This window comes from Eublepharis macularius, chromosome 2, assembly GCF_028583425.1.
Source record: "Eublepharis macularius isolate TG4126 chromosome 2, MPM_Emac_v1.0, whole genome shotgun sequence".
In the NCBI taxonomy this organism is placed as follows: Eukaryota; Metazoa; Chordata; class Lepidosauria; order Squamata; family Eublepharidae; genus Eublepharis; species Eublepharis macularius.
In genome coordinates this window covers 107,153,894-108,307,326 of record NC_072791.1, presented here as the reverse complement: position 1 = coordinate 108,307,326, position 1,153,433 = coordinate 107,153,894, and the positions used below count along the sequence as shown (strand labels likewise).

At 43.7% G+C, this 1,153,433-nt stretch overlaps 2 protein-coding genes across 3 annotated transcripts; one reads left to right on the top strand and one right to left on the bottom strand.

The window, feature by feature from the left end:
- Positions 1 to 631,646: 631,646 nt before the first annotated feature.
- METTL15 (methyltransferase like 15) lies at positions 631,647 to 978,675 on the bottom strand. Of its 2 annotated transcripts, none has more exons than XM_054972078.1 (6): positions 978,604 to 978,675; positions 972,603 to 972,884; positions 790,552 to 790,688; positions 669,892 to 670,083; positions 667,705 to 667,883; positions 631,647 to 632,631 (listed from the first exon to the last, which is right to left on the bottom strand). In XM_054972078.1, the coding sequence occupies exons 2-6, from the start codon at positions 972,867 to 972,869 to the stop codon at positions 632,201 to 632,203; spliced, it is 1,206 nt and encodes a 401-aa protein (XP_054828053.1). In that variant the 5' UTR covers positions 972,870 to 972,884; positions 978,604 to 978,675; the 3' UTR covers positions 631,647 to 632,200. The 2 variants fall into 2 exon arrangements, with proteins under 2 accessions (XP_054828053.1, XP_054828052.1); XM_054972077.1 differs by lacking the exon at positions 978,604 to 978,675 and adding an exon at positions 976,788 to 976,936.
- Positions 978,676 to 979,256: 581 nt separating this feature from the next.
- On the top strand, positions 979,257 to 1,120,716 carry KIF18A (kinesin family member 18A). The gene is made up of 17 exons (XM_054972147.1): positions 979,257 to 979,328; positions 982,064 to 982,412; positions 983,053 to 983,210; positions 984,786 to 984,890; positions 993,668 to 993,778; positions 994,628 to 994,825; positions 997,269 to 997,445; positions 999,311 to 999,385; positions 999,616 to 999,713; positions 1,015,316 to 1,015,478; positions 1,021,461 to 1,021,625; positions 1,058,568 to 1,058,689; positions 1,076,398 to 1,076,636; positions 1,089,308 to 1,089,797; positions 1,092,285 to 1,092,389; positions 1,108,399 to 1,108,505; positions 1,119,591 to 1,120,716. Exons 2-17 carry the CDS (start codon positions 982,085 to 982,087, stop codon positions 1,119,725 to 1,119,727), a joined length of 2,778 nt encoding a protein of 925 aa, XP_054828122.1. The 5' UTR covers positions 979,257 to 979,328; positions 982,064 to 982,084; the 3' UTR covers positions 1,119,728 to 1,120,716.
- Positions 1,120,717 to 1,153,433: the final 32,717 nt, after the last annotated feature.

Below are 1,153,433 nucleotides of genomic sequence, written 5' to 3'. Positions count from 1 at the left end.
GCACTTTTCCCCTTCCCACCAACAGAGTTAAGAGCTCTCTCACCTTCAGTTCTGATCAATGAACTCAGTTAAGGAAAACAAGAAAACAAGTGCCTACCTGCATCCGCCACTGCAAGATCAGAACCCTAAACGAAACAAAGTGCACATACTTTTTGGTGCAAGGATGATGTTACGATTTGGTTTCCTGGATTTGGTTCACCATTCCAGAAGCTGCTTTAATGTAACAATACAACAATTTTCTAGGTGTATTTCTGGCTCATTTGTTTCATTTTGCACACTAGTGATCACATCTTGGGTCTGCATCCCTATGTCAGTCTAAAGTTAAACTTAGGTAGAAAACTAGCAGGAGAGACACATGATTCAGTTGGCACACTATCAAATGTACACTCCAACTTGAAATCTCACCACCACCACCAAAAAAAAAATCAACCCAGCCAGCACACTTCTTTGACCTTGGCACAAGTCTGTACAGAAAATGAAGAAAAGTAGCACCAAAAATGGTTGTTGTGGGTTTTCCGGGCTGTATTGCTGTGGTCTTGGCATTGTAGTTCCTGACGTTTCGCCAGCAGCTGTGACTGGCATCTTCAGTGGTGTAGCACCAAAAGACAGAGATCACAGTGACACTGAGAGATCTCTGTCTTTTGGTGCCACACCTCTGAAGATGCCAGCCACAGCTGCTGGCGAAACGTCAGGAACTACAATGCCAAGACCACGGCAATACAGCCCGGAAAACCCATAACAACCATCGTTCTCCGGCCGTGAAAGCCTTTGACAATACATAGCACCAAAAATGTTTCTTAGCCCTGGAAAGCCCTGAAATGTTCCCCCTCCATTGGAAACAATGGAGAGTGGCTGAGGGCACCTTGTTCAGGAGCCCTAGAATTGGATCCCTTCTTCCTGCCCCTTGCCTTTGATCTCACATTGGTGAACTAGTTAAGAGCAGCAGGACTCTAATTGATTCCCCACTCCTCCGCTTGAAGCCATCTGGGTGACCTTGGGTCAATCACAGCTTCTTGGAGCTCTCTCAGCCTTGCCCACCTCACAGGGTGATTGTCATGAGGATAATAATAACACACTTTGTAAACAGCTCTGTGTTAAGTTGTCCTGAAGGACAGTATATAAATAGATGTTATGGCTGTTGTTGCTGCTGCTGCTGTTGTTAATTACCCACTTGCACTGAAGTCCTCTCAGCTGATTTCATCTTTGCTCAAGATACATTTAGGTGCTTTAGCAGCATTTCATATGCTGATAGAGGGTAAAATAGTTTTCTCACATCACGCTTCTAAACCTTTTAAGAAGGGATATATAACATTTCTCAACCTATGTTCCCTACTTAGTTCCACAAAGGAGTCTCTCTGGCATCGTCTCAGTTGATGCATAGCCCCTGCACCTCTGGCTACTTGTTCTCTGTTATTTCTGTCCCAATAAAGGCAAACTTGCTTCTTCTCAAACATTATCCAGATGCATTGCTACCACCATTAAACTGTGTTACCAACAAGGTGGGGTGTATTGTCTCTTCCACATATGGGCACATTCCACTAGACCTCAAGGTTTTCCTCCAGCTTTTCTCCATGGGGTAACTCTTATGAACATCTGCAGAGTAGCCACATGGTCTTTAGCTGACACTTTCATATGCCTTTACTCTGTTGACATTAATTCAAGAAAAGAGTCAACAGTGGGAAAGATTGTATTACATGATTTGTTTCATTGAGAACCTCATTCACATTTCCTTGGTGAATAGATTGTTAGACCCCCAATGTGGGACTATGCTGAAGATTAGGGGTGTGCAAGGAAAAAACTTTCGGCTTTCTTGTTTCGGGATTACCCGAAACAAGATTCTCTACCGGCATTAGCCGAAAGCCGAAACAAGAATCTCTTTCGGGATTCGGGATTCGGCATTATTTCGGCATTCTTTCGGGATTCTTTCGGGTTTTTTTGCTGGGAAAATGCCTCCGTCTTTCAGGACGCCTGGAGGAGGCATTTTCCCACCAAATAAGCCCAAAATTGGTGGGGACCTTCCTCTAACCCTTCTCTAACAACCACCCAAGTTTCAGACAGATTGGACTTTGGGGGGCCATGTTATGGCCCCCCAAAGCAGGTCCCCCCATCCTCCCATAAAGGAGCATCTTCTTCATTATTTCCTATGGGGAAAAAATGAAGAAGCAGGCTTCCTTTGCCAGGGGTGGCATTTTGCATGCAAAATGCCCCCCAGCCCTCAGGGGCCCTTCTCCCACCCCTCCTCCCACCCCCCACCAAGGCTCAGCCTGCTCCCACTTGGGGGGGCCATTTCATGGCCTCCCCAAGTAGGTGCTCTCATCTCTACCACTGACAGCTGGGGGAGGCTTGTCTTGCCAGGGGTGGCATTTTGCATGCAAAATGCCCCCCAACCCTCTGGGGCCCTTCTCCCACCCCTCCTCCCACCCCCCACCAAGGCTCAGCCTGCTCCCACTTGGGGGGGCCATTTCATGGCCTCCCCAAGTAGGTGCTCTCAGCCCCTAAAGTCCACCCTTCACAGCCCCACACAAACCCAATTCCCCCCCAGCTGCCACACACAGACCCAAATCCCCCCAGTAGCCCCTCACAGACCCAAATCAACCCCCACCTGCCCCACACCCACCATAACCCCAGGAACAGGCTTGCCTGCCCTCCCCTTTTGGAAACCCCTAAACTCTCTTTCCCAGGGCAGTTCTGCACAGACAAGGGGTGCCACAATGGTGGCAGTGCCAAATCGTCCCTGGGAAAGAGCACCTGCCCTGGCACACAGACAACCACCCCCCTGACCCCCCCACCACCCGCAGAGAAGGCTGGCCAGCCTGCCCCATTGTTCCCCATGCTGGGAACCAACCTCCCATCAAAGAAGGGAACACAGACACACAATCATTAAGTTTAAAAAACCTTTATTTTCTCATTTTCAAATTACAAGTGGTCAACAAATCACAACATATTACACTTATTGTCCCTCATAGCACAACACAACACAATTAACTACACATCAGAGAATCTTAAACACAATTTTTTTTTTGAAATGGACAAACAGTAAAGTTTTGAACATTACAACAGGTCACATAGTGAGCGGGCACAACAGGGCATGGAAACAGAAGATGATCATAATAACTACCAGCCTAATACAACTCTCCCTCCATAACATGACTTAATGGGGGGGAACCACTGCAACAAAATCCCCCCCCCAACCCTCTGGGGCCCTTCTCCCACCCTTCCTCCCATCCCCCCACCAAGGCTCAGCCTGCTCCCACTTGGGGGGGCCATTTCATGGCCTCCCCAAGTGGGTGCTCTGCTCTCATCTCTACCACTGACAGCTGGGAGAGGCTTGTCTTGCCAGGGGTGGCATTTTGCATGCCAAATGCCACCCTCACCCTCAGGGGCCCTTCTCCCACCCTTCCCCCCACCCCCCACCACATGCATTCCTTGACAATCAAGAAATCTGGAGTTAAATATAATGTGCATGTAAGTCCCTCAAAGACAGAAGCAATATGACCCATTTGATTTCCACAACCTCAGACACAATTAGGGATCCGTTTCCCCTTGGTGGGGGATCCCCCACTCTCACCTATCACCCCGAAGGGGGAAAGTCAGTGAATGAGCCTTCAAGGTACGCTCCAGGGGCTGCTGCCGTGATGTCACTGATGTCATCTGGCTGCCCTGAGAGTATGCCTGTGCTTTGCAGTGGGCTGATTTGGGCCCTGCAGGCCAAAGCAGGATCCCTTGTGGCCCAAATCTGCCTGCTGTGAATTGTGCGTGCTCCCCAGCCTTGTGTGATGATCACATCACTTCCTAGAACAGACATCATCATGCCAGAGCATTGCCATTAAATGATCATGCGTGTGTGAACAGACCCTAAGTATCCTGTAGGCTTCAGTGATGGTATAGTAATGTTTTCACTCACATTATAGAGAGAGAGAGAGAGAGAGAGAAGGGGGGGAGGCACTGAAACTAGATTATTTCTTCTATTTTACTGTCCCCTTCCAAAGCCAGGGTGGCATTGGCACAATGCCCCCCTCCCCCCGGCCAGAGCCTTAGTACCAGTATGCATTGACAGGCCCATGCATCATAGTCCTTTTTGAGACCCAGCCAAGTTGTGTGCCTTTTGGAGAAAAATGTTCAAGTTGCTGGTGGGGGTATGAACAATTTTTAGATATCCACTGTAGTGCAATGGCTAGAGAGTTGGTCTAGAATCTGGCAGACTCTGATTCTGTGCCTTGTAGGCTTGATGGATGTTCTTGGCTCAGCCTAAGTAAACAATTGTGTTGTGTTTTCCAGAGGCAGTCTAGGTGATTTTGGGGCCCTAGACAAATGTTCTGGATGGGGCCCCAGAACCAGTGCCACCCCACCACTGGCTCCTTGCCAAGGCCAAGCAATTTGGTCACCTAGGCCCCAGATAGAGTGGGCAGGAGTGCGTTGTTTCCTTCCTCCCCCCCCTCCACCCCCTCCAACAACTAAGAAGGCCATCGGTGGAGTCACTCCAATGTGAGGCATGGAGCAGCTGTCTATTGTTAGCCTGGTTGTGATGAGGGTGAAACAAATCAAGGGAGAACAGCAATGTGTAAACCACTCTAGGTTCCCATGGGGGAGAAAACCGGGGCATAAGATAAACCTTTAATTTGGTGGGGAGGGGGTATATACATTTTATGTGTATGTGTCTGTATGTTTTATGCATTCAAATCACTTGTGGTGTACTTTAGAATTATATTGAGCTCCACAGTATCCCAAAAACCTTGTCCATGTATTGCAAACCGAAGTCAATCTACCACATCTAGGGTATTCTTCTTTTCCCTACTGCCTTCAATTTTTCTTAGCATTATTGTCTTTTCTAGTGAACCTTGTCTTCTCATGATGTGACATAAGCACTATCATCAATTGATATCTTCAAGGGAGAAAGCAGGCCTGATTTGGTCTGGACATGTCTTTTTCGGAGTCCATGGTACATGTAAATTGAAACTTTCTTCCCACTTCACAGTGTGAATGCTTTTTCCTCCTATGAGCTTTGTCTAAATTTTACTGTACTGATACTGCTCATTTGGCCAAAAGGCCTGCCCTTGATCAATGCCACATTAAATACTTCATAATAAAAATATGTTTTTAGAACCATTTAAAAGTGTCCTTAAGTGCCATACGCCGATTTAAAAAACCATAAGCTAAATGTTTGGGAACACAACCAGATATGTGAATGACTGAAATGCAGCCCAATCCCACTGCTACTTAAAATCCATTTTTGATGGAGGTCTGGATTGTCTTACATTGGTGTCATTGGGCTTGGAATCAGGAACCTGGAAGCGTTCCATGGGGGCTACAACTTTCATGCCAAGGCTAAGAGGGTGGGAACGGGATCTCTCTGGGGTGGCAAACTCTGGCCTTGGAAGTTACTGGCAATTTGGGGGTGGGACTTGTGGAAAGGAAAATCTGAGTAGGGATCTCCCCCAGAATCCATGGTCCGCATTTGCCCTCTAAAGAGATTGCCCTTGGAAGCAGCCAGTTTCTCTGTAGGGAACTACTCTCTCTAACCTGAACTCAAGCCCAACCAGGAGTTTGGCAGCCCTAGGAAAATTTCTGAAAAAGATGGCAAAGGAGGGCCAGCAACTGATAGAGGCATGGAAGCCCACACCAGGACAGTAGCAGGGGCCTACTTGGGCAAAAGGGACGACCAGTGCTCTCATCCCCCATAGTCCACTCCTTACAGCCCCACACAAACCCAGTTCCCCCACCCCAGCTGCCACACACAGACCCAAATCCTCCACTCAGCCCCTCTCAGAACCAAAACCACCCTCAGCTGCCCCACACCGAGTACCCCAGGAACAGGCTGGCCAGCCTGCCCCATTGTTCCCTATGCTGGGAACCAACCTCCCATCAAAGAAGGGAACACAGACACACAATCATTAAGTTTAAAAAACCTTTATTTTCTCATTTTCAAATTACAAGTGGTCAACAAATCACAACATATTACACTTATTGTCCCTCATAGCACAACACAACACAATTAACTACACATCAGAGAATCTTAAACACAATTTTTTTTTTGAAATGGACAAACAGTAAAGTTTTGAACATTACAACAGGTCACATAGTGAGCGGGCACAACAGGGCATGGAAACAGAAGATGATCATAATAACTACCAGCCTAATACAACTCTCCCTCCATAAAACGACTTAATGGGGGGGAACCACTGCAACAGGGTCCAGCAGAACCTATGTCATTTCCTGTGGCTGTGCTTTCAGTTCAGACACACAAAGCTGAACTGGGCACTTCCAAGGCACTGGACAATGGTATTTCTGGAGCAGTTCTGCAGAGGTCTCCCCCCACCCCCACACCAGCCTCAGAATTTACCTGGGAACATCTGTGAGAGATCATCATTGGCCGGTGCCCATCCACCACTCTTCCCGCATCCCCCAACCATGCAAACCCAACATTAACATCAAATTTTTTTTTTTAAACATGAACATTCAATCAACTTTTAAAAAACATAATCACAACATTTTTTTTTGGGTTTTTTTCCTTTTTTTTACATGAACAGAACATCAACTTTTAAAAAACATAATCACAACATTTTTTTGGGTTTTTTTTTTTTTTACATGAACATTCAATCAACTTTTAAAAAACATAATCACAACATTTTTTTTTGGTTTTTTTTTCCTTTTTTTTACATGAACAGAACATCAACTTTCAAAAAACAGTACAACAATTCTTCTACAATTTTTTTTACAATGATTTCATCTGATAAAAACACCTAAGCAATCCCTATCTAACCTGTTTCTCCCTCCAGTAGCAATCCATGTTTCTGGGGCATTATTTTTCATAATAAATTTGGTCCCACAGGGTATGTCTCAGTGATGGGAGATGTTTTGAATACCCTGGGGGGGGGGCTTTCAAATTGCTGGGTGTTTTCCCTTTGCCACTGGTTCCTAACCACCCTCCCTCTACTGGCCGGTTTTAACTGTATATACAGGGTTTTATACAGGGGAGAGCGCGATTCCAAAGGATTGGACTCATAGAGGATGCAGGCCACAAGTTGGGCTCACCTCAGTCACTCTGGAAGTCCAGTCCTGAGAAATCGAAGAGGCGAGAGTTGACCTTCAGGAAGGTCAACTGCTCGACTCTCCATGGGAGAAGGCGAGTGCGATGTGGGCCGACAATGTCGCCCGCATGTGAAAAGACGCGCTCGCTCTCCACGCTCGTCGGAGGACATGAGAGCAGCCGCTGCGCCTCGAGGGAGAGGTCCGGCCAGACCGACTCCTTCCTGGCCCAGTAGCTGAGCGGATCGGTGGAGAGCGACTCGCAGGGCTCCGCGAGGTAGTCCCTGACCATCGCCTCCGCCGGATCCTCTCTCACGGTCCTCACGACCCCAGAGGGGACGAGGGCCCACCGGAGCATCTCCATCTCCATCGGCACTCCGGTGGTGGCCTCGGGGGGGGGCCTGCGCAGAGGGGGCGTCAGAGGGACCCGCACGGCAGGGCCCCTCTTGCGTCCCCCCTGTCGACAGGCGTCCCCTCTTGGCCTGCCTGCGCCTCACCCAAGAGCAGAGCCCGTCTCTGGCTTGGGTGAGGTTCCCGTCCCGCTCGGCGAAAGTGCCCTTTATGCGCGGGTCACACATGGTCGCCAACATGTATGACTCTTCCTTAGTGAGAGGAGTTAGCCTGGCAGCTATGCCCTGCTGCAGCCTTCTCACTAATGCGCGCACCGCTGGAACAAGGTCAGCACGGGGCGCGACCCCGGTCTGCAAGGGTGGCCAGATTCCTCTGGAGCGTGTGCACCAGGGGAATGACCAAACCGAGGGTCGCCGTGTCTGACGAGACCGCCACAGTGAAGTCCTTGAAGGGCTTCAGGACCTCCACTGTCTGGGTGATGGTGAGCCAATCCTCCCGGTTGAACTCACCCACCTGACTCGCACCGCGGTGCTCGGAGAGCCACGCGTGGAGTGCGGCCTGCTGCTCCACCAAGCGCTCAAGCATGGCGCAGGTGGAGTTCCAGCGAGTGCTGACGTCAGTGATCAGAGCGTGCTCTGGCACACCTGTCCTGACCTGTGTCTGGCGCAGTTCGTGCGTGGCCTTCACGCTGCGCGAGAAGTGACCCGTGAGCCTCCGACATTTCTGGACAAGTAACTGGAGTTCACGGGTCCGGGTATCCACGGGTTCCTTCGAGGAGCCCAACCCCAGCGCATCTCTCACCACTAGGTGAAGCTTGTGAGCGGCACAGTAGACGCTCTCTCGGCTCACTAGATGCGCCGCTGCCCTCATGTTCTTGCCACCGTCCGTCACCATGCATCCCACGGTGGCGGGTCCCTGGCCTATCCACTCGTCCAACTGTCTCCTTAAGGTGGCAGCGATGTTCTCCGCCGTGTGGGACACGTCGAGCACCTCGGCGTGAAGCAAGGCCTTGCAGTAGCCGGCCTGGCGGTCTCGCATCCTTCCCTGTCTAGCTGTGCTAGGAACCTCCCCCCGGCCCCCACCCAGAACCGACTCGGGTTCCCACCAGTGAGCAGTAAGCGAGAGGTACGCTTGCTGCACACTTGGGCAGGTCCAGATGTCCGATGTGAAGTGCACAGTTCTCCCGGCAACCCGGGACAGCTGTGCCTTCACATGATCCCTGGCAGCCCTGTAAAACGAGGGCACCACCGATCTGCTCAACGACGTGCGAGCAGGGACGGCGTACCAGGGAAAGCAATCTTGGAGCAGCCCTGAGAAGCCGAAGTCTTCAACTACGGAATACGGTTGCCCATCCACTGCTATCATGTTGACGATGTGGCGCGTGATGCGCCTGCTCGCCCTCCGGATCCCCTCTCTGGGCACACTAGCGCCCTGCATACCAAGCATCTCCGGGAGAGAGGCTTGGCGTCCCTTTCCTGCAGGTACCCTTGGGGGGAGAGCACCAGAGGAGCCTGCCTCCTTCTGGCTAGCTGGCGGCCGTGCGGCGCCACTCGAACCCTCCTCCCGAAGAAGCACCGCCTGGTGGTGCCTCTTCATATGGTACCTCATCCCAGACGTGGAGAGATGCCACACATCTTTGCCACGGCTGACGCGCTGCCTACAATGCAGGCACAGGGCTGCTCGGGGATCCTCCGTTGTCTGGAAGTGCTTCCAGATTTCGGAGGAAAAGGGCATCCCACGCTTCCCAGGAGAAGCGCGTTCGGGACCACCCTGCGGCACCTCCTGTGAGGTGCTCTGGCCGGACACACCGTGTCCCACTCTCGGCTGGGCAGGTGGGGATGGACGAGGCTGAAGGGGCAGAGATGTGGGCTCTTCCACCACAGTCTCTGCCTCTTCCTCCCGCGTCCTCTCCTCCTGCACAGCCGCGAGAGGCCTGCTGCTGGCCTCAGAGGAAACTGGGGTGGACCGCCCCAGGGGGGGTCTCACGGGCAGTTCCTCCAACATCCTCCGGGTTCCTGGGGTGAGCGGGAGCGCAGGGAAAGTCATGTGCTCCGCGCCCATCCCAGGAGACACCACATGCTGCCCCTCCTCCAGCAGCTGGCTCGCAACCACTGGAGGAGGAGGAGCCTCAGCAGCAGGCCCCTGCCCAGTGCCAGCCCCTGCCTCACGCACCCGGGTTGGGGGTGGCCCTCCAGCAGCTGCCTCAGGAAAGAGAGTCTTGCGAACCCTCTTCCTGTCACCAGAAGCCAGGCTGGTGAACGGCAGCAGCGCAGGGGAGGGCCTCCTCCGCTCAGATGGAGGGGCTGCCGCAGCAGTCCCCCTCCCCCTCCCCTCCTCCCCTCTAGATTTCTCCCTAGCCTTTCCCCCGGGGCCCCTCTCTGCTTTCCTCTCCGACATACTTTCCCCTCCCAAATTCAACCCTAACTAATCAGAAAAGATTTAGAAAACAAAGGTCAACTTTGTTTTCAAGACCTAACTAACCTGCTCTAAATCTGTGCTTCTAGTGGCTCTGTGACTTGGAGATGAACAATCAAGTGCCTTTTTAAGCAACCCTATTTATGTCAGGGAACCTGAGCCTGCCAATCAGCTGAATTCCTCTGGAATTGAGCTGGCCCTAAACCCCAATAACAGGTGACAAAGCCTTAAACACTCACACACTAGTATGCCCGGGCCGGCCTGGCACCACCACGGGTGCCAGAGATGGGCAGTGGAACCCTAGTTATGGGGGCACTAATGGGAAGCCTATTGACAGCTATTACAAATTTTTATATATATATATATATATATATATAGAATTCAAACCTAACACTCACTCACTAATGCTTTCCCTGCTGAGTCCCTATTTAGTTTTTTAAAAAAAACTAGGCTCGGTTTCCCTAATAATTATGTTGAGGGCAATTATCCACTGATCACCTACCAACTGGCCTACCTACCTAAGAGACACTATTTAGCGGGACCGATGTATCTGTGGTATGTCGGTGTGGGGTGTGGATGTGGTGTTTTGAAGATGAGCCTCCCCCCTCCCAAGCTAGCAAGAACCCACCCCCAAGGCCACCCAAATATGAACCCGGACTCGCTCACACTAACACCAGTCCTGCAGTCCAGCGATGTTCAGGCGGTCTTGCAGCTGGTCCTCCTCTCCTCCACGATGCTGTCAAGAAAATTGGAAATGTTAGCAGAGTCAACACCACACGCCGCACACGCAACCCCAAAATTCAAGGCCCCGTTGCACAAGCCAAGTCAGCCCCCCCCCCCTTAAAGGCTAGGGCCAACCAGCAGCAAAACAAAACACATCCACCCAGCAGAGCTTCTGGCCTGTGCAGGCCAGAAGCTGGCACACTCATTTTTTAGTCCTGTGAAACAGCAGTTCATGCCCACCCCACACTCAAACTTGAAAAATGAAACATGAAAGAAAGCAGGCACTGCGATCAATGCTGGCCCCCCTAACCCCCAAACAATATCCTCTTGCCCAACCAGAAAATGCCCCCCCCCGGCCCAAGCCATAAAGACAGAGCCAAAGCATATGCTCGCAGGTAGGCACAGCAGCAGACATAAGCTCAAAAACCAAATTTAACAACAACCCTACCAGTCCACCAGTGCAGATGTCCAGCAATGTTGATCCTCCACGCAGAGATCTGCAGGCCGATGTCCACCAAGTGCAGTCCAGTCCAGAAGAGGTCCACCAACGATAAACAACCTGAATGTGAAGCAAAACAGTGAGTGCCAGGCCAGCAAACGGGAAGGGTTACCAAAGCCGGAGCAGCAGGCCTGTGTGTGGGCCGAAGGCTGGCACAGTTGATCAGGAAGGAGCCTGTTGGGAATCCTTGCAAGCAGGGGACCAGACACAGAAACGCAAGCCACACCATTCCAGATTGTGGAGCACAACTGTGAGTGCCAGGCCAGCAACCAAAAAGGGTTACCTTGGCCAAAGCAGCATACCTGTGTGTGGCCCACAGGCTGGCACAGTTGATCAGGACGGAGCCTGTTGGGAATCCTTGCTAGCAGGGGACCAGACACAGAAAGGCAAGCCACACCATTCCAGATTGTGAAGCACAACTGTGAGAGCCAGCCAGAAGAAAGGCTTCTGGCCTGTGTAGGCCCGAAGCTGGCACACTCTGGTTTTAATCTTCAAACAGTGGATCAAGCTTAAAGAAGGCAAGCACAACAACCAATGCTGAACCCCCCCCCCCCACCATCAAAGATTGTCTGCCCAACCTGTCCCCCAGGCCATACCTGTGTGTGGCCCACAGGCTGGCACAGTTGATCAGGACGGAGCCTGTTGGGAATCCTTGCTAGCAGGGGACCAGACACAGAAAGGCAAGCCACACCATTCCAGATTGTGAAGCACAACTGTGAGAGCCAGCCAGAAGAAAGGCTTCTGGCCTGTGTAGGCCCGAAGCTGGCACACTCTGGTTTTAATCTTCAAACAGTGGATCAAGCTTAAAGAAGGCAAGCACAACAACCAATGCTGAACCCCCCCCCCCACCATCAAAGATTGTCTGCCCAACCTGTCCCCCAGGCCATACCTGTGTGTGGCCCACAGGCTGGCACAGTTGATCAGGACGGAGCCTGTTGGGAATCCTTGCTAGCAGGGGACCAGACACAGAAAGGCAAGCCACACCATTCCAGATTGTGAAGCACAACTGTGAGAGCCAGCCAGAAGAAAGGCTTCTGGCCTGTGTAGGCCCGAAGCTGGCACACTCTGGTTTTAATCTTCAAACAGTGGATCAAGCTTAAAGAAGGCAAGCACAACAACCAATGCTGAAACCCCCCCCCCCATCAAACATTGTCTGCCCAACCTGTCCCCCAGGCCATACCTGTGTGTGGCCCACAGGCTGGCACAGTTGATCAGGACGGAGCCTGTTGGGAATCCTTGCTAGCAGGGGACCAGACACAGAAAGGCAAGCCACACCATTCCAGATTGTGAAGCACAACTGTGAGAGCCAGCCAGAAGAAAGGCTTCTGGCCTGTGTAGGCCCGAAGCTGGCACACTCTGGTTTTAATCTTCAAACAGTGGATCAAGCTTAAAGAAGGCAAGCACAACAACCAATGCTGAACCCCCCCCCCCCACCATCAAAGATTGTCTGCCCAACCTGTCCCCCAGGCCATACCTGTGTGTGGCCCACAGGCTGGCACAGTTGATCAGGACGGAGCCTGTTGGGAATCCTTGCTAGCAGGGGACCAGACACAGAAAGGCAAGCCACACCATTCCAGATTGTGAAGCACAACTGTGAGAGCCAGCCAGAAGAAAGGCTTCTGGCCTGTGTTGGCCCGAAGCTGGCACACTCTGGTTTTAATCTTCAAACAGTGGATCAAGCTTAAAGAAGGCAAGCACAACAACCAATGCTGAAACCCCCCCCCCCCCACCATCAAACATTGTCTGCCCAACCTGTCCCCCAGGCCATACCTGTGTGTGGCCCACAGGCTGGCACAGTTGATCAGGACGGAGCCTGTTGGGATTGGAATCCTTGCTAGCAGGGGACCAGACACAGAAAGGCAAGCCACACCATTCCAGATTGTGAAGCACAACTGTGAGAGCCAGCCAGAAGAAAGGCTTCTGGCCTGTGTAGGCCCGAAGCTGGCACACTCTGGTTTTAATCTTCAAACAGTGGATCAAGCTTAAAGAAGGCAAGCACAACAACCAATGCTGAAACCCCCCCCCCCACCATCAAAGATTGTCTGCCCAACCTGTCCCCCAGGCCATACCTGTGTGTGGCCCACAGGCTGGCACAGTTGATCAGGACGGAGCCTGTTGGGAATCCTTGCTAGCAGGGGACCAGACACAGAAAGGCAAGCCACACCATTCCAGATTGTGAAGCACAACTGTGAGAGCCAGCCAGAAGAAAGGCTTCTGGCCTGTGTAGGCCCGAAGCTGGCACACTCTGGTTTTAATCTTCAAACAGTGGATCAAGCTTAAAGAAGGCAAGCACAACAACCAATGCTGAACCCCCCCCCCCACCATCAAACATTGTCTGCCCAACCTGTCCCCCAGGCCATACCTGTGTGTGGCCCACAGGCTGGCACAGTTGATCAGGACGGAGCCTGTTGGGAATCCTTGCTAGCAGGGGACCAGACACAGAAAGGCAAGCCACACCATTCCAGATTGTGAAGCACAACTGTGAGAGCCAGCCAGAAGAAAGGCTTCTGGCCTGTGTAGGCCCGAAGCTGGCACACTCTGGTTTTAATCTTCAAACAGTGGATCAAGCTTAAAGAAGGCAAGCACAACAACCAATGCTGAACCCCCCCCCCCACCATCAAACATTGTCTGCCCAACCTGTCCCCCAGGCCATACCTGTGTGTGGCCCACAGGCTGGCACAGTTGATCAGGACGGAGCCTGTTGGGAATCCTTGCTAGCAGGGGACCAGACACAGAAAGGCAAGCCACACCATTCCAGATTGTGAAGCACAACTGTGAGAGCCAGCCAGAAGAAAGGCTTCTGGCCTGTGTAGGCCCGAAGCTGGCACACTCTGGTTTTAATCTTCAAACAGTGGATCAAGCTTAAAGAAGGCAAGCACAACAACCAATGCTGAACCCCCCCCCCACCATCAAACATTGTCTGCCCAACCTGTCCCCCAGGCCATACCTGTGTGTGGCCCACAGGCTGGCACAGTTGATCAGGACGGAGCCTGTTGGGAATCCTTGCTAGCAGGGGACCAGACACAGAAAGGCAAGCCACACCATTCCAGATTGTGAAGCACAACTGTGAGAGCCAGCCAGAAGAAAGGCTTCTGGCCTGTGTAGGCCCGAAGCTGGCACACTCTGGTTTTAATCTTCAAACAGTGGATCAAGCTTAAAGAAGGCAAGCACAACAACCAATGCTGAAACCCCCCCCCCCACCATCAAACATTGTCTGCCCAACCTGTCCCCCAGGCCATACCTGTGTGTGGCCCACAGGCTGGCACAGTTGATCAGGACGGAGCCTGTTGGGATTGGAATCCTTGCTAGCAGGGGACCAGACACAGAAAGGCAAGCCACACCATTCCAGATTGTGAAGCACAACTGTGAGAGCCAGCCAGAAGAAAGGCTTCTGGCCTGTGTAGGCCCGAAGCTGGCACACTCTGGTTTTAATCTTCAAACAGTGGATCAAGCTTAAAGAAGGCAAGCACAACAACCAATGCTGAAACCCCCCCCCCCCCACCATCAAACATTGTCTGCCCAACCTGTCCCCCAGGCCATACCTGTGTGTGGCCCACAGGCTGGCACAGTTGATCAGGACGGAGCCTGTTGGGATTGGAATCCTTGCTAGCAGGGGACCAGACACAGAAAGGCAAGCCACACCATTCCAGATTGTGAAGCACAACTGTGAGAGCCAGCCAGAAGAAAGGCTTCTGGCCTGTGTAGGCCCGAAGCTGGCACACTCTGGTTTTAATCTTAAAACAGTGGATCAAGCTTAAAGAAGGCAAGCACAACAACCAATGCTGAACCAACGATAAACAACCTGATAAAACAGATAAAACAACCCGATAAACAGGCTGGCACAGTTGATCAGGACGGAGCCTGTTGGGAATCCTTGCAAGCAGGGGACCAGACACAGAAAAGCAAGCCACACCATTCCAGATTGTGGAGCACAACTGTGAGAGCCAGCCAGAAGAAAGGCTTCTGGCCTGTGTAGGCCCAAAGCTGGCACACTCTTGTTTTAATCTTAAAACAGTGGATCAAGCTTTAAGAAGGCAAGCACAACAACCAATGCTGAAACCCCCACCCCACCATCAAACATTGTCTGCCCAACCTGTCCCCCAGGCCATGCCAAGAATAAACTGCAACACCTTTTTGCAGAGGCAGGCCACAGCAGCACATTGCCCAGCATCAAAAAAATTTACAAAAATTTTAAAAAGGCCTACCAGGTGTCCTCTCAGGATGTCCAGCACAGTTGATCCTCCAGGCAGATGTCCTCCAGGCTCCAGGTGCAGTCTCTCTTCTTCTCCTCTCTCGGTCACAGCTCAGCAGCAGCAGCAACAGAAGTGTTCCAGACAGTCTTGCTCCAAATTTAAATCCCCTGCTGCAGCCTCAGCCAAAGATTTAAATCTATTGGCTGGCATGAGAATGCAGCAGTGGGATTGGTGACTCCTAAAGTCCCCAGTCCCCTGCCTTTCCCCACCCACACTCCAAGAGCCACCCTCCTCCTGCTCCCCCTCCCCTACCTGTTAGTTTTGGCGGGAATCTCTGCTGCTTTGCAAATGCAAAGTGCAATGCAATGCTTGCACCTTGCATTTGCAAGGCAAAGCAGGATTCCCTATCCTCCTTTGCAAGAGGGGTGGGGGGTGACAGAAGGAGTGAGTGATTCACTCCTTCTCCCCCCCTCCCCTCTTCTAAGAGCCTGCAGGAAGCCTTTGCTTCCAGCAGGATTTTGCTAGCCGCTTGCTAAGGCAAACGGCTAGCAAAATCAAAATGGCGATTCTCGAATGCCGAAAGAATGCCGAAAGAATCCCGAAACGTTTCGGGTTTTTCTTTCGGCAATCCCGAAACGTTTCGGCATTCCCCGAAACGTTTCGGGATTCTTGAAGAATGCCGAAACACTTTTGTTTCGGCATTCTTTCGGCATTCAGAATGCCGAAACGCACATCCCTACTGAAGATGAAAACAGGGCTGCTCTTTCCATAACTGTTTTTCATCAAATGTCTTCTGGTTCAGGAACACATTCCCTCCTTCCTCCCCTGCTGTGAGCTCCCTTTGAGTTCACAATACCTTCTTCCAGACACAAGCCCGCTGGACACGAGGGCCCCCAAAGACCGTTTGGGGGCAGGCTGCTGCTGCTCTCTTCCAGGGCACCCTCACATCCAGCAGACTTATACATTAAAGACGGATTTGCATCTTCAGCATCTCATTCAAAACACACACCCTGAAGCACAGCTGTTTCTCCAGGTCCTTCCTGCTTTCTCCTTTTCCTTTCCCTTTGCTTTCTTCTGTCATTCTCCCATCCCACCCCCACCCCAGTCCCCAAAAAGAAACTTATCACTTTTCCTCAGCTCTGTTCCAGTTTTTTAGGCAACTGGCAGGAGAAAGGTGGGGAAATGCCTTGGGACTCCACCCCCACACACAAACACACATGTTCAGAGAGGACAGTAGGTGAAGAGCAGCAGTGGAGAGGGAAAGGAGTCTCCTACACTTCCCAGGTAAACTTATGCTGATTCACCTCGTGAAATACGTCTCTTGTGGTTCAGCTCTTTGTTCATTCATTTTTGTGGTACTTTCGGCATCTCAGGAGAACTGAGAGGAGGTGCTATTCCCTCACAGCATTTGACAGTTCTGGTGGGGAAATGATGCCACATGCATCATGGGGTAGGAAAACCCTTCTAGTTTTCTTTAGCTATAAAATTCTTCTCCATGACTGGCCTGCACATGCACAATTGCAGTGTGTACCTGCACAGAAGACATTTGATGAATAACAGTTACATGTGAGTGCAGCCCTGTTTTGTCTGAATGGCACACTGAGAGACAGATGAAGCTGTGTAACTCTTGGAACAGTTGATGACGATAAATAGAGCTGGCAAATAAAATGCTAACTATGTTTGTAGCTATGGTGGTGCCAAAATGGAGGTAGCCATGAACTCCTGACGATTGCAGCTAGCCCTTGAATAAGTAATAATTTATAACATGGGCCATTTAAATAAACTAGTTAAACCCAAGCTTCAATTGTCTTGTGTCATATTTTTCCAAGTATTTTTCCCTGCACATTAATATCAAAACCTCCTAATCTTTGATTTCCATGGAAATAAAATACAATGGTGTGCCTGCAGGATTTTAACCTGAGATCAGAAGAGGTCATGCCCAGTGTCTAGCATGATCCACCTTGACAGCCAAAGCTTCCTAACAATCCTCAATAGAGCATGTTGGCAATAACTCGTTTCACATGGTTCATTTCTGTTCTTTACAGTTCTTAATTCCTAAGTTAAGTGCTTCTTCCACTTTGCTCCTCAGTGAAGCATGAATGAGCACTATTACAGTCTGTGGTAATTTTTTTTAACAAAGCTAATTTAAATAGGCACCTTCAGACCAGAGCTCCGGAAAAGTGATTTCATACTGTTAAATAAAGGCAAAATTAGCACAGTCATGTTTTGTTGCTTGCAAATGGGTAATTTTATGCTATCTAACTCGGTAATAAAACTATTACCTAATTAACATTAAAAATGTAATTATTAACTTTTTATGCATGCTAGAACTAACATATAAACTGCTATTCATGAACCATTTACACCCCCAAAGAAACCTCCTGAGTGCTATTCATTGTATTGTATCTTTAAGTGTTCCTACAAATTTACCTGTTAAAGATGATAGTTCCGTGCAGAAGGAGAGAGTTTGCATTGCTAAATCAACCTGCTGTAATCTAGCCAGGGCTTTATTTTTCAGTGGAGAATATTAATATCAAAACAGAATTTATTTTAGAGAGCAATCTAAGCAGATCTATTCAAGATCTACTCATGTCTATTTATAGAATAATAGAATTATAGAGTTGGAAGGGCCCTTGCAGACCATCTAGTCCAATCCCCTACCCAATGCAGGAACAGTCTAAAGCATCCCTGACAAGTATTTCTCTAGCTGCTCCTTGAAGACTGCCAATGAGAGGGAACTCACCATATCCCTAGCAGTCAATTCCACTGCTGAATTACTCGTAACATGAAGAAGTTTTTACTAACATCCAGCAGGTACCTTTCCTCCTGAATTTTAAATCCATTGTTATGAGTCCTCTCCTCTGTTGTCAACAGGAACAGCTCCCTTCCCTCCCCTAAATGACAACTTTTTAAATACTTAAAGAGAGCAATCATGTCTCCCATCAACCTCCTCTTCATAAAACTGAGCATTCTGAGGTCCCTCAGTCTTTCCTTGTAGGACTTGGGCTCTAGGACCCTAATCATCTTGGTTGCGCTCCTCTGCACCCATTCCAATTTGTCCACATCCTTTTTTGAAGTGATTCCTCCAGAATGGCACACAGTACTCCATGTGGGGCCTGACCAATGCGGTATATAGTGGGACAATGACATTCTATGATTTGGATGTTATGTCTTTGTTGATATACCCCAAGATTGTGTTCGCATTTTTGCTGCCACGTCATCCTGATTGCTCATATTCAGCTTCCCATCCACTCATATGCCACGATCTTGTTCACACTGACTACTCCCCAAACGTGTATCTCTCATCCAGCATGAATGTTTTGAATTTTTGTTACCCAGGTGAAGAACCAGGCACATCCATGTTAAATCAGCTTATTCAACTCTGCCCACTTTTCCAGTGTGTTCAGATCTTGTTGAATTCTATCTCTGTCTTCAAGGATGTTTGCTACTCCTCCAGTTTGTTGTCATCTAAAAATTGAATAAATAATCCCTTCACACACGTTTATAAAAATAATGAAAAGCACGTGGCCTGGGATCGAGCCATGTGGCACTGGACTGGGCACCCCCCTCTAATCAGATGTGATTCCATCAAAAAGTACTCTTTGGGTGCACTTATCCAGCCAGTTCCCTATCCATCTAACCATTCTAGAGTCCAGTCCACAGTCTTCCAGTTTACCCATCAGAACATCATGATGAGCCTTGTCAAAAGCCTTACTGAAATCCAGTTTTACTGGATTCCCGTGATCCAGTAAGCCTGTCACTCAGTCATCGAAGGAGATGAGGTGTGTCTGACAGGACCTGTTGGGGACAAATCCATGCTGACTTCCCCGTATCACCATATTGTCCATCAAACACTTACAGATTGATACCTTTCATAATCTGTTCCAGTATCTTCCCTGGGACAGAGGTCAGGCTGACTAACCTGTAGTTCCCAGGGTCACCCTAGTCAATTGGTCATACTCCCAGGGAAGTGTTCTTAGGATTGTCTTGCCAGTTTAGGGAATGCAGATATTAATTATTCTCCTCTGCTTTATTTATCTGTGTACGCATGTTTGTTTGTTTGTTTGTTTGTTTGTTTGTTTGTTTGTTTGTTTGTTTGTTTGGTTGGTTGGTTGGTTGGTTGGTTGGTTGGTTGGTTGGTTGGTTGGTTGGTTGGTCACATTTCTAGACCACCCTCCCCGTCAGATGGGCTCAGGGCGGTTTAACAACAGTTTAAAACAGTAAAAACATTATAAAAACATTAAAACATTATATCAAAACAATTAAAATTGGCAGGTATAAAATATTAAAATACAGCATTTTCCTGCATGGGTGGTGGAAGGTCTTCAGGCCCCCACCAAATGCCTGGTGGAACATCTCCATCTTGCAGGCCCAGCGGAAAGATAACAAATCCTGCCGGGCCCTAGTTTCCTCAGACAGAGAGTTCCACCAGGTCGGAGCCAGAACTGAAAAGGCCCTGGCTCTGGTAGAGGCCAGGTGGACCTCCCTGGGGCCAGGGACCATCAGCAAGTTCTTAGTGGCTGATCGAAGCGACATCCAGGGAACAAATGGGGAGAGGCGGTCTCGAAGGTATGCTGGGCCCAGTCCGCATAGGGCTTTATAGGTCAACACCAAAACCTTGAACTGGACCCGGTACTCAACCGGTAACCAGCGCAGCTGATGGAGGATAGGTGTTATATGAGCCATGATTGGTGCTCTGGCAACCACCTGCGCAGCTGCATTCTGAACCAGCTGCAGTTTCCGGATCAAGCCCAAGGGAGGCCCTGCATAGACCGAGTTGCAGTAGTCTAATCTGGAGGTGACCGTTGCCTGGATCACTGTCATAAGGTCATGGGTCGATAGATAGGGGACAAGTTGTTGATCCTGTCTTAGATAGAAGAAAGAGGATCTAACAACCACTGCGACCTGTGCCTCCATAGACAAGGAAGCATCCAGGACCAACCCCAGGCTCCTCACTCTCTCTCTCTCTCTCTCTCTCTCTCTCTCTCTCTCTCTCTCTCTCTCTTTTATAAAATTTTTATTGGATTAGAATATATAATCATTCAATTCAAACATTCCCCTTTATAAATATCTGCTTCTAACCCCTCCCTTTCCTCCCCCCTTTTGTTTGACTTCCAACAGTTTTCCAACCCTTTGTCTATCTTATTACTTACTTACTTAGTACCTCATATAATCTATTAAACATACATTTAAACTCTCTTCTAAGCTTGTTATTTTTTTATAACACAGTTACCTTTAACCCCTCCTTTACTAAATCCTATATTCTAAATAACACATTGCTAGCATGTATTACTAATCTTTATATTATCAGTATAACATTTTATCCATTTTCTATTCCCTTACTTAATCTCTTTATTCTCCCCCATATAAGTTAATCAATTTAACTTATATTCTGTATATTTCTTTAAACATTTCTTATTCTCAATCAGTTTTAATTATATGAAATATCTGTTATACTAAAAACTTAACTACCTTAAAAATACCTGGCTAGCATGCTCATATATATTCATAATATATATTCATAATAATACATCTATTATTTAATACTGTGAATAATAAAACAAAATTTTCATCCTAACCCTAATAATAGCTTAGAATTTAATAATTAAATCCCCCTTTCCCGGTAAAGCCGCTTCTCTCTTCTTTTATAGAGTCTCAGTAATTCTCGAACTGCCACAGTTTCCCTTCCACATCCCATTTTTTCTCCAAGTATTGCTTCAGTTTCAGTTTCAGTTTCCCCCAATCCATATTAAACTGTCCTGGATCAAGGTCTCTCAGCTTGCTTGTCATTTTGGCCATCTCAGCCATGTACAGCATTTTGTAAATCCAATCTTCAATAGTTGGTACTTCTTGCAATTTCCACTTCTGTCTGGCCGCTGTTGTCATATAGAATAACAATGTTCTGTGTTGTGCTGGAATATCTTCCATTCCCAAGTTCAGTAGCAGCAACTCTGGGTTTCTATTAACTTGAAACTGTAAAATTTCATTAATCACTTCTATTATTCCTCCCCAGTATTGCTTAGCTACCTCGCAAGTCCACAACATATGATACAAAGATCCTTCATGCTTTTTATATTTCCAGCATTTATTTGACATATTAATATTTCCTAGCGCAATTTTCTTTGGTGTCAGGTACCAACGATATATCATTTTATAAACGTTCTCTTTAATATTTGTACATGTCATGATCTTCAAAGTCGTTTTCCACAGGTATTCCCACGCCTCCATTGTTATTTCTTTATGAAAATGTATCGCCCACTTCACCATTTGAACTTTGACTGTCTCATCTTCTGTGTACCATTTTAAAAGTACTTTATAGATCTTTGAAATTTCTTTTTTACCCTCTTGAAAGATTACCTCTTCTAATTCTGAATTCTCCATTCTTAGTCCTCCTTTCATACAGTCCGAATTATAGAGATCTCTTATCTGTCTATATTGAAACCATCCATAACTTGAGGACAGCTCCTCTTCCGTCTTTATTCTCAATTTAGAGGATTCCAATAACGTTATCTCCTTGTATGTTAAACACTGTTGTTCATTTTCGACAGTTCTTGGATCTATTACCTCAAACGGAACCACCCACAAGGGAATTCCGTCCTTCAGGTAATTTTTATACTTCTTCCAGACAGTAAAAAGGCTTCTCCGAATATAATGGTGTAAGAACATAGAGTCAGCTTTTACTTTATCATACCACAGGTATGCATGCCATCCGAATATTTTTTTGTATCCCTCCAGAGCCAATAGCTTGCAATCCTTCAGCGTCATCCACTCTTTTATCCAAGTCAGACAGATTGCTTCATAATATAGTCTTAAATTGGGCAGCTGCATTCCACCTCTCTCTTTAGCATCCTATAATACTTTCATTTTCACTCGAGGCTTCTTGCCTGCCCACACAAAGTCCGATATTTTCCTTTGCCATTTTTCAAATTGTTTAGAGTCACGAATAATTGGAATTGTTTGTAGCAGGAACATAACTCTCGGCAAAACATTCATCTTTACTGCTGCAATTCTTCCCAACCACGACAAATTCAGCCTATTCCATTTGATCAAATCTTGCTCTATTTGAGTCCACAGTTTCTCATAATTATTCTTGAATAGGTCTATATTCTTCGCGGTCAGTTCGACTCCCAAATATTTTACCTTATTCGTTACTTCACAATCTGTTATTTCCTCTAGTTCCTGCTGTTTCTGTTTAGTCATGTTCTTACATAATATCTTTGACTTCTTTTTATTTACATAAAATCCAGCCAAATCTCCAAATTCCCTAATTTTCTCCATTACTTTTGGCATATTCTCAATAGGATCATCCACAATTAACATTATATCGTCCGCAAATGCTCTGATCTTGTAAGAAAACTCTCTTAATTTTATTCCTCGGATTGCATCATCCTCTCGAATTTGAATCATCAATATTTCCAAAACTAAAATAAACAACAATGGAGAGAGCGGGCAACCCTGTCTAGTACCTTTACCTATTGTCAATTTCTTAGTCACATCTTCATTCACCACAATTGCTGCACTCTGGTCCCTATAGATTTCTTTCACTGCACGAATGAACTTTTCTCCCATTTGCAGCTTCTCCATTGTGGCAAACATAAAGTCCCAGTTCAAATTGTCAAATGCTTTCTCAGCTTCCACGAAGAAGAAACCAACTTCTCTATCACAACGTCTGTCATAATACTCAATAGCATTTATAACTGTCCTTAAGTTGTCCTTAATTTGTCTGTTTGGCAGAAATCCAGCTTGCTCCTCTGCAGTAAATTCAGACATCCATCCCTTTATTCTCTCAGCCAAAATCTTCGCAAAGATTTTGTAGTCATTATTCAGCAACGAAATTGGTCTGTAGTTTTTGACACTAGTCAAGTCTTGTCCCTCTTTAGGAATCAGTGATATATTAGCTTCGCTCCAAGTAGCTGGAGTTTTTTGATCTCGCATGGCTCCATTGATCACCTCTTTCAGAAAGGGTGCCAGCTCGTTTGCCAGTACTTTATAAAATTTAGCTGTAAGTCCATCCGGACCTGGCGCCTTTCCTAATTTTGTCAACCGTATAGCCTCTTTTATTTCTTCTTCCGTCACTTCTCTATTCAATTTATCTCTCCATCCTTCAGAGATTGCAGGGAGCTTGATCTTTCCCAAATAGCTCATTATTAAATCTTTATTAACTTCTTTTTTTTGGTACAACTTTGCGTAAAATTTTAAAAAGGCTCTACTAATGGCTGTCTGTTCCAAATGTATTTTGTTCTCCTCGCAAATTTTATTTATGGTTCTTTTCTCCTTTCTTTTTTTTAATTGCCATGCCAGATATTTCCCAGGTTTATTTGCACCCTCAAACGACTTTTGGTTCATTCTCTTAAGATTCCATTCCATTTCTTTATTATTCATTGCCGTCAACTGTTCTTGAAGGATTTTAATATCCTGGTATAACTTATTTTTCCCTAGTCTCTTCTTTAATTGAGTCTCTTTGGCTTTTATTTTCTCCATAATCTCTAACCTCTTCTCCTCTTTTTTCTTTCTAGCTCTTGCATTTAAATCCATTAGTATGCCTCTGGTCACTGCTTTATAAGTGTCCCATACCTTATTAGTCGAAACTTCCCTGTTCATATTATGTTGTATAAAGAATCTGGTCTCTCTTCGCAACAATTCAATGTTTTCTTCTTCTTGCAAAAGATCTTCATTTATTCTCCATCCTTTTCTTTTATTTCTTTTCCCAAATCTCCACATAATTGGATTGTGATCTGAGCCTACCATAGGCATTATTTCCACCTCTTTAGTCCATAACGCTAAATCTTTGGAGGCCCAGATCATGTCAATTCGTGATAAAGTGAAATGTCTTGCAGAATAAAATGTAAATTGTCTACTTTTAGGATTCTGTCTCCTCCATACATCTTCTAGAGTTTCTTGTTCTTTTATTGCAAAAAAAGACTTTGGTAATAGTCCTCTTTTCTTTTGTGCAGTAGCAGATTTCTTGTCTTCATCCAAGTTAGTAACGCCATTGAAGTCTCCAGCTAAGATCATCTGGTCATAAGATAATCCATCTAGTTGTTTACTCAAGTCATCAAAAAAACTTTCTTTTGCTCCATTAGGTGCGTATATTCCAATCACCAACAGTTTCTTTAAATTCCATATAATTTCCACTGCTAGATATCTAGCTTCGACATCACACATCACTAATTTTGGCTGCAATTCCTCTTTTATATACAAGACCACCCCTTTTTTCTTCTTTTTTGAAGCAGCCACGAATTCACTTCCCAATTTTGCAAATTTTAAATATTTTACGTCCTGCTTTTTAATATGAGTTTCTTGCAAACAAACAATGTCACATTTTTGTTTTAATAGCCAATGGAAAATATTTTTTCTCTTACTAGGCGAATTAAGTCCATTTACATTCCACGATAAAATTTTACACTCCATATTCATGATCTTGCTGTTGGTAAGTCCTTTTCATTGTCCCTAATAAATGTTTCCATCTCCAGTTCAGATCTGATGCGCTTTTTGACACCACCAAATTCAAAGGACACTCCCTCAGGCATTTCCCATCTGTATCTTATTTTCATATCCTTCAGAATCTGGACTAGATTTTTATATTTTTTCCGGTCTAGCAGCACCGATCTGGGCAATTCCTTCATAATGATAACAGTCTTGCCGTCGACTTCTAATGGATCCTGAAACTGTTTACTCACAATCAATTCTCTTGTGTTTCTGGTCGTAAACTGCACAATTACATCTCTTGGCAATTTCCTCTGGGTAGCAAATCTTGAGTTTATTCTATAGACCACATCTAGGATAGCCGCAACGTCCCCCTCCTCTTTCCCCAGGTATTCAGCCAGCACTTCTATAATCTGTTCTTGGGCAGTCTTTCCTTCAGTTTCCGGCAAGCCACGAAACCTTAACTGCTTCTCCATGTGTTTACTTTCCGCAACTGCCATTCTACCTCTCATCGCCCTCATCTCAGTTCATTGCGTGTCTGCTAGAGTATCCACCGTGTTTTCTACTACATTAACTCTTTGCTGCGTGGCTTGCAAGTCATTTTGTATCTTTTCCATACCTTTCGTCACTTCCGCCAATTCTTTTCTAAGTGTCTCTTTAAACTCTTTCGCCATCTCTGGTATCATGTCTTTAAGCTCCTTAATTCCTTCTGAAACTTTTTTATCTAAACTTTCAATTGCCGCCTGCCACTCCTTTTTCGACATCGTGGGGCTAGCTTTGCCTCGCTCCCACGTGTCCACCCTTTTCCTCAACTCCGTGGCATTTTACTTTCTATACTTTTGCTTTTAAAAGTCCCCAAATCACTTTGTTCCTTGAAAAAGACCGATTACAGAGTCCAAAATGTCGGGCGTCTTTTCTCTATGGTTCCTCTATGATTATTCCCCCTTTATTTGTAATCCAAGATGGCCTACTTCCTGTTCCGCTGAAGCCGCGACCCTTCCCCTTTCCAAAATGGCGTTCTTCTACTTCCTGTAACGTGGAGACGGCCGCTTCTCTCCAGCTTCTCTATCGTTGTGACGTACTTCCTGTTCCTCAGCCACACACAGCAGTTCTTGCGGTGTTAAAACTTTCTCACAGTCCACTATCTCTTTGTCACCGCAGGTATGTAAAACAATAATCAAATTTCTTTAATAACTTCGTTATGCTTAGTCCTTCTTTAAAAAATTTTCTTGCCGGGATTTCCCCTCCTTATACTCAGTCTGTCGCAGTTTTAAAATTAACTTTAATACTTCGTTTGTTAAGTTAATCTGTCCCGTTTCAAGAGATAGTGATCTTTACCTACTTAGTCAATTTCTCGGGTTGTAATCACTGTTCCAATCTTCCATTCACATCAGTTCCCTTTGCCCCTGTTTGAAGCTTGGGCATGTAGGTCTTATGCCAACCAAATTGGCTCCAGAGCTACTGCAGAGATCTTGGCAAAACCTGTCTTCGGGTGGGACCTCAAGGGACAGGAGAAAGTCCGTTGCACAGGACCCCCCTCGCCCGAGATCAACACGCCCTGAGGTTCTTGAGCATACTAAGCCTGCTCTCCGCCTGAGAGCAGTTGGCTGCGGGTGATTTTGGCCCCTCCAGCCCTCAAAACAGCAGTCCGGACAGCTCAGCTTTAAGAGCTGCGTTAGACCTCCATGAATCCCAAACCGGAAGTCCCCAGGCTCCTCAATCTCGACACCAGCATAAGTGGCGCTCCATCGAGAGCAGGAAGCCAGAGTCCTGCACCCATGGACCCTAGACCCACATGCAGGACCTCCGTCTTCAAGGGATTCAGTCTCAGCTGACTCTGCTTCAACCATCCAGTCACAGCTCCAAAGGCATGTTCCAGGACACCTGGGGCAGAGCTATGCCAGTTGTCCATCATCAGATACAATTGGGTGTCATCTGCATATTGATGGCACCCAAGTCCAAAACTCCGTACCAGCTGGGTGAGGGGGCGCATATATACATTAAATAGCGGGGGGAGAGTATTGCCCCTTGAGGGACACCGCACACCAATGGGTGGCGGTATGACAACTTCTCCCCTAGTGCCACCCTCTGTCCCTGACCGTGGAGAAAAGAGACAAACCACTGCAGAGCTGTCCCTTGAATCCCCACATCGGCAAGGCGGTGGACCAACAGGTCATGATCAACCATGTCGAATGCTGCTGATAGATCTAACAATATCAGCAGCACCGACCCACCTTGATCCAGCTGTCTACGGAGATCATCCATCAGGGTGACCAGCAATGTCTCCATCCCATGTCCCGTACGGAAGTCCGACTGGAAAGAATCTAGGGATGAGGAATCATTCAGGAAGACCTGCAGCTGCTCTACCACCACCTGCTCAATCACCTTACCCAGGAACGGGAGGTTCGAAACTGGGTGGTAACTGACCGGGTCGGTAGGGTCCAAAGATGTTTTTTTCAGGAGAGGCCTAACCACAGCTTCCTTCAACACTTCCGGAAAGATCCCGGAGCTCAGAGACATGTTGACAATGGCCTCCAGGGCATCCCGTAGCCCATCTACACTGGCCTTCACCAGCCACGAAGGGCACAGGTCCAAGGAGCATGTGGTAGGCCTAACTGCTCGCAGGATCCTGTCAATCTCATCCCCACAGAGTGGACTGAAATGGTCTAATATTATTCCAGAAGACAGCCAAGGGGCCTCTAGTTCGCACACTGTATCAACTGTGGCTGAGAGATCACAGTGGGGAGACAAGATTTTATCAGCAAAAAAGCTCCCAAAAGCCTCACAGCTAATATCCAAATTTGAATTTTGATGGTCCCCTCCTGATAAGGAGACCAAAGACCGAACCACATTGAACAGTTTTGCGGGGCATGAGCTAGCTGATGCAACTGAGGCTGCATAAAACTCTTTCTTTGTAGCCTTCGCTGCCATCTCATAGGCCTTCATAAACGTCCTATAAGATGCTCTTGCCTCTTCATCACGAGTTCACCGCCACACTCGCTCTAGCCGTCTCAGCTCCCGCTTCTTCCGACATAGCTCCTCTGTATACCAGGGAGCTAGTTTGGTACGGGGGCGGAGAGGGTGACGGGGGGGGGCGATTTCATCGATGGCTTCAGAAAGACGGACTTGCCAATCTTCCACAGGCTCATCCAATGAACCGCCAGGGAGCATCAGATCCCGCAGAGCATTCTGGAAACCAATTGGATCCATAAGTCTCCACAGGCGAGCATAAATAAGCTCACCGCCCTTGCAGGGGGGAGGGGGGATATCCAGCTGAGCCTTCAGGACCACATGGTCTGACCATGGCACCAACTCAGTTGTTTCTAGCACCACATCCATCCCCATCCCAAAGATCAAATCCAGCGTGTGGCCTGCTTGATGTGTAGGGGCCGAAACAGTCTGGGAATGTCCAAGTGCAGCCATGGAGGACACCAAGCCCACAGCCCGACTAGAGGCGTCATCATCAGCATGGACGTTGAAGTCACCCAATACCAATAGTTTTGAGTGCTCCAAGGCCCATCCAGCCGCCATCTCTAGCAGATGTGGCAGGGCATCTGCTGGTGCGCTGGGCGGCCGGTACACCACACAGATGGCCAAACTTTCCTCAGCACCACACACTAGACCTACACTGTCAATGCCAGAGATCTCCGGGATGGGGAGTGGCCTGAAGGAGAAAGACTCTCAGACAAGAATTGCCACCCCTCCCCCCTGGCCTCCCGTTCAGGACTGATGAAGGACCGAGAACCCAGGCATATAGTATATGTCTACACACAGTTGAATGACAGTTCATTGGAACTCAGATTCCTACTGAGGGGGCTGCCCCTTCTTCAAGCATGTCAGGGCTGTTGCAGCAGAAGTATGAAGTTTGGGCAAGGGGACATAGAACAACAAAATAATGTTCTTTCTTCACTGGCATCGCTACTTCCCACCTGGTGCTGCTGGTGCTGGATGAGAGAGATAAGGGGTGTCTCTTCAGTTTTCCTTTATTTATTTCTACCTTTAGAGCACTGTAGGTGGGAGAATGTGATGATCAACACCTCTTCCCTTAAACTAAGTAATTAACCAAGAATGAAAGTTGGAGATGCAGCTTTGCTTATGTCAAGTACATCACAGGTGATGTGAATGAACCCCACCCATTGAGACACCTGTCTGAAGCTCTCAATCAAAATCCAATTCCTTATGGGTGGATTGAAATTGTCATGAGTGACTGTTCTCTGTGCACCAACCCCTTGAGAGAACACTCATTGTGTGGTTATGGTTGCCAGGTGGCTGCTTGCCTGCCTGTTGTTTGGCATAGACAGGAGAGATGGAATTTCCCCATGAGATTATTTTCTTTGCATTCCATTGAGACAGATTCATAACAATTTTTGCCAGGTTTTCCTCCCCACAATGCAAAGCAGCAGAGAAACAGCAATCCCTCCCCAGTATGTTAATCAATCATGCTGCAACATGCAGCCTGAAGGAACTGTCCTATGATATAGTTTAGGGAATAATCATCATGTTGTCCAGTAATGTGCCCACTGTCCCCCTCTTCTACTCTGCAGTGTTTCTCTGACACCTGGATAATGGACTGACAGAATGCTCAAAGATTTGGGGATAGGGTTCTGAACTCTGCTTAAACTTATTTTCCTCATACAATCAGTGCAGTCAGACAGTTTGCACCTAAAGTTCGGGGAAATAATTGACTGATCAACCCATAAAATGATGTGTTCTTTTTGGGAAAGTTGTAGTGTTATGTGTGTTAGATTAAGAAATGGAGAGAGGCAGTGAGAACTGGACGAGGAGAAAGAGGTCATATTTTGCTCTTTTAGACAGATCAGTATCCCACTCAGAGCAGTGAACAAAATCAGTGTCGTTATTATCCCCACAATACAGCTGGAGAGCTAGGGCTGAGAGGAGCAGTTTACCCAAGGCCACCTGCTGAACTCATTGCAGTAGTAGGATTCAAACCAACAGAGTGCTGACTTGCTACAACAGGAAGACAAAAAATGGAAGCTGTTGGTTCAGAAGATATTTGGAATTCACTCACTTGAAGCAACAACACAAATGCAACGTGAATTGAAGTGAAACATCTCTCTAGCATGACTGCTGGCTTAGGCAGGAGTGGGGAGTGTGGGCATTGCCTGCTGGGGCGTCAGGGCCAGATGGTGGTGCTGTTGCCAGGTTTGCCCCTACTTCTGGCCAGCTTGTTGTGGGGGTTCAGAAGTGGGTGTGGGGGAAGTGGCAGGAGGGGTTTTTACAACATCCTGCTCCCTTCTAGGCCTTCCTCGTCAAAAGGAGAGGGGGATTTACAACACCCTGTCCCTCTCTCTCCTTGCTCAGCCAATGTCTTCTGAACCTTTCTCTCACCCTGCTGCTCTCACTTTCTCTCTCTCTCTCTCTCTCTCTCCCTCTCGCCACCTCAACTACACCACCCCGCCACCTCGTCTTGCCCGCTTTTATGAAGCAGCCCTCCTGCTTCTCCCCAACTTCTCCCTTGCTTCCCCCTATACCTGTCTTCCCTACCCACCTCCCTCCATGATGAGTGGCCCTCCCAGCCTGTCCAAGGGCCGCCCATCCCATATTGGCATTCAGGGCTCCTAACTGGCCCTGCAGTTCCCTGATGCAGTGCGGGGCTGCATGGCCCAGCCTAATGTGAGCGTTCCCATTGCTGGGCCCGAGTCTTGTTGCTCAGCCTGGGCAGGGTGCCGTCCCATGGCCCACTGGTGTGCGTCGGATCTTCCCATTGTTGTGGCCCAGCCCCAGCACCCTGCGTCGGCCTAGTCCAGCTGGTGGTGGAGGCGGCTGCAGTCAGAGGGTCGTGTGCTGCTGCCACGCCTCATTCCACCGCCTCCATTGCTCTGTGGCCTCCTTCGTCCTGGGCCCTGCTGTTGCTCGTCATCATGAAGCTGGCCAGGGTCTTTCCCAGCCCGGTGCCGCTCGCCTCCTCTGGCTTGGTCCTTGGTGTGGCTCCCTCGCCAGGTTGTCCAGGTAGGTCAGGGTGGGGGGAGGCCTCCATGCCCTAACAGGGAGGCCACCACACTACCTCCCACATGTTTACAGCACAGTGATGCATGGTCTCATCCTACCTGTCAGCAGCCTAAGAGGGCACCAGATAGGTGCTCTGAATCCCCCCTCCCATACCCACACCACCACTGGGGGGGCACCCCTTACCCTCCATCAAATACTCAGAAAATTTATACACTGACTGAAAACTTTTCACTTAACTCATTCAACCACACTCCCTATGTTCTGTAATATTCCCACAGGAACTTGGGGGAAAGGGTAAAAAATTACCCAATCCTCATTGCTCTGCCAACACCCAACTCGTGCTGCTACTCCCCATCCACAGAGCTCTGCCCTCAGACCACTCCAATGTCCAGCTTCAGATCTCTGCTCCTCATGCTTACCTATACTTATTCCTCCCAACCTGTTCCTGTGAACAATTGAACACCAGTAGATTCAAGTTCTACCTGAACAAAAAGTGGCTTGGTTGTCTCTGCGCATGCAACCAGAAGCTTCAGACAAGGCAGCAAAGGAAAATGTGAGGCCATCTGTAAAAGATCCTTCTTGGAGGCTTGGATCTGTATGATTGGCTCATTGTGTCTGCTCTTCTCCATGCAAGGATCCAGTTAGAAGGCAGAAATGAGGCTGCTTGCTCAGGACAGAAAAACAAGGTGCCTGCCTGCCCTCCATGTTAACACCTTACAGCTGTGGTGATTGGCTGGCACTGCTCTGTGCTTATTTCTCTGTTTGGAAGGTAGAAATGTGGCTGGTAGCCCAGGAAATCAGAACAGAAGAAGAAGGTGTGCCTTACCTTCCATTCTCATCTAAGGCTGTGGTAATTGGCAGGGATAGCTCTGGGCTGTTTTCTCTGATTGGATGTGACCAGTTGCCTGTAAAATAATCATGGGGAAAAAAGTTGTCTTCCATATGTCCTGCCTGGGATTTGGTGATTGGCTGGAACAGCTCTGTGCTTTATTATCAATTGGGAAGGAATAAGTAATTGGTTACCTGCGGGTAAGGAGAACCGCAATAACTAATAAGCACCTGCTTATTAGTGATGACCAGTCAAAAGTACTCAAAATAGAAAAATATCATGGAATATTGAGAAGTTTCTGTGATCACCAAGCAGCCTAGGCCAGCATCTTTGTTCTGGAGAATCACATATAAAACTTGAAAACAATTCTTTCTTTCTGTGATTTTTACTGCTTGGGGGTGTATATGTTGAAACTGCCCTCTACCTTCCTCTCCTAATTCCCAAAAGTAGTGTGGGCCAGGATTCACTTCAGCAGAAAGCAGGGTTCAGGTATGAGCTCGTGGAGTATTATGAATTGAAAGATCTAAGGTGCAAGGGAAGATCATCTATGCAATTATTTCATGCTTGTATATTTTTGCATAATGTTATGGTAGGTGTAATTAGTAAATCCTCATCTTATTATACTCTCTAAAATCCAGATTGATTTTTGGACAGTAAATGTCTGTGGAAGCAAAGCATTCAGTTATCAGGCCACAGCTATGAAAACTATAAACTTTGTAGACTTTCTAGACAATTTTCAAAACTAGCTTCTGTCTCAGGGCCAAGCTACAAGTGACAAATGACACAGGTTGGACGCTTGTCAGCTTCCCTCAAGTTTTGATGGGAAATGTAGGCAGCTTGGCGGAATGTTGGACAAGTGACAGTTGAAAAGTCCATTGGTCAGCAGTTGGAGAGCAAAGCTGCAAGACCAGGATGCCTACATTTCCCATCAAAACTTGAGGGAAGCTGACAAGTGTCCAACCTGTGTCATTTGTCACTTGGAGTTTTGCCCTCAGTCATCACATGAATATTATTTTCAAGTTGAAATCAGTCATTAAGCTCTTTGGTTCTGTCAGCAATGATTTTTAAATATTCTTCAAATCAAGGGAAACAGGGAGCATGTAATTAATTACATAATGAGCAAACTTGAAGTAATTACTCACCAACAGTAACTGAAATACAAACCTAGGAAGTAGCCCTTGCAGATCTGGCACAACACTTGTGCCAGATCCATCCTCATATTAACTCATGTGACACTCTCACAGGACACAATAACATTAGCCATACCATCAGTGGCTCATTCCTCCACACATCCTTTAATGTAATATATGCCATCCTGTGCCAGCAGCCCCTTCTACCACTTAAATTGGTTGAACTGGCAATAATAATAGCCCTAATGCACAGAGGAATATACAAAGCATACACCCAGGACTAAATAGGCTACCCCACTAATTAATCCTAAAGAAGAATTTTGTGTATTGCCCCCTCAGTCGGAATGAAAGGCAGACACAGTATTTGGGTTCTAAAATGGGCCGCTTTATTAAAATTACAACAATTAAATATAAACTATGGCAAGGGCCTAACTAGCGGTACAGGTCAGGCCCTGGGGTCACTCCTGGACCCCGCCCTGACCTGTCTGGGCAAGCACCCGCTGCCCCGGGTGCGAGCCATCCACCAAATGGCTGGGACCCGGCCTGGCCAGGTGGAGGCGGAGTGGTTCACCCCTGTAAAGCTCCCCCACCAGGCCGTACGGCAGCGGGGGGAGACTGGCTTGTCCAGGGGTTCCCCACCCAGGATGTCTGACCTTGCAGCTGGGCCGTACGGCAGCCAGCTGCTCCTGAAAGACCCCAATTCCCCACCAATGGGGAGGTGCCAAGGGTGCTCACTGGCCCGCTACAGATTTTCCCTAACTAAAATCCTGCCACCGCAGAGGCCAAGCCTCTGCTTAGGCCTCAGCGCCCCACAAATGGCTTAAAGCCAGCCTAAGCCCCTGCCGCAGATCGTTCAGAAAAATGCTGTTACCTCTGGAAGAGAGGTGCACACCATCCGCTCGGTAGAGGTCTGCAAACTTGGCCCGAATTTGCGGATGGAGCAAATAAAACCCCAACCCCTCTGTCCTAGCCTTGAATAGGGCTCTGTTGGCCATTCACCTAGCCCATTCTAAAGTGTTCTGGTCCAATGCATCCTGCCACACCCGGCACAGAAGCATTGCAGACCAACAAATCAGGATGCCGGGTCAACGCTTGCTATTTTCCAGCAAGTCATCCCGCACCTGCCAAGACAGGGCCATGCCCTTCATCAAACCCAGGTCATCATCTCCCAAATGAACAACCAGGATGTGTGAGCCAAGGTCATTAGCACACGATAAATGACCAACGTGAGGCGGAGGTCCGCAGCTCCCATCAAACCACCAGGCCACTACTTGCCTGGGCGGTGCAAGCCTGCGTGTGACAGTAAGGAAGCGGCCATGCCCTGTGAGCCAAGGTCATTACCACGCGGTGAATGACCAACTTGAAGTGGAGGTCTGCACCTCCCATCAAACAGTAGGTCAGTACTTGCCTGGGCGGTGCAAGCCTGTGTGAGCCTGTAAGGAAAGGGCCATGCCCTGTAAGCCAAGGTCATTACCACGCGGTGAATGACCAATGTGAGGTGGAGGTCCGCACCTCCTATCAAACCATCAGGTCACTACTTGCCTGGGTGCTGCAAGCCTGTGTGAGCCTGTAAGGAAAGAGCATGCCCTGTGAGACAAGGTCAACACCATGCGGTGAATGACCAGCATGTGAGGTGGAGGCACGCACCTCCCCTCTACCATCAGGCCACTACTTGCCTGGATGCTGCAAGCCTGTGTGAGCCTGTAAGGAAAGCGCCATGCCCTGTGAGACAAGGTCAACACCACGCGGTGAATGACCAGCATGTGAGGTGGAGGCACGCACCTCCCCTCTACCATCAGGCCACTACTTGCCTGGGCGCTGCTAGCCTGTGTGAGCCTGTAAGGAAAGGTCCCTGCCCTGTGAACCCGGTCAACACCACACAGTGAATGACCAGGACATGAGGTGGAGGATGGAACCTCCCCTCAAATCCTCAGGCTACTACTCGCCTGGGTGCTGCAAGCCTGTGTGAGCCTGTAAGGAAAGAGCCATGCCCTGTGAGACAAGATCATTACCACAAAGTGAATGACCAACATGAGGTGGAGGACCACACCTATATGACCAGGAGGTGAGGCAGAGAACTACATCTCCCTTCCAGCCACCAGGCCGCTCGGGCTCTGAGATGGGGGTGTGCCATGCATGTCAGAACAGTCACATCATCGCTGGACCTCCATGTACAGGCCAAGGGGACCCCTGGGCATAGCTCCCAACCACCCTGGGGCCCAATAGCCTCCTAAGCCCCATTGCCGTTGGCTTGTTTGCAAACTTGACACCTGTAAGATTTGTGTCATGAGCCATAAAGGCTCCTCATGACCCATCCTTAAGGGATTAGGCCACAACAAGGCAGAACAGCTGAAAGAAGTGTCACATCAAAGCTGGGGGGCACGCTAAACCAAAGTTGCCATGCCTCCCCTCGACCTAAACAGGTGTTCAGCAGTATTGAAAGCCCATTGAGTGCTGAGTAAAATGGCAAACTAGATTGCCCTGTACACCTCTGCTTTCCAAGCTGGGGAAGGGGGAAATCCTGAGGAATCCAGGCTAGGGATCCATCGGCCTCAAGGGCAAACTAACTAGGGCCGCCATCAAAGACCTTCAAGCAGACATCGGAGAAGGCCTAAAGCACACCAACTAACAACAGGCCTCCCTCTATAAAGTGACTCAGTTAAAGGAGTTGAGAACCCCCCATACTTAGAGGTCCTCCCACATGCCTGCTGTAATCCTAAAACTGAGATATGGAAACCGCGGGATAATCATGGCTGTGTTAAAGCTGCGGGTAAGCGTTACATGCCCCCTCAAGAAAAGAGCTGAAGCAGCCAAAAGCCACACCTGAGACAGAGCTCCCGGTTGGCAGAGCCTTGCCCGTGTAGGGATGGTCCTTGAATGACAACCCAAAAGCAAAGAGTCCGCAGGCAGGCCCCGGAGGTGGCAAAATGCCAACTCAGTTTCACCTTTCTGTGCAACTGTGCACCGCTGATAACCTGATGGCCAGTTGAAGCATGTGTCCGCACAGGCATCATTTACTGGGCTTCTTTGGGTGGGAAGGGTGATGAATGGAATGAACTACAGCAGGCTGTCTGGTACCTGACCAAAAAGTGGGGGAGACCAGCCAGAAAGGAGGGAGTTTCCCGTCCCTAGGAACATTCTTCCCCAAAACAAGGCATTGGCACGTTTGGGAGATGCTCCATGCTGCCAAGGTACCTTCAGTTGTATAGGGCTGGGTCCTCATACCAGACTACTGCTGGGCTTCCCACAGACCCACCAGCACCTGGCACCCACACTTAGCCACCTAGGGCAGGATATGGTGGATTGAAGCCATCCCTGAGGGACCTGGATAGGCATGACATAGCCAGTCCGTGCTTCAATGAAGGGTGTGTGTGTGTGTGTGTGTGTGTGTGTGCGTGCGTGCGTGCGTGCGTGCGTGCGTGCGTGCGTGCATGTGTGTGTGCACGCGCGTGCGCTGATAGGAACTTGAGTGGACAGCACCTAAGCTACCCTATCATATAAGCCCATTCACATAACCAGTCGGGACTAACCCTGGAATGTGCTAGCCAGGCCAAGTTGGGTGGAAAGAGCCATGAGGTAAGGAGGCAGGGACTGACCCACAAGGTCCCCAATGGCCAAGCATACCCCAGCCAGGGCCAAATGGACCTACCATCACTGACCACTGGATACCTGCCAAGATACCACCTCACAGCCATGCACTCTACAGTCTGGAATCAGCTTCCCTCACTGCCAGTATGGCAGATGCTCCCATTACCTCCTTATTAGGTGGCTGCACTGCCACTGCTACCAGCCTCCTTCAGCCATATCCATGTTGTTTTTCACATTTCGCTAGATTCATCGCTGCCGGGGGTGCTGAACGATCCTCCTAGGCCATATGGACCCAGCTTTGTCACTGCCAGTTCACTGCCATGCAACCGGATTGGGTTAAGGCAGGCTAGCCCAGATCAGCTACCGTCCATCAGTTGCACTAAACTGTCAGAAAGGACAGATAACATCTTAGACTTCTGTGCCCCACATGACAACCTCGCAGTTTTCTGCCTTCCCCCCTCCCCAGAAGATTCCCCACCTAGCTTCCTCTTCTGGGCCCGGGCCTTTCCTGGCATCTAGATGTGCCACTAGGTCCCTGATGCCACTAGTACTCAGCAGAGGAAGAAACTTGCCTCAGGGGTCTCCTGGTTGTGGGGCACATACATGCTTCCCCTTTCTTTGGAGAAGCTTTGGATAGCGTTCTTTGGTGGCAGTCCACCATGCTCTTACAGCAACCTGCAAAGCCTGACAACCATGATTATTGTTCTCCAACATCAATTTGTTCTGTTTCTTATAAATGAAATGTTATTCATCAAATCCCACACACTGCCAATCAAATGGTTAACCTCCTCTCACCCTTCAGTGCCTCTTTCTTTGCACGAAAACCCAGTACTCACTAAAACAGATGCGATAACACAATATGCCATTGGTGGCATGAGTGAGAAAGTAATAATGTGTGCCAGCAGCCCAGGTGTGAAGCAATATGCCCATCAGATGGCTGCAATCCACCTTTGTTGCTGTAAGTACTCTCACCATTATAGTAAAACAATTGAGTGGAGGAGGCCTAGATAGGCTGGAGGCCTGAGGGGGGGCTGGGCCTAACCCTTCCTCAGCCCTCCTGACTGATGGACACTGATAGCCCAGTATTTCCTTCATTCCTTTGGTCTCTTAATCATTCTCAAAGGATGAGTCTGCAGGAAGCTGCACAAGCCCCACCAAAATGATTGCAACTGCTAGTAAGCAGGAGGCAAATCAGGCCACACAAATGCCACACTCAAAATGGCCACTCTTGGAGCTGTGCATATTGTAGATGCCTTCATAACATGGCTGCACTGCCAGGCTAAGAAGGTCACTGGGTGCCCCTCTCAAAATGGCTGCACCCACTGAATAAACTACAAAATGGCTCCTGCTGCCTGCAGGCCAAGGCTGAGCTATTGCTGCTAGAAATACTCCCTCCCAAGTACGTGTAAATGGTGAGGGGGGATAAAGCCTAGTTGGAAGGAAGGCGGGGGACTACTAGAATCCACCCTGCTAGGCCAGCAGCAATAAAGTATGAACTAATTCACCCCTTAAATGGCTGCAACTCACCCCTGTGGCCTACAGCAAAGCCTATTGCTGCTGCTGCAAGTATTCTCTCTCAACAAAGTAAAACAGTGTTGGGGGGAGGGGGGACCAACAAAACCAAGAAAGGGGGGGGTTCACTTCCACTAGAGTAAAACACCAAGGGAAAGAAGTGAAGAGGCACAATTATGCAAAAATTCGTAATTTACATATATACACTGACTACAATTACAAAATCTACAGTCACTACAATATAATTGCTCAAAGTCCCAGTAGCCGTCAATCTCTCATCACAATGTATAGGTATACAGTTCATGTAAATACAAGCTGTGACGTGACGCGTTGTCCGAAGACAACGCTCCGGATAAGTAGGTAGCCAAGTAGATGGATGGCAACGAGTACGAGCCGGCAATTTCTTCGCTCGTTTCAGACCAAAAATGTCTTTCTTCAGGCCACAATGTCTGAAATTGACAATACACAGTAATACTACAACTGTCACGCCAAAAGTACAATAATATTATATAACCACACACCGTTCATTTACTTACAACAGCAGGAAAATTAATTCAGTTCAATCATCATTCTTCATCAATTGCTCCATGGATAATCAGGTAGATAATGAATAGGTTCCCAAACCCCTTCCCTCCATTTAACAAGTTAGATGGAACACGCCCAAATCAATTTAAAGTCCCATTGCACTTATTCCCAATTAGTACATACATTAAGTTTTAAATTTTCTTTTCTGGGAAAAGCAACAAGGGAAACACAACGAAGAGAAACCGGGGGGGAGAAGGGAGGGGGAAGGGGGAGGAGGAGGGGAAACAAGGGGCCACAAGACACAACGAGAGGAACCACTGGCCATTTACATTGACCGCCTATTACAACCTGCTGTTAAAGGTGTACAATCTTATATTCAAGATACTACGGACTTTATTCAACTAATAGAAAATATGGACGTCCCTGAGGGGGTTCAGTTACTTACCATGGACGTTCAGTCATTATCTACCTGATTATCCATGGAGCAATTGATGAAGAATGATGATTGAACTGAATTAATTTTCCTGCTGTTGTAAGTAAATGAACGGTGTGTGGTTATATAATATTATTGTACTTTTGGCGTGACAGTTGTAGTATTACTGTGTATTGTCAATTTCAGACATTGTGGCCTGAAGAAAGACATTTTTGGTCTGAAACGAGCGAAGAAATTGCCGGCTCGTACTCGTTGCCACCCATCTACTTGGCTACCTACTTATCCGGAGCGTTGTCTTCGGACAACACGTCACGTCACAGCTTGTATTTACATGAACTGTATACCTATACATTGTGATGAGAGATTGACGGCTACTGGGACTTTGAGCAATTATATTGTAGTGACTGTAGATTTTGTAATTGCAGTCAGTGTATATATGTAAATTGCGAATTTTTGCATAATTGGGAGGGGGAAGGAGCCTAGGTAGGCCAGAGGCCTCAAGGGCTGGGCATAATCCTGCTATATCCATCCTGACTGATAGACAACAGGCCCCAAATGTAAATAAGGAGAAAAAAGTCTCTGCCAAACCAGTGAGCCTGGCGCTGGGCCCTGGCTCTCCTCATGAAGTCTGATGGTAGCAAGCAGGGGAATAGCACAGCTTTTCTAAGGCAGCTGCTGCCGCCAAGCCCTGAGACCCCTCAGTAAAACCAGCCTCAGAGGAGCTCGGCTGAGAGAGCTTGAAATGAGCTCTGCTCAGGATTCGGTTTCATTTTCACGGCCATGTCGGACGCTCCTCTCCGCAGGTCCGAGAGGAAGCGCCCGAGCAGCCTGATCGGGCAGCTGATCTGCAAAGATTAGCCCCCAGGACTCCCAGGGAGGGAGTCAGGGTCCGGGACGCAGCGGGAAGAGCCCCCTGGAAATTGATGCAGGGGGTAAATTGCCCGTTTGTCCCCATGGAGGCCGGCAGACATGCGCGGCACCTTGCGTGCTGCCGGGCCACGGAAAACAGCAAAGAACAGGACTAGGCGGAAGCCTGTAAGTAAGCGAATCCCTTCTGTTATTACAAGCGCATGTGAAGGAGTGGTGGGATCTGAAGTTAAGAAGACTCGGATTTCTTCCCCCTCGCTGAGTTTCGGAAGGTTGGTGGTCACCCCCCCCCCTAAAATGGCAGCGAAAAAACAGAGTCCTGCTTTGGGCAAGTCAATTTCGGCTGCCCTGCAGGGAAGAGGGGAGTCGCTCGAGGAGTTGGTGAAAAGGTCGGTTATCGAAGCCATAAAACCCTTTGTTGACAAGCTGAATGAAACAGATCAAAGGGTGGGCTAATTGAGAGCGATGTGAAAGCCATCAAGGAAGTAGCAGGGGGGCAGAGAAGTCTGCTCGGGAAAATGCGTCACACATGAGAGCAATGAACAAGGAGCTAAAGTTGGTGGAAAACCAGCTGATTGGGCTGCAAGTGGAACGAACACAGACTATTTTGCGCCTCCAGAATGTTAAAGAGGAGGAAAACGAGGATTTAAGGGATCTTGCCTCGGAATTATTGGCGACACCCGCGAGGGCAACTAAAGAAGAAGTAAAAAGCGCCATTTTGGAAGTCCGTCGGGCTTCTTCAAAATATGCAATGAAGCGGCAGCTGCCTCGCGAGATCTTTATTGAGTTTTCATCTAGGAGGGTCCGGGACACTATCCTATACAACTCATATAATGCGGACTTGGACTTTCTGGGAAATAAAGTCAAGATACTGAAGGACGTTCCATTTCTAGTTCGGAAAAGAAGATTTAAGTATAAAAGGCTGGCAGCTCTCCTGAGGGAACGTGGGATAAAGTATAAATGGCTATTTCCGGAAGGAATTTGGTTCAGTTACAAAGATCAAGCTTACAAGATAAATTCGGAAGATCAGCTAAGGGATTTTGTGGACAAAAATCAAGAATTTGGGCAAGACACCAAGCAAAAAGAAGAAGATCCAAAGCCCGAAGGGAGGGGGGAGGCAACGAGCGTTGTGGCTGTAGCTGCTCAGAGAGAACTGCGTCCGAGGCCTGGGGGGGGGGGAAAGAAGATTTAATTTGAATTGTAATTTGTATTTTGTAAGGTCAACCATTCCATCATTACTTTATTAAGGTTTAATCTTTAATTATGGCAGTATGAAGGGAAAGCATTGTAGTGTAGTGTTTATTGTTTGTATGTTGCCTTCCCCCCTTTTTCCACCCCCTTCCCTTTTTCTTTTCTCTCCCTTTTTTCCCTCCCTTGTACTTCGTAGTTCTTTGTAGTTTTCTGTTTTAGATATTAAATTTTTTTAAAAAATAATTAAAAAAAAGAAATGAGCTCTGCTCAGGCCGAGCATGAGGCACAACTGAATGCAATGGGGCGGAGAAGCCAGCTAAGGCTACAGGCTCCGCCCCCAATGCTAAGCCCTGGATGCCAGGGTGTGCCTTCTGTCAAACTGTGGCTAGACAATGTCCTTCCTACAGGTTCTCCTCTACAAGCAAACAAGAGTCCATTGTTTGAATAAGGAAACTTTACTGCAGAAATGGTTCATTATAGTCCACTGTCCTGAATAGGAGATTCAGGATGGTACAAGAGCATTGTTACCAATGAAGGGCAAAGCATGAGGTACAAAGTAACAGTTCCCAGCTGAACCAGCCTCCCCTCACAGTTCTCAAAACAACATCTTTCAGTCTTGGGAAGCTGGACTCTCCCAAGGCCAATCCTGGGTGGAACGGTGTTAGACAAAACAATCTCGTCCGGTGAGAAGTCTGCTTGGGAACGGGTGCACCTGTGGGGAAAGCACTTAAACACTAGAAGCATTAGAAAATGGAGTCAGTACAGTTCATATACACACTGAACCTGACATTCTGCCCCCCTTAAAATAAATCCCCCCAGGTTTAGATGGGTAGCGAGTATGAAAAGCTTTGGTTAATCTAGGAGCATGAACATGTACAGAGTTCACCCACTCATCGAACCCAGAGTCAAAGTCCTTCCATCTGATGAGGTAAAACAGCTGATTGTGTTTGATTTTAGAGTCCAGAATTTGCTGTACCTCATAGTGTATTTGGTCATCTATCAATGTTGGAATGGGTGGAGCTTTGACGTGCCATTTATCGTCTGATGGAGCCTTCTTCAACAGACTGACGTGGAATGTATCATGAACATGGCGCAGATTTTTGGGCAAATTTACAGCAACGGTCACTTTGTTGATCACTTTGCGCACTGGAAAAGGTCCAAGGAACTTTAATGCCAGTTTGCGGCTGATTTGTGCTAGTTTTAAATTCTTGGTGGAAATATAAACATGATCCCCAGGTTGTAAATCCCATTCGGCCGCACGGTGGCGATCGGCATACTTTTTGTAATCCTGTTTGGCTTTCTCGAGGTGTTTTTTGATGAGAGTCCATTGTTGGGCAGCCTCCCCCCACCATGAAGAGACATCTGGCGACGTTGAGGAGAAGGAAGGGGGAGCGTCCAACGGAAAAGGGTTAAAGTGGGCCCCATACACAATTTTGAAAGGGGCCTCTCCTGTAGAAGCATGTACACTGTTGTTGTACGAAAACTCTGCTAGAGGGAGGAGATCCACCCAGTTATCTTGTTGGAAGTTGATGTAGCAACGAAGGAATTGTTCTAAGATTTGATTAGTTTTTTCCGACTGCCCGTCGGTTTGCGGATGGTGGCTTGACTGATTCCTTGTTCAATATTTAACATTTGCAAAAGCTCCCGCCAGAAGTTGGCAACGAATTGTCCGCCGCGATCCGAAATTACCTTGGATGGAAAAGAATGTAATTTTACAATGTGTTTTAAGAATAGATCTGCCAGTTTTTGAGCAGTGGGGATAGTGGTACATGGAATGAAATGGGCTTGTTTGGAAAACAGATCTACGACTACTAAAATGCAGTTATGTCCTTTGGAAACTGGTAAATCGGTGATAAAGTCCATGGAGATCGTTTCCCAAGGTCTGCTGGGCGTTTCCAATGGTTGTAGTAGACCCGGAGGTTTCCCCTTGCGGGTTTTGGCGCTGAGGCAAATGGGGCAGGAGGCTACGTATTGGGAAATGTCTTTGCGCATGCCCGGCCACCAGAACTGCCGTTGTATTAAGTGTAACGTTTTCAAGTACCCATAGTGTCCGGCGGTGGGGGCATCATGACATCGCTGTAAGACCTCTTTTCGCAGACTGTCGGGTACATAAAATCTGTTTCCTGATAACCAATCCCCCTGTGGGGATTGTTTCAGTTTGGATTTGGGCGCCTTATCCCCCTCCTTCTCCACCTCGGCCTTAAGTTTCGATTTCCATTCCTGGCTGGCCGGAAGGGGTTGGCTTGCGCGGCTGCGTGTAGTTACCACGCCTCCCAATTGCATAGGTGAGAAGACTGTATCTATAGTCTCCTCCCGCTTGCTCTTATGTTGGGGCATGCGCGATAGGGCGTCCGCTAGAAAGTTAGTTTTGCCCGGGAGGTAATTCAAAGTGAAATTGAATTTGGAGAAAAATTCCGCCCACCGCAATTGCTTGGCATTCAATCGGCGAGGGCTTCGGAGGGCCTCTAGATTTTTATGATCTGTCCAAACCTCAAATGGGTGGCGTGCCCCTTCCAACCAATGCCGCCAGTTCGTAAGGGCGGCTTTTACTGCAAAGGCTTCCTTCTCCCACACATTCCAATTTCTTTCCGCATCAGAAAACTTTCTCGATAGGAATGCACAAGGCCGAAGTTTCCCGTCCTCCCCCTTCTGCAATAAGACTCCTCCAATTGCAGTATCGCTGGCGTCGACCTGCACTATGAAGGGGTAGTTTTCATCGGGGTGGCAGAGAATGGGTTGTGTTATGAATTGCTGTTTTAAGCCTTCAAAGGCTGTTTGGCACTCGGGTGTCCATAGCAATTTGGAGGAGGGTTTTTTCGCTTGGTCCCCTTTATCCTTGGTTTTTAACAATTCCGTTAGGGGAAGCGTGATCTGTGCGAAATTTGCAATAAATTCCCTATAGAAGTTGGCAAATCCCAAGAAAGATTGCAATTCTTTACGGGTAGTGGGAGTTTGCCATTCTTGGATCGCCCGTATTTTGGCTGGATCCATTTTTAAGCCTTCTTGGGATATACAATAACCAAGGTAAGTGAGTTCAGTCTTATGGAATTCGCATTTAGACAGTTTGATGGGCAGTTTGTTATTCATTAAGGTTGCCAGGACTTTTTGAACCAATTGTACATGATCCTCCTCTGATTCTGAATAAATTAACACATCATCAAGATACACCACCACTCCTTTATACAGGAATTCATGCAGTACTTCATTTATCATGGACATGAATACAGATGGGGCTCCAGTTAATCCAAAAGGCATAACTAAGTATTCATATTGTCCGAGGGGTGTATTAAACGCGGTTTTCCACTCATCCCCAGCTTTGATACGAACATGGAAGTAAGCATCTTTCAAATCTAATTTTGTAAAGATCTTACCTTGGGCCACGACGTTGAGAAGATCTCGGACGAGTGGGATGGGGTAGGCGTTGTTGGTCGACACAGCATTAAGTCCTCTAAAGTCCGTGCATAGCCGAAGTCCTCCGTCTTTCTTCTTTACGAAAAGTACTGGTGCTGCGTGGGGACTATTGGCTGGACGGATGAACCCCCTCTGGAGATTGGTGTCGATGAATTTTCTAAGTTCTTCCCGTTCATAAAGACTCATAGGGTAGAGACGGCCTTTCGGTAGTGAGGCTCCCGGTAAAATTTCCACTGCACAATCGGTCCGTCTGTGCGGGGGCAGGGTATCGGCTTCTTCTTCAGAGAAAGCCGGTAAGTAGGACCAATAATATTCGGGTATTTGGTTTATTTCTTCCTGTGTAAGGAGAGCTTTCTCGGTGTGGATTGGATTGGTACCCCAGTTTTGATTCCATTGATGGTTTTCGCAGTTGGCGTGGCTGAAGGTGATGCTTCCTTCTGCCCAATTTATATAGGGGTTATGATCGCATAGCCACTTACTGCCCAGAATTAACGGGTATTTGGCCGTGGTGCTAATAACGAAAGATCTTTTTTCCCAGTGTTGGCCCATGCCCGTCACCACCGGGATTGTTTCCGTGGTGACGGGGTTCATATTGGTGCCATCCATTTGTTCGAAAATGACTGGGTTTTGTAATTCCCGCACTGGTAATACTAGTCCATTGACCAGGGCTGGGGCAATGATGTCTCTAGAGCAGCCTGAGTCAATTAAGGCTTGTACGCGGATGTGCATCTTCCTTTCCGGGTTTAACAAAATCACTGGTATGAATAATATGGACCCGTGCGGCCGGTCCCTAGTTGGGACGGGTCGAGAGTGGATCTGCCGTTTGGGCCCTTTCACGACAGATCCATTTCGTTTCTCAACTGGGGGCTTTCCGGACTCTCTTCTACATTTAAGGTAGTGGGGTCGTATTCCATGAGTTCTTCCGCTTCTAACCCTCTGTCTGGGGCATTTCGTTGCGAAGTGCCGCGACCCCTACCCGATCTGGGAGCTGGTGTTGGGCGTTGCGATGTGGGAAACGGAGCAGGGGTTGGACGCCGTAATTGGAGCGGAGGTCTTTGCACAGGCCTGTAAGGGCATTGTGCTGCAAAGTGGCCAGCTTGCCCGCATTGCAAGCACAAGCCTTGTTGCCATCTAGCATCTCTCGCTCCTCGGGTAGCATATCCAGCGCCTCGTCCTCCCTTCTGCAAAGTCAAGGGCCGTCTTTGTCCTGATTGTTGTTGTTGCTCAACTAATCGGACTTCTAATATACGATTCTCAACTTCGCAGGTTAGTTGAATCCATCCTAACAGCGTAAGAGGATTGTCTTGCATGAGAGCCCTGTCCAGAAGCCTCGGGTTTAGCCCTTGTTTAAACAGTATTATTTTGGTGGATTCCTCACACCTAGGGCATTTGGCGGCCAGCTGTCGGAATTTTGTAACATAGTCTCTTGCCAACATGCTGCCTTGCTTAAGAGCTTGCACTTCTGTTCTGGCTCTGGTCTCTTCTAAGGGGTCTTCATATTGCGCCCTTATAGCATCCACCAACCCTTGTAAGGTATTGAGTTCTGGGGCCCCAACATTGTATAGTCCTACGTACCAGTCTGCCGCTTTGCCCTGAAGCCGTGAACCGAGATGTTCGATCTGGCTGGCCTCATTTCCGAATAGATGTCCCCATCGATTGAAGAACTGTACCACTTGTACTAGGAAAAATCCCAACTTGGAGGGATCTCCGTCAAAAGTGGCTTCCAGTTTCACCCAGCCCATCGGAAGATCTTGCCTTGGGGCCGGTGTAGGGTAATAGTCCAGCGGAGCATTTAATTGGGGTTGCGGCGTGATAAGAGGTTGCTGGGGTGGTGGGGGTAGTTGGGGCCAGGGTTGCGGCGGCAGTAATGGCTGCCCGGGACCCCCCGGCTGCGGCGTCAGATGCGGGGCCGGTTGTATTGGAGGGGGCCTCACTGGTTGGGTTGGCGGAGGTATTACCGGTTGAGCTGGCGGCGGCCGTACCGGTTGGGTTGGGGGTGGCCGAACAGGTTGGGCCAGAGTTGGCCGTTGGGGCGCGGGTCGGTGCGATCGAAGAGGGGGAGGCCTTACCGGTTGATCGGGAGGTGGTAACACCGGCTGTTGTGGTGGTATTTGTTGAGGTCGGAGCGGGAGGGGCTGCTGCGGCGACTGCCTGATCGGTGCTGGGCCGCGTGGGCTTGCCCCTCCCGGCGTCGGTAATCTCGGACCCGGGAGTTGTCCTCGGGGTACGATCTGCAGTGGTTGATCCCCCCCTAGGGGTTGTTGTACAGGAGTCGTTGTCGGCGGTTGGAGTGGTGTCTCCCCCCTTGGATGAGCTGGAGGTTCTTCTAGCTGATCCAGTGGGACGACTATCGGAGAAGTTGGAGGGGGTATTACCGGAGCTTCTGTCGGGCGGGTTGGCTCTTCTCCGTTCCCTCTTGGGACATCGGTTGGAGTGTCCCCGGGATCCGGGTCTTCGTCCGTCTTAGGGATCTCCTTTGGAGTCTCTCCAGGGCAGGGCTCCCCCTCTTCCTCCGATTCTGAGGCATCGTCAGGGCACTGGCTATCGGAGCAGGAATCCCCTTCACCTCCCGTCCCTGGGTTGTCCAAGGGCTGCGGCTGCAACGGGGCGGGCTCCCTCGGGTTAGAAATAACGCTTTGTAAGGTAGCTATTTGTATAGCCATCTCTTCGGGTGATGGTCTCTCTCCCGCCACCATTAATGAGAGTAGATGTATAGCATGAGCTAGGCTTTCTTCCATATCGACTAACCTAGCTTCTAGCAATTGCATTCTGCTTGGACCCGGTTGGTCCGTCGTGGAATCCCCGGCAGCAGCAGCCAACGGGGTATTCGGCCTCCAAGGTGGAGGGTCTCCTTGATCGTCTTGCGATCTCGCCGCTAGAATTCCTTTGGCCAGTCCAGTAACTGCCGTAATGCCGGAATCCACAGCCAGGGTACGGGTTTGCATCTGTACCCAACATTGCTCGGAAATCTCTGGTTGCTCCGTCCACGGAGTGAGTTCCGAATAATCCCAACTTAGGACGCCGCGACGGGACGTTTCCCATTCTATCTGTTCGGTCGTCCTATTCCAAAACAGCCAGGGTTGGCTACTGTCCAGTTCAGGGACTGTTTCTAGGCTTCGGCGCCCATCCATGGGTAACGGATGGAGCACCCCACTGGCCCTGCGCTCTCTCGTTTCTCGGGGTCTGGGTCCCCACTCCGAGGGTGTGGGTACCGAGAACAAAGGTAGGGTGGTGGCCGTCGGCTTTTCACCTACACTGTCGAGATCGATGAGAGGAGGGGTGGTAGTTGAAGCTCCGTTCCCTGCTGGTGCAGGGTCTTGAGGTTGCAACTGTTGATCGCCGGGAGAAGCATACGGATCAAACAAAGGATCCCTGTTCGGGACTGCTTTGGATTCCGATGAGCCCGGCTTAGACATGATTGGTAACAAAATGTCAGACTGTGGCTAGACATTGTCCTTCCTACAGGTTCTCCTCTACAAGCAAACAAGAGTCCATTGTTTGAATAAGGAAACTTTACTGCAGAAATGGTTCATTATAGTCCACTGTCCTGAATAGGAGATTCAGGATGGTACAAGAGCATTGTTACCAATGAAGGGCAAAGCATGAGGTACAAAGTAACAGTTCCCAGCTGAACCAGCCTCCCCTCACAGTTCTCAAAACAACATCTTTCAGTCTTGGGAAGCTGGACTCTCCCAAGGCCAATCCTGGGTGGAACGGTGTTAGACAAAACAATCTCGTCCGGTGAGAAGTCTGCTTGGGAACGGGTGCACCTGTGGGGAAAGCACTTAAACACTAGAAGCATTAGAAAATGGAGTCAGTACAGTTCATATACACACTGAACCTGACACCTTCTGCTTTCCTCCTTCTGAGGAGGCAAAAGCAGCCACCGGCCTGAGTGGCTGTTGCCACTGGCCGGGATGGCTGAATTGTAGTGGTTACATTGTCAAACTAGGATCTGGGAGGCACAAGTTTGAATCTCTGCTCTGCCATGGAAGCTTGCAGAGTGATCCTGGGCCAGTCATACACTCTCAACCTACCCTACTTCACAGAGTTGTTGTGAGGATAAAACAGATGAGAATAGAATTATGTAAACTGTGTTTGGTTCCCAAATGAAGGCAGGGTATATAAAGAAAAGAAATGAATAGATAAATAAATAAGTCATCTCAGATTGAGTCATTAACTCCCTCCAGTCTTTTGTTCCCCAAATTTAACATGTGAAACTTCTTCTGATGGTGCAAGACCACCTAAATCCCTGTAATATTCCTCCAATCTTCTTGCCTGAATTTGGCAGCAGTTAACTTTAAACTGTGCAGTAAGATTCAAACTTTTCCTACTATCTGATTAGACATGGGCACAAATGGGGAAAAAAAACCCCAAACACCCTGTTCGTCGTTTGGTGCCATCCACGAACAACAAACGTGGACGAACATGAACTGTTCCCGGACATGTTCATTGTTCGTGGGGGCCAGAACCCCCCCCCCACTAAGCCCCCTCCCCACAAATCCACTTACCTGGCCCTTTAAAGATCCCTTTAAACTATCAGCCAGCAGGCGGCGGGGGGGGGATTCCCCCCTGCTGCCTGCCAGCTGATTGTTTAAAGGGCCCTTTCCTGCCATGTGCAAGGATCAGGGCCCTTTAAACACCCCACAAACTGACTTTCCCAATGTCCAATACCCACCAAATCTGCAGGGGACGTAGTCCTCACTGTCTTCTGAAGACCCCCCCCCCCAAGTTTCAGAGAGATTGCACCCCGAGAAAGGCATGATCCACAGGTCTCCCCATTGACTGTCATTTTCTCTTCACAGTGGCAAAAATGGGACTCTCTGCTGGAGAAAAGCACCCATATTATTGTTTTTTTAGAAAGTTTTGTAAAGCTATTCTACAGAGTGTCCACAATAAACCTGTACAACTATGTATCATGAGATCTTTACAGCACTGAATCACAATAAATATTGAATGAAAACACAGAGTAATTTAAGTTTGCTTTATTGAATAGAATGTATCCAAAAGTCATTTAAGAGTTTATTTTTACATACACTTTCAGGTAGGTAGCCCTGTTGGTTTGTAGTAGAAGAACAAGATTCCGGTTCAGTAGTACCTTAAAGACCAACTAGATTTCCAAGGTATGAGCTTTCAAGAGTTAAAGCTCTGACAAACAGATTTTTACATACAGTTATTCAAATTCCACTTTAGTATGAGTCCCTTTTGTTGCCAGGAGGTTATCCAGTCCATATTATAACTCCAAGTTCACTGAATGTCACATTCCATCTCTTGCACAATATGAGGCTTTTCAGATCCCCCAAACAAAAAAATATTTTACTGTAATAAACTTACTGAGTTTCTTTACCATATGCAAAATAAGAAGTACAATGAGATCAATGGGCTTAGATTGAAGTAACTCTGTTTAGGATTGCATTGCTTCTATTAAGGTATGTGACCCCATTTGGAAGTTGTACTTACTTAAAGTTGTAATAGTTTCATGTAGATACCCTTTATTTTAGCAGAGCCTAGGAGAGAAGAAGTTAAGATATTTTAGATCTAGTAGGTTATTGTGTATGTCATGCCTTATTTTAAATATTTGCTTTTATTCTATCTTATGGTTTTAATTTCTCTTGTTTGGGAATATCTGTTTGCAACCCCAACCGGAATGAAGAGGCAGACACAGGCTTGGATTAAAGGGCCGTTTATTAACAAGACCATAACTTAACAAGGCAAGGGCCAACTAAGCGGTACAGGTCAAGCCCTGGGGCCAACACCTGGACCTCCGCCTTGACCTGCCTGGGCGAGCCCCATCGCCCCGGGTATAGGCCATTCCCTGAATGGCTGCAACCCGGCCAGCCAGGCAATGGATCCCCCCAGCAAGCACCTAATGCCGCAGCAGTCCAGCATGAGGGGAGGCCTTGTATTTGGGGATCCCCGCAGGATTCTGCCAGTGGTACGGTAGCCGTCAACAAGCATACCGCAATAAATGGCAGACCCTGTTCCCCACGCTTGGGGAAACGCCACTGGGAGCTCACCATCCCGCACCCTATTCCCAAAATCTCCTGCCAACGCCAGGGCCAAGCCTCGGCTTAGACCTTCGCACCCCACAGGTGGCCTAAAGCCAACCAGAGCCCTTGCCGTAGGTCGTCTAGGAATAAATCATTGCCCTCCGGCGACATATGTACGCCATCTCCTCTGTAGAGGTGGGCAAATTCAGCCCTAATCTTGGGGTGTGGCAGGTAAATGTCCAAGCCTTGCCCCAAAGACCTCTTAATGGCATGGTTAGCCTTACGTCTGGCCCTCTCTATCGCCCTGGGATCTAAGGCTTCCCGCCAAACCCGTCTCTGTAGTGTCTCTGACCACATTATAAGCACGCCCGGCCATCGGCTGCTTATAAAGCTCAGGTCCGCAGCTACCTGCAATGACAGGGCTTTGCCCTGCATCAAACCAAGGTCATTCCCACCCAGGTGAATGACCACAATGTGCGGTGGAGGACCCTTTCGGTCCTGGAACAAGAGGGGCAGCAGGCCGGGCCATCTGAGGCCCCGTCGGCCCTGCCACTCCACAGTGGCCACAGCGCTCAAACCAAGCTGGGATCCATGCGGCGTTCTCCTGGCCTGGTAAGCTGCCCAGAACACCATGCTGTGGCCACAAATCAATATCCTCTTCCTCGCATGGCCCGACACGGCACCTGAGGAAAGAGCAATTAGTTCGCCATTTAAAACGGTTGCAGGGGCCGGATATAGGACCGAAACGCCCTTGACCGCCACCTGCCCACTCTCTGGATCACCTGCTGAGGGTATCCCATAGCAGCTGCTGTGGAGGCCACCCCAATCCGGAAGGAGTGGGTTCCGAATTTGACCCCCGACAAGCCCATCTTTTTAAGAGCCTTCTCAGTCACAGCCCAAAATTGAAATTTAGTCAAAGGGGCTTGATCTTCGTGGCGGAATAAGACCCCTTGGGTGTCCCCACGAAGCTTGACATATTCCCTGAGGGCCTTAACAGGGCATAGCTCCTTCTCAGCGCAGGGGCCCAAGAGCAAGGTGGCCCTCCGCTGCCGCTGATCTGTTTTGGACCTCCTAATTCCAATGCTAACTTTGGCCCCGACAATTTTAATGTCCTGGGCGCTCAAGGCCCGGCCAGATGCATCAGCTCGTGATGACACCACCAGTTCACTGACCCGCAGGGCCCCCCAAAATGCCATCAATGCAGCAGCATGAAAAAGCTTCTGCTCAAAAACGGATGTACAGATTGCCGCCCATGCGGTTCCCAGCCCCTTCAGCATTGATGGGGAGATGGGCTGCCTCGGGTCACTTGGTGTTTTTGATTCTCTGGCCCATCCTTCCAGCATCTTCTAAATCCTGAAGTCACCCGTGAATTCAGGAAAGCCATGTGCTTTGCTGGCAAAGGCTAAAGCTGCCAGCTGTCCTCTGATGGACTTCACGGCAAGGCCCCGGCCCCGCTGCACAACGCAAAAGTGCAGCAGGTGCCCAGGTGGGATGGGCCACGACTGCTGAAGGCCCGCTGATGCCCTGAACTGGAAAAGCTGCCCTACCGCACGGTCGTAGGCCCGGCACGTACTGGGGGCAATGGACAGCTGGATTGCTCTATTTACTTCCGCCATCCAAGCTCCCACAGCTCCTGGGGCATTCTCGCCGGCTGCCTGTCGGCCCAGGGGGCAAGCTGCCAGAATCGTTCCATCTGTTGGCGAGACAAAGCGTCTGCCACCCCGTTGTCAACCCCAGGAACGTGTCTGGCCCTGAACAAAATGTTCATCTGCAAACATTTCAATGTAAAGGCTCTAACCAGCCTCATCACCCTGGGGGACCTAGATGCCATGGTGTTGACCACGTGCACTACAGCCAAATTGTCACACCAAAAGTGGACAGCTTGGTTAGCCAATTGGGATCCCCACAGCCACACGGCCACTAACAAGGGAAAGAACTCCAAAAACGTAAGGTCTTTGGACAATCCCTGGGCTACCCAATCTACGGTCCATTGGTCAGCACACTAATGCCCCCTAAAAAAGACTCCAAAGCCTGTGGACCCGGAGGCATCAGAGGTGACTTGGAGTTCAGCTTCTAACAGCAGATCCTCCCTCCAGAAGGTCACCCCATTAAAGGTGGCAAGGAATTCCTTCCACACTAATAAATCTTCCCGCATCCCCTTGTTGATTCGCAAGCGATGATGGGGCAACCACAAGTTCCCCATAGCATCGCACAGCCGCCTGAGGAACACCCTCCCAGGCACCACTGCCTTACAGGCAAAGTTTAAATGGCCAACCAGTTGCTGCAACTCAAGTAGAGATACCTTGTCTCTGCTCAAGCAGTCTTCCAACCTAGCTCTAAGGTCTACCACTTTCTCCACTGGCAACCTCAAGGTCTGTTGAACTGTGTCCAGTTCGATGCCCAAAAACGTCAGGACAACAGCTGGTCCCTCCATTTTCTCATGAGCTAAGGGAACCCCTAGTTCCTCCGCGAGCTCCATGAACTGCGCCAGTAGCCTGGCACACTGCCCAGTGCCGGCAGGCCCAGATACCATAAAGTCATCTAAATAATGAATGGTATCTGGGCAGGCACAGCGACGACGCAACTCCCATTCCAGAAAGGAACTGAAGCGTTCAAAAGCAGAACAAGAAATGGAACACCCCATTGGCAGGGCCCTGTCCATATAAAACTTGCCCTCAAATGCAAAACCCAGAAGATCAAAGTCTTCCGGGTGAACAGGGAGCAGGCGAAAGGCAGACTTGATATTGCATTTCGCCATCTCAGCTCCCACCCCACACCGGCGCACAACCTTGACTGCTTGGGCAAAGGAAGTGTAGTGCACCGAGCAGAGTTCATCGGGGATGCCATCATTCACCGATCTCCCTTTGGGGAAAGACAAGTGGTGAATGAGTTGAAACTCCCCCGGCGCCTTCTTTGGCACCACCCCCAAAGGAGAGACCCTCAGGGACGGGACAGGTGGGGCATCAAAAGGCCCTAATACCCTGCCCTCAGCACACTCCTTCAAAATTTTATGTCGGACTACATCTTCCATGCCAGCCACTGACCTAAGGTTGGCTGCCATGAAAGGTGTCCTGGGGCCCTGAAAAGGGATGCAAAATCCAAGCTTAAAACCTAAAAGTAAATAGTCAGCGTCCCTGCGCCTTGGATATACTTGCAGCAACCTCTCGAGTACCCTCAGCCTTACTGGACTGGGCCTCTTTTCCAGGCCCTTGCTGACCGCCGCCACCCCCAAAGCGTTTTCCACATTGTCTTCCCCTGGGGCAAGCTGTATGTGCGTGGGATCCAGCGCACACTGAGCATTCGTGCCTAAACTTACAAAACTTCCTGTTGCACACCCCTTTGGATGCAAAGTCCCAGCAGAGCAGCCGTGATTGCACCTGCTGCCCCGCAGAGGTGCAGGAACCAAAACCTGGGGCGGGCCGAATAATCATGTGACCGCTGTTGGTCCTATCCCTGCCAGAGGACTTGGCGGGACCCATGACCTGCACCCAAAGCTGAATTAAGATCTGGTCCCAGGGAAGACTCAAGGTCAAGGCCGCACGCATGTGGAAATCCTCATCATAGCGCAGCCAGGCGACCCCCTCAAAATCTGTATACCCCCTGTATATGATATTCATATACTGGAATAGGGGGAGAGCCCTATGTGGCTGCGCCCTAGCCAAAACCCCAGCGTAGACCAGGAAACCGGGCAGCCAGTGAGCCCAGGACCTGTCAATCCGCCGCCTATGGATTTTTTCCTTATCCCTGTCGTCCAGATCATCCTTATCCTTCTTCTCCAGTTCCCTGAAGAGAAGGGTAAAGACGTCCACATATTCGCCATGGATAATTTTCTCTCGGGTAGCTTGCGTCAAATGATCCCCCAAGGGCAATGCCGTATCCCCCGGGGGCAAGGCACTATATGGAACAGTGCCATACGCTGGACCAGTGCCATAGGCCAGTGGAAAAGGCCCCAACTGGGAGCCATACCCATATGGCCAGCCCGCAGCTGCAGGCGGCAATCCACCCCCAAACGCGGGGGGGGGGGCTGCTGGTGCGCGCAGGCCGGCAATACCGAAGGGCCTGATACAGGCCAACCCGCTGAGGTGGAAGGATAGGAAGGCCAGCCCTGCCCCACAGAGGGATAAACTGGCGGTTGGACAGCAACACCTGAGGCTTCCTGGTGGCCAATCGGCCCCACAGCCAAGAACCTTCCTGCTGGTGCGTGGGGGACTTACCGTCATCAAAAGGTGGCTCCACCGCTATGGCCACCTGAGCATCCTCCGCTGTGCTCTCCGGCTCGCCTCCCACGTCAGTCATAGACGTAACAGGTTGCCCACCGCCACCAACAAGACCTGGCACATCCCGAGATGATCCCTCGAGGGCAGACAAACGGGACAAGAACTCGTTATAAAAGACCTCCCTAGGCACCTTCTTGGCCACCCAGCCCGGGCGTGCCTGGGCTGCTACTGAACTGGCCCCCGTTCCCTCTCTAACACTGCTATGCACTCTATGAGCTCCCTTCTAGTAGGACCGCTGCCCTCATCATCTGAGGACGAAATCACTGGGGTTGGCCTCTTAGGTGCACGCCGTTTAGCCGGCTGCTTCCCTTTAGATGGGCCTCTACCCTTCATATTGGGCATCCTAACCCCACTATGCTATAAACACCAAAGGCTGCGTACAAAGCTCAGCCTGCAGTACTGCAGCTTACCACTCCGCACCGCAGGGCACTGCTGTAGCAGCCCCGGCTAGTCCCCAGGGGGCGCTCACCTCAAGCAGCAAGGCTAGAGGTCCTGAAACAACCCAAGCCAGTCACCAGATGGCGCTTATAACCCAAGAACCCCTGCAATGCCACAGAGCCGCCACTAGATGGCGCCAATACAGATATCCAAAGTAATTTAAACTGGCCACCCAGCCTCCAAAACAAATCTAAAATGGCCACCCAGCCTGTCCCTCTCCGCACAAAATTGCCCCCCCTGCCTAAAGGAAGAGAGAAATGGCTGCTGCCAACTGCCCAAGGGCTACCTGGGAGAGGAGGGGGGAGCCCAAGGGCTACCCAGGGGGTGTAAAAAGGGGGGGACAACCACAGCCCGCAAACCCTCTAACCACCACTGCCCCTCTCCTCCTCAATATAGTGTGTGTGTGTGTGTATGCTTGCTTAACAACTGCGCCTCTACCACAGGCGCAGTAGGGACGGCCGGAAAAAAGGCGGCCCTCCGAAATGGCCGGTGCCCGTCGCACACGGCCGCGTGACCGCTCAGCCGGTGAAGTTGAAGCGGCGAAAAGACGGCGAGCAGCCAAAAGACGGCACTCAGAGCAACCGCTGCTCAAAGCAGCCCTCTGATGCCTGGCCCCGCTGCACCAAGCAGCTCGCTACAGTCGGGCAAGCTGCCCAGGCCCGACCCCAAAGACGCGCTGGAGGAGCAGAGCAGTAAAAACGCTGCTGCTGCCTCCACAGAACGTGTCCAACTGCGGCCGGGGGAAAGCGGAGCAGCCAGAAAACGGCTCCTGGCTCCACCCCCCCCCCCCCGGCCAAAGCCCCATATGCCCGGGAGGAGGGGAGCCTGCCTCCTTCCTCTGGCAGGGCTGCAAAACTGACACCCTGCTCAAGCTGCAAGCAGCCGCAGGGTGAGTCACATTTCCTTGGGCTTTCTTATTTCCTAAGCCCTATTTTTTTCTCAGCCCTGAAAATGAATGTGATGAGACTATAAATGAATACCAGCTTTTCTTGTAGAGCTAAGGGATACTCTCAGTCACTTTTTCAGTGTTAGGTCAACCCCCGCACCTTCTACATTCTGTACAGCAGTATCTTATTGTGATTACTCCTGTTGTGTTCTTGGTGCTCTGTGCCTCAGCACATTAACAGGCATTGTCAGATGCTGGTCCTCTGCTATTGAAAGGATTGCCAGAGGTAGGGAGTAACCACCAATATTTCTGACCTTTAGTAACGCCTGTAGTACTGTGCCTTTCCAGTGAGCTTACTCTTAGAGGTAGCCTTTAATTCCATATATACTATTTTTGCTGGTAGGTGGTAAATGTGATGTGGTGTTCTTTTGGAGACCATTGTGCTTAAATTTATGCTGTGTTGCTTTTAACTATGTTATGTGACCTATGGACCTTTTGTAAGACAGTTTTGATGATATTAGGAAGATGGAATATAAATATTTTAAATAAATAGATTACCATGCCTTGGTGTTTCCCAAAGGGGTGATGAGGTAACTAAATCACAGTCTGTTTTACACCAATGTAGCCATTCATCTGCCAGCAGCCAGTTGAGAAATCTTAGCACAAGAGCTACTGCTGAATATTACTTATTACTAGTTTTACTCCTTTCTAAACACGCCCCCCAGCCCACATTCTATAAAATCTATCATAGGGAAACTTTGTGAGAAATGTCATAAATTATAGGCAACACCCTCTATGTTTCTTTTTTCTGCTTATACTGCTAAAGGAACTGCTGGGGGTGGGGGGAAATGAATATCTTGTAAATCCACTTTTTAATTGAGGAACTTCTAATTGACTCAAATATTATACATATGCAGTTTTCAGTAAAGCCCAGGAAAATCTATTCATTAGAATTATGGGAGATAGTTTCTGGTTTTGTTTTAAAACATTATTGTAATATTAATAAGAAAAAATCAGTATCATATGGGCTTAAATCACCTCTATTAATTATTAAATGTTTTGCCACGGCTCTCAAGAAGTTTTTAATGGAATGAAATCTCTGTTGTAGTGATGTCATTGTTGCTCTATTTATAGCTATGTTTTCTTTCAGCATAGAAATGCCAGTTCATGTTGGCATCTGAGTGACTTTTTTTTTGTAGATGAGAAAACAAACAATAATCCACCATTTGGTAAACTGAAAAACTATAGAATTTGAGAAAATTGTAGGTATGTAATAAGCATATTAAAACTAAATCAAAGTTTTTGGAAGGGAGATTATTACAGTAAAGGCATGGCAGATTTTTTAAATTAGAGTTGATGTTGAGTATCAAGGAAAGAATGCAAACATTTGATAAGAAAAATGGATTTTTCTGTACAACTCAGAGACCACAGAATATATTTATTTATTTAGTGTTTATTTAAGAAATTTCTATGCCACTTCCTGCTCAAAGAGGCATACAATTAAAACATAAAACAAATAAAAACACAGAAAACATCAGCGCAGGTTGTTATTCAAGAAGCAGAAGGGGAAGTATTTTCGCCACATTTTCCCTCTCACTGTTGACTTTTGACTCTATCTTCCTGCTGTGCTGGGAACTGGGGTCCCCATCTTCTTCAGAAGCAGTATTTCAGGGGGCATGTTGGCATACAACCAGAGGGGAGAGGCATGGGAGTTCAACTCCACTAATGGAAATTCTTTGTCACTGGAAATTTTCCAGTTCAATGGGTTCTAACCCAATATAACCTGACATATACCCCTCACCAGCACTGGATGCCTGTGGGAATCACATGCTGGTGAGGAAATTCTCCAAGTAGAAGTAGATGTTAATAAAATAAGAAACATGAGTTGCCATTAACTTTTGATAGGTTAGTATATCACATTAGCCAACTACTATTGATTTTGCAGCTGTGCAGGTGGTGGAGTTTTGTTTCCTTGTGGTTGTGTTCATTTCCTTTTCAGAGGATTTTGCAGCTGTGCAGTAGGGTCTACACAGGGTCAAGGATGGCTGGGTCAGGTAAGTAAATGATATGGGGGAAAATTACACCTACTATAACACTATGCAAAAATATACAAGCGTGAAATAATGTTGCTAACAGGAACCTGAACATTAAAATAGATCTTTTCTTAAAAAGGCCCCTTTCACCTTTATGAGTTAAAATGCCATTTCTGAGCAGTCGCCACAATCGCAATGGCTTCAGCTTTGCACCCAGGCATTTTACACTGTCCACAGCAGTTTTGATTTTGCGTCCTGTCTTTTGTTTCATACCCAAATTGGTTGTGGTTCAGTTGTGGGCCTTATGGGCTTCAGAATTTGTCACCTTTTTTTTTTAAGTTTGTGCATGCATTGTAAGTTGTAACGTTGTAATGTTATCACTTTGTCTGACCAAGAAAACCCATCCCTTCCTCTGCAAAAAGGGTGTGGTGAGAAAGAAACTCTGCCATGGTTCTTTCCACTCAGCTCCCTCTCACTGTCGCCAGCTCCCTTTGCTCCTCTAAGTGCACTCGGCAGCCAGAGGTAGCTGAGCACTCTGGCAGTGGCTGGAGTGTGACCTCATGCTGAGGGGCTGGGAGCCGAGTAGGGAAGAGCTGAATGCACCTGCCCCATCCTCACTCTTCTGGGGCTGCTGGTGGTGGGAGGATGGATGGCATGAGTGCAGGGAACCAGTGTGGGGCTTGTGTCACATGCACATGACTGAGGTGCTCCTGCTGCTGAGGTGCAATTGGAAGCAGCATGCACTACCTCCTAGCCCAGTTGAGCTGCTGCTGCTGCTGCTGCTTCCTTTTCTCCACCTCAAGCAGCTGGCAGCACCAGAGGGGCTGGGCTTCTCCTTGCAGGCAAGGAGGCTGCAGAGTAGAGATGGGCACGGACTGGCATTTGCCTATGGACCACCGGTTCAGGGTTCGTGGGCTTCCATGGACCACGGACCACGAACTTTTAACAGACCAGGCCCAGTTCAAGAACCGGTTCAAGAACCGGTTTGAGTCAGAAAAGGCCTTGGTTTTCCCACAGATTTTCACTTGAATCGACTTTCCCCATCAAAGGTTCTCATGTAACCCTCCTTGATTATCACTTTTCCAAAGAGACAAACAACAACTTCCCCTCCCCTATTCTGACTGACCCTTACCCACCCTTGGGGGAAGGAGAGAAACTTGTGCTCCTGTCCAGGAGAGGTGGCTGCCCACAAAACCTACCTACATGGGGCTGCATCAACAAGAGATGCCCTCCCTGGGAGTGGAGAGACCAACTCTCCATGATGGGAAACGAATGGATGTACTTGAGTGAAAGCCAACTCCACAACAGGATCATGTAGCAATTCAAAGGCCCCTTGCTGGAATGGAAGGCACGGGAGGGATGGAAAGGATGTCTTCTACACCTTGAGGGAAGGAAACTTATGCTACCCTGTTCAGAGGGAGCCTCTTTGGGCAGTGGACAACGAGTCCCACCTTAGTGATGTGGTGTATCAGCTTGCTTGCTATCAAGCAAGCTGACCTGGGCCACTGTCTTACTTCTCACTGGACTTTGGGGATTGACCCTCAGAGGGGCCCTTGCGCTCGCAAGAGCAGGACAGTCGCCAACGAAACCCACTTCACTGAACGTGATGCAGTCCATCAAGGAAGCTCATCATGTGCCTTAGACTGTTTTGTCAGCATACAAATCATATCAAGAAAAAGAGGAGGTACTTAGAAGGTGCCAGGGACAGGGCTTGTCATCGGGAGGAGGATAATATATGTTTGTAAAGCTCAGTCATCATGTGCCTTACACTGTTTTGTCAATATACAAATAGAAATCCACTATTCAGGGAGTGAAAAAGGCTTAGAAAGAAGTGAAGCCGACAGAGCTCCCCAAAACCTGCTGCCAGTGGTTCTAGGGTGGGTGTTTCACAGAGGCCAGTAGCAGTCTTGCACCTCAAAAGCCAGGCTGGAAATATCCCCCCAAGTCACCCACTATTTAGGGAGTGAAAAAGGCTTAGAAAGAAGTGAAGCAGACAGAGCCCCCCAAAACCTGCTGCCGGTCATCAGAGAGTGGGTGTTTCACAGAGTCTAATAACACTCTCCCTCCGCTTGCATCTCATCAGAAGCCAAGAAAGAACGTGGGGGAAAGAAGGCAAGAACTCAGGCAGACAACGCCCAAAGCTGCCTTGCACCCACTGTGGGTCTGTGAGTGGGTGGCGTCAGAGCACAATAGAACCCACCGGCAACCCAGAAAAAAGGAAGAGATTTGGGGGGGAGGGAGGATTAAGCCCGAGAAGAACCCAAGGACTCAAAAAACACAGAAAGAAAACAGAGTAACCCGATAGTGCGGTAAAAGGATTTTTTTTAAAGTGCTCTCAAGAAAACTAGAATAGAAAGGAGGAGAAAAAAATTAAACAGGAATGGAGAAAAGAGTAAGCTCTCTTGCAACTGAAGCCCCAAAGCCCCAAGGCACAAGCCGCGCTCTCACAAAAAAAACAAACCCTTCCCCACAGCAAGCAGTTGCTAAACTAACTCGCGTCCCCGCACCAGCAAAATGGAGCAGAGCTTTGCGCGCTTTGTCTTTTATGCAGAAAGGCTGATGATCTCTGTTTGGCTGACAGAGCTGCCAATCAAGGTTTCCTGGGCTAAGATTGGTGTGTTCCAAACGGGGAAGGTGGCTCCACACCGCTGCCGAGGAAATTGTTTGAGCGGGAATCCTGGCATGACGGGCCAACAGACACACAGACAGAAAGCCCCAATGTTCAGTGGTTTCGTGAGAAAAACACGCGCCCACGGCCCGCGTGTTCGCGAAGGACGAACTGGGTAAGTTCGTGACGAAATTAGGTCCGTTATGCGGACCGTGCCCATCTCTACTGCTGGGTGCTTTTAGGGGAGCAAAGGGAGTTGGCGACGGCAAGAGGGAACCAGGTGGACTAGATGAGATGTCTAGAGAAAGAACCTCTGCCAGGAAGAAGAGGGATTTCCCTGGCAGAAGTTCTTTCTCACTATACTTCTTATGGACCCTTGTGGAAAACTGATGACTGTCCTCCACTCATCAGGCATCCCATCTGTTTTGGCTCACAGACAAATCAGTGCAAGGGGGAAAATGAGAGGGGGGGTGAATATAAGCAAAATGCTTACTATTAACAAATCTTCATGAAATTAAGCGCTGCTACACAATGCTGAAACATTACTGTCCTTTATAAATACAAAAAAGAATGCTGAAAAAGCAGTCAGGATGCAGAGGAGGGTGAGTATTGTTAGATCCACACAGACAAAGCACAAGGGGGGAAAGGGAGGGTGAGAAGAGGCAAACAGCTTACTATTAACAAATCTTTATGAAATTAAGCACTGTAACACAAGGCTGAAATGTTACTGTCCTTTGGAAATACAAAAAAATCTGAAAAAGTGGCTGGGATGCTGTGGAGAGTGGGTGTGGTTAGATCCGCACCAACAAATCAACTAATGAGGAAAAGGAGAGGGGAGAGAAGAGAAGCAAAAGCGTTCACACTGACATTAATCAGGGCATCCGCGACTCAACAGCTGATTCAAAATAAAAATTGGGGTATGTCCACAGGGAGATGCCTCAGACAAAGTCCAGTACTGTGTCGCATGACTGCTTTGCAAATGTGAACCCCCTGAAAACATAGGAAGCGAAACAGATATTGAACATACTTTAAAGACCCAGTGTGAAAGGGGCCAATGTTTATAATAATTTAATGAGTGCTTGATGTACAGTTTATTTATACAATTGGCTGTCAAATATTGTGTAGTGTGGGGGAGGGAAGGAAGTAGGACTCCCATCACGCTGAGAATGCATGAGCATTGAATATTGCTGATTGCACTGTATGGTTGAATACGTGAAAATCAACCTGCCAAACAGATTGAAATTGTTTGTGAAGAACTGTTTCATGAAAAATCAGTTCCCTGTTCATGACTGGAGAACAAATTGAAATCCAAGAGTGTCCAAGCATTCCTAGGTGCAGTATGTATAAAAGAACCACCAAATATGCTATTTTATGGTCCTTGGAGGAAGGGACTGAAAATAAAAACAGGCAATATTATAAGCCCCTGCATAGAGCTATTGTGTGGCCTCATTTGGAATACTGTGTACAAGAAATTGTAACACTGAAAAAAGTACAGAATAGGGCAACCAAGATGATTAAGGAATTGGTACTCCTTTCTTATGAGGAAAGGCTGAAGAGCCTGGCACTTTAGATAAGACAACTTAATGGGGACATGATAGAGGTTTTAAAAATTGCATGGGGTAGAGAGAGTGGACAGAGAGAGGTTTTCTCCCTCTCCTAAGTATTAGTAGGGTACACCCAATGTAATTGATTGGCAATAGATTCAGGGTGGACAAAAGGAAATACTTTAAAAAGTAGAATTCACTGCCGGAAGATGGCTACAGGTATAGATGGTTTTAAAAAGAGATGGCCAGTTTGCGGTCAGGAAGGAGTTCCTTCAGGCTAGATTGGCCTGGGATCCTGGAGATTTTTGGCCATCTGCTGGACATAGAGCAGTGGTAGCTGGGGGGAAAGGAGGGGGAAGTAGCTGTGAATTTCCTGCATTGTGCAGGCAGTTAGACAAAATGATCATTGCGGTACCTTCCAGCTCTATATTTCTATGTTTCTAGACTATGGTTGCCCACCTGAGCCTAGCAACAGTTGCAAGAGTCATGGGAGTGAGGACCTACTATCTGGTGTCTCTATGTCTGCAACATCATTTCCAACATGAACAAGCAATGACATCAATGCATCTGGGCAACACTCTAGCATGCACCAGAAATTCTATAGTGTGACATCACATCATCAGGGGGATGCTGTTCCCTTCATTCTTCCCCCGCCCCACTGCTAAATAGCAAGCAGCAGCAAGGGTACTGGGCTGCTAGCAAGAGGCTAAAGCAGGAGAGTCCCCTTCCATACATTTACCTGCTATAGAGGAAGCCCCATCCAAGACAAGAAAGGTTGGCTATGGAAAGTTTTTTTCTAGCATCTGCAATTTTTAAGACTCTGCATTATCTGCAGAAAACAGAACTCTTTTGCCTTATGAATGTTGCCTTTGTACACTTTCCCCCTTCCTTTTTCTGCTTATGATAAAAATGAAACAGAGAAGTCTAGCAAAGTTTCTCTTAACTGAAATGTCAAAAAAACTGTAGAAACTCAAGGAGAAAAACTTTATACATATAATTCAAATAAGAATTCTTAGGGTGTTTGCATGACTCATAAATCTTACAAGTGAAGGCTAGAGGGTTGCGCGAACATTTCTTTAGGAGTGGCTCCATTGACTTTCATAAGACTACTCCAGAATATGTGGCTTGCAAACTAAAGCCTGAAACACTTGATTTCAGTCTTTCAAAGGAGCTCAAACAGCAACCACAAAAATACTTCCCATTATTTTGGGTAGAGGTGTCCTGAAATTTTGTCCTTGGACATTTTCAAGATGAAGAATATTCTTCTAAGGAGTGCAAAAAAACACCACAAAAAAGTCCTTTCTGTTCTTTTCAAACAGTTCTGTGACTTAATATATTCTTCCCCTCCCACTGATCTGCACATAATTTAGTATCATTTAAAGAAAAATATAACAGAGTTTCTTCTTTATCTCCCATTACAAGATCACGGCCAACTGGCATCTTGTAGTGAATGTGATAGTACACAGAGTCAATCAGATGTTATGATGTTAATGAGGACAAATGAGGCCACATTGTAAATTATGTCATATTACCCACACACTAAGTGCCCAAACCAGTTGCAGATATATTTGCATTAGAATGTATATTGGAATCAGTAAGCTATCTAAAGCAACAAAGTGTGGATAACATTAACAACAACATTCAGATATATATTTTGATTCACACCAGAATAGCGCCTAGAATGCATGCCTTTTCTGTGGCAGAGCAGAACCACTTCCCAACAGCATTAAACCTTCAACTGCCACTAGGGATGCTGATTTAGTCTGTTTGGGGCCCAAATTGGCCTTATGCAAAGAGCAGGAACTCTCCGAGGGCCTGAGAAATGACATCACTTCCACCAGCCAAGTGAGTGGTGGTGGCGGGGGGGGGGAGGGAAAAGAGTTGGAGGCCTAGTGACAGATAAGGGTTTAGTGCTGTTGGGAAGTGGTTTTTTTCCCACTTCCCCACAGCATTGTGATGCATTCATGCACCTACCAGGGTTTCCCTGTTTTTTTATCATCTAGCAAACCTGCTTTGCTACAATATTTTGAGAAAGATCTCAGTAAACTGAGGCTCAAAAAATTTGGATCTTTCCATCCACATGACTGCCATTTCCCCTGACCATTGGCAGCCATTTCCTCCCCCCCCCCCCGGCCACACCACTCAGGGGACTTAAGTAAATCATAAATTTCATATTGTTATATTGACATACAATTATAACAATAATTGTAACATGTTATGTGAATCCTCAGCTTTCTTTTTTTTAAAAAATAGTAAGTCTATAGCCCCTTCTGTTGACAAGATATAAGGGGAAAGGCATCTCTCTGCAACTGAAGTGGTCGGAGACTTAGTTTTTTAAAAGCTGGGAATTCACAAAAGCTGTTACATTTAATGCTACAGTGGTATATACATATAACAGTATAAAAGACTATTAAAAACATGAATAAGTCTAAGTGGCTCAGGGGACGGAGGATGGTTGCTGCTTTGGGGCTGGGACAGGAAAACTTCAGGGAAGTTTCCCTGTCCCAGCCATGTCAAAGTCTCATTGTTGCTGTGCTGTATTGGCAGCCATACCAGCAAGAGGGACATGACAAAAGCCTGTTCCTGTGTAGAAACTACAGAGAATGAACTTGGCCATAAAATTAGTTATATAGGGTTTGTAGGTACCTCCTTAGACAAGAGAGTCTGCTGCCATCCATTATCTCATGTCTGCTGCAAAATAGAATTGAAAGGAGTGGTAACAAGAGATAACAAGCACTTGTCTTGTGGAAGAGGGGATAGCAAACTATCCTGTGTTCGATTTGGAATTGTACTTAGTAAACCAACCAAGCTCTTTTGTCAAAAAAATCAGCTAATGATTTGATTTTTTTTTCTGAGCCTGGTTCCAAGCTTTTAAAAACCTTGTTTTATTTGCAGTGGCGTCATCAAAAATGTAACCATTTCTGAAAACCCTAATCCAACTCTATTGTGTGTCTCTCTAGTTGGCTGTGGCAACTCTGGTCATTGCAGCAAGCCCAGGGATGGCAGGAGGGAGGGAAGAGAAGCAGTCTCTCTCTCTCTCTCTCTCTCTCTTTTCCCTCTTGCCTTCTTCAACATATACACCGTGTTCCTTGTGCCTTGCAAGCTGTTTGAACAGGAGACATGAACCTCGGGAAATGTAGTCCCCAGGATACAAGGTATTAGAATAAAGAGACAACTATTATAAAAACTGTTTGCATCACAAGGCTTATGTTAATCCTACTAACAAATTCTATCATGTTATGGCCTTTCAATGGAATCTATTGTGGCATTTAGAATACATAATGAGATTTTAAGAACAGGAAATATAGCATAACCCTCATATAGATTCTCTTTTATCTTCAAGGCCAAAAGAAGCCCATCAAAACGAATATGCAACATGAGGTGAAATTCTACATTTTCTGTACAAATACCTGTTATTTGGGCTGTTCAGCTCCTCTGGATTATGTATGTATGGGGAAGATTTTAGTGAAACAACACTAAACATACGTTGAAAATGAAAATAAAATGAAGCCACTGCAGCATAACAAGTTTTCACAAGTTGAAGTACTACAGTTAAATATCCCATTACTTCAGCTGGTGTTTTCTTCAAGAACTCTAGGTTTTGGCCTGATCTTACCATTTGTATGTTTCAACTCATTCAGTCATTTTTGTCCTTCCTCTGTTTTTGTGTATTGGAATTGTGGAGAATTCTGGAACTCTATTGGATAACTTGATTTTTTTTCATGTTCCAGACAAACTTCTCTTTTGCATGAACGAAATGCTTAGAGCCAAAACAGACGTGACGAGTTACCTCAATTCAACCTGGGTTTCCTTGCCTCAAGGTTTGACGGGAAGTGTAGGCGTCCTTGCAGGTGCATCGCTGCATTTCTCCTTCCCCTGCTTGCGTGGCCCGGAGCTACATAGCCGCATGTGCTCTGCCTTCCCCCCCCCCCGTCGCACTGAGCATCACTTCATCTCCCCCCCTCCCTCATCTGGCCCAGTCCCCGCAGTTCAGGGCTCTGTGGCTTCTGGTGGGGGCCGGGCGAGTGAGGGGGAGATGCAGCATGCTCCAGGAGCTAATCCTCCCGCTCTCCCGGTGCAGCCCAGTGTTGCTCTGTGGGGGCTGCGCCAGGCGAGGGGGGTGGAGTTGCCTCCCCCCATCGCACTGAGCGTCACTTCATCTCCCCCCTCACCTGGCCCAGCCCCCACAGAGCGACACTGGGCTGCACTGGGAGAGTGGGAGGAAAGGCTCCCGGAGCATGCTGCATCTCCCCCTCACTCGCCCAGCCCCCACCAGAAGCCGCACAGCCCTGAACTGCGGGGACTGGGCCAGACAAGGGGGGGAGATGAAGTGATGTTCAGTGCGATGGGGGGGGGAGGCAGAGCACGTGCGGCTATGTAGCTCTGGGCCACGCAAGCAGGGGAAGGAGAAATGCAGCGATGCACCTGCAAGGATGCCTACACTTCCCGTCAAACTTTGAGGCAAGTAAACCCAGGTTGAATTGAGGTAACTCGTCACGTCTGTTTTGGGTCTTAGATAGTTTGGTGTAGTTGTTAAAAGTGGCAGGACTCTAATCTGGAAAACTGGGTTTGATTCCCCACTCCTCCGCTTGAAACCAGCTGCATGCCCTTGGGTCTCTCACAGCTTCTTGGACCTCTCTCAGCTCCAACCATCTCACAGGGTGCTTGTTGTGAGGATAATAATAGCACACTTTGTAAACCACTCTGAGTGGGGGTTAAGTTGTCCTGAAGGGCAGTATATAAATCAAATGTTATTATTATTACTATTACAGCTAAGCTTCACTAATATGAAAGAGCCAAGGAAAAAATATGCCTGATAGAAAAAGTTTCCAACATGTATACATTACAATATATTGGTTGTGTTGCTCTTATTGTAATAAGAAATGTGAGCCAAAATAAGTAAACTGACATCCTGACAGCATCCCCTCTTGCCTTGCCTCATACACTGTAAGCCCAAGTATAAGTGAAAATCCATCTTTAAAACGTTACTAATTTGTACTTCTGTCTGGTATGAGACACGAGGAAGCAGATGACATTGAATGGTTATAAGCAACACTGTAATTAATATTATCACCCGCTCCAATACAAATACAATACATTAGAACTTCAAAGTTAATGAAAATTTCTAAAATACAGTAATATCATGTTCATCACTTGGCTGTTGGGCCTGATTCCCACTGATCTTCAAATTCAATTAATTTTCTCCTCATCATCCAGATTACTCCATCAATTCCCAAAAGTTAATTTCCGTCTTCCTCTTTTTCTTTGAACTGTCCACCATCCAAACATCCTAACTATATGAAGATTTTTTTTCAACTCATCAAAGAGCTGATCTACTAGCAGCATAGTAGAAACATAGTTAATCTGATAAGGAACAGTTCTAAGAGTGCCTATAGTTGAGAGGGATATGGGAGCCAAAACATAGAGCTAGGTAGATAAATGAGCTACAACTTGACTAAATATACTTCAAGATTTGGATACAAGGACAAGGACTTAAGCTTATTGAGCCCAACTATTGAATAAATCTGGGTGGCAGAGTGACATTTTTGTTTTTTTCTCTGAGTTCACCAATTGAATTATGGAGCTTTTTGTAATTGAACAATTTAATGCTATTTATATTATCCAGAGTGGTTCTGTCTGGCATGCATGATGGTAGAAGTTGCAGGTGTGTCCAGTATACATTTTATTCCTTTTAAAGAAAAGGATATTGATGGCTCTGATTCTTGTGCTGCTTCATTGTATTTTTATGTGACAGTTATGTGACTATCTTCCTCCCATTCCTCCCATTATTCCTTTCCAAATCATTTTAGTACAGCTAGTTTCACAGTAACTTGGACAGAAGCAGTATACTATAGTGGATTGTGTTTTAAAATTAGAGCAACAAACTTAGACAACAAATTAAAACCAGAAAGTGAGACAGAGAGCGTATCTTATCTCAAAGTACCTGATAGCAGGTCCAAGCAAAAGTAATAGAAGCGCTGGATAACAACGTTCCAAGAATATATTGAAATAAAGCTAGGTAGATGGTTCGGCTCCTTCTTCAGCCAGGTTGGTGTAGTGGTTAAGAGCAGCAGGAGAACCAGGTTTGATTCCCCTCTTCTCCACTTAAAGCCATTTGGGTGACCTTGGATCAGTCACAGCTCCAGAGCTCTCTCAGCCCCACCCACGTCACAGGGTGATTGTTGTGGGGATAATAATAACATTAATAATAACATACTCTGTAAACAGTTTTAAGTGGGCATTAAGTTGTCCTGAATGGTGGTATATAAATCAAATGTTGTTGTTGTTGTTACAGTTACAATAGAGATCTTTCATACAGGCTGCTAACCTGCTGGAATGGCATCAAGAAGAAATGTAAAGAGTAGACATGAACACGAACCGCATTTCAAACACAAAAAAACCACAAACTGCCTGATCGTCTGTTCACAATCCGGCAGTTTGTGAGGGTCCATGTCCAACAAGCAAGCGTTTGTAGCAAGTCCAGTTTGTTGCGTTCATCTGCGGTTTGTGAAGCCAGACAGTCAGGCACCATCAATCAATTCCCTTGGAAATGGAGCTGGGGGGATGCCTGAACTCTGTCTGCTGCACTCCTTCTGTTGCCCTGGAAACCCGAATTGAAGCCCAGCTTACCTTGATGGGCAGGTCTTCCTTCCAACCATGGAGCTGCAAATTGGTTAAAATTGGTTACATGGGTGAAGACACCCAGGGAGAGGGAGGGTGAGGGTGGTGTTCTGTTGCCATGGGCACTCCAATCTCATCCCTGCAAACCCTGATAGGCAGCTCTGACAGCCAACCACATACCTCCTGTGTTGCTCTATGGGACCTCAGCTTATAAAAAGCACTGGGCTCCCAGGCTGGGTTTCACTTTCAGCAAGCAGTGGAGTGTGACAGAGCTGTTGCTTGCTACTTGCTAGTCTTTGGGGAGAGAGACAGAGAGAGTATAACTGAGCTTGGATTTTTGGGATAGGCATCTATCTCCTCTGGTTCCAGGGCCAAGTTCAGTGGGCACCTCAGCTGAGGGCTCATAGTATTAATAGTGCCTGATGGTGTTAGGGTGGCACCACACAGTAAACCACCTTCCATGGCACCTGCTGCCCCCTCTGAGCAGGGGGGAATGGGTCCCTACCACCCTTTCCATGAGGGCAGGAAGGAGGGTGCTGTCTGCTGCCACTTTGGACTACGAGGGGCAGCTCAGACACATTTGCTGAGCTGACAGGTTTGAGCTGCATGGTGCACCCCTATCCATGTGCACCTGCTGTCCTCTCTGTGCATGGGGGGAATGAGTCCCATGACTCACATCCTTTCCATGAAGACAAGAAGGTGGGTGATGCCAGCTGCCGCCGCTCTCAACCACAGGGGACTACCGCACCACGACCACTGTCTTTGGGCCTACCTGGTCCCACTCTGCCATGCCGCTGTGACAAACAATAGTTTTTGCTCCTCTCCCCATCAAGGTCATGGACATTCCTTCTTTTGACCTTGCCCTCCTCTCCAGGCCACCCCATCCTTTCCGCAAAGGCAGGAAGGTGGTTGATGTCTGCTTGTGGTGGTTTTGGCCACAACGGGCAGCTCAGGCACTGTTGCTATATGGTTGTACAACACAGAACCCCCCTTTCCATGGGCACCTGCTGTCCCCTCTGTGCAGGGAGGAATGGGTCCCTCACACCCTTTGCATGAAGGCCAGAAGGAGGGTGGTGTCTGATGCTTCAGCTTTTGGCCATGAGGGACAGCTCTGCTGCAATTGCACATAAAATTGTACATTGCGGCAGCCCCTGTCAACAGCAGCAGCTGTCCCCTCTGGGCAGGGGTGAATGGGTAATGCCACGGCCAGTCACGTCCTTTCCACGAAGGCAGGAAGGTGGGTGATGTTTGCTGCCACCAGAGAATTCCTCAATGGGACCCTTGGGTGAGGCCCTGCTATTGCGGGGGGATCTTCCCACTTCCCCTCCAAATGACATGCGAAAGCTACAAATAGATACAGGGTCGGTCAGAACAAGATAGACAGATAGATAGAAAGATGGACTGAAAAACAAAAACATTAGAAAAAGATCGATACACAAACATACATATAGATGAAGATAGAGAAAGGTATGTAGAAAATGATATAGTTATAGAAAGAGAGAAAAAGACAGCTAGAGATAGAAAGAAATAGGAAAGGGCAGATATATATAGAAAGATATAGATTCAGATAGATAGTGGTAGAAACACAGAAAGAAAGAGATAGAAAGTTACGAACAGACAGTGAGAGAGAGAGATACAGAGAAAGATAGAAAAGGTACACAGGTATCAACTGTTCTAGATCTAGAAACAGAATGTGAATGCAACAAATAGATATAGAATCGAACAGAACACGATACATACATAGATAAACGGATTGAAAATCAAAAACAGAGAAAGATACAAACATTAGAGAATGTATAAGTATAATGAACATACACTAGAATGTATGTTAATAGTTAAGAGAATGGTATATAGTTAGAGAATTGTATGTAGAAAACAATAGAGATATAAGTAGAAAGAGAGGGGATATCACCCGCCTTCCGTCCCTCACCAGGAATAAATGCATGCTCCTGTGAGGCCTGGCGGGCAGGCACATGGGGGGGGGTGCCACCGGTGAGTGGCCAGACCCCCTGCCGCTTGAGGGGAGGCAATACTAGTAAGGAGAAAACTCACAGGAGAATTGAAACAAACCTTATAACATATCGAAATTATATCAAAGTTAATTCAAAGGTGCAAAATGCTACAGTATATCCCAAATAAGTATACAATATTTCATATACAAGTATATACACAGAATGACCCAAGCAATAAAGCAATAAAGTCCAGAGAAAAAGTGTTTTCCGATGTGTGTCTTCTTTTCTGTTGACTTAATGTGCGGTAGAAAACGGAACCGAGTGAGTACAGTTCCACACCCTATCTGGGGCCAGCTCAAAAGCTCAGATTTCATCCCTCCACTTCCTCAGGGGCGTGTTTCTCCACTGTAATAAAAAGCCATATCGTACAAATATAACATTCATTCTTTCACAACTGCATGCTGTAATACAAGCCAAATGTTTAGTCTCCGTTACTGACCTGCACCTTCTATGAAAGTGTGCATAATCTCCAGTACCTGGACCGCGGCGGCTGTGCATTCTTTTGCGCGCCACACTCACCACTTTGTAAACTGCTTTTAACTACCTTCTTGTTACATACTATGATGATCTTAAAGGGAACGAGCTCACTTAAAGAAAACAATTTAAAGACAATTCACTATTCAGACCGCCAGGTCTCATTGTCTGTAGTGAATGAATCCAATGTGCCTCCCTGTGTAACAGAGCAGTTTGATTCTGGTTGTCTCTATGCATGACACTGAGGATCGCTACTCTGAACGCATTTTCACAATGCTGTTTATCCAGAAAATGCTGAGTGAGAGGAGCCTCCATGACTCGGTTTTTGATTCGGGATATGTGCTCAAGAATGTGGACTCTAAGCGGTTTGCTCGTGCAGCTCACATATAATAGGGCACACGGACATTCAATCAAATATATTAAGCCTGATGTCTGGCAAGTGGCAAAATGCTGGAAGGTTAACCTCCTGTTCTTAACCTGAATTTCCTTACCTTACCAAATCAACTTACAGACATTACAGTGACCACATTTAAAGTTCCCCTATGGCAACATCTGTCTCATCTTGGGGGTTAGCATGTTGGTATGAACTAAGTGGTCCCGGAGGCTCCTAGTTCTGCGGAACCCACGAAGGGGTCGTTGCTCACATCCCTCTATGTCCTCAACTAGTTGCCAGTGATGATCTATTATTCTCCTGATCTGATTGGCTAAGGGAGTGTATTCCATGGCCCATCTGATCCTATGATCTCATTGCCGTCTCCTTCCCTCAAATAACGAAGCCCTGTCAGTGGCTCTAGCTTTTGACAGGGCAGATAGAATAACTCGTTGGGGATAGCACCTACTTGAAAATTCGTTGCACATAGTCATACTATCCCTCTCGAAATCCTGTGCTGAGGTAGAGTTACGCTTAACAAGCAGTAACTGGCCATATGGGATATTTTCTTTCAGATGGCGAGGGTGAAATGACCTGTACTCTAAGTACGAATTGCAGTCTGTTTCCTTAGTATATGTTCTCACTTTCACTGTATTGCAACTATCCCTGTAGGTAATCACATCCAGAAAATTAGTTTGCTGTCTGTCGTGGCACCACGTATATTGTACATTTGGATCTCTGCTGTTGAGCCAGTCGCAAAATGGTTTAACCTGATTGGCTCCTTTAAACAAAAAATAAAGATCATCAATGTATCGTTTGAAAAAACAGACCTGTGCCCTGAAGGGATTAGATGGATTCATAATATATTGCTTCTCCCATCGGGCCATGAATAAATTGACGATACTAGGGGCCGTTGCGCACCCCATCGCTACGCCCTTTGTCTGTAGAAAGAAAGAGTCTTCAAAACGAAAATAATTTTTCTCAAGGACCAAATCAAGCAATTGTAATAGAAAAGCAGAGGAAAGTGAGATATCTGGGCGGTTCCTAAGGGCCTCCTCCACTACTTCCCTTGCTGCATCATGGGGGATAATGGTATATAAGGAGTTTACATTCATGGTCAAAAAAACTGTGTCTTCCTCTATCTGCAGCCCTTCCACTTGTTTGATGAAATCTCTAGTGTCACTTATTAAAGTATATCCGCCACTGCTGGTTGTAATATTGAATCCAATAAGATCACCAGGGGTTCTAAAATCGACACGCAGCCAGACACAATAGGTCTACTGGGTGGGGGAAAGGTCTTTTTATGGATTTTGGGGAGTACATAGAACAGGGGAATTCTGGGGGAGGCAGCACGCCACCGCCTCCCCGTGTCCGCCAGGCCCGGTGGCCACCAACATCACCCACCTTCCAGTCCTCACCAGGAATGAATGCACAATCCTCTGAGGCCTGGCAGGCAGGCACATGGGGGTACTGCCGGTGAGCAGCCAGACCCCCCCGCCCCCTGAGGGGAGGCAGCACGACACCGCCTCCCCAGGCCTGCCAGGCCCGGCAGCCATCGACATCACCCACCTTCTTGCCTGCACCAGGAATAAATGCGTGCTCCTCTGAGGCCTGGCAGGCGGGCACATGGGGGGTGCCACCAGCAAGTGGCCAGACTGCCAGCCCCCTGAGGGGAGGCAGTATGCCACCACCTCCCCGTGCCCACCAGGCCGAGCAGCCACTAACATCACCCACCTTCTGGCCCTCACCGTAAAGAGATGTGCACTCCTCTGAGGACTGGCGGGTGGGCACATGGGAGGTGTCGCTGGTGAGCGGCCAGACCCCCCACCCCCTGAGGAGATGCGGCATGCCACCACCAGGTGGCCGCCACTGATGGCAAGTGTCCATACCCCTCTGCCCCCTAGAGGGGAGGTGGCCCGCCTTCCAGTACACCCCTTGTACACTGGGCCAATGTCAACGGGTGGCTCTAACTGTATCGAGTGAGAGTTTCCTGGGGGCCTCAGATTGGAGAGGGTATAACTCCAAGAACCCTATTGCAATCTTGACTAAACTTGGATGCTGGCTGGAGGAGAGCCTGCTAAACACTCCCTGTGAATATGGGCTCTCTAAGTCCAACGGAGGCCATTCTGACCCCCACAAACCACGAACAGCGGGAAATGTTTGTCATGTTTTGCGAGTTCAGGTTCGTCAGTGGCAATGAACCATGAACTGCGGGTTCGTTATTTTTTTGGGGTTTATGCCCATGTCTAGTCAAGAGCTCCCAGACTCTTAACTCCAAATCAGGGCCTTCTCCACACTTTCAGACTTCCAGTGTCTGCTCCAGCAAACATCCAGCAAGTTTAATCAGTCAACAAAGGGAATTTACTAAATCAAAAGGGAACAAGGAATCTGGAAAAGGGCCAGACTTCCCTGGATGTTTGACGTTTAAAAAGAGCTCCAACCTCACCTCCTATAAAGAAAGTTTTCAGAATCACTTGAGCACCAGAGAAGTGAATTTGAAACTTTCTTCTTCTTCTTCTTCTTCTTCGGATTTGAGTCCTGATAGCCCCCCCCCCTTGTAACAACCCACCCACCTTTTGGTTGGGATATGAAGTCTCAGGGATCTCCATTCCTACTTTTGTCTGATGAAGGGAGCTCTGAGTCTCGAAAGTTAATGAAAATCTTGTTGGTCTCTAAGGTGCTACTGGATTCAAATCCTGCTGTTCTACTGCAGACCAACATGACTACCCACCTATAAAAATTCTTCCTGTCCAAATCACGTTTCATTACATGTTTTTAATGTCCCGATAAGATAGCTAGGGAGAGTATCAGCTATCTAGGTTGCCTGTTGTGGAGTCAGAACCTCTCTTATCTCTGTCTCACCTGCTCTACCAACTCGCTGGCTCTTGCAGATGTTAATTCAAGAGTAGGGATGTGCGTTTCGGCATTCTGAATGCCGAAAGAATGCCGAAACAAAAGTGTTTCGGCATTCTTCAAGAATCCCGAAACGTTTCGGGGAATGCCGAAACGTTTCGGGATTGCCGAAAGAAAAACCCGAAACGTTTCGGGATTCTTTCGGCATTCTTTCGGCATTCGAGAATCGCCATTTTGATTTTGCTAGCCGTTTGCCTTAGCAAGCGGCTAGCAAAATCCTGCTGGAAGCAAAGGCTTCCTGCAGGCTCTTAGAAGAGGGGAGGGGGGGAGAAGGAGTGAATCACTCACTCCTTCTGTCACCCCCCACCCCTCTTGCAAAGGAGGATAGGGAATCCTGCTTTGCCTTGCAAATGCAAGGTGCAAGCATTGCATTGCACTTTGCATTTGCAAAGCAGCAGAGATTCCCGCCAAAACTAACAGGTAGGGGAGGGGGAGCAGGAGGAGGGTGGCTCTTGGAGTGTGGGTGGGGAAAGGCAGGGGACTGGGGACTTTAGGAGTCACCAATCCCACTGCTGCATTCTCATGCCAGCCAATAGATTTAAATCTTTGGCTGAGGCTGCAGCAGGGGATTTAAATTTGGAGCAAGACTGTCTGGAACACTTCTGTTGCTGCTGCTGCTGAGCTGTGACCGAGAGAGGAGAAGAAGAGAGACTGCACCTGGAGCCTGGAGGACATCTGCCTGGAGGATCAACTGTGCTGGACATCCTGAGAGGACACCTGGTAGGCCTTTTTAAAATTTTTGTAAATTTTTTTGATGCTGGGCAATGTGCTGCTGTGGCCTGCCTCTGCAAAAAGGTGTTGCAGTTTATTCTTGGCATGGCCTGGGGGACAGGTTGGGCAGACAATGTTTGATGGTGGGGTGGGGGTTTCAGCATTGGTTGTTGTGCTTGCCTTCTTAAAGCTTGATCCACTGTTTTAAGATTAAAACAAGAGTGTGCCAGCTTTGGGCCTACACAGGCCAGAAGCCTTTCTTCTGGCTGGCTCTCACAGTTGTGCTCCACAATCTGGAATGGTGTGGCTTGCTTTTCTGTGTCTGGTCCCCTGCTTGCAAGGATTCCCAACAGGCTCCGTCCTGATCAACTGTGCCAGCCTGTTTATCGGGTTGTTTTATCTGTTTTATCAGGTTGTTTATCGTTGGTTCAGCATTGGTTGTTGTGCTTGCCTTCTTTAAGCTTGATCCACTGTTTGAAGATTAAAACCAGAGTGTGCCAGCTTCGGGCCTACACAGGCCAGAAGCCTTTCTTCTGGCTGGCTCTCACAGTTGTGCTTCACAATCTGGAATGGTGTGGCTTGCCTTTCTGTGTCTGGTCCCCTGCTAGCAAGGATTCCCAACAGGCTCCGTCCTGATCAACTGTGCCAGCCTGTGGGCCACACACAGGTATGGCCTGGGGGACAGGTTGGGCAGACAATGTTTGATGGTGGGGGGGGGGGGGGTTTCAGCATTGGTTGTTGTGCTTGCCTTCTTTAAGCTTGATCCACTGTTTGAAGATTAAAACCAGAGTGTGCCAGCTTCGGGCCTACACAGGCCAGAAGCCTTTCTTCTGGCTGGCTCTCACAGTTGTGCTTCACAATCTGGAATGGTGTGGCTTGCCTTTCTGTGTCTGGTCCCCTGCTAGCAAGGATTCCCAACAGGCTCCGTCCTGATCAACTGTGCCAGCCTGTGGGCCACACACAGGTATGGCCTGGGGGACAGGTTGGGCAGACAATGTTTGATGGTGGGGGGGGGGGTTCAGCATTGGTTGTTGTGCTTGCCTTCTTTAAGCTTGATCCACTGTTTGAAGATTAAAACCAGAGTGTGCCAGCTTCGGGCCTACACAGGCCAGAAGCCTTTCTTCTGGCTGGCTCTCACAGTTGTGCTTCACAATCTGGAATGGTGTGGCTTGCCTTTCTGTGTCTGGTCCCCTGCTAGCAAGGATTCCCAACAGGCTCCGTCCTGATCAACTGTGCCAGCCTGTGGGCCACACACAGGTATGGCCTGGGGGACAGGTTGGGCAGACAATGTTTGATGGTGGGGGGGGGGGGTTCAGCATTGGTTGTTGTGCTTGCCTTCTTTAAGCTTGATCCACTGTTTGAAGATTAAAACCAGAGTGTGCCAGCTTCGGGCCTACACAGGCCAGAAGCCTTTCTTCTGGCTGGCTCTCACAGTTGTGCTTCACAATCTGGAATGGTGTGGCTTGCCTTTCTGTGTCTGGTCCCCTGCTAGCAAGGATTCCCAACAGGCTCCGTCCTGATCAACTGTGCCAGCCTGTGGGCCACACACAGGTATGGCCTGGGGGACAGGTTGGGCAGACAATGTTTGATGGTGGGGGGGGGGGGGTTCAGCATTGGTTGTTGTGCTTGCCTTCTTTAAGCTTGATCCACTGTTTGAAGATTAAAACCAGAGTGTGCCAGCTTCGGGCCTACACAGGCCAGAAGCCTTTCTTCTGGCTGGCTCTCACAGTTGTGCTTCACAATCTGGAATGGTGTGGCTTGCCTTTCTGTGTCTGGTCCCCTGCTAGCAAGGATTCCCAACAGGCTCCGTCCTGATCAACTGTGCCAGCCTGTGGGCCACACACAGGTATGGCCTGGGGGACAGGTTGGGCAGACAATGTTTGATGGTGGGGGGGGGGGGGTTCAGCATTGGTTGTTGTGCTTGCCTTCTTTAAGCTTGATCCACTGTTTGAAGATTAAAACCAGAGTGTGCCAGCTTCGGGCCTACACAGGCCAGAAGCCTTTCTTCTGGCTGGCTCTCACAGTTGTGCTTCACAATCTGGAATGGTGTGGCTTGCCTTTCTGTGTCTGGTCCCCTGCTAGCAAGGATTCCCAACAGGCTCCGTCCTGATCAACTGTGCCAGCCTGTGGGCCACACACAGGTATGGCCTGGGGGACAGGTTGGGCAGACAATCTTTGATGGTGGGGGGGGGGGGTTTCAGCATTGGTTGTTGTGCTTGCCTTCTTTAAGCTTGATCCACTGTTTGAAGATTAAAACCAGAGTGTGCCAGCTTCGGGCCTACACAGGCCAGAAGCCTTTCTTCTGGCTGGCTCTCACAGTTGTGCTTCACAATCTGGAATGGTGTGGCTTGCCTTTCTGTGTCTGGTCCCCTGCTAGCAAGGATTCCCAACAGGCTCCGTCCTGATCAACTGTGCCAGCCTGTGGGCCACACACAGGTATGGCCTGGGGGACAGGTTGGGCAGACAATGTTTGATGGTGGGGGGGGGGGTTCAGCATTGGTTGTTGTGCTTGCCTTCTTTAAGCTTGATCCACTGTTTGAAGATTAAAACCAGAGTGTGCCAGCTTCGGGCCTACACAGGCCAGAAGCCTTTCTTCTGGCTGGCTCTCACAGTTGTGCTTCACAATCTGGAATGGTGTGGCTTGCCTTTCTGTGTCTGGTCCCCTGCTAGCAAGGATTCCCAACAGGCTCCGTCCTGATCAACTGTGCCAGCCTGTGGGCCACACACAGGTATGGCCTGGGGGACAGGTTGGGCAGACAATGTTTGATGGTGGGGGGGGGGGGTTCAGCATTGGTTGTTGTGCTTGCCTTCTTTAAGCTTGATCCACTGTTTGAAGATTAAAACCAGAGTGTGCCAGCTTCGGGCCTACACAGGCCAGAAGCCTTTCTTCTGGCTGGCTCTCACAGTTGTGCTTCACAATCTGGAATGGTGTGGCTTGCCTTTCTGTGTCTGGTCCCCTGCTAGCAAGGATTCCCAACAGGCTCCGTCCTGATCAACTGTGCCAGCCTGTGGGCCACACACAGGTATGGCCTGGGGGACAGGTTGGGCAGACAATGTTTGATGGTGGGGGGGGGGGGGGTTCAGCATTGGTTGTTGTGCTTGCCTTCTTTAAGCTTGATCCACTGTTTGAAGATTAAAACCAGAGTGTGCCAGCTTCGGGCCTACACAGGCCAGAAGCCTTTCTTCTGGCTGGCTCTCACAGTTGTGCTTCACAATCTGGAATGGTGTGGCTTGCCTTTCTGTGTCTGGTCCCCTGCTAGCAAGGATTCCCAACAGGCTCCGTCCTGATCAACTGTGCCAGCCTGTGGGCCACACACAGGTATGGCCTGGGGGACAGGTTGGGCAGACAATGTTTGATGGTGGGGGGGGGGGTTCAGCATTGGTTGTTGTGCTTGCCTTCTTTAAGCTTGATCCACTGTTTGAAGATTAAAACCAGAGTGTGCCAGCTTCGGGCCTACACAGGCCAGAAGCCTTTCTTCTGGCTGGCTCTCACAGTTGTGCTTCACAATCTGGAATGGTGTGGCTTGCCTTTCTGTGTCTGGTCCCCTGCTAGCAAGGATTCCCAACAGGCTCCGTCCTGATCAACTGTGCCAGCCTGTGGGCCACACACAGGTATGGCCTGGGGGACAGGTTGGGCAGACAATGTTTGATGGTGGGGGGGGGGGGGTTCAGCATTGGTTGTTGTGCTTGCCTTCTTTAAGCTTGATCCACTGTTTGAAGATTAAAACCAGAGTGTGCCAGCTTCGGGCCTACACAGGCCAGAAGCCTTTCTTCTGGCTGGCTCTCACAGTTGTGCTTCACAATCTGGAATGGTGTGGCTTGCCTTTCTGTGTCTGGTCCCCTGCTAGCAAGGATTCCCAACAGGCTCCGTCCTGATCAACTGTGCCAGCCTGTGGGCCACACACAGGTATGGCCTGGGGGACAGGTTGGGCAGACAATGTTTGATGGTGGGGGGGGGGGGGGTTCAGCATTGGTTGTTGTGCTTGCCTTCTTTAAGCTTGATCCACTGTTTGAAGATTAAAACCAGAGTGTGCCAGCTTCGGGCCTACACAGGCCAGAAGCCTTTCTTCTGGCTGGCTCTCACAGTTGTGCTTCACAATCTGGAATGGTGTGGCTTGCCTTTCTGTGTCTGGTCCCCTGCTAGCAAGGATTCCCAACAGGCTCCGTCCTGATCAACTGTGCCAGCCTGTGGGCCACACACAGGTATGGCCTGGGGGACAGGTTGGGCAGACAATCTTTGATGGTGGGGGGGGGGGGTTCAGCATTGGTTGTTGTGCTTGCCTTCTTTAAGCTTGATCCACTGTTTGAAGATTAAAACCAGAGTGTGCCAGCTTCGGGCCTACACAGGCCAGAAGCCTTTCTTCTGGCTGGCTCTCACAGTTGTGCTTCACAATCTGGAATGGTGTGGCTTGCCTTTCTGTGTCTGGTCCCCTGCTAGCAAGGATTCCCAACAGGCTCCGTCCTGATCAACTGTGCCAGCCTGTGGGCCACACACAGGTATGGCCTGGGGGACAGGTTGGGCAGACAATGTTTGATGGTGGGGGGGGGGGGTTCAGCATTGGTTGTTGTGCTTGCCTTCTTTAAGCTTGATCCACTGTTTGAAGATTAAAACCAGAGTGTGCCAGCTTCGGGCCTACACAGGCCAGAAGCCTTTCTTCTGGCTGGCTCTCACAGTTGTGCTTCACAATCTGGAATGGTGTGGCTTGCTGTTCTGTGTCTGGTCCCCTGCTAGCAAGGATTCCCAACAGGCTCCGTCCTGATCAACTGTGCCAGCCTGTGGGCCACACACAGGTATGGCCTGGGGGACAGGTTGGGCAGACAATGTTTGATGGTGGGGGGGGGGGTTCAGCATTGGTTGTTGTGCTTGCCTTCTTTAAGCTTGATCCACTGTTTGAAGATTAAAACCAGAGTGTGCCAGCTTCGGGCCTACACAGGCCAGAAGCCTTTCTTCTGGCTGGCTCTCACAGTTGTGCTTCACAATCTGGAATGGTGTGGCTTGCTGTTCTGTGTCTGGTCCCCTGCTAGCAAGGATTCCCAACAGGCTCCGTCCTGATCAACTGTGCCAGCCTGTGGGCCACACACAGGTATGCTGCTTTGGCCAAGGTAACCCTTTTTGGTTGCTGGCCTGGCACTCACAGTTGTGCTCCACAATCTGGAATGGTGTGGCTTGCGTTTCTGTGTCTGGTCCCCTGCTTGCAAGGATTCCCAACAGGCTCCTTCCTGATCAACTGTGCCAGCCTTCGGCCCACACACAGGCCTGCTGCTCCGGCTTTGGTAACCCTTCCCGTTTGCTGGCCTGGCACTCACTGTTTTGCTTCACATTCAGGTTGTTTATCGTTGGTGGACCTCTTCTGGACTGGACTGCACTTGGTGGACATCGGCCTGCAGATCTCTGCGTGGAGGATCAACATTGCTGGACATCTGCACTGGTGGACTGGTAGGGTTGTTGTTAAATTTGGTTTTTGAGCTTATGTCTGCTGCTGTGCCTACCTGCGAGCATATGCTTTGGCTCTGTCTTTATGGCTTGGGCCGGGGGGGGGGGCATTTTCTGGTTGGGCAAGAGGATATTGTTTGGGGGTTAGGGGGGCCAGCATTGATCGCAGTGCCTGCTTTCTTTCATGTTTCATTTTTCAAGTTTGAGTGTGGGGTGGGCATGAACTGCTGTTTCACAGGACTAAAAAATGAGTGTGCCAGCTTCTGGCCTGCACAGGCCAGAAGCTCTGCTGGGTGGATGTGTTTTGTTTTGCTGCTGGTTGGCCCTAGCCTTTAAGGGGGGGGGGGGCTGACTTGGCTTGTGCAACGGGGCCTTGAATTTTGGGGTTGCGTGTGCGGCGTGTGGTGTTGACTCTGCTAACATTTCCAATTTTCTTGACAGCATCGTGGAGGAGAGGAGGACCAGCTGCAAGACCGCCTGAACATCGCTGGACTGCAGGACTGGTGTTAGTGTGAGCGAGTCCGGGTTCATATTTGGGTGGCCTTGGGGGTGGGTTCTTGCTAGCTTGGGAGGGGGGAGGCTCATCTTCAAAACACCACATCCACACCCCACACCGACATACCACAGATACATCGGTCCCGCTAAATAGTGTCTCTTAGGTAGGTAGGCCAGTTGGTAGGTGATCAGTGGATAATTGCCCTCAACATAATTATTAGGGAAACCGAGCCTAGTTTTTTTTAAAAAACTAAATAGGGACTCAGCAGGGAAAGCATTAGTGAGTGAGTGTTAGGTTTGAATTCTATATATATATATATATATATATAAAAATTTGTAATAGCTGTCAATAGGCTTCCCATTAGTGCCCCCATAACTAGGGTTCCACTGCCCATCTCTGGCACCCGTGGTGGTGCCAGGCCGGCCCGGGCATACTAGTGTGTGAGTGTTTAAGGCTTTGTCACCTGTTATTGGGGTTTAGGGCCAGCTCAATTCCAGAGGAATTCAGCTGATTGGCAGGCTCAGGTTCCCTGACATAAATAGGGTTGCTTAAAAAGGCACTTGATTGTTCATCTCCAAGTCACAGAGCCACTAGAAACACAGATTTATAGCAGGTTAGTTAGGTCTTGAAAACAAAGTTGACCTTTGTTTTCTAAATCTTTTCTGATTAGTTAGGGTTGAATTTGGGAGGGGAAAGTATGTCGGAGAGGAAAGCAGAGAGGGGACCCGGGGGAAAGGCTAGGGAGAAATCTAGAGGGGAGGAGGGGAGGGGGAGGGGGACTGCTGCGGCAGCCCCTCCATCTGAGCGGAGGAGGCCCTCCCCTGCGCTGCTGCCGTTCACCAGCCTGGCTTCTGGTGACAGGAAGAGGGTTCGCAAGACTCTCTTTCCTGAGGCAGCTGCTGGAGGGCCACCCCCAACCCGGGTGCGTGAGGCAGGGGCTGGCACTGGGCAGGGGCCTGCTGCTGAGGCTCCTCCTCCTCCAGTGGTTGCGAGCCAGCTGCTGGAGGAGGGGCAGCATGTGGTGTCTCCTGGGATGGGCGCGGAGCACATGACTTTCCCTGCGCTCCCGCTCACCCCAGGAACCCGGAGGATGTTGGAGGAACTGCCCGTGAGACCCCCCCTGGGGCGGTCCACCCCAGTTTCCTCTGAGGCCAGCAGCAGGCCTCTCGCGGCTGTGCAGGAGGAGAGGACGCGGGAGGAAGAGGCAGAGACTGTGGTGGAAGAGCCCACATCTCTGCCCCTTCAGCCTCGTCCATCCCCACCTGCCCGGCCGAGAGTGGGACACGGTGTGTCCGGCCAGAGCACCTCACAGGAGGTGCCGCAGGGTGGTCCCGAACGCGCTTCTCCTGGGAAGCGTGGGATGCCCTTTTCCTCCGAAATCTGGAAGCACTTCCAGACAACGGAGGATCCCCGAGCAGCCCTGTGCCTGCATTGTAGGCAGCGCGTCAGCCGTGGCAAAGATGTGTGGCATCTCTCCACGTCTGGGATGAGGTACCATATGAAGAGGCACCACCAGGCGGTGCTTCTTCGGGAGGAGGGTTCGAGTGGCGCCGCACGGCCGCCAGCTAGCCAGAAGGAGGCAGGCTCCTCTGGTGCTCTCCCCCCAAGGGTACCTGCAGGAAAGGGACGCCAAGCCTCTCTCCCGGAGATGCTTGGTATGCAGGGCGCTAGTGTGCCCAGAGAGGGGATCCGGAGGGCGAGCAGGCGCATCACGCGCCACATCGTCAACATGATAGCAGTGGATGGGCAACCGTATTCCGTAGTTGAAGACTTCGGCTTCTCAGGGCTGCTCCAAGATTGCTTTCCCTGGTACGCCGTCCCTGCTCGCACGTCGTTGAGCAGATCGGTGGTGCCCTCGTTTTACAGGGCTGCCAGGGATCATGTGAAGGCACAGCTGTCCCGGGTTGCCGGGAGAACTGTGCACTTCACATCGGACATCTGGACCTGCCCAAGTGTGCAGCAAGCGTACCTCTCGCTTACTGCTCACTGGTGGGAACCCGAGTCGGTTCTGGGTGGGGGCCGGGGGGAGGTGCCTAGCACAGCTAGACAGGGAAGGATGCGAGACCGCCAGGCCGGCTACTGCAAGGCCTTGCTTCACGCCGAGGTGCTCGACGTGTCCCACACGGCGGAGAACATCGCTGCCACCTTAAGGAGACAGTTGGACGAGTGGATAGGCCAGGGACCCGCCACCGTGGGATGCATGGTGACGGACGGTGGCAAGAACATGAGGGCAGCGGCGCATCTAGTGAGCCGAGAGAGCGTCTACTGTGCCGCTCACAAGCTTCACCTAGTGGTGAGAGATGCGCTGGGGTTGGGCTCCTCGAAGGAACCCGTGGATACCCGGACCCGTGAACTCCAGTTACTTGTCCAGAAATGTCGGAGGCTCACGGGTCACTTCTCGCGCAGCGTGAAGGCCACGCACGAACTGCGCCAGACACAGGTCAGGACAGGTGTGCCAGAGCACGCTCTGATCACTGACGTCAGCACTCGCTGGAACTCCACCTGCGCCATGCTTGAGCGCTTGGTGGAGCAGCAGGCCGCACTCCACGCGTGGCTCTCCGAGCACCGCGGTGCGAGTCAGGTGGGTGAGTTCAACCGGGAGGATTGGCTCACCATCACCCAGACAGTGGAGGTCCTGAAGCCCTTCAAGGACTTCACTGTGGCGGTCTCGTCAGACACGGCGACCCTCGGTCTGGTCATTCCCCTGGTGCACACGCTCCAGAGGAATCTGGCCACCCTTGCAGACCGGGTCGCGCCCCGTGCTGACCTTGTTCCAGCGGTGCGCGCATTAGTGAGAAGGCTGCAGCAGGGCATAGCTGCCAGGCTAACTCCTCTCACTAAGGAAGAGTCATACATGTTGGCGACCATGTGTGACCCGCGCATAAAGGGCACTTTCGCCGAGCGGGACGGGAACCTCACCCAAGCCAGAGACGGGCTCTGCTCTTGGGTGAGGCGCAGGCAGGCCAAGAGGGGACGCCTGTCGACAGGGGGGACGCAAGAGGGGCCCTGCCGTGCGGGTCCCTCTGACGCCCCCTCTGCGCAGGCCCCCCCCGAGGCCACCACCGGAGTGCCGATGGAGATGGAGATGCTCCGGTGGGCCCTCGTCCCCTCTGGGGTCGTGAGGACCGTGAGAGAGGATCCGGCGGAGGCGATGGTCAGGGACTACCTCGCGGAGCCCTGCGAGTCGCTCTCCACCGATCCGCTCAGCTACTGGGCCAGGAAGGAGTCGGTCTGGCCGGACCTCTCCCTCGAGGCGCAGCGGCTGCTCTCATGCCCTCCGACGAGCGTGGAGAGCGAGCGCGTCTTTTCACATGCGGGCGACATTGTCGGCCCACATCGCACTCGCCTTCTCCCATGGAGAGTCGAGCAGTTGACCTTCCTGAAGGTCAACTCTCGCCTCTTCGATTTCTCAGGACTGGACTTCCAGAGTGACTGAGGTGAGCCCAACTTGTGGCCTGCATCCTCTATGAGTCCAATCCTTTGGAATCGCGCTCTCCCCTGTATAAAACCCTGTATATACAGTTAAAACCGGCCAGTAGAGGGAGGGTGGTTAGGAACCAATGGCAAAGGGAAAACACCCAGCAATTTGAAAGCCCCCCCCCAGGGTATTCAAAACATCTCCCATCACTGAGACATACCCTGTGGGACCAAATTTATTATGAAAAATAATGCCCCAGAAACATGGATTGCTACTGGAGGGAGAAACAGGTTAGATAGGGATTGCTTAGGTGTTTTTATCAGATGAAATCATTGTAAAAAAAATTGTAGAAGAATTGTTGTACTGTTTTTTGAAAGTTGATGTTCTGTTCATGTAAAAAAAAGGAAAAAAAACCAAAAAAAAATGTTGTGATTATGTTTTTTAAAAGTTGATTGAATGTTCATGTAAAAAAAAAAAAAACCCAAAAAAATGTTGTGATTATGTTTTTTAAAAGTTGATGTTCTGTTCATGTAAAAAAAAGGAAAAAAACCCAAAAAAAAATGTTGTGATTATGTTTTTTAAAAGTTGATTGAATGTTCATGTTTAAAAAAAAAAATTTGATGTTAATGTTGGGTTTGCATGGTTGGGGGATGCGGGAAGAGTGGTGGATGGGCACCGGCCAATGATGATCTCTCACAGATGTTCCCAGGTAAATTCTGAGGCTGGTGTGGGGGTGGGGGGAGACCTCTGCAGAACTGCTCCAGAAATACCATTGTCCAGTGCCTTGGAAGTGCCCAGTTCAGCTTTGTGTGTCTGAACTGAAAGCACAGCCACAGGAAATGACATAGGTTCTGCTGGACCCTGTTGCAGTGGTTCCCCCCCATTAAGTCGTTTTATGGAGGGAGAGTTGTATTAGGCTGGTAGTTATTATGATCATCTTCTGTTTCCATGCCCTGTTGTGCCCGCTCACTATGTAACCTGTTGTAATGTTCAAAACTTTACTGTTTGTCCATTTCAAAAAAAAAATTGTGTTTAAGATTCTCTGATGTGTAGTTAATTGTGTTGTGTTGTGCTATGAGGGACAATAAGTGTAATATGTTGTGATTTGTTGACCACTTGTAATTTGAAAATGAGAAAATAAAGGTTTTTTAAACTTAATGATTGTGTGTCTGTGTTCCCTTCTTTGATGGGAGGTCGGTTCCCAGCATAGGGAACAATGGGGCAGGCTGGCCAGCCTGTTCCTGGGGTACTCGGTGTGGGGCAGCTGAGGGTGGTTTTGGTTCTGAGAGGGGCTGAGTGGAGGATTTGGGTCTGTGTGTGGCAGCTGGGGTGGGGGAACTGGGTTTGTGTGGGGCTGTAAGGAGTGGACTATGGGGGATGAGAGCACTGGTTGTCCCTTGTGCCCAAGTAGGCCCCTGCTACTGTCCTGGTGTGGGCTTCCATGCCTCTATCAGTTGCTGGCCCTCCTTTGCCATCTTTTTCTGAAATTTTCCTAGGGCTGCCAAACTCCTGGTTGGGCTTGAGTTCAGGTTAGAGAGAGTAGTTCCCTACAGAGAAACTGGCTGCTTCCAAGGGCAATCTCTTTAGAGGGCAAATGCGGACCATGGATTCTGGGGGAGATCCCTACTCAGATTTTCCTTTCCACAAGTCCCACCCCCAAATTGCCAGTAACTTCCAAGGCCAGAGTTTGCCACCCCAGAGAGATCCCGTTCCCACCCTCTTAGCCTTGGCATGAAAGTTGCAGCCCCCATGGAACGCTTCCAGGTTCCTGATTCCAAGCCCAATGACACCAATGTAAGACAATCCAGACCTCCATCAAAAATGGATTTTAAGTAGCAGTGGGATTGGGCTGCATTTCAGTCATTCACATATCTGGTTGTGTTCCCAAACATTTAGCTTATGGTTTTTTAAATCGGCGTATGGCACTTAAGGACACTTTTAAATGGTTCTAAAAACATATTTTTATTATGAAGTATTTAATGTGGCATTGATCAAGGGCAGGCCTTTTGGCCAAATGAGCAGTATCAGTACAGTAAAATTTAGACAAAGCTCATAGGAGGAAAAAGCATTCACACTGTGAAGTGGGAAGAAAGTTTCAATTTACATGTACCATGGACTCCGAAAAAGACATGTCCAGACCAAATCAGGCCTGCTTTCTCCCTTGAAGATATCAATTGATGATAGTGCTTATGTCACATCATGAGAAGACAAGGTTCACTAGAAAAGACAATAATGCTAAGAAAAATTGAAGGCAGTAGGGAAAAGAAGAATACCCTAGATGTGGTAGATTGACTTCGGTTTGCAATACATGGACAAGGTTTTTGGGATACTGTGGAGCTCAATATAATTCTAAAGTACACCACAAGTGATTTGAATGCATAAAACATACAGACACATACACATAAAATGTATATACCCCCTCCCCACCAAATTAAAGGTTTATCTTATGCCCCGGTTTTCTCCCCCATGGGAACCTAGAGTGGTTTACACATTGCTGTTCTCCCTTGATTTGTTTCACCCTCATCACAACCAGGCTAACAATAGACAGCTGCTCCATGCCTCACATTGGAGTGACTCCACCGATGGCCTTCTTAGTTGTTGGAGGGGGTGGAGGGGGGGGGAGGAAGGAAACAACGCACTCCTGCCCACTCTATCTGGGGCCTAGGTTACCAAATTGCTTGGCCTTGGCAAGGAGCCAGTGGTGGGGCGGCACTGGTTCTGGGGCCCCGTCAAGAACATTTGTCCAGGGCCCCAAAATCACCTAGACTGCCTCTGGAAAACACAACACAATTGTTTACTTAGGCTGAGCCAAGAACATCCATCAAGCCTACAAGGCACAGAATCAGAGTCTGCCAGATTCTAGACCAACTCTCTAGCCATTGCACTACAGTGGATATCTAAAAATTGTTCATACCCCCACCAGCAACTTGAACATTTTTCTCCAAAAGGCACACAACTTGGCTGGGTCTCAAAAAGGACTATGATGCATGGGCCTGTCAATGCATACTGGTACTAAGGCTCTGGCCGGGGGGAGGGGGGCATTGTGCCAATGCCACCCTGGCTTTGGAAGGGGACAGTAAAATAGAAGAAATAATCTAGTTTCAGTGCCTCCCCCCCTTCTCTCTCTCTCTCTCTCTCTCTATAATGTGAGTGAAAACATTACTATACCATCACTGAAGCCTACAGGATACTTAGGGTCTGTTCACACACGCATGATCATTTAATGGCAATGCTCTGGCATGATGATGTCTGTTCTAGGAAGTGATGTGATCATCACACAAGGCTGGGGAGCACGCACAATTCACAGCAGGCAGATTTGGGCCACAAGGGATCCTGCTTTGGCCTGCAGGGCCCAAATCAGCCCACTGCAAAGCACAGGCATACTCTCAGGGCAGCCAGATGACATCAGTGACATCACGGCAGCAGCCCCTGGAGCGTACCTTGAAGGCTCATTCACTGACTTTCCCCCTTCGGGGTGATAGGTGAGAGTGGGGGATCCCCCACCAAGGGGAAACGGATCCCTAATTGTGTCTGAGGTTGTGGAAATCAAATGGGTCATATTGCTTCTGTCTTTGAGGGACTTACATGCACATTATATTTAACTCCAGATTTCTTGATTGTCAAGGAATGCATGTGGTGGGGGGTGGGGGGAAGGGTGGGAGAAGGGCCCCTGAGGGTGAGGGTGGCATTTGGCATGCAAAATGCCACCCCTGGCAAGACAAGCCTCTCCCAGCTGTCAGTGGTAGAGATGAGAGCAGAGCACCCACTTGGGGAGGCCATGAAATGGCCCCCCCAAGTGGGAGCAGGCTGAGCCTTGGTGGGGGGATGGGAGGAAGGGTGGGAGAAGGGCCCCAGAGGGTTGGGGGGGGGATTTTGTTGCAGTGGTTCCCCCCCATTAAGTCATGTTATGGAGGGAGAGTTGTATTAGGCTGGTAGTTATTATGATCATCTTCTGTTTCCATGCCCTGTTGTGCCCGCTCACTATGTGACCTGTTGTAATGTTCAAAACTTTACTGTTTGTCCATTTCAAAAAAAAAATTGTGTTTAAGATTCTCTGATGTGTAGTTAATTGTGTTGTGTTGTGCTATGAGGGACAATAAGTGTAATATGTTGTGATTTGTTGACCACTTGTAATTTGAAAATGAGAAAATAAAGGTTTTTTAAACTTAATGATTGTGTGTCTGTGTTCCCTTCTTTGATGGGAGGTTGGTTCCCAGCATAGGGAACAATGGGGCAGGCTGGCCAGCCTTCTCTGCGGGTGGTGGGGGGGTCAGGGGGGTGGTTGTCTGTGTGCCAGGGCAGGTGCTCTTTCCCAGGGACGATTTGGCACTGCCACCATTGTGGCACCCCTTGTCTGTGCAGAACTGCCCTGGGAAAGAGAGTTTAGGGGTTCCCAAAAGGGGAGGGCAGGCCAGCCTGTTCCTGGGGTTATGGTGGGTGTGGGGCAGGTGGGGGTTGATTTGGGTCTGTGAGGGGCTACTGGGGGGATTTGGGTCTGTGTGTGGCAGCTGGGGGGGAATTGGGTTTGTGTGGGGCTGTGAAGGGTGGACTTTAGGGGCTGAGAGCACCTACTTGGGGAGGCCATGAAATGGCCCCCCCAAGTGGGAGCAGGCTGAGCCTTGGTGGGGGGTGGGAGGAGGGGTGGGAGAAGGGCCCCAGAGGGTTGGGGGGCATTTTGCATGCAAAATGCCACCCCTGGCAACACAAGCCTCCCCCAGCTGTCAGTGGTAGAGATTAGAGCACCTACTTGGGGAGGCCATGAAATGGCCCCCCCAAGTGGGAGCAGGCTGAGCCTTGGTGGGGGGTGGGAGGAGGGGTGGGAGAAGGGCCCCTGAGGGCTGGGGGGCATTTTGCATGCAAAATGCCACCCCTGGCAAAGGAAGCCTGCTTCTTCATTTTTTCCCCATAGGAAATAATGAAGAAGATGCTCCTTTATGGGAGGATGGGGGGACCTGCTTTGGGGGGCCATAACATGGCCCCCCAAAGTCCAATCTGTCTGAAACTTGGGTGGTTGTTAGAGAAGGGTTAGAGGAAGGTCCCCACCAATTTTGGGCTTATTTGGTGGGAAAATGCCTCCTCCAGGCGTCCTGAAAGACGGAGGCATTTTCCCAGCAAAAAAACCCGAAAGAATCCCGAAAGAATGCCGAAATAATGCCGAATCCCGAATCCCGAAAGAGATTCTTGTTTCGGCTTTCGGCTAATGCCGGTAGAGAATCTTGTTTCGGGTAATCCCGAAACAAGAAAGCCGAAAGTTTTTTCCTTGCACACCCCTATTCAAGAGTCCAGGAATTCTGAGCAGTTCACAAAGTATTAAGAGAGAAAAAATTCTTCTAGTCACTTCTATCCACTTTCAGCAGCTATGCTAAACAAAAATTTTGCCTGTAGTGGAGAGAGAAATATCTTTTAAGAGTGAGAAGGGAGGGAGTGTTAGTTCACATCTCCATCTTCACTAGCTTCAATCTAATTCCTACTCCAGGTGAGGGAGCCAAAAGATATACAAGAAAATTGCCAAGCTGGGTCTTTCTACGGCTTATTTATGTTGTGGTTAAACAAAGCTTGTATAGTTGTAACAGAAAGGCTTGAAGACCTAGTCTGGGAAAAATTAGTAGCCAATACTAGGCAAGTTTGTTCACCTATTTAGCTAGGCTCTGTGCCTTAATTTCCTTTTGGTTATAATGAATCTTTTACCTGTTTTACAGTTCCTGCTTATCATAGGCTATTCTCCTTAGTCTGTTTTAATGTGCTTCCCTTAGCAGAGTTAACGGGAAGATTTAGGGGAGCATGAACAGAGGTTGTTTCCAAGTGGTGCTCAGGTTCTGGAATCTATTACATACTTTGTTTTCCTATAAGTTGTACGCTGAACAAAGAATGCATATGTTACTTCCACATATGGCTACTAGTTTTCGATTACCATCTGCTAAATCTTCTTTCAGAGTCTGATAACAGGACAACAGAAACTGTGGCTCATGGGCCCTAAAACATTGTGATCAAGTCCAGAATCCTCCTTTGACCAGATTCTGTGGACTTCAAACTCTTATAGTAGGCACAATTAAAATACCATAAGTAATCACTGTTTTAAATTAAATTTGACAAATTTTTTCTTCATTATTCTAAGCTTATGGAAGGCCAGAATTCAGTTTAAAATAACTCGGAATTAACTAATTGTAGATAAAAATTCCTTAAAAGTTTGACAGAACGACTGTGCTTAGATTCACAATAGTTTTATAAAACTATTAAAGTTGGAAATATCTGATTTAATTTGATTTATTTGTAGTTACTAGTTTGTTGGTTTATTAATATTACATTACTCCTTATTGTTCATAAGTCATTAATACTATATCAGTTCTTCATAACTGTAGATATATACAACTTTAGTGCATATCTAACACTGGAAATCTCCAGAATATGTTATCAATGACCCAAGCATAAGTCTTCATATAGAACTGAATTTCACCAGTAGGGGGAGGAAACACTTCACCAAATCGCCATGGTTTAGCTCAGTGTTTCCTAATGTGGAAATTGTCTCTGTTTCAAAATGACTTGCTCAAGTCTTTGACTGGAACATCATGACTGCATGATCTGACCAACAGAAAGTTGGTAGAATGCCATCAGCAGAGTCTTAAAGGACACATGAAGCTGTATTGTTACCAAACCACCGTGATTAACCACTTGAAAGACAAACCAAAAACAAAATCTAAACTGTCACAAACATGTCATAATAAAAAGGCCCTTTCAACCCCATTTACAAAAGGAATTAAGCATGATGTTTATACAAGATGCAAAGTAATAAGAAAACGGTGGCTATTGAAAAAGGATGAAAGGTTCAGGACCTGAAACATTTCTAGGAATAAAAAAATATATTATTATACAAATTTGGATTTGATTCTCTGGGGGAGGGGGAGAACAAAATCAAAGAACATGAGAGGATACTTTAATGTTTTTGTTTGAAAAAATGTATTTGCATTTCTAGGATAATATTCTTTCCTATATATTGTTGATATTTTTCGTATTTTGTTCCTGGCAGTTTGGGTACAAGAAGGCCAGGATGTTTGCAATACAAGCTCAAAACATTGTATTATTTTGTTTTAAAGAAGTTTACCAGGTGAAAATTGCCCTAGCTATTTAACATCATATTAGATAGTTTTTTACTTCATTTTTTTGCCATCTAAGCCTATATTATTCAAAGCAAAATTCTAAAGTCTTGAACATTTAGTTCAAAAATATTACCATAACTTATCAAAATAAATTACTTTTTTAAAAAATAGAAACTAGTGAGAGAGCTGCACCCCCCTCAATTCCCCTTAATACATTTATTACAACTAGGAACCTGTAAGGAACTGTGATGATAAGGAGATGTATCAGTGAGACAGAAGGAATCAAAGATTCTCCATTGGTTCCCTTTCTTTTATTGCAGTTATCTCCTCCCACTAACTATGGAAGGAATGGAGCACCGGGGAAGAAATCTCACTAAGGATATGCAACCAGATCTTCCTGACCCAATAAAATGCCCAACATTTCCAGTATCCAAAGGGTAATATGTATTTATTAATTAATTAATTTAAAGCATTTATTAGCCCTTTGTCTATCTTGCGTCATACAAGTTAGCTTAAAACAGACTTAAAATACATTAAAAGACCTCAATTTAAAATCAGTATCTAAAACTATCAATAAGTAGCAAACTAATTTAATGTAATTTTAAATAAAACTGTTTGCCTCCTAAAGATTAAAAGTGAGTGGCCCAGGAGTACCTCCCTGAGGAGGTCATTCAGTAATCATGGGGCTGCCACCAAGAAGGCCCTTGTTCGTATACCCACCAGACAAGCATAAGAGGACCTCTTCCTGTGATTTTAATTCCTGACCAGGAATGCATGGGAGATGACAGTCCTTCAGATACCCCAGTCCCAAACCATGAAGGGCTTTAAAGGACAAGACCAACATCTTGAACTGAACTCAGGAGTGAATAAGTTGCCAGTGTAATTTCTGTAATATTGAATAGAGATGGGCACGATCCCAAAAAAATTAACGATCCAGCTGATCGTGGATCGGCGCCAGCGACGATCCCGAATTAATGATCCACATCGATCATCTCCCGTTCCCAAACTGTGGGTCGTGGATCGTGGAGGCCAAAGCGGGACGCGCTGCTATTCCCAGCTATGTAGGAAGGTGGGTGGCGGTGGCGGCCGCTGGGCCTGGCGGGCACGGGGAGGCGGCGATAAGCTGCCTCCCCTCAGGTCCCATTCAGCAACACAGGAGGTCTGTGTCTGGCCATCAGAGCTGCCTATCAGGGTTTGCAGGGATGAGATTGGAGTGCCCATGGCTACAGAACACCCCCTTCCCCCTCCCTCCCCTGGGTGTCTTCTCCCAACTTGTGACTGCTTTGCTGCTCCGTGGTTGGAAGGAAGCCCTGCTGATCAAGGAAAGCTGGGCTTCCATTCAGGTTTCCAGGGCGACAGAAGGAGGGCAAACAGAGCTCAGGCTTTCCCCTGGCTCTGTTGCCAGGGGAATAGATTGCTGGCACCTGAGTGTCTGGATCCCCGATCCGAGCCCGAACGCAATGATCCAGGCCTCTCCCGATCGCTGGATCATTGGCCGTGGATGATCACGATCTGCCGGGTCATGATCACGCGATCGCCATTATCGTGGTTTTTTTTCGATTGTAATGCGGATTGTGCCCATCTCTAATATTGAGGTGACATGTTCCCAGTAGCTGGCAGCAAACAACAGTCTAGCCTCAGCATTCCACACTAGCTGCAGCTCTGAACACAATTCAATGGTAGCACCAATAGACTGCTTTGCAATAGTCCAGTCATACATTATAGATCACTGTGGGCAGAACGGATTGAACCAGGAACAGGTTCAGCTGATGCACCAGCCAAGGATGGGCAAAAGTACTCCAAACCAATAGCATAAAAGGCTTTCCCAATATTTCCCAATATCCTATATTTCCCGCTCAATAAATATTAGGAATATTTGGAAACATATTGTGACAGACTTAATGTTTTAAAAAGCCTGGAAGTGCTGTACTTACAACTGCAGGACTGTTAAGGGTTAATCCTTCAAAGAAACAGGGAGTGACAACACAGAAACAGAGAGCTTTGAGTGATAGGCGACTCCAAGGCATCTGATTGGGTAGCATGAGCTGGAAAGAGAAGGGCCTGTTTTCAATTCTAGCTGAGAGGAATGGAATGTAAAGAGCTGGGGATGACAGAGTACTAATGGAGAGCAGTTTTAACACCAGCAGGAAAACTGGGGGGGAAATTGGCAAGGAAGTTTGGGGAGTAGGTGCAGACTCCCAAACTGGCCAGAGAAAGGGGATAGATCTTGGAGAAAAGATTTATCTACCCAGTCAAACTGGGAGGTAGCTCTGGAGAGTGAAGAGATCCCTAGTCAGATGTGGTTGGAAACTGCCTGTGGAGACCTTCAGATTCAGTTAACAACTGAAGGAAAGCACTGGGGTTTGGAGAGAAGGGAATTGGGGTACTAGAAAGTGAGTACAAGCATTTTTAACTCCAGAAGAGAAAAAGAATACTAACAGAAATTATACTAAAGTGTTTGGAAATAACCAAGGGAACAAAAGCCTCAAAACATAAGCTTTTAAGTATCTGTGAAGAGCATAAGAACTACAGCCTGTGCATCTACTGATTTTACCTCAGATGTGTGTGTATACAGTTAGTTATTTTCAAATTTTAAAAATGCCTCTGGTGACATTTCTGCTGTTTAAGGATGAAGTAATGTCATACATGTCTAGAGGCCTTTCTGCTGTTCTGCATCCTGCCTGTTATAGTTTGTTTTTGAGAGGCAGCAGGAGTAGTGAGCCTGCTAGGCTGCAGAACACTGGCCATTTAAACTTTAAAGGCCATTATTTTCAGTGAGCTATAAACCTAGCCTTCAAATTTCTCTGTAAACTTTAAAGGGTGTTTAAACAGTCAGTCTCATCACAGGGAAATTGAAATTGTTCAAGATTTTCTATTCCTTGGCTCAATCATCAACCAAAGGGGAGACTGTAATGAAGAAATCAGAAGATTTCATCTTTGGTGGACTTGTCTTAAAGCAAAAAAATTTGGTCACACATTCCTATGATAATTACAAAAATTTGAAGATCTGTTTACAATTTAAACCAGAAGCTTTTTTGTTGGAACTAATGGACAAACAGTTGGAAAACAAACATGAGATTCTATTTCTATATATGACAACGGCGGCTAGACTTTTATATGCACAAAAATGGAAAAGTACAGTATTGCCTTCAATGGATGACCAGAGTATGAAAATGATGGAGTTAGCAAACATAGCTAAACTTACAGCTCTGATTAGAGATAAAACACTATCTACTTTCATGGTTAATTGGAAACCCCTTATTGACTTTCTGCGTGAGATGAGAAAAAATGAATTGGTGATTTGTGGATTTTATTTCTAAGAAGATAAACCTGAGAAAAATAATTAGAAGGGGGAAGTATTGAAAAGGTAAATTTTAGAGGTATTAAGACTACAAGTACAATGTGTGTAAAGATATAATAGGTGTTGTAGAGGAAAATGGAAAGTGAAATATGTATCATTTTTCTTTGTTTTTTCTTTAATTTTCATTTTTTTCTCTTTTTTGCTCTCTTTCTATTCCTTTTTATTTAATTTTTCCTTTCTCTGTCCCTTTATTGGGCTTTAAATCTTATTAATAAAATAAAAATTATTTTCAAAAAAGAAATCAGAAGAATATTGAGACTTGGAAGAGTGGCTGTGAGGGAGATAAATAAGATCTTTAAAAATAAAGATACCTCTCTGGGAACCAAGATCAAGATAATCCAGACTATGGCATTCCCCATTGCCATATATGGATGTGAAAGTTGGACAGTGAAGAAAGCTGACAGGAAGAAAATTGATTCATTTGAAATGTGGTGCTGGAGGAGAGTTTTGTGGATACCATGGACAGCCAAAAAAGACAAATAAGTGGTTACTAGATCAAATCAAGCCTGAATTCTCTGGAAAAGTCAATAATGCTAGGAAAAGTGGAAGGGAGTAGGAAAAGGGGAAGACCTAAAACAAGATTGCTTGACTCAATAAATTGTTGTTCTGTTTGTTTAGTCAGATAGCTAGTTAGCATAGGACCACTTAGGCTTCAAGAGAAGTTCCTGCCTGGGACTTCCGGTTTGGGATCATGGTGGTCTGATGCAGCTCTAAGAGTAGAGCTGTCCGAGCCGCTGTTTGTGAGGGCCAGCGGGGTGCTAGATCACCCGGGGCCCCCTGTTCTCAGGCAGAGAACAGGCGTGAACGCTCAGGATCCAGAGGGTGCGTTGATCTCGGCTGAGGGGGGAGATCTGCGCAACGGTCCCCCACCCAGCCTTGAAGTCCCGCCCGAAGAAGGACGGCAAAGATCTCTGCAGCGGCTTTGGAGTCATTGAATTGGCATAGGATCACTGTACCCAAGCTTCAGTAATTAATTTGGACTAATCTGGAATAATTTGAGTATGGAAACAGCGATTACAACCCGCGAATAGGACTATTAAGGTAAAGATTGCTATCTCTCTTTCTGAGAAGAAATTTGGCAAGAAGAATTGAATTAATTTGGAAGATAAAGATTGCTAAGTGTCAAGGACATATTGGTTAAGCTCCGGTAAAGTGACTGAGTTAAAAAAGAATTTATTTAGAAGAATTAGAGCGAAGAAAGTAATTATTGTTTACATACCTGCGGTCTAAGAGAGATAGTGAGCTGTGGGAAACCTGAAAAAACGCGAGAACCGCTGTGTGGTCATGACGGAGCAGGAAGTGCATCAAAGCAATAGAGTAACAGGCTGGAAACGGCGGTCTACGGAAACCCAGAAAAGGAAGAGCGCCATTTTGAAAAAGGGAAAGGGCAAGACCTCAACTCAAGCGGAAGTAGGACATCTTGGAGAAGGTTAAGGGCAGAAGCCTCGAGTTAAAATCATAGAGAAAAGACACCCACCATTTTGGATACCGGAATTGTTCAATTGGAGAAGAATTTGTTTTAAATAAAGGACTCAACTTTAAAAATAATAAATTACATTCGCCACAGAGTTGCGGAAGAGAGTGGACTCGTGGGAGCGAGGTAAAGCCAGCCCCACGATGTCGAAGAAGGAGTGGCAGTCGGCGTTGGAGAGTTTGGACAAGAAAGTGGCGGATGGAAATAAGGAGATTAAAGATATGATAAGAGACATGGTGAAAGACTTTAAAGAGACACTTAAATCAGAGGTGGCAGAAGTAACCAAGAGTATTGATGAGGTCAAGAAGGAGTTACAAACGACACAGTCGAAAGTGAAGGTAATGGAGGATGAAGTGGACAAATTGTCTGTTTCTTTCAAGACAGAAACTAAGGGTTTGCAAGGAAGAATGGCCGTGATGGAATGTAAATACAAACAACAAGACAACTTAGATTTCATGGGGTCCCAGAAGCAGAGGGAAAGTCAGCCCAAAAGCAGATATCAGAAATACTTGCAGAATTTTTGGATAAAGAAATGGAAGAAATTGTGGTTTTACTGGATGTGGTGTACAGAATCAACTCAAAATATGCAGCTCAAAAAAATCTACCAAGAGATATGATAGTGCAATTCACAACGAAAAGAACAAGAGAAGATATTGTGAGTAAACAGTTTCAAAACCCTCTGGAAATTGCTGGAAAAAGAGTACGAATAATGAAAGAGTTACCTAGAGTTTTGTTGGAGAGGAAGAAATACAGAGAACTGGTTCAAATGTTGAAAGATTTGAATATCAGATACAGATGGGAAATACCAGAGGGTTTGAGCTTTGAATTTCAAACAGTCAAAAAAACAATCAGGTCTAGTCATGGGATGGAGAGGTTTTTTATGGACAATGAAAAAGACTTACCTAAAAGATCCAGAATATGACCATGGAGTGCAAAATTATATCTTGGAATGTAAATGGACTTAATTCACCTTTCAAACGTAAAACTATTTTCCATTGGCTATCTAAACAGCATTGTAATATAATTTGTCTACAAGAGACTCATATTAAGAAACAAGATGTAAAATATTTGAAAAATGCCAAATTGGGAAGGGAATTCACAGCTTCGTCGAAGCAAAAAAAGAGTAGTCTTGTACATTAAAGATGAGCTGCAACCTAAAATGATATTTAACAATGTGGAAGGAAGATACATAGCTGTGGAAATTATTTGGAACATGGAAAAGATTTTGCTGATTGGAATTTATGCACCAAATGGAGCTAAGGACAATTTTTTTAAGGACTTACAGAAACAACTGGATGGGCTAACTTACTCACAAATAATTTTGGCAGGTGATTTTAATGGAGTTACGGCTTTAGATGTGGACAAGAAAACAAAGGGTGCACAAAAGAAAAGAGGATTATTGCCAAAATCCTTCTTTGAAATGAAGGATCAGGAGAATTTGGAAGATACTTGGAGAAGAAATAATCCTAAAGTAAAGCAATACACGTACTTTTCGCCGAGACATTCGACATTATCAAGAATTGATATGATCTGGGCCTCTAAGGACTTGGTTGTATGGACAAAAGATGTGAAGATAATGCCAAAAGTAGGCTCCGATCATAATCCAATCATGTGGAAGTTTAGAAAAGGCACCAAAAGACAAAGATGGAGAATAAATGAGGATTTGCTGCAACAAAAGGACAATTTAGAATTGCTACAGAGGGAGACCAAATTCTTTACAAAGTATAATCTGAATAATACCGTTCCAACTCACAAAGTTTGGGACACTTATAAGGAAGTTATATACAAAAAAGGGGGGATGTATAAGACAGTGTAAAGGCGTGTCAGTTTCACCTTTGAGATTGCTACAATACATAACGCTGGAGAATGAATGCTTTGCGTCCCTTGCTATTTGTGGAAATTATAATAGTGAGTATCTCTGCCAAAATTGTTGGTATGGGTGTTTACTAGCTTGTTTATTACTTCAATAGCAATATTGTATAATTGTAGAATTGGTGGCCTGATGAAGGAACTTTTTGAAACGAGCGAAGTGTGAGAAGGCCGGCATTGCTCGTTGCCACTCTGCTTATCCATTGCCTCGTGTCAATTTCATTTTCGGCTTCGCCCTTCGTAATCGCACAGCTTTGGGGTCAAGAAGTGACGGCTCCCTAGCTGACTTACCAGCAGCTTGAAACAATACTATTGACATATTGTGGGACATTATATCTCTCTTTGTATATAGACCTTGAGTCATTGTACTACTATTGCTTTAAATATTGTGAATGGTCGTCCAAATTTAAATTATTGTTGTAAACAGTTTTCCCTGTATGATATGTATGATTATTGAATCTTCACAATACAATCGTATATTGTGGTTGGTTATAGCATACTTCCTTTTCTCTCTGTTTAGTGATAATCCTTGAGGAAGTTCTCTCCTCTCCCCCCCCCCTCTTGCTTCAATGGGAAACTCCAGCAACCGTAGGTTTTCAATAGCTGACCAATTCGAAGTAGTACCTGTGTATAAATTACAGATTTCCTCATATATCCTTTTGACAGATTTATGTATTATTTGTTGTGTTTGTTCTACTGAATACCAGTGATGGATTCTGCTGCCAGACAGGGGCAGGAAACTCTAGACTTCCTTTCTCTTTGAGGGGACGACAGAATCCAACAAGCATTGTGAGCCTCACACTGCAATTTTGACCACTTTGTTAGAATTTCTGATGAGATGAATCAACATGGCCAAAGGAGGACACCACTGGAGTGATGCAAAAAATAAAATCCTTCTGGAATACAAATGTGTGGTATCTCATAATGCAAAGTATGAGAATGGCCATGCTACATGCTTTTTCTACAGGGAGTTGCACAGTATATTGAAGGGAGATGTGAGTGTGAAGCCAAAGAGGCTGTCTCACACCATCTCCTTTGAAGAAGAGCAGCCTACATGTTCTGTGCGGCGAGGCAATTTTTCATCAATGGAGGCTTCCCAGGACCCATACTATAACAAATGCACCACTATGGATAGGAATACCATCCATTGCACAGATGAATCTAGTAAGTAGTTCTGAAAATGTACGTATTGATTTAGGTAACTGCTAAAGGAATTAGTTAAAAAAAAAATTCTCAAGCAACATGCAGAATTCATACAAAAGAATCCACCCTCACAGTATTAAACTCTGTGTTGTCAGGTTCTGCTCTATGAGGCATTCAAGCCAATCTTCAGCAAATCTAGTTCCACAAGAGCATAGCCTTTGAGAATTGCAGGGGTGGGGGTTTGGTGAGTTCTATTTTACTTCTTTCCTTCTCCTCCTTGGGTCTCCCAGCTTGTTATAACTTGCTGCAATCTCTGTGGCTTTGCTCTATCTGCTTCCCTGTCACCTTTGTCTCCCAGCCTCTCCTAGGTTGTTTTTACTCCTGTGGTGGCTTCCTTTCCCCCAGCTCAAGCTCCACCTTGATTCACATCATAGAATCATGCTGAGTTTTGTCTTCAGCAAGTGTTCATGGCAATAATTAGTTTTCAAAGTAATTTGAAAATCAGCATTGCTACCAGGAGTTACAACAACAAGCAGAGGAATTATTGCTTTTTAGTCTTTGTGAAAAGTACACTTCTCTTATTTTCACAATACATGTGGTTCACAGATGCTTAATTGAACTCCAATTATTAACCTATTCTTCCCCACAACAACCAGGAAAACTCGGAGGGCACCAGTGTTGATAATGCCACACTGGTGGAGGAAGATGCACATGAGTGTAAATAATTAATGTTTCTGGGTGCCTGTTAAGAATTTTTTTCCATCCTCTATATATACATCTGAGACATGGGGTTATGTTGCATTATCCTCCAGTACTACACCACACATTGACAAGCCTGCAAATACATGGTACATATGTATATGTCCCCCTAACTGTTGTGTACCAGTAACTTGTGTGGCTTGATTACAATACAGGCTTGGTAGAATAATCCACTAAAAATGTTTGGTTTTGGAGGTGGGCACATATGTTTTACTTTCAGTTGAAGATCTGCCACCATTTTAGAAAGCATTCCTAGCAGGACTACTCAGAAGTAAATCCATTTCTGTTGACAGAGAAGGCATTTCTGCTTCTTATCCTACTATATAAAAGGCTAACCATGTTCCAGACAACTCAATTCCTACTCTAGTGCACCTCTAGAAGGCTTGATTGAAGAAGAGGGCTTGATTGTCAAGAAGTTATGGAGGGCTTGATTGTCAAGAAGTTATGGAGAATGGGGCGGACAGCCCAGTGGAAAGCATATGGATAGAAATAAGGGGAGGATGGACAAAGGGTATTATTGTTGGAGTCTGCTACAGACCACCTGACCAGCGAAAAGAAACGGATGCTGCCCTCTTTGAACAGATTGGTAGAGTATCCAGACATCAGAACCTTGTAATTATGTGTGACTTCAACTTCCCCAATGTGTGCTGGGAGCAAAGCATCATGAATCATGCAATTTCCTGACCTGCCTGGCTGATAACTTCCTTTTTCAAAAGGTGGAGGAAGCTACAAGGGGATCGGCCATACTAGACTTGATATTAACCAACAGGGAAGAATTGGTAGATGAGATGAAGGTGGTGGGGACCTTAGGGGGAAGTGATCATGTTCTCCTTGAATTCCAGTTGCTGTAGGGGGCCAAGGAAGTTCATAGCCAGACTCGTAGGTTAGATTTTCGTAGGGCCAACTTCAATGAACTCAGAGGCTTGATGAGAGTCATTCCGTGGGGGAGTGTGCTGGAAGGGAAAGGAGCGAGTGAAGGGTGGGCCCTTCTCGAACACGAGCTTTGTAAGCTCAAGCCCTCACTATCCCAGCAAGACAGAAACATGGTAAGGGCTCCCAGAAACTGATGTGGATATACAGAGAGCTCCAGAATAAGCTAAGGGAGAAAAAGGAAATGTTCAGGAAATGGAGAGAAGGACAGACCTCTAAAGAAGAGTATATGAGGGTTACTAGGTACTGCAGATAAGCCATCAGAGAGGCCAAAGCTCAGTACGAGCTGGATCTGGCCAGGAGGGCTTGCTACAATAAGAAAAAACTTCTACGGATATGTGAGAAGCAAATGCAAGGTAAAAGAGGGAATTGGACTGCTGTTGGGTATGCAAGGCCAGAGAGATTCGGTATTCCTGTTTCGGTCCTCCCCCCCTCCCCCCAAGTAGATGCACTTTAACCCCCCTTTCTCCAATATTTCCTAAGGGGGAAATAACAGAGGCTTGTCATGCTAGGGGTGGTATTTTGCATGCAAAATGCCCCCAACCCTCAGGGGCCCTTCTGCCACCTGTCCTCCCACCCTCCAACAAGGCTCAGCCTGCTCCCACTTTGGGGGGCCATTTTATGGCCTCCCCAAGTAGGTGCTCTCAGCCCCCAAAATCCACCCCCTACAGCCCCACACAGACCCAAATCCCCCCCCAGCAGCCCCACACCCACCAGAACCCCAGGAGCAGGCTGGCCAGCCATCCCCCATTGTTCCCTATGCTGGGAACTTTTAAACTCTCTTTCCCAGGGCAATTCTGCACAGCCCAGGGGTGCCACAATGGTGGGCACACTCCTGAGTGCCAGCTTGTCCCTGTGAAAGAGCACCTGATACACAGACACCCTCCCCCTGATACCCCCACCACCTACAGAGATGGCTGGCCAGCCTGCCCCATTGTTCTCTATGATGGGAACCAACCTCACAACAAAGAATGAACCACGAACACACACTGAGTACAATTGGGCAAAGCATCATGGCACATCATGCTAGCAGTCCCCCACACAAAGAATAACACAATTCACTTCACATCAAAGAATCTCCAAAAAAAACCCCAACTTTTGTAAACACTTAATTTTTTGAACAGCTTTAGGTTACACAGTAGGAAGGCACAACAGGGCATGAAAAAAGCAGTCCACTAGACAAAATTAACACAACTAACTTCAAATCAGAGAATCACCAAAAACACAAGACCTTTAAAAAACACTTTATTTCTTGAAAAGCTTTAATTTACACAGCAATAGGCACAATAGGGCATGATAGCAGCTCATTACACAGAAATAACACAACTCAATTCATATCAGAGAATCACCAAAAACACAATAACCATTGTAAAAACTTTATTTCTGGAAAAGATGTGGGTTACACAGCAGGAGGGCACAATAGGGCACGAAAGCAGTTCACCACACAAAAGTAACACAACTCACTTCAGATCAGAGAATCACCAAAAACACAATTCCTGTCAAAAAACTTTATTTTTTGAACAGATTTAGGTTACACAGTAGTAGGGCACACCAAAGGGCATGCCAGCATTATCCTAGCCAAAAAATAACACAACTCACTTCACATCAAGTAAGCACAACACAATTCCTCAAAAAACAACTTATTTGCTTAACCCCTCTAACTAACACATCATCCATTTCAGAAAACAAGGACAGAATAACAAAAACCACACACACACATTTTTTTTTCAAAATCTCTTTATTTCTTGGCACGTGAGGCCATCTCCCATCCCTCCCAAACCAAACTCAATAGGGGGAAACCATTGCAACAAGGTCCAGCAGAACCATTGTCATTTCCTGCAACTATGCTTTCAGTTCAGCCACACAAAGCTGGACCGGGCACTGCCATGGGCACTACACAGTGGCATTTCTGGAGCACTGTTGCAGAGGTTTCCCCCCCCCCCCTCCACCAGCCTCAGCATCTACCTGGAAACATCTGTGAGACATCATCATCAGCTGGTGCCCATCCCCAACTCTCCCCCAACTGTCCCCCAACCCCACCAAGCACACCCAACATTAACATTTCAACTTTTTTTGTTTTTTTTAACATTTCAACATTGAAAAAACAGTTAAAACATTCAAAAACCATTTAACATTTTAACACTGCACATCAGCATCCCTACCTAAGCAGTCCCTATCTAACCTATTTCTCCCTCCAGTGGCAATCAACATTTCTGGGGCATGTCATTATATTTCAGAATAAATTTGGTCCCATAGGGTCTGTCACAGTATTGGGAGATGTTTTAAATTCCCTTGGGGGCGGGGTTCAAATTGCAGGGTGGATTCCCTTTGCCACTGGTTCCTAACCACCCTCCTTCTTTTGGGCAGTTTTAACTTCCTCTAAGAGTTTTATGCAGGGGAGAGCGCGATTCCAAAGGACTGGACTTGCAGAGGATGCAGGCCACAAGGTGGGCTCACCTCAGTCACTCTGGAAGTCCAGTCCTGAGAAATCAAAGAGGCGAGAGTTGACCTTCAGGAAGGTCAACTGCTCGACTCTCCATGGGAGAAGGTGAGAGCAATGTGGTCTGACAATGTCGCCCGCTTGAGAAAAGACGTGCTCGTGATTCGGTTTTGTTTTCTCGGCCATGTCAGACGCTCCTCTCCGCAGGTCCAGGAGGAAGCGCCTGAGCAGCCTGACTGGGTGGCTGATCTGCGAAGATTAGCCTCCAGGGCTCCCAGTGAGGGAGGCAGGGTCCGGGACGCAGCGGGAACAGCCCCCTGAAATCGATGCAGGGGGTAAATTGCCCGTTTGTCCCTATGGAGGCCAGCAGACATGCACGGCACCTTGAGTGCTGCCGGGCCATGGAAAACGGCAAAGAGCAGAACTAGGTGGAAGCCTGTAAGTAAGCGAATCCCTTCTGTTATTTCAAGCGCACGTGAAGGAGTGGTGGGATCTGAAGCTAAGAAGGCTCACTCTTCCCCCTCTCTGAGTTTCAGAATTTGGTTGGCAGTCCCCCCCCCCTAAAATGGCAGCGAAAAAGCAGAGTCCCGCTTTGGGCAAGTCAATTTCAGCTGCCCTGCAGGCGAAAGGAGAGTCGCTCGAAGACTTGGTGAAAAGGTCGGTTATCGAAGCCATAAAACCCTTTGTTGATAAGCTGAACGAAACAGATCAAAGGGTGGGCTTAATTGAGAGTGAAGTGAAAACCATCAAGGAAGCAGCGGGAGGGGGCAGAGAAGTCTGCCCGGGAAAATGCGTCACTCGTGAGGGCAACGAATAAAGAGTTAAAGCTGGTGGAGAACCAGCTCATCGGGCTACAAGTGGAACGAACACAGACAATTTTGCGCCTCCAGAATGTGAAAGAGGAGGAAAATGAGGATTTATGGGGTCTGGCCTCGGAACTATTGGCGACATCCGCGAGGGCAACTAAAGAAGAGGTAAAAAGCGCCATTTTGGAAGTCCGTCGGGCTTCTTCAAAATATGCAACGAAGCGTCAGCTGCCTCACGAGATCATCATCGAGTTTTCATCTAAAAGGATCCGAGACACTATCCTATACAACTCATATAATGCGGATCTGGATTTTCTGGGTAATAAAGTCAAGATACTGAAGGACGTTCCATTTTTAGTTCGGAAAAGAAGATTTAAGTATAAAAAGCTCGCAGCTCTTCTGAGGGAACGTGGAATAAAGTACAAATGACTATTTCCGGAAGGTATTTGGTTCAGTTTCAAAGATCAAGCTTACAAGATAACATCAGAAGATCAATTAAGGGATTTTGAGGACAAAAATCAAGAATTTCAGCAAGACACCAAGCAAGAAGAAAAGGCGAAGTCTGAAGGGGGAGGGAAGGGAACGAGCACTGCGGCTGCAGTTGCTCAGAGAGAATTGCGTCTGAGGCCCAGGGGGCGGGAGGAAGACTTAATTTGAATTGTAATTTGTATTTTGCAAGGTCAGCCACTCCATCAATATTATACAAAGTTTTAATTTTTTAATAATGGCAGTATGAAGGGAAAGCATTATGTGTAGTGTAGTGTTGTTATATGTTGCTGTTTTTTTTCTTTCCTTCCCCTGCCCCCCTTCTCTCCCTTTGTATTGTTAGTCAATGTAGTTAATAAAAAAATAAAATAAAAAAATGTTTTTAAAAAGAGAAAAGACGTGCTCGCTCTCCACGCTCGTCGGAGGGCATGAGAGCAGCTGGTGTGCCTCGAAGGAGAGGTCCGGCCAGACCGACTCCTTCTGGGCCCAGTAGCTGAGCAGATCGGTGGAGAGCAACTCGCAGGGCACTGCAAGGTAGTCCCTGACCTCTGCCTCCGCCGAATCCTCTCTCACATGCCTCACGATCCCAGAGGGGCCGAGGGCCCACTGGAGCATCTCCATCTCCATCGGTACTCCAGTGGGGGATGCAGGGGGAGCCCGCTCAGAGGTGCGTGAGAGGGACCCGCATGGCAGGGTCTGTCGACAGGTGTCCCCTCTGTCGACAGGTGTCCCCTCGTGGCCTGCCTGCATCTCACCCAAGTGCAGAGGCCGTCTCTGGCATGGGTGAGGTTCCCGTCCCGCTCGGTGAAACTGCCCTTAATGCGTGGGTCACACATGGTCGCCAACATGTACGACATGTTCTATGTGAGAGGCATTAGTCTGGCAGCTATGCCATGCTGCAGCCTTTTCACCAGCACGCGCACTGCTGGAACGATGTCAGCACGAGGTGCGTTTGGGTCTGAAAAGGTGGCCAGATTCCTCTGGAGCGTGTGCACCAGGGGAATGACCAGACCCAGGGTCACCATGTCTGAAGAGACCGCCACAATGAAGTCCTTGAAGGGCTTCAGGACCTCGACGGTCTGGGTGATGGTGAGCCAATCCTCACGGCTGAACTCACCCACCTGACTCGCACCACCGCTCTCGGAGAGCCACACGTGGAGTGCGGCCTGCTGCTCCATCAAGTGCTCAAGCATGGCACAGGTGGAGTTCCAGTGAGTGCTGATGTCAGTGAACAATACGTGCTCCAGCAGGCCTGTCCTGACCTGCTTCCGGCGCAGTTCATGAGTGGCTGTCACGCTGCACGAGAAGTGACTCATGAGCCTCCGACATTTCTGGAGCAGTAACTGGAAGTCATGAGTCCGGGGATCACGGGGTTCCTTCGAGGAGCCCACCCCAAGCGCATCTCTCACCACTAGGTGTAGCATGTGAGCCACACAGTAAATGCGTTCTTGGCTCACTAGTTGTGCTGCTGCCCTCATGTTGCTGCCAACATCCGTCACCATGCAATCTACGGTGGCGGGTCCCTGGCCTATCCACTCATATAACTGTCTCCTTAGGGTGGCAGCGATGTTCTCCGCCGTGTGCGACATGTCGAGAACCTCGGCGTGGAGCAATGCCTTGCAGTAGCTGGCCTGGCAGTCTCCCATCCGTCCCTGGCTAGTTGCAGACACCCCACCACCACCCAGAACCTCCTCAGTTTCCCACCAGTGAGCAGTAAGCGACAGGTACACTTGCTGCACACTTGGGCAGGTCCAGATGTCATATGTGAAGTGCACAGTTCTCCCAGCAACCTGGGACAGCTGTGCCTTCACATGGTCCCTGGCAGCCCTGTAAAACGAGGGCACCACCGATCTGCTCAACGTCGTGCAAGCAGGGACGGCGTACCAGGGAAAGAAATCACGGAGCAGCCCTGAGAAACCGAAGTCTTCAAATATGGAGAACGGTCTTCCATCCACAGCTACCATATTGACGATGTGGCACATGAGGTGGCGGCTCGCCCTCTGGATCCCCTCTCTGGGCACACTAGGGCCCTGCTTACTAAGCATCTCTGGCAGAGAGGCTTGGCATCCTGCCTCCTTCTGGCTAGCTGGCAGCCATGTGCTGCCACTCGAAATCTCCACCCGAAGAAGCACCACCTGGTGGTGCCGCTTCATGTGGGTCCTCATCCCAGACGTGGAGAGATGGTTCACGACTCTGCCACGGCTGACGCGCTGCCTACAATGCAGGCACTGGGCAACTCGGGGGTCCTGCGTTCTCTGGAAGTGATTCCAGAGTTCAGAGCTGAAGGGTTGCCCACGCTTCACAGGAGAAGCACTCACAGGCCCACCCTGAGACACCTCCTGTGAGGTGCTCTGGCTCTGGGCTCTTCCACCACAGTCTCTTACTCTTCCTCCTGCACCCTCTCCTCCTGCACAGCCATAAGAGGCCTGCTGCTGGCCTCAGAGGAAACTGGGGTAGACCGCCCCACAGGGGGTCTCACGGGCAGTTCCTCCAACATCCTCCAGTTTCCTGGGGTGATCGTGAGGGATGGAAAAGTCACATGCCCCACGTCCATCCCAGGAGACACCACATGCTGCCCCTCCTCCAGCAGCTGGCTCGCAACCACTGGAGGAGGAGGAGCCTCAGCAGCAGGCCCATGCCCAGTGCCAGCCCCTGCCTGAGACACCTGGGTTGGGGGTGGCCCTCCAGCAGCTGCCTCAGGAAACAGAGTCTTGCGAGCCCTCTTCCTGTCACCAGAAGCCAGGCTGGTGAATGGCAGCAGTGCAGGGGAGGGCCTCCTCCGCTCAGATGGGGGGGCTGCCACAGCAGTCCCCCTCCCCTCCCCTCCTCCCTTCTAGATTTATCTCTGGCCTTTCCCCCGGGGCCCCTCTCTGCTTTCCTTTCTGCCAAGCTTTCCCCTCACGGAAGCTACTCTGACTATTCCGTAATCAAGGGAAAACAAAGGTGAACTTTGTTTTCAAGACCTATCTACCTACTTCTAAATCTGTTCTTCTTGTGGATCTGTAACTTGTCTTGGAGATGGTCAACGTAATGTCTTTTTTCAAAACCCTATTTATGTTGGGGGACCTGAGCCTGCCAAACAGCTGAATTCCTCTGGAATTGAGCTGGCCCTAAACCCCAATAACAAGTGAAAGCCTTAGACACTAACAAGACTAGTATGCCTGGGCCGGCCTGGCTCCACCACGGGTGCCAGAGATGGGCAGTGGAACCCTAGTTATGGGGGCACTAACAGGAAGCCTATTAATAGCTATACCAATATGTATATATATATGAATAGAAATCAAATATAACCTAACTCTAACTACTGCTTGTCCTGCTGATCCCTATTTACTGTTTTAAACAAGCTACGCTTGGTTCCATATCAATTAAGTTGAGGGCAATTAGCCACTGAACGCCTACAAACTGGCCTACATTCACATGACAGTATTTAACAGGGAAAACTTTTCTGTGGTGTGTCTGTGTGGGGAGTGGATGCGGTGTTCTGAAAATGTACCTCTCCCCTCCCAGGCAAGCAAAAACCCACCCCTATGCCCACCCAAATGTAAACCCACAGACTCACTTACCAGTCCTGCAGTCCAGCAATGTTCAGGCAGACAGGCGAGCAGCATGTCCTCTCCTCCTCGAGGCTGGGAACAGAAGGTGGGATGTTAACAGAAATTCATAAACTGCACAACCCCCAAAAGTGAAGGCCCAGGTCTATTTTGGTCCTGGCCAGGCCCACATCCACAGTGGAGAGCAAGGCCAGAGAGTTAAAAGGCAGGAGACATGCAAGCAGAGGTGCCACCCCCCCACCCCCCAGTAAACATGCTCCCAGCCTGGTTCCATGGCTGGCCCTAAAAGATAAAACAGGGAACAATGATCCAAGCCATGAGAAAGGCAATGCCTACCCCACAGTGCAGAGCCAGGCCTGGTTCTGGCTTAGCCATGCCCACAGACCACAGCCATGGTGCAGAGCCAGGCCAGAGAGTTAAAAGGCAGGAAACATGCAAGCAAGCAGTGGTGCCACACACACATACACACAGTAAACATGCTCCCAGCTTGGTTCCATGGCTGGCCCTAATAGATGACCCAGGGAACAATGATCCAAGCCAAGAGAAAACCAAGGCCCACCCTGCAGTGCAGGCCCACAGGCCACAGCCACAGTGCAGAGCCAGGCCAGAGAGTTAAAAGGCAGGAAACATGCAAGCAAGCAGTGGTGAACCCCTCCCCCAGTAAAAATAATCCTCTGTCTCAACCTAAAACAATAATCCAAGCCATAAGAAAATCAAGGCCCACCCTGCAATGCAAAGCCAATGTCATAATGAAACATTTTTTAGCAGAGGCCAGCAAATTGGCCCAGCATCAATTTAAACAAACTCTGTGTCTTCCATTCCTCCCTTCTCTCCCCTAAAAAAAAAGAATATATCCTACCAGTTGTCTCCTGATGAATGTCCAGCCCTGAGGTGATCCTCCACAGGCAGAAGTCCACTCCACAGGCAGAAGTCCACCCGGTGCAGTCCAGAAGTCCAAGGCAGCAAAGAAGCAGTCTCTCTCACTCTCTCCTCAGCAGCAACAGAGGCTGTCCCAGACAGTCCAGCCTCTAATTTAAATCCCCTGCTGCAGCTTCTGCCAAAGATTTGAATCTATTGGCTGGAAGAAGGATGCAGCAGTTGGATTGGACACTCCTAAGTCCACCCTCCCTTGCCTTACCCCCCCACATCCCCCCTTGGAGTCCTACTCTATCACTCCTTCCTGCTCCCCCCTCCCCTGCCTGGGAATTTTGGCTGGAATCTTCTGCTGCTTGCTTTGCATTGCATTGCAAATGCAAAGTGCAATGCTAGAAAGCAAGCGCCTTGCAAAGCAAGGATTCCCTCCTTTCCTAGCAAGAGGGGTGAGGGGTGAAGAGGAGGTAGTGAGTCACTCACTCCTTCTCCCCCCTCCCCTCTTCAAAGAGGGGAGGGGGGGAGCTGTAGCTTCCTGCAGGATTTTGCTAGCCGCTTGCAAATGCAAACGGCTAGCAAAATGGCGATTCTCGGTTTACTGAAACGATTACCGAAACATATCAAAACGTTTCAGTAATCGCTGTTTCGGTGTTACTGAAACAAACCGAAACAGGTTTGTTTCGGTATTCTTTTGGTTATCTGATAACCAAATTGCACACCCCTAGTTGGGAGTAGATGGAGAAATTCTGATGCAAGACAGAGAAAAAGCAGACAGGCTTAATGACTATTTTGCCTCTGTTTTCTCCCTGAAGAACTCAGGCACATCTAGAGATAGTAGAAAATGTGGCAGGACACCTAAGCGGCTAATTAACATTGACAGAGAGGTTGTGGAGAGGCATCTGGCTGCACTGGATCAACACAAATCCTCTGGGCCGGATGGGGTGCACCCAAGAGTGCTGAAAGAACTTTCTAAAGAACTTGCAGAACCCCAGTCCATCATCTTCAAGGCCACCTAGAGGACTGGGGATGTGCCACAAGATGGGAGAAGAGTGAATGTTATCCCAATCATTAAGAAACGGAAGAAAGATGACCTGGGAAACTACAGGCCGGTCAGTCTGACTTCTGTTGCTGGGAAGATATTAAAATAGATTTTAAAGGGATCAATCTGTAAGCATCTGAAGGACCGCTCAGTGATCCAGGGAAGTCAGCATGGTTTTGTTCTTAACAGATCTTGCCAGACCAACCTGGTTTCCTTCTTTGATCAAGTGACCAGCTTACTGGATCAGGGGAAATCTGTTGATGTGATTTATCTGGATTTCAGTAAAGCTTTTGATAAGGTCCCCCATGACAATCTGATGGGCAAACTGGAAGACTGTGGACTGGACTATAGGACAGTTTGGTGGATAGGGAACTGGTTACAGGACTGCACCCAAAGAGTGGTGGTCAACGCCATTTCATCAGATTGGAGGGAGGTGTTCAGTGGGGTGCCATAGGGCTCGGTTTTGGGCCCGGTACTTTTCAATATTTTTATCAATGATCTGGATGAAGGAGTGGAAGGGCTGCTCATTAAATTTGCTGATGATACCAAATTGGGAGGAGTAGCAAACACTCAAGAAGATAGAATTAAAATTCGACAAGACCTGAATACTCTGGAGAAGTGGGCAGCTGTGAATAGGATGTAATTCAACAAAGACAAGTGCACAGTATTACATCTGGGCCACAAAAATGGGAAGTACAAATACTGGATGGGAGATACACTTCTGGGCAGTAGTATATGTGAAAGGGATCTTGGGGTAAGAGTGGACTGTAATCTAGATTTGCGCAGTCAGTGTGATGCAGTGGCAAAAAAGGCTAATCCAATCTTGGGTTGTATCAAAGGGGCCATAGCATTGAAATTGCAGGAGGTCATAGCCCCTCTCTGTACTGCCTTGGTCAGGCCGCACCTGGAGTATTGTGTGCAGTTCTGGAGGCCTCACTTCAAAAAGGATGTGGCCAAAATTGAGAGGGTGCAGAGGAGAGTGACGAGGATGATGAGGGGTCTGGAGACTGAGCCCTACGAGGAAAGGCTGAGGGCCTTGGGAATGTTTAGTTTGGAGGAGAGGAGGTTGAGGGGGGACATGATTGCTCTCTTTAAATATTTGAAAGGCTGTCATTTGGAAAAGGGCATGAAGCTGTTCCAGTTGGCAGCAGAGGGTAGGACTCGAAGCAATGGGCTTAAATTACATGCACAAAGGTACCGGCTGGATATTAGGAAAAACTTTTTCACGGTCAGAGTACTTCAAAAGTAGAATCAGCTGCCTAGGGAGGTGGTGAGCTCCCCCTCACTGGCAGTTTTCAAGAAGAGGCTAGATGAATACTTGTCAGAGATGCTTTAGGCTGATCCTGCACTGGGCAGGGGGTTGGACTAGATGGTCTGTACGGCCCCTTCCAACTTTATGATTCTATGATTCTATGAAGGTGCTGACATGCAGGGAAGCCCAGAAGAGGCAGCCCATCCCATTCAAAGTGGGCTGTGGTGGGAAGCCCAGGCCGGGATCTGGCATGGAACATGCGGCAATGCCCGCTCCCACCTTCTCCCAGCTGGGATCAGTAGCAGAGCAGGTGGCAATGCCCACCTTGTGCTTTCACCTAGTTTGGATCAGCAGCAGAGCAGGTCGCAATGCCCCTCCTTCACTCAGCTGTAATCAGGAGAGGGGCAGGTGGCAATGCCTTCCCCCGCCTTCACCCAGCCTGGATCAGGAGCGGAGTAGGTGGCAATGCCCACTCCCCCTTCAACTTACTGGAATCAAGTGCAGAGCAGGCGCCAATGCCTGCCCCTCCTTTACCCCTCAGGATCAGACATGAAGCAGGCAGCAATGCCCACCCCCTTCACATGGATGGAATCAAGCACAGAGCAGGAGACAATGCCCACACCCTTCATCCAGCCAGGAGCAGGCATGGAGCAGGAGGTAATGCTTGGCCCCCACCTTCCCCCAGCCAGTATCAGGAGTGGGAACAGGCAGCAATGCCCACCCCCTGCCTTCACCTGGCTGGGATGAGGCATGGGGCAGGAGGCAATGCCTGTCCCCCTTCACTCAGCTAGGATCAGTCACAGACCAGGTGGCTATGCCTGCCTTCCCTTCACCCACCCAGGATCAGGAGCAGAGCAGGTGGCAATGCCCACTCCCTTCAACCTGCTGGAATCAGGCATGGAGTAGGTTCCAATGCCTGCCCCCCTTCACCCAGCCAGGATCAGGCGTGAAGCAGGTAGCAATGCCCACCCCCCCTTCACCCGGCCAGAATCAGGCATGGAGCACATGGCAATGTCTGCCCCGCCTTCACTAGGCTGGGATCAGTCACAGAGGAGGAGGCAATGCCTGCCTACCCACCCTTCCCTTTCTAGAGCCTGATTTATTTTTTCCTACAATGGGCTTTGTTTCTAGTGTACCATAAGATATATTTACCACATCTCACCTGTAGGGAAACAACTTCCCTGTGAAAATGCCTCTTCTAGGATTTTTGTTAATACTTTTTATTTATTAGTGCAAAAACATAAAAAAATTAAAAAGCAAACAAGGTAGAAAAAGAAAAAGTGCCAGCTATAAAAATGCTATTGGCAAATCTATACATAGGTAGTAAAGAGCAAGATTCCAATAGCTCCTATAAGACTAATAAAAATTGTGGTAGGGTAGGAACTTTTGTGAGCTACAGCTCACTTCTTCAGATACTGATTCACAAAAGCTCACTTCTTCAGATACTGAACCTCTGCCCCCTTCTTCATATACTAGCTCACAAAACCTCATACCCTACCACTAATTCTGCTAGCCTTATAGGTGCTACTGGTCTCTTGCTCTTTTCTATTGCTACAGACAAACTAACCCATCTTGATCTATACATAGGTATCTCAATGTGCAGTTGCCTTCTATATGCAATATGTTCAAATGCTGATACGTTTATAAGGTCTTCAAGCCAATGATTTACAGGAGCTGGGCTTTTGTCTTTCCAATATTGAAGTATAAGTCTTTTAGAAACTAAGGGCATGGAGGGTCCATTTCTGTTGACCGTTGGTTAGATTCCAAGAGACAGGCAAGTCGTTTGACAGTGCATTAATATCCTCAAAAATAAATGAGTTTTCTAACATAAAATTAATATGACTAATAACTTCCTTCCCAATGGGCCGAATGACTAAACATGACCAAAGCATATGTTTAAGAGATGCATTTTGTGAATTAAACTGCCGAAAGTTAGATACAGTACTTAAACCTTTAGTAAAAAGATGCTGTGGTGTCCAATGTACCCTAGACGTAATTTTTTTGCTGAATAAGTGGCAACTTAAGATCTATAGTAGCAACAGGTCTTAGGCCTTATCCCATTGCTTTAGCAAAATTGGATGTTCCAGATCATGATTCCATTTGTCTCTAAGGTTTTGTGTATCATATTTATGAATCATCCTCAGTTATATACAAATATTGTAGATTTCACTTTCCATATTGATTCAATAAGGATCTCCAGAAGTGGGGGAGATTCTGAAGCACTCAAAGCTGCCAATCCATATATGTACACCAATAAATGTTGCAATTGTAAATACTGCCATTCAGCAGAAGTTGCCAAATCATATTTAAACCTCAGGTGGAAAAACGATCAAATTTATCATAATTACCTATCAATTGATCTAAAGTAAATATTCCCTTATATGTTCAAGCCTTCCATAAGAAAGCTTTCTGGGGTTCCCCTGGTGGATTCCGGAAGGAATGGACGTGTTCTGAGGGAGCTCTGACCTCCTGAACCCTATACCCCTATAAAATCGCTACAATGGACCTTTAAAAAGTATTGATATGCAAAATCAAATCGCAAAGAAAAAGAAATCGCATTCGAAAGTTGTAAAAAACTTACAGCAGTATTTTGAAGAGGCGAAAGACGCAGGCCGGGGGCCAAGAAAAGCTGGTGAACAACTTAAAATGGCTGATGAAAGAGAGGCAGTTACTGAGGGGCAAGTAAATACCTCAAATTTTACTCTTGATCCCCAACTACAGTTCTTAGAACAGAGGCTCTCTAATCATATGGCCAAATTGCTAGAACCTCTGGCGAACCAGCAATATGAAATAAAGCTTGAACTAAATAAAACAGATGTGAAGTCTGAAATGGCTTTAACATTGAGTCAGGAATCACAGAGAGATATACATGACTTGCAGAGGCTGACAGAATCTCACCAAGAGAGGCTGCTGGGTCTCGAGATTAGAGCCCAGCAGGGAAACTTGAAGATAAGGGGGGTAGAGGAATCGTTTGCCACAAATGAAAATATGAAGGAAAAATTGACAGCTTGGCTTACAGAATACTTCAAGTTGGGAGAGGTCGCCACCCCACCCCAGTAAAGCTTACAGGATCGGCACAGAAAGATTTTACAGGAATAAGCCAAGCCCAAGAGACATCATCATCGAATTCTCAGGGGACTATATGAGGATGAAAGTGCTCTATGAAGCAAGACGTAGGGGATCTATTCCCCTGCAAGGTATCCCAGTCTACATATATGAAGATCTGCCCAAAGAGGCTCTGATGAAACGCAAAGAAATTAAGCCCATCACTGAAGCCCTTCGAAAATCAAATATAAGATATAAATGGCTGAACTGCAGCAGGGTGTTGGTAATCATCCAAGGCAAACACTACACGGTCTCAGACATTGGCACGGGAGTGGAACTTCTCTCAGCCCTGGGAATTGAGTCTCCTATGGAAGTTGGTAAAGTCAGAAATAAGAGAAAGTCACCGTCAACGCCATCACCAGACAAAGGGAGCAAGATACCAATAAGAGAGACCTGAAGACGGCTTACACGTGCTGCTATGCAATGAATTAATAATAACACTTTGTGATTTGTTTATGGTTCGGGGTAGCTAATTAACTATTAAACCGGGTGTGATTACAGGGGTGGGGGGGAGATAGAGTTCTATTAAGGTAGCTCCGTTTTTGTTTTTTTAGAAGCTCAACAACTTTGGGAGTATTTACATCTTTCCCAAAACTAGAGTGACACTCTAGGTAAAAGAGCTACTGTTGGGGGAATTAGGTGGTAACTTGTATATACAGTCGTTCAGGGGTATTTTTATTTGGGCAGCTTTATTTTTGGTTTGTTCAATCAAAGGAAAGATTTCTTTACTTAAAGAGTTTGAACTGACTTGAGGGGGGGTGAGGGGGAATTGAAATCTACTGCATAAGAGACACTGAATTAATTAGCCTGTTCATATTAGGTTGTACTTGATTCATATTAATAATAACTATCAAAGAGAGATTATTATAAGATAAATCTCAGTGTTTAATATATTGATTTTTACTTGAGGGTATAAAAGTGATTTTAGGGCAGTAGGGAGTGGGGGAGTTGGAGTAGACGTACAATAAGGCTTTGTAAATAATTATTGGATTTTAAAAGTTTCTGCTTGATTTATTCTGAACTTGATTATTTGCTAGTACTTGTAACTTGATTATCAGACGTGTTTAATAAATTAATTCATTTTTTGAAAGAAAAAAAAGAAAGCTTTCTTACCAATTTTTAAAACAGGACTTGACTATAATGTTAGTTTATCATGTGAGAATGAGTCAAATTGATATTGTCATGATATTATGTGCCATACTTCTCTAGCTGTAAAAATTCTTGGAACAAAACTCATTTTGATATTGGTAGACCCTAATGCATTCCACTTAAAAAATGCTTCCAAAAAAGAGGCTTCCAAAAGCGCCCAAAATGAATACTTCAAGTGAGGGAAAAGATCCCAATAATTTGTACATGCTAACAAATATGATTGATGAAAAGTACTAAGGTCTGGAAGACCAAATCCTCCTTCATTATTTGAAAGTCACATCCTCTTTAAAGAAATTTTGAGCGGTGTTTCCTAAACAAAGTATTCATTTTATGAATATATCTATAAGGTATATAAAAAGGTATTACATGTGTAACATATATAATTTGAGGTATAATATTAATTTTTAGTGTATTTACTTTACTTTACTTTACCCCATAGTGACAGGTTTAGGGTTATCCATTTATCCAAATCCAAGGATATATCTGAGATCAAATTATTATGGTATCAATGGTTATTGGTGAGGAGACTGGCATGGAGTCGGGGATATAGGAGGTATGATGGTAATCCAGGGATTTGGGAGGTATGATGGCGGGACAAGGTCTTGGAAGGGCCTGGAGATATGGTACTGCTTGGTGTCCCTCCAACCTGTGCCCCATCCAAGCTTCTGGTTTTGGGGGACTTCAATGTCCATGCCAATGATGCTACCTCTTCAGAGGCTAAGACATGGTGTCTTCCAGGGCACCACTGGGACTCTCTCAGTTTGTATCAGCCTCCACACATTAAATGGGCCACACGCTGGACTTCATCATTGGGATGAGGATACAGAGTGGTTAAAGCTTGGATGCTTTTCATGACAAATTGGATTGGTTCCAGTGCAAAATATTTGCTTGAGCTAGAGCTTTTGCACAGGTGGAAAAAGATCTTGGCAGCCACTTATGCTTATTGTATCCCTACCTGCATTTCTGCTTGGACAAGTTTTAGTTCAATTAATTTGTGAGCACTGAAATATATAGGGAGGAAAGCACTGAATGTTGAACAAGATCTTGTACAAGTGGAACTGCTCTGTCCATTAATGTTTCTGATTATGCATCACTGATATGAGCCGTAAAGTAACCTGTAGCCACTTTTGCAACTTCTTGCTATTTTGAAACAGCAATGCTAAAAAGTGTAAGCAAGTGGTTTCCCAAATATCATGCAAAGTGTTTGCACATATGACTAATGGATTCAGAATTCTTAAATCTAGTGAACACATGGATACAAACCTTGGTCTAATTTATTTCAGCTCAAATGTCTCTCACAAATATGCATTAATTAGTTGAAAACAAACCTCAAATAATGCTGGGTTTGCTTACTATTGTGCATCACTTTAAATCTGCACGCCTAGCCTACTTAAATCCAATTATTACTTAAATCCAATTATTACTATTTATGCCAATCCTTCCAAGATGTTCAGTTGTGCAATTGCCTCTACTGAAGGCTTCCTAATATTGGTTGCAAATAGAATATGCTGTATTAAATGCTTTATTAAACGTTGATATGTCTGCAGGACTAACAGATATTCTAATTTTGCAAACTAACTGTCCCTGACTACATAGTCAGCAAATTTAGCCTTGAATTTTCTTAGCCATGCTTAAGAACAGCGAGTGCTTGCAAGTGTATGTGTGGAATGTTTGTGTGTAAAACAGGCCAAAACCCAAGTCCCTACTCCCCGCCACTAAAACAGACTGTTCTGTGCCAAACTGGCACACATGATAGCCTCTTCCTTCACCCTTCCGTAACTAGCGTTGCAAGATCAGGAATAGAGACCCTGAGACTGTTGAAATAATGAAGCTCTCTGTCAGATCTGTGGCTAAATAATAGTTGTATCCAGACTACCTTCTGCAATCAGACAAGAGTCCGTTGTTTTCAAAAGATTTACTGAAAAAAGCAAACATTATAGTCCACTGGCCCAGATGCAATATCTGGGCTGGTACACGTGTATTGTTACGAATGAGAGGCAAAGAATATAGTACAAAGTATCAAGACTCAGTAGGCCCATCCTCCCCCCATAGTTCTCAAAACAATCCCTTTGAAGCTGAGAAAGTGAAAGTTTCCCAGGACTGGAAAAGCTGTAGCCAAAACATTCTTCTTCTGAGAGATAGCTGCTAGGGAACATCTTGGCACCTGGGAAGAAAGCATTCAGAACACTAAAAGAATTAAAATGGAGTCTCTTTGGTTACAACATGTAGGGAAGCATTCTGAACCTGACATTTCTGCCCTCCCTAAAATGCCCCTCCCCCTGGTTTATGCAGATAGCGAGTATGGAATGCTTTTATTAGTATAGGAGCATGAACATGTATAGAGTTCACCCATTCATCAAACCCAGAGTCAAAGTCTTTCCATCTGATAAGATAAAACAGCTGATTTCTTTTAAGTTTAGAGTCCAGAATCTGCTGCACTTCATAATGGGTTTGATCATCAATCAAAGTAGGGATAGGAGGGGCACGGGTGTGCCATTGATTTGCTGGGGGAACCTTTTTTAAGAGGCTGACATGGAATGTATCATGTACATGGCGTAGGTTCTTTGGTAAATCCAGGGCTACAGTCACTTTATTGATTACTCTACGGATCGGAAAAGGTCCCAGAAATTTCAATGCTAGTTTTCGGCTGGTTTGAGTAACTTTCAAGTTTTTTGTAGATAAATAAACAAGGTCTCCAGGTTGTAAGTCCCATTCGGCCACACGATGGCGATCAGCATACTTTTTGTAATCCTGTTTGGCTTTGTCGAGATGCTTTTTAATTAGAGTCCATTGCTGAGTTGCTTCCCCCCACCATTCGGAAACATCTCGGGACGCTGAAGTAGGAGGGGGGAGCGCTTCAAACGGGAAGGGTTTGAAGTGGAAGCCATATACTACTTTGAAGGGAGTTTCTCCAGTAGAGGCGTGTATGCTGTTATTGTATGAGAATTCCGCTAAGGGAAGCAAATCGATCCAGTTGTCTTGTTGAAAATTGATATAACAGCGGAGGAACTGTTCTAATATTTGATTAGTTTTTTCGGACTGTCCGTCGGTTTGAGGATGATGGCTGGAACTTAAACCTTGCTCAATTCCCATAATTTGTAGAAGCTCCCACCAGAAGTTGGCAACAAACTGTCCGCCGCAGTCCGAAATCACCTTTGACGGAAAAGAATGCAGTTTAACAATGTATTTTAGGAAGATATCTGCTAGTTTTCAGGCCGAAGGTATAGTGGTGCAAGGTATGAAATGAGCTTGCTTGGAGAACAAATCCACTACAACCAAAATGCAAGTGTGGCCCTTGGAGGGGGGGAGGTCTGTAATAAAATCCATGGATATGGTTTCCCATGGTCTGTTTGGCGTTTCTAAAGGTTGCAAAAGTCCGGGTGGTTTGCCTTTGAGGGACTTGGCACTGAGACAGATGGGGCATGATGCTATATATTGGGAAACGTCTTTGCGCATGCCTGGCCACCAAAATTGCCGTTGCACTAGATGAAGTGTTTTTAAGTACCCGTAGTGGCCAGCCGTAGGGGCATCGTGACAGCGTTGTAACACTTCTTTTCTTAAACTGCTGGGTACATAAAAGCGGTCCCCCCAAAGCCACTCACCTTGCTCGGATTGTTGTAACTTTTCCTTGGGTACATTCCCCCCCTCCTTTTCCACTTCAGTTTTCAGTTTTTGTCTCCACCCTTGGTCTGGTTGAGAAGGTTGGGTGGCGCGACTGCGCATTGTAACCACTCCCCCTAATTGCGTAGGTGAAAAGACAGTGTCTATTGTCTCCTCCAGCTTGCTTTTATGTTGAGGCATGCGCGATTGGGCGTCGGCAAGGAAGTTAGTTTTGCCGGGTAAAAAGTTCAAAGTGAAGTTGAATTTAGAAAAGTATTCTGCCCATCGCAATTGTTTGGCATTCAGCCTTCGCGGACTGCGTAGGGCTTCTAAATTCTTGTGATCCGTCCATACCTCAAACGGATGGCGGGCTCCTTCTAACCAATGTCTCCAGATAGAGCTTGCACTTTGCTCGGGTCCATTTTTAAACCATCTTTGGAGATGCAATATCCCAGATAGGTGAGTTCCATTTTATGAAACTCACAGCCAAATTCCGTCGGCCTTCCATCGGGGGCACCATAAGGCAGTTGCGACTTAATAGCATGTAAATACAAATAGATGGTTCACAAATACCTGTGCTTTACAGAATTAGTCAATAATACTTTCAAAACCTGATCTCTAGTTTGGGGCATGAGTATTCTTGGGATAAATCTAGGGGACCACATGCTCATTTGTCCTGACTGTACCAGGCAAAAGTGTTAGACAGCACAGGAAAAGAGAGAATGGGGAAGAATGTTAAACCCTCTTTCTCTTTCTTGGAAGAGATGATATTAAAAAAATTGGATGACTCAAGTAGCTTGCACATAAAGGGACTCTCCCTGAGAGGGAGGAGAGGTAAATATAGGATCAGAAAGAGAGCATGCAGTGCGCAAGAGAAAGAATCTAGGCAGCTCATGTGGGTTCAGTGAAGCCAAAGAAACACCAGAAATATCCCACCAATTATTTTAGGAGGCAGCAAGGCCTCCACCACAAAGTACCACAGTTCTAAGCAAGGAGAACCTTAATATGGTTATTAAATACAAGGCACATTATTCACTTTAAATGTCGTGTAACAAAACATTTATTTCTTACTTATGGTCTTTTTCAGTTCCAGCCTGTGATCCCATTATGAGAACAAATGCTGCTGTTGCTGTTGTTTTATTAACAAAGACAGACTAAGTATGCATTCAGCTATTTCAAACCTCATTTCTGCTAAATGTTCAGCATGTACCACAATTCATATTTTCTGTGGTTTAACATAAAAGCTCTTCTATCCCCCTTACTAAGGATGAGTCTGTAATGATCTTTCTTCTCAATGTTAATCAAAAACACATAAATATCATGTGGCAACTGTTTACACAGATGTTTCTGTACTACTTTTGCCCCCTCCTGGATCTTTGTAAATTATACAATTTCTCAGTCAACCTTCAATACAATGTTACATCTGGGAATGTTTATCGGGCTTCAAAAAGTTAATATCACTGTGGTGTGATAAAGGTATATTTCATTCAGTACATATTAGCCCTCCTACACTTGAAAAAAGTACACTACTAATCTTTTATGGGGGGTTTCTAATTCTAGTTGAGAGTGTAGCACTCTGTAGGCAGTGCTCTGTTTAGATGCTGCTAATTTTAGCTTATTTTAACTTATTTTAAATTTTTAAATTTATCTCTTTTTTACAGTTTTTATTTAGTTTCATCTCTTTCATGAAGTTTTATCTCTTTCATGCATTGGGGGGCTGGGGGGCTAGGGCTGGGGGTTGTGAGGTTTGGGGTGTTTAAAGGGTATCCTGAATCTTTACAAATAGGGTCCAGTTCAGATATTTTATCTGAATTGGAAACCTGAAGTGCACGCCCCTAGTGGGGACTAAGAGAAAGGCAAGCCTGATCTTTTTATTATTATTATTTTTTTATATTTTTTTTATTTTTGATGTATTGTCGAAGGCTTTCACGGCCGGAGAACGATGGTTGTTGTGGGTTTTCCGGGCTGTATTGCCGTGGTCTTGGCATTGTAGTTCCTGACGTTTCGCCAGCAGCTGTGGCTGGCATCTTCAGAGGTGTAGCACCAAAAGACAGAGATCTCTCAGTGTCACAGTGTGACACCTGCCAACATCTTTTCCACACTGTGACACTGAGAGATCTCTGTCTTTTGGTGCTACACCTCTGAAGATGCCAGCCACAGCTGCTGGCGAAACGTCAGGAACTACAATGCCAAGACCACGGCAATACAGCCCAGAAAACCCACAACAACCATTTTTTATTTTTTATTTCTAACATAGAAAACTACAAAAAACTACAGAAATATAAAGGAAAAAAGGGGAATGGGGAAAAGGGAAGAGCAACATATAAACAGAAAATACCCACTACATCTACGTGTCTTGTCTTCCCTTCATGCTGCAATTTTTCTTTAAAGTTAACTTTCTAATATGCTATCAGATTGGTAGATCTTATAAAATACAGACTACATTCAGGATCAGGTCTTCTTCCCCCTCCCCTGCATCTCGGTCTCAGTTCTCTCTGCGCAGCTACAATAGCTGCGCTCGTTCCCTCCCCCCCCCCACTCTCCCCTTCAGACTTTGGACTTTCTTCTTGCTGAAACTCCTGATGGTTAAACAAAAAGTCCCTCAGCTGTACTTCCGATGTTATCTTGTAGGTTTGATCCTTGTATCTGAACCAGATGCCTTCCGGAAACAACCATTTGTATTTTACTTCACATTTCCTCAGGAAAGCCGCAAGTCTTTTATATTTAAATTTTCTTTTACGAGCCAAAAATGGAACATCCTTCAATATCTTAACCTTATTGCCCAGATAGTCCAAGTCCACATTATACGAATTATATAAGATGGTGTCCCAAGTCTTCTTAGATGAAAAGTCAATAATAATCTCGCGAGGCAGCTGACGCTTCATTGCATATTTTGAAGATGTCCGACGGACTTCCAGAATATCGCTTTTTAACTCTTCTTTAGTTGCCTTAGCGAATGACGCCAAAAGTTCCGACACCAAATCTTTTAAATTTTCACTTTGCTCCTCTTTTACATTCTGAAGACGCAGTACCGTTTGGGCACGGTCCACTTGTAATCCTATTATTTGGTTCTCCAAGAGCTTCACTTCTTTACTTGTTGCTTTCATGAGTACTACGTTTTCGCATGCAGACTGCTCTGCTCCAGATGCTGTTTCTTTAATGGTTTTCACTTCGCTTTCCACTGAATCAACCTTTTGCCCCATTTCATTTAACTTTGCTACAAAGGGCTGCATAGCTTCAAAGACCGCTCGTCTGACCATCTCTTCCAGGGTTTCCCCCTTCCCCTGTAACATCGCCATCACCGATTTACTCATCGCAGGGCTCTGCAGGGCTCATCGCCATCTTAGGGGGGGGGGTCCCAGCTAAGTTCCAAAACTCCGTGGAGGGGAAGAAACCCGCGCCTTCTTAGCTTCAACTCCCACCAATCCTTCGCATACGCTTAGAAATCAGAAGGGATTTGCTTACTTACAGGTTTTCACCTTAAATCTGCTTATTGCCGTTCTCCATGGCCCGGCGGCACGCGATGTGCTGCGCAAGTCTGCCGGCCTCCGTTGGAGCAAACGGGCAATTTACCCCCTGCATTGCTTTCAGGGGGTTCTTCCCGCCATGCTCCGGACCCTGACCCCCTCACTGGGAGTCCTGGGGGTTAACCCTCGCAGGTCAACCGCCCGGTCAGGCTGCTCAGACATTTCCTCCTGGACCTGCGGAGAGGAGCGTCCGACATGGCCAGGAAAACGAAACCGAATCCAAAGGCAAGCCTGATCTTGTCAGATCTCAGAAGCTAAACAGGGTCAGCCCTGGTTAGTAATTGAATGCGAGACCTCCAATAAAGACCAGGGTTGCAGAGGCAGGCAATGGCAAACCACTTCTGTTAGTCTCTTGCCATGAAAACTCCACCAGGGGTTGCTATAAGTCAGCTATGACTTGATGGCACTCTCCACCACTACCTGTTAATGACTTAACACCACCCTTTCTTAAATAAAGTAAAAGAGATTATTATTTCTGTGCAGCAGCTTCTTTTATACCTGTGACAAATACATATAGTTGTCTTGATAATAGTGTGCAAGCTCCTTCTGGGGATACTATCGTGGAAGAACTAGCTTCTTCCCCTCAGAAATTAGGGAGGAAAGGGGCTTTTAATTCATTCAATGATTGCCTTCCTTGTGAGGAACAGGGAGCTTTTGATTATAATATGCTTGCCACTCAAATTCTTTTAATAGCAGAGACACTTGAAAGAATATGTGATAAACTTAATGACCTGACAGATCAGCTTAAGTTTTTACTCTAAGCTCTTATGAGTGTGATGCTCAGAAACAAGATGGTACATTTTTAGGTGTCATTAATAAGTCAAATGAGAAATCAAAAAGTTCAACTACAACACATCACGTTAGGCAAGAATCAACTTCCACTGCCACAAAGTTTAAATCAATAAAACATTTCTCTTCTAATTCTGTAAACGTTGGGCCTCTCCGTTTGGATAAAAACAAAATAGTTTTAAATATATTTCCTTATCGTGGTACACTTATCTCTTGGAATAACGAATGGGAAGCAAAGCAGCATTTAGCTTTCCTTTTGAACCAGTATTTAAGTTTGATTGATTTGAGACATGTGGAACAGGTTCCAGGTTTGTTTCATGGAGACTGTATAACCCTTTATTTCTGTTCTTCAAGGTTGCCATCTTTAATATACTCTAAAGCATTACATCTTAAATTATACAATATTGATCCCGTCAGAGCTTCTGATTCACAGAGGCTAGTTCCTTTGTTTCCTAGAAAGTCTCTTAAACTAGGGCAAAGACTGGAAAGAAAAAAGTCTTGCGAAGAGCCTATACTCATTGATCTTATCTCACCTTTCCAGCAAGTGCCTGTACCCACTGCACTCTCTACTAATCATCAGGCAAAGGCTTCAGAGGATGAGGCTGTTAAGGCAGTTACAAGATCTCATTTTGAACCAATCAGGACAATTTTGAATGGATCATTTGGGGCTTTATCATTTGGCAAGCAAACTCACTTAATCAACAGATTGAAAACCAAAATTTCTAATTCCTCTGAGCTTGCCCAATATCCTATTAGTCAGTCACTTCTAATGTTGGAGTGTCCTACATCACCACACTGCCCTGAGCTTGTTTCCTCCATTGATATACCCAGAGATACAAATTGGAAGACTTCTAGGGCAGTGCCAGTGCATGCATTAAAATCACCAGCAAAGATAAAAGGTGCCCTGGGACATCTACAAGCTTTTATAATCATCCTTACAAATAATCTAAGAATAATAAGATCAACCTATGTGGCAAATTAATGGCCACATTGTAGGTAGTAGAATACTAATTATTTTAAATGGCTTTAAGAAGAAAATTGATTATGGGGAGTTAACTTGTTTGAACAATTTTGGGACAAGTGTTATAGACTATTTTTTTATTCCTGCTGCTTTGATTGATTTGGTAAACTATCTTAAAGTGGGGGAAACTATTGCCAGTGAACATATACCCTTATTTTGATTAATGTATTTGCCTAATAATCTCTACATCCAAAACAGACATTCGATACCCACTTGTCACGATCAAAACACATTGCAACCAGCAAAATGGAGATCTGGAAACTACACTTTGTGTACAACTCTGATATTCTCAGATAATGCGGTACTCCCGGCCAGTGGCAACAGCCACCTTGTCCAGGGGCTGTGCTTTGCCTCTGTGGAGGAAGGAGGCAGATAGCACTATCCCAGGCATTAGAGTACATGCCAGAGAGTGGAGCCAGAGACCTTATAAGACTGCTCTACCCCTCAGCGTCTTAGTTGCACCTCACGCTCGGGTATAGCTGAGCATTTAGTGCAGCCTACCTGACACAAGGAGTGGAGACATGGGCAGTGAACTGCCTGGGTCTGTGCAGCACCTGTGGTGGCTTATCAAAGAGCATGACAGCAGCTAGTCAGAGACTGTGGTACTGCCTGTGGGCAGAGTGTGAGGCAGTACCTTCGCTCAGTGGTAAGTTTGCACCTGAGCATCAGCTGTGATTGGCGGACCCCCTTCAAGGTCTCCTATTTGCAGCAGAAGAGCTCTATCACCGCTCCGGCTGCAGCATAGCAGGAGTGGGGGTTACTGGGTGCTGAGAAGAATTTTCCCCTGGTGTGTGTGGGGGGGCTCAGTAGCAGCAGTGGATGCCTCAGTGTTCCACACCTGTCTTCTTCATGAGGTGTGTGTGTGTGTCCTGTGTAGGGTATAATATATCTTAAAAATGATCTTGAGTCTGATTAAGAAGTAAATGAAGAGAGTTTATTCAGGAACTACAACTTTGACAGAAAGCAGAGAAATAGAATAGATGCTAACTAACTTACTAAATTGGGAGAGAGGGACTTTTGGGAAGAAGCGGGAAGTAGCCTAAGAATACCAATCTGGAGACACGCAAGAAGGACAAAGGAGAGGAAGAAAGAAGGATCTCATCCTGCTATCTATATAACTGTCAAACCTGCTGCCATCTGCAGATATTCTGTGTCTTCTGCCTTCTCTGTACACAAGACATTGTATTTCCAATACCCCTTCTCAAGGTCTAGCGTACAGAGTCCACAAGGTTTAACTTCTTGTGGAGACTTTCAAACTTGTCTTTAGGGAGTGGCTTAGTGAGTATATCAGTAATCTTCTCATCTGTGTGGCAATACTCCAATTTAACAAGCCCATCCTGTTGTATATTTCTCACTAGATATTGTTTCACATCAATATGTTTGGTTCTAGAGTTCATCTTTTCTGTTTGAGCAAGTTTTATGCACCCTTGATTGTCCTTGAAAAGTTTTATCAGTTTGGGTTCTTCTGTCCCACGGTCATTCATTAGTTGCAGCATCCACTTCAGTTGTCTGCATGCCTCTGCTGTGGATACTTATTCAGCTTCAGTCAAGGACAGAGCCAGAGTTTCTTGTTTTCTGCTGCTGCAGCTCACTGCTCTGTTGCCATAAAAGAACAAATGTCCACTGGTAGACTTTCTGTCCTTGGTATCTCCTGCCCAATCTGCATACATATATCCCACCAATCTGGGATTATCACTTGTTGGCAACTTCAGTTTCAGATGCAAAGTCCCATTCAGGTATTTAGCCAGTCTCTTGACTGCATTCCAATCTTTTTTGCTTGGTGACTTAACCTTCCTACACAACATGCCAACTGCTGCTGCTATATCTGGATGTGTTAGGGTTGCTTCCCTGTACTCTTTATTGTTGAGCAGGAGTTCCTTGTTGCTTCAGGTAATTCACTTCCATAGTAGTATCTGCTGGCTTACATTCTTTTATTTGCATATATTCCAGATTCTCTAGGACTTTCTGTTTTGGGCTGAAAAGATAACTCCCATCTTCTTCTCTTTCTACTTGGATCCCAGTTGGTACGTGATAACTCCTAACTTTCACTTCAACCTATTGACTCAGATGTTGGACTTTTTCATTGTAGTCCTTCTCCTCTTCATAATACAAAATCAGATCATCAACATAAACCAGAACGTAAGTCCATCTATTGTCGTGGTACCTTGAGTAAAGGCATTGTTCAGCTTTGCCTTGCTTAAAACTTTCTTTGGTCAACGTTTTGGTGAAGTTTTTCTTTCCAACACCTTGCAGCTTGTTTGAGCCAATATAAGCTCTTTTGAAGTTTACACATGAGATAAATGTTCTGGAAATTGTTCGAATCCTGGTGGCTCTTCCGTGTAAACTTCCTCTTTTATTTCACTATGCAGAAAAGCTCTTTTTATGTCTAGGTGCTTCACATGCATCTTTTGCACTGCAGCTATACTCTGGAACATGCTTATTGAAGTGTGCCTCACCAGTGGTGCGAAAGTTTCATTGTAGTCTTCACCATATTTCTGAGTGTAGCCTTGGCAACTGATCTCACCTTGTATCTTTGCACTTGGCCTTCTGCATCATGTTTGGCCTTGAAAAGCCACTTGCTCATCCTCTTCCCTGGAGGGAGTTCTTCAAGGGCTCATGTCTGATTTTTGATGACAGATTCAATCTCTTCCTCTGCACCCCTTCTCCAATTCTCTGCTTCTCTGGCAGGCGTTTTTGTTATGTCTTCCCATGTGGAGGGTTCAGGCATAATTTCTGTCCTTGGCAGATAGGCAAGGTGGTATGTTCTTGTTTACTCTCTCTGACCTCCTGATTCTTGGATCTTCAGCCTCTCCTGGCTCTGTGGTCCCCCATGGTTCTGTGGGCTCTGAAGTTGTGTCATGTGTGTAGTCCATGATGGGTAGTTGTACTGCTCTTTCTCACTGTTCTTCATTTTATCCTGTTGATGCACTTTCACCAATGTCGGCTATCTCCCTTTCATTAACATGTTGCTGATTTTTATTGTTTCAGTTTTTGTGTTAAGGATTTGGTATCCTCTACATCCTTGTGCATATCCTATGATAATTCCTTCTGCTCATAGATCCATCTTAGACCTTTTTCCTTTGGGAACATAACTGTCAGCTTTTCATCCAAAAACATTCAGGTGATTCACACAGGGTTTGTGCCCATACCATAGTTCAAATGTGGTACTGCTTGCACTTTTGGTGGGCAGTTTATTTAGCAGGTAGGTAGCAGTGTTCATTGCTTCTCCCCAGAATTTCTCAGGTAGCCCTGCTTCAAGGAGCATGTACTTACTCATTTCAGTGAGAGAGTGATTATTTCTCTCTGCGACTCCATTCTGCTCTGGCATGTATGACACTGTGAGTTGATTCTGAATCCCCTACTCTATCATGTAATTTTTCATTTCATGTCCTACATATTCACCTCCATTGTCAGTGCAGAGTACCAATGGCCCTCTCTGGAATCTGTTACTGACCATCGTTACATAAACTTTAAATTTTTCCAGCACTTAATTTTTCTCCCTGATCATGCATGTTATAGTATACTTGGAGAATTCATCAATGAAAGTGAGAATATATTTGTTGCCACTAGGTGTTGCTATTCTCATTGGACCACATAGGTCACTGTGTATTAAATATAATGGCTGCCTTGCCTCATTTTCCTCAGCTCCTTTCCCTTTAAACTGAGTCTGACTGCCAGCAGGAATCCCATCCTATTATCTGTTGGAAATACAATTTCTTGTGTACAGAGAAGGCAGAATACCTGCAGGAGATAGCAGATCTGACAGTTAGATAAATAGCAGGATGGGATCCTTCTTTCTTCCTCTCTTCTGTCTTTCTTGCATGTCTCCACATTGGTATTCTTAGAATACTTCCTGCTTCTTCTCAGAAATCCCTCTCTTCCACTTCAGTAAGGTAGTTAGTATCTATTCTGTTTCTCTGCTTTCTATCAAAGTTGTAGTTCCTGAATAAACTCTCTTCATTCACTCCTTAATCAGACTCAGGATCATTCCTAAGATATACCATACTGTACACTATCTAAATGTCAAATCTGCTAACCCCCTGCAGGAATTCTGTGTCTTCTGCATTCTCTGTACAAAAACGTTGTATTTCCAACATCCCAGGCCTTGCTGTGGGTAGGGGCGATGCCCATCCCTCCCCTTCCCTTTGTTTCAGGGTGCGATTTCTTGCATTAGGACCCATTACAGTAGTAGTGGGGCCCTGTTGTCCAGCCTTTGCCTCCATTTTGGATAGTGGGGCCTTAGGACCCACTTATTTGAGTATTACTTGGCCAGGGCCTTAGTTGGACCACTTCAGGCTCAGCAGCCATTTTCCTCAGGCCCAATAGCCATCTGGTTGATGCCTCTGGCAGCCATTTTGGTACAGGATGCACATCTAGGCCTTAATACCAATTCCACATCCGGTGGCCATTTTGCTAGCCTCCCCAATGACCATTTTGTGGTAGGCTCACCTGCTAGTGGGTTCATCTCACAGGGGTGGGGTGTGCCTTGTCTGTGGTGATCACTAGGATCTTAGCAATGTCTTTAGGGAGTGGAATGCCTCCTAACAAGGGAGTGTGGAATGCAAAGGGCAAGCAGCCCACAGAATGTCCTCCTTCTAAAAGGCCCACCATGGCCTTCTTTTCCTCAGACAAGGATGACAATGTCCCTACCAGGCAGCAAATTTTGGAGCAGCTTACTGCTCTAGAACAGTTTTGGGGCCTTTTAGTGCCCAGTACAGAGGCAAAAAGGATGAGGCTACTGATTCCAAGATGGCATCTCTTAACAATATACTGTCTTGTTTGTCTGCCCTTGAGGGTTCTTCTGGCCTTGGAGGCCCAACCAGTGCACCGGAGGGTGAAGGAGCATGCAGTCTGATGCCAGAGGGAATAGTGGATGAAGCCAGCCTGGCATCAGATGAGGGAGAATGGACACCAGAGTCTGGCTAGGTGGCAGTGGCTGTGCAGCCACTGAAGATAGAAAATAAGTCCACATGGGCCTGGGCTCTGGCTGCTAAATCCACACCTCTAGGCTCACCTCATTCTGCTTACACTCAGGCGGACACATCTCAGTTGTGAAATGTATCTGGTGGGTGCCACAATGGGGTCAACCATCCTTTACAAGTCAGCTGACAGGGGCAGCTGCTTGGCCACATCACCTGTGCAAGCTGGGATGGGATTTGTGGCTCTATGGGGTTCCTTTTATGGAGCACTTTGGGACAATTATGGAGTGGTGCCTTTTAGAGCCCTGTCATTTGGTGATACAGCTATGCCTCTGGGTGACCACCTCACACCAGTTACAAGGGGAAAAGTTCTTAAAAGAGAATATGTGGATGTCATTACCCTTCTTTTCAGGAACTAGAGAAGAAAGATAAAGATGATCTGGACAGACAGAATAAAGAGAGCCTTAAGCACTGCAAGGTAGACAGGATCTGGGCAAACTGGCTTCCAGGGTTCCTGATTTATGTGGGCGTCATTGCCCATGCCCAGCCTTGGAGGGTGACACTCTTGTTCCAGTATGTGGATAGTATATACAGGGGGGACTTCCTGTTTGGGATCCATGGAGGTCTAACGCAGCTCCACTTGCGGAGCTGACCGGACTGCCGTTTTAACCGGCCGGCGGGGTGAAAATAGCCCGCGGCCGACTGCTCTCAGGCGGGGAGCAGGCAAAGAACGCTCAAGACCCTAGGGTGAGCTAGATCTCGGACGAGGGGGGGCTCTACACAACGAGTCTCCCCCCGATCCTTGAGGTCCCACCTTGCGACAGGTCGGCTATAATCACTGCGGCAGTTTTGGGGCCAATTCGGCTGGCATAAGACCTACATACCCAAGCATCGATTGGGGGAAGAAGCTGAGAGGAGAACTTAAAATCGAAACAGCGATTATAACCCGAGAAAAGTGAAGAGAAGGTAAAGATCATTATCTTCTGAGACGGGACAGATTGATAAAAACAGAGAGGAAAAAAAGTAGATTTTTAAACTGCAACAGACTAGTGAAAAGGAGGGGAAGACTCGGCAGGAATTGAATTTAAAAAGAGACTAAGTTTAAAGAAGTTATTAAAGAAATGGGACTATTGTTTTGAATACCTGTGGCTTTGGAGCTGTGAGAAAAAGACACCATCGCGAGATCTGCTGTGGGAAGACGGGAGACAGGAAGTGCGTAATAACAATAGAGTGGCTGGAGAGAAGCGGCCCTTGCTGGAGGGCAGGAAGTAGGGAATCGCCATTTTTGAAAGGGGAAGGGTCGCGGCTTCAGCGGAAGAGGAAGTAGGCCATCTTGGATTACAAAATCATAGAGAAACCATAGAGAAAAGACGCCCGACATTTTGGACTCTTTAAAATTTAATTTCTATAAGAAGACCGGGACATTTAAAATAGAAAAACGTTAAATTTTACGCCACGGAGTTAAGGAAGAGAGCGGATTCGTGGGAGCGAGCTAAAGCAAGCCCCACGATGTCAAAAAAAGAGTGGCAATCGGCAATAGAAAACCTGGATAAAAACCTGGACAAAAAACTTTTAGATATGATTAAAAAACTTAAGGACACGAAATTGGAGCTGATAAAAGAGGTTAAAGAGGTTACACAGACAGTAAAATCGGAGCTGTCAGAAGTGAAAAAAGGTATGGAAACAATACGAAGTGAATTACAAGGAACGCAGCAGAGAGTTAAAACAGTAGAAGACACGATGGAGAATTTAGCAGACACGCAACAAACAGAGATGAGATTGGTGAAGGGGAGAATGTCAGTTGCAGAAACTAAACATATGGAGAAGCAGCTACGTTTTCGTGGCTTGCCAGAAGTGGAAGGAAAGTCAGCGCAAGAACAGATGACTGAGGTGTTGGCTGAGTACCTGGGGAAGGAGGAGGAGGAAGTTGTGGCTATCCTAGATGTGGCATACCGTGTGAATTCGAGAATAGCAACCCAGAGGAAACTACCAAGAGATGTGATTGTGCAGTTTACAACACGAAATATGAAAGAGAGGATTGTGACAAAACAGTTTCAAGATCCATTGGAGATTGATGGCAAGACGATTATTATAATGAAGGAACTGCCCAGATCAGTGTTACTGGACCGGAAAAAATATAAAGTGCTAATTCAGATTTTGAAGGACATGAAAATCAGGTACAGATGGGAGTTACCGGAAGGAGTGTCCTTTGAGTTTGGAGGGGCCAAAAAACGCATCAGATCTGAGCGAGAGATGGAGCGATTTATTAAGGACAATGAAAAAGACTTACCAACAAGATCATGAGTATGGAGTGTAAAGTATTATCTTGGAATGTAAATGGACTAAACTCACCGAATAAGAGGAAAAATACTTTTCACTGGCTACTAAAACAAAAATGTGACATTGTTTGTTTGCAAGAGACCCATATCAGAAAGCAGGATGTAAAATATTTAAAATCTGGAAAATTGGGCAAAGAATATGTAGCGGCCTCCAACAAGAAAAAAAGAGGAGTGGTGTTGTACATAAAAGAGGAGCTACAGCCAAAATTTGTTATGAGAGATGTGGAAGCTAGATTTGTAGCAGTGGAATGTATTTGGAATTTAAAGAGAGTGTTGGTAGTCGGACTTTATGCACCTAACGGTGCAAAAGAAAGCTTCTTTGAGGATTTAAGGAAGCATTTAGACGATCTTGCATACGACCAGATAATTCTTGCTGGAGACTTCAATGGACTGACAGACTTGGAACTAGACAAAAAGACTACAACGGCACAAAAGAAAAGAGGACTATTACCAAAGCTTTTTTTTGAGTTGATTCAACAAGAGACTCTTGAAGATGTATGGAGGAGAGAATATCCTAAAAGCAGACAGTTTACTTTTTATTCTGCAAGGCATTCTACATTATCAAGAATTGATATGATCTGGGCCTCAAAAGACTTAGCATTATGGACTAAGGAGGTAGAAATAATGCCTATGGTAGGCTCAGATCACAACCCAATTATGTGGAAATTTGGAAAAAAGAGAAAAAGGAAAGCATGGAGAATAAATGAGGACTTGTTACAGGAAAGAGAGAATATGGAAATACTGAGAAGAGAGAGAAAGTTTTTTATACAATACAACGTGAATAAAGAAGTACCAACCAATAAAGTTTGGGATGCTTACAAGGCGGTTGTAAGGGGCATACTAATGGACTTAAATGGTAGAGCGAGAAAGAAGAAAGAGGAGAAAAGACAAGAGATTGAGGAGAAAATAAAAGCCAAAGAAATACAGCTAAAAAAGAGACCAGGGAAAAAGAAGGTATACCAGGAAATTAAAATACTTCAAGAACAGCTAACAGCAATGAGCAATAAAGAATTGGAGTGGAATCTCAAAAGACTGAATCAAAAAGCGTTTCAGGGTGCTAATAAACCTGGGAAGTACCTGGCATGGCAATTGAAGAAGAAAAGGGAAAAGAAGATAATAAATAAAATTTGCGAAGATAACAAAACGTATTTGGAGCAGGCTACCATTAGTAGAGCCTTTTATAAATTTTACGCTAAGCTGTATAATAAAAAAGAAGTAAACAAAGAATCAATAGCGTCATATTTGGAGAAAACCAAACTTCCAGAAATCTCGGAAGCTTGGAGAAATAAGTTGAATAGTGAAGTAACTGACGAGGAAATAAGTAAGGCAATACAATCTGCAAATCTAGGAAAGGCGCCAGGGCCAGATGGACTTACGGCTAAATTCTATAAGACAATGGCTAATGAACTGGCACCATTCCTAAAAGAGGTGATGAATGGGGTTTTAAGGGATCAAAGGATTCCAGAAACTTGGAGTGAAGCGAATATATCATTGATCCCAAAAGAGGGCCAAGACCTGACTAATGTGAAAAATTATAGACCTATATCGCTACTCAACAATGACTATAAAATTTTTGCGAAGATATTGGCGGAGAGATTGAAGGGGTGGCTCTCGGAAGTCATAGAGGAGGAACAAGCAGGCTTTTTGCCAGACAGACAAATAAGAGACAACTTAAGGACAGTGATCAATGCTATTGAATATTATGACAAGCGTTGTGACAAAGAGGTTGGTTTCTTCTTTGTTGACGCTGAAAAAGCGTTTGACAATTTAAACTGGGACTTTATGTTTGCCACTATGGAAAAGCTACAATTGGGAGAAAGATTCATCAGAGCAATTAAGGAAATTTATAGAGACCAGACTGCAGCAATTGTGGTGAATGATGAATTGACCAAGAAATTGACGATAAGTAAAGGAACAAGACAAGGTTGCCCGTTATCTCCATTGTTGTTCATTTTAGTATTGGAGATTCTGATGATACAAATACGTCAAGATGATGAAATTCATGGAATAAAAATAAAGGACTATTCATATAAGGTCAGAGCATTTGCGGATGACATAATGTTAATTGTAGAGGACCCATTGGAGAACATGCCAAGAGTGATAGATAAGATCAAGGAGTTTGGAGACTTGGCAGGTTTCTTCATTAACAAAAAGAAGTCAAAGATATTATGCAAAAATATGACTAAGCAGAAACAACAATTGTTAATGGAAACAACGGATTGTGAAGTAACAAGTAAAGTGAAATATTTGGGAGTCGAATTAACTGCAAAGAACATAGATCTATTCAAAAACAATTATGAAAAACTATGGACTCAGATAGAGAGAGACTTGATTAAATGGAATAGATTGAATTTGTCATGGTTGGGCAGGATTGCAGCAGTTAAGATGAATGTGTTACCAAGAGTAATGTTTTTGCTACAGACAATACCAATCATCAGAGACTCCAAACAATTTGAAAAATGGCAGAGGAAAATATCAGATTTTGTTTGGGCAGGCAACAAGCCTCGAGTGAAAGTGAAAGTTTTACAAGATGCAAAGGAAAGAGGCGGAATGCAACTGCCCAATCTGAGACTTTATCATGATGCAATCTGCCTAGTTTGGTTGAAAGAATGGATGACATTAAAGAACAAGAAACTATTAGCCCTAGAGGGATATAAAAAAATATTTGGATGGCATGCATATTTATGGCATGACAAAGTAAAGGTCAACTCGATGTTCCTGCATCACTTTGTTCGGAGAAGTCTATACATAATCTGGAAGAAGTACAGAATTTATCTACAAGAAGGAACCCCTTTGTGGGTGGTTCCATATGAGGTGATAGACCCGAGAGCTGTTGATAATGAACAACAATGTTTAACGTATAAAGAAATAACTAAAACTGAAGCATCCAAACTTAGAATAAAGACACAAGAGGAACTATCACCTAACTACGATTGGTTCCAGTATAGACAGATCAGAGACTTATATAATTCGGACTCTGTAAAGGGAGGTATACGAATAGAGAATTCGGAACTAGAGCAGACCCTTCTTAAAGAAGATAAGAAAAGAATATCCAAGGTATACCAAGTACTGTTGAAGTGGTATACCGAGGATGAGATAGTTAAAACACAAATGGTGAAATGGGCTATAAACTTTAATAAAGAAATAACAATGGAGGCATGGGAATACTTGTGGAAAACTACAATGAAGACAACGACATGTATTAATATCAAAGAGAACATTTATAAAATGATCTATCGTTGGTACATGACACCAAAGAAGATTGCGCTAGGGAATTTGAATACTTCTAATAAATGCTGGAAATGTAAGAAGCATGAGGGCTCCCTCTATCATATGTGGTGGTCGTGTGAGGTAGCCAGGCAGTACTGGGGGGAAATAATAAGAGAAATGAGTGAAATTTTACAATTTCAAATTAATAAGAACCCAGAACTCCTGCTACTGAACTTGGGAATGGAGGGAATTCCAGCCCAACACAGGACGTTGATATTTTATATGACAGCAGCAGCTAGACTTTTGTATGCGCAAAAATGGAAAGTACAAGAAGTGCCAACTATTGAAGATTGGACTTACAAATTGCTGTATATGGCTGAAATGGACAAGATGACAAGAAAATTGAGAGATCTGGACTCAGGGCAGTTCAACACAGACTGGGAGAAGCTGAAACAATACCTGGAGAAGAAATGGGAGGTGGGAGGAAAACTGTGGCAGTTTGAGAACTACTGAAGTATTGAAGTAGAGGGGGGAGACTTTACCGGGGGGAGAAGAGATAAATGTGAATTAATAAGCAGTCAGATTAATAGATTGACATATATATAGATATATATAGGTTAACAAACAGAACATAGAGAAAATAATTAATTATAAGGACTAAATATAAGGAGCGATTAACTAACAATATTTTCTTTTTTTTCTGACAAGTTTTGTACCAAACTGAATGTCTGAAGATATAGATGGGTCAAATTGATTGACTACGTGAGGAGAGATATATAGAACTATTATAAAAAGATAGAATGAGTAATATATATAGAGAATAAGTCAAATTGTTTGATATAAACGAACGTATGATCTATATGGTTTATGATATATAGAAATACCTGAAATTGAAAAATTGGGATAAATTGTTTATCTAAGATGGAAACAAAGGCTTACAGTTTGGGCATATAATGTTAAAAATAGTTAAGGATGTACTGCTTAGAATAATGGAGAATATATATTTGTTTTAGATAGAGGAAGCTAATAAAAGTAAGGGAAAGGGGACAAAGGGTTGGAAAGCTGTTGGAGGTCAACAAAAAGGGGGGGAAAGGGAGGGGGTTAGAGATGAAAAAATTGGGGAAAATTGAATGTAAATGTGGAAATAATGGATTCTAACCCAATAAAAATTTTTCAAAAAAAAAAAGATAGTATATACAGGGGGTATTTGGACTGCACCAGTGCAGTTTAGCTGCAACATGACAAGGTATTCTGAATGCATGCCATCCTTAAGGAGTAGAGAAAAGAGCACCTAATTGGGGAGGCCATGAAATGCCCTCCCCCAAGTGGGAGCAGGCTGAGCCTTGGTGGGGGGTGGGAGGAAGGGTGGGAGAAGGGCCCCAGAGTGTTGGGGGGCATTTTGCGTGCAAAATGCCACCCCTGGCAAGACAAGCCTCCCCCAGCTGTAAGTAGTAGAGAAAAGAGCACCTACTTGGGGAGGCCATGAAATGCCCCCCCAGTGGGAGCAGGCTGTGCCTTGGTGGGGGTGGGAGGAAAGGTGGGAGAAGGGCCCCTGAGGTCTGGGGGGGCATTTTGCATGCAAAATGCCACCCCTGGCAAGACAAGCCTCCCGCTGCTGTAAGTAGTAGAGAAAAGAGCACCTACTTGTGGAGGCCATGAAATGCCCTCCCCCAAGTGGGAGCAGGCTGAGCCTTGGTGGGGGTGGGAGGAAGGGTGGGAGAAGGGCCCAGGGGGTTGGGGGGCATTTTGCATGCAAAATGCCACCCCTGGCAAAGGAAGCCTGCCTCTTCATTTTTTCCCCATAGGAAATAATGAAGAAGAAGATGAGCAGCAGCAAGCTAACAATATGCTCACTCTTCCCTTTCTTATGCGAAGATAGGGGGACCTGGTTTGGGGGGCCATAACATGGCCCCCCAAAGTCCAATCGGTCTGAACCTTGGGGGGTTGCTAGAGAGGAGTTAGAGGAAGGTCCCCACCCATTTTGGCTTGATTCGGTGGGAAAATGCCTCCCCCAGGCGTCTGGGAAGACGGAGGCATTTTCCCATTGAAAAACCCGAAACAACCCGAAACGTTTCGGGTTATTTTGTTTCGGATAACCCAAAACGTTTCGGATAACCCGAAAGAACCCGAAACAACTTTGTTTTGGGTTTATTTCGGGTTTCAGAAACCCGAATTGCACACCCCTACTTGTAAGTTTGGGCATGACTGCCCAATCTGTAGAGGGGTGCATCCGTTTATGGCTTGTAAGTGACAGAAGTCATTTATCAAGTGTGGGTGTGGTCGTGCAGGTCAACAAGCCTCTGGAAAAGGGCCCCAGCCCAATAAATCTGAGGGTACTTGTGGTCATGTTGGCTGATTACCCCAGATGGGCTGCCACCCAATTCTTGTTAAAAGGTTTTACTGTTGGTTTGTGGATTCCATTTCAGGGTCCCAGATCCCCGTTCATGACATACAACTTACGTTCTGTGGTTGGCATGGAAGGGATAGTGTGAGCTAAAAAAAAAAAGCAATGTGCCAAGGGCAGGGTGCTGGGGCCCTTCCCTTCCCCACAGGTCCCGTGTTTGAGGGTCTCTCTCTTGGGTGTGGTTCCCAAGAAAGCAACCAGCAAGTTCTGGTTTATCCATCATCTTTCATACTGTGGCATATTAATATGCCACAAACCCACATCAATCTCAGGCATGGACTGAGCTTCCCCTACCCTGAGGTAAAACCTCCTCCTCTGTAAGCTTAAGGAGCTGTATACTGGGCTGGGCAGCCTTTGGTAACATGGTTGATATTGAGCTTCAACGTTCTTCTTTGTCCCACCCTTATGAATATTACAATTTGGTTACCCAGCCGAGTCTTTATAGGGGACAGATCAGGGGTATGTGCCTCCCTTTATCAGAAACTGGCACACAAGGCTTGGGAAGGCTCAAAAATGTAATTGAAGGTTTATTAACAGAAGTTGAACTTAAAAGGCAGGTAGGCAGGTGTTTGAACGGAAAGACAGAAATGTTTTGGTATAACAAGTTCACTGGTGTGAGGCACAACACATTCAGTTACTGGTTGCTTTTAGAGGCACACACTGCTCCACGGATGTTTCACTTTATATCCTCCAATGCAAACACAGTACGCTTTTCCTTCCTCTCCAGACTTAGGGTCACTCCACAGAGACAGACCCTTCCCATATCCTGGGCAGGTGTTATAGCTGTGAACTATAATCCTGGTCCTGGCACTGAAGGGGAGACTCCTTGCTACCTCCTTTCTTGGCCCTTTATACTTCCCAGATCTATTTAGTCTCGGTAGGGATTAGTACTGGTTTTCCCCACTTTAGTCCTAGGACTGTAAGTGCTTCACAAAACACAGAGGACTTTCTGGCTGACCCTCACTGGTCAAAAGCCAGGCTCCAACTCTCCTCACTCAGCTGTTTTTTCTCCAACCCCCAACTGACAGCTTCCCCAACATTCCATCCCCAAGTGCCATTCCAGGCCAGCCACAAGGGGGGAGGAAACCTGTCAAGCATAACCCTCTGACTAGGAATCTCAGCGTGTAAAGCTGAGTTCGTCACAGATACCTAGGGGGGAGTCCATAAATGACGCTATTCCTTAGTATTTGTGCTCAGTTCGGTACACCTCCTTTGACCCAGCAGTCAAGATAGTCAGGAAATGTGGGCCAGGAGCAGAGATGGCAAAATGTGACATTTTGCCTTCTTCTGGTCCAGAAGATTTCCTGCTATTGTGATTTTCCTTTGAGGGCCAATTTTACATGGATAGGGTGCTCCCTATGGGGTGCTCCCTATGGGATGCTCCATTTCATGTGAAGCCTTTGAATGCTTTAGCATGCTCCTTGAGTGGGCCTTACACTGGCAGCAGCACTACCATGACACAGCCCACTATCTGGATGATTTTCTTTTTGTGGGCCTGGTTGGTTCTGGACAGTGTGCCCAGCTCCTGGAGAACTTTGGCAATCTTACTCAGGAACTGGGAGTTCCCTTAGCCCATGAAAAGACGGTGGGCCCTTACATTCTTGAGGGTTGAGATAGACATGGTTTGGCAGACCTCACAGTTACCAGCCAATAAGCTTAGGGATGTCAAGTACTGACTGGATAGCCTGAAGGGGAACCAAAAAGTTTCCTTACTGGAGTTATAACAGATAGTGGGCCACCTCAATTTTGCATACGGGGTGGTGGCCTTCAGGAGGGCATTTCTCAGCACCTTTGTGATGCAATGGGTGCCCTCAGGCTTCTGCAGCATCGGATGCAGATTACTGCAGGCATGAGGGAGGACCTAGACAACTGGGAAGAGGTTTTGGAGGCCTTTAACACTGTCTCCTTTTGGAGGCAGGATCTTTTACTGAAGGACGAGCTGCAGATTTCCTCCGATGACTCAGGTTTGACTGGTTTGGGGGTTTATTTCTGGGAGCATTGGTGAGCAGCCCAATGGCCAGCTGATTGGGTGGAAGAGGGTCTTGGCAGAGCCCTAACATTCTTTGAATGTTTCCCAGTCTTGTTGGCAGTTTATTTGTGCAAAGCCCACAGCCTGGCCAACACCACAGGGGACTTCCACTTTCAGAAGATGTTGAAGGGCTAGTCTTGGGACTCTGTGGCATCCAGGGATCAGAGGCAGCCCATTTCATCAGACATTCTTATGGGATTGAAGCAGGCTATGGTCTGTCATTCTAAATTTGAGGAGGTGATTTTCCATGCTGCTTCCCTGATTGCCTTCTTTGGAGCACTTAGTGAGCTCATTCCTCAGTCCCTTAAGGACAAGTCTGGCCAGCCCTTAATGGTGAGGGATATTAAATTCAAAGGGAGGGCAAGTAGTAATAACTATATGGCTGTCCAAGACTGATTAAAGGCAGAAGGAAGTGGATGCCATTTTTGGCTCATGTGCCGAGAAAGACTTGTGCCCAGTCTGCCCTTTCAAATTACATCAGAGCCTGGGGAGATGAGCAGGGAATTTTGTTCTGCCATTTCAATGGGTCCCCACTGACCAAGTACCGGTTTTGGATTGTCACTGAGCAAGTGCTTAATAAACTGGGCCTGGCAAGTGTCAAATTCAGCACCCACTCTTTCTGGATTGGGGCAGCATCCATGGCAGCATCCATAGGCTTTAGGGGGCCAGACATTCAAAAGGCAGGTTGATGGCATTCCACCACCTATCAATCTTATGTTTGCCCCTTTAAAATGTGGTAAACTCTTCTGATGCTGTTTTTTCTTCTAGGTGCCATTGGTCGATAGGAGAGGCTATGGATCCTCATCTATGGCCACAGCATGATATTCTGGGTAGCACACCAGGCCAAGAGGATGCTGATTAGGTCCCGGCTTGGTCTGAGCCAATGGGCCACTGTTGAGTGGCAGGGCAGAAGAGGCCTGTGATGGCCAGAGATGCTGCCTCTTTTGTTCAAGGGGAGGAGGGGCCCTCCACCTCACATCTTGGTTGTTCATTTGGGTGGGAACAACATTGGATTGTCAATAGTTCTAATTTTTCAAATGAAGAATGGGAAGACTCTATAGCAGGGAGTGTGTCAGTCATGTATGTTGGCTCCTTTATTGTTTAATCAGTATATTAATGATATTAGTTCTGCTGTTTCCACTCAGGATTGCTATTCTCCATTGATTGTTAATGTGAAAGTTCTTATTTTACTCTTTGCTGATGATGTAGTTCTCCTATCAAGAACTTCAGGACTGTTGTCTCTGATAAAGACTTCTGTCTTTTATTGTTTCAAACAAAGCTTGATAGTTGATTATCAAAAATCCCAGGTTGTTGTCTTCAATAAAAAAAATCTCATGCACACTGTAAGTGGTAAATTAATGGTAAAAACGTCAAGTTCACCAATTTTAAATATCTAGGGATCTGGTTAGATCAAATACTAACTTTGTACAAGCTGCACATTTTAAAAGATTGGCTACAGCAGCAACAAATATCTTCTGTTGCTTCTTTTATTCATCTGAGGTCAATATATTCTAGCTGCAATTAAACTCTTCAGCACCAAGCTGACTGTGAAAAGTTTATACGGAGCAGGTATTTGGATCAATAGAATAGGTGAGTCGTTTGATCAAATTCTTAAATCCCTACAATCCAGCTCTGAAATTCTGAATTGTTTATTGGAGATTGTCCTCCAAGCCAAATTGGGATGATCATCTCTTGAAGCTTGGGCTTGGATGAAGGCTTTCCCCCATGAACTTAAAATCATACACTCTGATGTGGAAAAGGACTACCATGGCTTGATTAGAGAGAACTCTTTTGTTTCCCATTGGAATAAACTTGTAGAGCAACAACTTCAGCTCCTTAATCTTTCCTGGAACTCCCTCCATCCAGTCACCAGACAGTAAGCTGTGAACATGATTAAGAACTGTTTATTTAGTTTACCAAATAGACAAATCAGAGACAATTTGAGAGTGGTGTTAGATGCCATGAAATATAATGACAAGCACCCCGACAAGGAGATAGGCCTTTTCTTTGCAGATGCAGAAAAAGCCTTTGACAACTTAAATTGGGACTTTATGTTTGTAACAATGGAAAAGATGGACTTGGGGAAAGACTTCATAGAGGCAGTGAAGGCTATTTACAAGAACCAAAGAGCGACACTATGTTTAAATAATGATGTAACAGCAAGATTCGAGGTAAGAAAAGGTACGAGACAAGGATGCCCACTTTTGCCCTTATTATTTGTGATGGTGTTGGAAGTCCTATTGAGGCAAATAAGAGAGGATTAAGGCATTAAAGGAATAAAGATCAAAGGATTCTCATATAAGTTTAGAGCTTTTGCAGACGATGTGATGTTTTTAGTAGAAGAACCAACTCAGAGATTACCAATATTATTGGACAAAATTAAGGAGTTTGGAGATCTGGCAGAATTTTTTATAAATAAAGCTAAATCCAAATTGCTTTGTAAAAATATGAGAAAGGAGAAACTACAGGACTTGATGAGAATAACAAATTGCGAAGTGGTTCAGAAAACAAAATACTTAGGAATTGAGTTAACAGTTAAGAACATAGATTTGTTTAAGAACAACTATGAAAAACTATGGGCTCAGATAGAAAAAGATATGATTAAATGGAATAAGCTAAATCTGTCTCTGTTAGGTCGTAATTCAGTAGTTAAAATCAATGTATTACCTAGAGTGATGTTTTTATTACAAATTATTCCAATCGTAAAAGATAAAAAGCAGTTTGATAAATGGCAGAGAAAAATTGCAGAATTTGTGTGGGCAGGGAAGAAACCAAGAATAAAAATGAAGGTGTTATGTGATGCCAAAGAAAGGGGGGGCTTGCAATTACTAAATTTGAGAATATATCATGAGGCAATATGCCTAACTTGGCTGAGAGAATGGGTAAAATTGTCTAACCATAAATTATTGGCTCTAGAGGGACATAATAAGTTGTTTGGATGGCATGCATACTTGTGGTATGATAAATACAAAATGGACTCTATGTTTCTTCATCACTATGTTAGAAAGAATCTCTTTGTGGTATGGCAAAAATATAATATGTTTTTAGGTGAAGAAAGACCATTGTGGATAGTACCAGCTGAATTTGTGAACCCAAGTCTGGAATATAAAGGAGAAGAATGGATTACCTACAAAGAACTGTTGAAGTGGGATAAAAACGAACCTAGGATTAAAGACAATATAGAGTTACCATTTCAATACAGATGGCTACAATTTAGGTAAATTAAAGATCTATTTGAAACTGATAAAAGAAAGAAAGGTTTTAGACAGGAGCATGGGGACCTAGAAGAACTTTTGTTAGGTGATGGCCTAAAAATTATCTCTAAGACATATAAACTTTTGTTGAAATGGTACACGGAGGATGAAACAGTTAAAGTTCAAATGGCAAAACGGGCAATGCATTTTAATAGAGAAATTACAATGGACTCTTGGGAATATCTTTGGAGAAACACAATGAAAATATCGACAGCTACTAGTCTAAAAGAGAACAGCTATAAGATGATGTACAGATGGTATTTAACACCAAAAAGATTAGCAAACGCCAACAATCAAATGTCAAACAAATGCTGGAAATGTGGTGGACTTGTGAAAAAGCTAAGCTATTTTGGTCTAAGATTTTTGCTGAAATGTCATCAATTTTGAAAAGTAATATAGCAAAAAGCCCAGAACTGTTATTATTGGGGTTAAATATGGAAAATGTTAATGTTAAGGATAGAGTCCTGGTTTATTACATGACGGTGGCTGCAAGACTACTGTATGCTCAACATTGGAGACAGAAGGAGCTACCAGAAATTCAAGATTGATTCAGAAATGGTTGCACATGGCGGAAATGGACAAATTAACAGGGAAATTGAAGGAACAAAATCCAAGGGAATTTGTGGAAGATTGGGGTAAATTTAAAAAATATTTAGAAAAGAAATAGGACGTGAAAGATCAGTTGTGGTCTCTTGATAACTATTGAGAGATTTAGAAATATAAGATAAAACTTTGCCTTAAACAATAGGGGAAAAGCAACTTAGACTAGAGTTAGTTATTAGGGGGAAAGGGGTCAGAGTGCTGTTGGGAGTCAACAAGGGAAAGGGGGAGGGGGTGGGATAACATATATTAAGAAAAGGGGTATATTTGTTGTAAAATGTTTTTGAAATGTATGTGAACTCATCCAATAAAATTTTTTCTAAAAAAAAGAACTGTTTATTTAGGTATGATTATAACACCATGATTTGTAGAGCATGATGTGTTTGCTCTACTCAGTTTGTTGGTATTCTTTCATCTGGTCAGTTTCCTGACTATCATTCATATTTGACTGTTCCTCAGTATAGGCATGCTTGTATGCTGTCAGACCTTAGCAGCTAGAGTTTTGTAAGGGAAGTGTCATAGGGTACCATACTCTGACAGACTGTGTGACTGTGATGTAGGTAGTGTGGGCATTCTATAGCACCTGAGTTTTGAATGCAGCTATTTTTCAGATTCTAGGAATCTTTTAATTTTCCTTTGCTCCAAAACATAGACCACATGGAGACATTACTTCTTTTATTAGAAGATAATAGCAGACTTATCACTCTTTCAGTTGCAAAATTTTATGCCCTTATGATTGATTTTTGCAACTGTTTAAATGTGGTCTAGTTTTTGTATTTTAGTAGTCTGCTTAAAACTAGTACATTAAGAAGGATTATGAGGTAGAGAGACTAATCTTTATTGGAGTTAGATAAGCCTCTTTAAACATGCAAATCTAAGCAGTTATACCCTTCTAAACTCTTTGACTTCAGTGGATTTAGAAGAGTGTGACTCTGTTTTGGATTGCACTGTTTTTTTAAAAAAGTGAGATAGCATAATGTTTTTAAAAAAGTATTTAAAAGCATTGTTTACACCATGAGACCAGCTAGACAGGAATGTTAGCTATGGGCTAAAATTATCTCCAGTGTAAAATTTCAGGAAGCCTTGCAGACTCCTGATAACTTACTAATGCATTTTCCTTTCATCTTAAAATATTTTGGAGATGAATCATTGAAGTGAATCCTATCCCTATTCTTCCATTCCATTGAGCGAGGTTAGGAGCCTTCCTCCAACTGAAGACAGTCTAAGAAGCCTTCCTTTAGCTTAAGTGGCTCTTCTTCCAATGGAAGAGTTACACAAGTAGGAATAAGGCTTCTTGAAGGATAGCTGGATCCACCCCACTCAATCAATATTTGTGTTTTATTTAAAATACCTAATTAGAGATTGAGTGATGTTTGAAAAGATCATCTTTGTGCACAGAAATTTTTATGCTGTTCATTATTAAAATGGAGATCTATTATCAATATCATTTTTTGATGTTTAAACTTTTTATTTTATTGTAGAAAAATTAAACAGGAGAACAGAAAGGAAAAGAAAAATACATATAACTAATAAAGGCATAGAGTGGCCTACACAAAGAGACCTAAAAAAGAAAACTAACTCATATTGTTAGTCATTACAATTTTTCCCCTACGACACTTCACTTTTCACATCAATCAGCTTGTGGTCTACTTTCCTTTTTTCTTTTATATATATATCTTTATATATATATATATATATATATATATATATATATATATCTTTATATATATATATATATATTTCTTTTATATATATATCTTTATATATATATCTTTATATATATATCTCATCTCTTTAACATCCCAACTCCATATTTTAACATAACCTGATCAATGTCAGTCCTAAGGTGTCAGTCCCTGGCAGTAAGATCCCCAAGTCCCTCACAGCAAGCAAACAGGAGCATTGGTTGAAGAAACTTTATTTAGAGATCTATTCAGTTCAGGTACGCACTCATAGGTAAAAGTTGGCAGAAGTAATTAGTCAAACAATAGGACTACTGATATAGGGGGACGTTCTCTCACCCCTTTGCATTCAGGCACGAAACCAAAAAAGTTACATGGGAATTAAGCAGTTTAGTTTAGACAGAGTACAGAGTGGAATCATTCCCTCCTGTGAAAAGATACATTTCAGTACACAGCTGCAGCTTCAGCCCAAGGCCACTCAGAAATGAAAGCACATATTTCTTAGAGATAACGAAGAGGCCACTTGCTCCTCTAGAAATTAGTATTAGCAATCTAGACACTTTCAGATGAATTATATAAAATGGTATAAAAATTGGTATTTTTGTACTGAAGAGCTTATATTGATGTGAATTTATAGTGCTTAAGAAGATGTTCTGATATTGTCTATTGACTACCCGAGTGTAGTTTAGTTTTAGGTTGTTCAGGATCCTTGGGAACGCCTCTCTGTTGTTTTTTGCTCATTACATTCCAGCTTCCCAGGCCAAACTGTTAAGACTTGCCAAGACATAAAAAAAAAAATCATAGGCTTCCACAAACATAGCAAATGTCTGTTAGAAACTTTCTTTTTCCAACATAAATAAACCAAGCTTCTGCATGTATATTCATTTCCTTTAATTCTTATTTTTCAACATAAAAAGCACTTCCAATTTAGATGATAGTTAAGCAAGAGAGATTTTCTCACCCAAGCTGAATAAGCTTCATTCTGTATCACAGGTTGCAAACTGTAATTAGAAGATCAAAGAAAGAGATTAATTAAAATCACTAATTTTAACATAGCTATTGAGTTGTTAAATAAGAGTTTAATTTTTTTCATGCTTAGGTAATTTAGACCCCCTCATACCTCAGGCATACTGTGTTTCTTTCAAAAAGCTCAAAAGAAGAAAAGGGAGAGGTCAGCTGACCACCATAGTATAGGAGAAAACATAAACTATGATGTTACCTATGAATTTAACAGGAGGGTTTTTTTTTAATGGTGTCTTTGGGGGATGAATTATAACTCCCAATGTGTAGAAAGGGATGACACTGACCACAGTGGGTTTGGCTGAACACAGTTAGCCTAATTTTTTTTATATAGATTTTCTATGAGATATGGTGTAATGACAAGCATTCAAAAGTTTGAGCAGGCAATCCTGACAAAAATTGGAAAAAATGGTAAAAACATCGAATTCACCTATTTTAAATACCTAGGGATCTGGTTTGATCAAAGATCTAGTGATATGAAAGCAAAACATGAATGTATTGTCGAAGGCTTTCACGGCCGGAGAACGATGGTTGTCGTGGGTTTTCCGGGCTGTATTGCCGTGGTCTTGGCATTGTAGTTCCTGACGTTTCGCCAGCAGCTGTGGCTGGCATCTTCAGAGGTGTAGCACCAAAAAGAGATCTCTGTCTTTTGGTGCTACACCTCTGAAGATGCCAGCCACAGCTGCTGGCGAAACGTCAGGAACTACAATGCCAAGACCACGGCAATACAGCCCGGAAAACCCACAACAACCAAAACATGAATCTTGACATTTACAATTCATTATCCCATGTATATCACAGAGTCAGAATTTGTTACTCTGAACATTGCTGATACCTCTAATAAGAATAGCTTCCTTCTCCCTTGTGATTTATTAGAAAGTTGTAGATAGCATTGTCTATGTGACTTCAGATCCTAGCAGAAAGAAGGCACCATTCACTAAAGTGCAGCAAAGAATCCTTTGATTAATAAAGAAGTCCTGGGATGTTTCAGCCAAGAAAGAAATTCCAAACTAGACTTTAAATTTTGCCTTAGGAAAAAAGTGGTTGCAAACTTAGATGTACAGAACATACACACACATTGAGAAAGTTAATGAGTCCTACCTAAATTATTTGTGGTTGTCTCAGATTTGTGGGGAGGGGGTGGCTGATGCATTTAAGCTAAAGCAAACTTGTGAGGTGAATTTGGAAGCTTCCACTCAAGTGAAACATCTAAGTCTGACTTCTTTGGCTGTCCAAACGTTAGCACTCCATGTCACAGCTGGAGTCCATAAATAAACACGAAATTTGAAGATACCAGTTGAGGTCAGGTTAACTTTTGAATAAAGAACTGCCATGGTGGCAGTGAAATCCAGTGGAGAGTTACATTGCAATCAATGGGCTTCGAAGGGTGTAGCTTTGCATAGGGTTCCACAATTAGGATCTCATCAATATGAGTTGCAACATTACTTTTGGGGAGGCTACCTTTTCATCCAAAACTCAGAACTGCCCTCACTCTGGACTAAACCCTTTATTCTTTGGCCTGCCACCACTCTGCCTCAGTCCTGAAAAGCCAAGGACATAATTGTAGTCTGGATACTTTGAACAACATTTGTGCTCTTAACCACTAAATGCTGTGTGCCAGAATGTCTTTGTGTTCCAGTCATAATAGGATTCATATTTCTATGAAATCACAAAAAAGTGCCTTTAGCTAATTTTTAAGGAAGATTATTAAGCATCATTATAATGAAGGCATGCCAAGTTTTCCAGCCTTTTAAAGAACCCTGTTAAATTATGTTCATTTTCTGTATCCTCTTTCTCATTTACAAATGTTGCAATATTTTTTGTTAAAATCTTTAACTATTTTGATCTGCCTGTCATTAGCAGTGCATCTCTGCCTCCCCCCTTCTGCCTCCATCACAAGTAATGGCCATTGCCTTCACTCCTTGCTTGTTCTTACCTCAGAGAGAGGGCGGTATTTGGGGTTTTATTGTATTCCATGAATTTTTAAAGTTGGAATTCTAAGCTGCCTCTATCTTCAAATGCTGGCACTGGACTTGAACTGGTCTGACAGATGCTGGTGTGTCTTTAGATATTCCAGCATACTTTATGTCAGCATAGGTTAGGTTGCTGTCTTAAGGATTGCACTTTAGTAACCTTTACCACATCAAATTTACTCAGGATTTTGCTGTTTCAAATTGACAATATCCTCCCTCCCCATACACATCCAGTATGGGGTTTGAAGACTAATTTTATGGCTCTCAAAGCAGCAGGCTGACATTTCAAGCAGTCAACTAGGAGGACTTACTTCAGTATATTTCTGCTTGTGGTAATTACTAGGGGTGTGCGTTTCGGTAATCTAATTACCAAAAAATTACAGAAACATACCTGTTTTGGCTTGTTTAGGCATTACCAAAACTTTTTCTGATTACCGAAATGTTTTGGTAATGCCGAAACAATGATTACCGAAACGTTTTGGTATGTTTCGGTAATCATTTCGGCGATCAGAGAATCGCCATTTTGCTAGCCGTTTGCATTTGCAAGCGGCTAGCAAAATCCTGCAGGAAGCTACAGCTTCCTGCAGGCTCTTTGAAGAGGGGAGGGGGGAGAAGGAGTGAGTGACTCACTACCTCCTCTTCACCTCTCATCCCTCTTGCTAGGAAAGGAGGGAATCCTTGCTTTGCAAGGTGCTTGCTTGCTACTAGCATTGCACTTTGCAATGCAATGCCAAGCAAGCAGCAAAAGATTCCCTCCAAAATTCCCAGGTAGGGGAGGGGAGAGCAGGAAGGAGTGATAGAGTAGGACTCCAATGGGGGATGTGGGGGGGGGGTAAAGCAAGGGAGGGGGCACTTAGGAGTGTCCAATCCCATTGCTGCATCCTTCTTCCAGCCAATAGATTCAAATTTTTGGCAGAAGCTGCAGCAGGGGATTTAAATTAGAGGCTGGACTGTCTGGGACAGCCTCTGTTGCTGCTGCTGAGGAGAGTGAGAAAGACTGCTTCTTTGCTGCCTTGGACTTCTGGACTGCACCGGGTGGACTTCTGCCTGTGGAGTGGACTTCTGCCTGTGGAGGATCACCTCAGGGCTGGACATTCATCAGGAGACAACTGGTAGGATATATTCTTTTTTTTTTAGGGGAGAGATGGGAGGAAGGGAAGACACAGAGTTTGTTTAAATTGATGCTGGGCCAATTTGCTGGCCTCTGCTAAAAATGTTTCACTGTGACACTGGCTTTGCATTGCAGGGTGGGCCTTGGTTTTCTTATGGCTTGGATTACTGTTTCAGGTTGAGACAGAGGATTATTTTTACTGGTGTGTGTGGGGGTTCACCACTGCCTGCTTGCATGTTTCCTGCCTTTTAACTCTCTGGCCTGGCTCTGCACTGTGGCTCTGGCCTGTGGGCCTGCACTGCAGGGTGGGCTTTGCTTTTCTTATGGCTTGGATTAATGTTTCAGGTTGAGAAAGAGGATTATTTTTACTGGGGGGGGGTGGGCTTTACCACTGCTTGCTTGCATGTTTCCTGCTTTTTAATTCTCTGGCCTGGCTCTGCACCGTAGCTGTGGCCTGTGGGCCTGGCTAGGATGGAACCAGGCCTGGCTCTGCACTGCAGGGTAGGCCTTGCCTTTCTCATGGCTTGGATCACTGTTCCCTGTTTCATCTTTCTGGGCCAGCACAGTGGAACCAAACTGGGAGCATGTTTACTGGGGGGGTGGTGGTTCACCACTGCTTGCTTGCATGTTTCCTGCCTTTTAACTCTCTGGCCTGGCTCTGCACCATGGCTGTGGCCTGTGGGCATGGCTAGGCCAGAACCAGGCCTGGCTCTGCACTGCAGAGTAGGCCTTGCCTTTCTCATGGCTTGGATCATTGTTCCCTGTTTTATCTTTTAGGGCCAGCCATGGAACCAAGCTGGGAGCATGTTTACTGGGGGGTGGGGGGGTGGCACCACTGCTTGCATGTCTCCTGCCTTTTAACTCTCTGGCCTGGCTCTCCACTGTGGATGTGGGCCTGGCCAGGCCGAAACCAGACCTGGGCCTTGACTTTTGGGGGTTGAGCAGTTTATAAATCTCTGTTAACATCCCACCTTCTGTTCCCAGCCTCGAGGAGGAGAGGACTTGCTGCACGCCTGACTGCCTGAACATCGCTGGACTGCAGGACTGGTAAGTGAGTCTGTGGGTTTACATTTGGGTGGGCATAGGGGTGGGTTTTTGCTTGCCTGGGAGGGGGGAGGTACATTTTCAGAACACCGCATCCACTCCCCACACAGACACACCACAGAAAAGTTTTCCCTGTTAAATACTGTCATGTGAATGTAGGCCAGTTTGTAGGCGTTCAGTGGCTAATTGCCCTCAACTTAATTGATATGGAACCAAGCGTAGCTTGTTTAAAACAGTAAATAGGGATCAGCAGGACAAGCAGTAGTTAGAGTTAGGTTATATTTGATTTCTATTCATATATATATACATATTGGTATAGCTATTAATAGGCTTCCTGTTAGTGCCCCCATAACTATGGTTCGACTGCCCATCTCTGGCACCCGTGGTGGAGCCAGGCCGGCCCAGGCATACTAGTCTTGTTAGTGTCTAAGGCTTTCACTTGTTATTGGGGTTTAGGGCCAGCTCAATTCCAGAGGAATTCAGCTGTTTGGCAGGCTCAGGTCCCCCAACATAAATAGGGTTTTGAAAAAAGACATTACGTTGACCATCTCCAAGACAAGTTACAGAGCCACAAGAAGAACAGATTTAGAAGTAGGTAGATAGGTCTTGAAAACAAAGTTCACCTTTGTTTTCCCTTGATTACGGAATAGTCAGAGTAGCTTCCATGAGGGGAAAGCATGGCAGAAAGGAAAGCAGAGAGGGGCCCCGGGGGAAAGGCCAGAGATAAATCTAGATGGGAGAAGGGGAGGGGAAGGGGGACTGCTGCGGCAGCCCCCCATCTGAGCGGAGGAGGCCCTCCCCTGCACTGCTGCCGTTCACCAGCCTGGCTTCTGGTGACAGGAAGATGGTTCGCAAAGCTGTCTTTCCTGAGGCAGCTGCTGGAGGGCCACCCCCAACCCAGGTGTCTCAGGCAGGGGCTGGCACTGGGCAGGGGCCTGCTGCTGAGGCTCCTCCTCCTCCAGTGGTTGCGAGCCAGCTGCTGGAGGAGGGGCAGCATGTGGTGTCTCCTGGGATGGACGTGGGGCATGTGACTTTTCCATCCCTCATGATCACCCCCGGGAACACGGAGGATGTTGGAGGAACTGTCCATGAGACCCCCTGTGGGGCAGTCCACCCCAGTTTACTCTGAGGCCATCAGCAGCTCTCTCACAGCTGTGTAGGAGGAGAGAGTGCAGGAGGAAGAGGAAGAGACTGTGGTGGAAGAGCCCACATCTCTGCCCCTTCAGCCTCGTCCATCCCCAACTGCCCAGCCGAGAGTGGGACATGGTGTGTCCAGCCAGAGCACCTCACAGGAGGTGTCTCAGGGTGGGCCCGTGAGCACTTCTCCTGTGAAGCATGGGCAACCCTTCAGCTCTGAACTCTGGAATCACTTCCAGAGAACAGAGGACCCCCGAGTTGTCCAGTGCCTGCATTGTAGGCAGCGCGTCAGCCATGGCAGAGATGTGAACCATCTCTCCACGTCTGGGATGAGGACCCACATGAAGAGGCACCACCAGGCGGTGCTTCTTGGGGGGAGAGTTCAAGCGGCACCACACGGCTGCCAGCTAGCCAGAAGGAGGCAGGCTCCTCTGGTGCTCTCCCCCCAAGGGTTCCTGTAGGGCAGGGATGCCAAGCCTCTCTGCCGGAGATGCTTGGTAAGCAGGGCCCTAGTGTGCCCAGAGAGGGGATCCAGAGGGCGAGCTGGTGCCTCACGTGCCACATCGTCAATATGGTAGCTGTGGATGGAAAACCGTTCTCCATAGTTCAAGACTTCGGCTTCTCAGGGCTGCTCCACGATTTCTTTCCCTGGTACGTCGTCCCTGCTCGCACGACATTGAGCAGATCGGTGGTGCACTTCACATCTGACTTCTGGACCTGCCCAAGTGTGCAGCAAGCATACCTGTTGCTTACTGCTCACTGGTGGGAACCCAAGGCGGTTCTGGATGGGGCGGAGGTGCCTACAGCTAGCCAGGGAAGGATGGGAGACCGCCGGGCCAGCTACTGCAAGGCGTTGCTTCATGCCGAGGTTCTTGACGTGTCGCACATGGCGGAGAACATCGCTGCCACACTGAGGAGACATTTAGAGGAGTGGATAGGCCAGGGACCCACCACCGTGGGATGCATGGTGACTGACGGTGGCAGCAACATGAGGGCAGCAGCAGATCTAGTGAGCCAAGAGCGCATTTACTGTGCGGTCCACAAGCTTCTCCTACTGGTGAGAGATGCACTTGGGGCAGGCTCCTTGAAGGAACCCCATGATCCCCAGACTCGTGACTTCCAGTTACTGCTCCAGAAATGTCAGAGGCTCACGAGTCATTTCTCGTGCAGTGTGACAGACACTCACAAACTGCGCCAGAAGCAGGTCAGGACAGGTGTGCCGGAGCACGTACTGTTTGCTGACATCAGCACTCGCTGGAACTCCACCTGTGCCATGCTTGAGCGCTTGGTGGAGCAGCAGGCCGCACTCCACGCGTGGCTCTCCGAGAGCCACGGTGCAAGTCAGGTGGGTGAGTTCAGCCGGGAGGATTGGCTCACCATCACCCAGACAGTGGAGGTCCTGAAGCCCTTCAAGGACTTCTCTGTGGTGGTCTCATCAGACATGGCGACCCTGGGTCTGGTCATTCCCCTGGTGCACATGCTCCAGAGGAATCTGGCCATCCTTGTAGACCCAGACGCACCTCGTGCTGACCTCATTCCAGCAGTGCATGCACTGGTGAGAAGGCTGCAGTGTGGCATAGTTGCCAGGCTAACTCCTCTCACTCAGAACGAGTCATACATGTTGATGACCATGTTTGACCCGCACATTAAGGGCACTTTCGCCGAGCGGGACAGGAACCTCACCCAAGCCAGATACGCCCTCTGTACTTGGGTGAGGTGCAGGCAGGCCAAGAGGGGATGCCTGTCAACAGAGGGGATGGGAGAGGGGCCCTGCCGTGCCCTCTCTGAGCGGGCTCCCCCTGCGGCCACCACCGGAGTGCCGATGGAGATGGAGATGGAGATGCTCCAGTGGGCCCTTGGCCCCTCTGGGATCATGAGGAAAGTGAGAGAGGATTCGGCGGCGGCAGTGGTCAGGGACTACCTTGTGGAGCCCAGCGAGTTGCTCTCCACCGATCCACTCAGCTACTGGGCCAAGAAGGAGTTGGTCTGGCCGGACCTCTCCCTCGAGGCGCAGCAGCTGCTCTCATGCCCTCCGACGAGCGTGGAGAGCGAGCGCCTATTTTCTCATGCGAGCATCATTGTCAGCCCACATCGCTCTCGCCTTCTCCCATGGAGAGTCGAGCAGTTGACCTTCCTGAAGGTCAACTCTCTCCTCTTTGATATCTCAGGACTGGACTACCAGAGTGACTGAGGTGAGCCCGACTTGTGGCCTGCATCCTCTGCGAGTCCAGTCCTTTCGAATCGCGCTCTCCCCTGCATAAAACTCTGTAGACGTAGTTATAACCAGCCAGCAGAAGGAGGGTGATTAGGTACCAGTGGCAAAGGGAATCCACCCTGCAATTTGAACACCCCCTCCCCAAAGGGAATTTAAAACATCTCCCAGTACTGTGACAGACCCTGTGGGACCAAATTTATTCTGAAAAATAATGACATGCCCCAGAAATGTTGATTGCCAGAGGAGGGAGAAATAGTTTAAGATGGGGACTGCTTAGGTAGGGATGCTGATGTGCAGTGTTAAAATGTTAAATGTTTTTTGAATGTTTTAAATGTTTTTTCAAAGTTGAAATGTTAAAAAAACAAAAAACAAAAAAAAGTTGAAATGTTAATGTTGGGTATGCTTGGTGGGGTTGGGGGACAGTTGGGGGAGAGTTGGGGATGGGCACCAGCTGATGATGATGTCTCACAGATGTTTCCAAGTAGATGCTGAGGCTGGTGGAGGCGGGGGGGGGAACCTCTGCAACACAGCTCCAGAAATGCCACTGTGTAGTGCCCGTGGCAGTGCCCGGTCCAGCTTTGTGTGGCTGAACTGAAAGCATAGTTGCAGGAAATGACAATGGTTCTGCTGGACCTTCATTTATATTTATTTATATTTCAATTTATATACCGCCCATCCCCAGGTGCTCTGGGCGGTAATCAGTTTAAAATTGATAAAAACAAGAAAACAACAAAACTAAAATCAATATACAAACAATGAAACAAATTAACAAAGTGCAGTGGTGAGGAGAAACCTCCCCCACCCCAAAGGTGGGAGGCCAACATGGCACCGCCCCCTTCAACCACCGAACGCCTGGCAGACCCTGGGGATGTTGCGATAGTTGCATTGGTTGTTGCAATGGTTTTCCCCTATTGAGTTTGGTTTCGGAGATATGGGAGATGGCCTCATGCGCCAAGAAATAAAGAGATTTTGAAAAAAAATGTGTGTGTGAGGTTTTTGTTATTCTGTCCTTGTTTTCTGAAAAGGAGGATGTGTTATCTAGAGCGGTTAAGCTAATAAGTTGTATTTTTCAGGAATTGTGTTGTGCTTACTTGATATGAAGTGAGTTGTGTTATTTTTTGGCTAGGATAATGCTGACATGCCCTTTGGTGTGCCCTACTACTGTGCAACCTAAATCTGTTCAAGAAATAAAGTGTTTTTGACAGGAATTGTGTTTTTGGTGATTCTCTGCTCTGAAGTGAGTTGTGTTACTTTTGTGTGGTGAACTGCTTTCATGCCCTATTGTGCCCTCCCACTGTGTAACCCACATCTTTTCCAGAAATAAAGTTTTTATAACGGTTATTGTGTTTTTGGTGATTCTCTGATATGAATTGAGTTGTGTTATTTCTGTGTAATGAGCTGCTATCATGCCCTAATGTGCCCTACTGCTGTGTAAATTAAAGCTGTTCAAGAAAAAAGTGTTTTTTAAAGGTTTTGTGTTTTTGGTTATTCTCTGATTTGAGGTTAGTTGTGTTAATTTTGTCTAGTAGACTGCTTTTTTCACGCCCTGTTGTTCCCTCCCACTGTGTAACCTAAAGGTGTTCAAAAAATTAAGTGTTTACAAAAGTTGGGGTTTTTTTAAGATTCTTTGATATGAAGTGAATTGTGTTATTCTTTTGTCTGGGGGACTGCTAGCGTGATGTGCCATGATGCTTTGCCCAATTGTACTTTGAAAGTGAGAAAATATTTTTTTAAAAAACTTGATTCGGTGTGTGTTCATGGTTCATTCTTTGTTGTGAGGTTGGTTCCCATCTTAGGGAACAATGGGGCTGGGTAGCCAGCCATCTCTGTAGGTGGTGGGGGAATTTGGAGGAGGGTGTCTGTGGTTCAGGTGCTCTTTCACAGGGACAAACTGGCACTCAGGAGTGTGCCCACAATAGTGGCACCCCTGGGCTGTGCAGAATTGCCCTGGGAAAGAGAGTTTAAAAGTTCCCAGCATAGGGAACAATGGGGGATGGCTGGCCAGCCTGCCCCTGGGGTTCTGGGGTGTGGGGGGCTGCTGGGGGTGGATTTGGGTCTGTGAGGGGCTGCTGGGGGGATTTGGGTCTGTGTGGGTCTGTGTGGGGTGGATTTTGGGGGCTGAGAGCACCTACTTGGGGAGGCCATAAAATGGCCCCCCAAAGTGGGAGCTGGTTGAGCCTTGGTGGAGGGTGGGAGGACAGGTGGGAGCAGGTCCCCTGAGGGTTGGGGGCATTTTGCATGCCAAATGCCACCTCTAGCAAGACAAGCCTCTGTTATGTCCCCCTTAGGAAATATTGGAGAAAGGGGGGTTAAAGTGCACCTACTTGGGGAGGCCATAAAATGGCCCCCCAAAGTAGGAGCAGGCTGAGCCTTGGTGGAGGGTGGGAGGACAGGTGGGAGAAGGGCCCCTGAGTGTTGGGGGCATTTTGCATGCAAAATGCCAACCCTAGCAAGACAAACTTCTCCTTTCTTTCCCCATAGGAAAAAAGGAAGAAAAGGAGGGGTGTTGAAGGGCAACTACTTGGGGAGGCCATAAAATGGCCCCCAAAGTGGGAGCAGATTGGGCCTTGGTGGGGGTGGGAGGACAGGTAGGAGGAGGTCCCCTCAGGGTTGGGGGCATTTTGCATGCAAAATGCCACCCCTACCAAGAAAAGCCTCTTCTTTTTTTTCCCCTCATAGGATATAATGGAGAAAAGGAGGGGGGCTAAGGGCAGCTTCTTTGGGAGGCCATAAAATGCCCCCCCCAAAGTGGGAGCAGGCTGAGCCTTGGTAGAGGGTGGGAGGACAGGTGGGAGCAGGTCCCCTGAGGGTTAGGTGCATTTTGCATGCAAAATGCCACCCCTAGCAAGACAAGCCTCTCCTTTCTTTCCCCATACGAAAAAGGAAGAAAAGGAGGGGTGTTGAAGGGCAACTACTTGGGGAGGCCATAAAATGGCCCCCCAAAGTGGAAGCAGGTTGAGCCTTGGTGGAGGGTGGGAGGACAGGTGGGAGAAGGGCCCCTGAGGGTTGGGGGCATTTTGCATGCAAAATGCCACCCCAGGTCACCTAGCAAGATGAGGACTTGTTTTTCCCCATAGAGAACAATGGGAAGTGTAGGAGGATGGGGGAACCTTGTTTGGGGGGGGGCATAACATGGCCCCCAAAGTCCAATCATTCTGAAACTTGTGGTATATCCATGTATAAATAATTTCTCTCTTTTCTCTCTTTAATGTTTTAATTGAAATATTTGAATATTTGCATCTCAACTGTGAGAATAGTTTAGCAAGGCATTCCAAATTGGGATAGCAGGTTCCCTGGATGGAAACTTGAGCCAGAACAGGATTAAGTCAAAGAAAGCAAACATTGGAATTTGAACTCAGCTCTTGGTTCTGGCATAAGAGGTGCACATAATCAGGTAGAATTCATTGAACAACCAATGCAAGTTGGTTGCATCTTTTCATGGGTCATGTCTCATGCATCTTTTCATGGGTCATGTCTCATGCTTCTGGTTTTGTATAGAATGCTAAACTGAGAGAATAGGAAGTTGCTGTGAAGAAGCACCTTAAGCATTGTGATGTTTATGACTAATGTTCTTTTCGCACACAAGGTGTGTCTGTGCTTAACAAAAATGATGAGTGTTGCACAAATACTGTCAGATAATAGCACTTTAAATAATGCTGCTATGTTTTGCACAATGCTGAGAAAAAGGTTAGAAACGTTGATAAGCTCATTCCTGTCAAACATCTCTGTGGAGCACATACCCAATATTGACACTAATTTCTCAGAGAGAAGACCCACCCTGGATGCTTTGAAATGACTTTGTGTGACTTTATAGCCCAGCAGATTTGACAAAACCATCTTGAAAAGGTGACAAACGCCAAGTCTGTCACCATGCAAACTCTGTGACATATGGCCAATAGGTTGTCAGTAAATATTTTATAACCTGAAACATTACTCTCTGACGCAAAACCTCTTATATTACACACAAGTAAAGGTATTGCAACAAAGTATGTGCTTCTTTCAGACAATGGTGTTGTGTTACAGACTGACATCACTCTGGACTACAATTAAAACTCAGTCAGTTAACATACTAGAATACAACTGAGCCAAAAAGATCCTCCATATATTTTTTTTAGTTAAATCTGTCTTCTATAGATCAAGTGTTTCTGAAACAGGCTGTTAAAGAAAAATCTCTATTTGATGTTCAAAGAACAGGTTTTGTTTGATGATTTCCAAACAAGTCTGTTGGCTTTTACTGTTTTAAAAAAGGAACAATAGTACACATTCTGTGGGCGACAGATGTTCTATTAAAGAATAATCTTTCTCCATAGAATGTGTACTATTGTTCCTTTCTTTTGAAAAAAGGAAAAGGCAATTGATTTGTTTGCAAATAATGAAATAAATTCTGTTCTTTGAGCACTAGAAAGTATGCAAAACATTTACTACTAATTTCAAGCCACTATTTGAATCATATTCAGGAATGCCTAGCCCCCAGTAAGACAAGATGGATCTTCCAACAAACGTGGAAAATACCCTAGGTTTGCAGAAAAATCTGGAATCTTAAAAAAAATACGTTTTTTTTAAAAGAAAGAAAATGATAAAAGGGGTGTCTGTAGCTTTAAATACTAGATTCCCTCAGCAACTGTTGCTAAGCAAACTTAACAATATAGCCAGTATTCTAGGCTTGGTTTCTGTCAGTAAAGGGCAGGAGGAGGGATCAGGGGCCTTTCTAGGGCTGTTTTGGCCTTTGAGAGAGGACTCATTGGGGCCAAGTTTAGAAGCATCCACTGGGTGACTTGATACCACAAGAGTTGCATGATTCACCCAGGCTTGGCTGCCTGCTACTATTCAGAGCAGCTCCATTCAACAAAAACAGTGTAGTGCAGTGGTTAGAGCTTCAGACTAAGATCCAGGAGACCCAGGTTTGAAGCAGCACAAAGAGTTGCCCATTTCAATTTCCCAGATCTCTGATATATTTTGTCTTCTTTCTCTTAGCTTACTCAATGACAAAAAAAGTAGTAAGGTAATATAAATGATTCTATTGCTCCTGTACCTGTTCTGTCATTTACTATTACATATGAAATGGCACAATACAAAAGAATTAGATAAATTAATGGAAGACAGGCTTAGCAGTAAATGCAAATCTATCCATAAATTTATCAAATTCCTTTCAGTTAGCCAAACTATGAGGACAGAGCCAAGTGGAGCCTCAATAATGCAATTGTCTCTAATGACTAGGTACTGAAGCAAGCATCAGGGTACAACTATTATATCATGCCCTGCTTGTCTACAGAGCTTCCATAATTATTTGGCTAGCCAGCATTGGGCAACTGAGCTGATGATTCAATACAATTCTTGCTTCATTACATTTTGGCAGATACAGAGAGTCCAACCAGAAATAGTAATGGTAATACAATGAAGTTATTTTACAATTGTAATTCTGGCATTTTCAACATTTACTTGATGGGAGAAGAAATTGGGTCTCTTCCATTTTAAACCAGAACTTCCACATTGTTTGAAAAAGATATCACCCATTAGATTCAAAAATATTCTCCAAGACAGATGGGGCTGTTAAACTCCCAATACTGTAAATATAGCCACGTACACAATATTAGCATAACTCTAAAAGATTTCTTATTATAATCTTGAAGGGAGTTTGCACCAACTGTCTTTTCAGGTCATCTGACTGTTTCAGTGCCTCATTACTCATAGTCAAAATTCAAGCCAAGTGATGAATGAAAACATATGCAACATGCAGAAGAATTTGGATTTTAGTCTCAATTAGTAATAATGGCATTAAACATGTGCTATTTAAGTTTGTTTAATCTATTCCAGCGTTCAGTGTGTAGCAACGCAACTCGTCTTAGGCATCATCAGGAAATCTTGTCATTAACAGCATCAAGAAAGCATGAAAAAACACATTGCAGCATCTGTCAAAGCATAGAATTGTGGGCAAAAATAATTTAAGCTGTTGTTGAAATTACAGACACACTCCACAGGGTGGCACAACACTATAAATCGTGCACAAATATCACAGTCCTAAATATATTTATGTGGAATCAAGTGTATTTGGTTTCTGTGGGAGTTACTTCAAATCAAGCATGCTCAGGGCTGCATCTTAGAAGTGCAAAGGTGAATGGAAAATCTGAGGTCATATGGTCAACCTTAATTCTGCTCTTTTAGCCCATTATGATGAATGGTGATCATAACAATGATCCTGTCCTTTTAAAAAAGCATAGTACTTTTTTTCCTATCCATTTTTCAGTTTTGCTATTTTTAAAAAGTATGTGTCATTTCCTGTTCAGAAAAAAAAATAGCCAAATCCTGTATGGGTACTTACTCCCAGGAAAATTTTCTTAGGATTGTGGCCTTAGTCTGCAACTTCTCCTGAAGAATCATAAACAGACATGGCATGAATAGCTATGACTAGTTTTCAGCCTAGGCTGGGTCATCTGGATTCCAGGAATGTGCATCTATCTTTCCATGATGTTTGTACCCTGGCTGGTGGTGTATTTCAGCCATTCTCAGTATCCTCATATAGTGACCACAAAAAAACACACATCTTATGAGGTGCTGAAAAGCCTGCATGTGTTATTGCCACCCCATTCAGAAAAGAGACGGACACCAAGTTGGATCTAAGGGCCACTTTATTAACTTAATACAGACAGAACAAGCCAAACAGCGGCAAGGACCTAAAGCGGTACAGGTCAAGCCACGGTGTCCCACCTGGACCACCGCCTTGACCTGTCTGGGCGAGCCCCGAAGCCCCAGGTGGGACCCATCCGGTGGATGGGGCGGACCCAGCCGGCCAGGCAAATTTGGTCACCCCCCCTTTAAGCTCCTGACACCTCAGCCGTATAGCAGTGAGGGAAAGGACTCGCAGGCAGGGGTTCCCGAAGGCAGCCTGCCTGTGGGCCTGGCAGCCGTCACAGCAGTACCAGCCCTTTAGGCAGGCCCCTCTTCCCACACAGGGAAGCGCCAAGGGTGCTCACCGTCCCGCACCCTACTCCTACAAACCAGCCAACGCCCGGGCCAAGCCTCTGCTTAGGCCCAGGCGCCCCACTGATGGCCTAAGGCCAACTGAAGTCCTTGCCGCAGATCATCAAGAAAGATCTGGTTGCCTGTCTGAGACAAGTGCACCCCATCACCCCTGTAGAGGTCGGGGAATTCGGCCCTGATCCTGGGGTGAGGCAAATAAACGCCTAACCCCCTCCCCAAACCCCTTTGGATAGCCCGATTGGCTTTCATCCTGGCCCGCTCGATGGCCTGGCGATTTTCAGCCTCCCTCCAGACTCGCCGGGGGACCATAGCTGACCACATGATCAGCACCCCTGGCCAACGCGCCGCAATAAGGCGCATATCAGATAGCGCCTGGGAAGATAATGCCTTACCCTGCAGTAATCCCAAATCGTTTCCCCCTAAATGTATCACAAGGATGTGGGGTGGCGTGTCACACCCAACTCCAAACAACAAAGGCAACAGGCCCGGCCACCGAAGGCCCCGCCAGCCCCGCCATTCAACCGTAGCCCGGTGGCTAAGCCCCAGCTGGGACCCAACCGGCGTCCTGTGTGCTTGATGGGCAGCCCAGAATACAAAACTGTGCCCACATATCAAGATGCGCTGACGTCCAACCCGTGACGCAGGACCTAAGAAAAACAACAATTAGTAACGTTTAAACATGCTTTAAAGGACGCACATAAGAGCGGTAAGCCGCAGACCGCCACCTACCAACCTTCTGGATAACCTGACCAGAATACCCCATAGCAGCAGCTGTCGAAGCCGCTCCAATTCTAAAGGAATGAGTTCCAAAACTCACCCCCTGCAGTCCAAGCGCCGCCAGAGCTCGCTTAGTCACTGCCCAGAACTGGTAGCGAGTTAAGGGGAAGCCATCTAGGTGCCGAAAAAGGCATCCCTGCCCACTGCCCCTCACTTGCCAATACCTCTTCAATGCACGGACTGGGCACAGCTCCGCGTCGGAGCAAGAGCCCAACCGAATGCAAGCCCCCTTACGCATCTGGTCTGTTTTAGACCAACGTATTGTCAGAGAAACCGAATCCCCCTTAAAAGTTAGGTCGCTAGCCATAAGAGCGCGGCCAGAGGTATCCTTACAGGATGAAACCACCAGCTCCCCAACCCGGAGAGCCCCAAAAAAGGCAGTCAACGCAGCCGCGTGAAAGAGCCTCGCCTCATAGCCAGAGGTACAAACTGTTTTCCAAACCGCACTAAGGCCCCTAAGCACAGACAGAGAAATGGGTTGACGCGGATCCTTATGGACCGCGCCCTCCCTGGCCCAACCCTCGAGCATCTTCCGTACCCGGAAATCGCCCGTGGCCTCAGGCAATCCCCGAGCCTTGCTAACAAAGGCCAGGGCGGCCAGTTGCCCTTTAATGGACTTCACCGCCAGCCCCCGAGCCTTCTGCTGTACACAGAACTGAAGAATGTGCTCCACCGGAATGGGCCAAGTGTCCTCAATCCCAGCTTCCCGTCTGAACCCCTCCAACTGGCCTACCGCTCTCCAATACGCCCTCCGAGTACTGGGCGCGATGGCTAGCTGGATGGCGCGGCACGCCTCGACCTCCCAAGCAGCCAAAGCTCTGGAGGCATCACTGCTGGACGAGAATCCGCCTCTGGGGCAAGCTGCCAGAAACGCTCCATCTGTTGGCGAGACAAAGCGTCCGCCACGCCGTTGCACACGCCAGGAACGTGCCTAGCCTTAAACAATATATTGCGCCGAAGGCACAATAACGTAAATGCCCTCACCAAACACATAACCCTGGGGGACTTTGAGGACAAGGAATTGACGACGTGAACCACAGCCAAATTGTCACACCAAAAGTGGACAGTGTGGTTCGCCAGCTCATCACCCCATAGATGGACTGCTACCAGAATGGGAAAAAACTCTAAAAAGGTCAAGTCTTTAACCACATCTGATGCCAGCCAATCTGCAGGCCACTGCTCAGCGCACCAGTGCCTTCGGAAATAAACTCCGAAGCCCGTGGAACCCGAGGCGTCAGACGTGACTTGCAACTCAGCCTCGAGCAACAAATCATCCCGCCAAAAGGTAATACCATTAAAGTCGCTCAAAAATTCCGACCACACCTCTAAGTCAGCATGCATGCCACCCGTCACTCGCAACCTGTGATGGGGTGCATGCAGACGAGCCATGGCGTCACAAAAGCGACGCAAAAACGGCCTACCAGGCGCAACAGCTTTGCACGCAAAATTAAGGTGCCCAACGAGCTGCTGCAACTCAACCAAGGAAGCCTTGTGCTTATCCTTGAAGTCCCTCAGGCGGGCCCTAAGGTCCTCAACTTTATCCAAAGGCAATTGTAACGATTGCTGAACAGTGTCCAACTCAATACCCAAGAAGGTGAGAACCGTAGAGGGGCCCTCCGTCTTCTCGTGAGCCAATGGAACCCCCAGCTCATCTGCCAGCTCAATAAAGGTGGCCAAAAGCCTGGCACATTGAGACGACTGTGCCCGCCCAACGAATAAAAAATCATCTAAATAGTGGGCGGAGTCACTGCTAAGAGCGCGCCACCTCAGTTCCCACTCCAGGAATGAGCTGAATCGTTCAAAGGCTGCACAAGACACGGAGCAACCCATCGGTAGGGCACGGTCCATGTAATAACCGCCTTCAAAGGCAAACCCCAAAAGCTCAAAGTCCAGCGGGTGGACCGGGAGAAGACAAAATGCAGATTTAATATCGCATTTCGCCAGCTCCGCGCCCACCCCACACCTGCGCACTACCTGCACAGCCTGATCAAAAGAGGTGTACCGGACAGAGCATAAATGCTCAGGAATGGCATCATTAACTGAAGCCCCTTTAGGATAAGAAAGGTGATGGATGAGGCGGTACTCACCCGCCACCTTCTTGGGGACCACCCCCAAAGGAGACACCCTAAAATTGGGGGTTGGAGGGGTCGCAAACGGCCCCAAAACTCTGCCCTCCGCACATTCCTTTTGAATTTTATGCCTGACAATATCCTCCATGCCGCAAACTGAACGTAAATTCTCGGCCATAAATGGGGCCCTAGAACCCTGAACGGGGATTCTGAAACCATCCCTAAAACCTTCCAACAAATAAACTGCATCATCCCTAAGAGGATAATCACGTAACAGGCGTTCAAGGACCCTCAGCTTTACCGGGCTGGGGCCCTTTTCCAGGAGGCTGCTGGCCGCCTGAACCGCCAGCACCTTGCTTTTTGCCTCCCCACCCTTGCCGGGCTTTACCGCACGCATTGTAAGGGTGCTGGCCCCCACAAGATGGGCATTCATGCCGGAATCGGCAAGGTTTTCTAGGGCAGGTTCCCTTATAAGCATACTCCCAGCAGAGCAGCCGGGGTTGAACCTGCTGCCCCGCTCCGCCGCGGGTATTGGACGATTGGGTGTTGCGAGAAACTACATGGCCGCTGTCTGAACGATCCCCTAGGTTAGGCTTAGCAGGGGACATCACCGACAACCACAGCTGTTGGTGAATACGGTCCCACGGTAGGCTGAGGTTCATAGCCGCCCGCATACGGAACTCCTCATCGTACTGCATCCATGCAGCACCTGAGAAGCCCGTATAACCTTTCAAAATGATGTCGAGGTACTGAAACAGAGACGCAGCCCGACTGGGCTGCGCCCTGGCGATTACCCCAGCATAAATCAAGAAGCCAGGCAGCCAATTGTTCCAAGTCCTGTCAACCCGCCTCCTTTTCAAACGTTCCTTGTCTCTATCATCCATCTCGTCCTTGTCCTTCTTCTCTAACTCACGATAGAGAAGGGAAAAGACGTCCACATACTCCCCACGAAGAATTTTCTCCCTCGTGGCCTGCGCCAGATGGTCGCCTAATGGAAGGGCCGTATCACCAAAAGGCAGAGCATGAAAAGGAACCTGGCCATAGTCCAGTGCTGGGTAAGGATAATAGCCCCAAGGGCCGGCCGAAAAGCCAGGCCAACCAAAAGGAGGACCCCCCCAAACCTGAAGGGGAACCGCCTGTTGTTGCTGCGTACCTGGAGGAACGCTCTGATTGAAAGCAGGCTGCCCCCCACCCGCAAGAGCGGCTGCAGCATTGGATGGGGCATCCTGTACTCTGCTAATTGACCCGCTGGCAGTTCCCTGCGCCCACGGGCCCCAAGGCCACGGGTAAGTGTAGTGTGGTGCATGGTCCTTACCAGTCGCCTCTACTGGGTCCACTGCCACTGCCACAGGCGGCAACTCATCAGGCGCATCCACAACTTCTGCCACCGGTTCCTGGACATCAGACACCATCGCTGCGTGGCCACTGCTGGCTCCAGCCACCGGGGATCCAGTAGCGCCCTCCAAAGCGGATAAACGACGCAAAATATCACGATTAGTTGCGTCCCTAGCTGCACGCCGCACAGGCCGTACTGCACGCCCCCCTTGCGGCGCAGAGCCCTTATCCCCTTTTGACTGCTCAAGAGCCTCCAGGCGCCTCAAAATATCCTGCCGATCCCCCAAAGAATCATCCTCATCCGAAGATGAAATAGCTGGGGGAGGGGGCCGCTTAGACGGTGCCCTCCTAGCAGGCTGCTTCCCCTTGGAAGTTCCCTTGCCTTTCTTGGGAGCCATACTCCAGGCACACCCACTCATATAATACCAAGCACCCAAAACAACTTCCCCCAGGCCAAAGGCCGGGTCCAGCCCCCAACCCACCAAGCAAGGCTAACCCTGCTTAGGTTCCAAGATCTGATGGGGCAGATAAGTCGCCTGTGAGGCAACAAGGAACCAAGATGTCCTAGCTCCGGTTCCGCTAACCACTAGGCAATGCTCCCCAGCCGCGTGCTAAACCAAAAGAAGGTACAGCCAAAGAGGGCAAGCAGTCAGATTCCAACCATGTAAGGTAGCCCAATGCCCCTTAAGTAAGCCGCCCTTCTCACTAGGCCACACTGCCTTGCTGCGCAGTAGCAGTCTAAATGGCCCTCCAAACAGGGCCGCACACAAAATGGCCGCCGGCCTCTAACAACGCCAAAATGGCGGCCGGCAACAGAGGGCTATCCAATGGGTTCGCCCTCCAACGGACCCTAAGGACCCCAATTAATGGCGTTCTCTCAAGGCCTGGCTATGCGGCCGCGTTAAGGGGGACCCCAGGGGCACACTGGACGGTAGCCGCCCCAGCCGCGCCGCGCCTCCAACGGCCAGCAAACTTCCGTGCCACGGAACAGCCCGCCCAAGCTCCCAAGCCGTCCCGAGGCCCTTGTAGCCTAAACGCTTCGGCTAGGGTGCACTCTCACGCGTGGACCCAGCCAACCAATGAAGAGGCCGCACGGCCGTGCCGCGCCTCCGCCGGCCGGCGGACTTCCGAGCTCCGGAGCGACCCTCGCACCTCCCAAGCCACTCCGGTGACGATCGGCCTCGCTTCCGCCGCTCTCCCCGCGCGTAGGCTAGCCCACAGGCCCAGGCCTAAGCACAGGGCCCTCAGTCGTTCGCAGGAGACGTCCTCCTGTACCGAGCGACTGAGCTGCAATGAGCTGGGAAGGGCAGAGCTGCGTCACAAAGCTCGCTCTGCCCTCCCAGCCACTCCTTATAAGGAATGGAGGGGGTGGTGCCGTCCATCCCTCAGGAGTGGCAATAAACGGCCCCTGGCTGAGCAGCGTAGCTGCTTGCCAGGAAGGGGCCGAATTATCTCATATAAACCCCTTGTGGAAGTCAATGCATACATTTGTGCACTGTTCATGTACATGTTTATCATTTTCTGCCTTTTCTGCTATTTCTACAAGGATATATACCTATTAAAAACTAAACATTTTTGAAGTGTACAATTAGTAATCCTTCTTGACCAAAATCTAATTTATCATATAAAAAGAGTCTAAAATATCTATAATAATAAAAATAACATCCAATTTATATACTGCCCTTCAGGACAACTTAATGCCCACTCAGAGCAGTTTACAAAGTATGCTATTATTATCCCCACAACAAAACACCCTGTGTAGGCCGGAGTCGGCATGCCACACAGCCTCCATTAATTGCTCTTTACATTTCTACATTCCTGATCTCCTGGTCAGTTGGCATGCCACACGGGAAGACTCAGGGAGTAGTTTAAATGTGTAACAATAAATCTCTCATCATTCACAGAGCACAACATTCCCATACACTCTAAGTAATATTCTTCTATGCTCAGAAGCTCATGATGTACCTTTCTTTCCGTTATGCTTCCTAGATAAGACAAAAGTCTGATCACAGCATATTTTGCTTAGTTGGCTGAGAATGGAATGTGTAACTTGTAACTATTGCTATAACCATATTTGGGCATCCGGGACTTCTTGAATACAAGCTAATAAAACTCTCACCTCCATCTTGGAGGGACAGACTTTGCATCCAGATCTTGTCTCGTGTCGTTACTACAACCCTGTGAGGTGGTTGGGGTGGAGAGAGCTCCTAAAAGCTGTGAGTGACCCAAGGTCACCGAGTTGGCTTCAAGTGGAGAAGTGGGGAATCAAACCAGGTTCTCCAGATTAGAGTCCCACGGTCTTAACCACTACACCAAACTGGCTCTAGTGAATCTAGTGAATCTAATGAAACAGAATCAGAAATCTGAATAGTGACATTTTCATGCTACTGTCTGGGCACACTACATTGGAGATGCACACTGTATGATCAAAAGATCATACAATGGATTACATACATGATATGTAATATGAAATGGACTATAGACAGGAAATGTAACCAACAAATTCTGTCAACAAAAAAAGGAAACTTACACATTTCAACTGCACAAAATGAAGACAGATGTTTTCCATGTACAGTGGAAAGAAAATGAAAAATCTATTCAGAAAAACTATTATTGAGTTGGTTGTTGTGGGTTTTCCGGGCTGTATTGCCGTGGTCTTGGCACTGTAGTTTCTGACGTTTCGCCAGCAGCTGTGGCTGGCATCTTCAGAGGTGTAGCACTAAAAGACAGAGATCTCTCGGTGTCACAGTGACACTGAGAGATCTCCGTCTTTTAGTGCTACACCTCTGAAGATGCCAGCCACAGCTGCTGGCGAAACGTCAGGAATTACAATGCCAAGACCATGGCAATACAGCCCGGAAAACCCACAAAACCCATCGTTCTCCGGCCGTGAAAGCCTTCGACAATACATATTATTGAGTTGTTTCTTAGTGAGTAAAAGCATTTATTGATAGCTTCAAATACTGTAATCAGTCTTACTGTCACATCTAAAGAACTGAGAACTATTATTTCAGTTTATTTTTTACAATCATACAGCTTTGCAAAATAAATCAAGATGTTTTAAATACTGCAATAGATATGTGAGCAGGCAGGAAACAATTATCTACATCTTTTTTTACAAGGCTAGGTAGACTTACAGGTTAGCTTTTGTTTGGTGGTGCAAATACTGGCTGGGGCTTCTATTAAAGCTCATCATGCAATTCAAAAATTATCATATGGCATATATACAACTGTGTGGGAGAGTTGTACACAGTGCTGAGGAACTGTAACCACCATGTATGTTGAAAAGCTGTGCTATATGAGCAGTAGGGGAAGTCATAAATAATGTGGAAGTTCCATGTTTTGCTATATGTAGAACAGGTTACTAGACATGGGCATGAACCAAAAAAACCTGAACCACCTGATTCGTGGTTCATTGCTATTCCACGAACCAGGAATCATGAACTTCCATGAACTTTTACCAGTTCACGGATCGGTTCGTGGTTCATAATTTGTGGAATTCAAACACCCAGCGCCGGCTTCTGAAGCCAGTGTGGGGTGTTTGAAACTGACGCCCCCCATTCTCCTGTTGCCACAAAGCAGCAAGAGAAGTCTATCAGTTTCAAAACACCTGGTGCAGGTTTCATTTGATCAGGTGAAGCTTGTAAGGGGTATGTGAAATTGACAGCCCTATTCTCTTGTCCCCTGATTGGCAGGAGAACGGGAGCTATAAGACAAAGCAAAAATACCAAATCTAGGGGATGTGCAGTCGGCTGAGAAAAATAGAGTCCCCTCTGCAACATTAACATGGCTGTATGAATATTGTACATTGTATACTTATTTATGAATTATATATTTATGAATTTATACTACCAGATGTGATTTATGAATTGCATGCACTTTGAAATTGAATAATTTTTGGTTGATTGGTTAATGTTGCAGAGGGGACTCTTATTTTTCTCAGGAGAATGGGAGCTTTCAGTTTGACAGACCCCATGCCGGCCTCAGCCCATGGGCTGAACCCGACGTAGAGTCTGTCAAACTGACAGCTGTCGTTCTCCTCCCACTCGGGCAGCAGAACAGGGCTGTCAGTTTCACTCACTCTACACCAGCTGAACCCAGCATGGTGTGAGTGAAACTGACAGCCTGGTTCTGCCACCCAAGTGGGAGGAGAATGACAGCTGTTAGTGTGAGGTGAGTGAAACTGACAGCCCTGTTCTGCCGCCCAAGCAGGAGAACGACAGCTGTCAGTTTGACAGATCCTGCGCCGGGTTCAGCCCATGGGCTGAGCTGGCATGGGGTCTGTCAAACTGACAGCTCCTATTCTCTTGCCAATCGGGGGACAGGAGAATAGAGTTGTCAGCTTCACTTACCCCGTGCCAGGTTCAGCCCATGGGCTGAACCCAGAGAAGGGTGAGTAAAACTGACAGCCTGTTCTGTCCCCTGAGTGGCAGGAGAACGGGGGAAGGTGTCAGCTTAACTCACCCTGTGCCAGCCTCAGCCCATGGGCTGAACCTGGTGTGGGGTCTGTCAAACTGACAGCTGTTGTTCTCCTCCCACTTGGGTGGCAGAACAGGGCTGTCAGTTTCACTCACCCGCGCTGAGTTCAGCCGATGGGCTGAAGTCAGCATGGGGTGTTTGGAACTGACAGCCCCGTTCTCCTGCCACTCACTGGCAGCAGGAGAATGGGGCTGTCAACTTCTCACACCCTGCACCAGCTTCAGCCATCAGCCGAAGCTGGTGTGGGATTTGTGAAACTGACAGCCCCCTTCTCCTGCTGCTCGCTGGCAGCAGGGGAAAGGGGCTGTCAGTTTCACACACACCACTCAGTGGCACCAGTCTGTCTGGGTCATGAACTGCTCATGAATCGCACAAACCTGGCCAAAAAAGTCATGGGGGTTCGTTAACACGCAATCACACAAACCATGTGTTAACAAACCATGAATTGGCCAGGTTTGTGTTTTCTTGGTTCGTATTGCAGTTCATGCCCACCTCTACAGGTTAGCCAACCTTTTTGAGCCAGTGGGAAACTTTCAAATTCTGACAGAGGTGAAGAGTGTAACCACAAAACAGCTGCCAGAGGGGGCAGAGCCAACCACATAATGGCTGCCACAGGAAACAGAGCCAACCCCATAGAGGAGGCCTAACACCAGGAGAGAAGACAGGCAATTTTTAAAAGTACCCTGGGAAAGAGGAGTGAGGGAGAATAAAACCAACACTGTAGTGGCAGCTGCCATTGAAACAATGTTATTTTAATCTGGATCTCCAGTGGCCAGTAAGAAGCCCTGCTGAGCAAGGTTCCCACCTTGCTCTATGCACTTTCTAAAAACATTTGGTGGCTACCAGGAAAGGTATAAGTGAGTGCCATGACATCCACAAGTGCCTCATAGGAACTTACTCTATGTCACCATTTTCACATCTCTGTTTTACTTCTACAGTTGTATAGGTGTATGTTGCTGAGCAAATACAAATTAACAGACAAGTATCTGTGATTCACACCAAAGAAGATTAGAATACACTCCACCAAGCTCATTTGCAATTAACTTGTACTCTCTGTGGTGCTGATTACAATACAGTTCACTGTGTGGAAATACTTGCCCTGAAATACAGTTAGTTTGGAGTTGTTCTGATTCCAAAATATATGAGTACGTAAATGAGACATTCTTGAAAATAAAAATTGACATTTGCGGGAAAAGATGAGAATAAATACTCTGTGTAAGTATTCCAATCTAAAGCACAGAAAAGGTTATCATGGGTATACTAACAACTTGAAATAATTCCATGTTAAGATTTATATCTGAAAGGCATATGAGACAATCTGTACTCATACTTCTTTCCCCACCAGTTCCAAATAGGGAGGGTGTGTACATTGCTGGCACAAGAAGATGTATGTTCTGTCCCTACAATAGAAACTGTACATCTCTACACAGTTAAGTATGTGTATTCTCAGCTTTCAATTGAGTTCCAGAAGCATAGACAAAGTGGAAATGAGTTCATTTTCTGTCACAACTTCCTTTTAATGTCCAAAGGAAATCTGCAATTGATATACTAAATATATCCTAGGACTCATACAAATGAAGGGAGAAAGAGTTGTTCCAGTATCCTGAAACTTTTAATTATTATTTCATTAATATTGAATATATTAATGTGGATGATTAAATATTTAGTTCATTTGCTTTGTTGATCTTAGTGGCCTCATATTTTATTTCAAATATTTCTGTATCTGTCTGAAAAAAATTATGGAAAACTATAACTTAATTGTTAAAAAAATCACATAAATGAGATAAAAATTAAAGCAACAAAAATAACAAGAAGCCGTAACAATTATAATTCACAACATGGAAGTGATAAAATAATAAGGGTGCCAAATTATAAAACCAAACAAAATCATAAAGAGCCATAAAACCATCCAACCAAGCTGCAACACTTTATCAAAGCTAAAACCACTAACAACATAATCAAATCCATGTCTCTGAGCGAGTTAAAAAGGTCTGACCTGGTGCTGACAAGAGTCATTCACAGTATTATGGCCATCTATCTGTTTGCCCTGGCAACTTCTTTTAAATTAAGACATGAGGCAGCATGGGAGGGAGGGCTAATGGTTATAGCCAAAGGAGAGGCACAGTGAGGAGCTTTAGTGACCTGCTACTGAGGAGAGGCAGAACATCATGTTCTGTTTTAGCTTGTTTTTGGCTATGTTTTGTGGATATTCTAAGTTGAGTAGTGATTGGGTTGCAGTGACTTTTTTGGATGTGTGCTTCTAAGTGTATGTGGCTAATTGTCTGGGTTCATCTGTGCATTTGTTTTGAGTGTTTATGGTATAGGCTGGGGGAGAAGGGCTGGTTTCAAGAATCAAAGCTAACCATTTCACTGAGCTATTATTAGCCTTGGAAATAAAAACACAGGTAACTTTTCTTTGACTGTCATTTTCTGCTATCCAAGATTAGTAATAGCCAAAGGTGGTTTAAGCACAAAGGAGGTAACTACCAACTGAGGGATGAGATACAATAAAGTGCAGTAATGTGAATTCCTATAAAAATATATTTTATATTTTATATCAAAAAGTGCAATAGTGCAAGTGCTACTAATAAATATACAATAAATAGATTCACATATAATAAATACAATATCAAAAATGTATAGGAATACTGTCCAAACAGTCTCGAGTAGAGATGGGCAGAACAGCAATATGAACAAAAAAAAGCCACAAAAAGCCCAATCTGCTGTTCCCAAACAAGCTGTTCATGAGGCCCCATTCTAAATGAACAGGTGGTCATTGCAAGCCTTGTTCATTGCTGTTCATCAAGCCAGACAGTCTGGCACCTGCAATCAATTCCCTTGGCAACTTAGGCAGGGATTGTCTGAACTGTGTCTGAACTCCTGCTGTTGCCCAATTTAGCTTGATAGGCAGGTCTTCCTTTCAAATGTGGAGCTCCAAATTTGTTACAAGGGAGCAAAGAGCAGAGGGGAGGGGGTCTCCCAGCTCTGGCTTTGCAGACTGTGGAGAGACAGATGCTGTTGGCATTTTGATAAAGAGAGTGCATTAGAGCTTGAATTTTCTTTGTGTGTGGTGGGATAGGGATCTACCCCTTCAAGTTTCAGGGCTGCTGCCAGGCTCTGGGCCAGGCTATTATTTATTATTGGTACCTTTTCTGCTGCCTGCTCAGGTAAGGTTTCTGGGAGTGGTGTGGTAGGGATCTTGACTCGGATGATGGCTGGAGGAGATCCTACTGGCCCCCATGAAAAACCAAACACGTACATGTTTGTGAACAGAGCCATGTTTGTGGTTGTTCGTGAGTCCCTGTTCATGGATGGCAATGAACAACGAACATCATGTTCGGGTTTTTTTTTTCTGTTTGTGCCCATCTGTAGTCTTGAGTAAGGAGAAATGTTGTAATCCGGCCACAAAGGTCCGCTCTTAGTCATTCAGTCAATACTTACCTGATATTCTTGACATCTTCTTTCTTCACGTTGATGTCCTAAGTTCACCAGCAAAAAGGAAAGTGGAATCGTTTATGTATTATTATGTATTATTATTATTATATATATTGACTGAATCTATTTATTGTATATTTATTAGCAGCACTTGCACTATTGCACTTTTTGACGAGAAACAAAGCCCGTTGTGGGGGGGGGGGGAATGGTAAATCCAAAAAGGAAAACAATAGAGAGGCTCATGCACATCAGGACAACTACTATACTAACAGAGAATCCACCTCGACTACCCTATTTGGGGTAAAATTAATAGATGGATTTGGAGCCAAGTAGAATATGTTAGCACTAGAAACAAAGCCCATTGTGGGAAAAAATACTACAGGCTCTAGAAAGGGGAGAGCAGGCAGGCAGGCATTCCCTCCTCCTTGGTCACTGATCCAGGCCAGTGAAGGAGTGGGGTGGGCATTGCCACCTGCTCCACACCTGATCTCAGCAACATGAAGGGGTGGCAGGCTTTGCTACCTGCTGCATGTCTGATGCAGGCCGGGTAAAGGGGGAAGGCATTGCCACTTGCTCCATTCCTGATTCCAGCCAGGTGAAGGGGAAATGGGCATTGCCTTCTGCTCTGTGCCTGATTATGGCTAGGTGTAGGGGGGCAGGCGTTGCTGCTTGCACCAAGCCTGATCCTAGCTGGGTGAAGGGGGGTGGGCATTGCCACCTGTTCCTTGCCGGGTGAAGGGAGGAGTGAGCACTACCTTCTGCTCCTTGCCTGATCCCGACAGGTGGGCATTTTCACCTGCTCCACTTCTTGTGGAGCACTACCTAACTGGAGAGCCAGTTTGGTGTAGTGGTTAAGAGTGCAAGACTCTAATCTGAAGAACCGGGTTTGATTCCTCACTCCTCCACTTGAAGCCAGCGGGGTGACCTTGGGCTAGTCATGGCACTCTGGAGCTCTCTCAGCCCCACCCACCTCACAGGGTGTTTTGTTGTGGGGATAATAGTAACATACTTTGTAAACTGCTCTGAGTGGGTGTGAAGTCATCCTGAAGGGTGGTATATAAATCAAATGTTGTTGTTGTTGTTATTGTCCAGGCTGGGTGAATGAAAGAAGGGAATTGCCTCCTACTCTGTGCCTGAACCCACCCAGGTGAAGGCACTGGGCAGGCATTGGCACCTGCTCCACTCCTGATCCCATAGTGTACGAGACAGAAGGGCAAACCCCGTCAAAACTTGGTGGAGGAGAAAGGACAAGCCCACCGGGAATACAATAAAACAATACTTTACAACATGTTAAATTTTTAAAGTGCCAGTGCTCTATAATTCATACATTCATGTATATCTATGTAGCTCTCTTAGGAACAAGAATAAATATATCATACAAAAAGTGCTTTCATGAGTATTGCAACATATCCGGGTGTAATAAAGTCAGTAGGAATTCAAATCCTTGTGTTGGTCTCTTTCTTTCTTTCTTAAAGCTTTTCCATGCGTAGAGTGAACACAGAGGTGGGATGGATGTAGGAATCCTCCTCAGGCTTGATCTGGGGCCGGCTAAAAGGATTTCGTGTCCTCTTCGCATTGGAATAGACAGCCGCCCAATCCGGTTGAGATAATGTGAAAGTCTTCAAGTACATGCAACCAGAGGCAGAGCTCCCGTAGAAGAGGTCACGAAATCTGCGGTGTTTGCTCCACTCCTAATAACACCTGCTCCACTCCTAATAACAGCTGGGTTAAGGCAGAGAGTGGGCATTGCCACCTGCTCTGCTCCTGATCCCTGCTGTCTGAAGGGAGGTGGGTATTTCCACCTGCTCTGCTCCTAATACCAGCTGGTTTAAGGCAGGGGGTGGGCATTGTCACCTGCTCCACTCCTAATACCAGCTGCCTGAAGGGAGCGGGCATTGCCACCTGCTATAGTACTAATACCAGCTGGGTTAAGGTGGTGGTGGATATTACCACCTGTTCCACTCCTAATACAAGCTGGCTGAAGGGGGGGCAGGCATTGCCCCCTTCTCTGCTCCTAATATTATCTGGATTAAGGTGGGGGTGGGCATTGCCACCTGCTCCACACCTAACGCCAGCTGGGTTAAGGCACGGGGAGGGCATTGCCACCTGCTCCACTCCTGTTCCCTGCCTGGGCTTTCTACCACGGCTTATTTTCTGGAGTGATATGGTAAGTTACCCAGGCTTTCCACTGCAGCAGCGCCTTCTGGTGGTGCACCAGGGTATAAAATGAGTTGTCTGAAACATGCTTACTCAGTTATATAGTAAGATAGGAATTCACATTACTGCACTTTATTGTATCTCATCACTCGGTTGGTGGTTATCTCCTTTGTTTTCAACTTTACCCGAGGATAGCTTCTTTTTGTGTACTGTAAGATGGTTTAAGCAGCAAAGCTATATGGAATTGTTATATCAATTTTCTGCCTAGTCTCAGCGAAAGTTTGACTAGGGGGGTCTTCCCCCATGGATACAGACTACCCATAAACATGTTCATGGACTCCTCAGCATCTTCTTTAATTTGGTCCCTAGTCTAATTTTCTGTGTAACTGGTACAACTAGCACAACTGATTTAAATTCTCTTCCTTCTATAAGATTTAATTAGCAAGCAACATCTGGAATTCTGGGCAAAAGGAAATCCTGGGAGTGGGAAATGAATAGAGATGTCTTTCTCAGTTCTATTTTTCATATGGAATTTAAGAACAAAAAGGTCTTTCTGTTGTGGAAGATGTATTTTGAAGACATGAGTAAGCAGGTAACAAAGGTACTTTAAAACTCCCTAAAGATATTGTAACTATCTCTGTTTTTTTAAGTGGAAGGATTCCTTTATGTTTTTCCTTCCTTGCTTGAATATTGGCAAAGTTGTATTATTATCCTATGAGTCATACTTCCTACAAAATGTTTTTCTGGGAAGTACTTGCTAATTAAACTCTCTCAAACACAATTGTTGGCATCAGGCTTGCATCTCCTTCTTTGAAGAAACATCTATATGTAAGCACTCTTTATTAGCATGGTGAGAAGGGAAGGAACTTTGTATGCTTGACTATGTGTGCCTGTTGAGCATACAATTGCTAATTATTTCAAGTTAGTGAGTACTACTGATGTTTTCAAATAGTATGCTTTCATATATGAGGACACTATCTTCCATTGTAGGGAGCTTTAAACTGATTTTTCAGTGGTATTTTGACCAGTAAACTTTAAAATGTCTTGAACTTCAGGGGAGGAAAATACAACCTTCTGTATGTCTCCATTCAACTAGAGATTAAAATGACCAACATTTAAAAAATTAAAATGGGAAGCAGTATGGATTCAGCTGGACGTGGAGTGGAGAAGGTGCTCAGAGATACAAGAAATCTTACCAGAGGGAAGTGAAAGTCTCAGGAGCTTCTCATCTGTTGCATGAGATTCTTTCCCTTATACAGAGATCTAACATATCATTGGCCCAATCGTCCACAAAGGGAGGAAAACAAGATCTCCAGTGCTGTAAGATAATTTACTTGGCAACCAAGGCTGCCCTTTGAATCCATAGCACATTTGGGAAGTGCCCATATAGATAATATGTAGCCAAAGATTAGATCATTCACTCTGAAGCATAATTGGGTAGACTTCCACTCCATTCTCACTCCCCCTGCTTCCCCTCCACACACACCCTTAATCTTTACTCATAGCTGCCTGAGAGTCTCTCTACACAAGATGAATTACTCAAGGATGCTTAAGTGAAGGAGACACAATGTTAGCTAGGAAGGGTAGTTAAAAAGACAACGCTGAAGGCCCTGTCAGTTTCACCTCTCTAGAGCCCATAAAGATCACTCCTCAGAGGATTTGTTAATTTCCTCTTCACCTCCCTAAAGGCTCTATCAATTTCACCTCCCCTTTGGGGAGGTGTAGAGGAAATAAACAAACCCTCTGAAGAGAGATCTTTGCCAGCTCTAGAGAGGTGAAACTGACTGAGCCTTTGGCTCTGTCTTTTTAACTACCTTCCCGGCTAACATTGTGTCTCCGTTCACTTGTGCATCTTCATGTAATTCGTATCATGTAGAGAGACTCTATTTTGTATTGTCGAAGGCTTTCACGGCCGGAGAACGATGGTTGTTGGGGGTTTTCCGGGCTGTCTTGCCGTGGTCTTGGCATTGTAGTTCCTGACGTTTCGCCAGCAGCTGTGGCTGGCATCTTCAGAGGTGTAGCAACAAAACACTCCACACCCGACAATAGCCCTGCAGAGAAGATTAGCACATCAAGCACCAATCCATATGCAAAAGAACCGCCTCAGGATACAGTGAAGCCTCCCGCCATTAGCATTCCACACCCTGGGAAACTCTTACAGAATGACTCAGCTCAACCCCACCCCTCCTGAGTAGATACAAATGACCTACATCTTTTCCACACTGTGACACTGAGAGATCTCTGTCTTTTGGTGCTACACCTCTGAAGATGCCAGCCACAGCTGCTGGCGAAACGTCAGGAACTACAATGCCAAGACCACGGCAAGACAGCCCGGAAAACCCCCAACAACCATAGACTCTATTTTGTTCTCTTATTGATGGGCTATGTTGGGGAAGAGGGGGAGGGAGGAGACACATTATATGATTAACAATATTTAGCATGGCAGTTCAGTTAGTGATCCAGAGCTGAGAACCATTCCATCTGGTTTTGAAAAGAGACTTACGCAGGTACATGGTAGCATAATCTATGACCTTTCATAAATAGTGGCATGAAAATGTTATTTACATCTGCAAATGTAATTAATTAGCTTACAAACATGAAGCTGGGAGGTATGGAGAAAAATAAGCATCTCATGAGTTAGCCACAATGTAGCTGCTAGAAAGAAAAAACAAAGAACAAGCATTTTCTTTCCATTCATTCCAAATTTTAAAATATCTCTTCAGTGAAAAGAGTAATAGAATATGATGAGTTCACTTAATTAGACAGGAAGATCTGAAATGAGACCATGTATGAGGTATCGAGAGCTTTAGATTTACTGGATTTTATGCTTTGAGCTGCTACTTGTTTTTGATATACTGTGTGAGCACAAAGGATGGGAAAGTGGGGTACAAGTACAATTTCAAAAACATTTGTGTAAATTAAAATATTCCAGAGGTGGGAAAAAGTTCTGTATTCTTCACCTAGTCATCCATTTATTCCTTAAATTGGACTTCCTCCTTTCATTATGGTTGTGGACTATGAAATCGCTGCACTCATTCTAAAGTATTTGGTACTAAAAACAAGGAAATGTTTATCCAATCTGCATCATGAAGCCCTGGATGGTCTAGCGGCAAGGAATTCTCAAAGGGAGGTTCAGATCCTCCTGGAACTAACCCAACTATGGACAACCGAGTCCCTCTGCTGGGATGCAGCCAGAGGGTGGCAGGCACTGGTGGACTAGGGGATGGGAGGACCCATGGGGAAGGAGGTTAAAATTCCCCTTGTGGGGGGCACATTCACATCTGGCAAGGATAGGGGTGGTCCAGAGCCCTGACCCACCCAGACACCTTCCCATCTGGGACAGGCGCTCTAAATAATAAGGATACTGACAATAAATATAATCTGTTAAAGTATTCTGTGGACTGGTGGACTAGGGGATGAGAGGACCCATGGAGAAGGAGGTTAAAATTCCCCTTGTGGGGGAATGCATTTGCACCTGGCAAGGACAGGGGGTAGTCCAGAGCATTGACCCACAAAAACAGCCACACAGATGGCTTGCCCCAGGCTGACTGTGTAAGAGCAGATGTAGTTGGTAGTGTCCTGAAACAGCTTCAGGACATGGACCATTTGGGAGAGGGCTAGCCAGTCCATAGAGCTAATGCTGAGCTCCTTTCCCTTCTGCAAAATGGGCACAGAGGATGTGATATCCTGCACCACTGTTTTTTGCTCCACCAGATGAGCTATCATCACATAGGTGGAGTTCCAACGGGTGGGCATGTCCTGGAGGTACTTGTGCTTGGGCTCCCCCCCTTGTGCAGCTGGTAGGCAGACTTAATGCTGTGGGGAAAGTGGGCAGCCAGATGCCAACAGCTGTCCAATAAGGCACACATCTTCATCATTCTCTGTCCCAGGTGGGCTTGAGGGTGATACTCAGCCCAAGAGCATCCCGCATGACCAGGTGCATCTTGTGTGCTAGGCAGACAATGCCCTTAAGGGATGTGGCATTCAGGGCTGCCATCATGTTTCTACCCACATCCATGATCATGTAGCCATGGACAATGTCACCCTTGGGCACCCACTCCTTCAGTCCAGCCTTGATCATAGTGGCAATGTTTCTCCCCATGTTGTCTGCATCCATCCCTTGTTCCTGGAGAAGAACCACTCTGTAGCCTGACGGCAGGACTGTCCCCTCCTCCCAGGGCCCTGATTTTCCCCTGGTGGTCCAGAGGTCCTCCAGTTACCAACAGTGGGCAGTGAGGATGAGGCATCCATGATGATGGCTGCTCCACAGGTCCTCTGTGAAGGGCATGGTCTGCCCTTGTACTCTGGACAACTGGTTCCTGACCAGCTCTGCAACAGAGTGGTAGGTGGAGGGCAAGACTTACCAGCCAACAGTTCACCATGAGGGGATGGTATACCAGGGGCAAAATGACATCGCAGCTGGCGAAAGCCCACACCCTCCACAATGGGCAAAGTTAGTCCATCCAGGGCAATTAGCCAGTACAAGAATGCCCACCTCCTGAGCCCTACTCCTATTCCTTTTGTTTGGCAGTGCCACCAGCCCCAAGGGAACAACCTCCTGAAGGGTAGCCTGTCTGGAAGTTCCACTCCCACCCACAGCACCCTTGGTGCAAGTCTTCTTCCATGGGGTGGACTGCCATTCCCCTCCCTATTCTTCCTGCTAAGAAGCCCTCTTTGTCCCCCCGCTAGATGGTTCTCATTGTTCCAATGTCAACATACTCAGGTGGTGCCTCTGCAGATGCCTGAGGAGGGCTGCAGATGACAGGTGCTTGGGGTCCAAGCCCCTGTGCACCCCAGCGACATCCCACACAGGGTTTATTGGGGATGGTTAGGAAGTGCTGCCACAGTGTGGGCCTGAAACAGGGACTGGGAGTTGGTGGGTCAGGCTGGAGGCTTAACTGCTGTTGTGCGTGACTGGGCCTGGAGGACTGAGAGAAGGATGGACTGCAGGCAGGGGCAGCCCCAAGTGGTTGGGCTGTGAAGGAGCTGGATGTTTCTCCACAACTCCCCAATTCATCAGAACCCTGAGATCCTTTCTTTTCAAAAAGATTTAGCAGCCACTCTTCCTCTGTCAATGCCAATATCTCTTCCACCTCCTCCTTGATCCCCACAAGCAGATCTGGAAAAAGAGGCTCTGCCTCTGAGACCTCCCCACTAGTGCTGGTCACTGGTGGGCCAGCAGGATAGGCTTGGGACTTCTTCCCCTCATGACCACCCTTGCCCACGCATTCTAACCTCCATGGTGCTAATGGGCTTTGTGGTTGGTAAAGCAGCATTGTGTTGGCCCTCAGGCAAGAACCCACTAGGCTTGGCCCCTGAAGCTGGCAGTGACACAGAGACTGGGGTAGAGTTAGAGCCCTGACTCACTACTCAGGCAACTTTCCAGATGTGACAGATGCTCTAAATAAGAGTCTCTGTGGTTGCAGCCAGAGTCAACTCCCAGAGTTGACTCTGGGAGGTCTCTGATTGGCAGACAGAGATGCCTATCAAGCTTTGGAGGGCTGACATTAGTGTTCCCAGGTCTGCAGAAGTCCATCCCCCATGTTGCCAAGGGACTAGATTGATTGGAGCTGAAAAATGAACCAAATGAGCTGCCCTAAAATTCATAGCCATTTGTCGCAGTTTATCAGAAATGCACACGAGTGAACCACTGGTTCATGAACCATGAACTGGCCCAGTTCATGATGGAGTTTGGTTCATATTTTGGTTCATGCCCATCCCTATCTCTCCTGCTGAACTAGGAAGACAGTTTGGTAATTAAGGGTTCAATAATTTGAACACAGTGATTTCCCAGTTTTCACCAAAAATGTTTGAAAATAAGCTTACTTTGACCACAATAGCTATTATTTCTTGAGTGAAACATAAAATGGATGATTTGGTTGTAATCTGAGATACACAAATATGTCAATTTTCAGTTCTGGTTGGGTTATTAAAATTTGTGGGACCCTCCTTCATCCCTCTCATAACTCTTTCCTTGAAAATAAATTGTTCTACATTGTATAACATGCCTTAACTTTTCACCTTTGAAAATGAAAGTTGGGTGGGAACCATCACTCAAGCTCTCACATTGTAATGGCTGCTACAAATGATATATCCCTATGTTTAACTTCTCAGGACCTGCAACTGAAGGAACAAACTGTGGCCTAATTACATTTTTTATGGGATTTGACTTTGATACTACTTCCTTCACATATTCATGGACATGAAGGACTTCTGGTCTGGAATAATGGTGACCTGATGTCATTCAGGGAGCTGAGCAATCAAGAGCTTCTGTTTGGGCAGGTCAGGTACACTGGATACCTGCTGCCACTTCTCTTCAGGCAGAAGAGGAGCTGGGGTGCTACAAGACCCCGAGAGTGTGTGATCTTGGTGCTGGGGGGAGTCCTGAATAAAGGATTTCTCCCAACACCTTGAGATCCCCCTGAGACGGGCGAGCTATGATCTCTGCAGAGCTCTTTTTGAGCCGAAATTTGGCATAAGGCCACCAGAATCCAGGCTTCAGTATCTGATTTTGATCAACTCTGAATGCAAGAAGCAGCACAAAGAACCCAAAAGGAACAAAAAAAGGTAAAGATGGCTATTTCCGGGACTAAAAATAGAAGGAAAAAGACATAAAAAACTGAAATTAATTTACCAAGCTGGTTGCAGAAAAGCAGAAGAAGGAAACTAAGAGAAATTTAAGAGAAATTGGCGAAAAATTGAGGCATTAAAGGAGGAAAAACAAGATTGTTTACGCATACCTGCGGTTTCTGTGTTGATAAAGACGGCGAGGAAGGGGAGTGTGGAAGGAAAAGCGGAGCAAACATCGTGGTATTGAGAAAGATATAGAGGACTGTGAACATCGGCCTAGAGAGGAGTCAGCACCGGATGTTGTTAAGGAAGTTGGAATACCCCAGAACAGGAAGTGGAGAAACATTGTGAGACTATGGAGGTGAGAGGAGAACAGGAAGCGATTGGCCACCACATTGTGAAGGGAAGTAGAGAAGAAGGAAGTTTACCATAGAGAAATTGCGCCCGACATCTTGGTAAGGTCAAATTTTAAAAATCTAAAAATAAGAAATAATAAAAAGAAAATAAGAAGGCTAGACAAATGATTGAGCTGAGGAGATATAGATTGGCTGAATAAAGGAAGATATCACGACCAATTTTAAACATGGAGCTTAGGAATAGAGCCGTGACTTGGAGTGGTGCCAAAGTCAGTCCAAGGATGACAATAAAAAAAGCAGAGAAGGAGAAACAAGAGTGGCAGAACGTGATGGATGCAGTAGAGAAGAAAATGCTGGAAGGGAATAAAGAAATATGCCAAAAGATGGAAGAAAGCTTTGAAAAGTCGACTGAAAAACTGACTAAAAATATGAAGGAGCTAATAAAGGAAGAGGTGCAAGAGTTATCTAAGAATATAGAGGAAATTAAAAAGGAACTGCAATCAACAACACAAACAGTACAAGAGGTGGAGCAAAAGACCAGTAATTTAAAGGAAGAAAATCAAAAACTACAAGAACGTGTGGCAGTGATGGAGTGCAAAGCGACGGAAAACCAGCTGAGATTTAGGGGAGTGCCTGAGAGTTCAACGCAGAACGTACAGGAGCAAATAGTGGGCATACTGGTAGAGTTCCTAGAAAAGCAGCGAGAGGAAATAGAGGTAAATGTGGATCTAGTATACAGAGTAAACTCCACATATGCACAACAGAAGAACTTACCGAGGGATGTAATTGTACAACTGACAACCAAAAGAATGAGGGAAGAAATTTTGAGACAGCATTATGCAAATCCTCTGGAAATGGAAGGAAACAGGATTAGAATCATGAAAGAACTACCCAGAAAGATACTCCAAGAGCAAAAGAAATATAGAGAGTTGACAGAAAAGTTGAGAGAGAAGAACATCAGGTATAGGTGGGAAATACCAGAAGGCCTGAGCTTCTATTTCCAATCTACAAGAGTCAGCATCAAGACAAGATATGAAATGACAGTGTTCCTGATTGATAACCAAAAAGACTTTGCTGGAGCTTTTAAAAAGTAATACCATGGAGTACAAATTGATTTCTTAGAATGTTAATGGATTAAATTCACCTCAGAAGCACAAAGTAGTTTTTCATTGGTTAAAGAAACAAAATTGTAATATAGTATGTTTACAAGAAACACATATTAAAGAACAGGACAGTAAATATTTTAAAAATGGATTATTGGGAAGAGAGTTTTTGGCACCTGCAAAACAAAAGAAAAGAGGCATTGTGATATATGTAAAGCAAGAATTGGACCCTAAAAGAGTTTTTAGAGACAAGGAAGGGAGATATTTGGCGGTGGAAATAATGACGAACTTCAAGAAAACCTTGGTTCTAGGAATATATGCACCTAATGGTGCTAAAGATGATTTCTATAAAGAGGTAACCCAGAACCTAGACCAATATTCGTATGACCAGATAATAATGATGGGGGACTTGAATGGAGTTGTCAATTTGCAATTAGATAAAGAGTTAAAGAAGATACAAAGAAAAACAGGGAAATTACCTAAATCTTTTTTTGAATTAGTAAAGCAGGAAAACTTGGAAGATATTTGGAGAAAATGTAATCCAAAGGTAAAAGACTTTACTTACTATTAGGCAAGACACCAGTCCTTTTCAAGAACAGACATGATTTGGGCAACCAAGGACATAAGTTTGTTGACCAAAAGAATAGAAGTGATGCCAAAGGTGAGTTCTGATCATAATCCAATGATGTGGAAAGCTGCATCAGGGTATAAGAAATTTAAATGGAGATTGAACAAAGATTTATTTCAGAGACAAGAAAATGTGGACTATATTCAAAGGGAAACATTTTTTTCCCAATATAACATTGGGAAAGAAGTGCCAATACATATGGTGTGGGATGCGTATAAAGCAGTGATCAGGGGAAACCTGATCACTTTAATAGTAAAGAAAGAAAAAACAGAGAGAAGAAATTCCAGGAGATTCAGGAGAAAATAAATAAAAAAGAACAAGAGTTAAAGAAAAGACCAGGGAAGAAGAAAATAATTCAAGAAATAAGGATATTACAGGAGCAGCTGAGGTCTTTTGTGAACAAAGAACTAGAATGGAAACTAAAAAGTTTACAGCAAAAAACTTTTGAAGGAGCAAATAAACCAGGGAAGTACTTAGCCTGGCAACTGAACAAAAAGCCAGAGAGAAAAATAATTGGCAAAATAGTTGAGGAAGGAAAAGAAGTTGTGGAACACCAAGGTATAAAGAGAGTATTTTACAAATATTATGCCAAATTATTCCAGAAAAAAACTATTAATGTAAAAGAAATAGAACATTATTTGGATAATGCGAAGATACCCAGGATTTTGGATACTATGAAGAAAAATTTAAATGCCCCAATTACAGAAGAGGAAATTTCAAAAACTATAGACTCAACAAAACTAGGAAAAGCACCGAGTCCAGATGGAATTTCAGCCAAATTTTATAAAATACTGAAAGAAGACCTGGTGCCAACTATGCAAGAGTTGATGAATGAAATAATGAAGAAAAAAGGATTACCAAAAACTTGGAACGAGGCAAGTATTTCATTGATCCCAAAGGAGGCACAAGATTTGACAGATGTTAAAAAATTATAGGCCTATATTGTTGTTAAATAACGATTATAAGATTTTTGCAAGAGTCTTAGCAGAGAGATTGAAAATATTTTAACGGACTTTGTTGCGGAAGAACAAGCTGGATTTTTACCGAACAGACAAATAAGGGATAACTTGAGAGTTGTTATGGATGCCATAGAGTACTATGATAAACACCCTGAGAAGGAGGTGGGCTTTCTGTTTGCGGATGCGGAGAAGAACTTTGACAATTTAAATTGGGATTTTATGTTTTTATTAATGGATAAGATGGGACTGGGGCAAGAATTTACAGAAGCTATAAAAGCTATCTATAAGGACCAACAAGCGACTATATGTATAAATAATGATACAACAGAAAAAATTGAAGTTAGGAAAGGAACGAGACAAGGATGTCCACTTTCACCTTTGTTGTTTGTTATGGTTTTGGAAATATTGTTAAGACAGATAAAGGATGACCACAGTATTAAAGGTATAAGGCTCAAAGGTTTTTCTTACAAATTCAGAGCTTTTGCAGATGATGTGATGTTTATTACTGAAGACCCGGTCCAGACATTACCATTATTATTAAACAAGATTAAAGAATTTGGAGAGCTGGCCGTTTTTTATGTTAACAAAGCTCAATCTAAATTGTTCTGTAAAAATATGACGAAAAAGAAACAGGCCAAGCTAATGAGTACTGTGAAGTGTGAAGTGGTCCAAAAAACAAAATATTTGGGAACAGAATTAACAATGAAAAATATAGACCTATTCAAGAATAATTATGAAAAACTATAGTCGCAATTAGAAAGGATTTGATAAAGTGGAATAAATTTAATTTGTCATTGTTGGGACGTATATCAGTTGTGAAAATGAATGTGTTACCAAAAGTGATGTTTTTGCTTCAAACTGTCCCAATTGTGAGAGAAAACAAGCAATTCGATAAATGGCAAAGGGAAATATCAGACTTTGTGTGGGCTGGGAAGAAGCCAAGAGTTAAGATGAAAGTGTTATGTGATGCAAAAGAAAGAGGTGGATTACAGTTACCAAATCTGAGATTATATCATGAAGATGTTTAACATGGTTAAGAGACTGGGTAAAATTATCTAATTTAAAGTTACTAACCTTGAAGGGTCACAACAATTTGTTTGGTTGGTATGCATATCTATGTTATGATAAATGTAAAGCGGATAATATGTTTCTACATCATTATGTAAGGAGAAATGTTTTTTCGGTTTGGCAAAAATATAAAAAATACCTAGAAGAGAAAAGGCCCTTGTGGATCGTTCCAGCAGAGGTGATAAAACCACATACAGAGTACCAAGACAAAGACTGGACAACTTATAAGGAACTATTGTTGATAGAAAGAGAGACAGTTAAAATGAAGAAAGAAGAAGACTTATCTTTTAAATATGGATGGTTACAACATCGACAAATTAAAGACTTATTTGAAGTAGACAGATGAAAAGTAGGTTTCAGAAGTAGAAACTCAGAGTTAGAAGAACTTTTGCTTGGAGAAGGAATAAAGATAATTTCTAAGTTTTATAAGTTGTTATTGAAATAGTATACAGAAGATGAAGTGGTAAAGACACAAACAGTGAAATGGGCATTAAATTTTAATAAAGAGATTACAATGGAGGTATGGGAGCACTAGTGGAAAAATACTATGAAAATAGGGAGGGAGGGTGGGGAATATATGTTTTAATTAATTAATATACGGTATAAAAGTTGTAGAGTGTTATAGGGATCTGATGTATGTATTAGATAAATGTGTGTATTAACCTACCCAATAAAAATTATTATTATTTTTTTAAAGGACTGCATAGCCAAACAGAGTTAGTTGGGACAGAAATACCATATCATTTTCCTCCAACCATGTCTCTGTTATGCAAGCTGTGTCTGTTTTCTCTTCCTGCAACATCCCAGTAAGGCATGCAGCTTTGCTCCGTATGGCTTTGGTATTGCATAAGATCAGTGTTGTAGTGGGGGAGGTAGTGGCCCTTTCATTGTCGACTGTTAGGATGCTAGAAAGGTTAGATAAGCAGTGAGCTTCTTTGCTTGGCCACCTTTGATAAATTCCACCCCCGTATCTTCCAGCTCGCATCTGCACTGGAGTATTACATTCACCATACATCTGAAGTGGGTAGAGAAAGCTCAAAAATGCACCCCCAAAACCCACATATTCACATATTCAACATGCTAGTGGCCACAAAGAACTCAAATAACAACCCAAGGCTACAGTCATGGTATATTGATTTAAGTATTATCCAATGGGTGATGTTTCCATTCCAGCTGCTCCTGGTAACTAGTACATAATTGGTGGAGCTCTTCCTCTCCTCTAGCATCCTCCACTTGGTACAGGCACCTCCTGTGTAAGGTCTGTGTTAAATACCCATACCCAAGCAAGTACTTGTGAATGATAAAAGGAAGCGATCTCTCTGTGGTGTAGGTGGAGAGATCATACCCAGATGATCACTAGACCCAGATCAAACACAAATTATCTATGCAGCAATCCCTCAACAAGTTCTTCTTGTGTGCAAGGCCTCTGTTAAATGCCCATCCCCAAGAATGTACCTACAAATGACAAAGGGAAACAATCTCTCTGTGAGTGAGGAATGAAGATTGCACCCAGGTGACCACTACGGCCCGGTCAAAAGCAAATGTTCGTAGTACTGAAGCCCTTTTTAAAATCCTGCAAAACTTCTTTATTTTGAAAAATTTTGTGCCACCTCTCCAGACCTCCTTGAGGAGAGGCACAACTAAAGCAATAATATAAAACCAACCAAGGCAATAAAAAGTCAACAAAGCATCACATCAATATAAATAAAACAATAAAATGAGCCAAGTCAATAAAATAAAATAAAAACAAGTCACTAAAAATGTGCTAGGATATAAAAGCACATAAAATTAACAGAGTAATCTAAAATGGTACTGATACAACAGTCCGGAGGCTAAGAGCAGTTCACGAAGTGACTACAAAAGATGCTTTAGTCAAGCAGCTTAGGTAAAAAAAGGAATATTTTAGCCTGGTGCTTAAGGGAATGTAAGTTAAGTACCAGGTGAGCTTCAAGGGGGACAGCATTCCAAAGACAAGGCATCACTAAAGAAAATCCCTTTCTGTGGTTGCTACCTGCCTTATCTCTGCAAGCTGGGACTAGTGATGGGCATGAACAGAAAAAAAACGAACATGGTGTTTCTTGCCATCCACGAACAGGGACTCACGAACACTTACAAGCATGACCTGTTCATGAACATGTTTGTGGTTGGATGTTTGTGGGGGCCAGCAGGCTCTCCTCCAGCCATCATCTAAATTTGGTCAAGATCCCACTGCACCACTCCCAAAAACCTGATCTGAGCAGGCACCAGGAAAGGTACCAATAATAAATAATAGCTTAGCCCCAGAGCCTGGCAGCAGCCTTGGAACTTGAACGGGTAGATCCCTACTGCACCACTCCGAGAAACCTTACCTGAGCAGGCAGCAGGAAAGGTACCAATAATAAATAATAAGCTTGGCCAAGAGCCTGGCAGCAGCCCTAGAACCTGAAGGGGTAGATCCCTATCCCACCACACACAAAGAAAATTCAAGTTCTAATGCACTCTCTCTATCAAAATGCCAACAGCAGCTGTCTCTCTCCCTCTCCACTGTCTGCAAAGCTAGAGCTGGGAGACCCCCTCCCCTCTGCTCTTTGCTCCCTTGTAACAAATTTGGAGCTCCACACTTGAAAGAAAGACCTGCCTATCAAGCTAAATTGGGCTTAGATTGGGGTTTCCAGGCCAACAGCAGTAGTTCAGACAGAGTTCAGACAATCCCTACCTAAGTTGCCAAGGGAAGTGATTACAGGTGGCAGACTGCATCACTTGATGAACAGCAATGAACGAGGCTTGCAACGACCACCTCTTCGTTTAGACTGGGGCCTCATGAACAGCTTGTTTGCGAACAGCAGATTGGGCTGTTCATTGCTTTTTTTTTGTTCTTATTGCTGTTTGTGCCCATCTCTAGCTGGGACACAGAGAGAAGAAAGCGTCTTAACTTGACATGGGCACAAAGAGCTTTACGAACGTAAAAAAACAACGAACAGGCCGCTTGGCTGCTCGCAAACAGGCTGTTCATGAGGCACCATTCCCCCAAACAGGTGGTCGTCACAAGCCTCATTCATTGCGCTCGGCTGCTGTTTGGGAAGCCAGACACTCAGGCACCTTCAATCAATTGCCTTGGCAATGGAAGGAGGGACTGCCTGAACTCTGCTTGCATTCCCTCTGTCACCCCAGACACCCCGATCAAAGCCCAACTTAGCTTGATGGGCAGGTCTTCCTTCCAAGCGTGGAGCTGCAAATTGGTTACAATCGGTAACGTGGGAGCAGACAGCAGGGGGAGGGAGGGGGGGTGTTCTGTGGCCATGGGAACTCCAACCTCATCCCTGCAAACCCTGTTAGGCAGTGCTGACTGCCAACCACAGAACTCCTGCGTTTCTCAATGAGACCTCTGCTTATAAAAGGGCACTGAGATCCCAATTCTGGCTTTCACTTTCAGCAAGCACTGGAGTGGGACAGAGCTGTTGATAGCCTTTGGGGAGAGAGAGAGAGGGAGCGTGCATTGGACCTGGGATTTTTTCTGTGTGTGGTGGGTGGGATAGGAAGCTATCCCCTCTGGTTCCAGGGCTGCTGCCAGGCCCTGGAGCCAAGCTCAGTGGGCACCTCGGCTGAGGGCTCACCCTGACAATTATTATTATCAATATCAGTGCCTGATCTGGTGGTCAGACTTCTGGGTGTGCTGGGCTAGGGCTCTAGCCCCAGCCTCTGGTTCCAGGGCTACTGCCAGGCTCTGAGGCCAAGCTTTGTGGGCACCTTGGCTGAAGGTTCACACTGATTATTATTAGTATCAATATCAGTACCTGATCTCGTGGTCAGGCTTGTGGGTTTGCTGGGCTAGGGCTCTAGCCTCAGCCTCTGGTTCCAGGGCTGCTGCCAGGCTCTGGGGCCAAGCTCTGTGGGCACCATGGCTGAGGGCTCACACTGACTATTATTATTATTATTATCAGTGCTTGATCTGGTGGTCAGGCTTCTGGGTGTGCTGGGCTAGAGCTCTAGCCTCAGCTTCCAGTTCCGGGGCTGCTGCCAGTTCCTGTGGCCAAGCTCAGTGGGCACTTCGGCTGAGGGCTCACCCTGATTATAACTGCCTGATCTGATCAGGTAACTGGAAGTGCTGGGCCAAAGCTCTAGCCCCAGCCTCTGGTTCCAGGGCTGCTGCCAGGCTCTGAGGCCAAGCTCTGTGGGCACCTCAGCTGAGGGCTCACAGTGTTCTCTCCTTTTCTGTCCTCCTTAATTCTAGTTTGGTGGCACAATGAGACTTCATGTTGTGGTGGCCGCCATGGGTAGTCGTGGGGTGAAGTGCAAAGGCAGTCCTCCTGGTTTACTTGTGGAAAGCAATACTGGATGTGGCTCAGGGGCAGCAGAGTATACTCCCGCTCCCCCAGATTCACCTGTGGGTGCTGTGGAGGAGGCCAAAGAGGTCTTTCCACTGGTGGGAGAGGATCACTCTCAACATTTTGAGTAGGAGGTGGGTGAGGGATCCCTGGAGGAATGGTTTGTGTTTTATGAAACATCCCTCCCATGCCCATCCCAAACTCTTGGTGGTGTCCCTGCCTGCAGTCCACCCCTCACTCCGTTGTCTGTAGCCAGCTCTGCAGCACAGCCTGTAACCGTTCATCCTCCTTCCCCTGGGACAGTTGGTGATCCACGTTTCAACGCCTCTGAATGGAGGCACTTTTGGGCCCTTCCTAATGACCCCTGTGTGGTGCGGTGCCGTGCCTGTGATGCACCTGTCATTGACGGCCCTAATGAGGCACCTGAAGACCCTTCATGCAGCAAGGTGGGTGATGCTTGTGGCCGCTGGGCCTAGCGGGCTTGGGGAGGCAGTGGCAGCCTGTCTCCCCTCTCGGGGGTGGGGGATCTGGCTGCTTGCCAGCAGCACACCCAATGTGTCCGCCCACCAGGCCTCTGGGTGGGTAGACACATATCCATTCATGCAGAAATCTGGGAGAGACCTGCAGCCACCAGGCCTGGTGAGCTCAGGGAGGTGGTGGCGGGCCCCCTCCCCTCTTGGAGGTGGGGGGTCTAGCTGCTGGCTGGCAGCTCCCCCCATGTGCCCGCCCACCAGGCCTCCAGGTGGGTGGACAATTATCCGCTCATGCAGCAAGGTGGGTGAAGCCTGTGGCCGCCGGGCCTGGCGGACTCCAGGAGGTGGTGGCAGTTTTCACAAACATTATTTCCTCTCACAGAGGATTCTCTGGCTGATCCTCTCTGGTCTAAAGCCAGGCTCCAACTCACTCTCTTGTTTTCTCTCCAACTCCAACTGACAGCTTCCAGAACATTCCATCCCCAACTGCCATTTCAGGCTAGCCATGTGGGGTGGGGAAAGAAACATGCCAATCATAGCGCACTGACTGGAAATCTCAGCATCTGAAGCTGAGTCCGTCACAGGCTCATTGCCGTGGCTGGATCCCCTTCTTTCCCCTTTCCCTGACCACTTCATGTTCCCTCCTCCTCTTCTCCTCTCAGGTACTGCCAAGAGTCCCTTCCCAACCTCTTGCACCACCCCGTCCCCTCCTTTCTGTGACGGCTGGGAGGTAGTTGATGCCAGCAGCTGCTGATTCAGGGTCCTCCAGGCCCTGTCGCAGGATCTTCCAGGTACGGCTCATTGCCATAGCTGGTTCCCCTTGTGCCCCCTCTCCCTGACCACTTTGTGTTCCCTCTTTCCTCCTCTCCCTCTCAGGTACTGCCACGAGTCCCTTCCAAACCACTTGCACTGCCCCGTCCCCTCCTTTCCATGACGGCAGGGAGGTGGGTGATGCCAGCAGCCGCTGATTTGGGGTCGTCTTAATCCTGTCCTCCTTTCCCCCTTGACAATTTCATGGTCCCTGTTTCTCCCTCTCCCTCCGTGGAACCACACCGACCCTTAGGGGACTTCTCTTATCTGTCCCATCCATCCCGTTCTTTCTGCGAATGCAGGAATGTGGTTGGTTTCTCCTGGTTCTGCCTGAGCAACAGGGCCAGCTCAGCTGCTGTTGTGCATGTGGTTGTGCAACACAGTGCCCCCTGCCCATTGCACCAGCTCTCCCATCTGACCAGGGGGAATCGGCCCCGCTACGACTCACATCCTTTCTGTGAAGGCAGGATGGTGGGTCATCTCGGATCCAGCCTCTGCTTCAACACTGCAGGGGCATCCAATGTTCCATGCATGTCCAGCTGGTGTGTTTTGTCCGGACTCTACACCACACAAGGAGCAGACAACATTATTGGCCCCAATACCATGAAGTACCCCATCTGGTGAACGTACATCGATATCTGACCCTCCGTGTTGTGTGTTTGTGTCCATGAGGCCTCCACATATGCCAACTTGTCTTGCTGGAGGATTTTCTTAGCAGATTGTGGCTGGTTCATTTTGGTCTGCAGTGGCCAATGACATTAACCAACTTTTATACCTTCTGGAAGGCAACCTCTGGGAGGCCTTGTGGGCAGGCACATGGGGGGGTGCTGCTTGCCACAAGAGGGGAGGTGGCCTGCCACCACCTCCTGGAGTCCGCCAGGCCCGGTGGCCACAGGCTTCACCCACCTTGCTGCATGAGCGGATAATTGTCCACCCACCTGGAGGCCTGGTGGGCGGGCACATGGGGGGAGCTGCCAGCCAGCAGCTAGACCCCCCACCTCCAAGAGGGGAGGGGGCCTGCCACCACCTCCCTGAGCTCACCAGGCCTGGTGGCTGCAGGTCTCACCCAGATTTCTGCATGAATGGATAAGTGTCTAGCCACCCGGAGGCCTGGTGGGCGGACACATTGGGTGTGCTGCTGGCAAGCTGCCAGATCCCCCACCCCCGAGAGGGGAGACAGGCTGCCACTGCCTCCCCAAGCCCGCTAGGCCCAGCAGCCACAAGTGTCACCCACCTTGCTGCATGAATGGATACGTTTCTGCTCACCCAGAGGCCTGGTGGGTGGGCACATGGGGGGTGCCACAAGCCAGTGGCCAGACTCCTGCCCCCGAGAGGGGAGGTAGCCTGCCAGTGCCTCCCCGAGTCCACCAGGCCCGGCAGCCGCAGGCCTCACACACCTTGCTGCATGAGCGGATAAGTGTCCGCCTACCCAGAGGCCTGGTGGGCAGGGACATTGGGGGTGCTGCTTGTGAGTGGCCAGGCCCCCTGCCCCCAAGAGGTCAGGCAGCCCACCACCACCTCCCTGAACCCACCAGGCTCGGCAACCACAGGCCTCATCCACCTTGCTGCATGAGTGGATGTGTCTGCCCACCCAGAGGCCTGGCAGGCAGGCACATGGTGGATGCCGCCAGCCAGTGGCCAGATCCCCACCCCCAAGAGGCAGGGTGGCCCGCCACTACCTCCCCGAGCCCACCAGGCCCGGCAGCTGCAGTTATCAACCACCTTGCTGTGTTAGCTGATAAGTGTCCGCCCACCCAGAGGCCTGGCAGGCAGGCACATGGGGGGTGCCGCTTCTGAGTGGCCAGACCCCCTGCCCCCAAGAGGTCAGGCAGCCCACCACCACCTCCCTGAACCCACCAGGCTCGGCAACCACTGGCCTCATCCACCTTGCTGCATGAGCGGATAAGTGTCCACCCACCCACAGGCCTGGTGGGCAGGCACATGGTGGGTGCTGCCAGCCCATGGACAGATCTCCCCCACCCCTGAGAGGGGAGACAGCCTGCCACTGCCTCCCCAAGCCCGCTAGGCCCAGCGGCCACAAGCATCACCCAGTGGCCAGACCCCTTGCCCCCAATATGGGAGGTGGCCCACCACCATTTCCCTGAGCCCACCAGGCCCAGCAGCTGCAGGCATCAACCACGTTGCTGCATGAGCGGATAAGTTTGTGCTCACCCAGAGGCCTGGTGGGTGGGCACATGGGGGTGCCACCAGCCAGTGGCCAGACCCGTGCCCCCGAGAGGGGAGGCAGCCTGCCACCACCTCCCTGAGCCCATGAGGCCCGGTGACCGCAGGCCACACCCATCTTGCTGCATGAGCGGATAAGTGTCCGCCCACCCAGAGGCCTGGCAGGCAGGCACATGGTGGGTGCCACCAGCCAGTGGCCAGACCCCTGCCCCCAAGAGGGGAGACAGCCTGCCACTGCCTCCCCAAGCCCGTTAGGCCCAGAGGCCACAAGCATCACCCACCTTGCTGCATGAATGGATAAGTGTCCTCCCACCTGGAGGCCTGGTGGGCGGGTACATGGGGGGTGCCACCGGCCAGTGGCCAGACCCCTTGCCCCCAATATGGGAGGTGGCCCACCACCACTTCCCTGAGCCCACCAGGCCCAGCAGCTGCAGGCATCAACCACGTTGCTGCATGAGCGGATAAGTTTCTGCTCACCCAGAGGCCTGGTGGGTGAGCACATGGGGGGTGCCACCAGCCAGTGGCCAGACCCCTGCCCCCAAGAGGGGAGGCAGCCTGCCACCACCTCCCTGAGCCCATGAGGCCCGGTGGCCGCAGGCCTCACCCACCTTGCTGCATGAGCGGATAAGTGTCCACCCACCCAGAGGCCTGGCAGGCAGGCACATGGCGGGTGCCACCAGCCAGTGGCCAGACCCCTGCCCCCGAGAGGGGAGACAGCCTGCCATTGCCTCCCCAAGCCCGCTAGGCCCAGCGGCCACAAGCATCACCCACCTTGCTGCATGAATGGATAAGTGTCCTCCCACCTGGAGGCCTGGTGGGCGGGTACATGGGAGGTGCCGCTTGTGACTGGCCAGACCCCCTGCCCCCAAGAGGTCAGGCAGCCCACCACCACCTCCCTGAACCCACCAGGCTCGGCAACCACAGGCCTCACCGACCTTGCTGCATGAGCGGATAAGTGTCCGCCCACCCAGAGGCCTGGTGGGCAGGCACATGGTGGGTGCTGCCAGCCCATGGACAGATCCCCCCCACCCCAGAGAGGGGAGACAGCCTGCCACTGCCTCCCCAAGCCCGCTAGGCCCAGCGGACACAAGCATCACCCACCTTGCTGCATGAATGGATAAGTGTCCTCCCACCTGGAGGCCTGGTGGGTGGGTACATGGGGGGTGCCGCCGGCCAGTGGCCAGACCCCTTGCCCCCAATATGGGAGGTGGCCCACCACCACTTCCCTGAGCCCACCAGGCCCAGCAGCTGCAGGCATCAACCACGTTGCTGCATGAGCGGATAAGTTTGTGCTCACCCAGAGGCCTGGTGGGTGGGCACATGGGGGGTGCCACCAGCCAGTGGCCAGACCCCTGCCCCCGAGAGGGGAGGCAGCCTGCCACCACCTCCCTGAGCCCATGAGGCCCGGCGGCCGCAGGCCTCACCCTCCTTGCTGCATGAGTGGATAAGTGTCCACTCACCCAGAGGCCTGGCGGGCAGGCACATGGTGGGTGCCGCCAGCCAATGGCCAGATCCCCCCCACCCCTGAGAGGGGAGGTGGCCCACCACTGCCTCCCCGAGCCCTCCAGGCTCGGCGGCTGCAGTCATCAACCACCTTGCTATGTTAGCGAATAAGTGTCCGCCCACCCAGAGGCCTGGAACACAGGCACATGGGGGGTGCCACTGGTGAGTGGCCAGACCCCCTGCCCCCAAGGCAGCCCGCCACCACCTCCCTGAGCCCACCAAGCCCAACGACTGCAGGCCTCACCCACCTTGCTGCATGAGCAGATAAGTGTCCGCCCACCCAGAGGCCTGGTGGGCAGGCACATGGGGGGTGCCACCAGCCAATGTCCAGATCTCCCCCACCTCCAAGAGGGAAGGTGGCCCACCACTGCCTCCCTGAGACCGCCAGGCCCGGCAGCCGCAGTCATCAACCACCTTGTTGTGTGAGCGAATAAGTGTCCTCCAGCCCATAGGCCTGGCGGGAGGGCACATGAGGGGTGCCGCCAGCCAGTGGCCAGACCCCCTGCCCATGAGAGGGGAGGCAGCCCACCTTCAGGTCCACAGCATGGAGCCAAAGTGAACTGGAGAGGGTGGCTCTGTTTGTATTGAATGGGAATTTCCTGGGGGTGTCGAATTTGGGAATGTATAACTCTGAGATCTATATTGCAATCTTGATCAAACTTGGAAGATGCTGGAGAAGAGCCTGCTGCACATTCCCTGTGAATATGGGCTCTCTAAGTGCTAAAAGGGCTGCTCTGGCGCTGATGAACCCCAGACACCGAACACGTTCGTTAACGGGACGTTAGGTTCCGTTCGTCTGTTCATGTTCATCATTGGGAACGAACACTGAACAGCCTGTTTGGGTTTTTTTCCCCATTCATGCCCATGTCTAGTCTTAATTGGTAGGCTGGACAGTAAGGGGGAGGCAGTCCTGAAGACTGGGAGGAGGAGGGAAGAACCATGAGATACCTTTTATTAGAACCAACCACACTGACATTGTACAAGCTTATAAGCTCACCAGAACTTTTCATCAGGCTCAATGTTACAAAATTTTAAAAGATAGAAGGTTGGAGGGCAGATTTTTCAAGACATGATGTTAAGGTGTGATCCCTCGCACATCCACTGTGAGATACCAGCAGGCAATTAGTTTATTGTTAGTGTTTTGATTAACAGCACATTGTCTGGGAAGCTGTATGCAATCAATTTCCTTGATTCTTTGTTCTTTTACTGAAATACAGAAACCATCCAAATTCATCAAAAATTGTTTCAAATGCCAAATAAGAAATTGCACTTCCCTTGCAAGCTGAAAGCAATAGGGAGCACCATATAAGTCTCCATATTAACAATGTTTGAAATAAATGTAAGAGTGTTACACAAGGTAACAGAGTCAATTAAAGTCAGATTAGTTAGTGTTAATTTTTCTGAAGAAAAAAAATTGAGAAAAATTAGTTAAGCTAATTGCCTACTTGCAGTTCACAGAAAACATGTGCAAGACCAGACTTAATGTGGTCTGAAAAATCTGCTTCCCAACCTTCTACTTTTAGGTGGGTAGCCATGTTGGTCTGTAGTAGATGAGTAGTATTTGAACCCAGTGGCAGCTTAGAAATCAACAAGATTTTCAAGGTGTACATTTTTGAGAGTCAGAGAATCCTTCTTCAGTTATGAATAGGAATGGAGTCAGTCAAGTCAGTATATGCACAAAGTCCTGAGGAATCACAAATTCCCTGTGCTGTTGTTTTTGAACCACAATGAAGCAAAGGTTTTCTGGTGCACTTCCAACTTCAAAAGTCACTCTGCACCCATGATCTGCCTGGCTATTATTAAAACCAGAATGCTAGACTAGGTGGGTCTTTTGGTCCAGTCAATCATGGCTCTTACAGCTCAAGTTGCTCTTTTGTATTCCAGTCATTAATATCACAGCTTGTTAAACAAGACAACATTCTGATTTGTTGCTCTCAGGTTGTCTTTGGCATTTAAGGTTGCTCTGTTTAATGATGATAGAAACAGTCTGTAAGCTAACGAAAAAGAAATAATAATAGAATAACAACAAAATGTCCACGGCTTACCCTGCCAACTAAATGAACCCATGACTGTGTGCTATTTGCTTTTTTCCTGAAGCTTGTCTTTTCAGATGTCTTTCATGGATGGTCAGATAAGCCCTGTAAACTGCTTGGGAAACCTTCATGATCCAGGGGATTCCCTCTATATTATAATTAAGTGTGCTAGGCTTTCCTGGTATAATTCATTTATCTTTGCTTTCCCATAAAAACAGTCTTTTTTGAAAAAGTAAGAGTCCAGTAGCACCTTTAAGACTAACCAACTTTGCTGTAGCTTAAGGTTTTGAGAACCACAGTTCCCTTCGTCAGAAAGCTTATGCTACAGTAAAGTTGGTTAGTCTTAAAGGTGCTACTGGACTTTTTACTATTTTGCTACTACAGAATATCATGGCTAGCTCCTCTGAGTCTTTTTTGATTTAGCATTGAAATAACAGGAGGGGTAAATGATAGCAGATGCTTATATATTACCAGCAGTGCAGTTGCGATGATCCAGCCCACAATTTTGGAGAAAAAAAGAAGCCAGTATCTTTAAACAAAAGCATCTGTCTTATGAGACATGCCAATAAATATTATAACATGAGTGCTGTTAACATTTGTGACTGTGACATCGATAAAAGAATTCTCCAATTTTCATAGGCTGGTTGTGTTGTTGCTGATAATTTTCTCCAGGTATCAATATAAGTTTAGAGTTCAGCTGTCATTTTTATTAAATACTCACCCAGTTATGTTTATAGATTTATTTATTGTTACACTCAGCATTTTCCCTTCCTTAACAATGTTGCTGTAATGACTGCTTCCCCCCACCCCCATGTATTGGGTTTTGGGTTAATTAGTGCTGTCAGGCACACTTAATGATCTCAGACAGGGCCGGGGCACCCATAGAGGCTAGGTAGGTGGTGGCCTCAGGGCGCGGGGTGGTGGAGGGGGCGCCGGAGGAGGCACGGGGGCGGGAGCGCGCACCATGGAGCTGCAGCCTCCCAGCCCTCCTGCCCCGTGTTGCCGCCGCCGCCAGCACACGCCCCTGGCCGGGCTCAACAGCTGCGGGCAGGCGTCTGCGGCGATGCAGGGCAACCGAGCGGGAGAGCTCGGAGGCCACCTGCGCGCCATCCCAGCCACCCGCTGCAGTGATCGGGCCGGCGTGCGTGTGCACTCGTGATGACGTCACACGCGACGTCATCACACAGGCCGGTGCGAGTGTGTGCGCGCGCAAGCAGGGGCGCCCGGCTCGCTGGCGCCGCCGCTGATCTCAGATGCACACTTTTGTACTTCCTTGTTGTCCAGTCAGCATTATCATAGACTAGTCGCTCTCCAGCCAACAGTGAATCAGTAATTTTACATTGTGCAACTGTTATACCAACTGTGCAAGCTCATTTATTATCTTTCCTCTTCTGTCAAAACCAGTCCTTATTTCAATTTTTGAGCAATTCTAAAAAATTAATTATAAATAACATGGTTCCCATGTAACTCTGAGTCACCCAAGTGTCTGTGGTCTTCAGTGCACATTTTGGATCATTGAAGGTCACTGAAGAATAATTAATTTCCATTCCAATTAGAGTTAATTAGCAATAAAATGCAAATAAGTATAGTGTGTATTGTCGAAGGCTTTCACGGCTGGAGAAAGATGGTTGTTGTGGGTTTTCCGGGCTGTATTGCCGTGGTCTTGGCATTGTAGTTCCTGATGTTTCGCCAGCAGCTGTGGCTGGCATCTTCAGAGGTGTAGCACCAAAAGACAGAGATCTCAGTGTCACAGGGTAACACTGTGACACTGAGAGATCTCTGTCTTTTGGTGCCATACCTCTGAAGATGCCAGCCACAGCTACTGGCGAAACATCAGGAACTACAATGCCAAGACCACGGCAATACAGCCCGGAAAACCCACAACAACCATAAGTATAGTGTCTTTTCTTCTACTCAGGTGTGATGAAATAATTCAGAGACGAATCTGAAGCTTGCCACAGCCGAGGTGGCCAGCTGCTTGTCTAACTTTGGTGCCATCCATTCTCTCTCAAAGGACTTTTGGAAGGGAGATACACTGGCAGGGGAGCCTGGCCAGCCACGGTCAGCAGAGTACACTCCCTGGTTTCTCTGGAAACTCTGACATCGTCCACCAATTGCTGGAGAGCTGCTGTTGATAGCTCTGTGAGTGGCAGGCAAAGGTGGAGCCAATCTGTGGCTGTAATCATTGCCACTTGCCAATGCCATTCTTTTTCCCAACAAATACTGAGCTTTAGAAGTGAGGCACAGGACACTAAAGACACAAGCCATGTAGCTTTCTCCAGCAGGATCATGAAGGAAACAGACCGTTAAATCTTTTTTGCTGTCCAGAAAATGGGAAAGAAGAAGGGCAATGGCCATCGTCAATATGTTTGCAAACCAAATATGATAAATAGTTACCTAGAGATGCAAAGTGGGCAAGGTTATATTAGAGAGAGCATCTATGTAGCTTCCCCTGCCCAAGGAGTATTGAAACACTTTAAAAAAAAACATATTAAAAATTGTAATAAACATAGTGGATGGAGAGTGGATAGACAGAGGTACTTTGAGAATGCACATGCAATTTTGAATGTTCAAAAAGGTAATCAAACTTTGTTCTGAAGATCAGTGGTCCAGCTTCTATTAGAAAAGTTGGAGATGCTACATAGTGGGCTCTGAGAAAGAGGGACTGTACCTCTAGAATGAAACAAGAAGAAACATCATGGTGATTATTAAGGAGTGAATAGGGGTAGTTAGCATGAAATCAGCCCAAGCAGATTTCTTGTTAGTAATGGGGGACATCCAATTTGCATTAGGTTTTTTTTTTGTGCTGTCAAGTATGGATGTGCGTAATGGAAAGAACAAGCTGAAATTACACACAGAACTTTAAAGCAGCTTCCAGAACTCTGAACCAAATCCAGAAAACAAGGCTGTAACAACTCCTCCCTAGCAAAAAGTGTGTGTTTCGTTTCAGTACTTACCGCGCAGAGGCTGCACAGGCCCGGCAGGCAGTTAGGGACTGTCTGGCAGCATCTTGTTTTCCTTAAAGGCAAATCTGTCTGTGCTCATCATGCAACTGACTGGCTCCACAAGGGGGGAGACTGAGCCCTTAGTGTTAACTCTGTTGGTGGAAAGGGGATGTGTGTGGTGTGCATGAGTGCATTTTTTTCCAGCGCTTCCTGGGCAATGGGGTTCAGGCATTGGCACTGAGTGGTTTGTAGGGATCAAAGGTGTGTGGTTCATGTCCACCCAGCGGCCTTTTGCTGCTGCTGTTCTTTGCTTAGGTGCTATGGTGCTCCAACTCCACTCATTATGCCTTAAGAAATCCTTCAAAGAGAGCAGGTTGAGGAGCACCAGGAAGAATTTCATCTTACCCAGAAAGCCTTCAGGCTTTTGGGGCTTCTCTAATTAAAACTGTTAACCCAGCGATGGTTGTTGTGGGTTTTCCGGGCTGTACTGCTGTGGTCTTGGCATTGTAGTTCCTGAGTCATCAGCTCAACCCCACCCCTCCTGAGTAGATACAAATGACCTGCCAACATCTTTTCTACACTGTGACACTGAGAGATCTCTGTCTTTTGGTGCTACACCTTTGAAGATGCCAGCCACAGCTGCTGGCGAAACGTCAGAAACTACAATGCCAAGACCACGGCAATACAGCCCGGAAAACCCACAACAACCATCGTTCTCCGGCCGTGAAAGCCTTCGACAATACATGTTAACCCAGCATTTACTGACGGTGAGATAGTAGCACAAGGAAGTGGTAGAATACATGCATGCTCCCCCAAGTCTTTCCAGACCAGTATTCCATGTGGAAAAACCATTGTGGAGGACTTGTTCAGCTTTGCCTGCCACTTTTCCTTCTTCTTCAATTAACGCTGGGTTAACAGTTTTAATCAGAAATGGAGACTGGCAGCCAGCAACCTGTTCAGTCTCCCATTTTTTCTAATAAAAAATAAGGGGGAAAAGAGGATTATCCTCCCTCTACTTCCTTTCCTGTGAAGGAAAAACCTTAGCCCTCCCTTTTTGTGCATTTTTACTCACAGTGCAAGGACTGGTCAGTGGCCAGTGGGTTTAAACAGGGAATTCTGTCCCAGCATGGGCTCCTGTAGCAGATTAGGGAGGAGGATTCAGCTGAATAGCCCCTCATCATGGAAATGAAACTACAAGGCACAGAGAAATGGCATTACAGCAAGACTCAAAGATAAAATTTATTGGCTTTGTCAATAACCTAAATGGATCAGTTCTGAGCTCACACTGCCCCAGCCCAAACAGGCTGGTAATGAGACACAATTGTTGCATAACTCTCAGAACTGACATCAACACTCAAACTTTCTAGATGCAACACCCCTACTGTCAAGTTGGAGCTGACTAATGGCAACCCAGTAGGATTTTCAAGAAAAAAGACATTCAAAGGTGGTTTGCCATTGCCTGCTTCTGCTTAGCAAGCCTGACCTTCTTTGAAGGTCTCCCATCCAAATGCTGACCAGGGCCAGCCCCGCTTAACTTCTGAGACCTGATGAGATCAGCTACCTGGACAATCCAGGTCAGGTATTGGCTTTACCATTTCTGAAAGCATACCAAATGGAATTTAGGATTTTGGCACATGCTAAAGCTGCAATCTGAACCAACAAACTAACTTGGAAGTGCATTCCCTTAAGGACCATGTGATTTACTCGCAAGTATCTATATTTTCTGTAGTGGAACAGCATTATATAGCTTGATCTCATCAGATCTCAGAAGCTAAGCAAGGTCAGTATTTGGATGGGAGACCACCAAGGAAAACTGGAGTTGTTCTGCAAAAGACAGCAATGACAATCCACCTCTGCTCCTCACTTGCTTGAAAACCCCATATGTTGGTTGCGACTTGATGGCACATGTGTACTCATCTATGTTTGTGATCTGTGAGAAAAGACTAGTTAAATTACATTTTTCAATAATGAAAAAAATGTTCCTGAATGAGTTTCAGTAAGAATTACTTAATAAACGACACTAGCTTCTATACAGAGAGAATCTCTTTGAAGGAGGAAATTGTGAACTATCACTGCTGAAGTACAGCAGAAGTTTTTATTTTGTCATGAATATAGAGGTCAGGTGGCTGTGACATGTAGTTTCCTTGTCAAAATTATCTGAGTGCAGGGAAAAACATGATGTGTGAAGCAGTCCTCAGACATTGGTGTCAGATATCTGATTAACACAGAAAACTAGAGGCTTGGTGAATCATAAGACTGTTATATGAAAAAAAGGAAAGAGAATGTGAAGCACACTACAAATATTTTAGGTGTGGGACTATCTCAAATCCATTTTTAGATGTGTTTTCCCCCCTAAAGAATTGCACATCTCTTGAAACCTGTGATAAAAATATACTTGTATAGTTTCTCCTTTAACGTTGATTTTATAAAGCAGAAGTGTCACAAATGTTGAAAATGGGAAAAAGGACAAAAATACATCAGAGAGAGTTTTTTTTAAAAAAAGCATGGGAAAAATAGAGTGTGAAAACATATCAAGTTGCCATTCCAAAGGTTTAGTCATGACACTCAAAATCTTGCATTTTCTGTAAAATGCACACTATTTTTAGATGTATTACTCTCAAAAAGTGTAAACTGAGCATTAAGGTCAGGATTCAAAGAACTGATATGCATATACAGAGAAGAACTGTGAACCAGGTCTTTGTTTCTTATTTTCACTGCAACAGATCCCAGTTGTCACTTTCACAGTGGGAACTACTGCAGGAATTACGAAATATATATCTTTCCATATTTCCTCATCTTGTTTATGTAAAAATACTATTTATGTAGAATATTGCAATATTCATATTTGTTTCAAGAGTCATTTACAAACTCAGTTGACCAAAAATCTACTGTGCGTAGTGGGTCAGTCTGCTCCCTCTCAGTGCATATGAGACAAATGCAAGATGTAGATAGCATGTATGTAAATGCATGCACACCCATGCCAATTTACATCATATAATTTGAGAACTCAATAGGAAGAATTATGCCTATAGAGTGGCATACCTTTATTTATAATTAATCATTTAAAAACCTGCTCTTCTTTTAATTCACACTAGCTTGCAATCAACAGCTGCACAAAATACAGTGACACAAATTATTAAATTATCAATGCCCAGCACACAAAATTATATAAAAAGCAATATCCAAAAGCCCTACGAAAAGTATCTTACATGAAAGGCTAGTAAAAAGAATGCCTTCCAGACTTACCATACAACAGGTACCATAACTGAAAATGCACAGTATTTTGTCATGATATACAAACTAGTTAAAGGGACATCTTTACTTATAGACCTACTGGGTTCATATCAGGGTGCTTGGGTTCATACCAGCAGATGCAGCCCCTCAAGCATTTACTGTAACTCTGGTTTCTCAACTTCATTTTGGTACGACCTTCCTATAGTTTAGCAGTATAAGTAATGCTTTTAAATCACTTAAATTTTAAACCCAGAGCAAATGAACAAAACTAGGCTTCGTTCATGAGAAGCACTGAAACTCAAAGATCCAGAGGAGTTAGCCGTGTTAGTCTGTAGTAGCAAAATCAAAAAGAGTCCAGTAGCACCTTTAAGACTAACCAATTTTATTGTAGCATAAGCTTTCGAGAATCAAGTTCAATGTGTAGAGTGGTCCAGGCTTAGGTTGATAGTAGGGTGAAAGTTATTGAAGTCCTGATGAAATCTCTCAAGGGCTTCCTTCCCATGGGTCCAAATGATGAAGATGTCATCCAGGAATCTTAAGTATAGTAGTGGTTCCAGTGGATGGGAGCTGAGGAAGCGTTGCTCTAAGTCCGCCATGAATATGTTAGCATATTGTGGTGCCATGCATGTGCCCATGGCTGTGCCATTCACCTGTAGATATAAGTTGTCACCAAATTCGAAGTAATTGTGAGTGAGTACGAAGTGACAAAGTTCAGTGGCGAGGTTTGCTGTGGTTTTGTCTGGGATAATATTCCGTATGGCTTGCAGTCCATCTGCATGTGGGATATTGGTGTACAAGGCCTCCACATCCATGGTTGCTAGGATGGTGTCATCTGGTAGGTTGTCAATGGACTGTATTTTCCTGAGGAAGTCAGTGGTGTCCCGTAAGTAGCTGCATGTTCTGGTGGCATAGGGCCTGAGGATAGAGTCCATATATCCCGAGACTCCTGCTGTGATGGTGCATTTTCCTGAAACAATTGGGCGTCCTGGGTTACCTGTTTTGTGGATTTGGGGTAGTAGGTAGAATCTTCCTGGTCGTGGTTCCTGGAGTCTGTCCGTATGGATGCATTCTTGTATGTCCATGGGGAGTGTTTTTAATATTTTATTGAGTTCCCTTTTGTATTGCTCCGTGGGGTCAGAAGGTAGTATTTTATAGAATGTTGTGTTGGAGAGTTGTCTTTCTGCTTCTTGTATATAATTTTGTTTGTCCATGATGACAACTGCTCTGCCTTTGTCAGCTTCCTTGGGTAGAATGTAGAATGTCCAGTCTTTTGCATTTAGAAAGAAAGATGATGTCTGTTTGTATTTGTGCCAGTTTCTTCATGAGGATGATGGATTTCCTCTCCATTCGGCTGAATGTGGTGCTTTCCATGGTCATAGATCTAGAGGAGTTAGCCGTGTTAGTCTGTAGTAGCAAAATCAAAAAGAGTCCAGTAGCACCTTTAAGACTAACCAATTTTATTGTAGCATAAGCTTTCGAGAATCAAGTTCTCTTCGTCAGATGCATGATCTGAACTGGTCAAATACAGAAGAGGAGGGGAGAGAGGGGAGAAAGAAGGCAACATATATCACAAGGAGACAGAATGCAATTAGCGTGGAGGCAGTCAAAACATTCCTTTGCTTGGAAATGTAAACATCTCCTTTTGGTGTGCAGTCAGTTTGCCGTATTCGTTTGTAGCAGTGAAAGTATCCAATTCCTATGTAGTATAAGCCTTCGATGACCACAGCTCTCCCTGCCAGCTGCATCTGACAAAGAGAACTGTGGTCCCCGAAAGCCCACACCAGGCATCACTGGGCTCCCTAATTACAATTAGGCCTATTTTAGATGCCTAAGACTGAAAGAATTCTTCAACTACTCTGCTGAACAAAATGATGAACAAAGCACTGAACAGACACCATCACAGCAGCCCTCACCCCCCCAACCCAGCAATACACAACCTTCATTACAAAACTCCAGGAAAAAGAATTCCACATGGACACCCCCTGAGGGCCGTAACTCCTCACTGGACTTTTACATTGAACTTCCTGGACACCACTGTACAACTACATAATGGACGAATAAATACCACCTTATACCGGAAACCAACAGACCGATACTCATATCTACATGCCTCCAGCTTCCACCCTAAACATACCACTCGGTCTATTGTCTACAGCCAAGCCTTACGTTACAACCGTATCTGCTCCAATGCTCTCGACCGAGACTCACACTTAAGAGATTTACAACAAGCATTTTTGAGACTACAGTACCCACCAAATGAAGTGAAGAAACAAATCAACAGGGCCAGACTAGTACCCAGAAACAGTCTGCTCCAGGACAAACCTAAAGGAACTAACAACAGAACACCACTGGTTGTCACCTATAGCTCCCAGCTCAAACCCATCCAACGTATCATCAGTGAGCTACAACCCATCCTGGAAAATGATACCTCTCTCTCAGAAGTCCTGGGTGGAAGACCTTTCCTTGCCTACAGACAGCCCCCCAATCTTAAACGACTTCTCACTTACAATCATGAATCGGCCAGCAGAGACACCAGCACAGGTACCAGGCCCTGCAACAGACCCAGATGCCAGCTCTGCCCCTATATCTACCCAGGGAATACAATTACAGGACCCAATGGCATCAACTACACTGTCTCTGGCTCTTACAGCTGCTCATCCTCCAATCTGATATATGCCCTCATGTGCCAACAATGTCCTCCTGCTCTGTACATTGGACAAACCAGCCAACCTCTACGCAAAAGAATAAATGGACACAAATCTGACATTAGAAATGGAAACGTCCAAAAACCAGTGGGAGAACACTTCAATCTACCAGGACATTCCACCAAAGACTTAAAGGTCGCTGTGGTTCAACAGAAACCTTTCAAAAACAAAATCCAACGGGAGGCTGCTGAATTGGAATTCATATGCAAATTTGACTCTGTCAAGCTGGGACTGAATAGAGACTATGAATGGTTATCACATTATCACAGGTAACAGATTCCCTTTACAGAGGCGTGGTCTGGGGGAGCCCAGTGACGCCTGGTGTGGGCTTTCGGGGACCACAGTTCTCTTTGTCAGATGCAGCTGGCAGGGAGAGCTGTGGTCATCGAAGGCTTATACTACATAGGAATTGGATACTTTCACTGCTACAAACTAATATGGCAAACTGACTGCACACCAAAAGGAGATGTTTACATTTCCAAGCAAAGGAATGTTTTGACTGCCTCCACGCTAATTGCATTCTGTCTCCTTGTGATATATGTCCCCTTCTTTCTCCCCTCTCTCCCCTCCTCTTCTGTATTTGACCAGTTCGGATCATGCATCTGACGAAGAGAACTTGATTCTCGAAAGCTTATGCTACAATAAAATTGGTTAGTCTTAAAGGTGCTACTGGACTCTTTTTGATTTTACTGAAACTCAAAGTATCCAAGAAAAATATCCTAATTTTCCATTGCTGAGTTAGTCTTATCAGGATGTTTTCCCTTTATTTATTGGTTTTGTTCTAATTTAAAATGAAGAAATTATTTTATCTAATTATTTTATCTAATTATTTTTATCTAATTTATCTAATTTTATCTAATTTAAAATGATGAAATTATTATTATTATTATTATTATTTATTTTCAAAAACTTCCAATATATTGGCACGTACCTACATGTAACCTTCCAATGACAAAGCTAAAAGTAGGAAGGCGTCTCCTTAAGCTGAAAAACAGCTTTAAAATTTGCTCAGTTGAATGCTAGGAAACATGCTGCTATCTTTCAATAATCTTATCTCTTGGTTTCATAGTTGATTCAGCCTTCAGAACAATGTCTTTAATCTATAACTGTTCTGAATAGTAACTACCAGAGAAGAACTCCATATTCCATATGATTTGCCCCCACAGTCGGAAGAATGAGACAGACACAAGTCTTTGGAATTAAGGGCCGCTTTATTGAATATAACATAAACTCTAAACTGCAGCAAGGCAAACTGGTGGTACACGTCAAGCCATGGGGTCACTACAGGACCTCTGCCTTGACCTGTCTGGGCGAGCCCCACTGCCCCGGGCATGAGCCATTCTTGAAATGGCATCAGCCTGGCCGGCCAGGCAAAGGGTTCCCCACCTCAAACTCCTAAAACCTCAGCCATACAGCATGAGGGAAGGACTTGCACCTGGGGTTCCCTGAAGGCGGTCTGACAGGTGGTGGTAGCCGTGAAGCATACCATCCCTCCTGACAGACCCCATTTCCCCCTGATGGGGAATTGCCATGAGGGTGCTCACCGGCCTGCTCCCTATTCCCCAACTTTCTCCTGCCAACGTGAAGGGCCAAGCCTCTGCTTAGGCCCTCGCACCCCACAGGTGGCCTAGTGCCACCCCAAGCCTTGCCACAGGTTCTGGAAAAAGGCGACATCACCAGTTGCCAGCAAAAGCGGTCCTGGTAGGAGGAGTATTAAGTCTCTATCCAACCCCCACTGTAGGTGAATCAGGTGCAAGCACCTTGAAAACTGGGCCTACCATGTACCCCCAACAGGTGGGACAGAACCCCTCATCCCGTCCTACCCTCCCCCCTTTGGGGAAAAATATTCCCTCAAAACAAATGCAGGGGAGGATTCTACTTCACACAAAATGAATGCAGGGGAGGACCCTTCCTTCCCCCCATAGAAACAGAGGGAGGACCCTTCCTCCCCCTAAATAAGGAACGCGAGGAAGGACCATTCCTTCCCCCAAACACCAGGGAGGGCCATTCCACCCCCAAAACAGTTGCCATAGGGAGGACCATTCCTGCCCCCAAACCAAAGTGCAGGGGAGGACCATTCCATCCCCAAAACCAACGGCTCGAACACAGTCTCCTTGACCAGCCATCATCTGGCTCCATCCTGCTGGCATCAGTCATACCTAGGAAAACTCCATTAGTATTAGGCATTATCAGTGCACCATGGCCAATGCAGAAGGGGCCCTCCCACAGAAAAGCATCACCTCCCAAGGGAAACTCCTATGCCTGGGTATCTCTGCCCAAACAAAACAGCTTCTTGAACAATAGTACCAACCAACTAATAAAACCTTTCCAACCTTTCACATGGGCACAGCGTCCAGCCCTTACTAGGAACTTAAAACCGGCCACCAATCAGATGCAGCCTTGCTGGGCTGGATCCCCATGGTGCCCCAAACTAACCAGAACTTACAACTGTAAATCAATTGCCCTCAGCCTCGCTGGGCTGGTTCCCCTTTCCAGTTCCCTGCTGGCCTCCTCCCCCACGAGTTCGCCTACCATCCCCTCCCTGCTTGGATCCAGGGCAAGCAGCATAGGGGTGGTTGCCTGCACAAGAGGGACATTCATGCCTGTATTTACAGGCTTTCCTATTACAGGCCCCTTCTGCTGTGAAATCCAAGCAAAGCAACTGGAGTTGTGATGGCTGACCCTCAGGGGCATGAGCCCTTGCTGACACTGAGGGGTAGTGAATTATGTGACCACTGCCTGCTCAATCACCTGAATTCGGCTTTGTGGGGGACATCACCTGCAGCCACAGCTGCTGATGAATCTGATCCCAGGGTAGCTGCAGGTTAAAAGCGGCCCTCATCCTGAATTCTTCGTCGTACTGTAACCATGCAGCACCAACAAAGTCAGTGTACCCCCTATAGATGATATTAAGATATTGGAATAGAGACACCGCCCTTAAAGGCTGAGCCCTACCCAAAACTCCGGCATATATCAAAAACCCCGGGAGCCAATTATGCCAGTTGCGCTCAACTTTTCTTCGTTTAATTTTTTCTTTGTCCATCTCATCTAGGTCATCCTTATCCTTCTTTTCCAATTCACGGAATAGAAGGGTGAAAACATCCACGTATTCTCCTTTGACTATCTTATCCCTGGTGGCCTGGGTAAGATGATCCCCGCGGGGCAGGGCTGTATCCCCAAAGGGGAGTGCCCTGTATGGCACCTGGCCATAAGTACTGTAAGGCATGAAGCTCCATGGAGGGTATGTTCCATATTGCCAGTTCACAGGCAGCATACCAAAGGCATGAGGATAAGCAACCCCCCAAGGTTGTTGAGGGGTCCCTGCTGCAGGCCGGTTGCTAGTTGAACCAGATACCGAACTTGGCCACCCTATTTGCCCCAGCAGAAGTGTAAGAAGAAGAAGGTGGTGTTGAGGGACCAAGAGACCCAGAGGCAGCAGCCTGGCCCCAGGGTCCCCATGGCCAAGTGCACACCCGCTGAGGCAGGGCCGACTTACCCTCTGGCACACTAGGTTCGACAGCCACTGCCACTTGCTTGCCTTCTGCTTGTCCCTCCGGTTCGACCTCACAAACCACCTCTTCTTCTGCCTCACGCGTCTCAGGACCAGTGCTAGCTCCAGCATCCGAGGAACCTGCAGCAGACTCAAAGGCAGACAAGTGATTCAATATCTCCCTGCGGAAAGCTGACTTGGATGCTGCCCTCACCGTTCTATTATGCTTGCTCATGTCCTCAGGTGGAGCCATGGCACCTTTCTTCCTTTCCAAGGCCTCCAAATGCTTCAATATTTCCAAATTGAAGCTACTGTCCCCCCCCCCCATCTTCAGAGGAGGAGAGTGTCAGAACTGTGGCTAGATAATGTCCTTACTCCAGACTACCTTCTGCAATTAGACAACAGTCCATTGTTTCCAAAAGGCTTTTACTGAAGAATTAGTTCATTATAGTCCACTAGCCTGAATACAATATTCAGGATGGTACATATGCATTGTTACCAATGACAGGCAAAGCATGAGGTACAAAGTAACAGATCACAGCAGGCCCATCCTCCCCCCACAGTTCTCAAAACAACCCCTTTGAAGTTAGGAGAGCGAGAGTTTCCCAAGGCCGGTTCTTGGTGGAACATCGGTAGCCAAAACAATCCTTTTCTGTGAGATAGCTGCCTGGGAACCTTGGCACCTGTGGAGAGAGCACTTAAACACTGAAAGGATTAAACATGGAGTCGGTTAAGCAAAGGCATACAAGAAAGCATTCTGGACCTGACATTCTGCCCCCCCTAAGATGCTCCCCCCCCAGGTTTATGTGGGTAGCGAGAGTGGAAGGCTTTAACTAATCTAGGAGCATGAACATGTACAGAATTCACCCATTCATCAAACCCAGAATCAAAGTCCTTCCATCTAATGAGGTAAAACAACTGATTTCTTTTTATTTTAGAGTCCAATATTTGTTGAACTTCATAGTGGGTTTGATCATCTATTAAGGTTGGGATTGGAGGGGCACGGGTGTGCCACTGGTCTGCAGAGGGAGCTTTTTTCAGCAAGCTGACATGGAAGGTATCATGCACGTGGCGTAAGTTCTTTGGTAAATCTAAGGCAACAGTCACTTTGTTGATTACTTTGCGAACAGGAAAAGGTCCTAGGAACTTTAATGCTAGCTTGCGGCTGGTTTGGGTTACTTTCAGATTCTTTGTAGAAAGATAGACAAGATCACCCGGTTGTAAATCCCATTCCGCCGCACGGTGGCGGTCGGCGTACTTTTTGTAATCCTGCTTGGCTTTGACAAGGTGTTTTCTTATTTGAGTCCATTGTTGAGCTGCTTCCCCCCACCATTCGGAAACGTCCTTGGAAACGGCAGTAGGAGGGGGAAGCGCTTCAAACGGGAATGGTTTGAAGTGGAAGCCATAGACGACTTTAAAGGGAGTTTCTCCTGTGGAAGCGTGTACACTGTTGTTGTATGAGAACTCTGCCAAGGGGAGTAAATCAAACCAATTATCCTGCTGGAAATTAATATAACAACGTAGAAATTGTTCCAATATCTGATTAGTCTTTTCTGACTGTCCGTCGGTTTCTGGATGATGACTTGAACTTAACCCTTGTTCAATGCCCAGTAGTTGCAAAAGCTCCTGCCACAAGTTGGCAACAAATTGTCCGCCGCGATCCGAAATCACCTTTGATGGAAAAGAATGTATTTTTACAATGTTTTTTATAAAGATGTCGGCTAGTTTTTTAGCAGAAGGAATAGTGGTGCAAGGTATAAAATGAGTTTGCTTGGAGAACAAATCAACTACGACTAAAATGCAAGTGTGCCCCTTTGAGGGGGGTAAGTCAGTGATAAAGTCCATAGAAATTATTTCCCATGGTCGATTTGGCGTTTCTAAAGGCTGTAAGAGTCCTGGAGGTTTGCCCTTTCGGGATTTGGCGCTGAGACAAATAGGGCAAGATGCTACATATTGGGAAATGTCTTTGCGCATGCCTGGCCACCAAAATTGTCGTTGCACTAAGTGAAGCGTTTTTAAGTATCCGTAGTGCCCTGCTGTGGGAGCATCGTGACAGCGTTGCAAAACTTCTTTTCTTAAACTTTTGGGTACATAGAAGCGATCTCCCCAAAGCCATTCCCCTTGATCGGATTGTTGCAGTTTGTCTTTGGGCACGTCCCCCCCCCTCCTTTTCCACTTTAGCTTTCAGTTTTTGTCTCCATCCCTGATCGGGTTGAAGGGGTTGGGTTGTGCGGCTGCGTGTAGTCACCACGCCTCCTAATTGCGTGGGCGAAAAGACTGTGTCAATTGTCTCCTCCCTTTTGCTTTTGTGCTGGGGCATGCGTGATAGAGCATCGGCCAAAAAGTTAGTTTTGCCCGGCAGAAAGTTTAATGTGAAATTGAACTTGGAGAAGTATTCCGCCCACCGTAGTTGCTTGGCGTTTAGTCTACGGGGGCTGCGTAGGGCCTCTAAATTTTTATGGTCCGTCCACACCTCGAATGGGTGACGGGCTCCTTCTAACCAATGTCTCCATGTGGTGAGAGCAGCTTTTACGGCAAAGGCCTCCTTTTCCCAAACATTCCAATTCCTTTCAGCTTCTGAAAACTTTCTGGAAAGGAAGGCACAGGGTTTGAGCTTCCCGTCCTCCCCCCGCTGCAGCAGTACGCCCCCAATTGCAGTATCGCTGGCGTCGACTTGCACTATGAAGGGGCGGTTTTCATCGGGGTGTTGTAGAACGAGTTCTGAAATAAACTGCGTTTTGAGGTGATTGAATGCCATTTGGCATTCAGGTGTCCAAGACAACCTTGCCCTTGGTTTTTTGGCTTGCTCCCCCTTGTCTTTGGTTTTTAACAGTTCGGTTAGGGGGAGTGTAATTTGAGCAAAATTTGCAATAAATTCTCTATAAAAGTTGGCAAAGCCCAAAAAGGATTGCAGTTCTTTGCGGGTCGCCGGGGTTTGCCAATTCAGGACTGCTTGAATTTTGCCGGGATCCATTTTCAAGCCCTCTTGGGAAATGCAGTAGCCTAAGTAAGTGAGTTCTGTTTTGTGGAACTCGCATTTGGAGAGCTTAATGGGCAGTTTGTTATTCATGAGAGTGGTTAAGACCCTTTTTACAAGGTCCACGTGTTCCTCTTCAGTCTCCGAATAGATTAAAACATCATCTAGGTACACCACAACACCTTTATATAAGAATTCATGCAGTACTTCATTGATCATGGACATGAACACCGAGGGGGCCCCAGCCAGGCCAAATGGCATAACCAGATATTCATACTGGCCGAGGGGCGTATTAAAAGCGGTTTTCCATTCATCCCCCTCTCTGATACGAACATGGAAGTAAGCGTCTTTTAAATCTAATTTCGTAAAGACCTTACCTTGAGCCACGACGTTGAGTAGATCTCTGATGAGTGGGATGGGGTAGGCGTTGCTGGAAGAGACAGCGTTAAGTCCCCGAAAATCTGTGCACAGTCTTAAGCCCCCGTCCTTCTTTTTGACGAAAAGAACTGGCGTGGCAGGGGGGCTGTTAGCAGGACGAATGAATCCTCTTTGAAGATTGAGGTCAATGAACTTGCGGAGCTCTTCCCTTTCGTTAGGACTCATAGGATATAGACGGCCTTTGGGCAGTGCGGCGCCCGGTAGAATTTCCACAGCACAGTCCGTCCTCCTGTGAGGAGGTAAAGTATTAGCTTCTTCTTCTGTAAAGGCTTGGGTGTACGCTCTGTATTGCTTGGGTATTTGGTTGATTTCTTCCTGGGAGAGGAGAGCAGGCTCAGTGATAGTAGGGTTTTTACCCCAGTTTTGGTTCCAACGATGATTTTTGCAAGACTCTTGGGTGAACGTGATGCTTCCCTCCGCCCAGTTGATGTAGGGGTTGTGATTGCACAACCATCGGCTCCCCAGGATCAAGGGTTATTTGGCAGTGGCACTTATAACGAATGATCTTACTTCCCAATGCTGTCCCATGCCTGTTATGAGCGGAGTGGTCTCAGTGGTGACTGGATTCATATTAGTGCCATCCATTTGCTCAAAAATGACAGGTATTTCTAATTCTTTCACCGGAAGTACTAGCCCATTTACTAGGGCTGGCGCAATAATATCTCTGGAGCAGCCCGAGTCTATTAGGGCTTGAACGCGGATGTGCATTTTCTTGTCAGGGTTCACCAAAGTTACTGGTATGAAAAGTATGGACCCGTGGGGAGACTGGACCTGACTGAGGTTTGATCTACTGTTTGGGTCCTTTTACGACAGATCCATTTCGTTTCCTGAGGAGGGACTCTCTGGATTCTCCCCCCCCCCCCGTTAGGGCTGTTGGATCATATTCCATAACTTCTTCCAGTTCTAATCCTCTTTCGGGAGGGTTTTTTCGAGAAGCTCCTCTACCTCTCCCTGTTCTGGGAGCTGGCGTAGGGCGCGGTAGCGCCGGGTAGGCTGCGGGGGCTGGGCGTCTTAGTTGGAGCAGAGGTCTTTGCGCAGGCCGGTATGGGCATTGCGCCACAAAATGACCACTTTGGCCACACTGCAGACACAGCCCTTGTTGCCATCTAGCGTCTCTTGCTCCACGAGTAGCATATCCAGACCCCCGGCTTCCTCGAGCGGGAGTGGAGGAGCGTCTTAGGCCCGTGGGTTGTTGGTGTTGTTCCACCAACCGAACTTCCAGCAGGCGATTTTCTACTTCGCAGGTTAATTGGATCCACCCTAACAGCGTAGGAGGGTTATCTTGCATGAGAGCTCTGTCCAACAATTTGGGGTTTAAGCCCTGTTTGAATAAAATGATTTTGGTGGATTCTTCGCACCTTGGGCATTTGGCAGCGAATTGTCAGAATTTTGTGGCATAGTCTCTAGCCGACATGCTGCCTTGCCTAATAGCCTGCAACTCAGTTCGGGCTCTGGTTACTTCTAGGGGGTCCTCATATTGGGCTCGAATTTCATCCACTAGCCCTTGGAGTGTATCCAACTCAGGGGCCCCAATATCATAAAGTCCTACATACCAGTCAGCTGCCTTGCCTTGGAGACGTGATCCCAGGTGCTCGATTTGACTGGCTTCACTCCCGAATAGATGCCCCCATCGATTGAAAAATTGTACTACTTGAACAAGGAAGAATCCCAATTTGGAAGGGTCTCCATCAAACGTAGCGTCCAGCTTGACCCAACCCATGGGAAGATCTTGCCTGGGGGCTGGTGCTGGCATTGGGTAGACATCGAGCGGGGCGAGTTGTAAAGGAGGCTGTCGCGGTGTTGGCGGTTGCTGCGGCAGAGGTTGCTGAGGGTAAGGTTGAGGTTGGTGCGGTGGGGGCGCTCCCGGAATCGGCTGGGGAGGTCCTCTAGGTGCAGGCTGTAACGGCGCTGGCCGTAAAGGTGCCGGCCGCCCCTGCGGTGGGCCTCGAGGCGCTGGTAAGAGAGGAGTGGGAGCCGGCCGCAACGGAGATGGATGAGGAGAGATGGGTTGGAGAGGAGCTGTACCCCCTCGCGGCCCCGGCGTGCCCGTCCCGGGGATGACTCGTGGTGTAGTTCCTCTCGGGAGGCTTGGGGGCTGGTTTGCTTGGGTCATGGGTGGAGGCACTACAGGGGAAGCGGGCTCCAGCGGTTGTCCTGGTTCCCCTCCTCCTCCTCCGGTCCCACTGCCAGCGGGAGTGATTGGGCGATCGGGACGGGGGTCTTCTGGACTCGTTTCTCCAGCTCCCCCGCCGGCTCCGGCGTCATCTGGTATGACCGGTTGTTCGGGACGGGGTTCTCCTGGACACGGGTCTTCTGGGCAGGGTCCTTCCCCGGGGACAGAATCCTCGTCTCCCGTTTATGGTGGCTGTTGTGGCCACGGTTGGATAGGGCCCTCCGGACGAGGCAGAAGACTTTGCAGGTTAGACAAACTTTGGCTGATGTCTGGTAGACCAGCTGGCGGTTCACGACCTCCGTCCCCCGCCACGAGCACTGAAAGCAGGTGAACGGCGTTTGCTAAACTTTCTTCCATGCTTGCTAGTCTGTCCTCCAACACTTGCACTCTATCCGTGGTTTCCTCCTCTTGTTCTGTATACCCCATAGCTCCGGTAGTCTGCGAGGTCTGCATAGTTTCGGCCTGCGGTCTCGTGGTTTGCGTCTGTCGCCACGGCAAGGGTATCTCCACTCCTTGTTCCTCTTGAGATCTCGCGGCTAAAACTCTTTTTGTCAGACCGGTGATTGCTGATATGCCTGAGTCAATTGCAATCGTTCGGCTTTGAAGCTGCACCCATTAGTGCTCACTTACATCTTGTTGCCCCGACCATGGGGTGACTTCCGCATAATCCCAACTCAGGGCGCCACGGCGGGACGTCTCCCATTCCATTTGTTCGGTCGTCCTGTTCCAGAACAGCCACGGTCGGCCACTGGCATGCTCGGGTATAGATTCCAAACTGCGCCGGCTATCCAGCTGCGTTTGCGTGAACATCGTGCTGGCCCTCCGTTCCCTCGTCTCCCTTGGTCTTGCACCCCACTGCGTCGGAGTGGGCAAGGAGAACAGTGGTTCGGCTGTAGCCCTAGGCCGAGTATCAGCACTGCTGGGAGCGAGGGTATAAATCATTGTAACCGAGGAGCTGTTTCCTCGTGGCACAGGATCCTGAGGTTCCAAACCTTGAGAGCCGGGAGAGGCATACGGGTCAAACAAAGGATCCCTGACTGGGACAGCTTTGGAGTCCGTCTGATCCGGCTTAGGCATTGGAAAAGTTGATTGGTAACAAAATGTCAGAACTGTGGCTAGATAATGTCCTTACTCCAGACTACCTTCTGCAATTAGACAACAGTCCATTGTTTCCAAAAGGCTTTTACTGAAGAATTAGTTCATTATAGTCCACTAGCCTGAATACAATATTCAGGATGGTACATATGCATTGTTACCAATGACAGGCAAAGCATGAGGTACAAAGTAACAGATCACAGCAGGCCCATCCTCCCCCCACAGTTCTCAAAACAACCCCTTTGAAGTTAGGAGAGCGAGAGTTTCCCAAGGCCGGTTCTTGGTGGAACATCGGTAGCCAAAACAATCCTTTTCTGTGAGATAGCTGCCTGGGAACCTTGGCACCTGTGGAGAGAGCACTTAAACACTAAAAGGATTAAACATGGAGTCAGTTAAGCAAAGGCATACAAGAAAGCATTCTGGACCTGACAGCGAGTGCTGGTGGGGCTCTCTTGGGAGGCTGCTTCTTAGCAAGCTGCTTCCCCATGGACTGACCTTTTCCCTTCCTAGATGCCATCCCAATCCTTCTTTTACTTATATATTTACTACTCAACTTACCAGGTATTTATCAGCCTATAAAGAGAGTATTAAACAGTCTCCCCGGTTATCAGGGCTAATGCCACCAAAGCACTGCAAGGCAAGCAAAGATTTTGCAATAGCTTACCACTATTGTTAAGAGAAACCACCTATAGGGCCCCTGCTGTACCGGCCAGTGCCAGGAACCAACTGCCCCTTAAAATGGCTGCCCCTCTCAAAATGGCAGCCACAAGTCAAAGTGCGCACCTAAAATTGCTGCCTGTAAAATGCCGTCCACGGTCTGAAAACGAGCCCCAATAGTACGAAAGTCTAGCCACTGAACAGCTGGTGTGCGTGCCAAAATGCCCTCTGAACTGACCAACAACCCTGACAGGAGCCTAGTGAGAAGAGGTGGAGGGAAGGATCAGTAATTCCCCCCCTCATCCGGCAGAAAAACTCCCCAAAGGGACAAGTTGGCGCTAAAGTGCCAGCCGAACTGTTCCCCTCTAGGGGATAGCTGCCAGGACGCCTCCACGCCTCCGAAGCAGATGAGGCCGCTCATGACACACTGCTGCCGCTGCGATAAAGTCAGGTAAGGAGGCACAAGACGCCGCTCGCCTCTGCTGTTGCTGCCAATGCCTCGCTTGCCCTGGGGGTCCTCCATGTGAGGGACAGAGCAGGAGCTCCAAAACGTGCCTCCTACTCCATCCAATTGCATGGAGCAACTGAAACCAGTGGGGGCAGAGATGCCTTCTACAGCGCCTGTCTCCACCCACCGGCAGATCCTGGATGCCTGGGAAGGAGGGAGGTCTGTCTTTTCCTCCTTCCGTGGGGGCAAACTTCAGCCCCCAGCTAAGCCTCTATGAGGCAGCTAGGAAGGGGCCGCATTCTTGTTGGTAATGAGTTAAGTGATGTTTTCATTTCAGTCCTGAATATTTTTTTTATGTGAATACAGTCTACAATTGAAATAGCATGTTGTTCTTCACTATCACATTGCTGAGTGGTGGCTCGTTTATTTTCAGTATCAATTCGAATTCCTTCTTAGGGATAATATCAATTTGTGGTTGAATAATAATATTTAAGTAAAGGAATTTTTGCTGACTCCTCACTGTCCTGTCAGATATTGATACAGTTTATTGTAGTTGTACACAAAAATGTGAACATTAAGGCAAAAAGGTAAAAACCAACAGTCTGAGATAAGGCCACTGCTTGTTTAGCAATGGAAATTTGCTAGTTGTATCATAAGGAAAAGACAACACTCATTGATCATTATTACAAATTATACTGGCATTGTTTTTGCAGTTCCTACACATTTGAAGTGCATTTGATTTCAAAATGGCATCCTTCTACTTAACATTTAGGGAGATTTGGTTCTGTTGTTGGATTGAAGTTCCATAAATGGAGTGATGTAATTGATGAGATCATTGTTTAATTTTTTTATACTGAAACTAGAAATGTCCTAAAGGCTGAATTAGAAATTATTGAATACTATTATCAACATTTATTATTTATATAGTGCTTTACTGTATTAGCTTTTCATATTCACTATCATAGTAATGCTTATAACAAGATCATAGTTACTATGGGAGAGACAGTGGCTTGTCTAAGGCCATAGCATTGTTGTGTTATGAATTGCATAGTTCTTTGCTTCTTAGTAAGAAGTTGGCCTTTATTCTAGGTTGCCTCATTCACAATTCTTTTTTTTTTTTTTTTTTTTTTTTTTTCATAACTACAAAACACTACACAAAACTATCACAAGGAAAGGGGAGAGGGAAGGGACAAAGGGGGGGGGTGGAAAAAGAAAAGGAGGGGAATGAACTACAAACACTAAACACTACACTTCAATGTTTCCCTTCATACTGTCAGTACAAAAATAGCTCCATAAAATAATGATGGAGTGGTTAATCATACAGAGAATAAACATTTCAAATTCTGGTTAAACTTTCCTCCCCCTTCTAGGTCCCGGACGCAATTCTCTCTGTGCAACTGCTGTTGCGATGCTCTCCTCCTCCCCCCCCCCTCCGGCTCCTCCTTTTCTTCGTTCTTGGTGCAGCAGAGTTCTGGGTTTTTATTCTCAAAATCCTTTAGTTGATCTTCTGATAATATCTTATAGGCCTGATCTTTATATCTGAACCATATTCCTTCCGGGAATAACCATTTGTACTTTATTCCATGGTCCCTCAGAAGTGCTACAAACTTTTTATATTTAAAACGCCGTTTCCGGACTAGAAATGGAACGTCCTTCAAAATCTTGACTTTCAAACCCATAAAGTCCAAATCCGCATTGTATGAGTTATATAGGATGGTGTCCCGAATCTTTTTAGATGAAAAGTCAATAATGATCTCACGAGGCAACTGTCGCTTTGTTGCATATTTTGAAGAAGCCCGACGGACCTCCAAAATGGCGCTTTTAACCTCTTCTTTAGTCGTCCTCGCGGGTGTCGCCAGTAATTCCGAGACCAAATCCCACAGATCCTCATTTTCCTCCTCTTTCACGTTTTGGAGACGCAAAATTGTCTGCGTTCGTTCCACCTGTAGCCCGATCAGCTGGTTCTCCACCAACTTCAGGTCCTTTTTTGTAGCCTTCACAAGTGACGCACTTTCCAGAGCAGACTTTTCTGCCCCCCCCGCTGCTGCCTTAATGGTTTTCACCTCGCTTTCAATTAAGCCCACCCTTTGATCATTCACAATTCTTTTAGCTAGGGATGGCAGGTCTCCTGCTACAGTGAGAGATGTCCTGGCACCTCAAAGTCTTAGGAAAAATTAGGAGAAATAGTTTAAACATAGATTTTTGGTCAATCCTAGAGTGTGAGGCCCAATGTCATGATGTTATCTCTGGTTTTCACCAGTGTGATGCCAGTGTCCCTGTTCTCACCCTCCAAATCCTCTTACAGGCCACCAGCCATGGCCTGGCATCCCCACTTTGAGCTGCAGTATCCTTATTGATTCCCCACTCCTCTGCTCGTATCCAACTGGGTGACCTTGAGTCAGTCACAGCTTCTTGAAGCTCTCTCAGCCCCACCCACTTCACAGGGTGATTGTTGTGGGAATAATAATAGCATACTTTGTAAATTGCTCTGAGTGGGTGTTAAGTTGTCCTGTTATTATTATATTCCTCTTTCTGCTGATTAGTACTATCTGGAAGTTTGAGGATAAGTTCATCTGCTGTTCACCTTGAAATCTCCAGATGGTCTTGAGTAAATAATATACTTCTATATTCAAAATACCATTTTGAGAAAGCATTTGGTGATGTACTAAACCCCAAGAGTTACATGCATATATCTTATATTTTGACAGCAGTAATAAATACTTTTGTTTCCCTTTTCCTATTGGAATTTTGTGGATTTCAGTTCTGTATATAAGTGGAAATTCATTGAGGATTGGCTTAGCTACCCTCATTTACCTGCAATATTCTAGAATATCCTGATTAATTGCCACTGGTTAGAATTTACAAAATCACCATGGGCAGCAGATTAAAATTAAATTTCATCTGATCTGTTACTTTTCCTCCCTGGTATAAAAGTTTACATTTTTAAATAGCCAAAGTCTCATGAAAATGTTCATCACTTTAAGCACAGATTAATATCTTGGTGGGATTTTCAAACAATTGCCCCAAGAGGATACATCTAATTTGTAAAAATAACTGGGCAGAATACAGCCCAAAACACAACAGGGTTAAGGGAAGATGACAGTTCAATTTCTTGTTTTCTTCCTTTTCCCCATTGGCTTGATTGATAAACAGCTCAAAGGCTTCTTGTGAGTGACCTCAGTCCTTTTTCATATGGCCAGGGAGATGCAGGCAGGAAGCCAAAGCTTGTCTTTAGTCAGTGATCTGTGAATAACCCTCAGTCCCTCAATGACGTGAGAGAAGACTCCAAAGGGAGGCTGTGAGTCAGACCTAAGGAGGCACAGAGATTGCTTGAACAGCCATTAGTACGTCATTGGTAATCCCAGTGACACCTTTCACATCCATGGCATTTGTCTCAATACATTCTTTTAAAGATTGATACTATGCTCTATTGAAGCCTTTTCACTGTCTGGATATGTGGCTGTAGGGTTTATGTGCTGGGTTCTATCGAAGTCTGAATGCTTGCTTGTTTGTTGTGGTGATAATTCAACATTGAGTGTGGTAGGAGGGCAGGGATTCCTGCAATTGTTGAATATTAATGCATGAAAAAAATATATTACTTAGAAGAATTTAACTGAAAACAAAATTTAATTTCTGTCAGCATGTGCATCTGAAGCTACCACCCTACTCATGGATGAAATTGACAGCTGTCCATACATGCACATTGTCTGTGGTGGCTCCCACCTTATGGAATGGGCTGTCTGAGGAGGCCAGGAAACTTCCCATCCTCCTGGCTTTCTTCAAACTAAACAAAACTGAATTATTCAAAAGGGCTTTTTTACACAGCTAGCGGAGGTGTGCTATGAGGTAATGGCTCAGAGACACACACTGAAATATGGGAATGTAGACTATACTAACTGGGTATGCTTGTTGAGATAGATATGTTCCAGCTGGGTAGCCTCTATGTTGATAATATGTTTGGTAAAATTGCCTATTTATTATTATTATTTTTATTATTATTTAATTTTTTATTATTTTATTATTTTGCCTCAGCGTTGTTTCAGCTCTGTACCAGATTTATGCTTGTTTTCAAAATTTATGCAGTTCCATACTCTGTTGTCCTGCATTATGGAATTCCACAACTATTGATCATATTGTCTCATACTGTATACTCTGATTTGAGTCTCACTGAGAACGATGAAATAAATAAATAAAATGATGGCTTGCTATATTTCATCTAGTACAGTATTTATGTGAACATATAATTCTGGATGGGTAGCCATGTTTGTCTGTAGCAGTGGAAAAGAGCAAGAGTTCAGTAGCATCTATAAGTCTAACAAAATTAGTGGTAGGGTATGAGTTTTTTGTTAGTCACAGCTCACTTCTTCAGATACCTAGTATCTGAAGAAGAGAACTCTGGTATCTGAAGAAGTGAGCCATGGCTCACGAAAGCTCAGCCCCTACCACTAATTTTTTTAGTCTTACCCTACCACTAATTTTGTTAGTTTTATAGGTGCTACTGGACTCTTGCTCTTTTCCACCTATAATTCTGATTCAGTACATTTTCCAGTCTCTGAATGCTGAAAATATACTTAAAATTGCTTGCCTGAAAGCAACTGGGCCTTTGGGAAGTTCATGGTAAAAGTCTAAAATGCTACAGTAAGATGGTGCCCAAGATGAATTATCATATTAGGTTCTCTCTTTAATACAGCATGGGAAAAAGAAACACAATGTGGCAACCCCAGCCACAGCCATCGGCTGGTATGGCTGGGTGCGGTCCTTTGCCTGCCTGGAAGGAGAAGAGGCAGGCTCTCCTTTCTGGGCATCCAGGCATTGTGAGAGGGGGCAGAGCCCAATACCTTATTAGGTGGCTCCGCCCCCCTCAGTACTCTCAGGGCCAAGCTACACATGACGAATGACACTTGAACGGCAAGTGTATTTCTCCCTGTTCACTTGCCCTCCACTCAATCCACTTGCCGTTCAAGTGTCATTCATCATGTGTAGCTTGGCCCTCAGTCTGTGCCTCGTGCTTGGCCCACCCACCACACCCTGTAGCAGGGCAGGTTTAGCCGGTCACCATGTATGGGGCCAGGTAGGGATTTTTTCCACCTTTCACCAAATTGGCTTATGGTGAGGGGCGCTTTTTTGCCTACCTTGCACTGCAGACAGAGGTTGTGGTAATTGGACTTGGTGGAGCTGTAAATAATTTGGCCACTGGCAGGTTAGAGTTGCGGGCTGGTGAGAGCGGGCTGGTGAGCACCCTTGGCATCTTCCCATTGGTGAGGAATTGGGGTCTGTCAGGAGCGGCTGTGGCTTCATGGCCCAGCTGCGAGGGCAGACTGCCGGATGAGACCTCCTGGACAAGTCCTTCCCTCAGGCTCCATGGCTTAGGGTGTTTGGAGCTTTAAGGGGGGAATCATTTTGCCTGGCCTGCCGGGCCCAAACCATGCCTCATGGATCGCTTGCACTCAGGGCAGTGGGTCTCGCCCAGACAGGTTCAAGGAGGAGGTCCCAGTGCAACCACTGGCTTGACCTGTACTTCTAGTTAGGCCCCCTTTGCTGCATTCACTGTTTATGTTGTTGCTTTAATAAAGTGGCCCTTTAGTACCCAATCCTTGTGTCTGCCTCTTCATTCCAATTAGGGTGGCAAAAGGTCTGTGGTGTTATTGCTGCTAGCCTTTGAGATTAAGTGGGACAATCTTCTTCTGAATGTTAAATTAGCTTAAAAATAATCTAAAGACGAAGAGCCCTTCATTTCAATTAGGCTAAATGAGGAAATCAATAAAAGCCCATTTGCAAAGTGTGTGTTTGTGATCCTTAACAAGAGATCCTTATTGCAAAGATTCCTGTAATGGGATTCCTGTGCAAGCATGTCAGAAATGATATTCTAATGGCCATGCTATAGCACTGCCGGTTTAAGAAAACAATTCTGAACAGGTCTATTCAGACTACTACTCGGGTCTATTCCTCATTCCCAGGAAACTGTTGTTAAGATTGTGGAGGCAGTAAGTTCTCCATTGACTAGTGAGGAACCTGATAGTTGACCTCATCATTGGTACAAACTTGGGAATAAACATTTCTCAAACTGTTGTCAAATGCAGAAATAAGCATGTGCAAATTCCCCTACTGTGGATTCAATCCAGCATTCTTAACTGAATTTTGAGGAACTTTGTGGAACAGAAACCATGAATAAAGAGAGAATAACCCCCCATTCCACCTCCACAACAAAGACCCCCCCTTGTCTCTCTAACACTGTCCCCATACTAAAGAATTTTTTTGAAGTGCAATAAGAGAGCCAGAATCTTGTGATTCAGGGGGTCTTTGGGAAAGCACACCCATGTCTTTATTAAGGTTTCCATGTGTTATAGCACATCGGAAAAATCTCTTGATATCACATTACAGTGCATATACAATGGACAAATATGATATTAAATTATATATCATATTAGAGAATCGCCTTAATGTGATCTACTCGAGATATATCACTAATATGATTATGTTAACTATTTGTTAACATTTCAGTGGGATTTCTGAATAGGTGTGGGAACTGGGAAAACCATGGTTATTTAGACTGTACTCTCATAAGCAGAGGCAGCTGCTGGGCAATAAAAACGTAACAGGATCTGAATCAATCAGAAGCATTTAATGCCAGAGACAATTGTAGAATGATATCTCAGAGCCTTAGCCTGGCCACTTGTCTCTGCAGAGCACAGGCAGAGATGAGAAGGAGGGAGAACAAAATACTATTTTTGTTGCTAAGATGTGGGAGCCATTCCTAACATGGGATCTAATTGGTAATGTAACTATTGTGGGCCATCACTTACCTATGGAACTACCTTAGAAGTAAAAGAATCTGAAAATTCAAAACATTCAAAACATATTACTGTTTGTCAATTTGATTTTGTCCCTGTTCTGCATGGCATTGCTTTTGTGGTGTGCTGAGAAACTACAATTAGTGCCATTGCAAGTGCCAGAATTTTAACTGAAACAAGTTATACAGAACATAGTACTGTTCAAAATTCATTGGCTGTCAGTATGTGTCAGTGCACTGTTCAAGGTGATGGTTTTAACCTAAATGGTTTGGGCCCACGGTATCTTGGGTGCTGAGTTCTGCTTGCCAGTTGTACCTTGCTGCTTAGGTGGTTTCTTCATTTTTCTGTACTGTTGAATGTCTTTTGGAAATTTGTAATTAACATTTCTTAAATAAAATAAATGAATATTGATGTGGCCCCCTCAGTTTATGACATCTGGGTGACTACCCTTATCGCTTCTCCCTACAAAGATATCAACCAATCGTTTATTATGGTTAAAGACCAGCAACTTTAAACATACATTAACAGACCAATCCAAGGAGTATATATTGTAAAAAGTACAATAAAAGCAAAATTAGAAATATAATTAATTGAATCAGCACTGTCGCTAAGAAAGGATTGTAGCTGTGTTTTGAACAAAGCATTATCACAAAGACCAACAAGACAAGCGGGCAGAACCAACACATTTGAGCACCATAAACAGTCATAAAGTTAAGCTAATTAATTAAGTGCAATTGATATTATCAGGAAAATCTTACATTTCGTTTACAGGATAATTTAAAATAAGCATATCTCTATTCAGATGGGATACCTTTTCATCAGTGCTGCTTGTATCTGCTATGAGGAAAAATGTAATTATTAAGCATATCATTACTTGGATTTGAAAAAGTCTTTCATTATTAATAAAGTTTCAGTCATGTTTTGTATATATTGTGGACAATCAATAAGTTTGCTTTGGCCTTTAATAATTTTTATTTTTTTACTTCATTTATAGTTCAACTTTCTTAATCAGACTCAAGGTGGATTATAACTAGAAAAATGCAACATGAACAGTATAATAAATACAACAGGTTATACAACAGTATAATAAATACAATAGGTCAAGTGCACTGAAGATCATACTGACAAAGCAGCATAACAAGGTTGGTAAACAATGCAGTGAAATATGTCACATACAATGAAAAACGTACCAAATACAAGAACAATGCAATAAGACAGTATAAAATATACAATGACTAGCTCGATACTCGTGCTTGGCTATGGTATTTAACTACTTTAAATCCAGTTATAATACTTATGGATATGTAAGATCTTTTAGTTTGTGGATTTTTTTTAGATGGTTTTGTAGTATAATAGCATAGTCCCTGAGCTTCACAAAGGTGTTTGAATAAAGCAAAGCGTGTTGATGCTGAAAACTAATAAAGTGAATTTCGAAATGTAACGTTTATTGAAGAGATTTTAAAAGGAAAAGATTGTAGTGCAATATATAAAGTGAAAAATATGTACAACTGGGGTTTTTTTCCTACTGAAGGACCTCTTTGTAGACCACATTGTTGGTTTTCCCCTCAGGTGCTAGAATCACTAGGCTGCTGGGTAAGCTCACTCTGTATTAGACCACATAGAACTGCCCATGTGAGAAGCAATCAATTCTTGGCACCTTCATGGAGAATATGGAAACACTGAGAAGAGAGACTAAGTTTTTTATACAATACAACGTGAATAAAGAAGTACCAACCAGTAAAGTTTGGGACGCGTACAAGGCGGTTGTAAGGGGCATACTAATGGACTTAAATGGTAGAGCAAGGAAAAAGAAAGAGGAGAAAAGACAAGAGATTGAGGAGAAAATAAAGGCCAAAGAAGTACAGTTAAAAAAGAGACCAGGGAAAAAGAAAATACATCAGGAAATCAAAATTCTTCAAGAACAGTTAACAGCAATGAGTAACAAAGAATTGGAGTGGAACCTTAAAAGACTGAATCAAAAAGCTTTTGAGGGTGCTAATAAACCTGGGAAATATTTGGCATGGCAATTAAAGAAGAAAAGGGAAAAGAAAATAATAAATAAAATTTGTGAAGAAAACAAAACGTATTTGGAGCAGACTACCATTAGCAGAGCCTTTTATAAATTTTACGCTAAGCTGTATAATAAAAAAGAAGTAAACAAAGAATCAATAGCATCATATTTGGAGAAAACCAAACTTCCAGAGATCTCGGAAGCTTGGAGAAATAAGCTGAACAGTGAAGTAACTGATGAGGAAATAAATATGGCAATACAATCCGCAAATCTAGGAAAGGCGCCAGGGCCAGATGGACTTACGGCTAAATTTTATAAGACAATGGCCAATGAACTGGCACCATTCCTAAAAGAGGTGATGAACGGAGTTTTTAGGGATCAAAGAATTCCAGACACTTGGAGCGAAGCGAATATATCATTGATCCCAAAAGAGGGCCAAGATCTGACTAGCGTGAAAAATTATAGGCCTATATCACTACTCAATAATGACTATAAAATTTTTGCGAAGATATTGGCGGAGAGATTGAAGGGGTGGCTCTCGGAAGTCATAGAGGAGGAACAAGCAGGCTTTTTGCCAGACAGACAAATAAGAGACAACTTAAGGACAGTGATCAATGCTATTGAATACTACGACAAGCGTTGTGACAAAGAGGTTGGTTTCTTCTTTGTAGACGCTGAAAAAGCGTTTGACAATTTAAACTGGGACTTTATGTTTGCCACTATGGAAAAGCTACAATTGGGAGAAAGATTCGTCAGAGCAATCAAGGAAATCTATAGAGACCAGACTGCAGCAATTGTAGTGAATGATGAATTGACCAAAAAATTGACGATTAGTAAAGGAACAAGACAAGGTTGCCCGTTATCTCCATTGTTGTTCATTTTAGTATCGGAGATTCTGATGATACAAATTCGACAAGATGAGGAAATACGAGGAATAAAAATAAAGGACTATTCATATAAGGTCAGAGCATTTGCAGACGACATAATGTTAATTGTAGAAGACCCACTGGAGAACATGCCAAAAGTGATAGACAAGATCAAGGAGTTTGGAGATTTGGCAGGTTTCTTCATTAACAAAAAGAAGTCAAAGATATTATGCAAAAACATGACTAAGCAGAAACAACAATTGTTAATGGAAACAACGGATTGTGAAGTAACTAGTAAGGTGAAATACTTGGGAGTTGAGCTGACTGCAAAAAATATAGATTTGTTCAAGAATAATTATGAAAAATTATGGACTCAGATAGAGAGAGACTTGATCAAATGGAATAGATTGAACCTGTCATGGTTGGGCAGGATTGCAGCAGTTAAGATGAATGTGTTACCAAGAGTAATGTTTTTGTTACAGACAATACCAATCATCAGAGACTCTAAACAATTTGAAAAATGGCAGAGGAAAATATCAGATTTTGTTTGGGCAGGCAAGAAGCCTCGAGTGAAAGTAAAAGTTTTACAAGATGCAAAGGAGAGAGGCGGAATGCAACTGCCCAATCTGAGACTTTACCATGATGCAATCTGCCTAGTTTGGCTAAAAGAGTGGATGACATTAAAGAATAAGAAACTATTAGCCCTAGAGGGATATAAAAAATTTTTTGGATGGCACGCATACCTATGGCATGACAAAGTAAAGGTCAACTCGATGTTCCTGCATCATTTTGTAAGGAGAAGTCTATTTACAATCTGGAAGAAGTATAGAACTTACCTACAAGAAGGAACCCCCTTGTGGGTGGTTCCATATGAGGTGATAGATCCGAGAGCTGTGGATAATGAACAACAATGTTTAACGTACAAAGAAATAACTAAGATTGAAGTATCTAAACTTAGAATAAAGACGCAAGAGGAACTATCACCTAACTATGATTGGTTTCAGTATAGACAGATTAGAGACTTATACAACTCAGACTTTGCAAAAGGGGGCATACGAACAGAGAACTCGGAACTAGAGCAGACCCTTCTTAAAGAAGACAAGAAAAGAATATCCAAGGTATACCAAGTATTGCTGAAATGGTATACTGAGGATGAGATAGTTAAAACACAGATGGTGAAATGGGCTATAAATTTCAATAAAGAAATAACAATGGAGGCATGGGAATACTTGTGGAAAACTACAATGAAGACAACGACGTGTATCAATATTAAAGAGAACATTTTCAAAATGATCTATCGTTGGTACATGACACCAAAGAAGATTGCGCTAGGGAATTTGAATACTTCTAATAAATGCTGGAAATGTAAGAAATATGAGGGCTCCCTCTATCATATGTGGTGGTCGTGTGAGGTAGCTAGGCAGTTCTGGGGGGAAATAATAAGAGAAATGAGTGAAATTTTACAGTTTCAAATAAATAAGAACCCAGAACTCCTGCTGCTAAACTTGGGAATGGAGGGAATTCCAGCCCATCATAGGACGTTGATTTTTTATATGACCGCAGCAGCTAGACTTTTGTATGCGCAGAAATGGAAAGTACAAGAAGTACCAACTATTGAAGATTGGATCTACAAATTGCTGTATATGGCTGAAATGGACAAGATGACAAGAAAACTGAGAGATCTGGACTCAGGGCAGTTCAACACAGACTGGGAGAAGCTGAAACAATACCTGGAGAAGAAATGGGAGGTGGGAGGAAAACTGTGGCAGTTTGAGAACTACTGAAATATAATAAAAGTATAAAAGAGAGGGGTGACTTTACCGGGGGAGGAAGAGAAATGTGAATTTATAAGCAGTTAGATTAATTGATTGAGATATATATAGATATGTATAGGTCAACTGATAGAGAATAATTAATGATAAGGTTTAAACATGAGGATTGACTAACTAATAATATTTTCTTTCTTTGACAAGATTTATATGCACCAAACTGAATGTATAGAAGAGTTAAATTGGTTGAGTATCTGAGGAGTTATATAGAATTACCATAAAAAGTTGAAATGAGTAATATATAGAGAATAAATCAAATTGTTTGATTTAAATGTGGGAAATTTTTATGGTTTATATATTTTTATAGGTTTATATAGAATTATTCAAAACTGGAAAATGGGATAAATTGTTTATCTAAAGACGTATAGTTTGGGTGTATAATAATTAAAGGAGTTAATGATGCACTGCTTAATATAATGGAAAATGTATATCTGTTTTAGACAGAGGAATTTAATAGAAGTAAGGGAAAAGGGACAGAGGGTGGGAAAGCTGTTGGAAGTCAACAAAAGGGGGGGAAAGGGAGGGGGTTAGAAACGAAAAATTAGGGGAAAATTGATTGTAATGTAAAAATAAAAATGTTCTAACCCAATAAAAAATTTTTCAAAAAAAAAAAAAAAAATTCTTGGCACCTTCAGTGTTTCCCCTGGGACTTGCTGATCGTCATAGCAAAGCAGACCTTGAGGGGGAATTGCAGTCATTACCATAATGACTTTTATATAAAATCCCTATTCAGGAGTCTTGTTCCATCTTTCTTTAACTGTCTGCAGTTTACTTTACCTGATTTTTACTTCAGAACACAGAGTTCCACAGCTGACCAATCAGAGAGACGGGGGTGCAAGCAGGCAGGAGCCTGTCAACCACACAGGGAGATTGCTAACCCTAGTGATTTTTTAGGGGAAGACTGGGAGGTACATTTTATCTCAGGACACATTCAATGACTTCGAACAGCAACTGCATACTGTTTAGAATATGGGGGTGGGGTGGGGTGAGGATCAGTCAGGCCACATAGGCAAATGACTTTGAATGGCTGGCCCAATCAGAGAAGAGCGACTGAGCTTGCAGTGAGCAGGTGGGGGGGCGGGCAAGCAGGCAGCAGCCTGCCAGCCACACAGGGAAGCTGTATTCTTTTGGGAAAACACATTTTACCCCTTTTTACCCCCTTAGGGGGCGAATTTCTTAAAATTCCTTCTTAGTAAGTGTTTACATTCTGAAAGGAATAATCTCCCCAAATTTCATGTTTCTAGGTCCGGCGGCTTGGACTGGGCATTGATGAGTCAGTCAGGATACTTGTCTTTATATATATGGAAGACTGCCTTAAACCCCACAGACACTAACTAAAACCCTATTCACTTTATAAAAACGTCTCCCAGAACAATGTCATTTTACATATTCTGCCAAATGATAGTAGTGGGGGAGTTTTCCAGAACAACAACATAACTGTGCTTATATACTGCTCTTCCAGACAAATTAGTATCCCGCTCAGAGTAGTGAACAAAATCAATGTATTATTATTCCCACAATACTGCGGGGGAGCTGGGGCTGAGAAGAGTGGCTTACTCAAGGCCATCTACTGAGCTCATGACAGTAGTAGGATCTGAACCAGCAGAGTGCTGATTTGCAGCCCAACCACTTAACCACTATGGCTGTTCCACCTAGTAGGAACCAAAACAGAAGATACTGAGGTATGTTCTTAACCACTTTCAGGGTCAAACTTTTAGAAAGCTTTGCTCAAATGACTGAAACTACCAGACTGGAACATATTAGCAGTTGTGCTGACATGTGAGTTGTAGACCATGAAGAGCTTTGTTAATTGATGATAACCAATGGAGTGACTGCAGAAAAGGAACAAGATACATACTCCATCTAATTCCCAACAGTAATTAAGCGACAGTGTTCTGTACTATCTGAAATAGTGTTTTTCGCTGATGAATTAATTTATTTCCCCAGAAATGATCTTGGAGCCAGTATGACTCCTTAGACTAGAGATGGGCTTGAAATGGGGAAAAAAACGAACTGTGAGAGTTCTATCTTATGGCTCTTGGATGGGGGTGGCTGCAGCAGCGGTGAAGCTCATCAGGACTACTCTGCTAGATCAGATCAATGGTCCTGTTTCACACAGAGACCAACTAGTTGCCCTGGAAGATCGACAAACAGGGCATGGGGGGAGAGGGTATTAGGCGCCAAGGACACCTAAGGGGTGAGTTCCAACCCACCCTGAACCTAAAACCTCACAAATCATCACTACAACAAATTATAAATTGGCTGGATTATGAGCAAACAAGAAAAAAGAAACAAGAAAAAAGAAAACTTGAAAACAACAAGAAGTCCGCAGGACCTTTTTTCAACAATAAACATACTGGTCACTTGGACTGTGAGGGAAAACAACACAGCTAAAATCGTGGCTGAGGGAAACCCAGTAAGTTTACTGCACTGACACCCCCCCTCCCTGATCCCATGTTAGCAGACTAACATGTTAGCAGCTCTATAGAGCAAAATATTCTAGGAAAAATGTCCCTCCTGATTAAACCTTTGGCAGATCAAGTAACAGAACTCAAACTAGCCATAAATAATGCTACTCAAAAAGCAGATTGCTCCTTAGATCTTGGTGTAACACTTCAAGAAGAGATATGTGATCTTCAAAAAAGAAAATAATCTCATGTAAGAGAGAGTACTACATTGTAGTATATGCAAGAGAATTTGCTGCAGGGTCTGGTACCTAGATCCTTGAAAACCATGCCTCTCTCTCACAAGCCCTAGGTGGAAAGCTCTCTTTGCCTACAGACAGCCCCCCAACCTTAAACGACTTCTCACTATCAACCATGAATTGGCTAGCAGTGTCACCAACACAGGTACCAGACCCTGCAACAGACTCAGATGCCAACTCTGCCCTCATATCTACCCAGGAAATACGATTACAGGACCCAATGGCGTCAACTACACTATCTCTGGCTCTTACAGCTGCTCATCTTCCAATGTGACATATGCCCTCATATGCCAACAATGTCCATCTACTCTGTACATTGGACAAACCAGCCAACCTTGTGCAAAAAAATTAATGGACATAAATCTGACATAAAAAATAGCAACATCCAGAAAACGGTGGGAGAACACTTCAATCTACCAGGACATTCCATCAAGGACTTAAAGGTCACCATAGTTCAACAGAAACCTTTCAAAAACAAAATCCAATGGGAAGCTGCTGAATTGGAATTCACATGTAAATTTGACTCAGTCTGACTTGTATTGAATAGAGACTACTGTGGTTCTCAAAAGCTTATGCTACTGTAAAGTTGGTTAGTCTTAAAGGTGTTACTGGACTCTTTACTATTTTGCTCTTAATCTTATAACTCAAGATGCCTGAATTCATTCTACTCATATTCCTGAAACACTACAAATCAATTAAAACCATCAATCCACAAGGCTTATCTGAAAACAGAGAGAACATTATAATACAATGGACATCTAAAGAGATCTGTAACAAAACTAACAATATCATTATAAAAAAAACAATATCATTATGCTTCAATATTATTAATTTTATTGTTGTATCTGTTATTGTAAAATTGATAGAATATTTAAAAAAACAGCACAAAGGCCAAAGGCTTGCCTGATGTTGCCTCACTACACAATGAAAAATCACCTGGGTATTTGGAAAAATATTCAGTTGTTATTATTTAACAAAAGGACAATCACTATACCCAATATGTGTGAAAAATTCATACAATGTGCAAACAGTGCATTCCTATACTCTAATTATCTCAAAGAATGTCCTTTTCTCACAGTCCAAACCATGCAGGGAACTCCATGCCGCGCTCCGATCCTCTTAGGAACAAGGCAAGTACTCCGTGGGTAGAAGAGATGGTAAGTATGAATCACTTATGATCCTTAATGTATTTGATGTCTTTTCTTCTCTTTTCTTTCCATACAGGTGTCTTCCCAGATGTTATCTGTAGTGTCCAACCTGCTTTTTGGTTGGACACAGGTGTCTTCCCAGATGTTATTTGTAGTGTCCAACCTGCTTTTTGGTTGGACACTACAAATAACATCTGGGAAGACACCTGTATGGAAAGAAAAGAGAAGAAAAGACATCAAACACATTAAGGATCATAAGTGATTCATACTTACCATCTCTTCTACCCACGGAGTACTTGCCTTGTTCCTAAGAGGATCGGAGCGGGGCATGGAGTTCCCTGCATGGCTTGGACTGTGAGAAAAGGACATTCTTTGAGATAATTAGAGTATAGGAATGCACTGTTTGCTCATTGTATGGATTTTTCACATGTATTGGGTATAGTGATTGTCCTTTTGTTAAATAATAACAACTGAATATTTTTCTAAATACCCGGGTGATTTTTCATTGTGTAGTCTTTCTGCTGTACCGGGTATTGCCTTGCTATATTGTATGATGTTGCCTCATAGCAATGGCATTCAGAGGCTTGTCTGTGTGTTATGTGCCATCGCCTCCCACCTATGGCAACCCTATGAAGGAAAGACTTCCAAAACATCACGTGGAGATTCTCTTTGGTCACAATGGCTAGTAGTCATTGACAGACCTATTCTTCAAGAATCTGTCTAATCTCTTTTTAAAAGCCATCTGTACTCATGGTCATGACTACAGCTATAAAAAACATCTTAACCCACTGCTAGTTAGTCAGCCCAAACCGTAGTTACAAATCTTCTTGTAACTATAGGTAAGCATGGTTTGATTTTAAGTATGAATTGGGTTTTTTAATAGAATTTTTTTATATAGAAATTTTATTTAAAAAGAAAAGATATAACAGTAGAAGGTGCATACAAACTTATTCAAGCACTACATTTGAAATTAAATTAAACTAATAAAAAGATACAATCAGAATATATAACACAACTTAATTGTGTAATAGCTTTCCTTCCCTCTTCTTGGTTACTTATATCCAAACTTTAATATCATATCAACTATTATAGTTAATAATTTCCCTGTGTTTTATTTCCTTATCTTGTATCGAGTTACCTTAATTAATCTTAATTTTAGCCTGAATAGTCAAAGAAATCCTTCCATTTCCCCCCAAATTCATCTGTTGGTCTATTATGTACATAAGTAGTTAATTTGGCCATTGATGCATATTCATAGATCTTATCTATCCACTCTGACACATCAGGGCACATATCTATTTTCCATTCTGCTGCATATAGCACCCATGCTGCTGTCACCATGTAACAAAAGAGGTCTTCCTGTTCTTTTGTAACATTATTTGGTAGAATGTTTAATAGCATGTTTTTTTTTATTTAGCTCAATCCTGCGCTTGAAAATCTTCTGCATTTCTTAATGTATCTTTATCCAATATTTTCATGCTTTCTTACATGTCCACCACATATGATAAAATGTTGTAACTGTGCATTGATATTTCCAACACTATCCACTATAGTCCTTACTGATTCTTGCAATGTCTTTGGGAGTAGTATACCATCTAAAAACATTTTGTACCAATTCTCTCTTAATAACTGTCAGTTTGTAAATTTAATATCCTTAGTCCACAGATCTTCCCATAAATTCATCGGAATAGTTTCCTGGAAGTTTTTCATCTGCTTTATCATATAGGTTTTAACTTGTTCCGTTTCTGTGTGGTGTTGCAATGCGGTACTCCTGGCTGCCACACAGTGGCTTGAGCTGGGGACCGTACTTTGCCACTTTGGAAGGAGAAGCAGGCAGAAGCATCTCCCAGGCATATGGGGAAATGGCTGGGGGGGGGGGCGGAGACAAAGCCTTCAGAAGACGGCTCCGCCCTCCCTGCTGGCAGTTGCTCTGTATGCTCGACCTGAGCAGAGCACATCTCAAGCTCTCTCAGCCAAGCTCCTCTGAGGCTGGTTTTACTAAAGGCCCTCAGGGCTAGGCAGCAGTAGCTGCCTTGGAGAGCTGTGAATTTCTCCTGCTTGCTACCTTCAGACTTCAAGAGGAGAGCCAGGGCCCAGCGCCAGGCTCACTGGTTTGGTAGAGTATTTTTTCTTATTTACATTTGGGGCCTGTTGTCTATCAGTCAGGAGGGCTAAAGCCGGGTTATACCAGCCCTTGCAGGCCTCTGGCCTAGCTAGGCTCCTCTCCCTCCAACAGTTTTACTTTGTTGGGAGATAATACTTCAGCAGCAGCAGCAATAGATAGGCTTTGCTGTAGGCCAGAAGGGTGAGTTGCAGCCCTCTGAGGGATAGATTAATTAATACTTTATTACTACTGGCCTAGCAGGGTGGATGCTGGTAGCCCCCCTTCCTCCCATCTAGGCTTTTCTCTCCCTTGCCATTTACACTTACTTGGGAGGGAGTAATTCTAGCAGCAATAGCTTGGCCTAAGGCCTTCAGGCAGCAGTGGCCATTTTGCAGTTTATTCAGTTGGGTTCAGCCATTTTGAGAGTGGCACCCAGTGACCTTAGTTTCCTGGCAGTGCAGCCATGTTGTGAAGGCATCTAAAACATGCACAGCTCCAAGAGCGGCCATTTTGAGTGTGGCATTGGTGTGGCCTGATTTGCCTCCTACTTACTGGCATTCGCAGTCATTTTGGTGGGGCTTGTGCAGCTACCTGCAGACTCATCCTTTGAGGATGATGATGAGGCCTAAGGGATGAAGGAAATATTGGGTTATCACTGTCTATCAGTCAGGAGGGCTGAAGCAGGGTTAGGCCCAGCTCCCGCAGGCCTCCAGCCTGTCTAGACCTCCCCCACCCCATTGTTCTACTTTGTCTGGAGAGAGTACTTACAGCAACAGCAGAGAAGGCTAGTCTGAGGCCGGTGGGGGCAGGGGAGGAGGATGCAGTCATCTGAATGGTGAATTGCCTCACATATTATTGCTGATGGCTTAGCAAGGATCTATAGTCCCAGGGTCGTGGCTAGTTAAACCATCTGCTGCCCCCCCTCCCCTGCTCAATTTTGCAGCCTTTGTAGGCCTAAAGGGTTGTTTTTAGGTTTTGTCATTCACATCACTCATGCCACCTAAAGGCATGCTGTGTTGTTGCATCTGCTGAAACCTGCAAAGCTGTCACGCAGAGCACAGAAGTCTAAGATGTGATCTGATCTTTCTACCAGATTCGCACAATTGACAGCCAGTAGTGGATCTGGCCTAGGCTGCTGTAATCCAGTCATGCAGAGGTGACAGTGGAGCTGATTAACAAGATTACCATAAGTGATGGGCAGCAACTGAGATGCGCTAGTCTGCCATAAGCCGGTCCTGGGACGTTTGCATGTCCATCTGGCAGAGGGGGATTGTCCAGCGCCCTTGGCGGCAACTAGTCTGGCACACAGCCTCTTGTGAGGTGATGGAGGAAGATGACATTGATATGGCCAAAGGAGATTTATAGTTGGAGCTTGTGCTGGTAACAGTAGAGTGCAACCACCAGTTAAGGAGATTTGCTATGTTTTGCATGGGAAATGTATCCCAGACCATAGTGTGTGGGACTGCCGTGCGAATGTGCTGTCAGGTACCGAGTCTGTGGAGTAAACGGGGCTCATATCTGTAGCAGGGAGCCTGTGGGCAATGAGGGTGGGCCCATGGGCCCTGGCTGGGGTATGTCTTGCCATGCAGCCTTGCTGATCAGACCTGGTCCCCTCACCCCTGGCCCAGTTACACTTTTTAAACTCTCTCAGTGGGCAGTGAGTGTCCTGGAGGGCAATATATGAATCAACTGTTAATTTTGTGACATTATTAACATGTTTAGGCTATACATGCCAGGGCTTTACATGCCAGGGCTTCCTACCCATTGGTGAGGCATCTGAGCCTATATGGTCAGAAGCTCAAGTGCTGTCCTCTCATGAGACAGGAGCATGATCCCCAACAGGCCTGTTTGGCATAGGAACCTCCCAGGGCAGTCTTGCCCTACACGCACACACTCTTGACTGGCCATGAGGTCTGGGTGGGTACAGCAGTTGGTAAGGCCTACGGCAACTCTGGGTTGGCATTTTGCCTCCTCCTAGCCCCGCCCGGGGCTCTTTGCTGTGGGGTTTTCATTCGGGGCCAATCCAATACAGGCTGGGCTCTTCCAAGTGGGCACCCTGCCTCTGGTTTTACCTTGATCTGAATCAGATCTTTTCCTCAGTGAGCAAGTAACGCCTGGCTTTCATACATCTCTGTTTCCATTGTCTGCTCAGTTTTCCTATGGCTAATTCCTTATGGAGTGGTCAGGGGTAGCCTTTTCGGTGCATGGCATGAAGTTGGCAGGTCTCAGTGGCAACTGGGTCAAACCCAAAGGGTGGTCATGAGGGCCATGGGGCCCAGGGGGGCTGGGGCCATGTCCCCCTTGGGAAGCAAAGGGAGACCCTGCAACAGGGTGTGGCCACTTCCCTGACATGTAGGACACTCCCTCACCACCCCTGCCTGGTGTTTCAGAGATAGTGAAACTCCACATGGCCTGGCAGCTCTCTCTCAGTACCCGGTTTGTATAGGGCAGCCTCAAGGGCCACAGCCATGGACCTCAGGCTGTTATTCAGCAGGTTGTCTGGTGCCAGCCAACAGTGATTCTTCAGAGTTAGGCTGAGGCTGGTGTTGTAGAATGTCTTACTCATCATGTCTCTTTTGGTGGGTGCGGTGTATTGCCACAGGAGGGTGAAGTCCCTCATCTGCTGGCCCAGCATGGGGTTGTTCGGGCAGTCATTCGAGCCTAGAGGATGCCAGTTGGGAATTAGCTTGGTTTTGTTATGGCAGTTATCAAGTCACGGGGCCAACTAGAACTGTGTTGGCCAGGCTGCTGCCACTGTGGTGAAATAACTGCTCCCCTCTGCATATCTAGTCATGCACCTGAGGTGGTGTTGGCTATGGCAGATCATGGCCTGGCCCCTCTTTCTTTACTGGATCCCACAGACTTGCAGTGCCCGGACAAGTAGTGGTCTGTTGGCTTGAGGGGAGGTGTGGTCCTCCACCTTACTCCTGGTCATTCACCTGCAGGGTAATGACCTCGTCTCACTGGGCCTGCTGTTTTCCTTACAGGCTTACATACTTCTAGCACACAGGCAGGGTGATGGCTCAAAGGGAGGTGCGGTCCTCCACCTCACGTCTGGGTCATTCACCTGGTAGATGATAACTTACACTCACAGGGTGTGCTGTTTTCCTTTCAGGTATACAGATTTGCAGCGCCCAGACAAGGAGTGGCCTGATGGCTCGAGGGGAGGTATGGTCCTCCACCTCACATCAATGTCAGTCACTTGGTGAGTGATGACCGTGTCTCACAGGGCTTACCATTTTCCTTACAGGCTCACAGGGTAGCAGCACCCAGGCAAGGAGTGGCGCGAGGGGAGGTGCGGTCCTCCGCCCCATGTCCTGATCATTCACTGGGTGATGGCCTTGGCTCACAGGGCGTGCCGTTTTCCTTACAGGCTCACAGACTTGCAGCACCCAGGAAGGAGTGGCCTGATGGCTTGAGGGGAGGTGCGGTCCTCCGCCCCATGTCCTGATCATTCACCTGGTGGGTGATGATCTTGGCTCACATGGCATACCATTTTCCTTACAGGCTCACAGACTTGCAGCACCCAAGAAGGAGTGGCTTCATGGCTCGAGGGGAGGTGCAGTCCTCCGCCTCACATCCTGGTCATTCACCTGGAGAGTGTTGACCTTCGCTCACAGGGCACAGCCCTTTCTGTACAGGCACACACAGGCTTGCATCGCACAGGCAAGTAGTGGCCTGATGGTTCGAGGGGAGGTTGGCCTCCGCCTCACGTACTGGTCATTCACCCTGGGTAATGACCTTGGGTCACAGGGCATGGCTCTTTCCTTTCAGGCTCACACGGACTTGCAACGCACAGGCAAGTAGTGGTCTGATGGTTCGAGGGGAGGTCGGCTGCCTCATTTTAGTCATTTACCGCATGGTAGTGATCTGACTGGGCAGGGTATGCTCCCCTTTTGTTACAGGCTGCTTGCGGGGAGGGCGGAATATAAATACAATAAAATAAAATAAAATAAATAAATAAGGCTTGTGTGGGCAAGAGGGGGCCTGGTGGGTTGATGCTTGGTCTGCAATGCTCCCGCAGTGGGGAAGGGTCTGTGCATTTATTTGCCATGCCTCCACATAAGGCTGAATTTGCCAACCTCTACAGAGGTGTGGGGGTTCACTAGTCCAATTACTTCATCTTAGGATAAGGGCTGGATTTCCCAACCTCTACAGAGGTGACAGGGTTCACTGGCAATGACATCATCATAAACCAGCGGCAAGGGCTCCGGTGGGCACTAGGCCACCTGTGGGGCACTAGGCTACCTGAGGGGCTTGGCCCCAGCAGTGTCAGGAGAGAGTTTGGGGATAGGGAGCGGGCCAGTGAGCACCCCTTGGCAATTCCCCATTGGTGGGGAAATGGGGTCTACCAGGAGCGGATGGTATGCTTGTGACGGCTACCACCACCTGGAGACTGCCTGCAGTGAACCCCATGTGTAAGTCCTTCCCTCATTCTGTACAGCTGAGGCTTTAGGAGCTTGAAGGGGAGAACCATTTTGCCTGGGTGGCTGGGGAAAAGCCATTACATGGATGGCTCCTACCTGGGGCTGTGGGGATCACCCAGACAGGTCAAGGCGGTGGTCCAGGGGTGACCCCGTGGCTTGACCTGTACCACTAGTTTGCCCTTGCCGTATTTAATGGTTGTTATATTAATAAAGTGGCCCTTTAGTTCCAACTCCTGTGTCTGCCTCTTCATTCCGACTGGGGTGGCAATAAAATTTTGTAAATTTTCCCTAATAGATGCTTCAAATCTCCAGATATTAATAATTCTGTTTTTTCTCTTAGCTTACAGCCTTCTTTAAGAGCTTGTTCTTTGAACCTTGATACTATTTGGTGATGCATCAGCCATGGAATATTTTTGCCTTGAGTTTGAACTTCTTGCTAAGTTTTTATATTTCCTTTCTTATCAGTCATTGATTCATAGCTGAGCTGATCAATTGTACTTCTAGTGGCAGCATCATAATGGACATTTTTTGGAAACATCAATGGGAAGATCAGTGGGCTCAGATTTTTTCTACATCAAAACCATGTTTTAAGTAGTCTATCTCTTAGTATATGGGTCTCATCATGTTTTTGAATAGATTTCAATGATTTCTTAAGCCACAAATAATTGAGGATGCCTTCTTTAGCATCCACTATCTCCCATTTAATGTGTCTTCTATTCAGATTTATAACCCAATCTGTTATCCAAAGTAGTGCTGCTGCTTGGTGATACAATTTGATGTTTGGTACTGCCAGTCCTCCTAGTTTTTTATCATCCTGTAATACTTTGAGTCTTATCCTTGGTTTCTTCCCTTTCCATATGAAATCATGTATTGCTTTCTGCAACTTATTTAATGTCTTTTGGTCTATATTAATTGGGATCATTTGAAATAGAAAATTCAAATTTGGTAGTATGTTCATTTTAACAGCAAAGAGTCCTCCTAACCATGTAATATTCAATTTTCCCCATCTTTGCAAATCTTCCATAATTCTTGCCCAGATTTTTTAATAATTGTCATTTTAAAGATTCTCATTTTGTGCTGATATATTTATCCCTAAGTATTTTACTGGCTTTGTAGTAATGGCACAGTGCGTTATTTTTTCAATCTCTTCTCGGTCCTCTGTCATTGTCAAAAGTAGTCATTGTTTTCTTTTTATTCAACTTATATCTGGAATACTGTCCGAATCTTGATATTTGTTCCATTACATAAGTCAGGGAATTGTTTGGGTTCGTCACTGATAGGACCACATCATCTACATAGTTTTTCCTTTTATATATCTCTTTCCCCTCTTTTATTCCACCAATCCTTCTATCTTGCCTGATTCTCACTGCCAAGATTTCCAAAGCAACAATAAATACTAATGGTGATATTGGACATCCCTGTCGTGTTCCTTTTGTTATTTCAATTTTCTTCGTAAATAAACCATTTACTAGAATTGCAGCTTGCTGACTGGTGTAAATACTTCGGATCCAGTTCAAGATCTCAGTCCCACAATTCATTTTTTGCAATGCTTTCATAAGAAATTTCGAAGACACATTATCAAATGCTTTTTCAGCATCTAGAAACAAAAATGCAGTTTTTTCGCCTTTTCTTCTTGAGTATTCAATTGTATTGAGGAGATATCTGATGTTATCTTTCATATACCTCTTCGGGACAAAGCCTGTTTGATCTTCATGAATTACTTCTGAGATGGAACCTCAATCTTTCAGCCATTGTTGTTGTAAATATCTTGTAGTTCACATTCAGTAAGGAGATGGGTCTATATGGCTGTGGTATTAATGGGTCATATCCCTCTTTATGTATTAATGTTATGTTTGTTTCTTGCTGTGTCCGTGGTAAAATCTTCCTGTCTTGTATCTCCTTCATCACTTTTTGCAAAGATATAGCTAATACATCCTCAAAACATTTGTAATAAGTGGTGGTGAATCCATCCGGACCTGGAGCCTTCGCAGCCTTCAGTTTTTTTATTGTAAAATTTATCTCCTGTATTGTTATTGCTTGATTTAGGATGTTTCTGTGCTCGGTTGTGAACTCTAATTGGTGTCTTTTGCAGATATTTCTCCATCTCTTCTTCTTTTGTGGCTTCTTCTTTGTAAACGTTGGAAAAGAAAGTTCTGATTTGATCTTTCATTTCTTGCTCTTTATAGGGCCATTTTCACATGCCTGTAAACACCTCCAGAACATTGCACAAAATTTGGGGCATGATGGCGTCTTCATAGCGCGATCTCCCGTTTAATGGCACGATGACATAAAAAATCAGGCCATTAAATGGGAAATGGCACTATGAAGATGACATCATGCCATGAGTTTTGCATGATTTTCCGGAGGTTTTAGGTGTGTGAAAATGGCCTAGATTGATCACGGTTCCTTTTTTTAAAAATTTTTATTGGATTAGAAATCAAATTATTATTCATTACAATCAATTCCCTTTGAATATTCCAGTTCTAACCCCCTCCCTTTCCCCCCCTTTTGTTGACTTCCAACAGTTTTCCAGCCCCTTATCTATTTTTCCCCTTACTCATTTCAAACTTACTTTATTCTATTAAACATACACTTTCATTCTCTTCTAAGCTTATCTATTATAACACAGTGTGCTATCTCTATTCCCTTCCCCACTTAACTTATCAAACTATTACATTTCTAACGTATATTCTTTAATAATGTAACATTTTATCTGATTTTCATTCTCTATTCTCTAACTTATTCATTCTAGTCTCGTCAATATGGGACAATCAATTTGTCCCCTATTATGCATAACTCTAAGTACTTCTATAAACATTGTATACCTTCAATATAAGTCAATCAATTTAACTTATACTCTATATGTTACTATTTACTTCCTTCCACCTTTCTTAGATTGATCACCATCCCTGATTCCCAGTATCCTTCTTTTTTCTCTCTCTTTTCTCAGACAGTATGCCAAATATCTTCCAGGTTTATTTGCAGCTTCAAAAAGTCTTTGTTTTAGATATTTCAAAATTTTTGGAGTTTCTTCTGCCTTAAATAAATCTAATTGGTTGTTTAGCAGCTTGATTTATTTTCATTTTTCTTTATCCCTTGTTTTGTGTTCTTGTTCCAATTTCTTCAATTTTTGAGTTAGCTTTCCATTATTTTCGGCTTAGCTTTTTTCTTTTTGGATGCTACTGCTAACAATGTTCCTTTTACATAGGCTTTTCTGGTTACCCAAATTATTATTGGATTGACATCCTTTGTGGTATTTCTCCTGAAATAGTCAGGTCTTTCCTACACTTTTGTAATGAATCCTCTTGCAGCAATAGATTATCATTCAATCTCCATCTTCTTTCTTGTCTCCACTTTTACAGATTACCTCTATCAGGTTATGATCTGCTAAAGTCCTTGGCTGAATTTCAGCTTTGTCTACCTTTGTCAGAAGACTTTTGGATATCCAACACCTATTTGTTCTGGAGTATGCTTGATGCCTATCCAAGAAAAATGTATAATCTCTTTCTTTTTTGTGAAACCATCTCCAAACATCCTCAAATTCCAGAGTTGATGACATATAGTTGAATACACACTCTGGAAGGTTCCCTCCCAACCTTGTAGATTTGTCTATTTTTGGATCCAGGACAGCATTTATATCTCCAAATATTAGGGTCTCTCCTTGAAAATCTAATAACTCCAAGAAATATCTCTCATAAAACTTCTTTTGGATGTTGTTTGGTGCATATAATGAAGCTAACGTCCATACTTGTCCATCAGAAAGTCTTATTTTTAATATCAAATGTCTTCCCTCCTGATCTTTTAGTTCTTGGAGGATTTCCAGGCTTTGATTGTTGACATATATTGTGACTCCTTTTTTCTTGAATTGTGATGACAATGTATAAACCTTGCTGTTTTTTATAGTTTAGTAAATGTTCTTGGTCTTTTTAAATATGCGTTTCTTGAATATATATAATGTCTACTTATAGTTTCCTCAATTGATTAAAGCTTCTTGATCTTTTAGAGGGGTAATTTAGTCCATTCACATTTACTGGGATTATCCTAAATCTGTTCATCTTTCTTCATTTTTCTTCTTTTTCTGGTTTCATTTACTTATCGCTCCTTTCTCTCTTGTTGGAGGATTGATGTCTTTTGAACTTGATGTTTGGTCACTGCTGTCCAATTCTAAATCTCGTAGAAAAGCCTTTGCTTCTTAGCTGATGTCACTGTTTTCTTACCTTGACTCAAGAATATTTCTAATCCACGTGGGACTTTCCAGAGATATTTTATTTCTTTCTGTTGCAAAACGCTTGTCAGGCTCCCAAATTCTTTTTGCTTTCTTATTGTGTTTGGTGGTATGTCTTGGAATATTTGGATTTCTTTTCCTTCTATTTTCAGCAGTTCTTTCCTGTCTTGTTGGAAAATAATGTCCTTTGTTTTCTCATGTGAAAAGGTGACCAATATATCTCTTGAGACCTTATTCCGAGTTGTGTATTTGGAATTAATCCTGAAGATTTGTTCAATTTCTTGAAAGTCACCTTGAACTTTCAAATAGTTCTGGATCCGCTTTTGGAATTCATTCTTTATCTCCTAGTCCCCAATTGTTTCTGAAATTCCATGAAATCTCAAAATTTTGCTCCTATGTTTGATTTCTAAGGCCTCTCATCTTTGATCAGCATCTGTCAGGGAAGTAGACAGCTGCATTTGTGATGCTTCGATTTGCTCTTGTGTCTCCTTCAGTTCTTTCTGTTGTTTTTTAATTTCTTGAATACTTTGCTTGTTTTCTTCAATTTTTTTAGTTATTTCTTGCTATCCAGTTGAGACTTCAGTTCTTAGATTTTGTATGTCTTTCCTGACTTCTGAAAATGTTTCTCATGTTTTCTCATCTATTTTCTGTAGCTGTGTTGACATACACCAGATCTCTTCCATTGTGTCTTTGGTCTTCTGTACCAGCTCCATTATTAGGGTCTGAAGTTGCTATGAAACAGAGGATAAAACCTTTTCCACTATTAGTTAGATGGCAGTGGAAGTTTTCTTTCTGGAAGCAAAAGGGTTAATCCAGAAATCCACTTAAGAGTTCTTGATATAACCAGCAGATGGCAGCACGTAACCAGCAAAAGCAATAAGAAATTGTTTACTAAAATGTCTCATTGTTTAATGCGGAGGTCAGCCATGTTCTCTCCTTCACTTCTATGCCTCACGGAAATGTATATTTAAAATTTGGGGAAAAGCAGCTGTAGATTGGCAGGGAGGGAGCTGCTACAGTAGAAGTTAGAGTCCCTTCTGGTAGAACAGCATGTCTTTATTAGAACTGGAGGTTGCTTAATTGGCTACTTTTATCTGCCTCCTAAAAAGAAGGCGAAGAAGAGGAAAAGCAGCTTTATTCCTTCATTGTCCATCAGGATTAAGTACTTTGCCCCATAGTGCCACAGGAACAGAACTTGTCATTTCCACTGCAACTTAGTAATGCATACATGGAAATAAATTTTACATGTGGATCACTTTTTTGGATTTACATAATTTGAAGGGGAGGGGATATTTTATACCCTCCATAGACAATCAGCAACAGAGTCCATCACCTTGTTTCCCCCCCACTTTTCTTCCGGTTTGGGATCCATGGAGGTCTAACGCAGCTCTAATCGTGGAGCTGACCGAGCTGCCGTTTAAGCGGCCGGCGGGGCAAAATCAAGCCCGCGGCCAACTGTTCTCAGGCGGAGAACAGGCATAGAATGCTCAAGCACCTCAGGGCACGTTGATCTCAGGCGAGGGGGGTCCTACGCAACGGATCCTCTCCCGACCCTTGAGGTCCCACCCTAAGACAGGTCGGCTATAATCTCTGCGGCAGTCCTGGTGCCAATGCGGTTGGCATAAGACCTACATGCCCAGGCTTCAACAGGGGAAAGAAGAGTGGATGGGAATCTAAGATTGAAACAGCGATTACAACCCAAGGAAAGTGAATGAGAAGGTAAAGATCACTATCTCTTGAAACGGGACAGATTACTTAAAGTAAAGAAAAATTAAAGTAGACTTTTAAACTGCAACAGACTAAGTATAAGGAGGGGAGGACCCGGCAAGAATTATATTAGAAAAAGGACTAAGTTAAACGAAGTTATTAAAGAAATTGGACTATTGTTTTGAATACCTGTGGCTATAAGGAGATATCAGGCTGTGAGAAAGTTTCACCATCGTGAGAACTGCTGTGGGAAGTCGGGAAACAGGAAGTACGTAACAACAATAGAGTTGCTGGAGAGAGGCGGCCCTTGCCAGAGGGCAGGAAGTAGGGAATCGCCATTTTTGAAAGGGGAAGAGCCGCGGCTTCAGCGAAAGAGGAAGTAAGCCATATTGGATTACAAAAATCATAGAGGAACCATAGAGAAAAGACGCCCGACATTTTGGACTCTTTAAAAGTTTTTTTTGGAAAGATCGGGACATTGAAACTAAAAGGACATTAAATTAAACGCCACGGAGCTAAGGAAGAGAGCGGACTCGTGGGAGCGAGCCAAAGCAAGCCCCACGATGTCGAAAAAAGAGTGGCAATCGGCGATAGAGAATTTGGATAAAAAACTTTTAGAAGTGATTAAAGAGCTCAAGGACATGAAACCGGAGTTGGTGAAAGAGGTTAAAGAGGTTAAAGAGACAGTGAAAAATGAGCTGGCAGAAGTGAAGAAAGGTATGGAAACAATGCAAAATGACCTGCAGGGAACACAGCAAAGAGTCAAGGTAGTGGAAAGTGCGGTGGAGAACTTAGCAGATACGCAACGAACAGAGATGTGGGTGATGAGGGGGAGAATGGCGGTTGTGGAAAGTAAACATATGGAGAAGCAGCTGAGGTTTCGCAGCTTGCCGGAAGTGGAAGGAAAGACAGCTCAAGAACAGATCGCTGAGGTGTTAGCGGAATACCTGGGGAAGGAGGAGGAGGAAGTTGTGGCTATCCTAGATGTGGTATATCGTGTAAATTCAAGAATCGCGACCCAGAGGAAACTACCAAGAGATGTGATTGTGCAATTCACGACCAGAAATATAAAAGAGAAGATTGTGACTAAACAGTTTCAAGATCCATTGGAGATTGATGGCAAGACGATTATCATCATGAAGGAATTACCCAGATCAGTGTTGTTAGATCGAAAAAAATATAAAGCGCTAATTCAGATTCTGAAGGACATGAAAATAAGGTACAGATGGGAACTACCAGAAGGAGTGTCCTTTGAATTTGGAGGAGCGAAAAAGCGCATTAGATCTGAATCAGAGATGGAGCAGTTTATAAGGGATAATGAAAAGGACTTACCAGCAACAAGATTATGAATATGGAGTGCAAAGTTTTATCTTGGAATGTAAATGGACTTAATTCACCGAATAAGAGAAAAAGTATTTTCCACTGGCTATTAAAACAAAAATGTGATATTGTATGTCTGCAAGAGACTCATATTAGAAAGCAGGATGCAAAGTATCTAAAATTGAATGAATTGGGCAGTGATTTTGTAGCGGCCTCTAATAAGAAAAAAAGGGGAGTGGTATTGTATATAAAAGAGGAGCTACAGCTAAAGTTAGTGATGAGAGATGCGGAAGCCAGATTTTTAGCAGTGGAATGTATATGGAATTTAAAGAGAGTATTGGTGATTGGAATTTATGCACCTAATGGAGCAAAAGAAAGCTTCTTTGAGGACTTGAGGAAGCAATTAGATGAACTTTCTTATGACCAGATAATTCTTGCAGGAGACTTCAATGGAGTGACAAACTTGGAACTAGATAAAAAGTCAGCAACTGCACAAAAGAAAAGAGGACTATTACCAAAGACGTTTTTCGTATTGACGCAACAGGAAACTTTAGAAGATGTATGGAGAAGACAAAATCCCAAAGGCAGACAATATACGTTTTTCTCCGCGAGACACTCTACGCTATCAAGAATTGATATGATCTGGGTCTCAAAAGACTTAGCGCTTTGGACTAAGGACGTGGAAATAATGCCTATGGTAAGCTCAGATCATAATCCAATTATGTGGAAGTTGGGGAAAAGGAGTAAAAGGAGAGGATGGAGAATAAATGAGGATTTGCTGCAAGAGGGAGAAAATATGGAGATGTTGAGAAGAGAAACAAAGTTTTTCATACAATATAACATGAATAGAGAAGTACCAACCAACAAGGTATGGGACACCTACAAGGCAGTAATCAGGGGCATATTAATGGACTTAAAAGGAAGAGCCAGGGGAAAAAAAGAGGAGAAGAGACAGGAGATCACGGAGAAAATAAAAGCCAAAGAAATACAGTTAAAGAAAAGACCAGGGAAAAAGAAAATCTACCAGGATATTAAAATTCTTCAAGAACAGCTGACAGCAATGAATAATAAAGAATTGGAATGGAATCTTAAGAGAATGAATCAAAAGGCGTTTGAAGGCGCGAATAAACCTGGGAAATATTTGGCATGGCAATTGAAGAAGAGAAAGGAGAAGAAAATAATAAATAAAATCTGTGAGGACAATAAAGTGTACCTGGAACAGACAGCTATTAGCAGAGCCTTTTATAAATTTTATGCCAAATTGTATAATAAAAAAGAGGTGAATAAAGACTCAATAGCGACATATTTGGAGAAAATGAAGCTCCCAGTAATTTTGGAAGCTTGGAGAGACAAATTGAACAATGAAGTAACGGAGGAAGAAATAAGAAAGGCAATACAGTCAACAAACTTGGGAAAGGCGCCAGGACCGGATGGACTTACAGCCAAATTTTATAAGGTAATGGCTAATGAACTGGCACCATTCCTAAAAGATGTGATTAATGGTGTTTTAAAGGATCAACGGATCCCAGACACTTGGAGTGAAGCCAATATATCACTGATCCCCAAAGAGGGGCAAGATCTGACTAACGTGAAAAATTATAGACCTATATCATTACTTAATAATGATTACAAAATTTTTGTAATTATTAAATTGACAGTTTTGTAATGTATTAAATTGACTTAGTTTGGAGGTATATATGGGTCAAATTGGTTGACTATTTTTGGCGGATAGTTGCATAATGGAAGAATTATATAATTACACAATTAAAACAGTACGAAGATAAGATATGTAGAAAAAGTAATATATAGAGTATAAGTTAAATTGGTTGACTTATATTGAATGTACTGTTTATAGAAGTATCTAAAATTATGCTAAATGAGGGATAAATTGTTTGTCCCATATTGAAGATGAGATTATAAGATAGAGTATAGAGTACCAAAATTAGATAAATGATTATTATTAAAAGAAAATATGCCAAGAATGTATTATTTAGTTATGCATTATTTAGTTGTTAAAGTAAATAGGAAGACAGAAGGAGCACTGTGTTATATAGATAAGCTTAGAAGAAAGTGAAAGTTTATGTTTGATAGATAGAATAAATTTGAAATGAGTAAGGGAAAAGGGACAAGGGGTTGGAAAACTGTTGGAAGTCAACAAAGGGGGGAAAGGGAGGGGATTAGAATTGGAAAAATTAAAGGAAACTGATTGTAATGTACAATTTAATGACATCTAATCCAATAAAAAAATTTTTTAAAAAAAACCTTGTTTTCCCTTCCACTCAAAAGAAAATTAGTACTGTCAGAGACATCACACAAACTCCTGAGCTCTAGATCTATAGTGGTTTGGGTATTTTACCTGCCTCAATTTTCCGACAATGGCTTTGGGCCAAGATCTATGGAAAGCCTTTAAAGAGAAAATGGTTAATTATTTAGAAGTGAGTTTAAATTTGGATTTTCCATTTCACAAAGAAGAGCACAGAATATTAGATGACCTTTCTTCTCTCAAGTAAAGGCCAGCAATACTGTTCACAAGGTCTGCAATTCAATGGCAAACATAACAAAGAAGATGGTTGTATGTTATGTAGAAAACTAACAACATGATACAATTTGGCCAATACATACCTTATGAGAAACATGCATTTTCCTCCAGTTCTTTATTTCTATTTTTATTTCTTCTAGATTTGCTCTCCAGAATAATTTAACTAACACTGCTCATTTGTAATCTTAAAACATAACCTATAACAAAGGGAAATCTTTTTAAAGTTGAGTTTGAATGATAGAGGAACTTCCTGCTTTAAAAATTAGTCTTCTCTATTCACCGATCCCTGAAAATGTCTTTGTTTTTGATCCTGTGTGAACTATTTTATGAACCATTGTAGCCCAGTGCTTGTATATGAGCTATGAAAAAGAAAGTCTCCAGCTAAAATCACACATTCCCAAGAACCATTGTGGGTTGCCTTTGCTTTCATCTTCAGTCCCCTATCTGTGCTATGAGGAAAACAGTGCTAGCCTGTCTTACAGGGATCACTGAAATGATATATGTGAAGGTAATACATGTGCACACTTAAGAAAAACGTGATATATGCAATAAATGTTCTTAACTTCAGAGCACAGAAAGTTTTGTCCACACAAATGCATTGAAGTGGTTCTTTTTTTGATGTCCCCTAACAGACGGAATCTTTAAAATTCTTGATTAAGCACCTGTTCTTTGATGAATTGCATTTTGGGCTTTCTGTAAACAATGCATTATACTTTGGTCTACTTACTCAGCAATTATTATTGATTTGAGCATTTGCACTAGAAGCTTGAAACTACTGGCACAGTCTAGCTTTAGGCCCTGATCCAGGCCTGCTCCTAAACAGAAACAAACACGCAGTTAAAATCCTGAGGGGGAGGTTCAATTAAAGTCAAATCTGAAATACTTTCAGAGTCAGTTCTCCCTCAGGGCTTTTAAGTTTCTTCTCTCCCCTGTATGCAATTGTGACTCATAGAACCTATTGGGTTCTTCTGCTTCAAGAAAAAATTAAGCTAGTTCCATTAATACTACTCCATAGGCTTTCTGCACCCATCGTATGAGTTGACATACTCAACAGGAGAGTACTTTGTCCTTTTATTCTATTTTTAACTTCATTTCTCTCATACTATCTTTCTTTCTCTGGGTTGCTGGAAATTCTCTCATAAATACTTCATGCTCATCCTTGTTAGAGTCATGATCTAATGTGAGTCGAACTACATCGTTTATTGATCAAAATGTATTTCACCCATAGCTATAAGACAGCATCCAAGTTTGTTAAGAGCTTGCTACTTACCCTCTCATCTTGAAGCAACCCTCTAGTTCCTTTTTCTAAAAAAAGGCATGTGGTAGTTTCCTTCTTGTGTCCTTGTTGTTGCAGTTGTCAGAAGCTGGGGCGGTTGGGATGGACCCCTGGACTAGGACACCCTCCACTGTCCTTTGCAAAGAATCTTTATGACCTTACTACTGGGAGAGATGGGAGTTAAACTTACCCTGTATCCTATCTCTCCCACACTGGGCATCTCCAAATTTTATCAGGGGCAGCTCAGGCACATCTTCCTTGGCTTTTTGCTAATTCTCATTTTAAAAGGGTAACTGGAGCCCCATCCATCCAGAAAGTCCCAGGGAAATCCCACTAGAGTGAGTATTCCTACAAGATGTGAGATAGAGGTCTAGCTTTCTCCCTATCTGGGGACTTCCCCTGGTCATTTTCTGGGCCTGTTGGCCAGTAAGCAACAGACCCAGCTATTGGGAGCCATGTGGCTTCACTGGCACTGCTGACCTTTTGAACCCTGCTGCTGTTCCAGGGCAGACCACTTGAACATTCTTAGAAGTTTGAGCCAGTTTGGTGTAGTGGTTAAGAGCGCGGGATTCTAATCTGGAGAGCCGGGTTTGATTCCCCACTCCTCCACTTGAAGCCAACTGGGTGACCTTGGGTCACTAACAGCTTCTAGGAGCTCTTTCAGCCCCACCTACCTCACAGGGTGATTGTTGTGGGGATAATAATAACATACTTTGTAAACTGCTCTGAGTGGGCATTAAGTTGCCCTGAAGGGTGGTATATAAATCAACTGTTGTTGTTGTTATAAGTCTCTTTAAAAATAAATCAATATCGTATTGTTATCATTTTAAAAAGATGAATTCCAGTTGCCACCTCTTGTGGCCTTTGCCACCTCCTTTTCCAAAAAAGGAAGATGCACTTTTCTAAAATTCCAAGATTCTGTTGGGCATGCTAGGAGTCTGGGCTCCTAAGCTGACCAGGGTAGAGGAGCACATAGGCTATAAGGGTTTGTTCACCCCCTGGAATGGCATTTGCAGTTCAGAGCCCCTGGTGTACACAAGCTGAGCTTGCATTCAATTTATCCATATGGTCAGTGATTAATCAGCATTTGTCTCTTCCACAACTTAGACTGAGGCAACTGAGTGATGGATTAGGTGTTGGAAGGCTTAGGCTGTGAGAAGTGGCCCTGGTTGGGTTGCTACCTCTCACAATGGATTTTGAGCCAGCTGCTTTCCCTTCTTGTGGAAGCAAGGCAGAGAGGTCTCCTGCTTTTCCAATCCAAGTGAGCTCTGACTCACTAAAGTGTGTGCTGAAATAGATGTTGTTGATCACTGAAGCACCTCTGGAATTCCATTCCATCTTGTATTCATTGGTGCTCTTAAGCTAGTTATTCAGTAAGTGAGGGAGGCTATGGGGGTATGAGATATACAACTGAGTAATTATGTTAGATTAGTAGTAAAGCCTGTTGTGGGGAAAAATATACAATGGGCTCTAGAAAGGGGGTGGTTGGCAGACAGGCATTGCCTTCTCCTTCATGACTGATTCTGGCCAGGTGAAGATGGGGGCAGACATTGCCACCTGCTCCGCTTCTAATCTTGGCCAAGTGAGAGGGGGCAGGCATTGCCACCTGCTCTGCAACTGATCCCAGTCAGGTTAAAGGGGGTGGGCATTGCCTCCTGTTCCGTGCCTTATTCTTGCCAGGTGAAGGGAGGGCAGGCATTGCTGCCTGCTCTGCATCCGATCCTGGCTGAGTGAGGGGGGGAGGGCATTGCAACCTGCTATACGCCTGATTCCAGCAGGTTGAAGGGGGGCGGATATTGCCTCCTTCTCCATGCCTCATCCTAGCCGGGCAAAGGTGAGGGGTGGACATTGCCACCTGCTCTATGCCTGACCCTGGCTGGGTAAAGGGGGTGGGCATTGCTGCCTGCTCCATGTCTGATCCCAAGGGGTGAAGGAGGGACGGGCATTGCAACCTGCTCTGCGCCTGATTCCAGAAAGTTGAAGGGAGAGCAGGCATTGCCACCTGCTCCGCTAGTGATCCCAGCTGGGTGATGGCAGGGGTGGATATTGCCATCTGCTCCACTTCTGATCCCAGCTGGGTGAAGGCAGGGGTGGGCATCACCAACTGCTCCGTGCCTGATCCCAGCTGGGTGAAGGGGGGGCAGGCATTGCCACCTGCTCCACTGCTGATCCCAGCTGGGTAAATATGCAGGGAGGGCGTTGCTACCTGCTCCACTCTTGATCCCAGCTGGGTGAAGATGGAGGGCAGGCATTGCCACCTGCTCTGCACCTGATCCCAGCTGGGTGAAGGCGGGGGGCAGGCATTGCTGCATGCTCCGTGCCTGATCCCAGCCTGGGCTTCCCAATGCAGCCCACTCTGGGAGGGATGGGCTGCCTGTTCTGGGCTTCCTGCATGACAGCGCCCTCTGGAGGCACACCAGGGTAGGAAGTGAATTGTCTGGAACATGGTTAGCCTTTTATATAGTAGGATGGAGTTGGGTTTGTGTCATGGGATAGTAGTGGGGGAATTAGCCCCTCTCACCCAATTTCTTTTAATTAATGTGTGGCATAGCAATAAGACACTCCTTGCTTCCAGGAGGTTCCAGACATATTTCCTGGCATCTCCAGGCTAGAGATGACCATTCTTGGTCTGAATCCCTGCTACCAGATTGTGTGGCCAGATTTCACTTAGAGGGGCCAGCTGTCTGGCTTGGTCTAAAACAGCTTCATGTGTCCTGGAATAGTGTTATTGTTTTAAGAGGCCATTTACAAAAGAATCATACAAGTTAGCACTGTATGGGATGTGTGGGCCAGGGGCCATGAGGCAGGTTGCTGGTGGTTAATGTTTCTGTAACAATGCTTGTGCAATGTGGTGATTTGAAGACTCAGTAAAGTATCTGGTCCTGTTTTATCTTCTTCTCTTCATGTGAATCTGATGAGTTCACTGTGGCAGCAGACATTAGTAAAGCTGGTTTACTGTACAGTTGTCACATTCAATTGAATATATTTAAAGCCAAGTCACCTGATCTCTAGGATGGTACTACTGAAGCACAGCAGCTCAGTTGAATCATGCAGTTTGGTGTGGCTTGAATATAATACAGGTGATTTAAGGCAGCCTCCCCTCTTTGTTTTCAGCTAGCCAGCTGTACGTTAAGTAAGCATAACTGAGTTCAAGCTCACCAGAGAGGGTAGGCCTGTTGGTTTGTTCTGGCACATCCCTGCACCAGTATATCATGATTTGGTATATAATCAAGTTAAGATGTTTTTGTAGCTCCGTCTATTAATCCAAAATCTTGTTATTGAGGAAGATGGGCTAAAAGGGTAGACAGTATTCATAAGATTCTTGAGCATCATGCTTTGTTAGGGGGGTCAGTGGGGAACAATTCGAGAAGGTCACCTAAGGTGGAGTTTTGTTTCATTGCTGAGTATTGCCACCCTAAGTGTATTGACTTAGTGAGTGACTACAAGATTCAAAACATGAGAATGAGTTTCTATGCACTCTACTGGAGATACAGGGACTGTTCAGATGCTCATCTGGAACTGGAAATGATAATTGAATCTTAGAAGGTTGCTTAGGGCTTTATGAGGGGTATCCAGTTAATAGACCCAATATCACTGGTAGTGGGAGAAGGACTCAGTCCAGGGTAAGTATTGGCTCATTGCTGTGTGTTCAAGCTTCTGGTGAGGCATTGTTCTATATCTGACACTGATGTGAATTTGATAAAGTGAAGGAATATTGCAAGCTCAATCCTGCATTATGAGGGTGTGGCCATAGCCCAGCATCAGCTGTAATTGGACCGGAGCAGTTCATTGGCTGCTATTGCACACACAACCCCATAACTTAGGAGTCTGTGTATTGACATCATCTGTAATTTAACAACATAATTGATAGATTGGGTAATTGGCTGCAAAAGGGATCTTTTTTGCCTGGTTTATTTGACCACTTGTCAGAGTAGGATTATTTTCTTTTAATGAGACCTGATTTCAGACTGGCTAGGCCCAGACTAGGATTGGCTGGAAAAGTGTGGGCTTTTGCATAAGTTAGGACTGTTCGGGCAAGAATTCTGAGGCATTTCTTGATGGAGGGAAATTCCCTAAACTGGCCTCTCATGGCTTACTAGTCAGGGGGATTGAAGAGGGGGCCCCATCAGTACTGTGGTCTCACCCATTTGATTCCTAATATTTGTCAGCATGGGGAGGGGATGGTCGAATTACAGCATCCGTCAGCATACTAGTATTCTATGCTTGTTAGATTAAGCTAAGAGTGGTTTTATGATGCCTTGTGCTTGGAGTTGTCCTTAACCTTAACATGGATATGCACCTGGCAGCCCATTAGTTTGGGTGCCTACACTGAGGAGTGGGTTTAATAAGGCTCAAATTAGTTGTTAAAAGAACAAAATCCCAGTTGAACCCATTAAACTTGTGTAATGTCTTAATTGTGAGGATGGGGGGGCAATTGTGTTTCATTTAGCCAAAATATGAAGAGATAGTCAAAGGAGGAAAACATTCTTTAGAGTTGCAATACACATTTCTTAGAAAGATGAGAAAAATTGCCCTTCCTTGTAAGTTTTCCTTTTTTACCTTTGCTTTTCTTAGTTTACTTGATAAATGGAGCAAATCTAGTAATTTAAGAGTGGTTCGCTCTAACTCGAAAGGTCATTTTATGCTGCAGTATTTCTGAACAAATATATTTGTTGTTAGTTCCAGGAATTGTGGCTCAGAAACTAAAACTGTGTAATCCTGCTTGTGACTTCTCTTGGGAGCAAGGCACTTTGCTATGACTGACATTAAGCATTTCATTTATCCCTACTGAGAATCCATGATGCTTTAAACAAATACACATTCAGAGACACGTGGATAGTTCTTGTCTGAATTATTACTCTGACAGTTTTTCCAGTCTTGACAATGCATTTGTCTTTACCTTTCTATAGTTATTAATTTAGAGTAAATATATGAGGATTCTTAAAGTGAGCAGAAATTATAATTACATTAAGTGGGGGCTTAGTTCAGTTCTGCACTGCATATTGACAGCTCTACATATCCAGATGTGGGGCATGTGCAGGCTGATATCTACAGAGAGGAACTTGATTGCCCCTTTACTTAATTAGTGATGAAGACTGATTGAACCATGACTGAATGAGTCATGTATTGTAAGCAGGGGTCATTTTGTAGAAAGAGAGCTGGAGGGACTCATTAGCACAACCCATTAGCATATGCCACGCCCCTTGACAGCACCAGAAGTGTGTCATTAGCATAAGTGATTTGCATACACCACACCCCCTGACATCGCCTATCCTGGCTATTTTGGACTCAATTCTGGCCATTCAGGGCCAAAATTAGGCCCAAAATGGCCAAAAAGGGCTGAAAATGGCCAAAAAGGGGCCCAAAATGGTCAGGATCAGGCTGCTGCTGAGTGGGAGAGTGATCTACCACCCGTTAGAGGCCCGATCCGGGCTGTTTCGGTTCCAATCCAGGCTGAAGCAGGCCCAAAATGGCCAAGAGTCAGGCGGGCAGGGCCACCTAACATGTGACCTCTTTGGGGAACTGCCGGAACTGTGTTCCTGCGCTTTCCCCCTCGAAATGAGCCCTGAGTGTAAGCCTTTTTGATGCTTAATGCCTTTCTGTTTTTGCATGATTGACCTGGATTTCAGCAAAGCTTTTGATAAGGTTCCCAGTGACATTATAATGGGTAAACTGCAAGACTGCGGACTGGACTATAGGACAGTTCGGTGGATAGGGAATTGGTTAGAGCAGACTGCACCCAAAGACTGGTGGTCAATGGTGTTTCATTAGATTGGAAGGAGGTGTCCAGTGGGGTGCCACAGGGCTCAGTTTTGGCCTCGGTATTTTCAATATTTTTATTAATGATCTGGATGAAGGGGTAAATGGGCCACTCATTAAATTTGCTGATGATACCAAATTGGGAAGAGTGGCAAACACACAAGAAGATAGAGTTAAATTTCAACAAGATCTGAATACTCTGGAGAAGTGGGCAGTTATGAACAGGATACAATTCAACATAGATAAGTGCACAGTATTACATCTGGGCTACAAAAATGTGAAGCACAAATACTGGATGTGGGATACACTTCTGGGTAGTACTGTATGCAAAAGAGATCTTGGGGTAGAGTGGACTGTAAACTAAATATGAGCAGTCAGTGTGATGCGGTGGCAAAAAAGGTAAACTCAGTCTTGTGTTGTATCAAAAAGGCCACTGCATCGAAATCACAGGAGGTCATAGCCCCTCTCTATACTGCCTTGGGCAGGCCATACCTGGAGTACTTTGTGCAGTTCTGGAGGCCCCACTTCAAATAGCATGTGGATAAAATTGGGAGGGTGCAGAAGAGAGCGATGAGGATGATCAGGGGTCTGGAGTAGACATGGGCACGAACAGCATTACAAACAGAAAAAAACAACGAACAGGCCGCTCGGCTGCTCACAAATGGGCTGTTCGTGATGCTCCATTCCAGCCAAACAGGTGGTCAGCGCAAGCCTCATTTGTTGCTCTTGGCTGCCATTTGGGAAGCCAGACACTCAGGCGCCTTCAATCAATTGCCTCAGCAACAGAGGGGTGGGGGGAGTGCCTGAACTCTGTCTGCACTCCCTCTGTCTCCCCGGGCACCCCAATCAAAGCCCAACTTATCTTGATGGGCAGGTCTTCCTTCCAAGCATGGAGCTGCAAATTGGTAACAATTGGTAATGTGGAAGCAGACAAGGGGGTGGGGAGGGAGGGAGGAGGAGGTGTTCTGTGGCCATGGGAACTCCAATCTCATCTCTGCAAACCCTGTTAGGCTGTTCTGACTGCCAACCAGAGACCTCCTATGTTTCTCAATCAGACCTCTGCTTATAAAAGGGCATTGTGCTCCCAGTTGTGGTTTCCCTTTCAGCAAGCAGTGGGGTGGGAGAGAGCTGTTAATAGCCTTTTGAGAAAGAGACAAGGAGAGTGCATTTGAGCTGGGCTTTTTTTCTGTATGTGGTGGGTGGGATAGGGAGCTGTCTCCTCTTGTTCCAGGGCTGCTGTCAGGCCCTGGGACCAAGCTCAGTGGGCCCCGCTGAGGGCTCACCCTGACTATTATTATTATTATCAGTATCAGTGCCTGATCTGGTCAAGCTTGTGGGTGTGCTGGGCTAGGGCTCTAGCCCCAGCCCTTTGGTTACAGGGCTGCTGCCAGGCTCTGAGGGCAAGCTCTGTGGGCATCTCTGTTGAGGGTTTTCCAATAAAAAAAATCAGTCTTCGTTGTCTATTATTCCGTAAAGGCTGTGCAAAATAGAGTCCAATGGAAAATGGTATGGTCCTCCGATGGGTTATCTAGATCCTTATGTGACCCGTTTCATAAAATCTTTGTCAAAGAGTACACAGTCACTAGAATTAAAATGTAGCAGTTAAAAATACCTATTAAAATACATGTATAAAATTATTACAAAATGCAAATATCATATACTACTCACGTAAATCCTTCATTTTTTATTGGAAAATTCTCACCCATTACTTGGACCTTTGCTATTCAGGACCTGTGAAATAGAAATTAAGCTGGGTTGTTACTATGCATTTGCACTTTATTGAATGTATGTTCAATGAATATATGTAACATTTTGTAGCAGCAGCACTTTATTATCTCAAGGTACCTTCATTTTAGCAATTGCATTAATGGTTTTCCATGTGTGAGGTGTAGAACTATGTGTATAAGTTGTTGTTTTACTGTGTGATTTGGCTTATATAAATGTGTAAATAAATGTATTATTGAGATTGTTAGTCAGGCATTTATGTGGTTTTTGTTGTTATATTGATCTGGTGGTCAGGCCTGTGGGCGTGCTGGGCTAGGGCTCTAGCCCCAGCCCTCTGGTTCCAGGGCTGCTGCCAATCTCTGAGGCCAAGCTCTGTGGGCACCTCAGCTGACACTGATTATTATTCCTATCAATATCAGTGCCTGATCTGGTGGTCAGGCTTGTGGGTGTGCTGGGCTAGGGCTGTAACCTCAGCCTCTGGTTCCAGGGCTGCTGCCAGGCCCTGGGGCCAAGCTCAGTGGGCACCTTGGCTGAGGGCTCACCCTGACTATTTTTATTATTATCAATATCAGTGCCTGATCCGGTGGTCAGGCTTGTGGGTGTGCTGGGCTAGGGCTCTAGCCCCAGCCCTCTGGTTCCAGGGCTGCTGCCAGGCTCTGGTGCCAAGCTCTGTGGGCACCTTGGCAGAGGGCTCATATTGACTACCATCATCATCATCATCATCATCATCATCAGTGCCTGATCTGGTGGTCAGGTTTGTGGGTGTGCAGGGCTAGGGCTCTAGCCTCAGCCTCCGGTCCCAGGGCTGCTGGCAGGCCCTGGGGCCAAGCTCAGTGGGCACCTCGGCTGAGGGCTCACACTGTTCTCTCCTTTTCTGTCCTCCTTAATTTTAGTTTGGTGGCACAATGAGTCTTCATGTTGTGGTCGCCACCACGGGTGGTCATGGGGTGAAGTGCAAATGTAGTCTTCCTGGTTTACTTGTGGAAAGCAGTACTTGGTGTGGCTCAGGGGCAACAGAGAGTACTCCCGCTCCCTCAGATTCACCTGTGGGGGCTGTGGAGGAGACCAAAGAGGTCTTTCTGCTGGTGGGAGAGGATCTCTCTAAACATTTTGAGGAGAGGGCGGGTGACGGATCCCTGGAGAAATGGTTTGTGTTTTATTAAACATTCCTCCTGTCCCCATCTCAAGCTCTCGGTGGTGTCCCCGCCTGCAATCCACCTTTCATTCTGTCATCCGTGGCCAGCTCCGCAGCGCAGCCTGTAACTGTTCATCCTCTTTCCCCTGGGACAGTAAGTGGTCCACATTTCAACGCCTCTGTATGGAGGCACATTCGGGCCCCTCCTAATGACCCCCATGTGGTGCAGTGCCATGCCTGTGATGTCCTGGTGCGCAGGGGCAAAAACCCGAAGCACCTGTTGTCGATGGCCCTGACTCGGCACCTGAAAACGCACCACCCGAGCCTGTGATATCCGTCCTCGTCCAGCAAAACATCTGTTGCAGGGAGAAAGGGGGCAACCAGCTCTTCTGAGCGGGGATCAGTGGGAGGGTCACCGGAATCCACCCCAAGCAAAAATCCTTGCCTTGAGGGTGACACTGGTGGGAGTGGAGCGCTCAGGCAGGCCGCGCTTGTGGAGGTTGTCCCCTCAGGGTCTGGTACAGTGCCACTTAGAACGGTGAGTTTGAGGGCTCAGGAGGCAGGTCTTCACATCTTAGCAGAGATGATTGCCTTACATAGCTTGCCCATATCCATTGTAGAGTGTGTTGGGTTTCGCAGGCTACTAAAGCAACTTGCATCTTGGTTCTCCCTGCCGTCGCCACGCACCCTTGCCCGTCAAGTCCAGCGGGTATCTCGAATGAGGTCTGGCATGTTTGGGTCAGGTTTAGCCAGGCCCACTCCCACTGCTAACAGGCTTCTGAGGCCTTGATAGGCCTTCCTGGCAGAGCCAGATAATCATGACACCTCCTTTCTGCAAAGGCAGGAAAGTGGGTGATGCTGGTGGCAGCCTCCTTTGGGCACTTGCACAACAGCTCAGGAGCTGTTGCACATGTAGTTGAGCCACACGGTGCCCCTATCCATTGCAAACGCTGTGCCGTCTGAGTAGGGGGGGAATGGGTTCCTTGACTCCTGTCCTTCCCGCAAAGGCAGGAAGGTGGCCGATGTCAGCTACTGCTGATGCCCTGTTTCTTTCTCTCCCTCTCTGGAACCACTCTGACCCGTCCAAGCAATGTCTGCTGTCCCATCCATCCCCTCCTTTCCACGAAGGCAGGAAGGTGGTTGGTGTCTGGTGGTGCTGCCCAAACTGTTATGAATAGTGCCCGTAGTGCCTGCACAGGTGAGGTGTCTCAGAGCGGTGTGGAACTGCTCTGCCCCCCCTCATTTCTCGGGGCTGCTGGTCCCTCTTTCTACCTCTCCCTCTGTGGAACCACTCCGACCCTTACGAACAACCTCTCCTGTCCTGCCCATCCGCTTCTTTCCATGAAGGCAGGACAGCGGGTCATGTCAGCCACCACTTCATGAGGGACTATCCTGTTACTTCTCCCTCCTTGGTCACGAGGGACAGCTTGGCTGCAATTGCACAGCCGATTGTACCATATAGGGATACAGCATGGTTGCACTGCGTGGTGGCTCCCCTGTCAATGGGACTGACTGGACCCCTTTGAGCCAGGTGGGAATGTGTCCCATGACTCCCGTTCTTTCTGCAAAGTCAGCAGCAGCAACCTTTATTGGCATTACATTCTGCAAAGGCAGGAAGGTGGGTGATGGCAGCTTCTGCCACTGCCTTATTTCTTCCTCTCCCTCTCTGGGACCCCTCCGACCCCTCCCAACTACCTCTTGCTTGGCAGCTTTCCAGTTCCCAGTCCATACATCTCCATCTCAGGTACTGCCACGAGTCCCTTCCCCACCACTTGCACTGCCCTATCCCCTCCTTTCTATGATGGCAGGGAGGTGATTGATGCCAGCAGCCGCTGATTTAGGGTCAAAGTGAACTGGACTGGAAAGGGTGGCTCCATTTGTATTGAATGGGAGTTCCCTGGGGTCGTAGAATTTGGGAATGTATAACTCCGAGATCCATACTGCAATCTTGACCAAACTTGGGTGATGGCTGGAGAAGAGCCTGCTGCACATTCCCTGTGAATATGGGCTGTCTAAGTACTAAGGGAGCCACTCTGGCACCAACAAACACCAAAGACATTCGTTAACTGGACATGTTTGGTTCCGGTCGGCTGTTCGTATTTGTTGTCAGGAACGAACACCGAACAGCCTGTTCAGGTTTTTTTCCTGATTCGTGCCCATCTCTAGTCTGGAGACTGAGCCCTATGAGGAAAGGCTGAGGGCCTTGGGAATATTTAGTTTAGAGAAGAGGAGATTGAGAGGGTACATGATTGCTCTCTTTAAATATTTGAAAGGCTGTCATTTGGAGAAGGGCAAGGAGCTATTCCAGTTGGCATCAGAGGATAGTACCCGAAGCAATGGGCTTAATTTATATGCAGAAAGGTACTGGCTGGATATTAGGAAAAACTTTTTCTCAGTCACAGTAGTTCAAAGGTGGAATCAGCTGCCTAGAGAGGTGGTGAGCTCCCTTTCACGGGTAATTTTCAAGAAGAGGCTGGATGAATATTTGTATGAGTTGTGTTAGGCTCATCCTGCATTGGGCAGGGGGTTAGACTAGAAGGTCTGTATGGCTCCTTCCAACTCTGTGATTCTGTACTTAGCAGAGACATGCCTCAATCCTGATGGACACCCATACATGGGTGGTGTGTTTAGTTTTGTGAGTCATAATTTGGCCAGGAGCATTATAGATGTAACTTCTAGGGTTAGCTTGAAAGGAGGCATAGCAGTAAGACACTCCTTGCTTCCAGGTCCAAGAGAGTGCTTTTCTATGCACATACTGTAGATACAAGAAGTAAAATTATTCAAATACAAGAAAGAGATAACATCAAAAACTGCCACCTTTGCCTGAGTAAAGTGTTCTTTAAGTTCAAAGAAGCTTTATCACAACTTGTGATCATAACTTGTGTCTCTGAGTGCTGTTCGATATTCTCCTGAGTACAATTTCTGCCAACTGTCCTATTCACCTTGCATCTTGAATGACTTCCAAGTTAAAAGCTTTTTTTTTATTTACAAAATTCAGTTGGTCTACCACATATTGCTACCATAAAGCCTTTATTTTTATGTCTTTATTTCAGCTCTCCATCTTGAGAAAGGACTGTGGCTCAGTGGTACAGCATCTGCTTCAGATGCATAAGGTATCTGGTTCAGTCTCCAGTTAAAAGGATCAGGTAGCAGATGATGTGAAAGATCTCTCCCTAAGTTTCTGGAGATCTTTTAGAGTACTGCCTCTGATAGGCCAAGTCACTATAAGACAGCTGCATGTGTTTACAACCTCTACTGTGCTAGACATATGGAGCCAAGAAAATGAATTTCTGGACATTTTCAAAGAAAAACTAAAGATGCATTGGAGAGAGGGGAGAATAATGTGCCATCTTGCATAATATCATTACATTAGTGAAGACAATAACAGCTCCAGAAAGAAACCACACTTTGCCCCCACCTAGTCCTGAGATTATTAACCAAGGGATTTCTGCAATTAATCAGAATCTGTTGAGAACAAAGGATCAGGTCACCCTAGCACTCAAGCCATAGGAAACAATAAACCCACTTTACTAACTTACTAATGGTTGTCAGTACAGAGTAATCTAATTTTATTTTAAAAAATTATTTTTAAAAAGTTAGTCTGTTGGAATGTCCCACCTACACTTATGCCCAATGAGATAATTCAGACTTCTTCACTTAGAGACATCCCCTTCTTTTCCTCATTTGGAAAGTTTCACCTCCTTACCTTCTGCCGATACCATGGCATAATTGAAAACTCACCTTGCCCTTTTTCATATTTCAAGCTGGAAGAGAAAATAATACTTTGTTCTCAACTCCATCCTCTAGCCCTATCATTAGGGTCCGAAATTTCTTCAAAATGTGCTCTTCTTTCCTGTGCTCATGTCCTTCTTGCTGTGCACCCTAAGGTAAAGTGCCCAACCATGCCATTCCTGCCTTTGCTGTACTTAAGTGTACTTGCAGGAGACTATCTTACTATATAATTGAGTAAGCGTGTTTCAGATGACTCACTTTATACCCCGGTGCACCACCAGAAGGTGCTGCTGCAGTGGAAAGCCCGGGCAACTTACCATATCACTCCAGAAAACATGCCGTGGTGGAAAGCCCAGGCAGGGAACAGGAGCAGAGCAGGTGTCAATGCCCACCCCCACCTTAACCCAGATAATAATAGGAGCGGAGAAGGGGGCAATGCCTGCCCCCCCTTCAGCCAGCTTGTATTAGGAGTGGAACAGGTGGTAATATCCACCACCACCTTAACCCAGCTGGTATTAGTACTATAGCAGGTAGCAATGCCCACTCCCTTCAGGCAGCTGGTATTAGGAGTGGAGCAGGTGACAATGCCCACCCCCCCCACCTTAAGCCAGCTGGTATTAGGAGCTGAGCAGGTGGCAATGTCCACCCCCTGCCTTAAACCAGCTGGTGTTAAGAGTGAAGCAGGTAGCAATGCCCATCCCATACATTAACCCAGCTGGTATTAGGAACAGAGCAGGTGGAAATACCCCCCCCCCTTCAGCCAGCAGGGATCAGGAGCAGAGCAGGTGGCAATGCCCACTCTCTGCCTTAACCCAGCTGTTATTAGGAGTGGATCAGGTGTCAGTGCTGGCCCCCCACCTTAACCCAGCTGATATTAGGAGCAGAGAAGGTGGCAATACCCCCCCTTCACACAGCTGGGATCAGGACCAGAGCAGGTAAATATGCCTACTCTCCACCTTAACCCAGCTGGTATTAGGAGCGGAGCAGGTGACAATGCCAACCCTTTCACCCAGCTGGGATCAGGATTGGAGTAGATGCCAATGCCTGCCCAGTGCCTTCACCTGGGTGGGTTCAGGCACAGAGTAGGAGGCAATTCCCTTCTTTCATTCACCCAGCCTGGACAATAACAACAACAACAACAACATTTGATTTATATACCACCCTTCAGGATGACTTCACACCCACTCAGAGTAGTTTACAAAGTATGTTACTATTATCCCCACAACAAAACACCCTGTGAGGTGGGTGGGGCTGAGAGAGCTCCAGAGTGCCATGACTAGCCCAAGGTCACCCCGCTGGCTTCAAGTGGAGGAGTGAGGAATCAAACTCGGTTCTCCAGATTAGAGTCTTGCACTCTTAACCACTACACCAAACTGGCTCTCCAGTTAGGTAGTGCTCCACAAGAAGTGGAGCAGGTGAAAATGCCCACCTGTCGGGATCAGGCAAGGAGCAGAAGGTAGTGCTCGCTCCTCCCTTCACCCGGCAAGGAACAGGTAGCAATGCCCACCCCCCTTCACCCAGCTAGGATCAGGCTTGGTGCAAGCAGCAACGCCTGCCCCCCTACACCTAGCCATAATCAGGCACAGAGCAGAAGGCAATGCCCATTTCCCCTTCACCTGGCTGGAATCAGGAATGGAGCAAGTGGCAATGCCTTCCCCCTTTACCCGGCCTGCATCAGACATGCAGCAGGTAGCAAAGCCTGCCACCCCTTCATGTTGCTGAGATCAGGTGTGGAGCAGGTGGCAATGCCCACCCCACTCCTTCACTGGCCTGGATCAGTGACCAAGGAGGAGGGAATGCCTGCCTGCCTGCTCTCCCCTTTCTAGAGCCTGTAGTATTTTTTCCCACAACGGGCTTTGTTTCTAGTGCTAACATATTCTACTTGGCTCCAAATCCATCTATTAATTTTACCCCAAATAGGGTAGTCGAGGTGGATTCTCTGTTAGTATAGTAGTTGCCCTGATGTGCATGAGCCTCTCTACTGTTTTCCTTTTTGGATTTACCATTTTTCATTACTTGCTGCCCAAATCCTAGACCCTTGCTTTGGAATTTAACCCTTGTCTGGAACTTGTATGAGTGAAGAATAGACGCAGGCATGAACTGAAATACAAACCAAAGTTCATCACAAACTGGGCTGGTTTGTGGTTCGTGAACCAGAGGTTCGTGGGAGCTCATTTATCATGAACTGTGATGAATTTTAACCGGGTTCATTTGGTTCATATTTTGTTTCATCACTACAGACAGCCTGGCACCGATCAATCAGTTTCCTAGGCAACAGGGGGGGATGGGCTGTCTGCAGACCGTCTACTGACCCAAAAGTGACGTTTTCAGGAACCAAATGAACTGGTTCGTGAACTGGGGCAAGTTCGTGAAAGTTCATGATTTGTGGTTCGTGAAACATGATGAACCATGAACCACATGGTTTGGAATTTTCCTGGTTCATGCCCATGTCTAGTAAGGCGTTATAAGCTCCTACTTTATCCTCTTGCTATGCGGTTTTGCTTCTTATATTAAAAGCTGGAGGCCTGCATGTAATCATTAGAGAGAGGGCATAATTTGGAACTCCTACCCCCAACCCCCATAACCTCTTCCTCCAATGTTCTTAAAGGCTTCAGCAGGCAAATATCTTCTTCCTTTTTCTCTGTAACTGATACTGCTCTTAACATTTAAAATTCTCTCATCTTCAATTATCTTTTCATAATTAAGTAACCCTGGTAAGACTCTCCTTACTACCCTAGTTTTGACAGTTCCTGAAGCCTGAAAGTAAGATGAAAAATACCCCTAAGATTAAAGCAACATAACCATCACATGCCTAATAACACATGCATGTTCTTAGAATTCCTTGTGCTTATAGCAACTTAAAGGCCACCTTTTATCACCTTTTTAAAAGGTTTGGACCCAAATCTCAAATGGCAAAGTAGTTTAAGGAAGCAATATTTAAAGGTCTAATTGACCTGATTCAAATTGAACATCAATATTCTCTTGTAGTGCTACATCTGTGCAGGGCTTCAAAACTGCTTCCATGTTAGCATAATATTTAAAATTTTAATATTTTTCAACATTATAACAATTGCTCCTAGCTAAAATCTATAGTACATTGAGCTCTCCATGACTCAGACTGAAAACTGCTTCAACATATTCAATACTTTGTGAATCATCACTATTTCACATCAACTTCTAATTTTTTTTCCATTTCTAATTATACTGTTGAGTATATGATTACTATAAACATCTAAGAAATTCATATATTCTCTGACTATTATAGACAGTTTATGTGACCAATAAGTGAAAAAATGACAGGAAGAAACCATCTATTTTACTTCTTTTCAAGGGACAATTAAGATAGAATTTGTTGAAGTTCTATGATTCTTTTCCCTTGTGATTTTTTTTAAACAAAGCAGCTTCTGTGACTATGGCTTAACGGGGAAGACTAGTACATGGAAGTGGGAGCATTTAACTCTTTCTGTTCATACCATTTTCATGAGAAAATCACTACCTCCAAGCTGCTTTTACTTGCAGTAGAGGAAAGAAAATAAGCACCCGCCAATTTTCCCCAGCAGGAGTAAAGCAGTTCAGGTGTATCCGTTTTCAGAGAGAAAACTGTGTTCAGGTTAAAAGTTAAATAACCCTTTCCAATTGCACTGCTTTCACGTTTTCAATCATGTTATTCTTCTCTTATTTGGTTCTCCAACTACTTTAAGGATTTTTGTTTTAATAATAAGCTAAGAATACATTACCAATCCAGCCTGGGAACCAGGATGGGACTGCTCATACTGTTATGTTTGACTGTACCCATTCATCCATGCCAATATTGATTCTGATGCTGACATGCTTAGGTGTCAGTTAATGCCAGCTGTAACTCAGTTATGTTCTACTGCCAGTTATTGTAATCATAAGCCTAGTGTAACTCAATTCCTTGTTGCTAATATTATAGTGGATTCTCAAACGTTCACAGGTGGCTGTCTGTTTACAACTTAGAACTTTTCCTCTGGACTATGATATGTCTTCCGTCTTCGTGGCGTGATAGCACAAATATGCAAAATGTTCTCACACAGAAAAGAACAACAATGAATTGTTTGGGCATTGGGAGGGGAAAGGAATGTTGGGTAGAAAAGAGATGTATTTTTCCCATGTTGCCATTCTTGTCAAACTTCTACTAGAACTTAGTTGCTTACCTTACTTCTAAGTGGACCTTTGGACCTGAATATGGGAAAGATCTGATTTCTGAATAAAAGTCATTTAACCAAGGACCTGTGTCTTGCTATAATGAACCAGGGATCTGTCTGCTGTATTCTGTCATCCAGAGCCTGACACATACACTGGTGAACACAATGGGTATTCTTTTTGAGGATACTAATTGAGGATAAAGTTACTAGTTGCAGTTCAGTTTTTAAAAATAAATTTAACCCTTTCTGGGGTGAGAGACCAATACGTAGCCACTATACAACTGTATCAAAGTTGCTGTGTGTAATTAAGATGAACATCAGATGCCATAACAATTGTTCTGAGTAAATGTACAACAGGGCTGTTAGAAAACATATGTTTATAAGAAGAAGCTTTATTGGAATATGCTGTTAAGATAGAAGCTTTAAATCTATACCATTGGAGCCAATGATAGACAAATGTAATAAATAAAGTTCTGCTTGTGGAAGGTGTAGTGGAAGCTTCCTGGCTATCACCACTTATTATAAATGTTGTGATTGCATGGCTTGGGCAGTCACTGATTTTATTTGTGGCACAGCCCTGAAGTGAGAAGGGGGGAGAGGTGAGAGGAGACAGACCTCTGTGGTACAAGTCTCTCTGGACTGAATACTGCCCAGTTACCCCTACTCTTGGGCCTCTCTTTTCCTTCTGTTTAAACACCAGCCTCCACAATATCAATAAAAAGAGGAGCACAAGCTTTTATTAACTGGCTGGTGGTGTGTAAACTTTGTGTTCCCTAAAGTGCTCTTCTTTGTGACGCCAATAATGTGGTTATTGATAGAGAGATCATTGGAAACATGTTTCCCATAACTATTTTGACTTGACAGAAAGGACAGTGGTGGAACCAAACAACAATCAAAGATTTATACAGAAAATAAGGCGTATAAACAAATTAAAGATTTAATGTGGAATAAATAGTAGGAAATGTACAATTGGCTTGCAACATCACTTCCCCAGAGGTTGTACATTTCTCCCAGTAGGAATTAACTCAATGAACTTGTGGCTAAGTTCACAACACAGGATGAAGGGAGAAATTAATGCTTTTCCTCCAGACAGGGTTCCTCAGCATTTAAGGTTCATTTGTAACCTCTTTACCAGAGCTGACAGGCTGACAGACTTCTACCCAGGTTCTAGGCTGCTATTTTAACACACACAGAGATCCTGGCCTCAGAATCAGTACAAGTAAGATTAGATTTTAACAGGCTCTTCACTAGGTACTTTATTTCTTTAAAACAAGTTTCCTACCCTATTCTGACCCTGAAGACCTAACTAAAAACCTAAAATAAAAAGTATGACTACAACTTATGCTCTTACCCAGAGCTGCAATCTCTCCATTCAAGGGAAAGTATATCAACTCTCCCTTTATACGCTGAGGTGGCTCACCCCTCCCAATGAAGTTCCAGGGACTCTAATTGGCTGGCCAGTCTTGGGGTCTTACTTAAGGTTAGAATCCACAGGACTGGTTCTAGGATAGGTGGAACTTGGGGGTTAATTGCCACAAAAGGATTACACAAGATTTTGTGTAAGAGCTCCTCCTTCCATTCTGTTTTGCTAATGTACACATCACACTCACACACAATTGCCCCCCCCCAGTTGAAATAAAGAGGCAGACACAAGGCTTGGGTAAAAGGGCCACTTTTATTAATGGCAACAACATGAACTTCAACCCATGAAACCAGGCAAGGGTCCTAAAGCAGTACAGGTCAAGCCCTGGGGCCACTGCCCTGGACCCCGCCTTGACCTTTCTGGGCGAGACCTGCTGCCCCGGGTGCGAGCCATCCAACTGCATGGCTTGGATCTGGCCGGCCTGGCGGATGGTTTCCCCCTTAAAGCTCCATGCACCCCCGCCGCAGAGCATGAAGGCAGGACTTTTCCAGGAGCTCCCACCAGGCAGCCTGCCCTCTCAACTGGCCGCCGCAAAGCATGCCAGCCGATCCTGACAGGCCCCCAATATCCCCACCAATGGGGATATGCCAAGGGTGCTCACCATCCCGCTAGCATCCCCCCGGCTAAATCCTGCCAGTGAAACCTATACAGCACCACCGTAGCTAATAACCACAGCACCAGCAAGCAGTGCAAGGTAGGCGAAAAACTAAGCTCCCAAAGCCAATCAGGGAACAAAGAAAAAATTCCTACCTGGTCCCCAGGAGGCGACCGATTAGCAACCTGCACTAATACTGGGCGGGCGGGTGGGCCAAGCACGAGGAGGCTTGCGCCAAGCCCCGCCCCCTCCCAAGAGGCCCTACAAGGCCGGGGAAGCTGCCGCTTATTCTGCCGCCGCAGCAAATGCGGCCCCCGGCCTCAAGCCATTGGCTGCCGGCCGGGAGGGGCCGAATTGTGCAACAGTTGTCTCCATCTCCCATATTGTATCTGATGAAGCCGTTTGAGAATGAAGAAACTTCTAGGTTCGTTTTCTGAAACCCAGGTGGAAATGTGGGGTTCATTAAGTCTGCCTTACCACAAATGGCTACTGTGTTCTTTTTCTCCTGTTTCTGCTCGTGGAAGCCTTTTTGCACAAATGTGAATTTTGCACTGGATCTAACCCACAGAGATTTATGGAACATTTACCAGCCCACATACTCCTTCATATTTAAGTTCATGTCCGTGAATATGTTTTTTTTTAAAGAAGAATTTTTATTGGGTAGGTTAATACACACATACATCAGTTCCCTATAACACTCTACAACTTTTATACCGTATATTAATTAATTAAAACATATATTCCCCACCCTCCCTCCCCCTTTCTCTCTTGACCTCCAACAGCACTAAAACCTTTTCAGTTCTCTTCATATTTTATCTATTCTAATATTTCTAATATTCCCGTTTCTTAAAGGTAAAGTTCCTACCTAAACTTTAATTCCACTATCATATAGATATCAGTAATTATTCATAGACCATAACTGTCCCTTCACATCCCACTTATTTTCCAGATATTCTTTAAATTTCTCCCAGTCTTTTAAAAATTCATTTAAATTTTGGTCTTTCAATTTTCTAGTCAACTTGTCCATCTCCACCATGTACAACCGTTTTTGTATCCAGTCTTTGATCTCTGGAGTCTCCGCTTGCTTCCAATACTGCGCATATCATAGTCTTGCTGCCACCATCATATAATATAATAATGTCCTGTCCATTACATTAATTTTTTCCATGCTAAGTCCTAACAAAAACAGCTCAGGGTTTTTCGGCAAATTACCTTTTATAATTATCAACATTTCTGCATGTATCTTAGACCAGAATTGTTTAGCCTTGTCACAAGTCCACCACATATGATAAAAAGAGCCTTCGTGTTGTTTACATTTCCAACACTTGTTTGACATTGCATTACTCATATTTGCTTATTTTTTCGGTGTTAAATACCATCTATACATCATCTTATATCCATTCTGTTTTAAATTTACACATGTAGATATTTTCATAGTATTTTTCCACAAGTGCTCCCATACCTCCATTGTAATCTCTTTATTAAAATTTAATGCCCATTTCACTGTTTGTATCTTTACCACTTCATCTTCTGTATACTATTTCAATAACAACTTATAAAACTTAGAAATTATCTTTATTCCTTCTCCAAGCAAAAGTTCTTCTAACTCTGAGTTTCTACTTCTGAAACCTACTTTTCTTCTGTCTACTTCAAATAAGTCTTTAATTTCTCCTTACATAATGATGTAGAAACATATTATCCGCTTTACATTTATCATAACATAGATATGCATGCCAACCAAACAAATTGTTGTGACCCTCCAAGGTTAGTAACTTTAAATTAGATAATTTTACCCAGTTTCTTAACCATGTTAAACATCTTCATGATATAATCTCAAATTTGGTAACTGTAATCCACCTCTTTCTTTTGCATCTCATAACACTTTCATCTTAACTCTTGGCTTCTTCCCAGCCCACACAAAGTCTGATATTTCCCTTTGCCATTTATCGAATTGCTTGTTTTCTCTCACAATTGGGACAGTTTGAAGCAAAAACATCACTTTTGGTAACACATTCATTTTCACAACTGATATACGTCCCAACAATGACAAATTAAATTTATTCCACTTTATCAAATCCTTTTCTAATTGCGACTATAGTTTTTCATAATTATTCTTGAATAGGTCTATATTTTTCATTGTTAATTCTGTTCCCAAATATTTTGTTTTTTGGACCACTTCACACTTCACAGTACTCATTAGCTTGGCCTGTTTCTTTTTCGTCATATTTTTACAGAACAATTTAGATTGAGCTTTGTTAACATAAAAAACGGCCAGCTCTCCAAATTCTTTAATCTTGTTTAATAATAACGGTAATGTCTGGACTGGGTCTTCAGTAATAAACATCACATCATCTGCAAAAGCTCTGAATTTGTAAGAAAAACCTTTGAGCCTTATACCTTTAATACTGTGGTCATCCTTTATCTGTCTTAACAATATTTCCAAAACCATAACAAACAACAAAGGTGAAAGTGGACATCCTTGTCTCGTTCCTTTCCTAACTTCAATTTTTTCTGTTGTATCATTATTTATACATATAGTCGCTTGTTGGTCCTTATAGATAGCTTTTATAGCTTCTGTAAATTCTTGCCCCAGTCCCATCTTATCCATTAATAAAAACATAAAATCCCAATTTAAATTGTCAAAGGTCTTCTCCGCATCCGCAAACAGAAAGCCCACCTCCTTCTCAGGGTGTTTATCATAGTACTCTATGGCATCCATAACAACTCTCAAGTTATCCCTTATTTGTCTGTTCGGTAAAAATCCAGCTTGTTCTTCCGCAACAAAGTCCGTTAAAATATTTTCAATCTCTCTGCTAAGACTCTTGCAAAAATCTTATAATCGTTATTTAACAACGATATAGGCCTATAATTTTTAACATCTGTCAAATCTTGTGCCTCCTTTGGGATCAATGAAATACTTGCCTCGTTCCAAGTTTTTGGTAATCCTTTTTTCTTCATTATTTCATTCATCAACTCTTGCATAGTTGGCACCAGGTCTTCTTTCAGTATTTTATAAAATTTGGCTGAAATTCCATCTGGACTCGGTGCTTTTCCTAGTTTTGTTGAGTCTATAGTTTTTGAAATTTCCTCTTCTGTAATTGGGGCATTTAAATTTTTCTTCATAGTATCCAAAATCCTGGGTATCTTCGCATTATCCAAATAATGTTCTATTTCTTTTACATTAATAGTTTTTTTCTGGAATAATTTGGCATAATATTTGTAAAATACTCTCTTTATACCTTGGTGTTCCACAACTTCTTTTCCTTCCTCAACTATTTTGCCAATTATTTTTCTCTCTGGCTTTTTGTTCAGTTGCCAGGCTAAGTACTTCCCTGGTTTATTTGCTCCTTCAAAAGTTTTTTGCTGTAAACTTTTTAGTTTCCATTCTAGTTCTTTGTTCACAAAAGACCTCAGCTGCTCCTGTAATATCCTTATTTCTTGAATTATTTTCTTCTTCCCTGGTCTTTTCTTTAACTCTTGTTCTTTTTTATTTATTTTCTCCTGAATCTCCTGGAATTTCTTCTCTCTGTTTTTTCTTTCTTTACTATTAAAGTGATCAGGTTTCCCCTGATCACTGCTTTATACGCATCCCACACCATATGTATTGGCACTTCTTTCCCAATGTTATATTGGGAAAAAAATGTTTCCCTTTGAATATAGTCCACATTTTCTTGTCTCTGAAATAAATCTTTGTTCAATCTCCATTTAAATTTCTTATACCCTGATGCAGCTTTCCACATCATTGGATTATGATCAGAACTCACCTTTGGCATCACTTCTATTCTTTTGGTCAACAAACTTATGTCCTTGGTTGCCCAAATCATGTCTGTTCTTGAAAAGGACTGGTGTCTTGCCTAATAGTAAGTAAAGTCTTTTACCTTTGGATTACATTTTCTCCAAATATCTTCCAAGTTTTCCTGCTGTACTAATTCAAAAAAAGATTTAGGTAATTTCTCTGTTTTTCTTTGTATCTTCTTTAACTCTTTATCTAATTGCAAATTGACAACTCCATTCAAGTCCCCCATCATTATTATCTGGTCATACGAATATTGGTCTAGGTTCTGGGTTACCTCTTTATAGAAATCATCTTTAGCACCATTAGGTGCATATATTCCTAGAACCAAGGTTTTCTTGAAGTTCGTCATTATTTCCACCGCCAAATATCTCCCTTCCTTGTCTCTAAAAACTCTTTTAGGGTCCAATTCTTGCTTTACATATATCACAACGCCTCTTTTCTTTTGTTTTGCAGGTGCCAAAAACTCTCTTCCCAATAATCCATTTTTAAAATATTTACTGTCCTGTTCTTTAATATGTGTTTCTTGTAAACATACTATATTACAATTTTGTTTCTTTAGCCAATGAAAAACTACTTTGCGCTTCTGAGGTGAATTTAATCCATTAACATTCTAAGAAATCAATTTGTACTCCATGGTATTACTTTTTAAAAGCTCCAGCAAAGTCTTTTTGGTTATCAATCAGGAACACTGTCATTTCATATCTTGTCTTGATGCTGACTCTTGTAGATTGGAAATAGAAGCTCAGGCCTTCTGGTATTTCCCACCTATACCTGATGTTCTTCTCTCTCAACTTTTCTGTCAACTCTCTATATTTCTTTTGCTCTTGGAGTATCTTTCTGGGTAGTTCTTTCATGATTCTAATCCTGTTTCCTTCCATTTCCAGAGGATTTGCATAATGCTGTCTCAAAATTTCTTCCCTCATTCTTTTGGTTGTCAGTTGTACAATTACATCCCTCGGTAAGTTCTTCTGTTGTGCATATGTGGAGTTTACTCTGCATACTAGATCCAGATTTACCTCTATTTCCTCTGGCTGCTTTTCTAGGAACTCTGCCAGTATGCCCACTATTTGCTCCTGTACGTTCTGCGTTGAACTCTCAGGCACTCCCCTAAATCTCAGCTGGTTTTCCGTCGCTTTGCACTCCATCACTGCCACACATTCTTGTAGTTTTTGATTTTCTTCTTTTAAATTACTGGTCTTTTGCTCCACCTCTTGTACTGTTTGTGTTGTTGATTGCAGTTCCTTTTTAATTTCCTCTATATTCTTAGATAACTCTTGCACCTCTTCCTTTATTAGCTCCTTCATATTTTTAGTCAGTTTTTCAGTCGACTGTTCAAAGCTTTCTTCCATCTTTTGGCATATTTCTTTATTCCCTTCCAGCATTTTCTTCTCTACTGCATCCATCACGTTCTGCCACTCTTGTTTCTCCTTCTCTGCTTTTTTTATTGTCATCCTTGGACTGACTTTGGCACCACTCCAAGTCACGGCTCTATTCCTAAGCTCTGTGTTTAAAATTGGTTGTGATATCTTCCTTTATTCAGCCAATCTATATCTCCTCAGCTCAATCATTTGTCTAGCCTTCTTATTTTCTTTTTATTATTTCTTATTTTTAGATTTTTAAAATTTGACCTTACCAAGATGTCGGGCGCAATTTCTCTATGGTAAACTTCCTTCTTCTCTACTTCCCTTCACAATGTGGTGGCCAATCGCTTCCTGTTCTCCTCTCACCTCCACAGTCTCGCAAAGATTCTCCACTTCCTGTTCCGGGGTATTCCCACTTCCTTAACAACATCCGGTGCTGACTCCTCTCTAGGCCGATGTTCACAGTCCTCTATATCTTTCTCAATATCGTGATGCTTGCTCCGCTTTTCCTTCTACACTCTGTCCCCTTCCTCGCCGTCTTCATCAACACAGAAACCACAGGTATGTGTAAACAATCTTGTTTTTCCTCCTTTAATGCCTCAAATTTTCACCAATTTCTCTTAAATTTCTCTTAGTTTCCTTCTTCTGCTTTTCTGCAACAAGCTTAGTAAATTAATTTCACTTTTGAATGTCTTTTTCCTTCTGTTTTTAGTCCCAAAAGAAGATAGCCATCTTTACCATTTTTGTTCCTTTTGGGTTCTTCGTGCTGCTTCTTGTGTTCAGAGTTGATCAAAGTCAGATACTGAAGCCTGGATTCTGGTGGCCTTATGCCAAATTTCGGCTCAAAAAGAGCTCTGCAGAGATCGTAGCTCGCCCGTCTCAGAGGGGACCTCAAGGTGTTGGGAGAAATCCTTTATTCAGGACTCCCCCCAGCACCAAGATCACACACTCTCGGGGTCTTGTAGCGTCCCAGCTCCTCTTCTGCCTGAAGAGAAGTGGCAGCAGGTATCCAGTGTACCTGACCTGCCCAAACAGAAGCTCTTGATTGCTCAGCTCCCTGAATGACATCAGGTCACCATTATTCCAGACCGGAAGTCCTAAACCAACTTCACAATGGTGGCTGGGGAAGAGGAGTTGCTATTTTCCTTCATGAGTCCTTCAACTTCTGTAAAATCAAAAAGAGTCCAGTAGCACCTTTATTGTAGCATAAGCTTTTGAGAATCACAGTTCTCTTCATCAGATGCAGATGAACTGTGATTCACAGTTGAACTGTGATTCTCAGATGAACTGTGATTCTCGAAAGCTTATGCTACAATAAAGTTGGTTGGTCTTAAAGGTGCTACTGGACTCTTTTTGATTTTGTTACTACAGACTAACATGGCTAACTCCTCTGCTTCAACTTCTGTAGTCTCCAAGTCCAAACTATAGCTGGCATTGACTGTATACTCCTTTCATTGGGAACTAAAGATAAATTAGATATTCCACTTGTTTACCGACTACCCATTTCCCCATTATGCACCCTTTCTGAGTTGGCAGAGGTGCTCTCAGATGTGGTGTTGGAGACAGTAGATTGATTGTTCTTGAGGACATCAACATCTATGTTGAATGTTCCACTTCAGGGCCAGCCCAGGAATTTATAGCTTTCCCAGAAACCCTGGACCTCTCAAATAGTGACAGGCCCCACATGAAAGAGGCCACATCTTGGATTTAATATTTTGCACTAAGAATTTGAAGCAAGGTATTCTTTCATGTTTGGAGATTTGGCCTGAACCATGGTCTGACCATTATTTATTGAAGGCAAAAGTGAATATGGCCCTGACACCCCATAAAAGGGTGGGAGCTTATTAAAATGGTTCATTTACAAAGGTGCATGGATCCTTCTAGATACCAAAATGCTCTGGGGGATATTAGGATTCCAAACACCTGCTCTATTGAGGCTGTAGTAAGAGCTTGGAATGTGAAGCTCCTTGAAGCTATTGGCAAGTGTGCTCCTCACTTGCCTCTCCACCCCTTGGGACAGAAGCCAGTTTCATTATTTACCAAGGAGCTAGGTGGCCTACAGAGGCCTGGAAGACATCTATAAACTCACACTGAAACTAATGGAGCATGATACAGTGCCCATTGGAAAACCATGCCATCTTGCTGAAGTGTTTGGAGGCAGAAATGTGCCTTGGACTGGTTTAAATAATTTTTCATGGAACAGACTCAAAGGGTAGCTGTGGGAGACCAACTATCTCTAGAGTGAGAATTATCCTGTGGGGTTTTTATCTCTATTATTCAACCTTTAGGAGAATTCATTTGTAGCTATGGAATTGGATGCCATCAATATGAAGATGACACCTAGCTCTGTCTCACTGTCCTAATCACTATGGGATGCAGTAGAGATTTTGGACCACTGCCTGACAGCTGTGGTCAAATGGCTGAAAGCAGACTAATTGAAACTGAACCCAAAGAAGATGAAGGTGATGCTGGTTGAGAAGGCAGAGATCTTGAAGGACATTGTACTCCCTATTTTTGATGGAATTTGTCTGACCCTTGTAGTTTCAATTAAGAGCCTAGGGATTATGCTAGACCAAGCACTATTGTTAGAAAAGCAAGTTAAAATAGGTGCAAAAAACACTTTCTTCAGTCTCAATGTAGTCTCAAAGATGGCCCCCTACCTCAACATGGCCAATCTGACCATGTCATGGTAACACTGAGACTTGATTACTGTAAAAGGTCTCCCCTCTAAGTTAACTTGGGGACTTCAGTTGGTGCAGAATGATGCAGCTCAGTTATTATCAGGAGCTAGGAGAAACATGAATATTACTCCCATTCTGCAATTACTCCATTAATTACCTAGCAGTTACCAGGCTCAATTCAAAGTATTAGAAACAAAGCAAGGGGTTCCTCGAAAATTACACTAGATCAGGAAAAAGGGGGGCACCCTATCAGAGGAAACAACTCTAATTGTATAGCAATTGTACAGAAAATTTTTTATCAATATTATAATCTTATAAAGAAAGTGCAAAAGTGCTTAAAGTGCAATAAATATACAATATTGAACAGTAAATACGATTAAGTCCTATCAAAAATCTTTACAAACACCACCAGATGTATTAAATTGCTGTAGAGTCCTGACTCGGTTTGAAAATGTTCTTAAAGTGCAAAGTTGCAATCCCTGCTGGTAAAGCAAAATGCCAGCAAAAACTTTCACAAGTAAGTAACTTATCAGAGGTTTTTCACAGGAAATTTTTCTTTGTAGGTACAGACAATGCATTGGATGGGGATTAATCTGTGCTCTTTTCCCATTGTTAGCTAAAGCCACATCTACTACCGCTTTAATGATATTCCGAATATGTTCTATGGGATCATATCCTATAGGTTGGCAATTACTTGTAATTCTCAATGAGTGCATGTTTTCTTTCGCATAGTCTCTAGTATTCAGAATAACAATACCACCCCCTTTATCCGCTGGTTTAATTATAATTTCTCTGTTTTTAACTGTTCTAATGCTTTAGATTCTAGTTAAGAAGGCTCTGTCTCTTTAATCTTGTGATGAGTTAATGATTCATGCATTTATATTCAAAGGTGTTGTCAGGCTATAGGTGACAGGATATGGTAGACAGATCCCTGTACCATTGCAACAAGAAGTCCAAGCTCTTGGTTAAATGGTTTTATTCAGAATTCAAATAATTTCCATATATATGTCCATAGGATTACTCAGAAGCAAGAAAGCATCTAAGCAGTACACATTCCTTGACAGGAGTAGGAACTTGAGGAAAGTACATCTCTAAATACCCAATCACTCTCCCCGTCCCAACAAAACCACAGGTTTATGTGAGAAACATTCTGGGAACTTCTTCCAGGGTTTATACATCAGCCTAGACAGGACAAAAACCACGTATATGCCTAACTAACAACTTCAGTAATTCATTTATTTATACATTCATTCATGCACAATACACATAATAAAAGCTATTTATACATACAAATCTTTACTTCCCACATGGAAAATCCTTTGCACAATTGCTAAAAACAGGTTACCTAAAAATATTAAAGTGCTGGTGCTACAAAATGCTATACAATTTTATTGCACATATAGTCCATAAAGTGCAAATGCATAGTAACAACCCAGCATAATCCCTAATTACAGGTCCCAGTTAGCAAAAGTTCAGCTGATATGTGAAGACTACAATCAAAGTAGGGAAAAACCTTCTTGTATGTCAATTCCAAATGGCTGTGTAAAGTAGAGTCCAATAAAATTGGTATGGTCCTCCGACGGGTTATCTAGATCCTTTTGTGGCCCGTTTCATACAATCTTTATCAAAGAGTACACAGTCACTATAATAAAATTATAATAATTAAAATACATACACAATAGATTAAAATACATTGCACAATACAAAAAGCAATAATTATATATTACTCACATGAATCCCTCATAAATCTTTTTCATACATTCTCATTCCTGAATTCATTCAATAATCACCATGTAATATTGTATACTAGCAAGCTTGATATAGCTAACCCTTCCACGTCCTAGTTTGCTAACTGTCAGTTCTTAAAGGGAAATTTGCTAACAGTCCGTTCTTAAAGGGAAATGTATTCAGAAAAAAAGCATTGAGCAGAAAGCAGAATCAAACCATTTAACCCAGAAAACATGAGTAGTCATTGGTGATATTCAAACCCCTAGGAATTAAACTACTAAGTTTAAATATCCAATATGTTTCTTTCCTTCTTAGTTCCCTTGTAGCAGTCTCTGATGCTCTCTGTTCCATTTTATATAAGATTGTAACTTTCATAACCATTTCATTATGAGCCTTCTCTAAATAGTGTTGCACCAAAAGTGCCTCCAGGACTTTATTCTTTATTCATGACTGATGCTCATACAGACGAACCTTTAAGGAGCAAGTAGTGCTTCCCACATATAATAAACCACATGGGCACTTTAAGAGGTACACTACATACTCCGTATTGCAATTCATAAATGTTTGTGGTGTCCTAACATTTAATTCCTGTAAATCACTTTCTTTTTTTAATAATTTTTTATTGGTGAGTGGAAAAACAAAAGAAAATATTCCAATTTTAACAAAAATAATCCCATTTTTTCCCCTTACTCTGTCCTCCACCCTTTTCCTCCCCCCTCCCTATTGACTTCCAACAGCTTTCCAACCCTTAACACTTCTTATTACTTAAATCTATTTCGTTTATATTTTCCTACTAACTTTGAATCATAATATCTCTTACTCTAAGCACATTCTTATTCTTTTACATAAACTCTATCAAACATACTATCAATATGAGGCTGTCCTCTCGCTGGCCATACCATCGAAGACCTTCCACCACCCATGCAGGACAATGCTGCATTTTAATATTTAATATTCTACACCTGCCAATTTTAATGGTTTTTTATACGATGTTTTAATGTTTTTATAATGTTTTTACTGTTTTTAATTTGTTGTCAAACCGCCCAGAGCCCGTCTGATGGGGAAGGCGGTCTAAAAATGTAATAAAATAAAATAAAATAAAATAAAATAAAATAAATATATCTCATATCAATATAACATAACAATATAGTATAATATATAGCAGGGATCTCTTACTTTAAACTTATTCTATTTCTTTTCTTTTAGGCATATACTCCATCAAATACACTATCAATATAGTATATATTATAGTAATATATTATATATATATTGTATGCTATGCCACCAATGTAGCACAGCACACAACACCATACAGCACAACCACATAATATGTTATAATGTAAAGTCTGATCCACTAACTCATTATTTTATGTTATATATCATATATAGTATACCTCATTGAGATATCTATTTACCCCTTCTCATTATCTCATATATTCAATGTAAAATTCCCTTAAATATTATATTAGCTTAGATTATAGTTACATTCCCCCTAAATGGTAAGATCCCTTCTCTCTTCTCATTGCAACATTGTTTTTTTAAAAAAATTTCAAACTGCCACAGTTCTCCTTTTACATCCCACTTTTTTCCAAAAATTGTTTCAATTTCCCCCAATCAACAATATATTGTCCTAGGTCAAGATCTTTAAGTTTCCTTGTCATTTTGTCCATTTCTGCCATGTACAGCAATTTGTAAATCCAGTCTTCTACAGTTGGTATTTCTTGCGTCTTCCATTTCTGCACATACAAAAGTATTGCCGCTGCAGTCATGTAAAATAACAATCTTCTATACTGCATTGGAACTGCCTCCATTCCCAAGTTCAGTAGCAACAGTTCTGGGTTCTTATTTATTTGTATTTGTAAAATCTCATTAATTGCTTCTGTTATTTCACCCCAGTACTGTTTGGCTACTTCACATGTCCACCACATATGATATAATGATCCTTCATGCTTTTTGTCAGGTCCAGTATATATCTTAACTATACTGACTCCATTTTCTAATGCTTTTAGTCTCTAAGTGTTTTCTCCTCAGGTGCACCAGTTCCCAGGCAGCATTCCCACCAGAGGAGACTGTTTTGTCTAACACCGTTCCACCAGGCATTGGCCTTGAAGGAGAGCAGCTTCCCAGGACTGAAAGATGTTGTTTTGAGAACTGTGGGGGGAGGCTGTTCCAGATGGGTATTGTTACTCTGTATCCTATGCTTGCTCTTCATTGGTAACAATGATCATGTACCATCCTGAGTCTCCTATTCAGGACAGTGGACTATAATGGACCTTTTCTGCAATAAAGCTTCCTTTGCTAGACATTGGACTTGTTCTTGCTTCTAAAGGGAATCTTGCAGAGAGTACCTTATCTAGCCACAGTCTGACATTTTGTTACCAATCATGTCTGCGTCGGGCCCAGCGGAATCCAAGGTTGTCCCGGACAGGGATCCTTTGTTTGATCCGTATGCGTCTCCCGACAATCAACCGGTGCAAACTCAAGACTCCCAGGAGCTGGGAGCAACCGGGAACGGAACCGGAGCCTCCACTTCTACCCTGCCTCTCATCGACTTCAGTACTCGAAACGAGACCGAAAGCAATCTCGGGGCAAGGCCGAAAGCAACCGCTCTCCCCTTGATCTCGGTGCCCACCCCGTCGGAGTGGGGAGCCAGACCCCGAGAAACCAGAGAGCGCCGGGCAGGTGGACTCCATCCACGAGTCTCGATGGACGGGCGCCGAAGCCTAGAAACCGTCCCGGAACTAGATAGCAGCCAACCATGGCGATATTGGAACAGGACGTTTGAGCAGATGGAGGGGGACACGTCTCGCCGAGGCGCCCTGAGTTGGGATTATTCCGAACTTGCCCCGTGGAAGGAGCCAACGGAAGTCCCTGAACCAAGTTGGGAGCAGATACGAGGTCGCACCTATGCGGTAGATACCAGCATCTCGGCCGTGACGGGTATGGCCAAGGGAATTCTAGCCGCGAGGTCGCGAATAGTTCAAGGGGACCCTCCTCCGTGGGGCCCTTTCTCCCCGGTGAGTACAGCGAATGAAGGTTCCCTGAGCGAACAACCAGGGCCAAGTCGTATACAACAATTAGAAGCTAAGCTGATGGATATGGAAGAAAGCTTGGCTCACGCCATTCATTTAATTTCCTCAATGGGGGCAGGGGAAAGACTGTCTCCTGAAGAGATGGCGATACAGATAGCTACCCTTCAAAGTGTCATCTCCTATCCGATGGAGGAAGTTCAGCAGCGGTCGTCGCCTACCGGCGGGGGGGGCACCTATCCTGGCGAATCGGGAGAACAACCCAAGGAACTTCCCCCTCAGCGGGAAACTCCACCGAGAAGGGACCACCCGGTTGTGCCATCCGGTGAGACTCCCATCGAACCTCCTATCACGGGAGGGGATGTGCCGCCAGACGAGACCCCCGTTGAGAGGCCTACGGAAGGGGAGGAAAAGCCAAGTGATACACCGGTGATACCCCCCCATACTTCCCCGAAAACGGTCCGGCCGGACCAAGCGGGAGCACCCGTGGCTCCGTCAGGGGAGGGAGCCCCTGGTCAACCGCGCGAAACTGTTCCCGTCGGGCAACCTCCGGGAGATGGTCTACCAGCGCCAAAAGGCCAGCCGACGCTTCCCAGAACAACAACGCCCGGAGGGGCAAGCCCGCGCGGCCTTCCACCCATTCGGCCTTCGCCGCTGCGGCCCCTTCCGCTTCGACCACAACTAACCCCGCCGCTGCAGCCGATACGTTTGCCACTGGAACAACCCGTAAGACCGCCTCCGACCCAACCGATGGGACCTACACCACTGCGACCCCACCAACCCACCCCTCAGCGGCCGATTATTACTCCGCCACACCAACCTCAACCGCCAGCACCTCAACCGCTACGGCCAGCACCTCCGGCATTGCCACCAGCCCTGCCGAGAGCACCGCCACCAGCCCTGCCGAGAGCACCACCGCCAGCCCAGCCGAGGCCGGCACCCCCGGCTCAACCGGTGAGGCCACCGCCAGCACAACCGGGTCCCCTCATACCTCAAGTGCCATTGAGGCTTCCGGCGGACTTCTACCCAGCCCCGGCTCCGAGGCAAGACCTCCCAATGGGTTGGGTGAAACTGGACGCCACTTTTGACGGGGATCCCTCCAAACTGGGCTTTTTCCTAGTGCAAGTCTTACAATTCTTCAACCGGTGGGGACACCTCTTCGGCAGCGAGGCCAGCCAAATTGAACATCTCGGCTCCCGCTTACAAGGGAAAGCAGCAGACTGGTACGTAGGACTATATAATATTGGGGCCCCAGAACTTGATACTCTCCAGGGGTTGGTAGATGCTATTAGAGCACAATATGAAGACCCCTTAGAGGAAACCAGGGCCCGAACAGAATTGCAGGCCATTAAGCAGGGCAGCATGTCAGCGAGAGACTATATCACGAAATTCCGACAATTGGCTGCCAAGTGCCCCAGGTGTGAGGAGTCCACAAAAATCATTCTGTTCAAACAAGGACTTAATCCGAGACTTTTGGACAGAGCCCTCATGCAAGACAATCCCCCTACGCTGTTAGGTTGGGTTCAACTTGTTTGCGAAGTGGAGAATCGCATTTTAGAAGTCCGTTTGGTTGAGCAACAACAACAAACGGGACAAAGGAGACCATTGACCCTACAGAAGGGAGCTCGGGGAGCGGGCTACGCCACTCGTGGAGCGAGAGATGCTAGATGGCAACAAGGGCTGTGTTTGCAATGTGGACAGGCTGGTCACTTTGCAGCACAATGCCCCTACCGACCTGTGCAAAGACCTCCGCTTCAATTACGGCGTCCAACCCTTGCTCCGTTCCCTACGCTCCAACGCCCGACTCCAGCTCCACGAGCAAACAGAGGCCGCGGCGCTTCCCAAAGGCCAGCCTCAGAAAGAGGGCTGGAAGCGGAAGAAGTTATGGAATACGATCCCGCTTCCCCATCTACAGAAGTCAACCCAGAAAGTCCCCAGTCGGGAAACGAGATGGATCTGTCGTAAAAGGGCCCAAACGACAGATCCGCCCCAAGCCCGTCCCTGCACGGAACCGGCCACCTGGGTCCATTTTATTCATGCCAGTGACTCTAATCAACCCAGAGAGAAAAATGCACATTCGGGTGCAAGCTCTTATTGACTCGGGTTGCTCAAGAGACATCATAGCCCCAGCTCTAGTCAATGGACTGGTCTTACCAACTCGGGATTTACAGAATCCAGTAATTTTTGAACAAATGGATGGTACCAACATGAATCCGGTCACAACTGAAACCATCCCGGTGATCACAGGCATGGGACAACATTGGGAGAAGAGGTCCTTTGTCATCAGCTCTACTGCCAAGTACCCGTTAATTCTGGGCAGCAAATGGCTATGTGATCACAATCCCTACATAGACTGGGCTCAAGGATGTATTACCTTCAACCATGCCAACTGTAAAAGTCACCGTTGGAATCAAAACTGGGGCGAAGACCCAACTTACAAAGAAAAGGCCCTCCTCACCCAAGAAGAAGTCAACCAAATACCCGAACCGTACTGGCCTTTTCTAAATGCTTTCTCGGAGGAGGAAGCTGACACTCTACCCCCGCACCGACGAACGGACTGTGCGGTGGAAATTCTACCCGGCGCCTCATTGCCTAAAGGACGACTCTATCCCATGAGTCTCCATGAACGTGACGAGCTCCGGAAATTCATCGACACCAACCTCCAAAGAGGGTTCATCCGCCCAGCCTCTAGCTCCCACGCCGCTCCAGTTCTCTTCGTGAAAAAGAAGGATGGGGGACTCAGGCTGTGCACGGATTTCCGAGGACTAAATGCAGTGTCCACCAACAACGCCTATCCTATACCGCTCATCCGAGACCTTCTCAACGTCGTGGCCCAAGGTAAGATCTTTACAAAATTAGATCTAAAAGATGCTTACTTCCACGTTCGTATCAAGGCAGGGGATGAGTGGAAAACCGCATTTAATACGCCCCTCGGACAATATGAATACCTAGTTATGCCTTTTGGATTGACGGGAGCCCCGTCTGTATTCATGTCCATGATAAACGAAGTTTTACACGAATTTCTATACAAAGGGGTGGTGGTGTACCTTGATGATGTTTTAATTTATTCTGACACAGAGGAAGAACATGTTCAAATGGTACAAAAGGTCTTGGCCACCTTAATGAAGAATAAACTGCCCATTAAATTGTCCAAATGTGAATTCCACAAAACCGAACTCACTTACCTTGGGTACTGTATCTCACAAGAGGGGTTGAAAATGGATCCAGCCAAAGTACAGGCGATCCAGGATTGGCAAACACCCACCACCCGTAAAGAACTGCAATCTTTCCTGGGGTTTGCCAACTTCTATAGAGACTTCATAGCGAACTTTGCCCAAATCACACTCCCCTTAACAGAATTGCTGAAAACCAAAGAGAAAGGGGACCAAGCCAAAAAACCCTCGGCTAAACTACAATGGACCCCCGATTGCCAAATGGCCTTCGAATGTCTAAAACAGCAATTTGTAACGGAACCCATCCTCTCCCACCCTAACGAACAGTCCCCCTTCATAGTACAGGTCGACGCCAGCGATACGGCGATAGGGGGGGTTTTGCTGCAGAAGGGGGAGGATGGGAAATTACGGCCTTGTGCATTCTTGTCCAGAAAGTTCTCAGAGGCAGAAAGGAATTGGAATGTGTGGGAGAAGGAGGCCTTTGCAGTGAAAGCAGCTCTCACAAACTGGAGGCATTGGCTGGAGGGGGCGAGATACCCTTTTGAGGTCTGGACAGATCATAAAAATTTGGAGGCCCTCCGAAGCCCACGCAGACTGAATGCCAAGCAATTGCGGTGGGCGGAATTCTTTTCCAAGTTCAACTTCACCCTCAATTATCTCCCGGGCAAAACTAACTTTTTGGCGGACGCCCTGTCGCGCATGCCCCAACATAAGAGCAAACGGGCGGAGACTGTCGACACGGTCTTCTCGCCTAAGCAACTTGGGGCGTGGTGACTACTCGCAGCCGCGCTAAGCAGCCCCTCCCGGCCGACCAAGAATGGAAATCGAAACTTAAAGCTGAAGTGGAGAAGGAGGGGGATAAGGCGCCACGAAACAAACTAACCCAATCCCCACAGGGGGATTGGCTAGCTGGGAGCAAGTTGTATGTCCCAGACAGCTTTAAGCTGGAAGTCTTGCAGCGCTGTCATGATGCTCCCACTGCTGGACATTATGGGTACCTGAAAACTTTACACCTAGTTCAAAGACAATTCTGGTGGCCGGGCATGCGCAAAGACATTTCCCAATACGTTGGTTCCTGCCCTGTTTGCCTCAGCGCAAAGACCAGGAAGGGGAAACCTCCGGGTCTCCTGCAACCATTAGAAACACCGAACAGGCCCTGGGAAATAATCTCCATGGACTTTATCACTGATCTACCTCCCTCGAAAGGACATAATTGTATTTTAGTTGTGGTAGATCTGTTCTCCAAACAAGCCCATTTTATACCCTGTACCGCTATACCCTCCGCTCGGAAACTAGCGGACCTGTTTCTAAAGCACATCGTAAAATTACATTCTTTTCCGTCCAAGGTGATTTCGGATCGCGGCGGACAGTTCGTTGCCAACTTCTGGCGGGAGCTTATGAAAATGTTGAATATTGAACAAGGTATCAGTTCAAGCCACCACCCACAAACCGACGGGCAATCCGAAAAAACAAACCAAATATTAGAACAGTTCCTTCGTTGCTACATCAATTTCCAACAAGATAATTGGGTGGACCTTCTCCCTCTAGCAGAATTCTCCTATAACAACAGTGTACACGCTTCAACGGGAGAAGCCCCCTTCAAGATTGTATATGGAACTCACTTCAATCCCTTCCCGTTGGACGCACCCCCTCTCCATTCCTCTAAATTGCCAGATGTGTCCTCATGGTGGGGGGAGGCAGTGCAGCAATGGACTATCATTAAAAGACACCTTGAAAAAGCCAAACTGGATTACAAAAAGTACGCAGACCGCCATCGTGTGGCCGAATGGGAATTACAACCAGGGGACCATGTGTACATTTCCACAAAGAACCTAAAGCTAGCTCAGACAAGCCGCAAACTCGCTCTGAAATTTTTAGGACCTTTTCCTGTGCGCAAGGTAATAAATAAAGTGACTGTTGCTGTAACATTGCCCAAGAACCTTCGCCATGTGCATGATACGTTCCATGTCAGCCTTTTGAAGAAAGCTCCCACCGACAACAAATGGCATATCAAAGCTCCACCCATTCCAACTTTAATAGACGACCAAATACACTATGAGGTGCAACAAATCTTAGACTCTAAAATCAAGAGACATCAGCTTTTTTACCTCATTAGGTGGAAGGACTTTGATTCTGGTTACGATGAATGGGTGAACTCTGCACATGTTCATGCTCCTAGATTAACCAAAGCTTTTCATACTCGCTACCCATATAAACCAGGGGGGGATTTGTTTTAAGGGGGGCAGAAATGTCAGGTCCAGTATATATCTTAACTATACTGACTCCATTTTCTAATGCTTTTAGTCTCTAAGTGTTTTCTCCTCAGGTGCACCAGTTCCCAGGCAGCATTCCCACCAGAGGAGACTGTTTTGTCTAACACCGTTCCACCAGGCATTGGCCTTGAAGGAGAGCAGCTTCCCAGGACTGAAAGATGTTGTTTTGAGAACTGTGGGGGGAGGCTGTTCCAGATGGGTATTGTTACTCTGTATCCTATGCTTGCTCTTCATTGGTAACAATGATCATGTACCATCCTGAGTCTCCTATTCAGGACAGTGGACTATAATGGACCTTTTCTGCAATAAAGCTTCCTTTGCTAGACATTGGACTTGTTCTTGCTTCTAAAGGGAATCTTGCAGAGAGTACCTTATCTAGCCACAGTCTGACACTTTTTACATTTCCAGCATTTGTCTGACATATTAGTATTTCCTAGCACAATTTTCTTTGGTGTTAAATACCATCTGTAAATCATTTTGTACACATTCTCTTTAATGTTCGTACAAGTTGAAATCTTCACTGTATTTTTCCATAGGTACTCCCATGCCTCCATTGTTATTTCTTTATGAAAGTTTATTGCCCACTTCACCATCTGGACTTTTACTGTTTCGTCCACCGTAAACCATTTTAAAAGTAATTTATAAAACTTGGATATTTCTTTCTTGCCTTCTTGTAGTATCACTTCCTCTAACTCCGAATTTTCCAATCTTATTCTTCCTCTCTGGCAGTCCGCAATATAAAGGTCTCTGATCTGTCTATACTGGAACCATCCATAACAAGGAGACAATTCTTCTTCTGTCTTTATTCTCAGCTTTGAATGTTGTATTTGTGTAATCTCCTTGTAAGTTAGACATTGCTGTTCGTTATCGACAGTTCTTGGATCTATTACTTCATACGGAACCACCCATGAAGGAATTCCATCTTCCATATACAACTTGTATTTCTTCCAGACCGTGAAGAGGCTTCTCCGAATATAGTGATGCAAAAACATAGAGTCTGCTTTTACTTTGTCATACCACATGTACGCATGCCATCCAAATATTTTTTTATGTCCCTCCAGGGCCAGCAACTTACGTTTTTTTAACGCTATCCAGTCTTTCAACCATACAAGACATACTGCCTCATGATACAGTCTTATGTTGGGCAGTTGCAAGCCACCTCTTTCCTTCGCATCTTGTAAAACCTTCATTTTCACTCATGGTTTCTTGCCTGCCCACACAAAATCTGAGATTTTCCTTTGCCATTTATCAAATTGTTTGGAGTCTCGGATAATTGGTATAGTTTGCAACAAGAACATCACACGTGGTAAGACGTTCGTTTTTACTGCTGCCATTCTTCCCAGCCATGATAAATTCAGTTTGTTCCATTTTACTAAGTCTCTCTCTATTTGTATCCACAGTTTCTCATAATTGTTTTTGAACAAATCTATATTTTTCACAGTCAGTTCAATGCCAAGATATTTTACTTTATTAGTCACCTCACAGTCTGTTATCTCCGTTAGCTCTTGCTGCTTCTGTTTAGTCATATTCTTACATAAAATCTTTGACTTCTTTTTGTTCACGTAAAATCCAGCCAAATCTCCAAACTCTTTTATTTTCTCTATTACCTTTGGCATATTTTCAATTGGATCCTCTACTATTAACATTATGTCATCCGCAAAAGCTCTGACCTTGTAAGAAAACTCTTTTATTTTCATACCTCGGATTGTGTCATCTTCACGTATTTGAATCATCAATATTTCCAAAATCAAAATAAACAACAATGGAGACAGCGGGCATCCCTGTCTAGTTCCTTTGCTGATTTTCAATTTTTTTGTCAAATCCTCATTCACTATGATTGCTGCACTCTGGTCTCTATAAATTTCCTTGACCGCTTGTATGAACTTTTCTCCCATTTGCAGCTTTTCCATGGTGGCAAACATAAAATCCCAGTTCAGATTGTCAAATGCTTTTTCCGCGTCTACGAAGAAAAAACCAACCTCTCTGTCACAGTGCTTGTCATAGTATTCAATAGCGTTTATTACTGTCCTCAAATTGTCTTTAATTTGTTTGTTGGGTAAAAATCCCACCTGTTCTTCAGCAATGAATTCCGACATCCATCCTTTCAACCTCTCTGCCAACACCTTTGCAAATATTTTATAGTCATTATTCAACAACGAAATTGGTCTGTAATTTTTAACATTGGTCAAGTCCTGGCCCTCCTTCGGTATCAGCGATATATTGGCTTCGTTCCATGAGTCAGGAATCCTTTGATTTTGCATCGCTCCATTCATTGCCTCTTTCAGGAATGGCGCCAGTTCATTAGCCATCACTTTATAAAACTTTGCCGTTAGTCCATCTGGTCCTGGCGCCTTTCCTATCTTCGTTGATTGTATAGCTTCTTTTATTTCTTCTTCTGTCACTTCCTTATTTAATTTCTGTTTTTCAGGAATTTTTCAGGAATTGTCGGAATTTTCATCTTCTCTAGGTATTCCGCTATTAAATCTTTACTCACTTCTTTTTTTTGGTACAATTTTGCATAAAACTTAAAAAAGGCTCTACTAATAGTCGCTTGGTCCATAAGCACCTTATCGTCTTCTAGAATTTTACTTATGGTTTTCTTCTCCTTCCTTTTTTTTAGTTGCCATGACAAGTATTTCCCAGGTTTATTTGCACCTTCAAACGACCTCTGATTCATCCTCTTTAAATTCCACTCTAATTCTTTATTGTCCATTGCTGTCAATTGTTCCTGCAGAATTTTAATATCCTGATATATCTTTTTTTCCCCGGTCTTTTCTTAAGTTGTATCTCTTTGGCTTTTATTTTATCCAAAATTTCAGATCTCTTTTCCTCCTTTTTTCTCCTAGTTCTTGCATTCAGGTCTATTAGTATGCCTCTTATCACCACTTTATATGTGTCCCATACTTTATTGGTCGGCACTTCTTTGTTCAAGTTATATTGTGTGAAAAATTTGGTCTCCCTTCGCAGCAACGCAATATTTTCTTCTATTTGTAACAAGTCCTCATTTATTCTCCATCCTTTTCTTTTATTATTTTTCCCAAATCTCTACATAATTGGGTTATGATCTGAGCCTACCTTTGGCATTATCTCCACCTCTCTAGTCCATAATGTCAGTTCTTTAGAGGCCCAGATCATATCTATTCTTCAAAATGTGAAATGTCTTGCAGAGTAAAATGTATATTGTCTATTCTTAGGGTATTGTCTCCTCCACACATCTTCTAAACTTTCTTGTTCCTTAAGCATAAAAAACGCCTTTGGTAATAGTCCTCTTTTTTTGTGAGCAGCTTTAGACTGCTTGTCCTCATCCAGATTTGTAACTCCATTGAAGTCACCCGCCAAGATTATGTGATCATAGGTCAATTCATCTAATTGTTTCTCTAAGTTCTTTAAAAAAATTTCTTTTGCACCGTTAGGTGCATAGATCCCAATCATCAATATTTTCTTAGAATTCCAAATAATTTCCACTGCTAAATATCTGGCTTCTGCATCTTTTAAAACTAGTCTGGGCTGCAATTCTTCTTTTATGTACAATACAACTCCCCTCTTTTTCTTTTTAGAGGCGGCAACAAATTCTTTTCCCAATTTAACAAATTTCAAATATTTTTTGTCCTGCTTTCTAATATGTGTCTCTTGCAGAAAAACTATATTGCATTTTTGTTTTGCTAGCCAGTGGAAAGTAGCTTTACGTTTACAAGGTGAATTTAGTCCATTAACATTCCAAGATATAACTTTACATTCCATGATCACTTTCTTATAGTTTTTGGTAAGTCCTTTTCATTTTCCCTAATAAAAGTCTCCATCTCATGGCCAGATCTGATGCTCTTTCTAACTCCACCAAACTCAAATGTCAGACCTTCTGGTATTCCCCATCTATATCTGATTTTCAGCTCCTTTAACATCTAAACCAGTTCTCTATACTTCTTCCACTTGAACAGCACAGATCTGGGCAATTCTTTCATGATTCTCACCACTTTTCCATCGACTTCTAATGGATCTTGAAATCGTTTGCTCACAATTAATTCTCTTGTGCTTCTAGTCGTAAATTGGACAATCATATCCCTTGGTAACTTCCTCTGAGCTGCAAATCTGGAATTGATTCTATACACCACGTCCAAGAAAGCTGCAATTTCTTCCTCTTCTTTCCCCAGGTATTCTGCCAAAATTTCTGTAATCTGTTCTTGGGCTGATTTTCCCTCTACTTCTGGTACCGAACGAAATCTGAATTGTTTTTCCATCTGTTTACTTTCTGCAACAGCCATTCTGTCTCTCATCCCTCTCATTTCAGTCTTTTGCACGTCTGTTAAAGTTTCCACCGTTTCCTCTACTGCATTGACTCTCTGCTGTGTAGCTTATAGGTCATTTTATATTTTATCCATACCTTTTGTCAGTTCTGCCATCTCCAATTTAAGCGTCTCTTTAAAGTCTTTTAATTCTTTCGCCATCTCTAGCATCATATCCTTAAGCTCTTTATTTCCCTCTGAAACTTTTTTGTCCAAATTTTCCATTGTAGTTTGCCACTCTTTCTTCGACATCGTGGGGCTAGCTCTGCTTCGCTCCCACGAGTCTGCCCTTTTCCTTAAATCCGTGACGCTATTTTTTTACTTTCTTTTATTTTTAAAAGTCCGATTGCAGTTTATTTTTCTCAAATGCTGTTTTAAACTGTCCAAAATGTCGGGCATTTTTTCTCTATGGTTTTGTACTGAAGTGCTCGCCCTTACCTTCTTTAAAGATGGCCTACTTCCTTTTTCATTGAAGTCGCCAGTTGCCCTCTTTCAAAATGGTGTCGCCCTACTTCTGGCGTTTAAGAAAAGGGCCCTTCTCTTCTGTCTCTTTATGGTTCTGACGCACTTCCTGTTCCTCTCCGTTACACAGAAGTTCTCGTGATTTTTAAGCTTTCTCACAGTCTGCTATCTCTTCCCCGCCACAGGTATGTAAACAATAATCCAATTTCCGCGCTAGCTTCTCCTTACAAATTTACTTTTTCAAATTTTTTCTTGCCGGAATCTTCCCCCTTATATAACTAGTCTGTTGCAGTTCTTAAATCCACTTTTGCCTCTTATTTCTTTTTTAAAATCTGTCCCGTACTGAGAGATAGCGATCTTCATCTCCTTTAGCATTTTTCTTGGGTTGTAGTCGCTGCTTCTGTTATCTGATCGAATCCAGCCCCTTTGCTGTTTTGCTGAAGCTTGGGCATGTAGGTCTTATGCCAAAATTTGACTCCAGAGCCACTGCAGAGATCTTGGCAACCTTTCTTCGGGTGGGACCTCAAGGGTGGGTGGGAGTTCGTTGTGTAGAACCCCCCCTCACCCAAGATCAATGTGCCATCAGGTTCTCGAGCGTTCTCACCTGTTCTCCACCTGAGAACAGGTTGCTGTGGGCAATTTGCGCCCCTCCAGCCTTCAAAACAGCGGCACGGACAGCTCAGCACTTAGAGCTGCGTTAGACCTTCATGGATCCCAAACTGGAAGTCTCTAATTCCTGTAAATCACTTTCATTCATAAGTAATTGACATTGCCTACACCTACCACACTTATGTAAACCCTTAGGGAGTCGTGGATATAGGCTGTCCCTCTTAGGTCGCATGTCTGAGTGTATAATCATGTCCCTGACATTTCACGTTCTTCTATAAGCTATTAAGGGAGGTTCTTGGCATCCCAGAATCTCACTAATTAATGGCCAATATTTTAAAATTACATGCCGGATCTGGTTTGCTTTAATGCTATAATCCAAAACACATACAGTACATTTTGTTTTATTGCGTGTCTTGGCCTGCAGTAGCTCCTCTCTGTTGGTATTATTTACTCATCGTCTGGCACTCTCTAGGACCCTATTAGGATATCCTCACTGTCTGAAGCCAATCATCATACGTCTACTCTCAGTTTCAAAGTCAATCTGATTGGTGGAATTCCTTTTAGCCCTAAGTAGTTGTCCAAATGGCAGATTAGTCCTTAAATGACCTGGGTGAAATGATCCAAAAGGCAGTAAAGAATTCTTATCAGTATCCTTTTTATATGGGCTAGTATGTTATCTGAAAATTGATATACAGTAACGTCCAGATAATTAATAGAAGTGGTACTAGACTGTCAAATAAATTTTATATTTTGATGATGCTGTTCATCCATTTTCCCATGTCCTCAATGTTCACAGTCTTATCTACCACCAAAACCAAATTGTCAATGAAACAAACGAAAATTAGGACCCCCTTCCAATATGGGTTTTGGTTAACATTGCAATAAAAATTGCGTTCTAATTTGCCCATAAATAAGTTGGCAATGCTTGGTGCCACAGCGCAGCCCATAGAGATGCCACGTGTTTGCAAAAAATACCTATCTTCTATCCTAAAATAATTATTTTCCAGAACCAGTTCCATTAAGGAGACCAGAAAAAAAGTGCGTGGATTCAATTGTTCCCTCTGATCCAACGTTTCAAAGACCACTTTCCAAGCCTCCTCGTGAGGAATATTAGTGTATAACGAGGAGACATCAAGAGTAACAAATGAGGAATCTGGCAACAGAACAAAGCCTTCAAATCTCCTAATGAAATCTCTGGTATCAAGCAAAAAGGTTGGCAGTTTTTTAACAAATGCTTGAAGATGGTAATCAACGTATCTAGATATAGGCTTCAATATGGAGTTACTGCCAGACACCATCGGACATCCTGGGGGTGGGAAAACCCCTTTGTGGATCTTGGGAAATAAGTACAGGACTGGGGTTCTTGGTGAGGGGTTAATTAATCCCTTATAAATGGAATCATTAATATAACCCAGAGCTAAGCTCTCATCCAAGGTCACTTTTATCAACAGTCTGATTTTATTGACTGGGTCAGTGTAAATTTCCTCATAGCTATCCGTATCTGCAAGTTGCCTATTAACTTGTAGCATATAGTTGGCTCGATTCATAACTACAATTGCTCCACCCTTATCTGCCTCTTAAATGGTGATAGTCTCATCATCAGCCAAATTCTGTAGGGCTTTTCTTTCTATTAAATTATTAAATTTATATCCTTCCTTATTCTCAATTTCTATAAGTTCCTTCATAATCATCTTCTCAAAGGTCTGAATGCCAGCATTAGTAATGTTGGGGACAAAATTCGATCTAGTACATAAATCAAAATAATTACATTCAGTCATAGTACTATCCCCAAAGAAATATCTAAGTTTTATTTGATGAATTAATTTGAACAGGTCCACGCATGTCTGAAAATCATTATAATTTGGAGTTGGCACAAAGCCAAGCCCTCTACTCAATGCTTTAATTTCAATATCAGTTAGTTCTCTTGATGAGAGATTGACCACCAGATCTGCATCCCCTGGGATGGGGTTATCAACTGCTAGGTCCGTCGTCTCTTGTTGGAGTGGCGTCCCCGTAAAAAACGTCCCTTGTTTTTATAAGTAGAGGCATTATCCATGAAAGACTTGTTAGTTCTAGATCTTGTAGACGCTCCCTCCTCCACTGATGTATCTGTGTCACCCCCATCAGTTGTATCTAGCTCTGAGGATATTGTAAGGGTTAGACCATGAAACCCTTTTCTTTTTGTCCTCATTTCACCAATTATAAACACAACCAGTTTCATAATCCTTATTATATCTATGATACTTTTAAAGTTTAATCTCCTTCAATTTAGATTCAAATTCCTTAAATTGCTTATCAGTTTCATTTATCTTGGTTATATAACTGTCCTGAGTAGAACTATCTTTCAGCTTGGTCTCCAATGCCTCTATATCCTTATCCACATTTTTTACCTCAGTATGAGCTGTCTCTACTAGAAGTAACATTAAGTCCGTGGAGCATTTATTTAATACTGCTCCCCATTGGTTCTTGAATTCCTCTTAGTCTCTAAATAATCCTGGAGGTTTGTTTATTCTAAGTCCTCTCAGAATTCGATTAATTTTACAATATTCAATAAGTGATCCTGCATGTAATAAGTATCTTTTGCATTTTTTTCTTTAAAAACTGTTATTCCAATCATTATCTATGTTTACAGGATATTCCCCAAACATAGTGGATGTGGAAGACAAGGAAATCATTTCAGAAATTATACGTGTCTTATCCTCCTCAGTATACATAAACAATCCCTCATAGTTAGTCATGGCTCTCTCTATATAAAGTTAGCAGCAAAGGAGAGTAACACAATGGTAATAAAATCTGTATAACAACAACAACCACGTATGTATTTTAATTATTATAATTTTATTATACTGACTGTGTACTCTTTGATAAACATTGTATGAAATGGGCCACATCTGTTGTTGTTATACAGATTTTATTACCATTGTGTTACTCTCCTTTGCTGCTAGACAGGACAAAAGGCATAAGATTAAACTGCAGCATTTCAGACAGTGCAAGGTCACTCCTGGGAGCTTCAAAGGGGAAGGCAGGAGGAAGGAGATAAGCCAGCTGCATTCTCAGGATGCCTGTGAAATGAAAGCGATAGGTATGGCATTTGCAAAATAACATTAAGATACAGCATTACCTTACAGCAGCATACAGAATAAAACAATGGCATTGGTGTGTGGGACACAGACATGACAGGTGTAAGGTATGCCCCTTTGTGGGAAATAGTCCTTCATTATCGCACCAACTGGGTGCTATGAGAATGTTACCTGAAACGGTGTATGTGAGCATGAGAAATGGGATTCTTTTACATTTGTAATAAGAGACATGAAATGCAATTTTAACATATTTATTATGATGTTTTACAGTGGTTGATCTGTTAGTTTTGTGAGCCATTGAGAAAGTGGTGTTATGAAATGGGATAGAAATAAATGCTGGCAAAGCCCGTTAGGCTTTGCCTCCCAGCAGCCACGAAGCAGTTATATAATCTTGAAGAATCCTCATATGCATTGTCTAGGAGCTCTCTTAGCCCCATCCACCTCACAGGGTGTTTGTTGTTGTGGGGATGATAATGACATACTTTGTAAACCACTCTGAGTGGGTGTTAAGTCATCCTGGAGGACAGTATATAAATCAAATGTTGTTATTATTGTTGTTGTTGATGATGATGTTATTCAAATTACACTCAACACAATAATAAATAAAGATCGCATGTTATCATTGATTGGCCTTGCTGAGCTGATACAAGTTTCCAACAGAGACCTAAGTGTTGTGGGGATGATAATGTATTGGTGCAATATGTATGCTGTTCCAAGTATCCAGGTATCGGTGCAATATGTACGCTGTTCCAAGTAATGCCGTCTTTTGCAGTTCTGTAGGTGTTATGTCAGAAAGCTGCAGTTTTTTCATATAAGTTGCAAAATTTTTCAAAATAGTTCCCAGTGCTCTGATGACAATGGTGACTACTGTGGTATTCTTCATCCATAGTCGGGTGGTTTTTATTGCCAGATCTCTGTATTTAATAATTTTTTCTTGTTCTTTTTCTTCAACTCTGGCATCCACCAGAACTGCAATGTTGTATTATCCAAACTTTTCGATTTTCCACAACTGTTATGTCTGGTGTATTGTATTTAATGTGTTGATCAGTTTGTATTCTAAAATCCCACAAGATCTTGACTTGATCATTTTCCAGCACCTTTTCCACCTGATTTTCCCATGAATTCTTTAATACTGGCAGATTATACTTTTTACTCAATGATCAATGAATCAGCTTTGTGACCCTGTCACATATAGCTTTGTAACCCATCTGTATAGTTTTGCTGCATTCACAGTTTAATCTTTTTTCTGGCAAAGTCGACATTTTGGATTTTCACTGATTTTCTGAATTTTGGCTTTCATGACATTTGTTTGCAATGCTTGTTCTTGTGCTGCGAAGATAAGACCTCGGTTTTTTTCTTGATTGTACCAATCTTCAACTATGCCCACTTTTTCCTTCAATATTTTTTAGATTTTGCCCATGTAAGGGTTTGTTCTTCCAGCCATTTAATCTATTCTCAAACTGTTTCTTCTTGTATTCTGCCTTTGTTTCAGTTGTTTTTAATATGTTCTCTCTGCTTTCAGAGCCTGAAGTAATTTTTCTGTACTTCTACTGATGTAATCATTCAAGTCCTTCTTTTCTTCTTCCACTATGTGATGTACTTGTAACAGTCCTCTTCCACCAATTTTTCATGGTAAATATAATCTGTCAACATCACTATTCAGGTGTAAAGAGTAATGCATGTTCATTATTTTTTACGTTTTTGATCCAATTTTTCTAAATCACTTTGAATCCAATCTATTATTGCAGCTGGATGTCTGATCACAGGACTCACCCATGTGTTTATGGCCTCAATTGTATTTCCACCATTTAATTTAGACTTCAGAATTTTCTGTACTCTCTTGATATATTCTTTCTGAGTCAGTTCTTTTACTTTCACATGCAGGATGTTATCTAATTCTAACATTCCAAGATATTTATAATTTTCATCATTTGATAATGATTTTATAATGTCTCCATTTTCAAGTTCTATTCTGTCTTTTTTTACTTTGCCATGTTGCATGGAGAGTACTGCATATTTGTTGGTGTAGTTGCTGTTGTTGTTGTTGTTGTTGGTATAATTCTAGGAAGATAGAAACAACCACAGTATTTTCAGATATCAGCTTCAGATCCTGCTAAACCAGGAATTCTAGTTAACTGTAATGACTATTATAATCATTGTGATTAACTATTTGACTACAGTTTTGGGGAAAGGGGGACCTGCTGTAAATACAGAGGACTCATGTTTGAGGATGGATCCCAGTTTACCTGCTACCAAGGGCAAGCATTACCTTTAAATTGGCCCCACTGATAATTGATGAGGATAAGTTCAATTGCCCATCTAGGAAGTCATCTTGTATTCAAACACTCTAAAATCTCATTAAATTAATTGTTGTTATTGTAAGGGACAAAGACAAAGGAATGATTCATGGAATTAAAATATCTCACTGTCAAAAGTTGAATGAGATAACAGGAGAGGTATTCTTTCCAAACTCCTATCAGCAGCTGTCACCATTCTGTATTTTAAGCCCAAAGTAAAGTGCTTATCTTTGAAAATGAGAGATAAAAAGCTGTTGAGCTTTCAGACACAAAGTCTTGGTGGTCTTTAGTACAGAGATAAAGATTTAATCAAAATGCATCACACAATAATATTGTAAGAATGTTCCCTGGTCTTATTGTTTCTTATCATGAATGTTAGGGAAAGGTTGAACGTACAGCAAAAGAGTGTTGCAGCACTCTCAGCAATGCAAACAAGGTTACCATAGCTCTGATAGCAATACTAAGAGATGCATGACATTGCTAAGCAACGCTGCACCTTTAAAGAGGTTTGCGCGGCTTCTGCAGGGCATGAAGGAGCAATGGTAAGAAGGGCAAAAAGAACTAGAGGACAGAGGAAATGATAACAAATGAAGGAAATTGAACAAAATAGCTCCATAAAAAATTGGATAAATTTAGATAAAATCTAAATTCCTTTCTACATAAAATAGCTATAATATAAAAACTCTCATACGATTGACATGACAAATATTTAAAGGACAGGACAAAGACTAAGGTATACAATTATATTTTCAGAAGACTTTAAATACATTTCAAATGAGTTCACAAGCTCAGCACTTGTCCATCTCAGCTTCTGTCTGATGTCACAATGAGAATACCTTAACCGCAGTTCAGAAATTAGTCAAATCAGTGGCAGAGGCTGCCATCCTAAGAACATTTTCCTGAGAGTAAGCCCTATTGAATAAAATTAGACTTATGTCTGAGTAGATATGCTTAGGTTGACTTTAAAAGTCTTCTCAGTTTCTCAATCTACAGCAAGTTTATTTGGAAAATCAATACAGCTAAGCTTTCTTATGGTAAATCCATCAAAGACTGAAACTACAGATTCTCTTGTCTTCCTTAATTCTGAAGTTCAGCCCATTACAGAATTCCAGTCCTTAATATTTACTGCCAAAACCACCCTGGATATAAAAATTCCTCTTATAAATACAGATGAAAATGATTAGAATTATTGTAAACAGTTCTCAAAGATTCTCACCACCAAAAAAAGAGGAAATAATACCATCCTCTTAGAGATCTCTTGTTGTCAATATGCAATAAGTTATTCATTTCTAATAACTATTTCACAATTAATTTTCATACTAGCTCCATTAAACTTGGTGGGATTGTAGCAAACCAAACAGATTGCAGACTATGCCCATTATTTTATTTGGTTCCTAACTAACTGTTCTTATTTACTAGAGCAAGGAATGGTATTACAAAACTCACTTTGAACTATGTGGAAAGGCAGGGAATAAATTATTACATACATTAAATAAATAATAAATGTGTCATTTTGTGTGGTGGGGTAGAGCATTTATACCCTCACCTTTCTGCTATATAGTACACAAGAAAGCATAAATGTTTAAAAAGAGCATTCCCGCTATGATTATAATTGTTGTGAAACTTTTTAAAACTGCTATAAAAATTAGTAGCATATATTTTTCCATGGATGGTCTCTTTTTAAAATGAAAAGCAGTAAAATGAAAAGTAGATGATTCAAATTAGGGTGGAGCGATGACTTAGCAGTGGGGAAGGGTTAAATCCCACCAGCAGTGCTGCTCCCATACTTTTCCTGCTTTTAACTTTTAACTGACCCATCTGAGATCCAATCACAAATCTCCCATATAGTAAAGAGTCTAGTAGCACCTTTAAGACTAACCAACTTATTTGTAGCAAAAGATGAAGAGAGCTGTGGTTCTCGAAAACTTGTGCTATGAATAAGTTGGTTAGTCTTAAAGGTGCTACTGGACTCTTTACTGTTTTGCAGCTATTGGATTCTTTACTATTTTGCAACTACAGACTAACATGGCTAACTCCTCTGGATCTACTCCCATATAGTTTGTCTGTAAAGGTTATTTCCTACTGGATATTTGTAGCCCTGTTTGGGCAACGCAAGGGGTTGGATTGTTGGTTTGGAGCAGCTAAACACAGACTGAATTGATGTTAATGTGTACCTGGTAACAGCAGCCTGAAGGGGCAGTAGTCCCATCAACACTTATGTATAGGAGTCATGACCAGGTACAATTGTAAAACTGCTCATAATTTCGATATTGTACAGTAACAGTTTTTTTGGTGATTTTACTTTTACACTTGTTTTAGTCACTGTCCCCAAATGTTAATTCAAAGTATGCTAACATTGCTACCTAATGTGCCAGGAATCTTTGGGCAATTAATTAGGTTGAAGTGAACAGTTCTACCAGTAGAGAGAAGTAAGATGACTTTAGCAAATTAATCCTTATCTATAATTCAAAGTGTTGGAATATATTTGCCCTTTTTCCTATGAATAATAACTCCATGTATGAAATGTGCTGATTTAATTGAAGTAAGCACAAGTACCATAAAAATGTTGAGACATATGGTCCAGTATATATAGCCATATGGCTGTTTAGCAGTTATTTTATGTTAGCATGTGTCATATGATGCTAAATCAAGGAATATCATTCGGTTAGCTGCCAAGTTGTGATGGCTTGCCATTTCATTGATTCCAAAAATCAATAGAAGACACTGGTATTTTGCAGGGTTTTAAAGAGAGAGAAGAAAGAGCAACAGCTTTACTGTTGCTGAGATACTTGCATAAGTAGAAGGTATACTGTACGGAATAAGTATTTGGCTTTTATAAGATAGAACACAACAAATTTCACACTGTGTTTTACAGTCAGACTTACTGAGTTCAACTGTGTTGACCAGATATGAGCCAATAATCAGGATCTGTATTGCAACCAGTGCTATTTTTTTATTCATAAATTATTTAGGTGAGCAGTGGAGTAGCCAAATTTGCAAATGATTCCAATTATTCAAGATTAGTAATTGAGCCCGTTGTGGAAAAAAATACAACGGGTTCTAGAAAGGGGATGGTGGGGAGACAGGCATTGCCTTCTCCTCCTGATTCTGGCCAGATGAAGATGGGGGCATACATTGCCACCTGCTCCACTTCTGATCCTGGCCAAGTGAGGGGGGGTGGGCATTGCCACTTGCTCTGCTACTGATCCCTATCAACAAAATGTAACAAGCAAAGGCAATCCCCGGTAAAGACTGAAAACAGAATGGAAGAACCACCCGGGGATAACGGAACAATATGAAAGTGTATTCACTAAAGTTATACCAAATTGTGTTTAAAGTGACAGTGCTCTATGTAAACATATACAATAATGCTTACGCTAAACACAATAAATACAATTTACAGAGATGTAGTTCATACAACAATGTCTCTCTCTTTTTTTTTTTTTGAAAAATTTTTATTGGGTTAGAATCCATTATTTCCACATTTACATTCAATTTTCCCCAATTTTTTCATCTCTAACCCCCTCCCTTTCCCCCCCCCTTTTTGTTGACTTCCAACAGCTTTCCAACCCTTTGTCCCCTTTCCCTTACTTTTATTAGCTTCCTCTATCTAAAACAAATATATATTCTCCATTATTCTAAGCAGTACATCCTTAACTATTTTTAACATTATATGCCCAAACTGTAAGCCTTTGTTTCCATCTTAGATAAACAATTTATCCCAATTTTTCAATTTCAGGTATTTCTATATATCATAAACCATATAGATCATACGTTCGTTTATATCAAACAATTTGACTTATTCTCTATATATATTACTCATTCTATCTTTTTATAATAGTTCTATATATCTCTCCTCACGTAGTCAATCAATTTGACCCATCTATATCTTCAGACATTCAGTTTGGTACAAAACTTGTCAGAAAAAAAAAGAAAATATTGTTAGTTAATCGCTCCTTATATTTAGTCCTTATAATTAATTATTTTCTCTATGTTCTGTTTGTTAACCTATATATATCTATATATATGTCAATCTATTAATCTGACTGCTTATTAATTCACATTTATCTCTTCTCCCCCCGGTAAAGTCTCCCCCCTCTACTTCAATACTTCAGTAGTTCTCAAACTGCCACAGTTTTCCTCCCACCTCCCATTTCTTCTCCAGGTATTGTTTCAGCTTCTCCCAGTCTGTGTTGAACTGCCCTGAGTCCAGATCTCTCAATTTTCTTGTCATCTTGTCCATTTCAGCCATATACAGCAATTTGTAAGTCCAATCTTCAATAGTTGGCACTTCTTGTACTTTCCATTTTTGCGCATACAAAAGTCTAGCTGCTGCTGTCATATAAAATATCAACGTCCTGTGTTGGGCTGGAATTCCCTCCATTCCCAAGTTCAGTAGCAGGAGTTCTGGGTTCTTATTAATTTGAAATTGTAAAATTTCACTCATTTCTCTTATTATTTCCCCCCAGTACTGCCTGGCTACCTCACACGACCACCACATATGATAGAGGGAGCCCTCATGCTTCTTACATTTCCAGCATTTATTAGAAGTATTCGAATTCCCTAGCGCAATCTTCTTTGGTGTCATGTACCAACGATAGATCATTTTATAAATGTTCTCTTTGATATTAATACATGTCGTTGTCTTCATTGTAGTTTTCCACAAGTATTCCCATGCCTCCATTGTTATTTCTTTATTAAAGTTTATAGCCCATTTCACCATTTGTGTTTTAACTATCTCATCCTCGGTATACCACTTCAACAGTACTTGGTATACCTTGGATATTCTTTTCTTATCTTCTTTAAGAAGGGTCTGCTCTAGTTCCGAATTCTCTATTCGTATACCTCCCTTTACAGAGTCCGAATTATATAAGTCTCTGATCTGTCTATACTGGAACCAATCGTAGTTAGGTGATAGTTCCTCTTGTGTCTTTATTCTAAGTTTGGATGCTTCAGTTTTAGTTATTTCTTTATACGTTAAACATTGTTGTTCATTATCAACAGCTCTCGGGTCTATCACCTCATATGGAACCACCCACAAAGGGGTTCCTTCTTGTAGATAAATTCTGTACTTCTTCCAGATTATGTATAGACTTCTCCGAACAAAGTGATGCAGGAACATCGAGTTGACCTTTACTTTGTCATGCCATAAATATGCGTGCCATCCAAATATTTTTTTATATCCCTCTAGGGCTAATAGTTTCTTGTTCTTTAATGTCATCCATTCTTTCAACCAAACTAGGCAGATTGCATCATGATAAAGTCTCAGATTGGGCAGTTGCATTCCGCCTCTTTCCTTTGCATCTTGTAAAACTTTCACTTTCACTCGAGGCTTCTTGCCTGCCGAAACAAAATCTGATATTTTCCTCTGCCATTTTTCAAATTGTTTGGAGTCTCTGATGATTGGTATTGTCTGTAGCAAAAACATTACTCTTGGTAACACATTCATCTTAACTGCTGCAATCCTGCCCAACCATGACAAATTCAATCTATTCCATTTAATCAAGTCTCTCTCTATCTGAGTCCATAGTTTTTCATAATTGTTTTTGAATAGATCTATGTTCTTTGCAGTTAATTCGACTCCCAAATATTTCACTTTACTTGTTACTTCACAATCCGTTGTTTCCATTAACAATTGTTGTTTCTGCTTAGTCATATTTTTGCATAATATCTTTGACTTCTTTTTGTTAATGAAGAAACCTGCCAAGTCTCCAAACTCCTTGATCTTATCTATCACTCTTGGCATGTTCTCCAATGGGTCCTCTACAATTAACATTATGTCATCCGCAAATGCTCTGACCTTGTATGAATAGTCCTTTATTTTTATTCCACGAATTTCATCATCTTGACGTATTTGTATCATCAGAATCTCCAATACTAAAATGAACAACAATGGAGATAACGGGCAACCTTGTCTTGTTCCTTTACTTATCGTCAATTTCTTGGTCAATTCATCATTCACCACAATTGCTGCAGTCTGGTCTCTATAAATTTCCTTAATTGCTCTGATGAATCTTTCTCCCAATTGTAGCTTTTCCATAGTGGCAAACATAAAGTCCCAGTTTAAATTGTCAAACGCTTTTTCAGCGTCAACAAAGAAGAAACCAACCTCTTTGTCACAACGCTTGTCATAATATTCAATAGCATTGATCACTGTCCTTAAGTTGTCTCTTATTTGTCTGTCTGGCAAAAAGCCTGCTTGTTCCTCCTCTATGACTTCCGAGAGCCACCCCTTCAATCTCTCCGCCAATATCTTCGCAAAAATTTTGTAGTCATTGTTGAGTAGCGATATAGGTCTATAATTTTTCACATTAGTCAGGTCTTGGCCCTCTTTTGGGATCAATGATATATTCGCTTCACTCCAAGTTTCTGGAATCCTTTGATCCCTTAAAACCCCATTCATCACCTCTTTTAGGAATGGTGCCAGTTCATTAGCCATTGTCTTATAGAATTTAGCCGTAAGTCCATCTGGCCCTGGCGCCTTTCCTAGATTTGCAGATTGTATTGCCTTACTTATTTCCTCGTCAGTTACTTCACTATTCAACTTATTTCTCCAAGCTTCCGAGATTTCTGGAAGTTTGGTTTTCTCCAAATATGACGCTATTGATTCTTTGTTTACTTCTTTTTTATTATACAGCTTAGCGTAAAATTTATAAAAGGCTCTACTAATGGTAGCCTGCTCCAAATACGTTTTGTTATCTTCGCAAATTTTATTTATTATCTTCTTTTCCCTTTTCTTCTTCAATTGCCATGCCAGGTACTTCCCAGGTTTATTAGCACCCTCAAACGCTTTTTGATTCAGTCTTTTGAGATTCCACTCCAATTCTTTATTGCTCATTGCTGTTAGCTGTTCTTGAAGTATTTTAATTTCCTGGTATACCTTCTTTTTCCCTGGTCTCTTTTTTAGCTGTATTTCTTTGGCTTTTATTTTCTCCTCAATCTCTTGTCTTTTCTCCTCTTTCTTCTTTCTTGCTCTACCATTTAAGTCCATTAGTATGCCCCTTACAACCGCCTTGTAAGCATCCCAAACTTTATTGGTTGGTACTTCTTTATTCACGTTGTATTGTATAAAAAACTTTGTCTCTCTTCTCAGTATTTCCATATTCTCTCTTTCCTGTAACAAGTCCTCATTTATTCTCCATGCTTTCCTTTTTCTCTTTTTTCCAAATTTCCACATAATTGGGTTGTGATCTGAGCCTACCATAGGCATTATTTCTACCTCCTTAGTCCATAATGCTAAGTCTTTTGAGGCCCAGATCATATCAATTCTTGATAATGTAGAATGCCTTGCAGAATAAAAGGTAAACTGTCTGCTTTTAGGATATTCTCTCCTCCATACATCTTCAAGAGTCTCTTGTTGAATCAACTCAAAAAAAAGCTTTGGTAATAGTCCTCTTTTCTTTTGTGCCGTTGTAGTCTTTTTGTCTAGTTCCAAGTCTGTCACTCCATTGAAGTCTCCAGCAAGAATTATCTGGTCGTATGCAAGATCGTCTAAATGCTTCCTTAAATCCTCAAAGAAGCTTTCTTTTGCACCGTTAGGTGCATAAAGTCCGACTACCAACACTCTCTTTAAATTCCAAATACATTCCACTGCTACAAATCTAGCTTCCACATCTCTCATAACAAATTTTGGCTGTAGCTCCTCTTTTATGTACAACACCACTCCTCTTTTTTTCTTGTTGGAGGCCGCTACATATTCTTTGCCCAATTTTCCAGATTTTAAATATTTTACATCCTGCTTTCTGATATGGGTCTCTTGCAAACAAACAATGTCACATTTTTGTTTTAGTAGCCAGTGAAAAGTATTTTTCCTCTTATTCGGTGAGTTTAGTCCATTTACATTCCAAGATAATACTTTACACTCCATACTCATGATCTTGTTGGTAAGTCTTTTTCATTGTCCTTAATAAATCGCTCCATCTCTCGCTCAGATCTGATGCGTTTTTTGGCCCCTCCAAACTCAAAGGACACTCCTTCCGGTAACTCCCATCTGTACCTGATTTTCATGTCCTTCAAAATCTGAATTAGCACTTTATATTTTTTCCGGTCCAGTAACACTGATCTGGGCAGTTCCTTCATTATAATAATCGTCTTGCCATCAATCTCCAATGGATCTTGAAACTGTTTTGTCACAATCCTCTCTTTCATATTTCGTGTTGTAAACTGCACAATCACATCTCTTGGTAGTTTCCTCTGGGTTGCTATTCTCGAATTCACACGGTATGCCACATCTAGGATAGCCACAACTTCCTCCTCCTCCTTCCCCAGGTACTCAGCCAACACCTCAGTCATCTGTTCTTGCGCTGACTTTCCTTCCACTTCTGGCAAGCCACGAAAACGTAGCTGCTTCTCCATATGTTTAGTTTCTGCAACTGACATTCTCCCCTTCACCAATCTCATCTCTGTTTGTTGCGTGTCTGCTAAATTCTCCATCGCGTCTTCTACTGTTTTAACTCTCTGCTGCGTTCCTTGTAATTCATTTCGTATTGTTTCCATACCTTTTTTCACTTCTGACAGCTCCGATTTTACTGTCTGTGTAACCTCTTTAACCTCTTTTATCAGCTCCAATTTCGTGTCCTTAAGTTCTTTAATCATATCTAAAAGTTTTTTGTCCAGGTTTTTATCCAGGTTTTCTATTGCCGATTGCCACTCTTTTTTTGACATCGTGGGGCTTGCTTTAGCTCGCTCCCACGAATCCGCTCTCTTCCTTAACTCCGTGGCGTAAAATTTAACGTTTTTCTATTTTAAATGTCCCGGTCTTCTTATAGAAATTAAGTTTTAAAGAGTCCAAAATGTCGGGCGTCTTTTCTCTATGGTTTCTCTATGATTTTGTAATCCAAGATGGCCTACTTCCTCTTCCGCTGAAGCCGCGACCCTTCCCCTTTCAAAAATGGCGATTCCCTACTTCCTGCCCTCCAGCAAGGGCCGCTTCTCTCCAGCCACTCTATTGTTATTACGCACTTCCTGTCTCCCGTCTTCCCACAGCAGATCTCGCGATGGTGTCTTTTTCTCACAGCTCCAAAGCCACAGGTATTCAAAACAATAGTCCCATTTCTTTAATAACTTCTTTAAACTTAGTCTCTTTTTAAATTCGATTCCTGCCGAGTCTTCCCCTCCTTTTCACTAGTCTGTTGCAGTTTAAAAATCTACTTTTTTTCCTCTCTGTTTTTATCAATCTGTCCCGTCTCAGAAGATAATGATCTTTACCTTCTCTTCACTTTTCTCGGGTTGTAATCGCTGTTTCGATTTTAAGTTCTCCTCTCAGCTTCTTCCCCCAATCGATGCTTGGGTATGTAGGTCTTATGCCAGCCGAATTGGCCCCAAAACTGCCGCAGAGATTATAGCCGACCCGTCGCAAGGTGGGACCTCAAGGATCGGGGGGAGACTCGTTGTGTAAAGCCCCCCCTCGTCCGAGATCTAGCTCACCCTAGGGTCTTGAGCGTTCTTTGCCTGCTCCCCGCCTGAGAGCAGTCGGCCGCGGGCTATTTTCACCCCGCCGGCCGGTTAAAACGGCAGTCCGGTCAGCTCCGCAAGTGGAGCTGCGTTAGACCTCCATGGATCCCAAACAGGAAGTCCCCATACAACAATGTCTCTCAAAGCTGTGCCAGAGGACTAACAGCCCCGTTCCGTCAACTGTAGGAACAGGTGAAAGAGCACCAAGTTCAAAATGTGGTAAGTCTATAATGTAAATGTTCCAAATATGTTTCTTTCCTTTGTTGTTGTAGGTATCTTCCTATTTTTCAAATTGGAGATCCTTCAAGGTGGTGGCCCTAGCTGAGGCCGGCTGAACGGCAGATTTCATCACTTGGACTTCATCAGGGGCTGTAAAGGACCTCTACATAACATATACAATGAAGATTAAATGTTGCAAGGCATACAATAATGTTAAGCTGCATGAATAAAGAAGTCATTTTTTCAAAAAGCTTACCCATGTTCAGTCTCATTATTTCACTGAACCTGGAGGATGACACAGATCAAATAAACCTCATGTACCTACTCCAACTTCCTCAAGCTTATATACTAAAGCTCATCCTGTTCCAATTAAAGGTGCAATAACCCCCAAGACAATGTATGTGAAGCTTGTAATACAAACCCTAGGGATATGGGTCATGAGATGTAGGGCTTCCCCCCCCCAAAGATTCTTTAGTTGTTCATTGGGTAAAATCTAAACATATTGCAACACATCATAACCACAGAAATGACTATGATACACAACATAATCTTACTTTAACCCCAAAAGCACTGTAATGCAAGCTCGTTGTTCAGTCAATGAGGTTGCATTCAATGTATAAATCCATTTTGCTTCCCTTCTCAACAGTTCTCTAGTAATATGTTGAGAAGAGCCCTTCTGTGCTACAAACAAGGTTGTAACCTTAAGTGCTGAGGCATCATGTTTTAATTCAGAAAAATGCTGAGTCAAGGGAGCGTCTCCCACGTTGTTTCTGATTCTTGATATATGCTCCAGGACTCTAACCCGCACTGGACTTATAGTGCTGCCCACATATATTTTTGGACACAGACAGATGAGAAGGTATACTACCCCACTTGTCTGACATGTTGAGAAGTGTTTCAGGTAAATTTTTCGTCTCTGTGGAGGTATATATCCCCTCTGGATCCAGGGCTACAGCCAGGCAGCCTGCTCATCCCCTACTTTCCACAAAGGCAGGATGGCGGGTCATGTCAGCCCCCACTTCACGAGGGACTATCCTGCTGCTGCTCCCTTCTTGGTCACAAGGGACAGCTCAGCTGCGATCGCGCAGCCTATTGTATCATATACGGATACAGTTGGTTGCACAGCATGATGGCTCCCCTGTCAATGGGACTGATGGGACCCTTTTCAGCTGGGTGGGAATGTGTCTCGCAACACCCGTCCTTTCCGTCAAGGCAGGAAGGTGGGTGGTGCTGGCTGCCGCCAGAGAAATCCTCAGGGGGACCCTCGGGTGAGGCCCTGCTGTTTCTTGGGGATCTAGCCACTTCCCCTCCAAATGACATGCGAACACGACCCATCCATGAATAAAAGGATTGAAAATCAAAAACAGAGAAAGATACAAACGTTACAGAATGTATAAGTAGAATGAACAATACCCTCGAATGTATGTACACACCTTAGAGAATGTCTGTTAAAATGTCTGAGAGAATGGTATATATTGGGAGAATTGTATGTAGAAAATGTTAAACAAAGAAATAGAAAGAGAGGGGACATCACCTGCCCTCTGGCCCTTGCCAGGAATAAACGTGCGCTCCTGTCAGGCCACGCAGTTGCAGGGGGATCTTCCCACTTACCCCCCACATGACATGTTCTCTCCCTCCCATCCTTTCTGGCAAGGCAGGAAGGTGGGTACTGTCGGCTGCTGCCGCACTGTTTCTCAGTTGGACCCTCGGGTGAGGACCCACGGTTGCTGGGGGATCAGGCCCCTGTCAGAATGACGTGTCCTCTCCCTCCCATACCGGGAATACCAGCACGTTCCTCTTTGGCCTGGTGGGTGGGCACATGGGGTGTGCCGCCGGTGAGTGGCCAGACCCCCTGCCCCCTAAAGGGGAGGTGGCTCATTGCCTCCTCCCTGTGCCCACCAGGCCCAGCAGCCACTGTCATCACCTGTACCAGGAATACCAGCATGCTCCTCTTTGGCCTGGCGGGGTTCCACCAGTGAACGGGGCACATGGGGGGTTCCACCAGCGAGTGGCCAGACCCCCTGTCCCCTAAAGGGGAGGTGGCTCATTGCCGCCTCCCCGTGCCCGCCAGGCCTAGCGGCCACCGTCATCACCCACCTTCCAGCCTGGGCCTGGAATACCAGCATGCTCCTCTTTGGCCTGGTGGGTGGGCACATGGGGTGTGCCACCAGTGAGTGGCCAGAACCCCTGCCCCCTAAAGGGGAGGTGGCTCATTGCCACCTCCCTGTGCCCACCAGGCCCAGCAGCCACTGTCATCACCTGCGCCAGGAATACCAGCATGCTCCTCTTTGGCCTGGCGGTATTCTGCCAGTGAGTGGGGCACATGGGGGGTTCCACCAGCAAGCGGCCAGACTCCCTGCCCCCTAGAGGGGAGGTGGCTCATTGCTGCCTCCCCATGCCCACCAGGCCCAGCAGCCACTGTCATCACCCACCTTCCGGCCTGCACCTGGAATACCAGCATGTTCCTCTTTGGCGTGGCGGGTGGGCACATGGGGGGTGCCCCATGTCCTCTCCCATCCTTTCCCGCAAGGCAGGAAGGTGAGTACTGTCGGCTGCCACCGCACTGTTCCTCAGTGGGACCCTTGGGTGAGGACCTGCGGTTGCTGGGGGATCAGGCCCCTGTCTGAATGACATGTCCTCTCCATCCCACACTGGGAACACCAGCACACTCCTCTTTGGCCTGGCAGGCGGGCACATAGGGGGTGCCACCGGTGAGTGGCCAGACCCCCCGCCCCCTAAAGGGGAGGTGGCTCATCTCCACCTCCCCGTGCCCACCAGGCTCAGCAGCCGCCAGCAGTACCCACCGTCTGGCCTGCGCTGGGAATACCAGCGCGCTCCTCTTTGGCCTGGCAGGTGGGCACATGGGGGGTGTCTCCGACGAGCAGCCAGACCCCCCACCCCTAAAGGGAAGGTGGTTCATTGCCACCTCCCTGTGCCCACCAGACCCAGAAGCCACCGTCAGCACCCACCTTCTGTACACTGGGCCAACGTTAACCAGTGGCTCTAATTGTATCAATTGGGTGTTTCCTGGGGGCCTTGGATTGGAGAGGGTATAACTCCAAGATCCCTTTTGCAATCTTGACCAAACTTGAGTGATGGCTGTAGGAAAGCGTGCAAAACACTCCCCGGGAATATGGGCTCTCTAAGTGCAATGGGGAACATTCTGAGCCCCACGAACCGCAAACCGCAAACCGGTTCGGCAACGGAAAATGTTTATTGCGGTTTGCGACCTCGGGATCGTCGGCAGCACTGAACCATGAACTGCAGATTCATTAAATTTTTTTGGTTTATGCCCATGTCTAGTCCCCACCCTCCCTTGCAGACTGAGGGCTCTTTGTTTGGCAGACAGAACTGCCCATCAAATTTCGAGGGCTAAGATTGGCTGCAGAACATTCTCACCCTCCCTTGCAGACTGGGAGCTCTTTGCCTGACAGGCAGAGCTGCCCATCAAAGTTTCAAGGGCTAAGGTTGGCTGCAGAACAACCCCAGCCTCCCTTACTGACTGAGGGCTCTTTGCTTGGAAGGCAGAGCTGCCCATCAAATTTTTGAGGGCTAAGATTGGCTACAGAACATTCCCATCCTCCCTTGCAGCCTGGGGGCTCTTTGCTGGGCAGGCAGAGCTGACTATCAAAGTTTTGAGGGCTAAGATTGGTTGCAGAATGCCCCCACCCTCCCTTGCAGAATGGAAGCTCTTTGCTCCACAGGCAGAGCTGCCTATTAAGTTTTTAAGGACTGCAAAAAGTCTGCGGATGTGGCCTCTATTGCCCAGGGAATTGGTAGATCGATACCAGGATGTCTTGACTCATGGACAATGGCCCAACTCGCCGAGATGGAGCAAAATTCATGAAAAAGGTGAGTCCACGACCTGTGTGTTCGTGAACTATGAGCTGGGCTAGACCGTGCAGAATTTTGGTCCATTTTCTGGACCGTGCCCATCTCTAGTCACCAATGATGAAATTAATAGCCAAGAGTTACTTTTATAAACTTAAAAGTATTGTACCTGTGTATTTATTCCAGATCTTAATTATGAAGTGTTTAGTGTTTCCATCATTTGCGGGGGGGGGGGTCTTCCTGTTTTCCCTCTAGCAAAAAGATGGCTGACTAATTAAATATTCCTCTGATCATAGTTGCACAATAGATATAAGTTAATATTACAAATTTAACAGGAAGCTTTAGCCACAAGAGGGAGCTCATATTATTTCCTGAAATATGACAAATATGGAGAGATTTACAAAGGAACACTACTTGTTACAATGGAAGTATCTTTTCTGCTTTGTTAAAACCATATTTAATATGCAAGTAACATGAAATTAAAGCTCATATTTAACATTTATGGTGCACAATCTATCAAGAGTAAAGCACTTTTAAGTCATATTTTCTTTTTTAAATTGTTGTTGTTGTTGTTGTTATTATTATTTTATTACAAGAGATAAGCAAAGATTCACATGAAGGAACAAGAACATAAACACACACAAAAAGAAACATTCATTTGTTTTTTTTCTTAAGTTATATTTTCTTTGAGAGATTCGTGTGCTTAAATCTCTCTCACTGAAGTCTATAGGACTTAAAAGTGCTTCTCATTGGTCACATCATGCCCTTTCCCCCCGAATTAAAACATAATATATTTATTTTGCTTTTATCCAATAGTATGGATGCTCTGACCTGGATAGCCCAGGCAAGCTGGATCTCAGAAGTAGGGTCAGCCTTGGTTAGGAATTGGATGGAACATCTCCAAAGAAGTCTAGGGTTGCTATACAGAGGCAGGCAATGGCAAAATACTCAAAGCAGTGGGGGGAGGTGAGTTTCTGTGCCCTCCCGCCCAAAGTCATCTCACATCTTTATATGATCGTCTATAGATGGTGATAGGTGAATATATAACATGCTGCTATGTTTGTAATTTTGATAGTTGCATTTATATGGTGCCAATGTTTTAAATGAATAATATGTATTATTTATATTTTAATGGCTATTGCTGGTGTATTGTGTAGTGTGTTTTAAATTGTTGTAATCCGCCCCGAGCCCACTTGGTTGGGGAGGGCAGACTATAAATTTAAGTAAATAAATAAATAAATAAAAAGCAACATACAAAGAAATCTTCTGTTGTGAAATTTGGAGATACTCATATTCTGTATCAGATTTCAGATGTTGACCTGCATACCATGCATTTTTATAAAGTAAATAGGCAAAGCCATACTTTTTTTTTTTAAGATTTTTATTATTATTATTAACAACAAGTCATAACAATATCAACTGCAGGAGAACATACCAGATAACAATACACAAAACAATTTCCATAGTACAACTGGGACATAAGAAACCTTTTCTGGTATATATATTCTATCTAACATACATTACACAGTCTGTGAAAGTACAGGAAAGGATATTAGTTGAACTACATCTCATGAGCAAGCTAACGTGACTACTCTAGTATCACAATGGCCCCCTGACCCCTCAGACTTCTGGTTGTATGATTTCCTGAAAGGGCAGCTGCGATGCTAACAACTCATTTTTGGCTAGATGATCTAAGAAAGGGAACCACTTGGCGGCAAAGTCAGAAGATTTCATTGGGTTTGTAATAAGTTGCACTCTGTCAGTTATTTTTTCCATTATAAGATGGTCCCACACCATCCTGTACCACATGTGTAGGCCCGGGGGGACAGGTGACTTCCATTTGATTGCGATCGCATTCTTGGCAGCGTTCAGGAGTGTGCGTATTAAGTCCCTCCGTTGGCGTGGTACAGTGGAATCAGTCCAGATATCCAGAAAGACTAGTTCAGGGCTAGGTGGGATAACGTGGGAGGTGATAATTGTGATTTCATTGAGAACCGTGCGCCAAAATCCTTGAATGGATTGGCATCCCAACCATACGTGTATAAAGGTCCCCTGTTCACCGCAAACTTTCCAGCAAAGAGGGGACCGTCTGGGATATATTTTTGCCAACTGATGAGGGGTAAGATACCACCTGTGGAGAATTTTGTAATTTTGCAGTTTGCTATTGATGACCGGGGTGCTTAATAATTTGGAGGACCAGACCCGCTCCCAGTCAGATTGTGAGATGTCAACCCCACAATCTAGTTGCCATTTATCTTTCAATGTCACATTCTGTTTAGTATGGGAGTTTATCAGCAAGTTGTAGATTATAGACAGAAGTCCTTTGCGGGTGAGTGAGTTGGGTTCAAGAATCATCTCAAACTCCGTCCTAGACTTGGAAAAGACTTGCCTTATCTCCAGGCTTCGCACAAAGTAGGTTAACTGAAAATAGAGGTACCACGGCACTTCCCTACCTAATTTGCAGGCTAGCTCTGCCCTGTCTAAGATGCCAGATTTAGATACTATATCTATCAACCTTTTGTTCCTAAGGCTCTCCCAGGATGCTGAGACTGTGCTATTATCTCGAGGCGGTATCCCATCATGCGAGGTCACTAGCGAGAATCTAGAGATTTTTAGGGATCAGTTTAGACTTATGCTTGTCCCATAGCTTCAAAAGTGCCTTGAGGAAGATGCCCCCGCTCGATGAGGCAGGATGGTGGGTGGTATTGGTCCAGAACAGCTCGCCAATCGTGTGGGTTTGATGTTGCGGATGCATCACATCCATCCAGTCAAAGTGTGTGTTGTGATGCAGGATTTGAGCTATATCCGTCAGCCTAGCTGCCATGTAGTACATACCAATGTCAGGGAAGTTGAATCCCCCAATACAGTGTTTGGTCCTCAAGATCTTGAAAGCTATTCTGGGATGCTTATGATCCCAAAGAAACCTATTAAGAGATGCTTGCCATTGTCCCAGTACGTGATGGGGGATATCTATTGGGATCATTCGGAAAAGGAATATTAGTTTTGGAAGGATGAAGGATTTAATCAAATTGTTCCTCTCAAACCAAGATAACATTTGTTTGTTCCATTTGAATATTGCGCTCTTAATGTCTCTCATTATCTGCTGGTGATTCAGTCGGAGCAGGTGATCTGGGTTCTGGGGGATATTTATGCCTAAGTAATGTAGGTGAGATTGAGCCCAATGATACGGGAAGAGCCATCTGACCTTGCTACTCAACAGATCAGGCAGATTTATGGGGAGTAGGCTCGACTTGTTCTTGTTAACCTTTAGCCCTGAGATTAGCTCAAATTGATCTAGTTCTTCATGGAGGTGCTTTAGAGAGTTCAAAGGATGCGAGAGAAACAGCAAGATGTCATCCGCGAAGAGACAATTTAAAAGTGTTGTTATTGATTTTTATACCGTGGATGTGCTCATTGGATCGTATAGCTTCAGCTAGGGGCTCGACCGCTAGAGCAAAGAGGATGGGGGATAGAGGACAGCCTTGGCGAGTGCCCCTGTAAAGGGTGAGCGAATGTGAGGAGACACCATTGGTTTTAATTTTTGCCCGAGGACAGTCATAAATGGCTTGAATTACCTGTTGAAAGTCAGAAGCAAAATTCATGAGGGACAGAAGCTCTTGTAGGTAGGTGATCTCAAGAGAGTCAAATGCCTTTTCTACATCTAGGGATAGGAACAGTAGTTGATTGTAATGCTTACTATAAGTTAAGATATTTAAGGCTTTATAAATGTTTTCTGAAATATCTCTGTTGGGGATGAAGCCAATTTGATCTCTACCAATATATTGCCCTATAAAGGAATTCAGCCTTTTTGCCAGAATCGAAGTAAAGATTTTGTAGTCCATGTTTAGAAGTGATATCGGCCGATATGAGCCAGGGTTTGAAAGATCCTTGCCCTCCTTGGGGATTAAGGTGATGTTTGCTTCTGACCACGTCCCGGGTAAGGTGCCTAACATAAAGATGTCATTACAAGCTAAAAGCAAGGGCTGATGCAATGTAGCCGCGAATTTCTGATAGAATTCTACTGGGAAGCCATCAGGCCCCTAGGCCTTATTACGTTTCAAGCCTTTGATGGCTTCGAGGAGCTCAATGTTGGAGACAGGACTGTCCATTATCACTTTGTGAGCTTCCGCTAATTTTTTAATGTTCTCGTGTTTGGAGAGATAAAGTTTAATTTTCTCTTTGTCTGGCTTGGTTGAGGAGTACAATTTGGCGTAAAAATCTCTAAACAGTTTTACAATTTCAGTAGGACTAGTGAGTACCCGACTACTAGAGTCCTTGATAAGCCTGATATGTCTGTTAATCTTTTTGTCTTTTACTTTCCATGATAGGTATCTTAAAGATTTAGGAGAGTGGTACCAGTATTTTTGCTTTAAGTATAAAAGATTTTTCTGGATTTGCTGTGTTTCTAGTGCCTCTAGTGTTTTGCGCTCGTGTAGTAGCTGTTTATAAATTCGTTTACTACCATTCCTTTTGTGTAGACATTCTAGATTGCTAATTTTGTCCATCAAGGTTTGTTTCTGCTGTGTTTTAACCTTATATAGAGATGCTGAAAGCGCTATCAATCTCCCTCGCAGCACAGCTTTGAATGCATCCCACACGGTTTGGGCTGAAGTTTGTCCTGTTTGGTTTTCCTCTAGGTATTGTTTAATATACTGTTCTATTGTTTTAGTGGTTTTATCGCTAAGTAAGAGGTTTTTATTAAAGGTCCAGTACTTTTCCTTAGGATACTCAGAAGCTAGGTATACCCTACAGTCCACCCAGGCATGATCTGAGTATTCTATGCTACCTATCTCTGAGTGGCTCACCTTATCAGTAAGGTCTGTTGACATAGGAATGTAATCAATTCTCGTGTATACATCGTGTCGGGAGGAGTAATAGGTGTAATCCCTAAGCAATCTATTTTTCTCCCGCCAGACGTCAGTTAGGTGGAAGTGATTGAAGAGTGATAATAGCTTCGAGTCAGAAGACTCAGAGTTAAGTTTCTTTTTGGTCTTAGTGGTAGTGCGGTTAAATGATGATTTATCCAGTTTATAGTTCACTATATAGTTTAGGTCCCCACCTATTATCACTGGTCCCTCCTGAAAGTCTTGTAATTTCTGTAATGTTTCCGTTAAGAAATCTATCTGGCTTGCATTAGGCGCGTAAAGTGAGGCCAAGGTAACCATCTGATCATTCAGCAAGCCTTTGATGAATAGGTATCTTCCCCTTGGATCTTTTAGACTAGCCCTGTGCACAAACTGATTCTGTTTAGATAACAGTATCGCCACCCCTCGGGCCTTCGAGGAACCCTTCACATGAAACTGCATTTTAATCCAGGGGGCTTTGAGTTCGTCCTCGTACAATGCATGCAGATGAGTTTCTTGAATCATAACAACATCAGCATTGAGTTTTGCTAATTTTGATAGCATCCTTTTCCTTTTTACAAGATTGTTGAGCCCTCTTAAATTTTGGGTGACAATATGTAGTCCGGTTAGGCAAAGTCATACTTAAATTTTTTTGCTTGTGGAGATAGAGGCATAGCTCTCAGATAACATCAGAGTTTTCCCCAATCATTCTGTGCTCTTAATTTCATTTTATAATTCCCATATATAGCCTCAAATACACTAATAAACAATTCCTCCCCTTTCATAGTTTGTACTGCTGAAATATTAATGTTATTACCCTGCCTTGTGCATCCCCCCTCTGCAAAACCCTTGAAAAGCTAAGGACCCTGGGGCAACAGAAAATAAATCTTTGAAGATACTATTCAACTACTAGTTTAGTATGAGGAATAGAAAGAAAGAAATATAATTAGAGGGTGAAGGATTGATGAATGAGTGGCTAATAATTTATTTTTCCAATATAATTTAAAACTATCCAAAATATCCAAGCATAGATACATATTTTCTAAAATCTCCTCTCTACTCTTGGACCTTTCTCAGTTTGGGTTTCAGTCATTATGTTCTACTGATATAACTGTGTAATGTTGTTTCTATTAACAGAGTGGTAAAAACTTGAGTTAGTAAAGCAAGTAGTAGTATATCTCCAAGTTAAGCATCACTTTTAATTGGACTGCTAGGATTTGACATAAATGGTCACATTTCTTGACTCAGATTTACATTTATTTGTATACTAGCTTGATAACCATGTTTCGCTACGGTATTTAACTACTTTAAATCTAGTTATAATATTTATGGGTATGTAACATTTTTTTGATTTGGGGTGTTGGTGTTGGTTTTGTAGTATAATGGCATAGTACCTGAGCTTCACAAAGGTGTTTGAATAAAGCGAAGTGTGTTGATGTCAAAAACTGATGAAGTGAATTTTGAAATGTAACATTTATTGAAGAGATTTTAAAAGAAAAAGATTGTAGTGCAATAAATAAAGTGAAAAATACGTACAACCATTTTTTTCCTACTGAAGGACTTCTTTGTAGACCACATTGTTTGTTTTCCCCTCAGGTGCTATAATCACCAGGCTGCTGGGTGAGCTCACTCTGAAGCAGTCCACATACTACTGCCCATGTGAGAAGCAGTCCTCCCTCGAGTCAATTCCTGCCACCTTCAGGGTCTGACCCTGGGATGTGTTGATTGTCATAGCAAAGCAGACCTTGAGGGGGAACTGCAGTCTCTTGAACTTGAAGAGGTTATCTGATAGTATGAGTGGTATGCATAGTATGAACACCGACTCCCCCCGAGCATTGCCAGTGAACAGTGTGGCCTCAATGACATTCCTGTGGAGGGCTTTCACTCTCAGTCTGGTGCCATTGCAGAATTTGGGTGTGTTGAGGTTCCAAAGCAGCATCACTGGAGCCCCCACTTTGAGGAGAAGCTTGTGAGCTGGGAAGCCAGGAGGGTTGAGTATGTTGAGGAACGCCACAAGACAGTGGATCACATCATCCATTTGCACCACTGAGTCCACAGATCTGTACTCCATTTCTGCCCCTTCAAGGGAGTTAAGTTGTGTTTCATTAATGATGACAGCCCTGTTGTTCTTGGGGGTCAGAATGGCATACTTGCACATCCAGTCCATGGACTTCTCCATGAGAGTGGCGATATCAGGATATATCGTGGCTGTTAGGTCTGCTTGGGTCTTCACTACTGTGCCCATGCCTGCAGGGATGGTCACCTTTCCCTTGGACTCTAGATACTGTCTGTCCACAATTTTTAGTAGTTCAGATTACTCCCCAGTGGACACCTTGCCTCTCAAGTGGACCCTCATGTTTTTTCTTAGTGAGAGTTTCCTGATGAGGAGCCACAGATATGACGCCTTGACACACACAGTAACCTCGTCAGCTCCCCTTGGGACTACTGGTAAAGTCTGTCAGAAGTCTCCAGCCAACAGCACGGTGACTCCTCCCATCACTCTCTCATTGCTTCTGACATGAGGGTTATGCTCAGTGCATCAAAACAGCCCTTGTGCACCATCCCAAACAATGAGCTTACAGTTCCGCAACACTTGGGCCATGTTGCTTTGTTTTGGGATGCTGAACAGGGGTGTTTCTGCATGGATGAGGTTAAGAGGCAGCTTGAAGGTAGCAAAGGATCATATCTCATGCCTGAGTGAGCTTTGACCTTCCATGGAAGTGAGCGCCTCTCTACTCGTCTTTCAGGATTGCTTTGCTCATAGAGCACCTTGGGGTGATCTTGCTGGTACTTGGCCACTGCTGCTTGGTGCACCACAGGAGTAGGATGTGAATATTTCGTTGCTGTATCTCTAAGTTGCTTCTTCCTTTTAGTGTCAGTGTATCTTGCACAATGTCTGCCAGGAGGTTTCTTGGGGGCAGTAAGAGGTGACAGCTGAGGGAGCTGTGAGGTAGAGTTGGACTGAGGGAGTGGTGGTGTGGTGGGCACTTCAGCAGATTCATGTGAGAGGTTCACATTGAAATGGCCCCTAGAAAGGTCATGCACCATCTCCCCATGAACATTTAAAACTCAGTTGCCATATTGACTTTTATATAAAATCCCTATTCAGGAGTCTTGTACTGTTTTTCTTTAACTGTCTGCAGTTTCTTTTTACCTGATTTTTACCTCAGAACACAGAGTTCCACAGTTAACCAATTAGGGAGATGGGAGTGCAAGCAGGCAGGAGCCTGCCAGCCACACAAGAAAGCCAGGCCCCACAGGGAGATTGGCAACCCTAGTAGAGGAAGACTGGAAGGTGCATTTTACCTCAGGACACATTCAATGACTCCCAATAGCAACTACATACTGTTTAGAATGCTGGAGTAAGGACCAATCAGGCCACATATGCTAATGACCTTGAAAGGCTGACCCAATCAGGGAAGAGTGGTGAAGCTGGCAGTTGGCGAGGAAGGGGGGGCAAGCAGGCAACAGCCTGCCAGCCTCACAAGGAAACTGAATCCCTATGGGAAAACACATTTTACCCATTTTTACCCCCTTAGGGGGTGAATTTCTTAAAATCTCTTCTTAGTTGTTGTTTACATTATAAAAGGAATGTTCTCCCCAAATGTCATGTTTTTAGGTCCAGGGTTTGGGCTGGGTGATGATGAGTCAGTCAGGACACTTGTCTTTATATATATAGATAATTTTTAAAAAAAATTTTTTTTATTGGATTAGATTATAATATCATTCATCACATACATTACCCCTTTGTAAGTCTATTTCTAACCCCCTTCCTTTCCTCCCCCCTTTTTAATTGACTTCCAACAGTTTTCCAACCCTTAGTCTATCTTATTACTTAATTACTTAATATCTCATATATTCTATTAAACACACACTTAATACTCTTTTCTCTAAGCTTGTTAAATCTCTACTAAAAATATCTCTGTAATACAAGTTTCCCTTTAAATACCTCAGTTGATCCATATATTCTATATAAGATAATGCTAGCATAATAATACATATTAGCAATCAAGATATTAAAAATATAACATTATATCCATTTTACTTTCCATTTACTTAAATTCTTTACTTTCCACAATCATCCTGATTCTAATATTAGCTTAGACTCTAATATTCTATTACACACCCATCTTTTACTATTTCTTATTCTAAGCTTATTTTAAGTCTATAAGGTAACTGTTATACTCAAATATCCATTATATACTCTTTACTTAAGCTATATATTGTAAATGATATCTAACTAGCTTAATCTTATATATCCATAGTAAAACATCTATTATTTAATACTCTATAATTTTTAATTTTATCATAGCCCCAATGGTAGCTTAGATTTTGATAATTAAATTCCCCCTTTCCCGGTAAAGTCACTTCTCTCTTCTTCTGTTACATTTCAGTAATTCTCGAACTGCCACAGTTCCCCTTTCATGTCCCATTTTTTTTCTAGATATTGTTTCAATTTCTCCCAATCTGCATTAAATTGTCCTGGATCAAGATCTTTAAGTTTTCTTGTCATTTTGTCCATCTCAGCCATGTACAGCAATTTGTAAATCCAATCCTCTGTAGTTGGTATTTCTTGTACTTTTCATTTCTGCGCATATAGAAGTCTTGCTGCTGTAATCATGTAAAATAACAATGTTCTATACTGCATTGGAACATCTTCCATTCCCAAGTTCAGTAGCAGCAATTCTGGGTTCTTATTTATTTGGGTTTGCAACACCTCATTAATTACTTCAATTATATCTCCCCAGTATTGCTTTGCTACCTCACAAGTCCACCACATATGGTATAATGATCCTTCATGTTTTTTACATTTCCAGCATTTATTCGACATATTAATATTTCCTAGCGCAATTTTCTTTGGTGTCAGGTACCAACGATAAATCATTTTGTAGACATTCTCTTTAATACTTGTACATGTCATGATCTTCAAAGTCGTTTTCCACAGGTATTCCCACGCCTCCATTGTTATTTCTTTGTGAAAATTTATAGCCCACTTCACCATCTGGACTTTTACTGTCTCATCCTCTGTAAACCATTTTAAAAGTACTTTATAAATCCTTGAGATTTCCTTTTTACCTTCTTGAAAAATTACATCTTCTAATTCTGAGTTCTCCAGTCTTATTCCTCCTTTCAAGCAGTCCGAATTGTAAAGATCTCTGATCTGTCTTTATTGAAACCATCCATAGCATGGAGACAACTCCTCCTCTGTTTTTATTCTCAATTTTGAAAATTCTACTCGTGTTATCTCCTTGTAAGTTAAACACTGCTGCTCGTTATCGACAGTTCTTGGATCTATTACTTCATACGGAACCACCCAGGAAGGAATTCCGTCTTTTAGGTAATTTTTATACTTCTTCCAAATTGTGAAGAGGCTTCTCCGAATATAGTGGTGTAAAAACATAGAGTCTGCTTTTACTTTATCATACCACAAATATGCATGCCATCCAAATATTTTTTTATATCCCTCCAAAGCCAGTAATTTGCGATTCTTCAGCGTCATCCATTCTTTTATCCATGCCAAACATATTGCTTCATGATATAGTCTTAAATTGGGCAGCTGCATTCCACCTCTCTCTTTGGCATCCTGTGATACTTTCATTTTCACGCGGGGTTTCTTGCCTGCCCACACAAAGTCCGATATTTTCCTTTGCCATTTTTCAAATTGTTTGGAGTCTCGGATAATTGGAATTGTTTGTAACAAGAGCATCACTCTTGGCAATACATTCATCTTTACTGCTGCAATTCTTCCCAACCATGACAAATTTAACCTATTCCATTTTATCAAGTCTCGCTGTATTTGTATCCACAATTTCTCATAATTATTCTTGAATAGATCTATATTTTTCACAGTCAGTTCAATACCCAAATATTTTACCTTATTTGTTACTTCGCAGTCTGCTATTTCCATTAGTTCTTGTTGTTTCTGTTTGGACATATTCTTACATAGTATCTTTGACTTCCTCTTATTTACAAAAAATCCAGCCAAGTCTCCAAATTCCTTTATTTTCTCCATTACCTTCGGCATATTCTCAATTGGATCATCCACAATTAACATTATATCATCCGCAAATGCTCTGACCTTGTAGGAAAACTCTTTTATTTTTATTCCTCGGATTGCATCGTCTTTCCGTATTTGAATCATCAGTATTTCCAAAACCAAAATGAACAACAATGGTGACAAAGGGCAACCCTGTCTTGTACCTTTACCTATTGTTAATTTTTTAGTCACATCATCATTCACCACAATTGCTGCACTCTGGTCCCTATAAATTTCTTTCACTGCTCGTATGAACTTTTCTCCCATTTGCAGCTTTTCCATAGTGGCAAACATAAAGTCCCAGTTCAAATTGTCAAATGCTTTTTCAGCGTCCACGAAGAAGAAACCAACTTCTCTATCACAACGCTTGTCATAGTATTCAATAGCGTTTATAACTGTCCTTAGGTTATCTTTGATTTGTCTATTTGGCAAAAATCCAGCTTGCTCCTCCGCAATAAATTCAGACATCCATCCTTTTATTCTCTCAGCCAAAATCTTCGCAAAGATTTTGTAGTCATTGTTCAGCAACGAAATTGGTCTATAATTTTTAACATTAGTTAAATCCTGTCCCTCCTTAGGAATCAATGATATATTAGTTTCTCTCCAAGTATCGGGGAACCTCTGATCTCGCATAGCTCCATTAATCACTTCTTTCAGGAAAGGCACGAGTTCATTTACCATTACTTTCCATTGCTTTATAAAATTTAGCTGTTAGTCCATCCGGGCCTGGTGCCTTTCCTAATTTTGTTGACTGGATTGCCTCTTTTATTTCCTCTTCCGTCACTTCCCTATTCAATTTTTCTCTCCAACCTTCAGAAATTGCAGGGAGCTTCATCTTTTCCAAATACCTCGTTATAGAGTCTTTACTCACTTCCTTTTTTTGGTACAGCTTTGCGTAAAATTTTTAAAAAGCTCTACTAATGGCTGCCTGCTCCAAATATGCCTTATTCTCCTCACAAATTTTATTTATGATTCTCTTCTCTTTTCTTTTCTTCGGTTGCCACGCCAAATATTTCCCAGGCTTGTTTGCACCCTCAAACGATTTCTGATTCATTCTCTTAAGATTCCATTCCAATTCTTTGTTATTCATTGCCGTCAATTGTTCTTGTAGGATTTTAATATCCTGATATATCTTCTTTTTTCCTGGTCTCTTGTTAAGTTGTGTCTCTTTGGCTTTTATTTTCTCCATAATCTCTAACCTCTTCTCCTCTTTTTTCTTTCTAGCTCTTGCATTTAAATCCATTAGTATGCCTCTGGTCACTGCTTTATAAGTGTCCCATACCTTATTAGTCGAAACTTCCCTGTTCATATTATGTTGTATAAAGAATCTGGTCTCTCTTCGCAACAATTCAATGTTTTCTTCTTCTTGCAAAAGATCTTCATTTATTCTCCATCCTTTTCTTTTATTTCTTTTCCCAAATCTCCACATAATTGGATTGTGATCTGAGCCTACCATAGGCATTATTTCCACCTCTTTAGTCCATAACGCTAAATCTTTGGAGGCCCAGATCATGTCAATTCGTGATAAAGTGAAATGTCTTGCAGAATAAAATGTATATTGTCTAGTTTTGGGATTCTGTCTCCTCCACACGTCTTCTAGAGTCTCTTGTTCCTTTATTGCAAAAAAAGACTTTGGTAGTAATCCTCTTTTCTTTTGTGCAGTTCCAGATTTCTTATCTTCATCCAAGTTAGTAACTCCATTGAAGTCTCCAGCTAAAATTATCTGATCATAAGATAGATCATCCAGTTGTTTTCCCAAGTCCTCAAAAAAAATTTCTTTTGCTCCATTAGGTGCATATATTCCAATCACCAACAGCTTTTTTAAATTCCACATAATTTCCACTGCTAAATATCTAGCTTCCACATCACTCACTACTAATTTTAGCTGTAATTCTTCTTTTATATTCAACACCACACCTTTTTTCTTTCTTTTTTTGAAGCAGCCACAAATTCACTTCCCAATTTTGCAACCTTTAAGTATTTTATGTCTTGCTTTTTAATATGAGTTTCTTGCAAACATACTATGTCACATTTTTGTTTTAATAGCCAGTGGAAGATATTTTTTCTCTTATTAGGCGAGTTAAGTCCATTTACATTCCAAGATATTATTTTACACTCCATAATCATAATCTTGTTGTTGGTAAGTCCTTTTCATTGTCCCTAATGAACTTTTCCCTCTCCAATTCAGATCTGATGCGCTTTTTAGCTCCTTCAAATTCGAAGGACAGTCCTTCTGGTATTTCCCATCTATATCTTATCTTCATGTTCTTCAAAATCTGGACTAAGTCTTTATATTTTTTCCGATCCAACAGCACCGATCTGGGCAATTCCTTCATAATAATCACCGCCTTGCCGTCGACCTTTAATGGATCCTGAAATTGTTTACTCACAATCATTTCTCTTGTGTTTCTAGTCGTGAATTGCACAATCACGTCTCTTGGTAATTTCCTCTGGGTCGCAAATCTTGAATTTATTCTGTATACCACATCTAGGAAAGCCGCAATTTCATCTTCCTCTTTCCCCAGGTATCCAGCCAATACTTCTGTAATCTGTTCTTGGGCAGATTTTCCCTCAATTTCCGGCAAACCACAAAATCTCAGTTGTTTCTCCATATGTTTACTTTCTGCTACAGCCATTCTGCCTCTCATCGCCCTCATCTCAGTTAGTTGCGTGTCTGCTAAGGTATCCATTGCATTTTCTACTACATTAACCCTTTGCTGTGTGGCTTGCAAGTCGTTTTATATTTTTTCCATACCTTTCATCAGTTCCGCCAGTTCCTTCTTAAGTGTCTCTTTAAACTCTTTCGCCGGCTCTTGTATCATATTTGTATCATATAAATAAAAACACATGCAAACACACAGCACAAAAAAAGGGAGGACGATTAATATGCCTGTCAAAGCAAAGAAGTCTTTACCCATTGATGGAAGACAGCAATTGAGAGGGAGAGATGATTCTCACTGAGGAGGGAGTTCTAAAGTTTTGGTGCCATGACTGAGACAAGGTCAACAAAAAAATCCTACATCATCTCAATGGTTCTGTTCTGCTTCATAATAAATTTTTCAGTGGAGAAAGGAGCATTTCTCCAAAAGAAGATTCTGGAGAAAGAAAAGAAACCATTTGACTCAACTCACTATATTAGAGGTAATGTGGAATAAATTTATTTATTTATTTATTTATTTATTTATTTATTTATTTATAGCCCACCTTTCTCTCTGAGACTCAAGGCAGATTACATACTGTGAGATTAGTAGAATCAGTAGCAAGGACATGATGGCACACCCAGCTGCATGTGAAACATGCTTAGGCTGGGTGCCACTTTTGCCTTACTGCACGGATGGAGAGACAGCCTTACATTCCTGGGCATCCAGGCTTTGGGAGGTGGGGCCTGGCCCTGTAAAGGGCGGCTCCGCCTCTGTAGGGCTCAGTCAGCTTTGAAAGCTCTGCCTGAGCACAGCATATATCAAGCTCTCTCAGCCGAGCTCCTCTGAGGCCAGTTTTACTGCAGGCCCTCAGGGCTAGGTGTCTATAGCTACCTTCTTGGGGAAAGCTGTGATAGTCCCCTGCTTGATATCTTCAAACAACAGGAGGAGAGCCAGGGCCCAGCACCAGGCTCAGTGGTTTGGCAGAGTTTATTATTATTATTATTATTATTATTATTATTATTATTATTATTATTATTATTATTATTATTATTATCCTCTTCTTATTTACACTTGGGGACTGTTGGTTATCAGTCAGGAGGGCTAAAGCAGGGTTATATCCAGTCCTTCTAGGCCTCTAGCCTAATTAGGCTCTGCTTCCCCTTATTTTGTTGGGAGGGTGTACTTTCAGCAGAAACAGCAATAGGCTTTTCTGTAGGCCGCAGGAGTGAATTGCAGCCATCTGAGGGGTGGATTACATTACTGCTCCTGGCTTAGCAGGGTGGATGCTGGTAGGCCTCCTCTCTGTCTAGGCTTTTTTCCTCCCCCCCCCCCATTTATACTTACTTGGGAGGGAGTATTTCTAGCAGCAATAGCTCGGCTTAAGGCCTTCAGGCAGCAGGGGGTGCATTTTGTGAAAAGGCTTGGCAGTTTATTCAGTTGGATGCAGCCATTTTGAGTGTGGCATCAGTGGCCTTCTTGGCCTCCTGGCAGTACAGTCTTATTCTGAAGGCATCTACAATATGCACAGCTCCAGCAGTGGCCATTTTGAGTGTGGGTTTTATATGGTCTGATTTGCCTCCTGCTTACTGGCAGTGGAGGCCATTTTGGTGAGGCTTTTACAACTTCTGCTGTGCTGGGGTGGCCATTTTGAGTGTGTCATCCTGTGGCCTGCTTAGCCTAGCGCTGGCAGCCATTTTATAGAGGCCTCTGCAGTTTACACAGTGTTTGGGCTTCCATTTTGGGGGTATGTGTTACTGCAGTACATTGCGTTACTGTACATTTCCATCATGCCACTATAAATTTTAAAAATAAAAAGGCTAGCAGCCCTGCTAAGGGCAAACAGCCACTGAATATGTATCCTGCAAAGCAGCCCTACCTGCACAGTTAACCTTTGAGGATGATGAAGTGGCCACAAGGAGTAAGGAAATACTGGGCTATCAGTGTCCATCAGTCAGGAGGGCTGCAACATGGTTAGGCTCAGTCCCTGCAGGCCTCTAGTTTATCTCGCCCCCCTCCTCCCCAACGTTTTCACTCTATCGGAGAAAGTACTTACAGCTTCAGCTGTGAAGGCCTGGCTGAGACTGGGGTAGGGGGTGGCTTGCAGTCATCTGAAAGGCAGATTGCTTCACATATTATTGCTATTGGCTTAGCAAGGGTTTATATGCTCAGGGTGGTAGCTTGTAAACCCCTAACCCTGCTCAATTTTGCAGCCTTAGCACAATTGACATTGGTAGCAGAACTGGCCTAGGCTGCTGTAACCTAGTCATGTGAGGGTGACAGTGAACCTGACTGGCAGATAGGTAAGTCCACTGGCTCCTAGTGCATGACTGTGGGGGCTCCTGGGGTCAGGCAACAGTCTCCAGGCACCCATGTTTAGACTCCTGGGTTGTATCCTCTTGGGTATTGCCTTTGAGTTTTATAGTCTGGCGTCTTGAGTTATTTCTTTATTCAGTTCTAAAGGGACAGTCATAAAGGGAGCAGCAGTTTGGGGGTTAACCCTCCTCTTCAGAAAGTGGAGGAGAAGGATGAGGTAGACCTGAGGAGGGAGACAGTGAATTAGATTTAAGGTGGTTTACTGTACATGGACCAGGCAGCTGCCAGCCAGCTTCCTTTATGGGAGCTTCAGCAGCTGGCTGGGCTTTGAGCCTTGTCTCCAGGGTGTTGATACCTAGAGGTGGAGTTTCCTTGGAGTTTCTGCTGCCTTGGGGCTTAACAGCTCTGAGTTTAGTTCAGGGGTACTGGTGGGCTGAGCAGTGGCCCATTAACCAGTCAGAATGGGGGTCTTACTATACACCGTATATGCTTGGAATTTTCCAATCCTCCTGGCAGTTGGTGTGGGGGAGGGAACTAGATAACCCCTCAGCACACTTCATGTGGACAATTAGGCAGTGATGCCCATACCTAACTCTTTCATCCAAATCATATAGGATTTTGAGATGGGTTCCGGAGACTGGTCCTGGCATTTATGTTTCAAAGCAACATCCAGTCTCAACTGCAGATGCAACAGGGCAGCTTGCCCTCAGATTTCCTCTGAGCTAGGCCTTCAGGGATGGCTGTGGTTGTTGGGCAACCAGATATTATAGCCCCCAGCACACGGTGCACCTATGTCTAAGTAGATGGAGGTCTCTAGACTGGGGCATAGGTTGGTCTGTAGGAGTTATGGCTAGTGGATATATCCCACAGTTATGGGGGTGGGGTAAAATTAAGGGGCTCGCCTTGTATCCAGTAGCAGCCATCAGGCAGCTTATGCGCCTTTAGGTTCACCAGTAAACCTCCCTGTTTGATGTTGGCCTGGGCATTTTCTGGGGCTACATGATGTTAATTGTTGGTGTGAAAGTTAGATTCTTGAGAATTTGCACAGTGATGACCCAAGCCCTTAAGGAAGGGTCTGGTTGACACTGCACTTAGCCACAAGGAACATGATGGCCAGCTGTTATTTCTGTTTGATGGGACATGAGGATCTTTCCCTCACTCCTGGTCATTCACCAGGGGGTAATGAGTTGAAATTTCCAAGGGCACAGCCCTTCTATTACAGGCCCCACAGACATGCATATATAGGCTGAGTGGCCCAGTGTGCTTGAGGGGAGGAGCTGTCCTCTGCCTCAAATATTGTTATTCACATGTGCAGTAATAACCTGGGCTGTGGGGCATGACCCTTGCATGCATAGGCTGGGTGGCCTTGTGAGCTGGAGGGTGGAGCGGCCTCCATTTCACATTCAGTTTGTTCACCTGGGTGGTATGACCTTGGTTCATAGGGTCTGGACCTTTCCTTACATGCTCACACAGACTTGCAGCCTGGGTTTAGGCTCTGTTTGGAAAAAGGTGTGCCTATCAGGATTTGAGTCTGCACTATTTCATGTAACGTCACTGATGGCCTTCTGCGGAACTCTGAGAGGAGTGAGCTGGTGGCCCAATCCCTCACAGATCTGTCTGGGTGTGCACTGAGGGCACAGGACCTGAAGTTTGAGACTGATTCAGTGACCCTTCATATTAGGTGGTCCAAGATGGATCAGTGACAGCGGGGGGACAATTGTTCAGGTGGGCCCTTGTGATGAGTCCGAGCAGTGCAACTGCACTGGGCTAGCTGGGACCAAAGAGTAGGTCGGTGATAGTAGGCAGTGTATTGGGCATACGTGCACCCCTGCTGACGCTTTAAAGAGTTGTGTCTAATTGTTTCTTTTTCTTTTTAGATGCCGTGATTCACTGCAGGAGGTGTTGAAGCCTCATATGTGGACACAGCATGATTTTCTGGGTCGCTCATCAGGCCAAGAGGATGCTAATCGGGTAGTGACAGGGCCTCTGTGTGCAATCCTCTGCCTCACATGTTGGTCATTCGCCGCGTGGTGTTGACCTTATCTCGCAGGGCATGGCCCTTTCCTTACAGGCTCACACAGGCTTGCAGTGCCCAGGCAAGTAGTGGCCTGATGACTGGAGGGGAGGTGCGGACCTCCACCTCACATGTTGGTCATTCGCCGCGTGGTGTTGACCTTGTCTCGCAGGGCATGGCCCTTTCCTTACAGGCTCACACAGCGCCCAGTCAAGTAGTGGCCTGATGGCTGGCGGGGAGGTGCGGACCTCCACCTCACATGTTGGTCATTCGCCGCGTGGTGTTGACCTTATCTCGCAGGGCATGGCCCTTTCCTTACAGGCTCACACAGGCTTGCAGTGCCCAGGCAAGTAGTGGCCTGATGACTGGAGGGGAGGTGCGGACCTCCACCTCACATGTTGGTCATTCGCCGCGTGGTGTTGACCTTGTCTCGCAGGGCATGGCCCTTTCCTTACAGGCTCACACAGCGCCCAGTCAAGTAGTGGCCTGATGGCTGGCGGGGAGGTGCGGACCTCCACCTCACATGTTGGTCATTCGCCGCGTGGTGTTGACCTTGTCTCGCAGGGCATGGCCCTTTCCTTACAGGCTCACACAGGCTTGCAGCACCCAGGCAAGTAGTGGCCTGATGGCTGGAGGGGAGGTGCGGACCTCCGCCTCACATGTTGGTCATTCGCCGCGTGGTGTTGACCTTGTCTCGCAGGGCATGGCCCTTTCCTTACAGGCTCACACAGGCTTGCAGCGCCTAGGCAAGTAGTGGCCTGATGGCTTGAGGGGAGGTGCGCCTCCGCCTTATGTTCTGGTTATTACCTAGATGGTAGTGACCTTGGTCTACTGTGCTTCCCCGTCATGGTGGCGGGAAGGGTCATTCACCTGGGTGGTGATGACCTTGGTCTGCAATACTTCCGCGTCAGTGTGGCAAGAAGATTGAGACCCACTAGGTTGGGGCTAGGCATATGGTCAACAGAGCCCAAGAGAAAGCTGTCGGGAGGGACTGAGCATCTATTTGACATGCCCCTGCATAAAGGCTGAATTTGCTGGCCTCTACAGAGGTTATCAGGGGTCATGGTATAAGGCCAAAATGGCCCTTTAAAAGGCTTTGGGAGCAGGAGGGGTATTTATTTGCCCTTTCCTGGCATTAGGGCCGAAGTTGCCAACCTCTACAGAGGTGTCGGTGTTCGCCTATTGGTGAAGGGCAACACAATATTCTGGGGTAACTAACGGCAAGGGTGATGGTTGGCACTAGGCTAACTGTGGGGTGCAAGGGCCTAAGCAGAGGCTTGGCCCTAGCTGTGGCAGGTTAGATTTGGGTAGACAGAGCGGGCCGGTGAGCACCCAGTGGCACCTCCCCATTGGTGGGGAATAGGGGTCTGTCAGGGATTGGCTGGTGGGCTGTATGGCTGCCAGCTGAGAGGGCAGACTGCCTGTGGGACCCCCTGTACAAGTCCTTCCGGGTTACAGCCATTCACATGGATGGCTCGCACCTGGGGCAGGGGGTGCTCGCCCAAGCAGGTCGAGGAGTTGGTCCAATTGACCCCTTGTCTTGACCTGTAGTACCGCTAGTTATACCCTTGCCATTATTAAGTTTAATGTTGGTCAATAAATGGCCCAAATTTATACCCAAGCCTTGTGTCTGTCTCTTCATTCCGAATGGGGGGGCAATTCCATACAGTATCAAGGACATTTCCATACAGTGTCAAGGACATTTCCATAAACAATTTCTTAAGATAAATAAAAACAAGTTTACAAAGACATAGCATTAGCAAGGATCCAGTATGGAGTTCAAGAATTGCTGAAACAGAACATAATCAATTCTAGATTAGACAACATGAAGCACAGGTAGTATATAGGGGTACATATTTAAAGCAACAGATAATATGTAAGGCAACATAGTGGTGAAGTCTATGGTCCCTAACTCATTAGCGAAGCATCTGAGAGCCTTGCTACAAGTGACATTTTACACGTGAAGGATAAAGGATCATTTTCGCAAGTCTTTCTGGGAACTGAAGTTCCTCTCCCCCACCGCTTTTCCTTCTGTTCCTTCCCCTCGCTGCCTGAAGAGATAGAGAGAGCCTAGGGCAACATCAGCTTTTGCAAATCGTCTTCCTTGGGGGGGGGGGATGCTCCGGAGAAAGCTGGGAAAGTTGCAGCTGCCTGCCCCAAAGATCATTGAGAGCAGGCTTGTGACTGGAGAAACAATTTGCAAAAGTTGCTGTTGCTGCAGGCTTTCTCTGTCTCTTCAGGCAGCGAGGGGAAGGAACAGAAGGGAAAGCGGTGGGGGAGAGGAACTTCAGTTCCCAGAAAGACTTGCGAAAATGATCCTTTATCCTTCACGTGTAAAATGTCACTTGTAGCAAGGCTCTGAGACCACCTCTTACAATACCACCCTCCTATCTGAATAAAAGGCCTTTTTGAATAATTTGGTTTTGCATTGTTTGTAGAAAGCCAGGAGAGTGGGGGCTTTCCTGACTTCCTCAGACAGGCTGTTCCACAGGGTAGGGGCCACCACAAAGAAAGCCTGTGTATGGACTGCTGTTGATTTTGCCCATGTGCAGGCTGACACCTGCAAGAGACCCTGTTCAGATGAACGAAGCTGCCATGAAGGGACATAGGGAGGGAGGTGGTCCTGTAGGTATGCCAGGCCAAGGCCATGAAGAGCTTTGTATGTAATAACCAATCCCTTGAATTCACCATGGTAACTGATAGGTAGCCAATGAAGTGACTGTAGGATGGGAGTGATGTTCATGCTCCTGCTTGCTCCTGCTAACAGTCGAGCTGCAGCATTTTGCACCAATTGGAGCCTACTAGATAATATAGATCGGAGACCAATGCATAATGCATTACAATAGTCAAGTTTTGATTTTACCATAGCATGAATCCAGGTGGCCAGGTCAGACATGTCAAGGTAAGAAGCCATCTTCCAGTCTACAGTGAGGTTGTAGAAAGCATTTTTTGTGGCTGCTTTAACGTGTTTTTCTAGTAGTAGAGCTAGATCCAGTATAATCCCTAGTCTCTTAACTGAGTCTGCAAGGGTCAAATGAACTCCATCAAAAGTGAGTACAATGTCTTTCAAGAGCTCTGCCTTCCCAACAAGAATCACTTCAGTCCTGTCAGGGCTCAATTTCAATTTGTTATTTTTCAGCCATTTCACCATGGCTGTCAGGTAGTGATCTAAGATTTCTACTGTATCCTGCGGGGACCTGGATAGTGAGATGTAGATTTGGGTGTCATCAGCATATTGATGACATTCCACTCCATAGCTGCATATGAGTTTTCCTAAAGGTTTTACATAAAGGTTGAATAACGTGGGAGATAAGATTGCATCTTGCTGAACCCCACAAGATAGTTCCCATTCTGGAGATAGCTGATCTCCAATGACAACTCTTTGAGTCCATTCCATGAGAAACTATTTAAACCAGTCCATGGCACATCCTTTGATGCCCACTTCTGTTTCTAAACACCTTAACAGGATGGCATGGTCTACTGTGTCAAAGGCTACAGGTAGATCCAGGAGGAGCAATAAGAAGGCATGGCTTTTGTCTATGTTCAGATGGTGATCATCTACTAACACTACTAGTGTTGTCTCTGTCCCATGCCCTGGTCTGAATCCAGACTGGAAAGAGACTAGAGCATAAAGTAGGCATTCTGTCTGTAATGCATGTTCTGAATTACATGAACAAATGAGCACATGATATGTAATTATTTATTTATTTAGGAGATTTATGAGACATCTCATCAGAGTCCTGCTTAAGGTAGCTTACAATTAAGATTTTTTTTAAAAAACGTTATCACTGAAGAACATGTATATATGAATTTACCCTAACCATCACAAAAGCCATTTCCTACACAAAAAACCAGATTTTTTTTCACAAGCAAGTCAGTTTAAATCTGCAACTGCTATATAAAGATTCTGAAAATTAACAACAGTAAAAAAGCTGAGGTTACTGTGCTGACAAATTCAGTCATAAATTATTCCAGCATTTTACTAAACCACAGCCAATTTGTAATCCCTGAAACATGTATGTAAATCATTAGTGATTTATACTGAAGTGCTTTTTATTGATTTCTCTTTCAGTGTATAGCATTGCTCACAGTCAACCCACCATCTACCCTTTTCCTTAAAAAATCTGCTAAAGAAAACAAATGCCACCTCCAAGCACACATTGCTGCCCTTTCTAAATGCAAGGAATTATTTTTAAAAAGATTCTGACATATTTTAGTAAGCAGTCACGACTGTACACATCTCATTTCTATGGAACATTTTGCAGTTTTTGAAAATCTGCGTTTGCCAGCTGATTTTATTGTGATTCAAATTTTCCATCCTTTTGTATATTACTTTCTACTTCATAACAATGTTTATTTTTGTCTCACCAGATTTACTTCTTTCATTTACTATGGAAAGAACCATTTGACCTGCTTAACTATCACGGTACATGCGACTGCTATAGGTAGAATATTTCCCTATTTTAATTTCACAAGTAATTTTTTTAACTTAATTAAACATTTTTATGGAAAGCAAAAGGAAAGAACAAAAACAGTGTGTTTTTCTTGTTAAAAATAAACCTTGGAAAATGGGTCATATAACCCTATGAAGGGTATCATTATACAAGTTTCTACAGTAAAAGTAAAATTGACCTTTGAAGCACTTCTCAAATTTGCCAGCTACTGTAAGGCTTTCCACAAATGGCCTGCCAAGACTGCGTGAAAAGCTGGCTGGTTTCCTACAATTCACATCTGTGTCCAGTTTGTGTGTAGTAAGGAGAAGTCAGTCCATGGATAATACTGATTGCTCCAATCTGTTGCATTCACTTCAGATGGGAGCATGACCTTTGCACTACAACTGGGTGGAAACAGGTGGACATTATTCTTGGCTGGTGACTCTACTTTGTTCAGTTTGGAGAGAAAACTGCTGCATATTATGAGACTGGATTGTCCTTTTCTTACTCAGTTTGATACAACCAACCTGCGGTCTTAACATTTTCCGTAGCTCAGGGAGGAGGAAGAACTAGAGGCAGATGTGTAATAAAGATATATTTTTATAAAACAACAGGGTAGCATAAAAATGGTAAACCTTTCTGTGTCTTAAAAAATAATTAAAAAGAAATATGATAGTTTTATTTTTTATTTTGCTTTTCATCTAAAGGGGGAACATCAAAGCAGCTTACCATTTATTTATGGTAAAGTATCAGGAAACACTAATTTTTAAAGCAAAATACACAAACATGAGCAGCAGTTTATATATTCTGTTGCTGGGAAGATATTAGAACAGATTTTAAAGGGATCAATCTGTAAGCATCTGAAGGACCACTCAGTGATCCGGGGAAGTCAGCATGGTTTTGTTCCTAACAGAACTTGCCAGACCAACCTGGTTTCCTTCTTTGATTGAGTGACCAGCTTACTGGATCGGGGGAACTCTTTTGAGGTGATTTATCTGGATTTCAGTAAAGCTTTTGATAAGGTCCCCCATGACAATCTGATGGGCAAACTGGAAGACTATGGAATAGACTATAGGACAGTTCGGTGGATAGGGAACAAGTTGGAGGACCGCACTCAAAGAGTGGTGGTCAACGATGTTTCATCAGATTGGAGGGAGGTGTCCAGTAGGGTGCCGCAGGGCTCGGTTTTGGGCCCGGTACTTTTCAATATTTTTATCAATGATCTGGATGAAGGAGTGGAAGGGCTGCTCATTAAATTTGCTGATGATACCAAATTGGGAGCGGTAGCAAACACCCAAGAAGATAGAATTAAAATTCAACAAGACCTGAATACTCTGGAGAAGTGGGCAGCTGTGAATAGGATGCAATTCAACAAAGACAAGTGCACAGTATTACATCTGGGTCACAAAAATGGGAAGCACAAATACTGGATGGGGGATACACTTCTGGGCAGTAGTATATGTGAAAGGGATCTTGGGGTAAGAGTGGACTGTAAACTGAATATGAGCAGTAAGTGTGATGCGGTGGCAAAAAAGGCTAATTCAATCCTGGGTTGTATCAAAGGGGCCATAGCATCAAAATCGCAGGAGATCATAGCCCCTCTCTATACTGCCTTGGTCAGGCCACACCTGGAGTATTGTGTGCAGTTCTATAGGCCTCACTTGAAAAAGGATGTGGACAAAATTGAGAGGGTGCAGAGGAGAGCGACAAGAATGATCAGGGGTCTGGAGACTGAGCCCTACGAGGAAAGGCTGAGGGCCATGGGAATGTTTAGTTTGGAAAAGAGGAGGTTGAGGGGGGGACATGATTGCTGTCTTTAAATATTTGAAAGGCTGTCATTTGGAAGAGGGCAAAGAGCTGTTCCAGTTGGCAGCAGAGGGTAGGACGCGAAGCAATGGGCTAAAACTACATGCACAAAGGTACCAGCTGGATATTAGGAAAAACTTTTTCACGGTCAGAGTAGTTCAAAAGTGGAATCAGCTGCCTAGGGAGGTGGTGAGCTCCCCTTCACTGGCAGTTTTCAAGAAGAGGCTAGATGAATACTTGTCAGAGATGCTTTAGGCTGATCCTGCTCTGGGCAGGGGGTTGGACTAGATGGTCTGTATGGCCCCTTCCAACTCTATGATTCTATGATTCTATGATATTGGTGCTAACCCTCTTTCACTCAATGTTGCAGAGGAGGGTCAACACCAATATATGAACTGCTGCTAGTGTTTGTGTATTTTGCTTTAAAAATGAGTGTTTCCTGATACTTTACCATAAATACATTGTAAAATGCTTTAAGGTCCCTCTTTGCCTCTTTCAGTCACCAGTGCAGAAAAGATAATAGTTGCACTCCAAACATTCTGCACTAATCAATGCTGGCAATGGTGCTCAGTCCAAACTGGATTCCAGTGCTTGGAGCTGTTTATTTATTTTTATTTTATTTATTTATGTCTTTTATAGTCCATCTTTCTCATTGAGACTCAAGGTGGATTATACAGTGCGAGATTAGTGCAATCAATATTAAGGACATTTCAATAAACAATGTCATAGGGTAAACAAATGCAAGTTTACAAAGACATAAGATTAGCAAAAATCCGATACAGAGTTGAACAAATGCTGAAACAGAGCATAAGCAATTCTAGGATGGATATTAGACAACAGAGATGGGCATGAACCGGAAAAAAAATGAACCATGCAGTTCGTGGTTCATCATATTTCATAAACCACGAACCATGAACTTTCACAAACCTGGCCCAGTTTGTGAACCTGTTTGTTTGGTTCGTGAAAACATCAAATCCAGGTCAGCAAATTGTCACTTCCAGGCCAGCAGAAGGCCACTTCCAGGTTAGTAGAAGGTCTGCAGGAATTCCATCCCCTGTTGCCTAGGAAACTGATTGACTGGCGCCAGGCTGTCTGCAGTGACAAATCAAAAAATGAACCAAACAAACCAGCCTAAAATTCGTGGCGGTTCATCAGAAATGGGCTCTGACGAACTGCCAGTTTGCAAACCATGAACCTGCCTGGTTCATCACAAACTTTGGTTCGTATTTCGGTTCGTGCCCATCTCTATTAGCCAACATGCTTAAAGCAACAGATAATATGTAGGTGCACATACTTAAAGCAACAGATAGTACATAAAGCAACATAGTGGTGAAGTCTATGATCCCTAACTCATTAGTGAAGCATCTCTTTGAGACTACCTCCCTATTCCTATCTGAGTAAAAAATTCCTTTGAATAATTCAGTTTTGCATCATTTGCAGAGAGCCAGGAGAGTGGGGACTCTCCACTATAGAGTAACCCAAAATACGCCTCCTAATGAGATTCCCTTTTATGCAGACCTCAGCAAAAGGAACTATTACTAGGGTTGTTGTGGTAGACAAGACAGGTTCCAGCTCAGCCTCTCCTGGGAAACAACCAATGAGACCTGTGACAGCTGAACGTCTGTTGGAAGACAGTTAGAGAGGGATAAGGTTTTGGGAAGCAGCTGAGTGGAGCAGCAGATATAACAACAACAACAACAACAACAACAGCAACAGCAACAGCAACATTCAATTTATATACCACCCTTCTGGACAACTTAATGCCCACTCAAAGAGGTTTACAATATATGTTATTATCCTCATGCTAATCACCCTGTGAGGTGGATGGAGCTGAGAGACCTTCGAGAAGCTGTGACTGATTCAAGGTCACCCAGCTGGCTTCAAGTAGAGTAGTGGGGAATCAAACCCGGTTCTCCAGATTAGAGTTCTGCCACTCTTAACCAAAACTCCAAACTGGCCAGATATAGCTAGCTGTTAAGACCTGTTCTTACATAGTAATCTTCCCAATTTAACCACAATATATCTATGAGTTTTGAAATTGTTATGCGCAAAACTTTGCGCCTCTGTTGTTCGTTCTCCCTTTTCTGACCAACCACAATAAAAATTTAAATAAGATCCTGGAGTCCTTCTTGAATTGAAGCAAAACAGATGGTTTAATTAAACCGCTGGATGAGCCCTTTTTCTTACACAGAAGTAGACTGTCTCCTTGTGTGCAAAAGCTCATCAAAATTACAATAGAAGCGCAGAGCAATTAATACTTTCAGATAATCATAACAATATTACAATATTCTAATATTTGTTATCTTATTGGCTCGTAAGGTATCTAGGGTCAGTTCTGATTTGAAGATGCAATTCTGGGTTGGCCCCTCTACTTGGGGGAATTCCAAATCTTGCAACCCCCTTATCTTGCCCTCAATTTGGAAGGACACCTTCTAACCTCTCACCTACTTTCTTCTGGGCATAATACTTTCAATGGCGCCAATGAGTCTCAGTCTGGCAGCCTTTGTACCCTCTGATAACTGAAGTCTGTGGGTAGGAAGGGATGTTTTTTTCCCATCTGTGCCCTTTCCCCCAGTTTCTTCTCAGCCTTAAGGAAGATAAGGCCACAGGTGGCCAAAACCAGCTTGCTGCATCAAATCAGTTTTCTACAAAAGGCTCTCTGGTACTGAGAATATTGGAATCCTGTAGAATAATATAACATATGTGTAATATTCTTATAAGTGCAGCTCTACAAGCAATATATTTAGTCCTCAGTTCTTACAGAGGTTTTGCATACATTCTTCCTTTGGTCTTTTTGTTTCAAGTGTCATATTCTTACAGGTTGCATTACAAATACTACATTGGCTCTTGAGCATAGAAAGACTGCAAATCATGTAATACTGAAAAGGCACAAAAGTAGTATATAAAAAGTATATAAAATCCCTTTTCTTCAAATCTATATCCATCAAAATCATTCTCTCCTATGTTCTATGTCGTAAATAAAATTTATTCTTGATTCTGTTTTAACCCCGGCTGGCTTGAAGTTGTTGGATGAGAGGAAATAAAAAACACACACACATACACACACATAAACCCCCAAATACTCTGGTCATGGTCCTAGTTTAAATAAATGATGGCAGCATATTAGGGAAAGTTAACTTTGAGTGCCCTGTTCCCAATAGCCCTGGGTAATAGCTGGGTAAGGGGAAGTAAATATAGGGACTTGGCTGCCTGTCTGGTCTTGCTTCTGGAAGAGGAGAGAGGCTCTCTTGGTCAGGGGTCTCCACTTGGTAAATAGAGATTTAGACAGGTGGCATTGTGATGGCCCTTAATTGTCTGTGATGCCCCCAAACCTAGAAAGAGAGGTTTATGGTGGATGGCAGTGTAAGGCAGTCACAGTTAACAAAAATTCTTCTTTATCCAGTTTCTCCTCGAAATCCAACAACGCCCCCCCCCCACACACACACACTTTTTAAGGAATTTTGATACAGTTTCTAAACTATTCCTTTTTGATCAAACAGAAATTTGAAGAGAGAAGGGGCAGGTAGGGACTCGGTTCTGCAAAATTTCAGCACTGTAGATGCTCAGAAGTGGGCAATGTCTATCCTCCTGATCTAGCACCAATCCACCTCCCTGGATTGTATAACATAAAAAAGCCGCAAGTTACAAAATGATGCCTTGATTTCTCTTCAAAGAAAATCAATGAAAAAGGAATGAAAAAGAAATCCTGCTCTTAAAAGAGAAAAAAGAGAGTAAGAGGAATCAATGGCTATCTCTAAAAACGAATTTTGGAAGAGAAGTTCCCTAGCCCGTAACAACCCTCCTATTTACAAATATTCTATTATGGAATAATGTCATATTTATTATGAGCAGCCAACCAGTTGCTCAATTTCTATTAACTGTTTCCTTTTAAATTTCTCCCATTCTTTGGACTCCTAGACTTCAGATGCCTGAATGGCAATGGAAGTATCTCCACACGTACACCCTTCCATATGTTTAATTTAGTGGGGGGAAATAACTGGTCATCTAACCCCAGGTATCTCTCCCTATGAGGATAATGTTTCAATGGGACTGAGGGAGTGGGAAAGCCCACCAGGAGCAGGTCAGACAACTTTCTCTCTTTTTAAAAAAAATTTTTTTTATTGGATTAGATTATAATATCATTCAGTACATTCATTACCCCCTTGTAAGTCTATTTCTAACCACCTCCCTTTCCTCCCCCCTTTTTAGTTGACTTCCAACAGTTTTCCAACCCTTAGTCTATTTTATTACTTAATTACTTAATATCTCATATACCCTATAAAACACACACTTAATACTCTTTTCTCTAAGCTTATTAAATCTCTACTAAAAATATCTCTATATCTCTATGGTACAAGTTTCCCTTTAAATACCTCAGGTAAACCATATATTCTACCTAAAATAATGGTAGCATAATCATATATATTAGCAATCAAGATATTAAAAATATAACATTACATCCATTTTACTTTCCAATTATCTAAACTCTTTACTTTCCTCTTTACTTACAATCCTCCTGATTCTAATATTAACTTACACTCTAATATTCTATTACACACCCATCTTTTACTTTTTCTTGTTCTGAGCTTATTTTAAGTCTATAAGGTAACTGTTATACTCAAATATCTATTATATACTCTTTACTTAAACTATATATTGTACATAATATCTAGCTAGCTTAATCTTATATATTTTATGTATCCATAGTAAAACATCTATTATTTAATACTCTATAATTTTTACTTTTATCATAACCCCAATAGTAGCTTAGATTTCTATAATTATATTCCCCCTTTCCCGGTAAAGTCACTTCTCTCTTCTTCTTCTATTACATTTCAATAATTCTCGAACTGCCACAGTTCCCCTTTCACGTCCCATTTTTTTTCTAGATATTGTTTCAATTTCTCCCAATCTGCATTAAATTGTCCTGGATCAAGATCTTTTAAGTTTTCTTGTCATTTTGTCCATCTCAGCCATGTACAGCAATTTATAAATCCAATCTTCTGTAGTTGGTATTTCTTGTACTTTCCATTTCTGCGCATATAGAAGTCTTGCTGCTGTAATCATGTAAAATAACAATGTTCTATACTGCATTGAAACATCTTCCATTCCCAAGTTCAGTAGCAGCAATTCTGGGTTCTGATTTATTTGGGTTTGCAAAACCTCATTAATTACTTCAATTATATCTCCCCAGTATTGCTTCGCTACCTCACAAGTCCACCACATGTGGTATAATGATCCTTCATGTTTTTTACATTTCCAGCATTTATTCGACATATTAATATTTCCTAGCGCAATTTTCTTTGGTGTCAAGTACCAACGATAAATCATTTTGTAGACATTCTCTTTAATACTTGTACATGTTGTAATCTTCAAAGTTGTTTTCCACAGGTATTCCCACGCCTCCATTGTTATTTCTTTGTGAAAATTTATAGCCCACTTCACCATCTGGACTTTTACTGTTTCATCCTCTGTAAACCATTTTAAAAGTACTTTATAAATCCTTGAAATTTCCTTTTTACCTTCTTGAAAAATTACATCTTCTAATTCTGAATTCTCCATTCTTATTCCTCCTTTCAAACAGTCCGAATTGTAAAGATCTCTGATCTGTCTTTATTGAAACCATCCATAACATGGAGACAGCTCTTCTTCTGTTTTTATTCTCAATTTTGAAAATTCTACTCGAGTTATCTCCTTGTAGGTTAAACATTGCTGCTCATTATCAACAGCTCTCGGATCTATTACTTCATACGGAACCACCCAAGAAGGAATTCCATCTTGTAGGTAATTTTTATACTTCTTCCAAATTGTGAAGAGGCTTCTCTGGATATAGTGGTGTATAAACATAGAGTCTGCTTTTACTTTATCGTACCACAAATATGCATGCCATCCAAATGTTTTTTTGTATCCCTCCAAAGCCAATAAAACAGGGTTAACATACCTGTAACTTATGTTCATCGAGTTCTTCTGTGCTGACACACATGGGGACTGCGCAGGCGCAGGCCAGCCGCCGGAGAATTTTCTAGAGCTTCCATGGCTCCGAAGGGGCCGTTTGTCGCGCGCCTCAGCGACCGTTTTCCCGCCCAAACGGTCACGTGATCCTCCAGCGACCAACGGCCCCTTCCCTCAGTTCTCCCTTGCCGCCGCTTGACCAACACACTTCAGCCATAACACCTTAAAAACACCAATTTCCGTTACAGCCATCACAGTATCGTGCATTGGAGTTCACAGCGGGGTAGGAGGGAGGGTTGTGTGTCAGCACAGAAGAACTCGATGAACATAAGTTACAGGTATGTTAACCCTGTTTTCATCTTCGTTCTTCTGTGCCTCCACACATGGGAGTGTACCAAGCTTCACACAATAAGGAAGGCGGGGGTGAAGTCCAACACAATTTTATTGAACAAACAAGAACAACAACAAATAGATATGCATATATACATCTATGTAAAAAACTGTGTAAGGACACATAAATACTCAATATTTACATATATATACACCCCAAGGTACATATATACACTCTTTCACTCAAGGGTACCCAGCAGGTACACCAAGAAAGTCATCCCAAAACTCCGTCAGGAAAAAGGGGAGTGTAAGACAGCCTTGGCCACAGATACATCCTGCTCCGCATTGACATCAACGGCATAATGCCTGACAAAGGTGTCTGCAGAGGACCATGTGGCTGCTTTACAAATGTTAACCAGGGGCACCCCCCTGAGGAGTGCCGAAGAGGATGCTTGGGACCACGTGGAGTGGGCTCTGACATGAAGCGGGCAAGCCACCCCTGCCAGGGAATAGGCCTTGCTAATGGCCGTCACAATCCACCTAGACAGGGTCTGTGAGGAAGCCCTGTTACCCTTGTCCTTGGCCCCAAAACATACAAACAGGTGAGGACAGGAGCGGAATTCCTTCGTCCTATCCAGGTAATAGGCTAGGGCCCTCTTCAAGTCTAGGGAATGAAGGGCCTTTTCCCCCTTAGAGGAAGGTTGAGGAAAGAATGCAGGCAGTGAGATATCCTGCGAGAGGTGGAAGGCGGACACCACCTTGGGCAGGAACCCGAGGCAGGGACGCAGGACCACCTTGTTGGGATGAAACACAAGAAAGGGAGGGTCAGACCGCAGTGCAGACAGCTCACTGACCCTTCTGGCCGACGTCACGGCCACCAAGAATGCTACCTTGTAGGATAGCATATCCAAGGGGCAGGTAGCCATAGGTTCAAATGGAGGCAACATGAGACGTGAGAGTACCAAGGACAGCGACCACTGAGGCACTGGTGCCGACACAGGTGGGTAAAGATTGTACATGCCCTTAAGGAACTGGCGGGATTGTGGGTGAGAAAACACTGTAGCACCCTCAATTCGGGTGTGAGCAGCTGATATCGCTGCCAGGTGGACCTTGAGGGAGGAAACCTTCAAGCCTAGGCCACGCAAGTGGCACAAATACTCGAACACAACCCCCAAGGGACTGCTTTTGGGCACCACTCCTTTGGCAAGTGCCCAAAGCTCAAACCTGCGCCACTTGGCCGCATAAGCGCGCCTAGTGGATGGCCGACGAGCGTTCAGGAGGACCCTTTGCACCTCGTCAGTAAAGCCTACAGGGGAGGAACGATCCGCCAAGCCGTCAGGTGCAGCTTCCCGGGATCGTGGTGGACTAGGCTCCCGTTCAGGAGAAGGTCTTGCCGAGGGGGCAGACTCACATATGTCTGTTGGGACATCTGTAGGAGCTTTGGGAACCAAACCTGCCGTGGCCAAAAGGGGGCCACCAGGATGCAGTCCGTCCTGTCTTCCTCTATCTTGCACAGGACCCTGGGGATCAAGGGGAACGGAGGAAACATGTAGTGCAAGCCCTGCGTCCACGTAAACTGGAAGGCATCCCCAATAGAGAGGGGGTCGCTCCCTGCCCTGGAACAGAACGTGTGGGCCTTGGTGGTCGCCGCAGTGGCGAACACGTCTATCACTGGATGACCCCACATCTGAAAGATTGGCCCAATGCACTCTACGTTCAGTTCCCACTCGTGGTCCAGCAAAGGGACCCTGCTGAGGGCATCTGCCCGGGCATTGTCTGACCCAGCCACGTGTATAGCACGGAGCGACACGCCGTTCCTGATAGCCCACTGCCAAGTGAGCGTGGCTTCTCGGCACAGGGACATGGACACTGTGCCCCCCTGCTGATTCACGTAGTACATAGCAGTCGTGTTGTCCGTCTGCACCAACACCTGACGATTCCTCAGCAGTGCTGTAAGAGACACAAGTGCGAAAGAATGGCCCTTAGTTCCAGCACATTGATATGGAGGGTCTTTTCCCTCTCAGACCAGATATCCTGCACAGACACATCACCACAGTAAGCCCCCCATCCCAACAGAGAGGCATCAGTGGTAACCGTGACGTCATGGTGCTGATACCCAAAGGGGGTCCCTCTAAACAAGTTGTCATCAGACAGCCACCAGTCCAAGGAGGAGAGGATGACCCTTGGGACAGAGAATTTGAGGGACGGAGGGTGCAGCAGAGCATCGTACCTCCGCACAAACCAGTTCTGGAGCGGGCGCATACGCAGCCTAGCAAAAGGCACCACAGAGGTGGCCGCTGCCATATGCCCTAGTAAGCACTGGATAGTGCGCACAGACTGGAAACGGTTCCTTTTAAACATGGACACCAGACCCCTTAGGGACCGAGCCCTCTCCAAGGGGAGCAGAGCCTTACCCTCCACAGAGTCCAATAGTGCCCCAATGTAGGACACCTTGCAGTTGGGCACCAGTTTGGATTTCTCAAAGTTCACCAGGAGCCCCAGGCGTTGGCAAGTGCTAAGTACCAAGCCAATGTCCTGCACCAGCCTAGACTCCGATCCAGCCACGATGAGCCAGTCATCGAGGTACGGAAAGATGGTACAGCCTTCTTCCCGCAGGAAGGAAACCACAGGGGCCACACATTTCGTGAACACTCGTGGGGCAGTGGACAGGCCAAAGGGGAGCACCTTATACCGGAAAACCCTTTGCCGGTAAATGAAGCTCAGGTATTTCCTGTGCTCCTCCCGTATCCCCACATGAAAGTATGCATCCTTTAAGTCAAGAACCGCAAACCAATCCCCCTGTTTCAGCAAGGCGATCACAGCCGCCAATGTAACCATTTTGAATTTGGTCACCTTGAGGAAGGCATTAAGGCCCCTCAGATCTAAAATGGGACGTAAGCCCCCATCCTTCTTAGGGACCAGGAAGAACCTAGAGAAGAAACCCTTTACAGAGTTCTCATAGGGCAATTCTTCCACAGCACCCTTGGCCAAGAGCGACACGATCTCCGCATCCAGCTCGGCCATAGTGTTATTGACAGCTGTCAGGGGTGAACTGCATCTAGGCAGCTCAACGAACTCCAGCCCGTATCCCATTTCAACAATAGTTAAGACCCATGAGTCAGATGTTATTGACTCCCACTCAGAGAGGAGTGGACTCAGTCTGTCCGAGAAGTTCGGGGATACGGCTGGCGTGACCCGTCAGTACTGCCTCCCGGCGCCCTGCTGATCCCTCTGCTGGGTCGGTTGTTGTGCCGGACGAGGCTTGAAGGGCCGACGCCTCCTTTGCTGTTGCGTGGGAGGGTAAGGCCGCTGCTGGTAGGCAGGATACTGCTGGTAACCCGGCCGCTGCTGTTGGTACCTGCCCTGGTAGTGGTAAGGGCCGGACCGGGGAGCGTACCGTGGCCTGGAGGCGGGTTTGTCCGCAGGAGCCAGACCCAAGGACCGCGCCGTCTGCCGGTCCTCCTTCTTTTTCTTCAGGGTCTCGTCGGTCGATTTGGAGAACAGCGAGTCCCCTTCAAAGGGCATGCTCTCCACCCTGGAACGCACCTCTTGGGACAGGGCCGTCGACCGCAACCAGGAGTGGCGCCTGAGGACCACCGCCGAAGCCATTCCCCGAGCAGCAGTGTCAGCAGCGTGGCTCCCAGCATTCAACTGCTGCTTAGACAGCCTGACAGCCTCTGTCTGCAACAGGGAGACGACAGCCTTCTGCTCAGGTGGGAGGTCTCGAGTGTAGGATGCCAACTTCTCCCAGAGGTACAGCTGGTACCCAGCCATGATGGTCTGGTAGTTGGCGATCCTCAGACCCAGCGAAGCGACAATGTACTGGCGCCTGCCCATGGCATCAAGCTTCTTGCCCTCTTTATCGGCAGGCACCGAGGAGTGACCCGATCGTCGGGGGTTGAATTCCTCCGTGACCAAGGAGGAAGGTGGAGGGTGCTTCACCAACGCCGGCCAGGTGCCCTGCTTGATTTTATAAAGCTGCTCAATCCTCTTAGATGTTGGAGGCTGGTCACAGGGCACCTTCCACACCTTCTCCACGATCTCCTCAATACCCTCGAGCATGGGGAAGCCAATAGACGCCGGATTATCCCCGTAGATCCGCTTGAGGAGCTTGTCCTTGGTCTGGGGGACTGCCGAAGAGATGTCCATCTCGAGGGCCTGAGCCATCCTTGCCATCTGGTCGGAGTAGATGCGGAGGTCCTCGAATGGGGAGCCTGTAGATGGCACCAGATCGTCAGCCGGCGATGGCTCGGACCAGGACTCCGATTGGTAGTCGCTGAGGCTCTCCACATCGCCCTCCTCGGAACCGAGCTGGGATTCCTCACCCTGGGTCGGAGGGGGAAACCACGCTTGCTTCGACGTCGAAGGCCTCGGTTCCGACACGGAGAAACCGGCAGGTGCCCCTTCCCACCGGCAATGGTATGGCGAGGGAAGGAAGGAGGCTTGACGATGTCGGGACGCAGCGGACCGGACAGACCGGACACTGTCCCCGGACCGACGTCGCTCACGACCGGCAGAAGGTGGAGATGGACGGGCAGGAGATGGACGGCCCTGATGAGGAGACGGGCTTGGTTCCAATCTCGGCGACCGAAGGGCAGGAGATGGTCGGTTCCGATGGCGCGGGCTCGGCTCCGGCCCCGACGAGAACTCTGCGGGCACCGTCTCGAAGGCCATCGGATCCGGCACCGGCACGGAGAGTTCCTCTGGTTCGGGGGAACCCAGATGAGGGGAAGGCGTGTGAGGAAGCACGATGACCTCCTCCTGGGGAGCGGGATGCGGCGACCGATGATGTTTGGTCTTCTTCTTCTTCTTTGCCGGTTCCGAAGAAGACCTCGGAACCGACGCGCTCCTCGCCTTCGAAGGGGACCTCGGTTTCGATCTCTTAGATTTAACAGGGATCCATCCGGTCGTCGGTTCCGACCGAGGACTCGGTACCAGGATCCTCGGTTCCGATGTCGGTCTCGGATCCGACCTGGTGGAAGATGCGCTACGGGGTGGCCGCACCGGTCCCTGCGCTGGGGAGGCCGCTCTCGACACCGAGGTACTCGGGGGACGCGATTTCGACCCCGACCTCGCGGAGGCCACAGAGCCAGCTCTTGAGCACCTTTCGGCAGAGGGGCTAGGGCCGGCCTTAGGTAACGGGGTCCCCTCAGACATGACCGACTGCCACAGAGATGAATTCAGTCGGGCCCTCCGATCCTGCCGGGCCTTGTTGGTGAAGCCCTGGCAGATCTTGCAGGCCGACACGTTATGGGTCTCCCCCAAACAAAACAGGCACAGTTCATGGCCATCGGTTTTGGCCATCTTGGTGTGGCATTGGAGGCAATGCTTGAAGAGAGCTGTTGAGGCCATCTTCAGGGGCACGCGAAAGAAGGGTCAAAATACAGTCCGAGTCAAATTACCGAGTATTTCGTCAAAGTCAGAGGGAGATCCGATAGAATAGTCGAGATCCGTAGTCCGAAGTCCAAAAGCCAAGATTAACCAGTCAGAAAAGCACGAAGCACAAGCACAGAGCGAAGCTCACACGTTCTCTCCAAGCGGCGGCAAGAAGAGAACTGAGGGAAGGGGCCGTTGGTCGCTGGAGGATCACGTGACCGTTTGGGCGGGAAAACGTTCGCTGAGGCGCGCGACAAACGGCCCCTTCGGAGCCATGGAAGCTCTAGAAAATTTTCCGGCGGCTGGCCTGCGCCTGCGCAGTCCCCATGTGTGGAGGCACAGAAGAACGAAGATGAACTTGCGGTTTTTCAACGTCATCCATTCTTTTATCCATGCCAAACATATTGCTTCATGATAAAGTCTTAGATTGGGCAGCTGCATTCCACCTCTCTCTTTAGCATCCTGCAATACTTTCATTTTCACACGAGGTTTCTTGCCTGCCCACACAAAGTCCGATATTTTCCAGGCAACTTTCTCTCTTGTTACTGATCTCAGAACAGCCTTGTCCCCTTGATGCCTCTTGTCCTCATTCCTTAAGAAAGGAGAGAGCCAGTGTTGTGTAGTGATTAGAGTGTTGAACTAGCATCTAGGAGACTTGGTGTTAAATCCCCACCCTGGCTGGGTGACCTTGAGCCAAATATACACACTCAGCCTAACCTATCTCACAGCATTGTTGTGAGAACAAAATGGGGAAGGGGAGAATGACATAAGCTGCTTTGGGTCCCATTGGGGAGAAAAGTGGGGTATAAATGTAGTAAATAAATAAATGTATCTAATGCCCTGCAGCAGGCACCAAGTTACCTTGTTTTTGTTTACTTTCTTAAACAAAAGGGTTTTTTTTGGTTCTGTGTTGGTTCATGTTGGTTCTGTGGCCCAGCATCATTTGCTAAATGTTCTAAACAGGGGAGGAAGGAATCTCTGGAAATATACATCTGTAAAGAGCTAAGACTTTGAAGGCATTTCTGTTTTTAAAAAAACAATTGAGCCATTGTCAGCTATAAGAAATATTTAGTGCTTTATTTTAAAAACCGCTCCCAGGACTATGGAATTTTACTGTATTACAAGAACCTGTTTCTATGAATGGAAAGTGATGAGCTAATAGAAAGGACACTAATAACTTCTGGAAGTATGAAGACTATCAACTAGGCAGTATTTGAGAACTCACCAGTGGGCTAAAGGAATGATAGAAACTGAACATGTTTTAAGTGATGGTTTTTACAGGTTCCACTTCAGCTCAGATGGGACTTTTTGATAATCAAGAAGAATGTTTTGTAATACTGTTATTCAAGAATGGGTGTCAAGAAAGGCTGAAGAATTACAAAACATTTGGACTAGCATCAGTTGTATGTAATATATTAGAACCTATTTTAAGCAAAAAAATTGGAGTACATCTGGAACATACTTTATGGGTAAAGTGAGTTTATATAACTTGAAGAAATAAAAATAAAAACACATCAAAATGTACAGGAACTTATTCAGTTTTTATTAAAAAAGAAAAAAATATATGTACCTGGCTTTTCAGTGAATTAGAAACAATTCTAAGCTAGTGGTATTTGAATCAGAAACTTTGAATTTATGTTAAGGAATTTATGTTAAGAAATCACTAAGGTTGTGTTTACTATTAAGAGGATTCTTTTAACAACATAAAACCTAGTCTGAACCCTGGTATCTTTGTTGGTTATCTTTGTTAGGAATAATCTTTTATGGTCCTTGAGTGATTTGCACAATTGCTAATACATATGTCAAAAATCACTACTGAATACATGTTTGAAATTACATTTTTGGTTGACATTTGTCAGTACATTTTTTCAAAAAAACAAACTCCCCTCCCACTCACCAATATATAGCAAGAGAGAGAGAATCCGTATTATATAAATACTCTTTGTAGTTTTATTATTAATGTCAACTTCTTACAGAATATTCTCCATACATTCTTCTTACATGTCCAAAAAACTGTGGCTGCAGGAAACATTACAATGCCAACCAGTAATTAATACCATTTTTAATCTTATAAAAAATTATACACGATCTCAAACACACACAAACAAATGAGGAAAAAGTAAACTACATCACAGTCAATAAACCTGGCTATTTTAATTTCTGTAACAAACATACAGTGCCAGGAGTTGAAGTGTACAACTAAGATAGTATCAAATTTGGATACGCCTCCAAAACGTTGTCAAACACATAGTGATAAATAACCAGGCATTGGGTATTCCCATTCTGTTGCTATTGGCCCTTTTTTGACTTGGAAAACTTTTTGAACAACACTGATTATTGCAAACAGTGGTCTGTCCAAAACAGTCTCAAGGGTGTATTCATCTCTGCAATGCTAGTGCTTGTGAGGAATTAGAGTTGCCTGAGGATAAGACATGATGTTTGTCCTGTTTATCTTGATGTTTCAGTTGACCAGACAATGACCTTTCATAATTAGTTGCTCAAAAGAGCAGCAATGGTAAAGAAGTTACTAGACAAATTAGCTTCCTCTTGGGGGAGGGGGAGCAAGCATGTAAACATTGCAGATAGCCATCAAATTTAGTTGCTTTAGGGTATCTATAAATTGTCTTCCTGTCTGCACCTATTCTACCCACATTAGAGATATTGCACAAATTGTAAGTTGTAACTAACTCACAAACAGAGATGTTCCACCTGGTGTATGGTTGAGGCCAAGCCTGGCCTCCGTGAGCAACGTCAGGGGGAGGGAGTTGAGGCATGAATGCTTAACTCCCCCTACTAGATATTTTTACCACCACTCCATTTTAGAACTCTGTTGTAATTGAGTGAGGATAAGTTAAGTCTTACTATGGTGGCTGCTCTCTTGATAACTTTTTAAATTATTTATATGTGAACTGTAATTTTAATGTTTTTATGAATTGTAAATCCTTGTCATATTGCTGATTATGTTTCTAACTGATGTAATCCTCCCTGAGTCCATATATATATATATATATATATATATATATATATATATATATATATATATATATATATATATATATATATATATATATGGCTATAGGAAAAACTATGTAGAAAACATGCACATTAAGCATATACTTGCTACAAGTATTTTGCAGCTCTCTAGAATAAAGAACATGAGGTATTTTGTATATTCATGTTGTTATTTCCATGCTTTCTGCTCAGAAGTTACATGGACAGATTCCACATACACTCTTCTTTGTTGCTAGAATATCCAGTCCCATAACCTCTTCATAACAAGCATGTATTAACCCTTCCTAGGTTCCTGTCTCCTTTCTTCCTGATCTAATCATAACTTGGGGGTGCTACTGGATCCTGGATTATTAATGGAGGCTCATATATCCTCTATAGCATGTAGTGCCTTTTATCAACTTCAGCTGATTTGACAGCTACAACTATTTCTCAAAAAGTAGAAAAGAGGCATTGAAAAATTTTAAGCAAGTAAGCAAACAACCAAGTAATTAACTAATTTACAAACAGCTTTCACTACCAGTGGAAGTCTTCCAGTTTGTCTCTCTTTTGAAGAAAAAGATCAAGCTGAAGTTTGGCCTAGACTGTGTTAACAGAAATTTTAAAATTGAAATGAAAACATTTTAGCTCATTGATTAAAAGAAACATACATTTCTGGTCACAGTCATCCATGCTTAGATTATCACATCCAAGTTAGATTATTGTAATGAGTTTTATGAGGAACTGCCTTTGAAAATGATCTGAAGACTTCAGCTGGTCCAAAATGCAGTGGCAAGGGATCATATCTCCCGTGTACTAAAAGATCTGCACTGGTAACTCATCTGTTTCCAGGCACAATTCAAAGAGCTGTTATTTACCTTTAAGGCCCTAAATGGCTTGGGGCCAGGGTAGCTCCTATACTGTTCAAACTGCCAGTTAAGATCGGCCTCTCAAGTTCTCCTCTCTGCACCCCTGCCTTCAGAGGTGAGGTGGGTGGCTACTAATGACCGAGCATTTTCTGTGGTGGCACCTAATCTCTGAAATGCTTTCCCCTTTGAGGCTCACCTAGCACCCACTTTACTTCCTTTTAAGTGCTAGACCACCCCTTAGGTGTGATGAACAGCTGCAGTTCAGCCTCTCCTTAAGAACGCTCCTGGAAGCTCTCAGAATGTTGAATGCAATGACAATTAGAAAAGGCAGTTAAGCGAGAATCAGCTGAGGGAAAGCTGTGTAGAGCATTAAAAGATTTCTAAGCCAGAGAGACAGCAGCTGAGCCTGTCTGTGGGAGAACATTTTACTTATTAACAAAAAATACCTTAGAAGTGTAAATAAACTATAAAGTCAAACTTTCAGGTGTGAAGAAACAATGTGCATGTGTATACATAAATACACATATATGAAACATTGTATATGTGGGTATGTATTATGTGTGTGTATACGACCAGTGCAACGTGTGTTAATGAACCCCCATAACTTTTTAGGCCCGATTCATGCGTTCTGTGAGCAGTTCGTGAGCCCAGACAGGCTGGTGCCATTCCATTGATTTCCTAGGCAACAGAGGCCTGGAATGCCTGCAGACATTTAGTTGCTGTGGAAACCCCAATCTTAGCTCACCTAACCTTGATAGGCAGGTCTCCCTTTCAACTGTGGAATTCTCAGTCTGTTACATGGGAGCCAAGAGCAGGGGGGGAGACAGGCCTTCTGTAGCCATGGAAACTCCAATCTCATCCCGTTAGGCAGCTCTGACTGCCAACCAGAGAGCTCCTGTCCTGCTCTATGGGACCTTTTTGCTATATAAGGCACAGCTTTTTGCCTCCTGCTTTTAGTGTCAGCAGACAGTGGGGGAGAGAGAAGTGAACTGTTGCTGGCATTGGCGGGAGAGGGAGGGAGGGAGAGAGAGGGGGAGGGAGAGGGAGAGGGAGAGTGGATTAGTGAGCTTGGCTGCTACTGGCTGGAGATACTGAAAAGCCTCTTCTGCCTCAGTCTTGGCTTTGCTAGGAAGGGTGCCTTCTTTCCTCCACCCCACCCCAGTCCCACCCAGGGCCTGGGCCACTTGGCTCTGGCCTGGGGCCTAGCTTGACTGAGGCCTACCCTTTTTTGCTGGGATTTTCTTTCTTTCTCTTTATTCCTGCTGGGTTTTAGATTTTGTGCACCAGTCCTGCCTGCTCAGGTCAGATGTTTGTGTGGGGTCTGGTGGTAGGGCTCTACCCCCCTTGGGCTCAGGGCCACTGCCAGGCTCTGGGGCCAAGCTAAGTGGACACCTCGGCTGAGGGGCCACCTTCTTCTTTCTTTTTGAGTTTGTTATCCTGCTCCTGTTTATTTTGTGTACCTGACCTGCTTGCTCAGGTCAGGTCTCTCTTTGCGTGGGAAGATAGGGCTCTACCCCCCTGGTCTCAGGGCGACTGCCAGGCAGGCCACCCTTGTGGAGGTTGTTCCCTGGGGTTTGGGGACAGCACCTTTGAAAAAGGTGAGGTCGAAGGCTCAGGAGGTGGGCATTCGCATAGTGGTGGAGACGATTGCCCTGGAAGGACTCCCTTTGTCCATCGTGGAGGGAGTGGGCTTTTGCAGGCTGCTCCGTCATTTCACCATGTGGTTCCAGATGCCTTCATGGTGCACCATTGGCCAGCAAGCATGCCCACTCTCTACCAGTGTGTGCGGGACATGGTCTATAGGGAGCTGTCAGGTGCCAAAGGCTGGATTGTGCACTTCACGGCAGATATGTGGAGCGGCTGCCATCACTGGTACCTTGGCCTCACAGCACACTGGTGGCAATTGGAGGACCTCCACTGCCCTGGGCAAAGACCAGGGCCCCCGAACAAGGTGCCACCCTTGGGGCTGGGCTACAAGGTGGTTCTGTTCCAGGCACTGGGGATGGATGATGTTCCATGGGAAAAAACCTCACCTCCTCAATCAGGGCGCGTCTGAGGGAGTGGGTGCCTGTGGGGGGGATTATGTGGCTTCATGGTCACCGATGCAGGAAGCAACATGCTGATGGCCCTGAAAGGGGCCTCCCTTCCGGGCCTCGTTTGCTTGGTGCTTAAGCTGCATCTGGTCATGAGGGACGCTCTCAGACTAGGTAGCAAGCCCAGGGATGCCTGGGATGAGGGAATGTTGGCCATGCGCCAATTGTTGGACAGCACCCTGACCGGGCGGCTGATCTGCGAAGATTAGCCCCCAAGACTCCCAGTGAGGGAGGCAGGGTCCGGAAAGCTGCGGGAAGAACCCCCCGAAAATCAATGCGGGGGGTAAATTGCCCGTTTGTCCCTATGGAGGCCGGCAGACGTGCGCGGCGCCTCGAGTGCTGCCGGGCTATGGAAAACGGCAAAGAACAGAACTAGGCAGAAGCCTGCAAGTAAGCGAATCCCTTCTGTTACTACAAGCGTACGCGAAGGAGTGGTGGGATCTGAAGCTAAGAAGGCTCGTTCTTCCCCTTCGCTGAGTTTCAGAATTTGGGCTGGCGGTCCCCCCCCCTAAAATGGCAGCGAAAAAACAAAGTCCCGCTCTGGGTAAGTCAATCTCGGCTACCCTGCAGAAGGGAGAGTCGCTTGAGGAACTGGTGCGCAGGGCGGTTGTTGAAGCCATAAAACCCTTTGTTGACAAGCTGAACGAAACCGATCAAAGGGTGGGCTTAATTGAAAGCGAAGTGAAAACCATTAAGGAAGCAGCGGGGGGGGGGCAGAGAAGGCTGCCCGGGAAAGTGCGTCACTTGTGAAGGCTACGAAAAAAGAGTTAAAGCTGGTGGAGAACTAGCTGATCGGGCTACAAGTGGAACAAACGCAGACAATTTTGCGCCTCCAGAACGTGAAAGAGGAGGAAAATGAGGATTTATGGGGTCTGGTCTCGGAACTACTGGTGACACCCGCGAGGACAACTAAAGAAGAGGTTAAAAGCGCCATTTTGGAAGTCCGCTGGGCTTCTTCAAAATATGCAACGAAGCGTCAGCTGCCTCGCGAGATCACCATCAATTTTTCATCTAAAAGGATCCGAGACACTATCCTATACAATTCATACAATGCGGATTTGGACTTTTTGGGTAACAAAGTTAAGATATTGAAGGACGTCCCATTTTTAGTTCGGAAAAGACGTTTTAAGTATAAAAAATCCGCAGCTCTTCTGAGGGAACGTGGAATAAAGTACAAATGATTATTTCCGGAAGGAATCTGGTTTAGTTACAAAGATCAAACCTATAAGATATTATCAGAAGATCAACTAAGGGATTTTGAGGATAAAAATCCGGAATTTCAGTGCACCAAGCAAGAAGAAAGGGAGAAGTCTGAGGAGGGGGGGGGGGAGGAAACGAGCACTGCGGCTGCAGTTGCTCAGAGAGAATTGCGTCCGGGACCCAGGAGGGGGAGGAAAATTTAATTTGAATTCAATTGTAATTTGTATTCTGTATGATCAACCACTCCATCATTACTTTATTAAGCTATTTCTTTATTATGGCAGTATGAAGGGAAAGCATTGAAGTGTAGTGTTTAGTGTTTGTAGGTTACCTTCCCTTTTTTTTCCCACCCCCCCTTCCCCTTTTCTTTTTTCTCCCTTCTTTTCCTTCCCTCGTGTTATTGTAATCTTTTGTAGTTACTGTTATTGTAGTTTGTATGTTAGGTATTGAAAAATAAAAAAACTTTCAAAAAAAAAAGAGAGACTGGATTACTTGATGGATTCCAATATAGCGGAGATGAGGGGGCTTGGAGCCACAGGACCTCTCCCAATATATCGAGAATTGTGAGCCATCGCTGAAAAGGGGGTTACTCATTTTACCTGGACCAACCTCCCAACCCCTAGTCAATGGGTACCCAGACCCCGGGAGGAGAAAGCAAAGTGGAGAGGAGCACTGTTCGGACACTGCCCGGAATCAACAGGGCTGTTGAACGCCTCACTGGAGTCTCAGCTGCCCTCAATCATCGAGAACGAGTTGGGGATAGAGCCCAAGGGGGACTTCTCATTTGGAACGTCCCAAAACACCTTGGGACCAAGAAACTGTTGGGACGCAAGTGAAACAGACTTTTTAAATATATATATATATATATATATATATATATATATATATATATAGTTACATGTTATACACCATGCACTTCATTCCATCTCTACAATACCATCATAGTTATATTACTTTTCACTAAGCTTTTGTCACTGTAAGTCTACCTTCTTTTCGTTCTAATACTTCTTTTCTTTTTCCATTCATTTAATTGTGTTTTGCTAACGTGCAGCTAAGTCCCTACTTTATATTTTCGTTCAATCCATCTATAGAGCGGGGCCCATTTTTTGTTTCCTATTATGTCTATTTTTTTCTTTTATTAATTCTGACAGTGTGTCCAGTTCTGCCATCTCTAAAATTTTCTCTATCAATTCTTTTTTTGTCAGTATATCTGTATTTTTCCAGTATCTGGAATATACTATTCTTGCTGCTGTTATTATGTGAATTATCAAATATCTACTTTCCCTGTTCATCTCATCTGGCATTATATTTAGTAGGAGCATTTCTGGTTTGAAAGGTATATTCATTTCTAGTGCCTCTTGCAAAAATTTTTGTATCCCTTTCCAATATTTCTTCGCTTTTTGCATAGCCACCGTATATGGAAAAAGGTGCCTGTTTTCTCTTTACACTTACATTTATTGGGTACTTCGGGATACATCTTTGCTATTTTTCTGGTGTCGCATACCACCTATAAAACATTTTATATAGGTTTTCTTTGAAGATGGCTGATTTTGTTGTTTTGATATTTATTCTCCATATCTGTATCCATTGCTCCAAATCTATTTCATACCCCAGGTTTTGTTCCCACTTTGCCATATAATCTTTTAGTGCCTCCTCTTCTATCTTCAATTGTTTTATGAAGACATATAGTTTTCTAATTAGTTTTTCATTTTTTTCTAGCAGCAGCTTATCGAAAGGTCATCGTTCCATGTAGAATCCTTGAGTTTTATCTTTGGTAAATCTGGATTCTATTTGCACTCTTAGCCGCCATCCTGTCTCTATGTTCTGCTCTTTTAGCTCTTCTGTTGACTTTAGCTTTCCATCCTCTCTTAGTAGCTGTTCATAAGTGTGCACATTCTCCCATTTTAGTAAGTTTGGTTGGGTAAATGCTTCCACTGGTGATATCCATCTTGGCGTTTTTGTGTATATTTGGGATTTTATTTTCTCCCAAACATTCATCTGGGATTTTCTTATATGATACTTAAAATATTTACGTGTATCTGTTTTTTTGGTACCAGAGAAAGTCATGCCATCCCAGCTTAAGATCATGCCCTTCTAATTTTAGGAGCCTTGAGTTGCACAGTGGGATCCTGTCAGGTCTGTTGCCCACAGTCCCTCCATCTTCCCTTGATTTGCAGTCATCCTCTGTATGTATGTGGGTGTGGGTGTAGTTTTTCACACAGGTCATCCAGCTCCTGGGAAGACAGCACGCTTATCTCGGATGGCTCGCCACAGAGGCCTTGAGATGGTTCCATCCTATTCTCCCACTGACAATGCCCAGCTGGTTGGGCACTGAGGGTGGGGGGCTCACAGGGATGAACTGGAACTTTGTAGCAAGCATTCCATATGTCATTCTCAACAAGAGTTCTGTGTACAGCTGGACGCTTTATTTGCTTCTGTGTAATCTATGGACATACATACACTTTAGTTATGGTTTCTCAATAAAAAACCTTGATTCAAGAGAGCTTGGATTTCTTGCTGCAGGGCAGGGGGATCAGCTTCAACGTACCCTGTTTTCCATAGACCTGACAGATCCATTCCTTTATCCATACCAATTTACAGGCCTTATAGTATAGCTCCCAATCAGGTAAATCACAGCCTGCTTTCTCTTTAGAGTTCTGTAAGTCTTTGAATCTTATTCTTGGTCTTTTACTTTGCCATATGAATTTTGAAATTATTTTATTTAATTCTTGAAAATATAATTGGTTTCTTATAATTGGAATGATCTGAAATAGAAACACATATTTTGGTAATATGTTCATTTCAATTGTAGCTATTCGGCCCAAGAGAGATAAATGCATGTCTTTCCATTTATCCTGGTCTTCCTTAACTTCTTTTAGTAGTTTCTGATAATTGTCTTCCATTAAGGATGTAATTCTGTTGGTTATGTGGATTCCTAAGTACTTCACTTTTTTCTTCCATTGAAAGCCAGATTTCTCCATTGACTTCTTGATTTGTATTTTTGTCATATTCTTGGTGATTATCTTTGCTTTTTGGTAATTAACTTGATTCCTGCCATTTTACCAAATCCTCTTATTTTCTCCATCAAAGGATCAATTGCTTCTATAGGTTCTTCCAGAATACATATCAAGTCGTCTGCAAACGCTTGTAGCTTGTATTCTTCTCCTTCTATTTTTGTTCCTTTTATTGCTTCCGTCTTTCCAATTTCATTATTTAGCACTTCCAGTGTCAAGATGAATAGGAGTGGCAATAGAGGGCATCCCTGTCTTGTTCCTTTTCCTATTTTTATGCTTTCTATTAAGTCCCCATTCACACTTATTTTTGCCTTTTGTTCCGTATATATCATTTGAATCATGTTTATAAATTTGACTCCACATTTCTTCTCCTTTAGTTGTTCTACCATAAACCTCCAATTGACATCGAAGGCTATCTCCGCATCTAGAAATATTAAGGCCATTTGTTTTTCTGGATGTGCCTCATACTATTCTAAAATATTTAATACTATTCTAACGTTATTTCTTAACTGTCTTCTTGGTAGGAAACCCATTTGGTCTTGGTGGATTATTTGATTCAATATTTTTTTCAGCCTAGCTGCTATTACTGTGGCAAATATTTTATAATCCACATTTAGCAATGAAATAGATCTATAGTTCTTGATTTCTTTGGGGTCTGTATTTTCTTTGTGGATTAGAGATATGATTGCTTCATGCCATGACTCCAGGATCTTCTCTCCTTCATGAATCTTTTCCAATAACTGTTTAAAGGTATTGACAAACATTCTTCAAATGTTTTATAGTATTCCGATAGGAGTCCATCTGGTCCTTGTGTTTTACCTCTGTTTGGATATGCTATTGCTTCAGTTATCTCCCATATAGTGAATGAATTGTTTAATATTCTACTTTGTTCTTCCATTAACTTTGTGTTTATAGTTAATTTCAAGTAGTTCTGTTTTTCTGGGCAGATTTCTACTTTCTGGTATAATTTTTTATAGAAATTTTCTATGATCTTTTTAAAATCTTCTTTTCCATATTTTTCTGTTCCTTCATCATCTTTTAATGTATTTATTATTCTTTTTGTGGATTCTTTCTTAATTTTATATGCTAACCATCTCCCTGGTTTAATTGCATTTTTGAAATAGTTTTATTCTGCAAATTTAATCTTTTTTGTGATTTCTTCCATCAAGCATTCATTAATTTAATGCTGCAATATTTTTATTTTTGTTTTCAAATCTTTTATTGTAGGGCTTCTCTTTAATTCTTCTTCATTTTTCTTTATGGTCTTTGTCAATACTTGGAATCTCCGTGTTTTCTCTTTCCTTTGCTGGCCAGTAAACCTAATAGCTAGTCCTCTAAAGAAGGCTTTGGTTGTATCCCACACTGTTGCTATGGGGATTTCTGGTTGTATATTCTGCTTAAAAAATACTTCCATTTCTTTTTTTGTTTCCTCCACAAGATTTTTATTTTTCAGCTGAAGTACGTTCAGTCTCCAGTTATACTCTTTTGTAAATCCTGTCATTGTCACCATTAGTGTGTTGTGATCCGCAAAAGTTCTTGGTAATATATCTACCCCCATTACATCCTTCATCAGGGTTGCAGAAGCCCAGCACATATTTATTCTTGACCACAATTTATATCTCTGTAAATAGAAAGTATAATCTTTTGTTATTAGATTTTTTGTTCTCCAAACATCCACCAAGTTATATTCTTCTGCCATTTGTAGAAAATTTGGGGGCAATTGTGTTGACATTCTTTTTGTTGGTTTTGAAACCTTTTTGTCTATTTTTCTGTCGAATACTGCATTATAATCCCCCATCCAGCAGTATTTGGGGTAGTCATAGTTTCTTATTATTTGCTGTGTTGTTCTGAAGAAGCCTTCTTGATGGTCATTTGGTGCATACAGATTTATTAATAATATTTTCTTTCCCTTTTTTGGAACTCTGTTAACAGTAGTTTTCCATCTTCTGATGCATATACTAATTTTGGATCATATTCTTCCTTAATATGTTACAAGACCTCTCTTTTTCTTACTTTGGTCTGAAGCTACAAAACTTTTCCCCAGTCTTTTACATTCCAACCATCTCTGGTCACTCTTTCTAATATGTGTCTCTTGCAAACAAATTATGTCTACTTTTAACATCTTAAGTTGTGCATATGTTCTCTTCCTTTTTCGCAATGAATTTAGTCCATTAATATTTATAGAGAGGATCTTCATTTGCTTCTTATCCATCTACCAATTCTGATTTATTACCATTTTTTTCTTCTGTCCCCTTGTTTTCAGTGGAGATGATTTAGTTCCTCCCTCTGATTATGGTTCTGATTTTCTTGAAGTTTCTAGTGAGGTCCTTTCCTCTCCTAAATTCTTTGTTTTTTCTTCTTTCACCCCTTCTTAAGACTTCTCCCTTCTCTGTCTAAGAAGTCTCTTGCTTTGTGTATGGAATCAATCTTAAATCTCTAGCTATTGTATGTAAAAAGGAGACCCTCTGGAATAAGCCATCTGTAGTTGATTTCATTTTGACTCACTGCTGAGGAGAGAAAGTAGAATTCTCTTCTTTTTTGCCTAATAATCCATGGTACCTCCTTAAGTATCTTTACTTCATTACCTTTAATATTTAAAGTTTTATCTCTCATTTCCTTCAATATTATTTCTCTCATCCTTCTCTTTGTAAATTTCATATGTACCTCTCTTGGTAGCTTGTTTTCCCTTATAAAGCTTGAGTTCACTCTAAAGGCCATGTCCAGTTCTTTTTGAAATTCTTCATTTTCAGTAGAGGACCAATCACCTCACTCAATATGTCATTCAGTATTTCCTCCTTATTCTCTGGTATATTCTGGAACCTCAATATGCAAGCGGCTCTTTCCATTTCCATTTTCCTTATAGCTTCTTCTGAAGCTCTCTGTCTATTTTCAACCTCTTCCACTTTTTGATTTACTATATCCATTTTTTCATCTACTTTAGCAATTGATCGTGTCAGGTTGGTTATTTCCTGCTTATATTCTTTCAGTTGTTCCTGAAATACATCAATTTTTCCCTTTAATTTATTAATTTGTTCTGATAACTGCATAATGCTGTTTTGCACCTGCGCTATACTTGATGTAAACATCTGTTGTAAACTTTGCTGAAGTTTCCAGTTATGTCGCAGCAAAATTGACTGCTCCGAGGGACTCATCTCTGACAGGAGAGTCGAACCCTGTGGTCTGGGTGCTTGGGAACTCCTGAGTTTGAGGGAGGCCCCACGGAGAGGGGTCTCTGAAGCAAGGGGCTTAACCAGGGACTCACTCCAGGTGTTGGAGTTGAAACCTGGGTGTTTTGCCTCATAGCACAGATCACAGAGGATGCCATTTTCAGGCAACAAGCTGCAAACACCGGGACAGGCAGAATACAAAGAGAAATACCTCTACAAACAAGAGAGGATGATGTGAATAAACTGTAAGTCTGACAAAATTAGGAGAATACTGCCTGACAGGAGAAAGGAGATAAAGTCCCAGTCTTTCAGAAAGGAGTAGGAGTAGGGAGAGGGACAGTGTGGCTGGATTCCTCCCCCCTCTCCTGAAAAAACAACTTTCTCCAGGAGCTTTCAAGTCTAAGAGAGGCTTGCAAAGGCAACAACTGGTTTGGAATTATAAAACTACAAAGATGGAAAAATATTTGCTGAGTGAGTAAATAAAATAAAGTTCATAAAGTTAGAAAATACATTGAGGACATAAGTAAAGAAGGGGAGCAAAAGGAAATACAGTGCAAAAGACACAGGGACGAATTGGCTGAAAGCTGAAAGCAAAAGAAGCTGTGGAGAGGCTGAGCACACGAAGCAGACTGGAGAGAGGGCTTGGGGAAAATCTCTCCCCTCCTTGGAGTGATTACCTAAAGACAAACAGCTAACTGGACTAAAGAGGGAAGAACGGGCTGGATGTTCCTCAGCCTTTGGAGGGAGGGGGAACGGGTGGGAAGAAAGGGGAGGAAGAAGATTGGGTAATTAATCCAGTCTATTTATGTTAAATTGTGTTAAACAAGAAGAAAGTTGATCCTATGAACTCCATATAGTGTAAGAGTTTGGCCAAACTTGTTCTTAGAAACCTCTCCTAATGTGTGTGATAATGTGAGGTCAGTACTGTTCAGTGTGATCAATTATGGTTTAAGTGTGATAGGAGGTTTTGATAAGATAATTTAATAAGACAAAATAAGAAGGAGGGTATAATAGTGTAGTGCAAACCTAAAGGATCAAAAGCAATAACATATATGGGTAGGAGATTTTTTAAAAATGAGTAAAACCACAAAGCCAAATCCTTCTCCAGGGCAAATCCAAATCTATAGGCAGGATGTTCACACAGGAAGCAAGTGAAACAGACTTGTGGAGGGATTATGATCTTGGTTACCATGCAAGCTCCCCACTACAGAGGGACAGTTATTTACCATGGGGACTTGAACCCCCTCTGGACTTTCCTTAAAAGATAGGGGCGCAAAGGATACCCCCGACTACACAGTTTCCAAGAATGACTGAAGTGGGGAGATGGAGACTAGCTCAACCTCCCGTACTTGAGACTGTCTCTAATGTACCACCCCAAGGGGCTGGGGCCAGTCAAGCTGAGAGAGCTCAGTCGTTAATCATCCCAACAGCAGCGACTAATGCAGGGGTACCAGTCACCACTAGGGGTGTGCAGGGAGAGCCTGATTCGGTATTCCTGATTCGGATTTATCCGAATCAGGAAACTGATTTGGAGTAAAGGGAAACCCAAAACAGGAAACCGATTCTGGATACTCGAATCTGAACGATTCGGGTTTGATTCGGAAAGATTTGGCCGTTATTTTCAATGGTTATTTTCAAACTTCAAATAACAAATGGTTGAAATAACTTTCAAACTTTCAAATAACAAATGGTTATTTTCAATGGTTCAATGGTTATTTTCAAACTTGCTCCTGGTTTCCGGGAGCCGGGGGGGCCATTTTCTTTCTGAATCAAACCAAACTTGGTGGGGACCTTCTCCTAACTCTCTTCTAACTACCTCCTAAGTTTTGGAAAGATTGGACTTTGGGGGGCCATGTTATGCCCCCCCAAAGAAGGTGCCCCCTTCTCCTACACTCTCTATTATTCTATATGGGGAAAAACAAGTCATCTTTCTAGGTGGCTTGGGGTGGCATTTTGCAAGCAAAATGCACCAAACTTTCAGAGGACCTGCTCCCACCCTCCCCCAAGTTTCAGAGAGAGAGCACTTGGGGGGGCATTTTATGGCCTCCCAAAGAAGGTGCCCCTATCCTCCTACACTCCACTATTCCCTAAGGGGCGGGAGAAGAGGCTTGTCTGGCTAGGGGTGGCATTTTGCAAGCAAAATGACCCCAACCTTCAGGGGACCTGCTCCCACCTGTCCTCCCACCCTCCACCAAGGCTCAAGCAGTTCCCACTTCGGGGGGCCATTTTATGGCCTCCCAAAGATGCTGCTCTTACCCCCTCTACTCCACTATATCCTATGGGGGGGAAGAGGCTTGTCTGGCCTGCATGCAAAATGCCCCCAACCTTCAGGGAACCTGCTCCCACTTGTCCTCCCACCCTCCACCAAGGCTCAAGCAGATCCCACTTTGGGGGGCCATTTTATGCCTCCCCAAAGGTGGTTCTCCTGCCACACCACTTTGTCTTTCTACTGTGAGGAAGACCTCCACACAGCAGAAACACATGGGATTGGGGCTGCCAATGGCTACAGCCACAGCCACAGTCCACCTGCACCCAAATTGCCAAAGACTGCACATCCCCTCCCCAAAACCTAACCTCCCCTGTGGCCAGCCATTCTCTCTCTATTGATTCCTGTTTTGGGAAAATCCAGACTCCCACAGCAGGAACCCACAGAATGTGGCATCTATGGTCACAGGCACAGTCCCCCTTTTAAATCCACCCCCACACAGCCCCACACAGCCCCAAAGACACCCTCCCCAACATTCCCACACTGGCCACTACCCCAAAAGCAGGCTGGCCAGCCGTCCCCCATTGTTCCCTATGTTGGGAACTTTTGAACTCTCTTTCCCAGGGCAATTATGCACAGCCCAGGGGTGCCATAATGGAGGGCACACTCCTGAGTGCGAGCTCGTCCCTGTGAAAGCACACCTGAACCACAGACACCCTCCCCAAAATCCCACCACCACCTACAGAGATGGCTGGCAAGCCAGCCCCATTGTTCTATATGATGGGAACTTACTTCACACCAAAGAAGAAAACACAAACACACACTGAATAAAGTTTTTAAAAAATTATTTTCTAACTTTCAAATTACAACTAGGCAAAGTATTGTAACACATTACACCAGCAACTAAGGATTGGGGCCTGGCTATAATTGTTCCTATATTTAAAAAGGGTAATCCTTCAGATCCATCAAACTATAGGCCAATCAGTCTCTTGAATGTGATCTGTAAGTTATACACGAAACATCTCTGTCTAAAACTGTGTGAATGGTTAGATCAAAATAACCTACTTGAGATTGAACAGGCCGGTTTTACATCTGGTCACTCCACTATTGATCATTGCCTGGTGTTAGATTATTTTATTTATAAATATGTGAAACACTGGAAGAAGACTCTGTATGGGGCCTTTGTGGACCTCACGGCAGCCTTTGATTCTGTGTCTAGGGGAAGGCTTTGGGCTAAACTGGCTGACATGGGTATTAATAAAAGGCTATTACTTCTGTTAATTAAACTACATGAAAATAATAGCCTTCAGATAAGACTCACACAGGATGGTAGACTTTCAAAAAGAATTCCAGTCCAAAAAGGGGTCAGACAAGGTTGTTTACTGGCTCCATTCTTATTTAACATCTACATCAATTCCCTGATCACGTTTTCATACAACTGACACTCATGCTCCTGTGTTCTCTAATGGCAGAAAAGTTCCAATTTTAATGTACGCTGATGATGCCGTACTTTTATCACAGACCAAAGTTGGCTTGAAGCAAGCTTTAGAAAAATTTAATGACCAATGTAACATTGAATTGTAAACAATTAATTTCCATAAGATGAAAATTGTGCGCTTCTGCAGCTCTTTTAGGAAATATAGCTGGAATATGAAAGGAAATGTCATAGATCAAGTTAAGAACTTTCAATATTTAAGCATAACTTTCTCCTATAATGCCAAATTTTCAGCACATTTATCCTCATCAGCTACCTCGGCTGAGAGAAGTGCAAATGCCATTCTCAAATTATTTAGAAGGAAAAGTGCTGGCTTTCTCCATATGGCCTTAAAAACTTATCAGGCAAAATCTTTGGCCCAACTTTTGTATGGCTCACAAATTGGACTCTCTGCCAACTTTAAGATCCTTGAAATAGTCCAATCAAAATTTCTTAGATATTTATTTGGCGCTCCCAAGAGTACATCTAATGTAATACTTAGACAAGAGGCGGGATTACCCAGAGTTGAATTAAAAGCCTGGGAACAGGCAATATTCCTCTGGCTGAAAATTCATTATAATCCAAAGGGAATGATAACTCATCTCCTAGCCGCAGACCCCTACCCACCTTGGTTCACACAAATTTTTAACAAGATCAAGCAAATTGGCCTAAACCCCAAAGATCTCTTTAATGGAACCTTGAACATGGCAAAAACAGCTATCACTCAGAGGCTTCTTGACATTGAATTACAAAATGAAGAAGCTCTGCTTCCCAAGAACTTCAGGTGTTTAAAATCTTGGTCCAATTTTTCAGCTGCCCCATACCTATCCAGTATTACCCATGAGTCCTACAGACGGGCATTTTCTAGAGCCCGGTTTGAGGCAATGCCCTCAGCTGTATTGCACAGTAAATTCTTGCGGATACCAATGCATGAGCGCTTATGCCCATGCATGTCCAACATGGTGGAATCTGTTACTCACATACTCTTATTCTGTGAATTCTATTGTGAAGAACGGTCTCGCCTCATATTACCTCTCTTGTCTAAATTTAACCCTTTGCAATCCTATTTCGAATTTAGACCAGAAATCTTGTGCAAATTTCTTCTAGAAGATTCTCAGAGCTCAGTAACCTATGCTGTGGCCAAATTCTGCTCTTTAGCTATTAGAAAATGTAAACTTCTTTTAGCGGAAAACACAATATAACTTTTTATTCCCGTTACTGTTATTCTATTTTAACTTTTATCCCTTTTATATCCTTGATCTATTTGTAATGATAGTATTCATTTATTATTTGGAACTGTATTGCTTTACACTGCTGGCTTTTGCTGTAATAAATAGAATTGTGACTGTGATTACACCAGCAGTCTCCCACACAAAAAAATTACAAAACTCACTTAACATCAGAGAATCACAAAAACACAATTGCTGTCAAATACACTTTATTTCTTTAACTGCTTTAGGTTACACAGTAGGAGGGCACAATGGCATGAAAGCAGTCTACTTCACAAAAATAACACATAACTCACTTTACATCAGAGAATCACCAAAAACACAATTGCTGTCAAAAACACTTTATTTCTTTAATTGCTTTAGGTTACACAGCAGGAGGGCACAAGAGGGCATGAAAGCAGTCTACTACACAAAAATAACACAACTCAATTCACATAAGAGAATATGGAACTTCATGCAATCATACCATGGGGGGCAAACCCCCCATGTGACCTGCTGCTCCACCAAGCGCTCAAGCATGGCACAGGTGGAGTTCCAGTGAATGGGAACATCCGAGAACAGTACGTACTCTGGCACGCCTGTTCTGGCCTGCTTCTGGTTCAGTTCATCAGAGGCTGTCATGCTGTGCAAGAAGTGACTCATGAGCCTCCGATATTTCTGGAGCAGCAACTGGAATTCATGAGTCATGGGATCACGGGGTTCCACACTGGAGCCCGCCCCAAGCGCATCTCTCACCACTAGGTGAAGCTTGTGGGCAACACAGCAAATGTGCTCTTGGCTCACTAGTTGCGCTGCTGCCCTCATGTTGCTGCCACCATCCATCACCATGCATCCCATGGTGGCGGGGCCCTGGCCTACCCACTCATCCAACTGTCTCCTCAGGGTGGCAGCGATGTTATCCGCTGTGTGCACCATGTCGAGAACCTCGGCAAGGAGCAAGGCCTTGTGGTATCTGGCCTGGCAGTCTCTCATCCTTCCCTGCCTAACTGCATAGGAAATAGTGGAGTAGGAGGGGGGGTAAGAGCAGCTGCTTTGGGAGGCCATAAAATGGCCCCCCAAAGTGGGATCTGCTTGAGCCTTGGTGGAGGGTGGGAGGACAGGTGGGAGCAGGTCCCCTGAAGGTTGGGGTCATTTTGCATGCAAAATACCACCCCTAGCCAGACAAGCCTCTTTTTCCCCCCATAGGAAATAATGGAGTAGGAGGGGGGTAAGAGCAGCATCTTTGGGAGGCCATAAAATGACCCCCCCAAAGTGGGATCTGCTTGAGCCTTGGTGGTGGGAGGACAGGTAGGAGCAGGTCCCCTGAAGTTTGGGGACATTTTGCATGCAAAATGCAACCCCTAGCCAGACAAGCCTCTTTTTTTCCCCTTAGGGAATAGTGGAGTATAGGAGGATGGGGCATCTTCTTTGGGGGTGGCATAACATGGCCCCCCAAAGTCCAATCTTTCTGAATCTTGGGGGGTAGTTAGAGGAGAGTTAGGGGAAGGTCCCCACCAGGTTTGGTTTGTTTTGGAAAGAAAATGCTGCCCCCCAGGCTCCCAGAATGCCAGGAGCAAATGCAAACGGCTAGCAAAATGGTGATTCTCTTATTTCCGAATCGACCCGAATCAACCCAAATCGATTCGGAAATGCCTGATTCAGTATTTCTGAATCAGGGCCAGTATGGTGGAGATGCCGAGGAACCCACACCAAGAGAGGCAGAGGAGAGCCTTACCCTGCCTTCAGGAAATGAGAGAGACCTGCTGTAAAAAGGGTCTGGTGGCAGGTCCCAGGAGAGTTGGAACCACAAGAGGTGAGAGAAAAAGGGGCCCTCCTGTTTATGCCAGTGACTTTACTCAACCCAGAAAAGGGGACACGTGTAGTTCAAGCTTTAATAGACTCAGGATGCACTTGGGACTTAATCTCACCAGCCCTAGTCACTGGGTTAGGGTTGGAGGTGGTAGAACTCAAAGACCTCATAGTGTTTGAGCAAATGGATGGATCCAGTATGAATCTGGCTGGTTATAGAACTGAACCCACCCCAACAGGCATGGGAAACCATTGGGAAAATCGAACATATGTAGTCAGTGATGTAGCCAAATACCCTCTAGTGCTGGGAAGCCATTGGCTTTGGGACTATGACCCATTTATCAAATGGTCTACTGGAGAAGTGTATTTCAGAGGAGAACAGTGTGCGAGACATGTGTGGACTCAGAGATGGGGCCAGGAAGCACCCTCCCCTTTAGAGACTGTGTTGCTAACCACTGAGGAGGAAGAAACCATGCCCCTCAAATACTGGGATTTTTAAAAAGTGGTTTATGAAAAAGAAGTTGATGAACATCCCCCTCATAGAGCTATGGACTGTGCTATTGAGTTACTTCCTGGGGAGAAATTGCCTAAGGGAAAATTATACTCTATGAGCCAGGCAGAAAGAAAGGAACTACGAGAGTTCATTGACAAAAACTTGGCCCGAGGATTCATCTGCTCTGCCAGCTCCCCCCATGTCGTACCTGCGTTATTCCACCAAAAAAAAGGATGGGGGGATAAGGCTGTGTACTGATTATCGTGGAATAAATGCTGTTTCTATGTCCAATGCATACCCTCTCCCTTTGATTAGAGACTTGCTCAGTATAGTGGCGCAAGGAAATTTTTTCTCGAAGCTGGACTTAAAAGATGCTTACTTCCGAGTGAGGATAAGGGAGGGGGATGAATGAAAAACTGCATTCAACACCCCCCTGGGGCAATTCAAATATCTAGTCATGCTGTTTGGGTTGCAGGGGGCTCCAGGGGTCTTTATGAACTTGATCAATGAAGTATTGCATGAATACCTGTACCAAGGTGTGGTTGTTTACCTAGATGATGTGCTGATTTATTCTCCGGATAAGGAATCTCATGTTGAATTGATCAGGAAGGTACTGACCACTTTAAGGAACCACAAACTGCCAGTGAAATTGTCTAAATGTGAGTTACACGAAGAGGAACTAGATTTTTTGGGGTACTGAGTCTCATACCAAGGACTAAAAATGGACCCCGTTAAAGTTCAAGCTGTAGTGTGGTGGGAACCCCCCACAACCAGAAGGCAGTTGCAATCGTTTCTAGGTTTTGCTAACTTTTATTGACCCTTCATAAAGAACTTTGCTCCACTCTCCCCTTAACAGACTTGCTAAAAACAAAGGGGAGGGGTCTGCAAGGCAAAACCCCTAGTGCTAAATTGAATTGGACTGTAGAGTGCCAAGAGGCTTTTGAGAAATTAAAGGAACTGTTTATTTTGGAACTGGTTCTGCAGCACCCAAAAGAGAACTGGAAATTTGTGGTCCAAGTGGATGCTAGTGACGTTGCCATAGGGAGGGTCCTCCTGCAACTGAATGAGGAGGGAAAGTTATATCCCTGTGCATATATTTCCAAAAAGTTCTCCGAAACTGAATGCAATTGGAGTGTATGGGAGAAGGAAGCTTTTGCTCTAAAATTTGTGCTTACCACCTGGTGACAATGGTTGGAGGGGGCTAAATTTCCTTTTGAAGTGTGAACTGATCACAAAAATTTAGAAGTGTTACACACACCCCATAGATTAAGCGCCAAACAGTTAAGGTGGGCGGAATTTGTTTCCAAATCCAACTTTACATTGAAGTACCTCCCTGGCTGATCACATTTCTTAGCGGATGCACTCTTGTGCATGTCCCAACATGACAACCAGAGGGAGGAGATAATTGATACAGTCTTTTCACCAGCTCAACTGGGAGGAGCGGTGACGACACGCAGCCAAGCTGTGAAAATGCAAACCAGCCCGAAACTTGATCTCTCCAAATGGGGAGAGAGAGTTAAAGCTGAAACAGAAAAAGGGGGGTGGTATTGCCCAAAGCTGATCTGACACAAGGAGAAGATGGGAATTGGTACCGAATGGACAAGTTATACATTCCAGCTAGCCTGAGAAAAGAAATATTACAACAATGCCATGATGTTAAGCTTGCTGGACATTTCGGGTGCCTCAAGACCCTACACTTAGTACAAAGACAATTCTGGTGGCCAGCTATGAGAAAAGATGTGGCTTAATATGTGTCTTCATGCCAAGTGTGTATAATGGGAAAATCTAGGAGGGGAAAATCCCCTGGACTGTTGCAACCCTTAGATTCTCCTCCTAGACCATGGGCTGTGATTTCAATGGACTTTATCACAAATCTTCCCCCCTTAAAAGGATATACAGTAATTTTAGTAGTGGTGGATTTGTTTTCAAAACAAGCTCATTTTGTTCCATATACTATGATCCCTACAGCTAAGAAGCTGGCCAGCCTTTTCATGAAACATGTGGTCAGACTACACTCCTTCCCTAATAAGGTAATATCCGACAGGGGCCCACAGTTCATTGCCAACTTCTGGCGGGAGCATCTCAAACTTGCTGGAATTGAACAAGAACTTAGCTCTGTCTATCATCCCAAGAGCAACGGGCAATCAGAACGAACAAATCAAGTGTTGGAACAGTTTTTAAGAGGTTACATTAACTATCAACAGGATGATTGGATTGATTTTCTTGATTTTGCCAAATATGCATATAACAATTCAGTACACAGCTCTACAGGAGCTTCTCCTTTCAAAATAGTACAAGGCAATGAAGGAACAGCCTTACTTTTTGCAAAAACCCCAAACTCCCAACAATCAGGAGATTTGGGAGAATGGTGGGCTCAATTAATTTCCCAATGGGAAATTATACAAAAGACTCTGAGCAAAGCAAAAGAGGACTATACAAAGTTTGCTGAAAATGTTCTGAACAATGGACACTACAACCAGGAGACTTTGTGTACATCTCCACAAAAAAGATGAAAGGGGAGCAACCAAGCAAAAATTTAGGATGGAGATATTTAGGACCATTTCCTATTAAATATTGATCAATGAAGTAACTTTTGAAATAGAACTCCTCAAGAACTTAAGACAAATCCATCCTGTCTTCCACTTCAGCCTTCTGAAAAAGGCTCCCCCACCTGACCAATGGCATCCAGAATGGGGAGCCCCTCATCCAATGCTAGTGGATGGACAAGTTCATTATGAAGTAAAAGAAATCCTAGGTTCTAAAATAAAGCACAGCAAGCTTTATTATATAGTAAGATGGAAGGACTTTGATTAATCCTTTAGAGAATGGGTGGAACACTCACACATGAATGCCCCCAGACTCATCTCAAACTTTCATAAACACTATCCTGATAAACCTGGACTTGAGTAAAAGGGAGAGGTCTGATTTTTGGGGAGGCAGAAAGTCATGTCTGTCATCCAGCATAACAAGGAGAGACGATCGCGGTGAGAACTGGCAGAAACAAAAAAGGTTGCTGACCTTGCAAACCTGCTAGTTCTCAGGGGAAAGAAGAATACTTTGTTTCATTCTTAATCTGTTGCTTCTCTCCTTTGTCTAGACGAAGCATGTAACTATTTAGGGAGTTCTCAGAACTTTGCGCCAAAAGTTATGTTTTCCTGTTGGGAGGGGGGATGTGAACTCGGAACCTACAAGAACTATAACTTGTTATTCCTGTCAACCTTCTGATCAACCTGTGGACATATCTGTCAAAATGAAAACTCAAAGTAACCGGAAACTCACTGGCGGGCTGCTGTGTACGGGCTGCTGTGCCCTTTAACAGGAGGTGAGTCAGCAGTTTTTTGACAGGTTTACACCTGATCAGTTAGCTGGGTTGCAGCTAGATTGCATCAGCCTTGTGCTGATTGGCTGACTCTACCTCCCCCTATAGGCTGGTAGATAGTTAAAGGTCCAGCCACAGGTCTGCATTTGGCTGATCTGCTCAGCTTGGTGCCTGGTGCAAACCTTTGTCACTCTACACGAGAAAACTTGGATACTTGTGGACTTGACCTAAGGACTGGACTCTGGATTCGCTCTCTCATTCTGTCAGGCTGTGACTCTGCTAGTTGTTGCAGTCTGCTGTTTGTATGCTGAGCACATTTTTGCACTTGTAAATATGGACTTGTAAATACACCATCTGCACTACTTCTCACAACGTCTTGGCTCCAGTGTTTTTTGTTGTTGGGCTAAGCGGGGCGCTTGGAAGCACTAATTACAGACGACTTTCCGTCAATATCTATGAATATGATTTGATTCCTTGAATAAAGCCTTTTCACCCAAGACCACTAAGTGCTTCCTGTGAGGGTACAGGGATCTATCTGCCATAGCCTGTCATCCATAGACCTGACAGTATCAAGGGAAGCATTGCCATGTGGGAAGGCGAGCTGCATCAGTGGAAGAAGGATCTCCGCAGACAGGTGCGCAGGTTCTAGGCCGAAAAGGCAGGATGGAGGGAACAGGGCAAGGGCGAGGGTGAGGAGGAGGAGGGGGAGGTAAACGAGCCAAGCCATGGAAGCGCACCCCAAATGGGCCCACTTGAAATCTGGTCCTTGTTGGTCAGCTGGGTGGTTGCAGCTTCCGAGCTGGTGCATCTGTCATGGTGGAGGACTCTGAGTGGGCCATGGTGCATGAGTACCCTGCCAAGCCCACCAAGCCCCCCCCCACTCGAACCCCCTGGATTATTGGGCCCAAAAATCTGCCGTCTGGCCAGACCTCTCCACAGTGGCCACTAACATCCTCTCCTGCCCTCCCACCAGTATCCAGAGCGAGTGGGTGTTCTCCCACCTGGGAGACCTCCTCTGCCCCCACCGCGCACACCTGCACCCGGACCTGGTGGACATGTTGTTCTTCATCAAGGTCAACCTCCACCTTCTTGGCTATCCCACCCTGGACCTGGACTTATCTGGGCTCCTAGCCACCCCAGTCTATCAGACTCTTAACTTAAGTTCTAGGTCCAAGCTCCTCTGATGCGGGCTCAAAGTCTCAGGGCCACCATCTGACTCTGGGGCCAAGCTAAGTGGGCACCTTATCTGAGGGCTCACCTTGTCCCTTTCTTGTTGAGTTTATTATTCAGCTCTTCTTTATTTTGTGCACCTGTCCTGCCTGATCAGGTCAGGTCTCTCTGCATGGGGTGGCAGAGCTATAACCCCCCCCCCCCTGGTCTCAGGGCCACTGCCAGGCTCTGGGGCCAAGTTAAGTGGGCACCTCAGCTGAGGGCTCACCTGATTCCTTTATTTTTCACTTGCTTACCATTTCTTTGTTATGTGCACCTGTCCTGTCTGCTCGGACCAGTTCTCTCTGTGTGGTGGGGTGGTGCTCTAGGGATCTCAGGAGGAATGGCGTGGGTTTGGAGCAAACTCACCCCCCCAACTTCTCCTTCTCTTAGATCTGTCTCTGCCTGCAGTCCACCCCCCACTCCATCTTCCAGGCCCAACTCCACAGCATGGCCAGTAATCCTCAGATCTCCCTAGCTACCAGTCCCCTTTTTCAGCCTCCCACTCTGGCAGTACTTCCAGACCCTTCCGAACAACCCCTATGTGGCACGGTGCCATTCCAGCAATGGCCTGATGCATATCTCTTTATTTGGTGCAACTGTCCTGCCAGCCCAGATCGAGTGTCTGTGTGTGGGACAGGGCTCCCATGCAATGGGGATTAATATCTCTGTCCCTTCTGGGAGCAACTTGCCCCTATCCATGGAACTTGGTCTCTCATCCCCAGATGGGGGGGGGAAGGGGTTCCATCCTTGCTGCCATGGCCAGCAGGTGGGTGATTTCAGCGTTCCATTGGTGCTGTCGCTGTTCAATACAAGGGACAGTGTTGCACAAGTAGCTATGCAGGATGGTGGGAGGGTCCCCACTCATGATACCTGGTGTATTGCTCCCCCCAACCTACAGGGGAAGGGGTTCCATCATTGCCACCATGGCCAGCAGGTGGGTGATGTCCATGACCACCACACAAGGGACAGCTTTGCACATAAAATTGTAGAACATGGTGGGAGGGACACTGGTCCATGGGACCTGCAGTCTCCTCTGTATCAGGGAGAAGGGGTTCTGTCATTGCTGCCATGGCCAGTAGATGGGGCCTCATCCTTCTATTTTCCCTAATGGGCCTCTGCACCAGGAATAGGTGTGGCCACATCCTTCTATGGTCCCTAATGGGACCTACTGTCTCCTCTGTGCAAGGAGGGAAGGGGTTCTGTCCTTGCCACCACAGCCAGCCCATGGGTTTTGTTGGTGGCTGCATCCTTCACAGCCCCCATGCATGAGAAGTGGCCCACGATCCCCTGGCATGGGACACGGTCCTCCACTCACTCGATCAGCCCACCATGGCTGGACTATGGGTTTTGTCGGCAGTCACATCCTTCACGGCCCCCATGCCTAGGAGCGCCACAATCCCCTGGTGTGGGACACAGTCCTCCACCCATTTGAGCAGCCCACCACAGCTGGACATGTGTTTTGTGGGCAGCCACATCCTTCATGCCCCCCATGCATGTGAAGTGGCCCAAGATCCCCCAGTGTGGGACATGGTCCTCCACCCACTCCAGCTGCTTGCCACAGCCGGACCATGGGTTATGGGGAGGCTTCCCTCAATCTGCCCAGATAGGTGTGGAGGGCTTCCATTGGTTCCCGAGTGGGAGGTGGCCAGCTGACCACCTCCCCAAGCTCACACAGAGGGGGCAGCCACAGATGAAACTATTGGTCCTGAGGCATGGCCGCCCATAGGGGCATGCTTGTGGGCCCATGGGGGTGCTGCCAGGTGGCAGTCAAACCCCACCCCCACCCCCAAGAAGGGAGGCAGCTGGCTGACCACCTCCCCAAGCCCATATAGAAGGGGAGGCCACTGACAAAACCCATCATCCTGATACGGTGGCTGCTGGTAGGACTGTGTGGGAGGGCACATGGGGGTGCAACCAGCTGGTGGCCAAACCCTCCACCCCTGAGAAGGGAGGCAGCTGGCTGACCACCTCCCCAAGCCCGCACAGAGGGGGAGGGGTGGCCACTGACAAAACCCTTGGTCCCAAGACAGGGCCGCCTGTAGGTGCGTGCGGGAGGGCACATGGGGGTGTCACCATCTGGCGGCCAAACCCCCCTCCCCTGAGAAGGAAGGCGGCCGGCTGACCACCTCCCCAAGCCGACACGGAGGGGGCAGCCACCAACATCACCCACATTCTGTACACGGTGGCTGCCGTAGGGGCGTGCAGGCAGGCACATGGGGGTTCCTCCAGCAGTTGGCCAAACCCCCCACCCCTGAGAAGGGAGGCCGCTGGCTGACCACCTCCCCAAGCCTGCATGGAGGGGGCAGCCACCGACAAAACCCATTGTCCTGACATGGTGGCCACCGTAGGGGTGTGCGGGTGGACACATCGAGGTGCCACCAGGTGGTGGCCAAGCCTCCCGGCCCCGAGAAGGGAGGTGGCCGGCTGACCACCTCCCTGAGCCCACACATAGGGGGCAGCCACCAACATTACCCATGTCTGGGGGTCTGTCACTTGAAATGGAACCATGAGTCAATTGACATTGATGGCTCCAATTGTATTGAAAGGGACTTTCCTGTGGGTGCCGGGTTTGGGGGTCTATAACTTGGAGATCCGTATTGGAATCTTGTCCAAACTTGGAGGGTGCCTGGAGGAGAACCTACCAAAAACTCCCTGTGAGTTTGGGCTCTCTGAGCATGAAGGGAGCCGTCCTGGGCCTCCATGAATGACAAACCACGAACCAGTTTGTAAACCGGGTCGTTTGTCAAAGTTTGTGTTTTATGGTTTGTGAAACTGAATGAACCTCGAACCTCGCGGTATATATGTATATATATATGACTCACACCTGTGTTGTTAAATATTTTTAAAAGTTCACTACTTTTATTTACAGTTAATCCCTACTGACTGAAGGTGGTCTGTATTAGGGAAAAGAAACATACACACACCTATAAAGCCTCAGTTGCTCTACAACTATAGATCTGTGGAAATTTGTAGCAACAGAAAGGTAAAGCAGTCTGGAGTTCCTTGACTGCAACGGCCCTGGGCAGTAGCTAAGTGTTATTATTATGTAGGAACTGGCTGACCCATTTGGTGAAGTTGCTGGGAAGAGGAGAAGGGACCTGGTATGGAAAGGGCTCTCTGCCTAGTAAAGAGAGACAAGACTAGTGGTAAATTGTGACTAATTTGGCCTGCCTGCATTTCTGAACCTGTGAAGAGAGGTTTTGTATGGGAAGGCAATATGAAGAGGTCAAGTTACTAGGCTTTTAATTAGAGGTTTTATCATGCCAGTGTAACATCTATGAGCTAATTGTTTTAGCCCAGTAGGACAGAGTCTGTATCTACAGCCAAGCAGCTGAGGAAGAGGCCAGTTGCTGGGGAGCTTGATAACAATTAATGTGCTCTTATCAACTTGAATAAAGTAATCAGAAACATGGTTGTATGTGAAACTGAATGAACCTCGAACCTCGCGGTATATATGTATATATATATGACTCACACCTGTGTTAAATATTTTTAAAAGTTCACTACTTTTATTTACAGTTAATCCCTACTGACTAAAGGTGGTTTGTATTAGGGAAAAGAAACATACACACACCTATAAAGCCTCAGTTGGCAAGAGACTAATTGAGATGGGGTTTGCCATTGCCTTCCTCTGCAACACTGGTCTTCATTGGAGATCTCCCATCCAATTACTAACCAAGGCTGACCCTGCTTTGCTTCTGAGATCTAATGAGATCAGGCTCACCTGGGCTATCCAGATCAAGGCAGGACAGTACATTAGCTAGCTGTTTTTGTATTTTGAAATATATTAAATCTAAAATTGTCTATTTTTATTTCCAATTTTAGGTTTTGTATTGTAACTACCTGGCCTGAACCAGCAACATTTATCGTTATCGTTATCGTTATCGTTATCGTTATCGTTATCGTTATCGTTATCGTTATCGTTATCGTTATCGTTATCGTTATCGTTATCGTTATCGTTATCGTTATCGTTATCGTTATCGTTATCGTTATCGTTATCGTTATCGTTATCGTTATCGTTATGAGCCAAAAAAATTAAAGTGTGTGTACTAACAAATTAGAACACCAAAGAAGGCCCAGCAGGCTGAAACGAGTTTGGTCTCTGTATATGTGCCCCCCCCCAGTTGGTGTGAAGCTTCAGACTTGGGTGTCACCAATATGCGGATGACACCCAGTTTTATCTGCTGATGGACGGCCAGCCTGGCTTGGCCCTCAATGTCCTGGAGCATACTTTTGAAGCCATGACTGGATGGTTGAAGCAGAGTCAGCTGAAACTGAATCCTACGAAGATGGAGGTCCTGCACTTGAGTTACGGGTGTGTAGGTCCGGGACTCCAGCTCCTGACCCCCGATGGGGCGCTACTTGCACCAGTTCTGAAGGTTAGGAGCCCGGAGGTGATCCTGGATGCCTCCCTGAAAATGGAGTCCCAGGTCGCAGCAGTTGCCAGGTCCTCTTTTTTTCACCTTCCTTAGATTAGGCAGCTTGTCCCTTACCTCTCGATACCTGACTTAACTACAGTGATCCAGGCAACAGTCACCTCTAGGCTGGATTACTGTAACGTGCTCTATGCGGGGCTTCCCCTGGGTCTGATCTGGAGATTGCAGCTGGTTCAAAATGCAGCGGTGCATGTCATTGCGGAAGTGTTGAATGGTACGCATATAACACCTGTACTGTGCCAGCTGCATTGGCTGCCGGTGAAGTACCGAATCAGAATCAAGGTTTTGGTACTAACCTATAAAGCCCTATGTGGACTAGGACCAGCGTATCTTTTGGACCACCTCTCTCCATATGTGCCCCAGAGGACGCTTCAATCAGGAGACAATTATTGGTGGTTCCTGGCCCCAGTGAGGCCCACCTGGTCTTGACCATAGCCAGGGCTTTTTCAGTCGTGGCTCCAAACTGGTGGAACCCTCTGTCTAGTGAGACCTGGGCCCGGCAGGATTTACTATCTTTCTGCCGGGCCTGTAAGACAGAGATGTTCCACCAGACATATGGTTGAGGCTAGGCTAGGCCTCCACTGGCCTGGACAGAGGAGAAGTGAAGATCTGAACCCTCCCTATTAGAGTCATCCACCATCTGGCTTTTTTAATTAGTGCATGTTGACTGCTGCCATCTAGCTAGTATACTGTCTTGTATGATACGTGCTGTTTTTGAAATTTTGGAAGTTTTTAAAATGTTTTATTATTTTTATGATGTATAAATTATGATGTGTCTTAACTAGACATGGGCACGAACAGCATTATGAACAGAAAAAAAACCATCCTAAACAAACAGGTGGTCGTTAAAACCCTTGTTCGTTGCCTTTGGCAGCCGCTCGGCAAGCCAGACAGTCTGACACCTGCTGCAATCAATCCCCTTGACAACCAGAAGGAGGGACTGAACTTTGTCTGAACTCCTTCTGGCTTTCCTTCTGGCTTTAACCCTTCAAAGTACTTCTAGTAGAGAGTTCCATTTTTGCCACTGTGAAGAGAAAATGACAACAAAGATCCATGCATCATGCCTTTTCTTCAGAGGACAGTGAGGACTATGTCCCCTGCAAATTTGATGGGTATTGGTCATTGGGAAGGTCAATTTGTAACTCCTCAAAGTAGCTTCCAGTAGAGAGTTCCATTTTTGCCACTTTGAAAATAACAACAAAGGGGGAGACCCATGCATCATGCCTTTTCCGGGGTGCAATCTCTCTGAAACTTGGGGGTTCTTCAGAGGACAGTGAGGACTATGTCCACTGCAAATTTGGTGGGTGTTGGACATTTGGAAGGTCAGTTTGTAACCCCTCAAAGTAGCTGCCTTCTAACAGGCAGTTCCATTTTTGCCACTGTAAACAGACAATGACAGCAAAGGGGGGGGAACATGGATCATGCCTTTCCCAGGGTGCAATCTCTCTGAAACTGGGGGGGGGGGTCTTCAGAGGACAGTGAGGACTAAAGGGGGAGAGCCATGGATCATGCCTTTCTCAGGGTGCAATCTCTCTGAAACTTGGTTGGTCTTCAGAGGACAGTGAGGACTAAAGGGGGAGAGCCATGGATCTTGCCTTTCTCAGGGTGCAATCTCTCTGAAATGGGGGGGGGGGGTCTTTAGAGGACAGTGAAGGCTAAAGGGGGAGAGCCATGGATCATGCCTTTCCTGGGGTGCAATCTCTCTTAAACTGGGGGGTCTTCAGAGAACAGTGAGGACTAAAGGGGGAGAGCCTTTCCTGGGGTGCAATCTCTCTGAAACTGGGGGGAGGTCTTCAGAGGACAGTGAGGACTAAAGGGGGAGAGCCATGGATCATGCCTTTCTCAGGGTGCAATCTCTCTGAAACTGGGGGGGTCTTCAGAGGACAGTGAGGACGAAAGGGGGAGAGCCACGGATCATGCCATTCTTGGGGTGCAATCTCTCTGAAACTGGAGTGGGTCTTCAGAGGACAGTGACGACTATATCCCCTGCAAATTTGATGGGTATTGGACATTGGGAAGATTCTCTCGGGTGTGAGAGGGATGGGGAGAATCTTCCCACCTCTCTCGCACTGGGCAGGCAGCCTGGCTGTGCGACTGCTCTCCGGGCCCTTTAAACTATCAGCTGGCAGTCGGCAGGGGGAATTCCTCCCCTACCACATGCCAGCTGATAGTTTAAAGGGATCTTTAAACGGCCAGGTAAGTGGGTTTGAGGGAAGGGGGGCTAAGTGAGGAGACTGGGGTTGGGGGTGGCTCTGCCCCCCATGAACAATGAACAACGAACATATCCGGGAACAGTTCATATTTGTCCATGTTCGCTGTTCATTGTTCGTGGATGGCACCGAAAGTCGAACAGGGTGTTCGGGGTTTTTTTTCAAATTTGTGCCCATGTCTATTATTAACCTGATATAATCTGCCCTGAGCCCGCTTGCGGAGAGGGTGGAATAAAATTCTAAGGTAAATGAATATATATATATATATATATATATATATATATATATATGCACAATCAATTCTATGACTTGGTTCCTTTATATGTGCAAACAATTGAAACTCTGTTCAACTGTTTTTACTAGGTCTCTGGGCTTTTTATTTTGTCTCATGATTTTTAATCGCTTTTACTCTGTATAATAAATAATAATTATATTTCTTCTATATTTTATTTTATTTTTTCTTGGTCACTCAACCTTCTTGGTTTCTGGCAAGAAGCTTATATTATGTTTTTAATCCAAAGTGATTTTATTTACTCAGGCATTTTGAGTATGTATGTTTTCTCCTTTCTCGTTTGAAGATATGGTTATTGAGTGGTTGTTAATGTATATTCATTTTGTAAACTGTGAACTAGTTTTTTTGTTAGCTGCCTCCAGAAACCGCACTGTCTGATATGTCCAGGAATAAGAGGAGGAGGAGGAGCTGCTGCTGCTGCTGCTGTTAAGTACTGAGCAAGAACAGAGAAGACTAAATGAGCCTATACTTTTTAATACAGATGGCTGAAAAGCAATAATGTGCAGGCATGCTATATACTTGACAACATTTGTAAAACAGTAGAGAAATGATAAGTATTCACATTTTTAAAAGACTGGATTAAGAAGCTATATAGCTACAAACTGAGAGTTACTGTTAAGGGTGAAAACCAACAGCAGGTTTAAGTCAGGTTTACATGAGTTCTGTTGTGATATTCCATTCTTATAATAGATTCCCAACTCCACCCCCCCCCCACACACACACACATGTTCTGGACAGGAAGGATATTTTTTATTATTCCATATCAATGTTTCTTGGAATCCAAGTCATGCACATGTATGTATTTGTTTCATTTTCTGCAGCATTTCTTCCTGAGTCAACAGAATAAATTCTTCAGATGGTTAGTGGACAACCAAATATTTGCACCTGTTTTAAACCCATTATTTGTATGTACAGTAGAAGAAAGTCTTTACTCTGACCATATAAACTACTAATATGAACCTAAAAAGTCATTGCGGCATTTGTGCCCAGATATAACCTACTTCAATTTTCAGAAATAATTTATTGTATCATAGGAGAAAACATCTCTAAGCTGGAGTTCACTTATATTTTTGTTTGCTTAAAATACTGCTCTGACATTTAGTATGTGGAATAGATACAGATTTTATCAGGTGTTTCTTTTCTTTTCATTTCCAACATTACAGAGCAGACACCTTTTCACAACCTTGCCCTGTACTGAATCATGTAACCTTAGAAGTTCAAGCTATAAGCAATTTAGACTCTGTGGCAGACTCTAGGTTGTAACATTACTGTTACCTGAAATTAGGAAAGGTCTGAGAATTTACTACAGGACATTGTCAGAACCCACAGAGAACACCTACGAAGCTAACCTATCATTGCCCTGCCCTTTTGGTTAACTATCTCTTTAGCAAACACTTTGAGTCTGAGAAGTTTTCATTGTGTATATTCTTTCACATTCGATTATTTTTCCCCAACTAAACATAAGACCAATTATAATAGGCTTATTTTTTCAATAAAAGGCAAACTTTGATACTAGAGATCAGGAACTTAATGATCAGGGTTTCAGGATGGGGGTCATGACATCAGAGGTGCAGATGGTGAAAAGAATCTGAGACAGTTTCTCAAATCTTTGCCAATACATTTACCAATTGGTAACTGTAAGGAGTGGGCATCAATAGTTTCTGTGGCAGACACTGAGTCCCACCCAAGAGTTATATTTACTTATCGATTCCTTGGTATGTTTCAAGCCAAATAATTAATAATGACATATAAGTTCAGAACAAGGACCTCAGCAACTTATAAAGCCCATCTTCAAGACAAGATGAACGTTGTAGCCCCAAGAGTTCTTCACTGGCTCAGATTTTAATCAAAGCCATAAAAAAATTCATTCTTCCCATTACTTACCACCCACTTACCTGACTGTGATTGCAGAAGATGCTGGGCAACTGTAGGGGGAGGAAAAGTAGCCCTTTTTGCCTTCTTTGCCTTGTCTCCTGTTTGATTTTCTCCCTCAACTTTGAACATATGTAAGAATATAGAAAACTATCTTAAACCAAGTCAGGCCTTTGGTTCATCTAGCTTAATATTGTCCATTAGGAGTGGCTTTCCAAGGTCTGAGGCTGAGAGCCAAGCTACAAGTGACGCCTGACACAGGATGGACACTTGTCAGCTTCCCTCAAGTTTTTTTGAAAAAATTTTTTTTATTGGGTTAGAACATTTTTATTTTTTACATTACAATCAATTTTCCCCTAATTTTTCGTTTCTAACCCCCTCCCTTTCCCCCCCTTTTGTTGACTTCCAACAGCTTTCCCACCCTCTGTCCCTTTTCCCTTACTTCTATTAAATTCCTCTGTCTAAAACAGATATACATTCTCCATTATACTAAGCAGTGCATCATTAACTCCTTTAATTATTATACACCCAAACTATACGTCTTTAGATAAACAATTTATCCCATTTTCCAGTTTTGAGTAGTTCTATATAAACCTATATATCATAAACCATAAAAATTTCCCACATTTAAATCAAACAATTTGATTTGTTCTCTATATATTACTCATTTCAACTTTTTATGGTAATTCTATATAACTCCTCAGATACTCCATCAATTTAACTCTTCTATACATTCAGTTTGGTGCATATAAATCTTGTCAAAGAAAGAAAATATTGTTAGTTAGTCAATCCTCATGTTTAAACCTTATCATTAATTATTCTCTATCAGTTGACCTATACATATCTATATATATCTCAATCAATTAATCTAACTGCTTATAAATTCACATTTCTCTTCCTCCCCCGGTAAAGTCACCCCTCTCTTTTATACTTTTATTATATTTCAGTAATTCTCAAACTGCCACAGTTTTCCTCCCACCTCCCATTTCTTCTCCAGGTATTGTTTCAGCTTCTCCCAGTCTGTGTTGAACTGCCCTGAGTCCAGATCTCTCAGTTTTCTTGTCATCTTGTCCATTTCAGCCATATACAGCAATTTGTAGATCCAATCTTCAATAGTTGGTACTTCTTGTACTTTCCATTTCTGCGCATACAAAAGTCTAGCTGCTGCAGTCATATAAAAAATCAACGTCCTATGATGGGCTGGAATTCCCTCCATTCCCAAGTTTAGCAGCAGGAGTTCTGGGTTCTTATTTATTTGAAACTGTAAAATTTCACTCATTTCTCTTATTATTTCCCCCCAGAACTGCCTAGCTACCTAGCTAATGTTTGTCTGTAGCAAAAACATTACTCTTGGTAACACATTCATCTTAACTGCTGCAATCCTGCCCAACCATGACAGGTTCAATCTATTCCATTTGATCAAGTCTCTCTCTATCTGAGTCCATAATTTTTCATAATTATTCTTGAACAAATCTATATTTTTTGCAGTCAGCTCAACTCCCAAGTATTTCACCTTACTAGTTACTTCACAATCCGTTGTTTCCATTAACAATTGTTGTTTCTGCTTAGTCATGTTTTTGCATAATATCTTTGACTTCTTTTTGTTAATGAAGAAACCTGCCAAATCTCCAAACTCCTTGATCTTGTCTATCACTTTTGGCATGTTCTCCAGTGGGTCTTCTACAATTAACATTATGTCGTCTGCAAATGCTCTGACCTTATATGAATAGTCCTTTATTTTTATTCCTCGTATTTCCTCATCTTGTCGAATTTGTATCATCAGAATCTCCAATACTAAAATGAACAACAATGGAGATAACGGGCAACCTTGTCTTGTTCCTTTACTAATCGTCAATTTTTTGGTCAATTCATCATTCACTACAATTGCTGCAGTCTGGTCTCTATAGATTTCCTTGATTGCTCTGACGAATCTTTCTCCCAGTTGTAGCTTTTCCATAGTGGCAAACATAAAGTCCCAGTTTAAATTGTCAAACGCTTTTTCAGCATCTACAAAGAAGAAACCAACCTCTTTGTCACAACGCTTGTCGTAGTATTCAATAGCATTGATCACTGTCCTTAAGTTATCTCTTATTTGTCTGTCTGGCAAAAAGCCTGCTTGTTCCTCCTCTATGACTTCCGAGAGCCACCCCTTCAATCTCTCCGCCAATATTTTCGCAAAAATTTTATAGTCATTATTGAGTAGTGATATAGGCCTATAATTTTTCACGCTAGTCAAATCTTGGCCCTCTTTTGGGATCAATGATATATTCGCTTCGCTCCAAGTATCTGGAATTCTTTGATCCCTAAAAACTCCGTTCATCACCTCTTTTAGGAATGGTGCCAGTTCATTGGCCATTGTCTTATAAAATTTAGCCGTAAGTCCATCTGGCCCTGGCGCCTTTCCTAGATTTGCGGATTGTATTGCCATATTTATTTCCTCATCAGTTACTTCACTGTTCAGCTTATTTCTCCAAGCTTCCGAGATCTCTGGAAGTTTGGTTTTCTCCAAATATGATGCTATTGATTCTTTGTTTACTTCTTTTTTATTATACAGCTTAGCGTAAAATTTATAAAAGGCTCTGCTAATGGTAGTCTGCTCCAAATACGTTTTGTTTTCTTCACAAATTTTATTTATTATTTTCTTTTCCCTTTTCTTCTTTAATTGCCATGCCAAATATTTCCCAGGTTTATTAGCACCCTCAAAAGCTTTTTGATTCAGTCTTTTAAGGTTCCACTCCAATTCTTTGTTACTCATTGCTGTTAACTGTTCTTGAAGAATTTTGATTTCCTGATGTATTTTCTTTTTCCCTGGTCTCTTTTTTAACTGTACTTCTTTGGCCTTTATTTTCTCCTCAATCTCTTGTCTTTTCTCCTCTTTCTTTTTCCTTGCTCTACCATTTAAATCCATTAGTATGCCCCTTACAACCGCCTTATACGCGTCCCAAACTTTACTGGTTGGTACTTCTTTATTCACGTTGTATTGTATAAAAAACTTAGTCTCTCTTCTCAGTGTTTCCATATTCTCACTTTCCTGTAACAGGTCCTCATTTATTCTCCAGGCTTTCCTTTTTCTCCTTTTTCCAAATTTCCACATAATTGGGTTGTGATCTGAGCCTACCATCGGCATTATTTCTACCTCCTTAGTCCATAGCGCTAAGTCCTTTGAGGCCCAGATCATATCAATTCTTGATAATGTAAGATGCCTTGCAGAATAAAAAGTAAACTGTTTGGTTTTAGGATATTCTCTCCTCCATACGTCTTCGAGAGTCTCTTGTTGAATCAACTCAAAAAAAAGCTTTGGCAATAGTCCTCTTTTCTTTTGTGCTTTTGTAGTCTTTTTGTCTAATTCCAAATCTGTCACTCCATTGAAATCTCCAGCAAGAATTATCTGGTCATATACAAGATCGTCTAGGTGCTTCCTTAAGTCCTCAAAGAAGCTTTCCTTTGCACCGTTGGGTGCATAAAGTCCGACTACCAACACTCTCTTTAAGTTCCAATTACATTCCACTGCTACAAATCTAGCTTCCACATCTCTCATAACAAATTTTGGCTGCAGCTCCTCTTTTATATACAACACCACTCCTCTTTTTTTCTTATTGGAAGCCGCTACAAATTCTTTGCCCAATTTTCCAGATTTTAAATATTTTACATCCTGTTTTCTAATGTGGGTCTCCTGCAAACAAACAATATCACATTTTTGTTTTAGTAGCCAATGAAAAATATTTTTTCTCTTATTCGGTGAGTTTAGTCCATTTACATTCCAAGATAATACTTTACACTCCATATTCATGGTTTTGTTGGTAAGTCTTTTTCATTGTCCTTAATAAATCTCTCCATCTCCCGCTCAGATCTGATGCGTTTTTTTGCCCCTCCAAACTCAAAGGACACTCCTTCCGGTAACTCCCATCTGTATCTGATATTCATGTCCTTCAAAGTCTGAATTAGCACTCTATATTTTTTCCTGTCCAATAACACTGATCTGGGCAGTTCCTTCATTATAATAATCGTCTTGCCATCAATCTCCAATGGATCTTGAAATTGTTTGGTCACAATCCTCTCTTTCATATTTCTAGTTGTAAACTGCACAATCACATCCCTTGGTAGTTTCCTCTGGGTTGCAATTCTCGAGTTCACACGATACGCCACATCTAGGATAGCCACAATTTCCTCCTCCTCCTTCCCCAGGTAATCAGCCAACACCTCAGTCATCTGTTCTTGCGCTGACTTCCCTTCCACTTCTGGCAGACCGCGAAAACGAAGCTGCTTCTCCATGTGTTTAGTTTCTGCAACTGACATCCTCCCCTTCACCAGCCTCATCTCTGTTTGTTGCGTGTCTATTAAATTCTCCATCGCGTCTTCTACTGTTTTAACTCTCTGCTGCGTTCCTTGTAATTCACTGCTAATCGTTTCCACACCTTTTTTCACTTCTGACAGCTCCGACTTTACTGTCTGTGTAACTTCCTTAACCTCTTTAATAAGCTCCAATTTCGTGTCCTTAAGTTCTTTCATCATGTCTATAAGTTTTTTGTCCAAGTTTTCTATTGCCGATTGCCACTCTTTTTTCGACATCGTGGGGCTTGCTTTAGCTCGCTCCCACGAATCTGCTCTCTTCCTCAGCTCCGTGGCGTATAATTAAACGTTTTCCTTTTTTTTAAATGTCCCAATCTTTGCCAAAATTAATTTTTTATATCCAAAATGTCGGGCGTCTTTTCTCTATGGTTTCTCTATGTTATTATAATCCAAGATGGCCTACTTCCTCTTCCGCTGAAGCCACGACCCTTCCACTTTCAAAGATGGCGATTCCCCACTTCCTGTCCTTTGGCAAGGGCCGCTTCCCTCCAGCCACTCTATTGTTGTTACGCACTTCCTGTCTCCCGTCTTCCCACAGCAGGTCTCGCGATGGTGTCTTTTTCCCACAGCTCCAAAACCACAGGTATTCAAAACAATAGTCCGATTTTTGTAATAACTTCTTTAAACTTAGTCTCTTTTAAAATACAACTCCTGCCGAGTCTTCACCTCCTTTTCGCTAGTCTGTTGCAGTTTAAAAGTCTACTTTCTTTCCTCTCTGTTTTTGTCAATCTGTCCCGTTTCAAGAGATAGCGATCTTTACCTTCTCTCCAGCTTTCTCGGGTTGTAATCGCTGTTTCGATCTTAAATTCTCCTCTCGACTTCCCTCCCCGATCGAAGCTTGGGTATGTAGGTCTTATGCCAGCCGAATTGGCCCCAAAATTGCCGCAGAGATTATAGCCGACCCGTCGCAAGGTGGGACCTCAAGGATCGGGGGGGAGACTCCTTGTGTAGAGCCCCCCCTCGTCCGAGATCTAACTCACCCTAGGGTCTTGAGCGTTCTTTGCCTGCTCCCCGCCTGAGAGCAGTCGGCCGCGGGTTATTTTCACCCCTCCGGCCGGTTAAAACGGCAATCCGGTCAGCTCCGCAAATGGAGCTGCGTTAGACCTCCATGAATCCCAAACCGGAAGTCAGCTTCCCTCAAGTTTTGATGGGAAATGTAGGCGTCCTGGTTTTACAGCTTGGCTCTCCATTACAGCTGCAAGACCAGGATGCCTACATTTCCCATCAAAACTTGAGGGAAGCTGACAAGTGTCCAACCTGTGTCAGGCGTCACTTGTAGCTTGGCTCTGAAAAGATCTTTTCAAACATCACTACCTGAGATCCTTTAAATGGAGATGCTAGGGACAGGAACTGGAACCATCTTCATGTGAAGCATGTGCTGTACTACTGAGGCACAACCTCTACCCTTAACAGCTGAAACACTGCTCAGGCAGTATGCCAAGTTCCAGGACTTTAAGATCTCAGAAACACACACACACACATTAGCACCCATGGAAGCTACCCTAGCAGGCACTAGGGAGAGTGGTGGGAGAGGATATAAACTGCCCTGCCACCACTTCTACAACAGATCCCTTTGCCTTTAGGTTTGCCAACCCTCAGGTTTGGCTTAAAGATCTCCCAGAATTACAAATGATCTCCAGGCTACAGATACCATTTTTCCTGGAGAAAAGGGTGCCTTGGAGAGTGAACCCTGTGGCATTATACCTCACTGAGATTCTTTCCCTCCCCAACCCCTGCCCTCCCCAGTTCTCCAGGAATTCCCCAGTGCAGAGTTGACAATCCTACCATTACCATTACCACTGGCACAGCAACAGACACCATATAACCCAGGGGCTATGGGGGGATATGTCAGACTAGAGGAACAGTTTCACAGGGTGGCAATTAATTCTGAATGAATTAGAATTTGGAACTTGAGTGGAAAAATTTCATTGCATTCTCCAAAGTTAGTAACATTTCTGGCCTCATTCTTAAATGAACCCAGCATAATTTGCCTATCACTGTACTCAAGCCTACAGCATAGTCTTCATGGGATTCAAACAACAGACCTTAAAACCATGGCCTGAGATCGCCACCCATCACTGTGTTTAATAATTATTTATTTAGAAAAAATCTATATTGCCTATCCAGAGTACTTTCTTGAGGCAGCTTATTTTTCCTGGTGATGAGTTTTGAAAATTGTCCTCTATTTTGTGATAGTTGATTCTAATGCATGGCTTTGTGGGGGGGGGGGATTTTTCGTTTGATCAATATGGCTATCTATATACAATCCCTGTTATAGGACTTTTTTTCTATTCTTGTGATATTTCAATTTTTCAGAAATTATTTCTTGCATGCATTTCAACAAATACTTTTTACACCAGTCTATTTTTTTGGAGATCAGATTTGAAAATGATGTCTCTTCTGCACATCTAGAAAGGAGACCGCTACCTTTAGAGCCTTAATGAGAGCAGAAAAGTGAGGTATATATTTTGTAAATAAATAAATAAATCTATTTTCCTGCATGAACAAATGCTGGAAAGTGAGGCAAATTTATTTAACACATGAGACAACCTGGCAGTGTGCATGCTTTTTTATTGTATAAATGTTATCTCGTTTGATGGCCCTAAGACCTCAATGTTGTCCAAGGAACAGATTTTCCCACCTAGAAATATGGTAGTCAAGAACACTGACTCTGTAATCTCTTCTTTAATGGCCTCTAGTTTCTTGTGTGATTTGGTCAATCAATTGTCTTTGCTTTACCAATCTTCAACATTATTTGGCAGTGCCCAACTTTTGGCAATGCCCAATACACCATAGAGGTGTATTGTGATATAAATACACAGAAAAAGCCAACTATATGAAAAGCATGAACTTGAGCTAAAAACAATCATTAGTGTTCTTGTCATATATGCCTGTCTGCATATCTGCCATGAATGTATTCTGTTTTATGTACTGGTCCTCTGAGGGCATGAGAAGTTTCTTATTGATGTTAAACCAGTAGGTTATCTTGCAAGTATTTACTTTCTCTTTCCCCAGCACCTCAAGCAAGTGTCCTTGAATGCCGTCTGCAGCTGGCTCGAAATGTATCCTTCTTGGGAACTGAGATGATTTTATTCATTGCTCTGTCTAGTCTAAACCTAGCTTCTCCTCTTCACCTCCCCCCGCCCCCAACTCCTTTGTGTCCAAACTTTAATGGTCCCTGTCCTAAGGGTGGGAATCTTCCCTATAACTAATACTACCAACCCCATTCACGTCACTTCTGCCAATACAGTTCTCTTTTTTTTTGTTAACAGTTTTTACTGGATGGGTCAATACAATCAAATTAAAATACATGTACAATTCATTTAATTTCCCACAGCTATATTTCCCCACCCCTCCCCTCCCCCTTTTCCATGTTGACTTCCAACAGCACTCCAACCCCCCATTATTATTATCGCATTATTTCTATACTATAGTTGTTCTTGTCTCATTATTGGTAAAGATCTTAACTATATCTTATCTGACTTAATATCTTTAAAACCCTTCAAAAGACCATAATTGTCCCTTAACATCCCATCTCTTTTCCATATATTTTTTTAGTTTTTTCCAATCTTCCAAAAACCTTTTCAGATCTTGATCTTCCAAATTTCTTGTTAACTTGTCCATTTCAGCCATGTACAACAATTTCCTTGTCCATTCTTCAATTTCAGGTATTTCTTCTTTCTTCCAGTATTGAGCATATAACATTCTTGCTGCTGTTATCATATAATATAACAATGTCTTATCATTTCTATTAACATCTTCTAAATGCAAAGATAATAACAACATTTCTGGGTTTTTAACAACATTATACTGGAGTATCAAAGACATCTCAACACAAATTTTAGTCCAAAAGTCTCTAGCCTTTCGGCAAGTCCACCACATATGAAATAGAGAGCCCTCATGCTCCTTACATTTCCAACACTTATTGGATAGCTGTTTATTGGCTATGGCTAATTTTTTTGGTGTTAAATACCATCTATATATCATTTTATAGCCATTGTCTCTTAAACTGGTACATGTTGATATTTTAACGTATTTTTCCACAATTGTTCCCATGCTTCCATCGTTATTTCATTATTACAATTTATTGCCCACTTTACCATCTGTACCTTGACTGTTTCATCTTCTGTGAACCACTTCAATAACAATGTATACATTTTTGAAATTGCTTTAGTATTATCTCCTAACAAGAGTTCTTCAAATTCTGAGTTTTTAATTCTAAAACCTGTTTTCCTTTGGTCTGAGTCAAATAAATCTTTTATCTGTCTGTATTGTAAGCAACCATACTTAAAAGGCAACTCCTCATTTGGTTTAAGCTTCAGCTCCTTAACTGCTACTTCTGTTAAGTCCTTGAGGGTAAGCCATTCTTTTCCCTTGTACTCTAGATTTGGGTTGATCACCTCCGCTGGTATAATCCACAGTGGTTTCTTCTGATCTATATATTTTTTGTACTTTAGCCAAGTCAACAATAAATTCTTTCTCAAATAGTGGAGCTGGAACATTGCATCCATTTTATACTTATCGTACCACATATATGCATGCCATCCAAAAAGCTTATTATAGCCTTCCAAGGTTAACAAATTATGACTGGTTAAAGACACCCATTCTTTTAACCAGACTAGGCATATCGCTTCATGGTAAAGTCGAAGATCAGGTAACTGCATTCCACCTCTTTCCTTCACATCACAAAGTACTTTCATCTTTACTCTGGGTTTCTTTCCTGCCCACACAAACTCCAATATTTTCTTCTGCCATTTTTCCAATTGCTTTTTGTCTTTAATGATTGGTATTGTTTGCATTAAGAACATAATTCTGGGCAGCACATTCATTTTAACTGTGGCAATCCAACCAAACCACGATAAGTTTAATTTATTCCATTTTATCATGTCTCTTTCAATTTGTGGCCAGAGCTTTTCATAATTATTCTTAAATAAATCAATGTTTTTAGCTGTCAGCTCTATTCCCAAATATTTAGTCTTGTGTACCACTTCACAGTTTGTAAGTTCACACAATTCCTGTTGCTTCTTCTTGGTCATGTTCTTAGTTATTATTTTTGATTTCTTTTTATTTACAAAAAATCCTGCTAAGTCTCCAAATTCTTTAATTTTATCCAGTAATCTTGGCAAGGTTTGTATTGGGTCTTCTACTATAAACATCACATCATCTGCAAAAGCTCTTAATTTATAGGAAGATCCCTTTATTTTTATCCCTTTTATGTTGTCATCTTCTCTAATCTGCCTTAGTAATATTTCTAAGACCATAACGAAGAGCAAAGGTGATAGTGGACACCCTTGTCTTGTACCTTTCCTTATTTCAAACATCTCTGTCAGGTCGTCATTGACACAGATTGTCGCTCTTTGTTCTTTATATATTGTTCTCACTGCTTCTATAAATTCTTTACCTAAATCCATCTTTTCCATTAATGCAAACATAAAATCCCAGTTCAAATTGTCGAAGGCCTTCTCTGCATCTGCAAAGAAAAAGCCAACTTCTTTGTCTGGTCATTTATCAAAATATTCAATAGCATTTATAACCATTCTCAAGTTGTCTTTTAATTGTCTGTTTAGTAGGAATCCAGCCTGATCCTCTCCTATAAAATCCATTAGCCATATTTTAAGCCTGTCTGCTAATATTCTTGCCATTATTTTATAGTCATTGTTTATCAGTGAAATTGGAATGTAGTTTTTTACATCTGACAAGTCTTGTGATTCTTTCGGGATCAGAGCAATGCTCGCTTCATTCCATGTGTTTGGAAGTCCTTTTCCTTGAAGTATATCATTCATTATATTTTTTAGTATCGGTACAAGGTCCTCCTTCATTACTTTATAAAATTTAGCTGTGATCCCATCCGGTCCTGGTGCTTTTCCAATCTTTGTTGCTTCTATTGCTTGTATAATTTCTTCCTCTGTTATTGGAGCATTTAGTCTCTGCTTCATATTTTCTGATATCTTTGGTAAATCTGTTTTTTGCATATATTGATCTATTTCTTGCAAGTCTACTGTCTTCTTTTGAAATAGTTTCGTATAATATTTGTAAAAGGCAAGTTTAATTGTTTGTTGATCTTTCAATTCTTTTCCTTCTTCTATTATCTTGTTAATGATTTTCTTCTCCTTTTTCTTCTTCAGTTGCCAGGCTAGGTACTTTCCTGGTTTGTTTGCTCCTTCAAATGACTTCTGTTTTAATACCTTTAATTTCCATTCTAGTTCCTTATTACTGATGGCTCTTATTTGTTCCTGCAGTATTTTTATCGCTTGTCTTATTGCTTTTTCCCAGGTTTTTTCTTTTTTTTTTTTTGAAAAAAATTTTATTGGGTTAGAATCCATTATTTTTACATTGCATTCAATTTTCCCCAAATTTTTCATTCCTAACCCCCTCCCTTTCCCCCCCTTTTGTTGACTTCCAACAGCTTTCCCACCCTTTGTCCCTTTTCCCTTACTTCTGTTAAATTCCTCTATCTAAAACAGATATACATTCTCTATTATATTAAGCAGTACATCCTTAACTACCTTTCTCGTTATATACCCAAACTGTAAGTCTTTGTTTCCATCTTAGATAAACAATTTATCCCATTTTCCAGTTTCAAATATTTCTATATATCATGAACCATAAAAATCTTACATTCAAATCAAACAATTTGACTTATTCTCTATATATTCCTCATTCTATCTTTTTATGGTAGTTCTATATAGCACATCACAGTCAATCAATTTGACTCTTCTGTACATTCAGTTTGGTGCATATAAATCTTATCAAAGAAAGAAAATATTGTTAGTTATTCACTCCTTATATTTAAACCTTATCATTAATTATTTTCTATCAATATTCTATCTATTAACCTATATATATCTATTTATATATCAATCTGTTAACTGCTTATTAATTCACATTTATCTCTTCCTCCCTCGGTAAAGTCCCCCCCTCTATTATATTTTTATTATACTTCAGTAGTTCTCAAACTGCCACAGTTTTCCTCCCACCTCCCATTTCTTCTCCAGATATTGTTTCAGCTTCTCCCAGTCTGTGTTAAACTGCCCTGAGTCCAGATTTCTCAGTTTTCTTGTCATCTTATCCATTTCTGCCATGTACAGCAATTTGTAGATCCAATCTTCAATAGTTGGCACTTCTTGTACTTTCCATTTTTGCGCATACAAAAGTCTGGCTGCTGCTGTCATATAAAATATCAACGTCCTATGATGGGCTGGAATTCCCTCCATTCCCAAGTTTAGTAGCAGGAGTTCTGGGTTCTTATTAATTTGAAATTGTAAAATTTCACTCATTTCTCTTATTACTTCCCCCCAGTACTGCCTAGCTACCTCACACGACCACCACATGTGATAGAGGGAGCCCTCATGCTTCTTACATTTCCAGCATTTATTAGAAGTATTCAAGTTCCCTAGCGCAATCTTCTTTGGTGTCATGTACCAACGATAAATCATTTTGTAAATGTTCTCTTTAATATTAGTACATGTCGTTATCTTCATTGTAGTTTTCCACAAGTATTCCCATGCCTCCATTGTTATTTCTTTATTAAAGTTTATAGCCCATTTCACCATTTGTGTTTTAACTATCTCATCCTCGGTATACCATTTCAACAGTACTTGGTATACCTTGGATATTCTTTTCTTGTCCTCTTTAAGAAGGGTCTGCTCTAGTTCCGAATTCTCTATTCGTATACCTCCCTTTACAGAGTCCGAATTATATAAGTCTCTAATCTGTCTGTACTGGAACCAGTCGTAGTTAGGTGATAGTTCCTCTTGCGTCTTTATTCTAAGTTTAGATGCTTCAGTTTTAGTTATTTCTTTGTATGTTAAACATTGTTGTTCATTATCGACAGCTCTCGGGTCTATCACCTCATACGGAACCACCCACAAGGGAGTTCCTTCTTGTAGATAAATTCTGTACTTCTTCCAGATTGTATATAAACTTCTCCGTACAAAATGATGCAGGAACATCGAGTTGACCTTTACTTTGTCATGCCATAGATATGCGTGCCATCCAAATATTTTTTTATATCCCTCTAGGGCTAGTAGTTTCTTGTTCTTTAATGTCATCCATTCTTTCAACCAAACTAGGCAGATTGCATCATGATAAAGTCTCAGATTGGGCAGTTGCATTCCGCCTCTTTCCTTTGCATCTTGTAGAACTTTCACTTTCACTCAAGGCTTCTTGCCTGCCCAAACAAAATCTGATATTTTCCTCTGCCATTTTTCAAATTGTTTAGAGTCTCTGATGATTGGTATTGTCTGTAGCAAAAACATTACTCTTGGTAACACATTCATCTTAACTGCTGCAATCCTACCCAACCATGACAAATTCAATCTGTTCCATTTAATCAAATCTCTCTCTATCTGAGTCCATAGTTTTTCATAATTGTTTTTGAACAAATCTATATTCTTTGCAGTTAATTCGACTCCCAAATATTTCACTTTGCTTGTTACTTCACAGTCCGTTGTTTCCATTAATAGTTGTTGTTTCTGCTTGGTCATGTTTTTGCATAGTATCTTTGACTTATTTTGTTGATATAAAAACCTGCCAAGTCTCCAAACTCCTTAATCTTATCTATCACTCTTGGCATATTCTCCAGTGGGTCCTCTACAATTAACATTATGTCGTCCGCAAATGCTCTGACCTTATATGAATAGTCCTTTATTTTAATTCCCCGAATTTCCTCATCTTGACGTATTTGTATCATCAGAACCTCCAACACTAAAATGAACAACAATGGAGACAACGGGCAACCTTGTCTTGTTCCTTTACTTATCGTCAATTTCTTAGTCAATTCATCATTCACCACAATTGCTGCAGTCTGGTCTCTGTAGATTTCCTTAATTGCTCTGATGAATCTTTCTCCCAGTTGTAGCTTTTCCATAGTGGCAAACATAAAGTCCCAGTTTAAATTGTCAAACGCTTTTTCAGCATCTACAAAGAAGAAACCAACCTCTTTGTCACAACGCTTATCATAGTATTCAATAGCATTGATCACTGTCCTTAGATTGTCTCTTATTTGTCTGTCTGGCAAAAAGCCTGCTTGTTCCTCCTCTATAACTTCCGAGAGCCACCCCTTCAATCTCTCCGCCAATATCTTCGCAAAAATTTTATAATCATTGTTAAGTAGCGATATGGGTCTGTAATTTTTCACGTTAGTCAGGTCTTGGCCCTCTTTTGGGATCAATGATATATTCGCTTCACTCCAAGTAGCTGGAATCCTTTGATCCCTTAAAATTCCATTTATCACCTCTTTTAGGAATGGTGCCAGTTCATTAGCCATTACCTTATAAAATTTAGCCGTAAGTCCATCTGGCCCTGGCGCCTTTCCTAGATTTGCAGATTGTATTGCCTTACTTATTTCCTCGTCAGTTACTTCACTGTTCAGCTTGTTTCTCCAAGCGTCCGAGATTTCTGGAAGTTTGATCTTCTCCAAATATGACGCTATTGATTCTTTATTCACTTCTTTCTTATTATACAACTTAGCGTAGAATTTATAAAAGGCTCTACTAATGGTAGTCTGCTCCAAATACGTTTTGTTATCTTCACAAATTTTATTTATTATTTTCTTTTCCCTTTTCTTCTTCAATTGCCATGCCAGGTACTTCCCAGGTTTATTAGCGCCCTCAAACGCTTTTTGATTCAGTCTTTTAAGATTCCATTCCAATTCTTTATTACTCATTGCTGTTAGCTGTTCTTGAAGTATTTTAATTTCCTGGTATATTTTCTTTTTCCCTGGTCTCTTTTTTAGCTGTGTTTCTTTGGCTTTTATTTTCTCCTCAATCTCTTGTCTTTTCTCCTCTTTCTTCTTTCTTGCTCTACCATTTAAATCCATTAGTATGCCCCTTACAACCGCCTTGTAAGCATCCCAAACTTTATTGGTTGGTACTTCTTTATTCACGTTGTATTGTATAAAAAACTTTGTCTCTCTTCTCAATATTTCCATATTCTCATTTTCCTGTAACAAGTCCTCATTTATTCTCCATGCTTTCCTTTTTCTCCTTTTTCCTAGTCTCCACATAATTGGATTATGATCTGAGCCTACCATCGGCATTATTTCCACCTCTTTAGTCCATAACGCTAAGTCTTTTGAGGCCCAGATCATATCAATTCTTGATAATGTAGAATGCCTTGCAGAATAAAAGGTAAACTGTCTGCTTTTAGGATATTCTCTCCTCCATACATCTTCAAGAGTCTCTTGTTGAATCAACTCAAAAAAAAGCTTTGGTAAAAGTCCTTTTTTCTTTTGTGCCGTTGTAGTTTTTTTATCTAGTTCCAAGTCTGTCACTCCATTGAAGTCTCCAGCAAGAATTATCTGGTCATATACAAAATCATCTAAATGCTTCCTCAAATCCTCAAAGAAGCTTTCTTTTGCACCATTAGGTGCATAGAGTCCGACTACCAACACTTTCTTTAAATTCCAAGTACATTCCACTGCTACAAATCTAGCTTCCACATCTCTCATAACAAATTTTGGCTGTAGCTCCTCTTTTAGGTACAGCACCACTCCTCTTTTTTTCTTGTTAGAGGCCGCTACAAATTCTTTGCCCAGTTTTCCAGATTTTAAATATTTTACATCCTGTTTTCTAATATGGGTCTCTTGCAAACACACAATGTCACATTTTTGTTTTAGTAGCCAGTGAAAAATGTTTTTCCTCTTATTCGGTGAGTTTAGTCCATTTACATTCCAAGATAGTACTTTACACTCCATACTCATGGTCTTGTTGGTAAGTCTTTTTCATTGTCCTTAATAAATCGCTCCATCTCTCGCTCAGATCTGATGCGTTTTTTGGTCCCTCCAAACTCAAAGGACACTCCTTCCGGTAACTCCCATCTGTACCTGATTTTCATGTCCTTCAAAATCTGAATTAGCACTTTATATTTTTTCCGGTCTAATAACACTGATCTGGGCAATTCCTTCATTATGATAATCGTCTTGCCATCAATCTCCAATGGATCTTGAAACTGTTTTGTCACAATCATCTCTTTCATATTTCATGTTGTAAACTGCACAATCACATCTCTTGGTAATTTCCTCTGGGTTGCAATTCTCGAGTTCACACGGTATGCCACATCTAGGATAGCCACAATTTCCTCCTCCTCCTTCCCCAGGTATTCAGCCAACACCTCAGTCATCTGTTCTTGCGCTGACTTTCCATCCACTTCTGGCAAACCACGAAAACGTAGCTGCTTCTCCATATGTTTAGTTTCTGCAACTGACATTCTCCCCTTCACCAATCTCATCTCTGTTTGTTGCGTGTCTATTAAATTCTCCATCGCGTCTTCTACTGTTTTAACTCTCTGCTGCGTTCCTTGTAATTCACTTCGTATCGTTTCCATGCCTTTTTTCACTTCTGACAGCTCCGACTTTACTGTCTGTGTAACCTCTTTAACCTCTTTAATCAGCTCCAATTTCGTGTCCTTAAGCTCTTTAATCATATCTAAAAGTTTTTTGTCCAGATTTTTATCCAGGTTTTCTATTGCCGATTGCCACTCTTTTTTCGACATCGTGGGGCTTGCTTTGGCTCGCTCCCACGACTCTGCTCTCTTCCTTAACTCCGTGGCGTAAAATTAAACGTTTTTCTTTTTCAAATATCCCAATCTTCTTGCCAAAATTAAATTTTAAAGTGTCCAAAATGTCGGGCGTCTTTTCTCTATGGTTTCTCTATGATTTTATAATCCAAAATGGCCTACTTCCTTTTCCGCTGAAGCCGCGACCCTTCCCTTTTCAAAAATGGCGATTCCCTACTTCCTGCCCTCCAGCAAGGGCCGCTTCTCTCCAGCCGCTCTATTGTTATTACGCACTTCCTGTCTCCCGTCTTCCCACAGCAGGTCTCGCGATGGTGTCTTTTTCTCACAGCTCCAAAGCCACAGGTATTCAAAACAATAGTCCGATTTCTTTAATAACTTCTTTAAACTTAGTCTCTTTTCAAATACAACTCCTGCCGAGTCTTCACCTCCTTTTCACTAGCCTGTTGCAGTTTAAAAATCTACTTTTTTTCCTTTCTGTTTTTGTCAATCTGTCCCGTATCGAAAGATAACGATCTTTACCTTCTCTTCACTTTTCTCGGGTTGTAATCGCTGTTTCGATTTTAAGTTCTCCTCTCAGCTTCTTCCCCCAATCGAAGCTTGGGTATGTAGGTCTTATGCCAGCCGAATTGGCCCCAAAACTGCCGCAGAGATTGTAGCCGACCCGTCGCAAGGTGGGACCTCAAGGACCGGGAGGAGACTCGTTGTGTAGAGCCCCCCCTCGTCCGAGATCTAGCTCACCCTAGGGTCTTGAGCGTTCTTTGCCTGCTCCCCGCCTGAGAGCAGTCGGCCGCGGGCTATTTTCACCCCTCCGGCCGGTTAAAACGGCAGTCCGGTCAGCTCCGCGAATGGAGCTGCGTTAGACCTCCATGGATCCCAAACCGGAAGTCTTCCCCAGGTTTTTTCTTTAGTTCCTGTTCTTTTTTATACAATTTCTCCTGTATTTCATGCCATTTCTCTCGCTTTCTTTTCTTGTCCTTGTTATTTAGTGAAATTAAATTTCCTCTTATTACTGCCTTATATGTATTCCATACCATCTGGATTGAAACTTCATTGTTATGATTTATTTAAAAATTGCTTTGTCTCCTCTCTCAAATACTTCAAATTTTCTTGATTTTGTAATAGATATTCATTTATTCTCCATCTTACTTTTCTCTGACCCATTATCACTTTCCATAGTATTGGATTGTGGTCTGAACTCACCCTTGGCAAAATTTCCACTTTTTTTGTCCATAGAGCTAGCTCTTTTGATGTCCAAATCATATCTATTCTTGAAAATGATGAATGCCTCGTGGAGTAGTATGTAAAATCTTTGCCTTTAGGCTTTTCTTTTCTCCACACATCCTCAAGTTGTTCTTGCTGGACTAATTCAAAAAATATTTTTAGTAACTTTCTGGATTTCTTGTTACCTCCCTTTATATTCCTGTCTATTTGTAAGTCCATGACACCATTGAAGTCTCCAGCCATTATCATCTGGTCATATGAGTCTTGATCCAATTTGTCCATTATTTCTCTGAAAAACTGGTCTTTTGCACCATTGGGTGCATAAAGACCTATTATCAATGGGGTTTTTTGCATTTAAATTAATTTCCACTGCCACATACCTTCCATTCTTATCTTGAAAAATTAATTTAGAGTCTATAGCCTCTTTAATGTAGATCACTACTCCTTTTTTCTTTTGCTTTGACGATTTTATACATTCTTTTCCTAATTGTTTTTTAAACTTCCGGTTTGGGATTAATGGCGATCTGAGGAGCCTAGAGATCTGGGCAATCTGAGGCACTGTTTTTCTGGAAAGCAAGGTGCTGAACGCCTGCTACCAACCCAACTTCAGGGAGAAGTTGGGCTTGAGTGCTACGCACCCCTGAGAGAGTGTGATCTCGGTGAGGGGGGGTTCTGAATCAAGGATTCTCCCCACCACCTTGAGGTCCCCTTGGAGAAGGGTGAGCTACTACCACTGCAGTACCTCAGGAGTCATTTAATTGGCTTAAGATCATCAGAAACCAAGCTTCAGTAACAGCTTTAACCAACTATAAGTGAAGGAAATAGCACAGACAACCTGCAGAATCGTCAAAAGGTAAAAGATCATTATCGAACTTTGTAAATTAAAACGGCAGTGAAAAGACCAAGGTAAAAATTTCAAAAGGACAGAATTTAACAGAGTAAACGACAAGGAACAATTGTTGAGTAAAATTTTTGGGCGCTGGTGAAGTTTTAAGGACTAAAAAAGTGAAAAGAAATATTGTTTATACATACTTGCGGTTAGAAGAGAGATAGCCAGTGTGAGAGAGGAGGTGTGGACTAGGGGAAACATCGCAAGACAGGAAGTAAACAGGCGAGGAGACAACTTGGCGCCTAGAGAGGACAGCAGAGGGCAGGAAGTAAGAAGACCGACTGGAAGAAGGAAGACCCGGAAGCTAAACAAAGGAAACACTGGAGAGGCTACAAGGATTACAGGAACTGGAAGCATGCCATTTTAAGTGAGGTATGAAGCAAAGCCAGTAACCATAGAGAAGTGGCAGAAAAACCATAGAGAAAAAATGCCCAACATTTTGGAATTAAGAGAAACTATTTTTAATTGCCAAATAAGAGACATTTAAATACATTGAAAGAAGAGAAGAATAAAAGAAGTCAAAACGGATTTAAGGAAAAGAACAGATATGTGGGGAGGCACGAAGCCAAGTCCCACAATGGCCGGAAAAAAAGCAGATAAAGAATGGCAAGCCTCAGTAGATGCAGCAATTGAAGGATTAGAGGAAAAAGTCACGGAGAATCATAAAGAGCTGCTGCAAAAAATGCAGGAAATGCTTGCAAAAGATTTAAAAGATATGAAAGATACTATTAAGGCAGAAGTAGCGGGACTGGCAAAAAATATTGACGGAATAAAAAAGGAATTGCAAGCAACTAACAACAAAGTTGAAGAGGTAGAGCAAAAGACTAAGGATATAGTGGTGAATATGAAGCAGGAAAACCAAGTGATGCGAGAAAGAATGGCAATGATTTTGGGGCGTGCAGGAATCGGACACAGAAACTGTACAGGAACAAATGACAGAAATTCTGGCAAATTCCTAGATAAAGAAACAGAGGAAATAACAGCAAATATGGATCGGGTATACAGAATTAATTCAGCTTATGCACAACAAAAGAAGATACCAAGAGATATTATTGTGCCATTAGTAACAAAAAGAATGAAAGAGGAAGTTATTAAAAGGCATTTTGAAAATCCCTTAACCATGGAGGGAAACAGAATCAAGATAATGAAAGAGATGCCAAAAAGGATTCTCCAAGAAAGGAAAAAATATAGAGAGTTGACCCAGAAACTAAGAGAAAAGGACATCAGATACAGATGGGAGATACCAGAAGGACTAAGTTTTTACTATAAAGCTTTAAGAGTCATCATCAAGACAAGAGAGCAGATGGAAAAGTTTTTTGAGGAAAATGCGGAGGATTTTCCCAGACCATTAAGTATGTAACATAATGGAATACAAACTACTATCGTGGAATGTAAATGGACTAAACTCACCCCAAAAGAGAGAAACAATATTTCATTGGCTAAAAAAACAAAATTGCAATATAATTTGTTTACAAGAGACACATATCAAGGATCAAGACACTTCTGCCAATACAGTTCTCTGAGTACCTTGAATTTGATGGATCTCTAATAAAGTTACTTCAACCAACTCACCTCCGTGTTTGCTGTGGAGAGCTTGGCGATCTGCCTGCCAAGGACAGACAGTTCTCATCTTCTGCGCAAGGGCATCTGTGCAAAGTTTTATGAAGGCCACAGCAAATGATGGAGAAAACATTGTCTTCATGAACATCAATTGTCCATGTGACTGAGATTTCAGAGAATAATCAAACCAACTTCAACATTTAAGTGAAGGGATATTGCACTGTGCTTGAGATACTGCTAAACAGCAGTGTAGTGTGGGTTGCAAGCTCCCAGGGCAACTCCTGGCAGGAGGTGGTGCCTGTGGCACCACGCACGTACACTTCCAGACCCTTGCATGATAACGTCACTTCCAGGAAGTGATGGCATTGTGCAGGGCATGGCCACCCTCTGCAAGGGCTCCCCTGATTTGGGGCTGCTTGCCTCCCCACCCCTAACCCCTCTGCCGCAACCAGTCACCCCCAGGAGCGCTTCCACAATTTAGGGCCACTCATCTCCCTACCTCTTACACCTCTGCTGCAGCCACTCACTGCAGCCACCCACACTGCCACCCCTTGCTCAGCGTGCTCCTCAGCCAGCAGCAGCTGAGGGCCAGCTGGGTGCCCAGTGAGCCAGCCGCCCCATCAGTGCGGCAGGTGGCCAGGGTGGCATGAATGGCCTCCCGGCTCCTGCAGACATGGCGCAGGCTCTCCTTGGTGGCCAGTGCCCCCTAATAATTTTGCACCCAGGACGACCACCCCTCTGCCCCCCCCATACTACACCACTGCTGCTACAAATACCCCCTCCCATTCTGATGTCACTGGTTTGTTGATTCATCAAAATGTCAGAATAGGAGAGAAAAAAATAACTTCAGCTATTGATTGCACATTTAATTATTGTCTATTTCCTAGTATTCCTATCTAACAGCCAAAATAAAATGTGTCAGGAAAGAGAAGGAATGCATTCAGCAAAAAGGCTCTTATGTGAAAGGATTAATATAAGAAGCATTTGTTTGTTTCCTGGTATGCCTCTTACAAAGCTATAAACATCAGAATATGTATACTTTCTCATTCCTGCTATCAAAGAACTTTGCCAAGACCTCTGACTGTAAATGTGTGGAGGAGTGAAAGACAGAAAAAATAAAATAGTGGCCCTGGCATTCAAGTGAATACAGCAGCATGTGGGCAGCTGACAATCTAAGTAGAATACAATGACCCTTTCCCCCACCACAAAAAAACCCAAAACCAAATAGCTTTGATAATGATGGTAGCAACAATAGAGCACCATCAATGATAATGTCATTTTGTACAGTAACATAAAGACAGGTCTTTCCCAAAGGAATTTACAATCTCAAATTCATTATAATATGGAAGCAGTAGAAGAATGGTGCCATAAACTCACCTCTGCCAGAGACTGCCTTAGAAAAGTTATCAGGAATTTAAAAGGTGGCTGGCAGCAGTGGCCTGGAGAGCTCTTTTGGAACTCGGGAAGGGGGAGGGGCAGGAGATGGCAATCCACTCTGCCTGCTGCTTCCTCTCCCATATCATGCAACTCTCCTGCAGCAGCACAGAGCTTGCCTCTGCCACTGCCCTCTCACTCCCAGCTGTTAGGCTTTGCTGCAGCTGCCTGTGGCAGCTGCTTATGGCTGTACAATTCAGTCCAGCAGAGTTCAGCTGCCCAGATCGAGTCTGGAGTTCATCCTGGGGAAGTGGCATTGCCAGATTGTCAGATCAGCATAAATCTGGCATTTTTGCCAGTTATGACACCCAGATTGCATACCCCTAGATTATCCGAATGTGTACTTTAAGAATAGTCTCTATATTGTTTAATATGCCATGTTAAATTGCTTATGCTTTGTTTCAACATTCTTTTCAGGTCTGTATTGGATTCTGCTTGTATTCAGATTTCTGCAATCCACACCCTATTACACTGTTTTTGAACATTTGTTCATATTGACTTATATTGTGTAATCTGCCTTGAGTCTCAGTGTGAAAGGCAGACTATAAATGACATACATAAAAAATAAAAAAGTGAAGGAGCAGAGGATGAGATGGCCCATGCAAATCCTTGAGGGTTCCCTGGACTAGCTGTGGGCAATGACCAGACTTTTCCTAGGCAGAGGCTGCCAGAGGCAGAAAAGGAAGGAAAACTGAACAGAGTGTAGCAGATAAAGGACGGTTGGCTCACCGCTCCCCCCGCCCCAGGTCCTCTTTTCTTCCTATGTTCTGAAATTTTTATAATAGCAAGATGAAGAAGAGGGCAAGGAATGCAATGAGGACTTCAGGGTCAGATTTGGCAGACTGAGGAGGAGAAAACTCAGTAATATTCCAGGTTGTGTACTAATGCAATAAAATGATCTGTGAAGTTCTTAGAAGGATTTATGTGTATGAATATATGTTCAAAATTCAGTTATGTATAGCTGGGGTATTCCTACATGTACTTTCAGTAAAATAATCAGGTGGAATCTGCTGTCTCTCTCTTTTCAAATACACATAGGTAGTTGTAACAGAAATTAACATATAGGGTTGGCTACAATATCATATATAGAGCAAAGTTTATGGAACAGGACTTTCCAGTCTCCCTCCTCGTGCTACAGCACACCAAATCTGCAAAACTTCTTCATGAGTGTGTGTCTTGGGACCCTCATAACAGCATGGGAGGCAAAATAAGTGTTTGCCTTGTGAGGAGAAAATCAGAAAATGTCATGCTTGCCTCTGCCACTGAAAGTGCCACTCCACAAGCATAAGTGCTGCTACATCATAGAAGGATAGGTTGGATAGGTTGAATACAACCCATAATCTTCTTCTGTTATCCTGACCATTTCCACCAGTACTAGAGGTTCACTGCCTACTGGCAAGGCAGATTGGTCTCCAGGTGGGTGATGAACAGCATCCAGGTCAAGACTGCTGAAACATTAGAGAAGATAGACCTCCCTTCCACCACCTCCACAACAGTTGCCTTAGTCATTACCCATTTGGACTCCAATGTAGATTAGCCAGTCAGGGCTTGTGGTTCTGGACTTTCAGAGCCCACTATTCCCCTGGTCCAATAGAAAGGCATCACCAGATCAAAGAGATCAAGAAGTTTTCACAATGAGCTGTAAAAGGCTGCTATCCAAAGATGCAGGGTGGTTTTGCAGCCCTGCTGAAGTCTGGGAGACTATATTCAGGCTCTCCATCACCATATCTATCAAAGACTATCTCCTCCCACCCATTTCCCCAGATGTTTTTGCCTCATTTTATGACACCATATACTCTTTTAGACCTCAGCCTCAGCTGTCTTGCATTACTGGGAGAGGGGAAATCTCCCTATTTTAATTTTTTCAGCCTTTAATCTTTATTCTAGTATGCCTGGTAGTTATAGCTGACTAGGCATGGTAGTGTCATTCCCAATAAATCAACAACTCTAATTAATAATAGGTGACTTTATGTGGGAGATACTTGTGTTTGAACTCACAGTTACACACAGTGGTCATCCTGTGAAAATAAAATCTAAACACAGTATTTGTATACACTATAACTATATTTGTGGAGGATTATCTCAGTTTAAACTAATTACCAAGGGTCTTTCTGAGGTAATGAGAGTTCTGGTAATCCATACAACCATCTGCTTCTCATCAGCTCTCTGTTCTTCTGCCAACATCCTTCTACTGTCAACTTTCAACTGTGTTTTTAACTGTCAAATTGCAACTGCTGCTTGAACCTCCATTCATGGAATATTCAAGTGCTCCAATCAGATTCATTCACCTGGCACATTACAAGCAAGCACTGCTGACCATCTATGGAAGAGCTAGTGTTAATGATGGCAATGCTTATCTGTAATGACCAACGCTAATGTCAGTCACATATGCCTGATATAGTATAACTGTTTGTTCAGGTGCCTGACTTAGTGTAACTGCCTAACCATCATTTTTTTAGCTTTTTATTCAGGATCTAAATTGTCTTAATCTGGACTGATTCAGTTCTTATCCAAAGATAGAGGCACAGCCTTGCTGTCAAGATCCATTGTTAGTGAAGTGTACATAAGTTAATAAGGGAAATTTAGTGACCATTAAAGCTGGTTAGTCACAATGGCTTAAGTGGCACTAAACCATAGAAGAGCCTTTTGTATCACTGTGTGTGAACAGAGACTTACTTTGCTTGAAATGATAAAAAAGCCTCCTTTCTGTATTAAGCATGTAGTTTTGTGTTCATGAAACGCAGTCCAATCATCACAATTCTTTCCATGGCAACAGATGTTTTCTTGCAGATGCAATTACAAAGTGACAGGGAAATTGAAAATGCATAGTAGTGATGGGGGGAGCCACATAATCAAGAGCTATGTATTTTATTAAGAAAAGTGATGCATTAAATATTTGCTGCTAAGAAGAATTAGAAAATGATCCCCCTTTTTGGTTTAACTTGATAACAGAAGACAGTAAAAGATTCTAAATTACCATATAGCTCCAAAAAATTATCAATGAACTTGTCCCTGAATTATGAAGTGTACATTTAGTACACTTGAAAGTACCAAAATTCTATTGAAAAGGCTGGCAATTATATAGCTGAAAAGTTGCATGCAATCAAAAGATGAACTCTCAAATGTTGGTAGATTTCCCTTTTCCCAATTGACTATCCTACTGTGTTTGGCAGTCTCCTGTAACTCATTATATCCATTCAGGCATTCATGTCACAAACATCTTAATTCTGATATTCAAGATGCTACTGCTCCAAGCCTGAATGACAAAATCTCAGCTATAGCTGTCTCCATTTACTTGTTACAGGGACCTTCCTGAATAAATAAACAATTCTCCTAGTTACTAAAAACTCTACTGACAGAAAAATGAGAATTAAATTAGTATTACTGGTGCAGATTAAACATAGAAAATTTAATTAATTCATGTCAAAGAATAAAAAACATTGAGGGTTGTGTTATCTAGATGGTTTCCTTACGAGTTGGGAGAATTAGCAAACAAGGAGAAGAAAAACACTAGATGGGTGTTTTTCCAAAGCAAATCTTCTTTATTAAAAGGGGAAATTCAAATACACAGCAAAAAGCAAATATATATGTAAATCACAGGCACACAAGAATCCTAGGAAAAGCAAGGAGATTGGATATAGCTGTAGGATTTGGGTATAGATACCATTCCTTATCTCTTCCTCTGTTACTTCACTGTTCAATTTAGCTCTCCAATCGTCCGAAATTACTGGAAGCTTAATCTTCCCCAAATATGTCGCTATTGAATCTTTATTCACTTCTTTTTTGTCATACAATTTAGCATAAAATTTATAGAAAGCTCTACTTATAGCAGTCTGTTCCAGATGCACTTTATTGTCCTCACATATTTTATTAATTGTCTTTTTCTCCTTTCTCTTCTTCAATTGCCATGCCAAGTATTTCCCAGGTTTATTTGCACCTTCAAACGACTTTTGATTCATTCTTTTAAGATTCCATTCCAGTTCTTTATTATTCATTGCCGTCAACTGCTCTTGAAGGATTTTAATATCTTGATAGATTTTCTTTTTCCCTGGTCTTTTCTTTAATTGTATTTCTTTTGCTTTTATTTTTTCCATAATCTCCTGTCTCTTCTCCTCTCTTTTCTTTCGAGCTCTTCCATTTAATTCCATTAGTATGCCTCTAATTACTGCTTTATATGTATCCCATACATTGTTGGTTGGTACTTCTCGATTCATGTTATGCTGTATGAAGAATTTAGTTTCCCTTCTCAACATCTCCATATTTTCTCCCTCTTGTAACAAGTCCTCATTTATTCTCCATCCTTTCCTCTTAATTCTTTTTCCAAACTTCCACATTACGGGGTTATGATCTGAGCCTACCATGGGCATTATTTCTACATCCTTAGTCCAAAGCACTAAGTCCTTTGAGGCCCAGATCATATCGATTCGTGATAGGGTAGAATGCCTTGCGGAGAAAAATGTATAATGTCTACCTGTGGGATTCTGCATTCTCCACACATCTTCCAGAGTTTCCTGTTGCATTAATGCAAAAAAAGGCTTTGGTAATAGTCCTCTTTTCTTTTGTGCAGTTACTGATTTTTTATCTTGTTCTAAATTTGTAACTCCATTGAAGTCTCCTGCAAGGATTATCTGATCATAAGAGAGTTCATCTAAATGCTTCCTTAAATCCTCAAAGAAGCTCTCTTTTGCTCCATTTGGTGCATAAATTCCAATCACCAACACTTTCTTTAAATTCCATGTACATTCCACTGCTATAAATCTGGCTTCCGCATCTCTAAACATTAGCTTTGGCTGTAGCTCCTCTCTTATGTATAATACCACTCCCCTTTTTTTCTTTTTTGAGGCCGCTACAAACTCATTGCCCAACTTGCCCAATTTAAGATATTTTACATCCTGATTTCTAATATGGGTCTCTTCCAAGCACACAATATCACATTTTTGTTTTAATCGCCAGTGGAAAATACTTTTTCTCTTATTAGGTGAATTAAGTCCATTTACATTCCAAGATAGCACTTTACACTCCATATTCATAGCCTTGTTGTTGGTAAGTCTTTTTCATTGTCTCTCATAAACTTTTCTATCTCAAATTCAGATCTGATGCGCTTTTTCACTCCTCCGAATTCGAAGGATATCCCCTCCGGTAATTCCCATCTGTATCTTACTTTCATGTCCTTCAAATTCTGAACTAAGACTTTATATTTTTCCGATCAAGCAGCACCGATCTGGGTAACTCTTTCATGATGATAACCGTCTTGCCACCAACTATCAATGGATCTTGAAACTGCTTACTCACTATCATTTCTCTTGAATTCCTTGTCGTAACAATCACATCCCTTGGTAGTTTCCTCTGGGTCGCCAATCTGGAATTTATTCGATACACCACATCAAGGATAGCCACAACCTCCTCCTCCTCCTTTCCCAGGTATTCAGCTAACACGTCTGTAACCTGTTCTTGTGCTGTCTTTCCATCTATTTCCGGCAAACCTCGAAACCTCAGCTGCTTCTCCATGTACTTACTCTCCGCCACTGCCATCCTTCCCCTCATCGCTCTCATATCCGTTTGTTGCGTCTCTGTAAGATTCTCCACCACCTTCTCGACTACATTGACTTTTTGCTGTGCTGCTTGCAAGTCATTTTGTATTGTTTCCATTCCCTTCTTTACTTCTGCCAATTCATTTTTTACTGTCTCTTTGACATCTTTGACTTCCCTCACCAACTCCTGTTTTGTCTCCTTCAATTCCTTTAACATTTCCAGAAATTTTTTATCCAGGTTCTCAATAGCCGTTTGCCACTCTTTTTTTGACATCGTGGGGCTTGATTTACCTCGCTCCCACGAGTCTGCACGTTTCCTTAGCTCCGTGGCATTTAAATTTATGTCCCTCTAAATTAATTTAACTGTCCCGATTCTTAAAAAAAGCAAAGGATGTTTCAAGAAGTCCAAAATGTTGGGCGTCTTTTCTCTATGGTTTTTCTGTAGTCTTTTTGCAATCCAAGATGTCCTACTTCCTCTCCTGTTGAAGTCAAAGTCCCTCCCTTTTCAAAAATGGCGATTCCCTTCTTCCTGTCTCCAATAAGGGTCGTCTCTCTCCAGCAGCTCTATCACTGTGACGCACTTCCTGTTTCCCGTCTCTCCACTGCAGCTCTCGCAATGATAGAAATTTTCTCACAGCCTACTATCACTCTCTGACCATAGGTATGAAAAACAATTGTCCAGTTTCTTTAATAGCTTTAACTTAGTCCTTTTTCTAAACTATTTCTTGCCGAGTCTTCCCCTCATTATATTCCGTCTGTTGCAGTTTAAAGTTTCACTTTAAAAGTTCGTTACTTTAAGCAATCCATCCCTATTCGAGAGATAGTGATCTTTACCTTTTCAAGCGTCTTTCTGGGTTGTAATCACTGCTTCGATCTCAATTTCTTTTCCACCTACTTTTCCCCTGTTGAAGCTTGGGCATGTAGGTCTTATGCCAGCCGCACTGGCCCCGGTTTTGCCGCAGAGATTTTAGCCAACCTGTCTTAGGGTGGGACCTCAAGGGACGAGAGAGAATCCTTAGCGCAGAACCCCCCCTCGCCCGAGATCAACGCGCCCTGAGGTCTTTGAGCGTTCTTTGCCTGTTCTCCACCTGAGAGCAGGTGGCCGGGGGCTGTTTGTGCCCCTCCGGCCGCTGAAACGGCAGCCCGGTCAGCTCTGCACTTAGAGCTGCGTTAGACCTCCATGGATCCCAAACCGGAAGTCCAGGTATAGATACCATTAAAGGAGTAGAGGAATCACGGAGGAAGGCAGCTCGAACAACCAGCATCCTTTGCTGGCAGGCTCAGAGGAATATGAGGGTACAGTGCTTGGATCTGAGTAATTGTGCACTATTTGGCTGAGGCAAGGCCTGATAGATTATAGGGCAAAATGGACCCTGGGGCAAGAAGGTGACTTTGGCACAAACAACAATGACTTTCTGTGCAATCCTATGCAAAGTCACTCCAGTCTAAGCCCATTGAAATCAGTGGGTTTAGACTGGAGTAACTTTGCTTAGGATTGCACTGTTTAATGGTTGTCTCCTGGGATAGACAAAGGGTTTGAGGAACCTTGACTGGTGTTCCAGGGTATGACAATAGGAGTTGGAGAGGTTTTGATTAATTGTTCTCGAGGCCAGACAACAAAGCTACAGTATTACTTAAGTATCTCCGGGGTTGGATAATAAACTTAAAGTTTAGACTAAGTTTTCCCAGGAAGAGTTTAAACTGATCAGAGTCTATTCATGGCCCTCAATTGCTGGATTGGATTTTAGTCGGGGTTTCTTGAATAAGGAAGGGAGGAGGGGATGTCTGAGGAGTTGTTAAGGAGAATCTCTCACCATTGTCAGGATTGCTGCATGTCCTGAGGCCGGGAGCGCAGGAACCAATCACACCTAATTGCTCTGCATTATATCAACATTCCAGTTGCATTCCAATATCCCAGTCAGGAGCTAGCTTGAAGCACATTAGTGAGAGAGCTTATGATTAGACATGGGCATGAATGGGAAAAAAACCATGAACATGTTGTTCGTTGTTCATTGCCTCCGACAAACATGAACAAACAAATGGAAACGAACATGTCCCGTTAATGAACATGTTTGGTGTTCATAGTTCCTCAGCACCAGAGCAGCCTTCTTAGCACTTAGAGAGCCCATATTCACAGGGAATATGCAGCAGGCTCTCCTCCAGCCATCATCCAAGTTTGGTCAAGATTGCAGTATGGATCTTGGAGTTATACATTCCCAAATTCAATGCCCCCAGAAAACTCCCATTCAATACAAATGGAACCACCCTCCTCATTTCACTTGGGCCCTGTGCGGTGGACCTGAAGGCAGGTCACCTCCCCTGTAGGGGAGGCCTCCCTGATGCAACTTTCCACCAAGGCAGTATTGTGAGTCATGCCTGCAGCCACCACATAACCAAATGACCCAGCAACAGTCTGCAAAGAAAACCCTCCAGCAAGACATGATGGCGTGCGAGGAGGTCTTGCACACACAATCACACACCCTAGTGGGTCGTAGACACCAACATACATCCACCAGATGGGGACATTATGGCATTGGAGCCAATGCTCTTGTCCACACCGCGCGTGGTGCAGAGGCTGTTACTGCATAAACGCACCAGCAGGACATGGAGCATTGGATATTTAGGTGCATGAGATAGATAGGTTTCTCAATAGACAGGTGCATAGCTGTATGGGATAGGTGTATAGGGTAGAGGGATGCATGGATACATGGAATACCTGTATTGGATTGACAGGAGAGACAGATACTGTGTTCAGGGATATTGGGGAGACAGGTGGATTGCATTACTATCTGTGCTATCCCGTCATTGGAAAGTTGGAAGTAAAGAACCAAGCGTGGGAGGTGGGGTCCACCCCTAATGTGTAGAAGCAGAGGCTCATGTGCTGGCCATTGAGGCAGTGGAGGATGCCCTCCCCCCCTCATGGGGGAGGCATCGTTTCCCCTAGGAAAGGGGATTGTGGGCAGACAGGTAGGAGCCCATGTATGCAGCTGTAGGCTGCCCCCCGCATCACTCACCTTCCTGCCTTCGCGGAAAGGATGAGTCCTGGGACCCATTCCCCCCTGCTCAGAACAGACAGAAATTGCTTCAGAGCTGCCCCTCGTGGCCAAAACTAGCAGCACCAGGCAGCACCCACCTTCCTGCCTTGACGGAAAGGGCTGGATGTGCAGGACAGGAGAGGTTGGGAAGGGTCAGAGTGGTTCTGGACAGGAAGAAGTTTAAATAGGGAACAGCAGCCCCAAGAACTGAGTGGTGATAGAGCAGTCCTCACCACTCAGATACACCTTTCCTGCACAGGCAGGACAGGCACTTCAAATAAGAGGCGTAGGCTCCCACCAGCATCACCCACCTTCCTGCTTTCGTGGAAAGGATAGGAGGGACAGGACAGGATAGGTCGTAGGGAAGGGTTGGACTGGTTCCAGAGACGGATAGATCAAAAGAGGAACCAGGAACTGGGAAGATCCGGACAGTTGCAAGGCCTTCTCCAAGCAACCCACTGATGTGCTCAGTGGTGGCAGCTCACTTCGCCTACCTTCCAGCCTTTGCAGAAAGGATGGGATGGGCAGAAAAGGAGAGGTCATTGAGGAGGGTCGGAGTGGTTCCAGAGAGGATCGGTTTCATAGAGGGAGGGGGAGCTTGATGGGGAGAGGAGGATGAAGAGGACTCCAATATCCACCATGTTGGATTGCACAGACTGCTCTGGCATAGACTTGTCTGCCCCTCCTGTGTCACAGTGGAGGCTGTCGCTGACATCACCCACCTTCCTGCCTTCGCAGAAAGGTTGGGGTGGGCAGGAGAGGAGAGGTCGTTGGGAGGGGTCGGAGGGTTCCAGAGAGGAGCGGTCGACAAAGGGTACGTCCAGGACCTTGATGGGGAGAGGAGGACAACGGGTTGCCACCGGCTGCATCATGATGCAGGACTGGGAACACCCCTTCGTTGGAGAGCCATGAGCCAAGAAACCCACTGAATTGTAAGGTGGTGGCAGCAGCTGACATGACCCACCTTCCTGCCTTCGCGGAAAGGATGGGGTGGGCAGGAGAGGAGAGGTCATTGGGAGGGGTCGGAATGTTTCCAGAGAGGGAGCGGTTGACAGAAGGAACATCAAGGACCTTGACGGGGAGAGGAGGACAATGAGCTTGGCACCAGGGCCTGGCATTGCAGAGCGGGACCGGGAAAGTCCAAAGACGGCGGTCATGGCAGGGTATTCCCCCATGCATAAAGGCAGCAGCAGCTGACATGACTTTTGCGGACAGGATGGTATGGGCAGGACAGGAGAGGTCATTGGGAAGGGTCGGAGTGGTTCTAGAGAGGGGAGGTTGAAAGAGGGAACGTGGGAGTAGACAGGACAAAGGCTTCCTAGCTGTATTGCACAGCATGACCGGGACGGACGACCCCAAAATCCACCCTGAGGGAGAGCACAGACTGCTGCTGGAGAGGCTTGTCCACCCCTCCTGTGTTGAACTGGAGGCTGCCACCAACATCACTCACCTTCTGGCCTTCACGGAAAGGAAGTGAGTTGTGGGACCCATTCCCCTCATGCACAGGGGCAACAGCAGGTACCCATGGATGGGGGCGATCCTTACATTGCTGCAAAACCACATTTGCAAAGGCTTTTCAGCTGCCCCTCATGCCAAGAAGCAGCGGCAGCGGTATGGCACTCACCTTCCCACCTTCACAGAAAGGGTGAGAGGGACCCATTCCCCCCAATGTCCAGAGGGGTCAGCAGGAGCCCATAGATACGGCAACACAGGGTCCTATCATCAGTAGCAGCAGCAGAGCTGTCCCTCGTGGTCAAAAGCGGTGGCAGCTGACATCACCCACCGTCCTGCCTTCGCAGAAAGGATGGGGTGGGCATGACAGGAGAGGTTGTTGGGAAGGATTGTTCTGGTTGCAACTGCAGACGGTGAAGATGAAAGAGGGACCGTCCGGGGAATTGTCAGCTAGAGGACAGGATGGGCAGGACAGGTTGTCATATAGTTGACATCAAGAGAGGGAGAGGGAGAAAGAGGTACCGTTGGGAAACTTGTCTGGGAGAGGGGGAACACAGGTTGCCAGCCGTGGAAGCAGCCCCAAGAACCGAGGAGTGCTGGAGCCCACTGCACAGCACCTTGGCTGAGAGTGACAGTAGACTTGAGTAGGCTCAGAGGGCAGATAGGTCCAGGTGCAAGGAGGGATGCCCAAGGAGGTTGAGGTTGACCTTCACAAAGGTCAACATGTCCACCAGGTCCGGATGCAGATGTGTGCAGTGGGGACGGAGGAGGTCTCCCAGGTGGGAGAACACCCGCTCACTCTGCATGCTGGTGGGAGGGTAGGACAGGATGTTGATTGCCACGATGGACAGGTCCAGCCATATGGAAGATTTTCTCACCCAATACTCCAAGGGATTAGAGTGAGGGGGCTCGGTGGACTCCGCCAGGTACTCCAGCACCATAGCGCACACCAAGTTTTCCACCGCGAGCAATGCACCCACTGTGCTGCGGACAACCACGCAGCCCACTGATGTGGCCCAGAGGTCAAATGGGGCCATATGGGTGGGTCTCTCCTGGCATGGCTCTCTTCCCAACTCCCCGCACTCCTCCTCCTCCTTCTGCTCCTCCTCCTACTCCTCCTTCTCCTCCATCCGCCCCTCGCCCCTGCCCAGTTCCCTCAGGCTGGCCTTCTCTTTCTGGTAACGGAGCACCGCTTTGTGGAGCTCCTTTTTCCATTGCAGCATCTGATCCACCCGCATGGCGATGCTGCCCTTGATCCAGGGGTCACAGATGGAGGCCATTTGGTATGCCACCTTGTGGCACAGAGGATGCAAGCACTCGGCCACGCATGTCTGGATACTCCTCATAAAGTAGCGGACCCTAGGGAGCAGCTCTTTTTCATGCTTGAGCTCCTTGGCCAGGAACTGGTTGAGCCCGTGGATCAGGAGGATTACCTGACTCAGGCTGGCCTTGTAGGAGCACAGGAACTTGGTGGCCTCCTTAAAGGGTTTCAGCATCTGGGACATCTGGGCAAGGACTCTCCATTCCATGGAGCTGAGGCTCAGTTCCTCTCCCCTCCTCAGAACGTCCGTGGATGACAGGATGTCCTGCAACGGGCCTCTCTGCTCCACCAGACGACATATCATGTTGTAGGTGGAGTTCCAGTGGGTGGGCAGGTCCTGAAAGAGTTGGTGCTTGGGGTCCCCCCTCCCCCTGCCTCTGGAACAGCTCATCGAAAGAGTTGATGCTGCGGGAGAAGTGGGAAGCAATGCAGCGGCAGCTCTCCAGCAGATTGTGCATCCACAATATTCCCTCGTCCCAGCTGTCCCTTGGCTTGCTCCCCAGCCAGAGCACGTCCCTCGTCACCAGGGGCAGCTTGTGTGCAATGCACACCAGGCCCAGGAGGGATGCCTCTTTCAGGGCTGTCAACATGTTGCTTCCCGCGTCTGTCACCATGAAGCCACGGACAAACCCTTCTGCCCCCGCCATCCAGTCCCTCAGATCTGCCTTAATGGTGGTGGCAATGTTCTTCCCAGTATGGACCTCATCCATCCCCTGGGCCTGGAGAAGAACTACCCTATAACCCGGTATCAAGCATGGTGCCTTTTTCTGGGGAACAATTCTTGGCCTGGGGCAGCAGAGGTCCTCTGGTTGCCACCCATGGGTGGCGATGGAAAGGTACCCATGATGGCAGCCACTCCAGAGGTCGGCCGTGAAGTGTACAGTATGGCCTTTGGTGGCCGACAGCTCTCAGAGCACCATGTCTTGCCCACACTGGTAGAGGACAAGCAGCACTCGATGGCCAATGGTGCATTGTGATGGCATGGAGAACCATGGGGCAAAGTGCTGAAGCAGCCTTTGGAAGCCCATGGCCTCCACAAGCTGATTTGAACCGTAGCCCACTAACTCTTCTGGGGAAGGGAGGATGAAGGCTGTGCTGTGGAGCTGGCAATGGAAGATTGAGTAAGGGGTGGACTGCAGGCAGGGACAGCACCAGGAGTTTGGGATGGGGAGGGATGGATGTTTCATCACTCCCCAACCATTCCTCCATGGATCCCTCAGCTGCCTCCTCCTCATACATTTGAAAGTTCCTCTTTCACCTGCGGAAAAAGCTCTTTGGCCTCCTCCACAGCCCCCACAGGTGATTTTTGGGGAGTGGGAGTCTCTGCTGCCGCAGAGCCCTGCCCAGTACTGCTTCCCACGGGGCAACCAAGACAATCTTTGTACTTCCCCCCATGACCACCCTTTGCCCCTGCCTGAAGCCTCATTGTGCCAGGAAACAAGAAGGAGGAAAGAAAAGGAGACAACACTGTGAGCCCTCAGCTGAGGTGCCCACTGAGCTTGGCACCAGGGCCTGGCAGCAGCCCTGCAACCAGAGGGGATAGCTCCCTATCCCACCCACCACACATAGAAAAAATCCCAGCTCCAATGCACTCTCCCTCTCTCTCTCCTAAAAGGCTATCAACAGCTCTGTCCCACTCCAGTGCTTGCTGAAAGTGAAAGTCAGAACTGGGAGTGCAGTGCCGTTTTATAAGCAGAGGACTCATTGAGAAAAGCAGGAGGTCTGTGGTTGGCAGTCAGAACTGCCTAACAGGGTTTGCAAGGATGAGAATGGAGTTCCCATGGCCACAGAACACCTCCCTCCCTTCCCCTGCTGTCTGCTCCCATGTTATCAATTGTAACCAATTTGAAGCTCCACACTTGGAAGGAAGACCTGCCCATCAAGCTAAGTTGGGCTAAGTGCAGACAGAGTTCAGGCAGTCCCTCCCTCCATTGCCGAGGCAATTGATTGAAGGTGCCTGAGTGTCTGACTTCCCTAACAGCGGATGAATGCAACGAACAAGGCTTGCGACGACCACCTGTTTGTCTGGAATGGCACCTCACAAATGGCTCGTTCGCGAACAGATGAACGGCCTGTTTATGGGTTTTTTCCGTTCATAATTGTATTCGTGCCCATGTCTACTTATGATTCTCTAATCATAAGTGCATATTATACTACAAAGAGCAATGTGGACTGCTCACAGTGGGGTTTTGATAAATTCCAGTGTATGAGAGTGCATATTAGGACTATGACAGGCAGCAGCGGGGGGGGGGGGCAGAAAAGTCTGCTCTGGAAAGTGCGTCACTTGTGAAGGCTACAAAAAAGGAGCTGAAGCTGGTTGAGAACCAGCTGATCGGGCTACAGATGGAACGAACGCAGACAATTTTGCGTCTCCAAAACGTGAAAGAGGAGGAAAAAGAGGATCTGTGGGAGGTGGTCTCGGAACTATTGGCGATACCCGCGAGGACGACTAAAGAAGAGGTTAAAAGCGCCATTTTGGAGGTCCGTCGGGCTTCTTCAAAATATGCAACAAAGCGACAGTTGCCTCGTGAGATCATTATTGACTTTTCATCTAAAAAGATTCGGGACACCATCCTATATAACTCATACAATGCGGATTTGGACTTTATGGGTTTGAAAGTCAAGATTTTGAAGGACGTTCCATTTCTAGTCTGGAAACGGCGTTTTAAATATAAAAAGTTTGCAGCTCTTCTGAGGGACCATGGAATAAAGTACAAATGGTTATTCCCGGAAGGAATATGGTTCAGATATAAAGATCAGGCCTATAAGATATTATCAGAAGATCAACTAAAGGATTTTGAGAATAAAAACCCAGAACTCTGCTGCACCGAGAACGAAGAAAAGGAGGAGCCGGAGGGGGGGAGGAGAAGGAGAGCACCGCAACAGCGGTTGCACAGAGAGAACTGCGTCCGGGACCTAGAAGGGGGAGGAAAGTTTAATCAGAATTTGAAATGTTTATTCTCTGTATGATTAACCACTCCATCATTATCCTATGGAGCTATTTTTGTATTATGACAGTATGAAGGGAAACATTGAAGTGTAGTGTTTAGTGTTTGTAGTTCATTCCCCCCCTTTATCTTTTTTCTCTTTTCCACCCCCCTTTGTCCCTTCCCTCTCCCCTTTCCTTGTGATAGTCTTGTGTAGTGCTGTGTAGTGTTTTGTAGTTATGAAAAATAAAAAAATTTATACAAAAAAAAGGACTATGACAAATGATCTGTCCTCCAACAGTATTTCATTTGTGAAAGTAGATATTTTTAGGTGCAAGTAATATGTGATCTGTATGAGGATAAAGAAATTGTAAAGAGCACATTGTTTCCATACACTGAAAGAAAACCCAAGACACTAAGTTGTTGGTTAAATAATAAACTAGGTTTATAACAAACTAGGTTTATTAATAGCTGATCTGCGTTTTATGGCATTTACTTATATAGTGTGGGTTACATTAGGGACAGCTCTGCTGACTGCTGGGGTTTTGGAAGACACCACCAGGCTCCAAGGTCAGCCAGACTTGGTTACATGGAGAAGGTTATGCTGTAAAAACTAGCAAAATACAGAAATTATAGGGCTCAGATTTCAAATGAAGAGAGATTCTATCTCTACCAGAAACAAAGGCATGCACGTCTTTAATAGTTGTGTAGAATAGGGAAATTCAGCAGATGTCATTTTTCTCACCACTGCAATAAAAGTTGCATCTTCTTTCATGGGTCCACCTATACATGTCTAGAATTGTTAAATGCATAAATTGAGCCAGGGACCAACACTCCACTGTGCACTGATAATCAATGTTACTTGGTTATATAACATAGCGTAATAGGGATTCATGAATGTTCTCTATTTTTTTATTTTGATATTTATTTATATTTTTCTTACATAGGTTTTTTTGTGTGTACATACATTGAATTGAATGCAGACTAACATTTCTGCAGGTACAAGAACATCCACCTATGGGCCATGATTTCACCCCTCCCTCAGTAGCCCCAAGTGCCCCTAGAAATCTCCTCCAGGAACAGGATGGGGGCGTATTTCAAGCTGCCATAGGTAGAGGTGGGAAAATCACACTCCATGTATGGAAGTCTCTGAGACCATAGACACATTAGTCTGGATCGAAACCACTGTAAGGTTTTCATACAGTATTTATATAGCGTTTATATGTACAGTATATAGCAATTATACATTTAATTAATGTGTATGTGTATCATTATATATTTTTTTTAATAAAAATTTTTATTGGATTAGACACATATAAAATTTATTACAATCACATTCCCTTAAATTTTCCAATTCTAACCCCCTCCCTTTCCCCCCCTTTTGTAGACTTCCAACAGTTTTCCAACCCCTTGTCTATTCTCCCGCTACTCATTTCAAACTTATTGTACTTATTATAATATACTTTCAAACTCTTCTAAGCTTTTCTATTGCCCCCCTAGTTGGAATGAGAGTCAGACACAAAGGTTTGGGTAAAATGGGCCGCTTTATTAACTGAAACAGCAAAACAACAATTACGGCAAGGGGCCTAACTAGCGGTACAGGTCAGGCCCTGAGGTCATTCACTGGGACCCCACCCTGACCTGTCTGAGCGAGCACCCGCTGCCACCGGGTGCGATCCATCCCATGAATGGCTGCAACCCGTCCTGGCCAGGCGGAGTGTATCGCCCCTGGAGAGCTCCCCCACCCGGCCGCATGGCAGCGGGGGGAGACGGCTTGTCCAGGGGTTCCCCACCCAAGGGCGTCTGACCTCGCAGCTGGGCCGAATGGCAGCCTGCCGCTCCTGAAAGACCCCTGTTCCCCACCAATGGGGAGGTGCCAAGGGTGCTCACCGGCCCGCCACAGATAAAACCCTAACTAAATCCTGCACCCATGGCAGCAAATAAGGTCCACCCCTACATTACCAAACTACACCCCTTACCCAGTGCGAGGTAGGCGAAAAAACTCCCAACCCAAGGCCAATCAGGGCAAGGAGACAAAAAATTCCTACCTGGTCCCATAAACTAGCGACCGGCTAGTCCCACACTGAAATAGGGTGAGGAGGGTGGGCCAAGCACAAGGCGAGAGTGATCTGTGGGAGGGCGGAGCGGCAGCCTACTGCCTGGAAGCTCCGCCCCCCACAGCAAAGCCCAATAAGCAGGGCTGTTAACCCCCGACTCCCTCCAGCCAGGGAGGCAAATGGCTGCCACCAGCCTAAGGGGCTAAAGCCCCTGGCTGGGATGGCAGTATTGCCCCCCTAGTTGGAATGAGAGTCAGACACAAAGGTTTGGGTAAAATGGGTCGCTTTATTAACTGAAACAGCAAAACAACAATTACGGCAAGGGGCCTAACTAGCAGTACAGGTCAGGCTCTGGGGTCATTCACTGGGACCCCCCCCTGACCTGTCTGGGCGAGCACTCGCTGCCACCGGGTGCGATCCATCCCATGAATGGCTGCAACCCGTCCTGGCCAGGCGGAGTGTATCGCCCCTGGAGAGCTCCCCCACCCGGCCGCACGGCAGCGGGGGGAGACGGCTTGTCCAGGGGTTCCCCACCCAAGGGCGTCTGACCTCGCAGCTGGGCCGAATGGCAGCCTGCCGCTCCTGAAAGACCCCTGTTCCCCACCAATGGGGAGGTGCCAAGGGTGCTCACCGGCCCGCCACAGATAAAACCCTAACTAAATCCTGCCACCGCAGAGGCCAAGCCTCTGCTTAGGCCTCAGCACCCCACAAATGGCATAAAGCCAACCTCAGCCCCTGCCGTAGGTCATCTAGAAACATGCTGTTGCCTCTGTAAGAGAGGTGCACCCCATCCCCTCTGTAGAGGGCAACAGACTCGGCCCGAATCTGCGGATGGGGCAAATAAATCCCCAACCCACCCGTCATTATCTTAAACAGGGCTCTGTTGGCCATTCGCCTAGCCCTTTCAATTGCTCTGTGGTCCAATGCCTCCCGCCACACACGGCGCGGAAGCATAGCGGACCAAAAAATCAGGACACCAGGCCATCGCTTCCTGATTTCCAAGAAGTCATCCCGCGCCTGCCAAGAGAGGGCTACCCCTTTCATGAGCCCCAGATCGTTCCCACCAAGATGAACTACCAGAATATGAGGAGGAGGGGCAGACCTCCCCTCAAACAAGAGTGGCAGCAGCCCCGCCCAACGAAGGCCTCTTCTGCCCTGCCACTCGATGGTAGCCCACCGGCTGAGTCCAAGCTGGGACCCGATCCAGGACCTTCTTGCTTGGTGCGCAGCCCAGAAGATCATGCTGCGGCCACAGATGAGGATCCGAACCCTCTCCTGACAACCCACAGCACCTGCAAGAAACATAATTCAACACGGTTTACCCCGTCCGAGCGGCCTGACGTACGACGCATAAGCCCCTGAATGCCAACGGCCTACCCTCTGGATGTCAGGGCCTGAGAAACCCATGGCAGCAGCAGTAGATGCCGCCCCAATGCGAAAGGAGTGGGTCCCAAATTTGACCCCATCCAGACCTAACCGATGAAGAGCCCTGCCCGTGACTGCCCAAAATTGGTACCTAGTCAAAGGGGCGCCATCGCAGTGCCGAAAAAGAACCCCTGAGCGATCACCCCGAACGTTTAAATAGCTCCTCAAGGCTGCTATGGGACACAACTCGGTGATGGAACACCGGCCGAGAGCCAGGTCCACCCCTTTTTGACGCTGGTCGGTCTTGGACCTTCTAATTCTAATGATCAACCGTTCACCTACAAATTTAATGTCCTCCGCAGTGAGGGCACGGCCAGAGTCGTCCTTAAGGGACTGCTGGACCAGCTCACTCACTCGAAGAGCGCCAAAAAACGCCAATAAGGACGCAGCGTGAAACAGCTGCTCCTCAAAAGGAGAGCTGCAAACCTGCGACCATACCGCCTGCAATCCCCGAAGGATGTCAGGAGAAATGGGTTGCCTATCATCCCTGGGAGTGGCGGACTCCCTTGACCAACCTTCCAGCATCTTCCGAATGCGGAAATCACCCGTGGTATCTGCAAACCCTCGGGCCTTCACAGCAAAAGCTAGGGCCGCAATCTGGCTGCGAACATATTTCACACTGTGCCCCTTACCTCTTTGAGCAACGCAAAATTGCGCCAAATGCTCGACTGGAAGGGGCCAAACACGACGGAGGCCAGCAGCCTGCCTGAAGGTATCGAAATTCCTTACCGCCCTGTCATAAGCCCTCCCGGTGCTAGGGGCAATGGCTAACTGGATAGCCCTGGAGGCTTCCACTTGCCAATCGTCCACAGCTCCTGCGGCACCAGAGCTGGCACCAAATCGGCCTCGGGGGCAAGCTGTCAAAACTGGTCCATCTGCAGACGAGACAAGGCGTCTGCCACCTCATTGTTTACCCCAGGTATGTGCCTGGCTGAAAACAATATGTTAAGGTGCAAGCACCTCAAAGTAAAGGCGTGGACCAAAGTCATGACCCGGGGCGATTTAGAGGTAAGGGAGTTCACCACTTGCACCACTGCCATATTATCTCACCAAAAGTGCACGGAGTGGTTGGCAAGCTCCGCTCCCCAAAGGTAAACCGCCACCAAGATTGGGAAAAACTCCAAATAGGTTAAATCCCTACACCGTCCGTCTGCCACCCACTCATCGGGCCAAGTGGCGGCACACCAGTATCGCCTAAAATAAATCCCCAGGCCAATGGACCCAGAAGCGTCCGAAGACACTTGCAGCTCCCCTTCTAAAAGGAGCTCTTGCCTCCAAAAGACACCCCATTGAAACCCAGCAGAAACCGGAGCCAGACCCCTAGGTCCTCCCTCATGCCATCAGACAGGCGTATCTTGTGAAGAGGGAGCCGGAGGGTGCCCATGGCGTCACAAAGGCGCCGCAAAAAGGCCCTACCGGGGGCCACTGCCTTACAGGCAAAGTTAAGGTGGCCCACTACTTGCTGGAGCTCTAATAAGGAAACTTTGCGCTTCACCAACATGGTACGCAATCGCTCCTTCAAATCCAACAGCTTCTCAACCGGAAGCCTGGAAGACTGTTGCACCGTATCTAGCTCGATGCCTAAGAAGGTCAGGACAGAAGACTGGGCCCTCTGTTTTTTCATGTGCCAGTGGAACGCCTAGCTCCTCAGTTAGGCTGACGAAGTCAGCCAAAAGGCACGCACACTGACCCGTCCCTGGGGGCCCAACCAGGATAAAGTCATCCAAATAGTGGGCGGAGTCACGGCAGCGCTGCCTATGATGCAATGCCCACTCCAAAAAGGTGCTAAAGCGCTCGAATACTGCGCAGGAGATAGAGCACCCCATGGGAAGGGCCCTGTCCATGTAGTATTGACCCTCAAAGGCAAACCCGAGGAGCTCGAAGTCCTCTGGATGCACGGGGAGAAGACGGAATGCCGACTTAATGTTGCATTTCGCCATCTCAGCTCCCCGGCCGCAACGCCTGACCACCTTAACGGCCTGGTCAAACAATGTATAACGCACTGAGCACAAGTGCTCAGGAATTGCTTCGTTTACAGACCCACCTCTGGGGTAAGACAAGTGATGAATCAACTGGAATTCACCAGGAGCCTTTTTAGGAACCACACCCAGGGAGGAAACCCTCAAATTGGGCACGGGAGGGGAGGGGAAAGGGCCTAAAACCCGACCCTCCTCACATTCCTTTGCAATTTTGCACCTAACTACGTCCTCCATGCCCACCACAGAACGTAAATTGGCAGACATGAAGGAGGACCGCGGTCCTTGAAAGGGAATGCGAAAACCAAAAGAAAAACCCTCCAACAGAAACTGAGCCTCAGCCCGCCTGGGGTAATCCGCCAACATGGCTTCAAGTACCCTCACCTTTACTGGGCTGGGGCCCTTTTCCAAAACCCTGTTGCCCGCCCGGGCCGCCACCCTTTTTCCCAAAGAGCTTCTGCCTTTTACACGCACTAATGGCGTGTGGCCCTCAGCAGATGGGGCATTCATGGCCATACCGGCAGTTCTTCCTGTTACAGACCCCCCGCGAGGTAAACTCGAAGCAGAGCAGCCGCAGTTGAACCAACTGCCCCGCGAACACGCGGGGGCCAGGATTAGATGCAACTGGGCCAGCCGGTCCATAACCGGATCGCTGAACAATATGGCCACTATCGGACCTCTCCCCCGAACCAAATTTAGCTGAGGTCATAAGCTGGATCCACAGGTGATGGTGTACCTGGTCCCACGGCAATGAAGGGTTAAGAGCCGCCCGCATTCTAAACTCTTCGTCGTATTGCAGCCACGCTGCACCGCCGAAGTCAGTATGCGCTCTGTATATTATGTCCATATACTGAATGAGCGGGGCCACCCTCCACGGCTGAACCCTTGCAATCACACCTGCATATATGAAGAAACCCGGGAGCCAATTGGCCCAGGTCCTGTCAATCTTGCGGCGCTTAAGGTGCTCTCTATCCCTGTCCTCGAGATCCTCTTTATCCTTCTTCTCCAGGTCCCTGAAGAGAAGGGTAAAGACATCCACGTATTCCCCATGCAGAATTTTCTCCCGCGTCGCCAGGGTGAGGTGATCACCCAGTGGCATAGCTGTGTCGCCCACAGGCAAGACACGGTAGGGCACTGATCCGTAGTTGGGCCACGGGTTTCCAAAGTAACTGCCCCATGAGGAACCCGGCCCAAGACCCCCCGAGGGCTGGCTGGCGGCAGCAGGCCAGCCTGAAAACCCAGGCCTCTGATAGGGAACGGGGGGCTGATTCCACTGGGCCCAATCGGAAGTAACCCCACCCCCAAACGTACCCGCAGGAGCCCCTCCCTGCGGGAACTCAGAGTGATATGTTGTCTGAGACGACTGGCTCCAAGGCCAACTACTGGCCTGTTGGGGCCCAGAGCACTTACCCTCAGCTTCCGGAGGCTGAACCACCAGAGCCAACTGCCCGGCCTCCTCTGGCCAGTTCGCCTCTATCTCTGTTGCCGCTGCCTCTACCACTTCATCCTCCACAGCCTGGGTAAAAGCATGAGTCGATGGAAACGCCACGCCACCTGCAGAAGTTCCCTCCAAGGCAGACAAGCGGGACAGAATATCAGCCAAAGAAGCCGTCCGAGAAGCTGCCCGCACAGGCCTCTTTCCTGAGTTCCCCGCACCCCCAGTGGGCGGAGCCCTGGCTTGCTCGATAGCAGCAATCCGCGCCATAATATTCCTCCTCACTGACCCATCCTCATCCTCATCAGAAGAGAGGGCCACTGCAGGCCTCTTGGGAGGACGCGGAGCTGGCTGCTTCCCCTTGGAAACCCCCACCCCCTTTTTAGGGCCCATGGCAATCAAGGACCTAGCCAAGCAACCAAGTATGCTAAGACGCCTCGCGCAAGCCTCCCCGGCACCTCGCGCAAGCCTCACCGGCACCAAAGTTATGGGAAAAGGCAGCAATAGCCTTTTCTGCCGTCCAACCCTTAATCACCCAGGCAGCGCAAGAAGGAGACTGGGCAACTTAGCTGGCAATGTCCGCCTGGCAATAAAGCCCACAAAATGGCCGCTCCTCCGTCCACCACCCCCAAAATGGCCGCTGCCGCCTGAACGCTGAGGACGATATTGCACCAGCCAAAATGGCCACCGTGCACTGCCCAAACGCCAGTGCAGGGGGAAGGCGGTAGAGCGACGGGAGCGCGGTTGAAAGCCAGGCGAAAAACCCTGCTGCTGCAGGGCCGACCGAATTAAAGATCCCCGCCGCCTCTAACGCGGCCGGGGATCGGGAAACTACTCGGCGCCGCCGCTATGGCCGGGCAAAAGCCCCATGCGCCGGCACGCCACTACACGCGGCTGGGGGCCGGAGGAACGCCCTGCGCTGCCGCGGCAGCCTGGTGAAAAACCCGTGCGGTCGCGGTGCGCACGGCCGCCTTGCACGGCGCCGCCTCCACTTAACCCCCGCTCCCCGCTGCTGCTAAACGCGGCCGGGGGCGGGGAAATGTCCAAAGCTACCGCGGCGGCCGATAAGGCCCTGTGTGGCCGCGGCGCAGCGGGGCGCCAGCAACGGTCCCCGCTCCCGCTAATACGGCTGGGGGCCGGGGAATGAGTTGGAGTGATTAAACGGAAGGGGGGGTTGACTACCCTCCCCTGATACTAAGCCTGAACAATTTAAGGAGCGCTCAACCGTCGACGATCCTGGCAACCGCTGGACCGGCGCAGGCAAACCCAGCTCCCAAGGCCTCGTGCTGGAGAAAGGACACAAACGGTCTTGCTTTCTCCAAGCACGAGGCGAGACTGATCTGTGGGAGGGCGGAGCGGCAGCCTACTGCCTGGAAGTCCGCCCCCCACAGCAAAGCCCAATAAGCAGGGCTGTTAACCCCCGACTCCCTCCAGCCAGGGAGGCAAATGGCTGCCACCAGCCTAAGGGGCTAAAGCCCCTGGCTGGGATGGCAGTATAGTAACATAGTGCTATCTCTAATTTCCTTCCCAAATGGGTAAAAGTATAACAATCTTAACTTATCTTTTTCAATAATAGTAATAATAATCATTTTGGTATTCTGTACTCTATCTTACTCTTTCTAAGTACTTCAAAATGGGACAAACAATTTGTCCCTCTTTATGCATAACTTCACATACTTCTATAAACATTGCATACATTTATTATAAATCAATCAACTTGACTTGTACTCTATGTGTTACTCTTTACTTTCTTTTACATGTCTTGTCCTTTTTGATTAACTAATTTCTCCATTGTAAAACTACACAACAAACAATTCATGTACACGTTCAACAAAGGTCTATCAATTAGACCTATATTATGTATGCTAATGTATATTAATTCTCCATTGTAGTTATCTGCTTACTTTAAAAAAATTAATTAAATTCTATCCTTATAATCCTTATAATAGTAACACTATTGATACCCAACTATTCATACTAATCAAATAAAATAATTGCTTAGAATTTTTTCCACTTTACTCTCTCCCCCCGGTATAGTCACTCCCCTCTCCTTTTGTTATATTTCAGTAATTATCAAACTGCCACAGTCCTCCCACCTCCCATTTTTTCACCAGATATCGTTTCAGCCTCTCCCAGTCCGTGTTAAACTGTCCCGGGTCAAGGTCTCTCAATTTTTTTGTCATTTTATCCATCTCCGCCATGTACAGCAATTTGTAAATCCAGTCCTCAATAGTTGGCACTTCTTGTACTTTCCATTTCTGCGCATATAAGAGTCTAGCTGCTGCTGTCATGTAAAATAGCAATGTCCTGTGTTGTGCTGGAATATCTTCCATTCCCAAGTTCAGTAGCAGGAGTTCTGGGTTCTTATATTAACTTGAAATTGTAAAATCTCACTCATTACTCTTATTATTGCCCCCCAGTACTGCCTAGCTACCTCACAAGTCCACCACATGTGATACAGAGATCCCTCATGCTTTTTACATTTCCAGCATTTATTAGATGTATTCGAGTTCCCTAGTGCAATTTACTTTGGTTTCAAATACCAACGATAAATCATTTTGTAGAGATTCTCTTTAATACTGGTACATGTCGTAATCTTCAATGTATTTTTCCACAAATATTCCCACGCCTCCATTGTTATTTCTTTATTAAAATTTATAGCCCACTTCACCATTTGCACTTTAACTACTTCCGTATACTATTTTAACAGTACTTTATATATCTTAGAGATTTCCTTTTTTTCATCTTGTAGAATTGCTTTCTCTAAATCTGAGTTCTCCATTCTTATCCCTCCCTTCGCACAGTCCGAATAGTAAAGATCTCTAACTTGTCTATATTGAAACCAGTCATAATTTGGAGACAACTCTTGTTGCGTCCTTATTCTTATTTTAGCAAGTTCTATTCGCGTTATCTCCTTGTACGTTAAGCACTGTTGTTCATTATCAACCGTTCTCGGATCTATTACTTCATATGGAACCACCCAGGAGGGGATTCCTTCTTGCAGGTAGTCTTTGTACTTCTTCCAAGTTAAGAAGAGGCTTCTCCAAATATAATGGTGCAAAAACATAGAATCTGCTTTTACTTTGTCATACCATAAGTATGCATGCCATCCAAATAATTTTTTATATCCCTCTAAGGCCAGCAGTTTGCAATTTTTCAGCTTCATCCAATCTTTCAACCATACCAAACAAATTGCATCGTAATAAAGTCTCAAATTGGGCAATTGCATTCCACCTCTTTCCTTTGCATCCTGTAATACTTTCATTTTCACTTGAGGCTTCCTGCCTGCCCACACAAACTCCGATATTTTCCTCTGCCATTTTTCAAAGTGCTTAGAGTCCCTAATGATTGGTATTGTCTGTAACAGAAACATCACTCTTGGCAACACATTCATCTTAACTACTGCAATTCTTCCCAACCATGACAAGTTCAGTCTATTCCATTTAATCAAATCCTGCTCTATTTGAGTCCATAATTTCTCATAATTATTCTTGAATAGATCTATATTTTTTGCAGTCAGTTCAACTCCCAGATATTTCACCTTATTTGTTACTTCACAATCTATTAGTTCCATCAATTGCTGCTGTTTTAACTTAGTCATATTTTTGCATAATATCTTTGATTTCTTTTTGTTTACATAAAAACCTGCCAAGTCTCCAAATTCTTTAATTTTTTCTATTACCTTAGGCATGTTTTCAATTGGATCTTCCACAATTAACATTATATCATCTGCAAATGCTCTGACCTTGTAGGAAAAGTCTTTTATCTTTATTCCACGGATTGCATTGTCTTCTCGGATCTGTATCATTAAAATTTCCAAAACCAAAATAAACAACAGTGGAGACAACGGGCAACCTTGTCTAGTACCTTTACCAATAGTCAGTTTTTTAGTCAACTCGTCATTCACCACAATTGCTGCACTCTGGTCTCTGTAAATTTCTTTCACTGCTCTTATGAATCTTTCTCCCATTTGTAGCTGTTCCATAGTGGCAAACATAAAGTCCCAGTTCAAATTATCAAATGCTTTTTCAGCATCTACAAAGAAGAAGCCAACCTCCTTATCACAACGCCTATCATAGTATTCAATAGCATTTATAACTGTCCTTAGGTTGTCTCTGATTTGTCTGTTTGGTAAAAAACCTGCTTGTTCTTCCTCAATAACTTCGGAAAGCCATCCCTTTAGTCTCTCTGCCAAGACCTTCGCAAAGATCTTGTAATCATTGTTAAGTAAGGAAATAGGTCTATAGTTTTTAACATTAGTCAAGTCCTGTCCTTCTTTAGGGATCAATGATATATTAGCTTCACTCCAGGTATCTGGAATTCTTTGATCTCTCAAAACACCATTGATCACTTCTTTTAGAAATGATGCCAGCTCATTAACCATTACCTTGTAAAATTTAGCTGTAAGTCCGTCAGGTCCCGGCGCCTTCCCCAAATTTGTTGACTGTATTGCTTTCCTTATCTCTTCCTCTGTTACTTCACTGTTCAATTTAGCTCTCCAATCGTCCGAAATTACTGGAAGCTTAATTTTCCCCAAATATGTCGCTATTGAATCTTTATTCACTTCTTTTTTGTCATACAATTTAGCATAAAATTTATAGAAAGCTCTACTTATAGCAGTCTGTTCCAGATGCACTTTATTGTCCTCAAATATTTTATTAATTGTCTTTTTCTCCTTTCTCTTCTTCAATTGCCATGCCAGGTATTTCCCAGGTTTATTTGCACCTTCAAACGACTTTTGATTCATTCTTTTAAGATTCCATTCCAATTCTTTATTATTCATTGCCGTCAGCTGCTCTTGAAGGATTTTAATATCTTGATAGATTTTCTTTTTCCCTGGTCTTTTCTTTAATTGTATTTCTTTTGCTTTTATTTTTTCCATAATCTCCTGTCTCTTCTCCTCTCTTTTCTTTCGAGCTCTTCCATTTAATTCCATTAGTATGCCTCTAATTACTGCTTTATATGTATCCCATACCTTGTTGGTTGGTACTTCTCGATTCATATTATGCTGTATGAAGAATTTAGTTTCCCTTCTCAACATCTCCATATTTTCTCCTTCTTGTAACAAGTCCTCATTTATTCTCCATCCTTTCCTCTTAATTCTTTTTCCAAACTTCCACATTACGGGGTTATGATCTGAGCCTACCATGGGCATTATTTCTACATCCTTAATCCAAAGCACTAAGTCCTTTGAGGCCCAGATCATATCGATTCATGATAGGGTAGAATGCCTTGCGGAGAAAAATGTATAATGTCTCCCTGTGGGATTCTGCATTCTCCACACATCTTCCAGAGTTTCCTGTTGCATTAATGCAAAAGAAGTCTTTGGTAATAGTCCTCTTTTCTTTTGTGCAGTTACTGATTTTTTATCTTGTTCTAAATTTGTAACTCCATTGAAGTCTCCTGCAAGGATTATCTGATCATAAATCCTTAAATCCTCAAAGAAGCTCTCTTTTGCTCCATTTGGTGCATAAATTCCAATCACCAACACTTTCTTTAAATTCCATGTACATTCCACTGCTATAAATCTGGCTTCCGCATCTGTAAACATTAGCTTTGGCTGTAGCTCCTCTCTTATGTATAATACCACTCCCCTTTTTTTTCTTTTTTGAGGCCGCTACAAACTCATTGCCCAACTTGCCCAATTTAAGATATTTTACATCCTGATTTCTAATATGGGTCTCTTGCAAGCACACAATATCACATTTTTGTTTTAATCAATGGATTAACTATCAATGGATCTTGAAACTGCTTACTCACTATCATTTCTCTTGAATTCCTTGTCGTAAATTGCACAATCACATCCCTTGGTAGTTTCCTCTGGGTCGCCAATCTGGAATTTATTCGATACACCACATCAAGGATAGCCACAACCTCCTCCTCCTCCTTTCCCAGGTATTCAGCTAACACCTCTGTAACCTGTTCTTGTGCTGTCTTTCCATCTTTTTCCGGCAAACCTCGAAACCTCAGCTGCTTCTCCATGTACTTACTCTCCGCCACTGCCATCCTTCCCCTCATAGCTCTCATATCCGTTCATTGCGTCTCTGTAAGATTCTCCACCACCTTCTCGACTACATTGACTTTTTGCTGCGCTGCTTGCAAGTCATTTTGTATTGTTTCCATTCTTTTCTTTACTTCTGCCAATTCATTTTTTACTGTCTCTTTAACATCTTTGACTTCCCTCACCAACTCCTGTTTTGTCTCCTTCAATTCCTTTAACATTTCCAGAATTTTTTTATCCAGGTTCTCAATAGCCGTTCGCCACTCTTTTTTCGACATCGTGGGGCTTGATTTACCTCGCTCCCACGAGTCTGCACGTTTCCTTAGCTCCGTGGCATTTAAATTTATGTCCCTCTAAATTAATTTGACTGTCCCGATTCTTAAAAAAAGCAAAGGATGTTTCAAGAAGTCCAAAATGTTGGGCGTCTTTTCTCTATGGTTTTTCTGTAGTCTTTTTGCAATCCAAGATGTCCTACTTTCTCTCCTGTTGAAGTCAAAGTCCTTCCCTTTTCAAAAATGGCGATTCCCTTCTTCCTGTCTCCAATAAGGGTCGTCTCTCTCCAGCAGCTCTATCACTGTGACGCACTTCCTGTTTCCCGTCTCTCCACTGCAGCTCTTGCGATGATAGAAATTTTCTCACAGCCTGCTATCACTCTCTGACCACAGGTATGAAAAACAATTGTCCAGTTTCTTTAATAGCTTCATTTAACTTAGGCCTTTTTCTAAACTATTTCTTGCCAAGTCTTCCCCTCATTATATTCCGTCTGTTGCAGTTTAAAGTTTCACTTTAAAAGTTCGTTACTTTAAGCAATCCATCCCAATTCGAGAGATAGTGATCTTTACCTTTTCAAGCGTCTTTCTGGGTTGTAATCACTGCTTCGATCTCAATTTCTTTTCCACCTACTTTTCCCCTGTTGAAGCTTGGGCATGTAGGTCTTATGCCAGCCGCACTGGCCCTGGTTCTGCCGCAGAGATTTTAGCCAACCTGTCTTAGGGTGGGACCTCAAAGGACGAGAGAGAATCCTTAGCGCAGAACCCCCCCTCGCCCGAGATCGACGTGCCCTGAGGTCTTTGAGCGTTCTTTGCCTGTTCTCCGCCTGAGAGCAGGTGGCCAGGGGCTATTTGTGCCCCTCTGGCCGCTGAAACGGTAGCCCGGACAGCTCTGCACTTAGAGCTGCGTTAGACCTCCATGGATCCCAAACCGGAAGTCCCTGTATGTGTATCATTATATTTATGTCTAAACTGGGTCACACAAAATGGGGCCAATGAAAGATGGGGGGATTTTTCTACAAGCCTGGGAGAAACCCAGGTTGAAGAAAATTAAGAAATATTTAACAAAGTTTGCAGTTAGAAAAGTAAAAAATCATAGTGCTGCTTCTTTTTCAAAAGTGCATCACTAAATTCTCCTGAGATTACATTGTGAGATCTCTGTGGTCATTTCTGGCATTGTTCAGCAATCCACAACCAACATTGCTAAAGATTCTAAGCTTTAATGGGCATCAGCACAGGGGAAGGGTGGGGGGGGACTAAACACTGCTGTCCTATGAAGAGCTATTCCAGTCTAAGATCATGGGTTGTAATGATCTTAGACTGGAGTAATTCTGCATAGGATTGCACTGTAAAAAAATATAAGATAGGAGGAATGGGAGGAAAAGCTGAAGGGGAAGAGCAAAAACATTAAAAGGGAAAGGTGAAGATCGGAAATAATAAGGGTGGATGGGTTAGCAAGTGGGGAGAGACTGCCTGAGAAGGGTGGGGGAAAGTAAGTTGGTGAGAAGAGAAGAGAAGAGAAGAGAAGAGAAGAGAAGAGAAGAGAAGAGAAGAGAAGAGAAGAGAAGAGAAGAGAAGAGAAGAGAAGAGAAGAGAAGAGAAGAGAAGAGAAGAGAAGAGAAGAGAAGAGGCTTCAAGCACTTCCAAGCTAAGACAAAGAAGAAAAACAAAAGGGAGAGAGGGAATGGGAAATGAGATCCCCCTTTGAGTGCTCATGGGAGCTTGGGCTGTATTTCTCTAATAGTATTTACTGGCGCATAAACAACTTTGAAAAATGCCTACATTTCACTGGGAAAATTGGTGCATAAAATAGCACACAAGCACACAAAGAATCATACGTTCCATTCACAGAAGGGAGAAACAAAAACACAATTGAATTTTGTGGGTTCTAATAAAGGGATTAAAAAAATCAAAATTATCCTTATATAGTTATTTCCAATTGTTCACAAGTACTGTATCATCTCCTACAGGTTTATATGAATCTCTGAATTTCAAAAATAAGATATCACCTGGTATCATAGCTTTAAGAGTTTGATTTCGTTTCTTTTATTTACATCAGTGCTCACAGTTGTCATGAAGCTTCAACACCATCAACTCTTGGAAGTTCACAACATCAGCTGGGATAACATACAGCTCTGCTGCTGAAGTTCATAAAAATACTGTTAGGAGACAGAATGGGAGAACATTTGTGGCAGCAACAAAGCTAAGCCATATGTTCTCTTGGTAATGGTTTATGGTGGTGAAATTTCCCATGGAACTGAGAGAATTGACCAAGTAGGAGATCTGTGATAAACCCCAACCTTTTAAAGCTAAATGTAAAAAACTTTGGTCAGTCAAATAGACCAGATCCATCTTGTCTACATGCTGAAACATGCTAACCTCTCTCTTTACCGCACAACAATAGGACCACATGGGTCTCCAGGGAGATACCTCAATATATATACAAAATGTAATGTAAATCAAAAGTGCATAGTGCAAGGTTCATGTGAGGTAAATACCACAATTCATAGAAGGTAATGAATACAAATTACAAAATGTAAATATTATAGCAAGATCATACAAAGCCTCCTCTTGTAAACAGTCACAGACACTCCATATAAAGGAGTGGAGAAGGCTACATTAGCTTCTTAACACGGTGTGTGGAAAAGTCCATACTACAATTGCATTCACACCAGTGACCCTCCATGCTTCAGAAGGAAGACAAAAGGGCACAGGGGCCAAAGAGCACACGTGCCAATGTTGGTCTCCAATATCAAGCCGGACAGGTGTATTGCCAGCGTAATTTCCAATTCCCGTTTCGTAATCAACTTGTTCACTGGCTATATTCAACAAATGCTGAAATAAAACATACATTGTTGTGTGCACAGTGCTCTAATATAAGCCCAAATTATATATGTGCAAAAGGAATCCACTTACAGGTTACTATGAAATGAATAATCTCATCACACCAGATCTGCTCCAACGGAACAATGCCGTGGGAAACCTACTATGGGTGGGTCTATTTAAGTGAACCTTGCACTATGCACCTTTGATTTATATTAAATTTTGTATATATATTGAGGTATCTCCCTGGAGACCCGTGTGGTCCTATTGTTGTACGGTTCACTTTTCCAGGGTTGCTCCTTTATAGCTAGCAGACCTCTCACTTTACAGCAAGGAAGGATGACAAGGGTGATGGACCACTCCTTTGATCTCCTCTGGATTGAAACTAACTAGCCCATTTTTCCACACGCTGAGTTTACCCCTGATTTTTCATCGTCATGTTTGAACATTTCCAATCAGCTTGGCTGAGGCCATTACGTACCATCACCATTTTTCAGATATTGTACTTGCTTGGATAATCAGGATAATCAGGCTGTCACTGATGGCATTATTGGTAGTGTCATGGTGCTGCCCTATTTTTGTGTGTACATGTACATGAGTTGAAACAATGCACTAATGCAACACTGGATCACTGGAAGGAGCCCTGCCACATTATGGCCCTCCCAGGCATGGTCTCATTGGCTGGTCCTGTCAATGCTGCAACATGGAAAGGTAGGCACAGGAACAGGAAACCCAGAATCAGGAAAAAGAGAAATCCAAAAGGTTTGACTTTTTTATTTTGAGGTTCAAGTGGTTCCATTTGTACACACACCCTTTTTTAAAGATATCAATTCACTGTGGCAGCAGTGCATCATAGAGACTGTAGTTTCTTCTGAGGAAAACTAGACATTACTTTTTTTTAAGTTTGCCCCAGATCCAACTCCTATTCCCTGCAGCTACATGCAGCTATGAGGAATGGCTTCTCTTTAGAAAAGGAGAGCCCAAACAGGCTCAAATGCTGACGTGGGGAGGGGAAGAGTCCTTGCCTTCTCCTCAAGCCACTTTCCTCTGTGGAAACAGCACTGGGGAGGGCGGTTATTTCCCTGTTTTTTGTTGTTCCATGTGGAGTATTTGTGCACATGAAACAGCAAAAATGGAAAATAACTCCCCCCACTCCATGCTGTTTCCATGCAGGAAAATGGCTTGGGAGGAAAGCAGGAGGGGAAAACTCCCTCTACCCTATGTCAGCATTCCTTGCCCATTTGGGCTCTCCCTTTTTTAAAGAAGCCATTCCTCACAGCTGTGGTGTAGCTGCAGAGAACATGAGTTGCCTCACATGCACAATAAAATCTAGGGAAAGTAACATCTAGATTGGTTTTGAGTCTCTTGCACATACCTACCCTACTTTGGATAGCGTTAGCAGGCAGAACCTCCAAAGAAAATTGTAACTGCTGGGAAAGCTGTAAGACCGGTGACTATTTAAAAGAATAAAGAACTGTGGAATTAGGGAAGGCTTCAACAGACCTAAATAAAAATGATTCTCAATACCCATCTAAACCAGTGAGTGGTATCATCCCATGTCTAAAGAAAAATCTGATATAGTTCCCCCAGCAAGGTGATTGGCCTTCTGCCCCTATTCCCCTTGAACCCATAATTCAAATACAGTCCAAGAATGGAAATGCTGACCCAGTGATGCCTGATATTCAACAGCGTGATAACGTGACTTCTTGAGGTGTATCAGTATAAAGCTGGAATGTAACAGGTTAGAATACTAAAATACAGTTGCAACAGATCAGCTCATTCTTATTGCAATATATTATTTTACTCCAAGAAATGTGGGCCTCAAAAGGAATTGCTCTCCTGGGACATATTCCATTCACTAGGAATGCTTGCCAAGGGAGCAAGGGAGGGAGACCAAGGGCTGGATTGGTAGTGGTGGAGAGTGCCCTCAAGTCATAGCTGACTTATTAGCAAGTCTTATTTCTACTGCTTTAAATAGCACTTCAACTAAGGTTCTGATCTCTCATGATTTGTTTTGGCTGTTCTAGTCTCTTCGGACAATTATCCTCTGTTACTTCAATTATCTACTGCCTGCTCCCAGTATTGTAACCATGAATGAAAATTGGGACATGCTAGTGGACTTATATTATGAGTTTTTTTAAAAAATTTTTATTGGATTAGAAATCAATATAATACTCATTACAATCAATTCCCTTTAAATATTCAGTTCTAACCCCCTCCCTTTCCCCCCCTTTTGTTGACTTCCAACAGTTTTCCAACCCCTTGTCCATTTTTTCCCTTACTCATTTCAGACTTACTTTATTCTATTAAGCATATACTTTCATTCTCTTCTAAGCTTATCTATTATAACACAGTGCTATCTCTATTCCCTTTCCCACTTAACTTATCAAACTAAGTATTACATTCCTGACATATATTCTTTAATAATGTAACATTTTATCTGATTTTTGTACTCTATACTCTATCTTACTCATTCTAGTCTCGTCAATATGGGACAAACAATTTGTTTCCTGTTCTACATAACTCTAAGTACTTCTATAAACATTGTATATTGTACATCAATATAAGTCAATCAATTTAACTTGTACTCTATATGTTACTATTTACTTCCTTCTACATTTCTTATATTCATTCTATTTTGATTATATAGTTACCTATTATACAGTTATCCGCCAGAAACATACTTAGTTAACTTATCCCCTTATAATTCTTAAAATAACATCTCTATAGTTTAATACCGTATATAATAATCTAATAAAACAATTGCTTAGAATTTCTTCTTTAACTTCCCTCCCCCCGGTAAAGTCATTTCTCTCTTCTTTTATTGTATTTCAGTAATTTTCAAACTGCCACAGTTCTCCTCCCACCTCCCATTTTTTCACCAAATATTGCTTCAACTTCTCCCAATCCATATTAAACTGTCCTGGATCGAGATCTCTCAGTTTCCTTGTCATTTTGTCCATTTCCGCCATGTACAGCAATTTGTAAATCCAGTCCTCCATAGTTGGCACTTCTTGTACTTTCCACTTTTGCGCATACAAAAGTCTAGCCGCTGCTGTCATGTAGAATAACAATGTCCTGTATTGTGCTAGTATATCCTCCATTCCCAAGTTCAGTAGCAGGAGTTCTGGGTTCTTGTTAATTTGAAATTGTAAAATCTCACTTATTGCTTCTATTATTTCCCCCCAGTACTGCCTAGCTACCTCACAAGTCCACCACATGTGATACAATGATCCTTCATGCTTTTTACATTTCCAGCATTTATTAGATATATTAGAGTTCCCTAGCGCAATTTTCTTTGGTGTCAAATACCAACGGTAAATCATTTTATACACATTTTCCTTAATATTGGTGCATGTCGTGAGCTTCATCGTATTTTTCCACAAGTGCTCCCACGCCCCCATTGTTATTTCTTTGTTAAAGTTTATTGCCCACTTCACCATTTGAACTTTAACTATCTCATCTTCTGTCCACCATTTTAACACTTTATAAGCCTTAGAGATTTCCTTTTTATCCTCTCGCAAAATTACCTCCTCTAATTCCGAATTCTCCATTCTTATCCTTCCCTTCACGCAGTCCGAGTTATAAAGATCTCTGATCTGTCTATATTGAAACCAATCATAACTTGGAGACAACTCATCCTGCGTTTTAATTCTTAATTTAATCTATTCTTGTTATCTCCTTATACGTTAAACATTGTTGTTCACTATCGACAGTTCTCGGATCTATTACTTCATATGGGACCACCCAGGAAGGTATTCCGTCCTGTAGGTAATTTCTGTACTTCTTCCAAATTGTAAAGAGGCTTCTCCGAATGTAATGGTGCAAAAACATAGAGTCTGCTTTTACTTTATCATACCACAAGTATGCGTGCCATCCGAATATTTTTTTGTATCCTTCTAAGGCCAGTAGTTTGCGGTTTTTCAACGTCATCCAATCTTTCAACCACACCAGGCAAATTGCATCATGGTAGAGTCTTAAATTGGGCAGCTGCATTCCACCTCTCTTTTGAGTCCTGCAATACTTTCATTTTCACTCGAGGCTTCTTGCCTGCCCAGACAAAATCCGATATTTTCCTCTGCCATTTTTCAAATTGCTTAGAATCCCGGATAATTGGTATTGTTTGTAACAGAAACATCACTCTCAGCAACACATTCATTTTAACTACTGCAATTCTTCCCAGCCATGACAAATTCAATCTATTCCATTTAATCAAGTCTTGCTCTATCTGTGTCCACAATTTCTCATAATTATTCTTAAACAGATCTATATTCTTTGCAGTCAGTTCAATTCCCAGATATTTCACCTTATTTGTTACTTCACAGTCTGTTATTTCCGTTAATTGCTGTTGTTTTTGTTTAGTCATATTTTTACATAATATCTTTGACTTCTTTTTATTTACATAAAATCCCGCCAAATCTCCAAATTCCTTTATTTTCTCTATTACCTTTGGCATGTTCTCAATTGGGTCCTCTACAATTAACATTATATCATCCGCAAATGCTCTGACCTTATAGGAAAAATCTTTTATTTTTATTCCACGGATTGCATCATCTTCTCGAATCCGTATCATCAATATTTCTAGAACCAAAATAAACAACAGTGGGGATAACGGGCAACCTTGTCTTCTACCTTTACCTATACTCAATTTCTTAGTCACCTCGTCATTCACCACAATTGCTGCACTCTGGTCTTTATAAATTTCTTTCACTGCTCTTATAAATCTTTTCCCCATTTGTAGCTGTTCCATGGTGGCAAACATAAAGTCCCAGTTCAAATTGTCAAATGCTTTTTCAGCCTCTACGAAGAAGAAACCAACCTCCTTATCACATCTTTTGTCATAATATTCAATAGCATTTATCACTGTCCTTAAATTGTCTTTAATTTGTCTATTTGGTAAAAAACCAGCTTGTTCCTCTGCAATAACTTCAGACAACCATCCTTTTACTCTTTCCGCCAGTATCTTCGCAAAAATTTTATAGTCATTATTTAATAACGAAATAGGTCTGTAATTTTTAACATTGGTCAAGCCCTGTCCCTCTTTAGGGATCAATGATATGTTGGCCTCGCTCCAAGTATCTGGAGTCCTTTGATCCTTCAATACTCCGTTGATCACTTCCCTTAAAAATGGCACCAGTTCGTTGGCCATTACCTTGTAAAATTTAGCTGTAAGTCCATCTGGGCCTGGCGCCTTTCCCAAATTTGTTGACTGTATTGCATTCCTTAACTCTTCTTCCGTTACTTCGCTGTTCAGTTTATTCCTCCATCTTTCCGAAATTACTGGGAGCTTCATTTTACCCAAATAACTCGCTATTGAGTCTTTATTCACTTCTTTTTTATTATATAACTTTGCATAAAATTTATAGAAGGCTCTGCTAATGGCGGTCTGTTCCAGGCAGACTTTATTGTCATCACATATTTTGATTATTGTCCGCTTCTCCTTTCTCTTCTTTAATTGCCACGCCAAATATTTCCCAGGTTTATTTGCCCCTTCAAACGACTTTTGATTCAGTCTCTTAAGATTCCATTCCAATTCCTTGTTGTTCATTGCCATCAACTGCTCTTGAAGGATTTTAATGTCCTGATATATTTTCTTTTTCCCTGGTCTTTTCTTTAATTGTATCTCCTTGGCTTTTATTTTTTCCATAATCTCCTGACGCTTCTCTTCCCTTTTCTTCCTGGCTCTTCCATTTAAATCCATTAGAATGCCTCTAATTACTGCCTTGTAAGTGTCCCATACCTTGTTGGTTGGTACTTCTCTGTTCATATTGTACTGTATGAAGAATTTAGTCTCCCTTCTCAGCGTCTCCATGTGTTCTCCCTCTTGTAACAAGTCCTCATTTATTCTCCATCCTCTCCTTTTAGTCCTTTTCCCGAACTTCCACATAATTGGATTATGATCTGAGCCTACCATAGGCATAATTTCCACCTCCTTAGTCCAAAGCACTAAGTCCTTTGAGGCCCAGATCATATCAATTCGTGACAACGTTGAGTGTCTCGCCGAGAAAAACATGTATTGTCTGCTTTTAGGATTCTGTCTTCTCCAAACATCTTCTAGAGTTTCCTGTTGCATTAATGCAAAAAAAAAGGTCTTTGGTAGTAATCCTCTTTTCTTTTGCACAGTTGCTGATTTCTTGTCCTGCTCCAAATTAGTAACTCCATTGAAATCTCCTGCAAGAATTATCTGGTCATAAGAAAGTTTGTCTAATTGCTTCCTCAAATCCTCAAAGAAGCTTTCTTTTGCTCCATTAGGTGCATAAATTCCAATCACCAAGACTTTCTTTAAATTCCATGTACATTCCACTGCTAAAAATCTGGCTTCCACATCTCTCACCACTAGTTTTGGCTGTAGCTCCTCTTTTATATACAATGCCACTCCCCTTTTTTTCTTTTTTGAGGCCGCTACAAAGTCATTACCCAATTTATTCAATTTAAGATATTTTACATCCTGCTTTCTAATATGGGTCTCTTGTAAACACACAATATCACATTTTTGTTTTAATTGCCAGTGGAAAATGTTTTTTCTCTTATTAGGTGAATTAAGTCCATTTACATTCCAAGATAAAACTTTACACTCCATATTCATAGCCTTGTTGTTGGTAAGTCCTTTTCATTGTCCCTAATGAACTTTTCCATTTCTAATTCAGATCTGATGCGCTTTTTCACTCCCCCAAATTCAAAGGACATTCCTTCAGGCAATTCCCATCTGTACCTTATTTTCATGTCCTTCAGAATCTGGAGTAGAGTTTTGTATTTTTTTCGGTCTAGCAACACCGATCTAGGTAACTCCTTCATAATGATAACTGTCTTGCCATCGACCTCCAATGGATCTTGAAATTGCTTACTCACAATCATTTCTCTTATATTTCTGGTCGTGAACTGCACAATCACGTCTCTTGGTAATTTCCTCTGGGTCACAAATCTTGAATTTATTCTGTACACCACATCTAGGATAGCCACAGTTTCCTCCTCCTCCTTCCCCAGGTATTCAGCTAACACCTCAGTGATCTGTTCTTGGGCTGTCTTTCCTTCCACTTCCGGCAAGCCACGAAACCTCAGCTGCTTCTCCATGTGTTTGCTCTCCGCAACTGCCATTCTTCCCCTCATCACCCTCATCTCCGTTCGTTGCGTGTCTGCTAGGGTCTCCATCGCATTTTCCACTACATTGACTCTTTGCTGTGTCGCTTGCAGGTCATTTTGTATCGTTTCCATACCCTTCTTCACTTCTGCCAGTTCATTCTTAAGTGTCTCTTTAAACTCTTTCACCAACTCAGGTATCATATCCTTAAGCTCCTTAATCCCTTCTGAAAGTTTTTTATCCAAGTTCTCTATCACCGCTTGCCACTCTTTTTTTGACATCGTGGGGCTTGCTTTACCTCGCTCCCACGAGTCCGCTCGCTTCCTTAGCTCCGTGGCTTTTGGCTTAGTGTCCTTTTAATTTAAATGTCCCGGTCTTTTTCAAAAAAAAAAAACATTTAAAGAGTCCAAAATGTTGGGCGTCTTTTCTCTATGGTTCCTCTATGGTTTTTGTAATCCAATATGGCTTACTTCCTCTTCCGCGGAAGCCGCAGCTCTTCCCCTTTCAAAAATGGCGATTCCCTTCTTCCTGTCGTCCAGAAAGAGCTGCTTCTCTCCAGCAACTCTATCACTATTACGTACTTCCTGTTTCCCGACTTCCCACAGCAGTTCTCATGATGGTAAAACTTTCTCACAGCCTAATATCTCCTTGTAACCACAGGTATGTAAAACAATAGTCCAATTTCTTTAATAACTCAGTTTAACTTAGTCCTTTTTCTGATATAGTTCTTGCTGGATCCTCCCCTCCTTATAATCAGTCTGTTGCAGTTTAAAAGTCTACTTTAATGCTTCCTTACTTTAAGTAATCTGTCCCGTTTCAAGAGATAGTGATCTTTACCTTCTCAAGCACTTTTCACGGGTTGTAATCGCTGTTTCAATCTCGGATTCCCATCAGTTCTTCTTATCCCTGTTGAAGCTTGGGCATGTAGGTCTTATGCCAACCGCATTGGCTCCAGGACTGCCGCAGAGATTTTAGCCGACCTGTCTTCGGGTGGGACCTCAAGGGATGGGAGGGAGTCCATTGCACAGGACCCCCCTCGCCTGAGATCAATGCTCCCTGAGGTTCTTGAGCATTCTATGCCTGTTCTCCGCCTGAGAACAGTTGGCCGCGGGCTCTTTTTGCCCCGCCGGCCGTCAAAACAGCAGCCCGGACAGCTCAGCACTTAGAGCTGCGTTAGACCTTCATGGATCCCAAACCAGAAGTCCCCGACTTATATTATGAGTTTATGGACAGTTATCCAGACACAGTGGTTATTCTAGCAGGTGATTTTAATGCTAGAATTGACAGAGATAATGAAGACTTATTAGCCATTTGGCTGGGATCCATTGTTGATGATACTTTATTTCCCTTAATGCTCACAAAGTCTTCAAATGACACCAGTATCAATCGAGCAGGTTTAAGGCTTAATTTTTTTTAAAAAATCAAGGGTACTTATTATATTGAATGGGTGTATGTAGATTGACCAAAGGAGTGAGTTTACTTTTTTTGGGTTAGAGGGCAGTGTCACTTTTGAGTTCTTATACTTTTCCTGGTCACTTTTGAGTTCTTATAATTGACTAGCAGCAAAGCCCATTGTAGGATAAAATACAACAGGCTCTAGAAAGGGGAGGGCAGATAGGCAAGCATTTCCTCCTCCTCCATCACTGATCCTAGCCAGTGAAGGAGGGAGTGGGCATTGCCACCTGCTCCATGCCTGATACAGGCTGGGTAAAGGGGGCCAGGCATTGCAACCTGCTCCGCTCCTGATCCCATCTGGATGAAGGAGAAACGAGCATAGCTTCCTGCTCCACGCCTGATCCCGGTCACATGAATGGGTGGGAGGCTTTGCTACCTGCTCCACACCTGATACAGGCCAGTAAAGGCGGGTGGCATTGCCACCTGCTCTGCTCCTGATCACAGATGGGGGAAGGGGAAATGGGCATTGCCTCATGCTCCACTCCTGATTACAGATGGGTGAAGGGGGTGGGTATGGCTGCATGCTCAGTGTCTTATTCTGGTAGGTTGAAGGGAGTGAGTATTGCCACCTTCTCCACTCCTTATCCCAGCTGGGTGAAAGGAAGAGAGGCATTACCTCCTGGTTTGCACCTGATTGCAGCCAGGTGAAGGTGCGAGGTGGGCATTGCCACCTGCCCCACTCCTAATCCCAACTAGGTTATGGCAGGGGGACAGGCATTGCCACCTGCTCCACTCCTAATACCAGCTGTGTTAAGGCAGGGGTGAGCATTGCCACCTTCTCCACGCCTAATACCACCTGGCTTAAGGCAGCGGTGGGCATGACCACCTGCTCAGTGACTTATTCCGGTAGATTAAAGGGGGTGGGCATTGCCACCTGCTCTGCTTCTGGTCCCAAATGACTGACGGGGTGTGTGTATTGCTACCTGCCCTGCTCCTAATACCAGCTGGGTAAAGGCGGGGGTGGGCATTGCCACCTGCTCCACTCATAATATTAGCTGGGTTAATGTGGGATGTAGGCAGTGCTGGGGCCGGCATTGCCACCTGTCCTGCTCCTAATACCAGCTGAGTTAAGGGGTAGTGGGCATTACAACCTGCTCTGCTCCTAATATCAGCTGGGTTAAGGCAGGGGTGGGCATTTCCACCTGCTCCACTCCTAATACCAGCTCGTTGAAGGCAGGGAAGGCGGATATTACCACCTGCTCTGCTCCTGGTCCCAGATGGCTGAAGGGGAGCAGGCATTGCCACCTGCCTCACTCCTAATACCAGCTGGGTGAAGATGGGAGTGGGCATTGCCACCTGCTCCACTCCTAATTCCACTCCACTCCTAATTGTTACAAAATGATGTATAGATGGTATCTAACACCGAAAAAATTAGCGAATATGAATAATGTTATGTCAAATAAGTGTTGGAAATGTCAGGCACATGAAGGTTCCTTTTACCATATGTGGTGGACTTGCGACAAGGCAAAACAATTTTGGTCTTCTATTTATGTTGAAATATTGAAAGTTTTGAAGTGTAATTTGCAGGAAAATCCTGAAATGTTTTTGTTAGGACTTAATATGGAAACTGTAGATTTGAGGGACAGAACATTATTATGGTATATGATTATAGCTACAAGATTGTATTATGCGCAATATTGGAAGCAAGATAAGATACCAGAAGTTGATGAATGGATACAAAAACTTCTGTATATGGTGGAAATGGATAAATTAACTAGAAAGCTAAAAGAACAAAGTTCAAACGATTTTTTGATGAACTGGAGAAAATTTAAAGATTATTTAGAAAAGAATTAGGATGTAAAAGACCAACTGTGGTCTATGGACAATTTTTGATGAGTACCTTGTAATTTGTTGAATTTTATATTGACTGTAACTTTGCCTTTGAAGATTATGGAAAACAATAGAACTAGGGAATATTTTATGAATTAAAGGGTATAAGTGCTGTTGGAGGTCTGAAGGGAGGGGAGGGGAAGGGTGGTTTGGGATGAATCTGTACTTTGTAGGAGAAAGAGATAGTTAAGTGTATATGTTTGTTTGTTCTCAACCTATCCAATAAAATCTTATTTTTTTAAAAAAAAGTTTCTCACCACACCAACACGGAAGCATTATGGACCAATCATCCACACACCAGGCCACTACTTGCCTATGCATTGCAAGCCTGTGTGAGCCTGTAACGAAGGGGCCATGCCCTGCAGCCAAGGTCATGCCTAGCAAAACAAGGTCATTACCATGCGGTAAATGACCAGAACATGAGGCGGAGGACTGCACCTCCCCTCAACCATCAGGCCACTACTTGCCTGGACATTGCAAGCCTGTGTGAGCCTGTAACAAAAGGGGGGGCATGCCCTGTGAGACAAGGTCAACACCACGCGGTGAATACCCAGGATGTGAAGTGGAGGTCCACACCTCTGCTCAAACCATCAAGCCACTACTTGCCTGGGCGCTACAAGCCTGTGTGAACCTGTAAGGAAAGGGCCATGCCCTGTGAGACAAGGTCAACACCACACGGCAAATGACCAGGACGTGAGGCAGAGGACCGCACCTCCCCTCAAACCATCAGGCCACTACTTGCGTGGGTGCTGCAAGCCTGCGTGAGCTTGTAAGGAAAGGGCCATGCCCTGTGAGACAAAGTCAACGCCACGCAACAAATAACCAGAATGTGAGGCGGAGGACTGCACCTCTCCTCAACCATCAGGCCACTACTTGCCTGGGCACTGCAAGCCTGTGTGAGCCTGTAAGGAAAGGGACATGCCCTGATACAAGGTCAACACCACGTGGCGAATGACCAGGACGTGAGGTGGAGGACAGCACCTCCCCTCACACCGCCAGGCCACTACTTGCCTGGGCACTGCAAGCATGTGTGAACCTGTAAGAAAAGGGCCATGCTCTGTGAGACAAGGTCAACACCACACAGCGAATGACCAGGACTTGAGGTGGAGGACCGCACCTCCCCTCAAACCATCAGGCCACTACTTGCCTGGGCACTGCAAGCCCGTGTGAGCCTGTAAGGAAAGGGACATGCCCTGTGAGATAAGGTCATACCACCCAAGTTAATGACTCGAACATGAAATAGAGGCTGCTCCTCCCCTCCAGCTCATGAGGCCACCATGCTTATGTGTGCAAATCTGCATGAGCCTACACCAGAACGGCCATGCCAGTAATGACCAAGGTCATTACTGCCCAAGTGAATGACCAGTATGTGAGGTGGAGGACTGCTCCTCCCCTTGAGTGCACAGGGCCACCTTGCCTATGCATGCATGTCTGTGGGGCCTGTAACTGAAGGGCAGTTCCCTTGGGAACCCACCTCATTACCCCCAGGTGAATGACCAGGAGTGAGGCAAAGGACCCCACATTCCATCAAACAGAAGTAGCAGCTCAGCCATCACTTTACCCATGGCTAATGTGGAGTCAACCAGACCATTCCTTAAGGGCTTTGTTCATCACTGCACTAACGCTGAGGATCTAACTCCTGTGCCCACCATTAATGTTATGTGACCCTGGAAACTGCCCAGGCTTACATCAAACTGGGAGGTTTGATGTAAAAGGCACCTAAGCTGTCTGATGGCTGCCACTAGATATTAGGCAAACCTCTTAACTTTCTACTCCCCCATAACAACGACAACAACAACAACAACGACAACAACAACAACAACAACATTTGATTTATATACTGCCCTTCAGGATGACTTAACACCCACTCAGAGCAGTTTACAAAGTATGCCATTATTATCCCCACAACAAAAACACCCTGTGAGGTGGGTGGGGCTGAGAGAGCTCCTAGAAGCTGTGACTGACCCATGGTCATCCAGTTGGCTTCAAGTGGAGGAATGGGGAATCAAACCTGGTTCTCCAGATTAGATTCCCATGCTCTTAACCACTACACCAAACTGGCTCTCACACCAAACTGGCTCTCCATAACTGTGGGAGAGATCCATCAGCTCAGCCATAACTCCTACAGACCAACTGGTACCCCAGCCTAGAAACTGCTGGCCACTTGGTCATAGGTTCACCAGATGCTGGAGGTGATGCCACCCGGTTGCCAAGTGACAATAGCCCTCCCTGGAAGCACACCTCAGAGGAACTCTGAGGGACAAGCTGCACCATTCCATCTGTAGGCAATACTGGGTACTGCCTTATAACATAAACACCAGGACTAGTCTCCAGAACCTGCCAGGACCCATCTCAAAATCCTATGCCACTTGGATGAAAGAAGGTTAGGTATGGGCACCACCACCTAATTGTTCACATGAACTGAGTGAAGGAGTTATCTACTTCCCTCCCCCACAATCCAACTGCTATGAGGTTTGGAAAATTCCAATCATATACAAATTATAGTTAGACTCCCGTACTGACTGGTCAATGGCGCACTGCTCAGCCCACAATGCCCCTGAACTAAACCTAGAAGCCATTGGGCCCCAAGGCAGCAGAATTTCCAAGGAAACTCCACTTCTAAGTGCCAACCCAGAAGCCTTTGGGCCCCAAGGCAGCAGAGACTTGAAGGAAACTCCACTTCTAGGTGCCAACGTCCTGGAGACAAGGTTCAGTGCCCTGCCAGCTGCTGGAGCTCCCATAAAGAAGGCCAGCCAGCAGCCTACTGGCCAAGGTGCCAACTGAATAAACTGCCAAGTCCTCCCACAAAATCGCCCCTGCTGCCTGAAGGCCTTAGGCCAAGGTATTGCTGCTGGAAATACTCCCTCTCGAGTAAGTGTAAATGGCAGAGGAGCAAAAAGCCTAGACAGGGGAGAGGGGCTACCAGCATCCACCCTGCTAGGCCATTAGCAATAATGTATGAATTAATCCAGCCCTCAGATGGCTGCAATTCATCCCTGTAGCCTGCAGCAAAGCCTATTGCTGCTGCTGCTGGAAGTACTCTCTCCCAACAAAGTAAAATGGGGGGGGCCTAGGTAGGCCAGAGGCCTGCAAGGGCTGGGAATAACCCTGCTTTAGCTCTCCTGACTGATAGACAACAGGTCCCAAATGTAAATAAGAGAAGGTCTCTGCCAAACCAATGAGCCTGGCGCTGCCCCCTGGCTCTCATCCTGGAGTTTGAAGGTAGCAAGTAGGGGAATATCACAGCTTCTCCAAGGCAGCTACCACTGCATAACCATGAGGGCCTTCAGTAAAACAGCCACAGAGGAGCTTGGCAGAGAGAGCTTGAGATGTGCTCTGCTCAGGCCAAGTGACTCTTCGCAACTGCGGCTGGGCAGGGTGGAGCAGCCTCCTAAGGCCCTTGTCTCTGCCCTCCCAGCCAAACCCTGGATTTGAAGGAAGGGGTGGTGCTGGCTCTCTCTTTCCAGGGTGGCAATGAATGGCCCCCAGCTTTAGCAGCGTAGCTGCATGCCGGGAACGGGCCGTATTCTTATTGGTCTCAGCAAATAGAAGGAAATATCAGCTGCATGTTGCATTCAACAGAAGTTGGTTTTATCAAGGATGAACTTTCAAAATCTTATTTGGCCAAGTCTTCTATCAAGTTATATAACTTTTTCACACTATTTGAGCCTTTTTAATCTACATCCATATAAGCATATGAATATATGTGAGTCAATAAACAGAAATAAATGGTTTGATTCTGAAAAGAAGGATTCAGCAACTGCACCAGGAGTTTAAAAGAGAGAATCCCATAAATAGCTTGGGAGAATTACTTGAGTTAAAAAAAGATACAAACCACTGATTCAGGAGAAAAAGAGGAAAGAAAAGTATAAATGCTGGTTTCTTTAGATTAAGTGATTAAAAAAATGATTTATCAAACTTCTAGAAAACTCTTGCTATTGCTACGAATTTGCAAGCTAATGTACCTTTGAGTCTTTCTGCTGCTTGATGGAACTATTTTGGAACTATTTAAGGAACTATTTTGTTTCTCCATCAATAATGTGGTAGAGGATATCATGCCTGAGGCTCTTCCTAATTAGATTCCAATATCACAGAATTCTGTATGTATTAAGATCTGGAAAATTCATCCTGGCAAGGTCTCTGGCCTAGATCAGGTTCTGATTGATCTATTCAAGATAAATTCTGTTTGGTGGGATAGTGTATTAGCAACAATCTTCTCCCAGATTAACCAGATGGGTGATATCCCTCCCATTTGGAAGCATTCTGTGATTGTTCCAATCATTAAAAACGGCAACAGACGTAATCCTGCTAATTATCACCCAATTAGCCTTCTGTCGTTTGTCAGGAAATTATACTCTTCCCTTTTACATTAAAAATTACTGGAATGGATGAAGACCAACAACATCTTAAGTTGGGAACCAATTGGCTTTATGAGAGGATTTTCCACTACTGATCACTCATTTAGCAGAAAAGTATACAGCCTCCCCTGGAGGAAAGCTGTACATTGCCTTTATGGACCTCAAGGATGCTTTTGACTCAGTGAATAGGATGGAGCTATGGGAGAAACAGGAATGCTAAACAATTAATAAAAGACTACTCTGGTTAATCAAGATATTATATACTAATGCCACCATTCAGGATCACTGCGGTGGAGAAAGGAAACTTTCAGAAAGCTTTAGCTTTGACAGGGGGTTAGGCAAGTTTGTTTGCTTCCTCCAATTCTTGACACAACTAACAGGATTTCAATTAGAAAAGAAAGTAAAATATCTAGGAATACACTTGACATCGAAATGTAGCTCATTAATGAAAGACAATTATATGAAGTTACTGCAAGAAATAAAAGGAGACCTGGAGAGATGGAAAAGATTACAACTCTCACTGATGGGAAGCATTGCAGCCATTAAAATGAACATACTACCACGTATAATATTTCCGTATCAAACCATCCCAATAAGTATTAACAAGTCCTACTTTAAAGAATTAAATAAAAATGTAAGCAAGGAAAAAAACCAGAATTAAATTGAAAACACTCCAAGGCTTGAAAGAGAATGCGGGTTTTGCCTTACCTGATTGGAAAACCTATTACCAAGCGTGCTGCCTCATTTGGATGAGAGATTGGATTTTATAGGAAAATCCAAGACTTCTAGCCCTTGAAGGCCATGATCTACAGTTAGGATGGCACACGTCTATGTGGTATGGAAAAGCAGCCAGACACAAATATTTCCAAAACCACCTGATAAGAAAATCCCTTATAACAACATGGGAAAGAATTGCACCGCAAATATATGTGAAAACTCCTCTGTGGGTATCCCCACTAGAAGCATTTATACAACCTAATGTATTCTCTGCAAACAAGATTATTAGATATAAAGAATTGTTAGACGATAAAGGAACATTAAAAACGAAAGAGGAACTACAAAATAAAGGTATTAATTTGGATTGGTGGTCAAGAATACAGATTGAGTCCAGATATAATAAAGATAAAAAAATGGGAGGTTTCTATTTAGAAAAAAAAGATTTTGAATAACTATTATGTGAAGCAGATGAAAAATTGATTAAGAAACTGTATATCTTTTTAATGCAATTGAAAGAGAATGAAGGGATGGAGAAATGGAAAACTTTATGGGCACGGAATTTAGGGGGTAATAGCAACCCAGCACAGTGGAATAAGGTATGGAACGAGAATGTCAAAATAACTAAATCTGTCACATTTAAAGAGAATCTATACAAGATGTTTCATAGATGGTATCTAATACCAGATAGACTGGCTAAAATGTATAAAAATATGTCAAATAAGTGTTGGAAATGTAAAAATTGTATAGGGACATTTTTTCATATGTGGTGGTTTTGTAAAGAGGTGCGTAGATTTTGGATAATGGTGCATACCTTAATACAAAATATTTTACAGATTGCAATTCCCCTCAAACCTGAATTCTTCTTGTTAAATTGTATGCCAGATATGAACAGAGAACAGAAACACCTGATAATTCATATAGTAACAGTGGCCAGAATTTTACTAGTGTCCTATTGGAAATGACCAACAATACCACAGCAAGAGGAGTTAATAGTGAAGATAATGGCAACTGCGGAAATGGACAAACTAACTTCATTAATGAAAGGACAAATGGAAGAAGACTTTTCCATGCCATGGGACCCCTTCTACAAATGGATGAAGAATAAATATAACAATTAAATGTAATGTAATATTAAGGCAATACTATATGATATAACAGAACTCACAGTTAAAGATGTATTAAGAGGAAACATATGATGTGGAGAACTAGAATATTGATACAAGCAAGCATAAGGATAACTGTCTCACTTTCTATATGCTTATTCTTTCTCTTCTTTTTTCCTGTATGAAAACTAATAAATATATATATATATATAAACAATTAATAAAAGACTACTCTGGTTAATCAAGATATTATATACTAATGCCACCATTCAGGATCACTGCGGTGGAGAAAGGAAACTTTCAGAAAGCTTTAGCTTTGACAGGGGGTTAGGCAAGGTTGTTTGCTTCCTCTAATTCTTTTCGACCTATATCTAAATGATCTGATATTGCTCCTTTCATCTCATGTTTCAAGCCCCCAAACTGGCATTGAAGGAATAACTCTTGTAACTCTGTGCTGATGATTCAGTCCTTATATCCTGAACTAAGATTGGCCTGAAGAGACTATTGAGATATTTTTCAAATTAAATCTTGGTTTTCTCCAGAAATATCTACTTAGGTCTCTCTAAATATACTTTAGCAAATTCTGATATTGACCGAGAGGTTTTGTTATTTGGGAATTGTTTTCTCCTCAAACTTGTCTTGGCTCCCCCTGCATACATTTGCACTGAATTAGATTAAGCCTATGGTTGGAGCAATATCTCGCTTCTTTTTTATGAGGGGGGTGGAATATATTCCAGATGTACTTCAAGTGTTTAATTCTAAAATAACCTCACAGTCTACTCTATGGCATTACTATTTAGATCTTTGTGATTACAGAATCTTTTGATCATACCTTTTGGCAATTTATATGCCAGATAACAGGTATTCTTCAATGTTTCTCAAATGTATCTCTCATGACTGAATTAGGCCCAAAGTTGCTGAAAGCCAGAGCATGGCTCAATGCCTTTAAATTGAGTAAAAACCATCTTTGCCACAGAAACAGGAAGTTTGCTGTTTTTTCTTTAAAAAGATGTTTACTGTTCTGCTTGGATGAAGATTGTTATGCCAGGTTATGACATTTGGGGCTCACAAATGAAGACGTTCCTGTACTGGGTAAGGCAGAGCCCCTGTCTACTGTTAAGAATTATTTTATCGACCTCAATTACAATAGTGCAGTGATATGGGCTCGTACAGTTTGCTCAGCACAATTTCTTGGTCTCACCTCCAAGATCCTTACCATCCTACATGAGAAATTTAATAGATTTTCATTATGTTTAGGCATTTGCCCTGGCTCGATTGAATGCTAACCCCTCTGAAGTACTGAATGGCAGATTTTATCATATTCCATATTCAGATTTCCTTTGCTCTTGTGGTCAGGGTAAAATTGACTCATAAAATATTGGAATGTCCTCTTTTTACTGTTTTTAGGAATTGTTGGATTTTACTTTTTTTAACTTGTGCTCCAATTAATAATTCTCAGTGGGAGAGTCTTCCCTATCTGATGCTGGATAGTGATCCAAATATAACCCTGGCCATTTTCACACTGCTTACCGCCCACAGAACATCGTGCTGAAGTCCCAGAACGACAGCATCTTCCTGGCAGATTGCCCCTACTTTGTTCTTTTATCAAGTCTGTTAAGACATCAATTTCTGCTGTTTTTGTAAGATTTTTTCTATCACTTCTCCTTTCAATGGTATCTCTAGCTTCTTCCAATACCTCGCATATATTATTCTTGCTGCCATAATTACATGAAGCATCAAATACCCATTTTCTTTCTCTACCCCCTCCGACATAATATTCAATAAGAACAATTCTAGTTTGAAAGGTGCCTAATACTTCTTGAGTAAGCCATGTATCATCTTCCAATATTTCGCCGCCTTTTTACATGACCAGCACATGTGATAGAACATACCCAACTTATCTTTACATTTCCAACATTTATTTGATGTATCCGCATACATTTTAGCCAGTTTCTCCGGTGTCACATACCACCTATAATACATTTTATACAAATTTTCTTTGAATGGAACTGACTTTGTTATTTTGATATTCAACTTCCATATCTGTGACAATTGTTCTAAATCTATCTCATGCCCCAAATTTTGTGCCCACTTTGTCCTACAGTCTTTTATTACTTCATCTTCCCTTTTCAATTGCATTAGATATAGATAGAATTTCTTAATTATTTTTTTCGTTTGTCTCCAATAGCAATTTATCAAAGTTCCAAACAGAATTCTTGCGGTTTGTCTTTGGCAAATCTAGATTCGATTTGTGCTCTTTGCCACCAGTCCATCTGTGTATCCTGTTCTTTTAATTCCTCTATTGAGTTTAGCTTTCCATCTTTCCCTAGTAGTTGCTCATATCTGTATATTTTCTCCCAATTTAGTAAATTTGGGTGGGTGAATGCTTCTACTGGTGACACCCATTTTGGAATTCTTTTGTAAATCTACGATTTTAATTTCTCCCACAGTAACATTAAAGACTTTCTTATTACATGATTTTTGAAATACTTATGTACCTCAGCTTTCTGATACCAGAGGAAAGCATGTCACCCCAATTTAAGATCATGCTCTTCTAGCTTTAAGAGCCTTATATTCTGGATTGAGATCCATTCTTTAATCCATACCAGTACACAGGCTTTGTAGTATGTTTCCCAGTCTGGCAAGGCACATCCCGCTTTCAAAATTCTGAAGGGGTGGAAAGTCCATTAAAATGATCCACCCACAGAACCAGACTGGTTTGAATGGCATTCTGCAGGCTGTAGGAGATTTTCCAGTTGACATGGTTGATGCTCCTATCAATGCCATAGTTAACCTCTGGAATGAGGAAATGGACCCCGGCAGTTAACATGATAACCCCCAGGCACCCTCTCTCAAGTATTAGATCCCAGGTAGCACCTTGGATTAATGAGAAGCTGTGGGTGATAAAAATTCAAGGGAGATGGGTAGAGTGACAATGGAGGAAGACTTGGAAATAATTGAAAAAGAGACACATGAAACCTCATTTTAAAACATACTACATGGCAGCTATGGCAGCAGAGAAACACTACATTTCCAGTATCATTGCCTCTGCACAGTTTAGACCAGCAGAGCTGTTCCAGGTGTTCAGAACCCTATTGGGATCTGGCCTGTAGTGATTTGCTCAGTGACCTGCTGTGACCATTTTGATCAACACCTTGCAAATAAAATCTCTTGCATCTATTCTGACTGAGACTCTACATTAGCAGTGACAGGGTTAAATGATTCCAAAGTGCCAGCTTGTCCAGTTGTTTGGGATACTTTATTGTTTACTCAATCTGAGGATGTTGCCAGGATTATTGGAGATTTGATGCCTACCATCTGCTTGTATGATTCTGGTTCTTCCTGGTTACTTAATGTTGCACTGATTTCCACCAATTTTCTTCTCCTTCTGCACATCCCCAGCTGGCTGTCTGGAAAGTCCACTCACTCTTTCTCTGGTTTAGGGCAGGGCAACACAGAAGGATCAGGATTTAGGAGAGCTCCTCAAAAGTGCTAGTACTCAGTACTGTGGAGTACTGTAATACAAAAAAAGCCCTGAGTACCCTGATCCCAAGTAGTTTAATTACCATCTCTATGAATGAGACCTGGAAATGAAGAGGCAGTTAGATATTTTAAGCATGGCAAAATATGTTCCCTCTAAACACCAGTCAACAATTTGCCTAATGCATTTTGAATTACTGAAGTTTCCAAACCAACTTCAAAGGCAGCCCTAGCTATAATGTATTACAAGAAGATTAGTTAAGCATGGATTAAGTTGCTGACTGGTCTTTGTTCTGAGGGAACATGCAAGGAACTCCACTTTACAATGGCATGAACAAAAGGCCTTTAGTAACTTAAGTAAGTCTTGTATGGCTTTAAGATCTAGCACCGTAGAGCCTGTATTTTATTGCTCTTAAATTCCTTTGGCTATTTTTAACATTTTGTGTTTGTAACTTGTAAATTTCAAGCAAATTCTGATTTTTTAAAACAAAAATGTTTTAAATTGTTAAAAAATGTTAAATTATAAATCTGTCCTAGGAGTTTTATAACACCTACCATGTACTTGTTTTGGTCATTTTGCCAGTTTTGTTGCCCAGATAATATCTATTTTTATTGTTCCTAGAATAGATGTATAACAAAAAATTCTGGCAGCTGACAGACAAATGGTGGCAACTAATAAGATCCCACTTAGAAATATAAAGACCAATAGTAATCCATGCCTATCTACCTAGTGCTTTTTGGCCTTGGTGTAGGAGGCTTATAATAATGAAGCATTCTAGCATCTGAGAGCTAATAAAATGTTTGGGCTAATAAAATGTTTATAGTCATGACCCTTGGCTGGGTCAGGAGATGAGCTGGAAGTGCATGACAGAAATTAACTGGGGAAAACTCTGTATCTTCTGAAAAGCTCATTTTCCTTAGATCCCATTCATTAACCCATACAATGTGCAACACAATCCAAGACATAGCTATTTATAAATAAGTGACAGTGGAGCTTACTCCATTGAAATTATGCTTAAATTGTAGTATTATTTAGGTTACCAAAAAGTTACTGAATGTGAACATCCTGAATACATTCTTACAATTTGGGTACTTGGGTTTTCTAGAAGATCTGCTCCTTCCTTCCTTCTCCCAAACTCCTTTATAGATAGAATCATCAGCAAATGGAGAATAATACATTCTGCTCAGTAGTATAAAGACTTGCAGTCATAGATGAAAACTAGGGGAGGCTGAGCTCCCTGACCCCAGGCAACCAATGACAAACTCACATGAGGGACTTAGTTAACAATGGTAGCTGAAGCACAGGACTGGCCACCCTTCCTCTTTTATCATATTAAAATTTCCATGATTCTTTGGGGCTTTATTCCTGTTTGCTGGTATATATTTGTTTATTAAGAATTTATAATAAAAAGGAGTCACAGTTTATATAAACTATTTACAAATAAATGTTATAGAAGAATTAAGAGACACAGAAGAAAGATATATGACTTTGGAAATTAGGTTCCCCAAAGACAGGACTTTTGCAAAAATCGTTTTTTGCAATTAAGGAACAAGAAAGTCTGGAAGATGTATGGAGGAGACAAAATCCTAAAAATAGACAATATACATTTTACTCTGCAAGACATTTCACACTTTCAAGAATTGACATGATCTGGGCCTCCAAAGAATTGGTGGTATGGACTAGAGACGTGGAGATAATGCCCAAGGTAGGCTCAGATCATAATCCAATCATGTGGAGATTTGGAAAAAATACTAAAAGGGGAGGATGGAGGATAAATGAAGACTTGTTGCAGACAGAAGAAAACATTGCGTTGCTACGAAGAGAAACCAAATTCTTTATACAGTATAATTTGAACAAGGACGTATCAACCTATAAGGTATAGAACACATATAAAGCTGTGATGAGAGGAATATTAATGGATTTGAATGCAAGAGCTAGGAAGAGAAAGGAAGAAAAGAGACTTGAAATTATGGAAAAAATTAAAGCCAAAGAGATACAACTTAAGAAAAGACCAGGGAAAAAGAAAATATATCAGGATATGAAAATCCTGCGGGAACAATTGACGGCAATGAATAACAAAGAATTGGAGTGGAATTTTTAAAAAATGAACCAGAAGTCGTTTGAAGGTGCAAATAAACCTGGGAAATACTTAGCGTGGCAGTTAAAGAAAAAAAAGGAGAAGAAAACCATAACTAAGATTCGAGAAGAGGGTAATATATTGATGGATCAATCTGCCATTAGTAGAGCCTTTTTAAAATTTTATGCAAAACTGTACCAAAAAAAGGAGGTGAACAGAGATTCGATAGCAGAATATTTGGAGAAAATGAAGCTTCCAACAATTTCAGAGGAATGGAAAGAGAAGTTAAATAGGGAAGTGACAGAGGAAGAAATAAAAGAAGCTATACAATCAACAAAATTAGGGAAAGCGCCTGGACTGGATGGAATAACAGCAAAGTTTTATAGAATGATGGCCAATGACCTGACGCCGTTTTTAAGGGACTGGATCAATGGAATTTTGCAAGGCCAAAAGATTCCTGATTCATGGAATGAAGCTAATATATCATTGATCCCGAAAGATGGACAGGATTTGACTAATGTTAAGAATTATCGGCCAATTTCATTGCTAAATAATGACTACAAAATATTTGCGAAAATTATGGCGGAAAGGTTAAAGGGATGGATGTCGGAATTTATTGCAGAAGAACAGGCTGGATTTCTACCCAATAGACAAATTAAGGACAATTTAAGGACAGTAATAAATGCTATTGAATACTACGACAAGCACTGTGATAGGGAAGTTGGTTTCTTTTTTGTGGACGCGGAAAAAGCATTTGACAATTTGAACTGGGACTTTATGTTTGCCACTATGGAAAAGCTGCAAATGGGAGAAAAGTTCATACAAGCAGTTAAAGGAATTTATAAAGACCAGTGTGCAGCGATTGTAGTTAATGATGATTTGACTAAAAAATTGAAAATAAGTAAAGGTACAAGACAAGGTTGCCCATTGTCTCCATTGTTGTTTATTTTGATTTTGGAAATTTTGCTGATCCAAATCCGAGAGGACAATACAATTCATGGCATAAAAATAAAGGAATTTTCCTACAAAGTCAGAGCATTTGCGGACGATGTAATGTTGATAGTGAAAGATCCAATAGATAACATGCCAAAAATAATGGATAAAATAAAGGAATTTGGAGACTTGGCTGGATTCTATATGAACAAAAAGAAGTCGAAGATATTGTGTAAGAATATGACGAAGCAAAAACAGCAAGAATTAATGGAGATAACAGACTGCGAGGTAACTAACAAAGTGAAATATTTAGGAATTGAGCTGACTGCGAAAAACAGATTTATTTAAAAATAATTATGAGAAACTGTGGCAACAAATAGAAAGAGATTTGATAAAATGGAATAAATTAAATTTGTCATGGCCGGGAAGAATAGCATCAGTGAAGATGAATGTGTTACTACGTGTAATGTTTTTGCTGCAAACTATTCCAATTATCCGAGACGTCAAACAATTCGACAAATGGCAAAGAAAAATTTCAGACTTTGTGTGGGCAGGCAGGAAACCCCAGGTGAAAATGAAAGTATTACAAGATTCGAAAGAAAGAGGGGGACTGCAACTGCCAAACATAAGATTATATTATGAAGCAATTTGTCTGGCTTGGTTAAAAGATTGGATAACGCTAAAAGACCATAAATTGCTGGCCTTGGAGGGACATAAAAAATTGTTTGGATGGCATGCCTATTTGTGGTATGACAAAGTTAAAGCGGACTCTATGTTTTTGCATCACTATATTAGAAGAAGCCTTTTCACAATCTGGAAGAAATACAAGAATTACATGGAAAGTGGTATCCCTTCATGGGTGGTACCATATGAAGTAATAGATCCGAGAGCTGTTGATAATGAACAACAATATTTAACTTATAAAGAGATAACGTCGACAGAACGTAGAATATTAAAAATAAAGACACAAGACGAGTTATCTCCTCAATATGGATGGTTTCAATATAGGCAAATCAGGGATCTTTGCAACTCGGACTGTTTAATGGGAGGAATAAGACTGAAAAACTCGGAGCTAGAAGAAGTGATCTTACAAGAAGGTAAAAAAGACATTTCGAAAATATATAAAATACTTTTAAAATGGCATACGGAAGACAAGACAGTCAAAGTCCAGATGGTGAAATGGGCAATAAACTTTCATAAAGAAATAACAATGGAATCATGGGAATATTTGTGGGAAAGCACTTTGAAGACTTCAACTTGTACCAATATTAAAGAGAATGTTTACAAAATGATGTATAGGTGGTATTTAACGCCTAAGAAGATTGCGCTTGGAAATGCAACCATGTCAGATAAATGCTGGAAATGTAAAAAGCATGAAGGATCATTGTATCATATGTGGTGGACTTGTGAGGTAGCTAAGCAATACTGGGGAGATATAATAGAAATAATTAATGAGGTTTTGCAAACCCAAATAAATAAGAACCCAGAATTGCTGCTACTGAACTTGGGAATGGAAGATGTTCCAGTGCAGTACAGAACATTGTTATTTTACATGATTACAGCAGCAAGACTTTTGTACGTGCAGAAACGGAAAGTGCAAGAAGTACCAACTATAGAAGATTGGATTTACAAATTGCTGTACATGGCAGAAATGGATAAAATGACAAGAAAATTGAAAGATCTTGATCCAGGAGAATATATTGCAGACTGGGGGAAATTGAAACAATACCTAGGAAAAAAATGGGATGTGAAAGGAGGACTGTGGCAGTTTGAGAATTATTAATGTGTGATTTTATAAAGAGGAGAGAGAAGTAACTTTACCATTAATGGGGAAATTTAGTTATTAATTAATCTAAGCTAATATTAGTATTAAGAAGAATGTATTAAAAATAGATAGGTTAAACAGGGAGAGGTAGATTAGATACATTAGTAAATTGGAGATATAGAAGAATTTGAATATGCTTAGAATAAGTGATATAATATATATAAGATTTAGAAAAATTATAGTTAAGAGTAACTTAAATAAGGGCTAAGGGTTGGAAAGCTGTTGGCAGGCTATAAGGTGGGGGGAAGGGTGGGGGCTGTTATAATTTAGGTAAGATGGGGAATTTGTGTAATATTTTATGTACTCACCAATAGAAAATTTTATTAAAAAAAAGAAAAAGAAAATTAGGCTCCCAGAAGGCAAGATTTACATACTTGCAACAATATATGTCCCAAACAATGCAAGAGAAAAAAATATGGAAAAGTTTTCCAATCCATTTTTGATTTTCATGGAGAGACATAAATGGGCTAATGGATCTAAAAAAAGAGAGGTGAAAAAAATCAAAGAAGGCAAACTTCCCAAAAATGTGTTTAATTATATGGAAATGTTACAATTGGAAGATGCTTGGAGAATTGCAAACCTGAATACTAGAGACTATACTTTTCTGACAGACACCAAACATATTCAAGGATTGTTATGTGTTGGATATTAAAAACCTTAGTAATTAAATGTAGAGAGTACAAAGATACAACTAAAAACCTTTGCAGGTAACAATCAGTTAGTAGTAACTTGGGAACAAAACAGAGACAGAAGGAGAAGATGGAGATTAAATGACAATCTTGTATTACAAGAAGACATAGTAAAAGTGGTTGCTATTATATAATTTTTATTGTTTACAATATCATTGCTTATCGTATTATGTTTACTCTTTCTTTTCTTTTTTTCTTTTGATGTAATTATAATTGTGGTATTTTTATTTTTTTCTGTTCTGTTTATATTTATAAAAATAATGTTTTATCTAAAAAGAATTTATGAACAGTCTTAAAAGATTTGTGGCTATGGCCCACACAAAGTAGCTTAATCTTTAACCCTGACTGGCTCCACCCACTTTCAATGTAGCAACAGTCAGACTGCAAGGCCTCTGTTGGGCCCTACATACTTGCTTGGCTCCAATTTACATTTGAGGAATGTTAGAAGAGGATGACATGATGCTGTCCCTCTCCTCAAGTTTCAGAGGGGAACAAACCAGAGAGTTAGAAAAATAGAAAGGTTGGACTTCTGCAACCCTGATGAAGGATGTAATGGAGGTGGACATATTACCGAGAACTTTTGCAGACCATAATCCATTAATGTTGACAGGATTTACAAAAAAAGCCAGTTGGAGATTAAACATACTCCAGGTGAAAAATAAATGAAGACTATAGAGACAAAAATTACTGATTGGAGTAAGATGAGATTCTCATGGTATGATAGGTTCCATCTGATTAAATTGTTTATTTCCCCAAAACTAGTGTACCTTTTTCAGAGCCATTCCAATTATAATCCCATGCCATCAAATGATCAAATGGCAAGGGATATTAAACAAATTTTTGTGGCAAAATAGAAGCCCCAGAATCGCCTTTAACATCCTATGAATGAGAATTACAAATGGCAGCTTTAACTACCTGGGTATTGCTTTGTACCAAACTGCAGCACGTTTAGTCAATGTCCTCCAACTATTAAAACATATAGGCACCTCAAACTGGGCAGCTACCTTTCAACCTCTCCTTGGGCAAAATACAATACACAATGTAATTTGGAACAAAGCAAATGACCGTCCTAAATTCATTTGTAACAACATCTTCCTACACTCAATATTAAAGATTGGGATAATATCAGGAGGAAAATATTGCCAGAAATATCTAGATACTCCTCTTTTACTTCGCAACAGTGGCTCCCATCAGGATATGACAAAACCTTCAGTGCATTTTGGAGGAACACCAGCCTCACAAGAATAGTGGATGTAATCTCTCCAAAGGGACTGTTACAGAAAGTAGATATAGAAAATATAGCAAAACAAAGAATCCATTGGTTTAGGTATCTTCAATTGAAAAGTCTAGCTGATCAAATTAACTTCAAAAAAATAGTGAATACCCCTAAAATGGACTTTGAATGTCTGCTAGACTCTCCAACGTTTTCTAGCAAAGGTCTTGTTTTCAAACTATATAATATCCTACTCTCTAACCAAAAGGTCACAACACTAAAATATCAAGCTAAATGGTTTCAAGATTGTCAAATAGCTCAAACAACAGAAAAGTGGAAGCAGATATGGTCCTCAAAAATATTTAATTCTAAAACAGTGGTAACTAAATTACAGACGTATAAGATAGTCAACAGGTGGTATTTGACCCCTAAAAAGTTGTCCCACATCTCATCATCGGACTCGCCTCAATGCTGGAAGGGATGTGGTGAGGAAGGTAATTTCTCTCACTATTGGTGGAAATGCCAATTCTTAGAGGAATTTTGGAAGAAAGTTCTTAAAGAAATCCAAATACTGACAGGCTATTCCATTCCATTGTCACCAGAAAATCATTTTCCTTGATCAATGGGAAACAAACCCAGTCCACATTCCTTTGACACGTAGGGACCTTATTGCAACCCTATTGGTTGCTGCAAAGAGTGCCACATGGCTGATAAGATTTATCAGGCAGAGCATTTTCCACATAGTACAAATTTTGTGGAGAAGTGGTTTCCGTTTTTTGAGTATCTAGAAAGTAACAGATCTCATCCAGGTCTAAAGTTCTTTCAGGTTTTGGGGATTAATGGGAATCTGAAACAGCCTGGTGATCTGGGCTGTCCGGGGCACTGTTTTTTTGGAAAGCGAGGTGCTCGAACGCCTGCTACCAACTCAACTTCAGGGAGAAGTTAGGCTTGAACGTTGTGCACCCCGAGAGAGTGTGATCTCAGTGAGGGGGGGTTTCTGAATCAAGGATTCTCCCCACCACCTTGAGGTCCCTTCGGAGAAGGGTGAGCTACTAACTCTGCAGTGCCTCAGGAGTCATTTAATTGGCATAAGATCATCAGAAACCAAGCTCCAGTAACAGCTTTAACCAACTATAGGTGAAGGAAACAGCACAGACAACCCACAGAATCGTTGAAAGGTAAAGATCATTATTGGACTTTGTAAATCAAAACGGCAGTGAAAAGACCAGGATAAAAAATTGAAAAGGACAGAATTTAATAGAGTAAACATCAAGGATCAATTATTGAGTAAAATTTTGGATGCTGGCGAAGTTTTACGGACTAAAAAAGTTAAAAGAAATATTGTTTATACATACTTGCGGTTAGAAGAGAGATAGCCAGCGTGAGAAAGGAGTTGTGGACTAGTGGAAGCATCGCGAGACAGGAAGTAAACAGGGGAGCAGACAATGTGTTGCCTAGAGAAGACAGCAGAGGGCAGGAAGCAGGAAGACCGACTAGAAGAAGCAAGACCCGGAAGCAAAACAAGGGTAGTACTGGAAAGGCTACAAGACTACAGGAACAGGAAGCACGCCATTTTAAGTGAGGTATGAAGCAAAGCCAGTAACCATAGAGAAGCGGCTAGGAAACCATAGAGAAAAAAACGCCTGACATTTTGGAATCAAAAGGAACTATTTTTAATTGTAAAATAAAAGTTATTTAAATATATCGAAATAAGAGAGGAACTAAAATAATTCAAAACGGATTTAAGGAAAAGAGCGGATACGTGGGGAGGCGCAAAGCCGAGTCCTACGATGGCAGCAAAAAAAGCAGACAGAGAATGGCAAGCCTCAGTAGATGCAGCAATTGAAGGATTAGAAAAAAGAGTCGCATAGAATCACAAAGAATTGCTGCAAAAAATGCAGGAAATGCTTTCAAAAGATTTAAAAGATATGAAAGATGCTATTAAGGTGGAAGTAGTGGGACTGGCAAAAAATATAGATGGAATAAAAGAGAAATTGCAAGTAACCAACAAAAAAGTTGAAGAGGTAGAGCAAAAGACTAAGGATTTAGCAACGAATATAAAGAAGGAAAATCAAGGGATGCAAGAGAGAATGGCGTTGATGGAATGCAAGGTGACGGAAAGGCAACTAAGATTTCATTTCTTCTTGATAGAGAACCCCTTTTCATATGGTTAAATGTAGCATTCTTCATTTTCAAATAGATTTGGAATAATTTAGGTTGGATCCAGCCAGATTTTGCATAATCTAACCCATTTCCCTCCTTATTTCAGATGCCATCATACATTGTTTTTCCCATGCAGGTTTTGTGATCCCTAGCTCCTCCTTATTAGTGGTCAGAGGAGACCCCTTCTTCTTTTTTCACCTGCAGAAAAGCTATTTGGGTTCCCACCTTTTGCTTTTCCTATATTGACGGCTATATTAGTTAGCTATTCCAACCATATCATTAAAAAAATCAATGCAGCCTCACCTAAAATATTCTATGGTTATGACAGTAAGATGTTTTTAAAATATTCCTAAAAAGCAAATATTATCAGTTTATATCTTAAGGGAACATTGAAGTGTCCTTAAATACAAAAGAACAAATGTAATAATTAAAATGAAACACTTTTGCAGCCTTTGCCAGGCTAATCCAGCACATAAAATTAGAACCCCCAGTTCAAATTCCATACAGTAGAGGGCAGTAACACATACAAACTACTGGTGCTTGCATTGTACCTGAAAAATACAAAGACACATATCCTTGTTATATATTTGATACATAAGTTTGTATCTTGCAAATAAAGCCTTGTCTTCTGGACTTGAAAAGTTACACCAAAGTGTAAAGGAGCAATTTTTTGCCACACACCAAAAGCTAAAGTTAAATAAAATTCTCGTTCAGGGTGTCAGAAAGTAATTATTGCTGTAATAACTCATAGCGTTGCTTTCTCAGTGCTCTGCCTTCCAGGGTCTGGCAGTTTGGATGGAAGAAATGTGATTTAAATTTTCATATTCAGTAAATGGGATGTGCTTGTATTTTTCAGCTGAATTCTCCACGCACTGAGACTATTAGGATGAGCATGCAGGCTGTGCATACATGGAGTGTGCCCTCTAGCACAAATTGTGGATTTCTGACATAACAGCCCCTTGTTGATGCATGATGTGCCAGAGACCTCTGGTGCACTATGCAGGAATGCAAATTAATAACTGACATCTGGGCACTCTGAAAACATTGCAAGACAGTGTGGTGTAGTGATTAGAGTGTTTAGAGTAGTTTGCTGGATGACCCTGGGCCAGTCACACACACTCAGCCTGCCCTAACTCCCAGAGTTGTTGTGCAGCTAAAGTGGAGAAAAGAATGATGTAAGCCCCTTTCAATCCCCTTTGGGAGAAACATGGGGTATAAAGTAAGTAAATAAAAAATAAAAATTGAGTGCTTTCTAGATGCGAAAGGATTTGTTAATGGATAACAGTTTGTTCTCAAATCTGTTGCTAAAGTTCAAGTTTATGATTCTTACCATCATCCCTAATTTTACTTGCAAACATTAATTCAGTTTGCTCAACAGGTTATACACTAAGCTAGTACTACTCACACAATAAAATATATGTCTGGCTAGTTCTGAGCTAATTAAATATATTAGATACTCTAATTGTTTCAATTCTATAAAAACCCTTTTTTATTTTACCAAGAAGTACAGGCCCTGCAACAATAGCAGTTCTGCATCTCTTCTAAATGCCCCAAGCAATTAATTATGCCAGATAAAAAGAGAATTTCTCAGGCCAGACAGGGAGTTGTTTTGTATAATGTGCCTCATGACCCAGTGGCTACATGACTAAAAGTGAACAATCTATCAGATCTTTGTGAACAGAAATAAATAAATTATAGCAGGCAAGAGAAATTTGTTCTGCCTTCATTGTCATAACTTCCTATCTGGTTTCTCAGAGTATCCTAAAAAAATCCCCTAGAACCTGAATATGTGGTACCTGAATATCGCAATTCTTTTTTTACTGGATATAAAGTAAAAAATGCCAGAAGTTTCTGAGTTTTTTGTTTGTCAAGGCTTTTGAGTTATAATTCCACCCTGACTGGGTATGCCCTGACTTGGATAGCCCAGGGGAGCCTGATCCTTGTCAGAACTCAGAAGCTAAGCAGGGTCAGCCTTGGTTAGTAATTGGATGGGAGGCCTCCAATGAAGACCAGGATTGCAGAGGTAGGCAATGTCAAACCACCTTTGTTAGTCTCTTGCCATGAAAACCCCATCAGGAGATGCTATTAGTCAGCAATGACTTGAGGACACTCACCACCACCGACATATGGGTATATATTAGAAGTGCAAAGAACCTGCTTTTCTTAGTAGACTACTCTTTATCTGAAGTTATTGAAAGGATTTATTTTCTCTGCGGCTCAAACTATACATGCCATCAGAAGATTAATTACTGAAATTCAGGCTTGTGATGCTCTCAATGTGACTACAACAGCTATGCTTTGTGATGGTTAAACAATTTATTACCTGTAGGCAGGGATCATTTCATAGAAAAAGAGCTGGAGGAACTCATTAGCATAACTCATTAGCATAAATCATCAGCATATGCCACGCCCCTTGACATCACTGGAAAAGTTTCATTAGCATTACTGATTTGCATATGCCACACCCCTGACATCACCTATCCTGGCTGGTTTGGACACAATCCTGGCCATTCAGGATCTAAATTGGGCCCAATCTTCTCCTTGGTAATCTGTATGTGGTTTTATCACTTCTGCCGGAACAATCCATAAAGGTCTTTTCTCTCTTACATATTTTTTATATTTTTGCCAAACCAAGAAAATATATTTTTCCTTATATAATGATGTTGAAACATACCATCCATTTTGTATTTATCATACCATAAATATGCATGCCAACCAAAAAGATTATTATGGCCCTCTAGTGTTAACATCTTGCGGTTAGATAAATTTACCCAGTCTCTTAACCACGTTAAACAGATTGCTTCATGATACAATCTCAAGTTTGGTAATTGTAGTCCACCTCTTTCTTTTGCATTGCATAACACTTTCATCTTAACTCTCGGTTTTTTCCCCGCCCACACAAAATCTGAAATTTTCCTTTGCCATTTGTCAAAATGCTTTTTCTCTTTTACAATTGGGATTGTTTGTAACAAAAACATCACTCTTGGTAATACATTCATTTTTACGACTGATATTCGCCCCATCAGCATCAAATTCAACCTATTCCACTTTATCAAATCTTTTTCCAACTGCGACCAGAGATTTTCATAGTTGTTCTTAAATAAGTCTATGTTTTTCATTGTTAATTCTATTCCCAAATATTTTGTTTTTTGGACTACTTCACATTCTATACAATTCATTAGCTCAGCCTTTTTCTCTTTTGTCATATTTTTACAGAGCAATTTAGATTTTGATTTGTTAATATAAAAACCTGCCAGATCTCCAAATTCCTTAATCTTATTCAATAACAATGGTAATGTCTGGACCGGTTCTTCAGTGATGAACATCACATCATCTGTAAATGCTCTGAATTTATAAGAAAAACCTTTAAGTCTTATACCCTTGATACTGTGATCTGTCTTAACAGTATTTCCAAAACCATAACGAGCAACAAAGGTGAAAGTGGACATCCTTGTCGCGTACTTTTTCTTACCTTGAATTTTTCTGTTAAGTCATTATTTATACACAATGTCACTTGTTGGTCTTGGTAGATGGCTTTTATGGCCTCTATAAAGTCTTGCCCCAGTCCCATCTTTTCCATTGTTGAAAACATAAAATCCCAGTTTAAATTGTCAAAGGCCTTCTCTGCGTCTGCAAAGAGAAAGCCCACCTCTTTTTCAGGATGTTTCTTGTAATATTCTATGGCATCTATAACAACTCTCAGGTTGTCTCTTATTTGTCTATTAGGTAAAAACCCGGCTTGTTCTTCTCCAACAAAATCCATTAAAAATATCTTCAGCCTTTCCGCTAAAACTCTCGCAAAAATCTTATAATCATTATTTAACAGAGATATAGGCCTGTAATTTTTAACATCTGTCAAGTCCTGAGTCTCCTTTGGAATCAGTGAGATATTTGCTTCATTCCATGTTTTTGGTAATCCTTTTCCTCTCATTATCTCATTAATCAAAATTTGCAAAATTTGCACCAAATCTTTTTTCAATATTTTAAAAAATTTAGCTGAAATTCCATCTGGGCCTGGAGCTTTACCTATTTTTATTGAATCTATAGCTTTTAAAATTTCTTCTTCAGTAATTGGGGCATTTAAAGTTCTCTTCATATCATCTGAAATCTTAGGTAGTTTCGCCTTGTCCAAATATCGATCTATTTCTTCTATGTTAATTGTCTTTTTTTGAAATAATTTGGCATAATACTTGTAAAATATTCTCTTTATTCCTTGATGTTCCACTACCTCTTTTCCATCTTCCATTATTTTACTAATTATGTTTTTCTCCCTTTTTCTCTTCAATTGCCAGGCTAAGTACCTTCCTGGCTTATTTGCCCCTTCAAAAGTTTTTTGCTATAAACTCTTTAAATTCCATTCCAATTCTTTATTTGCAAAAGCCCTCAGCTGTTCCTGTAGTATCCTAATTTCTTGAATTATTTTCTTCTTCCCTGGTCTTTTCTTTAATTCTTGTTCTTTCTTATTTATCTTCTCCTGGATCTCCTGAAATTTCTTTTCTCTATTTTTCCTTTCCTTGCTGTTCAAAGTGATCAGATTTCCCCTGATCACTGCTTTATATGCGTCCCAAACCATATGTAATGGCACCTCTTTCCCAATGTTATATTGAAAAAAATAATTTGTTTCCTTTTGAATATATTCCACATTTTCTTGTTTCTGAAATAAATCTTCAATCTCCATCTAAATTTCCTAGGACCCGTCAAAGCTTTCCACATCATTGGGTTGTGGTCAGAACTCACCTTTGGCATCATTTCTATTTTCTTGGTCAAAAAACTTATATCCTTAGTGGCTCAAATCATGTTGATTCTTGAAAATGACTGATGTCTTGCAGAATAATAAGTTCCTGCATTGTGGGGGTGGGGTGGCAAGAGACACATATTGGAGAAAGTGCCTGTGGTGGAATAAAATTGCACCCCTCCCCAGCATGCATTCCAGTTCAATTTGTAAGATCAGTCATAGATTTCCCAATACAATTCATACTTTGAACCTGAAAAACTATAAGACTGCTGACTAGAGGTGGGCACGGTCCGCATAACGGACCTAATTTCATCACGAACTTACCCAGTTCGTCATTTGCGAACACGCGGGCCATGGGCTTGTGTTTTTGTCACGAAAGCGCCGAACATTGGGGCTTTCTGTCCGTGTGTCCATTGGCCCGTCATGCCAGGATTCCCGCTCAAACAATTTCCTAGGCAACGGTGTGGAGCCACCTTCCCTGTTTGGAACACACCAATCTTAGCCCAGGAAACCTTTATTGGCAGCTCTGTCAGCCAAACAGAGATCACCAGCCTTTCTGCCTAAAAGACAAAGTGTGCAAAGTCCCGCTCCATTTTGCTGGTGTGGGGACGCGAGTTAGCTTCTAAGCTTAGCAACTGCTTGCTGTGGGGAAGGGTTTTTTTTTGTGAGAGCGCAGCTTGTGCCTTAGGGCTTTGGGGCTTCAGGTGCAAGAGAGCTTTCTCTTTTCTCCATTCCTGTTTAATTTTTTTCTCCTTTCTATTCTAGTTTTCTTGAGAGCACTTTTTAAAAAATCCTTTTACTGCACTATCGGGTTACTCTGATTTCTTTCCACTTTCGAGTCCTTGGGTTCTTCTCGGGCTTAATCCCCCCCTCCCCCCAAATCTCTTCCTTTTTTCTGGGTTGCCGGTGGGTTCTATTGTGCTCTGACCCCACCCACTCACATACCCACAGTGGGTGCAAGGCAGCTTTGGGTCTTGTCTGCTTGAGTTCTTGCCTTCTTTCCCCCACGTTCTTTCTTGGCTGCTGATGAGATGCAAGGGGAGGGAGACTGCTATTAGGCTCTGTGAAACACCCACTCTTTGATGACCGGCAGCATGCTTTGGGGGGCTCTCTGCTTCACTTCTTTCTAAGCCTTTCACTCCCTAAATAGTGGGTGATGGGGGGAGATTTCCTGCCTGGCTTTTGAGGTGAAGGACAGGCTGCTACTGGCCTCTGTGAAACACCCACTCTCTGACGACCGGCAGCATGCTTTGGGGGGCTCTCTGCTTCACTTCTTTCTAAGCCTTTCACTCCCTAAATAGAGGGTGACTTGGGGGGAGATTTCCTGCCTGGCTTTTGAGGTGCAAGGGGGCTGCTGCTGGCCTCTGTGAAACACCCACTCTTTGACGACTGGCAGCACATTTTGGGGGGCTCTCTGCTTCACTTCTTTCAAAGCCCTTCACTTCCTAAATAGTGGGTGACTTGGGGGAACATTTCCTGCCTGGCTTTTGAGGTGCAAGGGGGAGACTGCTACTGGCCTCTGTGAAACACCCACTCTCTGATGACTAGCAGCACGCTTTGGGGGGCTCTCTTCTTCACTTCTTTCAAAGCCTTCCAATCCCTAAATAGTGTGTGACTTGGGGGGAGATTTCATGCCTGGCTTTTGAGGTGAAGGGCAGGCTGCTGCTGGCCTCTGTGAAACACCTACTCTTTGACAACTGGCAGCATGCTTTGGGGGGCTCGCTGCTTCACTTCTTTCTAAGCCTTTCAATCCCTAAGTAGAGGGTGACTTGGGGGGACATTTCCTGCCTGGCTTTTGAGGCGAAGGGCAGGCTGCTACTGGCCTCTGTGAAACATCCACTGTAATGATTTCAAGAAATGGGTGCATGTGTCTTTAAATGTTTGGTGAGATAGGTGAAGAGTGGGGGTGAAAGAGAGAGATGAATGAGTGATATGATTGGTTGATGACAGAGAGTGGGCGGAGTGAAGGCAGTTTTCAGTTACTGAGGGAGAGAAAAAGATTCATTTAGGGCAAGAGAGGCGAGCTGTGTGCAGCCTGAGTGTGTTCATGTATTTGTGAGGGAAAGGCAACCTGAGTGGAAGCCTGAACTGAGTGTGTCTGTGAGACTATATATTCATTCTATTTGAAGCAGGCAAACTGTGTGTGCGCCTGAGAGAGAAAGAATTGAGAGTGAAAAGGAAACAGGCTAGCTGTGTGCTTTCTGAGTTCTCTGTGAGAGAAATATAGAGCCTAGAGAAAGAGGCTAACTGTGTGTGAAGCCTTACAAGAGATCTGTGTGAATGAGTTTGGATGAAGCAACTAGAAGAATTAAGAACTACTTTTATGTAACCAATACGCTTCTTAAAAAAATAAACTTTTATTTTGTTTTGTTATATCCCAGAGTAGCAGTCATTGTTATCTCCCATTCCTATCCTCAGGGCCACATAGAACCACGAAGGAGCCTGACGCATAAACACGTTACCAAAGGGAAAACTTAAATAAAATATATTGGAATTTAATATTCCTGGTGGCAGCTAACTACCCAGAGGGTGTGAAGGGAAAGATTAAAGCAAAATCCACCCTAAAGAAAGTGAAGATCATAACACCCACTCTCTGACGACTGGCAGCATGCTTTGGGGGGCTCTCTGCTTCATTTCTTTCTAAGCCTTTCAATCCCTAAATAGTGCGTGACTTGGGGGGAGATTTCCTGCCTGGCTTTTGAGGTGCAGGGGGGCTGCTATTGGCCTCTGTGAAACACCCACTCCAGGACGACTCGCAGCACGCTTTGGGGGGCTCTCTGCTTCACTTCTTTCAAAGCCCTTCACTCCCTATATAGTTGGGTGACTTGGGGGGAGATTTCTTGCCTGGCTTCTGAGGTGAAGGGCAGGCTGCTACTGGCCTCTGTGAAACACCCGCTCTAGGACAACTGGCAGCATGCTTTGGGGGGCTCTCTGCTTCACTTCTTTCTATGCCTTTCAATCCCTAAATAGTGCGTGACTTGGGGGGAGATTTCCTGCCTGGCTTTTGAGGTGCAGGGGAGCTGCTACTGGCCTCTGTGAAACACCCACTCTCTGACGACTAGAAGCACACTTTGGGGGGCTCTCTGCTTCACTTCTTTCAACGCCTCTCTAGAGTGTCTTTTGTCGTGCATTCTTCCCTCTCCTGGGGTCCAGCTGGGTGCCACTTGGCTCTGCCCTACCCTGCTCCAAGCTTTTGGGGCTCTGTGCTTCATTTAAAATTCTCACTTGTTTGTAGAGATCTTTTCTCATAGTACCATGAGGGTTGGAAAGAGGAATAAGAGTGGTCATGGTGGGAAGAATTGCAAAGGTTGTCCTGGGTGCCCATCGGTGCCCAATACCAGTTGCACCAGGGACAGGAAGACCTCAGAGGCAGCACCTCGTTACACAGGTTTGCTTTTGGGGATCGAGGAGCAAACAGAAGAGCTCTTCGCGTTGCCCGTGGAAGATCAGCTGCCAACACTCTGTGGATCAATCTCAGGGAGCACTAGAGAGTCCGGCAGAAACATCCAGCTCCTTCCCATCCCAACCTCCTGTGGCTTCCCCTGCCTGCACTCCACACACACACACCCCGGCCCAGCCGCACACTTCAACCATTAAGACTTTTTCCTCCTCCTGAGCCAGAGATTCCTGGTGTCCGTTTTAATCCCACACTTTGGCAGCACTTCCGAACCATCCCAAACGACCCCTGTTTGGTGCGTTGCCAGGTCTGCAATGCCATGGTGCTTAGAGGTGTGGACCCCAAACACCTGTCATCCAGTGTCCTCTGCAGGCATCTGCAGAGACATCACCTGAGCCTGCTGTCTCAAGAAAAACCATCAAGCAGTGGGGTCAAGAGGGCTGCTGAGCAGAGAGAAGGGTAAGTGGAATGGGAGTCCACTCCTAGTAAGACTCACCCCTGAGAGTGCTGTGGGTGGGAGTGGAACTTCTAGGCAGGCTACCCTTTAGGAACTTGTTCCCTCGGGTCATTCCTGCCAAGCAAAAGATAGCCCTGGATGGACTCCCTTTGTCTGTGTTGGAGGGTGTGGGCTTTTGCTGGACACTGCATCATTTTGCACCCTGGTTCACGATGCCCTCGTGGCGGACTGTTGGCCGGCAAGTCTTGCCCGCCATCTACAACTGCATGGCAGAGATGGTCAGGAACCAGCTGGCAAGAGCAAGAGGGCGGACCGTGCACTTCACAGCAGATATGTGGAGCAGCCGTCATCACGGATACCTCACCATCACTGACCACTGGTGGCAACCGGTGGACCTCCGGAACACCACAGTCAAATTGGGGCCCCGAGAGGAGGAGCCACCCCTGCTGGCGGGCTGCAGAGTGGTTCTGCTCCCGGCACGGGGGATGGATGTGGACCAGAATGGGAAGAACATTGCTGCTGTGCTGAAGGGTTCACTGAGAGAGTGGTTGTCCCCAGGCGATGCTGTCCGTGGCTACATGGTCACGGATGCTGGTAGAAACATGCCAGCAGCCCTAAATGAGGCATCCCTGGAGGGCATTGTCTGTCTGGCCCATAAGCTGCACCTGGTCGTGGGGGATGCTCTTGGGTTGGGTAGCGCGGTCAAGCTCAGCTGGGACCAGGGAGCATTGGAGATGCACAACCTCTTGGATGGCTTTCATTGTCTCGGCGCCCACTTTTCTCGCAGCATTAAGTCTGCCCGACAGCTGCACAAGAAGCAGGGGGAGGGGGGAAATCCAGAGCACGAGCTCTTCCAGGACATGGCAACCCGTTGGAACTCCACCTACGTGATGATAGCTCGTCTGGTGGAGCAAAGACGTGTTGGAAGACATCAGGTCCTCAACACCCATCATGCATGCAGGAAATGTGCTCAGCATCAGCTCTGTGGACTGGGTAGTCCTCTCTCAAATGGTGCGTGTCCTCAAGCCATTTCAGGACACCACCGATCTCCTCTGTTCCTACCAGTCCAGCCTGGGGCAAGCCATCCCCCTGATTCGTGGGCTGTACCAAGCAGTGGCCAAAGAACTGAAGCGAGGGGAACCCCTTCCAAGTGTCAGGGACTTGGTGAAGAGGTTGCAGGCAGGAGTGGCCTCCCGCTTGCATCCTCTCTGCAAACAGTGGTCATACAGAATGGCCTGCATGTGTGATCCACATGTGAAGGGCGCTGGTTATCATGCACCAGTGTGAGCTAGAACGATGGAAGAAGGAGCTTCGGAAAGAGGTTCGCACATTTCAGGCTAAAAGACACGGCCGGAGGGAAGAGGGCTCGGAAGAGGGGCTGATGGCTGATAAGCCAGAGGAGGAGGAGGAGGAGGAGGAGGGGGGGAAGTGGCAGAGGATGAGCCTGGCGCTTCAGCCCATGAGAGCCCACCACACGCGAAACACTCCAACTACTGGTCCTCAGTGCTGAACTGGGAGGTTGCTGGCATGAGGAAGGACAGGATTGCACCTGCAGAGGACTCAGCAGAGGTGATGGTGCGGGAGTACCTTGCCGAGATGCCAAAGTCCCCTGAATCCAATCACCTGGAGTATTGGGCACGTAAATCTGCCATCTGGCCAGACCTCTCGTCTGTGGCCATGAACTTCCTCTCCTGCCCTCCCACCAGTGTCCAGAGCAAGTGGGTGTTCTCCCACCTGGGAGACATCCTCCGTCCCCGCCGCTCACACTTGGATCCCGCCCTAGTGGATCAATTGGCATTTATCAAGATCAACCTCCCCCTGCTGGGGTATCCTTCCCTGGACCTTGGGGACCCGGAATCTTGGCTCTGAGAAACCCCAGTCTCTCTCTGCACTGATGGCAGGTTGCTTCACCTTAAGTCAGGCTCCAGAGCACCCCCAGTCCATGTTAGGAAGCCCTCCTGAACTCATCCATTCTTCCCAACCACAGCTGCCTACCCTCTCTGCTCCAGACTTTCTTTCTCATCTCTAAGCCTCTCCCTTCATAATCTCTTACGTCCTGCTGCAACCTAAACCAGCAAATCCAAGATCCATCATTTCAGTACCCACTCTCTCAGTAGATCCTCTGGCCTGAAGGAGCAGGCTATGAGTCCCTTTTTCTGGACCATCAGTCTGGCCCAGCATCTCCTCTCTCTGTCCTTTCTTGTAGCCTTCTTCAATTTCATAATATTTTGTTCAAGTTGAATTTTGCCTTCACATCAACGATTCAGGATATCCAGATACAAATGCAAATTAAAAGGATATCACATAACAATCTCATTAATGCAATCTGTAGTGTCCTGTCCTTTGACTCAACTTAAACTAGGACAAATTTGTAAAAGAACGCTGTGCTGAACTTGCTTGTGGCATGGGGCTCCGCCCAGGCCCGTTTCAGACAAGTAAGTTGAAACTATGGGGTTCCTCTCCCATTTCACTCTATCAAATCCTTACTTGCTTGTGGTGCAGTGCTCTGATCAGGTCATTCTCAGACCTGTGGTGGTCCCCACATCTCAGGGGCAGGTCTAGTTGGCAGGTCTTCCTTGTGGCCAGAGAAATATGCACTTGTCTGGGGTCTGAAGGCTTGCGCTGCCAGAGACCCTGGGGGGGATATGCTCATATGGTGGGCAACATATCATAGAGGTGGGATTCTGGATGGCTGTAGCGCCCCCTCGGTCATTCAGTTTGGCTTTTCCAAGTAAAACTGGAGTTTGATGGGAGAAGGCTTCCCTGGTGGATTCCTGTCGGAGAGGTGTTTTTTGGCTGTCACTTTCTTCTGAATAACATTCTTTCCATGTTTCCAGCCCACCCACCCCCCAACAACAGGGGCACATTGCTGAGGTCTCCCACCACCAGGGGTGGGGAAGGCATCCATCCTCCAGTTCCTTTCTGCTCCATCATGGCGGTGAGTTGTTTGGACAGTTGATGTTTACACAGTCCTGGTTGTGCGTTGAGGATGCCAGGCTCCTCCATTCTGGGTTCGTGCCAATGACATCTGGAGTGCAAGCTTTCCTGTCACCACTCCATCTGGTCACGAAGGAGGTTCTTGGGCTGGGCAGCACTCATGCCCACAGTGCACAAAGCATGTCAGAGAGGTGCGTTCCGGCTGCTGTCCACTGTGGATATTGATGGCAATGCTCTCATCAAGCAGGGCTGTGCTTTCCGTCTTCTGCCTTTTCGCCCCCTCCTCCAGCAGAGAGGCTGTAGTCTGAGGACCGTCCTGCTCCTGCGAGCACAAGGGCCCCTCTGAGTAGGGAGGCTGCTTCCGCTCCCTCCCCCCAAGCATGGGGGAGGGGGCTGTGGTGCCCACATGTCCTTCTTTTTCCAACACCACCACATTCGGTTCAGTGAAGTGGGTGTTGTCGATGACTTCCCTGCTCCTGTGAGCACAAGGGCCCCTCCAACTGGGGAGGGGTCCGCAGTGCCTGCATGTCCTTCCTTTGTTGACGCCACCACGTTTGGTGAAGTGGGTGTCATTGGTGACCATCCTGCTCCTGCAAGCGCAAGGGCCCCTCTGAGGGTCAATCCCCAAAGTCCAGTGACAAGTAGGACAGTGGCCCAGGTCAGAGCCCTGCCCCTAACCCAAGCAAGCAGACACACCACGTCACTGAGGTGGGACTCGTTGTCCACTGCCCAAAGAGGCTCCCTCTGAACAGGGTAGCATAAGTCTCCTTCCCTCAAGGTGTGGAAGACATCCTTTCCATCCCTCCTGTGCCTTCCATTCCAGCAAGGGGCCTTTGAATTGCTACATGATCTCCTGTTGCGGAGTTGGCTTTCACTCAAGTACATCCATTAATTTCCCATCATGGGGAGTTGGTCTCCCCACCCCCGGGGAGGGCATCTATTGTTGATGCAACCCCATGTAGGTGGGTTTTGTGGGCAGCCACCTCTCCTGGACAGGAGCACAAGTCTCCCTCCTTCCACCAAGGGCGGGTAAGGGTCAGACAGAATAGGGGAGGTGAAATTGTTGTTTGTCTCTTTGGAAAAGTGATAATCGAGGAGTGTTACATGAGAACCTTTGGTGGGGAAACCCTACTCAAGTGAAAATCTGTGGGAAAAACAAGGCCTTTCTGAATCGAACCATGCCAGTCCTTTTAAAAGTTTGTGGTCCGTGGTCCGTGGAAGTCCACGAACCACGAACCGGTGGTCCGTGGCCGCCTCCCGGTCCGTGCCCATCTCTACTGCTGACAGTGAGGAGACAGATCTCTGAGTGGTAGAATGGACAGTATCATTTGAGACTGCAGGTGGAAGACCACATTTTGGAATGCTCCCCTACATTAAGAAACCACTTCCAAACAGATAACCATCACACAAAGTTAGAGGTTAGAACCTTTTTCCTTGCTGTGCTAATGTTCTATCTGCCTGAAGTTTTTAAGTGTTAAACAACATTTAAGGCTGGACTCTACCCCATGCAGTCCACTCTGTCCTATCACCTCAGCACTCCACTACTTAGTTTCTCTTCTTATCTTTCTATATGTCTCAACCAGAGACATAGCCAGTTATACCTTCAAGAAAAGTAGATGACATGATGGTTGGAACTGATAACACACCAAAAATAGGATCATTACTCAATAAACACTTAATAAATTTTAATTCTTGTATAAGAAAAATTAGGATAATGAGTGCTTAGAGTTTCTAATCTAAGAGAACCAAGAGAAGAAACCTCAAGAAATGGACAAGAAAATGCAGATACTCAAGTACATGTATACTTCACTGAAAATTACTAAGGATAGCAATTATTTAGATATGTAGGGGGGAGTGTCAGTTGCCAACTCAGAGATCATTCCTGTTGTTTTAAAAGCTTCAAAGTAACTAATCTCCTGTTTGCTATGGAAGATGGGAGACCAGGGTAGCAAAAAGGAACACTGGAGGAATGAGCAATGGGATGCAATGCCTGCATTGCAGTGGGCAGAAAGAGTTAAGAAGGAAAAGCTGGAAAGAGAGCGTGCATAAAATCCCAAGTTTACCAACTAATACAAATGGATAAATATATAAAGGGTTACGTATTTAAGAGGGAAGATGGAGGAGGAAAATGTTCTCTCGGGCTCAAAGAAGAAAATTTGTAGCAAAATGCATCTAGATTCGTTCCTGTAAATGTGTCTTGGCAACTTGTGAAAGGCTATTAAGTGAGGCTAAATAGATATGTACCAGAGGCTCCATTGCCAAACTAAACTTAACATGCAGCTAGGAGTAACAGTAGTAGAGCTGTTTAGCTGAAGAAAAGAAGCTTCCAATGGGCTTCATCAAAAGCAGAGAAGTTTTATATATTTGCCATCCCGTTATTTCAATACTCCAAATCACACACACACACACCTGACCCACCCACCCCCTTCCATGGCAAAATGAATGAAAAGTTGCCTTGGTATAAACCAATTGTAATTCAAACATCAAAATTGTATGTATAACATTATATCATAAAATATTTTGAAAATAAAGCAACTTCTTAAGTCAACACAGAAAAGACACTTCCATCTATTGTTGATCTTCTCAAGAAAAGTCCCAAATCCCACTCAGACATGAAATCCTGATCTCTACTACTGGCTTCAATAGAGTTAAAATTACTTGCTGATGCTATTTGATAAAGCATTAAAAGCCAACTACTTCACCCTGTCCTGTATATTTCTTTATATAGAAATACATCTGCATTTCATACAGATTTTTTATGGTTAAAATGAAGTGTATGGAATTCCTTGATTGTCACATTTTATATCTGTAAGGGGATGCATTTAAACAACTGAAAAATTAAATGAAATCAATCCTGCTTTTTAAAAAAATAGATAAGCTTCATACTGTATCGATGTTTTACATGCCTACAAAAAGCATTACAGGGAAGTGTAAGCCAAAAAGATCTGACTGCCTAGTCTCCCTCCTCGGCAATAAGAGAAAATTACGTGTTATTTGTGAAAGTGGTACTTTAGCACAGTAGGCAGCTCTTATGTTGTGACAAGATAATGTGTGTGTAAAGGAATCCTGTAATTTAGTTGTCACACAGACATGGCTCTTTGACTACCTCTGAGTTGAGAGAATTCACTTTGATTTGCTAAAATAGACCAACCAATTTTCATTTCTTAGCAATGAAATTGAATCAGTTTGATCAGAATTGTTCCCCTCCTCCATCTCCCTCTGTGGTTTTCAGTGACAAGAGTTGATGCCTGTATTTCAGAAGGCTACAAAGGTGGGAAATTTTTACAGTGCAATTTCAGTCTGATGCCCTGCAAAGTCCAGTACACCTGTCACCTTTGAACTGTCATTGTCAGCCTTAAGGAACAAATGAGATTCTTGACTGAAATATATATAGCAGGAAATATAGTTACTATATTTCTGCCCCTTCTTGGAAAGAAATGTGGAAATAACACATTACTCCTGATACTGACTGCCCTTGCCCATGTTGGCAGAGAACTATCAGGTTCATGACTTTCTAGTCTCATTTTCTATCTGGGACATGGATGTGTGGAGGGAAGATAAGCTCGCTCATTACATATCAGTGATGCTACTGGGGCACAAGGTTATCTAATGCTCTCCCTTCTGTGAGTTTGCATGCTCAGTCACATAGAACTTGTCAAGTCTCTATAAAGTACTTACTTGTTATTTTCAATGCTGTCAATACTAATCCCCTTTGGGGTCATCAATCCATTTCCTTTCTCCTCCCCCAAGTCCCTTTTAAATCCTTTCTAGAACTTGACATCCCCTAACTTCTGGATTTCTATCCATTATGATCTAACCATCAATTCATTCCTAACACCTCTTGCTAGCCTCCTTCTATGTCCATTAAAGACAATGGGCTTTCAAGGACATCATTCTGCTTTGGCACACATTGTTTTATGTTCTGTGCAGTGTCCACTGGATAAATGTGAGGTTTTAAACACATATTCAGCTATCCATCCATTGACTATAACATGAGAAATACTCACTGCACATATAAAGCAAAATCAAGTGTACACTGTACATGGATTGTACATATGTTCACTGTAACTTGTGAACAGAGCTAAGGCAGCTTTATGTGTTCACATATGTGTGTACGAAGTCCAATGTTTCCTTCTTAGCAGCATTCAGATTTCTGCCACAAATAATATTGAAAACAGAAGATTACAGATCACATACAAAGATTATGGCTTAAGGACTGGTATTGTATATTTGTATACAGTAGACATTTGTTACTTCAAGTTGTAGGCTAGATTCTGGCATGAAAAAAAGAAGCTTGAAAAGCCAGAATGTGAGTAGGCAGGAACTTAAAACAGATTTGCTTTAGAATTACAAGTAGAACGAAGCTCAAACAGTGTGTTTAATAAGTATAATAGTTTTCTAAACTGGTGTGGTACTGTGCATTCAAGAGCCCAAGAGGTAGTAAATAAAGACTTTAATACCCAACTTATGTGAAGTGACTTGTGGAAAATATGTTTGTTTCCTGATGGTGCATGGAAACATAATACTTTTGCCTAGGTGGCAGTGTGGAAAATTGGCAGGACAGAAAAGGAAAAAAATGTTTTTGCGGTTGCCATGCTCTTTTCACTAATAGATGTTATGAGCAGGAAATTTTTTGTTTGTAGATGAATGCTGTTAAGGACACAACACGCACAAGAATTGGAATTAACAAGACCACAGTTTTATTGTTACAAGGTGAACATTTGGGGTAAACAAATCCAGTTCCAAAACTTCACAAGCAGTGAACCTTTGACATTCCCTGTTGGGAAGCTCTTTCAGCTGGTCTCCATCAGCAGTATCTAGCGGTAACATGCAATTAAAAGGAACAACAAAGGAAGGTTTCCAATTATGAATTCAGTAGACCCTATTAAGTCTCCTCTTGGGATCATTAAAGAGGCTTACATGCTAAGAAACTCTTATCCCACCTGCTCCAGCTTCTTACAGTGTCATCTCAGAAGAAGTATTCTGCCTTCTAGCACCCAGTTATGCCTGGAGATTGTCAAGTTTGGGCTGCTATGTAAAGCAGGTTACAACAGTGCTATGTACCATTGCAATCTTTAAGATAAGTGGATAGAATCTTTCCTTATTGTCCCCCACACACATATGCACAACACTCAAAGAGATGGGTTTTTTTGCTATCTACTCCACATTTGTGGAATACAGTGCATGCTTGCCTGGATCCTCCATCCCTCTACTTCCATTCCCAGGAAGAAAACCAAAGCTCCAGCTCTCTTTTTCTGTGTGCTTTTAAAGCACACAATGCAAGGAAATGCCAATAAGCAAGCAATCAAAGTCCTTGCAGGAATGCGAGGGCTGAGAGTTAAGACCTGACACAGCCACTGATAAATCTAAAGTAGAGACAAGAAACTTGTGATGACTTCAGAAATGTCATGGAACCCAGTAATTTCATCCGAGGAAGGTTTGAATTACAGGGAGAAGTGGATTATTTTTGTAGTAGGTTTTATTTGTTCCTTTCATAGCCTGCCTTTCTCACTGAAGCTCAAGACACATTACAAATAATAGAAAACAGTTCAGTCACACAGCATGAGACATCCGATAAATAATGAATTTATAGAACTAGAAAAACACAAATAAAAATCTGCCTAAAACATTTATTTATTATTTATTTAAAGCATGTTTATGCCATCTTTCCATCCGAATAGGATCCCCAAGGCAGTGAACATCAGACATTAAGACATTTAAAACATTAACATAACATTTACAAAGTATATATGTAAAATGAAAATGAAATCCTTCCCTCAAGTTATAGCTGATTTATGGCAACCCCTGGTGGGGTTTTCATGGCAAAAGACTACCAGAGGTGGGTTGGTATTGCCTGCCTCTGTAACCCTGGTCTTCATTGGAGGTCTCCCATCCAATTACTAACTAAGGCTGACCCTACTTAGCTTCTGAGATCTGACAAGATTAGGCTCTCCTGGGCTATCCGTAGGGCTTCTAAAATATTTGATAACTTGGGAGGGGGAGAGAGAAAACACTGTCCTCTACAGGGAGGAGGTTTTACAGGGAGGCTGAGGAGTGGTTGCCTAGCAACAGGACAATTGGAGGATGACAGTTAAAAGCCCTGGGGGAAGGAGTGAAGGATCTCAGAGAAGGAGATCCAAGAGGAGACAGCCTCGAGAGTAGGAATGAAAAATGAGGGTGGAGAACCCTAAGAGACAGAGGAAAAATGGCTGAAGTTTTTTCTCCTGAGGAGGATAAATGTAAAGAAACTTCAGAAAGGGCAGTCTGTAATGCAGGGAGAAGGGCAATTGGTAGAAGAGTGGCTATCTTCTGGTATGGACTTTTGATCCACAGTGTTTAGAGGACTTCTGCTGCTGTAAGGCAAGGTAGCTTCTCAGAGTCAAAAAAATCCAAAAATCCAGACCTTGGAGTTCATGAGTAAGAACATGAAGACTAAAGAGACTTACTACTAAAAGAGTGAAAAGTATTTTGAGCAGCTACAACTGGTGCTCTCAAAGCCGGACTCCCTAATCCACAGAGTAATGAAGATCAACAACATCAGCTCCTTAAAATCCAGGAGTATTGAGTGGAAAACAGCTGGACTGACACTCCAGGGAAAGCATTGAAAGAACATAGGAGCTATTCCAGCTCTTCCTTGTCTGATAGTGGGGGAGGTTTCTCACATATAGTTCTCCAACCTCACAAAGTCTGTTTGAACATCTGCCAATTCAATGGCTACATCCCGCTTTGGAATACAAAACTCCATACCCAGTAGCACCTGAGAACTGTGTTTGGCAGCAGGATGAGATCTTATAAGTTAAAATTGTCAGGGCTTGCCGTCGCTGCCGCTGGGCGTGGCACTGGGCGGTCTGCTCCTGACGTCACAGGGGGGCCAGGGGATCTGCAGGACCCTGCTCTGTGGAAGGAGGGGCGGTATACCTCACCCAGACTCCCTCTCAGTCCACTCGCTGGCCTGCTCAACCTGGCCTGCTTACCCTCTGCGCCCTCCTTCATCTTCTCCTTCCAGGACTCTCCTCCAAGCCTCCATCCTTGCATCTTACTGCTCTCACTCCACATCATCACTCCTCACTCACACCCACCACCACAGGGCTCTTCCCAGCCAGCTTTTATAGGGCTTCCTCCTACTGCCCCACCCCTCTTCCAGCCTGGCCTTTGGCTGCACCAAGCAGTTGCAGCTGGGGTAGCTGATCTGGCCCCACTGACCAGCACCAGCTGTGCCTTGTTCTCTGGCTGCCCAGCCTCCCTGCCTTGGCTGATTGCTGAAGGCATGTCCAGCTGCAGTCCCCTGGCTAGCAGCCCGGCCTCCCTGGCTGAGCTGATGGCTGAAGGTGGGTCCAGCTGTGGCTCCTTGGCTGGTTGCCCAGGGCTTCCTGCAGAGTGCCTCCAATAGCCCTACCTGGAGTGGCTTGGCTTTTGGCAACTCCTGGGCCAGGCTACTATTTTCTAGCTGGGGCGTGGCTTTGGGTTGGGTGGGTGACTGCTGAGCTTCCAATCCCTCTGCCCTTGCCCCCTTCCGCCTTGCCTAGCCCCCTTTCCCTCCCTAGGGGAGTGGGACTCGCTGGCCTCTCTCTGTCTCCCCCTGCCTCCTGAGGCCCTGGGCTTTTGCCCCTTGCCCCTGGCACCAGCAGGTTCTGGCTCCATTTGCCTGTGGGAGGGGTTGACCTGCTGTCCCCCAGCTGCCCCCTCTGCCTGCCAGTCAGACCGGTTGTCCTGCTGTCAGCTGGCTGACCAGTTGACCTGCTGTCAGCTGGCTGACCAGTTGACCTGCTGTCTGCTGGCTGCCCCCTCTGTTTGCCCATCAGCCCGGCTGACCTGCTGTTCCCTCCTACCAAGTCTGGGGGCTGGGACCCAGACCCCGGACAAAAATAACTAAAGCTCCTTAATCACTATCACCAGTAGAGATTAGCACAGAATGGGGGGAAAATGAACCACTTGGTAGTAGCAACGAACTAAACCCATCCCCCTGGCACAGAGGAGACTGCAGGCCCATACGGGAAGCTTCCAAGGATGTGGTCACAGACATGTCCCACCCACCGGCCGTGGTGGCAGATCCCTGTCCGAGAGGGAGTGACCTGGCCCTTCTCCCGTGGGAAAGCAGAGCAGCAAAGCAACATCATGCACTCCCCTCCCTCGCATGGAGGGGTGCCTGCTGGCTGGACAGGCTGCACAAAATAATTGGCCTGTACAAGGCCAGAGCTGGAAGAGCAGCATTCAGCATAACACCCGTGTGGAACAGTGGAGGTAGTCACCTGAATGTCCCACCCACCGGACGTGGGCGGAGACCTGTTCCTCCAGGACTGGGAAATCAGAGCAACGTGGAGGCGGTCGGTCACCGGCATGTCCCACCTGCTAGACGTGGAGGTGGGTCTCTCTTGGGGAGGGGTGACCTGGCCATCCCCATGTGGGAGAGCAAAGCAACACAGTGACATCATGCACCAGCTGGACAGGTGGCACCAAATAAGTGGCTCGGACACGGCCAGCCCAGGAACAACAGTGTATGGCATCACACCAGCATGGAAGAGTTGGGGCAGTCACCAGCATGTCCCACCTGCTGGCCATGGTGGCAAGTCCCTGACCCACCCGCCAGACTTGGTGGGTCACAGTCAGGGTGGGGGGAGACCTGGTCCTCCCCCCACGGTAAAGCAGAGTAACACAGCAACATCGTGCATTCCCCTCCCTCGTATGGAGGAGGTATGGGCAGCAGAACATGCTGCAAAAAATAAGTGGCTCAGATACAGCCAGCCCAGGAAGGTGGCATGTGGCATAAAGCTGGCGTGGAAATGTGGAGGCAGTCGCCAGTATGACCCACCCACCAGCCACCCGTGGAGAAGTGGAGTGAAGAACGGTGGAGTCAAGAGGTGGCAGCTGTCGCTGGGATGACCCACATGATGGCCGAGGCGGCAATGAAGAAACCCCTTCCCCCTGGAGCAGAGGAGACAGCCAGTCCCATGGAAGGGGCCCCCTGAAACCGTGTCATACAATTTCATGCGCAACACCATCCCTCGTGCTGAGGAGGGATGGCCACAGGCATGTCCAACCTCCAGACATGGCATCCAGTCCCGGTCGGTGAGGTGGTGATAGGCTGTCTGGACCAGATTTAAGGGATATTAATATCAGATAGATGGATGTCTCTGATAGACTGGTATGGGTGTATTTGACAGAAAGAAGTGTTGGGAAGTCACATTTGAAAAATGTCATGGGTAGACGTGTTAGACAAATAGATATATTGGATACATGATATATTGGACTGGTCGAAGGGATGGATAAATCACATAGGTACATACGATCGGAATGTTGGATATAGATAAATTGAGGGATGCTGTCACTGACATGACCCACCTGCCAGATGTGGGTGGAGACCTGGCCCCCAAGGAACTGGAAAGCAGAACAGCTCATCGACATCAGGCATGCCCCTCCCTCGCATGGAGGCCCAATGGCTCAGCTGTACAGAGTGTACCAAATAAGCAGCCCAGACGCAGCCAGACGCAGAAAAGCAGTGCAGCATGACGCTGGCATGGAGAAGTGGAGGAAGGCTGTCCTCAACATGTCCCACCCACCGGACATGGGTGGAGACCTGGCCCCCAAGGAATGGGAAAGCACAAGAATGCAAGTGACATTGTGCGTGCCCCTCCCTCGCATGGAGGGGCCCTGCCGGATGAACAGGGGGCACAAAAGAAACGGCCCAGATGAGGTTGGACCAGGACAACAGCGATCAGAGCAATGGTGGAGTGGAGAAGTGGAGGCTGTTGCTGGGATGACCCACACGATGGCCATGTCAGCAACGGAGGAACCCCTTCTCTCCAGCGCAGAGGAGACAGTCAGTTGCATGGATCGGGGGCCCTGAAACTGTGTTATACAATTTCATGTGCAATGCTGTTCCTTGTGCTGAGCAGCAGTGGCCACCGGCATGTCCCACCCGCCGGACGAGGCAGCAAGTCCCAGTTGGGGAGGGGGTGATAGGGTGAGTAGACCGGATGTGAGGGATATTTATATCAGATAGATAGATGCCTCAGATAGACTGGCATGGGTATATTCGTCAGAAAGAAGTGTTGGGAGGTCATGTTTGAAAGGTGTCATGGATAGACGTATTGGACAGATAGATATATTGGATACATTATACACTGGATCGGTAGAAGGGATAGATAAATTGCATGGTTTCATTGGATTGGTATATTGGATATAGATAAATTCATGAGACAGATAGATACACTGCATAGGTATGTTTGAAACATATATTGGATAGGTAGAATGGATAGTTATGTTGAACCGATTGACATGTTGGATTGGTGCTTTTATTCAATAGGTTCCTCAGATACATCGATTGGGTGGGTATTGGAGATTTGTAGACAAAGACAGGAAACGATTACCTGTTGGAAGGGAATCGGAGAGGATAGAAAGCGGGGCCCACCCCTTGCATGGAGAAGTGGAGGCTGTCGCCAGCATCACTCACCTGCCGGATGTGTGGGGCGGCCACCTCCCCCGAGAGCATTTCATGTGGTAGCGTAACCCAGCTGATGCATGAGGCAGCTGTTAGGCACACCTCCATCCTTGTGAACGCATGGGAGGGAGGTCAATTTTCCGCACACCCTGCACACTGGCCATGGCTCTTTTCCACCACCACAAACAGAAAGACACATGCCTCCACCATGAGGACGTGTGGGTGGACTGGATCCTGACTGGGAGTGGCCTCGGTTCTAGTGCAGCAGGACCCAGAGCCACACACCCCTCCTTATGCTGGGCAGGCACTCTAGGTAAAAACACAGTCCTTCAAGAAGAAGTAACTGCCCAGTGGCAGACGGTCACTCTCCCATTCGAGAAAGGCGCTCAAAGAAAGAGTGAATTAGAAAAAAAAAGGAAAACGTGCTCTAAAGTGAAGGAGAAAGAAAATCCAAATGTGATCAACATTGAAGGGGAAAGAAAATCAGAACACACTTCAGCAAGCCCTCATCAGAGATACCCTGGACCGGGATCTTCCATGCGTTGGCTGACATGTCCAGAGCCTGAGAATAGGCTGATGGCAAAAGAGAGGCGAAGGCGGGCTCAGGGCTCAGACCTCTCCAGATCCAGGGAGGGGTAGCCAAGCAGGGGAAAAGAGAGCATGTCCAACAGATCCAGGTCTAGACATGAGCGTCATGGACGGAGGAGGTCTCCCAGGTGTGAGAACACCCTCTCGCTCTGGACACTGGCGGGGGGGAGGATAGGATGTTGATGGCCACCATCGAGAGGTCCAGCCAGATGGCAGATTTTCTCACCCAATACTCCAAGAGGTTGCAGTGGGAGGACTCTGAAGGCTCAGCTAGGTACCCTCTGACCATAGACTCCACTGAGTCTTCTGACACAACATATGTCCCGACCCCACTGCCGCCGACTGCCCAGCCCACCACTGAGAACCAGAATGGTGGTGGGTCTTTGTGAGGAGGGCTCTCCTGCCTCCTGCGGATGCTGGGCACCACTACCACCCTCTCCTCCCCCTCCATCCCCGTCGCCCACACACTCTTCCCTCCCACTCGCTCGGACCGGAGCTTGCGCACCACTTAGCACAGGAGCCCCGCACCACTGGTAGAGCTCTCCCTGCCACATGGCTATGATGCCCTTGATGCGAGGGTCACATATGCAGGCCAGTTTGTATGGGTCCTCCCTGCGCAGAGGATGCAAGCGGTTGGCCAAGCCTGCCTGCAACCTCTCGACCAAGTCCCTGACACTATGGAGAAGCTGATCCTGTGGTTCCATCTCTTTGCAATGTATGAGCAGTCACCTAGGACTGCAGGGAGGCCAGATACACTACACGGTGTGCAATAAATTCCTTACAAGCAATATTATTCTTTATGAGCAACCAAATATTCAAAAGCCAAATTCACATGTAATATTACACCAAAGTTATATCTTTATACACAAGTTTTTCTATTTATATCGAAGAGTCCGTGTTAACTCAAAGCCCAAAAAGGTCCAAAGTACAGTTCATGCTGTCAATACTTTGTTCTCTTTTCCATTTCAGGAAAGTGTATGCAGAGTGCTGTATCCACAGTCATCAGATGCTCCCATCAGTTGGCAATGAGCCCACTAGCATGTGTTAATGCTCGTTTCAAGAACTCTTGTTCACTGCCACATTAATTTCTAAAGACAAAAATCAAATATCTAAAGCACTACTGCATCATAATTAAATAAATTTTCTTACAAAAATATACTTGCAACTTAGAAATCTTCCATGAAGTCAAACGTATTTCTACAGCTCAATTTCTTACAGCATAGTAGCTCAATTTCCTGTTTGGGTGTGGGTTCTCCCTGCTGAGATCAATTTAACTGACACTGTTAAATTACAATTTAAAGGAACATTGCTTACCTGAAAAGATACAATGTTTTACACAGCAATATTGACAAGAATACAAAAATACAAATAATTTTTCAGATCCCAGCACGGGTGCACCTTTGGAATCCCGGGCTTTTTCTAACCGTGGAACACCCTTTGTGGTATATATAATTCGGTGCACGTGCAATTTGTTATATGTCGGTAGTACCACCCGACCCATAAGGACACGTATCCAGGAACACCTGTCTAAAATTCGCACCAGAAATATTGAAGCCCCATTAGTTCAGCATTTTGAGACACATCATAGAAGTGAACGTGAATTCAAATACACAGTTGTACAGGTCATAGATTCAACAGGTGCAGGCACCAAGAAATTACACCAATCTGAAGTATTCTAGGCTTTCAAACTAAATAGCCTGGTCCCCAATGGTTTAAATTCTGAAATTGACTTTGCAGCATTCTTGTAATTTGTATTTTTGTATTCTTGTCAATATTGCTGTGTAAAACATTGTATCTTTTCAGGTAAGCACTCTGCCTTTAAATTGTAATTTAACAGTGTCAGTTAAATTGATCTCAGCAGGGAGAACTGTTGCCAAGTAGGCCCCCTCTCCGGCTTTAAGGCCTGCCATGGACTGTGCCAGAGTTTCCTGCGTTGCTGTTTTACTGCTACACCAAGATTGCCCTGCACGTGTGTGCTCTAATACACGTGTCAGTTTCCTGCCTGCTTGTTAATTACCTTGCTGCTGCAATAGACTGTGTTAGTTTCCTGACTCCATGTCTGAATGACTCCACAAAGGACTTTCTTCCTGGGCAGCCCTGCCCAGACCTATATATGGACCTCCCAGTGTGTGTTTGGACTTTATTACACGTGTGCTCCATGCCTGCATTGCCGTCCGCCACAGACCACGCCTGTTCCCTGCTATGGACTGTGCTTTACGTGCTGTTTCCCTGCCTCCATGGAAGCCTGACTCATCTGGGCCCAAGCTGCTGTTAGCAGCTGAGTGCCTGCTGGGGAAACCTCCAGCGAGCCTGGCCAGGTGCTTCCTGGCCAGTTCCCACCTGGAGCATCCCACGGGCCAGTCACCGAGCTTGCCCTTGCTACCGGGCAGCCTGCTAGCCAGCACCAGCCATGCCCAGCCGGCAGCCATGTTCTTAGGCAGCCAGAAGACATAGAGAAGAAGCCTGCTTTGGGAAGCCATTTTGGAGAAGCGGGCACGCCACATCCGCAGCAAGAGAACCTCGCCCCGTTCTGCATATCTTAGGAGCCGCCCAGGAGAAGAAGCTAAGTGCCGACCATCCCAAGCACTTAGAGAATGCATCTCTTACTTATGATAGAGTTGCATAATGGAGATATTAGATAATTAAAAGTATGAAAACAAGATATATAGAAGGAAGCAAAGAGTAATACATGGTGTAGGGGTTAAATTGATTGATTTATATTGAAGGTATGTAATGTTTATAATGCACTTAACGCTATGTATAATAAGGGACAAATTGTTTGTCCCATATAGATGAGACCAGAAGGAGTAAGATAGAGTATAGGCTACTAAAATGATAATTGAAGAATATATACCAGAAATGTATTATTTGGTTGTTAAGTCAAATGGGAAGGGAAATAGAGATAGCACTGTGATATAATAGATAAGCTTAGAAGAGAGTGAAAGTATATGTTTAATAGGTAAAATAAGTTTGGAACGAGTAGGGGAAAATAGATAAGGGGTTGGAAAACTGTTGGAAGTCATCAAAAGGGGGGGAAAGGGAGGGGGTTAGAATTGGAATATTTAAAAGAAATTGATTGTAATGGATATAAAATATTTCTAATCCAATAAAAAAATTTCAAAAAAAAAAAAGAGAATGCATCTCAAAGAAACCTCCGCATTCCAGAGCTGATGACATCAGGACAAGCCCTGTCCGCTGGAACATCCATTCAGCACGCTCGGATCTCCCCCTCCCTCCTTTGTCCCCTCTTCCTGAGGTGTCACTATAACACAATCAGATTCCTAAAGTGGCCCATCCCAGACATTCAGGAACCCATTAAAGCCTTTGTTTTAACCCGTGAGAACCACCAAGTACAGCACCAGCACCAGGGTAAGTTTTGGGGTATTTAAGCTGGTCCCTCAGACCGCATGGTGCTCGTGCCATTCCTATCCAGACCCCCTTGCTGTCTCTCTGTGGATCCAGTGCTGGCATTGGACCACCTCGCTGCCGTGTCTCTGCTCTACTTCAGGATTGTAAGTATCGCCCTTATCACTGTGGGTACCTGCTCATGTGACCGTCTCAGTATTTCTTACTCTGCATTTCCTAGTTCTTGTATGCTTTCTTGTATGTACGTGCAAGTTCAGGCTTACGCCACACTATTAGTAAATACACGTGTTTATTGAATCTATTTGTAGTCTGCCTCTTTGTCACGAGAGTTTCTGGAATTGGGACCTCCGTAAACGTTGGTTAGATGCACGCTAATTTTAGTTCCAGACTGCTGAGCTAATTTCCCCATTTAAAAGAGCAGTTCTGGTAACAATTTATTGGTGGAGACTGCGGGCATAACCTGGTACATGTGAATCCACGTGAGTCGACACTGACGAAAAGGAAAATTTTCCAGACCTCTGGGTAAAGAGCGCAATTTAGCTCAGGGAATTAAAAGTGTGAGTGTGTGTGGCTCTAGCGAGCATTTCTATCTTGTGGGTTGGCTTTTCCCCATTTCCTCCTTCAGCCAGTTTCGGACTACTCGCCTTATTTTGTGCACTGCAAGGCTTTACAGCTGTTATAACTGGTGTATCTGTGGGCGAGGACCTCTGAACTGGTGAAGTTCCTGGCCACCTTCCGGGCCGACTAAACGCGTCTATGTGGGTGGGATCCCAGAAGTAGGTTCTCTATATCTTATGCAAGCAGCACATATAAAACTCTCTTCTGCCCTCCCCCGTCTCTCCTAAGTCTGTCCAGACCACGTTCCTGCCAGCACTTAGGCTTCAGTCCCCGCTCTGGAGGAAACGTGTAGGGATCGATAGTCCGTTCATTCAGTGTAGCTTTGGGAATCTAAAGCCAGGTTCCCGAAGCCCCGTGGCAGCCGGCCGCACCATGCTTGAGAGTTTCAAGTTAGACTCTTAGGCACATCTCGCTTGGGAGTTAGTAGGATTCTTGAGCACACCTCACTTGGGAGCACCGTAGTTTTACTCCTGGGCACTTTTGCTTGAGGACGTGCAGAGGCAGTCCTTGAGCGCTTTAGTCTTTTGGTCAAGGCTTGGAGACAGCTTAACCATTTGTCTCTGAGCACGAGGCCTGGGGACACTTTGAATTTAGTTCTTGGGCAGAGAGCTTGAGAGCATTTTTAGCTTCTAAGCAGAGGCTTGGAAGCACTGAGTATTTTGGTTCTTGGGCTTAGAGAGCTTGGGAGCACCTCCTGAGCCAGTAGACCGGGCAGCACCCCTGCTAGTCCGGACCTTTTCCTGGTCCCGTGGCTTGTAGGCAAGCTTGGAACGGGAATAGGAGTTTCCCTTCTCCCCTGGTGGAGAAGAACCGAGTATAGGACCCTTAAATACCCTTGTAGACCCAAGACTAGGATCCTTGAGGGACACCCTATTAACACCCCTGTGTAGGACCCATTAAAATGCCTGAGAACCCAGTTTAAAATCCTTGAGGACCCAAAGGAAAATAACCCCTAAAAGGCCCTTTGAGAGGAAAGCTTTTAGAAGCCCTAATTGCCCCACCCTTGGTGCCACTGATCCACTCCTTAACCTCCTCCGGATCAGCCCCAAAAGAAAGGAAAAATGTACCAGGCAAACCCCACCGTGCCCCGACTGGAGAAATGGATAGTCAAGAAGGGAGATTGCCCTTGGGAAGCCAGTTCCTTCAGGGGACCCAACCTGCTCCAGATAGTCAGAGACGCTTTCAAAGATTTTTGTGAGAAGGAAAAGCCCAGCTCAAGTAAAAAGGACAGATATGGGACTTGGGCACTTTTCACCGCCTTACAGGACAGCGTGTCCCTCATTGATAAAATACAAAAGGCACAGAAAGATAGTGAGCAGGAGCTGGAGAAACTGAAAGTAGCTCAGGACAGGGAGAGGAAGGAGCTGGAGGAGAAATCAGAGCAAGAATGGGACACCCTGCGTCTAGAGATCCAGAGCCTCAGGGCCAAAATAGTTGAACAGGAAAGGGACCATGAGGAGAAGACAGTTGAGTGGCGTTGAATGCGTCAACTTTATTTTAGAGAAGCAGGGACTAACCACTGCCCTCCAGGATGCTCAGCACAAGGCTGAAGTGGCCACTGCTCGTGCCGACATGGCTAAGCACGCTTTAACTGAGGGACAGGAAAGAATTGCTAAGCTAACCCACGCCGCCCAGTTCATGACGGAGCATGACCACTCCAAAACAGCCGCCGCAGACCACTCCGCCTGTAGGAGGGAGCTAGAGGCCCTAAAACAGCACCTAGGCATGCAGCAGGCCGTAATTTCCGCCGTGCATCCCACCGCCCTCTTGGCCCTCCCCAAAGACAGCATCGATAGCTGGGCACCTTACTCGCCCCAGCCCAAAGAAGCCACGCAGCCCCTTCACCCGGTAGCAACCCGGGAAGTTAGCTCCACGGATGAAAAAGGCAAAAAGACTGATCAGGTCATTAAGGAATCCCACAATTGGAGACCCGATGAGCTCCAGGCCATAGCTGACCGCTTGGGGCCCCTAAATTGAGAAACCGCCATCCAGTGGTTCACCCATGTAGTCACCTTGCAGCCGACCGCTAACGGCTCAGATGTGGCTCAGCTGGCCAGCCCTTGTGCCACCCCCCGATTTAGTCTCAGGCCTCAACGCTTATGTCTCCAACCGAAAGTTGGCCACCCGCAGTCAGTACGGATCCATTAAGGAGCTGTGCTCATTCCTATGGCCCACTAAAAGTTTGAGGGCCCTATATATTGCCGAGTCCCAGAAACCTGAGGAAGACCCCGAGGCATATTTGTAGTCTGCCTCTTTGTCAGGAGAGTTTCTGGAATTGGGACCTCCGTAAACATTGGTTAGATCCGCGCTAATTTTAGTTCCAGACTGCTGAGTTAATTTCCCCATTTAAAAGAGCAGTTCTGGTAACAGAACCCACACCCAAACAGGAAATTGAGCTACTATGCTGTAAGAAATTGAGCTGTAGAAATACGTTTGACTTCATGGAAGGATTGTAAGTTGCAAGTGTATTTTTGTAAGAAAATTTATTTAATTATGATGCAGTAGTGCTTTAGATATTTGATTTTTGTCTTTAGAAATTAATGTGGCAGTGAACAAGAGTTCTTGAAACGAGCATTAACACATGCTAGTGGGCTCGTTGCCAACGGATGGGAGCATCTGATGACTGTGTTTACAGCACTCTGCATACACTCTCATGAAATGGAAAAGAGAACAATGTATTGACAGCATGAACTGTACTTTGGACCTTTTTGGGCTTTGAGTTAACACGGACTTTTGGATAAAAATAGAAAAACTTGTGTATAAAGATATTACTTTGGTGTAATGTTACATGTGAATTTGGCTTTTGAATATTTGGTTGCTCATAAAGAATAATATTGCTTGTAAGGAATTTATTGCACATCGTGTTGTGTATCTGGCCTCCCGGCAGTCCTAGGTAACTGCTCATACATTGCAATTTCATTAGAGACCTCCCTTTTGTTTTTAGTCAAGTTCCTCTTTGGCCAGGATTTGGTCCAGGCCATGGATCTGGAGGATGACCTGCCACAGAGTGGACTGGTAGCCACATAGGAGCTCAGTGGTCTCCTTGAATGGCTCAGGACACAGACCGTCTGAGAGAGGGCTAGCCAGTCCGTAGAGCTGAGGCTGAGCTCCTCTCTCCCCTGCAAGACTGGTAATGATGACAGTATGTCCTGTACAGGATTCCTTTGCTCCACCAGATGACTCACCATTTCAGAGGTGGAGTTCCAGCAGGTGGCCATGTCCTAGAAGAGGTGTTACTCAGGATCCCCCACCTCTCCCTGCCTCTGGAACAGCTCACACAAAGACTTGATGCTGTGCGAGAAATGGGCGGACAGGTGCCTACAGCTGTCCAGCAATGCACTCATGGACAATGTCGATTGGTCCCAGCAGGCCTTGATGTTGCTCACTATCCCCAGAGCATCCATCATGACTAGGTGCAGTTTGTGGACCAGGCTGTCTAGGAATGCCTCTCTCAGGGGCGCCAGCATGTTTCTCCCCGCATCGGTGACCATGAAGCCACAGGAAACCTGCCCCATGGGAGCCCATTCCCTCAGTGCAGCCCTGATTGTGGCAGCGAAGTTCTTATCCATATGATCTTCATCCATCCCCCTTGCCTGCAGCAGGACCACTCTATAGCCCGGCACCAAGGGGACCACCTCTTCCCAGGGATCTGACCTCTCCCCGGGGCAGCAGAGATCCTCTGGTTGCCACCAGTGGGCTGTGATGGCAAGGTAGCCGTGATGATGGCCACTCCAGAGGTCTACCGTGAAGTGGATGTTCTGTCTTTTGGCACCCTTCAGTTCCTCCAAGACCCTCATTTTCACAGCCTGGTAGAGAGCGGGCAAGACTTCCCGGCCAATGATCCTCCGTGATGGCATTGAGAACCAGGGAGCAAATCGATGCACCAGTCTCCGAAAACCCACACCCTCCATGACAGATAACGGGAGTCCATCCAGAGCAATCATCTCCACCACCACTCTAGCGCATGCTACCTGAGCCCTCCCCCTGACTCTCACGTTGGGCAGTATCAGAGACTCAGAGGGGACAACCTCCTGGAGGGTAGCCTGCCGGGGTGTACCACTTCCATCCACAGCACCCTCAGGGCAAGTTTTCTTGCTCATCATTAACTCCTGTTCACTTCCCCCTTCTCTCTGCTCTGGACTCCTCACCCACTGGCTAGGTGTTCCGCGTAGTGGCGGAAGTGAGATGATGGGGTGGTGCCTCTGCATATGCCTGTGGAGAGCGGAGAATGAGAGGTGCTTGTGGTCAGTGCCCCTACGCACCAGCACCTCACAGTGATAGCACCATGCCAAGCAAGGTCATGGACGAGGACTTTAAAGTGCCTCCAAATTGAATTGTCAAAACGGGTGGTGGTACTTGGTGTTCCAGGAGGAGAACAAAGGACTGAGTGCTGCAGCGTGGAGCTAGACTGTGAAGAAGGAGTGGGGGGTGTCCTGCAGACAGAGAGAGTCCCTGGAGTTTCTAATGTAGAGGACTAGGATGATTCAAATCCTGCCCATTCTCCCTCAGATCCCTCCTCCTCCACTAATAGCTTCATCAGGTCCACTCCCGGCAGCGGAGGAGAGACTGCTTCTGCCTCCTACACAGGCTCCTTAGGCGGATCAGAAGTGGGAGTCTCTGCTGCCAGACAGACCTCCCCCGCCCCCCCCCCAAACTGCTGCTGCCGGCCTCTGACGGGCCACATTCTCTGCCCTTTTTCCCCCACAACAACTCTTGCCTGACAAGAAATGCTTCATAATAATGCAGTGAAGCAAACAACAAAACAGAGGGGATCCAAAACAAGAGTGGTGATAATAGAGGACAAACTCAAGAGTGTGTGTACAAGATGGCAAGAAGCAACCCCAACACTGGGATTGGGTGTGTTGAGCCCCACAATCACCTCCGCCCAGTTACTTATCCCGGCTGGATTGGTGCTCAAAATAAAATCACAGAGTGGGTGCTGATGGTGTGCTCAAAGCAAAAGTGAGCTGCACCAGAGAAGCGTGGTAGTGGGCCTGCACACAGTAGAGCAAACCCATGTGGGTGTGAGTCAGAGTCCCGAGCCCCCACAACCACCTCCACCCAGTCACTGGCACTGGCTGTAGAGGCACTCAAAATAAAAGTAACAGAGGGTGCAGACAGAAGGGGCAGAAGGCACTGCACCGCACAAGTGCACACAGAGAGCAAACAGCCCCAAGCAGGTGTGAGTCAGAGAGGCACGAGCCCCTACAACCACCTCCACCCAGTCACTAGCACTGGCTGTAGAGGTGCTCAAAAGAAAACTAAAGGGCACTAAAGGGGTGGGCACTGTGCAGAAAAAGGTCAAACTGCACTTTACCACACAAGTGCACACAGAGAGCTAACAGAAAAGGCTCCCTGGGGGAGGGGAACCCTCCAATAAGCAGAAAAAGAGAGAAATAAAAGCAAATAAAAGTGAAGCTCCCGGGGCGGGGGGGGGGCACAAACCGCCAGAAACCAAGCCAGAAGAGAAAGCCTCCAAAAAGCAGAGAAGGAAAAAAATAAAAGCAAATAAAAATCTTAGAAAAGCAAGACCACTGTTCTACTCAAAGGCTTCTTGCCATCTTGCACTAACACTAAGCTGGGGTGCGGGGTGCGGGGAGGTGTAAAGGTAAGACTAGGAATGGGGAGGGAGAAAGGAAAAAAGCCCCCCTTTCCCAAACACCTCCCCAGCCCCTTTTCCAGCAGCCAGAAGTGCAGGCCAAAGTGGAACGGTAGAAAAATTAGTTTGTTCTGTAAAAACGCAGACCCACAGAACGCGGTTCTTTGAAAATGAATCAGCCATTCCGTTCGGAATTTTGTTCTGTGGTTCATTTCATGCCTATCTCTACTCACCAGTCTTGTAACATATTACTAACGGGTTTTTTTTGAAAATTTTTTTATTGGATTAGACATCATTATATTTCATACTTCATACCATCAATTTCCTTTACCTATCTTTATTCTAACCCCTCCCTTTCCCCCCCTTTTTGTTGACTTCCAACAGTTTTCCAACCCCTTGTCCATTTTCCCCCTACTCATATCAAACTTATTTAGTCCCTTGTATATATACTTTCACTCTCTTCTAGGCTACATATTACTAACGTTTGATAGCCCAGCTGTCCCCTCATTATTAATTCGACAGAAGGATTTCCTAAAATCAAAGGGAATTTTCCCAACATGGGTTTTTATGAACACAATACAATCTCCACTCTTCAGCTGGAAAACTGTGCACCTCTTTAGCTCTGCAGCTGAAGATGACTGGTCAGCGTTTCACACCATGACCTAATCAGTTGGGACAACACCCCCCACCCCCCGCACACATGCTTGATCAGAGACCAATACAGAAGGAGGATTTACTAAGTTCTTTACTGCTCTTCCAGTTACAGAGCAGACAGCACCGACAGATTGAAACAATCACCAATGGAATAGAACCATTGAGGTCCAGACTTCTGGAAATCAAGGAGGAATGCTCATTACTAATGCCTCAGACCTCCCTTCCCAGAGTGATAGATGCTAAAGTGGTTCTGATAAAGTCAATTGTAACCCAACCTTCCTCTAATTCACCCAACCCAATAGATGCACCCTTGCAGATGTGTTTCCCCTGCCCAAAGAATACATCTACCCATCCTCCAAACAAAGGTAAGGGAATGGAGATTATGCCTAACTTGAGGACTCTGACTTGGGAACAGGGACTCTGGCTCAGATTACAGTTGTCAAATCCTCTGACTCATGTAAGATGTCTTCTCTCAAAAAAGGGTTGCATTTCTGTAGACTCTTAAGTGCTCTGGATAGAATAGAGAGGTCCAATTGACAATTACATCAGCTGTCTTGGAACCACTTGGGGTGGGGGAATAAACTCTAGGACCCTGAATTCTTGTCATTCCTGTGGCAGTTTTACATACTATGTCTGCAGGAAACATGGTCCCAGGTGTCCAATCCCCCCAATCTTCAGGGTTACTGTGTTTTTGCAGTACCATCTGTCAAAACTTGTGTCAAGGGATGAGGGAGTGGGGGTGTGGTAGTATTTCTGTCTGTCAATCTTAATGTTGATGTACAGTCCTTGGAAGGTGGGTCTCAGGACTAGATATGGGAATGAACCGCATTACGAACACAAAAAAACCACGAACCGCCCAATTGTCCATTTGCGATCCAGCAGTTCGTGAGCGTCCAAGTCCAATGAACCAGCATTCATAAGAAGCCCGGTTCGTTGTGCATGTCCACGGTTTGTGAAGCCAGACAGTCAGGCACCATCAATCAATTCTCTTGGATACAGAACCGGGGGGAAGCCTGAACTCTGTCTGCACTCCTTCTGTCGCACTGGAAATCCGAATGGAGCCCAGCTTACCTTGATCGGCAGGTCTTCCTTCCAACCATGGAGCTGCAAAGTGGTTACAACTTGGGAGAGGACACCCGGGGGAGGGAGGGGGTAGTTCTGTAGCTATGGACACTCCAACCTCATCCCTGCAAACCCTGATAGGCAGCTCCTACAGCCATCTACAGACCTCATGTGTTGCTCTATGGGACCTCAGCTTATAAAAAGCACTGGGCTCCCAGACTGGGTTTCACTTTCAGCAAGCAGTGGAGTGTGACAGAGCTGTTGCTTGATACTTGCTGTCAGGTTCTGGTTGTGCTTAAGCCAAAGAGACTCCATTTTAACTTTGTAGGTATATCAAGTGTGCTTCTTGCAGGTGGGAAGACTGCTGCTGGGAGCCTAGCAGAGGGAGAGGGATTGTTATCGTCTACATACCTCTGCCTTCCTGCCGCCCTTGAGAAACTTTCCTTTTCTCACCCTCGGGCCATTTGTTTTGAGAACTATGGGGGAGGATGGGGCCTGAGGGGAACTGCTTATTCTGTACCTAATCCTTTGCTTGGCGTTCGTAACAATTCTACAGTTCAGCTAAGATCAATGTGTCTTAGAATGTGTACTCTATTGGTTGACTATCTTCAGTAAAGCCTTTTGAAATCAATGGACTTTTGTTTTATTGCAAGAGGTGGGCTGAGTTGCAACTTTTAGCAAGCCACAGTCTGACATTTTGTTATGAATCACCTCTGTTCCAATGCCTTGGCTGGAGGAGATGGATACCAAGGCCATGCCCGACAGGGACCCTTTGTTTGATCCACATGTCTCCAGCCCGGGAGGCGTGGAACCTGCTACAACAAGTCAACCCATTCCGGGGGGAACGGAGTCTGCTCCTGCTACAGTGTATCCCCTTGTAACCGTGAGAGCTGGCACCCATGATGTCCAGAGGGAGTTGGGAGCTTGACCACAGGCAGCGGCGGAACCCCTGATATCCATGCCTATGCCGAGGCAGTGGGGCTCCAGGCCTAGGGAAACGAGGGAGAGGAGAGCAAGTACTATGTTCTCCTGGTCGCTCATCAACGTGAGACGGACAGTCGGTTCGTCAATGGAAGAGGGACCTAGCATCATTTGGGAGCTGCCCAAACAGTCCAGAACGCCGATCGAGGCGCGAGCCAGCAATCAACCCTGGTTTGTGTGGAATAAAGAATCTGATCAACTGGAGGAGTGGGACCCCAGAGGGGCCGACAATACCCAGGACTGGGAGACCACTTGACGCGATTTAATGAGTTGGGACTATACCGAAGTGGCTATGTGGAACATGCCACAGACGGGGCAGCGGGAGATGGCTGATCAAAATTGGCAGCAATTACAGGGCTGTACTCAAGCTATAGATGCGGGAATTTCAGTGGTAACAGGACTAGCTAAAGGAATCCTTGCTGGAATATCAGAGGAAGAAGAAGCAGCAGGTGCTACAGGAATGGGCATGATTTGGCCCTGGTCTCGAGCTACCACCTCCTCCGAGGAATATGTGGATACAGTACAGTTTCCGGGTGAGATGCCCCAGGAATTACCATATGAAGATGTTGATACATCGGTGCCAATTCATGTCCAGAGACTGGAGGATAGAATCGGGACAATGGAAGAAAGCCTGGTCCATGCAGTGCATCTGCTGTCGGTGCTAGTCATGGAAAGAAGAGGCGGGGGACTGCAGCAATTGGCTGGTGGGCATCTTGGAGCTTCAGTGAGCCAAGGGGTAGCAGCTCTACAGCAGCTCGTGCAACAACGATCGGTACCTGTTCAGAGGGGCTCCCCCATTTTGACGCCAGCCCAGGGTCAGGTTCCTCCTCGACTCCTAGAACTACTGATAGCGCCGGAGGATGATCAACAATGGCCAGTGACCCCACTGCCCGACCCTCCACAAGGGCCACCTGATGTGTTGCCAGATGACCTCCTGCAAGGACCTCCTCCAACTCCTCAAGACGACAATCGTCAACCAGCGGGACCCCTGGAGGAAAGGGGCCAAGAGAGACCTTGGGAACTGCCTCAACCATTACTTCAACCACGAGAGCAGCCACCTCCCTTGCAACCTCAACCGCAAGAACAACCTCCAAGGCTCCCGCCACTGCAGGAGCAACCACCTCGCCGTCCCCTCCCAAGAGATCCGGCACCGCAGCCATTCCGACCCTATCAGGTACCTCCAGGCCCGCTATGTCCTCCCCAGGCAAGGCCCTGGCGAGTACCGCCTGCACAACCTATCCCGAGGCACCCGGATCCACAGCCAAGACCGAAGCAAGTACCCTTACAGTATTACCCTTTGCCAGCTCCAACCCCAGTCGCTTGACAACAGGAGTTACCGATGGGGTGGGTGAAGTTGGAAGCTACGTTTGACGGAGATCCTACGAAACTAGGGTTTTTCTTAGTACAAGCTCTGCAATTTTTCAACCATTGGGGACATTTGTTCGAGGACGAAGCGAGTCAAATCGAACATCTGGGATCCAGATTGCAAAGAAAAGCGGTGGAATGGTATGTAACTTTATATGAGTTGGGGGCCCCGGAATTAGACACCTTGCAAGGCTTGGTGGCGGCTCTTAGAGCACAATATGAGGACCCATTAGAAGAAGATAGAGCCCGTACGGAATTACAAACCATAAGGCAAGGCAATCTGTCTGCCAGAGACTATGTTACCAAATTCCATCAATTAGCGGCTAAATGCCCCAGATGTGAAGAATCAACTAAAATAATTCTCTTTAAGCAAGGCATGAATCCTAAATTGCTGGATCGGGCACTCATGCAAGATAATCCCCCGACCTTATTGGGTTGGATACAATTGGCCTGTGAGGTGGAAAACCATATGCAGGAAGTACGTCTTGTAGAGCAACAGCAGGCGACTGGGCACCGAAGAACGTCGGTTATCATTTGAGGGGGAAGAGGAGTAGGATCCGCAGCCAGAGGAGCGAGAGAAGCTAGATGGCGACAAGGATTGTGCTTGCATTGTGGTCAAAGCGGCCATTATGCAGCGCAATGCCCACTCAAGCCTGTGCAACGAGCTCCACTCCCGCCTGCACATACAACCTCTGCCGGCCTTCCCCCACCATATCGCCAACGCCCGCTCCCAGAACTTCTAGAGGTCGAGGCGCAGCACGCAGAAACCCTCTAGAAAAAGGATTGGAGTTAGAAGAACTCATGGACTTAGACTCATCAGCCTTAATAGGAGAGGAAGAACCAGCAAGCCCGAATTCGGGAAACGAGATGGAGCTGTCATAAAAGGACCCAAACGGCAGATCAAAAACCCTTCCATCCCAGTGGTGGAAAGAGCAAGAGGGTCCATTTTATTCATGCCTGTTACATTAGTCAATTCAGATAGAAAAACACATATTCGTGTACAAGCTCTCATTGATTCTGGATGCTCCAGAGAAATCATTGCACCAGCTCTAGTTCATGGACTAGCGCTCCGAGTAGCGCTCCGTCATCTTTGAACAAATGGATGGCTCTAACATGAACCCAGTAACCACTGAAATTGAACCCATAATCACTGGACTAGGGCAACATTGGGAGATGAGATCGTTTGTAATTAGCCCCACCGCCAAATACCCTTTAATCTTGGGCAGCCGATGGTTGTGGGATCACAACCCAGACATTGACTGGGCGGTCAGGAGCATCACATTTCGGCAAGAAGGCTGCAGAAACCACCAATGGAACCAAAATTGGGGTAAAAACCCTACTCAGATGGAGGAAGCCCTGTTATCCAAAGTAGAAATTAACCAAATACCAAAGGAATATCGAACATTTTGCAAGCTTTCACTGAAGAAGAGGCAAATGCCTTACCTCCCCATAGGAGGACAGACTGTGCAGTAGAAATCCTTCCAGGAGCCACATTACCCAAAGGGAGATTATATCCAATGAGTCCCTTAGAAAGACAGGAGCTACACAAATTTATTGACACCAACTTGGAAAGAGGATTTATCAGGCCAGCTAACAGTCCTAACGCAGCGCCCTTACTTTTTGTGAAAAAGAAAGATGGAGGACTAAGACTGTGTACTGATTTTAGAGGCCTCAATGCAGTGTCTTCCACAAATGCATATCCAATTCCACTCATCAAAGATCTTCTCAATGTCGTGGCCCAAGGTAAGATCTTTACAAAATTGGACTTAAAAGATGCTTACTTCCATGTTCGTATAAAAGAAGGGGATGAGTGGAAAACCGCATTCAATACGCCTCTCGGACAGTATGAATACTTAGTTATGTCATTTGGCCAGTCTGGAGCACCTTTGGTTTTCATGTCCATGATCAATGAAGTTTTACATGATTTCTTATATAAAGGGGTAGTCGTTTATCTAGATGATGTGTTAATTTATTCAGAAACAGAAGAGGAACATGTGAAATTAGTACAACAAGTATTAACCACCCTCATGTACAACAAACTACCCATTAAACTGTCCAAATGTGAATTTCACAAAACAGAACTGAATTATTTAGGATACTGCATCTCCAAGGAAGGGTTAAAAATGGATCCAGCCAAAATTCAAGCAGTACAATGCTGGCAACCCCCCGCTACACATAAAGAACAACAATCTTTTCTGGGGTTTGCCAATTTCTATCGAGAATTCATAGAAAACTTTGCCCAAATAACACTTCCCCTCACAGAATTACTGAAAACCAAAAATAAAGGGGAACAAGCTAAAAAACCCACATCCAAATTGATGTGGACCCCAGAATGCCAAATTGCTTTTAACCCTTTAAAACGGCAATTTGTTTCAGAACCCGTATTGCAACATCCTGGCGAAACTCGCCCATTCATTGTACAGGTAGACGCCAGCGATACGGCGATAGGAGGGGTGCTTCTACAAAAAGGGGAGGACAATAGCCTTAAACCTTGTGCCTATCTTTCACGAAAGTTTTCAGAATCAGAACGAAATTGGAATGTCTGGGAAAAGGAAGCGTTTGCAGTTAAAGCAGCGCTTTCCTCTTGGAGGCACTGGCTGGAAGGGGCGCATCACCCCTTTGAAGTGTGGACAGACCACAAAAACTTAGAAGCGTTGCGTAGCCCCAGAAGACTAAACGCTAAGCAACTGAGATGGGCAGAATTCTTCTCCAAATTCAATTTCACCTTAAAGTTTTTACCCAGTAAAACGAACTTTTTAGCTGATGCTCTTTCGCGCATGCCCCAAATAAAAAGCAAGCTGGAGGAGACAATAGACACAGTATTTTCACCAACGCAACTCGGGGGCGTGGTTACGATGCGTAGCCGTGCGGCACAGCATACTCAGGAAGAAAAGGGGTGGAGGCAAAAGCTGAAAAGCGAGGTGGAAAAGGAGGGGGAGGATATACCCAAAGAAAAGCTATCTCAATCCGAGCAAGGGGAATGGCTATGGAATGATCGCTTCTATGTCCCAGTTAGCATGAGAAAAGAGGTACTACAACGTTGCCATGATGCTCCGACTGCTGGCCACTATGGTTATTTAAAAACACTTCACTTGATACAAAGACAGTTTTGGTGGCCAGGTCTACACGAAGACGTTTCTCAATATGTGGCTTCCTGTCCAATTTGCCTAAGTGCCAAAACTAGAAAAGGGAAGCCTCCGGGACTATTACAGCCCCTTGAAACCCCAAGGAGACCTTGGGAAGTTATTTCAATGGACTTTATTACAGATCTTCCTCCCTCCAAAAACCATACGTGCATACTAGTTGTGGTGGATTTATTTTCAAAACAAGCTCATTTCATCCCTTGCACCACAGTGCCTTCAGCAAAGAAATTAGCGGACATTTTCATGAAACATATTGTAAAATTACACTCTTTTCCATCAAAGGTAATTTCTGACCACGGCGGGCAATTCATTGCCAACTTCTGGCGGGAGCTTCTGCAGCTTATGGGAATGGAACAAGGTATTGGCTCCGCTCATCATCCGCAAACCGACGGACAATCGGAAAAAACAAATCAAATATTAGAACAGTTCCTACGTTGCTATATTAATTTTCAGCAAGATAACTGGATCGATCTTTTGCACTTAGCAGAACTTTCCTACAATAACAGTGTACATGGATCCACGGGAGAAACACCCTTTAAAGTAATATATGGCTACGACTTTAAACCATTCCCATTTGACACTCTCCCCACTCAAACAGCGTCCAAAGATGTAGCAGAGTGTTGGGGGGACACCGCAAAGCAATGGACTCTAATTCAGTCAAATCTGGATAAGGCCAAACGGGACTATAAGAAATACGCAGATCGCCATCGTGTGGCCGAATGGGAATTACATCCAGGAGATCTTGTTTACCTTTCCACCAAAAACTTAAGGATTGATCAAACCAGTCGTAAACTGGCTCTCAAATTTGTGGGACCTTTTCCTGTTCGTAAAGTGATTAATAAAGTGACCGTAGAACTTGATTTGCCAAAGAACTTACGTCATGTCCATCCAACATTCCATGTCAGCCTATTAAAAAGGGCTTCCCCTCCAAATCAATGGCATTCCACTACTCCACCGATTCCTACCCTGATTGATGAACAAATTCATTATGAAGTGGAAGAAATTCTGGATTCCAAGATCCGACACAACAAGTTGTATTACCTTATCAGATGGAAAGACTTTGAACCTGGCCATAATGAATGGGTAGAAGCCGTCCATATTCGTGCCCCCAGATTGCTGAAAGTTTTCCACACTCAATATCCTCAGAAACCTGGGGGAGGGACATCTTAGACGGGGCAGAATGTCAGGTTCTGGTTGTGTTTAAGCCAAAGAGACTCCATTTTAACTTTGTCAGTATATCAAGTGTGCTTCTTGCAGGTGGGAAGACTGCTGCTGGGAGCCTAGCAGAGGGAGAGGGATTGTTATCGTCTACATACCTCTGCCTTCCTGCCGCCCTTGAGAAACTTTCCTTTTCTCACCCTCGGGCCGTTTGTTTTGAGAACTATGGGGGAGGATGGGGCCTGAGGGGAACTGCTTATTCTGTACCTAATCCTTTGCTTGGCATTCGTAACAATTCTACAGTTCAGCTAAGATCAATGTGTCTTAGAATGTGTACTCTATTGGTTGACTATCTTCAGTAAAGCCTTTTGAAATCAATGGACTTTTGTCTTATTGCAAGAGGTGGGCTGAGTTGCAACTTTTAGCAAGCCACAGTCTGACACTTGCTAGCCTTTGGGGAGAGAGACAGAGAGAGTATAATTGATCTTGAATTTTTGGGATAGACATCTACCTCCTCTGGTTCCAGGGCTGCTGCCTGGCTCTGGGGCCAAGCTCAGTGGGCACCTCGGCTGAGGGCTCACAGTATTAATACTGCCTGATCTGATCAGGTCTGTGGGAGTGGTTGGCTAGGGCTCTAATCCCTCCCTCCCTCTGGTTCCAGGGCTACTCCCTCCCTCTGGTTCTCAGTGGGCACCTCGGCTGAGGGCTCACAGTATTATTTGTGCCTGATCTGATCAGGTCAGAGGGAGTGGTGGGCTAGGGCTCTAGTCCCTCTCTCCCTCTGGTTCCAGGGCTGCTGCCAGGCCCTGGGGCCAAGCTCTGCCACAGCAGCCTGCACAATTTGACATGGTGGATGTTTGGAGCCTCTTGGTCCTCCTCTCCCTGTCAAGCTCCCTGTCCCTCTTCACACCTTGCCCTCTCTGGGACCGCTCCGACCCCTCCCAATGACCTCCCCGGTCCTGTCCATTCCTGTCCTTTCCGCAAGGGCAGGAAGGTGGGTGATGTTGGCTGCCACCACAGGGTACCTCAGTGGGATCCTTGGAGGAGGCCTCACAAGTGTTGGGATCTTCCGACTTCACAGTCCCTCTTTGCACTTCGCCCTCTCTGGGACCGCTCCGACCTCTCCCAATGACCTCCCTGGTCCTGTCCATTCCCATCCTTTCTGCAAAGGCAGGAAGGTGTGTCATGTCATTGCATGCCGCTGCCCTGCAACTCAGTGGCTTTCTCGGCTCATGGCTCGCCGACTAAGGGGTCTTCCCAGTCATGCTCCGCAATGCAGCCAGCAGTAACCCTTTGTCCCTGTCTCCCTGACATTTTCCCTGATGGTCACTCTTTCAACCTCTCCCTCTCTGGATCCTCTCAGATGCCTCCCAACCTCTCCTGTCTTTCCCATCCCTTCATTTCCGCAAAGGCAGGAAGGTGTGGTGTTGCCAGCTGCTGCTGCTTTTGGCCACGAGGAACAGTTCTGCTGCTGTTGCTGATGTTAGGGTGGTAACCCCTTCCATGGCACCTGGTGTCCCCTCTGAGCAGGGGTGAATGGGTCCCTCCCACCCTTTCCGTGAGGGCAGGAAGGTGTGTGCTGTCTGCTGCTGCTGCTTTGGACAACAAGGGGCAGCTCAGACACATTTGCTGAGCTGAAGGTTTGAGCTGCACAGTGCACCCCTATCCATGTGCACCTGCTGTCCTCTCTGTGCATCGGGGGAATGGGTCTCACGACCAGTCACATCCTTTCCACGAAGGCAGGAAGGTGGTTGATGTCTGCCAGTGGTGGTTTTGGCCATGAGGGGCAGCTCTGCTGCTGTTGCACATAAAATTGTACATTATGGTGGCCCCTGTCAACAGCAGCGGCTGTCCCCTCCGGGCAGGGGTGAATAGGTAATGCCATGACCAGTCACATCCTTTCCACAAAGGTAGGAAGGTGAGTGATGTTGGCAACAGCCTCCACTGTGACACAGGGGGAGCGGACAAGCCTCTGCCACAGCAGTCTGTGCACTTTTTCAAGGTGGATGTCCCTCAGTGGGACCCTCGGATGAGTTCCCACAGTTGCTGGGGGATCTTCCCCCTTCCCCTCCACATGACATCTCCTCTTCCTCCCATCTTTTCCGCGAAGGCACGAAGGTGGGTGATCTTGGCTGCCACCAAATTATTCTTCAGTGGGACCCTTGGATGAGGCCCCATAGTTGCTGGGGGATCGTCCCACTTCCACTCCACATGACATTTCCTCTCCCTCCCATCCTTTCCGCAAAGGCAGGAAGGTGGGTGATGTTGGCTGCCACCAGAATATTCCTCAGTGGGACCCTCAGATGAGGCCCCGTGGTTGCTGGGGGATCTTCCCACTTCCCAGACCCCCCATTCCCGTGCCCACCAGGCCCAACGGCTGCCATCATCACCCACCTTCCTGCCTGCACTGGGAATAAACGCATGCTCCTCTGAGGCTTGGCAGGCGGGCACATGGGGTTTGCCACCAGCAAGTGGCCATACCCCCTCCCCCTAGTGGGGAGGCAGCCTGCCTTCAAGTACACCCCTTGTACTCTGGGCCAATGTCAACTGATGGCTCTAATTGTATTGAGTGGGAGTTTCCTGGGGGGCCTCGGATTGGAGAGGGTATAACTCCAAGATCTCTATTGCAATCTTGACCAGACTTGGGTGCTGGCTGGAGGAGAGCCTGCTAAACACTCCCCATGAATATGGGCTGTCTAAGTCCAACAGGGGCCATTCTGATGCCCACGAACCCCAAACAGGTTCATCAGGGGGAAATGGTCATTTCGGTTCGTTAGTTCAGGTTCAGCAGCGGCAACGAACCATGAATCGCGAGTTCGTTATTTTTGTTCTTGTTCATGCCCATGTCTACTCAGGACTATATTCAGGTTTTATTGATCGAAGGCCAACATATTGCTGTCTCCTTTGCATTATTGTGTACCTGCCACCTAAAAACCTCATAGCACTGAAAACTTTTGGGATCGTCTAACCATAACCCTTGACACATTAGCCCTTCGATTTTCCAACTCTCACCTCATGCTATGCAGAGATTTTAAAACCAGAATAGGTCCTGGCTCTTCTGATTTATCAACCCAGATTAATAACCAAGCTGCCTAACAAGCCTCTTTGCTGGACTGGGCATTACAAGATGCAGTTATGAACAAGCTAGGCCTAACATTATTAGAACTGTTATCACTCCATCTGTTGCATATTCTCTCTCTCTCTTTTTTTAATATCTAACATAAAAAACTACAAAAGACTACAAAAGTATAAAGGGGAGGGGGAAAAAAAGGGAAGGGAGGACTGGGAAAAGGGAAAATCAACATACAAAGAACAAACACTACACTACATGTCTTGTATTCCCTTCATGCTGCAATTGTTCTTAAAAGTTAACTTTCTAATATGCTATCAGATTGGTAGGTCTTATACAATACAGATTATATTCAGGATCAGGACTTCTTCCCCCCCCCCTTGCGTCTCGGTCTCAATTCTCTCTGGAGCAGCTGCGCCCGCTCTTTCCTCCCCCCCACTTTCCCCTTCAGACTTCGAACTTTCTTCTTGCTGAAACTCCTGATGGTTGAACAAAAAGTCTGTCAGCTGCGCATCCGATGTGATCTTGTAAGTTTAATCCTTATATCTGAACCAGACGCCTTCTGGAAACAGCCATTTATATTTTATATCACATTTCCTCAAGAAAGCCGCAAGTCCTTTATACTTGAATCTTCTTTTACGAGCCAAAAATGGAACATCCTTCAATATTTTAACCTTATTGCCCAAATAATCCAAGTCCACATTATATGAATTGTCTAAGATGGTGTCCCGAGTCTTCTTAGATGAAAAGTCAATAATAATCTCGCGAGGCAGCTGCCGCTTCATTGTATACTTTGAAGATGTCCGCCGGACTTCCAAAATATCGCTTTTTAACTCTTCTTTAGTTGCCTTTGCGAATGGCGCCAAAAGTCCAGACACCAAATCTTTTAAATTTTCACTTTGCTCTTCTTTTACATTTTGAAGACGCAATACCATTTGGGCACGGTCCACTTGTAATCCTATTATTTGATTCTCCAAAAGCTTCACTTCCTTACTTGTTGCTTTCATGAGTACTGCGTTCTCGTGTGCAGACTGCTCTGCTCCAGTCGCTGTTTCTTTAATGGCTTTCACTTCGCTCTCCACTGAATCAACCTTTTGCCCCATTTCATTCAGTTTCGCTACAAAGGGCTGCACAGCATCGAAGACTGCTCATCTCACCATCTCTTCCAAGGTTTCCCCCTTCCCCTGTAACGTCGCCATCACCGATTTACTCATTGCTGGGCTCTGCTTTCTCATCGCCATCTTAGGGGGGGGCGCCAACTAAGTTCTGAAACTCGGTGCAGGGGAAGAAGTCTGCACCTTTTTAGCTTCAACTCCCACCGATCCTTCGCATACGCTTAAAAATCAGAAGGGATTCGCTTACTTACAGGTCTTCACCTTAAATCTGCTTATTGCCGTTCTCCATGGCCCAGCAGCACATGAGGTGCTGCGCAAGTCTGCCGGCCTCCGTTGGAGCAAGCGGGCAATTTACCCCCTGCATTACTTCCAGGGGGTTCTTCCCGCGGCGCCCCGGATCCAGGCTCCCTCACTGGGAGTCCTGGGGGTTAACCCTCGCGGGTCAACCGCCCGGTCAGGCTGCTCAGACGGTTCCCCCCGGACCTGCAGAGAGGAGCATCCGACATGGCCAGGAAAATGAAACCAAATCTCATCTGTTGCATATTCTCCATGGCACAAGGTTTGATATCTCTGGTTTACATGCTTATCTACCTGAGGAGCCAACACAAAAAATTACATAGCAGTATGATTCTCATTCCTGCTCTAGACCCTTTGTTTTGAAGTTGTCAACAGAACCAGGAGTGATCACTGCCCATTAAGACTTTTCTTCAATTCATGGGTAACATCATGCTTAGCCCTGACCATGGTGCCCTAGAGGGATCTCAGTCTTACATAAGGAGAATCAAGTGGTCCACACAGCTACACTCCAGCTTAGCTCAATCTCTTGTGATAGAGAATTTCTTGTCTCTGTGCCAAGAACTAATGCAGAATGGTTCTGATGTCATCAAGTATTTTGAAGTCATAACCCAGCTCCTCAAACCTCTGCTCTCTATTAACAGACTCGCTCAAATCTCAACTCATCTTGGTAGAGGGTGATTTGATGAGGAATGTAAAACTGTCAGGAAAGAGCTTGAACACCCTTCCTGAGGGGTTAAGCCAATGGAAATCCGTCTGCCTTGGTCAGATGGAAAATATCCTCCTAACTTCCCTTGGGGCCAGGAATGCTCACTTATGCTGGTAAAACATAGTTGTTAAGTAGCTGGGCTGTGGATCAGCACTCTGCTGGTTCAAGTTCCTCTACTACCATGAGCTCAGTAGGTGGCCTTGTGTGAGCCACTCCTCTCAGCCCCAGACCCAGCTGTACTGGGAGATAATAATAACACTTGAGTGGGGCACTAATTTGCCTAGAAGAACAGTACATAAGTGCTGTTGTAGTGCTCTGGGAGGCATAGTATATTCTTCCCTACAAAGGCTGCCCAAGCAAGCCTGCCTGCCTACAGCCCCCTTCCTTCCTTCCTTCCTGGGGCCTTTTATCTCTCTTCCCCTAGCCACTCCTAGTTCCTGTTTCTCTGCTTCTATTCCTGAGCAAGCCCTTCATCTCAAGAAGTGCTTTACTCAAGATAATACCTTTCATTTCATAAGGAGCTAGTATTGTTCGCCTCCTTCCTGGCTAGTCCTCCCTTGTTGTGGCTGCCATCTCTCAGCTCTGCCACTGGGCTGCTGCCCTCCTTAGGGCTGTGCCCCAGCTCCACCCCTTCTCCCGCAGGGGTAGGATACTCTGGGCTGTGGCATCATCCTTGGAACTCAACATATGGAACAATCAATGCCAACAATGGTTTGCACCAAGAATATGCAAAGGGAAAAGACTCACAGAGAATAATAGACACTCCCTTTCTCAGCCTCCAGCATAATGCTTATGAAAGACTGCATAACCATGTGGAGTTAACTGAGACAGATACACCCTACCATTTCCTTCCACCTAGGTCTGTCATGCAAGCCAGATCAATTTTCTCCTCTTCTAGCAGCCTGGACAGTAGTGTTATTTTATTCCTCACTGATCTGGTGTTACACAAGAAGCAGAGTTATTAGGAGGGCTTGTACAAGTGTCTGTCCAGATGAGACAGGTAGATAAGCAGCAAGCTCAGTTATGTACCATTGTTTTTGGATAAACAGTAATTTGGAAAAGAAAGGCTGGAAAAAAGAGGGTTATAGTAATCAAGAAGAGAGATCAGTAGAGCAAGAACCAAAGTTTTAATCAATAGTATGGAGAGTAATGGGTAGATTTTTACAAGAACTTAAACAAGAAAAAATGATGCAACTTGGCAACTGATACATATGCAAACCACACATATGGGACAGAGGACAAAAACACCCTTTTCAAGGTGAGGTAAAAGCTTACCAATGCATATACTAAAAGCATCTATTATACACAATAAAAGAAGTAGATAAATCTAGACAACCCAACCGTTCAGGAAGGTCCTCAACTTGCATGTTACCAAGGTATTTGTTGGAGTGGCTTCACTGATCTAGCCAAAAGAAATTATGCAAAATCAGTTGATGAACTACAATGAACTTTGTGTACAATAATCATTACTAATGCCAAGTAACAGAGAAATCTAAATATTCCCTTATTTGTTGGGCCACTTGGGATTTAAAATAAAATCTCCACCATTTATAGAAAATTCAACATAGAGCCTGTTTTATTATTAATAAATGCATTCACAATTATAACCCCTGGCAAAACAAAGATAACTGAAAGACATATCTACAACAAACATATGATGGTACACCCAGCTGCCCATAAAATGTGCTTGGGCCAGGGGCCGCTTTTGCCTCACTGCACGGGGGGAGAGACAGCCTTATATTTCTGGGCATCCAGGTCTTTGGGAGGCAGGGCCTGGCTCTATAAAGGGTGGCTCCACCTCCATTGGGCTCAATCAGCTTTGAAAATTCGGCCCACCCACCACACCCTAGGGCAGTACAGGATTAGCTAGTTGCTGGTTACTAGGGCCAGAGAGAATTTTTTTCTCCTTTTCCCAATTTGGCTCAGAGAAAAGGTGTTTTTCTTCTACCTTGTACTGTTCTGTAAGAGTGATACTTTGAGTAGTGAAGCTGTTACCTAGGTCTTTGGCAGGTTGGATTTGGGTAGACAGAACGGGCCAGTGAGCACCCAGTGGCACCTCTCCATTGATGGGAAATTGGGGTCTGTCAGGGATCGGCTGGCAGGCTTTACGGTGGCCAGCTGAGAGGGCAGACTGCCTGTGGGACACCCTGTACAAGTCCTTCCCTCAGGGGCTCCACAGCTTGGGGAGCTTGGGGCTTTAAGGGGAGAACCATTCACCTGGCCAGCCGGGTTACAGCCATGCACATGGATGGCTCACACCTGGGGCAGTGGGTGACTCACCCAGACAGGTTGGGGAGGAGGTCCAGGGTGATCACTTGGTCCTGACCTGTACCGCTAGTGATGCCCTTGATGTTATTAAGTTTAATGTTTGTCAATAAATAGCCCAGATTTATACCCAAGCCTTGTGTCTGTCTCTTCATTCTGAAGGGGGGGGGCAATATGGTGAACAATACCAAACATGGCCTTAGAGAAACTCATCAAATCTGCATCATTTTAGGAGATTTTGTGCAGTTTTGGATAAATTCTAGAATTGGGTCACTAATAAATGAGTACAATAGAGATATTTTTTAATAAGGAATCATGTCATAACCCTATCTATCACAGGAATGGTGAACTATAAGAAATAATCAATAAAGATAACAAAGTAAATAATCAGCTCTAAAATCATAAGAAACCATTACTAGACTTTGGTTATTATTAGCATGCTTTAATAAAAGGAAATGTTTCACTGTTTGAATTGCTTTACCTCCCCTAGAGAGGCTGGACTTCAGAAGGATCATGTTTTATCAAAGTTTTTATTGTGAGTCTGTGAATAGCAGGAATCCCAGCTGGACTCTCATTCCCTCTCAACATCTTTGTCTCTTCAACTGGTTTTGATCTGACTGTCATGAGCTCAGCCTTGCGTCATTCAGAAAAATAATTCAAATAGCTTCTATCTCAAAGTGGTTCATTGAGAAATCTTTTTTCTTTTGTATAGAGAACGAACTCTGTTGTTCAATTAGCATAGTATCCAGACAGCTCTTCATAAGAAAGGACTTTTTTATACCTGTAACAGTCAGCTTTTAAACACTGCAGCTGGAAACCTTTTATCTAAAGGCCACAGAAACAAAATGTTTGGCACCAAAAATAAATATGAACATTTTTTTTAAAAAAATAAAACTTTAGACAAAAAAAAACTTGATATGGCAGAGAGGCTGGCTGCATAAAAAATATAAAAATCCAATTCAAAAGAAGAAGGTTGCATAACCGGCTTCAGTGACATGCTCCATAAAAGGAAACACTTTTGTCAAGTCATTGAATTTTTTTGTAAAGCACATTGTTTCAGCAAGGAAAGACATTTAGACTCACTTCCAAAGGACCTCGATGCTTTGCTATCAGCTAAAGGTAGACATATCGTCCAGTGAATTTTTGTGATTTACTATTTTTTTAAAAATCTAAAGAATTAAATTTGTTAGTCTTATGAGAGGTCATTTGAGAAATTTCCCAGTTGAATGAAATTTAAGTCCAGAAAGGGTAAAATGATTCACTGCATAGCCCCTCTGTAGTGTTATCAGGTCTAAAGCTTTTGTGCTTATTCTCAGGTCCTCAGGATGGCAGGTTCGAATCTCTAGGCCACTGGCCAGCCCACACACTTGATAACTTCTTTTAATATTTTATGCATACCTGCTTGTGCTAATTACTGCACATGTACATTGGAAATGGGAGACAATAAGCTAGTATCAATTATATGTTATATTTAGTGCATAGTCTCCATTTTAATTTTTTTGCTGTGCTAAATCCTCCTGCTTTTCAAACTGAAGTGATGCAGACTTTCATAGATACCATACAGTACACTTTCTAGTGGTATGTGGAAGTGCTGCCAGAGGTTTTTTCAGCCAGAATGTGGTGGAACAATGTTCTGGCACATTTAGAAAATGGTCATGTGACCATAAAACTTTAAAATCCCTCTCTTTGCTCCGACTGCCAACAGTCAGCAGGAGCAAGGGAGGGAGTTTAGAGTTTAAACTTTAAACTGTAAAATCCCCCCTTGCTCCAGCTGACGCAGGGGTTTAAATGCCTCTTTCCATGCCACTGTATAGTCGCACAGAAGGAGGCATTTAAACCCAGCCCACTAGCTTCTGCTGCCTGGTCAGCAGAAGAGAGAAGGGGAGCATAATGGGGTGAAAGAGACGGAATGGGCCGGGAGCAGGGAGAAAAAGAGATGGAGAATGGGTGGGTGGGTTAAGAGGGAACGAATGTGACAGGAGGTGAAGGAAAGGGAGAAAGAGTGAAGGAAAGAGACAAGGGGGAAGGTGACGGAATGGATTTGGAGCAAGGAGACAAAGAGCAGGTAAGGAATCAGAAAGGATGGGTGGATTGATCAAGAAGAAAAGAGTGACAGGAGGGGTGGAGAGAAGGGAAAGAATGGTGGAATGGAGGAAAGAGAGAAGGGGAGTTAAAGGGGGAAAGAGAAAGGGTTGGGAAAGGGAAAGCTCCCAACCCATTCTGCCTCTTTCCTTCTTTAACACCCCTTCTCTCTTTCTTCCACTCCACTACTATTTCTCCCTCTCTTTCTCCCCTCACTTCCTGTCACTCTTCCCATTTTAACCCACTCACTTATTCGCCATCTCTGTACCTCCCTGCCCTGAACCCATTCTGTCTATTAATTCCTTAAAATTGCCTTATCTCTTCACTCCTTTACTCTTTCTTCCTATCCACCACCTCCTGTCACTCTTACCTTTTTAACCCACACACCCATTCTCCATCTTTAACTCTCTATTCTCAGCCCATTCAGTCTCTTTCCCCCAGTAACCCTCCTTTGTCCCCTTCCCCTTGTTTCCACCCCTTCACTCTTACCCTTCTCTACTACCTCCTCACACTTTCTCCCTTATTCCACCCACCTATTCGCCATCCCTTTACCTCCCTGCTCCCAGTCTATTCCGTCTCTTTCTCCCATTAACCCACCCCTGTCCACTTCCTCTCTTCCCTCTGCCCCTTCACTCTTCCCCCTCTCCGCTACCTCTTCTCACTTTCCCTCTTAACCCCCACCCATTCTTCATCTCCTTACCTCCCTGCTTCCAGTTCATTCTGTCTCCTTCCCCTATTAATCCTTCCTTGTCCCCTTCCCCTCTTCACTCTGTCCCTTCACTTGTTCTCCCTCTCCACCACCTCCTCTCACACTTTCTCTCTTATTCCACCCACCTATTCATCATCCCTTTACCTCCCTGCTCCCAGTCCATTCCGTCTCTTTCCCCCATTAATCCTTCCTTGTCCACTTCCTCTCTTCCCTCCACCCTTTCACTCTTCTCCTTCTCTGCCACCTCCTCTCACTCTTCCCCTCTTATTTCACCCACCCTTTCTTCATCTCTTTACCTCCTTGCTCCCAGTCCATTCTGTCTCCTTCCTCCATTAACCCTTCCTTGTCCCTTTCTCCTCTTCTCTCTGCCCCTTCACTCGTTCCCCCTCTCCTCCACCTCCTCTCACTCTTTCCCTCTTAACCCTTCCACCCATTCTCCATCTCTTTACCTCCCTGCTCTCAGCCCATTCAGTTTCCTTCCCCCATTATTCCCCCTCCCCTTGTCTGTTCCCTCCACCCCTTCAGTATTTTTCCCTCTCTGCTACCATTTAAACCCAGCCGGCTCACTTCAGGTGTCTGGCAGGGAAGTCCCCACCAGGCAGCTGAAACTGGGGTTTAAATGCCCCTTTCTGTGCTGCTGCACAGTGGCACAGAAATGGGCATTTAAACCCAGCCGGCTTGCTTCTAATTCTTCAGAGCTAAGCCTGCCCTCTTTATCTTTTGTTTTTATATCCTCGGGGGGGGGGGTAGCTCTGCCCTGCATGATGATGTCACTTACCAAAAGTGACATCATTGTGCATCCCCGGGAGCCTGCGTGCACTTTGCTCATGCGCATATGATACCAGTGAATTGCACCACCTCTTTTCCCAGAAAAAAAGCCCTGAGTGCTACCATTAGTATTGCTATTCTATGCGACAACCCCAGGCCCCACAACATTAAATCTACTTCTCTTGTACAATATTGCCATTCAACTTTCAAACTGTATAACCATAGCTTCTTCTATATGTTATAGCAGCATCAAAACAGAAGGAAAGACAATACATAATGGTGCAATGCTCTGAACTTGAGCTGATAATAACTAGTATTAGTTGTGAAAGAGGTGGCTGGAACTTGTGATTAATAAATCGTCTCCCTTGAACATATCGAGTATACCTTTCCCTCAAGAATGAGGAACTACAAATATCCCATACATATTTAGGACTAGGAGAAAGGCCTTTGTAAAACTGAGTGTAGGATTTCCAGAAAGCATAAGCACCAGTGCCTCTCATTTCAGGAAGTAAGTGCTGGCTGTTATTGCATTCCTAGCAGATTTTTCTTTGAGAAATAACTAAGGATTTGTTGGGTCGCCAATATGGCAGCATGGTCTTTGCTTAGGCTTCATCTTCCTACTGGCAGCATTTCTTCTCTTTAAATTCTCTTTGTTTTTTGAACGGAAGGTGTAGTTTAAATGGAATATAATAGAGGACCGAATGAGCAGCTTATCTCTCAGGTTCTTGTTGGAAAATCCAGCAGAAACAATCAAAATGTTACCACTATGACCTTACCTGATTCTGATACCTCTCTATCTCAGTGTCTGAACTATGGTTCATTTTCCCATAGCTCTTTCCCTTTTTCCTCTGGGCAGTAATATCTCAGCAACATCCATTGCTATGATAATGGGGAACAATTATTTATAATGAGGAAATAGATCTCCTCTAGGGATGTATGAATGCGTTTTTTCCATTTCTTTTAATTTTTGTTCATGACCAGGAAGATTATTTCCATTTTTCCTATTTACCTTGGCAAATTTCCCATTTTCATTTTTTCTTTTACGCCGATTTTATGTTATCAGCCATTTTTTCACAAATCTTACATTATACTATATTTGCATGCAATTAATAGAAAACCTCCATCACTTTAATACCAATATTTCTACTGAAATTTGTTAACATTATTAGGGAAAAGGATAACTGCAGTTTCATCCCAAGTATAGAGAAGCCATAAAAGAAACAAGGACATTTTGAGCTTCCAGGGTTGTCATAAAAATGAGTAACAACTCTAGTCTTTTCTTCAGAAGGAGAACTAAGGTTCTTCAGAAAAGCCACAGGGATAGAAAACTTACCTTGGAATCAGCATAGATAGATGTGCAAGACAGGTCAGAGAGAATAGTGGTGGTGGTATGGTCATGATGGTGGTGCTGGATTGCCTCACAACTAATTTGCATCATCAAAATATTCCATAGGAGCAAAATGAAGGATTCAATGCCCCTCATCTTCAAACCTATACAGATGATAATTACAACCATTGCTTCAATAACTTCTAGACCCTGAAGAAGCCTCCCTTGTGCTAAGTGTGGTTTCTGCTTCTTGGTGGTAGAGAACCGTTGTGGTGTATGTGTAGGGAAAAGTAGAATTATCCACAAGAAAATTTTCATGTTTTCCAGCTATTGTGTCTATACTCTGTTGGTTATCATGGATAAGTGGCAGCCAAAACTTGTAATACCCCATTGGAGAAAGCTCACAATAAACTTACAGTGTATGTATGTACTCTTTCTTACCACACAGCAAGGTTACAAAAATCCACTCAGACAAACCCTGGATGCAGAATTATGCTTAATCCATCATCCCACAAGATATAAAATGCCGTCATGGCTACTAGTTTAGATGCCTTTATATGAGGTTTAGTTGAATTTATGGAAAATAGATCCATCAACTGCTATTAGATATGACAGCTAAATGGAAGCTGTAAAATGGAAGCAAGTAAAAACAATACTATAAAATCATTATAAATTATCAATATAAAAAGAAAACAAGTAAAAAAACCAGGCCAAGATATTAAAATAGCATTAAAATATCCATAAAACAGACTTCAATACCATACCAATATACAGTATGTGTGTGGGGGGCGGGGGGGGTTAACAACAGGAAGAGGCTTTGGCCTCTGTGCTTATGGGCCTTCTGGGGCATCTGGAAACCTTTATGGAAAAGTTAATTGAGTAGATGGACCATTGGTCCCATTCAAAATTCTTAAGTTCTTTGTCATGTTCTTCAGTAAGTGGTCAGCAAGATCCTGCCTGAGAGGAAACCTATTGCAGGTCTCTGGTTCAGAGCTCATAATAACTGATGAGAGCTGGCCCTTAGAGAGTCATGTCTACAGTACACTCATTGGAATAACTCTAAAAAACATTTTAAAAATAGTACAGGAATGTATTGCATTCTCTTGAAACTAACACAGTAAAGTGTTTCTGTGGTCAACGATCTGTCTTCGACATACTCTAAGGAATCATTTGGATAGAGGGATTGTATCTATTTCTGAGAGCTTACTGTATACTATGTTCTTGGGACTTTTATCAAGGTGACAATTATGCTAATGAGTCTCTCTAATCTCCCAATAATTCAGGTCAACTAAAAATAGACCCTTTAGAAACAATGAATCATCATAACTTCAACGTGGAAAACTGAATCCACTTTAAAACTGAAGTCACAGCTTCACAGCTTCCGCCAGGCAGGCAGCTGATAAAATTGATCAAACTATTTTCTTCTATATGTGGTATCTTGTTTGCCAAGGTAAAAATGTGGATCCAGATTTTTTAAAAGGATTGAAATAGGATGGAGAGAAAGAAGAAAAAAAGAGTAATGGGAAAAGGGTAATAAGAGAAATAACAAGAGAAAGTGAGAATAAGAGAAAGCGAAATAGGATAATACCAGATGAAATTAACAAAAGGGAAAGCAAGCAAAACATATGAGTTTCAGACACCCTTGGACTGACAAGCTATGGGTCAGAAAAAGTAAATAAATAAACAAATAGCAGATTGTCCTTTATCAGCCACATTTCAGTGTTTTCAGAAACCATGCCCCTAAGGTGAGCAGTCAGAAAACTAACCTTCAAGCTTACTTATTATTTATATATTACAACTTTTATACTCTATTTTTTCCCATGACTCAAGCTACCCCAACCTAAAACACCTGCAATGGACACTCAATTAAAATCTTTGGTGAATAAAACAACCTTACAGCCTCCTGAAAGTTTTCAGTGACAGTGACCCCTCTCACTTCCTTGGGATGCTTGTTCCATAAAGTGGGAGCAATCACAGAGAAAACACAGGCCATATTCCATTCCAGCTGGGCCACTTTTAGTGAGAAAACACCTAGAAGGTGGCAAACTAACACATGGAGACTTAGAAGATAAGGCATCATTTCAGATTTCTTTCTTTGGGAGAGAGGGAAGTGAGCATAGGTGTTCAAGAAGATTCGCCCAAGTCTACAGGCCTGTTCTTGGTGCCATCCAAGGCTACCTTGAAAAAATAGTACATTATAAACTTGTTTTTAGAAATTGTTTGCTTTTTATATACCTAAAAACAAGTATCATAATACTATCAAAACAAGTATCCTCCACTTTAAAAGGGGAGGGGGTTGATAGACATTTCATGAACGTAAGATTTTACTTAATGTCACAACTGGTAAGTAAAAAATATGAAAAGACAAGCTTACCTCAACATCGTTTTTGAAGCAATTTTGGAGGCAAAATTGTGTAACACATAAGAACATAAAGGACATTCAGGTAAGATTATAAAAGGGGTCATTTCAGTTAATATCAGCAGCAACCTTTCCAAGAGAAACATCATCTTAAAAGGCTCCCAAAGAATTGTCGCCACATGGGATGTTTGAAGCTAGGCTAAACAAAATGCTGGGAAGCAAAAATTCTATATTTGCCAGGGGATAGAGTGGCCATGCTAAAAGAACATTGCAGCTCTGACTCACCTAGCTGAAGTAGCAACTCCTACCTTTGTAGGATTGTATTTCTTATACATCTCTTTCAGGATGTCTGTGACTGGTCAGCATTTCATTTTCCTATTTAAAAAACATCTTCAGTAAGCCAGTTAGTTCCTATGTGAACCCTAGTAGTGTTGTTTGCTGTATGTGAAGGAACAGGTGCTCTAAAGAGTCCAGTTCTTCTCCACTAGATGGGTAAGTACAAATGAAATGAGCACTCCATGTGAACAACAAGAACAATGCTCTGTGTAATTTACACTGTCAATTTGAGGGAAGAGATGCCATGAATGAAACATCCGCATGATCAGGCATCAATGTAGAATACCCACTTCATACATTAACAGTGCAATCCCATATAGAATTATTCCAGTCTAAGCCCATTGACTTTAATGGTCTTAGATTTGAATACTTCTGCACAGGATTCCACCACAAGGCACTATGTAAAGTGAATACTGCCACGGTAATATATGCACTGGTTTTCGTGTTAGTCAGTCGACATTCCTTGCCAGAAAAGGTCAATGGTTACCAATATCAAAACACACTTTTCTTTTTCATAAGAAAGTAAGATTCCTGATGTACCAAAATCCATCTAGTCCATCTAGTTTAGCATCCTGTTGCCCACATTGGCCATCCAGATTGTTTATCTGTTGCCTTTTTACCTTCACGAAATTCAAATATGCTTACAAAGTCTCTTATCATCAAGCCTGAGTCATACATGTTTAGTTTCAGCAAGTCCACCCTCTAACCATATCCAGATATACCAGGAAGCCTAAAAGAAGGGCAAATCCCTCCTTCCACTCAGCAACTAACATTTAGTGGTGTACTGTCTCCAAACAAGGAAGTTCCTGTTAGCTATTCTATCTAACAGCCATTGATAATCCTATCCTCCACGAAGTTGCCTAATACCTGAGTTGATTCCCCATGTTGTGTATCCTTGTTCAGCTCCGCTAAACCCCTCTGTACTCAGAAGGAAGGTTTCACTCACCACCCTGATTCTCCTCCTATTCTCCAGACTTCCTCCTTGCTGGATCAGGAGTGAAGGTTTGGCATACCTTCACAGGTCTGCTTCTTCCCTCTTATAAAGGGCTCCTCCGCAGTCCCAGGGAACAGGCCTCCTTCCCAGGGGAATGATGCAGCCCTCAGGGGCCCATTCCAGTTTTCTCTGCAGGACTTGCCTCTTGAGTGTCAGCAGCTGCTGTCTTGCCACCCAGCTGTACAAGAGGTTGAGTGTTAAAGAGCTTATGAGCCTGCTTGTGGCCTCAAGCCATGTGGCCTCAAGCTTGGCCAACCACCTTGCCAGCAATGATCAGCCCCATTCCACCCCACCTTGCTCTGCCTCTGGCAGAGCTGATGTTGAGCTGTTACAGAGCCTGGTCTCATATCTGGGCCCCCTGGGGAGGGGGGCATCCCAGAGACCATTGCTGACCCAGGTCAGCTACAACTCATCAAGGCTTTCTCTGTCTTCCAAAATCCCTTTCAAAGAATATGTGCAGATAACCATCATATATTGTTTCAGGAAATTACAGAAAATAAATTATGCTTTTTATTTATTAAGTTTTTGTCCCACTTCTCTCCTTGATGGGAAGCCAAAGCAGCTTACAAAAACTAGTACTAAGTGGGTTCTGTACCTGGTGTAGAATCACACAGCTTCAAAATGCAGGGCATACAGCACAGGGCCTTTGATAATGATCTTAGGTGTTGGGCAGGTACGTAAGGGTGAAGGTGATCCTTCATATACTCTGGTCCCAAGTAATTTAGAGCTTTATAAATCAAAATCTGCACTTTGACTCTAGAAGTAAATTAGCAGCCAGTGTAAAGTTTTCAAAACTAATGATGTATGTTTCTTATAACACCTACTTAGCAGCCCACCTGTTGTCTTTTCAATGAGTTGAAAATTCTGGACCATCTTCATAGAAAGCCAGTAGTCCAGCCTGAACATAACAAAAAAACGAATAACTGGGCCAAATCCTACCTCTCAAAGTAGGGATCAAATTTGTGAATCAGCTTAGTCATGTGCCATGAAGGAGATCTGAACCTCGATCTTAAGCTGGAGATTCAAAGGCACCCCCAAACAACATACCTATTCTTTAAAAAGGAGTGCAACCCCCTCCAGAACTGGGGTAACCTTCAGTTTGGCCTTGTTATCAACCAATCATCTCAGTCTTATCTACACTGAGCTTCATCCAGCCCTCATCCATCTCATTACTGCCCCCAGGAAATGGTCCAGGAAATCCTCTGAGTGAGTTGTGTAAGATGTAGAGTTGGGTGTCATCTTCATATTGATGAACCTCAGCTAAGAGAACTACTCCCATTAGGTTTATGTAGATTTACGCAGTATGAGGGAAATAATAGAATGCTAGAGATGTCATCAGAACTACTTTCTAGAACCGAACAGTCAGATAGTATAAGAACCACTGAAGCACAGTTTTCCTGATAACTACCTCAGCTAACTAGTCTAGAAGGATACCATGGTCAATGGTATTAAAAGCCACTGAGAAGTCAAGGAGAATCGACAAACCTGCATTCCTCTGTCTTTCTCCTGATGAATGTTGTCAGTCATGGTAAACAAGACTGTTCCATACCAAACGTGTCCGCAAGCCCAGTTGAAATAGGTCAAGATAAAAGATCTTTTTTATATAAATCCCCCTGCATATTGAAAACAAGACACCAGGGAGAACAGTTCCAGTTTAGCCTTCTCCTTGATACGCTATTTTTGTATGTTAAGAGAATTTTATTTCACAGGAAAGCATTCAATAGTGAGTTCTCTTATCTGCAGTCTGAAGCATGACAGTCAAGGAACAGTTTTATTGGGACAACATGCCACACCATCATATAGATTAAAGAGGAGAAACCAGGGGGTAGAAATAAATAAGCAGTGCTCTCAATGGTGAAAAGTCAAGGATATATAATAGGACTGATAGGGTCAGAATCAGAGGTGAGTAATGAAGTGGCCAAGTATGCAGACATTGTCAAATTATTTAGAATGGCGTGAATACACATAGACTGCTAAAAACTAAAAAATTGCTGCTATGTGTTCAAGGAAAATGGCAAATAATCCAAATTTGACATAGGCACTAATGATGAACCAGTGATGACTAACCAGGAAAGAAACATGATGATAAAAATATCAACTCAGTGTGCACTAGAGGTAGAAAGGGCAAATTATTTGCCAGGGATCATTGGGAATGGGTTTGAAAGTAAAACTGTCAATATTATATTGCTTTTATAAAAATCTATGTGATAGTCAAATGTGGAATATTACATGGATTTCTGGCTTTCCCATATCAAACAGGATATCAATGCTGCAAAATTATTGAGATGTTGGAACACTTTTCCTATGAGGAAAACTTAAGTGTTGGAGGCTCATTTTCTTTAGGTGAGGGGAACAATGCAAGATGCAAAGAGGACCCTTGGTTTACAGGGCTTTAAAACAAAATCAGGCTATTTAAAAAAATGATATGGTATTAATATTTAATATTGGAATTAACTAATATTGGAGTTAAATGGAATGTCTCTGGATACTGTTTTCTGGGTAAAGAACAATGAAGACAGGCTGTTGCCTTCATGCCTTTCTTATGGGAATATTCAGCTGGTCAGGCATCATTTTTAAAATTGCCTTCTAATTTACTTAGATATAAAACTAAAGGTTTTGTAGCAAGGCAAATAGGGACATGATCATTCTGAAAAATCTTTGAGTATATGTGTTATATAACTTCTATATAGTTTGCACATAAATAGAATTCTTCTTGGGTTTATTAATATCCCAATTTGGTGTTCCCTTTAAACCTGACTCAAAGAGCCTACATTATTACAAACATTGGGAAGTTGCTAAATTAGTCAGATTCATGTGTTTTAAATAGCTTAAATGCTGACTGCTTGAATTTTCATATTTCTTGAGAACATTTCACTTCTGTAACTGGCATATTACCACAGATGCTCTTACCGGAAACTACTCTTTTAGATCTCATCACTCTGCCCTACTTATTTCCTTAAGTTTGGTCACTGTTTTAGAAGCCACATTTCTTGAACAGCAGCAGATACCAATAACAAAGGAGGAAAACAGGGTTACAACTGTCCACAAATTTAGCAGTCCAAACCTATAGATTATTACAATTAAGAGAGTGGTATCCCTTTTGGGATACACACCTTAATGTGGTAAGGTGGTTTGAGTATTTCAGTAAAGCTGAGAGCAATACTGTCAGTAGGGCAGACTGAGTCAAGAGTCTAAACTCCTAGCAGAGTCACTCAAGGTGGAATGGTATAGCTGAGACATAGGGTTCCCACTCCCCCACCTGGGGCGGGGTATCCTCCGATCCCACCCTTCCCCCCCACACCCATTTATTCAGCTGGTGGGGGGCATGCTCACTGGGACACCCCTCCCCAGGTGGTATGGCACACCCTTTGGTGAGGGGTACGCTCCCACATGGCAAGAGTGGGTGGCGGCAGCAAAAGCAGGCCACTCTCACCGTCGCCATCACCCACTCTCACCTCCACCTACTCTCACTGCCACTGCCATCACTGCCACCTGCTCTCACCACTGCCCATTCTCACCACTGCCCTCTCTCACTTCCGCCACCCACTCTTGCCACCACCTGCTTTTGCAGCTGCCTCCCCTTTGCACCCAACAAGAGCAGGCTGCAGCAGTGGTGGCAAGAGCGGGCCATGGCCGCAACAAGAGCAGCCCGTGCTGGCAAGGTAAGGGCGCCCTTTGACCCCTGTGTGATGATGTCATTCCCAGAAGTGACATCATCATGTGAGCCGGGAGTGCATGTTGCACGTTGCATGCGTGCACAAAGAAAGAAGCCAAGGGTTAGTGGCTCACATTCCCCTTCCAGGAGAGTTTGGGGACCTGGGCATCTCCTGATGATGGACACCCATTTGGTGCAGCCATTTGGGGTAGCCACCTACAAGATGGACGCCAGGGATTCTGAGGACAGCTTCCTAGATGACAGAGAGAAATGCTCCCCAGTATTCACATCAAATGCGATGGGAATTTATGAATCTGGTGCCGACAATGCCTCTGCAGCTTGTGCAGTCTCCTGGCTACAAGTTGGCCTTAGAGCCACAGAAGAGCTTCAAATGGCCTGTCCCACTGAGCGGGAACTAAAAACAACTACTCACTCCTGCTGTGCAGTTAGAGTTGGAGTGTTACCTCAGCCCAAGCTTTTGGCAGGAAAAGACACCAGGAATCTCCTCAGCTCCAGAGCCGCAGTGAATGCACCCATTCCAACCTCCTGGCTGGATATTCCACAGCAGACTATTTCCCATTGGATCTAGCCCTGCCTTTACAACGGGACTCTCCTCATTGGATGGGTAACGTATGAAGGGCACAAACCTGCCTGTGTCTTTGAATTTTTTAACTTCCTAAGACTAACCATGAGGGAAGAAATATATAATCTCTGCCAGGCTGAAACCTCTGTTAACAGTGGTGTGGCATCTACCTCCTCCTCTCCTTCCTCCATAGGAGAGGCTGTGGCTCAGCTGAAGAGCTTCTGCTTTGCTTCCAGAAGGATCCAGATTAATTTCCCATTAACTCCAGTTAAAAAGATCAGGTAGGCAATGAGAAAAAAACTCTTACTGGGATCCTGGAGACCTGCTACCAGTCTGAGTAGACAACACTGACCTTGATGGACTGATGGTCTGAGTCAGAATAAGGCATCTTGTAATGTTTAACAGACAGGGATCCCCACTGAGTAGGGGGATTGCCCTCAGAGAGCATCTATAATGGCAACGAGGAGGAAGAATTCCTTCAGATGTGGAGGAGGGGGAAATATCCCTGCCAGAACAGTCAGCCCAGCTGTCTGAATCTGAGGTCTGCCAGTATTTACTACCTAGACATTCTCAGCCTTAGGGCTGCAGGAATTACCCTCGGGGGAGGAGGACTCTTAGACAAGGAATACTAATCCAAACCCAGGGAAACAAAAGTCTCTTCTCTGATTGACAAGGTGAATTAGTGGGCACCCTGAGTAGTAGTGACCATGTAATTTTGAAATTTACAGTCTTGGGGAAGGGAAAAGCTGTACATAGCCAGACATATAGGTTGGAGTTCAGAAAAGTAAATTTTAACAAAGTTATGCTGGATAGAATCCCATGGTCAGAAGTACGAAAGAAGGGAGTTCAAAAGAGGTGGGAGTTTCTTAAAATCAAAATATTGAAGGCATAATCACAAATGATTACTATGAGAAGGAATAATGGGAGGAGCCTAAAGAAGCCAATGTGACTCCATAAACAGCTTTCTAAAGGTTTGAGAAATAAAAAAGACTTATACAGGGAATGGAAGGAGGGCCTTATAACCAAGGATGGATATAAACATATAGCCAGAGCTTGAAGGAAGAGTATTATAAAAACTGAAGCTCAGTATGAGCTTTGATTAGCAAGAGATGCTAATAACAACAAAGAAGGATTCTTTAGCTATGTTTCGGGAACTCTTACTGAATCAGCACAGAAAATGAAACATACAATATTTGTCTATAAATATGATGTTGGTTAATAGAGTCTCAGGGGTGAATGGAAAAGGGAACTAGATCATCCAATTGTGCCAAAGCAATGGGATAAGGCTTTAAACTGTGACTTATTCAGCAAAAAATATGTTTAGGGTATATTGGACACCACAGCACTTTTTTACTAACTGATTAAACATAGTGTCCAATTGTTGTTGGTGTAACGTACAATATGAGTCTCTTAAGCATATGCTTTGTATGTGTTATTTAGTGTTTTACGGAGGAAGTCATTACTAATATTAATTTTGTATTAGAATACTGATTTATTTTTGAGAATGTTAATGTACTTCTAAACTTTTCCAGGGGAGCAGGACTCCATCCCTGCAGACTTACCTCCTCTGACAGTGCAGAGGGAGTAGCAGTCGCTGTGGAGCAAGGGCCTCCCAGGACCGGGACAGCTTGCAGTTCAAGCCAAGGCTGGCAAATGGGGCAGCCACAATGTGGTACCAGGAAGACAGGCCAGGCTGCCTGATGGGCAGAGCATTGATTACCATGGCTGCAGCGATATCAGAGGAGATTCCCTGCTGGAAGTGGTGATCCCTATTGATGGTGGGCATGGCACAGGCTCTGTGGCACTCTCAGGCAAGCCAGCATTGGTGGCCGAGCGAGCCAGGTCTCAGGAAGGGTAGCAGGCAGGGTGGCTCAGCAGGCGTGACTCTGGCCTTGGGGCCACCGCAGAAACACCACCACCATTAGCAGCCACGGTGAGGCTTCTGGGAAGAATGCTGGTACAATGGCCCAGCTGACCCAGTACATTTTGCAGGCTGGCCGGCCCCACTCTGTGGACCATGCCCCATTGGGCAGCTGGAAAGCAGAGGCTGGAGGCGGAAACTCCCAGGAGTCCCAGGTTTGGCCTGCAGCCCTTCAGGCTGGAATGAGGGAAGGGCATGGGTCAGAGCCTGAGGGAGGGGTGGGCACTTCCCCAGGGAGGCCCCTATAAAGGTGGGCCATCTAGGCTGGCCACAGGGGAAGTGGTTACAGAGCTGGGTGGAATGCAAGAGAGAGAGAGAGAAAAGACAGACAGGCAGACAGAGAAAGTGAGAAACTGGCAGCACAATGGGGGAGAGAGTGTGCAAGGTGCTGTAAATCCCCCTCCCCATCTGTCCAAGTGTGAATTTCACAAGGAGTTGGATTACCTGGGCTACCGTATATCTAGTCAAGGACTAAAAATGGACCCAGCTAAGGTACAGGCACTGGAGGCGTGGGAAGCACCCCAAACGAGAAGGCAATTGCAATCTTTTCTGGGATTTGCCAATTTCTATAGACCATTTATAGAAAACTTCGCCCAAATAGCTCTGCCTTTGACGGACTTATTGAAAACCAAAGGAAAGGGGGGACAAGAGAAAAAACCCCAAGCCAAATTACAGTGGACCCCAGAGTGTCAGCAAGTGTTTGAAAAGCTGAAATTAAAACTCGTCTCGGAGCCCATGCTGCAGCACCCAGATGAAAACTGCAAGTTCATTGTACAAGTCAACTCCAGTGACACGGTGGCAGGGTGTGTGTGTTGCTACAACCTGACGCAGAAGGCAAACTCCACCCCTGTGCCTATCTATCCAAGAAATTTACTGATGCAGAACGCAACTGGAGCATGTGGGGGGGGAAGCATTTGCTGTTAAACTTGCTCTTACTACATGGAGGCAGTGGCTGGAGGGGGCTAGAAGCCCATTCAGAGTTTGAACTGATCATAAAAATTTAGAGGCTCTCTGCACACCCAGAAAGGTGAATGCTAAACAACTTTGCTGGGCTGAATTCTTCTCCAAGTTTAATTTCACACTCAATTACCTTCCAGGGCGAGCCAACTTCCTAGCAGATGCCCTATCATGAATGCCCCAACATGACAGCCAGAGGGAAGAAATTATTGACACAGTGTTTTCACCAACCCAACTGGGAAGGGCAGGGACAGCCTGTAGCCAAACGGTGAAACAACAACTCAATAAGAAACTTGATCTCTCTGACTGGAAAAGGCAGGTGAAAGAGGAAGTGGAAAAGGAGGGCGAAGGCTTGCCTTGCAATGAGCTCACACAGACCGAAGCGGGTGAGTGGTACAAAGGCAACAAACTGTATATTCCACCCAGTCTACGCAAAGAAATTCTTCAACAGTGTCACAACGCCAAATTAGCTGGTCACTTTGGCTACTTAAAAACCCTCCACCTAATTCAGCACCAGTTCTGGTGGCCCAACATGAGTCAGGACGTCTCCCAATACGTGTCCACCTGCCCAGTCTGCATAATGGGGAAATCCAGAAGAGAAAAACCCCCAGGACTACTCTAACCGCTAGAGACTCCATCCAGACCTTGGGCGGTGATCTCGATGGACTTCATCACCGATCTACCACCCTCCAAGGGGTGCACATGCATATTGGTAGTGGTGGATCTGTTTTCCAAACAAGCACACTTCGTCCCTTGTACCACTATCCCAACAGCCAAAAAGCTAGCCAAGTTGTTCATGAAAAATATAGTGAGGCTCCACTCATTTCCTATCAAAGTGATCTTGGATCGGGGAGTGCAATTTGTGGCCAACTTTTGGCGGGAGCTCCTCCAAGTTGCCGGCATCGAGCAAGGAATAGGCTCCGCCCATCATCCCAAAACCGACAGAGAAACTAAACGCACTAATCAAGTACTGGAACAATTTCTACGCTGCTACATCAATTATCAGCAAGACAACTGGATAAACTTTCTCCATTTTACAAAATATGCGTACAACAATGCAGTACACAGTTCCACGGGGGTTTCCCCCCTTTAAAATAGTACATGGATACAAGGGACAAGCCCTACCCTTTGCCACCAACCCAGAAACTCATAAGGCAGCAGACCTAGGAGAATGGTGATCCTCCTTAACAGCTCAGTGGAGTATCATTCAGGAGACCTTAAAGAAAGCCAAAAAGGATTACAAAAAGTATACAGATCAGCACCGCACCAAACAAAGGAACCTGCAACCCGGAGACTGGGTGTATGTCTCCATTAAAAACTTCAAAAGTAATCAGCCCTGCAAAAAACTAGGACTCAAATACATGGGTCCCTTCCCAATTAAAAGAGTAATCAATGAAGTGACAGTAGAACTTGAATTACCAAAGAACCTACGCCAAGTGCACCCAACCTTTCACTTTAGCCTGCTAAAAAAAACTCCCCCACCCGATGAGTGGCACCCTGAAAGAGGTGTTCCACATCCCACCCTAATTGATGGCCAAGTCCACTATGAGGTGGAGGAAATCTTAGACTCTAAATGGAAAAACAAAAAACTTTACTACTTAATCAGATGGAAAGACTTTGATGAAAGCTTCAGGGAATGGGTCGAATGTTCCCATATTAACACTCCGCATCTTACAACTAACTTCCACAAGAAATATCCAGCCAAGCTGGGGCCAGGGGGGTGAAGGGGGGCCTTTGAGGGGGCAAAATTTCAGGTCTGTTGCCCACAGTCCCTCCATCTTCCCTTCATTTGCAATCATCCTCTGTGTGTGTGTGTGTGCGTAGTTTTTCACACAAGCCATCCAGCTCCTGGGAAGACAGCACGCTTATCTCGGATGGCTCGCCACAGAGGCCTTGAGACAGTTCCTTCCTATTCTCCCACTGACTATGCCCAGCTGGTTGGGCACTGGGGGTGGGGGGCTCACAGGGAGGGACTGGAACTTCATAGCAAGCATTCCATACGTCATTCTCAGCAAGTTCTGTGTACAGCCAGATGCTTTTAATTGCTTCTGTGTAACCTATGGACTTTAGTTATGATTTCTCATACACTTTATGTTATGATTTCTCATACACTTTAGTTATGATTTCTCAATAAAAAAACCTTGACTCAAGAGAGCTTGGATTTCTTGCTGCAAGGGGGGAGTCAGCTTCAACGTATCCTGTTTTCCATAGACTGACAGATAGTGTTAAAATAATGCTACAACATCTGATTGTTTTTATGTGCAAACTGTAGATTTAGAAGAAGGTGAAGTGAAAATTGGTGGAAGGAATGTTAATGATTTGAGATATGCCAATGACACCACATTGCTGGCAGAAAATAGCGAAGCCTTGAAACGACTACTGATGAAGGTTAAAGGACAAAGTGCCAAAATAGGATTACGAACATCAAAAAAACAGAAGTAGTAGTGACTATTGAGGAATTACACAGTTTTAAGGCTGACAAAGAAGAAATTGTTAAAGGTTTTCTATTCTTTGGATCAATCACCAACCAAAAGGGAGAGTGCAGCCATGAAATCAGAAGGAAACCAGCAAAAAAAGAGAGAATCATGGGAATTAACAAGGGAATGAACAAAAAACACCGTGAGAAACTAAGTAAGTTACAAATCAATAAACAGTCAATGTATTTTAAAGAGAAATTTCAAAGAACATAATATGAAAAGTATGTGCAAACATGTAACTGCCAAAGCTGTCTCTGAGGCTACAATTCATCAATATAGAAAAATCCATCTTTGGAAGAACATTTAAAGTGCAATGTGCTATAAATAGTACAACAGTAATTCTTACAATAATAATACAAAGTGACCATTCTGATAAAGTGACAATGCCTCGAGTAACAGCAGTTCCAATTTTAAAGTGCAAACATGCTACAAGGTTTTAAGGGAATTGTCCAAAAGATCCAGCCAGAGATGAAATGAAGAGTAACTGCAATGGGGTACTAGTGTTTCCTTCTCGTTTCTGCAAATCTTCTTCCAGGCAGTTACTGAGCTGTAAAAATAATTCATATTACAAAGATACATCACAATATCAAAATTTTATAATAACAAATACAGACCAACTTACAGGAGAACCATAATATGAAGTTTAGAAGTATTCCCAAGACAAGTGAAACAAGCATATTGGCAGTTATACATTGTAACTTCAGCTACCAAATATATAAAGAGGAACAGCTGTGGGCTAATTCGCCCTACATTGGATATTTAAAGAGAACAGAGCAGCATACCCAACCTTATATACAATTCATATTAAAAAACAAGACAAGTCCATATTTATATTTAATCCAGCAGGTATTTAACTTGAAAATCCACCAAGCCTCTTTTCTAAGTAATTCCCTTTCGATGAGATCAGGGCTTGTAGATACACTAACACGAAGGACAGTAAAACACAAATCTCTGTCTCAATGCCCTACTTGTGTGAAATGTGGCACCAGAGGTGCTTCAGCCACGTTACGTCGAATACATGAGAAGTGTTCCTGAATTCTCAATCTAATCACCCTTGATGTATTCCCTACATATAATAAATCACATTTACACTTAATTAAATAAACTGCATGTAGAGAAAATACTAGGGGAAATGCCCAAATTGGAAAGTTCACGATTATCCATAACAAGATCACAAACAGGACAATGTCCACTGGGAAAACAACCTCGAGAATAATTACCAAATGGTGGAGACATCTGGATATCTGAATGTACTAGCATGTCTTTAAAGTTGCGCGTCCTTCTAAACGCCACTCTCAGCAGCAGACCACACCCTGGTAAATCATGTATTAATGGCCAGTATTTCAAAACGTACCTTCTGATAACATTGGCCATTGGAGTATAGTTGAAAACAAAGGTTATCCTATCAACATGGGCATCAGAGGAAGGACGTAAAATTTTTTCTCAGTTTTTTATTTCAGCCCTATGTTTGCAAGCAGAGACAACCTTTAATGTGTATCCTCTGGCAAGAAATTGTCTTTCCATGTGATGTGAAAGTTGGACAGTGTAGAAAGCTGACAGGAAAAAAGTTGTAGAAATGAGTAATAGTCAAGCAGCACCTATAAGACTAACAAAATTTTTGGTAGGGTAAGAGCTTTCATAAATCACAGCTCACTTCTTCAGATACAGCACAGAAAGAAAATTAATTCATCTGAAATGTGGTGCTGGATAAGAGTTTTATGGATACCATGGGTGGCCCAAAAGACAAATAAGTAGGTTCTAGATCAAATCAAGCACAAATTCTCCCTAGAAGGGGAAATGACTAAACTGACATTATCGTACTTTAATCACATCATAAGGAAACAAGACTCATGGGAAAAGACAATAATTCTAAGAAAAGTGGAAGACAGTAGGAAAAGAGGAAGACCCAAATTGAGAAGACTTGACTTCATAAAGAAAGCCACGACCACCATTTTTCATGATCTGAACAAGGCTGTTAAGGATAGGATGTCTGGAGGTCTTTGATTCATAAGGTTTTCATGAAGCAGAAGGCACATAGTACACACACACATCCATATATTAGGGGGTATGCCTGAAGAACCTCCTACTCCCTAATGAACTTAGCGGACCCCTGAAGTCATCTTTGGAGACCCTGCTTCAAGTCCTTCCACCTCCCAAGTTTAAGCAAGTGGGAACCTGAGAGAGAGACTTCTCAATTGTGGTACCAAAATTCTGGAACTCTCCCTAGGGAGATTCACCTGTCCTCTTCTATTGAAATCTTCTGCCAATTAGTGAAGAATTCTTTGTTTGCCTTGGCATTCCTTTACTGATCTTTATTTTCAACCCAATATTTTAAATTGTTGTAAATGTTTTAATTGTTTTTATGTCTTTGAATACTTTAAGCTATGGTGTCCAGGGACGGCTCCCTCGCTCACCCTGGTCTGCCTCCCGAACGCCCCCCGGGCCCGACTTACCTGCGGACAGAGTCGGCCGACACCGGGAGGGACGCTGCTGGGACAAGAGCCCCCCGCGAGGTGCAGGGGGGAGTCGGAGGCACCCTGGGAAGCAGCCCAGAGAGGGGGAGCAGCTGGCAGGGAGGTGCACGGCTCATCACCCACAGAAGCAGCCCCGGGAGACGCAGGAGCCTGAATACCCAAGGCTGCCCCCTCCAACAGCGCCAGCAACGCCGGATACGGCTCAGCAGCTGGGGGAAGGGAAGAAGCCGACACCAGCATGCCAAGCGGAGCTCAACAGCCCAACGAAGCAGGGAGAGGGAGGAGGGCGAAGAGGGAAAGAGGGAGGCCGGAGCCCCCAGCACTCAGCACCAGAGCCAACCCCCAGCTCCAGCCCGTGCCTGGAGTGGCGCCGGGCAGGGCGGCGCCCCAGCACTCCTGGCACCGAGGAGGCCCTGATAAGCAGGAGCCACGCCCTCGCCCTGTCCAAGCCAGTGAGGGGGTGAGGGACAAGGCACATGGCCCTACCCCAGCAGGGGGGTGGGAGAGAAGGGTGTGGCCCGCAGTAGCTTGGGTGGTGGGATTGGCCTGGAGCAGAGGGACTTAGGAGGGGAGGCAGGAACTGGAAAAGGGATGGGGAGATAAATAGGGGCAGAAGTTCTCTGGCCGAGGAGGAGAAGGGAGAGTTCTGGTCCTGACACAAGGGCCAGGCTCCCGGGCAAAATAGCACAAGGGGGCGATTCCTGTCCTTTGTGCCACAGCTGAGGCCAAGAGAGACCACCCGCAGGAGCAGTCAGGATGGCAGACCCGAGGGACAGGGACGGCAAGCCATGGTGCACCAGCCAGACCCTGGACCTGCCGAGGGGTGTCATCACATATGGTTTAACTGTTTTTATTTTGGTTGGTTTTAACTGTTTTAAAATGTGATTTTATTATGTATATTTTAACTTGCTACCCACCATGATGGCCCTTTTGTTAAATGTGTGTGTGTGTGTTCCCATCACAAATCCTATGTACTGTCAAACATAATTGTATTTTGCTCATACTGTTGCCAGGGACCCCACCTCCTGTTATGGAGCCTACTCTGAACTGTGCCAGTTTCCTGCCTTGCTGTTTGAGGCTCTGCCAAAGACTCTGTTAGGGGCAGCATTGCCTATGCCTGCTTCCTGCCTCTCTACTAGTATGAACTGTGTTCACCAATGGCTGTTTCCTGCCTCCTTGGACACCTACCCCACCTGGGCCCACAGCCACGCCACTAGCAGCACAGTGCCAGCTGGAGGGACCCTCCGTGAGCCTGGCCAGGTACCCCCTGGTCAGTTCCCATGGGAAGTTCCTTGCAGGATGGTCACTGGGTCTGCCCTCACCACTAGGCAGCCTGCTAGCCAGCCCGCAAGACGTGCCAAAGAAGAAGCCATGTTCCCAAGCAGCAGAGATTCACCATGGACAGTTTGTTCTGGGGCTGCCATTTCAAGACCAGGCTCCTGTCACGTTCACAAAGCCCAACCTCATCCTGATATGCATATCGCTGGAAGCCACTCTGAGAAGCCACTCAGCTACGTGCCGGCTGTCCAGAACACCTAATGGACACATGTCAATACAACCACTGCATTCCAGGGGTGGAACCCATCAAGACAACTCCAGCTTCCTGACAGATCTGATCAACCTGCCTGGCACTCCCTCCCCTCCTTTGTCTCCTCTTCCCAAGGTGTCACTATCACACAATTAGACTCTAAAGTGGCCCATTAGCAATAGTTATAGAGCCATCACGCTTTTGTTCCCCCTCCTGAGAACCACATGGAAGGCCCCCGCCCCAGGGTACATTTTTGGCTATTTAAGCAGGCTCTGCCTGACACTAGGTGCTCAGCGCTGGGTGCCGTGCCCAGCGCCTGGTGCCGTGCTCGGCCAGGCACTGCGTGCCATCCCCAACCCAAATAGACCCTCTACATCACCCCCCCAACCTCGCTACTGGAATCTCTGCTTCTCGCCGTGATCAGGTAATGTATTGCCTTTCTCTGCCATCGATCTCAACTGGGAACCTGCTAATGCAAATGTCTCTGTAACTCTTTCCAACCTTTATTTCTGAGTTCTTGTATGTCTGCTGTATGTAAGTGCTATGTCAGGCATATACAACACTTTTAGTAAACATTATTTATTTGAATATTAGCCTCCTCTTTCTTGTCTGAGAAATCTGATAGACTGACTCTGGTATACATTGGCTCAAGATCTGTGCTAGCTCACGCCAAACTGCTCGCTAATTTCCCCATAAAATAGCAGTTCTGGTAACAATACCCTGGAAATCTAGTTGGTCTTTAAGGTGCTGTTGGACCTGAATCTTGCTCTTCTACTACAGACCAACATGGCTACCAACTCGAAACTATCACAGATTGCAGTTCAACATGCTGATGCTAGCCTTGAAAAGTAGGCAAATAATTAAAAAGTTGATACGTGATGGTGCAATTTGCTACAATTTCTTGTAAGGTTTTTTTGGTAACCATACACTAGCAAGATGGGAGATCATAAGAAACAGTTTAGTGACATTGGTTAGGCAATATACGCATAAAAAATAGGAAATGGGGCATTCCAGATAGATTACTGAACATATGGTAAGATCTGGATCCTTTTCATACTCCATTTTTGAGGTACCGTTCATCTCCCTTCATGTCATCTCATTGTCCATGCTTTTTTCCCATCAGTTCTATAACTTTCACTGTTGTTTCCACTCTCTTTCCCCTTTGAGGGAACAGGTTCTCCATAGGTGAGGCCCGTAAATAGTCCAGAATAGAAGTTTGGAGGAGCTGGAAAATATTTGAATTGCAAAGATAAAATATTTGAATTGCAAAGATAAAATATTTGAATTGCAAAGTGGCTTTGCATTGTAAATTGTTATATGGGGGTGCGGGGCATCAATAAGCAGTTAAAAAAGGTAAATTATTCACTTCATGATTTTGTTTAAGATTTTTTTAAAAACCTCAATGATATTGTTGAAACAATGCAGGGACAGCCTTGGAACTAGATGCAATTATGAAGTTTAGGTCACATGTATACAGAGACTGGAAGTACAGCTTGAAATGTTTCATTGCAAATGTTACCTTTTCTGTAAGGAAACATGTTTGCAGCTGGCTTATTACTACTTAGCATCTGTAAAATGAGATATCCTTCCAGGAAGTAGAGCACTTGTGGTTCTGCAGCAGCATTCCCAGTAACTGCTCTTGTACGCTGCCAGGAATCATATCCTAAAATATGGATATCGATGCTGGCAGAGTATTTCACTACTTACAACAAACCACACTGAAGACCTTATGGGGTTGAGGGAATTAAGTACAGATGGCCTTGAAAACTCAGATTTAGGTACTGCTTTTAAGTAAATCACTATAAAGATACAAATGTTTTAAGGAGTAGGTGAGGTCCATAAAAGAAGGGAAATAAAATGAAAAGCTACAGACTTAGTTGATTACCCTCAGATTTATATGTTTATGGATTTCCCACAATGATATGATCAGTTCCTTTGTTTTGGTGAATAATCCTGAAGGCAGATACAGAGGAAAAATTGAAAGTCCATCATCCAAATGATGGAAACTTCTAACAGGTCTGCAAGGAAAACAAGCAGCAGAAAATACTACAATATCACACTGTTTGAAGTGTCAAGGTTCCTTCATCAGGGAATTTTGACTCTGAAAAGCGTATACCCTGAAAAATGTGTTCGTCTGTAAGATGCTACTGGACACAAATCTTGCTGTTCATTTGCAGACCAACATGGTTATCCACCTGATATTCTCACATTCTGTCAACAAAAGTTCCCAATCCTTCTTCCAAGCAGGTCAGGTTGGAGCCAGTGTGGTGTCATGGTTAGAGTGTTGTGCTAGGGCTTGGAAGACTCAGATTCAAATTCCCTTTCTACCATGAAAGCTTGCTGGGTGACCCTGGGCCAGTCACACACTCTTGGCGTAAGAAGATACACAGGATTGTTCTGAGGTACAATAGAGTAGAAGGCAATGTTGTAAGGTGCTTTGGGTTCCCATAAGGGAGAAAGATGGAATATAAATGAAGTAAGTAAGCAAGCAATTAAGTGGTTCACCCCTCCGCTATGCTGTTCTCTTGACAACTCTGATGTAAAGACAATGACAAGTCCAATGTCATCCAGTCAGCTTCATGACCGAATAGGGACATAAACCAAGGATTCCTTGTAAAACAGAATTGCTTACCTTTAACTGCTGTTCACCTAGATCTTCATGAAGGCATACATTGGGGACTGCGCTTGCGCAGGCCGGCCGCTCAGAATAGGATCTTTCTAGCTTTTAGACTATTAAGGGGGGCAACCTCCCCTGCAGCTGGTCTGAGCCGGTTCTTCCTACCCAGCCAGCCACGTGATTGCAGAGGTTGCCCCCTCCTTTCCCCAGTTCTCCTGTGCCGCTGCAACTCCCTGTTCTCCTCCATTTACTTACTATTATTACCATAACTTTATATTCCAATTCTCCCCCCCCTTTTTTAATACCAGAGAGTTCACAGTGGGGCAGGAGGGGGATAAATGTGTGCCTGCACGAAGACCTAGATGAACAGCAGTTACAGGTAAGCAACTCTGTTTTCATCTGCGGTCTTCAGTGCAGTCCCACATTGGGAGAATAGCAAGCTACTCACTCGGTGGTGGGATGAACTCTCAACTGAAGAGGAACTACAGTACTTCTTGTCCCACAGCCGTTGACATCCACCACATAACGCCTCACAAAAGTCTCTTCAGACAACCATGTAGCAGTACAACATATGTCACCGACAAGAACTCCACGAAGGAACGCCACTGAAGCTGCCTGAGCTTTTGCGAAATGCGCCCGCAGGGCAAAAGGGCATGGGACACTGGCCAATTTATAGCACTGTCTAATTGCCATTAGTACCAATCTAGAAATTGTCTGAGGCGAAGCCACCTTCCCCTTCTTGGGACCAGCACAGCAGACAAAAACCACTGAGTCCTTGCGGAAGGCCTGTGTCCTATCCTTATAAAACAAAATGGCCCGCCTCACATTCAATGCATGAAGAGTGCATTCCTGTGGTGTGGAAGGGTTAGGAAAAAACAAGGGGAGTGAAAGGGCTTGAGACACGTGAAAACAGGACACTACCTTGGGAATAAACTGTAAACTAGTTCTCATCACTACCCTACCCGGGTAATCTGGAGAAGAGGAGGGTCTACACTTAGCGCCCCCAGTTCTCCCACCCTCCTGGCCAATGTTACGGCTAAAAGGAATGCCATGTTTGCTGACAAAAGAGACAAGGGTCATGTAGCCAGAGGCTCAAACAGTTTCAACATCAGCTTAGACAGAACTAGGGACAGAGACCACTGTGGAACTAGAGGCACCCTGGGTGGGTACAAATTAAACAATCCTTTCATAAACAGTTTAGACAGGTAATGTGAAAACACCGTCTTATTGTCAATCTCCCCATAAAAAGCTGATATGGCTGCTAAACGGACCTTTATGGATGTAGACACCAAACCTGACACCTGTAAAAACACCAGGTATTCAAAAATCTGTGACAGGGGGCACGTATCAGGGATTATCCCCCTGAAGGAAGCCCACTGAACAAACCTATTCCACTTATAAGTATAAGACATTCTAGTGGAAAGTCTCCTGGCGTTAAGTAAAATATTCGATACCTCTGAAGAGAACTGCAAGCCCATTACCCCAGGAGCCATGCAGTCAAGTGTAGTCTGTACACATTGTGATGACGGGTCTGCCTGTATGTTAATAAACCTGGCACCAACGGTAGATGGACATATCGTCCTCTGGCCATATTCCTCAGTGCATGAAACCAATGTTGTCGAGGCCAAAACAGGGCTGTCAATATGCATCATGGCTGGTCTGTTTGTATTTTGCAAATCACCTTATGAAGCAAGGGAATGGGAGGGAACGCATAGAACAGTCCCCCTACCCAGCTGATTTGAAAAGCATCGCCCAGGGAGTTCTCGCCTATCCCTCCCCTTGAACAAAACTAAGGAGCTTTCTTGTTTCTTTCTGTGGAGAAAAAAATCGATCTGAGGGAACCCCTACTGATGAAATAGGGAATGGATATACTTGTCTGCTAACACCCATTTGTGGTGTGATTTTTCTAGCCTGCTTAGACAGTCTGCCTTGGTATTGTCTGTGCCAGCGATATGTAGGTCTGAAAGTGTGATACCATGGCCAATAGCCCATTCCCATAAACAGATGGCCTCCCTGCACAGCTTTTGCTAGGCTGTACCTCCTTGCTTGTTTATGTAGTAAACCGTGGTTATGTTGTCTGACATGACTTGCACCTTGCCCATCAGCATATCTGCCAAAGAGTTAAATGTATAATACACTGCACAAAGTTCCAAAAAATCAATATGATTCCCCTTCTCAGAGGTAGACCACAGCCCATTAACTGACACATCTTCCCAATGACCACCCCAACCTTCCAAGGAAGCATCTGTTGTGATAGTAGTCTCATGAGAGGGTACCCTGAAGGGAATGCCCTTGGATAAATTATCATGTATCATCCACCATGATAACAACCTCAATACCCTCCTCGGTATAGAGAATCTAGTATGGGAGGACTGTACACCTGCGTGAAAGTGTCTAATGAACCAAAGCTGCAGCGTTCGCATCTTTAGTCATGCCAATGTCACAACTGCAGTTGTAGAGGCCATTAACCCAAGTAACACTTGTATGGAATGGGCTGACTGAAACCTATTTTTCTGGAAACATCGGGCTAGGCTAGATAGTCGAACCAGCCTATCCTGTGGCAAGAACACCTTATTGGATCTAGAATCCAACAATGCCCCAATGAACTTTATAGTACGTGTAGGGACCAATTCCGATTTTTTTCGTTTAACCACCAGCCCCAGTGAGTCACAAACACATAATATCATATTCGTATGCTCCTCCAGTTTTGCAGGGGAGTTGGCTGTAATGAGCCAATCATCAAGATAAGGATAAATAGAACACCCTAAGCGTCTCAAATGAGCTACCACAACAGCCAGGCATTTAGTAAACACTCTGCGTGCAATAGCCAGCCCAAATGGTAGGGCTGAATATTGGAAAGACGCACCGTTAAATACAAATCTGAGGTACTTTCTATGTTCCTGACAAATTGAAATATGGAAGTAAGCATCTTGCAGGTCTAAGACTGCAAACCATGAGTCAGGGGTACCATATTCAACATCCACGGGAGTGTAACCATCCTAAACTTCTCAACTCTCAGATAGGAATTAAGACCCCTAAGGTCCAATATAGGTCTCTTACCCCTATCTTTCTTATCCACCAGAAAGAAGCAAGAAAAAAAACCAAAGAGGGATTCAGAATGCGACACTTTTTGCAGAGCTCCCTTCTGCAGAAAGGTTTGAATCTCTTCCTGCAACTCGGGTAAGGTATTATTGGGGGCACCAGAAGGCAAAGAGGTAGGAGGCAAGGAATAGAACTCCAATCTATAACCTGTTTTAATAATAGAAAGAACCCAACAATCAATAGTAATGGCTTGCCACTCTGAAAAATACTTAAACAACCTGTTTTCAAACAACATAGTGGGCAATCGCCCCAGCATAGTTAGACAGAATTGGTTCTTTTGATTTTGTCCCTGCTCCTTGCTCGCTTGGTTCTGATGGGACAACTTAGATTGCCTATTTTGTTTTCCTCTAGGATGATGTTGAGTCACATAAGGAGCTCTAAATGGATATGGCTGCCTATAAGGTTGATAATGGTAAGATCTGTACTCTCGTCTGGGTTGGTAATCTCTTCTGCCAGGCTTTCTATATTACATACTCCCAGGTGCACTTGGAATTACTCCGTACAGCCTAGCAGTTTGCCTTTCTTTTTCTTTGAAAGGTATTCATCCATTTTGTCTGCAAACAAAGAAGACAAAGGAGGTAGGGCTGTCGACCTCAACCAGGCATGTCTGCATAGCAGCTGTACCTAGACTCCTTGCTGACACATCTAGGGCATGCTGACTGGGGCTGATCTGCTGTTTAGATAGCACAATAACTTCCTCCTGGATTAATTTTGCCAGAGGCTTTTTATCCTCTGCTAGCATGTCCTTAAAGGGTCCCATTTTCTGCCACAGAAAAATTTGGTACCCGCTCATAATAGCCAGGTAATTCGATATCTTAATGGTCAGAGATGCACCAGCGTAGAGTTTTCTGCCAACTGCATCCAACTTCTTTCCTTCCTTGTCCACAGGTACTGTGTCACGGTCAGGGCAAGGGTGCCTGGTGAGACAAGGGCTGAGCTGAACTCCGGGCTGCGAGCAGGAGTCCAGAGCTTGCAAGGTCTCGAGCCAGGGAAGCTGTCTGTCAGAGTCGCGGGTGGAGAAGAGTCAATAAGCCGAGCCGGGGTTAAGGAGCCGGGAAAGCTGTCCGTCAGAGTCATGGGCAGAGGAGAGTCAATAAGCCGAGCCGAGGTCAGGGAGCCAGGAAAGCTGTCTGTCAGAGTTGCAGGTGGAGAAGAGTCAATAAGCCGAGCCAAGGTCAAGAAGCTGAGGAAGGAGCCGAGGTCAGGACGTAGGAAATCCTTTGAACAAGGCAGGACACGAGGTGAGCCGCCAGCAAAGTTGCTCCCACTTATAAGGTCAGGACGGCTTCAGAGGGCCAGGTGCCTCGCCTTCACCTGATTGCTTTGCTTCGTCTTCAGCAGATAGCCCCGCCCGCCGCTGTGCCTGGAGTCGCACACTCTGCCTCTGCTCCCACAGCGCCTCGTGTGCACGAGCCTTTCGCCTTGCTGACGGCTCGCTGGTCTTGGTCTTCAGAGGTGCTGATTCTATCTCTTCTCCGGGCACCCCCTCAGCTCCGCTATCCTGCGCTGAGGGGCCGGGCCGCGGATTGCCATCCGGGGCTTTGGGGGCTGCGGGTGCGCCCTGCACCGGCTCTTCCAGTCCCTCCTCCTCAGAGGAGGAATCATCTGCAGGCAGAGCGCCCGACGGAGGTGGGTCTCTGACATACTGCCAGACCACCTTGCCTATGTTTGGCTTGTAACTCCTCAGCAATCAACGAGGACGCAGGTGGATGTATAAACAAGTAGGAACACTTGACTTGCTTGATCCTACACAAACTCTCTGCCTTCCTACTAGTAGCCAGAACTGTAGCTGGTTTCTGTAACACATCAGTCATGACATCCACAGAACCTTAAATCATGGGAAAGACTATAATGTCTGGGTTATCTGAGTAGATATGTTGCAAAATACTATCCGTTGGTTTCCTTTGAACCTTAGACACATCAATATTCAACGATTTTGCCATACGAAGCATCTATTCTGAGTATAACTTAACGTCAATAACAGGCACTCATCCTTCCAAATCAATTGCAACATCCTCTGGTGCTGGATCCGAGGCCACCATCAGGCTGCGATCCAATGCATCTAACTCTGGTTCTGAACCCGACTTTGATCTGTGTTCCGAGACCACAGTATGCGAATGGGAGTACCAACTTGGAACCGCATGACCGGAATGCCTCAGAACGGAAAGTTCCGAAATGAATGCTGCATACGGAAATATCGGGTAGGTATCCCAATCATAAGGATAGGCAGCCAGCGGGTAAGGAGGGTACCACGGTGGTTGAAGGGAGGGTCATCTCCCTACATCAGATTTCCCATAGGCTTAGTTACGGTCAGAAGAACCCCATCCATCCTCCTCTCCTTTTTTTAAAAAAAATCAATTTTTATTGAATGGGTTAACATACATTTCCATAATACATAATACAACTACATTTGCCCTTTAAATCAGTACATATGCCCCCTCCCTTCCCCCTCCCCCTTTTCCCTTTTTGACTCCCAACAGCACTATAACCCCTTTATTTCTTATTATTATCTCTATTCAAATACTTGTCCCTATTATAAAAGGTAAAGCTTTTACATATTCTCTATACATCTTAATAATTGTCCAGAGACCACAGCTGTCCTTTCACATCCCACTTATTTTCAAGAAACTCCTTAAATTTCCCCCAGTCATTTAAAAATTCACTTGGATTTTGTTCTTTCAGTTTTCTTGTCATTTTATCCATCCCCGCCATGTACAACTGTTTTTGGATCCAATCTTCAACTTCTGGTATTTCTTCTTGCTTCCAGTACTGTGGATATAGTAATCTTGCTGCCACCATCATATAAAATATCAATGTCCTATCCTTCACATTAACTTTTTGCATATTCAATCCTAACAATAACATTTCAGGGCTCTTCAACAAATTACATTTCATAATTAATAACATTTCCGTATATATCTTTGACCATAAAAGCTTGGCCTTGTCACACATCCACCACATATGATAGAAATAACCCTCATGTTTTTTACATTGCCAGCATTTGTTTGACATATTACTATTTACATTTGCTAATTTTTTCGGTGTTAGATACCACCTATACATCATCTTGTATCCATTCTCTTTCAGATTATTACATGTAGATATCTTCAATGTATTCTTCCATAAAAATTCCCATGTCTCCATTGTAATTTCTTTATTAAAATGTATTGCCCACTTCACCATTTGAGTTTTAACCATCTCATCTTCCGTATACCATTAAAAAGTTTATACATCTTAGAAATCAATTCCCCCCCTCCAAATAATAGCTCCTCTAATTCTGTATTTTTTGTTCTAAAACCCACTGTACTTTTATTAAATTCAAATAAGTCTTTAATCTGTTGATATTGCAGCCAACCATATTCAAATGGTAAATCCTCTTTGTTCTTTATTTTAAAAGAGTCTCTGTCCAATCATAATAATTCTTTGTAGGTTATCCAATCTTCTCCCTTATATTCCATATTTGGGTTTACTTCTGCTGGAACAATCCACATAGGTCTTTTCCCCCCAATAAACTTCTTGTACTTTTGCCATATCATGAAGACATGCCTTCTCACAAAATGATGCTGAAACATCCCATCCATTTTATGTTTGTTGTACCATAAATATGAATGCCAACCAAACAGATTATTATGCCCCTCCAGAGCTAACAATTTAAGGTTAGATAGTTTTGCCCAATCCCTTAACCATATTAGACATACCGTCTCATGGTACAGTCTCAAATTTGGTAATTGCAAACCATCCCTCTCTTTTGCGTCACACAGCACCTTCATCTTGATTCTTGGTTTTTTCCCTGCCCACACAAATTCTGATATTTTCCTTTGTCATTTATCAAAATGTTTCTTATCTTTTACAATTGGAATCGTTTGTAACAAAAGCATTATTCTGGGTAGCACATTCATTTTAACAACTGAAATACGTCCCAACAGTGACAAATTCATTTTGTTCCATTTCAACATGTCTCTTTTTATCTGCAACCACAATTTTTCATAGTTATTCTTAAATAGATCTATATTTTTAACTGTTAATTCTATTCCCAGGTATTTTGTTTTCTGAACCACTTCACACTTTGTAACACTCATTAACTCCTCTTGTTTCTTTTTTGTCATATTCTTACTGAGCAGTTTCAATTTTGTTTTGTTAATACTAAACCCTGTCATATCTCCAAATTCTTTAATTTTATCTAACAATAATGGTAATGTCTGGACTGGTTCTTCCACTATAAACATCACATCATCTGCAAACGCTCTGAACTTATATGAAAAGCCTTTGAGTCTTATACCTTTAATGCTGTTATCTTCTCTTATCTGCCTTAAAAGTATTTCCAACACCATAACAAACAGCAGAGGTGGACATCCTTGTCTTGTGCCTTTTCTTACCATGATTTTTTCTGTCAAATCACTGTTTATACATAATGACGCTTTTTGTTCTTTATATATAGCTTTCACGGCTTCTATAAATTCTTGCCCCAATTCCATCTTTTTCATTGTCAGAAACATAAAATCCCAATTTAAATTGTCAAAGGCCTTCTCCGCATCCGCAAAAAAAAAAAGCCTACCTCCTTTTCAGGGTGCTTATCATAGTATTCAATGGCATCTAACACAACTCTCAAATTATCCTTAATTTGCCTGTTTGGTAAAAATCCGGCCTGTTCTTCTCCCACAAAGTCAATTAAAAATCTCTTAAGCCTTTCCGCTAAAATTCTTGCAAAAATTTTATAGTCATTATTCAATAGAGAAATGGGCCTATAATTCTTGATATCTGTTAAATCTTGTAACTCCTTTGGGACCAATGAAATATTTGCTTTGTTCTATGTGTTTGGAAGACCTTTTTTCTTCATAATCTCATTCATTAACCTTTGTAGGGTCTGCACCAGGTCTTTTTTCATTACTTTATAAAATTTTGCTGAAATTCCATCTGGACCCGGTGCTTTCCCTATCTTAGTTGACTCTATGGCTTCCAAAATTTCTTCTTCTGTAATTGGAGCATTTAATGTCTCTTTCATTGTATTTGCAATCTTAGGTCATCTTGCATTTTCTAAATATCTATCTATTTTCTTTGAGTCTATCCTCCTTTTTTGAAATAATTTGGCATAATACTTGCAAAATGCTCTTTTTATCCCTTGGTGTTCCATTATTTCTTTCCCTTCCTCCACTATCTTTCCAATTACTTTTTTCTCCCTTTTCCTTTTCAATTGCCACGCTAAATATTTCCCTGGCTCATTGGCCCCTTTGAAAGATTTTTGCTGCAAAGCCTTTAAATTCCACTCCAACTCTTTATTTGCAAAGGCTCTCAGCTGCTCTTGTAGTATCTTTATTTCTTGAATTATTGTTTCTTCCCCGGTCTTTTCTGTAACTCTTGCTCCTTAGAAATTTGTTCCTGTATTTCTTGGATTTTTTTTTATTTTTTCTTCCTTTCTCTACTGTTCAAAGTAATCAAGATCCCTCTCATCACTGCTTTGTAAGCATCCCAAACCATATGTGTTGGTACTTCCTGTGCACTGTTATTTTGGAAAAAGTATTTTGTCTCTCTTTGAATAAATTCCATATTTTCATGACTCTGAAGAAGATCTTCATTTAATCTCCATCTAAATTTTCTAAATCCCATCAAAATTTTCCACATCATTAGATTATGATCTGAACTCACCCTCGGCATCATCTCTATTTTCTTTGTCAACAGACTTAACTCTTTTGTTGCCCAAATCATATCAATTCTTGAAAAGGACTGATGTCTTGCAGAATAGAAGGTATAGTCTCTTATTTTAGGATTCCAATTTCTCCATATATCTTCCAAATGTTCTTGTCCTACCAGCTCAAAAAAAGATTTTGGTAACTTCCCTGATTTTTTGTAAGATGACTTTATTTTCCTGTCTAACTGCAGATTAACACCATTAAAATCTCCAGCCATTAAAATGTGCTCATATGAATATTGGTCCAGATTTTGAATTATCTCCTTATAGAAGTCATCCTTAGCTCCATTTGGCTTGTAAATTCCTAATACTAAGGTCTTCTTAACATTTAACATTATCTCCACTGCCAAATAGCTTCCATCTTTAGCTTAAAAAATTAATTTGGGATCCAATTTTTCCTTTACATATATCACAACCCCTCTTTTGTTTTGCAGATGCCCAAAATTCTTCTCCTAATTGTCTGCTTTTTAAAAATTTAGAATCTTGCTCTTTAATATGTGTTTCTTGCAGACATATTATATTACAATTTTGTTTCTTTAGCCAATGGAAAATTGCTTTACGTTTCTGAGGTGAGTTCAGTCCATTAACATTCCAAGATATTAGTTTGTACTCCATAATGTTACTTTTTAACAGTTTCGGGAAAGTCTCTTTCATTATCAAGCAGGAACACTGTCATATCATGTCTTGACTTGATGTTCACTCTTGTAGATTGAAAATGAAAGCTCAGTCCTTCAGGTATTTCCCACCTATACCTGATACTCTTCTCTCTCAATTTTCCCGTTAATTCTCGATACTTTTTTCATTCTTGCAAGATTTTTTTAGGAAGTTCTTTCATAATTCTGATTCTACTTCCCTCCATTACTAAGGAGCTTTATTATTTTGGTTGTCAGTTGTACAATTATATCTCTGGGTAGATTTTTCTGTTGTGCATAGCTGGAGTTTACTCTGTGTACCAAATCAAAGTTTACTTCTATTTCCTCTGGCTGCTTGTTTAGAAATTCTGCCAATATTGCAATCATCTGATCTTGCACACACTGTGTTGTAGACTCCGGCACTCCCCTAAATCTCAGCTGGTTTTCTGTGATTCTACACTCCATCACCACCACACGCTCTTGTAATATTTGATTTCCCAATTTTAAACTAGAGGTCTTTTGCTCCACCTCTTGAACTGTTTGATTTGTTGACTGTAGTTCCTTCTTTATTTCATCTATATTTTTAGACAGCTCTGTCACCTCTGCTTTTATTAACTCTTTTATATGTTTAATCAAACTTTCCTCCATTCTTTGCATAGATTGGCCCAACTCTTTATTGCCATCTAGCACCTTTTTTCTAATGCTTCTATAGCAGTCTGCCATTCCTTATCCACTTTCTTCATCATGCCTGGGCTAGCTTTTGTGCCACCCCAAGTGTCGGCTCTCTTTCTGAGCTCTGTTTTTAATGTCCACTTCAATTTCTATTTTAAGCCAATCAGTGTTAATTTCTTCTAATTTAAAGTCTTATCAATTTCAACCTTACCAAAATGTCAGGCACAATTTCTCTATGGTAACTTCCTTGTTCCTTTTTCCTTCTTGAAATGGTGGGCTTTTACTTCCTCTTGACCTCTCAGTTTCTCTGTCTCACGATCTCTTCCGTGTTCTTCTGCGCTGTTCCCTCTTCGTGCCCGAGTTGGCTCCTCTCTAGGCAGAAAAACTCACAGTGCTCGGTGTCTTCTACCATCTCGCAATGTTTACTCCGTTTCCTCTCGCGCTCCCTCCCCTCTCTCGCTGCCGTTATCTCCTCCAAAACCACCGGTATGTATAAACAAAACTGATTTTTCTTCTTTAATGCTTTAAAGTTCTATCAAATTTCCACAACTTCTGCTGGATTGCCTTCCTCCTCTACTTAACTAGCAGCTCAGTCCATTAGTTCCACTTTTTCTTGGCTCTTTCTTCTGATCTTTAGTCCAAAAAATAAGATAGTAATCTTTACCTTCCTTTGCTCCATTTGGGTTGTTCGTGCTGTTTCTTACTTTCAAAGTTGATCAGATTCGGTACTGAAGCTTGGTTTCTGACGATCTTATGCCAAAATTTAACTCAAAAGAGCTCTGCAGAGATTTTAGCTCACCCTTCTCAGAGGGGACCTCAAGGCAATGGGAAAAATCCTTTATTCAGAACCCCCCGTCGCTGAGATCACTCACTCTCAGGGTCTTGTAGAGGGGTGGTAGCGGGTGATCTAAGCACCTGGCCTGCTAAAAACAGTCGCTCTTGATTGCCCAGCTCCCTGGGCAGCATCAGGTCACTGTCAATCCAAACCGGAAGTCCCCCATCCATCCTCCTCTCCTGCGGAAGGCAATCAGGCCCTTTGACCTCCTGTAGCCTTCGCCACCAGCGGTTCTGAGACAGCTGCTGGAATGGACCTCGCCCTGTCTCTAGATTCCCCTTTTGATTTCTCCCAGTGTTTTGATTTATCTTTATGCTTCTTCGGCGGTAGATCCAAATTGGACTCCTCTGCCCTCGGAGCCTGAGTTTGCAGCATCAGGTCCATAACATGCAGAGGGCTCTCAATCACGGCCACACTTGGCACTGACACAATCGACGCCGATGTATCTCAGGAATGAGAGCATTTCCTTGAGCGACCATGGACGGGCTCAATCAGAACCAAAGAAATAGTCACATTCGGAGCTGAGGTGGATGCCACATCCCTTGCCAGTTCCAAAATAGCTCTCGCTGTGCGCTCTGCCTGAGCAGGTATCTTAGCTGCCGGGCTGCTGGCGCTGGATATCGCTCTTTCCCAAAACATAGCCTTCAGTCTAGACATGCAGTCTCCTCTTGCCTCCTCTTGCAGAGCTGGCAATGCTTGCACTTCTCCACGATATGGCCCTCTCCTAGGCAAGGTAAGAACAGTGAATGTCCATCAGTCTTTTCCATCTTAGTGCTACAAGTCGCACACTTTTTAAATAAAGATTTGCCCACCATCTCTTTCCTCTCGTCTCAGGCGTAGTCGGGGGGGGGGAGGAAAGGAGACAGATCAACTCACCACCCGAGTTGTGACACAGAAAGTTTTCATTTTCCCTCCTTTCCTTGCCCTTCATCGTGAAGTATCCTTTTTAAAAAACAACTAAACTCTAACTACACTAAAAATTCTAACTATGTACAGAAAACTTTTACAAAACCTAATCTAAAGAGCACGATCCAAACACGTCTGTTCTAGGCGGCGTCAAAAAATGAACTGGGGAAATGGGGAGGTGACCTCCCTGATCACGTGACTGGCTGGGTGGAAAGAACCAGCTCAGACTGGCTGCGGGGAGGGTCGCTCCCTTAATAGCCTAAAAGCTATAAAGATCCTATTCTGAGCAGCTGCCCTGTGCAAGCACAGTCCCCAATGTAGGACTGCACTGAAGACTGCAGATGAACATAATCTAACAATTACATCAATACTGACAATATTTCCTCAGTTGCCTAGTAAATAGATACTTTTCATCTTTGGAAAAGGTTTGGTTCAATTCTTCAAATGCAGCAGCAGCATAGGAAGCGAACATGACTTCTATTTTCCTTCTCTCTGACATTTGAATCCATGTGAAAATGTGTGCGCGCTTCACATTTCATAGAGAATGCACATGTCTACATGAAATGCCCATCTTCACTTTAGAACGTATCACCATATACCATCTTTCTATAACAATTTTCCTCCTTGCTCAAAATGCTTTACAATAAAACAAATTTTTTATAAACTTTTATTATACCGCCCCCTCCAATTAGCAATATTTGTTCCAATTGCTGAGTGCAGGATGTTGTTCTTCTTTGGCCATCAGAGGATTGCAAATGGAGGTTGTTTGTGGCCCTTCCCTCTGCTCCTTGTAGTTGGTTGTCTTGCATTTCCCCTTTCACCACTTCTGAGCATCCTTCTTAACAGAACTATTGAGATAGGAGAAATATCATGGATTATTTAGCCCTGTTTCTTGGAAAAAGACAGCATTTGCCGTCTCTAAAACAGTCCTAGCAGGAACTGTTTGAAAAACTACACAGAAGAAGGTTAGAGTATCTACTGAGGCAGTTCTGGACTGCACTAAAGTGAAAAACTGACATATTAACAGACATATTAACTGACATATGCAAGGAATGTCAGCCTTCATCTTGCCACATACAAGTAAAACTAAGGAAAGAGCATGAAACTTCTGTTGGCCAAAAGGTGTGTGCTGGCAGAATACAATATTTCTGCTCCTACTTTCACCACTTCTGATGCTTGTCCATCATATTTGCACAGAACTAAATCTGGCTGCCATTCGTTCAGTGCCTCGGATGCCATGACCATTTTCATCCTTTGAAAATGCATTTACATTTGCATTAGTATTCCCAAACAGGCAGAGTCTATTAAAACAATCTGACCCTTCAGCCTCACTGATGCCATCAGTCACAATGTGTCTATATGTTTATGGCCCAATTTCGTTTCACTAAATGAGATAGAGGAACGGGTTACTTTGCTGCTTATCACTTTGGTGTCTATCATGTGTTTTCAGAGTAAGCAACCAGCATTAGAATTGGGGCGTTTCTTTGTGCAATTGCAATACAACTGAACAAGATTTATTCTATCTCAGCAAGCAGGAATGGAACAAAACTCCTGATATATTCTCTATTGTACAGTCTCTCAACATAGTTATTTATACCAGCGTGCTCTATAAATAAGCTCCCCTGGGGATTTCTGGGTTCAATTTAATACAGGATTAAATTTAATGCCGAGTCATTACTAATGCATTCAAAAAAATTAAATTATAAAACATTTGTGATGGTGTCATTTGTCTGAAAGGGGAAAGCTTTATTATCTCTATTGTGTAATTGCCTTGGCCCTCAGTACTGAAGAGAACTGTGTATCCTTAAAGCAATGAAAAAAAAGTAGGAGATGATTGTTGTTCGGGGTTACCTTTTGCAGATTTTTTAGCCTTAACTGGTTACTGCATGGTGCCATAAAATCAAATGTTCTTACACTGAAAGAGGAAGACAGCCTTACACACTCTTGTTTTTAAAAATACTGGCCATAATGCCTTAAATTGATTCTATGGACAGAATCTCAAAAGATGGTTTTAAATGAACTATACATATTGGAGGGGGGGGGATCACTTCTAAATAAATTCTAAAACAATTATTGGGGGAAAGGCAATTCTAATTAAATTAAGCAACATATGCTTTTGATACTCCTTAGGGAAAACAAAGACGGAACATGGAACAGCTGTTATAAACATCAGCAACATTTTTAGTTGGCTATGAAGCATAAACTAATGATATCATAGAGTCATATTAACCCCTGAACATCTCAGATTAGGTTTTCTTATTATTTCTCATGAATGTGCAAAGACTAGGGCAGGGGCTCCCAATATGGTGCCTGCTGACATCTTTCCTGGCATCTGCTAAATGTTTTTAGAAACTGGGTGGGGCCAGGAGGGGACTTTTACCCAGCAGAGCATCTGATTGGCTACTGGAGATCTAATTGGCTGTACAGATTAAAAGGCATCATGTTAAACAGAGATTATGCCTGCGATGTTGAAGAGTTACTATCAAAGTTAGGCATAACCTCGCTCCCTGACATTTTGTGGTTTGCTCAGCTGCTGCGGCAGCCATTTTGTTGTTGCACCCATCACCCTGTGACAGAATTCCAAAGATGCCACAGACCCTAGCAGTGTAATCCTAAAAAGACTTACTCTAGTAGTTCCTGACATTTCGCCAGCAGCTGTGGCTGGCATCTTCAGAGGTGTAGCACCACAAACCGGAACCATACACTAGGTTTGTGGGGTGCTGATTTTAGAGCTCCGGTTCCGGTTTGTGGATGATACATTTATCATTTGGAGCCATGGGGAGGAAGAATTGATGGGGTTTTTGAATCATCTCAACAACATCCACCTGAACATACAATTCACAATGGAGAAAGAAATCGAGGGAAAACTCCCATTCCTGGATACCTTGGTCATCCGCAAAGCAAACTTTCAGTTAGGTCACAAGGTCTGCAGGAAACCAACTCACACTGATCGGTACTTACACAAAAACTCCAATCACCACCCCCGACAGAAAAGAGGCATAATGAAAACACTAGTGGATCGTGCAAGACGGATATGTGAGCCGCACTTTCTCAATGAGGAAATTAATCATCTAAACCACGCACTTCAGGCAAATGGCTACTCCAGAAATGAAATCCGAAGAGCAATCAAACCCAGGATGAATCAAACAACCAAGGAAAAACAGTCTCCTACAGGAAAAGTGTTTTTGCCATATATCAAAGGAATTACTGATCAGATGGGAAAGCTTATGAAAAAGCATAACCTTCAAGCAGTATTCAGAGCCACCCGAAAAATACAACAGATGCTACGATCAGCAAAAGACAGTAGAGACCCCCTCACCTCTGCAGGAGTATACCGTATACCCTGCAGCTGTGGACAAGTTTACATCGGGACCACAAAGCGTAGCATCCAGACAAGAATAAAAGAACATGAAAGACACTGCAGACTTGGACAACCTGAAAAATCAGCAGTGGCTGAACATAGCCTAACGCAAACAGAGCACAGTATCTTATTCCAGGACACCAAAATACTGGACAACACTTCCAACTACTTTGTCAGACTGCACAGGGAAGCCATTGAAATTCACAAGCATAAGCAAAACTTCAACAGGAAAGAAGAAACCTTAAGAATGAACAGAGCATGGTTTCCAGTTCTGAAAAACACCAGGCTAACAAAACATTCTATCCCCGACAATAGCCCTGCAGAGAAGATTAGCACATCAAGTACCAATCCATATGCAAAAGAACCTCCTCAGGATACAGTGAAGCCTCCCGCCATTCGCATTCCACACCCTGGGAAACTCTTACAGGATGACTCAGCTCAACCCCACCCCTCCTGAGTAGATACAAATGACCTACATCTTTTCCACACTGTGACACTGAGAGATCTCTGTCTTTTGGTGCTACACCTCTGAAGATGCCAGCCACAGCTGCTGGCGAAACATCAGGAACTACAATGCCAAGACCACGGCAATACAGCCCGGAAAACCCACAACAACCATTTTGCTTTGGTATTTCCGAATTGGCTCAGCAATGCTGAGGCCCATTTTGAAATACCGAATCTACCTGAATCGGGCCCAATTCAGGTTAAAAACCCAAAATGGAAACTCAAAATGCACACCCCTAGCTAAGCCAACTTGAAATTTGTATGCTAGTGAATAAATATATCATTTTAAAAACACTTCAGAAAGAATTGCAAGTTCAACATTTTTTCATATTAGATATACACGCTTATTAGTAGGGGCTGGTTCACATCACCACATGGGATGGGGTAGTATTTTCAATACACGTGAACTCCTTATTGTCAATCTTTATTCAGTGTGGATATAGTCCAAGCTTTTTCTATAATACAAACCAACTAGATGCTGTTCCAAAGAAAGGTTTAATTGTTTAACTGTACATGATCTCAATAACACAATGTTCTTTTAGGGGGATATGATTTGCAGGGGATTCCAGAATTGGGCCACCAGATGCATTGCCTGAGTTCCATCATCTGTTTTCCAGGATCCCTGGCCTATTCAATTGATACAGACATCCAGGTGTGTGGCCTCTCAAATACAACTATGTCAGAGTTGCTCCATGTGTCTTGCCCTTTGTGAGAAATGGCTCTGCATGTGCCTGCAGAAATTTTCTTCATGTCAATCAGGCTCTCTTTTGTTGGTTCTTACATAGATCCCTCTTCTCAAAACATGAACCAGTCAATAATTCAGCAAGTAAATGTATTAAGTAAAAATGCTAACATTCTAATTAGCAATAAATATATATATTCTCAAATTACATACAAATCATACAAAGCATTAATACATACACATACTCCCATCGACTGTTAGTGTAAAGAATTGCCCCTCCGTGTGCCCAATCAGCTCACTGAGCACCCTATATAACTTCTGGACAGGGTGCCCATGAACCCAGGTAAGTTGGGAGGTGGCCAGAGGCTCTGCCCAGCAGCCTTCTGCCATGGGGACTTAGAGCTGCAGAGGCTTAGAGCACGAGGTGGAAGAGGGTGTTCACGGTGGTGGGGCACAAGTGCATTTGGGGAACTTTGAGGAATCAGGGAGTACTTTGCATTCACTCAAGGGAAGAAGTGCCTAGTACAGAATGTCATCCTAACAAACTCCACCCAAGTTTCCTTGCAGGTTATTTGACACCTGAGTCCTGGCATGTGAAGAGGCGAGGGCGCTCTGACACGTAAGAAGGAGCTGGGGCGGCAGTGCCCAGGCTTGCTCATTAGTACCAGCTGCCCCTCTCCCCTCAACAGCACCCTCCAGAACACCAGCCTCTGCAGATGATGCTTGCCAGTTGGGGGGTGGAGGCTGCCCCCACCGGTCATGAAGACAGCTGCCCAGCGAACCACCCTCAACACAACTATTTGGAGGGGGTTCCAGCTTCCCATTTGGGGACTCAGTTCAGACTCCTTCAGCTGGGCACTCCCCCTGCAGAGGAGGAAGTGCAGCAGCAGGTCAGATTGACTAGGTTTTCGTAATACCCTGTTAGTGGTGGGTTGCTCAGTCCCTTGACTGTCTCCCTCACAGGATCAGACCATCCTGAGGCAGATGAGGAGTGATTTTTCACCAGAGCGGCATGCATCATCTGCCTGCAGGCTGCACCTGTGACAATGAGGCTGCTGCCGCTGCTCCCACCCATGGACACCCTCCCGGAACATGGCAGGCTGGCTTGGGCTTGCACAGGGCTGGGTCCCTTGCCACACATGTACCTGTTTCACTTTCAGGCAGGTCACAGCCTGTCAGGGAGGCCAAGGAGCATGGCTGTTCCAGCCCCCATGATCCTCCTCGACTGCCATTCCAGTCCAGCCCAGGGAGTGGTTCTCCAGACAGCCTGCATCTCAACCTCACTCCTGTGGGGGCAGAATGAGGAATGGATCCCACAGCTCTGAAAGTTGCGCAGGCTGGCTTCGCTCCTGGACTGGGCAGTCGACATTGAGAAGTTGAGTGTCCAGACACCCTCTTCTCTTTTTGCAGTTCAATAAAATTTGTTTTGAACACCAACCACTCTCTGATCTGTTTGCTTGCCTTTGAAGGTGTCACGGGCTGGGCCAGCCCAAGCAGGGTGGTTCAAGTCCAAACCTTAAGGCCAAAGTCAAAGGGGAGTTCCAAGAGCAAAAGCCAAGTCCAACCGGTGGTCAGAGCACGAGATAAAGCCAGGAGTGAGTCCAGAGTCCAAGAGCAAGGTCAGGCACAGTCCAAGGTCAGTCACCGATAGTGTCAGGTCCAAAAGCAGGCACAGGCAAGGTTCACGGAACACAGAGTGGTTGCAGGCAGTAGACACATTGCTTCCATGCCCAGCAGTTCCTCCAGACTGGCTCTTATAGCCAGGCGTGGTTTTCAGCCAGCTGCTGGGGCTCTATCCTGCCACTACTCATCGTCACTCTCCAGCAGCTGGCGTTGGCTCAAGAGGCGAGCACTGTGCCGTCTCTCCTGCAGTTCCAGTCTCTGGCGCTGCCTGCAGCGTTCCTTGGGCATGGGTGAACTGGTGTGTGTGTGTGTGTGTGTGTGTGGCTGAGCTTCCTCTGTAGTATTGGAGCTAGAGGGTGCTGGTGCCTCAGCTGCTGGCTGTAAGCTCTGATCAGCCAGCAGCTGTTGCTCCTGATTGCTGGCTTCTGCTGAATCAGGGCTAGGGCTGGCTACACAGGGCTCCTCTTCTCCTGAGGAGTCCTGGCTGGCTACACGAGGCTCCTCTCCTCCAGAGGAGACCTCACTCTCAGACTGGGCCATGACAGAACGATGGTAGACCCTCTCCACTTCCCCAAAGGGCTGCCGTTCCACACTTCAAAGTGAATGGTCTCTGACTCTAGGCTGGGACAAGTGGGGTTGTTCCAACAAGGCTCTAGGTGGCTCTGTGCCTTTGCATGGCTCTCCAGGCCAAAATAGCAGGTGTACACTTGCACCTTGGAGACTCCATCCCCGGCCAGCTTCCCTTTCCCTTCCTCCCCTTAAGTTCACAGTGTGCAATAGGGTGGGACTTGGAGTGCAGCCTGTGTGAGTTTGGCAAGGGTGGTGGTGATGCCATGGAGAACTCCCATTCTCCAACAGCTTTCCTGGAGTCTAATAAGCCAGACAGAAGACCTCTGCATGGAGGAAGCAAGGTTGTTGCCGGGGGGGGGGGAGATGGAGAAACATCCCGGGATCTTGGGAGATCTTCCCCTGCGAGGCCATACACCTCTCATGTTTGCTCTTTGTGGAGCCAGGGATGGACTCTGGGGATCTTGTGCTGGGGAGTGGGATGGTGGCCCCTGGGGCAGGTTCTCTGGTCCTGCAGGCCATCATTCCATTCTGGGGGACATCATCCCAGGACTAGAGCATGGCTCACGAGGTGCACCCTCCATTCTCCTTACACCTTTTCGATGTGGTGATGTGTAACAGAGCCACTGCAAGTCAAGAGGCATTGGTTGCTCCAATCACATCAAATGGTCCTTCCAGTCTTCCTGATGGTCTCCAATGGGCAGCACTGTAAGTTGTTGCAGCACCTGCCCCCGCTTGCCTCTACATAGCTGCCTCTCTTGGACCTTGGGGGGCTGATCCTGGGTGCTGGGTCCCTTTTCACTCTGAAGCTTGGTCCCACTTTTCAGAGGGGGAGATGTGCAGGATCGTGGAGCTGCAGTCACCAGCCTGGCCGTCATCGGAAATGGGGGTTGGACAAGCAAAAGGGTGGGTGCCCTGTCCACACCTTCAGCGTTACCTCTGTCCTCCCCCAACAGGGATTCCTGCTTCCTGATGGGGGTTGTTGGTGGGCAGTGGAGATCATGGCTTCCCTATTGGCCCCCTGTGTGCCTGTCAGGGGAGTGGTGTGGCCATTGGCTGGTGCAGGTGGGTTTGTCAGTGGAACAGCGGGCAGGTGCTCTTGGCGGCAGCCACGCCTTGCCTTGCCGAGCTCAGGTGCTGCCATGGCTTTCCCACAAAAGTCCATAGGAAGTGGCAGAGCAGCTCTGCTTTTACATTGACATGCAGGCACACGTGCCAGGCCAAGCCTTAGAATTGGGCTTCCTGTTTACTGAATTCCATCAAAATGGAAGAAGTTATCTGAAGAAGTGAACTGTAGCTCACAAAAGCTCATACCCTACCACTAATTTTGTTAGTCTTATAGGTGTTACTGGACTTTTGCTCTTTTCCATCAAAATGGGATAGTCTTGCCTATCAATTGACTAAATGGCACATAGGGCTAAGCAACCTTTTTGTAAAGCAACCACCCACCTCATACTAGTAATTACTCCAAGAGGTAAAAGCTTATGCATTGTGTTTTAGGTTGGACAACTTTATTTCCAAGGAAATTCAACATATTCAGTTATATGGAAATTATTTCAAACCTTTGCAACATTTGTTCTCGGCAAATGCTTTAGACTGCCTAATAGCTGAACACAGGGCAGCTTCTCAAGTGAACATTTATTTCCTTGAATCCACATGTAGATCTCCCCTGCTGTTTTATGTTTTCTAATTGAACGCTTGATCAGGAAGATAAACACTGACAAATTGTTAACTTTTGGATTACCCTTAGTGAGTGGCTTTCTAGTGATTGACTTTAATTCCCGCTCTATTTATAAAGCAAATTATATTCATAAATCAGTAAATTTTGAGATAAAATATCCATGAAAATTAGACTAAATTGTTTTTCAATTGCTGTTGTGTTAAGTTTCCAGACTATCATTAAGCTTCTGAAAATTCATAGGGATTCAGTGAAGCAGCATTTTGCTGTTTAGGTAGACTTGTATGGAAAATGAACATTAAACATCAAGAGAGCACCAGGAACCTCCTGGGCATGCACAGAGAGAACAATAGTACTTTGTGGATATTTTAACATCCCAGCAGGGAACACCAGGGGATAAGAGCCAACTTTAGCTCTGTGAGCCAAATAATTCTATTAGAAAGTAAATGTAAATACAGAATTATTGGCATATTTTCTCAGACTGATCCAATGATATTTTTAATTATTTTAAGTTTCAACAGTTGTCAAGGTTCATCTTCTGCTCTTTAGATTTCAGTTGCTATTGTTTTGCCAATAGTATCTTCAACATTCCAAACTTCCAACATACACAGAGCAGTCAGAATCATAGCATTGGGTGTCACCAATACGCGGATGACACCCAGCTTTATCTGTTGTTGGACGGGCAGCCTGGATCGGCCCCTGATGCCCTGGAGCGTGCTTTTGAGGCTGTGGCTGGTTGGTTGAGACAAAGTCGGCTGAAATTGAATCCCACGAAGACGGAGGTCCTGTATGTGGGTCGTGGGGAGATGGCTTTGGGACCTCAGCTTCCTACACTTGATGGGGCAGCACTTACACTGGCCCCGAGGGTTAGGAGCCTGGGGGTGATTCTGGATTCCTCCTTGAAGATGGAGGACCAGATCACTGCAGTTGCCAGGTCTTCCTTTTATTATCTTCGGCAGGCCAGGCAGCTTGCCCCTTATTTGTCTCCCCGTGACATGACTACAGTGGTCCAAGCAATGGTCACCTCTAGGTTGGATTACTGTAACGCGCTCTACGCTGGGCTTCCCATGGGCCTGATCCGGCAGTTACAGCTGTTACAGAATGCAGCAGCGCAGGTCATTGCTGGAGCACCGGTGTGGGAGCATATTACACCGGTGCTACGCGGGCTGCATTGGCTGCCAGTGGAGTACCGAATCAGGTTCAAGGTTTTGGTGTTAACCTACAAAGCCCTACGCGGACTGGGACCGATGTATCTGAGGGACCGTCTCTCACCATATGAGCCCCGGAGGACTCTCCGCTCTGGCGGAAAACATCTTTTAAGTGTCCCTGGCCCTAGGGAGGCCCGCCTGGCGTCGACCAGGGCCAGGGCCTTTTCAGTCCTGGCCCCGACCTGGTGGAATGCTCTGTCTTGTGAGACAAGGGCCCAGCAAGATTTGCTTGCATTTCGCCGGGCCTGTAAGACAGAGCTATTCCGCCAGGCATATGGCTAACGCCGGGCAGTGCCCGCCCCCCCCCCCCCGTGAAGGGGAGGTTAAACCATCACCCCTATGCAAACACAGAAGCATATATGAACCACTATGCACCATGAATTGTTATATTTAATGTTTTTAAATGTTTTTAAATGTATTATTTAATGTTTTTAAATGTTTTTAAACATGTTTGTATTTGTTATCCACCCTGAGCCTGCGAAAGCAGGAAGGGCGGAATATAAATATAATAAATTAAATTAAATTAAATTAAATTAAATCATTATGTTCTGTTATCATAAGCAGACATATTCAAAGAGGTCAATTCAAAACAATATTTTCAATTAATACCTATTTTACACAAAATACTGGAGAGGAGTTTTTTTCTTTTAAAACCAATCAGCTTATTGTGATAAAACTATTATTACGGCTTAGTCAAAAAATTTTGGTAGTATCTAAAAACATCATTGCTTGCAAGAATGTTCCTGTTTATTTACGCTTCCCGCTCTCTCTCTCCATTTACCCATCATGTAGCCAGTGGCTACTTACAGTAATGATGTCATCCTATTCACTGGAAGATTTGCTGGGGAAAGAAGAGTTATTCTTAACTTATTTAATTTGCTTTCAGTGATGTCATCTGATTGCTATATCATGTTGTACACTGTGGGGTAGTGGTTAGAGTTTTAGACTAGTATCTGAGAGACCAAAGTTTGAATCCCCACTCTGCCATGGAATCTTGTTAGCTTCTCTCAGCCTAACCTACCTACAGAGTTGTTGCTGTGAGGATTAAATGCAGGAGGGGGAAATGATCGTTAGCTTCTTTGGGCACAAAAGTGAGGTATAAATATCTAATCAAATAAACTATATGATCCCTGATTGGCCAGAAAGAAGAAAGATCCTGGAGAAAAATGTCACTGAAGCAAAAGTAACTAACAGCAAGAAACAAGATTAAAAGGTATGTATTCATACAAATGTTCTGACCTGGATGGGCCAGGCTAGCCTGCTCTCATCTGACTGTAGAAGCAAAGCAGCATTGGCCCTGGTTAATGCTTGCATGGGAAACAACCAAGGAAAACCAGGGTTGCTATGCAGAGGCATGCAATGATAAGCCACCTCAGTTAGTCTCTTGCCTTGAAAATCCCAGCAGGTGTCACCATAAGTCATCTGTGACTTGATGACATTTTATACCTCATTCATAAAATTAGGGCATATCATAAAAAATTTAGCCTTCCTTAAATCACTTCTTTTAGTCCAGGAATCAAAACTGAAGAATACTCAGCACAGACTTATTATTGAGATTATCTTTGGTTTCTACAACAATCTTCTTTCTAAGCTTATTGCTACTACTATTGCTACTACTATTTCTATTTATATCCTCCTTTTCCCCTCATGTGCACTCAAGCAGCTTATGACATTGTGGAGGCAGGAAAATTCTGTTCTGCTGATTAAAATGACTTCTATTAGAGAGAATGATTGGTGGGATCCATCCCAATGTTCTAAAATAAACTGTTAAATTTCCAGGGGCTTTTCTGTACTAAACATGAAGTCTTCAGAAATGGTTTTATCATTTTTCATTTTAACATTCATGCTATAAAGTTCTTCCTTTCTTGTGCATTTTATTAAAATGTAGTTCTAAAGGTGGAAGAGCCTTGGAATATAATTTCTTCTTCAAATAATAAAACCTTTCTAAGTCTTCTTTGTAAAATGCAGAAAGTTAGGGACTGCTTTCTAGAACAATCTTATTTCTCCAATTTAAACACAAACGTACAAATTATGCTTTGCATCATCACAGCCAGACTGGAGTGAAGCATCTGGAAAGCAAGGCCCGGCCAGGCAACACCTGCTCCTAGCATTTCTGAAAGACCAACTTGAATTTTTCTGCTTAAAGTCAGGAAAGCTCACATTCTCTTGATTTTCTGACTAGAATGCAAAACTATTCAGCAGATCATTTGACTCAGGTAATAGGGCGGTGCTGTAAGAAATGGCTCAGAGAGATCCTTTGGTGAAGGGACAGGTACTCTAGACTATACTACAAGTTACTGTCTGTTGATTACTTATGCTTTGATTCAGCAACATTTCATCTCTTGGATGTTATCAATATGTGGATGACACTGAACACTATATGACACTATTCAAATCTCCTAGTGATGCAGCAGAGATCCTCAGTCACTGTCTGACAGTTGTGGTCAAATGACTAACAGTGAACAAACTGAAACTTACTCAAGATGGAAGTTATGCTGCTTGGGAAGGCGGAGATATTGAAAGACATGGTGCTTCTCACTTTCAATGGGGTTCAGTTGACACAAGACTAGACTTCTGTAATACAGTCTACATAAGTTTCCTCTCAAAGTCAACTTGGAGACACCAGATGGTACAGAACACTGCTGCTTAACTGTTATCAGGAGGTAGGCAGAGCCTGCATATCACTTCCATTCTGCAGTTACCCCATTGGCTACCCATCAGTCAGCAGGCTCAATTCAAGGTTTTGACTACACATACAAAGCCCTCCATGGCCTTGGCCCCTCATATCTGCAGGACCACTTCGCTCCCTGTGCTTTTCTATTCATCTAAACATGGCCTTCTGCAGATACCAACCTGCCATAGGACAAAATAGGTAGCTGCATGTACATGCACATACTTTGTTGTGCTCTCTGCCTTATGGAATGGCGTGCCTGAAGAGATCAGGAGAGCTCTCACTGTCCTGGCTTTCCACAAACTTTGCAAAACTGAATTATTTGGGAGGGATTTTTCCTTCATCTAATAAGGCTGATCTGTACAAAATGGGTCAGAAAGAAGGCTTAGAGGGATCTTTTGGTAAAGGATCAGGAACTGTAAACTATATTACTGGGTAGTGTCTATTGATGTAAATATGCTCCTGCCAAGTAGTTTAAATGTTGTTTAATATGTTATCAGAGAATCACAGAGTTGGAAGGGTCCATAAAGACCATCTAGTCCAACCCCCTGCCCAATGCAGGATGAGCCTAAAGCATCTCTGACAAATATTCATCCAGCCTCTTCTTGAAAACTGCCAGTGAAGGGGAGCTCACCACCTCCCTAGGCAGCTGATTCCACCTTTGAACTACTCTAACCATGAAAAAGTTTTTCCTAATATCCAGCTGGTACCTTTCTGCATGTAATTTAAGCCTGTTGCTTCGAGTCCTATCCTGTGTTGCCAACTGAAACAGCTCCTTGCCCTCCTCCAAATATTTAAAGAGAGCAATCATGTCCCCCCTCAATCTCCTCTTCTCCAAACTAAACATTCCCAAAGCCCTCAGACTTTCCTCATAGGGCCCAGTCTCCAGACCCCTGATCATTCTTGTTGCTCTCTTCTGCACCCTCTTGATTTTTTCCACATCCTTTTTGAAATGGGGCCTCCAGAAATGCACAAAGTACTCCAGGTGCGGCCTGACCAAGGCAGTATAGAGAGGGACTATGACCTCCTGCAATTTCGATGCAATGGCCCTTTTCATACAACTCATGACTGAGTTTGCCTTTTTTGCCACCGCATCACACTGACTGCTCATATTTAGTTTAAAGTCCACTCTTACCCCAAGATCTCTTTTGCATATGCTACTACCCAGAAGGGTATCCCCCATCCTGTATTTGTGCTTTACGATGTATTGTCGAAGGCTTTCACGGCCGGAGAACAATGGTTGTTGTGGGTTTTCCGGGCTGTATTGCCGTGGTCTTGGCATTGTAGTTCTTGATGTTTCGCCAGCAGCTGTGGCTGGCATCTTCAGAGGTGTAGCACCAAAAGACAGAGATCTCTCAGTGTCACAGTATGGAAAAGATGTTGGCAGGTCATTTATATCTACTCAGGAGGGGTGGGGTTGAGCTGAGTCATCCTGTAAGAGTTTCCCAGGGTATGGAATGCGAATGGCGGGAGGCTTCACTGTATCCTGAGGAGGTTCTTTTGCATATGGATTGTGCTTGATGTGCTAATCTTCTCTGCAGGGCTATTGTCGGGTGTAGAGTGTTTTGTTAGCCTGGTGTTTTTCAGAACTGGAAACCATGCTCTGTTCATTCTTAAGGTTTCTTCTTTCCTGTTGAAGTTTTGCTTATGCTTGTGAATTTCAATAGCTTCCCTGTGCAGTCTGACAAAGTAGTTGGAGGTGTTGTCCAGTATTTTGGTGTCCTGGAATAAGATACTGTGCCCTGTTTGAGTGAGGCTATGTTCAGCCACTGCTGATTTTTCAGGTTGTCCAAGTCTGCAGTGTCTTTCATGTTCTTTTATTCTTGAGCTTTACATTTTTGTGGCCCAGATGTAATACTGTGCACTTATCTATGTTGAATTGCATCCTGTTCACAACCGCCCACTTCTCCAGAGTATTCAGGTCTTGTTGAATTTTAACTCTATCTTCTTGGGTATTTGCTACTCCTCCCAATTTGGTATCATCAGCAAATTTAATGAGTATCCCGTTTACCCCTTCATCCAGATCACTGATAAAAATATTGAAAGTACCGGGCCCAAAACTGAGCCCTGAAGCACCCCACTGCACACCTCCCTCCAATCTGATGAAACACCATTGATCATCACTCTTTGGGTGCGGTCCTCTAACCAGTACCCTATCCACTGAACTGTCCTATAGTCCAGTACGCAGTCTTGCAGTTTACTCATTAGAATGTCATGGGGAACCTTACCAAAAGCTTTACTGAAATCCAGGTAAATCACGTCGACAGAGTTCCCACGATCCAGTAAGCTCATCATTCAATCAAAGAAGGAAACCAGGTTGGTCTGACAAGATCTGTTGGGGACAAAACCATGTTGACTTCCCCGGATCACTGTGGTCCTTCAGATGCTTACAGATCAATTCCTTTAAAACCTGTTCTAATATCTTCCCAGCAACAGAAGTCAGACTGACCAGCCTGTAGTTTCACGGGTCATCCTTCTTCTCTTTTTTAAAGAGGGGATAACATTCGCTCTTCTCCAATCTTGTGGCATATCCCCAGGAGGCCTTGAAGATGATAAACAGAGGGTCTGCAACTTCTCTAGAAAGTTCTTTGAGCGCTCTTGGGTGCACCCCATCCGGCCCAGGGGATTTGTATTTGTCCAGTGCAGCCAGGTGCCTCTCCACAACCTCTCTGTCAATGTCAACTAGCCACCCAGGTGTCCTGTTATGTCTTCTACTTTCTCTAGATGGGCTCGAGTTCTTCAGGGAGAAAACAGAGGCAAAAAAGTCATTAAGCCTGTCTGCTTTTTCTCTGTCCTCCATCAGAGTTTCTCCTTCTACTCCAATTGCCTCTTTTACCTTGTGTTTGCTTCTCACATATTTGTAGAAGTTTTTCTTATTGTAGCAAGCCCCCCTGGCCAGACCCAGCTCATACTGATCTTTGGCTTCTCTGATGGCTGATCTGCAGTACCTAGTAACCCTCATGTATTCCTCTTTAGAGGTCTGTCCTCTCCATTTCCTGAACATTTCATTTTTCTCCTTTAGCTTATTCTGGAGCTCTCTGTTCATCCACATCAGTTTCTTGGAGCCCTTACCATGTTTCTGTCTTGCTGGAACACTGAGGGCTTGAGCTTGCAAAAGCTCAAGTTTGAGAAGAGCCCACCCTTCACTCTCTCCTTTCCCTTCCAGCACACTCCCCCATGGAAAGACTCTCATCAAGCCTCTGATTTCATTGAACTTGGTTCTATGAAAATCTAACCTACGAGTCTGGCTACGAACTTCCTTGACCCCCACAGCAACTGGAATTCATGGAGGACATGGTCACTTCCCCCTAAGCTCCCCACCACCTTTATCTCATCTACCAATTCTTCCCTGTTGGTTAATATTAAGTCTAGTATGACCAAACCTCTTGTAGCTTCTTCCACCAGTTGAAAAAGGAAGTTATTGGACAGGCAGGTCAGGAAGTTGCATGATTCTTGTCACTTTGCTGAGCTTGTCTCCCAGCATACATCAGGGAAGTTGAAGTCACCCATAATTATAAGATTCTGATGTCTGGATACTCTACCAATCTGTTCAAGGAGGGTAGCATCCATTTCCTCTCCCTGGTCAGGCAGTCTGTAGCAGACTCCAACAACAATACGCTTTGTCCTTCCTTTGCTGATAATAAATCTTTAGCCTGTCTTACAGTTCCTGCTTATCCTAGGCTGCTCTCCTTAGTCCATTTTAACACACTTCCTTTAGGAGGGTTAACCAGAAGATTCAGGGGAACTCCCTGTGTTTTGTTGCATCAGTGTGTCATCTCTGTATTTGAAATTATGCTTGTGTTCAAATTTCTGCTATCCATAGCTTATTGTATTATTTATTGAATGTCCCAGTCATTGATGGTATTTATTTATACTGTGTAACCTGCCTCAAGTCTCATTGAGAAAGGAGGATTATAAACCAACCACCCAACCTATGCATTTGGATGTATGCTTGTTTTCAAATACCCTATTGTATTATTCATAGAATGTCCTAGCTGTGGTCTTATTGACTTGCACTGTGTAATCTGCTTTGAGTCTCAGTAAGAAAGGCAAACAGTAAACAGACAAACAAACAAACAAACAAACATGGCTGTTCAGTTGCTCACATTATGATGGTGTAAGAGAAATGGCAAGGAATAAATATGGATTTATACAAGTGCATGTTGATGAAAACTAAAATGATTAAAAAGATATAACTTTAACCTGTAATAAGCAGGCATGCTGTTCTGATTCAGATATAGGCATGCACTTAGGAAGCCCTAAACATCTAGTTTGAAATGCACAATGTTTTAGTCATAGTTCATAAAACACAGCAGATTGTTGCATATGCTTAGGCTGGGGACACTAAAAACATGCACATATAAAAACAATTCAGGTTAAAGAATTTGCACAGGAGAAATTAGACCCAGTAAGTTTTGCAGTAGTTGAGATTTCAGTTATGCCTATTAAAAGAGTTTGATTCAAGTCCACATAAACTGGTAAATCAAGGAGGATTCAGGACTTGATCATTATGTTTTAGGGACCATGAGATATAATTAGTCACAGTTTCTGTTGTCCTCTTATCAGACTCTGACAGAAGATTTAGCAGATGGTAGTCCACTGATCAGGTTGGAATGGTAGTCATAAGCAGAAGGAGCATATTGATTTGTTCAGCATACAACTTACAAGAAAACAAAAAGTGTGTAATAGATTCCACAACCTGAGCACCACACGGACACATCCTCTGCTCACAGGGAGTTCCCCTAAATCTTCTGGTTAAGTCTGCTAAGGGAAGTGCGTTAAAATGGACTGAGGACCAGACTTCCGGGATGAAGCAGTGAAGGCGTGGCAGTTGAGTTATGAGCTCTCTGCCGTGATCTCCCTGGTTCCGTGGGACTTGAGAATTCAGGCCCTCAAGTCCCCCCCCCATGGAGGGGGGCAGGCTGGAACAAGGTGGAGAAGCTCAAGGGGACTGGCAACCCCCAGGAAGCCCCCACACCGGTTTGGAAAGCAAGGACCAGGGGAGAAGCCAATATGGATACGAAGCTGCAAAAGCCAAAAGTCCGACAAGCAAAAACAAACTAAAGCAAGAATAAAGCAGATTCCTGATAAGACAAACAAATGCAACTGAAAGACCGAGCAAAGTGACCCTACAAGACTTCCCACCAAGTAAGAAGATTCTTTTATGATTTTACGAGGGCTAACCAGCTTGATTACGAGGCGGCTGCCTTGGGCGAATGCTGGGAGGAGGGAGTTTGACACGGAAGAGTGATTGCAAAGAAAACTCTCCCAGCAGAGGGCTGTAATCAATAAATCTTTGAAAACATAAACAGTAAAAGCGAAGCTTTTCACCACTTTGATGAGAGATTGGACACAAAAATCTATAAGTAACTTTGAAATGGCTTTCCCAGAAGAAATATTTTCCAGCTTGCAAAAAAATTGCTAAATTGATGACTGAATTACTAAGTAAAGCAGATGAGATACTTGGAGTGGAAGTGGATAAAAACAATATAAAAGATAATAATGCAGAAGAAATTTCTAAAGGGACAGACCTAGCTGAAAGGAAAAGTCCAGTCTACAAAATGGAGGGATATACCAGTACGTCTCTGTGAAGATACAAGGCATAAGCAAGAGAGGGGAGGGGCAATGAAGCAGACCTATGAAGAAGCCCAGCGTACCATTTCTGAATGAGGAAAAAAGTATGCAACATATCTTAAAGAAGAAAAATAAGCAGAGAAATAGCAGCATTTTTATTGACCCCCTCCAGAATTGGTTAGAAGACAAGAAAAGCTGCCTTTGGGGATGCAGATGCGGAAAGGACTTGATGTATCATTTTACAGGAAGAAAGAAGAAAAAACGAGAATGAAATCCAGATTATGATCCAATAGTATAGGTTTAACCTCTTTGTCTATCTGTTCTCTCTAACCTGTTATACTGTTTATGTGCTCTGAAGGGATAGGAGAGAGGGGGACTGATGGAGCTGTAGAGCCTTCTAGTTTTACTATTGTTATTTTGAAAGAACGAAGGAGAAACATAGATTATGATTTAGGTTACCTCTCTATGTTTAATGATATGTAACACAGATTTACTGAAAGTTTAGATGTTTTATTACATTAGATATTGTATATTTACTGTTAAAGGGCTAGTGATAATGTGACAATTGGGTCTTTGGAGTTCTTCAATTACTCCTAGACCTTAGATATTCTCTCTAGAATATAAATTAGTGTTTAAGCTAAATACTTATCTGTTCTTCCCAGCCTCACTATTATGGAAATCCAAATATATAAGCTTAGATGGCTTGGATAAAACAGATGAAAGAGCTACTCTTTCTAGAATATAATTTAGTGTTTAAGCCAAATACTTATTTGGTGTTCCCAGCCTCACTATTATGAAAATTTAAATATACAAGTTTTGATGGCTTGGATAAAATAGATGAAAGCATGAGGGAAAACTGGTATAAAAATGTTTCTTTTTTATATTGATATATAATAAGGATCATGTATCTTACTGCTCATTTCTTCCACCTTTCTATTTCTATCTTCTACTCCTGGAATGATTAATGGATTAACAATTTTGGCTAAAATGCAGGGGATTGGAAATGGGACTTAAGCATAATATATACAAAAGAAAGAATTATTAGAAAGGAAATAAGAAATAGAGTAAGTGGATAAAAAGCATATAAATTAAATAATGATTGGAGAGATTAAAAGGGAAGCTTGAAGGTATAAGGGGCATTAACTGGTTATGTAGTGGCTTTCTGTATTTATGGATTGATGGATATATGCCTTGTGCACGAATCTGCTATTGAAATCTTTGTTCTTGTTTGTAATCCCTTTCCCCATTATAAAAATCTAATAAAAATAATTGTTAAAAAAATGGACGGAGGAGAACAGCCTAGGATAAGCAGGAACTGTAAGGCAGGCTAAAGATTTATTATAAGCAAAGGGACATGAAGGCACAAAGTCTAAGTAGATAGGAGAGTAGACTTGTCTAGCATTGGCTACTAGCACTTGACAATCTAGATCTTCAAGCCTTTCAGTTATTCCTACCCTAACCATCTAGTTAGGTTTCTTATACTGAATAATTTAACTCCTAGTAAGAGGTACACCACAAATAATGTTTTAGGTTTGTTATTGGGGATAGTGCACAAGCAATACTATTATAGAGTCACTTTGAGATTCTGGTATTTAGCTCGCTTTGGTATGCTCCGTAAAGATTTGGAGCATACCAAAGTGACGGGGAGCAAACCCCACACCCCCTGGGGCAAACCCACTCACCCCCACCCACCCCACTTACCTGGCCGACGGGGCAGGCTGATCAGCTGGCCGGTGGGGGAGGCTGGAGCTGGCTCCTCTGCTGCCTGTGCCACCTCCTCTGCTGCTGCAGCAGCCAGCTGGGTGGCAGGCAAGGCCGGGGCCAGAGCCGGCTCCTCTGCTGCCCATGCCACCTCCTCCACTGTAGCAGACAGCTGGGCTGCAGGGAAGGCTGGAGCCGACTTCTGTGGGGCCCGCAACACCTCCTTTTCCACAGCAGCGGCCACCTGGGCAGTGGGGAAGGCTGGAACCAGCTCCTGCGGGGACCGTGCCACCTCCTTTGCCATTGCAATGGCCAGCTGGGTGGCAGGGAACGCCGGAGATGGCTCCTCTGGGGTCCGCGCTGCCTCCTCTGCCACCACAGCTGGGTGGTGGGGAAGGCCGGAGCCGATCTCCCTGCCAAACAGCTGATCCTCAGGTTAAAATGCTCCTTTCCATGTTGCTTTGCAGTGGCACGGAAAGGGGCATTTAAACCCCTTCCAGCTGGATCAGCTGCTTAGTGGGGATCTCCCTATCAAACAGCTGATCCTGAGGTTTAAATGCACCTTTCCGAATTGCTTCGAATCACTTTGGGAAGCTTTGATTCGAGGTTTCTGAATTGGGCCCAGCATGCTGGACCAGATTTGGAAATCCCGAATCATTGCGAATCAGGTCTGATTCGAGTACTTTACCTGAACGGAAACCCGAATCGCACACCCCTAGTTATTCTTATCCTCACGACAATCACCTTGTGAGATGGGTGTGGCTGAGAGAGCTCCAAGCTGTCACTGACCCAAGGTCACCCAGCTGGCTTCAAGCGGAGGAGTGGGGAATCAAACCCATTTCTTCAAATTAGAGTCCTGCCGCTCTTAATCATTATACCAAACCATCTTATTCTTGTTCCACAGGGATTACATGCCATTTTACTTCTCTTCGAAGGTTCATAGCTCTTGCTTGCAACCATAATGTGAAAGTCTTGGCACATCCTGGTATCTTAAGTCCCATGGGTTGTTATTCCATATCACGTGTTGATCATCATACAGTCAGACTTCTCTGGGAACTCTTCTGGGATTAAATGCTGCATTTCTCTGGCTAAAATTTCTCCAGTCTGAATATTGGTTTAATGGAACAAATTCTTGAGCTGGATTGAGATCATATGTTGGTTATCTAAAATTTGTCATTTCTTTAATTTTAAGGATAAGATCAAAGATTGTCCAAAGATAATCATTTAACATAAACAATGAATAACAGGTTTTAGGCCTTTCACCAAAATATTATTCAAAGACATTTCACGTTATATTGAGATATAATTATACAGTGTTCTAATATATCTTGCTTAATGCTTTGCAAGGTTATTTAATTAATTCATTCAGAAATTCACATTAGTATTTTGAGTAAAATCTATATAATCATAAATATTACTACTAACAATACAGGTTTTATATATTAAAAACATCAAATATGGCTCTTGCAGAGTTCCCATCTAAGTCCAGCACAATGATAACAGCATTTAATTTTGAAGAACGCTTTTAAAAAAAATAATAATAATAAAATAGCAATATATTTGTAACCAAAATTTCATTGTATTGTCGAAGGCTTTCACGGCCGGAGAACGATGGTTGTTGGGGGTTTTTCCGGGCTGTATTGCCGTGGTCTTGGCATTGTAGTTCCTGACGTTTCGCCAGCAGCTGTGGCTGGCATCTTCAGAGGTGTAGCACCAAAAGACAGAGATCTCTCAGTGTCACAGTGTGGAAAAGATGTAGGTCATACCTTGGTCATCCGCAAAGCAAACTTTCAGTTAGGTCACAAGGTCTACAGGAAACCAACTCACACTGATCGGTACTTACACAAAAACTCCAATCACCACCCCCGACAGAAAAGAGGCATAATGAAAACATTAGTGGATCGTGCAAGACGGATATGTGAGCCGCGCTTTCTCAATGAGGAAATTAATCATCTAAACCACGCACTTCAGGCAAATGGCTACTCCAGAAATGAAATCCGAAGAGCAATCAAACCCAGGAGGAATCAAACAACCAAAGAAAAACAGTCTCCCACAGGAAAAGTGTTTTTGCCATATATCAAAGGAATTACTGATCAGATGGGAAAGCTTATGAAAAAGCATAACCTTCAAGCAGTATTCAGACCCACCCGAAAAATACAACAGATGCTACGATCAGCAAAAGACAGCAGAGACCCCCTCACCTCTGCAGGAGTATACCGTATACCCTGCAGCTGTGGACAAGTTTACATCGGGACCACAAAGCGTAGCATCCAGACAAGAATAAAAGAACATGAAAGACACTGCAGACTTGGACAGCCTGAAAAATCAGCAGTGGCTGAACATAGCCTAACCCAAACAGGGCACAGTATCTTATTCCAGGACACCAAAATACTGGACAACACTTCCAACTACTTTGTCAGACTGCACAGGGAAGCCATTGAAATTCACAAGCATAAGCAAAACTTCAACAGGAAAGAAGAAACCTTAAGAATGAACCGAGCATGGTTGCCAGTTCTGAAAAACACCAGGCTAACAAAACATTCTACCCCTGACAATAGCCCTGCAGAGAAGATTAGCACATCAAGTACCAATCCATATGCAAAAGAACCTCCTCAGGATACAGTGAAGTCTCCCGCCATTAGCATTCCACACCCTGGGAAACTCTTACAGAATGACTCAGCTCAACCCCACCCCTCCTGAGTAGATACAAATGACCTACATCTTTTCCACACTGTGACACTGAGAGATCTCTGTCTTTTGGTGCTACACCTCTGAAGATGCCAGCCACAGCTGCTGGCGAAACGTCAGGAACTACAATGCCAAGACCACGGCAATACAGCCCGGAAAACCCCCAACAACCAAAATTTCATTTCTGAATCATTCTGTATAGGCACAATGAAAGGTGGTCAGTTATCAGCAGAGCAGTTTACAGAATCTAAAGAGTGATTCACAATCCATTTATCTAATTCTGAATGTGGCCTTAGAATGCAGATCAAAAATCTGCAGAATGAGGCCATGTACAGATAAGGACAATTTTTTTTACATTTTTAGGGGAACCCCCTGGTTTGCCAAAAAGATCCAAAATGTTTTTTATAAAAATGGTGATGATGGGTTGAAATCCTTTGGAAACACAAAATGCTAACAGAGCTCTCACAAAATCTTACAAGATTCACAGCCAGGATTATGGTATTGCCTAGCAACTAAGGCACTGGAGCCTGGGCCTAGACAATCCCACAAAGACAGAAGGTTGAGGGAAACCAAAGCAGTGGCTTGGTGAAGCAGAAAAAGTGGTTACTGGGGAGAAAAAGCTGGTAAAAGAGAGGAAGGGGACGGGAGGAGAAAGTGGGGAAAGGCTGCAAAAATACACAGAGAACGGACAAAGTGGCAAAACGGCTGGAAGAAAGATTAGAAATAGGTAGAGGGAAAAACAGAGTCTGAAACAGAGTGGAGGGAAGAAATTGGAGCAAAGACTGTAAAAAGAGACAAAATGAGTGCCAGTGCTGGGAATAGGATTTCCCTTCCCCAAAGGACTATCTAATGTCAGTCCTAGAATTGCTTATGCTCTGTTTCAGCATTTCTTCAACTTTGTATTACATTTTTGCTAATGTTATATCTTTGTAAACTTGTATTTATTTATCCTATGGCATTGTTTATTGAAATGTCCTTGATATTGACTATGCTAATCTCACTCTATGTAATCTGCCTTGAGCCTCAGTAAGAAAGGTGGACTATAAATGACATAAAGAAATAAAATAAAAATAACTTTGAAAAGTTAGCAACATAAGAGAATGACAAAAAAGATCCAAAATCTTTAACATTTTTGTAGCATCTTATGTGGAAGAACATAACGAAACTGAAACACGTAAAAAATTTAAAAAGAAATTGTGTGATGTTTCCTACTCTTTTCCAAAGGTTCTTTTTTCCAAATAGTTTAAATATTTATCATAAATCATTGTTACAATACTGTCACAGATATAGCTAGAACTAGAGGAGAACAGGTGGTAGATTTGACAAAGAAAGTTATAGAAGATGCCTTTGCATATAGAAACAGGGCTAGCCCAACCCGATAGCTAGACATGCCACAAAGGGAGTCTAGAGGCTTGGAATAGAACAACCTTGAAGAGGGACTTGAAACAGAGGAGTAACAGAGTTGTATGGCCTTGTGTAGATTAGAAGAGCTGTCTAACTCATATCAATATATACAGTGCATTAAGACCCAGCTGCAGAGACCATCTGAGAATGACAAGAATGTCTAACTTCACAGAACTTAGAGATATTACTCAAGGATCGATGTATTGGTGAAGGGCCAAAAGATATTCATATGTATGAGAAACTTGTAATCACTAATTTCAAACAGATTTTGTTAAGATAAAAGGTAGCTAAAATGAACTAATAATTTTTATATACTTTGAGAAAATATTTCCAATATTGATAATCTCACCTGATGTTTGAAGTTATAAAACAATAAGTTAGACAAGAATGTGCACCCTTTGAGGTGGGGGAGTGTGTTATTATTAGGAGATAGTTCTGAAACCCTATAAATATGAGAAGCTGAATTGATCAGGAGCTTCTTCTTAGAAGGGGCTCCTTTACCTTTGACCTACTTTTTTGGACTCATGCAAGTGCTCTCCTTTAATGAATTATACAGTTGTTATAATGGATGTTATGATTTTCTGTTGACTGAGCCAATATTAATTATGCTGAATAATTATGTTGTAATAATAAAGGTTTAGAATGGAAGCAGATACTCTGATTGTATTGTGTACAACACCCAATTACAAACCTAAAAAGTTATTAGTGATGTACCTCTTGCCAGGAGTTAAATGATTTGATAGAGGAAAACTGACTAGATGCTTAGGGCTTCTTAAAGTTAACCACAACAGAGAGTAATGTGGTAAACTGAACAATGCAAAACAAAATTTACCTGCGTAATCTTACTAATGCATTCAAATTTTAATATCACTATATATAACACGTATTTTAATTTCACTATGTGTAATACATATAGTCACCGCAATGGCATAGTTAATTGTTAAACCACATCTATTCTTATTGCCCCTGTAATATGAGTTAGAAATACATTTATACAGGCACCATTTAGGCTTCCATTTCAATCAATAAAGTGCTTAGTGCTCTAAGTGCTTCCATAGTATATTATTGCACCAATAGATAAAGTGCAAATGCAGAGTTAGCACCTTCCAAACACTAATACTTGCAGCAAACTTCAAGATCTAAGGTGCTTCGTATTCAGACCAGGGGCTGAGCGCGGTTTCAAAAGTCCATTCCAGCTGACCGTTTGGATCACAGAACAAAATAGTCCTTTTGGAGATGTTGCATTACAAAATTACTTTCTCTACTGAGAAAGTAATTCTACTGAGTACTCAATAGTAGAATCACTTCCTATGTCATTACTGTAATGACATAGGAAGTGATTCTACTATTGGGTACTCAGTGAAATATATTGGAATGTGATTCAATGACTGTATTCTTTGACAAAGATATTATTGAAATGGGATTGATAAGGATCTAGACCACCCGTTAGAAGAAGATTTATTATCACAGAGAAAGTAATTATGTAATGCAACATCTCCAAAAGGACTATTTTGTTCTGTGATCCAAACGGTCAGCTGGAATGAACTTTTGAATTCGCACTCAGCCCCTGGTCTGAATACGAAGCACTTTGGATCTTGAAGTTTGCTGCAAGTATTAGTGTTTGGAAGGTGCTAACTCTGCATTTGCACTTTATCTATTGGTGCAATAATATACTATGGAAGCACCTAGAGCACTAAGCACTTTATTGATTGAAATGGAAGCCTAAATGGTGCCTGTATGAATGTATTTCTAACGCATATTACAGGGACAATAAGAATAGATGTGGTTTAACAATTAACTATGCCATTGCGGTGACTATTTGTATTACACATAGTGAAATTAAAATATGTGTTATATATAGTGATATTAAAATTTGAATGCATTAGTAAGATTACGCGGGTAAATTTTGTTTTGCATTGTAGGGCTTCTTAAATGCATGCCTATATTTGAATCAGGCCTGACCCCTGCCATTCCGAACAATAGTGGAGTGTAAGAAGAGTTTGGAGTTCAACTGTAAAAAATAAAATGGCTATAAACCTGGATCCATGCCACAGTAACACCGAGACTAGAGTACTGTAATGCACTCTACATAGTTGTCCCCTCAGAGTCAACTTGAAGACTCAAGTTGGTATAAAATAATGTAGCTTGTTTATTATTAGGGGTTAGGTAGAACCCAGCATATTACACCCAATATATAGATACATTTAACTAATTTACTCCTGCATTAATAAAACATAGAAACAAACATCAAGCATTCTGGTCATAACCAATGAGCCTAATTTAACTAAATGGTGGCAGCATATATAAACATTGAATTCCCTTTCCTCAACGGCCCTTGAATAAATGTAAATTCCTTCTAGTTACTATTTGTATGCATGCAGTCTCATTAACATTCTATTTCATAGCAGCTTAACTTTATTTTACAGTTTTAATGTGTTTTCTTTAAGCAAATGATGCCCACCCCCAAGAAATAACAAGAAAATTCACAATAGACAGTGCTGTTGCTAATACTAATCTTGAGAATAAAAAAGGAGCTCTTCCAGAACTTTGTTCCTTCTGCATAGCTGCAAGTAAACTTAATGCAGTTGAAGAACCATAGTTATTTTTATTAATAAGTGGCAAATAGATATTAGAATGAAGGATGTATCATAGGCAACTCAGGATTATTTGTGTATCTAGACAGATGATACACATTCAGAAGTTAAGCATTATTCTACTGATTCAGAGGGCAACAGGATATTGTTAAGTCTTGGAGCAAGGTTTTGGAAATAAAAGGTAGTTTTAATGAGTGAAAATGTGTCTGGATTTTGTTCTCTGTCAAGATGTCGAAAGGATACAATGGTTGTGTATGGAAGTAAACCAGCCAAATGTCAAACAAGAAATCTTTGCTCATAAAAGACATGAAACCAAATTATGGGGCTGCCTCATTGTTTACAGGATAATCCACGAAGTTCATGTTCATAGTAAAATGGAGAAAGAACACAGACACATTAGAAGGAAGGAGGTGTGTGCTTTAAAGGGATAATGTTTAATAGAGGGTGAATTTTGCCACCAAGAAATTTTTCAGCTGCTTAAGCATCCATTGAGTACATAGGCATAAAATTAGCCTGCTCTAAAGCCATATGAGCTGAAAGGTGTTTGGATAAATTATAGCACTCACTACGAGGAATTCAATTTTTTAATAAAAATTAAATGAAAAAAACTAGTAATTAATGTCATCATGACAAAAGTTGATAGGAAAAGTAACATTTATTAATGTTTGATATTTTAGCACTTGGGTGCTTAGTTCAGAAGCAGAGTACAAGATGAAACTGATAGGGAAAGTTTACAATCTGAAGCTAACATGTCTTGTAATGAAAGCAATAGATCTTTTAACAGTGTTTCCACCAATCATTACAGGCTTGGATAGCCAGTTTGGTGTAGTGGTTAAGAGCGCAGGACTCTAATCCAGAGAACCGGGTTTGATTCCTCACTCTGCCAATTGAATCCAGCCCCACCCACTTCACAGGGTGTTTTGTTGTGGGGGATAATAATGACATACTTTGTCATCATCATCATCATCATCATCATTTTTATTACAGTACCAAGACCAATATACAAAAATTATGTTTCGAAGCCACTTATCAATAAAAAGAAAAATCATCGGTTATTTGACATACTTTGTAAACCACTCTGAGTGGGTGATAAGTCATCCTGAAGGGCGGTATATAAATCGAATGTAGTTGTTGTTATTTATTATTATCCAAAACAACAATACGCAGAGGTCACATTTTATTATTGATTGGCGTTGCTAAGCTGATACAAGTTTCCATCAGAGACCTAAGTATCAACCAGATATCAGCATAATATGTACGCAGTTCCAAGTAGTGCCGTCCTTTGCAGTTCTGTAGGTGTAATGTCAGAAAGCTGCAGTTTTTCCATATGAACTGCAAAGTTTTTCATGATGGTTCCAAGTGCCCCGATGACGGGAGGGACTACTGTTGCATTCTTCTTCCATAGTTGGGTGGTTTCTATTGCCAGATCTCTATATTTAATCATTTTTTCTTGGTTTTTTCCTTCAACTCCAGCATCCCCAGGAATTGCAATGTTGATTTCCAGACTTTTTGATTTTCCATGACTGTTATGTCTGGTGTATTATGTTCAAGGTGCCGATCAGTTTGAATTCTGAAATCCTACAAGATCTTGACTTGTTCATTTTCTAGCACCTTTTCCACCTGATGTTCCCATGAATTCTTTGATACTGGCAAGTTATACCATCCATATTGGAATGGCAATTCATCATTACCTTTAAGCATATAATTATTCTGTTTTATCTCAAGAATTTCTTTATATGTCAACCAGGCTTCCCCTGCATATTCTGTTCTTGGATTTACTACTTCCGCAGGGATAATCCACATTGGTATAGTCTCTTCCATATATTTCTTGTATTTAGTCCATACGGCAAACAAACTTCTTACAAAATGATGTAAAAACATAGAGTCTGCTTTTACTTTGTCATACCATAGATATGCATGCCATCCAAATAATTTATTATATCCTTCCAGTGCTAACAACTTCAAATTCTTCAATATCATCCATTCCTTTAGCCAGTCCAGACATACCGCTTCATGGTATAATTTAAAATTTGGTAATTGTAATCCTCCTCTTTCTTTTGCATCATTGAGTACTTTCATTTTAACTCTGGGTTTCTTTCCAGCCCAAACAAAGTTTAACATCATTCTCTGCCACTTCTCAAATTGTTTACTGTCTTTAACAATAGGTATTGTCTGTAGTAGAAACATCATTCTTGGAAGAACATTCATCTTAATTACTGCAATACGACCTAACCATGACAAGTTCATTTTATTCCATCTAATCATATCTTTATCTATCTCTGCCCCCTCCAATATCTCATTCATCAATTTTTGCATCAGATGTTTTAAATCCTCTACCATCACTTTATAAAATTTTGCTGTAATTCCATCCGGTCCTGGAGCTTTACCCACTGTAGTAGCTTGTATTGCTTGCCCCACTTCCATTGTTGTTATCTCAGCATTAAGCTTCTCTTTCAACTTCTCCGGCACCTTAGGTAAATCAATCATGTCAAAATAGTCACGTATCTTATCATATTCCACTGGGTTTTTTTGGTATAGTCTTGCATAGTATTTATAGAATGCTCTCTCAATCAGTCCTTGATCATATAATTCCTTCCCCTCTTCTATTATTTTACTTATTGTTCTTTTTTCTCTCTTTTTCTTCAATTGCCACACCAAATATCTCCCTAGTTTGTTAGCTCCTTCAAATTATTTTTGCTTCATTTTCTTCAATTCCCACTCCACTTCCTTATTTTCCATAACCCTAATTTGTTCTTGCAATAACTTTGTTTCATACAACAATTTCTTTTTACCTGGCCTCTTTTTCAGTTGCTGTTCAACTTGGATAATTTTTTCCTGAATCTCTTTTAACTTCATTTCTTTTTTCTTTTTGTCTCTACCATTTAGATCCATTAACACACCTCTAATGACTGCTTTATATGTATCCCAGACCTTATGTGTTGACACACCTTTATCCACATTATACTGAATTAAAAATTTCATTTCTTTTTTAAGCACCTCCACACATTCTGGGTCGCCCAAAAGATCCTCATTAATTCTCCATCTCCATTTCTTATTTCTCCTTCCGAATCTCCACATCACAGGATTATGATCCGAGCTAATTTTCGATAAAATATCAGTCTCTTTTGTAAATACTACCAGTTCCTTAGATGCCCAGATCATATCTATTCTGGAAAAGAGTTGATGGCTAGTTGAAAAAAAAGTATATTGCTTCGCTGTGGGATTATATTTTCTCCAAATATCTTCTAAATTTTCTTGTTCCTGAATTCCAAAAAAAGACTTTGGTAGTTTCCCCGTCCTTACTTTGCTTGTTGATGAACTTTTATCCAGTTGCAAATCTACCACTCCATTAAAGTCTCCAGCTAAGATTACCTGATCATAAGTCCATTGCTCCATTTGTTCTTGTAAATCTTTGAAAAATATCTCCTTAGAGCCATTTGGTGCATACAATCCAAGTATCAAGGGGTTTTTTGCATTACATAAAAATTCCACAGCCAGGTATCTTCCATTTTTATCAGACACTATTAATTTGGGTTGCAATTCTTCATTAATATATATAACAATTCCCCTCTTCTTTTGCTTGGTTGCCGAAACAAATTGCTTTCCTAACTTCTTATTAATTAAATATTTAACATCTTGATCTCTAACATGAGTCTCTTGCAAGCAAATCACATTACTTCTTTGTTTGGATAGCCAATGTAACACAGCTTTTCGTTTAGAGGGTGAATTGAGTCCGTTAACATTCCATGAAATTAATTTGTACTCCATAATTATAATCTAGTTGAGTTAGGAAAGTCTTTTCCATTCTCCATCAGAAAGACGTCCATCGCATATTTTGACTTAATCACTTGTCTCCCTGATTGAAATTCCAAAGTCACTCCTTCCGGCACCTCCCATCTGTATCTAATTTCAGCTGCCTTCAATTTTTGTATCAAATCTCTATTTTTTTCCCGATCTTTGAGTACTTTTCGTGGTACTTCTTTCATAATTCGAACCTGTGTCCCAGCTATTTCCAGTGGAGTTTTGAAATGTCTCCTAATAATTTCCTCCTTCATTCTCCTTGTGGTCAATTGGACAATAATATCTCTTGGTAAATTCTTTTGTTCTGCGTATTTTGAATTGACTCTGTACACGATATCTAGATGTGTTATCATTTCCTCCTCTGTTTGTCCCCCAAATTTTGCCAATATTTCAGCCACTTGTTTCAGAGCAGATCCATCCATTTTTTCCGGGGCCGCCCTCATACGAATTTGTCTATCCATTGCTTTGCATTCCATCATCACAATTCTTTCACCCATACCCATAGTCTCTGTCTGTATAGCCTCCGTTTTTTTTCTCCCCATCCTGCACCATTTGTTGTGTTTCTTGCACCTTTTGTTGGGTATTCTGTAAATCTGTTTTTATTGCCTCCATCTCTTTTTTAACCTCCGTTATTTCCGACTTAATCACTTCTTTTATTTCCGTCATTAAATTTTGCTGTAGTTGTTGTACCATTTCCCGAATCTCTTTATTTCCCTCCGTTATTTTCTTGTCCAAATTCTCAATGGCAACCTGCCAATCCTTTTCTTTTTTGGAGGCCATCGGACTTGCCTTGGGTCCCCATGAATCCGCTCTCTTTCTTAGCTCCGTCTTCTTTTTAATTCAAGTCTCTGTTTTTATATATCAATATATTAAACATTTGCCCTCTGTTAAAATGGCGGTTGAGGCTTCCCTTTCCCTTAAAATGTTGGGCGATGTTTCTCTATGATATAAAATGCCGGGCGATCTTTCTCTATGGTAACAATGTCACTACAGTATTCTTCCCTTACTTTCAATGGTGAGCCTTTTACTTCCGTTTTCTTTCCCTTACTTTCAATGGTGGGTGCTTCACTTCCTCTTCCAACGCTGTTTTCCTTCCGGTTCTTCCTGTTCTTCCTGACCTCTCCCTCGCCGCTCTGTCTCCTCTCCGTCTATTATCCTCCACTTCCTGTCTTGCAGCCCGTCTTCCAATTCCCACAATCCGCCCTCCGCGTTGCTATCTCCCCAACCACAGGTATGCAAAACAATATTCTTTCTTAGCTCTTTTTGGCTTTTTCTCGTTTTCAAACCTCAAATTAAACTGCTCAGTTCTTTAGTATGCTTTTTCAGCTTGGTATCTCAGTCTTTCATTCTTTTAAAAAATTGGTCTTTGTTCAGTAAAACAGTCCGTTGGGGGAGATAGTAATCTTAACTTAACACAAACTTCTTGGGTTGTACTCACTGCTTCAAACATCCAATTCTGTCCAATTCTGTTCCCGAGGCTGGGGGAACAGTGAGCCTATGCCAATTTAATGACTCCAAAAGCTGCTGCAGAGATTTTAGCTGCCCTTCTCCGAGGAGGATCTCAAGGCTTGGGAGTAAAGCCCTTTATTCAGAGCCTCCCACCCGCCAAGACCCTTCACTCTTAGGGCTTCAAGCATTCCAGCCTGATTTCTCACTGAAATCAGGAGGCTGTGGGCGATCTGTGTGCCCCACCAGCCAAAAAAACAGTGCCTCTGATGATCTGGAGCTCCGAATCACGTCGGTCTCACCATTACCCCAACCGGAAGTCTCCAAAAACCTTCCCAATTTCTTCACCATAGGCCATTACATGGTTTTCCATTTTCACATATTTTCCTTAAGGAACAGTTTGATGTTTTCACTGATTCCAAAAATTTCCAGGCAGGTATTAATCCAACTGTGTGGCAGTGAATCAAATGCCTTTTTGCAGTCAATCCATGCCATATTCAAATTCGTCTTTCTTCTTGAATTTTTCAGTACCATTTTGTCTATTAGTAGTTGATCTTTAGCGCCTCTTGACTTTTTAAAATTGCCTTTCTGTTCAATAGGGTACATATTGTTTTCCATTAAATAATCATATACTGATGTTGCTAATATCATAGTGAAAAGTTTGAATGTTGTTGGAAGGCATGTGATTGGGCAGTAATTGCCAGGCTCATTGCCTTTTCCTCCATCCTTCACAATCAGAAATGTGCAGCCTTTTGTGAGCCATTCTTCACTGGTAGAATTTTGAAGCATTTCATTGAATTGCACTGCCATATGTTGATGAAAACCTGTTAGATGCTTTAGCCAAAACCCATGCAATTCAACTGGCTCAAGTGCACTCCAGTTCTTCTTTTTTTCTCTTTCAGAACAAAGAGGGGTACAAAAAAAAGAAGGGGGGATAACAGGGTCAGAGGAACAATAAGATTTTTCACTACAAGAGTTGTTATAATAAAATACAGAGTGCACAAAAACATACCTTAATCAGAGTTCATCAATATTACATCTCCTATTCCAACTCCTGTGTATCTTCTCAAACTAAATACGATCTATTTCCTACACAGTATTCAATTTTAGATCAACTAAAGGTCAAAACAAGCAGTCTCCATTTACATTCTTACCGCTATATCTTAATATGGTCTAATGCAGATCATTTCTATTTAACTTAACTATTTTGCCAAAGTTTCCATATCATGCATTCTACCTCATCACCAATATTTAACCAATTTCATCTTATCAGATCCTAACCTTATATCCAATCTATAACATCAGTATACCATCCTATTCAGATTTCTAAAACTAAGACATTTTATGCATTTTATCCTTTGTAAGCAAAATAATTCCCCCATTTCTCTTCAAATTCTCTCATTGGTCTTCTGTTTAAATAGTTTGTTAGTTTTGCCATCGCTGCATATTCTGCCATCTTATCTCTCCAGATTTCCCTAGTTGGGCATTCATCTTTCTTCCATCTGGTTGCAAATACTACACTTGCCGCCGTCAATAAATATCTAAATAGTGCGTGTAATTTTCTGTCTACATTTTCTGGTAGTATTCCCAACAGCATAGTTTGTGGATTCATGGCGAAATCAAATTTTAAAATCTTTTGCATCTCAGCATGTATTTCTTTCCAGAAGTTTTTGCTTTTGTGGCAAGTCCATCACATGAGATAGAAGGAACCATCTGCTTCTTTACATTTCCAACATAACCCCACATATTTCTTGTCCATTTTCTCGATGTCTTTTTGTGTAATGTACCACCTAAAGAACATCTTGTATCAATTCTCTCTTAATGTTTGGCTTGACATAAATTTTATGCCCTTTGTCCAAAGATTCTCCCACATCAATACATCAATACATTCTCCCACTGTTGAAATGTTATTTCTTCTCTGAAATTTTGCGTCCACTTTATCATGCACACTTTAACTTAGTCTGAGTCAGTATCATATTGGAGTAAAAGTTTATATATTAGACCCAAGATATGTTCTTTTTTCTGCATGATTATTTTCTCAAAATCTGTAAGATTCCTTAACTGTCCCCTGAGTTCCTTCTGGGCTTCTTGTATACTGGAAACTGCCTGAAAATATATCAGCCATTGTATTTTTTCCCCTGTGTCTTGAATTTCTTGCCATGTTTTTATCTTTCCTTGAGGGTTTATAGTATCTTGGTACATTATAAAATCATTATCTCTTCTCTGATTCTTATCACGAAAGGTATCAATTGGTGAAAATAGTGGCAATATCAACAGGCTTATTCTTCTAACCGAATCCCAAATTTGAATGAGGCTGTCTCTTATAACATGACTTCCTTGTTTCTTTCTTGATCTTTTTGCCATTCAAAGGAGGTTGTGTCGTCCGTCTGACAAGTCCGCTGCTTCTAGTCTTATTAGTCTATCTTTGGGGTTTCTTACCCAGTCTGTAATCCAAATTAGACCAGCTGCTTCGTAATATAGTTTTATATTTGGGACTGCCAACCATCCTCTGGAAGTTTCGTCTTGTAATACTTTGAATTTTACTCTTAGTTTTTTACTGTTCCAGAGAAATTGATTAATTTGTCTCTGCCAATCCTGCAATGTCTTATCTTTTATGCTAATTGGTAACATTTAAAACAAAAAATTAATTTTAGGTAAAACGTTCATTTTAATCGCTGAAATCCTTCCAATCCAAGACAAATTTAATTTGGACCATCTTTCCAAATCTTTTTGAATTCTACTCCACAATGTCTCATAATTATCTCTAAACAGAGTGTTTTTATGTCTCATTAGACAGATGCCCAAATATTTCACTGGGTTTGCTGCTATCTCACATCCTGATACTTCTTGGATTTTTTCTTCCTCATGCTTTGTTAAAAGTTACGGAATAATTTTTATTTTTTTCTTGTTAATTTTGAATCCTGAATATTCACCGAACATCAAAAGCTGTTCCATCACATCCTGTATTGTCTCCTGTGTCGTCAATCATCAATCATCAATACCACATCATCTGCATAGCATTTCAGTTTAAACTCTTCATCGTCCACTTTTAGACCTTTAATTTAGGGTCTTGCCTTACTTTGGAAGCAAGAATTTCCATTGTCAATATGAATAGTTGTGGTGACAACGGGCATCCTTGTCTAGTACCCTTTTCTATTTGCAATTCTCTGTCAATACACCATTAATTAAAATCTTCGCTTTTTGCTTTGCATAAATTCCTTTCATCCAATTTTCAAACTTAGGGCCAATGCATACATTTTGTATTATTTTTTGCAAAAATAGTCTAAGAGAGATTATCAAATGCTTTTTCAGCATCCAGAAAAACAAATGCAAATTTATGTCCTTTCTTCTCCACTAGTTCTATTGCATCAATTACAAATAGGATGTTTTCTTTCATATATCTCTTCAGCACGAAGCCCAGCTGATTGGGATGTATTACGTTAGTTATGCTTCTTCTGATTCTTTCTGCTAAGATGGAGGTAAATAATTTATAAGCCACATTCAGCAGCGAGATTGGTCTGTATGATCGCAGCAGTGTAGGGTTGTTTCCTTGTTTAGGAATCAGCGTTAAATGTGCGTCTTGCCACAATTCTGGCAAAATCCTATTTTCACTTATTTTATTCATCATTTTTTGAAGCATCACGGCCAGCTCTTCTTCAAAGCATTTGTAATACATCGCTGTTAGCCTGTCCAGACCGGGTGCTTTATCTTTTTTCAAACTTTTTATCATTTGTGAGATCTCTTGTATTGTTATATTATGATCCAGCACTTCTTTGTCTTCTAACTTAAACTTTGGGAGTGTCGTTTCTTTAATAAAATCTTCAAGTCATTGTTCCACAAGGGATTCTTTTATATATAATTCATAAAAATAGGATGTAAAAACTTTATGTATTTCTTTTTCTGCATGGGTGATTCCATCTTGCTTTCTAACGGCTGTGATCCTTCTCTCGGTTTCTCTTCTTAGACAAGCCAGAAAATGACCTGGTTTGTTTGCATGTTCAAAATATTTCTGCTTCATAAAGCTTAGCTTCTTCTGCATTTCTTCAGTTTGCAAAAAGTTCAGTTGATTTCTTAGTTGCTTAATTTCAGTTAGTATTGTCTTCTTAAGTGATTTTTTATGCTGTTATTCCAATTGTTGAATTTTAGCTACAATTTCATTCATCAGCTTTGTTTTCTTCTTCCTTTTTTTGATGTCAAGGCTATCAGTTTCCTCTCATAAAAGCTTTACTTGCTTCTCATACTGTGATAATGGAGTCATCATTAGTGCAGTTCAGTCTGAAAAACTCTTCTAAATCTTTCTTGCACTTCTTAACAATATAATCTTGTAATAATGTTATCGGCCAGCCTCCATCTTCTATTCTTACACTCTTCTTGCAACTCTATCAGCAGGGAATTGTGGTCTGCATAAATTTTTGGTTGTATCTCTACTTTGTTCAAATTCATTAATGCAGCTTTGGACATCCAACACATATCTATCCTCGAGTACGTCTGATGTCTATCTGAGAAGAAGGTATAATTCCTGACTCTGAGATTTAAAGTTCCCCATTCATCTGTCAAATGTAATGTTTTCATATAGTACAGCACATTTTGGGGTAGTTTCCCTCCCCTTATTTTCAATTGGTCCATCTTTGGGTCCAACACTCCATTCATATCCCCACTGATAATAATTTCTCCTTCTTGAAAGTCTATTAATTTATCAAAAAATTTACCATGAATTTTTCTTTAGCAGTGTTTGGTGCATAGATTCTAACTAAAGTATAGATTCTCCCTCCTGGATGCTTGATTTTCAATAGTATAGATCTTCCTTCTGGATGTTGCAGTTCCTGAATAATGCTACATTGTTCTTTACGTAGACTGCCACTCCTCTCTTTTGATATACTGACTTTACCTAATTTTTATTCTCTAAAATAAGTTTATGCTTCTTCTTGATATGAATTTCTTGAAGACATTAAATCCACTTTTTTTTAACAAATTGAATATTTTAGATTGTTTTGAGGGGGAGTTTAGGCCACTGATATTCACTGATAGGATACTGAAATTTCCCATATCGTTAGTATGCCGCTGCTTGATCTAGTTTCCCTTCTTCGCCTTCTGTTGTATATTTGTCTCTTTGCACTGGTTGGGCATCAAGAGTGTCTTCTGCCGCTAGTTCTTCAAATAACTGCTTAGCCTGATCGATAGTTGATATCAGCCTTCTTCCTTTTGGTAACAAAACTTCAAGAGCAAATGGAATTTTCCAAAAAATATCTGATTTCTTTTTTGCATAGTAGTTGTCTCAAGAAATCTAAATCTTTTCTCTTTTTCAGCAGGCTTTGTGGAAGATCTTGAAAAACTTGTATTTCTGATCCTGAGATTTTCAACTGATTCTCTGTTTCTTCAGAATCAAATCTCTCATTTTCTTTTGTGTAAATTTTACCAATATGTCCTGTGGTTTTTTGCTTTTGGCCCCAAATTTTGAGTAGATCCTATATATTTGGTCTGCCCCTAAACAATCTTCTTCAATCTCAAAATGATCTTGTAATAGTCCTCTAAATTTGTCTTCCAAATCTCTTTCCCCTAAATCTTCTGGGACAGATCAAAATCGCAAGTTTGAAGTTCTATTTTGTACTTCCAGCATTTCAGTTTTTTGATCTGCTAGTTCCAGTTGTTGGTTTAGGGCCTCTTGTCTCAATTTAAGATCTCTATAATGCTCTTTCACTGTCTCAATATCTTGGGTGTTTTTCTGCACTTTTTCTTGAACTGCTCCTAATCCTGCCCCAAATTCTTTCTTCAGAGCTGAAAAGTCTTTATCTTGTCATATATATTTTGACCTTCTAGTTTGATATTCTGTTGTGTGCATTCCTCTGATTCTTTAAGGAGATCTTTTATTTGAGATGTAATAGTTTGGGAATGCTAAATATTGCTAAATTCAGCTGAATTTTATCCATTAAATCTTGAAAGTCAAAATCATCATTATCACTGTCTCCTTTTTTCTTTTCTTTTTTTCTGGTTGTCATTTTTTGCAGTCAATTTAATCTTCATTCCAAAAAAATCTCATACAAGCTTCTCATATATTCCATGTCAAATGCTTACTATAAGACTTATAATCCTATCTTGACTGGTCTGTAGAGATTTGACACAACTAATAACAAGGCTACTAAATATTAGATATTAATTGAGAATGAACAAGGAAAGTGTTATAACATGGGAATGCTTGATGGTTAAGGCAGAATAATAATTTTATTATTGCTATCAATAATAACTATTAATAGAGACTTCCGGTTTGGGATCCATGCAGATCTAATGCAGCTCAGGGAGCTGGGCTGTCCGAGTCACTGTTTGTAGGGCTGGAGGGGTGCAAACTGCCCACAGCCCCCTGTTCTCAGGCGGAGAACAGGCAAGTACGCTCAAGACCTTGAGGGCACGTTGATCTCGGGTGTGAGGGGGGTTCTACATAACGAGCCCCCATCCACCCTTGAGGTCCCACCCGAAGACAGGTTGCTGAGATCTCTGCAGCGACTTTGGAGTCAAATTTTGGCATAAGACCTACATGCCCAAGCTTCAGCAAACTAAGAAGGGAACCTGAATCGATTGGATAATCAAAGCAGCAATTACAACCCAAGAGAAACATCTAAGAAGGTAAAGATTGCTATCTCTCATTACGGGACTGATTACAATAAGAAATAAAGTGACAAAGAGATCTAGAAAACTGCAAAAGACTTGATATATAACTGAGAAAACTCCGGCAAATAAATTATTAAAAAGAGACACTGTAAAGAAAAGTTAGAGCGGAAAAACGATTATTGTTTACATACCTGCGGCTAGAGAGAGATAGTGGACTGTGAGAAACTTTCAACATCGTGAGAACTGCTGTGAAATGGAGAGGAACAGGAAGTGCGTCAGAACCATAAAGAGCTTGGCGAGAAGCGGCTTGTAAGCAGCGGAAGTGGAATATCACCATTTTTGAAGAGGGCAAAGCTGCGGCTTCAAGGAAAACAAAACTAGGCCATCTTAGACAAGGGTAAGGGCGGTTGCCTCAGAATAAAACCATAGAGAAAAAACGCCCGACATTTTGGACCGCGTAAATATCAGTTTTTACAAAAATAACCTAAACTTTGACTTTTAAAAACAAAGGAAAATAATAAAATCGCGCCACGGAGTTAAGGAAAAGAGCAGACTCGTGGGAGCGAAGTAGAGCTAGCCCCATGATGTCGAAGAAGGAATGGCAAATGGCGCTGGAAAACCTAGACAAAAAAGTTTTGGAAGGGAATAAAGAGCTTAAAGATATGATGCAAGAGATGGCGAAAAATTTGAAAGACTTTAAAGAGGCACTTAAATCGGAGATGGCAGAATTAGCGAAGAATATGGATCAGGTTCAAAAAGAAATGCAAGTTACACAGCAGAGAGTTAATGCAGTAGAAAACGCGGCTGATACCTTGGCAGATGTGCAGAGAACGGAGCTGAGAGGCGTGAAGGGAAGAATGGCCGTAGCTGAATGTAAACAAATGGAAAGACAAGTGAGATTTCGTGGAATCCCGGAAGTTTTGGAAAAAACAGCCCAAGAGCAGATTACAGAAATTTTGGGAGCATACCTGGGAAAAGAAGAAGAGGAGATTGCAGCGCTTCTGGATGTGGCATACAGAATTAACTCAAAATTTGCAGCTCAAAGGAAGTTACCAAGAGATATGATTGTGCAATTTACAGCTAGAAAGACAAGAGAGTCAATTGTGAGTAAACAATTTCAGGACCCATTAGAGGTTGATGGGAAAGTGGTGGGAATCATGAAAGAACTGCCCAGATCAGTGTTGTTGGAGAGGAAGAAGTATAGAGAGCTGGTCCAGATGTTAAAAGACATGAAAATCAGATACAGATGGGAAATACCTGAAGGACTGGCTTTCGAATTTGGTGGTGTAAGGAAAATCATCAGATCTGGCCAGGAGATGGAAAGGTTTATCAGGGACAATGAAAAAGACTTACTGGCATGGCAACTAAAAAAGAGGAAGGAGAAGAAAATTATCAGTTCGATACGAGAAGATGATAAGCTATTAAGTGATCAAGTCGCCATTAGTAGAGCCTTTTATAAATTTTATGCAAAATTATACCAAAAAAAAGAGGTGAACAAAGATTCAATAGCGGAATATTTAGATAAGCTGAAACTTCCGACACTCTCTGAAGAATGGAAAGGGAAATTGAATAAGGAAGTGACAGAAGAAGAAATAAAAGGAGCTATTCAATCAACGAAATTGGGGAAGGTGCCAGGCCCGGATGGACTAACGGCAAAATTTTATAAAATAATGGGCCAAGAATTGGCACCTCTCCTGAAAGAGGTGATGAATGGTGCTATGCAGGAACAAGGGATTCCTGATTCTTGGAAGGAGGCTAACAAATCATTGATTCCAAAAGAAGGACAAGATTTGACTAATGTTAAAAATTATAGACCAATTTCATTGTTGAACAATGATTATAAAATATTTGCAAAGGTGTTGGCGGAAAGAATTAAAGGATGGATGTCGGAATTCATTGCAGATGAACAAGCGGGATTTTTACCTAATAGACAAATTAAAGACAATCTGAGAACAGTAATAAATGCTATTGGATACTATGATAAGCATTGTGATAAAGAGGTTGGTTTCTTTTTCGTAGACGCAGAAAAAGCATTTGACAATCTGAACTGGGACTTTATGTTCGCCACCATGGAAAAGCTGCAAATGGGAGAAAAGTTCATACAAGCAGTTACAGGAATTTATAAAGACCAAAGTGCAGTGATTGTAGTGAATGACGATCTGACAAAAAAACTGAAAATAAACAAAGGCACAAGGCAAGGCTGCCCATTGTCTCCATTGCTGTTCATATTGATTTTGGAGATATTGATGATCCAGATACGAGAGGACAACACAATCCGAGGTGTAAAGATAAGAGAGTTTACCTACAAGGTCAGAGCATTTGCGGATGATATAATGTTGATTGTAGAGGATCCAATTGACAATATGCCAACGGTAATAAAGAAGATAAAGGAATTTGGACATCTGGCTGGTTTTTTTGTAAATAAAAAGAAGTCGAAGATACTATGCAAAAATATGACTAAACAGAAACAACAAGAACTGATGGAATTAACGGACTGCGAGGTAACAAACAAAGTAAAATATTTGGGAATTGAACTAACTGCAAAAAATATAGACTTATTTAAGAAAAACTATGAGAAGTTGTGGATACAAATAGAGAGAGATTTGATAAAGTGGAACAAGCTGAATTTATCATGGTTGGGCAGAATTGCGACAATAAAAATGAATGTTCTACCTCGTGTGATGTTTCTGTTACAAACAATCCCTATTATCTGAGACTCTAAACAATTTGAAAAATGGCAAAGAAAAATTTCGAATTTTGTGTGGGCAGGCAAGAAACCACGTGTTAAAATGAAAGTGTTACGGGATGCGAAAGAAAGAGGTGGCTTGCAACTGCCCAACTTAAGACTGTATTATGAAGCAATTTGTTTGACATGGATAAAGGATTGGATAACGTTGAAAAATCGCAAGCTTCTTGCATTGGAAGGTTATAAGAAAATATTCGGATGGCATGCATACCTATGGTACGATAAAATAAAAGCGGACTCTCTGTTTTTGCATCATTATATTAGAAGAAGCCTCTTCACAATTTGGAAGAAATATAAGATGTATCTGGAAGATCAAAACCCCTCTTGGGTGGTCCCGTATGAAGTAATAGACCCGAGAACTGTTGAGAACGAACAGCAATGCTTAACCTACAAGGAGATAATACAGATACAATAATTAATGCCAAAAATAAAATCAGAAGAAGAATTGTCTCCTTGTTATAACTGGTTTCAATACAGACAGATTAGAGATTTTTACAAATCGGACTGTTCAAGGGGAGGAATAAGAATGGAAAATTCAGAATTGGAAGAAGTAATGCTACAAGAAGATAAGAAACAAATTTCAAAGATCTACAAGATACTCCTAAAATGGTATACTGAAGATGAAGTAGTGAAAGTACAGATGGTGAAGTGGGCAATAAATTTTCATAAAGAAATAGCAATGGAGGCATGGGAGCACTTGTGGAAGAATACAATTAAGATTACAATGTGTACGAATATTAGAGAAAATGTATACAAGATGACATACAGATGGTACCTAACACCGAAGAAAATTGCGCTGGGGAACGCTAATATGTCAGATAAGTGCTGGAAATGTAAAAAGCACGAAGGATCATTATACCACATGTGGTGGACTTGTGAAGTAGCGAAGAAGTACTGGGGAGATATAATAGAAGTAATTAATGAGGTGTTACAAACCCAAATAAATAAGAACCCAGAACTGCTGCTACTAAACTTGGGAATGGAGAATGTTCCAGTGCAAAATAGAACATTGTTATTTTATATGACAGCTGCAGCAAGATTACTGTATGCGCAGAAATGGAAAATGCAAGAAGTACCTACTGTAGAGGACTGGATTTACAAATTGTTGTACATGGCAGAGACGGATAAAATGACAAGAAAACTCAAAGACCTGGATCCGGGACAGTATTTGGCGGACTGGGCGAAATTGAAACAATTTTTGGAAAAAAAATGGGATGTGAAAGGAGAACTGTGGCAGTTTGAGAATTTTTAAAATAAGACATTTTAAACAGAAGAGAGAAGCGACTTTACCATTATACCAATTTATATCTATTTTAATCTAAGCTTGGATTATAATATAGTAGAAAAGGGGTGAAATTTAGAACTGATTTTGTAAAGAATAAGATAGGGAGGTTAGGATAAGTAATATCTTTTTTAGAGTATATGAATAAGGAAATAGTTAAATAAATATACTGATGGGGTATACTATATATACTATAATGTTAGTGGATCAGATTGTATATTATATCATGAATGTGTAGTACGGTGTTGTGCCACATTGGTGGCAGGGCATACAGTAGGGGTTTTTATATACATTATAATGATGATAGTATATTTGATAGAATATAGGTTTAAAAGAAATAGAATATGTTTAAATTAAGACTTCTGTTATATATTATACTATATTATACTGGTCTGCTATATTGAGGGGTATAAGATATATACTATATTGATAGTATAACTGATAGATGTATATTATACTGATAGAATATTTGATAACATAATTGATAGAAGTATATTATATTGATAGGATATTTGATATATATGATAGAATACCTGGGGGGGGGGAATTAGAATGTGCTTAGAGTAAGGGATCTATTAAGTAATAAGAGGGGTTAAGGGTTGGAAAGCTGCTGGAAGTCGATAGAGAGGGGGGAGGAAAAGGGTGGGGGATAGGGTTAATTAGATATTGAGGGAATGTATATATTGAATTTGAAAAGTATACTCACCAATAAAAAAAAATTAAAAAAAGAAAAGAAAAAGACTTACCAAAAGGAGCTAAAATTTGATCATGGAGTGTAAAATCATATCTTGGAATGTAAATGGACTAAATTCACCTTTTAAACGTAAGACTATTTTCCACTGGCTTTTAAAACAAAAATGTAATATAGTATGTTTGCAAGAGACACATATTAAAAAACAGGATGTGAAATATTTGAAACTTGCAAAACTTGGAAATGAATTTGTAGCAGCTTCCAAAAAGAAAAAGAGAGGAGTTGTATTATATATAAAGGAGGGGCTACAGCCAAAATTGGTTCAAAGTGATACAGAAGCTAGATATATTGCAGTGGTGATTGGAATTTATGCGCCTAATGGGGCAAAAGAAAAAATTTTCAAGGACTTACAGGAACAATTAGATGAATTGACTTATGATCAAATAATTTTGGCAGGTGACTTCAATGGAGTTACAAATTTGGAAGAAGACAAGAAATCTAAAAGTGCACAGAAAAAGAGAGGACTTTTGCCAAAATTGTGTTTTGCGATTAAGGAACAAGAAAGTCTGGAAGATGTGTGGAGGAGACAAAATCCTAAAAATAGACAATATACATTTTACTCTGCAAGACATTTTACATTATCAAGAATTGACATGATCTGGGCCTCCAAAGAACTGGTGGTATGGACTAGAGATGTGGAGATAATGCCCAAGGTAGGCTCAGATCACAATCCAGTTATGTGGAGATTTGGGAAAAAGAAAAAGAAAAGAGGATGGAGGATAAATGAAGACTTGCTGCAAACGGAAGAAAATATGGCGTTGTTACGAAGAGAGACCAAATTTTTTATACAGTGCAATTTGAATAAAGATGTACCAACTAACAAGGTATGGGACACATATAAAGCTGTTATTAGAGGAATGGATCTGAATGCAAGAGCTAGGAGGAGTAGGGAAGAAAAGAGACTTGAAATTATGGAAAAAATTAAAGCCAAAGAGATACAACTTAAAAAAAGACCAGGAAAAAAGAAAATATTTCAGGATATGAAAATCCTGCAGGAACAATTGACGGCAATGAACAATAGAGAATTGGAGTGGAATTTTAAAAAATGAAACAGAAGTCGTTTGAAGGTGCAAATAAGCCTGGGAAATATTTAGCGTGGCAATTAAAAAAAAAGGGAGAAGAAAATCATAACTAAGATTCGAGAGGAAGATAAAACATTGACAGATCAATCAGCCATTAGTAGAGCCTTTTTTAAATTTTATGCAAAGCTGTACCAAAAGAAAGAGGTGAACAGAGATTCAATAGCGGAATATTTGGAGAAAGTGAAGCTTCCAGTAATTTCAGAGGAATGGAAAGAGAAGTTAAATAGGGAAGTGACAGAGGAAGAAATAAAAGAAGCTATACAATCAACAAAATTAGGGAAAGCACCGGGACCAGATGGAATAACAGCAAAGTTTTATAGAATGATGGCCAATGAGCTGACACCGTTTCTAAGTGAGGTAATTAGTGGAATATTACAAGGCCAAAAGATTCCTGATTCATGGAATGAAGCTAATATATCATTGATCCTGAAAGATGGACAGGATTTGGCCAATGTTAAGAATTATCGGCCAATTTCATTGCTGAATAATGACTATAAAATATTTGTGAAGATTATGGCGGAAAGATTAAAGGGATGGATGTCGGAATTTATTGCAGAACAAGCTGGATTCCTACCCAATAGACAAATTAAGGACAATTTAAGGACAGTAATAAACACTATTGAATATTACGATAAGCACTGTGATAGGGAAGTTAGTTTCTTTTTTGTAGATGTGGAAAAAGCATTTGACAATTTGAACTGGGATTTTATGTTTGCCACTATGGAAAAGCTGCAAATGGGAGAAAAGTTTATACAAGCAGTTAAAGGAATTTACAAAGACCAGTGTGCAGCGATTGTAGTTAATGATGATTTGACTAAAAAATTGAAAATAGGTAAAGGTACAAGACAAGGTTGCCCATTGTCTCCATTGTTGTTTATTTTGATTTTGGAAATTTTGCTGATTCAAATTCGGGAGGACGATACAATCCGTGGCATAAAAATAAAGGAATTTTCCTACAAAGTCAGGGCATTTGCGGATGATGTAATGTTGATAGTGGAAGATCCAATAGACAATATGCCAAAAATAATGAATAAAATAAAGGAATTTGGTGGTTTGGCGGGATTTTATGTGAACAAAAAGAAGTCGAAGATATTGTGTAAGAACATGACGAAGCAAAAACAGCAAGAATTAATGGATATAACGGATTGTGAGGTAACTAATAAAGTGAAATATTTAGGAATTGAGTTGACTGCAAAAATATAGATTTATTTAAAAATAATTATGAGAAACTGTGGCAATAAATAGAAAGAGATTTGATAAAATGGAATAAATTAAATTTGTCATGGTTGGGAAGAATAGCAGCAGTGAAGATGAATGTGCTACCACGTGTGATGTTTTTGCTGCAAACTATTCCAATTATCTGAGACTTCAAACAATTTGACAAATGGCAAAGAAAAATTTCAGATTTTGTGTGGGCAGGCAGGAAACCTCGAGTGAAAATGCAAGTATTACAAGATTCGAAAGAAAGAGGGGGGCTGCAACTGCCAAACATAAGATTATATTATGAAGCAATTTGTCTGACATGGTTAAAAGATTGGATAATGTTAAAAGACCATAAACTGCTGACTTTGGAGGGACATAAAAAGTTGTTTGGATGGCATGCCTATTTGTGGTATGATAAAGTTAAAGCGGACTCTATGTTTTTGCATCACTATATTAGAAGAAGCCTTTTCACAATCTGGAAGACATATAAGAATTACATGGAAAGTGGTATCCCTTCATGGGTGGTACCATATGAAGTAATAGATCCGAGAACTGTTTATAATGAACAACAATGTTTAACTTATAAAGAGATAATGTCGATAGAACATAGAATACTAAAAATAAAGACACAAGAAGAGTTATCTCCTCACTATGAATGGTTTCAATATAGGCAAATTAGGGATCTTTACAACTCGGACTGTCTAAAGGGAGGAATAAGACTAAAAAACTCGGAGTTAGAAGAAGTGATTTTACAAGAAGGCAAAAAAGATATTTCGAGAATATACAAAATACTTTTAAAATGATATACGGAAGACGAGACAGTCAAAGTCCAGATGGTGAAATGGGCAATAAACCTTCATAAAGAAATAACAATGGAATCATGGGAATACTTGTGGAAAAATACTTTGAAGATTTCAACTTGTACCAACATTAAAGAGAATGTATACAAAATGATGTATAGGTGGTATTTAAAGCCTAAGAAGATTGCGCATGGAAATGCAAATATGTCAGATAAATGCTGGAAATGTAAAAAGCATGAAGGATCATTTTATCATATGTGATGGACTTGTGAGGTAGCTAAGCAATACTGAGGAGATATAATAGAATAATTAATGAGGTTTTGCAAACCCAAATAAATAAGAACCCAGAGTTGTTGCTACTGAACTTGGGAATGGAAGAAGTTCCAAGGCAGTACAGAACATTGTTATTTTACATTACTACAGCAGCAAGACTTTGTATGCGCAGAAATGGAAAGTGCAAGAAATACCAACTATAGAAGATTGGATTTACAAATTGCTGTACATGGCTGAGATGGACAAAATGACAAGAAAACTTAAAGATCTTGATCCAGGAGAATATATTGCAGAATATATTGTATCTTCCGATTCAGAGTCTCTTTAAAGGTTACCCCTAGATATTTAAAGGAGCTGCATTGTTGGATTGGGTTGCCAAGGATGCTCCAGTGGGAGATTTTTGGCTTTCTCCTAAAAACCATTACTTCTGTCTTTGTGTAGTTGACATTGAGAGCTTCTTTGTTACAATAATGGCCGAACTGGTCTAAGAGTCTCCTCAAGCCAATCTTGCTCAGGGAGGTTGGGACCATGTCATCTGCGTAAAGAGAACTGAAATCTTCTGATGTCCCTGAGAAGGCGGCATAAATTGGGGACCTGACAGAGTCTCATTGATATCATTGATGTACAGGTTAAATAGTAGAGGGGCCAGCACACAACCCTGTTTCATGCCTCTACTAATAGGGATTCTGTTGGTTAATGATCCAGAGGTTCCCACCCTGATTTGAGCAAAGGTATCACGGAGCAGAAACAGCAGTCACTTATCGATGTTAAGTTTGGCAAGCTTGGACCATAAGCAGGACCTATTGATTGAATCGAATGCGGCAGTCAAATCAACAAAAGCTACATAAAGTGCCTTTGTTGACCCATTTATTCCAGAGTAAGCCAGTCGGTATAGTGTTTGACAGTGGTCTGTAGTTTCAAGACCTTTCCAAAATCCCACTTGCGTGGGATGAATTATTTTTTTGGTGGTCACCCAGTCTTCCAATTTTGCCAGCAGATATTTGCTATACGGTTTTGCTGCTGTGTCAAGTAGACTTATTGGTCTATAATTTTGCAGGTCAGATTTATCCCTTTTTTGTGTATAGGTACCACTATGGTCAGCTTCCATCCAGAGGGGATTAGACCTGAACCATTAATTTGAGTAAACACCCTGGCCAGTACTGGGGCCCACCAGTCTGGGAAGGCTTTATACAGTTCAGGTGGTAACATATCCTCACCTGGAGATTTACTAGTGAGTAATGAGGCAATTAGTCCTCTAATTTCAACTTCGGAAACTGGTGCCCATTCTGGCAGGACAAGAGAATCCTGATGTACAACCTGTTGGCAAGTCCAAGTTTCCTCTGGTTGGGGATATTGAGGCCCGAAGACTTCATTAAAGTAAGAAGACCAGACTTGGCCTGGAATAAATGAATCAATATGGCAGTAGAGGGAACTTCTTTTGAGTGCAACCAAGTCCCAAAATCACGAGTCATTTCTTTCAGATACTACGCGACCTAACTCATTCCAGAGACATTTAGTATGTTCTAATTTCTTCTGTTTAATTAGAGCTTTATACTGGGACCTAAGCATTGTTAGACTGCTGATCTGAGCCCTATCCCTATTATGCCTGGCCTGTCTCATAGCGTGGTGGAGTTCTTTTTTAAGCGCTCTGCATTCGTGGTCAAACCAACCACTTTGAGCATGGAATATCGACTTCATAGGCCTGTTGTTTGTTGAAACAGGTTTAAGCTGGGAATTAATTTCATCAAAGATTTTAATCACATCTGTGGTGTTTTGTAAAAGACATGCTCTCAGTCTACTCACTTCCAACTCACTGGTTTCTCTTCAGATCGCATAAATCTTTTGCCTTTTACTGCTTTTTTCGCCCATCATATCTTTTTTATTTTCTTTGCTGTTACTGTTACCTGTTGCTTTAATTCTTCTGTGGTTTCAGCAATTGTTTTCCTTTCCAAATCACTTTCCAAATCCAAATCATACCTTCGGCATAGTCCGTCTTTTAACCTCTCATTTTTCAATTTTCCATCTTTCAGGTATTTCACGTTGCTGCTGCTGTTGTTGTTGTATATGGAAAAGTGTTTTAATGTTTATTTATAATGTTTTTATTGTTTTTAAACTGCATGTTGCAGGTTGTATGTTGTTACACTGCCCTGAGCCCATCTGACGGGGAGGGCGGTCTAGAAATGCAATTAATAATAATAATAATAATAATAATAATAATAATAATAATAATAATAATAATAATTTGATTCTATATTCCTTCAGCCAGAATCTCTTTCCCTGCACAAGTGCTCTTGGTGTCTTTTCTGAATTTTGTGGTTAGCCAGCATCAGCTAAATATGCCTGCTCAGCTAAATATAGTTAAGTAACACTCAGAAAGCTGAGCTACCCTGGTGGAGAACATCTTTATTCAACATGCTTATACTGGCCTCTTATATTGACCTGTACAACATAACTCACTTTCTCCCCTATAAGCTTTAAAAGTATATTTAAAAATTACTTGAAGCCACTGAAAGTTATTGACTGCCACATCCCAGCTCAACAAGAGCTGTCTCTGTTAAGTACACACAAAAGAATGGGGAATGGGATCTTCAAGACGACTTCCCAACTCTTACAGCTACAGCTTGCTAATAAAGGGCAAAAATGAATTCCTTTCATCAGAATTAAAATTATTGTTGCCACTGATGGCAAACTGAGTAGGAATTTAAATACATTTGAAAAATTGCCGACACTAAAATACTTAATTTCAGTCTGTCTGGCCAATTGTTCCTAACTTTCTTGAGCATGGATGCTTCCCTGTCAAACTGTTTGCAAAAATTTCACATCACTATGAAATCAACCAAGCAAACTAACAAAAATAGCAAGTTTATGGTGTGCCATTATTCTTTTTGTTTTGCTCCAACAGATTAATCAATTTAATCCCCACAAAACACAATATGCCACAATACAGCATAATAGCACAATCTTATTCATGCTACTGCAAGCGTAAGGCTAGTGGGATTTACCCCCAGATAGGCATTTACAGGATTGTAATCCAATCATACGCATGCTTATTTGGAAGAATATCTAATAAATGCAATCAGAATCACTCCAAAGTAAGCATACGTAAGACTTTGATTTTTGTCTCTTAAGATGTAACACCATTTCTTACCATAAAATTATCAAGATTAATCATGCAAAGAAGTTTCACCATTAGGATAAGCACCTATGGGTTGGATTCTAAGGACCATTTGTAGAGCTCTGCTTACAGAACAAATTCTTCCTGCTTCAGCCCACTGCACTCGCTGAAATGCAGAACATTGGGATTATCAAATCCTCAGAAACAATGTGGAGTGTGACATGAGGGTCTGCAATGTGTGAGTAGAATTAGCAAGAATAACCCAAGCCATGCTTACAAACACTAGAGTGAACTCTTAATCATGTGAATCTGAAGAAGTGAGCAACTCACTTCTGCTCACACCCTACGACAAATTCTGTTAGTCTTATAGGTGCTATTGGATTCTTGCTCTTTTCTACTGCTACAGACAGACTAACAGCTACCCATCTTGATCTGTCCCACTCATGGAACAAGATGTTGGATCCACTCCACTATTGTCAAAAGTGTGCTCATAATTAGAGATGGACACGAACTGCATTACGAACCTAAAAAATCCACGAAATTGGCAATTGCACGATCACAGTCTGGTGGTTCGTTATTGGCCACGGCAAACGAACCAGCAGTCAGCAAAAGCCTGGTTCATTGTGTTAGGCTGCGGTTCGTTAAGGCAGACACTCAGGAACCAGCAATCAATTCCCCTGGCAACGGAGCTGGGGGAATGCCTGAGCTCTGTCTGCGCTCCTTCTGTCACCCTGGAAACCCAAATGGAAGCTCAGCTTTCCTTGATCAGCAGGGCTTCCTACCAACCATGGAGCTGCAAAGCGGTTACAAGTTGGGAGAAGACACCCAGGGGAGGGAGGGGGAAGGGGGTGTTCTGTAGCCATGGGCACTCCAATCTCATCCCTGCAAACAATAATAGGCAGCTCTGATGGCCAAACACAGACCTCCTGTGTTGCTCAATGGGACCCATGCTTATAAATAGCCATGGTCTCCCAGGCTGGGTTTCACTTTCTGCGATCAGTGGAGTGGGACAGAGCTCTTGCTTGACACTTGCTAGCCTTTGGGGAGAGAGACTGAGAGAGTACAATTGAGCTTGGCTTTGGGGGATATGGATCTATCTCCTCTGGTTCCAGGGCTGCTGCCTGGCTCTGGGGCCAAGCTCAGTGGGCACCTCGGCTGAGGGCTCACATTGATTATTGATCAGGGCCTGATCGGGTCAGGTCTGTGGGAGGGATCTTGGAGGAATGGTGTGGGTTTGAGGAAACCTCCAGCCTGTCCCCATCCCAAACTACCGGTGCTGCTGGTCCTGCCTGCAGTCCACCCATCACTCCTTCCATTGCCAGCTCCGTGGCACATCCAGCAGCAACCCTTTGTCCTCCCTCCCCTGGAACTGTTAGTGGGCCATGGTTCAACCTCAATGTTTGGAGGCACTTTCGGGCCCTTCTCACTGACCCCCGCGTGGTGCAGTGCTGTGTGTGTGAGGGCCTGGTGCGCAGGGGCAACGACCCGAAGCACCTGTCATATTCGGCCCTGACTCGGCACCTGAAGAGGCACCACCCAAGCCGTTGTTCTCCGTCCTTGGGCAGTGAAACATCTGTCGGGGGGAGACCGAGGGCCGCCAGCTCATCTGATCCGGGATCGGTGGGAGGATCGCCGGAATGCATCCCGAGCAAGAAGCCTTGCCTTGAGGGTGCGGCTGGTGGGAGCAGAAGGGTCAGGCAGGCCTCCCTGGGGGAAGTTGTTCCATCGGGGTCGGGGGTGGCTCCGCTGAAAAGGGTGAGGTCAAGGGCTTAGGAGGCGAGCGTTCGTGTGGTGGCACAGACGATCGCCCTGCAAGGCTTCCCCCAGTCGGTCACAGAGGGCGAGGGCGTGCTGATAAAGCCTTTATTTATGGGAATGTATGTAATTTACAGTTTGTATAATTATTTTGTCTGTAGAAGTTCATGAATACATTGGTGGTAACAAGAACAGCCCCTGAGGAAGTGGATGTATCGTGAAACAGGCTGAACAATCCAGCCGGCAGCTTGTAGGGCCAGGGGAGCCCCAGTTGGCTCTCCTACCATCCTTGAAATCCACCTGTATAAAGAGATTAGAAGAGAAAATCATTATTTACTTCCATTTGACCACTACATCGTTCTTACCTGCAGTTTGCTGTTGAAGAATCTCCTAGATGGTGATTGGGGATCTGTGTTCACCTCATATTGTATGTGGACAATTGCAGCTCTACCTTCAGGAAGGGTTCTATGCTCTTTGAGTAAGAATATATGTCAATTAAGAGGACTCAAAAAAGCATTGAGAAACTTTCTTAAAGGGACGTGATTGAAAGTGACTTTGCTATCTATGCTTGTACTTGGGTTTTCGAAATAATGTCTTAAGTACACTTTGACACTGAGCATTTTATAATAATTAAGAAGATTTTTCATATACTTTGTTTAAATCGTGTATTTTCTGTGGTGCAAGTGCTGTTGTTGGGATAGTTGATTCATTGCACTTGTTTCTTGCCTCTGGTTGGTAACAGTAAAAAGGTGCCCAGCTTGAGCCTGGGCTACAGGGTGGCTCTTCTTCAGGCCCGGGGGATGGACGAGGTCCACACAGGGAAGAACATCACCACCACCGTCAAGGCGGCTCTGAGGGAGTGGCTGTCCGGGGTGGAAGAGTTTGTCCATGGCTTCATGGTCACGGACACGGGAGCCAACCTGTTGGCAGCCCTGAAAGAGGCATCCCTCCTGGGCCTGGTGTGCATGGCGCACAAGCTGCACCTCGTGATGTGGGACGTGCTTGAGCTGAGGAGCAAGCCAAGAGATAGTTGGGACAAGGGAACCTTGCGGATGTGCAATCTGCTGGAAAACTGCCATCGCATCGCTTCCCACTTCTCACGCAGCATAAACTAATCCCGCGAGCTGCTCCAGAGGCAGGGGGAGGCAGGAGACCCCGAGCACCAACTCTTCCAGGACCTGCCCACCCGCTGGAACTCCACCTACGACATGATATGTCGTCTGGTGGAGCAGAAGGGCATGGTGCAAGACATCCTGTCCTCTTCGGATGTGCTGAGGGGAGAGGAGTTGAACTTCAGCTCCGTGGACTGGAGAGTTCTTGCCCAGATGTCCCGGATCCTGAAACCGTTCAAGGATGCCACTGAGCTCTTGTGCTCCTACCAGGCCAGCCTGGGTCAGGTCCTCCCTCTGATCCACGGCCTTGACCAGTTTCTGGCCCAGGAGATCCAGCAAGGGCAAGAGCTGCTCCCCAGGGTCCAGGACTTTGTCTGGAGGATCCAGGCCTGCATTGCTGAATTCCTGCATCCTCTCCGCCATGAGGCACCCTACCAACTGGCCTCTCTCTGTGACCCCTGCATCAAGGGCAGCATCGCCATGCAGCCGGGTCAGATGCAGCACTGGAAAAAGGAGCTCCGCATAGCGGTGCTCTGTTTCCAGAGACAGAGGGCAGGAGAAAAGGAACTAAGCAGTGGCGAGGGGCAGGCGGTGGAGGACAGGGAGGGGGAGGGGGAGGAAGTGGGAAGAGAGCCACGCCAGGGAAGAGCCACCCCAACGGACACATTCGATCTCTGGGCCTCTTCGGTGGGCTGATTGGTTGGCCGCTGCACGGAGGGCGCATCCCTCTCAGTGGAGGACTCAGTGGGGGCCATGCTGTGCGAGTACCTTTCTGAGCCCCCCGAGCCCCCCATGCCAACCCAGTATTGGGCAAGGAAATCTGACTGATGGCCAGACCTGTCCATCATCGCCACCAACATCCTGTCGTGCCCTCCCACCAGTGTGCAGAGTGAGTGGGTGTTCTCCCACCTGGGAGACCTCCTCCATCTCCACCGCGCATGTCTGCACCCAGTCTTGATGGACATATTGATGTTCATCAAGGTGAACCTCAACCTACTGGGGCACCCTCCCATGGACCTGGACCTACCCGGGCTCTGAGCCACCTTGGGGTTGTAGCCGGCCCAGCTCGTCCACAGCGGGCTCAAGCCTCACTCAGTTCTCGGGGCTGCTTCCATGGCTGGTGACCCTTTGCCCTCCTCTCCCAGAAAAGTTCCCATTCCCTCTTCACACCTCTCCCTCACTGGATCTGCTCAGATGCCTCCCAACCTATCCTGTCTTTCCCATCCTGTCCTTTCTGCGAAGGCAGGAAGATGTGGTGCTGCCAGCTGATGCCACTCTTGGGCACGAGGAACATCTCTGCTGCTGTTGCTGATACGAGAGTGGCACCGTATGGTACCCCCCCTTCCATAGCACCTGGTGTCCCCTCTGAGCAGGGGGGAATGGGTCCCTCCCACCCTTTCCACGAAGGCAGGAAGTTGAGTGCTGTCTGCTGCCGCCGCTTTGGACCCCGAGGGGCAGCTCAGAAGCTTTTGCTGAGCTTGACATGTTTGAACTGCACTGTGCACCCTTATCCATGTGTACCTGCTGTCCTCTCTGTGCATGGGGGGAATGGGACCCACGACCAGTCACGTGTCCTTTCTGCGAAGGCAGGAAGGTGGTTGAGGTCTCCCGTTGCTGCTTTTGGGCACGAGGGGCAGCTCAGGAGCTGTTGCTGGTGTTAGCGTGAGGCCGCACGGTACTCCCCCTTTCCATGGGCATCTGCTGCCCCCTCTGGGCAGGGGGAAATGGGTAATGCCGCCACGACCAGTCACGTCCTCTCCGCAAAGGCAAGAAGGGGGTTGATGCTGGCTGCTGCCACAGAGTTCCTCAGTGGGATCCTCGGAGGAGGCCTCGTGGCTGTTAGGATCTTCCGACTTCACAGACCCTCTTTCGACCTGTCCCTTTCTGGAGCACTTCGACCCCTCCAAACAACATCTCCTCTCCCTCCCGTCCTTTCTGGCAAGGCAGGAAGGTGGGTACTATCGGCTGCCACCACAGAGTAGCTCAGTGGGAGCTTCAGAGAAGGCCTCACAGCTGTTGGTGGATCTTCCCGTTTCCCCTCTAAATGACATGTCCTCTCCCTCCCATCCTTTCCGGCAAGGCAGGAAGGTGGGTGATGCTAATGGCAGCCTCCTTTGGGCACTTGTGCGGCAGTTCAGGAACTGTTGTGCATATAGTTAAGCCGCACGGTGCCCCTATCCTTCGCCAACGCTGAGCCCTCTGAGCAGGGGGGAATTGGTCCCTTGACTCATGTCCGTCCCACAAAGGCAGGAAGGTAGCCGATGTCTGCTGCTGCTGCTGCTGCTGCTGTCATGTTTCTGTCTCCCCCTCTCTCAGGAACCACTGTGACCCATCTAAGCAATGTCTCCTGTCCTGCCCATCCCCTACTTTCTGCAAAGGCAGGACAGCGGATCAGTTCAGCCCCTGTTTCATGAGGGACTATCCTGTTACTGCTCCCTCTTTGGTTACACAGCTCGGTTGCAATCGTGCAGCCGATTGTACCATATAGGGGTAGAGTCGGTTGACAATGTGGCGGCTCCCCTGTCAACAGGACTGATGAGACCTCTTTCAGCTGGGTGGGAATGTGTCCCACAACTCCAGTCCTTTCTGGCAAGGCAGGAAGGTGGGTACTGTTGGCTGCCGCCACCACACTGTTCCTCAGTGGGACCCTCAGGTAAGGACCTGCAGTTGCTGAGAGATCTTCCCCCTCCACCTCCTCATGATGACATGTCCTCTCTCTCCCATCCTATCAGTCAAGGCAGGAAGGTGGGTGCTGTTGGCTGCTGTCACGGTTTTCCTAAGTTGGAACCTCAGGTCAGGACATGCAGTTACTGGGGGGTCAGGCCCCCTTCTGAATGTCACGTCCTCTCCCACCCACACCGGGAATACCAGCATGCTCCACTTTGGCCTGGCAGTTGCGGGGGGAATCTCCCCACTTTCCCCCCGCATGATATGTCCTCTCCCTCCCATCCTTTCTGGTGAGGAAGGAAGGTGGGTGCTGTCAGCTGTTGTCGAGATTTTACTCAGTGATAGCCTCAGGTGAGGACACACAGTTGCTGGGGGATCAGGCCCTGTCCGAATGTTATTTCCCACTAACGCCGGGAATACCAGCACATTCCTCTTTGGCCTGGCGGGCGGGCAAATGGGGGTGCCACCAGCGAGCGGCCAGACCCCACACCCCCTAAAGGAGAGGAGGCTTGTCCCTGCCTCCCCGTGCTTGCCAGGCCCGGCAACCACCATCAGCACCCACTTTCTGTACACTGGGCCAACGTCAACTGGTGGCTCTAATTGTATCGAGTGGGAGTGTCCTGGGGGCCTTGGATTGGAGAGGGTATAACTCCAAGAACCCTTTTGCACTGTTGTCCAAACTTGGGTGATGGCTGTAGGAGAGCCTGCAAAAGACTCCCCAGGAATATGGGCTGTATAAGTGCCACGGGGGCCGTTCCTTGCCCAACGAACTGTGAACCGGTTCGTCAACGGGAAATGTTCATTGTGGTTCGCGATCTTGGGATCGGCGGCGGCACCGAACCACGAACTGCTGGTTCATTAAACTGTTGTTAGCAATTCCACTTAAATGATAATTAATTGGCAAGCATCCTCCGGTAAGTGACAAGGCACAAGTAAATAAGTTAAATGTGAAACACACTTTTTTTTTTAATTTCTTGTGTGTTTGTCGATAGGCAGGATGAACAACTGCCACTTTAAAACGATTCCATTAGTCTGAATACGGCCTATTAAATACAAAGGAAATTGCAGCTATTTTTTCTTGAGACAAGCAGAATATGGCTTGGGTTGAAGAATCAGGAATAACTGGGAAATGATTTCTGTCAAATTAAGACTGATGAGAAAAAATTCAAGGCTGAGAGGGCTGTTCCTGGGCCAAGTTCCATACAGCATGCAGAGAAAACAGCAGATTCCCACAGTGCACACAGGCAGCAAAACAGACAAGTGTGCACCTATGAAAACTGATGGGGTGTGCATTATTTTTATATATAAAATTGTCAGTTGATGAAAATTACCTTGTTTGAAGTGGCCTCTTCCTTTTCTTCTTTTCCCTGTCTCTCTTCATTAACTCCTTCACTGGGGGACTGTTGTTATAAGTTACTAAGGCAAGGACTTGTCTTATTGTTTATAGTAACTCTGTCAAGAGCAATGTACGTTGATGGCTATCTAAGTAAGCAAATAAAATATCCCGGAAGTTATATTTGCCTATTATGGCAAACAAGAAGCATGACTGTTTCATACTTCCTTGTCTCCAGATTTTCCATCATATTTAAAATAGAGCTTTCTTTCTAATTTTCCTGGGATGAGACCCACAAGACATTCCTAAATATCACTGGGATGAACTTTTGTGTACTGTACTGAAGCTGAGAAACCACAAAAATGCTCAGGCAATACAAAGAATTGGGAGGAGCAGTGTCGTGAACCAGCCTTGGCCCATCACCTTACCACCCACCGTTGAGTCTTCCTTAGAGGATGAGGAGCTGGATGAGCCAGGAGAGCCAGCATCTGCACTAGAGGAGCATGCATTGAAGCTGGCCATGGTGCCAGAAGAACCCTTGGGAGAGCAGCATGGAACGCAGCCAAGGACCTCTGGAGAAGCTGTTGGGGGTGAGGGATCACACAGAGCAGAGGTGAGATTGGCTCCTGAGAAACAGAGGAATCGAGCAGCTATTTCTCTTGAGGTGCAAAGCCAAGCAGTGTAGCAGAGGGTCGACCAACTAACTAACGTGGTGGCCCTTCTCCTGTAACAGCTCCAGCAGTGGCCCCCACCGCTGCCTCCTCTGGCTCCTACTTCAGCCCTGTGCAAGCCCTGTGCAAGCCCTGTGAGCCCTCTGGAAAAGTTTGATGGAAACATGGAGTTCACTGCCTTCTTGGAGCAGTGTCAACTGTACATCAGCTTGTGTCTCTGAGATTTTCCAAATGACTGGACCAAAGTGGGGTTCATCCTGATCTTGTTCAAAGGGCAGGCAGCCAAATGGTCCACCCCACTTCTGCCTGAACCATACTGACTTCTGCAGGACAGTGATGGGTTCATGGAGTGGCTCTGGATGGCCTTTACCAACACAGTAAGAGTAGAAAACGCTAACGGGCGCATCTGCCGTCTTCTCCAGGGGCGGGGCACAGTGGCTACCTACACAGTCGAATTTCAGCTCCTGCCCCAGGATCTGCACTGGAACGAGGCAGCATTAATGGACCAGTTTGTGGAAGGGCTAGCTGATGATGTTCTGAATGAAGTGGCACAAACTGAATGCCCCTCTATGCTCCAAGCCTCGGTTGTCCTATGCCAGTGGATCTATCAGCATCTTGAGGCCTTTGTCAGACTATGGAATACCAGTTATCTAGAGTTTGTCTCCCCCCTTCTGCAAGAAGCACAAGGTCTCTTGGTTTCAAAAGGTTTATTGGAAGATTATGCTCAGGATACAGGGGTCCATGATCCAAGGACTTGAGGCCCTTGGCTGAACCAAAGTTTTGTTGAGAATGACACATAAAATGAAAGTAACAACACTTCAAACACCCCTTCCCAGTCTCCCCCCTTAGTCCTGTCTAGAAGGCCTGGGAAGGCAAGGACATCAAGGTCAGCCGGGCTGATAAGAAGTCTTCGTTCCCATGGATATAGGCGGCCTGGGCAACACCTGAGTCTGGAGGGAGAGAACTAAACAACTACAGATTATAACAGGAGAACCTGGCGTAGCTGTGGCTTGAGAACTGACATTCTGACATTCTGCCTCCCTTAAGTCCCCTCCCCTCACCCTTCTGCCCCTGCTTTTTCTGGGTACTTTTTATGGAACTTAGCAACCAGTCTAGGAGCATTTACATGAGAAGCTTCCACCCATTCACAATACCCCTCCTCATAGTCTTTCCACCTAATTAGGTAAAAGAGCTTATTGTATCTGCGTTTGGAATCCAAGATTTCCTCAACTTTATAATGAACTTGGTTGTCTATCATGGTTGGGTGTGGCACCAATTTGCTGGGATGCCATTCATCAGGAGGTGGTGCTTTCTTGAGTAGGCTGATGTGGAAAGTTGGGTGGACCTGGCATAGATTTTTTGGTAAATCTAGTTCTACAGTTACATCATTGATCACTTTCTTTATTGGGAAGGGTCCCAAGTATTTCAGACCCAATTTTTTTACTAGGTTGTTCTGTTCTGAAGTTTTTTGTGGAGATATACACCTTATCTCCTGGGTGTAATTTCCATTGTGCCACACGATGGCGATCTGCATACTTTTTGTAGTCAGCTTTGGCTTTGTTCAAAGTTTTTTGGATTTCTGCCCATTGTTTTGCCAGGGAATGCTACTCCATCGTAGCCATGGACGATTTTAAAGGGAGTTTCTCCTGTTGAGCTGTGTACCACGTTGTTATACGCATACTCGGCAAGATGCAAGAGCTGGGTACAATTATCTTGTTGAAAATTAATACAGCATCGAAGGAACTGCTCTAATACTTGATTAGTTCTTTTGGACTGCCCATCGCTCTGGGGATGGTGGGCGGAGCTTATTCCTTGTTCGATGCCCGCCACTTGTAAAAGCTCCCGCCAGAAGTTGGCAACAAATTGAACTCCGCGATCCAATATTACCTTGGAAGGAAAAAAATGCAGTCTTACAATATGTTTCATTAATAGACTGGCCAACTTTTTTGCTGACAGAATACTGGAGAATGGGATGAAGTGGGCTTGTTTGGAGAACAGATCCACCATGACTAGAATACAGGTGTAACCCTTGGATGGGGGAAGATTAGTAATAAAGTCCATAGAAATCACTTCCCAGGGTCTGTTGGGGGTCTTTAAGGGTTGTAGTAGTCCTGGGGGCTTCCCCCTTCTGGGTTTCGCCATGACACACGTAGGGCAGGAAGCTACATATTGAGACACATCCCTTCGGATACTGGGCCACCCAAACTGTCTTTGTATTAAATGTAAGGTTTTTAGGTATCCGAAGTGGCCGGCGGTCCGAGCATCATGACATTGTTGTAGCACCAGCCTTCTCAAACTAGCAGGGATATACAGCCGATTTCCCTTAAACCATTCTCCAGCCGCCGTTTGTGTCATTTTTCCTGTGGGCGCTTGTTCCCCCTCCTTTTCCACTTCGCTTTTCACTTTAGCTCTCCACCCCTTTTGGTCGTCAGACTGTTTGGTTGCCTGGCTACGAGTAGTAACCAATCTCCCTAATTGAGTGGGGGAAAATACTGTGTCAATAGTCTCCTCCTTCTTGCTCTGGTGTTGGGGCATGCGTGGAAGGGCATGCACCAGGAAGTTAGATTTGCCCAGTAAGAAATTCAGAGTGAAATCAAACTTAGAAAAGAATTCCGCCCGGCGGAGTTGCTTAGCATTGAGTCAGTGGGGCGTTCTGACCGCTTCTAAGTTTTTGTGATCAGTCCAGACCTGAAAGGGATGTCGTGCCCCCTCCAACCAATGACGCCAAGAATCAAGGGCAATTTTAACTGCAAACGCTTCTTTTCCCCACACACTCCAATTCCTTTCTGCTTCTGTAAACTTTCTGGACAAATATGCACAGGGCCGTACCTGACCACTCTCCCCTTTTTGCATGAGGACGGCTCCAACGGCAGAGTCACTGGCATCCACTTGTACTATGAATGCTTTATTCTCATTGGGGTGTTGTGGAACCGGCTCGGTAGTAAACCAATCCTTCAGCGTTTTGAACGCTAGCTGACAGCTTGGGGTCCAAAGGAGTTGGGCTGTGGGTTTGGCTATTTGCTCCCCCCTCCCTTTTGTCTTAAGTAATTCCGTAAGGGGGAGAGCTATCTGGGCAAAGCCTTCAATGAACTGTCTGTAAAAATTAGCAAAGCCCAAGAACGATTGTAATTGTTTGCGTTTGGTGGGCGCTTGCCACTCTTGCACTGCTTTGACATTTGCTGGGTCCATTTTTAGTCCTTGTCCTGATATGCGGTAGCCTAAATAGTCCGATTCTTTTTTTGTGAAATTCACATTTGGACAGCTTGATTGGGAGCTTGTGGCGCATCAGGGTGGCAAGGACTTTCCAGACTAATTTTACATGTACTTTATTTTCTGAATAAATAAGCACGTCATCAAGGTAAACAACAATTCCTTTGTACAAAAATTCATGTAGGACATCATTTAGCATTGACATGTAAACCGAAGGGGCCCCAGATAAGCCAAATGGCATGACCAAATATTCATATTGGCCTAAGGAGGTATTGAACACGGTTTTCCATTCATCCCCCTCCCTTATTCTAACATGAAAATGTGCATCTTTGAGATCCAATTTTGAGAAGATCTTACCCTGCGCCACTTCACTTAGCAGGTCATGGATTAACGGGATCGGATAGGCATTGGTCATAGACACAGCACTGATGCCTCAAAAGTCTGTACACAGTCGGAGCCCCCCCCATCCTTTTTCTTCACAAACAACACAGGAGCTGCATGTGGGGAGCTAGCCGGGCAAATGAATCCTCTCTCCAGATTCTTGTCTATGAATTTTCTGTGTTCTTGTTTTTCTGCTGGAATCATGGAATATAACTTTCCTTTGGGGAGCTTCTCTCCTGGGATTAATTCAATAGCACAGTCCGAGTTCCGGTGCAGCGGCAGGCTATCCACCTCCTCCTCATTAAAGGCTTGAGCCAGGTCTTGATACTCTGTTTTGTTTTTTGTTTTTTTTTAGAAATTTTTTATTGGTGAGTATACTTTTCAAATTCAATACATACATTCCCTCAATATCTAATTAACCCTATCCCCCACCCTTTTCCTCCCCCCTCTCTATCGACTTCCAACAGCTTTCCAACCCTTACCCCCTCTTATTACTTGATAATTCCCTTAGTCTAAGCACATTCTAATTTTTTTTCCAGGTATTCTATCATATATATCAAATATCCTATCAATATAGCATGCTTCTATCAATTATACTATCAAATATTCTATCAGTATAATATACATCTATCAATTATACTATCAATATAGTATAAATCTTATACCCTTCAATATAGACCAGTATGATATGATATGATATGATATGATATGATATGATATGATATGATATGATATGATATGATATGATATAATATAATATAATATAATATAATATAATATAATATAATATAATATAATATAATATAATATAACAAAAGTCTTAGTTTAAACATATTCTATTTCTTTTAAACATATATTCTATCAAATATACTATTGTCATTATAATATGTATTAACACCCCTACTGTGCACCTGCCACCAATGTGGCACCGCACACAGCACCATACTGCACATTCATTATATAATATACAATCTAATCTACCAACATAATAGTATATATAGTATGCCCCATCAGTATATTTGTTTAACTATTCCCTTATTCATATACTCTGATAAAGGTATTACTTATCATAACCTCCCTATCTTATTCTTTAAAAAATCAGTTCTAAATTTCATCCCTCTTCTGCTATATTATAATCCAAACTTAGATTAAAATAGATATACATTCTTAATGGTAAAGTCACTTCTCTCTTCTGTTTAAAATGTCTTATTTCAAAAGTTCTCAAACTGCCACAGTTCTCCTTTCACATCCCATTTTTTTCCCAAAAATTGTTTCAGTTTCGCCCAGTCTGCCAAATACTGTCCCGGATCTAGGTCTTTAAGTTTTCTTGTCATTTTATCCATCTCTGCCATGTACAGCAATTTGTAAATCCAGTCCTCTACAGTAGGTACTTCTTGCATTTTCCATTTCTGCGCATACAGTAATCTTGCTGCAGCTTTCATATAAAATAACAATGTTCTATTTTGCACTGGAACATTCTCCATTCCCAAATTTAGTAGCAGCAGTTCTGGGTTCTTATTTATTTGGGTTTGTAACACCTCATTAATTACTTCTATTATATCTCCCCAGTACTGCTTCGCTACTTCACAAGTCCACCACATATGGTATAATGATCCTTCGTACTTTTTGCATTTCCAGCACTTATCTGACATTTTAGCGTTCCCCAGCGCAATTTTCTTCGGTGTTAGGTACCATCTGTATATCATCTTGTATACATTTTCTTTAATATTCGTACACGTTGTAATCTTAATTGTATTCTTCCACAATTGCTCCCATGCCTCCATTGCTATTTCTTTATGAAAATTTATTGCCCACTTCACCATCTGTACTTTCACTGTTTCATCCTCAGTGTACCATTTTAGAAGTATCTTATAGATCTTTGAGATTTGTTTCTTGCCTTCTTGTAGCATTACTTCTTCCAATTCTGTATTTTCCATTCTTATTCCTCCCCTTGAACAGTCCGATATATAAAGATCCCTTATCTGTCTGTATTGAAACCAACTATAGCAAGGAGACAATTCTTCTGATTTTATTTTTGGCATTAATTATTGTATCTGTATTATCTCCTTGTAGGTTAAGCATTGCTGTTCGTTCTCAACAGTTCTCGGGTATATTACTTCATATGGGACCACCTAAGAGGGGATTTGATCTTCCAGATACATCTTATATTTCTTCCAGATTGTGAAGAGGCTTCTTCTAATATAGTGATGCAGAAACAGAGAGTCCGCTTTTATTTTATCGTACCATAGGTATGCATGCCATCCAAATATTTTCTTATAACCTTCCAATGCCAGAAGCTTGCGATTTTTCAACGTTATCCAATCCTTTATCCATGTCAAACAAATTGCTTCATAATACAGTCTTAAATTGGGCAGTTGCAAGCCACCTCTTTCTTTCACATCCTGTAACACTTTCATTTTAACACGTGGTTTCTTGCCTGCCCACACAAAATTCGAAAATTTTCTTTGCCATTTTTCAAATTGTTTAGAGTCTCGAATAATCGGAATCGTTTGTAACAGAAACATCACACGAGGTAGAACATTCATTTTTATTGTCGCGATTCTGCCCAGCCATGATAAATTCAACTTGTTCCACTTTATCAAATCTCTCTCTATTTGTATCCACAATTTCTCATAGTTTTTCTTAAATAAGTCTATATTTTTTGCGGTTAGTTCAATTCCCAAATATTTTACTTTGTTTGTTACCTCGCAGTCCATTAATTCCATCAGTTCTTGTTGTTTCTGTTTGGTCATATTTTTGCATAGTATTTTCGACTTCTTTTTATTTACAAAAAAACCAGCCAGATGTCCAAATTCCTTTCTTTATTACCTTTGGCATATTGTCAATTGGATCCTCTACAATCAACATTATGTCGTCCGCAAATGCTCTGACCTTGTAGGTAAACTCTCTTATCTTTACACCTCGGATTGTGTTGTCCTCTTGTATCTGAATCATCAATATCTCCAAAATCAATATGAACAGCAATGGAGACAATGGGCAGCCTTGCCTTGTGCCTTTGCATATTTTCAGTTTTTTTGTCCAGGTCTTGATACTCTGGAGGGATTAAACTTAGTTCTTCAGCGGTTAACAGAGCGACCTCTGAATTCGTGGGGGCTACTGCACCCCATTCTGCTTTCCAACTGTGTTTTTGGCAATATTCCGGATCAAATACTATCATTCCTCTGGCCCAGTTGATGTAGGGATTGTGATCCCACAACCACCTACTGCCTAGGATGAGTGGGTATTTGGCTGCTTGGCTTACAATAAATGGACGCACTTCCCAATGTTTGCCCATGCCTGTGGGCACTTGTTCTGTTTCTAGAACTGCTGGGTTCATATTAGATCCGTCCATTTGTTCAAAGACAATTGGGACTTTCAGTTCATGAGTTTCTAGACCCAGTCCGTTTACTAGTGCTGGTGCTATAATATCCCGGGAGCATCCTGAGTCAATTAAGGCTTGGACTCGAATGTGGGTCCCCCTCTTAGTATTTACTAGCATAACGGGAACGAATAATATGGCCCCTCTTTCTCTCACCTCCTCCGGGGTGATCTTCTCTTTGATCTGCCGTTGGGGCCTCTTCACGACAGATCCATCTCGTTTCCCGATGGCGGGCTGAGCTCTTCAGCCTCCGAAATCTGTGCTTCAAACTCCATGCACACTTCTTCCACCTCCAAGCTGGTTTCTGAGTTCCCCTTCTTAGGTAAACCCCGGCCTCTGCTGGATCGTGGGGCTGGAGTGGGATGCGCTGGGGGTGCCAGCGCTTGCCTCTGAAGAGGGCATTGGGCTGCAAAATGCCCGCTGTTTCCACATTGGAGGCATAGTCCTTGTCTCCATCTTGTCTCATGGGCTCCTCTCGCAGCGGGAGCACCCCGTCCTCCCCGCTGACTTGGCGGGGCTCTTCGGGTCCCCATGGCCTGTTGTTGCTCCACCATTCAAACAACTTGGGTGCGATTCTCCACTTTGCAAGCCAGTTGTATCCACCCCAGAAGCGTTGGTGGATCATCTTGCATTAGCACCCTGTCCAGTAACCTAGGGTTCATCTCATTCCAAAAGAGTACAATTTTGGTTCCTTCCTCTTGATGTGGGCACTTGGCTGCCAGCTGACGGAACTTGGCTGCATAATCTCTCACTGACTGGGACTCTTGCCGCAAGGTTTGCAGTTCCGTGCGGGCCTGTTCCCCTTCTAGAGGGTCTTCGTATTGGGCTCTGAGCATGGCAATAAAGGCTTGCAGACTTCCCAGTTCTGGGGCCCCCGTATAGTAGAGCGTTACATACCACTCAGCTGCTATGCCTTCCAGGCAGGCCACGAGGTGCATCACTCGGCTTTCTTCATTGGGGAATAGGTAACTCCATTGATTGAAGAATTGTAGGGCTTGTACGACAAAGTACCCCAATTTGCGAGGGTCACCATCGAAGGTAGCTTCCAGCTTAATCCATCCCATCGGTAGTTTGCCCTCACCGGCTCCTCCCAAGTCAACCGCTTGGGCAGGTGGTTGTCGCAGCGCAGGAGGTATACCTTGGGGACGCGGCTGAACCGGTGCAGGTCTTGTAGCGCTCCTAGAGCAACCGGATGCGGCTGAGGTGGAGGTGGAACAGGGAGTGTCCCTGGTGGTCCTACTCCCCCTGGTCCCAGTTGCAGCGGTGGTGCCGGCCCTTGAGGTTGAGGTACTGCTGCCACAGGAATGGCAGGCGGGTGTGACTCCTCCCGGTGGCAGTGGCAATGGGAGTGGTGGGTCTTGCGTGGGCGGGGCAGCCGGTCTTGCATTGCCCCTGGCTGCCACTAGTTCAAGCAACTGGTGTAGTCCTGCTGGGGCATGGACACCGGTGCATCTCGCACCTTCCTCCCCTTGGACTAGCAACGCAATCAAATAGGTGGCTTGTGCTAAATCTGCTGGCATCGCCTCCATTTGTGCTTCTAAGGCTTGGCAGCGGTTCTCCTCCTCTACGTTGAGGTCTGGCTGCATCTCTTCCTCTCCGGGCTGCTGGAGCAAGCTCTCCTCCCAAACTCTCTGCCGGCGGTCGGCTCTCTCCACCACTTCCTCCGTAGCTTGGGCTCCTTGCAACTGGGCTTGGGGACCAGATGTCACAGTTGCCCCTGAAGGGACTTGGTCCGACATCTCAGTCGCGCTAGCCACCCAACCCTTTGCAATTCCAGTCACTGCTAGTACTCCGTACTGTAGCACTTGGGCCTGCCCGTGCAGAGCAGCCAAACATCCCTGTCTTTCAGGAACTTCCACATCACTCTCCCAAGTTCCGACTGAACCAACATCTGCATAGTCCCAGCTCAAGGGCTCCGTGTGCAGCGTTGTCCAATCTGGGAGGCTGGTCGTCTCTTCTGGCGGATTCACTTCCACCAGGCATTGCGCCGCCTCATCCCACCGATACCATGGCTGAGTGCTGGTCCAAACTTCCCTGGCGGAGAGTGTGGACCTCCTGCCAGTTTCCCATCCCGGGCCTCCTGTTGCTCCCAGGTCTTCCGACACTGGCACGAGGTTCATCATAGAGCGGGAGAACAGAGTGCCGGCACGTCTTTCTCTGGTTTCCCAGGGCCACGGGCCCCACTGCCGGGGTGTAGGCATGGACGTCAGGGGGGTAACTCCTCTTCCCACACTGGTCCGGGGACTGGTGCCTTCCCTGCTCGCTCACGCCTGATCGGTACCACCGTCAGGCTGTAGAAACTGCCCTTTGCCCTCCGTGCCTGGGTCAGACGGGTCTGTCGGACGCAATCCGGTATCCATCTCTTCCAGTTGAGGGGTCAGGGAGTTAAAAGGGGATTCTCAACAAAATGTCAGACTATGGAATCCCAGTTATCTAGAGTTCGTCTCCCCCCCTTCTGCAAGAAGCACAAGGTCTCTTGGTTTCAAAAGGTTTATTGGAAGATTATGCTCAGGATACAGGGGTCCATGATCCAAGGACTTGAGGCCCTTGGCTGAACCAAAGTTTTGTTGAGAATGACACATAAAATGAAAGTAACAACACTTCAAACACCCCTTCCCAGCCTCCCCCCTTAGTCCTGTCTAGAAGGCCTGGGAAGGCAAGGACATCAAGGTCGGCCGGGCTGATAAGAATTCTTCATTCCCATGGATATAGGCAGCCTGGGCAGCACCTGGGCCTGGAGGGAGAGAACTAAATAACTACAGATTATAACAGGAGAACATGGCATAGCTGTGGCTTGAGAACTGACATTCTGACAGCCTGCAAGCAATCCCGCAGTGAGGCAGTGAGGAAAGAAGACCTGCCCTGCCAGATTCCCATCCCAGCCGGTCCCACAAAGCCCACATCAATAGCACTCTATGAGGGGGAAACCATGCAGCTGGGGGTCCCCGACCATGTCTGATCGCTGCCGAGAAAGCCCAGAGGTGCACCCAAGGCCTTTGCTTGTATTGTGGGGGCTCTGGGCACTTTGTAAGTTCCTTCCCTGAAAAGTGATGTCCTGGGCCATTGTTAAAAGAGAGGCCCTGGCTTGTCCTAGCCCACACAAGCCAGGGCGAGAGTATTGCACAAACAGGGCTTTGGAGGCCACAGAAGGACACTTTCTCTAGCCCACTGACTTCTTTCTACCTGATGGATGACAACTGGCAATGTGCCATGATTGACTCTGGCACCTCCTGGCACTTCATGCACTGGGAATTTGCTCATCAGAACCAGGCCCCCACTTTAGTCAAGAAAAGTGTCACTTTAGTCAAAGCCATCAATGGCTGTCTCCTAAAATCAGGCTTGGTTACCCAGGAGGCAGGGCCGCTAGTAGTACGCATGGGAGGTCACTAGGACCATCTTTGGTTTGACTTGGTGCACATACCCCATTTTCCAGTGGTCTTGAGCATGACCTGGTTGTGACAGAACAACCCTGTTATCAACTGGGACTGACAAACGGTGCAATTCTGGCTTGGCACACCAAACACATCCAGGACGCTACTGTCCACAATCAACCTGGGGGAGACCAATATGCTAACTACCCTGACATATTTGAAGAGAAGGAGGCCAATCAGCTGCCCCACATCATCCATACGACGGCACCATCAACTTGGTACCTGACAAACCGCTTCCCACTGATCAGCTCTACTCCTTATTGGAGACTGAACAAGTAGCCGTCCGGGACTTTTTGGTGAAAAATTTGGCTCAGGGGTTTATTGGACCCTCCATGTCCCCAATTTCAGCCCATCCTGTTTGTCAAAAAGAAGTGGGGGGGGGGGTTATGTCTGCAATGATTACCAGTCACTCAACCAGATCACAATCAGGGGCCAGTACCCACTGGCCTTGATCCCTGAACTCCTAGAGCGGCTCTGGGGGGCGGGGGTGACTCGGTTCACAAAGTTAGATCTGTGAGGAATGTACAATCTGGTCTGGTTATGGTCAGAGGATGAATGGAAGATGGCATTTGGGACCCTATATGGCCAATTTGAGTACCTAGTCATGCCGTTTGGTCTATGTAACATGCCAAAGGTCTTCCAGGCTTCATTAATGACATGTTCTGGGACTTACTAGATCATTACATTATAGTCTACTCGGCCGACATCTTGGTCTACTCCCAAATCCCTGACAGACATATGGAGCATATTCAGTTGGTGCCGGAGCGGCTCAAGCAGCATGGACTCTATGAGAAGCTGGAGAATTGTGAGTTTGACCAGAATGAGGTAGAGTTCCTAGGACACCATGTATCTGCCCAGGGTCTGCAGACGGATCCTGCCAAGGTCGAAGCTGTGCTCTCCTGGCAACACAAGGAAGGCTCCCCTGACTCTATCAATGCAAAAATCCAAAAAAACCCTATCAGGAGTAAATGAACTGCTATGAAAATGTTAATAAATATTTACTTGTAAAGTGATTATGTGCTCAGGCAAAGTGCCAAGAAAATATAAATACATTATCAATTCATAGAACATTCATAGAAAAATAGACCTATATACAACACTGTAAAGCATCCATTCATAAATACATATACAATGATAAATAACCATGAAAACACGTAACAAGCACTTGTTCTCCTGACTGGCAGCATATAAATCTTCACAAACATTGTCTCTTTAAATCTCTCAAGACTAAGTCGAGGAATGAAGCTCCACTGAAGACATGAAAAAGCAGGTGAGAAAGACTATACATGTGGATAAAGTTCATACATCTGTATTCTTCTCATGCAGAAACAAAACGTGGAACTAGAGATGAAGACAATCCAAGCCCACCTGTGCCCTGCCCAAACTGGGGCCAGCTTGCTTTTCAGTTTTCGTCCCAAGACTTCCTCAGGGGCAAGGAACCAAACCACACTTCATTTATGTAATTACAAATTCACTCAAACTCATCTCTGAGGAGCAGCGTCACATATTCCTTACTCTCCTGGCAAGCACCACAGAACCACAAGGATGTCCAGCACTCAGGGCCGGATCTACGGGGGGGCAGGGGGGGTAGTCTACCCCCGGCGCTGCCAGGGAGGGGGCACCAGGAGCAGCTCCCAGCTGCCGGAGCGCGCAGGTGGCAGTGCGGGCAGCCTCGCAGCCCCCGCACTGCCTTTTGCCTGCCCTGCAGGGCAGGGGGTGCGCAGCAAGCTGGCCACCCCCTGTCCTACGGGGAGGCGAATGCCGCGGGCAGCCTCACAGCCCCCTGCGCTGCTTTCACTTGCCCAGGAGGGCAGGGGGTGCCCGGCAAGCCGGCTGCCCCCTGTACTGCGGCACAGGTGAAAAGCAGCGCGGGGGACTGCGAGGCCACCTGCACCATTTGCCTGCGGGGAGGCGAATGGGGCGGGTGGCTTCTCAGCCCCACACGCTGCCTCTGTCCACCCTGCGTGATGACGTCACCAAAGTGACGTCATTACGCAGTGCAGGGAGCACATGCGCAAGGGTTGCCCCGGGCGTGGGCAACCCGGATCCGGCACTGCCAGCACTTCCTGGGCTTCATGAACTACTACTGGCAGTTCATCCCGACTTCGCAGCACTAGCCATTCCCCTGACCCAGCTGACACGTCTCCATGTGCCATTCACCTGGACTCCAGAAACCCAGCAGGTGTTTCAAGCCCTAAAGATCTAGTTCACAACTGGCCTGGTCCTACTATACTCAGACCCAAACTTCTCCTTCATCGTGCAGGCTGAGGCCTCCAGCACTGCCTTAGGGGCCATCTTGACTCTGAACTGCTCTCCGTACAAGACATTATGTCCCTGCACATTCTACTCTCGGCAGCTCATGCTAGCCAAATAAAACTACACCATCTGGGAAAGAGAGCTGTTGGCTATCAAGGCAGCCTTCGAGACCTGGTGGCACTATTTAGAGGGAGCCCGGCACCTGATGGTAGTATATACAGACCACCACAATCAAGAGCATCTGCAGACTACCAGGAATCTGACACAATGCCAGATCTGATGGGCCTTATTCTTTTCCCACTTCCAGTTCACCATCTAGTATATCCCAGGCTTGCAGAACAAGTTGGCCGATGCCCTATCTCAGAAACCTGCGTTTGCCTGGCAGGATGGAGACACACCCATGGCCACAACCATTCTGGCCCCTGAAACCTTAGCAGCAGCAGAAATCCCAGATGCCCTACAGGATTGGATCCAGCAAGCCCAACACAATGATCCCTGGGCCCAATGCATAAACCTGGCCCTACAAAATCCAGCCTAGCCAGATCCCTCAGGCTACCTCCTCGAGCAGGGACTACTGACATATGAGGGACGGACATATGTTCCCCCAGGAGCTCTGTGAGGGGAGGCACTCTGACTAATCCATGACGCCTTTCCCGCCAGCCATTTTGGGAGCTACAAGACTCTGCATCTGTTGTCTCAGGACTTCTGGCAGTCGTGCATGCAAGGACAGGTCTTCCACTATGTACAATCCTGCAATACTTGCTGACAGGCCAAAGACCTTCAAGGCAGATGAGCAGGCCTGTTACAATCACTTCCCATGACAGAGAGTTGCTGGGAAACAGTACCCATTGATTTCATTACAGATCCACCACCATCCAAGGTTCACACCTGCATTGCCGTGATAGTAGACCTCTTCACCAAGCTGGCCTGCTTCGTGCCCTGTCCTGCACCACCTACAGCTAAGGAACTGGTGCACCTCTACTTACACCATTTTTTCCAGCTCCATGCACCTAATCTTGGATCGAGGAGTGCAATTTACATCCCACTTCTGGAAAGCCCTCCAGACCCTCCTCAGAACCAAAGTCTACTTATCCTCAGCCCACCATCCGCAGTCAGATGTTCAGATGGAGCAAACCAACACCACATTGGAGCAGTACCTGCACTGGTATGTCAATTACCAGCAGGACAACTGGGTAGACCTACTAGCCATGGCAGAGTTTGCTTACAATAACTTGGTCCATACCTCAACCTGGCAAACATCATTCCTGGCCACCTATGGATGCCATCCACGCTACTTCTCCAAGACCACAACAAGCTCACCAGTGCCCTCAGCTGACGCTTTCATCCAGGAACTACAGATCGTGCACCAAACCCTGTGAGGACAGCTGGAATGGCCAAAACAGGCCTACAAGGTGTCAGCTGACTGTCAGCGACAGGAAAGGGAGTCCCTACAGGTGGGAGACTCATTCTGACTCTCCACTAGAAACATCCGGTCTCAATGACCCTCCCGTAAACTAGATCCTTGTCTCATTGGGCCCTACTGGATAACAAAATGAATTAATCCCATAGCCTACCGCCTGGAGCTCCTGCTGATACTCTGTATCCACCCCGCCTTCCACTGATCCCTGCTCACCCCTGAAGCATCCCCCTACCCACTCCGTGATCCAGTGCCACCACCACTTCCATTCCTGGTGGACAGTCAGGCAGAATACAAAGTAACTCAGCTCCTGGATTCCTGATGGTGTGGGGGTCGGCTGCAGTACCTGGTAGAGTGGAAGGGCTATGGACCAGAAGACAGATCATGGGAACCAGCTGAGAATCTCCATGCACCCCAACTCATCTGATGGTTCCATCGGGCCTATCTCAATAAACCAGGCCCCATCGATACTGAACAGAAATGGTGCGGCGTTGTCAGGTCTGCTGAGTGAGAGTTCCAGACCTTGATTTCTGCCTCTTCTTTGAGGCTCAGTGATCTGAGTCTCTAAGCCCCACCCCCTCGGAGAGGGGAGCGAAGCTGGAAAATGGCAGCGGGCTACTGGTTGAAATGGCAGTTTTGACTGGCAACCCCCAGCCAGCTCATTTGGTGAAGAAGAGGCAAGAAAGCCTTTTTGCTCATTTAGCTGTGAACTCCGAACAGCAACAACAGCGCAGAGTGAAACTGACAAGCACCGAAAGAACAGAGACCTGTGGCAGTGATTTTATTTGATGTGTTTCCCTCTGATGGGTGAGATCGAACTATTTTCCAAACTCATTAAAGCGGCATCTAGCTTGTGGGAAATTTAAACCCCTCCTTCCCCTCTCTTTCCTCTTTCGACCTTTACAGGACTGAAGATGGGGGAGGGAGGAAACTAATGTCTGAAGATCCAAACTTCCATAAAGGACACCCTTCCTAGTAAATTTCACACGTGGTGAGAAAGATTGGGTTTATATTCATCGAATAATGTGATTGATTTTTATGTCCTTACCTTTAAAAATGCGGTTTGATTTATAAAAGAGGAGAGAGACTACTGGATTATTGGAATACTGGAATTGGCTAAGGTTCCCCCCCCCTTTTTATTTTTGGATTTACCCTGTTTCCTGACACCTTTCCTCTGGTGGCTTAGTTTCATAACCTGGTTTTTATTTTAAGACCTTCTTCCTGTACTGGAATATTTTTGTTTTTTGCTTTCCTTTTTCTTTAATTTTTAAAGTTTTCAGGCTTTAACACTGAAGTGCCCTGGATGGAATATAGAGCTGAAAATTGAGAAGTGGTCCCAGCCTCTTGCTTGCTTGGCTTTTTGAATTTTTCAAAATGGAATACAATATGATTTGAACTGAACCCATTATGTGGGGCATACAATTGATTTGGAGCAATGGTTGCAAATGTGGAAAGAAAATTTAAGGATGACAAAATCTGCCTCTTTAAAAGAAAATATTTACAAAATGTTTTATAGATGGCACTTGACGCCTATTAAGATAGCTAAAATGTCTCTAAATATGCCAAACAAATGTTGGAAATGTGAAATTAAGGTGGGTACATATTACCATATGTGGTGGACATGTAAAAAAGTGGTGGAGTTTTGCAAGATGACTCATAGAATGATCCAGCAGATTCTCAAAATTCCTATACCACTGAACCCTGAACTTTTTCTATTAAATCATATAACGGCTCAGGTGAATAAAACCCCAAATCATTTGATTCTGAATATAATTACAACAACTAGAATTTTATATGCAAGATTTTGGAAAACAACAGATATCCCAACACAAGAAAATCTGATTGAAAGAATACTCAATACAGAGAAATGGATAAACTATCCAGTTTATTGAAAGATAGAGATAGTATGATATATGATGATATTTGGGACCTTTTTTACGATTGGATACAAAAGAACTTTGAAGGAACTTAATTCCAAGTTAAGTTGAAGACCTTTATGGACAGTGCTAAAAATGAATGGAAAAATTGTAATAAAAAGCTGACCTATGGATTACAAAAAGATAATAAGAAAACATATCTGACTAAATGGTGCAATGTATTTGAATTACGTAACTTGTATTTACTTCCCTTCTTATTCTGTATTCCCCCAGCTATCAATAATAAAATTAAAATATCTGGAACAAAAATAAGCCAGGCCCCTCAAAGGGGGGACCTTGGGAGGCGGGATGGTTTTGTGAACCAGCCTCGGCCCGTCACTTTACCACCTGCCCTTGAGTCCTCCTTGGAGGATGAGGAGCTGGAGGGGCCAGCAAAGCCAGCCTCTGCACAAGAGGAGCCTGCACCAGAGCTGACCACAGCACCAGAACCCTTGGTGGAGCAGCAAGGAACACAGTCAGGGACATCTAGGGAAATGGTTGGAAGTGAGGGCTCACGCAGAGCGGAGGAGAGACTGGCTCCTGAGAAACAGAGGAATCGAGCAAGGGCAGATGTTTCAGAAAGATGCAGGAGTGTTTGCTTGCAAGCGCAGCGCTGGGTGGGACTGCCCTCCCAAGAGTGAGATGCTGCAATTAGAGGAAGAGGGCAGCATATAAAAGGAGAACACTGAGCAGGGCTCAGAATGGAAGCAACCTAGCTCGCCACTCCCTGTGACTTGAGCCTTGTGCTTGGTAGCTCTTGACCCCATCCTGTATATTGCTCCCCCTTGGACTGAACTCTTGGCTTATGACCTTGGTTGACTCCTGGCTTTGCACCCGCCTGCCTGTGGACTGCTCTGCCTGTGTTTTGACTCAGACCATTGGACTTGCTTTTGGACTGAAGTTCATTCTCGTGTATGAACTCAGACTGTCTGACTACTCATAAGCTGCTTTGCCTGCCAGGCACACCAACTCCAGCTTGTACAGGCACCTAGCCTCTGAGCGCGACAAGCAGGGAGAAAGCCCACTCTCTTCTTGTTTCTCCTGCACAAATGCTCTGAGTCCATTTGCTTCAGAATGTCTGTTCAAACAACGTGTTGACTAATACCCAGTTCTAATTTTCAGTAATAGCATGTGGTGAAGTACTTCCAGATTCCTGAGAGTAGGGTCAAGGTAAGACTGAACAACTTTGCACTACATATGAGGGAATATTATCTTTTAATCCTGCCTTAAGAATAACATAGCCAAAAAGAGGGGGCTAGAACAGGCAAAGCCCAAGGAATAGCCAAAGAGTTACAATACAAACCCCTGGGTCAAAATCAACAAATCAAAGTTATATTCAATAGTACATTCATTCATGAAAATTGTTTACAAGCATATACATTTTCATACATATCATAAATTTGAATACATCTGTACCACCATTCAACTAAATTTCAGACCGTGTGAATTCTTAGTCCATGTGTCAATTTTCCATGTAGATAATTTTGGTCTCGCAGTGCATCAAAATAAAGTTATTCACCCTTAAATGTGTAGTTCATCTTTCTTCCAATTTTTTTTTTCTCCAGTGCACTGCAAGACACTAAACTCCCAACGTGCTTGAAGGGGTCGTGTGGAAAATTGTCTTTCCAGAGAAAATATCCAATTGCCTGTGGGTAGACGCCTGACACACTTCTTTGCTCGTAAATGAGAAGAACACATGGGAGAGGGGCCTGGCCAGTCTCCCCTCCCTCTGCCCAACAAGCCGCTTGCAAGAGTTGCTCAGCTTGTTTCACACCGTTTCCTCAGGGGCATTTATGTTTCGTTCTTCTATCTATAAACCTAAGAAAGCATTGAAAATCATCAGCCTACTTGTACCAATTACTGAGTGATTATTTACATAACCTACACCTTGTCAAAAGTAATGCTTACCCAACGGCAAATCACAAAATCTCAGGTGCTTCTCTCAGTGCACTCACACGCGGTGTGGGCCAATTAGGAACACCTGCCACACCCGACAGTTATATACAAGACCGGTTACAATAGTTTATAGTTACAGAACACGTTACAGCATACAGTGAAATTACAGCATATAACCCTGCCCCCATCTATTGTTGTCACTTATAGCTGTCACAAAAAACATGACAAATTTTGTTCTAAGTTCAAGCCCCTGGGTATTAAGCTTTGGAGATTGTGGATCCACTCTGCTTCTCTTTGTAGGAGGTTTCTCTGCACCGCAGTCTGTGTACTTGCAGGGGACACATACAAGATGGTAAATTTAAATTCTGTCTCCTTGGTGTGATGTTCACAAAAGTGCTGCACTAGCGGTGCCTCCATATTCCTGTTTTTGATTCTGGATAAGTGTTCCAGCACCCGTATGCATACCGCTCTTGTAGTGCTCCCAACATACATTTTATTGCAATTACATTTAATGAGGTAAACAACCGCAGTTGTTTGGCATGTGGCAAAATGGGATACTCTTATGTTCCGAGTTCTACCCGCAATTTGGAACTCACTCCCTGACCACATCAGTGAACAAACCCGACAATGGCCACACGGAAAGTTACCGATCGGTAAGCTGTCATTTCTAATTGGTCCCCTCATTTTCGCATGTACTATGGTGTCTTTTATGTTGCTTGTGCGTCTGCAGCCCACCCTCGGTGGATCTCTGCATCCCTCTATATCTGATACCAAGAGCCAGTGTTGGCGGATAATACTCTGAATCTCATATGTTAAAGGTGTGAAGTCTAAGGAGATAGTTATTGCTTCCTGAGTGTTCCTGTGTTTCTCTTTAAAGAGTTCCTGCCTTGAGACCCGAGCCACCCTTTCTTCTGCCTTCTGTATTACTCTATATGGGTAACCCCTATCTAAGAAATGTTGTTTGATCTTGGTGCAGCCTCTGGAGAAATCTTGGGCTGAAGTGGAATTGCGCTTCAACCGAAGCATTTGGCCATATGGTATATTCTCTCTGGTGTGGCGAGGATGGAAAGACCTGAAATCTAAATAGGAGTTCCTGTCCATGGGCTTTTTAAACGGTCTAACCCCTATTGTACCATTCATGTTGTGATAAGTGACCACATCCAGAAAGCTGATGCAATTTAAATCGCATTGCATGGTAAATTTAATATTGTTATCCAATTGATTCATCCATGCTGCAAAGTCACCAGCTTGTTCCAATCCCCTGAATAGGACATAGAGATCATCAATAAATCTGCGATAAATTATGATCTTATCATAAAAGGGGTTCATGGTGGGTTCAAAAACAAATCTCTTCTCCAAGTCTGCCATATACAGGTTTGCTATAGAGGGGGCGGCAGCACACCCCATTGCCACCCCTCTTGTTTGGAAATAGAACTGTGATTTAAATTGGAAATAGTTCTTTTCCAAAATAACGTCCACCAACTGTAACAAAAAAGGAGTGCTCGGAGTAGGATCCTCTCTTTGATGCAGGACTGTTTCTACCACCATTCTAGCCCCTTCATGGGGGATGGAAGTGTAGAGGGACATAACGTCCATGGTGATGAAGACATAGTCTGACTGCATCTCCTTACCCTCAATCAGCTGGATGAAAGTGCCTGTATCTTTTAAGAAGGCTGGCGTCCTCATTACAAAAGGTTGGAGAAAAAAATCAATATAAGTAGATAGGGGGTCCAGAATGGAATTACACCCAGAGACTATTGGGTGTCCTGGAGGGGGATGGGTGCCCTTGTGTATCTTAGGCAACACATAAAACAATGGTATTCTCGGGGTCTGGTTCAGCAGCACTTTACATGTCTGATCTGAAATCTCTCCTGCCAACACTCCTTCATCTAGTACCAGCTTAATTAAATTAGCTATATGGCCAGTCGGGTCCTGGGGGGTGGGGGTGTAGCTTTCCCTGTCTCCCACTTCTGTCTCATACGTTTGTATCCATTACTACCACCACCCCCTCCCTTATCCGCTGGCTTTATAATTATGGAGGGGTCTCTTTCCAGTGATTTTAATGCCATCCAATCAATTTTAGATAGGTTATGCGAAACTTTGCGGTTTTTATTTTCAGCAATAGAAATATCTCTCAGCACGACATATTCAAAAGATTCAACGCGGTGATCTACTACATTCGGAACAAAGGTGGATCTCAATTTAATCCCACTCTTCTCCCTGGGATGTGTTTTGTCTCCAAAGAACCTTCTTAATTTAATCTGTCTGATCAGTTTATAAATGTCAATTTGTGTCTGGAATGAGTTGTATCTAGATGTTGGGACAAAGCCCAACCATTTTCCCAACACACTCAGTTCACTTGGGGACAACTCTCGGGAGGAGAGGTTAAAGACTAAATTTTCCTCCTCCCTCTCTGGTATGGTCTGCTGTATCCCTTCCTTAAAAAAGACTGCCCCGAGTTCTGGTTGATGGTACGACTCCTCGGTGTCTTAGTGCTCGTACCTTCATCCCCCGACGTATCAGTCTCTGAGGGGCATGAGGTCTCCAAGTCAGAGGACCTAACCAAAGGTTTTGCCCTGCTAATGCGTCTTTGATTTCCTCCCTGTGCTGGATCCCACCAGGAGTAAACTCTACCGGTGGCATAGTCGTTACCATCCCTTTTCAGTTTTTTAATTTTGATTTCCTTCGTTTTGCGTTCAAAGTCCTTGACTGTCCTTTCTAGTTCTTTAAGTTTATTGTCAAGCTCCGTTGTTGTGAAGGTGGTTTTTAATTTCTCACTCACCCTTTCTACCTCCTTCAGAGTGTCCTCACAATCTTGCTGGCATGTCTCTATAATTAAGACCATCAGGTCGAACGAGCATTTGTTTAGTACCGCCACCCACTTCGACCTGAAGTCATCCCTCTCTGCATACATGCCCGGGGGCGTGTTCATTCTTAACCCTCTCGGTATCTGTTCTGCCTGATGGTATTTGAACAGAGTTGCTGCATGCAGCGGTGTTTTTACTAATTTACATTTTAAGTACTCTAATGTTTCCCAGTCCTCTTTATGTGGTGTGGCTGTTCTGTAATCACTTAGAACAGGTGGAATGTTGGGGGAAAAATTTTGTTTTTGTTCGTCTGTATAAGCGAAAATGCTTTTATAACTTGCCATTGCCTCACTAATCCAACTGGTACTAAGCCAAAAAGAGGGGGTTAGAACAGGCAAAGCCCAAGAAATAGCCAAAGAGTTACAATACAAACCCCTGGGTCAAAATCAACAAATCAAAGTTATATTCAATAGTACATTCATTCATGAAAATTGTTTACAAGCATATACATTTTCATACATATCATAAATTTGAATACATCCGTACCACCATTCAACTAAATTTCAGATCGTGTGAATTCTTAGTCCATGTGTCAATTTTCCATGTACTGGAAAATGTAGACAATAAACAAAGAACTGCGAGATCAAAATTATCTACATGGAAAATTGACACATGGACTAAGAATTCACACGGTCTGAAATTTAGTTGAATGGTGGTACAGATGTATTCAAATTTATGATATGTATGAAAATGTATATGCTTGTAAACAATTTTCATGAATGAATGTACTATTGAATATAACTTTGATTTGTTGATTTTGACACAGGGGTTTGTATTGTAACTCTTAAGAATAACATAAACAAATCACCCTTCACTTCAAAAGGAAAGTTACTATGTGAGCGAGGGGTTTAGCCCAGTTTCCCTCAGATTTTATCTAGCTTATCTAGAATGGAGAGTTTTTTTTACTTGGGGAAATCTTGTGCAATCCCAAGCAAAGAAAGGGTTACAATGAATTCCTGTACAGCATGTTTGAGTCAGGTCTGAGTCATTGTGCAGACCCACATGGAAGATCTGTAGCCCCTGGAATATTTTAAAATTACTGTCAGAGGCAGAACTAATTGATGTTCATTGAACAGGTTCAAGTAAAGATGCCATGAGTCATATTAGTTCATGCACTTTGAAGAAATGGGTTCATGACAGCCCAAATTAATACTTTTTATAGGGTTGTGATATTTAATAACCTATTTGACAATTTTTTTATTCTATATTAAGAGTACAAATGTTAACTTACTTAAATGAACGAATAATAGCAGTAACCAAAAGGTCCATTAAGATAGAAGAGATTATATTGCCAATTTTCTTCAATAGTGAATGGTTCAGTGTGTTATGACAACTCATTTCCCCCCTCAAATTTCAATGAAGCTCAGTTTCCCACTACCTTACAGAAACACTCATGAAGGCATTTAAGTAATAGTGATATAATATCATTACTGTCTTACAGTTAACAGGAAAATCTGGATTTGTTTACAAAGTAACATTAAGCACACAAATAATTGCATTGATACAGATGCCCAGCATACTCACTTTCATATATAATGGAACATAATTTATGCAATATATTTCTGCCTCTGGTTTGGGCACTTAATTTGCATATCACTGCTATAAACCTCTTGGGGGAATAAATGACTTTGTATGGAGGTTAAAGGACCAGAGGGATTGCTGGGGTGCCACAGCTATCAGTGTCACCTTCCTGACCAATCCGTTTATCGGCTGGCTGGGGCAGGTTGGAGTAAGGATTGCTGAATCCAGGGTGGATAAAAATCAATGATTTTTTTTAAAAAAATCAAAAAAATCAGATTTTTTAAATTTAAATCGGATTTTTTAAATTTAAATTGGATTTTTTTAAATAAAATGCTTTTTGAGGAAAATATATTACCATCCAAAGGTTATTTCATCATGAAATAAAGATTAGTTTTTAATTATGTAGAATAAGGCTGTATATGTTTAATTTTTTTGGTAAATAAATTCCATTAATCCATTCACAATGTCATGCTCTTCCAGAGGTTTTTGTAAGATTATTGGGCAGTTTCTCTGCCTACAAGATATTATCACAGATGCTTGGTTTTGCAGTTCTCAAAACTGAATTTGTGTCAGCTCAGCAGAGATCACATGCCTCTTCTTCACAGCAAAAATGTTATAACATGAACAGAGTTGAGAAAAAGACCTTAATCCTATTGTTCTACAAACCTATGAAGACAGAATCAACCCCTGCAGTGCTAAGTTTCAAGAAGTTCAGTGAATAGAAACAATATTTTTCTGATTGTTTGGAGTGGAATAGATCTGGACAAGAAGAAACTAAGTGTGAGGAGGGAGGGGCAAGCAGTACAAAATGAAAGTGAAACTTTTTGAGCACAATACTGCACAAGTCTTTGGATCTTTTGTGTGTATGTCCTGAGGTTTATCACATTCTTTTCTTGGAGGAAAAAACCTATAATGGCAGCAGGCCGTAAAAGAGACCCAGTTTGGGAATACTTTAATGAAGTTCAGCTCCTATCAGCAAGGCAGGCATGCGTGTAAAATGCAAACACTGCAACAAAGAAATGCAAGGCCTGGTGGCCCGAATGAGGCAACATCATGAGAAGTGCTGTGATGAAGGTGACCAAAGAAACACATTTGAACAGGCAGGATCTTCAGGTTGGTAAACATTTTTATTGAATCATATTTCTAAAGACTGCCTTGAACTGTCATGTTTGAGCAAAATTATATTTCTTATTATTACTGCATGTTACTGTCATTTGGTACAGTTATGAAGAAAAGCAAATATTCCTTTTGGGGCAGTGCTGTACAATAAGCAGAAATTATATAAACAATAAAATAACAGCATTGACTTTTTTGTTTAGGGGAATTCATCGTCAACATTAAGGATTCTGGAAACTATCCACCTTCAAGATCACCATCCTCCTGTTCTACAGTTTCACAGTTATCCATCCCGGATAGTGCTTCATTTGCATCATCATCAGACACCCACAGTATATCACCTAAAAGAAAGAAAAAACCCTTCCCTCCTGGAACCACCATAGATAAGTTTGTGATAAAAACTAGCAGATTAGAAAAAGAGTTAATTGATGAAAAAATTGCCCAGTTTGTTTATGCAACGAACTCTTCTTTCCGTCTGACTGAGAACCCACATTTCATTAATATGGTTCAGTCACTGAGACCAGGATACAGTCCACCCTGCAGAGCAGATGTTGCAGGGAAACTGCTGGATAAAGTGTATGACAGAGAAATGGAGCAATGTGCAACAGCTCTGGAGGGTAGAATTGTTAACCTAAGTATTGATGGGTGGAGTAATGTCCACAATAATCCTGTTGTATGTGCTTGTATAACAACAGAAGAAGGGAAAGTCTTCTTTGCACAAACAATTGATACGTCAGGAAATGCACACACAGCAGAATACTTACAAGAAGTGGCAGTAAAAGCTATAATAACATGTGAACAAAAATTCAAATGTCTACTACGCAGTTTGGTCACAGACAATGCTGCAAATGTATCCAAGATGAGAAGAAATTTAGAAGAGCAGGAAGGGAATACAAAGCTAATAACATATGGTTGCAGTGCTCATTTGCTGCACCTCTTAGCCAAAGACTTAAGTGTCCCAGAAATAAAGACTAATGTTGTTGAAATTGCTAAATACTTCCGTAACAATCATTTTGCTGCAGCAGCTCTGAAAAGGATGGGTGGAACCAAGCTAACGCTCCCACAAGATGTTAGATGGAACTCTGTGGTGGACTGTTTTGAGCAGTATATCAAGAACTGGCCTATTCTGATGACAGTTTGTGAACAAAATCGAGATAAAATAGATGGCACTGTCACGGCCAAAATCCTCATCATTGGGCTTAAGAGAAATGTTGAACATATGCTGAGCATCCTGAAACCCATCTCTGAAGCTTTAAACAAAATACAGAAAAACAGCGGTTTTATTGCTGATGCTGTTGAAATTTGGAAGGAACTGAGTGAACACTTAAAAACAGAACGACACATGGACAGAATTAAATTACAAGCATTAAAAAAACAAATGGGACAAGCACTGTCTCCAGCTCATTTTTTGGCAAATATTGTCAATATCCAGTACCAGGGTCAAAACTTAAGTGCTGAGGAAGAGGAGTTAGCTATGACATGGGTATCCAGCAATCATCCATCTGTAATGCCAACTATAATAAACTTCAGAGCTAAGGGGGAACCATTCAAGAAATATATGTTTGCTGAAGATATGTTAAAGAAAGTCACACCAGTGAACTGGTGGAAGTCACTTAAGCACTTGGATTTAGAGACTGTTCAAGTAATGATTTCACTTTTAACAGCAGTAGCTTCTTCTGCAGGCGTTGAAAGAATGTTTTCTTCCTTTGGGCTCATTCATTCTAAATTGAGAAATCGTTTGGGACCCGATAAAGCAGGAAAGCTTGTTTTTCTTTTCCAGATTATGAACAAAGAAGAAGATGAAGATGATGAGTGAGCTACAGAGGACAGTATTTAAGTTTTTCATGTGTAGGCTGGGCTGACAGTCTAAGTTTCTTAAAATATATATATTTTGTTTAGCCAAATTAGTTAACAAACATGGATGTTTGTTTAAGCAAATAACATATGCTGTAATGTTATTGTTTCAGTTGAATAAATAAAACTATTTAAATTGTTATTATTAAGGTAATGATTATTTTTCTCCTTCCAATAAAGTACAACAGAAAAGTTGTCCAAATATGAATGATTAACCTAAACTGGGGATAATTCATCTCACAATAAATTAACTATAATGTGTTTCTAATAGTATTAAAATCAATATTTTATACAACTGTAAAACTAATATGAAAAGTTGTTATTCTAAAAATCTTCATCTACTTTCATATTAAAGTTATACCAGCAAGAATTAGTCTTTATGTAGAAAACTATGATTTAAATCAAGCCTTACTGACTAGTGATTTAAATCGTGATTTAAATCATGATTTAAATCAAATCCACCCTGGCTGAATCCATCTCCAGAATTAAATTGGAGAGGGCTGGTACCTCAAGACTATTCATAACCATTATATTATAGAGATCTTGATACAAAAATTACTCTACAAACTACGGTGACTATCCACTCTGTTCTCTTTACCACTTTCACTGTCCTCTTCCAGATCACCTTCTTACTACACCCCTCCTTAAATTGTTTCATTTTACTTTTTGACCACTTTGGTAATGTCATACAACTTCTTTACATGATCTCTTAGATCATACCCTCTCTCAACTACTGGTTGCCATCTCCCCTGCTGTTCTCCTCTTGTCTACCACAATCAACCTTTCCCTCTCTTCTGGCATTTTCCATATTGCATTCACACATGCCACTGCTTTATTATTTATCCCAGCAACCTCTCAATTTTCCATCTATCCTTTAGTTCCAAATTCTTAAAACATGCTGCTTGCTCTGCTTTCTTCTCTCTCCTATAATCTGCTTCTGCATTCAATTGAAACTGTCTTCACCCAAATAATTGACCATCTCCTTATTGCAAACCACAAGCTTATCATCAAGCTCTTTGATCTCTGTACAACCTTTGGAACAGTTGATCACTCCCTGTGTCCTTTCATAGCCTAGGTTTCCATGATTTTGGCTTCAGTTCTCTTCCTACCTATTTAATTCAATGTTTCAGTATACTTACTCTCTGCTTTCACCATCTCTGCTGTAACTATCCTTGGCCTGTCAGGCTATGGATGACAGGAGATGGCCGACAGATCCCTATACCATTGCAACAAGAAGTCCAGGCTCTTGGATAAATGGTTTTATTCAGAAATCAAATCATTTCCATATATATGTCCATAGGATTACTCAGAAGCAAGGTAAGCATCTAAGCAGTAAGAGCAAGCATTGACAGGAATGGGAACCTGTGGAAAAATCTTTCTTCTTAACACATACGTTTGCTCCTTCCCACTCCCAATAATAAACATAATTTTGGCGGGCACTCTGTGTGAGAACATCTCGCATATTTGTACTATCAAGTCACTGGGAAGCAAGACATAACAATGAACAGGAGTAAGTAGTCTACAAGGTCATGTGGACTGAAAGTTTCTGCAATCCGTTAGATAAGCACCTGCAAGCAGCCTGGGAAGGAAACAGTTATGGCATTGGCAATAGGCTATCAAGTTACAGTATGAAACATTGGTTCAGTATGAAACATTGGTTCAGTATCAGCATTGCCATGGATGGGGCTGAGACATGACAGGCCCTCTTCTAATAATAATAATAACTGTGTGGACAGATTAGTGTCCACTCAGAGTGGTGAATAAAGTCATGTTATTATTATCCTCCCCAATACAGCTGGGGAGCTGGGATGGAGAGGAGGCTTACCCAAGGCCATCTGCTGCCCTTCCCTCAGTAGTTTTGGAGGGTGGATACAAGAAAGTACTATATGTTAACAGAACATGCAGATGCCCATATGATAAAATTGAAACCACTGAAAATATGATTATAGAGTGTCCCATAGTTAATGAACAGAGGGCTAGCTTAATCATCCCTCTACTTAAAAACATAGATCTAATACGAGAGCCCAGGTGATATGGTTACTATTGGAAACAAATGATTCTGTTACTCTTTCTGTGGCAAAATATATCCTACTATATAAAAGGCTAACTGTGTTCCAGACAACTCACTTCTTACACTGGTGTGCCTCCAGAGGGCACTGCCATGGAGGGAAGCCGAGAAGAAGCAACATGTCCCTCCAAGAGAATGCTGTGGCAGGAAGCCCAGGCTGGGACCAGGCGCGAAGCAGGCAGCAATGCCTGCCCCCCGACTTCACCCAGCTGGGATTAGGAGTCGAGTAGGTGGCAATGCCCACCCCCTGTCTTCACCCAGCTGGGATCAGGAGCAGAGCAGGTAGCAATGCCCACCCCCCTTCACCCAGCTGGGATCAGGAGTAGAGCAGGTGGCACCCCTGCTGCAGCCGGGCAGGACCACTTACCAGAAGCCCTCGCCAGGAGCTAGGGCACCCAGTGCAGCAGCAGCCCAGCCAAGGTGGGGCGAGGCTGCTTACCAGATTCCCTCGCCAGCCTCTCAGTTGAAGCAAGTGGCGCAGGGTAAACTGCTCCGCGGCTTATTTCACCCGATGGGAGGGGGAGGAGAGAACCCCCTCCCATCAGGTGAAATAAGTGGCAGGGCAGTTTTTTTGGTGTGCTCTGAATTTTTACAGAGCATACTGAAGCAGGTCAATAAGCGATTTCCAAAGTGGCTTGCTGCTTTGGAAATTGCTTATTTCTGACTCTTTTTCCCACTTCGGAAATTCCGGAGTGGGAAACCCGAATCTTTTTTGTTGCACTGTAAGAGGAGAGCTCACATGCACTCACAGACACCACCAGCTGCTTGGGACAAAAAAGTCTGAACGAGGGGGAGGGGGAGGGGGAGAGGGAGGAAGAAGCAGAGTTTCTGTATTGTTTTGCAAATCTGAAGTTTGGAACTATGCAGCTAAAATTTGCTCACTGGCAGCCTTCACCCCCTTCCCTGCCATACCAGGCACACAAGTAAGATTTAGGAATGGCAGCCAGCAGCACAAAATGGATCAAGGCAAGGCCCCCTGGGTATAGAGATGTGGGGGGTGAGGGAGTGAAGGGCTGGAAGAGACTGAGAAGGCTGTGTGCAGAGACTTGGTAGCTAAGACTTGCTCACTCCTCCCTCCTGCCTCCCCTTAGCAATGGTCATAAGGCACATACAAATAAACAATCTTAAGAACAGAGTGCCCATAAGAAAGCCATGAATTGTTTGAAGCTATCAGTGGCCTTCAGCCCCATTAGAAGAAAAACTTGGCCTAACCTATCTCTCCTCCTCTCCTGTTATTGAGTGTACACAGAAGCTGTGCCCACTAGCTTTTACCAGGAGGAAATGCTCTAGCCAAAACTTGTCTTCCTTCCATAGAGATTAGGAGGGAAGAATGCTAGAGCAACCCCCTGGCAGTGGCTATTTCCCCCTCCCGTGCCAAATGCATTGGGGACAGAGGAAGGGGGCTCAAACCAGGGGATCCCCGTCCCAGTGGGGGAATGGCAACCCTAAAAAGGCCCTCCCCCACACTATCATTCCTTGATGGAGGAAGAATTTCTGAGGACAGGCCAGTGGTAACTACCAAAAACTCACTACCCACACAACTCAGCTTGGCAGTGGCCATTGCACACTCAGCCCAGCTACCATGTGGCCTAGTTCTGGCCATCACACAGCCTGGCCAGACTTTTCTAGAAACAGGTTTTCAGAGGTACTGAGGATGAAAAAACTGAAGACACTGGGCCTGGCAGTGGCCACCACACCACTAGGCTTGGCTTGGTGGCAGCCACTGTCTCACTGACCCAGGAAAAGGTTGCTGGGGGAGGGAAGGAGGGAAAACTTTAGACAGGGAGGCAGATCAGGCTGGGTGGTAGGGGGGAAGGGGAAAAGGAAGCAGGAAAAAGGGAGAGGCTATTGGTACTGCCAGGGAATAGAAAGAAGAAAGAGTAGGGAAAATGAAACATATCTATAAATCTTTGAGGGATCTCTCATGTAACTAGTCTAAGTTGAGAACAGATGAAATACCTCATGTATTGCAAAATCTGTAAGAATTTTATGGTGGTTATAATGTATTTCCCCTTTTCTCCCCGCCCCTTTTGAATGATGAACCATTTTTCTTTGGTGGATTAGTCTAGCACACCAGGCAACTGAAACCTTATTGATTAAATTAGAAACTACTGCTGTTTTGGAATATACCACTCATCATTTAGAGACAGAAGCAGTACCACCATGCCCAATCACTTCTGAATAACCTTTGGTAAAATAATTTATGGCACTGTGTACGCTCACATACCATATCCACTACTCTTCAGTTTAATTGTAGAAGCCATAAATTTGCTTTTCAACACTGAATTGGAAATGTGCTTCAATGTGCAGCATTATTCAGAAATAGTATACTTATTCATATTTAATGTTTCTAAGAAAATTTTTAACGCACAGTTTGCTGTGTTCTAGATGATACTTCTTTTAAATAAAATTATTTGAGGCAAGATACTTGCATTTAATATTTAATGCTACATATAATAAAAATTGGGAAAAGCAGTATAATTTTTAAAAAGTGAAAAATATTTCCAATATTAATCCTCGTATGTTATAATTTGAAGAAAATATTTGATCACTGTTGTTCATTATGGTACTTGTTCAGTGAATGTCTTAGCTGTTGATTATATTGTATCTTTCTAGCACTATGTAATCTGCCTTGGATCTCAGTGAAAAAGGTGGAGTATAAATGAATAAATAATAATGTTCAAAAATACAATATAATATAGGACAATGATTTATGAACTACTTAAAGTCTTAGTGAATATTTGTGTAAAATGATAAGTTGTATACAGCTCAAAAAAACCAACATTTTACTCCTCATTTAATATGCACACATTTTTTTTAGAGCAATGCAAATGTATCTATTTGCAACCTTAAGTTCTTCAAAAGATTTATTCTATCATGTGATGTTCTGTTCTTCAATGTTCAATGTAATTAGAAATAAAGAGTACCATTAAAACTGCTAAGGTTTTTAAACTCTTTTTAAATTGTGCATGGTAAATATTATAAAGACACTGCAAAATAGGAAAAATAGTAATTTACAATTTGATAGCTCCTCTCAGCTTTGCTGAGCGCCCTCTTGGATTTTCATCATTATCTGTAGCCTGGGGAGTAAGGACCTTCTTTCCTATGGCAGTCCATCTTGAATTAACATTGTCAACAGGCTCTTGTTCAGAAGAAATCCTTCCCATTTGCCTTATCTTTTGCCTTACATTGAGGTTGAATTTTTCTGAAATATCTATTCCATAAAGAAATCGCTTGATGATACGATCCTCTAATGAATGGAAAGAAATTGCTACAAGTCGACCTCCAGGTTTTAGAAACTTCTCAGCTACCTTTAATCCTGCATGGAGTTCATGAAGTTCATTGTTCACAAATATGCGCAATGCTTGGAAAGTTTTGGTAGCAATATGTGTTGGTCTTTGAAGTAAGTCTTTTCGAGCATATAAAGCTGCTTCAGAGAAAGCACCTGTTTTGAAAGAGAAGAAAAGATGTACTTTGTTTGCCTGTACTGTTAACTGAGATACGTTAAGTGCCTAATGACTGTTGATATAATTTTTAACATTTAAGAATGCTAATAGTCAGGAAATGGAGATGCTTATCTCTGAAGCTTAAGCCCAACCAGTGTCTTTAACCATTGACAAAGTTTTCCCCACTTCTCTACCATTTCTCAGAAAAGCTGGCATTTGAAACCTGGCTAGAACTGTGAATAAATTTAATTGCTTTTATACTTTTGCCTTTATACTTTTCTTTGAATAGGTCAGAGCAATGAAATTTATTTATTTCAAAAACATATTCTGCCTTTCTCAAGATCTGCTTCAGGTGGCTAATTCATTTTAAGTCAATGTCAGTAAATGAGTGTTGCCATTGCCTAAGGTCCCAGCTGTTTGGGAAAGACATATTCATAAGCATTCTAAATACATAACATAAATAGTGGAATGATACAGTTCTTATTTATCCTGGCTTTGAGAAAGGTTATCAAAAGCCCAAGGATTTTCAAAGCTTGAATGCACAGCTCACTTTTGGCAAATTCCCATTTTCAAAGAAAACAGACCATTGACTAGTAGATGAGTTATCCTTTTGAGAGGCATGTTTTCAGTGTGTTTCCATTTGGACTTTCATGCACTTTCAGAAATCAGATTGTATACAATTTACAGGTATCCTTTGCAAAGCACACAATGTGCTCGATACAATAAGTGCGTGCTGTTTTGGAACATTTCAAACAAATTACTGAATGAGAAATATAAATGTGATAAAGAACAAATATAATTTGTTGGACTCATAGTTTTAACAAAGAAGGTATCCAACCAGACTTACAGAGTAGGCTTTCTTTTGGGATTACTTGAATCTTAAAATAAGGAAATTTCTAAGAATGACAAATGATTTTAGAACATTTTTGCCAAATTCAGTGCAAGTAAATTTTGACCTTAGAAACATTGTGACAACTTGGTTGTTGTGGATTTTCCAGGCTGTATAGCCGTGGTCTTGGCATTGTAGTTCCTGACGTTTCGCCATCTTCAGAGGTTTAGCACCAAAAGACAGAGATCTCTCGGTGTCATAGTGTGGAGAAGATGTTGGCAGGTAATTTATATCTACTCAGGAAGGTGGGTTTGGGCCGAGTCATCCTGTAAGAGTTTCCCAGGGTGTGGAATGCTAATGGAGGGAGGCGTCACTGTATCTTGAGGAGGTTCTTTTGCATATGGATTGGAGCTTGATATGCTAATCTTCTCTGCAGGGCTATTGTAGGGTGTAGAGTGTTTTGTTAGCCTGGTGTTTTTCAGGTCTGGAAACCACGCTGTATTCATTCTTAAAGTCTCTTCTTTCATGTTGAAATTGTGCTTATGCTTATGAATTTCAATGGCTTCCCTGTGCAATCTGAAGAAGTAGTTGGAAGTGTTGTCCAGTATTTTAGTGTCCTGGAATAGGATACTGTGTCCTGTTTGAGTTAGGCTATGTTCAGCCACTGCTGATTTTTCTGGATGGCCAAGTCTGCAGTGTCTTTCAGGTTCTTTTATTCTTGTATGGATGCTACGCTGTGTGGTCCTGTCAGTCTATGGAGAACAGGATACGTTGGAGCTGACTCCCCCCCTTGCAGCAAGAAATCTAAGCTCTCTTGAGTCAAGGTTTTTAATGAGAAATCATAACTACAGCGTATATATGTCCATAGGTTACACAGAAGCAATTAAAAGTGTCTGGCTGTACACAGGGCTCTTGTTGAGAGCCCCTCAACAAGTCCCTCTCTGTCAGCCCCCCACCCTTGGTGCCCGACCAGCTGGGCATAGTCAGTGGGAGAGTAGGAAGGAGATGTCCCAAGGCTGCTGTGGTGAGCTATCTTAGATAAGAGTGCAGTCTTCCCAGGAGCTGGACAGCTTATGTGAAAAACTACACACACACACAGAAGATGATCGCAAAGTTCACGAAGATGGAGAGACTGTGGGCAGTAGACCTGACAGGTCCCAATGTAAACTTGTCAACAGCTGCAGGGTATGCGGTATACTCCTGCAGAGGTGAGGGAGTCTCTACTGTCTTTTGCTGATCGTAGCATTTGCTGTACTTTTCTGGTGGGTCTGAATACTGTTTGTAAGTTGCGCCTTTTCATAAGCTTTCCCATCTGATCAGTGATTCCTTTGATATATGGCAAAAACACTTTTCCTGTGGGAGACTGTTTTTCCTTAGTTGTTTGATTTGTTAGATCATACATCTGTTAGCAGCCCGGAAAATCCACAACAACCGTCATTCTCCGGCCATGAAAGCCTTCGACAATATATTATGACAACTTGTTCACGGAAACATAGTTAGGACATGGAGCCATATGCAATGAGGAGACTTTTGTGTATTTAAAAATTGCTGAAATCTTCATCAGAGGTGGTGAAGTACTCCAAAACATTTCCAACTATAGTCACAGTTAATGCCTTTGCATATGGACTGGGAGCAGTGGTTACATAGTCAGGAAGTGAGAACTAAGCAACAAGAGACGAATTACATGAGGACATGCACGTGGAAGGAGTTGCAATGTTGGCTGGGAAGCTGAGTTTTAAAAGAGATTGGAAGGCTTTGTCAATTTCCCTTCTCTATAGAGCCAGGGAGATCACTGTTCAAAGGGTTTAATTTCCTCTTTGCCTCTGGATGGCTCTATCAGTTTCACCTCCCCTTCTAGGAGGCAAAGAGGAAATTAACAAACCCTCTTAGCAGTGGTCTCCTGGCTCTTTAGAGAGACGAAATTGACAAAGCCTTCCGATCTCTTTTAAAACTCACCTTCCTGGCTAACACTGCAGCTCTCTTCACATACTTGTCCTCGTGTAATCTGTCTCTTGTAGCTTAGCTCTGAGATGCAAATGGTTGCATCTAGAACATTATTACCATAGCCTTCCCTTACGGAGCTCAGGATGGCATCCAGGTGTTACTCTCTGCCATTTTACACAGGTGTACTAAACCCTGAAAACTTGGGGGGGGGGTTGCCCCTCATAGATCTGTTAGCAGACACGCATTGCACCCTGAGACTTGCATTCTTTTACTATCAATACAGGCATATAATCAGCATATCACCCAAAATGTGAAGATTGGTAAGTGTGCATTCAGAGTGTAATCCTAAACTGATTTACACCCTTCTAAATCAATGATTTTAGAAGGATTAGGATTGCAAGGACATTTACTATAACTTATATTTTAAAAGTCCAGACTCCCCCACCACAACTTCATAGTTTTGTAATTTGTTGAATATTTTCAGTCTTAAAGCCATATTTTACTATAAATTTATATATTCATAAACAACAGTTACTTATCTTTTGCTGGAGATCTTTGGGGACAACTTCTATCAGTTCATTTGTCAAGGACCTAACATAAGTAAGGCTATAGCATTCAACTTCTATTTGTGTGAAGGCAGAGAATGTATATGAAGAATAATTTTATCATGTGAGATATGGGGATAAACGGCATTAGTGACTTCACTGTACTCTAGGAATATCTGCATCTATCCCACAAGCCGAAAAAGTAAGTTTGGTCACTTAGCCCAAGAAATTTGTTAAGATTATATGGAGAAGATATACATCACACTCACCATCTGAATAATTATAGCGTAAGACACTATGCTCAAAATTAAAAGCTCCATACACAGCAGCATGTTGCATGAAAGAATCTGTCTTCCCACATACATGCATGGGAGTTGATTTGTCAAAGCTAACATACTAATGCAGAAAATGGACCCAAATACACAACCATACAGACTTTTAAGTGTGCCTGTAAGATGTGCAAGTGAAAGCAATTGCCTTTGCTGAATCAGAACATAGGATTAAAATGTCACTCTCTCAAGTGAACGTAACTTTCTTTTTAGTTCTTGGCGCTCAGCTTCACTTTAAAACATATATAAAGAGACACTAAAATAGACTTGGTTCTCATCATATAGTAGAAACCATAGTATATTCATAAATAAAATATAAACAGATTTTCTGTTAGCATACAAATTGTCTTTAGATGCTACATCTACATTTGCTCTTCTATTATCATTTGCTTCCCAACACTGTTCCATAATCAGGTACTGGTATTATTTATGACTAAATTGGCAAGTATGGTAACATTTTCCAAACCTGTTCATCTTCACTGTGTAATGTTTACTATGTGCTACATTAATTAAAACCAGAAGCATGCTGAGAATACTACAATCCAAATTATTCCATTGTAAGTGTTGCAGATACAGCTAGAAATATAAGGGAACTGTTGCTGGATTTGACTGGGAAAATCACAGAAGATGCTTTTGCACACAAAAACATGGCTAACCCAGCCCCATATCTAGACACGCCACAAAGGAAGTCTAGAGACCTAGAATAGAACAACCCTGGAGAGGGGCATGAAACAGAGGAGTAATATAGTTTTATGGCCTTGTGTAGATCAGAAGAGCCATGTAACCCATATCAATAGATAGTATTTGTTATGGTCCAGGTGCAGAGAGTGTCTAAGAATAACAGGAATGTCCATCTTCACAGAAGTGGAGATATAATTCAAAGATGGGAGTATTGGTTGAGGACAAAAAAATATTCACATACATGAGAAACTTGTAATCACTAATTTTACATAGACTTTGTTCAAATAAAATGTAGCAAGAATGAAGTGACAATTTTTATATACTTTGCGAATACATTTCAAACATCGTTTATCTTGTTCGGTGTTTGAAGTTATAGCGTAAATTTGTTAATCAAGAATGGGAGCTCTTTTGAAGCAGGGCAGTTAGTTATTATTAGGAGATGATTTTGAAATCCTATAACTATGAGAAGCTCAATTGATTGGGAGCACTTCATAGAAGGGGCTCTTTGCCTGTGACCTGCTTATCTTGGATTCATGTAATTACTCTCCTTTCATGATCTATGTAGTTATAATGGATGGTATGATTTTCTGTTGATTGGGCTGATTTTAGGAATGCTAAATAATCATGTTTTAATAATAAAGGCTTAGAATGGAAGTGGAGATTGTGTACCACACCTCATAAAGAATATAAAATATTATTTGTTGTGTACCTCTTGCCAGGAGTTAAATTATTTAATATAGGAAAACTAACTAGACACTTAGGGCTTCTTAAGTGCATACCTATATCTGAATCAGGTCTGACCAGAGTCATCCAGAATAGTAGAACTGTACTATCTTCTTAACATAAAAAACTCTTCTATTGGAAAGTGACGTTACAACCACTTTCTGCTCACTCTCATTGATATTTGTGGCATCTCAGGGTCATTGCCAACACTAACTGTATAATCTGAGGCTGCCAAAAATCACTTCCCACATGGCTGAAGCTCCATGCAGTTTAAGTAACATTTGAACACACTCCTCATGTATGTTGCTCACATCACATATTAAGCATCCATATCAACACTATTCATCTTTAGGACTAGCTATCACATAGCACAGTACTTAACAAAAGACATAGCTGGCCCATTTGGGAAGAACATTCCAACATCACTGCACCCGCAAGGAGCCTAAACACTGAGAAGTGATTTTCAGTGAATCATGATGATGAAGTAATGTCTGTGTGGGTGAAGTATCAGATGTGGTTCCCAATACACTGTTATACCAAAGATTATAGCTGCTAACTAGAGATAGGCACGAACCGGGGGGAAAAATGAACCATGCAGTTTGTGGTTCATCGTGTTTCACTATGAACCATGAACTTTCATGAACCTGCCCTAGTTCACGAACCAGTTTGTTAGGTTTGTGAAAACATCACTTCCGGGTCAGCAAATCATCACTTTTGGGTTAGCAGAAGGTCATTTCTGGGTCAGCAGAAGGTCTGCAGAAAGCCCATCCACTGTTGCCTAAGAAACTGATAGATCGGTGCCAGGCTGTCTGCAGTGACAAACTGAAAAATGAACCAAATGCACCGGCCTAAAGTTCATGGCACTTCGTCAGAAACGAGCTCTGATGAACCACTAGTTCGCGAACGACGAACTACTGGTTTGCAAACCATGAACCGGCCTGGTTCATGCCAAACTTTGGTTTTTATTTTGGTTTGTGCCCATCTCTACTGCTAACCAGTAGAACACACAGGCCACCTCTGCAAAGACAGAATTTTTTTGGCAAAGTAATCCACACCACACCCCACAACACAGAAATTATGGATCATGAGTCATCTTCCTGTCCAGCTCCCTTGTCTCCATCCAAAGAGATGGAGGCATTTATGTATGTCTTTAGATGTAGCATCTAAAGACAAATACTAGGCATTTATGTTAATGTATATATAGTCTTCTTCCACTTGCATGCACATTAAAAGCAAACGACAAAATCAGTGAGGAGCTTTTTTATTAATGTATTCCTTATGCTGGATATATTTATGGCATGCAGTCTCTTATTTCATATAAGTGGATGGAATAGAGAAATGGACAAAAGAAAAATTCAGCATACTGGGAGTAGGCTATAGCTTAAATGAAAAAAGTCATCTAAAATTTTCTCATGCCAATATGTACTTCTCTTTATGTTTAATGAGTTTTAAAATATACTTTCATTTAAAATAAAATCTCTAAGTTGAATGAATCTTATACTGGAGTGGGTCAGGGGAATCCCACATACATAACATACAGATCACTATGGTAAGCAAAATGAGCAGGATTCACTTAAATGAGCAAGCCAAATACTAAGTGTATTACTATGGTCATTGATCTTTGTGTATTATTAGATGAAACCAGCATGCTTAAAATGGAAGAAAATCTTTGCCAGGTGTCACATATGCCTCCTGCATATCTGCCATGAATGTGTATGAGTTCTGCCTCTGGCTTCTGAGAGTATCGGAAGTTCTTTGTTTCTCTATGCCAGTGGGTTATCTTACAAAGGTTACAAATGTTTACTTTCTCTTTCTCACTCCGTGGAGCCAGTGTCCTTGACAGCCAGCCGAAGCTGGCTCATAGGGCGCTCCTTCTGAGAACCAAAAATAAATTCATTTTTCTCACTCACTGCTCTAAAAAATGTCTCACTACAACCCCCCCCCCTTAACAGTCCTCTTTCCCTTGGCAGGAAGATTAGCTGTAACTAACATTGCTAGCCCCATATACGTCACTTCTGCCAATTTCAACTGTTGATGCACCTTGTACTGAATGGATCTCTAATAAAGTTACTTCAACTGGAAAACCTGTGTGTTAACTGTGGAGAACTTGGGGAACCAACTGCCAGGGACTGACAGTTTGGCAGAAGTCCCTTCTTTTCCTCTGGACCTAGAATCCTGAAGCCGAACTACTGGCATGATGCCATACGAGACTGACCAGGAGACTGCAGAGACCCCAGAGGAACAGTTAATCAACTTAGAGTTGGAGCAGACCTATGGAAATGGGGCAACAGGAGGAACCCTGATTGGAGTAGCACCCAACCTGAGCATCACCGGCTGGGAGCTTGGGGTGCTCCCAAAGGGGTTAATGGATTACAGAACATGGCTGAAAACCACCTCAAGGGAAAGGGCATCCCAGCCACCCACCAGCCAGCAGACTCAGGAAGAATTCCTAGAAGAACTGGACCTCGGGGGGCCTCGAGAGCAAACTGGCATGGAGGAAGCCCTGCGGATCCGGAGAGAGAAGTTCTGGCATTGGCTTCACTCCGCCAGTCTCGGGATATTGGGGACGGATGCCTACTATCAAGTGATGGGGGTAACCCGGGAGGAACTGTGGCCAAGTCCCTACGATGCCCCGGTAGAACCCCTGGACGAGGACAAATCCACCACAATGGCAACAGATCCCCCAGAGGCTGACTCCGAGCAATTGTGAGCGATATGGGGAGAGATGGACCCCAGCACGGAATATGAAAATTAGAGGCCTGGTTTGACGGGAACTCTGAAGAGTTGGGGTATTTTATTGTGCAAGCCATGGAGTTTTTCCGAGAGTGGGGCCACACCTTCCTTAATGACCCCAGCTGGGTTAGTCACTTGGGATCCCAGCTGAATGGCTCGGCAGTGAAGTGGTATGTCACCCTGTATAAAGTCGGGGCCCTGGAGCTTCACAACCTCGAAGCATTTGTATGAGCATTGAGGGCCCAGTTTGTGCGGATTCACTGGAGGGAGAATGAGCCCGGACACAACTGAAACAAATGAGGCAAGGAAACTATCCAGTCCGCGAATACACTGAAGAATTCAGGCAGTATGCCATGAAGGTATGGGACTGGTCCAAAGGAGTCAAAATTGAGTTTTTCTGGGCAGGCCTGAACCCAGACCTGGTGGCCAAAGCCTTGATGCAAGATGACCCTGCCACCCTGTTGGGATGGCTCCAACTGGCCTGTGAGGTCGAGAAGTGAGACCAGGTAGTGAAGCTCATAAAGATGCAGTGTCAGAACCGTGGCTAGATAATATCCTTACTCCAGTCTGCCTTCTGCAATTAGACAATAGTCCATTGTTTCCAAAAAGCATTTAATGAAGAAAAAGATCATTATAGTCCACTGGCCTGAATGCAATATTCAGGTTGGTACATATGCATTGTTACCAATGACTAGCAAAGCATGAGGTACAAAGTAACAGATCACAGATGGCCCAACCTCCCCCCATAGTTCTCAAAACAACCCCTTTGAAGTCAGGATAGCGAAAGTTCCCAAGGCCGATTCTTGGTGGAACGCCGGTAGCCAAAACAACCCTCTTCTGTGAGATAGATGCCTGGGAATCTTGGCACCTGGGGAGAGAGCACTTAAACACTGAAAGGATTAAATATGGAGTCGGTTAACCAAAAGCATACATGACAGCATTCTGAACCTGACATTCTGCCCCCTCTAAGATGCTCCTCCCCCAGGTTTATGTGGGTAACGAGAGTGAAAGGCTCTCACAAGTCTAGGAGCATGAACATGTACAGAATTCACCCATTCATCAAACCCAGAGTCAAAGTCCTTCCACCTAATGAGGTAAAATAACTGATTTCTTTTTATTTTAGAGTCCAATATTTGTTGCACCTCATAGTGGGTCTGGTCATCGATCAAAGTGGGGATTGGAGGGGCCCGAGTGTGCCATTGTTCATCAATGGGGGCTTTTTTCAATAGACTAACATGGAAAGTATCATGCACGTGGCGTAGATTTTTTGGTAGATCTAAGGCAACCGTTACTTTGTTGATTACTTTGCGAACAGGAAAAGGTCCTAAGAATTTAAATGCTAGCTTGCGGCTGGTTTGAGTTACTTTCAGATTCTTCGTAGAAAGATAAACAAGATTGCCTGGTTGTAAATCCCATCCTGCCGCACGGTGGCGGTCGGCGTACTTTTTGTAATCCTGTTTGGCTTTGTCGAGGTGTTTTTTGATTTGAGTCCAGTGTTGAGCTGCTTCCCCCCACCATTCGGTGACGTCTTTGGAAGCTGTAGTAGGAGGGGGGAGCGCTTCAAACGGAAATGGTTTGAAGTGGAAGCCATAGACGACTTTGAAGGGAGTTTCTCCCGTGGAGGCATGGACGCTGTTATTATATGAGAGTTCTGCTAAGGGTAGCAAGTCAAACCAATTATCTTGCTGGAAATTAATGTAACAACGTAGAAATTGCTCTAATATCTGATTAGATTTTTCTGATTGTCCATCTGTTTCTGGGTGATGGCTTGAACTGAGACCTTGTTCAATGCCCAGTAGTTGTAAAAGCTCCCGCCAGAAGTTGGCAACGAATTGTCCGCCGCGATCCGAGATCACCTTGGATGGAAAAGAATGTATTTTTACAATGTTTTTGATAAAAATGTCAGCCAGTTTTCTAGCGGAAGGAATCGTGGTGCATGGTATGAAATGAGCTTGCTTGGAAAACAAATCAACCACAACTAAAATGCAATTATGCCCCTTTGAGGGGGGTGATAAAGTCCATAGAGATTATTTCCCACGGTCGATTGGGAGTTTCTAAAGGTTGTAAGAGTCCCGGGGGTTTGCCCTTTCGGGATTTGGCGCTGAGGCAGATGGGGCAAGACGCAACATATTGGGAAATGTCCTTGTGCATGCCCGGCCACCAAAATTGGCGTTGCACTAAGTGGAGCGTTTTTAAGTACCCGTAGTGCCCCGCCGTGGGGGCATCATGACAACGGTGTAAAACTTCTTTCCGTAAACTTTTGGGTACGTAGAAGCGATCTCCCCAAAGCCATTCCCCTTGGGCGGACTGTTGCAGCTTGTCTTTGGGCACATTCCCCCCTCCTTTTCCACTTCAGCTTTCAGCTTTTCTCTCCAGCCCTGGTCGGGTTGACGGGAGGGGTTTGTGCGGCTGCGAGTGGTCACCACGCCCCCTAATTGCGTAGGCGAAAAGACTGTGTCAATTGTCTCCTCCCTTTTGCTTTTGTGTTGGGGCATGCGTGATAGCGCGTCGGCCAAAAAGTTAGTTTTGCCCGGAAGAAAGTTTAATGTGAAATCGAATTTGGAGAAAAATTCCGCCCACCTCAGTTGTTTGGCGTTTAGCCTGCGAGGACTACAAAGGGCCTCTAGATTCTTATGGTCCGTCCAGACTTCGAACGGATGACGGGCCCCTTCTAACCAATGTCTCCAGTTAGTGAGAGCTGCTTTTACAGCAAAAGCCTCCTTTTCCCATACATTCCAATTCCTTTCCGCCTCTGAAAACTTTCTGGAAAGGAAGGCACAGGGTTTGAGCTTTCCGTCCGCCCCCCGCTGTAGCAGCATGCCCCCAATCGCCATGTCGCTGGCGTCGACCTGTACTATGAAGGGGCGGTTCAGATCCAGTGTATATCTGAACTGTACTGACTCCATTTTCTAATGCTTCTAGTGTTTAAGTGCTTTCTTCCCAGGTGCACCAGTTCCCAGGCAGCGTTCCCACCGGAGGCGACTGTTTTGTCTAACACCTTCCACCAAGCATTGGCCTTGAAGAAGAGCAGCTTCCCAGGACTGAGAGATGTTGTTTTGAGAACTGTGGGGGGAGGCAAATCCAGATGGGTATTGTCACTCTGTACCTAATACTTTGCCCTTCATTGGTAACAATGATCATGTACCATCCTGAGTCTCCTATTCAGGACAGTGGACTATAATGGACCTTTTCTGCAGTAAAGTTTCCTTTTCCAAACAATGGACTTGTGTTTGCTTCTAAAGGGAACCCTGTAGTGAGAGCCTTATTTAGCCACAGTCTGACATTTTGTTACCAATCATGCCTGAGTCAGGCCCAGCGGAATCCAAGGTTGTCCCGGACAGGGATCCTTTGTTTGATCCGTATGCGTCTCCCGACAGTCAACCAGTGCAAGCCCAAGACTCCCAGGAGCCGAGACCAGCCGGGACCGGGACCGGAGCCTCCACTCCTACCCCGCCTCTCATCGATCTCGGTGCTGAAGGGACAAGGCCGACGGCGGCCGCTCTCCCCTTGATCTCGTTACCCACCCCGTCGAAGTGGGGAGCCAGGCCCCGAGAAACGAGAGAGCGCCGGGCAGGTGGACTACATCCACGAGTTTCGATGGACGGGCGCCAAAGCCTAGAAACTGTCCCTGAGCTAGATAGCAGCCAACCATGGCGATATTGGAACAGGATGACCGAACAAACGGAGGGGGACACATCCCACCGCGGCGCCCTGAGTTGGGATTATTCGGAACTTGCTCCGTGGAAAGAGCCAACGGAAGTTCCTGAACAAAGTTGGGTGCAGATGCAAAGTCGCACCCATGCTGTAGATTCCGGCATTTCGGCAGTGACGGGCCTGGCCAAGGGAATTCTAGCAGCGAGATCGCGAGTCGATCAAGGAGACCCTCCGCCTTGGGGCCCATTTTCCCCGGTGAGTGCAGCGAACGGAGGTTCCATGATGGAGCAACCGGGGCCAAGTCGAATGCAACAGTTAGAAGCTAGACTGATGGATATGGAAGAGAGTTTGGCTCATGCCATTCATCTAATCTCAGCAATGGGGGCAGGAGAGAGACTGTCACCTGAAGAGATGGCGGTGCAGATAGCTACCCTCCAAAGTGTTATCTCATATCCGGTGGAGGTAGTTCTGCAACAGCCGTCACCTACGGGAGATGAGGAAGCCTGCCCTGGAGAACCGGGAGAACAGCCCACGGAATTTCCCAGACAGGACGAAGTTCCACCTAGAGGGGATACCCCGGCTGAGCCACCGGGGGAAACTCCAACTGAACCTCCTAAATCGGGAGGGGATCTACCACTGGGGGAGACTCCAACTGAGACCCCCGCTGAGCGGCCTACGGAAGGGGAAGAAAAGCCAAGCGAGACACCGGTGATACCCCCTCATACTTCTCCGATAACGGTCCGGCCGGATCAATCGGAAGAGCGCCCGGCTCCACCTGAGGAGGGAGCGCCTCGACAACCGCTGGAAATTGTCCCCATCCTGCAAACTCCAGGGGACGGTCTACCGGCGCCACAAGACCAGCCTTTGCTTCCCAGAATAACGACGCCTGGAGGGGCAAGCCCGCGCGGCCTACCACCCATCCGGCCTTCGCCGCTGCGGCCCCTCCCGCTTCGACCGCAGCTTATACCTTTACAGCAGCCGATCCGTTGACCACAGGATCAGCCAGTAATACCACCTCCGAATCAACCGGGAGGGCCTACACCACTACGACCCCACCCCCCCCCTCAGCGGCCGCTCCTCACTCAACCACACCGGCCTCCTCCACCTCGACAGCTACTGCCGACGCCCCCCGTGTTACCAGCCAGACCAAGATTGCAGCCACCGGCTCGGCCACCACTGCAGCCTCCGGCCCAACCTAGGCTACCTCCAGCCCAGCCGAGACTACCCCCGCCAGCCCAGCCACGGCTACCTCTGCCAGCGCAGCCGGTGTTGCCGCCGCCAATACAACCAGCGCCGTTGCCCCAACCGGGGCCCCAGTTACCTCCCCTCGCACCCCAGGCGCCATTAAGGCTTCTGATGGATTTCTACCCAGCACCGGCTCCGAGACAAGATCTCCCGATGGGCTGGGTGAAACTGGAAGCCACTTTTGATGGGGATCCCTCCAAACTAGGATTTTTCCTGGTGCAAGTGGTGCAATTTTTCAACCGGTGGGGACACCTCTTCGGCAGCGAGGCCAGTCAAATTGAGCACCTCGGTTCCCGCTTGCAAGGCAAAGCAGCAGATTGGTATGTAGGCTTATATAACATCGGTGCTCCCGAACTCAATACTCTCCAGGGGTTAGTAGATTCTATCCGAGCACAATATGAAGACCCCTTAGAGGAAACCCGGGCCCGAACAGAATTGCAAGCCATTAAACAGGGCAGTATGTCGGCAAGGGACTATATTACAAATTCCGACAACTAGCTGCCAAATGCCCTAGGTGTGAGGAGTTCACCAAAATTATCCTGTTCAAGCAAGGGCTCAACCCGAGGCTTCTGGACAGAGCCCTCATGCAGGATAATCCCCCGACGTTGTTAGGCTGGATCCAGCTAGCCTGTGAAGTCGAAAACCGCATTTTGGAAGTCCGTTTGGTTGAACAACAACAACAAACGGGACAAAGAAGACCCTTAACTTTGCAGAAGGGAGGACGAGGAGCTGGATACGCCACCCGTGGAGCGAGAGATGCTAGATGGCAACAAGGGCTGTGTTTGCAATGCGGACAACCCGGTCACTTTGCAGCGCAATGCCCCTACCGGCCTGTGCAAAGACCCCCGCTTCAAATAAGGCGTCCAACCCTTGCTCCATTTCCTAATCTCCAGCGCCCTGTACCCGCGCCACGAGCGAATAGAGGTCGGGGAGCTTCCCAACGACCCGCCGCAGAAAGGGGACTGGAAGCGGAAGAAATTATGGAGTACGACCCCGCTTCCCCCAATATCGAGGGAAATCCAGAAAGCCCCCAGTCGGGAAACGAAATGGATCTGTCGTAAAGGGACCCGACCGACAGATCCATCGCAAGCCCGTCCCTGCACGGAACCGGCCGCCTGGGTCCATCTTATTCATGCCAGTGACTCTAATTAACCCGGAGAGAAAAATGCACATCCGAGTGCAAGCCCTTATCGACTCGGGCTGTTCAAGGGACATCATCGCCCCAGCCCTAGTCAATGGACTAGTCTTACCAACTCGGGAATTACAAAATCCAGTAATCTTTGAACAAATGGATGGCACCAATATGAACCCTGTTACCACTGAGACCGTCCCAGTGATCACAGGCATGGGACAACATTGGGAAAAGAGATCTTTTGTCATCAGCTCCACAGCCAAATACCCGTTAATTCTAGGCAGCAAGTGGCTATGTGATCACAATCCCTACATTGACTGGGCTCAAAGATGCATCACTTTCAGTCATGCCAACTGCAAAAACCACCGCTGGAATCAAAACTGGGGCAGTGATCCAACTCACATCGAAAAGGCCCTTCTTACTCAAGAAGAAATCAGCCAAATACCCGAACCGTATTGGCCTTTTCTAAACGCTTTTTCCGAGGAGGAAGCTGATACCCTACCCCCGCACCGACGAACGGACTGTGCGGTGGAAATTTTACCCGGAGCCTCACTGCCCAAAGGACGGCTCTACCCCATGAGTCTCCAGGAACGAGAGGAGCTCCGGAAATTCATCGACACCAACCTCCAACGAGGGTTCATCCGCCCAGCCAACAGCCCCCACGCCGCTCCGGTTCTCTTCGTGAAGAAGAAGGATGGGGGACTACGACTGTGCACGGACTTTCGAGGACTTAATGCAGTGTCCACCAACAACGCCTATCCGATACCACTCATCCGAGACCTTCTCAACGTCGTGGCCCAAGGTAAGATCTTTACAAAATTAGACTTAAAAGATGCTTACTTCCACGTCCGTATCAAGGCAGGGGATGAGTGGAAAACCGCGTTTAATACGCCCCTCGGACAATATGAATACCTAGTTATGCCTTTTGGATTGACGGGAGCCCCGTCTGTATTCATGTCCATGATAAACGAAGTTCTGCACGAATTTCTATACAAAGGGGTGGTGGTGTACCTTGATGATGTCTTAATTTATTCGGACACAGAGGAAGAACATATTCAAATGGTACAAAAGGTCCTGGCCACCTTGATGAATAATAAACTGCCCATCAAGTTGTCCAAATGTGAATTCCATAAAACCGAACTCACTTACCTTGGGTATTGCATCTCCCAAGAGGGTTTAAAAATGGATCCAACCAAAATACAAGCGATCCAAGACTGGCAAACACCCGCCACCCGTAAAGAACTGCAATCCTTCCTGGGTTTTGCCAACTTCTATAGAGACTTTATAGCAAATTTCGCCCAAATCACGCTCCCCTTGACAGAGTTATTGAAAACAAAAGACAAAGGGGAACAAGCTAAAAAACCCTCCTCCAAACTACAATGGACCTCCGATTGCCAAACTGCTTTCGAATGCCTAAAAGAGCAATTTATAACGGAACCCATCCTCTCCCACCCCAACGAACAGTCCCCTTTCATAGTGCAAGTCGACGCCAGCGATACGGCAATAGGGGGAGTGTTACTGCAGAAGGGGGAGGATGGAAAATTGAGGCCTTGTGCATTCTTGTCTAGAAAATTTTCAGAGGCGGAAAGAAATTGGAATGTGTGGGAGAAGGAGGCTTTTGCAGTAAAAGCGGCCCTTACTAACTGGAGACATTGGCTGGAGGGGGCGCGATACCCCTTCGAGGTCTGGACAGATCATAAAAATCTGGAGGCCCTCCGAAGCCCACGCAGACTGAATGCCAAGCAATTGCGATGGGCGGAATTCTTTTCCAAATTCAACTTCACTCTAAATTATCTCCCGGGCAAAACTAACTTCTTGGCGGACGCCCTATCGCGCATGCCCCAACACAGGAGCAAGCGGGAGGAGACGGTCGACACGGTCTTCTCGCCTACGCAACTTGGGGGCGTGGTGACTACTCGCGGTCGAGCCAAGCAGCCCCTCCCGGCCAACCAGGAGTGGAAATCGAAACTTAAAACTGAGGTGGAAAAGGAGGGGGATAAAGCTCCGCGAAACAAACTGGTCCAATCCCCACAGGGGGATTGGCTGGCTGGAAGCAAGTTTTATGTCCCAGACAGCCTCAAACTGGAGATCTTGCAGCGCTGTCATGATGCTCCCACTGCTGGTCATTATGGGTATCTGAAAACATTACATCTAATCCAAAGGCAATTCTGGTGGCCGGGCATGCGCAAAGACATTTCCCAATATGTTAGTTCCTGCCCCGTTTGCCTCAGCGCCAAAACCAGAAAAGGAAAACCTCCGGGTCTCCTGCAACCATTAGAAACACCCAACAGACCTTGGGAAATAATATCTATGGACTTTATCACTGATCTACCTATTTCAAAAGGACATAATTGCATTTTAGTCGTGGTAGATCTGTTCTCCAAACAAGCTCATTTTATTCCCTGTACAGCTATACCCACTGCCCGAAAACTAGCAGATTTATTTTTAAAACACATCGTAAAATTACATTCTTTTCCGTCCAAGGTGATTTCGGATCGCGGCGGACAGTTCGTTGCCAACTTCTGGCGGGAGATTTTGAGAATGTTGAATATTGAGCAAGGCATCAGCTCAAGCCACCACCCACAAACCGACGGACAATCCGAAAAAACAAACCAGATACTAGAACAATTTCTTCGTTGCTACATTAATTTCCAACAAGATAATTGGGTGGATCTTCTCCCTTTGGCCGAATTCTCATATAACAACAGTGTACATGCTTCCACTGGAGAGGCCCCTTTCAAAATTGTCTATGGAGCTCACTTCAATCCCTTCCCGTTGGACGCTCCTCCTCTCCATTCCTCTACTTTGCCAGATGTATCTTCATGGTGGGGGGAGGCGGCGCAACAATGGACTCTTATTAAGAAACATCTTGAAAAAGCCAAACTGGATTACAAAAAATACGCAGACCGCCATCGTGTGGCCGAATGGGATTTACAACCTGGAGATCATGTATATATTTCCACAAAGAACCTGAAACTAGCTCAGACAAGCCGCAAACTCGCTCTGAAATTCCTGGGACCTTTCCCTGTGCGCAAAATAATAAATAAGGTGACTGTTGCTGTAACTTTGCCCAAGAATTTACGCCATGTTCATGATACGTTCCATGTCAGTCTTTTAAAAAGAGCTCCTATTGATGACAAGTGGCACATCAAAGCTCCACCCATTCCAACTTTGATTGACAACCAAATACACTATGAGGTACAACAAATTTTGGACTCTAAACTCAAACGAAACCAGCTTTTTTACCTCATTAGATGGAAGGACTTTGATTCTGGGTATGATGAATGGGTGAATTCTGTACATGTTCATGCTCCTAGACTGACCAAAGCTTTTCATACTCGCTATCCATACAAACCAGGGGGGGATCTATTTTAAGGGGGGCAGAATGTCAGATCCAGTGTATATCTGAACTGTACTGACTCCATTTTCTAATGCTTCTAGTGTTTAAGTGCTTTCTTCCCAGGTGCACCAGTTCCCAGGCAGCGTTCCCACCGGAGGCGACTGTTTTGTCTAACACCGTTCCACCAAGCATTGGCCTTGAAGAAGAGCAGCTTCCCAGGACTGAGAGATGTTGTTTTGAGAACTGTGGGGGGAGGCAAATCCAGATGGGTATTGTCACTCTGTACCTAATACTTTGCCCTTCATTGGTAACAATGATCAAATGATCATGTACCATCCTGAGTCTCCTATTCAGGACAGTGGACTATAATGGACCTTTTCTGCAGTAAAGTTTCCTTTTCCAAACAATGGACTTGTGTTTGCTTCTAAAGGGAACCCTGTAGTGAGAGCCTTATTTAGCCACAGTCTGACATTCATCGGGGTGTTGCAGCACGGGCTCTGAGACAAACTGCGTTTTAAGGTGATTGAACGCTGTTTGGCATTCCGGTGTCCACGACAGTTTTGCGCTCGGCTTTTTGGCCTGGTCCCCCTTGTCTTTGGTTTTTAATAGTTCAGTTAGGGGGAGTGTGATTTGAGCGAAATTTGCAATGAATTCTCTATAGAAGTTGGCAAAGCCTAAGAATGATTGCAGTTCTTTGCGGGTCGCGGGGGTTTGCCAATTTAATACGGCCTGTATTTTGCCGGGATCCATTTTCAAGCCCTCTTGAGAAATACAATAGCCTAAATAAGTGAGTTCTGTTTTGTGGAACTCACACTTAGAGAGCTTAATGGGCAGTTAGTTATTCATGAGAGTGGTTAAGACCCTTTTTACAAGATCCACGTGTTCCTCTTCGGTCTCCGAATAGATTAACACATCATCTAGGTACACCACAACGCCTTTATATAAAAATTCATGCAGTACTTCATTGATCATAGACATGAAAACCGATGGGGCCCCGGCCAGTCCAAAAGGCATAACTAAATATTCATATTGGCCGAGGGGTGTATTGAACGCGGTTTTCCATTCATCCCCTTCTCGGATACGGACATGAAAGTAAGCGTCTTTTAAATCTAATTTCGTAAAGACCTTACCTTGAGCCACGACGTTGAGTAGATCTCTGATGAGCGGGATGGGGTAGGCGTTGCTCCCCTGACAAGGGGGTGGGGAGAAAAGAGAAGACCCTCGACTCAAGCTCCCTGGATTCGGAGCGGGCTAACTGCATGAGAAAGGGATTATGTTGACATTGTGGAGGAGTTGGCCATTTTGCCGAGTGCCCGGGGAGGATGAAGGAGAAAATGGAGAAGAGCTGCACTGGGAAACCGACAGCCCCATAGGTCACCAAGTTGCCAAAGAAAGCTTCTAAAAAGAAAAGCAAAGGGGCAACTGGCCTCAATACTATGGAGGGATTGAGTGAGAAACCTTTGGAAGAGGAAGAAACTCCTGACCAGCCAGTGGGAAACACCAGCGACCTGTTGTGAGGAGGCCCCGACAACAGGTCCCACAGGAACCACCAACACCTGAGGTGAGACCGAAAGGAGCCTTATTTTACATGCCAATGACTGTAGTTAACCCACAGCAGGGGACCCACATTTGAGTGCTGGCCTTAATTGACTCTTGATGCACTCGGGATTTGATTGCCCCAGCCCTAGTCAAAGGATTGGGATTGAACGTGTGTAAATTGAATCATCCCATTGAATTTGAACAGATGGATGGGTCTCGAATGAAAGGAGCCCTGGCCAATGTAGAAACTGAGATGGTCCCAGTGGGAATGGGAAGCCATTGGGAAGCCAGAACTTTTGTAGGAACTGATGCCACTAAATTCCCGTTTGTGTTGGGAATAAGATGGCTATGGGACCATGACCATTAAGTGGAAAAGTGGTGAACTATGCTTGGGTGTGTGTGTGTGTCGAAGCCATGTATGGAACCCAGCATGGGGTCCTAACGCTCCCCCCTCAAGAGACTGCTCTACTAACTCCAGAGAAAGTTGAACACATTCCCCCAAAATATCAGTTCTTGAGTCATGTGTTTGATGAGGAGGAAGCTGATGAACTCCCCCCCCATAGGGCTACTGACTGTGCCACAGAGCTAATCCCAGGGCAAAAACTGCCAAAGGGAAAACTTTACTCAATGAGCCCAGGGGAGAGGGAGGAACTGCATAAATTCATTGGGGAAAATCTGGCCAGAGGATTCATCCACCCGGCCAGCTCCCCTCATGCTGCACCAGTGTTGTTCCACAAAATGAAAGACGGGAGGTTGAGACTGTGTATGGATTATAGGGGAATCAATGCATTGTCCATGTCCAATGCCTACACCATTCCCCTGATTAGAGACTTGCTAGGAGTGGTGTCTCAAGGGAAAATCTTTTTGAAGCTGGATTTATGAGATGTGTATTTCCGAGTGAGAATAAAGGAGGGGGATGAATGGAAAACCATTCATCCCCCTCCTTTGGGGCAATTTGAATACAAAGTAATGCTTTTTGGATTACAATGGTCTCCGTGGGGGGAGGGGGTTATGAATCTAATAAATGAAGTCCCACACCAACATTTGTATAAGCGTGTGGTGGTTATTTAGATGATGTGTTGATTTATTCAGAAAATTATAAGTCCCATGTAAAACTAGTACGTCAGGTACTAAAAACTCCCTGGGACAACCATTTGCCAGTGAAACTGCTGAAATGAGAATTCCATAAAGAAGAGTTGGATTTCCTGGGATACAGAATATCAAAGCAAGGGTTAAAAACAGACCTGGCAAAAATCCAAATGGGGGACCCCCCCCCCCAACCAGGATACAGTTGCAATCGTTCCTGGGGTTAACCAACTCTTACAGACCCTTCATAAAAAACTTTACTCAAATCTCCTTACCCTTGACTGATTTATTGAAAACCAAGTGTAAGGGACCGCAGGGGGTGAAACCCAGTGCTAAATTAAATTGGACTACAGAATGCCAAAAAGCTTTTGAACATTTAATGACTTTGTTCGCTTCCGAGCCTGTTCTACGCCACCCCAATGGGAATTGAAAGTTCGTTGTACAGGTAGATGAGAGCAACGTTGCCATGGGGGGAGTTATTTTTCAAGCAGATGAAGCAGGGAAACTGCATCCCTGTGCCTGTGTATCAAAAAAATTCTTAGCGCACCCTGCGAAAATAAGGCACCAAGCACCTCCGGTGCTTCTCCAAATTTCATTTCACGCTGAAGCACCTCCCCGGCAAATCTAACTTCCTGGCAGACGCCCTTTCACGCATGCCCCAACATGAAAGCCAGAGAGAGGACATAATAGACACAATGTTCTCTCTGGATCAATGGGGGGGCAGTAACCGCCTGGGGCCAGGCAAAGCCAGCGAAACTAAAGCCTCTAGGCATGGACTGGGAGGAGAAAGCGAAACAAGAGGCAGAAAAGTAGGGGGATGCCTTACCCAAAAACGAACTGAAAAGGAAGAGGGAGGCGAATGGTACCATCATGGCAAATTTTATGTGCCAGCCAGTTTGAGGGGGGAGGTGCTAAGACACTGCTATGATTCTAAGCTAGCTGGTCACTTCGGCTACTTTAAGACCTTGCATCTAGTACAAAGACAATTTTGGTGGCCAAACATGAGGAAAGACATATCTCAATCTGTGCTGACTTGCCAAGTGTGCCTAATGGGGAAAATCAGAGGGGGGGGAAACGCTAGGTTTCCTCCAGCCCCTGTAATCCCCCCCTTGACCATGGTCGGTGATCTTGATGGATTTTATAACTGACCTTCCTCTCTCTAAAGGGAAGACCATCGTTCTGGTGTTGGTTGATTTGTTTTCTAAGCAAGCCCGTTTCATTCCATGCTCTAAAATCCCAACCAACAAGAAATTAGTCAATCTTTTCATGCAGCCAGTAGTTACACTGCACTCGTTTCCAGACAAGGTGATATCGGACCGCAGGGTCCAGTTTGTTGCCAACTTCTGACGGGAGCTATTGAAATTGGCTGGAATTGAACAAGGGTTTAGCTCCACCCATCATCCCGAGACTGATGGGCAAACCGAAAGAGTTAATCAAGTCTTAGAACAATTTCAAAGGTGCTACATTAATTACCAACAAGACGATTGGACTGATTTCCTGAGTTTTGCCAAATATTGTTATAACAACACAATACACAGCTCCACAGGAGCCTCCCCCTTCATGGTAGTACATGGATATGAAGACAAAGCAATGCCCTTTGTAAAAACCCCAAGCAATGATGCACCAGGGGACTTCAAAGAGTGGTGGTCTACCCTAAAGGCTCAATGGGGATTACAAAAAAAAGCCAAAGAGGATTACAAAAAATAGGCTTTCCCATGGCAACTACAATCAGGGGACTATGTATACATTTCCACAAAAAACCTAAGAGGGAGCAACCCAGCAAAAAACTGGGGTGGAAATTTCTGGGGCCTTTTCAGGTCAAAAAGATAATAAAGTCACTGTAGAAGTGAATCTACCAAAGAATCTAAAAAATGTCCATCCGGTATTCCATTTCAGCCTCCTGAAGAAGGCGCCCCCTCCTGACAAATGGCATCCGGACCGAGGAATGCCTCCTCCCTCATGGTGGATGGACAACTGCACTACAAAGTGAAGGACATTCTGGACTCTAAATTAAAGCAGGGAGAATTGTTTTACTTAATTCGCTGAGAGCACTTTGGGGAGGGTGAATGAGAATGGGTGAAAGCCTCAGATGTAAATGCTCCCAAACTGACATGTAAATTTCATAAGGCTTATCCCAATAAACTAGGTCCTTTATGAAAAGGGGAGGACTTTCTTGGGGAGGGCAGTATGTCACATATCTGCCATGAATGTGTATGTTCTGCCTCTGGCTTCTGAGAGTATGGGAAGTTTTTTATTGCTCCATGCCTGTGGGTTATCTTACAAAGGTTATAAATGTTTACTTTCTCTTTCTCGCTCCGTGGCGCCAGTGTCCTTGACAGCTAGCCAAAACTGGCTGGTAGGGCGCTCCTTCTGAGAACCAAAGATAAGTTCATCTTTCTCACTGTCTGCTCTAAAACAATATCTCACTACCCCCCCCCCCTTTAACGGTCCTCTTTCCCTTGGCGGGAACATTTCCTATAACTAACATTGCTAGCCTCATATATGTCACTTCTGCCAATTTCAACTGTTGATGCACCTTGTACTGAATGAATCTCTAATAAAGTTACTTCAACTGGAACATGTGTGTGTTAACTGTGGAGAACTTGGGGACTCAACTGCCAGGGACTGACACCAGGCTTAACCAGTTTGGTGTAGTGGTTAAGAATGGCAGAACTCTAATTTGGAGAACTTGAATTTGATTCCCTACTCTTCTGCTTGAAGCCAGCTGGGTGACCTTGGGTCAGTCACAGCTTCTTGAAGCTCTCTCAGCCCCACCCACCTCACAGGGTGATTGTTGTGAGGATAGCACCTACTCTGAGCAGGTGTTAAGTTGTCCTGAAGGGTGGTATATAAATCGAATACTCCTTCATGTGTCCCTTTTCCTTACCTGTTTTCCTTTGAACAAAAAAGTACCATAGTTCTTAGTCTTTCCTTTGGAAAGTTATACAAATTCCTCAGTCGTTTAAGCTTGTCTTCTAACTATGAAACTCTTTTTCATAGAGTTGTCAGCTCAAGGTTTAGAAGTTCCTGGAGATTTTAGGGTTTGGGCGTTGAGTAGGCAGGGTTTGGGAGGGGAAGGGAGGGACATCAGTGAAGTACAATGCCATAGAGTCCTATGTCCAAAGCTGCCATTTTCTCCAAGGGAACTGATCTCTGTGGCCTGGGGATCAGTTGTAATTCTGAGAGATTTCCAGCCACCACCTGAAGGTTAGCAAAATAATGAGAGCTGGAGGCTCGCCTGTGATCAAATTGTATTAGCAAAGTAATACAGTACTATCTTGTAACAATTTTCAAATTGAGTCTATTATCAATTCATAAAGTGCAGTAAGAAAAGCCAGTTAAAAATTTACCAAGTGCTTAAGTGTAATAGTTGTTAAAGATAGTGACATGCCCCATCATATTCCTATGCACATGAACCACTAAATACAAATAAATACATATTCAATCAGCCAACCATAAATAATCCATAAATAATACTTTCCACATGACACCCTAAGTAAAATATTTTCTTGATTTTGCAGGAACCACTGAGAGTCCGTGCTCAAGGCTGCATGTCAACTGTTTCCAAAGATAAATAGTTGTGTATGTGGGAATTAATTCTTTCCTTTTGTATTCACAGGTCTATGGAGAAATCAGTAGCCCAGCTCCATGCGCTCAACGAGATGCTAGCTCCATGCTTGTTTCGTACCTCTTCCTCAAGAGCGTGCCTGTTTGTAACAATACTCCAACGATCAATCAGCAATTCCTGAATTACATGAACAACTGTTTCCTGTCCAGGATGACACACTGGACAGAATATGTCGCCTATGGCTCTCATTATTTTGCTAAGTGACGCTTATTGTACTTAGAGATGCTTCCTAGATAGACATTTGCACCACCTGGAAGCTGGCAACCATTCTTTTTGAGATAGTATGATGACACCTGTATACAGAACTCTAAATACGGCCACATATATTTGACATATAAAAATGTACATGTCCTGTAATCCCTGAGAAATTAGTAGTAGGAGTGGGCATTTCTCCCTGTTAAAACATTTGGTCAACTGACAGGCAAAAAGTCTCAGCCATAGACAAAATGCAAGAATCATCCGGAAGAAAAAAACAGAATCCTGTATCTTCTATTATTCTTACTTACATTTTTAGTATTTCTATTTTATTTCTACTGTTTTAAAGTGCAAAGTGCTACCAATGTGCAATAAATACATATATGAATCAATAAATACATAAATAAATAACAATGAATTCATATGTCTAATTATCAAACCAGTCCATTGTACACTACCCAATAATAAATAGTAACTAATAGCTATAAGGACATAAAGTCACAGTCCAACTGGTGAAAAGTCAGCAAACCAGTAATTAGCCGTTATTTCTCTCCAATATTTGTAGTTAATGTTGCTGTTACAAAATGGAAATGACTTCCACAGTTTGCTGCAAAACAAAGAGCACCAAAGCCCAATGTTACATCAGAAAGCCAACGGGTTTGGGCAGCATATTTTCCAGCTTCCCGTTTTGTATCAAGACTTGTTCATAGGCTTTGATATTTAATTAAAGATCACAGACATTACAATAGCTCATCACCAAGTTGGTCAAAACTAGCGGAACAACTAAATAGGCAGATGGACCTGTACGATCAGCAGAAAGAAAAAATCTGGCTGAGACCTGTGCTTATGAGAATGCACATCCAGGAATTACAATTTGCCACCAAGAATGAGGTTGCTTCCTCATGTGGTATTGGAGCATGGGTTGACTACAAGAGGTGTAAATTGAAAGATTTACTGATTTTCTCAATATGAGATCCATAACTGAGGAGAATCCACTGGAAAGCTGTCCAGATACCTTTGCTGTGTGAACGTAACACATGGATTAAGAGGAAGTCTCTCAATTTATTTCAAAGGCTGTAGTGAGTCACAGGGGTAGATGTGGTCTCTGAAGTATATTGAGCTTAAAAGTTTAGGTCTTTACAGGCCAAAATGCCTCCAAGATAGCAGGGAACCAGTGCAGGTTGCACTATAAAGTCTATCTATCAAATCATTTCTATTTGGAGCTGGCCTTCACATTATAGTTCTGCTGCTGATTCCATTTTTTCATCAAGAGTCATTCTGCATAGAATACAATGCTCTTCTTGGACCTTACAGTAGTGAAAGAATGAATGATGATAGAATTCTGATAGAAAATGGAACAGCTTTTTCACCAGGTGGATTTGAAATTGCACATAAGTTGCCTAAATAACTGAATCTGGCATTTCTGCTGGCAAGTAGTTAAATGGATTAGGGATTTGGGGGTGTGCTGGCATCTAGATAATATTTCACCAATACTAAGGAATGTTCATTTGGATGAGACTAGTTAGGAGCAGCTATTATTTCATTCTTTAACAAGAAATCTTTGTATGAATCCAGTGTGTGTGTGTGTGTGTGTGTGTGTGTGTGTGTGTGTGTGTGTATCTTGTTTTGACCTTCCTGAAAAAGATAATCATAGTGGCAGAATAAAAATCTTGCTTGGAAACAGCCTCTACTAAAGATAATAATAGAACACAATTTGTATGGGAAGCATGCAGAATGAATTTCATTCATAAAAACACCAAGCTTCTGGCAGGATGAACAATTTAAAATCCCAAGGAGAGAAATTATCCTTTATAGTTTTGGGATCCCTGATTTTGCGTATACTATTTAAAACCTAATAGATTCACATGTTAAAATACATTGAAATTTTAAGCTTCTGAGTGAAATTAATAATGTGCTGTGCCTGACAATGGGCAGCATTCAAGTCCCCTGAGTATGAGCTAATGGTGGACTTTAAAATTAATTCTGATCGGGCACCTGTTTACAAGAATTTTCTGTTGAATCTGCATCACAATTTAATAACTTTCAGTGACGCAACTTATGTCCTTTTGTCTACGATCTCTTAATACAAGATAATTTATATCCATCTGAAACTTGATATATTAAAAATCTCATATTGTTAATTAAAAGTCTGTGAACTTGGTATAGCTCAGGATAAAACTAGCTTTATCCACAAAGATGCTTTTAAAATTCCTCATGGCCTTAAACCTCATCTGACTCTTGCCCTTAATCTTCAGTTCATTTCAACTTAAGTTCCAATGGAAAAGAATAAGAGTCAGATGAAGAAGTGAGCTGTGGCTCACTTCTTCCCATACCCTACAACTAATTTTGTTAGTCTTATAGGTACTACTGGATTCTTGCTCTTTTCCATTGCTACAGACAGACTAACACGGCTACCCATCTTGATTTAAGTTGTGATGATTTTTTAACATGTCAGAAATCTGGAAAAATTAAACTATATAAAGCTATCAGTTAACAAGGAATATCAGGCACATACTTGAGAGAGAGAAGGGAAATACAATGAAGTATACAACAGGAATTTTGAGATACAGGGTTTGGGGGCCATTAAACAAAGGTCTCCTGATACGCAACTGCTGAAGTACTTATAAAGGTTTCATGGTTCATATTGACTCTCTGAGCATGAATAAGATTAAAAGATAGTGTTACTCTAGCTCGAACCATCTGGCAGTCCAGCAGACTACCAAATATGTTATAATGTCCAACCAAAAGTTTGTGAATGTTTTATTGACTTATGCGGAGTTTGCATGATTTCTTCATCCCTAGCAAACTCCCTTCAACCCACAAACAAACAGTAATAGTAGTAATTAGGGGTGTGAGATTCGGGTTTCTGATTTGGGTAAAATACTCAAATCGGACCCAATTCACAAAGATTTGAGATTTCCGAATCGGAAACCCCGAATCAAAGCTTCCTGAAGCAATTTGTATCACTTTGGGAAGCTTTGGGTTAAGAGGTTTAAATGTCCATTTCCCTGCTGCTGCAAAGCATTTAACAGCTGATCCCAGGGCATTTAAACCCCAGGATCAGCTGTTTGGCAGGGAAATCCAAGCTGATCCAAGCCAGCTGGGGTTTAAATGCCCCTTTCCATGCCACTATGAAGCAGCATGGAAAGGGGCATTTAAACCCCAGGACCAGCTTTTTGGTGGGGAAATCCCCACCAAGCAACTGATCAAGGGCGGGGGGAGGTTTAAATGCCCTTTCCCCACAGCAGGGAAAGGAGAATCACCCCTTGGATCAGCAGCTTGCCAAGCCGCTGAAGGAAGCTAGCCAGGGCTTCCAATGTCCCCTTCCATGCTGCTGCACAGCAGCTCGGGAAGGGGTATTGTAAACCCTGGGATTAGCGGCTTGGCAGGATAGAAATATTTTAATTAATAAATAATGTTACAAAATTCTTGCACTATAGAGACTTTTGCTTATGTATGTATGTGCTATATAACAGCCCACTAAGTGAAAATCTGAGGTAAAAAATTTCAAGACATTGCTGTATGTGTAAGAACAGGACCAAGTCAAGAAATCATCTTAGTTCCTGTATTAGTTTGAGGGAGATATAGTTATCCATCATGGTGTTAGCAGACAGACCCCGTCCTCACATTGAAAGGGCAGTTTATGAATATGGAATATCATGTACCCCCTTTCCTCATGTGCCTTAAGCACAAAACACTGCCTGGCAAGCAAAACAAATGCCAACCCCGACTGGAGCTGAAAAATTACCAGAAGGTGTGCCACTGATTGACTAGCTGCCCCTCCACACCCTGGAGAAGCAGTTAAGTGAAACAATGAGGTCGTCCAAGAAGCTCCTGAATTTATCTCATCCATGCCCTTTCCGTATTTCCCTCACCCAACTTCTTAATCAGAGCTATTCGGGGACCTGATAGCTCTTCCCATCCGGTAATAGCAGGATCATCAGGCACTTTTCATACCTAAGGAAGCCTCTCTTAACTCCACTGTACACCTATGGAGACACCTCTCAACCCATTGTTTTGGGGGCAGAGAGACGTCAATCTGCCCCAGGGCACATTTCACTCTATAACTGGGCTGCCTCAGTCATGTATTGTGTGTGTGTTCTGGGACCCATCCATGCACCCTCAGATCATGTTTGAGCCCTCCCTTCTCTTCCATGAACCACTGGTCATTTTGCTGCTCTTCAATGGACCGCCTTCTTCAAGACTGGTAACTATAGTACTTCCTGGAACTGCTTTCCCATTTCTTCATTGTTTTCTTAGTTAACTCTGTGTTTTTTTGTATGCTTGCATTTTATTTCTCTGTTAATAAAAGAAACCTTTCCTGTTAAACATCTGCCTGTTCATTTGAGAATTCTCTAAGGGAACAATCCTGGTATTCATTATCTGGATTGGCACCTGGGTCTCCTGTGTGGTTCTGTAACTCCTTGGTTGCTTGTTCTAATTTTGTCACAACTTTGAGTAGCGAAGGTTTTTGCTTTGGACACAAATCCTTTTTGAAGAAAACATGGTCTGTGCACTGTTTCCCCATAGCTGGGGTTCCCCTTAAGGGATATTGGGGGTGATGCATGGCAGGGACAAGCCCAGCTTGGGAGCTATCTGGGCATGCTTGTTCCCAAGTGGCAGGAGATCCACACAGAGGTGTATGCCCATGTGGAATCCTGCCTACTGTCATTCCCACAGTTCCTGAGGCTGAGGGGATAACTTCCTGGCAATGCTTGGATCTACACCCTATGCAACTCACCCCTCAAGCTGCGGGACCAGCTTCAGGAGTGAGAGTTGGAGGACATAGAGTCACCGGATGGAGTTTAAAAAGTCACAACTTTAAATAGTTCAACATCTTTTTTTTTAGGTTGTTTATCATCAACAATAAACACAGAAATATCCAACATGTACAAATATAGTCTGTTTAATAAGAGCAAGCATAATAAACTATATTACGGCAACCCCAACATGTTGTGGTCGTTTGCTTAATCACATCTTCAATATATACACATAAACCCTTCACATCTTCAATATATACACATAAACCCTTCAGTGGTCAGTGTCTTACACAAATAAGGAATGTAACACTGCCCTTGCCACAGCAACATCACGTGTGACATCCAAATTCATTGCATAATGTTTAGCAAAGGTCTCTGACCAGGTTGCAGCCCTATAGATATGAGCTACTGGTATTTCCCTCAGAAAAGCAGATGAAGATGCTTGCACCCTGGTAGAGTGGGGTCTGACTTGTAGCAGGCATTCTACCCCTGCCTGCTAGTAAGCTCTCTGGATTGCTAACACAATCCACCGTGATACCATTTGGGCTGAAGCCCACTTCCCTTTATTGGGCTCCCCAAAACAGACAAAAACGTGTGTCGTGCAAAACTCCTTTGTCCTATCCAAATAAAAGGATAAGGCTCTTTTAAAATCCGGCCTAACCATCTGTGCTGAAAAGCGTCCCCCAATGAGTTGGGGTTGCTTCCTGCTAGGGAGCAAAACAGAGGTACCTTTGTGTTGGACGCAGTAGCAAAAAGATCTACCTCTGGTACCCCCCACTGGGCAAAAACAGGTTCCAGATAGTGGGCGTTTAGAGACCACTTGTGATTGGCATTCAGTTGTCTGCTCAGCACATCCTCTTTGGCATTGTCTGTACCAGCAATGTGAATGGCTTGTACAGTAACGCTGTTAGCAATAGCCCATTCCCAGATAGCCACAGCTTCCACACAGAGAGTAAGTGATGCAGTTCTGCCCTGCTTGTTTAAATAGTACATCACTGTGGTATTGTCCATCTGTATTTGATCTTCCCTTCCTTGAAGGAGAGCTGCAAAAGAGACCAGAGCAAAGCAGATTGCCCTCAGTTCTAAGACATTAATGTGCAGAGACTGTTCTTTAAGTGACCATCGGTCCTCTACAGACCAGGACTCACAGTGAGCACCCCAAACGTAAGTAGAAACATCAGTAGTTACTACCCTATCGCACCATCTGGTTCCAAAGGGGACTCCCTTAAAGAGATTAGCTTCTATTGATCACCAGCTTAGAGATTTTATAACTTGTCTTGCTATAGAGAATTTGTGACTAAGAGAATGTACCCTAGTATCAAACCTCCTAACAAACTAATTTTGCAGTGGTTGCATATTCAAGCAAGCAAACGGTACCATTGCTGTCGTGGCAGCCACATGACTTAGTAATTTTTGGATCCTCCATACTGATTGAAAGTGGTTTCTAGGAAACATGAACATCAAGGATTGAATAACCTTCACCCTTTCAGGTGGAAGAAAAGCCTCACTATGTATGGCATCTAAAACAGCACCAATGTACTGGGTTCCAGTTTAGACTTGGCAAAGTTGATCTCCAGAACTAGCTGGAGACATGTGTCCACCAGAAGTGCTACATCTTGCACTAGCTTTTCCCTAGATGGGACTGTAACCAACTAGTCATCTAGGTATGGAAAAATAGAGCAGCCTTGAGCTCTGATATGCACCACCACTGGTGTCATTCATTTGGTAAATACCCTTGGAGTGGTAGACAATCCAAAGAGTAATGCAGTGTATTGAAACACTCTGTCGTGATATTTGAAACAGAGGTACTTTCTATGGTTCCTTCTGATTGCAACATGAAAGTATGCATCTTTAAGGTCCAATACTGCAAACCAAACAGTCTCGTCCAACAAGGGGAATATAGCAGAGAGGGTTACCATTTTAAATTTAGATACCAGAAGAAACCAATTAAGGCCTCTAAGATCCAAAATAGGTTGTAGGCTACCATCCTTCTTGGGGACCAAGAAAAACCTTGAGAAAAACCCTTGGATACTTTCAACCACACGGATCTCTTGGATTGCCCCTTTTTCTAACAATGAAGAAATTTCAGCCTCAAGTTCCTTTTAAGTATTGTTCACAGCAAAGGAAGGTATAATGCAATCAGGAATTGCCACAAACTCCATAACCATACTTAACAATGGTTAAGACCCAAGACTCAGTTATTATAGACTCCAACTGAGAATAGTAGGCTGACATTCTCTCAGTGAAACACGGGTTTTGAATGGGTATGGCTAGAACACATCAGAACTGCTTCACAGGCCCTTGGTTGTCCTTGCGCTGAGAAGTCTGTTGAGGAGGCTTCTGCTTGTACTGTCCCTTTCTTCTGTATTGTTGGGACCAGGGCTCATTTGGAGGTGGAATGCACAGGAATGGCATTCTGGTAGATCTGAAAAGAGGTCACGTGGGTTTCAGCCCCGCTCACATGATTCCTTTTCCTCCAAGTGCAAGCGAAGTGGTGCTGGGCTCCAAAGGAACTTAAGCTGCTTGGATTCATTCTGCTCTGCTGCTTTACTTTCATTTGTGACTTGTGAGAGCGGGGGGGGGGGAGGAGAGAGAGAGAGAGAAAGTGAGTGAATGGGTGCAAGTTGAGTGGCGCTGGGCTCCAAAGGAACTTAAGCTGCTTGGATTCATTCTGCTCTGCTGCTTTACTTTCATTTGTGACTTGTGAGAGCGGGGGGGGGGGGAGGGGGAGAGAGAGAGAGAGAGAGAGAAAGTGAGTGAATGGGTGCAAGCCGAGTGGTGCTGGGCTCCAAAGGAACTTAAGCTGCTTGGATTCATTCTGCTCTGCTGCTTTTACTTTCATTTGTGACTCGTGGAGGGGGGGAGAGAGAAAATGAGTGAATGGGTGCAAGCTGAGTGGGGCTGGGCTCCAAAGGAACGTAAGCTGCTTGGAATTCATGCCGCTTTATTTTCATTTGTGACTTGTGAGATAGAGTGAGTGCATGGGTGCAAGCAGGGCTGGCTCTCCAGAGGAGGGTAGGCTGCTTTGTGTTCATTCTGCTTTAAGGAAATACCTGGAGATTTTGGGGGAAAGGAGCCTGAGGGGTGAATGTTGCCTTCTGACACACTTCTGGTGATGTCAGGGTGTGTGGCATATGCTAATGAGATATGCTAATGGTTATGCTAATGAGTCCCTGCAGTTCTTTTTCTAGGAAATGACCCCTGGTTGGGACAATTGGTAAGATCATGAGAACTGGGCCTGTGGCTGCTGGCATTGCCTATATGGCCTGTCATATCTTTGGTAAGAGTATTGATGTCTAGGAAAATACCTGGGCTTATAAGTCTGCTGGTCTTGTACAATGCCCAATGCCTTTGCCGTTTGGCGATTTTTCTTCTTTTGAGACAAAGTCTCATCTTTTATAATGTTTTTATTGTTTTAAACTATATGTTATAAATTGTATGTTGTTACACCACCCTGAGCCCGTCCGATGGGGAGGGAGGAAATGTAATCAATCAATCAATCAATCAATCAATGTGTGGCTGCAGAAAACAAGGTCGACCCTTCAAAGGGCATCTCCTTGACTTTGGTTCTGGTCTCAGGTGGTAAAGCCATGGATCTAAACCATGAGTGACATTGGATCAATATGGCACCAGCCTTTGGCAGAAGCCTCTACTGTGTGATGGCCAGCATTCATCTGCTGCTTTGAGACCCTTATGGCTTCAGTTTGGAGCAGATTAAACATCACTTTCTTATCTTCTGGGAGTCTGGTGATGTTGTGAGACAATTTCTCCCATAAGAACAATTGGTAACCCCCCATAATAACTTGATGGTTACCAATGTGCAGATTGAGGGCCGAAATCGAATACTGTCATCCTCCATATGCGTCGATCTTCTTGCCCTCCTTGTCAGTTGGAACTAAATGAGAACCTTGCTTTTGAAATTCCTCTGTCACTAAAGAGGAAGGTACTGGATGCTTCACTTTGAACATGGCCTTTAGCCTCTTGGAGGTTGCTGGCAATTTCATCGGCTTCCCATGTTTTTAGGATCACCTCATCCAGGTCCTTGACGCTGGAGCATCACTGTAACGTCTGCCTAACAGCTTGCCAGACATCTTGGGCACAGAAGATGACACATCCAAATCAAGTGCTTGCACCATTCAAGCAATCTGCTCCACATACAAGCGTAGATCTTCATAAGGTGCCCCCGAAGATGGTGTCAGGTTCTCATCTGGGGATGGCTCCGAGGCCTCAGATCCATTATCCAACGGTTCCAGGCGGTAATCAAGATCTTCTTCATCGGAGTCATAAGAATGCTGCAGTTGGGCCGGTGAGGATGGTGGAAACCATGCCCTCCCGGATGACATCAAAGGTCTCGGTTCTGATGCATCAAATCCATGAGGACCTCCAGTCCAATGGCAGTGATATAGTGGGTGAATGCAACAGGCCAAATGATGCTCCAGTTGAATTGCCCTCCTCAGTTCTGAAAAGCGTCCATACTTGGATCCATGCTCGCTTCAGTGACTCGGAGTTGGTGAACGCTTTCTTGGGGTCACAGAACATCTCAGAGTCAGAGACCATTCCTTTGAAGTTGCAGATCATCTCAGAGTCGCGCCTCAGATTTGACCCGACAATTTGCCCACTGGAGTGGGTATAACAAAAGAGACTGATTCAAAACCATGCTCCATTGTCCAAAGATCGGGGCAAGTTGCCAGTGACATCGTATCTGCACCTCTTGAGTCACCCTACAACAGAGGATGGCTAGAGGAGTGGAAGTGAGGTGATGGAGTCTTGGGTGGGATTAGGATGACATCCTCTTTGGATCTGTGCTCTTTGGATCAACTCTGATGCTCTCGACTATGGCTGGATTTAGATGAATGTTTCATCTTCTTAGCTCTCTTAGTAGGGGGCTCTGAGGAAGGTCTTGGTTCCAGGGAAGAACACAGTGCCGAAGATTTCAAAGCCATCGGATCTGATCTTGGAGTCGCTCTCACTGAAGCCACGGATCCTACCCTGGAGCAGCAATCTGGAGTGGTTGAGGGCTTGTCAGCTTTCTGTATAGAAACAGCCAAGTGCCCAGAAGAGCCCGACTTCTTTGACAACACAGACTTGGCCCCAGCAAACATTTTATTCTATAGTGCAGCCTTAAGTCTCTGGGCTCTCTTATTTCTGGCCTTTGGGATAAATTGTTGGCAGAAGGTACAAGAGCCAACTTTATGTTCCTCACTCAGGCACAGAAGACACAGGTCATGTTGGTTGGACTTGGTCATTTTAGTACCACACTGGGTAAAGAGGGATTTTTCTGACATCTCGGTCATACCGCTACCGTGCTTGACTGGTACAACATGGGAAACATGGTTCAGATACACCAAAGCCAAATCAAAAGACAAATAACGAAAATCTAAGTCCAGTACAGAAATTCATGCTGAGAATTCTCACAGCACAAGACAACAAAGCCACATTGGTAAGCACAAATAACCAAATCCAAGTCCAGTCCAAGTAAAAAATCCAAAGAATCGATAAGTATTAAGGTAAGAATGAACGAGTTCTGAAACAAAGTTCCTCTCTTCACGGTGGCTCGGAGAGAACTGAGGGAAAGGGGTGGTCACTTCTCCTAGGTCACAGGACCTGTTTTAGGAGGGGAAAATGGTTAGTCTTTGTGACCAGGGAGAAGCGGCCCCTAACGGAGCTCTAAAGAAGCTAGTAAGTTTCTCCGACGGCTGGCCTGCGTGTGCGCAGTCCCAATGTGGGGATGCACAGAAGAATGAAGATGAATAGTCAGATGACTGATTTTCTAGTCACTGCGCATTTTTCTTGTATCCAGAAAGCAGTCATTGTTTTGTATCCAGTGGCCATGAGTTTGCAAGGTGCTGAGTCAACAGCAGCCAAGATCATATGTCCCAATAAGCCTTACTAAACTAGCCATTATAAATCAGAAATTAAAATCAAATTTATTGCGTCAACTCATTGGTTACAATCAAGAAATTGGCCCTGGCACCCACCTGGTGCAACATTCTGCCTACTGAGACCAACCTGGCAAGACCTACTATCTTTTCACTGGGCCTGTAAGACAGAGCAGTTCCACCAGGCACATGGCTGAGATCTGGGCCTCCGCTGGCCTGAAACAACAAGGGGTGTATAAAATTGAACCCTTCCTGCGAAAGCTATCCACTATCCTGTTTTAGTTTGTAAGGGTGACTGCATAATTAGAAATATGTTTTTACTTTAATGATGTTTTTAAATGTTTTATGGAAATGAATTTTATTGTATTTTAATGGGTTGTGATCCACCCTGAGCCCGCTTGCGGGGAGGATGGAATAGAAGTGTGAAAAAATAAATAAATAAAATAATAAAATAGATTATTTCACTAGCTGGGCAATTGTGACATCTTGCCAAACAACAAAGTTAGATTGTTGAAACAAAGATAGAATTATCTGTCATTGCATTGTTAACAGAGCTTGTTAACAGTCATGATAAAACATTGTCACTCCTCTTGTCGTCCCATTTTTCATTTGGTAGGCAAAAACTGTAAATGACTTCATGTAAAATCTATTAATAAAATAACCAGCAACCTACAACATAAAAAGATAGGAACATATAAAAAATAGCTGACATCAGAGCAGGATAGACAGGATTAGATCCTGCATGATTTCCAGTACAAATAGATCCCTATGGGACTTTGTGGATTAATATTTTTTCTCTCTCAGACACTGCTCAGAATTAATGAGGGTACCTGCAACAATGCTGGTAAGCTGCTGAGTTCTGGTGATGGGGTATATGCTGCGTGCCTGAACAATCGCTGAAGCTATTTTCTTGGCGTGCCTCTCTTCCCCATATGCTCTCAGGATGGACGCAAGTGCCTGTTGATCTAAAGCATTCACAACATCAGCAGCGGTGGGCATGTCAGGATACCTACGCACAAGAAGAGCCAATTAGTTCACTGACGTCAGCTTTCATTGACAAGGGGTGAAGCTTCACAGCATTGAGACATAAAGTCAAACACATACTCACTGCAGACAAGTGCTTCTGAGATTTTAACATAAGAGGCAAAAATCATTCTAAAGCAGAAATAGCTTCTACCTTGTAAATCACGCTTCTCATTAATTCATATGGAGGATTTCTCCCCTTACCCTGCAACTTTCTAACATTAATTCACTGAAAGAATAGTTGAAATGTCATTGTATCGTAAACTTTCACATTATAAGAAATAGATTTAGCTCAAGTATAATTCAAAAGACAAAATACTGCTAAAGCTGCCTTTGCTTGCATAATGCCAGGACCTGAACTCATTTTACAAGCAGATATTTTCCTAAGAAATCACATTACTTGATCTATTTCCTGATCAGAAAGGAGAACCTTAATCTCTGTGACCTTTTCCGTCACATCTGGTGTTATGAAAAATGATCTTCTGAGAAGAAAATGTGAGGTATTTAATGATCACTTAAAGGTCTTACAAGTCAGAAATGGTATACCTTTTGAAAGAAAGATATTAGAAATTATCAGTCTGGATAACATTCCCACAGTGTAATAGAATAATTAGCATTTCTTTCATCTTTATAACTCCTTATCGGAGTAGTTTGAGGAGTTTTATGTACACATTGCCTCTGAATCAGAGTCCTCTATGCAACTTGTAGTCAAGAGTGCTCCATTTAAGCATTGGAGTACCTGTAACTACAGCAAATTTCGGGGCAACTGCATAGAGATTTACTAACATAAAAAAGAGACAATATATCCTCTCATTTCTTAGATTTTATTTTTTGAGCTCTCATCTTGTTAGCCCAGGTGAGTCTGATTTCACTGTATCTTGGCAGGGGGTTTGCTTACTTAATTCTTTGGCAATCTGATTTAACAGTAATTCATCTTTAGTGTGAAATCTACATGTCTTGTCTTTAAATTGCATTCATGGAGTCCAGGCTTAGGTTGTAACATTCTTGGTTACATTAACTAAACTGCATAATACCACATGTTCTCTCTCCAGGGTATTATTTAGAGAATTTCACACAATATTTTGCATCCAACTATTATTAGGATTTTGTTTTAATTCATTCACTCTTTTCCTGTCATTAGTATTTTACTTTGGTCTATGCAATAGCACATAAGCTACTTTAGTCCTGCCACACAGAGATTCACATGTACTAGTTTGCTACCATTAAGTGGTAGCTGCAATTGGTATACCTGCTACTAGACTAGCAGTGCAATCCTAAACATGTGTACTCATAAGTAAGTATCACTGAATTCAATGGGACTACATCCCTAGTAAGAAAGCATAGGATTGCAGCCTAAGATAGTGACTAATTTTTTGTGATATTTATTGTTACATATTCTTGCTAGACTATGCACAATTGTGGAAGATGTTCACTGGAAGGTGTTGTTAATATAAGCATATGATATAATGTTTTGATATGCTTCATAGAAAACACAAAGTAGACGGTTTGCCAAAGAGACATGTACATGTAGGCATACTACTCAGAAGTTTATTACAGTTCCTTGAAACAGCATAGAATAAAGCCATCATCAGTTGACTTTCAAAGATAAGTAATATGTTTTTATAGGAACTTATTGGTTTTATAACTTTTACCTTTGTGAACATTCCAGTTCTCTGTCACTCATTTAAAAATTGCTCACTATTTTCTACCATTTCAAATATAAATACTATCTTATAGAATCCATGCCATTGTGAACATCTGTAAAGGCACAGTATATGGTTTTTTTGTAAAAAAAAATACCAGTAAGGCCTCTGCATACACTATAAAGAAAATTATTTTGCCAAAGGAAATAAAAGCTGAATTATTATGTATAAGCTGAATTATTATGTGTATGCAGAGGAAGAACTCTGTAGCCTCAAAAGGAAATTAAATTCAGTGTGCTGTTGAAAAATTGATTTCTTGTTGGAAGGAAGAACTGTTTTATCAATATATACCTGTCCCCATCCATCCTCATGTCCAAAGGGCCATCTTTTCGCAAGGAAAAACCTCTTTCTGGAGTATCCAGTTGCAGAGAAGAACAACCAGCATCCAAAAGAACTCCATCCAGACTCCCTGGCTGTACTCCAGCAGAAGTTAACAAGGCTTCTGCTTGACTAAACTGTCCTAGAAGAGGTTGAATTTGTTGCCTGCAAGAAGAATAAGAGAAAAGATAACCATCTTTCAGAATCTGGATAACAATATTTACTCATTTGTTTGTGGATCCCTATTGCTACAATAAACCGCACCTTGATCAGAAGCCAGCAGTACAAAAATACTGTCAAGTAGTTTCTGGTTCTCCCAGCTATTCAAATTTCTAGTGCTGCTGCAGTAGATTCTGGCCAATTTGGGGGTAAATCCAGAAAAGTGAAATTGTACCTTCTGTATCTTCTGACTTTGAAGTCCCTGTTTGTTTGATCACTGGACATGGTTATCAGAAATTTTAGAAACTTGATCAGTTAGAAGGGCTGCTCAAATCTGAGATGCAAGCTATTTAAATTAAATTTATTATTTAAATTACTTTAATAAATATGAAAATAAACCTCAGAATTTACAGGAGTAGGAAGCTGTTTCCTCCCTACATTATAAAAATTCCAAGACCAGACCTTGGTGTAGTTTTCATTAACTGACAGCAAAGATATAGAGTAAGCCATAGGTAAAACTAACCAGAACAAAGATCACATTTCAAAGCAAACAGAAGGAGTGTTTGGAAGGAATGGAGTGCCTCCTGCTAAATGACTATTTAGATATAGTGGGTATCTCAGAAACATGGTGTAATGGGGGAAAAATCAGTAGGATATTCCTGAGTAAGCTTAGCTGTCATTGATAAGCTTAAACCAATTACCCATGCTAAGCCACTATTTTCACTCTGAAGGGAGTCTAAAGAACTGAGTTAAATTAAGGTGATAGGAGATGAAGTTCTAGACCCACTGGGGAAATTAAAAACCAGTAAGTCTCCAGGTCCTAACAGTGTATACCTGGAACTCAAATGTGAGACTTGATCTACTAGCCCATTTATTTATTTATAGTCCACCTTTCTCATTGAGATTCAAGAAGATTACACTGAGTAGGTCAATACAGTCAATTACCAGGACATTCAGTAAAGAATACAATAGGATAAGAAGGCTTGCAGAAATCTGAAAACAAGCAAAAATCTGAAACAAGACTGAAAACAATGCTGAAAACAAAAACATAAGCAAGTTGACATGATATATGACATGATGCAGAACTACCCAGTAGGAGCAGACTTACAGCAACAGTCAGTACACAGTATTATATTCTACAGTCCTTATCCCATTCCAGTGTATAACTTAGCACTAAAAAAAGCCACTGTACCAGAAGACTGAAAACTGGCAAGTGTCACACCAATTTTTAAAAAAGGAATTCCAAAAGGATCTAGAGAATTACAGGGCAGTTAGCTTAACATTTGTGCCATGTAAATCAGTAGACATTGTTATTAAAGGGAGAATTAAATAAGCACATCAAAAAACAAAGCCTGTGTTGGGAAAATCAGCATGACTTCTGCAAAGGTAAATCCTGCCTCACTGGATATCCCTCAGATTTATTTCCCCATAGGAAACAAATGCCGAAATTTACCAGAATAGCTTTTTAATCGGGAATACCTGTATTTCACAGAATCAATTTTTTTTTGGTATTTTAATCCAAATTCTAAACCAAACTACACACCCCTAATCAGGAGCCACAGTAGGAATAAATGGGCAGTTATTGCAATGGGGAGAACTGAGCAGCAGAGACTTAGGATTGGTGTTGGAATCTTTGCCATTTAACTTGTTCATAAATTATTTGGAATCCAGGGTGTAGTGGCCAGATCTGCAGATATTACCAAATTATTCAGGATGGTAAAAACCAAAGTGGATTATTAATTGCTATAGTAAATTCAGTGAGCAGACAACAGTGTGGCAAATGAAGTTCAATGTTGGTAAATGTAAGGTGATGCATGATGAACAAAAAATCCTAATTTAAAATATATGCTGATGGGGCCTGAACTGACTGAGACTAAGACTGCAAGAGATTTGGGGGCTGTCATGGAAAACTCAATGAAAATACTGACTCAGAGATTTATAAAATTTGGCACATGTTAGAGAAAGTAGATTGAGAGAACTTTTCTCCTTAATCCCACAAGAACTTGGGAGAGGGGCCCACAATGAAGTCGATGGGCAACAGGTTCAGGACAAAACGAAATAATTCTTTTTATTGAGTAATTAAACTATGGAATTCACTGATAGTGGACATACTGATAGGCATGAGTATAGATGGCTTTAAAAGGAGGTTAGAGAGATTCATGGATGAGAGTAAATCTCTGAATACTAGTGCTAGGAGACAACATCAAGGGGCAAGGCTTGACCTCTGTGTCCTGTTTGTTGGTCCCCTGAGCAACTGGTTGATCACTCTGTGAGACAGGATGCTAGCCTAGATGGACCACTGGTATGTTCCAGCAGGGCTCTTCTTATGTTCTGGGACTGTGGTTTAGATCTAGGACTGTGGCACATGGGGAAAGAGGGCTTACACTTGTCAGGTTCTGACTGTGTTTAAACCAAAGAAACTCCATTTTGATCCTGTCTGTATATTAAGTGTTTTCTTTGCAGGTGGCAAGCCTTCCGCTGGAAGTTCACAGAGAGAAGAGGAATGTTATGTCTACATATATCTGCCTTTCAGACACCCTTGGGAAACTTTCACTTTCTCACCCTGGGGCCGATTGTTTTGAGAACTGAGGGGGAGGATGGGGCCCGCAGGGAACTGCTATTCTGTACCTTTGCTTTTTGCCTGTCATTCGTAACAATTTCTAAGCTCAGCCCTGATCCTTGTATCTGGGAGTGTGGACTTATAATGGTTGTTTATCTTCAGTAAAGCCTTTTGAAACCGATGGACTTTTGTCTCATTGCAAGGGGTAGTCTGGATTGCAACTTTTATTCAAGCCTCAGTCTGACATTTTGTTATGAATCACCTCTGTTCCAATGCCTTGGCTGGAGGAGATGGATACCAAGGCCGCACCCGACAGGGACCCTTTGTTTGATCCATATGTCTCCAACACGGAAGGAGTGGAACCTACTACAACAATTCAACCCGTTCCAGGGGGAACAGAGTCAGGTCTTGCTACAGTGTATCCCCTCGCACCCGACAGAGCTGGCACCCATGACGTCCGGAGGGACTTGGGAGCTCGACCGCGGGCGGTGGCGGAACCCCTGATATCTTTGCCTACACCGAGGCAGTGGGGCTCCAGGCCTAGAGCGACAAGGGAGAGGAGAGCAAGCACGGTGTTTTCCATGTTGCTCATTGACGTGAGGCGGATGGTCGGTTCGTCAATGGAGGAAGGACCTAGCATCATTTGGGAGCTTCCCAAGCAATCCCGAACACTGATCGAGGCGTGGGCCAGCAACCAGCCGTGGTACATGTGGAATAAAGAATCCGAGCAACTGGAGGAATGGGATCCCAGAGGTACCGAGTATACCCAGGATTGGGAGACCACCCGTCGCGACTTGATGAGCTGGGATTATGCCGAAGTCACCACACGGACGGGGCAACGTGAATCAAGTAATCAAAGTTGGCAGCAACTACAGGGCTGAACTTTAGCCGTTGACGCGGGATTTTCGGCAATAACAGGGCTAGCAAAAGGAATCCTTGCTGGCATATCTGAGGAAGGTGGAACTACCGGGGTGACTGGAATGGGAGAAACTCGACCTTGGTCCCGTGCAACCACGTCCTCTGAAGAATATGCAGATGCAGTGCCATTCCAACCGGAGTTGCCCCAAGAATTGCCTTATTAGGATGTCGATACTTCGGTGCCTATTCATGTTCAAAGACTGGAAGATAGAATTGGCACCATGGAGGAGAGCTTAGCCCACGCCGTGCACTTATTATCGGTGCTAGTTATGGAAGGACGAGGTGAGGAGCCGCAACAAGAAGCTGGGGAGCGTCCTAGGATCTCGATAGGTCGAGGCGTAGCAGCCCTCCAACAGCTAGCACCTCTCCCGAGGGGTTCACCAGTGTTAACGCAGGCACAAGGCCAGGTCCCCCCTGCAAATCGGGACCCACCGCTCTTGCCAGAGGATGACCAGCAAGCACCGGTGATACCACCGCCTGACCCTCCACAAAGTCCACCGGATGTTTTACCAGAAGATCTCCCTCAGGGACCCCCTGCAGATGATGGACCCCCTGCTGATGATAAGCGTCCTCTGCCGGGACCCCCGAGAGACAGGGGCCAGGAGGGACCTCAAGAGCAGCCTCCTCTTCAACCGAAAGAGCATCCGCTTCGACCAAGAGACCAACCGCCTCAGCCCCAAGAGCAACCCCCAAGACTCCCGCCGCCGCGCAGACAGCCTCCTCGTCACCCTTTTCCACGGGGCCCAGCACCGCAACCTTATCGTCCACGGCAAGTACCGCAGGATCCCCCACAACCGAGACTGCAGGGCCCCCCCGCAGCTGAGGCCACAGGGGCCTCCGCCTCCGAGACCACAGGTCCCCCCACAGCCAAGACCTCAACAACCACCTGCTCAACCGATTCCGTGGCAGCCAGCGCCTTTACAGTACTATCCGTTACCAACTCCAGCCCCAGTCGCCAGACCTCAAGAGTTGCCGATGGGATGGGTAAAGCTGGAAGCTACTTTTGATGGAGATCCTTCGAAACTAGGACTTTTCTTAGTACAAGCACTTCAGTTTTTCAGTCGTTGGGGACATTTGTTCGAGGACAAAACCAGTCAAATCGAACACCTAGGATCCCAACTGCAAGGAAAAGCGGCAGAATGGTATGTAACTTTGTATGAATTGGGGCCCCCGGAGCTAGACACCTTACAAGGCTTGGTAGCAGCTCTCCGTGCCCAATATGAAGACCCGTTAGAAGAAGATAGAGCCCGAACGGAATTGCAAACCATTAGGCAAGGCAATCTGTCGGCCAGGGACTATGTAACTAAATTCCGACAGCTAGCCACCAAATGCCCGAGATGTGAGGAGTCTACAAAAATAATCTTGTTTAAACAAGGCATGAATCCTAAATTGTTGGATCGGGCTCTTATGCAAGACAACCCCCCAACACTATTGGGTTGGATCCAATTGGTGTGTGAAGTAGAAAACCGGATGCAGGAGGTACGGCTCGTAGAGCAACAACAAGCAACAGGGCATCGAAGAACTTCGATAATTGTCAGAGGGGGAAGAGGAGCCGGATACGTGGCTAGAGGAGCGCGAGAAGCTAGATGGCGTCAAGGACTGTGCTTACATTGTGGCCAAAGTGATCATTATGCAGCACAATGTCCACTCAGGCCTGTGCAATGAGCTCCGTTCCAGCCAGCACGTACAACCTCAACCACCCTTCCCCCGCCGTACTGCCCAACGCCAGCTCCTCGGACTACTAGAGGGCGCGGCGCCACCGAAAGAAATCCTCCAGAAAAGGGATTGGAGCTGGAAAAAGTTATGGAATTCAATTCAACCACTCTAATTGGAGAAGAAGGACCCGAGACCCCAAGTTCAGGAAACGAGATGGATCTGTCGTAACAGGACCCAAACGGCAGATCAAAAAACAGTCCGTTCCCATAGTGGAAAGACCACGAGGGTCCATATTATTCATGCCAGTTACGTTAGTTAATCCCGAAAGAAAGACTCATATTCGTGTACAAGCACTTATTGACTCTGGATGCTCCCGAGATATTATTGCACCCGCTCTAGTTAATGGATTAGTCCTCCCAATGAAGGAACTAGAAACTCCGGTTATTTTTGAACAAATGGACGGCTCCAATATGAACCCAGTCACCACTGAAACCATACCTGTGATCACAGGAATGGGACAGCATTGGGAGATGAGATCCTTTGTGATTAGCTCTACAGCCAAATACCCGCTGATTTTGAGTAGCAGGTGGTTGTGGAACCACAACCCAGACATTGATTGGCCGGCCGGGAGCATTACTTTTCGGCAAGACGACTGCAGAGATCACCGTTGGAATCAAAATTGGGGTACCAATCCTACCCTAATGGAACAGGCTCTCTTAACCCAAGAGGAAATCAACCAAATACCTAAAGAATACCGAGCCTATCTACAAGCTTTCACAGAAGAAGAAGCTAACACCTTACCTCCCCATAGGAGGACCGATTGTGCAGTGGAAATTCTTCCAGGAGCCACCTTACCCAAGGGCAGATTGTATCCAATGAGCCCTATCGAAAGAGAGGAACTACGCAAATTTATTGACACCAATTTAGAAAGGGGATTTATCCGACCAGCTAATAGTCTTCATGCTGCCCCAGTACTATTTGTTAAAAAGAAGGATGGAGGATTAAGACTATGTACCGATTTCAGAGGACTCAATGCAGTCTCCTCCACAAATGCTTATCCAATACCCCTCATCAGAGATCTACTCAACGTCGTGGTTCAAGGTAAGATCTTTACAAAATTGGACTTGAAAGATGCTTACTTCCACGTTTGCATAAGAGAGGGGGATGAATGGAAGACTGCGTTCAATACGCCTTTAGGGCAGTATGAATATTTAGTCATGCCTTTTGGCCTGGCTGGAGCCCCTTCAGTTTTCATGTCCATGATCAATGAAGTACTACATGAATTTTTATATAAAGGGGTGGTTGTTTATCTGGATGATGTCTTAATTTACTCTGAGACAGAAGAAGAACATATACAATTGGTACAACGAGTATTAACCACCCTCATGTGCCATCAAATTGCCCATCAAATTATCCAAATGTGAATTTCAGAAGTCTGAACTCAGTTATTTAGGATACTGCATTTCAAAAAATGGGCTAAAAATGGATCCAGGCAAAGTTAAAGCAGTACAAGAATGGCAAACCCCTACAACCCGTAAAGAACTACGATCCTTTCTGGGGTTTGGCAACTTCTATCGAGAATTCATACAGAATTTTGCCCAAATCACTCTCCCCCTCACAGAACTACTTAAGACAAAAAACAAAGGGGAACAAGCCAAAAAGCCATCCTCCAAGCTAATATGGACACCACAATGCCAATTGGCTTTTAATCTTTTAAAACAGCAATTTATATCCGAGCCAGTACTACAACACCCCAATGAAAATCACCCCTTCATTGTGCAGGTAGATGCCAGCGATACGGCGATAGGGGGTGTGCTCCTGCAAAGGGGGGAAGATAATAGCCTTAAACCGTGTGCTTATCTGTCTCGCAAGTTTTCGGAATCAGAGAGAAATTGGAATGTCTGGGAAAAGGAAGCGTTTGCAGTCAAGGCAGCGCTTTCCTCTTGGAGGCATTGGCTAGAAGGGGCCCGTCATCCTTTTGAAGTTTGGATGAAGCACAAAAACCTGGAGGCCTTACGCAGCCCTAGGAGATTGAATGCAAAACAGTTACGATGGGCAGAATATTTTTCCAAATTTAATTTCACTCTCAAATTTTTGCCTGGCAAAACAAATTTCCTAGCGGACGCTCTATCGCGCATGCCCCAACTCAAAAGCAAGAGGGAGGAAACAGTAGACACAGTATTTTCGCCTATGCAATTAGGAGGTGTGGTCACAATGCGCAGCCATGCAACCCAACCTCCTCGCCCAGATCAGGGGTGGAGACAAACACTGAAAGACGAAGTGGAAAAGGAGGGGGAAAATGTGCCCAAAGAGAAGCTAACTCAATCTGCACAGGGGGAATGGCTTTGGGGTGATCGTTTCTATGTACCTGCTAGCTTAAGAAAAGAAATATTGCAACGTTGTCATGATGCCCCAACTGCTAGCCATTATGGATATTTAAAAACCCTTCACCTATTACAGAGACAATTCTGGTGGCCAGGCTTACGCAAAGATGTTTCCCAGTATGTGGCCTCCTGCCCAATTTGTCTCTGCGCCAAAACATGAAAAGGGAAGCCTCCAGGACTATTACAACCCCTTGAAACCCCAAGCAGACCTTGGGAAATTATTTCGATGGACTTTATCCATCTTCCCCCCTCCAAGATCTTCCCCCCTCCAAGAACCACACATGTACACTGGTCGTAGTGGATCTATTTTCAAAGCAAGCCCACTTCATTCCTTGTACCACTATACCTTCAGCAAAGAAATTAGCGGACATTTTTATGAAACATATTGTAAAACTACATTCTTTTCCATCGAAGGTAATATCTGACCGCGGCAGACAGTTCGTTGCCAACTTCTGGCGGGAGCTCCTTCAACTTATGGGCGTGGAACAAGGCTTGGGCTCCGCCCACCATCCACAAACCGATGGACAATCGGAAAAAACTAATCAAATACTAGAACAATTCCTCAGATGTAATATTAATTTTCAACAAGATAATTGGACTGATCTACTACCTTTGGCAGAATTTTTCTATAACAACAGTGTGCATGCCTCTACAGGGGAAATGCCCTTCAAAGTAGTTTATGGCTATGACTTTAAACCCTATCCTTTTGAAGCTCTTCCCCCTCCAACGGCTCCCAAAGATGTTTCAGAATGGTGGGGGGAAGCTGCACAACAATGGACTCAAATTCAGGCACATCTTGACAAAGCCAAACAGGATTATAAAAAATACGCCGATCGCCATCGTGTGGCCGAATGGGAATTACATCCAGGAGATCTTGTTTACCTTTCAACAAAGAACTTAAGAGTGACTCAAACAAGCCGTAAATTGGCTCTGAAGTTCCTGGGACCTTTTCCTGTTCGCAAGGTGATCAACAAAGTTACTGTAGCACTTGACTTACCAAAAAATTTACGTCAAGTCCATCCTACATTCCACATCAGTTTGCTGAAAAAGGTCCCCCCTGAAAATCAATGGCATACCACCTCTCCACCAATACCTACTTTGATTGATGATCAAATCCACTATGAAGTGCAAGAAGTTTTGGACTCTAAAATTAGACACAATAAATTGTTTTACCTCATTAGATGGAAGGATTTTGACTCTGGGCATGATGAGTGGGTGGAGTCTATTCATATTCAAGCCCCTAAATTGTTAAAAGCATTTCACACTCTATATCCTCTTAAACCTGGGGGAGGAACTTTTTAGAGGGGGCAGAATGTCAGGTTCTGACTGTGTTTAAACCAAAGAAACTCCATTTTGATCCTGTCTGTATATTAAGTGTTTTCTTTGCAGGTGGCAAGCCTTCTGCTGGAAGCTCACAGAGAGAAGAGGAATGTTGTCTACATATATCTGCCTTGGGAAACTTTCACTTTCTCACCCTCGGGCTGATTGTTTTGAGAACTGAGGGGGAGGATGGAGCCAGCAGGGAACTGCTATTCTGTACCTTTGCTTTTGCCTGTCATTTGTAACAATTTCTAAGCTCAGCCTTGATCCTTGTATCTGGGAGTGTGGACTTATAATGGTTGTTTATCTTCAGTAAAGCCTTTTGAAACCGATGGACTTTTGTCTCATTGCAAGGGGTAGTCTGGATTGCAACTTTTATTCAAGCCTCAGTCTGACAACACTTTCCTGCTTGTGCTGTTTTTTTTTTTTTTAACCTGAAACAGTTCCCCAGAAGGCAAACAGTTTCCCTGGCTATTTTGGGTCTCTGTGAGGGAGGCCATGGTCCAAATCAAAATTAGTTTATCCATACTTGGGAATTAAATTCTCAGCATGTAATGATCCTAATGTCTTTTGATCATTTTGCTTTTTGTAAAAGGAATACAATACTGCCTTTACTTGCTTGAGAGGAGGCTACTATTAATACCCTGTCTTCTGCAATAACTTTACTCACAAAATGACAGTGTTAGCAGTTCTTTCTGAGGCAAGTAGAAAATAAATACTTCCAAATTATATTCCCCTAATGAGAAGCTAAATGCACAAAATGCATTCTGTGAGACTATTATTGTGCTCAGGAACTGCCTATGCCCACCAGAATCAATGTTTGTGTCTCTGTATGAATCACCTTTTCACTCAAGGGTAGAAATGGGCATGGACCAGGAGTTGGCCACGGACCGCCGGTTCGTGGTTCGTGGACTTTCACGGACCACGAACTTTTAAAAGGATCGGCCCGGTTCGATTCAGTAGGCCTTGTTTTTCCCACATATTTTCACTTTAGTAGACTTCCCCCCCAAAGGTTTTCATGTAACACTCTTCAATTATCACTTTTCCAAAGTCTTAGACAAACAACAACTTCCCCTCCCCTATTTTGACTGACCCTTACCTGTCCTTGGTGGAAGGAGGGAGACTTGTGCTCCTGTCCAGGAGAGGTGGCTGCCCACAAAACCCACCTACATGGGGCTGCATCAACAACAGATGCCCTCCCTGGGGGCAGGGAGACCAACTCCCCAAGATGAGAAATGAATGGATGTACTTGAGTGAAAGCCAACTCCGCAACAGGAGATCATGCAGCAATTCAAAGGCCTCTTGCTGGAATGGAAGGCATGGGAGGGATGGAAAGGATGTCTTCCACACCTTGGGGGAAGGAGACTTATGCTACCCTATTCAGAGGGAGCCTCTTTGGGCAGTGGCCAATGAATCCCACCTCAGTGACATGGTGTGTCTACTTGCTTGGGTTAAGGGCAGGGCTCTGACCTGGGCCACTGTCCTACTTTTCAGTGGACCTTGGGGACTGACCCTCAGAGGTATCCTTGCGATCACAGGAGCAGGATGGTCGCCAATGACACCCACTTCACCGAACGTGGAGGAGTTGGCAAAGGAAGGGCATGTGGGCACCACAGCCCCCTCCCCCACACCTGGGGGAAGGGAGCAGAAGCAGTCAACCCACTCGGAGGGGCTCTTGCGCTCACAGGAGCAGGACGGTCACCGACGATATCCAGTTCCCTGAACATGATGCTGTCAACAAAGGCAAATCATGTGCTTGCTGTGGCCCCCTCCCTCACACCTGGGACCATGTCCATCGCCGGGGGATCGTGTACGACCTACACATGGGGGCCGTGAAGGATGTGGCTGCCAACAAAACCCATGGTCTGGCCATGGCAGCAAGGATGGATCCCTTCCCCCCCAGTGCACAGGAAACTGTAAGTTCCATGGATTGGAGACGTCTCAGAGGAGGAGTGCCGATCATGGAGATCTCCCATCTGCTGGAAGTGGTGGCAACGATGGGGAAGAGGGCGGCCACCAAGACAGACAGGTGGGTGATGGTGGTGGCCGCCCCTCGCTGTGGGGGCCCCCTTCACTTGACCAAGTGGGGGTGATTGGGGAGAGGGCGGCCACCACATTGTAGATGTGGGTGTCAGCAGCCGCCCCCTCCCTGCGGGGTCTCCCTTCTCAGGGACAGGGTGGGGTGAGTGGGTAAGAGGGCAGAGGGTGGCCACCATGTCAGAGAAGTGGGTATCGACAGCGGCCACCCCCTCCCTGCGGGGGGCCCCTTAGCTTGCATGGGTTGGGGGTGAGTGGGGAGAGGGCGGCCACCAAGACAGAGAGGTGGGTGATGGCAGTGGCTGCCCACTCCCTGCAGGGGCCCCGTTAGCTTGCACCGGTTGGAGGTGAGTAGGGAGAGGGCAGCCACCAAAACAGAGGTGGGTGATGGTGGCAGCTGCCCCCTCCCTGCGGGGGCCTCCTTCACTGGCAACGGGCACTGGGGTGAGTGGGGAAGCCAGCAGTGGGCAGACACCACATTGGAGAGGTGGGTATAGACGGTGGAAGCTCCCACCCTGTGGGGGCCCCCTTAGCTTGCACTGGTTGGAGGTGAGTAGGGAGAGGGTGGCCACCAAGACAGAGAGGTGGGTGATGGTATGGTGGCGGCCGCCCCCTCCCTGTGCAGGCCCCCTTCACTGGTACCGTTTGGAGGTGAGTGGGGAAGCAGGCAGTGGGCGGCCACCACGTCGGAGAGGTGGGTATCGATGGCGGACGCCCCCTCCCTGCGGGGGCCCCCTTAGCTTGCACCGGTTGGAGGTGAGTAGGGAGAGGACAGCCGCCAAAACAGAGGTGGGTGATGGTGGCAGCTGCCCCCTCCCTGAGGGGGCCTCCTTCACTGGCACCGGTTGGGGGTGAGTGGGGAAGCCAGCAGTGGGCAGCCACCACATTGGAGAGGTGGGTATCGATGGTGGAAGACCCCTCCCTGCGGGGGCCCCCTTAGCTTGCACCAGTTGGGGGTGAGTGGGGAGAGGGCGGCTGCCAAGACAGAGAGATGAGTGATGGTGGCGGCCGCCCCCTCCCTCCGGGGGCCCCCTTAGCTTGCACTGGTTGGAGGTGAGTAGGAATAGGATGGCCACCAAGACAGAGGTGGGTGATGGTGGCGGCTGCCCCCTCCCTGTGGGGGCCTCCTTCCTGGGGACAGGGTGAGTTGTGTGTGCAGGTGGAGGGTGGCCACCACATCGGAGAGGTGTCTTTTGATGGGTGGGTGATGGTGGCCTCACCCCTCCTTGCACATGCCCTGCAGTCTGCTGAAACTGGCCTCTCCACTCGGAGGGACCCTTGTGCTCACAGGAGCAGGACGGTTGCCGACGATACCCACATCACCTAACGCGATGCCGTCAACAAACAGAATTCATGTTCTTGCCGCGGCCCTCTTCCCCACGCCTGGAGGAAGCGAGCGGAATTGGCCTCACCACTCGGAGGGGCCCCGCGCTTGCTGGAGCAGGACGGTCGCCAACAACACCCCCATGACCGAACGTGGCAGCATTGGCAAATGAAGCTCATGCTGTTGTGATGGTCACCCTCCCCACGGCTGGAGGAAGCGAGCGGAATCGGCCTCAACACTTGGAGGGGCTCCTGCACTTGCAGGAGCAGGATGGTCGCCGACGATACCCACTTCACTGAACGTGATGCAGTCAACAAAAGAAACTCATGTGCTTGACGCGGCCCCCTTCCCCACCACGGCTGGGGGAGGGGAGTGGAAGCAGCCTCCACACTCGGGGGGCCCCTGCGCTTGCAGGAGCAGGATGGTCACCGACAATACCAACTTCACCGAATGTGATGCACTCAACAAAGGAAACTCATGTGCTTGCCGCAGCCCTCTTCCCCATGGCTGGGGGAGGGGAGCGGAAACAGCCTCCGCACTGAGGGGGCCCCTGCGCTTGAGGAGCAGGACGGTTGCCGACGATACCCACTTCACCGAACGTGATGCACAAGCAAGGGGAAGGACAGCAAGCAGACTAAAAGGGTCAATTCTCTATCGTGTTCTGCAACCATTTCCCACTTCTACAACCTGGTAGCAGCTGCAACAGAACATCCAGAAAAGGAAGACATAACACCCACAGGGTGGACATGTGTCATCCCACTTCGACGAGAAGATGGACCCCCCTGGTTGAGAGATAAGTCCATTGTCAGAGTCAGAAACCACCTGGGCCAGGCGCGTCTGAATGGACAGGAACACATGCCTTCTCCATCTTCTGGGAAGGCTACTTGAACTCCACTTTTGGGAGAACGCCTCCCACATAGAAAGGGATGTGAAGATGAAGGAATGGAGCCCCCACTTCACAGCTGGTATCTTCAGCAGCAGAACCCACATATACAACATGGCATACCAAAAGGGATGGTGCCTTGGGGGTGGTTTAGAGATCTGACCCCACCCTGGTCTCAGGACTACTGATACTGGGGCCAACCCTAGGGCCACTAAAGACACCTATCTCACTAACGTGGCGGTGGGAAGGAGCTGGATGTTTCTGCCAGACCCTCCAGGGTTTCCTGAGATCACTCCACAGAGAGTGTTGGCAGCTGATCTTCCATGGGGAATGCGAAGAGCTCTTCTGCCTGCTCCTCGATCCCCAAAAGCAAACCTGTAGAACGAGGTGCTGCCTTTGAGGTCTCCCTGTCCCTGGTGCCACTGGTACTGGGCAAAGATGGGCACCCAGGACAACCTTTGCAATTCTTCCCACCACAACCACTCTTATGCCTATTTCCAATCCTCATGGTGCTATGAGAAAAGATCTCTCTACAAACAAGTGAGAATTTTAGATGAAGTACAGGGCCCCAAAAGCTTGGAGCAGGGTAGGGGAGAGCCAAGGGGCACCCAGCTGGACCCCAGAAGAGAGGGAAGAATGCACCACAAAAGACACTCTAGAGAGGCGTTGAAAGAAGTGAAGCTGAGAGCCCCCCAAAGCGTGCTGCCAGTCGTCAGAGAGTGGGTGTTTCACAGAGACCAGTAGCAGCCCCCCCTTGCACCTCAAAAGCCAGTTAGGAAAGCTCCCCCAAAGTCACCCACTATTTAGGGAGTGAAAGGCTTAGAAAGAAGTGAAGCAGAGAGCCCCCCAAAGCGTGCTGCCAGTCGTCAGAGAGTGGGTGTTTCACAGAGGCCAGTAGCAGCACCCCTTGCACCTCAAAAGCCAGGCAGGAAAGCTCCCCCAAAGTCACCCACTATTTAGGGAGTGAAAGGCTTAGAAAGAAGTCAAGCAGAGAGCCCCCAAAGCATGCTGCCAGTCGTCAGAGAGTGGGTGTTTCATAGAGGCCAGTAGCAGCCCACCCTTCACCTCAAAAGCCAGGCAGAAAAGCTCCCCCAAAGTCACCCACTATTTAGGGAGTGAAAGGCTTTGAAAGAAGTCAAGCAGAGAGCCCCCCAAAGCGAGCTGCCGGTCACCAGAGAGTAGGTGTTTCACAGAGCCCAATAGCAATCTCCCCTTGCACCTCATCAGCAGCCAAGAAAGAAAGTGGGGGAAAGAAGGAAAGAACTCAAGCAGACAGCGCCCAAAGCTGCCTTGCACCCACTGTGGATCTGCGAGTGGGTGGGGTCAGAGCACAATAGAACCCACCGGCAACCCAGAAAAAAAGAAGAGTATTTGGGGGGGGGATTGAGCCCCAGAACCCAAAGACTCGAAAGTGGAAAGAAATGAGAGTAACCCGATAGTACGGTAAAAGGATTTTTAAAGAAGTGCTCTCAAGAAAACCAGAATTGAAAGGAGAAATAAATTAAACAGGAATGGAGAATAGAGTAAGCTCTCTTGCAACCAAAGTCCCAAAGCCCTAAGGCACAAGCCGCACTCTTGCAAAAAGAAAAACTTCCCCGCAGCAAGCAGTTGCTAACTCGCGTCCCCGTGCCAGCAAAATGAAGCAGGGCTTTTTTTTTTATATAAAAATTTTTATTGGTGAGTATACCATTCAAACTTAATACATACAATCACTTAATATCTAATTAACCCTATCCCCCACCCTTTTCCTCCCCCCTCCCTATCGACTTCCAACAGCTTTCCAACCCTTAACCCCTCTTATTACTTAATGAAATCCCTTACTCTAAGCACATTCTAATTTTTTTCCAGATATTCTATCATATATATCAAATATACTATCAATATAGTATACATCTATCAGTTATACTATCAATATAGAATACATCTTATAGCCCTCAATATAGCAGACCAGTATGATATAGTATAATATATAACAAAAATCTTAGTTTAAATATATTCTATTTCTTTTAAACATATATTCTATCAAATATACTACTATCAATATAATATGTATTATAAAACCCCTACTGTGTGCCATGCCACCAATGTGGCACAGCACACAACACCATTTTATATAGTCATTATATAATATACAACCTGATCCACTAACATTATATAGCATTTGTAGTATATATAGTATACCCCATTAATATATTTAACTATACTCTTATTCATATACTCTGAAAGAGAATTCCCCTAACCCTTATACTAGCTTAGGTATAATTACATTTCCCCTATATGGTAAGATCCCCCCTCTCTCTCTTATCCTTATTTTTCTTTAAAAATTCCCAAACTGCCACAGTTCTCCTTTTACATCCCATTTTTTCCCCAAAATTGTTTCAGTTTCCCCCAATCAGTAATATATTGCCCTAGGTCAAGCTCTTTAAGTTTCCTGGTCATTTTGTCCATTTCTGCCATGTACAGCAATTTATAAATCCAATCTTCTACAGTTGGTATTTCTTGTGTCTTCCATTTCTGCGCATACAAAAGTCTTGCTGCAGCAGACATGTAAAATAACAATGTTCTATGCTGCACTGGAACAGTCTCCATTCCAAGGTTCAGTAGCAACAGTTCTGGGTTCTTATTAATTTGGATTTGCAAAATCTCATTAATTGCTTCAATTATTTCTCCCCAGTACTGCTTGGCCACTTCACAAGTCCACCACATATGATATAGTGATCCTTCATGCTTTCTGCATTTCCAGCATTTGTCCGACATATTGGTATTTCCTAGCGCAATTTTCTTTGGTGTTAAATACCATCTGTAAATCATTTTATACACGTTCTCTTTAATATTCGTACAAGTTGAAATCGTCAATGTGTTTTTCCATAGATGCTCCCACGCCTCCATCGTTATCTCTTTGTGAAAGTTTATTGCCCACTTCACCATCTGGACTTTTACTGTTTCATCCTCTGTATGCCATTTCAGAAGTAATTTATAGATTTTAGATATTTCTTTCTTGCCTTCTTGTAATAACACTTCCTCCAGCTCCGATTTTTCCAATCTTATACCTCCTCTCAGGCAGTCCGCATTATAAAGATCTCTGATCTGTCTGTACTGGAACCATCCATAACAAGGAGACAATTCTTCTTCTGTCTTTATTCTCAACTTTGAATATTGTATTTGTATAATCTCCTTGTACGTTAAGCATTGCTGTTCATTATCAACAGTTCTCGGATCTATTAGTTCATACGGAACCACCCATGAAGGAATTCCTTCCTCCATATACGCCTTATATTTCTTCCAGACTGTGAAGAGGTTTCTTCGAATATAGTGATGCAAAAACATAGAGTCCGCTTTTACTTTATCGTACCACATATACGCATGCCAACCGAATATTTTTTTATGTCCTTCCAACGCCAGAAGCTTATGGTTTTTTAACATCATCCAGTCTTTCAGCCATACCAGACATATTGCTTCGTGGTATAACTTTATGTTGGGCAGTTGCAGACCACCTCTTTCCTTTGCATCTTGTAATACCTTCATTTTCACTCGAGGTTTCTTGCCTGCCCACACAAAGTCTGAGATTTTTCTTTGCCATTTGTCAAATTGTTTGGAGTCTCGGATGATTGGAATGGTTTGCAACAAGAACATTACTCGTGGTAAAACATTCATTTTTACTGCTGCTATTCTTCCCAACCAGGATAGGTTCAGTTTGTTCCATTTTATTAAGTCTCTCTGTATTTGTATCCACAGTTTCTCATAATTATTTTTGAACAGATCTATATTTTTCGCAGTCAGTTCAATACCCAGATATTTTACTTTGTTAGTTACCTCACAGTCTATCTCCATTAGCTCTTGCTGCTTCTGCTTAGTCATGTTCTTGCATAGAATCTTTGATTTCTTTTTATTCACATAAAATCCAGCCAGGTCTCCAAATTGTTTTATTTTCTCTATTACCTTTGGCATGTTTTCGATTGGATCCTCTACTATTAGCATTATGTCATCCTCAAAAGCTTTGACCTTGTAGGAAAACTCTTTTATTTTCATACCTCGAATTGTGTCATCCTCTCGTATTTGAATCATCAGTATTTCCAGAATCAAGATAAATAACAATGGTGACAAAGGGCACCCCTGTCTCGTTCCTTTTCTTATTTTTAATTTTTTGGTCAAGTCCTCATTCACTATGATTGCTGCACTTTGGTCTCTATAAATTTCTTTAACCGCTTGTATGAACTTCTCTCCCATTAGCAGCTTTTCCATAGTGGCAAACATGAAATCCCAGTTCAGATTGTCAAATGCTTTTTCCGCGTCCACGAAGAAAAAACCAACCTCTCTGTCACAGTGCTTGTCATAGTATTCAATAGCGTTTATCACTGTCCTCAAATTGTCTTTAATTTGACTGTTGGGTAAAAATCCCGCCTGTTCCTCAGCAATGAATTCCGACATCCATTCTTTCAGTCTCTCTGCCAACACCTTTGCAAATATTTTATAATCATTATTCAACAAGGAGATTGGTCTATAATTCTTAACATTTGTCAAGTCTTGACCCTCCTTCAGAATCAGTGATATGTTGGCTTCATTCCATGAATCAGGAACTCTTTGGTCTTGCATTGCTCCATTCATTGCCTCTTTCAGGAAGGGCACCAGTTCATTAACCATCACTTTGTAGAACTTTGCCGTTAGGCCATCTGGTCCTGGTGCCTTCCCTAATTTGGTTGATTGTATAGCGTCCCTTATTTCTTCTTCTGTCACTTCCTTATTTAGTTTCTCTTTCCATTTTTCAGAGATTGTCGGAATTTTCATCTTCTCTAAATATTCCGCTATTGAACTCTTACTCACTTCTTTTTTTTTGGTACAGTTTTGCATAGAATTTAAAGAAGGCTCTACTAATGGCAGCTTGATTCATCAACACCCTATCATCTTCCAGAATTTTACTTATAATTTTCTTCTTCCTTTTTTTTAATTGCCACGCCAAATACTTCCCGGGTTTGTTAGCCCCTTCAAACAACCTCTGGTTCATCCTCTTGAGATTCCATTCTAGTTCTTTGTTATCCATTGCCGTCAATTGCTCCTGCAAGATTTTAATGTCCTGATATATTTTCTTTTCCCCCGGTCTTTTCTTGAGCTGTATCTCTTTGGCTTTTATTTTATCTAAAATTTCCAATCTCTTTTCCTCCTTTTTCCTCCTGCTCCTTGCATTCGAATCCATTAGTATGCCTCTTATCACTGCTTTATATGTGTCCCATACCTTATTAGTCGACACTGCTTTATTCAAGTTGTATTGTATAAAACATTTGGTCTCTCTTCACAGCAACACAATGTTTTCTTCTATTTGTAACAGATCTTCATTTATTCTCCATCCTTTCCTTTTGAGATTTTTCCCAAATCTCCACATAATTGGATTGTGATCTGAGCCTACCTTAGGCATTATCTCCACGTCTCTAGTCCATAGTGCCAAATCCTTAGAGGCTCAGATCATGTCAATTCTTGATAGTGTCAGATGTCTTGCAGAGTAAAATGTGTATTGTCTCATTTTAGGATATTGTCTCCTCCATACATCCTCTAGGTTTTCTTGTTCCTTGAGCGCAAATGAAGTCTTTGGCAATAGTCCTCTTTTTTTGTGAGCTGCTTTAGACTGCTTATCCTCTTCCAAGTTTGTAACTCCATTGAAGTCACCAGCCAAGATTATGTGATCATAGGACAAGTCATCTAGTTGTTTCTCTAAGTCCTTAAAAAAATTCTCTTTTGCACCATTAGGTGCATAAATCCCAATCATCAATGTCTTCTTAGAATTCCATATAATTTTCACTGCTATATATCTAGCTTCTGCATCATTTAACAGTAGTCTGGGCTGCAATTCATCTTTTACATATAGTACAACACCTCTCTTTTTCTTTTTAGAAGCAGCAACAAATTCTTTTCCCAATTTAGCAAGTTTCAAATATTTTACGTCTTGCTTTCTAATATGTGTCTCCTGCAGACAGACTATATTACATTTTTGTTTTAACAACCAGTGGAAAGTAGCTTTACGTTTACAAGGTGAATTTAGTCCATTAACATTCCAAGATATGATTTTACACTCCATGATCACTTTCTTGTGGTTTTTGGTAAGTCCTTTTCATTTTCCCTAATGAAAGTCTCCATCTCCTGACCAGATCTGATGCTCTTTCTTGCTCCACCAAACTCAAATGTCAGTCCTTCTGGTATTTCCCATCTGTATCTAATTTTCAGCTCCTTTAACATCAGAACCAGTTTTCTGTATTTTTTCCGCTCCAACAACACCGATCTGGGCAGCTCTTTCATGATTCTCACCTCTTTTCCATCGACTTCTAATGGGTCCTGAAATTGTTTGCTCACAATTGATTCTCTTGTATTTCTGGTAATAAATTGCACAATCATGTCCCTTGGTAATTTCCTTTGGGCTGCAAATCTGGAGTTAATTCTGTACACCACGTCCAGAAGCGCTGCAATCTGTTCCTCCTCCTTCCCCAGATAGTCTGCCAAAATCTCTGTAATCTGCTCTTTGGGTGTTTTCCCCTCAATTTCTGGGATCGCACGAAATCTTAATTGCTTTTCCATCTGTTTACATTCCGCAATGGCCATTCTCCCTCTCATTCCCCTCATCTCAGTCTTATGCACTTCTGCCAACATTTCTACCGTTTCTTCGACTACATTAACTCTCTGCTCTGTAACTTGTAGGTCATTCTGTATTTTATCCATACCTTTCATAAGTTCTGCCATTTCCGATTTAAGTGTCTCTTTAAAGTCTTTAAGTTCTTTCGCCATCTCCAGCATCATGTCTTTAAGCTCCTTGTTCCCCTCCAAAACTTTTTTGTCCAAATTCTCCATTGTAGTTTGCCACTCTTTCTTTGACATCGTGGGGCTTGCTCTGCTTCGCTCCCACGAGTCTGCCCGTTTCCTTAACTCCGTGGCGCTAATTTATTACTTTCTAATGTTTTTAAAAGTCCAAATCCAGTTTGTTTTTGTTAAACGCTGTTTCAAAGTGTTCAAAATGTCGGGCTTTTTTTCTCTATGGTTTTATGCTGAAGTATTCGCCCTTACCTTCTTCAAAGATGGCCTACTTCTGTTTTCATTGAGGTCTTCCCTTGCCCTATTCCAAAATGGCGTCGCCCTACTTCCGGCATTCAGACAAGGTCCCTCCTCACCCGTCTCTTTATGGTTTTGACATACTTTCTGTTCCCCTACGTTGCACAGCAGTTCTCGCGATTTTTAAACTTTCTCACAGTCCCTTATCTCTTCCTCGCCGCAGGTATGTAAACAATAGTCCAATTTCCACGCTAACTTCTCTTGCAAAATTACTTTTTCAAAATTTTTCTTGCCGGAATCTTCCCCCGTATATGCCCAATCTGTAGCAGTTCTTTAATCCGCTTAAATCAGTTAATTCTTTTTAAAATCTGTCCTGTACTGAAAGATAGCGATCTTTACCTTCTTAGGCGTTTTTCTTGGGTTGTAATTAAATTGTTCAATTTAATCCAAACCCCCTTGCTGTTTCACTGAAGCTTGGGCATGAAGGTCTTATGCCAGAAATTTGACTCCAGAGCCACTGCAGAGATCTAGGCAACCTTTCTTCGGGTGGGACCTCAAGGGTGGGTGGGGGTTCATTGTGTGAAACCCCCCCCTCACCTGAGATCAATGTGCCCTCAGGTGCACAAGCATACTCGCCTGTTCTCCACCTGAGAACAAGTGGCTGTGGGCTTTTTGCGCCCCTCCAGCCTTCCAAACAGCGGCACGGACAGCTCAGCTCTTAGAGCTGTGTTAGACCTCCATGGATCCCAAACTGGAAGTCCTCAAAATGAAGCAGGGCTTTGCGCACTTTATCTTTTATGCAGAAACACTGGTGATCTCTGTTTGGCTGACAGAGCTGCCAATCAAGGTTTCCTGGGCTAAGATTGGTGTGTTCCAAATGGGGAAGGTGGCTCCACACCGTTGTCTAGGAAATTGTTTGAGCGGGGATGGCGGGAATCCTGGCATGATAGGCCAACTGACAGACGGACAGAACGCCCCAAAGTTTGGTGCTTTTGTGAAAAGAACACGCGCCCACAGCCCGCATGTTCGTGAATGACGAACTAGGTAAATTTGTGGGGAAATTAGGTCCATTATGCAGACCGTGCTCACCTCTACTCAAGGGACATGCTCAGAACAGTAATTCACACAGAAACACAAGGGGAGTCCCCTGAAAATAATTTTACATTTTAAAAGCAATTATTAGAGTGTATGAAAGAAGTGTGTACCCAGTTTTAATTCAGATAAGAAGGAGGTCTCAGTAACTAGAAGCAAGGACACACTTATCTTGAGGTGTAGGTGTACCATGTAACTTTGGGCTGCCATTACAGTATTAGAATGGATTGGGAAAAAACTGGAAGAGTGGTTTTGTATCTGGCCTCTATCAGACAAAGGATCCATTGCTATTTGTATTTTACTAATCTTAAGAACAGCAAGCCCCTTCAGTGACAAGCTTTAAATTGTTAACTGGAATAATCACTAATGAAATTCAACAGCATCTAATTGATAAAGACCTCTTACCAAAGGAACAGAAAGGAAACTGTCGAAAGTCTTGCAGAACAAAAGATCAATTACTGATCAATCAAATGGTATTAAAAATTGCAAAAGAAGGAAAACAAATTTGCACATAGCCGGATTGATTACAAGAAAGCATTTAACGCTCTGCTGCATTCATGTATTGAAAAAAAATGTTTGAAATCAGCAGCAATATTAGAAAGTTCTTGTCAGCAACAATGAGAAAATGCTGTACAACATTAACAGTGAATGGAGTGGAACTAGGATGTGTCAGTATCAGATGTGATATATTTCAAGGTGATTCTCTGTTACTTTTATTGTTTGTCATTGCTATGATACCACTAACAATGATACTGAATAAAATACATTGCAGCCATGAAATATCAAAGGGAGCAAGAAAAATATTTCATTTGCTGTATATAGATGACCTTAAATTATATGGAAAATCTGAAGAGGAAATCAAGTCTCTGGTGTATACAGTTTGAATATTTAGCCAAGATATGGCTAGGGACTTAGAAACTTGGAGAAGAGCAGGGGGGAAAAAAAAGAAACTGAAAAATGTGCAGTGCCATCAATAAAACAAGGAAAGATTTCTGAATCAGATGAAATACAACCTGTGAATGGAAACAGAAGCAAAAGCTTAGATTATGAAGAAAACTACAAATATTTGGGTATATTGCAAGCTAATGAGATTCAACATGCAAATAGTGAAAAAGAAGACTTGTGCTCATTACATAAAAAGGGCTCAAAATACATAAAAACCAAACAGGTGAAATATAATTTGTGCTATAAATAATTGGGCCATGTCAGCGATTCAATACCAGCTGCAATTGTAGATTGGATACATTAAGAACAAATGATATGAAATTGAAAATACCACAAATGACAGCAAGTGTAGATTATGTAACAAGACAGATGGAACAGCTGATTAGCTCATTAGTGGGTGTAGTGAGATGGCACATGAAATGGTGGTGCCCAGCCTGCCTGAGGCAGGGGAAACTGTGGCACCTGGTCCAAAGGAGCCCTGAGGCCAGAGAGGTAGCTTCCAGCCTGCTGAAGGTGAGGGAAGTGGCATCCAGCAGGCTCAAGCAGACTGTTTCATCCTCTCTCCCTCCCTCTTTTTAGGGGGTGGGGCCAGCATGAGTGGAGGAGCTTTTCCCAAGATTTTTCCTACCAGTCTACCTCTCCTCATAGCATTGTTTTGAGGCTAAAATGGAGGGGAGGAGAATGATGTAAACTGCTTTGGGTCCCCATTGTGGAGAATGGTGGGATATAAATTAAGTAAATTAATAATAAATAAAGCTGAACATGGAGGGGCAGATAAAATTAATTTGGTTGGTAGGTAGGAAGGAGAGAAAGAAGCAGAGAAGGATGAGGATATGGGGGTTGCCAGGAGAAGAGAAAAAGGAAACACTATGTGGAAAGTTACGGAGGGGAAGTTATGGTACCCCTCGCAACACTTTGCAATTGGGACAAGCTAGAGGTACTGCACAACTGAACTGTAGTTTTCCAAGGCAGAGGTGCCAGGGGTAGGGAATGAGGGAGAACTGAAGACAGGTAAAGCAGATAAAGATAGGTTGGCTGATGGGTGGGAAGAAGAGAAGGAAGCAGGGAAAGGGGAGAGGCTATGGGGGCTTTCAAGGAAAGGAAAAAAGAAATAGTGGGGGAGAGGAAAAATTAGATGATTCTGGAATTCTTTGCAGGTCCCCACTTGTATTCCATAAACACCAACTTTTAGAAACTACCTACCAAGTGATTGGAACCATCAGAGCACACTGTGGCCCATTCCTATCCCAGATGAGCATTCAAGCAAAATTCTGTGCTCAATAGTATTGACAACAGGGGTGGAAACTAGTCAAAGGGTCAAAATAGCTGATTTTGCTGACCAAAATTCCAAAAAAGCTGACAAATTACTGAACAATTTTATTTCAGCCTATCAATAAATTAGCAGTTTAAAAGTAAAACTGGGACTTCATTAAAAATTATTATTATCTGGCCTCCACTATCCCCATTGCTAGCCATCACACACCTCTCCATTGAAAAAAATATTTTAATGACGACAGGACAATGGTTTATTATTGTACAAAATGTATTACTTTTAAAAATAATTGCATACTGCAGATAATAAAACAGCAAAATATATTAAAACAAAACATAATTACTGTAAGGTAAGATTTGTCTTTGCTTTTACTTTATCTTTTTTTTTTGCTGAAAAAAGAAGTTATTAACAAACTTTTTTTTTGTCCTCTTCTTCTGTTGCTTTCTCCACTCCTTCCAGCATGAACTGTGCCGTGTTGAATCCCACAATATCCTTTTTCTCAGCAGCCTCCTTCACGTTTGGTTGCATCACTTAGCAGCGTTTGAGCAATCATCCTCTTCTCGTTCTGTTCTTGTCTGGGCTTTTTCAGTTCTGCTTCCTTCTCTTGTATACTACCCTTTTCACTTTCTGTCTTCTTAAACCTTTCTAACTCCTCTGCCTTTTCCCTTTCTTTTCTTTTTGCCCCTTCTCTTTAATGGCATGCTGTTCATCACAATATTACTTGTAATGAACATGAGCTGTTCTTGAAATCTGTAAAAGCTCCTGTGTGATATTAACATGGTGTACCTTGTTTTCATATACATGATATAAAGTTTCTTTGACTATCAGGTGGGCAATCAAAGTTCTCTCTGACATGCTGTCCCTTTCATTGGTCAAAATGCATCCAGATTTTGAAAACCTTCTTTCTGTGTCTGCACTACCATCTGATAATGATAATGCTGCTTTCACCACATTGGTAACCAGTGGGTATTTTGGATCTCCAGATGGTTTTGTCTTTTCAAAGAACTGATTCCAGTATGCTGACTTTGCTGACAATTTTTAAAAAAATCTTACAAATTGCTGACCAAAATGAAAAAGCTGACTTTTGCTGATTTTGCTGACCATTTCCCACCCCTGTATTGAGCATAAACGAAACCCTAACCCACAAAAATCACAAAAAATCCTGTTTTCAACACTTACATGTGACTCTCCAGAATGGAGACGCTGGTCTGGGCTACTTGGTAGTTGTGGCAACTCCTCCTCTGAACATTCCATGATATTTTTCAATTTTGAGTACTTTTGAGTCCAGTGCCACATGCTTCATCAGAGCAACTGCAGGCACTTCTTGGTTATTGCAGGTTTCCCCCCCAAATTCTTTTCCCCAGGCAAGCAACCAGCAGACCCACCTGCTGACCACTGTGGCCAGCAGACCCTTTATATGAAGAAATGTTTTAACACAGAAAAATGACCCTTTCTGTGTGCCCTTACTCACTGAAAGGAAAGAGTTGCCAGTGGCATCTCTGGATGCCATGAGGTATCAGCAGGGGGTGGGATGGGAGAGGTCTCTCCTTCCTGCACAACAGGAAAGAAACATGTTATGCAAATGAGAGTGAAATTTGGAAATAAATGACTGGTGTTCAAAATGGAGAGAGCCACAGTGATGGCCACGGCATTGGACTAAGTGGGCCATTCAGTGGCCTTCTTTTTCTTTCAAATTCCGGTTACCTTTCTTTTTAGTCAGAAAGAAAGACCAGGCCTGCTGGTCTCCCAACTTTAGTTGCGAAAAATTAGAGAAAAAGGTGAACAATCCATCAACCTCTCTGAAAGCTATCTCAGACTCTCACACAAACACTTCTCTGTCTGCTGCAAACAGAGACATGGTGCATACATGATTGATGATAGTCAGATGCTAAGCATCATGCAAATTATGAGAAAACCTGGCCAAAATAAATATTAAAAAATTAGACCTCTTCCTCCTCAGGCAATTACAGGCAAAGGAGCATTGGACATACATGCCAGTCTGTTCCTGGCAGACTCAGACTGAGTAGCGAATGTCTAGAATGAGGGAATGGATTACCCTTGTTTGGTGGAGAACGATGAGCATCAAATGTAATTGGATATTGTGCCTCATTACATGCAAGAACTGCACATGGGAATGTTCCTATCCTCTTAAAGGGCCCTCAACAACACAAAAGTAAAAACCAGGATTTCTTTTCCAAATGTTGCTGGCTAGTACAAGCTGCTGCTGGTGTTCTCCTGCTTGGGTACCTGCCTACGGCTAACAGTTTGCTTGCGGTGTTCCGCCATAGGAGTCAGTGAAACAATGAACATGAACTGCTGACACTCACTTACTTTGGAGTCTGTTAATATCAACCTTGTTCGTGTGTGCTGGAAACTTGGAGAGTTAATGGTTCAGAGAAAGGATTATATTCTGTGTGATTTTGGTGCCATTGAGTACAAAGACAGCTGCCCAGATCCTCCAATTGGTCCCCTTCCCCTTCTGTACTGAAAAGAATGGCCACAAAAATCATGAGAATGAAAGAAAAACAACAACACCCCAGTGGAAACTTATGCAGTCACAATAAACATTTCACTCGACAGCCACAAATTTGAAAACATCATGTGATTTTTCAAAATGCACACTACTGAGTCATATTTTCCCTCTCCCAACACAAATCATCCACCTAGGCAGTGTCAATACCAAACTCATGCCAGAAAATTGAGAATTTGGAATTGAGTTGAGAAATTGAGAATTTGGAATTGAGTTGCAATCACTTGCTGCTACTGCATTACCCAAAACTGGGAGATTAGCAATCAACTAACATTTATTATAATTATCTGGGTTTAAGAGGAGGAATGACCATCATGATTGCCTCTTTTATGGTGGCTAGGACCACTCCCTCTCATAGTGAGGCATTTATCACCTCATAGAATCAACCAATTGTTCTCCTCCAGTTAAGAGTTGTCATGCAAACAAGATAGCAGGTCACAACTCTATACATCCTAAGTCTGTAGTAACCCAAATTCATTCAAACAGAGTAAGATAGTTCTCTAGCAGTATCCTACAACTATACTTGATCCAAAATGCATTTATCTACTGTTTCTATAAATGACCCATTAAAAGCATAGACCACAGAGCACAAAAAGGGCATATACAGATGAAGGCAGGCTGTTTTACACACAACTAATTAACATCATTTGCATAGGAAAACATTTGCATAACTCAGAGTGCACAGTACACCACATTTATCCACAATTTACACAGAGACTTCATAATACTTTTATATTTAGCCAGGCTAAGTTTTTTCCCTCTTCAGTTTCTGACAGCATTCATCAATAAAGGAAATAAAAAATAGCAGTACAAAAAAAATCAAATTTCTTTTAATACACAGTGCAAAGGAAGCTCATATTCTCAAATTTTACATGCCATTCAAGTCTTTGTACTGCAAAAAAATTGATTTGGAGTTCCGATAGACAAACTTAATCACACTGTAACCTCCAAAACAAGTATATTAAAGAATCCAAGTATTTGAAATTTGTGGCCAAAACTATTACTATGAGAAAAGGCTTCATTTCTATATGCTCACATTTAAGACAGGAAATATTACTTAGGAATAAAAATGGATGTATTTGCTTTCCATTTGACATATTTTATTTGTAACAGGAACATGAAATTTCTGTGACCCCAACCATAACCTACTGAATCCCCACACCTTAAAGTTGGAATCTTGGGCCCTTGGCTTTCCCTGTCCATTCTGTAACTCTTTAAATCCTTTTATTCTGAACAGACCATAGGTATATCATTAACTAGATAACAAATTATATTATGAACAAATAATGATTAAAAGCTCATCAGAATTCCATATTCAGTATCAGCAGCTAATACCAGCAGCACCAATTAGCTATTGTCCAAGCAAGTGGCTCTTAACCAATTTGCTAAAAAGGAAGCCTCCAGGAACTTTGATTCTCTTATAGGATCAAAATTTCACTCAAAACCATGGTACTAAGGATGCTTTGAGGATATGACAGCCTGCAATAACGAAGAATGGAGGGAACAATGGCAGCAGATGAATGCAACTTGTCTGCTCAAAAAACATGTACACATTCTCTTGCATATTAGAGCTGAATGGTTCTATGATGTTCTGAATATGTTCATTTTCATAAAATTAATCTTATTTCATGATCTACTAAGCATAAAAACTGTCCACATGAAAAAAGCAGAGGTTGATTATCTAGATCCATTCATTATCTCAGATCAAGTTTGATTGTACAGACCAATTTTAGTCTGTCTTTAGGCACAGATGTGAGATGATAATTGTTGTTACCTTGGTTGACAACTTTCACTAGGAGACAAGGGGGTGTGACCCTATTGATGCTCATAAACGCATCAACAGGTTTCAAGGTCATTGACCATACCATCTATCAGCAAAGATTCTTCAAATCTGGATAGGAGCTAGCACTTTGCAATGGTTCCAGTTCTTCCTGGGAGACAGGTTCCAGAAGGTAGTGAGAAACTTGTTTCTGATGTATTGTCGAAGGCTTTCACGGCCGGAGAACGATGGTTGTTGTGGGTTTTCCGGGCTGTATTGCCGTGGTCTTGGCATTGCAGTTCCTGACGTTTCGCCAGCAGCTGTGGCTGGCATCTTCAGAGGTGTAGCACCAAAAGACAGAGATCTCTCAGTGTCACAGTGTGGAAAAGATGTAGGTCATTTGCATCTACTCAGGAGGGGTGGGGTTGAGCTGAGTCATCCTGTAAGAGTTTCCCAGGGTGTGGAATGCTAATGGCGGGAGGCTTCACTGTATCCTGAGGAGGTTCTCAAGTACCAATCCATATGCAAAAGAACCTCCTCAGGATACAGTGAAGCCTCCCGCCATTAGCATTCCACACCCTGGGAAACTCTTACAGGATGACTCAGCTCAACCCCACCCCTCCTGAGTAGATACAAATGGCCTACATCTTTTCCACACTGTGACACTGAGAGATCTCTGTCTTTTGGTGCTACACCTCTGAAGATGCCAGCCACAGCTGCTGGCGAAACGTCAGGAACTGCAATGCCAAGACCACGGCAATACAGCCCGGAAAACCCACAACAACCAAACTTGTTTCTCATTATGGGAGGTGTTTTGAGAGATCCCTCATGAGTATTTTGTCTCCTATGCTTTTTAACATGAAACTGCCAGGAGATGACATCTGGAGGTAGGAAATAGTGCCAGCAGAGTGCTGATTATTTCCAGTTTTATTTTTTCTCTTCATCAGATTCAAGTGATGACTTGAGTTCCTTTAATGAAAACCAAGAATTAGCAGTTGGCTAGATAAAAGGGTGAATAAACTTAAATTCAATCCAGGTAAAACAGAAATTAGCATAGTTGAGGTCTCAGAAGAGTGGGTTGACAAGAGAAATCATCTGGAAGGCATTGCCTGTTAGAAACAAACCTGATGTGAGAATTCTGAGCTGAGTTAGAGCATGAAGCCAAGGTATGTGATGCTTTATCCTGTTCTTTCTGTGCAAAAGGGTTGCTTCAATGCAAACCAATAATCTGCCCTCAGTTACACCCATATCCATCAGTCAAGGACATAGACATACTTAGGTAAAATAATACGGGGATACATAGTTTTGATAAGCCCCTCCCTTTGTGCTGACGATTACTGGGAGGATGAAAGCAAAGACAGAGCAGAGTTTGCCCACAATCTTGAGATATGCCAGTTGCATTGGAACATCCCTGATGAAAGAACCATCTCAGAAACATCCATGAAAGGTGGAACTGTCCATCTCCTGTATGTCCTAGGCCAATAGAAAATGTAGTATGGGAAAGTTCGAAAACAGGGTTGCATTTACTTGTAACTGTTGTTTTCCATGCAGGCACACATGGGGAACTGCACATGTGCAGACCAGCTGCAGATGTTCTAAAGCTCCTAAAGGCGCAAGACACTCACCTAGCCTTTTTGTGCGCTTTTCCTCCAGGCATGGCAATAAAAGGTGGGGTGAGTGGCTCCCTCCCTCAGTTGTCTAAGTCACTGGTGTAGAAGGATTGTAATAGAAAGAGTATATGGTGGGAAAGGAGGGAGGGATGTGTGCCTGCACAGAAGGAGGATAAAAATATTATTATTAAACAAGTAGATAAAGGGGGAGGGACGGTCATTCTGGACTGCGATGTATATATTGAAGAGGTTAGGAAACAATTGGAAGACATGTCCAATTATGTAAAAACTTTATTAGATCATACTGACCATATTAAGAACATTATTAAAGTAGTCTTGGATGAGGCTAGAGAACTAGGGGAAATAGATGACAAACTTTACGGAGCCCTACTTACTAGAACCCCACAAACTCCCCTGTTTTATATTCTACCTAAAATACATAAAAAGATATTTCCTCCCCCAGGTCGACCAATCATCTCAGGGTGCGGCTCCCTTTTGGAGCCACTAGCGATTCTCATTGATTCTGCGTTACAACCAGCAGTTTCTCAGATAGGTCCACTGCTGCGTGATACGCGAGACTTTATTAAAAGGATAGAAGGGGTTACTATGAGCGAAGGGATGGGATTCCTCACTATGGACGTCTCCTCTCTATACACAATAATACCGCATGATGCTGCCAGAATGGTGGTAGAAGAGGCGTTGGCTACTTATGGAGGTCATCTGTCAAAAAAAATTTTGCTCCAATTATTAGATCTCATATTAGAAAAAAATTACTTCCGATTTGAGAATGACTTTTATTTCCAACTTAGGGGGATTGCCATGGGGAGCTCGGCTGCCCCATGCATAGCAAATTTATTTATGAATAGCTGGGAGAAACAGTACATCCTAAATCCATCAAACCCCTTTAGGTCATATATTATACAGTATTTCAGATTTATTGATGATCTTTATTTTATTTATAAAGATATGGAGAAGGTGGAAGAATTTTGTCTATGGACTAACAGTAGGGATCCCAATGTGAAATTCACGTGGGAATATAACAAACGTGAAATAAATTATTTGGACGTCATCACTTATAAGAATGAGGGGAATCGAGTTGGGGTAAGAACTTACCATAAAGAAACAGATCGTAATTCCTATCTGGATTACAAATCATTTCATCCCAGACATTTACGAGCCAATATACCCTTCAGCCAATTCTTAAGAATTAAAAGAAATTCTTCATCTATGGCAGACTTTGAGAGGGACGGGAGGACACTGAGTGAACAATTAAAAAGAAGAAACTATCCACAAAAAGTTATTCAGACTGCTTGGCAAAGAGCAAGGTCGGTGGATAGGGAATCTCTGTTTAAGACACGTAGAAACTCGCAGGACAATAGAATCATATGGGCACTGGATTTTACTCCAAGGGCTAATCATATAAAAAAAAAATTACCAACATTGGAAACTCATCGAGAGCATAAAGGGGTGTGAATCTAAACCAAAAATTGGTTTTCAGAGGACACAGAATTTGGGAAACAATCTAATTAGGGCAGATATATGTCATACTGAGGATTTACAACATTTACCAGATGGTAACTTTAAATGTGGCCGTTGCCAAATATGTAAGTTGTTTCAGGAAGGAAAGGAGTTTAACTTTAAAGACTATAGATACGTGATTCATCACTTTGCTAATTGTCAAACGAAGGGCGTCGTCTATGCTATAGAATGTCCGTGCAAATTATTGTATGTGGGATGTACCTCGAGACCGATTAAGGTACGCATATTGGAGCATATATCTCGCATTCGCAATGACATTCAGGAAGCTCCCCTTACCCAACATTTCAAGGAATACAAACATTTAGAGAGTGATTTTAAGGTGACAGTTTTGGAAGTTGTCAATAGGATAGACCGTGAGTCCATGCAGGCTAAACTTCTACAAAGAGAAGTGTTTTGGATTTTTAGGCTCGAGTCAGTTAAACCGAAAGGACTAAATAGTGAGCTATTGTTAAACTGTTATCTCTAAAGGGTCCTTTCTAGTGGGGGCCTTTAAGAACCAAATGAAGCCTTGAGGCTACTGGAGATTTAAGGGGAGTGCCCTAATTGTTAGGTGCGTGCGAAAGAGTACTGCTGCCTTTTACCGGGCCATTTGATTCAAGTGTTTATGATGCCTTCTTTCAGTGATTATGTGAGTATGAACTACACCTTATGAAATATCCGTTGGATTATTCTGCTGTTCTGTAGAAAGGCTGATTGGATTTATATTTTATATAGAGCATACGCTCCTGAAGAAGCCAAGCAGGCGCGAAATCTGCTCGCAACCGGCGTCAGATTGAGCATTTACTGTTATATGCTCTACTGCTGCTGTCACAACTTCACCTCGATGGGAAGGGCGTTATGTTGAAACATACTTCACTGCAGCTATTAACACTCTATTACGCTGAAGGATTGAAAAGGGCTGAATAGTTCTACTCCTGTAAGAATGTAAAGTTGAAACAAGCTTCATTGCAGCTATTATAACCCTACTACGTTGAAGGACTGAAAAGAGCTGAGTATTTCTGTATGAATATATAGGAACTTTGAAGAATTGGTTTGCTGAATGAAGGAACTTGCGTAAGGACTGTTAGGCACCCGGAATTAGTCTTTTGATAAGGTATTTTTGTATGAATGTTAAGAATGAATTATTGTCTCCTGCATTTATAAATGTATTTATATAAGTATTTATGAATTGGTAGCACTTTGCACTTTCAATTGCACTTAGTAATTAAAAATTATATTTTATCGTTATTTTGTTTCCTATGGTAGGCCGAAATGGCTGCTAGGTGAACCTTAATGGAAGTATTAGCCAAACCTTGGTCCTTTAACTGGAACAAATAGTGTACAACGGAAGGCAAGGAGGCAGAGACAGGGTTCAGATTGTTGTCTTTGGCCTGAAGAGAAAATCTTTTTCATTTGGCTAGGTGTAATTTCCTAGTGGATGGTTTCCTAGCTTCCAGACCTTCTGGACTGGAGAGGAGAATTTCAATACAGGTGGGAAATGAACCAGGCTGTTAGTTTCATAGTGCCCAGGTCATGATGGAAAACCACACTGTCCTGTAGCTGGTGTGGTGTTAGGGGAAAATGGTAAATTCTGCCTTGCACCATTTGGAACAGAGTGGCAAACCAGGCCTGCCTGGGAGGATGATAGCAGGGATGTTCCAAAGGGCTATTCTGATCACTGAGGAAATTTTCCTCACCTTTTTGCTGAGTGTCAGCTTGTAAGAGGAAGGGGGGGTGCATACAGGACAGTGCCTGACCATGGAATCTGAAAGAGGTCCCCTAGAAAGACCTTCACCTTTCCTTCCCATGAACAACATTGAGCACATTTCCTGTTGAGGTCTTCAGGAAACAGATCTATGGTAGGATACCCCCACATTGCAAACACAGGTTGGAGGAAGTCCATGCAGATGGACCATTTGTAGTTTTGGGATTTGGACAGACTTAGTGCATATGCTAGAACATTGTCCTTGCCTGCTATGTGTATGGCAAAGAGGGAGACTTGATGCTGGATAGCTCATTTCCGTATCAGTGAGGATTCCCAGGAGAGGGGCAGGGAAGCTGTGCTCCCATTTGTTCAAGTAATGCATAGCAGTTGTATTGTCCTTGCATATTAGAATGTTTTTTTTCCTTCTACCAGGCAAACCAGAGCCTTCAGAACATACTTTATTGCCCTGAGTTTGAGGAGGTTGATGTGCATGGGCGACTCTTGAGGGGGCCATGCTCCCTTTATCTGGGTAGTTCCAGAGCAAGCCCCCCATCCCAACAGAGAGGCATCTGTGTAGACTGAGATGTGAACTGGGAAGGAGCCAAAGAGAGTCCCCAGTAATAGGTTCTATGTCTTGTTCAATCATTTCAGGGACGTATAGATGAGCTTCAGAATCAAGAACCGTTTGTATGTGTTCTGTAAGTATGGTGGAATGCTCTGATGAACCAGTTTGGCAGGGGACAAGCCACAGCCTGGCAAATGGAACTATCAGAGTCAGAGACACCATAAAACCTAAACGTCTTCAAATTTGTTTTATGCTTTAGTGCTGGTATGAAAGGACATTGTTTGAAGTGATGAGAAATTTCCCTATCCTTTTTGGGGTTGGGAAGGCAAGGGCTATGGAGGAGTCTAAGATTTCCCCCACAAATACCATTTTTGGCAGAGAACCAGGGATGACTTCTCCACATTGACCCTCAGGCCCAGCTCTTGAAGAACCAGAGATGTGTGCTGGGACAGGGACTCTCTGGTCTAGCCCACTAGAAGCCAATTGTGAAGATAGGGGAAAATAGTACATCTTTTTCTCTGAGGTAGCTCACTACTACTGCCATGACTTTTGTAAAGATATGAAAGGCAGAGGAGAGACCAAAATGAAGAATCTTGTATTGGTATTTTTCACAGCCATATTGAAAGTGAAGGAACTTTCTGGAGTGAAAATTTATTGGAACACGAAAAGATATGTCTTTTTAAATCGACAGTAAGAAACTAAGGATGTTGTAACAGTGGTAAAATGTCTTTCAAAGACAACATTTGAAACGATGGTTGTTGGGGGTTTTCCGGGCTGTATTGCCGTGGTCTTGGCATTGTAGTTCCTGACGTTTCGCCAGCAGCTGTGGCTGGCATCTTCAGAGGTGTAGCACCAAAAGACAGAGATCTCTCAGTGTCACAGTGTGGAAAAGATGTAGGTCATATGTATCTACTCAGGAGGGGTGGGGTTGAGCTGAGTCATTCTGTAAGAGTTTCCCAGGGTGTGGAATGCTAATGGCGGGAGGCTTCACTGTATCCTGAGGACGTTCTTTTGCATATGGATTGGTGCTTGATGTGCTAATCTTCTCTGCAGGGCTATTGTCGGGTGTGGAGTGTTTTGTTGGCCTGGTGTTTTTCAGAACTGGAGCCCATGCTCTGTTCATTCTTAAGGTTTCTTCTTTTCTGTTGAAGTTTTGCTTATGCTTGTGAATTTCAATGGCTTCCCTGTGCAGTCCTCAGGATACAGTGAAGCCTCCCGCCATTAGCATTCCACACCCTGGGAAACTCTTACAGAATGACTCAGCTCAACCCCACCCCTCCTGAGTAGATACAAATGACCTACATCTTTTCCACACTGTGACACTGAGAGATCTCTGTCTTTTGGTGCTACACCTCTGAAGATGCCAGCCACAGCTGCTGGCGAAACGTCAGGAACTACAATGCCAAGACCACGGCAATACAGCCCGGAAAACCCCCAACAACCATCGTTCTCCGGCCGTGAAAGCCTTCGACAATACAACATTTGAAACCTTCTGAAAACTGTAAACTCATTTAGGAAACAAAGGTCTAAGATGGGATGTGAGCCATCTGATTTTTTGTCCGCAATAGAATAGTGGGAAAACATCCCGTTGGTACAACCAGAGGAAACGGGTTCTATGGTCTGTTTGTGCAGCAAAAACTGCACTTCCTCTAAAAGTATGGTGAGAGGAGGTGGAGGGTCAGATAGAGGAGTAATGGGTGGAGTTGTCTTGAACACTAGGCAATAGCCTTCATTGATTATAGACAACACCAAAGTCTCCTAGGTGAATGATTCCCATGCCTGTAGAGGAAGTGAGTGGTTGACTGACATGACACAAGATGGCTTGGTGTGAAAAACCCTGTTTATTGGAGCCAGACTGATCCCTTAGAGATCAGGAGCTGTTCTTTGACTGATCTCAGAAGTATCTTCTCCAAGGTTGAATAGAGGCTGAGGAAGAAGGCTGTTGAGAGCCTTTGAGCAATGTTTGCAGTGATTGGTGATGGAACTGATTGTATTTGTTGTTTATAAGGTGCATATGCCTTTGTGGGGAATCTTTGCCTAAAGGGATTTGGGTAGAAGGATGTAATACTCAATGACCTTGCTGTCACTTTATCATCTTTAATCTTTTTGAGTGCCTCATCCATGGTGGACAAAAATAGATCTGTCCCTTCAAAGGGAAGGTCTTCTAACCCTCATCCTATTGTGAGGGGTGAGTGCCAGGGTTCTGAACCACGCATGTGCGAGTGCCAGGGTTCTGAGCCATGCACGTATTTTAATTGTGGAGATCATAGCTCTCAAAGAGCAATCTCCAATATGTCTGGCTGTATTAATTTGTCTTTGGAGAACCTTAAAGCTTCTCCTTGCAGAATTTTTGCAAGCCTTTCTTTATCATCTGGAATTAGGCTTAAGTATGGGCCTATCTTTTCCCATAAGCATCACTGAAAGCAGGCCACGATAGCTTCATAATTACCAATTCTAAAAGTTAAGTCTGCAGAAACATAAACCATTCTGCCCGGTATATGTCGTTTCCTGACCTCCTTATTGATTGGAGCCAAGTGGCCGATGCTTTTATGGAGGCCCTTGCTATGGAGGGTCTCAGTAAGAACAGAATTGGCAGGAGGATGAGTAAACACGAATCCTGACTCTTCTTGTGTCTTATACATATGGTCCACTGTAACAGAAAATTCAGGGATTTTGCCTCATCCATGGATGATTTCTTTCTTAATCCCAATCTTTAAAAAAGATAATCCCAGCTATCCTGGAAATTAGCCTACTTTCGGTAGTGGGTAAGCTCTGTGCCAGAGAGTTGATACTCAAACTTACTTCTTGGATGTTAAGATCAAAATCTTTTGGGAGCTGAATAGATTGGATTCCACGAAGGCAAATCAACATTAGACCATTGTATAATCCTTGCCCATTTAGCAGGGAAATACAGCAGTGTTGGGGGGAGGGATTAAATATTGCCTTCCTAGATTTATAAGGAGCTTTTGATTTGATACCTAGGAACCTTTTATGGGATAAGCTACATACAATGGGTACAGATAAACGTTTATTATTTCTTATCTGCAAATTATGCTCATCTAACAGTTGTCAAGCCAGATATGAGAACTCAGGTCAGCTAACATCTAAGATCCCCATAAATCGTAGAGTTAAGCAAGGTTGCATTTGGGCTCCCTTTCTATTCAACATATTTTTGAATGACCTAGTTCCCACTTTACGCGTGGTTGATGGTCATTTTTCTAAACTGAGCTCTCAGGAGATTCCCAGATTATTGTATGCAGGTGATGCAGCTGTATTATTCCACACTCAAAAAGGCCTTAGTTGCCTTCTACTTGCATTTTCACCTTACTGCGAGACTAATTTGCTTGATGTTAACTTCGAAAAATTTTGATTTTGGTGTTTTCGAGGTTTTGGAGATGCTTAAATTGGCACATTAATGGTAACTCATTAGAGCAAGTCAAATATTTCAAATACTTGGGAATTCTCTTCCAGTATAACAACTGGACAGCCCAGAGGAAACAAGCACTAAAGGCAGCCAAAAGCAGTCTGTCCATGATTATCAGGTTCTCTTATGTGAAGGGAAACCAATTTGTCCCTACAGCTATGAAAGTTCTTAATGTGAAAGTTGAATCTCAACTACTTTATTGTATTCCTATTTGGATTAATATATTTAATTTATTTAATTTCTGGCTCTTAAGATTCAAGACATTAAAATGCAGTAACTTCTACACTTGTCCACTCACTTTCTGAAGGGAAAAGACTTATATACATGCTCATGGATGAGAGGGATTAAATAATGGAGAGAACTGAGTAGAAATCAGAAAGTTAAAGTTCCTTTTCTGATCTCTCTGGAGAAAAATCCATCTGTCTGCCTCTCTGTAAAGCAACCAAAATCTCTTCCTGTCATTTAGAAAACTGTCTTGACATTATCATCTTACTAGCTGTGACCACATGATTGTTTCTACTGGAAATACATAATACGTGCATATATACTCGTAGATTCATGGTTCAATTGATCTTATTACAACTCTACATGGATTAATTTAGCAATCACTATGCATATATCATCATATATAGCTCCAATCACATAGTTATAAGGAATTCAGGATATGCTGAACCAAACAAAATGGAATCTAAATGAACCTTTGGACAGCTACGTGGCAATAATGGGTTAAAATCTAGGGGCTTTCTGTTGACGCATGTTGTTATTCATTTGAGTAATGATAGTAAATATTGAGGAATCAAAGTGACCTGATCATTTTGCAGACGTTACGATTTTTAGGTGATTTCCCTGACAGAGATGACTATGGGGAATCCTATTGGTGGAAAAGGTGGGGAAATGCCATTCCAAAATCATATAAAAATGAGCAGTAAAGATGATGGAAAAAATAAGAAAGAGAGAAGGAAGGAATTACTTCCTCTCTCTCTCTCCATTCCTTTTCAGATCTGGCGAAGCTCTCCCCCACCTCTCCTCATCAATACAGACCTCTTGGAACATCTCCAGGATTGGTAAGATAATTCATTATGCCTTATTGCATTGCTAGTATCTTTTAGTTATGCTGTCTTTAGCTTGTTAGGTGCTGTACCATGATTTTAAAAAGTTTCTTGTAACCTATACAAGTTGATTTGAATAAAATGACTAAATTTATGTCCTGGCTGTGTTGTACTGTTCTCTTCATCTGGGGAAAGTCTATTCAGACCAAGGTATGCTAAGATCCCTCTCTCGCATATTAATATTGGTTTAGCTGGAAGCTAACACCAAGTTGAGCAATTCAGGCTTTATTTATGCAACATATCCTTGGGATTCCGAACTGAGACCATGTGCCTGGAGACAGGGCAGGGTCTCCTGATGACTAGAGCTTTGCTATCAACACTGTAATTTTGGCCACACCTCCATTTTAGGGCAGGACCTAGTAGATATATTTCTCTGATGTTGGTGTTTTCATTGTCATTTAACTGGTCTCATTTAATTTTGAGGAAAATAGGGTCAGTTGGTATAACTTTGGACTCCCTCTTTCTGTTAGATGAAGTTCAAGTATTTATATCTATGAAACAGAGATTCTTAAACATCGAGAAACAAACCCTCTGGTCTCATGCAGATAAAACTTGTTCTCCCCTGCAGTACACTGAGACAGGGGCTTCCAGCTAACTATTTTACACAGCTCACAGTCCCACATTTATGTTGTGCTTTCACGTTAGCAAGATTTAATGTTTTCCCATTTGCAATTCTTTATGGAAGATTGGCCAGATTGCCCTATCATAAATGAACCTGCCCATGAAATAATAGGGAATCAGAGTCAATTGCTCATATTTTGCTCTGATGCAAATTTTATGTCCAAATACGAGAAATGTTAATTAATTCTATTTTGTAAAATACGCATGGCCTGCCAGAAGTGAGGCTTGTTTCTCTTCTTTTATTGGATCGGCGTCCCCATATTATCCTCTCAGTAGCAAGATTTCTTTTAATTGCTATGAGAATTAAGGACTATAGGCTATAAATTCTAATTTTATTTTGTATATTTAAATATAGGCTTGTTTAATTTTGTTTTATGCCAATAAAGGTATTGACTGATTGACTGACATATTGTCCAGCTTCTTATATGTTTCTGGAGTTGAGGCTGGCCTGGACCATATGCCTTTCGTAGCTTACATCTAGCATGTTTTGCATGATTGGAAATGTCACCAGTCTGGCCACTGCTGAGTGCGGGCTCTTGAAGCCTGGATCCAACAAGGTTGGAGCAGAGCAGGTCACTTCAGTTTCCAGGAAACTCACCATCCAGACTAACTGCTTGGTTTACAAGTGGAGATCCTTGCTTGAGGACACAGCAGAATCTTCACTAAGGAATTCTGGTGGGGATGGTTCTGACATAAGATTGTGTCGGAGTCGTCATTTTAGCCCATCATTGCATTGCTGGTCTCCTTCAAGGGGCATGGAGAGTCCACTCATGCTGGTTGCCCTGGTGGCAAAAAAGGCTAATTCAATCTTGGGTTGTATCAAAGGGGCCATAGTGTTGAAATCGCAGGAGATCATAGCCCCTCTCTATACTGCCTTGGTCAGGCCACACCTGGAGTATTGTGTGCAGTTCTGGAGGCCTCACTTCAAAAAGGATGTGGCCAAAATCAGGAGGGTGCAGAGGAGAGCGATGAGGATGATCAGGGGTCTGGAGACTAAGCCCTACGATGAAAGGCTAAGGGCCTTGGGAATGTTTAGTTTGGAAAAGAGGAGTTTGAGGGGGGACATGATTGCTCTTTAAATATTTGAAAGGCTGTCATTTGGATGAGGGCAAGGAGCTGTTCCAGTTGGCAGCAGTGGGTAGGATGCGAAGCAATGGGCTTAAATTATATGCACAAAGGTACCGGCTGGATATTAGGAAAAACTTTTTCATGGTCAAAGTAGTTCAAAAGTGGAATCAGCTGCCTAGGGAGGTGGTGAACTCCACCTCACTGGCAGTTTTCAAGAAGAGGCTGGATGAATACTTGTCAGAGATGCTTTAGGCTGATCCTGCACTGGGCAGGGGGTTGGACTAGATGGTGTGTATGGCCCCTTCCAACTCTATGATTCTATGAAAAGGGTACAGTATTTTATCTGTTGCTGTTTTTATGATCAATTTTAAGTTGTATTTTAATCAATGTTGTACCTTGCCCTGAGCCCGCTTGTGGGGAGAGAGGGTTAAAAATAAAATAAATTAATCAGACTGTGTACTGTAGTTTAATGTTGGTTCCTGGACAGTATTGTCTTCAGGAACTGGGTCTGGAACTGATGCATGAGTTTAGCTCATGCAGTTTAGCTTTATTTCTAGGTTCTGCCCCAACTGCAATGTAAGAGTCTTTTTCATGGAGGATGTAATGAGGAGGCAGGTAAATGCCTGGCAGTTTCAACCCCATAAGCATAGTAATGATATGGGGAGTAATAAGGAGAGTAATAGAAGCAATTGCATCTATGACAAGGAACAAGCTTCAAGCAATTGTCATTATCAGATAGACTGAAGCCCTTCTTTCTTTCCACAGGCTGCATTGGTAATGGTGGCAATGGTGAAATGGCTGTAGGTGGTTCCATGACCTCCAGAGTCTCATCCTCAGAAAGGGATGGAAAGGAAGCAGATTGCCACCTAGGGGCTGGAGATAGCATCCTCAGAATCCTGGGCGGGCTTGATGCCACCAAAGTGGTTAGAGCTGCTAAATATTTTTTCCTCTTTTGTGTCTTAGAAGCCAACACATTATCAGCATGCTTCAACTTAAGCTTAGCTTTTTTTGTAGGTGCCTCTGATTGGCACTGAGGTGGAATCGTTAAAGGCTCAGCAGGAACTGACTGGTTCTGAGTGGTAACAGGCATTGAACATGCTGGAGGAACCAAGGAGGCCTGTTCTGGCCACTGTGGTCCAGTATCTGTGGCTGTCATGTCTGCATACCATTCATCCATGCCATTCATGGATTCTCTGCTCTCTGTATTGATCTGATCACTGTATTGCTATCCTGTGCGCTTTCACGTCAAGCTCATATAATATAACCATTATAGTCATGCCATCCTTGTCCTGCCCAAAAACGAAAGTACTAATGCTGAGAGAAAGTAGTCAGCTTGTTATCTCCGAAAGTATGCTTGTTGACCTTGCAGCTGTACTGTAACTTTTCACAGGGGAAAGGAGTTTGATTCCTTGTAATCTACCTTTCTCTGTCCAGACAAAGCTAGTCTGTTCTCATGAGACTTATGAGCATTTTCACGCCTAGTTGCTAACTGCTCAAGGGGAGGGGGGGAATCATGCTCCTTATATCAAAGTGCATATGCTTGTATACCCATTCCTGCCAACTTACTCATCTATGGATGTACCGATGAACTTAATGGATCTCTAAATAAAACTTTTTCAACCAACACACTGGAGTGCTTGCTGTGAGGGGTTTGGGGATCTATCTACCATGGACTGTTGTTCCTAGAACTGACCGAGGCATTATTCTGTGTTGGTAGCACCCTTCAGGGCTGACTCCCAAAGAGCCACCTTCAGTTGCTATGCCCTTTCATGGCACACCTTGGGCATAAATTGTTAACAGACTGCACACTGCAAGGTGTCATGGCCTTTGCCCAGACATAACTGGCATTTATCATGCCCATCCAATTGCACAATTTTGGTTCCCCAATGTGAACACTTCTTACAGAGAGCCTTCGATGCCATGGAGCTGAAGGCCCGAACTTGCATCTCTCTCTGGAATTGAGGGACAAAGCAAAGAACATGTCCTTTTAAAAAAGTATTGTTTTATTAATAAGAGTAAAGGCCTAACAAAAAGGGCAGAGAGAAAAAAATAATAGAAAAAGAGAAGAACAAAAATTTAAAAAACAAAAATACATACTTCATTTTCCATTTTTCTCTACAACATCTATCATATCTTTACAAATGATGCAGTTAGTTTTGATACTTCCAGAATTTACCTTTTCATTGATGCCACCTTCTATTTATTTTTCCCAAGTTTATATTCTTAGAAATCAAATCCACAAATCATCAGTTCATTTTTTTTGTCTCAAGCAGAAAGTCAATAAGAGATATCCACTTAAACCATAAAAGTAGACGTTTTATCTCTGATCAGAGCTGTAAGTTTAGCCATCTCTGTCTGCAAACTGTTATTTTCACAATCCAGTCATCCATTGAAGGCAATGTTGTACTTTTCTATTTTTGCACATATAAAAGTGTAGCAGCTGTTGTCATATATAGAAATAAGACACCATGTTTATTTTCCAGCTGTTTGTCCATTAGTCCCAACAAAAAGGCTTCTGATTTAAATTGTATATTGATCTTCAGAATTTTCTGTATTGTCATGAGTTGGTGAGCAATTTTTTTTTGTTTTAAGACAAGTCCACCAAAGATGATAAAATGTTCCTTCATGTTGCTCACATTTCCAACACTTGTTTGACATTGCTTTACTCATTTTTGTTAATTTATCAGGAGACATATACAACCAATATACCATTTTGTAAAATTTTTCTTTAACTGTGGAACTCAAAGTGAATTTGAGCCCCTTTACCCGCATATTTCCCCACTGGTCCATTTGTGTATTATACCCACAATTTTTAGCCCATTTTACCGTACAATCTTTCACACATGCTTCTTCCATTTCAAATTTCAACAGAAGTTTGTACATTTTGAAAATAACGTGTCCATCATTTATAGAAAGCTCTTTTCATATTCAAAACCCCATAGTTTTGAATCTAATTTAAACCTTTTAAGTAACTGTGCATAGAAAAACCATTGACATTTATAACCTTTAGCTATGAGATCATCCTTTGTCTTCAATTTACAATATCCTTGTGAGAACTCTAAAAAAACTCCATAAGTCAACTGTCCCTGTTTAGTTATCGTAAAAAGCTTCCTCTGTTGAAATCCAAAGCGGTGTCTTCTGCTCTAATCTCAATTTATATTTGTTCCAAATTCTCAAGATGGCTCTTCTAATATAATGATTTATACATAAGAAAATGAGAGATTTGATTTTGAAGAAACAAAGAGAGCATCCACTGAAAATCTCAAGATCAGAAATACAAGTTTTTCAAGATCTTCCACAAAGTCTGCTGAAAAAGAGGAAAGATTTAGATTTCTTGAGACAATTACTACGTAAAAAAGAAATCAGATATTTTTGGAAAACTCCATTTGCTCTTGAAGTTCTGTTACCAAAAGGAAGAAGATTGATTTCAACTATTTATCAGGCTAAGCAGCTTTTTGAAGAATTAGCAGCAGAAGACATCTTTGATGCCCAACAGGTGCAAACAGACAAAGAAACAACAGAAGGTGAAGAAGGGAAATTAGACCAAGCAGCAGCATATTAACAATATCAGAAATTTCAGTTTCCTTTCAGTAAATATTAATGGCCTAAACTCCCCCACAAAACAATCCAAAATATTCAATTTGTTAAAAAAACAGAAAGTGGATTTAATATGTCTTCAAGAAACTCATATCAGGAATCATGAACATATTTTAGAGAATAAAAAATTAGGTAAAATATATATATCATCAGCGGAAGAGAAAAAGAGAGGAGTGGTGGTCTATGTAAAGAACCAACAACTTAGCATAGTTGAAGAAGTACATGATCCAGAAGGAAGATATATACTATTGAAAATCAAGCATCCAGGAAAGAGAATCTATACTTTAATTACAATCTATGCACCAAACATTGCTAAAAAAAAATTCTATGGTAAATTTTTTGATGTACTGACAGATTTTCAAGAAGGAGATATTATTATTTGTGGAGATATGAATGGAGTGTTGGACCCAAAGATGGACCAATCGAAAAGAACAAGGGGAGGGAAACTACCCCAAAATGTGATCAACTATATGAAAACACTACATTTAACGATGCATGGAGATCTTTAAATCCCAAAGTCAGGAACTATATCTTCTCAGATAGACATTAAACATACTTGAGGATAGATATGTGTTGGATGTCCAAAACTGCATTAATGAATTTAAACAAAGTAGAAATACAGCCAAAAATTTATGCAGATCATAACTCCCTGCTGATAGAGTGGCAAGAAGAATGTAAGAATAAAACATGGAGGCTGAATGATAACATATTATTACAAGACAATATTGTTAAGAAGTGCAAGAAAGACTTAGAAGAGTTTTTTAGACTGAATTGTACTAATGATGTCTCCATTACTACAGTATGGGAAACAAGTAAAGCTTTTATGAGAGGAAACCTGATAGCCTTGACATCAAAAAAAGGAAGGACAAAACAAAGCAGATGAATGAAACTAGCTAAAATTCAACATTTGGAAGAATAGGATAAAAGATCACTTAAGAAGACAATATTAACTGAAATTAAGCAATTAAGAAATCAACTGAACTTTTTGCAAGTTGAAGAAATGTAGAAGTTAAGCAAACATGCAAACAAACTGGGTCGTTTAAGAAAAGAAATGGAGAAAAGAAGGATCACAGCAGTTAAAAAGCAAGATGGAATCACCTATGTAGAAAAAGAAATACAAAAATTCTTTACATCCTATTTTTCTGAATTATATAAAATTATATTATTATTATATTATCTGAATTATATAAAAAAGAATCTCTCATGGAACAAGGACTTGAGGATTATATTAAAGAAACGATACTTCCAAAGTCTAAATTAGAAGATAAAGAAGAGCTGAATCGTAATATAACAATGCAAAAGATCTCACAAATGATAAAAAGTTTGAAAAAAGACAAAGCACCTGGTCCAGATGGGCTAACAGCTATGTATTACAAATGTTTTGAAGAAACATTTGCTTCAAAAAGTGATGAATAACATAAGTGAAGATAGGATTTTGCCTGAATCGTGGCAAGAGGCACATATAACACTGATTCCTAAAGAAGGAAATGACCCAATGTTGCCACAATCATACAGACCAATCTCGCTGCTGAATGTGGATTACAAATTATTTACCTCCATTTTAGCAGAGAGACTAAGAAAAAGCATAATGAACATAATACATCCTGATCAGACGGGCTTTGTGCCAAAGAGATATATGAAAGAAAACATTTGATTTGTAATTGATGCAATGGAATTAGTGGAGAAAAAAGGACACAAGTTTGCATTTGTCTTTCTGGATGCTGAAAAAGCATTTGACAACCTTTCTTGGACTTTTTTACAAAAAAATAATACAAAATTTATGTATTGGCCTTAAGTTTGAAAATTAGATAAAAATATATGCAAATCAAAAAGCAATGATTTTAATTAATGGAGTATTGACAGAAGAACTGCAAATAGAAAAAGGTACTAGACAAGGATGCCCTTTGTCACCACGCCTATTCATATTGGCAATGGAAATTTTAGCTTCCAAGATAAGGCAAGTCCCCAAAATCATACGTTTAAAAGAGGACCATGAAGAATTCAAATTGAAATGCTACGCAGATGATGTGGGTTTGACGATTCTGAACCCACAGGAGACAATACTAGATGTGATGGAACAGCTTGTGAAGTTCGGTAAATATTCAGGATTTAAAATTAACAAGAAAAAAACAAAAATTATCCCTAATTTTTTAACAAAGTAGGAGGAAGAAAAAATCCAAGAAGAATCAGGATGTGAGATAGCAGCAAACCCAGTGAAATATTTGGACATTTATCTAACAAGATATAAGGACACTTTGTATAGAGATAATTATGAAAAACTGTGGAGGAGAATTCAAAAAGACTTGGAAAGATGGTCCAAATTAAATCTGTCTTGGACCAGAAGGATTTCGGCGATTAAAATGAACATTTTGCCTAAAATCAATTTTTTGTTTCAAATGTTACCAATGAGCATAAAAGATAAGACATTGCAGGACTGGCAAAGACAAATTAATCAATTCATCTGGAACAGTAAAAAAAACAAGAAAGATTCAAGGTATTACAAGATGAAACTTCCAGAGGAGGTTTGGAAGTCCCAAATATCAAATTATATTATGAAGCAGCTGGTCTAGTTTGGATTATAGACTGGATAAGAAATCCCAAAGATAGACTAATACAACTAGAAGCAGCGGACCTGACAGATGGACTGCACAACCTCCTTTGGGTGGCAAAAAGATCAAGAAAAAAATAAGGAAGTCATGTTATTAGAGACAGTCTCATTCAAATTTGGGATTCAGTTAGAAGAATAAGCCCGTTGGTATCACCACTATTTTCACCAATTGATGCCTTTTGTGATAAGAATCAGAGGAAAGATAATGATTTTATAACGTACCAAGATATGACAAACCCTCGAGGAAAGATAAAATCATGGCAAGAAATTCAAGATGAAGGGGAAAAAATACAATGGCTGATATATTGTCAGGCAGTTTCTAGAGTGCAAGAAGCCCTGAAGGAACTCAGAGGACAGTTAAGTAATCTTGCCAATTTTGAGAAAGTAATCAGGCAGAGAAAAGAACACATCTTGGGTCTAATATATAAACTTTTACTCCAATATGATAATGAAACAGAACAAGTTAAAGTGTGCATGGGGACTTCTGGTTTGGGATTAATGGGGATCTGAAGCAGCCTGGTGATCTGGGCTGTCCGGGGCACTGTTTTTTTGTAAAGCGAGGCGCCCGAACGCTTGCTACCAAGCCAACTTCAGGAAGAAGTTGGGCTCGAACGCTGCGCACCCCGAGAGAGTGTGATCTCGGTGAGGGTGGAGGGGTTTCTGAATCAAGGATTCTCCCCACCACCTTGAGGTCCCCTTGGAGAAGGGCGAGCTACTAACTCTGCAGTACCTCAGGAGTCATTTAACTGGCATAAGATCGTCAGAAACCAAGCTCCAGTAACAGCTTTAACCAACTATAAGCGAAGGAAACAACACAGACAATCTGCAGAATTGTCAAAAGGTAAAGATCATTATCGGACTTTGTAAATCAAAACGGCAGTGAAAAGACCAGGATAAAAAATTGAAAAGGACAGAATTTAATAGAGTAAACATCAAGGCTCAATTATTGAGTAAAATTTTGGACGCTGGCTAAGTTTTAAGGACTAAAAAAGTTAAAAGAAATATTGTTTATACATACTTGCGGTTAGAAGAGAGACAGCCAGCGTGAGAAAGGAGGTGGGGACTAGTGGAAGCATCACAAGATGGGAAGTAAACAGGGGAGCAGACAACGTGTTGCCTAGTGAAGACAGCAGAGGGCAGGAAGCAGGAAGACCGACTAGAAGAAGCAAGACCCGGAAGCAAAACAAGGGAAGTACTGGAAAGGATACAAGACTACAGGAACAGGAAGCACGCCATTTTAAGTGAGGTATGAAGCGAAGCCAGTAACCATAGAGAAACGGTTAGGAAACCATAGAGAATAAACGCCTGACATTTTGGAATCAAAAGGATCTATTTTTAATTGTTAAATAAAAGTTATTTAAATATATTGAAATAAGAGAGGAACTAAAATAATTCAAAACAGATTTAAGGAAAAGAGCGGAAACGTGGGGAGGCGCGAAGCCGAGTCCTACGATGACAGCAAAAAAAGCAGACAGAGAATGGCAAGCCTTAGTAGATGCAGCAATTGAAGGATTAGAAAAAAATGTTGCAGAGAATCACAAAGAATTGCTGCAAAAAATGCAGGAAATGCTCTCAAAAGATTTAAAAGATATGAAAGATGCTATTAAGGTGGAAGTAGCGGGACTGGCAAAAAATATAGATGGAATAAAAGAGAAATTGCAAGTAACCAACAAAAAAGTTGAAGAGGTAGAGCAAACGACTAAGGATTTAGCAACGAATATAAAGCAGGAAAATCAAGGGATGCAAGAGAGAATGGCATTGATGGAATGCAAGTTGACGGAAAGGCAACTAAGATTTCGCGGCGTGTAGGAATCGGATACGCAAACTGCACAAGAACAAATGGCAGAAATTCTGGCAGAATTTCTAAATAAAGGAACAGAGGAAATATCAGCAAATATGGATCTGGCATACAGAATCAACTCAGCTTATGCACAACGAAAGAAGATACCAAGAGATATTGTCCAATTAGTGACAAAAAGAATGAAAGAGGAAATTATCAAAAGGCATTTTGAAGATCCCTTAATAGTGGAGGGAAACAGAATCCAGATTATGAAAGAAATGCCAAAAAGGATTCTCCTAGAAAGGAAAAAATATAGAGAGTTGACCCAGAAATTAAGAGAAAAGGACATCAGATACAGATGGGAAATACCAGAAGGACTAAGCTTTTATTATAAAGCTTTAAGAGTCATCATCAAAACAAGAGAGCAGATGGAAAAGTTTTTTGAGGAAAATGCGGAGGATTTTCCCAGACTATTAAGAATTTAACATAATGGAATACAAATTATTGTGGAATGTAAATGGACTAAACTCACCCCAAAAGAGAAAAACAATTTTTAATTGGCTAAAAAACCAAAACTGCAATATAATTTGTTTACAAGAGACACACGTTAAGGATCAAGATACTAAATATCTAAAAAATAAACAACTAGGAAAAGAATATATAACATTGTCCAACCAAAAGAAAAAAGTAGTGATTTATATTAAAGAGACTATAGACTCTAAATTAATTTTTCAAGATAAGAATGGAAGATATGTGGTGGTGGAAATTAGTGTAAATGCCAAAAAAATATTGATAATAGGTCTCTACGCACCCAACGGTGCAAAAGACCAGTTTTATAGAGAAATAATGGACAAATTGGATCAAGACTCATATGACCAGATGATAATGGCTGGAGACTTCAATGGGGTTGTGGATTTACAAACAGACAGGAAAATAAAGGGAGGTAACAAAAAATCTGGAAAGTTATCAAAAATATATTTTTTTTTTTTTGAAAAATTTTTTATTGGGTTAGAGCATTATTATTTTTACATTACATTCAATTTTCCCCTAATTTTTCGTTTCTAACCCCCTCCCTTTCCCCCCCTTTTGTTGACTTCCAACAGCTTTCCCACCCTCTGTCCCTTTTCCCTTACTTCTATAAAATTCATCTGTCTAAAACAAATATACATTCTCCATTATATTAAGCAGTACATCTTTAACTCCTTTACTTATTATACACCCAAACCGTACGTCTTTAGATAACCAATTTATCCCATTTTCCAGTTTTGAATATTTCTATATATCATAAACCTATACATCGTAAACCATAAAAATTTCCCACATTTAAATCAAACAATTTGATTTATTCTCTATATATTACTCATTTCATCTTTTTATGGTAATTCTATCTAACTTATCACCTAATCAATCAATTTAACTCTTCTATGCATTCAGTTTGGTGCATATAAATCTTATCAGAGAAAGAAAATATTGTTAATTACTCAATCCTCATGTTTAAACCTTATCATTAATTATTCTCTATCAGTATTCTATCACTTAATCTTTACATATCTATATATATCTCGATCAATTAATCTAACTGCTTATAAATTCACATTTCTCTTCCTCCCCCGGTAAAGTCACCCCTCTCTTTTATACTTTTATTATACTTCAGTAGTTCTCAAACTGCCACAGTTTTCCTCCCACCTCCCATTTCTTCTCCAGATATTGTTTCAGCTTCTCCCAGTCTGTGTTAAACTGCCCTGAGTCCAGATCTCTCAGTTTTCTTGTCATCTTGTCCATTTCAGCCATGTACAGCAATTTGTAGATCCAATCTTCAATAGTTGGCACTTCTTGTACTTTCCATTTCTGCGCATACAAAAGTCTAGCTGCTGCAGTCATATAAAATATCATCGTCCTATGATGGGCTGGAATTCCCTCCATTCCCAAGTTTAGCAGCAGGAGTTCTGGGTTCTTATTTATTTGAAACTGTAAAATTTCACTCATTTCTCTTATTATTTCCCCCCAGAACTGCCTAGCTACCTCACACGACCACCACATATGATAGAGGGAGCCCTCATGTTTCTTACATTTCCAGCATTTGTTAGAAGTATTCAAATTCCCTAGCGCAATCTTCTTTGGTGTCATGTACCAACGATAGATCATTTTGAAAATGTTCTCTTTAATATTAATACATGTCGTTGTCTTCATTGTAGTTTTCCACAAGTATTCCCATGCCTCCATTGTTATTTCTTTATTAAAGTTTATAGCCCATTTCACCATCTGTGTTTTAACTATCTCATCCTCAGTATACCATTTCAACAGTACTTGGTATACCTTGGATATTCTTTTCTTGTCTTCTTTAAGAAGGGTCTGCTCTAGTTCCGAGTTCTCTGTTCGTATGCCCCCTTTTGCAAAGTCCGAGTTGTATAAGTCTCTAATCTGTCTATACTGGAACCAATCATAGTTAGGTGATAGTTCCTCTTGCGTCTTTATTCTAAGTTTAGATACTTCAATCTTAGTTATTTCTTTGTACGTTAAACATTGTTGTTCATTATCCACAGCTCTCGGATCTATCACCTCATATGGAACCACCCACAAGGGGGTTCCTTCTTGTAGGTAAGTTCTGTACTTCTTCCAGATTGTATATAGACTTCTCCTTACAAAATGATGCAGGAACATCGAGTTGACCTTTACTTTGTCATGCCATAGGTATGCGTGCCATCCAAAAAATTTTTTATATCCCTCTAGGGCTAATAGTTTCTTATTCTTTAATGTCATCCAGTCTTTTAGCCAAACTAGGCAGATTGCATCATGGTAAAGTCTCAGATTGGGCAGTTGCATTCCGCCTCTCTCCTTTGCATCTTGTAGAACTTTTACTTTCACTCGAGGCTTCTTGCCTGCCCAAACAAAATCTGATATTTTCCTCTGCCATTTTTCAAATTGTTTAGAGTCTCTGATGATTGGTATTGTCTGTAACAAAAACATTACTCTTGGTAACACATTCATCTTAACTGCTGCAATCCTGCCCAACCATGACAAATTCAGTCTATTCCACTTGATCAAGTCTCTCTCTATCTGAGTCCATAATTTTTCATAATTATTCTTGAACAAATCTATATTTTTTGCAGTCAGCTCAACTCCCAAATATTTCACTTTACTAGTTACTTCACAGTCCGTTGTTTCCATTAACAATTGTTGTTTCTGCTTAGTCATGTTTTTACATAGTATCTTTGACTTCTTTTTGTTAATGAAGAAACCTGCCAAGTCACCAAACTCCTTGATCTTATCTATCACTTTTGGCATGTTCTCCAATGGATCTTCTACAATTAACATTATGTCATCTGCAAATGCTCTAACCTTGTATGAATAATCCTTTATTTTTATTCCTCGTATTTCCTCATCTTGTCGTATTTGTATCATCAGAATCTCCAATACTAAAATGAACAACAATGGAGATAACGGGCAACCTTGTCTTGTTCCTTTACTAATCGTCAATTTCTTGGTCAGTTCATCATTCACTACAATTGCTGCAGTCTGGTCTCTATAAATTTCTTTAATTGCTCTGATGAATCTTTCTCCCAGTTGTAGCTTTTCCATGGTGGCAAACAAAAAGTCCCAGTTTAAATTGTCAAACGCTTTTTCAGCGTCTACAAAGAAGAAACCAACCTCTTTATCACAACGCTTGTCGTAGTATTCAATAGCATTGATCACTGTCCTTAAATTGTCTCTTATTTGTCTGTCCGGCAAAAAGCCTGCTTGTTCTTCCTCTATGACTTCCGAGAGCCACCCTTTCAGTCTCTCCGCCAATATCTTCGCAAAAATTTTATAATCATTGTTAAGTAATGATATAGGCCTGTAATTTTTCACGTTAGTCAGATCTTGGCCCTCTTTTGGGATCAATGATATATTCGCTTCGCTCCAAATGTCTGGAATTCTTTGATCCCTGAAAACTCCGTTCATCACCTCTTTTAGGAATGGTGCCAGTTCGTTGGCCATTGTCTTATAAAATTTAGCCGTAAGTCCATCTGGCCCTGGCGCCTTTCCTAGATTTGCGGATTGTATTGCCTTACTTATTTCTTCATCAGTTACTTCACTGTTCAACTTGTTTCTCCAAGCTTCCGAAATCTCTGGAAGTTTAGTTTTCTCCAAGTATGATGCTATTGATTCTTTGGTTACTTCTTTTTTATTATACAGCTTAGCATAGAATTTATAAAAGGCTCTACTAATGGTGGTCTGCTCCAGGTACGTTTTATTTTCTTCACAGATTTTATTTATTATTTTCTTTTCCCTTTTCTTCTTCAATTGCCATGCCAAATATTTCCCAGGTTTATTAGCACCCTCAAAAGCTTTTTGATTCAGTCTTTTAAGGTTCCACTCCAATTCTTTATTACTCATTGCTGTTAACTGTTCTTGAAGAATTTTGATTTCCTGATGTATTTTCTTTTTCCCTGGTCTCTTTTTTAACTGTGCTTCTTTGGCCTTTATTTTCTCCTCAATCTCTTGTCTTTTCTCCTCTTTCTTTTTCCTTGCTCTGCCATTTAAGTCCATTAGTATGCCCCTTACAACCGCCTTGTACGCATCCCAAACTTTACTGGTTGGTACTTCTTTATTCACGTTGTATTGTATAAAAAACTTAGTCTCTCTTCTCAATGTTTCCATATTCTCACTTTCCTGTAACAAGTCCTCATTTATTCTCCAGGCTTTTCTTTTTCTCCTTTTTCCAAATTTCCACATAATTGGGTTGTGATCTGAGCCTACCATCGGCATTATTTCTACCTCCTTAGTCCATAACGCTAAGTCCTTTGAGGCCCAGATCATATCAATTCTTGATAATGTAAGATGCCTTGCAGAATAAAAAGTAAACTGTCTGGTTTTAGGATATTCTCTCCTCCATACGTCTTCGAGAGTCTCTTGTTGAACCAACTCAAAAAAAAGCTTTGGCAATAGTCCTCTTTTCTTTTGTGCTTTTGTAGTCTTTTTGTCTAATTCCAAATCTGTCACTCCATTGAAATCTCCAGCAAGAATTATCTGGTCATATACAAGATCGTCTAGGTGCTTCCTTAAGTCCTCAAAGAAGCTTTCCTTTGCACCGTTAGGTGCATAAAGTCCGACTACCAACACTCTCTTTAAGTTCCAATTACATTCCACTGCTACAAATCTAGCTTCCACATCTCTCATAACAAGTTTTGGCTGCAGCTCCTCTTTTATATACAACACCACTCCTCTTTTTTTCTTGTTGGAAGCCGCTACAAATTCTTTGCCCAATTTTCCAGATTTTAAATATTTTACATCCTGTTTTCTAATATGGGTCTCCTGCAAACAAACAATATCACATTTTTGTTTTAATAGCCAATGAAAAATATTTTTTCTCTTATTCGGTGAGTTTAGTCCATTTACATTCCAAGATAATACTTTACACTCCATATTCATGGTTTTGTTGGTAAGTCTTTTTCATTGTCCTTGATAAATCTCTCCATCTCCCGCTCAGATCTGATGCGTTTTTTTGCCCCTCCAAACTCAAAGGACACTCCTTCCGGTAACTCCCATCTGTATCTGATATTCATGTCCTTCAAAGTCTGAATTAGCACTCTATATTTTTTCCTGTCCAATAACACTGATCTGGGCAGTTCCTTCATTATAATAATCGTCTTGCCATCAATCTCCAATGGATCTTGAAATTGTTTTGTCACAATCCTCTCTTTCATATTTCTAGTTGTAAACTGCACGATCACATCCCTTGGTAGTTTCCTCTGGGTTGCAATTCTCGAGTTCACACGATACGCCACATCTAGGATAGCCACAATTTCCTCCTCCTCCTTCCCCAGGTAATCAGCCAACACCTCAGTCATCTGTTCTTGCGCTGACTTCCCTTCCACTTCTGGCAGACCACGAAAACGAAGCTGCTTCTCCATGTGTTTAGTTTCTGCAACTGACATCCTCCCCTTCACCAGCCTCATCTCTGTTTGTTGCGTGTCTATTAAATTCTCCATCGCGTCTTCTACTGTTTTAACTCTCTGCTGCGTTCCTTGTAATTCACTGCTAATCGTTTCCACGCCTTTTTTCACTTCTGACAGCTCCGACTTTACTGTCTGTGTAACTTCCTTGACCTCTTTAATAAGCTCCAATTTCGTGTCCTTAAGTTCTTTCATCATGTCTATAAGTTTTTTGTCCAAATTTTCTATTGCCGATTGCCACTCTTTTTTCGACATCGTGGGGCTTGCTTTAGCTCGCTCCCACGAATCTGCTCTCTTCCTCAGCTCCGTGGCGTATAATTAAACGTTTTCCTTTTTTTTTTTTTAAATGTCCCAATCTTTGCCAAAATTAATTTTTTATATCCAAAATGTCGGGCGTCTTTTCTCTATGGTTTCTCTATGTTATTGTAATCCAAGATGGCCTACTTCCTCTTCCGCTGAAGCCACGACCCTTCCACTTTCAAAGATGGCGATTCCCCACTTCCTGTCCTTTGGCAAGGGCCGCTTCCCTCCAGCCACTCTATTGTTGTTACGCACTTCCTGTCTCCCGTCTTCCCACAGCAGGTCTCGCGATGGTGTCTTTTTCCCACAGCTCCAAAACCACAGGTATTCAAAACAATAGTCCGATTTTTGTAATAACTTCTTTAAACTTAGTCTCTTTTAAAATACAACTCCTGCCGAGTCTTCACCTCCTTTTCACTAGTCTGTTGCAGTTTAAAAATCTACTTTCTTTCCTCTCTGTTTTTGTCAATCTGTCCCGTTTCAAGAGATAGCGATCTTTACCTTCTCTTCAACTTTCTCGGGTTGTAATCGCTGTTTCGATCTTAAATTCTCCTCTCGACTTCCCTCCCCGATCGAAGCTTGGGTATGTAGGTCTTATGCCAGCCGAATTGGCCCCAAAATTGCCGCAGAGATTATAGCCGACCCGTCGCAAGGTGGGACCTCAAGGATCGGGGGGGAGACTCCTTGTGTAGAGCCCCCCCTCGTCCGAGATCTAGCTCACCCTAGGGTCTTGAGCGTTCTTTGCCTGCTCCCCGCCTGAGAGCAGTCGGCCGCGGGTTATTTTCACCCCTCCGGCCGGTTAAAACGGCAATCCGGTCAGCTCCACAAATGGAGCTGCGTTAGACCTCCATGAATCCCAAACCGGAAGTCATCAAAAATATTTTTTGAATTAGTCCAGCAAGAAAAAACTTGAGGATGTATGGAGAAAAGAAAATCCCAAAGGCAAAGACTTCACGTACTACTCCACGAGGCATTCATCATTTTCAAGAATAGACATGATTTGGACATCAAAAGAACTAGCTTTAAGTACAAAAAGAGTGGAAATATTGCCAAGGGTGAGTTCAGACCATAATCCAATATTATGGAAAGCAATAATGGGTCGGAGAAAAGTAAGATGGAGAATAAATGAAGATTTATTACAAAATCAGGACAACTTGAACTATTTGAGAGAGGAGACAAAACATTTTTTTCGAATAAATAATAATAATGAAGTTTCAATCTAAATGGTATGGGACACATACAGGGCAGTGTAAGAGGAAATTTAATTTCATTAAACAACAAGGACAAGAAAAGAAAGCAAGAGAAATGGCATGAAATTCAGGAGAAATTGCATAAAAAAGAACAGGAATTAAAGAAAAAACCTGGGAAAAAATCAGTAAGACAAGAAATTAAAATACTGCAGGAGCAAATAAGAGCCATTAGCAACAAGGAATTAGAATGGAATTTAAAGGTATTATAACAGAAGTCATTTGAAGGAGCAAATAAACCAGGAAAGTACCTAGCCTGGCAACTGAAGAAGAAAAAGGAGAAGAAAATCATTAGTAGGATAATGGAGGAAGGAAAGGAATTGAAAGATCATCAAACAATTAAGCGTGCCTTTACAAATATTATGCGAAATTATTCCAGAGGAAGGCAATAAATTTGGAAGAAATAGACCCATATTTGCAAAAAACAGATCTACTAAAAATAACAGAAGAAATGAAGCAGAGACTGAATGCTCCAGTAACAGAGGAAGAAATCGTACAAGCAATAGAAGCAGCAAAGATTGGAAAAGCACCAGGACCAGATGGGATCACTGCTAAATTCTACAAAGTAATGAAGGAAGACCTTGTACCGATATTAAAAAATATAATGAATAATATACTTCAAGGAAAAGGACTTCCAGATACATGGAATGAAGCGAGTATTGCTTTGATCCCGAAAGAATTACAAGACTTGACAGATGTGAAAAATTACAGACCAATTTCGCTTATAAACAATGACTATAAAATAATGGCAAGAATATTAGCAGACAGGCTTAAAATATGGCTAATGGACTTTATAGGAGAAGACCAGGCTGGATTCCTACCAAACAGACAACTAAAGGACAACTTGAGAGTGGTTATAAATGCCATTGAATATTTTGATAAGCGACCAGACAAAGAAGTTGGCTTTTTCTTTGCAGATGCAGAGAAGGCCTTTGACAACTTGAACTGGGACTTTATGGTCACATCAATGGAAAAGATGGACCTAGGCAAAGAATTTATAGAAGCAATAAAAACAATATATAAGGAACAAAGAGTGACAATCTGTGTCAATGACGACCTGACAGGGAAGTTTGAAATAAGAAAAGGTACAAGACAAGGATGTCCACTATCAACATTGTTATTTGTGATGGTCTTAGAAATATTACTAAGGCAGATCAGAGAAAATGAAGACATAAGAGTAATAAAAATAAAGGGATCTTCCTATAAGTTAAGAGCGTTTGCAGACGATGTGATGTTTATAGTAGAAGATCCACTACAAACTCTGCCAAGACTACTGGAAAATAATAAGGAATTTGGAAATTTGGCAGGCTTCTATATAAATAAAAAGAAGTAAAAAATAATAACTAAGAACATGATCAAGAAGAAACAACAGGAACTAAGTGAAATAATAAACTGTGAAGTGGTACACAAGACTAAATATTTGGGAATAGAGCTGACAGCTAAAAATATTGATTTATTTAAGAATAACTATGAAAAGCTCAGGTCACAAATTGAAAGAGATATGATAAAATGGAATAAACTAAACTTGTCGTGGTTAGGTCGGATTGCCACAGTCAAAATGAACGTGTTGCCTAGAATGATGTTCCTAATGCAAACAATACCAATTGTAAAGGACAAAAAACAATTTGAAAAATGGCAGAAGATGATATCGGAATTTGTGTGGGCAGGAAAGAAACCAAGAGTAAAGATGAAAGTTCTTTGTGATGCTAAGGAAAGAGGTGGAATGCAGTTACCTGATCTTCGACTTTACCATGAAGCGATATGTTTAGTCTGGCTAAAAGAATGGGTGTCTTTAACCAATCACAAACTACTAATTGTCGAAGGCTTTCACGGCCGGAGAACGATGGTTGTTGGGGGTTTTCCGGGCTGTATTGCCGTGGTCTTGGCATTGTAGTTCCTGACGTTTCGCCAGCAGCTGTGGCTGGCATCTTGGCTAAAAATGCCAGCCACAGCTGCTGGCGAAACGTCAGGAACTACAATGCCAAGACCACGGCAATACAGCCCGGAAAACCCCCAACAACCAACAAACTACTAACTTTGGAAGGTTATAATAAACTATTTGGATGGCATGCATATATGTGGTACGATAAGCATAAAATGGACGCAATGTTTTAGCACCACTATTTGAGAAGAAATTTATTGTTGACTTGGCTAAAGTACAAAAAATTTATAGACCAGAAGAAACCACTTTGGATTATACCAGCTGAGGTGATCAACCCAAACTTAGAATATAAAGGAAAAGAATGGCTTACTCTCAAAGAATTAACAGAAGTAACAGATAATGAGTTGAACCTTAAACCAAATGAGGAGTTGCCATTCAAATATGGTTGGTTGCAATATAGACAAATCAAAGACTTATTTGATTCAGACCAAAGAAAAACAGGCCTTAGAACCAAGAATTCAGAGCTAGAAGAATTACTGTCGGGAGATAATAGTAAAATAATTTCTAAAATGTACGAATTGTTATTGAAGTAGTTTACAGAAGATGAAACAGTCAAGGTGCAAATGGTAAAGTGGGCTATAAATTGTAATAATGAAATAATGATGGAAGCATGGGAACAATTATGGAAAAATACTTTAAAAATATCAACATGTACCAGTATCAGAGAGCATGGCTATAAAATGTTATATAGATGGTACTTAACAATGAAAAAATTAGCCATAGCCAACAAACAGCTATCTAATAAGTGTTGGAAATGTAAGGAACATGAAGGTTCTCTATTTCATATGTGGTGGACCCGTTGTAAGGCTAGAGACTTTTGGACCAAAATATGTACTGAGATGTCTTTGATACTTCGTTATAATGTTGCAAAAAATCCAGAAATGTTGTTATTATCATTGCATTTGGAAGATGTTAATAGAAATGATAAGATATTGTTATATTATATGATATCAGCAGCTAGAATAATATATGCTCAGTACTGGAAGAGAGAAGAAATACCTGAAATTGAAGAATGGACAAGGAAATTGTTGTACATGGCTGAAATGGACAAACTAACAAGAAATTTGAAGGAGCAAGATCCAGAAGTATTTTTGGAAGATTGGAAAAAGTTGAAAAAATATATGGAAAAGAAGGTATTTGTATCTGAAATTGATTATATATTGACCCATCCAATAAAAATCTATTAATTTAAAAAAAAGTGTGCATGATAAAGTGGATGCAAAATTTCAGAGAAGAAATAACATTTCAACAGTGGGAGAATCTTTGGAGAAAGGGCATAAAATTTATGGCAAGTCAAATATTAAGGGAGAACTGGTACAAGATGTTCCTCAATGGTACATTACACCAAAAGACATTGAGAAAATGGACAAGAAATATGTGGGGTCATGTTGGAAATGTAAAGAAGCTGATGGTTCTTTTTTCATATGTGGTGGACTTGTCACAAAAGCAAAAGCTTCTGGAAAGACAGACATGCTGAGATGCAAAAGGTTTTAAAATTTGAGTTCGCCATGAACCCAGAAACTATGCTGTTGGGAATACTACCAGAAAATGTAGACAGAAAATTACACGAACTATTCAGATATTTATTGACGGCGGCAAGGCTGGTATCTGCAACCAGATGGAAGGAAGAAGAATGCCCAGCCAGGGAAATCTGGAAAGACAAGATGGCAGAATACGCAGTGATGGCAAAACTGACAAGCTATTTAAACAGAAGACGAATGAGTGAATTCGAAGAGAAATGGGGGAATTATTTTACTTACAAAGGAGAAAATGCATAAAATGTTTTAGTTTCAGAAATCTGAATAAGATAGTATATTGATATATTGTTCCAGACTGAATATAAGGTTAGGATCCAATAAGATGGAAAATGTTTAAATATCATTGATGAGGTAGAACACAAGATATGGAAACTTTGGTATAATAGTTAAAAGAAATAGAAATGACATTCATTTTGATAACGGATATTCTCCCCCCCAAAAGGACAACTGTACATGTCTTAACATAGTTATTTTGAAATAACCATCAATTCATTCCCGTCAGAATGATACCTAAATATTTTACCTTTTTTTCAACCTTTAAACCTGTTATTTTCATCCATTCTTCCTGGTTTTTAGTATCTATATTTTTCATTAAAATGTTTGTTTTCTGTTCATTTATTTTGAAACCTGCCAGAGTACCAAACTCTGTCAACTTCTCTATCAATGTTTCGATTCGCTCTAGTGGATCTTCCAGGATTGAAACTAAATAGTCTACGAAAGCTCTTAATATCACTCTTTTTAAATGTTTACACCTCTATTCCTTTTCTCCTGTCTAATGTCTTTATTCAAAACCTCCAACACCAAAATAAAAAGAAGTGGTGACCATGGACATCCTTGACGTGTTTCTTTCTGAATCTCACATGGTTTAGTTAATTCTCCATTAACAATCATTTTGGCAGTCTGCGAAGTATAGATTGGGTTCACTCATTTTATAAAATTCTCCCCCAAACTCATCTTTTCCAGAACTTCGAACAGGAAAACCCAGTCCAAATTGTCAAAGGCCTTCTCCACATCCAAGAAAATTAGGGCTGCTAGTTTTTCATTGTTTATTCAAATATTCCATTATATCCAAAATAGCTGTAACATTGTCTTTCAACTGTTTTTTTGAGTAAGAAACCACTTTTATCTTTATGAATAAAGTCTTTGAGAACATACTTAAGTCTTTCTGCTAAAATCATGGTAAACAGTTTATAATTGTTGTTCAACAATGATATAGGTCTATATTTTTTTGCTAATGTCAACTCTTCCCCTTCTTTGGGTATCAGTGTAATGTTAGCATCTTTCTAAGTCTCTGGCATCTTTCCTCCCAATAAAATCAAATTCATTGTATTTTGCAAAGGCACTTAAATCTCATCTTCAAGATATTAAATGTAAATGAGAATTCTTTCTTAAAAAGTTCTAGGGATGTTATTATATATTTAAATAACGGATGTAAAATGTGTAAGACTATTTCAAGTAAAGGTTAGAAAAAATGGAAAGTATGTAAAAAGTTGGTAACAGAAGGAGCAATTGTCTAAGGCTCCAGACAATTTTCTAAGGTTTCATGTAGTAGCTAGATAATATTAGACCATATATATATCAGTTTATATTATTATATAGACACCTATATTCTTTAAGATGGATGTGTTTGTTACTGAAGTTTGTCCCAGATGAAGGTAATAAAGACCATGAGAGACAGAGGAGATTGCTGGATGGTAGAGACTACCCTATTGCTGGAATGATAACAAATATGAACAACAAGGATGAACCTTTTTAAGTTACAAAATACAAAAGGAACTATATGCTCAATTATAAACATTATAATGTACTTATTAAGAATATTGAATGATATATTAGATTCTATTGTGAGCAGATCATCATGAAGACACCCCCCTTTCCTCCCTCTTTTCCCTTATCCCTGTTCCTTCAACCCACCCCTCCTCTTATAACTTGTTATTCTCCTTTTTAATACCTGTGATTTGTATTAAAAAAACAATTAAAAACTATTTTTTTAAAAAATCTCATCTTCAAAGCATTTATAATATCAGCCTGATAGTCCATCAGGACCTGGTGACTTTCCAGTTTTCATTTTCTTAATTGCTTCCACCACTTCTTGAATCATTATTGGGCTGCTCATCAACTTGCTTTCTTCTGTAATTTTGGGTAGCTTCTGTTTTGTTAAATAATCATTCAGTTTCTTTGAAGAAATGTTTATTTATTTATTTATTGCATTTCTAGACCGCCCTCCCCATCAGAGGGCTCAGGGCATACAATTTGTAACACGAAGTTTAAAAACAATAAAAACATTATAAACAAACATTAAAACACTATTACATATACAATAAAATTTCTCAATTGGCAGATATAAATATTAAAACACAACATTTTAGGCGCAGGGCTTGGCTCTTACATCATGCCCTGCACCATACTTATGAGCTCCTGCATGGGTGGTGGATGGTCTTCAGTGGTATTGCCGGCGAGAGGACAGCCTAGCCCCCACCAAATGCCTGGTGGAACATCTCCGTCTTGCAGGGCCAGCAGAAAGATAACAAATCTCGCCGGGCCCTAGTTTCCTCAGACAGAGAGTTCCACCAGGTCGGAGCCAGGACTGAAAAGGTCCTAGCTCGGGTAGAGGCCAGGCAGACCTCCCTGGGGCCAGGGACCATCAGCAACTGCTTATTAGCTGATCAAAGTGACCTCTGGGAAACATGGGGAGAGGCGGTCCCCAAGGTATGCTGGGCCCAATCCGTATAGGGCTTTGTAGGTCAACACCAGAACCTTGAACTGGACCCGGTACTCAACAGGTAACCAGTGCAGCTGATGGAGGATGGGTGCAATTTTAAAATCATTTTTTCTCTATCTCTTTTCTCAGTCTATATGCCAACCATCTTCCTGGCTTATTAGCAAATTCTAAGTTTCTTTGCTTAGCAAAGTTCAATAAGGGACTTTTGCTTTCACTGATTCCTCTGCTCATACAGAGAATCCCCCAAAATCACCATTTCTGACAGTTGGTATTTTCCAGTTTCTGACATTCCCTTTCTTTGAAAGATTAGGGAAGTGGAAGAGAGCAGTAAAGTGGCTAAATTTGCAGATGATACCAAGGCCGTTATCACTCATCCTTATTTTAGTGCTTTTTTTTTTTTGCGCTATGAGGCTGTTAGTTGTAATCCTGATATCATGACACACCATTCCCATTGCCTTAACTTGTGCGGCTGCATCGCACTTCCAGAAGTTCACATGCTGTAAACGTTATTCTGGGTGGTGGATGAGCTCGTGTCACAGCTGACGAAAGCACCTTCCTGCCCATTTTGCCTTTTTTAAAAAACAGGAACCCAGGTTTGCGCTATATCACTGTTTCTATATGCAAAAATTGAACCTCCCCTTTTCAGTGGTAGCCTGTGATTGCTGTATTTTTTGCCCACCAATTTACTTTAAAAGACATTGGTGGATCAATGGTTCATTGGTGGGGAGAACCTTGGGAGTCAGTGATCTCAAAATGGTGCACGCATGCTCAGCAAACCACTGACAGCTGTTACACTCTTGCTCAAAACCCAGTTTGCATTTTTTCCAAAGAATTTGTGCAATTGCGCTGTTACTATAAAGATTTTTTTTATAAAAATCCAATAGTCTAGTGGTGTTTCGTTATTTGTAAAGTATAACTTTAAAATTAAACCTTTAATGTCCTTGGTTTTTAAAAGCTGGCTGTTAGTGCGGTCGGTCCCTTTTAAAGGAGACTTTGCAATATCACAACAAAGGTATCCTTAAAAAAAATTTAGGCATAAGTGTTGCCCGGAGTCCGCAGAGGCTTGTGGGATTCCTGGTCATGGGCAGGAAAATCTCTTCCTAGGGAGCAGAAACTGAGAAAAGAGGAGGGGTTGAGTGGATGTTCTCTGGAAAAGCATTTCCAAGTGTTTTCAAGCATGTGAAAAAAGTGCTAAAAATGCGTAACATAGAGGAATAAATGGGAAATCTGCGTTCCTGGAGAAAGTGCAATGATGACGGAGGATGATGGGTTTTTTATGGGTATATTACAAGGATGTGTGTACAGCTGTGAGTATAGCGGAAAAATTGCGATATTGTGGCGCTAAAATAAGGACATGTGAAAAGGCCCAAGTTATTTATAAATCATCATCTGGTTGTTTTATTGATTACTTGTGTTTGTTTATTTTGCTTTTTTGGTTTTAGTGTTCATTTTAATTAGTTTTATTTGAATTCCTTTAAAGATATATACTGCTATAGATATTGATATTGAAAGATGGCAATAAAGAAATTTAAAGAGGTAAATGCAGCTTTCAGGACCCACCAAATGGCTTCAGTATGGAAATGAAACTCTGGCTTATATCATTACCCAAGCTTCTATAGCAATCTGACATGCTTCAGATTAATATTCAAAAATTAGATTGTTTGTACAAAGGAGTTTGCATGTAAAGAGTTTGTATCCTTCAGAAGTAGCAATATTCAAATGAAATACAATAGTAAGAACAATTAGAAATAGGAATCTTTTATATTTTTAACACTGTGTAAGTCACTTTATATAAGCAAAAAATGTGCACATGAAACAGTTGCTGGGAAGATCTACAGTAAGGAAATATCAGGAAAATGTACAGAGGAATAGACAGTTTTGCAACTGCAAATTAAGGCTACATTCAGACATAATTCTAAACTATGGTTTGGCAATATGTGAAAAAGCTTAAGGTATATGCACTTCATCTCCCCCTTTTTGTCTCCTCTCATTCTGCCACTCCCTATGACTATTCCCAGTCTGTGACAAAGTATAATTTGCAATTTCATCTGAAGTGGGCTATTGTTTACATAAATTATAGTTTGTTCAGAAACCAGAATCAGAAACCATAGTAAATTGTGTCACAAAGCAGGGGGGAACAAAATTACAGTACCAGAAAGGGAGTGGGAGAGAAGAGATAGAATGAAATGTGTGAGCCTTACAATGCAATCGTAACTGGAGTAACTCGGCATATGAATGCATTGTATCTCATTCATGTAACATAACATGATGTTTGGTGTTATATTTAAACCAAGGCTAAGATTATAAATGTTTGGGTTCTAGTAAACCTATTCCTCAATCCATTCTACCATTCATTTACTCTAGAAGGGTCTGACTGTAATTGATATTTAGTTCACTGGGGAGAGGAAATGACAAAGCTTAGTCTACAGGTACAATAAGATCTCATTATAAATAGTCCAAATATAACGTTATCATTTTGCTTCCATGGAAGTTTCCAAAATTCTAACAAGTAGTATATCATGTATCAACTCTACAAGACTTACCAGCTGTCAAATTTTTAAGAAACATGCCATTTGTTACAGTTTTATCTACCTGTGGTGAACCATCGGTCTTATCCTAGCAAAATGCTACATTCTGACTCCATGCACCTCAACAACAAATGCTGCTTCTATGTAAACCATTCATTTGAAATTACCATGATTCGTCTATTTAGTTCAAATAACAATTCAAACAATATCATTTTCAGCACTAGAGCTGTGTGATTTAATATATCTGGTTTAAAAATATAACAAAAGTATGTTTTTAGTGTTATTCACCTATGTCTAGATGCATCTGTCTTATTTGGGTATATTTTGATAAAAATTCCTGAATAATCCTAATATACTCAGGGATATCCGGGAAGCACATTTTAAAGGTTGCAACAGCTTGTTCTTTCCCTGTTTGCAGGTTTCCCAGACAACAGGAGGAGGGAAGGGAGGAAGCGTTAATGTGTGTGTGTCTATGTCAGTGTTGCTTGATTGCTATATACCATTGCCAGGTGTAGCTGGCTGCCTTGGTACTACTGGATTTCCAGTTTGTGTGCTGGGATTCTCTGGTTTCATGTTTGTTCAGTTGGGTTTACATTGGCTGTGGATTCTGCCTGGCATCTGTGAGTGACACTGGTTCTGTTGGACTTGTAATATTGTCCCTTGCTTCAGTTTGATTCTGCTGGGATTCTCTGGTTTGGCATTCGTTCTGCTAGAATTCTTTGATTTAATATTGGTTCTGTTGGGCTCTGTTGGTTGTGTTTGCACTGAGAGGCTTTTGGTCAGTGCAGTGGTTGCTGCTTTGTGTTTGGCTAAGGTTTTCTGTGTCCTGGAGAAAGCCTTGGATTTTTTCCCCCGTAGGAAACAATGTAGAGTAGCTGGGGGCACCTTGTTCAGGGGCATATAGAACTGGACCCTTTGCAAACTCCTCTTTGCATGATGTACACAACTGCAGTCCTAAACAGAGTTACACCCTTCTAAATCCAATGACTTCAATGGACTAATGCAATATTCCATTCACAGAATCAAACTAACTTGTGCTGAAAAATACATTCATCTATCTCATATTACAGCTTAGATTGCTCACATTTTCTCAGATGAGGGACTGCAAAGTAGCAATGGAACTTTATTAAATTGACACAAATGTGCCCAGTATTCCAGAAATATTTTGACCACGAATTAGAAGCCTCATGCATATGTAAATCCAATCTTTATTTAATCACACAATTCAATTTAAGATTACTAAATGGTTTTTAATATTGGATCATTCAAAATTCATTTCTGCATTCACCTGGGTATAAAACAGGATTCTGATTTTTTGGAAATATTAGGATTTAGGAAGTACTGAAAAAGAAACTGTCAAAACAGGATGCTCCTTCCTCTACCTACATATTAAATAGTCAGAATATGACATACTGTGATTTGATTTACATTTTGTGAGTGTTTTAAACACTAGGTTGATCCAGCACAAAATTTCCACTTGTGCTAAATCATTTGCCCGAGCAGGAACTCAAGAAAAAGACAGTGGTAGCCTTATGCACTAAGTCAAACTTTCTATATCCTTATTTGCATTTCCACTTTCACAACACCTTGTGAATCCAATTTCTAGAGACTATAAAATACAGGTGACACAAGATATTGCACAAGATCCTACCTGACCACTGTGGTCATCTTCAGAGGCCCTGCTTTGAGTGCTCCTACTCTCTGAAAATAGGTGAGTGACAACCCAGAAGATGACGTCAGTAGTGGCACCAAAACTCTGGAACTCCCTCTCCCCAGAGAGATCTGCTTGTCCCCTTCTGTTGCTGTCTTCCACCAGCAGGTGAAGACTTTTAAAATTTTTTGCTTGGCATTCCTTTAGTGATCCCCTCTCCTTCCCTAATATTTTAACTGTTGTATTAATCATTTGTGGTTTTTTAAGCTCTGGTTTTAAACATTATAATGATGTATTTCTGTGTTGGTATTAATTTTAACGTATGTTTAAATTTGTCAGCTGCCTTGGTGGTCATACTAGGGCAGAAAGGTGGGGTAAAAATCTTGTAAATAAATAAAAAAGATACTATCACCTCTTCAAAACTTTCAAATTTTATTGTTGTTGTTAGCTAATAGTGTACATTTTGATTTACCAAAGTTGGTTCACAGAAAAAGATTTTATAAAACTGTGCTTAATTATTGCTTTGACTTAGTTATTCAAGTGTGTAGACACAACTGAAAGTGGTAGGTTTGCTAAAATCAATGAATGGAAAAGAAGTCTGTCTCTCATCCAATGTCTTTATTAATTGCTAGAGGTACTCAAACCGCTGTGGAAAACTCCAGGAGATCTTTTAGTACTCATAATAGTTATTTCATTTGATCTTTATGAGTAAAATATGGGAACTCTATGTGGCTATGAGAATCTACACTGACAAGTGTCAATGGCTTCTCAGTCTAATTTCCCAATACTTTAAATCTCTTCTTAATGCATAAAGATGTGATGTGATTCGTTTTTTGTTAAAGTAAAAATAAAATGTCTTTGAATGAATCTAGCTAATAAATCACTGTCTCTTGAAAAACTATGCATACATCTCATGTCATTTTTTATCTCAATAAGAGCTGGAAGTCTGAGGGTAGAATGAAATGGGCCATGTCCAACTGGAATTATTTTGAGTACACCCAGACAGACAAAGTCTAGCAAGAAACTCTCACTATCTTCTATGCTAATAGCCAAGTGGTCCTGAGGATACTTAAATCCAGAGACTGGAGCCATGAACAGACAAGACAAATTTTCCAACACACCTGAAAAATGCCCCAGATTTGCAAAAAATTTTGAAATCTAAAAAAAATACGTGGAAGGGTTGAAAGGTTAACAACAACAACAAAAAGATATAAGAGCACCTGTAGCTTTAACCAGATGCCCTCAGTGGCTGTTGCTAGGCAACTATGAACAGAATAATAATTATTCATTAGGTAAGAAATATCAAAGGAAAAAGGTTATTATTATTAAGCAGATTTTATTTAACTTATTTACACGGTGTACATTGCAATAAAGTAGGGTGCAAACCACACTTCAAATAACAACCAACTAGCACAAGTCAACAATAAAGGAGAAGAGAGAGATTTGAAGAAATCTAGCTCATAGTGTTACCCAAATAGGAGGTCTCCTAATTAGTTGGGGGGGAATTAGCTTACTAATAATAAGAATAACAATAACAACATACAACAACAACATTCAATTTATATACCACCCTTCAGGACAACTTAATGCCCACTCAGAGCAGTTTAAAAAGTGTGTTATTATTATCCTCACGACAATCACCTCATGTAGTGGGTGGGGCTGAGAGAGCTCTGAGAGAGCTATGACTGCCCCAAGGTCACCCAGCTGGCTTAAAGTGGAGGAGTGGGGAATCAAACCGGGTTCTCCATATTAGAGATCTGCTACTCTTAACCACTACACCAAACTGGTGTAACTGGGATTCTCCACCAATGTTTATGGGGATTATTCTCTTAAGAGAATTACAGGGATTATTCCCTTAAGAGAACCCACAAGATAAGTCAGGCAGATGTTCAATAGCAAACTTTTTTTATTAAAGAGAAATAAAAGGCTAAACGTACAGAAAACCACACACAACACACATATGAGGCTAACTAAGAGAAAATCAAGAAGGGGAGAAAGCAGTTTTGGGGAATGTGATAGGTACCAGTCTTGACGACAACCAGTGTTTCACAGAAAAGAGGCCCAAATGGATTTGACTGTGGCACTCCAGATACAGGGCAAAATGGTCCCTGAGGCAAGCTGACATCTTTACCCCCCAAACAATAACTTGATGGGTTTTCTGGAAGTGGATAACGAGTTGAGAGAGGCTTAATGGATCTGATTGTGGACTATAGGTGCCAATGGTGCTTGATGATCCTTTGAATACCAGATGGGAAAAGCTACTAGGTTTGCTGTATAAAGTTAGGTGGTGCTTAATCAAGGGAAATGGGTGAGGGAAGTGAAGCAGGGCATGGATGAGATTAGCCAGAAGCTTCCTGGGAGCTTCATTGTCCTAAGTTGTGCATCTCTCTGGGGCGAGGAGGGGGTGTTTAGTCAGCCAGCCATTCTGACTCTCCTTTTGAAATACTTTTCCCGGATCCTACCCAGCTGGCATCCATTTTGTTTTATTTCAGACCAGGCAGTGTCTTGCACTTATGCTATATGACAGGGGTGGCCAAATGGCGGCTCGCGCGCTGCATGCGGCTCTTCAAGTCTTATTTGGAGGCTCCCGGAGGCTTGCAAGTTCACTCCTCCCCCAAGCTCCTTTAAGGGGCAGAGCCGACCAGCCGCTCACCCGATCTATGCACCCAGCGTGCTTCCCCTTTCCCAACCTTGGAGCAACGAAGGGGCGGGCCAGGGCTGAGGACAGCCCACCCGTCCTCTCTTTGCTGGGCACTCCTCTGCAAGCACTGAGTTTTGCCGGCCCCACGCTCTCAGCGAGCGCCCGGGAAGGGCAGTTGGGGGGAAGGGGAAAGAGAGGAGTGAAGACGGGACGAGGAAGCGCCAAGGCAGAGGTGGCCCAGGACTTCCCGCTTTCCGGCTTACTCCTGAGAAGGCAAGTGCGCAGCTGCCGAGAGCCGCTCATGGCATGAAGCACAGCCTGCGCCGGGGGGCTTTTGCATGGGTGGAAGCCTCGTTAGTTGCACGGAGGACTGGCGCACCCATAAGTGTGTGCAGGACAGCTGAGATGGAGGAGCAGGGAATGTGTTTGCTTCAGAGGACATGTGCTTGCTTTAAGATTGTGTGGCTCTGCTTTTGTGATCCTTCCTTCCTTGATTTTTCTTTCTTCCCTCCTTCCTTCCTTTCTCTTTCCTTCTTTCCATTTCTTTCTTCTTTCCATCTTTCTTTTTCTTTCTTTCCTTCCTCTTTCTTCCTTTCTCTTCTTTCCTTCTTTCCTTCCTTCCATATATTTCCATACCTTTCCATATCTTCCTTCCTTCCTTCCCTTTCCATATCTTCCTTTCTTCCCTTCCTTTCTTTCCTTCCTTCCTTCCTCTTCTTTCCATATCTTTTCATACCTTTCAAAATCTTTCCCTTCCTTTCTCTTTACTTCTTTTAATATCTTTCCATATCTTTCCATGTCTTCCTTCCTTCCTTTCGTGTATTTCTTTCCTTCTTTCCCTTCCCTTCTTCCTTCCTCTTTACTTCTTTCCATATCTTTCTATGCCTTCCTTTCCTTCCTTCTTTCCATGCCTTCTTTCCTTATCTTTCTTTCTTTCCCTTTTTATCCTTCCTTCTTTCCATATCTTCTTTTTTTTGTCTTTTCCTTCCTTCTTTCCATGTCTGTCTTTTTCTTCCTTTCCATCTTTCCATGTCTTTCCCTCCCTCCCTTTCCTTTTTTCCTTCCTTCTTTCTTTCAATGTATTTCCTATTTTCAATAAAACATTAGGGTTGACAATTCCAACTAAAAAAAAACCTGGAGTCTTTAGCCAGAATACTCTAGAGGTGGTGCCTTGCAAGGATGACATCACTTTTTGTGATGTCACTTCCAGGTCAAAGTTTAGGTGGTAGTCCTTCCCAAGCTCCACCCCTTCTGATGATGTCACTCCCAGCATACTGTGCCAAAACCCCACCCCTTCCTGTGATGTCATTTCACGGCACTCCCCCAAACCCGCCTCTTCCTCTGAAGTCACTTCAATGCATCATGTCTTGTGGCTCTCAAACATCTCAGGTTTATTCTGTGTGGCTCTTGCATTAAGCAAGTGTGGCCACCCCTGCTATATGAGGAAGGGTGTTTATGATTTCATATCTATAAATTGCCCCTCAGCAGAAGGAGGGGTTTGACTGTAACACTTGGGTGTTAACAGGCTGATTGGAAAAAAAACATTTATGCTACGCTATCACCACCTACTGGCCTGAAGAAGGAAGAACTAAACTGAAGAAAAAAGGTTGCAGTTATGAAAAAAGCCAAAGCTGAACTGGTTACGGAGGATTTCACATATATTTCAAAAAATATATTATTCTCTCTCAAGTAAAATTGGAAGGTGTTCATATAATTAAAGCAAGACTATGAAAATACTTTAACCCAGATGCACCAAGTGGATCAAGAGACCCAAGAACCAGGCCTAGAAGATAACGAATCATTATATTTTCAACATAGCGACCAGACCATGAATGGATTTTCTGAGTAGCAGGAGTCCAGATCTGAATCACCTTCTCGATTGCAAAAAACAAATCAGGGAGCTCAAGGAACCAATCAAGTTATTCAAGAACTTAAAGAACTTAAGAAACAGCTGAAGAAATCTAGGGAGCCACAAAGAGAAACTAAATCATCACAAGCATTACACACAGATCTTATATCAAGAGCTGATGGAGGAAAATGAACCTTGGAAATGGAACTTAGAAGCAACAATTTGGGCTTTTGTGAAGACTATGTGAAAGTCTAAGGCAACTTTGATCCAGGAGACTATCTTTATTAAAATGTTAAGGATTATTGAAGCAAAGATATACTTTGAGAGTATATGCTCTGTTACCCACAATTATGGTCAATTCTATTAACTACACTTTGGATTTCTTTCTTTCACGATTAGGCCCTATCTGAAACAGGGACAGGATGCTAAAATTCAGAACAAAGAAAATTTTCTTTTTTAATTTCTTTTCTTTTTTTATTTAACCAGCCTACAGAAATTATCAACTATCTTTTCTATATACCATTTTTCTTATATGCCTTACTATGTCAAGTATTCTTTTGTTCCCTTTGCATGACTGAACCAATTTATTATACATATTGCAGGCTAATCTAACAAATTTAGAATATGTAATTAATATTAAAACAGATCACAAAATGTTTACAGTTCCACGTATGTATACTTTGAGTTTACATACCCTCTTATTTATAATTATTTTTGTTCTAAATAATTATGTTATGGAATTCTCAACATCATTCTTATTTTTGTAGATTGCTTGTTTAATTTTTTTTCTGTGCTGGAAGAACTACTTAACAATATAGTAGGTAATTCATAAGATTGGGTATATACAACTAATATTAAAATAAACTAAAAGGTAAATAAAATAATTAAACTAACAATTTAAGATACGGGAAGGCCAATCCTATGAGGGTGGTGGTGGAAAGGGTATAGGGAGAGAACTAAGGCTTGCACGGGCATAAATGGTTCTTATGTGGCCGCTACATCACCTCTACCACCAGCAGCCAAAGACATGCTACCACGGCCGGGCCACTGCCAGGGCCCTTGGCGGATGGGTGGAGGCACAAGATCCCACGCTGGCTCTGGAAGGGGCGGGGTGGGGGTGGGCCGTGGGTTAGTCGGCTTCCTAAACTGGCCCAGGCCTGGGAACACCCCTTGCAGTGGCAGCAAGTTACACCACGAAAAAAGGAGGCATCGCCCATTGAACGGGAAAACTCAGGCCCCTCTCCTAGTACTCAGTCCTGCCCCCATAGCTTGAAAGGGGCATAAAATACCAACTCCTGTGGGGAACAATCCGCATGTGCTTCTGGAGTGGGTGAGCCCCCCTCCCCACAGCTACTCACCTGCCCAGGCACCCTACAAAATCTTCGACCGTGCCCCCCCATGCTCAGGAAAGTCAGCAGGCGGCCAGAGGCTCTGCCCATGAGCCTCCTGCAGTGGGGACTTTGTGTGCAAGGCTGGAGAGTGAGTGTACATGGCAGCGAGCCATATGTGCACTGGGGGGACTTGTCAGAAAAGTGGGAACACGTTGCACTCACTCATGGGAAGAGGAGCAAACTCCAGAATGTCTGACTAACTACCAATAACCACCCAAGACCACTTGCAGCTTATCTGACTTTGGAGTCCCTGCTGGGGAAGGAACGAGGGAGCACTGACAGGTAAGAAGGAGGGGGGGACTAACCCGGGTTGCAGATTTGTGCCAACTTCCCTCCTCACCTGAACTCTCCTGACCACCAGCCTCTGCAGGCGAGGCTCAGTGGGATGTGTGTGTGTGTGGCAGCAGCGCCCACCTGCCATGGAGGCAACTGCCGAGAAAACTAGTCTTGACACAGCCATTTGTGGAGGAGCTGCCAGCAACTCCTTCAGGGGATCTGTTCAGATTCCCTTAGCTGGGGCCCCTCCTTGCAGGGGAGGTGCAGCTGCAGGTCAGGGTGACTGGGGGTTTGGAACTCCTTGTTGCAGGAGGGCGCTCAGTCCCTTGACTGTCTCCCGCACAGGAGAACATCCTGATGCAGAACGTTTCTCACTAGAGGGTCACGCATCATGTGCTTGCGAGCTGCACCTGTGGAGTTGCCGCCACAGTGCACAAATATGGACATCCACCCAGAATGTTGCAGATTGGGCTTGGCCTTGCTGATGGATGGGCCTAGGTCACTTGCAACACATCTCTGTCTCCTTTGCAGGCAGGTCACAACTCGTCTAGGAGAGCAAGGAGCATGGCTGTTCCAGCCCCCTGTAAACCTCTGCGAGTGCCATTCAGGTCCAGCCCAGGGAGCAGTTTCCCAAGGCAGTCTGTATCTCAGCCATGCCCCCAAGAGGGCAGGATGAGAGATGGATTTTGCGGCTCTGAATGCTGTGCAAACTGCTTTTGCTCACTGTCCAGCCGAGGTACCTTGGCAGGAAACACATCCAGAGAATCTCTTCACTGTTTTCAGTTTAATAAAATTATGTATTGAAAAACAACAAACTGCCTGTCTGCTTGTTCATTTCCCTCCCATTGACAGCAGCTCTCCCTCAACTCCCTCTCGGGATATAATCCCTGCAAATGTTTCTTGGCTCTGGGCTGGGATGGATGGAGTGGGCTCTGCTGCCAGAAGGAGCAGATGTCAAGGAGCGCCCCATCCCTCTTCCCTGCTCTTTTTCTTTTCAATGTAACTTTATACAGTGGGGTGGGAGTTGAAGTGCAGCCTATGAATGTTTGGCAGGGCAGGGTGGGGCACTCCACTGCGGACTTTGATTCTCTGACAGACTGAGCTGCTGGTGTCTGATAAGCAAGACAGATGATTGCTGCATGCGGGGGAAGGAGGAAGCTGCTGCTGGGAGGTGGGAGATATTGAACGACATTTTGGGATCTCAGGGACTCCTCCTCTGGGATGATGGTCTTACCCTCCTTTTCACCATTTCCGGAAGCAGGGATGGATATAGGAAATCTGGCACAGGGAGGGGATTGACGATGGCCCCCCAGAGCACTTTCTCTGCTCCTGCAGGCTTTTAGTCCCCTCTGGGGGCATCATCCCAGGATGGGGGCATGGCTCTTGAGGCCCAACCTGCGTTCTTGCATCGCTGTGATGCAGTGACATGTTCAAATGGCGCTGCTGCAAGTCCGTAGGCGCTTTTCACTCCCATCACTTCTCACATGGTTTCCAATGGGCATTCCTGTAACTCATTGAAGAACCCGCACTGCCCCCACCTGCCTCTCTGGAACCTGGGGGCTGATCCCAAGTGTTGTAGGTTGTGAGTGCAACCCTCAGGGGAACCCATTTCTTGTGGTGGCTGCAGCCACCAGTCTGGCCTTCGGCAGAAATGGGGATTGGACAGGCAAGAGGTTGGGTGTCCAATCCACCCCTTCAGTGTTACCTGTGTCCTCCCTTTCCGGCAGGGATGCCCACTCCCTGATGGGGGGGTGTTGGTGGGCAGCAGGGATCATGGCCTCCCCACTGGCTGCGCCCCTCGCTCACCTGTCAGGGGATTGATGCGGCCATTGGCTAGTGTGGGCGGGGTTGTCAAGAAGAGGGCATGTGGGTGCTCTTAGCCACGGCCGCGCCTTGCCTTGATGTTCTCTTATGCTGCAGTGGCTCTCCTGCAAAAGTCCATAGGGAGTGGTGAGGTGGTGTCGCATTTGCTTAGTATTGCACAGACTCGGGCCTTAAGATTGCACAGTAAATTTTATCAGGCTGAGTAAAATATTGAAAGCAAAATGTTTGGAGTCTTACCTTCGAACAAACTTCAGAGATATCTTTCAATATCTTGTTTAGATGTAACTTACTGATGATGGAGGGGGAAATTCTTTTTGAAGTTTATATATCTTCTCTTATTTATAATTAATGTGATTTACATATCTAGGTTATAGAAATTGTCAAACTTTTTTTTCTAAATATTATTTTTCATATTATGTTCCTATTATCTATTATCTCTGTGCTTTCTCTCTATGATTGAATTAATTCAGTATACATGATAAGTTAACCTATCAAATGTTGAATGTACAACTGACACTAAAATAGACTAACAGTTAAGCTAAATAGTGAAACTAAAAACTAAATACTGTGCGATAGAATGTAGAATGCAAAATATTTTAAGTTTTACCTATGCTGAATTCCCCTAAAAATAGTTTATCAAATATATTTAGAAACATACCTCATGTCTTTTCTCCTTTTCTTTTTTTTTATAATGGAAGCGCGGGAAAGGATTTTGATTCTATCTTTCATGCATTCCAGATTTATTATTATATATTATACATACTCTCTGGGATGTAGTCTAATGTACTTTGTATAAGGCTCTATGCACTTTCAACTGTTATTTCTGTCTCTTTAAAATAAAATTTATAAAAAAACTTTTTAAAAAAGAGCAAGACTAATCTGGAGAACCGAGTTTGATTCCCCACTCCTCCACTTGAAGCCAGCTGGGTGACCTTGGGTCAGTCACAGCTTCTCGGAGCTCTCTCAGCCCCACCTACCTCACAGAGTAATCATTGTGAGGATAATTATAACACACTTTGTAAACTGCTCTGAGTTGTCCTGAAGGCACTTTTCTATATCTGCAAGATTGTTCAAGTATACTGAAAGATTGTTCAACTTGGACAACAGTAAAAGATAAAGTGCAGTAAACTCTCAGAGCTATATAACAGTTAGGAAATAAGTTTGGAAAAACTGTGGGATGCCTTTCACTGAACAGCTTCTTCTACCTCAGCAAATGTAGGGATTTCACCTTGCAAAAAGCCTATATCAAAATCAATTTTCTGTGTCTTTGCAAATGCTGTGCCTGCCACAGTCCCAGATGGCTCACTTGCTATGTCTGCCACAGCTCCAGATGGTTCACTGTGTAAAACATGACTGACATCAGGGTCACTTCTTCGACTTCCATGAGCTACATTTAACCTGGTTGAGAAACCAAGACTTTTCAGGGGTTTCTGTCCTTTCCTACTCCTTTTCCTTGCTACTTTTTCCTTTTGCTTATGGGCTCCAGATTTGTGATGGTGATCCATTCTTTTGGGCCCTGTTCTTTCTTACTTCCTCTCAAGTCTGTCTTGCAGACTTTTATTCTCTCTGTCTTGCTTAGGAAAAGAAGGGAGAAGATGATTAGAGCCAACAAGCATATTGGTTTTCACAACTGGTACCCATAGGCACTGGTAGAGTTGCCAGATCCCCTTACCCTCTGGGCGGGAGGTGGGAGACCTGGCACTTACCTCATTGTTGCCCTCATGCATGTGCTCCTAGCCTGCATGATGACATCACTTCCAGGAAGTGATAGGTGAGCTTGGGCCAATCATATAGTCTCAGCCTAACCTACCACATAGGGTTATTGAGAGGAAAAAATGGACGAGAGGAGAATGATGTAAAGTGATTTAGGTCCCCATGGGGAGAAACATGGCATATAAATGAAGTTTAAAAAAGAATAAATACAAGATAAGAGGGCACACACAGGATTTCCCCACAGTTGAGGCACTATTAATGTGTATTAGTCCACTTGGGAACAAAAGTTTATCTTCAGTAAGTCTTTCAGGAACCACAAGACTGGTTGTTTTAACTGATCTGTTTTAAGTGATCCCCACTGATGAAGGTCTTAAAAGTAATCACACATGATTTAACACCCAATCCCAGCTTTCCAAACCCAGCTGGCACAAAGAAGAAAGAGACTGCAACCAAACTGTGTGCTTAGTTGCAAGCATGAGGGGGAGGGGGAGCTCTGCTTTCCTCTGCTTCTGGAGGCAGAGACTTCGGGCCGAGAAGATTTGCTGCCCACACTAAAAAAACAGATATTGTGTGGTGCTTCAGCCACCCATCCTGCACTCCAACATGAGGGCTGCTGGTCAGCTGAGCCCCAGCTCAGGGCCCTCAACTGACCATGGGCTGGGGAAATTTTGTCTCCCTTGTCCCCATCTTTCAGCAGCCCTACTTGTGGGTCTGCATTTGTCTCTATGAATAGCTTAACTTGCAGCTATTAGTATTATGAATGACCAACCTTCTTCAAAGAGAATTTATGACATGTAAATATATCACTTTTAAGGTATAGTAAAAATACACAAATTGCTTTTCCTCATCTACACTAATTTTCGTCCAAATATATATATGTCTTTTCAGGACTTCTGGAGAATATGAACATATGAACGTAAGGAAGGACATTCCAAACAGAAAAGGCAATAATCAAGCTCTAGACACATTCTGCCCAGCCACTTTTCCTTTTCTTTTTAGGGAGTAAGATGTGGGAAGCATTGAAGGAAGACTTAAACAAGGGAAAACTGACACATCACTGGGTTACTACTACTGAAGGGTATTCCTAGGCAAGAGGCACCTAGCACTGCCTGTGTAAAACAAGACATCTAGCACTGAGCCCATGCCTTATCCAGGGACAGGGAATAGGTGCATTGTTAATGAAGATTTCTTTCCCCAATAGCACATTAACCAACTTCAAGCACTCCTCTGTACAAATGATCAAATATGGAAAAAGAGTATTTGATGGGTCAGCACGAGATGCCACGCCAGAGGGGTGGGTGGAGGCAGCGGGGCAGCAGCTTCAAAAGGAAGATGCAAAGCCCAGAGAGGTGTGGGCATTGGAAAGTGGAGTGATGGAAGGAGAGAGAGAGAGAGAGAGAGAGAGAGAGAGAGAGAGAGAGAGAGAGAGAGAGAGAGAGAGAGAGATATGGGATGGAGCAAGGAAGCTGAAGTGCAGAGCCAAATCTGCTGCAAGCAGCCAGGCTCAAAAATGAGGCAGCAGGGACAGAGGTCCGGTCTCACAGACCCAGTAAGAGGGGACCAGGGCTGCTCAGTGCAGAGCCCAGCCAGGCAATCCAGGACTCCTTGTCCTGACTGATGCTACAGCCTACCTGCAGGATAAGGCATCCAGCATTGAGTTCAGGAGGAGCACAGGAAACCCGAGAGGCCAGGAAGTCCCAGTTAGGCCAGGGATGAGCTGTAAGACTGGAGCCTGCTGTTAAAGGGGCTGCACCTACTCTGAGGCCGCTGGGGCAAGCATCACAGAATGATATTCCATTACAAATCAGTATTTTTCTAATCAAATGCAATTAATATAGTCATATTCTATAAAGGTAAAAATAATTTTAAAAATTACAGTGTCTAAAATATAAGAATAGAGAGGGGGATTCTCACAAAAGTCAGTTAAACTAGACAAAAAACACACTGAGCTGTAGTCTTCCTATTTTATCATTTTTTAAAAAGATTAGTATGACTTTCTAACAAGATTTTAAATAAGTAAAATTACTTGCTACTGTAGTCAAATGAATCCATTCAGAAGTGATGCATGAACTGTAAAAAACAAAATCACAGAAAATTCAACTACCTTCAGAATTACATCAAACACTCTCATTTTTGCTATTTACCTTGAAATAAACATGTCACTGTGTTAAGGTAAGTATTCTGTGTAGCTCTGACAGATTCTCAGGTTAATCTGGAAAGTTTTAAACTGCCTATCTTGTACCAGTGTACAAGGACCTTTAGACTTTGATACATATTAGCCTGTAGTAAAATAATATATATCATTGTGGCTGATGAGCATGTATAGCTTTATATTTAGTGTATTTCTTCTTATTTGTATGTTGTTAATAGACTCAGCAGCCGAAAAGATTGCACAAGTATCCTCTAGCCTTCCAGAAACAAGTAGATTCTCTACTTTAGCAATGAAAGCAACGATTCTCTACTTTAGCAACGAAACCTATCCATGGGATAGGTTTAGATGTAAAATATATTGATAATGTAATCTCAAAGGGAAAACGGTTAATTTTGTATTTTAGTAGTTATTATACAATTTTCCTCTCCAAGCTGATGTTCAAAAGATTTTCTTATATATAGTATGTGCGTGTGTGTGTATAGTCACAGATGACCTGTGGCACCTCTGAAACATTGTACATTTTTCAAGGCAAGAAACATTTAGAGGTGGTTTGCCAATACCTGCCTCTGTGTAGCAACCCTGTCCTTCTTTGCTGGTCTCCCATCCAAATACTGGCCAGGGCTGACCCTGTTTAACTTCTGAGATCTGACAACATTGGGCTACCTGCAACATACATCTCAAATTAAGAATGCACTGATGACATGTTCCTCCATAGCCAGGAACATTTTCTTTTTGGGAGAGATGGGTGGAGTTAATCTTTCCCAAAGATGCACACCCTTCGGCAATTTCATTCGCAGTTCCTAGGTCAGAGTTGCTCTCCTCAAAAGTAATACACTGAAAGTAGTCAGTGTATTCAAACTGACCAAGGCTTTCTTAGCCACTGAAAGCACTGGTCAATTTTATCTTTAAAACAAGGGACCAGTATCCTAAGTGTTATGAATGACACCTGTGGGAGTATTATTCCTACAGTGGGACTTGAACTTTCCTCTAAGGATCCTGTGTACTTTCTGCCAACTAAGCCACAAAGTTCATTGTGTATTATGATGGTATTATCATCCTTTCTTCTTGTTGCCCCGTATGCGCTTAATTATTAAAACAGTGACTTCTGGTAAAAAGTGATTCAGATCCTACAGACTCAGTCTGTAGAAAGTACTAGATCATGTCAGCTATTGGGCTCATGATGAAGTAATGTGCACTGGTGAGGTACTACATCATTTGTATCTGCTAGGCTGTGCTTTGTATGTATGATGCAAAAAGGGGTATTGTGGAATTGTTTTGTCATCACTGTGCATGGATGGTACAACATCAATAGAGTGACTGGTGGGTGTCAGCAATGTTGCCATAGATACTGGAGATGTTCTGTTAGTGTTACTAAATTATCTCTGTGGTGGTGTTTTGCTGTCTACTGCTGGGGGTACACAAAATCCCAACTAACTACACCAACATTAGCAACCACTGGCACTGCAGGACCAAAGGACTGCCCTATTAATCACTCACGCATCAGTGGATGTTTTTACTATGAATTTAATTATAATATAACTTGAAACAAAATATAACATTACTAATCTTGAACAGACCCAAAATATAAATGGAGACCCTCACATCACTCCCTTTTTGTAATGTGTAGCCCATCAGATCAAATGTAAATTATCCCAGCAAAGCACTATATGAAAGCCTTTGCTACATAGGGTATTCAGACAGAGGATTTAAACACCATACATGGATGCAACATGCATATCTCAAATCCCCAGGAGAGATTTACTGAAAACCAAGCAGCAGGAAAATCTGTCTATTGCAGATGATGTTACATTTGGATACAATGGTATTATCCTTCAATTCCAAAACAGACTGGCAGTGGTAAACAAATGCTTAGGAGTGATTTCTCTTCCACTAACACCCTTGTAAGCAGACGGCATTCACACCTTACTCTAAATGGGATTTATATACTACTTAAACACCCTCCCCACAAAATACTTTTCTGGAGTGTATTTAAATAAACCATATATAAACAGGAAAGTTTATTTTTAACACCACTTGCAATTTGGTGTGTAGCATACAACAGGAAAGGCTAATTTCTTTCTGCTAAAATACAAAAATTTAAAATCCTATTGCAGGAATAGGCAAGTTGCATATAATACAACACAGGGCTTTTTTCTACAACCCATGGGATCAATGTGATGGGTCAGCATGATTTGGTGCCCATGGCCTGGCCTGACAGAGAACCCATCATCAACCAGAGATTCCTCACCCATCTGCTCCCACAAAGTAAAGGAAGATTGTCCCAGGGGCCTTAGGGATGCTCTGCCATTTCTTGGTGAATGAGACACTATGGGAGAGAGACAGTGACAATGTCTTTGTGATAGGAGAAGTCACCCCAGAGACCCTTCAATATAGCAGGGGTCTCCAGAGCCCTGACTCCAATTTTGAGATATGTACCTGGTGATAGGTACTAGCAATAAAATAGAGATTCTGCTGGTATACTGCCAACTCCATTGTCCAACAGGGTCCATACTGAGGGAGGTGGTCTCAGATTTGGTGCTGAGGTTTGTTATCTTTGGGGACTTCAAAGTTCGTGACAAACGAAATCTGACAGAGTGGCTCAAGACTTCATGGCTGCCATGACGAGGTTGTCCCAGAAATTCTGGTCCCTATGTACACAGCAGAACATACACTTAATGTCATTTTCTCTGAAGTACATAGCTTGAGAATTGGGGAATTTTCCACTCTGCCTTCACCATTACCTGGTAAGACACTCAGAACCTCGGAAAAAGTACAAGATTCAGGTCCAGTAGCACCTTAAAGACCAACTAGATTTCCAGGGTATGAACTTTTGAGAGAGAGAGCTCCCTTCATCAGAAGAAATGGGGGGGGGGGTGCTTCTGGGGATGGTCTGCCCCAGAAAGCTGATGGATCAAGAGAGTTTTGTGATGTCTCCTGAGGATTTTCCAGTCAGCAAGGTTGGTGCTCCTGTGGAATGGTTTACCTGTGGAATGCAGAAATGACCAAGGATGTGGACATAATAACTCCTGAGTTCCCTCCTCTCCTGAGAAGTCCAGAATGCTCTTTCATCTACTGAGGAGCTTGGGATGATGAAATGGATGGAAAGACAAGTGGGGGCACATTATCATGCATGATGAAGCGAGCACACTTCTCCATCAACATTATACAGGCAAAATGCTAGACAGCTTAGCTTTTCCAAGTTGTGAAGGGACTCTTATCCCAGGCCCATGAGGATGACTAATAGGCCCCTAAGGATGTTGATCTGAGACCCAGTTTGGTGTAGTGGTTAAGAGCCGCAGGGCTCTAATCTGGAGAACCGGGTTTGATTTCCCACTCCTCCACTAGAAACCGACTGGGTGACCATGGGTCAGTCACAGCTCTCTTAGAGCTCTCTCAGCCCCACCCACCTCACAGGTTGATTGTTGTGGGGATAATAATAATATACTTTGTAAACCACTCTGAGTGGGCATTAAGTTATCCTGAAGGATGGTATATAAATCGAATGTTGTTGTTGTTGTTGTTATTATTATTATTATTAAATCCTACAGGCCTGCTGTGACTCTTTTGCAATTGGTTTTGCAGATAAAATTACTCACATCTGTCACAACGTAGGTGACATGACTGATTCTGTTAAATCTCAGGATGTTCTTAGAATACAGTCTTGTGACTTGTTTTAAGAGTGTTGGCTTGGCTGTAATGGTTTCCATAACGACTTTGTTTTTAATGGTTGTGTTTTACTGGTTTTGTTTTATTGTCTTAGTTGTAACTGCCTTTGGCAGGTCTCTGGAGACCCTGTATGTATGTACCTTACTATGTAAGTAAATAAAATCCTTATGGGAATGGAATTGGATAGAGAGCACAGAACAACTCTTTCATGCTAATGTAAGTCTTCTTAACATCAGCAAAGCTAAGAGGAGAGCAAAAGTGTCAGGCTTCCATCCATCTTGTGCTCCAACTAACAGGACATCATCCTAGAACCCCTAAAATGTCACAAAAGCCTCTGTGACAATCTCTGGTCAGACACCAACTGATTGCGTTTGTGTGTGAGTGGTGAAGGTGGTGGCATATTTAGTGGTGGCCACTGGAAAATATAGAGTCAGGCATCCCATGACCTGCAATTAGTCCTGGGCGCACACCATCCTAATACCAAACAATATTTAGGAAGAGGATACCAGAATTTCTGCACAATCCTCAGTTCTGGCAGGTCGCAGGTGGCCACATGCCCATTTAACTGTGGTGCTGCCAGTATGCTCCCTAAGGACTTTGGTGGGAGAACTGTACCAGCGGCCATGCCCAGCAAGGTGTGGCCAGGAGAGAATGTACCCTACTTGTCCTGGAAATGCCAGTAGAATCCACCAATTGCAGGGCAGCTGCAGTTGACAGTGCCATGAGTGGCAGGAACAGGCGCAGCCAGTCTGTGGGCGGGGGCGTGTTTCCTGTTGCCAGCTGCAAATGCTAGTCCCCCACCCTACAGAGTGGGTGCATAGGCAGAAAGTCCCCGCAATTGGGCTTGCTGCACCCCAACAGAGGCAACTGCTTCAAGAGAAGCCCTGCCCCATGGGAGAGAGTTACACTGAAGGTGCAGACAGGACGTCCGCTCACCTACTCAATCAACCTATATTCCTGACAAGGGCCAGGCTAGCAGCTGAATCACTGCTTGCTTGCACGCACACACACTGATGTCGTTCCAATAAACATACACCTCCTCCTTGGGAAGTAAAGCCAGAAAGGCAGCAGGACCCAGCGAGGGTCACACCAGCAGCCCCAAGCTCCCAAGTCTTAGAAAGGCAGCTCCTTAGAGGCAAACACGGGGTGGGTCCTGAAACTATTGACGGGAATGCATGCTGGAAACAATGGAAGAGGCTGGAAAGCTCATTGGATATGATGGGAACTACAAATGTCTATCAACTTGCAGAGGCTCCATTGAAATACATCACTGCACCAGAAAGATAAGGGGAATACCAGGTGAACTGCAAGAGCTGTGCTCTGGTGCTGGGATGTCAGCTCCCACAGTGGAATGATGGCCTCCGGGACTAGAGAAACTGCTCCAGGGGCTGTCATCCCACCCCCAGTGCAAGATTCCCAAAGTCCCTCCCTGCCTCTGCAAACAACAAAAGGGAGAGTGATCTGGCCTTGTGCAGGAGGAGCCCGAGAGATCCCAGGACGTCACTCCATATTCCCCTCATCCCAGCATCGACTCCTCCCTCTGCATGCTGCAGTCTTCTGTCTGGCTTATGAGACACCAGCAGCGTTGTTGGAGAATGACAGTCCTCCATGAAGCCTGCCCGACACACATAGGAAACACTCCAAGTCCCACCCTGCTGCCTGCAGTGAATTCGAGTGGGTGAAGGGGGGGAAGGGAAGCTGGAGTCTCCAAAGTGTCACTGGACACCTGCTCCTTTTGGCAGCAGAACCATATAAAGGTGCGGAGGCACCTGGAGCCTCTCTGGGGCCATCTAAGAGTCTCTGGGGCTGTGCCAGCCCACAGCCAGAGACCCTTAGATGGGATGTGAGAAAGGGCAGACCTACAGGGAAGTGGAGGGGGGCTGCTGTCATGAACAGGCAAGAAAACTAACAGGGAGGTAGTTGTTTGACACAGACTTTATTAAACTGTCAAAATTGAAGAGGATGTCTGGACATGTGTTGCTAACATGTCGCCCTGGTAGAGAGCTGTGCCTGCTAGCGCAGCAGCTGGGTCCAGGAGAGCCATTCCCCATGCCGCTTTCTCAGGAGCAAGGTTGACTTGTGGTCTGCCTCGAGAACTGCTCCCGGGGCTGGCTGGACTGGCAGTCATGAAGGATTTCTGGATGGATCACAACCTTCCTGAAAGGGAAACAGAGACATGGGTGGTGACAAGCCTGGTGACAAGCCAAGTCTGTCACGTCCCAGGAATGTGCCAATGGCTGGAGGTGGGTGGTGGCTCTGTCGTCACAGGTGCTGCAGGAAACCAGCGGGGAAGCCAAAGCCACTGCCTCCCCAGCTCCTACTTACCTGTTGGTGCATTCTCGGCCTTCTCGAGCCAGGACTCAGGAGATGGATTACTTGCAAGGGAACTTGGGTGGTCATTGTTAGTCAGACATTCTGGACTTAGCTCTCCTCTCATATGTGAGTGTGAGACATGACCCAAATTTTGCAGTTTCCCTTGCTCACTCTTGCCCTGCCACTGCAAGCACCCTCTCCCACCTCTAAGTCCCGCAGCAGGGGGCTCCTGGGTAAGTAGGGATCCCACCTCCCTACTTACCTGGGATCATGGGTGCCCTGGTCAGAGGTGATGTAGGGAGCCTGAAAGCTGATTTGGTACAGGGGAGGTGCCTTGACCACTGTGGGGGTGCTAGTGGATTGGTAGCCATGTAGTTGGAATCCTATGCTCTGCCAGGTTGCTTGAGTAGGGTTGGGTGTGGGAGGGCAGGGTTTCCTGTACAATGGAGGCTCCTACAGGCTATGCCATTGTTTTTTGCAGTGTAGCTTTTGACCGCTATTAGGGGTGTTCCGGGGCTGGAAATGGCTTAGGGAGCAGACTAATTCATGCCCCACCAACATGCCAGTGACTTACATACCCCAACATGCCAGTGCATAGACTTATGCTGCAGTTGCACCTGTGCTCAGCCACTGAGGCTGGGCACTAGTGCAGGGCCCCAGCAGAGTGTTTCCGGGCCACTGCTCCATTGCAGAGGGGAGTTACACCAGTGAAAGTTCAGGATATGCCAGCATAACTCCTAGTCAGCTTCCAGGGCACTTTCAGCTCCTCCCCCCTCAGAACTGTGCTGTTAATTTCACTGTTGCATGATATTTTAATAATTTGTTCACACTCTTTGTTATGAAACATACATATGATCAGTATATAGATGAAATGATAATAGGATTCGAGTCCAGTGACACCTTAGAGACCAGTAAGTTTTTTCAGAGTATAAGCTTCTGAGAGTCAAAGCTCCCTTCTTCAGATATAAGGAGGAGTGGAGATCCTCAAGTCTTTTTATCCCAGTCAGGAGATGGGAAGGGTGAAGCTAAGTGTAATGCAGCTTGATTAGAGCAGAAATTAGCATCTTTAGTTAGATAAGAATTGCATGTCTTTATTCAGCACTCCCTCCCCCAGAGGGGATGCTTACCATTATTCTGAACTTGTAAATGAACTCAAGTTTAGAAATCTCAAATTGTAAGCTGCCCTTGAAGCTTCTTTGTTTGAGGACAGCCACTTTTAGGTAAGCAATGCAATATCTTGGAAGACAAAAATGTTATTTTTGAAAGCTGTAATTTTTAATGTCAGATTTATGTTCATTCATTCTTTTGCGCAGGGACTGATCTGTTCAATGTAAAGAGTGGAAGGACATTGCTGACACTTGATAGCACATATAATACTGGGAGATGAAGAAGTGAATGAACCTGAGACGGTATAACTGGTGTTGTTAGGTCCATTGATAGTGTTATAGGAGAGAATATGGGAACAGAGTTCCTCCATGAATCTGAAGAAGGATGCTTTGACTCTAGAAAGCTTATACCTGGAAAAATCTTGTTGGTCTCTAAAGTGCCACTGGACTCAAATCCTGCTATTCTACTGCAGACCAACACCCATCTGAAACTACAGATGCAATGAATGAACCAATGTGAAGTACAATAAATCCTGAATTAATTCTACAATGACACAGAATTTACTGTGAGTCCATTGTAGAACACACAAATCTTTAAAACTCTATAGAAAGCCCTTCTCTTCCTTTCTATATTGAGAAAGAATTCTAATTGGCCAAAACCAGTCATAAAAATTTAACCGTGTTTCTGAAAACACAAGTGCCAAGGGGTAATGCATCACTAATGGCTTCCAGTGGAATAAATAGCAGTTCTGACGTCAAAACTTTGTTACACTCCAATAACTGTCTCACTTGGGGTTTCAGGTACAGCAAGTTACATGTCAGTTTTAAATAAAGATATAAAAATAGAATGCATGGCAAACCACACTGTCATTATGCCACCCGACACAATACTATTCGTGCCCAATAACTGGTTAGGAGAAGTCAAAAATTAAATAAAAACAGTGGGTTTTTCCTCTCTGTCTCTCATCTGTCCCTGGTTGATTTGAGGGCTTTTAGGTTTATAAAATTCCAAAAGCAAATGGCATTAATTTTACATCTTTAGGATCATAAGAAAAAAAGAAGCAAGCACGCAGTTGCTGCTGAGCACTATTTATGAAACATTTATGTTTTTATAAGTTAGAAGGTGACTGTTCTGGCTTCATTTCCAAAGATGAAAATTATGCTATGGTAGATCCAGAGATCTGCAAGTGGATTTTTGTTCAAGGGGTGGGACTTTCCTGCCTCTTTTGTCCTGCTGCAACCCATCACACCTCCCAAAAGCTGCTACTATGAGATGGAGAACCCATAGAAATGGTGTGGGATATGGCATATGGGGGACTGTAGCTGAAGATGGGAATTGACAGATATTTCAGAAATCCTCTGTGCAAGTGCCTTCCAATTGTAAAAGCTACTGATGGAATCAAGCATTTATTTAATGTCTTCACTGATATGCATATTTTAAGAGAGTATCTATAATGATTTATGGTGCATCAAGCAAGTGTTACAGAAAGAGGAGATTGTCCATTATTCTCTTTGTTCTTCTTTGTTTCATCTAGTAGATAGATGCCTTTCTCAGTAGGTTGTACAGAACTGGCTGGTTAGATCAAACTGTGAAGAATTCTCTTGCCACTGGCTATGTGGAAATGTGGACAAAACCAATGGGTACAAAGACAAACTGGTTCTAGAGAGGCTCTGATTCAGTGATAAAACCATCTGCTTTGTATTGTTTTCAATCCCTTCCATCTGTAGTTAAAAGGATCAGGTACTAGGTGAATGAAAGATCTCTACTTGAGACTCTGAAGAGGCATTCCTAGTAACAGTAGACAATACTGACTATGATAGATGAATGGTTGCCCAAGGCAGATCCGTGCATTTGTGTGAGTTTAAACCTTCTAATATACTTCAAACATAACTGATCAACTTCAGGAAATACTGAACATTACAGAAAAATTCACATCACTGCACAAAATCTATTCAACAAGAAATTATCCAAACTATATCATTTTAAATAGCTTTTCTTAGATGTGGTAGTGGAGAGTGCCCTCAAGTCATAGCTGAGTTAAGGTGACCCCTGGCAGGGTTTTCATGGCAAGAGACTAACAGAGATGGTTTGTCATTGTCTGCCTATGCAAACCTGGTCTTCGTTGTGGGTCTCCCATCCAATTACTAACCAAGACCGACCCTGCTTAGCTTCTGAGACCTGAAAGATCAGGCTCACCTGGGCTATCCAGGTCACGACCTTTTTCTTAGATACATTATGCTAAAATCCTTATATTAATTACTGTAGGAGGGCATAATTATTAACAGACTCTGCACAATAGTATTGATTTTTCAGTTTCCTTTAATGAAGAACGTTTAAGCCTAAAACAATGTGAACCCAGGAAACCAGCTCCTCAGTAAACTTGTGTTGTATTCATTGGTTTTGCCTTTATCTTATTCTAATTGGTTGTGTAGCTCTTCTCTGGTTGCAATTTGTCTACATGGAACAAATAAGCAGAAAGACTCAGCAGTTATTACCATTACTATGAAGATACTGTGCCCAGGTTGTAGCTTTAAGTCATTCTACAGCTGCCCACTAGACCTGGCTAGGAGAAGAACTACACAGTAATGCCATTGTTATTGCACAGCCATTCAGACCTTAGAAATCCCTTGCCAGAGATAGCAATACCAACGCCCTGTGCCAGGACCATGATTAGGAATTGTGAACAGTAGATGACCCATTAAGGAGTTAAAAAATGTAGGTATCCTGAGGTCCAAGTACCTTTATCTTGGTCACTTTCCCACTTTTAAGGTCACTGCACCATCATGCTCCTGAATAAGCGTCTCCTTACTCTGCTCATGCAAGAGGCTGAATTTGCCTCCTTCTGCCGCCCCATTGTAGCTTCCTGACTGCATAGCTATTATTCCATGCAGATTCTGCAATCCTAGGAATAAATTTCCTAATGTCAGTAATGGCTGCAGGGGGAGGGGGCAGTAAGGGAAAGTGGGGGAGATCAGTAACACTCAGCACCTTCCACTGATGCATCATGAGATTCATCCCATAATATGAATCCATTTTATATTCAATTAACTTCAATCTGCATGAATGTCTCATTCTTATTTTACAAAAAGGTCTCTGATCAGTTGACACGATAAACTATAACAGCAGCACAATGCCACCAAGGCATTCATCATAAGCGTATAAAATATTACAGAAGCACACTGAAATATAGTAAACTCCTACAGAACATTAATTAATAAGAGTTTGCACAGAACAGGGTGATTCATACAACCAGATCAAGATGAATGATCCTGTCACCTAATGGTGGATATCCACATGAATGATTCAATGCTTGTTCAATTTGTGGAACAATCTGTGTTCAGTATCTAAAACATATTGTTCTGAAACTGATTGTATGCTGAACCATTCACAAGACAGGACACACACGCATGTCTCCTATGAAAAGTCTTCTCATAGTGGGAAAAGGTTCACATTCCAGTGACAATCCACTAACTACTCTGGTGTAGACCTATAGATATTAATAGAACTTTAGTAAAATAATTGAGGCAGCCTAATTCTTCAGTTTTTTTTAATGTGAAAGGATTCATGCTTTATATTATGATGAACTAAAAATATGCACTCAATAATTTTGCTGACAATACAAGCCTCAATAATTTGCTGTAAACTTTCATCTGTATTTAAAACATTGGCACCTCCAAATTTCTGCATGAGAAACTAAAAAAAATGCCCAGTGAGTGGTACCCTAATTCTGTTTATGAGAATACAGCTTTCAAACAACAGTAAAACAATTCATGGTACATACTCTTTTATGAATAGTTGCACTTTATTCCAAGAAGGAAACGTATGTATTAAATCATGTTGTACAGGTAGTAACAGTTCATTCATGGTAAAAAATGGATCTCCTGGTAAATGTGTTTTGAAGTTCAGTTTGCTTTAAATATCATAGTTTGTTTCTTTTAAAGATAAAATATGCTCCCACACATATACTGTTTAGTTTTTCTTCTTATTTACTAACTTATTTACTACTAATTGGATTAATTTAATTGCACAATCCTAATCATTTTAAACTATATTGATTTTACAAAATGTTAACATTAATTTATTTAGATTTTTCAGCTACTCTGTTCCTGAGAGGTAAACATATTTAGACGATTTATATCCTGATCATAAGCATGTTTACTCAAAAGTAGGACCCAATGAGTTCACTGGGTCTACATTCAAGTAGGATTCTGAAAAAGACATCTCATAAGATTACAGCCTTATTTCCATTGATCCCAATAAGATGAAATGTAATTGCTTTGACATAAATGGGTTTTGCACTGAGTTTCAGAATAATCGTTTAATTAAACTTGACACAAGGTGATGCTAATTGTTCACTGAACTAACCTTCACCCATCTGGTAAAGAAGCCACCACCAGATTCAGTAGTGGTCGCCTCCAATAGAGGTCTTTAATAATATAAAAGCTATGCAGTGGCTGAAGGGGCCTTGCTAACCCAGTATCACCTCCACTATCAATTTGGTCCTACTTTAAGTAACTAAAATAAGTGATCTTTTGGACATGGTGGATCCTCTGTCACTCCTGGAAAATCTAAACCTATTCAGCTCTGTTATATGGTACTTTATACAGGAGAATATAAACTTACTAGAGAGCCAGTTTGGTGTAGTGGTTAAGAGCACGGGACTCTCATCTGGAGAGCCGGGTTTGATTCCCCACTCCTCCACGAAGCCAGCTGGGTGACCTTGGGCGAGTCACAGTACTCTGGGGCTCTCTCAGCCCCACCCACCTCACAGGGTGATTGTTGTGGGGTAATAATAACAAACCGCTCTGTAAACCGCTCTGAGTGGGCATTAAGTTGTCCTGAAGGGCGGTATATAAATCGAATGTTATTATTTAATGCATCTGTGTATAAATCTATAAAGCTTCTATTATTTATGGGTACACAGAAGTTTATCAAAAAGATATAATCCCATTTAGACTTTTTCTACAACAGAAGATATCCAACTTTTGCAATGAAAGGATTTTCTGAATTAGTTTTTACATTAGCTCACATCCCCGCACAAATGTGCTTCATTATTCATTTTAATTGCTGACTGGCTTGCTACTGCATACGGTGTGGGGTTTATAAAAGTGCTATTCCTTCATGGTGTTAAATATGACCAGTATAGTATGGTACACTTCTGGGCTGTCACTCAAAAAAACCAGTTTGGTGTATGTAATTGTTTTACATCCTGTTCACGCAACAGATCCAAAGTTTTTGGGAACATTTACGTTGGTTAAAAATTATAAGAAAAATACAAAAAAATTACTAATTGCATACAATACTAACGTAAGTTATGCTGTATAATAATTTTCAAAAAAGAAGGAATTATGTTGTTTTATTCAGGATGCATCTGTGATAGTAAATATATAACTGTGAGAGAATCAGAATCCATGGATAGTGATTTATCTCCAATCCTCTGCCAAGTAGAAATCCCTACATCAACATGCAGGGAGCATAGGAATTTCACTGAAATCCACAGTAACCTGCTGATACCCACCAATCACAGAGTAGTGTATCAGTGATGCTCCCATGGAAGTCAGAGATGAAAGCAGCCAACCAGTGAATGTGGCTATGCTCATTTGACAACAGTAAAACCCCCAGACACTATTTCCCTACTGCATCTGTATCAACTACACTACAGGATCCTGTTGGTTATTTTCCTGATCGATTTCAATCCCTTAGGTGACTTGTTAGTAAATGATTTAGAAATAAAAAGTGACGTAAAAGATGTGCACAGCCTTATTAATCATTAACTTACTTCTACCTCCAAGCCACCTGCTTAGTGCCTAAGTTGATTATGGGGCAAAAAGACGTCAGAAGGCTCAAGAACTGAGAATGTTTGTTTTAATACGGGATGCATCATGCATATCACCCCAAATTATTATTTCAATTGTCATCAAAGCTTAAAATGTTCATAGGATCTGACCTTAGAACATAAGATGTGCATCAGATCTGCAAAAAAAATCTGGCAATTAATTGGTCATTTATAGCACAAAGAAATATTCCAGAATAACTTGTGTCTTTTATTTTTAAATGCCAGCTGTTCAGTTGTTGAGAACTGCCAGGAAAACCAACTATGTTTTGCAAGAATTTAAATAAAAAAGGGCAAAGAAAAGACAAAAATCATGGTTAACTTTCAAAACTTCCAAAGAGTTATTCTAGAGCTAAAAACAACCAAATACAGAAATATACAGTGCCAGAGCAACAGGAAAAAGCACCTATTTACCCTGATATTAAGCTCTGAGCTGCCCATATAATGTTTCTAGACAGTTTTGTATGTTTCTGAACAGTTTGTGGGATTGTGGTTTGTACTAAAAATCAGGGTCAGGTGAGTATTTCTTCCAACATGTTTACCAAAGGAAAAAGACTAGGAGGCCTGACAATCTACCTGAAAACAAATTCCACTGATACAAAAAGGATGTGCAACACTGCATACAATCCAATATTAACTATGTATTGCTTAATGAAGCATGCCACAAAACATTACGAAAACACTTTTTTGAAGTTAGAAAAGACTGAGCTGAATATAGCTACATTTTCAGTACTACACTAACTGTGGTCTCCAAGTTGATCTATGTAAAATGTATTACAGTAGTTTAATCTCAATATTATCACGGCATGGATCCAGATGACGAGATCGGCTGTGGCTGCTACTTTTACAACAACTGAAACTATTTTACTGATTTTTCTTTTTCGATACACTTCTACTGAAACACTTTAGGCATCAGCATACATTACAGCCAACTTTGCTGAATTTAACCAAAGACATTTGCACACAGTTTATTTTTCTAGGTTTTGATTCTGTTCAGAAGTGGGTTTTTTCTCTGCTTCTCCACAGCATTGCAGTGGATTCATTCTCTGATCTTTCCCAAACCTGTTTTACTGCAAAGTTTTGGGAAGTTTTCTGGAAGATTGCAGCAACGCCTGGATGGCTACTAGACATGGGCACAAATCGAAATACGAATCAAATTTCATGACGAATCGGGTCGATTCATGTATTGCGAAAATGCATTTTGTGGGGCCACATTTTTCATGAAATCCACTACTTTGGGAGCCAATTCGTTCGATTCATGAATGCTTCATGATGCCAGACAGGCTGGTGCTGATCCATTGATTCCCTAGGCAACATAGGCCTGGAATGTCTGCAGACCTTTTGTTGCCATGGAAACCCCAATCTTAGCTCACATAACCTTGATAGGCAGCTCTCCCTGCCAACTTGAGAGCTGAGCACGGTGGATAAAAATCAATGATTTTTTAAAAAAAAATTTAAAAAATCAGATTTTTTAAATTTAAATTGGATTTTTTAAATTTAAATTGGATTTTTTAAAATAAAATGGTTTTTGAGGAAAATATATTACCATCCAAAGGTTATTCCATCATGAAATAAAGATTAGTTTTTAATTATGTAGAATAAGGCTGTATATGTTTGATTTTTTTGGTAAATAAATTCCATTAATCCATTCACAATGTCATGCTCTTCCAGAGGTTTTTGTAAGATTATTGGGCAGTTTCTCTGCCTACAAGATATTATCACAGATGCTTGGTTTTGCAGTTCTCAAAACTGAATTTGTGTCAGCTCAGCAGAGATCACATGCCTCTTCTTCACAGCAAAAATGTTATAACATGAACAGAGTTGAGAAAAAGACCTTAATCCTATTGTTCTACAAACCTATGAAGACAGAATCAACCCCTGCAGTGCTAAGTTTCAAGAAGTTCAGTGAATAGAAACAATATTTTTCTGATTGTTTGGAGTGGAATAGATCTGCACAAGAAGAAACTAAGTGTGAGGAGGGAGGGGCAAGCAGTACAAAATGAAAGTGAAACTTTTTGAGCACAATACTGCGCAAGTCTTTGGATCTTTTGTGTGTATGACCTGAAGATGACGAGTGAGCTACAGAGGACAGTATTTAAGTTTTTCATGTGTAGGCTGGGCTGACAGTCTAAGTTTCTTAATATATATATATTTTGTTTAGCCAAATTAGTTAACAAACATGGATGTTTGTTTAAGCAAATAACATATGCTGTAATGTTATTGTTTCAGTTGAATAAATAAAACTATTTAAATTGTTATTATTAAGGTAATGATTATTTTTCTCCTTCCAATAAAGTACAACAGAAAAGTTGTCCAAATATGAATGATTAACCTAAACTGGGGATAATTCATCTCACAATAAATTAACTATAATGTGTTTCTAATAGTATTAAAATCAATATTTTATACAACTGTAAAACTAATATGAAAAGTTGTTATTCTAAAAATCTTCATCTACTTGCATATTAAAGTTATACCAGCAAGAATTAGTCTTTATGTAGAAAACTATGATTTAAATCAAGCCTTACTGACTAGTGATTTAAATCGTGATTTAAATCAGTTTGATTTAAATCAAATCCACCCTGGAGCTGAGCAATGTGGGTCTGCACAGGTTTTCCTGGGACCTGTAGTCAGAGACTCCTTCCTCTCTCTGTTTCCCTTCTCCATTTTTAAGAATGGGATGGTGGAGTAGCGGCGGTGGCGGAAGCCTCAGCAGCTCCTTCTGCCGCTGCTTGCTGCTTGCCAGCTTCAGGAACCCTTCCTTGACTCTCTACCTCCTGTCCTCCTGCTGCTCTGACATGCCTTCCCCGCCCCCAAGCTCCCCGAAGCGGATCCGCTCTGCTTGGCTTTTCCTTAAAGAACTTGGAGGCAGGGGTACAGGGCATGTCAGAGCAGTAGGAGAATGGGAGGACTGGAAGGAAAAGTCAGCAAAGAGAACCTGAAGAGAGGAAAACCCTAGCAGATCCACTTCGTTTGACTTTTCTTTCAGCAGCGGCAGAAAACAGGAGGCCAGGAGGGAAAAGTCAGCAAAGAGAGCCAGAAGAGAGCTGCTTGGAGGGTGGCTGGAGGAGAGCCTGCTGAAGCCTCCCTGTGAGTTTGGCATCTCTGGATATGAAGAGGAACGTTGAAGTGCCCCAGGTTCTGACAAATCACAAAACGAACGAATCGTATTGCGAAATGGGTCAATTTCATGGAAGTTCATGTTTTGTGATTTGCAGAATGTGACAAAATGCAAAACTCTCATATCATATTGTTCCCATTTTGTGCCCATCCCTAATGTGAGTCCATATGGCAGCTATTATCCCTGCACCCACATAGGACATCCTCCACAGTGAAAGGGGCTAGATACTTACTTTTTTAAAAAAGCTGGGAATTTGGAGAACCTATACACAGATAGTTATAATATTATAACAATGTTCAATTACAGATCTTTAAAAAAAAACTGGTGGTGGGTGGTAGAATGACTGCTGACAGGAGACTGAGGCAGAGAAACTATGGGAAATGGTTGTTGTGGGTTTTCCGGGCTGTATTGCCGTGGTCTTGGCATTGTAGTTCCTGACGTTTCGCCAGCAGCTGTGTCTGGCATCTTCAGAGATGTAGCACCAAAAGACAGAGATCTCTCAGTGTCACTGGAAAACCCACAACAACCATCATTCTCCGTCCGTGAAAGTCTTCGACAATACAAACTATGGGAAAACCTGCCATATGGAAGCCCCCATTGCCATTGCACTTTTAAAATTTTATTTATATAATTTATAGTCTTTCTCACTGAGACTCAAGGCAGATTATACAGTGTGAGTCAGTACAGTCAATTTTAAAGATATTTCAATAAAAAACAAAAGGTATATATATGCAAATTTGCAAAGATTTTAAAAACCCACAGAAATCCAATACAGAGCTGAGGAAATGATGAAACAAAGCATAAGCAGTTCTATGACTGACATATTAGACAACATAGAAACTACCCAGTAGGATCATACTTATAGCAATGATAGTGGAGTCCATGGTCCATCAGCAGAAGCAACAGGGATCTATGCAAGTCTCGCCTCAGGTAGAAAACACCCAAATCTCTTAACTTGAAAAATTATTTCATTGTTTTTGCTTACAGAACTTTGGTTAGGAATACAGTCATGCCACAAGTACAATATGTCATCACTAGGTAAGTGAGTTTTTTATATTAGCTTTTGATCAGCACTGTTTAAAAACAGATTTTAGAACAAAGCCCTTGTTCACTATGTACTTAATTTAGGTAAAATAAATACTACTTTTGCTAGTTTTCTGGTAAATGACATAGCTGCAATCAGGGATGATTTCGGGTTCGTAAAACAGGCACTTAAAATTCGATTTACCTTGTTTACAATGCCTGTTCCACTGCTATGGAACAGGCATTGTAATTTCATTGTCATTTCATCACCTCAAATATTTGCTTGCAATTCAAAATGAGTAATATTTCAAGTAGTGTTACATCTGTCCTGCAGTAGCATTCAGCATGGCAGTTGGTCAAGTAGCTGTCAGTGATACACACTCATAATTTCCTAAAATTTTTAAATATTTGGAAATATTTTACAGATACTGATGTATAGATTTGCTGATAGTTTGTGTAGTCAGCACTGTTTTCTTTTTTAAAATTCTTTCTCTGTTTTGCACAAATAAAAAAATACGTTTTTAAAAAATGCTCATAATTTCCTCACTTACTTGGATTATGTATGATGGAGTAGATGTGCTGCCTTTGCACTTGTACAGTTGGTGGCATTCATCAGTTAGCAACATTCATCATGTTGACACATGCTCAGAACGTACTGGTTCAAACTAAAATGCCCAGGCAGCAGCAAGAATATGCATAAATTAACACAAACACTCAGCTTTGAGAGTCAGGAAGCAAGGCAAAAAGAACAAGGCTGGACATCTAGAAAGAGAGAAACTAAACTGACATCCAGGGACCCAGAGTGGCAGGAGGAATACAGAAGACTTCTTGGTTAACAAATAATGGGGCAATTTTCAGCCAACTGATTAACAAGGTCAGCTTTGTAATATTAAAAGGAAAAACAAAGGGGGAATATGGGGGATTCACTTTTTATAACCAGAACAGTACAATTGTAATCAATTATATATTAATGTTACTGACTCTTTGAGATAATATATTACATAGTGAAGTAGGGTTACATTTTGAAGTAGGGTTATATTCTGCATTTGTATTTTTGAAGCTTTGTGGGACTGTGGGACATACTTCATTTTGAAATTACAGCCGATATTTGTTTGAAATGGACTTATACACTCCAAAATGAATTACAAAGTGCTAGACAGTGAGCCACTCCTTGAGATGAGGGGAAAAAAATTCTTGTAGTACAAGACATTGAAACTGCTCTGACACTGCACAGTGAATGAATTAAATCCTTGAGGTCTTTCCTGATTAAGATAAAATATCAAATGGAACAGAGAAGTTTAAGAACTGGTTTGACAGTGAATACTCAAATATGAAACAAAACAATTAAAACACGGTATTGGAGTGTAGAAGCAGACTGAAACAAGCTGCTTACCTAAATCCTTCTTCAAGCTTCATAATAAATACAATTGCTTACTTCAAGGGGGAAAAAACCTTGCTGCAATAAGTGAATCTTGGCAGCAGCTCACTTTGGCCTTAACTCAGAAAGACATGGTGATGATTTGGCACATACTTGCAACTTCAGAGCAGAGAGAACACTATGAATTAGATTCTTATGAACCCAAGGATCCTGGGAAGAACATTTTTTCTAAACTACTTAATGATCAAACTCATGAGGGCTACACAGTTGAACTCCCCCACGATGATCCCACCAACTAACTCACCTGCCTGGCCACCTGTAACTGTTAGTGAAATAAAAATCCATAAATTCTGTAATCAGGATATCTGATATCTGGCATACCTATGGGACTGCATCTTTCTCTATGTTCCTCCATGGCAATTTAGCTCATCTGAACAGGGTCCTCTGCAAGTGCCACCTTGCACATGGGCAAAAGCAACAACTGCCTGTACATGTGCATTCTCTGTGGTGGCCACCATCCATTGGAACAGCCTAGATGAAGAGATCAAAACCAAAAAAGCAACAGGAGCAACCCTCAAGGGAGTACCAAAACAAACAATAAATATGAGGGCAACACAGTGAAAAAATAGTATAAAGTTCTATTGAAAAAGTAACAACAAATGTATAGTCAATTAAAGTGCAACATGCTACAGTACCATAGTAATACAATCAGAACAGGCAGCGGAGACCAATACAACCAACCAAGGTAATAGAGTACAAGGTGAGTGCTCATATAAAGTCATAAAATTGTTTTCATATTAAAGGTACTTATGTTCTTTTTTACAGGTGTCAGGAAGAAAGCCTGGGGGCATAAGAGCGCAGCGACTTTACAGGGAACCAGGAAAATAATTTATTTCAAAACGTCTTCTTCAGGAGTGGCAACACAGATAACACCTGAAAATAATAAATCACCACCATGAAGCTCTTTGGTGGAAAAGCAAGCACCTTCAAAGGTGTGGCCGCTGGCAAACAGTGAGCAGTGGCAGAAGGAGCTATTGAGGCTGCCGCCGCTGCTTCTACTCCACTATCCTGTTCTTAAAAATGGAGAAGGGAAACAGAGAGGGTAAGGAGTCTCTGACTACAGTTCCCAGGTAAACTTGCGCAGACCCGCATTGCTCAGCTCTCAGGTTGGCAGAGAGAGCTGCCTATCAAGGTTATGTGAGCTAAGATTGGGGTTTCCATGGCAACAAAAGGTCTGCAGACATTCCGGGTCCATGCTGCCTAGGGAATCAATGGATTGGCGCCAGCCTGTCTGGCATCATGAAACATTCATGAATCGAACGAATTGGCCCCCAAAGTAGTGGATTCCATGAAAAATGTGGCCCCATAAAACACATTTTCGCCATACTTGAATCAGCCCGATTCGTCATGAAATTTGATTCATGTTTTTATTCCTGCCCATACCTAGTTTTTACTCAGATAGGAGGGCTGTAATGTAAGAGTCTCAAAGAGATGCATAAGTAAAGAGGTAGACTTTACTATGTACTGTTTCTGGCTGTAGGTATGATCCTACTGGATAGTTTATATGTTGTATAATACATCAGTCTTAGAATTGCTTATGCTTCAGCTTGTACCAATTCGATATGTCAGTTCTATATAGGTTATTTTGATAATGAATGGTTTATACAACGATAAAAGCAACTGTTCCCAATTTGTCTATGATGGCAAAATATGCATCTCAGCTGGCTGTCAGTTGCCACAAAATCTCAAAATTACAACCACTATAATCTTCTCAAAATCAACTCTGAAATTGAGGTATTTCTGAAAGTCCTCCCCTTGACCATTTAACCCCCCCCCCCTGCAAGCAGCTATACATACATACTTTTGTCCTCCGTTATATACTCACAACCAGGGCTCATTACAAATCCTGTAAACTCCCACCCCCCTTCAAACAGACATACACTGACACTACAATCCCTCATCCCATACAGACCAACTCATGAGCCATGAAAAATATTTGGTATTTTCCAGTCTGAAATTACTGTAACATATTCTACATTTCTGAAAAATTCCTGTGTGACAGAATGGACTTTAAAGGAAAGTTTACCTAAGTGCAGCACTCAGAGAGTGGAAGGGAAGAGTTAATAACTGCCTGGAAGGGAGATTGATTGACATGCTGCTCCCCCCCACTCTGATTGGCTAGTCAGAATGACAGTGCTGACAGGATTTTTTCAGTTCAGTTAGGATTTTGAGTTCAGTTTGGAGTTGAGAGTGTCGATTCTGACAAGGAGGGTCAGACCAGTACCCCTCTGAAGTGAGAGACAAGAGAACAGTTGCCCTAACTGAGGCAACGTTGGCTTAAGGAGGACTTTCAGATTATATGTCCAAGTATAAAAGCCAGCAAGTAGAACTGGGGGTGTGTTTTGGCAGAGTGAGTGGGTAGTAAGTGGAGACTCCCATTCAGCCAAGTGAACAGTTACGTCTAGTGAAAAAGTATAATTCCTGCCCAGTGTCTAAAAAGGGGGTTTGGCTCTAAGGAGGACCCTGGGTCTGTTGTAAAGGGAAAACTGTGTTGCACTAACATCTGGAAACCTAAGCTTCTCCCCTATCAAGTTTCTGGGCTGAGACAAACTAAAAACAGAGACACAATACTTGAGGCTGCTTAGCCACAGTCAGCAAACTTTAATTTTGGTGGGAAAATCTGCCTCAGAGTGAGGGAGTGAAGGGAGGGGTCCTTTGCTACCTTTGCTTAATAACAGCACCCAACCTGTGACTCCTACAAGTTTGCATTTTGTAACATTTTGGTCATTAAAAGGGAGCTATCCTTTCAATGTCTTGTTTTTTATTCTAATAAACATACACAGCTGCAAACATTAGGGCAATAGACTTTATAGCTTTATTTTTCTGTCCTTTTCCACTGCAAAATCATGAATTAATCCCTCAAAGTCAATTTTTATTACAAGTTGACATGCAACAGACAAGATGGTTAAGTGGCTTAACCATTTGTGCCCCACTGTTGAACTCTTGCAGGTTTTGATGAGTGCTAGCTAGCTGAAACATCTTTCAGCTTCTGTTAAAGTCACCGGCAACGTGCAAAAAAACCTGTAAGGCTATGCATGCTTCATTGAAAATAACTTGCCACAGATATTGTCGAAGGCTTTCATGGCCAGAGAACGATGGTTGTTGTGGATTTTCCGGGCTGTATCGCCGTGGTCTTGGCATTGTAGTCCCTGACGGTTCGCCAGCAGCTGTGACTGGCATCTTCAGAGGTGTACCACCGAAAGATAGAGATCTCTATTCCACCATTGTCTGACAACCAGTTACTTCCAATGGGATAACGAATTCTATGAACAGATGGATGGGGTGGCCATGGGAAGCCCTCTCAGCCCAGTTATAGCAAGCTTCTACATGGAACATTTTGAAAAAACAGCTCTGGAATCAGCACCCCACAAACCTATAGCCTGGTTCCAGTTCGTGGATGATACCTTTTATCATTTGGAGCCATGGTGAGGAAGAATTGATGGAGTTTTTAAACCACCTCAACAATATCCACCATGGAGAAAGAAATCAAGGGTAAACTCCCATTTCTAGATACTTTGGTCATCCGCAAAGCAAACTTTCAGTTAGGTCACAAGGTCTACAGGAAACCAACTCACACGGATCGCTATTTACACAAAAACTCCAATCACCACCCTCGACAGAAAAGAGGCATAATAAAAACATTAGTAGACCGAGCAAGACGGATATGTGAACCGCACTTTCTCAACAAGGAAATCAATCATCTAAACCATGCACTTCAAGCAAATGGCTACTCCAGAAATGAAATCAGAAGAGCGATTAAACCAAGGATAAATCAAACAACTAAGGAAAAACAGTCTCCCACAGGAAAAGTGTTTTTGCCATATATCAAAGGAATCACCGATCTGATGGGAAAGCTTATGAAAAAGCACAACCTTCAAGCAGTATTCAGACCCACCAGAAAAATACAATAGATGCTATGATCAGCAAAAGACAGTAGAGACCCCCTCACCTCTGCAGGAGTATACCACATACCCTGCAGCTATAGACAAGTTTACACTGGGACCACACAGCGTAGCATCCAGACAAGAATAAAAGAACATGAAAGACACTGCAGACTTTGCCAACCTGAAAAATCAGCAGTGGCTGAACATAGCCTAACTCAAACAGGACACAGTATCTTATTCCAGGACACTAAAATACTGGACAACATTTCCAACTACTTTGTCAGATTGCACAGGGAAGCCATTGAAATTCATAAGCATAAGCACAACTTCAACAGGAAAGAAGAGACTTTAAGAATGAATAGAGCATGGTTTCCAGTCCTGAAAAACACGAGGCTAACAAAATACTCTACATCTTATAATAGCCCTGCAGATAAGATTAGCATATCAAGCACCAATCCATACACAAAAGACCCTCCTCAGGATACAGTGAAGCATTGGCATTCCATTAGCATTCGACACCCTAGGAAACTCTTACAGGATGACGCAACCCAAACCCACCTTCCTGAGTAGATATAAATTACCTGCTAACATCTTCTCCACAGTTTGATACTGAGAGATCTCTATCTTTTGGTGCTACGCCTCTGAAGATGCCAGTCACAGCTGCTGGCGACACGTCAGGAACTACAATGCCAAGACCACGGAGATACAGCCCGGAAAATCCACAACCAACTTGCCACAGACTTAGTCTCTATATTGAAATATATATATGTTAATATTTCTTCACTGAAGCCATTTTCATTTTTTGTTCAACATCAATAGTTACTGTATTGTTGTCTTGCTGTAGAAAGCCTTTGTCTGATTTGAAAGGTTAGAGGAAAAACTGGTGTCCTTTAACTTCTTGTTGTTCCCCCTTTTTTTTCCTCCTTACATTTCTGGCTTCCTGCTTTGCATTTATAGCTACCACCACACATGGCAGCAAGGGATATGCAGATCTGATTGTGAGTGAATTAGACACTTACATTTTGGGCCTGAAAATCCTATCAGAAGCAGCAGCACTTGCTCCCATGGTCTTAGTAGTGCTTTGCTTTGCCATTCCTATCAGGTGTCCAGCCATCCTACACATGTACAAGGAGCTTATTGACTTGAATTCTTGATAAGATAGACCATGTCAAATAGAGGACAACAAATCTGTCTCACTCATATAGTCCTAGTTTAACTGCAGAAGCATATTCTCTATTCTAAAGAAGGGCCTTAGGCTGGACAGTTCAGAATGCTCCTTGCTGTGATAACACTGCTTCTGATTAGCTCCAAAGGAAAAACACTAGCTCCAGCAATTCTCACAAGAGAATACACAGATACAAGAGATACATAGATACAAGGAAACGCTTCTACAAATATCATTAATCATTATCTACAGTTGTTGATTATTTTCCTCATGGCAATGAAAATTGTAGCCTGGGCCACTACTGGGCCCCTTTGAACCTACAGACTCCAGTATTTATTTCTGTTATTTAGAGTCTGCATTTTTCATTAATACTCAAAGTAGATTACGATCAACAACTGGGACATTCAATAAACAATACAATAGGATATGCACTGTAGAAATGTGAAAAAGTGTACAATTTGAATAGAGGAATATAGAGATGATACATCGCTGAAACAAAACGTAAATTAATTTGATGTAACAAACTAAATGATGCAGAAACTACACAGCAGCAGCATATCTACATCAACAGTCAGTATCAGAGTTGCCAGGTCCCCCTGCCCTCTCGGTGGGAGGTAGGGGACCTGGCACTTACCTGATGTGTCTTCCTTTGTGTGCATGCACATGTGCTCCTGGGCCTGTGCAATGATGTCACTTCTGGAAACCAGCCCGAATCGGGCTGCTGCAGAGCTCGGGAGCACTCCTGCGCTCTGCAGAGGCCTGATCCAGTCCAGATTGGCCCCAAGGAAGTCTGCCCCCAGGAGACCCGTGCCTCCCCCGCCAGACAGATAAGCGGGGGCAGGGGTGGAGGGTGGGAGTGGGGGATCTCCTGCCCCCAGCGGGCGACCGGCAACCCCACGCAGTAGTATAGTCTATAGTTCCTGTCCTTTAACAATTCATCTCTCTGAACCATTTCCTCGCAGCACAACCCTATTAACTATGCTAAAAACCCTCCTGACTTCAGATAGCAGAGTCCTAGCTGCCTTCCACAACAGCTGTCTCCATCCAGTTGTTGGTCTGACTCCTTCTCATCCTCTCCATCTTCTTTCCTCTCACAGTCCTACACAACCCACCACACCCTGTGGGTGAACTTCCTTTTTATTCCTTCACCATTCCCTTCTCCACCTGCCAGTCACGCCCCCTCCTGCACTCTAGCCACGCCCCTGGCTGATTCAGTCAGTTGCACCTGAGTTTGCTCTGTTGGCTGCATTGGGCAGGCACACCTGTGCCTCCTTGGTTGGCTGCCAAGCCTTCCCTGCTGAGCTGGCTGCTTGGGCCAGGCACACCTGTGCTTCCTTGGCTGCCAGCCAAGCTTTTCCTGCCAAGTGCCTCACGCAGCTCCACCTAGGGTTGTTTTGCTCCCAGCTTCGCCTGGACCAGGCTACTGCCTTCTAGCTGGCCTGCAGGCTGGGGCATGGCTCTGTGCTGCTTTGGTTGCCTCTCCTCTCTGGCTGGTAAGGCTACTGTCTGACTGCCCTTGCTTCCTGTGCCTCCTCCCTCAGGTCCTCTCTCCTCCTGGGGGGTCCTTACTCTCCCTGCCTTGCCCCCTGGCCTCCCACCAGAGGGTGGGACTAGCTGGCTTCCACCTGCCTCGCCTGACTCTCCGGGGGTTGGGTGTTTCTTCCCTGTCCTCTGTCGCTGGGCATGGCAGGGTCTTGGTGTCTGTCTGGGCAGCTGCATGGTGGTCATCTGGCTGTCTCCCCTCCCCTTCTCCTGTTAAGTCTGGAGGCAGAGCTTCAGACTCTGGACAACATGTAACATTTAAGACAATCCAAAAATATACATGATAGATCAGTTGATTTATTTCATGTTGCATGTGAAGTCTGATTGTCTTTACAATTTAGTATATTAAAACAGAATGACTCCTCTGTGTAGGTTCTGCGTAGGTTTCTCCTCCTTTCAAGTTTTCAATGATGCTAGTTAAATGCTAGATTCTAGGCACCTTTCTAACCTTTCAATTTCAGTGGGTGTTAAAGAGTTTGTAATATATATTGCTACTGACAGGATTTTATTTTGTTCTGGAATCTCTGCAGTAATTCCCAACTTATAGGCTTCCCCAGAATGTACGTCAAAGGATTTCTACCCACACACTGAATACCTAATAGGGCCTGACCCATTTCTTTTTCTTATTAAAACAGCACTATATCTTCAATAAAGAGAAATCAACTTTAGAACTAGAAGCAGGAGAACAGTTAAATGTATTGAAAAATTGCATTGGCTTTTAACCTACGGAAAATACATCTTACTATAGTATGCTATGTAATACCTATAGACAAAATTAATATCTAGTGTGGCTGTAAATAGTATGCTGGGATAATGTTTTACAAATACATTTTCTTTGTATTAAGCATAAGGATTGGAAGATTTGAATTCACTTACCATGAAGCTTCCTTTCTCAGTGGTTTGGGAGTGGGGCATTCCAGACTATTGGGAATGTAGCTCCTCCTTTTCAATGCAGGGTCAGCCAACTCTTTCGATCCCGGAGGGGAGGGGCTTGTTCCAGCGTTCTCCAGTTCCTCTCTAAGCCACGTACTTCTGAACCTGGCTGAATCTTGGAAATCACCGTGTTGCCCTCCCCTTATACAACTTGAAACCTTCTTTTTAAAAAGATGCAACTAAGAACTATTTACATCATTATGTTTACAGTGATATCCTTCTTTAAACAGCATCTGTTTACACACCCTCTAATCCCTGGAGCCCTTCTCCCTTTATGAACTTACTGGGTGGGTCGGAATGCCCCACTCCCGAACCACCGAGAAAGGAAGCTTCATGGTAAGTGAATGCAAATCTTCTATTCTCTGGTGGTTGGGAGTGGGGCATTCCGGACATCTAACAGCAGTATTCCCCAGGGAGGGTCCGATTTTGGCTCCGTGATTAGAGGGTAAGTTGTAACACCCTCCTTCCAAAGGCTGCCTGTGCTGAGGCTATCTTGTCAATTCTACATAGTGCCTTGTGAAAGAATGCACTAATTTCCAGGTTGCTGCCTTGCACACCATCTCTAGAGATGGAAATGCTCTATATGCCACCAATGTGGCTGCCCCTCTTAAGGAGTGTGCTGTAATACCCTGTGATGGTTCTAAGCCTCTGGTTTTATAAGCCAAAATAATGCAACCCCTAAGCCATCTACTTAAGGTAGAAGTGGACACACTGTTCCCCAAGGATAACCTATGAAATGATATGAAAAGTGACTCTGAGTTTCTTAGTTGTTTGGTCCTATCCAGATAAAAACTCAATGCCCTGCAGACATCCAGGCAGTGCCATTCCTTTTCTTTGTCATGGGTAGGGTTAGGGCAAAAGAATGGGAGGACTCTCTCTTCACTCCTATGAAAGGCTGAATTTACTTTAGGAATGAAGTTTGGGTCTGGTCTAAGCACCACTTGATCTTTGTGGAACACACACAGCTCTTTATCCACAGATAGGGCTTTAATCTCAGATACCTGTATTCCTGATGTGATGCCTATGAGAAAAATGGTTTTAAAGGTAAGTTCTTTCAATGGAATCGATGCCATTGGTTCAAACGGTTCCTTGGTTAGGGCTTCTAATACAATATTGAGGTTCTATGTGGGGAATCTATGTACGTTTGGAGGGTAGATGAGTGTAGACCCCCTTAAGAATCTCTTGATGTGTGTATGTTGAAAGAGAGGTCCCCTTTTTGTAGGACCCCTAATGGCTGAGATAGCTGATACTTGTCTCTTGAGGGTACTAGAACTAAGCCCCTTGTCCAGCCCCTCTTGGAGGAACAGAAGAATCTCTTTAACTGGTGCTCTTAGAGGGTCTGTTTCCCTCTTTGTACACCAGTCCTGAAACACTTGCCAGGTGTTGTTGTAACTAGGGATGTGCGTTTCAGCATTCAGAATGCCGAAAGAATGCCGAAACAAAAGTGTTTCGGCTTCTTTCGGGGAATGCCGAAACGTTTCGGGTAGCCGAAAGAAAAAAGCCGAAACGTTTCGGGATTCTTTCGGCTTTCTTTCGGCTTTTCAATGGGAAAATGCCTCCGTCTTCCCGGACGTCTGGGGGAGGCATTTTCCCACCAAATAAGCCCAGAATTGGTGGGGACCTTCCTCTAACCCTTCTCTAACAACCACCCAAGTTTCAGACAGATTGGACTTTGGGGGGCCATGTTATGGCCCCCCAAAGCAGGTCCCCCCATCCTCCCATAAGAAAGCGAAGGAGCAGCATATTGTTAGCATGCTGCTACTCATCTTCTTCATTATTTCCTATGGGGAAAAAATGAAGAAGCAGGCTTCCTTTGCCAGGGGTGGCATTTTGCATGCAAAATGCCCCCTCACCCTCAGGGGCCCTTCTCCCACCCCTCCTCCCACCCCCCACCAAGGCTCAGCCTGCTCCCACTTGGGGGGGCCATTTCATGGCCTCCCCAAGTAGGTGCTCTAATCTCTACCACTGACAGCTGGGGGAGGCTTGTGTTGCCAGGGGTGGCATTTTGTATGCAAAATGCCCCCCAGCCCTCTGGGGCCCTTCTCCCACCCTTCCTCCCACCCCCCACCAAAGCTCAGACTGCTCCCACTTGGGGGGGCATTTCATGGCCTCCCCAAGTAGGTGCTCTTTTCTCTACCACTGACAGCTGGGGAAGGCTTGTCTTGCCAGGGGTGGCATTTTGCATGCAAAATGCCCCCCAGCCCTCTGGGGCCCTTCTCCCACCCTTCCTCCCACCCCCCACCAAGGCTCAGACTGCTCCCACTTGGGGGGGGCATTTCATGGCCTCCCCAAGTAGGTCCTCTCAGCCCCTAAAGTCCACCCCTTACAGCCCCACACAAACCCAATTCCCCCCCAGCTGCCACACACAGACCCAAATCCCCACATTAGCCCCTCACAGACCCAAATCCACCCCCACCTGCCCCACACCCATAACCCCAGGAACAGGCTGGCAAAGGCCAGCTCTCTCCCTTTGTTCCCTATGCTGGGAACTTCTAAACTCTCTTTCCCTGGGCAATTCTGCACAGCCCAGGGGTGCCACAATGGTGGGCACACTTCTGAGTGCCAGCTGGTCCCTGTGAAAGAGCACCTGAACCACAGACACCCTCCCTCAAATTCCCCCACCACCTATAGAGATGGCTGGCCAGCCAGCCCCATTGTTCCCTATGATGGGAACCAACTGCACAACAAAGAATAAAACAAGAACAACACAAAATAAAGTTTTATTTTTTTTCTCCCTTCCAAAGTACAAGTAGGCAAAGCATTATGACACATTACACCAGCAGTCCCCCACACAGAAAAATAACACAACTCACTTAACATCAGAGAATCACAAAGCATGATTCCTGTCAAAAACACTTTATTTCTTGAACAGCTTTAGGTTACACAGCAGGGGGGAACACCAAAGGGCATGGCAGCACTATCTTACACAAAAATAACACAACTCACTTAACATCAGAGAATCACAAAGCACAATTCCTGTCAAAAACACTTTATTTCTTGAACAGCTTTAGGTTACACAGCAGGGGGGAACACCAAAGGGCATGGCAGCACTATCTTACACAAAAATAACACAACTCACTTAACATCAGAGAATCACAAAGCACAATTCCTGTCAAAAACACTTTATTTCTTGAACAGCTTTAGGTTACACAGCAGGGGGGAACACCAAAGGGCATGGCAGCACTATCTTACACAAAAATAACACAACTCACTTAACATCAGAGAATCACAAAAACACAATTCCTGGCAAAAACACTTTATTTCTTGAACAGCTTTAGGTTACACAGTAGGAGGGCACAACAGGGCATGATAGCAATGTACTACAAAAAATAATACAACCCACTTCACCGTTTTTGACAGCAATTGTGTTTGTGTGATTCTCTGATGTGAAGTGAGTTGTGTTATTTTTGCGTAATACACTGCTTTCCTGCTCTGTGGTGCCTTCCTACTGTGTAACCTAAAGCAGTTACAGAAATAAAGTGCTTTTGACAGCAATTTTTTGGGGTGATTCTTTAATGTGAAGTGAGTTATGTTATTTTTGTGTAAGATACTGCTTCCATGCCCTTTGGTGTTCCCCCCCTGCTGTGTAACCTAAAGCTGTTCAAGAAATAAAGTGTTTTTGACAGGAATTGTGCTTTTGTGATTCTCTGATGTTAAGTGAGTTGTGTTATTTTTGTGTAAGATAGTGCTGCCATGCCCTTTGGTGTTCCCCCCTGCTGTGTAACCTAAAGCTGTTCAAGAAATAAAGTGTTTTTGACAGGAATCGTGTTTTGTGATTCTCTGATGTTAAGTGAGTTTTGTTTTAATTTTTCTGTGTGGGGGACTGCTGGTGTAATGTGTCATAATGCTTTGCCTACTTGTACTTTGGAAGGGAGAAAATAATTTTTTAAAAACTTTATTTTGTGTTGTTCTTGTTTTATTCTTTGTTGTGCAGTTGGTTCCCATCATAGGGAACAATGGGGCTGGCTGGCCAGCCATCTCTGTAGGTGGTGGGGGAATTTGAGGGAGGGTGTCTGTGGTTCAGGTGCTCTTTCACAGGGACCAGCTGGCATTCAGAAGTGTGCCCACCATTGTGGCACCCCTGGGCTGTGCAGAATTGCCCAGGGAAAGAGAGTTTAGAAGTTCCCAGCATAGGGAACAAAGGGAGAGGGCTGGCCTTTGCCAGCCTGTTCCTGGGGTTATGGGTGTGGGGCAGGTGGGGGTGGATTTGGGTCTGTGAGGGGCTAATGTGGGGATTTGGGTCTGTGTGTGGCAGCTGGGGGGGAATTGGGTTTGTGTGGGGCTGTAAGGGGTGGACTTTAGGGGCTGAGAGGACCTACTTGGGGAGGCCATGAAATGGCCCCCCCAAGTGGGAGCAGGCTGAGCCTTGGTGGGGGGTGGGAGAAGGGGTGGGAGAAGGGCCCCTGAGGGCTGGGGGGCATTTTGCATGCAAAATGCCACCCCTGGCAAAGGAAGCCTGCCTCTTCATTTTTCCCCCATAGGAAGTAACGAAGAAAGATGAGCAGCAGCATGCTAACAATATCCTGCTCTATGGTTGTTGGGGGTTTTCCGGGCTGTATTGCCGTGGTCTTGGCATTGTAGTTCCTGACTACATCGTTCTCCGGCCGTGAAAGCCTTCGACAATAATATCCTGCTCCTTCGCTTTCTTATGGGAGGATGGGGGGACCTGCTTTGGGGGGCCATAACATGGCCCCCCAAAGTTCAATCTGTCTGAAACTTGGGTGGTTGTTAGAGAAGGGTTAGAGGAAGGTCCCCACCAATTTTGGGCTTATTCGGTGGGGAAATGCCTCCTCCAGGCGTCCTGGAAGACGGAGGCATTTTCCCATAGAAAAAAGCCGAAAGAATGCCGAAATAATGCCGAAAGAATCCCGAAAGCTGAAAGCCGAAAGAGATTCTTGTTTCGGCTTTCGGCTTTAACGATAGAGAATCTTCTTTCGGCTTTCTACTTTCGGCTATAGCCGAAAATTTTTGGCTTGCACACCCCTAGTTGTAACTCTTGTTAGTGGCATTTTTTCCTGATGCCAACATCATCTAGATTACCAGTTCTGCATATCCCAATTCTTTCAGTTGTTCACGTTCAACCTCCATGATGTGAATCTTAGCATAGCAGGCTGAGGGTGCTGGACAGACCCTTGGGTCAGCAGGTTCTCTTGTAGTGGTAGTTGCAATGGTTTCATGGTCGATAGTCTTACTAATTCCTGGAACCATGCCCTCTGGGGACAATGTGGTGCTATTAGTATTACCTCTGCTTTTTGCTCAATTATTTTTTATTTTATTTTATTTATTTTATTTTTTATTTTATCATATATGTATTCCGCCCTCCCTGCGAGCAGGCTCTGTGAAGCAGTTGTACTGGAGGAAAGGCATACAGGAGTTGTTTCAGCCATTCACAACTGAGGGCATCCACTGCCCATGACTGAGGATCCTGAGTCCTTGAGATGTAAGTTTGTATCTGATGATTTTGGGTGCTTGTGAAGAGGTCTACCTGAGCATCCCCAAATCTTCGGCAGATTTGGTGGAACATGGTTTTGCATAGCCTCCATTCTGCTTGATCTACAGTTTTCCTGCTCAGGCAGTCTGCCATGGTGTTGTCCTTTCCGGCTGTGTGAGTCACCTTTATGGATTTGAGGTGTCTCTCTGCCCAGACCATGATTATGCTGGCTTCTTTATGAAGGGATTTGAACCTTGTTCTCCCCTGTCTGTTGATGTATGCCTTTGCTGTTGTGTTGTTTGTTTGGACTAGCACGTGACATCCTATCAACAGGTCCTGGAACTCCATCAGAAATCTCCTAATGGCTCTGAGTGCTAGCAAGTTGATGCTGTGGGACTTCTCCTTTTCCTTCCACTTGCCTTGGGTCATCCTCCTCATGGAGTGCGCTCCCCATCCCCAGAGGCTTGCGTCCGTGGTCATGATTATTCTTTTTGGCTCTCTCAGAAGGACTCCCTCCGAGAATCTGATCAGATCCCACCACGGAATCTGTACCAGCTTGTGCCTTTTCTGCGTTATGAGGTTCTGGTATCGCAGGAGAAATCTCTGAAGGGGACGTGTATGGAACCTCACCTATTGTACTACGTCCTGGCACAAAACCATGGTCCCCAACAGTTGTGCCAACGTCATGACTTTCACCTTCCATTGGTTTCTGACCTTTTAAAAGATGGATCTCAATTTTACTTGCCTCTGTTGCGATAAGATTGTGTCCCTAATCTTGTTTATGTCCACTCCTAGGTGGGTGATCGTTTGGATGGGGAAAAGGGAGCTCTTTTCTGTGTTTATTATGAATCTATGTTCCTGCAAGCATTGTAAGGTCTACCACCATCAAGGCTACCTCCAGCGATGGGTATGATGAGTATGTCATCAAAATATGGGAAGAGAGACATGCCCTGAAGTCTCAGGTGTGCCACCAGAGTTACCAGTATCTTTGTAAATACTCTGGGTGATGACTTCAGACAAAAGGGAAGTGCCGGGTACTGACAGTGCTCCCCATCATATGCAAATCGTAGGAACCTTCTGTGTGACTCCCTTATTGGGACGTGCAAGTAGGCCTCCGAGAGATCGATGGATGCCAAGAAATCTTTTTCTTGAATGGTGGTCACTATGGATCTGATTGTCTCCGTTTTGAATTTGCAAGTCCTGAAAAACAAGTTTAATCACTTTAGGTCCAGAATCGCTCTTGTGCCTCCATTCTTCTTCCACACAATGAAGAAGACTGAGTACACCCCTTGGGCTCTGTGATCTTCTGGTACTGGTTATATAGCTTCTATTTCAAGCAGGTAGTGAATGGCTTTTTGTATGAGCATGTGTTTTCTGCCTGAGTTTTTCTTTGGTACCCGTCTGAAGCGATTGGGGGGCATCGAGGTGAATTCTAAGGTGTAGACATTGTTTATTATGTCTAGTACCCATTTGTCCATCACTGAGTGATTCCATACATGTGAAAACTTATGTAGACGCCCCCTGACCCTCTGTGGTACCTGACTTTTCAGATAGTCATGCCGAGAGGTTCTTTTTTGATCCGTTTGAAGGATGTTCTGTTTTTCCGTATGAGAGGGGTCTATTTGTGTCTCAGGTCTTGGGTTGCCACCAACCTTTAATTGGTCTTGAGTTGTTTGTACGCCATGTCCTGTTGGAGTCTCGAAAGGATTGGACACTCCTTCTTGGTTTGCTCTCTTTTCTCTTTGATGGTAGGACCTTTTCTTTGTCCTCTACTAGATACCTATCCAAGGTCACAGCAAAAAGGTTGACCCCCTTGAATGGAATCCCTGACACCTTGGCTTGTACCACTGGATCAATGTCCCAATTTCTGAGCCACTTAATATGTCTGGATGCTACATTGAAGGCCATAGCTCTGGAGGCTAACTGCAAGGTGTCTAAGGAAGCATCCACTGTGAAAGCCATTGCTGGTGCAATCTTCCTTACCTCATCTTTGATCTCATTTTGCACTTCCTTCCCTGCCGCTGCAAGGTCTGAGGCCCAGGAATGCGCTGCCCTTGCAAAGAGTGAAGTCGCCATTGATAGCTTGAGTGACGGGGATGATGCTTCAAAATCTCTGTGGAGGGCTTGCTCTATTCTTCTGTCACAAGGGTCCTTGGGGACGTGCCTTCCGCATCCATGGGTAGCACAGAGGTAGATGTCAAACTGGTCACTGGGTTGCAGTGGCAACTTAAGTTTCTTGGTAGCCCCTGGAGTCAGTGAGTAAAGCTTCTTACAGACTGCATAGGGAGCTTTTGGTTTGGCTGGGGTTCCCATTCTGTCCCGATCACATCAAAAAAGGCTGTTGGCAGGGATATGACTGAGGTGACAGTCCCTGACTTAGGGAGAACTCTCTCTGACCCTTCTGAGAATTCTGGATTTGGTTCCTCTTTTCCTTTGGGATAATGTGTTATCTCCAACACTCTCAGCACTTTGGGTAACAATCTACTGTAAAGCTCCTGAGGAAACAGCCTAGTGTGTATGGTAGGCATTAGTTCCTCTTCCTCCTGCTCATCTGATAACTCACCCTCTTCCCTATCTGAGGAAGAGTGAGGTCCCTGAGAGTTCTCCGATTGACTATCCAGCAGAGAGCTAGGATCTCTGTGAGCTTGTTTATCCTCCCTCCTTCTTCTTTTAGGTCTTAAGGGAGACTGAGAGAAATCCTCTTTTTTCCCCTGGGACTGGATCTCCTTTTAAGGGATCGTCCCTATCTCTCTGAGGGCCCATATGGGGCCTTACCCTGGGGAAGCTCCTTCAGGGCCTCCCTGAACTCTCTCTTAATTTCTGACCTAAGCCATGTCAAGTTAGTTTTAGCCTCTTCTCCCCTGAAGTCTAGTTCCTGAGTTCTCTCTTGCTCCCCACTCCCTGATATCTGAGAAGAGGTGGAAACTGGAAAACTGGGCAGATCCAAATCACACTTGGCATTTGCAGTATCAGCTGTATCAGTGAGGCCTGCGCTAGCTGCCATGTCAACTGCCAGACGCTCCTTCTCGCCCAAACTGGAGGGGTTGGAAGGGAGAGAATAAAGAACAAAAATGAAAGAAATGATGGGTTGGGGATCCCTCAATCTAGACCAATCCACCCCTCTCCCTGTCTGGGTAGTCTTACCGTCTCTGATGCTTATACTGAAGCCTGCTTTTGCTTGCACCTAAGGGCGGGAACACAGTTTAAATCAACCCTTTCTTGCACCAGGCTAGGCTGCTGCGGTTGTCTTCATGCCTCCCTAGGCTCAGTGGTTGCCAATGGAGGGGGGGGGAGTTTGCCCACAGAGCCAAGTTCATCTCTGGAGACAGTCTTTTTTGCCTGGCTCCCAGGAAATGCAAGGACTGTTGGCTTTTGTGCCCTGTGTCCTGCTTTTGTTCTACGTCCATTTGATCCTTTGATGCTGGGATCGTCGCTCTCTGCAGAGCGTAGTCAGAGTAGTCCTGCACTTAAGCAGTGCCAGAAAAAACTGTAGAATGCTGGAATGATCCCCTCCCCTCTGGGATCAAAAGAGTCGGCTGACCCTGCATTGGAAAGGAGGAGCTACGTTCCCAATAGTTTGGAATGCCCCACTCCCACTCTCCGGAGAATATAATAGTACTGACTATAAAAAACCACTACTATTTATACCCCTCTCTCATTATTTGTCCTGATCTGAATAGCCCAAGCAAGACCAATCTTGGCAGTTCTCAAAAGCTAAGCAAGGTTGGCTGTGATTAGTAATTTGATGGAAGACTTCCAACGAAGACCAGCATTGCAGAGGCAGTAAATGGCAAACCACCTCTGTTAGTTTTTTGCCTTGAAAATTGCAGTAGGAGTCACCATAAATCAGCTATAACTTGAAGACACTTTCCACTACCATTTATTTATTTAGAGGAGGTTTTTTAACAATCCTAGCATTTCTCCAAGGAGCTCAGGATAGAATGGAAGATTTGTATTCACTTACCGTGAAGCTTACTTCTCGGTGGTTTGGAAGTGGGTCAGTCTTGACTGACGGTAAGTAGCTCCTCCTCTGTTCCAGGGTCGGTTGAATCAGACGATCCTCTAGGGGAGGGCTCTTCCCTGGCATGCCAGTTCTTTCCCAAGCCCTCTAGACTCTGCTGCTTTTGCTTGGTCTGTCCATACCAGCCATTATGTCAACAAACTGAACACTAAAACAACACTTAACCACAACCCAACATTCTAAACTTTAACCTGGATGGGTTAGACTGACCCACTTCCAAACCACAAACAAGTAAGCTTCACGGTAAGTGAATACAAATCTTCCATTCTCCGGTGGTTTGGAAGTGGGTCAGTCTTGACTGACAGGATATACGTCTAGCAGTACTTCTTTGGACGGGTAAACTTGTTCATAAAGCGTACTGTAACACCCTTCTTCCGAACGCAGCCTCAGCCGAGGCTGTTTTGTCTACCTTGTAGTGTCTTGTAAAGGTATGCACTGACTTCCAAGTGGTGTCCTACAAATCCTATCCAGAGAAGGAAAGGTTCTATACACTGCCGATGTAGCTGCCCCTCTCAGAGAGTGGGCAGTGATTCTCTCTGGAGGTGTCAGTTGTCTAACCTTATACGCTAGTGTAATGCAGTCCCTGATCCATCTACTCAGAGTGGATGTAGACACCTTTTGCCCTAGAGAGTTCTTCCTAAAGGAGATGAACATGTTTCCCACCTTTCTAATATCTTTTGTCCTGTCTATGTAAAAGCTGAGTGCCTATCCAGAGAAGGAAAGGTTTTATACACTGCTGATGTAGCTGCCCCTCTCAGAGAGTGGGCAGTGATTCCCTCTGGAGGTGTCAGTTGTCTAACCTTATACGCTAGTGTAATGCAGTCTCTGATCCATCTACTCAGAGTGGACGTAGACACCTTTTGCCCTAGAGAGTTCTTCCTAAAGGAGATGAACATGTTTTCCACCTTTCTAATATCCTTTGTCCTGTCTATGTAAAAGCTGAGTGCCCATCTCACGTCTAATTTGTGCCATTCCTTCTCCTTTTCATGCTTAGGGTTGTTACAGAAGGATGGCGGTATGATATCCTCCCCCCTGTGGAAAGCTGAGTTTACCTTGGGGATGAAAGTTGGGTCAGGCCTTAGTACTACCTTGTCATTATGAAAAATGCATAACTCTGCGTTTACCAACAAGGCTCCAATCTTGGATACCCTCCAAGCTGAGGTAATTCCCACTAGGAATAAGGTTTTAATAGTTAAGTCCTTGAGTTGACACATAGCCATGGGTTCAAAAGGTCCCTTAGCGAGAGCTTTTAGCACAACATTCAGATTCCAAGTTGGAAACCTATGAACCTGAGGTGGGTTAAGGAGCACGGTTCCCCTCAGAAACTGTTTAATATGCGGGTGACTGGTGAGGGATATCCCTCTGTTCGATCCTCTGATCACGGAGATGGCTGCTATTTGCCTCTTTAGGGTACTCGTGCTAAGTCCTTTATCCAGTCCTTCCTGAAGGAAAAAGAGTATCTCCTTCACAGATGCTGTTAATGGGTCCATGTCCTTCTGTCTACACTATGTGTAAAAGGTTTGCCATGTTTTGTTATAGCTTCTATTAGTGGATCTCTTCCTGGAGGCCAACATGGTAGCTATCACACTGTCCTTATATCCTAGGTCCGACAGTTGCTGGCGCTCAATCTCCAGGCTGTTAATTTCAAGGACGCTGGATCTGGATGAAACATCTTCCCCTGGAAGAGAAGATCCTCACACTGTGGCAGACTCCATGGTTCCATTATCGAGAGGCGTTTCAATTCCTGGAACCACCATCTCCTTGGCCAGAAGCGGGCAATCACTATCACCTCTGCTTGTTGTTGCACCACGAAGAGCCTGTGGCCATTCTTCGTTTAGTGCATCCATTCCTAATGCCTTGTCTGGCAAAGAATCTTGGAAGCTGTGCTCGCTTGAAGCGAACAGGTCCACTTCCGGGTTCCCGTATCTCATACAGAGCTGAGTGAAGATCTTTCGGTTCAGTGTCCACTCTGCATGATCGACTCTGTTCCTGCTCAGCCAGTCCGCTATCATGTTCTGCACCCTCGCTACATGGATGGCCTTTATTGATTTCAGATTCTGCTCTGCCCAGAGCTTGATCTCCTCTGCCTCACTGTTCAGGTTTCTGTACCTGTTTCCTCCTTGCCTGTTCACATGCGCTTTTGCTGTAGTGTTGTCTGTTTGTGTAAGTATATGGTGTCCTCTCAGTAACTCCTGGAGTTCCCATAATCCCATCTTGATGGCCCTCAGTTCCAGCCAATTTATGCTGTTTGGTTTTTCTTGTACTGACCAAGCACCTTGGGCCATGCAGCCCCTTGCATGTGCTCCCCATCTGGTCAGGCTTGCATCTGTAGTCAGCACCTTCCTGTCTGGTTCTCTGAGAGGGACCCCTTCTTCGAATCTGTTCGGTGTCAACCACCAATTCATTTCCTCCTTCAAAGATTCGGGTATCAGTATGTGTCTGTGTCCCTTGTGTGCTATGATCCTTTGAAAGGGTTGTAAGAGTCTCTGTAGCAGTCTTGAATGGAATCTGGACCATGTCAACGTGTCTTGACAGGACACCATCATTCCCAGAAGCTTGGCTAGCAGCATGACTTCTGCCTTTGTCTTCTTCTGAATTACTCGTATCAGTGACAAAATCTTTTCTTGTCTCTCTTTCGAAATAAACATCCTGTCCTTGACAGTATCTATGGTCACTCCCAGATGTGTAATCTTTTGAACAGGAGATAGGTTGCTCTTGTCCCTGTTGACCACAAATCCATGACTCTCCAGACAAGTAATGGTCGTTTGAATGGCTTCCACCCCCATCAGTAGAGATGGGGTTTTTATTAGCATGTCGTCCAGATATGGAAATAGATAAATGCCCCGTAGCCTGAGGAAGGCTACCAAGGTCACTAGCACCTTTGTGAATACTCTGGGAGAAGACTTAAGCATAAAAGGAAGAGCATTGTACTGGAAGTGTTCTCCATTGTATGCAAAGTGAAGGTATTGTCTGTGTCTCTCCTTGATAGGGATATGCAAGTAGGCCTCTGAGAGATTGATGGAGGCTAGAAAGTCCCCCTTCTGTATGGCTCCCGTGATCGACCTCAATGTCTCCATCTTGAATTTGGGCGATGCAATGAATTGATTCAACCAGCGTAGATCCAGAATTGCTTTGATATCTCCGTTCTTCTTTGGTACAATGAAGAATACTGAGTACACTCCCCTGTTCCAGTAAGGAGTCGGTACTGGTTCTATGGCCTTGATTGATAATAGGTGTTGAATCGCTCCCATTATTTGTAGGTATTTTGATTCTAAAGGATTTTTCTGTATATAGACTATACGATTCGGGGTAGGGACTGGAATTCCAGAAAGTAGCCCCTGGATATTGTTTCCAATACCCATTTGTCTGTGATTGTCCTTTCCCACTGTGTTGAGAATTTCCGTAGTCGACTCCCAGTTGGTATGGCTGCTGGTTGACCATAGTTATGCCTGCTGAGCCTTTTTCTGTCCTTTGGATTGCTGACTGGGTTTCCGAAAGGAGAAGGATCTGTTATCACTTCTGAGTCTCGGTTGCCATCTGTTCCTGTAAGATCTCGAGGCACTCTGTCTGATGGGTCGCTTGGAGTCACGAAAAGAGTGCTTGTCTTTAGCCTTCACTTCCTTTTTCTTAGATGGAAGGACCTTCTTCTTCTCTGTGTCCTCCACCAAATATTTGTCCAGGGCTTCTCCAAATAATTTGGTTCCCATGAATGGGATTGCTGCTACCTTGGTCCTAGCAGGAGGATCCACGTCCCAGTTCCTCAGCCATGTATTCCTCCGAGCCGCTACATTAAATCCCATTGCTCTTGAGGACGTTTGGAATGAGTCCAGAGTAGCAACAGCTGCAAAGGCTATAGCCAAGGCTATTTTCTTGACCTCATTCTTAACCTCCTTAGGCATCTCTCTGCCTGCCGCCGCCAGATTAATGCCCAATTAAATGCTGGCCTGGCGAATAGGGATCTGGTTGCCGAAGCTCTGAACGAGGTGGCCGAGGCCTCAAAGTCCCTTTGCAATGCCTGTTCAGTTTTCTTGTCTGAGGGATCCTTGGGCATTCCTTCCACATCCACGGGCAGTACTGATGTGGTGGCCAAGCTGGTTACTGGATCGTCCACCACTGGCAGCTTAAGTTTTCTTGTAGCCTCAGGGGCCAGGGAGTAAAACTTATTAAATACAGATTGGTATGTTTCAGGTCTGGCTGGGTTTTCCCATTCTGCTTTTAAGACACTATGGAAAATTGCTGGTAGAGGTACTCCCGTGTTAGCAGAGCCCACTTTGGGGAGAACTTTCTCTAAACCTTGAGGGAAAGCTGGGTCTAATTCCTCCTTCCCCACGTGTGCCTCAGCAATTTCCAAGGTTCTCAGAACCTTGGGGAGAAGTTTGGGGAAGACCTCCTGGGGGAAGAGCCTGATTTGAATAACATAACCATTTTCTTCCTGTTCGTCAGAGAGTTCCCCTTCCTCACTGTCAGAGTGATGGTCTGGGGCCTCAGATTCTGACTGGAGTTCCTCCGACAGACTAGAATCTTCTTCTAGATATTTCACCTGACCTCTACTTTTCTTGGCTTTGGGAGGAGTACAGAAGTGCTTGGGCCTGGCTGTCTTACTTGGCCCTGGGGTTGGTTCGCCTTTCTGTGATGAACCGTGCCCCTTGATTGTGTCCATCACTTCTTTAAACCCCTTATTAAGCTCTGTCCTTATCCAGGCCAGAAGGTTTTCTTTGGCCTCTGGGCCTGAAAGGTCTAATTGGCTGCCCTCTTGGCTAAGTCCACTGGGGCCTTGTGAAGACTGAGTGGAGGCAGGAGAGTTAGACAATTCTAGGCCTCTGACTCTGCCTGAAGCTGTGCTAGGCCCCTCCATGCTTGCCTTGGCCGCCATTCCCACCAACAGCATCTTCCTGCCTAAAGGGAAAGGGGGGGGAGAGGAAAGACAGGAAAAAACAAACAAACAAGGAGCCTTATCAGTACTGACTGGGCCCCTGGAATACAGGTTCCCCTGCCGTGCTCCTACTCAGAAGTAACTACCCTCCATTCTCAGTGTCCCAAAGGGTCACTTACTGGGCTTCTGAAGGGCACAGGAACTCTCCCAGCTGCTGCCACTGTTGCTGTGCTTCTGCGGGGCTTGTCTGTTGCATGGCACAGCACTTTCTGAACGCTCGCTGCCTGCCTTTTCTATCTCCTTGTCCTCGTTGGGCTCGTGCCGCGTTCCCCGGCGTTCTGCTGCAAGGTGTACACGAGTGCCGCTGCACAGTCTCGGCATCAGCCTCGCTTCCTCCACCCCTGTCCTGCTGCGTAGTGCAGTCCTTGGCTTTTGGTGCTGAAATTACTCTGCACCGCCACGGCTGCAGCTCTCGGGCAGCCTGGCCTGAGGGTTGAGGGGGGTGAATGGGAGGATTGGGGTGGAGAGACAAGCCCTTCCTTTTCCCCAGAGGCAGTTGATTTCTTCTTATTTTCTTCTCTTCTTTTTTATTTTTATTTATTTATTTTTTTAAGGATCGGTGCTCGGAACAGCACAGCGATTCGACTCCCTGCAAGAGCAGGGTCGGCAAAAAATTGGTGTGCCAGGGAAGAGCGCTCCCCTAGAGGATCATCTGATTCGACTGACCCTGGAACAGAGGAGGAGCTACTTCCCATCAGTCAAGACTGATCCACTTCCAAACCACCAGAGAATACATAGTTCTTCTGTCCTCCATTTTATCTTCACAACAACTGTGTGGTAGATTTATCTGAGAATGACTGACCCAAGATCACCCAATGTGTTTCTCAGGGAGTGGGGATTTGAATCTGGGTCTCCCCTAGTGTAGTTTAACACCATAACCATATTGGCTCCCAGTATTCCTAACTAAAATTATCTGTAGTCATTTTACAGATTCTTAATCTAGAATTATTTTAAGAACCTCAGCTGAAATTTACTATACAATTAATTCATCCTCATGTAAGATTGAAGAATATATTGTGCAAGATTAACCATTTTTTATTTCTAAAATGACTATATTTGGCATGGGAAATTCTTTGGAAATGCTTGAATTTTCCAAGCACTTTGAAGAGGTATATAAAAAGCTAATGTCCATATGTGTATGAAGTAAGTATATCCCATAACCACCTATGCCAAAAAGAGCTATTTCTAGAATTAATCTTTAGAATTCAGCATCAGATGCAATTCTTCCTATTCAGCCTAATATTTGACAACATGATTGACATTGAGGGCAATGCTTGAAAAGTGGAATTCTCAGTATTTTAACACTGATTCCTGAACTGCATACAAGAGCCCTAACAGTGCAATCCTAAGCAGAGTTACTCAATCAATGGACTTAGACTGGAGTAACTCTGGTTAGGATTTCACTGTATGAGTAAGGTTGCCATTTGCCCAGGGAGAGGTCCCTCACTCCCACCCCCTGCCACCACTCACCTGGCTGATGGGGGGGAAAGGTGGGGAACAGGCCTCCAGGGCATGGTCCCAGGGCATCATGATGACGCCACTCCCAGGAGTGAAGTCATCACACCGCATTGGGAGCGCTCCCACACTTCACATGGGGCTGAATTAGCCTGGAGCAAAGCATGCGTGCATTCCTAGGCCTGTGATGTTACTTCCTGTAAGTGATGTTGCCACATATGTCTGAGAACGTGTGCATGCTTTGCACGCACATGGAAAGTAAAACAAAGGTGATGCCAGGTCTTCCCCCCACAGGAAGGAAAAGGGACCTGGTTACTCTACCTAAAAGCCACAATCTACCAATATGACTATCCTTTGATTTTAGTACAAAGAACAAATTCTGAATTGCAGTCCTGTAATAGCAAATTTCACCATACTTGTACCGTGTCAATTATCTAGGAGCCTAGAGAAACATACCTGAGCTTTCCAGTTTTCTTTCATACAAGGTCACATACAGTTAGCTCTGGAAATAAAATTTGGCTAGCTAACTAGAATCAGATCTGGTAAACTTCAGACACTGAACAATCAGATTGTTTTGTGGATTGTGTATCATGTAGGTTAGTAAGAAGCACCACAAAAGTGGCCTAATGAAATACAATTAACCATCTATCAGTGTTCTAAGAAGCTTAACTCTGGTTTCTCTTCAGATCGCATAAGTCTTTCACCTTTTACTAAGAAGCTTAACTGATAAGTCATTTTTAAAATATGTTCACTGAATATTGAGGCATGCTTTGTTTTTGCCATAACTAAGAAAGATGAGGGTACTGAGTCCACAAAACTCCACTTGAGCTGATGCAAAAATAGAGACTTGGCCCTTATTTATATATCTCTTTTCCCTACCAAAGATCTACTAGAGCAAATGTTCTCTTTTCCATAGTTTTTAGAGAAAGGGCCAGTAAACCTGTCTAAGAACCTGGAATTTTGAAAAATCAGAGCAGTAGAAAAGCATGAAGAACACAGAATAAAGAAAATTTCACAGGAGGAAAGCCTTTAGCAGAAGATCAAATGGGGAAAACACACAAAGATAACTAGAAACCACTGATGAGAGTTTTTATGAAACTTTCAGTTATCATCCTAACAGTCAGATCTTTTACTACTTGATGCAAAAAACTACCAAATATTACAAGAAATGCAATAGCAATTTAAACCAAAATGAGTAAAGAAATTCTAAAGCTACTGACTCATTTTTTCTTTAATGTAGAAGACCATCACTCTAGATCAATCATTTAAGTGAAATAATTTATTTTATTAAATGCAGGGCTGCCATACAAATACTATATGCAAGATAGGATATGTTGTTACTGGTAATTATCTAAAATTACGAGTACAAATTGTGTATGTTTGTGGAATTTATCTGAAGAAGTGAACTGTGTCTCACAAAAGCTCATACCCTACCACAAACTTGGTTAGTCTTATAGGTGCTACTGGACTCTTGCTCTTTTCTACGGACATACTAACGTGGCTATCTACCTTGTGGAATTTATGTTAACCATACATACAGAAGTTGATATTACTGAGATATAAATTATTAAAAACTGTACTCACGGATGAGATTCAGAAAGCTGCTGAGCTAATTCAAAAGCTGTGGGGTCTCTGTCAAGTGCATATATTTTAATATCTGCTGCTTTTTGCAAAAGTGCCTTGGCATGGCCTCCTGCTCCAAATGTCATATCGAGAAGACACTAATGGACAAAATGGATAACCTTGTTATTTTATTGAACAGCACAGAAAAAAAATCAAACTTTTCAAACACACATATTCACCGATACTTTTTCAATTGAAAATTGATACATTTAACTTTCACTTAACATATTAACCAAAAAACCAATGAGCTCAGTTGCCTTTTAGTTGAGTTGCAGTCCTTAGGTCCACATATAATTTTTTATTGACTTGCCTTACAATGGTCTCACCAACTTTCTGAAAAACTTGGCAGAGAGCAAGAGAAATACTTGCATGTGCCATGGTGCTCTTTGGCACCATGCTGAAGAAACCTGCTCTAATGTTTTTAGTATTATAACATTTCAAAAATTAACCATGACAGATATTAAGATCATTGATACATACTTCTCTGGTCTTTATTTTAACAAGTCTTACCTCTGAGGAAATATATACATGAATATGAGCGTGTATATTTTTTTAAATTATTGTATCTAATTCTAAATCAAGTCACAGAGTGTGAATAGAAAAAATCCTCATAATGGGGCCAGATGTAGAAGAGTAGACTTTTCCAAAGTCGTGGGGGGGAGCTTCAAGTTTGCAGGAAAAAAAATTGAAATGTGAAAAAAATTCACTGAAGGTCAAAAAAACACATATAAATCACAGAAGCAAAGCCTGCCTTTTTAACAAAAGTGTGCCACTGAGATCTCGTGAGACTGTTATGACAGTAACCTTTGGGGATGTTGCTAGGAAACTCACAACTCACATTTCAAAGTTGCTAGTGTCAGAGCAAGGGAAGGAGAAAGAGCAAGAGAAAGCAAGATAGGAAGAATGGAAGGTAAACGAGGAAAGCTGAAGATGGGTCAGGAGACCAAAAATGGAGAAGGAGGGGCAGAGGCTGTCAGAGGGAGAAACAGAAAAAGATAGGTGAGTGAGAGAGAAGGAAAATGTAGAGACTGTAGCCACTGACAGGGGGATGTCCAGAGGGAAAGCAGAGGGAGTGGAAGGCATGAAACCCCTCTATGAATCACTGTTGGTCCCTCAATTTGTTTGTGCTTGATTGTAAACTGTCAGCATATATATAACTATACTAGCTTGATGCCCGTGCTTCACTACGGTATTTAACTACTTTAATTCCAGTTATAATATTTATGGTATGGAACATTTTTTGGTTTGTGTGTGTGTGTGTGTGTGTGTGTGGAGGGGGGGCTTAGTTGGTTTTATAGTATAATAGAATAGTGAGCTTCACAAAGGTGTTTGAATAAAGTGAAGCATGTTGATGCTGAAAACTGATGAAGTGAATTTTGAAATGTAACATTTATTGAAGAGATTTTAAAAGGAAAAGATTGTAGTGCAATAAATAAAGTGAAAAATATGTACAACCTTTTTTTTCTACTAAAGGACCTCTTTGTAGACCTTATTGGTGATTTTCTCCTCAGGTGCTAAGATCACCAGGCTGCTGGGTGAACTCACTCTGGAGCAAGCCACGTAGAACTGCCCATGTGAGATGCAGTCCTCCCTCAAGTCAATTCTTGCCACCTTCAGTGTCTGCCCCTCGGACTTGATCATCGTCATAGCAAAGCAGGCCTTGAGGGGGAACTGCAGTCTCTTGAATTTGAAGGGGTTCTCTGATGGTCTGAGTGATATATGTAGTATGAGCACCAACTTCCTCCCCCCCCCCTGAGCATTGCCGGTGAACAATGTGGCCTCAATGATGTTCCCTGTGGAGGCTTTCACTCATAATCTGGTGCCATTGCAGAGTTTGGGTGGGCTGAGGTTCTGGAGCAACATCACTGGAGCCCCCACTTTGAGAAGCTTGTGGGCTGGGAAGCCAGGAGGGTTGAGCATACTGAGGAACTCCACAGGATAGCGGACCGCATCATCCATTTGCACCACTGAGTCCACAGATCTGTACTCCATTTTGAGTGAGTTGTGTTTCATTAATGATGGCAGCCTTGTCGATCTGGGTGGTCAAAATGGCACACTTGCATAGCCAGTCCATGGACTTCTCTGTGATAGTGATGATATCAGGGTAAATCGTGGCTGTTAGGTCTGCTAGGGTCTTCACTACTGTGCCCAGGCCTGCAAGGATGGTCACCTTTCCTTTGGACTCAGGATATGATCCGTCCCCTATTTTTAGTAGGAATTCAATGAATTCCCCAGCGGACACCTCGCCTCTCAAGTGGACCCTCATGTTCTTTCTTAGTGAGAGTTTCCTGATGAGGAGTCACAGATATGATGCCTTGACACACACAGTAACCTCATCAGCTTGAGTTCCCCTTGGGACTACTGGCAGAGTCTGCCACAAGTCTCCAGCCAACAGCACTGTGACTCCCCCCCTCGCTCTCTCGTTGCCCTTGACATCTTTGAGTGTTATGCTCAGTGCCTCAAAACACCCCATAAGTGCCATGGTGTTCTCATCCCAAACAATGAGCTTACAGTTCCACAGCACTTGGGCCATGCTGCTTTGTTTTGAGATGCTAAACAGGGGTGTTTCTGCATGGATAAGGTTAAGAGGTAGCTTGAAGGAAGTGAAGGCTCATATACCATATTTGAGTGAGCCTTGACCTTCCATGGAAGTGAGCACCTCTCTACTTGTCTTCCAGGATTGCTTTGTTCATAGAGAGACTCTGCTGCATTGTGCACCTTGGGGTGATCTTGCTCGTACTTGGCCACTGATGCTAGGTGCACCGGAGCAGGATGTGCATATTTCCTTGCCACATCTCTAAGTTGTTTACTCCTTTTAGCGTTGGTGTATCTTGCAAGAAGGCTTCTTAACAGCAGTAAGATGGCTGCAAGAGGTGTGAGGTGGAGTTGGATTGAGGGAGGGGTGGTGTGGTGGGCAGCAGGTTCATGTGAGAGGTTCGCATTGAAATGGCTCCAAGAAAGGTTGTGTACCATCTCTCCATGAACATTTAAAAACTCAGCTGCCATACTGACTTTTATATAAAATCCCTATTCAGGAGTCTTGTACTGTCTTTCTTCATCTGTCTGCATTTTCCTTTGCCTGATTTTTACCTCAGAACAGAGTTCCACAGCTAACCCATCAGCCTGCCAGCCAGAAAAGGAAAGCCAGGTCCCACAGGGAGATTGGCAACTCCTGAGGGGCAGACTGAGAGATGTATTTTTACCTCAGGAATTTTGCCCCCTAAGTGGGTAAAAGGGGTAAAATGTGTTTTCCCATAGGGACACAGCTTCCCTGTGTGGCTGGCAGGGTGCTCCCCCCAACTGCCAACTCAGTTTCCCTGAGGTCATTTGCCTATGCGGCCTTGACTGGTAATCATCCCAACATTCTAAACAATATGCAGGACACATGCAGTACCTCAGAACACATTCAATGACTCCTAGTCATTGTCTTTATATATATAGACTCCTAGTCATTGAATGTGTTCTGAGGTACTGCATGTGTCCTGCATATTGTTTAGAATGTTGGGATGATTACCAGTCAAGGCCGCATAGGCAAATGACCTCAGGGAAACTGAGTTGGCAGTTGGGGGGAGCACCCTGCCAGCCACACAGGGAAGCTGTGTCCCTATGGGAAAACACATTTTACCCCTTTTACCCACTTAGGGGGCAAAATTCTTAAAATCCCTTCTTAGTGAGCCTCTACGTCACAAAAGGAACGTTCTCTCCAAATTTCATGTTTCTAGGTCCAGGAGTTTGGCTGGGTGTTGATGAGTCAGTCAGGACCCTTGTCTTTATATATATAGACTAGCTTGATGTCCATGCTTTGCTATGGTATTTAACTACTTTAAATCCAGTTATAATATTTATGAGTATGTAACATTTTTTGGTTGGGGGGTGGTGGTTTGAGTTGGTTTTGTGGTATAATAGCATACTACCCGAGCTTCACAAAAGTGTTTGAATAAAGCGAAGCATGTTGGTGCCTAAAATTGATGAAGTGAATTTCTAAATGTAACATTTACTGAAGATTTTTAAAAGGAAAAGATTGTAGTGCAATAAATAAAGTGAAAAAATACATACAACTGGGTTTTTTTTCTACTGAAGGACCTCTTTGTGGCTCTCATTGGTGGTTTCCCCCCCACTCTGGAGACCCCAATTTGAGGAGAAGCTTGTAGGCTTGGAAGTCAGAAGGGTTGAGCATGTTGAGGAACTCCACAGGGTAGTGGACTGCATCATCCACTGGCACCACTGAGTCCACAGATCTGTACTCCATTTTTGCTCCTTCGAGGGAGTTGTGTTTCATTAATGATGGCAGCCTTTTCTTTCTTGGGGATCAGAGTGGCATGCTTGCACAGCCCGTCCATGGACTTCTTTGTGATAGTGATGATATCAGGGTATATCGTTGCTGTTAGGTCTGCTAGGGTCGTCACTACTGTGCCCAGGCCTGCAGGGATGGTCACCTTTCCTTTGGACTTGGGACTTGCTGGTAATTGCCCACTGCTGCTCAGTGCACTGCAGGAGTACGATGTACGTATTTCTTTGCTGCATCTCTAAGTTGCTTCCTCCTTTTAGCATCGGTATATCTTGCACAATGTCTGCCAGGAGGCTTCTTAGGGGCAGTAAGAGGTAATGGCTGCAAGAGGTGTGAGGTGGAGTTGGACTGAGGGAGGGGTGGTGTGGTGGGCCCTTCGGCAGGTTCTTGTGAGAGGTTCATATTGAAATAACCACTAGAAAGGTCGTGCACCATCTCCCCATGAACACTTAAAAACTCAGCTGCCATACTTTTATATAAAATCCCTAATTTTCACCTCAGAACACAATTCCACAGTTGACCCATCAAACTGCCAGACAGATAGGAAAGCCAGGTCCCACAGGGAGATTGGCAACCCTAGAGGGGAGGTGTATTTTTTTACCTCAGGACACGTTTAATGACTGGGAATCATTTAATGTGTCCTGAGTACTGCATGTGGCCTGCCTGCTGTTTAGAATGTTGGGCTAATGGCTAATCAAGGCTGCATAGACAAATGACCTCAGGGCAGAATGGCTGAGTTGGCAGTTGGCGGGGGAAGGGGGATGAGCAGCCTCCCAGCCACACAGGGAAGCTGTATCCCTATGGGAAAACACATTTGACCCCATTTTACCCCCTTAGGGGGCGAATTTCTTAAAATCCCTTCTTAGTGAGCCCCTACATCACAAAAGGAATGTCCTGCCCAAATTTCAAATTTCTAGGTCAAGGGGTTTGGGCTGGGCATTGATGAGTCAGTCAGGACACTTGTCTTTATATATATAGATGATTATACCTACAAATCTATTACTAACAATGGAAAATCAAGGGCAGCACAAATTAAGTTCCTCAAAAATATACAATCCATGTTGTATTCTATAGCTATGGTGGTATCATGGCTTTTTCATGGCATGCACTAGTGTTATATATTCAAATGCCCTAGTGTTATTATATATTCAAAAGAAAAAAAGGGGAAAGATGCTTTCCATGGTAAGTAAGAAAAAAAGGCCACCGTTTGCTACATGACTGCTGCTATTTAAAGATTTGCTTTGGATCTCAGAAGAAATGCCCCTAGGCACAAGTTGAATTATCTGAATAAAGCCAATCAATATATTTGTTTACTTTATACTCCATCTTTCTCCCTGGGACTCAATGCAGATTACAAACATATTAGAACTGTTCAGGCAACCAGTAAGAAAATTACAAAATATGATAACATTTGAACAATAACTACATTTGATAGCAGAAGTTCTTAGTAAAACAACATAATGTAGTGGGGCTTTGACTGAAGAACTGGAAGGAAAAAATCCATATTATTCCTAATAGAGGACACTTACTAAGCTCTACTCCCTCTACAAGAATGCCCTCATGAACAATTCTGTTCTACCTTTTTCTTCTTCTTCTTCTATTAAATTTCTAGCTCACCTTCCCTGTGAGCGGGCTCAGGGCAGTTTATATTAATGCATATGATATACAAGATAAAAACATTTTAACACAAAATCAAAATTTTTAGTAAACATAGATTTCAGATCCCAAGATGGAGCCTCCCTTCATTCTTCCCTACCCACCATACATAGGGAAGAAGGGAGGTGTAGGGTAGCATCATCCTACTATAGTTATATATTTTGCAAAGAAAACAGAAGTGTGGGGACCTCCCTGGTAGCCTTAAGCAGACATTTCTACAAAGTGGGAGCCAGCACAGAAAATATGTGTGAATGAGCGCTTGCCAATGTTACCTGTTTATTGGGTGGCACCATTAGAAGACTGTGAAGAGTGAAGCTGTCATAGTGAAACACAGCAGGAGAGGCGGTCCTACAGCTATGTGAGCACAATGCCATTAAAGGCCTTGTAGTGATAGTTAGAACCTTGAAATGAGCCCAGTAAATGATCAATGAAGTATCTTTAAAGTGGGAGTGATATGCAGATTCCATTTAGCACCAGCTAGTAGCCATGTCATTGAGTACCAAATGGTATAATTCATGTAGCATGAATTATAGTAGTCTAGCTTTGAGGTAATCATAGCATGGGTCCAGTGGCCAGATCAGCTAAGTCAAGGTAGGGGGCCATCTTCTGAACCAAGTGGAGTTGGTAGAACGGGCTTTTTGCAGCTGCATCAGCTTGCTTCTCTAGCAATAAATCTGAATCCATTATCGGCCCTAATTTGTTAACCAAGTCAGTGAGAGACAACTGGATCTTATCAAAAGTAGGTAGCCCTGTATCCTTTGGGGCCTTGGCCTTCCCAATCAATATTTCTTTCGTCTTGTCAGGATTCAATTTCTGCTTGTTTATCCTTAGTCATTCAACTACAGCAGCTGGGCATTTGTTCAGAGATGCTATAGAGTCACCAGGCTATTTGGATAAAAAAATGTAGAGCTGGATGTCATACTGATGATAACCTATTCCAAAACCACAAATTTCTTCCAAGACCTTTACACAGAGATTAAATAGCTTTGGGGACAAGATGGAAACTTGTGGAACCCCACAAGCTAGGTCTCATATTGTAGAGATCTGCCCATAAGGAACAATCAAAATCAATCCAAAGCACATCCTTTAATCCCTACTTCTATTTCCTAATTTCTCAACAGGATGGCATGGTTCATTGTCAAAGGATTCTGATTGATCCTGTAAAAAAAGCAAAAAGGCACAAGGCCTCATGGCTGATCATTCCCCTCCCTGCTCCAGTTGGGAGTTTGGATGTCTCTTATAAGTAAGTCAATGCCAGAGGCTGCACTTAAATATGGCAGTGCTAGCATTAAGAGGCAGGAAGCCTGCAAGAGATTGTACCTAAGCCCTGTGTGAACCCCTCACACACTGCCTCCCATCATAAAGCTCCCTATACAAGCTTGGGGCTTCCTCAGGCAGCTAAGAGCAATTACAACACACCACCTGTCTAACCTCTATTTATCAGGCAGAGAGCCCTGACTCAAATCCACACTGGGTCCCCAGTACTCTCATCCCAGAGGCTCCACCAGACAGGTAGCCAGCTCCCTATATTTACTTCCCCTCACCCAGCTATTGCCAAGGGCTAATGGTTAAAGGGAACTTGGTGTTTACTTTCCCTATATACGCTGCCACCATTTATTAAACTTGGCTCATTTGTTATGATCACAGTGTTTGAGTTTCATGTGTATGTGTGTTTTATTTCTCCTCAGCCAACAACTTCAAGCCAGCCAGAGTTAAACCAGAAATAAGAATTACTTTTATTTACAACACAGCACAAAGGAGTGAATGATTTTAAAACTCACACATAGTTAAACAGGAAATGGTTACTATGTACCTGAACTGAGGTCAACAGCCAGCTGTATCTCTGCAGCTTCTCCTCAGCACCTTCCAACCCTTCTCCCCCTTCCCTAACCCTTTCAATAGACTCTCAATTGTCACTAGATTAGCATTATGCCAGCTCTCATTGGCTGTTTCACAGGAGAGGCAGAGCTGGAACCAGTCCTAACTGTCACACCCTGTAGCAGCAGTGGTGAGAGGTAAGTGGGAGGAAATGTTCATCTCATTTTGCTCTCACTTGGATAATCATAGCCACTTCAAAAGAATTTCAAAGAAAACTATGCATTCCTTGATTTGCATATGAAGTGCATGGAACAGCGCATGTGTTTTATCTAGTTTATCCAGATAACACAGCAACAAGTATCTGAAAGTGTATCTCCAACATTCTTTGCATAACTGTCTACTTAATTAAATTCTTTTGAAAAATTAATGATTGTTTAAGCAGAATTCCTCAGCATTCCACAATTTAATTTAATGTATTATATTTATATTCTGCCCTCCCCGCTTTCGCAGGCTCATGTTGGATAACAAAATACAAATATCACATACCATTAAAAACATTTAAAAGCACTATATCATATCATATATGATATCATCTATTTACATATACATAATTAAAAAGCAGCACATAACATGAATTTGGTGTTTCGCACAGTGGTTCTACCAGAGCAAATACATGCAGGAGTAATGAGTGTGGCAACAGCATCTATGTTCACATAGGGGTGATGGTTTAACCCCCCCCTCCACGGGGGGGGGGGCACCGCGCGGCGTCAGCCATATACTTGGAGGAATAGCTGTCTTACAGGCCCGGCGAAATGCAAGCAAATCTTGCTGGGCCCTAGTCTCGCAAGACAGAGCATTCCACCAGGCCGGGGCCAGGACCAAAAAGGCCCTGGCCCTGGTCAACGCCAGGCGGGCCTCCCTAGGGCCAGGGACACTTAAAAGATGCTTTCCGCCAGATCGGAGAGTCCTCCGGGGCTCATACGGTGAGAGACGGTCCCGCAGATACGTTGGTCCCAGTCCGCATAGGGCTTTGTAGGTTAACACCAAAACCTTGAACCTGATTCGGTACTCCACTGGCAGCCAATGCAGCTGGGGTAGCACCGGTGTAATATGCTCCCACACCAGTGCTCCAGCAATGACCTGCGCTGCTGCATTCTGTACCAGTTGTAACCGCTGGATCAGGCCCATGGGAAGCCCAGCGTAGAGCGTGTTACAGTAATCCAACCTAGAAGTGACCATTGCTTGGACCACTGTAGTCAAGTCGCAATACATTAATTACAGAATCCATTCAACATTTAAAGTAAAGAAAAGACATCTCAAGTTTGGTCATATTTTCATTTTACCTGGTTCTTTCTTTTTTCCCTTTTTAAAAAAATGTACAACTAGAAGACATTTTCTTCCCAAAGTCCAGTAAATACCACACAGATTATTATACAAACACTTCCTACTATGAGTCACACATCTATAGTTAAATTGTAACTCCCAGTTACAGTTTCCCATAGGAACTTTATAATCAGTTTCTGACTGTACATTTTAGAAAGTAGTAAAGGCTCTCATAATGTCCCTAGGAAAAAAAAATAAAGCTTTGGAACATCTTGTTTCTCTAATTTAGTGATGCATCTAGAAAACTCCATCATCTTAATTTTGCACTTAAAGGAGATGTGATGGTTTGGTGACTATATTATTAATTCAAATCACTGTACAATGCTTGTCAACAGTACATTTCCTCTCCTATAATTTGTTTCTAGTAAGTATTTTTCTTCCTCCTTTGAAAAAACTGAGATATAACAAGTATGGAGACATAAAATACTTTCCGTCGTTGCTGTTGGCTTTGCATACATTCACAAGAGACTGGAAATAGTACTAAAATTGATCTTGAACAAATAAATTGCTAATTATTTTACAGTTATATCAATGTGCTTGGGATTTTCTGGGATTTTTATGCTATTGAAATGATGATTTACAGTGTAGTCATAGCCAGTTACACCCTTTTAAATTCACTGAAGTAAATGGGCTGAGAAGACTGTTTTCCTGTATAAGGCAGCACTGTTAGCTACCTTTCTTTTGCCATTCACAATGAGATATTTGGAAAGCTAATATTTTTCTGTTATATCTGTTTGATATCTTTATGAAAGCTGCTTTGCTCCATACTTTTACCAAACCAAAGGATTTGAAACCAGTGTCACCTAAGAGACCAAGAAGATTTCCAGAGTGTAAGCTTTCAAGAGTCAGAGCTCCCTTCTTTGTAAGGATAATATGGAGACAAAGAAAATGATGTAAGCTGCTTTGTGTCCCCACTGTGGAAAAATGCATATAAATGAAGTGAATTAATAAACAGATGAAAATGGGAGGCAGATAAAAGGTGAGTTCTTTAGTGGGTTTGAAGGACAGAAGGACATAAGGAAAGGTAAGCAGATGGAGGCCGTGAAGAGGGAAAGAAGAAATACTGTGGAGAAAGAGATAGGGAAAAGTGAAGTACCTCACAGAAGTCCTTGCAGGTTGTCCACCATACAGGCAGGCCCGACTCAGCCAGCACCATGCAACAGGACTATAGGGAAGAGCATGCCTGGGGTCAAATGGAGAAATGTGAAGACAGGGGAGTAGACAGAAGTGGTGGGTGACTAAGAAGCAGGAAAAGGGAAGAGCTATGGGGGGCCAGGGAAGGGAAAGAGGACATGGTAGGAAATGAGAAAATGAGATGCCCGCCCGCAAGTTCTTGAGGGTCCCCCACTTGTATTATATAATTGCAAGGTACTGCTGGTTAGCTGTCTACAAAGAACTTATTCTCCTGAAGTGTATGTATTCCAACGGTTTATGTAAGGAGAATAGGCCCAGGAGTTTAAATATTATAAATACAAACAAATCAATCAATGCTATATACTTCATTTCCCCCCAACTATATTTATAAAGATCACTGGTATTACTAAAATGAGTAATACTGTCTGCACTTTGCAAACATCTAGCCTTATTGTTCTAAAATCTCTCTTCACAGAAGAAATTGTTTCAACAAATGTTTTCAGTCATCTTCAAACCACCAGCTCTTAAGTATATACAGATTAAAACATTACAGCAATCTACCTTTCCTGTGATTGATGGTGCTTAGAGAGCCATGACTTGCAATGGCTATTATATGTTGATCATTTTATATGGACAAAACAAATAGATTTACTTAGTTGCTATTTTATGTGATTTAAGCACAAAATCAATTCAGTTCAACAAAGCTAGAAATGACATTGCTTGATGGACCCAACAAATCTGTCTGCCATGGGAATCTCCTCATGCACGCAAAAATAAATTTAATATTTATGGGGTTTGATTAAAATCTAGCTTATTTTTTTTAATGGAAGCTGTACCTTCTCCCACACAACATCTGCTATATTAGGTAGAAAAGGCATTTTTAAAATAATTTTTCTCCCATCCTGGTAGTATATAGATAAACATATTCTATACAACAGTGCTCATTATTCACATGCTGTAAAAATGTTTCACCATGAAGGTGTGGCTGTTCAAATCAAGTCTGGGACAGTCGTAAAAGACTCACATAAGAAAAAGAGATATCCAATATTTGGAATACAATTGGGGGCGGGTTGTTTCTTCAGACAATAAAAAGAAAAAAGGTGCGGTACTGTATATAAAGCCATCAGTGAAACCAGAATTGGTATTAACTGATAGCCATGGGAGATATGTGGGGGTGGACGTAAAATGGAACCAAAACTTTGTTAGTGGGAATTTATGCAGCAAATGAAGAAAAGGGGTATTCTACAATCAACTGTGAGAAAAGTTGGCAGATTTGTCTTATGGAAATTGTTATATTATGGGTGACTGAAATGGGGTAATTTCTCCAAAAACAGATAAAAGTTCTGAGAAAAATATTAATAGTACACAAGGTAAGTTACCAAAAATCTGTTTTGATATGGTCAACAATATGGGCCTGGTGGATGTTTGGAGGCAAAAAAAATGGGGATTCAAAAGAATATACATATTACTCAGAGAGACATAAATCCTTCTTGTGTATTGACATGGTATGGGTGTAAGCAGTTGGCCTGGCCTCCACCATCTTTAATAGCTATTAATTATAGCTATCTGTGATATAAAATCACGAGACCCCTGGATTAAATGCAGTTTGGTTTGCAAACAGGGGAATTACAGCTAGCAGTTGCTCAGTCCCACCCAGGAGATCCAGGCATGAATGGAATGCTAAATGTAAATGCAGAGTGAACAGCAGTGATTAGTTTACAGTCCTCTCAGCTCCGAATGAAATACAGAGCAAGAAAGGTCTTGCAGTGTCATTCCACTTAATACATTCCTTTCCCCTCCTTCCATGATGAGATCCCCAGCCCATGATTGAGGAGAAATCAATTAGCATTCATAAGTTCTTATAATTCATTCCTGGGAAAGGTACATTTCCCAACTAAATTCATCAACTTAGCTCTGGTGGACTCCATTAACAAACTGTCCCTTTTGTGCAGTTCCATGAGAGATTTTGCATTTTCTTTTACACACCCTAGCAGCAAGCAATCAAGGTAATCAAACCTTTGTTATTCCCAGGAACTGACAGTTGGAGCCTTGTTCCAGTGACTGAGAGGGCTCTCATACCTCAGGACATGTTTTACCGTATAAGAATAGTGCCCTTGCTCCATTCAAAATGAGTAGTGCACACTTTTTGGATCTGAAGTGCAGCTCCCTTGAGGTTATCCTAAGCCTCTTGCTCTCCTGTCTAATTATTGCCTTGCAAGCCCTCAAATCTATTCCACCTTCACCGCTACTTTTCTTAGGCCTCTTGTATGGTTGTATGCAATCTTGTATGTGTGTGTATGAATTTTGCTCCTTGAATAAAACTACCCTTTAAGAACACCAGCTTCATGTGCCTCCTTGGGAAAGGACTCCATAAATTACTGGTGGAGATCCTGTTGTTACCTCTCCCACATAGCCGTCTTCCTTACAGCTAATTCCTCACTTACTCACAAGGAGACCCATTCCAGGTAGCAAGAAATCTAGCAACAAAAATTTCTAAAGTAGAAACAGTACCAAAAACTTTTTCAGATCACAACCCGGTGAAAGTGAATTTTAGGAGTAAAGTTAATACATTTAGGTGGTGACTAAATGAAACTATACTACAGAAAGCTGAAATTGTGGAGGATTGCAAGAAAAAGATAAGAGAATTCTTTGAATTAAACCTGAACAAAGGTACAAATGTGAGAATGGTGTGGGATGCAAGTAAAGCTTTTATAAGAGACCATTTTATATGGTTCAATGTGGAACTGAGAAAAAAGAAGCAAGAAAAAATGCAATAGATACTGCAGGAAATTTTTAAAAAGCAAGAGGAATTGCAAAAGGCCCCAGGTAATAAGATACTACAAGAGATAAAATATTTGCAATCACAGCTATCCATGTTATCAACAAGGGAAGTGGAGAAGAATTTGAATTATGTGAAAGAAATTTTGAATTTGTGAAAAAACCAAGTAGATGGTTGGCATATAAACTAAGGAAAGAAAGAGAGAAGAAATATTGAAAATGTATGATGAGAATAAAATACAAAATGATAATGGTACTGTCCAAAGGATTTTCTTTATGTATTATTCCAATTTATACAGGGGCAAAATATTTCTTTGAAAAAATTAGATGAATATACAGGAAACCAGAATTTACCTAAACTTTCAGATGAACAGAAGAAAATGATGAATGGTCCAATTACAATTTGAGAATTAGTTGAGGCAATTAAAAAGATGAAAATAGGGAAATCTCCAGGACCAGACGGTTTGACAACTGAGTACTATAAATGTTTTGAAGATGAGATTCTACAGCCATTACAGACCACAATGAATTCAATCCTACAGGGAGGAAAGATGCCAGAAACTTGAAAAGAAGCTAACATCACACTAATACCCAAAGAAGATCAAGACTCGACTTTTGCAAAAAGTTACAAACCAATATTATTGCTAAAAAATGACTATAAGTTATTTACCACAATATTAGCAGAAAGATTAAAGTTGGTACTCAAAGATTCAATTGATGAAGACCAAAGTGAGTTTTTGCCAAAAAGTCACTTGTATGTAAGAATGGTTTTAAATACACTGGAATATTTGGAGAAACATAATGAGAAAAAAACAGCTCTTATCTTTCTTGATGCTGAGAAGGTCTTTGACAATCTGGCAATTTCTGTTCAGAATGTTGGAAGAGATGAATTTTGGAGAAAATTTTGTGAAATGGGTGAAGTCGATTTATAACTCATAAATAGTTAAAATTATGGTCAATGGTCAACTAACTAAATCTTGTGAGATTCAAAAAAGGACGCATCAGGGGTGTCCATTAACGCTACTTTTATTCATTCTGGTGCTGGACATTTTGAATAGAGATATCAGAAAAGATGAAAGGATTTCAGGGGTAAAAATCAAGAAAGAGCCATACACACTGAGAGCCTTTGCAGATGACAGTCAAAACTCTGGAAGATCCCTTAAGAGGAACTGAGACACTGATGCAGAAATTGAAAGAATTTGGTGATCTGGCGGGCTTTAAAGTTAATGAACAAAAACCAAAGAAGTTAACAAAAAATATGGGTACAGAAGAACAGGAAGAGCTGTCAAAGAAAATGGTTTAAAGTGGAAAAAAGGGTAAACTATTTAGATATTACACTGATGGGGAAGAATTGTATGCTATTTCAAAATAACCATGAGAAAACTTGGAAAATAAATTTAAAAAGATATGTTGAGATGGAATAGATTGCAGTTGTCTCTGCTGGGGAGGATATTGGTTATTAAGATGCATGTTCTTCCTAGAATGTTGCTTTTGTTCCAGACAATACCAATTTTAACATCAGATGTACCATTTAAACAGTGACAAAGAGACATTTCCAAATTTGTTTGGCAAGGGAAAAAACCAAGAGTTAAATACAAAATATTACAAGATGCAAAGGAAAGGGGTGGCTTAGGAATACCAGATCTAAAGCTGTATTTTGCAGCCTCATGTCTGATGTGATGAAGGAATGAATGACACTGAAAAATGACAAGACTATTGACATTAGAAGGACATGACTTGCGATTTAGTTGTCATGCCTTCTTATGGTATGATAAGGTAAAGGTCACTCTGGATTTAAAAAGTCACTATATAAGGCAAGCAATTTTGAGGATATGGTATAAGTACAAACCAAGACTTGTCCTGGAAGACACCATTGCGGATTTCACCACAAAAAGCTTTTTACGGAAAAAAAATCATAATAAAATAGACTGGCTGACTTACAGAGATTTAATAATGTTTCTGGAAGAGGGGTGTAAATTGAAGAAAAGGGAAGAACTAGCTAAAGGTTACAAATGTTAATGGTTCCTCTATGTGCAATTGTTAGAAAGATTAAAAATGGATAAAAAAGAATGGGGGATTTCAGCAAGAGAGGACAAATTTCAAAAAATAAATATGTACAAATGATTATCATATAATTATGAAAATGTATGAATTGTTGAAATTTGATACGGAGGAAGAATCTGTCAAACAATGTATGACACAATGGGCAAAGAACTTTGGGTATAATATACAAAGAGAACAATGGGAAAATATGTGGATTAAGGGCCTCAAATTTACTCTGTGTTCTACTCTCAAAGAGAATTTTTACAAAATGATGTATTGGTGGAATATGTCTCCAGACAAAATTGAAAAAATGGCTAAAGGTGCCTCAAATAAATGTTGGAAACGTGAACAAGAAGGAACATTTCATCATATTTGGTGGACTTGGAACAAAGCGAAATTTTTTTGGTTACAAGTACATGTCTTCGGTGACCAGAGAAGTCGGGGGAGGATACAGAGACAGGAATGGACACTGGTCATCCTTGGTCCTGTAGAGATTCTCTACCGTTTTATTTGTAGCAGGAGTGGAAGCCAGTTTGAGGTTTAATCCAGTTAGAAGCTCCACAAAACTTTCAATAACAGGGAAGGCAACAGCGGGAGTCGATCCAGAATACATATATTTTAGGATCTTATCCTTAGAACGTGGTTCCATGGAAGCCACATCAATCTCCAGAGCCTTTGCCATCCGCTGAAGGAGTTCATTATATTCACGAAAATCATCCGTGGGTGAGGCCTCCTCCGATGGACCGCTCACTCCCTCAGGTGAATCCGACGGTGGTGTGTCACAGGATCTTGGGTACCAGATGCCCATAGTCCACGTTGGACAATCATGGGGTCCGTCTGGAGCCTGGGTAAGAGTAGGCTCGTACTGAAGGGGATCTGGAACGATCTCTGACCCTTTGGTCCGAGTAATAGGAGCCCTCCCTATGGTAACGATGTGGAGCTGGCTCATCCAGTAGCCGTTGATGTCTTGAATAAAGGCTATCCACCTCATAGGCATACGGGCTACCTCTGTGTCTCCAGCATCCCCTCCCTTTCTGGGACGAACGAGAGGACTAGGACCCCTGAAAAAGTGACCTGGATCGCCCCGAAGGTGTGAGTGGTTTGTCTACCAAGATTACATCCTCCTCCATCAAGCTTTTGGAGCGGGAAGTGCTGTGGGGTGAGAAATGATCACTCGACCCTCGTTCCTGGGAGGATTGGATCCGGCATCACTCCAATGCTCTGCAGGTGGTTGGGAGGAGATGAAACTCTCCAAAATCTCCTTATCACATTTAGAAGACTGATGTTTCTTCTTCCTTTTCTTTTTCAGACCGGTTCCTGATGGTTCTGAGAGCAGCATCGGATCCGAAGGCTTCTGAACCGAAGAATTAGTATGTCGGCTCCGTGATTGGCGATCTGAGGCTGTCTCACTTTGAGGAGTCCTTGGTTCCAATGTTCTCGAAGCCACAGAATCATCCCAACAAGCCTGAGCAGAGTGCGTTGAGACCACTATCAGCGCCGAAGGTGTTCTACTGCGCAGAGTTCTCAATTCTGAAGGAGTCGGATCCGAAGTAAGTACAGTTAGTTCCGAAGAGCTCTGCGTCGCCAAGGCGGTCGCGGTATGGGCCTGGAAAGAGCAGGAGCAAGGTGTTTCGGCTCCAGAGGACCCAGGCCCAGGCTGGGTAGACAACCCGGACGAGGCAGAAGATTTTGCTGTGGCCGGTGGATCAGTCGCCACCATGGCACGCTGCAATAGAGAGGCTTGCAGCCTACTCGCCCGTTCTGCTCTGGCCTTTGGGGTGAAGGTACAGCAGTGCTTACAAGCCTGTGTGTGTGGGTCTCCCCCAAACAATACAGGCAGTTAGAGTGGCCATCAGGTCAGGTCATTTTTCTATCGCACAAAGCGCACTGTTTAAATAAAGCCTTCTCTGACATTCTTGCAGGGAAGACATCTCTCTTCAACGAACAGAAGCGAGCCAGAACCTCTAGAGTCGATGGCAAAAGAGGAACCGAGGGTACTGTGGGAGCACCCCACCGCTTAGAGGCCGTTTTCAGTGGAAAAAGCGGCCACGCATGCGCGCTGGGAGGAAACAGTGCCCCCTAGTGGTATTGAACTATAGAAATCTCCGCAGTCATCAGGCCTGCGCATGCGCAGTCCCATGTGGAGCTGCACAGGAAGACTGTAGATGAACATGCCCGTTCTGAAGGATCTCATTACATCCATTGGTTAAAGGAACTAATAAACAGGCAGAAAATGCTTTATAAAATTCGGCCCTGAAGCCCTCAGTTCCAGGGGCTGAACTGGCCCCTGGAACTGAAAAAGATTAAGCCAGCCAATACTCCTCAGATATGTGACCTGAGAGCATGGCTGCCTGAAGCTTCCCCAGCTGGGGAGAGGCAATGCAGCTTGAATTAATGACTACAGAGGAACTCCAGTTGATGACTCGCTCTGGATAAAGAGTGATCGTGAGTTTATCCACATGGGCTCCGTTTGACAGCTCTATTGAAGGTCTTACTGCTGAGTGCTGACTGGAAATTTGAGGATGGGGATGGAGCTTTCACCAATGCTCTGAAGGATGTAGCAGAAACTTCCAATTTTCTGCGCATAGCCAGTTCAAACCACTTGATGCTGGAATCCTAGGTAGTTCGTCTTTGTCAACCAGCAGCACAGGATTACAGGGCAGGCTTGTTACCAAATCATCCACCAATGGCAGCTTGATCCTCTCAGTAACCCCTGGAACTAATGTATAAGGACTTGGGGGGGGGGGGGAGGAAAGAAGAGTAGTTAGTTTTGGCAAAGTTTTCCTCTTAGACTTCTACAAGTATGAGAGACTACTGGAAGGGAATCCCTGATGGGATTATTCCTGATCTAGGGAGGATTCTCTCCAAACCCTTAGTCCTTAAGGGAGAAGACTCCAGGATCCTCATCACCTCAGGGAGCTTTCTAGGATACGGCTCCTGAGGAAGACCTGCTAGGGAATTTCCTCTTCTTTTAACAGCTCCCCTTTCTTCTTGGCTGAAGGAGAAAACTGATAGCTCAGGGTCCTCAGGTTGAAGGCTTAACTGAGATATGTGCTCTTAACGGCCCTTGCCTCCTCTTTAATCTGGGGAGGGGGCACCCCTCTATCTGGAGTCATACCCCCATAATGGAATGCCTCTCTTGCCCATCTGAGAGTCTAGGCGTTAGACTATTTATTGGTGTGCCTTCAGGACCTCTTTGAATTCCTTATTTCCACCCTGGGCCATGACAGTTCGTTTGTTAAATAGTAACTATGGCTGTGACTATGTAAATAGGGGGCATGTAATTTCTTTCCCCTTAGTGGTGGAAAATGTCATCCAGTCATAGTTGCCTCTGCAACACTGTTTTTTTGGGGAGGTCTCCCATCCAATTGCTAACCAAGGCCAACCCTGCTGAGGAACTGAGATTTGATGAGATCTGGCTTGCCTGGATTGTGATATCACAGTCAGGGGCTGTGATAAGGTCAGAATCATCATTATTCCCCCAGAACCGCTAGGTAATTGAGACTTTTACCCAAGGTCAGCCACCAACAGGTAATTATGGGACTTGAACCAGCAGGGTAATGATTCATGGTGCAGCAGTTAACCACAACATTACGGAAACTCATTTCAGGCTTCCTTGCATGGTGGATGCAAACCCCAGACCTTCTCCCTTTCACTAGTCTCTTGAGACACCCAGGAGTAGGCCAAGGCCTGGGAGTCGGGCAAGTCTAGGCTGCAGGCTTGTACTCTATGAGGCCTGGAAGGAGACTAGACCTGCCTTTGCTGACCTACCACCAGCAGAAAATTCTCCAGGCATTTTTGCCTGACAGATCCAGGCCCTTGGCCTTTTTCTTTCACTGGCCTATTGAGAGGCCTACAAGAGGCTGAGGCCTGGGAGTCTAGAAAGTCTAGGCTGCAGGCCTGCACTTTTAAAGGCTTGGGAGATGGCTAGACCTGCTTTTCCTAACATTCTGCCATCCAGGCCCCTGGGCATTTCTCTTTCACTGGCCTTTTGAGACGCCCAGGAGGGGCTGAGGCCTTGGAGTTTGGAAAGTCTAGGCTGCAGGTTTACGTTCTTTGAGGCCTGTGCGGCGGCTAGGCCTGCCTTTGCTGACAATCTGCCAACAGAAATTTTTCCCGCCAAAAGGAGAAATGAAAGTGAAAGTGCACCTCACAAGTCCCAGCTGAAAGAAAAGAGAAATAAAGGAGGGCTCCCTTTAATTTAGGGTGAGCTGGCTCTGAGGCTTCTGCTACTCTTTTCTCCTCCCTCCTTCCTTTCACTGCCCCCATTACCTGCAGGATCAGTCTTACCGCGGTCCAGTCGGGGCTGCCAGGTTAGGAGCAGGTCCTCTGCTGCTACTGGAGTCTGCTCCTTCCAAGCCTGAGGGAGTTCCCGATAATATCAGTCTCTACAAAAGACTACCGTGGACTCAAACACCACACCTTCTGGCTGTCTGAGGAGAGGGGTTCCTCCCAACCGGAAGGCGGGGAACCTCGGTGGAATTTTGCGGTTGTGGCCATGGAACCTAGGAGCAACCTAGGGCCGTCGGCTCTAATGCTCGCCATCGCTCCGAGCGAAACGGGGGTGGGATAGGCAGTAGGGCCTTTCCTTTCCCCTGCGAGCTTCGCACTGCCTGTGGCCTCAGCATCCCTGAGTACTGGGATTACAGGCGTGCGTCGCCACACCTCGCTCATCTCTGGCAGTTTCTTCACTGGGATCGCTGTGCTCTGCAGAGCATTACTGAAGACGTCCTGCTTGGATGGCAGGGCCAGAAAGACTGGTGATTCCAGGGACGAGCCCCTCCCTGCCGGGATCAAAATCAGCTGACTGACGCTGCCTTTGAAAAGGAGGAGCAATATCCCAAAAGTAAGGACTGCCCCACTCCTAGGACCACCGGAGAATTACCAAAGGTTTGTTTTGATATGTTTGATAATATGGGTTTGGTGGATGTCTGGAGACAAAAAAATGGTGACTCAAGAGAATATACATTTTACTTAGAGAGACACAAATCCTTATCATGTATAGACATGGTCTGGGTATCGAAAAATCTGGTGACCAGAATAGTTAAAGTGGAGATATTACTGAAGTCTTTCTCAGACCATGTCATGTTCTGACTGTGTTTCTTGAATGTTCAAACCAAAGAGACTCCATTTTAATCCTGTCAGTGTTTTAAGTGCTTCTTTTGCAGATGACAAGCAGTTCAGTAGAAGATATCTTAGAGAAGAGGAATGTTATGACTACAACCTTTCCAGTCTTGGGAAGCTTTCATTTTCTCAGCCTCGGGCCATTTGTTTTGAGAACTGTGGGGGAGGATGAGGCCTACAGGGGTTTGCTATTCTGTACCTTAGCCTTTGCTTGTCATTCGTAACAATACTCGTGTATCAGCCAAGATCCTAGTATCTTGGATAGTGGACTATAATGGTTGTTTATATTCAGTAAATCTTTTGAAATCAATGGATCTTTGTCTCATTGCAAGAGGTAGTCTGGATTACAACTTTTAGCAAGCCACTGTCTGACAACCATAACCCTATAAGAGTAGCTTATGGGACCAAATCTAATAGATTTAGGTCGCAATTAAATTAATATTACACAAAGAGGCAATTGTTGATGATTGTAAAAAAAGGCTGAAAGAATGTTTTGAATTAAATCTGAATAAGGGTACATATTTGAGAATGGTTTGGGATGCAAGCAAAGCATTTATAAGAGGCCACTTTATATGCCATAATTCAGAAATAGAAAGGAGCAGGAAAAAATGCAAGGTCTTTTGCAAGAAATTAAAAAAAGGAGGAAGACTTAAAAGCTGTGCCAGAGAATGTTAAGGTACAACAAGAGATAAAATGTTGTACCAACAACAGCTATCAATGTTAACAATAAGAGACTTCGAGAAAAAATTGAATTACGTTAAGCAGAGAAATTTCGAATTAGCCAATAAACCAGGAAGATGGTTGTCTTATAAAGTGAGAAAAGAGAGAAGAAAATGAATTTAAAATTGCAAGATGGGAATACTATGCTAACAGATAATGGGGCCATCCAAAAATCTCTTTAAAAATATTATTCAAATTTGTACAGAAGACAGGATATTTCTTCAAAGAAAACGAATGATTACCTCATAGAACAGAATTTAACTAAAATCACAAAGGAAAAATATCAGGTGATGAATGACCCAATAACGATTCAAGAAGTGGTGGAAGAAATTAAAAAGATGAAACTGGGAAACACGCCAGCCCCAGATGGACTATTTGGCTGCTGCTGCTGTTGTTGTTATTATTATTAATTTTATTAGGTGAGAATATTAATACATACAACTTTCAAATAACATCTCAATATCATTTTCCCCCACCCTTTCCCTCCTCCCCCCTTTTTCAGGACTTCCAACAGCTTTCCAACCCTATATCTTAATCTATTCCTAATCTATCCCCTTTTCTATAACTCATTATATCATGTTTACATTCTGCTTTGTTAAGCTAAGCTCTATCTGTTAGCTTCATATCTATTATTATTAACTTAAAATCTGTTATCTATTACTATCTGTTAACTTCAGATATATTTAAATTTAAGCTAACAATTAAATAAAATATCTACTTTATTAATTTTACCAATATCTATTAACTCCAAATCCACTTAAATTTAAGCTAACAATTAGCTAATACTTCGCTCCATATGGTAAAGATTCTATCTCTTCCAATAATAAAAAAACCCCATTCTAATAATTTTCGAATTGCCATAGTTCCCCTTTCACGTCCCACTTCTTTTCTAAATATGTTTTCAGTCTTCCCCAATCAGTAAAGAATTCTGCCAGGTTCTGATCTCTCAGCTTTCTTGTCATTTTGTCCATTTCTGCCATGTACAGCAATTTATACATCCAGTCTTCAATAGTTGGTATTTCTTGCACCTTCCATTTCTGCGCATATAAAAGTCTTGCTGCTGTCGTCATGTAGAATAGTAATGTTCTGTATTGCATAGGAACATCTTCCATACTTAAATTCAGTAGCAATAGCTCTGGGTTCTTCTTTATTTGGGTCAGCAAAATCTCATTTATTACTTCTAAAATATCTCCCCAGTACTGTCTAGCTACTTCACACGTCCACCACGTATGATACAATGATCCTTCATGCTTTTTACATTTCCAGCATTTATCTGACATATTTGCATTTCCAAGCGCAATTTTCTTAGGTGTTAAATACCATCTATAAATCATCTTATAGACATTCTCTTTAATACTGGTACAGGTTGAAATCTTCAATGTAGTTTTCCATAAATGTTCCCATGACTCCATTGTTATTTCTTTGTGACAGTTAATTGCCCACTTCCCCATCTGTACTTTGACTGTCTCATCCTCTGTATACCACTTCCAAAGTATTTTATAAATTTTAGATATCTTCTTTTTACTTTCTTGTAGTATAGTGTCTTCCAACTCTGAGTTTTTCCATTTGATTCCTCCTTTTGAACAATCCGAGTTGTAAAGGTCTCTAATCTGTCTATATTGGAACCATCCATAACAGGAGGATAACTCTTCCTCCGTTTTGATTCTTATCATTTTTTGTTCTACAATCAATATCTCTTTATATGGTAAACATTGTTCTTCATTATAGATGGCTCTCGGATCGATCACTTCAAACAGTACCACCCAAGAGGAGATACCTTCACCCAGATATTTTTTATATTTTTTCCAGACCGTGAAGAGGCTCCTTCTAATATAATGGTGCAAAAATAGAGTCAGCTTTTATTTTATCCTGCCACAAATAGGCATGCCATCCAAACAACTTCTTATAACCTGCCAATGTTAAGAGTTTGCAGACTTTCAGTGGCATCCACTCTTTTAGCCAAACCAAACATATTGCTTCATGATATAATCTAAGACTCGGCAACTACAGTCCACCTCTTTCTTTAGCGTCACACAGAATTTTCATTTTTACTCGAGGTTTCTTGCCAGCCCACACAAAGTTAGAGATCTTCCTCTGCCATTTTTCAAATTGTTTGGTATCTCTAATAATTGGAATTGTTTGTAATAGGAACATAATCCATGGTAACACATTCATCTTAACTGCCGCTATTCTTCCCAGCCATGACAGATTTAATTTATTCCATTTAATCAAGTCTCTATCAATCTGTTGCCATAGCTTTTCATAGTTGTTCTTAAATAAATCAATAGTTTTCGCAGTTATCTCAATTCCAAGATATTTAACTTTATGTGTTACTTCACAATCAATAAGTTCCATTAACTCTTGTGGCTTTTGTTTAGTCATATTCTTACATAGTATGTTTGATTTCTTCTTATTAACATAAAATCCAGCCAGATCTCCGAACTCTTTTATCTTATCAAGCAACTTCAGCATGTTTGTATTGGGTCTTCCACTATAACCATCACATCATCCGCAAAAGCTCTAACCTTGTAGGTAAATTTTTTAATCTTTATGCCTCTTATAGTATCATCTTCTCGTATTTGAATCAGTAGCAGTTCCAAAATCAAAATGAACAACAATGGAGATAATGGGCACCCCTGTCTTGTACCCTTTCTTATTTCCAATTTTTTTGTTAAATCATCATTTACTACAAGTGCTGCACATTGGTCTCTGTATATTGATTTTACTGCTTGAATAAAATCTTTTCCCATTTGCAGCCTCTCCATTGTGGCAAACATAAAATTCCAGTTCAAATTATCAAAAGCTTTTTCTGCATCCACAAAGAAGAAACCAACTTCCTTTTCACAATGTTTACCGTAATATTCTATAGCACTTACTACAGTTCTCAAATTGTCTCTGATTTGCCTGTTTGGAAGGAACCCTGCCTGCTCTTCTGCAATAAACTCAACTAACCAGTCCTTTAATATCTCCACCAAATTTTTTGCAAAAATTTTGTAATCATTATTTAACAATGAAATAGGACGATAGTTCTTGACATTGCTTAAATCTTGATTTTCTTTTGGTATCAATGATATGTTGGCCTCATTCCAAGACTCTGGTATCTTTTGTCCTTTTAAAATTTCATTCATTACCACTTTCAAAAAAGGTGCCAGTTCATTTTCCAATAATTTTTAGAACCTAGCCGTAATTCCATCTGGGCCTGGTGTCTTCCCTAACTTAGTCATACGAATAGCCTCTTTTATTTCCATCTCTGTTGTTTCTGCATTCAGCTTTTCCTTCCATTTTCCTGATAATTTTGGTAAATTGATCTTGTTCAGATATTGATCAATAGTGTCCAGATTCACTTCTTTTCTTTGATACAGTTTTGCATAATACTTAAAAAAAGCTCTACTAATAGCCAATTGATCTGTTAACGTCTTGCCATCTTCTCGAATCTTGGTTATTACTTTTCTTATTACGCTTTTCTTTTTCAGCTGCCACGCTAAATGTTTCCCAGGTTTATTCGCACCTTCAAATGACTTTTGATTCAATTTTTTCAGTTCCCACTCTAATTCTTTATTATTCATTCCTCTCAGTTGTTCTTGCAAAGTTTTTATTTCTTGATACAGCTTCTTCTTCCCTGGTCTTTTCTTTAATTGTAACTCCTTGGCCTTTATCTTTTCCATAATTTCTTGCCTTTTTTCTTCTTTTCTCCTCGTCTCTTGCATTTAAATCCATTAAAGTTCCTCTAATCACTGCTTTGTAGGTGTCCCAAACTTTATCAATTGAAACATCTTTATTTAGATTATATTGTATAAAGAATTTGGTCTCTCTTTGTAGAGGCACTATATAGTCTTCTAGTTGCAGCAAATCTTCATTTATCCTCCATCCTCGTCTTTTGGTGCCTTTCCCAAATTTCCACATTACTGGGTTATGATCTGAGCCTACTTTAGGCATTATTTCCATATCTTTAGTCCATACCGCCAAATCTTTGGAGGCCCAGATTATTTCAGTTCTTGATACTGTCGAGTGTCTTGCAGAATAGAATATGTATTGTTTTGTTTTAGAATTACTTCTTCTCCATACATCTTCCACATTTTCCTGATCTTTAATTTCAAAAAAGGATTTTGGCAAAAATCTTCTTTTTTTGTGAGCACCCTTCATTTTTTTATCATCGTCCAAATTTGTTACTCCATTAAAGTCACCTGCCAGAATTATTTGAGCATATGTTAGTCCATCCAGTTGGTTCTGTAAATCTTTAAAAAAGTTCTCTTTAGCACCATTAGGTGCATAAATCCCAATCAAAAGTATTTTCTTTGTATTCCAAATTATTTCCACTGTTATATATCTAGCTTCCGCATCATTTAAAATCATCTTCAGTTGCAACTCCTCTTTAATATATAAAACAACTCTTTTTTTTCTGATTTGACGCAGCTGCAAATTCTTTCCCCAGTTTAGCAAATTTTAAATATTTCACATCTTGTTTCCTAATATGTGTCTCCTGCAGACAAATTATATTACAATGTTGTTTAGATAGCCAGTGGAAAGTGGTTTTACGTTTAGAAGGTGAGTTTAGTCCATTTACATTCCAAGATATGATTTTACACTCCACAGTCAAATTTTAGATCTTTTGGGTAAGTCTTTTTCATAATCCTTTATGAACATTTCCATCTCATGTCCAGATCTGAGTGTTCTTTTAATCTCACGAAATTCAAAGCTCAATCCTTCTGGTATTTCCCATCTATATCTAATGTTCAATTCTTTCAACATTTGTACTAGTGCTCTGTATTTCTTCCTCTCCAACAACCCCCTCCTAGGCAGTTCCTTCATTATTCTCATTCTTTTCCCATCAATTTCCAGAGGGTTTTGAAATTGCTTACTCACAATCTCTTCTCTTATTCTCTTTGTTGTAAATTGGACTATTATATCTCTTGGTAAATTTTTTTTGTGCTGCATATTTTGAGTTGATTCTGTATGTCACATCTAGAAAGGCTGCCACCTCATCCACTTCTCTGTTCAAAAGTTCTGCTAGTATTTCTGAAATCTGCTCTTGGGTTGATTTCCCTTCCACTTCCAGGGCTCCGTGAAATCTAAGTTGTTTTTCCATATGTTTACATTCCACCACGGCCATTCTTCCTTTCAAACCCTTAGTTTCTATCTTGTGTGATACAGCCAACTTGTCAGTTTCATCTTCCACTGTTTTAACTTTCTGCTGTGTCGATTATAATTCTTTCTTGACCTTATCAATATTTTTAACCAGCTCCACCATCTCTGATTTAAGTCTCTTTGAGCTCCTTAATGTCCTTCACAATCTCTTGCATCATATCTTTGATCTCCCTATTCCCCTCTGCAACTTTTTTTATCAAGACTGTCCAGCGCTGTTTGCCATTCTTTCTTCGACATCATGGGGCTTCCTTTGCCTCGCTCCCATGAGTCTGCTCTTTTCCTTAGCTCCGTGGCATGGCTGATTTACTTTTCTCAGTATAAATGACAAGTTTTAACAAAATCTTTTAAAAATTAGCGATCTTAGTATCCAAAATGTCGGGCATCTTTTCTCTATGGTTTTTACTTGAAGTTTATGCCCTTTCCCTTATCCAAGATGTCCTACTTCCGCCCAATTTGAGGTCAAGCCCTTTCCCTTCTCCAAAATAGCGTTCTTCCTCTTCCGGTTCTTCAAAGGCCACTTCTAGTCAGTCTCTCTTTTGCACTGACGCACTTCCGGTTCCTCTTCTCTGCTCAGCATTTCTCGTGATTTTTCAGCTTTCTCACACTTCGCTATCTCTTTCAAGCTGCAGGTATGTAAACAATCATCTATTTTCCGTGTTAGCTCTTCTCTAAAAAATTATTTTCTCTCAATTACTTTGCCGGAACATTCACAGTAAAGTTTTAAATCTTTTGCAATTTTTATCTTCTACTTTAATTCAATTCTTTTACCAATTTTCTTCTCAGAAAGAGAGATAGCAATCTTTATCTTATTAGTCCTTCTTTACGGGTTGTAATCACTGTTTCAATAATTAAAATAATCCAATCTTCCCAATTTGATGCTGAAGCTTGGGTACGGAGGTCTTAAGCCACCCATCTACGAGCGGGACCTCAAAGCTGGGTGGGTTATCGTTGCGTAGATTCCCCCCACAGCCGAGATCAACTCACCCTCAGGGTCTTAAGCGTATTTGCCTGTTCTCCACCTGAGAACAGGAGGCTGCGGGTGATCAGAACCCCACTAGCCCTCACAAACAGCAACATGGACAGCTCAGCTCCCCAAGCTGCGTCGGCCCTCCATATTCCCCAATCCGGAAGTTCCCTATTTGGCTGGTATTATAAATGCTTTGAAAATGAGATTTTAGTACCTTGTAAAATACAATGCATTCAATTTTATTGGAAGGAAAGATGCCAGAGACTTGGAAAGATGTTAATATTACATTGATACATGAAGGGCAAGATTTGACATTAGATTTGACAAATTACAGAGCTATAATTGCTGAATAATGATTATAAATTATTTATCTTGATTTTAGCAGAAAGACTTAGGTACATTCTCAAAGAACTTATTCATGAGGATCAAAGTGGTTTTCTACCCAAAAGACAAGGTCAGAACTGTATTAGACATAGTGGAATATTTCGATAAACATAATAAAGAAGTGGCTCCAATTTTCTTAGATGCTGAAAAGGTCTTTGACAATCTGAAGTGGATTTTTTTGTTTGAAGGCATAGAAAAGATGGATTTTGGGGATAATTTTATAAAAATGGGTGAAATCGATTTATACTTCACAGAATTCCAAAATCATTGTAAATGAAGAACTAACTAAACCATGTGAGATTCAGAAAAGAACACGTCAAGGATGTCCGTTGTCACCTCTCCTTTTCATTCTGGTGTTGGAGGTTTTGAATAGAGACATTAGACAGGAGGAAATGATTAAAGGTGTTAAAATATAAATTAAAAGCCTTCGCAGATGACTTAGTTGTGATTTTGGAAGACCTGTTAGAGGGAACTGAAATACTGATGGAGACGTTGAGAGAGTTTGGTATTCTGGCAGGTTTTAAAATATCTACCACCTAGCCTTTACCATATATTTCTGGAGGTGTTTGGGTGATGATTCCTGGATGAATCTGCTGCTATATATCTTTTTAAAATCTGCTGCTGTATTATTTGTTGTGTATTTTTAAATATTTAAGGGGTTTTATTGGTTTTAAAGGTCTTTGTATTTTATATTAGTGTATTAATCGTAATCTGCCCTGAGCCTGCTGATGCGGGGAGGGTGGAATATAAATCAAATAAAATGAATGAATGAACAGAAAACAAAGATGTTAAAAATATGGATATTAAAAATCAGGAAGAATTGATGAAAGTAAGGTTTTAAGTTTGAAAAGAAAGTAAAATATTTAGGTATCACGCTGACAGGGATGAACTGTATGCTATTTCAAAATAACTATGTTAAGACATAGAAAGAAATCAAAAAAGTATGTTAAGATGGGATGGAGTACAGCTGTCCCTGTTGGGGAGAATTTCAGTTATTATGATTAATGTTTTACCTAGAAAGTTATTTCTCTTCCAGACAACACCTGTGTTAATTTCAGATGTACCATTTAAGCAGAGGCAAAAGGACATTTCAACATTTATATGGCAAGGGAAAAAACCAAGGGTTCAACATAAAATTCTACAGGATGTGAAGGAGAGAGGCGGACTTGATTTACCAGACTTGAAAGTGTATTGGCAGCCCAATCCTAAGAAGGGCACGGAAAGTGAACAGGAACCGAACTAAGGCTTGCGAGGGCGCATCTAGCCCGTACGCCCGCGTAAGTGGCCTTCCGCCCGCGCTGGGACGCGGCGCTGGCCCGCCGGCGGGCCAGCACCGGTGCAAGCCACAGGCGCCCGGGCGGCGGCGCAGAAGTGGCGTAGAGCCCTACGCCGACGCAGGGGGGGGCGGGGAGCAAGGCGGGGTCGGAGTTAGTCCGCTCCCTAAGCTCCTCCAGAAGCGGGAACGCCCACAGCGGCGCAAAAAAGCTACGCCACGGAAAAAGAAGGCGTAGCCCATAGGCGTCCATGGAACGGCGAAAAATCAGCCCCCTCTCTGAGCGCCTCGCCCCGCCCCTATGGCCCGAAGGAGCATAGGATGAGAACTATCCCGGGGACCAATCAGCGTGCGCGCCCGGCATGGACGAGCCCCCCTCTCTGCACACAATCACCTGCGACCGCGCCCTACAAAACATCCGGCCAGCGCCGCCCAAACCCCCAGGTAAGTGAGCACTCGGCCGGAGGCTCTGCCCGTCTGCTGAGTGGCATTGCCCCTTTGAAAACCGAAACGGGCTGAGGGCATTCACATTGGCAGGCGCAGAATGCACTCGGGGGACTTTGCGAAAAACTGGGGGAACTTCGCATAAAGGGGAAGAGGTGCCTAACTGCCTAACTCTCTTTCTACCGTGATAGAAAGAATGACTCCACAGCTAACTGATGCATGCTAGTTGCTTCTAACTAAGCACAAACAAACTAACCCTTCCGTGGCAGAAGGGAATGACACTTTGCAAATTAACCGCATGCTCTCCCGTTTCCTTGCAGGTGCCCTGACTCTTGCGCTCCCACCTGGTGATGACCGACGGAGCGCTGACAGGTAAGGAGGAGGTGGGGGGGCATTCCGCAGATTAGTGCAAACCGCCCATTCACCTGAACCCATCCGCTCACTTGCCGCTTTGGGTGAGGCCCAGCAGGGGTGGGGGGCAACCATGGCCGCCCCTGGCTGCCTCAGAGGCAGGCGCCTCGAAAACCACATGTGGCCAGGTGTTTGTTGTGACCAGCTCATTCTCTCCCTTAAAGGTAAAGGCTTGCCAAGGCCGAGTGCATCCTCACCAGACCGTCATGCATCAGCTGCTGCCCTCGACCATGTGCAACCCCCCCCCGGATGGCGGAGTGTGGGGCTTGCCTTGCCAGTGGAACGAGGCAAAGCCCACACGTGTCTTTTTCCCCCACAGGCACGTCCAGGGCATGGCTGCTCCCCCGCGCCCCGCCCTCCCCAAACATCTCTGACGGACGGTTGGCTGCAGCCCAGGAAGCACCGTCGCGCCGCGGCCTGCATCCCAGCCCCGCCCCTCCGAGCGGGAAGGAGGGCTGTGTGGAATGCTCCGGCTCCCTCGCCAGCCTAAACGCAAGCCCGCTCTTTCCAGTGCAATAAAACGAGATGTACAACAACTGTTTTCTGTGTCTGCGAGTCTGACTTCGTCCTCCGCCCCTCCCCCAAAACTCCCGTCACATCTCCCCACCTGCACATTGCCACAAATGTATCCGACACACCCCGTCTTGCCTCCCCGCCCCCTCCCTCCCTCCTCCTCCCCCCCTCCTCCTCTGTATTTGACCAGTGTCTGTACCACCCATCTGCCGAAGAGAACTTGATTCTCAGAAGCCTATGCCACAATAAAATTGGATAGTTTTAAAGGTGCTATGGGACCCTTTTTGAATTCGCTACCACAGGCTAACACGGCTAACCCCCCTGCATCTATGGCCAGGTAGAGGGTTGGGGCGGGGCATGTGAGCGGGGAGGGGGATCAATCCCCGGTGGGGAGAATAGCTGGCACCCGATAAGCAAGGGAGAGGGTGGTGCGAGCTGCCGCTGCAAGGGAGCGGGAGATGGCAGGGGAAACGGTCCACTCGCGGGAACCCTAGCCCCCCACCAATGGAGAATCCAGGGTGGTGGCAGGCGGATGCCATATCCCGGGCAGGAGGTCTCGCGCCCCCATCGCAGCCGCAGCCCCAGCAACACAGTCCCATGAGCGGCCGCCTCCCAGAGTGGGTCCAGCCCCTCGGGCGTCTGCAGCAGCCCCATTGGTCATTCCAACACCTTCCACCCCAGGGCGTCCTGCCTCGCATCCAATCCTGTGGAGCAGTTGCCAGCCTCCCACGCCAACAGGCCATGGTTGTTGGGAGGGGTGGGGTGTGTCCGAGGCTGCGCGTGGCTCCGCCCTGGCTCGGCGCCGTCTCCTGCGTTCAGCAATTGTGGCCACTCGCGTTGCCCTGCCGGGGGGGGGGAACCACTCCGAGGCTGCCAGCCCCGCCAATCCTGCAGGGAAGGCCGCTGGCCCCGCCCACAGGGGCAGTGGAAGAGCGCATCAGCTGCGCAAAGTGGCTAAAATGCGGGAGCCCGAGGCCTCCCGGCTGGCTGCCACAGTATGCCCCTTCCCCGGCCGGGCCATGCAGGCTGGGCGGCCACCCCAGGCCCGGGAGGGCCCCCCGATGGCAGGTTGCGTGACTGCCCCAGCTCAGGGCGGCATGCCAGGCAGGGCAGGTGCGTTAGGGCAATATGGAAGACATGCCAGAGCGGCCCCTGGCCAGTCCTTGTGCATCCTAAGCCCCCCCCCCTTGGAAGGGATGCGCTGTCACCGCGGGCCTGGTCATGCGCTCATGGTGCCAGGGCAGGATATGGCTGGCAGTTAACCAAAGTATCGCAGGCAGACACGGGTCCATGTGTAGATGAGCTTTATTCCCAGTCCCACGGCGCAACGTACAGCCAGGCCCAAGGGTTCACGTCCCGCAAGGATGCACTTGAGCAGCACAGCATCCCCGCAAGGGAAGAGGGCCCTGGGGCCATAGGAAGCCAACCACCACGGCCCCCTCCCCTCCAACCCACAGGTCTGAGACGGGGGGGGGGGGGCTGTGCTGAACCTATCCATGAACTATGCAGCTGCCAGACAGAAGATAGGGAATTGTTACATCTCAGACCCTCCAAGGTCATGCCGGCGGGCGGTGTAGTTCGGTGGGCAGCACAGAAACACTATACCCACAGCGGTCCCGGCTGCATGGAGGGCGACGGGTGGCGGGAGCAGTGGGCGGCCAGGCTCGGGGCCCAGCTCATTGCCAAGGCTGCCGGGAATGACCTCCTGGCAGATGAGGGTGCGATGACTGCGCGGCCAGTTTACCTGGAGGAGCTCTTCCCTGGCCGTGCGGAGGAGGCCCACCTCATACGAGCGTGGCTAGACACGGCGCTGTGCGAGGTGGAGCATGACCTCCTGGAAGAGGAGGTGGCTGCGGGCCCTGCGCGCAGTAAGTCAGGGTCCTCGGCGCCATCCAGGGAGCCTCCTCCGCTGCCACAGAGGGCAGGCCATAAGGGCCCGGAGGCGTCCCAGCCACTTCCGTCGAGGCGCAGGTTGCAGGTGCTTGCAGCAGATGCCGGGCTGCCACCAACGGGTGCCCCCCCTCCCTCTCTCCCCCCTCTGCAGGGACCATCAATGACAGGTGGATGGCTGCCATGGACCGGGTTCACGGGGCATTCCAGCAGGCGCGGGCAGCGGCACCATGTGAGTCTCGCCAACAGGAGGGGCACGGGCATGTGGGGTGGGGCGGCCTGCGGCCGCGACAACAACCCCAGAGCCCACAGGGGCCCTGACGCTCCCATCCCCCACCTCTTGCCCCCACAGCGGCGCCCGCCCGGAGCCCCTCGCCAGATGAGGAGGAACTTGGGAGGGGCTTCACCGCCTGGTCTCCACCCCGCTACCCGCCACCCGCTGAAGACCCAGAGGGTGACCCAGTGGAGGGGCCTGGCAGGAAGCGGCCGAAGCTGGAGCCCGTCCCCGCAGACGGCCGGGCAGCTGCCGATATGCCATCCCAGGCACAGGCATCTTGGACCCCAGCCGGGCCCCTGCTCTGTAACGGGGATGCCGTGGCGGGGCCGCTGGCCTCCCCCTGCTCCGACGCGCTACCTAGCCCTCACCCTCCTGGCTGCTGAGGCCGGGGTTCTGGGTTGGCAAGCTGCTCTCTGGGCGCCTGATGCGGCCCTGGAATCGATTGGGAATAAAGCCAAGTTCGTTAACCGCTTTTCCCGTGCAGCCCGTCCATGGGGGGCGGTGGCTGCTGGCCGGGGCGGCTTTCCCATGCTCTCTACATGCAGGGGTTGAGGGAGCGGGGACTCGGAGGGGCCGCCTGGGACACCATAGGGGCGTAAAGGGTGAGTGTTTGGCCGGCCGAGCCCCCCATGGCCAGGCATGGCCCTCAGCGCGCAGCATGCCACAGGTGCTCCGCGACCCTGTCTCGCACAGCTCGGTCATGCTCCTGGGGCTCTGCAGGGGCGTCAGGAGAAAGGCGACCGGCGGGCAGCAGCCAGGGGTCCTCGCCTGGGCCCTCTGTGGCTGGCAAGGGGAGCTGCTGGCGCACGGCAATATTGTGCAGCATGACACAGGCAGCCACGAGCTTGGCGACGGTGAACGGCTGCATGGCCAGGCGGCCGCCCGTGTGATGGAGGCATCTGAAGCGCAGTTTCAGCTGACCGAAAGCACGTTCGATCACCATCCTCGTGCGCCGGTGGGCCTGGTTGTAGTTGGCTCTGTCGGCGGGCTCATCCGCAGGGTATGGCGTCAGGAGGTAAGGCAGCAATGGATAGCCACGGTCACCTGCAAGGGGAGGCGGAGTTAGGATCTCCCTTCCCATCCCCGTCCCCTCACAGCTCCCCCACCAACTCCTGACCTAGGAGCCAGCCTCTCCCCTCAGGCCATGATGACAGGAGCCTGTTCAGGCCGGAGGTGGTGAAGATCTGTGCGTCGTGGACGCTTCCCGGGAACTTGGCAACGAGGTCCGTGAAGATCCCCTGGTGGTCACAGGCTGCCTGGACGTTGATACTGTAGAACCGGTGCCGATTCCTGTAGACCTGCGGCTCCTCTCTGGGAGCGCATATGGCCACATGCGTGCAGTCGACTGCTCCAATCACATTGGGGAAGCCTGCAAAGGAGGAGAAGCCAGCCCGGATGGGTGCCAACTCTGCCTCCGAGGTGGGAAAGTGGATGTGCTCGCGGATCCGACCAACTAGGGCGTCCAGGAAGGCATGCAGGCAGCGGCTGGCGGATGACTGGGAGACCTCCAAGGCCTCAGCCATGACTCCCTGGAAGGAGCCGGTCGCAAGGTAGCGGAGGGACAGCAGGACCCTCTGGAGGACGGGGATGCCCCGGGGAGCCGCAGCTTGCCCCTGAAGGGCGGGCGCGAGCTCCTCGCACAGAGCCTGTATGGCTGCCCTGTCCAGGCGGAAGCGGTCCAGGCAAGTCATGTCGCCCAGGAGCAGGGATGGCACCCTGGCCTGGAACCGGCGGCGGCGTCTGAGGCGGCGCCGCCTGAGGGCCGCTCGGACAAACACGGCTGGCAGGAGGTGGCTGGTCCGGATGGCTGGGAGCCGCGGCGGCAGTGGCGGGCACCAGGCGGGGATGATCAAGGTCCTGCCTGGAAAGAACGCAGGTTGAGTTTCAGCACCCTGAACCCCCCCCACGCACAGCAGCAGGCCTACCGGTCTCAGCGGCCCGTTGCAAGTGGTGCTCAGGAGCAGGTCCTCTGTCCACTGCATGGGCCGTCCCAGCCACCCTTCCCGGTCCTGCACCCCCTGTGCCCTCCTCCATCTTGCCGAGGGGATGGGTGAGCACATGACTAGGTGGCTGGTTCCCACCACTTATCTCGGGGACCGGACATTCCAGCGGGCACTACCCCCATGTCTGCTGAGAGCACTAGTGGCGGCGGAAGCCAGCGCCAGGCAAACTGGACAGAGGCCGAGAGAGTGCTGCTTTTTGGGCTCGTGGTGGAGAATGCGGAGGTCGCCCTGAGCACGCACAGGGGCGCCTCGTCCCGGTCTCGACGACGGGCATTCTGGCAGATGGCAGCTGACAGGGTCTCGGCTGTGGGCAACGCGCCCCACACTGCTCACTCGGCAATGAAGCGCTGGAATGATTCTTTCGGGCCCGCGCACAAACGAGTGCGCCTCCTCATGTCTCAGGGGGTTCCTTATGAGCGGGCCCTTGACGAGGGGCTCCCAGGCCCAGAGGCGGTCATGCGAGCGGTCATCCCGGAGGCGGTGGTGGGCGGCCTGGGCGTTGAGGTCCTGCCCGGTTAGTATTTGTGGATTCAGGGAGGCGAGGGGGGGACGTATGGATCGTGGCACATGTGTGACAGGGCCTCTCCCGTGAGTAGGCACGGCCCCTGAGGGTCCAGACCCAAGCCAGGCGGAGGCAGAGGCAGCGGAGTCTGTGCCCCCCCTGGCAGAGAGCGGGGCCCAGGAACAGGCAGCCCTTCCACCGCCACAGCAAGCCCCTGCTGCCAGCGACGAGGAGCCTCAACCGGGCCCGTGGGGGGCATGGATCCGGAGCACGGTATGTATCTGTGGCCCTGCTGCTGGTGGGGCCAGGGACCGGCTCGGCCGCCGGCCTCGGCCACACATCCAAGGCCACTCATGGCGCCGACCGGTCTCAAGACGAGGGGCTGCGGCCGCAGTTGGAATGGGTGTGCTTGGCCCGGCTCGGTGGCCTGTGGCAGCCCATGTTGGGCCGCTGCTCTTCCCTCCCTGGGGCCTCTTCCCACCCATGTCTCGCTCCAGCAGGGACCATGCGCCTGGAGATAGGCGGGGAGGTGATTGCCCAGCTGCGCGAGCTGCCACCCTCCCGGAGGACCTCTGCTGCCGGAGCGGCTCTCCTGCAGTCGCTCGGCTTCCCTGTCTCGGTGGAGGGTGAAGTTGGCCCTGGGACTCCGCCGGTTCAGGACACCTCATCGACAGAGCCGCTCGAGGAGCTGTCCCAGCCTGCAGCACCATCCCCTCCAGCCCCCCCGCCCCCGGGTGCCATGGGCCGTGTGCGGGAAGGACCTGGCTCCGCCTCTGAGGGGGAGGGGCCCATGGAGGGGATCCTTCCAGGCGCACGGGCTCGCGGCCCCCGCCCTGCCCAGCGGCTTCCCCCGACACTAGCCGCAATGTGGGCGGCGATCGAGAGGGAGCGGCTAGAGGTGCACGCTGCATGGGAGGAGGCGAACAACCGCGGCCGGGAGTTCATGGCTGCGGTACTGGAAGTGGGGGAAGGGGTCCGTGCCTCTCAAGTCCGTGCCGAAGCCCTGCTCGGGCGGCTCGTCGCCATCCTCGACCCTCCGGCCCCACCCGCTGCAGCAGCTCCACCCGCCCCAGAGGCACCCCTCCCTCGGGCCCAGTTGCGTGCGAGAGGCCGGGCCCGTGGACGGCCAAGGGGGTCCGGCCGCCGGCCTCGCCGGTGACCGCCGCTGCCGCCTTGGGGGTGGGGTGGGGTGTTTTGCTGCACAGGCGGCTCTCCTACACGCCTCCCCTTCCTCACGTCTGCTGGGGGAGGTGGGATGATATAATAATAAAGGCTGATTTCTGTGCAATGGGTGTCTGTGTTCTTTGCCTTGGGATGGGGACGAGGGGGCAGGCCCGCTGTGTCTGCCTCTTGGTGGCGGCCTCAGGCCAGCCCTCCCCTTCGGCGCCACTTGGGGGCTGTCCCCTGCTGCCAGAGACTGGCTGCTGCCCTGGATTCCTCATGGCAGGGCGCCTGCCAGTCCCATGCCAACCTCTCTGGACGCGGCTGCCAGGGACTTGGTGCTACATTGGGCAAACAGGGGAAAGGCTTCTCAGACTACGCCCACCCCTCTCCTTCCCGACTGCGAGCCCCGCCCGACACACGAGCCGAGGCAGTCTGCCAGCATGGGCGCGGTTTGCCTGCTGCTCTGGGGCCTGGCCGGGATCGCGTGCTGCCCATAGGCTGCGCCTTTCCTGGCCCCTCCCCCTGACGCTTGTCAGGAACAGCGCCCTTTGGCTGCGCCTGGCGGCGGCCGTGGATCAGACCCGCCCACAATACTTTCTGGTTCTCCAAAATTGCATCTCTGCGCCGCTGCGGGCGCCGCTGCGGCCACACTTTGCTGGCACAGGATCCGGTCCGGCGGCGCCGCCACACCACCAGTGCAGCCGCGTCGGCGTTGGGGCCGGCCATAGGATTGCGCTGTAAGCCTCTGAATGTCTAATGTGGATAAAGGAATGGGTGCTTTTGAGAAATGAGAGGCTCTTGACATTGGAAGGTCATGACCTGAGATTTGGAAGGCATGCCTATTTGTGGTATGACAAAGTAAAGGTCAATGTTGATTTTAAAAATCATTATATTAGGAGAGCTAATCCCAGAATTTGGAATAAATATAAACTGAGGTTAACACAGAAGCAGGGTGGATAAAAATCAATGATTTTTTTAAAAAATAAATAAAAAAAATCAGATTTTTTAAAAATTTAAATCGGATTTTTTAAATTTAAATTGGATTTTTTTAAATAAAATGCTTTTTGAGGAAAATATATTACCATCCAAAGGTTATTCCATCATGAAATAAAGATTAGTTTTTAATTATGTAGAATAAGGCTATATATGTTTAATTTTTTTGGTAAATAAATTCCATTAATCCATTCACAATGTCATGCTCTTCCAGAGGTTTTTGTAAAATTATTGGGCAGTTTCTCTGCCTACAAGATATTATCACTGCTTGGTTTTGCAGTTCTCAAAACTGAATTTGTGTCAGCTCAGCAGAGATCACATGCCTCTTCTTCACAGCAAAAATGTTATAACATGAACAGAGTTGAGAAAAAGACCTTAATCCTATTGTTCTACAAACCTATGAAGACAGAATCAACCCCTTCAGTGCTGTTTCAAGAAGTTCAGTGAATAGAAACAATATTTTTCTGATTGTTTGGAGTGGAATAGATCTGCACAAGAAGAAACTAAGTGTGAGGAGGGAGGGGCAAGCAGTACAAAATGAAAGTGAAACTTTTTGAGCACAATACTGCACAAGTCTTTGGATCTTTTGTGTGTATGACCTGAGGTTTATCACATTCTTTCCTTGGAGGAAAAAATCTATAATGGCAGCAGGCTGTAAAAGAGACCCAGTTTGGGAATACTTTAATGAAGTTCCTTTACCTATCGGCAAGGCAGGCATGCGTGCAAAATGCAAACACTGCAACAAAGAAATGCAGGGCCTGGTGGCCCAAATGAGACAACATCATGAGAAGTGCTGTGATGAAGATGACCAAAGAAACACATTTGAACAGGCAGGATCTTCAGGTTGGTAAACATTTTTATTGAATCATATTTCTAAAGACTGCCTTGAACTGTCATGTTTGAGCAAAATTATATTTCTTATTATTACTGCATGTTACTGTCATTTGGTACAGTTATGAAGAAAAGCAAATATTCCTTTTGGGGCAGTGCTGTACAATAAGCAGAAATTGCATAAACAATAAAATAACAGCATTGACTTTTTTGTTTAGGGGAATTCATCGTCAACATTAAGGATTCTGGAAACTATCCACCTTCAAGATCACCATCCTCCTGTTCTACAGTTTCAGAGTTATCCATCCCAGATAGTGCTTCATTTGCATCATCATCAGACACCCACAGTATATCACCTAAAAGAAAGAAAAAACCCTTCCCTCCTGGAACCACCATAGATAAGTTTGTGATAAAAACTAGCAGATTAGAAAAAGAGTTAATTGATGAAAAAATTGCCCAGTTTGTTTATGCAACGAACTCTTCTTTCCGTCTGACTGAGAACCCACATTTCATTAATATGGTTCAGACACTGAGACCAGGATACAGTCCACCCTGCAGAGCAGATGTTGCAGGGAAACTGCTGGATAAAGTGTATGACAGAGAAATGGAGCAATGTGCTGTTGATATCTAAGTGTCAAAAGCCAGTGTGCAGAGGCTTTAGATCAGAACGATCAGTATGACAGGTTTACACATCAGGTGACAGAGAGTCAGATGGTTAACTTAAGAGTCAGGAGACCATGAAGTGAATGACTCAGCTAAACTCATGCATGTATCTGATTGGGTGTCTACATGTATATATAGCTACTATGTACAGTATGGTAGGGGCTTCTTGCAAGTCCAGGTGTAGGCGAAGCACTTGGTCTCTCTGGACTGTAAACTTGTATATATTGCTCTTTATCCACCTATAAATAAATTGTATTATACACCTTTACCAAACAAACAAGGTGTGGACTCTTTGTGAATCCTCCTTAAGCTGGTGCAGTCACGCTCAATACACACTATTCAACATGTGCAACAGCTCTGGAGGGTAGAATTGTTAACCTAAGTATTGATGGGTGGAGTAATGTCCACAATGATCCTGTTGTATGTGCTTGTATAACAACAGAAGAAGGGAAAGTCTTCCTTGCACAAACAATTGATACGTCAGGAAATGCACACACAGCAGAATACTTACAAGAAGTGGCAGTAAAAGCTATAATAACATGTGAACAAAAATTCAAATGTCTAGTACGCAGTTTGGTCACAGACAATGCTGCAAATGTATCCAAGATGAGAAGAAATTTAGAAGAGCGGGAAGGGAATACAAAGCTAATAACATATGGTTGCAGTGCTCATTTGCTGCACCTCTTAGCCAAAGAAATAAAGACTAATGTTGTTGAAATTGCTAAATACTTCTGTAACAATCATTTTGCTGCAGCAGCTCTGAAAAGGATGGGTGGAACCAAGCTAATGCTCCCACAAGATGTTAGATGGAACTCTGTGGTAGACTGTTTTGAGCAGCATATCAAGAACTGGCCTATTCTGATGACAGTTTGTGAACAAAATCGAGATAAAATAGATGGCACTGTCACAGCCAAAATCCTCAACATTGGGCTTAAGAGAAATGTTGAACATATGCTGAGCATCCTGAAGCCCATCTCTGAAGCTTTAAACAAAATACAGAAAAACAGCTGTTTTATTGCTGATGCTGTTGAAATTTGGAAGGAACTGAGTGAACACTTAAAAACAGAACGACACATGGACAGAATTAAATTACAAGCATTAAAAAAACGAATGGGACAAGCACTGTCTCCAGCTCATTTTTTGGCAAATATTGTCAATATCCAGTACCAGGGTCAAAACTTAAGTGCTGAGGAAGAGGAGTTAGCTATGACATGGGTATCCAGCAATCATCCATCTGTAATGCCAACTATAATAAACTTCAGAGCTAAGGGGGAACCATTCAAGAAATATATGTTTGCTGAAGATATGTTAAAGAAAGTCACACCAGTGAACTGGTGGAAGTCACTTAAGCACTTGGATTTAGAGACTGTTCAAGTAATGATTTCACATTTAACAGCAGTAGCTTCTTCTGCAGGCGTTGAAAGAATATTCTCTTCCTTTGGACTCATTCATTCTAAATTGAGAAATCGTTTGGGACCCGATAAAGCAGGAAAGCTTGTTTTTCTTCTCCAGATTATGAACAAAGAAGAAGATGAAGATGACGAGTGAGCTACAGAGGACAGTATTTAAGTTGTTCTTGTGTAGGCTGGGCTGACAGTCTAAGTTTCTTAAAATATATATATTTTGTTTAGCCAAATTAGTTAACAAACATGGATGTTTGTTTACGCAAATAACATGCTGTAATGTTATTGTTTCAGTTGAATAAATAAAACTATTTAAATTGTTATTATTAAGGTAATGATTATTTTTCTCCTTCCAATAAAGTACAACAGAAAAGTTGTCCAAATATGAATGATTAACCTAAACTGGGGATAATTCATCTCACAATAAATTAACTATAATGTGTTTCTAATAGTATTAAAATAAATATTTTATACAACTGTAAAACTAATATGAAAAGTTGTTGTTCTAAAAATCTTCATCTACTTGCATATTAAAGTTATACCAGCAAGAATTAGTCTTTATGTAGAAAACTATGATTTAAATCAAGCCTTACTGACTAGTGATTTAAATCATGATTTACATTGAGATTTAAATCAGTTTGATTTAAATCAAATCCACCCTGCACAGAAGTCACCTCTTTGGATTTCAACACAGGAAGTGTTTTACAGAAGGGAGATGATTTTCAAACAAGGATGCTTGACTTATGGAGATTTATTAGAATTCTCACAAGGAGACTGCAAATTGAAGACAAAGGAGGATATAATAGATAAAGGTTATAAATGTCAAATGGTTTTCCTATCTCAGTTAGATAAAAAACTATGGGGCTTTGAACATGAAAAGATTGAGTTTGAGAAAGAGCTTTGTTCAAATGATGAACATGTTATTTTGAAAATATATAAGTTGTTACTGAGATTTGAAACAAGAATTTGTAAAAGATTATATGGTTAAGTGGGCTAAAAATTTTTTGGGTGTAATATAATGATGGATCAGTGGGAAAATATGTGGGTAAAGGGGCTTAATGATGTATTGGTATTATATGTCTCATGACAAATTAGTTAAAATGAATAAAGGTATGTCAAACAAATGTTGGAAATGTGAGAAACAAGAAGGAACATTTTATCATCTTTGGTGGACTTGCCATAAAGCTAAAAAGTTTTGGACTCAAATTCATGTGATAATACAAGAAATATTGGAAACTGCTATACAGTTTAAACCTGGAGCCTTTTTGCTGGGATTAATGGACAAACAGCTGGAAAATCAGCACGGTAATTTATTTTTATATATGATTACAGCAGCTAGGCTTTTGTATGCGCAAAAATGGAAAAGTACAGAATTGCCTTCAATCGAAGACCGGACTATGAAAATGACGGAGTTAGCAGAGATGGCTAAGCTTACTGCTTTGATCAGAGATAAAACATTGTCTACCTTCTTAGCTAGCTGGAAACCCCTTACTGACTTTCTGTGTGAAGCGAGCGATAGTGATTTGATGATTTGTGGTTTTGATTTTTAAAAAGATAAATCTGGGGGGAAAATAAATAGAAGGGAGGCAGTAGTGGAAAAAGACATTTGGGGGGCATTAAAATTTGAAGTATGATGTTCGCTAAAACAAGATCAGTGTTGTAGAGAAAAATGGAAATGAAATATGTATTATTGTTTTCTTTTATTTTTAATTTGTTTCTTTTTTATTTTTCTTGTATGCTTCTTTTACTATCTTTTTTTATCTCTCTGCCCTTTCTATTGGGCTTTTAATTCTATTAATAATTTTTTTAAAAATCTGGGGGGGAAAAGTCTGCCAATACTCCAAAAGACTCAAACTATGTCAGTCATCCTTTGTGTTAGAAGCAGTTATGCAAACTTCAATGTATGAAAAGTTAGTATAGCAGAGATGACTAGTTGTTTTCTTTATAACACTGCTGGAAAAAACTATTCGCCTTTTCTATTTATAACACATCTTCTTCTGATATACCTTTTGCCCATTATGCTACTCAACTTCAAATACATTACACATATTAAGTTTTATTTTGATATCATGAGACCTAACTTCTATAATACTGGATTTATATCTGTATACACAATCATTAGTTCTAATACTATAAGTACTATGCCTGCTCTTACCAAGCAATCTAAAGCTGACTGATTATATGGTGAACAAAGTGAAGGCATCAAACAGGGAGTTTGGCTCCATTTTATCATCAGAAAAAGCAGTCACACAGAATGCAAGCATTTGTGATACAATGGGAGAAAATATATGCCAAATTGTCAGACTTCATAGTTGGATTTCTGCGCTGGAAAAGAAGATTCCATCCTGATATATATTATACCACAAAACTGACTCCCACATGGGGCTTTTTGCTCCGGTTTGGCTCCCAGTCCCAACTGCAGCAGATTTCTGAGCTTCTACACAGCCTTTTTGCCCATCTGTTTGCCCAATTTCCCCGTATTCTCTACATGCTTTCTTTTTTTTTAATTAAAATTTTCTTTATTTAAACTCTAAACTGGACACCACAAAACAATAAACAACACAGAGAACAAGAAAAAACACAATTCTAAACACAACACACTAATAATACATATATCTATAAAATTAAGAGGAAAAGAAAAAAGAAAACAATCCCCCTAAATTACATTACAAGTTGAGTTCTGATTTTCTCCGCAACAAGTACATATCATTTCTAGAGTCCCACTTATTCTAAGTTAGTTACAAACCCCCTCTTTTTTCTATTGTTCATCCATAAATCCAGATGTCATCAAATCCTTGTTATCCATTTCATGCAAAAAGTCTATTAACAGTTTCCATTCAGTCAAGAAGTTAACTAATGTCCTTTCTTTAATTAATGCAGTAAGTTTGGCCATTAACACAAACTCCAAAACTTTTGTCAACCATTCCTCCACTGTAGGCAATGTTGTCGTTTTCCACTTTTGTGCATAAAGTACTCTTGCTGCTGTAATAAAGTATAAAAACAGTGTTCTAAAACTTTTTGCCAATTGGCTGTCCATTATTCCCAACAGAAAAATCTCTGGTTTCAGCTGAAGTTTAATTTTCAAAATCTTCTGCATCGATGATTGTATCTGCAACCAAAAATTCTTTGCTTTCTTACATGTCCACCACATATGAAAAAATGTCCCTTCTTGTTTAGCACATTTTCACTATACATTTGATGCCCCTTATACATTCTAGCCAATTTTTCAGGAGTCATACGTCAACAATACATTATTTTGTAAAAAATTTATTTAATACTGGAGCTTAAAGTAAATTTCAACCCTCTTGTCCACATATTTTCCCATTGCTCCATTAATATATCATGTCCACATTTTTTGCCCATTTAATCATACATTCTTTTACTTGCTCTTCTTCCATCTCAAACCTCAACAAAAATTTATACATTTTAGAAATAACATGTTCATCATTTGTACAAAGGGCTATTTCAAATTCAGTTTTAGATTTCTCAGTCATGACTCTTGTCTAGTTTGAATCTGTCCAAAATGTGCATATATGGAAACCATTGACAGGTGTGCCCTTCTGCTGTGAAGTCCTCTCTTAATTTAATTTTAACTTGGTCCTGAGAGAATTCCAATAAATCCTGGTAAGTTAACCATTTAGGTGGACTAACCATTTCCCTTCTAAAATGAGCTTCTTGCGATGACAGCCAGAGAAGTATTTTTGAACAAAACCTAAGTTTGTATTTATTCCATACTCTCAGGATTGCATGCCTTACATAATGTTTATTAAACTCTGTGTTGGCTTTAACTTTGTCATACCATAGATACTCATGCCAACCAAATTTTAGATCATGCCCTTCCAGGTCCAGTAATCTTCCAGGTCCAGTAATCTTCCTCTCAGCCTCACCCTTCTCTGTGCCTGAGGTATTTTAAGAACATTGCCTCCAGAAGCCTGAGCTGCCAGAGAGGGAGGGAGAGAGAAAAGCAAACACCTACCTGCCTGTGAGAGAGAAGCCAGCCTCTCAGCCCCACCCTTCTCTGTGCCTGAGGTACTTAAGAACGTTGCCTCCAGGAGCCTGAGCAGCAACTGGTGGATTGAGCAGGTGGTGGTGGAACAGCTGCAGGGCTTCCTGAAGGATGTTCCAGCCCTAGACCCCTTCCAGTCTGGGTTCCATCCAGGACATGGGACAGAGACATTGCTGGTCCCCCTCACAGACGATCTTTGTAGACATCTGGATCGAGGTGGCTCGGTGCTGCTAATATTATTGGATCTGGCGGCAGCGTTCGATACAGTCGATTACGATCTTCTGACACCGCCTCGCCGATGTGGGGATACAAGGGATAGCCTTAGAGAGGCTTATCTCTTTTCTCTATGGTCGGGGACAAAGGGTGGTGCTTGGGGAGAAATTGTCATCTCGCCACCTTTTGGTGTGTGGGGTCCCACAGGGAGCAATCCTCTCCTCATTACTGTTTAACATCTGTATGCACCCCCTTGCCCAGTTGGTGCAAAGTTTCGGACTTGGGTCTCATCAATATGCAGATGACACCCAGTTGTATCTGATGATGGACGGCCGACCCAACTCAGCCACAGATGTCCTGGAACATGCTTTTGCAGCTGTGACTGGTTGGTTGAAGCAGAGTCAGCTGAAACTGAACCCGACAAAGACTGAGGTCCTGTACTTGAGCCACGGGAGATTAAGTTCGGGACTCTGGCTCCCGGCCCTTGATGGGGCACTGTTAGTGCCACTTCTGAGGGTTAAGAGCCTGGGGGTGATCTTGGATGCCTCTCTGAAAATGGAGGCACAGGTCACACCGGTTGTCAGGTCCTCTTTTTTCCATCTGTGGCAGACCAGGCAACTTGTCCCTTACCTGTCCACCCGTGACTTAACTACAGTGATCCAAGCAATGGTCATCTCTAGGCTAGATTAGAGTAACTCGCTCTACGCAGGGCTGCCTTGAGCCTGACCCAGAGATTACAGCTGGTATAAAATGCAGCGGTGCGTGTTATTACGCAAGTGCCAAATAAGGCGCATATAACACCATTCTTACACAAGCTGCATTGGTTGCCAGTGGAGTACTGGATCAGATTCAAAGTTCTGGTATTGACCTATAAGGTCCTGTGAGGACTGGGACCAGCATATCTACGGGACCGTCTCTCCCCATATATTCCCCAGAGGACACTCCGATCAGGGGACAAACAGCTGATGTTGGTCCCTGGCCCCAAGGAGGCCCGCCTAGCCTCAACTAGAGCCAGGGCCTTTTTGGTCCTGGCCCCCACCCGGTGGAACACTCTGTCTTCGGAAATCAGGCCCCAGCAGGACCTACTATCTTTTCGCCGAGCCTGCAAGACAAAGGTGTACTGCCAGGCATATGGCTGAGGCTGGACCTCTGACGGCCTGGAAAAAAGGGGTGTATAAATCTTAACCCTCCCTGTGAAGGCTGTCCACCATCCTGTTTTAATTGTGTTGGTTTTAATGAACACGAATTTTTAATTGTATTTTCAATATGTTGTTATCTGCCCTGAGCCTGCTCACGGGGCAGGCGGAATACAAATTTGACATAAATAAAATAAAAAAATATTTTTAACAGTATCCATTCCTTCATCCAAACCAAACAGTAGCTGCAAAATATAATCTCAAATCTGGGAGGCCCAAACCTCCTCTTTCTTTTGCATCCTGTAGAACCTTAAATTTAACCCTTGGCTTTTTGGCTTGCCATATAAATCTCTATATATCCTTCTGCCATTGCTTAAACCGTGTCTCTGTTGTCAACACAGGAATTGTCTGAAATAAGAATAACGTTCTAGGTAAGACATTCATTTTAATTGTAGCTATTCTTCCCAACAGCGATAAGTGAATTTTACCCCATCTTAGCATATCCCTTTTAATTTCTTTCCAAATCTTAATATAATTATTTTGGAATAACATACAGTTCATATTTGACAAAGTAATACCCAAGTATTTTACCTTTTTCTCAACTTTAAACCCTGTTATGCTCTCAAGTTTCATTCGATCTTGTATTTTCATATTTTTAGTTAAGACTTTGGTTTTCTGCTTATTAACCTTAAAACCAGCCACTACACCAAATTCTTTCAATTTTGTCATTAGAGTTTCAATTTCTTTCATAGGGTCTTCCAAAATCAACACCAAATCATCTGCAAAGGCTCTCAGTTTGTAGTTCTCCTGTTTCACCTTAACACTTTGAATTCTCTCATCTTGTCTTATGTCCCTATTCAAAACTTCAAGCATCAGTATAAATAACAAAGGTGACAATGGGCATCCTTGTCTTGTGCCTCTTTGTATTCCACATGGTTTAGTCAACTCTTCATTCACGACTATCCGTGCAGTCTGGGTTGTTTAGATTGACTTGGTCCATTTAATAACATTGTCCCCAAAGTCCATATCTTCCAATATCTTAAACAAAAATCTCAAGTTTAAGTTGTCAAAAGCCTTCTTGGCATCTAGGAAAATCAAAGCAACTTGTCTTTCCTTACGTTTTTCTAAATATTCCAGAATATCCAATACTGTTCTTACATTATCCTTTAGATGCCTCTTAGGTAGGAATCCACTTTGGTCTTCATCTACATGCTTTCTCAAACCATCTGTGTTCTGATGTTTCTTCCTGGTGTGCAGCTTAAGTGTGTTTGCCTTCCATCTAGAAGGCCCACTGTGCTTAAAAAGGCACCACCCATATTTCAGCGCTGCCATTTTGTGTAGTGTCTAGGTCACCAAAACTTTTTTACAAGGTAAAAGAAGTGACTTGATAGTTTGAAAGGAAATTTTAGAACATGTTTTTCATTTAATTAATAATTTTAAATTACTTACTACATATTTATTTTGGATGTTGTGTTTTGATTTCGGTGGTGGGGGCATACAGTAAACAGCTAACAACCAAAGGCATCTCTCCAGAGAAGCTGATCAACCAGAGATATTTCTCAATCACCATATGGGCCAACAAACCACAGTAGTCCCTCTGTCAACCTAAATAGGCCCTAAAAGTTCCAAGGCAGCAAATCTATTGTCCAACCATGGTGAATTTTAAAGGCAGAAGCCACCACATCATTACCACCATTACAATAATGCAGTGCTGTGTGTAAGGGAAAGGGAACTAAAAAAAAAAACAAGAACAAAGAAAAAGTGGATTAAGGGTCAATATGGAAGCCCTGTTGCCACAGTGCTTCATCAGGAACCACATCAGTGATAAAAATACCACTGAATGCCATCGGAACAGTGTTACCATGTGGAAACCCCAAACACAAACATCATCCCAAAAAAGAGAACTAATAGTGTAGATCCAGAGGAGTTAGCCGTGTTAGTCTATAGTGGGGGAGAAGGGGACAGCTCATATGGTGAGCTGTTCTAATTGAAGACCATTAGGAAGGTGTACAGTGAGTTATATATTTTCTAATATGAGATGCAATTTCTAATCTTCTACATGTGATAATATACATTTAATACACATTGACTTTATGTCCACAGTCCAATAACTGTGCCCAGGAAGAAGTTGTGTATACGAAACAAGAATGGGATAATATGCAAGCATAATCCCGTCGGCACATCAATATTTTCATTTGATCTGGATTGTGGTCACCCTTCCCTGTGGGACTTTCTGCCTACATCCCTAGAAGGCTCTATTGCAGCTCTCACCCAGACGTTTCTCTATGAATATTAAAAAAACACGGACAAACAACTGTTACCTTGTATAATTGTTACCTTGTATTTATTATATATTTATTACTTGTATGAAATTGTATTTATTGTTGACACTTTGCACTTTTGCACGCTTTGCACCAATATATTGTTATAAAAATCAAAAAATTCTTTGACTGTATATTCCCGGTATTGTTTCTTGTAGTGTTAGTCTGTAGTAGCAAAATCAAAAAGAGTCCAGTAGCACCTTTAAGACTAACCAACTTTATTATAGCATAAGCTTTCGAGAATCACAGCATCTGATGAAGAGAACTGTGATTCTCGAAAGCTTATGCTACAATAAAGTTGGTTAGTCTTAAAGGTGCTACTGGACTCTTTTTGATTTTAATAGTGTAGAGTAACTCTGCTTACGATTGTACTGTAAATGTAGTAATTGCAATATTTAGATCAGACCAACTATTATACTGCCAGCCTTCTGCTGTGGGGCTGAATGTGAGCATGCTGTTGTGCACAAGCACTGAGAACAATAAATACATAGGCATTCCTCTTTTATACTACTTTCTTCACGTTTAATTAAATATTCTGTTTATCAGATACAGGGAGCAATCATAAGCAGGTATACTCAGAATTATGTCTGAGTAATCACCAGGGCATATTTTCAGGAAAGCATTCTTAAGATTGAAGCTGTAGATGTCCAATTGTTTACTGTAGCCAATTTTACCTAGTGTAATCACACTTCTAGGTTAATGTGAAAAATTAATCTGACAACATCAATCTGATTTTTAAAAATAATTCCAATTTAGCAGATTATTTCTTACATTATTTTAGAAAACAAGTAGAATACAGCAGTTTTAAGTAAGCTTTTGGCAAGATAGTATCAGCAGCAATAGCACAAAAAAGCAACTTCCTACACTCCTCTTTTCCTACTTATCTGGCTACCATATACCCAATGCCTCTTCATTTCCTGTTTCAAGTAAGCCAGAACAATGGACGCCCAAAGTAACAACTGTGGCTCCAAATATCTTTTCCCAGTTTAAGTTGGTATTACTTTAACTTTAACTTTAATTGAATTTTTATACCGCCCATCTCCCGAAGGACTCAGGGCGGTATACAGCAAAAATAAAACATACAAATATAAAACAGTAAGAATATAAAATATAAACATATTGAATAAGTTAACTCAGAACAGGACAACTCAATTAAAACACATTTAGGCCAGCCCCGCTTGTTGGAATAATAACGTCTTAAGGGCGTTATTACAATAAAGAGCAACAAGGAAGTATATATCAACTAGAAACAAAACAAAACAAGACTCCCTTACAACGGGTCTAACCACACAATCAATAATGCTTACCAAATATTCAATATTTTTAAAGTGCTCAAAATGCTCAGTATAAATACAATTATAGTAATATAATAAACAACACAACAATACACAATCTCAGCTGATATTGATGAAGGAAAAATTCTGGGTTGTCGTAGGTATTCAATACAGATACAATAAATGCAAATACAATAAACTCCTTGATCCAAAGGAATGCAAGGTCATAAGTATCCAAGGTGCGGTGCAGAGGTAGGAGGAGTTCTAAATCGAACTAAGGCGATAACCGTCCTTAAACTGACATCCTCACACTGACATCCCCGCCCTATGAACAGTTGGCCGCATCCATTTCACACGTTGTGCTCTTTATCACTGTGCTTTCTCAAGGGCAATACACATATCTAAAATCAAAAATGCAAACAATGCCAATATTCCACCATTCTAACTGCACCCCCCAGTTTGCTCGTACAACGCTAATATATACTCACAATACAATCCTCAAATAGCATACCCAATCGGCTTCCTATTAAGCTGACAAATTTGCAGTCTCATATTTCAAAGTGAGTACCAAGGATTGCCTCATGACCTTATATCACAAGTCCTCCCCTAATTTAATCAAAATCTACTCCGTTCTTAAAGAAACATCTCCGTACGTCAAGAAACACTTACTTCACAGGTAGCAAGACAGATCCCATTCATTATTTAGCCCTTTAGGGCTTAATGATTGTAAAGTAAAAATCCATTTCAATTCCCTCCGTAACAGCGTCTTCTGTGGAAACATCCCTCTCTGGTTAACCACGACTTTCAATATAGAATACTTCAAGTCATCTGTAGCATGTCCCAGGGTCAGCCAGTGTGTCACTAGTGGTGCAGCCAAAGCTTTTCTTCTAATTTTTGACAGATGCTCCTGTATTCTCACCCGCACAGGGTGGGTCATGCTCCCTATATAAATAAGCAAGCATGGGCACATAATGATATAAACAACCCTGGCTGAGCTACAGGTCGAAAAATGCTTCAATTTCAAGGTTCTCCTCCCAGCTATGGTCAATTCCTGTCCTTCCATTGCTAGCTTGCAGATGTTACAATGTCCACATTGAAAGTGACCAGACGGGCAAGTCTTCTCCTGTACATCTTCTTTTTATCAGAATGCACTAATAGATCCCTCAAATTCTGAGTGGGTCTATATCCAATAAAAGGTGTGGTTTCACAGGCAAGAAGATGTTCTATCAAATACCACTGGTTTTTGAAGATATTGCTGATGGTTGAAGCTTGATTGGTATGTTCAATAGCCCAAAATAACCTGGTGTTTTCTCTCCGTGGGCAGTCCTGCAACAACTTAGCTCTGCTAATCCCCGCTGCTCTCCTTCTAGCCCTATTGATAACACTATGTGGGTAACCATGTTCCTCAAACTGTTTCGCCAACACCTGACTTTCCCTCATATAATCCTATTCTGCAGAGGAATTATGTAAAATCCGCAGAAATTGCCCATACGGTACATTATTCCTGAGTCTTGCCAAATGATGGGATTCATATCGTAAATACGAGTTGCGATCTCTTAAAAAGGTCGCACTCCTAACTTTCCTGCAGAACTGCAAAATACCGTCACATCTAAATAACTGATCTGTTGCTAGTCAATTTCATGCATAAACTGTATATGGGGATTAAGTGTATTAAGCCAAAGTCCAAACCCTTCAGCTCTCCCCCTATCCTCATAATGACAAAAAGATCGTCTATACACTGTTTGTAAATTATAATTTGCACATGAAATGGGTTGGTCTGTCCATCCAAGACCACTGTCTCCTCCAACCTCGCCATATATAAATTAGCTATGCTCAGTGCAGCGGCACACCCCATGGCTACTCCGCTCATCTGCAAATAAAAGTATCATCTGTACCTGAAATAATTCTTTTCCATCACTAGATCCAGCAAAGATAGCAAAAAATGGGTAGGTGAATGCCGAATGCTACATGAGTCCAGGACCCTTTCTATAACCGCTCTTGCCTCATCTTGTAGAGGTGTATTATGATTCACTTTAAAAATGTATCGGCATTTTCAGATGCCGAAAGAGATCAGATATTCGCGGACATTCCTATTTTCAAGTGTGCCAAGGGGTCCTCTGTTCATGATGATTGGAATCTATTTGAGAGTTTGTGTCAGAAACGGGTTAGGATGACCTTGCATGCAGCGTCCCTGGGTGAATATTATAAAAGCAACATGATCTGAGGATGCATAAGCCTCCGGGCTTGTTCACTGATGATGAGGAGTTTAAGAAACAGTGGATGGTGATTTGTAATAAATGCTTGTTAGATTTAATGCTGTTAATTATGAGAACATCTAAGACTGAGATAGCTGTGCTGACTCAAGAAACTGACAAAGTGTCTGTTACTTTAAAAGCTGCTCATACAGACGAGGAATTTACCAGGTTAACACAGGACCTAGATAAGAAACTAGTGGAATTTGAGAACAAAATCAGTGAATATAAACTGCAGAAATTCCAAAGAGACTCAAGAGATTACGCCACTGGTAGAGTCTACAAATGGTGGGAGGGACACGACCGTAAGAAGAATCCTAGGGCTAAACACAGGGGACATAGTCCTTCCTCACTGTCCTCTGAAGGACTCCCCCCCCCCAAGTTTCAGAGAGATTGCACCCCGGGAAAGGCATGACCCATGGCTCTCCCCCTTTAATGTCACTTTCTCTTTGCAGTGGCAAAAACTGGACTGTCTGCTGGAAGTTACTTTGAGGGGTTACAAACTGACCTTCCCAATGTCCAATACCCACCAAAGTTACAGGGGACATAGTCCTCACTGTCCTCTGAAGACCCCCCAAGTTTCAGAGAGATTGGACCCTGGGAAAGAAATGATCCATGGGTCCTTCCTTTTCCTGTCATTTTCTCTTCACAGTGGCAAAAACTGGACTGTCTGCTGAAAGCTACTTTGAGGGGTTACAAGCCAGAAGGAAAGCCAGAAGGAGTTCAGAGTTCAGACAGTTTATGCCTATGTTGCCAGGGGAACTGATTGAAAGGCACCAGACTGTCTGGCTTTATGAAGGGCTGACAAACACCATGAAGAGGGCTTGAAATGAACACATGTTCGCCGGGAACGGGGCCTCACAAACAGCTTCCTCACAAACAGTGGATTGGGCTGTTCGTGGCTTTTTTGTTCGTATTGCTGTTCATGCCCATTTCTACCTGGGGCCACCAGAGAATTTAAAATTACAATTCTCTGAGAATCCAAAATATTTTTACCACCTTGTCTTCCAGATTACACTTCGCTAGACTGTTCATATTCAGATTACTATATTACAGCACTTAGCCAGTACATTTACCATAGAAGTTTAAGTGCACATTTTACAACCATTAAAACATGGAACATATGAATATATACAATTTGAGATCATAAAATCCTAATATCTATCAAAAATTTTAAAAACCAGGAAGTCAGCATAGTTCTAAGCAAGCAACCAAAATGGAGGTCTAATGGGCTTTAACAACCAGAGCACAAAATTTCGCTATCTGGTGTAATGCAGTCAAATCTGAGTTTGACAACAGTTTCTCTAATTTGATCTTATCCAAATATTCTGAGATACCTTCCAGAAAGGAAATAATAAATCTCATACGTGCTTCCTTATAGAGAGGGCAACTCAGGAACACGTGTTCCTGGGTTTCAACCTCTCCAAGTAAACAAGGGCATAGCCTCTCATTCCAGGGAATCTTCCTGAATCTGCCATCGAGAACAGCAGAGGGTAAGGCAGAACATCTGGCCAAAGTAAGTGCTCTCCTGAGTTTATTTACCTCCAAAATGAATAAGTAAGAAGCAGGTGCAGAAATGTATCTGTTACTAGGAGGAGCTATAAAAGCTGGGGTGCCCTGTAAGTCAGAATGTCGTTCAGTATCATCGATCCTTTGCCTAACCATTTGCCTTGCCTGATCGCTTCCCATCATGAGAAGCTCTTGAGGGGAAAATCCTATTTCCATAATTTTCTGTCTGGTGGCAATCATCCACTTAGACTGGAGACCATCAGTTAAGATTAGGGGTAATAAACCACAAGGGATTGAATTTATCCTTATCCATAGGAAAATGGAATGCAGGGTGATCTTTGCTTCAACTTTCTGCATGCCAGTCTCAAGGCGAATCATTGCATTAGAAACACACTTTGGAACTTGAAGGACCGCTCTCAAAAATTTCGATTGAACTTACTCTAAAGGTGCAAAACAGGAGGTTGGTGGTCCAAGGAGTGACCCGTATAGCATCTGGGTTAGTGATTTGGCCCTGAACAATTTTATGGCCACCGGCACAAAATATCCCCCTGAAGTGTGAAAGAATTTCAGTTTACCTTGAGCAGCTCTATCTCCCATACGTGCCGATGCATGACTGTGCGCGGCCTTGGATCCTGAGGCTTGGATAATCATTCCAAGATAACGATAACGGGTGACCTGCTCAAGATTATGGCCATTTATACTCCAATTTCTACTTGGGGTCTCTTGCCGAAGGCCATCACCTTCGTCTTTTGGTAGTTAATGATCAGTTTATCGTTATTACAGTAGCTGGCAAATCTCTTAAGTGTTCTCCTTAAACCAATTGGAGTTCTAGAGAGAATGACTGCATCATCCACATACAGGAGAATGGAAATGGGACTCTGTGCCAATTTAGGCGAATGGAGATCAGCCCCATTTAGATGGTCCACCATATCGTTGAGATAAAAATTAAAAAGAACTGTGGCTAACATACACCCCTGCCTAACTCCTTTAAAGGTGGGGATTTTATCTGTTAAATGGCCCTGACCAGTACATCTCACCCTCAATGAGGTTTGCTCATGAAGAACACATATAAGAGCTAAAAGCCTCCTGTCTATAGTAGAGGCTTCTAATTTGTTCCAAAGAATAGATCTGGAGATGGAATCAAAGGCCGCTTTAAGATCAATAAAAGCTGCATACAGGGAGGATGGTCCCTTACCAGAATATTTTTCAATGAGGTGCTGGAGTATGAGGCAATGGTCCATCGTAGATCTACCCTGCCTAAACCCAGCTTGTTCCTGGACCATTATACTTCGCTAGACTGTGCAAGGTATGTCCAACTAAAATAAAATTCAAGATAAAGAACAATGGCTTCTCCCCAACATCAGGAATGTTTATTACTTGTTTATTATATATTATATATATATTAGTTTAAACATAAAATGTTTGTATGCTATCATTCCACTCATCTTAAGATTCCCATGGCTGCAAGTTTACCATGGCTGACTTCCTCATGTGCGTGCAAACGATGATGTCACTTAAGGAAGTAATGCCATTATGTCTGGTGGAAGCATCCCCACTGCGTGCTGGCCTGGGAGGTTTTTTTGCCTCCCAGACCCATTCCCCGAGCCTTTCCCCCTGCCGCTGGTTTCTCTCAGTAGCACCCCTACCTCAACACCTTGAATTGAGCCCAGAAGCAAATTGGGAGTCAGTGTACATGGAACAAGACTGGAGCAATATGGTCCATATAAAGTATTGGCTGCAGCATTCTGCATCAAGTATAGCTTCTGGAGCAAAGTATCAGTATGTCAACAATATAATCTGTATTAAGTTAGTCCAAAATACTGTATCAGAAAATCCATTCTTTTCTCACAACAAATAAAAAATAATTGTTAAGCAATCTTTATAGAAAAGCATATCTCTATCAGAGAACTCCTATAGAATTTATATGAAACAACATTAAATTACTGATTGAGCAACAAACAACAGAAAGAAAAGAAGCCCCTTGGGGTTATAGATTTTAAGGAAAAATCTCATATACTTGTAGGAATTTGGATGTGCTTTACTCAATGGTAGTTATTAACCAATGAGCCATTTCTCCCCATAAAATTTCATAAATATATCCAATTTTCAGCATGGACAGATCTGTGGATAGAAGCAGCAAGAAATAAATGCCTTCTGTGGCCATTGCTAGGCAATATGGATGCCAGGTCCCCTGGTGGGGGTGGGGGGGATCCATGCCCCCATTCCCCATTCCCTGCCACCACTCACCTAGCTGGCATAGAGGTAAAGGCCGGGGAACAGGCCTCCTGGGGGCGCTCTTCGGGCGGCATGACAACATCACTCCTATAAGTGATTGCCCTCATGCAGGTCCTGAGAGCGCTCCCACACTTTGCAGTGGGCTGAAAGTGAGTGCTGGGTCCCCCCTCCTGCAGGAAGGGTAAGGGGACATGGCAACCCTACTAGGCAATCACAACAGCTTTATCAGCTGAAACTTTGGTTTTTCTCAGTAAAAGGCAAGGGGGAGAGCAAGGCCCTTTCCAGGGCTGTTTTGGCCTTTGAGGAAGACTCATTGGGGTGAGGCATATCAGTAACCATTGGACAACTTTATACTACATTACCTGCATGACTCACTCAGGCCTGGCTCCTTGCTACTGTTCAACAGCAACCATCACATGAAAACCAATGTGGTGTAATAGTCAGAGTTTCATCCTAGGATCTGGGAGAACTAGGTTCAAATCCCCACTCTGTCATGGAATCTAGCTGGATGCCAATAAGCCAGTCATACACTCTCATACTAACCTACCTAACTAGGGTTTTGTGAAGATAAAACAGAAGAGAATGTAAGCTGCTTCAGGTCCCCATTGTGCAGAAAGGCAGTTTATAAATGCAGTAAATAAGAATATAGAAGAAGATGTGGGGTGGGGGATGAAATTTAGGTTGGTTGGTAGGTGCAAAGGAAACAAGGAAACAAGGACAGGTTGCCAGGAGGATGAAGGACAGATGGAATAACATTATGGTGGCTAACATACAGCTGGGGTCTGGAGATCTCCTAGAATTACAGCTCATATCCAGACTGCATAGATCAGTTCCCCTGAAGAAAAATGGCTGCCTTTTGGAGGATGGACTCTGTGGCATTATACCTTTCCTCCTCAAATCCTGCCTTCCCCAGATTCCATGCCCCAAATCTCCAGGAAACTCCTAACTTGAAGTTGGCAACCCCATAATAGTGTGGGAGGGGGATAACATGGAACAGTAAAGTGTATTTCCCAAATCCTTACAAGTTCCCCGCTGGGCTCTTGCAAACTTGACCAGACTTTGGTGATGCACAACTTGGCTGCCACTGCACAACTTGGCCAGACTTTTCCCAGGGAAAGGCTGCCAGGTGTAGAGAAAGATGGAAAGCTGATGATGGGCAGGGCAGATTAAGTTACGTTGGGTGGTGAGTGGGAAAGAGGAGGAGAAGAAAGGGAAGGTGGAGTAGCTATGGAGCCCTTCAGGAAAGGGAAGGAGAGGTGGAGGGGAAAATGAGAAGCCCCTCACATATCCTTGCAGGTCCTTAGCCTGTATGCGTGTGTGAGTATAGCCAAACAACTCAACTTTAAACACAGGTCTGTCCCAATAATGTATAAAACATTGTTTGGGGGGCAAAAAAACAGATAGTCAGAAAGAGCTCAATTCTCCCACAAAGTCTGACCTATGGGGTCATTTAAGTTGCCTGTTGCTAGGAAGTGAGCCAAGATACCATAAAAGTGACTAACAGAAACTGCCACAGGGGAAGGATGCAGACATCACTGCATGCCTATTCTACAATTTGAATCACATCCTGCAACTACCCACCCTGCTTTATCATGAATGGGGCAGACGTGCAATGAAGTGCATGTCTCTTCGACTGTCACAAAGTCTAGTCCTAATATATCTATGTTCTTGTTCAGTAATAGCATAGCATTAAAATATTAAATTAGGATAACCAAGCATTTGCCAGTAGGTTATGTCATATGCATCTAAGAGAACAGACAAGGTGGACATTAACCATGTGCTCCATAAGTTTGCAAACTTGATGCCTAAGGCTTGGTTCAGGTTTCTAAATCACAAAGGGTTGTATCCTGTAGTCTATTCCTGCAGATGCAAAGAAATTTGATTTCTACTCTTTCTGTGGAACCCCACATTTATTTAATTTTGATTTTCCACAATTCCCAAGATGGTTTACAAAAGAGAAACATACACAATTTAAAAACTTAATTTAACACATGAATTGAAATTCATCAATGCACTGGGTCACATGGGGAAAGACAGTCCATTCGATATGCAGTTCCCTGGCTGTGAAGAACCAGCACCTTGAACTGTGCTTGGAAACATGTGAAACATAGGTGTTAAATGACTAAACTGGCATAAACTTGTCAGTAATCTATTGGCAGCACTGTACCATGTAAGTTTCCAAACAGCTTTCAGGGCAACCTTAAATATAACACATGACAATAGTCTAGCCTTGAGGTTACAGTGGCATAGATCAGTGTTTCTCAACCTTTTTCCGACCGTGGCCCCCTTCCAACCTTGTTTCCTTCCTGTGGCCCCCCTGTCCTACCGGTATAAAGGTAGCTATTTTATATGCCAATAAAGGTGTTGTACTTGAAGGTAGCTATTTCAATGTATTGTTTGTAAATAGCCAAGGAACAAATAAGCATAAATAGCCACACAAAATGCACACACGCAGTTCTTATTGGGAAACTGAAATTTACAAATTTACAAAAAAAAAAACCCACAAAAAGGGAATACAACATGGCTAATAAACAACAATGTTCACATACAAGGGAGAACTAAGCCTCTACCACCGTTGCACAAGATTACAGCGATGCAAAAGTCCACAGTTGCAAAAGATGCATAGAAATGCAATGAAGAAAGTCATGTGTTAGGTTTTCAGTCCTCTTCAATAAAACTTTTGCTTGTCACTCCTTTCCAAGGTATCAGCCCAAGATCAATGTTATCACATCACAGGGCAATAAATCAGCTCAAAAGAAAACTGTAGCACTGCAAGAAGTTTACGGCTCTCAGTTGTAATCTGCCGTTTTAAAAAATCTTTGTCAAAATTCCAGTATTACATTCAAGAAAAAGTTTATATGTAAAGCAGTACCAATCTTTGTTCTTGCTCACATGCTGTCTAGCATTTGTTTGTAAATAGAACATGTTAAATTTATAATTTTTATAATTTATATACAAAATACAATTATGTATTTCTCGATCAATGTGACCCCTGTGCTTGATGAGCAGAAGCAAGCTTTTTTATACCCGGTTCTATTGCTGTGAGGGATAACCGAAGATCACCTCTGCCCATTATGTTGAGGCGATTCCGCATTAGGCTGAGTAAATAATTCACACGACTGAAACTTGATTCTACCAAGTGCAAAGTTAGAAATGCCCGGAAAATCCACAACAAGCAAAAACAATTTTGCTTTATCCCAAAGCTGTGGAAACTTTTTAGATATTGTACTCTTTATCTAAAAATGCTGTTTTTCTTGTTTGAAAGTTAATTTGGCTGCCATGTCACTCTGTAGTTCTATGAGCTTCTTGCAAAGAAACATCAACGTCAGCAGCATTCACAGCAAATGGATCAACTACCCAGGCTGGAATATCCATGTCCAACAACTACAAACTAATAAGGAAGATCACTTCTCAGAAATGAAACAGTGCCAGAACATGTGAACAAACACAAATGAAAAATTATGTCTGATCCCAATAGATCTTTACAATGAGAAGCAACTGAACATGGCAACTGCAAAAGGAATGGCAAACACAATGGCTAAAAATACCTGAAGATTACATGCAGAACTCTTGCATGCAGCAACATACCTCTTTTCACAGTAATACTTGTGTAACTCTAATTTAGTTAAGAGGGATACCAAAGAAAGCTTTTCTTTTCAGTTAAGAACTAAGGGAGTTCAAGTCTTTGACAATGTGATCCCACCTTGATTAACATGTAACAGTTCAGGCCTGCTGTGTTCAATCAGACCAGGGTCTCAGTCCTTTCTGACTTCTATAGTCCCTTGAAGGTGAACACACTTGCAGCTATGCACTGTCTTGGTCTGTCTGTTCCTCCTTTCAAGAGTTCCATGTAGCCCAGACCTATGAATACATGCTTTTATAATAAAGCTGGAGGGCAGTTCAGGCCCTCCAATAACTCTCAGAAGATTCATATAACATCCATTACAAACATTCACAACAACAATCAAAATACAAACTGATAGCCAATCAACATAAGTATAGGAATTCTCATACCTAGAATATCAAATATGTAGGTTTATAACAAAATCTGGAGTCCTTCAGGCCTCCCAATAACTCTGGGGAAATTGTGCTTTTTCTTCCTTATATGGAATACCCCTGCTCTTTAGTTCCCCCTAGTGGACTCAGGGTTACACTTGCATGAAGAAATAGCACCCCGCACACTGTCTTTTCTGTTTTCTTTTCTCTGTCACTTCTCTGTTTTCTTCACTTCTCACTTCCCTTTGTGGCCCCCTAGTCTCGTGCCGTGGCCCCCCATTTATGCAATTTTTACCTGTGGCCCCCTTGGAATATCCTGGGGCCCCTGGGGGGCATATGGCCCCAGGTTGAGAACCACTGGCATAGATAAGCATGGCAAGGTCAGCACAATCAAGATAGAGAGCCAGCTGGCATGCTCAATATAGATAATAGCCATTTCCGCAACTTGCCTTTCTAAAAGCAACATTGGCTCCAATGTCACTCTCAGGCTTTCCACCAAGTCATAGAATTGGGCTATTGATGCCATCAATTTATATTGGTGGCAACCCCATATAATCAGCCTGCCCTACCAGCATCATCTCCAACATTCCTGGATTCAGTTTTAGCTTGTTTTCTCTTAACTTCTTGACCATCACTTTCCGGCACTGCTTTATCACTATCGCTTCTGGTGGGTTGGATAAGAAATGTATAGTTGGGAGTCATGTGCATATTGGTGACAGCCAACCCTAAGGCTCTGGGTGATCTCTGCCAAAGGATGAACACAGATGTTAAATGGCATCAGTGGAAAGATCAATCCCTGAGTGACACCAGAGGTCATGTTCTAGTGATATGATTGCCTATCAATGAAAATTTGAGAGAATATTGAAAAGAAATTCCTAAGCAATATTTTCTCTATTAGAATGAGTAAAATGTTCCTTGGAGAGAAGGCAGCATGATATAGCCTGATCTAGTCAGATCTCGGAAGCTAAGCAGTGTCAGTACTTGGATGGGTGAGCAACAGGGAAGACTCTGAAGAGAAAGGCACTTGCCAACCACCTCTGCTTCTCACTTGCTTTGACAGCCCCTTGTTGGGGTCACGATAAGGTAACTGTGACTTGATAGTGCGCGTGCATGGGTGCGAGCACGTGCAAACACATACATAAAATGTACCTTAAGGTAAAGTACTTCACATTTGAAATATATAGTATGAAAATATCTGAGGACTTTTAAAAAAATTTCTAATGGAAAAATTGGGCAGCACCGTAGAAACCTCCAATAAAATCTTTTTTTCTTTTTGAGTGAGAAAAACTTTCATACAGCACTTCACTCCAAATGTACAGCATGAAAAAGTCTGAAGACCTTTGCAATACTTTCAATGGAAAAATTGGAGAATTTGAGGGAGTGCTGAAAAAAAACAAACTCTTATGCAACAGATATGTAACATTTTCAAGGTTTTTTAAAATGTAAATAACTTGCCAACAACTAATATGCATTAATGTATTTAATAACAATACATTATTACAGAGTTCTTCTGTGTTTTCGGTGTTAAAAGGTTTAGCTTAATATCCAAACATCCTGGCAGTCCTATGTGTTGGACTCTATGAGAGAGTTTCTGTATCTCTTTTGTTTACTACAGAATTTGTTTTGTACCTTTGTTTTGTACCTTCATCATTTATTTTTTTCCTGCCTCTCAGATGGCAAAAATTGATGTTAGGTGTGCTATGGTGGTATAGAGAGCAGCAGTTTGTAGCTCTCTCTGAAATAATGGACATACTTACAATTTTATATGTTAACTAAATTATGATGATTATGTTTTCATTATTATAACGGTAAATTAACTTCAGGTTTGATAAGAAAGTGACTATCACATATATTTCAAGTTTCCCCCAAATTTCCATTTTCCCTGGATAAAAATTTTTCCCTCATAAAATTTTTCAGAAATTTTACATCTCTAGCTGTAAAAAGGGGTCAGAGGGGATACTTGGGCTCCGTTCCATGAATGGTCTCAGCTCCAACTCTGAGAGTTCAAAAACCATAGATATTTGGGAATGTTATGTGGGCATCAATATGTCCTAGATGTTCCAACAGAGATTTGATCAACTTCGTGCAGTAGGTCTCTCTCTAGTCAATGCCTGAAGGTGGGGGCATGCCATGTTGGTACTAGGGTGGACACATATGTGTACAACGTTCTTTGTATGTATCTCATGTCACTCTCCAATGCACTGGACCTGAGGGGGATTGTACAATATCACCCTCTTCTTCCAAGGAGTAGGCTGACACTGACTTCAAGCGAGGAGAGGGAGTATGGGAAGTCTTGACTACTTCAACTTCACCCGTCTCTAAGTTGATCACTGGTCTCCAATGGGAACTCTCCCTCCTTTTTGATGTATACCTCAACTTCAATCCTGTTTTTTTCTGGAAGGTTTCAGGGATGGTGTCAGCTGCCTCAGAGGATCTTGACCTGTCCAGGATCAGATCTGATGGTGGTGGAGTCAAGAACAGAATCCTCATTGTTGGCACCAACGGGTTCCTTGATGTGAACTGTTGTCAGTTCCTGAGGGAAGGCGTCAGATCTGAAGCACTTGGTGCACTCAGGTTCGAGCCAGCCTTTGGAGTCAGTTCCAATTGGTCAATAAGCTCCTCAAGACTGGAAGACAAGTCTTTGCTGTTGGGTTATTTCTTGCCAACAATGCCAGTCCCACATAGTGAAGACCTGGCAATGTTTATAGGCATTCGCATTGTGGCCTTACCCAAGGTAGACAAGGCATCTTTTTTCTGCACTGAGTGCATTTTTTAAAAATAGCACTTTATCAGCCATAATGATAATAAAATTCTAACTGCTCAGTTGTTTCTCTTCTCTCTCCATTCAAGTGACAAAATATATGGTGCAGAGGAGACCTGGCACAAAGAGAATGGAGGAGTGCGCTACCAATGATCCTATTCAGCCACTGGCAAAGGAGGAACTGAGAGTACAGAGTGTGCCCTGCCCAGAAGGAAACCGCCATGCATATGCTCTGGGAAGGGATGCAACATCTCTATATGATTAAAGGTACCCCTGCTCCCCCCAAAAAACCTTCCAGCTGGCAGGCCTGCACATCCACAGTCCCATGTGAGATTGCACAGGAAGACCAACAATGAAATAAAATTTGTTCTTCATTATGTTCTATTCCTAGCTGGCATGAAGTTGTTGGCTGAGAGCAAGTAAAACACGCACACAGAACCACAGAACCGGACCACAGAGAAAAGGAAGCTTCACGGTAAGTGTATACGAATCTTCCATTCTCCCGTGGTCCTGTGGAGTGGGGCAGTAAGTCTTAACTCTTGTGATATATATCTAGCAGTGTACCCCTGGGAGGGAGTCTATCATCCAGATTTACAGAATGTGTTGCAGCACACATCTCCCAAAGGCTGCCACTGCTGACGCCATCTGGTCTACATTGTAATGTCTAGTAAAGGTATGTACCAACTTCCACGTTGCCACTCTACATATCCTCTCCAAGGAAGGAAAAGACCTGTAAGCAGTGGAAGTGGCTGCCCCCTTTAAATAATGTGCTGTGATCCCTGTGGGCAATTCAACTTTTCTAGCTCCATATGCTAAGACAATGCACTCCCTAATCCGTCTACTTAGTGTGGAAGTTGACACTCTCTCACCCATGGAACACTTCCGAAAGGAAATAAACATATACTTTACATGTGTGTCTAGTCCTGTCTATGTAATAACTCAGTGCCCTCTTTACATCTAACTTATGCCACTCCCTTTCCCTGTCATGTACAAAAGGAAGGCAGAACGATATCCTCTTCCCTGTGAAAGACGGAGTTCACTTTTGGAATAAAGGAGGGATCTAATCTAAGCACTACCTTGTCATTATGGAAAATACTCAACTCCTTATTCACTGAAAGTGCCCTTATTTCAGACACCCTCCTCGCTGATGTAATCCCTACCAAAAAAATTGTTTTCCGCGTCAACATTTTAAGAGGACAGGTCACCAGAGGTTCAAAGGGTTTTCTTGTGAAGGCTGTAAGCACCAAATTAAGGTTCAACGTCAGAAATCTATGGATTTGTGGTGGGTTTAACAGCATAGCGCCCCTCAAGAATCTCTTGACATGCGGGTGTTTTGTGAGTGATGGTCCCTTTATGGATCCTCTCACTGCTGACAATGCCACCACCTGTCTTTTCAGCATGCTAGTACTGAGTCCTTTATCCAGTCCATCTTGCAAAAATAGTAGAATCTGTTTAATTGATACAGCCATCAGGTCTTTCCCTCTTTCCGTGCACCAAGTATGGAACGCCACGTATTGTTATAGCTTCAATTCGTTGAGCCTTTCCTTGATGCCAACATTGTGAAAATGACATTTTCGGCATATCCTAGTTCCTTTAATTGATTGTGCTCAACTTCCAAGCTGCAAGGTTTAACACTCCCGGATTTGGATGAAATATTCCTTCTTGAGCTAACAGATCCACCCTGTATGGAATTTTCCACGGTTCCATCTGTGATAGCCTCCTCAGCTCTTGAAACCATGGTCTCTGGGGCCAGAAGGGTGCAATCAGAATCACTTCTGCCTGCTGTTCCACTACTTTTTGTATTACTCTGTGTATAATCCTTAGTGGGAGAAAGGCATATAGGAGACCCTTCGGTCAGTCCGTATTCAATGCATCTGTCCCCAATGCTTGTTGCTCCTTTTGTCTGGAAAAGAATTTCAGAACTTGAGTGTTCTGCACCCGTGCAAATAGATCCACCTCTGGCTTTCCGAATTTCTTGCATATTTGAGCGAAAACCTGAATGTTCAGCCTCCACTCAGCTTGATCTATGAAGTTCCTGCTCAGCCAGTCTGCCAGACTATTCTGTTGTCCTGCCGCATGTATGGCCTTTAAGGACTTCAGGTTTGCCTCTGCCCAGAGGAAGATTTCCCTTGCCTCTGTGTTTAGAGCTTTGAACCTGGTGTCGCCTTGCTTGTTCACGTAAGCCTTTGCTGTCATGTTGTCTGTTTGGACAAGGACCTGATGACCCCTCAGACAGTTCTGTAGCAACCTTAGACCATTCTTTATGGCTCTTAGTTCCAACAGGTTTATGCTGAATGTCCTTTCTGTGTTGTTCCAAGACCCTTGTATCATTCTGTCCTCCATGTGTGCTCCCCATCCCGTCAGGCTCGCATCTGTGGTCAGAACTAACCTTCTCGGTTCTCTGAGTGGTGCGCCTTCTGTGAATCTGTTCGGATTTGTCCACCACTCCCTCTCCTTGGACAAGGTGTCTGGAATCTCCACTACCTTGTTCCACCTGTGTGTTATGACCTTTTGATATGGATAGAGAAAACATTGTAGTGGATGCGTGTGGAACCTCGACCACTGAAGTGTCTCTTGGCATGATACCATCATTCCCAACAGTTTTGCCAACAGCATCATGTCCACTTGCCTTTTCCTCTGTACGTCCAGAATCATCGCCACGACCTTCTGTTGCCTCTCTAGAGACACAAAAGCTCTGTCCTTGATTGTGTCTACGATTACTCCCAGGTGAGTAATTTCCTGTGTCGGAGTCAGTGTGCTTTTCTGTCTGTTGATAACCAACCCGTGTTTCTCCAGACAGTCTATTGTCGCCCTCACTGCTTGCTGGGCTGACTGTAGGGATGGAGCTTTTATAAGGATATAATCTAAGTATGGAGATAGGGCTATTCCTTGGGTTCAGAGAAAGGCTATTAAAGTCACCAGCACTTTGGTGAACACTCTCGGAGATGACTTCAGACCAAATGGCAGGGCTCTTTATTGGCAGTGTTTTCCATCGTAAGCAAAGCGAAGGTACTTCCTGTGAGTCTCTCTTATGGGGATGTGCAGATAGGCCTCCGATAGATCTATGGAGGCTAGGAAGTCTCCTTTTTGAATGGCCTGTGTAGTGAACTTCATAGTATCCATCTTGAACCTGCGTGACTTTATGTGACAATTCAACTATTTCAGGTCCAGTAAGGCTCTGACATCCCCATTCTTCTTCAGAACGATGAAGAACACTAAATACACTCCGTTTCTGATGTCACACTGGTACTGGTTCTATGTCCTTTATTCACAATAGGTGTTGAATGGCTTCCTTCACCTTGATACGCCTCTGCTGAACAGGATTCCTTGGCAAGTGTATGAAGCGCCTTCGTGGGATCTTGTCGAACTCCAAAGAATAGCCCTTGGATACTATGTCCAGCACCCATTTGTCTGAGACTGTTTGATTCCATTGATTGGAGAAATCCTGCAGTCGTCCTCCAATTTGCGTGACTGTCAGTTGATAGTCATGCTTGATTTCCCTTCTTTTGGCCCTTTGCTTGCGCAGCCGATTTTCTGAAGGTAAAGGATCCATTTTCATTCCTTGGTCTGGATTGCCAACGGCTCCTAAAGGGCCTATCAGACCCCAGTCTTGGGGTTCTTTTGTTATCCAGAAAGGAATGTCTGCCTTTGTACTTTGATTCTCTTTTCCTGGAGGGCAGAACCTTTTTCTTTTCGGAGCCGTCCACCAGATACCTGTCCAAGGCCTCCCCAAACAGTTTGTTCCCAGCAAAAGGTATTGCTGCTACTCTACTACGTGCTTGAGGGTCCACATCCCAGTTCCTATGCCATGTGTTACGTCGAGCGGTGATGTTGAAACCCATGGCCCTGGAAGACATTTGAAATGAATCTAAGGTGGCATCTGCTGCAAAGGCCGAAGCAAGAGCTATCTTTTTAACTTTGTTTTTAATCTCCTTGGGGACCTCGCTCCCTGCTGCTTCCAGGTCTGAGGCCCAAGTGAATGCTGCCCTGGCAAACAGTGATCCTGTGGCCGAGGCTCTAAGAGATGCCGACGATGCTTCATAATTTCTGAGCAGAGCCTGTTCTATCTTTTTATCTGATGGGTCCTTCGGCACGCCCTATGCATCCATAGGCAGAATTGATGACGTAGCTAGGACTGAGACTGGGTCATCCACAATGGGTAGTCTGATCTTTTTTGCTGAATCAGGCATCAAGGAATAGAACTTATTGAATAGATTGATACACCTTGGGCTTAGCAGGATTGTCCCATTCTGCTTTGAGGATGCTATGAAACCCAGTCGGGAGAGGCACCCAAGATTGCTTGGGCCCCATTTTAGGAAGTGCCCTTTCCAAACCTTGGGGGTATGACCATTCTGAATCTTGAGACACTGTAGGCATCTGAGAGATCTCCAGGGTTCTTAGAACCTTAGACAGCAGTTTATTGTATACCTCTTGAGGAAAAAGCCTAGTTTGCATTTCGCCTACCTCTTCCTCTTCTTCATCTGAAAGCTCTCCTTCCTCACTTTCTGAAGATTGGTCATGGAGATCTGAGCCCGATAGGGACTCTTCTGAAATACTGGACTCTGCCTCTAGCCATCTCTCTACCCTTTTCTTTTTTGGTTTAGTGAGGGCAGGTGATTTTCTCTGTTTCTTCCTGTCTGAGAGGGATGGCCTAGATTTCTACTTACTGGGGGGTATAGCCTGTTTTCTAATGTCATTCATCGCCCCTTCCAGCCCTTTCTTAATTTTTGACCTTATCCATGCTAGAATGTTGGCCTTCGCTTCTTGGCCAGAAAGGTCAGGATCTGCTGTATCTAGGCTCGCCTCTCGAACTGAGTGTGGAGATAACGGCGAGCTTGGGGACTCCATGCCACTAGGGGTTGTTTCCATGGCCTTGCACTCCGATGTGCCTGCTTTCACCGCCATTCCCGCCCAAACTCTCCCACCTAGAAAACTAAAGTACGGAGTTGCGGGGTTACACTGATCTCAGCAGCTTCCACTAGCTTGCTTCCCTGAGTTCCCCCTTAAGCTCATCACAGTTAAAAGAGAAATTTCCCTCCAACCCTTTTATTCAGGATCTTACCGTGCTAAGGCGTTCCGGCGTTCACTCTGGGGCTCTCGCTGCTTTTTTGCCACCGAACGCAGCTGCTGCTTCCTCCAGTTGTGGCTGCACCGTCCCTGGAGTCGTGGTACCAAATGCAGCCGTTTCTCTTCTCTGTGGCTGCCAGGACTCCCCTGGAACTTTGCCGTAGCCCCTGCAGAAGCCAGGTCCTAGCATGCTAGGGAAACGTTGGCTCTGCTACTTGCGCATGTGTCCTGAGTCTCTGTGGCTTACCGTGGCCGCTTTTTCTCGATGGCTTTCGGGTGGGGGGTGGGGTGGAGGAACAAGTCCTTCCTTTTCCCCTGCGAGCCAAGCACCTATTTCTCTGATCTGTTTCCCTTAGGATTGTTTTGCCCTTGAGGAGCAAATAAATTCGCTTCCCTGAAGTAGCAGGGCTGGAAAAAACTGAAGAGCAGAGGGGAGCCCCTCCCTCTAGGATCACAAGTTCATCCAACCCTGCTCAAGAGGAGGAGGAGCTACCCAAGAGTTAAGACTGGCTGCCCCACTTCACAGGACCACGGGAGAATGGCTTCTTACCTCAATTTGGTTGACTTGGCCACCCGGATCCATGCTATGGTAACATCAAGACTTTACTATTGTAATACACTATACATTCCCATAGTTAATTAGGAGACTCCAATTTGTGCAAAACGCTGTGGCTTAATTGTTATCAGGAGTGGGCAGGAGAATGAACATCACTCCCATCCTGCAGTCACTTCAGTAGCTACTTATCCATTAACTTGCTCAATTCAAGGTATTGGTTATGACATACAAAGCTCTTCACGGCTTTGGTCCAGCAGGCCTGCCTCCCTCCCTATGTTCCTCCACAGCAACTTTGCTCATCTGAACAGGGTCTCCTGCAGGTGCCACTCTGCACATGGGCAAAATCAACAGCAGCCCGTATACGGGCTTTCTCTGTTGTGACCCCTACCCTGTGGAACAGCCTGCCTGAGGTGATGAGGAGAACTCCCACTCTGGTTGTTGTGGGTTTTCCGGGCTGTATTGCCGTGGTCTTGGCATTGTAGTTCCTGACGTTTCGCCAGCAGCTGTGGCTGGCATCTTCAGAGGTGTAGCACCAAAAGACAGAGACCTCTCGGTGTCACAGTGTGGAAAAGATGTGGGTCATTTGTATCTACTCAGGAGGGGTGGGGTTGAGCTGAGTCATCCTGTAAGAGTTTCCCAGGGTGTGGAATGCTAATGGCGGGAGGCTTCACTGTATCCTGAGGAGGTTCTTTTGCATATGGATTGGTACTTGATGTGCTAATCTTCTCTGCAGGGCTATTGTCAGGGATAGAATGTTTTGTTAGCCTGGTGTTTTTCAGAACTGGCAACCATGCTTGGTTCATTCTTAAGGTTTCTTCTTTCCTGTTGAAGTTTTGCTTATGCTTGTGAATTTCAATGGCTTCCCTGTGCAGTCTGACAAAGTAGTTGGAAGTGTTGTCCAGTATTTTGGTGTCCTGGAATAAGATACTGTGCCCTGTTTGAGTTAGGCTATGTTCAGCCACTGCTGATTTTTCAGGTTGTCCAAGTCTGCAGTGTCTTTCATGTTCTTTTATTCTTGTCTGGATGCTACGCTTTGTGGTCCCGATGTAAACTTGTCCACAGCTGCAGGGTATACGGTATACTCCTGCAGAGGTTAGGGGGTCTCTACTGTCTTTTGCTGATCATAGCATCTGTTGTATTTTTCGGGTGGGTCTGAATACTGCTTGAAGGTTATGTTTTTTCATAAGCTTTCCCATCTGATCAGTAATTCCTTTGATATATGGCAAAAACACTTTTCCTGTGGGAGACTGTTTTTCTTTGGTTGTTTGATTCATCCTGGGTTTGATTGCTCTTCGGATTTCATTTCTGGAGTAGCCATTTGCCTGAAGTGCGTGGTTTAGATGATTAATTTCCTCATTGAGAAAGTGCGGCTCACATATCCGTCTTGCACGATCCACTAATGTTTTCATTATGCCTCTTTTTTGTCGGGGGTGGTGATTGGAGTTTTTGTGTAGGTACCGATCAGTGTGAGTTGGTTTCCTGTAGGCCTTGTGACCTAACTGAAAATTTGCTTTGCGGATGACCCAGGTATCCAGGAATGGGAGTTTTCCCTCGATTTCTTTCTCCATGGTGAATTGTATGTTCAGGTGGATGTTGTTGAGATGATTCAAAAACCCCATCAATTCTTCCTCCCCATGGCTCCAAATGATAAATGTATCATCCACAAACCGGAACCATACACTAGGTTTGTGGGGTGCTGATTCTACAGCTGTTTTTTCAAAATGTTCCATGTAGAAGTTTGCTATAACTGGGCTGAGTGGGCTCCCCATGGCCACCCCATCCATCTGTTCATAGAATTCGTTGTCCCATTGGAAGTAACTGGTTGTCAGGCAATGGTGGAATAAGGCTGTTACATCCTCTGGGAAAATCTGATTAATAAGTGCAATAGTGTCTTTTACTGGAACCTTGGTAAACAGGGATACAACATCAAAACTGACAAGTATGTCTTGTGGATTGAGTTTCAGAGAACTGATTTTGTTGATGAAATCTGCTGAATCTTTGATGTAAGACGAGGTTTTCCCGATGTGGTCCTGCAGGAGATCTGCCAGATGTCTAGCTAATTCATATGTCGGTGAACCAATGGCACTCACAATGGGTCGGAGTGGGACTGAATCCTTATGTATTTTGGGGAGTCCATATAGTCTAGGTGGCTGTGCTTCAGTCTTGCATAGTTTTCTGTGCGTGTCGGGATGTAGTGAGGAATTCTTGATCAGCGCATTTGTTAGCCTGGTGATTTTGCAAGTGGGATCTCGTTTTAGTTTTTTGTAGGTGGAGGGGTCCAGGAGTTCCTTAATCTTCTTTTTGTATTCCTCTGTTTTCATGATCACTGTAGCATTGCCTTTATCAGCTGGTAGAATGATGATGTCTGGATCTGCATTGAGGGTCTTGATGGCATTTTTCTCTTTGCGTGTTATATTGCTGGTGGGAAGCTTTGCCTTTCGTAGAATCCTGGCTGTCTCTCCTCTTATTTCCTCAGCTTCCTCTTCAGGTAGATGACGAATGGCAGCTTCTACATTTGCAATGATGTCTTCCACAGGAATTCTGGTGGGGGTGACTGCAAAGTTTCCTCCCTTTGCCAAGATGGAGGTTTCTTCTGGTGAGAGTTGACGGTCCGTCAGATTGATGACAATGCGTGCATTGTCGAGCATGGGGCTTGTCTGTCTTTTTTCCTGTAGTTTGTTAAACTTCTGCTTCTGTCTGGATGTGTGGTTGGTAAAAACTTGTTCCATCTTCCTGTAGGTGAGATTATCGACCTTGTCCCAATCCTGACTTCTCATTTTATGGCTGGTGTTGATATGCAAGCAAAATAGCTCCTTGTCTGTGGCAGCAAGTTCTCTGCGGGTAGTGTGGATTCTCTCACATAAGAGGGCCTGTTCTAGACAGTCATAAATGCGGTTCGCCTGTGTGGTTTTGAAGATTCTTTTAGTTGTGAGAAAAGCTGGAATAGTTCTTGTGTCCCTGCAGCGTAGAAGAAAGGTTAAAGAACAGAGTAGATGTGCTTTCTTGTTCCGAAGTGTTTCCAATCTCCGGGTCTGTTGGAATGTTTCCTCCCCGTAGAGGTGTTCGATGTATTGTCAAAGGCTTTCACGGCTGGAGAACGATGGTTGTTGTGGGTTTTCCGGGCTGTATTGCCGTGGTCTTGGCATTGTAGTTCCTGACGTTTCGCCAGCGGCTGTGGCTGGCATCTTCAGAGGTGTAGCACCAAAAGACAGAGATCTCTCAGTGTCACAGTGTCACTCTGCAGGAGTATACCGTATACCCTGCAGCTGTGGACAAGTTTACATCGGGACCACAAAGCGTAGCATCCAGACAAGAATAAAAGAACATGAAAGACACTGCAGACTTGGACAACCTGAAAAATCAGCAGTGGCTGAACATAGCCTAACTCAAACAGGGCACAGTATCTTATTCCAGGACACCAAAATACTGGACAACACTTCCAACTACTTTGTCAGACTGCACAGGGAAGCCATTGAAATTCACAAGCATAAGCAAAACTTCAACAGGAAAGAAGAAACCTTAAGAATGAACCAAGCATGGTTGCCAGTTCTGAAAAACACCAGGCTAACAAAACATTCTATCCCTGACAATAGCCCTGCAGAGAAGATTAGCACATCAAGTACCAATCCATATGCAAAAGAACCTCCTCAGGATACAGTGAAGCCTCCTGCCATTAGCATTCCACACCCTGGGAAACTCTTACAGGATGACTCAGCTCAACCCCACCCCTCCTGAGTAGATACAAATGACCCACATCTTTTCCACACTGTGACACCGAGAGATCTCTGTCTTTTGGTGCTACACCTCTGAAGATGCCAGCCACAGCCGCTGGCGAAACGTCAGGAACTACAATGCCAAGACCACGGCAATACAGCCCAGAAAACCCACAACAACCATCATTCTCCGGCCGTGAAAGCCTTCGACCATACAACTCCCACTCTCCTAGCTTTCTGCAAACGATACAAAGTCAAATTATTCAAAAAGGCTTTTGTATTGTAGGGAGGGGGTCTCAGATGCTTTGCTAATGAGTTAGGGACCATAGACTTCAACACTACGTTGCCTTATGTACTATCTGTTGTTTTAAGTATGTGCTCCTATGAGCTATGACCCGAAAGATGGTGAACTATGCCTGGGCAGGGCGAAGCCAGAGGAAACTCTGGTGGAGGTCCGTTGCGGTCCTGATGTGCAAATCAGTCATCCAACCTGGGTATAGGGGCGAAAGACTAATCAAACCATCTAGTAGCTGGTTCCCTCTGAAGTTTCCCTCAGGATAGCTGGCGTTCGTGACGGCAAGAGAGAGAGTTTGATTGTTTGACTCGTTTGACTGTGTCAACACTTCCTTGAAAAATTTCACTGTGAAAGATTTACTGTAACCGCCCTGGAGGAGGTCTACCGACGAAACAACAGGTTGCACAGCCGGCCCTGTTTGTAGGGCGGATTTTTTGAACGCTAATTTGACGTTCTGAAGACAATTTCTTTATTCGGCTGAGTAAGCTGGAGTCTTTCAGCCTTGAACCGAACGGTAGTTGATTGATGTCTTTCATTTGGGACCACGTCAGTGGTATTTACTTTCACCATCACGGTTTTGGCAATGGGACACTTACTCATTGACTTTGGGCAGTCTGAGGCTGTATTTACAGTGTTTATTGCCTCATTATTATGTTCATTGGTTGAATGTTTTTCAACAATAGCTTTGTTGATTTGTGTTAATAACATTGCTACTGTGCTTTCTAGAGTTCTTCACTGTGTTTACTTGGTTTATTTTTCATTCCCTCACGTGTAGTTCTCTACCATTTGTGTTGTCTGTTTTTCTGTGAGGGTGCCTCTTTGTTTGTATTTATTTACCCTATAGCATTGTTTATGGAAATGTCCTTGATATTGACTGTACTAATCTCATACTAAGTAATCAGCCTTGAGTCTCAGTGAAAAAAGTGGACTATAAATGACATTATAATAACTATAACAACAATAATAATATATGGGAGGTAAACACTAAGTTCCCTTTCCCCAATAGCCCTGGGCAGTAGCTGGGCGAGGGAAAGTAAATATAGGGAATGGGCTGCCTGTCTGGTGCAGCCACTGGGGAGAGGAGAGGACCTGGTGTGTACTTGGGTCAGGGGTCTCTGCCTGAAAATTAAAGGTTCGACAGGTAGCGTGTTGTGACTGCCCTTAACCGTCTGTGAAGCTCCAAATCTATGAAGGGAGGTTTATAGTGGGTGGTGATGTCTAACGGGGGGTCACAAGCATGTTTGTTAGTGTTGTTTCCTTGCTAATCTGATGCTACAAAATATCTTCAAGGTTGAGAGGACAGGTGGTGGGTTGTTGTTTTGAGATCTGGCTCTACATGGTTAAGGCAGATACTAGACTAGCAGTACTATGTGAAGGAGAGAAGGGTGCCAAAGAATCTTACTTCTGCTGATGTCCAGAAAGGTAGTGGTGATGGAAGATTCTATTGCACAAGTTTGGTCAGACAAAAGTGATGCATGTTAGCTCTCTGAGCCTGTCTCTCTGAGTCTCCAAGGTGACCACTGCCCTCAGAATCTGTTCCCACTAGTCACTCCATTATCTGTAGTGCTGGTAATATGCAGTTCTGCTCTCAGACACTCTCTTCATTGGTCACCTAGAAAAGATTCACAATAAGCTTTGCCATGCAAAGCTGGGCATAAAGCAGGATTACTGGGGCAGTTGGGGGGGGGTGTAGTTGTGAATTTCCTGCATTGTGCAGGGGGTTGGACTAGATGACCTAGAGGTACCTTCCAACCATATGATTCTATGATTCTACACAATTACTTCTGAATACAATTTTAAAGACAGCTATAATAGTTCTGTTACCTGAGATACAGACATAATTACAGCCAATTCTCTCCTCATATTTAACTATCTTCTGGGTTATAAGGGGAACTCATATCCCACTACCTCAAAGGAAACCTGTGAAAATGGATTAAAATCTGACCTAACATTCTGAAAAGGAAGATGAAGAGAAGTCAGATGAGAAAACAATTACACTAATCACATTCTGAGCAACAACATGGCCCTGAAAGTAAGAAAACCTGCATGAAAATTTAAATTATTCAAAAGGTATTGCAGAAGTGTGCAACCTAAAGTCCTCTCAAGTCCATTTTTAACATATTTATTAAACAGGTTTTTCTTTTTTCCTTTATACAATCTTTCCTTTCCTTTTAGAACTGACTTATCAGTTCTTTAAGGTAATATAGACAAGGCAGAGAGCGAGAACAATCAACAGATTGCTCACCCATTTATATTACTTAACATAAAGATTTAAACAGACCTATTCTATAAATACCTCTTTTTGAAGGAGATCTTAATTTAATGTGTTTGTTCTTGCTATTTTGCTTCATGTTGTTTCACTATTCCGCAGCCAAATATTAACACTCCAGACCGGTATATTACTTCAAGGAACAATCCAAATGTCAATGTTGACTGAAATATGCCTTATTATGACAACATATATTTAAGGGAGACTAATGGAAGCGGTATTACTTTTCATCTGGGACACATATGGAATCCTTTTCCTGTCAACTCAAGTTCATGCTTGGAATTAACTTACAACTCATCTGAGTACAAAATATATAAAGCAATAATGCAATAAATCTCACCAGTAGATAATAACATACTTTGGAACACTCAAAACATGATTGCAGAAAACAGTCTCTGTGTTGAATGATAATACACAATTGAAGGAAAGATTAGGGGAAAGGTATGTTCTCCATTAATCTCCTTTTTAAAGCAATATTGTTACAGTCAGCTATAAGTGCAGTAATTAAGATAATTTAATACACAATGTTCAAAACATAAATTATCTTTTCAAAATATTTACAAAATTCCTTTGGCCAAAATGGAAGAATGAGATCATTGGTTTGGAGGAAAGCTATTGATTCATCTATATTATTATTATTACATTATATGTTAAGAAGTCTGCCACTTAAAACAAAATATAACAGACAGAAAAACTTTTAAAGAATCTCTTTTTATATGTTATACTGTAGTATGCTTGTATTATCAATAGTTTAGTACCATAAACTAACTAGCACTATTTATTATCTTGACAAAACTTGTAGGTAACAAGATTGTTGGCATGCTTTGAAATCAGTTTTCAAATCATACTTCAAAAACATTGTTGAAACTATCTAAAAGAAAACACCAGAATGAGACATTCCAGTGTTGTCACAGTCCCAGAATAAGTAAACCCAGAATGAAGTTAATCACCACTTGCCCATCCTCTTACTCCATCCACCTCAACTCATCTTCAACAGCAGTGGAAGTAAGGGAGAAGAAAAAGTGGTGTTGAGGCACAAGTGGCTGCTCCATAAAACCTACCACCTAACCTTACCTCATTATATGATAATGATGATGTATACAAATTCTGTATGTTTCAAAAGATAATAGAGGTAGAAATACATATAGAAGGGAATCCAAATTAAATTATTGATGGGCTGATTGTGTTTGAAAAATATGATTATATTTCATTATAAGATGGTGTATACAATTTAATTACAATTCAATTATGTGATGATATATACAATATATACAACTTTTATAAATTTATAAGACACACTACACTAGTATTTCTTTAAAAAATAGCATTGTTTGAGTGGTATGTGTAGCAAAGGCTTAGTTCCCATTTTTAGAACACTCTTCAACACATACAACGTGCTCTTTTTCAAGATATGCAAGTTACAATCTAACAATTACCAAGGACAGTCACAGGTATAAAAAAGCTAAATCACTGTTTCCTTCTAGTTTCCAGAGTTTATGTAAAGTGACTACACTGGTTTAAACATGTTATTTATTTTAGAACTGTTTCAGCCTGAATTTTGCCTTAAAAAGATTCAAGAGAAATTACAATTATTTCTCAAATACATGTGAATAATTAAAACGGACATGTACTGCAAACTAATCTATTGAAAAACCCATCTACATCATCTGGTGCTGCATTGCCTTCTGAATACTAATAGTGTGGAAGCCATCCTGACCTGGACAGAAAGCTATTTTTACCAGAAAGAAGCCACTGCTGAGAAACCTCTGGAGCAGGCTGATTCAGATCTTATTAAAGATGACACTCTAATTGGCCTTGGACTGATGAGTAAAGCCCAGTATTATATAGGAAGAAGCAAGGCTAAAGATATGCAAGGTTTAAGCAGGGAGGACTGCCCAGTAAGGGCATTAAGAGAAGTCCTGGTGGCAATGGCTTGGTGACTTCCCTCTGACCACCCCAGCCCCAAGCAAAGGGTGGCCATCACAATGTGTGATGTGGGTGGAAGCCACCACAAATTCAGGACTGGGTGAGTGTGAACAGCCACTGCCAGAAGCCTGCTCTTCTACTTCCCCTCTCCCCCCGTTGGGGGAAGAGGCACTTTTCAGGGCCGTTTATGCCTCCCAGTTCACCCCTGGATCTAGGCCTCAAATTGCTTTATAGTTTATAGCCACCAGCTTGAACTGGAAACAAATATCAATCAATACAGTTACTTCAATATGGGTCTAAAGTGAACTGCAGCTAGCTGACTGCAGATAGCAAATGGGCTGCAGTGTTTTATACTAGACGAAGCTTCTGGATCATTCTCAATGGTAATCCCATGTACAACAGTCTAGCTTCAAGGTTATTGTAACATGGATTAGTGTGGCCAGATTGGCCAAGCCAAGATAGAGAGGGAATTTCAACACCAAATGCAGAAAGCAAATGTGTTTTTAGATGCCACACTGACATATCTTTGCATCTGAAGAGCAGTATCTAACAATACTAACAAACTCTTAAGAGAGTCAACTAAAGACCACATAGCTGTTCCCTTCGCCTATATGACCACATCTGACAGGCACTGGATTAGAACAGGGAAAGCAGCTTCTAGTGGCTTAGACAAAAAAAGTATATTTGATCAGCATATTGATGAAATGACAAAGCTACAGAGGATTTCTTGTTGCCAAGTAGGCCCCCTCTCCTGCTTTAAGGCCTGCCATGGACTGTGTTAAAGTTTCCTGCGTTGCTGCTTTACTGCTACACCAAGATTGCCCTGCACGTGTGTGCTCTGATACACGTGTCAGTTTCCTGCCTGCTTGTTAATTACCTTGCTGCTGCAATAGACTGTGTTAGTTTCCTGACTCCATGTCTGGATGACTCCACAAAGGACTTTCTTCCTGGGCAGCCCTGCCCAGACCTGTATCTGGACCTCCCAGTGTGTGTTTGGACTTTATTGCACATGTGCCCCGTGCCTGCATTGCCATCCGCCACGGACCGCGACTGCTCCCTGCTATGGACTGTGTTTTTACGTGCTGTTCCCCCCTGCCTCCATGGAAGCCTGCCTCATCTGGGCCCAAGCTGCTGTTATCAGCCAGGCGCCTGCCGGGGGAAACCTCCAGCGAGCCTGGCCAGGCGCTCCCTGGTCAGTTCCCGCCTGGAGCCTACCGCGGGCCGGTCCCCGAGCTTGCCCTCGCTACCGGGCAGCCTGCTAACCAGCCCCCGCCATGCCCAGCCGGCGACCATGTTCTTAGGCAGCCAGAAGACCTAGAGGAAAAGCCTGCTTTGGGAAGCTATTTCGGAGAAGCGGACACACCACGTCCGCAGCGAGAGAACCTCGCCCTGCTCTGCATAACTTAGGAGCCGCCCCGGAGAAGAAGCTAAGTGCCGACCATCCCAAGCACTTAAAGAATGCATCTCAAAGAAACCTCTGCATTCCAGAGCTGATGACATCAGGACAAGCCCTGTCCGCTGGAACATCCTTTCAGCACGCTCGGATCTCCCCCTCCCTCCTTTGTCCCTCTTCCTGAGGTGTCACTATAACACAATCAGATTTCTAAAGTGGCCCATCCAAGACATTCAGTAACCCATTAAAGCCTTCGTTTTAACCCGTGAGAACCACCAAGTACAGCACCAGCCCCAGGGTACATTTTGGGGTATTTAAGCTGGTCCCTCAGACCACATGGTGCGCGTGCCATTCCTATCCAGACCCCTTGCTGTCCCTCTGTGCATCCATTGCTGGCATTGGACCACCTCGCTGTTGTGTCTCTGCTCCGCTTCAGGATTGTATCACCCTTATCATCGTGGGTACCTGCACATGCGACCGTCTCTGTATTTTTTACTCTGCACTTCCTAGTCCTTGTATGCTTTCTTGTATGTATGTGCAAGTTCAGGCTTATGCCACACTATTAGTAAATACACGTGTTTATTGAATCTACTTGTAGTCTGCCTCTTTATCACTAGAGTGTCTGGAATCGGGACCTCCGTAAACATTGGTTAGATCCACGCTAATTTTAGTTCCAGACTGCTGAGCTAATTTCCCCATTTAAAAGAGCAGTTCTGGTAACAATTTCTAACAAATGTTTCACATAGAAATTAACAAACACGGGACAATACAAAAAACCCTGTGGAAGTCAACAGGAAAGATCCCACCTTACTGATTCAGATTCTTCAACTATTACCCTCTGAACTAAACACAGAAAAATATGTCACTCCAGTACACTTCCTCTTAATCCATCCTCCTGTTATAAACACTGACCCTGTTGAACACTGCCAAAACATCTAACTACAAAAGAAAGGAGGCATATAACAAAGATTATTCACCAGAATTACTAGTACCATTCCCATGATGTAATATCCCTTTAATAGGGGCAATCTCCCAGCTCATGTCTAAAGTATACCCATTGGGGTACGAGAAGATCTTCTTAGAGTTCAGGATAGGCCAAAAAAAAAAAAAACCTATGATAGGACAGCAGAACCTCTTAAGCTGCTACAACAAGGAGATTTAGTATGTATAGAGTCCAATGACAGCTGGCTTCCTGCAGCTGTAACACAGAAACGTGACCAGCCATGTACATACCGAGTGATGATTTCACATTTCATCAGTGCAATAGATGCAAGATAAGGTATCAACATAGAGGGTCCAGAAATAATGATTCTATGAGCTTATGGCAGGATATGTTTAATAGTAAAGAATGTGATATGAAATGTGGTAAGCCTAGTAATATGTCTAATGGGCTTATGGCAATTATTAATTGGGATAATAATGTATCTTATGAGACACGTGTCCGGAACATAACATCCATTCAGAACGTATACGAAGTGTGATATTATACCATGAGACTGTGAAAAAAAAATGAACTTCTGTCTAGAGAACACAGAATCCCCAGAAAACACAAGAGCTAGCCATAATTGGTATAACCTCTAAGACTAGGGCTATTTGAGACTGTGGACACTTTTAGAATGCAGGCAGGATGGCAGAAGCCATTACAAAATGATTGCCCCAGGAGATGAAGCCAAGCACAAAATGGCAGCCACAGGAGGTGTAGCAAAGCACACATACAAACACAAGAAGAATATATACATGTAATGATTTCAAGTAAATGTGTGCATGTATCTTTAAATGCTTGGTGTGAGATAGGTGAAGAGTGGGGGTGAAGGAGAGAGAGGAGTGAGTGATATGATTGGTTGATGACTGAGTGTGTGGGCGGAGTGAATGGAGTTTTAGACTTGAGAGTGGAGAGCAAAGTAGCAGTCAGAAGAAAGCAGGCTAGTTGTGTGCTGCCTGAGTATGCTGAAGTATTTATGAGAGAAATATAACCTGTATGGAACCTGAACTGAGCATGTTTGTGAAAGAACACTCAGAGTGTGACTACAAGTGACTTTCTTCATGTGGAGAACACTAGATTTTTCTTGCAAGGTTACCTGGGAAGTGAAGTCCAAGTGGTCCTTCCACTCTCTGTTAGAATCGCTGCCTGAAGAGCCACAAGAGGGCTTCGTTTGGGGGCAGGCAACTGCTACTGTCTCCCAGGGCGTCCTGCATGCTCCTGCTCCTGGGGAGCTGCTCTGGAGAAAGTGGCCGTGTCAGTGAAGCTTCAGCCGCAGCGACAGTGGAAGGATCTGCTGCAGATTCTTCCACTGTTGCTGCAGCTGAAGCTTCACGGACACTGCTGCTTCCAGAACAGCTCCCTGGGAGCAGACAGCCTACAAGACGCCCTGGGAGAAAGTAGCAGCTGCCCACCCCCAAACGAAGCCCCCTTGTGGCTCTTCAGGCAGCAATTCTAACAGAGAGAGGAAGGACCACTCGGATTTCACTTCCCAGGTAACCTTGCGAAAAAAAATCTAGTGTTCTCCATGTGAAGAAAGTAACTTGTAGCTTTGCTCTCAGACAGGGAAAGAGAGGCCAGCTGTGTGCTGCCTGAGTAGGTTTAATATTTCTGTGAATAATAGTCAGAAGAAAGCAGGCAAGCTGTGTGCAGCCTGAGTAAATTTAAGCAGTTCTAAGTGAAATATTGAGTGAGGAAAAGAGAGGCTAGCTGTGTGCTGCCTGAGTAACTTTAAGCATGTCTGTGAGAAATATTGAGTCAGAGAAAGAGGCTAATGGTGTGTGAAGTCTTAGAAGAGATCTTTGTGAATGAGTTTAAATGAAGTAACTTTAAGAACCGAGAACTACTTTTATGAAACCGATACACTTCTTGAAAAAATAAAAGTTTATTTCGTTTTTGTTATATCCCAGAATAGCTGTCATTGATATATTCCATTCCTATCCTCAGGGCCACATAGAACCATGAAGGAGCCTGACGCTTAGGCACATTACTAAAGAGAAAACTTAAATAAAATATCTTGGAATATAATATTCCTGGTGGCAGCAATCTACCCAGAGGGTGTAAGAGAAAGATTAAAGGCAAAATCCAATCTAGAGAAAGTAAGGGTCATAACAATACACATGCAGAGAGATGGCCAGAGGAGGAATAATACACACACAAGAAGGCGGGGGGAGGGTATAAAAACACATACACAAAGACAATGACAACCAGAGAGGGGATAAAAAATATACACAAGCAGCCAGATGAGGAGGGGGTATTAATCACAGTGTCTTACAGTTCCTGGCATATCTCTCCCTGGAAGGCATATGGGCACAGCATGAGAAAGTCAAGATACTTCTCCTCCTCAAAGGTGGAGCAAAAAGTAAACTGGAGAAGTGTTAGATTCCTACTGCTGAGGGTGGGGTGGGGAGGAGATGCTGAGGCAATAGTAAAACACTGGACTTTACTCCATGCCCCTGCATCCCTCCCCCTTCCACACACAGTCAGCCACCTGGAAGTTATATGAAGTCAAGCACTTCTCTGCTTTATTCCTTGCCCCAATGCAAAAACTACAGGAGTAACCCCCAAGCAACTAGCATCAAGAAAGCCTAAATTAAGGCAGAAGGCCAGATCAAAAGAAGTGGAAAAAATATAAGGTGCAAGTGCTACATTAACTTATAATTTTTTTTACAATAATATGTAAATCCCAAAATACAAATTTATACAAAAGTATAAGTTGTCAGTGGCAAGTAACAATACATATACAAGGAGAGATTAATGAGGAAACAGGTGCATCTAAAGGAGCAATAGTGAACCACTGCGTCACAACATTAGGTGAGTATAATAACCCAACAAAAGACGAAGATTCTCATAGATAACTCATATTATTTCTTACTTCAGGTGCAAAAAGGGGCAAAAAGACCCTACCACTCGACAAGGAGCTAGCAAGTAACTTGTTTCATTGAACCTTCCTCAGGAGTCAAACCAAACAATACACCTGAGCTAAAATCAAAAATCAAAAATAAATAAAATAAGTAAAGCTCTATTTCAAAAGTTTTTCTCCTTCATTACACTACCCAATTGCAGCTTTAACAGATACTTACATAAGGACAGAACCACTGTGAGATTCTTTAGTGGTACATCAAGCACCTGGAGGCAATGGCCACTGGCGAGAGATACCTGTGCCAACAATGTATATAAAGAGCTCCTTTTAAAGTGACTCTGCCTCAAGTAGAATCACAAAGAACAGATAAAGGATAAATCCACTTTCAATTCCATAACAAAAAGGGCTCTCTTAAAATGACTTTCCCTCAATTTAACTTACAAAAAACAAGTAAAAGAAATCCACGTTCAGTCCCTTAGGTTTTAAAATGTTAAGGCGGTGAATCCAGAAGGACTCCTTGTGAGCAAGTTCCCCACACATTCTCTCAGGATCCTTTTCTTTGGACACATGAAGGATCGAAAAATGTAACTAATTTCCCTTTGTGTGGTAAAGCCGGAAGTGTTCTGTCAGAGGAGCATCCAAAACTTGATTTCGTATTCTAGATAAGCATTCCAAAATGCGAACTCATAACAGTCAATAGGTGTTGCCAATGTACAGTTTGTTACAGTTACATATAATAATATAAACAGCACCCGAGGTCTTACATGTAGAGAAAGCATTTAAAGAAACAGTCATACCTCCAGAGGAGTTAGCCGTGTTAGTCTGTGGTAGCAAAATCAAAAAGAGTCCAGTAGCACCTTTAAGACTAACCAATTTTATTGTAGCATAAGCTTTCGAGAATCAAGTTCTCTTCGTCAGATGCCTGATACAGAGACTGGTCAAATACAGAAGAGGAGGAGAGAGAAGAGGCAATTAGGGGGAGGGTGCAATCAAAACATTCCTTTGCTAGTATATGTAAACATCTCCTTTTAGTATGTGTATCAGTTGGCTTCAAAGGAGTTTGCCCTGTTAGTTTGTAGCAGCCAAACAGCTAGACCATCCAATTCCAATGCAGTATGAGCCTTCGATAACCACTGCTCTCCCTGCCAGATGCATCTGACAAAGAGATCTGTGGTTCCCGAAAGCCCACGCCAGGTGCCACTGAGCTCCCCCAGACCCCGCCTCTGTAAAGGAAATCTGTTACCTGTGGTAATGTGATAACCATTCATAGTCCCTATTCAGTCCCAGCTCGACAGAGTCAAATTTGCATATGAATTCCAGTTCAGCAGCCTCCCGTTTGATTTTGTTTTTGAAAGGTTTCTGTTGAACTACAGCGACCTTTAAGTCTTTGATGGAATGTCCTGGTAGATTGAAGTGTTTTCCCACTGGTTTCTGGACGTTTCCATTTCTAATGTCAGATTTGTGTCCATTTATTCTTTTGCGTAGAGGTTGGCTGGTTTGTCCAATGTACAGAGCAGAAGGACATTGTTGGCACATGAGGGCATATATCAGATTGGAGGATGAGCAGCTGTAAGAGCCAGAGACAGTGTAGTTGATGCCATTGGGTCCTGTAATTGTATTCCCTGGGTAGATATAGGGGCAGAGCTGGCATCTGGGTCTGTTGCAGGGCCTGGTACCTGTGCTGGTGACTCTGCTGGCCGATTCATGGTTGTGAGTGAGAAGTTGTTTAAGGTTGGGGGGCTGTCTGTAGGCAAGGAAAGGTCTTCCACCCAGGGCTTCTGAGAGAGAGGTATCATTTTCCAGGATGGGTTGTAGCTCACTGATGATACGTTGGATGGGTTTGAGCTGGGAGCTATAGGTGACAACCAGTGGTGTTCTGTTGTTAGTTCCTTTAGGTTTGTCCTGAAGCAGACTGTTTCTGGGTACTAGTCTGGCCCTGTTGATTTGTTTCTTCACTTCATTTGGTGGGTACTGTAGTCCCAAAAATGCTTGTTGTAAATCTCTTAAGTGTGAGTCTCGGTCGAGAGCATTGGAGCAGATACGGTTGTAAGGTAAGGCTTGGCTGTAGACAATAGACCGAGTGGTATGTTTAGGGTGGTAGCTGGAGGCATGTAGATATGAGTATCGGTCTGTTGGTTTCCGGTATAAGGTGGTATTTATTCGTCCATTATGTAGTTGTACAGTGGTGTCCAGGAAGTGTATGTCAGAATATAAACTCACTTGCACATGTGTAAAGGCTGTTGTGCCCTTTAACATAGAGCATAGGGTGAGTCAGCAATTTCTCTGACAGTTCACACCTGATCAATTAAGCTGGGATTGCGGCAAGATTGCATCAGCCGTGTGCTGGTTGGCTGACTCCAACTCACCCTATAGGCTAGTGGACACTTAAAAGTCCAGCCAAAGGTTTGTGCATTGCTGATCTGCTCAGCTTGGTGCCTGGTGCAAACCTTTGTCACTCAGAACAATCTTGGATAACTCTGGTAACTGACCTAAGGACTGGACTCTGGTTTTTGCTCTCTCTGTATGTATGCTGAGCACTTTTGCACCTGTAATATATGGACTTGTATAATACACCATCTGCACTTCATCACAACGTCTTGGCTCCAGTGTTTTTGTTGTTGGGCAAGGTGGGTCACTTGGCAGCACTAATTACAGGCGGTTATTCCGTCAGTGTACCTGTTGTGTAGAGTGATCCAGGCTTAGGTTGATAGTAGGGTGAAAGTTATTGAAGTCCTGATGAAATCTCTCAAGAGCTTCCTTCCCATGGGTCCAAATGATGATGTCGTCCAGGAATCTTAAGTATAGTAGTGGTTCCAGTGGATGGGAGCTGAGGAAGTGTTGTTCCAAGTCCGCCATAAATATGTTAGCATATTGTGGTGCCATGCGTGTGCCCATGGCTGTGCCATTAATCTGTAGATATAAGTTGTCACCAAATTCGAAGTAATTGTGAGTGAATACGAAATGACAAAGTTCAGTGGCGAGGTGTGCTGTGGTTTTGTCCGGGATAGTATTCCCTATGGCTAGTAGTCCATCTGCATGTGGGATATTGGTGTATAAAGCCTCCCCATCCATGGTTGCTAGGATGGTGTCATCAGGTAGGTTGTCAATGGACCGTATTTTCCTGAGGAAGTCAGTGGTGTCCCGTAAATAGCTGGGTGTGCTGGTGGCATAGGGCCTGAGGATAGAGTCCATGTATCCTGAGACTCCTACCATGATAGTGTCCCTTCCTGAGACAATGGGGCGTCCTGGGTTACCCGGTTTATGGATTTTGGGTAGTAGGTAGAATTTTCCTGGCCGTGGTTCCTGGGGTGTGTCCGTATGGATGCATTCTTGTATGTCCACGGGAAGAATCTTTAATATTTTATTGAGTTCTCTTTTATATTGCTCCGTAGGATCAGCAGGTAGTATTTTATAGAATGTTGTGTTGGAGAGTTGTCTTTCTGCTTCCTGTATATAATTCTGTTTGTCCATGATGACCACTGCTCCGCCTTTGTCGGCTTCCTTGATTACGATGCCAGAATTGTTTTGGAGGCTGTTTATGGCATCTCTTTCTGCATGGCTGTGGTTCTGCTTTAGGTGTTGTTGTTTGTCAATTATTTCAGCCTGGGTGCGTCGACGGAAGCATTCAATGTAAAAGTCCAATGAAGAGTTCCGGCCCTCAGGGGATGTCCATGTGGAATTCTTTTTTCTGGAGTTTTGTAACGATGATTGTGTATTGCTGGGTTGGGAAGGTGATGGTTGCTGTGATGGTGTCTGTTCCGTGCTTCGTTCCTCATTTTGTTCAGCAGAGTAGTTGAAGAATTCTTTCAGTCTTAGGCGTCTGAAATAGGCCACCAGGTCTCCACAAAGTTGTATGGTTTGTGTGGGTCTGGCTGGGCAAAAAGATAGTCCACGTGAGAGGACAGATTCCTCTGCTGGGCTCAGTTTATGGCTGGATAGATTGATGATGTTGCTGGGTGGATCCAAAGTGTTCTTGTTCTCTGTTGCATGCAGGATTTTTGAGAATTTCTTCTCCTTTTTGTTCTGTAGTTCAGTAAATCGCGTGCAATAAATAATTCTTCTGGTTTTGGTAAACATCTGCCAGTTCCTGGTCTGTGCAGAGAGGTTGTTTTTAATGGAAGAGTCTAGTTCAGAGATCTCTTGTTGAGTCATACCTCCATCAGGCAAAACAATGTCTGTGCCATTTAGAGACAAAGGGCAAATAGCATAGTTACCACATTTATAATGGCCTTAAATATAAGTTGTTTTGGGATGCACAATAAGATCAGAGTGTACAAGGTGGTCTCTGATGCTATGTGTACGGCGAAAACCTATGAAAGGAACATTTTGATCCTGGAATGTCTGAAATCAGATGCCAATGTTTTAAAACAATGTTCTTAATTTTAAAGGCTAGAAAAGTGTATTCAATAGCCCCCAAAATACCAGTCCTGGACTGTCTAGGTTTATATGTCAATAGATCAGGTCTGGAGGTTGCATCAGCTTTAGCAACTGCCTTGTCAACTGTGGCCTTAGGGTAACCTCTATTTAAGAATGCACCCTCTAATATATGTTTTTCATATTGATAGTCCTTTGGCACAATCAAGTTACATTTAAGTCTTAAAAACTGACTGTAGGGAACATTATCTCTAAGATGGCGGGGATAAAACGAAGAATATTCTAAGTAAGAGTAACAATTAGTAGGTTTTTTATATGGATGAACATAAATAGAATCGTTCATGCTCCAATAAACTGTAACGTCCAGGAAGCTTAAGCAATTTTTGTTAGCTTGCCAGGTAAATTTGATGTGTGAATCTAAAGAATGAAGCCACTCACCAAAGGGTGTGACAGAATCATAATGATCCCAAATGAGGAATAAATCATCTATATACCAAAAATAAACCTTATTCTTCTTTAAAAAAGGATTAGAATCACGATTATAAATGGAACTGTTTTCTAAATGTGCCATGTACAAGTTGGCAATTGAAGGTGCCACTGAACTGCCCATCGCTACCCACCCACCCCCCACCCCCCAGATTAGGAATAGAACTGATTCCCAAAACAAAAAAAAATCTTTTCAAGAATAAGATCTAATAGTTGCAAAAGAAAAGGGATAGAAGGTCGCTGTTCTGATCGGGCATATAAAATGGTTTCAATAACAGATCTAGCCCCCTCATGAGGGATGCTAGTGTAAAGAGATTCCACATCAAGAGAAACAAAAACCTGGTCTGGATCAAGAGTCATCCCCTCCACAGCTGTAATGAAAGCACCGGTGTCCTTAATAAAGGATGGCATTTTAAGTACAGTGGGTTGGAGAAGAGAGTCTAGAAAAATGGCTAAAGGCTCTAGAATGAAATTTATGCCTGAAATTATCGGCCTTCCAGGGGGTGAAATAATATTTTTATGCATTTTAGGGAGAAGGTAAAAAACAGGAACTCTCGATGAAGCCTGAATAAGGGCTTGGTAGGTATTCGCCGATATCTCTCCAAAATTCACGTCCTCATTTAAGACCATGGTGATCAAGGATTTAATGCAGGGGGTGGGATCCGCAGAAATAGGGGAATAACTGTTAAGGTCAGATAGTTGTCTCTGGGCTTCAGCTGTGTACATCTCTAAATCCATAATCATGATCCCACCCCCTTTATCAGCAGGCTTGACAACCATGTTGGGATTGGCACTTAATCATGTTAAACAATCTCTTTCACCTTTGGTCATATTCTGATGTGTATGTAAAGAACTAGATTCCAAAGCCCGGAGATCTCTCTGTACAAGAAATTCAAAGGATTCAATCTTATGGTCAGAAATTTGGGGGACAAAAGAAGAGGGGCGGTTAACAGAACACTTATCACCAGTGGGAGAAGGATGGCAAGCAAAAAACTTATTCAGTTTGACTTGTCTAATTAATTTGAATATATCTATCTGGGTTTGAAAAGGTTGGTATTTGGGGTTGGGTACAAAACCCAACCCTTTATTCAAAGCAGAAATTTCATCCTCAGATAGAGGGCGGGAAGATAAATTAAAAATCAAATTTTCTTGTGATTTTTGTGGAAAGTGCACTGATTTCCTCTGTCTAAAAAAGACAGCTTAGAGAAGTGCTTGTCTTCTTCCTGCTGAACTTGGCCAACTGAATGGGTCCTTCCACTGCTGCCCCTTGCTCCCTCACTCCACCATACAGGCGATCTGGGCACCACTGCTGCCCTGGTCCCCCCTCCACACACACACCATACTCCACTGCTGCCCTGGTGCACTCTCATCCCCCCCTTGCCAGACAGCTGATTCAGGTGTCAATTCCACTATTCTGGTGCTTACTGACCTCCGCTGCCTCACAGCTGATTTAAAGGTCCAGTTTACAGGCCATGGGCTCCTTTGGGAACATCAAGGTGAAGAAGCCTATTATTAGTATGAAAGCAAGCAGTCCCTAGTTCTGCCTTCACAATGGCACTGCCAACTTTTCTTAAAGTTATGGTGGGTCCTTTGAAAAGTGCCTGTGGGCACCATGTCACACATACATACCATGTTGGGAAACCTTGCTTTGAGACAAGGAAGATCATGGATGATAGGATCATGCCTAAACCTTAGATAGTAATAACAGCTCACACATCAATATATGTGACATAGTTGTTGTGCTATGTTCCTAAGTTTGTGAAACTAAGAGTACGTAAGAGGGAAAGGGCAAAATCCTCCAAATACAAACAGGAGCACTTGCAAAATCCATTTGTTGTGTAGTGGTTACATCCAATTAGGAACCTTTCTAGGTGAGCTGTGGCTAGTCACATACTCAAAGCTTAGCCTATCTCACAGGGTTGTTGTGATGATAAAATGAGTAAGGGGAGAATACTGTAAGCAACTTTGGGTTCCCAAATAAAGTAAAATAAAATTTTAAAAATCCTACATCCAAGCATTACAGGCAGTCACAGAAAACTCAGTTTAGCTAGACCACAGGATTATACTGTGTAAAGTTTCTTCAATTAATTTCTTTCTTCTTCCAGCTTTGTTGAAATGTATTTATTTTTATTCTCCTCTTTTAGATCACGTGATCTCTACAGCACTTGCAAAAAATGCCTGTACAAATTTAAACTAAGTTAAATATGTCACTGGAGCTCAACAATGCTGCTATAAAGCAAACAATATAAATATAGTACATTCTTCAGTAATTAGAAATGCAATGCTTCTAAGCATCACTGAGAAGAGAGGATTTAATGACCTCTGATACACTGTAATTTGAGATGGTTATATTCTCGTGCGGGATGCAGGTACAATACACTAATACATAATTAAAGAGCATGCAGTTATTGTGATTTATATTTCTGTGGGGTTAGTTTTACAAAAGGAGAGTATTTCAGACTCAAAGAGAAACTGAAATAAAATTTGTTACCACATACAGAAATTCAAATTCCTCAATAGTTTATGTCTTCTTGTTTTGATCTTTGTATCCTACAATTACTAGCAAATGTCTCTTGAAAAAGAAGTCCTGTGAATTGTCTGTGACACAAATAATGATTGTGTGGGAAACCTTACAGTATACTATGCATACTACATATGCTAAAACGGAATGACAAAAATGAAGCATTAGCTATGCCATACACTGGATGAGAACCAGTACCCTTAGATTTATCATATATTAATCTCAAATAACAGCATACAAAACACCATCTTGAAACTATAGTGGTATAACAGCCATCCATACTTGCATTATTATAACACTTTCTGATACAAGGTTATAAAATGTACATTAGATAATTAGCATGTTAACATACCATAATAAAGACTATCATATCATTTGCCTTCTTAAAAACCACACAGAACAGAAGGCAGCTTACCTAGTACTTCATTTTTGATAGCAGTCAGTCTATGAGGTATGTTCTATCTGTGATATCATATTACACATCGATGAGATCACTTTGCTTGCCTTTCTTAGAGCTTACTATTTGAGACAAAAAAAGCATACAATACTCATGCCTACCTTAATTAAACAAATTAGATACTTACAATAGTTGCATTTTAACCATTATTCAGCATCCATAATTATTATAGTGCTATCTGGATCATAAGACTTTCTATACCTACAAATAAAAGCTTATGATGGGAAAAAATTACTATGCAAGCCCTATGCAACTCAAAATGACAGCATTTATGAAAAATGGTAGAGAACTTCTGGAGAAGTTGCACAGGCTTATTTATTAAAAACATATATACAGTGCTAATCTATAATACATGCTTTGAGTGCTAATTTTAAAATAGTAATTTAGGAATAGAAATTACAAAGCTGTTAGATGGCAGAGTTGTTTATAGTTTAGATGGCAGAGTTGGTTATAGTTGGTTACATTTGTGTTTCAGAGAACAGCAATGGAGATCCTCTCTCTCCAGCAGCAAAAAGAGAACGGAGGGAATAGTGCCCTTCATCCTGGTCATGTGATGTTTTTGGCGGGAAACTACCTAAGGGAGAAGAGGCTCTCCTAGTCTTCTAGAAAGCTCTGGAAATCTTCTCAGTGCCTGGCCTGCACATGCACAGTCACAACTGGGACTACTCAGAAGCCACAAAGATGAACCTGAAGCCTTACCATAAGAAAGGGACTATGATTTAATAGGCATTAGTGAAATTGGTGGGATGAGAATCACAATCAGAATATTAGGATTGAGAAATACAACTTGTTTAAAAGGAACAGACCAATAAAGAAGGGTGAAGGAATAGCATTATATGTCAAGAATGTATATACTTATGAAGAAATAAATGAATTTGAGTATGGAAGGTCAACTGGGAGCTTCTGGGTAAAAATAAACGGAGAAAGAAATAATAGTGACATTATGCTGAGGGTCCAGGCAAAGACCTTGAATGATACACTCCTAGACCATATTATAAAATTTTCAGAGAGACAGGCCATAGTGGTCATGGGAGATTTCAACTACCCTGATATCTGTTAGAAGTCAAACTGCTAAAAATATAAGGTCTTATAAATTCCTGACTTATCTTGATGACAACTTCATCATTCAGAAGGTGAAGGAAACACCTCATCAACACAGAAGACATGGTTGATACGGTGAAAGTAGTGAGCATCCTGGGTAGTGACCATGTAATTTTTGAATTTAGGATCTTGGGTAATAGAAAAGCTGAATGTAGTCAGATATACAGGTTGGATTTTAGAAAGCTAATTTTAACAAGCTCAAATTTATGTGGGGTAGAGTCGCATGGTTAGAAATACTCAGAGGGAGTTCAAAATAGTTGAGAATTTCTAAAAAATGAGATATTAAAGGCACAATTTGGTGTGCCAGTCTGGTGTAGTGGTTAGGAGCGGCAGGACTCTAATCTGGAGAACCGGGTTTGATTCCCCCCTCCTCTGTTTAAAACCAGCTGTGTGACCTTGGATCAGTCACAGATCTTGCAGAGTTCTGTCAGCTCCACCTATCTCACAGGATGATTGTCATGAGGATAATAATGACACAGTTTGTAAACCACTCTGAGTGTGGCATTAAGTTGTCCTGAAGGGCAGTATATAAATCGAATGTTATTGTTCTTATTACAATTACAAAAAAATTCAATGAGAAGGAAAAACGGAAGGAACCTAAAGAAGCCAGGGTGGCTCCATAATCAGCTTTCTAAAGATCTGAGAATTTAAAAAGAAACATTTAGGAAATGGAAGGAAAGCCATATAAACAAGAAGGAATATGAACAAATTGCCAGTGCTTGTAGGGAGTATTAGAAAGGCTGACACTCAGTAAGAGCTTAGACTAGTGAGAGATGTTAAACACAACAAAAAAAGATTATTTGGTTATGTTTGGAGCACGAAAAAGAACAAGGAAGTGATAGGTGCACTTCAGGGAGAGGAAAGTGGAATTATAATAGTAATAAAGAAAGGGCAGAATTGCTCAATTCCTACTTTGCCTCAGTCTTCTCTTGCAAGGGAAACTGCTAAACCTGGCAAAAAGAGAACACCTGATGAAGGAAGGGAGTTGCAGCTTAGGATAGCCATGGGGGGTATGTAAACATGTAACCACTTTAAATGAAATCAAGCCCTCAGGGCCAGATGAATTGCATGCTAGGGTATTAAAAGAACTTACTGATATAATTGCAGAGATTCTAACATCTTTGAGAATTTGGAGAACAGTTGAGCTTCCAGAAGACTAGAGCAAATGTTGTCCCTATCTTCAAGAAGGGGAAAAAGAGGATGCATGTAACTAATACCCTGTCAGCTTGATATCCTTACCTAGAAAAGTTTTAGAACAAGTCTTCAATCTGTCAGTTCTTGAACATTTAGAAAAGACAGCCATGATTACTAAGAGGCAGCACAGGTTCCTTAAAAACAAGTCATGTCAGACTAACCTCTCCTTTTTTGAGAGTGTTACTACTTGGTTGGATCAGGGGAATGCTGTGGACATAGTTTAACTTGATTTAAGTAAGGCTTCTGCTAAGGTTCCACATGATATTCTTGTTGACAAGTTGATAAAATGTGGTTGGGATCCTACTACCGTTAGGTGGATTTGTAACTGATTGACAGATTGCATGCGCAGAGTGCATGTAAATGCTTCCTCATCCTCTTGAGAGGAATGACAAATGGAGTACCTCAGGGATCTGTCCTGGGTCCTGTGTGGTTCAACATCTTTATAAATGACTTGGATGAAGGAATAGGAGGGATGCTCACTAAATTTTCAGATAATACTACATTTCAACAGAGATAAATGTAAAGCTCTGCATTTGGGTAGGAAAAATCAAAAGCATAATTATACGATAGGAGAGACTTGTCTTAGCAGTAGTACCTGTGAAAAGGATCTGGGGTCTCATTAGGTTATCCACTGAATATGAATCAGCAGTTTGATGCAGTAGCTAAAAAGACAAATGCAATTTTGGGCTATATCAACAGAAGTATAGTATCTAGATTATGTGTAGTGATGGTATCACTACTGTGCTCTGGTTAGCCCTCACTTCAAGTACTGTATTCAGTTTTGGGCACCACAGTTTAATAAGGATGTTGACATACTGAAATGTGTCTAAAGAAGGACTACAAAGATGGTGAGGGATATAGAGTCCAACTCCTATGAGGAAAGATTGAAGGAGCTGGATATGTTTAGCCTGGAGAGAAAACTGAGAGGTGATATGACTGCCATCTTCAAGTATCTGAAGGGCTGCCACATAAAGGATGGATCTGAGTTGTTTTCTGTTGCCCCAGAACCAATGTGTTAAAATTAAACCAAAAGAATTTTTGGCTAAACATCAGGAAGAATTTCCTGACAGTTAAAGTGGTTCCTTACTGAAACCTCAAGAGGTGGCGGGCTCTCTTGATTTGGAAATTTTTAAGCACGTTTTTAAACAAGAGGCTACTGAGAAGAGAATCACAGAACTTTGGGTAAAAAATTGCTTTAACCAAAAAAACCCAAACCACTTTAATGTGTAAATAAGGAAATAAAAATATAATCATGCCACACTCTAAGACTGAATAAAGAAGTATAAAATTTATGTCAGAATTAAAAATGGGGCAACCTTGGATAAATCCATAGTGGAAGAAAGATTCGGAATTCGGATATGTTAGTTTAGATATCTTCAGTTGAAATCTGATCACTAATCTGGTCAGGTCCAAGGATTTGCTTCGGCCACTAACTCCTTTTGAGGAAATAATTTGGAATTGGAATGATGGTAAACAGGGTATGATTTCCACCCTTTACAAATTATTATTAAGGGCAACACATATCAAAAAAATGGTCTGACTCTTTAAAACTGGTCTTCTCTGAATCTGATTGGAAACAGATATGGAACTCTCCTTCCAACATATCTAGTTGTTGGAATATTAAACTCCATGTTGTTGTTCAACTGGTATTTAACGTCACATAAATTCAATCGGATAAATAGGTCCTTGAGCCCACTATGTTGGAGATCTTGTAAGCAGGAAGGCACGACCCTACATATGTGATGGGAATGCCATCTTGTTCAGGAATTTCAGAGGATGGTTCATAAAGAGATAACAAACATGGTGGGTCTTTCATTGCCATATTCCCCGGAATTTCTGTTATTGGATTTCTGGGCCGATTCTCTCCTGGATAGAAAAATTAAATCTCGTTTCCATGCTGGTATCCTCTGCTTGCTTGGTCATCACTAAGAACTGAAAATCCCTCATAAGATCATTGCTAAAAAATGGTATCAGGAAATCTGGGAGCAATATTTGATAAGCAGAATTATGCATAATCCATTTTGGAGGGACTTACATATGGTAGTTCCTTTATTTGAGTATGATAAAATATGGAAACCAGTTTCGGATTTTTTAAGTGCTAAAGATATAACCCCCTCAATGCAATGAAATTTAGATGCTTGTTTATTCTGATTCTTGGGATTGTAACAATTTGGCAAGTGTTATTTTGATCACTCCTTTTTATGGCTTACTTTTATGATTTTTCCCTGTATTTCATGGTTTTACGGTTTCTTCTAGTTTGTAAATAAAATTTGTATTTTTAAAAAAGATTTTTTTCAAAATAAATCATGAAGTGTTGCAACAGTTTATATATTCATATCAATTCAACAAAATTATAACATATTGAAGCAGAAGGATATCTACACGTGGCATAAGGAAAGATTTCAGTACTCAAAGTACTCTGAATGGCAGACGTCCAAAGATTATAATATTGAAAAGAATCAGAGGCTAAAACTTTCTTCAGGTATGAGACATTTGTACAGAGGATCTGGTCAGAAGCAACCTTAAGATTCTAATTTGGAATTTTTCTATTTCTTTCAAAAAGAGAGCAGTCCACAGTAAGAAAAATCTAATTTTCTCCTTGGGTGCTTTAACTCTCTGAAGACATGTATTTTTCTCAATGAACTTCTGTGTTAATCTGAGGTGGGGAGAAGACACACAGAAGGTTCAAGAATTCCTAGAAGTCTCATAAACCAACAATGCAAACAAAAGTGAAGACTAAAACTTTGAAATATTTTACAAGCCATGTAGCTCTTTTAAAACTTCAGAAATGGAGCATACACATCAGATGCAACCTACCACAGTTTACTTAATTCTGCCCCAAGCTTGAATTCAAGTTAATGTTTGCCACATGATAACATAAGTATTCATCATCCCAGGCATGTTTCACTTGAAATGGCATTCTGACTGACTCTTCATTAGTTTTATGAGAAATAAACTTTTTATCAGTTATAGGAACAGATTCTTGAAAATCTCATTTTAAATGTGGCTTGAACAATGGAACACACTTTACTGTGTTAGGGAAATGACCAGATCATTGAGGATTAGAAGTTTGTACTTCTTATCTCATTACATCACACAAGAATTTTATCTCCCTCTTATACCAGCAACAACTTCCAGTATATTATGGCTTAAGGTAATCACTCGGTCCAACACTTGTTAGCTATTCCCAGACAAACACTTTGTCAGCTTGTAGCTATGGCCTTTAAATGAGCCAATATAAACTTAGATACAAAACTGTTATAAAATTAAAACAAAATTAGTTAAGCTTGTGGTTAATACAGTACAAACCTAGTTTCCTTTAAAACACAATTAGAAGTGACAAATAAAAACTTTACTACTACACTGTCTAGCAAGGATACACCTATGTATATTCTTAGATAACATATTGTTTAAATCAAGCAACACCAAAAAAATTAACTGCTGTGTTTAGAACTCAACATATGACCATGATTAGAACATAACACCATGTTCAAAAAGAAGGATCAAAGCTTAAAAATATAAGAAGATATAAATGGGAGGAAGAACAACGCATGTTAAATTTTTATCAAGTTTTGATATTTTGAGCACAACCTATACGTTTGAAGTTTTATGAAAATATTCTTTTTTAAATAGATTAGAAATACAATGATAATGGTATATGCAGATTCGGTTTCATTTTCCCAGCCATGTCGGACGCTCCTCTCCGCAGGTCCGGGAGGAAACATCCGAGCAGCCTGACCGGGTGGTTGACCTGCGAGGGTTAACCCCCAGTACTCCCAGTGAGGGAGGCAGGGATCGGAGCGAGGCGGGAAGAACCCCCTGAAAGCAATGCAGGGGGTAAATTGCCCGTTTGCTCCAACGGAGGCCGGCAGACTTGCGCAGCACTTCGCGTGCTGCCGGGCCATGGAGAACGGCAATAAGCAGATTTAAGGTGAAAACCTGTAAGTAAGCGAATCCCTTCTGATTTCTAAGCGTATGCGAAGGATTGGTGGGAGTTGAAGCTAAGAAGGCGCGGATTTCTTCCCCTTCACGGAGTTTCGAAACTTAGCTGGCGCCCCCCCCCCAGATGGCGACGAAAAAGCAGAGCCCTGCGATGAGTAAATCGGTGATGGCGATGTTACAGGGGAAGGGGGAAACCCTGGAAGAGATGGTCAGACGAGCGGTTTTTGAAGCTATGCAGCCCTTTGTAGCGAAGTTAAATGAAACGGGGCAAAAGGTTGATTCAGTGGAAAGCGAAGTGAAAACCATTAAAGAAACAGCGTCTGAAGCAGAGCAGTCTGCACGCGAAAACGTAGTACTCATGAAAGCAACAAGTAAAGAAGTGAAGCTCTTGGAGAATCAAATAATAGGATTACAAGTGGACCGTGCCCAAACGGTACTGCGTCTTCAGAATGTAAAAGAGGAGCAAAGTGAAAATCTAAAAGATTTGGTGTCAGAACTTTTGGCGTCATTCGCAAAGGCAACTAAAGAAGAGTTAAAAAGCGATATTTTGGAAGTCCGTCGGACATCTTCAAAATATGCAATGAAGCGTCAGCTGCCTCGCGAGATTATTATTGACTTTTCATCTAAGAAGACTCGGGACACCATCTTATATAATTCGTATAATGTGGACTTGGACTATCTGGGCAATAAGGTTAAGATATTGAAGGACGTTCCATTTTTGGCTCGTAAAAGAAGATTTAAGTATAAAAGACTTGCGGCTTTCCTGAGGAAATGTGATGTAAAATACAAATGGTTGTTTCCAGAAGGCATCTGGTTCAGATACAAGGATCAAACCTACAAGATAACATTGGAAGTACAGCTGAGAGACTTTTTGTTTAACCATCAGGAGTTTCAGCAAGAAGAAAGTCCAAAGTCTGAAGGGGAGAGTGGGGGGGGGAGGGAACGAGCACAGCTATTGTAGCTGCGCAGAGAGAATGGAGACTGAGACGCGGGGGCGGGGGGGGGGGGAAGAAGACCTGATCCTGAATGTAGTCTGTATTTTATAAGATCTACCAATCTGATAGCATATTAGAAAGTTAATTTTAAAGAAAAATTGCAGCATGAAGGGAATACAAGACATGTAGACGTAGTGTGTGTTTTTTGTTTATATGTTGCTCTTCCCTTTTCCCCAGTCCCCTTTTTTCCCTTATATTTCTGTATTTTTTTGTAGTTTTTATGTTAGAAATCAAAAAAAAATTATATATAAAAAAGGTAATGGTATATGCAGGAGCTTCTTAATCAAGAAACTATTATAAAATGGGCAAGAGAAATTATTCTATTGGATGAAGGGGATGAGATTATTAAATTATATGAAACTAGAAACAAAGTCCATTGTGGGAAAAAATACAACGGACTCTAGAAAGGGGAGAGCGGGCAGGCAGGCATTCCCTCCTCCTCGGTCACTGATCCAGGCCAGTAAAGGAGTGGGGTGGGTATTGCCACCTCCTCCACACCTGATCTCAGCTACATGAAGGGGTGGCAGACTTTGCTACCTGCTGCATGTCTGATACAGGCCGGGTAAAGGGGGAAGGCATTGCCACTTGCTCCACTCCTGATCCCAGCCAGGTGAAAGGAAAATGGGCATTGCCTTCTGCTCTGTGCCTGATTATGGCTAGGTGAAGGGGGGCAGGCATTGCTGCTTGCTCCAAGCCTGATCCCAGCTGGGTGCAGGGGGGTGGGCATTGCCCCCTGTTCCTAGCCGGATGAAGGGAGGCGCGAGCACTACCTTCTGCTCCTTGTCTGATCCTGACAGGTGGGCATTTTCACCTGCTCCACTTCTTGTGGAGCACTACCTAACTGGAGAGCCAGTTTGGTGTAGTGGTTAAGAGTGCAAGACTCTAATCTGGAGAACTGGGTTTGATTCCTCACTCCTCCACTTGAAGCCAGCGGGGTGACCTTGGGCTAGTCATGGCACTCTGGAGCTCTCTCAGCCCCACCCACCTCACAGGGTGTTTTGTTGTGGAGATAATAGTAACATACTTTGTAAACTGCTCTGAGTGGGTGTGAAGTCATCCTGAAGGGTGGTATATAAATCAAATGTTGTTGTTGTTGTTATTGTCCAGGCTGGGTGAATGAAAGAAGGGAATTGCCTCCTACTCTGTGCCTGAACCCACCCAGGTGAAGGCACTGGGCAGGCATTGGCACCTGCTCCACTCCTGATCCCATAGTGTACGAGACAGAAGGGCAAACCCCGTCAAAACTTGGTGGAGGAGAAAGGACAAGCCCACCGGGAATACAATAAAACAATACTTTACAACATGTTAAATTTTTAAAGTGCCAGTGCTCTATAATTCATACATTCATGCATATCTATGTAGCTCTCTTAGGAACAAGAATAAATATATCATACAAAAAGTGCTTTCATGAGTATTGCAACATATCCGGGTGTAATAAAGTCAGTAGGAATTCAAATCCTTGTGTTGGTCTCTTTCTTTCTTTCTTAAAGCTTTTCCATGCGTAGAGTGAACACAGAGGTGGGATGGATGTAGGAATCCTCCTCAGGCTTGATCTGGGGCCGGCTAAAAGGATTTCGTGTCCTCTTCGCATTGGAATAGACAGCCGCCCAATCCGGTTGAGATAATGTGAAAGTCTTCAAGTACATGCAACCAGAGGCAGAGCTCCCGTAGAAGAGGTCACGAAATCTGCGGTGCTTGCTCCACTCCTAATAACACCTGCTCCACTCCTAATAACAGCTGGGTTAAGGCAGAGAGTGGGCATTGCCACCTGCTCTGCTCCTGATCCCTGCTGTCTGAAGGGAGGTGGGCATTGTCACCTGCTCCACTCCTAATACCAGCTGCCTGAAGGGAGCGGGCATTGCCACCTGCTATAGTACTAATACCAGCTGGGTTAAGGTGGTGGTGGATATTACCACCTGTTCCACTCCTAATACAAGCTGGCTGAAGGGGGGGAAGGCATTGCCCCCTTCTCCGCTCCTAATATTATCTGGATTAAGGTGGGGGTGGGCATTGCCACCTGCTCCACACCTAACGCCAGCTGGGTTAAGGCACGGGGAGGGCATTGCCACCTGCTCCGCTCCTGTTCCCTGCCTGGGCTTTCTACCACGGCTTATTTTCTGGAGTGATATGGTAAGTTACCCAGGCTTTCCACTGCAGCAGCGCCTTCTGGTGGTGCACCAGGGTATAAAATGAGTTGTCTGAAACATGCTTACTCAGTTATATAGTAAGATAGGAATTCACATTACTGCACTTTATTGTATCTCATCACTCGGTTGGTGGTTATCTCCTTTGTTTTCAACTTTACCCGAGGATAGCTTATTTTTGTGTACTGTAAGATGGTTTAAGCAGCAAAGCTATATGGAATTGTTATATCAATTTTCAGCCTAGTCTCAGCGAAAGTTTGACTAGGGGGGTCTTCCCCCATGGATACAGACTACCCATAAACATGTTCATGGACTCCTCAGCATCTTCTTTAATCAATGATTAAATGTACACCTAAAGAATACACACAAAGGTCTACTTGTAATCTGTGAACTACACAGTTTATTAGAACCAAATCTTGGACTATACCCAACTCCAGTTGGAATATAAGGCGAGCTTGTATGAAATAATTAATGTGTACATGGTGCTAGGAAGCATTTGCACTTTAATACCTGTTGCAATATTAATAGAGCACTTGAAGCACTGGACACTTTATGTATGGACTTTGGAGCACATATGACGCCTGCAAAATAATTTTTCCTAGAACTGGTTACATGTGGTATAGTTCTGTTAAATTATGCAATTACTGTAAATAAAATAGGGAGACATTGTTATTGCACGGGAAATTGTGTTTTGTTGCTGCCATACTTACCGTGTTGCTCCATATTTTGTGCTAATTGGTTACAACTGGGGCAGGCTGCAAGATTTAAAAACTCCTCACTCTTTTGGAGGCTGGTGACAGTTTCGATTGAACTCCTTCCCAGGTTTTTAATGCTGTTATGCCAGAAGCCTGAGAAAATCATTATAAGGAACGAAATAGCAGAGGAGCGAGCTCCTTGTTGGAGGATTTAGAGAATATACTAGAATGGCCACCTGTTGAGCCCTCCGAAGTAAGATCCTTAATCTAAGCCTTGAAATCAAAAAAAGCTCCTGGATTTAATATCTGCAGAGCTAATTAAAGAAAACATAGATTGATGGGCTCTGCTGCTTGCCAAACTATTTACTGAAATAGACAGGACAGCAAGAATACCTAAAGGTTGAGATACAGGAGTTATAGTCCTTATTTTTAAGAAAGGCAATAAAAGTGACCCAAATAATTATAGACCTGTTAGCCTTTTAAAAATAATAAGTAAGTTGTATACCAGTCATCTGAAAGGAAAAACGTGCGAGTGGATGGAACAAAGTAAGATTTTGAGGGAAGAACAGGCTGGGTTTAGGTTGGGATGTTCCACTTTGAATCACTGTGTAGTTTTAGATCATCTTATTACTAAATACTCCTTGAATAATCTCTTCCATTTATGCAGCCTTTATAGATGTCAAATCTGCTTTTGATATGATACATCGGGACTATTATGGGAAAAGTTAAGGGGGATGGGAATTGAAAAGAGATTATTGACTCTAATAAAGGCCCTATACAGGAACACTAAGATCCAGGTAAGGACGGACCTGCAAGGCCACCTTACGGAAGTCATAAAAGTAGGGGAAAGTATCAAGCAGAGCTGCATCTTTTTTTTTTTTTTTTGAAAAATTTTTATTGGGTTAGAATCCATTATTTCCTGTCAAAAACACTTTATTTCTTGAACAGCTTTAGGTTACACAGCAGGGGGGCACACCAAAGGGCATGGCAGCAGTATCTTACACAAAAATAACACAACTCACTTCACATTAAAGTATCACCCCCCAAAAAATTGCTGTCAAAAGCACTTTGTTTCTTTAACTGCTTTAGGTTACACAGTAGGAAGGCACAACAGGGCATGAAAGCAGTGTACTACACAAAAATAACACAACTAACTTCACATCAGAGAATCACCCAAACACAATTGCTGTCAAAAACGGTGAAGTGGGTTGTATTATTTTGTGTAGTACACTGCTATCATGCCCTGTTGTGCCCTCCTACTGTGTAACCTAAAGCTGTTCAAGAAATAAAGTGTTTTTGAAAGTAATTGTGCTTTTGTGATTCTCTGATGTTAAGTGAGTTGTGTTATTTTTGTGTAAGATACTGCTGCCATGCCCTTTGGTGTGCCCCCCTGCTGTGTAATCTAAAGCTGTTCAAGAAATAAAGTGTTTTTGACAGGAATTGTGTTTTTGTGATTCTCTGATGTTAAGTGAGTTGTGTTATTTTTGTGAGGTGGAATGCTGGAATGCCCTTTGGTGTGCCCCCCTGCTGTGTAACCTAAAGCTGTTCAAGAAATAAAGTGTTTTTGACAGGAATTGTGCTTTGTGATTCTCTGATGTTAAGTGAGTTGTGTTATTTTTCTGTGTGGGGGACTGCTGGTGTAATGTGTCATAATGCTTTGCCTACTTGTACTTTGAAAGGGAGAAAATGATTTTTAAAAAACTTTATTTTGTGTTGTTCGTGCTTTATTCTTTGTTGTGCAGTTGGTTCCCATCATAGGGAACAATGGGGCTGGCTGGCCAGCCATCTCTGTAGGTGGTGGGGGAATTTGAGGGAGGGTGTCTGTGGTTCAGGTGCTCTTTCACAGGGACCAGCTGGCACTCAGAAGTGTGCCCACCATTGTGGCACCCCTGGGCTGTGCAGAATTGCCCAGGGAAAGAGAGTTTAGAAGTTCCCAGCATAGGGAACAAAGGGAGAGGGCTGGCCTTTGCCAGCCTGTTCCTGGGGTTATGGGTGTGGGGCTTCTGGGGGTGGATTTGGGTCTGTGAGGGGCTAATGTGAGGATTTGGGTCTGTGTGTGGCAGCTGGGGGGGAATTGGGTTTGTGTGGGGCTGTAGGGGTGGACTTTGGGGGCTGAGAGCACCTACTTGGAGAGTCCATGAAATGCCCCCCCCAAGTGGGAGCAGGCTGATCCTTGGTGGGGGGTGGGAGAAAAGGTGGGAGAAGGGCCCCTGAGGGTTGGGGGGCATTTTGCATGCGAAATGCCACCCCTGGCAAGACAAGCCTCCCCCAGCTGTAAGTAGTAGAGAAAAGAGCACCTAATTGGGGAGGCCATGAAATGCCCTCCCCCAAGTGGGAGCAGGCTGAGCCTTGGTGGGGGGTGGGAGGAAGGGTGGGAGAAGGGCCCCAGAGTGTTGGGGGGCATTTTGCGTGCAAAATGCCATCCCTGGCAAAGGAAGCCTGCCTCTTCATTTCCCCCCCATAGTATATAATGAAGAAGAAGATGAGCAGCAGCAAGCTAACAATATGCTCACTCTTCCCTTTCTTATGCGAGGATAGGGGGACCTGGTTTGGGGGGTCATAACATGGCCCTCCAAAGTCCAATCGGTTTGATACTTGGGGGGTTGTTAGAGAGGAGTTAGAGGAAGGTCCCCACCAATTTTGGCTAGATTCGATGGGAAAATGCCTCCCCCAGGCGTCTGCGGAGACAGAGGCATTTTCCCATTGAAAAAAATCGAAAGAAACCCAAAACAACCCGAAACAAACCCGAAATGCTAAACCCAAAACGGCTAGCCGTTTCGGGTTTTGCTGTTTCCGAAACAGATTCTTGTTTCGGGTAAACCCGAAACAAGAAACACGAAACAGAGTGCCTTTGCACACCCCTACTTACAAGCCTTCCTGCTGCACAGCCCCTGGGAGGAGAACTCCTAACAAAGCAGCTGGGGTTGTATTGACTGCCCTGCTGGAGCATGGGTGCTAGTTGCCATGGAAGATGGATGTACTAAGTGGCCACTGTCAGAGTGGTAACCAGTGTTAGGCCATGCTGGGGACATCACCTGCAGCCAGAGCTGCTGATGCACCTGAACCCAGGGCATGGATGGATTAAGGATGGCATGCATTCAGAATACCTTGTCATGTTGCAGCTAAACTGCACTGGTGCAGTCCAAATACCCCCTGTATATACTATCTTTTTTTTTTTGAAAAATTTTTATTGGGTTAGAATCCATTATTTCCACATTTACATTCAATTTTCCCCAATTTTTTCATCTCTAACCCCCTCCCTTCCCCCCCTTTTTGTTGACCTCCAACAGCTTTCCAACCCTTTGTCCCCTTTCCCTTACTTTTATTAGCTTCCTCTATCTAAAACAAATATATATTCTCCATTATTCTAAGCAGTACATCCTTAACTATTTTTAACATTATATGCCCAAACTGTAAGCCTTTGTTTCCATCTTAGATAAACAATTTATCCCAATTTTTCAATTTCAGGTATTTCTATATATCATAAACCATATAGATCATACGTTCGTTTATATCAAACAATTTGACTTATTCTCTATATATATTACTCATTCTATCTTTTTATAATAGTTCTATATATCTCTCCTCACGTAGTCAATCAATTTGACCCATCTATATCTTCAGACATTCAGTTTGGTACAAAACTTGTCAGAAAAAAAAGAAAATATTGTTAGTTAATCGCTCCTTATATTTAGTCCTTATAATTAATTATTTTCTCTATGTTCTGTTTGTTAACCTATATATATCTATATATATGTCAATCTATTAATCTGACTGCTTATTAATTCACATTTATCTCTTCTCCCCCCGGTAAAGTCTCCCCCCTCTACTTCAATACTTCAGTAGTTCTCAAACTGCCACAGTTTTCCTCCCACCTCCCATTTCTTCTCCAGGTATTGTTTCAGCTTCTCCCAGTCTGTGTTGAACTGCCCTGAGTCCAGATCTCTCAATTTTCTTGTCATCTTGTCCATTTCAGCCATATACAGCAATTTGTAAGTCCAATCTTCAATAGTTGGCACTTCTTGTACTTTCCATTTTTGCGCATACAAAAGTCTAGCTGCTGCTGTCATATAAAATATCAACGTCCTGTGTTGGGCTGGAATTCCCTCCATTCCCAAGTTCAGTAGCAGGAGTTCTGGGTTCTTATTAATTTGAAATTGTAAAATTTCACTCATTTCTCTTATTATTTCCCCCCAGTACTGCCTGGCTACCTCACACGACCACCACATATGATAGAGGGAGCCCTCATGCTTCTTACATTTCCAGCATTTATTAGAAGTATTCAAATTCCCTAGCGCAATCTTCTTTGGTGTCATGTACCAACGATAGATCATTTTATAAATGTTCTCTTTGATATTAATACATGTCGTTGTCTTCATTGTAGTTTTCCACAAGTATTCCCATGCCTCCATTGTTATTTCTTTATTAAAGTTTATAGCCCATTTCACCATTTGTGTTTTAACTATCTCATCCTCGGTATACCACTTCAACAGTACTTGGTATACCTTGGATATTCTTTTCTTATCTTCTTTAAGAAGGGTCTGCTCTAGTTCCGAATTCTCTATTCGTATACCTCCCTTTACAGAGTCCGAATTATATAAGTCTCTGATCTGTCTATACTGGAACCAATCGTAGTTAGGTGATAGTTCCTCTTGTGTCTTTATTCTAAGTTTGGATGCTTCAGTTTTAGTTATTTCTTTATACGTTAAACATTGTTGTTCATTATCAACAGCTCTCGGGTCTATCACCCACAAAGGGGTTCCTTCTTGTAGATAAATTCTGTACTTCTTCCAGATTATGTATAGACTTCTCCGAACAAAGTGATGCAGGAACATCGAGTTGACCTTTACTTTGTCATGCCATAAATATGCATGCCATCCAAATATTTTTTTATATCCCTCTAGGGCTAATAGTTTCTTGTTCTTTAATGTCATCCATTCTTTCAACCAAACTAGGCAGATTGCATCATGATAAAGTCTCAGATTGGGCAGTTGCATTCCGCCTCTTTCCTTTGCATCTTGTAAAACTTTCACTTTCACTCGAGGCTTGTTGCCTGCCCAAACAAAATCTGATATTTTCCTCTGCCATTTTTCAAATTGTTTGGAGTCTCTGATGATTGGTATTGTCTGTAGCAAAAACATTACTCTTGGTAACACATTCATCTTAACTGCTGCAATCCTGCCCAACCATGACAAATTCAATCTATTCCATTTAATCAAGTCTCTCTCTATCTGAGTCCATAGTTTTTCATAATTGTTTTTGAATAGATCTATGTTCTTTGCAGTTAATTCGACTCCCAAATATTTCACTTTACTTGTTACTTCACAATCCGTTGTTTCCATTAACAATTGTTGTTTCTGCTTAGTCATATTTTTGCATAATATCTTTGACTTCTTTTTGTTAATGAAGAAACCTGCCAAGTCTCCAAACTCCTTGATCTTATCTATCACTCTTGGCATGTTCTCCAATGGGTCCTCTACAATTAACATTATGTCATCCGCAAATGCTCTGACCTTATATGAATAGTCCTTTATTTTTATTCCACGAATTTCATCATCTTGACGTATTTGTATCATCAGAATCTCCAATACTAAAATGAACAACAATGGAGATAACGGGCAACCTTGTCTTGTTCCTTTACTTATCGTCAATTTCTTGGTCAATTCATCATTCACCACAATTGCTGCAGTCTGGTCTCTATAAATTTCCTTAATTGCTCTGATGAATCTTTCTCCCAATTGTAGCTTTTCCATAGTGGCAAACATAAAGTCCCAGTTTAAATTGTCAAACGCTTTTTCAGCGTCAACAAAGAAGAAACCAACCTCTTTGTCACAACGCTTGTCATAATATTCAATAGCATTGATCACTGTCCTTAAGTTGTCTCTTATTTGTCTGTCTGGCAAAAAGCCTGCTTGTTCCTCCTCTATGACTTCCGAGAGCCACCCCTTCAATCTCTCCGCCAATATCTTCGCAAAAATTTTATAGTCATTGTTGAGTAGCGATATAGGTCTATAATTTTTCACATTAGTCAGGTCTTGGCCCTCTTTTGGGATCAATGATATATTCGCTTCACTCCAAGTTTCTGGAATCCTTTGATCCCTTAAAACCCCATTCATCACCTCTTTTAGGAATGGTGCCAGTTCATTAGCCATTGTCTTATAGAATTTAGCCGTAAGTCCATCTGGCCCTGGCGCCTTTCCTAGATTTGCAGATTGTATTGCCTTACTTATTTCCTCGTCAGTTACTTCACTATTCAACTTATTTCTCCAAGCTTCCGAGATTTCTGGAAGTTTGGTTTTCTCCAAATATGACGCTATTGATTCTTTGTTTACTTCTTTTTTATTATACAGCTTAGCGTAAAATTTATAAAAGGCTCTACTAATGGTAGCCTGCTCCAAATACGTTTTGTTATCTTCGCAAATTTTATTTATTATCTTCTTTTCCCTTTTCTTCTTCAATTGCCATGCCAGGTACTTCCCAGGTTTATTAGCACCCTGAAACGCTTTTTGATTCAGTCTTTTGAGATTCCACTCCAATTCTTTATTGCTCATTGCTGTTAGCTGTTCTTGAAGTATTTTAATTTCCTGGTATACCTTCTTTTTCCCTGGTCTCTTTTTTAGCTGTATTTCTTTGGCTTTTATTTTCTCCTCAATCTCTTGTCTTTTCTCCTCTTTCTTCTTTCTCGCTCTACCATTTAAGTCCATTAGTATGCCCCTTACAACCGCCTTGTAAGCATCCCAAACTTTATTGGTTGGTACTTCTTTATTCACGTTGTATTGTATAAAAAACTTTCTCTCTCTTCTCAGTATTTCCATATTCTCTCTTTCCTGTAACAAGTCCTCATTTATTCTCCATGCTTTCCTTTTTCTCTTTTTTCCAAATTTCCACATAATTGGGTTGTGATCTGAGCCTACCATAGGCATTATTTCTACCTCCTTAGTCCATAATGCTAAGTCTTTTGAGGCCCAGATCATATCAATTCTTGATAATGTAGAATGCCTTGCAGAATAAAAAGTAAACTGTCTGCTTTTAGGATATTCTCTCCTCCATACATCTTCAAGAGTCTCTTGTTGAATCAACTCAAAAAAAAAGCTTTGGTAATAGTCCTCTTTTCTTTTGTGCCGTTGTAGTCTTTTTGTCTAGTTCCAAGTCTGTCACTCCATTGAAGTCTCCAGCAAGAATTATCTGGTCGTATGCAAGATCGTCTAAATGCTTCCTTAAATCCTCAAAGAAGCTTTCTTTTGCACCGTTAGGTGCATAAAGTCCGACTACCAACACTCTCTTTAAATTCCAAATACATTCCACTGCTACAAATCTAGCTTCCACATCTCTCATAACAAATTTTGGCTGTAGCTCCTCTTTTATGTACAACACCACTCCTCTTTTTTTCTTGTTGGAGGCCGCTACATATTCTTTGCCCAATTTTCCAGATTTTAAATATTTTACATCCTGCTTTCTGATATGGGTCTCTTGCAAACAAACAATGTCACATTTTTGTTTTAGTAGCCAGTGAAAAGTATTTTTCCTCTTATTCGGTGAGTTTAGTCCATTTACATTCCAAGATAATACTTTACACTCCATACTCATGATCTTGTTGGTAAGTCTTTTTCATTGTCCTTAATAAATCGCTCCATCTCTCGCTCAGATCTGATGCGTTTTTTGGCCCCTCCAAACTCAAAGGACACTCCTTCCGGTAACTCCCATCTGTACCTGATTTTCATGTCCTTCAAAATCTGAATTAGCACTTTATATTTTTTCCGGTCCAGTAACACTGATCTGGGCAGTTCCTTCATTATAATAATCGTCTTGCCATCAATCTCCAATGGATCTTGAAACTGTTTTGTCACAATCCTCTCTTTCATATTTCGTGTTGTAAACTGCACAATCACATCTCTTGGTAGTTTCCTCTGGGTTGCTATTCTCGAATTCACACGGTATGCCACATCTAGGATAGCCACAACTTCCTCCTCCTCCTTCCCCAGGTACTCAGCCAACACCTCAGTCATCTGTTCTTGCGCTGACTTTCCTTCCACTTCTGGCAAGCCACGAAAACGTAGCTGCTTCTCCATATGTTTAGTTTCTGCAACTGACATTCTCCCCTTCACCAATCTCATCTCTGTTTGTTGCGTGTCTGCTAAATTCTCCATCGCGTCTTCTACTGTTTTAACTCTCTGCTGCGTTCCTTGTAATTCACTTCGTGTTGTTTCCATACCTTTTTTCACTTCTGACAGCTCCGATTTTACTGTCTGTGTAACCTCTTTAACCTCTTTTATCAGCTCCAATTTCGTGTCCTTAAGTTTTTTAATCATATCTAAAAGTTTTTTGTCCAGGTTTTTATCCAGGTTTTCTATTGCCGATTGCCACTCTTTTTTTGACATCGTGGGGCTTGCTTTAGCTCGCTCCCACGAATCCGCTCTCTTCCTTAACTCCGTGGCGTAAAATTTAACGTTTTTCTATTTTAAATGTCCCGGTCTTCTTATAGAAATTAAATTTTAAAGAGTCCAAAATGTCGGGCGTCTTTTCTCTATGGTTTCTCTATGATTTTGTAGTCCAAGATGGCCTACTTCCTCTTCCGCTGAAGCCGCGACCCTTCCCCTTTCAAAAATGGCGATTCCCTACTTCCTGCCCTCCAGCAAGGGCCGCTTCTCTCCAGCCACTCTATTGTTATTACGCACTTCCTGTCTCCCGTCTTCCCACAGCAGATCTCGCGATGGTGTCTTTTTCTCACAGCTCCAAAGCCACAGGTATTCAAAACAATAGTCCCATTTCTTTAATAACTTCTTTAAACTTAGTCTCTTTTTAAATTCGATTCCTGCCGAGTCTTCCCCTCCTTTTCACTAGTCTGTTGCAGTTTAAAAATCTACTTTTTTTCCTCTCTGTTTTTATCAATCTGTCCCGTCTCAGAAGATAATGATCTTTACCTTCTCTTCACTTTTCTCGGGTTGTAATCGCTGTTTCGATTTTAAGTTCTCCTCTCAGCTTCTTCCCCCAATCGATGCTTGGGTATGTAGGTCTTATGCCAGCCGAATTGGCCCCAAAACTGCCGCAGAGATTATAGCCGACCCGTCGCACGGTGGGACCTCAAGGATCGGGGGGAGACTCGTTGTGTAAAGCCCCCCTCGTCCGAGATCTAGCTCACCCTAGGGTCTTGAGCGTTCTTTGCCTGCTCCCCGCCTGAGAGCAGTCGGCCGCGGGCTATTTTCACCCCGCCGGCCGGTTAAAACGGCAGTCCGGTCAGCTCCGCAAGTGGAGCTGCGTTAGACCTCCATGGATCCCAAACAGGAAGTTCCAAGCAGAGCTGCATCTTAGCACCATCTTAGCACCATCTTTATTCAACCTTTTTATAAACGATCTAGGGGAGCATTTAAGCTGCCCTGAGGTACATGGCCCTAAGATTGCTGACATGCATGTCCTCCTTCTCCTTATGCAAATGATGCAGTATTAATTTCTAGAACTCCCACTGGTCTTAAATGAGCTATGGAAATTTTAGCTCAATATTGTCAGGCCAACCATGTTGAAATTAAGTACCAAATATCAAAGGTTTTAGCCTTCAGAAACAGACTGCGAACGTATCAGTGGAAAATTAATTTATCACAGCAATTATTGCTCAGTATGGGTTATAATCAAGCAAAAAAGGCCATTAAGCAGAGAATAATAGAGGTCGAGAGACAACACGGCTTGAACAGATTCAAGGTGTTACTGTTTGATCCTGACCCCATGGTTAGGCTAACCCCTATGCCTTATCTTTTCAACCTTGCCAATCACGAACACAGGAGAACCTTTATGTTAATGCGTTGGGACGCTCTCCCATCAGCTGTACTGGAAGGCAGATACAAAAGAACGCCACTGGAAGAACGCCTGTGTCCCTGTGGTGATGGGAAAATAGAATCACTAGAACATATCATCTTCGACTGCAAAATACATATGCAACTTCAAGAAGTTTATATAAGGCCTATACTTTCTGCCCATCCAGGTAGACAAAGAGCTTTTCTACTCTCAAAAATGCTCTCGGATAAATCCCAGGACATAACACATAAGGTTGCTAAGTTTGGTTGGATGGCAATAAAGAACAGGAGTTCGTTTACTACCAACTAAAGACAGTTTTGTACTATGGTTTTATGGTACCTGGGTTTTATGATATGCTGAAATTTAAATTTTAAGCATTTTTAAATATTTTAAATATTTTAAACATTTTAAATATTTTAAGGCAATGTAATCTATTATGTTACTGAGGTATCTTTTAATCGGAATTCTCTAGTTTATCTCTGTAACATTGATCATTCCTGTAATTCTTTTGCTGGTCTAGGACCGTAATAATAAATTTGATTTGATTTGATTTGAATTTGGTGGATATTGAACAAGTTTGCTGTTTTAAATATTTAGGAACCGTCTTCCAGGCTTCAGGCTCTAGAAAAGTGCACATGGACAATGTCATAACAAGCGCATCCGAAAGTGCGGGTGCGATTGAGAAATATTACTGGTCTTCTGGGGGCTGGAATGTAGCGGTGGCAGTTAGGATTTTTAAGGCCAAGTCTCCTGCCCAATTACTTTACAGGGCACCTTTGAGTATAACACCGTATCAGTCCTACTGGCAGTCACTGGAAAAAGTGCAATCAACGTTTTTAAGACTTATTTTGCAGGTCCCCTTCTGTGCCTTCAATGCACATATTCTCTTGGAAACCAGTATGGTTACCTTAAAAGCACGCTTATGGTTTGCTGTCATTCTTTATTGGTTTAAATTAATGGCTAAACCCTCTGGCTTAACCAGTTTAATAGCGAGAGATTCAAGTGTACCATATTGGATTAAAGAAACAGAGCTTAAATTGAGTTATTATGGTCTCTCTAAACAGTTTTTTTTGCTGAATATGGAACATGGATCTGTCAAACCTTTTCTTAAACAAAGAATCCTGGACATTGAAAGACAGCATGACCTGAGTCAGGTTAAAGGTTATCTTCCGGGAATAGAAAACTTAAACAAAGTGACAATGATGCTATATTTACAAAATTTGGACAAAGCTGACTACAGGAGAGCAGTTACCCTTCTTAGAATGGATATGTTACCATCAGCGGTCACAGAGGGTAAATATACAAAGCAACCATACAAGGAAAGTGTGTGTATGTGGGGCTGGGAAGATAGAAATGAGGGGACGTTCTTTTTGAGTGTAAACTTTACTAAAATATTAGAGCGGCTTATGTAACTCCAATTTGCAATTGGTTCCCAGGAAGAAATGATAGATTTTATCTAGATAAGCTTTTAGCTGATAGGGATCAAGAAACCACCTTAAAGGTGGCAAAATTTGCTGCACAGGCCATACGGCTCCGGAAGTATTTTATACGGGGAAATATTTAAATATTTAATTAATTTTAAAGTTTTAAATATTTAAGATTTGGATTCTGGAAGTTCAGTGCTTATTAGATGCATAGATTTGCAAACAATATGGTTTACTTTGTCTGTAATAATTATATTGTATGTCGCTACTTGTTTGGTCTTTGACCATATTAAATATATTGATTGCAATAATGGGTTGCATCACACTACTCTGTACAGCTAATGGTGATATTTTCTTCTGGCTCAAGGAGCTTTCCTCCAATGTACAAGATTCTTCAACTAGCTCTGCCTTGCAGTAAAGGAATGTGCAATCATTAGCTGAGCTTAGATATAATCCTATATTTCAGCATTTGCTTTTACTATTCTTTTTGTCAGGCAGTGGCTTACTAAAAGTTGCAATCCAGACTATCTCTTGCAATTAGACATGAGTCCATTGGTTTCAAAAGACTACTGAATATAAACAACCCTTATAGTCCACTATCCAAGATGCAATATCTTGGCTGGTACATGAGTATTGTTACAAATGACAGGCAAAGGTTAAGGTACAGAATAGCATACCCCTGCAGGCCCCATCATCCCCCCACAGTTCTCAAAACAAGCGGCTTGAGGCTGAGAAAGTGAAAGTTTCCCAAGGCTGGAAAGGTTGTAGTCATAACATTCCTCTTCTCTAAGATAACTGCTACTGAACTGCTTGCCACCTGCAAAAGAAGCACTTAAAATACTGACAAGATTAAAATGGAGTCTCTTTGGTTTGAATACACAAGAAATATAGTCAGAACCTGACATTCTGCCCCCTCTAAAATGCTCTTCCCCCGGGTTTGAGGGGGTAGAGAGAGTGAAAAGATTTTAACAATCTAGGAGCAGGAACATGAATAGCCTCCACCCACTCATCAAACCCAGAGTCAAAGTCCTTCCATCTAATGAGATAAAACAGCTTGTTTCGTTTGATTTTAGAGTCCAAAATTTGCTGTACTTCGTAATGGACCTGATCATCAATTAAGGTTGGGATAGGAGGAGCACGGGTGTGCCATTGATCTGCTGGGGGAACCTTTTTCAATAAGCTGATGTGAAAAGTAGGATGCACGTGACGGAGATTCTTTGGCAAATCAAGTGCTATAGTCACTTTATTGATGATTTTGCGAACTGGAAAAGGTCCCAAAAACTTTAGTGCTAATTTACGGCTGGTTTGAGCAACTTTCAAATTTTTTGTGGATAAATAAACAAGATATCCAGGATGCAATTCCCATTCGGCTACACGATGGCGATGAGCGTACTTTTATAGTCCTGTTTAGCCTTGTTAAGATGTTTTTGAATAAGAGTCCATTGTTGAGCTGCCTCCCCCCACCATTCTGAAACGTCTTTAGAAGCTGTTGCGGGGGGAAGAGCTTCAAAAGGAAATGGTTTGAAGTGATAGCCATAAACTACTTTGAATGGAGTTTCTCCGGTAGAAGCATGCACACTGTTGTTGTAAGAAAATTCCGCTAAAGGCAATAAATCAATCCAATTGTCCTGTTGGAAATTGATGTAGAAACGGAGAAATTGTTCTAATATTTGATTAGTTTTTTCTGATTGCCCATCGGTTTGCAGATGGTGAGCGGAGCTTAAACCTTGTTCAATGCCCATAAGCTGCATAAGCTCCTGCCAGAAGTTGGCAACGAATTGACCGCCGCGGTCAGATATCACCTTTGATGGAAAAGAATGGAGTTTTAAGATATATTTCAGAAAAATATCCGCCAACCTTTTTGCCGAAGGCGTAGTGGTGCAGGGAATGAAGTGGGCTTGTTTTGAAAATAGATCCACTACAACCAAAATGCAGGTGTGATTTTTGGAGGGGGGGGGATATCTGTGATGAAATCCATAGAAATAATTTCCCACGGTCTACTTGGGGTTTCAAGGGGTTGTAAGAGTCCAGGGGGCTTGCCTTTTCGCGTTTTTGCACTGAGGCAAATGGGACATGAAGCCACATATTGTGAAACATCTGCGCATGCCCGGCCACCAAAATTGCCTTTGGACCAGATGAAGTGTTTTTAAGTATCCATAATGGCCAGCTGTTGGGGCATCATGACAGCGTTGCAGTACTTCTTTTCTCAAACTGTCTGGTTTCGATCACCCCAAAGCCATTCCCCTTGTTCAGAATGAATTAATTTCTCTTTGGGCACATTCTCCCCCTCTTTTTCCACTTCGCTTTTCAGTTTTTGTCTCCACCCCTGATCAGATTGAGGAGGTTGTTTTGCGCGACCGCGCGTTGTGACCACTCCTCCTAATTGCGTAGGCGAAAACACCGTATCCACTGTCTCCTCCCTCCTGCTCCTCCTCCTCCTGTTGGGGCATGCGCGATAGGGCGTCCGCCAGAAAGTTTGTTTTGCCGGGCAAGAACTTGAGAGTGAAATTGAATTTTGAAAAGTATTCCGCCCATCTCAACTGCTTGGCATTTAGTCTCCTAGGACTACGTAATGCTTCTAAATTTTTATGCTCTGTCCATACCTCAAATGGATGGCGGGCCCCTTCTAACCAATGCCTCCAAGAGGAGAGTGCCGCTTTTACAGCAAAAGCTTCCTTTTCCCAAACATTCCAATTTCTCTCCAGTTCAGAAAATTTTCGAGAAAGATAAGCGCAAGGTTTAAGAATATTGTCCTCCCCCCGCTGTAGAAGAACACCCCCAATCGCAGTATCGCTGGCGTCCACCTGTACAATGAATGGGCGATTTTCATCGGGGTGTTGCAGCACTGGTTCGGATATAAATTGCTGCTTGAGAAGATCAAAAGCCAATTGGCATTGTGGAGTCCACAATAGTTTAGCGTTCGGTTTTTTGGCTTGTTCCCCTTTGTTTTTGGTTTTTAATAGTTCAGTGAGGGAAAGAGTTATTTAGGCAAAGTCTTGTATAAATTCTCTGTAGAAGTTGGCAAACCCCAGAAAGGATTATAGTTCTTTACGGGTTGTGGGAGTTTGCCACTCATGGACTGCTTTTACTTTGCCTGGATCCATTTTTAGTCCATTTTTGGAAATGCAGTATATCCCAAGTAACTGAGTTCAGTTTTGTGGAATTCACATTTTGATAATTTAATAGGCAATTTGTTGCACATTAGAGTAGTTAAGACTTTTGGTACTAAGTCTATGTGTTCTTCCTCTGTTTCTGAGTAAATGAGGACATCATCTAGGTAAACAACTACTCCTTTATATAGAAATTCGTGCAATACTTCATTGATCATGGACATGAAAACTGAAGGGGCCCCAGACAGGCCAAAAGGCATAACTAAGTATTCATACTGCCCTAGGGGCGTATTGAACGTGGTTTTCCATTCATCCCTCTCCCTTATATGAATGTGGAAGTAAGCATCTTTTAAGTCCAGTTTTGTGAAGATCTTACCTTGCGCCACGACGTTGAGGAGATCTCTGATGAGGGGAATGGGATAAGCATTTGTGGATGAAACTGCATTAAGTCCTCTGAAGTCTGTGCACAGTCTTAATCCTCCATCTTTCTTTTTCACAAACAATACGGGAGCCGCATGAGGACTGTTTGCTGGTCGTATGAATCCTCTTTGAAGATTAGTGTCAATGAACTTGCGAAGCTCTTGTCTTTCATTTGGGCTCATGGGATACAGTCTGCCTTTGGGTATGGCAGCTCCGGGGATGATTTCTACAGCACAATCCGTCCTCCTATGTGGAGGTAAAGTATTAGCTTCTTCTGTGAAGGCTTGCAAATAAGCTCTGTATTCTTTAGGTATTTGATTGATTTCTTCTTAGGTTAATAATGCTTGTTCTATAAGGGTAAGATTGCTACCCCAATTTTGGTTCCAACGATGAGTTTTGCAGCTATCGTGTTTGAAGCTAATGCTTCCAACTGTCCAGTGTATGTCTGGGTTGTGGTCCCACAACCATCTGCTCCCCAAAATCAGAGGGTATTTAGCTGTGGAGCTAATTACAAACGATCTTGTTTCCCAGTGTTGCCCCATGCCTGTGATTACGGGTATTGTTTCAGTGGTGACTGGGTTCATATTTGTACCATCCATTTGTTCGAAAATAACTGGAGTTTCGAGTTCTTTCATGGGGAATACTAGTCCAGTCACAAGAGCGGGTGCAATAATGTCTCTGGAGCAGCTGGAATCAATAAGGGCTTGTACACGAATATGAGTTTTTCTTTCAGGATTCACCAATGTAACCGGCATGAATAATATGGACCCTCGAGGTCTTTCCACAATGGGAGTCGACTGGGGCTTGCTCTGCCATTTGGGTCCCTTTACGACAGATCCATCTCGTTTCCCGAATTGGGGCTCTCGGGTCCTTCTTTGCTAGTTAGGGCAGTTGGATCGAGATCCATAATTTCTTCTAGTTCTAACCCTTTGTCGGGAGGATTTCTCCGGATAGCTCCTCGCCCCCTTGCCGTTCATGGAGTTGGCGTTGGGCGGTATGGTGGGGGAGGGGTGGTAGAGACTGTTCGCCGTGGTGGGAACGGAGTTCTTTGTACAGGCCTGAATGGACATTGTGCCGCGAAGTGACCACTTTGGCCACATTGTAGGTATAGTCCTTGTTGCCATCTAGCATCTCTCGCTCCTCTGGCTGCGTATCCTGTTCCCCTTCCCCCTCTTACAATTATAGAAGTCCGCCAGTTCCCGGTCGCTTGCTGTTGCTCTACAAGCTGTACTTCCTGCATGCGGTTTTCTACTTCACATGCCAACTGAATCCAACCCAAGAGTGTGGGGGGATTATCTTGCATAAGGGCTCGGTCCAGCAATCTGGGATTCATACCTTGTTTAAACAAAAATATTATTTTGGTGGATTCCTCAGACCTTGGACATTTGGCGGCTAGTTGCCGGAATTTAGTAACATAGTCTCTGGCCGACATACTGCCGTCTGATGGTTTGTAACTCTGTTCGAGCTCTGCTCTCCTCTAATGGGTCTTCATATTGGGCTCGGAGTGCAGCTACCAATCCCTGTAAGGAATCTAATTCTGCGGCCACCAATTTGTACAGCACTACATACCATTCCGCCACTTGTCCTTGTAACCGGGATCCCAAGTGTTCGATTTGACTGGCCTCGTCTTCGAACAAATGTCCCCAACGATTGAAAAATTGTAGTGCTTGTACTAGAAAAAATCCCAGCTTCGAGGGGTCCCCGTCGAAAGTAGCTTCTAGCTTTACCCATCCCATCGGGAACTCCTGAGGTCTGGCGACCAGAGCTGGAAGTGGGTAGTATGGCACAGGCGCCGGTTCCTGCCTTGGCCACCAGTCAGGTCGGTGTGGAACTGGTTGCAACGGAGGTTGTTGGGGCCTTGGTTGCGGGATCCCTTGGGGTCTCAGTACTGGAGGGCCTTGTGGCCTCGGCGGTGGTCTCTGCGGTTGGGGAGCCGGAGGACCTGGTAGAGGTGGGCCTCGCGGTCTCAGTGGCGGAGGACCTGGTGGTGGTTGTCTAGGTGCTGGAATCCGCGGAGGAGGTGGTTGTTCTTGCGGCGGTGGCGGTGGTGGTGGAAGCACAGGAGCGAGCTCTTGTGGCTGCTGAGGTTGCTCTTTCGGAAGGATCGGGGGCTCCTGCGGCTGCGGAGGCGGTTGGACGGGCAGTTCCTCCCCTTCTTCTCCTCCCAGAGGCCCTCGCGGAGCATAAGGTGGAATTTCCCCCAGTATCTCATCTGCTGGTTCTTGAGGTTGTTCAGGTGGCTGTACCGGTTGTTGCTGCTCGTCTGCTAGTAAGAGCTGTTGCTCCCTCGGAGTGGTACGCAGACCCGGGACAATCGTCTGAAGGGCCGCCAGGCCTTGGCCAACGACTTGGTTGTGGGCTTCCGCTTCTTGTGTGGAACCTTCCTCTGAGCCTCCGACCACGAGTACTGACAGCAGGCGAACAGCATGGGCTAAACTCTCCTCCATGCTGCAAAGTCTCTCTTCCAACAACTGTACACGTCCTAGGGCTGCAGTGGTACCCACTTCCTCGGGATATTCCTGGGGAGGTTCATTAGGAATTTGGGTGGTCTCCATTTATTCTGCATAGGATGCAGTTGCCCGGGGCCATGGCCAAATTTCTCCCATGCCCCAGGCCCCGTTGCCTTGCTCTTCAGATATCTCCGCCAGGATTCCTTTTGCTAACCCTGTTACTGCCGAAATTCCAGCATCCACCGCTAAAGTTTGGCTCTGCAATTGTATCCAACTCTGTTCATTCGGCTCGCGTTGTCCCATCCACGGGGCGACTTCCGCGTAGTCACAACTCATCATGTCGCGACGGGATGTTTCCCACACCTGGGTGCTTTCCGAACCTCTTAGGTCCCACTCTACTTGGTCTGCCTCTCGATTCCAGTGATTCCACGGTTGGCTACTGGTATGCTCCACTGCTGAGCCGACAACTCGTTTTCCATCCATTTGCGGCTTAGAAAACAGCGCACTCGCTCTCCTTTCCCTCGTCTCTCTTGGCCTCGAACTCCACTGCCTCGGCGTAGGCAGCAACAGCAGGGGTTCTGCTGCCGCTCTGGGTCGAGCTCCAGCTCTATCGGGGTCGAGGGTATACAGCGTCGTGCGGCTTGACTCCGTTCCCTGAACGCTTTGAGGGGGTTCCAGTCCTTCCGAGCCAGGGGAAGTATAAGGATCAAACAAAGGGTCCCTGTTGGACGCGGCCTTGGTATCCATCTGCCCCGGCTTAGCCATTGGAACAGATGTCATTCGTAACAAAATGTCAGGCAGTGGCTTACTAAAAGTTGCAATCCAGACTATCTCTTGCAATTAGACATTACTCCATTGGTTTCAAAAGACTTTACTGAATATAAACAACCCTTATAGTCCACTATCCAAGATGCAATATCTTGGCTGGTACATGAGTATTGTTACGAATGACAGGCAAAGGTTAAGGTACAGAATAGCATACCCCTGCAGGCCCCATCATCCCCCCACAGTTCTCAAAAGAAGCGGCTTGAGGCTGAGAAAGTGAAAGTTTCCCAAGGCTGGAAAGGTTGTAGTCATAACATTCCTCTTCTCTAAGATAACTGCTACTGAACTGCTTGCCACCTGCAAAAGAAGCACTTAAAATACTGACAGGATTAAAATGGAGTCTCTTTGGTTTGAATACACAAGAAATATAGTCAGAACCTGACACTTTTTGTCTTTTAAGGCTCAATAATTAGTAACCATGGTTAATTTTTCAGTAGTCAGAAATTATCAACCTAACTGCCTTTGCTTGATGTGGGCTTTGATAAAGTTATTCTATGACTTGGGCTAAATAAACTTCCATAGTAGATTTACCCTCAGCTTTTGCATGAACATCTGCATAAAAAAACTTGATTTCTTCATTTCACCTACTTTTCAATTTAAATACACTGCCTTCCAAAATAATACCCAGTATTGAAAAGGTCTGAGCTGTATTTGATTGAATGCCCCATGCTATTATTACTTGGAGCTGGAGCTCACAATGTCTTGAAAATTTTTAAAACATTGATACTTAATGCTTACAAATACTATAAAAATCAAGTTCTCATAGCCCCTTCTTATATGCCCAGGGTAAGGCCTTTTGCCACCTTGGAGTCAGGTAGCAATTTTACCTAGACCAGTTTGGCTAGGGATCCTGATGGTGTTTTGCCATCTTCTATGCATGGAATAAGGGTCACTGGGTGTGTGTGGGTGGGGAGGAGGTATTTGCAAATTTCCTGCATTGTGCAGGGGGTTGGGCTAGATGACCCTAGAGGTCCCTTCCAACCCTATGATTCTAAGCATGCTATAGAATAAGTATTAACCCTAATTCCTTCATATTCAAATAAAATCTCAATATTAATATAGACATATAAATAGTATTCTTTTTATCCATTTATTTCAAGTCCCAAAGGGCATTTACACTGAGAAGAAAATGAACTAGTAGCATATTTCAGCCACTTGCAAGCTTCTGAGATTCAATATTGTTCTCACTTTTTCCCATTTCAGAAATACAACGTGGCAGTACCACAGAAGAAAGAAAATTACTATAATAGAATAGTCAAGACTTTGTGATGAAGTGTTTGGGTATAAGAACCTGGCTTCATTTCCTCACCGTCAGCTCCCACATTAGATCAGCAATAGTTCACACACTTTAAATATACATCAAAAAGCTACTTTGTAGAACTACACTTTGCTCCTTTCATCATTGTAGTAATTATCCACTTGTCACCTAACAAATATGAACATACTTATTCAATAGTTATATGATACTAAAGTTAGTTTACATTGATTACATTCCATTGGCACTGTAATTATAGTCCATTTGTAAACAGTATTACAAACTTGTTGCACCTAAAATATTTAAAAGTAAATTGCATGCTTCATTTTTTTTTCTAACTGCATTTTCCTCAGCTTCAAATTATAGGACAAAAGTCTGCAAACTGAATTTGGCATTATAACCTAATGAGAAAAAGTACCTTGAGTAACATGTTAGTCATCACAGCCTTAGTCATCCTGATGACAAAAGGAAATACTACATGTATTTATATAATTCATAAATGTATGAATTTGAATTACGTAAAATTGACTCTGCATTCTTAATATCAAATATGTATTTAAGTTTGCATCAACTCGTCTTGAATAGTTAAGAATTCTCTTAAATTATCTAGAATCAGTCTAGTTATCCAGACTTCGAAAGTATAAGCCAATAGTTCCAGTTGAACTACTTAATTCAGTTATACAAATTCAATATAATATAATATTGTAATTGGTGGCTGAATATTAATGGATAAAAAAATACTGAATCAATCTATATGTAGAAGGGGAGGAACTGGGAAAGATGCTGCACCTGAGCAACTTCTCACAGAGTTTGCTCTGAACACAGGTATTTAAAGCCTGGCATGTCCAGAAGGGTGAGCTTTTGGGCATGTATGCTAGGACTGGCCAGAAGATTAACTATTTGAGATAGAGGACCTGCTTGGCAATTCAAAGCCTCCTCTCCTTTTCTCATTTTTCTGTTGCATTTTTTCACTGTATCGTCACTCTGGATCTCTATTCGGGAGAAAAGTCAAATATAATTATACTAAATAATAAATAATTTCTGGAAAAATATTTAAAAGAAAATATTTAGAGTACAGTTACCAAATGATATTGTATTTAATGAAAATGAAGATGATCCTGCATGTAAGACACCCTCTCCCAAAAGGGGTTATAGAGATGACTGAATTTAAAATGACCCCCCTCCAAAAAAAGGTAGCAATATAAACAAAGATTTTGATTCCATAGTAATTAATATACAATAAACAATAGACTACAGAAGAAAATAATTATTTTCACTTTTTATACATCTTTGCACTGTTAGGGCTACAAGATCCCCTAGTAGGGGTGGGAATCCCATTCCTAGCCTCTGCCCCCTGCTGCCACTCATCCGGCTGGTGGGAGGAAAAGGCCTAGGGAAATGGGCCTGGGAAGCAAGAAATGTCCCAGGCCAGAGGGCAGTAATGCTGACATCACTTCTGGAAGAGACATCATCACAGCAGGCATACTCCTGCCCTTCACAGGGGAGAATTGGCCCCTGTGAAGGACAGGAGCATGCCTGCCGCTGGGCATGAAGACATCACTTCATGAAGTGACATCATCATGCCTGTTGGGAACATGCACATGCTTTGAGAGAAGGTCAACAAGGTAAGTGCCAGGTCTTCCTCGTTCCTGCTGGGAGGTTAAGGTGACTTGGTAATCCTGCTAGCTGCATTGGATCACGCTTTTTCCAGTTTTAAAAAGCAACCTGTGTGGAGAGTGCCCTCAAATCATAGATTTATTTATTTATATTTCAATTTATATACCGCCCATCCTCAGGGGCTCTTAGCGGTGAACAGTTTAAAATCAATAAAAACAAGAAAACAACACTAAAATCAGTATACAAAAAATAATGAAATAAATTAACCAAGTGCAATGGTGGGGAGAACCCTCCCCCCAAAGGTGGGAGGCCGACATGGCACCGCCCCCTTCAACCACCGAATGCCTGGCGGAACAGCTCTGTCTTACAAGCCTGGTGGAACGATAATATGTCCCGCCGGGCCTGAGTCTCCATTGAGACCAGCCACTGTAAGGCTGTCCCCCTAATCCCCATGTCGGCAAGGCGGCTGGCCAACAAATCATAGTCGACCGTGTCAAATGCTGCGGTGAGATCGAGTAACACAAGCAGCGCTGACCCGCCTCCATCCAGATGCCTGCGAAGGTCATCTGTGAGGGCAACCAAGGCCGTCTCCGTCCCATGGCCAGGACGAAAGCCAGACTGGAATGGGTCCAGGACTACAGCATCATTCAGGAATTCCTGCAGCTGTACTGCCACCGCCCGCTCAATCACCTTGCCCAGGAATGGGAGGTTCGACACTGGGCGGTAACTGGACGGGTCGGTGGGGTCCAAAGATGGCTTTTTCAGGAGGGGCCGCACCACTGCCTCCTTTAACGCTCCTGAAAAAACCCAGAGCTCAGGGAGATGTTAACAATGGCCTCCAAATGGTCCCGTAGCCCCTCCGAGCTGGCCTTCACCAACCAGGATGGGCAGGGGTCTAGAGGACAGGTGGTTGGCCTAAGCCCCTGCAGGATCCTGTCAACATCATCACGGGAGAGCAGCCTGAAATGATCTAATATGGACCAAGAAGACGGCCAAGGGGTCTCCAGTTCCCTTACTTGTATCAACAGTGGGTGGCAGGCCATGGCGAAGGGACAAGATTTTGCCCGCAAAATAGCTCGCAAAAGCCTCACAGCCAATAGTAGAATTAAGAATTTGGTGGTCTCCCTGAGAGAGGGAGACCAAGGACCGAACTATGGTTGACTGTGACACTGAGAGATCTTTGTCTTTTGGTGCTACACCTCTGAAGATGCCAGCCACAGCTGCTGGTGAAACGTCAGGAACTACAATGCCAAGACCACGGCAATACAGCCCGGAAAACCCACAACAACCATCGTTCTCTGGCCGTGAAAGCCTTCGACAATACAAGGACCGAACTGTTCGAAATAATGGAGCCGGGCGTGAGCTAGCGGACGCAATGGAAGCAGCAAAGAAATCCTTCTTTGCTGCTTTCACTGCCACCTCATAGGCTTTCATAAATGTCCTATAAGGTGTTCTTGCCTCTTTGTTGTGCCCCCACCTCCACACTCGCTCTAGTCATCTCAGAGACCGCTTCATCTGGCGAAGCTCCTCGGTGAACCAAGGAGCTACCCGTTTGCAGACTCGGAGAGGACGGGAGGGGGCAATAACGTCGATGGCTTCAGAAAGTCAGCCATGCCAATCATCCACCAGCTCCTCTAACGTATTGCCAGGGGGCATTGGATCCTGCAGAGCCACCTGGAAACCAATTGGATCCATAAGTCTCCACGGGCGAGCGTAAGTGACCCCACCATAAGCGACCAGGGGTCACTTATGGTGACCCCTGGTGGGGTTTTCATGGCAAGAGACTAACAGTGGTGGTCTGTCATTGCCTCCCACTGCAACCTTTGTCTTATTTAGACGTCTCCCATCCAATTACTAACCAAGGCCGACCCTGCTTAGCTTCTGAGATCTGATGAGATCAGGCTTACCTGGGCCATCCAGGTCAGGGTAAAAAGCAAACACCTCCCCCAAAAAAGAGTTTAACTACTAGGCAAAGGCTGAGATACTGACTAACAACTGGCAGTGCAGTCCTAAAAAGAATTACACCAATGGGCTTAGAAGGGTGTAACTCTCCTTTGGGAATGAACTGTTAAAAGCCTCCTCTCTACATTGTTCAATGGGATTGACATCTATTGACCATTTAAATTGTCAAGGTCTCTTCCCACAGACCATTACTTTGGTCTCAGCAAAGCTGATATTTAAGGACTCACCTTTACAGAAATTGACCCATTTATTTAGCATCTTCCTTAAACTAATACAAGGTAGGGACATCAATACCATGTCATTTGTATATAAGATAACTGATATATTCTGATCCCCCAAAGATGGAGAAAAGCACTCATGTCCTGACAAACTTTGAATTGTGTCATTTAGATAAAGACTGAAGAGCAAAGGGGCCCAAACGCATCCCTGTTTGACCCCCCAAGTAAGTGGTGTCTCCTCTGTGAAAGAGCCTCTGGGGACTACCTTAAGTCTTGCAAATATATTGGAATGGAGTTCCTGAATCAGGAATAATAGGCATTTATCAATATTGGTGCCAGCTAGTTTGGCCCACAGTCCGTTCCGATCTACTGAGTCAAAAGCAGCAGTTAGATCCCACAAACATTGTGAACATGGCCTTGGTGGAAGCCTTAATACTCTGTTGAGCTAGCTGGTAAAGAATTAGGCAGTGATCAATAGTGCCCACCCCTTTCCTGAACCCCATTTGTTCAGGATGGATAATGTTATTGAAGGTGGCTGAATTACTAGCCAACTCTTGCCTGAAGCACAAGAAAAGAACCAAAAGCTGATGTAGAGCACAAGAGAAGAAGCAAAAGCTGGTGTGGACTAAAATTCTGAACCAGAAACATGGGGTCGTACTAATAGGGGAGCAAATCCACCCCTAAAGTTCCTACCATTTACCAGGCAAGGAGCTGCGGTTTCCAAATCAACCCAACCCCTCCCTCTCCTCAAGACTTAAAGCAACCCAGAAAAGATTTCCAGACTTTGTCATTTTCAATGCCACTCCTCTCTCTTGGTGAATGAGTTGGTGTGCTTTTTCCACTCTCTCCATTTGTACAGTGTACCTTTCACATCAAAATCCCACCATTTCTGCATAGCACCACTCAGCATATTGTATACAAGAGTAGAAGATGAACTCTCCCTTTCTAGAAAGGGAAGAATACTTCAAATGAGCCTCTCTAAGTACATGATCCAAGCATGATACACCACCAGTAACACTGTTAATGATTTCTGGGAAGATCTGAACCAAAACAGATTGGAAAATAACAGACTTGCAGCAGTCACTTTTTTTTTTTTGCACGATCACAATTTAAAAAAAAAATTATTAAAGGTTATCAAGCACATAGTCCAATTCAAGTCTTACTTTTACATTCACATAACAATAACTTATTTACAAGTTTACTATTAACATTTAAAGTTTCTTTTTCTTTAAATGGTTTTCCTCATATAGATCCATGAAAGTTTTGTTGTTCTTCGATTGCTTATATTTCTATTAATGACTGGTAGATTGTGTTCGTAGATTGTATGTTGCTTGTTGTAATGTAGTCAAGAAATGGCTTCCACTTACTGTAAAATTCTGTTGTCTTTTCTTTTTCTGAGGATTGTTGAATTCTTTCTGTAATTTTTTCCATAATCATTTGGTCCCACACCTTACTAAGCCATTGGTCTATATTTGGTGCTGCCTTAGCATTCCATTTTATTGTGATTATTGTTTTTGCTGCTACAAATAGGCTACTTAAGAGTTCTTTTCTAATTTGTGAAAACCAGTCATATTGGAGATATATTTTGCAGCTTGCACTTCTTGGTGCAAATTAGAGATGGGCATGAACCGCATTACGAACCTCAAAAACCCACGAAAATGGCGATTGTGCGATTGTGACCCGGTGGTTCATGCTTGTCCACGGCCAACGAACCAGCGGTCGGGAGAGGCTTGGTTCATTGCATTCAGGCTTGGTTCGGGAAGCCAAACACTCAGGCACCAACAATCTATTCCCCTGGCAATGGAGCCAAGGAAAGGCCCGAGCTCTGTCTGCCCTCCTTCTGTCGCCCTAGAAACCCAAATGGAAGCCCAGCTTTCCTTGAGCAGCAGGGCTTCCTTCCAACCACGGAGCTGCAAAGAAGTTACAAGTTGGGAGAAGACACACAGGGGAGGGAGGGGGAAAGGGGTGTTCTGTAGCCATGGGCACTCCAATCTTATCCCTGCAAACCTTGATAGGCAGCTCTGATGGCCAAACACAGACCTCCTGTGTTGCTGAATGGGACCCATGCTTATAAATAGCCATGGTCTCCCAGGCTGGGTTTCACTTTCTGCGAGTAGTGGAGTGGGACAGAGCTCTTGCTTGCCACTTGCTAGGCTTTGGGGAGAGAGACTGAGAGTACAATTGAGCTTGGCTTTGGGGGATAGGGATCTATCTCCTCTGGTTCCAGGGCTGCTGCCTGGCTCTGGGGCCAAGCTCAGTAGGCACCTCGGCTGAGGGTTCACATTATTATTAATCAGTGCCTGATCTGGTCAGGTCTGTGGGAGTGGTGGGCTAGGGCTCTAGTCCCTCCCTCCCTCTGGTGCCAGGGCTGCTGCCAGCCCTCCACGAACCATGATCTGGTTGATCCGGTTCAGCAACGGGAGATGTTCTTTGCGGTTCACTAATTCAGGATCGTGGTCTGCACCGAACCACGATCCACTGGTTCGTTATTTTTTTTTTGGTTCGTGTCCATGTCTAGTGCAAATACAGGACAGTAGATGAAACACAGGCCTCAAACACTGGCAGAACTTCCACTGAGAGTTCAGTCAGGTACTTATTCTTATCCTTGGATTTTAACCTGCAGCTACTGACAAAAGGACTTGGTTTCTTAAGGCCTATGCCAAACAACATCTGCATATTGCAGCACAGTAGTTTTTACATCATGAATATTCTGGCAAATAGTCTCTACATAGTGGCAGTTGGTAGCTCACTCTCTCCTCTTTTAGCAAAGAACAGATGGTATCTCAGGCTGTTGTCATTAACTGAAGAAAATGTTGGACCATAAAGGTGGCATGGGAAATCCTTCAATTGTTTTTATTAACTTTGAAGACAAATTCCACTCTTGATCCAACTCAGTAAAGGTCTTCAGCACTTCTTCACAGCTAGTCAAGATGTTGATAACAATTTCCATCCTTTTGCTAGTAAATATACTTAACATTATTACATCCCATGAATGCATGTATTGCAATTAGAGTAGTGCATACACCCTTTCAAAGGCTTGATCTGATCTTCTTAACATTAATCACAGTGATGATTAATGTACCACCAAATCAAAGGAACAAATGGATTACAAAATATTGTTTTGGGATTCAAACTACACGTTACAAACAGATCTAAATCTACGGAGTTGACCACAACTACTTCATAGGCCCTTTAATCAGTACAACCTGAATACAGCAGCAGCCATCCATCTACTTCCTCCAGCACACACAGAAGATTAAGTGCCTTCCTGGCTACCCTCATGTGTTATTTTACAGCATTTCTCATAAACTATAGTGAAGAACACCTTCTCCACAACTTCTCTCTGTACTTTCCTTTTTGCCACTCAATAACTAGGAACATGATCAGACTGGTTTTGTTGTCATCTTTCAAGAGAAATTACTTTCACTGCCTTAGGATCTGTGACCTGGTGATACTCTGAAAGTTATGCCACACCTCTAGAGGTATTGATGGGCAGCAGAGGTAACTGATTCTTTTACTCTGGCTTCATTTCCTGATTACCAAGTACAAAATGGATGTGGTCACCCCTGTTTAAAATTACATTCATCACCCACTTTTTGCACCATGATCATTCCATTAACTTTCGTTGCTGAACTTCCTTGCAATTTTGCTGGTGCAACATTAATCTTCAATGGGTTAGCAAAAGTAACTTTGTCTTTCTAAGTAAACCTTTTGGTATCAACAAGGCCCACACACAAGGACCCAATTCATGGAAAAGGATATGCCATCATAATGTTGTGACCAAATAGTTAACCTCTCACCCTTCAAAATTATCTCCCTCCTTTTCAAAATCAGTTCATCTAATCTGTTAGATTTTTTAAATGCAAAGGCTGGCCTAAATCCATCTATTTAGACTAAAATACTTCTTTGGAGACATATAGGACAAATTGTATGATCTGCTCTGTAACAAAAAAACTTCAAAGAAAACTGCTCCACAATTCTCCATTAGAGGAAAAATATATTATCTATAAACTTGCATCCTGCAAACATGTCTACTTGACTGAAGGATTTCCATCAGCAGAGCAAAACTTTTTTGACCTCCCCCTTCCCACTGCAGCCAAAAATGTCTCCCGAAATGCAGCTCCTGGGGGGCAGTTTATTCTCACGAACTGCATGAGAGGAGAGTACACTGTCTGAAGCAAAAGGGATGAATTAGCAAAATCACATAACCGCCACCATTCATCCATCAGCAGAAATTTACAGAATCAAACATACTTTCCACCTTAGGGAGCAATCCTAAACAGGTCTATTCAGAATCCTACTCATGTGCAATGGGGCTTATTTCCATGAAAGTGTAGGATTTCCAGTGATGGGATCATTTGTAGTACCTGTAGCTATAAAATCTGGCACAAAAAAACTAATCTTCAAAATATTGCTGGTTTTAGAGTTAAAAGATGTTTCATGTAGGACAAGAGCATTGGACTATGGACTAATTGCTCATAAAATTAGTGATACCTTTGTTTTCAATAATGTTATTTATTTTCTTCAAAATATTGTTACTTTCAGTCAAGAAGTGGAGGACAATTTCCATCTGTTCTCCCTTACCCCTACAAAACCCCAGTACAAACCATGGGGATCAAATACCATTTATTTGTGCTTTTAGTTGGCTACCAAAAAATTCTCGTACAGGCAACCATACTGGATGCAATTGATATTCCATTACCAAAACTCACTATGATTTTAATAAAGCTAGATTACACACCTACTTACAGATATAACATTTCTTGAAATTTTGAAGCCATGGGAGAAAATTGGGTGGAGGGAGGGGAGAACATAAAAATATGTAATACTTGCTTTCCTGTCACAGCTAAACTACTTGAACTGATTCTACAACATTGAACAAACAACTTATTTAGCATATACAATTTTACTATTTAGCATACTTATGGAATTTTAAAAGTATAACTGTTTTCTATAAGAAAAATTGCAAGTGTATCTAATACTTGAGAAAGAGTTGTAACTGCTGCATTCTATGCAACCAAAGCACATGGATCTTAACTATTGCCACCTGAAAGGCCAGAAAAATGTAAGTAAAATGTAGTAAAGAAAGTAACGTTCTTTTTGACAAAAAATACTATCATAATAGATAGGTCTATCAACATATCAGGATATTAATTTAAACTTTGTAACACTGAAAACACTGAATTCTTTAATAATACATTATTAAACAGATTACAGCATATTAAGGGATAGGGTTACCAGTCCCCTGCTTGGGGCGGGGATCCCCTGCTCCCACCCTCCACCCCCTGCTACAGCTTACCAGGCCAGCAGGAAGAAAAGGCAGGGGAACGTGCCTCCCAGGGCACGCTCCAGGGTAGTGTGGCACGCTCCTGCGCTCTGCAGTCAGCTGATTTGGACCCCAAAGAGGCTGAATAGGGCTCGTTTGGGGCATAAACTGGCATGCTAAGAAGTGCAGGGGGTCTCCAGGGCCCTCCCACCAGCACTCCTGCACTCCACAGTGAGCCACATTGGGCCAATTTGGGCCTGAAATCGGTCTGCTGCAAAGCATGGGAGCACTCCAGGGCCTTGTATGACGATGTTGCATCACCCTGGCTGCACTTCTACGAGGACCCTGGAGAGCTCTTGACAATTTAAGCCCCAAACAGGCCTGATTTGGCCCAAACTAGGCCAAAACTGGCCCGCTGCAGAGCGTGGAAGTACTCCCAGGGGCAGTACGAGGTCCTGTGTGATATCATTTCCCAGAAGTGACATCATTGTGCAGCCCCAGGAGCACGTGTGCTTCGCAAGAGACAGCTGCACGTTAGAGGTGAGTGCCAGGTTTCCCACCTCCTACCAGAAGGAAATGGGGACCTGGCAACCCTATAGAGATGCTAAGAGAGCAGCATGGTGTAGAGGTTAGAATGTCAGACCAGGATCTGGGAGACCTGGGTTCAAATCTCTACTCTGCCAGGGAAACTAGCTGGGTGAATCTGGACCAGCCACACACACTCAGCATAACTACTTTAAGGGGTTCTTGTGAGGATAAGATGAAGAGAATGGTGTTAGCCATTTTGGGTCTCCATGGGCAGACAGGCAGGGTATAAATGGAGTAAAGAAATAAACAGTTGTTACCAAAATTATTTACATGTAAACAAAAAAATCTTGAAAATGTTGCAAATTCTCTAGTGTATACATAGGAATTATTATATAATACTATAGAATGTCTTACATAAACATTTTCATACTACACATTTTTTCTTTTTGAATGGAGTGAAATGAAAATCATAGTTTATTTTTTCAGAGCTTCCAAAATTTCTCTTGGAAAAATTGAAAAAAGTCAGCAAGAAAAAAAGCAGGAAAAAGTTGGATGGGGGGGGGGGTCTGAATTCTAGGTTTGGATGAGAACTTCACATCTCTACATATAGTAAGCAAATCTTTCACTTTCAGGGAAAGTGAAAACAAAGGCATTCCTATAGAATGCTATAGCAATTTAAAGTCTTTTATACAGCCAAAAGTGCAGCTTTAGCAGTCAAGAACCTTAACAAGTTTTAGCAGAGAACCAAAACAGTAAGTTTATTGAATATATTTTAAGATGTAATAACCATAATTCACCACACCTACCCTAAAAAACAAAATATTTTAATTAAAAGTAGCACCCTGCAATAAATAATTAAGCCTAAAGATTGAGGGGATCCAAAGATCTCCCCCTCAATTTAACATAATTTATGTCAATGGAACAGGCACTTCCAATTGACCTTCCTGTTGCAGATCTCTACTTCACTTTCCCAAACTAATTGTTAAAGTCCCCTTACCCACAGGAGGAGATTTGGGGGAGGGGTGCCATTGGAAAAAAGAGAAAAGAAAAAGAAAGTACCATTCTTCACTCACAGTACTTTGGAACCAGCTCCAAAACAGCCGGGTAAAGCTGATTAAAACCAGCTTTACTCAGCTGCACCTTGGGTAAAGATTATAACATGTAGTGAAGCCCTGCTTCCAGACAGTGTATAGTGTGTACAGAATAACATTAAGACTTTCTGGTTAATTAAAAAGCAAAGAGATATTACGCGCTGTCCCCCCCCCCCCCATGGTAGATGCTGAGTGCCTAATCAATATTATACAAACTATGCCTTGCAACCCCATGGTTTTACAACAGTTTGCACCACTCTTTCAAGAAATACCTTCAGGTATAAAAGTTATGCAAAACAGAAGTCCAATGGTACCTTAATTACTAACAACATTCATGCCCATATTGTTGATATAGTCCAAAATCGCATTTGGTTTTTTAACTACCACATCACACTGCAGACTCACGTTCAATATATGATCTACTGAGACTCCTAGATCCTATTCTCATATTGGTCTCTAAAGTGTCACTAGACTTCCATTTCATTTTTCTACAACAGACTAACATGGCTATCCCAATGGAATTATAAAAATAACACGCTTATTTTCCAGCTCAACGGGGGAGCCACAGGACGCACTGCAGCTGAGCTCAGTAGACATTGCCTTCAAATGGGGGATTTCTACTGAGCTTGGCTTCAGCATGGCCAGCTGCTCCACCTTTTCTAATGCAGTGGGGGAACATCGGAGTGTGCAGGCTCCTTGCACGCACAAAGAAGGTAAGTACCCCCGCTGGCCCTCGCTCCCCAGCCCCCTCACTTTGGTCCCTAGCAACCCTAAGACAGGGGGACATAAAAAGATTGGTTGGGTGGTAAATGGGAAAGAGAGAAAGAAGCAGGAAAAGGCTATGGGAGGTTTCAGGAAAGGGCAAGAGGAAATAGCAGGGGAAGGGCCAAATGAGATCCCCCTGTAAGTCCTATTGGTCCACTGCATGTAATATTTATCATTCCACTGGAATAGATATGTCTATTGTAGCAAAACAAACTGGAAGACCACTGGCACCTTAAAGACCAATATGGGGAAAATGTTAGTAATAAAAGTGCATAACTTTTAAACTCTGAGGAATTTCTTAAAAGAGTGGCCTGGCAGGCACCACACAACAAGAAAATAAGTTCAAGGGAGGAGTCATGGAACACACTGAAGCCGAGCTTTGTAGAAATCGCGTTCAAAAAGAGGATTTCTACTGAAATTGGTTTTGGTGCACCAAGCAGTTTCTCTGTCACTGGTGCAACAGTGGAGCATGGGAGCGCATGCATGCACGCACTTCTCCCTCCGTACCTCCCCTCCCACTGGCAAGGTGAGTGAGGCTGGGTGGTGACAGGTGGGGGGGATGGCAAGCCTATCCTGACTTCAATTTTTACTCATTCCCTCCCTCTGTCGTCCTCTCCATGGAGAAAACATGGTGAACTGCACAAGTTGTGCTGGGCCCAGTTGTGTGGTGCCAGCCACACTGAGCCCAGATGCAGAGAGTGGTATCTGCAAAGACTTGTTAAGGACACTTCACATTCCCCTGTATTACCCTACCTACACTTTTTCCTTTTTCCCTCCTCCTGGTAGCCCCCATGTCTTCAACTTTGTTTCCTTCCTTCCTTTTCACCCACCAACCAACCTACCTTTTATATGCCATCTCCAGCAATATATATTATTTACTTGATTTATACCCTTTCTTTCTCTACAATCAAAAAGAGTCCAGTAGCACCTTTAAGACTAACCAACTTTATTGTAGCATAAGCTTTCGAGAATCACAGCCATTTTTAATGTCAGATTTGTGTAAAAATGGCAACATCCAGAAACCAGTGGGAGAACACTTCAATCTACCAGGACATTCCATCAAGGACTTAAAGGCACCTGTAGTTCAACAGAAACCTTTCAAAAACAAAATCCAACGGGAAGCTGCTGAATTGGAATTCATATGTAAATTTGACTCAGTCAGGTTGGGATTGAATAGAGACTATGAATGGTTATCTCATTATCAGAAGTAACTGACTTCCTTAACAGAAGCAAACTGCTCTCCATATCAGAAGCTACTGTTTGCATCTACTCCTCCCTCCCCTCTCCACCTATATATCTGACCAGTTTCTTCTTGCCCTTCATGCATCTGACGGAGAGAACTGTGGTTTTCGAAAGCTTATGCTACAATAAAGTTGGTTAGTCTTAAAGGTGCTACTGGACTCTTTTTTTTTTTTAAACTATTTTTCATTTTACAATTTACAATATTCATAAATACATATAACAATAATACAAGAAACAAACCTTGGAACGGTCAATAACAATAACAAAGCCAATGTAATAGACTACAAAAACAGTGCAAGGGGGAACAGTGAGGAGATATTCTCATAATATAGCTAAGAAGCTAAAAGTATTGATGTCAGCATTAGGCAGTTGATTAGTATTGTATAAGTAATTCAAAAAGGGCAACCATTGCGTAAGGAATTATGACTGATACTGTGGTTTATCAATAGAATGAAGGTGGTCTGCTATTTTTTCCATAATAAAAATATCCCATACTTTCTGAACCCACTGTTGTAGCTTCGGAAGCTTGTCTGATTTCCAGTGTGCTGCTAGAAGCATTTTTGCAGCAGCAAGTAACATAAATATTAAATTTTTCCGCACCTTTGGTATGACAGGATCTTCCCAAAGACCCAGCAAAATTGATTCTGGAGTCATGAGCAGTTCATAATCTGTAATCTCCTTAATTTTCCTTGAAATTAAGTCCCAGAATGATTGGATCTTGGGGCAAGACCACCACAAATGGATATAGTCACCAATTTGACCACACTTTTTCCAACAGAGCGGTGTTAAATTGGGATTAATTTGGTGTAGTAATTGAGGAGTCATGTACCATCTCGACAACAATTTAAAAGAAGACATTTTGATATTGATTGCGTTCGAATTTAGGGGCTTGCCAGACCATATTGTGGACCATTGCTCCTCTGTTAAGGGGGTACTGCAGTCCGTATTCCATTTCAATTGGTACCTTAATGAGGATTGATCATTCTGTGAGTTTAAATTAGAATAGATGCTAGCTATGAGGCCTTTACGATGAGGTTCTATTTTTTTTAATAAACGTTCAAAATCTGTTAACTCCCGTTTCCAGGAGTCGACAAATAATTGGCTGCCTATAAGGTGAGATAATTGTAAGTATTGATACCAAGGGACCACAACCTCTGTATCCCCTTCTATTTGCTCCTTAGTTAGGATGGCCCCATATTTGGTGATGTCAATGATCCTAGATTTCTTAATTACCTTCCATTGCTGAAATGAAATTCAATCCTGACCTGGTGGAAACCACGATTGGTCCAGGAAGGATGATAGTGGTGACGGTGTAGGAGCTAGATAGTTTCTTACCCTGTCCCATACAGATATAGTAGATTTCAAAAATGGATTGGCAAGAGTTTGGGTAGGCCTGTGTTTAGGGTCTGTCCAAATTATAACCTTTATATCATGGGGAAGAAGATGTGCAGTTTCAGCATATGTCCAGTCTGAACTATCTGAGGAATGCAAAAGAAGCACTATGTTTGCTAGCTGTGCTGCCATATAATAACATTTTAGGTCTGGAATAGCCAAGCCACCCTTTTTGGTTGAACGTTTCATGGTTGAAAAATTAAGTCTAGGACGTTTATTAGCCCAAATAAATTTATTTATAAGAGTTTGCCACTTTCGGATATCTTGATCAGTGAGATTAATAGGCAGCATACGAAAATTAAATAAGAAAAGTGGTAAAATCATGGTTTTGACCAGTTGTATTCTTTCAGCCCAGGATAAAGTCAACTTGCTCCTTTCTTTAGATTCACCTATAACTTTGAGTTCTAGGGTTTTAAAATTAGATTCCTTTAAATTTGCTAGGTTGACCGGGATCGTGATTCCTAAATAGACCCAGTTCTTGCTGATCCATTGGTATTCATAATTGGAGGCTATCTGAGCTTGTGTGTCTGGGGATAAATTAATAGGATAAATTTCAGATTTAGATTTATTAATTTTAAGACCTGATAGTTGACCAAAGGTATGTAACTTGTCTTCCAAGGGAGGTAATGAAGCAGAAGGGTGAGAGATATACAGAACCATATCATCAGCAAAGAGAGAAATTTTATATTCATGACTTTTTATTCTAATGCCTTTGATCTCAGCTGATTGTCTTATGGATTCCGCCAGAGGTTCTATAGCAAGGGCGAACAGTAGTGGTGACAAGGGGCAGCCCTGCCTGGTCCCTCTTGTAAGTTTAATATCCTTTGAATTTATACCATTTATTTTTAACCGGGCAGTAGGGTTGGCATAAAGTAAGCTGATTGATCGTATAAAAGTTTGGCCAAAACCCATTTTTGACAGGAGTCTCAGAAGGTAATTAGTTTCCAAGCTGTCAAACGCTTTTTCTGCATCAAATGACAACAAGAGAGCCTCCATTTGATAGGTAATGCAATGATTGATTATATTAAGAGATTTACGCACATTGTCTGCCATGTTTCTGTGTGGAATGAAGCCGGTTTGGTCAGGGTGAACGTAATGATTAATGATTTTGTTTAATCTGTTGGCCAATATAGCTGTAAAGATTTTAGCATCCTGATTCAGCAAAGAAATCGGACGATAGGATGATGGGAGGGTGATATCTTTACCTTTTTTGGGGATCACAATGACCGAGGCTTCATTCCATGACTGAGGGAAGATGCCCTGGGTAAGAATTGCATTGCAAGTCAGCCTGAATGGTTCTGCTAAGCTATGTGTGAAGCTTTTATAAAATTTGGCAGGAAAACCGTCCCTGCCAGGAGTTTTGTTAAGTTTAAGCTTCTTGATAATCTCTGTGATTTCTTGGAGAGAAATGGGCGACTCCAAGAATTCCCTATGCGCTGGCGTAAGACTTTTTAGGGAGGTGCAGGATGCTAAGAAGTTGTCAATATCAGATATAAATGGGTTTGTGGTTCTATAGAGCTTAGAGTAGAAGTTGTAAAATACTTCCAAAATTTCCCTGTTATTGGAAGTATAATCCTTATTGCCTTTTTTAATCAGATTAATTTGGTGGGCTGAGATCTTTTTTTTCACTTTCCAAGCAAGCAAGCGAAGTGTTCCAGGACCTCTGTGCCAAAATTTCTGTTTTAAGAAAAGTAAGTTCTTCTTGATTTTAGAGGACTTTAGAGATTCCAACTTCTTTCTTTCAAGCAGAAGTTGTTTGTAAACTTTTTTATTATTAAATTTTTTATGCTTAATTTCTAGTGCTTGGATTTTGCTTAAAATGTCCAATCTGAATTTCTCTCTTTCTTTCTTGTAGAAGGAGGCTACTGAGATGATTTTCCCTCTGACCACTGCCTTCATAGCATCCCAAATTGTTGCCTGGGAGACCTCCCCTGCAACGTTCTCTTTAAAATAATTTTCAAGTACTTTCTCTATTTCTTTATGTATAGATGGGTTTAATAAAAGAGATTTATTTAATAGCCAATGAGTTTCTTGTTTTATTTTATCATCTAAATTCAAGTGACTTTCCACCCAGGCATGATCTGACCAGATTTTACTCCCAATATTAGAAGAAATTAAATTTTGATAAAGTTTACTGGAGGCCAGAATAAAATCGATTCTGGTATGAACTTGATGCCGGGCTGAAAAATAAGTGAAATCTTTCTCTACTCCATGGTGAGCTCGCCAGACATCCTTAAAAGCAAATTTATCGAACAACATTTGTAGTTTCAGTTGACGTGGTATTTTCTTGCAACGTCTCCCATCCCTCTGGGACCGATCCAGATTTAAATCAGCTATACAATTAAAGTCCCCCCCAATCAGAATCTCACCTTCAGCAAACATACATAGGTTGGAAAAGGTTTCATGCAAAAAATCAAGTTGCTTATCATTAGGCGCATAAATCGAAGCTAGGGTTACCCTTGTCCCCTCCAGGTTCCCTTTGATAAATATGAACCTTCCTCTAGGGTCCACTTCAGAGTCTACCCATTGAAATTTGATATTTTTCGAAAATACAATTGCAACCCCCCTTGCGTTTGAGGAGCCGGGAGCTTGGAACTGCAAATTAAATCTATTAGATTTCAGTATCTGAGGCATTTCCTTTTTATAATGGGTCTCCTGTAAAAATAATATATCTGCATTCTGCTGTGCTAAAGCTGTGGAAACACGTTTGAGCTTAATGGGGTTATTTAAGCCTCTGCAGTTGAAAGTAAGAATTTTAATTTTCCCTGTCATGACCTAACATTGTGAAGAGGCTAAGCTGATGCAGAGTACAAGTAATAAACTCAGACAAAAGAAATACAGCTCTAGAATGAAGAATTGCTTCTTCCTTTACCTTGCACGGCTTACCATAGGAAGCTAAGAATGACCAGACCTTCCAGGGGAAAACATTAACAGTACCAACTAACCCAAAACACCCCCCAACCAGTAACAACTTAGACATAACTAACCTAAACTATAGCTCCTTGAAACCAAAGAGCTAACCCCTCCAGAAGCACAGAAAGAAATTTCCTGTACTACTAATAGGGAGGAAAGAAATCTTTACCTCCCTATATCTGGAGGTCCCTAAGAAATTTGGGAACTAGAATGAAAAACAGGTAACTCCCACTCCCCCCCCTCGACCACAGATTGGCAAGAACAAGATGAAATAGCTGGAGATGAAAGGGTGAAGGGCAGCGAGAGAAAGAAAGAAAAAAGATAAGGGTAGCGACAGAAGAGAACAATCAGTTCTCAGACAAAAAAGAAACAAGCCAAAATTTCCCCCCTCTTTTCCTTCCCCCCCTCCCCCACCCCCCTTATTCCTTGCAAGCTCTTCGCATCAAAAGCCGAGTCAAACAGGAGACATTGGTGAACGATCTCTAGCTCAAGAAGATGATTTCGTGGGGATTGTGATCCATCTCTCTTGAGTGGGAAGGTTTTGAGCCGAGATGTTTTCTGCTGGGTTGACAATCAAGTCTTGGGTTGGCAAGTTCAAATCGGTGAGAAGTTTCAGGCCAGAGACTATATCCACTGCATGAAGAACTCTGCCTTGATGTGCAACCTGTAGCTTAGTCGATGACACCCACTTGTATCTGATATTTGCTTTAGTTAGCGTTGAGGTGACAGGCTTAAGCTCTTTCCTATGCAGCAGCGTTTCATTCGACAGGTCTTGGAAGACTTGTATTTTTTTCCCTTGAAAAGAAAACGTGCCTCTTTTCCTTGCTTCTTGAATGATTTTTTCTTTGGTACGGGAATCCAAAAAGCGGACAACAATGTCTCTGTTAGCATTTGCTCTCAGATTTCGAGGGGAACCCAGCCTGTAAGCAGACAATATGGTTGGTGCCACCCCCTTCTCCAACTGCAGCTCATGAGCAAGCCAGCCTGATAAGAACGCAGTTAAATCTGCTGTGCCTTCGTCTGACTCTGTAAATCCGCGGAATTTCAAATTATTGTATTTTATTTTATTCTCTAGATCCATGATTTTATTTTTCAGCCAGTATTCATTTGCTTGCATTATGCGCGCGTCTTTTTGCAAAGACAGGCTGAGGTCTAACGCTGAGTCAGCTGTTTTAGTAACTTGCTGAAGAGTTTCATTAATGAGGGTTAGCTGCTCATTCATAGGCTTAAGCAACTTTTCCATCCGATTAGCAAATTTCTCCTCAAGTTGATCTAGTTTAAGATTAATATGAGCTTCCAGTACCTGGATTTCTTTGTAATCTGCCTTCTGACTGGCAGGGGCAGCAGCCATCTTGGTTGCAGCATGCAGCTCCATCTCAGCCCCATTCTTTGATTCAGATGGTGAGAAAAAGGTTTTAACCGTTTGTACGGTCAATTCTGAAGTCTTATTTTTATTACCTCCTGTTTTGCCCATGATTTGTTATGAAGAGCTCGGGTTAAAAGCTGATTAAATCAGTCGGAAGGGAGTTTGAGTCAGGAGCCTGAACTTCACGCGTCTGGCATGCACGCTCACGACGCCCCGCCCCACTACTGGACTCTTTTTGATTTTGCTACTACAGACTAACACAGCTAACTCCTCTGCATCTATTTCTCTACAATGGGGACCCGAAGTAGTTTCATCTTTCATCTCACCCAAAGTAGTTTCATCCTTTACCTCATCTCACCTCACTCACCTTCCACAGCAGAAGGGAGATTCAATCCAGGAGCTCCCATATCATAATTATGACACCTCTACACTATACTACAGATTCTGTGTGGTGGCTGCTGTTGAACAGTAACAGTAGCAAGCAAGCAGGACTAGGTGAATTATGAAAGTTGGGTGGTAGCAAGTCATCTGGTAGTTTCTACTGGGTCTGGCCCCAATTAGGTCAAAAAGCCCTGGATATGGCCCTGCCCCGATCCCTCTGCCCTTTAACACAGAAACCAAGGGTTGAACTCAGCAATATAATTGTGGCCACATTGACCACAATTGAGGGCATTTGTTTCTTAGAGCTACAGGCACAGCTTCTATTGCTTGGCATTTTAACCCTGTGCATACATGCTTGCGTGTACTGGTGCTCAACACACACACACACACACACACACACACACACACACACACACACACAGACGAGATTTCAGATTCTTTTCTGCAAACCTATGGCATTTCTTAAGCTTGTAGAAATATCTGTCTTGTCTGTTCACAGCTCCAGTCTCAAGATTTAAGTATTCACAGATGTGGTCATGTTGATAATTAGATATACTGATGATGGTCAGCTAACTGAAAATATTAACAAATTATATATAGCATAGATTACATAACTGGAAGAAGAAGGAGAAACTCTATTTTTTCTGTTAAAACAAGACCAGGAGCTGATTGTGATACAGATTATGAGTTACTAATATAAAAAATTAGAATAAAGCTGAAGAGAAATATAAAAGAATCATAGTACCAAAAGATAGTCTAAATAATATTCCTGAACAATGTAAAGACCATGTAAAGAACAGATTTACAATTTCAAGTTTAATGGATCCAGGGCTTTTTGATCTCATTGGGGCCAAGCCCAGTAGAAACTACCAGATGGCGCTTTACTGTATCTGTCAGATCAAGCAGCTTGCCCCCACATTTCGCCCCATGACCTAGCAAAAGTGTCCCATGCAATGGTCACCTCCAGGTTGGACTACTGTAACTCATTTTACACTGGGCTGCTCTTGGGCCTGCTCCAGAAGTTACAGGTGGTCCAGAATTCAGCAGTGCAGCTTTGGACCGGGACTTCATTCCAGGCACATGTGACACCTGTTCTGCACCAGCTTCTCTGGGTTCCAATGGAATTCTGGATCATGTTCAAGGTTCTGGTTCTGACCTTTAAAGCCCTTAGTGGACTGGGACCAGCATACACAGAGGACCACCTCTCACCCGATATTCCCTGGAGGGCAGTTCACTCAGCAAGGAAACATCTACTGGTGGTCCCCAGCCCCAAGGAGGTCCATCTTGCATTGACCAGGGTCCGGGCCTTTTCAGCCCTGGCCCCAACCTAGTGGGGGCTCTGAGACAACTCAGGCCCAGCAGGATTTATTATCATTCCGCCTGGCCTGTAAGTCAGAGATGTTCCGCCAAGCCTTTGGTAGTTGAAACAAGCGGGCCTCCCTTTCGGCCTCTTACCGGGGGAAGTCTACTCCCTGGCCTCTGATCTGCCATTTCCCATCAGCCACCATGGGTCCAACGATTATGCAAGACACTGCAATAAACCACTGAGGGTGTGTTACGGACTTTTTATGCTACCAGTTTTTAACTGTCTTAATTTTACACTGTCTATATTTAATTGTTATAGTGTACACTGTATTGCATTTTAATCTGGATGTGATCTGCTCTGAGCCTGCATGCAGGGAAAGCGGACAATAAATTGAACGAATAAATAAATAAAATAAATAAAACCTATGGGCTGAAACCTGAGATATCATCAAGGAAGAATGTGCAAAGACTATTTCTGTAGCCTAAAGAAAAGAAGTCTAAATAGATGACTGAGGAAACTATTAAAATTGCTAAAGACAGACATGAAGCAAAATTAAAAGGTGACAGAAATAGAGTCAGAATTCAAAATGCAGCTTTTCAGTGACTTGCACGCAGAGACAAAGAGATCTATTATAATAACTAGAGCAAAGAAATAGAAGAGAACAACAAAAAAGGAGAACAAGAGATCTGTTCCACAAGATCCAGAAAATCAAAGGAAAATTCAAGCCATGGATCGAGATACTGAAAGATTAAAATGGAAATACCATATCTGATCAGGACAAAATAAAGATGGAAACAATAACCTGAAGAACTATACAGAAAAGATGGAAGGATGACAGATAACTTTGAAGAAGAATCTTTTGATGAAGAACCAGAAATCTTAGAAAGTGAAGTAAAAGCTGCACTCAAAGCAATTAGGAGAAACAAAGCACTTGGAATAGATGGAATACCAATAGAGTTATTTCAAGCTACAGAAACCAAGTCCACCAAAATCTTAACAAGAATCTGCCAACAAATATAAATAACAAAATAATGGCCCAAAGACTGGAAACAATCAGTCTACATTCCAACTCCAAAAAAGGGGATGCCAAAGACTGCAGCAATTATCAGACGATCACATTAATTTCCTGTGCAAGCAAAGCAATACTCAAAATTCTACAGCAAAGACTCTTACCATATACGGAACAAGAGATGCCAGATGTTCAAGCTGGATTCATAAAAGAAAGAGGCACTAGAGATCACATTGCAAATTTACTATGGCTAATGGAACAGAAGAAAATCAGCACGTTTTATAGATTACAGCAAAGCTTTTGACTGTGTGGATCATGAAAAGCTATGGATAGTGTTAAAAGAAATGGTGGTGCCACAACATCTGATGGTTTTGATGCACAATCTGTACTCTGGACAAGAGGCTACTATTAGGCCAGAATATTGGGAAACTGAATGGTTTCCAATTGGCAAGGGTGTCAAAGATGCTTATTATCTCTCTATCTGTCCAACTATGCAGAGCATTCCATAAGGAATGCAGGATTAAATTTAGAAGGTGGAATTAAAATTGGCAGAAGGAATATTAACAATTTGATATATTCAGATGACACCAAATAACTGGCAGAAAATAGCAAAGACCTGAAACGACTACTGAGGAAGGTTAAGGGAAAAGCACCAAAGCAGGATTGCAACAGAACATCAAGAAAACAAAAGGAACGACTACTCTGGAATTACACAATTTTAAAGCTGAAAATGAGGAAATGGAAATTGTTCAAGATTTTCTGTTCCTTGGCTCAATTATCAACCAAATGGGAGACTGCAACCAAGAAATCAGAAGAAGACTGAGACTTGGAAGAGCAGCTATGAGGGAGCTAGAACAGATCCTTAAATATAAGGATATCTCTCTGGGGACCAAAATCAAGATAATCCTAATCACAGTATTCCTGTTTACTATGTATGGATGAGAAAGCTAGACAATGAAGAAAGCTGACAGGAAGAAAATTGATTCATCTGAAAAGTGGTGCTGGAGTTTGGAGGTTACCATGGAGGGCCAAGAAGACAAACAAGTAGGTTCTAGATCAAATAAAGATTGAATTCTCCCTAGAAGCTAAAATGACAAAACTGTCATTTTAGCTATCATACTTTGGTAACATCATGAGAAGACAAGACTCTCTAGAATAGTCAATAATGCTAGGGAAAGTGGAAGGCAGTAGGAAAAGAGGAAGACCTAAAACAAGGGGTCTTGACTCAATAAAAGAAGCTACGCCCTCCAGATTGCAAGAACTGAGCAAGCTGTCGATAGGATATTTTGGAGGTCTTTCATTTATAAGGCCATCATAGGTCAGAGGCGACTTGACAGCACATAAAACACACATGCATATGGCGTTTATGAGAATATGAGTATCACTTGGTACAAATCCAAATATTAACTATAACATCTGGGATTCTTAAGAAGAAAAATAGTTACACGTTAGTAATAATAAAGTTATGTTTCTTGAATTGCTTGGACCATTAAATTATAATAGAAAGCTACCAGTACAATCCTAAATAGAGGTACATCCTAATCCCATTGAACTTAATTGATATAGATAGGTGTAACTCTATTCACAATTGCACTGCTCATAGTATATTTCTGAGCACAGAAAATTAACAGAAAAGATTTGCAAAGAAGGTCAGTGAACCTGCTTTCCCTTTGATCTTTCATCCTTGTGGGTGCTTGGATATTTCTTTAGTAAAAAAAAGTTTTGCTGGATGAGTCAGAGCACTGAGTCATAGGCAGTTTGAATCCTGTAGTGCTGTAGACTAATTGGTAACAGTCTCAAATTTAATTAAAGCACAGTTGTCAGCTCAGTTTTACTGACTGGCAATCCCACAAATATATTTTGTTTTTCAGGCAACTTCCTTTAATTGTTCACCAATATGAAGGTTGTTTAGCTTTGTTGTCAGATCCAAGTCCCATTTAACAGGAAAAAAATAGCTACTATAATGTGTTACAATACATTTTCATGAACTTTATTTACTAATATCCCCCTGTGGCACATGTAAAGCATATACATCTTTTAAGGTACTGCGTGTTCAGTCAAGTTTATGCCTGGTTAAGCATGCAGCCCAAACTAAATTCATTTGTTATATTTGTAAATTAAAGTGCAAGTAGATTAAACATTGAGGCAAAATTGTGTTGAAATTCTAAGATCTAGACATTTTTCGTATATCACCATATTTCGTAAAATAATATCAGGGGCATATCCCCCTCACAAAATTATCTATTCAGAATATTTATATGCCACTTCACCAAAGACCTGCTCAGGAGAGCTCATAAAGTAATAACAATAAAAAAGCAATAAATATTCAAACAAGTCATAAAAACAGTATAAAACAGCATAATTAATTTAATTGGGGATACTACAACCAAAGCTACACAAAGCTATTATGGCTAAAGTTGGGAATCTGTGACTCTATCACTTTGGTATTCAATTTATTTGCAAAAACAACAGTGGAGATATACTTATGGGTCAGCGCAGAGGCACCAGGGTAGATGAGTTTACCCTGTCTTCATACAATTTTTCTTATTGAAAATTGTCCCTCTGTGCCAATTTAAGCAGTAGAGAAAAAAGACAGGTATAATTAGAGAACCTGTCCTTTCCCCCAGTTGACAGAAAAAAAGTCGTTCAGTGACCATTTTTGATTAGAGAAATGGCACCAAGGAGAACGTTAAACCCTCTTCCCTTGCAGCTACTCTCTAGGGTGAATAGACATGCTAGTGTTTCCTGTCATGCAGCTAAAATATCATGTGTACCTTGAACAGCATTTTTGAATTCCTGCAATAAAAACAAACACTATCTGTTTTATGTTATTCTATTGCTGTAATTTTAAATTCTAGGCTTGTTAGACTCCTGATGGTGTTAAAATGACTGTAGTGGGCTGGGTCAGCCCAAGCAGAATAGTCAAAGTTCGGTACAAAGTCAAAGCACAAGTCCAAAGCGAGGAGAGAGTCCAAAAACCAAGTCTAGAGGTCTGTAGATCAATTACCTGTAAGTTTGGGGGCTGTACAAAAGCAAAGTCAAGGTCCAGTCCAAAAGTCACAGAGCAAGGCAAAAGGAAAGGCAAAGCAAGGCAAGGTTCAGTGGAGTGGTAGTAGCAGTACGTGTTGCTTCCATGCCTCTTGGTCTTCTGTGCTGGGTTTTATAGAGTTTGGCTTGCAGCCAGTAGTTATGGGAGTTATCCTGTGGTTACTCCTCATCGCTCTCAGCCAACAGGTGGTGTCTGGTCAGGAAGTGTGCGCTTTGCCATCTCTCCTGTAGCTCTACACGTTGCTTCTGTCTGCAGCGCTCTTCGGGTGAAGCTGGAGATTTGGACATCCTGGGTTGAGCGTCACCGGTGGTGTAGGCGGAGGGTGTCGGTGCCTCTGGCTCGGCTGCTGACTGTGGGCATTGGTTAACTGGTAGCTGAGCTTCACCCGTGGTGTTGGAGCTGGAGGGTGTTGATGCCTCTGACTCAGCTGCTGGCTGTGGACTCTGATCCTCCAGCAGCTGTTCCTCCTGATCACTGGCTTCTGCTCAGGGCTGGCTAGGCTCATTACACGAGGCTCCTCTCCTCCAGAGGAGTCCTCACTATCACTGAGCCACATTACACCAACTTGTCAATGGTTAGATATCTTTTTTGTGCTATATTTGTATTCCATGTAGATATAAAAATGCTGAGCACATAAAAAACATGTAATTAACCAGTTTTAATGGTACACATATTGTGATGAATATGCATTCTGTCAGCCAAAATTAACTAGCCTCTTTGGCTAATTAGAAAAAATGCACATCTTATATATGTTAAATTTTATATTATATTTAATGGATCTGCCAAGATTTTCTCTTCTATGAAATGGCTTTTTCCAAATTAAAGTTATGCTACATCACAATACAACTACTCTGTATTTTTAAACTAACATAATATTAATTTTAAAGCCATATTTTTTCTGTTATGTTAATTTACAAATCAAACAAATATGTAGAGGACCTGAGCCACCTCTTATCAATTATTTAGGGTGGATGCACACAAGAAATTCTGCCTTCAGCACAGACAGCATTCTTTTACTATGAAATGGTTCTGTTCAATTACAACACAACTTCAAATAACCAGGCTATTTCAGGGAAGACCAATTGAGCGACTCCACCTTTATAACCTAACCAAAAGATTTACTGAGTCCATCTGTTGGTGCGTCATAAAAAGTAGCCCAATAGCTGTATAGCACAAGATTTCTAATTTTACAAAGATGCTGCAAGAAATTATGGCAATTCAGGCAAATTTGCTAACAAACATTTGGATCAGGATGCCAACTGTCTACTCATAGAGTGATTCCACACACGTTGGATAATGCACTTCCAATCCTCTTTATAGATCATTTGGAACGGATTTTTTTGTGTGCAGAACAAAAACTCCACCTCAAATGATTGATAAAGTGCATTGAAAGTGCGTTATCCAACGTGTGTGGACTCATCCATAGTTTCTTGAGCTATGGACTATCAGATGCATTCCACACTTGCATTATCTTATCTGCTGATGCTCGAGTTTCTGGCTTTCGGTCTGTTCACAGTTTCTGCCTGTTTTAACTACATTAACTGTTTTGACTGGGTTATGGGGTTTTCCCTTTTCTACTCCCCTTCTAACTGGTACTGGGGTGTCCTGCTTCACTAGATAGGTTTTTGATGGTTCAGCTTTCCCTGAGGAGCCCCAAACTTTATTTTTTTGATCTGGAGTTAGAATAGAGATCCTCCCATGTTCCCTTTAATATTGTTCAGTAAGGAGGCAGCTTCCTCAGCTGTTTTAAGCTTTTCATCCCTAAGAAACCATCTTAATTGTGAGGGAAGTTGTTGGTAGAACTCCTCTAGTCCTATCAGTTACTTTAGTTCTTGGAAAATTGCTTCCTTCAACCTACCTATTCAAGGCTCTGTCTAAGCAACTTCCAAATTGAGAATAGGTTTCTCCTAGCTTTCTCTTTATCTCTCTGAAAGCCTTTCTATTTTGTTCTGCTGTCAAACCAAAAATAATTCTGACTAGACACGGGCACGAACAGCATTATGAATGGGAAAAAAAACACCGAACAGGTCGCTCGGCTGCTTGCGAACGGGCTGTTTGTGATGTGCCATTCCAGCCGAACAGGCGGTTGGTGCAAGCCTTGTTTGTTGCACTTGGCCGCCGTTCGGGAAGCTACACACTAAGGCACCTTCAATTAATTATCTTGGCAATGGATGGGGGGAGTGCCTGAACTCTGTCTGCACTCCCTCTGACGCCCCGGACACCCTAATCAAAGCCCAACTTAGCTTAATGGGCAGGACTTCCTTCCAAGTGCGGAGCTGAAAATCGGTTACAATTGGTAACGTGGGAGCAGACACCAGAGGGGAGGGAGGGAGGAGGAGGGTGTTCTGTGGCCACGGGAACTCCAATCTCATCCCTGCAAACCCTATTAGGCAGTTCTGACTGCCAACCACAGGCCTCCTGCATTTCTCAATGAGTCCTCAGATAATAAAAGGGCACTGCGCTCCCAGTTCTGATTTCACTTTCAGCAAGCAGTGGAGTGGGACAGAGCTATTAATAGTGTTTAGGGAGATAGAAGGAGAGTGCATTAGAGCTGGGATATTTTCTGTGTGTGGTGGGTGGGATAGGGAGCTATCCCCTCTGGTTCCAGGGCTGCTGCCAGGACCTGGGGCCAAGCTCAGTGGGCACCTCAGCTGAGGACTCACCCTGATTATTCTTATTATTACTATCAGTATCAGACAGTGCCTGATCTGGTGGTCAGGCTTGTGGGTGTGTTGGGGTAGTGTTCTAACCTCAGCCTCCAGGTCCAGGGCTGCTGCCTGGCCCTGGGGCCAAGCTCAGTGGGCACCTCGGCTGAGGGCTCACCCTATTATTAGTGTTAGACAGTGCCTGATCTGGTGGTCAGGCTTGTGGGCGTGCTGGGATAGTGCTCTAGCCTCAGCCTCCAGTTCCAGGGCTCCTGCCAGGCCCTGTGGCTAAGCTCAGTGGGCACCTTGGCTGAGGGCTCACCCTGATTATTAGTGCCTGATCTGGTCAGGTCTCTGCGAGTGCTGGGCTAGGGATCTACCCCCCCCCCTCTCATTCCAGGGCTACTGCCAGGTCCTGGGGCCAAGCTCAGTGGGCACCTCGGCTGAGGATTCATCCTGATTATTAGTGCCTAATCTGGTCAGGTTGCTCGGAGTGTTGGGCTAGGGCTCTATCCCCTCTCTGTTTTTCCAGGGCTGCTGCCAGGCCCTGGGGCCAAGATCAGTGGGCACCTCGGCTGAGGGCTCATGCTGGTTATTAGTGCCTGATCTGGTCAGGACTCTGGGAGTGCCAGGAGTACTCTACCCCTCCCTCTGGGAGTGCCGGGGGTGCTCTACCCCCTCCCTCTGGTTCCAGGGCTACTGCCAAGCTCACTGGGCACCTTGGCTAAGGGCTCACATTGTTCTCTCCTTTTCTGTCCTCCTTAATTCTAGTTTGGTGGCACAGTGAATCTTCCTGTTATGTTGGCTGCCAAGGGTTGTTGTGGGGTGAAGTGCGAAGGCAGTCTTCCTGGTTTACTTGTGGAAAGCAGTACAGGGTATGGCTCGTGGGCAGCAGAGAGTCCTCCCGCTCCCCCAAATTCACCCGTGGGGGCTGTGGAGGAGGCTAAAGAGGCCTTTCCACTGGGGGAGAGAGGATCTCTCTCAAAATTTTGAGGAGGGGGTGGGTGATGGATCCCTGGAGGAAGGGTTTGTGTTTTATGAAACATCCCTCCCACCCCCATCCCAAACTCTCAGTGGTGTCCCCACCTGCACCTGCAGTCTACCCCTCACTCCATCTTTCGTGGCCAGCTCCGCAGCGCAGCCTGTAACCATTTGTCCTCATTCCCCATTCCTCAACCCATTCCTCAACCCACAGTTAGTGGTCCACATTTTAACACCTCCGTATGGAGGCACTTTGGTGCCCTTTCTAATGACCCCCGTGTGGTGCGATGCCATGCCAGTGATGTCCTGGTGCGCGGGGACAAGAACCCAAAGCACCTGTCTTCGACGGCCCTGACTCGGCACCTGAAGTCGCACCACCCGAGCCTGTGGTCTCCGTCCTTGCCCAGTGAAACATCTGTTGGGGTGAGAAAGGGGGCGACCAGTTCTTCCAAGTGGGGATTGGTGGGAGGTTCACCTTGCCCTAAGAGTGACGCTGGTGGGAGCGGAGCAGTCAGGCAGGCCGTGCTCGCGGAGGTTGTCCCCTCAGGGTCTGGGAGAGCAGTGCCAATTAGATCATCAAGATTGAGGGCTCAGGAAGTGGGCCTTCACATCTTGGCAGAGACGATTGCCCTACGTGGCTTGCCCATATCCATTGTGGAGTGCGTGGCATTCCGCAGGCTACTAAAGCATCTTGCCCCTTAGTTCTCCATGCCGTCGTAGGGCACACTTGCCTGTTGAGTCCTGCGGGTATCTCAAATGAGGGCTGGCACGTTTGGGTCAAGTTTAGCCAGGCCCACTCCCACTGCTAACAGGCTTCTGAGGCCTTGACAGACCTTCCTGGCACAGCCAGATCATCATGACACTTTTCTGCGAAGGCAGAAATGTGGGTGATGCTGTCAGCAGTCTCCAGTGGGCACTTGTGCAACAGCTCAGGAGCTGTTGCACAAGTAGTTGAGCCACACGGTGCCCCTATCCATTGCAAACTCTGTGCCCTCTGAGCAGGGGGGAATGGGTCCCTCAACTCATGTCCTTCCCGCAAAGGCAGGAAGGTGGTCGATGTCAGCTGCTGCTGCTGTCCCATTTCTGTCTCTCCCTCTCTGTAACTACTCTGACCTGTCCAAGCACTGTCTCCTGTCCCGTCCATCCCCTCCTTTCCGTGAAGGCAGGAAGGCGGTTGGTGTCTGGCGGTGCCACCCAAACTGTTATAGTGCCTGTACTGCCTGCACAGGTGAGGTGTCTCAGAGTGGTGTGGAACTGCTCTGTCCCCCTCATTTATCAGGGCTGCTGGTCCCTCTTTCTACCTCTTCCACTGTGGAACCACTCCGACCCTTACAAACGTCTCCTGTCCTGCCCATATCCTTCTTTCCACAAAGGCAGTACGGCGGGTCATGTCAGCAGCCGCTTCACGAGAAACTATCCTGTTACTTCTCCCTCCTTGGTCACGAGGGACAGCTCTTCAGGACCACCGCACGGGGCACAAGTGAACTGGGGAGGGTGGCTCCATTTGTGTTGATTGGGAGTTTCCTTGGAGCGTCCAACTTGGGAATGTGTAACTCTGAGATCCATACTGCAATCTAAACCAAACTTGGGTGGTGGTTGGAGAAGAGTTTGCTGCACATTCCCTGTGAATACAGGCTCTGTAAGTGCTCAGGGGGCCGCTCTGGCGCTGATGAACACCGAACATGTTCAGTTACAGGACATGTTCGGTCCCGTTTGTCTGTTCGTGTTCGTCATCAGGAACGAAAACTGATCAGCCTGTTCAGGGTTTTTTCCCCTTTCGTGCCCATGTCTAATTCTTACCCTCTCTTCAAATAACTGATAGTCTGAGGTTTCTTCATCTCTCATTTCTGCATAGATTTCACTAAGTCCTCCACATATTTGTGGGAGTAAATAAAGCATTCTAGTTTCATCAGGAATCTGCAGATCTTTACATGTTCTCTCAAAACTAAATAGAAAAGCCTTCATGTCATCTCCTTTTTGATAATGAGGAAATTTCTTTTGTTCTACTGAAGATATTTCTTCACTCCTATGTGGAACTAGTAGTTCTGCCCTTAACTGTACTTCTCTCATTTTCAAAGTATACATTTCTTTTTCATGTTCTCGATTAGCTTCCCTCTCTTGCTGAGCCATTCTAGCTAAATGTTCTTTCTCTGCCTCAATTTTTTCCAGTTCAATTTTCATTCTCATAATTTACAACTCCTGATTAGGATTCTCTTCAACAATCTCTTCTTGTGCTTGTCTCCCCGTGCCTCTTTATTCTTTTGTTTGGATACCATTTCTGATAGGAATTTTATTGTAGTTCCTCACAAAATAACAAAATATAGTAAGATACTATTGTGTTTTTGTGGTGGAACCAACTTGTTGTGAGTTTTCTTTTTGAATCGCTGTATTGCCCCGTCACTCTCCCACTTCGAGGCAGGTTTTCCTGCTAAAATCCAAGTTTGCCTGCTTTAGCTGAGCAGCCCTAAGTAGCGTGTGTCTATTTGTCGTTTTAAAGAACGTATCTGTCACACCTTGATAAGCAATTATAATTTTGGCTGTTTAATCCAGCTCAGAAATTTGATTGGGCATGGGGGAAGCAGGAGTCCTCTTCCTCTGTGTTGTAAATGGCACTGGAAACTGCATATTAAAAAAACAACTTTATTGAACAGGCAGATATGGAATAAGGGAAATCAGGGAATGAAACAGCTGAAGAAAAATGTGTCGGTAGAACAAAATACTCTTTAAGTCACAGACAAAATAGTTTTCTTTTCTATGTTCTTAATCCTTAAACAGTAAGAGGTATTTTGTTTAATACTTTGGTAACAGAATGAGTGTTTCTTTACAGAGTTCCCTTTTACAGCTTAGGTTTCCTCACTTTAGTTCAAAACTATTTCCCCTTTACAACAGACCCAGGGTCCTCCTCAGAGTCAAACAGGAACTAATCTTCTCCTAAGAAGAATTAACCCTTCTTCACTTGGCTTGAATAGGAGTCTCAAAGCACTACTCAGTCACTCTTTGTCCAAAACACACACCCAGTTCTACCGTGGCTAAGTAAACAGGTTTCAGCTTGTGCTGGCTTTTATACATGGAATTCTTAACTAGAATTCTTCCTCAAAACAATGTTTTTACAGTTAGGGCAAAAGATTTCTTTTTCCTCACACCAGAGGGGACCCTGATCTTTCCTGTCAGACTCAATCACACACACTCTTCAAAATCCTGTCAGCAACCAACTGCCATCCTGTTTCATGTAGAGCCAGTTTGGTATTGTGGACAAGAGCACAGGACTCTAATCTGGAGAACCGGGTTTGATTCCCCACTCCTCCACTTTAAGCCAGCTGGGTGACCTTAGGTAAGTCACAGCTTAAAGGTGCTCTCTCAGCCCCATCCGCCTCACAGAGTGATTACTGTTGTGGGGATAATGACAACATACTTTGTAAACCACTCTAAGTGGGTGTTAAGTTTTCCTGAAGGGCGGTATATAAATTGGCAAGGAAATTTAATCACTTACACAATAAGATAATATTTCCCAGTCAGGGGGTTCCACTGGACATCATCAGGGGTTCCACAAAAATTGACCAAAAATTCAACATTTGGGGGAAAAAATAAGCTGAAATTTCACACTGAAAGTAAACTTTATAATGATTTTGGATGTGAACTTCATTTTGAAGTTTAAGTAAACTTTATTTTGAGTTGGTATTTTGATATTTTTTAAAAAAATTAAATAATACAAAAAAGAAAGGGAAATGCTTTATTTTTTATTTTTATTTTTTTAACTTATAAATTTAACTTATAAATTTCTTAATAATTTAGTAGTAATTGAATTATGCAGTATCAAGTTTTTCTGGGCTGTGTAGCTTTTCATAGGTAGGGATTCCTCAGGATTTGAAAAATTAATTTAGGGGTTTCTCCCCTAAAAGACTAGGAAACACTGCAATAAGATTCAAGGCCCATAAAATAAGAATCCAAATAAAAAGGCATTAGAACTCTTCAGTTTTATCCATCTCATGATTATTAAACCTATGCATGATTGGAGGCTTCATGAAATTTCATATATTATACTGAAATAATAAAACAGTCCAATCCTAAACAGAATTAAGCCATTCTAAGCCCACAGACTTCAATAGACTTAGAAGGGTATAACTTTGCTTAGGACTGCAGTGTAATATCTAGTCTATAGCTTTATATGTACATGTGCTGACACCATGATCAACCCCCCAAAATGCAAATTTGAATTATTTTCCTCCCTAAATATGTACAATTACTGCAATATTCCAGTTCAGGATCAAGTCCCTCAATACTGCCCCATAAGCTGAGTTAACTGCCTATCCCAGGTCTTTTGTGGATGTAGCTTTTAATATTGTTTGGAACAAATTAAATGGTTTATCTGTCAATTACATACATGCCCTGGTATTATTTATATGTGAATCACCATGTGCAAACCCCACTGACCAGAATGCAAATATTTTATAAACAGATTAGCTAGTATGATAATTGAGTATCTTGCCCAATACCATGGAACATATAAAATTATTTACACTGATACACTACCAATAGGACCAGTGTCTTCTTGAGGTTACAGTTTAACAATCTCATGGCTAGTTTTGCTAAAGAGATGGAAAGACTAATCCTGAAAGAAGAGAAGTGAAGAGCATCATTTATAAGCTGAGTCACCAAAAAACATTGCTTCTTTTAATTATAAATTGTGCCTTAAATAGGCTTCTGAAATACTATCATTTGTTACATCATATCTGATAACAGTAAGCTTAGTATCACAATGAAATGAGATCTGGTGCATATGCAGCAAAGTTCGCAGCAGGCAGACAAAGTATCTTGCTGGTTTTTGTGAAGGTAGAAGCTGCATGTTTTCCTTTAGTGCTGGGAACTACCATGACGATGTTAGCAAAGTTTGTCTGCTGAGAGCCCAGTTTCAAGAACAAAAAACAGGGAGCTTATGACAAACTAGCAAATGCATTGGTTGTTGTGGATTTTCCGGGCTGTATAGCCGTGGTCTTGGCATTGTAGTTCCTGATGTTTCGCCAGCAGCTGTGACTGGCATCTTCAGAGGTGTAGCACCAAAAGACAGAGATCTCTCTGTGACACTGTGTCACATAAATGAACACTGTCACAGATCACCTCAGAGTATTTTTTTAAAAAATGTTATCAGTAATTCACTGTTTCAAATTCTAAACGTTTGTATCACTTGAGGTGCTCGCTCTTAACACTGGCATCTGCAATAAAGTGGATATTCGGCAACACCAATATATTACACTTAAACTAAGCATGAAAGTGAATTTTGAAAGCCATCTAGATCAATTTGAATATGCCTCCCATTTCAACTTTGTTTCCATTTTATTTTTTAAGTTTTTCTTTCCTTATGTCAATTTTACCACTAAAATTAACACACTTAAACATTGTGTAAATTATTCATGAATGCCATAGAAGGTATAACTGGAGTTTATAATATTAATACAACAAAGAGAAATGGAGTCGCAGGATTCTACTGCTGTCAATTCACTACATTTGAAGGACAAACCAGAATAAACCTCTGGTGGACCACAGAGAGAAAAAAACTTAAAATAAAATTAGATAATATATTGTATTCTGAAGGAAATAAGTTTATGTGGATTTACTGCAAAAGACACTCTGTTGCAAACAAAATGAGCTAAAAAGGGAGTGACACATTCATATAAAGTATTTCAGAGAAATCTGTACAAAACAAAATTTTGTGTATTGGGAAAGATTCTAAAGTAACAGACCAATACTTAAAACATATGGATGAAAAAACATCCCTTTCATTCAGTGTCAGAACACTTGCCATAGATAGGTATCAAAAAGAATGATTTGATATTTTCAGGTAGATATTTAGATTAGACATGTGCATGAACCATATTACAAACGCTAAAAACCTACGAATTGCCTGATCGTCTGGTCGCGATCCGGCAGTTCATAAGTGTACAAGGCCAACGAACCAGCGTTCGTAAGAAGCCCGGTTCATTGTGTCTATCTGCAGTTTGTGAAGCCAGACAGTCTGACGCCATCAATCAATTCTCTTGGAAACGGAGCCGAGGGAATGCCTGAACTCTGTCTGCACTCCTTCTGTTGCCCTGGAAACCTGAATCAAAGCCCAGCTTATCTTGATTGGCAGGTCTTCCTTCCAACCATGGAGCTGCAAACTGGTTACAACTTGGGAGAATATATCCGGTAGAGGTAGGGGGAAGGGTGGTGTTCTGTAGCCATGGGCACTCCAATCTCATCCCTGCAAACCCTGAGACTGCTCTGACGGCCAACCACAGAGCTCCTCTGTTACTCTATGGGACCTGTGCTTATAAAAAGCACTGGGCTCCCAGGCTGGCTTTCACTTTCAGAGAGCAGTGGAGTGTGACAGAGCTGTTGCTTGCTACTTGCTAGCCTTTGGGGAGAGAGAGAGAGTATAATTGATCTTGGATTTTTGGGATAGGAATCTATCTTATCTAGTTCCAGGACTGCTGCCAGGCCCTGGGGCCAAGCCTAGTGGGCAACTCGACTGAGGGATCACAGTATTATTAGTGCCTGATCTGAGCACGTCTGTGGAGTGTTGGGCTAGGGCTCTACCACCTCCCACTGGTTCCAAAGCTGCTGCCAGGCCCTGGGGACAAGCTCAGTGGGCGCCTTGGCTGAGAGCTCACATTATTATCAGTGCCTGGCTTCTGGGAGTGCTGCTGGGATAGGGCTCTAGCCCCAGCCTCTGGTTCCAGGGCTGCTGCCAGGTCCTGGGGCCAAGCTCAGAGGGCACCTCGACTGAGAGCTCACATTATTATCAGTGCCTGATCTCATCAGGCTTCTGGGAGTGCTGCTGGGCTAGGGCTCTAGCCCCAGCCTCTGGTTCCAGGGCTGCTGCCAGGCACTGGGGCCAAGCTCAGTGGGCACCTCAGCTAAGGGCTCACATTACCATCAGTGCCTGATCTAGTCAGGCTTCTGGGAGTGCTGCTGGGCTAGGGATCTAGCCCCAGCCTCTGGTTCCACGGCTGCTGCCAGGCCCCGGATCCAAGCTCAGTGGGCACCTTGGCTGAGAGCTCACACAGTATTAGTAGTGCCTGATCGGGTCAGGTCTGTGGGAGTGGTGGGCTAGGGCTAGGGCTCTGCCCCCCTCCCTTCCTCTGGTCCCAGGGCTGCTGCCAGGCCCTGGGGCAAAGCTCAGTGGGCACCACAGCTTAGGGCTCACATTATTATCACTGCCTGATCTGATCAGGCTTGTGGGAGTGCTGCTGGGATAGGGCTCAAGCCCTGGCCTCAGGTTCCAGGGATGCTGCCAGGCACTGGGGCCAAGCTCAGTGGGCACCTCGGCTGAGGGCTCACATTATCATCAGTGCCTGATCTGGTCAAGTCTCTGGAAGTGCTGCTGGGCTAGGGATCTAGCCCCAGCCTCTGGTTCCCGGGCTGCTGCCAGGCCCTGGGTCCAAGCTCAGTGGGCACCTCGGCTGAGAGCTCACACAGTATTAGTAGTGCCTGATCGGGTCAGGTCTGTGGGAGTGGTGGGCTAGGGCTAGGGCTCTGCCCCCTCCCTTCCTCTGGTCCCAGGGCTGCTGCCAGGCCCTGGGGCCAAGCTCAGTGGGCACCACAGCTGAGGGCTCACATTATTATCACTGCCTGATCTGATCAGGCTTGTGGGAGTGCTGCTGGGATAGGGCTCAAGCCCTGGCCTCAGGTTCCAGGGATGCTGCCAGGCCCTGGGTCCAAGCTCAGTGGGCACCTCGGCTGAGAGCTCACACAGTATTAGTAGTGCCTGATCGGGTCAGGTCTGTGGGAGTGGTGGGCTAGGGCTAGGGCTCTGCCCCCTCCCTCCCTCTGGTCCCAGGGCTGCTGCCAGGCCCTGGGGCCAAGCTCAGTGGGCACCTCGGCTGAGGGCTCACATTATTATCACTGCCTGATCTGGTCAAGTCTCTGGGAGAGCTGGGCTAGTGCACTATCCCCACCCTCTGGTTCCAGGGCTGCTGCCAGGCCCTGGAGCCAAGCTCAATGAGCACCTTTGCTGAGGTCTCACAGTGTTCTCTCCCTTTCTGTCCTCCTTAATTCTAGTTTGGTGGCACAATGAGTCTTCCTGTTGTGTTGGCCACCAAGGGCGGTCGTGGGGTGAAGTGTGAAGGCAGTCCTCCTGGCTTATTTGTGGAAAGCAGTAGAGGGTGTGGCTCGTGGGCAGCAGAGAATCCTCCAGCTCCCCCAAATTCACCTGTAGGGGCTGTGGAGAGGGCAAAGAGGTCTTTCCACTGGGGAGGAGAGGATGTCTCTCAACATTTTGAGGGGGTAGGTGATGGATCCCTGGAGGAATGGTTTGTGTTTTATGGAAGATCCCTCCTGTCCCCATCCCAAACTCTCGGTGGTATCCCCGCCTGCAGTCCACCCCTCACCCCATTGTCCATAGCCAGCTCCGCAGCATAGCTTGTAACCATTCATCCTCCTTCCCCTAGGTCAGTTAGCGGTCCACGTTTCAATGCCTTCATATGGAGGCACTTTTGGGCCCTTCCTAATGACCCCCATGTGGTGCGTCGCCGTACCTGTGATGTCCTGGTATGCAGGGGCAAAAACCCGAAGCACCTGTCTTCGACGGTCCTGACTCAGTACCTGAAGATGCACCACTCGAGCCTGTCTCCATCCTTGCCCAGTGAAACTTCTGTTGGGGGGAGAAAGAGGGCAACCAGCTCTTCTGAATGGGGATAAGTGGAAGGGTCACCTTGCTCTGAGGGTGACGCTGGTGGGAGTGGAGCGCTCCGGCAGGCTGCGCTTGTGGAGGTTGTCCCCTTGGGGTCTGGAACAGCGCCACTTAGAACGTCAAAGTTGAGGACTCAGGAGGCGGGCCTTCGAGACGATTGCCCTACATGGCTTGCCCATATCCATTGTGGAGTGTGTGGGGTTCCACAGGATACTAAAACATTTTGCCCCTTGGTTGTTCATGTCATCTCCGCACACCCTTGCCCGTCAAGTCCTGCAGATATCTCGAATGAGGGCTGGCATGTTTGGGTCAGGTTTAGCCAGGCCCACTCCCACTGCTAACAGGCTTCTGAGACCTTGATAGGCCTTCCTGGCACAGCCAGATCATCATGACACCTCCTTTCTTCAAAGGCAGGAAAGTGGGTGATGCTGGCGGCAGCCTCCTTTGGGCACTTGCGCAACAGCTGAGGAGCTGTTGCACATATAGTTGAGCTGCACAGTGCCCCTATCCATTGCAAACGCTGTGCCCTCTGAGCAGGGGGGGATGGGTCCCTCAACTCATGTCCTTCCCGCAAAGGCAGGAAGTTGGCCAATGTCAGCTGCTGCTGCTGCTGTCCCATTTCTGTCTCTCCCTCTCTGGAACCACTCTGACCCATCCAAGCAATGTCTCCTGTCCCATCCGTCCCATCCTTTCCACAAGGCAGGATGGCAGGTCATATCAGCCGCTGCTTCACAACTGGGACTATCGTCTTACTGCTCCTTCCTGGGTTATACAGCTTGGTTGCGATCATGCAGCTGATTGTATCATATATGGATAGTGCTGGTTGCACAGCATGGCGGCTCCCCTGTCAACGGGAGTGACTGGATCCCTTTGATCCAGGTGGGAATGTGTCCCACGACTTCCGTCCTTTCTAAAAAGGCAGGAAGGTGGGTGATGGCAACTGCCGCCGCTGCTCGATTTCTTCCTCTTCCTCTCTGGGACCCCTCCGACCCCTCCCAACTACCTCTTGCTTGGGAGCTCTCCAGTTCCTAATCCATACCTCTCCCTCCCAGGTACTGACACAAATCCCGTCCCCAGCACTTGCACCACCCTGTTCCCTCATTTCTGTGATGGCAAGGAGGTGGGTGAAGCCACCAGCTGCTGATGGATCAGAGTCTTCCTGTACCCCTCGCAGGTCCTTCCCGATGTGGCTCATCACCATGGCCGGAACCTGTAGGTCCCCTGGGGGTGAGGGCCCGCAGCTGCTGGGGGATCTTCCCACTTCCTCTCCAAATGACATGTGAATGCTACAAATAGATACAAATAGATACAGTCAGACAGAACAAAATTGACAGAAAGAAAAATGGACTGAAAAACAAAAACAGTAGAAATAAAAGGTACACATACGTATGTATGAAGATAAAGGTATGTAGAAAACGATATAGTTATAGAAAGTGAAAAAAAATAGGAAAGGGCAGATATACATAGAAAGATATAGATTCAGATAAGATAGTGGCAGAAACACATAGAAAGAAACAGATAGAAAGTTACGAACAGACAGTGAGAAAAAGATACAGAGGAACAGATGGAAAAGGGTTCACAGATATCAACTGTTCTAGATCAAGAAACAGAATGAGAATGCAACAAATAGATATAGAATCGAACAGAACACAATACATACATAGATAAATGGATTGAAAACCAAAAACAGAGAAAGATACAAACATTACAGAATGTATAAGTATAATGCACATAGACAAGAATGTATGTGCTTACATTAGAGAATGAATGTTAACACATGTGAATGTGGAGTAGCAGAGATTGATTGTAATCCCATCGCCAATCTTATCTGTGATGAAGTCCCTGGACCGCTCTGGGGAATTGATCCTCTTGGGTGCAGTGCAGTGGCCTGTTGTTGGGCATCCGGTATCAATTGTAATCCCATTGCCAGTCTATGTTGTGGGAACGCTTGAGAACTGTTCTGGGGGGTCAACCCTCTCCCCATCCCATCCCGCAGTGGAGCAGTCAGTCCCAGGGATGGTTGCACAGGCACGGCTTGTTGCGGCCCTGACACCAGCCCACTTGCATCAGGTAGTGCTCCCACTTGGGTCCCAGCTCTTGGTGACCCACACATCATCTCTTGCAAACCTTGAATTAATTGTCCCATGTCCTGCCAGAATTCATCCATTTCGGCTCGCATAATCCTTAATTCTTGGGGACTCAGTTGTCTCCGTGCCTTCTCCCGTGAGACTTTTTTGGGGCTCCAGCCCAACGCGTTCTTGGGGCTCCAGCACGACGTGTTCATTCCCCCCTAGCTAGGATTTTGGAGAATCGTGCTTGATCTCTCCCAGCAGGGCGACCTTGTCTGGCATTATTAAAGTCTTAACATAATGCTCCAAGGTCATATTCCACATTGGGTGTATCGGCCCAGCCGCCACTGTGCCGAGCCCACACACCTTTGGGTGTTCAATAACAGACTCTATTAGTAGTAGGGTTCCATACTCCATGTGCCCCATCTGCTCAGTGAAGACTCCCTCTTTGTTGGCCTCCTGGAGTGTAAAGTATTCTTCCAGGTCAAGGGGGGGAAAGAAAAAAAGAGAAAAATTGCTGCACGCTGCCGTAGCTTTCTCTCCCTCATCTTTTGGGTCGCTGACCGGCATGGTGCCCACTCTTGGGGAGTAGCTAGGGTCCAGTTCCGATGAGTAGCACTCCTCTTGGGTTTTGCTTCAAGTTCCTCGTATGTTGGGGCAGTGGCCACTGCTCCAAGCCCACACGTCTCCATGGGGTCTTGGTTTACCAGGCACTCCACCTCCTATTGGGGTCTGGGTACTAGTTCCATAGCAAGATCCCCAACTGTTCCATCTCCCTACATGAGAATCAGCTGGAGGTTGAGGATGAGTTGTGATTCCTCCAGCTCTGTCATCCCTGGGTCCAACTCGTGCGACATAATGCCGGTAGCCAAACTCCAGAGGTTTTGGGTTCAGAGGAAAAAGGACTTCTGCCAAAATGTCAGTCCCTGGCAGTTAGATTCCTCAAGCTCTCCACAGTTAACACACAGGTGTTCCAGCTGAAGCAACTTTACTGAGATCCATACAGTTCAGGTTGTTCACACAAAGCTGGCAATTGGCAGAAGTGACAATTCAAACAAAGGCATCACTAATTACTCTTTAAGGGGAGGCTATGTTAAGTCCCGCTGGTGGGGTTCGGGGGAGTCCTATTACCTCCTACAGCTTATAATCTCAACAGCGTGAGGCCGCTCCTCCCTACAGGACGTAGCCGCAGACCAAACAAAGCCCATCCAGACCTCTGCAGCACACAATTATTATCACAGTATTTCATAACACATTGTTGCATATACTCATATTACCAAAGAATTTCGTATCACATTGTTGCATATTCTCACATTATGACATATTATTACATTATCAGAGTACATAGATTTGATTCTACTGGCAAAAGACACCTCAATAAGGAGGTGGCACTCACGGATGCCTTCCCCACCATGGGGGGGAGGTCATTCTAAGTCCCAGGGATAGGCTGTGGCAGCACTGATGGAACCCCTTGCCCCCGCGCACAGGAGACAGCAGGTCCCATTAAGGATCGTAGAAGGATTTGGCCACAGACATCACCTACCTGACAGCCGTGGTGGCAAGGATGGAACCACTTTCCCCCTGTGTAGAGGAGACTGCAGGTCCCATGGATTGGGGGTCCTCCCACCGTCTTGTACAATTTTTTGTGCAAAGCCATCCCTCATGCTGAATATTGGTGGCCACGGACATCACCCATCTTCCGGCTGTGGCGGCAATGATGGAACTCATTCACCCTAGGTCAGGGGATGAGTGATACACCAAGTACCATGATAAGGGACCCTCCCACGGACCTGAGCAGCTATATGTGTAACATTGTCCCTCGTGCTGAGGAGCGGTGGCCACAGACATCACCCACCCACCAGCTGTAGCGGCACTGACAGTACCCCTTCCCTCCATCAGGGGCTGAGAGACCAAGTCACATGGATAGGGGCAAGTTGCACCCAGAAGGGAGACATCAATCCCCCATTGCCAGGGGGTGAGATGGCCACAGACGTCACCCACCTGCCGGCCGTGGTGGATAAGAAGGATGCCTCCCTCTCCTTGGGCAAAGGCTGTTCTAAGTCCCACTGCCCTTCATGGTGCGCATCCCATCATGAGCAGGTGCAGCTTATAGGCAGCAGGCAAACAGAGCCCTCAAGGGATTCCTCTTTCAGGGCTGTCAGTGGAAGGAAACACAGAACACGCACAGAACTGTTTCTGCCCCCACCGCCCCAGAAGACATGGCCAGACATCACCTATCAGCTGGATGTAGCAGATGAGAAGGATGCCTACCCTCCTTGGGGGGGAGGCTGTTCTAAGTCCTATTGCCCTTCAGAGCGCGCATCTCATCATGAGCAGGTGCAGCTTATAGGCAGCAGGAAAACAGGGTCCTCAAGGGATGCCTTTTTCAGGGCTGCCGGGGGGGGGGGCAATACAGAACACACAGAGAACTGTTTCTGGGGCTCCCCCGCCCCAGAAGACGTGGCCAAATATCACCCACCTGCCGGCTGTAGTGGCACCAACGGGACCCTTTTCCCCCATCGGGGGCGGGGGGTGAGAGACCAAGTCACATGGATAAGGGCAAGTTGCACCCAGAAGGGGAAGAGACATAAATCCCCCTTGCTTGGGAGCCCGAACCCATGAGACACAGAAACCCAACCTGAGCAGGCAGGACAGGTGCACAAAATAGAGAGTAATAAAATCCGAAAGAGAGAACAATGTGAGCCCTCTGCCAAGGTGCCCACTTAGCTTGGCCCCAGAGCCTAGCAGTGGCCCTGAGATGGGGGGGGGGGTAAGAGCCCTACCCCACCACACACAGACACGTGACCTGAGCAGGCATGACGGGTGCACAAAATAGATAGTAATCAAATCAAAAAGAAAGAACTATGTGAGCCCTCGGCCGAGGTGCCCACTTAGTTTGGCCCAAGAGCCAGACAGTGGCCCTGAGACTTGGAGCCCCACAGCAGAGGAGCTTGGACCTAGAACTTAAGACCCCGACAGACTGGGATGGATCAGAGGCAAGTTAAGTCCAGGTCCAGGGAGGCATAGCCAAACAAGTGGGAGTTGACCTTAATAAAGGACAACATGTCCACCAGGTCCGGGTGCAGACGTGCATGGCGGGGACAGAGGTCTCCAAGGTGGGAAAACACCTGCTTGCTCTGGACACTGGCGGGAAGGCAGGAGAGGATTTTAGTGGCTACAACGGAGAGGTACAGCCAGACAGCAGATTTTTGTGCCCAATACTCCAGGAAGTTGGAGTGGGGGAGCTTGGTGGGCTCGACAAGGTACTCTCGCATCATGGCCCCCACCGAGTCCTCCACCATGAGATGCACTCACCCTGCTGCTGCCAACCGCCCAGCCCACCAACAAGGACCACATTTCGAGTGGGCCTGTTTTGGGAGGGCTCTCATGACTGGATGCGTTCACCTTCTCCTCCTCTCCTCCTCCCCTTGCCCCTGCCCTGTTCCCTCCGTCCTGCTTTTTCGGCCTGGAACCTGCACACCTCTCTGCGGAGCTCCTTCTTCCAATGCTGCAGCTTGCCCTTCCACATGGCGATGCAGCCTTTGATACGGGGGACACAGAGGCAGGCCAGTCTGTAGGGCAGCTCCTGACAGAGAGGATGCAAGCTGCCGGCCATGCCTGCCTGCAGCCTCCTGACCAACTCCCATACCCTGGGGAGAAGAGCTTCCTCATGCTCCAGCTCATTGAACAGCACCCGGTCCAGCCTGTGGATCAGGGGGATGACCTGATCCATGCTGGCCTCATAGGAGCAGAAGAGCTTGGTGGTGTCCTTAAAGGGTTTCAGGACATGCACCATCTGGGAGAGGACTAGCCAGTCCACAGAGCTGAGGCTGAGCTCCTCCCCCTTCTGCACAATGGTCACTGAAGACATTATGTCCTGCACCGGGTTTTTTTGCTCCAACAGATGACTTATATTGTAGGTGAAGTTCCAGTGGGTGAGCATGTCAGGATCCCCCTCCCCCTGCCTCTGGAGCAGCTCACGTGAAGAGTTGACGCTGTGGGAGAAGTGGCCAGCCACACGTTGGCAGCTGTCCAACGATTGGTGCATGGCCAACGTTCCCTTCTACCAGGCATTCCTGGGCTTGCTACCTAGCCCGAGAGCATCTCTCATGACCAGTGCAGCTTATGTGCCAAGAAGACAAGGCCCAGAAGGGATGCCTCTTTCAGGGCTGCCAGCATGTTGCTTCCTGCATCGATGACCATGAAGCCACAGACAAACCCTGCCCTGGGCGCCCACTCCCTCAGACCCGCCCTGTTCATGGTGGCAATGTTCTTCCCCATGTGAGCGTCATCCATCCCCCGTGCCTGAAGGAGAACCACCCTGTAGCCCAGCCCCAAGGGTGGCACCTTGTTTGGGGGCCCTGGTCTTTGTCTGGGGCAGCAGAAGTCCTCCAGTTGCTACCAGTGGGCTGTGAGATAGCCATGGCGACAGCCACTCCACATATCTGCCATGAAGTGCATGGTAAGGCCTTTGGTACCCGACAGCTCCTTAAAGATCATGTCCCTCACACACTGCTAGAGGGCGGGCACAACTCGCCAGCCAATGGTGCACTATGACAGCATTGTGAACCATCGGGCAAAATGATGCAGCACCTTGCGAAAGCCCACACCCTCCACAATGGACAGAGGAAGTCCTTTGAGGGCAATAGTCTCTCCCACTATGCAAACACCCGCCTCCTGACCCTTCGACTTCACTCTTTTCAAGGGCAATGTCCCTGACCCTGAGAGAACAACCTCCACAAGGGCGTTCCACTGCCTGGGTGTTCCACTCCCACCTGCAGCACCCTCAGGGCAAGGCCTCTTGCTTGGGGTGGACTCCTGTTCCCCTCCAACTTCTTCTTGAACAGAAGAACTTGAAGCCCTTTTTTTTCCCCGCCAGATGTTTTGCGGGGCGAGGCTGAAGGCAAGAGGCTCAGATGGTGCCTCTGAAGGTGCTTGCACAGGCCCGTGGATGACAGGTGCTTAGGATCATGGCCCCTATGCACCAGGTTATCGCAGGAACAGCACTGTGCATCATAGGGGTCGTTGGGAATAGTCTGAAAGTGCTGCCAGTGTGAGACTGAAACGGGGACTGGGAAGTAGGTCACAAGGAGAACTAAAGATTACTGGCTGCAGAGCTAGGCCAGGAAGACGGAGTGGGGGGGTGGACTGCAGGCAGGGACAGCCCCAAGAGTTTGGGATGTGGGGGGTGGAGTTTTCTCCAAACCCCAGCCATTCCTCCTGAGATCCCTCCTCCTCCTCCTCAAAAAGTTTTAGGAGATCCTCTTCCCCCAGGAGTAAGACCTCTTTTGCCACCTCCACAGCACCCGCATGCAGATTTTCTTGAGACGGAGTCTCTGGTGCCCCCAAGACTCCCTCCCCCCTGTATTGCTGGTTGATGGGCAACCAGGACAATCTTTCCACTTCCCCCCATGACCACCCTTGGCCCCTACTCTAAGCCTCCTAGTGCTGCAAAACAAGAACTGGGAAACAAAAGAAGAGTGTGAGACCTGCTCAAGATGTGCCCACTTAGCTTCTCCCCAGAGCCTAGAAGTGACAGTGAGATTTGGGAGGGCGGGGTAGAGCCCTACCCTGCCACACATACACACCTGGCCTGAGCAGGCAGGACAGGTGCACAAAATAATTATTAAACCCAGAAAGAATGAGGAGAAACAAAGAAAATCCAAGGAAAAAAAAGGTAGTACTCAGTCAAGCTAGGCCGCAGGCCAGAGCCAGGTAGTGGCCCTGGGACTGGGGTGGGGTGGAGGAAAGAAGGCACCCTTCCCAGCAATGCCAAGACTAAAGTTGAAGAGCCTTTTCAGTCTCTTTTAAACCAGCAGCAGCTAAGCTCAATTCCACTCTCCCTCTTTCTCATTCAAACCCCAGCAGCAGCTCCTCACTCTCCCGATGTCTGATGAAACTGAAAGCATGAGGCAGAGAGCTGTGCCTTATATGACATTCACATAGAGCAGAACAGGTGGTCTGTGGTTGGCAGTCATACCTGCCTAACAGGGTTTGGAGGGATGAGATTGGTGTTCCTATGGTAACAGAAGGCCCGTCTCCCCCTGCTCTTGGCTCTCATATAACAGAATGGGAGCTCCACAGTTGTTGTTATTGCTATTGTTGTTATTGTTATTGTTAATTATATTTATATCCCGCCCTCCCTGCAAGCGGGCTCCGGGCAGGTTACAACAGAAGATAAACTATGTAAGATAAAATCACAATAAGTTAACACAACTTTCTAACAAAACACCTGCTCACCGTATGATATCTGACGGAGGTGGAGGTGTGGCTTAACCATGTGTGGTTGCTCATGTATGGGGGGCAGATGGTCAATACCCCCTACAGACATAGAGACCGGGAGAGAGGCTCATTTGGTGGAAACCCTGATGGCCTCAACCATACGCCTGGTGAAACATCTCTGTCTTACAAGCCCGCCTGAAGGAGACAAGATCTTGGTGGGCCCGGGTGTCCTCAGAGTTACACCAGGTCGGGGCCAGGACCGAAAAGGCCCTGGCCCTGTTTGAGGCCAATCAAGCCTCCCAGGGGGCAGGGACTACCAGTAGTTTCTTACCGGCTGATCTCAGCACCCTTCGGGGAGTATATGGGAAGAGATGGCCCCTCAGGTATGCTGGTCCAAGTCCGTTTAGGGCTTTATAGGTTAATACCAAAACCTTGAACCTGATCTGGAACTCCACAGGAAGCCAGTGTAGCTGCTGTAGAACTGGAGTTACATGTCCTGAAAGGCACAGCCATTAAGACATGGGCAGCAGCGTTCTGGACCTGCTGTAATTTCCAGGTCAGACTCAAGGGAAGCCCTGTGTAGAGAGAATTATAGTATACAATCTGGAGATGACTGTTGCACGGATCAGTTTCCAGGTCACGGGTTGAGAGATAGGGAGTAAGCTGCCTGGACTGCCAAGACAGAAAAAAGCAGACCAGGCAACTGCCACAACCTGGTTCTCCATTGATAAAGAGGAGTCCAGCATCACGCCAAGACTTCTGACCAGCGAAACGGGCATAAGAGTGCACCATCAAAGGCCGGAAGCTGGATCCCACCCTTCAACGTCCCATGACCTAAGTACAGGACCTCCATCTTCGTGGGATTTAACTTCAGTCTGCTCTGCTTCACCCAACCAGACACGGCATCCGAAGCTCTAATCAGGATTTCTGGAGCTGAGCCAGGCTGACCATCCAACAACAGATACAACTGGGTGTCATCAGCATACTGGTGGCAACCCAGTCCAAAACTCTGTGCCAGCTGGGCAAGGGGGTGCATATACAGATTGACCAACAATGGGCAGAGACTCGCCCCCGGGGGATGCCGCATACCAATGGTTGGCGTGCAGACACCCTCTCCCCTAGTGCCACCCTCTGTCCCCGACTGTGGAGAAAAGAGACAAGCTACTTTAAGGCAGTCCCTCATATCCCCACATCAGCAAGGCGGTGGGTCAACAATTCATAGTCAACTGTGTCGAACGCTGCCGAAAGATCCAATAACACCAGCAGCCCGACCCACCTCGATCCAGATGACTATGAAGACTGTCTGTGAGGGCGACCAACACTGTCTCAGTCCCATGGCCTGGATGGAAGCCAGACTGGAATGGGTCTAGGACTGATGCATCTTCCAAGAAAGCCTGCAGCTGCTCCACCACTGCCCATTCAAGCACCTTACCCAGAAATGGGAGGTTCAAGAATGGGCGGTAACTGGACGGATCGGTGGGGTCCAAAGTTGGTTTTTTCAGGAGAGGCTTCACCACAGCTTCCTTTAATGCCCCGTGGAAAACTCCAGAGCTCAAAGATAAGTTGATAATGGCCTCCAGTAAAGCCCTCAGCCCATCCACGCTGGCTTTCACCAGCCACGAAGGCAAGGGTCCAAGGAGCACGTAGTGGGCCTCACCCGCTTCAGGATCCTGTCAACATCCTCCTGGAAGACCAGACCTAAGTGATCTAAGACCAGCCCAGAGGACAGCCAAGAGATCTCCAGTTCCCTTACTGTATCAACCGTGGCAGGCAGGTCGCGACGGAGAGACAAGAATATCGGCAAAAAAAGCCCCCAAAAGCCTCACAGCTAATAACCAAATTATCAATTTGGAGGTCTCCCTCTGAGAGGGAGAGCATGGACTGAACTACTTGAAACAATTTTGCCAAGCGTGAGCTTGCAGATGCTATGGAGATGGTGTAGTAATCCTTCTTTGCCACTTTCACAGCCACCTTGTAGGCTTTCATAAACACTCTATAAGATGATCTTGCTTCTTTGTCATGGCTTTGACGCCACCCTCGCTCAAGCCGTCTCAGCTCTCGCTTCATCCATCATAGCTCTTTCATATACCAAGGAGCTAGTTTAGTGTGGGGGTGGAGAGGGCAATGGGGAGCGATTTCATCGATGGCTTCAGAAGGACGGCCATGCCAGTCCTCTACCAGCTCATCTAACAAACCACCAGGGGATATTGGATCCCGCAGAGCATTCTGGAACCCAACTGGAGCCATTAGTCTCTACGGGTGAGCCTAAATTCGCTCGCCGCCTATGGAGGGGGAAGCTGGTATTCCCAGATGAGCCTTCAGGACAGAGTGGTCTGACCACAGCACTGCTTTTATAGCATCAAGGTCCACATGCATCCCTATTCCAAAGATCAAATCCAGCATGTGACCCGCATTATGCGGGGGGGGGGGGCTGAAACAACTGGGGAAAGTCCTAGTGCTGCTATGGAAGGCGCTAGGTCCGCAGCTTGCAAGGAGGCAGCATCGTCGACATGGAGGTTGAAGTCACGCAGGATCAACAGCCTAGGGTACTCCAAGGCCCATCCCACCACCGCCTCCAATAAGCTCGGCAGGGTACCTGCTGATGCGCTAGGCAGTCGGTATACCACACAGATAGCCAAACTTTCCTCAGCTTCTCATGTCAGCCCAACACAATCAATGCCAGTGATCTTTGGTATGGTGAGCGGCCTGAAGGAGAAAGACTCTCGAATGAGAATAGCCACCCCCCTGACCATCCATCTGGGACTGATGAAGGACTGAGAAATCTGGGGGGCCCAGCTCTTTTAAGGCGACTGTTTCGCCATCCCTCACCCAGGTCTCAGTCATGCACACCAGGTCCACATTTTCTGCCGCAACGAAATCCTGCAGCGTTTTGGTCTTGTTATTAATGGACCTGGCATTACACAACAGCAGTGCTGGAGGAAGGTAATTCATTTTCCTAGCCCCACAACCAACATGCCTCAGGATGGGATGCAGGTTGGAAGGACATCGAGCCCTACCACGTCTCTGTGGCCTTCCATTCCTGGCCTGCATCCCATCGCCATACCTCCCCGCCCCCAGAGCACTGGGATCCCCAACTCTCCTCTGGTCTCCTCCCTCGCAACCCCTCCACAACCTCCACCCCATATAATTGCCCACAACAATACAACACAACTGACCCAGGTGCCCTTAGTTAATCTCAATATAAAATTTCAATTCAATCATAAGACAACCCCCACCCCCTCAATAATCAGGCGCACCTCCACTTATATAAGGGGCCATACATTGGCCCAATTCTAACCTCGAAAGGCTAGGTCTGCCCCAGTATAATTTCAGTTGACGCCAGAAAATCCCGAAGAGCTTCACCAGCTGCAGCCACCAAACAACCTCACAGCCCCTCCACCAATTCCAGGATCAACCCCCTAAGTCCAGCTCTGGGCCACTTAACACAGCAAAGTAGTTTGATTCCGAGTTCAACTTAACGGCCCACCAAAGCCCAGCAATTTCGGTGGGCTTCCGACAGTATTTCAGACCAACCAGTTTCCTCCAGTCACAGCTGAGGTCATCCAACTTCCCAGGTAAGGGGCAGACCCAACGGCCTCACAGGGCTTCCAACAGTAATTCAGGACACCTTGCTGCTTCCAGGCCAGGCCAAGATCTTCCAGCATCCCAAGTGGGAAGCAGACAAGGCACAGGAAAAGCACCCTGCCCATCACATAAACCCAGCACTGGCCCTGATCACCCTAGCCCTTTCTCCTACCACCTTCAGCTCTGGTGGTCTGGATGACATATCCCCTTCCGCTCCAGCTCTTAACTCCTTGACTCGCTGGCTCCACTGCCCTCTTCGTTTTTAGCTCGGCACTCAGCTCAGTTCAGCTGAGTGCCACAGCTTAACTTCAGAGCGTTAATTACTCAGCATCGGGCACAACTTGCTTGTTTGAGTTCAGGCTCAGCCGCCTGGGCTCCACCCATCCGCCCAGCTCCCCTCAACCATTCACTCGGCTCCGCTCATCTCAGCTCGGCCCCTCATCGCCCCCTCACTGTTAGAAGGGAAGACCTGGAGTTGGAATAGAGGCCTGCCTATCAAGGTTAAGTGGGCAAAGACTGGAATTTCCACGGCAACGAAAGGTCTGCAGACATTCCAGGCCTTCGTTGCCTAGAGAATCAATTGACTGGCGCCAGCTTGTCTGGCTTCATGAACCGCTCACGACTCTGACGAATTGGCCCAAAAAATCATGGAGTTCGTGGGGGAAACAGCCTCATGAACCGCATTTTCACGAACAACGAATCGGCCTGGTTCGTGCCGAATTTTGAGTCATATTAAGATTCATGCCCACCTCTAACTGGGATCAGGCCAGTTGCTAGTTGAGCGTATAATAAGGTTCCTCATTCTAGCTTGCACCCTGATCTCCTATTGCCTTTAGACTCTGTATAGTTGCAAAGCATTTCTACTATCTGCTTTTTTGCTCTGGATCTGCCCATCAGGATTGGGGGTAGCCCAGGATTTCTGTCTCTGGATTTTAAGACATTGGAACATGGACTCTTTTGTTTAGCCTGAACGGTAAAAGTTCGAACTAGGAGACTTGCGATGCAAACCTAAGCAGATCCAGAAGAGTTAGCCATGTTAGTCTGTAGTTGCAAAATAGTAAAAAGTCCAGTAGCTCCTTTAAGACTAACTAACTTTATTGAGGCATAACCTTTCGAGAACCACAGTTCTCTTCGACAGATGAGTTACTCCAGTCTAAGTCTACTGATTTCAATGGGCTTAGACTGAAGTAACTGTTTAGAATTGCACTGCTAAAGTCTGTTTCAATGTGTTACCTTAGTTATCTAGTATTTGTTATTTTCTTCTCTGCTTGCATAATTCTATATCTGTACCATTTTGTATTTTTTGTTAATAAACTGTTTTGCATACAACCTTGTGTGTTTTTTGGGGATGTGGAAGCTTCAGTCCTAATCCAGGTACCTAAATTATTGTTTGGAATTCAGTCTGCACTCTTCAGGGCTAACTTCTTGGTTAAAATGTGCTGGGCTAGGAACTTGCCTCTCCGTTCCATAGCTGAAGGTTTAGTCAAGCGAGGCTGATGGAAACTCGCTATCCTGGCAGTAGGAATTCATTCCCAGTTTTGAGTGTTTTGCTCTTGACCACTCACTCTTGGGGGGCATGTCCCTGACTGCTGTCCCTGACATATGAGTCTTCTAACATGAAGGACAATGTTTTGGGTGGCATAATGAGTTGCAGCAGGAGAAGGGAGGCACGAATCTTCCATTTTACAAGTGGATATATGTTTGTGTTACTTTGGATTCAACACACTTTCAGAGAAAAAAATGGCAACTATTTCATAACTTAATATGAGCACAACTGTCTTTACAAGGAAACAATTTTGAATTTAAGCACCTTTTCTAACTGTCTCGTGAATTTGCAGACTGACAGAGTATACCCAAACTATAAGCATGTTTTGTTATACAAATACTTTTTTTCATGTATAACAAAACATGTTTTGTTATAAAAATACTTTTTTTGCATGGAATTAAAACTACATATTCTAAAAACTTACAAATGTCTAAAACGTAAGGAAGTTATTTGTTATTTCTATGACTGAAATAATGTTAAAGGACATTTGATATTAATATTTAATATTTTGTTGATTTTCTTCTTAAAGAGATTTGCACTTTGCCTCTTCACCCAAGAAACCCTGATTGCCCGATAACCAAAACACAAAATTTCATCTAGCCCTGGAAGTACATGTCCAAATCTCCTCTACTACATCTTTCTCTGTATAAAAACTATGATGCAATTTTCTTTTTAAATGTGAGGATGTTTTGCTATGAAATTTGCAAGCATTTTGTGACTTAGCTACAATAAACCAACAGTACAATTATTAAAAAAATAGCTAACAAAAGCATCAGTGTAAAACATAAGTTATCCTGATATTTGCTGCAACACTGAACGGTATGATAATATTACAAAATTCTGCAAGCAGAAAGCCCTGACCCAAATCCTCACAGAGTCCCCTCTCCCCTCTTCCAGTGGCTCCACCGGACAGGCATCCTGTTCCCTGTATTTACCTCCCTTCACCCAGCTACTGCCCAGGGCTATTGGGAAAAGGGAACTTAGAGGTTATTTTTCCTATATATGCACCACCATGTACTTAAACTGAGTCCATTTAACGTGACCAGAGCATTTGAGGTCTCTGTGTGTGATATTTTCCCTCTGACAACAACTTCAAGCCAGTCAGGGTTAAACAAAATAACCCTTTATTTACAAGATAGAATATAGGAGTGAATGGTTTTAAACTCATAAATCTACTAGGGTTAGACAGGGAATGGTTCAGTGTAACAGAACAGTTTGTAATCAGACAGCAAATATTTTTGCTGCTTTCTCTCAGCAGCATCCAAACCCCTTCTCCCTGCTTCTCACTCTCCTCAGACTCCAACTGTCCATGGCTCAGTATTACACTCCCTGTCATTGGTTGATTTTTCAGGAGAGGCGGAGATGGAGCCAGTTCTGTCTGTCACATGGACATATCAAGGAAGACATTTTTAAATATATATTGTAAAATGTTTACATATAGTCAAGAGACTCACATCAAAAGAAGGCTTACATAAATATAGGACTTTTCAGAGCATTTGCATTAAATGCTCAAATGAATTGTGGAAATCATATAACATCTATTGCACATCTTCCAGAGTGACTGAAAGGCTACGGATGACAGGCTATGGCAGATAGATCCCTGTACCATTGCAACAAGAAATCCAGGCTCTTGGTTAAATGGCTTTATTCAGAAATCAAATCATTTCCATAGATATGTTCATAGGATTATTCAGAAGCCAGGTAACCATCTAAGCTGTAAAAGCAAGATTGACAGGAACAGTAACATGTGGGAAAATCCTTCCTCTTAACATACATGTTTGCTCCTTCCCCCTCCCAACAGTGAACAGGACTTTTGGCACGAACTTGTCCTGAGAACATCTCGCACATTTGTACTATCAAGTTGAGACACTGAGAAAGCAAGAGATCAAAGCCGAGACATAGCAGTGCATGGGAGTGACCAGTCTACAAGGTCAGAAGCACTGAAAGTTTCTACAGTCCGTTAGATAAAGCATCTGCAATAAGCCTGTGAAAGAAACATTTATGGCACTGGCAATATGACTTCAAGTTATAACGTGAAAAAACATACCATACCATAACTGTTGTTCGTCTAGGTCTTCGTGCAGGCACACAATGGGACTGCGAAGCCACAGGCCAGCCACTGGAAAGGATTTTTCAAGCTCTCAGACAGTAGAGGGCGCTCTTGCACCACAACATGCATGCGCGACAGTTCCCGCCACGTGCCGTATTGCTGGGCGGAGCGATCCCTCTTCCCTCAGTTCCTCCAAAGCCACCGCAAGCCAAAATCATGCTTCGACTCACAGCGGGGTAGGAGGGAGAGAATGTGTGCCTGCACAAAGACCTAGAAGAACAACAGTTATGGTAAGGCAACCTGTTTTTCGTCTACAGTCTTCGATGCAGTCCCACATTGGGAGTATAGCAAGCTACTCGCCAATGGAGGAGGGTGTGAGTCCATCAGGAAAACAGTGAATGCAGGACTGCCATTCCCACAGCTGTGTCTTTTCTGGCATTCATATCTACTGAGTAGTGACGAATAAATGTGTCCACAGATGACCATGTAGCTGCCTGGCAAATATCCCGAAGAGGGGTTCCCCGCAAGAAGGCTGCTGAAGAGGACTGTGCCCTGGTCGAGTGAGCCTTGATGGATACCAGACATTTAACTCTGGACGAAGTATAGCATCGCTGGATGGCAGTTACAATCCACCTGGAAAGAGACTGGTTAGAGGCCCTGCAACCCTTACGTGGACCTGAGTAACAGATGAACAATGCCTTAGATTTCCGGAAGGGCCTTGTTCTGTCAATGTAATATAATAAAGCCCTTTTTACATCCAACTTGTGTAGTGTGCATTCTGACTCACTAGTAGGTTCTGGAAAAAATACTGGAAGGGTGACCTTCTGTTGTAGATGGAACCTGGAGACCACTTTAGGGAGCAATTCCATACTTGGATAGAGGAGAACCTTTTCCGCAAAGAATTGTAAAAAGGGGGGGTCTATACGGAGTGCAGTGAGTTCCCCCACTCCCCTTAGAGATGTGACCACAACCAGAAGGGCTACCTTCCAAGAAAGAAGATTGAGGTCACAAGTGGCCAACGGTTCGAAGGGGGGCAGCATGAGTTGACTTAACACCAATGAAAGGCTCCACTGAGGTAGGAGTGGAGTCCTAGGAGAGAAGATGTTCTTAACTCCATTTAAAAATTGTTTGGAGGCCTGGTGAGAAAAAAGTGTCTTACCATCCACTGGTTCATGAAATGCAGAAATGGCCTCAAGGTGCACCTTAATAGAAGAGGCTGATAGGCCATACTTAAGGAAAGATAACAGGTAATTAAAAACCAGTGCAATAGGGCAAGAGAACAGGGAGAACCCTTTGCCTGATAGCCATGTAGAAAACCTTGACCATTTATAAGTATAGGCCATACGTGTGGATAGCTTGCGGGAATTTAATATAATGTCCATTACTTCCTGAGAGAAGGGACAGCCCAAGGGAATAGGAGCCAAGCCGTAAGTCTTAGATTGGCTAAGTCGTGGTGAAAAAACCCCTCCCTGTGGAGGAGGTCTGGTGCTTCTGGAAGGCAGATATGCACACCCTTGGTGTGCTGGAATGCAGGCAGGGAAACAGCCACGAGCCTCTCCAGCAGTCCGAGTTCAAACAAGCCAATAAGGAAGTGAGCCGGGAGCGTAGTCCAAGGAGCCGAAATACGGGGGTCAGAGCCGAAAAGCAGTCAGAGCAGAATGGAGTCGCAGTGGAACCGGGCGGGTCTGTGCGCAGGTGCTTCTGCACCGAAGGAGAGGGCGTTCTGGCTTAAGAGTTCTCACCTGCAGGACGATGCTGCACTCTGTTACAACTCAAGGTCGTTCCGACACTGCTTGAGTGCCTGAAGCCTTGCACTTCGCCTCCTTTCCTGGGCAGCAAGCCGCTGCCTCCCTCTGCGCTGCCTATCAGGTTCGGGGGAGCGAGGTGGGGATGCTGCCCTAGTCTCAGGAGCTGATGCAGGTAAAGGGGCAGCTTCTGTCCCTGAGTCTGCCCTGGATTCCTCAATCTGTTCTGGCAGGGATTCGTGCTGCTCCAGTCCCTGCTGGTTTTCCAAGCAGCTAACGCTGGAGGAGCTTGGAGTATTCCCACTCCTGTCGTCCTCCCCGAGGTCTTCATCCTCCGAGGACTCAGAGGCCACGACACTTGGACATTTCCCAAAGAGTTGGGAACCAGTCCCTGCGTGGCCACAGTGGGGCAATTAGAATGCAATGCTTTCTGAAATGTTTGATTCGTCCTAACACCCTGGGTATCAGGGGAAGTGGGGGAAAGGCGTAAAATAAGACCCTTGGTCCACTGAATTTGAAATGCATCCCCCAAGGACAAGGGGTCCAATCCCTCCAGAGAGCAAAAGGCCTTTGCATTAGTCACTGTCGCGAAGAGGTCCACTTCCAGCATCCCCCATAACTGGAACACTGTGTGAAGGTAAACAGGGTTGATGGCCCACTCATGATGAGGTTTGAAAACTCTGCTTAAGATTGTCTGCTCTTTCGTTCCTGGCGCCCATGATATGAATCGCCTGGGGAAATACTTTGTGTTCTGTAGACCAGTGCCATAGCTGTGACGCCTCTGAACAGAGCGTTAAGAAAGCTGTTCCCCCTTGCTTGTTGACATAATAGAGAGCGGTTGTGTTGTCCATTTGGACTTGGACCATCTGTTTGTGGAGTAAACCTGCGAAGGAAATAAGGGAATAACGGATTGCTCTGAGCTCCAATACATTAATATGCATCCCCTTCTCCACCGTGGACCATTGCCCCTGAGTGGAGAAGTCACTGCAGTGTGCCCCCCACCCTGCAAGGGAAGTGTCCATGCTAACAGTGACATCTGATAACTGTAGTCCAAACTGTACTCCCTTAAGGAGATTTATCACGGACTGCCACCTTTTAAGAGACCTAATGATTGATCGAGGGATAGACAGTCTCTTATGTTGTGGATCCCTGAGTGGGTCAAAATGCCTAAGAAACCAATTCTGCGATGGTCTCATGAAGAGGTGGGTGTACGCCCCTCCCTGGCCCACCGCGCCAGTGCCCCCTTCTGCCATGGTGGGTACCCTCCTTCGGCCTTCCCTCTGCCTCAGATGTGGGTAGGGTGGGGGTTAAGTCACCCGTGTCCGCCTCCTACCCTGCTGAGCAGGGTAGATAAAAATCGATGATTTTTTTAAAAAAATAAAAAAAATCAGATTTTTTTGATTTAAATCGGATTTTTTAAATTTAAATTGGATTTTTTAAAATAAAATGCTTTTTGAGGAAAATATATTACCATACAAAGGTTATTCCATCATGAAATAAAGATTAGTTTTTAATTATGTAGAATAAGGCTGTATATGTTTAATTTTTTTGGTAAATAAATTCCATTAATCCATTCACAATGTCATGCTCTTCCAGAGGTTTTTGTAAAATTATTGGGCAGTTTCTCTGCCTACAAGATATTATCACTGCTTGGTTTTGCAGTTCTCAAAACTGAATTTGTGTCAGCTCAGCAGAGATCACATGCCTCTTCTTCACAGCAAAAATGTTATAACATGAACAGAGTTGAGAAAAAGACCTTAATCCTATTGTTCTATGAAGACAGAATCAACCTATTGACCTATGAAGACAGAATCAACCCCTTCAGTGCTAAGTTTCAAGAAGTTCAGTGAATAGAAACAATATTTTTCTGATTGTTTGGAGTGGAATAGATCTGCACAAGAAGAAACTAAGTGTGAGGAGGGAGGGGCAAGCAGTACAAAATGAAAGTGAAACTTTTTGAGCACAATACTGCACAAGTCTTTGGATCTTTTGTGTGTATGACCTGAGGTTTATCACATTCTTTCCTTGAAGGAAAAAACCTATAATGGCAGCAGGCCGTAAAAGAGACCCAGTTTGGGAATACTTTAATGAAGTTCCTTTACCTATCGGCAAGGCAGGCATGCGTGCAAAATGCAAGCACTGCAACAAAGAAATGCAAGGCCTGGTGGCCCGAATGAGGCAACATCATGAGAAGTGCTGTGTTGAAGATGACCAAAGAAACACATTTGAACAGGCAGGATCTTCAGGTTGGTAAACATTTTTATTGAATCATATTTCTAAAGACTGCCTTGAACTGTCATGTTTGAGCAAAATTATATTTCTTATTATTACTGCATGTTACTGTCATTTGGTACAGTTATGAAAAAAAGCAAATATTCCTTTTGGGGCAGTGCTGTACAATAAGCAGAAATTGTATAAACAATAAAATAACAGCATTGACTTTTTTGTTTAGGGGAATTCATCGTCAACATTAAGGATTCTGGAAACTATCCACCTTCAAGATCACCATCCTCCTGTTCTACAGTTTCAGAGTTATCCATCCCGGATAGTGCTTCATTTGCATCATCATCAGACACCCACAGTATATCACCTAAAAGAAAGAAAAAACCCTTCCCTCCTGGAACCACCACAGATAAGTTTGTGATAAAAACTAGCAGATTAGAAAAAGAGTTGATGAAAAAAATGCCCAGTTTGTTTATGCAACGAACTCTTCTTTCCGTCTGACTGAGAACCCACATTTCATTAATATGGTTCAGTCACTGAGACCAGGATACAGTCCACCCTGCAGAGCAGATGTTGCAGGGAAACTGCTGGATAAAGTGTATGACAGAGAAATGGAGCAATGTGCAACAGCTCTGGAGGGTAGAATTGTTAACCTAAGTATTGATGGGTGGAGTAATGTCCACAATAATCCTGTTGTATGTGCTTGTATAACAACAGAAGAAGGGAAAGTCTTCTTTGCACAAACAATTGATACGTCAGGAAATGCACACACAGCAGAATACTTACAAGAAGTGGCAGTAAAAGCTATAATAACATGTGAACAAAAATTCAAATGTCTACTACGCAGTTTGGTCACAGACAATGCTGCAAATGTATCCAAGATGAGAAGAAATTTAGAAGAGCGGGAAGGGAATACAAAGCTAATAACATATGGTTGCAGTGCTCATTTGCTGCACCTCTTAGCCAAAGACTTAAGTGTCCCAGAAATAAAGACTAATGTTGAAACTGCTAAATACTTCCGTAACAATCATTTTGCTGCAGCAGCTCTGAAAAGGATGGGTGGAACCAAGCTAACGCTCCCACAAGATGTTAGATGGAACTCTGTGGTAGACTGTTTTGAGCAGCATATCAAGAACTGGCCTATTCTGATGACAGTTTGTAAACAAAATCGAGATAAAATAGATGGCACTGTCACAACCAAAATCCTCAACATTGGGCTTAAGAGAAATGTTGAACATATGCTGAGCATCCTGAAACCCATCTCTGAAGCTTTAAACAAAATACAGAAAAACAGCTGTTTTATTGCTGATGCCGTTGAAATTTGGAAGGAACTGAGTGAACACTTAAAAACAGAACGACACATGGACAGAATTAAATTACAAGCATTAAAAAAACAAATGGGACAAGCACTGTCTCCAGCTCATTTTTTGGCAAATATTGTCAATATCCAGTACCAAGGTCAAAACTTAAGTGCTGAGGAAGAGGAGTTAGCTATGACATGGGTATCCAGCAATCATCCATCTGTAATGCCAACTATAATAAACTTCAGAGCTAAGGGGGAACCATTCAAGAAATATATGTTTGCTGAAGATATGTTTAAAAAAGTCACACCAGTGAACTGGTGGAAGTCACTTAAGCACTTGGATTTAGAGACTGTTCAAGTAATGATTTCACTTTTAACAGCAGTAGCTTCTTCTGCAGGCGTTGAAAGAATATTCTCTTCCTTTGGGCTCATTCATTCTAAATTGAGAAATCATTTGGGACCCGATAAAGCAGGAAAGCTTGTTTTTCTTTTCCAGATTATGAACAAAGAAGAAGATGAAGATGATGAGTGAGCTACAGAGGACAGTATTTAAGGTTTTCATGTGTAGGCTAGGCTGACAGTTTCTTAAAATATATATATTTTGTTTAGCCAAATTAGTTAACAAACATGGATGTTTGTTTAAGCAAATAACATATGCTGTAATGTTATTGTTTCAGTTGAATAAATAAAACTATTTAAATTGTTATTATTAAGGTAATGATTATTTTTCTCCTTCCAATAAAGTACAACAGAAAAGTTGTCCAAATATGAATGATTAACCTAAACTGGGGATAATTCATCTCACAATAAATTAACTATAATGTGTTTCTAATAGTATTAAAATCAATATTTTATACAACTGTAAAACTAATATGAAAAGTTGTTATTCTAAAAATCTTCATCTACTTGCATATTAAAGTTATACCAGCAAGAATTAGTCTTTATGTAGAAAACTATGATTTAAATCAAGCCTTACTGACTAGTGATTTAAATCGCGATTTAAATCAGTTTGATTTAAATCAAATCCACCCTGCTGCTGAGCTCTGGCTTTGCTCTCTCTCGCTAGCCTTCGCCAATAGCCTCAGCTTGCTCCTCCCTGGCGTCCTTGGGAAGGCCCCTTTTATCTCTTCCTCCTCACCACCACCACCTGTGTTCCCTCCCATCACCTGGCCCAGGCTCCTTCCCCTTCCCATCTCCCACCTCCGCTTCCCCTGATAGGGCTATCCTTTCTCCTACCCCGTCTGTCTCCCCCATGGGCCAATCCTGTGCCTCCCTAAGACCCCTGCCCTGTCTCCCAGCCTCCCGCCTCCCATCCCCCAGCATGCCTGGCTGAGCCCGCCCCCCTGTCATTGGGTGGGGCCTCTTCCGGCCTGGCAGCATGGCGGCATCCCAGCCCGTCGTCGAGCCCGGCCCGGGCAAGGGCTCCGCTGGGACGGCCCACAGAAGGGCAGGCCGGGCTCTCAGGGCCTTCGGTGCCGCTCCCGTGGCCTACGCCAGGGCCTGCTGCGGTGGCAGCGCCCTCCACAGGCCAGCAGCCAGAGCCTCCTCCTGGGCCGCGGCTGCCCGGCTTGCCGGCGGCACAGAGACGCAGCTCACCAGCGAGGCGGCCGCGGAGCCTCCACTGGGCTCTCCCAGCCCGGTAAGTCCGTGGTGGGGGGGCCGCCGGGCGGGTCGATGTCTCCCGGCGGGAGGGTGGACAGCGGGCAAAGGGTATAACACTTGTAGTGGGAGCCATATATCCTAGAAGTCTCTGGATCTCTATAGCAGGTTGGAACCTATTCCTGTACATCTTGGTAACCAATGACTGTATTGTTCTAGCCCTAGACTGGGGTAGAAAAGCCTTGCCCTGGGTGGCATCTAAGGTAGTACCAATGAACTGAATCACTTGGGTGAGGATAAGGGAAGATTTCTTCCAGTTAACTACTAGGCCCAGGGAAGATACCATCTGAACCGTGAGCAAAATCTGGTCCTGGAGGGAGTCCCTCGAGTGTGCTACTAGGAGCCAACCATCAAGGTAGGGTTAAACACAACATTCCCTGGTTCTAAGATGAGCTACCACTACAGCCATGCACTTCGTGAAGGTACGTGGGGCAGAGAACAGGCCAAAAGGGAGTACTGTGTACTGAAAGATCTCTCCCTTAAAGGAGAATCTGAGATACTTCCTGTGTTTAGCATGGATGGCTATATGGAACTAAGTGTCCTTTAAATCTAACACAGCGAACCAGGTGTCTGGTTCTAAATACTGTAAAATACCAGCAAGAGTCAGCATCCTGAATTTCTCAACTTTAATGAAAACATTCAAATTATGCAAGTCTAAAATGGGGAGAAGGCCACCATCCTTTTTCTCAACAAAGAAATATCTTGAATAAAAATCAAATAAAGAGTCCCCAGTGGGTACTCGCTGTATCGCCCCTTTGGAGAACAGCTCCTCAATAACAGGGGTGAGAACTTCTATGGAACATGTGGAAACATTAGAGGGCAGGGATAACATGGGTAACTCCATAAACCTCAGACGATAACCTTGTTGAACAATCTTGAGGACCCAAGAGTCCACACTAATTGCAGCCCAGGCCTGGTAAAAGGAGGCTAATCTACTCCCAAACTGAGGTGAGGCCTGTAAGGGGGCGGTCAGTCAGAAAAGTTGCTTTTGCCCCTGTGTTGATTTAGGGAATTGAGCACGCTGTTGACGAGGCCTAGATTTGTAGGGTCTCTTGGTGTTTGCACGAGAGTAGTTAGGGTAAGTGCGGTGTTGATAGTGCTGGTAAGGATACCTCTGGCGGTAGTTAAATTTAGCTCTGTTCTGATAACGGAACTTTTGAGCATACTGCTGCTGCTGTTGTTGAGGTGCAATCACCCCCAGTGAGCGTGCTGTTTGCTGATTCTTCTTCATTTGCTGCAACGATTCATCCGTCCGCTCCAAGAAGAGGGATCCCCCTTCAAAGGGGAAATCCTCTATTTTGCTCCTCTTCTCCTGGGGTAATGCAGTGAGCTGAGCCAAGAATGACGTCTGAGGACTATTGCCGAAGCCATTACCCATGTCGAACAGTCAACTGAATGTTGACCTGCCGACATCTGTTGTTTGGCCAACTTGGTGGCTTCGCCTTGGAGGGCCCTGATAAGGGTCTTCTTTTCCTCCATGAGGTCCCCAGGGTAGTTGGAAAGTTGTTCCCACAAAAAGAGGCTATATGAGCCCATAATGGCCTGATAGTTAGCAATCCTAAATTCCAGGGCGGCTGAGGAATAAATTTTCCAGCCCAAAGTATCCACTTTACACCCCTCCTTATCAACAGGGGAGGAATGGGAGCCATAACGGTGTTTGGACTGCACCTCTTCTGTGATGAGAGAGGAGGGACATGGATGGGTAAAAAGAAATCCACAATTCTTTTGTTGGAGCTTGTAGCTGGTCTCAACCTTCCTGGACGTCACAGGAGAGGAGGCAGGCTTCTCCCAGACACTTAGTGCGATATCCAACATGTCTTCCACAACCGGAAAAGCCACTGAAGTTGGGGAGTTGTTGTATAGTTCCTACAGCACCTTGCTCTTGGGTTTAGGAGTCTCAGATGCAATGTCAAAGTCAAGGGCTCTGGCCATCCTCAGCATTTGTTCAGAGAATAGGCGAGCATCCTCAGTTGGAGAGGGTGAAGCAATATCCCCCACTGTCTCCTCAGAGGAGGGGTCTGAGACCAATTCAAAAGTCACATCTGAACAGGAGTGTACCTCGTCCTCTCCATCAGATTCAGCAAGTTGAGAAGACCGTGCATCGAAGCGATGAGATGAAACTGAAGGCGCAGTAGATGCCTGGTATGGAACGGTCTGGATCGGAACTGGTAGCCTAGAAGAAGACTGAAACGAAGGTATCAGAACCAATTGAAAACCCGACATCAATGGAACCGGGTGTAGTGGAACCGAAGGAAGCATCGGAGCCGATGGAATCCATGTCAAGAATTCTTGCCAGCTCGGGGCTTGCGTCCGGAAAGACATTAAAGGCCATGACACCGAGGTGCTGGGCATTTGGGTATAAGTACCCAACTGAAGTGGTACCATCGGTTTTGAACATGGTGTATTATTAGGGACCACCGTAGGAGGAAACGTAGGAGGAAACGGGATGAGATGAAACTGAAGGCGCAGTAGATGCCTGGTATGGAACGGTCTGGATAGGAACTGGTAGCCTAGAAGAAGACTGAAACGAAGGTATCAGAACCAATTGAAAACCCGACATCAATGGAACTGGGTGTAGTGGAACCGAAGGAAGCATCGGAGCCGATGGAATCCATGTCAAGAATTCTTGCCAGCTCGGGGCTTGCGTCCGGAAAGACATTAAAGGCCATGACACCGAGGTGCTGGGCATTTGGGTATAAGTACCCAACTGAAGTGGTACCATCGGTTTTGAACATGGTGTATTATTAGGGACCACCGTAGGAGGAAACGGGTTTTGAACTGGTTCCGGTGAAAAATGTTGGAATTCTTCGGATGGGCTGAAGTCCTCTATCTCTCGTTGTAATAAGGGAGTAGGCGGTGGATATGGTGTATGAAGATCCTGTAGGGTATCCCCTTCCACAACAAGAGAGGGGGTAGAACTAACAGACCGGTGACGGTGATGATGTTTGGTCTTTGATTTCGACTTCTTTACGGAGGGTTCTCCCAAGTGCCCTCCCTCAGAGGAGTGGTGTTTCTTTGAATGGGATCCCTGCTCTTTATTCTTAGGAGACCGATGTTTCTTTGCATCCAAAGTAGGTTCCAGCGGTCTTGATGGAACCGATGCAGCATTCAAAGAAGGGCCAGGTGGAACCGGTGGTAGGTTCCGAGATGGATCCGGAGTACTCACCCTCGACGTGGAGGGATTCGCGTCGGAATGCTGTTTGGGCTTTCTATCTGAAGGTAGTTTAGCAGACAGTTTTGCCGAGCCTGTAAGGGATCGTTCCCAAAGTGCTGCCTTCAAACGCGCAGCACGGTCATTTCTAGCCTTTGGGGTGAAGCTCTTACAATGTTGGCAGGCCCCGATATTGTGCCCTTCTCCTAAGCAGAGTAGACAGAGTTGATCCCCATCGGAGTGCGGCATTCTAGTGTTGCATTGCAAACACTTCTTGAAAATAGCTTTTTGAGACATACTGTAGAATAAAGATACAGAGAACAGAGGAGAAGAACCTTTCACAGCGGCGAAAAGAAAGGAACTGAGGGAAGAGGGATCGCTCCACCCAGCAACACGGCACGCGGCGGGAACTGTCGCGCATGCGTGTTGTGGTGCGAGAGCGCCCTCTACTGTCTGAGAGCTTGAAAAATCCTTTTCGGCGGCTGGCCTGGGGCTGCACAGTCCCAGTGTGTGCTTGCATCGAAGACTGTAGACGAACATTGATTTAGAACAACAGGTCAGCATTAGCATTGGCATGGATGGGGCTCAGACATGACAGTGACATAATGAAAAAACCAAACTTCTCCCTATCTTCCTTTAGCAATTCTTTTATACTTTTAACTTAATGGGACATCTACCTTCATAGCTGTATTTCTGCTTCTGACATATTCAATAGTTTGTCTTGATTTAGCAATGTGTTCCTCAAATGCCTTATCAGTATTTATTTGGTCAAAGGTAAAGGTCTTCTTTTCTGTCCTCATATGAGTAAGAATTTCATGTTATAATCTGCCTTTTACTGCTTCATTAATCATATTGGCTCTCTAACGAGTTATGTTGGTTGAGGGAAAGCCAGTCTTCCCAACAGGGATCTCTCACTGCTCCCAGCTTTCTCTCTCAAAAGATTTGGGAAACTTCCCCTTCAGTAGCCACCACCATGACTTTCTGATCTTTGCTCCCTCATTAATTTGGTGCCAGGAGGAACATCAAACAGGGTTGTTTCAGTAACATTAGCCACAGCAAGGCATGCAGGTAGGAATCAAAGCAATCTCTTAAATAAATACAACTTTATTTGACTAGCATATCTCTAGAGCAGGGGTTCTTAGATTTCAGGGGATCCGTGAACTTGGATGGGAAAAAATTACTTCTTTATTTAAATTAATCTAATTTAAATTATGTACTTTATTGTATGCACTTAAAAACAATTATTCTGAGAAGGGGTGCATAGGCTTCACCAGACTGCCAAAGGGGACCATGGCACAAAATAGGTTAATAACCTCTGCTCTAGAGTATATAGGCTATAGGAACTAAAGATGCAGAGACTAAAAAAGAAAATGAGACAGATTTCCAAGCTAACTTATAAAACTACAGTACCTAATATCTCTTACCCCATCCCACCTGGGATAGCCGATGGTATATGCATAAGAAGAGTACTACTGCTGTCATTCCCGTGGACATGCTCCTTCAGTCACACTTATCCACACAAAGAAAGAAAAGCTTATTTTCTATTCTCTTTCCAATGGGTAGAAAGGTTGCAGCCAATCTGGGTTCTGTCTCCAGCAGCCCACCAGAACTTAGTAGCCAATAGACAGGTGGTTAAACATCAGAAGGGCTCAAGGGTTTCACTCTGGGTTGTGAAAACCATGTCTATCTGGCTGAGATGGGATCTCCAAGTCCAGCCATCTCATAAGCACCAGTCCATCTCCATATAAATGTCCACTCTTCCCAAGATGAAAATATTTGTCCTGCTCTCAATCCATGACAGACTATGGGCTTTCCTAACATGTAGAATTCTTAGCTTCTATTTATGGAATCTTTAAATAATCTCCCAACTTAACGAAAAGATCTAACCTAACAGTGGAATCCTAAACAAAGTTACACCTTTCTAAGCCTGTTGATATCAATGGACTTAGAAGAGTGTAAGTGTGCTTAGGACTGCACTATAATTTTCCACTTCACGTTCCTTTTGACAAAGGAGCTCTATTTGAAATCAGACTTTCTGTGTTACTTTCAAGTTATAAACGTGAATTTTATAGTGTCACAGTCACCATATAATGCAATATTGCAGTACTGACATTCCATACAGAAGGATTATATAAATATTAAAAGTCAGATCATGTAAACATAATACCTTAATCCAAACCACAAATCAATTTAGTAGAATAGGCTTTTCAAATTACAGTATATTATTTTCTCTATACTAATAATCTCAGAACAGTAAAGAACAACAACTATTATTAATGTACATTAATTCCATAAGAAACTCCAACTTACCTGTCCTTGCTGCAGCTCTAAAAGATTAACAACTTCTTTAACCATAACAGGAATATGAAGTTGACGATGACATTGTTCGTTGACTACACCGCAGTGTAACTTTTCATCAGCATAAACATTGACTGATTTTTCTTCAGCTCCACATTCATTTGCTAATGAAGAGTGTATGTTTCTGACCCATATATTTAAGCAATTTGGGCTAGATCTAATTAAACTATAGTAAGTAAATCTGTTGCAGAGTTTGCCTAAATCTGGAAGTCGATTCATATTGTAGAAGTCAACCTGGGAATAAACATCAGAAATCTAAATTAGTATCTTCAACATGGCTTAATGAAAGGAAAACCATCAAGAAGCAATAGTACTTGTTGTTTTACAAACTGTCATAGAAAGATGACACTATACTGCAGATACCAATGAAAATTGGTGATAAAAAGACTAACATTACATGTAAAGGGAATTAAGCATCATGAAGTGCAGAGAACATGAGCCTCAGATGCCAGAAACATGGCTTCAAAGCTCTATTCTGTTATGAAGATCACTGGGTGGCCTTAGGCAAACTGTTATCCCTTAGGCTTTGTTCAGCTAGAGGGGGAAACCATCTTACAAGCCTTGCTCCCATGCCCTTGGTACACACAAGGCAAGTTATTTAGTTTTTTGGCAGAAAAATATGTAACATACGTTGCCTCAATCTTATAAAGATTTATAATACAGATGATAACTGAACTATCATTAACTGTTTAAACTGTGTTGTAAATATCTTTAAGCTACAGTAAGGGCTCAGAGGTTCCATTTTCACTGACCATTAGTTAGGTTCTGGGTTGGTAGTTTAAAACTATATAAACAGCCTCAAAAATCAATGGGTATTCTAATACAAAATCAATATGGATAATAACTTCCTCCCAAACAGATTGAATAAATGGATATGGCCAAAGTATATGTTTAAAAACATGCACTGTAGGCTAGAGCCAGCAACAGACACTGTACTTAGTCCATTACTAAAAAGGCACCATGGTATCCAATACACCCTACAAATGATATCTGCCGAATAAGTTGCAGCTTAAAATCCATATAAGTAACATAGCATTTAAGGCCTTAGCCCTCTGCTTTAGCAAAACTGGGAGATCTAACTTCTTATTCCACTCATTCTTGAGACTCTGCCTGTTATATTTATTAACCAACATCAAATATTTATAAACAAATATTGAAGATTTTTTTTTGCATAGGTTCAATAAGAATTTTCAGAAGAAGGGCAGACTCTGAAACATTCAATGCTTCAGGGGAATATTTGGATATGACAATATTGTCATTCAACGCAAGCTGATAAGTTATACCTAGAGCTGAGAAAATGACAAAAACTCATCATCATAGCTTATCAATTGATCCAAAGGAAAAATCCTCCTATACGTCTAAGCCTTCCATAGAAAAGATTCCCCCCCCCCTATTTTTAAATCTGGATTGGCCCATAACGTTAATTTTGCATTTGAAAATTGATATTGTCATGCCACTATGTATCACAGTTCTCTAACTGCAGAAACTGCAGGATGAACAGAAACCATTTTAGCATGAGTAGACCCTAATGCACTCCATTGAAAGAGGAGGATCAAACAAGAAGCCTCCAAAAGAGCCCAAGATGGATAATCCACCTCAGAGGACCAGTCCCATTAATTAATACAAATTAACAGCTAATATATAATAACATAACCTAAGATAAGGAAAGCCAACTCCTTTCATTAAATGGAAATTGTATCCTCTTTAGAGAAATCTAAGGTGGTAAGGAGCCCCACATAAATTTCTAAAATAAAGTATTAATTTTATGAATATATCTGCAAGGCATATGAAAAGGAACTGAATGTAAACCATATATAATTCTAGGTATAATATAATCGTTTTGACTCTATTTACTGTGCACCATAGTGAAATATTTAAAACTGCCTATTTGTCCAGAACCAAGGATATATCAACAATCAACTTGTTAAAATTCAACTAATCATATACTTAATATTTCTAGGAATCAACATTCCAAGATAAGTGATGTGTGGACATTATCAGAACTATTCATTAGGAAATACACACTGTGATATATTTTCTCCCGAGAGCATTAATGCAGATTTTGTTCAATTAATCAAATAGCTAGACAAATCACAATACTGGAGACACGTGACCACTACTCATAAGTCAATGGACAGAGGACCTTACAACTTCACATTCTAACATAAGCCATATAGACAACAAGTGCAGATGGACCTAATTTTTATTATTTGGAAACCTTCTATGGATGGTTACATGTAGAATTCTTACTATTATAATACTTTTATTTATATTGTGTATGAGGCTGGTTTTCTTTCCAAATAAAAATAATTTTTTTAGATATATTTAAACTATGTTTCTCATGAATACCTATGGCCTACATACAACCTAAAAGGAAAACAACCCTGAATGTAAGTCAATTCCCCTTTAAAAAGGGCTATGCACAAAGGGTTCTTTCCTAATTATTGCATATTAACTTGCATGTGAATATATGACTGCCCCCTCGTTTCCCTTAGTTTTCCTTTCAAGTAAGCAGGGTATCTTGTTATTCTAGGGATGAGACACCATATACTTTTAAATTTCCCAGGCTATAATGCTCATCTTCCCACGATACTACCTTTTGGGTCAAAGGTCATTACTTATTTTTAAATGCATCAAAACATATATTTCAAGGATCTGACATGTTTTTTTCTATGCAGCATATCTATTGTACATACACCACATTCTCCTAGCTACTACTATGTTCGCTTCAATTGGATGTTGCCTGAAACATAGTCAAGAAGGTATTATACTATGCTATCAGAAACAATTAAGGGATTTATTATCATCTGAGAAACAGAAGAATTACAGTTAGTTCCAACCCTTTGCCCTGAACAGAGAAGAAGTAAGGGGAAATACCAACTAGACTTCCAAGGTATGAACTTTCAAGAGTCAAAGCTCTCTTTATCAGATAATGATCTTCAGAAGGGAGCTTTGACTCTTGAAACCTCACTCTCTGGAAATCTAGTTGGTCTTTATAGTACTATTGGACCTGGATCTTGCCCTCTGACTCCAGATCAACATGGCTACACACCTCAAACTATCTCTGGAGCGTAAAGAGACTATTAATAATAAAGTAACAGGATAATGCAGTAGTGAGTAATAATTTAGCAGTAGTGAATGATAATTTAACTGGCTAGTTAAATGGCCTGAATAGCCCAGCTTAGGCCCAAACTTGTCAGAACTTGGAAAATAAGCAGGGTAGTTCTTTGTTGGGAAGACCACTAAGAAAACTGGTGAGTGCCATGCAAAGGAAGGTAGTTGCAAGCCACCTCTGCTTGTCTCTTGCCTGGAACACCCCAGAGCAGGGGTTGTCATGAGTTGGTTGTGATTCTGGCACACTCTTCTTTGCCCCGACCTGGATAGCCCAGGGTACTCCAATCTCAGAAGCTAAGTAGGGTCAGCCATGGTTAATACTTGGGATGGGAGCTGACCAAGGAAGTCTAGAGTTGCTATATAGAGGCAAGCAATGGCAAACCGCCTCTGAATATTGCTTGGTTTGAAAACCCAATAGAGTTGTCATAAGCTGGCTGCAACTTGATGGTAAAAGTTTTTGTGTGTGTATGATTTCCCACATCCTTACTTCAGCTGTGGTCCAGCACCATATATACTAGAATCATTTCTTCAGTACAATCATTTTCCATTCTGTATTTTTAGCTTTCTTCAGCAGCAGTAGCCGCAGGATCAAGGCTGCAAAATTCCTTACATCTCTCTGTACTTTTGGAGTTTCAGTCCACTTCTGTTCTACTTTAGTCCCTCTGCTTTCCTAGATTATCAAGTGCATATTTTATACTTGTGTCACACAAACAATAGCATAATAATACTAATATGAGGGGGTAAATTGGTTCTTTTGGTTTAAGGGCTATTTTGACATTTCATTTGTCGTCCTTTCCTCGCATCCTCCAGGTATTTTTCAACTAGGTTTATTATTCTTATTTTGCATCTTCCCTTACCACGCTTCAAAAAGCCAAAGCCTTCGCTTGGATGTAGAGAAAGAAGGATACATGTCCAAAAGTATTCAGTGGAAAATACCTGACCACCACTTCCTTACCAACCAGGACTCGTCGTGAGACGGTGAGGGACAAGAGCATTTGTGGACAATGTAAAAAAGCATTTCACCTTCTTAAATCAGGAGAATTCGACGAGCCTTTCCTCCTTGCCCGTTTGCTCGTACACCCCCGTCCTCCGGCAGTTTGGGCCACTCAGAGGCAGTGCGAGGCGAATGCTTCGTGAGGCCGCTGCCCCCCTTCTGCGTTTCTTGTTGGCGCCTGCAGCGCCAGGTGGGTTGCTAATGGCCTTCCTCCCCAGAACAAGGCGCCCTTGCTTTGAGTTCCGCTGGAGAGCTCGGCGCCTCTTTCAAGGAAAGCAACTACCCAGCGTTTTGAGCTTTTCCTCTGAGTGTGGACGAGAAGTGCCAGCCCCGCGCCTTACTCACTCCCTTTCGCGGTTCCCTTGCACTCATTAGGGGCGGCTACCTTGACCGTGCAGGGTTACTTCAGAATGAATCTTATCGAACTCTAAGGAACTGGCTTCTGAGTTAGGGTTGCCAGCCTCCAGGTAGCGGCTGGAGATCTCCCGGAATTACAACTGGAGGCCACAAAAAAAAAATTACAACTGGAGGCCACAAAAATCAGTTCACCTGGAGAAAATGGCTACTTTGGGGGTAGAATCTATGGAATTATGCCATGCCAAGGTCCTTTCGCTCTCCAAATCCCACTTTCTTCAGGTTGCAGCCCCCCCCCCAGATCTCCAGGAATTTCCCAAGTTGGAGGTGGCAACCCTATTCTGAGTAAACGTTCATAAACAGCTGGCTGCACCAATTCTCTAGAAAATGTAATGACAGGACTTCCCGCCTTCACATTTTTTTCCTCCCGTCGTTGTTCTCTTACACAGCCCACCCCAGCTTCTTTCTCAAAGCATTTTGTTCTTCCATCCTTTCTTCTCACTGCTCTCTCGAGCACCGAGATAGATAACCCCAAAAGAAAATTACGTGTTATTAGTAAACACTAGCCAACGATCACAGGCATCTAAATAGTAATAAAGTTGCCTGGCGGTTGTCTGCGTGACGTGTTGAAATAAAATTCTTCAACTCGTAGTAATGAAAGTCCCTGAACATACTCTTATTATGATGCAGTAATTAAGGGGGATAACCATTATAATCAGAATAACTGTCGCATACCCTTCCGCAACCCACACAATTCTAACAGGGATCTGTGTGCTTTCCCCATTTAGGTATTTTTTTTTATGGTTGTTGTGGGTTTTTGTTACGAGGTTTTGTGGGGTTGAGAGGAAGAGTTGCGTTTTCTTGCTCTTCATATTTCTCTAACACAAACACCACCCGCAACCAGCAAACCTGAACAGACTATCCGCAACCCTGTTGAGCGTTAAGACACAACTCTAAAAGGTAGATCTGTGCAGAGAAAGGGACCAGGATCCTCTGATGACTGACACTAGAGAAGCAAGCCGTCCCAGAGTGGGAGTTCATATTTTATTCCTTGTAACCGTTATATCCTCTGCTCACACAAGTTAGAGGAGCAGCTACATCTAACCCCATCCCCTGCACAAATCCTTTTCTTCCCCGTCACAGACCCACAATTGCTCAGCGTAATCAGTCACAGAATAACGACAAAACCCCCAAATTTTCACTCTGCGGTTTCCGGAAGCACTTCCCTACAGGAACGGCCGGGGAGAAGCGTTGCGGGGCCAGAAGAAAATGGGGTACGCTCTAACAGTCTCTCCAAGTTTTTTGGGTTTTTTTTTGGTCTCTTTAAAAAATGTCGGTGAGCTGTTTGCACGCACGAGAAACCAAGACCCTTCTACGCAATAATCTAAAATACCGAAGTTATTTTACTTGCAGCCGGGCGCTTTTTCAGCTTCGGCATGGAAAAGCCCACACGGGGACTACTTGAAACAAAGTTTAAATTAAATCACTCACGGCTACGAACACGCCCAGTCCGCACGTCACTTGACGTCAGGAATTTATAGGCTCAAAACCAGGCTGTTTAAAGCAGCTGGGCTGTCATTCTGCTGCGTCTCCTCAGGCGCATACGCCGAACGCAACAGGGCTCGTTTTAGGTAATGAGATTCAAAATTATGCCTTGCATCGTGCACTTGGAGCCAATTAAATGAAATTAGGGTTTGCTTCTGAACTGCAAGAAAATCCAAGTGCCTCTGTCTACATCATGAGCACGAAGGGGTAACTAGAGTATAGAATCAGGTACACTACGGCAACAAGAGCATGCTTCCCAAAGCTGGCAGCTTTAGGGAAACCATCACGTCCATCCCAAACACTTGCAACAAATCCCCCGCCTTTCCCTCAGTCGGAAAAGCCTTATATTGACCAGCGAAATACACTCCTTCCCGCCGAGCGACTTCCAGTCACCGCAAGGCAACCCGCCCACTCTTCCCCCTCCCGCGAGACCTCACAGATTCAACTGACGGATCCTCGTTTAGGTCAAAATATATCTACAACCTTCACCAGTGTGGTCGCGCTTGTGACGTTTAACATATAGGAGCCAATCAGAGGTCGTAGAAAAGTGAGAGTTAGTGTTTGAATTTGTGGCGAGCTGAACCGAGGGAATTCAGCCCTGGCAAGGGAGGGGGTGGACCGGGCAGGTCAACAGGCAACATAGGATCGCCAGAAAGGACCCCAATGCCAAGGTGAGCCGTGTGGCACCTAACCAGCGAGCGGGGCTCCGTAGCTTTGGTGTACCTAAGAGGGTCCTGATGCTATTTCTTAGCGTACGCGGGAGACGTCCCTCATGGGTCGCCAATGACTCGGTGCTTGCACAGAGGACTACCTTTACCGTTTACGCGGGAAAGTGCGTTCAGTTTATAAAGCTGCAGAATTAATCGATGGAGTGATGATCTGCTCTCATTCTCCAAAAGGGGATCTTAAGGCTTTGTTACTTATTACATGCGCGACCTCTTTCCATTTTTGTCAGTTTGTTTTCCTGTAGGATGGAGGGAGGGGCAGTATCGAGAAGGTTTCGCGAAAAGTTTGTTTAATGATGCAAAGTTGTGTGTGCTTATTTGGGGTTAACTCTTATTGAACTTAAGTTGTGCTTCATACTACACTTATTCTAGAGCAAAGTTCTCTTGAACTCAGCTGCCCTTCCTCCTGGCTTCAGCAGGCATGCTTAAGACTCATTTAAGTTGGTATTCCTACCCAAAAAGCGACTGTGGCAAACAGTTGGCTATTTCTTAGAATCATAGGGTTGAAAGGGGATCTCTAGGGTCATCTAGTTCAACCCCCTGCACAATGTAGGAAATTCACAATGATCCCCCCTCCCCCGGCTGCCCCAGTGACCCCTGCTCCATGCCCAGAAGATAGCAAAACACCTCCAGGATCCCTAGCCAAATTGGCCTGTGGAAAATTGCTGCCTGACCCCAAGGTATCAATTCTTCTCTCTCTCGCACACATACTCACACTATGTCTTGTATGGGATGGCTGGCAATGGAGGTTAGGATATAAGGGATGTGGTGTTGAGAAAAATGTAGTCTGCTGGTCCTTATTCTTCTGACTGGTGTGTAGATATTGCCAGAACAGTCTTCCTGTAGCACAAAGTGAACAAAACCCTCTTCTTCGTATGTGTGATTAAAATGCACCCAAACCATAGGGTTTGCTCCTATATACATTAATGACTTTCATGTTGTTATTAGCAACAAAGAAGCCATTCAGTGCTTGTGTTTTTAGGCTGTTATAGAGATAAACTATGTTCTGGTCTTTCAGGAATTCAGGAGTTAAGCTTGCATTTGTAATTCAACATCCAAAGGTGCTTGTAGAATTGATGTGGTATGTAGCAGGGTAGTTATCACCGCATTCTATATAAAACTAGTATTTAGTGGAATATATCATATAGGTGGGATGCTCCAGGATGTTGAGCTCTGGAATGTTGACTTCAAATGAGTGCTTCAAATACCAAAACCAGTTTGATGCAGTGAATAGAGTATCACTCAGACTTGGGAGACCTGGGTTCCAGTCTCCTTTCAGGATGAAGTTTTTTACTCTAGGCTACTAGTTGTGGTGACTAAAAGAACCTCCATATTCAGAGGCAGTAAACCTCTGGATACCTGTGCCAGGAGTCATCAGAGGAAGGCCTTGGTTTTTATGCTCTGTTGTTGATCCTCTAGAATAACTGACTGGCCATTGTATCAGCCAGGATGCTAAATGACCCGCTGGTCTGATTGAGCAGGGCTCTTCTTATTTTCTTATTAATTCAGTCCTCAGTTAACACTATTCTAAGTCCATTCATGTCAGCGGGCTTAGAAAGGTGTAACTCCTTCAGTTTGTGTTGTGTCTCTGAAATGGCACTTAGCCCCTAACCACCTTCACAGGGTTGTCCTGTGAATAAAATTAGATAACTTTCAGGTATGCAGCTCTGAATTTCATTCTTCTCAGTGAGGTTTACAGATCAAAACATAGTGCATGTTTAAAGGGGGAGGGTCAGGACTAGAAAACATAAGAGTTTTTAAGTCCTTGCTTTAGTTTGTGGTGGAGAAAAGTATCAAGTTTTTTGTTAGACACTAGTTCTGTTTTAAGATAAATGTATATGTGTGTTTTTGATGCATCAGCATCAAAATTATAGGAACCTGGTATTTTTATAACGCTATTGACATTTAGAAGATTTAACATCTTGCAATATATTCTGTGTAGGATATGACCTCAGAACAAAATTACATATAAGATCAGAGAGTGTTGAGATACTATTCAATTGTCTGATATCTGATCACAGTGAAATATTCCATGAAGCCAATAATGAATCTATGTAGGTGGTGGCTTTATTTTAGATTACACTAGTATACATTAATAGCTATGGAAGGAAAGAAAGCTTCTTCCTTCACACCCTTGCAGAAATATACAAATGTATGAATATATATAAGCATGCATGCACTCAAATATTAGGAGTGGGAAGCCCCTGCCCTGCACTTTGAATAGCATCCAGATTTTAAAATAAATGCTTGTTTTAATAGTATATATTGATTTGAAATAAAGCCTAGAATTGCTTGACCTGGCATTCAGATTTCAAATAAAAGCCAAGAACGACTTTCAACGTCTTTAATATCATTAACATCCACTGGTACATACATACCCAGTGTTAACAACCAAGTATCATTTATAACAGTAGTGTAGAAATTAATTTCATTGTTCTTTATGCTCAACTAACTTATAAATTTCAAATGTCTCTCTTTGGTACAATTGTAGTAAATTAATGATTTAAATAGTTGGCCACAGTTAACAAATCAATTGAACACTTAGTGAATTGAGTGAATATTTTTGGTACATAAAATTACCAGTCCTAGATCCAAAGTTATTTGCTTTGTTTGATTAAGCTGCTGTAAGTATTTCCAAACTTTGGAAAAGATTCTTACATTATGTGTGAAATACTTCACAGGCAACTTAATTGTTCCTCATAATGTCTGCTGCTCTCCAAGAAGATCTCTGCAATCATGTGAAGGTAGTGATCCGTGTCCGTCCAGAGAGTCAAAAAGAAAGAGATGGCAACTTCAGGAAAGTGCTTCAGGTGGTCGACAAGCACATCTTGGTTTTTGATCCAAAGGTGGAGGAAGTCTGTTTTTTTCATGGAAAGAAACTCCCATACCGGGATCTTAACAAAAAGTTAAACAAAGACCTCAAATTTGTGTTTGATGCTGTATTTGATGAAAATTGTTCACAGTTGGAGGTCTTTGAACACACTACCAAAACAGTGCTGGATGGCTTTTTAAATGGATATAACTGCACAGGTAATTTATCTCTCTTTATCCCTGCACTAGTGACAAAATCATCCTATGTTGGCAGCCATAAAATAATTCAGAGGTTCTGCTTTTATTTAGAAAAAACCTTTAGCTGTCTTGCTTTTGTATTCCGCATTGCAGTGAAAATTTTTCAGGTCTTAAAACTTCCATGTTTTGTTATTGCTGCTGTTCTGCAAGCAGCTGGGGAGTTTTGGAAGTTCTGTTTTTATTTTTCTCACTTTGCATATATTAGCTCTGTTTCCTTGTGTACACAGGCTTCCTCGTTTAAAAAAAAACCAGATCTTACAGACAAATAATTAATTCTTCCTCCCTGACAGTTCTGATCCCAGCTGTTAGTTAATATCAACTTTCTTCTTTTAGTGGCAGCTATCAATCATAGGAAACTAACAACTGTAGATATCAGCATTTTGCATCTGCTTCACATTTTGATTACATCATGGGAAAATTTATCTCTTTAGATGCAGCGCTATCCTATTTCTTCCTGTTTACCCCTCCTCCTCCTTTTTCTGTGTGAAATATCTCAGCATCTACCAGTAGCCAGGTTCTTATATTTTGGAGGTTGGGTTGCCAATTACTCCACTACTTAACATTTTCATCCCTTCTCTTGCCCCCACCCCTAAAAATTTAGTACTTGCATATGGTGCAACTGGAGCAGGAAAGACTCATACAATGCTCGGGTCACCTGAAGATCCCGGGGTAATGTATCTGACCATGATGGAGCTGTACAACTCCATGGATAGGATGAAAGAGGAGAAGCATTGTGCTATTGCTGTTTCATACCTTGAGGTAAATGGGCGCATGAATTTTGTACAATATTACACAGCAAAGGGTCAGGTTTACTTGGAACTGCTCATACCAGATTTACAAGTTAATTGGCTTCCATTTGGTTTCTGAGCCCAATTTAAAGTGTACTGTTCACTGGTTCTTACATCAGAATTTGTGCATTATTAAAAATGTGATTAGCTTTAATTCTGTTCTGGACAGTAAAGATAAATAAAGTTACTGCATTCTACCACTTGGGGGAAAAAGCAAGTGCAAACAGAATATATGCTCCTGTGCATAATTAGTTGAAAATAAGTTGCTTTGAGCCTGGCGTGGTTTATTTCCAAGTTGTTCTGTGTAGGATTAGGCTGCATGATAACTTCATTCATTATCGCTTTTCTCAAATTAAAAATGTCTTCCATCCCTCTGTGAAACTGAAGATGTGGCGTAGATATTTTGATAATAAGTTAGGACATTTTCTTAATAAATATGAAAATCTTAGACGTGTACATGCTCTCAAGGAATGTACACGATCCATCTTCTAAACAGTGACTAAAGCAACTTTAAAAATTCATGTAATGTTACCATGCAGAAGTTTTGTTCTTTTCCAGAAAGGTCTATTGTCAGCACCTCATTTGTCTAGACTGGACACAGCCTTTTTCAGTGGCTGCCCCAGGTCTGCAGAACAGCCTCCTGGAAGAAATTCAGAGGGTGTTTGCCCTCCTGACTTCCAATCAGGTTGTAAAACAGTTATTCCAGCGGACAGAGTAAAAAGAGAATACACTCTTTATAGGAGGGCATAAGGTGTATTTACATTATATTTGTTTTATGTATATGTCATTTTAATAATAATAACAACAACATTTGATTTATATACTGCCCTTCAAGACAATTTAACACCCACTAAGTGGTTTACAAAGTATGTTATAATTATCCCCACAACAATCACCCTGTGAGGTGGGTGGGGCTGAGAGGGCTCTGGAAGAGCTGTGACTGACCCTAAGGTCACCCAGCTGGCTTCAAGCAGAGGAGTGGGGAATCAAACCCGGTTCTCCAGGTTAGCGTTCCACCACTCTTAACCACTACACCAAACCTAAAGCAATGTTTGATTAGTTTATCTAATTGTTTTTATATTATTATCTGCTTTGGATCCTGAGATGTTCAGGAGGCAAGCAGGTCTAAAAATATTATCTGTTTACTTGGACGTTTTCATGAACATTTTCTCTCCAAGGGGGACCTTAGGTGGCTTACAATAATACCAAAATACAGTTTTGATGATTAGTCAAACAAAACAGAATTTAAACAGAACAAACTGAAAAAGAATACCTGACATCACATCATAGGCAAATCCTAATTCACTAGGCAGGTGACAGGTTGTAAGCCAAGGACCAAGAGAACTTCAGATCTTGTCCTTCAAATTGTACCTTAGTTTTGTATCTCTGGCCTTGCCCAGTCTTTTGCACTTGCAAACAGAGAAGCAATAAATTCAGCCCAGGTTTTGTTCAGCTGCTGCTGACACTTTCTTCCTCCAACGATGTGTGTTACATATTTCAATATCTTAACCACCATTTATAAAAATTCTTTAACATTCTTTCCAAGGTCTACAATGAGCAGATACGTGACTTACTAGTAAATTCAGGGCCACTGGCTGTTCGTGAAGATCCTCAAAAAGGAGTATTGGTTCATGGGTTAACTTTACATCAGGTATGTATGCCTTTATCATTGACATTATTCATTAAATGATCCTCTCAAAGCATTTTGAGTCTTTATCCTAGAACAGATTCCTAGGAAAGGAGGAGGAACAGAAGACTAAAAGAAGGAGAGGCAGGAGAGCAGAGCAGAGAGAACTGAGAACACCAACAAGGAATATGGCATGCAAATTGACAGAAGGAAGTATCAAGAGGATATCCAGATACAAGAGCCAACAAAAATAGCAAGCATACCTAAATACTGAATATTTTCTTGTTTTATCCTTTGTGTTTTGTTCCTCTGTATAATATGCTGTTTCGACCAAGACTTGTCTTTTGGCTCCTTGTATACTACTTGATACGAGAAATGTTATGAGCAAGTGAGAAATCATATAACTATAATGTGTGTGTGTCCCCTCCGATGGTAATCCAAAGATTTATGCAATGAGGCTGTCCAATACTTTCTGCAAGTCAAAGCATAGTAACTTTTTAAAATAAATAGTTGTGCTATCAACATTGAAATAATGAGCTAAATGACTTGGTGACCACAAAACAAAACCATATTCTCTTGTCAGTTGTGAATCGAGCTTTCCACATTAATTTAAGGTCCACTGTACCCTCATGTGCCCTGCCTTTGAATTTTTTTATTTTCTTTCTCCCCCTGCCCCCAACCTCAAGCTTCAGATGCTCTCTCGTTCTGCTGTTGCCACTCCATGATGCATCTTGGCTCCTATAGTTAAAGCTAACAGTGAAGCTGGCAGCTGGCTTGTTAGAGTTCCAGGAATGAAGAAAGTCTCCTTCCCAGCTGTATTCCATACTACTAATGTTGCTGTTACCATTTGTAAAAGCAATCACAGCCCCACAGAAAGCAGCATCTGACAGTTCTGGTACTGCTTAACAACTTGGTGCTTGCAGTACTGTTCTGTTTCTTGCCTAAATATTTGAAAAGAGCAAGAGTCCAATAGAACCTATAAGGCTTAAAAAATATGTGGTAGGGTATGAGCATTCGTGAGTCACTGCTCACTTCTTCAGATACAGCTAGAATGTGAGTCCATCAGTCCATATATCTTGGAAAGTGGAGTGATTTCAGATTCCGAATGACAATAGCCTGTGAATGACACAATAGCAGGCATGATTGGATAGCGTGGGGTATGCAGAAAAGTATTGGGTGTGGAGAAATCAGCATTGGTAATGAGACAGGAAGCCTAGGTCTCTATTCAGTCCAGGTGGATGCATTGTCTTGAGCTTCGTTATCAGTTGCAATTCAGCAGTCTCTCTTTTTAATCTTCCTTTGAAATTCCTCTGCAGGAGAACTGCTACTTCTCCCTCTGAGGCGGAGGACATCTTGGGTTGTTTCCTTTTACCCAATCAGGGAGGCAGGAAGTTAAAAAACAACTCTCTTCCTCTTGGAGACTAGGAACGCCCCCTTGTGCCAGTTTTTTTCCTGCCTCCAGGGAGAGCAGTTGGGCCTACAGTTTTCTCTGTCAGCCCACAGTTCTTTTCTCTGACCTTACTGTTCTTTCTTTTTTCTAGCCTCCCTCTTCCTCTCTCACTGTATCTTGCCTTTTTTCTTACTCCTTCTACCTTTCTGTCCTAAAACATCAAGCCATCGGAGTCCGGGGACTCCGAAGACAGCTTCATGGAGGGTGAGGAGGAAATCTCACCAACGGCCGCATCGGCGGCAGAATTGGCTGCTATAACTGGTACCGTCTTGCCGCCCAGGCTTGAACGGAATCCCGGCACCTTTCCGGCTGCAAAGCCGCGTACTTCATCTAAAAAATCTCGCCGCAAGCAGCAGGACCCTCCGGCGTCCGAACCACCTGGGGAGAACGCCGTCAGCAGCCCAGTTGATGCAGCCGCGGTTTTGGCAGGAAATGAAAATGGCGCCCGTGCCAAATCCTGCGCGGCTCCCGGTGCCGTGGTTACCAACCTCCAGCTGGGAGAGTGCTCAGCAGGCCCTTCTACACCAGGGTGGCCCCTGCAATCGATCGGCACCGAAGCTCAAGGGACGGGTAACGTACCTAGCGACCTCGGTTCCCTCCTAAGAGGTGAATTCATGACCCTCCTACGCCAGACCATGAGGGAAGAAATTTTTAATCTGTGCCAGCCCTCTACTGAGGCAGCAAGCGAGTCTTTTTCCTTGCCTCCCTCCCCCCCCCCAGTAAGGTGCATCGCACCCAGTGCCAGTGGCCTACCAAAGCAGCCCAAAAATCCGCCCCTGTACCACCCGGAGACGGGGCTATTCTTGCGGGGGGGGGGGTGTCAGGGCTTGCCGCCACTGCCGCTGGGCGTGGCACTGGGCGGTCTGCTCCTGACGTCACAGGGGGGCCAGGGATTCTGCAGGACCCTGCTCTGTGGAAGGAGGGGCGGTATACCTCACCCAGACTCCCTCTCAGTCCACTCGCTGGCCTGCTCAACCTGGCCTGCTTACCCTCTGCGTCCTCCTTCATCTCCTCCTTCCAGAACTCTCCTCCAAACCTCCACCCTTGCATCTTACTGCTCTCACTCCACATCATCACTCCTCACTCACACCCACCACCACAGGGCTCTTCCCAGCCAGCTTTTATAGGGCTTCCTTCTACTGCCCCACCCCTCTTCCAGCCTGGCCTTGGGCTGCACCAAGCAGTTGCAGCTGGGGTAGCTGATCTGGCCCCACTGACCAGCACCAGCTGTGCCTTGTTCTCTGGCTGCCCAGCCTCCCTGCCTTGGCTGATTGCTGAAGGCATGTCCAGCTGCAGTCCCCTGGCTAGCAGCCCAGCCTCCCTGGCAGAGCTGATGGCTGAAGGTGGGTCCAGCTGCGGCTCCTTGGCTGGTTGCCCAGGGCTTCCTGCAGAGTGCCTCCAATAGCCCCACCTGGAGTGGCTTGGCTTTTGGCAACTCCTGGGCCAGGCTACTATTTTCTAGCTGGGGCATGGCTTTGGGTTGTTGGGGCTGCTGCTGCTTCTCCTCCTCAGGTAAGGTCTTTGGGTGGGTGACTGCTGGGCTCCCAATCCCTCTGCCCTTGCCCCCTTCCGCCTTGCCTAGCCCCCTTTCCCTCCCTAGGGGAGTGGGACTCGCTGGCCTCTCTCTGTCTCCCCCTGCCTCCTGAGGCCCTGGGCTTTTGCTCCTTGCCCCTGGCACCGGCAGGTTCTGGCTCCATTTGCCTGTGGGAGGGGTTGACCTGCTGTCCCCCAGCTGCCCCCTCTGCCTGCCAGTCAGACCGGTTGACCTGCTGTCAGCTGGCTGACCAGTTGACCTGCTGTCTGCTGGCTGCCCCCTCTGTTTGCCCATCAGCCCGGCTGACCTGCTGTTCCCTCCTACCTAGTCTGGGGGCTGGGACCCAGACCCCGGACAGGGGGCATCCTCTGACAGTGAGGAAGGTGAAGAAAGGGATTTTCTTTTAGAGGAGAAAGGAAGTTTTCATGCCTGACCAGTCAGATAGACTCTTTAAAGCAGAGGACTACCCATACCTTCTGAGTAAGGCTCTGGCAGCTCTAGAGCTTCAGGAGAAGCGAGAAGGTGCGAATAGACTCTCTTAGAAGGTGCGAATAGACTCTTAAAAGCGGCCACCTTTATGGCAGACGCCACCCTGGATGCGCTTACCTTTTCCTCCAGAGCCATGGCCTCGGTGGTGGTGGCTAGGAGGCTTCTTTGGTTGTGAGCATGGCCGGCTGACGTCAGATCCAAATTCATCCTGATAGCCTACCCCTTCGAGGGGGACAAGCTGTTCGGGAATGCCTTGGAGAAGATTCTCATCGAGACCAAGGACAAGAAAAAATCCTTGCCCAAGTTGGTAAGGCGATACGACAAGCGGCCTTTTAGCAACCAGTCCTTTCGTACGCACCATTCCCTGGCAAGACCACGTCAAGACGCCAAGCGATCCTCCTGGGGTGCCAACAAACAGCCGTTCAGGAGGGCCAATGCCGGTTTTAGATCCAACAGGCAGCACCCACAGCGAGGGGAAAGGCAGGACTTCGAATCCAAAAATCAGAAGTCCTGACTCACGGCCATATCCGGTGGGGGGAAGACTACAGTTCTTTCTTCAATCCTGGGAGGACTCGAAGGCAGATGCATAGACACTGGAAATAATCTCAAAGGGTTACTCCATAGAGTTCAAATCGCTCCCACCGGATCGTTTTCTATCATCCCCCCTACGCCGAAACCCTCAAAGGAGATCTATCACCTTGAAAGCAGTACAGCACCTCCTGAATATCAGAGCAATCGAACCTGTGCCTCGACGAGAACAAGGTCTCGGAGTTTACTCCCTGTTCTTTACCGTACCAAAAAGAAACGGAGATTGGAGGGCTATTCTGGACTTGAAGTTCGTAAACCGATTCATAAAGCTGAGGCACTTCCGCATGGAGACTCTCAGGTCTATCGCGGAATCCCTACGTCCGGAAGAATTCCTCACCTCCATAGACCTTACCGAGGCGTACCTGCATGTTCCAATTCATCAGGCCCATTGCAGGTTCCTGAGGTTCCACGTCAACGGCCTCCATTTCCAGTTCAAAGCACTTCCCTTCGGGCTTGCAACAGCCCCCAGGGTCTTTTCCAAAATGCTCATCAACCCCGTCGTCCGGCTGCGAGAGAGAGGGATTCATATCCATCCCTACTTAGACAACCTGCTTCTCAGAGCAGGCTCCAGGGAAGAAGCTGCGGCAGATACACAGACCACAATTCTCTTCCTGCAAGTACACGGTTTTTTGGTCAACTTGTCAAAATGCTCCCTTCAGCCTTCCCAAAAACTGCTTCACCTTGGCATGCTAATCGACACCAAGAAGGGTCGTTTCTACCTCCCCCCAGAGAAGATCCAGAAAACCAGGGTGATGGCCACCCTGGTAATGAGCTGCAGCTCCGTCTCTCTGATGAAGCTATCCAAGCTGATGGGGATCCTGGTATCGGACTGCGAGGCTTTGGACTGGGGCCGCCTACACACGCCAGAACTTGTCTCTTTTCTCAGACCGTTCCAGTCTCTGATTGCGCTGAGATGCGACCAGCAGCTGACAGTACCTCGGAAGGTCAAATCCAGTCTCAGGTGGTGGACGTCTACATCCAACTTGCGTCAGGGGAAATTGTTCCTCAATCCTCCCAGGCTGCAGCTGTTCACCAACGCCAGTCTCTCAGGCTGGGGGGCGGTCCTGGAGAACCAACCCGCACAGGGCACGTGGTCGCAGGAGGAGGCTGCCCTGCCAATCAACATTCTAGAAATAAGAGCCAGTTGTCTCGCCCTGTCTTTTTTCGGCCCAGACCTCGTTGGCAAGGATGTCCTGGTGCGGACCGACAATATTTCTGCCAAGGCATACATCAATCACCAGGGGGGCACCAGATCTCCCAAGCTACACAGAGAGGTCATGAAAATCCTACATTGGGCGGAAGCCAATCTTCATTCACTGCAGGCCGAGCACATCAGGGGTGTAGCCAACATACAGGCGGATTGGCTAAGCAGGCAGTCCATTCATCCGGGAGAGTGGGCACTCAAGAAGGAGGTCTTCAACCTGATCGTGGAGCAGTTTGGGACCCCGATCATGGACCTGTTCGCCACTCCTACGAACTGTCAAGTCCCAAGGTTCCTCTCCAGGTTCCTGCACCATCAGTCAGAAGGGACAGACGCCCTCTCCTACCAATGGCCCAGGGGGCTGCTCTATGCCTTTCCACCGATCCCGGTTCTTCCCAAGCTCCTGAGGCGGATAGCAGAGCGCCGGGCGGAAGTGATCCTTGTGGCTCCGTGGTGGCCGCGGAGGTCTTGGTTCTTCATGATACAAATGCTGGCAAGTTCACCTCTGATGCAGCTCCCAACGGTCCCGGATCTCCTACAACAGGGCCCGGTGTGGCATCCTCACCCGGAATGGATGTGTCTGACCGCATGGAGATTGAGAGGCGGTACCTTACCAGCTTGAAGTACCCTCCACAAGTTATTCTTACCCTTCTGGCATCCAGAAAGAAGTCAACGATTAGGATCTACAATACCACCTGGAAGGCCTTCACTCGCTGGGCCAGGAGGAAGAAAGTCAGCGCTCTGCGTCCATCTATTGCTATGATCCTGAGTTTTCTCCAGCAGGGCCTGGACGCTGGACTTAAGCCGGCCACACTTCGTAAGCAGGTGGCGGCATTGTCCTCGGTCCTTCCTGTGCTAGAGGGTTTTCGGCTCGCGAAACATCCTCCCATCCACCGCTTCCTCGGGGGCGCTACCTTACTGAGTCCCCCAGTCGTGCATCGCTTCCCTACATGGAGACTTCACGTTGTCCTCTCGGCCTTAACCAAGTCTCCCTTTGAACCTCTCCGCACAATCTCCTTGAGATGGCTGACCCTCAAGACTATCTTCTTAGTGGCATTTACGTAAGCGAGACGGATCTCGGAACTGGGAGCATTGTCAATCAAGCCTAACCTGTGCGTTTTTCACCGGGACAAGGTGGTTCTCAGGACTGATCCTACCTTTGTTCTCAAAGCCTGTTCCAGATTCCATAGGGCGCAGGAGATCTACCTGCCATCCTTCTGCCCTAACCCATCTCATCCTAAGGAAAGGGACTGGCACACCCTCGACGTGCGTAGAGCTCTCAAATCATACCTATCTAGGACTGAATCGATCAGACGTTCAGACTCCCTCTTCATCAATATTTCTCCCTCCAACCAAGGGAAGAAGATGTCATCGGCAACTGTCGGAAGGAATATCCGTTCCTGCATTGTGGAAGCATACAAAGTGTGCAATAGAGACGTGCCACAGGGAATTACAGCTCATTCGGCAAGAAGCACTGCGACCAATGCAGCCTTCCTCAATAATGCCTCCGTGGAAGAGGTTTGCAAGGCAGCCACCTGGTCATTTGTTTCCACGTTTGTGAGGCACTACAAAATGAACATCTTCGACTTGGCGGATGCAGCCTTCGGAAGGAGAGTTCTCCAGCATGTAGTTCAAGATGAGGAGCCTCTCCCGCCCGGAGATAGATGACTGCTTTGGGAGTACCCAAGATGTCCTCCGCCTCAGAGGGAGAACGGACCTTTGGACACTTACCGTGAAGGGTCCTTCTCCTCTGATGGCAGGAGGACATCTTGCCCCTCCCGGGCTCCCTCGTCCTTCCTTCTTTTCATCTTTTGCCCTCACGAACTACACCTGAATGTCTGGAGTCTGTCTAATTCTCCTTCTACCTTCCGCCTACTGCTGTTTTTTCACACTCAATACTGTACATAGTTAGGTGTGCACGGCTAGGTTTTTCTAGTCGAGCGCCAGTTTTTTGATAGTTGGTTATTTCGGAATGCCTTTTTTCCCCCATGTGTTTGTTTGATAGTTTTTTCAACTGCTTAGAGGAGTCACCAGAACTGGCACAAGGGGGCATTCCTAGTCTCCAAGAGGAAGAGGAAGAGAGTTGTTTTTTAACTTCCTGCCTCCCTGATTGGGTAAAAGGAAACAACCCAAGATGTCCTCCTGCCATCAGAGGAGAAGGACCCTTCACGGTAAGTGTCCAAAGGTCCGTTTTAGGTCAGCAACTGAATGTCCTGAAAGGTTGAAATGTTCCCCCACTGGCGTTTGAATGTTTCGGTTTCTGATGTCAGATTTATGTCCATTAATTCTTTGTCAAAGAGACTGGCCAGTTTGTCCAACATAGAGGGTGGAAGGGCATTGCTAAGATGTGATGGCATAAATCACATTCGTGGATGAGCAGGAGTACAAACCTGAGATGGTATGGCTAATGTTGTTGAGTCCACTGATGGTGTTGCTGAGATCTATATGAGAGCAAAGTTGGCATCTTGGTTGGTTGCAGGCCTTGGTACCAGAGTCCATGTTACTGTTAAGTAGTTTATCCTTGCTAGTGAGTAGTTTTAGGTTAGCAAGCTGTCAGAAAGCAAGAAAAGGTTCCCCTCCCCACTTCTGGTGCCTGTGTGAGGGAAGTGTCACAGTCAAGTGAGGTGTGACTCATGAAGTTTGTGGGGAAGGATGGTATTGTTGCAAAGGCATTGAGTTTTAGAAGAAAGAAGTTGATGCAAAGAGTGACAAAAGCCCCAGCCTAAAAACTTAAATAGGGAATTATTGCAGTCATAGTAATAAAAGAAAAAGGCATGCAAGTTCTCTGACCTTGTCATAAGGTGGTTAGCCCCAATATGCACATTGCCTTTGCTTCCCTTTTTCAAGCTGGTACACCGGGCTGGTTTCTTACTGAATAGCACCCTCACCCCCAAGACCATTATAAACCTCTGAAATAAGGAAGACTTTCTGTGGAGCCGGGATCTGGCACTTGCTGCTGTAACTAGGCTTGCCAAGAACTTGGACACGACCATAACTCAAGTTCTACCATACAACAAATAATCTTGAACAGACAAAATTGATTTCATATATATATATATATATATATATATATATATATATATATATATATATATATATATATATATATATATATATAAGTGCTCTCTCAAAATACTTAGTATTTCAAGTAATTTTTAAGATGAATTTTAGGAATGTTGAACAGACATTACTAGGTAGCCAAGTAACCTAGCTAGCCTAATCTGAATGGGCTAATAGTTTTTGGTGGGTAAAACAATACAATGCCTCTTGTTAACAGAACTTTTCTAGGCAATGTTGTGCATGTTAATCTTGAACGTAATCTTGAGGCAGGTGCTGAAGCTGGTGTGCACCAACAGAAGCTGGTTTGATAAAAGCTATCATCTTACCTGCTTTGTCTCTTGGATCCTCTGGAATCAATATGGTAACAAAAGTATAAATTACGTTAATGTTCATACATAATTGGATGATAAAGAAGCCCACTAATTAAAGTTTAGCAAAGTTTTGCTTACTTTATACTGCTGTTTTTGAAATCTTTGTAGCCGAAATCTGCCGAGGAGATCTTGCAAATGTTGGATTATGGAAACAGAAACAGAACACAACATCCTACTGATGTGAATGCTTCCTCATCTCGGTCTCATGCTGTCTTTCAGGTAAGATGATATAGCAGATAAGGTGACTGCGGATCTTAGATAACCTTTGAAGCTTTGTTTTTAAAAAAATGGAGAGAACATCCTCGGAATATTTCACTTCAACCATAATAGCTTTGGTCTCAGTAAGAGAGGTTTGGCTCAGAGGCTTGCTTTAAATCCATTGTGCTAAATAGCGTTCAGTTCAGGAGCTCTCTTGAAGTTCAGATGAGTAATCTATTGAGATGTCAAAAGCTGCTTCAGATAAATAAATGTACTTCATGCCCATATAAATGTAGTAGTTTTGCTAGCACAATCCTTTTGTTATGAGAGTGTTTACCTCTAAAGTAGCAGGTTTTGTAACTAACATCCTGCTCTTATGCATATTTACTCAGAGCTACTTACATGTGAATAAATGTGCATTAAGATGCTTGGGCTGCAATACTCTGTACATTTACATAGGAATTCATTGGGGATTACTTTGAGTAAAGTGATATTAAACTTCCAGACTGTGTACCGTGCAACTTTTAACTGGTTGTAGTTTAGATTTTTCTAATATATTGTGTTGTTTTTGTGTACATAAACTGCTTATGAATCAGAATGAAACTCCAAAAAATGAATTAAATCCCATCTTGAAATAGATATTTAAAAACAGAATCTAACAAATATCTTCCGCTCTCTTGAATTTTGTGTAGCAGCACAATAAAAGCTTACGTTTGTGTGTATTGCAGTGCAATCTGTAGAGTTCAATAGACTTAGAAGGGTGTAACTCTGCTGAGAATTGCACTGTGTGTGAATTTCCCTCTCCTAAAGAATACATGTATTTTTTGGCCCTTTGTTTCATTTGCTTATTCTTTACTCTCCTGTTCGTAGATCTATTTGAGGCAACAAGATAAGACAGCCAGTATCAATCAAAATGTCCGCATTGCCAAACTGTCTCTCATTGACCTGGCAGGATCTGAACGTGCTTGTGCCACCAATGGTAAAGGTGCTCGCTTTAGAGAAGGGGCAAATATTAACCGGTCACTACTAGCTCTTGGCAATGTCATAAATGCTCTGGCAGACCCAAAGGTAGGTACTACTTCTTTCCCATCCGTCATAACTACTCAAGTTTCATACTAACCAGTTTGAGATCAGCAGCCTGTTCTACATTATTGTTAGCACATATTAAAAAGGGTTTTCCCTCTAGCTAGCAGCTAAGAGCCTGAGCCTGCAATCTTGTACACACATCTGAGAGTACGCTTCGTTGAACATAGCGGTACATACTTTTGACTAAATATGCAAGTCTGGGGCGAGAAAGTCCTAACTGAAATCTCACCTCTCCCATGAAATTTCTTGGTTGCCTTATGTGAGTCACACTTCTCAGACCTCACTACCACCACCCAAATGTGCAAGGACAGTACTGACCTACTGTTTCATGGATGCTTTTAAGAATTATGAGAGCCTAATGCGTGTGGACAACTTTGAAACAAAAATGTAAATTGTAAGTATTATTATATAATACTTAGTATTATTATTAATAGTAAAATCAAAAAGAGTCCAGTAGCACCTTTAAGACTAACCAATTTTATTGTAGCATAAGCTTTCGAGAATCAAGTTCTCTTCGTCAGATGCATCTGACGAAGAGAACTTGATTCTCGAAAGCTTATGCTACAATAAAATTGGTTAGTCTTAAAGGTGCTACTGGACTCTTTTTGATTTTGCTACTACAGACTAACACGGCTAACTCCTCTGGATTATTAATAGTGTTACATTCTAGCTGATACGATATATTTGCTCAGAGCAGTAATGGTGGATTTTATTTCATATCTTTTATTGTTCGGATTTTATTATTTTTATAGAAGAGGAACATTTTCTAAATAAATATAGTCTATGTGAGGCTTTTCTTTATTATTTCCTCACTGTTCTTGTGAAGAAGTTAAACTGAGTAGTCAAAACTACCCAATGATTTTTACTGATTAGATGGTTAAGACGTGAACTTGGGTTTCCCTGGCCTGGGTACATTTACTGCAGCATGTTAGCTTGTTGTAGTGTTGACATCCAGACCAAGATTATAATTCCTTTGAATATCCAGTTTGCTGTGTACTTAGCAAGTCTATCAGAACTTATTTTTACTTCTTGGGTTTATAAACTCTTTCTGGAATAGTTCAGCATTGTGAATCTGAGAGAGATGGATCTTGGGATATCTGATGTTTTAGCACAGGGGTCCCTAACATGATGCCTGTGGATGCTATTGTGCTTGCTGATACCTTTCATGCACCCATCAAATGTTTTTAGGAAGTGGGCAGAGCCAGGTGGGGTTTTGCCTAGCACAGGTTCTGATCGGCTATTTCATTTGATCGGCTGTGCAGATTTTTAAAAAACATTGCTTTGGCAGCTCCTGCCACAGCACAAGAATCTTCACTTTGTGATTGAAAGTAAGCCTTTTGTGGCTGGCAGTGCCTTCCAACTGCACCATCGTGTTGTGTCTGAGTAAAAAAGTGACCACAAGGTCAAAAAGGTTATATATCCTTATTATTTAGCAGGAGTCACTGTGGGTCAAACATCTTTGTAATCATAGCAAACTGAGCTACTACTGAACAGTGGAGTGCAAGCTATCTATATAAAGAGTCTGCCTCTAAGAACATAAACTCCACTTATTTTGATGGCTAAAGCCTGACGAAATTGTTATTGATTTTAATGGCATTTCAATGTAGTGGACTTATTTGCTCAACTGATGAGTTGTTTCTGAGAAGATTTATTCATCTTGTGCTCTGCAGAGGCTAGGGCAAAAAAATAAAGGTTGTACCCTCTTGTACAAAACTATGAAATTGAGCTCCACCTTCCCAAATTAAACCAGCGTTTAATTCTTCTTCCTGCCTTATGCCTCTCTTCCAACAGCCTGTCATTGCAGCATGTGTGTTCCTTGTTTGAGCCCTAACCCTGTGTCAGCAGCATACCCTTACCTAATTTGACCTACTTAAACTGCGTGGGAGGTGGGTGAATGTGGCATGCACTGCAAATCTACTATGTGCTGTGACAAACAGTTTAGAATACTGAAAGGAAGTAACTACATTTAGAATATCCATTACATCTACTGCTGGCCTCGCCTTTATGTGGTTCCTGTAGAAGTTTCAGGAGCCTATGGATTACCTCTGAGTTTGAGAAACAGCCTGGATTGTTACAGCTAATTTGGCAACCAAACTGTAGCCTCTTCATAAGTGAAGGTACAGAGGAGAAAAGTGGCGGAGAGTTGTGGCATCTAACCATCCCTTTAAAAATGGAAAAGAGAATGCTAATAGTTAAATTGGAAGGGCAGAACAGGGCAGTGTCTGCATAACAGGATATATTAGGGACTGGGTAAACATTACAGGAAAATTACTAATGGAAATGAAAGATTTTGAGGTTTTATCACCTGCCATTGATGTACAGTTTGAAACAGTTGTTCATAGTAGGTCATGATCTGATGCTATAGTAATCTGAGAAAACCATTAAACACTTGTCATTTTCCATTTGGGTTTTTTTGTTCTTCCAGAGTAAGAAACAGCACATCCCTTATCGGAACAGCAAGCTTACTCGGTTACTGAAGGATTCTCTTGGAGGAAATTGTCGCACCATAATTATAGCTGCTGTTAGTCCTTCTTCTATGTTCTATGATGACACATATAACACACTTAAGTATGCCAACCGAGCTAAGGACATTAAATCCTCTGTAAGTAAATTAACTTTTAAAAGAGAGAAGGAGGAAGTTATACACCAATACTTGCAAGTTATAGAAACATTGATTTTTATGGTAGTTGTGGAAAACAGCAATTAGCAGATTAAAATACCCAGTCTTCTTTTGTGCTTCATATTTGAAATCATACAGTACACTTTTTAAGACAAGAAAATCTCAGTTCTTACAGAAAAGACACCAACTCTTTTGTTTTCATTGCTTCCCTTCTTTCCCTTATTTGAATGGCATGGTTTAAAGAGGGAACAAGTTAATAAGATACATTAATCAATTGGGAGCCAGTGTTGTGTAGCGTTTAGAGTGTTGGACTAGAATCTGTGAGATGTGAGTTCAAATCATCATTCTGACTTGGAAGCTTGCTGGGTGACCTTGGGCCAGTCACACATTCTCAGCCTAACCTATCTAAGAGGGTTGTTGTGAAGATAAAATGTAGGAAAGGAGAATGATGTATCCTAATTTGGGTCCCCACTGAAGAGATAGGTGAGGTATAATGAAGCAAGTAAATAAATTTGGAGGGATGATGGGAATTGCCTGCCTGACATCCTGGCAAAAATGATGTTAGCTTGGTTTGTTTTTCTATTTAACCCTGTTACCACCCTTTTATAAGGAAGACCATAGACAAAAAAATAAGCCCTGCAAAAAACCCTGCATGTGATAGCCTTTAATGGTGCACGAGGGAATGATTCAGCCCAACATAAGAATTGATTCTTGCTACCTTCAGAGAAAAAATATTTGATTAATCCTTCCACTGAAATTAATAGAGCTTGAAAGTAATTTTCATTTGCTGGGTTGGGCACCAGAGGGATACATGTGTACTATTTCTCCCTTCCTGCTTCAGATTCCCCTCATGTCATTTCTCATGGGCCCCTGTCCTCCAAAAGCAGCCCTCCATGGAGATCAGAGGGCTGCATTGGGAGGGGAAAGACAGAAGAGCTCCATTCTTCTAATGAACATTTATTCTGGATACATAAAGCTGCCTTATACTGAATCAGACCCTTGGTCCATCAAGGTCACTATTGTCTACGCATCCTGGAAGCAGCTCTCCAGGGTCTCAGGCTGAGGTCTTTCACATATCTCCTACAACCTGATCCTTATTGGAGATGCTGGGATTGAACCTTGTACCTTCTCCATGTTAACAGATGCTCTACCACTGAGCCATGACCTTTCCAACCCCAAGTTTGTAAGTTGTTAAACTTGATCTCCAAAAATTGCTATCACATACTCATTCACTTTGAACTAAGTCTTGCTGAATTCAGTGAGATTCTGTTCCATGTAAGTATGTATAGGTAAAGGCTGCAACACAGTTAATGACTTTGGGCACATGTAATACTGAAATTGGCTGTATTATACATTGCTGTTTTGATTCCATATGCTATTAAACTTCACTATTTTTTTAATTCAATTAAACCATTATACTCTTACCTTTGTATATATAACTTGTAGATTGTAACAGTGTGTCAGTGTAACCTTTACGGTGCTTTCAATGTGCAGGAATCAAAGAACTAAGTTAAAATGTCTGATGGCTTTAGTTTTTTTTAAGTGCTATCTCTTGGAATAACTGTTCAGACTTTATTGTTGGGGAACTAGACTGAACACACTGGTTTTTGTTTATTAATTTGTATACCTTTTTTCCGCAATGTGGATCCAAAACTACTTACAATGTCATACTCCCCTCCTCCATCTTACCCTCAATAAATATCTGACCTGCTCACTTATTACTTATATACATATTTCCCCCCTCTCTGTGTTACATAACACAGTTCTTGTCTCAAAGGGAAGATATATTCACTTTGCTACAAGTACTAAGAAATTTGTACAGTTGAATCTTTCTTTCCCCTCCACAGCTGAAGAGCAACATTGTGAGTCTGGACAGTCATATAAGTCAGTATGCCAAGATTTGTGAAGAACAAAAGAAAGAGGTAGGTCAGCCATGGTAGCTGTTAGCTAATGTTGCTGAGTTACATATAAAATATAATTAAATAAATAAATGCAAGTCTAATGTCTGTGTACAAAATGTCCAATACATCTTGTTTCTGTGCTGTGGTAAGTATAATCTGAATTGGTGTTTGTTTTTATATTTTAAAAGCTATTTTAAAGATGCAACTGAGAAACCAAAAATTAGTTACATTCCATTGTTCTCTTCTTTTAGATTATAATGCTGAAAGAGAAACTGAGAATCTATGAGTTGGAAAAAGCATCTATTCCTGAGAATCAGGACAGAAGTCAGCAACAACTGGAGATAAACAGGTAGAAACATATTAGATCACTTGAACAAGCACCTGTTCTTCCCAGTTTGGTGTAGTAGTTAAGAGTGCAGGAATCTAATCTGCAGAACCGGGTTTGATTCCCCACTCCTCCACTTGAAGCTAGCTGGGTGACCTTGGGTCACAGCTTCTAGCTCTCTCAGCCCCATCCACCTCACAGGGTGTTTTGTTGTGTGGATAATAATAACATACTTTGTAAACTGCTCTGAGTGTGTGTTAAGTCATCCTGAAGGGCAGTATATAAATCAAATGTTATTATTTCTCAGGAAGGGAATCTCCATAGCTATGATATATATTAGTTTACTTGCTCACTGTTATTCCCTATCAATGTACTATGACATGCCTAGCCATTCTTTCAAAGAGAAGACATATAAGCCTTCCACAGGCATATGTAGTAGCCCCTGTTTATCACCCAAACCATGTGTACAAGCTACTGGAGTTCTGCATTATAAGGGACAAGTAGGGGACACACAATGACTTGGGAAACTCATCTCCCCCAGCTGGTCCTCTTGCCTGTGCCCTCTCCACTTTTCTTCATCTTACAGTCCCAAGAACTTCTCCCATGTCCCTGCTTCCTTCCCTCCCAGCTACCCTTCTCATTGCTCCCATCTGCTGCTATCTTTTCCTTTCCCAACTCATGCTGTTTCTCCCTTTCCACCACTTCCTCCCTTTTCCCTCTTTCCTCCCCTCCAGTTTGTTCCATTGTTCTTCCTTTCCTCACTCTGACTTTGCTTCTGTCTCCTATTTTTTTCCCTGCGATTTGCACACCCTTTTCCTCAACACTCACCTCAGGTTTCAAATAAGACTGCAGCAGCCACTTTGAATTACCTAGGTAACCACAGACAACATTGATGATATTGTTTGCAGTTGCCTAGGTAATCCAAAATGGCTGTCAAGATCTCAGTGAGGTAACCCCCATGAGATCTCTGCATTTTAAAATTTCATTTAATCTCCTTTAAAAATATTTTTTCCTGCAAACCTGGGAAGTCTCTCAGATTTACAGAAATGTCACCTCTTTCTGCACCTGGCCTGTGTATTAATCTGCATTCTGAGGTCATGTTCAGAGCTACTTATATAGATGAAGAGACAGCTCCATTAGCCCTAAGACAGCATGTGTGGTGCAGGAGGATAGAAAAACATTAGAAAAGCAGTGTGATTACTGCCTTAAATTATGGCTATTTGCAGCTTTTGGTTTTCTGAATATTTTATTTCAGTAGACATAAGAAAGCAAGCACTGGCTAATGAATCCATAATGTGTCATTTGAGATTCTAAAACTGGCTTCTGGGATGACTGATCGTCGCAGTCCTGAATGGAGTTACACCCTTCTAATTTTGTTGAAGTCAATGAGCTTAGAAGCATGTAACTCTGCTTAGGTCTCTACTGTAGTTCTCTAACAAGGGTTTGGAAAGGCAGCAGGAAGTAGTTGTATATACATGTGGTACAGGGTAAAGATCTTTTGCAGGTACGGTGAGGTCAGGATTCCAGATTGAAATCATCAGTCCTTGTATCTGATTGACTAAACATTGCAGCCAAAAGAGGAATAGTGTCTAGTATAAGGATATGCTTCCATGAGAAAATTAAGCTGAAAATTCTTTTGTGTTAAGCTTAGCTATATTTTTTACTTATTTAGATATTTATCCCTGTTTTTCTCCCCAGGTGGGAGTTGAGATCAAGATTGGGTTACAAAACCATTCCTCCATTTTATGCTTATAACAGCAGGTTAGGCTGAGAGCGTGTGACTGGTCCACAGTCACCAAATGAGCTTTCATGGCAGAGTAGGGATTTAAACCTGGGTCTCTCAGATCCTAGTCCAGTGCTTGAAGCAGTGCACCATACCAACTTTAATAGCTGTAAGACCTTATTATCTTTCATATGTAATAAAATACATTAAGGAATTTTACATATATTTACATCTCTAGAACAGTTAAAATAGAGCTGCTATTCCCCATTTGTAGAAATTATCCCAAAGGGAAGATAATAAGTAATAATCCCACTGTGTGACATATTTTTTAACAATACGGTTTTCCCTTGGTAACCAATATTTTAGTACTTTAAGTGAAAAAATGTTAACCTTTCTACTAAAAACAGTTGCAGAATGTGAAATCTAACTCATACTGTTTTAGAGTTTATGTTAACAGATTTAAAGTCTGGATTTATGTCTTCAATGACACCCATTTTAGATACTACAAAGCAGTAGTCACAATATTTTCAGATACAGCCCAACCTGAAACTTCGTGGTTGCCTTCTCTTTTTTTATATATGTTAGACTTTCTTCATTTTCTCATTTTTAGTTTTCTCCTCTTGTTATCCTCCTCTAGAGTTGCAGGGAGGTACTAGTGCAAGCCACCTTGGGTCTTCATGAGTTTCAACTTCCAGTGTCTTAGAAAACATCTCTCTTGGTAGTCTGCATTATTTCTTGGTCCATGAAATGTTTTCCTCACTTACTCTTACACTTACCACAGTGTTGATACTCACATTTGAGAACAGTAAAAGCAGGAAACATAGTGGAATTAATACAGTGCCATCCTTTGCCTTGAGACTTTTGCCTTATTCTAGGAGAGGCTGAGGGTGGTACATGTGAACTTGAAGCCATACACCTTACTGTGCAATGCCTGTGGCAGCTTGGGGTTAAAACACTCCTCGGTTATATCATAAACTGGGGTGTTGCAAATGGCTACTCAGCAGATTTAAGCAGGTATAACATTAGCTACTTGTTATCAGAATGCCCATCCTTGACATTAAATTCTGGATGAACAGACCTGAGCAACATGCCATTTGTTGGCAATTTGCAATCTGTGATTCACTGTCTCAGGTGTGAATTAATGCAGTTCTTTCTGTACTAGGCCTGTGTAGAGGGACCTGTCCTAGAGCTCAGTCTGCTGATAATGAAACTTCATTTTTCTTGAAACCTGTAGTTGCAGTAGAAAAGGGTAACTGCTCTGTCAAATGTGTGCCAACTATTGCATGACAGTACATTTTCATATGTGGAGAAAACCATAGTTCATCGATGGTCTTCCTGTCCAGTTCCACATGGGACTGCACACACGCAGGCCTGCCGACTTCAGAAATTTTTATAGCTCAAAACCACCAGGGGGCGTCCTCACCGCCCAGCACACATGTGCAGCTGCTTTTCCCACTGAAAACGGCCCCTAGGAGGTGGGGTGCCCCCACACTACCCTCAGTTCCTCTTTTGCCGCCAGTTCTAGAGATTCTAGCTCGACCGCCATCGGATCCGATTGCTTCATCGGCTCGATGTGCCTCGGAATCGGCAGTACCTACCTCCTCAGATCCAATTCCATCGAGGTTGAGAACCCCTCAGAGTAGAATGCCTTCGGCGCCAATCGTGGTCTCGGATCAACAACCCCCTCGGACCCGGCGTGTCGCTTCTTCGTCTTCAAAGACTTCGGGCCCAAGAACCCCTCGAAATGGAATGCCCTCGGCATCAATTACCACCACGGACTGACGATCCGCTCGGAACCAGCCAAGTGAGTCCTCTTAGGTTCTGAAGGTTTCGGATCCGACAGCCACCCCGGAACTGTCCAAGGTTGGTCTGGATAAGAAGAAAAATAAAAAGCATCACTCTTCGAAATGCGAAAAAGCGATCCTGGAGAGTGTAATCTCACCTCAACCACCTACTGAACTGCGAGGTGAGGTCGGATCCAAACCCCTTAGCAAGAAGCACTGAGGATCAGGGGACCATTAATCGTCCCACAGTACTCCTAGCTCCAAGAGCTGGATGGAGGAGGATGTGATCCTGATAGGGAGGCCCCCTACTCCATCAGGGCGGTCTAGATCACCATTTCAAGACTCCTGGTCTTCGCGTTCATCCAAGGAGAGGAGGGACGCTCCAGACATAGGGTGAGTCCTTACTCTCACAGGAGGGATAGCCCCTATTCTAGAGATCATTGGCTGACCGACTTACCGGCTCCCTACCCTCACCACAGGGAGGGCTACTATTATTCAGAGCTCTTGACCAGGGAACGTAAGAGCCTTCCATAAGAGCCTATTCTTATCTTGACTTCAGACGGACCCCACGTTTATCTGAGGCGGCTCTTGAGGGGAGTGCCCTACAACCCCTGTCCAGTGTCAAACCACCATCAGACTCACCAGAAAGACTTCCGTGTGTACAATGAGCTACTTCAGCGCATGGCTGAAGCCTTGGAAATTAATGTTGTGTTCACAGAACCTAGGTCGAAGGACAAGATCCTGCAGCATATTTATTCAGGATCTACTCCTGCTGTCACCTTCCCAGTGATTAAAGGTTTTGTTGTTCTTCTGAATGGCTTGAATTTGAAGCCAGCCTCCACTCCTGCCACCAACAGGAAACTCGAGAACCTTTATAGGACAAAGGATAATCTTTGCCCTTCATCGCTTATTACCAAGGAGATGCAGGCCAAAACCAAGCAACGGTCTCTATCTGTCACCTCTGATAAGGACAATAGGAAAATAGATGCTACGGGACGAAAGATTTACACTTCCGCCGTGCTCAACATTGAAATTGTCAATAATGCGACTATGATGGCAGCTTACCAGCTTCTTCTTTGGAATAAGGTAGCTACTTTCGTACCTAAATTACCTGAAGACCAGAGAATCTTCCTCATGGTTATCCAGGAGGAGGCGGTCCGCTTATCCCACCATCAAATTAATATTGGTCGAAATATGGCAGACACCTCCATGAGGTCCTTGCTCTTGGCTGTTGTTCTTTGTAGGTTCGTGTGGCTGAGAACTACAGCGTTGCCAACAGAGACCAAAAATAAGAGTTCAGGCTCGCCTTTTTGAAGGACAGACTTTATTTTCAGAAAAAATGGATGAATATCGTTCCAAAAAACTAAAGGACAGACTTACAGTGCGTTCTTATGGAGTCCTTCCTCAACAGCATCCTTCTGGCAGATCTCAGTATAGATCTTTCCTGAAGGGTCACCAGCATCATTTCCACCCGTAACTGGGGTATGCCTTCCAAGGATAGTGGTCCTATCAGAGCCTGCAGTCGTCCTTTTCCAAAAGGAAGCAAAATCATAAAAACAAGCAGGGAGCTCATCAGTGGCACGCTAAGGAGCAGACCTACTCCCTTAAGCAATTTTGACAATTACAGAGCCCTGCCCCAATGTTTGGGGTCAGGTTAAGTTCTTATTATTCTGAGTCGTGTAATGTCACCTCTAGGGGTGTGCAAAGGCACAGTGGTTCGGCTTTCCCGATTTGGGTATACCCAAATTGAGAAGCCGATTCGGGAATCGCTGTTCCCGAATCGCCAAGCCGATTTGGGAATGGCAATTCGGGGCGATTCCGGAAAGCTTTTTCAAAGGGAAAAAGCCTCCCCCAGGCTGGGGGAGGCATTTTACCACCGAATCAACCCAAAATTGGTGGGGGCCTTCCTCTAACTCCCCTCTAACAACCCCCCCCCCAAGTTTCAGGCCTATTGGACTTTGGGGGGCCATGTTATGGCCCCCCAAACCAGGTCCCGCTATCCTCGCCTAAAAAGGGGCATAGCTTTAGGTTGCTGCTGCTGATCTTCATTCATTTTTTCCTATGGGGAAAAAATGAAGAGGCAGGCTTCCTTTGCCAGGGGTGGCATTTTGCATGCAAAATGCCGCCCCCCCCCCCAACCCTCAGGGGCCCTTCTCCCACCTTTCCTCCCACCCCCCACCAAGGCTCAGCCTGCTCCCACTTGGGGGGGCCATTTCATGGCCTCCCCAAGTAGGTGCTCTTTTCTCTACTACTTACAGCTGGGGGAGGCTTGTCTTGCCAGGGGTGGCATTTTGCATGCAAAATGCCCCCCAACCCTCAGGGGCCCTTCTCCCACCTCTACTCCCACCCCCCCACCAAGGCTCAGCCTGCTCCCACTTGGGGGGGGCATTTCATGGCCTCCCCAAGTAGGTGCTCTCAGCACCCAAAGTCCACCCCCTACTGCCCCACACAAACCCAATTCCCCCCCAGCTGCCACACACAGACGCAAAGCCCCACATTAGCTCCTCACAGACCCAAATCCACCCCCAGCAGCCCTACACCCACCATAACCCCAGGAACAGGCTGGCCAGCCCTTCCCCTTTGGGAACTTCTAAACTCTCTTTCCCAGGGCAAATCCGCACAGCCCAGGGGTGCCACAATGGTGGGCAAACTCCTGAGTGCCAACTTGTTCCTGGGAAAGAGCACCTGACCTGACACACAGACAACCACCCCCTGACACCCCCACCACCTACAGAGAAGGCTGGCCAGCCTGCCCCATTGTTCCCAATGCTGGGAACCAACCTCACATCAAAGAAGGGAAAACACACACAATGATTCAAGTTTAAAAAAAACTTTCTTTTCTCACTTTCAAAGTACAATAGGTCAACAAATCACATCAAATCACACTAATTGTCCCCCACACAAAAGGACTACACAATTCACTACACATCAGAGAATCTTAATTTTTTTTTTAACAAGCTCTAAAATTTTTGAACTGAATTGGGTTATACAGTAGGAGTGTACAACAGGGCATGAAAACAGAAGTCCCCTAGACAAAATTAACACAACCAACTTCAAATCAGAGATTCAACAAAACCATAACACGACCTTTCAAAAACACTTCATTTCATGAACTGCTTAAATTTACACAGCAGCAGGGCACAAAAGGGCATGAAAACAGCATGCTTGCGGTGAGTCACACTACACAAACATAACACAACTCAATTAATATTAGACAATCAGCAAAACTTGAAAACAGCATTACAAGATGTGGGTTGCACAGCGGGAGGGCAAAATGGGTCAAAAACACTTTCTGTCTTGGACAGATGTAGGCAACATGGCAGCAGGGCACACCCACAGGCAGGACAGCATTGTCTTAGACTCTTAGTCAGAAAATAACACAACTATCATGAAATAAAATACTAATTTGCTCATCCCCTCGACGCCTCCTCTTTAACAACAAAATACCACACAAAAAGACTTCTCTTTCACAATTTCTTTATTTCTAGGCGCATGAGCCCATCTGTCAACCACCCCTCCATCACCAAACTTAATTGGGGGGAAACCACTGCAACAAGGTCCAGCAGAACCAATGTCATTTCCTTGGGCTATGCTTTCAGTTCAGCCACACAAAGTTGGAGTTGGCACTGCCAAGGCACAGACCACTGGTATTTGTGGAGCAATGTTGCAGAGTTCCCGCCCCCTCACACACACATCAGCCTCAGCATGTAACTGGAAACATCTGCGAGACATCATCATTGGCTGGTGCCCATCCCCAACTCTTCCCGCTTCGCCCCCCCCCCCAGCAAACCAAACATCAACATTTCAACTTTTTCTTTGTTTTTTCTTTTTTTAAAAGAAAATTTGAACTCTTAACAAAGATTTCAACTTTGGGGTTTTTTTTTTTATAAAAAACTTCAACACTGAAAAACATTTTAAACAGTCCAAACAGAAGGATCTGACATTTTCCCATTCCCTAATCCCCACCTAAGCAATCCCTATCTAACCTATTTCTCCCTCCAGTGGCAATCCATGTTTCTGGGGCATTATTTTTCAGAATAAATTTGGTCCCACAGGGTCTGTCTCAGGCCTTGGAGATGTTTTGAATTCCCTGGGGGGGGGTGGCTTTCAAATTGCTGGGTGGATTTGCCACTGGTTCCTAACCACCCTCCCTCTACTGGCCGGTTTTAACTGCGTCTACAGGGTTTTATGCAGGGGAGAGCGCGATTCCAAAGGATTGGACTCACAGAGGATGCAGGCCACAAGTTGGGCTCACCTCAGTCACTCTGGAAGTCCAGTCCTGAGAAATTAAAGAGGCGAGAGTTGACCTTCAGGAAGGTCAACTGCTCGACTCTCCATGGGAGAAGGCGAGTACGATGTGGGCCGACAATGTCACCCGCATGAGAAAACACGCGCTCGCTCTCCACGCTCGTCGATGGGCATGAGAGCAGCCGCTGCGCCTCGAGGGAGAGGTCCGGCCAGACCGATTCCTTCTTGGCCCAGTAGCTGAGCGGATCGGTGGAGAGCGACTTGCAGGGCTCCGCGAGGTAGTCCCTGACCATTGCCTCCGCCGGATCCTCTCTCGCGGTCCTCACGACCCCAGAAGGGATGAAGGCCCACCGGAGCAGCTCCATCTCCATCGGCACTCCGGTGGTGGCCGTGGGGGGGCCTGCGCAGAGGGGGCGTCAGAGGGACCCGCACGGCAGGGCCCCTCTTGCGTCCCCCCTGTCAACAGGTGTCCCCTCGCAGCCTGCCTGCGCCTCACCCAAGAGCGAGAGGTACGCTTGCTGCACACTTGGGCAAGTCCCGATGTCGGATGTGAAGTGCACAGTTCTCCCGGCAACCCAGGACAGCTGAGCCTTCACAATGTCCCTGGCAGCCTTGTAAAACGAGGGCATCACCGATCTGCTCAATGTCGTGCGAGCAGGGACGGTGTACCAGGGAAAGAAATCGTGGAGCAGCCCTGAAAAGCCGAAGTCTTCTACTATGGAAAACGGTCTCTCATCCACCGCTACCATGTTGACGATGTGGCGCGTGAGGCGCCGGCTCGCCCTCTGGATCCCCTCTCTGGGCGCACTAGGGCCCTGCTTACCAAGCATCTCCGGGAGAGAGGCTTGGCATCCCTTCCCTACAGGAACCCTTGGGGGGGAGAGCACCAGAGGAGCCTGCCTCCTTCTGGCTAGCTGGCGGCCGTGTGGCGCCACTTGAACTCTCCTCCCAAAGAAGCACCGCCTGGTGGTGCCTCATGTGGTTCCTCATTGCAGACGTGAGATGCTGCGCATCTCTGCCACGGCTGACACGCTGCCCACAATGCAGGCACTGGGCTGTTCGGGAATCCTCCGTTGTCTGGAAGTGCTTCCAGAATTCGGAGGTAAAGGGCAGCCCACGCTTCACAGGAGAAGTGCTTTTGGGCCCACCCCTAGGCACCTTCTGTGAGGTGCTCTGGCCGGACACACCGTGTCCCACTCTCGGCCGGGCAGGTGGGGATGGACGAGGCTGAAGGGGCAGAGATGTGGGCTCTTCCACCACAGTCTCTGCCTCTTCCTCCTGCATCCTCTCCTCCTGCACAGCCGCGAGAGGCCTGCTGCTGGCCTCAGAGGAAGCTGGGTTGGACCGCCCCAGGGGGGGTCTCACGGGCAGTTCCTTCAACATCCTCCGGGTTCCTGGGGTGATCGTGAGGGATGGAAAAGTCACATGCCCCACGTCCATCCCAGGAGACACCACATGCTGCCCCTCCTCCAGCAGCTGGTTCGTAACCACTGGAGGAGGAGGAGCCTCAGCAGCAGGCCCCCGCCCAGTGCAAGCCACTGCCTCACACACCCGGGTTGGGGGTGGCCCTCCAGCAGCTGCCGCAGGAAAGAGAGTCTTGTGAACCCTCTTCCTGTCTCCAGAAGCCAGGCTGGTGAACGGCAGCAGCGCAGGGGAGGGCCTCCTCCGCTCAGATGGGAGGGCTGCCGCAGCAGTCCCCCTCTCCCTCCCCTCCTCCCATCTAGATTTCTCCCTAGCCTTTCCCCCGGGGCCCCTCTCTGCTTTCCTCTCTGACATAGTTTCCCCTCCCGAAATCTACACTAACTAATCAGAAAACCTTGGGAAAACAAAGGTCAACTTTGTTTTCGAGACCTAAGTTACCTACTCTAAATCTGTGCTTCTAGTGGCTCTGTGACTTGGAGATGAACAATCAAGTGCCTTTTTAAGCGACCCTATTTATGTCGGGGAACCTGAGCCTGCCAAACAGCTGAATTCCTCCGGAATTGAGCTGGCCCTAAACCCCAGTAGGTGACAGACAGCCTTAGACACTCACACACTAGTATGCCCGGGCCGGCCTGGCTCCACCACGGGTGCCAGACATGGGCAGTGGAACCCTAATTATGGGGGCACTAATGGAAAGCCTATTGACAGCTATTCCAAATTTCTATATATATAGAATTCATACCTAACTCTCACTCACTAATGCTTTTCCTGCTGGGTCCCTATTAGTTTTTTAAAAAAAACTACGCTTGGTTTCCCTATCGATTACGTTGAGGGCAATTAGTCACTGAATACCTACCAACTGGCCTACCTACCTAAGACACTGTTTAGCGGGAACAATGTTTCTGTGGTGTGGGGTGTGGATGTAGTGGTCTGAAAATGTGCCTCCCCCCTCTCAAACTAGCAAGAACCCACCCCTAAGCCCACCCAAATGTAAACCCAGACTCACTCACCAGTCCTGCAGTCCAGCGATGTTCAGGCGGTCGTGCAACTGGTCCTTCTCTCCTCCGCGATGCTGTCAAGAAAGGTGGAATCATGTTAACAGAGTCAATAACACGCTGCACACACACACAACCCCCAAAAGTCAAGGCCCCGATCTGCTTTGGACCTAGACAGTCCTGAAGCCATTATGAGGAAGCGGTGCCATAGTTAAAAGTCAGGTGGCATGCAGGACCCCCCCCCACAGAAAGGCTAGGGTCAACCAGTGGTAAAACAGCACATCCACCCTGCAGAGCAGCGCTGTGTGTAGGCCCGAAGCTGGCACACTCATTTTTTGGTGGAAACAGTAGATCAAGCCCACCCCACACTCAAGCATAACAAAGGAAACATTAAAGAAAGCAAGCACAACAATCAATACTGAACCCCCCCCAACCCCCAAACGATGTCCTCTTGCCCAACTAGAAAATGTCCCTCCTAGCCCAAGCCATAAAGACCAAACTAAAGCATATGCTAGCAGATTGCCACAGCAGCCGCAATAAATTCAAAAAACAATTTTTTAAAAAAAAACTACCAGTCCTCCTCTCCAGATGTCCAGCAGCAAAGTTGATCCTCCACACACGCAGAGGTCTCAAGCCGATGTCCTCCAAGTACAGTGCAGCCCAGTCCAGAAGAGGTCCACGAACGGTCAGCAACCTGTTTGTGAAGCATGCTTGTGAGTGCCAGGCCAGCCAGCAAACAGGCACCAAAGCCAGAGCAGCAGGCCTATGTGTGGGCCAGAGGCTGGCACACTTGTTTGAGAGCCTGGTGGGAAGCATTGGAGGAAGGGGACCAGAAACAGCAAAGCAAGACACACCAATCCAGTTTGTGAAGCGTGCTTGTGAGTGCCAGGCCAGCCAGCAAACAGGCACCAAAGCCACCCAGCAGAGCTTCTAGCCTGTGTAGGCCCAAAGCTGGCACACTCATTTTTTAGGCCTGGGAAACAGTAGATCAAGACCACCCTACACTCAAGCATAACAAAGGAAACATTAAAGAAAGAAAGCACAACAACCAATGCTGAACCCCCCCCCACCCCCAAACATTCTCCTATTCTGCCCAACCTGAAAATGTCCCCCCAGGCCATTCCAAGACAGACTAAACTGAAGCATCTTTTTGCAGAGGCAGGCCACAGCAGCACATTGCCCAGACAGCATCAAAAAAAATTATAAAAATTTTAAAAAAGGCCTACCAGGTCTCCTCTCAGGATGTCCAGACCAGCACAGTTGATCCTCCAGGCAGATGTCCTCCAGGTGCAGCCTCTCTCCTCTCTCAGTCAGCACGCAGCAACAGAACTGTTCCAGACCACAGGGTACAGAGTATTAAAAATAATTAAAGAAGTATTGCTTAGAATAAAGGGAGAATATACATTTGTTAGATAGAGGAATATATAAAGAGTAAGGGAAAAGGGACAAAGGGTTGGAAAACTGTTGGAAGTCAACAAAAGGGGGGGAAGGGAGGGGGTTAGAAATTGGGAAATGGGAAAATTGACTGTAATGTGTAAACATTTGATCCTAACCCAATAAAAAAATTTTCAAAAAAAAAAAAAGAACTGTTCCAGACCACTCTTGCCCCAAATTTAAATCCCCTTCCCCTGCTGCAACCTCAGCCAAAGATTTGAATCTTTTGGCTGGCAGAAGGATGCAGCAGTGGGATTGGTGCCTCCTAATGTCCCCCCTCCCTTGCCTTACCCCCCCCTCCAACAGTAACCCTCCTCCTGCTCCCCCTCCCCTACCTGTTAATTTTGGTGTTAATCTCAGAATGCTGGCATTGCTTTGCAAATGCAAGGTGCAATGCTATTGGCAAAGCAATGAATGCACCTTGCATTTGCAAGGCAAAGCAAAGGATTCCCTTCCCTCCTTTGCAAGAGGGGTGGGGGGTGACAGTTTCCCCCCTCCCCTCTTCTAAGAGCAAGCGCCTAGCAAAATGGTGCCCCGAATCGATTCGGGGCATGCCGATTCGGGTTTCCCGAATCGATTCGGGTTTTCCCGAATCACCCCGAATCAGGGTGATTTGGGATTTTTTCGGGTTTCAGTAACCCGAACTGCACACCCCTGGTCACCTCTGATGTTTCGGTTTTAAAAATTGTTCAAGTTTGTTATAAAATTGAATGTTTGAAGTTACCATGTCTGTGACTCCCTTCTTTTACTACTAAGGGGGTCTCAATCCGGGGTATTGGCTGAACATTCAGCACTTCTGGAAAGGGGAGCTATTCAGGAAGTTACGAATCAGCCCTCACTATTGGGCTTTTTACTCCAATTTGTTTGTGGTATAAAAAACGGATGGGGGTCTCCGACCTGTTTTGGATCTCCGTAATTTGAATAAGCTTTTTCGGGTTCACAAATTTAAAATGACCACCTTGCAGGCGGTCCTAACTCTGATACCTTCGCTTATTTTCACATTTCTATTTTTCTGGAGCACAAGAAATTCCTACGTTTTACTTATGGGACTCATATTTTCCAGTATAGGGTTCTCCCCTTTGGATTATCTACAGCTCTGCGAGTTTTTACAAAATGTATAGCGATACTGATAGCCTATCTGAGACTCCAGGGGTGTTGTATTTTTTCCTATTTAGATGATTGGCTGATTGTCGGACATTCTGCTGATGATGTAACCGGACAAGTTTCTATCACACTGTCCACCTGCTTTAAATTGGGCCTGTTGGTCAATCAAACGAAATCCAAGCTTGCCACAGAGTTATTCAGTTTATAGGAGCTATTATTGATGGAATCCAGGACGCAGGGTCCTTGTCTTCTGAGAGTGCCCTGAAGATAGGCATTGGCTAGAAGGCTAAAGAGGTGCAGATTCCAAACTGCCCTGCTCATTCAGACCTTGTTGGGATATATGGACTCTACCACTGCTGTGGTATCTTTGTCAAGGTTGCATATGCGCCCCTTGCAGCTTTGGTTTAGCTCAGTTTTCTTCACTGAGAGGGATTCTCAGGACAAGAGGTTTAGCATTTTCCAGAAGGTCCTTATTTCCCTAGACTGGTGGATGGCTGATTCAAACCTTTATAAGGGGATTGTTTGGTTACAGACAACTGGATGTATCTGTTCCTACGGACACATCCACTCTCGGTTGGGGCACTCACTGTGAGTGATCCTATGTGCATGGCGTGTGGGATGATTCTGAACATCACGAGCATATCAACTTGCTTGAACTGAGGGCAGTGTTATATGCGTTGGTTTCATTTGTAGGTACCATAAGGAATAAGACCGTCCAAATACGTATGGACAACACAACTACTATGTTTTATGTAAACGGAGTCATGGCATCAGTGACTCTGTGCAAGGAAGCTGTGAAAATTTGGAATTGGGCCACAGTTCATTCGGCGTGGCCTCAAGCAGTTCATATTCCCAGCGTAGACAACACGGTAGCAGATCTACAGGGGGACAACCACTAGTGGTTCCTGTAGGACGCTTACTTACACCCCGTTTTTACGGAGTGGGGTTTTCCCAATGTAGACCTTTTTGCTTCTGAGGAAAACCGCAAGACTTCCCGTTTTTGTTCCAGAGGCAGCGTAGGCCGCAAATCACTTGGAGACACATTTCAACTCGGGTGGTTCAATCACCTACATGTTTCCCCTGGTTCCACTTCTGTCCAGGGTGCTCAGCAAAATTCAGGCAGACAAGGCATCAGCCATCCTGGTAGCTTTGTATTGGCCATGGCAGCCTTGGTTCCACACTCTCCTGAGGTTGCAGACTCAAATGTACCATTTTCCAACAAGCCCAGACCTGTTGACTTACAGAGGGTTGTTACACCACAGAGTAGACAAACTCAAACTGACAGCTTGGCTGATCCTCCAGTATATGCCTTCTCTGAGGGAGTGACTCACATATTATAAAATGCTAGGCGATTATCTACCCGCCAGTCTTACACCATTAAATGGAATAAGATTAGTGCTTGGTGTCCGGGGAGGGGTTCCGATCCTCTAGCTTCCTCCCTATCCAAAGTCTTAGAATTTTTTTGGTAACTTAAGCGGGGGGGGGGGGTTATCTAATTCTTCTATCAAGGTATACTTGGTGGCGATTTCTGCCTTCCACCCCCCGATAGACCGGAAAACAGTGTTTTCTCATTATACATCTAAATTATTTTTGAAAGGCTTGAACAATTTGTTTCCCCTATCAGAACTATAGTCTTTCAATGTTCCTTGCCCTAGGTTTTGACTAGGCTTCTGTTTAGGCCCTTTGAGCCATTAGCCATGTGTTCCCTACGTTTTCTGTCTATGAAGGTGGCTTTCCTGGTGGCCGTTACTTCTGCCAGGAGGGTTGGGGAGTTAGCTGCATTATGCTGTGAACCCCCTTACCTGAAGGTTCACGCTGGAAAAGTGGTTCTTAGGACTAAGGTGGACTTTTTGCCAAAAGTAGTTTCTAGCTTCCACCTTTCTCAGGAAATCTCTCTACCTGTCTTTTTTGGTAACCAGAACACAGAAGCCGAGAAGGCCCTCCACACACTAGATGTACGGAGGGCAATCTTCTTTTATCTGGATCGTTTAAAACTGTTTAGAATAGATTCCCTCCTTTTTGTTTGTTTCTCGCGTCAGAAACAGGGTAAGAGGGCTAGCCCCCAGACCTTGGCTTGTTGGATGGTTCAGACAATTTTATTGTGGTATAAAACCTCAAACTTACCTTTTCTGTTGGAGGTTCATGCTCACTCTACTAGGTCCCAGGCATCTTCAGCAGCTCTCCTGAGAGGTGTTCTGCTCCAAGATATCTGCAAGGCAGTGACGTGGGCCTCGGCTGACATGTTTGTCAAGCATTATGCCTTGGACATCCTAGACAGAAAGGAGACGGCAGTGGGTACAGCGGTCCTACAATTGATCTTCCTGTGACAACACTTCGATGTCTCCACCCAGGTATTTAAGCTTCGTAATCTCCTGTGTGCCTGCACAGGAAGACCGTCGATGAAAAACAATGTTGCACTTACCTGTAACTGTTGTTCATCTAGGTTTTCCATGCAGGCACGCATACCCTCCCTCCTTCCCCGCTAACACTCTTGGTACTTCCCTTGGGTATGGCGGCAAAAGAGGACTGAGGGTACTGCAGGGGCATCCCCCCTCTTAGGGGCTGTTTTCAGCGGGAAAAGCAGCCATGCATGTGCGCTGGGGGGGGGGGGGCTGAGGGTGCCCCCTGTTGGTTTTGAGCTATAAAAACCTCAGGTCGGTGGTCCTGCGCATGCGCAGTCCCATGTGTGCCTGCACGGAAGACCTAGATAAACAACAGTTACAGGTAAGTGCAACACTGTTTTTATTCGCTTTATTTTACTGTACTGTAATGTCAATAGGAACCCTAACATTTAAACAAGGTTTCTCTTTTTAACCTTTACTTTTCATTGCTTTGTAATACACTTTACAAAAAGTCATGGGAAGGTAAATTGTGTTTATATATCTGAGTCTGTTTTACTGTAAATTTTGCGGATAGGTTTAGGCAAATTTTGAAATGTCTGTTCACAAATCGAGAGGAAATCAGGAAAGAATGCCTCAAACTGGAACTGCGATTAAAAGAAAATGCCTTAAAAGCTCATTACCAAAAGCAGTGCCATGAACAAATTGAAATTATGTGTTCTTCAGAGAAAGTGGATAAGGTAAGCTCTTTTTGCAGCAGGTTTGCTGTCTTTTCTACCATTTATATGTGACACTGCTAAATTCAAAACAATTCTGTTTTAATATCTGCTTCTGCAACCAGCTAGAGAATCTGTAGTCAAATATATCAAACCAGTATTCATCATTTTATTCCCAGGTCTAGGTAGCCCATACATACCTATCTGGGTCCTATAGAAGCCACTCTCTCAGTAAGCCCTTTTTCCTCCCTTCTTTCTATGAATCTATCCCTCATTCTCTCTATCAGGGCTTACTGTTGGCTTTTCCTTCCTGCCACCAGACCCCTCTCTCCCTTTAGTTTACTTTCTAGGCCTTCTTCCTTCTTAGCCCTTGCTGTTGACTCTCCCAGACATTGTTGGGAGACAGCTGTTTCTGACCTGTATAGTTTCCCTGTCAAATTGCCTTTTCAATTTCCTTTCAGAACTTCCACTGTTTTACTTCATTCTACCATTGATGCATCCACCTAAGCAGTTGAAACATTCATGACTTCTTAGCAGCTTATTAAAAAGCATATTGGAAGATTGGCAGTGGTGGAAGGAGGGGGAGAGGGAATTAGATGATACAGATTGACGGAATAACCGCCTGTAATTAGTGCTGCCAAGTGACCCGCTTTGCCCAACAACAAAAACACTGGAGCCAAGACGTTGTGATGAAGTGCAGATGGTGTATTATACAAGTCCATATATTACAGGTGCAAAAGTGCTCAGCATACATACATACAGAGAGAGCAAAACCAGAGTCCAGTCCTTAGGTCAGTTACCAGAGTTATCCAAGATTGTTCTGAGCGACAAAGGTTTGCACCAGGCACCAAGCTGAGCAGATCAGCGATGCACAAACCTTTGGCTGGACTTTTAAGTGTCCACTAGCCTATAGGGTGAGTTGGAGTCAGCCAACCAGCACACGGCTGATGCAATCATGCCGCAATCCCAGCTTAATTGATCAGGTGTGAACTGTCAGAGAAATTGCTGACTCACCCTATGCTCTATGTTAAAGGGCACAACAGCCTTTACACATGTGCAAGTGAGTTTATATTCTGACACTCCTGCTAAACTCCTTGCCACATGTCACATATCATTTATATATATTATACACAGCTGACCTTACATATTTACACCATCAAACAACCGTTCAGTGAATATGTTATGTTTTATCACATCCAACCCTTTGGTAAACATGTCAGCTATGTTTTGTTCAGTGTTGCTGTATTGCAGGTCCACCAACCCTTTGTCAACAGCTGCTTTTACGTTTTGATACCTGATCCCTATGTGCTTGGAGCGACTTTTAAAGTTCTGCTCCCTAGCTAACTGAATAGCAGCCGTGTTGTCACAGTGTATAATGACCTTGTCTTGGGCTATACCAAAATCATGGCATAGCGAAGTAAACCACTCCACTTCTGTGACACAGGAACTTAAAGCACCAAATTCTGCTTCTGCGGAACTTAGGGATATAAACGTTTGTTTTACTGCCTTCCACTGAACCAGGGCACCACCCAAATAAATAGCTATACCAGTGGTGGATTTCCTTTGCTCCCTGTCCCCCCAACTGGAGTCTGAAAAAGCGAACAAGTTTGTATGGCTGGCTGCCAGAGTTAGTTTCCTGTTGCTAGTGCCCTTGAGAAACCTCAAGACTCGTTTGGCTGCCACCCAGTCAGATTGCCTAGGACTGGCATTCTTCTGACAAAGACGGTGTACAGCGTACGCGATATCAGGCCGAACCCAGGAGGACAGATACAGGAGAGATCCCACCAGTGATTGATATAATGTTGTGTGAAGAATAAGCTCACCTTCTTCATCACAGCTATTTGTAATTATGGGAGTGTTAACTGGCTTGGCTTCTGCCATGCCAAATTTGTCCAGGAGCTGCAGGATTTTTCCCTCTTGGGACAAAACATAGGTTCCATTTGAGTGCCTGGTCACTTCCACCCCTAGGTAGTGTCTTAAGGGGCCCAGGTACTTTAGTTGGAACCTTTCCTGCAGCTTGCACTGGAACCATGTTAGGTGCTTCTCATGCTCTGTTATGAGACATAGATCATCTACATAAACCAGTAAATGCACCCATTTACCTGCCCTTTGTAAGGTATACAGACATGAGTCAGCGTTGCTCTGCTTGAAACCCAGAGCTTTTAGTGCCTGATCCAGGCATTGGTTCCATTGCCGGGCACTCTGTTTCAGCCCATACAAAGCCTTGTGCAGTTTTAAATGCATACCTTTTTCTCCCATGGGAAAACCTGGAATTTGATCCAGGTATAGACTTTCTTCAAGATCTGCATTGAGGTAGGCAGTTTTTACATCAAAGTGGAAAGCTTTCCACCCTTTGAAACCTGCTACAGCCAATGCAGTTCTGAAAGTCTCGGTTTTTACTGTTGGGGAAAAGACTTGGTCATAGTGTATCTGATTTACTTGTGAGAATCCCCTAGCGACCAGTCTTGCTTTGTATTTGACAGAACCATCCTCCAGTGGTTTCTTTTTGAAAATCCACCGGCACCCAATTACCTTTTCACCCTTGGGTAGCCACATTGGTGACACAACCTTATGGGTAATGAGGGACTGGTATTCTTCTTGCATAGCAGCCTTCCAGCCCTCTTGCTCTTTTTGTGGCAGTTGTTGAACCTGCCAAAAATCCTCTGGCTCAGAGGTGTAAACATAATTTATGGCCTGTGAATAGCCCAGCCGGTCTGGCGGCACACCTTTGTTTTCCCTCTGTGACCTCCTCGGCACAGCCTGCATTTGAGCAGGGCTGGAGGAGGGAGAGGAACTGTTTGTTTCTGCAGGAGGGGGAGATCGGCTGACAGCCGACTCACCCTCCTCTTGCTTCACAGAAGCATGCCGTTTCTTCGGGCTGGGAGTTTTTGGAGTGATGACGTTCTCCTCCTGCTGTGGAGGGGCCAGAGGCAATAGCAATTGTGAGTGGTTGCTATCACCTAGCCTCTCCCAGCGAGAATTTTCCTTAAACCCCGCGGACCGGCTGAAGATCACCTCATTTCTATCACCCAGGAACCTGTAGGCTTTTGAACCTGACTGATAGCCAAGAAAAACCAGCTCCCTGGCTTTCTTGGACAGGGTCCGTCTCTTACCCAAAGGGACGTTTACAAAGGCTTTGCTCCCAAAGACCCTGAGGTGATTTATGTTAGGGTACTTCTTATACAGGGCATGATATGGAATGTCCTGTATTGAAGAAGTCCAAGTCCTGTTGGCCAAATAGCAGGCAACCTTCATAGCTTCAGCCCAGAAGTGTTTCTTCAGACCACTATCAGCCAAAAGGGCTTGCATTTTAGTTTTGAGTGTCTGTATCCACCTCTCAGCCACACCATTCTCCTGAGGAGACATAGTGTTGGCAAGCCTCTGTTCAACCCCTTGCTTTTGCAACCATGCCTTTAATCGGTTTGAACAGAACTCGCCCCCCCTATCTGACTGGATAGATACCACAGCAGTGTCCAGCTGTCTCTGAACTCTGCTCATCCAGTACTTGAGTGTACTAAAAACCTCGGATTTATGTTTCATGGGATACACCCAACAAAACCTTGTACAGTCATCTACTATTACAAGCACATATTGGTTCTTAGACACACTTTGAGGAAAGGGGCCAGCCACATCCATATGAACCAGCTGAAGAGGCTTGGCTGACTGCCTCTGGCTGTGTTTGGCTACTGGGGCTGCCTTGCTTTTTACTTCCTTGCAGATATTGCAGTCTAGGAAAGCATTGCAAGGCTTCACCTTTACCCCTAGCAGTCCCAAAGTCTTCTCCAAAGCCCCAAAAGAAGCATGCCCAAACCTGCGATGGAGAAAGTGTATACACCCATCGTGGTAAGGGCGGTTACTCACATGGCTAATGGTAGGAGAGTTCTTAACCATGTAAACATTGTTCGTTCGTGGTCCAGACAGCAGCTCCACTCCGTCCCTGGAAATTGTACACTCTCCGTTAGCAAAGCAAACAGCAAAGCCTGCTTTGTCAAGGTCAGCTACAGAGAGTAAGTTATTTTGCAGGGATGGGACACAAAGCACCCCCTCCAGGGAGTGCTTCAATGCAGGAAAACAAATCTCCCCTTGACAGACCGTTGAAGCAGCTTTGCCGTCTGCAAGGGAGACATGGCTGAGCCTGGGCTCTGTTTCAGTGACCAACAAGTCACGCTCACAACAAAAAGATTGTGTAGCGCCCGAATCGACTAGCCAGATACTCCCACCAGACACAGAGGGTCCAGCAGACACCAGTGCTGTTTGAGTACGCTGGGTCACACCACTGCTTGCGACTCCTGCTGACTTCTGCTGCTTTTTCTTCCTCCGGCTGGATGGGCAGGCATTCCTTAGATGCTGTGTAGAACCGCAGGCAAAGCAATGACGGACACGCAGTGCAGTTTCCTCGCTGGAAGCTTTCTCCGGCAGGTGCTGGGACACTCCTCCGCATTGTTTGTTGATTGCAGAGCTCTTGAAGGTCGTAGCAGTTTTCGCTTCTTGCTGCCTTGATTCCTCCTCAAGCAGCAACCCAGAGACGAGGCCCATCGTTAAACTGTCCACGTCTCTTGCCTCCAAGGCTGTAATAAGGCTATCAAACCTGGCATCCAGAGAGCTGAGCAGGGCGAAGACTTTGTCCTGTTCAGGCAGGATTTTTCCTCTCTGAGCCAGCTGTTGGAAAAAGCCCTCCATCCGAGTCAAGTGAAAAGACATCGACTCCCCCGGCTGTAGATAGCACCGGTAAAGCCTTCTTGTCAGAGTAATGAGTGAGCCCGCTCCTTGCCTCACATGTAGCCTTCTCAAAGCGTCCCATGCAGCTTTGGCAGAAGCAGCACCCATCACATGGACAAGCTGAGTCTTATCCACACTCAAAACGATGGTGGCCAGGGCTTTTTCAATGTTAGTCTGATCTGCAGGCGTGGGAGCAGCGGGAGGGTTGCTTACAGCAGTCCACAGCCCTTCCCTTTTTAGATAATGTTCCATCCATACTGCCCACGTAAAATAGTTATCGGCTCCCAGCCTTTCAGCCGGCATGAGAGCCATTTGTGCCATGGTTATTATCTTGCACTCTGCAGGACTCCCATGCACTCACCGCACTCACAGCTGCCTTAACGGGTCCAGGCACCGGCTTGTAACCAGTCAGCGTCTGTTCCAACCCTTGAGCTGCCACACAACGATCCAAACGATGCTCCAGCAAACCAACAGGTTCAGTTGCAGGCGGCAGGTACACTGGCGCAGCGGAAGCGTGCTGGGCCCATAACCCTGACGGAATAACCGCCTGTAATTAGTGCTGCCAAGTGACCCGCTTTGCCCAACAACAAAAACACTGGAGCCAAGACGTTGTGATGAAATGCAGATGGTGTATTATACAAGTCCATATATTACAGGTGCAAAAGTGCTCAGCATACATACATACAGAGAGAGCAAAACCAGAGTCCAGTCCTTAGGTCAGTTACCAGAGTTATCCAAGATTGTTCTGAGCGACAAAGGTTTGCACCAGGCACCAAGCTGAGCAGATCAGCGATGCACAAACCTTTGGCTGGACTTTTAAGTGTCCACTAGCCTATAGGGTGAGTTGGAGTCAGCCAACCAGCACACGGCTGATGCAATCATGCCGCAATCCCAGCTTAATTGATCAGGTGTGAACTGTCAGAGAAATTGCTGACTCACCCTATGCTCTATGTTAAAGGGCACAACAGCCTTTACACATGTGCAAGTGAGTTTATATTCTGACACAGATATGCATGGCTGTTCCCAAAACCAGCAGCCCCCTCCTCTTCTTCTCTGGAAATAGCTAAGCAAAATGTGTGATATGATGACATGGCACAGAGTTTCCAAGACCATGAAAGCAGCAGCCAATAAAGTGGAGCATGAGGGCTGGTCACATTTTTTTTTATTTTGCTGGGAAGGAGATGTCAGGCTCTTTGCTTTCACTAATAGCAACGCATTCTCCACAACATCTAGTTCTGTGCTTAGCTTTATACTGATGTACTAGAAAATAAACCGATTGTATTTCAGGCAACTGATAAACGAGATCACCGGCTTGCTTTACTTAAAGTGCGACGTTTGCAAATGGAGCAAAAAAAAGAGGAGGAACTGAAACACTTTGAAGAGAACACTAGTTGGTTGCATCGGCTGGAAAATGAAATGCGCCTCCTAGGACAAGACGGCCATATTCCTCAAGTAAACTGCTTTCTCTTAGAAGATGTTGGATGTTCAAGTGTACCAAAATTAAGAGCACACACTCTTTATTCCGTTCAAGAAATAGTGTATAATGCAGTAGTTCCCAAGCAATGGAACATTGGGAATTGTTTGGGGGAATCAGCAGTGCCAAACATTGTAGCAGGAGACACTTCCATGAGTGTAATTTTCTTAGAATTTGAACATATGGAAAGAATAGATGCTTTATATATGAAATATAGGGAGTAAGGCAGGAAAAGAAGTATTGTAGTTTAATTATTTGAAGTGGAGATATCAACAAAATAGACTTGATATCAATTGGATTCTTTTTAGAAAACGTACCATTGAAATCTAAGGCAATTTTATAACTTTGCCACTGTTCCGTCATCCATTAACATAGTGGTTCACACTCCACAGAACGTGGAGAGCCACATTCACAATTCCCAATAACCAAAAGAGCCACATAATTACTGCATGCCCTGACCCCAAATATATAACTTATTAGTGCAGATAAAGCTGGGAGTACAAAGAATGAGAACATACCGGTTACTTGCCCTTGCCAGTAACAACTTGATTATTTATTCTGGCAAGATCTCCATCCTTCTCTGGAACCTAAGAGGCAGCTGGAAAATCTACCAGACTTCACATTAACTGTCAGATGTTCCTTAGTTTTATAAACCTCTCTGTGGCTCAGCACAGGTTCCTTCTGCTCAAAGTTAGTATACTATTCCTGCTTGTTTTTCTTTGTTTTTTGTCTAATGAGATGCCCGTAATTCAAGTTTAGTATCTGCTGTAGTTGTTGTTTCTTTAAGGCATCATAACAGATTTGAACTGGCTTCCAGCATTCAGTTCCCCTGGCACAGATATCTTTATGGTTCCAGCACCTGGGCAGGGCTTCCCCTTAGCCTTTTTTTTCCTATTTTTTTTTCTTTTGGCCTTCCACTTCTACTCACATCTTTTTTCCACATCGACCTCTGTGATACAGGGTGGGGAGGGATGTCTCAGATTTTAAAATGGCTCTTACATGCACAGTGTTTAGCTTGGATCCAGCAATGCACAAGCAGAAACATTGACTTAGCACAGTTCCACTTGAGCAAGATCTTGTGCAACACTTCATGTTTTCCTCTCTATGCAATATAGTGCCCAGAAATTGGTTGTGAAATGTCTTGCTCAAGCAGAAATGAAAATGAGAATTAAATAATTTTACTTAGCACTAGCGGCTATTTTAGTCTTTTATTTGTATTTCTGTTTGAGCAAGAGTCCTCGCACAAGTGGAAACTTCTCACTGGACCGAGCCCCATGTTTGGAATAGGGAAAATTTCATCAGGCCAGCTTTTGAAAATTTGTTTTTACCTTGGTGTTTATTGCTTCAGTTGAATTCACTGCAATTAGTCAGGCCCATCACCACTTGATATTATACTATTCTCTTCCTCTACATTTGATTATTTAGAAATCCCTATAATCAGATAAAGCATTGAACTACTTTTTTGTCATCAGTCTGTGCTGTCCCACATCGGGATGGCACAGGCCAGCCATAGAGAACGATTTACAAGCTCTGTTACACAGCATGACTGTTGGGACTCCTTATCCCACCAGCCATCGTGGCCGATGGGACTCCTTGTCCCTCAGTTCCTTTTTCACTGCTTCTGAGAAAGGTTATTCTCTCAATTGCTCTTCCTTTCTTCTCTCTCGACTTGTCTCAAATCTTGATTGGCTGTTTAATAAAAGCAAGACTGTCTGTATACAACAATGTCTCAGAAAGCACTATTTAAAAAGTGCATGAAATGTGAGACCAAGATGCCACATACTGATGAACACGAGTTCTGCCTTCTTTGTCTGGGGGAATCGCACGTCTCTACCTGTCGACTCTGCCTACATGTCACCAAAAGGCCAAGAGTGATTGGGCCTCCCATCCAAAGGCAGCAATGTAGGAGTTGGTAATGTTGACTTCCAACAGGCCAGCAGCAAAGCCGTCTGCTGAGCATGGACCCGAAGCCCTGATCCAAACGACCTCAATCGATTCTAAAGGCTCGTACCCCAGATCTGGCACAGAACCATTAACTGGCTCCAACTGTACCACCTGTTGAATCCCTCCTGCCCCGGGCATCAACACCTGTTTGACAGTCAAAGTAGAAGGTGGAGACTGCTAAACACTGATCACCAGACTGATCTGAGCATGCCACATTGAAACTGCCAACAAAAAAATCGAAATTGAAAACTAAACATCCCAAAGGATGGGCCTCTATTTCTTTTCTTTTCTTTTTTTTTGAAAAAATTTTTATTGGGTTAGAATATTATTATTTTTACATTACATTCAGTTTTCCCCAAATTTTTCATTTCTAACCCCCTCCCTTTCCCCCCCTTTTGTTGACTTCCAACAGCTTTCCCACCCTTTGTCCCTTTTCCCTTACTTCTATTAAATTCCTCTGTCTAAAACAGATATACATTCTCCATTATATTAAGCAGTACATCTTTAACTACTTTTCTTGTTATACACCCAAACTGTAAGTCTTTGGATAAACAATTTATCCCATTTTCCAGTCTTGAATATTTCTATATATCATAAACCTATATATCATAAACCATAAAATCTTACATTTAAATCAAACAATTTGACTTGTTCTCTATATATTACTCATTCTATCTTTTTATGGTAATTCTATATAGCTCATCACGTAGTCAATCAATTTGACTCTTCTGTGCATTCAGTTTGGTGCATATAAATCTTATCAAAGAAAGAAAATATTGTTGGTTACTCAATCCTCGTATTTAAACCTTATCATTAATTATTTTCTATCAATATTCTATCTGTTAACCTATACATATCTATATATATATATCAATCTGTTAATCTAACTGCTTATAAATTCACATTTATCTCTTCCTCCCCCGGTAAAGTCACCCCTCTCTTTTATACTTTTATTATACTTCAGTAGTTCTCAAACTGCCACAGTTTTCCTCCCACCTCCCATTTCTTCTCCAGATATTGTTTCAGCTTCTCCCAGTCTGTGTTAAACTGCCCTGAGTCCAGATTTCTCAGCTTTCTTGTCATCTTGTCCATTTCTGCCATGTACAGCAATTTGTAGATCCAATCTTCAATAGTTGGCACTTCTTGTACTTTCCATTTCTGCGCATACAAAAGTCTAGCTGCTGCTGTCATATAAAATATCAACGTCCTATGATGGGCTGGAATTCCCTCCATTCCCAAGTTTAGCAGCAGGAGTTCTGGGTTCTTATTTATTTGAAACTGTAAAATTTCACTCATTTCTCTTATTATTTCCCCCCAGTACTGCCTAGCTACCTCACACGACCACCACATGTGATAGAGGGAGCCCTCATGTTTCTTACATTTCCAGCATTTATTAGAAGTATTCAAGTTCCCTAGCGCGATCTTCTTTGGTGTCATGTACCAACGATAAATCATTTTGTAAATGTTCTCTTTAATATTAGTACATGTCGTTATCTTCATTGTAGTTTTCCACAAGTATTCCCATGCCTCCATTGTTATTTCTTTATTGAAATTTATAGCCCATTTCACCATCTGTGTTTTAACTGTCTCGTCCTCAGTATACCATTTCAACAGTACTTGGTATACCTTGGATATTCTTTTCTTGTCTTCTTTAAGAAGGGTCTGCTCTAGTTCCGAGTTCTCTGTTCGTATACCCCCCTTTGCAGAGTCCGAATTGTATAAGTCTCTAATCTGTCTATACTGGAACCAATCATAGTTAGGTGATAGTTCCTCTTGCGTTTTTATTCTAAGTTTAGATACTTCAGTTTTAGTTATTTCTTTGTACGTTAAACATTGTTGTTCATTATCAACAGCTCTCGGATCTATCACCTCGTATGGAACCACCCACAAGGGGGTTCCTTCTTGTAGGTAAATTCTATACTTCTTCCAGATTATATATAAACTTCTCCTTACAAAATGATGCAGGAACATCGAGTTGACCTTTACTTTGTCATGCCATAGGTATGCGTGCCATCCAAAAAATTTTTTATATCCCTCTAGGGCTAATAGTTTCTTATTCTTTAATGTCATCCACTCTTTCAACCAAACTAGGCAGATTGCATCATGATAAAGTCTCAGGTTGGGCAGTTGCATTCCGCCTCTTTCCTTTGCATCTTGTAAAACTTTTACTTTCACTCGCGGCTTCTTGCCTGCCCAAACAAAGTCTGATATTTTCCTCTGCCATTTTTCAAATTGGTTAGAGTCTCTGATGATTGGTATTGTCTGTAGCAAAAACATTACTCTTGGTAACACATTCATCTTAACTGCTGCAATCCTGCCCAACCATGACAGGTTCAAACTATTCCATTTGATCAAATCTCTCTCTATCTGAGTCCATAATTTTTCATAATTATTCTTGAACAAATCTATATTTTTTGCAGTCAGCTCAATTCCCAAATATTTCACCTTACTTGTTACTTCACAATCCGTTGTTTCCATTAACAATTGTTGTTTCTGCTTAGTCATGTTTTTGCATAGTATCTTTGACTTCTTTTTGTTAATGAAGAAACCTGCCAAGTCTCCAAACTCCTTAATCTTATCTATCACTTTTGGCATGTTCTCCAGTGGGTCCTCTACAATTAACATTATGTCATCCGCAAATGCTCTGACCTTGTATGAATAGTCCTTTATTTTTATTCCTCGAATTTCCTCGTCTTGTCGTATTTGTATCATCAGAATCTCCAATACTAAAATGAACAACAATGGAGATAACGGGCAACCTTGTCTTGTTCCTTTACTAATCGTCAGTTTCTTGGTCAGTTCATCATTCACTACAATTGCTGCAGTCTGGTCTCTGTAAATTTCCTTAATTGCTCTGATGAATCTTTCTCCCAATTGTAGCTTTTCCATAGTGGCAAACATAAAGTCCCAGTTTAAATTGTCAAACGCTTTTTCAGCGTCTACAAAGAAGAAACCAACCTCTTTGTCACAACGCTTGTCATAATATTCAATAGCATTGATCACTGTCCTTAAATTGTCTCTTATTTGTCTGTCTGGCAAAAAGCCTGCTTGTTCCTCCTCTATGACTTCCGAGAGCCACCCCTTCAATCTCTCCGCCAATATCTTCGTAAAAATTTTATAGTCATTGTTAAGTAGTGATATAGGTCTATAATTTTTCACGTTAGTCAGGTCTTGGCCCTCTTTTGGGATCAATGATATATTCGCTTCACTCCAAGTATCTGGAATCCTTTGATCCCTAAAAACTCCATTCATCACCTCTTTTAGGAATGGTGCCAGTTCATTGGCCATTGTCTTATAAAATTTAGCCGTAAGTCCATCTGGCCCTGGCGCCTTTCCTAGATTTGCGGATTGTATTGCCTTGCTTATTTCCTCATCAGTTACTTCACTGTTCAACTTATTTCTCCAAGCTTCCGAGATTTCTGGAAGTTTGGTTTTCTCCAGATATGATGCTATTGATTCTTTGTTTACTTCTTTTTTATTATACAGCTTAGCGTAGAATTTATAAAAGGCTCTACTAATGGTAGTCTGCTCCAAATACGTTTTATTATCTTCACAGATTTTATTTATTATTTTCTTTTCCCTTTTCTTCTTCAATTGCCATGCCAGATATTTCCCAGGTTTATTAGCACCCTCAAACTCTTTTTGATTCAATCTTTTAAGGTTCCACTCCAATTCTTTATTACTCATTGCTGTTAGCTGTTCTTGAAGAATTTTGATTTCCTGGTATACCTTCTTTTTCCCTGGTCTCTTTTTTAACTGTGTTTCTTTGGCTTTTATTTTCTCCTCAATCTCTTGTCTTTTCTCCTCTTTCTTTTTTCTTGCTCTGCCATTTAAGTCCATTAGTATGCCCCTTACAACCGCCTTGTACGCATCCCAAACTTTGTTGGTTGGTACTTCTTTATTCACGTTGTATTGTATAAAAAACTTTGTCTCTCTTCTCAGTATCTCCATATTCTCTCTTTCCTGTAACAAGTCCTCATTTATTCTCCATGCTTTCCTTTTTCTCCTTTTTCCAAATTTCCACATAATTGGGTTGTGATCTGAGCCTACCATCGGCATTATTTCTACCTCCTTAGTCCATAACGCTAAGTCTTTTGAGGCCCAGATCATATCGATTCTTGATAATGTAAAATGCCTTGCAGAATAAAAAGTAAACTGTCTACTTTTAGGATATTCTCTCCTCCATACATCTTCGAGAGTCTCTTGTTGAATCAACTCAAAAAAAAGCTTTGGTAATAGTCCTCTTTTCTTTTGTACCGTTGTAGTCTTTTTGTCTAACTCCAAGTTTGTCACTCCATTGAAGTCTCCAGCAAGAATTATCTGGTCATATACAAGATCGTCTAGATGCTTCCTTAACTCCTCAAAAAAGCTTTCTTTTGCACCATTAGGTGCATAAAGTCCGACTACCAACACTCTCTTTAAATTCCAAATACATTCCACTGCTACAAATCTAGCTTCCACATCTCTCATAACAAATTTTGGCTGTAGCTCCTCTTTTATATACAACACCACTCCTCTTTTTTTCTTATTAGAGGCCGCTACAAACTCCTTGCCCAGTTTTCCAGATTTTAAATATTTTACATCCTGTTTTCTAATATGGGTCTCTTGCAAACAAACAATGTCACATTTTTGTTTTAGTAGCCAATGAAAAATATTTTTCCTCTTATTCGGTGAGTTTAGTCCATTTACATTCCAAGATAATACTTTACACTCCATATTCATAGTCTTGTTGGTAAGTCTTTTTCATTGTCCTTAATAAATCTCTCCATCTCTCGCTCAGATCTGATGCGTTTTTTTGCCCCTCCAAACTCAAAGGACACTCCTTCTGGTAACTCCCATCTATACCTGATTTTCATGTCCTTCAACATCTGAATTAGCACTTTATATTTTTTCCGGTCCAATAACACTGATCTGGGCAGTTCCTTCATTATAATGATCGTCTTGCCATCAATCTCCAATGGATCTTGAAACTGTTTTGTCACAATCCTCTCTTTCATGTTTCTTGTTGTAAACTGTACAATCACATCCCTTGGTAATTTCCTCTGGGTTGCAATTCTCGAATTCACACGGTATGCCACATCTAGGATAGCCACAACTTCCTCCTCCTCCTTCCCCAGGTATTCAGCCAACACCTCAGTCATCTGTTCTTGCGCTGACTTCCCTTCCACTTCTGGCAGACCACGAAAACGTAGCTGCTTCTCCATGTGTTTAGTTTCTGCAACTGACATTCTCCCCTTCACCAATCTCATCTCTGTTTGTTGCGTGTCTATTAAATTCTCCATCGCGTCTTCTACTGTTTTAACTCTCTGCTGCGTTCCTTTTAATACACTACTAATCGTTTCCATACCTTTTTTCATTTCTGACAGCTCCGACTTTACTGTCTGTGTAACCTCTTTAACCTCTTTAATAAGCTCCAATTTCGTATCCTTAAGCTCTTTAATCATATCTAAAAGTTTTTTGTCCTGATTTTTATCTAAATTTTCTATTGCCGATTGCCACTCTTTTTTCGACATCGTGGGGCTTGCTTTAGCTCGCTCCCACGAATCCGCTCTCTTCCTTAACTCCGTGGCGTAAAATTAAACGTTTTTCTTTTTCAAATGTCCCAATCTTCTTGCCAAAATTAAATTTTAAAGTGTCCAAAATGTCGGGCGTCTTTTCTCTATGGTTTCTCTATAATGTTATAATCCAAGATGGCCTACTTCCTCTTCCGCTGAAGCCGCGACCCTTCCCCTTTCAAAAATGGCGATTCCCTACTTCCTGTCCTTCGGCAAGGGCCGCTTCTCTCCAGCCACTCTATTGTTGTTACGCACTTCCTGTCTCCCGTCTTCCCACAGCAGGTCTCGCGATGGTGTCTTTTTCCCACAGCTCCAAAGCCACAGGTATTCAAAACAATAGTCCGATTTCTTTAATAACTTCTTTAAACTTAGTCTCTTTTAAAATACAACTCCTGCCGAGTCTTCACCTCCTTTTCACTAGTCTGTTGCAGTTTAAAAATCTACTTTTTTTCCTCTCTGTTTTTATCAATCTGTCCCGTATCAAAAGATAGCGATCTTTACCTTCTCTTCACTTTTCTCGGGTTGTAATCGCTGTTTCGATCTTAAATTCTCCTCTCAACTTCCTTTCCCAATCGAAGCTTGGGTATGTAGGTCTTATGCCAGCCGAATTGGCCCCAAAACTGCCGCAGAGATTATAGCCGACCCGTCGCAAGGTGGGACCTCAAGGATCGGGGGGAGACTCGTTGTGTAGAGCCCCCCCTCGTCCGAGATCTAGCTCACCCTAGGGTCTTGAGCGTTCTTTGCCTGCTCCCCGCCTGAGAGCAGTCGGCCGCGGGCTATTTTCACCCCTCCGGCCGGTTAAAACGGCAGTCCGGTCAGCTCCGCGAATGGAGCTGCGTTAGACCTCCATGAATCCCAAACCGGAAGTCGGATGGGCCTCTATTTCTTCGCATCACTGTCAGCATAACTTGCTGTCCTCAACACACTCACTGATTGTCGAGGAGGAAAGTATTACGGCTCAACTCCACCAACTCCTGCCTTACACTAGGAGGAAGAGGAGGTGAGCCCAACAGAGGAATTACATTCCTTCTTTACTATGGATCCAAGCATCTTAGTTCCAACGTCAGTTCATGTCAGGCTATCCTGACAAACCTGGCCCTTGAAGGGGACGGGCCATCTTTAGGGGGGCAGAATGTCATGTCTGCACCGCTCACCACCAGAGGTACAATCAAAGGCTGTGCTCCCCCAGATGGACCCATTCCCACTCTCCGGGAGGGTATATTGGAGGCAGTCACTACGGTGGGAGGCGAAATGGATCTCCCTATTTCTGTGACTATTGGAGACTGCAGTCGGGAGAACCACTTGAGCTCCCATAAACTGTTCAGGAGTTACAAAAACTGGCCTTCCCCTTCACGAAGACGTTGCTCCCACTGCATTGATTGGTTCTTGGATAATCTGTGGAGCTCTTCCTTGCTTCTCTGGCAGCGGTTGTAAAACCGATCCCACCAGCAGGCTCATCATTTTGTTTATTACCTGGGCAGTTTGTCCCAACCTCTCTCTCATCAATGCCACTTGAGTCTCGATGGTTTGGTACCTGTTTTCCGCCTCTCTTGGTTGCAGTGTCTTGCCCCCGAATGGGTCTGATGACCCAGCCGCACTCCAGTCCAGGGTGTAGGTACCTTCATTACTTATGTAATCCTGGGGACTCTGCCTGTTGCCAGGGGGTAATCCAAGGCCCCCCTTTATTTGTACATTCCTCAGCACCAATTGTGTTGTCGTCTCCAGTGGCATAGGTAGCTGCGGCATCTGCCCCCAATCTTGGTTGCTTGGCCCAGCCACAGCCCCCATTTCCCACCTATTTAGTAGGTCAGTTGTAAATCCATGGTACTCTGCAGCTTTATCAGGGGTTAGTCCAGGGTCCCCTGTCATTTGTAAATCTGCTGGGGCTAGAGTACGTTGGGCATCCACCGCACCTCTCATTCAACCCTGTTTAGTCCTGTTAATGCCAACGTATCGTATCTCATCACCTGAAGCTGTTCACTGAGATAATCCAAACGATCCCCTCCTCTAAACTCCATCCCATCATCTGGTTCTGGTGAGTCTTAGAGGAGGAATAAGTTCCCTTGGCAAATGTTTTTCCATTGCTGGTGATCTCTTTGTAACTCAAGGCCTCCTTTTGGAGGGAGGTCTGGACGGGGCTCCAAACCCCACGGCAAATAACTCTCCTTCTGCAAGGAGACGCTTACATAATGTCCCAGCTCGTCATCCCACTATAGATCTAATCCACTCGTGGCTATATTCGCTACTTCCCTCTCAGAAGTGTTTTGGGATGTTCCAAACAAAGGGTCCCCCATGGGCTCTATCCACGGTTCGTTCTCTGGAGTGAAGGTCAGCTGCGGTTCCATTGAGATGTTAGGTGCCCCTGTCTCACCCGAGCAGCAACCAAACAGCACTCTTCTCCATCTCCCTTTCTCCTCCTGGGTCCGGGGTGCCCATTGTCTGGGGGTTGGTAAAGTTGTCCATGTAAGATTGGTGGCCCCCCTTTTGGGGATAGTCCCCATTCTGGGTGCTTGGGGAGATTTCCTGCCGTTCCCATCTCAGATCTGTTGGAATCCATTAGGCAGTCCAGATGCTGGTCTGGGTTGCATGTTAAATCATCTGGCTCCGCAGTCCCCGGGTCTGGCTCTGATGAAGTGAAGCCGATAGCCATCCTCCAAAGGTTACAGGTACAGAAAGATTAAAGATTTCTGTCAAAATGTCAGGATATGGCAAACAGATCCCTGTACCATTGCAGCAAGAAGTCTAGGCTCTTGGTTAAATGGTTTTATTCAGAAATCAAATCATTTCCATATATATGTCCATAGGATTACTCAGAAGCAAGGTAAGCATTTAAGCAGTAAAAGCAAGAATGGACAGGAAGGAGAACCTATGGAAAAACTCTTCCTCTTAACACACACGTTTGCTCCTTCCCCCTCCCAACAATAAACATGATTTTGGCGGGCACTTTATGTGAGAACATCTCGCCTGTTTGTACTATCCGGTAGAGTCACTGAGAAAGCATAAGATCAAATTCGAGACATAGCAATGCCAGGGAGTGAGTAATCTACAAGGTCATAAACAGTGAAAGTTTCTACAGTTCGTTAGATAAGCACCTGCACGAAGTCGGTGAAAGAAACAGTTGTGGCGTTGACAATATGACATTAAGTTACAGTATGAAACATTGGTTCAGTGTTAGCATTGGCATGGATGGGGTTCAGACATGACATTTTGCCACCCTAAAATTGGTCCCTCCCTTCAAGGGCCAGGTTTGTCAGGATAACGTTTATGGAAGTTTGACACAAGTCTAGGTGCATTCACATGGAATTGTTCTACCCACTCCCCGTAAGATTCATCAAAGTCTTTTCACCTGACTAAGTAAAAAAGCTTGTGTTTTATTTTAGAATCCAGGATTTTTTCTTTTTCATAATATGTCCATCCACTAGCATTAGGTGTGGGGGCCCCCATTCTGGATGCCACTGGAGCTTTTCTCAGAAGACTGAAGTGGGATACGGGGTGGATTTGTTTTAAGTTCTTTGGGAAAAGGTCCTAAAAATCTCCACCCTAGTTTTTTTACTAGGTGGTAGTTTCCATTGTTCAGAACGTTTTCTGTCAGCAATTTTTTTATAGTCTTCCTTTGCTTTGTCCGAAGTCTTTTGGATGATTCCCCATTGGGAAGTTAAATTAGTCCACCATTCCTCTAGATCTCCTGTTTGTTGGGATTCAGGGGTTGCAGCAAAAGGCAAGGCGTTTCCCTCATATCCATGTACTATTTTAAAAGGGGTTGCTCCTGTAGAGCTGTGTATTGAGTTGTTATATACATATTCGGCAAAATCGAGAAAATCAATCCAATCATCCTGCTCATAGTTAATGTAGCATCTTAGGAACTGTTCCAGCACTTGATTTGTGTATTCTGATTGTCCATCACTCTCAGGATGGTAGGCGGAGCTAATTCCTTGTTCAATTCCAGCAATTTTGAGAAGCTCCTGCTGGAAGTTGGCAACAAACTATGGACTTGGGTTGGATATTACCTCATTAGGAAAGGAGTGCAGTTTGACCACGTGTTTTACAAACAGGCTGGCTAGTTTCTTGGCTGTAGGGATTATAGTACAGGGAATAAAATGAGCCTGTTTTGAAAACAGATCCACCACCACTAAAATGACTGTGTGTCCTTTTGAGGGGGGAAGGTCAGTGATGAAGTCCATTGAAATTACGGCCCATGGTCTAGGAGGGGTTTCTAAAGATTGCAAGAGTCCAGGGGTTTTTCCCCTCCTAGATTTCCCCATTATACACACTGAGCAGGAGGATACATATTGAGAAACATCTTTTCTCATTGCTGGCGACCAAAACTGTCTTTGTACTAAGTGTACCGTTTTAAGGTACCCAAAATATCCAGCTGTCTTGCCATCATGATGTTGTAAGATTTCTTTCCTTAAACTTGTTGGGACGTATAATTTGCCCCTTCTGTACCAGTGCCCATCTCTCTCCTGTTTCAGTTCGGCTTTGGGCACACTTTCTCCCTCTTGGTCTCAGCTTTTATTCTCTCTCCCCATTCTGAGAAATCAGGTTTCGTGCTGCTTTGCGTTTTTGCAGCTTGACTGCGTGTCATCATTGCTCCTCCCAATTGAGCTGGTGAGAAAACTGTATCAATTATCTCATCCTCCTGGCTGTCATGTTGGGGCATGTGCAAAAGTGCATCTGCTAGGAAATTTGATTGGCCAGGGAGGTACTTCAACGTGAAGTTGAATTTGGAAAAGAATTCCACCCACCTTAACTGTTTGGCGTTCAGTCTACGGGGAGTGCGTAAACGCTTCTAAGTTTTTGTGATCAGTCCATACTTCAAAAGGAATTGACCCCCCCCCCCCTAACCAATGCTGCCAGGTAGTGAGTGCAAATTTTACCGCAAAATATTTTCTCCCATACGCTCTAATCGTGTTCAGTTTCAGAGAATTTTTTCAAAATATATGCACAGGGATACAATTTCCCCTCTTTATTTGGTTGTAGGAGGACCCCGCCCTCCATGGCGGTGTCACTAACATCAACCTGGACCACAAATTTCTGGTTCTCGTCTGGGTGTTGTAGAACCGGTTCTGATACACAGTTTTAAGTCCTTGATGTGAAACCCCATACCGCAAGAAATCGAGTTCCTCCTTGTGGAACTCACATTTAGACAATTTTACTGGCAGCTTGTGCTTCTTTAAAGTGGTCAGCACCTTTCTGACCAGTTCCATATGCGATTCTTTATCAGCAGAATAAATCAGCATGTCATCTAGGTAAACAACCACACCTTTGTACAGGTATTCATGCAGCACTTCATTAATTAAATTAATGAACACACCTGCCCCCCCCCCGTAGGCTGAAAGGCATCACAAGATATTCGAATTGCCCCAAGGGGGTATTGAAGGCAGTTTTCCATTCATCCCCCCTCCCTTATTCTGATCCGGAAGTAAGCGTCTTTCAGATCCAGCTTTGAAAAAAATTTCCCTTGTGCCACCACACTGAGTAAGTCTCTGATCAAAGGGAGGGGGTAAGCATTTGACATGGAAACAGTGTTTATTCCATGATAATCAGTACACCGTCTCAGGCCCCCATCTTTCTTTTTGCAGAATAACACAGGCGCTGCATGGGCGGACCTAGCAGTGCAGATGAATCCCCGCTCCAGGTTTTATCAATGAACTTTCTCAGCGCCTTTCTTTCCACTGGGCTCATAGAGTACAATTTTCCTTTAGGCAACTTTTCCCCTGGAATGAGTTCAATAGCACAGTCCGTGCCTCTATGAGGGGGAAGCTCATCTGCTGCTTTTTCATCAAACACTTGTTTTAAATCTTGATATTCGGGGAGAATGGTTTTTTCCTCCTCAGCGGTCAATAACACAGTTTCTAACAGGGAGAGTGCCTCCTGCCCTCATACTTTAGTCCATGCATGTTTTGCACAACAATCTTCTTTAAAAATCACCATTCCAGTGGACCATTTGATGTGTGGGTCATGGTCCCATAGCCAACGACTTCCCAGTACCAAGGGATATTTGACAACATCACTGACTATATATGTTCTATTCTCCCAACGAGTCCTCATGCCCGTTGGGGTAGGTTCAGTTTTATAGTGTGTGGTATTCATACTAGACTCGTCCATTTGCTCAAATACTCTAGGGTCTTTGAGTTTTACTAGTTCCAATCCTAGTCCCGTGACCATGTTTGGCAATATTAGGTCCCGAGAACATCCAGAATCTATTAATGCTTGCACCTGCACACTAGTTCCCTTCTTGGATTCAGTAACATCACAGGCATAAACAGTATGGCCCCTCTTTCTCTCACCTTCGGTGATTTGGGCTCTTTAGAGACCTGCTGTCGGGGTCTTACAAGTTTCACTACTTGGGTTCTTTTTTCGACCTCACATGCTAATTGAATCCAACCTAATAAAATCTGTGGATCATCTTGCATTAATGCTCGATCTAGCAGGTCAGCATTTAGTCCGTTCCGGAAAAATTCAATTTAAACTCTTTCGTGGTAGCCCTGAACTTTGGTGGCTAGTTGCCTGAATTCGGCAACATATTCTCTAACGGATCTGAACCCCTGTCTTATGGTTCTGAGCTTTGTTCGAGCCGTTTCTCCCTCTAGTGGGTCTTCAAATTGGGCTCTTAGCGCATATATAAAAGCATTTAAGTCATATAACTCGGGTGCTCCCATATTATGTAAAGTTACCATTTGGCTGTATTGTCGAAGGCTTTCACGGCCGGAGAACGATGGTTGTTGTGGATTTTCCGGGCTGTATTGCCGTGGTCTTGGCATTGTAGTTCCTGACGTTTCGCCAGCAGCTGTGGCTGGCATCTTCAGAGGTGTAGCACCAAAAAACCATTTGGCTGCCAGGCCCCTAGTCAAGATCCTAAATGGCTCAGCCTACTGTGTTCCGTAGGAAATGTCCCCAATCCTTGAAAAGCTCCATGGCTTGTACTATAAAAAATCCTAAGTTTCTGGTGTTTCCGTCAAACTTGGCCTCCAATTTGAACTGTCCTTGCAGCAGTCCCACTTCGGGAGCTCCTGCTCATTGATGCGCTGCCGGCTGCTGGATTGGAGCCACTCTGGGTGGTGGCTGAATGTGTTCCTGTGCCATGAATGGTATTTGATAGGCTCCGCTTGCTCCGTACACCATTGGAGTGGCTTGAGGCACTCCTCCGTACTGTGGGTGAACAGCTTGCGTTTGACCTCCCGGTTGCAGATGGCCCATTTGTACTCCTGCCACCATTGGGACGACAATAGGGGTTCCTTGTGGTTGGCCAGTTTGGGGCACCCTCATTCCTTCGGCGGCAACCGATGCCCCTGTGCTTGCTGTAGCAGGCAGGACCCTTGTTGGCTGTGCCCCCCTTGTTGTTCCCCCCTCCTCCTTGAGGTGGTAAAATGGGAACTGTCATTATGGGTGGGGGACCTTGTGACATGACAGTTCAACCTTCTCGATTCAGATGATTCCTGCCCTGACGGTAAGTGCATCTGTCCAACCAGAGATGGTTTAACAGCAGCCTACTCAGACCTTGCCACAGATGTGGAACCTACCATTAATTCCAGCAGGCGCACCACCTACTCTACCCAAGCCCTGGTTATCATGCTTAACCTGTCCTGCGCAAATATCAAATTGGCAGGAATTCCTACCATGGTTCAAGGCTGCACCTCTTCTCTCTTCCACACCAGTTTCAATTGAAACTTCAGCTCTGTCTTGTCAGTTCTGTAATCAATCCCCAACTCCCTCAGATTCAGAAGAAGAGGAAGTAGCTTCTAATTCAGATATTACATCCAAATTACCCTTGGACTTCTCCCCCAAAGAGGTATTTGAAGAGAGAGCATCATCATCCCCTAATGATGATTCTGCCTCCTCTTAAAACAACTGCTGAAAACAGTGAAAGCCTTAGAACTGGATGTCTCTGCAGCAACAACCAAGCCTAAGAGCAAGATTCTTCAGACAATACATGGACTCACCCGCATCCATAGCCTTCCCTGCAGTCAAAGACCTTTTGAATATCATCAGTGGAATCTGGGAAGAATTAGCATCAATACCTACTACTTCTCACAAGATTGATAACTACTGTAAATTGAAGCAACAGGACTATACATTCCTGTTCAACTATTCGCGTCCTTCATTACTTGTGGATGAAGAGATCAAAAATAAATACCATTATGGATCTCAGTCCTCCCCAGTGGACAAAGAGGAAAGTATATATTAGAAAATATTTATTATAAATGTGCACAAACGTAGATTAAGAACAAGTTTAAAACATAAGGCCTGAATGGCAGGCTACGTGTATATGCTAAAACTTGCTAAAACATCTCAAGGTACAAATGATGGTACAATGCAATGACAAACACAAATAGACCAAGGTACAGTAAAAAATACCGACCAGACGCGTTTCGGCCCTAAGGTCTTCCTCAGTGGTCAGTTGTAAACAATTTATTATCAAACACACTCACACATATAGAAACCAACCATGAAATGTTCCCGGGGTTTTATCTAGAGCTCTAGTATTGTGTGATAAAATACAATTATTGCAGTAGACCCAGAACTGCATTCACACAGTGCTCTTCATTTATTGTTGTACTCTGAGGCTTGGTTTCCAAAGTATAACGATGTGTTACATCAATCTGCAGTAAAGATAGAATGGCCAAGCAATATATGTCAGCGGGCAAACATGCAGCCGATTGCTCTGCCCAATCTTATGGCTTCTGTAGTTTTATGCTCTCACTATTGGCTATGCTCTGTCGCCCTACCACAGGATAAACGTAACAAGATTAAGGACTTGCCATTCAAAGGTACTTGCCTCTTCTCCAAAAAGTACGATGACTCCATACTAGAGGTTGTCACAGACTGGAAAACGGACCAAAATTTTACGAAGACCAGGCCAGTTTGGTGTTCACGAGCCAACAAGTCATGGGGAACGCCTTTTTTCATGGACATGACTAACTGTGGCCAGTCCGTTGGTCGATGAAACCAGACATCCCAGCGCCGAGCAATCAGTTCCCTAGGCAGTGTAGGAGCCGCCGGCAGAGCTTCTGCTGCCCACAAAACACACCAATCTTAGCCCTGAAAGCCTTGATAGGCAGCTCTGGCTGCCGACCAGAGAGCTCCCATTATACTCTATGTGAGCGTTTAGTATATAAGACCCAGTGCAGAGCCACAGTTTCACTTTCCAGCCCACAGTTACTGAACGAGGAACTGCTTGCTGTGGGGGTTTTTTTGCATTGCGTGTCGCAAGAGGGGGGCTTGTGCTGCAGCAAGGCTCTGGGTGGGAGCAAACTTATTGGGTTTCCTCTGCTGAGGGCTCACTCTTGTTTGTCCTTTTTTTCTTTAAATTTTTATTCGCTTGTGGGGCGATGGGATAGCCTAGGGTTGTGCCCCAACCCATTCTCAGAGCTGCAGTCAATCAATCAATCAATAGGTTTATTTACACTTAATAACCAATACAGATTTGTAAAAGCGTGAGTATCATACAGAAAATACATCACTTGTAAAAATAACTGTATAAAAACCTGACAATATAAATATAGAAGTGTGGACTTTCAGGATTAAGGATAAAACCAGATGTTACTCCTTTGTACATTCCTTGCGAACTAGCCAAAGTGATCTGGGGATCGGCACCTAACAGGAGCTTATTAGTTAGCTCTGTGTCAGGAAGGCTCGAAAACTTCAACACAGGTTGGATATATTTTATACGTATTTCGTGGTACAACTTACAGGCAAGTATAACATACTCAATTGTTTCTACTTTCCCTGCGTTGCATGGACAGACCCGCTCAGCCATTGGGACCTTCTTGTAGTGGCCTTCAAATGCTGCAGATGGAAATATATTACATCGGGCCAATGAGAAAGCCCTACGATGGGACGGGATTTCCAGACTTGATAAATAGGAGGCTGGAGAAACCAGATATCTTGTTTGTGTGGGGGGGGGGCTAGGAAATTGGAGACCCTAGCAAGATCCCTCTGTCTTTCGACATCCGATAATTACCTTTTTTACCATGGCCCTTGCCTGGTCCGGGGCCATCATCTGTAGGGATTCAAATGAGAAGCCCAGCATTGTTAATTTCTGATAGATGGTCCCGAGCCAGGCAGAACAGTACCTATCATTAAGAATTAGGGAAGTAATTTCCTATGGACAATGGCTGAGCTTAAGCCAAATGTTAATTGAAGCCAGAGTTACCCTGGCCTCTATTCTCAGCAGTCTAGTTTCCAAACATAAAATTGTGTTTGAGACACTACATGGAAATCCAAATATAGCTCTTAAGAATTTTGATTGGATTTTCTCCAAAAGAGCCAGACTTGGATGAGCCGGACCTAGTAATGTCCCATATATGAGTTGTGGCACTGTCTTCGAAAGACATAATTAAACACCACTGGAATGTACTGCCCTGCTTTGGTATGGAAGAACCTAATGATTCCTTGAGCAGACTTGCAACCAGAATTTGCAGCATATTCACAATGGGCCTTCTTTGCTCCAGTAGATTGGATCATAACCCCTAAATACTTGTAAGTTGCCACTTGTTGTAACTTATAGCCTTTTCTACTCCATTCCCTTGGCTGGGGTTTGGGGCCAAAAGCCGTTACTTTTGTTTTTTGGTAGTTGATCTCTAGGTGGTTTAGATGGCAATAAATACCAAACTGCTTTAATGCCCTTCTCAAACCTAAACCTACTGGTGTCCTGGATAGCAGAACCATGTCAGCTGCAAAAAGTAAAGCCACTATGTAGCGATCTGCCAAAGAAGGAGGATGAGTATCAACTAAGCAAAGGTTGTTGACCAAATCATTGATATAAATAGCAAAAAGGGTAGGAGCCAGAACACAGCCTTGCTTTACTCTTTTGGTTGTTGGAATAGAGTTAGTCAGGAGTCCTTGTTTGTTACCTCTTACCCTGACAGCAGTGTTGGTATATAAGGCCTGTATAAGGAGTAGAAGTCTTCTGTCAATTGTAGTGGCACTTAGCTTCTTCCAGAGAATGTTTCTGGATATGGAGTCAAAGGCAGATTTTAAATCTATAAAGGCTGCATATAACAATACTGTATTATTGGTCGCATATTTGTCCACCAAGTGGGACAATATCAAGTTGTGTCCAATAGTAGATCACCCCTCTAAAACCAGCCTGTTTGTCAATTAATAGGTCAATAGGTCAATTAATAGGCCAACTTTGTAGTTTCTCTAAGAGATGGCTTGAATATAATTTGCCCAGGATACTCAGGAGACTTATTGGTCTGTAGTTGGCTGGATCATCTCTTCGGCCTGCTTTATATATAGGTATAATAATGGCTTCTCCCCAAATCTCCAGGGTAGCCCCACTTGAATCGATGTAAGTAAATAATGAGGCCATGAGGGCAGCACACCAATCTACATTATCCCGTAATAGCTCCGGAGGTATCATATCGGGACCTGGGTCTTTACCTCTCTTGAGCTTGTTAATCAAGCTCTCAACCTCCTTAGCCATCACTGGAGGCCAAGAGGGTAAACCCGTTATGTCCCCTTGGTTTGAGGAAAATGATAAAAGTTGGTATCAGTGTACAATTTTTGAAAGAATCAATGGGAGAGGAGTCCTTATGCGAGTGGTTTCTGACCAGATTCCAAAACTGGTTCGAGATCTTTTCATTCATTGACTGTATTATCCTAGTCTGTAGCACTTTCATTTCTTCTCTTTTTTTAGTTGCCACAAGTTTCTTGTATACCTTCTTTAGATGCAAAAGGCACTGTTGTACAGACAGAGTGTTGGAACCCGAAGAGTTCTTATAGACTTGATAGACAGTATTAAGATCACTTTTTGCTTTCCGACAATCTTTATCGAACTAGCGCTTAGAGAAATTCTTATGCATCTTTCTTTGGGCAGAAGCATCCTTTATCAATAGTGGCATGAAGAGCTGAAGAAGATGGTCAAAGAGAATCAGGCTCTGGGTGCAAGCTTATGATTGGGCTCCTTGAGGGCTCACTTTTCTGTCCCCTTTTTTTCCTTTCGATTTTTATTGGATTATGGGGTGGTTGGCAATGGAGACCTGCTGATGCCTGGCAGTCCACATCTGCCTCCTCTGAATTTTGGTCTGTCACCCACAAAATCCTCCTTTCATCCTCCTTTCAACGTGTGTCCCCTCAAGATGTCTGCCCCCCAAGACTCCTCCTGTCTTTTAGTCTTCTCTTTTTTTAAAAAAGATTTTTATTGGGTGAGTAAAATTTAATATTACAAATTTTTTTATTAATACCCTCATTTCCATATTCCCCCACCCTTTCCCCTCTATCTCAGACTTCCAACAGTTTTCCAACCCACTGTCTAAATCTACTGCTTATATCTTTTTCTTTTCTTATTCATTCTAATATACTACTAAAATAGATATTATATGTTAAACTATAAAAAACCTAATATCAAATTAACAATTACAACATCTTTCTAACTTATCTCTTCTCCTCTTGTAAAGATCGCCCTCTCCTCTCCTCTGCTAAATTAATAGTTATCTAGCACCCACATTTCTCCCTTTATGTCCCACTTCTTTTCCAAATACTGTTTTAGTTTCCCCGAATCATTAAAGAATTCCTCTGGATTCTGTTCTCTCAGCTTTCTTGTCATTTTGTCCATTTCTGCCATGTACAGCAATTTTGGTATCCAATTTTCAATAGATGGTACTTCTTTTGTCTTCCACTTCTGAGCGTATAAAATTCTCGCTGCTGTTGTCATATAAAATAGTAATGTTCTATATTGCCTGGGAATCCCCTCCATATTCAAATTCAACAACAGCAGTTCTGGGTTCTTATTTATTTGGATTTGTAAAATTGCAGTCATAGCTTCTATAATATCTCCCCAGAACTGCTTTGCTACCTCACAGGTCCACCACATATGATATAATGAACCTTCATGGTTTCTACATTTCCAGCACTTATCTCACATTTTGTTATTCCCATATGCTATTTTCTTCGGCGTTAAGTACCATCTATATATCATCTTGTAAACAGTTTCATCTTCTGTATACCATTTTAACAAGATCTTATAAACTTTAGAAATCTTTTTCTTGCCTTCTTGTAGTATACATTCTTCCAATTCTGAATTTTTCCATTTAAATCCCGATTTTATACAATCCGAATCATATAAGTCTTTAATCTGCCTGTATTGGAACCATCCATAATAAGATACTTCATTTTCTGTTTTAAGCTTAATCATATTCTGCTCTATTTTCAACACCTCTTTATATGGCACACATTGTTCCCTATTATAAATTATCCTCAGGTCAATGGCTTCCATTGGCATCACCCACGTCGGGATACCTTCATCCAAATATTTTTTATATTTTTGCCAGACCGTGAAGAGACTTCGCCTAATATAATGATGCAGAAACATAGAGTCCGCTTTAATTTTATCGTACCATAAATACACATGCCAACCAAAAAAATTTTTATGTCCTTCGAGAGTTAAGAGTTTAAGATTCTCTAACAACATCCATTCTTTAAGCCACACCAAACATATTGCTTCATGGTATAGTCTTATATTTGGTAATTGTAGTCCCCCTCTTTCTTTGGCATCACATAGAACTTTCATCTTCACTCGAGGCTTCTTCCCTGCCCATACAAAGTCCGATATTTTCCTTTGCCACTTGTCAAATTGCTTGTTGTCTCTTATTATTGGTATTGTTTGCAGTAAAAACATAATTCGTGGAAGTACATCCATTTTTATTACTGCTATTCTTCCTAGCCACGACAAATTCAACTTGTTCCATTTGATTAAATCTCTATCAATTTGTTGCCACAGCTTTTCATAGTTGTTCTTGAATAAGTCAATATTTTTAGCAGTAAGCTCTATTCCTAAATATTTTACTTTATGTGTTACCTCACATAAAGGTAATTCTTGTTGTCTTTGTTTCACCATATTCTTACTAATATCTTAGATTTCATCTTCGTTCTTCTGTGCCTCCACACATGGGGACTGCGCAGGCGCAGGCCAGCCGCCGGAGAATTTTCTAGAGCTTCCATGGCTCCGAAGGGGCCGTTTGTCGCGCGCCTCAGCGACCGTTTTCCCGCCCAAACGGTCACGTGATCCTCCAGCGACCAACGGCCCCTTCCCTCAGTTCTCTTCTTGCCGCCGCTTGGAGAGAACGTGAGCTTCGTTGCTCTGTGCTTTGTGCTTTTTTCTGACTTCTGATTGATCTTTGGCTTTTGACTTTGGACTTCGGACCTCGACTACTCTTCTGCTTACTGATTTGGACGTTGACTGGACTCGGTAAATACGACCCGGATTGTTTGACCTCTCTCTTTAGCGTGCCCCTGAAGATGGCCTCAAAGGCTCTCTTTAAGCATTGCCTCCAATGCCACACGAAAATGGCCAAGACCGATGGCCATGAACTGTGCCTCTTTTGTTTGGGGGAGACCCACAATGTGTCGGCCTGTAGGATTTGCCAGGGTTTCACCAGCAAGGCCCGGCAGGAGCGCAAGGCCCGACTGAATTCCTCCCTGTGGCAGAAGGTCATGTCCGGAGGCGCTCCGTTGCCCTCCTCCAAGGCCGGCCCAAGCCCCTCTGCCGAACGGCATTCCAGAGCTGGCTCAGTGGCCTCCGCGAGGTCGGGGTCGAAACCGCGTCCCCCGAGTGCCTCGGCGTCGAGAGCGGCCTCTCCAGCGCAGGGACCGGTGCGGCCGCCCCGTAGCGCATCTTCCACCAGATCGGATCCGAGACCGACATCGGAACCGAGGATCCGGGTACCGAGTCCCCGATCGGAACCGACGACCGGGTCGATTCCAGTGAAGCCTAAGAGGTCGAAGCCGAGGTCCCCTTCGAAGGCGAGGAGCGCGTCGGTTCCGAGGTCTTCTTCGGAACCGGCGAAGAAGAAGAAGAAGACCAAACATCATCGGTCACCGCATCCCGCTCCCCAGGAGGAGGTCATCGTGCTTCCTCACACGCCTTCCCCTCATCTGGATTCCCCCGAACCAGAGGAACTCGCCGTGCCGGTGCCGGATCCGATGGCCTTCGAGACGGTGCCCGCAGAGTTCTCGTCGGGGCCGGAGCCGAGCCCGCGCCGTCGGAGCCGACCATCGCCTGCTCTTCGGTCGCCGAGGCTGGAACCAAGCCCGTCTCCTCGTCGGAGCCGTCCTTCCCCTGCCCGTCCATCTCCACCAGCTGCCGGTCGTGAGCGACGTCGGTCTGGGGACAGTGTCCGATCGGCCCGGTCCACTGCGTCCCGACATCGACAGGCCTCCTACCTCCCCTCGCCATACCGTTGCCAGTGGGAAGGGGCACCTGCGGGTTTCTCTGTCGGAACCGAGGCCTTCGACATCGAGGTCGGCGTGGGCTCCCCCTCCGCTCCAGGTTCCGGAATCCCAGCTCGGTTCCGATGAGGAGGATGTGGAGAGCTTTGGCTACCAGTCGGAGTCCTGGTCCGAACCATCGCCGGCTGAGGAGCTAGTGCCATCGGCGGACTCGCCTTTCGAGGACCTCCGCATCTACGCCGACCAGATGGCAAGGATGGCCAAGGCTCTCGAGATGGACATCTCCTCGGCGGTTCCCCAGACCAAGGACAAGCTCCTCAAACGCATTTACGGAGACAACCCGGCGTACGTTGGCTTCCCCATGCTCGAGGGTATTGAGGAAATCGTGGAGAAGGTATGGCAGGTGCCCTGTGATCAGCCTCCAACATCCAAGAGGATTGAGCAGCTCTACAAGATCAAGCAGGGTACCTGGCCGGCGCTGGTGAAACACCCTCCACCTTCCTCCCTTGTCACAGAGGAATTCAACCCCCGACGATCGGGTCACTCCTCGGTGCCTGCCGATAAAGAGGGCAAGAAGCTTGATGCCATGGGCAGGCGCCAGTACATCGTCGCTTCGCTGGGTCTGAGGATTGCCAACTACCAGACCATCATGGCAGGGTACCAGTTGTACCTCTGGGAGAAGTTGGCATCCTATACCCGGGACCTCCCTCCTGAGCAGAAGGCGGTGGTGTCCCTGCTGCAAACAGAGGCTGTCCGGTTGTCTAAACAGCAAATGAACGCTGGGAGCCACGCTGCTGACACTGCTGCTAGGGGGATGGCTTCGGCGGTGGTCCTCAGGCGCCACTCCTGGTTGCGGTCTACGGCCCTGTCCCAAGAGGTGCGTTCCAGGGTGGAGAGCATGCCCTTTGAAGGGGACTCGCTGTTCTCCAAATCGACCGACGAGACCCTGAAAAAGAAAAAAGAGGACAGGCAGACGGCGCGGTCTTTGGGTCTAGCTCCAGCGGACAAGCCCTCCTCCAGGTCACGGTACGCTCCCCGGTCAGGCCCTTACCACTATCAGGGCAGGTACCAACAGCAGCGGCCGGGCTACCAGCAGTATCCTGCCTACCAGCAGCGGCCTTACCCTCCCGCACAACAGCAGAGGAGGCGTCGGCCCTTCAAGCCTCGTCCGGCACAACAACCGGCCCAGCAGAAGGATCAGCAGGGCACCGGGAGGCAGTACTGACGGGTCACGCCAGCCGTATCCCCGAACTTTTCGGACAGACTTAGTCCACTCCTCTCTGAGTGGGAGTCAATAACATCTGACTCATGGGTCTTAACTATTGTTGAACTGGGGTACGGGCTGGAGTTTGTTGAGCTGCCTAGATGCAGTTCACCCCTGACAGCTGTCAATAACACTATGGCCGAGCTGGATGCAGAGATCGTATCGCTCTTGGCCAAGGGTGCTGTGGAAGAATTGCCCTATGAGGACTCTGTAAAGGGTTTCTTCTCTAGGTTCTTCCTGGTCCCTAAGAAGGATGGGGGCTTACGTCCCATTTTAGACCTGAGGGGCCTTAATGCCTTCCTCAAGGTGACCAAATTCAAAATGGTTACGTTGGCGGCTGTGATCGCCTTACTGAGACAAGGGGATTGGTTTGCGGTTCTTGACTTAAAGGACGCATACTTTCACGTGGGCATACGGAAGGAGCACAGGAAGTACCTGAGTTTTGTTTACCGGCAAAGGGTTTTCCGGTATAAGGTGCTCCCCTTTGGCCTGTCCACTGCCCCACGAGTGTTCACGAAATGTGTGGCCCCTGTGGTTTCCTTCCTGCGGGAAGAGGGCTGTACCATCTTTCCGTACCTCGATGACTGGCTCATCGTGGCTGAATCGGAGTCTAGGCTGGTGCAGGACATTGGCTTGGTACTTAGCACTTGCCAACGCCTGGGGCTCCTGGTGAACTTGGAGAAATCCAAGCTGGTGCCCAGCTGCAAGGTGCCCTACATTGGCGCACTGTTAGACTCTGTGGAGGGTAAGGCCCTGCTCCCTTTGGAGAGGGCTCGGACCCTAAGGGGTCTAGTGTCCATGTTTAAAAGGAACCGGTTCCAGTCTGTGCGCGCTATCCAGTGCTTACTAGGGCATATGGCAGCAGCCACCTCTGTGGTGCCTTTCGCTAGGCTGCGTATGCGCCCTCTCCAGAACTGGTTTGTGCGGAGGTACAATGCTCTGCTGCACCCTCCGTCCCTCAAATTCTCTATCCCGAGGGTCATCCTCTCCTCCTTGGACTGGTGGCTGTCGGATGACAACTTGTTTAAGGGGACCCCTTTTGGGTATCAACACCATGACATCACGGTTACCACTGATGCCTCTCTGTTGGGATGGGGGGCTTACTGTGGTGATGTGTCTGTGCAAGATGTCTGGTCTGACAGGGAAAAGACCCTCCATATCAATGTGCTTGAACTAAGGGCCATTCGTTTCGCACTTGTGTCTCTTACAGCACTGCTGAGAAATCGTCAGGTGTTGGTGCAGACGGACAACACGACTGCCATGTACTACGTGAATCAGCAGGGGGGCACAGTGTCCATGGCCCTGTGCCGGGAAGCCACACTCACTTGGCAGTGGGCTATCAAGAACGGCGTGTCGCTCCGTGCTATACACGTGGCTGGGTCAGACAATGCCCGGGCAGATGCCCTCAGCAGGGTCCCTTTACTGGACCACGAGTGGGAGCTGAACGTAGAGTGCGTTGGGCCGATCTTCCGGATGTGGGGTCATCCAGTGATAGACGTGTTCGCCACTGCGGCAACCACCAAGGCCCACACGTTCTGTTCCAGGGCAGGGAGCGACCCCCTCTCTATTGGGGATGCCTTCCAGTTTACGTGGACGCAGGGCTTGCACTACATGTTTCCTCCATTCCCCTTGATTCCCAGGGTCCTGTGCAAGATAGAGGAGGACGGGACAGACTGCATCCTAGTGGCCCCCTTCTGGCCACGGCAGGTTTGGTTCCCGAAGCTCCTGCGGCTGTCCCAACGGACATATGTCAGTCTGCCCCCTCGGCGAGACCTTCTCCTAAACGGGAGCCTAGTCCACCACGATCCCAGGAAGCTGCACCTAACGGCTTGGCGGATCGTTCCTCCCCTGTAGGCTTTACTGACGAGGTACAGAGGGTCCTCCTGAATGCTCGTCGGCCATCCACTAGGCGCGCTTATGCGGCCAAGTGGCGCAGGTTTGAGCTCTGGGCACTTGCCAGAGGAGTGGTGCCCAAAAGCAGTCCCTTGGGGGTTGTGTTCGAGTATTTGTGCCACTTGCGTGGCCTGGGCTTGAAGGTTTCCTCCCTCAAGGTCCACCTGGCAGCGATATCAGCTGCTCACACCCGAGTTGAGGGTGCTACGGTGTTTTCTCACTCGCAATCCCGCCAGTTCCTTAAGGGCATGTACAATCTTTACCCACCTGTGTCTGCGCCAGTGCCTCGGTGGTCACTGTCCTTGGTGCTCTCACATCTCATGTTGCCTCCATTTGAACCTATGGCTACATGCCCCTTGGATATGCTATCCTACAAGGTAGCATTCTTGGTGGCCGTCACGTCGGCCAGAAGGGTCAGTGAGCTGTCTGCACTGCGGTCTGACCCTCCCTTTCTTGTGTTTCATCCCAACAAGGTGGTCCTGCGTCCCTGCCTTGAGTTCCTGCCCAAGGTGGTGTCCGCCTTCCACCTCTCGCAGGATATCTCACTGCCTGCATTCTTTCCTCAACCCTCCTCTAAGGGGGAAAAGGCCCTCCATACCCTAGACTTGAAGAGGGCCCTAGCCTATTACCTGGATAGGACGAAGGGATTCCGCTCCAGTCCTCACCTGTTTGTATGTTTTGGGGCCAAGGACAAGGGTAACAGGGCTTCCTCACAGACCCTGTCTAGGTGGATTGTGACGGCCATTAGCAAGGCCTATTCCCTGGCAGGGGTGGCTTGCCCGCTTCATGTCAGAGCCCACTCCACGCGGTCCCAAGCATCCTCTTCGGCACTCCTCAGGGGGGTGCCCCTGGTTAACATTTGTAAAGCAGCCACATGGTCCTCTGCAGACACCTTTGTCAGGCATTACGCCGTTGATGTCAATGCGGAGCAGGATGTATCTGTGGCCAAGGCTGTCTTACACTCCCTCTTTTCCTGAGGGAGTTTTGGTATGACTTTCTTGACGTACCTGTTGGGTACCCTTGAGTGAAAGTGTGTATATATGTACCTGGGGGTGTGTATATGTGTAAATATTGAGTATTTATGTGTCCTTACACAGTATTTTTACATAGATGTATATATGCATATCTATTTATTGTTGTTCTTGTTTGCTTAATAAAATTGTGTTGGACTTCACCCCCGCCTTCCTTATTGTGTGAAGCTTGGTACACTCCCATGTGTGGAGGCACAGAAGAACGAAGATGAAAACAGGGTTAACATACCTGTAACTTATGTTCATCGAGTTCTTCTGTGCTGACACACAACCCTCCCTCCTACCCCGCTGTGAACTCCAATGCACAATACTGTGATGGCTGTAACGGATATTGGTGTTTTTAAGGTGTTACGGCTGAAGTGTGTTGGTCAAGCGGCGGCAAGGGAGAACTGAGGGAAGGGGCCGTTGGTCGCTGGAGGATCACGTGACCGTTTGGGCGGGAAAACGGTCGCTGAGGCGCGCGACAAACGGCCCCTTCGGAGCCATGGAAGCTCTAGAAAATTCTCCGGCGGCTGGCCTGCGCCTGCGCAGTCCCCATGTGTGTCAGCACAGAAGAACTCGATGAACATAAGTTACAGGTATGTTAACCCTGTTTTTCTTTTGTTAACATAAAATCCAGCCAAATCACCAAATTCTTTTATCTTATCCAACAATCTTGGCATATTTTGGATTGGATCCTCTACAATAACCATCACATCATCCGCAAAAGCTCTGACTTTGGATGTAAATCCCTTCATCTTCAAACCTCTTATGGCGTCGTCTTCTCATATCTGCATCAATAAAATTTCCAATATCAAGACAAACAACAGTGGAGATAATGGGCAACCTTGCCTTGTACCCTTCCGTATTTCCAGTCTCTTAGTTAATTTGTCATTTACTATGATTGCTGCATACTGGTCTTTATATATAGTTCTTACCGCTTGGATGAACTCTTTTCCCATCTGTAACTTCTCCATTCTGACGAACATAAAATTCCAATTTAAATTGTCAAAAGCCTTCTCTGCATCCACAAAAAAGAAACCAACTTCCTTTTCACAGTGTCTGTCATAGTATTCTATTGCATTTATTACAGTCCTTAAATTGTCTTTAATCTGTCTGTTTGGTAAAAATCCTGCTTGCTCTTCTGCAATAAATTCAGCCAGCCATTCCTTCAGCCTTTCCACCAATATTTTCGCAAAAATCTTGTAGTCATTATTTAACAGTGATATAGGTCGATATTTTTTTACATTACATAGGTCCTGTTCTTCTTTTGAAATCAGTGATATATAAGCCTCATTCCAGGTTTCTGGAATCTTTTGTCCCTTTAAGATCCCATTCATCACTTTTTTCAGGAAAGGCACCACCTCTTTTGCCATTACTTTATAAAATTTAGCCGTTATTCCATCAGGTCCTGGTGCCTTCCCCAATTTAGTCGACTGTATTGCATCCATAATTTCTATTTCTGTTATTTCAGCATTTAGTTTTCGCTTCCACTTCTCAGATAGCTTTGGTAAATCAATTTTACTCAAATATTGATCAATACTATCCTCCTTTACCACTTTACTCTGATATAATTTGGCATAAAATTTATAAAATGCTCTACTTATGGCTGATTGATCCATTAACGTCTTATCTTCTTCTATAATCTTAGTTATCACTCTTTTTTCCCTCTTCTTTAATTGCCAAGCTAAATATTTCCCCGGCTTGTTGGCACCCTCAAGTGCTTTTTGTTTTAGTTTCTTCAATTCCCATTCCAATTCTTTATTGTCCATTGCTTTTAATTGTTCTTGCATAATCTTTATCTCCAGGTGTAATTTCTTTCCCCCGGTCTTTTCTTTAATTGAGTCTCTTTGATTTTTATCTTTTCCTGCATTTCTTTCCTTTTTTCTTTTCTTTTTTTGTCTCTCGCATTTAAGTCCATTAAGACACCTCTTATTACAGCTTTATACGTATCCCATACTTTATACATTGGTACAGATTTATCCAAATTATATTGTATAAAAAATCTGGTTTTTTTCTGTAACAAATCTAGATTGCCCTCCTGTTGCAGTAAATCTTCGTTGATTCTCCATCTAAATTTTTTAATACATTTCCCAAATCTCCACATAACTGGATTGTGATCTGAGCTTACTTTGGGCATAATTTCAACCTCTTTAGTCCATATTGCCAATTCCTTAGAGGCCCAGATCATATCAATTCTCGATAGCGACGAGTGCTTTGCCGAATAATACGTAAATTGCTTGGCTTTGGAGTTATTTCTTCTCCACACATCCTCCAAATTTTGTTTTTGTATTTCAAAAAAAGAATTTGGCAATAATCCCCGGTTCTTTTGAGTCCCCTTTGTTTTTTTGTCTTCCTGTAAGTTTACCACTCCATTAAAATCCCCTGCCAGGATTATTTGTGAATAAGTCACTCCGTCTAATTGGTTCTGTAATTCTTTTAAAAAATTGTCTTTAGCTCCATTTGGTGCATAAATCCCTACTATTAGTGTCTTTTGGGAGTTCCAAATAATTTCCACCGCAAGATATCTGGCTTCAGAGTCACTAAATATCATTTTAGGTTGCAGCTCCTCCTTGATATATAACACAACTCCTCTTTTTTCTGTTTTGCTGCGGCAACAAATGCTTTTACCAATTTTTAAGTACTTTTGATCTTGTTTTTTAACATGGGTCTCTTGTAAACAAATTATATTACAACGTTGCTTGGATAGCCAATGAAAAATAGTTTTACGCTTGGAAGGTGAGTTAAGTCTGTTTACATTCCATGATATTACTTTACACTCCATAATCAAATTCTGGGTCTTTTAGGTAAGTCTTTATCATTGTCCAACAAGAACATCTCCATCTCATGCCGCGATCTGATAGATCTCCTAATTGCTTGAAATTCAAAACTCAGACCCTCTGGAATCTCCCACCTATATCTTATATTCAACTCTTTCAAGATCTGAGTCAGATCTCTATATTTTTTACTTTCTATTAGGATTTTTTTAGGTAACTCCTTCATTATTCTCACCTTTTTTCCTTCCATTACCAGTGGGTTTTGAAATTGCTCACAATGTCTTCTTTCATTTTTTTGGTAGTAAACTGCACAATCATATCTCTAGGCAGATTTTTTTGAGCTGCATATCTTGAATTAATTCTGTACGCCACGTCCACATGACTTACGATCTCTTCCATGGTTTTATTCAAGAATTCTGCTAATATTTCCGATATCTCTTCTTGGGCTACCTTCCCCTCCTCCTCCGGAATGCCACGAAATCTAAGTTGTCTCTCCATATATTTACATTCCATCACCACCACTCTTTCATTCAAGCCTGTGGTTTCTGCTTTAAATGTAGTGGTTAGCTTCTCCGTCTTTTCTTCCACCTCGTTAAGTTTTTGGTGCGTCGTCTGTCCTTCCTTCTTGATCTCGTCGATACTCTTTGTTAATTCCACCACTTCAGATTTAATTGTCTCCTTAAGATCCTTCATCATCTCTTGTATTACATCTTTTAATTCTTTGTTACCTTCAGCCACTTTTTTATCCAAATTATCAAATGGCGACTGCCAGTCCTTTTTCTACATCTTGGGGCTCGATTTGCTCCACTCCCATGAGTCTGCTCTCTTTCGCAATTCTGTGGCTTAAATATTTAACTTCCCAAATTAACTTTCTTGTTTTGCTAGTATTTTGTCCAAAAGTTAGCGCTTTAACTGTCCAAAACGGCGGGCGTCTTTTCTCTATGGTTTTAAGTCAAAGCTTTGCCCTTACCCTTCTCCAAAATGGCCCACTTCCAGTTGCAATGAGGGCTTGCCCTTGCTCTCTTTCAAAATGGCGCGCTTCCGCCTTTTCCTTCACAGCCGCTCTAGCCTTGCATCTCGATGTTTATGATGCACTTCCTGTTCCTTCCCTATCTTCGCACCGCTACTTTCTCTCGTGACGTTTCTCTGTTCCCACAGCTCACTATCTCTCTAAACCACTGGTATGTAAATAATAATACTTTCTTCGCCTCTAATTCTTTTCTAAAAGCTTCTTTTCATACAATTCTTTTACCAGGGTGAACTTAATTAGTCCTTTTAAACTTGCTACTTCAGCTTTCTGCTTGAATTTAAATCCTCTAGTCCAATTTCAAACTCGTAGAAGAGATAATGATCTTTACCTTTCCGGGTCTTTTCTGGGTTGTAATCACTGTTTCAGATGTTCAGATTAGTCCAAATTAGTTACTGAAGCTTGGGTACGGCGATCCTATGCCAACTCAATGACTCCAAAGCTGCTGCAGAGATTTCTGCCACCCTTCTTAAAGCGAAACCTCAAGGCTGGGAGGGAATCCTTTGTGCAGAACGCCCCCTCAGCCGAGATCTACATGCCCGCGGGGTCTCAAGCGTTCTTGCCTGCTCTCCGCCTGAGAGCAGGGGGCTGTGGGCGATCTAGCACCCCACCAGCCCTGACAAACAGCAACTTGGACAGCTCAGCTCCCTGAACTGCATCAGACCACCATGATTCCCAAGCCGGAAGTCCCTGTCTTTTAGTCTTCTCATGCCCAGGTCTGCCTCCTCATGATGATTGTTCTCCCTCCCAGAGTCAGCTCTTCCAGCCTCCCCTCGGACAGCCTGATGAGGAGATTTCTATTCCCCCCCCCCCGAGAAGACTCTCCTTCCCCTCAGGATCTCCTGTCTTGTACTGGGATATTCTGGTCTCCCCAAAGAAATCCACTCCTTCCCCTCAAATTTAACCTCCTCTCATAGATTGTCTCTGTCATCATGTCCTTTAAAAGAATATTCCTGCTGTCTCTTCAAAAAACATCTCCTTGACGATCCCCTCCAAGAGTACTTCTCTCTCTCTCTCCCCATTCCAGCCCCAGAGCAGGTTTTATGCTCCCAGGAACCGTCATTCCACTCTGGGGGGCATCATTCTGTTCTCAGAGGAAGATTCTCCAACTCCATCCCATGTTTTCATTACTTTTTAGTGCTGCAAGCCAATGCAAGTTGTGGCTCCTATATACTGGAAGTTTCCTGGGGGCGGCCGTATTGGAGGTCTGTAACTTGGACGTCCAAACTGCATTCTTGGCCAACCTTGGAGGGTGGCTGGAGGAGAGCCTGCTGAAGACTTGCTGCGACTTTGACATCTGTGTGTGCGAAGGGGATGGTCCCACGGTCACCAGAAGTGACAGACCGATGAATCAGTCCACGAACCAGGGCAGGTCCTTCAGCAGTCCATGAAAATTGACGGACCACAGACCGATGGTCCATGGTTTTTTCCCGGCCCGTGCCCACCTCTACTCCCTACTTCAAATGAGGAAAAACCATCAGACCGCCCACTCTCTGGGGATCATTGCTCCTCCGCAACAACTCCAGCCGTCCCAGTATCGATAGCAGAGGCATCTCCTTAAGAGTGTGCCCTTTGGAATTCAACTCCCTGACACTTCTCTCATGACAAACACATCCCTCTTGGGTTGGGGTGTGCACTGTGGTAAATTCTCAGTACATGGCAAGTGGTCTCTGTCAAAATCTAGGATGCATATTAATTTTCTAGAACTAAGCATTCTGCTCCTCCCTTGTTTCCTTTGCAGATCTTCTATGAGACAAGATAGTGCAAGTCCACACGGACAATACCACCACACGCTTCTATCTCAACAAATAAGGTGTGACAGCATAATTCACACTTTGCGCAGAGGCAACAACACTGTGGCAACAGGCCATCTAAAATAATGTCACGTCCCAAGCTATCCACATAACGGGAACTTCAAATGTCAGGGCAAATTCTCTCAGCAGAATATTCACACCACAACATGAGTGGTCAATCAACAACACTAACCTGTACCCCATTTTTTGAGACTGAAGCTTCCTAGCTATCGACCTCTTTGCCACAACAGACAATTCCAAAGCCAGGATTTTTGTTCCCTAATGGGGTCAGACCCAAACTCGAGGGAGACGCATTCCAAATCAACTGGGATCAGGGCCTGTACTACGCTTTCTCACTACTTCCCCTAATACCAAGGATGTTAGGCAGGATTCAACAGTTCAACTCCCACTGCATCCTCATCACACCCTTTTGGCCATGCAGGCACTGGTTCCCAACACTGGACCATGGCCAAAGGACACTTCAGGAATCTCCCACCGACCTCAGACCTCCTACACAGAGATCAGGTCCTACACCACAATGTACCTGCCCTCAAACTCACAACATGACTGTTGACCCCACAACCTCCTCCTCCTTTTCTTAGGAGGTCACTCAGAACCTACTTAGCCTGTAAGGCTTCCACCCAAGCGGCCTATATCCATAAGTGGAATCGTTTTGTGTCATGGATAGCCAATACCCAACATTCTCAACTGTTCCTTGAATCTAATTTTTGAATACCTGTTAGAATTTTTGAAACAAGGCCTCACTGCATCCTCTATCAAAGTCCACTTAGTGGCTGTCTCAGCTTTCCATGAATCAATAGATGGTAGAACAGTTTTTTCTCACCATTCTTCCAAGCACAATTCCTCAAAGGGACCAATAATATGTTTCCCCCTAGGGCACCTCCCGTACCTCAGTGGAGCCTCTCCCTAGTACTGGCACAACTTATGATGCTTCCATTTGAACAGCCGGCCCACTGTGATATTTCCCTACTTTCCTGGAAGATAACCTTAGTGGCAATCACATTTCTCAGAAGAGTGGGTGAACTGGCATCTCTCCGCTCAGACACACACACCCTTCCTACAATTTTTTGAGGAAAAGTTTATTTTACACCCAAGTCTAGAATTTCTCCCTAAGGTAGTTTCAATATTTCACCTCCAGCAGAAAATAACTCTACCAACATTTTTCCCCACCCATCTTCAGAGCCCGAAAAATCACTCCACACACTGGATGTTAAAAGAGCCTGACTTTATTACTTGCACAGAACCAAAACATTTAGAAAGTCCATGGCCCTTTTATTTGCTACACAGATCCACGTAAAGGGCTATCCATGGCAAACCAGTCTTTATCCAGATGGATTGTGGCTGTCAGACTGTGGCTTGCTAAAAGTTGCAACTCAGCCCACCTCTTGCAATAAGACAAAAGTCCATTGATTTCAAAAGGCTTTACTGAAGATAGTCAACCAATAGAGTACACATTCTAAGATACATAGATCTTAGCTGAACTGTAAAATTGTTACGAATGCCAAGCAGAGGATTAGGTACAGAATAAGCAGTTCCCCTCAGACCCCATCCTCCCCCACAGTTCTGAAAACGAAGGCCCGAGGGTGAGAAAAGGAAAGTTTCCCAAGGGCGGCAGTAAGGCGGAGGTATGTAGACGATAACAATCCCTCTCCTCTGCAAGGCTTCCAGCAGCAATCTTCCCATCTGCAAAAAGCACACTTGATACACTGACAAAGTTAAAATGGAGTCTCTTTGGCTTAAACACAATCAGAACCTGACAGTGGCAACAGTCAAAACAGCATACAGATTCACTCACTCGATCAGAGCACAATCTTCGTCTGCTGCTTTCCTTCGGGGAACTCCATTCAATGACATCTGCCAGGCCTCTGCTTGGTCTTCACTCTTCAGCAGACACACATGCAAGAAGAGAGGCATCAGTAGGGACAGCAGTACTTCACTCTCTCTTCAACTAACATCTTACAACCTCCTCCATTGGTGAGTAGCTTGCTACACTCCCAATGTGGGACTGCACAGAAGACCAAAGATGAAAATAGTGTTGCACTTACCTGTAACTATTGTTCTTCTAGGTCTTTGTGCAGGCACACATTCTCTCTCCTATCCCACTGTGAGAGTACCATGTGTATACTTGCCTCCGGCAGCTTAGGGGAACTGAGAGAATTAGGGGTGCTCTGCCTAGCATCACCGCATTTTGGTGGGAAGATCCATGCACATGTGTGTTGTAGGGGTAGAGCACCCCATACCTTCTGAGAACTTGAAAAAATATCTATCTCTGTGGCTGGCCTGCACCTGCATAGTCCCAATGTGTCCCTGTACAAAGACCTAGATGAACAACAGTTATAGGTAAGTGCAGCACTGTTTTCATGTAATGTCTTCTGTGCAGGCACACTTTCCTTCCCTCCTATCCTACTGTGAGAGTCACAATTTTGACCTCCAGCAGCTTAAGAGGACTGAGTGATAAGGGGTTGCTCCTCCTGGCACCACTATGTTTTGGCAGGAAAAATCCTACACATGCACGTTGAATGGGAGGAGTGCTCCCTATTGTCTAAGAGCTTGAAAATTTTTCTCAGTGGCTGGCCTGTGCCTGTGCAGTCCCAACATATGTCTGCAGAGAAGACACAACACGAACAACAGTTACAGGTAAATGCAACCCTGTTTAACTATTGAATAAATTAGTTGCACTATCACTTCTACAATAGTGGCCTGTATCCAAACAAACATGAAGGCTTAAGAGCACACAGGGATTTTCACCATCTTCCCCTTCCCATGACCAACCCTACTTGGCTCCTTATACTATTCCTAAGTGTTACGACCCTTCCTTTCTCTTGGGTAGATTTTGCCTTTAATCTTTCTCTTGCACCCCCTGGGTAGATTGCTGCCACCAGGAATATTATATTCCAAGATATTTTATTTAAATTTACCCTTTAGGAATGTGCCCAAGCATCAGGCTCCTTCGTGGTACTATGTGGCCTTGAGGAAAGGAATGGGATATAGGAATGACAGATACTCTGGGATATATATTTAAAAAAGTAAACTTATTTTTATATGAAGCGTATCGGTTTCATATTATTTCTAAAACTTAATGGTTTCAAAAGAGTAGTTCTCAGTTGTTAAAGTCACTTTACTTAAAGCCAGTCACACAGATCTTCTCTCAGGCTTCATATACAGTTTGCCTGCTTTTGATATTAATTTCTCTCTAAATTACAAGTAAGACCTTTTCTCAGGCACACACACAGTTTGCCTGCTTTTCCTGATTGTTCTTTCACAAACACACAGTTCAGGCTACCACACAGGTTATATTTTTCTCAGACAAGATACACAAGCTCAGGCTGCACACAGCTGGCCTGCTTTTGATATTTCTCAATTACAAGTAAGACCTTTTCTCAGGCGCACACACAGTTTGCCTGCTTTTCCCTGACTGAATGTTCTTTCACAAACACACAGTTCGGGTTTCCACATAGGTCATATTTCTCTCAGAATTACTTTAAAATACTAAGGCTGCACACAGCTTGCCTCTCTTGCCCTGACTGAATCTTTTTTCTCCACTCTGTCTAAAATTGCATTCACTCTGCCCACACACTCAGTCATCAACCAATCATATCACTCGCTCATCCCTCTCTTTCACCCCCACTCTTCATCTATACCACACCAAGCATTTAAAGACACACACATTTACTTAAAATCATTACACTAAGAGTCACCTAACACACATCCCTTCCCCCTGGAAATAAGTTGGGAGTCTTTATGGGCTGCAGTGAGAGGAGAAGAATCAGAGGAAACCACTACCTGTCCAGCGCTTTGCTGATGGGTCAGCTCTGTGCTCTTCTGAAGTAAGGCCTCATGCTTGGCAGGCTAGACTTGGGAAAATAGATTAGAGGTGACGCACAAGACTTGTACCTAGTGGGCCAGTTCATTCAGTAATGCAGCCTTCTCAAGCCTCAATCTGAATAGGCTGAGAGCTAATCTGGCTCAGCTGCACTTGCTGGCAGGTGTTGAGGCTCCTAAGAGCTGCACCTTGGCCAGAATTCTGCAAAGCAGCACTACTCTCAGAGCTCTGTTCTGGGTCCAGGCTGGGATTGCATGCTACCAGTCTGGCACTTCGCATCTGTTGCATTACCTCAACCTGAACCTTCCAACACCACTCTTACAAAGCGGGAGTGGGTATTTCAGGGTTACAGGCCCACATTCATATCCTGGCTTGTGGAGGCCTAGTGGTTACCTCCAAGGCAAGGTCTCACTTGCAGGCTCTGGCAGGGTAACGTTAGGCCTTCCCGTGTCCTAATTCCCCCGGCCTTGGCTTCTCAGGCTGTTCCTCTGAGTCTGAGTCACTGGGCTAATCAGAGTAGGCTATGACACTACCCCTCTTATGGAAACTTATGCACTCTTCAGAAATGTGTGGCTTGATACAGTGCTAACTTTTATGTAAGTTTACTTGTATTTGAATTCAACTCTTCCTCCCCCCCAGGAGCTCTCCAAAGATCTTCAGTGCTGTAATCTGAAAATGGAAGTTAAAGATTTGAAAACTCAAATTGAATACATGAGAATTTTAGCTTCCTTCCAGGAGCAGCAGCATAAACAGACAGAAAAGTAAGTCTGAATTCCAATGCCATGTCTAACAGTCCTTCCTATTGTTTTGAGTCCTATCCTCTGATGCCCATAGGAACAGCTCCCTGCCCCTAAGTGACAGCTTTTTAAATACTTAAAGAGAGCAATCATGTCACCCCCCTCAACCTTCTCTTCATACTGAATATTCCCAAGGCCTTCAGGCTTTCCTCATGAAGCTTGGTCTCCAGGCCCCTAATTTTATTTATTTATTTATTCAATTTTTAGCCCTCCCTCCCCAAGAACGGGCTCAGGGCGGGGATCATCCTGGTTGCTCTCCTCTGCACCCATTCTAATTTGTTCACATCCTTTTTGAAGTTAGACTTCCAGAACCTCACACAAGACTCCAGGTGAAGCCTGACCAACATGGTATATAGTCTTTGCTTTTGTGTGTATATATACACGCACCATTTTATGATCTAACTGCCATCACCTGTCCTGTTAAGATGTGGAGAAGGCAAAGCAGCAGTGCAGTGATGAAGAGGCAGGCAAGAAAGTAGTACTCCTTCTGAGGCAGAGGACATCTTGAGGTGATTCCCACCGTCCAATCAGGGAGGCAGGAACTAATTTTCTTCCTCTTCCTGTCTGGCATGTGGGACACCCTCTCTCTTCAGTTCTGTTCCTGCCTCCAGGGAGAGCAGTCTAGTAGCAGACTAGCTCTCCTACTTTCTTATTAGGACTTCAGTTTCACTTTCCAATTCCTACTCCTTTGCTCTTCTCTTCCTCTAATCTGTCCTTTGTTTTTCAAACTCTGTTGACTTAAACTTACATAGTTCCTTCCTATCTTCTTGCTCTTCTCTCCTGTCTCTTACTACTCTCCCTGGCGGACTGAGAGGATCATGGCAGCCATTTGGGGCAGCTGCCTACAAGATGGATGCCAGGGATTCTGAGGACAGCTTCCTAGACAACAGAGAGGAATGCTCCCCAGTATTCGCATCGAACGCGATGGGGATTGATTAATCCCGTGCCGACATGCCTCCTAGCTTGTGTGTGCTACTGGCAACGAGTTGACACCAACATGCCTCTGCGGCTTGTGTGGTCTCCCGGCTACAAGTCAGCCTCAGAGCCACAGAAGGCCCATCCCACTGATCAGGAGATGGATGCATCTGCGCGCTCCTGCTCTGCAGCTGGAGTTGGTATGTTACCTCAGCCCAGTCTTTTGGCGGGAATAGACACCAGGAATCTCCTCAGCTCCAGCGCCACAGTGAATGTGCTCATGCCAATCACCTGGCTGGAGATTCCACAACAGGCTTTTTCTCTTCAGATCTAGCCCTGCCTTTACAACAGGACACTCCTCGTCAGATGAATAATGTATGAAGGGCACAAACTTGCCTGTGTCTTTGAACTTTGTAACTTCCTAAGACTAACCATGAGAGAGGAAATATATAATCTCTGCCGGGGTGAAACCTCTGTTAATAGTGGGGTGGTGTCTACGTCCTCCTCCTCCTTCCTCCATAGGAGAGGCTATGGCCCAGCTGAAGAGCTTCTGCTTTGCTTCCAGAAGGATCCAGATTCATTCCCTGTTAACTCTAGTTTTAAAAATTCAGGTAGATGATGGAAAAAACCTCTTCCTGAGACCCTGGAGACCTGCTACCAGTCTGAGTAGACAACACTGACCTTGATGGACCGATGGTCTGAGTCAGAATAAGATTGCTTGTAATTTTTAACAGACAGGAATCCCCACTGAGCAGGGGGATCGCCCTCAGAGACTGTCTATAATGACAAGAATGCCTTCGGATGTGGAGGAGGAGAAAATACCCCTGCCAGAACAGGCAGCCCAGCTGTCTGAATCTGAAGTCTACCAGTATTTGCTACCTAAGACATTCTCAGCCTTAGGGTGGCAGTTATTACCCTCAGGGGAGGAGGACTGTTAGACAGGGAATACCAAATTCAGACCCAGGGAAAAAAGAGTCTCTTCCTAGAGAAGGTTCCTCAGAAAAGGTCCTCCCATTTCCAGAATATTTTGGGAGACAGCTCAAGGCTGAGTGGTCTAAACCATTTGCCAATAAGCAATTCCCTAGTGTGGTCAAAAAACTGTACTCAATTTCTTTGCTGCGAGATGTTGCAGGTACCTGCGATTGACACTTCAGTGGCTACACTTAAGTAGTCTGGGCTCCTGTCAGAGGATGGGCAAGGATCAGTCAGAGACATCTTAGACAAGGAGAGTCCATGCTGAAGAGAGCTCATATGGCCATGGCTATTAAAGCTACAGCCATTGTCTCCAGAGCATCAGGAATATGGATCAGAAAACTGATCCCACTTCTCCCATACAACATTAGATGCCCCCCTCTTGAAGGAGCAAACAAAATTTTAAAGGCCAGTACTTTCAAAGCAGTCATCATCCTGGATGCAGTTACCTTTTCTTCCAGGACTATGGTCTCGGTAGCAGTAACAGGTAGGCACCCTTGAGTAAGAGCACGGGCAGCAGATTTACACTCTAAAAATATCATCATAGCTTACCACTTTCAGAGACACAAGCTATTTGGGGATGCCCTGGGAAAAATCTGGGTTGAGACAAAAGAAAGTGTTGCCAAAAACACTCAGACAGTCTGAGAGGCAATCCCTTGGCCCTCAGCCATTTTATTCACAACACACTTTACTAAGGTCTAGGCAGGATTCCAAGCAACCATTCTGGGGTTAATCTAAACATCCCTTTAATAATGGGGGTCCATTCAAGAACCCACTTGTAGTATAGTGATTAAGTAACTGAACTGTAATGCAGTACTCTGTTGGTTCAAATTTCATTACTGCCATGAACTTACACATGGCCTTGGGTAAACCATTCCTCTCAGTCCCATCTCTCCAGCTGTATTGTGGGGGATGATGCTTACTTTGTCCCAAGATTAAACAGACAGTTCATCGGCAGTCTTCCTGTGCAGTCCCACATGGGACTGCGCACGCACAGGCCTTCCGATCTCGGAGATTTTTATAGCTCTGAGCCACTAGGGGACGCCCTAGCTTCCAAGCGCGCATGCGCGGCCGTCTTTTCCCGCCGAAAAACAGCTCCTAGGAGGCAGGGCACCCCCGACGTACCCTCAGTTCCTCTTTTGCCGCCGACTGAAGAGGTTCTTGTTAGCTCTGTTCTTGGGCTTTTCATTCGAGTTTGGAATATGTTGGAAAAAGCGTTATTTAAGAGATGTTCCACCTTTGACCGCAAAATGACCAAATCGGATGGTCATTCAGAGTGCCTCTATTGTCTTGGAGAAACGCACAATCCGCAGGTCTGTAAACACTGCCGCACCTTCACTTCGAAGGCCAGGGCAGAACGCTCGGGGAGGCTTCAAGCGTATTTGTGGTGGCAGGCGATGGCTGTGACCGAGCCCCCTGCTCAGGGCAAGTCCCCAGCAACGGAAAAAGCTTCTACTCCAACTTCGAAGTCGTCGGAGAAATCGTCCCGCCCGCGGCACTCCCCGACGTCTAGTGTTTCGAGGTGCCCGAGCCCGAGACGCACGGTTCGGAGCTCCATGACACCAGCGATCCCAGCTTCGTTGGATCCGACTTCGGAGTCGAGGCCAGCATCGGAACCTTCGGGTTCCAAGGCAGGCGCTTTACCTGGAAGAGAGGGCTCGATAGCCCCTTCGGAACCGAGTACATCCCACAGCAGCTCCATGTCGGACCGCCCACTTGCCTCGGACTCAGCGCCTCCGGTCTCCATCCTGGAAAAGAAAAAGAAGAAAAAGAGGAAGCACCTGTCTTTTAAGTCTGACAAGCAAGTCTTGGAGAGTGTAATCACCCCCCAGCAGGTGCATCAGCAATCTCTCAAACCCAATCCCCTGAGTGGTCACCGTGGTTCCGGGGACGCGTTCTCCCCAGGAAGAACGCCTGCGTCTGTCAAGTCTCGAGAATCCTATGTCATCATGGTGGAAAGGCCTCCGACTCCTTCGGGATTGCCCCGATCACCTTCTCATGGTTCCTGGTCCTCGCGATCTTCTCGGTCCAATAGAGAACGTCCGTCCGAACGTTCTGATAGATACAGTCCGTACTCAAGACATCGCTATTACAGGGAGAGTTCCTTTGGTTCCGACCGAGAACCGAAACGCTGTTCACGCTCCCCTTCCTTGCCGGCTGCGTCCATAGGGGGTTCCAGACGGACCCCGGGCCCTTCTGATACCGATTATGAGGACTACCTTACCTATGATAAACACTATGATTCACCGCTGTCAGAGTCGCCTTATGGAACCATTGGCCCATCGGAGGAAGCTTCTCCTACGGAAGACTTCCGCGCCTACAATGAATTGCTGCAAAGAATGGCAAAAGCTCTTGAGATCGAAGTGGTCTCCTCGGAACTGCATTCGAAGGACAAGATTCTCTAACACATGTATTCAGGGTCGACTCCAACCATCGCCTTTCCCATGATTGAAGGTTTTGTGGAGCTCCTGTCTGGGCTAAACTTGAAGCCTGCCTCGACCCCAGCAACTAATAAGATTGAAAATCTTTACCAGATCAAGGACGAACAGTGTCCGTTCCTTTCTTTACACCCTCCTCCTTCCCCTCTGGTAACGGAGGATATGCAGGCAAAACCCAAGCAAGGGTCCCTTTCAGTCCCGTCCGATAAGGACAGTAGAAAAGTTGATTCCTTGGCCAGGAAGGTCTACACTTCTTCAGCCTTTGGCATTAAGATAGCCGATTATGCCGCTATGATGGCTGCCTATCAACTCCTTCTGTGGACGAAGGTGGCTACGTTCGTCCCTCAGTTACCTGAGGACCAGCGGATCTTCCTCCGAGTTATCCAAGAGGAAGCTGTCCGGCTATCGAGACACCAAATTACTGTTAGCCGAAATATGGCTGACTTGTCTGCTAGGGCACTGTTATCTGCCTTAGTGCTGAGAAGGTTTGTCTGGCTGAGGACCACGGCTTTGCCCATGGATACGTGTGCCAAGGTGGAAGACCTACCATTTGAGGGTCAGAACCTGTTCTCGGATAAGACAGATGAGTATCTGTCGAAGAAAGGCAAAGACAGGCTCACGGCGCGCTCGTATGCCGTTTCACAACACCAGTCTGGTCGTCCACAATACAAGCCGTATTCCAGGTATCGTCAACAACAATATCAACCTTATTATGGGTACAGTTCCCAGCGGCAGCATCAATATCAGAGCCCACAGCCTTCTTTCCAGAGGAGGAGACAAGGGCCCACGTCCCGACAAAGCAGCCCTCAGCATCAAGCCAAGGAGTTGGGACAGGCACAGAGGCAATTCTGACAATTACAGAGCCCTGAGCCCTTTTTTGGGGACAGGCTATTTGCCTTTTTTGATGAGTGGTGTGAGATCACATCAGATGTTTGGGTTTTGGACATAGTTAAATTTGGATATAAAGTTGAGTTTGTTCACTACCCTAGTCTCTCGCTCCCTGTTTTTTCTTCTCAATCACCCCAACCCGGAGTGGTTTCAGAGTTATCTGCTTTGCTTTTAAAAGGAGCTATAGAGGAAGTCCCCTCTACCACCCCCCGTTCCTTGGGTTTCTATTCCAACCTTTTCGTAGTGGACAAGAAAGATGGGGGTCTTCGCCCCATTCTGGATCTACGAAGGTTGAATAAGTCCGTTAAGGTTTGGAAATTTAAAATGACCACACTGCAAATGGTGTTGTCCTTATTGCCCCCAAATTCCTGGTTTGGGGTATTAGATCTTAAGGATGCCTATTTCCATATTTCCTGACCACAGGAAGTTTCTTCGCTTCACTTATGGCTCTCAGGTGTTCCAATACCGTGTTCTCCTTTTCGGGTTGTCTACAGCCCCCAGGGTGTTAACGAAATGTGTGGCAGTGGTAATTGCCTCCCTTAGGACGCAGGGCTGCTGTAGTTTTCCGTATCTCGATGGTTGGCTCATGGTGGGGCAGTCTGTAGAAGATGTTTCCCGCCAGATCTCTATCACGCTGGCTGCCTGTTTAAAGTTGGGGTTATTTTGAATCTAAAAAAATCGACACCCCTACTAAGGTCATACAATTTATTGGCGCCGTTATCGACGGGTGTCAGGATGTAGATTCCAGCCTGCCAGGCTTGTTCAGGTCCTGTTGGGCTACATGGCTGCTACTACGGCAGTGGTGCCTTTAGCGAGATTATGAATGAGACCGCTTCAGGGGTGGTTTTCTAGGGCCTTTAACCCGGAGTGGGATTCTCAATGTAAGAAGTTGAGTATTCCTCGCAAAGTTATATCTTCCTTGGACTGGTGGTTACAAGTTTCTAACCTTTTTGAGGGTGTAGGCTTTGGGTATAGGCAGCCTGACCTCTCCGTTACCACTGATGCCTCTAACCTAGGGTGGGGCGCTCACTGCCAAGGGTTTTATGCCCATGGGTTGTGGGACGAATCGGAGTGTGAAGAACATATTAACCTCCTTGAATTACGGGCGGTTTACTGCGCCTTGGTCTCTTTTTCTGTAATGGTGTGCAATAAGACTATACAAATTTTGACGGATAATACTACAGCCATGTTTTATTTGAATAAACAAGGGGGTACAATGTCTAGGACCTTATGTGAAGAGGCAATAAAAATTTGGGAGTGGGCAATTGACCACTCGATTTGGCTGATGGCTATTCATATCCCAGGTGAAGAAAATGTCACAGCTGATCATCTTAGTAGACTAGCAGGGGACACGCATGAGTGGTCCCTTCACGATAAATATTTACATCCTGTTTTTGCAGAATGGGGGACCCCAGAGTTAGACCTTCTCGCCTCGGAAGAGAACTACAAGATTCCCCAGTACTGTTCCAGAGGAGGCGTCTGCCTCGAGTCTCTTGGGGATGCCTTTCAGTTGAGTTGGTCAGGTCCCCTTCTCTACATGTTTCCCCCGATTCCTCTGTTAGCCAGGGTATTATTGAAAATCCAGATGGACAGAGTGTCAGCAATTTTGATTGCCCTGTATTGGCTGAGACAGCCGTGGTTCCATGCCCTCATGAGACTGCACAGCCGGATGTGTCATCTTCCGGATCGCTTAGATCTCCTGTCGTTTCGAGGGGTGCTTCATCACAAAGTACATTCACTCAGACTGACGGCGTGGTTGATTCTCCAGGACTAAGGTTTTGACGGAGGTGCTGCGCGTCCTCCAGAATGCCCGTCGGTTGTCTACTCGGCAGTTGTATTCCCTGAAATGGAACAAGTTTTCTGTTTGGTGTTGGGACAGAGGGATTGACCCTTCAGCTTCCTCCCTCTCTGAGGTTTTGGACTTTTTATGGGGTCTTAAGCAATCTGGATTAGCTAATTCTTCCGTCAAGTTGTATTTGGCCGCTATTTCGGCTTTCCACCCTCCTATTGATCGGAAGACCGTGTTTTCCCATTACATGTCTAAATTGTTTCTGAAGGGGCTCAATAATTTATTTCCCCCGGTTAGAGTGGTAGTTCCCCAGTGGTCACTGCCTTTGGTGTTGACGCGACTCCTTTCAAAACCCTTTGAACCGTTGGCATCCTGCCCATTAAGTTTATTATCTTTCAAGGTAGTTTTTTTGGTAGCCGTTACATCTGCCAGGAGGATGGGTGAGTTAGCGGCTCTCTCCTGTGATCCTCCTTATCTGAACATTCATCAAGATAAGGTGGTCCTTCGCACTAAGATTGAATTCTTACCTAAAGTGGTGTCGAAATTTCATTTGGCACAGGAGATCTCGTTGCCTGTTTTCTTTAAAGATTTTACCTCAGAGGCGGAGAGATCTCTTCATACCTTAGATGTTTGTAGAGCCCTCCTTTTTTATTTGGATAGGGTTAAACCTTTCTGGAAGGACTCTCACCTTTTTGTTTGTTGTGCGGGCCCTAAGAAGGGAAGGGGAGCTACCTCTCAAACCTTGGCCCGTTGGGTGGTGCAGGCTATTTTGTGGAGTTACAAGGGTGCTAACTTACCTTGTCCCTTGGAGATTCACGCTCACTCCACTAGGTCTCAGGCATCTTTGGCAGCTCTCTTGAGAGGTGTTCCGTTACAAGATATCTGCAAAGCGGTGACTTGGGCGTCTGCAGACAAGTTCGTGAAGCATTATGCTTTGGACGTCCTGGACAGGAAAGAGACTGCAGTGGGTACAGCGGTCCTACCATCAATATTCCTGTCGTGATACCTCTATGCCTACCACCCAGGTATTTATGCTTTGAAATCTCCCATGTGGGACTGCACAGGAAGACCGCCGATGAAAAACTGTTTCATACCTGTAACTGTTGTTCATCAAGGTCTTCCATGCAGTAACACATATCCTTCCTCCTTCCCTGCTAATTCTCTTGGTACTTACCTTGCAGTCGGCGGTGAAAGAGGATCTGAGGGTACGTCGGGGGTGCCCCGCCTCCTAGGAGCCGTTTTTCAGCGGGGAAAGACGGCCGCGCATGCGCGCTTGGAGGCTAGGGCGCCCCCTAGTGGCTCACAGCTATGAAAATCTCTGAGATCGGCAGGCCTGCGCGTGCACAGTCCCATGTGTTACTGCACGGAAGACCTAGATGAACAACAGTTACAGGTATGAAACACTGTTTTTCTTCAAACATGGAAAGAGATCTGACCTTGATACCAAGCCCTTTAAGACAAAACTCGCAAGCCATCCCTGTAAGAGGCCAACTACTCCTTACCATCAAGCCTGGGTCGACACACAGGTGGATGTCTGGACCTTAGAAATAGTCTCACAAGGTGATTCATACAATTCGAAAGCTACCCATCAGAATGTTTGGTCATCTCTCCCCTACACAAAATCTTAACTCAAACTGTAATCCAACACCTGGGGATTCAAGCTGTGGAGCATGTGCCCCACAATGAAAGAGGATGAGGGAGTCTACTTAATCTTCTTCATAGTCCCTAAAAAGAATGGGGACTTGAGGGCGTTATTAGACCTCGACTTTTTTAATGAGTTTATCAAATTGTGTCACTTCTGAACAGAGACTGCGCTTAGTCACAGAGGTCATTCAACGAGAAGAATACATGATATTTACAGATTTCATGGAAGCCTACCTCTATGTACCAATACTGACAGCCCATCAACAATACCTAAGATTTTGCATGGGGGTAAAAAATCAGTTGGCAGTTCTGAGCCATCCCTTTCGGCCTGTCCACTGCGCCAAGAGTGTTCTCAAAGCTCCTGATCAACCCCATCGTATGTCTCAGAGAGAGAGGTAGTCAGGATCACTTGTACCTAGACGATCTCCTGATCAGATCAAGTTTTTTAAAAATCGCACCACAATACTCAGTTCACCATTCAGTTCCTAAAAAGCTGGAACACCGGGGTATGATCATCGAAAGAGTGTTATCTATCCCTCACCAAAGAAAAGATCAGGAAGACCAAACAGCTGGCCAAGTCTGTCATCAGAGTGCAAAATCATTTCTCACGATACTACCCAAACAGATGGGTTTGCTAGTGGCCAACAACAATGTGATACTTTGGGGTCGTCTACATGTAAGACAACTTCAGACCTTTCTCAGATCTTTTTTATTTTATTTTTTAATATCTAACATAAAAAACTACAAAAGACTACAAAAGTATAAAGGGGAGGGGGGAAAAGGGAAGGGAGGACTGGGAAAAGGGAAAAGCAACATACAAACAACAAACACTACACTACATGTCTTGTATTCCCTTCATGCTGCAATTTTTCTTAAAAGTTAACTTTCTATTATGCTATCAGATTGGTAGGTCTTATACAATACAGATTATATTCAGGATCAGGACTTCTTCCCCCCCCCCCCCTTGTGTCTCGGTCTCAATTCTCTCTGTGCAGCTGGAGCAGCTGCGCCCGCTCTTTCCTCCCCCCCCCCCCACTTTCCCCTTCAGACTTCGAACTTTCTTCTTGCTGAAACTCCTGATGGTTGAACAAAAAGTCTGTCAGCTGCGCGTCCGATGTGATCTTGTAAGTTTGATCCTTATATCTGAACCAGACGCCTTCTGGAAACAGCCATTTATATTTTACATCACATTTCCTCAAGAAAGCTGCAAGTCCTTTATACTTGAATCTTCTTTTACGAGCCAAAAATGGAACATCCTTCAATATTTTAACCTTATTGCCCAAATAATCCAAGTCCACGTTATACGAATTGTCTAAGATGGTGTCCCGAGTCTTCTTAGATAAAAAGTCAATAATAATCTCGCAAGGCAGCTGATGCTTCATTACATACTTTGAAGATGTCCGCCGGACTTCCAAAATATCGCTTTTTAACTCTTCTTTAGTTGCCTTTGCGAATGGCGCCAAAAGTCCAGACACCAAATCTTTTAAATTTTCACTTTGCTCTTCTTTTACATTTTGAAGACGCAATACCGTTTGGGCACGGTCCACTTGCAATCCTATTATTTGATTCTCCAAAAGCTTCACTTCCTTACTTGTTGCTTTCATGAGTACTGCGTTCTCGTGCGCAGACTGCTCTGCTCCGGTCGCTGTTTCTTTAATGGCTTTCACTTTGCTCTCCACTGAATCAACCTTTTGCCCCATTTCATTCAGTTTCGCTACAAAGGGCTGCACAGCATCGAAGACTGCTCGTCTCACCATCTCTTCCAAAGTTTCCCCCTTCCCCTGTAACGTCGCCATCACCGATTTACTCATTGCTGGGCTCTGCTTTCTCATCGCCATCTTAGGGGGGGGCGCCAACTAAGTTCTGAAACTCGGTGCAGGGGAAGAAGTCTGCGCCTTTTTAACTTCAACTCCCACCGATCCTTCTCATATGCTTAAAAATCAGAAGGGATTCGCTTACTTACAGGTCTTCACCTTAAATCTGCTTATTGCCGTTCTCCATGGCCCAGTTGGAAAGAAGAAGGGAAAATTCCCTGCAGGAAGCAACAACACTCAATATGCAAAATCTCTCTTATAATAATAAATATTTGATTTACAAAGTGCACGTGCCTCTTACTTCTTCAAACAGTGTTACAAATCCGTAACTACAATTCCTAAACATACAATAATCCAAAGACGGCGCAGTATACAAATGGACTTAGGTTTGATAGAAACTCAGTCCAGCTCTAGTCCTTCAAATGCTTCCTTTAGTAAGTTTGTTCATTCTTCTCATGCTGTTATTTCAATCCCAGGTTCTTCCAGGTAGGTGATACCGTTCTCAATGTAAAGGAGAAAGAAGGACCGCCACGCTCAATCTGGGGCCGGCTACGAACACAGATTTCGTGCCACCTTCTTCAGGAGCGTGTCACACTCCCCCTCCGAGGAACCATCACCACTTCATGTCTCTCCCGTCCTGGACAATGGCTAGACCTGTGCTCTCTTGCGTTCTCCATGGCCTGGCAGCACACGAGGTGCTGTGCAAGTCTGCCGGCCTCCGTTGGAGCAAGCGGGCAATTTACTTGCATTACCTGCATTACTTCCAGGGGGTTCTTCCCGCGGCGCCCTGGATCCAGGCTCCCTCACTGGGAGTCCTGGGGGTTAACCCTCGCGGGTCAACCGCCCGGTCAGGCTGCTCAGACGGTTCCCCCCGGACCTGCGGAGAGGAGCGTCCGACATGGCCGGGAAAACGAAACCGAATCCAGACCTTTCTCAGATCTTATTAACAATAGATCTTGGAGAAGACAGATCTTCCCATTCAGGAAGAAATCAATATCCTGTCAATATCTTGGAAATGTGAGCTATTTGTCTGGCCCTGTTCCAGCTCAGAGATCAAATGGTGAACTGATCTGTATGGACAAGGTCGCAGACAAGACATATGTAAACAAGCAGGGGGATCCAAGACCTCGAGGCGGCACAAGGAGGCGACAAGGATACTTACCTGGGAGGAAGGTCACCTAGCCTTGATCCGAACTGAACACATCAAAGGCATATCCAATATCTGGGCAGACTGGCTGAGCAGGTAGACCATTCAACAATGGGAATAGTCCCTTAAGAAATACCTAATGGATAACATCTCAGTGTATTGTCGAAGGCTTTCACGGCCAGAGAACGATGGTTGTTGTGGGTTTTCCGGGCTGTATTGCCGTGGTCTTGGCATTGTAGTTTCTGACGTTTCGCCAGCAGCTGTGGCTGGCATCTTCAGAGGTGTAGCACCAAAAGACAGAGATCTCTCAGTGAGAGATCTCTGTCTTTTGGTGCTACACCTCTGAAGATGCCAGCCACAGCTGCTGGCGAAACGTCAGGAACTACAATGCCAAGACCACGGCAATACAGCCCGGAAAACCCACAACAACCATTGATAACATCTCACTTCACAGCACCTCTCAAGGACCTGTTTGCGTCCCAACACAACCATCAACTACCAAGGTACATGACAAGGTTTGTTCCACCCACAAGCAGATGCCCTGACATCACAGGGGCCATTAGGCCTCCTCTATGCATTACCACCCTTACCAGTAATAGCTAAACTCCTGAGAGGGATCAAGGAACAGGGGGCGAAGTGCTAGTGATTGCCTCTTGGTGGCCCCGCAGGCTGTGCTTTTCCACACTTCAACAGATGGTGATATCTCCACCCCTCATCCTACCAACCTCTCCAGTCACATTACAGCAGGGAATGATTTGGCACTCTCATTTAGACTTGCTCTGCTTAACTGTGTGGAAATAGAAAGGAAAACCTTCTTAAGATGGGGATATTCCGGAGAGGTGTCCGAAACTCTCCTAACATCCAGAAAACAGTTCCTGGTCAGAATTTACAATTCCTCTTGGAAAGCTCTCATTCAGTGGGTCAGGAGGAAAGCACTGGACATTTTACACAGCCCTGACCAAACATCCATTTGGACTGGTCAATGACATTCCCCTAAGAAGGCTGCGAATGAAGACCATCTTCCTCATTGTGGTCGCGTCTGCCAAATGAATCTCAGACCTACACGCACCGTCAGTCAGACCTGAACTTTATCTTTCACAACAATAAGGTGATACTTTGTACTATCTCCACCTTTCTTCCAAAAATCTATTCCAAATTCCATAGGTTGCAAGAGATATTTCTACCTGTACCCTAAATATCCTAGGGAGAGACTCTGACACAACCTAGACGTCAGAAGGATACTCAAGGCCTATCTGCCCCAAACAGTGCAAATCAGAAAGTCAGACTTACTGTTCATCAATATATCTCCCCTCAATTTAAGGAAGAAAATACCTTCAGCAGCCGTAGGTGCCAGTAGCAAAACATACACTATCAAACCTCACAAAGCTCTCATCGTAGAAGTTCCTAATGGAATAGTGGCTCACTCTGTGAGGAGCGCTGCTACCAATACAGGATTACACAGGAACACTTCTGTAAAAGAAGTCTGCAAGGCAGCAACATGGTCATCAATCTTGACCTTGGCGAGGTTCTACAAATTAAATCTATATGATTCTGCGGACACCACCTGCAGTAGAAAAGTTCTGCAGCACATGATCTCAGACGAAGACCACAACCCACCCAGAAAGTGGAAATGCTTTGGGAGCACCCAAGATTCCTCCACCTCAGAGGGATAACGGATCTTTGGACACTTACCGTGAAGGGTCCTTCTCCTCTGAGGAAAGGAGGACATCTTGCCCTTCCTGGGTCTTCATCCTCCTCTTCCCTGCTGCCTCATTCTTCTACCTCCTCCTCCAGGTTATGCTTTATTTACAGTACATGTTAACGCAACATGTGTTTTTTTCTCAGTATTGACAGTTGCTGAATGATAAATTAAATGTTACTGTTTTGTGGAGTCACCTAAACTGAAGAGAGGGTGTCCCACATGCCAGACAGGAAGAGGAAGAAAATTAGTTCATGTCTCCCTGATTGGATGGTGGGAATCACCCCAAAAAGTCCTCCTTTCCTCAGAGGAGAAGGACCCTTCATGGTAAGTGTCCAAAGGTCCGTTTTATGCTGATGCTATGCTATGCCTAAGTCTGTAGGAACTTGTGCTCCAGTTCAGAAGTTCTGCAACCCCGGATTATCTGTGACATTTGCAATGCTGGACTTCATTGCTTTCTGTAACAATAATATTAGAACTGAAGCAGAAAAAGAGATTTCTATTTAAGGTGTAGGAATCCTTTTTTAAGTGTAGCTTAGCTGATTGTGGATGGAAGTCAAATTTTCTACCCTTTTTTCAGAGGCTTCTAGACTGGCATCTGTTGTCAAACAACAAACTCTACTAAAGAACATTATGGGGAGGACAGATACAGTTTTAAAATGCTCAGTTAAAGGTTCAAAATAAATGTTCATTCTGCAAGTGGAAAAGATCCAAAAGAATAACAGCACAACTAAGATGCATCATGTTTTTGAGTCTGAGGAGATAAATTAGCAATTTGAGTTTGAGGAGATATGATGAATAATTCTTGCCTTGACTATCATGTCTGTGCTGTCCCTAATTGTTTGGTAAAAATTAACAACTTGAAGTATATAGTGGTCTTCTAAAAAGCATGTTTTAAAGTAGAATAATCAAAGAGGAATCTGACATTAAATATACCGTCATTGGTGAGGTGAAGATTGTGAAGAACAGTTAAGGCATCGCTTCTGAAAATATATCTCTACCTCAAACGTGGACCATTTTACTGTTATAACTCAAGCCTATACTGAGTAAAGAAAGAAAAGAAAATGCACAAGAATGCATGGTTATAAGGTTTCCAGGGCAGTAAGCCTAAAGAGCATCATCTTCATTGAAGAAGGGTGCTATACTGAATTATAGCACTGATACTAGTAATAACATTCAATTTATATGCTGCCCTTCAGGAGAACTTAACACCCACTCAAAGTGATTTACAAACTGTTATTATCTTCACAACAATTACCCTGTGAGGTGGGTGGGGCTGATCGAGCTCCGAGATGCTGTGACTGACCCAAGGTCACCCAGCTGGCTTCAAGTGGAGGAGTGAGGAATCAAACCTGGTTCCCCAGATTACGGTCCTACCACTCTTAACCACTACACCAACATAAGGAAAATTGCAAGTGACCTACTTTGTTAGCTCCCTGTTCAGTTACAGCAAATAAACATACATCTTGCATGTACTTGAGTACATCTGTTTATAAAAAAGAGCTAACATGCATTTAATTTACCATTTTCACATCTAACTGCATTGAATGAAACATGAAAAGTATTCTGTGCTCATATGAAGAAAAATCAAATGTATCACTGTACATGGATTGTATGTGTGTTCACTGCAACTAGTGAAACAGGGCTTCTGTGTCCACTTATCTAGATACTCATCCATAGTTTCAGTTGCAAAGTGTAAATGTGTGTTGGTTCCTTCTCACAGAGGTATGTGTCTACATGCAGGATACACATGTTCTCTGTAATATGAAAATAAAGTTACAGTGGTTAAGGGCTGATGTGTTGTCACTTCAAGCCATATACAGGCTTGAAGAAATTGCTTCTATTTTTGTTTGTATTTTGAAATCTACAAATCTAGATACTTTAAAAATATATTTAAAGGGAATAAGCTTATGAAAGACTCAACAAAGCAATGATAACTCCACTTAGAGCTGAAGACAAGTCGTTCATCTGATCTCTGTCTAGCCAAGGAAGCCATTGGGGTGATATCCGCACCCCCACTATCATTGTAAAAAAAACAGTTTATCAAAAATTTGTCACAAATGGAAGTATCCCAGTTGCCTTCAACATTAGCTGAATTCTTAGCAGCCATAAAAGTCTAATTATTAGGATAAGAAGAAATAATAATATGGGCTGGGATCTAAAGTAGTCCATGTGTGCTATGTGAGGGAGCTATTGACTCCCCCCCCCCCCCCGCCAACACCAGCCCCTCATGGAATACCATTCCAGAGAATTCTCTACCCACTCTCCACCTTTTGGGGAGGACTTTGAGAGGGGTATGTTAAAAAGAAAGATGGGTCTGTAAAGTCCTTGTATGTAGCTGTCATGAACTGAGGTCCTAGAGGCTACATCTTCATTATGATTTTCCCATTTTGCTATGTTTTCTGTTCCTATGTTCTGTTATGTGGCCTTTTTTATGCTTGCTTGGGCTTAATGGACTAGTCCTCCTCTTCTTGGCTAAAGCTCCAAGGAAGTTGAGGATTTAGGATTGGTCCTTGGCTATCTTGAAGGAGAAGGGATAACCAATCCTGAGTCAGATGACAGGGCTCTGAGGCACTAATAAAACTAGGCTTGCCAGGTTCCCACTGATAGTAGGCAATCACCTGGTAATTGTAGCCTTTGCTCGCAGATTGTTGGTCAGCAGCAGCAGAAGGCAGGCTGCCCAGAGGTTGCCCACCATTGCTGGGAACCTGGCAAGGAGGCTGGGGAAATGGATGAGAATGTGCCTGTGTTCCCAACTGATGATGTCACTTTCAGTGAAACCCAGAAACAACAGCATCACAGAAGAGCTGATTCATTAGGAATTAGCCCAAAACATAGTGTATTTGTCATGTTTGTGAAGGCAACTCCTAAACACACTGTCGCTTCTGGATCACACCAGAAGTCATATCAGCAGCAGGCACCATGGCGCATGTGCAAAAAGGTAAAGTAACAAGTACTCCTGCTGGTTATCAGAGGAACTTAGCAACCTTCTCCAAGGCTTGGTGTGCATGTCCCTGGAATCAGTTAGCAAGTTGGCTGTTGCTGGTGGGATGTATGTATGCCCTCATGTTGGGGAAGCATGGGCCATGCCAGCCAGCATATCCTAGAGAAGGACTATGGAGAATCTAAGGTGTATTAATAAATAAGTTCAGTTCATATGTGTTCAGTTCAAAATATTTATTGCTTTTCTTTACCTGGTAGCCTTCAATCTGTCAGAGTGCTTATTTTTTGTACTTTTAGATTTTCTGTTTGGAAGATCTTTTAATAAAACCCTTTAAAAATTTTCTGGGATTTATATGCCCCCAACTCGGTGGATGATCCAGGCAGTTCACGCTTGGAAACAAAAGGGATTCTGCCAGGTGAATTCAAGGGGGAGTAACCTGAGCCCCTCTAATGTAAAGGCAAATCCTCAAAAGCCAGGTTGATAGCAGTGGTTTATCAAAAGCCCACCCTCCCAGCAGTTAAGTGGAGCATTTGAAAACAACTCATTTTGGGCAGAGGGGCGGGGGGGGGGCAGATTATAATGAGTCTGAGAGCGGGGCAGGCTGCAGCCCAGCAAATGTAGCTGATCCTCCCACTCTAGAGGGAGGATCCCAGGTCTTAAAAATAACTTCATGTCATACATATGTTGATGTTGCTCCTATATCTTGAGAAGCATACTAAACTAACTGGTGGTGGCATTTATTTTAATTTGTTTTGATGAAACAAGAAAAAGTGAAACAATTAGCATTCTGCAACTATAAAAACTGATGCAAGAATTGAATAGAAATGCATATTTTAAAAAGTTGTTATAAATAAAGGCACACAATAAGCTTTGAAAAAAATTATGCTAGAAGACTGTTGAAAAGCATAGAAGGAACATGGCCCAAAGGAAGCCATTCCTTGATAATCTTTGTTGTGCATATAAAATGCTGATGGTGAAGAATACCACCTCATGTGAGAAACATATATATCCCAATGGGGAAACTGTAAAGAAAACGAAATTTCTTTGTGGTGGTGGGCATAGTATCTAGACAAGGTGTCTTCATATGCACATTTTAAATTATATAGTGTGTAAGGGGTTTTTTCTTCTCCAGTATTCGTCATATTTTAAAGAGAGGGCAAGGGAGTCACATTGATCTTTTAGTACTTTTATCCTGAATGGAATTGTTTTGTTGACTTCAGAGGATGCAAAGTGTGTTTAGTATCAGGTTGCCCCTCTGGCATTTTGAAAGTTCAAAGCATTCTGGGATGAAGAGGCAAGAAGGAAAGTAATCACATTGTAAATACAACAGCCAGTATTTAGTCAAATGTGTCCCTGACATGAAGTTAACTCTTAGAAATATTTCTAACCATATTTCTGTGATTTTTTAAAAAAAAATTACAGGATACTGAGTGCTTCACTTGCAGTTTTAAGAAAGCAGTACATAGCTTTGAAAAATGCAGGGTTAACAAATGGTGTCCTCTTGGATGACTTCAAGGAGCTTGAACAGCTGATTCAGAGAGAGAAAGCTGTAGTTTGGGCTGACCAGATGGTTAAAGAAGAACCAAAACAAAATGTTCATCCTCTGATGTCTGCTATCATGGCATTTCCACAGCTTGAGCGCAATCAACGTACTCCTTGCCGTAAGTAGAGCATTGTCTCGTCTTCTAAATATGTTTTGAGATTTTGTAGCTTCCCTACAAACTGTCAGTTTGGGAGTAGATTTACAATGTGGCCAAACTTGAAGAATGAATTTGGCATATAAACCAAGGAGCTGACTAAAAGTATTCTTTCCTGGAATTAGTATGTCTCTTCATCCTGGGAATAGTACCCTGATCGAATTTGTAATTGTTATACAAGGTAACCAATGATAGTGCCTTACAATAACATGTGCTAGAAAAGCTGCTCTAGTCTAAACACTGAAAAGACTCAGTACAGGTTTGCACTAGATGACCAGAAAAAAGGGTAAATATCAACATATTTACTCAAATGCAAGGCTAGGGTTTTTTTCATAGGTATGCTATAAAAAAGGGGGGGTGGCTTAGCTTCACATAGAAGTTAGTTATGCCAATAATGAAAAAAATGTGTGTAACATTTTTAAGGAGGTGGCCTTACATTCAATCTATCTTCCCTTCAAGTAAATATGTTAAGCCTTGGTTCAAGAAGCTTGTAGATCCATTTATATACAATAAGGGGGTTATTATTTTTCTCAGTGTTAAACATTAATTTAAATAATAATAACATTTGATTTATATACCACCCTTCAGGGCGACTTAACACCCACTCAGAGCAGTTTACAAAGTATGTTATTATTATCCCCTAAAAAGTTATCAGCAGTGGGACATTTGTTAGGCAGGGATTGTTTTAGATGACTTCAGTAATCTCTCCCCCACCCCTGACATCTGAATTAAATACATAAGGGTGTGTGTGAATTAGAGCCATTTGTTAGTTTTTTACTATGTTGGCTACTGCAGTCAACATTCATCTTGTGCAGACAAACCATCTGGTCAATTTGCTACTGCAAGAATATATGCCATAAGCACTTTCAGCCCTAAATTATATCAAGGCATGTTTCCATTAATATTAGGGAACACTGTTCTCTGTATATTACTTCCTGGGATATGCAAGAAATAGTTTTGCACCAATATTAAGCTGATTCCTGCCCACAGTGGCAATCCACTACATTCAGTATAATCCTGCAGCTCTGCTTCCTAGGTGCTGTCCCTCTCCCAGCATGTCTGCCCTTTCACTGGAATGAGCAGCTTCTGACAGGAGGAACAGTGTAAAGGGACGCACAGAAGCTCAGTAGTGACAACTTTATTTACACTACTGTGGTAGAGTTCCAAAGCCACTAGCTTTCATTTTTCAAACTATTCCAAGGCACCCTGCTGAAACTTCATAAGGCAGTTCATCAATTAACAGATCAGGAATAGTGGATAAATTTATCCAAAACATTGTCATTACTGATCTTTTATCTTCTTCAGCGTATGAGTTGCAATGGGATTTGGGTGTGGGCTGTAGAATGTACTCCAGGTTCGGTCGAGCAATGTTGAGGCCCAGTAGTTCTGAAGGAAGAAAGGTTGAAAGCCAGTGTCCTGATTAAAATGTAAAGGTTTTAAGAAACCAAACAACAGTTTAGAAAACTACAATAAGAATAAATATGCATGAAACATGAGAAATTTCTAGTTTTGCTAGAGCAATATCCAAACCTACACAAGTAAAACCGTATAAAGCTCAGTAACATTGGAAGTATTTGTCGATTAGTGCCCCCCCCCTGCCCAGTTCTGCTTAAAGACTCAATATGAAATGATTTCTTAGTTTATAGAAATTGGTTCCTTAGAAAATTTATCGTTTAAAAAGAAAAGGTGATCTTTGGTAAGCAAATTTCAAACCAAGATTTGTACAGATCTCATCACACCTTCTCAATGTATTGATTTTTGGTGTGTAATCTATTCAAGATGTTGGACAGGAAATGGGGTTTTGCACAGCGGCAGAAAAAGCAGGCCACCTGTTACACAGTGGTGATTACTCCTTATTTTAAAAACCCTATTTCACTTCCAACTTAATTGCCTGGGCTTTACTTGTCAACACAAGCTATACGCTTCCCTTTCTTGGCTCTAGATTTTTGGTTTGCAGCCTGTTTATGAATTGAAAGACGCTAGCTTTTTTAAAAAACCACATATTGTAAAATATTGTGCGTATCTTCTCTTGGGAACATTGCAGAGGCTTTCCAAAATATGCTATATTTGGATAAATTAATTGGTAAGCGTAATATTTTATTTATGCTGAAGATGAAGTATATATGCAGTGTGGTTTAATAAAATAATGTGCATCTCAGGAGTGAAACTGGAAAGGTGTATGTTAGCTCAGTTTGATAGCATGTGCAGTTTGCTACTTTGCTGTGCAATGTGGATAAATTACTATGAGTGAAAAAATTATTTTTGCTAAAGTCTTCTGTAGATACAAAATGCAGTTATGTCTATATACTAGCTATATGGTTTAGTATTAATATATGGTTCAGTACTAATAAGGTTAGGTTTGAACCATGGCTTCCTGTCAGGATGGTTATAATATTTAATGGTGTTTGCATCTCGTCAGCTCACTTGTAACTGAATGGTGTAATAATATGGTTAAGTATTTTGTTTAGCCAAAAAAAGGATCCAATGTCATGTCCGGCTGAACTGGTCTTCCATTTCTGACATGCTTAAACTTCTGTAGTTGTTCTTAAACTTCTTTAATTCTGAAAAGTAATGGAGAATTGGTCCACTGTCCCATAAGTTTCCATTTACTGATGGCTCCTCTTCTTGGGAGTTGGGTATTACAGCTCTACTTGCCAGGGGCAAATGCCCCTTGTTCTCTAAAGTAGGATACCAGTGAGCCCACAGCTGTCTTCCCCTGAAGTGCCCTGTGTCACACTTCATTATGGAGTGATCTTTAATGCCACACTGTTTTGGAAAAAAGAAGTTTTAACCTGCTTCCAGTCTCAGCACAAGTTGATGTTGCCCATCTTCTGCTTAGTGAGAAGTGCAGAGCAGTACTTCCCTCCTTCCTTCTGGCACATCTGATTAACTAGCAGCCCCCATTCTCTGTAAGTGCTGGATAGCAAAGCTTTTACTATACTTGCAAATTACGGTCTATTGTTTACTTAAAGCATTAATTTATTAGAACTGTAATTGAAAGATTTATTAAAAAGAATATAACTTAGTTGAGGGGCATGAAAGAATTACTTTAAATGCTAAACAATAGAAGCATTATTAATGACTATAGGCAAATAAAATGTAAAAGAAGTTTGTGCATCCATCCAACTACATGCAGAGCTCTGCTGATGGAACAGAATGTGGCTGTCTGCAACACTGGGCATGTTGTCAGAGTCTGCAGCATGAGGAAGGAAATTAACAAAAATTGCTCTCCCCCCACCCACCCACACATTGGAAGGGACAATCTTCCTCGCCCCTCCTTAACAATAAGATGACAGGTCCTAGGTTTTTCCTTCATGCCCTTAAAAAGCAACAAATGGAAATAAAAACTAACATTTATTTATTTATTTTATGTCATTTATACTCCGCCTTTCTCACTGAGACTCAAGGCAGATTACACAGAGTGACATTAGTACATTCAGTAGATCAAGGACAATTTCATAAACAATGCCATAGGGTAAATAAACACAAGTTTACAAAGGCGTAACATAAGCACTTCTAACAATACAGAGTTGAAGAAATGCTGAAACAGAACATAAGCAATTCTAGGGCTGACATAGGAGCACATATTTAAAGTGACAGATAGTATGTAAGGCAACATAGTGGTACATAGGGCAACATAGTGGTGAAGTCTGTGGTCTCAAACTCATTAGCGGAGCAACTGGGACCTCCCCCCTCCCTACAATAAAAAGTGTTTTTGAATAATTCAGTTTTGCATCATTTGCAGAAAACTAGTGGAGGCTCTCCTCACCTCCTCAGCCAGGCTGTTCCACAAGGAAGGGGCTACCAAAGAGAAAGCCTGTGTATGGGCTACTGTTGATTTCACCCATGTGCAGGCACCTGCAGGAGACCCTGTTCAGATTAGCGAAGTTGCCATGGGGTAGCAGTCCCGTAGGTATGCCGGACCAAGGCTTCTGATAACAGTCAGGCCACAGTGTTTTGCATCAATTGGAGTCTTCTAGTTAACTTAGATGGGCGACCTATGTATATTGCATTACAGTAATCGAGTTTTGATGTTACCGTAGCATGGATCCAGGTGGCCAGGTCAGCCACGCCGAGGTAAGAAGCCATCTTCCAGGCTAGAGTGAAATTGTAGAAAGCATTTTTTGCCACTGCCGTAACTTGTTTTTCTAGTAGTAGCATTGAATACAGTATAACCCCTACGCTCTTAACTGAGTTTGCAAGGATCAAATCAACTCCATCGAAAGTGTGGAGTACAATGCCATTTAAGATCTCTGCCTTCCCAACAAGCATCACTTGGGATTTGATTGATGGCCATCAGGCGCAACAGTCTCATTGAGTGTATCTTCCATAAATTTACTTACCTAAATGCTGGGTTTATTTCTTTTTTTTTTTTTACTTGTCATTAGGATACTTTCAGTGATGACAATGTGAGGAGTAGATTAGCAGCCGTTGAAGAGTATGGATTGCTAATCAATTGACTGAGCATTATTTGATCATGAACAGAAAGGAAATATTCCCAAATTCCAAGGATGCCCTTCTGTAGGCAGTGATCTAATTCTTACACTGAGTCATGCAAAATGTCCTTCCCTGCAGATATTAGGGTCCTTTCCCAAATCCTCTGAGAAGAGGATATGTCCTACTCACAGTAGGACATATCCTCTTCTCAGAGGAGACCTAGAGAGAGGAGACCTCTCTCTAGGGAACCTGTAGTCTTTCCTTCCCTAAGCTACTGATCAGACGAGATCAGACGAGCTGCAGAGAATGAATACACAGACCTAAGAAGATACAAGAAAGTGTAAATGCCTCTACAGTCTACAAAATGTTTTAATCAGGTCTCAGTTGCATGAAAAAAATGTAGCCTGGGATTTGGTCATATAGAGTTCCCAAGAGTAACAAGTAGGTCCGTGAGGGAAACGAATTATATTTTTCAGTAGCGAGTTTTATAGGCAATGCTAACTAATATAATCTAAAACTGTTTGGGTTTTAAGGTAATTCCTGTATAATTGTTGTATAATTATGTCCAAAATAAAATTATTGTTATCCTGTTTGTAGAAAGATGGGGCTATGTTAGAAAGTCTGAATAAAAAATTAGAAACTTGCTACAGATGAGAACAAACTTGTAAATACAAAGCACCAAAGAGCCATTAAAGGTCTGGTTTACCACCTTAGTGGAAGTTTAAAAAATAGATTTTGAAATGCTTAAATTTAAAGTATAGAAGTGACAAATGTATGTAAAACCTTTTCCTTTTTACTTCCACACCTTTTAAACACTTTTTTTACTGTCTCATAACATTTTCAAAGTTAGAATGCTTCAATTCATACTATGCCAATACTGATCCCCCTTTTTAAACAAAATTCTTCTATTACTTGCTAATAGTTGGGGGGGGTTAGGTACCCACAGTATGTTAAGCGTTCCACAAAATCACATAAAAAAGAAAGGGGATAAAAGAATAATTAGTTGGTATCGAAAGGTACATAAAATTTGAAGCTCTGGTGATCTAATCAAGGTTGGCAGGCCGGTAGAAAACAATGATGACAGATGAGCTTATTGGGAAAGCAGCATTGTTAATAACTAGGAAAGAAAGGGATGGGTGGGTGGGGGAAACGAAACTGTTGATAGTGCAAGGAAACATTCTCTTTTGGGGAAAAGGAGGCTTCATATTGTGGGGAGTATAGACCAACAAGGATAAAATTCATGAATTCAGATGCAAGTTAGCAGCAAATACATTGCATTTAGCAATAATGGCAGAATGAAATATTCTGTTTCTGCCATCCTTTCCCCCCTGTATTTCTTCAGACTTTACTTAAGAGTTTCACTTTTATCAGCAGTTGGTGTAATCAGTTAAAAAATCTTTCTGGCCAAATGATGTATTTTGAAACTTTGATAACTTGACTCTTGAGAAATGTATATCCACATTTCAGTGCTCCTGTATGTGTTTTATATGCAACCAGCTAAACAAAACATGCTGTTTAACACAATCAGTCTACCATATAACAGTAGCAAGGATCTCTGGGCAATTTGAATTCCAATTGTTAGTTTGATAACAGAATTCCTTCAGACGTCCTTCACTTCTCTTCCTGCCAGCCCTCCCTCAGAACTTCAAAGTCTTGTTGCTGTGGGATGAGAATGACAGTTAAATCTTGTCTGAAGAATAAAAACATCCTGTGTTGTTCTTAAACTACTTTAATTCTAAAAAGATCAAGACAGAAGGGAAGAGAAGGCTAGGCTAGAAGCAGTGCATATTTATAGCAGATTTCAAACTCAGATGCAGCTGTGATATTTAACTCCTGCCACTGAGTGCAACGTAAATTATTTTAAGTCAACTAAAACACAAGCTCTAAGTTAAGAGTGACAGTCAAGGCTCTCATAGCAGGATTTTGATTGATGCTGTGGTAGGAGCTTTTCCCTATGTGTGAGAAGCATATGAGCAACAACTCCACTCACAGTCCAGCACTTCCTGGTCTTTTCATGATGAAGTTTCTTGGCATAGTTTCAGGCATCCCATTTCTTTAAGCTTTGCTGTGCATTAGCAAGGAGGGAGGGAAAATCCATTTTTAAAAGGAGGGGGAAGTGTTTATTACTTCCTTTACTGACCAAAAGCAGCACCAATTTATTTCTAAATTGATGATCTAATTGCTATGAATTCCTCAAGTAGTTAAAAGACTGACTTTAATCACAGGTCTGTCAGTGTCTTTCTCTCTTATCTGGAAGATTCATCATGTACAGTAAGCACCCTCCATTCACACTGCCCTTGGACGACTTCCTTTCTGCATCTTGAATAATAGCATAGTACTAATGACCATGTTGCCATTTTTTGAATGCAAGCTGTTTTGTAGCCTCTTCACATCGTCATTATTGCTTTAAGAATGTCATTAAATTGCCCAGCATAATAACGCCTTTGGGTCACATGAATATTAAATAGCAGGAATTCATTCACTAGGCAACATTTGCAGCTCGGAATTCCATGAGTCAGAAAGCTGTTAAAAGAATCAAAATTTATTATTAGGAGAGTAATTGGATCAATCACTGGAAGCCCAGATATGTTTATTGAAATGAATATATTAATATTTGATTTCATTTTAGCTAAACAGCCTAGCAGTCTTGATTTAGCGCTATTTCCAGAAATATGCATGGATTAACATGAGTTCTGGAAGAGGAAAAATCCTAGTGCATTATTTTGCCCCAAACCCAATTAGAACTAATCCCATTTCTCAATGCCTTTTTAACATGAACCTGACTCTGACTCATGTTTGTTAAATACTACTAGCTTTTCATTATATATCTCTTGCATTTGTACATTCCCCTCTTGTTAAGTTAGTTCCTTTGGGGTAAATATTTCCAGAGGCATGACATAGCATTCCAAAGGCTATCCAAAAATTCTTAAATTAAAAGAGAAAATGTATTTATTTAAACACCTTCATGCTTGATTCCTTGTGTGTGTCAAGTTAAAATATATACGAAAAATATATTTTGGTGCTTTGTATGCGCAATGTTGTTTTCTTCTCAGAAGAATATAAACAATTTTATAATAGTAAAGAGTCCAGTAGCACCTTTAAGACAAACCAACTTATTTGTAGCATAAGCTTTCGAGTACAGCTCTCTTCGTCAGATGCATGGAGTGTATCATACCCTCCATGCTGTGGTTCCTGAAAGCTTATGCTACAAAAAAGTTGGTTAGTCTTAAAGGTGCTACTGGACTTTTTACAGTTTTGCGACTACAAACTAACACGGCTAACTCCTCTGGAACAATTTTGTATAAACTGGAACCTTTAATATTATTTCCAATTAACTAAAAGCTTATGCGACTAGAGAACTTTCATATGCTCTTTTAGTTGGATAACAAGAATTCAGTACCATCAAAAATGTGATTTAGCTGGGAAGTCCCTAATTCAAATGTTGGCTCAGTCACAGACTTACTTTGTCACCGTTGTCACATGCACTTTACGTATAGTTGGAAAACACATGATACAGAAACCTTGCTTGAAGCTAAGCAGCTGTTGTGTGGTCAGTGCCTGGATGGGGCATCTCCTGAAGAGTGCCTTGAGTTCATTGATGGCAGAAAAATGAGATTTAGATAGAATACGATAATGAACTGTTAAGTAGTATACAGAAAACTGCCATCAGTTGCCACCTCTAAAATACAATGTTTAATTCAATTAGATTGGAAGGATTTCTTTCAATCTGAAATTTCATGAGTAATTACTATGATATAGTAATGTTTTGTTCTAAGGTGGTTGATTTGTCTGTCTCCTGTTCATTCTGCAAAGCCCTTTAGTATATCTTGGTCCTGAAATCTGAAAAACAAAAGTGGAGTTGAGCACAGATATACAAGTGCTGTTAGGTCATCTTTTTTTTTGTCCCCAAATCTAACTACATATGAATCTCCTCTTCCAAGGAGACATATGGGAGCATCCATTTGTATTTGGAATACTTCCACATTTGTTGAGATAATGGCAGGAGAAACTAGAAGTACAAGTTATTTTCTGTGGATTGTAAACTGTGACATTAAGTTACTATTTTAAGTCCAGAGGGGTTTTTTTTCTTTTTGGCTTTCTGTTTGTACAATGTAGAGACCCTTTTTATTAATGTACTTCTAGTATAGTATGAAATATGGCTCATTGTGGCGTTCAACAAATTATTAATGTTGGCAATACTACTTGTGTTCTCTACCTATCTAGTTTATAGTTTAAAAGCTTACATTTACGGTTATTTTCAAAGTGTTTTCAGTACTTGGTCTTGGAGAAGCTTCTAAAACTTGGCACTCTCATGAAAATGTTTATTTCTCATAGACTTCCTTCCCAGTTGCTCTTAGAACATTTTGCAAAACCCTAGTGGCTTACAGTAAACAAACTCCCCCCCTCCCCGAAAATAGAACCTTATTGCTGTAATGTATCAGCACCAACCAACCACTGCTTTTTCCCCGAAATGCACACTTTCAGATGCATAAGCTAGAACAATGCCACAGAAATTAATATTTTAAATTATGGCCTAAAATGTTTAATGGATAGCTGTTTGAAAGATTATAATTGGATTCCCTTGGCAAAGTATATTGTTGACATTCAGAAAAGTGGCTGTTCAAAATGTTATGATTTGGAGGCCTGGATGATTACTCTTAAAATCTGGTTTTTCTTGCCATAGGATTTTGAAGAATAAATATTTTGGTTGTCTGAAGTTTATTTTTATTGACTAGAAACACAATGTTGGATTGTTGAAAGACTAAAATGTATAAAGCTAGAATAATAGGATTATTTCCAACTGTGGAAAAATCTGTATAAACTGTTGCATTCTGACTAAATATGTATACTTCTTTTCAGTAAAATATACACATTCAAAATATAGTCTGTTTAACCTTGCTGCTGCATAGAACTCAGAACACACCATTTTTATTCAGTCATAGTTTTAAGGATTTTATGCCTATAAAATATATACCCTGAGTCAGAGCCTATAAAGGGGAGGTTCTGTTACTCAGTGGAAGAGTCTCTGCTTTGCATACAGAAGGTCCCAGTTTCAATCCCTGGTACTTCCTGTTTAAAAGGACCACAAAGGAGGTGATGTGTTCTGAGACCCTGGAGAGACTTTGCCAGTCATTCTAACTTTAGTGAAAAAATGGTCTGATTCACTATGTTATGGATTTGTTGTAGGTCATCTAATCCTAAAAACCTCCTTCGGACAATGATATTTTAGCATGTATATTTACATTCTACAATCAGTCCTCTTTTCTGCAGCCAGAGATTTTATATCATACATCTTTGGGCTACTTTTCTCCAGGGAGGACTCAAAACCACTAACAGTTGCAAGTAGTGCTCTGGTTGACCTGGATGGTGGTATCTGGATTCTTGAAAATTCTATTGTATTGCTAATGCTTCCTGACACCTCGATTATTTTGTATTGTTTGTCAGTCTCATCTGAGGATGTTTCCTGATCATATCTTATTTGATTCCTGCTGTTATACCAACTATTGTTAGTATTGGAGTTAACATTTCAGTTGTAGTGCTATCTTTTTGTAGTGACTCCTTGGTATTTGATTGTAGAGTTGCATATATAAAAATGAAGCAGCAGCTGTTTCAGAATTAGTATTTATAGGAAGGATAAATTTAATTGCCTATTTCAAGATGGCATTGGAAACTAATGCAAAATATTGGTTTAACTAAGTAAATAAGCAATCCTAAACAGGTCTACTGAGAAGTTCATCCCATTTTATTCAATTGGGCTTACTTCCTGGAATGTAGGATTAGGAGCCTAAGTAAACTAATAATACAACATATGGAATGAATATTTAAATACCCTGTTTTTTTTTCTTTCTAACTACTTTTGAGATCTTAGCAGGTAACTTTGATTCTTGGCTATAAAAAATATTTTGTTTTCCTAAGTGCTTAGAGCACATACATAGTATCAGTAATACTTAAAACTGTATAAAAAGCACACTTTATGGTACTTGATAAATTCCAGGTTAAATTGCTGTAGCATGTTATGTATGGAGCTGCCTACAGAAAGCATTCAAAAACTCCAGTAGTTTAAACTAAGGAGTTGGATTGCTGACTGGATTCCATAGAACTAATCATGTCGGGCCAGTGTTGAAAGTACTTTGCTACTTACATTTGTTTCTGAGTTCAGTTTAAAGGTCAAACCTAGAATTGTGAAGCCTTAAGTGATCTAAGCCCAGAATTTCTCAAGGGCTGCTTGCATATGAACCTTTCCAGGTTTTAATTTCTAACAAGGCGCCTGCTCTGGGTGGTTATTGTTTCAACAGTAAGGTGGACACAGCATTATCATTTGTGGCACCCTGACACTCTTCCTCAAGTGCTACTTCATTGACCTGTCAGCATTGAATAAAGGGTTTTTATTTACTCAAAGCTGTGGTAATTTGTGATGGCTTGCAGTTTGTGAACATGTGTTGGCAATACTTGAGGTGGTGGTGGTTGTTTTTCTTTTTAGCTGGATTTACTGCTCATTTTTTATTACTTTTAATTTAATTATGAGCCATCTACAAAGCCTGAAAAGTATATAAAGATGAGTCAAAATGTTTGAAATGGGGTATAGTTTAGGTGGGTAGCCATGTTGGTCTGCAGTAGAACAACAGGATTTGAGTCCAGTGGCACCTTAGAGACCAACAAGTGTAAGCTTTTGAGAGTCAGAGTCTGAAGAAGGGAGCTCTGACTATTGAAAATTTACACTCTAAAAATCTTGTTGGTTTCTAAGGTACCACTAGACTCAAATCCTGTTGAAATGACATATGACAATATTTTTCATATATTGGGTCGGGGTTGGGGTGCTAAGCTTGTAATTGTACCTTGCTTAAAGTCAACCACTGAGTTTATGAAATAAATGAGATTTGAACTAGAGATCTGACTGGCAGATTATAAATTTTGGCAGATTCTTAAATATTGTTAGATTAGTAGCACAGGGTACACTCTACAGATTTTGCTACAGCTCTAGAGGTCATTGAGAGTATGTCCTCTGAAGTTCACTTAATATGGATCAGAAAATATTCCGCTTCTAAATATTAATGTTTCATAAAATTAATAACAATAAATAAATGCTATTTCCAGTTGTAATTAATATTTTTTCAAGTGATTACTTTGTGAAAGATACATGTATGTCGATTTGTAAACCAGGGATGGGGGGATGAAACCACAAATTCATCTAATAATCCAAATAATTGTTATAAATTTACATTCAGGTCAAATCAAAACTAAAACTGTTACTTATGTTTCTTGACACATGGTGGAAGGGATATTATGAACACTAATTTGACATGGAATTAGCAAGTAATAAGATGATTTCTGTGAAAGAGAGTTAAATTCTGTTAAATTAGATGACAAGACAGCCACGTTCTTGACCTATCCTGCATGGTTTTTTCCTTAAAATTAAACAGTGTAAGGGAGTGCATGCTATATTGTATTTACATTTTTAAAGGTATTATTCCAATAAAATAATCTCTGCATACAGCTTTGAATTTATTTGAATATAACATTTAAGCTACTCAAGTTTTTTTTCCTAAACAGGTATTTCCGTTAACTGATTCCCTCCCTATGGTTCTTTAATGGTTCTAAAGACTGGTTGCATCCTCTGCAAAATTTCCTCTTGCACAAGAAATTCAAAAAGGCCACAGTAGCAACTTGCACTTATCAAGTTTACTTTATTTCTGCTTGCAGGGGGAGGAGTTAGTTGCGTAAGATCAGTGTGGGTATATCATTGCATATATGAGCAGGAGATCTTGCACAATCTCTTCTGCAGAGGGACCTATGCTAAGTAGATTTCTTTTTCCATTTGTGCATCACTGATTCTAACCCATTAGTTGTAAAGTTTATCACTTCAGAAGATTGTCATTAAGATATAGGTTAGGTAAATGTTTTGGACAGAAACACTAGATTGCTGTTGCCAAGTACCTCAAATAATTTTCCGGTCAATAAAAAGGTACTAATTTACTGGTGAAATGAATAACCCAGGATTGGGGCTGTCATTTTTACAAAACTGTGTATATTATTCTTTTAGCCAAAGCTTTTGGAGACAGGTTAAAAGATTATGTATAAAAATTGATCAAAAAGATTTTTTTCCTCATCAGAAATCCCTCCTCAGGTTAGCAAAGATAAGTTCTAAATTATAAAAGTGTAGCACAATTATTTAAACAATATTATTTGTCTTGAACTAGGTACACCTTCAGGTATGTCATCAGAAAAAGTCAAAACAAATGTTCAACATGAGATACAGCACAAAATGCCTCCTCAGAAAAGAACAAGGCGGAAATTGATGGATTCTCCCCTGATGGCACAAAGTCCTGAACATTGCAGTCAGTCAAGTCCTAATCACTTGGTGGATTCCCTTAGCAAGGCACTTCGACCAATTGTATATACACCTGAGATTTGCAAGATGCCAAAAGAGGACCTGTATTCTGAGACTGTGGTAAAGCAAGCATTTCATACTGCAAACCTTCAAGAAAGAAGTAGTTGTACAGTACAAATCCAGGTACCATTAAAAGAGGAGAGCCATAAGGATATTGCATGCAACGTGAGTCCAGAGTGCCACATGAACTCCACAGTTACTCTTTATGAAAGTAACATAGGAAATTTAGATGAACCCTCTTCTGAAGAACAGGAAAGCAAGTCACATTCAACCAATACAGCCAGAAATGTTTTAGAAAGGTACTTTTATTTACTTGCTGTTCTGAGTTTAGCATGGGCTTCAGTTAATTTCACATATTGAGGTATGCTGGTAAACTCAAGAGTTTAAAGCCACTGAAACTTGTGCCTGAATTGATAAAATGTGATCAGGATCAATGATAGACTTGTCCTGTGTCTCTGTTGTTCAATCCCTTCATGAGCCCAAACTCTGGCAAAACAACTGTACGTTGGCAATAAGGCAAACAAAAACATTTCAGGGAGCATATTGCTAAAAACATTAAGACAGGCCCTAAACATTCCTTAAAATGCATCAGAAGCAAGCCATTCAAGGAGGTAGATAGATGACAAAAATGTGAAAGGTTTATTGAAAATGAATAGGGAGATTGCAGAATTGCTAAATGAAGTATTTGTATTGTTTTTCACTGCAAAAAACACTTGAGCCATTCTTTTTCAGGGAGGTTGTGACACTTCCTCACTGGAGTAGAGTTTGTTTCCTGTTCTTTAATCCCCACAAACAGTGCTGCCACAAAGGCCACACTGGATCCACATTCAGTTAAATCCCTGAATTTGGTAATTAAGGCCAAGCAGGATGAGCGTTACACCTGAAAACTTTAATCTCCAAGATCAGAAGAATTATTGGAGACAATGTTTTTTTTTAAAAAAATTAAAAATAAAACTTGATTTTACGAAAGAGAGAATTCAGAGCATTCAGTCATTTATTTGAACCCCCAGTTCAATAATTAAAAATGCAAAGTAAGTCAGAGGGAAAACTACAAAACGATAGCCTAATCCTGTATAATCTTATTGCTAGTATCTTCCCTTCCTAACCACCTCACCTTATTTATTAACCCGACCGGCCTTGCCTAGCCCTACCTAGAAATACCTAAAACGAACTACCTTTTTTCTTAAGTTCTTTTTAGTATATGTCTCCACCGTAATCGCATCCTTTCCTCCAGTCAGAACACTTTCATCCCCTGTCGTGTGCTGTCTCACATAGGAAGAACCAATCTCATTTAGTCACTCAAGAGTTATTTCACTTTACAAGCCTATACTTTCCACCCTCCCAGCTAACATCCTTACCTTTTAAACTGCCTGTCAATGACATAAATAAAACAAATACATTTTAAACTACCTGTCAAAGAATTATGTACTCAGTTACAACATTTATGGCACTTTTGTCTCAAGAAACCTAACCAATGGTCAACAGAAATAGACCCTCTGTGCCCTTATTCTTGCTAAAAGACTTATTCTACAGCATTAAAAGACAAAATCCCACTTCCCATAATTCATTGGATTGAGGATTTATAAAATTATCAACATTTGAGCATATTGCATATAGATGACGATTGCATATGGACTTTTTAAAAAGATATCAGGAGATGTTTTATAGAAGCTTATGTATAGAGTTGCCATCTTTGTTTTGTTGTTGTTTCTTTTCTTTCTTTCGGCTTTGCACAAATAAATTTTTAAACAAATGAAAAAAACATTTATGGCAATCTTACACACATTACGTCATAAGGGTCTGAAGAAATGAATCAAAAAGCGATGACAGTCTATTAGAAAATTAGCAAGTCACCACATCCAACTGGTCTATTGGGAACAAGGATTGCAGATGTTTGCCTTGTTCCCAACCTTCTAGGATTCTTTTCTGACCCCAGGAAAGTTCATTTCCACCATCATTGCAGAGCCAGTCATGGGAGGCAGGTTTCAGCCTGGGCCTCAAACTCAAAGGAGATCTCAAATTTTAAAAGAGTTTTTAATTTTTTTGGCATTTCATAAGTTTCACAACTTATCTTTATTTATACCATGTGTCATTTTTTTAAAAAAAATCTATTTATTATAGCAAGAGGCCTCACAAGCTGGAAGTGGCCCAGGCCTGATCATGGGAACTTTGTGGAGTTTACAAGTATACATGCAGTAGGAAAAATGGGGCAAAGTTGCCCTTTCCTCTCTCTTTCATCAGCTCAGCTTTCCTAAGGTTAGAAAGGACTGCTGGAGGGGAAGAGGACAAGGGGCTAAATCTGTATTCTGCTGAGAGGGCATTGGATTCAACCATCCAGTGTTTGAATGCTGGGTCACTCAGTGAAATGCACTGGTTGTATAGTCAGAAGAGACAAAAGTGTAGTTGCAATGCTAGAATGAGACTGGGGAGACCCAAGTTCAGATCACCACTCAGCCATGAAGCTCACTGGGTGATATTGAGCCATTTGCTCTTAAGCTTCTCCAAGCAACTGTTTGTGCTCTCTGCAGTGGCTTGTGGAGGGACAAAATAGAAGCCTTTCCATTAAATGTGCAGAGAAATTCTTTGATGAAAATATGCATGCCAATAGCAGTGCTGGTGATTTTTCAAAAAGAGATTCTGAAATCTGGGAAACTGCTACTGTCTATATTCATATTGCTTTCTGTTTTCAGTTTATTACCAGTTCTCTTTTTCTACATAAAAAATTAAAAGTATATAATTCAAATAAATAATCAGTGCATTTTTCACAATCCTTTTTATTATTTCAGACTTGGCCTTCCTTCCTTGTTAAATAGACACCCAGGTCCTATACATGAGAGACCATCTTACATGGCAATGACGTCTGCTGCTGAGAGAAAAAGAAAATTGTTAAAGTAAGTAATGCTTTGTGTCAGGATACTAAGTGTTCAATGCAATATTCTCATTTAGCTTCTCATCAGTGAAATTTATATGAAGAGAATGTCCACACCAGGGGTGTGCAGGGCCAGGGTGATTCAGAATTCCCAAATCAGAAAAAAAATCCAGAATAAAGGGAATCCGAAGCAGCAAGCCACTTTGGAATGCCCGATTCAGAAAGATTCAGGTTTGCTTCGTAAAGATTTGGCTATTATTCTCTTTTTTAAAAAAATAAATTTTATTGGATGGTTATCATACATAGTGTTAATACATACTAATTATCCCCTATATAGTGTATGCTCCCCACCCCTCCCCTCCCCCTTTCCTCTATTGACTTCCAACAGCACTACAACCCCCCGTTTCTGTTCCAAATACTATCTCTTAGTTGTCATTTTAAACTTAATGGTAAGGAATTACAGTATGTCTTATCTTACTTAATAACACTCAAAAGACCATAATTGTCCTTTAACATCCCATCTTTTTTCTAAGTATTTTTTCAATTTCCCCTAGTCCTCAAAAAATTCCTTTGGATCTTGCTCTCTCAGTTTCCTTGTTAATTTGTCCATTTCCGCCATATATAGCGCTCTTTGTATCCACTCTTCAGTTTTCGGTATTTCTTCTTTCTTCCAATATTGTGCATACAAAATTCTTGCCGCCGTTGTCATATAGTACAGTATTACTCTATCCCTTCTATTAATATCTTCTAAATGCAAAGATAACAATAACATTTCTGGATTCTTAACTACATTATTTTGGAGTATTAAGGACATTTCAGTACATATTTTAGACCAAAAGTCTCTAGCCTTATCACAAGGCCACCACATATGAAATAGAGAATCTTCATGCTCTTTACATTTCCAACACTTGTTGGATAGCTGCTTATTAGCAATGGCTAACTTTTTCGGTGTTAAATACCATCTATATATCATTTTATAGCCATTCTCTTTAATACTGGTACGTGTTGAAATTTTTAAAGTATTTTTCCACAACTGTTCCCATGCCTCCACCATAATCTCATTGTTACAATTTATTGCCCATTTTACCATTTGAACCTTAATTGTCTCATCTTCAGTATACCATTTTAACAATAATTTATACATTTTGGAGATTATTTTGTTGTTATCCCCCAATAAAAGTTCTTCTGATTCTGAGTTTTTATTTCTAAAGCCTGCCTTCCTTTGATCTGATTCAAATAAGTCTTTAATTTGTTGATATTGCAGCCAGCCATATTTAAATGGTAGTTCTTCATTTGATTTAAGTTTCAGCTCGTTGTTTTCGGTTTTAAATAGTTCTTTATAAGTAAGCCATTCATCTCCTTTATGTTCCAAATTCGGGTTAATTACTTCTGCTGGAACAATCCACATTGGTTTCTCTTGTTCTATAAATTTTTTGTATTTTAACCAAGTTAACAATAGATTTCTTCTCAAGTAATGGTGTTGGAACATTTCGTCCATTTTATACTTATCATACCATGAGTATGCATGCTATCCAAAAAGTTTGTTATAACCTTCCAAATTTAACAACTTATGATTGGATAAGGACACCCATTGTTTTAGCCATACCAAACATATTGCTTCATGGTACAATCGAAAATCAGGTAATTGCATGCCACAGGCCATTATTCTCTATGGGGAAAATGCTCCTGGCTTTCCGGGAGCCAGGGGAGGGCAATTTCTTTAGGAAGCAAACCAAACTTGGTGGGGACCTTCTCCTAACTCTCCTGTAATGACCCCCCAAATTTCAGAAAATTTGGACTTCGGGGAGCCATGTTATGGCCCCTCAAAGAAAGTACCCCCATCCTCCTCCACTCTCCATTATTCCCTATGGGGAAAAACAAGTGAATTTTCTAGGTGGCTTTGGGTGGCAAAATGCACCCAATTTTCAGGGGACCCTCCTACCTCTCCTCCCACCCTCCAAGTTTCAGGGAGATTGCACTTTGGGGGCCATCTCATGGCCTCCCAAAGGTGGTTCTCCCACCCCCACACTATTCAATTCTTTCTACTGCAGGGAAAACTTCCACACAGCAGAAACACATGGATTGGGGCTACCAATGGCCACAGCCACAGCCCGGCTACACCACACACCCCAATCAACCCATCAGAAGAACCACACACACCCCAAAACCTAACCACCCCTGCAGTAACTGGCCAGTCACAAGAATACATGGAATGTGGCATCTATGGCCACAGGCCTAATCCCCCTTTAAATCTACCCCCCAACTGCCCCACAGACCCAAAGTCATTCTCCCCCAAGTTCCCTGCCAACCTCAGAGCACACTGGGCAGCCACTCCCCATTGTTCCCTATATTGGGAACTTTTAAAGTCTTTCCCAGGGCAATTACGCACAGGCCAGGGGTGCCACAGTGGAGGGTACACTCGTGAGTGCAAGTTTGTCCCTGGAAAAGCACACCTGAACCACAGACACCCTCCCCAAAGTTCCCCCACCACCCTCAGAGCAGGCTGCTCAGCCACTTTCCATTGTTCCCTATGATGGGAAATAACCTTCATACCAGAGAATAACACACATTGAATAAAGTTTAAAAAAAATATTTTTTAACTTTCAGTTACAGCTTTAAAGGCACACTAGTGTGACACATCATAACAATCTCCCACACAATAATACCTCAGCTTACTTTAAATCAGAGAATCACACAAACACAATTACTTGCGAAAACACTTTATTTCTTTACTGGATTTAAGTTACACAGCATGAAGGCACAACACAAGACATCACACCAGTCCCCCACACAATAGTACCTCAGCTTACTTCAAATCAGAGAATCTGTCAGTTAAGGTCCTTATACTATGGTAGGCAAACCTCTATACCCCCACATCAAGCCCACTGAAGTTCTTGGTTGAAAGGCTTTATTCCAGAAAATAAGCATTGTCCATAGATGGGAAAATACATGAAGACAACAAATCTAAACAAGTCTGGCATACACCTCTGGCCAAGGCCACAGTGCTGACTGAGACAGCCTCAGAAGTGATAACAGGTGTCCCAAGCCTTTGAAAGGAAGTTAGATTAAAACAACTGCAATATATAACATCAAGGCACAGCAAAGTCATTTGGCAATCAATGCACAGCTATGGTATAGCAACTTGTGGCATGAATGGGGCCCAATCATGACAGATTCAGAAACACACACACACACAGTTTCTTTCAAAAACACTTTATTTCTAAGGATTTTGAGAATAAAAACCCAGAACTCTGCTGCACCAAGAACGAAGAAAAGGAGGAGCCGGAGGGGGGGGGGAGGAGGAGAGCATCGCAACAGCAGTTGCACAGAGAGAATTGCGTCCGGGACCTAGAAGGGGGAGGAAAGTTTAATTAGAATTTGAAATGTTTATTCTCTGTATGATTAACCACTCCATCATTATTTTATGGAGCTATTTTTGTATTATGACAGTATGAAGGGAAACATTGAAGTGTAGTGTTTAGTGTTTGTAGTTCATTCCCCCCCTTTTCTTTTTCCACCCCCCCCTTTGTCCCTTCCCTCTCCCCTTTTCTTGTGATAGTTTTGTGTAGTGTTTTGTAGCTATGAAAAATAAAAAATTTATTAAAAAAAAAAAACACTTTATTTCTTGGCACAGCATGAAGGCAAGCATCCATTCCTCCCAAACCAAAATGAAAGGGGGGGCCCTCTTGCAACTTAGTCCAGCAGAACCATTGTCATTTCCTACAGTTGGGCTTTCAGTTCAGCCAGTGGGGAAACACCAGCAGAACAGTACCTAGCCACAAGCACAACACAATGGCATTTGTGGAGCACAGTTACAGTGTTTCTCCCCCCACCCCTGCCAGCTTCAGCCTGAAATGGAAAACACCTGTGAGCCAGTGATGTAGCCTTCATCATCAGCTGGCCCTCACCCGCATCATCCCAACCTGCCCCACTCCTCCCCCACCCCTTCAACATGAACATTTTAACAGCATGCAATAACATTAGAAAACATTTAAAAACATTAAATAACAGCATAGCTAGTCTCACTAACCTAACCAGTCCCTATCTGACCTATCTCTCCCTCCAGTGGCAATCAACATTTCTGGAGCATGTTGTTATTTATCAGAATTTGTGCCTACGGGGTCTGTGACAGTTTTGGGTCATTTTTTTAATTCCTGGTTCGGGGGGAGCCAAATTGCAAGGTGCATTCCCTTTGCCACTGAGCCCCATCCTCCTCCTGCTGGCCATTTTTATCTAATTCTACAAGTTTAAAGTAAGGGAGAGCGTGATTCCCCAGGTCCTAGACTCGCAGAGAATGCAAGCCACAAGGAGGGCTCACCTCAGTCACTCTGGAAATCTACTCCTGAGAAATCAAAGAGCAGAGAGTTGACCTTCAGGAAGACCAACTGCTCAACTCTCCATGGGAGAAGGTGAGAACGATGTGGGCTGACAATGTTGCCCGAATAGGAAAAGACACACTCACTCTCCACGCTCATTGGAGGGCATGAGAGGAGCCGCTGTGCCTCGAGGGAGAGGTCCGGCCACACCACTTCCTTCTTGGCCCAGTAGCTCCGGATCAGTGGACAGCAACTTGCAGGGCTCTGCAAGGTAGTCCCTGACCACTGCCTCTGCCAAATCCTCTCTCACGCGACTCACGATGCCCAAGGGCCCGCCAGAGCATCTCCATGGACATTCCAGCGATGGCCGCGGGGGGAACCTGCTCAGAAGGGGCATGAGAGGGACCTGCAGGGCTGGGTCCCCCCGCCCATCCCCTCTGATGACAGGTGGCCCCTCTTGGCCTACCTATGCCTTACCCGTGAACAGAGGGCATCTCTGGCTTGGGTGAGGTACCCGTCCCGCTCAGCAAAAGTGCCCTTAATGCGCGGGTCGCACATGTTCACCAACATGTACTACTCCTTCTGCGTGAGAGAAATTAGCCTGGCACCTATGCCCTGTTGCAGCCTTCTCACAAACATGCACACCGCTGGAACAGTGTCAGCACGTGGTGTGTCTGGGTCTACAAAAGGGGCCAGTGAACTCTGTAGCATATGCACCAAAGGAATGACCAGACCCAGGGTCGCCGTGACTGACAAGACAGATACAGTGAAGTCCTTGAAAGGCTTCAGGACCTCCACTGTCTGGGTGATGGTGAGCCAATCCTCCCGGCTGAACTCACCCACCTGACTCACAGCATCGCTGTCTGAGAGCCATGCCTGGAGTGCGGCCTGCTGCTCCACCAAGCGCTCAAGCATGGCACAGGTGGAGTTCCAGTGAGTGACTACATCAGAGATCAGGACGTGCTCCGGCACACCTGTCCTGGTCTGCTTCTGGCGCAGTTCGTGAGTGGATGTCATGCTGCGCAAGAAGTGACTCGTGAGCCTCCGACATTTCTGCAGGAGATACCGGAAGTGATGAGCTGCGGGGTTCTGGGGAGGAGCCCACCCCAAGCGCATCTTTCACCACTAGGTGAAGTTTGAGCCGCACAGTAAATGCGCTCATGGCTCACCTGATGCGCTGCTGCCCTCATGTTGCTGCCACCATCCGTCACCATCCCATGGTGACGGGGCCCTCGCCTATCCAGCTATCCAACTCCCTGCTCAAGGTGGCAGCGATGCTCTGCCATGTGCAACACATCAAGAACCTCAGTGTGGAGCAAGGCCTTGCAGTAGCCGGCCCAGCAGTCTCTCATCCTCCCCTGCCAGATTCCAGATGTCAGAGATAATGGGAGCCCCACACTGCACAGGGGAGGCACTTATATGCCCTTCAACAGACACCTCCTGTGAGATGCTCGGGCCAGACACACCGTGTCCCACTCTCAGCTGGGCAGTTGGAGGTGGCTGAGAATGAAGGGGCTGAGATGTGGGCTTTCCCACCAGTCTCTTCCTCTTCCTCCAGCACCCTCCTGCACAGTCATTTTTTTTGTTTTTTGTTTTTTTTGAAAAATTTTTATTGGGTTAGAATCCATTATTTTCACATTTACATTCAATTTTCCCCAATTTTGTCATCACTAACCCCCTCCCTTTCCCCCCCTTTTTGTTGACTTCCAACAGCTTTCCAACCCTTTGTCCCCTTTCCCTTACTTTTATTAGCTTCCTCTATCTAAAACAAATATATATTCTCCATTATTCTAAGCAGTACATCCTTAACTATTTTTAACATTGTATGCCCAAACTGTAAGTCTTTGTTTCCATCTTAGATAAACAATTTATCCCATTTTTCAATTTCAAATATTTCTATATATCATAAACCATATAGATCATACATTCATTTATATCAAACAATTTGACTTATTCTCTATATATTACTCATTCTATCTTTTTATAATAATTCTATATATCTCTCCTCACGTAGTCAATCAATTTGACCCATCTATATCTTCAGACATTCAGTTTGGTACAAAACTTACCAGAAAGAAAGAAAATATTGCTAGATAGTCAATCCTTATATTTAGTCCTTATAATTAATTATTTTCTCTATGTTCTGTTTGTTAACCTATATATATCTATATTAATCTGACTGCTTATTAATTCGCATTTATCTCTTCTCCCCCCGGTAAAGTCTCCCCCCTCTACTTCAATGCTTCAGTAGTTCTCAAACTGCCACAGTTTTCCTCCCACCTCCCATTTCTTCTCCAGATATTGTTTCAGCTTCTCCCAGTCTGTGTTGAACTGCCCTGAGTCCAGATCTCTCAGTTTTCTTGTCATCTTATCCATTTCAGCCATATACAGCAATTTGTAAATCCAATCTTCAATAGTTGGCACTTCTTGTACTTTCCATTTTTGCGCATACAAAAGTCTAGCTGCTGCTGTCATATAAAATATCAACGTCCTGTATTGGGCTGGAATTCCCTCCATTCCCAAGTTCAGTAGCAGGAGTTCTGGGTTCTTATTAATTTGAAATTGTAAAATTTCACTCATTTCTCTTATTATTTCCCCCCAGTACTGCCTAGCTACCTCACACGACCACCACATATGATAGAGGGAGCCCTCATGCTTCTTACATTTCCAGCATTTATTAGAAGTATTCAAATTTCCTAGCGCAATCTTCTTTGGTGTCATGTACCAACGATAGATCATTTTGTAGATGTTCTCTTTAATATTAGTACATGTCGTTGTCTTCATTGTAGTTTTCCACAAGTATTCCCATGCCTCCATTGTTATTTCTTTATTAAAGTTTATAGCCCATTTCACCATTTGTGTTTTAACTATCTCATCCTCGGTATACCACTTCAACAGTACTTGGTATACCTTGGATATTCTTTTCTTATCTTCTTTAAGAAGGGTCTGCTCTAGTTCCGAATTCTCTATTCGTATACCTCCCTTTACAGAGTCCGAATTATATAAGTCTCTGATCTGTCTATACTGGAACCAGTCGTAGTTAGGTGATAGTTCCTCTTGTGTCTTTATTCTGAGTTTGGATGCTTCAGTTTTAGTTATTTCTTTGTACGTTAAACATTGTTGTTCATTATCAACAGCTCTCGGGTCTATCACCTCATATGGAACCACCCACAAAGGAGTTCCTTCTTGTAGATAAATTCTGTACTTCTTCCAGATTATGTATAGACTTCTCCTAACAAAGTGATGCAGGAACATCGAGTTGACCTTTACTTTGTCATGCCATAAATATGCGTGCCATCCAAATATTTTTTTATATCCCTCTAGGGCTAATAGTTTTTTGTTCCTTAATGTCATCCATTCTTTCAACCAAACTAGGCAGATTGCATCGTGATAAAGTCTCAGATTGGGCAGTTGCATTCCGCCTCTTTCCTTTGCATCTTGTAAAACTTTCACTTTCACTCGAGGCTTCTTGCCTGCCCAAACAAAATCTGATATTTTCCTCTGCCATTTTTCAAATTGTTTGGAGTCTCTGATGATTGGTATTGTCTGTAGCAAAAACATTACTCTTGGTAACACATTCATCTTAACTGCTGCAATCCTACCCAACCATGACAAATTCAATCTATTCCATTTAATCAAGTCTCTCTCTGAGTCCATAGTTTTTCATAATTGTTTTTGAATAGGTCTATGCTCTTTGCAGTTAATTCAACTCCCAAATATTTCACTTTACTTGTTACTTCACAATCCGTTGTTTCCATCAACAATTGTTGTTTCTGCTTAGTCATGTTTTTGCATAGTATCTTTGACTTCTTTTTGTTAATGAAGAAACCTGCCAAGTCTCCAAACTCCTTGATCTTATCTATCACTCTTGGCATGTTCTCCAACGGGTCCTCTACAATTAACATTATGTCATCCGCAAATGCTCTGACCTTATATGAATAGTCCTTTATTTTTATTCCACGAATCTCCTCATCTTGACGTATTTGTATCATCAGAATCTCCAATACTAAAATGAACAACAATGGAGATAACGGGCAACCTTGTCTTGTTCCTTTACTTATCGTCAATTTCTTAGTCAATTCATCATTCACCACGATTGCTGCAGTCTGGTCTCTGTAAATTTCCTTAATTGCTCTGATGAATCTTTCTCCCAATTGTAGCTTTTCCATAGTGGCAAACATAAAGTCCCAGTTTAAATTGTCAAACGCTTTTTCAGCGTCTACAAAGAAGAAACCAACCTCTTTGTCACAACGCTTGTCATAATATTCAATAGCATTGATCACTGTCCTTAAATTGTCTCTTATTTGTCTGTCTGGCAAAAAGCCTGCTTGTTCCTCCTCTATAACTTCCGAGAGCCACCCCTTCAATCTCTCCGCCAATATCTTCGCAAAAATTTTATAGTCATTATTGAGTAGCGATATAGGTCTATAATTTTTCACGTTAGTCAGGTCTTGGCCCTCTTTTGGGATCAATGATATATTCGCTTCACTCCAAGTGTCTGGAATCCCTTGATCCCTTAAAACCCCATTCATCACCTCTTTTAGGAATGGTGCCAGTTCATTAGCCATTGTCTTATAAAATTTAGCCGTAAGTCCATCTGGCCCTGGCGCCTTTCCTAGATTTGCAGATTGTATTGCCTTACTTATTTCCTCGTCAGTTACTTCACTGTTCAACTTATTTCTCCAAGCTTCCGAAATTTCTGGGAGTTTGGTTTTCTCCAAATATGACGCTATTGATACTTTGTTTACTTCTTTTTTATTATACAGCTTAGCGTAGAATTTATAAAAGGCTCTACTAATGGTAGTCTGCTCCAAATACGTTTTGTTATCTTCACAAATTTTATTTATTATTTTCTTTTCCCTTTTCTTCTTCAATTGCCATGCCAGGTACTTCCCAGGTTTATTAGCACCCTCAAACGCTTTTTGATTCAGTCTTTTAAGATTCCACTCCAATTCTTTGTTGCTCATTGCTGTTAGCTGTTCTTGAAGTATTTTAATTTCCTGGTATACCTTCTTTTTCCCTGGTCTCTTTTTTAGCTGTATTTCTTTGGCTTTTATTTTCTCCTCAGTCTCTCGTCTTTTCTCCTCTTTCTTCTTTCTTGCTCTACCATTTAAATCCATTAGTATGCCCCTTACAACCGCCTTGTAAGCATCCCAAACTTTATTGGTTGGTACTTCTTTATTCACGTTGTATTGTATAAAAAACTTTGTCTCTCTTCTCAATATTTCCATATTCTCTCTTTCCTGTAACAAGTCCTCATTTATTCTCCATGCTTTCCTTTTTCTCCTTTTTCCAAATTTCCACATAATTGGGTTGTGATCTGAGCCTACCATCGGCATTATTTCTACCTCCTTAGTCCATAACGCTAAGTCTTTTGAGGCCCAGATCATATCAATTCTTGATAATGTAAAATGCCTTGCAGAATAGAAAGTAAACTGTCTGCTTTTAGGATATTCTCTCCTCCATACATCTTCAAGAGTCTCTTGTTGAATCAACTCAAAAAAAAGCTTTGGTAATAGTCCTCTTTTCTTTTGTGCCGTTGTAGTCTTTTTGTCTAGTTCCAAGTCTGTCACTCCATTGAAGTCTCCAGCAAGAATTATCTGGTCATATGCAAGATCGTCTAAATGCTTCCTTAAATCCTCAAAGAAGCTTTCTTTTGCACCGTTAGGTGCATAAAGTCCGACTACCAACACTCTCTTTAAATTCCAAATACATTCCACTGCTACAAATCTAGCTTCCACATCTCTCATAACAAATTTTGGCTGTAGCTCCTCTTTTATGTACAACACCACTCCTCTTTTTTTCTTGTTGGAGGCCGCTACAAATTCTTTGCCCAGTTTTCCGGATTTTAAATATTTTACATCCTGTTTTCTAATATGGGTCTCTTGCAAACAAACAATATCACATTTTTGTTTTAGTAGCCAGTGAAAAATATTTTTCCTCTTATTCGGTGAGTTTAGTCCATTTACATTCCAAGATAATACTTTACACTCCATACTCATGATCTTGTTGGTAAGTCTTTTTCATTGTCCTTAATAAATCGCTCCATCTCTCGCTCAGATCTGATGCGTTTTTTGGCCCCTCCAAACTCAAAAGACACTCCTTCCAGTAACTCCCATCTGTACCTGATTTTCATGTCCTTCAAAATCTGAATTAGCACTTTATATTTTTTCCGGTCCAATAACACTGATCTGGGCAGTTCCTTCATTATAATGATCGTCTTGCCATCAATCTCCAATGGATCTTGAAACTGTTTTGTCACAATCCTCTCTTTCATATTTCGTGTTGTAAACTGCACAATCACATCTCTTGGTAGTTTCCTTTGGGTTGCTATTCTCGAATTAACACGGTATGCCACATCTAGGATAGCCACAACTTCCTCCTCCTCCTTCCCCAGGTATTCAGCCAACACCTCAGTCATCTGTTCTTGCGCTGACTTTCCTTCCACTTCTGGCAAGCCACGAAAACGTAGCTGCTTCTCCATATGTTTAGTTTCTGCAACTGACATTCTCCCCTTCACCAATCTCATCTCTGTTTGTTGCGTGTCTGCTAAATTCTCCATCGCGTCTTCTACTGTTTTAACTCTCTGCTGCGTTCCTTGTAATTCACTTCGTATTGTTTCCATACCTTTTTTCACTTCTGACAGCTCCGATTTTACTGTCTGTGTAACCTCTTTAACCTCTTTTATCAGCTCCAATTTCGTGTCCTTAAGTTCTTTAATCATATCTAAAAGTTTTTTGTCCAGGTTTTTATCCAGGTTTTCTATTGCCGATTGCCACTCTTTTTTTGACATCGTGGGGCTTGCTTTAGCTCGCTCCCACGAATCCGCTCTCTTCCTTAACTCCGTGGCGTAAAATTTAACGTTTTTCTGTTTTAAATGTCCCGGTCTTCTTATAAAAATTAGATTTTAAAGAGTCCAAAATGTCGGGCGTCTTTTCTCTATGGTTTCTCTATGATTTTGTGATCCAAGATGGCCTACTTCCTCTTCCGCTGAAGCCGCGACCCTTCCCCTTTCAAAAATGGCGATTCCCTACTTCCTGCCCTCCAGCAAGGGCCGCTTCTCTCCAGCCACTCTATTGTTATTACGCACTTCCTGTCTCCCGTCTTCCCACAGCAGATCTCGCGATGGTGTCTTTTTCTCACAGCTCCAAAGCCACAGGTATTCAAAACAATAGTCCAATTTCTTTAATAACTTCTTTAAACTTAGTCTCTTTTCAAATACAATTCCTGCCGAGTCTTCCCCTCCTTTTCACTAGTCTGTTGCAGTTTAAAAATCTACTTTTTTTCCTCTCTGTTTTTATCAATCTGTCCCATATCAGAAGATAATGATCTTTACCTTCTCTTCACTTTTCTCGGGTTGTAATCGCTGTTTCGATTTTAAGTTCTCCTCTCAGCTTCTTCCCCCAATCGAAGCTTGGGTATGTAAGTCTTATGCCAGCCGAATTGGCCCCAAAACTGCCGCAGAGATTATAGCCGACCCGTCGCAAGGTGGGACCTCAAGGATCGGGAGGGGACCCGTTGTGTAGAGCCCCCCCTCGTCCGAGATCTAGCTCACCCTAGGGTCTTCAGCGTTCTTTGCCTGCTCCCCGCCTGAGAGCAGTCGGCCGCGGGCTATTTTCACCCCACCGGCCGGTTAAAACGGCAGTCCGGTCAGCTCCGCAGGTGGAGCTGCATTAGACCTCCATGAATCCCAAACCGGAAGTCCCTCCTGCACAGTCATGAGAGGCCTGCTGCTGGCCTAAGAAAAAATGGGAGGAATGCCCAGAAAGGTGTTCCTTCAACATCCTCCAGGTTCCTGGGGTAAGCAGGAATGCAGGGAAAGTCATGTGTCCTACGTTCATCCCAGGAGACACCACATGCTTCCCCTCCTCCAGCAGCTGGGTCTCAACTGCAGGACAAGGGGGAGCCTCAGCAGCAGGCCCCTGCCCAGTGCCAGCCCCTGCCTCAAACATCTGGGTTGAGGGTGGCCCTCCAGCAGCTGCCTCAGGAAAGAGGGCCTTGCAAATCCTCTTCCTGTCACCAGAAGCCAGGCTGGTGAAAGGCAGCAATGCAGGGGAGGGCCTCCTCTGTTCAGATTGGGAGACAGCTGCAGCACTCCCCCTCCCCTCCACCCCTCTAGACTTACCACTTGCCTTTTCCCCAGGGCCCCTCTCAGCTTTCCTATCAATCATTCCTTAAACCTAAGCTAACTACCTGATTAATAAAAACCCCAAATTTATGAAGTTTTTTCAAATATCTACCCTATCTATCTATTTCTAAGTCTTTATTTCTTGTGGCCCTATTACTATTGGAGATGGTCTGTTAAATATCTTTTTAAACAACCCTATTTATTTTTGGGACTCTAAACCTACCAAACAGCTAAATTCCTCTTCAGGAATCAAGCTGGCCCTAAACCCCAATATAAATGAAGGCCTATCACACAACTACTATGCCCTGCCTTGGCTCTAAGGGTGCCTGAGATGGACAGGGAAGCCTTACTTAAAGAGGAACTGCTAATGGGCAGCCTATTTGTGTGTGTGTGAGTGTATAATGAACAGAACTTAACTAGATTTTTTCCTAATGACGCCTACTTAATGGGGAAAACTAATCTTTGTTCCCTAACTATTTTAGAGGACAATATTAGTAAACGACACACGACAGCAGCCTACCACTACCCTACCTAACTCCACACTATTTAAATCTAAAGTAATTATGAGGAAACCTAAGTTAACTTAACAAACACAGCTATAACTGCGAACACAAACAACCCAACAAGCAGAACAACAGTAGCAACTAGTGAACAAGAAAACTTAACTGTAAAACGCAAACTCTGAGGAACACCAATTCTAACAACTGTAAAATTTGCAAGACAACTAACAACAGTTAAAACCACCTAGACCCCCAAGCCAGCCCCTTCTGAACCCCTACTCCCCTACACACATTGCACAGATCAAAGAAGTAATAAGCAAATTTAATTGAAATTAAAAACTCAGGCCCAAACCCCTTAAACACTGCAAATAAAATCAGAACCCACAAGCAAGCCCCCACCTAAACCGGAACTAGAACTAATTGTATAAACAAATATAGAACCATTAATAAAATTAAATAGCTAAGCACTCCCCCCCCGCCCCACACAGAGTCCCACTCTCTCACTCCAAAACAAGCCACACACACAGAAAACTTAAAAAGCACTGTCAAAAACTTTAATGCACTCACACAAGTTCACACCAACACCACAGCAGCAGTAATAAAATTAAATTGCTAAGCCCCCCCACACACACACACACAGTCCCACTCACTAACTCCAAAAGAAGCCACAAACAGAAAACTTAAGCACATATAAAACACTTAATAATAGTACTCTCAATCCCTCCTAAACACAACTCAGCAACACAACAGCAATTACACAACAGTTAATAAAATTAAATGGCTAAGCCCCCCACCACACACACAGTCCCACTCACTCCGAAACAAGCCACATACACAGAAACCCCAGACAATACAAGAAGGCTAAGCTAAAAAAAAATTCCTCCCCCCCCCCAAATCAGGGCCTAGAACAGACACTCAAGCCAAACACAATCAAACCAAGGAATGCCACAATAAAGCAGGAAACCCTATTCAATCCCTTCCAAACTAACAAGACCAAAATATTAAAGCAAAAGTAACAAACTCAGTCCAAGCGCCCCCCCCCCCCCTCAAATCAGGCCCCAGAGCAGACTAGTCAAACACAATATCACACAAGGCCACAAGCAAGCAGGATATTTTTTTAAAAAAAAAGTAAAATGCAAACTTAAAAAAAACTCCCCTATCCCCCCCAACCGCCCCCTCCACCAAAGAGAAAAGAACCCTGAGAGTCAGCGACTCTCCTACCAGTTAGATGGATCTCAGATGCAGGTCCAGTCAGCAGCGCAGCAGGCATCCAGCAGCAGGGCAGGGAATCCAATCCAGAAGTCCTCCTGCAAGCAGGCCAGCCAAGTCACTCTCACAGCCCCCGCCAGACAGAAAGAAGCAAACCAGCTGAAAGCAGGTACCAGTCTCTCAAAGTCTCTAGGGCAGGGCAGGGCAAAGTGGAAGCTAGCTAAAGGCAAGCCTCCAATTTAAAGTACTCTCCTTCCAGAGAATCCCCATTGCCTGGAAGGAGAATGCTGGTACAGGATTAGACACTCCTAACTCTCCCTTCCCTGATCCCCTTCCTTCTCCCCCATCTACTCCTAGACAGTGTCACTCCCTCCTCACCCCTACCATCCTGTAAGTTTTGGAGCAAATTCAAGCTTCCTGCCAATTTTTAAGAAATGGGAGGGGGACGGAGGAGGTTGTAGTGAGTCACTCACTCCTTCTCCCCCTCCCCTCTCCAAAGAAAGAGCGGGAAGCTTGAATTTGTAGCAGAACATTGCCGGCTGTTTGCAAATGCAAACGCAAACAGCCGTCAATGTACTGTTGCTGGCTGCCCTGAAGCTTTCCGAAGCAACCTGAATTGCTTCTGAAAGCTTTGCGTCAGTATTTCCGAATCGGATTCCCGAAGCGCACACGCCTACTCCACACTGTGGTTTTAAAGACTGATGTATATTCATTTTGTGCACCATAAGCCTGTCAGTACTCTTTTTTTTTGAAAACATTTTTTATTGGGTTAGAATCCATTATTTTTACATTTACATTCAATTTTCCCCAATTTTTTCATCTCTAACCCCCTCCCTTTCCCCCCCCCTTTTTGTTGACTTCCAACAGCTTGTCAGTACTCTTGATTTTAACCTCCTTGACATTAATGTCCCTGCAGCCCTCACCACCGGGTCGCTCACTGAGTTGATAATGGGGGAAAGGTTCTGTTTTTCAAGTCACTCATCCAGTGTGCCAGATTGATGTTTCTGTGGTGAACTTTATAACTTACACAGATAAAATCAAAATGAAGATGGCAGTTGCTCTTCCACTCATTCATTCATTGATGTTTGAGAATCTCAGTGTTCGTTTCAAACTGAGCAAGCTTCTAGCTCTCATGGGATTAAGTTTTTAAAAGATAAAAAAGTATCATCTGAAGATTTTGAGACTACAGGAAATCTGGAGGAGAATTCTGTTGGTCACCCCTTCCACGGTTTCTTGTCCTTTCTGGTGAAGATCACACTGACTTTGCCCTTTTCCAAAATCTTTCAAAATCTCGTTATTGCTTTCCCTGATGGCACAGTTTTATAGTTACATCAGAGTATAGCTGAAAGCACAGTCTTAAAATTATCACAATTTTGGTTGATAATGATCATAGATTTATGACACCACCTAATTCTGACTTAGATAACAAAGTAACATCCACTGATGTGTGAAAATGAAATAAATTCATGTTTGCAGAATCTGCTTTTTGTCACATTTTTGTCTTGTCCTGTACTTTAACATTCCTATCATCAAGGTCCTTTAAAAAGCCTTTTTATAATTCAGTAAATGGCAAAGAAATTGCTTTATCTAGGTAGCTCTTTTGGCTCTTTAATTGTAAATCACTAGCATTCATAGATGAAATGTATTTTATCTTTTTTGGGAGAGGGGTCCATTTGCTGGTAATAGACTATAGTCTGCAATCCACAATAAGATCTACACTAGAATTTCCACACAGTAAATGACTGACAATGTGACTCCATTCTGGTATGTGTTCAGATGTGGTATTCTGAAAAAAACAACTAAGGAATGGATATAAATTCAACATTACTTTGTTGTTGTTTTTTAAAAAAAATTATTTTAATTTTTTTTCCATCTTAGTTCGGTATCAAACAGTGGGTTAACAAATCAGCAAGATCAAGTAGCCGCAAAGCGTGTTAAACAAGACCACTTAGTAACTGCTAAACCTTTGAGGATATCTAAAACAGGTAAGCATTCAAGCGACATTTTTGTAGTAATCAGATATCCAAAGATGGTTAGAGATCCAAGATTAAAGTCTAACATTTACTATTTGTCATTTTTTATAGTCCATAGCTATGGTGACTAATAGCTATCTTATGTCCACTTAACATTGTTTTTTTTTAAAAAAAAAATGAATACGTTTTCAAAGTGAATGAGAGTCAAACTACATGAGATACTTGAGTTCTGTGACTGGAATATTCATCACATAATTTGCGGGAAAGAGTATATAGATCAGGGCCACGGTACTGGGAGGATAGATATTTACAGATCAAAAATCCCCACCCATCCCTGAACTCTTTAACCCAGGGGGCATCTGTGTTGTGTACATCTCCCTTTGTTTGTGTTAAAGGAGTTGGGGGGGGTCACTTTCAGCTGAGGAAATATCAATATGTAAACCCAACCACCTTGGCAAGTCATATCCTGGGACAGTTTGGAGAAGTAGGAGAGCCGTCCTGGGAGTATCCATGACATGATTGTTGCCACTGTGAAGTTTGCAAACGGTGTGCATTTCTATCACAGTTTCATTTGCATATTTTCAATACAGGAAGAGCTTGAATTAGCTTTGGAAAGGTCAATGCCAGTAATGTGGGGCAGAAAATTTTCTGTGGCTGTATTTTTCTGTGAAAAAAATTCTGTCCCATCTTTTGCTAGCATTATTTAAATTTTGCCAGTATTTAAATGATTAAGGTATTTGTTAAAACTTCCATCAGGAAAATTTTTCAATTCAAATTTTCCCAAAAAATCCACATCACTGGTCAGTGTTTGTACACCCTTGAACAATTGCCTCTTGCTAACTCTTGTACTTTCAAAACCACCTTTCCTCCAGGCAAAATAATGTTCAAATGAGTGATTTGTGAAATGTTGTATGTATCCCATGCTAAATGAAGTTTTATGTGTATGTCACACAAAGCTTTCTTCTTGTTAATTATTTGACTTGAATGTTGGGCAATAAAAAATACCAGCATCAATTACTGTAATATATTGTTAAAGAATAATGCAGCTGAATGCCTAATTTAGAAGCTTTAATACATTAGACATGCTTGGAATCTCGAAAATCATACATATTCTTAGACTGTGTTTCTGAAAGTAAAAAACATTTGGCCCAATTCCATTGAAGATCCACTGGACAATTGGAAACCATTTCTGTGTAACTCTGGAAAATACAGATCATCTTGTACTAGCTGAGCTGGCAGCTTCTTCTGTTGTGAGGTCCCTTCACTCACCTGCCTGTTCATTTCTGGGTCAAATTCAAGGTCCAGAGGCTTACTATTTTTTACTTATTTATTATTATATTTATATCTCACCTTTCCTCTTAACTCAAGATGGCTTAAAAGTAACAACTGAAAAATTACAAATTGAAAACAAATAATTTTTGAAACTCCAAATACCACCTCCTCCCCCACACCCAGATGGCTATTGCTTATATCCTATCAGAAATCAAACTACCCACCCTGGTGCAAAGCATTCTTTCTGGCAACTCACTGCTCTACCTGTAAGGCATAATGGGAGAGTCTATAGATTTGATCTTCTCGTCAGTCTCCATTCTCAGTCTTTGCAATGATCTCTTCTACTTTACCAATACCAAATTGCTTTTCAATAGCTGCATTAAGTAGGGGTGTGCATTAGTAATTAGTAAATCCATTTTTTTTATCGAATCTGAGAAAAAATTCAGAATTCCCTGAATTCCAAGTTGATTCTCTAATTCAGTTTGGAAAATAGTAGAGTCCAATAGCACCTTTAAGACTAACCAACTTTAATAATAACAACAACATTCTATTTATCCCTACAACAAAACACCCTGTGAGGTTGGTGATGCTATACTGTAGCATAAGCTTTTGAGAACTACTGTAGCATAAGCTTTCAAGAGCTACAGTTCTCCTATGGTTTGGAAGTGGGTCAGTCTTGACTGACGGGAAGTAGCTCCTCCTCTGTTCCAGAGTTGGTCGAATCAGACAATCCTTTAGGGGAGGGCTGTTCCCTGGCACGCCAGTTTTTTGCCAGCCCTGCTCTTGCAGGGAGTCAAATCACTGTGCTCTCCAGAGCACCGATCCTAAAGAAAAGAAAAGAAAAGAAAAGAAAAGAAAAGGAAGAGAAAGAAGATGAGGAAAAGAAATCAGATTGCCTCCTGGGGAAAAGGAGGGGCTTGTCCCTGCACCCCAGCCCACCCACCCACCCACCCCCCATGACCACCAACGCTTGGGAGACAGATGACCTTCACTGATTTCAGCTGCAGTAGCGGCATGCAGCAACCTCGGTGCCAAAAGCCGACAGCTGCACTACGCAGCAGGAGGGGGGGGGGAAGTGAGGCCGGGACCCGACAGCGGCGATTGTGCACTCCACGCAACAGAATGCCAGGGGAACAGTGTGGCAGGAGCCTCGATGAAGCGAGAGCATCGGGCAAGGAGGAAGGAAGGCGCAGGCAGCGAGCATTTAGCAAGTGCCACGCCACCTGAAAGACAAGCCCCACCGAAGCACACTGACAGCAGCAGCGGCAGGGAGAACTCCTGAACCCTTTGGAAGCCCGTTAAGTGACCCTTCGGGGCACTGGGAATGGAGGGGATTTACTCTTGAGTAGGAGTACTGCAGGGGAGCCTGTCCTTCAGAGGCCCATACGGTTCTGATTAGGCTCCTTTTGTTTTCTCTGTCTCTCTTTTTCCCCTCCCCCCTTTCCCTTTAGGCGGGAAAGTGCTTTCTGGCGAGAATGGCATCCAAGGCAGGCATGGAAGGGCCTAGCATGGCTGCAGGCAGGGTTGAAGGTCTAGACTTGTCTAATTCCCCTGCCTCCACTCAATCTTCACAAGGCCCCAGTGGACAAAGCCAGGAAGGCAGTCAATTAGACCTTTCAGGGCCAGAGGCCAAAAAAACCCTACTGGCCTGGATAAAGACAGAGCTCAAGAAGGGGTTTAAATAAGTGATGGACACAATCAAGGATCAAGGGACATCACAGAAGGGCGAACCAACCCCAGGGCCAAGTAAGAGAGCCAGGCCCAAACTCCTCTACTCCCCCTAAAGCCAAGAGAAGTAGAAGTCAGGGGAAGTACCTGGAAGGAGATTCTAGTCTGTCAGAGGAACTCCAGTCGGACTCAGTGGCCTCAGACCATCACTCTGACAGTGAGGAAGGGGAACTTTCTGATGAACAAGAAGAATGGTGACATTATCCAAACCAGACTCTTCCCCCAGGAGGTTTTCTCCAAATTACTTCCCAGGGTTCTGAGAAATCTGGAAATTGCTCAGACAAACATGAGGAAGGAGGAATCAGACTCAGCCTTCCCTCAAGGTTTAGAGAAGGTCCTCCCTGAGGTGGGCACTACAAACATGGAAGTACCTCTACCAGCAATTTTTCATAGTATCTTAAAATGTAAATTGGAAAACCCAGCTAAGCCTAAGACGTACCAATCTGTGTTTAATAAGTTTTACTCCCTGGCCCCTGAGGCTACAAGAAAACTTAAACTACTGGTGGTTGACGATCCAGTAACCAGCCTGGCCACCATATCAGTACTGCCTATGGACACAGAAGGAATGGCCAAGGATCCATCAGACAAGAAAATTGAACAGGTACAACAAAGAGACTTTGAGGCCTCGGCCGCCTCTCTCAGGGCCTCGGCAGTCGGGTCCCTATTCACCAGAGCAGCATTTACTTGGGCATCTAATCTGGCATCTGCTTGTTGCATCTGTTGAGCTCGTTCGAGCTCCTCTTTGGTGTATCCCGTGTCGACTCCTGCACCCAGGGTTGGCGTAGTCTGTAGCCCCACGTTTCGAGGTCCCTCCGTGGGGGTAGCCTCTGTATAGTGATAACTGGAAGTTGAGGACGTTGAACCCAAAGACTCTTCCACTCGATCCTCTTCTCCTGGTAAATCCAGCGGTGCCGATTGTCCCGCAGTCTCCTTATCCAAGGGGACCTCTGGCCCAAAGTCTGCTGCTTCCAAGGGCGACACAGGCTGCTGTGCTGCAGCTGCACTGTCCACCCAGCCTTTGGTGAGGCTGGTAACCGCTAACAGTTCATAGCGCATAACTCGGACCTTCTCCATAAGAACACTCCACCGGTCGCCGGTGGGCTGAGTAGGGCCGCTTCCCAGGTTTGCCGACCCAACAGACCCTACGTCGAGAGCATCACAGCTTTGTAGCTCGTGGCGGGGAATCGACCAGTCCTGAGGTATTTCACCTCCAGTTGCACCCATTACAGGTGCCTCCACTAAACAATCCGCCACTTCATCCCACACGTGCTGGGGAATCACACTGAACCTGGCGGCATTGACGGCCGCCATGGATGCTTGTAGGGCCTCCCACACCGGATCTCCGCTGGCACTTGCTCCCTGGGCCTCCGCAACAGAGGGTAGTGGAGCATCCTGGGCGAACATTCCCGAGGGGTGCGTAAACATAGTCCCGTAGCGCCTTCCTCTGCTTTCTCGGGATCAAGGTCCTCACTGTTGAGGCGTTGGTACCGAAGTCACAGGGGTGATATCTTTCCCTATACAACTCCTCGGTCGGGGACCCAGCTCTCCCCACGGTACGCCTCCCACGGGGGTCGGCTGGACACCCCCAACACTAGGTAAAGAGGGAGTCTCTCCACCCTCCAATCCAGGAGCAGGAGGTTCAGTCGGATTTTATCCGGTAGCCATCCTTCCCGGGTGTTGGTTATGGGAGAGAAGATTCTCAACAAAACGTCAGTCTATGGAATTCAAGTTACTCTGATTTCATCTCCCAACCCCTTGCTGCAAGAAATCCAAGGTCTCTTGAGTCAAAAAGTCTTTATTGAAAGATTATATTCAAAGTACAGGTGTCCATAGATAATCCAAAGGCAAGAAAGCTTCTGGCTGAACACAAAGCTTTGTTGAGAATGACATGTTAGTTACATGTTGCAATATATCAAACCCTCCTTTCTGTTCTCCCCCTATGTCTAGCTACAGCAGAGGTTTGGGAATGCGAAAGTAACTCCTCCAAGGTCTATGGATAGTTGCATTAGATAAGGCTGTCCTGGGAACAGAGATGTTTCTGTAGCTCTCTGTGAACCTGCAGACAAACAACACTGGAGAATACAGTAGTTAAAGACACTCAGAAAACAGCACGACTGTACTGTGGATAGCAGGCCTGACACCACCACTCTGGTGACCAAACAAGGTGTGAAGACCCAGGCAGAATAATAAAGAACTTTATTTTAAAGGCTTATTAATAACTAGTGTTCAAAACTTTCTAAAAGAAAGAGAATAGTAAAAGATGAATAAACAAACTAAACACACCCTAACGCATCTAACCAGATTATTCTTAACTGTCTCCTGGCGACTGGCTTCCAGCTGTCTCACCCTTTCTGAATAAGGGATCACTTCATTTTTTTTTTTTTTTGAAAAATTTTTTATTGGGTTAGGATCAAATGTTTACACATTACAGTCAATTTTCCCATTTCCCAATTTCTAACCCCCTCCCTTTCCCCCCCATTTTGTTGACTTCCAACAGTTTTCCAACCCTTTCTCCCTTTTCCCTTACTCTTTATATATTCCTCTATCTAACAAATATATATTCTCCCTTTATTCTAAGCAATACTTCTATAACTATTTTTAATACTCTGTACCCTGTCTATGAGTCCCTTTTTCCATAATGGATAAACAATTTATCCCATTTTTCATTATTCCACTTTCAAATATTTCTATATATCATAAACTATGTAAACCATACATTCATATAAATCAACCAGTTTAACTTATAATCTATATGTTATTCATTCTATCTTCTTCTTTCTATTTTAATTATATTTGTTTACATTAGTATTTCTATTCCCCTTCAATCATAAATCTATATATGATATCAATCAATTTGACTCATATACAGCTTCAAATAAACATATTCAGTTTGGTACATTGTACAGAATCAAAAAGAAAATATTATTAGTTAGTCAATCCTTATAGTTAACCCTTATGATTAATTGTTTTCTATCAATATTCTATTTGTTATTCTATATATATCAATCTAATATCATAACTGCTTAGAAGTTCTCTTTAACCTCTTCTCCTCCCCGGTAAAGTCACCCCCTCTACATTTTATTGTACTTCAGTAGTTCTCAAACTGCCACAGTTCTCCTCCCACCTCCCATTTCTTCTCCAAATATTGTTTCAGCTTCTCCCAGTCTGTGTTAAACTGTCCTGAGTCCAGGTTTCTCAATTTTCTTGTCATTTTGTCCATTTCTGCCATATACAGCAATTTGTTGATCCAATCTTCAATGGTTGGCACTTCTTGTATTTTCCATTTTTGCGCATACAAAAGTCTAGCTGCTGCCGTCATGTAAAATATCAACGTCCTATAATGGGCTGGAATTCCCTCCATTCCCAACTTTAGTAGCAGGAGTTCTGGGTTCTTATTAATTTGAAATTGTAAAATCTCACTCATTTCTCTTATTATTTCCCCCCAGTACTGCCTAGCTACCTCACACGTCCACCACATATGGTAGAGGAAGCCCTCATGCTTCCTGCATTTCCAGCATTTATTAGAAGTGTTCGAATTCCCTAGCACAATCTTCTTTGGTGTCATGTACCAACGGTAAATCATTTTGTAAATGTTCTCTTTAATACTAGTGCATGTCGTTGTCTTCATTGTAGTCTTCCACAAGTATTCCCATGCCTCCATTGCTATTTCTTTGTTGAAATTTATGGCCCATTTCACCATTTGTCCTTTAACTACTTCATCCTCAGTATACCATTTCAGCAGTGCTTGGTATACCTTAGATATTCTTTTCTTGTCCTCTTTAAGAAGGGTCTGCTCTAGTTCCGAATTCTCTGTTCGTATACCTCCCTTTACAGAGTCCGAGTTATATAAATCTCTAATCTGTCTGTACTGGAACCAGTCGTAATAAGGTGATAGTTCCTCCTGAGTCTTTATTCTGAGTTTAGATGCTTCAGTTCTAGTTATTTCTTTGTAAGTTAAACATTGTTGCTCATTATCAACAGCTCTCGGGTCTATCACCTCATATGGAACTACCCACAAAGGAGTTCCTTCTTCCAAATAGATTTTATACTTCTTCCAGATTATATATAAATTCTCCGTATATAGTGATGCAGGAACATCGAGTTCGCCTTTACTTTATCATGCCATAAGTATGCGTGCCATCCAAATATTTTTTATATCCCTCTAGGGCTAGTAGTTTCTTATTCTTTAGCGTCATCCACTCCTTCAACCACACCAAGCAAATTGCGTCATGGTAAAGTCTTAGATTGGGCAGTTGCATTCCGCCTCTTTCCTTTGCATCTTGCAAAACTTTCATTTTCACTCGAGGCTTCTTGCCTGCCCATACAAAGTCTGATATTTTCCTCTGCCATTTTTTCAAATTGCTTAGAGTCACTGATGATTGGTATTGTCTGTAGCAAAAACATTACTCTTGGTAACACATTCATCTTAACTGCTGCAATCCTTCCCAACCATGACAGATTTAGTCTATTCCATTTAATCAAATCTCTCTCTATCTGAGTCCATAGTTTTTCATAGTTGTTTTTAAATAAGTCTATATTCTTAGCAGTCAGTTCGATTCCCAAATATTTCACCTTGCTTGTTACTTCACAATCCGTTATTTCCGTTAACAGTTGTTGTTTCTGCTTAGTCATATTTTTGCATAATATCTTTGACTTCTTTTTATTAATATAAAAACCTGCCAAGTCTCCAAACTCCTTAATCTTATCTATCACTTTTGGCATGTTCTCCAATGGGTCTTCTACAATTAACATTATGTCATCCGCAAATGCTCTGACCTTGTATGAATAGTCCTTTATTTTAATTCCTCGAATTTCTTCATCTTGTCGTATTTGTATCATCAGGATCTCCAATACCAAAATGAACAGCAGTGGAGACAACGGGCAACCTTGTCTTGTTCCTTTACTTATAATCAATTTCTTAGTCGCTTCGTCATTCACCACAATTGCTGCCGTCTGGTCTCTGTAAATTTCCTTAATTGCTCTAATGAATCTTTCTCCTAATTGTAGCTTTTCCATAGTGGCAAACATAAAGTCCCAAGGGGGGATCACTTCATCAGTAGCAGCTTCTCCTCAGCTCTCCTCCTTAGGATACACATATCTGCTGCCCAAAACTCTGTGCATCCTCTGAGGCTTGCCTCCCTGGCGTAGCAGCCTCCTGTTTGAGCACCTCAGACCCTTGGTCTGTACTCTCACCACCATTTGACAAAGGTAACAACACTTGTGGCTTACTTTCATAGCCATGTAACCTTTCCCAGTTCCTATTTTCGCAAACACTTGCTGACCTGCTATATCTCAGCCTCTTATTTTCATTAGCACAGCGATAAGCTTTCATGTTATTCTGATAACCCAGAAATGTTAGCTTAGTAGTTTTGGCACCGCCCTTTCTTCTCAGCTTCAAAGGGATATGCACGTAAGCTGACATACCAAACACTCTCAAGAAGCTTAGACTTGGATCCCTTTTGTATAGCATTCTGTAAGGGATGTTATCTGTAGCACTGGTCCACAATCGATTAGTTACAAAACATGCTGCTGACAGTGCTTCAGCCCAATAGGACATTGGCAAACCTGCATCTGCCAGCATTGCATACAACCTTGTTTGCAGAACTCCCCCTTTCCGTTCTGCCAGACCATGCTCCTGGGGTACGCAGGTGTTTGTTAACCTCTGAACAACACCATTACATTTCAGCCACTGGCTGAACCTTGTTGACATAAATTCCCCACCTTGATCATTTTGTATAACCTTCAGGTCTACCCCTAATTGCTTTTGTACATGTTTTGCCCAATACTTGAATGTGTCAAACACCTCTGACTTTTGCTTAAGTGAGTAAACCCAAGAGGAACAAGAAAAATCATCAGTTATTATCAATGCCAAACGATTATTAGAATGACTCTTTGGATAAGGGCCTATCACATCCAAATGTACCAGTGCCAAGGGTTTCTGGGACAGCCGTTTGCTTTCCTTGGCCACTGGAAATGCATTAATTTTCACTTGCTTACAAACAGTGCAATCTAAATATTCATTACAGTGGGAAACCTTCTCATTAGTCAACAGTGATAACGTTTTGCTTACTGTTTTAAAACTAGCATGCCTCAAGTGATGATGTAGCAAATGTATAGAATTCATATGCTTAGCCTTATTTGTAACCACTACAGCCTTGGCTGCAGCCCTATTCACCATATACACATTGTTTTGGAGCAAACCTCTTATCAGCACTTTGCCATCCTTAGATATTGAGCACTCATCTCCAGCAAAAGTGACTGAGAACCCAGCCTTTGCTAAGGCACTAACGCTTAGTAAGTTGTTCTCCAATGCAGGAACACAAAGGACACCTGTGAAAACAAACTCTAAAGCAGGGCAGTGTAGCTTTCCTTCACATAACACATTTGCAGCACTCCCGTCTGCTAAGGATACATGCTGCAGGCTGAACTGCCTTGTTTCCTCCAGCAAAGCCTCTGATTTGCTGATACGCTGTGTGGCTCCTGAATCCAAAATGAAATACTGGCCCTTTCTAGCCTCCTCTGTGGTAACGAGCCTCGCCTGCTCGCCTTTCCCTGGATGCTGAGGTGCTTGTCGCCTCCTCCTCAGTTCTGGACATCTGCGCCGCAGGTGTGTCGTAGACCCACAAAGGAAACATTTTCTCACAAGGGAAATAGTTGGCTTGCTTGCTTCTGGCAGTCGGCTGTCATCCCTCACAGAGCCCCTTTGGCTGGCCCCACTGCTTGGCTCAGGCTTGGCTTGGCTCCTGGCAGCTCCGACTCTCTGCTCCTCCTTCAGCAAACGTCCACACACATACGATAATGTTAGTTGGGTTGCGTCCAAGGACTCAAGAGATGTTGTTAAAACATTATAGTCTTCAGATAACGAACTCAGTAATACATACACTTCGTCCATTTCCTCCAAGACTTTTCCTCTTGCTTCCAGCTGCTGAAAACATTCAGTCAGAGCATTTATATGTCCTTGCATAGAGTCTCCCTGCTTCATAACCAGGCGATACAGACGCCTTGTCAACACTATGAGTGAGCCAGCAGAGACTCTTGCATACACAGCCATTAAAGCATCCCGCACTTGCTTTGCCGTCGTCTTCCCCCGCACATATAACAGTTGGTCATCTGCCAGGCTCAACACAATGTGCGCAAGAGCTTTTTCCTCGACAATTACCTCAGCAGCTGTGGGAGTAACTGGAGGGTCATTTACATACCTCCAGAGCGACTCCTTCTTTAGATAATGTTCCATTTTGAAGGACTACATAGAGTAATTTGTTGCTGTTAGCTTATCCACCAGCACTGCCGTGGATTGCGCCATCTCTTCCACTTCAGGAGTCGCTGGAAGCTCAGCAACACCGTCCAACACGTCCTCTGGGCTGCTGTCACCGTCAGACGTGGACATCCACCTCCTGCTCCAGGCTCTCTTGTTCTTTCTCTCGCTTCAGAACCTCCACAGCCTAGTGCAGACACGCGGGAACTGGGCCCATAACCCTGTCACGGTCTAATTATGCTACACAGGCGTCAGTGGCTGGGTTCCAGAGAAGACCCGACACACCAAGCTTCAGTACAAATGGTGTATTATATAATTTACAGGTGGATACATTACAAATATATTACGTTGGCTGACAAACTGCTTCGCCAGCAACCCGCAGAGCTGGAGCTCTCTACAATACAAGACTCTGCATCCTTATATATTAGTAGCCTATCCCCACACAGTGCTGACTCACTGTGCCAGCCAAGGTGTCCTTGACATTTACAGAGAAGTACATCACCTGGCTGGTATCACATGATAGCTACCTGTCATCACTTTGTTACTACTGATGACACAGATCAGTCACTGCTAGCTGCCTCATCTGTTTGTTTATTCTATTATTGTAACAGTTCTCACTTCTTGAAGGGACGTACAGTTTGTTTCTTTGCTGACCAGAAATGAACTTCATGGTGAATCCAACATTGCATTCTGTAACAAGACTGTAGAGATAACATGCTTAATAAATGTCAATTGATTAAAATGGCAATTGAGTAAAATTCTAACATAACACTTCAGACAAACCATATTAATTTTTATCAATGCGTATGTGTTTTAACATGGCTAACCTTTTTGTTTCATAGGAATTAGAACAAGAAGTTGGAAGCAACATGATATGCTGAGAAAACATCTAAAAAGTGATTCCAAGGAAAATACAGCAGTGAACATGAAACTGAGAATGTCAAAAAATATTGTGAATGACACTTCTACACTGAAATAAGACCATGCTTTGCACAGACTTAATTTATTAACAGTAAGGGAGAAAGAAAGTTTGTTTTCTCTACTATGGTTTTTTTCTGTTGTCTGTGGTGGTACTTTGCGTAATAATGTATGCTACTGGAATGTTACTTCAGTTTTAATTTACAAAGAACAATAATTTTAATGTACACATCTGATCAGTAGTTTGATGTTCATCGTCTCTGTATATGTCATTGAGAACTTCACTTTGTCATCTCTGTTTTTCAATATAAACTGCTAAGATATTTTGTAAAAAGACTGTCAAAAACATAGTTTTTGTTTTGGGATTTTGAAGTTGCTAACGTATGGATTGTTCATTGGGATCATTTTTTATTATATTTTAAGAAGTTTATGATCTATCTTCTCTCATGCATCTGTCTTTGTGGGATAGGAATGCCATAGAGGTGTGTTTGAACTTCTCCCGCCCCTCACCTGTAGATAGATCATACATAGCATACTGTGGGTCATGAGAGCCGAAGGGACATTAGATACTTCTTTGAAAGTTGGGAATGACTTCAGCCAATAGACCATGAAGAACCTTTCACCTTTAATTGCCAGTGTTCTTGGTCTTATGCCAAGCCGAGTGCAGAAAGAGTGGAAAGAATTAATAATGCCATGTGAGAAACATGCTCAAGTAGTAATAGATCATGTCCATTGACTTCATGACTATGTAGGTGTTCCTGACTGAAATGCCTGTGCTTATCAGCCTTTCTATTTTCAACTAAAATGATATTGTTCATTTGTCCTTTTCTGTATTTCTTATATACCACTAAAATATGAAAGCAAATTCATTGGAAGTATTTTTAACTGAATACAGGAGTTTAGTTTTAAAAGTTTGTACTTAGTTTCCTGAACAACTTGAATGTAAAAATGTCTTGTTATCTAGCATATAGTCTTTCTACATTGGTGTGTGTGTGTTAGTATTAAACAGAACCGTTATACCATTTGTGAATAAAGTTTTATTAGTTGTAAATCAAAGTCATGCTACAGTCCTATATTTTCTATCTTTGGGGCTGTTAGAACTATTTTTGTTTGATATGCAGTACTTCTATTTCCCTTTGGGTCTAGAAGTTCTCGCTGTCAGTAGTGGACATACCAATTACAACCCCAATTGTCGAGTTGAAGACGTTTTTCATTTAATTGTTGGGGCTGACGTTGTCTAGTATAGTATATACAAGAAAACAGCAGTTAACCATGTTTTGGCTATAAGCTAAACTATGCATCAAGTTTTGCAACATGCTTAGCATTCTAGCAATACTTTGCTGTGGCTGTTTCCTCACCAAAACCGTTTTCTACCTAAACAGAAATATCATACAAAAAGGCAGGGTTTTCTTTCTGGAGAAAGAGATGGGGGAACTCTCGCCTGGGGCAACTCCTAGGAGAAGGTGGTGCACTTCTTATTATATGTACGCACAGTACGTGTGTGCGTGTGCTCCTGGGACTGTGTGATGACATCACTTCTGGGAAGTGATATCACGTAGGCCGTGGCTGCCCCAGAAGCACTCCCGTACTTCATGGCAGGGCCTGATTCAGCCTGGATAAGGCTAAAATCAGCCCAGAACATGCCACTCCGCAACGGAGGAGCACTCCCCCGCCTGGCAGTGGCCAGATCTGGGCTGTTTAGGGCCCAAATTGGGCAACAATGGACCCAAAAAAGCCTGGGTCATCCGGGAACAAGCTGCTTTCCCCCGCCCAGCAGCAGCCTGAACCTGGCCATTTACGACTTGATACAGGCCATTTTAGGCCCACAGTGGGCCGAAATGTCCTGAATTGGCCTGGAACAGGCTGCTGCCACATAGGAGACCACTCCCTTGACCAGCAGCGGCCTGAACCTGCCAATTTAGGGCCTGATCCTAGCCATTTAGGATCCATATTGGGCTCAAAATGACCAAAAGGAGCCCAAAATGACCAGGATTGAGCCCCAAAACAACCAGGATAGGGCCACTGAGGGGCGGGGAAGTGTTCTTCGCCTGGCAGAGGCCCAATCCTGGTAGTTTGAGGCCTGATCCTGCCAACTGGGGGAATGTTTTGGGCCCAATCCTAGCCATTTTGGCCCTGAATTGGGCCCAAAATGACTAGGATTGGGCTGCTGCCGGGCGGAGGAGTGTTCCTCCACCGGGCAGAGGCCTGATCCTGGTCATTTTGGCCCCATCCAGGCCCAAAATGGGCAGGATTGGACTGCTGCCAGGCAGGGGAGTAATTTCCTGACTGGCAGAGGCCTGATCCTGCCCACTTTGGGCCCAAAGTGCCCCAAAATGGCCAGGATCAGGCCACTGCCAGGCAGGGGAGTTATCCCCTCTCCAGACGAGGCCTGATCCTGACCGTTTCAGGCTCAACCCTGGCCATTTTGTGCCCAAAATGGCCAAAAGAGGCTAAATTGCCCAGGTTGGGACACTGCTGGGTGGGGCCCAATGGCCCTGAAACAGCCCAAAATGGGGCTGTAATGGCATGGAATGACCTGCTGCCTGGTGGGGGAACCTCCCCCACCCAGCAGCAGCTGGATCCTGACTGTTTTGGCCCTCACCCTAGCTGGTTTGTGCCCTAAATGGGCCCAAAATGACCATTTCGGCCCCAATTCTGACTGTTTTCGGTCCTAAATTTGGCCCTAAATGCCCAAAATGGCCCAGTTTGGGGCTGAAACACTCCAGAATGGGCTGCTGCCAAGCGAGGTTACCCTCCTCCACCTGGCAGCGGCCGTATCCTGGTCATTTCGGCCCTGATTTGGGCAGTTTCAGGCTAAGGAACCCTATCCCGCCCGGTGGCAGCCCAATCCAGGCTGTTTCAGGCCCAATCTGGGCCAGAACAGGCCATTTAAAAAATTTTAGAGGTGCCAGAATGCTGTTCCAGGCCGTTCTGGTTCAAAAAAAGCTTTGCAAAAAGGTAACCTCTCAATTAGTGCTGAGCTTACCTCAGCTACAAACCTTTTCAGTTCTATATTTCCCACAGGTAAACATATCTGACTTTGAATGCTATAGTCAGTTTAATTTCAAGCTCCTAGACCAAGCTATGCTCTTCAAAATGAATACACTAAAACCCTAAAAATACTTTTCAGTTAGAAGTCTGTTTAAGAAAAGAAACTTACTGAGATTTGCTTAAGATTGTTCCCTCCCAGTGTACTGAAGATGAAATTCATCAAAGGTTTCATTGGTCAGTTTCATCTTCTACTCTGGGTGAGTTTAAAGTACTGGTTAGGAGTAATACCCATGAACTTGAAATGAAATTGAGCATTTTATTTATTGAGTGATTTGATTTTATTTATACCCCGCCCTCCCCACAGATGGCTCAGGGCGGCTAACAACATTTAAAAAATACATTAAAAGTCACAAAACCATAAAATCAATAATATTTTTTAAGTCATTAAAATAGTCCAGGAGCAGCCTATTTAAACAAATATTGAGAGTCTGTATAGGGGCATATACTAGCATGGCTAGTGGTTCTCACTGTGAAGAGGGGTGAAGAAGGATGAATGCTATCAACTATACTGGGAGTGGGGGGCGGTGCGCTGAGCTGAGTAATGGCAGATGCCTGATCTTATTGCTCCCATCTTCCTCTGGCCTGCCCAGGCAATTAAACACAGAAAAAACACGATCAGTACATAAATAATGATGGGAAAAACGTCTACAAACAAAGGCAAGCAGACAACACAGACTTCAACCTCCCTAAAGAACTTTTTCCTACCAGGAGAAGCAAAAGAGGTAATGGGGAGAGGGGAAGAAAAGAATTTAAAATGGCCACCATCCAAACAGACGACGAGGAAAGGCTAGAAATGCAGTGTATGGACGCTGAAATAATTAAAAAATAAATCAACTGGAATCAAAAATAGTTAACTAGACTTGAAAAAAATCCTGCAGCCAATGCAGGCTCAGATTCAGAAAATAAGCAATTCAGGAAATTTCTCAGGTGGCTGACAAAGCACTTACTTTGAGCCAGAATGCACAAGCTGCAATACAGAGCTTCCAAAAAGAAGATAATTGGGCCAAAAACAAATTAATCGAACTAGACAACAAAATGAGATCTTATAACCTCAAATTTCGCAGTTTTCCTGAGGAAATGGAAGGAAATACTGATTTAGCTATTTTTCTTGCACAGTAGCTAGCTTAGGAGCTAGACTTGGAGGAGGGAATTTCCCCAAGGATAGAAAAAGCATTCAGACTAGGCCCTTTATATGCCCCCAAAAGAAGATTTCCAAGAGACATCTTAGCTCGCTTTTCAGATATTTGAACAAAAGAAAAAATACTGATGGAAGGAAGAAACAAAGGCCACCTAACCCATAAAAGTGTAAGAATTTATATTCTATAAGACTTGTCACCGGAGACGCTTCAAGCAAGACACGAACTAAAACCAATAATAATAACAGCTCAGTCAAGCAAACATTAGATACAAGTGGCTGAATCACACCAAGTTATTTGTAAAATATAAAGGAACAACAGTGGAAGCCACAGATTTGAACTCAGGTCAAGCATTGCTACGTTCACTGGAACTGTACCACACAGATATGCCAAAAGAGGAGGTTAGCAAGACACCATCACCTAAAGGAAACTCAAGAGGAAAAGACAGCAAAATTCCAGTTAAAGCATCACGAGTTGGAACCAGGAGAACGTCTGAATACCTGAACTGGTCTCCAGCTTACAATATGACTCATAATAACAATGCTTTAATGCTCAGAGGCCTTATTACTGTTAAAGTGAAATACTTATATGAAAAGTAAAATGCAAAGCTTGGGGGGGGGGAGCAATTTGATTATACCCTCTAAAGTTTAACTGTTTAATTTTCAATTTTGATACTTGACTTCCTTTCTTTATTTTTCTTCTCTCTTCTAGGTCCAGAAGAGTAACGTGCACCATGATGTGCTGCAAACTTCCTTTCTTTTTTCTTGAACTTTGTTTCTCTCTTCTTATGGTTAAAGAAGAGAAGTTGGGAGCGGGGAGGGGGCAAGGAGCGGGGTGGCAAGGTTGAGGTGGGAAGGGGTTACAGATGAGGGGGGAGAGTTGGGTAATAAATGGATGGGATATTCTACAAAGGGAAGGTAAAGTTGGGGAGGGGGGAAGTTAAAAAGTTGGGGGGGGTAAATGGTTGCTTATAATACCAACTTAAATACTCCAAATATTAAACATAATAGTAAGTCAGCAAGACCAAAGAGATACAGATTACCCTCATTTCTTCATGGCATCAGAACTGATTGTGAATTTATTTTTGTTCATACAGGGCTTATACTATTAGAGGGAATGATTACAAAATACCTGAGGAAAGACCCTCGAGGCACAATGTTAATATTTAAGTTTATTAGCAACAACAAATCTTACAATGTCTATTAGAATAATCTCGTTTAACTGCAGAGATCTTAATAATAGAGTTAAAAACAAGAGGGTGTTCTCTGCATTAAAGAAACTTCACCCTGATCTGCTCCTTTTACAGGAAACTCATCTGAAAGACACGAGTTTGCCAGTATTCAAATCCCAAATATGGTCTCACCAGCTCCAAGCAGCAGACTCCTCCAAGTCACGGGGAGTAGCTATCCTTATTTCAAAGAACATTAGATTTGACCTCGTGAGTATGCAAAGTGACACCCAGGGGAGATATCTATTTGTAAAAGGTAAAATGGAAGATCGCTTGGTGACTCTTTCCTCTATCTATGCCACTAACCAAAACCAAGAATCCTTTATAGAGGAAACACTAAGTAAATTGGATTCCTTTCAGGAAGGAAGCACTATTATACGGGGGATTTTAATATGATAATGAACTAACGGACCATACATACAATCTGATCAAGGGAAAGAAATATGCTAAAAATAAAGGTTCAAAGCTTACCCCAATTCTTACTAAATTTGATCTGTTAGACATTTGGAGACATAAACATCTGGGAGAGAGGGATTATACATACTTCTCTCCCAGACATAATGTCTTTACACACACAGACTCTTCAGACGTCAGAATTAGGCTATGGTCTGACCATGCTTGGTTAGACTGCAATATTAACTTACACTCAAAATATAACACCAACTCAAATTGGAAATTGAACAAAATGTTTTTTTTTTCACAAGGAATCATTTCAACAAATAGAAAAGGAAATTACAGAATACTTTGAAAATAATCAGCATTGTGGAGTTTCCTCCCTCATTGTATGGGACACAATGAAGGCTGTTATCCGGGGAAAATATTAGCTTCTGCATACAAAAAGAAGAAAGAAAAAGTCAGGACAGATATTCTAAACAAGGTACAATCCCTAGAAACAGAACATAAATGAACCTGTAGTAAACACATTTACAAAAAACTACTAATTGAAAGGAAAAAACGAAGCCCTAGAGTGTACACAGATAAGAAATATAATGCAGAAATCCTCAACATCTATTCGTATCTTATCATGGAAGATGAAACAAAATTTGGCCTGTAAATTTATTCAGTCAGTGAAAGACTCCGATGGCAAGTTGTACTCCTCATCAAGCAAAATTCTAGATAGTTTTACACAGTTTTATCAAAAACTCTATGATTCTACAAATCCCTCAAAAGATTTAATAAATACATATTTGGCAAACCTTAATGGTTCACTCAAAGTAGATGACTCTTTTAGAGAACTATCGGAACAACCAGTCTCCTCAAATGAAATTTAAAAAATAATAAAGACACTTAAAACGAACAAGGCCCCGGGAAATGATGGCCTACTCTCAGAATTCTACAAGAAATATGCAAATATTCTGGCACACCACCTAGCTGACATGCAACCAAATAGTCTCATCAAATACAATACTCACTACTTGGGCCCAATCAAATCTGATAGTGCTTCCAAAAAGTGGTAAAGATCCAATCTGGCGTCTTACAGACCTATAGCCCTTATTAACCAAGACACTAAAATATATACCTCTGTTCTTTCAGCAAGGTTAAATTCCCAAATCACAAATTATATCCACCCCGACTAATCGTGGTTTATGCCCAAATGACAAATAACGCACGAAAAGCATTAAATATTAATTTCTGTAAAGAAAAAAATAAATCAGCGTTAGTGCTGACCCTGGATGTTCAAAAAGCAGTCTTGAACCCAGATACACCCACAAATTGTGGGAATCCATGGGATTTGGCCCGAGATTCCTTGCATCTTTGAAAGCCCTATATTCCAACCTGCAAGCCCAATTATGGATCAGTGGGCTGAAATCAGAGCCCGTTGTATTGAAAAGGGGGATTCGACAAGGGTGCCCCGTATCTCCTCTTCCGTTTACCATAGCAATAGAGCCTCTTGCTAATGAAATTAGAAAACAGGGGAATAAAAGGTGTAACTATGGGAAATTTAGAATATAAATTGTCACTTTTTGCAGATGGTATGATTTTATTTCTTTCAGATCCCAAAAGCTCTTTACAATCCTTAACTAAAGTTCTATTGGATTTTGAATCAGTCTCTGGACTCAAAATAAATCAATCTAAATGTGAAGTCTATCCTATCAACTTACCTGGAACTCAAGAAGCAGACATTAAAAAACTATACCCATACAAATTGGTAAAAGATTACCTTAGCTACTTAGGTATCAAAATTCCTCTCAACCTCAAAGATCTCATAAAACATAATCATAAAGCTCTGCTTAGGCCCATTACAAATCAGTTCAGCCAATGGAAACAGCTAGATCTCAATCTTTGGAAAGGATAGACATAGTAAAGTGATAATTTTGCCCACATTTTTATTTTCTTTTAGATCTATTTCTATTGACATTCCTGACTCAGAATTTCACCAATGGCAAAAGAAACTCCTCAAATTCATTTGGAATGACAAGCAACCCAGAATAGCTTCTAATGTTTTAAAGAGATCATATAAAAAAGGGGGGTTGAACTTTCCAGATTTAAAACTATATAATGAAGCAATTCAATTGAAAAACATATTAATAATGTTGGACCAGTCACAATCACCAGACTGGAAAAAAATGGAACAAATATTTACAGAAGGTATCTGTCTCCCGCCAGTTGTGTGAGCAACTACAAATTCTAGGCCCCCTGGCATTACCACCAATCCCTTTTTAAGCTCAACACTGCGATTATAGGACAAAAAAAGGCATCTCTTCATGCCACAATATTCCAAACACACTACCTTTCTGAACCAATCCTGGTTCCTACCAGCAAAAGAGATTAATTCATTTCCCAACTAAAAATTAGGAAATTTAACAAAATTTCATCTACTGTCTTCCTATGCAGTCCCACAAGGAACTGCGCACGCGCAGACCTGCCAATTCTGGAGATTTCCAAAGCTCAAGAACACCAGGGGGCACTCTCACCTTTCAACACACATGCGCGACTGTCTTTCCCGCTGAAAACGGCCCCTAAGAGGCGGAGCGCCCCCCACATACCCTCAGTTTCTCTTTCACCGCCAATGGTAGAGGTTTCCAGCTCTTCTAATTGTCGCAATGACCGAAACAGCTCTATTCAAACGTTGCAATTCTTATGAGAGAAAAATGACAAGGTTGGATGGCCATTCCAGTTGTTTATACTGTTTTGGGGAAACTCATAACACCCAAGCCTGTAAACATTGCCGAGCCTTTACCCCTAAGGCCAGGGCAGAATGGGCGGGCCGACTACAAGCCTCCCTATGGAAGCGCGCTATGGCGGCCACAGACTTACCGCCTACGGCACCGTCATCTTCCTCGTCCGGTTCCACTTCTCGACCTGGCCCTGGATCCATGGGCTCAAAAATGCCTTGCTCCCGACCTTCACCGAGTCATTCGGAATTGAGACCATCGGAGTCAGTTTGGAGTCAGTTCGGAGCTCATCGGAACAAGCCATCCACTCCGAGCAAAGACCTTCAGTTCCAAAGACTCCTCGAAGTCAACCACCTTTAACGTCGACCGCTGTCTCAGCTTCCCCTCGAAGGACTCCCAATCCAACCCCTTGGAGTCTAACACCTTCGGCTCCAACTGCTAGTCCTCTGACTTCACATCATCTGACCCCGGGCTCAGCAGTATCCAGCCGGGAAAAGAAGAAAAAGAAACAGAGGCATTCATCTAAGCATGACAAGGCTGTTTTAGAGACATCAGAAAATCTCAATTCTCCTTTATACGGATGACATGGTCTTAATTTCCCTGACCAAGATTGGTTTGAGAAGACTTCTTACATCAATTAGGCCATTATTGCAATGAAGAAGCTCTCAATGTCAACTACGCAGAGACAAAAGTAATGGTTTTCAGGAGAAAGCCAAAAATTTCCCACTGGAGCATTCTTGGCAATCCAATTAAACAATGTAGCTCCTTTAAATATCTTGGAGTAACTTCTAAGGAGACTCAACTGGAAAATACATCTGGTAACAGTGAATCCTCAGCACTAAGGATCGTAGGGACAATCCTATACTTTTTCTATACAAAGGAGGGGTCAACTGATAGATCCGGCACTGAAATTATTTAAGAGCAAGGTTGTCCTGCATCTCCTATATGTAGACAAAGAGTAGGGTTGGCAAGAAGGATATTCTAACTAGTCTTGAGGTAATTCAAAATCAATTTTTAAGATGGATTCTAGCTTTACCTAGAATCCTTCCTTTGTCCTGATAAGAGCTGAAACAGGACTCCCCTCCCTTAGGGCTTGGGTACACCTTGCAGACTTAAAATACTGGAAAAGGATTGAACTTTCCAGTTTTGATTCCCTAAGCCACCAATCAGTAAACTTCTTACTATCCAGAGACTCTACACACTCTGGTTTTCCTTGTACCACTCGCCGAAGACATACCATCCTTGACAACCTTTTAGGGACTTCAGCCAGGAATTCCCTACTTAGGGATTGCATTTACAAGTTAGATGCAGTGACAGATCCGTAATCAATATCAAAATCCAAGGCAGCTCCTTGGTATAAATTAATTAAATTCAATCACTCAAGATCCACTTACCTAGCCAGCATTTCCAACTATAATCTCAGTGTCTTTTACTGCTTTGCGCTTTCAGACTATGCAATCAGCACTTTTGATTAGATGCTATTTTCATACTCCTGTGGAACACTATGTCTGCATTTGAGGATCGCTCACAGTGGAGAACCTTCCTCATTATTTGTTTTATTGTCCATTATATAATGTGCCTAGAGTTAAATTTTTTGCCAGAATTCTACCTGCCACAAACGCATATTCTGAAATCAAGAAGACTGTTTTTGTTACCAAACATTGATAACCATGAATCTTACAGAGTCTCTCAGTTTGCACTTGCAGCCAAAAAGATTAGGTCTAAGGTGGTACTGAATGGGGTGGTCTTATGATTTCTGGGATCGCTTGGTCTATTGTATTGTTTTATTTAATTCTTTTTAACTACGATATTAGATGTATTTAGCTGACATGATGTATGGTTTGGAAAATTTGTGATGGCCTTTGGCTATAGACAATAAATGTACTACTACTACTACTACTACTACTACTACTACTACTACTACTACTACTACTACTAAAACTTAGCTGTGTTTAAAAGACATCCATAATTACCTGGGTCATGGTAATCAAGCACATGAGATCAGTAGTTATCTGGATACTATGATGAATGCTGTCACTATTCAGGTGCAAAACTGCACTGAGTACTTCAAGGCAGTCAGAAGAAATCAAATGTCGATCATATGTGATGTTCTCAGTATCCTGCCTGGGATCTGATTATCTCCAAAAATGTTTGTATAACTCTAGTAGGATAGAAACTTGATCACAGAATGCTGGAATAGATGTTAAATAGTATAGGGATGTTTGAACATCAGCTGCTTCAGCTCATGTCTCGACTGCCAGGCCTGATCAGGGAAATAATTTTATAATGCTAATTTCAGCTGCATATGACCTGTTCATAGCTGTTGAAAGGGTTGCTGTACATCTTCCCAACAGAGCCCAGTAGTACACAATTGGCTTTCATGCATATGTACATCTTCCCAACACAGCTAAATGAAGCTGTCTTTCTCTCAACTCATTCATTGCTGCTTACAGCTTTGCTCTACAGCCAAAACACAGAGTTAAATCAATTATCAAGCCAAACTGCTGGCAAATCAACACTTTAAAAAATCCTATTTTCTGTTCCTTTCTGACTATCTTAGTGACAGTAATGGCTGCCTGTCTATTTGGATAGGGAGGGTTGTTGTGCATGCCCAATATTGCAAAGCACAACTGGAGTTGTTTTTTCTCTCATGTCTGTTTTTCAAGTCTTTTAAAAACCAAAGTAAGCAATTGCAAAGACTGCAGCAGCGAGAAGCACTTTCTACCAGGCAACTCATGTGTCATTAGTCAAGACTTCGCTGATTTACTGGCTTCAGATGCTCAAGCAATTAAAACCTAGCAAGGACAGCTGATACACAGTCACAAGCCTGTTAACAAGTTGTTCAAGTTGTTTGGCAAACTGACCAAAATCTGAAGATCAACTCACCTTGATGATAGCCATTGAGCCAGGTAAATTTGACTATTGAATGTGTTTGCCACAAAATTTGCAGCACCACTAAAGTGGTATGAAGTTACATCTCTGTCTGGAACCTAAGACCACAGTATAGTATGCAACATGGAAACATGCAGCCGAGATTACAGTCTGAGAGTGCAGTGTCTTTCTTACTCTACTCTTCTGACCTATAAGTCTTAAGTAGTAACTCAGAAAGGAAGAATTCAAGCTAGAGAAAGTTAGTCCATAAACTACAAAAACAGTGATTTCTTTTAAGTTGCCCAAATTCCTATGGCCTGAACTAAAAATTTGGCTAAAATGAGTAAATGTTCTACTCTTGAGCCTGTTCGAAATTTAGAGACTAAAATATCTGGTGTAAAATCTGTCCAGTGTAATGTCAGGGGTTTGATCCATTTCTGTCTCACCTTGTTTTACCATGAACATTCAAATAAAACATATGTTACAGATTCAATAACATCCAGACCGCAACCACTATATTTATATGAGAAAGGTATACCCACAATGCAGCCTTCAGAGACTGCAGAAGGTAGTGCATTTAGTCTTACAAGCGTTTAGGAACTGTTAAGCCAAACAAATACGTTGGAATCATAAATCTTGGAGGGACCCCCATATAAAGAAAAGAACAGACTCTCCTAGCTCTACAGATGGTGCTGTTCATATCTATCTTCAAAATTAATTCCTTGGTGATTTTATGAGCTGAAGACCATCCTAGAGCAGTGATTACGTCCTCTGAACATTGTATTCCTTCAATTGCTTGGCTCCATCCACTAGAATAGTTTTCATGCTTCAAGTAAAACAGTAAGCTATTATTCTCTGAGAAAATTATTTTAAGTTTCATGTTCAGAACCAGAATCCAAGCTCTGGCTTCAATAGAATGCTGGCCCAATTCTAATCTGAGGGTGATACCTGCCACAAACTTCTGTATTCCACATATCTGGAGTAAAAACTATTATTGGTCGATCTATAGTTTCATCTATCTTATGAATCCACACTTCTGCTCCGTATAGTATTTGAGGTATTACTTTGGTATTAAAAACTGTAATTGTAACTGGAAGGCATTGTCCACCTTTTCTATAGAAGAATTGTTCTCCCTCTGAGGTGGAGGACATCTTGGGTGATTCCCACCATCCAGTCAGGGAGGCAGGAACTAATTTTCTTCCTCTTCGTGTCTGGCATGTGGGACACCCTCTCTCTTCAGTTCTGTTCCTGCCTCCAGGGAGAGCAGTCTAGTAGCAGACTAGCTGTGCTAATTTCTTATTAAGACTTCACTTGCACTTTCCCATTCCTACTCCTTTGCTCTTCTCTTCCTTTAATCTTTCCTTTGTCTTTCAAACTCTGTGGACTTAAAACTTTTGTAGTTCCTCCCTATCTTTTTGCTGTCCTCTTCTGTCTCTTACTACTTTCCCTGGATGACGGCAGCCATTTGGGGCAGCTGCCTACAAGATGGACGCCAGGGATTCTGAGGACAGCTTCCTAGACAACAGAGAGAAATGCTCCCCAGTATTCTCATTGAACGTGATGGGGATTGATGAATCTGGTGCCAACATGCCTCCCGGCTTGTATGTGCTTCCAGCAACCAGTCTGCACCGACATGCCTCTGCGGCTTGTGCGGTCTCCTAGCTACAAGTCAGCCTCAGAGCCACAGAAGAGTTTCAAAAGGCCCATCCCACTGATCGGGAGATGGATGCATCTGTGTGCTCCTGCTCTGCAGCTGGAGTTGGCATGTTACCTCAGCCCAGTCTTTTGGTGGGAAAAGACACCAGGAATCTCCTTAGCTCTGGTGCCACAGTGAATGTGCTCATGCCAATCACCTGGCTGGAGATTCCACTGCAGGCTTTTTCTCTTCAGATCTAGCTCTACCTTTACAACACTGTTCTTCCTGTCAGATGGGTAATGTATGAAGGGCACAAACCTGCCTGTGTCTTTGAATTTTTTAACTTCCTAAGACTAACCAGGAGGGAAGAAATATATAATCTCTGCCAGGCTGAAACCTCTGTTAACAGTGGTGTGGCATCTACCTCCTCCCCTCCTTCCTCCATAGGAGAGGCTGTGGCCCAGCTGAAGAGCTTCTGCTTTGCTTCCAGAAGGATCCAGATTCATTTCCCATTAACTCCGGTTAAAAAGATCAGGTAGGCAATGAGAAAAACCTCTTACTGGGATCCTGGAGACCTGCTACCAGTCTGAGTAGGCAACACTGACCTTGATGTCCCAATGGTCTGAGTCAGAATAAGGCAGCTTGTAATATTTAACAGACACAGATCCCCACTGAGTAGGGGGATCACCCTCAGAGAGCATCTGTAATGGCAATGAGGAGGAAGAATTCCTTCAGATGTGGAGGAGGGGGAAATATCCCTGCCAGAACAGTCAGCCCAGCTGTCTGAATCTGAGGTCTGCCAGTATTTACTACCTAGACATTCTCAGCCTTAGGGCTGCAGGAATTACCCTCGGGGGAGGAGGACTCTTAGACAGGGAATACTAATCCAAACCCCAGGAAAACAAGAGTCTCTTCCTAGGGAAGGTTCCCCAGAAAAGGTCCTCCCATTTTCAGAATATTTTAGGAGACAGCTCAAGGCTGAGTAGTCTAAACCATCAGCCAATAAGCAATTCCCTAATGTAAAAAAAAAACAAAACCTGTACTCACTAACTTTCTCTGCTATGAGATGTTGCAGGTACCTGTGATTGACACGTCAGTCATCTTGGCTCTTGTCAGAGGATAAGCAAGGTCAGTCAGAGACATCTTATACAAGGAGAGAGAGGTCATGCTGAAGAGACCTCATGAGGCTATGGCCATGACTATAAAGGCTACAGCCATTGCCTCAAGAGCATCAGGAGTATGGATGAGAAAACTGATCCCACTTCTCCCATAAAACAATAGATGCCCCCCTTGAAGGGGCAAACAGAATTTTAAAGGCCAGTACCTTCAAGGCAAACACCATCCTGGATGCCGTTACCTTTTCTTCCAGGACTATGGTCTCAGCAGCAGTAACAAGTAGGCACCCTTGACTAAGAGCTTGGCCAGCAGTTTTACACTCTAAAAATATCATCCTGGCTTACCACTTTCAGAGAGACAAGCTATTTGGGGATGCCCTGGGAAAGATCTGGGTTGAGACCCAGGATAAAAGAAAGTGTTGCAAAAAAACCCAACAACACTCAAACAATCTGAAAGGCGATCCCTTGGCCCTCAGCCATTTTATTCACAACACACTCTACTAAGGTCCAGACAGGATTCCAAGCGACCATCCGGAGGTTAATCTAGATATCCCTTTAATAAGGTCTTTTCAATAACCCACTTGTAGTATAGTGGTTAAGTAACTGAACTGTGTTGCAGCACTCTGCTGGTTCAAATCTCACTACTGCCATGAACTTACCACATGGCCTTGGGTAAACCATTCCTCTCAAGCCGAGCTCCCCAGCTGTATTGTGAGGATAACGCTTACTTTGTCCCAAGATCAAACAGACAGTTCTTCACACGTAGAAAGAGATCTGACCTTGATACCAAGCTTTCTAAGACAAGACTCGCTAGCCATTCCTGTGAGAGGCCAAGCAAATGTAAATAATGCCATGTCAAATAAATGCTGGAAATGTAAAAAACATGAAGGTTCCTTTTATCATATGTGGTGGACGTGTGAAAAGGCCAAGCTTTTTTGGTCTGAGATTTATGCAGAAATGTTGTTAATTGTGAAAAGTAATTTGTTGAAGTGCCCGGAACTGCTGTTGTTAGGTTTAAATATGGAAAAAGTTAATGTTAAGGATAGAACACTATTATATTATATGACAGTAGCAGCAAGATTACTATATGCACAGTATTGGAAGCAAGAAGAAATACCAGAAGTTGAAGATTGGATTCAGAAACTGTTGTACATGGCGGAGATGGACAAAATGACAAGAAAATTGAAAGAACAAAATCCAAGTGAATTTTTGAATGACTGGGGAAAATTTAAGGACTATCTTGAAAACAAATGGGATGTGAAAGGACAACTGTGGTCTCTGGATAACTATTAAGATGAACAGAGAATAAGTATGAACTTTACCTTTAATAATAGAAACAAATAATAGAATAGTGATAATGATAAGAAATAAGGGGTTATAGTGCTGTTGGGAGTCAAAAAGGAAAAGGGGGGAGGGAGAAGGGGTGGGGGCATATATACCAGAATAAGGGGTAAATGTAGTTATACTATGTAGTATGGAATGTATTGAATGTATGTTATCTCATCCAATAAAAATTGATTTTTTTAAAAAAAAGTCTATTCCAAATTCCATAGGTTGCAAGGCTACCACATTTCTACCTGTACCCTAAATATACTAGAGAGACACAGACATCAGAAGGAATCTCAAGGCCTATCTGCCCCAAATAGTACAAATCAGAAAGTGTTGCGCACAGGGCTGGAGGCGCACAGCAGGCAGGAGGCTCACTGGTACTGCAGGGCTGAACACAGCAGGCAGGAGTTCAGTATTACAGAAGACAGCAAACCAGGGTCCAGGAGTCAGGCTATCAGTCAGAGAGAGAGAGGGGCAGGCAGAAGAGTAGTCAGTAGGCAGGCCAAGGTCAAAGTCCAAGCAAGCAGTAGAGCAGGGTACACGAATGTCCAGGTAGCAGGGAGTGGCGAGCTGAGTTGCTTCCACGCTTGGTTTCCTCAGTGTCTTCCTTTATTGCTGTCCTAATGAGGGACAGCTGTTGCCTCTCCCTCGAACAGCTCAGCTCGGCGTTGTGCTTGCAGACGGCCACTCCTACGCTTCTCCAGGAGTGCTGCCTTATCTCTAAGTTTCCTCCTTTCAACTGGCCCCAGAGGCTCGGATTTCGCTCTTGCCCTGTGGGAGTCTTTGTCTCTTACAGCCTCTGTGGAGGTTTCTGGCTGTTCCTCGTCCCTGATAGTCTCTGCAGAAGCTCCAGGCTGTTCTTGCTGAATTCCCTCTGGAGCAGCAGCAGCGGTTTCTGACTGCTCCTCCTCTCCCATAGCTTCTGCAGGGGCTTCCACCTCTAGAGGAGATCCTGCTGGCCCTTCCTGCTCATCTTCTGAGGAGGACTCTGAGGCACTAGGTAAGGTGGCCAGTCGGGGCTGGGGCTGACTCATGACAGAAAGTCAGACTTACTGTTCATCAGTATATCTCCCCTCTATTTGAGGAAGAAAATACCTTCAGCAGCTGTAGGTGCCAGTAGCAAAACATACACTATCAAACCTCACAAAACTCTCATCGTAGAAGTTCCTAATGGAATAATGGCTCCCCAGAGGACCCTCCGATCAGGAGAAAAGAAATTGTTATCAGTCCCTGGCTCCAAGAAGGCCCGCCTGGCCTCGACTAGTGCCAGAGCTTTCTCAATCCTGGCTCCTACCTAGTGGAACGCTCTGTCTACGGAGACTAGGGCCCAGCGGGATCTACTATCTTTCTGTCAGGCCTGTAAGAGTTCTTCCGCCAGGCTTATGGCTGAGGCTGGGTCTCCACTAGCTGAAGGATACAACATCTACTCCCCTCCCTATGAGAGCTGCCCACCACTGTTCTTAAGCTGCTGTTATGTTCAACTGCACTGTTGCACTATTTGTAATTAATGGTATTGCCGCCATCAAGAAAAAGAGTACTGCTATTTTTAAAAAATATTTTTGTACAATGTTTTTAAATGTTTTATATGAAATGTTTTAATGCTGTTATCCGCCCTGAGCCTGCTTGCAGGGAGGGCAGAATATAAATACGATAAAATAAATAAATAAATAAATAATAACAAAACATATACTATCAAACCTCACAAAGCTCTCATCATAGCGGTTCCGAATGGAATAACAGCTCACTCTGTGAGTAGCACTGCTACCAATGCAGCATTACAGAGGAACACTTCTGTAGAAGAAGTCTGCATGGCAGCAACATGGTCGTCAATCTCAACCTTGGTGAGATGCTACAAATTAAATCTATATTATTCTGTGGACACAACCTGCAGTAGAAAAGTACTGCAGCGCATGATCTCGGATGAAGACCACATCCCACCCAGAAAGTAGAAACTGCTTTGGAAGCACCCAAGATGTTCTCCGCTTCAGATGGAGAACGGACCTTTGGACGCTTACCATGAAGGGTCCTTCTCCTCTGAGGAAAGGAGGACATCTTGCCCTCCCTGGGTCTTCATCCTCCTCTACCCTGCTGCCTCATTCTTCTACCTCCCCCGGGTTATGATTTATTTACAGTACACAGCAGGTGTTTTTCTCTCAGTATTGACAGTTGCTGAATGATAAATTCAATGTTACCGCTTTGTGGAGTCACCTGAACTGAAGAGAGAGGGTGTCCCACATGCCCGACAGGAAGAGGAAGAAAATTAGTTCCTCCCTCCCTGATTGGACGGTGGGAATCACCCAAGATGTCCTCCTTTTCTAAGAGGAGAAGGACCCTTCACGGTAAGTGTCCAAAGGTCCATTTTATTGCTGCTTTAGAAGAGGCTGCTGATGCTATCACAGCCTTACACTGGGGCTTCCAGGATAAGTGATAATCAAAAGTTATTCCAAGATACTTGAAAGATCTGACCTGCTCAAGTTCATTGTCTTCTAATCTCCATTTATATTTGCAATCTCTTCTTCGTTTTGTAAAAACAAGAATCTTCAATTTAGCAATATTAATTGACAGGCTGTGTTCCTGACAATAGTTGGGAAAAGATTGTATTAGCCTTCCAAGCACCAATAGGAGATTGTGATATTAATACTGCATCATCAGCATAGAATAATACAAGAATTTCTAAGGCTCCCAAGTTTGGCAGATGGAATTTATCTTGTTTAAGTGAAGGTGCCAGATTGTTCAGATATAGATTAAAAAGGAATGGAGCCATTAGGCATCCCTGCTTAACACCGCATCTCATAATAAATGACCTTGAAAGTTGTCCTTCTGGCCCACATCTAACCTGTCCAGATGGATCATCATATAGAATCTGAATTAGCCATAGCAGTCTACAGTCAACTGTGATTGTCAGTGGTTTTTGCCACAGACGGGTTCTAGGGATTGAATCAAATGCAGATTTCATATCCATAAACGCAACACATAACTTTCCTCTGGTATAGCAGGTATATTTTTCTGCTAGATGGTGCAGAACAATACAGTGGTTAATAGATGACACTCTCTGGATGAAGTCTGCTTGCTCTAGACCTATCACTGATTCAGAATGAATTCAGTCAGTTAACTTGTAATACAGGTAGGATGTATATAGTTTACCGATTACTGGTAGTAAACTAATTGGCCTGTAATTACAAGGGTCCATTTGATCACCCCACTTAAAAACAGGAATAATAAGAGCGTGTTTCCACATCTCTAGAATTTTACCCACCAGATTAATTTTGGAGAATACAGGTGCTAGCACAGCACTCCACCACTCTGGGTTGTTCTTAAATATTTCAGCTGGTATCAGATCGATCTCTGAAGCTTTATTCTCTTTTAAATGTTTTATCAATATCGACACCTCCTCAGATGACACTGATGGCCATGTTGGTAGACTAGATACTTCTTCATTCATTTCATAATTATCTGCTGCCTGTGTGTTAAATATCTTACAAAAGTGGACTTCCCAAGTGTTGGCTGATATACAGTAATTCAATGGTACACGCCTGTCAAAACTTTCTGACACTAGATTCCAAAAGGCTCTGGTGTTATTCTTTTTGGAAACCTCAATTAGCTTTTTCCATTTGGATTCATATTTCTTCCTTTTGATCATTGATTTATATATATATATATATATATATATATATATATATATATATATATATATATATATATATATATATATATATATATATATATATATATATAAATTCAGAAGCTTTGACAATGTACCAGGATCACTCACTAAACGGAAATGTCTGTGGCATTGCTGAAGAGCTTATCTGACATCTCTACACTCTTTTATCAAACCATTGGTTTTTCTTTGTTAAGATGCCCGGATTGGTAGAGCACCGCCTAGTACAAGCAGGTAAAAAAAGCTCTAATAATTCCGTAAGTCCTTTCAGCTGAATATCAATAGAGTTCATAGTTAAAATTTTTGCACGCAATGTCCTACACTGTTCTGAGTTGATTATTTGTCTAAAACACAGTGCAGAGGATGCAATGAAGTAGATTTCTATATCTAGCACAAGCATTTTGCTACAAGGTCATTAGGAGGAATTTAGTGTGGCAATCCAGATTGTCTGGCATGTGTTTGAATATGACAACTCCAAAAAGCTTCAAAGAAATATTGTAGAGTGTTCTTAAGAGAAACAAAATTAAATGGTGATGGTGGAGTAGGAGGATAAAACTTCAAGGGAAGCATTGCAAGAATGCCATTGACAGAGCTAATGTGAGAATAAAAGTGCCAACAGGTGGTTTCAGATGGCAATTTACTGAAAGACATCCTTGATATGTGTGAACACTGTATTTTAAGAATGATTGCATCACTATTGCTTTTCTCAAAAGGTTAGGTGTTTTGCCAAATAATTTTAATCCTTTAAACCAGATAGTACAGCCTTGCCTATAACTGACAGTGTTGTTTTATTGATATAGTCAAGTATACTTTTTTAAGTTAATGATGGAAGGTTCTGTGTCCATGGCAAATTGAGGATTATTGGAAAAGATAGGGTAAGGTTGTTGGTTTTGAGAGAAATGACCTCCTTCAGCTTTATAGTCTGTTAGCAAGACATTACCTGGTATATAGTGAACTGCTCTTCCCAATAATGTCTACAATAATTAAATGTAAGCTATTTCATCTTGTAAATCCATGTTTAAGCTGCATGCTTTCCATGGCAGGACTGAAAAGCTTTTACACACATTTGTGCTTTATACATTTCACAGACATATGCAAAATACCCATCTTTATAAAACAGTCCAGATACAAGCCCGTACAAAAAATTAAAATTGCAACACATTGTTTATTTGAATGCCAATACCTTTTTCCCATCTTGGAGAGGGTGAAAATCATGCTTGGATGAGGAAAAATGTTATATATTTATATGAGCTCGTATTCTTGTATGGAATGATCACTTCTTGGGCTGTTATCCAAAATTCTAAGTAATACCATTCCTATGCAGTCTTATTTTCAATTAAAAAATAATATATACTCATACACATTATACAATAAGGAATGGAATGAAGGAGGATAACAACAGCTTGCATCATTTGTGATAGGTTTTAGATTTCCAGATCTATAAGTTGATAGAAGGCATTTTATCCTTTATGTGTATCCTCTACAAAAAAATGTAACTTCCATTCGCTCATAATCAGTATTGGAAAACAGTTTTTAATTTAACTATCTCAGAGAGATGACCATAAATAAGAATCAGATTTTCAAAGTTCAGTGAGACAGACAGAATATAAAAAAAGATAAATTTGGGATCATATTTGAATAGAAAAGTGGCAATATAGTATACCAGTATACTATGTAATCTTATCTATCTAATCCTATTTTATCAGTAACTGTATCTTTTGTACAGACTAACATCTACTTTTTCACATTCAAATAAAGATACTGAGAATTCTGATATTTAATAAAAGGTAACCAGATCTCAGCAAATTTTTTAAGTGACCAAAATTTACAAGACAATTTAAACATTGTAATCTTATTCATCACATGCTAAACTTTAATTAGCCAGGAAGCTAGGAGGTCCTGAATATAAGTGGGCATGAACAGCAATACGAACAAAAAAAAAAGCCACGAACAGCCCAGTCAGCTGCTGGTGAGCAAGCTGTTCGTGAGGCCCCATTCCAAGCAAACATGTATTTGTTCCAAGCCCTCTTCGTGGCGTTTGTCAGCCCTTCGTAAAGCCAGACAGTCTGGCGCCTTTCAATCAATTCCCCTGGCAACATAGGCATGGACTGTCTGAACTCTATCTGAACTCGTTCTGGCTTGTAACCCCGTTTTTGCCACTGTAAAGAAAAAATGACATGAAAGGGGGAGACCCATGGATCATGCCTTTCCGGGGTGCAATCTCTCTGAAACTTGGAGGGTCTTCAGAGGACAGTGAGGACTATGTCCCCTGCAACTTTGGTGGGTATTGGACATTGAGATGGTCAGTTTGTAACCCCTCAAAGTAGCTTCCAGCAGACAGTCGAGTTTTTGCCACTGTGAAGAGAAAGTGACATTAAAGGGAGAGACCCATGGATCATGCCTTTCCGGGGTGCAACCTCTCTGAAACTTGGGGGGTCTTCAGAGGACAGTGAGGACTATGTCCCCTGCAACTTTGGTGGGTATTGGACATTGGGAAGGTCATTTTGTAACCCCTCAAAGTAGCTTCCAGCAGACAGTCCAGTTTTTGCCACTGTGAAGAGAAAATAACATTAAAGGGTAGACCCATGGTTCATGCCTTTCCCACCTCAAGTTCTACTAAGTCCCAAGGGGGCCGTTCTGGTTCCCACAAACCTCCAACTACAAACATGTTCGTGAACATGTCACGTCCATCGATGTTTGTGAATCCCTGTTCGTGGATAGCAACAAACAACGAACGTCATGTTCATTTTTTTTCCTGTTCGTGCCCACCTCTAGTCCTGAACAGAGGCTTCCTCACATCGGGAGGGTAACCAGAGGCGACATAAGGATCATGGTTTACAGGCTGCTGATTTGGGCAAGCGTTCCTCCCCATTTTTCCTAATTTACTTTTTAAAAACCTTTTATCTGAATCAATCAAAAAAGAGACAATGCCATGCCTCCCAAAAGGCAGCAATAATAATAATAACAACATTCGATTTATATATCGCCCTTCAGGACAACTTAACACCCCACTCAGAGTGGTTTACAAAATATGTTATTATCCCCACAACAATCACCCTGTAAGGTGGGTGGGGCTGAGAGAGCTCTGGAGAGCTGTGACTGACCCAAGGTCACCCAGCTGGCTTCAAGCAAAGGAGTGGGGATCAAACTCGGTTCTCTAGGGCTAAGGGGGTGTAGTGGTTCATTGGCTAGCAGACAAGTCAGCCAGCATTTGGATCTGCACCTTATGCATCACCAATGCTCCATAAACTGTGAACCAATAAAGTTTTGGCCTCATAACTCCAACTAAAGTTGTTCTGTGTGTTCTGTCACCTAGCTAAATTCAGGGGCATACATCCATAATTTCAATGGAGAGTATTTCATAAAAAGTAGAAAATAACATTTCCCTTAACTCTTTATCAAGACATCTCTGATTGGATTAAAAAAATGTACATTTCCTAAATATTTTTACTTCCGATGTCCACATTTTTAAGGCCAACTTGTACCACTTTTTGTTCTAAGTCCCAAACAGTACTATTCGGAGTATAACCATACCAATGGAAAGTAACAATTACTCCACTTTAAGGTACATTTATCCTTTGAGTGTAGAAGTAAGGAGTGCAGTGCAGAATATGGAATGGAATATGGCAATGAATTATAAATAAACTTGACTGCAAACGAGAAGTTTCAAGACTCCATACGGCTGTAAGTCTACTGGTCAGGGACAAATCATCATACTGTGTATTACTGCATCTACCACAAAATATGTGTAACTGGAGATATTGCAGTCAAAGTTTTTACTGGCCCGTTAAAAATTTGAAATTAGTATTCACTCACCTCTGTGCCAGCTCTGTTACTGGCTTTCCTTCAAAACCAAAACACTTAGCTTCTTCATTGGGTTTTCCGCAAGGTTTTTAAAATCTTATCTTCTTTGCCTTAGCCCTGGTCTTCCTTACCTATCAGACCCTCAATTCCCTAATCTTTAGCTGTAATGTTTTGCATTTGAATAGTTTAGATTTTATTTCTCCTAGCTGATATGGAGTTTTTAAAGTTGTTATTAGTAAAAAGCAGGTCTCTAAGGAAAGAAGGGGGGCTGGATGGGTGAATGGAGTGAAATCTACTTGGACAGTAACTGTACCTTAGGGGACAGAATGAACTGGAGTTTTAAGAGGGTGTGCTAGAATAAAGTATTCATTCTAGTCTATACAGGCAAGCTATATGCAACTGGAGAGTGTCTGTGTGTTTCTCAGAGAAAATACTGATTCTGCAGAAAGCAAGCAAACTGTGGGGAAACCTGAAAGGAATTTTATTCTAGTTCAGTCAAGCAAGCTGTGTGCAGCCTGAGAGTATCTGTGTTTCGGACCAGTTGAATGAAAATATGTATATCTGAGTGATTACTCTATTTAAGTCAGGCAAACTCTGTGTGTGCCTTAAAGTTTGTGTATATCTGAGTGAGAGATTGATCAAACTAATCAATTAATTGATCAAACTGAGAGCCAGTTTGGTGTAGTGGTTAAGAGTACAGGACTCTAATCTGGAGAGCCGGGTTTGATTCCCCACTCCTCCACGAAGCCAGCTGGGTAACCTTGGGCGAGTCACAGTTCTCTGGAGCTCTCTCAGCCCCACCCACCTCAGGGTGATTGTTGTGGGGTAATAATATTGTAAACCGCTCTGAGTGGGCATTAAGTTGTCCTGAAGGGCAGTATATAAATCAAATGTTGTTATTATTATTAACTAAACCAGGCCAGCTTTGTGTCTGAGTCTGTGTAAATATCTTAAGAAGAGATAACTCTGTTTAAATCAAGCTAAGAACTATTCTGAAATAAATACACTTATCAAAACTCTGCAACCATCAAGCTTATGTACCTACTGTCAGGGCTTGTTGCTGCCGCCGCTGGGCAGCACCCCAGCTGGGCCGGCCCTGATGTCAGAGGGGCACCAGGGATGCTGCAGGACCCTGCTCTGTGGAAGGAGGGGCGGTATACATCACCCTGACTCCCTCTCAATCCACTCGCTGGCCTGCTCAACCTGGTCTCCTTACCCTCTGCGTCCTCCATCATCTCGTCCTCCCAGAACTCTCCTCCAAGCCTCCACTCTCACACCACTCTGCTCTCACTCCACAACATCCCTCCTTACTCACACCCACCACCTCAGAAGTCTTCCCAGCCACCTTATATAGGGTTTCCTTGCCCCGCCCCGCCCTCCTTCTAGGCTTGTTCCTTCTCCTGACTTGGCCCAGCTGTGCCTTCCCTCAGGTGTTTCCCTCCTACCACTAATCCCTTCTTGGCTTCCTTGCCTTACTGGCAGGGTGGGGTTGAATGCGAGCCATCCCCAGCTGAGGTCTCCTTGGCCTTGCTCACGAGGAGCTGCCCCAGTAGGCCTTGGAACTGCTGAGCTAGCCTGGCCTTGCTCACGAGGAACTGCCCCAGCCGGCTGCTGTGCTGCTGAGCCTCCTTGGCCTTGCTCACGAGGAATTGCCCTGGCCAGCTTCTGGGCTGCCTGCTCATTGCTGCTGGGCGGGGCTACCCATCTCCTCCCCCAGAATGCCTGTGGCAGCTCCACCTGGAGGGGCTTGGCTCCTAGCAACTCCTGAGCCAGGCTACTGTCCTCTTGCCGGGGCGTGGCTCTGGGCTGTAGTGGCTGCTTCTCCTCCTTGGCTGGTAAGGGCTCTGTTTGGGCTATTGCTGGGTCCCTATTCCCCCTGCCTTGGCCCTTTTCCTCTAGCCTGTTTAGCCCCCTCTCTTCCCCCTGGAGGGTGGGACTAGCTGGCCTCTCACTGCTCCCCCCAGCCTTCTGAGGCTTTGGCCTTTCGCCCCTTCCCCCTGGAGTAGGCAGGTTCTGGCTCTGTTTGCCAGTCAGAACGGTTGAACTGCTGTCTCCCGGCTGCCCCCTGCCGCTGCCTGCCAGAAAGTCCAGGGGCTGGGCTGCTGACCCAGACACCTACAAATAAAATCTATTTTTGTAAAAAAAAAAAAATCCTTCTTTTACCTCACAACCACCCTCATGTCTTGACCATTGTGTCAACCTACTAGCTATAACAAAGCCTTTCTATATTACAAGTTACAACAAGATGATTTAAGGCGAAAGCCTTTGGTGGCAGCAGAAACCTTTTGTGGGCGTCAGGAAGACAGCAATATACAGGTTACACAAACACAAAAGGGAAGGTGTTCTTGAAGTACCTGCTTAAGATAAAGTAGAGAATACCAAAACTCTCTGTGAGTAGAAATATAAGGAGTGTGGCAAAAAATATAAGAAATCATAGCCCTCCTGAGGTATAAATTTAAGGCAAAGTAAGGAGGAGCTGAATTAAGGTCCAAAACCAAACATACATGGTTTAAAAGATTTAAAAACAAGTAAACCATTACAGATAGGTAAACAAAAGATGTTAAATCATTACATTAGCCCATGGTCTATCCTTTTCCTTTTAGTTCCCTTGCTTCGAACTCTTGTACAACAAGCTTCCCAATTCTCCTCCTCCTTTCCTCACCAACATTCCTTCTTCTGTCTCACTGTTATAGTTCCAAGCCTTCCTCTCCCTAAGCCCCATATAGGTTAAATCTACCCTTGTGATTAGAGGTGGGCACGGTCCAGAAAATGGACCAAAATTTTGCACTGTTCGGCCCAGTTCATGGTTTACAAACACACAGTTCAAGAGACTCACTTTTTTCACGAATTTTGGTCCATTTGGGCTGGTCCATGGTCCGTGAGTCCAGACATCCTGCTGCCGATCTATCAATCCCCTAGGCAATGGCAAGGATGTTTGCAGACCTTAAAAACTTAATAGGCAGCTCTGCCTGCTGAAGAGAACACTCGTTGCGCTATGAAGCAAGGAGCAAGAATGAATTCCCTAGGTAACGGAGGAGTGGACGTTCTGCAGTCAATCTTAGCCCTCAAAACTTTGATAGGCATCTCTGTCTGCCAACCAGAGAGATCTCATTCCACAAGGGAGGGGTGGATGTTCTGTAGCCAATCTTAGTCCTCAAAATCTTGATTGACAACTCTACCTGCTAACCAGAGAGCTCTCATTCTGCAAGGGAGGGATGGATGTTCTCCTGCCAATCTTAGCCCTCAAAACCTTGATAGGCAGTTCTGCTTGCCAAGCAGAGAGTTCCCATTCTGCTCTATGGAGCAAGGAGCAAGAATGAATTCCCTAGGCAACAGAGGGCTGGACATTCTGCAGCCATGGCAACACCAATCTTAGCCCTCAAAACTTTGATAGGCAGCTCTGCCTGCCAACCAGAGAACTCCCATTCTTCTCCATGCAAGCATGGAGCAAGAATCAGTTCCCTAGGCAACGGCTGGGAAGGTGTCTGTGTGGTGAGTGAAGAGGCTCTTCCCCCACCCTTTTCTGTTTGATTTTGCCTCATTGCAACTTTTTGGTGCTGTTAGCCAATGCAAGTCAATTGGCATTTGTGACTTCAGTATCTACTGGAAGTTTCCTGGGAAGTCCGTTTGGGGATCTGTAACTCAGACGCCCAAAATGCAATCTTGACCAAACTTGGAGGGTGGCTGGAGGAGAGGCTGCTATAGATTCTCTGTGCGTTTGGGCTCTCTGGGTGTGAAGGGGCAGAGCCAGGTCTGCCGGAAGTGACGGGCCACGGAGCGACAAACTGGTCCATGAATGGGGCTGGTCCATGAAAAGTTCATGGTCCGTGAAAATTGACAGACCACGGGCTGATGGTCCATGGGGTTTTCCCGGTCCATACCCACCTCTACTTGTGATTCCTCATAAAATCTGTATTTATATTCAAGTGTTGCACATTTCTCGTCAACAGTCATTTAAAATTTTTAACTGTAAATGACAGCCCAGGTAACAGAAGGCTTGCAACCATATAGGAAATGAGAGGTGATCAGCAACAGGTTTTTAGGCCAAATACACACAAAAGGTCGTTTCCATGCATTACAGTTTCTTGTTCTTCTTAAGAAGCTCAGCAACCAATACATTCCTGTTTTACTGTCTGGGGGACTTTACCATCCATACTGAATGTCCCAAGTCAGACCTAGCTCAGGAAGTTGCAGCTTCTCTGGCAACTCTAGGACTCTCTCAAATAGTGACAGGCCCTAAACGTGAAAGAGGCTACACCTTGGACTTAATTTTTTGCACTGAGCCTTTGAGGGAAAGTCTTGTTTCAGCATTGGAGATTGAACCTGAACTGTGGTCAGTCCATCATCTGGTGAAGGCAAAAGTGCACATGGCCTCACCATCCCGCAAAATAGGAGGTCTGGTTAAAAAGATCCGCCCACAAAGGCTCATGGACCCTTCTAGATTCCAAAATGCCTTGGGGGATTTTAGAATTCCAGACACATGCTCCACAGAAACTGCTGTAGGAGTGTGGAATGCGAAACTCCTTAAAGCTATTGACATCATTGCTCCTTGTTGACCCCTCTGGCCCTTGGGACAGAAGCCAGCCCCAGAGCTGGCTGACTTAAAGAGGGTTGGAAGACATTTAGAAAGACACTGGTGAAAAACTCACATGGAAGCAGAGAAAGCATGCTACAGAACCCACTGAAGGACCTATGACATGGAAATGAAAGCTGCAAAGAAACATTATTTCTCAGCAGCCCATTGTGTTGCCTAGTTCACGACCATCCCAATTGTTTAAGATATCCAGACACCTCCTAACCCCTAAATCTGAATCTTTACAGTCCTAAGAACAATCAGCTGTGAGACTGATAAACTAGCACAAATACGCTCTGATCTAGATACTAGCTGCAATGCAGACAAGATGGAAGAAATGCTTAATGCATCATCTGGATTACAGCTGGACTGCCTTGAACCAATTACAATGACAGATTTTAACAGGATCTATGAAAGCCACTACTTGTGCGCTCGATCCTTGACCATCTTGGCTGCTACAATCAAGTAAAGACCACATAAGTGAACCACTGAAGTCTATTGTAAATCAATTGCTAACCCAGGGCATCTTTCCCCAGCTGCTCAAAGAGGTGGTTTATCCATCCACTAATTAAAAAACCATCCCTAGACAAGAATGATGTGGCCAATTATTGCCCAGTCTAATCTGCCCTTTCCGGGCAAAGTGAGGAGAGAGCGGTAGCTGACCACCTCCAGATCTTTTTGGAAAACTGTAGCCCCTTTCCAGTCCAGATTCAGACCAGGACATGGGACAGAGACAGCACTAGTAGCATTAGTGGATGATCTCTGACTGATAATAGACAAACATCATGCCTCCTTATTGTTTCTCCTAGATCTATCTGCAGCCTTTGACACAGTAGACCATGCCATCCTGTTGAGGCATTTAGAGACAGAAGTGGGCATCAAAGGATGTGCCTTAGACTGGTTTAAATCATTTCTCATGGAACAGACTCAAAGGGTTGCCGTCGGAGATCAGCTATCTCCATAATGGAAGCTATCATGTGGGGTTCCTCAGGGCTCAATCTTATCTCCCATGTTATTTATCCTCTACATAAAACTTTTAAGAGAACTAATTCACAGCTATGGAGCTGGATGTCACCAATATGCAGATGACACCCAACTCTATATCTCGCTATCCATGTCCCCACTGGATGCAGTAGAAATCTTGGATCGCTGACTGACAGCTGTGGTGAAATGGCTGAAAACAAACAAATTGAAATTGAACCCAGACAAGACAGAAGTGATGCTTGTTGGGAAGGCAGAGCTCTTAAGGAACATTGTACTGCCCACTATTGATGGAGTTCATTTGACCCTTGTAGACAGTTAAGTGCCTAGGTATTATACTGGATCTAATGCTACTACTAGAAAAATAAGTTAAAGCAGCCACAAAAAATGCTTTCTACAACCACACTCTAGCCTGGAAGATGGCTTCTTACCTCGACATGGCCAACCTGGCCACCTGGATCCATGCTATGGTAACATCAAGACTTAACTACTGTAATGCACTATACATAGGTTTCCTATCTAACTTAACTAGAAGACTCCAACTGGTGCAAAACGCTGTGATGCGACTGTTATCAGGAGTGAGCATTAGCATGAACATCACCCTTATTCTGCAGTCACTGCATTGGCTACCTACCAATTACTGTGCTCAGTTCAAGGTTTTGGTTATGACATACAAAGCTCTTCATGGCCTTGGACTGGCATACCTATGGAACCGCCTCCCTCCCTATGTTCCTCCACAGCAACTTTGCTAATCTGAACAGGGTCTCCTGCAGGTGCCACCTGGCACACAGGTGAAATCAGCAGCACCCCATACATGAGCTTTCTCTGTGGTGGCCCCTACCCTGTGGAATGGCTTGCCTGAGGAAGTCAGGGGAGCCCCCTCTCTCCTAGCTTTCCACAAACAATGCAAAACCGAATTATTCAAAAAGGCTTTTGTATTGAAGGTAGGGGTCTCAGATGCTCCACTAATGAGTTAAGGATCATAAACTTCACCCATAGACTTCACCACTATGGTTGTTGTGGATTTTCCGGGCTGTATAGCCGTGGTCTTGGCATTGTAGTTCCTGACGTTTCGCCAGCAGCTGTGGCTGGCATCTTCAGAGGTGTAGCACCAAAAGACAGAGATCTCTCAGTGTCACAGTGTGGAAAAGATGTTGGCAGGTCATTTATATCTACTCAGGAGGGGTGGGGTTGGGCTGAGTCATTCTGTAAGAGTTTCCCAGGGTGTGGAATGCTAATGGAGGGAGGCTTCACTGTATCCTGAGGAGGTTCTTTTGCATATGGATTGGTGCTTGATGTGCTAATCTTCTCTGCAGGGCTATTGTCAGGTATAGAGTGTTTTGTTGGCCTGGTGTTTTTCAGGACTGGAAACCATGCTCTATTCACCACCATGTTGACTTACGCACTATCTGTTGCTTTAAATATGTGCTTCTATGTTAGCCATAGAAATGCTTATGTTCTGTTTCAGCATTTCTTTAACTCTGTATTGGATTCTTGCTAATGTTATGTCTTTGTAAACTTGTGTTTATTTACCCTGCGGCTTTGTGTATGAAATTGACCTTGATACTGATTGTACTATTCTCACACTGTGTAATCCGCCTTGAATCTCAGTGAGAAAGGCAGACGATAAATGACATTAAGTAAATAAATAAATAAAATAGAACTGATATTGAAAATAGTTTTACTGAGTTTGCATAATTGATGTGGATTGCTGCTTTATTCTAAAATCAAAATTTTTGTTTCTATCTGTGTTCAGCTGTCTAAATATAGGCCAAGTCTGTCTGTTGTGACATATATACTCCCAATCACAATTGATAATACATAGCTCTATTACACGGAACAGATTGAGAAGGGTATGAAAATTATCTGGATCCCTTTAATATTTTTGAAAGTTAGTTAAAATAAACCTATGCTTTTCCAAATAGTTTTGATCTTAGATACCTGAAGGTTCATGGGTAATGAGTGACTCATCTTCCTTGCTGTGTGAGAAGTGTGGCAATGTGTTCTTATGCGTGGGTTGTTTGGTGTGTTAGATAGTCTGATCTTTGTGTGCCTGGCATTTGCATTTGACGCAGATCTCTTGACTATTGAAAGAAGTCCAACTCTCTGAACTTCAATTCTGAGTCCCAGATCAGAGCTTCCTGGAATTCTGGACTAGAACTTAAGAATCCAGCTTGTTGTGTTTGACACTGTGAGCTGGTTACTGCTTGAATAAGACTTATGTGAGCTGAAACCTGAGTGTAAAAATAAAAGATCAGAATAGCTCTAATCAAGTATGTATACTTAATAAAAAGACTATTAAAAGGTTATACGTTTAACTGGGAATGATACATTTTTAATAGGAAGTTTCTGTTTCTACTCATCAGCTCCCTTTATATATGTTAAGCCTCCCTCCAGGTTTTGTTTTTTTTAATTGGAAGTTTGCAGTGCAAACAAATCAGTATTTGATACTGAAAGACCAAATCGCAACCATGAACTTGTTGGATGCTTTTGATATGGCATAATCTCTCAGTCATGAAGAGATCAATCAAGAAAACCCGTAAGTCTTTGCCAAGGATATGCAGATTCTGAAATCACAAATGTTCATGTCTGAATGTTTTGTGTGTTATGGTTTATAAAGTTCAGGTTATGTAAAAAAGAATAATCAGAATTTGTTTTTATAAGGATTGGTTATGCAGAAGGAGAGGTAGCTAGGAAAACTGAATACTAGCAGTGTGGAACAAGGACCAAAGAATGGAAACCATGACTGAGGGGCAAGGAGCCTGTGTAAGACTGAGGGGCAAGAAGCCTTGAAAGTATTGCCAATACTTTGCCATAAAAACATAATAATGTAAGAGATTATGGTCCATCAGGCCTACCAACTGCCTCTAGTAATAGCTAGTCAGATACGCAGTGCAAGTTCAAACTGAGCACATTAGTGGTAGTCATTTTCTGCTCATAGTCTGATAAGCAGAAGTCTCTGAAGAAGAAAGATAATCTGTTACCTGCCGATAGATCTATCCTCCATAAATTTTAATCTTGTTTTAATCACTATTTTACCCAAATTAATTTAAAGTAATTATGTATTGTATGTAGGGCTGCCAGGTCCCCTTAGCCTTTTGGTGGGAGGGTGGATATCTGGCACTCACTGTTTTGTGTTCCTCACATGGGGGGCAATGGGCAGACAGTGGGAGCAAAAGATCCCTTGCTCTTACCGGGGGACAGGTAACCTTAATTGTATGAAGTTTGCCTTCATATTTTATAGGATTATTTCCAATCTTGTGGTTCAGAAAAAAAGTTGAATTGTGGTAGTGTCGGCTGGTTGCCAGTTTGAAACTCAGTGTTTCTCTCTGTAACTCTGAACTCATTGCTTAGTTAAGAATGAGGCTACTATTGTTTATCTCACCCACCTCCTCATTCCTCTTGTATGCGCTTCCCTTCAATATTACTTAGAATATGCCATTTAATGTAGTGATTAGAGTGTTGGACTAGACCTGAGCAGGCCTGCGCTCAAATACTCACATACCATGAAACTCCCTGAGTGATACTGAACCAATAATTCTTTCTTAGCTGAACCTACTACATAGAGTTGTTGTGAGGATGAAATGGATGACAGAATTATGAATGTCACCTTGACCACTATGAAGGAAAGGTGGGATAAAACTGTAAACAAACATGTGATTTCAGACTCTGACTGTAGTTTGCCTCCAGAAACTGGAACAGCAGCAATACAGTGCCAGGATATTGTTTTGCATCCCATAGGAAACATCTAACTACAAGTATCCATAACTCTTGGAAAGCACCTCTTAAAATCAAGGGGCAGCTGATCCAAATGGACTTCTACAACAAAAGACCCCTCCCTCGAGATGATCCCACCTGCATTCGCCCTGCAGTATATTCGGTGTGAGGATGGACTGCTGGACTTTTGATCATATATTGAGTGATTGCTCCAATAGTTTCAGGAGAATATGTGCATTCAGCTAAGGACTCAAGAAGCTGGTACATGACCTGAAATATTCTGCACCAACTGTGCCAACTGGATAAACGTAAGCAGCTTCGGAGAAACCACCATTACAAACAGCCAGATTAGGACCCTAAAACTTTTTGCGTCCACAGTTATGCTTTAAAGGGGAACCCTTTCTTGGACGCCAGCCTGAAAGTCCTGATTTGAAATAACCACAAAGCACTGTTGGTTGCTGACAAAGCTAAAAGTTCCCAGAACACGAAGACATACCTGCAACTCTGATAAAACAGTCTTACTGAAAAGTACTCTGCTTGGCATATCGTTTTGGAGCTACCTAGGTTACCCAATGGGGCAAGCAATCTTTGGCCCCTACCCTTGCTGTATGGAGTAGTGGGAGCAAAACCAGGGGGAGATTTGGGGGATACTGGAATATGTTATAAGGATTTTTGTCCCATGGTTGGTAACATAATCATTAAATGAAGCAAAAATCATTGGTATGAATGGGCAAGTCAGATCTCTCTGCAAACCTGAAAAATGCTCCAAGTTTACTGTAAAAATCTGAAATCTAAAAAATAAAAAATATTAAAAATGAGAATAAACCTAACTCCGTATAACGGAAGCAGAACCTGTAGTTTTAAGAAATAAATGTCTTCTGAATAGTAGTTGTAGCAACCACAACTCTATCGCCAACCTTCAAACCTTGGTTTCAGTCAGTACAAGACAGATTTCCAGGTGCCCACAGGTGGCAGGCAAACTCCTAGCAGTTTGCCCTGGTGGCACACTGCCCAGCAATCACCCCCCACTGGCAGGCATCGCAGGAAAATGCATGGTAAGCACATCCCCAACCAGATGCAATGACATCACTTCCTGAATTTACATCATCATGCTGGCTGGAAGAGTGCTCCTGAGCTTTGCACGAAGTTAATTTTGGACCCAAACAGGCCAATTCTCTTGCATGAATCACAGGAGCAATACAACGACAAGTGCAATCAATGGCAACTCTAGAAAGAGGGCAGGGCTTTTTCCAGGGTGTTTTGGCCTTTGCGTGAGGACTCATCTGGGCCAGGGCCAGCAGCAAACACTGAGTGACTTGATACCACCCAACTAGCATGACTCACCTAGACCTGGTTGTTTGCAATGGTTCAACAGCAGCCACTCTATGAAAGACAATGTTGTGTAACTGTTAAAGATTCAGATTATGACCTTGAATCCTGGCTGTGGAAACTCATTGGATTAATTTAGGCCAATTACACATTTTCAGCATAATTTACCTCACAAAAGGGTGAATTGCCCATTAAGAGCATTGAGACTTTTCCCAGTAAG

Coding starts and splice junctions, on each gene's coding strand:
- METTL15 (XM_054972078.1), bottom strand. CDS start 972,869: ATGAATCGACTTCCAGATTTAGGCAAACTCTGCAACAGATTTACTTAC. Junction 790,689..972,602: donor TAGAGCTGCAGCAAGGACAG/GTAAGTTGGAGT, acceptor TTTGTCCATTAG/TGTCTTCTCGATATGACATT. Junction 632,632..667,704: donor GCTTACCAGCATTGTTGCAG/GTACCCTCATTA, acceptor CTTTCAAAACAG/GTGCTTTCTCTGAAGCAGCT.
- KIF18A (XM_054972147.1), top strand. CDS start 982,085: ATGTCTGCTGCTCTCCAAGAAGATCTCTGCAATCATGTGAAGGTAGTG. Junction 983,211..984,785: donor TTGCTGTTTCATACCTTGAG/GTAAATGGGCGC, acceptor ATTCTTTCCAAG/GTCTACAATGAGCAGATACG. Junction 1,015,479..1,021,460: donor CTTCAGAGAAAGTGGATAAG/GTAAGCTCTTTT, acceptor ATTGTATTTCAG/GCAACTGATAAACGAGATCA.